General features: G+C 54.8%; 31 protein-coding genes and 1 pseudogene across 65 annotated transcripts in view; 16 read left to right on the top strand and 16 right to left on the bottom strand.

Annotated features, from left to right (window-relative positions):
* Positions 1 to 37,671: 37,671 nt before the first annotated feature.
* Positions 37,672 to 51,063, bottom strand: LOC104642590 (guanylyl cyclase-activating protein 1-like). Its single transcript, XM_075742032.1, has 5 exons — positions 50,967 to 51,063; positions 44,067 to 44,440; positions 41,342 to 41,491; positions 39,526 to 39,616; positions 37,672 to 38,501 (listed from the first exon to the last, which is right to left on the bottom strand). Exons 2-5 carry the CDS (start codon positions 44,262 to 44,264, stop codon positions 38,374 to 38,376), a joined length of 567 nt encoding a protein of 188 aa, XP_075598147.1. The 5' UTR covers positions 44,265 to 44,440; positions 50,967 to 51,063; the 3' UTR covers positions 37,672 to 38,373.
* Positions 51,060 to 107,943, top strand: GOLGB1 (golgin B1). 2 transcript variants are annotated; one of them, XM_075741837.1, is made up of 24 exons: positions 51,060 to 51,570; positions 55,469 to 55,593; positions 59,516 to 59,612; positions 60,257 to 60,409; positions 61,147 to 61,299; positions 66,066 to 66,218; positions 68,656 to 68,778; positions 69,203 to 69,316; positions 70,499 to 70,910; positions 71,584 to 71,675; positions 71,978 to 72,074; positions 79,463 to 79,536; positions 81,979 to 82,069; positions 82,816 to 82,883; positions 83,750 to 88,770; positions 89,868 to 91,818; positions 93,455 to 93,633; positions 94,614 to 94,779; positions 95,910 to 96,041; positions 101,567 to 101,725; positions 101,859 to 101,956; positions 102,625 to 102,759; positions 104,967 to 105,072; positions 106,269 to 107,943. In XM_075741837.1, the coding sequence occupies exons 3-24, from the start codon at positions 59,523 to 59,525 to the stop codon at positions 106,401 to 106,403; spliced, it is 9,702 nt and encodes a 3,233-aa protein (XP_075597952.1). In that variant the 5' UTR covers positions 51,060 to 51,570; positions 55,469 to 55,593; positions 59,516 to 59,522; the 3' UTR covers positions 106,404 to 107,943. The 2 variants fall into 2 exon arrangements, with proteins under 2 accessions (XP_075597952.1, XP_075598021.1); XM_075741906.1 differs by lacking the exon at positions 51,060 to 51,570 and having other exon boundaries at positions 55,029 to 55,593.
* A 5,234-nt stretch (positions 107,944 to 113,177) lies between these two features.
* On the top strand, positions 113,178 to 133,959 carry LOC104630702 (hematopoietic lineage cell-specific protein). 8 transcript variants are annotated; one of them, XM_075742491.1, is made up of 15 exons: positions 113,178 to 113,322; positions 115,617 to 115,700; positions 117,544 to 117,617; positions 118,632 to 118,761; positions 119,924 to 120,034; positions 120,647 to 120,701; positions 122,767 to 122,877; positions 123,377 to 123,487; positions 125,041 to 125,096; positions 128,115 to 128,184; positions 128,415 to 128,551; positions 129,337 to 129,444; positions 129,949 to 130,258; positions 130,982 to 131,053; positions 131,419 to 133,959. In XM_075742491.1, exons 2-15 carry the CDS (start codon positions 115,617 to 115,619, stop codon positions 131,553 to 131,555), a joined length of 1,566 nt encoding a protein of 521 aa, XP_075598606.1. In that variant the 5' UTR covers positions 113,178 to 113,322; the 3' UTR covers positions 131,556 to 133,959. The 8 variants fall into 8 exon arrangements, with proteins under 8 accessions (XP_075598606.1, XP_075598276.1, XP_075598360.1 ...); XM_075742161.1 differs by having other exon boundaries at positions 113,181 to 113,322; positions 128,403 to 128,551; positions 129,334 to 129,444; positions 129,952 to 130,258; XM_075742245.1 differs by having other exon boundaries at positions 113,181 to 113,322; positions 128,403 to 128,551.
* Positions 133,960 to 135,961: 2,002 nt separating this feature from the next.
* On the bottom strand, positions 135,962 to 136,956 carry LOC104630368 (olfactory receptor 5V1). The gene is given in 2 exon segments (XM_010311888.2): positions 135,962 to 136,005; positions 136,008 to 136,956. Coding segments are annotated over 2 exon segments (942 nt in total). The 5' UTR covers positions 136,909 to 136,956; the 3' UTR covers positions 135,962 to 135,964.
* A 16,001-nt stretch (positions 136,957 to 152,957) lies between these two features.
* On the bottom strand, positions 152,958 to 157,373 carry NME6 (NME/NM23 nucleoside diphosphate kinase 6). Of its 2 annotated transcripts, XM_075743688.1 has the most exons (6): positions 157,113 to 157,269; positions 156,891 to 156,993; positions 156,703 to 156,742; positions 156,079 to 156,239; positions 155,640 to 155,817; positions 152,958 to 154,096 (listed from the first exon to the last, which is right to left on the bottom strand). In XM_075743688.1, the coding sequence occupies exons 1-5, from the start codon at positions 157,200 to 157,202 to the stop codon at positions 155,651 to 155,653; spliced, it is 561 nt and encodes a 186-aa protein (XP_075599803.1). In that variant the 5' UTR covers positions 157,203 to 157,269; the 3' UTR covers positions 152,958 to 154,096; positions 155,640 to 155,650. The 2 variants fall into 2 exon arrangements, with proteins under 2 accessions (XP_075599803.1, XP_075599880.1); XM_075743765.1 differs by lacking the exon at positions 156,703 to 156,742 and having other exon boundaries at positions 157,113 to 157,373.
* Positions 157,374 to 157,376: 3 nt separating this feature from the next.
* LOC142600280 (rab-like protein 2A) lies at positions 157,377 to 187,469 on the top strand. 6 transcript variants are annotated; one of them, XM_075743209.1, is made up of 8 exons: positions 157,381 to 157,508; positions 157,613 to 157,642; positions 157,899 to 157,978; positions 164,694 to 164,773; positions 165,699 to 165,810; positions 167,635 to 167,732; positions 167,986 to 168,069; positions 187,299 to 187,469. In XM_075743209.1, the coding sequence occupies exons 1-8, from the start codon at positions 157,402 to 157,404 to the stop codon at positions 187,377 to 187,379; spliced, it is 672 nt and encodes a 223-aa protein (XP_075599324.1). In that variant the 5' UTR covers positions 157,381 to 157,401; the 3' UTR covers positions 187,380 to 187,469. The 6 variants fall into 6 exon arrangements, with proteins under 6 accessions (XP_075599577.1, XP_075599324.1, XP_075599243.1 ...); XM_075743128.1 differs by lacking the exon at positions 187,299 to 187,469 and adding an exon at positions 168,364 to 168,586; XM_075743294.1 differs by lacking the exon at positions 187,299 to 187,469 and adding an exon at positions 168,235 to 168,373.
* LOC142600345 (acrosin-like) lies at positions 169,965 to 172,353 on the bottom strand. The gene is made up of 5 exons (XM_075743886.1): positions 172,268 to 172,353; positions 171,754 to 171,954; positions 171,148 to 171,413; positions 170,719 to 170,864; positions 169,965 to 170,312 (listed from the first exon to the last, which is right to left on the bottom strand). Exons 1-5 carry the CDS (start codon positions 172,336 to 172,338, stop codon positions 169,965 to 169,967), a joined length of 1,032 nt encoding a protein of 343 aa, XP_075600001.1. The 5' UTR covers positions 172,339 to 172,353.
* On the bottom strand, positions 174,460 to 182,373 carry ARSA (arylsulfatase A). The gene is made up of 9 exons (XM_075742826.1): positions 181,887 to 182,373; positions 181,287 to 181,527; positions 180,581 to 180,799; positions 179,941 to 180,110; positions 179,340 to 179,464; positions 179,036 to 179,163; positions 178,512 to 178,614; positions 176,686 to 178,398; positions 174,460 to 175,623 (listed from the first exon to the last, which is right to left on the bottom strand). Exons 1-8 carry the CDS (start codon positions 182,114 to 182,116, stop codon positions 178,097 to 178,099), a joined length of 1,518 nt encoding a protein of 505 aa, XP_075598941.1. The 5' UTR covers positions 182,117 to 182,373; the 3' UTR covers positions 174,460 to 175,623; positions 176,686 to 178,096.
* A 201-nt stretch (positions 187,470 to 187,670) lies between the features above and the next one.
* On the bottom strand, positions 187,671 to 190,062 carry LOC142600024 (acrosin-like; annotated as a pseudogene).
* Positions 190,063 to 218,678: 28,616 nt separating this feature from the next.
* SHANK3 (SH3 and multiple ankyrin repeat domains 3) lies at positions 218,679 to 601,141 on the top strand. Of its 3 annotated transcripts, none has more exons than XM_075742888.1 (24): positions 219,616 to 219,690; positions 228,501 to 228,550; positions 243,890 to 244,210; positions 284,462 to 284,665; positions 287,787 to 287,858; positions 300,533 to 300,641; positions 314,425 to 314,576; positions 314,886 to 315,053; positions 316,173 to 316,289; positions 317,541 to 317,618; positions 342,597 to 342,663; positions 358,945 to 359,281; positions 401,801 to 401,994; positions 451,430 to 451,543; positions 475,127 to 475,202; positions 509,722 to 509,804; positions 522,423 to 522,547; positions 545,806 to 545,941; positions 548,730 to 548,810; positions 552,014 to 552,037; positions 555,674 to 555,801; positions 556,800 to 556,905; positions 567,185 to 569,510; positions 594,256 to 601,141. In XM_075742888.1, the coding sequence occupies exons 3-24, from the start codon at positions 243,953 to 243,955 to the stop codon at positions 594,797 to 594,799; spliced, it is 5,499 nt and encodes a 1,832-aa protein (XP_075599003.1). In that variant the 5' UTR covers positions 219,616 to 219,690; positions 228,501 to 228,550; positions 243,890 to 243,952; the 3' UTR covers positions 594,800 to 601,141. The 3 variants fall into 3 exon arrangements, with proteins under 3 accessions (XP_075599072.1, XP_075599003.1, XP_075599036.1); XM_075742921.1 differs by lacking the exon at positions 219,616 to 219,690 and adding an exon at positions 219,873 to 219,887; XM_075742957.1 differs by lacking the exons at positions 219,616 to 219,690; positions 552,014 to 552,037 and adding an exon at positions 218,679 to 218,723.
* Positions 601,142 to 605,184: 4,043 nt separating this feature from the next.
* MAPK8IP2 (mitogen-activated protein kinase 8 interacting protein 2) lies at positions 605,185 to 618,219 on the bottom strand. Of its 2 annotated transcripts, XM_075744479.1 has the most exons (13): positions 618,077 to 618,219; positions 612,847 to 612,952; positions 611,946 to 612,179; positions 610,138 to 610,240; positions 609,841 to 609,990; positions 607,534 to 609,714; positions 607,020 to 607,095; positions 606,723 to 606,895; positions 606,507 to 606,616; positions 606,306 to 606,425; positions 606,155 to 606,225; positions 605,803 to 605,901; positions 605,185 to 605,642 (listed from the first exon to the last, which is right to left on the bottom strand). In XM_075744479.1, exons 1-13 carry the CDS (start codon positions 618,139 to 618,141, stop codon positions 605,570 to 605,572), a joined length of 3,561 nt encoding a protein of 1,186 aa, XP_075600594.1. In that variant the 5' UTR covers positions 618,142 to 618,219; the 3' UTR covers positions 605,185 to 605,569. The 2 variants fall into 2 exon arrangements, with proteins under 2 accessions (XP_075600594.1, XP_075600505.1); XM_075744390.1 differs by having other exon boundaries at positions 607,534 to 609,990.
* A 5,285-nt stretch (positions 618,220 to 623,504) lies between these two features.
* CHKB (choline kinase beta) lies at positions 623,505 to 627,686 on the top strand. Its single transcript, XM_075744016.1, has 11 exons — positions 623,505 to 623,709; positions 624,154 to 624,262; positions 624,420 to 624,533; positions 624,707 to 624,840; positions 625,090 to 625,194; positions 625,559 to 625,617; positions 625,820 to 625,907; positions 625,984 to 626,092; positions 626,260 to 626,366; positions 626,548 to 626,629; positions 626,799 to 627,686. The coding sequence occupies exons 1-11, from the start codon at positions 623,540 to 623,542 to the stop codon at positions 626,853 to 626,855; spliced, it is 1,134 nt and encodes a 377-aa protein (XP_075600131.1). The 5' UTR covers positions 623,505 to 623,539; the 3' UTR covers positions 626,856 to 627,686.
* A 2,978-nt stretch (positions 627,687 to 630,664) lies between these two features.
* Positions 630,665 to 641,262, top strand: CPT1B (carnitine palmitoyltransferase 1B). Its single transcript, XM_075744261.1, has 19 exons — positions 630,665 to 630,743; positions 632,449 to 632,608; positions 632,690 to 632,829; positions 633,136 to 633,307; positions 633,815 to 633,916; positions 634,003 to 634,140; positions 634,265 to 634,342; positions 634,445 to 634,552; positions 634,772 to 634,856; positions 634,961 to 635,156; positions 637,117 to 637,302; positions 637,379 to 637,484; positions 637,919 to 638,035; positions 638,276 to 638,440; positions 639,028 to 639,162; positions 639,639 to 639,791; positions 640,336 to 640,449; positions 640,717 to 640,809; positions 641,059 to 641,262. Exons 2-19 carry the CDS (start codon positions 632,468 to 632,470, stop codon positions 641,146 to 641,148), a joined length of 2,319 nt encoding a protein of 772 aa, XP_075600376.1. The 5' UTR covers positions 630,665 to 630,743; positions 632,449 to 632,467; the 3' UTR covers positions 641,149 to 641,262.
* A 2,486-nt stretch (positions 641,263 to 643,748) lies between these two features.
* LOC142600025 (rheacalcin-1-like) lies at positions 643,749 to 645,350 on the top strand. Its single transcript, XM_075742829.1, has 5 exons — positions 643,749 to 643,815; positions 644,168 to 644,262; positions 644,357 to 644,503; positions 644,873 to 644,978; positions 645,249 to 645,350. The coding sequence occupies exons 1-5, from the start codon at positions 643,749 to 643,751 to the stop codon at positions 645,314 to 645,316; spliced, it is 483 nt and encodes a 160-aa protein (XP_075598944.1). The 3' UTR covers positions 645,317 to 645,350.
* Positions 645,351 to 646,320: 970 nt separating this feature from the next.
* Positions 646,321 to 653,007, bottom strand: LOC142600016 (uncharacterized). The gene is made up of 9 exons (XM_075742819.1): positions 652,835 to 653,007; positions 651,550 to 652,227; positions 650,052 to 650,359; positions 648,834 to 648,971; positions 648,406 to 648,480; positions 647,432 to 647,562; positions 647,025 to 647,162; positions 646,759 to 646,873; positions 646,321 to 646,532 (listed from the first exon to the last, which is right to left on the bottom strand). Exons 1-9 carry the CDS (start codon positions 653,005 to 653,007, stop codon positions 646,465 to 646,467), a joined length of 1,824 nt encoding a protein of 607 aa, XP_075598934.1. The 3' UTR covers positions 646,321 to 646,464.
* Positions 653,008 to 655,343: 2,336 nt separating this feature from the next.
* On the top strand, positions 655,344 to 657,094 carry LOC142600452 (struthiocalcin-2-like). Its single transcript, XM_075745061.1, has 5 exons — positions 655,344 to 655,410; positions 655,510 to 655,604; positions 656,013 to 656,177; positions 656,297 to 656,402; positions 657,027 to 657,094. Exons 1-5 carry the CDS (start codon positions 655,344 to 655,346, stop codon positions 657,092 to 657,094), a joined length of 501 nt encoding a protein of 166 aa, XP_075601176.1.
* Positions 657,095 to 658,634: 1,540 nt separating this feature from the next.
* Positions 658,635 to 660,494, top strand: CIMAP1B (ciliary microtubule associated protein 1B). 5 transcript variants are annotated; one of them, XM_075744778.1, is made up of 6 exons: positions 658,635 to 658,817; positions 658,901 to 659,104; positions 659,191 to 659,292; positions 659,906 to 660,027; positions 660,150 to 660,239; positions 660,346 to 660,494. In XM_075744778.1, exons 1-6 carry the CDS (start codon positions 658,709 to 658,711, stop codon positions 660,424 to 660,426), a joined length of 708 nt encoding a protein of 235 aa, XP_075600893.1. In that variant the 5' UTR covers positions 658,635 to 658,708; the 3' UTR covers positions 660,427 to 660,494. The 5 variants fall into 5 exon arrangements, with proteins under 5 accessions (XP_075600893.1, XP_075601054.1, XP_075600975.1 ...); XM_075744860.1 differs by having other exon boundaries at positions 658,636 to 658,817; positions 660,349 to 660,494; XM_075744600.1 differs by having other exon boundaries at positions 658,638 to 658,817; positions 660,099 to 660,239.
* A 2,198-nt stretch (positions 660,495 to 662,692) lies between these two features.
* TYMP (thymidine phosphorylase) lies at positions 662,693 to 666,545 on the top strand. Of its 2 annotated transcripts, XM_075742831.1 has the most exons (9): positions 662,693 to 662,844; positions 663,296 to 663,498; positions 663,589 to 663,687; positions 664,174 to 664,303; positions 664,405 to 664,523; positions 664,658 to 664,820; positions 665,240 to 665,470; positions 665,788 to 665,928; positions 666,318 to 666,545. In XM_075742831.1, exons 1-9 carry the CDS (start codon positions 662,718 to 662,720, stop codon positions 666,503 to 666,505), a joined length of 1,401 nt encoding a protein of 466 aa, XP_075598946.1. In that variant the 5' UTR covers positions 662,693 to 662,717; the 3' UTR covers positions 666,506 to 666,545. The 2 variants fall into 2 exon arrangements, with proteins under 2 accessions (XP_075598946.1, XP_075598945.1); XM_075742830.1 differs by having other exon boundaries at positions 663,296 to 663,687.
* Positions 666,546 to 666,827: 282 nt separating this feature from the next.
* On the top strand, positions 666,828 to 668,248 carry SCO2 (synthesis of cytochrome C oxidase 2). The gene is made up of 2 exons (XM_075745177.1): positions 666,828 to 666,907; positions 667,495 to 668,248. Exon 2 carries the CDS (start codon positions 667,502 to 667,504, stop codon positions 668,246 to 668,248), a length of 747 nt encoding a protein of 248 aa, XP_075601292.1. The 5' UTR covers positions 666,828 to 666,907; positions 667,495 to 667,501.
* A 115-nt stretch (positions 668,249 to 668,363) lies between these two features.
* NCAPH2 (non-SMC condensin II complex subunit H2) lies at positions 668,364 to 676,510 on the bottom strand. 2 transcript variants are annotated; one of them, XM_075745425.1, is made up of 20 exons: positions 676,258 to 676,510; positions 675,963 to 676,064; positions 675,452 to 675,507; positions 674,543 to 674,621; positions 674,087 to 674,158; positions 673,840 to 673,919; positions 672,573 to 672,715; positions 672,131 to 672,220; positions 671,770 to 671,879; positions 671,599 to 671,670; positions 671,313 to 671,379; positions 670,950 to 671,057; positions 670,406 to 670,456; positions 669,749 to 669,819; positions 669,505 to 669,589; positions 669,284 to 669,349; positions 669,087 to 669,139; positions 668,878 to 668,979; positions 668,650 to 668,799; positions 668,364 to 668,562 (listed from the first exon to the last, which is right to left on the bottom strand). In XM_075745425.1, exons 1-20 carry the CDS (start codon positions 676,363 to 676,365, stop codon positions 668,425 to 668,427), a joined length of 1,803 nt encoding a protein of 600 aa, XP_075601540.1. In that variant the 5' UTR covers positions 676,366 to 676,510; the 3' UTR covers positions 668,364 to 668,424. The 2 variants fall into 2 exon arrangements, with proteins under 2 accessions (XP_075601540.1, XP_075601627.1); XM_075745512.1 differs by having other exon boundaries at positions 669,505 to 669,586; positions 676,258 to 676,504.
* Positions 676,511 to 677,155: 645 nt separating this feature from the next.
* On the top strand, positions 677,156 to 686,011 carry LMF2 (lipase maturation factor 2). The gene is made up of 14 exons (XM_075745298.1): positions 677,156 to 677,316; positions 678,227 to 678,480; positions 680,128 to 680,156; positions 680,341 to 680,537; positions 680,767 to 680,945; positions 681,379 to 681,517; positions 681,911 to 682,045; positions 682,155 to 682,260; positions 682,577 to 682,673; positions 682,818 to 683,000; positions 684,056 to 684,224; positions 684,488 to 684,599; positions 684,903 to 685,011; positions 685,098 to 686,011. The coding sequence occupies exons 1-14, from the start codon at positions 677,220 to 677,222 to the stop codon at positions 685,446 to 685,448; spliced, it is 2,157 nt and encodes a 718-aa protein (XP_075601413.1). The 5' UTR covers positions 677,156 to 677,219; the 3' UTR covers positions 685,449 to 686,011.
* Positions 686,012 to 686,156: 145 nt separating this feature from the next.
* On the bottom strand, positions 686,157 to 690,109 carry MIOX (myo-inositol oxygenase). The gene is made up of 10 exons (XM_075745636.1): positions 690,019 to 690,109; positions 688,280 to 688,342; positions 687,936 to 688,016; positions 687,556 to 687,718; positions 687,406 to 687,473; positions 687,188 to 687,297; positions 686,998 to 687,065; positions 686,708 to 686,757; positions 686,515 to 686,627; positions 686,157 to 686,429 (listed from the first exon to the last, which is right to left on the bottom strand). Exons 1-10 carry the CDS (start codon positions 690,034 to 690,036, stop codon positions 686,321 to 686,323), a joined length of 843 nt encoding a protein of 280 aa, XP_075601751.1. The 5' UTR covers positions 690,037 to 690,109; the 3' UTR covers positions 686,157 to 686,320.
* Positions 690,110 to 691,228: 1,119 nt separating this feature from the next.
* Positions 691,229 to 697,199, bottom strand: ADM2 (adrenomedullin 2). The gene is made up of 3 exons (XM_075745754.1): positions 697,189 to 697,199; positions 696,918 to 697,048; positions 691,229 to 693,294 (listed from the first exon to the last, which is right to left on the bottom strand). The coding sequence occupies exons 2-3, from the start codon at positions 697,022 to 697,024 to the stop codon at positions 692,829 to 692,831; spliced, it is 573 nt and encodes a 190-aa protein (XP_075601869.1). The 5' UTR covers positions 697,025 to 697,048; positions 697,189 to 697,199; the 3' UTR covers positions 691,229 to 692,828.
* Positions 697,200 to 706,161: 8,962 nt separating this feature from the next.
* On the top strand, positions 706,162 to 788,499 carry SBF1 (SET binding factor 1). 8 transcript variants are annotated; one of them, XM_075745886.1, is made up of 43 exons: positions 706,162 to 706,343; positions 747,798 to 747,883; positions 754,351 to 754,488; positions 754,700 to 754,828; positions 757,446 to 757,556; positions 760,612 to 760,717; positions 761,241 to 761,373; positions 762,899 to 763,007; positions 763,837 to 763,950; positions 764,711 to 764,788; positions 765,346 to 765,459; positions 767,999 to 768,127; positions 768,343 to 768,441; positions 768,911 to 769,115; positions 769,392 to 769,504; positions 769,986 to 770,135; positions 770,256 to 770,324; positions 770,858 to 771,016; positions 771,198 to 771,457; positions 771,720 to 771,892; positions 772,114 to 772,187; positions 772,290 to 772,485; positions 772,943 to 773,073; positions 774,989 to 775,164; positions 775,743 to 775,820; positions 777,289 to 777,428; positions 779,090 to 779,297; positions 779,433 to 779,629; positions 779,735 to 779,872; positions 780,898 to 780,990; positions 781,291 to 781,368; positions 782,005 to 782,189; positions 782,292 to 782,471; positions 783,163 to 783,264; positions 783,347 to 783,532; positions 783,684 to 783,810; positions 783,894 to 784,024; positions 784,750 to 784,983; positions 785,183 to 785,293; positions 785,517 to 785,728; positions 785,944 to 786,031; positions 786,117 to 786,248; positions 786,419 to 788,499. In XM_075745886.1, exons 1-43 carry the CDS (start codon positions 706,289 to 706,291, stop codon positions 786,515 to 786,517), a joined length of 5,826 nt encoding a protein of 1,941 aa, XP_075602001.1. In that variant the 5' UTR covers positions 706,162 to 706,288; the 3' UTR covers positions 786,518 to 788,499. The 8 variants fall into 8 exon arrangements, with proteins under 8 accessions (XP_075602001.1, XP_075602159.1, XP_075602241.1 ...); XM_075746044.1 differs by lacking the exon at positions 781,291 to 781,368; XM_075746126.1 differs by lacking the exon at positions 780,898 to 780,990.
* Positions 788,500 to 790,799: 2,300 nt separating this feature from the next.
* Positions 790,800 to 909,275, bottom strand: PPP6R2 (protein phosphatase 6 regulatory subunit 2). 2 transcript variants are annotated; one of them, XM_075746686.1, is made up of 25 exons: positions 909,004 to 909,275; positions 879,407 to 879,539; positions 873,189 to 873,263; positions 860,128 to 860,373; positions 852,485 to 852,671; positions 851,559 to 851,696; positions 843,111 to 843,176; positions 841,651 to 841,763; positions 837,292 to 837,405; positions 836,066 to 836,192; positions 835,410 to 835,562; positions 834,486 to 834,689; positions 832,886 to 832,950; positions 829,591 to 829,706; positions 827,880 to 827,965; positions 827,461 to 827,541; positions 825,451 to 825,548; positions 822,832 to 822,889; positions 821,725 to 821,852; positions 820,613 to 820,788; positions 819,004 to 819,166; positions 818,522 to 818,610; positions 817,155 to 817,362; positions 806,720 to 806,875; positions 790,800 to 805,094 (listed from the first exon to the last, which is right to left on the bottom strand). In XM_075746686.1, the coding sequence occupies exons 4-25, from the start codon at positions 860,352 to 860,354 to the stop codon at positions 805,043 to 805,045; spliced, it is 2,805 nt and encodes a 934-aa protein (XP_075602801.1). In that variant the 5' UTR covers positions 860,355 to 860,373; positions 873,189 to 873,263; positions 879,407 to 879,539; positions 909,004 to 909,275; the 3' UTR covers positions 790,800 to 805,042. The 2 variants fall into 2 exon arrangements, with proteins under 2 accessions (XP_075602801.1, XP_075602707.1); XM_075746592.1 differs by lacking the exon at positions 873,189 to 873,263.
* A 6,647-nt stretch (positions 909,276 to 915,922) lies between these two features.
* On the top strand, positions 915,923 to 939,504 carry DENND6B (DENN domain containing 6B). 2 transcript variants are annotated; one of them, XR_012834315.1, is made up of 21 exons: positions 915,923 to 916,108; positions 922,165 to 922,203; positions 922,290 to 922,332; positions 923,655 to 923,767; positions 925,274 to 925,354; positions 927,153 to 927,258; positions 927,812 to 927,891; positions 928,137 to 928,199; positions 929,006 to 929,061; positions 929,689 to 929,811; positions 930,223 to 930,318; positions 930,419 to 930,513; positions 931,079 to 931,144; positions 931,836 to 931,900; positions 932,314 to 932,403; positions 933,302 to 933,355; positions 933,689 to 933,798; positions 936,227 to 936,329; positions 936,605 to 936,687; positions 937,187 to 937,261; positions 937,612 to 937,661. XR_012834315.1 is itself a non-coding variant. In XM_075747082.1 (20 exons), the coding sequence occupies exons 1-20, from the start codon at positions 915,971 to 915,973 to the stop codon at positions 937,732 to 937,734; spliced, it is 1,719 nt and encodes a 572-aa protein (XP_075603197.1). In that variant the 5' UTR covers positions 915,923 to 915,970; the 3' UTR covers positions 937,735 to 939,504. The 2 variants fall into 2 exon arrangements, 1 of the variants encoding a protein (XP_075603197.1); XM_075747082.1 differs by lacking the exon at positions 936,605 to 936,687 and having other exon boundaries at positions 937,612 to 939,504.
* A 4,281-nt stretch (positions 939,505 to 943,785) lies between these two features.
* Positions 943,786 to 948,099, bottom strand: LOC142600017 (uncharacterized). Its single transcript, XM_075742820.1, has 10 exons — positions 947,916 to 948,099; positions 947,160 to 947,203; positions 946,744 to 946,807; positions 946,329 to 946,469; positions 945,363 to 945,461; positions 945,096 to 945,151; positions 944,835 to 944,975; positions 944,639 to 944,681; positions 944,252 to 944,332; positions 943,786 to 944,166 (listed from the first exon to the last, which is right to left on the bottom strand). Exons 1-10 carry the CDS (start codon positions 947,958 to 947,960, stop codon positions 943,786 to 943,788), a joined length of 1,095 nt encoding a protein of 364 aa, XP_075598935.1. The 5' UTR covers positions 947,961 to 948,099.
* A 906-nt stretch (positions 948,100 to 949,005) lies between these two features.
* Positions 949,006 to 957,742, bottom strand: GCC1 (GRIP and coiled-coil domain containing 1). Of its 3 annotated transcripts, XM_075746815.1 has the most exons (4): positions 957,639 to 957,731; positions 957,053 to 957,205; positions 955,691 to 956,752; positions 949,006 to 954,422 (listed from the first exon to the last, which is right to left on the bottom strand). In XM_075746815.1, exons 3-4 carry the CDS (start codon positions 956,738 to 956,740, stop codon positions 953,118 to 953,120), a joined length of 2,355 nt encoding a protein of 784 aa, XP_075602930.1. In that variant the 5' UTR covers positions 956,741 to 956,752; positions 957,053 to 957,205; positions 957,639 to 957,731; the 3' UTR covers positions 949,006 to 953,117. The 3 variants fall into 3 exon arrangements, with proteins under 3 accessions (XP_075602930.1, XP_075603101.1, XP_075603010.1); XM_075746986.1 differs by lacking the exon at positions 957,053 to 957,205 and having other exon boundaries at positions 957,639 to 957,742; XM_075746895.1 differs by lacking the exon at positions 957,639 to 957,731 and having other exon boundaries at positions 957,053 to 957,286.
* Positions 957,743 to 958,015: 273 nt separating this feature from the next.
* Positions 958,016 to 962,122, top strand: ARF5 (ARF GTPase 5). Its single transcript, XM_075747158.1, has 6 exons — positions 958,016 to 958,165; positions 958,265 to 958,345; positions 959,746 to 959,855; positions 960,373 to 960,444; positions 961,290 to 961,415; positions 961,553 to 962,122. Exons 1-6 carry the CDS (start codon positions 958,099 to 958,101, stop codon positions 961,637 to 961,639), a joined length of 543 nt encoding a protein of 180 aa, XP_075603273.1. The 5' UTR covers positions 958,016 to 958,098; the 3' UTR covers positions 961,640 to 962,122.
* Positions 962,123 to 968,807: 6,685 nt separating this feature from the next.
* On the bottom strand, positions 968,808 to 973,455 carry PAX4 (paired box 4). The gene is made up of 9 exons (XM_075742822.1): positions 973,174 to 973,455; positions 972,885 to 973,100; positions 972,081 to 972,144; positions 971,559 to 971,690; positions 971,190 to 971,272; positions 969,981 to 970,050; positions 969,621 to 969,706; positions 969,212 to 969,365; positions 968,808 to 969,013 (listed from the first exon to the last, which is right to left on the bottom strand). Exons 1-9 carry the CDS (start codon positions 973,453 to 973,455, stop codon positions 968,808 to 968,810), a joined length of 1,293 nt encoding a protein of 430 aa, XP_075598937.1.
* A 16,073-nt stretch (positions 973,456 to 989,528) lies between these two features.
* The window catches only part of SND1 (staphylococcal nuclease and tudor domain containing 1), a 129,489-nt gene continuing 17,640 nt past the window's right edge, over positions 989,529 to 1,101,377 (top strand). Inside the window, exons 1-16 of the mRNA XM_075747331.1 lie at positions 989,529 to 989,693; positions 994,258 to 994,407; positions 995,732 to 995,852; positions 999,019 to 999,097; positions 1,001,793 to 1,001,953; positions 1,002,172 to 1,002,263; positions 1,002,927 to 1,003,085; positions 1,003,499 to 1,003,605; positions 1,003,881 to 1,003,971; positions 1,009,907 to 1,010,020; positions 1,036,843 to 1,036,932; positions 1,051,162 to 1,051,262; positions 1,062,594 to 1,062,704; positions 1,067,361 to 1,067,433; positions 1,074,241 to 1,074,382; positions 1,087,653 to 1,087,762. Of these exons, the coding sequence (XP_075603446.1) occupies positions 989,619 to 989,693; positions 994,258 to 994,407; positions 995,732 to 995,852; positions 999,019 to 999,097; positions 1,001,793 to 1,001,953; positions 1,002,172 to 1,002,263; positions 1,002,927 to 1,003,085; positions 1,003,499 to 1,003,605; positions 1,003,881 to 1,003,971; positions 1,009,907 to 1,010,020; positions 1,036,843 to 1,036,932; positions 1,051,162 to 1,051,262; positions 1,062,594 to 1,062,704; positions 1,067,361 to 1,067,433; positions 1,074,241 to 1,074,382; positions 1,087,653 to 1,087,762 (1,776 nt within the window). The 5' untranslated portion in view covers positions 989,529 to 989,618. The remainder of the gene's footprint in view (positions 989,694 to 994,257; positions 994,408 to 995,731; positions 995,853 to 999,018; positions 999,098 to 1,001,792; positions 1,001,954 to 1,002,171; positions 1,002,264 to 1,002,926; positions 1,003,086 to 1,003,498; positions 1,003,606 to 1,003,880; positions 1,003,972 to 1,009,906; positions 1,010,021 to 1,036,842; positions 1,036,933 to 1,051,161; positions 1,051,263 to 1,062,593; positions 1,062,705 to 1,067,360; positions 1,067,434 to 1,074,240; positions 1,074,383 to 1,087,652; positions 1,087,763 to 1,101,377) is intronic.
* RBM28 (RNA binding motif protein 28) overlaps positions 1,057,545 to 1,101,377 on the bottom strand; it is a 93,736-nt gene continuing 49,903 nt past the window's right edge. The window contains exon 20 of the mRNA XM_075747540.1: positions 1,057,545 to 1,057,555. The gene's annotated coding sequence lies outside the window, so the exon portion shown is untranslated. The remainder of the gene's footprint in view (positions 1,057,556 to 1,101,377) is intronic.

Genomic DNA, 1,101,377 nt, shown 5'->3' on the forward strand with positions numbered 1-1,101,377 from the left:
CTTCCCACCATCCCCTGGGAAAGGGGAGGGGCCAACCACCAGAAGGCTTAAAGAGGGCCAGAGGCAGCGTCATGGGTTTTCTGATCTGCCTCGAGTTTGTGCTGTGCAAAGTGCTGGAGAAAGCGATCCTTATTGGAAATGAGGATACCTTCTCTTTTATCCCAGCTTCATCTTTTGCATCAGCAACTGGTAGGTAATTAAACTTAATTTTTCCAGGGCATAGATAGAAAAAGATAAGCGTTGTACCAAACTATGTGGGAAAGCGGTTTGTTAAATGCAATAGCGATATTGAAAATTACACGCTTTAGTTTCCTGTAAAAAACTCACGATGCTATGGGGTTACACATCGCCTCTAGCGAGGTGATGTGTGCCGTCTAACTTCTACCGAATCTACGTTGTGGATGAGGCCGAATGACAAAGCAGAAATAAATCCCGTAAGAATCCCTTCTTAAAAATATTTCCAGTTGCAAAGTAAATTATTTACTGTAAATCATTGATGACTCGAGTAACCTCGTCGGTCTCTCCGACTGACTCCCTTAACAGAATTAGATGAGTCCCAAAAGACACCAAAAAAATCATGGAAATACAAAAAACATATCAGAAGCTCTATGAAGTGGCCTAATGAACATATAAGTAGCTAGAACTGAAATAAATTGTAAGACGCATCAAATAACGCTATGGGAGCTGCGTCGATAGAAATGGACAAAGGCTGTCGCCTTCTCTGGAAAACTCGAGGGGCAATCTGAACCAAAAATAGACTTCTTTGGGGTACCGGGAGACAAGTATAAACATACTATAAGACAGAAAACAAAAAGACTGCTCTGGAGCAAAAAGATGGCTTCAGAAAAGGTTCCGAAGGAACGAGAAGCATCGTCGCAGAGATTAGAGAGGTCCCGAAGGGGCTGGAAAGACTGAAGCAATTTTGGGGCCGTGATGAGCTCAAAAGGGAATCGAATAAAGCACAGATGCCCTCGGGGGACGGAACGGGAACGCGCGGCACGGATGAGAGAACCGGGGTAACGGGTGGGGACTCGGGAAGGGCTCTGAAGGGAAAAGTGGGGGGCAAAGCGCCCTCCCGAGCTAAAACGGGGCTCCGGGGCGTAGGGGATGTCTCGCGAGGGCTCGGCAAAGGGAGCGGAAGAGTCCCGAAGGAGCCCGAGAGATCGAAGAAGCCGCAGAGATAACGACATGGAACTCTGAAGAGGATTTCGACAAAGCGTGGATGCCATCGGGGGGCCGGGAGCCGAACAGAGTACATCCTAAACTGCAAAGAGTAACGCGGGAGCGCTCTGAAGGGCTCAAAAAACCCCCAAAAGGTGGCTCGAGGGCGCAAAAGGACGCGGGAGGGGATTTGAACAGGGTACGGATGTCACGAGGAAGACGCTGACCCGTTGGAGGCAAGAGAGATGGAGGAGAGGACAAAAAGACCGCTCTAAGGAAAAGGGATGACCCGAGGACGCATCCTGACAGACCGAGAGGGCAATGAATTACGTTCCAGATGTAAGAGCGTGCTGAGGAGACCCTCTAAAGCCTCGGGATGAATGGAGAGGGGAAAAAAACCAAAAGACACAAAGAAAACTTAAAAACCAACAGGGTACGTGACAAGGAAGAAAGTAGTAATAATAGGGGTAGACAGCTTGATAAAAGTAGATGTGGAAAGAAAATTTAAAAGGCAAAAGGGTACAAGGGAGAGGAGAAAAAGATTTAAAAATAGGGGGACAAAACTAGATAAAAGTAGGCGTGGAAAAAAAGTTGAAAAATGAAGGCATTAAAGGAGGAAAAATTAAAAAATAAGGACAAGAAGCTAAATAAATGGACACATATAAAGAAAATTGTAAAATTCAGGGAGTACCCGACAGACAAGAAAGCAATAAAAAATAGAGACAGGAACTAGCTAAAAGCAGATGTAGAAAAAAGTCTTTAAAAGCAACAAGATTAAGGAAATAAAGGAAAAGATTAAAAACCAGGAAGATGGTAAACTGGATAAAAAATAGCCAGAGAAAGAAAATTTAGAAGCGATGGGTTACAGGACAGACAGGAAACTATTAAAAAACAGGGAGAGACATATTGATAAGAGTAGACATGGAGCAAAAATTTTACAAGACGGGATGCAGGAAAGAGACTGTGAGAGCCTGTGTACCTCTGTGGGAGGGCGTGGGAGCACATCTGAACCCGTGGGAGTCTGCAGGAGTACGTGGGAGCCCTTGCGCGCTTCTAGGAACCTTGCTGCTCCCGTGGGAACTTGTGAGAGCCCGTATGCACCCTCGAGAACCCGTGGGAGGCCACGTGTATCTGCGGGAACCCGTTTAAGCCTGTGGGAGCCTGTGAAAGCCCGTATGCCCCTGTAGAGGCCCGTGGGAGCCTCTCTGCACCCTGGGGTGCCCGAGGGAGCCTGCGTGCGCCCATGGGAGCTTGCGAGAGCCCGTGGGATCACGCGTGAACCTGGGAGAGGCTGCGGTGGACTGTGAGAGCCTGTGGGAACCTGCGTAAGCCCGTGGGAGCCCACATGCCCCTGTGGAGGCCCGTGGAAGTCTCTATGCACCCTTATGTGCCTAAGGGAGCCCGTGGGATCCTCTATCCCCCCTTGGGTGCCCGAGGGAGCCCGTATTCACCTGTAGCGGTGAGAAATTCTTTTACCGAGCAACGATTAGCTTTGAATTTAAGAAGGCCTATGAGCAATTAATGTGTATGGAGAAGACATGCTAACCTTGAGAAGAGAACCATCCTGGTGGGATTGCCCAAACAGGGTCGATAAGGAAGAATGGCTTGGCCGGACGACAGAGTTAGGAAACATTCAAGGAGAAGAAATTGTCCTCGAGACTTGTGACCAGAAAAGGGAAAAAGGAGCAGGGAGCTAACCCCCCCAAACGACCACCGACGGCCACCCGAGACCACCGCGCGTGCGTAGCGTAGTTTTGCGATGCCAGTGTTGTGTAAAGGCAGTAGCTAGGTGGAGACTTCTTGGAAAATGTATGAATATTCACATCTTTAAGGTAAATAAAGGATGAACTTTTGTTTTAAGGTAGGCACGATAGGCGGAGCTATCCCCTGTGCATCCGGCACCGTAATAGAGAATGCCTGCTCTTCAATACTACGTTAGCGTTAAGGAGTTCTTTTCCGGTGTTTCGGTAACGGTTTCTGGCGACCCGGACGGGACTCTGCTTCTGAACCCGAACAGATCCGCGGGATTGTAGGACCTCCAGCCGGCACCGAGGGATTCTCAGGGAGAACCTCCAATCCCCAGACTGAAGAGCTGCAAGCAAGAGCTTTACTGGGGAAGGTAAAGGGACATTAAAGTAAGGGACGTTAAAGGTTGCCTGCCCGTAAGGCGTGGCGAAAGCCTCACAAGGTTGGCCTATAAAGATGCCTAAGGGAAGGATTCGATCGTATCGGATGAAAGTCTGAAGGACGCCCGGGTTTGGAAGAGGTGGGTTAGAGTCCCGCTGGTATGAGGGCTTCGAGTCCCCGACTTCCCGTTATTTTGTGTTAAATCATTGCTTTTGTGCTTTCATCTTGTTATTTTGTGTTAAATTATTGCTTTAGTGTTGTTGCGTTACATTTCGTACTATTTTATAACGACTAATAAACCCTTGGCGGAACGGGGGATTCTAAAAAAATCTCCTCTAGGATGTATATTGAAATATTGGAGAAAGGTGCGGAGAGATCCTCTCGCTCTGAGGCAGCCTGTGGAATATTGTAACAATTGTTGACCATTGTATGTGGGGTGGAGCAGGAATTTGAACAAATGTTGCTCAGCCTGTAGCATTGGAAAAAGGTGCTTGAAACGTGAAAGAGAGGAAGAGGATGATTTGGAGTTAATGGTTGCCCCTTGACGGATACAGGAGAGAGGAGAACCCTGTGGATGAGAAATGATGATGACAATAGCATGAGGAGGAAGAGGAAGCGGTCATAGACAGGACGGTGAGGTTAGAAGCGCAAGAGGAACGGGAGGCGGTAGTCATGAACGAGAAGGACGATTCGGTGGGGCGGAAGGGTGTAGCTCAATTGCCGGAAGAACGTGGGGGAGATGGGAAGAGACGAAGGGGGTTATTCAAGCTCCTCTCGGGCAAGGAGTCGGAAATAACGTGCCAGTAACAGTTAAAGTGCTGTTTTCAATAACAGATCTAAGATCCTGGAAAGAAATGGCAGGTGCTTACAGGGAAGACCCAGAAAGGGTGGCAAAGGTGTTTGAAAGCATGATTAGAACTCAAGACCCTGATTGGAATGACATGCAGGTTATAACGGACACATTGTTAGATGAAACTGAAAAAAAGATGGTATCAAATGCTGCCCAGAAACGGGTAGAAGGGGCATGTGCTAATGGGGATTTTCAGGGAACCGCAGATCAGAATTTTCCTACCGTAGGCCCAGGGTGGGATCCCAACCGGCCGGACCCTGGGGGCTTTTAGCAAGGTATCAGAGATGGATACTATTTGGCATAAGGCATGCTATGCTAAAGGGATCGGCTGGTCCAAATTATATGAGGTTAAGCGACAGCCGAATGAATCCCCGTCCGTCTTTGTGGAGCGGTTAAAAGTCACTGCCGGGAAATATACTAATCCGAACCCTGAAAAACCAGAAGAGGCTGTCCAACTGGCTTCTATCTTTATGGGACAATTGGCCCCAGATATAAAAAAGAAACCTCAAAAATTAGAAGGGGCAGACTCAAGGGATTTGGGAAAGATGTTAGAGGTAGCGTGGATGGTTTTTAATAATAGGGAGAAAGAAAAGGAGACACAACAGGCTCAAAGGGAAAAAAAATCTAAGAGATGGGAGATTGATTGCTGCTTTAGCAGGGGCTCCTTGAGGAGCCTATAGAGGAAGGGGAGGCACAGGAAGGGGTTTCCGAGAAATGGGAAGAGGAGTATCTGCTTGGCTGGGTCCGAATTGGCGTGCAATTTGCAGACAGGAGGGACGCTGGAAAAGAGAATGCCCCCCGAGGGAGAGGTGGAGAGTCCGGACGAAGGCCAGAACAGGCTCAAATAGCCACCAGGCTGCTTACCCTAGATGGAGATACTGAATCAATGATGGGGACCGGGGGAAGTCTCGAAAGAAGCCCCAACGGAACCCTCGGTCACGTAACGTTGGGGAATGAGGAAACAGATTTTTCTGGTAGATACTGGAGTGGCCTACTCAGTAATTAATACTTATAAAGGGAAACTAAGCCAAGAGAACGTGGTCGTTGTTGGTGCTACAGGGAAAAAAGGAAAAGAGACCATTCTTTCAACTGCTAGATTTTAATATTGGGAAACAGCGAGTAACCCATCGGTTTTTATATATGCCAGAGTGCCCTGTTCCCTTGCTGGGAAGAGACCTCCTCACCAAAGTCGGAGCGCAAATAAATTTCGAAAGAGGAAGGATCTGCGTAAAGATACCTGAATCTAAATCTGTAGATGCTCAAGTTTATATGTTACAGGATCCAGTTGAAACGGAACCGGAAATCCCGTTGGTATGGGCCAGTGGAATTCCGGGAAGGTCGCGAGCCACGGAACTGGTAAAGATTCGGTTACGGCCGGGAGCTAAACCGGTAAGGCAGAAACAATACCCTTTACGGTTAGAGACTAAAGTAGGATTACAGATGTTAATAAATAATTTTGAAACATTCGGGCTATCGGTTGAATGACCTCGTTCAAATGAGTACCGTCTGGTATGAGACCTGAGAGCTGTCAATCAAATTGTAGACGATTAAAGAAACGGACACACGGTTGACAGTTCTGGACTTAAAGGATGCTTTCTTTTGCGTACCCTTGGACAAGAGGAGTCAGGAACTGTTTGCCTTCGAATGGGAAAGCCGCACGACAGGGCAAAAAATTCAATTGACTTGGATGGTTCTTCCACGGGGGGGGGGGAAATCAATTAGCCAAAGAATTAGAAGAATGGAAGCGACGTAACGAAGACTCTACTTCACTGCAATACGTGGATGATGTGTTAATTGTAGCCGAGTCACCCGATAAGTATACGGAAATCGCTATAAGCCTTTTAAATTTCTTGGGAGGGTATCGAGCAACTAAAAAGAAGGCTCCGCTAGTAAAATGACAAGCATTATATTTAGGGTTCGCTATTTCCCAAGGATTGTGGAGCCTGGGGATGGAGAGGAAAGAAACTATACATCAAATACTGGAACCAACTTTGAAAAGGGAATTGCGGGCTCTTCTGGGAATAGCAGGGTGGTGCGGGTTACAACCTCTTTACAAGGCATTGAAAGAGACAGCTTGGTCTGGACCCTGCGGTGTTGTCGAGCCTTTGAGTCACTTGAAAGAACCTTAATGATGGTCCCAGCTCTAGGATTACCAAATCTGACTAATCCTTTTGAATTGTTCGTTCGTGAAAGGTTTCACCTGGCTCTGGGAGTCCTCACCCAACATTTGGGATCCTGGAAGAGACCGGCGGGATACTTTGCCAAACAGCTGGACGACGTGAGTAAAGGCTGGTCGTCCTGCCTCAGGGCCGTAGCGGCTAGGATATTGCCGATTCGAGAGGCCCAGAAGTTCGCTATGGGGCAACGGATGATGGCGTAGGTGCTCCGTACGGTGACGGCGGTACTGGAACAAAAAGGAAATCGCTGGTTATCGCCGAGCAGAACGATGAAATATCAGGCCGTCTTATTGGAGATGAATGATGTGAACTTAAAGGTAACATCTATGCTTAATCCTGTATTATTTCTATCCACCTCTTTGGAAGATAGCAGGGAAATAGAATGTGACTGCAAACAATCGAATGGGTCTGCTCTAGCCGAGAGGACCCGAGGGATAACGCCCTTGAATGCCCTGATTGGGAAGTATATACGGATGGAAGCAGCTCCGTGGAAAAAAGATGGTTGGCAGGTTATGCGGTGGTTTTTCAGGAGAAGGCGATTAAAGCAAAGGCTCTTCCACCTAACACCTCAGCACAGAAAGCGGAATTAGTGGCCCTTGAAAGGGCATTGACGGTCTCTCAAGGAAAGGGAGTAAGTATTTGGACAAACTCCAAGTATGCCTTCGGAGTGGTGCACGCTCATGGAGCTATTTGGAAAGAGAGGTCTACGGTCAGCTCAAGGGTCCTCTGCTAAATATGAAGAAACTAGTGTAAAGCTCTTAGAGAGCGTCCAGTTTCCGGCAGCGGTCGCGGTGACGTGCTGTAAGGCTCATCCATTCAGAAATACCAAAATCAATGTGGGAAACAGGTTGGCGGATCAGGCAGCTAAGGAAGCAGCTAAAAGGGGGGCATCTTTTTGATGGTCCCTCATAAACACATTAACCTTCCTGAGGATAGGCCGCGATATCAGGCAAAATTTTATATGGCCGCCTATGGGAGTTGTTAGAAAAGGGAATAGTCTGGGAGATCACTGGCAAATAGATTTTTTTTTTTTCTGAATTGCCCGGTCAAAATGGTTACCGATATTTATTGGTGGTAGCGGATGCCTTTTCTGGATGGCCAGAGGCTTTTCCCCATCCCACCAACAAGGCTAGAGAAGTAGTAAAGGTATTAATGAAAGAAATAATTCCCAGATTTGAAATACCAACAGGAATGTCCTCTGATAGGGATCCCCGCTTTGTGGCTGAAATCCTTCAAAATTTGGCTCATATATTGGGAAATTGGGAGAATGGGTCTATATCAAGGTCTGGAATGAGGAGCCCCTTCAGCAAAGGTGGAAAAAACCTTATCCAGTGATATTAAATACTTTTAGTGCTGTTGACATTGCAGGGAAGGAGTCCTGGATCCATTATACTCAAGTAAAGCCAGCATCAGAGCCAAAAGAACCTCAACAGAAGGTCACCTCATCAGATAAAGATCCTCTCCGAATAAAAAAAATTGAAAATTAGCTGGTAAGCTCTAAGTGTTTTGGTTGGAATAGCCACGATGTTAACTAACTGTTCAGCTAACCAGGGGGATAAATCACGACAACCTTTATGAGGAGAGGAAAATACGATTGGCTAAAGAGCTTACTGGGACAAATTGTTGGATATGCTTGCAGATAATGGTGGGAGGAATGGGGTTCCCTTTTACATATTATGAAATGGCCCAAAGTAGAATGGTGAGTCTACAAAATAGTATGGCCCTAGATTATCTGTCAGCTAGTTAAGGAGGAATTTGTGCTCTTATAGGACAAGAATGTTGTACTGAGACCCAAGAGAAGGGAATCAATTTGGGGAGGGCAGTGGAAGAGTGGGAAAAACAAAAGGAGTCTTCCCACTTGTGGTGGAATTGGTTAACCTCATGGCTACCAAACCTAACCTGGCTGCAGGAATTGTTTGTAGTAATCATAGCTATAGTTGTCGTGTGTATATTGTGTTGTATTGTGATTCAATGTTTACCCCTAATCGCACGGTGTTGCACCCAATTGTGTGTACCTGGGAGTCAAAAATGATATTATCAAAAGTATGCATCTAGGTGAAACTCCCAAAGAGATCTTACTTTGGAAGTCTCAAAGGGGGGAAATGTTGAGAAATTCTTTTACCGAGCAACGATTAGCTTTGAATTTAACACGGCTTATAAGCAATTAACGTGTACAGAGAAGATATCTTAACCTTGAGAAGAGAACCATCCTGGCAGGATTGCCCAAACGGGGTCAATAAGGAAGAACAGCTTGGCCAGACAACAGAGTTGGGAAACATCCAAGGAGAAGAAACTGTCCTTGAGACTCATGACCATAAAAGGGAAAAAGGAGTGGGGGGGCTAACTCCCCAAATGACCACCGATGACCCCTGCGCACATGTAGTGTAGTTTTGCAACACCACAATTATGTAAATGTAGTAGATAGGCGGAGACTTCTCAGAAAAAAATCTATGAATATTCATGTCTTTAAGGTATATAAAGGATGAACTTTTGGTTTAAGGTATGTGCGATAGGCAGAGCTATCCCCTGTGCATCTGGCACCGTAAGAGAGAATGCCTGCTCTTTAATACTACATTAGTGTTAAGGAGTTCTTTTCTGGTTTTTTGGTAACAATAGGACCCTGTGGGATCCAGGGACTGGGCTCTCAGGGGGTCCCTGCTTCTAGTGACCCATGGGGCAGCTGTGCCTTCACCCTTCCTTGCCCCCCCACCCTGGAGGCACTTGGGGTTCCCCCTGTTCATCCTGCCTCTCTGAGCTTGCCTAGGGGACAGGGGGAGATTTTTGGGGGGGGAATTGTGCAGGTTTGGCGACCTGGCTGTCCTGAACCACGTCACCAGCCCAAGGAAATGCTAGGGTACAGTGGAATAGAAACTGCTTATTGGTTATGTGCTGTGGAGTCATACTGGGAACGCTGGGGCCTATGCTGGGAGCACTGTGAGTGCACTGGAGCTGCACTAGCAGCATTGGGGTGTGTACTGGAAGCACTGGGCCCATATGAATATTGTACTGAGACATCTGCAGCCCAGGCTGGCAGTGTACTGGGAGCACTGGTGCTATACTGGGAGTGCTGGGGTCCATACTGGGACCTGACTCAGACAGCTGCAGCTCAGGATGATATGGTACTGGGTGCATTGGAGCCCATACTGGGATCGTGCTTGGAGAGCTGTGGCTCAGGCTGGGCATCATACTGAGAGTGCCAGGCTAGTACTGGGACAGGGGGTGGGCAGTATGGGGCTGTACTGGTGTGTTCAGGGGCTGGGGGAGGCATCCCCATCATCCCCCCTCACCAGAAGCACCAGCCCCTCTGTCAGCACCTCCAGGCACTCCAGATCTGACCCATGGCTGATGCACAAGTGCCCTCACTGCCCCATAACTGCCCCCCCAATTCCCCCCACTGACCCATTTTCCCCATTCTGCCTGGGTTTGTGCCATGTCCTTCCTGGCTTTTCCTCCAGTTTAGCTAGGGTTTTTCCCACCCCTTTTCACAGACTGTGTTTTGCCATTTTGCTTTTCTCGCCCCAAATTGTGCCTCATCTGACCCAGAATCCTCATTTTTCTCCTCCACTGCCATTTTTTTCTCTCCTTTTTTCCTCATTTTCTTCCAATTTTCCCATTTCCCCTGTTTCTGCCCACTCCCCTTTCTAACTGTTTCTGTTTTCTCCCATTTTCTCCTGTTTTCTCCCCATTTCCCCCCTGCCACAGGATACGGTTGTCAAGGGGTAGGTCCAACAGCACCAGCCACGCCCCACCAGAGCATCACCCAACCACTTCGTTTAGCTGTTGTGCCACATACATCTACTGCACGTTTCCCCTCCACAGCCACCACCAGAATGCACGACAGTGCGTGGCTAGCAACTGGTGGCGTTTCCTCCTCTGCAGTGCCGGCTGCCCGACCCTCGCCCACCCGGGAGCAGGTGGCAGGTACCTCGACGGTCCTCTCCCACCACGCTTCCCGGATGCACGGCAGCTCACACACGTGGCTGATGGAGGCACCGAACTCCTGGCGCTGTGTGCTGATGGTGGACTCTGTCAGGGAATGCTGGGAGGGATCCCTCCTTGCTGCAGGGACCAGCTGTTCCTTGTCAGAGGCAGCTGCCTGTGGCAGCCCCTTTGTTCCTCTCCTAGGCGAGCTCCCACAGCTAGGCAAGCACTGGCAAACCCCTCCCCAGCTAGAGCCCTTGGCACAGTGGGGCCAGCCCCATCCTCAGTGACTGCAGAAAGAGCTGGCCTGCCCCTTCCCTGTCTGCAGCCCTTTTTAAAACTAGGCCCAGTCCCATCTACACTGGACCCACCTGGGGTGCCCAGCACACAACTGGAGCCCATAAAGGTCCTCTCCCATGACAGCTGCACACTCAGCCCATCCAGGATCTGTGCTACCCCTCTCATCTAGCCTCCTTTTATGCTGAGCATGACAGCTTATGATATGTAATACCCCTTTGGCTAGTTTGGGTTGCCTGTCCTGGCTCTGTTCCATCCCACCTTCTGGTGAAATTTAACTCTATCCCAGCCAAAAACCAGATAGTATCCACCTTTTATTCTATACCACCTCCATCCTGCCCACTTCCAATTAATCACCACCACTTCCCCTCTCTTTTTCATATATACATGTATATAAAAATTAGACACATAGGTATCATTCCCTTAGGCTATAGGCTATCCCTTTAAAATGTCCATTTGAGTTCATTTAGTCTGTGACTTTGGGCTCCATCTGCCATAACAGTCTCTCAGGTCAGAAGCGATGCTGTTGGATTGTTGCAGCTGTTTCTGGAGCTCACGGCTGGCGTAGCTGGCACGGTCTGTGCTCATGGTCTGCGCCTTGAAGATGTTGATTTTGAGAAAGTTGCTGGGTGCCAGTTGAAGTCAGTTCTAGTTCCATCATTGCTGCACTTTGCTCAGTTTCATCAAAGTTTATCCTTCATTAATTTGGGTGATTCCTGTGGTAATACTATTGATAGAGCATATAGCAATTGTAGCAGTGATGACATACAATAGCAGAGTTATTTAGTAATTCACATCATGCAATTTAATTTATTGGCTGTTCCCACCCAAAATCAGATCCCCTTGAGGTACATGTTGGACTTCCCCATCCTCCTGCATCACCCCCCAAGTGCACCCAGGCCCCCAAGCAAAAGCAATCCCACAGCTGGGTTTGCTTTTGTCCGAGGCAGGGCTAACCCAGACTGGCTTCCCAACTGTATTCTTCATGCACACAGCGGGGACTTTGTCTCCTTCTGCAGTACATGGAAGTTTTGACTGGGCAGGGCCAGCATGATTGGCAGATCCCCTGGCATTGACTAACCAGGTGGCCTTTGCTAAAAGTGTATCCTAATGTTTGAGGGTCCCACCACCCATTGCTCTCAGAGTAGTCTTTAGCAGTCCATCATATCTTTGGCCGTTCCTGGAGGCTGGTGCATGATAAGGGATGTGACACACCTACTCAATGCCATGCTGTCATGATCATCTTGTGATCCAAAAGTGAGACCTTTGAGTTCTCTGTAACAGCAGTGGGCTGTGTGACCCAGGATCTCCCCTGAGCTGGGATTCCTCTTGAAATCTCCCCTGGGAGGTTTCAGGTCACCCTTGCCCCTCTCAAATCTTAAACTAACTCACTATTTTGGTTGTAACAAATTCCATTCAAAAGAGTAGTTAAACTAGCTGCTGATTAAGTCCTATTAATAATTATGTAAGCTAATATTGTTATCTAGCTCAAAAATATTAATAAGTCCTGCTTGCTACTAAACTAAAGCCATGTAACAAAATCTGTATTTGTGACAGCACCTTGATTTTGAGCCGGTGTGCCCCAATTTTGGGCAGTGGCACCCTGGAAAGGGCCACACAGGCACATTTCCCTACTTTGGAGGGGAAGCCAGCGGCCGTGTGGTTCTTCAGCTGCCGACTGAGGCTAAACCACAACAAGAAGTCACCGGGATGCACAGCAATAGCTGAACAAGTCCAGAGATCTCCTTTCCATTTTCAAATAGCATCTACAGTCCAACTACATGCTGCCATTAGAAGAAAAAAAAAAACCCAAACTTTAAGCCCCACACAGACAGGCCTTTGACACCTTTGAGAGTCAATCTGCTTTCACTACCCCTAGAAGACCCCCTCCCAGGCAGCTCCCATCATCTCCACAGATAGCTATGTAAATGACGCTCCAATGGTGCCGGCCGACAGCTACTCGATCTGAGGTGACTACGCAACCTTTGCCCAAGCAGTCTGGGCATATTGACATACTAACCATACACTCTTATGGCTATTCCACCTAACCCTGACTCGACACCCCCAGGCAGAGCAGCTCCACACCAAAATGCATGCAGAGATGCACACAGACCAAAACTATAAACACCACGACTCAAGGATGAGAGAAAACTCTCAGCAAGAAGGAAGACTCCCGGACCAGAGATGCTGCCGAGCAAGATGACCTAACAGGGTGCAACGCCCGGGTGAAGAAGCTCTATGGCAACCCCAGGAAAGAATGGACTGTAATGGCCCATTATAAGAAGTTACTGTCAAAACTGAGATGACAGAGGTGGCAAGAAGCCTGTCTTCTAGACCTAAGAAGGTAAGGATGCAGGGAAGAAGTCCCAGTCCATGAAAATGGATGGCTAAAGAGCCAAGCTCCTGACACAGCCTAGGATTATGCTGCAAGAAGAGGACCCACCGGAAACTTCACGATGCAAGACCAATCCACACTTTAAGCTTATTACACAAGCAGCACCCTATTGGCACTATGCCCATGAGTACAGGCATTTGAGACCCTAGGGATGGTGTCCAAGAAGCACACTGTGCGCCTTGAGTGCAAAGAGTGCATTGAGACCTAAGAAAGGGCTAAGACAAAGACAAGATACACAACACACACCACAGACACAGGATTGATCTGTCCTGCCCGACACAGTCTAGCATTGCTCTGACAAGTAACCTCCTCCCTTTGCCTGCACAGAGGCGACTGCTCCTGGGCAGCCCTTTTCCCTACACCACTAATTTTAAATGCCCTTACTCTGCGCCCCCCACCCCTCCTAATCTTGTCCCCTCTTCCCAGCCCCTCCCCAGCCCTGGGCCCTCAACTTACCTTTCAGAGGGCCAGGGATCTGAAAGCATCTGCAATAAAAAACACACACATCATGCATTGGCTAACTGGGATGGTCCTGCAGTTGCCTGGTTCCTCTTCATCAGCTATGATAAAAAAAAGACAGCAAAACAGTGCTAGCAGTCAGCATCAAACCAGTCAATGCCAACATTTCCCACAACACCCCCCTCCTCAGATGTGCCGTGGTGTTCCACTCACGTGCTTGTTCCCAAGACAGATGCTGTGGCTGTCATCGCTTGTGGCGTCTAAGACACCAAGAGACACAAAGTTAGTGTTACATTTGTGAGAAGTCACCACTCCCATGATTCCCCTTGCTATTATTCCAGCTCACCTCAAATGTGCTTCCAGTTCCAAACATGGCCACACAGTGCCTCCAAAACCAGAGGGAAACGCTTAAAGTAGTTGCCATATAGTGTTGTGCCACTGACAACCGCCTCACCTTCTCAGACTGCGCATCGGCACGTGGCTTCGCCCCTCCGAAGTGCCTGTGGCACCTGCCAAGAGAAAGCCACATACTGAGATAGTGCTCAGAACTGCTCCCTGCCTCGATTGATCCCTATCTCCTGCTCCTTTACCTCAGCTGCTTGTCCTCATCGCCTCAGCCATTTACAGGCTGCCACACTCGGGCTTCTGCCCCACCTAAAATACATCAAGAAAGAATACCTATAACCTAACCTGCAATGCAACACCTGAAAAAAGCTGCTACTTCAGCCCACTAGTTACTGCTAACCTGGCCTGAAGTCACCTCTGGTGCCAATATCCCACTTTGTTCATTGCTTTGCACCTTCAAAATACCCCCCCCCCCCCCCCCCCCCCCCCACAAATCTAACTGTAGTCATATAGCCACTGGTCACATCTTCCCTCTGATGCCACACACTGACCCATGTTCCTCAAGTTCTCTGCTCGTCTCCTCTGTTGCCCTTTGGTGCTCATCTTTCCATCAGCATCTGAAAAAAATTATTAAATCACCTGGATGCAGAGCAATAGCTGAACAATTCCAGAGGTCTCCTTTCCATTTTGGAATACCATCTACAGTCCAAATACAGACTGCCATTAGAAGAAAACACCCCAAACTTTAAGCCCTATGCATACAAGCTTTAACACCTTTGAAATTCTATCATCTGCTTCACTGCCCCTGAACAGCCCCTCCCAGGTGGCTCCCATCATGTCCATAAAACACTGTGGAAATGACTGTCCACACAGCCTGCCGATGGCTACTCAGTCTGAGGTGACTATACAACTTTTGCCTAAACAGTCTGGGCATACCAACATACTACCCATAGAGTCATATTGCTATTCCACCTACCCCTGACTCTACACCCCTGGGCAGAGCAGCTCCATGCGAAACACACACATGCACAGACCAACACTACACAGAACACTACAAACAATGCAACTCAAAGGTGAGAGAAAATTCCCACCAAGAAGAATGACTCCTGGACCAGAGACACTGTTGAGCAAGATGACCTACAGGGCCACAACCCTGTGAGGCAAGGAGGCTCTACGGCAGCCCCAGAAGAATAGTTGAATGCAATGGCCCATTATAAAAAGTTGTTTTCAAAACAGGGATGATGGATGTGCAAAAAGCCTGTCTTCAAGACCTAAGACCATAAGGATGCAGGGAAGAAGGCTCAGGCCATGAAAATGGATGGCTGGAGAACAGAGCTCCTGACGCAGCCTGGAACACCACCGCAATAGATAACTGACCAGAAACTTATGAAACCCAAGACCTACCCACCCTTTCAGCTTATTACAAAAGAAAAAAAGCCCTCAAGCGGCACTAAGCTGATGAATACAGGCATTCAAGACCCTAGGGATGGTGCCTGAGAAGCAGCGTACCATCTGTTTGAGCATGGAGAACAAGGACGTTAAGACCTGTGGAAGGTCTAAGACACAGAACACAGGCTACACAAGTAATGCAACACAGACACAGGATGGAACTGCCCTGCCCAGGACACATTAGCTTTGTGCTGAAAAGTAACCCACTCCCTTTGCCTGCCCAAAGGGGACTGCTCCTGTACAGCCCTCTCCCTTACACTCACTTTAAAACCCCATGCTGAAATTATCATTTTTGTTCCATCCTCCTAGTCAGCCCCTCCCCAGCCCAGACACTCAACTTTCAGAAGGCTGGGGGTCAGAATCCATCCTTCACAAAAGAAAAATATACATAGGCTAACTCAGATGTTCACTGGGTTCTTCCTTACCATCTGCAGTAAAAAACCAAACAGAAGACAAAACAGTGCTGGCAGTCAGCATGACACCAGCCAACACCACCTTCTTCCACAACATCCTCCTCCTCAAAACTGTGTGGTGTTCAACTCACCTGCTCGTTCCAGAGATAGACACTGCAGCAATTTTTGCTCATGGTACTTAAGACACCAAGAGACACACTGACAATTGTGCTTGTGAGAAGTCACCAGTCCCGTGATCCTCCTCACTAATACCCGAGCTCACCTCAAATGCTTGTCCATTTCCAAAGGCAGCCCACACAGCACCTGCAAAACCAAAGAAAGAGAAACACTTCACCAGATTGTCACAGGACACCTTACACTTAGACTCTGACCTGACTGAGAGCCACCTCACTTTCTTGGACTACCTGTCAGGATGCTGCTTTGCACCTCTGAGGATGCATGTGACACCTGCAAAGATCAAAGCAAATGGCACATACCAAGACACTGCCCGAAACCACAGCCTGCCTGCGCCAATCCCCATCTCTCAGTCATTTACCTTGACTGCTCAGCCACCCTGCTTCTGCTGTTTACAGGTTGCCACGTTGAAGCTTGCACACCACCTATAACACAAACAACAAGGGATGCTTATCGCTTCACCAACAACATGACACTGGAAAAATAACTGCTACTTTAGCCCACTAGTTGCTGCTCACCTTGCCCGAGTCAGCTCTAGTGCCAATATCCCGCTTGCTCACTGTTTTGCTACTTCAAAACGTAAAAAGAAAAAGACCACAAACTGTGATATAGCCATATAGCCACCAGTCACATCTTCCCTCTGATGCCATGCACTGACCCATGTTCCTCAAGTTCTCTGTTTGCCTCCTCTGTTGCTCTTTGGTGCCCATCTTGTCCCTCAGCATCTGAAAAAAGAATTAAACAAGTCACCCAGATGCAGAGCAATAGATGAACAATTCCAGAGGTCTCCTTTCCATTTCGGAAAACCATCTACCATCCAACTACACACTGCCATTAGAAGAAAAAACCCCAAACTTTATGCCCTATGCATACAAGCCTTAATACCTTTGAGATTTCATCTGCTTCACTGCCCCTGAACAGCCCCTCCCAGGTAGCTCCCATCATCTCCATAAAACACTGTGGAAATAACTGTCCACACAGCCTGCTGATGGCTACTCAATCTGAGGTCACCATGCCACCTGTACCAATAATCTGGTCAGATCAACACATTAACCATAGACTTATTACTCTATGCTTCACTCTACGCTCCCAGGCAGAGCAGCTCCATGCAAAACACACACATGCACAGACCAACACTACACAGAACACTACAAACAATGCAACTCAAAGGTGAGAGAAAACTCTTGGCAGGAGGAATGACTCCTGGACCAGAGACACTGCCGAGCAAGATGACCTACAAGGTTGTCCTGGTTTCAGCTGAGAGGATTGATTTTTCTTCATAGTAGCTAGTGTGGGGATACGTTTTGGATTTGTGCTGGAGCACCCCTCTCTCTTCCCCCAAGCTCCTTATAAACTGAGCATGACGTCATATAGTATGGAATACCCCTTTGGTCAGTTTGGGTCACCTGTCCTGTCTGTGTCTCCTCCCAACTTCTTGTCCACCCCCAGCCATCCCACTGGCAGGGCAGTGCAAGAAGCAGAAAAGGCCTTGGCCCCGTGTAAACACTGCTCAACAGTAAGTCCATAGAACAAAAACATCTCTATATTATCAATGCTGTCTCCAGCACAAATCCAAAACGTATCCCCACACTAGCTACTATGAAGAAAAATCAATCCTCTCAGCTGAAACCAGGACAAAGGTGCAACCCTGTGAGGCGAGGAGGCTCTATGGCAGCCCCAGTAAAGCATTGAACATAATAGCACATTATAAGAAGGTGCTGTCAAAACAGAGACAATGGATGTGCAAGAAGCCTGTCTTCAAGACCTAAGACCATAAGGATGCAGGGAAGAAGGCCCAGACCGTGAAAATGGATGGCCGGAGAACAGAGCTGCTGACACAGTCTGGAATGACATCACAAAAGAGGACTGACCAGAAACTTCTGAGATGCAAGATCGATCCATGCTTTAAGCTTATTACACAAGAAAAGTGCCTGACTGGCACCAAGCTGATGAATACAGGCATTTGAGAACCTAGGGATGGTGCCCAAGAAATGTGCAGTGCTCCAAGTACAGAGAGCAATGAGAACATCAAGACCTGAGGAAGATCTAAGACACAGAACACAGGCTACAGAAGAAACAAACACAGGCTGGAACTGCCATGCCTGGCACATGCTAGCATCATCCTAAAAAGTAAGCTTCTACCTTTGCCTGCCCAAAGAGGATTGCTCCTGGATGGCCCTCTCCCCTACACTAAAATTCCTCCCCTGCAATTCCCAACCTTGTCCCATCCTCCCAGTCCCTCGACTTAGCTTTCAGAAGGCTATAGGTCTGAAGCCATCCTTGACAAAAAACCAACACATTAGCTAACTGGGACATTCCTGCAGTCACCAGGTTCCTCTTCATCATCTGCCAATAGAAAAACAAAACACACCACAAACAAACACTACTGGCTATAGGCATCACATCAGCTAACACCAACCTGTTCCACAACACCCCCTTCCTCCAAACAGCTCTGGCATTCCACTCATAGAATCATAGAATGGTTTAGGTTGGAAGGGACCTTAAAGATCATCTAGTTCCAACCCCCCCTGCTGTGGGCAGGGACACCCTCCACTAGACCACGTTGCTCAAAGCCTCATCCAACCTGGCCTTAAACACTTCCAGGGATGGGGCCTCCACAACCTCTCTGGGCAACCTGTTCCAGTACCTCACCACCCTCACAGTAAAGAATTTCTTTCTAACATCTAATCTAAATCGACCCTCCTTCAGCTTGAACCCATTACCCCTTGTCCTGTCACTACAGTCCCTCATAAACAGTCCCTCACCATCTTTCCTGTAGGCTCCCTTCAGGTACTGGTAAGCCGCAATTAGATCTCCCCGGAGCCGCCTTTTCTCCAGGCTGAACAATCCCAGCTCTCTCAGCCTGTCCTCATAGGAGAGGTGCTCCATCCCTCCAATCAGCTTTGTGGCCCTCCTCTGGACTCGCTCCAACAGCTCAATGTCTCTCCTGTACTGGGGCCCCCAGAGCAGGATGCAGTACCCCAGCTGGGGTCTCGCAAGAGCTGAGTAGAGGGGCAGGATCACCTCCCTTGACCTGCTGGTCATGCCTCTTTTGATGCAGCCCAGGACACGGTTGGCTTTCTGGGCTGCAAGCGCACACTGCTGGCTCATGTTGAGCTTCTCATCAATCAATACCCCCAAGTCCTTCTCCTCGGGGCTGCTCTCAATCCATTCCTCGCCCAGCCTATAGTCGTGCTTGGGATTGCGCCGACCCACGTGCAGGACCTTGCACTTGGCCTTGTTGAACTTCATGCAGTTCGCACGGGCCCACCTCTCCAGCCTGTCAAGGTCCCTCTGGATGGCATCCCTTCCCTCCAGCGTGTCAACCACACCACACAGCTTGGTGTCGTCGGCAAACTTGCTGAGGGTGCACTCGATCCCGCTGTCCACGTCGCCAACAAAGATGTTGAACAGTGCCGGTCCCAGTACCGACCCCTGAGGAACACCACTCGTCACCGTTCTCCACTTGGACATTGAGCCGTTGACCACAACTCTCTGAGTGCGACCATCCAGCCAATTCCTTATCCACCGAGCAGTCCATCCGTCAAATCCACATGTCTCCAATTTAGAGACAAGGGTGTCGTGCGGGACAGTGTCAAATGCCTTGCACAAGTCCAGGTAGATGATGTCAGTTGCCCTTCCCTTATCCACCAACACTGTAACCCCATCATAGAAGGCCAACAAGTTTGTCAGGCACGATTTGTCCCTAGTGAAGCTGTGTTGGCTGTCACCAATCACATCCTCATTTTCCATGTGCCTGAGCATAGTCTCCAGGAGGGTCTGCTCCATAATCTTGCCAGGCATGGAGGTGAGACTGACCAGCCTGTAGTTCCCTGATCTTCCTTTTTACCCTTCCTAAAAGTGGGAGTTCTGTTCCCCCTCTTCCAGTTGGCAGGAACTTTGCCAGACTGCCAGGACTTCTCAAACATGATGGCAAGTGGCCTGGCCACTTCATCCACCAGTTCCCCTCAAGACCCACAGATGCAACTCATCAGGTACCATGGACTTGTGCACCTTCAGGTTCCTTAGATAGTCTCAAACCTGATCTTCTCCTACAGTGGGCAGTTCTGCATTCTCCCAGTCCCTGCCTTCTGTGACCTGGGCAGTGTGGCTCGAGCATTTGCCAGTGAAGACTGAGGCAAAGAAGTCGAGTACCTCAGCGTTCTCCATATCCTGGGTAACCAGGTCTCCTCTTTCATTCTGGAGGGGACCCACATTTTCCTTCATCCTCCTCTTATCATTGACATACCTATAGAAGCTTTTCTTGCTGTCCTTGACATCCCTGGCCAGACTAATTTCTGTCAGGGCTTTGGCTTTCCTAACCTGCTCCCTGGCTGCTCAGTTTCTCTGTATTCTTCCCAGGCTACCTGCCCTTGCTTCCACCCTCTGTAGGCTACCTTTTTTTGGTTTGACTTTGCCCAGGAGCTCCTTGTTCATCCACAGGGGCCTCTTGGTGTTTTTGCTCAACTTTCTCTTTGTTGGGATGCATCGCTCCTGAGCTTGGAGGAGGTGACCCTTGAATATTAACTAGCTGCCTTGGGCCCCTCTTCCTTCCAGGGTTTTGTCCCATGGTATTCTACCAAGCAGATCCCTGAATAGGCCAAAGTCTGCTCTGCTGAAGTCCAGGGTAGTGAGCTTGCTGCACACCCTCCTCACTGCCCTGAGGATCCTGAATTCCACCATTTCGTTGTCACTGCAGCCAAGGCTGCCCTTGAGCTTGATGTCCCCTACTAGGCCCTCCTTATTGGTGAGAATAAGGTCCAGCATGGCACCTCTCCTTGTGGGCTCCTCAATCACTTGGAGGAGAAAGTTGTCATTGACACATTCCAGGAACTTCCTGGATTGCTTGTGCTCAGCTGTGTTGTCCCCCCAGCAGATGTCAGGGTAGTTGAAGTCCCCCATAAGGACCAGGGCTTGTGAGCATGAGGCTGCTCCTATCTGTCTATAGAGGGCTTCATCTGCTCGGTCTCCCTGGTCAGGTGGCCTGTAGCAGACCCCTGCTATGATGGCCCCTGCCCCAGTGCTCCCTTTAATCCTGACCCATAGGCTCTCGGTGGGCTCCTCATCCATCCCCAGGTGGAGCTCCATGTACTCCAGCTGGTAATTGATGTAGAGGACAATGCCCCCTCCTCACCTGCCCTGCCTGCCCTTCCTGAAGAGCCTGTACCCTACCATCCCAACACTCCAGTCATAGGAGCTATCCCACCACATCTCTGCAATTCCAATAATGTCATAGCCATGCAGGCACACACAAGTCTCCAGCTCCTCTTGTTTGTTCCCCATGCTCTGTGCATTCGCGTAGAGGCCTGCTCATTCTGCAGATGGATGCTGCAGCCATCATTGCTTGTGGTACCTAATATACCAAGTGTGGTGGGTTGACCCTGGTTGAGGGCCAGGTGCCCACCACAGCTGCTCTATCACTCCCCTCCTTCATTAGACAGGGGACAAAAAGTACAATGAAAAAGCTTGTGGGTCAAGATAAGGACAGGGAGAGATCACTCACCAATTATCATCACAAGCAAAACAGACTGAACTGAGAGAAGAAATTAATCTGATTTATTACCAAACAAAACAGAGTAATGAGAAATAAAATCAAATCTTAAAACACCTCCCCCCCACCCCTCCCATCTTCCCAGGCTCAACTTCACTCTCAGCTTCAACCTCTGTCCCCCTCTAGCAGCACAGGGGGACAGGCAATGGGGGGTTACAGTCAGTTCATCACAAGTTGTTTCTGCTGCTTCTTCATCCTCAGGGAGAGGACTCCAGCATGGAGTCCCTCTCACAGGAGAAAGTCCTTTATGAACTCCCCCAACATGAGTCTCTTCCACAGGCTACAGCCCTTCACGAACTGCTCCAGCATAGGTCTCTCCCACAGGGTGCAGACCTTCAGCAGCAAACTGCTCCAGCATAGGGTCCCCCAGGGGGTCAAAAGTCCTGCCAGCAAACCTGCTCTGGTGTGGGCTCCTCCCAGGAGCTTGCTCCAGCTTGGGCTTCCCACAGGCCACAGCCTCCTTCAGGTGCTCCGGCATGGGGTCCTCCACGGGCTACAGGTGGAATCTCTACACCCCCTCATCTCTCCTCCATGGGCTGCAGGGGGACAGCCTGCTTCACCATGGTCTTCACCACAGGCTGCAGGGGGATCTCTGCTGCGGCGCCTGAAGCACCTCCTACCCCTCCTTCTGCATTGACCTGGGTGTCTGCAGAGTTTCTTACATCTTCTCACTCCTCTCTCTGGCTGCAAAAGCTCTAACTGTTTTTCTCTTTCTTAAATATGTTATCACAGATGCACTGATTGGCTTGGCCATGGCCAGCAGCAGGTCCATCTTGGAGCCAGCTGGCATTGGCTCTATCAGACACAGGGGAAGCTTCTAGCAGCTTCTCACAGAAGCCACCCCTGTAGCCCCCCCGCTACCAAAACCTTGCCACACAAACCCAACACACCAAGAGACAAAAAGTTACCATTACACTTGTGAGAATTCACCAGCACCATGATCCTCTTTGTTACCACCCCAGCTCACCTCAAATGTTCATCCAATTCAAAAGGCAGTCTGCACAGCACCTGCAAAACCAAACGTAAATGCCTAACCAAGTTGCCATATCATACTTTGTTATCAGACACCAACTTGGCTGATGACCATCTCACCTTCTCAGGGTATTCATCAATACACAGCTTTGCCTCTCTGAGGCTGCATGCAGCACCTGCAAAAAACAAAGCAAGAGACAAATACTGAGATACTGCCCAAAACCAGAGCCTGCCCACAGTGATTATCTCCTGCTCCTTTACCTTGACTGCTTGCTGGGCCAGCCCCCATCATTTTGGGCTGCCACCTTAAGGCTTGTGCACTGCCTATAAAACACAAACAAGAGATGTTTATCACTTAACACCTGAAAAATAACTGCTATTTCAGCCCGCTAGTCATTGCTCACCTTGCCCGAGTCACCTGCAGTGCCGATATCTTGCTTTGCGCCTTCAAAATAAAAACCCTGGAAGACCTATAAGCTAGTCATATAGCTGCCAGTCATGTCTTCCCTTGGACACCACATGCCAACCTACCTTCTTACAGTGCTCTGCTTGCCTCTCCTCCACAGATTGGTAGGGGTTGGAAGGGACTGCTGGAGATCATCTAGTCCAACACCACCCCCACACACCCCCCCCGCTAAAGCAGGATCGCCTAGTGCAGGTTGCACAGGATTGTGTCCAGGTGAGTTTTGAATATCTCCAAGGATGGAGACTCCACAACCTCTCCAGGCAGCCTGTCCCAGTGCTCAGTCACCCCCCAAAGTGAAGAAGTTTTTCCTCACATTGAGATGGAACTTCCTGTGTTCCAGGTTGTGCCTGTTGCCCCTTCTCCTGTTGCTGGGCACCACAGAGAAGAGTCTAGCCCCATCCTCTTGACATCCACCCTTTATATATTGATAAGTATTGATCAGATCCCCTCTCAATCTTCTCTTCTCCAGACTGAACAGCCCCAGCTCTCTCAGCCTTTCCTCAAAAGAGATGCTCCGTCACCCTTTGGTACACAGCTCATCCCTCTGCATCTGCAAATCCAATACCAAACAAGTCACCTAGATGCAGAGTGATAGCTGAACAATTCTAGAGGTCTTGCTTCCATTTAGGAATACCACCTAGATTCCAACAGCAATCTGCCATTAAAGAACAACATTAAGGCCTACATGCACAAGCCTTAACACCTTTGAGTTTTAATCTGTTCAACCATCACTTGAGCAGCCTCTCCCAGATAGTTCTAGCCATCCCCTCAACATCCTCACCTGCTACTGAGGTCTAGTTGCTCTGACAGCGGACTGTGCAGTCAGTAACTAAATGCTCTAGGGATAGCAACATTAACTATAGACTCTTACTGCTATTCTTCCCAACTAACATTGCCATATCCCCAGGCAGATCAGCTCCAACCCATACACATACACAAACTGACACTGCACACAAACAAGATGAATGATTTGACCCAGAGACATAAAAAGACTCTTGGCAAGAAAAATTACTTCCAGAGGGAGGACACCTTTAGGTGAGAAGACCCAGGGGGGGTCATGAGCCACAAGGAAGAATCTACAGCTGCCCCAGAAGTCAAACACCACTGCCCCTAATAAAGAGACCTGGCTGCAACTGGGACAATAGATGCACAAGAAGCCAGACTAAGGCCAAAAGGATGCATGGAAGAAGCAGTCCCAGAGAAGTGCTCTGTGAAAACAGACCGCTTGGCAACAGACATGCCAACACATCCCGGATCGCAGCTGCAAGGGCAGACGTCCATAAGTTTCCAAGACTCAAGACATGCAAGACAAATCTGTGCACTGAGCATCTAAAGAAAGGAAGCGCTCAGTTTGCGTTATGCTGATGAGTTGAGGCACATGACACCCTTGGAATGGCTACCGATGTGCCCACCTAGCACAAAACACTCAACAGGAACATTGAGACCCAAGTAAGATATGGCATTGTACACTGAAAACAAGTGACACAAACTACCTCCTTACCTACAAAGCCCCTTAGGGAATCACAGAGGTGGTCAGCCTATAGAAAAACCACAGTGATTGCCAGATGGTGACTCAAAGATCCAAAACAGATGCCTTACAACTACAGAAACTGGTGCTAAAAACATAATAGCTAACCAAGAAGAGAATATAACTGCCATGACCAATACTACAGCAAACCTCCTAGTATGCTTAAGGAGAGAGGCAAAACTGGAGTAACAGAAAAAGCTTGTGTGCCTGGGACTGCAATAAAAGAAAGACCCTGGCTGGAGATTGTTATGAGCACAAATAATACATGGCCTCTTCTTCAAAAAATGCCAGGGAACACAGCAACACAAGCCTGTGCTGGAAATTGGTATTTAGTCAATGTCTCTAGTAACAAGTGTGACATCTAGATGGATGGTGAAAGGATGGATGCAACAATTAAGTCAGGGAATGAAGAAAGTAAAAGGCACAGAGAAGCAGAGATCTCAGAGTTCAGGAGAATATATTTTAATGTACCCCTTGCTTTACAAGATGAGTCTTCTGACATTCAGCCCTGTGTATTCTGACACAGGGGCACAAATGGTTTATGCTGCATCTCTCGGGACCATCATACCTCCTGTCAGCTGCAGAGAGACTAAAACAGAACAGGCCTCATTGACACTCAAATCCAACTGCAAAGCTGACCTGAGACAGGCTGATGAACCCTCCTCCATTCCCCAATCATCCCCTGGTCCCAGAACTTTAGAAACTCCTTTTATTGTCCCAAACTCTCAGGGGAGGAACCCCACTCCTTCTGACAGCTCCTTCCTTCTATTTGCACCCCTGAATCAGCTGTTCTTCTAAGCTGTACCCTATGTTCTGCAGGCAGCTCCTATCTTCTATTTTCCTGCAAAATGCTACAGGCCCACAAAATAACTGAAGTCCTAACACTTATAACATGCAAGGGAGCTGTCACAAGCTACAAAGGTTGTAGGAACAACATGGTAGTCTGAAAGTGATTGGGAAAGGCAATGAGCTGTCCTGTATAATGGGAGATATTATGCCTTACATCCCTACTGCTTTCTTAAGAAATACTAAAGCTTCATCAACAGATGCATACAAGATACTCACCCTAACCCCTAACAGATAATCTTACCATCAGTCTTATTAAGAGAAACATCAGTAACTTACATAGCATACAGAAAAACTAGTTAAAAAAAACCAAGAGTCCATCTTTAATCAAATTAGAAATTCTAGTTAAACACAACACACCCGGAATAAAGTAAAAGACCCCACAAGTATACTATTACATCATTTTGCAAACCTCTGAATGCTCAATTTAAAATTATTGACCTAAAAAAAAAAAAAAAACCCACACACAAGCACACTTTCCACTATATATGGTGCTGAACCTTGACTTGTCCTGAAGTTCTTACCTCAGATAGATCTGCCCAAAGAATTTAGACAGCTCAAAAGCTGTAACCAACTCAAGCAAAACGCTGCAGAAGCTCATAACCAGAATAAGTTCTGATGTGAGGCCTGTGGCTCATATACTCTGGCTGCCCCACCCAGCCAGCCACCCACAATCCCCTGGGAAAGGGGAGGGGCCAACCACCAGAAGGCATAAAAAGGCATAAAGGAGGCTAGAGCAGTAGTAAGTTTTCTCGCATGTCTGAACTTTGTAGCATAAAGCACCGAGCAGAGAAAGTGATCCTGGCTTGAAACAATGATAGCTGCTCTTTTACTACAGCTATTGTATCAGCAATGTGACTAGGTAAGCAATTAAACTTTTCTATGGTATAGAAAAAGATAGATATAATACTAAGCTATGTAGGAAAGTAGTTCATTAAATGCAATAATGGCATTATTATTAGAAATTATGTGCTTTAATTTTTTTTTAAAAAAAACCCCAAATGCTATGGGGTTACATTTAATTTCTAGCAAGACTATGTATGCTACCTAACTTCTACTAGAACTATGCTCTGCATAGGACTGAATGACAGAGCAGAATTAGATCCTATAAGAATCCAGTCTCAAAAATATCTTTGGCTACAAAGTAAATTGTTTACTGTAAATTGCTGATAATTCAGAGTCACCTTGATGATCTCTCTGGCTGACTCCATCAACAGAACTAGAGTATAGATGTCCTTCAGGGACTGGGGACTGAACAGAGCTATCTGATATGGCAGAGGAGAAAGTGAGAGTGCTCTGGGGCACAATGAAAGCCTGAGGAAGAGTTTTCTCTAAATAAGAAAGATACAAAGCCTGCTGCAGAACTAAAGGATAGTAGTAGAACACAAGGATGCTCTCAGGAAACATTGTGATGGAAATAGAGGGATGCTGAGGTAGCCAGAGAGACAGAAGAAGGCTCGAGGGCACAAAAGTACTCATTGGATTTGAACAGAGTACAGACATTGTGAGGGAGATGCTGACCCATTGGAGGTAAGTGAGATGGAGGAGACTACAAAGACTGCTCTGAGGAAGAGAGATGACCTGAGGAGATGTTCTGACAGACCGAGTGGGGTATGAATTATGCTCCAGACATAACAGCATGCTGAGGAGACCCTCTAAAGCCTTAGGATGAATTGAGAGAAGAAAAAAGATGCAAAAATTTAAAAAGCAACAGGGTATGTGACAAACAAGAAAGAATTCTTTAAAAGCAAAAGGGTATAAGGCAGAGGATAAAAAAATAAAAATAGAGAAAACTAGATAAAACGACATAGAGAAAAAATTGAAAAATGAAGGCATTAAAGGAAGAAAAAATTAAAAAATAGGGTCCACAAACTAAAAAAAAGAAGACATAGAAAATTGAAAAGTTGAGAGAGTATGTAACAGACAAGAAAGAATTAAAATAGGGACAGGAACTAAATAAAAGCAGACATAGAAAAAAATTTAAAAAGTAACAATTAATGAAATAAAGGAAAAATTAAACAGGAACAGCAAGCTAAATAAAGTGACAGGGTACAGCACAGACTAGAATGAAATAAAAAATAAAAGTAGATATAGGAAAAAATTAAAAGCAATGTGACACATGACAGGAAATAATAAAATAGGGTTAGAGATCTTGGTAAAAGTAGACATAGAAAATTTTAAAAAAATGTGTTTCATGATGGGCAGGAAAGAAAAAATAGAAACAGGAATTGGGTAAATGTAGACAAAGAACATTTTAAAAATGACAGGATTAGTGAAATAAAGAAAAAAATTAATAGGAACAGCAAACCAAAGCAGAGATGTAAAGCAAATTTGCAAAACAACAGGGGACATAACAGACAAGAAAGAATTAAAAAATAGAGATGGGAGATTGATAAAAGAGACATAGAAAATTTAAAAAGTGAGGACACTGAGGAAAGACAAGAAATAATTGAAAAATAAAGGTAGTGAATGGGATAAAAGTAGAGAGAAAATTTTAAAAGTACCAGAGGTTAAGGAAATAAGGAAAAACATTAAAAATAGCTATGGCAAACTAAGACATAGAAAGACAATCTAAAAAGTGATGGCAAAGAAGCAAGAGAAGAAATTTTTAAAAATAAGACAGCAAAGGCAGAAAAGTAGGTATAGAAAAAACTTTCACAATAAAGGGGGATTAGGGAAAGAAAGGGAAAAAAATAAAAAAAATAGGGACAGTGAACTAAAATGGAGACATAGGAAGAATATGGTTTGGGTTGGAAGGGACTTCAGATATCATCTAGTTATATCTAAAAAGTGACTGCACTAAGAAAAGATGATAAGTTATTAAAAAAATAAAGAATGAAAGACAAATGTGTTAAAAGTAGAAAATTTGAGAAGGAAGTAGGATTAACAAAGAAGGACAATTAAATAATAGTGACATTGAACTAAAACAAGTAGAAAAAACAAATGTGATGGCACTAAGGAAAAACAAGAAAAAATAATTAAAAATAAAGAGAGCAAATGGGATAAAAGTAGACAATTTTAAAAGCAACAGTGATTAAGGATATAAGAAGAAAGTAAGAAATAGCAATGGCAAACTAAAATGAAGATGTAAAAGAAAATCTAAAAAGCAACAGCACTAAAAAAAAAGCAAGAAATAATTAAAACAAAGACAGCGAAGGGAAAAACATAAGCATAGAAACAACATTTTAAAAGAGGAAGAATTAGAGAAATGAAATATTAAAAAATAGGAACAGTGAACTAAAACACATGTAGAAAAAAGTTTTAAAAGCAACGGCATTAAGGAAAGACAAATAATTTAAAAATAAAGGTAAGCAAATAAAAATTGTGAATGGGATAAAAGTAGACAGAAAATGCTAAAAGCAACTGTGAATAAGGAAATAAATAATACAGACAGTGAATAGGTTAAAGTAGACAGAAAGAAAATGTAAAAAGTGATAGGGTACACAATTGCCAGGAAGGAATTAAAAATCAATGATATGCAACTTTATAAAAGTAGACATAGAAAGAAAAATTAAAAAGTGATTGGGTACAGGACAGACAGGAAAAATGTAAAAAATAAGTGAGATAGAACTGAGAAATAAAGGAAATTTAGAAGCAACAGAGCATAGGACAGAGTAAACAATTAAAAAATACAGTGAACTGGATAAAAGTAGACAGAGAAAATTTTAAAAGCAATGGGGTACACAACAGATAGGAAATACTTAAAAAGTATCAATAGGCAGCTTCATAAAAGTAGGTTTAACCCTGGCTGGCAACTAAGCACCATACAGCTGCTTGAAATGTGAGAAAGAAACTTGAGTTGATATAAAAACAGTTTACTAATTAAAAAGAAAAGGAAAAAAAGGGGAGGGGAGGAAACAACAGCAGATAGAGAGGAAAATAAAGCCCAAGGAAAACAGGCGATGCAAATGAAAACAACTGCTCACCACCAACCCACTGATGCCAAGCCAGTCCTGAGTAGCACCCCCCACCCCCCTCCCAGTTTTATTGCTGAACATAGTGTCATATGGTCTGGAATATCCTGTTGGTTAGTTGGGGTCAGCTGTCCCAGCTGTGTCCCAACTCCTTGTGCACCCCCAGCCTGCTTGCTGGCAGGGCAGAGTGAGGACCAGAACAGCCCTTGACTCTGTGCAAGCACTGCTCAGCAGTAGCGCATCCCTGTCTTATCAACGCTGTTTTCAGCACAAATCCAAAATGTAGCCCCATACCAGCTACTGTGAAGAAAACTAACTCTATCCCATCCAAAACCAGCATGCACAGAAACATTTAAAAAATTGTGGTACAAGAAAAAAATTTTAAAATGGGGACAGCAAACCAGATAAATGGATACATAGAAAAAGAATTTTAAGTGTGGGGGACAGGAAAACATAATAAATAGTGACATTGAAAGAAAATGTAATAAGCCATGGCTTTAAGAAAGATAAGAAAAAAAATTAAAATAAGGATAGGGTAGAAAATAGACATACGCATGGAAATATAATTTAAGAGGTGACAGGGTACACAACAGACAGGAATAAATTAAAAATATGGATAGGGAGCTTGATAAAAGTAGACATAGAATGAAAATGGAAAAACCAATGGGATTCAGGACAGATAGGAAAAAAAATTAAAAATAAAGGCAGTGAATTGGTTAAAGTAGACATAATAAAGAAAATCTAAAAAGCAATTGAGTGAGTGACAAACAGGAAAAAAATGTAAAAATGGGCCAGAAAACTGGATAAAAGTTATTGTAGAAAATTTAAAAAGCAAAGGCATTAAGGAAAGAAAATTTAAAAATAAGGGGAGGGGGATAGAGACATAGGAAGAAAATTATAAAAGCGGAGTTATTAAGGAAAGACAAGAGTAAGTACAAAATATGAATAGGGAGAAAAATACAGAGAGACATAGGAAGAAAATTTCAAGAGCAATGGGGTACAGGACAGATGAGAAACAAATAAGACAGTGAATTGGTTAAAGTAGACATGGAAAGAAAATTTTAAAAGCAACAAGGTACAGGATAGACAGGAAAACATGAAAAATAGGGACAGCAAAGTGGATAAACTTTGACATAGAAAATTGCTTTAAGGAAAGACAAAAATAAATTAAAAATAAGAACAGGGCAGAGACATGTAAAAGTAGATTAAAAAGCAATGGGGTACATGACACAGGAAAGAATTAAATACAGATAGGGAGCTTGATGAAAGTAGACATAGAAAGAAGATTGAAGAAGTGATAGGGTACAGGACAGACAGGAGAGAATTAGAAAATAAATACAGTGAATGGGATAAAAGCAGCCATAGAAACAAAATGTAAAATGACTAAGTAAAGGAAACTAAATAAATGGAGACATAAAAAGAAAATTTTTAAAGCAATTGGGTACAGGAAAGAAAAACACTTCCCCATCCCTGGAAGTGTTGAAGGCCAGGCTGGATGGGGCTTTGGGCAACCTGGGCTAGTGGAGGGTGTCCCTGCCCATGGCAGGGGGGTTGGTACTAGGTGATCTTTAAGGTCCCTTCCAACTCAAATGATTCTATGATTTTAAAAATAGGGACAGGGAGTCAAAGGGAAACATAGAAAGAAATTCTAAAAGTGACAGGCGACAAGAAACATGGATAAGATTGAAGAATAGGAACAGGGATGAGAATAGAAGGAAACATTGAAAGAAAATTTTGAAAGTGATGGGGTATACAGAAGAAAAGGAGGAATGAAAATTTAGGGAAAGGGAGCGGGATAAAGGGAGTGGTTGAAAGAGAAATTAAATAGCAATGGAGTGCAAGAAATAGAGAAGAATTTAAAAAATCAAAAAAGCCAGATAGAAGGAATTTTAAAAAGCAACTGAGTACAAGAAACATAGAAAAGAATTAAAACAGTGTTGTGGTTTTACCCCAGCTGGCAGCTGAGCACCACGCAGCTGCTTGTTCACTCCCCCCCCATCGGGATGGGGGAGAGAATTGGAAGAGCTAAAGCGAGAAAACTTGTGGGTTGAGATAAAGACAGTTTAATAGGTAAAGCAAAAGCCATGCGCACAAGCAAAGCAAAGCAAGGAATTCATTCACCGCTTCCCAGGCAGGCAGGTGTCTGGCCATCTCCAGGAAAGCAGGGCTCTGTCATGTGTAACGGTTACTTGGGAAGACAAATGCCATTGTTCTGAACACCCCACCCCACCCCCTTCCCCCAAGCTCCTTATAAACTGAGCATGATGTCATATAGTAGGGAATATCCCTTTGGTCAGTTTGGGTCACCTGTCCTGTCTGTGTCTCCTCCCAACTTCTTGTGCACCCCCAGCCATCCCGCTGGCAGGGCAGTGCAAGAAGCAGAAAAGGCCTTGGCCCTGTGTAAACACTGCTCAACAATAAGTCCATAGAACAAAAACATCTCTATTATCAATGCTGTCTCCAGCACAAATCCAAAACATATCCCCACACTAGCTACTATGAAGAAAATCAACCCTCTCAGCTGAAACCAGGACACATAGGAACAGGGAGATAGATAGAAGACAATGTAGAAAGAAAATTTTAAAAGTGATCATGTACAAAAAAACATAGAAATACTATAAAAACCAGATACAGATAGAAAGAACCATAATAAGAAAATTTTAAAAGCACTGGGGTAAAAGAAACAGGAAATAATTAAAAAATAGGGACAAGGCACAGAACAGAGGGAGGAATTAAAAAATAGGGAGAGGGAGCCACAGAGAGGGAAACACAGAAAAAAATTAATAGGTGAAGTGGTACAGGGCAGTGTTGGCAGAAGAGTAACAAGTTTTGGGGAGCTGGACAGGTAGGTGGGTGTTGTGGTTTAACCCCAGCCAGTAACTAAGCGCCATGGAGCTGCTAGCTCACCGTATTCCCCCCCCAAGGTGATTAGGAGAATGGGGGGGGGGGAAATCTTGTGGGTTGAGATAAAGACAGTTTAATAGGATAACAAAGGAAGATAATATATAAAACACGTGATACACAAATGTAGTTGCTCACCATGTGGAGAGGAAAAACCAAACAAAAACCAACAAAAGACCCCAGATGCCCAGTCTGTTTCGAAGCAGTGATTCTGCATCCCGGCTAGCCTCCCCAGTTATACATGGAGCATGATGTTGTATGGTAGGGAATATCCCTTTGGCCAGCCTAGGTCAGCTGTCCTGGTTATGCTCTGCTGGCTTCTTGTGCACCTGGCAGGGCATGAGAAGCTGAAGTCCTTGATTCAGTGTAAACACTCCAACTGCCTAGTAACAACTAAAAACATCTGTGTGTTACCAGCATTACTCTCATACTAAATCTAAAACACAGCACTATACCAGCTAATTAAAAGAAAATTAACTCTATCTCAACCAAAACCAGGACAACATCCACCCCTTATTCCATACCATCTACATCATGCCTGGGTCCTACACCTCCCAATACATTCCAATTAATCACCATCACTTTTCCTGTCTTTTGATATGTACACACAGATACCATTTCCTAAGTCTATGGGCCATCCCTCTAAAATGTCCATTGAATTAGTTTAGTCCATGAGTTTGGGTTCCATCCAACAGTCTCTCAGGGCAGGGGAGATTGCATGTGATGTTGGATTGTTGCATGCTGCATCCAGAGCTTGTAGATGATTTATCTGGTGCAGTCCATGCTCATGGTGTGGGGGTTGAAGATGTCAATCTTGAGGAAGTTACTGGGTTCTTCTTGCTGAAGCCAGTTCTGGTTTCATCACCTGCACCTTGCTCAGTTTCCTCAAAGTTCGTTCTTCATTAGTCTGGGTGATTCTCACTGTAATACCATTGTTATGGCATATAGGAATCACAGTAGTGATGACATGCAATATTATGTAGCAATTAACATCATACAATTTAAATCATTGGCTATTCTCACCTGAAATCAAATCCCCTTGAGGTATGCATTGGAGTGCCCCATCCTTCTGCGTTACCTACCAAATGGACCCAGGTCCTTGAGCAAAAGCAATCCGATGGATGGGTTTCCCTTTGCCTGAGGCAGGAGTAACCCAGACTGCCTTCCCTAACATATTCTTTATGGGCACTACAGGAACTTTATCTGCTTCTACAGTATGTAACAATTTTGACTGGGCAGGGCCAGCTCAATTGGTAGATCCCCCTAGGGCAGACTAACTGGGTTGCCTTTGCTAAATGTATATCCCAGTGTTTGAAGGTCCCAGCACCCATTGCTCTCAGTGTAGTCTTTAGCAGTCCGTTGTATCATTTGATTTTCCCGGAGGCTGGTGCATGGTAGGAGATGTGATACATCCAGTCAATGCCATGCTCTTTGTCCCAGGTGCCTATGAAGTTGTTTCGGAAATGAGTCCCGTTGTCTGACTCAGTTCTTTCTGGGGTGCCGTGTCACCACAGGACTTGTTTTTCAAGGCCCAGGATAGTATTCCGGGCAGCGGCATGGGATATGTTTCCAGCCACCCGGTAGTTGTTTTGACCATTGTAAGTACATAGTGCTTGCCTTGGCAGGTTTGTGGGAGTGTAATATAATCGATCTGCCAGGCCTCCACTTATTTATATTTTAGCCATTGTCCTCCATACCATAGAGGCTTTAACTGCTTGGCTTGTTTGACTGTGGTTTCATGTTCATGGATAAGCTGTGCAATAGCCCGTTAAGTCCACCCCTCGATCACGAGCGCATCCGTATGTTGCATCCCTTCCTTGATGGCCTGAGGCATCATGGGTCCAGCAAGCTATAAATCATTCACCCTTATGTTGCCAGTCTGGATCCGCCTGAGCCACTTCAGTCTTAGCAGCCTGATCCACCTGCTGGTTGTTTTGATGTTCTTCAGTGGCCCGACTCAGGTACACAAACTTCTACGTGACGTACTTTTACAATTAGGTTCTCTAGCTGGGCAGCAATGTCTTGCCACAATGGGGAAGCCCAGATGGGTTTGCTTCTGTGCTGCCAGTTGCTCTGCTTCCGTTGCTGTAACCACCTCGACAGGGCATTTGCCACCATCCATGAGTCAGGATAAAGTACTGGCCGCTTTCTCGTTCAGCCATCAACACCAACATATCTGAAGCCAGCTGGATGGCTTTCACCTCTGCAAACTGACTCGATTCACCTTGTCCTTCAGCAGCTTCCATGATTTGTCGTGTAGGACTCCATACAGCAGTCTTCCTCCTGCAATGTTTTCCCATGATATGACAAGATCGATCAGTGAATAGAGCATATTACTTCTCATTTTCTGGTAGTTTATTATACAGTGGGGCTTCTTCAGCACATGCCACCTCTTCTTCTGGTGATATTCCAAAATCTTTGGCTTCTTGGCCAGTCCATGATCGCTTCCAAGAGTCTTGGCGACTGGGGTTTCCTATTGAAGCCTGCTGTGTGATCAGTGCGACCCACTTAATTCACGTAGCATTGGTTGCATGATGTGTGACCGTGTCTTTGAACATCGAGCCCAACGCTGGCAGTTGGGGTGCCAGGAGGAGCTGTGTTTCAGCTGTATTTTGAAGTGGTTTGAACCCCTTTATATGTTGCCAGTATCTCTCAGTTGGAGTATAGTGGGCCTCGGATCTTCTGTATCCCCAACTCCAGAACCCTCAGGGTTGACCTCGAGTCTCCCCTGGTGCTTTCTGCCAGAGACTCCAAGTAGAGCCATTCTCCCTGGCTGTGGTGTAGAGCACATTTTTTACATCTTGTCCTGCCCAGACTGGCAAAGGGCTACTGCATGAACAATTTTTTGTTTAATTTTTCAAAGGCTTGTCATTGCTTGGGGCCCCATTTGAAATTGTTCTTCTTCCAGGTCACTTCATAAGGAGGGCTTATAATGAGACTGTAATTTGGAATATGCATTTGCCAAAACCCCACAATGCATAAGAAAGTTTGTGTTTCCTTTTTGCTAGTTGGTGGAGACATAACTGTTATTTAATTGATCACATCCATTGGGATCTGATGGCATCCATCTTGCCATTTTACTCTGTGACCTTTTTGTCTTACTCTTGTTGCCTGTCCTGGTTCTGGTGAGGATAGAGTTAATTTCACAAGGAGCCAGGACTGGTGAGCCAAGCTGGCCGGGGGGGGGGGCTATTCCCTACCATGTGATGTCATGCTCACCATAAAAGGGGGCTAATTGGGCAGGGGCGGGTACGGTGTGGCTCCGGGAGGCCTGTCCCATTGGTCGGTTGTTGGATCGGTAAATTGTTTTCTGTTATCACCCATTTTGAGTATCTGTTATCAGTACTGTTGTTGATTGTTTCCCTCTCCCTTGCTGTCCCAGTAAACTGCCCTTATCCCAACCCTCGAGGCTTTGCAGTTGTTTTTCCATTCTCCTCCCCATCCCGCTGGGGGAGGGGTGAGTGAGCAGTGTGTGGTGCTCAGCTGCCGGCTGGGGCTAAACCACCTCATTCCTGCAAGGAGAAAATGCTTGTGAGTAGTTTTACTCCCAGGTGGGATTGATGGGCCCTCTGGCTTAAGGACTCACCAGCTGTGTCCTGCTGTTGGGCTGCTGGGACAGCTCCTGCAAACAGCTTCCAGAGCCCCCTCTGCCTCCAGGTACATGAAGCCCTAACTCATGAAGTTCAATGATGAACCTGACCCCTAGCCCTTAACCATTCCTCAAACTTCAAATTCTAACCCTCTCTAAAACCTAATCCTAAATCTAACCCCTACATCGCCAACCCAAACCCCTTAACCCTAATCTGAACTTTACTTCCTAATCCTTAAACTACCAACGTTAACCCAAATCCCAAACCCCAGCCCAAGTCTAAACTCAAACCCCTCATTGTAACCCCAGCCTGAACCCTAAACCTTGATCCAATCCCAAATGATAACTTCAACACTTAACATCCTAACTATATTCCCTAATCCTAAACACTTAACTCCAAACCCTAACCCAGAGAAGTTGTAGAGTTCCCATCCATGGAGATACCTGAAAACCCTAATGTGCTGAACCCAAACCATAGCTCTAGATTCTATCCTACTCCTCCTAATTCTTCTATTTCTATCAAAGGAAACAGTTCCAAGATATGTTTAGTGTACTTTTTTTTTAATCTTAACTGTACAAAGAAAGTCAAGTAGGTCAGAAAACAATTATCTTCTCTTTATATGGATATCCTCTCCTCCTCCCCAGTCTGCCTTCCGATACCTTCTGACAAAGGCACATATACTTCTGGATTGGTCTCTCAAAGAATGTGCTGGCTGCAGAGCCAAAAAAACCCAGTGAAATCGTTCAGTAACAGAAGAGCAGAAACATTAAAACCTAAACATGCATCTGCAACTTAGTGTAGTGACAGCATCATGTGGGGTGGTTTTGTCTATTACAAACGTCGTAACTGCATCTTAGCTGGGAAATGTTCTGGCACCGTCAGCAATGACAGCTAAGGGAGAACCAGGTTTCTATAATGTCTTAAAAAAAAAAAAAAATTAAGTTCTGCTTACAAATATTCAGGATTATTATTGAGAATGTACTGTGTACATGCCTTTCATGTACATCACGAAGATCCTGTACAGTGTGTATAGCAGCTTGCTGCAACACTGCTGGCAGCTACAACTTCTTGGTGATTTCTTTAATACATTAGCTGTACTTACAAAAATTCTTTACTTTTCTAAGAACTAAAAGTAGGGGTTTTGTCTGTACGTCAGATGCTAATAAAAATGCAGTTGTACATGTAACTGACCTGGGAAACTGCAGGAGACTGAGGACTTGTAATAGGTACAGGACAGGTTCAACAGAATCTTGGGGGAAAAGAAAAAAAAAAAAAAAACAAAAAACCCTCTGCTGTCCTCAGTCCAAAGGGATGGCAGAGTCCAACAGCATGTGCTCATAATAATCCTCTGGAGAAATGAGCAATGTTTGCCAATACCCAGGTTGTGATTCTTCTCAGAAGCTCTAAGACTGCATATGTGTGTACGCCAGTGGGACCTGGAGTATGCGCCTGCCTGGCAAAATGTTGGTGCGTGCTCTAAACGCGATCACTCACTCTCTCAAGCTCCGGTGACGATACTGACTAAATCTCCCTTGACTTAGATGAAAGCCTAGATGCTTTGTTTAGTATGCACATGTACATCATAGAAGCTTAAATATAAGCAAGATTAAGTCCACTCTAAAGTCTTCTTGTTACAGGTCTGCAAGTTCTTCCTCCTGCACAGGAAAAACATGCCCAACCATGGCATAGGCGCTCTGCTGAACTTTTCCTGCATTCTTCTTTCTGATTCTCTCTCCAGAGTCAAAGGAGCTTCTGACTGTGACCTTACCTAACGGTAGTGATCAAGACACGGTTCTCTCAGTTTTTCTTCATGCTACATCACTGTTCCCATCATTTACGAAGACACAGAGTCATTGGTGGCAGCACTGATCTAGAGTATCAACTTCGGTATTCACATGACAGCAGAATTCACAAATCACCTTGCTGAGTTGTTTCTTTTGCTTCTTAGGCTTTCTCCCCAAGAAAAAGAAAGACAGACCAATAAAGGATGTGTGAAGCAACAGTATTAGGATCATCTTCACATACTTCATTTATTCACTTATATGAGAGGATAGTAGTAGGACGAGCGTAAAAAAGATTTGATCTCTCCGGTAATTTTTCTGCTCTGGGAAACAGAGTAGCATATTTCTCTGGTTACAGAAGCTGCTCCTAAGCTGTTGACTTGTTTGCTAAAGACTTCTTTGACCACAGAAAGCTGCAAACAGCAGCATTACTGACAGTGCAACTGGGAACAGATTTGTCTCTATCAGCCTTAAAGACTGATTTTTCTTTGAGCTCTTGAGATCTTATAAATAAAGCTACTTCTGTAGAGACTACCAAATCCAAGCGCATCTGGTACGGACAAACATGCTGGTTTTATGATCTAATACCATGACAAGAACAGTGGAAGTTACATTCTTTTGACAGTTCTCTACATTGATAACAGTTTGAAGCTCTTCTGTTGTACAAGTCAGAAATTCTCCACATTCCATCATCCAATTCTGCTAGCGCTCTTCACAAACTTAGTGTTACTTTTAGCCCATTGCAAAGTGACAATCTGGGACACAGAATAAGGAGGAAATTTGCCCTCTGAAACGTGGCCTTTATATTTTAGGAAGACAAGTCAAATACTGCCACCCAGTTCCAGTTTTTCTGAACCTGCCCTGCATGTATGTGGCTGAGCTTCAACCTTTGTACAGGAACATGCACTCAGATACACAAATATAGCAGTGTCTTTCTGTTCCTACTTCCATATACATGTTTATGGAAATTTTGTTTGTTTTTAAAAATGCTGGCTCTTCTTTCTGGTGCATGTACACCCTTCTGTCTGTTGGCATGGTGTTTTCTCCCAGCTTGATTTATACACTATGGCGACGGTTGTTGATCATGGCCACAATGTGTGACAGGTCCAAACTTTTCATCATAACCTCCATGAACTCCTCATCTCTCCTTGCTCCTTCCACAAATTCATCCAGAGAAAGTTCACCTGTGTCAGACAGACAGAAGGCATCAGAATCATGCCAATCCATGTGTGAACAGGAATAGGAGCACAGTAATCTAACTTTAGAGACCATGTACTATACGTGCGCTGTTCTAAAGCACCAAGAGGCCTCAGAGAGTCTTTTTAAGCTTGTAAGAAACTTCCCAATATCCAGGCAACTCCAGCTTTTTTTTTTTCCCCACACAAGGGAAAGGGTACATAAGAAAGAATGGAGGAAGTGCATAGCTAAGGAGTGGGATCATAGCTTCCTATAAATAAGGCTGGATTAGCCACCTCCTTTTTGGCCTAACCTGTCATAGTCCTAACCTGCCCCATACTTGCTGGTTTTCATGTTTAAAACAAGTGACAGAAGGAAGCTGTGACAGGCAGAAATAGGCTTGTCCTAGGCCAAAAAGCCCTTGTGCAAGGAAACAGCTCGGCAGAGTTCTTCTGGAATAACAAAAGAGCACATCAGAAGGTAATGAGTACCTGAAGTAGCAAAGGAGGAAATACGTCTCAGGGACATACAGCAACTACAGTGGTGTTGACCGACTTTTGACCGACTAGTCCATAGTACTTCATGTGCTTGCTGTACTGCCTGTAGCAGACACAGTGAAGAAATTCTGAAATTTAACATTAAATTCCAGTTCTTCCTTTCCCTGCTGCTGAAATATTTAGGAGCAGCTGGGACCATCTGTTAATATTTCCCACTTGTAACTCTGATGTAAGTTACACAGCAACATACAAAAAGGCAAAAAAACCCTTACTCCAAAACCTTACTACCAAACTCATGTGGACAGAACACAGCTGAGACTTAGTACAGAGAACAAATCCTGTCATACTGATTATGTGTGATGCAAGGAGAAAAATGCCTTAGCAAAATTAATGGAGAATGCATTACTGGATAAGAATTCATATAACAAGCAAATATAAAATGAAGATGCATAAAGGTCAATCAAGAAAGGAAGGCATGGATGTCTTTCTGAGGACAGAGACCATCTGAGTTGGATGATGAAGACAGGAATCTTACCATCTCCATTCACATCAATTTTGTTGAAGACTCGGTTGGTGAACTCTTCTGCACTTGTTTCATGGTCACCACCATTAATAGCTCGAATAGCCTAAAAGAAAAGAGCAAGAATAGGAAGCTGCCTAATGGCTTCCAAAATGATAGACCGATTCCGCTGCGGCCTGTCAGTGTAGATTCAGAACAGGAAAGTCATGCATGGTACCATCCCGATACAAATGAATCAGCATCATAGGAAAACAGCAGAAATCATCAGGCCTTACAGTTGGCACTGAAGGGTGCAAAGGGAGCATGCTTCTGGAGCATGGAATGAGCAGTGAAACCCAGAGGATCACCCTGAACCTGCTTAGGTAGATGTTAAGCACTGCAGAAATGGCAGAATCAGGATCCACCTAATTGATCCACTTTCTATTACCTGCTGGTTCACCAAGCCAAATAAACACTGCCAAACACCTTCTGCATTTGATGTTATGAAATTTCTTTCTTATATGCTGTGGTTATTTATTTCTATTCTTGCTTTCCCTATTTCCATTTATATACTGCTTCCTGTGTGTCCTGCTTCTCCCTAAAGCTCACTGGAAATTTTCAACTTGAGAAAGTTTAAGCATTATTCACTACTGTTTACTACAATTCCTCTTATTCATAACTATATAGTGCAGGGTTCTCTTTTTTTTTCCATAACTAATTGTTTCCTTTGTTTAAGGATGTCCATGAAATCTGTGATTCCAGAGCCTTCATATTGATTCTAAGACTATTAATTTTCTAGTTTTTACTTTCTGATATTTGGTGAGTTTCTTCATTGTTTTTAAAATTCCATTTTACTAAAACTAAGTATCACCGTATCACCTCAGCAACTTTCTAAGGCTGCCAATAAAGACATGGAACTACACCCACAAAATTCAAAGGGTAGTAAATTGGTTGTCACCAATTGTCACCCACAGGACTTGTTTCTCAAGAGCTCTATGTTAAACAATTGCTATCTGCTGCTTCACTGTTATGTCTGAGTATTTCTATTGCAAGCTATTAGTAGGAGGCTGTATATTATTACATTTACTGATTTGGTTTGGTCTCTTCAATGCCCAGCACTAAAATGCACATCCAGATGAGAATGTGGTACTAACATCTTACTAGTGGTTTTATTTGTAGAGAGCTTAGGCTTCAAATCTTTATCAAATCCATTTTCTGACCTTTCTTATTATGACGTGTAAATTATTTACAGTCATTGAATCTTTCCTGCATCTTTCTAGTTTCCCAGTCTCTACGGAATAATCTGAGCTTCCAGCATAATTCATTCTGAGATATTCTTAAGGTCATGTTTATGCCTGTAATTCCAACACCTTCCTCAATAGCTATTTGCATACAGTCTTTTCTATTGACAGTCATTCTTCTTCAAACTATTTGCTATAGAGTCAGAAGTGGTTTATTACAGTGACATTTAGGAGCTGGTTCTAAAAAGCAAACTGGGAGTAACTCTCCAATTACTATTCACATGGGGAAAGGGACATATGAAGGGACATTGCAGAAACCGCAACTGACAGTCACAGAGTCTGAAATCTTGGAAAGTGCAATTTAGGCTCTAGGCAGCTAAAACAATTTTATGGAGTTAGCTATGCTGTAACATGTGCTGTGGTGGTAAAGAAGAGTCTGTCAAGTCTGCTTACTGGACTATGAGATTGTGGGGAATTCTGCTAAAAGAAAGAATGCTGTTAAAGAAGGTCTCATCCGTGATCATCCATATGGAGAATAACGAAACTCTTACTTGTGTGGTGGAATTTGTCTTTAAGGAAAGAGGAAGGAACACAGACCCCTGGAGACTCACCTTAATGATGTTGAGCAATTCATGTCGATCAATGCAGCCGTTGCCATCTACATCATAGAGCTTGAAATACCACCGCAATTTCTGCTCCATCTTCCCACGGAGAACAAGGCTGAGGGCAGCCACATATTCCATGAAGTCAATATATCCATCCTGTGGGAAAATTAAAACCAAACTGTGACAGGAACAAACTGAGTTATGGCCCTGGAGCTGTTTTACCTTATTGCTCTTTAGATACACAGCTAAAAGAGAAAGAAAAACAAATGGCACAGAGACTTGGACTTAGGGAAAAACTTTAGCACGCACAGACGCGTGCGTTCTATTTCTCTGGGCACCTTTAAGATCTCCTAAATACCTGGATTCCTAAAGTTATGATCTATAACATGTCTAGGCTACTCTGTGCTTGCCACCCGCAGAGATGGAACCTGTCATTCCTCATGGCCAGTGTGAACGAACCCCTCTCTCTCCACCAGAGCTGACTGCTTATGGCCTGCGAGGAGGGAAAATTGATCCAGAGCCCTGGCTGCAAGAAAAGTGGAAGGTAATTCTATCTTAGGTTTCTGTACTAGTCTGCTTTGTCTTTGTGGGAAACTGCTGCTATTTCAGTATTTCTCCATTCTCTGGGGAAAAAAAAAATTATTAAATGTTTTTTAAAATACATAGAACATGATGTGACAGCTGGGAAAACTGTTCTGGTTTTAGTTTTTTAAACATTCCATTTCTTGAATCTGCAGAGAAACTCAAAAAGCTCAGTAAAGCATCATAATCCCTAGATTTAACACCACCTAAAATTTGAAGTGGTTAAAAAGAAACAACAAATAAAGTGCATATCACTGTCAAAGATTCTGAATAAGTCCTTCAACAAATTACAGGGGGAAAAAATGAAACCTTAATTTATTGAGCTATTTAAACAAAGTCTGATGTCTTTCTGGAATGGATGTAAATATATGTAAAACACAAATGGACTAGCAGAGCACTACTGTTTTACAGCAAGGATCACAACATTTTAAAATACTCATTCAGGATCATTGTAGTACTCCCCTTATGTGAGTTTTTCATAACTTCATTGAGCAAAGTCACAGAAAACAAAGATAGCCAGCTCTAAAGGTGGGAAGGAGGGCATGATTGCAATTCATAAAATAACTCTATTGAAAATGTATCCTGTTTGTCCTCAGCAGAGTTCTCAAAATCTGAAGGTCCAGAGGGCAGTTGATTCCATCCATTGTCAATGTCTGTATTACAACAGGGAGGTTCTTCCTCTAGGTGCTCTTGTTCCTTGCCCTTGGTTATAAAAGGAGCTTAGATTAAGCGGCTAACTATTTAACAGGCTAAGATTAACTGATGTAGGTCCATCTCCACTAGTTGCCACACTCTTACTTCATTCCCCTTGAGATCACTATCACTTTATTTAGAAGATAGCTTTTTATCTTTGTATGACCAAGTTTGAATTTGAGAGTCGTCTTAAAACATTGCTTACTGCCTAACATGGAGCTCACAGGAGACCTTTGGAATGCCTAACATCCTTGAACAAATTTTAAGGTCCTTAAATATCCCAAGAAATGACAGAGATAAAGGGAAAGACTTGTGCAAGAACTGTAAATATGTTGGTTTATTTTATAAAACTGCTTCTCTTCAGTATCATCATCCTGGGCACAGAGAGCGTTAGGATGAAAAAGGATATTCTTTGAGATTTGCAGTCATTTCCAGTCATTACATCCACCACAAGATCTCAGCTACGCTAATGGAGCCTGGCTGCTCCTCTCTTACCTTTAAGACTTTTGTAATATTCCTTAGCATTCCTTAACTCCTTATGCCTTCTCACATGTTGTCCAAACCAATGTTCTTTGCTCAGTCCCTAGGTTTTCCTTCTTCAAAACCGACCCTGTGATTTCCCACCTGTTTCACATATCTCTGTGACTAGTTCCTCCTTGACTCACAGACATTTACTCCAGTCATTTCAGAACCTTGGAGCAGAGAGCAAAGCTGAATTTTCCGAGGCTGCCATAAAACCAGATTTCTCTGTCATGGAGATTACAGGCCTGCAAGCATAGGCTTAAGTATATATGGATAAAAAACAGGCAAAAGTGAGGGGCATTGCATGCTTAAAGGAATTATGGGGGCTACTGTTTCTTACCTTAGAGACAGACAGTGGTCGCCTGTCACAGTGAGGAATACTGCCTCCCTCCTAGCCACTGCTATATACTATACCTCTTAGCACTGAGGAGAGCCATGTAGGTTGTCTGCCCATGAAGTACTAACTTCAGCTGCCAAATACCTGGAAATAACTTTCTCTGTGAATGTTATTATGATTTCTATTGCATTTGATTCCTGTAGTCTCTACTATGTAATACAAATATATTTTTAAATAATAAGAACATATAATAATAATAATAATGATGATGATGATGATGATGAAATCTCCTTTCATTAGTATTTTGCTAGTCAAACAGGGCCAAGTCAGTTAATACACAATAAGGAATTCTCAAAATTCAAAGATGAACTTGCACAAGGTAGTTAGATGATAAGGTGTTATTACCTATGGTTATGTTATCTGTGTCATTATCTATGCACATTAATTTGTTCCTTGCATTTAGCGACTTTACATCAGTGTCCCCCAGCAGCTTTCCACACTGATGTTTGTAAGAGAAAATGAAGGACTCTAATAGTGCAGGACTTGGTTCACTTTTAAGCAGTACAAGGCAGTTAATTTCCTTGCCGGAGAACTCACCTTGTTCATATCAAATGTGCGGAACATCTGCTCAATATATTCATTGGCCTCTGGATCCAGCCCTCGAAGCCCAAAGAACTGTTTAAATTCATGCTCCGTCAGCTGTCCAGAAGGACACTCCGTCATGAACTTTTTATACCAGTGGTGGATCTCAACAGCTTGCAGATCATCTACTGTGGAGCTGCTGTTGTTCCCCATGCATATGCGTGGTCAGAAGAATGATGCCTCTGGAACGATCCTCTTCCTCCTGTTGCTCCCAAAGCACTGCCTGTCTGCTCTGGTCCACGTTTGACATTAGTGTCAGTTAAGTGAGGGATCTAACTTTCCACAAGCCAATTATAAATGTTAATCTGCTTAGAGGCTGATTTACAAACCTGAAAGTTTCAATGATACAAACGGTCGTCTTAGAATGGAAAGGAGGTGCAAGATAATCTAGCAAATCTCCTGCTATTTCAGGAGCCAGATCAGAAAGGGTGAGAAGGTTAATCAGACACTGGCATCAGGAGCTATACTGGTTTGGTACCCTACCCTATTTTTAACCTTGATATAATTATACATGAAGATAAGAGGAAACGGCTACAATTTGTGGGATGTGAGGTGAAGTAAACATCTGCTCCTCTAACTGGATTTGAGAGTCTGTTTTCTCAAATAGAAATGTTGGATAACTTAGTGTAAAGGACCAGAAAGTGTTACAGAAGTAATAAACGTTCGGCTATGTGGGGAAAAAGCTCATCTCCACACACACAAAGGGGCACAGAGGAACAATGGCAGGTAAGGGAACCCAAATAATCCCCTGACCTGGCTAATCCCAGAACCACCACAGAAGTGCAATCAACCCATAAAAGGCTCATCTGCACCAACAGGAAGGAGCAAAGACAACCACAGGATAGGGAACCCAAGTAACCCAGTAAGAGGAATGAAGCCCCTGTCCTGGCTCCTTCTAAGGCTGTCATAGGGGAGCCATCAAACCCACGGGCCTGGAGGTGACACCCATCACAATTGGGCAATAGGAGACTGAGTGGGGTTACTGCCTAGGTGTATGAAAACATTGTGGGGTGCAGGGGAAGAACATTTGGGGATTGCACAAGGGTTATAATGGGATGTTTAGGGAAGGAACCAAAGCTGGGGAAAGGGATGGGTCTAGGTGGTTTGGGGATGAACTAGCATGGGAAAATGGAGGGAAAGGGGATACAAGGGACTGGTTGCATGTAAAATGGTTGCTGGTGAGTATGAGTGTCTAGCCATGCTCTGTGCCTGATCGGCACAGTCGTTCCTGTCTTCTACCATTTCTAACTCTTTTTCTAGCTGTGCAGCTCTGTTCTGTGTGCATGGGGATTTAAGTGCCCACAAATGGAATGGGGATCGTAGGTCACAGGGGCCTGCATGTATTTGGTGCCAGCAACTGGAATCAGTGAGGGTCTAAGTGCCAGCAACTGGTGGCAGACCATGGATCACAGGGTCCTCTGTGTCTTGGGTGCTAGCAACTGGAGTGAGTGAGGGTATGTACGTCAGTATATGATCACTAATGAATATCAAGCCAGACTAGCCAGCAAATAAGTTAAGTGGTTTGGGAACCAGGTGTGTGTATGACTCTGTTAGTGAGACAACTGGAGGAGTTGACTATCGGAAGGACCAGAGGTCCAGCCCAACTGCTGGAGAGACTGTAAGGTGTGGGGTTGAGAGACACCTGCTTGTCTGTGTGTGTTTGTGCAGGAGACAGCTGAAGAAAGCGAGAATCCTGAGAGTCTCATTACAGTTACTGGAGAGACCCACAGTGTACGTGTCTGCACATTGGTGTGTGCAAGGGTATCTGTACCAGCAACTGTAGTGGGGCTGTGGGCCTTGGGGGTCTGGCATGTCCAGGTGCCAGCAGCTGGGGAGACCGGGGATCCAGAGCCAGGTACCAGATAGATCGAGTGTCTAAGCCCAGCAACTGGAGTGATCTGCATTGTGTGTATATGTATATTTCCCACTGATGGATCTTCATCCTGATCAGCCAGAGAGGGGGACAGGATGCAGCCTTTGGTGCTGTTTGTGTGAGTGTTAGGTGCATACATATATATATATATGTGTATGTGTGTGTTGTACATATGTGTTTGTGTGTGTGCCTACTACGAATACATTCTCAGCTTTGCAACTGGTTGGACTGGGGGCATGGAGCTGTAGTAGCCTATCAGGCTACCAGATCTGGCAACTCCTAACAATAGCACAGACAAATCAGAGGCAATCACCATCTTTACATAGGAATGGTTGTCATTCCAATGTTTTATGATCAGAAACCTGTATCTGTTACAACACAGTAATAGCTTGTTTTTGTAGCATAATTTAAAAAAAAAATCCAAACCCATAAACATTTTATGATAAAACAGAAGTAATTTTAGATCCTGAAACAATGAACAGTGCTAAACAGTCCATGTATTTATCTTTTGTGGCCAGCATCATATAACAATGTAATTAGTACCACCTCAAATTCACTTTCTCAAGAGCATATTAAATCAATGCAGCAAGACTATGTATGACAAACATTTCAACTACTTATACTGAACGTGCAGGTAAACATTATTAAGACCATTAAAAAATTGTTTGTGTTACTAAAATGTAGTAAGATACTAGCATAACTGAGCCTTGAAAATGATCACCATTAATTCATTTAAGAAGGACAGTATGTAAAGGAGATGGAGGGTTTCTATCTCTGTTAGACACCATTACTAAATACTCTTAAACTAACAACTCAGTGTTAAATGCAAAATCTTGGTTTTGGACAAAGAGGAAGTATACCTTACATATAGAATCATAGACTATAGATCATAGAATGGTTTGGGTTGGAAGAGACCTTAGAGATCATCTAGTTCCACCCCCAATCCCCTGTCATGGGCAGAGACACCTCCACTAGACCAGGTTGCATCCAACCTGGCCTTGAACACTTCCAGGGATGGGCCATCTACAGCCTCTCTGGGCAGCCTGTTCCAGTGCCTCACCACCCTCAGACTGAAGAATTTCTTCCTAGTATCTAATCTAAATCTACCCTCTTTCAGTTTAAAGGCATTACTCCTCATCCTATCACTACACTCCCTTATGAAGAGTCCCTTCCCATCTTTCCTGTAGGTCTCCTTGCAGTATTGGAAGGCTGCTATAGGGTCTCCCCAGAGCCTTCTCTTCTCCAGGCTGAACAACCCCAACTCTCTCAGCCTTTCTTCATAGGAGAGGTGCTCCAGCCCTTTGATCATCTTCGTGGCCCTCCTCTGGACTCACTCCAACAGGTCCATGTGTTTCTTGTACTGGGGGCCCCAGAGCTGGACGCAGTACTCCAGGTGGGGTCTCACGAGAGCAGAGTAGAGGGGGAGAATCACCTGCTTCCACCTGCTGGCTATGCTTCTTTTGATGCAGCCCAGGATACGGTTGGCTTTCTGGGCTGTGAGCGCACATTGCTGGCCCATATTCAATTTTTCATCCACTAATATCCTCAAGTTGTTCTCTGCAGAGCTGCTCTCAATCCACTCATCGCCCAGCCTGTATCTATGTTTGGGATTGCCCCAACCCACGTGCAGGACCTCGCACTTGGCCTTGTTGAATTTCATGAGGTTCACACAGGCCCACCTGTCTAGCCTGTCAAGGCCCTCTGGATGGCATCCCTTCCCTCTAGAGTATCACAACACTACATATATATGTAAAGAATTTATTGTTAGTATTATAGAAATTTTAACAGTCTAGTTCAAGAGTCATCATTAGTCTAGATCTAATTACAGAAAAGCAAAGAAAAATAATGTAGGTCAAGTACTTACATACAGGAAAAAAGTTGCACTAGTAGCAATAATATGATTAAAATTGCAACACACACACTTAGTTTCTGTGCCTTTTCTGGTGTTACACTCACCTGACTGCTGCTCCTCTGGATATTAAGATCTGTGGTTCACTGTGATATTTGCAGTTTGAGGGGGTGTCATGGGAAGTTGTCAGCATCTTGAGTTCATCACTGGGAGGAATGTGATGTTCTTGATAATGGTTTCCTCATGCTGTCTTCTTTTTTTTCCCTTTCTTGTCTTTCCTTCTGCTTAGGCTCATGTATATATGTTTGCTAACATAAGTTTAGACCTTGGTCTTTCTTTTTATATTTACATTTGAATTTACTCTATATGGAGCTCTGTACATATCTTAGATACATTTACATTGTTGCCCCTAAAACCAGTTTTGTCCAGCTCTGGGTCTGCATTTTTTTTAACTAATCATTAGTTAGTTGTTTGTAGCTTCCAGGGATCTCCAGCACAAAGCCTGTGCCCCATCTCTTATCATCCCATGTCTATTCTCCTCTATGCCAAATCCTGCATCTCCACTTCTCAAGATCTCAGCTGTTTTACCAGGACTGTATTTCTGTACTCTACATCATTGTGTTAGAGTTGTAAATATCTCATTCTACCTAGAATAACTGCTTGTTAATGCTACCTGTGTAAAACCATGGTTGTACCATACAAGGATAAATAAGTAAAATAAATTACCCATAGACACCTGATAATTAGAGAAATTGCTCTCACAGCTAAACCAAGTGAAACAAAGCTGCAGGCAGGTCATGAAAAATTCAGAGCAGGTCTGGCAAGCCTTAGTCCTGAGACCTTGTGAACTGAGTACAGAGCCTGTGGCAATACCCTATGACAGGACTACATCATCACATCAGCGATGCATTCGCGAATGCATTCAAACATATGTGCTAATGCATGATGAAGACAGCCGGGAGGCGAGAGAGATTGCACTGCTCAGACTTCATCAAGTCTTCACGAACTTCAAAAAATCCAAGTGCAAGGCCTTATGCCTGGGTTGGTGTATTGGGTCTGGCTGAGATGGAGTTAATTCTCCCCGTAGCAGCCCTCATCGTGCTGTGCTGTGTATTGGTAGCTAGCAAGGTGTTGATAACACACCAGTGTTTTGGCCGCTCCTGAGCAGTGCCAGCACACATCAAGGGTGTCTCTCCAACATTTCTTCCCCCTTGGGAGGGGACACAGCCAGGACAGCTAGCCCAAACTGACCAAAGGGATATTCCATTCCATATGACATCTGCTCAGCAATAAGAAGCTGAGGGATAGGGGGAGGAACGGGGTAGGGTCATGCATTTTGGTTTTTTTCACAGTGTTTGTCTTTCAGAGTAACCGGTGCATGTACTGAAGCCCTGCTTCCCAGGAAGTGGCTGGACATCACCTGCTGATGGGAAGTAGAGAATAATCTTTTGCTTTTTTGCTTTGCTTCCATGTGCGGCCTTTTGCTTTTGCTACGTTATACTGCCTTTATCTTGACCCATGAGTTTGGGGTCGGTTTTCCATCTTAATTTTCTCCCCTCCCTGCCTTGCTGAGGCAGGGGGAGTGATAGAGTGGCTTGATGGACACCTGGAATCCAGCCAATGTTAAACTACCACAGTTGGGGCAATCCCTAGTATCAGTACAGACTAGGAGGTAAATGGGTTGAGAGGAGGCCTGAGAAGAACGGCTCAGGGATACCAGCCAATGAAAAATTAGGAGCTGGCAATGTGCACTTGCAGCCCAGAAAGCCCATCATATCCTGGGCTGCATCAAAAGAAGCAAGGCCAACAGGTCAAGGGAGGTGATTCTGCCCCTCTACTCCGCTCTCATGAGACCCCATCTGGAGTACTGCGCTGTCCTGGTTTCAGCTGAGAGGATTGATTTTCTTCATAGTAGCTAGTGTGGGGATATGTTTTGGATTTGTGCTGGAGACAGCATTGATAATATAGAGATGTTTTTGTTCTATGGACTTACTGTTGAGCAGTGTTTACACGGGGCCAAGGCCTTTTCTGCTTCTTGCACTGCCCTGCCAGCGGGATGGCTGGGGGTGCACAAGAAGTTGGGAGGAGACACAGACAGGACAGGTGACCCAAACTGACCAAAGGGATATTCCATACTGTATGACGTCATGCTCAGTTTATAAGGAGCTTGGGGGAAGAGAGGGGGGGCGGCAGCGTTCGGAGCGATGGCGTTTGTCTTCCCAAGTAACTGTTATGTGTGACAGAGCCCTGCTTTCCTGGAGATGGCCAGACACCTGCCTGCCCAAGGGAAGTAGTGAATGAATTCCTTGCTTTGCTTTGCTTGTGCACGTGGCTTTTGCTTTACCTATTAAACTGTCTTTATCTCAACCCACGAGTTTTCTCACTTTAACTCTTCCAATTCTCTCCCCATCCAGTTGGGGGGGGAGTGAACGAGCGGCTGCGTGGTGCTCAGCTGCCAGCTGGGGTAAAACCGCAACATGCGTCCAGCTCTGGGGCCCCCAGGACAAGAAAGACATGGACCTGTTGGAGAGAGTCCAGAGGAGGCCATGGAGGTGATCTGGGGGCTGGAGCACCTCTCCTGTGAGGATGGGCTGAGAGAGTTGGGGTTGTTCAGCCTGGAGAAGAGAATGGTCTAGGGAGACCTTACTGCAACCTTTCAATATATAAACGGGGCTTAGAAGATGGTCAAAAACTGTTTACCAAGGCCTGTAGTGATCGGACAAGGGGCAACGGTTTTAAACTGAAAGAGGTAGGTTTAGATTGGACATCTCTAGAAGCATTCAAGGCCAGATTGGATGGGGCTTTGAGCAACCTGATCTAGTGAAAGATGTCCCTGCCCATGGCAGGGGGATGGACTGGATGATCCTTAAACGTCCCTTCCCACCCAAACCGTTCTGTAATTCTGTGACTTTGCAGCACTTAAAGCACTGCCCGGCAGTGTTGCACCCCCACGCAAGCACGCGGACCAGCCACACTGTCCCAGCCACCGGCTCACCGCACCCCTAGACATGTCTCAGAAAGCCTTGGCTGATCAGTTGCTTCCCTGTTACTGGGCAGGTCCCCGAGCCCTACTCAGGATTGGTGATTTTGTGCCATGTGTCAGGATAACCATGGCGCCGGACAGCTGCCTCACCGCAATTAGCTGATGGTTACGTCTATCTTCGTCTCTCCGTAACTGATTGGCTATCCTCCTGCAGGGGGCGGGGCCGGGCTGGAAGAGGAAGCCGCCGAGGCGTGTTCCGGTGCTGAGGTGGCTGAGGGGGTAGGTCGGTTTTACGGCAGTGGAGCTCTTGCCGGGATTGGTGGGTGCAGGTCGTTGGCAGGTTAGTACCTCTCCTTTGCCTCTCGGTGTTATCCTTCCGCTGTGTGCGGTCTGCGGGGTCGGCGCTGTCGCCTGGCTCTCGGCAGTGGCCCCGAACCGGGCTTCTTCCGCCGTACAGCGCTGGACACCGCTGCCAGCTCTGCTTGGAGCGGCCCTGCCGGCCTGCAGGGCCCAAGGAACTGGGGTGGGTTCGCAGCTTCTTGAGGTCCAGGGCGGTGAGGAACAGCAGGGCGGGCTGGGCCGGTGGCAGTGATCCTGTCTCTTCCAGGCTCCGTGGTCCCGCCCGGCTGCGACCGTGCCGCCTTTCGCTGGCGGTCTGACCGCGGTGCCCAGATGTAACTGGCAGTGGGGCCTGTCCTGGGAAGGTTTCTGCCCTGTGCAGCCCGCTGGAGGCATTGCGGTCAACTTCGCTGTCGTGAACACAGTGCAGGTCTCTTGTGTTCTGCTATTAATTATGAAGATGAAAATCCGTACCAAAGTCAGTATGACCCTGGAAGACCAATAGTCTTTGAGAGCTGTGCTGTTTACTTTAAGTGAGGCAGTGGAACACAGAATAACCTCTGTCCTTTTGTGTTTGTCCACTTCTGCTTATGAGGAAATTGGCCAACATTGGATAATGCTTTCCTGCTATAAGCTCAGAAGTAAATATGAAGTGCAAGCACCAGGGTATTCCTGCCACAAGTCCTTGAGACTAATGCATAAGGCAGCTACCACCTTCTGTGTGGACTATTGGCTTTGGGGCAGTCTTTAAAGCTATGTTGTGCTTGTTTCTGGATTTATTCTCAGAGAAGGTTCAAAGACGACTGAGGCTCTTTACAGTGGTGTCCAGTGACAGGAAGAGAGACAGCAAACACAAGGGGTTCCCTCTGAACATCAGGAAACACTTTTTCACTCTGTGGGTTACTAAGCACTGGCACAGGTTGCCCAGGGAGCTTGTGGAGCCTCTGTCCTTGGAGATACTTGAAAGCTGTCTGGGCGTGGTCCTGGGCAACTGGTTCTAGGTGGCCTTGTTTGAGCAGGGAGGTTGGACCAGATGACCTCCAGAGGTTTCTTCTAACCTCATCCATTCTGTGATAAAATCCTCCCTGAGCCTTCTCTTTGTCCTTCACTGAATTTCCTCCAACAAATTCCCACCTCTCTTCTTTTGGGGAGCCCAGAACTGGACACAGTACTCCAAATACGGCCTTATCAGTGCTGAGTAGAGAGGAAGGATCACCTTCCTCCTGGCAATGCTCCTAATGCAGCCCAGGATGCTGTTGGCCTTTGCCATGAGGGTGCATTGATGACTTACGGTCACCTTGTTGTTCACCATGATCCCCAGGTCATTTTCTGCAGAGCTGCTTCCCAGCTGGTCTGCCTCCAGCATGTGCTGGTGCATGGGTTATATTTCCCCAAGTGCAGGAGTTTGCATTTCTCTTTGTTGAACTTCATGAGGTTCCTGTTGGCCCATTTCACCAGGCTGTCCAGGTCCCTTTGGATGGCAGCACGCCCGTTTGTGGGATATCAGCCATTCCTTCCAGTTTTGTGTCGCTGCAAAGTTGCTGAGGGTGCACTCTGCAGTGGTATCAGCCAGCTGTCTCTGCGCTTTTGGGTGCATCCTGTCAGGCCCCACGGACTTGTGTATGACCAGTTTGTGCTCCCTAGCCTGGTCTTCTTCAACATAAGGTAAGTTTTCTTTGTTCCAGACTTTCCATCGGGTGTCAGTAGACTGGTATTTCTGAAGCTGTGTCTTACCACTAAAAGCTGAGGAAAAGACAACAGTGAGTACTTTGCTTAGCAATAAATCAGATGAATTTCCTCTGTCAGTTCAGTCTGTTTTGCTCGTGATGATAATTAGTGAAAAATTAGCCTTTTCTGTGATCAGGGCCCCTGCCACATTTAGCAGTGGGCCCATGTTTTCTCTGGGCTTCCTTTTGCTGTTCATATAATTCTAGAATCACTTTTCCTTCCCCTTCACATCCTTTGCCATATTCAGCTCACTTGAGAATATAATCTAAAAGTGAGTTCAAAAGATGTGAATCTGTAAGACTTGAGTTCAGGTTATTAAAGTCTATGCCTGTGCAAATATGTATAGACAGGTCTCAGTTCCTCTGTGTTTTGAGGAGGCCAACTGTGAGCCAAGCCCAGCAAGGGCAATTAGCTTGAGTTCAGTATCAGGTTAATGTAGCCAGCCTGGATGAAGGCCGAGGAATCTTTTCTCAACATAGTCCGTGTACGTATGCTTGAAATTGTAATGCCTGTAGCATGTAGATATGTGCTGAGCCCCATATATATTTCTGCTTATAATGGGTGTCTGTAGATGCCTAGATTCTACTTTTGTCCATATTTCTAATACCCCTTCTAATAATTCATCTATTGGTTCTATCAGTCCTAAATCGTGTTATGTTATATTACCTCCTGTCACATCTCAACCACATATTGTGCATTTGTCACTTTAAGAAGTGTGGTGGGTTGACCCTGGCTGGGGGCCAGGTGCCCACCAGAGCCGCTCTATCACTCCCCTCGTTCACTAGACAGGGGAGAAAAAGTACAACGAAAAGCTTATGGGTCGAGATAAGGACAGGGAGAGAGCATTCACTAATTATCATCACGAGCAAAACAGACTGAACTGAGAGAGGAACTTCATCTAATTTATTACTAGGCAAAACAGTAGAGGAATGAGAAATAAAATCAAATCTTAAAATACCTCTCCCCACCCCTTCCATCTTCCCAGGATCAACTTCACTCTCGGCTTCAACCTCCACCCCCCCCAGCGGCACAGGGGGACGGGGAATGGGGGTTACGGTCAGTTCATCACACGCTGTTTCTGCTGCTTCTTCATCCTCAGGGGGAGGACTCCTCTCTTCGTTCCCCTGCTCCAGCATGGAGTCCCTCCCACGGGCTACAGTCCTTCATGAACTGCTCCGGCGTGGTCTCTTCCATGGGGTGTGGACCTTCAGGAGCAAACTGCTCCAGCGTGGGTCCCCCATGGGGTCCCAAGTCCTGCCAGCAAACCTGCTCTGGTGTGGGCTCCTCTCTCCACGGATCCACAGGTCCTGCCAGGAGCTTGCTCCAGCGTGGGCTTCCCACGGGCCACAGCCTCCTTCAGGTGCCTCCACCTGCTCCAGCGTGGGGTCCTCATGGGCTGCAGGTGGAATCTCTACACCCTCTCATCCTCCCTCCATGGGCTGCAGGGGGACAGCCTGCTTCACCACGGTCTTCACCACGGGCTGCAGGGGGATCTCTGCTCCGGCACCTGGAGCACCTCCTCCCCCTCCTTCTGCACTGACCTTGGTGTCTGCAGAGTTTCTTACATCTTCTCACTCCCCTCTCCGGCTGCAAAAGCTCTCTCTAACTGGGTTTTTTTATCCTTCTTAAATATGTTATGACAGAGGCGCTGATTGGCTTGGCCTTGGCCAGCGGCGGGTCCATCTTGGAGCTGGCTGGCATTGGCTCTATCAGACACAGGGGAGGCTTCTAGCAGCTTCTCACAGAAGCCACCCCTGTAGCCCCCCCACTACCAAAACCTTGCCACCCAAACCCAACACAAGAAGCTGTGGCCTAATGCTCAATAGGAAGATCAGATCCATCCTCTTTAAATATTGGTGACAGTCAGAAATACGCATTTTGATGACTGTTTTTTTAAATATGCTTTTACGATTGCCAAGACAGCAGGTTCTGTTCCTCGCTGGGGCTTTGTGGGGGTGGTGGTTTACAAAACTATAAATACTTTATTATTCTTATAATGAACCAGGGATTCCAGGTCTTTAAATGAGGGGGTTTTTTTATATTGCCAGCTTGGTGAACAGTTGATGTCGACAGAAGAAATTTCTCTAGTAGGAACTGTAAAACTATATTATTCTGGAATTCCATGCCTCAGTTTCGCCTGAGGCCAGCTGAGAAGTAAGCAAAGTACTAGTACTTTTTTCACTGGCTATTGTATTGATACAGAATGTGGACAGTCCTGGCTTTCTGACAGTATGCTTCTTGAGTAGTTTGATCCTCTAGAACTCTTTGCAAGAGACTGAGGCCTGGCTTCTTGCCTCATGTCTTCTTGCTTCACTAACTGCTTCTCAGGCATTTTGTTCTGTAGGCTGAAGAGACTAAGCTCATGCCATACAGCATAAGAAACCAGGGCATGTCTCTGCAAGAACAGGAGGAATCCAGTTTCCCAGACAAGGAAGACTTTTCACTTTTTATGCTTATTGCAAATGACTGACTGTAATAATCACAAAGTGTACTGTGTAGGATGAAGAAGGGGCTTATTTCTTTACTCTTGGATAAATTATTTTCCTATTTTCTTTTTTTTTGGTCTCTTTTCTCTCTCAATCAAGAGTCTTGGTCAGTACTCAAGAGATGAAAAAGAATGGCGCGAAGGACCTGTGTATGACTGCTCTGCCTTGGAAGCCTCTTTACTGCTGAATGAGCAGACCTATGAGCTACTCGGTGCATAAAAGAGGTTGGTGTTCACATGCCCTTTTCTGTTATTGATATGCTAATGTGTATTGTGACACTTTCTGTTCTGCAAAATCAGGTGGTTAGAAGGTGTGACTGCTACAGAAAATAATGCACTACTGTTCTCTCCATTGTCAATATTTCCACACTTTAATTGGCAATCTAAGAGCAAATATTTGCCTGCTAAGATAAAGGAGGTCAGGAATGAGTGGGTCATTGTAGCCAGCTGTAGAAGCCTACTTCTAGCTAAACAGAGACATCTTGTCATATTAAAAAAATCCCATTTGATGGAGATAATTATTGTAATGTAAAATTGATCTTATGGCTAGTGTGAGTTTGCCTAGTTTCACTATTGGAGCTTCTTTTACATTTGTCAAATTATTTTGCCATTTGCAGGCATGCACTTAGTTGGACAGATCTATAGCTTTTCTGTTAAGACATATGTCAGGTGTTACGTGTGACCTTTCTCAATAGAATACTAGAATGATTTAGCTCTTAATGGACCTTGGGAGTTCGTTTCGTCAAACCCTATGCTCTTAGCATGGCTAACTTCAAAGTTAGATCAGGTTGCTGTGAGCCTATTCCACTATTTTTATCATCTTCCTTGTGCATATTTTTTTTTCTCATTGAAATTTCTTATGCTGCAGCTTGTGTCCACCACCTCATGTCCATCTCCTGTGGACTTCATAAGAATTGCCTGCCTCTGTCTTTAGCTACCAAATAGGCAATTATAGGGAAGACAGCAATTATATCCCCCTCCTTACCTTCTGTTCTCAAGGCTGAACAAGTCCAGCATTCTTAGTGTCTCCATATGTCTTGTAATCCAACCCACAATCATCCTGTGGGCTTTCTGCTGTACTTGCTGTCATCTTTGTGTATCAGGGAGCTTGAAAGTGGGCACCGTACTTCAAACATAGTCTTACAAGTGCTGAATAGAAGGAAATAATTGCTTGCCTCAACCTGCTGGCTGCAGTCTTACTAATGCAACTCAGTATATAGTTGACCTTCTCTGCTGTGAGACCACGCTGCTGACTCATGTTAAGCTTATCCGCCAGCATGCCTAGGTTGTTTTCTGCAACATAGTTTTACAGCCGGTTGGCCTCTTGCCTGTATTGCTGCACATATTAGTTCCATCCCAGGTGTAGGGCTCTGTATTTGCCTTTTCTGAACGTCATGATGTTTCTACCCATCAGTTTCTCTAGCCTGTTGAGATCCCTCTGGTTGGCAGCAGCCAGGGAATATATGTCCTCTCCAGACTATTCCCCTGTGACAAGGTCCTGTCCTGTCACGTATATGACATGCAGAGGTCTCATCATCTCTGGTGTGACACACTTGCATCTACTTAGCAAATGCCAGTACTGAATTCACCATTCCCACTACTTATTAACAAAAGGTTTTTATGTATTTCCAGGCCACGTTTGGCCTGTGAAGAAGTGACTTAATTTGAGAATCACTTACTCTTGAGTAAACTGAATCATAGAATAGAAAGGTTTGGGTTGGAAGGGACCTCAAAGATTATGGGCAGGGACACCTTCCACTAGACCAGGTTGCCCAAAGCCTCATCCAGCCTGGCCTTAAACACTTTCAGGCATGTGGATCACAAACTCTCTGGGCAACCTGTGCCAGTGCCTCACCACCCTCACAGGGAAGAATTTCTTCCTAACATCTAAATCTACCCTCTTTTATTTTAAACCCATTACCCCTTTTCCTATCACTACGGTCCCTGATAAACAGTCCCTCACCATCTTTCCTGTAGGCCCCCTTTAGGTGCTGGAAGGCCGCAATTAGGTCTTCCCAGAGCCTTCTCTTCTCCAGGCTGAACAACCCCAACTCTCTCAGCCTGTCCTCATAGGAGAGGTGCTCCAGCCCTCTGATCATCTTTGTGGCCCTCCTCTGGACTCGTTCCAACAGGTCTATGTCTTTCTTGTACTGGGGCCCCCAGAGCAGGATGCAGTACCCCAGGGGGGGTCTCACGAGAGCAGAGTAGATGGGCAGAATCACCTCCCTTGACCTGCTGGTCATGCTGTTTGTTATGCAGCCCGGGATATGGTTGGCTTTCTGGGCTGCAAGCGTGCATTGCTGGCTCATGTTGAGCTTTTCATCAATCAACGCTCTCAAGTTCTTCTCCTCAGGGGTACTCTCAAACCGTTCTCCACCCAGCCTGTAGCTGTGCTTGGGATTGCCCTGACCCATGTGCAGGGCCTTGCACTTGGCCTTGAACTTCATGTGGTTTGCACGGGCCCACCTCTCCAGCCTGTCAAGGTCCCTCTGGATGGCATCCCTTCCCTCCAGCGTGTCAACCACACCACACAGTTTGGTGTCGTCGGCAAACTTGCTGAGGGTGCACTCGATCCCGCTGTCCATGTCGCTGAGAAAGATGTTCAACAGTGCCGGTCCCAATACTGACCCCTGAGGAACACCACTCGTCACCGTTCTCCACTTGGACATTGAGCCGTTGACCACAACTCTCTGAGTGCGACCATCCAGCCAATTCCTTATCCACCGAGTGGTCCATCCGTCAAATCCACGTCTCTCCAATTTGGAGACAAGGGTGTCGTGCAGGACAGTGTCAAATGCCTTGCACAAGTCCAGGTAGATGATGTCAGTTGCTCTTCCCTTATCACCGATGCTGTAACGCCATCATAGAAGGCCACCAAATTAGGCACAATTTGCCCTTAGTGAAGCCATGTTGGTTGTCACCAATCACCTCCTCATTTTCCATGTGCCTGAGCGTAGTCTCCAGGAGGGTCTGCTCCATGATCTTGCCAGGCACAGAGGTGAGACTGACTGGTCTATAGTTCCCCAGGTCTTCCTGTTTTCCCTTTTTAATAATGGCAGTTATATTTCCCCTTTTCCAGTCAGTGGCAACTTCACTGAACTGCCACGACTTCTCAATTGTGATAGTGGCTTAGCCACTTCATCTGCTGGTTCCCTCAGGACTCATGGATGCATCTCATCAGGTCCCATGGACTTGTGCACCTTCAGGGTCCTTAGATATTCCTGAACCTGATCTTCTCCTATGGTGGGCAGTTCTTCATTCTCCCAGTCCCTGCCTTTGCCTTCTGTGGCCTGGGCAGTGGGGCTAGAGCACTTGCTGGTGAAGACTGAAGCAAAAAAATTTGTTGAGTACCTCAGCCTTCTCCATATCCTGGGTAACCAGGTCTCCTCTTTCATTCTGGAGGGGGCCAGCATTTTCCCTTGTCTTCTTTTTATCACTGATGTACCTGTAGAAGCTTTTCTTGTTGTCCTTTACGTCCCTGGCCAGATTTAATTCTATCAGGACTTTTGCTTTCCTAATCTGATCCCTGGCTGCTCGGACATTTTCTCTGTATTCCTCCCAGGCTACCTGCCCTTGCTTCCAACCTCTGTAGGCTTCTTTTTTTTTATGTTTGACTTTGTCCAGGAGCTCCTTGTTCATCCATGCAGACATCTGGGTGTTTTTGCCTGACTTCCTCTTTGTTGGGATGCATTGCTCTTGAGCTTGGAGGAGATGACCCTTGAATACTATCCAGCTATCTTGGGCCCCTCTTCCCTCCAGGGGTTTGTCCCATGGTACTCTACCAAGCAGGTCCCTGGAGAGGCCAGAGATCTGAAAAGATCGTGCTTCTGTAATGTCATTGTTGAGAAATCTGGTTGAAATCTGGTATAAAAATGTATTTTTCAATCATATGTGTAGAGTAGTGAAGGTATCTTCATGTGTCTTACCAGCACATCCTCTACTTCTATGCTCAGAGAGTCTAGCTGCTTTTGTTAGCATAATTATTTCTATATTTCTTGAGGTTTTACTTTGGCTTTTCTCTCTTGGCAGAGGAGATGTATTCCCTGTAAGCCTGGTCACCTCTATTAGAGATCAGCATGAAGGGATGCTTATTCTTCCCAGCAGTTTTGACTCTGTAACTGTATTCTGACTTTTTATTTTGTTTTAGGCTGAAGATGCTGAGCCGTTTGTCAGGGTTAGCAAGTACTGTTTTACAAGAGCTGTCAGGTGATGATGGAGATGCAGTTACTGAATCCTCTATTGCTGTAAGTACAGTGTTATCTAAAGACTTGCAAATCTTACTGAGAGTTAGTTTGGGGAGTGTGAATCATTTGACTGCAGTGAGAACTGATTCCTGCTTTTTCATTGCTGAGCACTAGACTGCACTCTGTGTGCTCTATTCCACTCTGCTTCTCCTGTATTCCTGACCTCTTAAGTCAGCACTTTTGTGGGGCAGACCATAATTGCCTTAGTTTCCACATCTCACAGTCATACTAGAAAACAAACTAGAATTAGGGTGAAGAAAGACTTTTAAGAGTACTAATGATTCTGCATAAGCAGAAAGGGAAGCCCCACATGATCGGGTGACACTGGAAGGCTTGATCTCTATGTTGCCCTTTGGTACTTGAGACAGTGGATAGCGTGTGAGTGGTAGAGTCTCTCAGTGACACTCATTTCAGATTTGCTGGTGGTGTGTTCGGCAAAGGTGCTCTTTTTTGTGTATTGGTTCATGAGTATGCTGAGCTTTCCTCCTGGTTTCACCTAATTGTGTATACTTCCATAGGCTGCATGAAATGCTTGCAAAGAACAGAGTGCATCATTTAGAAGTAGAGCTGAAGATATCATTTGGATGCTATGATGCAGTCTGTTTAAACTTTTTACCTCTAGAGCACTCATTTCACTGTTTCAGGTAGAAGCTTTGCAGCCAAAAAGAGAAAGCATGGAGGAGTCACCTGAGGAGCTTTTGGAGCGCCTAGCTGAAACAGAAAAACTAGTTGTTCAGCTGAAGGATTTGATCCGAGAAAAGGATGCCCTGCTCCAGCAAAAAGAAACTGTACTCAAGGTATCACTTCTTTCACCAGGGACCTGGGAGCAAGGATAAAATGCTGCTTCAGCAAGCCAGTGTCTGGTTTCTTTTGAACATTTGAGGCACCTGCACTACTAAATGAATCAGTTCCAGAGAATTATTGGAATCCAAAGAATGGACCCTAACCCAAGAGATGTAGGATAGCCTAGGGATAATTCCTTCTAGACTAGCTAAGTTACATCCCAGTTATGTGGCATTTTGTCTCAGAGCTCCTCAAGGCCTGTGCAGATTCCTGGAGGCTCTAATAGATACTGATGTCTCTTGTGTCAGATTTTTCTTTCCCCATTTCAGAGTATTTGAGACAAAGAGCAGACTGTGCCGCAGTCACCCGGCAGTCCAGTGGTTTTATGGCATGTAACTAAAGATACATATTGCATACCCTGAGGCATGATATGAGTGAAAGTGCAGTTACCTGAGATAGTGTTGAGGGACTGCATATAGTAGAGGAAGTCAAACTGAGTTTGTACTAACTGCTAGGAGAAGTCCCTTGAGCAGAAAGTACTAGAGCAGAAGCTGACTATTTTGCTGCGTATAATGTTTCTTGGATGCTGCAAATTTGTTTCTTGGATGTGTTTTAATTAGCACTGTTACTGGGGAGGCAGGTTTGGGCAAAGAATGGTAGACTGACAAATTACACAACTCTTCCAAGCGATGCTTTCAGGGTGATGGCACTGGAATTTTAAGTGCAGTCAGTTTGTATCCTTCTTTTACAGGAAGAGCGAGAGGCTGCAGATGCTAAGCTGCTGAAGCTTAAACTTCAGGCCAAAGCCAAACTGGCCTCTCTGAACAAACGCATTGAGGAGCTGACAGAGGAAAGATCACCATTGCCTGCACACACCTTATCAGAAGAGCAAGTGTTTCCCAAGGTTGGAAGAACAGGGCTACTTAAAAACCATTAGCCTCTACTGATGATCTGGTGCCACTCTACGTCTTAGGTCCCAGTGAGCTAGCATGTCCTATCTCTCTTGTTAGCAGGACATTCATAGTTGCAACAAGGATGTCTATACTGTAGGAAGCTGGTCTGTCCAGCTTTCTTGTACTGCACATGCCCTTGGAGTGCACAACTTGATCTCCCCAAGAGTATGGGCCAGTTTCACTTTGCATATCTTCAGTTATCTGTTGTAGCCAAGATCTTTCCTGCAGAAATCATGTGTCTATCTGAACTGTAAGGTTCAAAATGTTACCTGTCACGTGAGTACAGCAAAGGAGAGGAAAGGTTGGCTGAAATACAAGAACAAGGAGGTAAAAAGGTCATTAAAATTGAAAGATAGTAACTTAAATGTAAAAAAAAAAAAAAACCCAAACCAAAACACACCAAAAAACCCAAACCAAAAAAACCCCCCACATTTTTTCCAGTGATGTAGCTTCCTGTGCCACCACAAAGTTTTATGGTTAACAAGCCATAATTTTGTAAAGCTAGGTAAAAAATGAGGGGAAAGTGTCTTATACCAAGAAATTAAAGAAGCTATTAGCTACCAGCTAGAAACTCCCATCGGAACTGGTAATTTTTGAAAACCTAACATTGTTGTTCTGACCACATAGTTTTCTTCTAAAAATTAGTAATACTAGGCAAGGGAAATGTGATAGAAGTCCAAACAGATTGCAGGACATCAGATGATGCTCATTAGAGCAGAGAAGTTAAGGGTTATTTGAAATGTTAAAAAAAAAAAAAATTAAAAGATTATAGGAAACATTAAAGGGTGAGTGTGAGAGCTGTCAGGTGAGAGGTGACTAGTAACGGAGTAAAGATTGGTTCCATGACTTCTGCTTAATATTTTTGATAGATGGCATCATAATATCATAGAAACGTGCTACTGTAATTCACTTTACAATGCAATCTTGAGACTCTTTCTCAATGCAAAGCAGCATTTGGTTTTCATACAGGAAGAATTAGATGATCTTGAGGATTGACATAATAGAAAAATAAAGCAAAATTTAACAAGTGAAAGATCAAGCATTTGTGGTATCCTACCACTGTATACTGCAAGGCCATGAAAAAAGCCCCGTGGCTGCAGAGGACAGTGAAGGCCCTGGAGGCTGTTTAGCTACGTCACTTCGTGTTGCTGTCCTGCTGCTGAGGCTTTTTTTAGCTTATTCATATGTAGCATTTGTAGACCCATGTGCTGTTACATTACTTTGTGTAGACTTGCTGTTATGGACTAATGAGTGTTCTTGCTTCAAAATACAAATTTATCAGTTGAAGGCAGCAAAATGAGAGAAAGCTTATCACTAGTTAATCAGTGTGATGTAGATTTTTAAAAAGAGGCCTACTCGTTTTTTATGTAAGGCAAACAGTTATCCTTCCAACTATTGTACTAAGAGCGGCAAGGCCTCATGTGGAGTGTTGTCAGGTTCTGTTCACTTGGAACTAGGAAAGATAAATTCTGAGAGCAGCAAAAGACTTTCCATTTTCTCATTGTGTTAGTAGCTACTTTTACTGGACACTCAAAATAGCTTGGCTATTTAGTCAACTAAAGTTGGAGAGGAAACATCATTTCTTTCTACAGTTGTATGAGGAAGGTAAGCACCAACAAAATGGGAGAACTGTTAAAGTGAAAGGACAGTGCTGACAGGTGAATGGATTAAGAGAAATGGCCTTCTAATTAGAGGAATGAGGTCTTGATACAATCTCCAGTGGAAATGGTGTGGACCAGAGCCTTACTGGTTTTGGGTTAGAGAATCATTTAAGAGAAATGATGTTAGGGCAATTACCTTCAATATTATGTATTTGACCCAGAAAGCACTTTCTAGATACTTTCTTGTAAGGTTAGATGACTGAGAAGCTACAGATTCCTTTATAATTATTTCCCCAAGTAGATGCTGTCTTGAGTAATGGTGATGTTTCCTAGACTGATACCTGTCATTTCAAGATGAAAAATTTACATTAGGGTTGCATGTTGTGCTGAGGTATTGAACATTAGTGGTTCCTTTTGGAAATCATGAGGGATAAATATAGCAAAGGGCTTCCCTCCCGCCACCCCACCCCCCCCCCCCCCCCCCCCGCCCCATGATTGGGCCTTCATGGGAAGGCTGTATTTTAAATGCCTAATTGTTACTATTACTTTCTGGGCTTTTAACATAAGAGTGCCTCATTTCCAGGAGAATCAAAACATCTTTCCATTAAGTTGTTGGAATTAGTACACAGAACAATTGAGGCTCCTCAAACTTTTAAAGTGGGTAAACACAAATTATGGTCAGATGTGAGTTTATACATTTTGGAAAAACATGATATCTGAAAGCTTGAGCTCTGGGAACTTTGTGGCTGTGCTACTGTTCTTAATGGTCCTTAGAGATCATCTAGTTTCAACGCCCCTGCCATGGACAGGGATACCCTCCGCTAGACCAGGTTGCCCAAAGTTCCATCCAGCCTGGCCTCAAACACTTCCAGGGAGGGGGCATCCATAACTTCTCTGGGCAACCTGTTCCAATGCCTCACCACCCCCACAGGGAAGAATTTCTTCCTAACATCTGATCTAAATCTCCCCTCTTTAGTTTAAACCCATTACCCCTTGTCCTGTCAGTAATTGCCCTTGTAAGAAGTCCCTATCTAGCCTTTTTGTAGGCCCCTTTAGGTACTGGAAGGCTGCTATAAATTTTTCCCGGAGCCTTCTCTTCTCCAGGCTGAACCACCCCAACTCTCTCAGCCTGTCCTCACAGGAGAGGTGCTCCAGCCCTCTGATCACCATTGTCACCCTCCTCTGGACTCTCTTTAACAGCTCCACATCTTTCTTGTACTGGGGACCCCGGAGCTGGATGCAGTACTCCAGGTGGGCTCTCACCAGAGCAGAGTAGAGAGGGAGTATCCCCTCCCTTGGTCATGCTTCTTTGGATGCAGCCCAGGATACAGTTGGCTTTCTGTGCCGCAAGTGTGTATTGCGAGCTCATGTTGAGCTTCTCATCAACCAACACTCTAAAGTCCTTCTCCTCAGGGCTGTTCTCAATCTATTCTCCACCCAGCCTGTAGTTGTGCTTGGGATTGCCCCGACCTGTATGCAGGGCCTTGCACTTCATGTGGTTCGCACAGGCCCACCCTCTGGATGGCATCCCTTCCCTCCAGCGTGCCATCGGCAAACTTGCTGAGGTTGTACACAATCTCACTGTCCATGTCGCTGAGAAATATGTTCAACAGTGCCAATCACAATACCGACCCCTGAGGAATGCCACTTGTCACTGATCTCTGCTTGGACATTGAGCTGTTGACCGCAACTCTTTGAGACCATCCAGCCAATTCTTATCCACTGAGTGGTCCATCTGCCAAATCCGTGTTTCTTGAATTTAGAGACAAGTATCTTTTGCAGGACAGTGGCAAATGCTACACACGATCCTGAGAGCTAATCCCAAGTAAGCAAACTAATCCACCCATCTTCCCCCCCCCCTAACAACTGCTTTGCCCCAGTCTTATAAAATATGTATATCCCTGGCTTCTTAAAGCTTCCTGCAGTTCTGTTGTTTTTTTTTTTTCCCCTTGTTCTACTTCTAAGCTTAAGTGCAATTAAAGCTTTCCTTGTCTGTCTATTCTACCTGCTTCCAAAGACCTTCTCTATAGGTGACACATTGTTTAAGGAACAGTAGGTTCTTAATTATTTTTATTACACTCACTTGTCCTTCTAAATGCCTTCATAAATTTTTCAGAATGGGTTTAAAGGACATAAATACTCTGTAGACTCCATATGTTCTTGGTGATCTTTGATCCACTACCTGTAACAAGAAAGAGGAAAGATATAAATTTTGTATGTATTCAGTCAAAAATCCCCAGCACTGAGTGCTTGAAGTAGTTGGGAGTGTTGAGATGATAAGAGTAGAAGGATGTTTTTCCTGCTTTTCAGTGACAGTGTTGATATGCTGGACCTAGTGTGTGACGCTGTGTTAAGTAGGTGTACAACTGTGGTTATTAGAGGATTGCCTGCCATACAGATGGTCTTTGAGAGACAAAAAGTGCAGCTGTAGTGTGCTAGTATGTCTGAGTAGACATAGCCTAAGCACGTGTTTTATGTGAAATGTTGTCTGAGTTTAAATTTCATGGTCATAAACAGAGGATTTTAGTGCCTCAGAGTGGAATAGAACTGATGAATGTTTGCATGTTCCCTTTGCTTATTTCAAACAGGTTCATTGCTATAAATCCCTTTAGTCTAAAGAGATTTCTGTGGGCATTTTCTGTAGCCTAGAATGTTTAATGTCTGCCCCTTTGTCATGTGAAGAATATTCTTCTATTGCTAAATAAAAGATGTTTCATTTCTCATATTAGCAAAATCTGTGAAATTAAAAAGGCTCACAGATTAAGGTCATCATATTGTAGATTATGTATTATATTTAATAATATGAATTACCTGAGTTTATATGGTAAGCATTTATGGATAATTAGTCATTCCAAAGTGATTTGACACTTCTCAGTTAAATACATCTTGTGCGTATCTACACAGAAATAGGGAAAATAGTTCTTAATGCAGGACAACTTAATTTAAAGAAACAAAATGTAAAGTTAAGAAATTAAGAAATGTAGTAGAAATAAGCATCTGGTTAGGAGTCAAGAGTGCAGTAGCATTCTAATTTTTTCTTTAATTGACCAGTAATACTGATCAGTTTACTTTCTTCTGTTTCTTTTCTTCCTACTTCTTTCCTCTTGCAATGTCAGAATAACCAAAATACAAGTGAAGAGCATAGAGACAAAGTCGAAGCACTAAAAGAGCAGCTCAGGGAGCAAGAGGAGACTGTTCAGGATCTGAAGGAACAGCTGGCTGTAGCCAAAGTGAATCTCAAAGATGCTGAAATCAAGTATGCAACACAGGTACAGGAAAATTTTTCTATTGATCAGTCTGTGTTTCCCACCCCACCGCTTACACTAGCGTGATAGAATAGAATAGTTCAGCTGGAAGGAACCTACAGTGATTGTCTAGTCCAACTGCCTGACCACTTCAGTGCTGACCAACAGCTAAAGCATGTTATTAAGGGCGTCATCCAAATACCTCTTAAACACTGACGGGTTTGGAGCATTGACCACCTTTCTAGGAATCCTGTTTCAGTGTGTGACCACCCTCTTGGTAAAGATATGTTTCCTAATGTCAAGTCTGAACCTCTCCTGATGCAGCTGTGAACCATTCCCATGTGTCTTGTCACTGGAGAATGTAAGAGACAGTTGTTCCTGAGGACATGCTGCTGCTAGGGTATATGGCTAAATTCTGCAGCCTGACAGAGGCAAGGTTGCCAAAGCTCCATGCTCCTCCAAGTCCAGCTAGTCGCATGGCTGAGAATGTGTTCCCAGCTGGCACACGTGTGTGACTCCTGCATACGTATACAGATGGCCAACCACATAGATAACACAGAAGCACCCAGCACTCACATGAACACAAACAGCACCAACAGCCTCACCCTGTTCCCCTCTATGGCAGCTCAGATGAGAGAATAGTAAGAATATATACAGATATACGTTGTGGATCTCACTAATAGCTATGCTTAGACATTCAGTCTGCCTGGTAACTGGCCCCTGGATCCAAGTCTCCCCAGTTGCTGGCATGTGGATATGCAAAGGCCCAGGGCCCACAGCTCCACTCCAGCTGCTGGTTTGGACCCATTGCTCACACACACACGTGCACAGAACTGACTGGTACTCCCCTGGTCCCTCCAATAGCCAACCCCCCTGCTCTGTCTTGCTTTTAGAAAAATGCACACATTGGTGCATGTGTGCACACACCCCACCACCACACCTGACCAGGGCTCCCCTGCACCCTTCGGTAGCCAACCCCCGTGGTCTTATCCTTAGAGAGACACATGCGCACCCTGACCAGGACTCTCCTGGTCCCTCTGGTAGCCAGCCTCCCTGTGGGCTCATTCTTAGAGACACACAGGCATGCACATGCATGCTGACCAGGACTCCCCTTGTCTCTCTATTAGCTAACTCCCTTAGAAATTCACAAGTGCACAAAAGCAGGTCTTGTCCTTAGAGACCCCCAAGACGTTATGGTCTCTGGCAGCTGGCCAGAACTCCTGTGGTCGGTCCGTCCAGTAGTCAAGTCTGCCTGTGGCCTCACCCTTGGACGCCATCCCCCTCTGTCCTGGCTCCCAAGCTACTTCACCTACTTGTCGGCTAGCCTGGCTTGATACTCGCTAGTGATCATACATACACTTGCACTTGTTCCATCCAGTTTCTGGCACCATGTACACACAGGCCCTCTGACCCACAGTCTGAATCCAGTTACTAGTGCTTAGACCTCCCATACACACACAAATGCACACCAAATAGAGACCCTCTCCTACAATGAAGTAGTTGGAAATGGTGTTTAGTAAGAAGACAAGACAGACTGCTGATCAGGACATGGCCAGACAAGCATATTGAGCGGCTGCTATTTAAACAACTGGCCTTTTTTAATTCCCTTACACTATTTTTTTTTGGTTTCGTTCTTCCCCAAATCACCTAAATCCATCCCTTTCCCTGCCTTTGGTTCCTTCCCTAAATGTTCTATAAGTCTTTTGCAATCCCAAAATGCTCTTTACCTGTGTCCCGTGATATATCCTATACCCCTAGACAGTAACCACCCTTGGTGCAAAAGGTGCTCCACAGTTAAGTCATCTTAAAGGGTTTCGCATTTGAACAATGGGACTGATGGCTCTCTGAGGAGTCGAGGAACAGCCCCTGGAAGGGCCTGGACAGAGTGTTCTTTCCTCTGAGTTAGAATTTGAGTTCTTTCCTGCCTGCTATTGCTGTTCTGTGATGGGCTTTGGAATAGCTGGGGCAGAGTATTCTTTCAGCTCCCAGACCTGCCATTGCCTTTCTGTGTTCTACTGTGAATGTGCAGAGGAGCTTTTTATCACGTAATGTAACAGCTGTTATGTTACATTGTCTTTATGAAAATATTTTTGTTAATACTCTGAATTGCAGGTTTAGGTTTTGATCTGTGTTGTGGGCTGCATCCTATACAAATAAAAGCCCAGAAGTTTTATGAACTTGTATAGTAATCATATCGATTATCGTTCTGCATATTTGTAGATGAAATTCAATGGGTTTTGCTTTCTGGGATCTGAAATATTATCAGTTAATATGTACGTATTAGTAGGATAAAGGTACCATTTGACCAAGGTGACGTATAGGATTATCAAGCTGAAGACCTCATCACACACATAATATGCTGGTACACGTTGGAAGGAAGTCTGCATGTCTGTCAAGCTTATAACCTTCTTGTTTGGTTGGTTGGTTGTTTATTTTTTCATTTTGTGGCTTATGTTTTCAGCTGAGCTCCCTGCAGGAGGTGATTCAGGGGAAGGAAGCTCTCCTAGAAGAGCAGGTTCACCAGCACCAAGCTGAATTGCCTCAGACAGTGGTCCAGTCAGATCTCGAAGTAGAGATGCAGCAGGTATATTTGATATAATAATCTTATTATGGGAGGAGAAAGGAAAAGAAGTTTTACTGGTCTGAAGACATCCTGAGAGAGCAGTTCTCATCAAAGTAACTCAGAAGGGGTGAGAAGAGATATGATTTGATTGTTTGGGGTTTTTTGGGATGGTAGTTTGAACTTTCAAGGTCCCAGCTTCAATCTGCTGATTTGCTATCGGTTAAATAGAAAGTCTTAAATTATTGTGCTCCAGTTCCCTATTTGTGAAACAATGGTGAAATCTTCCTATTGCACCAGAGTTCTAGAGTAAGTGTCAACAAAAATGAAGTTATTCAGGCTATTAAAGTAACTGTGTTATGAAAACTAGGTGTATTGATGAAACCAGGAAATCAAGCCGCTTTACGTTAGCTTCCCAGATACTGGTATAGCACTGTCTCTCTCACAGAACCTGCGTACACTTCATAGAAAGCTAGAGGAGCAGAACGCAGCACTGCTAGGACGAACTCAGGTGGTAGAATTGCTGCAGCAGGAATTACATACTGCTGAACAACAAAAACAGGTACCTTTTCATGCTTTGCTTATTGCCTTACTCTCACGTAGAAGTGGTGAATGGGGCCTTTGTCAGCAGCTCAGAAACTTTGTCAGCAGCCCAGAAAGCCAACCATATCCTGGACTGAACTTCTGAAAATAATTCTCCATCCCTTTAGAAGAGACTTATACTCTCTCAGTCTCATGTTAATAGGATGCACAATTTCCAGCCAATCTAGCGCTGAGCCTCGCTTTGATAACTTTTACACACTAGTGCACCACTATATTTTCTTTTCCTGTGTGTCCCAGCCAGGCACAGTGGTGGGACCTCTTACCACTACAAAGAGGTGAAGAACCTCAGTGAGCTGACTTTTACTTGCTACTGATAACATTTCTTACCAGAGTGTTTCACGAAGTGGCAGCATGGTTATCTTCATGGCATGGTTGTTGGGGTTCCCCGACTCCTTCTCTGTGTCTTTGACTCCCCTCGTGCACATTATATGGTCAGAGGGAGACCTTGGTACACTTACAAGCTTGAGGCCATGTGGCTGAAGCTTCTCTTCCTACTCATGAAGTAAAGGTTGCCCCTCATCAGCCTCCTCCTGAAACTAGCTATGCTGATCATCACAGCTCCAGGAGGAAGAAGCTTGACAAAAGGAATTCTGGCAAGCGTAGGGTCTGTTTCTGTTCCTTGGTTGTCTTAAATCTCTGGTCAGTGTCAGCCAGGTTTCTGGGATCTTTCTTGAAGCAGCGGGCACTGCGGAACACTCTGTTACCTTCTGTTTTCTATTTCAGCAGTTTCAACCCCCCTTTCACATAGGCACTTTTGTTCTTTTTTTTTTTTTTAATTGTACTCTGTAATAGTTGAGTTCCTCCTCTTTTGTTGTAGTCCTTCGTTCGCTTTTTGGGAAGCTCTCTTTCCTTTAAAAGAGGATTCATGGCCACTGTTCTATTGTTTCTTTCCTCTATATTTCCCTGCTCTTTTCTTTACCAAAATTGAGAGGTTTTGTTTCTCCCAGTATTGCTTTCTTGCAATTTGCAAATACTAGGGCAATTTTTCTAACAAATTGAGATTTCTGCCACGTTTGTTTCCTCCTTTCTGCTGCTTAGATATTTGAAAAGGATTTAATGGCAATTAAAAAATATAATTCAAGTACTTTGGCAATGTATTCAACTAGTTGAGAGTTAAATTGATTTCCATATCCTTTTACAGACACTCCTAGACCAGTGCCAGAAGATGGAAGTGGATCTAAGGTCCCTGAGGGATGTGTTAGATGCAGAGAGACGAGAGTCTCAGGATCTCAGAGAGAAGATGGAGCTGGAACTAGCTGAGAGGAAGCTGTCCTCCCATCGCTTGCAGGAGGAGGTGCATTGTCTCTCAGAACAGCTGGAAGAGGCAAGAAGAGCACAAGCTGAATTAGAGATGAAGTATAAAGACCTGGAGCAGGAACAAAGGCTGGAGGTGGAAGAGAAAAACCTGCAGATCGGTTGTCTTAAGGTGGCTGAGCAAGAGCTGAAATCTAGCCATGCTGTCCTTGTAGCTGAAAATGATCAGCTGAAACAGGATGTTGACCGGCTGTTGGTATTGTCTGCTGAAGACAGTGCTACAATACGGAAACTACAGGGTAAGCAAGCACAGCAGTTGGTGAAGCAGGTTGTCAGGAGCCTAAGGGTTATTGGGTTGCCTTCTGTTTGGCTTTGTTTTTGAAATAGCTCATAAGAAATTCTTGGTATAACAATTCCTAATTGCATAGGAACATAGGAGTGGTTGTACTGTATCAAACTAAAGGTCTCTCTGGTTCAATCCCACCTTTCTGTCTTTGGCAGTGACCAAAGCCAGTTGCAAGAGGAGGAGCATAAGAGTAGGGCAGCATATATGGTGCTTTCCCTTACTGTCCCAGCCTATAATGTTTTGAGGCTTATAGATTTCTTGAGCCAGATATATTTTTTTAGTTAATTTTAATAACTTGTTGGATTTTTTCCATCAACTTATGTAAGTTCTTTTTAGATGCACCACATTCTTCACAGTCTGAATTTCTACTGAAATTATAAGTTAAACAACCAAGGAAAGCAAACTGTACCATTTTGTCGGTAGGCTTGTATTAGAACTAACAACATTGATCCTGCCTCAAGCTATTACTTCAAATTGATTTCCTTCCAGCTTCTTTACGGCCTAAATCTGAGGCAATGACTGAGAGATAAGGGATCTCATATACTATTATGCATATGCGTAAACTGGATATATTTCAGAAAAGAAGGCAAGAACACACCTTAACTCCCTTTTTTCCCCTCCATTAGATGAACTTGTACAGAAATCTGAAGAATTTGTCAGCTGTCAGAATGAGCTAAAATCCCAGTCAGTAGTGCAGGTCTCCGAATATAAGAAACAGGTATGATCTTTTCATATGTCTCTCCTGAAATTTTCTCATATGTTGAGGAGCCGAAACTGAATGAAATATTTTTAATTCTTTTTTATGATGTATTGCTTGAGAAAGGCTGTTATGGGTTCTCTCAGCTGATGGGCAGACATGTTATGACTATGGAAGCCTGGGAAGAAATAGGAGTCAAACTGAGTAACTTAAAAGTTGCCAGTTGATTTTTTTGAAAGGTTAACTGCAAGATCAAAGACTAATGTGTATGTATAAACTCTATTGAAATTTATCTTTCTCCCCTCTGTCCTATGCTTAAACAGGATGAAACAACTTCACAGGGAAAAATTATAGACCAGGAAGATTGGAATGGGACTTCACTCCTACCCACAGAGAACTTGGAAAGACAGAAGACTGAAGGTGATGTGAGATTATCTTACCTATTTTAATATTCTTAAAATATTTAAGAATTATTCTTACCTATTTTTAGATTATAAATATGTCCATGGTTACTGGTTCATTATGCTTTCATTACCAAGATCTTAAAAAATACTATATAATTCTTTCCAGTGGTTAAAGTAGAATTTAATTCTAAAGGGAAGAGGAACTATCTGAATCTCAGACAGTGAACAGGCTGACAGAAAAAAATAAGTAAACCAACCTCAATTATTAAAAAGACTGGGCCGTGCATCATAGGCCTGCCTGCATGGTGTTGTCTAGTGATACGAAGTGATGGTTAGTGTTTTGGCCATGAGACAGAGTGGGTAGAACTTGTTACCTGTATGGTTCACATGCTTCATGTTCCTGCATGTGTCATCTACGATGATGGGTGCAAATAACATGGAGAAGATGTGAAAAAGTTAGGATGAAGGCAGGGACGGTAATATTATGTGATTGCAGACTTATCCATAAAAGGGCGCTGAGGTAAGCTTCATTGTGATAGGGCACGTTAAGTGCAATGAATAGCTTTGGTTTATTGGGTTTTGTGTTCCATTAATGTCAGTTAAGCCTAAGGATGGTAGAATAAATTTTGTATCCCAAGACACTATGTACTTGCACATTCTTAGATTGTACAAAATAAGATATAACTGAAGTAGTAGCTCCTCCCTGATATAAAATGCTGAGAATCTGCAGGTGGTGCTTCAGGAGGGAGGGTGTATATTCGATGGCTTTTGCTGAAACAGTAAAGAGCCCATACATATGCCAGATTAAAAAAAGACAGACAATTAATTTGATTTTGAGTCTCTAGGCATGTAGACTGGTAGCAGTAATATCAGCACTCTATCAGAATTACAGTATTAAAAAAATGGGTTCCCACAGTTTTTTACTTTAGGGTATGATGCGCTATGGCAATAGGCTGTCTTCATTTTTGCGGAAATAGATTCCTTTTGCTTCCTGTCATTCAGAGATACACCCTCTTCGTAAGAATCCTGGTAGGGGAGTAATCAGCAATAAACCAGATACCTGCAATCCTAGAACACCTCCCTTTCTTTTTATTCCATGAACTCAGAAATGCAGGTCTTCAATGGACTTCAAGACATCATTTAGAATCATACAATGGTTTGTCTTGGAAGGGACTTCGAAAGATCATGCAGTCCAACCCCCCTGCCCTAGGGAGAGACATCCTTCACTAGATCAGGTTGCTCAAAGACGCATCCAACCTGACCTTGGACATGTCCAATGATGGGGCAGCTGATGACAACTCTGGGCAACCCAAAGAGAAGAAACCCTCTTGAAAGGCTGCTGTAAGGCCTCCCCGGAGCCTTCTCTTCTCCAGGCTGAACCACCCCAACTCTCTCAGCCTTTCCTCACAGGAGAGGTGCTCCAGTCCTTGGTTCATCTTTGTGGCTCTCCTCTGGACTCACTCTAACAGATCCATGTCTCTCTTGTACTGGGGGACCCCAGAAATGGACGGAGTACTCCAGGTGGGGTCTCACAAGAGCGGAGTAGAGGGGGAGAATCACCTCCCTTGACTTGCTGCTCACACGTCTTTTCATGCAGCCCAGGATATGATTGGCTTTCTGGACTGCAAGTGCATGTTGCCAGCTCCTGTCTAATTTTTTGTTTACCAGTATCCCCAAGTCCTTCTCTGCAGGCCTGTTCTCAGTCCATTTACCTCCTAGTCTGCATTGATGCTGGGCATTGCCCCAACCCAGATGCAGGACCTTGCACTTGGCCTTGTTGAGCTTCATGACGTCCGCACAGGCCCACTCCTCGAGCTTGTCAGTGTCTCTCTGGATGGCATTCCATCCCTCTAACAAGTCAACTGCACTGCTTAGCTTGGTGTCATCTGCAAGCTTGCTGAGGGTGCACTCAATCCCACTGTCTACGTCATGAATGAAGATAGTAAATAGTATTGGTCCCAGTATGGACCCTTAAGGGACACCACTCATTACTGGTTTCCACTTGGACATTGAGCCATTGGCTATAACTCTTTGCACACAGCCATCCAGCCAGTTCCTTGTCCGTCTAACAGTCCATCCATCAAACCCTTATCTCTGCAATTTAGTGGCAAGAATGTTGGGGGGAACTATATCTAAGGCCTGACAGAAGTCCAGCTCTTAATCAGATGGCATGCCCTGAGTTAAGATTGAGTATATCCAAGATGTACCTGGAGTGCTTTTATCAGCTTCCTTAAAAAGCAGGTCCTTCCTCCACTGAGGAATTCCACTTGAAAAATGCAGTGACTTTTAAAGCTTCACTGTCATGCATGGTCTTTCCCAATGCATGTTTACTTTAAAACAAGATTTTTTTTGTTGTAATTTTGTCTCCAGTGGATGTGTTGAACACTTGATTACTGACATTTTTTAACATTTTAAACATTGGGAGATGTCATTTCTTAAAAAAACAAACAAAACAAAACCAAAACCAAACCCAAAACACCAAAAGATTAAATGGAAACATGTAAAAAATCATCATCTTTCAAACCTCCTCCCTCTGTAGGTTCTAAATACTTTGCTTCTCCTCTCTGTCTCCTGATGACTTTCTAATTTGTCAGTCGTCTTTGAAGTGTAACCCTAACCCTAAAACTGCCCACAGTACTCCAGTCCTAACTTGAGTAGAATGAAATAAGGATTTACCTATAGTTACCTGATATTTTGCAATTTCTGATGATTTTCAAGGGAACCTCAACAAATACTACTAAACTACTTAACTATCATTGTCTAAATTGTAAAGAATTCAAAATCTTTGTATAGTCTTTTAATTTTCATGGGCTCAGCAGTACATTATACCAGTATATCTGTTGCTCTCTTTACTAGTCATATGGATTCCATAAACTTTTCTTGAAGCAGCTCTTTGAGGGATTGAATGTCTCTCCTCATGCTACATAAGAATGTTCAGTTTACCTTTTTCTACTTTCCCTTCTACACTAAGAAAATAGACAAGAGTTAGGTTAATAGTTGACTCAATGATTTTAAGGGTCTTTTCGAACCTAAATGGTTCCATGATTCCGTCATCTTCAGGAAAAGCCTATGAAGTTCAGCCAATTTCAGGGAAAGCAAACATAGAATCATAGAATCGTTTAGGTTGGAAAAGACCTTTAAGATCATCAAGTCCAACCGCTAACCTAGCACTGCCAAGTCTACCACTAAGCCATGTCCCTAAGCACCGCATCTGTGCATCTTTTAAATACCTCTGGGGATGGCAACTCAACCACTTCCCTGGGCAGCCTGTTCCAAGGCTTGATAACCCTTTCAGTGAAGAAATTTTGCCTAATATCCAATCTAAACCTCCCCTGGCGCAACTTGAAGCCATTTCCTCTCGTCCCATCACTTGTTACTTGGGAGAAGATACCAACACCCACCTTGCTATGACCTCCTTTCAGGTCTCCCCTCAGCCTCCTTTTCTCCAGGCTAAACAACCCCAGTTTCCTCTGCCACTCCTCATCAGACTTATTCTCTAGAGCCTTCATTGGCTTCGTTGCTCTTCTTTGGCCATGCTCCAGCAACTCAATGTCTTTCTCGTAGTGAGGGGCCCAAAACCGAACACAGTACTTGAGGTGTGGCCTCACCAGTGCCAAGTACAGGGGGACGATCACTGCCCTAGTCCTGCTGGCCACAATATTTCTGATACAAGCCGGGATGCTGTTGGCTGCCTTGGCCAAAAGTCAGCCGGCTGTCGACCAATACCCCCAGGTCCTTTTCCGCTGGGCAGTTTTCCAGTCACTCTTCCCCAAGCCTGTGGCATTGCATGGGGTTGTTGTGACCCAGCACTGAGCCTTGTTGAACCTCATACAGTAGTTGGCCTCGGCCCATCGATCCAGCCTGTCCAGATCCCTCTGTAGAGCCTTCTTACCCTCAAGCAGATCAACACTCCCACCCAACTTGGTCTTGTCTGCAAACTTACTGAGGGTGGGTGCACTTGATCCCCTTGTCCAGATCATGGATAAAGATATTAAAGAGAACTGGCCCTAATACTGAGCCCTGGGGAACACCACTTGTGACCGTCCGCCAACTGGATTTAACTCCATTCCCCACAACTCTTTGGGCCCAGCCATCCAGACAGTTTTTTACCCAGTGAAGAGTATGCCCGTCCCAGCCATGAGCAGCCAGTTTCTCCAGGAGAATGCTGTGGGAAACGGTATCAAAGGCTTTACTAAAGTCCAGGTGGACAACATCCACGGCCTTTCCCTCATCCACTAAGTGGGTCACCTTGTCATAGAAGGAGATCAGGTTAGTCAAGCAGGACCTGTCTTTCATGAACCCATGCTGGCTGGGCCTGATCACCTGGTTGTCCTGTATTTGACTGTCCTTATGGCAAAAAAAGATCTTCATTACATCCAGTTGTAACCTATTTTGTTTCAGTATATGTGTGTTGTCTTTCATCCTCCTTCCTTGCACTACTGTAAAAAGCCTAGCTGTGTCTTCTCAATAATCTCTTCATAGGTGTTGGAAAGCTTCTTTTAGGTCTCCCCAAAGCCTTCTAGATTCTAGTGTAAAAAAAACCCTGGTTCTCTCAGCGTCTTCTCGCAGGGAAAGTGCTCCAGCCCTGTGACCATCTTGGTGGTCTTCTGCCAAACTTGCTTCAGTGTATCCATGTTTTTCTTATATTTGGGGTCCAAAACTGAATGCAGTTCTTGAAATGCAGTCTAATGAGTACTCAGTAGAAGAGGATAATACCTTTGATCAGTCTGCTGGCTAGACTGCTGTTCATACAGTCCAGGATGCTGTTGACCTTGCTTGCTCCCAGGCACACTTGCTGGCTGATTTGTAGCCTAATGTCTAGCAGATCCTCTTCATCCTTTCTGGCAGAGCTGGTGCGACGCCTGCATTCCCAGGGACGGGACGTTACATTTGTGCTTGTTGAATTTCATGAGGCTCCTGTTTCCCCATTCTTCTAGCCTGCCCAGGTTACTGTAAGTGGCAGCCCTGCCTGTGAGGGTATCAGCTGTTCCCCCCCCACAGTGTGTTCTGTTCTCCAGACTTGAGTGTGAACTCTGCTACCTCCAGGTCACAAAGAAGTTAAACAGGAGAGGTCACAGGTAGACCTCTGTGATGTTCCACTTGTTACTAGCCTCCAGATAGAGTATGACTTATTCACCACTATTCTCTGAGCCTGATCATCCAACCAGGTTTTTATGCATTGAGTTGCCCTTAAGTCCAGGCCATCACTTCTTATTTTCAATACAAAAATATTGTGTGAGACACTGGCAAAAGCCTTGTTAAAGTCAATGTAAATGCTATCCACTGCTCTCTCCTCATCCACAAATGCATAAAAGGCAATCAGGTAGTCCAAATGTGATTTAACCTTAAAAATCCATGCTGACTGTTTCTCAGTCACTGCCATCTCTTCCATGTGCCTGCTAATGTGCTCCAAGAGGTCTCACTTTGTGATTTCTGGAGGGACTGAAGTGAGGCGTACTGGCTTGTAGTTTACCATATTATCTTTTTGGCCTTTTTTTGAAGATGGATATGCCATTTGTCTTTCTCCAGTCATAGTGGACTTCCCTCAATTTCCATAACCTTTCAGCGATGATACTGTCCTTGCAAGGATTGCTGGCCAGCTCTCTCAGGAAGGACCCTTGAGTACAAGACAACCCATCTGTTCTCATAAATTTGTATCGTTTGATTTCTCACAAGTAGTCTCTGACTCAATCCTCAGGAGAGAGGCTTGGAAAACTTTGTTGAAGACAGAGACAAAGAAGGTACAGAGTATCTTAGCATTACCTGTGTGCACTGTCACTAAATCATAAACCTTATTCAGCAACAGTCCCACATATTCTTTGTTCAAGCAGGACCACCTAAAGCCAGTTGCCCAGGACCATGTCCAATGGCTTTTGAATGTTTCCAAGGAGGGAGACTTCACAACCTCCTTGGGCAACCTGTGCCCATGTTCCCTCACCCTTACAGTGTAAAAAGTGTTTCCTGATGTTCAGAGGGAGCTGTCACTGGGCACCACTAGAAGGAGCCTGGCTCCATCTTCTTTACACTCTTCCTTCAGTTATTTATACTCATTGATGAGATCCCTCGCCGAACCTTCTCCTCGCTAGGCTAAAGAGCTCCAGCCCTCTTAGCCCTTCCTCACAGGAGAGATGCTCGTGTCCATTCGTCATCTTTGTGGCTCTTCATTGGACTTTCTCCAGTATGTCTGTGCCTCTCCTGTACTCAGGAGCCCAGAGCTGGACACAGTACTCCAGGTGTGGCCTCACCAGTGCTGAGTAGAGGTGAAGGAATGTTTTGCGTAATGCAGCCCAAGATACCATTAGCCTTCTTTGTGGCAAGGGCACATTGCTGGCTCCCAGTCAGCTTGGTGTCAGCCAAGGCCTTTTCTGCAAAGTTGCTTTCCAGCTGGGTGGTGTCCAGCTTAAAGTGATGCTATGGGATTGTTCCTCCCCAGGTGCAGGACTTTGCGCTTCTCCTTGTTGAACTGTATGAGATTCCTGTCAGCCCGTTTCTCCAGCCTGTCCAGGTCCTTCTGCATGGCAGCACAACCCTCTGGTGTATCAGTAACTTCTCCCAGTTTTGAGTCCTCTGCGAGCTTGCTGAGGGTGCAATCTGCCCCATCATCCAGATCATTAATGAAGATGTTGAACAGGATCGGACCCAGTATTGACCTCTGGGGTACGCTGCTAAGTTACGGGCCTCCAACTAGACTTCATGCCACTGATCACCACCCTCTTGGCTGGCCCTTCAGCCAGTTTTCAATCCACCTCACTGTCTGCTCATCCAGGCCACACATCAACAGCTTCTCTATGAGGGTCTTATGGGAGATAGTGCCGAAAGCCTTACTGAAGGCCTTGATGATATCCACTGCTCTCCCCTCATCTACCAAGCCAGTCATTTCATCATATACATTGACATACCTATGATGAATGGTGTTTATGTGCCAGTTTACAGAACTGTAAGTGTAAAAATAGCCCGAGTCAAACAGCAGCTGAGTTCTTATACCAATCTTGACTTGGACCCGGGCCCTTGAGTGTTTTATTCCTCTCTAATTTTAACGATTTCTCATGTCACTTTTATCCAAATGAAATTTGAAACATTTTGCTACAACAGTTCTTTCTTTCCTCTCCTTTATAAAAATGTTTCTTAAAACTTGAAACTCTATCATCAGCTCTCCTTTAATTTTATCCTGTATAACAACAATTGTTCTTTTCCAAAAGGTGCTTCAAAGAGCATGCTGTTCTGGTCGTTTGCCTCTAAAAAAACCAAAATGCATTATCCAATGATAGTGTTATATATCTCTACTACGTAAGTGTTACTAACAGCCATGTGCTCTGTTCTCTAAAGCTCCTGGAAGAATATCTTATTACTTTCTAAATCAGAGTTTTAATTTTCACAGAAATTATCTCTGTTTGAATGTTTCAGAAATACCACACTTGCAACTTGTTCTCCAGGAGCCTCAGCAGGAAGCTGTGATGGACACAGAAAATGCGAAGCAGGTAATGATTAAGCAGCTGAAATAAGCTAAAACTAAAATAGGTCAAGGACTGGCCTTAAAACAGCTAAGCTGTTACGGCCTTTTTAAACAATCCTCTTTGGAAGGTTATTATTAACTGGATTAATGATGAAAGACAAAAATAGCTTCGAAATACTGCTTGTACTGTGTTCTTATCAGACTGTATTTCCAGCTGTGTGGAAATCTTGTTGTCCTTTATCCACTCAGTCTGCATGCATGCTATTTTCTGCCTCTTGTGAGTTAGTTCTTCAGCAAAACCATAAACTAAACTGAGGCAAGTCTCAGGAAGTACAATTCCAAAGGCTTAGCTGTCATTAGCCTGGAAGTGTTTAAGACCAGGTTGGATGAGGCTTTGGGCAATGTGGTCTAGTGGAGGGTGTCCCTGCCCACAGCAGGGGGGTTGGAACTAGATGATCTTTGAGGTCCCTTCCAACCCTAACCATTCTATGATTCTATGATTATGGAATGCCTTTCAAACTAACCCTATCCATTCCCAGTGCCCTGATGGGGATATGGCAGACTGACTGGAGGAAGCTGAGTTCTCTTTGTTAAGTGGGAGACAAGTAGACTCTATCCTTTTACTCTTCCACTGTCAACAGCTGCAGGTACAATTGCCATCAGGTGGTGAGAAGAGTGCAGGATTAGATACCTGCTGCTTTGCTTTATACTCAGTCAGTGAGGTGATGGAGATGGCTGCCTCTGAATATCTGTAAGAATTTGTCGTAGAATTGTTTGTTAACTTAGAGCAAGGTCTGGGCTTTTTCCAAACTGCTCCACTCTGTTTCAACCTGCCAGCAGCAGGAAGAAGATGCTGTGTTTTATCTAATACATTCCTCTCCAACAGAGAAAGTTTCTAGGATATATATTACTATGAAGTATTAGGGCAAAAGTTGACATTTGGGCCTCGTGTTGGAACTGGAGAAGGCATTTTGAGTCAGCTCATCCTGCTTGACTTCAGACCCTTACATTACAACTGCCTGTAGTCAGGGTGTAAGCTAGTGGATCAATGGGTACACACCCACACACACACACTGTCTTTTCAAGGGCAGACATAAGCCTTTGAGCTATTTTCTAGAGCCCCTGTATAGACAGTGGCAATAACAGGTTCTTTAGCATATGATTCACCTGGACCAAGGTGGAAAATGGGTCAATGAATCCAACCCTGGAATTGTCCATTTCAATGTCTTAATTATAAAAAGAGTCTAGCTAAATAGCTTGCATGTAAGTATTTACATTAGAACAGCTATATCCTGCCATCTGTGCATCTCACCCATGACATTATGCCAAGATATGTGTGAATCCAAACCCAGGTCAGGGGTTTGGGCCATGTGCACAAGTTCTTTAGATGGTGCCATACATTCCGTTTCAGTGCTTGGAGCTTGCAAAGGCAAAGTGCTCCAGAACTTGGGGCTGGAGATAGTTTCCTTATGATTGTGTGACCTGTTAGTGCCCTGTACTTAGATTCTAGGTAGTTGCAGCAAATGTTAATTCTGAACCCTTCATTTTGTTCTCAGTCTTTCCATTGTTGGGTTGGGGTTTTTTTACTTGCTTTTTTGGGGTGGGAGGGAGTAGCTTTTTTTAAAGACACTTGACTTAGTTCTGACTTGTAGTCTCTTTGTACTCTAGTTCAAACCTTTTGCCACAGAAGTAGTGCTAATGGTGGCAATTGTTCGTTGTGGTGAAAGACAAGGTGTGTTGGGAACTAGCCGGAAGTATTGCCATTCATTTTAGGTGCATGTTAACATATAAGCGGACTTTTCAGAATGAAGAAATTAGTAGATGAAGTCTTAGTTCTTGTATGGATGTCAAGAGCAAACTAACCAATTTCCTGGGCTTTATTCAGCATCTTTGTGTGGGCAAATAGAGTTTGTGTCTGTGAAATAGCAAAATGTCCTCTCTTTCCAGTATGTTCTGTCTTCTTCAACGGAAGAAGACTCTGTCCTGTCTGACAGAGAAATGGGAGACATATAGCAGTTAATAGATTGTTGTGGGGTGGTTTGTTTGTCTGTGGGGTGGAGCCTAATGTAACTTTCCTGGGAAGACTATAGATTCATCTGCTGGAGTAGTGAGGCATACAGCGGCAAACACATGACTTCTCACCTTCTCTGCTTGGGTAGATCAGTGAAAGGTTATGAATCTATAATTAGTCCTTTTGAAGCAGTGAAGATGGAAGAGGAATCATCTCAAGGTGGGAAGGAAGTTACTAGAATCATTGCATTCATTGATATCCTAATCTGCTGAGATATGTTGTAGTCTCTTGCTTAACATCAAAACCAATATACTTTTTATTTTAATTTTTTAATTTATTTTAAGTTGGGACTGATAGTTTTACCTAAACCTTGGCAGATCAGCAGGTAGCTAAGACAGCTGTCTTCTAATGCAAAGATGATGGCTCAAAACTAAGTATTTTTTCTTCAACCAATAGAATAAGAATGTTGGACCTGAGGTGAAATTGCAAGACTTGCAGTCTCTGGAAGCTCCAGCCTCTTATGTAGACTGCTCTTCTACTTCTACAGGTGAGGACACAGAATAAGGCATGTGACAAGAAAATTGTGGAAATTTGAGGAGTTTCAGGGACAAATCTAAAGTCATTTGGAAAGAGGAGCTTTGAGGTCAGAATCTAAAGATGTACAGGAGATGATAGAAAAGATGCACACGAGGTAGAAGAGAACATTCTAATGTGGGATGGATAGGATTTATCAGAAGAGAATAAAGAAGTGGTTCTTAAGATGAGAAAGGGAGAAGGATTTGAAGGAGAGTGTGTTTGTAGATGCAAAGGCTGATGTCTAAGACACAGAAGAGGATTAGGGTAAGATGAAGAATTGGGTTCCTCTCTGCAAGCTAGTATGTTTCTTTTTGTGTCTGAAAGTACCACCCCCACCCCCAAATTATTAAAAAAAAAACAAGAAACCAACCAACCCCGAACAAAACAAGCTGTTACCTAGTTCACTTGTTTCTTTGCCTCTTCATCTCTTCATTTTTCTGTAGAGATTAGTTATAGTATAGACTTAGGTGATGCCAGCATGCAGCAAATGCAGAAGATTTTGCATGTGCAGAATTATTGGGGATGTCTGGGTGCAATGCATAGGCTCAAACTTTTTTTTTTTTAATTTTGTTTTGGGGTTTTTTTTGTTGTTGTTTGTGTCTTTCTCACCTTGGAAACTAGAGAGAAGCTCCAGTCCCGTATATTCTCTCCACTTACCTACTGACTTTACATGCAACTCGTTATGCTTATGGTGACAAGTGTACCTTTTATCACTAGGTGTGTCAGGAGAGCTGGTGAATTCTGAAGTGCAAAAGCCTTTTGATGACACACTGGTGCTCTCTGAGGTACAAATTTAGTCTGGAACATTTTTCCTCTCAGTATTGTGTGCATCTATGGATACGAAACCTTTAATTTTGTTTAAAACCCCCAAAGAGTTGTGTTTTTAACATCCTGTAACCTAAAAAGGTTAAAAAGGTTGTTGCAACACTGCAACAGGCTTTAAGAGATAGCTCTCCCTTAATGGTTCCCTGTAAATTGTTTCTGCCCTCCAAACTGATTGACAGACAGCCTTTACAACACAAGATGTTGACTTATTGGTGGGCTGCTGTTCCATGGTTTCTGGGAAGGATTTGTGACTGCTTTTCTTTTGTGGCCTGTTTTTGGGGGGTGGGAGGAAACTTTAAGATAGTTATTTTGAAAAAGCCAAGCACTTTGGTCCCGATGCTTTGTCTTAGTGCTCTCACTTTGGAGATGGGCACAGACTGGAATATTGGCTTGTACACTGTTTCATTGCCATGTTAAATGGACAGATAGAATATGGGACAAAACCTCTTCATTCAGAGACTATGGATAGGATGCCAAGAAAATGTGGCTGGATAAGTACACTGGAGGGCTTGCGAGAATCACAGGAGAACTGAAAAGCCTCAGAATTATACGATCTTGTAATCAAGAGAGAATGGGAAATAAGGGATAGGAAGTTACATTTATGGTCTAATCCTAAAGCCAGAATCTTTCATGCTGCAACTTCAGAAACTGAAATGAACAGAAATGACCTGAGGAGTTCTCTTGATCTTAGTGAGTCTGCTATTTATTGCAATAGCCAGCTCAAGAAAGGGTATCCTTAAACTACAAAATGCAGAAAGCAGATACTTCCAAAAGTGACCCTTTCACAGGATTCAAAGGAAAATTGAAACCTATTATTTTCTTTTAGGCAAGAACCGGTGGCTTTCCCAATGGAAGCGAGCAGTTTACTGAGAAAAGTTGTCCGCCTGGAATTCTAGAATATCTTGCTGCAGAGAAGCAGAAAGAGCTGTCAGTTTTGCTCTTGGAACTGAAAGAAGCCCATGAAGAAATTACTTTTCTGAAAAGGCAGCTCAAGGGCCCAAACGGCCAAACTTCTACAGGTAACCGAACAGAAGCAGATAACCAGCTGGAAGATAATTCACAGATACAGTTTCTTGAGAGGGAAGAGCAAAAGGCTTCAGATACAGAAGATGAGTTGAGCAGTAGCTCATTACAGAGAGAAATAGAAGTGCAGCAAATTGATGTGCTTCAAAAAACCAGAATCAGTCTTCAAGAAGTACCCCAGGGTAGCACTGTCCCCTGCAGAGGGAAGATGGAGGCAATGCAAGAAGTCTCTACAGCAGATCCAGAGCTTGGCACTACTCAATCTCAAGAACTGATAAAGTTACAAAACCAAATTAGAGAACTGCAAATAATTCTGCAGAAATCAGAAGAATCCTATAAGAAAGATCTAGGAGAAAGAGGTGCAGAAATAAGTAGGCTAAACCAGCTGGCTGAGGAATACAGAAAAAAAATAGAGGATTCTGACAGTGCATTTTGTGTTTTGACTGAAGAACGAGATCAGCTCCTGTGTCAGATGAAGGAACTTTCTACCATAACAGAACTGAAAGAGCAAGTAAAGCAACTTGAGGAAAATCTAGCTCTTTCAGAAAAGCAGAGACTGTCAGACAGTCAAAGCAGTCTTCTGAGAGAACAAATCCAGAGCCTTAAAAATGAATTTAAATCCAAGGAGATAAAAATTGAAGCTTTGCAAAAAGACTTGGATGAAGCGCAGCTTCAGCTTTCTGACCAGGACATGCAACTAAAAGATCTGAGAAGCCAGATCGAAAAGAAGGAATGCGAAGTATTTGATCTCCAACAACTTTTGAGGAAGAGTACATCTGAGATAGAAGAGCTTTCCCAAAACTTAGCCTTAAAGGGATGCGAAGCAGCAAGCCTGGAACAGCTTGTTGCTGAACACACCAGGTCTATAGAGAGCCTGCAACAAACCTTGCTGGAGAAAGACCAACAGATGACAGAGATCAGTGTCAGCATGTCTGAGAAAATGGTTCTGCTGAATGAAGAGAAATTTTCCCTAGGAAATGAGCTGAAGAGTCTTAAAGAGCAAACAAGTCTATTATTAAAAGCTCAAGAAGAAAAAGACCAAAACATAGAAGCAAAAGATACATATCTGAAATGTGGGGCATCTGAGCAGCAGTATGAGACAGAGGCAGCATGTAAAGAAAGTGAGGTATTAATAAATAAACTTGAACTTCTGAAAAAAGAAAATGAGCAAGTAAAGCGGAAGCTGCAAGCAGCACTTGTAAACAGGAAGGAGCTTCTGAAGAAAGTTAGCAAATTGGAGAATGAATTAGTGCAATCGAGAAAAGAACATCAATCAGAAACCTCAGTGGCTCAAGAAGCTGAAGGGGAGAATATGACAAGTGTGACAAGCAGAGAAGTGAATCTTGAAAGCCAGCCCAGTGAGGAGTATCTAATTCAACTGCTTTCTGAAAAGGAATCTGAGTTGCAGAGCATCCGGAAGAATCTGCTAGATAAAGAAACTACTGAAGCACAATTGCAGGCAGTGATTGAGGAAATGAGGCAAAGCTTGCAAGGTAAGACAAACATTGTTTCCGTTAAAGATGAAATCATGGAGAGTCAGACAGTTGCTGACAAAGAAACTGAAACCAAGAGAAGCCCAAAAGATTGTGAAGAAAATGAAAAAAATAGTTCAGCAGCTACAAATCTTGAAGAAAACCAAAAGTCTGCTCTGAAAGAGAGGATTTCAACTCTTGAACAAGAAAAAGAACAACTTCAAAAAAAACTTCAGGAAGCCCTGGTATCTCGCAAAGACACTATAAAAAAGGCTCAAGAAAAAGACAGGCATCACAGAGAACAGCTGAAACAGCAGAAAGATGATTACAGCATCCTACAAGAACAATTTGATAAGCAAAGCAAAGAGAAGGAGAGCATCCAAGCTCAGCTCAGACAACTCCAAGAGCAGAAAGGATCAACAGAGAGTGTTCTTGGGAGTCACGGTAGGTTGGATTCTTCATGCATGGAAGCAGAAAATGCCACAAATAACAAGCTTGTACAAGTTGCAGATGTTTCTGGGGAAGAGTTTAAGAAAAAACTTGAAAAATTGCGGATGGAGAAAGAGGAATTGGAATATAATGTTGGCCATATGCAAAGTGAACTTGCTTGCAAATCAGAATTAGTCTTTCATTTGCAAGAGCACATAGCACAGTTGTTTCTGGAGATAGAAGGACTGAAGAGAACCTCTGACCAAGCTGAAGCTAAGGCAGCAGGTCTTCAGACAGAATTGGAGGAGAGTCAAGCAAAAATTTCTGGAGAGGGCAGTCTGGAAGACCTGAAAACGCTTATGCACCAAAAGGATGAAGAAATGGAATTTCTCAATTTGCAGTTAAGGGAGAAGAGTGAAGCTCTTAATAATGTGCAGGCACAGTTGTCGGAAAAAGAGGATTCAGTCAAGAGACTACGTAGTCAGTTGGAAACTCAGGCTCAGGTACATGAGGAACAAAGCAAGCGACTACAAACAGAGTTGCTTGAAATTCAGGAGAAGCAAGATGACAGTGCAGAAGCGGCTAAACAGAAGAATCAAATGCAGAGAAAGTTGCAAGCTGCACTTATCTCTAGAAAAGAGGCACTAAAGGAGAGCAAATCTCTGAAAGAGGAGCTGGCTAATGCTAAAACTACTATTGAAAATCTTAGTGTCAAGTTGACAAATATGGAGAGCCAAATATGTGGCCATGTTAAAGAAACAGATACTTTAACAGAAAAGTTAGCAGGCCTCACTGAAGAGCGAGAAAAACTTACTGCAGAAGTTGGTAAAGTACTTCAAGAAAATCAGAATCTTGATGGATGCTGCAAAAACCTGACATTTACTTTAGACAGAGTTGTTCTAGAGAAGGAGAAGCTGGAGAAGGAGGTGGAATCCTTGAAATGCTTTCATGCTGCTGAGAGTTCTGAGTGGCATGAGAAATACAGGGAGCTTCAGAAAGAATATGAAACTCTGCTGCAGTCATATGAGAATGTGAGTAATGAGGCTGAGCGGATACAGCGTGTTTTTGAAACTGTTAGGCAGGAAAAGCAGGAAATTTTCATTAAGCTGAAAAGTGTTGAAGCAAAAAAAGAGGAAACAGATAAGCAGCTACAGGAAGCTGGACAGGAAATTGATGAAATGAAGGAGAAAATGAGGAAATTTGCAAAATCAAAGCAACAAAAGATCCTCGAACTAGAGGAGGAGAATGAGAAGCTTAGAGCAGAGATGCATTTTACAAATGTAACTGGAGACGTCTTTACAAATACTAGCCTGAAAGAAGATCTGGAGAGCTCTAGGAGGGATTACCAGTCTCTTTCTACTCAGCTTGAGACAGTAATGGCTGAAAAGGAGTCTCTTAATCAAGAGATCACAGACTTAAAGTGTCACTTGCAGTTAACAGAATCTAAGCTGAAAGAAAGCAGAGAACTGGTAGACAAGTATGTTGCTCAGAAGACAACAGGGGAAGAAACAAATCAGGCAGTTGCCACACCACCACTAGTGGAGAAGACTGAAAATCAACTGAACATAAGTTTTAGACCAGAGCCTCCTACTGCAGAGCTGGAACAAAAAGCATTTGAAGGTAGTAGCCCTTGTGAAGATCTTAGTACCTACATACAGCAGATAGCTGAGCTCACAGAGCGAATCACAGAACTAGAAGATAATAGGAGGGCTTCAGAGCAGCAGCTGGGTGACATCCACATGTGTGTTGAGACTTTAGCAGGTGAGAAAAGAGCTTTAGAGGCCCAAATGGAAGAGAAAGTTCATGAATTGAATGCTCTTCAGGACACAGTAGCAAAGATGGAACAAACAGTCCAAAAAACGAAAGACGACCTCCTCAGAATGACAGAATTGAAGAACATACTAGAGACTGAGAAGGATGATTTGGAAGAAAGGCTCATGAATCAGCTGGCAGAACTTAATGGGAGTATTGGAAACTATCAGCAAGATGCAACAAACTTCCAGATCAAAAATGAGCAACTGAAACATGAGCTTCAGAGTTTACAGAGAATGATGCATGAACTGGAGGAGGAGAAATGTCAGATGGCAAAAGAGAAAAGTGAAGCAAGTTCAGAAAAGCCAAAGGAATTTGTAGAAAAGCTAAAATGCAGTTGGAGGGGAGACACCAGCACACATGTAAAGGAACTTCAGGAACTGCTGAAACAGAAACAGCAGGAGATTAAGCAGCTGCAGAAGGACTGTATTAAAACCCAGGAAAAGAACAGTAGTTTAGAAAGAACTGTTAAAGCTCTGGAATTTGTGCAGAGTGAATCTCAGAAAGAGGTAGAAGCAGCCAAAGAGACTTTAGCTAAAGCAGTTGAAGACACCAGGAAAGCCCAAGAAGAGCTTGCTCTCTGCAGAGTAGTATTGGATGACACCCAAAGTGAGGCAGCAAGGGTTCTAGCAGAGAGTGTCAAAGTGAAAGAGGAGTTGCAGGCAAACAAAGAGAACATTAAAATTCAAATGAAGAAAAAAGATGAGGACTTTGAGAGAAGACTGGAACAGGAAAAAGACAAGCACTCAAAGGAAATTAAAAACATAGAAGAAAAACTGACAACTTTGCAGAGGGAGAAAGACTATATGGAAACAACTGTTGGTGATCTTCAAGACACCCTGAAGACAAAGGATCAGGAAGCCAAGCAATTGGAAGGCAGCCTAAACAAAACACTAGCTCAGCTTGCAGCCTTCACTAGGAGCATGTCTTCCCTTCAGGATGACAGGGATAGAGTGATAGATGAATCAAAAACATGGGAGAAGAAATTCACGGAAACTATTCAAAAGAAGGAGGAAGAAATACGTTCAAAAGAGGAAACTTGTGTTGTGCTAAAAGACCAGATGAAGCAGATGACCATACATGTGGAAGAACTTCAGACTCATATATCCAGGTAAAGAAAGTGCTAATGACTCAGCTGGTACTCTTGTATTTCCTTTTGACAAGGCAGCAGCCAGAGGTGAGGTAGGATTCCCCTTTTCTTTTGCAGTATACCAGAAAGAAAGAATTTTGAGTATGAAAATATACTAAATAGGACGTGTGATTGGCAAAACTAATAAATGCCTAAGATGGAGAGCAGAATTAGTCTTCCTAATACAGCCATAAACATAAGGCTCATCTGGTTCGCTTATATTTGGATAGAAAAGAGGTTTGGAATTATGTTGTAGGGAGTTACTATATATTTGTTGTCTGCACAAGGATGTGGGGAGATTAACACTGTAAAATATTCCTTCTCCTCATCATTAGGGTACCCATGTTAAATCTATTCTTTGTGACAAGCAGTAGCCATCTGTATACTATCTAGAGTCTTTATTAATGTGAAATTTGAAATAGATTCTTTTGCATAGAGTTGTTGCATTCAGAGATTAAACTTGGCAGGTCGAGAGAGCATTGGGATACATAATTCCAGTTTAATCCCAAAATAGATTTTGAGGGAAAGATGGAGCTATAGAAATGCACCAAAATGTACATTTAGGAATTTTCAAAATTCAAAACCAAATTGTTCTTACATGAGTAAAATTGTTCTATAAAGTTTGTGATCAAAATGCTGTATCTTTGCATGCTGGAACATGAAATGAACATCAAGCATGTGAGAACAGTGATTTCATTGATTTTTTTTTTTTTTTTGTTAGCTACAATGGATGAGAGAAAAAAAGTATTTTAATGAAAAGGAGGTGATAACATTCAATGTTTAACCTCCTCCATTTTTTCAATATTGACATCAAGATTTATCTCACTGGACAACTTTTAAAAAATATTCCCCCCCACACCACCCCCCTCAGGCAGTAGTACAGTCAGAACTTTAAAACATGCCTTGAATTTTAAATTGAGGGAAAATTAATCATCTGGATATTTCCAGCTTGCTTTCTTAAAGTAAAACTAATTTTGTGGCTTTTCTAAATTAGTATAAGCAATTAAGACTATGACTGTGGTTTTGGATACTGAGATACTTCACTGATTTGTGACTGACTTTCTCTTCTCTGTTTTCAGGCTGGAACGCAACAAGAAAGACTGGGAGTCTGAATCCAGGAAGGAGATTCAGCATCATCAAAGGACATGTGAAATGTTGCAGGAGGAAAAAAAGGAGCTTTTGACTCAGCTTGAAGGATCTCAGAAACTGTACAGCAAGTCTCAGAATGAACAGCAGAAACTGGAGTCAGAAATCAGCAGCCTGAGAGACCAGCTTGCTGACTTACAGAATTCCTTCACCAAATGTGAATTGGTCAGAGAAGAGCTGGGGAGTATGGTCAAGCAACAAGAGACCAGTATCCAGAATTTTAAATTCAGCTGTGAACAGCTTGAGGCTGATCTGCAAGCTTCCAAGGACCTAACGAATAAGCTGCATGAAGAAACTAGTGCCAAGGATCAAAAGATCATTAGTTTGCTGTCTGCCAAGGAAGAAGCAGTTTTGGCTGCTCTATCTGAATTACAGCAGCAACATTCTGAAGAGATGAAAGAGTTGGAGCATAGGCTAAGTAAGGAGGAAGAAGAAAAAAAAGCCTTGGAAAATGAGAAGAACAAATTTCTTGACAAACTTGATCGTCTCACTGAAAAGATGAGGATAAGCAGAGAAGAAAGTAAGCAGCAGAAGGCACAACTGGACTCCTTCACCAAGTCCATGTCATCTTTGCAAGATGACAGAGACCGCATACTGACAGACTACAAGCAACTTGAAGAACGTCATCTTGTTATAATTTTGGAAAAAGACCAGCTAATTCAAGAGGCTGCTTCTGAAAACAATAAGCTCAAGGAAGAAATCAGAAGTTTTCATAGCCAGATGGATGACCTCAACTCTGAGAATGCCAAGCTGAATGCAGAGTTGATGCAGTATAGAGAAGACCTGAACCAGGTGATTTCAATAAAGGACTCCCAACAGAAACAACTTCTCAAAACGCAGCTTCAGCAGATCCAAACTCTGGAAAAGGAGAAGGCAATCGTAGAAACACAACTGAAAGAGTCTGAGCATACTCAGAATGATCTCAGGAAGTTCATGGAAGCCTTGAAAGAGGATAAAGTCAGTATGTCTCACGAGATTGAAACGCTTATGTCCTCTCTGTCTCGGGTGCAGAGTGAGATGACAGCATTACGTGAGGGGGGTCCTATCATAGAGTGTCAAGCACAACTGAAGGCCCGAGAGGAAGAGGCACAAGAACTGAGTCATAAGCTTTCCCTCTCACAGAAAAGGATAACAGAACTTGAGGGGGAACTAATATGTGTTCAAAGGGATGCAGCCAAGAGAGTGGGAGAGGCTGAGGACAGGCTTCGAAAGGAATTGAAGCACCTACATCATGATGCAGGGATAATGAGGAATGAAACAGAAACAGCAGAAGAGAGAGTAGCAGAGTTGGCACAGGACTTGATGGAAATGGAACAGAAATTTCTTGCAGTCACAGATGAAAACAAAGATCTCAGAGCTCAAATTCAGTCTTTTGGGAAGTCCATGAGCTCTCTTCAGGATAGCCGGGACCAGGCCAATGAAGAGCTTCACGTTTTGAAACAGAAATACTCTGCAGACTTAGAGGACCAAAAGACTCTAGTGCAGAATCTTCAGAAACAGATGCTTCAGCTACAAGAGGAGCAACATTCCACTGCCAGGGACCGAGACATAGTGAGGTCTGAGCTGACAGAACTGCAGAAAGCCACTGATGAAAGAGGTCTTTTGGCCCAGATTGAGAAACTTAATCAGAAGCTTACAGCCAAAGATGATGAGCTTCTCCATTTGTCTTCAGAACTGGAAGGCTCTTCCAACCAACTCAAATCTTTCTCCAAGGCTATGGCAAGCCTCCAGAATGAACGAGACCGTCTGCTGAATGAATTGGGCAAAACACGTAAGATTGAAGAAGTGAAGCAACAAGCAGAAGGGAGCACTTCCACCACTCCTTCAGAAGTGCAGAGTCTTAAGAAGGCACTGTCCTCCTTGCAGAATGACAGAGACAGAGTAGTAAGTCCTTGTTCTCTGTTCCTGCTCTTACTTAAAGCCCTATAGGAGATTTGGATCTTCACATCTTAAAATTCAGCACACTTAGATCTGGTATTTGCAATGTGAAACATGGATCATTGTTTTCAGAGAATCACAGAATAGTTGAGGTTGGAAGGGACTTCTGGAGATCCTCTAGTCCAACCCCACTGCTCAAACAAAGTCAGTTGGAATAGGTTGCCCAAGACAGTGTCCAGTCGGATTTTGAATAACTCCATTGGTGGATATTCCACAACTTCTCTGGGCAACCTGATTTATCATGTGTCTGGAAATGGTTTCCAGAATTAGTTGCTCCATCACCATCCCACGGATGGAGATGAGGCTGACCAGCCTACAGTTCCCCATTTCCTCCTTCCTACCCTTCTTGTAGGTAGGGATGACATTTGCTTTCTTCCAGTCTTCAGGAATCTCTCCCAGTCACCATGACCTTTCAAAGGTAATTGGGTTGCTTCTGTATGATGTTAGCACTTATGGGCACGTTCCATCAGATCTCCTGGATTTAGTATGTGCCATCTATGTTATCTTCTCTGACATACAGAAGCTGTGATACCGTTGTTAACTTTGCAGGGTGGTTTCTCTTCTTAGCTTGATTTAAATTAAGGAATCATAGAAATAAGGTACGGGTTCCCTGTTAACCTGCTTAGTCCACATCTGTGGAAGCTCATGCATTTGATTTGTCTTAGATTTTTAGAAGAGACTAGAGAAAAGACTTGGGTCTGTTTCTCCTCTTGGCAGCTGATTTTCAAGACAGGTACAAGGCATTGCAGCTTCATTTTGACATCCTTGCTTGCATACTTAATGTGTCTGTGTATAGTCTCTGGAACAATGCAGCTCAGCAAGCTTCAGAGTTATAGTTGCTGGTCAGATGACTTTTACAGTCATTTTCCACTGTCACTGAGTCTGCCTTAGTTTTCCCTTCTGCTGTTTCACAACAGACTTTGTGATACTGTCTTACACACATCCTTCTTGTCCATTTTATATCTCAGTTATTTGTAAATTTATGTCTTCTCTACTGCTGTTTTGTTGAACTTGCGTATCTGTGTAGCGCTGCTAATACTAAGATAGATCCTCAGTAGAGGGATCTCCTGACTCATTAAGTACTTCCCTGCCTCCAAAGTCAGTCATGTCTTCTTGTCTTCAAAAACTAATTGCAGTGACGGACATGTAATGACAACTTATTTCTAATTCCAGTCTGAGCAGACTGTCAAAAGGATTTTAGTGCCTCAGTTGGTATGCAGTAAATACTAACTTCAGGAGTTATTCTTATTCAGCTCTTTCTGTCTCACTTTGTCTTCCTCTGAATAAGAAAGAGAATTAATATTGTAGTCCGGGGCCTTTTTGTTAATGTATGTCAGATCTTCATGGAAGGTCTCAGAACTCACTACTGTCATTAACAGTAGAATTCTCTGAGGTTTTTTTCTGAGCAGTTTTTTAGTAGACTGCTGTAATCACCAATTCAGTTTCTAGTTTCTCTGTCATCTGAATGTGACTTTTTTTTCCTCCAGATGCCACAGGGAGAAATGCTCTTAAACACTTATAAGTCATAAACCTAGCTAGTTGCTCAGTTGTCACACACTCTGATATTTCCCTTTAATTAAAGGTAAGAGAGCTGAAGAATCTGCAGCAGCAATACATACTAGTCGGGGTAGAATCAGCTGAAAATTCTCACTTAAAAGCACAGCTGCAGGAATATCAGCAAGATGCAGATAAACAGCACCGTCTGCAAGAAGAGCTGAAGCAAGAAAGTATTTTCTATCAGCGGGAGCTCCAGCAGCTTAGGTGAGAATTGTCTGTCTTCTCACTGCCTCAGAGATGCAAATGTGTCATTTCTTTCATTCAAAGAGCAATTGTGGGCAGAAAGCAAAGAAAGCATTGAGAACCACAGCCTTACCTATGTCAGCTGTCAGTAAATCACTTTGCCCTGTTCAGGAGCGAGCACACATTTCCCTTGTTCAGCTTTAGCCTCAGATTTAGGGGGAAGGATAACAGCCAAATATACTGGAAGAAAATGCCTGTGTTAAATATATCAATGACCTTTTAATTTTTATTTCCTTCATCCAGTGGCAACCAATATCATCTGTTTCAGAGGAAACTTAGGCTGTTTCTTGTGTTGGAGCTTATGTATATAATTACAGAACTCTCCATTCCAAGCTGATGATGAACACCCTTTATTATCCCACTGATACCATTGTTTAGAAAATACTCATTTTGAATGACTGTCTAGTCCTTTGTTTCACTTGCTTTATGTCTTCTATTTTTAAAAAAGTCTGTAATTCAAGTCTAGTAAATTGTCATCTCCAACTAGAATAAAATTAATCGACAAATGTGCTGTTTTCTAAAAATGGGGAAAAAATCCTTTCAGGTACTTCAGAGATCCATCTAAGAATGACTGAACCTAGAGTGAAAGAGGTGGGGGTTGTTTTGTGGAAAGGTGGCTTATCTTTGGCATTGTCAATGACTTGCTTGACAAAACTCTCTGTACAGTAAGATCAAAACAATGCCCAGGAATACCAAAAGTGTGAGCATTGAACAATCTGCAGTGTTGAGCCAAATACAGAATACTTCCTTAAACCTGCTTTTAAGGTTCCTGTACTTAAGTGGGTTGGTGGTTTCATTTTGGTTTAGTTATAAAACTTCTTTTCTGGCATGGGGTAATGATGGGAAATAGAATCATCCTCAGCTCTTCTGAGCTGGATACCTCGATATCATAAGTGATGCTGGTAACTTTCTGGTAATTTCCTTTGTGTTGTACTGGGAAGACAAGAGAAGACTACGTGGGAGAAGCAGAACAACAGCATAAAGGAGCAGTACCTGTTGGTCATAGCAGAAAAAGACAAGCAGCTGAGCCATTTACAAAGGATCACACAAGAAATGAAACTGCCCCTCAGCAAGTCTCAAATTATAGAGGAGCAGTACCAAACGAAGGTGGGTGGAAATACACAGATTCTTTATCGCATGGAAATCTGAGGCTTGAAATTCAGCCAAAATAGCATGTGTTGCTTGTATTCAGCTCATACAGACTTGCAGTATCAGATTTTGTTTTGTGGCCTCCAAGGACTATACCAACAATACAACTTGGATCATTGAAAATCTTTAGAAGACTCTGGCTTTACCCTTATGTGCTCTTCCCTTAGTTCATGGTTCCTAATGTTTCAAGAAAGCGAGTAAAAGAGACAGGGCTGCCTAGGTACCTTAGGTCCTTCTAAGCAGTATGGAACTTCTCAGGTCTTTCTGGCTATTTTAGAATTGCCTCTTGCACTGTGTGTTTGAATCTAAGATCTGGTTTAGTTCTCCTTTTAATGCCACATTCTAATTTTTAAGTTTCCTATTGAATTTTTATTGCTGTTTTTACCATGACAGGGATCTACAATCCTGACTCAAGGCCAGAGAGGCTGAGGATTGAACATTGCACTTTCTGCCTTCTTTCCCCTGTATCACAGTCATAAAAGTAGAGTGGAATATGTTGAGTATTTTGCTTGGTCTAGGGAAGGACGCTTGCCTGCTGCACGTACAATACCATTACATTATGAGCAAGGAAAGAACTCTCCTGCCCACATCTGTAATGTTTCAGTGAGCTTTTCTGTCAGTGGAGGAGGGATGAAATCTCTCCCTATCCCTTTGACACACACATGCATATAGGTAAAGAAAAAGCTAGAAAAATGTGCATGTGATGCTTTCCAGGAGAATGCTTTCCAGGAGAATGCTGACCTTTTAGTCTGTGTTAAATGAGAGCAGTGTGGACATTGCTTTGGGTTTTTGTTTGTTTTTCTTGTTTTCATTCATACGCTTTTTTTTCCTTCCTGTATTGTAGATGGCTTTAAGACAGCTTTTGAGAAGGATGTGCAAGTTCAGTGATCCTTCCTAATAGTCTGGATTTTCAAATGGCTTTGAGGATATTTCTGTTTATTCCCCATTTGCTGTTTTGCTTGAGCAGATCAAGTTCCAGGCCTAGGAATAATGTTGGGCTTTGACCTTGGAATACTAAACAGAGGGGACTAATATGAGAGTGGGTTGTCACATGTGCAGTATATTTTTCATTGTTCTTTCCCTGGCAGATTTCTTCAGAAGTTCTGAGAGGGGACTTCTCAAACCTCGAAACAGAGACAAAACATCTCCAGGCCCAGCTAAGTGACAGCCTGAAAGAACTGCACCAAAAAGAGCTCAGAATTCAGCAGTTAAACAGCAAGGTACCGATTATATCTTATACTTGCTTGCAGAGTCTGGGATGAGGAATGTGGGAAAGAGCTTGAATACGGCTCAGGGAGCAGGAAAGATTTTTTTCTGTTCTTGTGGGCATTTGGTGAAGTAACACAAAATCTGAAATATTAGTTAGAAAAGACTTCTGGAGATGATTTAGTACATCCTTCTGCTGCTCAAAGCAGCACTGTCACTAACATTAGGTCAAGTCAGCAATGACTTTGTCTAGCTGACTTGTGAAAGAAGAGAGATTCCAGAACCTCTTTGGGCCTTTGTCCAATGCCGCTCTACACATTTAACGCAAATATTTTCCTTAATGTCTCCTCTGACTCTTCCAAGCCACAGTCTGTGGCTATGGCTTCTTGTTGCAGTTTTACCCCAGCCAGCAGCTGAGCACCATGCAGCCACTAACGAGCACTAGACTCTACTATACAGTAAGGCAAGCAAGCCCCGTGGCAAGCACAGGAGCCTGCCAATTAATAGCTAAACAGCTAATACTAAATAGCTAATAACAGCTATAAATTCAATCTAGCACATTCCAATCAAATCCGTCGTTATCTCGAACCCTTCGGGCCCCATGATGGGCACCAAAATAGACTGTTGTGGTTTTACCCCAGCCAGCAGCTGAGCACCATGCAGCCACTCACTCACTCCCCCCCCCATCAAGATGGGGGAGAGAATTGGAAAAGGTAAAGTGAGAAAACTCGTGGGTTGAGATAGAGTTTAATAGGTAAAGCAAAAGCCACGTGCACAAGCAAAGCAAAACAAGGAATTCATTCCCCATTCCCATGGGCAGGCAGGTGTTCAGCCATCTCCAGGAAAGCAGAGCTCTGTCATGCGTAATGGTTACTTGGGAAGACAAACGCCGTCACTCCCCTTTCCTCTTCCCCAAGCTCCTTATAAACTGAGCATGACATCATATGGTACGGAATACCCCTTTGGTCGGTTTGGGTCAGCTATTCTGTTTGTGTCCCCTCCCAACTTCTTGCGCACCCCCAGCCGTCCCGCTGGCAGGGCAGTGCAAGAAGTAGAAAAGGCCTTGACTCTGTGTAAGCACTGATCACCAACAACAGGTCTATATAACAAAAACATCTCTGTATTATCAACACTGTTTCCAGCACAAATCAAAACCATAGCCCCTTACTAGCTACTATGAAGAAAATTAACCCTCTCAGCTGAAACCAGAACACTCCTTATTATATTTTCTGCCACTATCAGAAAGAGTTTGGTTCTGTCTACTTTATGACTCCATTTAATTTAATTGCAAGCTGTTGTAAAATGACCCTTTAGCCTCCTCTTTCGAAGGAGCAACCTCCTCTCACAGGCATCATGTGCTCCAATCCCTCAACAACCTCAGCAGCCTTTGCCTGGACTCCTTCCGATTTCTCTATCCATTTTAGAATCATTTAGGTTGGAAAAGACCTTTAAGATCATCAAGTCCAACCGCTAACCTAGCACTGCCAAGTCTACCACTAAGCCATGTCCCTAAGCACCGCATCTGTGCATCTTTTAAATACCTCTGGGGATGGCAACTCAACCACTTCCCTGGGCAGCCTGTTCCAAGGCTTGATAACCCTTTCAGTGAAGAAATTTTGCCTAATATCCAATCTAAACCTCCCCTGGCGCAACTTGAAGCCATTTCCTCTCGTCCCATCACTTGTTACTTGGGAGAAGATACCAACACCCACCTTGCTATGACCTCCTTTCAGGTCTCCCCTCAGCCTCCTTTTCTCCAGGCTAAACAACCCCAGTTCCCTCAGCCGCTCCTCATCAGACTTAGTCTCTAGACCCTTCACCAGCTTTGTTGCCCTTCTCTGGACACGCTCCAGCACCTCAGTGTCTTTCTGGTAGTGAGGGGCCCAAAACCGAACACAGTACTTGAGGTGCGGCCTCACCAGTGCCAAGTACAGGGGGACGATCACTGCCCTAGTCCTGCTGGCCACAATATTTCTGATACAAGCCGGGATGCTGTTGGCTGCCTTGGCCAAAAGTCAGCCGGCTGTCGACCAATACCCCCAGGTCCTTTTCCGCCGGGGCAGCTTTCCAGTCACTCCTCCCCAAGCCTGTGGTGTTGCATGGGGTTGTTGTGACCCAAGTGCAGGACCCAGCACTGAGCCTTGTTGAACCTCATACAGTAGTTGGCCTCGGCCCATCGATCCAGCCTGTCCAGATCCCTCTGTAGAGCCTTCTTACCCTCAAGCAGATCAACACTCCCACCCAACTTGGTCTTGTCTGCAAACTTACTGAGGGTGGGTGCACTTGATCCCCTTGTCCAGATCATGGATAAAGATATTAAAGAGAACTGGCCCTAATACTGAGCCCTGGGGAACACCACTTGTGACCGTCCGCCAACTGGATTTAACTCCATTCCCCACAACTCTTTGGGCCCAGCCATCCAGACAGTTTTTTACCCAGTGAAGAGTATGCCCGTCCCAGCCATGAGCAGCCAGTTTCTCCAGGAGAATGCTGTGGGAAACGGTATCAAAGGCTTTACTAAAGTCCAGGTGGACAACATCCACGGCCTTTCCCTCATCCACTAAGTGGGTCACCTTGTCATAGAAGGAGATCAGGTTAGTCAAGCAGGACCTGTCTTTCATGAACCCATGCTGGCTGGGCCTGATCACCTGGTTGTCCCATAATTGCCACGTGATGGCACTCAAGATGATGTGCTCCATAACCTTCCCCAGCAGCAAGGTCAGGCTGACAGGCCTGAAGTTCCCCGATCTTCCTTCATGCCCTTCTTGTAGATGGGCATCCCATTTGCTAACCTCCAGTCAACTGGGACCTCCCCAGCTCAAAATGAGTGACATAATACCAGTCCCAGTATACCAGGTACAGTCTTATTGCTGCAAAGCAGAGCAGGTAATAACTTCCCTCAATCTGCTGGCCTTGTTTCTCCTGATGTAGACAGTTTGCCTTGTTCACATGAGGATGTACTCTTGGCTTGTATTCAGCTGGGTAACTGCTGTAACTCCCTGGTCCTTTACAGCAGAACTGTTGCCTCTGCAGTCTCTTCCCATCCTATACTGATGCATGGGGTTTGCCTCAGGTGCAGAAGTTTACACGTCTCCTTATTGAACTTGAGATTTCTGTTGGCCCAATCCTCAAGTTTCTCAAGGTCCCTCCAGATTGAAGTTTTAGTCTTAGTCATGTCAGCCACTCTCCAAAATTCAATACTGGCTGCAAATTTGCTGGTGCTATACTCGATGTCATAACTTGTATTGCTGTCAATGTTGAGCAGTATGTGCCCCAGGTAGGTCCAAGGAGTATTCTGCTCATTGGTGGCTGTCAAGCCATTGATCATTGCCTTTGTCCAGTGGTCCAATCAATTTTTGACTATGTAGCAGTTCATTTGTCTCGTTCATAGCTCCTTAGTTTCCAAACATGAATACTGCCTGTGATGATGTTATCATAGAATCATAGAATGGTTTGGGTTGGAAGGGACCTTAAAGATCATCTAGTTCCAACCTCCCTGCTGCGGGCAGGGACACCCTCCACTAGACCACGTTGCTCAAAGCCTCATCCAACCTGGCCTTAAACACTTCCAGGGATGGGGCCTCCACAACCTCTCTGGGCAACCTGTTCCAGTACCTCACCACCCTCACAGTAAAGAATTTCTTTCTAACATCTAATCTAAATCGACCCTCCTTCAGCTTGAACCCATTACCCCTTGTCCTGTCACTACAGTCCCTCATAAACAGTCCCTCACCATCTTTCCTGTAGGCTCCCTTCAGAAACTGGTAAGCCGCAATTAGATCTCCCCGGAGCCGCCTTTTCTCCAGGCTGAACAATCCCAGCTCTCTCAGCCTGTCCTCATAGGAGAGGTGCTCCATCCCTCCAATCAGCTTTGTGGCCCTCCTCTGGACTCGCTCCAACAGCTCAATGTCTCTCCTGTACTGAGACCCCCAGAGCGGGATGCAGTACCCCAGCTGGGGTCTCACAAGAGCTGAGTAGAGGGGCAGGATCACCTCCCTTGACCTGCTGGTCATGCCTCTTTTGATGCAGCCCAGGACACGGTTGGCTTTCTGGGCTGCAAGTGCACACTGCCGGCTCATGTTGAGCTTCTCATCAATCAATACCCCCAAGTCCTTCTCCTCGGGGCTGCTCTCAATCCATTCCTCGCCCAGCCTATAGTCGTGCTTGGGATTGCGCCGACCCATGTGCAGGACCTTGCACTTGGCCTTGTTGAACTTCATGCAGTTCGCACGGGCCCACCTCTCCAGCCTGTCAAGGTCCCTCTGGATGGCATCCCTTCCCTCCAGCGCGTCAACCACACCACACAGCTTGGTGTTGTCGGCAAACTTGCTGAGGGTGCACTCGATCCCGCTGTCCACGTCGCCAACAAAGATGTTGAACAGTGCCGGTCCCAGTACCGACCCCTGAGGAACACCACTCGTCACCGTTCTCCACTTGGACATTGAGCCGTTGACCACAACTCTTTGAGTGTTAAAAAGTTCTGTGTACTCGAGCTGGCTGGGATGGAGTTTCTTTACTTCATAGCAGCCCCTAGGGTGCTGTGTTACAGATTTGTGACTAAAGCAGTGTTGATAACACACAAATGTATTAGCTATTGCTGAACAGTGCTTGCACAGGATTAAGGCCTCCGTTTCTTACTTTGCTCTCCCTGCAGTGAGTAGGCTGAGGGTGAGCAAGAGTTTGGGAGAGGTCACAACTGGGACAGCTGACCTGAATGGACCAGAGGGATATTCCAGGCCATATATAGATCACATTCAGGAAGATCAGTGAGAGTAGCGTCTAAATCAGCAACTTTTCTGCCACTTAATTTTATTGCCCTTTCTGTAAAGTGACCAGAGGGAGAAGGGAAGAGGACAGGGGAAGAAAGAAAGAGAGGGGAGAAGAGGAGAGGGGAGGGAGAGGACAGATTCAGGAGGAGGGCAATTGGGGAAGGATGGAAGGGCAAAAGGGAGAATGGGGGTGAGGGAAGAGGGAGACCAGACAAAGGGACCAGAGAGCAAGATTATGTGAAGAAAGTTGTTGCCAGGTTCCATTTCTGTTGTTGGGAGTTCTTTCAAGCCTCCTGAAGGAAGTCCCTCCTTCGGAAGGCATGCTTGTGATCTTCAGTGCTGCCCGTGATCTTGAAAAAGTTCCTGTATTTCAATGCAGAATCACACGCAGTCCAGTTCCCACATTGCTAAATTCTGAGTCTTCCATTTCAGTCTTCAGAAAGAGTATTGCATTCAAGGAGACAGCAAGAATATGAAATCATAATTTATTGATAATATTTCTGAAAGGTTTAGGTCAATCTCAGCACTTTATAAATCTTGTTCTGGAAGCATGTTATTCTGTACATCATGTTAATGTTTTGGGACTTCTGTTCTGGAAACCTTAGCCACAGACTACTGTTGGAGATTATCACTGGTCTTTGGACCTTAGTAACGTGCAGCGTGGCAGTTCCCATGTTCTCAATAGAATTCTTACCCTCAGTTACACAGAGAACAATTTTACTTTCACAAAAATATGAGTTCTTTACTTAGCAGTTACGTTCTCTTCTCAGCTATCTCAGGTGTTTGAGGAGAAAAATGCCCTCTCCCTGCAGCTGCGCAGTAGCAGTCGGAACATCTGTGAGAACCATCAGCACTACAGTGAGGTTCTGAACCGTTGCTTCGTGCTTGAGAGGCAGCTCCAGGAGCTGCAGTCTGCAGACAAGGGCATGGTAAGGGTGGTCGTCTTGGTGCAAGGGAGGGAAAAGCTTATTTCAGATGGCTCCATTAACTGTGCAGCATTGTATCTACTATCTATCCTTTTCATTCAGTGCTACCTTTCAAGCTACTGATGCTTTCTTTCAGGATTTGTTTCCAACAGATGCTGCTCCAGGAGCACCCCAAGAAAAGAATGAGCCTCAGAGAGGCAGTTACACACCAGAACTGCAGGAGTTGCAACTGAGGTAAAGAAAGCCTGAGAAAACAGGGGTGGGAGTGTTAGTCCGGATGGAGGTCTTTGGGCTAGTGATGAGCCTATTCCTGTTACTCTCCGTCAGAGCGTTGGAAAAACTCAATTCCACACTAGGACTTTGTGGAAGTAGAGGAGCTGTTATATGCACCTGACAGCTGTCATTAGTTATCTTTTTGGATAGAACTTCAAAAAATGAAGAGACAACATGCAGCAGCAATTCCAGTTGACCATCACCAGCCAAAGTAGCATCTTTGATTTGATGAGGCTGAGTCCTCAGTAACTGCTTGAGTATATTAATTGTCCTGGTCTCAAGGCTGTTAGCCTGAGAGTGTCTGGAATTGAGACCTAGCACATGATTCCTTATAACTTTCTGGAACTAAGATCTAGCACATGATTCATCATACTCTTTCAAAATAATTTTCAGAAGGTGGGGCTATGGATGACAGAGCCAAGGAACTCCTTCCTGATGTGACACAGAAGCTTCAAGAGATTTATGTTCTCTCTTGCTTTCCAAATAATTTAACTATATTTTAAGATAACTAAGTCTTCTGTGTGAAGTGGAAGGGAACTGGAGTGTGTTCACATACTGCATCAGTGAATACAACAGAATAGTCAATGAATTAGCCCTTTTTTGGCATATGCTTGTTTATTTTCTGACAGGTTGTCCGAAACAGAACATTTACACAGCAGCACAAAGCAGGATCTGAGGTATTTAGAGGAGCAGCTGGAAGAAGAACGGGACCATCGTCTTGCTGTAGAGGAGGCACTCTCTGCAGCACAGGATCAGATAAGGAGGTGAGGGAGCTTGAGCAAACAGGCAGTATCACCATAAAAGTATTGTGATTCTAGCTCTGTGTTCATCTGCACTTCATTACATCCTTCTGTTGAATGTGACTGTGGGTATAGAAACAACTATACCATGTCTGTCACAGATTCTAAGAATGGTTGAGGTTGGAAGGGACCTCTGGAGGTCATCTGGTCCAATGCCCCTGCTCAAGCAGGGCTACCTAGAGCCAGTTGCCCAGGACCATGTCCAGATAGTTTTTGAATACCTCCAAGAATGAAGACTTGACAACCTCCCTGGGCAACCTGTGCCAGTGCTCAGTCATCCATACAGTAAAAAAGTGTTTCCTGATGTTCAGACTATCCTTCAATTGTAGACAAAGATAGAATGAGACAACTGGCTAGACATTAAGACAAATTCTGACTAGAAATGAGATGTCAGCTTTCTCAATGAGTTAAATTAACTACTGGAAAATATAATTTAGACACTGGGAATTGGATGAAAGCATAAGAGGAGTTTTCATACTTCCAGAGATTTGTGTCCTCAGTAAGCACTCAGTATTTGTCATGGGCAAAACAGTCTTGAAGAATGCCACTCAATTTTAATGTATTTCTAATTAACATAAACTTTTAATTAATTTGGGTATTGAGAACAATTAAACATTTAGGGAAAACACTTCCCCCTGCCTTTCCCAGACTCACCTTCAGTCTAGACACCTTTCCTCCCTGCTTCCTAGTATCCTGTCGCGTTGTTTGCACCACACATCACACTCGGTCCCTTTGGTGAAGCAAAGGCAGCATAGGAGGCTGGGGTCAGTATGCAGTGATTTCTCTCTGCTGCTCCTTGTTTCTTATTCATTTCCTCCTTTCCCTAGCAGCTACCGCTCTTTGTTAAATATGTTTGAGCAGAGGCACCATATGCTCCTCTGATTGTAGTTTTGGCACACAGTGAGGCATCATCTATTGCCGAGCCAGCTGGAACCAGCTGAGACTGGTACCGTGCACTTCATGGCCTCCTGCCACACAGCTCTCCCTTGCAATTCCCTGTTACCAAAACCTTGCCATTTATACCTAATACTGTGTATCTCAGGTTACTTGGCAGATGCCCTTATAGTCAGCAAAGGAGGCTGACCTAGACTAGATGTTAGGAGTGGGATGCAGTGAGTCACATATTAGAAATGCCTGTTTCTCCTCATTGACTATAAAAGTGGGTTTTATCACGTAACTTGATTGTAGGCACTTGTGCTGTGCATTTCCTGGTAGTTAAAATAAATTGGAGTCTTTTACATGAAAACAATGGCTTTCTTCTGACACACATGCTGATTCAACCAAAACATAATGGTCTGTATGGAAGAATTCTGGATGAAGTTCCTTGGTAATTGCTACACAACTCACGCATAGCATTTAAGTCTATGAAAGCCTCCTACAACTGATTTCACTTCACTGACTAATGTTTGCCTGAAGATTTGACAGTGGTGCTTCCGTGTTTCATCCTTTAATAGTATCTTATCAGTCTTGAATATCTGTCACTAGAAAATAGTTAGCAAGAACCAGCACTATTGGGACCAGAGCTGGCTCCCAAAATAAATTCACAGAATTTAAAATACAGTTAAATCATCTGCCCTGGCTTCTTTCAAGTCATGCTCTATGAAATTTCACTTGAAAGCGCCCATGTAGAACACAGACACCTCAGTTAAGTTTGAGTTTGAAATTCCTGAAAGACTAAAGGAAAAAACCAGCACAAAAAAAATCATGAGTTTTGAAGTGACAGGATATAAATTAGGTAAGAAAGGTCTCCACTGCCAGCAGCTGAATTGTCCTCTCTACTGAAGAGAAATGGTAATCTGCACATCATGCAGTATGGAGGTTTTACTTTTCTCTCTGACTACGGCTATGACTATGGGCACAGGAAGTGGCTGGCACTGAGCAAGTATAACTTGTAAAGAGAGCACAATATGCTTATTCTGATACTGTTTCTCCAGCCTCCTGGTGAAGGAAGCAGGACTACTGCTAGGTGGATCAGGCAGTCCTTCTGCTCAGCCTGAGCTCAGGAGGTGCTACAGTTGTACAAATGAAACCAATTCTCGTCAAGTGAGGCCATGGCTTCCTTGCAATGGTTGATTACTTTTTGAAGAAATGCTTCCTTTCCTAAGCTTGTCTACAGTGTTGGTTTAGGGCATCGTAAGAAACTGAATTTAATTTCATGTTTTTTGTGACAGGTTGCAGTCAAGTGAGCGGGTGTCCTCCTTAAGTGCTAGCATTGATATGACTCCAGGTCATGAGCATTCCTTGCTGATTGACTCCATGGACAATAATTTCAGCAAAGTAAGAATTTACATTCACAGCTGTCAATGATGTGAGCCCTGGTTGATGCAAGAAAATGTGAACTGAAAACTGTGAACCTATGGGAGCTAAATCCTTTTGTAGGCAGATTTAAATCTGGGTTTGTGTAGGTTTCTGCTTGTCTTGCTCTGTTTTCCATGCCAAAAGCCACTCTGCTACAATCTGCATAAGCAGACTTGATCTCAGAGACTAGCATTGTCTGTGCCTAAAATGTGGTCCCAGGTTCCTTGTGGAATATTCAAGGCCTCAGTGGTGAGCAAATAGGCAAAGTCTGTGCAAACAATGTGTAATCTCATGCATAAAAAGAATACATCTTACTGGCCCTAGAATCTACAGTGTCTGGAGAGCCTGCCCTTTCTTTTAGTAACCATCTCAGTTTTTCCTCACTCATCGTCTTTCAAAACTGCATCAGTCAGGCTGGGAGCTGAAGTGGAGAGCTGCTTTTTCACTGTGCTGAATGACAGCCTGACAGTCACCTGTCCTGTTTTGCTAAGGATGAAGCCCTCCTGAAGAGTTTGTCCCTTGGTCTCTTCAAGACTTAGAGGTGGTGCTCTCAAGAGCAGCATCAGCAGAATTTCAGCAAGAGCCATAACTGGATGCTACTCTGTGTTCATGCTTGGCATTTCTTACTAGAATAGACAATTTTTTTCTTTCTACTGGAACTTTGCCAGTAGATGTTACATCCTGGAAGAGCCCCAGTAGAGTAAGGTCACTCTACAGCAGCTTGTTCAACAGCTTCAGAAGTCCTTTCTGTTGCAAGGGTGAAAGAATGTAACAAATAAATAATAATTTTCTTCTTTTAGGCCAGAGAGTGAATCAGGATTCCTAGTAGCTCAAGGCTCTAGCAGTAAAGTACCATTGATCCATTTGTTTACATTTCACTCGGAAGGGCTAGAAATTCATAGAGACCAAATGTTAGAGGGGTATGTTCTGCATTCTGTTGCCATTTCTCAAGCAGAATTGGAGAGAGTTAGTTCATGAGAAACCTGCAGAGAGCAGGGGAAAGGGAATATTTCACTGAGGATTCGCTCTAGAGATCAAATTTGACAGTGGAATGACTTTGGGAAGGTTCATGCTCATTAGCTTAAACAGTCTTCATGGTCTGGAGAGCTCTGGGTGAAGGCAGCTAGGGACATACCCATTCCTGGTACTGACTGGTCTCTGTTTTACTCTTCCAGACTCGGAATATCCTTGGACTACGACGCCTGTTACGCTCTCTCTTCCGTTCCCGGACCCACTTGCCTCTGCTAGTGGCCGCGTATCTCCTTACTCTCCATGTTCTGCTCTTCCTGTGCTTTACAGGCCACCTATGAACAGGAATAACAGCCTTTTGTTGAGCCTTGTGTAATCTGTGGGCTTGCATTCCCTATCAACAGGGTAGCACTTCACCGAGCTGCCTCCTTTTTCCAAATCAGCCCTTAAGGAACAACTGCACCCAGCAATTTGTACCTAGGTTGCTTGTTGTCTAAGTGCAGCAGTCAGTGCTGATGCTTGGTACATTTTCTGAGCCAGGGTCCCCACACTACATGCTTCAAGGGCAGCATCTGTTCCTGTACCTGGAGGTATCACCATTCATTTTATATAGTATTGTGCCATGGTAGGAATAAGAAAAATATTCTTGAGTTGCTGCAGTACTTCAACACTTCTAGGAACTGTGGGATCTTCCCCCTCTAAGACTGAATCAGTGAGTTGGGTTGGGGAAACCCTGTAGCTAGATATAAGAGAGAAAAGTTTCTTCCCTTTCCTCCATCCCTTAAATCTGCTCCATGGCTCAGTGCTGTTTGAAATACATATCCTAAGGAAGTTTTGGACACTTTAAGAAACATGTATTGAATTTCAAAATCATGTTTCCTGCTCAGTTGCCTCTCCTCTTGAAGAAAGGCCAAAATTAGTATATCTGGACCTGCTGAGCATTCCATTTAAAGAGAGTAATATGTCTGCCCTGACAATCCTGTAAAATAATGTCAGTAATTTAGTTATTGAAAAGGGATAAGAAACAAGAAACGTTTTAGCTCCAAGTTAATAAACTTGATGTTTATAGCATTTGTGCACCTCTCACGAGGGAAGTTGCTTGTGTACCTCTTGAAATGAGAGCAGCTGTGCTCTTGCATTGTCATCCACTGAACCCTCGTCACAAGATTAAACCTGTACAGGTTGTGTTGAAGGGTTCCATAATGTGGTATGTGGGCCTAAATAAAAGGCAAAAGCTCCAGAAATAAACTGGTCCCCCCCCGCTAAGGAAGGGAATAGAGTTCTGAAACCTACTGGCGTATCTGCTTTAGGAAAAGCCTGTTGTAGAAAGCTAGTGCTGGTCATTGGACTTATTGAATCTAAAGCAAACTGATGCAAATGGACTTGGTCTTATAGGATATATGGAAAGCTGTGTTTATTCTAAAGAACCCTTGAATATGTCCTGGAATTGAGACTGCCCTCTTCCAAAGAGAGAATGCTGAATGCAAAGACGATAGTTCCAGTCAAGTTTCCTGTCAGAGACCAAGTGGTCATTCTGTTCAGAGTACTTGCCAGAAGGATTGTATCTGCCTCTTGGCTAGAGTATTAACAGTCACATTTTTCCTATGGGGAGGACATTGTTCTTTTGATATTGCTGGTAAGCTAAGATTCTCTAGCCAGTGAACAAAGCCCATTTGAGGCTGGATTCATGTCATCATGGTAGCTAAAATAACTGGATCTCTGGCAGGTCCAGAACATTGACACTATATATCCCTTGCATTACCCTTGATTATCCGTGTGGACTTCCTCAACTATATAAAATTCAGTGATCAAATACTTTGCCTATAGCCTCCTGGGGCATGTGCTCCTGTATATATAATAAAGATTATTTTTCAGATGGAATTTGTGTACTGTTGTCATATAAATGTCAGCAGTCTCTTGAGGGTATAGTGCTGCTGTATCATACCTTTTACAGGACCACCATGGGACTGTAGATCACTTTCGTGTACACTTCCTTGTATGTCGATTGCAGAAGCTCTGTTTCTTTGTATTATTTGAATGCCTATGGAGATGACCTTTTTCCCCATCTCACTTCTCTCTTGGCCTTTTTCAGCTTTTGCTGCAATGACAAAGGAAATAGCACTTTAATAGTGAAAGCAATTCCAATAAAACAAGATCTGCTTGAGTTTACTTTTCTTTGCATTTAGGCACATTTGACTGAACACTGCACTCTGTTGGAGTTGTGCAACCCCAGGAAAGACACAGGACTTAGCAACAGCAAGCTGGAAGCATGCTACTTAGATGGGACTAGTGAAAACATACTGTCCTCTTCCAACTTTGTGTAGCCAAAGAAAGGTACCTTTGTTCATATTAACTGCTACAATCCACCACCACCATTAGAATAAAAGCTAGTAATGGAGTGTTGTAAGATCGTGGATAATGTTTCCACTGTGTTTAATAGGAGCAAGAATTCTAAGCAGAGTATGTTTTCTTAAAGCCCATGATGCAAGTTTTCGTGAACTGAAATAAGTTTCTGCTGCTTCAGAGACATTTAAATATTTTATACCTTCAGATGGAACAGTTACTGCTTAGATTAAATATATAAATAAATAAAATCTCTGAAGGAACACCTGATCTGATAATCGTAGTCTGACCTAACAGCTTTATGATTTGACCTAATGAAAGATGTGACATTTTAGCTGATGTTTCCTGTTTCAAACATTTCAACTCTTCATTTCTTCTCTGATGGACCTTTCCTGCCTGTTTTTTTGATTTATCTCCAGTAGAGTGTGAGGAGATTGACCAATGGAGCTGTGCTCTGCCATCTCTGGTACACACAAACCAGTATGTATAGTAATGGGGTGTTGTAAGACCTTAAATGATATTTCCACTGTATTTCATAGGAGCAAGAATTATAAGCAAAGTGTGTTTTCTTAAAGCCTGTGATGCAAGTTTTCCTGAACTGAAATAAGACAAGTTTCTGCTGGTTCAGAGACATTTAAATATTTTATACCTCATGGCCACTACTGAGGCAGGTCCCCAGGATCTGTTTTTGTGCAGTGGGGAGAGACATTGGAAGAAACAGGCATGCCCAAGATGTTAATACTTGGCTCCAGGATTGGTGCCTCCAGCAGAACTTTGTTTTTATAACCATGGAAGAGTCTTTAAAACACAAGTTATGCTGGGGCATGATGGGATCCACCCGTCCCGATGGGGGAAATGTATCTTTGCTTGTAAACTGGCGGGACTCATTGAGAGGGCTTTAAACTAGAATCAATGGGGGGGACACCAACAAGATAGCTGAAGGTAAGCCAAGGATGGACATGACATCGCCTGAGAGTGCCAATGCTAATGGGATCATTTACACTGCTCCAGGGAGCACTAAGGGCTCAGGAGCACATCTGAAATGCTTGTACACCAATGCATGCAGGATGAGAAACAAACAGGATGACCTAGAAGCATTGGTCTTAGTGAGACTTGGTGGAATGAGTCCACAACTGGTATGCTGGGATGGAGGCTACAGGCTGTTCAGGAGGGTTAGGCAGGGCAGATGAGGTGGAGGAGTTGCACCATATATAAGGGAGAGGTTTGACCATACAGCCCTTACAGTTAGGGATGATACGGTTGAGCGCCTCTGGGTGAGGATAAGGGGGATGGAAAACAAAGCAGATGTCATAGTGGGTGTCTACTATTGATGGCCCATCCAGGATGATAGCACTGATGAGTTATGCCATAGACAATTAGGAGAAATTTCTGGATCGGTAGTCCTTGTCCTTATGGGAGATCTCAACTTCCCAGACATCAACTGGGAATTCCACGAGCAAGTCAGAAATTCCTGAAGTTTGTGGAAGATAACATCTTGTCACAAGTAGTGAGCCAACTAGGAAAGATGCTCTCCTAGACTTGTTGTTTGTGAATAGAGAAGGATTCATGGGAGATGTGATGGTAAGTGGTTCTCTTGGCCACAGTGATCATGAAATAACCGAGTTTAAAATTTGCGGTGTAATGAGAAAAAAGGTCAGCAGAGTTGCTACCCTGGATTTCAAGAGAGGAAAATTTAAGCTATTCAGGGAGCTACTTGTTGGTGTCACCTGGGACCTAGGAGTCAGTGAGTGCTGGTCAGTTTTTAAGAAATACCTTTTAAAAGCACAGGAGAGCAGGCAATTCCACTGTCTCAAGCAAGCAGTGCAGAAGACCAGCTTGGCTGAACAGGGAACTCCTCATGGAGCTCAAGAGGAAAAAGGAATTGTACGATCTCTGGAAATGAGGACAGGCTTCGCAGGAAGATTACAGAGCTGTGGTTTCGCATATGCAGGGAGAAGACATGAAAAGCCAAATCTCGAGAGTTTAAATTGGCCAGTGTTGTGTCAGGCAACAAGAAAGGCTTTTTTAAATAGATTAATAGCAAGAGAAGGTCTAAAGAAAACATTGGATGGTCACCTGAATAATAGGGATGAAGAAAAAGCAGAGGCACTCCATGCTTTTTTTTGCCTCTGTCTTTAATAATATTGATATACCTTGGGCTGTCTGGTCTCCTGAGTCAGAGGATCATGAGTGTGGGAAAAGTGACTTTCCATTTGTGCACACTGTAAGGGACCAGTTGAATGTTCCCAAGTCCATGGGTCCTGATGGGATTCACCCCAGAGTACTGAAGGAGCTGGCAGATGTTATGGCAGGACCCCTCTTGATCATCTGCCACAGGTCTTGGGAGTCTGGGGAGGTGCCCCCTGACTGGAAGCTAGGCAATGTTATTCCAAGGGTGTGAGGGAAGACCAAAGAAGCTACAGCCCTGTTAGTCTAACTTCAGTTCCTGGAAAAATTGTGGAGAAGATCATACTGGGTGCTATTGAAAGACATTTAAAGAACAATGCGATCATCAGGCACAGGCAACATGGGTTCACAAAGGGAAAGTCCCATTTAACTAATTTGATATCCTTCTGTGATAAGGTCACCTGTGGTGTATGATTGACTCTGTAGGGTTCAAGTACAGAATCAACTTTATTAGAGAATTTCCTGATTATATAGTATTTCTTGTTAAAAGGGGAGGCTCTTTTATTCCCCAATCATCACCCGATTCATGTTCCCCGCAAGATCTGCTATTCTGTTTTTCTCTTGCACCTAGCAGGCACCTGGCTGTCTGTTCTCCGCTCCTTATCTCCTGGATTTGGCCAGTCACATGTTATTTACGAGCTACTGAAGAATGCAAGGCTTGTTCTGTGCATATCTTTTCTTTGAACCGCTGTTTTTTGCTGCTTTAGCGCACAGGTCGAAATTGCACATTTCCCACGCCGTCTTTATTAGCTAAAGCATTGTTCTCCACAGTCACCCATCTAGTGGATTGAGAGAAGGAGGTGGATGTAGTTTTTTCTAGATTTTAGTAAGGCTTTTGATACTCTCCCTCACAGCATCCTTCTGGACAACTGTGACATGATCAGCTACACAGTGCATTGAGTGAAGAACTGGCTAAACAAGGCTGAAACACCTGGCTGGCAACCAGTCATCAGTGGTGTTCCTCGGGGCTCAATTCTAGGGACAGTGCTGTTCAATATTTTTATCAATTATCTGGATGCAGGAGTTTGCTGGTGACAATAAACTAGGAGTTGCTGTTGACTCTCTCGAGGGACAAGAGGCCTTGCAGAGGGAGCTAGATAGATTGGAGCATTGGGCAATCATCAATGGCATGAAATTTAACAAGACCAAATGCTGGATTCTGCACCTGGGATGGAGTAATGCGAGATACAAGTATAGACTGGGAGAGGAGTGGCTGGAGAGCAGCCCTGCAGAAAGGGATCTGGGGGTACTGGTCGGCAGCAGGCTCAATAGGAGCCAGCAGTGTGCCCTGGCAGCCAACAGGGCAAACCGCATCCTGGGGGGCATCAAACACAGTATCACCAACTGGTCAAGAGAGGTGATTATCCTGCTGTATGTAGCACTGGTGCAGCCTCACCTGGAGTACCGAGTGTAGTTCTGGCCCCAAACATTTAAAAATGATGCTAAGGTCCTTGAATGCGTCCAGAGGAGGGCAACAAAGCTAGTGACAGGGCTGGAAGGCATGTCCTGTGAGGCGCAAGTGAGAACTCTGGCTTGGACAGAAGGAGGTTTGGAGAGAAGGAGGCTGAGGGGTGACTCATTGCTCTCTGCACCTTCCTGAGGAGGGGACATGAGAGGGAGGTGCTGAGCTCTTCTCCCTGGCATCCACGGACAGGAGACCTGGGAATGGTTCAAAGCTGCATCAGGGGAAGTTCAGACTTGACATTAGGAAGCATTTCTTTACCGAGAGGGCGGTCAAACCCTGGAAGAGGCTTCCTGGAGAGGTGGTCGATGCCCCGAACCTGTCAGTGTTTAGGAGGCATTTGGACAATGCCCTTAACGTGCTTTAACTTTTGGTCAGCCCTGAAGTGGTCAGGCAGTTGGACTAGATGATCATTGTAGGTGCCTTCCAACTGAACTATTCCACTCTATTCTATTCTAAGCCCTGTATATCTTGCCATTGTGTCAAATAGAAATGACTGCTCTAGCAGCTTATCTTGCTTCATTTGACTCATTCAGAAAGGAAGTTATTTTGGTTTGAGATTTTTATCTAGTGTCAAACTAGTGTGATTCACGCTACTCATTCCAAAATTGTGCACTTCTCACCAATGAGCAATGTACCAAAGAGTTTGATCTGTAAGTGATTAGGATTCTTTAACTACATGCTTTCCATTTTCCTAGTTCAAGCTATTTACTTCTCTTTTTTTTTAATCCTGGAAGAGCTTTCATGTATGTATGTGTATACATATGTGTGTGTGTTTATACAGATTTTTAATTGTGCTGTAAAGTACTGAGTCAAATTTCATAAGTTCTGTAAGCAGTAGCTTGCTTGCTTTGGATCTCATTGTAATTCTCAAGCCTGGAGGCTTTAGCCTTTTAACTTTTTTGTACTTTTAGGGCAGAATTATTTTTTGGAAGAGACGAAAATGGAGATCACAATCTGGTTTTGCACACTAAGAAATATAATTGTGCCCCATCAAGAGCTACTGACAGAGTTAGCAATTTGTATCCTGGGTACATGCCTTGTCAGCATCCCACACCACAGGCAGTGTGCAAGGGAACTGCAGCGCTCTAGGGCAGGTTTTGGTACTCATGACTTGAGCAGGGTTGGGGGCTGGGACACAGGAAGTGAAAATAGCTGAAGTTAAAACAGGAACTTGGAGCACGCAGCACTTGAAAAGCTGTTGCTGGCAACAGGTGCCTGAGCAAAAAGCAGCAAGTTTGCCAGCAGGAGCTGGTGAGCCTTTTAAGGTAAGAAAGCTGAGTGGATTTTGAGAGTGGAAAGTGAAAAACAGCAACAAGAAAATGTAGGGCTTTGGTGGGCGAAGAGAACTCCTTCCTGACCCAGCATGGGAGTTGATAGTGCTCAGCATTTGTTTCTCAGTCTGTTCTTTGGTCATCATTGTTGCTTTTGTGTTTGAGGCTCTAAAGAGCCATGTTTCCAAATCAACCAGCACGACTGTTCTAAGTGTGGTAGCCCCGTATTTGTGCTGTAGTGGATGCTTTCAAGGGGAAAAATGGGACAAACTAAAGGGTTGAGATGCTACTCTGGGTGATATTCCTCATTATAGAGGGTGTCTAGAGCCTTGTGGTGTGATGGCTCCCAAGATGCATGGTGGGTGGCTTTGGAGAGTAGGTGGTCAAGAACTATTTACAGCAGGATTTTAAACCCTGAACCACCTGCATTTGAGCTAGTTGCTCAAATCAGCTACCCTGTTTACAGCCCTGTGCTAGCTGGTTATTGCTGCTGTTTTATCGTTAACAAAAATGAGCCACAAACTTTAAAAATCTTTGGAGCGAGAGATGCTAATAAATTAGGGAGGGGAAAAGGAGATGAAAGACATTGTTAGATTGTGCTGTGTTGTCCACATGAGACTTCCTGATTCTCTTGCTTCTATTTGCAATTAGCTATATTCACTTTGTCATAAGATTACTGTCAGTGCATACAAGCACAGCAGAGTATGTCACAGACCTGCTGTGTTACGGAGTATGACAACTTTTTTTTTTCTTTTGTTTTCCTGAGGCAGCCTGGGGAAGGCCTAAAGCCAGATCTTCACAGTAAATCTGCCTTGGTCCTACATCCACTTAACTATCTGGCTTTTGTTTAACAAAAGAAAGACTCATCCCTGCTGTGCTCTTTTAGTTTCTGTTGTCTTTGTTCCCTGGTCTTACAGTGCTGATTGTCTAGACGATAGGTAAGGGCAGCTTGAAACTGAACTGAACAGTGCACTGTACTGAACTGGAAGGTTATTCACTTAATTGCTTTTTGTCTTGTGCAATTATTACTTGTTCAGCATAAACATTTTGCTTGCACAGAAAGCAACTGTCCTGGGTACTTGGGGCCAATTTATAGGCTACTGTATGGTTGTGGGATTGAGGGGTTAGTGCTGTTGAGAAGCACATAATAAAAGCGTGCCGTTAAAGGAGGACGCATCACAAAGCAGTTCTCTTCCCTCCTGTTGGTTTGTTCACAGGTTTATGTGATGTTTGCAGCGATGTGAAACAGGGCTGAGCAGCCCAGTCTTTGCTGCACATTCTATTCAGTCTTTCTCTCTGCTGCAGCAAAAAAGCTACTTTGGGCGACAAAACAATTTGGGGCTCCTCCACACCACAGGCAGTAATAGGTGGTGGGACATGAGAGCTCTGCTGAGAGTGATTGCTCTGTTGTGTAGGGACAGGCAAGCCATCTTTCCTCTGTCTCTCGTTTTGTAGAAACTGTGTTACTTGGGAGGGACTTTCTCATTTTTCACTGTCACCTTGAAAACGAAATGCAGGAGGTTTAGATTTCACATTACTGTTATTTAACTTCCTCTTCCTGGGCCTATCATTTCCTCCAGGCCTCTTCGGACAGCCTGTACAAGCTTCTGCAGCTTGTATGCTACAACTTCAGCCTTTTTAGCCTTGCACACTTAATGATATTTAGCCCCACTTCCTGTTTTTTACCATATGACAGACATAAACACCCCACAGCATACTGTACCAGCACCGTCAGATCAGCATACAGTTTTTCTCTGAACCTTCTCAAGCACACTAGGCAGTGATTAAAAGGTTGGAAAACAGACATTAAACTTGAAGAGTCCAACCTCTGGTAAATAAGCATTGTACCTTGGTGGCAGAGCAAGCCATGGCCTCTGGTGATGCGCTGTGACTGTGCATAACAGAAGGGAGCTTACAGCAGGGAACAGTCTCCCACAGCCCTGAAAATCAATGGTTGTTGGAAAAGCAGAATCTGGTAGTTGGTTGCTAGCGCTAATTTACATTAAAATAAGACGTGCATTTTAACTGTGGAGTCAGTGTGCATGAAGATTGTGGTTTACACTTAAAATCCCTGTGGGTGTTGCTGAAAGAGGTGCTGGGGCTTGAGAGTAGCTATTTTGGGGTGCCCTGTGCTGTATGAGGGACAGTCATCGGCAGAGCAGATGGCCTGCAAGGGTCCCTTCCAGCCCGAGTTACGCCATGACTGCTGTGGTCTCACATGCCCATGGCTGTGAGCCAGCAGCGCCCACATGGTGGACTTCGGGTGATACTGTGTCCTCCTTGTGCAGATGTGGAAAGCAGTCGTGGGACATGACGTGTCAGTGAAGATTGAGGCTCAGGGAGATGACTGGGACACTGACCCTGATTTTGTGGTGAGTGTCTGGTGTGGTAATCCATAATATTGGTGGTGGTGTGAAGGGTTCACTGGCCCTGGGCATATGCTGGTCAACTGGGCCAGGGCACAGGGTGAGGCAAGGCTGTGCAGGATCAGCCAAGTCCCATCAACCCCTTGCAGGTACTGTCAGGTCATTTGTCTAAGCCCTTTCTGACCCATATCTATGTTTAGTCTCCAGAACGTCCTACATCAGTGTACCCTGCATCTGACAACAAGTAATATCACATAAGAAGTATAGAATATTTAGTTTCTTTTAAACCTGCTCCCTGGTAACTTCACTGAGTCCTCCCCACGACTTCTTATGTTACAAAAAATAGCGAAGACTTACATTTTTCTCTTTCCTACACTGTTTGTAATTGTACAGGATTCCAGCATTGCCCTCATTTGTCTTTTTTCCAGATGGAAGAATCCCACTCTATTTACAGTCACCTTGTGCAGATGCAGCTCCCTGCCTCTAAATAGCCTTGTTTTCTGTCCAGTCCAATTTTCTAGGTGAGATGGTGAGAGAATAGGACTCAGCCTATTTGATTCTCTATTCCTTTCCTAATAAGTTACTCATACTTCATCTTTTTGGCCAGTTCTGCATTTGCTACTCTTCTACGTAATTGCACATAATTCTGTATTTCGTACTCCTTCCTGAATGGTAAATATTTTGGAACCTTCATTGTGCAGATGCAATTAGGATTTTTTTTTTCCCGTATGCTTTACTTTTGTACTTACTAACACTAAATGTCATTTACAATTTTATCACCCATTGATTTGGCATCACAGGATTTTTCTCCACTGCTTTGTCTTCTCTATTTGGTTAACCTAAACAGTCCTTTACTATCTCAAGACGCTGACATCTCATTCTTCACACCTTTTTTCTAAACCTCTTAGGAGCACATAGCACAGCAAAAGTCCTGCTCCTCCTGGCACATAGCACAGCAAAAGTCCTGCTCCTCCTGGCACCACGGAGTGCCAGCCATACTCTACAGCCACAGGTCTGTCTGAGCTCTGCTGAGATTTTGGTTTCCTTTCCAAGATAGTTTCTTGATCAACAGTCTCTTCTGTTACACAAGTCGCATGTTTTCGAGGTTCAGTCTTGCCTAGTTATTTCCAATAAGAAATTCCAGTTTGGGACAGAAAAGCAAGTTCTCTCCCCAAAGTTCCAAATTATTAATGTTTTTAAAAAAATTCTTTGCCATCAAAATTTGGTTTTACTTTTTTTCTTCTATTTGTGAAAGCATTTAATATAAGCCTGAACAGGATAAGACTTTGTATTTTTTAAATTCTATTTTAAATATACATATTTTTAGCTTTACCTTATGTTACGAAAGACTTTATTGATGCTTCAAAGTATCAAATACATGTTCAGACCTTCCAAAAAGAAGACAAAACAAGTGCTGTCATAACAAAGCTGAGGCAGAACAGCAGACCTTGAATGAAATGTTCATTTCAGTGTTCTTCCAACATTTTCCTAAACAATTTCCACAGCATTTTTGTTTGCTAGCTCCTCCCTGAGGAAGAGGGATGGAGCTTCCCGCAGCCCTGCGTCCTGTCCCCGCGACCGACCCGGGCCGCGGACCCGCCGTCCCTGGGCTCCTGGCCCTGCAGGACGCCCGTCGCCGGCGAGGATGGGTCTCCCGGGACCCCCCGGCCGTCCCCGCTGTGCCTTGCCCGCCACCCCCTTCCCGTCCGTGCCCGGGAGTCGTCCTCGTCTCTTTGTCCGCCCCGGCACGGGTCGTCCGGGCTCGCTCGGAGGGCCGGAGGAACAGACCCCTGTTTCTCCGGGGCGGGCGGGCCCCGCCAGCGGCTGACGGCTGCGGTTCGCTCTGCAGAACGACATCTCCGAGAAGGAGCAGCGCTGGGGAGCTAAAACCATCGAAGGCTCCGGACGCGCCGAGCACATCGAGTGAGTGCGGCCAGGCGGGGCGCGGGGGGCAGCGGGCGGTCCAAGCCGCGGTGCCGGCGGGGCCCAGCCCCCGGGCGCTGCGGCTCCCACAGGCGCCTGGGAACCGGGAGCTGCGGGCGGGCCGTTACCACGGCGACGTTCCGTGAAAGGGAAGCGGCAGCGCCGGCCGAAACCAGCCAAATAAGGGCTTGCGCGCTGCGAGGCCGCGGCAGGGGCGGAACGGCCCGGGGGAGGCGTGGCCCGCCGTTTCGCGCCCGCCCGCCGGGCTGTGGGGTGCGGATGAGGCCGAGAGAGCTTTCCTGGCCGTGCGGGTTGCCTGCCGGCAGGCCTCACGCTCCTCGCTCGGGGTACACCTCCGGCCCCAGAAAGCAGCGAGGTGACGTGGGAGACCTCACCCCCGGCAAGGAGGGCCTTGGGGCTGCACTGCCCCCCCCCCCACCCCGAGGCTGCAGCCTGCCTGGGCTCTGCCGGCTCCATCCAGGCTCTTGGTTTGAGATGATGGTCTTGCACCAGAGGCAAAATTCACAGGCCACCTGAGGTGCTGCGAGGGGTTAATTTTCAAGTACCTCCAGACAGCAGTTCCCTGTGGCAAAGACTTCCTGCTCCTTCCCTGTCCAAAGCTGACCCTATCCAGCAGCTCCTTGGGAAATCCCAGTACTGCCTTGCACAGTGTCACTAGCGGAGCACACAGAAAAAGGAAGTGTGGGCGCCTGTTGAAGGCAGGGTGTAACCCTGAATGGGGGCTGCGGGGTTGCAGCTGGATGCACCCACTGAGCCTACCGCTCTGGATCCTTTCCCAGCCCCCAGGGTAGCTTCATCTGCTACCACAGTGCAGTGTCTGCACGAATGCGGCTGTCACACAGAGGGGGCCCAGTGTGAGCACACAATGGCAGCTGGCAGTGGGTTTATGTCCTGCTCTGTGCCGGCCTGTGGCTGGCACAGGGCTACTCCACCTGGCTACATGGGTCTGCACAATCCCACAGTGACTTGTCCTGACTCTGTCTTTCTCACCAGCATCCATCAGCTGAGGAACAAGGTATCAGAGGAACATGAGGTCATCAAGAAGAAGGAGCTGGAGACTGGCCCCAAGGCCTCCTATGGTTATGGGGGCAAATTTGGAACAGAGCAGGACCGAATGGATAAGGTAACAGTTGTAGAGGGCTTCCTTGGACCCCAGTGGAAAAGTCTTTTTCTCATGAAGGAAAGAGCATCCCAGTTTTCTGATCTGACCCTAAAGGGAGAGAATGGAGAGCTGGCATAGCTGTGCAGATTCAAACATGTCTAGCTAGCCCATAATCTGTCTCCAGGATCTGTTTGAACCCATTTGTATAATTTGTCTCTACAACTTCCTTCACAGAATCACAGAATGGTAGGGTTTGGAAGGGGACCTCTGGAGGTCATAGAGTCCAACCCCCCTGCTAAAGCAGGATCACCTAGAGCAGGTTGCACAGGATTGTGTCCAGGTGGGTTTTTGAATGTCTCCAGAGAAGGAGACTCCACAACCTCTCTGGGCAGCCTGTCCCAGTGCTCGGTCACCCTCACAGGAAGTTTTGCTTCTCATGTTCAAGCGGAACTTCCTGTGTTCCAGTTTGTGCCCATTGCCCCTTGTCCTGTCACTGGGCACCACTGAAAAGAGTCTGGCCTCATTCTCTTGACATCCACCCTTTAGATATTGATAAGTATTGATCAGATCCCCTCTCAATCTTCTCCAGACTAAACAGGTGCAGCTCTCAGCCTTTCCTCATGTGAGAGATGCTCCAGTTTCCTCATCATCCTTGTAGCCCTCCACTGGACCATCTCCAGTAGTACCACCTCCTGCAGGGAGCAGTGGGACCCTGGCCTGGCCTATGGTTGGCATAAAGGGTGATCCCAGCCAGGTCTGCTGACCCTCAAGCTCAGACATAGAAAACAGGGAGCAGGTGCCAGACCTGCTACCTGTAGGTTTTCAGATGTGCGTGCCTATCCGCACTTTTCTTCTCAGTTTCCCCATGTGATTATCCACCACTCCACCACTATTTGGGAACAGCAGGTATTCAGCATCCCACAGTCTGCATGATGAGCTAGCATTGGGGCCAGTTGTGTGGGATGGCTGCCCTTGAAGCTGTATCACAGGTCTCAGAGCAGAGCTGGTACTGGCAATGGCTGTGCAGAAGGCATCGCCACCACCAGCACGGTCAGTTTGGACCTGTCACCTCATGGCTGCAAGCATCTTGGCAGCAGGGCAGAGCAACTGTGTGGTGCCTATGTCTCTGTCCACCCTGCCAGTCTGACCACGGATGCTCATGTCATGCTGTCTCTCTTCTCAGTGCGCAGTGGGCCACGAGTACATTGCTGATGTTGGGAAGCACTCCTCGCAGACGGATGCCGCCCAGGGCTTTGGGGGGAAGTATGGAGTCCAACGGGACCGAGCTGACAAGGTGTGTTGGACAGGGCAGCTGAAATACATACTTGCAGTTTTCAAAGTGCTAGTGGGTGCAGGTCTAGGCATGCCATGTACCATGGTCTCCACTGCAGCACACAGCTCACCTCCTGCATGCAGGACAATGACTGATGACAATTTGCAGGGCATTTTGTGAAGATTAACTCTCTGTGTGCATTAACCTGCTTGTACTGTCCTATACAGGCAGCACTGTGTTTGTCTTGGGGGGCTGTGGTGTTTTGCATCTCCAAACCCCCAAGCTGTGCCATGCACAGTGACTGGCCATGGCAGGACGGAGACAGCAGGATGCCGTCCCTCCCATGCACATCCTGGTGTCCCTTGCCTGCTGACAGGGTGTGGAGTCAGGATTGTGGCCCACTTACCTCAAGTGCATAGGCTCCTGTGAGGGCCTGTTCCTGGGCACACTGCCACATGGACAGCAGGGTGATGTGAGAGGCTGAGAAGGTCTGTACCAACCAAGTTGTGGCCAGATACCTGCACATTGCAGCACAAAACATGGAGCAGGATCCCAGCCTGGCCTCTGGAGCAGGTTAGGTGAGACCCGGCTTGGCCCTCAGGATGACTGACATTCCTCCCCTTCTTGTTCCAGTCAGCACTGGGCTTTGAATACAAGGGTGAGGTGGAAAAACACTCGTCCCAGAAAGGCAAGTCCATGGGCACATAAGGCCCCTTGACACTTTGCCCAGCTTTTTTTCTGCTCCCAATATCCTGTGCTGTCTGCTGTGGCACATTCTCCTTTGTTATTCCCCTCCTGTCACTTGTTTCAGATTCCTGTTCCCAGTCGGTCACCCTTGTGGCTCTGTTCCCTGCTGCCCTGTCATCACCTTTCTGTTGTACATTCCACTTGTCTCTGCCTTTTGCTTTGATGGAAACCACATCATCGCTGAGCAGTGGAGACATTCCCCCCCAATGGATGGCTGATGCTCCCTTTCCTCTAAAAGTTCTTCAGAGCAACTGCCCCAGAGGGAACCCAAGCACTGTAGGATGTGAGAAATGATTTCTGAAAAAGCAGCATATAAGAAAAGGCACAACAATGAATATGGAAACAAAAGCCTATACAGCACCCAAACTTTTGCAGAATTCTGGCCATGATTCAACCAAACTTTGACATGTACAACGTTCATTAAGAACATTGCAAGAACTGAAACTAAATATATTTTAAATATTCTGCAACCAAGAGAAGATGAGAGGGCAAGGTCTGTTACTATTTCAGATAAATGTGAGGAATACTGCATTACCAAGAAGAGAAGAACTGAATCATGTTTGTTTCAGAGGAAACTCTAAAAGAAGATGTTTTGAGGCATTCTTGGTTCACGTGCAGTTGTGCTACATTAACGTATTCCTGTATTAGGGATTGTGTTCTAGATTGTAGACATAGAAGTTCATCAGGTGGTGTAAAACCAGAGAAATCACTCAGGAGAAAATGAAAATGTTAGAAATAGGTGTTTGGATTGTTTTTCATAAAGACGTGTCCATACTGGAAACTCCAGCATCAAGGTAACAGTCATAAAATCTATATTTGCTGAAAACAGCATCCTAAAAGGTCCATTTCATAATGGCCTAATGGGTAAATAATAGTTTAATCAAGATAAGTTTAAGACATTTCTAGGACTTACAGATTCATTCTTAAGTGATTGAGCTTCTATGAAACAGAGAACCATTTCTGAATACAAAATATTTTCATGTATATTTCTCTGGATCACAGTTTTCATGGATTGATAATGTTGAATTTGCTGGAGAAGCCCCAACTCATTCCTGTGAAATGCAGACCAGTAAGATATGGTCAGGGAACAAAGAGAGGTAACTGTGAGTTACTCCTTCTGAAGGGTAGGATTTGGAAACAGAGCTGGCAGACTAGGTGTCTGAAAGGAAAGTGTCTCAATGCAGCCAGCAGGTAGGACAGAGGCTGAAATTTCTTAGGACATTAGCCAATAATAATAAGGTAGTCCTGAGAGAGTAACTGAACACAGTTGAAGTAGTTGATACATTACTAGTTTAGAAGATGGAAAAAGGAGAGATGTAAGAAAGATGTGCTGTGGCTCTATCACGTAATGGTCGGGTGTGCCAGAGACAGTTGTGGGTGGGGAGGGGAAGCTAGAGCATGTCTTCAGAAATGTGGGTCTCAGCCTTTGCTGCAGCATCCAGAGTCTGGTTTCCTTGTAGAGGTTGAGATTCGATTATAGCAAATGTAAGCCATGCAACAATAGTTTGCCATTTGTTCTGTACTTTCAAGGGCTCAGTATATTTATTCACAGACCTTTTCAGAGACTGGGAGAACACAGATTGAAATCCTTGCTCTGGAGGTGTGTGAGTGGGTAGATGCCCAGGCTGTCAGTGACCAAGTCTTGCTTGTGGTGTCCTTGGGTGGCTGAGCTCCCACTGCCTCCCCAGCTGCCCTTGGCATGTCACTTTTCTTCCTTGCCCTCGGCCTGCTGTGTCTCCTGCTGCCCACAGCACTCGGGCTCTCTTGCCGCCATGACCTATGCTTGCCCTGTGCACCCATTCCCATGAGCCCTCATCCTCAATGGCCCTCATGGTGCTCCCAGCCATCCACTCTGTCCCCTCCAAGCCTCTTGCTTTTTCTAGTGTTTTCCATTGTCCCTGCTGCTCTTCCTCCTCCCTGGTGCTCCTCCCCAGGGCTGCTCCCCATCTTTACTCGCTCCCCATCCCCATATGTGGGGCAGGTTTTCACTCCATGCACCACCTCAGATTACTCCAAGGGCTTTGGTGGCCGTTACGGTGTGGAGAGGGACAAGGTGGACAAAGCAGCAGTAGGATTTGACTACAAGAGCCAAGCAGAGAAGCACGACTCCCAGAAAGGTGAGCTCGGGGAGTGCAATGCAGAAGGCACTGTCAGGACTGGTGCTTGGGACTATGCCCACTGGGACTGTGGGGCACCATGCTTGATTTTTGCAACCTGTTGCATGAATGGTGGAAAAGCTACGGGGAGCTGTTGGGTACCCGCTGCTTGCAGCAAGGGAATGGGGCAGATGATGAAAGCCATTGCATGGTATGACTGCTGGAAAAAGCTCAGGCTAAATGAAGAGGAACACAGGGATCTCTTGCGCAGTATGTCACCAAAGGAAGGGTGCAGGGGAAGTCCAGGCAGGTGCTAATAGCAGGTGACATGTCACAGGGAGGAGGGAGGGCTGTTGCTGCAGCCACCAGTGGGGAAATCTGGCCTTGTTCCATGTCTTTGAGCCCTGGGCAGGGAAAACTATTGCCCATTTGAGAACTGAGCTCACAGTGCTGCCGCTTTTTTCTTTCCCTCCCTGGTCTGTTCTCTTTCATGCCATGATCTGGATCCCTATGGCTGAAGACTATTCTGTGGGCTTTGGTGGGAAGTTCGGTGTCCAGAAGGATCGTCAGGACAAGAGTGCCCTTGGCTGGGACCATCAGGAGGAAGTGCAACCCCATGCATCCCAAACAGGTAGGGCAATGCTGCCAGAGGTAGCAGCACAATTTCCTTGGAGCGCACACAGACCTAGAGCTAGTGGTTCATACTTGACAGAAATCCAGGTGCTGAAAACTGAATGTGTACGGCCATGTTGTGGAACAGCTGGGACATTGTGAACTCCCAAAGCACAAGGGTAAACTCTGCCAGAGTAGGTGCATGCTTGGATCAGTGGGGAACATTGAATGCAAGTCCCTGAGTCAGGCTTCCCAGACTATACTGTGCTTTTTCTGTGAGGTACGTTCCTGATCATAAGCTCATTCCAAAGGTGAACACATGGGAATGAGGCAAAGCAGGTTCCAGCAGTGGCTTATCTACAGTATGTATTGAGTGCACCATCAGCAAGTTTGCCAACGACACCAGCCTGTGTGATGTGGTCAACACACTGGAGGGAAGGGATGTCATCCAGAGGAACCTTGGTAGGCTTGAGAGGTGGGCCCCATGCAAACTTCATGAAGTTCAGCAAGGCCAAGTGTAAAGTCCTGCACATGGGTCGGGGCAATCCCAAACACAACTACAGGTTGGGCGGAGAATGGATTGAAAGCAGCCCTGAGGAGAAGGACTTGAGAGTGTTGGTGGATGAAAAGCTCAACATGAGCCGGCAATGTGTGCTTGCAGCCCAGAAAGTCAACTGTGTCCTGGGCTGCATCCAAAGAAGTATGACCAGCAGGTGGAGGGAGGGGATTCTCCCCCTCTACTTCACTCTCATGAGACCCCACCTGGAGTACTGCATCCAGCTCTGGAGCCCCCAACATAAGAAGGACACAGACCTGTTGGAGTCCAGAGGACGCCACAAAGATGATCACATGGCTGGAGCACCTCTCCTATGAAGACAGGCTGAGAAAGTTGGGGTTGTTTAGTCTGGAGAAGACGAGGCTCCAGGGAAAACTTAGATCAGCCTTCCAGTACCTAAAGGGGCCTACAGGAAAGCTATAGAGGGATTCTTTATTAGGGAGTGTAGTGATAGGACAAGGGGTAATGCCTTTAAACTAAAAGAGGGTAGATTTACATTAGATGTTAAGAAAAAATTATTACTGTGAGGGTGGTGAGGCACTGGAGCATGTTGCTCAGAGAAGCTGTGGATGCCCCATCCCTGGAGGTGTTCAAGGCCAGGTTGGATGGGGCTTTGGGCAATCTGGTCTAGTGGAGGGTGTCCTTGCCCATGGCAGGGGGTTGAAACTAGATGGTCTTTAAGGTCCCTTCCAATCCATGATTCTATGATTTTATGTTTAACTTCAGTGAACAAGGCCACATTGCCCTCAAATAGCATGACTGGCTTCTCACCCCAGTGCCTTGGAAGCAGATTTGCCAGTGTACCTCACTGAACACCTGTGCACCTCGCTGAAAGGAATGAAAGATTAGTCTTAAAAGCAACTGTCCAGAGCATTTTGCATGTATTATCTCTATTTAGTTCCATTTGTGAGAAGATGCAGACAAAGGTAACTCATTTCACTGGTCACAGCATACTGAAGTCAGAGGTGCACACAGAATGTAAAATATTGTAAAATAGCCTCATTTTTTCCATACAGACTATGCCAAGGGTTTTGGAGGCCGTTACGGGATCCAGAAGGACAGAGTAGATAAGGTAAGACTGCGTGCTGCAGCCTGCAATTGCTTCCTGCTAACCACTGCTGCCAAAGAAGTGACTTCCCAGCTGGGAGATGAGGTCACACTGCTCAGTGCAGAGCTATTGCAAGGGTGAGGGAACTGGCCCAGTGTAAATACCAGAGGGTGCAGAAGAATGCAGCCTGGGGAGACCATGTCGCAAGGGAGAAAAAGTTTTTCCATTCTCAGCTGCTTTTCAATCATTCCGCTCTCAGACTGAACAGTCATACACCTGCTTTCTCTTGGGGCAGGATTTAATAGCAGAGCCAATGAAGAGCTTTCTAAGGGCATCAGGCAGTGCTCTCCTGGATATCTAGTACCATCTGAGATACTGGGAGTGTTCTGTCTGGCTGCTTGTCATCACTCCTAAAGACCCTGTGTGTACCAATACAGTCAGGATGAGCAGTGATAGCTCCTTGGAAATGAAATTTTGTGAGAGTGCAGCCTTGTGCGAAGTCTGAGAGACCACAGGCTATTGCACCGTGCAGGAACTCTCTTACACAGGACAGGTGTTGGACAGGCTGAAAGTTCATCTGGTGTCATGTCCCCAGCGCTGACTGGCAGGTGATGATCACATAAAGAGCAGTAGCATACAGCGTGGTTCTTCCCTTGGACTACCTCCAGCGAGAAGGTGGTATGACTGTGGCTGCCATTCCTCTAGCTGTTCTTACTCATGGTGTGAGTTTTGTTAGCAGCTGTCACACCCACACGTAAACAAGGCTTCCCAGAAGCTGGCTTGAATCTTTGGTCCCTCAAGTAGCCAACTTGCAGACCTCCCCGGTCTCTCCAGTATCTGACGCAGATCTGTGGCCTCCCTGGTAACTGGCTCCTTATCCTCTTATAGTACCAGCTCATGTGGCTTTGTGTATGAATAACTGTCCCCATATCACTCCCCCTTAATTACTGGTGAAATCTGACCATTCCTCATGGTGCTGTCTGTAACTCATCAGCTTCCCTGTTATTTGTTACCTTCTGCAGGTTTTTCTGTCCTGTCCAGGAGTTTCTTATGGTCTGTTCAGTTAGCTAAATCTCAGGCCAGGGCCTAGTCATCAGTCTGCAAATCTTAACGAAACCCAGCAGGGACGGGATTGGCAGGGATCAACCTTGCATGAGAAGAGGTCATCCAGTTTGATGGTTCAAGTTTTCTGTCTGGGCTGAAACCAGGCAAACGCTTATATACAGTCAAAATGCGCACTGTCTCAGGCACTTGAATTAATGTTGTGCTTTGGCAGGCTACCCTGCAAGCTTGTTAGGAAAGGGGGTCTTGCCAGTGGATGATGATCTGCATAGATGGGAATAACCTAAAAAACAAGAATCCTGGATGGTGGTGGGACTTTGGGGCATTAGGAAGAGGAAGCAAAGGTACCTTATCTGAACCATACTTTTTCTGTTGCTGGGCACAGTGCTAGTGGCGCAGTGTTTTGCCTGGTACGGTATCAACATCACCATACTCAGGAGCTGGAGGAGGCAGATGAGGACCTTTCTGCAGGGCCTTGAGCCAAGGAAGGACATACATAAACACATACCTGCAACAACCAAGCATGTTCCTTTCCATGCTGCATGTGTAGATTGGGCCAGTAGCAGAGTGGGAATGGCATCCTACCCATGGAAGAGATTAACATGGTCTATGGATTTAACAGCAGCAAATGGAGGTGCACTGTCAAAAGGCAAGGCATCATGTATGTGGCAGAAAAAAACATGCAAAATCAGATGAGCCCTTGGGCAAAAGTCACAGCTGTGGGTCATTTGAAGAGCAGGATGCAGAAAGGAGATAAGCAGTTCTTGGTCAGCTCAAAGTGGAACATGAATTTGTGCATTTTTGAGAGTACTGAAGCATAATGAAAGATGGTAAAAATAAGGATATTTGGGCAAGTACCCAAGTTCTTGATTGCCTGCTTTTCAGGCACTGGGTAGTGCTGATTTCATTGCTCCAGAGTAGAGCACCACCAGGCAATATACCACCAGGCAATCTTAACGCCCTTTTGATAAAGTTCTGAACACTAAGCGTGGGATTCAGCTCTCACACTAAGACTCATAAGCTTAAATGCTGTCATATAAGCAACATGTGTAAGTCTCTGCTGTGGTCTGTGTAGACCTGGTTCTGAGCCTGCAGTGCTGTTTGCCTGCTCAGGTGGGTTTTCTTTGAGAGCAAAGCTGCTCTCTGGGCTCCACTGACTGTAGTAGGAACTTGGCCACCCAGCCTATTAGTGACACCTGCAGGTGGAACCCTAAATGTAGCTGTATTAGTCTGAAAGCTGGATCCTACCTGCAGTTTCCTTTTTGTATGAAAGTTTTCTTATCAAAGTAGATAAAACCCCTCTATCTCACTCCTTTTTTTGCTGCAAACACCCCATCAATGCTATTACCAGTTTAGCCATCTCTTCACACCTCATAAAGCAAGTGATATCTCAGATGTTCACACATGTTTTCACTTTGATGTTTTCCAGACTACACTACTGTATACACATACTGCAGGCAATGACCTGCTGAGGGGACATGTTTTTCAGGGTTAGGCAGCTGCAGTTGTGCATCCAATAGGGAAGTGCTTCCATGCCTCATACTGCTGGGAGTGCAGAGGATGGATACATCAGGTCCTTGGACCTTAGGAAGTGGTAGACTGCCAGGCATCCACTCAGCTCTTTGCTGTGTTACTGGTGAGCGCTTCTGCCTTGAATGCCCAGCCCTGCTGTCCCATGCAACAGTCATCTTGCCGCTGTGCACCGTCTTCCACGTGGCTCCATGTAGCCTTTTCAGCCCTCAGAGCGCCGTCCTTCTAACAGGAACAGCCCTTGCCTTTGGCTGCAGGGCAGCAGGCACTCCCACAGGGCAGGGAGGCATCAGGAGAGCAGAGCTGCAGCCAGAAGCCTCCACAGTTGTACAGATGAGGATGGACACAGCTGGGAACAAAGCTTGCAGTCACCAGTAGCCAAACCCAGCAGGGGATCTCAGCACTCGCCTTACCTAACAAGCTGAACACTTCATTCACTTCCTCTTGCAGAGTGCTGCTGGCTTTAGTGAGATGGCAGCTCCCACCTCCTCATATGAGAAAACAAGACCACTGGAGGCAGGTGAGACTACTGAGTACCAGCCCTGGGCTTGATTGGAAGCTGTGGGCCTCATGGTCCCTCTGTGGCAGCACATTGGCAGACATCTGCTGTGGATTTAACCTGTGTTGAGGGGCAGGAGAAGGTGGCTGAACCACAAGTTTCTCTGGGGGAGGCAGAGGTCTGCGTTTCTCCTGGATGCTTGGGGTGGTGGAAGGGAGCTATTGAGCAGGCTTGATCAGCTGTCTTCACAGGAACTTCCAGTGGCACCAGAAGCCTGCGGTCACAATTTGAAAACATGGCTAAGTCAGCAGAGGAGGAGAGCAGAAAGCAGGCAGAGGAGGACCGGGTGAGGCGGCAGGCTCGGGAGTGCCAGGCGGCTCGGCAGAAGGTGAGCCATGACCATCTTGCCATGTTCTCCGGGGATTGAGAAGCAGACTTTTCCTCAGGGCCATGCAGCTCCACGGCCTTGTACCTAATCTCTTTACAGTAACTTCTTGCCTAAACTGCTTCCCTGCAACTTCCAGGGACTGCTATTGAACTTTGCACAGATCAGGACGTGCCTGCACCCAGCCATGACCTCCTGTGCTTTGGCCTAGGCTCCTTCTTGCCTCTAGTGCCTGGCAAACACGGTGCAGGTCACACGTCCCCAGTATCACTGGAGATTGCACTCAAACCCTCACTTTTACAAGATCTCCTTTTACATTGTGCTGTTTCTGCATTCTATGTGCAGATAAGGTTTCACCAATAAAGCACTCCCTGATACATTCCCTCCTCGAGGCTACTTTCTACAGACCCCATAGTCATTACAGGTCTGCTAGTGTCCAGTCCCTAGGGCAGGTTTATGGGAGCTAGAGCATATTTCAGCTGGAGGAAAACTGAGAGTTGCTCTGTGAGCTGGAACAGATTTCAGCTGAATGAAAATTTTCTGAGTTGCTCTGTTGGGAGTGGACATCACTCTGGACCTCATTCAAAGGGATTGAGGGGATCCCAGAGAAGTTGTGGATGCCCCATCTCTGGAAGTGTTCAAGACCAAGTTGGATGGGCCTTTGAGCAACCTAGTCTAGTGGAGGGTGTCCCTGCCCGTAGCAGGTGGTTGGAACTAGATGATCCTTAAGGTCCCTTCCAACCCAAACCATTCTGTGATTCTATGATCTGATGACTTTTCTCCAGCAGCAAATCCCACAGAGGGAGAAGGACCACACAGAGGCAGTGCCTGCCACCGTCCCAGCAAGGGTGCCTGAGAGTGCTGACCGAGCCAGGCCTGTGTCACAAGGAGAACAGGTGCCAAGGCGGGCTGGGGAGAGCCAGAAAGGGGAGCAGGCAGAGGGGATTGCACCTGAGAGGGGGCTGTGCTTTACGGGCAGCCCTGCAGGAAGAAATGGGGTGCAGCCACAGTGTGGCAGAGGCTTTGGAAGGAGTGAGGGAGGAAACATTGGGGTGGTGATGGGACATGGCTGCACAGCACCTTATAGCATGAGATGGGCTCTTGAAGTGGGTCAGTGTAGTGGCAGTACAGTGAGCTGTAACTAAATATGTGAAAGAGGTTCAAATACATGAGCCACGAGGGTCTTCACAGCAATCCCAGGTGCCAGTTCAGCACAGACCTAAAGGCTGAACTGTTTCCCCATTGTGCAGAGGGTGATGTGCCATTTGTGTCATGGTAGCACTAAAGGCACCTGCAATGGAGTGGGCTCCCTTGTGTTGGTTGCCGTGCAGTCATGGGAGAGCTGCCTGCAGTGGATGTTTTGCGGGTGATTTTCCTGTCACTTTCTCACTTCATGGCAGCAGGCAAAAAGGGAAGATGAGGAAATACCACCCACTTTGCCACCAAGGCCAGCAGATCTGGGTGAAGAGCTATGCAAGATCCACAGCCAGGATCAGCCCATCTACAGTGAAAGTTTGGATGTCTCTGGAGACTATGAGGAGCTGCCAGAGCCTTCTGACTACTGTGACAGTACCAATGGAGGTGCTGACTATGAGGAGCTGCCAGCTCCTTTGGGAAAGCTGGATGCCATCTATGACCATGGAGGAGATGGAGGTGAGGACTATGAGGAGATCCTTCCTGAGGAGCCCAACCAGAGTCAGCCCCACCTGGGTGAGTACTGATGGAAGAGCCCATGTCTCGGGGAGCTTGTATCTGTCCGCTCACCTCACTGGATGTCTGGGACAGACTCCAGAGGGAATTTGTATCCTGAAGTCTACTGTGGTCAGGGTAGCAGCCCATGATGGTGACAACTTTGGTTGTCTCGCACTCTCTTGCTGGCTCCAAGGTGTGAGATCAGCTGCATGGGATGCTGGGCCAGGCAGCAAGTATCTCTGCTGGAGCAGAGCTCAGGCAGGAGGACCAGAGGGCTGCCGTGGGCAAATGACTGCCAGTGCTGCACTGAGGCCTGAGGGTGCCTTCTTAATTCAGATTGTCGCTAAAACAGCTGGTGCCCATGAGACCTGATCTGGTAGCTTCTCCTACCAAAGAGAGGAGTGCAGGGTAGTCTTCCTCCAAGCACGTAAGCAAACTGCATGGGCTGCTGTTGATGTTTCTGTTGCAGCCTCAGTGCTACTGGACATGGTAAGTGGAGAGGCTGGAGGTATGTCCAGCCTTTTTCTTGGGAGAGGAACATGAAGCGTCAGGACCCCACCTGTCTCCTTGCAGAAGGGGAAGGAAGTCATACCTTGCTTTGAGCCATGGTACACCTTTCCCTGTTAATACAGTTTGGATGTGGTTCACCCCAAGGCTGACAGCTGGGTGGAGGGTGGCACTCACCAGATCTATATGGCTGCTTTCAGCCTCTTTCTCATCTGCCCATCCTGTCTTCTGCAGGGGAAATGGACAATGGTTATGAGGTGAAGAGCCCTGGGACGTGCGCAGTGGCTCTCTATGATTACCAAGGAGGTGGGTTTGCCATCCAGGCAGTGGGGAGAGGCACTGGGAGCTGGCTGAGGTGGTGCAACAGGGAGGTGGTGACTTACACCATCAGCAGTGGTGAAAAGATTTCGACTTTGTGGTTTATATTTCTTCCTCTTGGAAAGCAGAATGAGACCTGACTTGGGAACACAGAAGCTTCATCTTTCATCTGTGGAGTCTTGCACCATCTCTGCTTTATCTGATCTGTTTCATGGGGGTTCGATGAGATGGACTCTGAGGGTTATCAGAACGCTTGTTCTGTATTCTCCTCCTGGGGTGGGGAGGGATGTAAAACCAGCTCTTTCTGGGATTATCTTTGCATTGTGATAATCTTTTCTGAACAATTTTTGCAGATGGAGATGATGAGATTTCTTTTGATCCTGATGACACAATCACACACATTGAGATGGTAGACGAAGGCTGGTGGCGGGGGCAGTGCCGAGGCAAAGTAGGCCTCTTTCCAGCAAATTATGTGAAGCTTCTGCAGTGAAACCAGCATTGTCCAACCTGCTTCCTTCCAAACTTTTCTCTCTCTCTCTGCTTGAGCCTTTTACATGTTATTAGCTTAATTTGGCTCGGCCTGGTGGGTGTACATGCAAGAAATGCCAAGGAGCAAACTGGCATTGTCTGAGGGAATCGTTCCCTCAGTCTGAGGACTTTGGTTCCCATCCACTTCCAGATAGGATGGTTTAAGAGCATGGGGGTGCGATATAAGACATCTTTTCTACCTAGGCTGTCGCACACATCAACCACCAAGCTTGCAGGAGAAGTGTGTCCACTCCCAGAATCATAGAATCATTTAGGTTGGAAGAGACCTTTAGGATCATCAAGTCCAACCGCTAACCTAGCACTGCCAAGTCCACCACTAAACCATGTTCCTAAGCACCACATCTATGTGTCTTTTAAATACCTCCAGGAATGGTGACTCCACCACTTCTCTGGGCAGCCTGTTCCAGTGCTTGGTAATCCTTTCAGTGAATAAGTTTTTCCTAATATCCAATCTAAAGCTCCCCTGGCACTTGAGATCATTTCCTGTTGTCTTATCACTTGTTACTTGGGAGAAGACACTGACACCCCTCTCTTGCTACAACCTCCTTCCAGGTAGTTGTAGAGCAATAAGTCCTCTCCTGAGCCCCCTTTTCTCCAGGCTAAACTACCCCAGTTCCCTCAGCCACTCATAAGACTTTCTCTCTAGACCTTTCACCAAGATGGGGACAAGGCAGCTGATGTCCTGAACCAGTCACTGTCTGAAATAGAGGATGACATAGCAAGGCTCCTGGAGGTCTTTAGGTTATGGGCTTTTTGATAAAAAAACTAAAGAAAAAGGCTGTTGATGTGTCCCTGGAATTTGAGCAAGTACAAGGTTTGTTTGAGAAGAAAAATAGTATTTTTGCAGAGCACTTCACTTTTTAGATTGACATGGTCTCTTATAAAACACATCTGCACAACTGGTGTTAGGGATATGCATAATGCTCATGTGTTGTGCTGGGCAGTTCTTTTGCTTTTGAAATATCTCCATGTGACGAGAGCTGGACTGCTTGAGAAGGGCGCAGCCTTCTTCAGTGACCTTTGCCAGTACCCATGGATGGACTTTCCTTTGTTGCTCCTGTTCCCAACACAGCAATTCAAAGAAAAGAAACACCAACTCTAATCCAGTCAAGGCAGAAGGGACATGAGTTATGGGACCTTTTTAAGTAACTGTGGCCCTGGATCTCATCCTACCGAGAGGTCAAGGAAAAGAGCACTGTGAAGGCCAAACTTACCTTTGTTCCCAAGAAGAGTTTCCACTTGCAGGATGAACCATGTTTGCAGCATAGGGTAGAGAAACACGAACCTGGTCTATCTGGGCAGATTTGAGGGCTGGGGCCTTAGAACATTTAACCATCATCACAGTGAACTGATTTTCCTGCACACTGACACAAGCTTGGCTGTAGTGGGCTGTTCCATTAAACAAGAGAAGTGTGTGCTGGATCAATGAAAATGTAGGATGATCTTGCTAAGGTAGGATATTACTCACTTGGTTTTCCTCTACGTGCCAAGAATGCTGTTGGGAGATGTGTCATTTCTGGGGTAAACCTTGAAAAAGGAAGTGTAAAAATTAGATTATTTTCTGAGAAAAAGTATTCTGGAAAACCTGTCTTGGAGCAAAAGAAAAATACTAAAAGGCTTCAGTTAACAAAGAGTATGTTAAGAACTGTCTTAGTCCTCATCCAGGCAGCCCATCAGAGGAATGTTCTGCTAGGGAAGTCCTTTCAATCTAGAAAATGAATCAGAGTAAGTGCTGCTTGATACAGGCAGTACAATATTTTTGAGAGCACTCCATTTTTCCTGTTAGCTGCTCTGACAGTATAAATAAGCATACACATGCAGATGGGGTGGGAAGAACAGTCCCACAACTTGTCACTAGCCTAAGGGCTCCAGCGTGCTTTGCAGTCAGTGCTAAAGGTAGGTTCCCCCATCCAGTATTTGGCTCAGCCTGTTCTCACTGCTGTTGGGTGGTTTGAGTCTCTGTGCTGAAGTCAGGCGTCCCCAGTGTGGCAGTGAAATAGTTAACGACTCATAGGCATTTGCAGGACTCACTAGTTAAGACATATTCACAGGTAATGGTCTCACCAGTTTAATTAATAAAGATGTGATTTATTTGTTGAAGGGTGTTCTGGCTAGAATCTGAAGAATGCTATTGAAGAATGCTATATCTGAAGAATGCTATTATTATTTACAATATCCTGCTTATGTGACACAGGTGAAGAATGAGTTGCATAACCTAAAGGTATATAACCTCTATAACTGTCCCATTTGGGTAGAGTTCATATTGGCAGTGTCTGTCATTCTGCTGTGCTGTGCTCTCCCTCATAGCTGTAGTAATAAACTGTTTCTGTTCTGGCTTACTAAAATTGCATCTCAGTTATTCTGTGGCAGCACCTCCCCTGTGTCTGTGGTAGGCTTGGTTCTTTGCACAATGATAAGGGGCCTCCATTCTAGCCCTCCTTCATCACAGATGTGGGGAAAAGGCTGAGCAGCTGGGAAGCAGGACAAGAGGAAATTATTTTACTGTTTAAAGAAGTTTTCAGTAGTAATCCAATGCAAACTGAAACCCTCCCTTGAACCAGTATATTCCAGACTACATGCTCAACATGCCACTGTAGGAGTTGGTTGCTGATCCTTTGTGGTATGCAAGTACCATCACAATAGGAATAAATCGGAGACATGCTGAGTAGCACAGCATCTGAGAAGCTGCAGTAGCATAGAATCATAGAATCATTTATTTTGGAAGAGACCTTTAAGATCATCAAGTCCAACCACTAACCTAGCACTGCCAAGTCCACCACTAAACCATGTTCCTAAGCACCACATCTATGTGTCTTTTAAATACCTCCAGGAATGGTGACTCCACCACTTCCCTGGGCAGCCTGTTCCAATGCTTGATAACCCTTTCAGTGAAGAAATTTTCCCTAATATCCAATCTAAACCTCCCCTGGCACAACTTGAGGCCATTTCCTCTCGTCCCATCATTTGTTATTTGGGAGAAGAGACCAACACCCCTCCTCACTACAACCTCCTTTCAGGTACTTGTAGAGAGTGATGAGGTCTCCCCTCGACCTCCTTTTCTCCAGGCTAAACAACCCCAGTTTCCTCTGCCACTCCTCATCAGACTTATTCTCTAGAGCCTTCATTGGCTTCGTTGCTCTTCTTTGGCCATGCTCCAGCAACTCAATGTCTTTCTCGTAGTGAGGGGCCCAAAACCGAACACAGTACTTGAGGTGTGGCCTCACCAGTGCCAAGTACAGGGGGACGATCACTGCCCTAGTCCTGCTGGCCACAATATTTCTGATACAAGCCGGGATGCTGTTGGCTGCCTTGGCCAAAAGTCAGCCGGCTGTCGACCAATACCCCCAGGTCCTTTTCCGCTGGGCAGTTTTCCAGTCACTCTTCCCCAAGCCTGTGGCATTGCATGGGGTTGTTGTGACCCAGCACTGAGCCTTGTTGAACCTCATACAGTAGTTGGCCTCGGCCCATCGATCCAGCCTGTCCAGATCCCTCTGTAGAGCCTTCTTACCCTCAAGCAGATCAACACTCCCACCCAACTTGGTCTTGTCTGCAAACTTACTGAGGGTGGGTGCACTTGATCCCCTTGTCCAGATCATGGATAAAGATATTAAAGAGAAGTGGCTGAAGCTGGCTGCCCCACGCCACCTGCCAGCCCTTAGCCACTGTTTCCACAGCCACACCACTCACAACAACTGCATTTTTATATTTTTATGGCTGTAGAGCAAATCAGTAATTTCTGGTGAGGCTTTAAGCAATGCCTGCTCACAGCTCAGTGCTGATAACTTGGTGTTTGACCAAAACAGTGAGAATAACTGGTGGCCTGCTTAAACTGCTGGCTGCTGTGCTAATGTATGAAATTCTACAGAGCTTTCATGGCAGTCTGGAGAAACCCAGCAGACATCAGACTCAGTGTCAAAGCATGTGTGGAAGGAGGATGGTGTGACAGCCATGTTGCAGAGGCCAGATTTTGCAATCCAAGACACTGCCGCTTGTCCCATGTAGGGTCTGGCTCAGCACCTTGGGCAGCCCCAAGGCAGACCTTACTCAGGGCCAGCATGTGTCTGGTGCCACATAAACTTGCCATAGCTGCAACGGGCCCTGTGCTGAGCTCAGCACATGGCACTTGCAAAATAAAGCCATAATCCTGGAACTGTAGCCTTGTTCCCCACTTGATTTTGAGATTCTGCCATCAGTGATGTGCTGAGGGTCAGACAAGTGATGGCAGTGTGCCACAAGCAGCCACTGCCTGGACTGGGAGCCCTGATCCCACAGCTGCCATCAAAGATTTCCTACAGATGGATGATACTGCACCAGTGCCACACCAGCACTCTGTTGCAGCCTTGGTATTGCTCATGCATTGCTGCCTGGGGACCCTGGCATGCCCTGTCCCATACAGCCTTCCGCAGGGCCCTCAGCACCTCCTGGTTGCAGAGACTGTAGATGAGGGGGTTTAGCATGGGGGTGATGATGCAGTACAGTGCAGAGACCAGTGTGTCAGCTGCTGTGGAGTAGCCAGAGCTGGGCTGGTTGTAGTTGAGGTTGGCCATCATAAAGTACAGGGCAACCACAAGCAGATAGGCAGAGCACGTGGAGAAGGCCTTGCGCCGGCTGGTAGCCATAGGCATCCTGAATATGGTGGCCAGGATGTGGAGGTAGGAGATGACAACAAGCAGGAAGGGGCTGAGGCCTACAAAGACACTGGAAGCGTGGAGTGCCACTTGGCTGGGGCGGGTGTTGCTGCACGCAGCACTCAGCAGTGGGGGGACGTCACAGAAGATGTGCTGGAGCCGGACAGCCCCGCAGGAGAGCCTGGAGGCCAGGATAGTGTGCACAGCCGAGTTCAGCATCCCCCAGAGCCAGCAGCTGACAGCTGCCACCACACAGACACCTGGGCTCATGGCATGGGTGTAGCACAGGGGCTGGCATATGGCTGCATATCGATCATAGGCCATGACAGCCAGGAGTGCACACTCAGCCCCCGCGCACCCCATCAGGAAGAACATCTGTGCCAGGCATCCGCGGTAGGAGATGGTTGCCTGCAGGTGCAGGGCATTTGCCAGGATCTTGGGCACCGTCACTGATGAGTAGCAAATGTCCAAGCAGGACAGGTGACTGAGGAAGAAGTACATGGGGCTGTGGAGATGGGGATCCAGGGACACAAGAGTGGGTATTGCTGAGTTGCCCAGCAGCGTGGCCAGGTAAAGAGCCAGAAAAAGAACAAAGAAGAAGGGCTGGCCGTGGGAAAAGCCCAGGAGCACGAACTCTGTCATTTGAGTCTGGTTCTCACCTGCCATGGGGCCAGCTGGGTTGGTCTGTGGGCAGAAATGAGCAGCATGAGAAGGTGATGACTGTGAGCCAGGAGACTGGAGCGCAACTACCCATCACTGGCAGGATGGCTTTGGTCCTATCTCCGTAATGGTTGAGAGCTTCCCCTATTGGGATTTCACAGACACTAGGATTTTAGAGTCCAGATAGTTGCCATTCAGTGTTGGATACCTGACTGCAAGAGAATCACACAGAAGAAACCAAGAACTGTGCATCTAACCCACACTTCCTGGGTTCTCCTGCCAGTCCAACGCCCTTTCTTGATGAGTACGCCGAACACATACCTCTCTCCCTCCTGATTGCACTTATGGCGACTACAGGCTTCCCTTCCACCTGGACATGGTCACATCATTCCTTAGATTCCATAGCCACTAAGCTTGCTCTTCCCCAGCTGCTAGGTTGGGGATGTGGCATCACCCTGCACCAGTTAAAAGAATTGTTTTTTCTTTATCCTGTGTCTGGCTCTGCCATTTTTGGGGTGCTTTGCTCAGCAATAATCAGCACTTTAAAAAGCACAGGTTCCAACTGAGGGTGACTCACCACATGGTGTTGAGCCACAGGTGAATTTAAGCCATCAGACATCTCCACTAGCCTGGGCCTCCTGACCTTTCTTCCATCATCCTGTTTCAGTTTTCACCCTGACACAAGGGTTTTGCTTACTGGCATGTGAAGCTACAATAACCATGTCCACATGAGGAACAAGGCATGGGGAAGCAGTTATTGCTTAAAACTCAGCCAAGGGCTGTTGAAGGTGGTGCTTGCTGGGTGCTTGTGGCCAGGGCTGCTGTTGCCCACCATGCCAGTTCCATGAAGCCTGCAAATACAGACCAGGTGCTTTGATGCACAAATTCAGCCTGGTACAGCAACCTCTGTGAGGCTGCTGAATAAATGGGTCTGAAAGAAAGGTTAAAAACCACCTGAAATCACCTTGCCTTGGGGTGCAGATCTGTCCCAGCCAGCATTCAGCACAGGCACATACCGCACTCAGCCAGTCTGAAAACAGGAGCTACTCTCAGCTGGGTGAGGAAAAGGATCCAGAGAGGCTTGAGCTCACATATATGATGATAAGGGGGCAAACAGGGTTGGAAACCAGCAGGACTGGGGCTGCATGACAATACAGAGCATCTTTGGGTTGTGCATAATAAAATCGTGTTCTCCCTATGCAGCTTTTTCTTTGGCTCCATTTGATTGCCTCAGTAGATGTTAGCACTCTAAACAATTCCTGAATCAGAGAATAAGGTAACTGGACAGTGTAATGGCCATTGCTGAGCAAGTTTGCCAGGATCTGCAGCAGAACCACCACTGGCTTCTGGATGGGTTCTCAGTAACAGCACTGGGATATGGCTGGGGTGCGAGGGAGGATTGCACATCACTGAACTCAAGGATTTAGTTCCCTGCTATTCTGACTTGGAAATTGTACGCTTCAAAACAAAGCCTGCCTGCCTCAGTACAGGGCAGCTGTGAGCAGCTTTTCCTTATAGGTAACTCTGACAAACCTCCTGTGGTCGGGATTCAACAGTGTTCCCAGAGAAGCTATCAATTCATGTCACTCCATTTACAAAACATTGAAGATGTCACCTGAATGGCTAGGGGACTCAAAGAGATTATGACACCACCACCCACCCTCCCCCCCCCCCCCCCCCCCAAAAAAAAAAGCATTTCCTTCCCCTTTTCCTCTTTATAGATGTGTTTTTTAGCAAATGAGGTCAATTGTCATGTCTCTTCACAAAATTAAACAAGATTAAATTTTCGGGTTGGTACCCTTGCTTTACACCTAGTAATCTGTTTTTAATTTCTCTGTCCAAAGCATGTATCTATATATCGGTCATGATTTTAAAACATTGAGCAATGGAGAATTCTCTGCTTCTCTTGGGAGTTTTTTCTTATAACTACTTACTGCAATAAACTGTCAAAGCACTTAAAAACTGTGTGCTTTTTTTTCATGTTGGAATTACTCGAATGTCTCATTCATAATTTTCATGTCTTTCTCTTCCAGATTAATGACCCTCTATTCTAATAGTATTTTCTCCTCGCTTCTACTTCTGCACTGTGATCAGTATCAGTATTTGCTAAGTAGAAGAGCTAAGTTCTGATTCATTTCTCTTTCACTCTCCAGTTTTTAAACTTTTAATTTTTTTTTTTTATTTTAATATTGAGAGGAAAACTTCCAGTCAAAAGATTAATTCTTCCTTGCCTAGCATAATGACATCCAAACTTTTTATTCCATCCTGGATACGGGTGCTACAAGGCTGAGAAACCACTGCCTGGCCGAGCTCTCCAGCAGTCTCCCAGATCAACATATTCTTTAATAGGGATTTTTAATTACTAATTTTGCATACACTGGACAGGTACATAAGGACTATATCATCCAATATTCTGGAAATCTTGGACCATTACTCTTCCTCCAGCCAGCCCCTAGCCAAAGTCACGTGCATTCTGATGCAAGAACAGCCCAACTTGCTTGGGGTGCCTGAGAGGGGTGAGAGTTGGAAGACACCACAGCATTGATCCCTAGGAATCGTCCCCTGTCTCCAGCTGCCCCTGTCTGCAGAGCTGCTTAATGTGCACATTGATGTGTATAAATTCAAAATTATGTATGTGTGAACTTTCACAGCACTAAGGCAGATGGTGGTTTTTGTTAGGGCACAAATGCCTCCATGACATAGGTGTGAGAGGTGAAGGTTCTGTCCAGGACCTTTTTGGATGCTTTTACCACTGATCTGTTAGCCAGAGGTAGGAGTCTGCCAACAAGTTACCATGAAGCCAGCACCAGTGAAGGTGTGGAGGAATAGGGGACCTCAGGAACCAGAGTGGTAAAAATAAGGATAAATTTAATAGTAGGGAGTTAGGCATGTAAGGTTTAGTCACCTGTTTATGCTCTGAACTGGAGCACTGGAGTTCGACACTTGGAAATAAGAGCAGGTGAGCAAGATGTGTGTGAGCTCATCACATGCTATCAACAAGCCCTTGTTTGATGTAGGTACATAGTGATGATATGTAAGTCATTGTATTTGCAGCAGCAGCAGGGAATTGTTAGTTCCACTGCAGGAATGACAGTGAGTTCTGGAGAGCTGCACATGATGTTCTCCCCATGCTGACAAATTCAGGCTGGATTAGGTATGGAGCTACAGGGTTACACTACAGCTATAGGAGTCATGTAGAGGAATTACCTTAATTTTTCATCATGGTTTGGAGCAATGTAGCAGTCAGTGGACACAGCCACATGACAAATGCCAGCTTTAAACCCTTTGTCCTCAGACATCCTGTACACAATGGAATAGGAAGACATGGTAGGAAAATCTCCCTTTCTCCCTTGGACTGCACAGGAATAAGCCTTGAAAAAATCTCCACCTTGCCTCAGCTCCTTTTCTCTATCATCTCTCTCACTTGCACTGAAGGCGATTTCTCATGGTAACTGATGACTTACCAAGAATTTCCCAGTGCAGCTACATCTTTGCCCACCACTGACAAGTCCAGAAAGGCTGGATAGAGGTGAAGAGAGGGAGCACTGATGCCATCAGCGCTAGAGAGGCGGCTGGTTTCTGTCATTCCCCCTGGAACAAGGAAGGTACCCCTGACTAGTTCAGCTCTGGTGCAGTCCCTGAAGCAGGGTGCATTATGTCACCACTGTGCACGTCTGCATAGTTCCAGCATTTTGGGAGTCATTATGTCACCCTCCCTCCTACAGGAGGCCAGATGTGCTCCATGCCCACCCAGGGAAGCCAGCTGCTCCTGCCGGAGGATGTGGCTTTCCTCATCAAGCCACTACATCCCATTTGCACTCAGGTGAGCAGACCAGACAGTCTGGAGCATATATCCATGGGAGATAAAGGTCCTGAGCCCTGGGTACGGTCCAGTCCCAGTTAAAGGTGATGTCTGGACTGAGGGAGCTGGCAATAACACAGGATCGACTTCTGAAAAGGACCGGATTGTTTTGTTTGAGGCATCACCAGCAGCCACAGCCTGCTTGCATGCCCAGACCACCCAGGAGCCCTGGGTGCCAGAACTAGGTTTGCCCCCAAGTAGTGTGCTGATAGGGACCCCTGTGAGGGTCTCACCATGAGTGAGGCCCTGCCCCACCACAGGCAGGAGTCCTGCCCTTCCTTATCTCCATGTCCAAGAGCAAACAGTGGATGGCATCCAGTGTTTGGTAAGAGGGAAAAAATAACAGTGTCCCCAGGTGCTGTCCAGTTTGTCTTACCTGCATGAGGAAAAGTCTGTGTCCTCAAGGCTTGTGAGTGGAGGAGAGGTTTTTAACCCTGCAAGGGCCCTGGGGGAGAGGCTTTCAGAGGTAGCTCTTGCTCAGTGGCAGGAGCAAGGAGCATTCCCCCAATCAGCCTGCACAAGTGGGATCTGAGCCCACAGGACAAAGCCGTCCTGGCACAGGACCCACCCTGATCTCCTGTTCTGCTCCAGGCTATGCGAAGCGCAAACCAGCCAGAGCTCTCTAGCCCTGGACTCCTGCTCTAGACCTGTGGCAGCTCTTGAGGTGCCTGGGCTGCAGCACAACTGACCATGCCAGGCACCCTGGGTGATAGGAGGGTGCCTGGCTGGAGAGGTTGAGAGCTGCAGTCCCTGTGCCCTAAGTCCTTCTTTATGACCCCATTTTATCTGTTGCAGGGCTATGAGGTGCCTACACTGGCCAATGCCAGCAGAGAGACAGCAATTAGGAGGTCTGGCCATTGGCCACACTTGCAGCAACAAACCTGTGGGCAACACAGCCGTGATGTGACTGCATGGCATCTTCACCACATCAGTGCTCCCACCATCTATAATAACCATGCCTACCCGGCCCAGGCTGTGCAGGGCTCTCTGGAGTGGAGAGTGTGGTCCAGGGGACTAGGACAGAATATGGCCATGGTGGGACTGTGATCTGGCATCAGCTCTGATTGGACTTAGCTAAGGTACCAAGTAGAGTCCTATGAGTTCTTGAAGAGCTAGGCACAGGATTACATGGACTTACACTGGGTGAAAGCTGCCTGCTCTGAGCCTGGAACCATTCCTGATAGAAACTGCAGGTTTAGCTGGAGTTAAACACATAGTGCAATGGAAATGTAAAGTGGGAAACCCGGGAAATGTGAAGACTGCAACAGAGTGTGAATCTGGAGATCAAGACTGAGACATGATTGGTTCTGCAGCAGGAATACAGCATTGCTTTATTGCAATCTTTTTGCAACCTCTGTTTCCTGATCATAGGGCAATAGGAGTTGATCCTATAATAAGCTCTGTATCTGAAATGTCAAGAGTTGAATTGCTGAGCAGTAACATAATTTGGAAAGTAGGGAAAGCACAGGCACAGGCAGGAATACCGTGTGAGGAAATTCAGCATAGGCACTAGAGGGAGCTACTACCTCAATGAGGGGAAAATTCGTGTCAGAGAGGATGTCTGAGGTTGTAAAACATCAATAGCACTAATTTTGAGTCCTGTGTGTCTAAGAGCACGTTTTCAGGGAAGCTGACAGGGTAGAAGGACCGTGATAACAGGACTTTGTGACACAACCATTTGCTTTGATTTTTGCAAAATTACACCTTTCTTCTGTGGCAATGTGAACATTTCCTTGTTTCATACAGAAACTCGGTGGCATGGCATTCCAATATAACCTGTCTACTCTCCCAGGATTTTAGATGAAGGCACATGTTGGCAACACTCAGAGAAACCCCCTCCCACACTGATATTTGAAATGGGGCTTTGCCAAGACCATCAGCACTTGGCACAAATATTGAAATATACTGAAATCTTGCCAGATGCCAGAAACTTGGTATTCAGTTCTGGTAATCCATGTCCATTGTCTGTGGTAATGTCTTCAGAACAGTCTTTATGAGAAGATATATCAATGTTTGTATGATACTCTGGTCTGCTGAGGCATATCAAATCTAGCCTTGGGGATCCAGTGAGAAATCATATCTCCATGAATTTGCAAAGTATTAAGGAAATTGTTTTTTAAACCAAATGCCTAAATTTGGGGGTGTAACCGCAAGGATTGGGTCCAGCTCCTGTAAGTACTCAGCACTTCTGGAAATCAGACTCTTAACTGGGTGCAGGGCCCTTACCTTCTCCAAGCATAAGTGTTGCACTTTCCAAAAAACAAGTGTACTGTTGTAAAACCTGGACTTTCTCAAAGTCATATTTCCCTACTTGTTTTGAGAGATGTATTCTTCCAGCTCAAGGATTCTTTCTCAAGCAAAACCCACCATCGTTTGTATCACAGATCAGTACAGCAATACTGCCAGCTCACTGTTAATGGTCTCCACGTGTGCACAAATCCTTTCTTTGGACACGGAGACAATGAAAACAGTGCAATTCATCGTGTTCAGGGTGGCAGGAATGTGTTTGCTGGATCCACCCCAAACCCAAATTATAGCCAGCTCCATAGCCAGATAAAGCTGCCCTGGACTGTATCCAGTCAGGTCTGGAAAACCTCTAAGGCCAAAGATCCCACAGCCTCTCTGAGACCCCGCTCCACTACTTAATGATCCTCAGAGTGACTGTTCCTTACATCCACGTGGAAGGAAACCTCTTGAACATCCAACTCTAAAACCTCTGGGGATTTTGATTGATGGTAAGCTCAATGTGAGTCAACAGTGAGCAACGTGGTCTAGTTGAGGGTGTCCCTGCTCGCAGCAGGGGGGGATGGAACTAGATGATCTTTAAGGCCCCTTCCAACCCAAACCATTCTATGATTCTATGATTCTATAATGTGTCTTGGTGGCCAAAAGGGCCAATCATATCCCAGGGTGCATTACGCACAGCATAGCTAATTGGTCGAAAGAAGTGATTGTCCCACTATTCAGGCTGCAGAGGGTCCAGAGAAGGGCCATGAAGATGATCAAAGAACTGGGGAGCCTGGCATATGAGGAAAGGCTGAGAGAACTGGATTTGTTCAGCCTTGAGAAAAGAAGGCTTAGGGGAGACCTCATCACCATGTTCCAGTACTTAAATGGTGGCTACAAAGAAGATGGGAACTCCCTTTTTACAAGGAGTCACATGGAAAAGATGAGGGGTAATGGGTGCAAGTTACTCCTGAGGAGATTCCTATTGGACACAAAAGGAAAATTTTTCACAATGAGAACAATCAGCCATTGGAATAATCTCTCCAGAGAAGTGGTGGATTCCCCAACATTGGACACTTTTAAGATTCAGCTGGACAGGATGCTAGGCCATCTTGTCTAGATGGTGCTTTTGTCTAGATGGAGTTTTTGCCAAGAAAGGTTGGACCAGATGTTCCTTGAGGTTCCTTCCAACCTGGTATTCTATGATTCTATGATATACTTAACTGTACCTCAAGTACTGTGCAATTTTGGGCTTCACAATATGAGAAGGATATAGAAATATTAGAGTGTGTCCAAAGGAACGCAATAAAGCTGGTGAAAGGACTAGAGGGCGTGACTTACGTGGAGCATGTGAGGATACTAGGTTTGTTCAGCTTAGAAGAGACTTCATTGCTGTCTACAACTTCCTCATGAGGGGGAGTGGAGAGGGAGATGACTTATCTCTGGTGTACAGTAATAAAACACAAGGGAATGGCTTAAAACTGTGTCGGAGAAGTTCAGATTGGATATTAGGGAAAAGTTCTTCAGTGAGAGGGTGGTCAAGCACTTGAACAAGCTCCCCAGGGAAATGGCCATGGCTCCAAGCCTGTCAGTGTTCAAAAAGCATTTGGATAACAGAATCACACAGAATTACAGAATGGTAGAGGTTGGAAGGGACCTCTGGAGATCATCTAGTCCAACCCCCTGCTAGAGCAGGATCACCCAGAGCAGGTTGCACAGGATCACATCCAGGCAGGTTTGGAATCTCTCCAGAGAAGGAGATTCCACAACCTCTCTGGGCAGCCTGTTCCAGTGCTCAGTCACCCTCAGAGTGAAGAAGTTTTTCCTCATATTGAGATGGAACTGCCTGTGTTCCAGTTTGTGCCTGTTGCCTCTTGTCCTGCCACTGGGCACCACTGAAAAGACTCTGGACAGTGCTTATATATACAATTTAATTTTAGGTTGCCCTGTGTGGAGTCAAGAGTTTGACTCAATGATCCTTGTGGGTCCCTTCAAACTGAGATTCTATGATTCTATGAACTTGAAACCTCCTGTCTGAATTTTGCCTGCTGCCTCTCATCCTCCCTCCCTGCCCCATTGTGATGAGCCTGGCATTGGTTTCTTGATAATTTCCCCATAGGTACTGGAAGGCTGCTATTTGGTGTCCGTCCCAAGCCATTCCTTCTGCTGGCTGAACAAACCCAGCTCCCTCAGCCTCTGCTTACTGTGCAAGTGCTCCAGCCTGGACCATCTTGGTGGCTCTTTGCTGAAGTCTTCTGAGTTTGTTGGTGTATTTCTTGTTTTGGGGAACCCAGCACTGGATGCAGTACCTGAATATGATCGCAGAAGTACTGAGTAGAGGGCCATAAGCATTTCTTTCATTCTACTCTATTTGGTTCTGTTCTCACAGCTCAGGATGCTGTTGGCCTTCTTTGCTGCCGGGGCACATGGGTCAGTCATGTCTGCCTTGCTGCCCACCAAGGGTCCCTAGGGTCTTTTCTGCAGAGCTGCTGCCTGACCAGGCATCCCTAGACTGTCTTGTTGACAGGGGCTCTTCCTTCTCAGGTGCAATACTGGCATTTATCCTTGTTGAAATACATGGTGTTCCTTCTAACTCATTCTTCCAGTCTGTCCAGGTCCCTCTGGATGGCAGCCCTGCCCTTGAGCATATTGACTGGTCCCCTCAATTTGGTGTCACCTGCAAATTTGACAAGAGTGCACTCTGTTATCTCTTTCATATCACTAATGAAGTTGTGAAACAGGACAGGTCCCAGGACAGATACCTGTGGTGCTGTGCTTATCACTGGACTCCAGGTAGCCTATGACCTTTTAACCACTACTCTCTAAACCTGATGATCCAGACAGTTTTACACCACTGCTTTCACTGATGTTGCTGTTGCTTTGACATATGCAAGCCGACTGTACTTTTCATCCTGTATTTTTCTGCACACACTTCTACTAGCTGGGCAACCTCATTTGCCCTGGCTTTCTGTGGCCATATCTGGCTCAGGAGGTTAGTGATTTGTTTACAGCAATGTTTCTCCCTGCTGGCTGCAATGGGCTTGTGCTCTGTTTTTTCCCTCAGTGATTTTGACTGTCACTGATGCAGTTTTGATGGCACTTAAACTGACCTGTCCAATGCAGATGTCATCCAAACGCTAGTTCAAACAGATTTAGTACAAACTGTAGCTCGGGCTTGGGTGTTCTCTTTTTCCTCTGAACATCCCTTTTTTAAAATCTCCATGGCAATGTTCTGTATGATTTCCTTATAAGTGCCACAGCTGTAGCACTCAGACTTATATAACAGAGATTATAGTAAAACACCCTGTTTTACTATGACAGCAATACAGTCAAGTGTCCTGAGCTTCCAACTCCCTTGTACCAGCCAGACATTGCCATACTGGAGTAGGTCCTGTGGAGGTGGTTGGAGTTGGAGCACAGGACATACAAGGAAAGGCTGAAACTGCTTTGTTGAGCCTGGAAAGGAGAAAGCGAAAGGGAGATGTTACTGTGGTCTGCAACTGCCTAATGGGAGTGGGGAGAGATGACGGATGCAGACTCTTCTCACAGCTGCATGGTGATGAGAAGAGGCAACAGGCACAAGCTGTAACAGCAGACATCCTCACTGGACATCAGGGAAAAATCCTTCAGGCACTGGATTAAAGTCCAGAGGGGCCATGGACCCTCTGTCCTTGGAGATACTCAACACTCACCTGCCCATTGTCCTGAGCAACCTGTGCTAGTGGGTCCTGCTCTAAGCAGGGCTTGGACCAGGGGCTCCTTTTCATCAGCACAAGTCTGATTTATGGAATGAAATTCTCATCGGGTTTTGTAAGAACAATATTTCAGGTTTTTTTCCCATTGATTTCCTCAGGGAAAGAGTTTACTTTGGGAATTTTTTTTTTCCCCAAAGGTGCCAGAGTTGCCCATTACCTGGGCCAGGCAAGAAACAAGAATACGCAAAATTTGGAATTTCCTATTTGGCCTACCCAAGATAGGACAAAAGCCTCACACTGCATCTTGTGAGAGTAGTAGTGGATTACTGTCTGACTTTTTTTTTCCCTAACATTTGACAAGGAGATTTTTTGGCTGAAGAAAATTGCATTGTCTCAAGCTTTTATTAGTTTACATAACCACGTGTTTTCATATTTAACGAAAAAAGGCATTGAGGGTTGCACCTGTATGTTCCAACTATAAAAGTGGCAAAAGCTGACCTGATTTACTTGTGTTTGTCATGGGCTAAGAGCATGCACAAACTTAAACATCATGATCACGCAACATAAATGATTTGTTACCCTCTGGTATCATTCCTGCATTGTGGAGTTTTGGGGCAGTTCTAACACCTACACAGTTTCGGAAAATGGAAAGTGGGGTCCTAGCACCAGCCCCAGGGTCACTGTTTCTTCCTGGCCAACTTGAGCTCAGAAAGCAACAAGGAAAGGCTTTCCTGTCACCAATGAGCAGTGCCCTTGCCTGATGATTGCTACCTGGTACTTCCTGGACAACTATGGCACCTGCTGCCCCATCTCCATTCCTCCCTCTTCCTATGACCAGCTCCATCCTCCTGCTGCACAGAGCCAGCCCTCCAAGGCTTCTCACCCAGGCCTTGATCAGGCTTGGGCATCAAGTCTGCCCCAGGGGCCAATTAGTGCACTTTAAACAAGATGCTTTAAAAAGAAGGCTGAAGTTTGAGAGAGGTTTTCTTGTTTCCAGTTTGTCCCCTTGGTACCCATTTCCCACAGGCTTCCCTCCACAGAGAAAATGCCACTAGGGTTTCAGTGCCAATTACCAAAAGCCTAGAGAACTTCACTTCCTTACCTAGCATGTTTTTGTGAGATTTGTAAACAAGGCACAAAGCGGGCTATTAAAAGTTTGAGGCAGTCACTCGTGCAACAACTTTGAAGCCATTTACATCTGCTGTAATCAATTGCATCATAATGTAAAAGCAGCAGAATGAGACATAGAGAAATAATGTCTTTGTTCTATGTAGACTTCCCATCTTTGAAATGTTCACACTTTAGACAAAAAAATACACACAAAGTTGCTGAAGTAGGAGAAAAAGGTAAATAATTTAACAGTGCTTTAGCAGTTAATATCTGAATGACAGTAAACTTTAGTTATTTATTATAAAAACATAAGTTATTGCAACAGGAAATACAAAGCTGAAGTTCCATGGCCATTTGTAATACCAGTTGTGCCTTCTTGCCTAAATTCCTGCTCCACTCTGAAGCAGTATATCTACATCATATATGTATATTACAGCCATGTCAGATAGGTATGGCAGATTGTTATAGGTATGAAGGGGAGTTTCGATATCCCTAACTTTTACTGGGAACAACAGATGGTTCCTGACCCATCTGTGAGGTGAGTGCATAGGGAGATACAGGTTCATATTTAGTGCAAGACCCACTCCATGTCTGAGGTGAGCTAGATCACAGCTACATGTCTGGAGTGGGTACCACAACAGGTGCTGCAGCAAAAGCACATTGGCTCGGGCCACAGTGTCTGATCTAAGCACCTGGAAAGACATCTCACAATATGAAGCCTGGATAAAGTTTTTCATAGAAATGTATGGTTTGCAGTTTTAGATATGAACTTGATTTGCTATTGCAGGAATTCAGCAAGAGTGTTTCTGGCAACACTGGAGGGCAGGACATAGCATGCCCTGAGCAAGCAGAAGGAGCACTGCACAAGCCCTTGAGAAGGTTTTACAGGGAAAGACAGTGCTGCTGATTTGATAGCCAGAATTCAATAGACACCAGCACTGATTTCTTAACCTGTTTAGAGTAATACATAGCACAGCACAAAGATGACACAGCCTCACCAGCACTAGTCAGTCTGTGTTCTCTTTCATCCATGGAGAGTGACTGGTGGTTTGGAGGCAATTTGCTGGGACAGCTCAGGCTCATGGTCCCTTCTGGAGGGACCGCATGCCAGGCCTGAGACAATCTGAGCATCCCAGCAGTCTGCTTCCAACATCCAGCATTTTCAAGGCTATTTGGCAGGGATGCAGGTGTGCAGCACTTCTGCTGTCAAGCAGGGCAAAAGCAATCCAAGAGGTTTCTGGATATGGATAGACACTCTGCCAGACATGGTACTCAAGAAAGAACTGGTCAGGCACATAAAGGCTGAAGGTAGCCTTAGATACCTGAAGCAGTTCAGAATCCCAAGAGCAGGGAGAAAGGCAAAAAGCATGAGAGCCTGAGGGTGCTGATATGTCTAAAGGCCCCTGACCAGTCTCACATAGAACCTCCACCCACAATCTGCCCATGGTCTGAAGAGCTCCACTTCAGATCAGACCTGGACCTTAATCCATGCAATCATGGGCAAAACAAACTCAGCTTGAGGAATTTCACTTATTTTATTGCCAATTAACATAAACTTTTAATTACTGATTCACTCTGCTCTTGTGAGACACACACCACCACCCCACCCCCCCCCGCAGTACTGTGTCCAGCTCTGGAGTCCCCAGGACAAGACAGATATGGACCTGCTGGAGCAAGTCCGGAGGAGGCCACGAAGATGATCAGAGGGCTGGAGCACCTCTGCTATGGAGACAGGCTGAGAGAGTTGGGGCTGTTCAGCCTGGAGAAGAGAAGGCTCTGGGGAGACCTTAGAGCAGCCTTCAAGTACTTAAAGGGGCCTACAAGAAAGCTGGAGAGGGACTGTTTACAAGGGCAAGTAGTGACAGAACATGGGGGAATTGCCTTAAACTGAAGGATGGTAGATTTAGATTAGATAATAGGAAGAAATTCTTCACTATGAGAGTGGTGAGACACTGGAACAAGTTCCCCAGAGAAGCTGTGGATGCCCCATCCCTGGAAGTGGTTCAAGGCCAGGTTGGATGGGGCTTTGAGCAACCTGGTCTAGTGGAAGGTGTCCCTGCTCATGGCAGGGGGGTTGGAACTAGATGATCTTTAAGGTCCCTTCCAACCCAAACCATTCTATGATTCTATAAAAAAACCCAAGAAAACAAATAAACACTTAGGGAAACCCCTTTCCTCCCCTTTCCCAGGCTCAGCTTCAGACCAACACCTTTTCTCTCCCCACCCCCCATTCCTAGTCTCAGCTCCCCTTGTTGTCCCTTGTGTGAAAAAGGCCCCCAGATCCTTCTCTTTTCCATGCTCAACAACCCCAGTTCTCTGTCCCTCTCCATAGCACAGGTGCTCCAGCCCTCTGACCATTTTTGTGGCCCTCCTCTGGACTCATGCTAACAGGTCTATGTCCTTCTTGTACTGGGGACTCCAGAGCCAAACACAGTACTCGTGGTGGGGTCTCACGAGAGTGTAGAGGGGGAAAATCACCTTCCTCAACCTGCTGGCCACACTTCTTGTTACATAGCCCAAGATGAATTGGATTTCTGGGCTGCAAGTACACATTGCTGGCTCATGTCTTACTTTTCATCCAGCAATATCCCCAAGTCTTTCTACACAAGGCTGCTCTCCATCCATCCATCCTCGTCTGTAGTGATACTAGGGATTGCCCCAACCCAGATGCAGGACCTTGCATTTGGCCTTGTTGAACCTCATGAGGTTTACACAGGCCCACTTCTCACGACTGTCAAGGTTCCTCTGGATAGCATCTCTTCTCTCCATCATGGTGCAAGCTTGGCATCAAGTAGATTCAATTTGGTGTCATCATTTTTACTCTGGGTTATAAAGTTCTAATAGGGATGGACTCACTATCCCCAAAGTGAAAGCTGCCACTACAGTCATGTACCTGAGGAGTCACCCAGTTACGTACCTGGTCTGCAATGGAAGAATAACAGCAATTTATATTCCAGTGTTACTTGTGAACATATAAGCAAAAAGACTTCAGGGGCTGGAGACAACAAGGATTTCTACATCTACCATCTACCAGCTTCTCCCAACTCTCTACCATTTTCCTTACCTGGGAAGGAAAAAGGAGGCAGAGAAGTAGGGCTTGCGGAAGAACCTGAGAATGGAACCTCATGGAAGTTCAAATCACATGGTAGAAGGCAGTAACATCTTGTCTAAGTCTGAACTAAACTTGTATCATAGTAAGCTCATGTTCTTGGGAGTATAAGAACATCTGAATTAGTGCTTGAAAGCTAGAGGTGGAGTTTGACCAAAGTAAGTAAATCACAAAGGCAGTGATTATGATGAACACAGAACTGCTATTACTCAAATCAGCATCAGGCTGCCCAGAGAGGCGGTAGATGCCGCACCCCTGGAAACATTCAAGGTCAGGTTGGATGGGGGTCTGAGCAACCTGATCTAGTGGAAGATGTCCCTGCTCATCACAGGCGGGTTGGACTAGATGACCTTTAAAGGTCCCTTCCAACCCAAACTATTCTATGATTTTATGAAATCCAGCAGCACTAGGAAGAAGGGACACTCCATAGAAAATAATGGCAGATCAGATTAAGACAGACAAAAATAAGGAACTTTTTTTTTTTATGCTGCAGGCAATGGACTTTTGAAATTGGCTGCCACAGGACTTTGCAGAGGTGGACAGTACCGTAACTGAACCCTTGTACTGCATTTGCTGGTCATGCTATTTCCAGTATCAACACTGACTATGGATATATCTCCTGAAGAGAAATATGCCACTAAGCAGCTGCTAGTGCAGATTCTCCAGAATCTGCTGTTGCATCTGAGACACCTCCAGTACACAATAGCTACGTGAAGCCTGAGGTGACTGCAGCTAACTGCAGCTGCCATGCCTGCCCTTCACCTGCTATTTGCAAATGCTTCCCTCCACAAGGTGGCATAAGTTTTCTGGCAGTAAAATCCTGAGACAGATGATTGCTGAGACGTTTTTATTACCTGTGTCGTAGGACTGGCTCTAAAGCAAGTCTCTTTTGTAAGAGGTCCAATTTGCCATTAAAAGTTATATGCAGCACCATTCTCAGTAATGGAAAAAGTGCAATGCCGACACCACTATACTTCACAGTCTCTCTGTACCTGCATCGCAGTCCGTTAATATCTTGGCTTATTATGAATTGAGCCCAAAGTTTTCCATTCGCTCCAAGCATTTCAGTCCTAAAGAAACTAAACTCTGTATACACAGAACAGGAAGATGAAAGAGTAAGAGGAACAAACTGCGGAAAAACAATTATATCAGGACCGTTTTCCCCATATCACAGGAAATTAACAATTTCCCACCTTATGTCCAAGACAGGGCAAGTAGGGGCTAGATTTGAACTTGTTAATCAAACTTAATCTCAGGCTCTACAAGGTAAGAGGTACAGGCAAGAAAAAACACATGACAGACTGTACTAATGTCTACATAATGATCCACATTTGCTTCATGGTTTTGCCTGGGTCCAGAAGCAAGACAGCCACATCTACATGATACACAGTTCAAAGCCCTGGCAGATCCCAGTCAGAAACAGTTTCCATCTCTCTTCATCAGATCCTGATACCAGTTACTAACATGTTCAGGACATGAACTACCCTTGCATTCAAACATCTTTGTATTAGCCTCCCCATTGACTACCTAGTATTGTTATTACCCAGATTTCCTCTTTATTTGCTCCCTTTCCTTCCAAAATATCCCAGACAAACAAAACCTGGCTTCCATATTTTCACACAACACCTAGAGGAGAAAAAAAAAAAAAAGTAGTCAGTTATGCAAGCTGTTGTTGAAGTTGAGTACTTAAATGTAAAATGAGACTATGTTTATCTTTTCCAGAGAAAAGAAACGCTAGAGAAATTCTTCAGAAATCTGTCCCATCTCCTGAGCGCAAGGAGAGGTCTGGAAGCTAAGCAATTGGTGGGATAAATAATGTTTACAGGACTGTGGTGTTTCTGTGAAATACTGGAGCACTTCGTCTAGAAAGCAGAAACTGTGTGGTTCAGCATCCTTCAGTCTAATATTCAGGTACCATGCTTCTGTGCAAATAAACAACAGGTAGAGGGCATTTAAGCATTAGTAAAAAAGAGGACGACCACCAAAGTACAAACGTCTACTGTGCACGAGATTGTTGCAGCATCAGACATTACAAATTTAAGCTAAACCAGCATTCAGATAACTTGCCTTTATTATTTTAGAACATAATGTTTGGAGCTCAAATAAAGCAACCAAAAATCTTTATGAAAAAGAAGAAATAGCATATGCTAGGCATTACAAAGATTTCTTAAGAATGGTTTGACCCAGGTGTTAAAAAAAAAATAATCAGAGGTTTCAACTTGTTCTGTAAAGACAGATTGTGGACAGGGAGGGACAGCAAGAAGAGAAAAGTGAGAAAGGGTACAAGAAATCGGTTTAATTTAGAGCCATTGGAAGCTATAAAATCAAAGGTGATTCACCACAGAACCAAGAGGCACCAGGAGGTATGCAAAACAGACGCTAAGTGTCACTAGAGAAGTTAACATCATTTCTTGAGCATTTATAAGGAAGGGAAGAGAAAGAAAGAAAAAAAGAAAAAAAGACATTCATAAGAGTCCTCAAAACTGAGAGCATCTGCTGTCATCTCATAAATCCCAAAGGCTTCCTTTGATATTAAAAATAATTTTGACACTATCTTCTGCATCTAACAGCAAATATTTCAATACTAGATCTCCTGATAAGTTCGCAAAACAACTTTAGATTTGCAAAATAAACACTCTGTCTAGGGAAATGGGACTGCACAATTTTGACAACTTCTCCTCAGGTACAGTCTTGGTGGACCAAAGAAATGTTAATTATGTTAATGACATAACAACTGGCAGCTTTCTAAGTAATGATGATTGTGATCTGATAATTATTCTGTGAAAACACTGCACCACTAAGCCAGTGTTATTTATACTTGAAATTTTAAAAAGGTCAGTTTCCCCAAATGTAATAATTGCAAGTGACTAGAAAAAAAAATTTAAATGAGAAATGTAAGCCAGCAATTAATTTGGGATGTCAGTAAATGATAATATGCAAAAAAGAAAGCACAATATAAAGAAGAAAGGTGAAAAAACAGTAAGGGTTAATAGTTACAAGAAAACCACACATAAGAGAAACTCAGGTAATCAATAAAATATCAATTGACAGTACTATTAAGAACAGCAAGATTTCAGACCTCTGTAAATGCATAGTCAATCATGAGCAGATCCACCATTGGATACTACTGGTGAAAATAAAAGCAGCAATGCAAAAATGCAGAAATATTCCGCAGATCCTTTTGATCTGTACCTGGAACAAAACAACGATTGCATTTAGTCTCACATAATAGTAAGGAAGGAACAAAAATGTTGATGTATTTAATCAAGGAAGCTCTATGGCAGCACTTTCTACAATTAAACATTTTTCACTCAAATGCCCAATATTTCACATAGCTGTCTTTGACTACTCAAAGAGTAACTTGCCTTTTATCTGTGACACAATAATGCACAAGTAAACTTGCGACTCAATCAACAGCCCAGTCAACAGCTTTAGTGACTAGTATCGTCCACACTAGTCACACATAACTTCAGCAAAGGGAGTCAAGCCAACGAACTTCTTGTCCCAAGTACATCACAAAGGTACCTTCACCAATACAGTGCATTTAAAATTATCTGAAAGAAATTCACTCAGTACAACATGGCACCTTAATTAAAATCAGCATTGTAAGAAGCTGTTAGAGGGACAGTTTAAATGGATTAAAAACTCATACAGGAACAGATCTCAAAATGCATCAAACAGGAAAACAGAAATAAGCATGTCAGAACCTTGCATTGTACCTCAAAACCAAGTCTTTATGCATCACCATATAATACTTTTATCAATTATCTGGATAATTAAATGACTTTGTCCATATAATTTACAAAGGATATGGAACTCAGTGCTTCAATGCCCAGTAAGTCTATAGGCAATGAAGCCTTTGAGTTGCCATTAGGCATTTCGTTACAAGGCTTAATGTGAAGAGGTCCTGGCAGACATCCTATAGCCTCTGTGTGCCAGCATTCAAATTAACTTATCTGGCCTTTTTTTATGGATTCAAGAAATCCACAGCTCTAACAGTCACTATCACGTTTCATCAGAACTACTGATCTCATGCTCCATGCAATCTAAGAGCACAAAACAGATGATCTTTCACTGAACTACTCCACACCTTTCTGCAAATTCCCCTAGAACTTCTGTTGCAGGCTTGTCAGCCGAGACCAAACTGAACCAAAAGGATATGCTGCTTTCCTCCTGAGAACGGCTTCTAACTATGCCCTCCACCAGATGCTTGACACAAATCATGATACAAAACTGAAAACAACCTTGTTTCTCAGCTTGGATCCAGGAAAGCAAGGACAGGAGAGTTAATACTGCCCTACTTACCACTGCATTTTTTTCATATTCTTTCCCCCGCCCCTTTTCTCCTTAAGGGACTGTGGGAACAGAGGAAATATTAAGAATCTGAGGCCTGCTATCAGCAAAACCAATTATTTCCTAACTAGAACTAACAACACCATTTCCACAGAGCCCTTTGATGAACTCACCTGTACCACTTATATCCAAATAAACACATAAGGGACTAGTGAACTGCATGGCTAGACCTCTATATCAAGTCGGACTATTGCTAGTTTTTCCTGAAATGCCCCAGCACCTGTATGCTGTATGAATAACATAATCCCGGGTAGCACAACATAATGACCATTTGGTCTTTCCCTCCCCCGCACTCCTTAAAACATGCCATGGCTCTAGGTCTTGTTACGGGGCTGACCCAAACAATGTGCCTAGCAGCTACTTCCAGATCAGCAAACCATACCCCCGGGTAACTCAGGTCAACTCTGTTTCTTCATCCCTGAACACACAGTGAACACGCTCCTCTGCGTTGTAATACACCTGCCTACAGCGCAGATGTGGCTCTTCATGCTGGTACCAGAGCTGTTCATTGAACTCTGGGAAGAAAAAAGCAATTTCTCTGCTGGCTGATGCTGGTGAATCTGTTAGAAAACAGAGGAAAAGAAGATAAGACATACCAATCTGGCACCACAGATATGTGCTACATTCCAAAGGGAAGGGCAGAAGCCATAAAGAAAAGCGCCAGGCTCGGTCACACCAGGACAGGTGTAAGCGGAGCCTGCAGAAGTGAGTGAATCATTAATTTTGCCAGAATGGAAAGCAAGCAAAGGTAGACAAAATACCATTATGCCTCCCTGAGCTCCAGTCTTTGCGCAACACTCAGCCAAGAAGGACAGGTCTACCTGAGCCATGAGTGGTATTCCTGGTGTCAGTGAGGCCGTAAGATCCTCGGATGGAGTCCGGGACATTGTTTCGGGCTCGGAATACTTTGGTGGGTCCCATCAGGGATCTCCAGAGAGGAACAGCATTCTCATGGGCCAAGATATAAGCCCACATGGGGCCACTAGAAAAAGACCAGGTAAGAACAGAAGTAGATAAGGTTACAAAAGGGCATAGCTCCTTCATTCTTATAAATACAGCAAGTGCAAAGAAGCAAGGAAGTGTAAATGCTGTGCAGTGATTTCTGGGATGGGAAAAAGACTTGCCGTGACATTAGACACTGAGACCATGGCTCAGAAGCAAAGCATTTGCATGAATGAACTCCTAGGTGATGGTACCCACAACCTTTGGGGATGCCACCCCACCAAGTACTACTGTTGTCACAGCAGAGATGGTTCCTGACACTTCTCCACCCCTGAGCCGAGCCTTCCCCCTCGGTACACCACAAGCATCAACTCCTTAAGAGATGCATCCCACGCCGAGGTGAATCCCTCCAGATACAGAAGCACTGCTCAGGCAAGACCCACAAAGCAAAGTGAGCTTCCTCCTCACGCCTCGCACAGCCCGGCTGCGGGCACGGCAGGTACCTGGCCATGAACTCCACCAGCCGCTGGTAGAAGAACCGCCCTGCGGGAGAAAGACGGCCCGAGTCACACAGCCCAGCTCCGCCGGCACGGGCCCTGTCCGGCGGCCATGCTCGTCCCCCGCAGCGCCTGCTCGCGTGCTCCTGCTGGCAACGGCGGCCTCGTCCGCCCGGGAGCCCCGGCCCGCCTACCTGAGTGCTCCCGGTAGAAGCGGCGACTCTCCTCCCGTCCGCAGCGCAGCTTCTTGGCGCGCACGATGAGGAACCGGTTGCTGAGGATTGTTTCGTGCACGGCCTGCGGGCAGAGGAGCAGCGGTTGGGCGGGTGACGCGCACCGCCAAGACGCCCCGCGACAGACCGACAGACCAGGCCAGGCCAGGCCAGGCCAGACGGTCCGGTCCGCCCAGCCCTCACCTCTAGTACCAGTGGGTGGGCCACAGCGTCCGGCTTCAGCAGCGCCAGCGTCAGCTGCAGCGGCCGCCCTGAGCACCCCGCTGCCACCATGGCGCCCGCCTCGCCGGGAGGCGTCGCGCTGGTGACGACAAGTGGAGCGGGACGTCATGCGTGTGACGCACCAACAAGGAGGAGAAGGGCGGGGGAGAGTGCTCCATGACGCCCGAAGGGGCCGTGAGGCGTGGGTGGAGCCAGGCCGCGAGGCGGGGCTCGCCATGTCGCGTAGCAGCGACGACGCGGAGGCGGTGCCATGGCGGATGCTGCAGCGGCGGAGCAGGCCCGGGATGAAGCCGCGGCCAGCGCTGAGGAGACCGTGAAGATCATCTGCCTGGGCGACAGCGCTGTGGGCAAGTCCAAGTGCGTGGCCGCGCGGGCACGTCGCCGCCCGGCCGGTTCCCCTGGGAGAGGGGAGGGGCGGCTCGGTCCCGCGGCCTAACGGCTGTGTGGTGCTCTTTCCGCAGGCTGCTGGAGAGGTTCCTGCTCGACGGCTTGTATCCTTGTGGTGCGCCGCCCGCGCCCCCTTAGTTCCCGTCCGTATTCCCGGGCCTGCGCCCTGAGCAGCCCCGCGCCGCTGCGCAGGTGGCGGCCCGGCCCGGCGGAACGTGGCGGGAGGCGCGGCCGGGGCGAGCGGGAGGCGGGCGGCTCGGCCCGAGGAACTGCGGCGGGCCCGGCCGGGGAAGCGGGTGCCGGCCGTCGCTGCGGAGCGGGAGGAAGTGCTCCTCCGTTGGCTCCTTGACACGGGCGCAGCCGCCCTCAGCAGCTTTCCACCTTCGCCCTGACGCTCTACAAGTACCATGCTCGGGTGGACGGGCAGGCCGTCCTCGTGGGTAAGTGGGGAGTGCCCTGCTAGGTATTCACTTGGCCCTGGGGACAGGCTGATGCCGGCTATGTGCAGAGAGGGAAACAGCAACGGTGCTGTTGGCATATGAAGTGGTATATGGACCCAAAAACATGACAGGGGAGTTCATTGTGGTGGGCAAGGGGATGCCAAACAGTGGTTTGTAGGCAGGGAAATGGGGGAATGAAGGGATCACAGAATGGTTGGGATTGGAAGGGACCTCTGGAGGTGATCCTGTCCAACCTCATGTTCAAGCAGGACCACCAAAAGCCAATTGCCCAGGACCATGTCCAATGGCTTTTCAACATCTCCAAGGAGGGAGACTTCACAACCTCCCTGGGCAACCTGTGTCCATGTTCCGTCACCCTCACAGTGGAAAAAGTGTTACCTGATGTTCAGAGGGAGCCTCTGGTCCTGTCACTGGGCACCACTAGAAAGAGCGTGATCCCCCCTCTTCATTGGACTCTCTCCAGTATGTCTGTGCCTCTCCTGTACTCAGGAGCCCAGAGCTGGACACAGTACTCCAGGTGTGGCCTCACCAGTGCTGAGTAGAGGTGAAGGAATGTTTTGCGTAATGCAGCCCAAGATACCATTAGCCTTCTTTGTGGCAAGGGCACATTGCTGGCTCCCAGTCAGCTTGGTGTCAGCCAAGGCCTTTTCTGCAAAGTTGCTTTCCAGCTGGGTGGTGTCCAGCTTAAAGTGATGCTATGGGATTGTTCCTCCCCAGGTGCAGGACTTTGCGCTTCTCCTTGTTGAACTGTATGAGATTCCTGTCAGCCCGTTTCTCCAGCCTGTCCAGGTCCTTCTGCATGGCAGCACAACCCTCTGGTGTATCAGTAACTTCTCCCAGTTTTGAGTCCTCTGCGAGCTTGCTGAGGGTGCAATCTGCCCCATCATCCAGATCATTAATGAAGATGTTGAACAGGATCGGACCCAGTATTGACCTCTGGGGTACGCTGCTAAGTTACGGGCCTCCAACTAGACTTCATGCCACTGATCACCACCCTCTTGGCTGGCCCTTCAGCCAGTTTTCAATCCACCTCACTGTCTGCTCATCCAGGCCATACATCAACAGCTTCTCTATGAGGCTTTTAAGGGAGATAGTGCCGAAAGCCTTACTGAAGTCTAGGTAGACAATAGCCACTGCTCTCCCCTCATCTACCAGGCAGATCACTGTTCAGTTATTAGGTTCTTCAGCTATGCCAGTAGTCTTTTACATTTGTCTTCCAGGCAAGGGGATATCTAAGTCAACGATTATCTTCGGTTTTTTTCAAGGAATTGGATACCTGTCAAAGTAATTGCTGCAAAAATCTTGATTTAGCTTTGTTAGTCACTGTTACTGAAAGTGCTTGTTGCTCAGGATGCAGTGTCATGATGGAACTAAGCGAACGAAGATTTAAATTTTATCATGAAGCTGAAGTAGCTTCCCATGAAAGTTGCAGTCCTTTTCCCCTATGTACCACCAGCATTCACTTATAGGCCTAGCCCTGTCCATTGTTAAGCCAGTTCAGGAAGCTAACCGTGCATATTAAGCACTCGCAAAATAAGTGAATGGGTTTCCTAAAACATTTCACCATGGAGATTTATACACACTAGAACTGGTGAAAGGGGCAGGTGGGAATGCATAGGCAAAGGAAGGAAGAGTAGAGAGTGGGCTTGCTCTTTTTAGCAAGCTAGGTATTATATCAGTTTAGCTGCAATATGAACCTGTCTTCAGACTTACTCTGTCAATATAGTAAACAAGTTAGAAGAAATATGCCATATGCTAATTACATAATAGTCTACAGTGGGATTTAGCTGCCTATCAGCACCAATTCTAAAAATCCATGCTGTGGATTACTTTAGTAGACCTATTTTAGTTGCTGGTTTTAAAATATACTTTAACACAGTCTTCCTATTATTGGTCATCCTTTTATTGGTTATTTTTGATTGATTAATTACTTTGGGTGTATGTACCAATTGCTGTATTTCCAAGCTTATAGAATATTTAAATTCTTTCTCTAGATATGTCCAGCCTGTATGATCTTGGAACAAGATGATCTTTAAGGTCCCTTCCAACCCAAACCATTCTATGATTCTGTGACTCTATTTCTTCTCTCTTTTACGGTTAACAGCATCATTTTATTCTGCCTCTTATCATAGGAAATGTTTTCTAGATCTCTTGTCATTCTTTATGGTTCTTTTGAATTCAGTTGGTTCATGTTTGAAATACATTTTACAAAGATGGAGATTGTTCTTCATCAGAGTCTTATCAGTGTACATCATCACTCACCTATTTTGCTGGTTGCATTGTTCCTACCTGGTTAGTAACAATGATTTCAGTAATAAACTAATGCAGGTAAACTGGGATGGTTTATAATATGGTTCCATATAATTTTATAGGGAGAATTAGAAACCATCCTGGGAAGCAAAAAAGAACATAATGAACAGTGCTTAGCTGAATATGAGCTTCAAAAGAGGGCTGTATTCCAAACAGCTAAGGTGATCTTTAGATATAAAACCAGAATGTTAATTTCAGAGTTTTTATAGCTATCCAAAATTTGAAACATTACACTAAGACTCCTTTTTGAAACCACTACAGCAAGACTGTGTCTAATTCTTATTTCTGTGATTCAGTAAAAGCATTGAAAAATGGTAGAGGTTTGTGGTGGGTTGACCTTGGCTGACCACCAGGTGCCCACCAAGCCACTCTATCACTCCCCCTTCTCAGGACAGCGGGAGAAAGTATAATGAAAAAGCTTGTGGGTTGAGGTAGGGACAGGGAGGTTACTTACCAGTTACCATCATAGGCAAAACAGACTTGACCTGGGGAAATGAATTTAATTTATTGACAATTAATTGTGACATAGTAGGATAGTGAGAAGTAAAACAAAACTAAAACCACCTTCCCTCTGTTGTCCCTCCTTTATTCCCAGGCTCAACTTCACTCCTAAATCTTCTACCTCGTCCTCCTCCCCCCAAGCGGTGCAGGGGAATACAGAATGGGGACTGCGCTCAGTTCATAACACTTTGCCTCTGCTGCTCCTTCCTTCTCACATTATTCCCCTGCTCCAGGGTGAGGTCCCTCCCATGGGATACAGTCCTTCACAAACTTCTCCAACTTGGGTCCTTCCCATGGGCTGCAGTTCTTCAAGAACTGCTCCAGCATGGGTCCATTCCATGGGGTACAGTCTTTCAGGAATGGACTGCTCCAGCATGGCTCTCCTATGGGCCACAGGTACTGCCAGAAAACCTGCTCCTGCATGGACTACTCTCCACAGGCCACAGTTCTTGCTAGGAGCCTGCTCCAGTGTGGGCTCTCCATGGGCTGCAGCTTCCTGCAGGGCACATCCTGCTGCGGCATGGGGGCCTCCACAGGCTGCAGTGTGGATGTCTGCTCCACCATGGTTCTCCAGGTGGAGGACACTTGGACACAGGGGAACTATCTGCATCTTCCCCACAGGCTGCAGGGGAATCTCTGCTCCAGCACCTGGAACACCTCCTCTCCCTTCTTCTTCACTGACCTTGGTGTCTGCAGAGTTGTTTTTCTCACATTTTCTCACTTCCTTCTCTACAGCTGCTGTGTAGGGTTTTTACCCTTTTTTAAATATGTGTGGTGGGTTGACCCTGCCTGGGGGCCAGGTGCCCACCAGAGCCGCTCTGTCACTCCCCTCCTTCGTTAGACAAGGGAGAAAAAGTACAACGAAAAGCTTATGGGTCGAGATAAGGACAGGGAGAGAGCATTCACTAATTATCATCACGAGCAAAACAGACTGAACTGAGAGAGGAACTTCATCTAATTTATTACTAGGCAAAACAGTAGAGGAATGAGAAATAAAATCAAATCTTAAAATACCTCCCCCCCACCCCTCCCATCTTCCCGGGCTCAACTTCACTCTCGGCTTCAACCTCCACCCCCCCCAGCGGCACAGGGGGACGGGGAGTGGGGGTTACGGTCAGTTCATCACACGTTGTTTCTGCTGCTTCTTCATCCTCAGGGGAAGGACTCCTCTCATCGTTCCCCTTCTCCAGCATGGAGTCCCTCTCACAGGAGAAAGTCCTTTATGAACTTCTCCAACGTGAGTCTTCCACGGGCTACAGTCCTTCATGAACTGCTCCAGCATGGGTCTCTCCCACAGGGTGCAGACCTTCAGGAGCAAACTGCTCCAGCGTGGGTCCCCCACGGGGTCACAAGTCCTGCCAGCAAACCTGCTCTCGCGTGGACTCCTCTCTCCACAGGTCCACAGGTCCTGCCAGGAGCTTGCTCCAGCTTGGGCTTCCCACAGGCCACAGCCTCCTTCAGGTGCCTCCACCTGCTCCAGCGTGGGGTCCTCATGGGCTGCAGGTGGAATCTCTACACCCCCTCATCCTTCCATCATGGGCTGCAGGGGGATAGCCTGCTTCACCATGGTCTTCACCACAGGCTGCAGGGGGATCTCTGCTGCGGCACCTGGAGCACCTCCTGCCCCTCCTTCTGCACTGACCTTGGTGTCTGCAGAGTTTCTTACATCTTCTCACTCCAGTCTCCAGCTGCAAAAGCTCTCTCTAACTGTTTTTCTCTTTCTTACGTATGTTATCACAGAGGCGCTGATTGGCTTGGCCTTGGCCAGCGGTGGGTCCATCTTAGAGCCAGCTGGCATTGGCTCTGTCAGACACAGGGGAAGCTTCTAGCAGCTTCTCACAGAAGCCACCCCTGGAGCCCCCCCGCTACCAAAACCTTGCCACCCAAACCCAACACAGTATGTTATCACCAACATCACTGATTGGGTGTGATGTGGCCAGAGGTTGGTCTGTCTTGGAGCTGACTGAAACTGGCTCTGCCTGACATGGGGTCAGCTTCTGGTGTCGTCTCACAGAAGCCACCCCTGCAGCTCCCTGTTCCCCCACCCCACTCCCCCCTTAAAAAAACCTTGCCACTTAAACCCAATACAAGGTTTCAGAGAAGAGCCATGAGAATAACTGAATGATGGGAAAAAGGGGTCAATGATGAGAGTCTCAGTCTGGTTAGATTCTTAGGGAGAAGGTAAAATATCAGAAAACAGGACCTTGGTACAAAAGGAGGCTTCAGCATAGCAAGAAATATTTAACAGACTCTAGTTGATGTTAGGTAAACTCATAAGAGGTAAGGTAGGGGGTTTTTTTAAGCAGTAAGTGAAATTACTATTAAGGCAACTTGTGAAAATATGGATTCATATGTCAGGGACTTATTTTTAACATGTATTTAGTACTTTATTAAGTAACTCACTCTAGTTTAAGTAATTCATCTGGCCCATGTTATACAAGAGTTCACAGTGTCTTCTGTCTTCACCTTTTATGAACATAATGCTAATCATCCAGACTACCTTGCAGAGAAGACCTGTCATGAAGTGTGATTTGTAAAGGCAGGTAGTTTGATCTGAAGACTTTGAATTGTGCAGAATTACCACTTCCCTTGCTAGTTTAATTTTTACTCTACTGAACTATTCTTAGTGGCCGTGGCCAAATTCCATGTGGTAGAGTTAGGTTTGCATTAAAATGTGGTATATTTCTTTATTCTATGAACATTATTTTTCCCCAAGGATTTTAAGGTTGATAAATTCCTATGTTCTGGAGTGACATGGGATATGACAGGCAAGATCTGGAGATTTAGTAAGAAAAGCAGGAGTGTTTTTCCATAAGCGATGGCAAGTTCTGTCATGGCAACTGCCGCATTGTTCAGGAAGTTAATTTAGGGACATTCAGTAGGTCGTGGTCACTGGCACCTCTTTTTCCCTCGTAAGTGAGGATTCTGAAATGGCACATTAAAAGGATCAGGCAATTTGAGAAGCTAAGCAAAACTACCCAAAATGAATGCAAATGTAGTACGATGAGTACTTGTCTATATTTTGGGCAGTTTAAGAAATCACCATCCTGCAAGTCTGATACAGTATTCGGACAGAAACTCATTTCAATGCAAAGTAAACGTTAAGGAAAATGGCTTATTTGGCTTTAGGTGGAGTGGCATGCTTCAGTCTAGTTGACAGAAGTATAACTACATCTGATGGTTCTTAGTTAAAGCTATATAAATTTTTACAACAAATAAGACACAAATATTAGCCTATAAATCCAGTAAGAGGACGGGAGGAGATCTCTACCTGAGACACACAAACAGAAAAAGGTATTAAAATGTTCATGACTGTTCAGGTATGCTAATATACCTAATCTACAAAGTGCTTAATGAATTGGAACCCATCTGTCTCGGGCTAACTTACTTACCACTCATAATTTTAAAACAAGTTGTGCCCCTGGAAGGAGCAGAGTTATACTGTCTGTGAAAGGAGATGGAACATTTCCTATGGCAGGCTCCTGGTTATTTATCACTGTGTCAGAAATCAAGCTGTTTCAAGATGTTTAGATTTTGGTTCCTGTTGTCATCTCTAGTGACAAAGCACCATACGTTGTTATCACTCTTTGCACTTTTGACTAGCTTTGTCTTACTGTCCTTTATAAGTCATGTCTACTGATGACTTCTCTGTTGCTAATATGTTTATAGCAATGTGTAGTGTCAGCACATCTCATAGCTAAGCCTAGCTACGAAAAGCTCCTAGTTTTGCTTAATCTCTTAGCCCTGGAATGTTTCACATTAGTGAGGTGAAACCTAATTTGTGACCCAGATGGACAGGGCTTTGCACCCTGGGTTTAAGTTGTGAAGAAAACAGAACTTGGAAAGCCACATCATTCTAAGCTTGGTTTTTTGTGTCTTACAGACTTCTGGGACACAGCTGGACAGGAGAGGTTCCAGAGCATGCATGCATCCTATTACCATAAGGCTCATGCTTGTATCATGGTAAGGGTAGTGTCTCTGCTATGATCTGATGGAATTTTGACTAATAACCGTCCCAGTTGACACTTGGCCTGTGTGTTTCTTTTTATGATTATGCCATCTTATATTTTTTGTCTCTTCCAGTGGTTTAAAAACTTTCCTATATTGTTCTTTCTTCTCTCACCAGATAAAACCAGAGTAGTTGGGTATGTTTAGCTCTCTTCTGTCTTTTCTAATAGCACTCTTACTATATTCCTTGGATTTACTGTGTTCTAAATTTCCTTACTTTTGTCACTGTGTTACCAGTAAGGTGGTAAGTACCTTATATAGAAGCAGTCCTGTCAGAGGTTATGCAGGGGAGAGGGGATTCCTTTCTTGGTTTGTGATGTGACTGTTGGATTATGTAGTTCAAAACTGTTCTGATGTCTTCTGCAGGGTACTACATAAGACATTCTTCTCTGCTCTTCTGCCCTATTTTCCTATACTTTGCACTTCCCATTTATTAGCTCAAATCAGTCTTGTTTCCTGACTCCTAACCTGCTTAGGTCTCTTGGTTTGTACTGTTGTTCTAACTTTCCACTATTTCTCATCACTTGTGAGCATCAGTCAACTTCATTGATATTTTAATTGTTACAATGGAGAAGCCTCACATCTTTCCCAGTGCTTGTTCACTGTCATGGATGATAGAGTGCTTGTCATACTACAAAATAAGAATGTAAAGGAAAGTGAGGGACTGTTTCCTGCATTATGCAAAGAAACAGGCTGGCTGCATGCTTCAAGGGTTGCTGGATATTCTCCCTTTTCTCTTTCATCCTTTCTAACAAAGGCCAGCTTCCTTTGTTGATGTCCTCCTGGGAAAATTCTGGATTCTGTACTTGTGTTTGGTGCAGTGGGCTGATCATTAGCAGTCCTGCTGTTGGCCCCATGATAGCTGGTTCTTTTTCGAAAGGTGTTTGATGTGCAGCGGAAAGTCACCTACAAGAACTTAAACAGCTGGTACAAGGAGCTGAGAGAATTCCGCCCAGAAATTCCTTGCATTGTGGTGGCCAACAAAATTGATGGTGAGTATATCTTCTTCTTGCAAACTCTCAGGATTGTGATGTGATTCTCTTCTGACCTGGCTGAGAAAGAATGTCATTCATCTGTTAGGTGCAGATGAGTTCTTGAGTATTAGTCCCTCAGGGCTGTATTTTACCAAACAAATAGCTGGGTCCTCTACTGACCTTGCAGGCTGTCTTAGAGGCTCTTGTCCTTGTTATACTAGCAATTAAAAATACAAATTTGATCGATTTAAAGTTTATTCAAGTGATGTTCTTCCAATTCTGTCCTTACCATGCTGCCCATTTCATCCAGCAAGAACCCAAAAGCTGACTGGAGCAGTACCTACTCAAAAATTGCAGGATGTCTTGCTGGAAAAAGAGCATAACCTATTATGTGGCCTCCCCTTGTATGGTCGGTTGTATTGCTAATTCAGCCCCTGTGATAAAGTGTCTAAATATACCTGATGGCAAAATTGTTCACCTTCCTCTGCAGATGACTGGATAATTCCCTCCTCTTAGGAATGCCAGCTAGGCATTCATTATTGCTATAATTTGGGTTATGATCTGTCTCCTGCATCCTCTGAGAGCTCGTAACGCATCGGCTTTCTGCTTCTGAGAGCTCGTAACGCATCGACTTTCTGCTCAGCATCAATGAGAGAACACATACCCTTAGGACCACAGTCTCCTGCTATTCTCTGTCATGTACAGTGTCAGATATGGGCTTCCTTGCTAACATTCATGGTAGAAATCATCGCAGCTATGAAGAGGTGTGTCCACCTGAATGAGATGTCTGGGGTCCTGCTGTGGAGGTTCATTTGGTTCAGCGGTGTGGTTTAGGGCATGATTGATCTTACCTAATAGAAGCCTCTCCTATAGGATGTGTCAAGTCAGCCTTGAATCCACTGATTGCATGAAGTGTCCAGGAAGTCCAAGGCAAATAGGCTTGGTGTTCACAGCCATATTGTAGACAGAACCTCTGTGCAGATGAATCCTGCTCTTAGTGTTCTATGAGTGGACGCTGCTCCGAGAGAGACCTCTGCCTTGCCTTCATTTGCTATATTCCACCTGGGCTAGGAATTGATCAGTCAACAGCACATGATACAGGACTAGTGTGCAGAATAGTTGATCCAGCTTCCTGCAAAGACGTAGGGAGCTACGTCTACCTGTAGACAGGCTGTCTACCTATCAAAACTTTGAGCTGTTACTGCTGTGTCAGCACGTCCTATAAATATGCAGTAGATTTGTTCCAAAACTGAAATAAAGCCTCTGGCCTACTGAGGTTGAGGTAGCTAGACCTAACTGCCTGTTAAGTAAAAATATATAACAGTTGAGTCATTCATATACTGTGAGTGTGCCCTTGACCCACAGGAATATAGGTAACATGGCATAAAGGCACTGGGGAGTTCTGGTTAAAAAGGCCAAATTGGAGGGAGAGGCATAACTAGTACTGGCAATGGTGTCCAGGTCATGTGGACACACAGCAAAAATCGTAGGGATGTGCCTGCAAAACATTCATAGTTGCCACACAGCAAGTAAACTGATATGTTCTAAGCTGCAGAGCATTACTCATGTATAGCACATCAGAATCCATATATAATTTAGTCAACACCATGGATAAACCAACAAGAACTCTTTTTTTTTTTTTTTTTTAATGTCTGTTTGCTGATGCTGTTGCTTTTAAAACCCTATAGCTTTTGGGAGGGACTCTCCTAGCCTTATTACTACAGTGAGAAGGCCTTGACAGCTAAATTGGGCTCTGGTCTCCATCTGTTCCTCCACTCCTGTATATGTTTGCATTCTTCCTACAGTGATGTCTTGCTGACCACTTCTTTTTTTTGCCCCCAGCGGATATGAAGGTGACCCAGAAAAGCTTCAACTTTGCCCGGAAGTTCAGTTTGCCCTTTTACTTTGTGTCTGCTGCAGATGGCACCAATGTAGTGAAGGTAAAACATAGCTAGTTGGCTCAATATCCATGAGACCCCTATACAGTCCAAGGACATGGAGACTGCTGTAGGCACAGAGAGCAGAAAATGGGCTGGTACATCTGTTTGGCTGCTTGTGAAGTCCTGGTAGCTATAGGTAGTTGCCGAGGTTGGGTTTGGGTTTTTTTTTCCTTGGGGTGTGGGAACAGTTTCCATATGTTACAGAAACTCAATGCCCTTTACTTTGAGTGACAAGTATTCTCCTTCTCATCAGCTCTTCAATGATGCTATCAAACTGGCAGTTGCTTACAAACAGAATTCAGGAGATTTCATGGATGAGCTCATGCGAGAACTGGAGGTAAGAAAGGCTCTACTTACTGCACTCCTCCAAAGTGATTAGCAGCTCTGTTCTTTTTTTCCTCAGGGAAAGCAGAGCCTGTGGCAAAGGGTGAAACTTTGCAGGCATGGCAAGATTTGCCTTATGCTGGTGACATCATGGGGTTTGAGTGCTGCTCATGTTTAGGTTGGAAGGAATGAGGTTGTGACCCTCTGAAGAGCCCATGCTGCACTAGACCGAATTTGAAAGAACCACAGCAGAGTGTAGCTGTTGTTCTCACACTTCTCAGCAGTTCCTTGTCCTGCTCCTTTCCAGAGCTTTGACCTGCAGAAGACGACTGAGAATTTGTCAGATAAAGAAGAGAGCTGCCCTGAAGAGAAGCCCCCATCTGCCTAAGCTCTGGACCCTGAGTGTGTTTTTTCCTTTGCTCTAGATTTCTGGGGCTAGTTAGAGCTGGCCTTCACAGAGGAAAATGATTTTTCTCATGCTCTGAGAGCTCTGGTGATGGGCAGCTGGGCCTCTCCCCTTCTTGTGGGAGAGTGTCTGGGCATGGCCTTCCTTGACTTAGCCCTAGCCACTGCACATCACAGTCAAGGAAGGGGCAAGAGTATCCACATGGTTGCTAGTTACTGCATGCTTCTTCAAGGCAAAGCATGCCAGGAGAGTTGAGCCACTCTTGGACCTGCAGGGAAGGGTCCTGTCCAGATGCTTTAATGGTACTTACTAGAGAAAACAAACACTAAAGAATTTTTTTTTTATAAAGCTTTGAGCTTGCATTCTTCCTGCACTTTTGTTATAAGGCAGTCCAGTTACTATACAGTGTAGTCCAACTGACAGCCCTATCTTTCACAGCCTAGCCAGTGCTGCCTATCTGCCCATCCCTCTGATCTCTGATGCAGAGTTTCTTTCAGTTTCCTTCCCCATTCTCTTACGGAACAGCCCAATCCAGTAGACTTCTGAACATGGAGGATTTCTCCTTTCAGGTCCACTAGAGCTGAATCAGGTGGACTCTCACACCCAGGAGGCTTGTCCTATCCCAGCCTGATGGATGTGGCTGCTGCTGTTCCCATGTGTGTGTTCAAACAACTTACACTTCATTCCGAAGAGCCAGAGAGACAAACACACACACAGACTTACACAAATAGTGTGAACGGCAAAACAAATTGACATAGAGCAATGCCTTTAAAAGCACCCATGTATACGTAACCACCACTTATATAAACATGCATGCAGTCCTTTCAAGATGATCAGGACTGGGTGTTTTAGTGAAACGTAAACGCACCTTCACTCATTCATAAGCACAGCATGTTCATAGCTTCCTCAAATAAGAGTATGGAAGTTAAGTCCATGTAATATCTGTGACTGGATGTCAAGCTCTCTACCCAGTCATTGGTACAAACCTTGTGTCTTTCTAGATCTGTGTCTCCTGGGTCATGAGATAGTCCACTTTCACACTCACTGGTGCATTGTACACATACATGCAGGGATCCCACCAGTATGCGGCCTAAGACATTTCGTGTTTCCAACTGCTGTCCCCAAAAACTCTAGCCCCCTATGACTTGTATTCCCTTATTCCACTGCACCTTCATCCTCCTCTCTGACCAGGCACGGTTTCAGCCCTTTTGAGTGACTCTTCCCCTTTGTGCTCTACTTGACTGTGGCCGCATTTTGCAGGTGCAGGGCATGGAAGTCCTTGCCTGGCACAGGAGACTGAACTGAAGCAGGGTTAGCTGTGAAAATTGGCAACTTTATTTCAAGAACTAAGGCAACTTCAGCATTTGTGTGCACTCAGAGGGGCATGGGCAGGACAGAGCAGGCCTTTGACACTGAGGCTGCCTTTGGATCAGCAGGCATTGCCCCAGAAGGAAATGGCGTGGTACGCTGCAGCCCGCGCTGGGTCCTGTTGATCCTGCTGCTCAAGCCTTTTTCCTCCTTAGGACCTGCAGGAGCTCCTGCACCCGAGTAAAGAATGCCACCAGCTTCTGGAGTGGAAATGGGCAGGGTGGAAACCAGCCTGATTGCGTTGGTGTTGGCCTTGGCCTCTGAAAGGGGGTTGAGGTGAAGACTGGCTGTGGTGTTGGAGGAGCCGTTACTGCTGGGTGCAGTCCCATCTGTACCAGGATCCAGTCATAAAAGTGTTGAGTGGAGGTGTAGACTCTGGGCTGTTTTGCTCTCGCACAGCCTGTCCCCCAGCTGGTCACTCCAACAAGCCAGAAGTAGTCAGCATTGTCATCTTTGCACACAAGAGGCCCACTGCTGTCACCCTGCAGGGGAGGAGAGAGGATTAAGGTGGTGTTGGGTGGCCATTGTCAGCACTATGGCTGGCTCCTTCTCTCTCACAGCACCTGCCAGAGCTGTATTCACTGTGCAGAAAGGCTCGCCTCAGGTGCTGGAGCCTAAAGAACCTTGTCTGGAGGGGGTCATGGCTTGTAAGGTAGGGCTCTCCCTCATCTCTGCACAGTCATCCTGGATGTGCAGAAGATGGCCGCTGGGACAAGGGGGGCACTGGGCAAGGACCTGCAGATGGGGAAGGGGAGGCGAGCCCCAACAGCGGTGGGGACCCAGAGGTGGGAGGGTGACTTGCCAGGCAAAGCACACGCCAGGGCATGTTTGGGTGGTTGTGACAGGGCTGCCTGTGGTGCTGGAGGTTGACTTGTAGCTCACTCCTACCTGGCAGGTGTCGATGCCACCCCACGGATAGCCAGCACACAAGTTGTGGGTGTGGATGGCCCCTCTGTACCACCGGCTGCTGTTACAGAGGTGGATATCAATGAGGTGGACCTTGGCCTCCTGCAGGATATCAGTTGATACTCCAGCTGTGAGCACAGAAAGGAATTAACACCCAGCAGCTCGTTGCCGGTTCTCCTCCCCTGTCTGGGTGAATCCCTTTGCTAGGTCTTGGCTTTGCATCTTGAAGGCATTGTACCGGTGGTTCCCTTCTGTCTTGCTTTGGGTAATGGGTCAAGCCCACCTCTCTATAGGCATACATCCCCGCAGCCTGACTGCGGCGAAATTGCGCCTCTGCTGTCAGGAAGCCCAACCCACCTCCCCAGCATGCCAAGCTTGCACTCAGGATGCGAGTACTTTTGGGGAACTCACATCTTGCTTTTGTGGAGCCCCAACCACTGACGTAGCAAGTTGTCAGCTCTGACACTCTCAGCGAGGCATCAGGCACACAGGCAAGCTGTATGTAGTCACTGCACTGGATGGGCTGGTCCAATTCCAGCAACGCAATGTCGTTCCTCTGTGTGATATTACTATAGCATTCATGAACCAGTAGCCGCTTAATACCGCGCACTTGGACCTCAGGACCCAGCCGAGTCAACTGTGTGGCACCGATCACCACACGCCACATCGTGACGTACCTGGAAGGCAGATGCAGAGAGGGGTCAGAGGGAGCGGAGCCACGTGCTGCAGCAGCCCAGCAGTTCCCTGCCATCTGCTACAGAAGGGAGAGAGAAAAGCGGCACTACGGAGGGTGTGCGAGTGCCCTAGCATGCCTTAGGCACAAGGAATGTTGAGCTGGAGGCTGCTAGGAAGCCGTGGCACGAGCCCAGCCTTCTCCTGAGCAGCCTCTCAGCTGGGCTCGGGAGTGCCCAGGCACTGGGCGTACTGCAAGGAAACAGGACAGGAGTAACACATGGTGCTGCAGACAGGGCAGCTAGTAGTGTTGTGGGGCTATCCCCGTTCCCTGGTCCTCCTTACCTGGCCTCGATGAAGCAGTGGGCTGCTGTGAGGACCCACTGTGGGCTGATGAGGGACCCTCCGCATACGTGCCCTGTGCCTATTTTCCAGGGATTCTGGATGCTGACGATCCAGGGCCAGGCCCCTGGCTGGGCATCTCTGCCACCCACGACGCGTGACATGCCGTAGTAAGAAGCCACGGGCCGGAGCCCACAGGTCCCTCTGTAACCAGAAACTCATTACTGTCCTGCTCGATGGCTTGCTGCTGTTCAGGCTGAAGGTCAGCCGTCTTCCCTCCCCACGAGGCACTGTATGGACAACAGGGGCAGGGAACCCCATGGGGCACGCGTCTGTCTGCTCGTTTCTGCTTTAGCCCCGTAGATGAGTTGTGCCAGCAGCCTGGGTGCTGGCAAGGAACTGAGGCTCCCACACGGGGTTCGGGAAGGTGTGGCGTGGTCACGGGAACAAGCGGGCACCTGCCAGCGTATCCTATAAGGGTTGCCAAAGCTCCCTCCCAGAGCCTCGGGCCACTTACCCACAGTTGTCCCACATGCCGTGCGCCGGCCAGCAGGCGGCCAGCAGGACGAGGAGGGGGAGCAAAGTCATCGTTGCCAGCAGTACGTGGCAACCACAAGAACCGAGGGCTCGTCACCACCAGTGCAGTAGCTGATGTAGTGCCCACAGTGCTCACGTTGCCGCGGTGCCCTTGGCCCCGGGTCTGATGTCACAGAGCCGCTGGTTCTGGGTGCTGGGGAGGGTTCCAAGCAGGAGGGGAGGCAGAAGCTGGGATCGGACACCCCCGACAGACCCCCGCTGAATGCTCTGCTTGCGGGATGAGGGTGTGCAGGCCCCGTGGCAGGCAGCAACACCTGGGTCCGTGCACTAGCAGGAGAAAACAAAGTGTGGCATTGCAGCTTCTTTGGGAAGTTCATTGCCACCCATCCCTCTGCAGCCATTTGCCACCAGGTGCTTCCCAAAAATCCTGCACCAGAGAGCATAACTACTACAGGCAGTATGCACATGTTTGGGTGTTGTAGAGCAAATCTGGTTACAGTCACAGTTACAGGCAAGCAGTGATGTGCAAACCGAACAAGCCAAGCACATCCAAGCAGTGTCATCCTTCCTGCACAAAGCACACTGTACACAAATGCAGCACAGTCCACACTGGCTGTTTCAACCACAGCAACACCCTCTGGCAGGCTTCACGTCCTTGCTGTCTATGAGTTATATTGCTGTTCTGGGCCAATGCTGACAAGGGCAGTTGTGGCACCTGGTATGTGTGGCCACGGACATGCAATTTTAAGCTCTAGACAGAGAAGGATGCTCCTGCTCTCTGCCCCACATGTCATTTTGCACGGCTTTGGTAAATTCTGTATCAGCCTCATCTCATCAGTCTGCCTTCCACAGCTACATGCAGAAGCCTTGCTCACATGCTGGAGTGCAGGGCAGTCATGGGAGAAAAGCAGGGGTCAGCTGCACGTGTGTTGCATTTGCTGAGCAGAGCTAGGTCCCTGGAGGGTAGAGAGCAGTGGCTTGAAGAATGGCAGCCTCAAAGCTCGTGAAAGGTGCGAGAGCTTCCCGCTGCCATCCTGGCTTGTGTGGATAGATGTAAGGCATACAGCTGAGTGTGCAGCCTGGTCCCTACGATGACAGGGCAGGCTCTGTCTGAAAGTGGAATGCTGCTCTCAAGGCCCCTGAGGGGTAGCATGGCTTCACTGGGACCAAAACTGGGCCCCAAACTACACTCCAGGCTGCTTTGTTTTTTGAAAACTGACCTGAAGGCGATGCTCCATATCTACTTAGATCAGGCAAAAGGCAGCCTTGGAGAAGGCAACTTGTCTTCTGTGGACACTCTGCTATTGCAGCACCAGATTTTGCAAGTGGTCAAGGGGGAATGATGTGAGAGGTGGCCACACTTCACAGCTAATTGAAGGAAGAGTTGGGGTCATTTTGGGGAGAGGAATCTGGCATGGACAGCAGTACCCCAGAAATCACATCAGTAATGCTATGGATGTCCAAGGTGACCTAGCTAACAGCACCTGAAACACCAAATCTGTTCACAGATGTGGAAACCTGGGAGCAAGGGGGAAAAATAACTGTGGGTAAGTCCCTTGTTTGGGAGGAGACAAGGGCGGAGAAAGGATGAGGGGAGATGTGTAAGCATGGAAACCGGAGAGAAGGGGGGGGCGGTCAAAGAGCCAGTCACCCATAAGCAAACTGCTGGTTGATTTGCTTGTTTGACTGAGCCCTGCACCTAATCACCACAGTACAGCCTTCTTTCTTTTTGAGAGCGACTCCAAATCCTTTTTGTGTGGCCCCACTCTGTACCCGCTGCGGGGTGGGTCCAGAGGCCTGGCTGCTAGCGATGGCAGAAGGGAACACAGGAGACTGCGACCCAGCAGTTGGAAACGCCGAGTGTCTAGGGCCAGCTACCGGTGGGAGCGCTGTGTGCGTGTGCAATTCACTAGTGAACCTGACGCTGGACCAGCTCCCGAGCAAGAGGAGATACAGATCTGGAAAGTCCCAAGGTCTGTGCCAATTACTGGGTAAGTACCTTGACATCCATCCATGGATTTTAATTGAACTTAATTCCCCTGCTAAATATTTAAGGGATCCATGAACATGCTTGTTGCGGTTTAACCCCCACTGGTAACTAAGCACCACGCAGCCGCTTGCTCACTCCCCCGCCAGTGGGATGGTGAGGAGAATGGAAAAGAAAAAACCTTGTGGTGAGATAAAGACAGTTTAATAGCATAACAAAGGAAGAGAATAACAATAATAATAATAATTATACATATAAAACAAGTGATGCACAAATGCAATTGCTCATCACCTACGGAGGAAAAAAAAACAAAACCCAGGATGCCCAGTCTGTTTCCAAGCAGCGATCCCGCCTCCCAGCTAGCTTCCCCAGTTATATACAGAGCGTGATGTTATATGATACGGAATATCCCTTTGGCCAGTTTGGGTCAGCTGTCCTGGCTGTGTCTCCTCCCAACTTCTTGTGCACCCGCAGCCTACTCGCTGGTGGGGTGGTGTGAGAAACAGAAAAGGCCTTGACTCTGCGTAAGCCCTGCTCAACAATAACAAAAACATCTCTGTATTATCAACACTGTTTCCAGCACAAATCCAAAACATAGCCCCAGACCAGCTACTATGGAGAAAAGTAACTCTATGCCAGCCAAAGCCAGCACAATGCTGTGCTTGCAAATCTAGGGAGCGACGTTAAGCTGAAGGAGGGTAGATTTAGATTAGATATTAGGGGGGAAAAAAAAAAATCTTCCCTGTGAGGGTGGTGAGGCCCTGGCACAGGTTGCCCAGAGAAGCTGTGGCTGCCCCTGGCTCCCTGGCAGTGTTCCAGGCCAGGTTGGATGGGGCTTTGGGCAACCTGGGCTACTGGAGGGTGTCCCTGCCCATGGCAGGGGGTTGGAACTGGATGATCTCTAAGGTCCCTTCCAACCCAAACCATTCTACGGTTCTATGATTTTATGATTCCATGATGTGTGTGTATGTTTCACTACTGAACATCAGTCCTGATCAGCTGGAGAGGAAGACAAGGACTGGGTTGTGCTTTTTGTGTTAAGTAGGTGCTGGTAAAGGTGCTGCTCTGTGTTAATCTGGTTTGCCGTTCATGCCAGTGAAGTATGTGGGCATGTTCTTGAACATGACCTGGCTCTTTGAAACACAAACTAAGTCTCTTGTACCTGCACATGGGAACAGCCGTCGCATCCATTGGACTGAGATGGGAGAAACCTCCTGGGAACGAGAGTCCTCCCAATTCGGTCCCAGCTCTTCTGCAAGGAGAAATTCTCTGGGAGGAACACGGGCTGGATACACCGTGCACAGGGCGCGCGCACGCGCACGCACACACAAGGAGCACGCACAGAGTACCTGCACAAAAATGCTGTGCGTGTGCACACTGCATTCGCGCACAGGGCGCACACCCAGAGTGTGTGCACACCCGTACTCCAAAACACACGTCTTGAACTCGGAGCACAATGCGCAGTGTTCGCATACACACAGAGCGTATGCATATGCATATGCATGCCTGGCCAGCGCGTGCACACGCACACGTGCACACACAGAGCGTGCGCACACACGCAGAAAACATACACAGGCAGAGGCAGTCGTGCACACCCTACAGGATGCATGCATGCGGAATGCACCCACCTCCACACCGCGCACGCATGCACACAGTGTGCACCCACCCACCTGCCCACACGAACGCTCACAGCATAGACCCAGTTGATGCATGCACACGTAGAATGCACCTCGCACGGGTGCACATGCAAACTCACTTGTCCATGCATGCATGTCCATGCATGCATACACATATGTGGGTATACACACATGCACACACACAAAGCGTTTCACCCATACAAACATATAGCCCGTTAACACCCCACATGCTCACGAGCCGCTCACATGGACACAGCCTATCACACCCACCCCTGCCCGTTCCCAGCTGTGCCTGGCCTGCACATGTCTTTCAGCGTGTGCTCCCACACCACTGCAGCAGTCACTCGGGCCTCGCCTTCCACGCCTGGCCGTGTGGACACCGTTCATCCGCGTGCCCTACCTGCTGGCGCCTGTGTAGGTTGGGGCAGTCATGCCATGCCTCGTTCAGTTTCCTGCAGCCGAGTTACCTGCACACGGCGCACATCGTCCCACACCTCCCGCCCTGTTCCTTGTCTGGTCACTGAAACTCTGTCCCCACACCGTGGCCCCCCCCCAGAGCTCAGAGCCCCAGCTGTTGTCCTCTCAGTGTCCTGTCAGATCCCAGAGCCCTGGTTGCTGTGACCAGGCGCTGCCATGCCCTCTGAGCAAAGTGGGCTCCATGAATTATGCAGCAGTTTCGCCTCCTGCTGCAGCACCAGCCTCCTTGCTCTGCCTCTTGGCCCTGAATAATTGATGGCAGTGAGCACAGCAGCAGCAGCAGGGTCGTAAGAGTACATGCACAATAATGCTTTGTGCGCGCACACTGCATTCACGTGCAGGGCACATGTGCACACAGGGTGCATGGAGACATACATGGGGTACAAACAGAAGGTGCAACGCACACCCAGAGTGCCTGCATGCCAGTACTCCAAAACGTGTGTGTGCAATTCAGTAGTGAATTTAGAGTACGATTAGAGGACTGTAATTTAGAAGATGATTAGGATACTGGAATTTAGAAGATGATTAGGGGACTGGAGCATCTCTCGTATGAGGAAAGGCTGAGAGACCTGGGGCTACTTAGTCTGGAAAAGACTGAGAGGGGAATCTCATTAACACTTAGCAATATCTAAAGGGTGGGTGTCAAGAGGACGGGGCCAGACTCTTCTCAGTGGTGCCCAGTGACAGGACAAGGGGCAATGGGCACAAACTGGAACACAGGCAGTTCCATCTCAACATGAGGAAAAACTTATTCACTCTGAAGGTGACCGAGCACTGGGACAGGCTGCCCAGAGAGGTTGTGGAGTCTCCTTCTCTGGAGAGATTCCAAACCTGCCTGAACATGATCCTGTGCAACCTGCTCTAGGTGATCCCACTTTAGCAGGGGAAGTTGGACTAGATGATCTCCAGCAGTCCCTCCCAACCCCTACCCTTCTAAAAAAAAAAACCCAACCAACCAACAAAAAAAACCCTGAAGCTGGACTAGCTCATGAGGAAGAGAGAGACCCTTTCAGTCATGCGGATGGCATTTAGGTGCAGCCCACCTGATTGACCAGCCCCAGGATCCACAGAACTTACAAGAAGGCCAGGCCTGCCAACCACTGGCCACATCCCTACCTCCTGGAGGCATGAAGGACTTGGAGATGCTTGAGCATGCATACCCTGGGCTGCTTCCCACCTAAGCATGTCCCCTCTGCATTAGCTGCACAAGGTAGTGCCTCTGAAGCTGCCAAGACCATCCATCCCATCCTCCTCTTGCTGTGCCATTGGCCCCTGGTGAATGATGGTGCTGCAGCTCCCAGCTCTGTTCCCACCCAGGGGTGCACGGCATGCTTCCAGCTGAGTTGGGATCTCTGGACACTGGGGCATGCCCTTTGCTTCATCTTGATCGTGATTTGAAAGGAGCTGCTCTGGCTCTGGAGATAATGCTGTATCGTGGTGCCTCCTTGAGCAAGTCAGGGTTTCTGTTGAGTCCTCAACTTGAACGTCCAACACAGAGCACACGGTCCACTGATCTGCACTGTTAGTGGGGTTGGTAATCTCCCCAGCCCACAGTTTACTACCCTATCACTCCATTAGTCAGAGGTGTCACTGAGCCAAAGCTGCAGGGTAGCTCTAAGGCTGAGCTTGGCTAGTTGGGGGCAGGGGGTGGTGTCTGGTGGGTTTGGGATAGTGTGGAGCAACTGAAGGGGGGTGGAGCAGCAAAAGCCTAGGAGCAGTGGCAGCAGGAAGGCTTAGGAGTGCAGTTCGGTATGCAGCAGGGCTGCAGGGCAGGATCCCTGCCCTTCCTGATCTGGCTTTCCCCAAACTCCATGCGCTGTTCAAAAAGCACTTTCTGCAGATTGATCTCCTTCAGGACTTGCAGAACCTCTGGCCCTGTGCCGCTTTGCAGCAGATCATAGTTCTCAGCTGGGTCTGACTCCAGGTCAAAGAGCAGTGGGGGCAAGTGAGAGGTTAGTGGGGTCAGCCCATGGCAGGCCTGGTCTGGGGTCGTATCACTGTGAAAGGAACCTGCAAAAGAAAGCCCCAGGTGTAGCTCAGTGTCTTCTCTTTGAGCTTTGAACAGCAAAACCATAGTGGACTTCACAAAGCTGCCCACGCAGAAGAGAGGAGGCAGTACTAACCTTGTGTCAAGTAATGGGCCTTGTACTTCCCAAACCTGACAGCGAAGGGGCCGTGCAGTGGATCAGGGGACGGCGGGTAGAAGAACATCATCTGACGGCGACTCTGTGGGAAGCAGCAGAGCTAAGCTCACCTGTGCAGCCACGAGGCTGAAGAAGAGCCTGGACCAGGACCAGGCAGAGACTCCAGGGAGTCACACAGGAGCCCCAATACTACAGTCAGAACATGGCCAGAGAGGGGGGAGGCTGACGAGCAGCAGCATCCTGTTTGCTCCCTACTCAAAGCCACTGGGGCTCTGTCCATCCACTGCAGCCATGGGGATTTAGCTTGGCAACATGTTGCAGGTGTTAGAGCAGAGCAGCCTGGAGAAGCCCAGAAACTCCATGGCATGACCCAGGCCAGACAAAAGGCCCCCACTCATGGATCCCCCCTGACCTCCAGCTGGTTCTACTCATCAGGCACACAGCTCCAGCCCTACACCCAGCCTTCACGCACAATGCCAGCCGAACCAGCCCGCAGGACTCACCTTCCCTGACCCAAACAGCACTGGACTCAGGTCATAGCCATCCAGGGCAACTTTGGGAAGAGCTGCTCCAGCCAGGGCAGTCAGGGTTGGCAGGATGTCCAGGGTGCTTGCCAGCTCATGCGTCACTCCTGTCACCCACCACAGCAAGGCACAAGGAAAGGTTCAAGCACTTGATCCCACTCCCATCCCTGCCATCCTCACTTCTCCCCCACCCTCTGCTTGTCCTGGGGCAGCCGAGCTGCCATGACACCACTGCCTTGGTTGGCATCACCACGTCAAAGGCACAAGCAGTGCCAAGTCTCACCTGGAGTGATACGGCCTGGCCAATAAGCCACCGCTGGTTCCCGCATGCCACCTTCGTATGTTGTGCCCTTCCCACACTTCAGAAGGCCAGAGCTGCCTCCACGTGCCATACGCATGGTGGAAGGGCTGTGAGAGAGAAGAACCACCTGCCATCAGTTTCACTGGTTCACGCTACCTGATGCTGCCAATGGGGCCACGACAAGAGAGGCATGGTGCCAGCGAGTGACGCTGCCATCCTTCTCAGCCTTGTGAGGCAGAAGACATGGGGCAGGTGAAGAAGCCAAGGTGTGCAAGACACCTAAGTAGGGCACCAGAGACCAATGCCACTCACACACAAAGAGAATCAGGGTATATTCAGGCTGCACGGTCCTGGCCATGAGGAGGGGCGCAGCTCAGTCACAGGAACAAGGAGCAGATCATGCATTGGGTCCACTCCAGAGCAGCGTCTACCTCTTGCCTCACTTCAGGTCACTGGACTCTCACCTGGCAATGCCACGCCACATCCCTTTTGCCCCAGCCAACCAATGCCTCATTCCAGTTCCCCCGTATCATGGCAGCAGAATCTTATCAGTGACAAAGTGCCTCCTGTTGAGCCCACTCACCCATTGTCAGAGGTGAAAAACACCAAGGTCGTGTTTGCAAGACCATTTTCCTGCAATGCCTGCAGCAGCTGTCCCACCGAGCCATCAAACTCCAAGAGTGCATCACCAAACGGCCCACGCCGTGACTGCCCTGCATACTCCTGGCTTGCAAATTGGGGGTAGTGGGTATGCTGGAGAAAGGGCAGAGAAGACTGCTACGCAAACTCCCAGAGCCACATCTGGTTCCCAATTCACCCAGGAACAGTAAGCACCCCAACTAGGACACGGAGCTATGTGACAATACCCATGAGACGAGAGGAGGCTTGTCCCCAAGCTTCAGAAGCGTCTCTCAAAAATGGCACAAAGGAGCTGAGCCCCAGGAGAGGATGAGGAGACTCAGAGTGGGAAGTTTTCCCAGGTGGACTCCTGACCCAGAGAAGCGGGCAAAGCTCCAGAGAGAAGCAGCCCAAGAACATTATCGGAATGGTGCTACCACAAGAGCTGGGTGTGCGAACAGCAACCCCAGGTCATCTAGGAGCAGGTATTGACTGCTCAGCACAGTCCTGGGGCTGCAGGAGCTGAGATGCTTCCCTGCTGTCCCCACAGGACAAAGGCTCCCTTCCCCACCCTTGGGCCCAGAGCAGCCCTCCCTGTCTCCTACATGGGAGGCATAGTAGAGCAGGAAGGGGAGGCCTCGTCGGGCACAGTCAGCAATGAAGTCCCGGGCGAATTTGTTGTAGAGTGGCACCAGATCAGGGAAAGAGATTGGCTGCTGCACGATGCTCTGGTTCCAGAGCAGCGGTACTGGCACTAAGCCTTGGTCGCAAGTCCCAAAACACTTGATGTCGGGTGGGAAGCAGGTGAGATTCTGGCAGGGGCCCTGGAAAGAACAAATAACACTTTGTCTTTCACCCGTGTTGCAGGACAGTGAGGGGCAGGGAGCAAAGAGTCTCACAGCAGCCCACCACCACGTCCTACAGGCACCCTTTGGGCAACCACTCCCAGAAGCCCAGGGGTCTGTGCCTACCCTAGAACTGTCCAAGGACCATGCTGCCCCAGCATCGTTTTCTCCGGGCAGCAATTCAGATGTTTCTTTGTAGCCCAGAAGTTGACCCTCGCTACCTTGACAAAGGACGTATGTCCCCATACACAACTGCCACCCACATTCTGCAAAACTGCCCTATCATATGAGCACCTCAGAGATGGGCTTTCCCCACCAGCACCCATTTCCCCAGCCAGCAGACACCCATACTCATCTGCCCATGCAAGCACTAATCCGGCCTCTGTGCTCTCAAGCAAGCATCATCTTTCAGGCATTCTCCCCAGCCAGCCCCGGGGCACCCTGCAGGGCTTGACAGGCCTCTCACCTGGTCATGGGAGTAGGGCACCCCCAAGAAGTGGTCAAAGCCCTGGTGGATGGGCAGGAAGGAGCCATTAATCCCCAGGCCAAGGTGCCACTTGCCAACCATGGCTGTGGCATAGCCCTCAGCCTTCAGCACCTCTGCAATGGTGACCTCGGACAGCGGCAGGCCCCCCCGCGAGTCTGGGTTGAACACACCGGGATAAACCCCAGAGCGCATCTGGAACCGGCCGGTCAGCAGGGCTGCCCTACAGGTGAGAGTTGAAAGAGAGAGAGGAGACAAGCATCACACTGGACACAGCGCAGGTCATGGTGCTCAAACTCCGCAGACGGTGCCCCATTCCTCAGGACCTGGCAGCCTGGCTCCCCAGTCTCATGGCTGCCGCTGCCACCTCCTCTGTCTGCTGGGACACGCAATCGATCCCCTCACAGAGCAGCTGGACCTTGGCGCCTCCTGAGACATGGCAGGTTTATCAGGCACCCGTTCCTCCCAGCACTGCAGCTCTCCAGCTGGGTGCCCAAGCCCTGCCTCGACGCTTCCTCCATCCCCACCCTGGGGCCCTGCAGCAGTCGCCAGCCAGCGGAGCGGGAGCGGTGGGGAACGTACCGGGACGGGCTGCACACTGGGGAGCTGCTGTAGAAGTTGGTGAACCGCAGCCCTCTGGAAGCCATCCAGTCCAGGTTGGGCGTGGCAGAAGAAGGGTGCCCGTAGCTCCCCAGGTCCCCGAAGCCCAAGTCGTCCGCCAGCAACAGTACGAAGCTAGGGGGGGCGCCGGCCGCTCCGCGCAAGGCCAGCAGCACCAGGGCCCACGGCAGACCTCGGCCCCGCGGCCCCATAGCGCTGCCGCCCGGGGAGGCCCACGGCCCGCCGATACGCGCGCTCAGCACGGGGTACAGCGCTGCCCTCCTGCGGTGCGGTCCGGTCCGGTCCGGTCCGGTCCGGTCCGGTGCGCTCCGAGCCCGGCGCGGCGGCGGCTCCGCAGAACCCGCAGCCCCGTCACGGCACCAGCCGGGCAGGGCAGGCGACTCCCCGACCGGCGCAGCCGAACAGCGCCGCGCCCAGCCGCCGCAGGTGACCACCTGACCGGCGCGGGGAGCCACGTGACCCAGCACAGCCGCGGGGCGTGCCGGGAATTGTGGTCCGCCGCGGGACAGCACCGGACAGGGGCCGCGCCGGGTCGTACCTCGCGGCGGTGTCGGTCCCTCGCAGCCGCCTCCCGGACCGCCGTGCCCGGTGCAGGCGGCCTCCTGGGACCCGGGCCTGCCCCCGGGTGCTGCGGTCGAGGGTGGTTTATTAACAACAGGGGTTTTGCACAGAACCGCCCTCAGCGTTGCCCAGGTTTGGGGGCTGCGGACTCAGCCCGTGTGTCCACCCCTGGTCTCTGGGGCAAATGGCCTCGTGGCCACCAGCACCCCAGCCTGCGCCCGGCTGCACTGGGGCTGACGCCGGGAAACTGCGAGGCTGTCCTGGGAGGAGACGGGCACCTTGGCATGTGGCAGCGAGGGGACATACTGGGTGGCCTGGGGTGGACGTCCCCTGCTTCCCTCCTGTGGCTGGTGCCAGCCACCAGCCCGGCTGGCCCAGGCCCCTGCTCCCGACTTCGCGCCTTCTGGAAGAGCAAATGAAGCTGCTTTTCTCCGGATGCAGGCAGAGAGCGGGGCATTGTTTGCGGCAGACTGGGCCCTGTGGGAGCCTGGGCACTTTTCAAGCAAAGTATGTTTTCATACAGCAATGACAGTTTCACGTTCAGGCTCAAGGACTGCTGGTTGTGCCTGAACACAGGAGCCCATATCCTGCAGATCAATGACTTGTAATGAATGGAGGTTGCGGTGAGGTGGGTGTTGGTCTCTCCCAAGCAATAGGACAAGAGGAAACGGCCTCAAATTGCTCCAGGGGAGGTTTGGGTTGGATATTAGGAAAAAATTCTTCACTGAAAGGGCGGTCAGACATTGGAACAGGCTTCCCAGAGAGGTGGTGGAGTCACCGTCCCTGGAGGTGTTCAAAAAGCATGTAGACATGGCACTTCGGGACGTGGTCTAGTAGACGTGGTGGTGTTGGGTTGATGGTTGGACTTGATCCCGGAGGTCTTTTCCAACCTTAAAGATTAAAAAAAGAAAAAAAAAATCAAGAGTGAGGAAAGAGAGTGGAAAGAGCAACAGCAATTCTCTGGTGGAAGGGAGTGATAAGGAGAATGAGGAGGAAAAGGGGAGGCTCTGCACCCCGGGATGGCTGTACCCTACTGCCGTGTCTGCTTTTGAAAACCGGAGAAAGCTTGGAAGACAGGCACAGAAAGGAACTGAGATCTAATGTCCTGAAGACCTCCATTTGTTCACTTTATCCAAAATGAGAGTAAAGCAAGACCAGAGATGGTGTACAAGCACAGGCACAGTGGTGGTGGTCTAGGATGAACCACAGAGCAGGCAGAGGTGAGGACTTTCAGCCCAAAGACAAAGCAGGGGTAAGGCTTGCTAATGTCCTAGTCTGGATGTTCTCATGTAGATGTACCTGTGGTTTGCATCCAGCCTGTGTGATCAGTCTGATCTGGATTTTTCCTGTTATTACTAGTCAGCATTTCTTACGACCCACCCCAATTTTACAACCACTTTCTAATGTGTCAGTGAACTCTGCTCCCTGTCCTCCATAGTTCAGACTGTCCCCGTAACACCTCCTGGCCTTCCTGTGTGTCTAGTCCCGTGCTTCCTAATGCCCTGGTCCTTGGCACAAGAAGGGTACTAGGGCTGCTGCTGCTGCTGTGCTCACTGCCATCAATTATTCAGGGCCAAGAGGCAGAGCAAGGAGGCTGGTGCTGCAGCAGGAGGCGAAACTGCTGCATAATTCATGGAGCCCACTTTGCTCAGAGGGCATGGCAGCGCCTGGTCACAGCAACCAGGGCTCTGGGATCTGACAGGACACTGAGAGGACAACAGCTGGGGCTCTGAGCTCTGGGGGGGGGCCACGGTGTGGGGACAGAGTTTCAGTGACCAGACAAGGAACAGGGCGGGAGGTGTGGGACGATGTGCGCCGTGTGCAGGTAACTCGGCTGCAGGAAACTGAACGAGGCATGGCATGACTGCCCCAACCTACACAGGCGCCAGCAGGTAGGGCACGCGGATGAACGGTGTCCACACGGCCAGGCGTGGAAGGCGAGGCCCGAGTGACTGCTGCAGTGGTGTGGGAGCACACGCTGAAAGACATGTGCAGGCCAGGCACAGCTGGGAACGGGCAGGGGTGGGTGTGATAGGCTGTGTCCATGTGAGCGGCTCGTGAGCATGTGGGGTGTTAACGGGCTATATGTTTGTATGGGTGAAACGCTTTGTGTGTGTGCATGTGTGTATACCCACATATGTGTATGCATGCATGGACATGCATGCATGGACAAGTGAGTTTGCATGTGCACCCGTGCGAGGTGCATTCTACGTGTGCATGCATCAACTGGGTCTATGCTGTGAGCATTCGTGTGGGCAGGTGGGTGGGTGCACACTGTGTGCATGCGTGCGCGGTGTGGAGGTGGGTGCATTCCGCATGCATGCATCCTGTAGGGTGTGCACGACTGCCTCTGCCTGTGTATGTTTTCTGCGTGTGTGCGCACGCTCTGTGTGTGCACGTGTGTGTGTGCACGCGCTGGCCAGGCATGCATATGCATATGCATACGCTCTGTGTGTATGCGAACACTGCGCATTGTGCTCCGAGTTCAAGACGTGTGTTTTGGAGTACGGGTGTGCACACACTCTGGGTGTGCGCCCTGTGCGCGAATGCAGTGTGCACACGCACAGCATTTTTGTGCAGGTACTCTGTGCGTGCTCCTTGTGTGTGCGTGCGCGTGCGCGCGCCCTGTGCACGGTGTATCCAGCCCGTGTTCCTCCCAGAGAATTTCTCCTTGCAGAAGAGCTGGGACCGAATTGGGAGGACTCTCGTTCCCAGGAGGTTTCTCCCATCTCAGTCCAATGGATGCGACGGCTGTTCCCATGTGCAGGTACAAGAGACTTAGTTTGTGTTTCAAAGAGCCAGGTCACGTTCAAGAACATGCCCACATACTTCACTGGCATGAACGGCAAACCAGATTAACACAGAGCAGCACCTTTACCAGCACCTACTTAACACAAAAAGCACAACCCAGTCCTTGTCTTCCTCTCCAGCTGATCAGGACTGATGTTCAGTAGTGAAACATACACACACATCATGGAATCATAAAATCATAGAACCATAGAATGGTTTGGGTTGGAAGGGACCTTAGAGATAGATCATCCAGTTCCAACCCCCTGCCATGGGCAGGGACACCCTCCAGTAGCCCAGGTTGCCCAAAGCCCCATCCAACCTGGCCTGGAACACTGCCAGGGAGCCAGGGGCAGCCACAGCTTCTCTGGGCAACCTGTGCCAGGGCCTCACCACCCTCACAGGGAAGATTTTTTTTTTCCCCCCTAATATCTAATCTAAATCTACCCTCCTTCAGCTTAACATCGCTCCCTAGATTTGCAAGCACAGCATTGTGCTGGCTTTGGCTGGCATAGAGTTACTTTTCTCCATAGTAGCTGGTCTGGGGCTATGTTTTGGATTTGTGCTGGAAACAGTGTTGATAATACAGAGATGTTTTTGTTATTGTTGAGCAGGGCTTACGCAGAGTCAAGGCCTTTTCTGTTTCTCACACCACCCCACCAGCGAGTAGGCTGCGGGTGCACAAGAAGTTGGGAGGAGACACAGCCAGGACAGCTGACCCAAACTGGCCAAAGGGATATTCCGTATCATATAACATCACGCTCTGTATATAACTGGGGAAGCTAGCCGGGAGGCGGGATCGCTGCTTGGAAACAGACTGGGCATCCTGGGTTTTGTTTTTTTTTCCTCCGTAGGTGATGAGCAATTGCATTTGTGCATCACTTGTTTTATATGTATAATTATTATTATTATTGTTATTCTCTTCCTTTGTTATGCTATTAAACTGTCTTTATCTCACCACAAGGTTTTTTCTTTTCCATTCTCCTCACCATCCCACTGGCGGGGGAGTGAGCAAGCGGCTGCGTGGTGCTTAGTTACCAGTGGGGGTTAAACCGCAACAAGCATGTTCATGGATCCCTTAAATATTTAGCAGGGGAATTAAGTTCAATTAAAATCCATGGATGGATGTCAAGGTACTTACCCAGTAATTGGCACAGACCTTGGGACTTTCCAGGTCTGTATCTCGTCTTGCTCGGGAGCTGGTCCAGCGTCAGGTTCACTAGTGAATTGCACACGCACACAGCGCTCCCACCGGTAGCTGGCCCTAGACACTCGGCGTTTCCAACTGCTGGGTCGCAGTCTCCTGTGTTCCCTTCTGCCATCGCTAGCAGCCAGGCCTCTGGACCCACCCCGCAGCGGGTACAGAGTGGGGCCACACAAAAAGGATTTGGAGTCGCTCTCAAAAAGAAAGAAGGCTGTACTGTGGTGATTAGGTGCAGGGCTCAGTCAAACAAGCAAATCAACCAGCAGTTTGCTTATGGGTGACTGGCTCTTTGACCGCCCCCCCCTTCTCTCCGGTTTCCATGCTTACACATCTCCCCTCATCCTTTCTCCGCCCTTGTCTCCTCCCAAACAAGGGACTTACCCACAGTTATTTTTCCCCCTTGCTCCCAGGTTTCCACATCTGTGAACAGATTTGGTGTTTCAGGTGCTGTTAGCTAGGTCACCTTGGACATCCATAGCATTACTGATGTGATTTCTGGGGTACTGCTGTCCATGCCAGATTCCTCTCCCCAAAATGACCCCAACTCTTCCTTCAATTAGCTGTGAAGTGTGGCCACCTCTCACATCATTCCCCCTTGAGCACTTGCAAAATCTGGCTCTTCCTCATGGCACTGTGACTCCTGTGAGCTCGTCTCTCTGTTTGCTATGGTCAGCAATTGCTCTTGTCATGCTCAGGTGTTTCCCATGCTCTGCTCAGTTAGCTAAGGCTTATGCCAGGCCCTAATCATCAGCTTGTGTGCCCTAAGGCATATCCCCAAAGATGCCTGCAGGTCACCTTGCTTTTTCCTATCCTCTTTCTAGCCTCAATGCGACAGCCTTCTCCATCCCGTGGGGGCTCTGAGCAAGCTCGGCTCTGACCAGGCACGCTTTCAGCCCTTTTGAGTGACTCTTCCCCTTTGTGCTCTACTTGACTGTGGCCGCATTTTGCAGGTGCAGGGCATGGAAGTCCTTGCCTGGCACAGGAGACTGAACTGAAGCAGGGTTAGCTGTGACAGTTGGCAACTTTATTTCAAGCCCTAAGGCAACTTCAGCATTTGGGTGCACTCAGAGGGGCGTGGGCAGGACAGAGCAGGCCTTTGACACTGAGGCTGCCTCTGGCATCAGCAGGCATTGCCCCAGAAGGAAATGGCGTGGTCCACTGCAGCCCGCACTGGATCCTGCTGATCCTGCTGCTCAAGCCTTTTTTCCCCTTAGGACCTGCAGGAGCTCCTGCACCCGAGTAAAGAATTGCCACCAGCTTCTGGAGTGGAAATGGGCAGGGCGGAAACCAGCCTGATTGCGTTGGTGTTGGCCTTGGCCTCTGCAAGGGGGTTGAGGTGAAGACTGGCTGTGGTGTTGGAGGAGCCGTTACTGCTGGGTGCAGTCCCATCTGGACCAGGATCCAGTCATAAAAGTGTTGAGTGGAGGTGTAGACTCCGGGCTGTTTTGCTCTCGCACAGCCTGTCCCCCAGCTGGTCACTCCAACAAGCCAGAAGTAGTCAGCATTGTTATCTTTGCACACAAGAGGCCCACCTGCTGTCACCCTGCAGGGGAGGAGAGAGGATGAAGGTGGGGTTGGGTGGCCATTGTCAGCACTATGGCTGGCTCCTTCTCTCTCACAGCACCTGCCAGAGCTGTATTCACTGTGCAGAAAGGCTCGCCTCAGGTGCTGGAGCCTACAGAACCTTGTCTGGGAGGGGGTCATGGCTTGTAAGGTAGGGCTCTCCCTCATCTCTGCACAGTCATCCTGGATGTGCAGAAGACGGCCGCTGGGACAAGGGGGGCACTGGGCAAGGACCTGCAGATGGGGAAGGGGAGGCGAGCCCCAACAGCGGTGGGGACCCAGAGGTGGGAGGGTGACTTGCCAGGCAAAGCACACGCCAGGGCATGTTTGGGTGGTTGTGACAGGGCTGCCTGTGGTGCTGGAGGTTGACTTGTAGCTCACTCCTACCTGGCAGGTGTCGATGCCACCCCACGGATAGCCAGCACACAAGTTGTGGGTGTGGATGGCCCCTCTGTACCACCGGCTGCTGTTACAGAGGTGGATATCAATGAGGTGGACCTTGGCCTCCTGCAGGATATCAGTTGATACTCCAGCTGTGAGCACAGAAAGGAATTAACACCCAGCAGCTCGTTGCCGGTTCTCCTCCCCTGTCTGGGTGAATCCCTTTGCTAGGTCTTGGCTTTGCATCTTGAAGGCACTGTACCGGTGGTTCCCTTCTGTCTTGCTTTGGGTAATGGGTCAAGCCCACCTCTCTATAGGCATACATCCCCGCAGCCTGACTGCGGCGAAATTGCGCCTCTGCTGTCAGGAAGCCCAACCCACCTCCCCAGCATGCCAAGCTTGCACTCAGGATGCGAGTACTTTTGGGGAACTCACATCTTGCTTTTGTGGAGCCCCAACCACTGACGTAGCAAGTTGTCAGCTCTGACACTCTCAGCGAGGCATCAGGCACACAGGCAAGCTGTATGTAGTCACTGCACTGGATGGGCTGGTCCAATTCCAGCAACGCAATGTCGTTCCTCTGTGTGATATTACTATAGCATTCATGAACCAGTAGCCGCTTAATACCGCGCACTTGGACCTCAGGACCCAGCCGAGTCAACTGTGTGGCACCGATCACCACACGCCACATCGTGACGTACCTGGAAGGCAGATGCAGAGAGGGGTCAGAGGGAGCGGAGCCACGTGCTGCAGCAGCCCAGCAGTTCCCTGCCATCTGCTACAGAAGGGAGAGAGAAAAGCGGCACTACGGAGGGTGTGCGAGTGCCCTAGCATGCCTTAGGCACAAGGAATGTTGAGCTGGAGGCTGCTAGGAAGCCGTGGCACGAGCCCAGCCTTCTCCTGAGCAGCCTCTCAGCTGGGCTCGGGAGTGCCCAGGCACTGGGCGTACTGCAAGGAAACAGGACAGGAGTAACACATGGTGCTGCAGACAGGGCAGCTAGTAGTGTTGTGGGGCTATCCCCGTTCCCTGGTCCTCCTTACCTGGCCTCGATGAAGCAGTGGGCTGCTGTGAGGACCCACTGTGGGCTGATGAGGGACCCTCCGCATACGTGCCCTGTGCCTATTTTCCAGGGATTCTGGATGCTGACGATCCAGGGCCAGGCCCCTGGCTGGGTATCTCTGCCACCCACGACGCGTGACATGCCGTAGTAAGAAGCCACGGGCCGGAGCCCACAGGTCCCTCTGTAACCAGAAACTCATTACTGTCCTGCTCGATGGCTTGCTGCTGTTCAGGCTGAAGGTCAGCCGTCTTCCCTCCCCACGAGGCACTGTATGGACAACAGGGGCAGGGAACCCCATGGGGCACGCGTCTGTCTGCTCGTTTCTGCTTTAGCCCCGTAGATGAGTTGTGCCAGCAGCCTGGGTGCTGGCAAGGAACTGAGGCTCCCACACGGGGTTCGGGAAGGTGTGGCGTGGTCACGGGAACAAGCGGGCACCTGCCAGCGTATCCCATAAGGGTTGCCAAAGCTCCCTCCCAGAGCCTCGGGCCACTTACCCACAGTTGTCCCACATGCCGTGCGCCGGCCAGCAGGCGGCCAGCAGGACGAGGAGGGGGAGCAAAGTCATCGTTGCCAGCAGTACGTGGCAACCACAAGAACCGAGGGCTCGTCACCACCAGTGCAGTAGCTGATGTAGTGCCCACAGTGCTCACGTTGCCGCGGTGCCCTTGGCCCCGGGTCTGATGTCACAGAGCCGCTGGTTCTGGGTGCTGGGGAGGGTTCCAAGCAGGAGGGGAGGCAGAAGCTGTGATCGGACACCCCCGACAGACCCCCGCTGAATGCTCTGCTTGCGGGATGAGGGTGTGCAGGCCCCGTGGCAGGCAGCAACACCTGGGTCCGTGCACTAGCAGGAGAAAACAAAGTGTGGCATTGCAGCTTCTTTGGGAAGTTCATTGCCACCCATCCCTCTGCAGCCATTTGCCACCAGGTGCTTCCCAAAAATCCTGCACCAGAGAGCATAACTACTACAGGCAGTATGCACATGTTTGGGTGTTGTAGAGCAAATCTGGTTACAGTCACAGGCAAGCAGTGATGGTGGTACTAGTGGTACTAGTGCAGTACACTGTACACACTTTATGTATGCTCATGTCTGGGTGCACGCATGCTGGCATGTTGGCCTGTGCAGTGCACTCTGCATGTGCATGCACTCAGTGTCTGGATGCACTCTACATCTATGTACACACAGTGTGGATGCACACTGTACACATGCAGTGTGGTATAGGTGAGCCTGTGAGTGTGCAAACCATACTTATGCATATGGGTGGAATGTGTGCAGCGTGTGTCAACATTTTGTCTGTATGCAGGCAGGCTGTCTGTGCATGCACTTTGTGTGAACGTGTGCATATCTGTGCGTTACTTGGCGTGTTCATGTGTGGTGTGTACGTGCAAGCATGTGTTGGTATGCAGTGTTTGTGTGTAGCCTGTATGTGTGCCTGCACATGTGTTGATGTGCAGCCTGTGTATATGCGTTGGTGTGCATTCTGTGTGTGTGTGTGTTATGTACTGGTGTGCCTGTGTGCATGTGTGTCGGTGTGCGGTCTGTGTGTGGGTGCCTCCGTGTGCAGCCCTGTCCGCCCCCGCCCCTCTGTGCCGTTCCCCGCCACCGCCGCCAGGAGACGCCGCCGCCCGTCGCCGGGGGCCCGGCCTCCCGCAGGCTCGGGACCGGGCCGGGGTCTGTTCTCCCTGGAAGCCCGTGCCCCGGTGGGTCCCGTCTGGCGGGGAGGCGGCACCCGCGGCCGGGCCGGGCGGGGCGGGGTGTCTCTGGTGTGTCGAGCCGCCGGGCTGGGGCCACCCCCGGCGGTCCGGGCGTGTGGAGCTGTGCGCGGAGCCGTCCGGGCGGGGCGGGGCGGGGCGGGGAGCAGCCAAGGCGGGTGGCGATTGCTGGGCTGGCCGCGCCCCGGGGCCCCGAGAGAGGCCGCAGCACTGGCGGGAGCGACGAGGTCCGAGCGGTGGCCCCGGGCTGCCGCTTCGCCGTTTGGCCAGCACCGCGCTCCGGGCCCGCGGACCTGCCGGCAGCTTCCTCGGGCTGCGCAGGACAGGGCTGGGCTGGAGGGGCTGCGGAGGTGCAGGGCAGAGGCACGGGCTGCCTGCAGGAGCTCCCGGCTGACTCTCCCATCTCTTCAGGGCAGCGTGACCGCCGCAGGAGCTCTGGACAGCCCGGGTTCAGTCATCCTGCTTCCCAGGATTTGTGGCTGCTAAAGAGAAGGCAGAGGAGGGATGGGAGAGACCGAGGGAGCTTGCAGTGGGAGGAGGTGGTGGGGACCCTGGGGTTGATGATCTTGGGGTGAGGGTAGCACACCCATTCCATGCATGCAGATGAACAACCCTGGAGCTTGGGTTGTCCCCCGGGGAGCAGTGTTCTTGCATCTCCCTTGTCTTCCAGCCTCTGAGGCTGGGAGCCGGGCCCTGCAGCTAGAGCAGGGCTGTGCTGAGGTTGCTGCTGCTTCCCTGCAGAGCTCTTTGACCCGCTGCCTGTGCCTCCCTCTGTACAAAGCTGCCTCTGAGCCAGCTCTGTGCTGCTCCTGTAGTAGCTGGGTCTCACCCATGCTGCTGATGGCACAGGTGGCATTTCCAGGATGCCACAGAGGGGAAGGAAGCATTCCCCTGAGGCTGTCTGGTGCCAAGGGCTGAGAAGGGCTTAGACTCGGAGGGGGGGGAAGCTCACCCTGGAGTTCAAGTGCCGCAAACAAGGACAAGGGGCTGCAGGGCAGAGCTGCGGGGCACAGGGTGAGTGTGGGCATCCACAGGGTGGCTGCAGGGCAGCTGCTCCACCAAGGGCAGGTTCTGGAGCCCTCTCCACCCCAAGCAGTGGCATCTGTGTGGCACTGTTGTGAAGCTGAGTGCAGCTCCATGGAGGGACGCTTTTCTCAAGCGAGCACTACCAAATTTCTTGCATAGCAGCCTGGTCTCTGTGCTTGCAGCAGCCTGTCACTAGGGGTCTTTTGCTGGTGGGGCAGAGCAGCAAGGAGAGGATGCTGTGGGGTAGTGGATGGGATGCAGGGGTGTTTGTAGGCTGGGGTAATGTTCAAGGTGCTACAACTACCAGAGGGATCAGTGCTGTAAAATGGGGTCCCAGGGACATTGCCTAGCTCTGGGTGTTTGGAGAGCTCGTGTGTGTTGTCTTGGTGTGCTGGTTACACAGAGCACTGCAACAACCCAGTGACGGTAGGCAAGAGGTAGAAGCAAACAAAGGTCTCTGTCCCCGTGGGGCCAGGCCCTGGAGATAAGTGTGAGGCTTAGGTTGTCCCTAGGAGAGGGACCAATGTGCACATGCAGCTGTAGCCTGGCATGCAGGACCAGGGCATGTGGACAATGGCTCCTTGAGCAGCAGGGATGCAGGATTGCACCAGAGAAGAGCAGGCATGGAGGGGCTATCGGCAAGGGACGCAGAAAGGGGGATGAAGTGCAGGAGAGACTCTGTCTCCCTTCCAGGGGAAGGGTCAGAGTCACTGCTGCTTCCTGACGTGAGAAGACCTTCCCCTTCCCAGACCAAGGCCCTGCCATCCCACTCTGAGGAGATACAGCAGAGGATTGCCCCCAACAGAAGGCCTTGGTGTTCCTGGGCTGGGGGTGGTTCTGGGCAGATATGCTGCATCTTCCAGGTGGCAGATGGATCTGGGATGTCCCTCTGCAGCCCAGTACTACGCCTCACATGCCAGCTGGAGTCTCCTGACGGGCTCTCTCCGATCCTGTTCCTGACATTATTTTCCATAGGCCATGCCTGCTTCTTTCCATCTGCATGCTTAGGTTGTAGGCTGCATGCCAGGGGATGGCAGAGATGGTCTGTGTGGTGGAGGATGCTGCATGGGCGTGTGAGACACCAGGAGTCAGGGAGTGGCTGGCTGAGCTTGTGCAAGAAGGAAATGCTGGCCAAGTGTGCTGTGAGGAACTGTCACAGAATCACAAAGTGTTTGAGGTTGGAACAGACCTCTGAAGGTCATCTGGTCCAATCCCCTGCTCAAGCAGGGTCAGCTACAACAGGTTGCCCAGGACCATGACCAGTGAGATTTCGAATTATCTCCAAGGATGGAGACTCCACAGCCTCTCTGGGAAACCCATTCCAGTGCTCAGTCACCCTCACAGTATCTAAAGTGTTTTCTTGTGTTCAGGTGGCATTTCATATTTTTTAATTTGTGCCCATTGCCTCTTGTCCTGTCACTGAACAGCGCTGAGAAGAATCTGGCTCCCTCTTCATTTGCTTCTATCAGATATCAACACACATTGATGAAACCCCCCCCCGAGCCTTCTCTTCTGTAGGCTAAACAGTCCCAGCTCTCTCAGCCTTTCCTCATATGAGGGGTTGTTCCAGTCACTTAATCATCAGAATGGCCGTTTGGTGGACTCTCTCCAGTATGTCCATGTCTTCCTTGTACAGGGAAGCCTAGAACTGGACACAGCACTCCAGATGTGGTTTCACCAGTGCTGAGTAGAGAGCAAGGGTCACCTCCCTCGTGACAACACCCCTAACACAGGCCAGGATCCTGTTGGCTTGCTTTGCCACAAGGGCACATTGCTTGCATATGGTGAACTTGGTGTCAACCAGAACCCCCAGGTGTCCTTCTTGGTGGAGCTGCCTTCTGGCCAGAGAACACACAGCATATACTGGTGCTATCAGGTTACTCTTCCCCAGGTGCAGGACTTTGCATTCCCTGGGTTGAACTTCATGAGATTCCAGATTTCTCCTCTCTGTATGGCAGCACACCCATCTGGTGTATCAGCCACTCCTCCCAGTTTTAAGTCATCCACAAACTTGCTGATGATATGCTCTGCCCCATCATGCAAGTTATTAATGAAGATGTTATTAATGAAGATGTTGAACAATATGGGCCCCAGTATTGACCTCTGGGCTACTCCACTAGTGACTGGCCTCCTCCATCTGGACTTTGTACCACTAGTCACAACCCTCTGGACCTGGCCATTCAGCAAATTTTCAGTCCACCTCACTGTTTGCTTACATAATGCTTATCCTCACTTGCCTGTGAGGATGTTACAGGAGACGTTATGAAAAGCATTACTAAAGTTGAGGTAAACAACATCATAGAATCGTTTAGGTTGGAGAAGACCTTTAAGATCATCAAGTTCAACTGTTAACCGAGCACTGCCAAGTCCACTGCTAAACCATGTCCCTAAGCACCACATCTACATGTCTTTAAATACCTCCAGGGATGGTGATTCAACCACCTCCTTGGGCAGCCTGTTCCAATGCTTGACAACCTCCTTTCAGGTAGTTGTAGAGAGCGATAAGGTCTCCCCTCAGCCTCCTTTTCTCTGGGCTAAACAACCACAGTTCCCTCAGCCACTCCTCATCAGACTTAGTCTCTAGACCCTTCACCAGCTTTGTTGCCCTTCTCTGGACATGCTCCAGCACCTCAGTGTCTTTCGGGTAATGAGGGGCCCAAAACCGAACACCGTACTCGAGGTGCAGCCTCACCAGTGCTGAGTACAGGGGGATGATCACTGCCCTAGTCCTGCTAGCCACAGTATTTCTGATACAAGCCAAGATACTGTTGGCCTTCTTGGCCACCTGGGCATGCTGCTGGCTCATATTCAGCTGGCTGTCGACCAACCCCCCCCCCAAGGTCCTTTTCTGCTGGGCAGCTTTCCAGCCACTCTTCCCCAAGTCTGTAGCACTGCTTGGGGTTGTTGTGACCCAAGTGCAGGACCCAGCACTGAGCCTTGTTGAACCTCATACAGTAGTTGGCCTCGGCCCATTGATCCAGCCTGTCCAGATCCCTCTGTAGAGCCTTCTTACCCTCAAGCAGATCAACACTCCCGCCCAACTTGGTCTTGTCTGCAAACTTACTGAGGGTGGGTGCACTTGATCCCCTTGTCCAGACCATGGATAAAGATATTAAAGAGAACTGGCCCCAGTACTGAGCCCTGGGGAACACCTCTTGTGACTGGCTGCCAACTGGATTTAACTCCATTCCCCACAACTCTTTGGGCCTGGCCATCCAGACAGTTTTTTACCCAGTGAAGCATACACCCATCCAAGCCATGAGCAGCTAGCTTCTCCTAAACAGGCCAAAGTCTGCCCTCTGGAAGTCCAAGGCAGCAGTTCTGCTGCTCCCCCTCCTTACTTCTCCGAGAATAAAAAACTCTGTCATTTCATGATCGCTGTGCCCAAGATGGCCTCCACCCATCACATCACCCACAAGTCCTTCTCTGTTCACAAACAACAGGTCCACTGGGGTGCCTTCCCTAGTTGGCTCACTCACCAACTGTGTCAAGAAGTTATCATCTTCCACATGCTCCAGGAACCTCCTAGACTGTTTGCTCTTTGCTGTATTGTATTCCCAGCAGAAGTCTGGTAAGTTGAAGTCCCCCACAAGAACAAGGGCTAGCAGTGGTGAGACTTCTCCCAGATGCTTATAGAATATTTTATCTGCCTCTTCATCCTGGTTGGATGGTCTATAACAGACTCCCACCAAGATATCTACCTTGTTGGCCTTCCTCCTGATTCTTACCCATAAACACTCAGCGCTATCATCACCATCATTAAGCTCTAGACAATCAAAACACTTCCTTAACATGGCTACATCGCTGCCTCTCCTTCCTTGACTATCTGTCCGGAAGAGTTTGTAGCCATTCACTGCAGCACTCCAGTTGTGAGAGTCATCCCACCATGTTTCCATGATGGAAATTATATCATGGTTTTCTTGCTGCACAATGGCTTCCAGCTCCTCCTGTTAGTTGCCCATGCTGCATCCATTGGTGTAGATGCGCTTCAGTTGGGCTATTGATCCCGCCACCTTTTTGGGGGGAGAAGCCCTAATTCATATGTGACCATTCTCAGGCACTTTTGTGGTTTCTAACACATCAATAACCCTTGCGTCTTTGCTGCTGCATGGATCTCCAGCCCCTACCTCCACTGAGATGGCGGACTGAAGGACCTCACTAGCACAGTGTCAAACATTAGTCTGCCTCCCCCAGGCTTATCTGCTGCTCCCCAGCTTATCCACTGCTCCCCCCTCATCCTCCAAGCCAGTCATCTTATTCTACTAGGCTGTCAGGCTGGTTAAGCACAATTTCCCCTTTTTAAACCCACACTGTCTCATCCTGCCCCGCCACCTGGCACCCACCCCTGCCATCTGCACCCATTTCATGCCTGAGTTTGTGCACAAACTGTGTCAGGGGAGCCGGTGCCTGCCACAGCTGACAAGCAGGGTGCAGCTGGCTGTGGTTATCTTGGGCTGCAGAGCGATGTGGGGATGGCTATGATCGGGTGAAGGGCTCTGCTGCCATGTGTGCGTGGCCTGGTGCAGACCATGCTGTGTGGAGGCAGCCTGAGCCCTGTATGGCTGTGTAGCAGCCTGCCCAGACCCTGCTCAGACTCTGCCCAGACCCTGCTAGGCTGGGCTGTCTTCAGCACTGCTGGGTGGTGTCCAAAGGGCAAGCCTGGGCAGAGAGGAAGACCAGGGCGCTGGAACTGTGGAGGGGCCTGGGGCTGGCTGCAACATGGGAATGGGGTGATGCCTCTTGCTGCTGGAACTTGGAGAAGGATCTGGTGTCTTGCCTGCCTAGAGCCAGGGCTGTGGTGGGTGCATTTACTCCCTGCAGGGGTGGGGGTTCTTTCCTCAAAGAAAGGTTCTTTCCTCAAAGCTTTCACAGAGCACTCCTGCCCTCCTCCATAAGCACACACTGATGGATGCAGCCTTTGGTACCCCTAGTGTCTCGGTAGGTCTCCCAGGAGAAGCTGAACGCCCACTTTGCTCCACAAAACCAGTGCCTGGGTCATCATCTCACCCACACAGCAGCCTGAAAATGAAAGGTTAAAGTGAAATGAGCTTACTGTGGTTCTGTCTGAGCATGAGAGAAAGCTCCTCTCCTGGCCTGAGCCAATCCGTGTGTCTCAGCCTCAAGCTGTGTCTGGACGCTGCCCACAGAGTGTCCTGGTGCCTTGGGGTCTTGTGCCCCTGTGGCAAGCCTTCCTGTCTTACCTTCCCATGCAGAGCTGGCTAGCTGCTCCCATTTCCCCATCTTCACGCTTGCACTCACCTCCCCAGCCCAGAGAGCACGTGGACAGCATAGGGCCTCACTTTGCTGCCTCATCCCATCTCACTGCACACACTGTGCCTGTGCCGCTGCTGTAGATGAGAGAGAGCACACCGCCCGGCACTGCGGGACTGTCAGGGTGGTGCCCAGAACTAGGCATTAGGCTGTCCAGGCTTTGGGTGCAAGTTTCTCCCCGGACGTTCAGAGACTTCCTAGGTTGTGCAGATGCTGACCTACACATGCAAGTGTTTTGTGTTTGCATGGGAAGGTTTTGGTAGCAGGCCATGTAGTCTGAGGGGATGGCACAAGACAGAGCATGGCAGGGACTGGCTCACAGCAGGCCACCCAGGCTGTCACGGCTCTTGCAGCCTTGCTCAGAATTGCTTCCTCTGCTGTTCATCCAGCTGTGGGCTAAGAAGCTGAGGTGCTACCGGTCCTGTGGCACTGTGGCTGGGTCTGGCCAGATGCGGTGATGGGGAGGCTGAGGCTGGCTGCCATTGGGCTTGCTTGGCTTGCGGACCAGGGCCCCCAAGAGCCTCTTGGAGCATCTGTTCATCTGTCCTGTGCTTGGACTGTGACTTGTCACCGAGCAGGGCTGTGGCTGGCCTGCCTGCCAGCTCACAGGGAAGCAGGTGATATTTCTTCTGCCCTAGGTGCTGCAGCATCAGCCCTGCCCCACCACCCTCTGAGCTGCCTTAAGGAAGGTGACAGGCACTTGTCCCTGCATGGTCCTTGCTATCAGGGAAGTGAGTGGCAGAAGGGGCCAAGGAAGCTCAGCCATGGGCATCAGCTATACTCCTAGAGAGCTGCGCCACAGCAGAGAGCACCCAGGTGCCCTTCCCTTCCCTGGACCACAGGATAGGACAGGATTAGCTGGTCACCTTCCATAGGCACCTCCCATTCCCTGAGGCCTGCCCCCCTTTCCCCTGGAAACTCACAGCACTGAAGACACTACAATGCAATCTCAAGAGGCGCGCGCGCGCGCACACACACACACATGCCCTCCCCCCCCACTCCCAGCCTTTGTTCTGCCTACTGTCAGAGAAGATCAGGTTCAAGACCATCTAGGGAACCTGAAGGTGCACAAGTCCATGGAACCTGACAAGATGCATCCACGGGTCCTGAGGGAACTGGTGGATGAAGTTGCTAAGCCACTATCCATCATATTTGAGAAGTTGTGGCAGTCCAGTGCAGTTCCCACTGACGACATAATGCCCATTTTTAAAAAGGGAAAAAAAGGAAGACCCAGGGAACTACAGGCCGGTCAGTCTCACCTCTGTGCCCAACAAGATCATGAAGCAGATCCTCCTGGAAACTATAGTAAGGCACATGGAAAATAAGGAGGTGATTGGTAACAGCCAACATGGCTTCACTAAGCACAAACTGTGCCTGGCAAATTTTGTCGCCTTCTGTGATGGGGTTGCAGCATTGATGGTTCAGGGAAGAGCAACTGACATCATCTACCTGGACTTGTGCAAAGCATTTGACGCTGTCCCACATGCCATCCTGGTCTCTAAATTGGACAGATGTGGATTTGATGGATGGACCACTCGATGGATAAGGAATTGGTTGGATCATTCCACTCAAAGACTTGCGGTCAATGGCTCAATGTCTAAGTGGAGACCAGTCACAAGTGGCTTTCCTCAGAGGTCAATATTAGGACCAGCGCTGTTTAATATCTTTGTCAACAACATGGACAGTAAGATTGAGTGCACCCTCAGCAAGTTTGACGACACCACCAAGCTGTGTGGTGTGGTCGACATGCTGGAGGGAAGCGATGCCATCCAGAGAGACCTGGACAGAATGGAGAGGTGGGCCCATGCAAACCTCATGAAGTTCAAGAAGGCCAAATGCAAGGTCCTGCACATGGGTTGGGGCAATCCCAAGCACGACTATAGGCTGGGTGGAGAATGGATTGAGAGCAGCCCTGAGGACAAGGACTTGGGGGTTTGGTGGATGAGAAGCTTGACATGAGCTGGCAATGTGTGCTTGCAGCCCAGAAAGCCAACCATGTCCTGGGCTGCATCACCAGCACCGTGACCAGCAGGACGAGGGAGGGGATTCTGCCCATCTACTCTGCGGTCATGAGACCCCACTTGGAGTACTGCATCCAGCTCTGGGGTCCCCAGGACAAGGACGACATGGAGCTGTTGGAGTGAGTCCAGAGGACACCAAGGAGATGATCCAAGGGCTGGAGCACCTCTGCTATGGAAACAGGCTGAGAGAGTTGGAGTTGTTCAGCCTGGAGAAGAGAAGGCTGCGGGGAGACCTTAGAGCCCCTTCCAGTCCCTGCAGGGGCTACAGGAAAGCTGGAGAGGGACTGTTGACAAGGGCAGGGAGTGACAGGACAGGGGGTAATGGCCTTAAGCTGAAGGAGAGTAAATTTAGATCAGCTATTGGGAAGAAATCCTTCCCTGTGAGGGTGGTGAGGCCCTGGCACAGGTTGCCCAGAGAAGCTGTGGCTGCCCCTGGCTCCCTGGCAGTGTTCAAGGCCAGGTTGGATGGGGCTTTGGGCAACCTGGGCTAGTGGAGGGTGCTTCTGCCCATGGCAGGGGGCGTTGGAACTGGATGATCTCTAAGGTCCCTTCCAACCCAAACCATTCTATGGTTCTATGATTTTATGATTCCTACCTCCATAATTTGCATTCTTGTGCAAACTAAGCTCATCTGCTGTCCCACAATCCCTCCTTACCCTGTCCTGCTGCCCCGCCTGCACCCGTGCAGCGCTGTGCTGCCAGTTGCTCTCTGGAATAAGTGGTCCCTTTGCCAGGTGATGGGGAAGATGTGCTGCAGGCAGGCCTTTGAACACAAAGGCAGGCACGGGCTGGGACTAGGGGTCCAGCAGAAATAATTTGCGACTCGTCTTTAAATAAAGCAGATTGCATGTCATGCAGGAAGATACTTTTCCTGCAAAGCAGATTGGGAGTGCGGTTGAGTGAGTAGGAGCAGCAGGAGGAAGCAGACCACAGCATGATGCTGGCTGCTCACAGTACCAATGCTGTGCCATGGCCTGCCGGGAACAGAGCAGGATATTCTCAGTGCCAGCCAAAGTAACGTGGGAAATTGGTATTTCTCCCAAATGGGAGCCAAGTGCATCTTTGTGCTGCAGGAGGCAATTGGGGCCCTCTGGGCTGAGGGCTAAGGTTATGCCCAGTGGGTGATCCAAGCATCAAGGAGGGGAGAAAACAGACTGAGGGGAGAGGCTTGGGAAGGGTGGCAGACTGAGAATGCCTTGGAGGTAGCAGGCTGAAGGACAATGCGTCCAGGGAAAGGTGTTACAGGGGAAGAAATTGCTTCTGGGAGCCCAGCTTTTCTCCTTTGCTAACCACCCTCTCCAAAACCCAGTGACGCACCGCCATCTGAAGCCAGCTCCGGAGCTGGCCAGGCCATGCAAGGCCCTCTCCTAGCCACTCTCCAGGCTTGGTGGCAGGACTGGGGATGCTGCTTGTTGCTCTGCCTGGAGCAGGAGGGTGAAATGTGCCCCCAGACAGTGCATCGTGCAGTGGGTTTGGGGGCATACGAGGCCTCAAACAACTCCAGGGCTGCAGTCAGGGGCATTCAGAAAACCCTCTGCATTGCTCCCTGCAGCAGGCTCGTGGGGAAGAGGCTGTGGGAGCCCCTGTGTCCTTGGGGGTCAGGGCTGGGGCAGTTGATGCTTGAACCTTGGTGCTGAGACAGTGACCATGGAGTGGGGCCAGAGCTTGTATGGCTGTTGGAGTGCATTTGGGGTGCTGAGCATTGTATGGGGGGCACTGGGAGTGGGGAGGGCAGGGTGCTCATAAGGGCAGAGCAAGGTGGGATGGTGAGAGAGGAAAACTTGCAAGGTGTCCTGGAGCCCAGAAGTCCACCTGCCCTATGCCATGCTGTGCCCCCAGGACTTCCTGGGTGAAGGGGAAGGCTGTGGCCCTGCACAGCCCCACAACTGCCTTGCAGAGCTCCAGCACTGCTGCTGAGGCCACCACAGCTGGCTGCAGTGAGGCCAGCCATATGCCAGGAGATTGCTCTCTGCTTGGGGCCACCCTGTGCCAGAGCTATGCTCTTTTCTTCATCGTGCTGAGCTGCTCTTCCACACCCTGCTGTTTCCCAGAGCTTGTCTCTCCCCCACCTCTTGCAGCTGTGAGAGGCTGCTGTGAGATAACATTCAGGAGATGGAGCAGACACATCTACAGCAGAGAGACTTCAAATGGGCTGGGAAGCTTGCAGCAGCTCTGCACAAAGGAGATGGTGTGCAGTCAATCATCAGATCCCCCCACTCTGCACACTGCATATTTAATGGCTCTTTGGGTCTCAATGTTTAAATCTATCTAATGAGCATTTAACTGTTGCTCAATATTTAATGCCTCGGTGTTCAGTGTAATAATCCCATGTATCACAGTGAATGCTGGTCCATCACCCTGGGCATGGGGAGAGGCATGCTGTGGGAGAGGATTTAGCACAGGGAAAGGGAGGACAGGGAAATCTACTCCATGATGCCTTTTGCATGGATGGCAGGTTATCTCTGCACCACGAGCTCTTTCTACCTCTCTTTCATGTCTGACTCTTCTCAGTGGTACAGTACGTGCTGGAGCTTGTCTCTGCTGGCTGGGAATGAGAGCCTGGCATCCTGCTGATGGGCTTGCACTGGCAGGGTGGGGAGCTGGGAGCACACTCGCTGCACAGTGACACCCTGTCCTTGGCCCACGATGCCGTCCCACACTGAGCGTCTGCCCACAGCTGCTGAGCTGGTTTGCAACCCGCCGGTTGGCTCTCCTGACCAGGCAGCCTCACCATGGCTGTCACACCACAGTGGCTGCATCAAGACCTCTGGACACTTGGACGTGACTGTCCCTGCTGTCCCTGCTGCTGCCTCCCCAAGGGCTGCAGCCAGCACAGACTGGCACAGGAGCCAGGAGCACACCACCATGAGTTGTGTATCCCTGAGAGGGCTGGGAGATGAACTGTGGGGCGGCAGGGACAGGCCACAGGGGACTGGTGAAGACCACAGACCTAGCAAGGGCAGACAGAGCAGGACAGCTTTTGTCTGGCACCTCCTGCCCTCTCCTGCAGCCCTCTGCCCCCCTGAGCCATGTGCAGAAGAAAGGAGAGGAGAGGAGAGGAGAGGAGAGAGGAGAGGAGAGGAGAGGAGAGGAGAGGAGAGGAGAGGAGAGGAGAGGAGAGGAGAGGAGAGGAGAGGAGAGGAGAGGAGAGGAGAGGAGAGGAGAGGAGAGGAGAGGAGAGGAGAGGAGAGGAGAGGAGAGGAGAGGAGAGGAGAGGAGAGAGGAGAGGAGATTTCAGTTGGAAGAGACCTACAGCAATCATCTAGTCCAACTGCCTGACCACTTCAGGGCTGACCAAAAGTTAAAGCACGTTAAGGGCATTGTCCAAATGCCTCCTAAACACTGACAGGTTCGGGGCATCGACCACCTCTCCAGGAAGCCTCTTCCAGGGTTTGACCGCCCTCTCGGTAAAGAAATGCTTCCTAATGTCAAGTCTGAACTTCCCCTGATGCAGCTTTGAACCATTCCCAGGTCTCCTGTCCGTGGATGCCAGGGAGAAGAGCTCAGCACCTCCCTCTCATGTCCCCTCCTCAGGAAGGTGCAGAGAGCAATGAGTCACCCCTCAGCCTCCTTCTCTCCAAACCAGACAAAGCCAGAGTTCTCACTTGCGCCTCACAGGACATCCCTTCCAGCCCTGTCACTAGCTTTGTTGCCCTCCTCTGGATGCATTCAAGGACCTTAGCATCATTTTTAAATGTTTGGGGCCAGAACTACACTCGGTACTCCAGGTGAGGCTGCACCAGTGCTACATACAGCAGGATAATCACCTCTCTTGACCAGTTGGTGATACTGTGTTTGATGCCCCCCAGGATGCGGTTTGCCCTGTTGGCTGCCAGGGCACACTGCTGGCTCCTATTGAGCCTGCTGCCGACCAGTACCCCCAGATCCCTTTCTGCAGGGCTGCTCTCCAGCCATTCCTCTCTCAGGTTAGGTGCATATGTGTCCCCCTGCACTGTGTTTGTGTGTGCACATCAGTGCGTTTGCACGTACTAGCTAGTGGTGCCACAAAGGCTTTCAGTCTTCATGGGGCTTGTTCTGGTTCCTGGGGCCTCTGCCCTCTTTTGCAGAAAAGTTGAACCCGAAGGCTTTTTTGAGGGAGCAGTTTCAGTAGTTCATAGAATCATAGAATTGTTTTGGTTGGAAAAGACCTTTAAGATCATCAAGTCCAACCATTAAAAGTTCTATCCAGATGATTCTGGAGTTCTGTGTTCAGTGCTGGGCTCCCCAGTTCAAGACAGACAGGGAACTACTGGGGAGAGTCCAGCCGAGGGCTGCGAGGATGAGGAGGAGACTGGAGCATCTCTCGTATGAGGAAAGGCTGAGAGACCTGGGGCTGCTTAGTCTGGAGAAGAGAAGGCTGAGAGGGGATCTCATCAACACTTATCAATATCTAAAGGGTAGGGGTCAGCAGGATGGGGCCAGACTCTTCTCAGTGGTGCCCAGCAACAGGACAAGGGGCAACGGGCACAAACTGGAACACGGGAAGTTCCACCTCAACATGAGGAAAAACTTCTTCCCTCTGCGGGTGACCGAGCCCTGGGACAGGCTGCCCAGAGAGGTTGTGGAGTCTCCTTCTCTGGAGAGATTCCAAACCCGCCTGGACGCCATCCTGTGTGACCTGCTCTGGGTGATCCTGCTCTGGCAGGGGGTTGGACAAGATGATCTCCAGAGGTCCTTTCCAACCCCTATCCTTCTGTGATTCTGTGATTCAGTTCCTGAGAACACAGTCCCATACAAGAAGGGTCTGAGGTGTGAAAGACTCACATTCGTCATCTGCACTCTGAACTGCAATGGGAACCAGCCCCATGGATGCAAGTCTTTCCTTCTGAGGTGCAAAGTCTCTCTTCCTCCATGGGCATCTGCTGCTGCCAAGTCTTGAGATCCCCCCCTTTGCTTCCCTGTTGTTTCCCAGGCTCGCAGAAGTGACCCAGCATACTCAGTGCTGCAGTCTCAGAGCCCCTCAGTGAGAAGCAGAGGGTTGGGGATTTAATCTTGCGCAGCCATCCTGGACAGGTGAGGAATAGCTGCAAGCACAGCAGAAGTGCTGCAGCACCTCCCATGCTGAGCCATGCCAATGACAGATATTGCGAGGTGAGGGTGTGGTGGGGTGGTCTGCCTCTGTGCTGGGACTGGTGTGTGCTGTGGCATGGGGTCTGAGGGACACCAGGCTCAGCTTGTGGGTACTAGCTGCAACACAGATCAGTGGCTGTGGGGATTCCTGCATGGGCACTGGCTGCTGTCCTGTCACGTATCCCTTCACCCTGGTCAGTGTCCTGTGGAGGCAGATCTCCGCAGCCAGTGGCTGCAGCTTGATTTACCCTGTCACTCAGTGAAAGACAGGTAGCCAGAAGAAGAAAGTGCCTGTTTACATATTGTTTAGGAACAAGCAGGTAAGAAAACAGCAAGAGCAAGTGTGCAGCTGGAGTGTGCTTCAAAGCACCATCCTGTGCGAGTTGCTCCTGTGAGGCTCCCTGGGGCACAATCCATAGGGTACTCAACAGAATACTTTCCATGTTCAAGCCGCTCCCTTTGCTCAGCACTGTGCCATGCCACCCTCTGTGGTGACTGAGACCCACTGGCCAGGAGCTGGGTTGACAGGACCACTGTGTGTGGCTCATGCCCATGGGTCTGCCGTGGGGGTGGCGCTCTGTGCAGTGCAGCAGTGGGTGACTTTTCCAGGGTCCGGTTTTCTCCTTGTTTTCTTGCTCTTCTGTGGCCATTACTGCAAAAGCAGTTTATAGATGTGCTTGTGCCTGGAGCAGGCAGAGATGTAGTGTGGAGTGACCTCAGCTCCCAGAGGAGTGGGTACAACTGCCCTGGGGGAGCCTTGCCTATAAGCTTTATTGCTGAACAGATGCCCTTGGTGCCAAAGGTGAGGTGTGTTGACAAAAGTCATCACAGCCAGGGGTTTAGCCCATGTAACAGATTGTATGTGAGTCAAGGATGAGACTCTTACCAGAGTAGTTCCTGAGGAACCAGTTCATGGGGATGGGGACAAGGAAGACTGGTGTGAGCTGGCTGGGGCAGTGCATGTCTTTTGGGTCTCATAACATTGTCACTGTGTCATGATGCCACAGTTGGGCTGGTGTGAGTGCACAGTGTGCAGTTCTGGTGCCTTGGGCTCAGAGTCCTGCTCCATCTGTGAGTGCTGCGCATTAGGATTGTGCTCCCGATTGTTTCATGGATTTGTATGCTACAGCCTGTGCCCAGGACGGTCCTGTGGCACAGGATTGTGCTCACTGGCTGCTCTGCCTGGTGGTGCCATGAGTCTGCCTATGTCTTACTGGAAGCAGGTGCCATATAGAGCTTTAGTCATGGCAGAGACTGAGGGAGGCACGATTGTTGGATTAGGAAGGCAGGCAGACTTGGCAGCGTGCCCCATCTGCATCTGCTTTGCACTCAGTATTCATGTGAGCATGCCAGCATGTGCCTATCCAGAGATGGTGAGGAGAGGCATACTATGCCCAGGTGCAATGTGATGTATGTACAGGAGACTCTGGTGCGCACACAGTCCCTGGAGCTCAGTCCAAGCAGATCTTGGGCAGTTACATCATGTTCAGCAATGCTACGGCATATTGCCTCTTTTCTGTAGTCCCTGTTTCTTGGCGAAACTGAGCATCTCCCTTGCACACATTCTCTCCATGACTGTTACCCGGAGGTGGACAGCTGTGACCTTTGCCCCACAGCCCAGGAGAGCTTTAGTTCCTGGGGTACTTCATGTCCTGGGCTTATGACTGCAGCAGCTACATCCTCCCTGGACAGGCCTACAGATGTAAGCTAGTGCCTTTGCGCCAGTGGGGCCTGGGGCAACTGCTCATCTTCTGGCGTGAGCCATGTCTGCTCCCCAGCTGCCTGCCTTCTGCCCTGCTGCCCCTTTGGTAGTGCACCCCAGCAGGCAGGGTCCTCTGGCCCCCAGGGAGGGATGCCGAGGATCCTGTCTCTTGTGTCCACAGCACTGGTGTGCCCAGGTATGTCACTTCCCAGGTGCACACATGGGTGAGATGCAACACCCGCCCCGCTGCGGACAGCTGCCTCCAAGCATGTCCCAAGCACCCATGGCGTGCTCCTCCCTTGGCTGTGGGAAAACTGCTGTCTGGTGCGGTCTGCGGAGGGTCACTCTTTGCTGGCTCAGAAGGGCTCCTCCGCATCCAGGAAAGGTGCCTGCCCTGCTCTGGGAGTCCCAGAACTGCGCCTCGAACTGAGCACTAGCATGCTGAGCAAACCCTGCTGTGGTCTCATAGCAGCCTGTTGTGTTAATATTTCCCTGTGAAATCAGCCCCTGCAGCCAAACTGTGCTTGGCCTCCCCTGATTTATCTCCCTCCCTGCCCCACTCACCTGCCCTTTCCAAAATTACCATCTCTATCCCTGTTCCCAGCCCAAAACCCATTCCCAGTCCCATTGCTATCCCCATCCCAGCAACATCCCTGTCCCCATCCTGATCACTGTTCCCATCCCTGTCACCAGCACGGTCCCCACACCTATCCCCACCCCTGTCCATCTCTGTCTCCATCCCGACAGCTCCCTCCCCATCCACTGGCTACTCCTGCATATCGCTGTGACTGACTTCCAGGGTTTTTGAGGGAGAGAGATACCTGATTAATCCCAGAGTGAGCTGTAATCACATGGCAATAACCGCACGACTCGTGCTTATCTGAATGTGTAATCACAGCAATGAATAATATTCAGGACTTAGCACCTCACTAATTAGCATGCTGCCGGGAGGGGAGAGGCTGCTGTCAGCTTTATGCAGCAGGTACCATCCCTCTCTGGGCCAGGCTCTGCTGTTGGGAGGGGCAACAAGCCTTGTCCTGTCAGGACATGAGTGGAGTGACCAACTGCCCCTGCTCCAGAGGCCCTACACATGCTGCCAGACAGCATGCGTGTAGTCCCTGACCCGCCACCCCAGCGGGGACTCTTGTACCCCACAGCCCAGCTGTGGCTGGGAAATTGTCTCACATCACACAGTGACTCCTGTCCTGCTGCGAGGTCCCTGGCTGCTTGTGCTCTGGGCAGCAGCGATGGCCCGCTTGGCACTGTGTGCTCACAGAGGATGTGGTGCCAGGGCACCATTCCCTGAACTCCAGTGTCCCCCATGATGGTTGTGGGATGCTGGTGCAGTGTGGACACACCAGGCCATGTCATGCTGTGCCAACATGCAGGTGGGCACCCAAGGAAGATGCTCCTGGTCCCTTGATTGGCAAAGCTGCTGGGTCATATGCACCCCCCTTGTCTACCTGATGATCTCTTCCAGCCTGCACCAGCGAGGCAGTGCTTTAGTGCAGCACAGAGGTGACAAACCATGGTTATCCTGGCCAAAGCCAGTCCCTGCAGAAATGTCCCCTGGTACCATCGGTGCCAGGTGGCAGAGATGGTGCCTCCCCAGCCTCACCGCATTGAGTTTCATGGGCCCAAAGGGAGCAGGAGGCCCTTCTGCCATGGCCAAGTATGACAGAGCAAGGACCTGGGAGTGGAAACCTCTGCCATGATCTGTGCTTGTGCCAGCCAAAGTACTCCTTCCTGAGAGCCAAGAGGGACATGCTGAGAGCGCTGCCTGTGCAAAGCACTCGTAGGCTGCAATGAACCACCACTGCCTGCATCTGTTAACCTGCCATCAGAGGGGGCAGAGACCCCCCCACCAGCTCAGCCTGTAGACCTCAGCACTCCTCTCGTTCGTTCCCACAGAACTGCCGTAAAGTGATGGCCTAGCTGCAGCAGGTCCAAAGCTGCTGCCTCTTCTCACCACCTGCAGGCAGCCCTCACGGTATGTCATGGCATTGATCCACTCTCTGCTGGCCAGCCAGCTCTTCTCTTACCTTGCCCCAGCCACCACAGCCCTGAGGCTGATGTAACACTATACCAGAGACATCAGCCAGTCCTTGCCAAGCAGAGCAAGACTTCACATGAACCAGTGACACACATACCAGAGTGAACAGTGAAAAGACATACTGTACAAACGAGCAGTGTCCACAACTGCATGTAGCCTGTGGTGAGCACTGCCTGTGTGTGCGTATAGCTGGCCGCAAGCACCATCTGTGTGCCTGTACTGCCTGTGGTGAGCACTGCCCATGTGTGTGCATGGCCCATGGTGAATGCTGCCCACAGCGTCTGCCGCGAGCGTTGCCTGTGTGGGTGCGCAGCTCAGAGGAGCCCTCCCTGTGCCTGCACGCATGTGGCCCTACATGTCCTTGCTCTGCAGACAGTTCATCCTCCTCTCCAGCATCATGATGGCTCGGGGGGAGGGCGGTGTGTGTGTAAGTGGCTGTTTTTCACCACCCTCTGTGGCAAGAGCCTGGGGCAGTGGGGGCCTGTGGCTGTAGCAGGAGGGCAGAGGGCTGTGCCATGGCCAGGCTGGGACAGGATATCCTTGCAGGCAGGCACGAAGAGAAGCAGCCTCTGGAAATGTGCAGTGCCACCAAATTAAGGGCTTAATTAGCAGGCATGTTTCCCTTAAGGAGCTGTCGCCTCATTATCATAGAGAATGGTGATTAAGCAGCAGGAAGGGGCAGGTGCTGCCAGCAGAACCCCTGGGAGGCAGTCAGCCAGCACTCATTCCTGTCGCAGGGCAGGGACTGTGTCCAACACGTCCAGGTCTGACACTGTCCTCTGCCAGCCTCCTTGTCTCCCCACTCCATCCCAAGCCAGTCCTGCCCTGAACATCTTGCTCCACCTTGCTTAATTGTCTCCCTACAAGCTCCCCCTTCCAAGAGCAGATGGTTTCCATTTGCAAGCCTGTCCCCAGGAGGAATTGCTGGCTCAGTGATGTTGGCTGCAGGAGGCCCATGGCATGGCACCAGGGGAACAGGGTAGATCCCCACAGGAACTATGGCATGGCACGTGGAGGATGGCTCACCCAGCCTGCTGCTGGGGCTCCTCTCACAGCCAGGGAATTCATGGTACTCAAACAGGGCAAAGCATGCACAATGGCATCTCAGACAATATCCAGGACAGATGCTGGCCCCTGTGAGACTTGGTTAACTAACTGTCCAGACAGGCCTGTGCCACATGCTCCCTGCAGAAATTAATTCTCTGGGGAGGCCAGACTACTGTAGCATGTGTGGTCAGGTGCTGCGAGGCTCCCTTCCCCTTCCCTTTTCCCTCCCCTTTCCATTTCCCTTCCCCTTCCCCCTCCCCTTCCCCTATCCCTTTTCCTACCCCAAGGCTCACATAAACTCATCTGGAGATCTAGCAGGACACAGCAGCCTCCAGCCCAGAGCTGCCAGAGCCAGGACCACCACCTCCAGCAAGGCTGGAGGACCTGCCTGCAGACACAAGTGGGGATGCAATGAAATGCAGACCCCTGAGCATCACCCTTCAGCAGAGGGTGGCCTGGTCAGGTGCAGGATTGGATACCCCCCATGGGGACTGTGGCCACTCCAGCCTGTGCAGTGGGCCCTGCAAGGAGGGGATGAAGGTTAAAGTGCCTGGGCCGTGCTGGCCTGGTGCTGCTGCACCCCTCAGCAAGGGGAGAGGGCTTACAGGAAGCAGCAGACCTCCTTGGGTGACCATGACAGAGGGCAAGGCCCTGGGACAAGCCATGTAGGGGAAAAAATGGAGACCATGGAGGTGTAGAGAAACCAAGGTGCATGCTCACCAAAGCAAGATTACACTGAGCTAGCATGACACCTCTTCCTAGAGTCATGTCCAGTTTCTAGACTGAGGGGCTGCAGCATGTCTCCCATCTGGACACAGTTCCTGGGCACCTCAGGGCAGCCGGGCTGGGTGCAGAGCGTGCTGTCCTGTCTGGGGCAGGGCTGGGCTGGAGGAGGCTGGTCATAAAATCGTAGAATCATAAAATCACAGAATGGTTTGGGTTGGAAGAGACCTTTAAAGACCATCTAGTCCAACCCCCCTGCCCTAAGCAGGGACACCAGGTTGCCCAAAGCCCCATCCAACCTGGCCTGGAACACTGCCAGGGAGCCAGGGGCAGCCACAGCTTCTCTGGGCAACCTGTGCCAGGGCCTCACCACCCTCACAGGGAAGGATTTCTTCCCAATAGCTGATCTAAATTTACTCTCCTTCAGCTTAAGGCCATTACCCCCTGTCCTGTCACTCCCTGCCCTTGTCAACAGTCCCTCTCCAGCTTTCCTGTAGCCCCTGCAGGGACTGGAAGGGGCTCTAAGGTCTCCCCGCAGCCTTCTCTTCTCCAGGCTGAACAACCCCAACTCTCAGCCTGTTTCCATAGCAGAGGTGCTCCAGCCCTTGGATCATCTCCTTGGCGTCCTCTGGACTCACTCCAACAGCTCCATGTCATCCTTGTCCTGGACACAGTACTCCAGGTGAGATCTCACGAGAGCGGAGTAGAGGGGGAGAATCCCCTCCCTCAACCTGCTGGCCATTGACTGTAACTCTTTGGATGTGGCCATCCAGACAATTCCTGATCCATCTAACAGTCCATCGATCATACCCATACCTCTCCAATTTAGCAGCAAGAATGTTGTGAGGGACCATATCAAAGGTCTTACAGAAGTCTAGGTAGATTAAATCCATAGCTTATCCCTTGTCCATTGATGCAGTTACTCTATTGTAGAAGTCCACTAGATTACTCAGGCATGATTTGCCATTGGTGAACCCATGTTGGCTGTCTCTAATCACCTCCCAGTCTTCCATTTGTTTCAACGTGTCTTCCAGGAGGATCTGCTCCATGATTTTACCAGGCACAGAGGTGAGGCTGACTGATTGGTAGCTCCTAGGGTCCTCCTTTTTACCCCTTTTAAAAACAGGCACTATGTTTCCTGTTTTCCAGTCACTGAGGACTTTGCCTGACTACCATGACTTTTCGAGTATGATGCAGAATCAAGTGCAGATGGTGCTTAGGCTGGTGGTCTGGCTGCAGAAAAGCTCAGCGTGCCTTCCTGCCCATACAGAGCACAGTGGCACACCCAGCCTTGGGATCAGGAGTGACCAAGAGGGCTTGGAGCCACCTGCAGAAGGACCACAGGCAGGTACCAGGTGTCCATGCTTTGTTCAGGCTGAGCCCTGCCTCAGCCCAGCCTTGCTGGTCTGCACCAGGCAGGGTGGGTGCTGCCGTAGGGGTCCACCACCAGCTGCAGGCAGTTTGGAACCAGGGCTCAGTTTCATGTGGCTTCAGTCTGTAAGCAGAGAAGCTGGCTGGTATGATCTGGGAGACCAGCATCTGTTTTCCCAGTGGTGCTGCAAGAGTTTGGCTTGTTTGTGAATCCTGGGAGTACACAAATGGTATGCCTTGGTGCTGGTGAAGCCACCCCAGGGGAGATACAGTTGTTTCTTGGTGTAAAGCTGGTCAGGACTTGCATTTGGGGTTCTTTGCAAGCTGGTAGAGAGAATACTTTGAAAATATGTTTATATGAAAAATAGGCTCAAAAGGCTGTGCATGTAAAGGGTTGAGCTGTTCTCAGTGGGGTGGAATAAAGTCTTCTACCATATGAGGTTAAATGTACTTCATGAATCACCAGGGAAACTGAGAGGCTCCACATAGAGTCTGGGCACAAGACCGCTCTGTGTTGCCATGCTCAGGGGCCTGCAGCATTTCTGCACCCTAGGTAAGGTGGTCTGCAATTCTTGGGAGAAGCACAAAGATTGGCATTCAGAGAAAGAGTCAAAGTGTGACCATGAAAAGACACCAAGGGAGAATTCAGTATGCCAAGGTGTCTGTAGCACCAAAGCAAATTCCTCTGCAGGAAAGCAAAAGCTAGATTAGAGGCTCGGAGTAATGACCAAAGAAATAGTGTGGCCAGCAGGACTGGGGCAGTGATTGTCCCCCCGTACTCGGCACTGGTGAGGCCGCACCTTGAGTACTGTGTTCAAACTGAAGTGGGCCCCTCACTACCGGAAAGACATTGAGGTGCTGGAGTGTGTCCAAAGAAGAGCAACAAAGGGTGAAGGGTCTGGAGTGCAAGCCTGATGAGGAGCGGCTGAGGGAACTGGGGTTATTTAGCCTGGAGAAAAGGAGGCTGAGGGGAGACTCTACAACTACCTGAAAGGAGGTTGTAGCCAGGTAGGGTCAGTCTCTTCTCCCAAGTAACGAGTGATAGGACGAGAGGAAATGGCCTCAAGTTGTGCCAGGGGAGGTTTAGATTGGATATTAGGAAAAATTTCTTCATCCAAAGGGCTGTCAAGCACTGGAAGAGGCTGCCCAGGGAAGTGGTGGAGTCACCATCCCTGGATGTGTTTAAAAGACGTGTAGATGTGGCGCTTAGGGAGATGGTTTAGTGGGACGTGGCAGAGTTAGGTTAACAGTTGGACTTGATGATCTTAAAGGTCTTTTCCAACCTAAATGATTCTATGATTCTATTATTCTATGACTATGGCCAAAGATTGTATCTGCATCCTGGTGGGTGTGATCTGGTTAGAGGGAAAGGAATAACTCTGCCTCATAGCACAGGGAGCTGTAAATAAAGCTTTTTATGTCACCTCCCTGCCTGATCCTAGGCACAGCATTGTTAAAGGCTGCATCCTACTAAAAGTATTCTTAACTCTTGCAATAGCATTTGTCTTGTGTTGAAGGTTTTTTGAGGCACATGCCAAGACTTCACATTCAACAGGTGGGTGCTGAGAGCAGCCCACTGCAACCCAGTCAGGTGCCCAAGAGATGAGGTGTTTGCCATGCAGCAGGATGGGCTAGAGAAGCAGCTGGTAGCACAGGACATTGGTATAGAAGAGACATTTTCACTAACAAGTGTTAGCCAGAGACTCCTTAGCAGCAGGACTACAGGGACTGCGTCCAAACCTCAGCACAGGAGGTTTCCAGGGCAGGATATTGGTGCCAAAAGCTGTGTATAGGCTGTAGGTAGTGATATTCTGGACCTGACTCCCAGCACAACACAAGTGGCGAGGGCAGGAAATGTGGTAAGACACGAGATGCCTTATATGCAACTACAACGCAGTCGTGCTGCATGAAATAGTCTTTGAGAAAGCATGGGCTGCAGCCAGTGGCCTAGGACTGCCACCTTGCTCCTCCTCACCATATGCCTCTGCACCCAGGTAGATGACAGCCTGAAGCAGGCAGATGCACAGTGGGATACATGCACTCATCAAAGCCTCTGCTGCAGGAAGCAGAGGGCTGAGCATGGGGTGCCCTTAGCAGCATGCTCAGAGGCTGCTACTGGCAGAGCCCAAGGCTTATCTGTGTCAGCTAGGAAGATCTGACATTTCAGAGTCCCACAGCAGTTGCTTCTACACCATGAGCTCAGGAAAAAGAGACAGCTGCACCTTCTGCTGTCATCAGGAGTTGGAAAACACAAGGCCTCATCCTGCATTTTTCCACCTTTTAGACCTGTTCTTGGACCACCAGCTTTGTACCGAACATCCAGGAATGGCTGTGAAGGGGACAGCATGGGATCCATCATATGGGACATGGCACAGAGAAGGAGTCCCAGAAGATACACAGTTTATTCTATGAGCAGCCAGGTAGGACTCAGTGCAGAGGCAGAACGTAGCCCAGAGATGCTGGGTCCAAGTGGACCCCAACTGCACATGCTATTGCACATGCACCAGCAGTGTTGGTGGGCAAGTGCAGCCGCTGGGCACTTGCCTTGGGAAGGGCAATGTGGGCAATAAAGGCTGTATGCCATCTCTCAGTGTCTGGGCTGCTCTGTACCCATGATTGCAGAGGTGGCCCAGCGAGGAGTGGCGGGGCTCAGTGCAGGAGGCAGTGAAGCTAGGCGAGGGGCCTGGCAAGCTCTCAGCAATCTGTCCCTAAACTGGCATGTCTCACCCTGCCTGGGGACAGTGTTGCTGTGCCCGAGGAGCAACACGTCAGTCATGGCCTTAGCCCGCAGCTTCAGGCTCCTTGTGCTGGACGGGGCCGTGGTGCACCCTGTAGATAAGGGCCCACACCTTGAACTTGGCTCGCTAGTCTGTGGGACTTGGAGCGCAGCAGAGACCTGAGGCTTTGCTTGAGGTAGCCAGTGCTGCTGAGGAGCCACTCTGCAATGTTTTTGTATCATCACAGGTGGTGGGTGATGCATCATTTCCAGCCAGAGCTTTCAGCAATGTGACTCTAATGAAGCTCTGAGCATTGAATCACCCTCACCAAGGGCTGCAGAGAGCAGTGGTGAACCTGCAGCTGGAGTGCTGCTCAGTGCACAGGCATGTTGGCACACTACACCCAAGGCATTAGTCCTGTCCTTGCCTGTGCTCAGCTGGAGCCAATTGCTCCATCCTTGGAGCCCTAAGCACTTGGAGTGCCTTGGGAGAAGTGGTTTGGTGTCACTCTATGGTGAAAGAGGCATTTTGCTGGCACACAGCATCATAGAGTGGTTTGGGTTGGAAGGGAAATTTAAAGATCATCTACTTCCAACCCCCCTGCCATGGGCAGGGACACCCTCCACTCAGAGGCCCATACAACCTGGCATCGAACACTTTCAGGGATGGGGCATCCACAGCTCTGTTTCACTCCAACCAATACCAGAGTGAAAGCTTATGCCAGAGCGGTCCAAGAAGTTCCCTGCCCATGTCCTGGCCTTCCTGGAGACCGGGACTTGGATGGAGGCTGAAGGAGCTGCTATGGCCAGGCATAATCCACTCTGTGCTGCCAGGAGTGCTGGGCATGCTGCCGGCCCTGTGGAGACTGCCAGTCTGGCTCTGACCCCAGCTGGCACCAGCCTGGCCCCTCTGCTTTCGTGTGCAGATCTCTTTCACTGTGCAGTGCACCAGAGCATGGGAGCAGTCTCTACTGCCATGTCCTTCCCTCCAAAGAGTAGCAAGAGAGGGGGCTTCAGCCAACCTCCCACCTCCCCACCATCCCATGCTGTGCTTTGGGCCCATCAGTGATGGGAAGAGCAAGTGTGAAGTAGGGAGGCTCAAAGGAGGAGGGGGAGCTGAGCTGTGCCTCTGATGCTGAGCCCTGCTGCTCCATTACTTGCCCCTGTCGGGGGCTGCAGGATCTCAGCAAAGTGTACTTACAGAAGTCTGGATGTGGGGAAGGCAGTTCCCTGCTCCATATGCAGCACAGCTCATGCACCCAGTGTGAGATTCAGAGATACTACCTGCCTCTGCTTCCCTGCAGTGAGACTTGTACCTCGAGCATTGCATAGCATTCCCACCTGAAGTCACAGCAGCCATGTCTGCTCAATGGGTGGGCAGAAAGCTGAGCCACCTGGATCCCTGTGCAGCCCCCAAGGTCCACCTGGCTCTCTGGTCCTCTGGCCTTTTCATGGTCATAATCCGAGCTCCTTCCTCATGGGGTGTATCTCCCCACCCAGAGGATGAGTGCCTGTGGAGTCTCCTCGGCTCCTTTGCTGGACCTGGTTTCCCAGCCCTGCACTGTGGGTTGCCCTGGCATGCCTGGGAGCAAACTCTGCCAGAGCTGGGCAGCTCCGGCTGCCCTCTGCGTCTGATCCCTTCCCCTGCCTCCCTTGGGGCCCCTGTGCGGTCTCTACTATCCTCCTGGCTGCCAGACTGGAGAGACCAGATGGGCCCAGCCTCCGCCTGGCTCTACACTCCCGTCTGGGAGACACGGCTTCCTGCTGCTTCCCACTCGCCAGCATTTGCATTGCACTTGTTCTCTGACCTTTGGAGAAAGCAACGCAGGCAACGAGCTCTGTTCCGCACACCCAGGCCCCGTGCTCCAAGGCACAGCACTTGTCTGCAGTCCCTGCCCCGTGCCAGCTCCAGGTGGGGACCCCCCAGCCCTGTTGAGCCCACTGCCTGCTTCCTGGGGCTGGTGTGCCCATATCCCCTAGGAGAGTGCACCACTATCAACCTGCCCCATTGCAGACACCTCCCCCCATTTTGGGACTCCCACTTCACTGAGCCAGAGCCTGTGTGCTGGTTTAACCTCCTGGACTGCACGCTGTCAGACTGACCTGCCTTATGTTCTTGCACACGTGGTGTCATACTGATGTACCTCCTTGGAGGCTGAGGCTCAGCCAGGACTGGCATGCCCCATAGTTGTTCGAAGTAGTGTACATAAGCTTCTCATCTCTGCATGGGTACAAACATGGGTCCACTCCACAGGACTGCACTGGGACTTCCCTAAGGGCAGAAGGAGGGATGGCTTCCCATTCCTTGGGATTGCCCTGGCTTGGAGGTGCTCACCTCATTTGGCTGCACGCATGTTGTGGGTCAGTTACATGTACAGACATTGGCACAGGGTTCCTCATTGTCTGCACCACACGTGCTGACTGCTGCAGAGATCCCCTAAGCTGAGCACACTTTTGACTGTTCTCCCCTGAGCAATGCCTCTTCTCCCAGCTTGTACTGGCTCTATTTCACACTTGGTTGGTCTCAAGGGGAGCTGCCACATTCAATATGTCAGGCGCTGCTCATATTGAGCTGCCCTGTGCCTGGGCTGTGATGTGAAGGAGCTCAGGACTGGGCTGTCCCACCACAGCTCAGGGAGATCTGGGAAAGGGTCTCCCACTCTGCCCTCCCTGGGGGCTGCTGGCCAAAAGGAAGAGGTTCTGCCCCACATCACCCCACTGAGGCCCATCCCTTGGAGTTTAACTGCTCCCTCTGCCATGCAGCCAGGATCTGCTTGCTTGACCTCCACCAGGACCTCTTCATGTGTCATTTTGCCAAGAAGGGATTCTTAGGGCTGCAAGCCCAGTACCCATTCCACTGCTGTGTGTCTAGGGTCTGGTCCCATTCCTATGACCCCAGGACCTGTTTCTCTCCTGTGCAGCTGGGACTTGTTCCTAACACTGTGGGGCTGCAGAGTGTATCAATTCTGAACTGCTGGTGTGAGCACTGCAGTACTCAGAAAACACCTGGAGTCATGGGACTGGGGGAACGGTGTCAGCTTTATGGGAACAGTGCGTTCTTGGCTTTCCAGGCTCATGAAGGAAATCCAGGCAGTATGCCTCCATGAGCTACAAAATACCCAAAGAATTGCAGCTAAACAGCTCGTGATCAAAACCAGGCCAAAGGCACAGAGATAGCCTGCACGTTATTTCCGAGCCTCTGAGTTGACAACACGGACCTGGTACGTAGCAGGAAGACATCCCTTGGTGGCTGTAGCTCCCCGTTGAGGGTGGAGGAGGGATGTGTAGGAGCTATGGCCAGCATAGGTCTCAAGGGATGCTGGAAGGCTGTCCTATGGATGGGGAGAAGAGCCTCATGAGGTCCTGCAGCTAGCCGGACAGGTCTGTCTCTCTTGTGGCTTGCCTGAGCCAGGTGTGACTGCTGCAGGGTGACTCTCACTGCTCTGAGGTGGGATGATTGTCAGGCAGGGACAGAGCTACTGACTGGGACAAGGCAGCCTGTTTCTGGAGGGGGACATGGCATTCAGGAGAGCTGGCACCTGGGGCCCTGCAGCTGCTGGACGCGGGTCCCTGTGCAGCTCAGTCAGGCCATTGAGGACACGCTTGACATGCTTTCAGCTGAGCCCACTCAGACACTCGTCCCTGCGCTGCACTGCAGCTGGATGCTGCTGCTGCGCACATGGAGACCGCTGAGTGGAGCAGAGGCCAGGGGCACGCCAGGCTGGGCAGCAGGAGGGGCATAGAGGCACGCCAGGGAGGGCAGAGGGGTGGGAGAGGGTGTCACCACTGGGTGCACAGATGCAGCTGGGCAAGGTAGGGTTCCTCCTTCCCACCACAGCCGTGCCAAGAGTGCTGCTGTGGAGTAATGCACCGCTGTGCCCTGGGCCTGTGCTCACTGGCTCGGCCCTGCACCCTGCTCTGGCTGCTCTGGCCCTGCCTGAGCTCGTTCTGCCCATGCTGGGCCAGCGCAGACTGTGTGCCCCAGCAAGCACCCCAGGCCAGGGCGCCATCTGCCCGTCCATCTGTCTGTCTGTCCATCCGGCACCGCTGTGGGCAGTGCTGCCAGCGCTCTGCTCTGGGCCTTGCAGCAGGGTTTCCTCTTGGCCAGTGGTGATCCCACAGGAAGGGAGAATCTCTGCTCTGGCAAGGTGTTTCCTGGCTCCCCAGATAGGATGCGGAGGCACATCCTGACCCCCGCGGATGTGCACAGACCCTGGAGCTGTGCATGACACAGACCCCCTATGATGCACTGCACCCCACAGCACCCCAAACACATGCACATGCAGCCACGTGTATGCATGCATCACCCCACGGCCAGACCGTGAGGCAGGATGTCTGTGTGTCCTGGGCCAATGCCTCAGCCGAGCTGCAGCAGGACGTAGGGCACAGAGGGGGGCGGTAGCCTGGCGGGGGCCAGGGGTGTCCCCTTCCTGGCAGGAAAGGGGCTGAGCTGGCGGCCACGGGTTTCCTGTAGGTTCCAGCTCCGCAGGCGCCAGAGCAGGCTGTGCAGGAGGACGCAGGCCTGTGCCAGGTAACAGCACCGGGGCTGGGCTGTGTGAGCCCGGCTGCCCCCGAGCAGCATGGGGCTGGGGCTCCTCTGCTCCCTGCTGGGGCCGTGTGGCTGGGACAGCCCTGGGAAGGGCAGCCCGGTACCCCCGCGGGACCAGCAGTGCTGGGACAGTTCTCGTACCTCACCCTGGGGTCAGCAGGGTGGGCTGGTGCTTTGCTGTGGGCTCAGTGGGGCTGGACTTGGCAGCACAGGGCTGGGCCATGGGTCTTGGCTGTGGCTGTGGGACAGTTGAGGCTACGCCATGAGGCAGGTCTGTGGGGCACCGTGGGGCTGGGCCGTGGGCTGTGGCTGTGCCGGGACCTCAGCGTGAGGAGCCCTGCCCTGCTCTAGGGGCGTCCCGGCCCTGGGAGCACAGGGCTCGCCTGCGCGGCCGTGGGGTGCCCCACGCGGGGATGCGCCGGGGGGACAACACTGCCCTCTGCTCCCGCCTGCAGGCCGCCGCCCGCCGGGTCTTCCCGGGGCTGCCGCTGGCGGGGCCGCCGGCAATGGAAGGCCGAGCGCGTCGGGCGGAGGGTGCTGGAGGGCGCGGGGCGGAGCGGGGAGCGGGGGGAGACCGGGGGACCAAAGTGCCGGAGAGTCGGGGAGCAGCGGGGCGCTCAGGGGCGCCGGGCAGCGGAGAGCTCGGGGTGCCGGTGGCGGCTGCAGGCGCGGGGCGGAGACCCCCGGGGGCGGCGGCCGATGCGGGTGCCGGAGCCCGAGCAGCTGCCTCTGAAGTTTCCCTCCGCCCGCCCCTTCCCGCGCGCACCGGCTCTCCGTTGCCATGACAACTCCTTAAACTAACACCCGCCGCGCGCGCCGCTCCCCGCCCCGGCCCCGCCGCCCCCGCCCGCCGCCCCGCTCCGCGCCTCTCCCGCTGCCGGCGGCCGCCGCTGCCCCCGGCCACGCCGCGGCTATGGTGGCTCGGGCCCCGCCGCCCGCCGCCCGGCAGGTAACGAGCGGCCCCGGGGCAGGGCCGGCGCCGGGCTGTCCCGTGCGGCGGGGGCGGCGGCGGGGCCGGGCCGGGGCGGGGAGCGGAGCGGGGCGCCCCTGGCGGCGGGGTCAGCCCTGCGCGGGGGAGCGGGAGGCTGCCCCGGGGATGCGCCCCGGGCGCCGGCGGAGAGTCCAGCTTCGGGTCCGGGCGCGCAGGTGCGCGTTCAGGCGGAGGGACGGCGGCTCGCCGGGACACAGGCGGGAGGGGTCTGCCCGCCGGCGGGCTGGATCCGGAGCTACCGGGGGGCTGGTGCCACGGCGGGTGGGAGAGGCGGCTGCAGCAGCCCCGTGTGCAGGTGGAGCCGCGGCTGGGGCCGGGGGCTGCCGTGTAGGGGGTGCCCGGGTAGGCGGGGGCCATGGGGTGCGGGAGGGTAGCTGTGCTGGGCGGTGGGGGCCGTAGGGCGTGCAGGGGAGCAGGGGCCGTGGTTTGCATTGGTGTGCTACCTGGTGGGGGCTGTGGTTTGCAGTGGGGCATATGTGCTGGGTGTAGGGCTGTGGTGCGCAGGGAATTTGGGCTGTGGTTTGTGGTTGGGTGCCCATCCTGGGAGTTAAGGGCTGTGGTGAGTGGTTGAATATATGTTTTGGGGAATGGGGCTGTGGCTTGCATTGGGATGTATACGTGGGGTGGCTGTAATGTGGTTTGCAGTGGGATGTTTTGGGGGTTAGGAGCCATGACTTGCATTGGGATGTCGGCACTTCAGGACAGGAGCTGTGGTCAGAACTGAGGTGCCTGTGCTGGGGAGTAAGGACTGTGATGTGCTTTGGGGCATGTGGACTGGAGAGCGGAGGCTGTGGTTATACTGGGATTCTATTTTAGGGGATAAGGGCTGAGATTTGCAGAGAGATGAATGTGCTTAGGGATAGATGCTGTGGTTTGCGGTGGCACATACGTGCTAGGAAGTAGAGGCCGTGGTTTGTGATTAGGTGTATGTGCTGGGGAACAGGAGCCCTACTTTTTGGTAGCATGTATGCAGGCAGAGCGTGTATTAGAGGATGGGGACCATAACACCTGCGGTATGGTCCAGAAGCATTTAGACAGGCAGAGGGATTTCTGGTGAAGGCATGGCATTGCTTTTGTAGCATGTGCCATTGGTTTTGGAACTTAGTAGTTTGTGGTCCTTGTGTATCTGTGCATAATTGGGTGTATCTATTCTCAGGGCTTTGCACATACCTATGCATGATGCTCAGCACACCGTTTTTCTGTGTGCTCTGTTGTCTTTGTGTAAGCACAATTTGTGTGTAAGTCACCTCCACCCTAGGCTGTCATGGATAATGAACTGTTCTCTGGGCTTGGGGTGTGCTGGACAGCCCTGTGCATGGGATTTGTGTGGTTGTGTTCTTGTGTCTGGGCCTCTGCTTGCAATTTTGCGTATCCCTGATGTCTTAGGGAACTGCTGGAAAAGCGAGAGTCTGCTACTCTCCTACTCTTCCGAAACTGGGTCAAGGAAGCAGGAAACTCCAGAGCTGGATTTCACTGCACAGGTACTGGTACCTATGTGTGCCTGTGGATGCTTGTGTAAATCAGGATGCTAGCATGAAGAGAGCAATGGATTTAAGCGAAGAGGATTTAAACAGGAACAGTACTTGCCGTATCTCGCCTTGATGTCTATGAGCAGGGATCCTCAGAGCCTTCAGTGGTATAAGAAGGGTTACATCTGTCAGGCATCTGTGAGAAACACAGTCAAACGTGAGGCTAGCTTTGCAACTGTACCTATAGCAAGGCATGGTGGGAAAATGTCTTGCTGTGTTAGCGTACAAGGCATTCTTTTAGCTGTTGTGTGTTTGTGCCAGTGTCTTGGGTTATAAGGAGAGGAGCTGAGGACTTGGGCAGTGACCTCTGCAGGGTTCTGGTCTTCTCTTGGTCTAGGTCTCCTGGAGGGTGCCTTTGCCCAGGATGTGCAGTTGCTCTTGGTCAGTGTCTGCTGGGCTGGCCAAGTGATGCTTGCTGTGGCCCTGCAGATCTGGATGTTGCACAAGAGCCCAGGCTCTGAGAGTGTGAGTGGGAGCTGGAGACCTTGGGGCTGTGGGACTGGTGCAGTGCGTGGTGTGTGCATTGCTTGTGTGCAGGCGATGAGGCTTGGGGCTCAACTTGCCTGGGAAGAGTGTGGGGGCAGGGATGGCTCCTACCTGGGACACAGAAGGGTCTTTCTCCACCAGAACTTTATAAACTTCACTAAGAACTTTCGTTGTCATTCTGTCTCAGTAGTGACATGCAGGTAATGGAGACAACACATAATAAGATTTTTTTATACTGACACTTAAATGTATTACAAAGTGCGTTTTGCACCTGCACAGTAGCCCTCTCTGGAGATTTTGCTGGCTATGTCAAACTTGCAAAGTATGTGGCAACAGGGACTGAGGGGAAAAAAAGGGCACAAAGGAGAATATTACAAGGTCCTTTTTTTTTTTCTTTTTTTTTTTTCTGGATAATAACCTTTTTTTTTCCTGTTGTACAGCAGGTAACACCTAAATATTCATATAGCACCTAAGTATTCTTAATATTGTTAGTATTATGATATGAATAATGCATATCTGTACTGTTTGTGTTTTGTACTGCATTGTTAAACCACTTAAACCACTATTGTGTTCTGGAGATGCACACAGACAGACACACAAACAGCCTGCTACAGAATATTTTGTTAAGATTTCCACCAGCTAAAAATTCTTACTACTGCCTCCACACAGGAGTATGTAAGTGCATGTACAAATGGTGAGACATGCGTGTGCGAGCGGTGAGGAGCTGAGTATGGGGCAATGGCAAGCTGGTCCTGCTCTGGAGCACAGTACAGAGCGCGAGGCTGCAGTGGGGCTTTGCAGAGCTGGGCCAGAGTCTGGTGATGGTGTTTGGGGTAGAGCTGAGAGCTCTCCTGTGAGAGCCAGGGCAGGGGCACGCACGTGGTGGGGATGTGGGAGTGGAGCTGCTCCTGGCAGCTGCCTTCAGGACCAAAGAGTATTCCAGGGATGGGCCACCGCCAGGAGGTCGTGTCGGGAGGGCCAGCTGCCCAGCAGCGCTCCTGGCTCCTGCCCCACTCTCCCTTTGCGCAGGAGATGAGGAAGGGCTGTGAGGGGAGCCGGAACAAGCTGAGGGAGCAGAGCCATGGGGCAGGGAAAGGGTCCCCTCCCAGGCAGCAAGGGGGACCGGTTGTGCCCTGCTTCCTTCCCCAGCCTGGTGCCAACCGCTAGCCCGGGAGGTGGGATCTGGTGGTCCGGCTCTGCCCTCAGCACCAGGGACACAAGGAGCAGGATCTGCAGGGTGCATCAGGGGCTCCGCAGCCTCATAGGGCAGACAGTGCTGTGGGGCGGGAATCCCCTCTGCCATGGCAGACCTGGAGCAGGGGGAGGCCGTGCAGCTAAAACGAGTACAAAGAGTAAATTGCCATCCCACTCCTAAATGCAGCTGAGCTGCTGTAACTGTGACAACAGGCAAAAGCTCTGGTTCATGAGTGTCTTGGCTCCTGTTGGCAGCGTGGGAAGGGGAGGCAGTGCTGGCTTTGTGGAAGTCTCTCAAGGATCAGCCTAACTTTCAGGGGATGGGGTGTCTCTGCCACTACCAGCAGCCAGGCTACCCATCTCGTTATGGGGAGCAGAATGGATGGGGACTTTTGTAACCCGAGAAGCAGGTTGATCAGGAGACTCTTCCATCATTAAATATTGAAAGATCTTCTCTGGCGGCAGCACATTCTCCCCTTGCTGACAGCAGCTCTGTGAGTTTGTGATTCTGGATGTTGTATGGACTCAGCTGTGACTGCATGGGTGACTTCAGGTGGGAACGGGGCTGTGCACGGTGCAGGGGGGACCATCAGTGTCAGCTTCTTACCACAGTGAGCCCCTCCCCAAGCAGAGCTGAGCCCCCAGGACGTATGCAGGATGTGCGCCCCACAAATGACTTCCTGCAGCCTCGACTTGCCACAAGCCCTCCATTGTGGGGCTGGGCGGTTGTGGTCTGGCCCAGCCCCTGCTTTAAGGGTCTGCTTGTTTGGAAGGAGCTGGTTCTTTGGATTGCTCTTTCATGCTAAGGTGAATGACTTTGCAAGCTCCAGAACAGCAGAGAGACGTTGGTGGACAGGGGTGGGTTTGGTGATTGGGCCTTGTTTGCACCGAGAAACTCGAGGGTACAATTTGGTTCAGGGCTGCGCTTCTCCCCAGGACAGAACCAGTGGGTCCTGGGCTGTGTCCTGCCTCCCTACGGCTGCTCCCCACCTTGAACACTGCAGGGCTCCCTCCCCCAGGAGAAGCTGGCATTCCTGGCTTATTTAAGGAGTCGTTTAGACTTCCAGGTCTGGATTCTTCTGCTTTTTATAGACATCCTCAGGGGAGTTCAAAGAATGGCAGGAAACTCGGTGGCCCTGCAAGCGCTCAGCCCTGGACACTATTGTTCAGTACTGGCGGAAGCTGGCCGCAGGCAGGGCTTCCCCGGGGGACCTTCCCTTGCCCGGAGGAGGCTCAGTGGAGGCTCAGCCATGTCCTTACAGCTTGATGTAATGTTTCCTGGCCTTGGTAGAAAGGGACTACAGCTCCCAACATGCGTGGGGATACAGGACATTGCATGCTGGAGCTCGGGGACTGCAGGCTGTACCCCTTCTTCAGTGTCTCCTGTTCCTCTGCAGGGTCATAAATCCCTGGAGCTGTGACAGAAGCCTGCTGGGACATGATGGCCATACTTGAACTCACATTGACTGCTCACTTCTAGCCTGAGTCCCGCAGGCCTGCAGGAGCCACGTGGAGCAGCAGTGCCTGACCAGGCTGTGCCAGGCAGTGCTGTGCTACAGTGCCAGTTTGGCTGTGGTGTGGCCAGACCAGTGGTTGAGCTTGGTCTTGCACAGAGATGTGCAGCAGTGTCTCCCTGTGGCACCGCAGCCCTTGGCCTGGGTTTGTGGTTGCCCTATTGCCAGGGAAGGCTTTGCCTGCATTTCTTGTCTCGAGCAGCTGGAATGGATTCCTTAATGGTGCTTGTGAGAGGGGACCAAGTGGCATTGTGCCTTTGCGGAGTCAGGGCCCCGGGAGACCTCAAGAGGCAGAAATGGGCATGTCCCCTCTGTATGAACCCTGATCACAGGCATCTGTGTGTGTCCCATCTGCCAAATCATAACCCCATGCACGTGTCTCTGTGCAGAGAGGCATTCCTGCAACCCTCCCGAGATAGGAGTCTCCAGATGCTTCCCAGCTCCCAGTTCTGTCTTGGGGACAGTTTTACTTCCAATGACTTGTCTTTTCTGATCATGTCATGTTTGTTAGACTGCTGGGGACCAGCTGCTGTGGTTACTGTGAGTCTGCAGTGGTTGCCTCTTATCCCAGAAAGGGAAGAAGCTGAACGAAAAGCAGGGAATCTGGACATTTGTGATAAAAGAGTCAGACTTAGACAAACAAAAGGCAGAATTGCCATTCATGAGCAAGAGGAATAACAGCCTCCCTGGAGCTCTCCCCGCTAGTCTGAACAAGGCCCCTCTGGCTCCACAGACAGCAGGATCCTCAGGGACTGTGAGGGCTAGGATCCTGGCGGTGTGCAAGCTGCAGTCTAAATACATCGCAGATCATCTGCATAATTTATTCTTCTGTGAAGAGTTTAATTTATCAGGTCCAATAATAAACTCATAAATCTCCTTTGCCTGTTATCAGGGTTGGGAGAAGATGCTCATATTATAAGCATTTAATTTATCTCCTGAGCTGCTTCCTGTACAGATAAGTGCCTTTGGCATTACTGGATGTATATTCCCGTGGTCGACATTCCACCAGGCCCTCGTCACCTGAGGACAGAAAAGATGGTGCTCGAGAGGCCCAGCTCAGGAGGAGCCCAGGAGGTTTTCATGCTGGCCCAGATCTGCTCTGGAGGTCAGGGTGGGATGGAGACGGTGCAGATGAGAGTCAGGAGGAAGAGCCATCCTGCTGGAAATTGAGCAAGGCTGCTGCTGGTGCTGGGAGCCACTCCGCAGTTCAGAGCCACCCTTTGGGACCGTCTTGCTGCCCTGGCACGTCTCTGGCACTGCCCCGGGGAGCTGGGGACTGGCTGCCTGCACTCAGGGGTGATCCTGTTAGCAATCAGCAGGCTGCAGCAGAGTTTGCAGGAGGGGGCTGCACAGCATTGCCAGATTGCTGCTGCTGGTAACTTTAGTTGGTATCCTCACCCACAGAAACCTCTAGATCTGGCTGGGAACTTGCACCGTTCTGGGCCTCAAGGGCTTCCTGTGGCAGTGAACTACACCATCTACTTATTGGCGATGTGCAGAAGTATTTCCTTTTCTTAGTGCGAGATCCCACGACGTTTTCCGCTGCCTTCATGCTGTGAGATGAAAAGAGCAGAAGTGTTGTCTCCTTTCTGCAGACTGTTCAGGATGTTACGGCCTTTTATCTGTGTCCCTTCTTATTTGCTTCCTTCTAAGGCAGCAATCTCTGCTCTTTCCTTTCCCTTATGACAGTTTTTCTTGCCCTTTGGTTATTCTTGCCTCCTGTTTTTGAGTCCCCTTGGATTTGCATTTTCCCAGGGAGCCCTGATGCCCAGTCCTGCACCCATTAGATGCATGGGTCTGTGCCCATGGCGGCTGTGCAGGCACCTATTCCCCACATGCTCTGTTGCCCATTTAACTCCCAGTGCTGCCTGCACTGCCAGCAGTGCCTGCACCCAGCCCTCCCATACCCAGGGAGATGGTGGTAAAGTGTAGCCAGCGCTTGGCTGGGTTGGGACAAGGTGCTGTCAGGGGCTCGCAGCTTGGCTTCCCAGGGTTGTGCCGTGGCTGTGCTAGCAGCCGTCACGACCTGGGGCCTTGGTGAGTGTCTGAGGAAGGCTTCCATGCTCCACATGACTGCTGCATGTGTGTGGTTTGGTTAGCTGTCCATCTGATGCCCATGCGGAGGCCCAGAGGGTGTGGAGCCGGGCCACCAGACTTAATGGCGTGTTTTGAGTTATGTACCTTTGGTGACGTGCAGTTGTAGCCGTGCTGCTTAGCTCCAGCCCAAACCTTTCCCTGGGCTGAGGCTGCCTGGAGGTGGCCAGGTGAGCTGGGAGCATGAGCTGCTGGAGGCACCTTTGCTGGATGGGGAGTTCCTGCTCTGTGACACCACATAACCCACCCCCTCATCCAAGCCTCCTAATTGCAGCAAACAAATCTCCTAGCACTGCTGACAGTGGTGGGGTGGGAGGTCTGGGACTGATCTGTGCCCTTGCCTGGCTTTGGACCATGCTCTGTGCTGCAGCGAGGGATTTCGGATGGCATGTGCGTGGGAGAGAGGCTGTGTAGGTGTTCCAGCCTGTGCCACCCTGTTACCCCTCAGCTCTAAGCCCTGCAAAGCTGTGCTTGTCAAGGTTTGATGTCCCTGCAGGCACAGCAGTCCCCTGCTCCACCGCTTGCCCTGCTCAGTCTTGGTATTCCCAGTGCTAAGGGACAGGAGAGAGACTCAGTTCACTACAGTCACTGAATGTCCAAGCAGGACACACAGGTGCCCAGTGCTATTTTGTTTAGGTCCTACATAAACAGCTGTGCTAGGTTTCCTCTGTTTTCGTGACACAGGTGTCCTGTGAGCTTTTCTTGAGAGAGGAGTCAATGGGCCAGTGGCAGCTGTGTCCGGAGCACTGTGCTATGGCCCCACTGGGACCTCAGGAGCCCTCAGCAGCATCATTTTACAGAGAGGCACACAATAGCTGCTAAGTTTTCCAGGTGCATCGCAGTGTCTGTGATCCCTCTGCCAGTGGAGGCTGGAGTATATCTTATAAAATGTTTAAAGCCTGATGGCACCCCAGCTGCCCATGTGGCACACCACGAGCTCTCTGCAAAATGGGATCCTTGCCTCGGTCCCTTCCCCCCCGCAGCACCTTGCACTTGCTGACACCAGCTGCAGCACAACAGCCGTGCTCCAAGAAATCCCAAGTCATACATTTTTAATTTTCTACAACAGAGCAGCCATTTCAGCCACTCACCCAGAAAGGATCTTTAATGCCAAGCGAGGAGTGAGAGCATGCACATTTCCAGCACGTAAGAGAGCAGAGACATTATGGATACACTTTTCTCTTTTCCTGGCTGCCCATAGCTGTTCCTGAATTTAGCCTGGGGCACTTGCTGTGTTGTCTTCTGGAGGTGGGCTCAGCTGGGCCCTGGTTCCCTGTTGCTCATCCCGAACAAGAGAACAAGAGGGTCAACCCTGTGGAGGAACTGACCTTTTAGCATTGTTGGCATTTCAGCTTGAGCCTTCCTCTGCTCTCAGGCTGTGTTCCACCCAGGACTCTGCCTGGGAGCAGATGAGCCAGGGCAGGAGAGGTGTTTGAGGACCCCGGCCAACCCAGGACAGCTGCATCTGCCTTCCCTGGTGCTCCGGCCCGGGCTGTTCCCTTGGGAAGCTGCGTCGCTCTTGCATGTGGTCTTGCCAAGGCGTGCTGAAGGACCAGCAGAGGCAGGGGCTGCCAGTCCTCCAGCCTGCCTGGGCAAGAGCCAGAGCCTCTGTGGCTCTCCTAGGGATGTCTCCTAGGACGTGTCTGTCCACAGGGTGAGGATGGCCTCGCATGGACAGGAGAGCTCAGGGCACAGCACTTCTGCTTGTGCAGGGAGGCTGGGGATGCTCTGCTGCAGCGGGGCGGCAGGTGTTGGTGCAAGCCATAGGTGACCTTGCCTCTCTCCCTGGTGTCCTGTAGAAGGTTTGCTCTGGGGATGCTCTTGTTCCCAGCCCTGCGGGTTTCACACCTCCCTGCTGTCCTGAGGCCGTGTCTACATGTGTGCAGTGTGCCTGGGGGCCATGCATGTGGTGCGCTGAACTGATGCTGTCCTTGCTCTTTGTTGTCCACAGGTTGATGAAGAGGGAGCGCTGTGACCCCGTGCCCGTGACAGTCATTTCAGGTAAGCGCTGTTCTGTCCTTCCCTTTCTTCCTTCAGAACCCCCCCTGGGCCTCCCGACAGGAGGTGGTGAGGAGAGGGCTCAGGCTGGTGAGGGCCCTGCAGCCTTGTCCCAGGAGGGGATGGCCTGTCTGGGGCAGTGGGTTCAGGGACCCGGCTGTGATGCTCAGGGGCACCCAGGTGGAGAACTGTGGGCAGAAATGGGGCTTGTGGGGGCTGGCAAAGGATGGCAGGACTCAGGCTGGAGGGGACAGGATGTGTTCAGGCAGGCTGCAAGCGATGCAGAAGCAGTTATGAGTCAAGGGTAGGCCATTACTACATGGCGTGCTTTGAGGAGGCATCAAGAGGAAAGGTCCCCGGGAGGCTGGCTAACCAGGTATGCCTGGGGCCATCCAGCTGGGATTCAGGGTGCCTTCTCTGATGGGATACCCTCAGGCCCATCCAGCTGGGATCCAGGATCTCTCTGGGACAAGTACCACTGGTCTCAGAGGACAGGAGGGTTCCTGGACATCACACTGGTGTGGGTGCTTCTTCCAGCCCTGGCTGCATGCAATGGGGCTATTTCCCGCCCTGCCTGAGGACACTGGACCCTTTGCAAATGCTGCCCCCTGCCCCCCCCCCAGTGATCATGTCACCCCACAGCTGTGCTCCCAGACTGGGTGCTGCATGCATGCTGCTCTACAGACCAGGGCAAGGTCTTGAAGGGAGCTGGGTGCAAACGTGCAGCATGGTGTGAAAGGCATTTTCTTTGGCTACACTGAGTCATTCAGGCTTTTGGTGCTGCCTCTGTGACTGCTGTCAGGCTGGCACAAGGGGAGTTGCAGTGCCATGGTGTGAGGCCAGCCAGCTCCATTTGTGCACAGTGAACCTGCAGCACCATTGCTGGCAAGTGCCAGAGCTCATGGCCCATAAAGGGAAGAAAGCAATGGTGAGTGCCCCTACCCCAGGATACCAGGTCAAGGGCAGGGGTGGCACATGCTTCCTCCCAGGGCACCGAATGGATGCGGGCGGGGGAGGGGTGCAGCAGCTGCTTGCTGTGACTGTGGTAGGGCCAGAACCTGGCACAGAGGGAGAAAAAGGCAGCCAGAGCTACACTGGGGACAGGGAAGCATGAGGGACAACATGGGAGAGGGCAATGGGGAAGCTGCTGCTCACAGCTGGTGAAGAAGCAGCTTGAGCTGTGAGACACAGCTGGGGAAGGGTAGGGGAGAGATGTCCCGTGAGAGATGGTGAATGACAAATGTCTCCCCATGATCTGGGGCTGGTCTGTCCCCTGCCTGCCTTACGTTCTTTGCTTGGTGGTAGGCCCAGTCTCCTGCACCTAGTCGTGCACTGCCTTGGCCTCCGTGTGCTTCTCTGAAAAGCCCTCTCTCTTCCCTCTCCACAGGGGTTTCTTGGTGCCCGGCAAGGACCCCAGCCCCTACCTGGCACAATACTGGCTGGTTCCTGCCAATGGAGGGTCTGGCTGATGCTGTTCTCGCTCCAGGTGTGCACACCTGGAGCATGGCCTTGAGAGTGTGTTCCCACCTACTTCTTGCCATGCACCAGTGCAACCAGTGCTGGTGCTTGCAGGGGAGCAAGACTCCGGCTTCTGCCTCCGCCCCCAGGCTGTGAGATGCCAACCCCATTCACTGCAGACATTTGCCATGTCCCACCCCAGGGCAGGGGGTGAGCTGAGAAGTGGGGGACCCCAAGCACATGCACACCATATGGACACCTCTGTGGCGCTGGGGCTTAGAAAGTCCCAGCCTCACCCAGCCCCTTCTCCCTGTGCACTAGGCAGGCTGAGGTGTGGCGTGCAGCAAGCAGTATATGTCAAGCTTCAGGGTGAAGGCTTGGAAACCAGAGGATGAAACAAAGGAAACATAAAATGCTAATGCACAAGAATAATGGGTGCTTTTTCTGGCTTCAGCAGGCTCCTTTCAGAGCCTGCAGCTTCATTTCAGGACCCCTGAAATGTGTTGCCGCTTCACCTTGTAAATCCTCCAGATAATTCAGGCTGCCCGTGCAGGGCTGGCTGTGCTGCGTGGGCCGAGCTGCGTGGGCTGTGCTGCGTGTTTCCATGCAAGGGCGGGCTGTGCTGCGTGGGCTGCACTGCGTGGGTTGTACTGCATGTTTCCATACAGGGGAGTCGCTGTGCCGTGCCGTATCTTGCTGTGCCAGGTGGTTCAGGGCTGGGAAGCTGCTGTGCTGCAAGAGGTGCTTCCCTGCAGGGCTGTGCCAGTTGTCTAAGCACTGACTGCCCATGCAGGGCAGGTCCAGTCTTGGAATATGTGCGGTGGGGATGAATTGTGTTTGTACTGAGATGTGGGCATTTATCCAAGCTATTCTTCTACTGGCTTATGTGTTCAATGGAGTCAGTCTTGCCTGGTCCCAGAGCACATCCATAACTTGCAGGGCCCAAATCTGGTTGCTGTGGCAGCATCATTTCTGAACAGTTGCAGCAGATCACTCCACAGAAGACAGCGCTCTGACCTGGTCCTCCTCATTCTGCAAATCCCAGTGGGAGTGGGGCCCCATGGAGCTGGGCTTGGCAAAGGCAATTGCTGTTGCAGGGCTTTGTTGCTAGCCCTGAAGGAGAAGGACTATCCTTCTCTGCTACAGCAGGAGCCCAAGTCTGTGGGACTTGGGGAGGCTTCTCGGCATCTGCGGGAGGCTGTGGCTGAGTTGGGAGCCTGGCTCAGTCCTGGCCTGCTCTGTCCCCGCCATGGCTGCCGGGCTGGCTGCTGCCTGGAACCTCTGCCCTGACTCCTGCCGGTGCAGCAGCTCTGCCCTATGCTGGCCCTCTGCTGCCTCTGTGAGATCGGACAGGGCTGGAGGCAGGGCCGGGCAGGGGTGCAGGGAGGGGAGGGATGCCAGAGAGGCGATTAGTGTCTCAGTCCCAGACAAACAGATGGAGGCAGCGTTATCCTATTACCTAAGGGCTAAGCGGGAGAAGCTGAGCGCTGTGTTCAGGCTGGGCGATCAGTGGGCGCTCTGGGCTCCTGCAGTGGCAGGATGTTTTTCTGGGGTGGCAGCCACCCTGACACCAGCTCTGGATAGTGTCTGCACCCGGGCAGCACCGAGTCCCTGGGAACAGGTCAGATATACATGGGGTCCTAGACATGGGGTCCTAGACATGGGGTCAGCACTGGCAGCCCTGGACGACGCGTTCTGCTGCTGGGGCCTGGAGCTTTGGCAGGGAGGCCAGGGTGTCTGCAAGGTTGGGGTGCTGGGGTGGTGCAGGGACCATACTGGGGCAGGGCCAAGGCCATCACAGGTGAGGCTGAGCAAGGGGATGGTAATGGGACCTCACTGGTGATGATGATGAGGGCTGTCCAGGTTGCTTCATGGATTGTGTAATTCCTGGGCTTTCTTGCTTCTTGCTGTGTTGTGCTCCTAAGCTGGAGCCAGTGGAGGAACATTGCAGGATTGCAACAGGTACAGGGCAGTCCTGAAGTCTGTGCAGCCCTACATCTGTGCAGGATGGCAAGCTGGGTCAGCCTGAGCCATGGCATCGCCCACACATTGATGGGCTGATTGTTTGCCTGGCTGTGCTGCTGTGGGTCTGTACCTGCTGCCCCCTGTGCAGGGACACAGAGGTGCTTGCTGAGATGAGGGTGGGAGGTGTGGCAACCTAATGCTTGGATTTACTTGTCCTTGGGCTGTACCACCTTCCTGGGCTGTGCTTACCTGAAGTTGTGCCCAGCAGTGGTGTGGGGAGATGGAGGGAGCAGATGTGATTTCTGCCAGCCTATCCATGGTAGGGGCAGGCTCCAATGTCTTGTTCCTCCTGGCTGTGTCCTCACATGTGTCTGACCCAGGCATGTTCCTTTTCTGCATTGATGGGCTGGGAGTGTGTGTGTGGGGGGGGTCCTTATGCTCTGGCTCCACATGAGGAGCTGATGAGGGTTCAGTGACTTGTGGGATGGGAGGAGATGCCAGTCCATCCAGTGCACACCTCCAAGCAGAGGTGTCTGTGGCCAGGCTGGTCCACAGGACTCTGGATGGGTCTGACTCCCTGCTCTGGTCTTGATGGTGATTTCCAGCTGGTCTTGTGGTACTGTGGATGGTGCAGTTCTGCCAGTGAGGAGAGGTCTGTCCCTGTCCTCGCTGGTCCCGCATGGCAGTGTGACCTGCAGCCTAGGCAGGCAGCAGGCTGCAACACAGGTGCAGGATCCGGGGACCCCGACCGAGGGTGCACAGGGCCTCACAAGTGCTCTGTGAGAGCGTGTAGCTGTGGTTACCAAGGTGACTGTGTTAAGTGATGTTCCTATGGCTACGCACTGCTCGTGCTCAGAGTTACTGCAGGGGGAGCGTGCAAAGCCCCCAAGATCCTTGGTGCCTCCTGGTGAGGCTGTTCTCATTGCAGCCATCCCCTGGCTCCTGCTCTGGAGGCACCTTCCCAGGGTGGGAGAGGCTGCATGGGCAGCTCTTGGTGCTGAGCTGCCCCATGGGCTGTGGGCTCTGCTGGGCCCTGCAGACCCCAAGGGCCTGCAGCTGGACCACCGTACACTGTCCCTGCCTGGGTCTCCTTGCCTGGCAGGGAAGGACCTGCGGTTTGCAGACACCCCTGTTGGGACAGGCTTGGGACAGGCCCTGCCTGGTGATGGGGCTCTGGGGACACCCTTCCCTCTAGAGCAGCAGTCACCACATCCCTGGAGCCCTGCATTAGTGGTGCCAGCTCCTGTGAGGTGCCCTCATTGCACATGGAGCCCATGGATCCCATCTGCATCACAGGGGAGTAGGTCCTGCAAGCTTCAAAGTCTTCATCCACCTCTGCCTTTCCCCAGGCTCTGTTCTTCCCTTCAGCCAGGTGCACCCTGAGGCGGAGTCCTGTGGGGACAGACTGGGGTGCTGTGTGGCCCATGGGGCTGACTCTGAGTGCGTGCTGCACAGGGAAGGGTGAGGGCAGCCTGGGGGGAAGGACCACGGTCACTGATGCTTTGCCAGGAACTGGGACAGGTACGGGAGGGGGCCGTGGGGCAGGAAGGAACAGGAGACTTGCCCCATCTCTGATGGAGAAGAGCTTGGGGAGAGTTGAGACATGGGTTAGTCAAAGAAGGAAGGGGGATGTCTGGGAAGTGGTTCTCCACTCTGGCTTTGTACTGGAGTGAGCTGAGGCTGGGAGACCTGAGGGGCTGTCCTCATGTGGGCAGTGTCTGGTGGTGCTGACCATGGAGGGGCAGCCACTTGCTGCTGCTGTGGGAGCCTGGAGCCCTGTGCGGAGATGGATGCACAGAGTCCAAGGAATGAGGCTGGGATGCTACAAACCCAAAATTGCCTGAGAGTTAGCCTTTTCTGTCAAGACCAGGAACTGGCTGTCTCACAGGGTGGGGAAGCAGCCAGAGTACAAGCGGCAAACCCTGGGGAGGTGGGCATGTGACAGAAACCTGTATTTAAGAGGCCACATGTATGACTAGCACTGTGTATGCAGTCTGACAGGTCTGGGTTATACACTTTCCATCCCAGCCCCTCATTCCTGCTCTTGTGTCATTGTTCATTGCCACTTCTGCTTTACAGCTGGAGTTGTGAGCTGCTCCTACTAAAAGCTGTCACGACAAAATGGGCTTGGTTTTAACCTGGGCCAGCTCCCTTGGCCAGCTGGCAGCATGGGCTGCCTGTGTGTCTGCATGTCTGGCCCAGGGGTGGAAGTGAGTGGACAGAGATGGGGGCAAGGACCAAAGCACTGTCCCAACGTTGCTGCTGAAATGCCTGTGTCGTGCAGCCTCAGCATGCATGTGCTGTCCTGCCCACCAGACCACTGTCCTACCTGCCCAGCTTGTCAAGGAAGGGGGTATGTGGCCAGGCAGCAGGCAGAGCTGAGCGTGGCAGTGGCTGTGCTGCCCCAAGCCACACTCAGGGCTATGTGGCCGGTGCCTGGCACCATATAGCACTGTACCCCATGTGGGGACTGCAGGGACAGAGAGAGGATTTGCTGGCCTGTGCTCCTTCCTCCTGGCTGGGACCAGCCAGTGGGTGCTGCTCGTCTACCGTGGGGGCTGGGGGTCCTGGCTGGGGCTGTTAGCTTGTGCTCTGCCCTGTGCAGGCTGGCTGGGAGCTCTGCTGCCCATCAGGCCACCTCCGAGGGGGTCTGGCTCCTTCCACAAGGGAGGAATTCCTGTATCCCCCATGGGGTGATGGGGCAGGTGGTGTGGCCGTGTCCTGGAGCTGGGGATGCACAGCCCTGTGGGATGTGGGCAGCCAGGAGTCTGTGCAGGGCTGTGCAGGGAAGCATACATATTTTGGGCCGGGGATTACTGGCATCTGTCCTGTTGACCTGAAGAGTCAGCTCCAGCTGGGACAGTGTCAGGAGTGAGCAGAAAGCCTTTGCTTTGGCCGAGTGGGGCTGCCCTGGGGCCAGGCTGGTGGGGAATTGGCTCCTGCGGTTTTGCAGTGCTGCGCTTGCTGGTGGCCAAGCACTGGGTTCCTCTTCTGCAGTGCTGTACAGTGGACATTGGCAGGCAGTGAGGAGCTGCAGGACTGTGGAACAGCTATTAAGGACAACTCTTGGGAACCCCTGTGCCAAAGACTATTGCCCCAGAACTCTGCAGACAGGATCCCCTACAAATTGCCACCAGCCATGCACTGCAGCTGCCTCCACATGTGCTGGGGGAGTTCAGGGGTGCCCCTGCCTCTTTGCTGGGCAGAGACACAGATGAGCCCCACTGCTCCCAGGCCTGCACTGTGTGGGGCATAGGATGTTGCTCCTTATCCTGCTGCCCATCAGTGGGATCAACACTGGTTCGCTGTCACCCTAGGAAAGCCAAGTGCTGGTGCAATGGCTTTGCTTCCAAGAGGGGTGTGTTGTGGCACTTGCCCTTTAATCATCCACGCATCCCCAGTGACCCACTAACCCTGGCAAATGGGGAGAGGAAAAATCAATTGGCAGGAGAATTACCCATCAGGCGCTGTAGGACACTATGGCCACACACAGACTGATCAATGAGCATTGCTCCCTCTCCCTCTCCTCATTAGCTCTGTGCATCCTGACACTCAGTCTGGGGCCACAGTAACCACAGTCCTGTGCCTGCTCCTGCCTGTGTCTGCATGGGTCAGTTCTGGAGAACACGGGCAGTGGTGGCAAGGGACAAGGTTGGGCTGGTACAGACTGCTTTGTGCTACCTGTCACGTGGGGCTGGGACAGAGCCATGGCAAACAGCAGAGCCAACTGACCTGCTTGTGCCCAGATAAGCAATGAGTACGGCTCGGGCATTGTGGAGCCCTAGCTCTGGGCAGGGCCCTGCCTGGCAGCCCCAGGCGTGGAGCTGGCAGGATACCAACCCTGGGTTGGTGGGAAGGTGGCTCGTGGGAGCCCCGGACTCCCGACACCCCGTGCAGAGCGCTGAGCTCAGGCCCTGCGGTAGGGACAGAGCAGCACAGTCCCTCCCGCTCCCCGTCCCCCCCGCAGAGGCCACTGTGCCTTCCACAGTGCCTGCAACCATCGACCGTGCGTTCCAGCTGCAGTCGCAGCCACCCCTGGTAAATCAGTAACGTCTGGCCTGTGTGAGAGGACGACTCTGCTTGTCCCATGGGCATTGCCAGCCAAGCAAAAGCGGACGCTCCCCGATCCTTTGAGGTGAGGGCTTGACTCCCTGTAGCAGCGTGGGAGGGTTGGGGGCTGTGGGCAGTGCTGTTAAACATCACCAAGGGCTCCCTGGTCCTGGGAGGACTTGGGGGTGACAAGGAGCTTGCACAGCACCTGCACGCAGAGCTGGGGCCAGGCTTGGTGCCGTCGTAGGAGTGGAGCATGGGGTGCTGTGGGAGCCACTAGAAGAGCAGTCAGGTCTGGTCTCTGGAAGGGCAAGCAATGCCTGGGGCTCTGCGGCCAGGTCTGGCAGGGCAGGGGCATTGCTGGTGCAGGTGGGTGGGTGGATGTGCTGCCTTGTCCCTGGTGCAGCTGCCTGGTGCTGATCTGGATTAAGTCAGGTGAAGTCTGTCCTAGTCGGTCCTTTCACTAGCAGCGAGGCAGAGGCGGTATCCCGACAGCTTGTCCTGCTGCAGCCGTGACAGTCCCAGCATACGGGGCCATTCCCAGTGATCCCAGTAGTGATAGCCCCATGTGCTACTCTCCACACCCACCCTGGCAGTGACACCCCAGCAGAATGCTGGATCTCCCTTTGGCCCCCACTTGTGACGCTGCTGTATTCACCCACAACCCCTGTGCGGTGCAAGGAGCCCTGGAGCATAGGGACCTGGTGCAGCTTGTGCCCTGCCAGCGTGTGGCAATGGGGGAGAGCTGGGGTGTGTATGCTTCTCCCACATATCAGCACTACCCAAATACCTGGTCCCTGCCCAGTTGGTGCTGCACAAGCTGTTGCTCCCTGCTGTCTCTCCCAGGAAAGCAGCACTTGTGCTAGAGAGCAGCTGTCTGCAGCCTCCGGTGCCATGCCTGAAGCACCAGCCCTTGCTGTGCAGGCGCACCTGGGGATATGATGAGCCAGATGCTCCCATGCTTGCATGCCTGCGGAGACCTTGTTCCTCAAAGGGCCAGGCCTTTTGGGAGTCACAGAGTCACCGGGGCATGTGAATGGAGAGGCGAAGCCTGAGGCAGTGCACCAGTAGGGCTGTGCATGGGAAAGCAGGCGCTGGAAAGGCAAGGAAATTTAACCCTGATTCAGCCAGGGAAAACTGCCAGTCCCAGGCAGGCTGCATTGCATTGCTTGCCATAGTTGACCGGTGCTTGGAGGTTTCTGCAAGACAGCATGGCTGGGTGCAGGTTAACCCACTCAGGTGCTTGTGGCCATGATGCCTGGGTGACCAACAGCCCCTGCAGAGGAAGATGTGGAAGGTGTGCAGTTCTGCTTTGCCCCCATGCTGACACTTGCAAGATCTCCTTTGATTCTGGAAAGATTGTGGCTCTTGCTATTGAGATGTCAGCTGCTATTATCCTTGTTTCATTTCCAGTGCTTCCTAGCAGGCTGTTAGCATCCATGGGACTACTGCTGGGGCAGGAGCTGCAACGTCCCTGCGATGTGCGCTCTGGGTGGCAAGGGTTTTGAATCCTGGAAAGGCAGAAGCCATGCACAGGATTCCTTTTAAAGTGCGTTATTTTGTTTCCCTAAGTATGAATCCAATCTGCGGTTGATCCCTGTGACCCAGGCCCCTCCGGAGCCTGTCAGTCCCTCCAAGTGTGTCCCTGGGGGAAGGAATCTGCCATGTAAGAGCAGACCACCTAAGTGGCACTTGTTTAGCCTGCAAAGTGAAGTCTGAGTGTGGATCTAATTGCTGCCTGTGATATGTATATAAATACTTACATAAACAAAGGAGAGAAGAGCTGCACAGGCTAACAGACAATGCTGACGCAAGAGTAGGGTAAACTAGCCGTGAATGTGTGGGCTAGAAATTAGGCCATTTCTAACAGTCACAGCAAAGAAGGGTCTGAAGCAGCTTTCCAGGAAGAGGAGAGAGGGCAAGAGGAGACCTGGAGGAAGGAGTTTGGTAAGAAAATTTCAGATGTGGCACCTGGGGTGCCAGCAGCCCTGTCCCTGAGGGTGGAAAGAGCAACCCCACAGCCCAGTGCTGGCCAGCTCTGCCTCCACACAGCACTGGGCTCTCGTCCCAGGCTGCAGGATCCGGTGCCAATGCCGACAACAGCCGCAGGTCTTTGCAACCTGCTCTTCATCCTGCTACGAAACGGACTGGCAGCACCTTTCCTCCTCCCCTGAGAAGTGCCAGCTTCCCCTGTCTCAGCAGCAGTTCCAGCTGGCACCCCTGCTGCAGCGTGCCTTGGTTTCTTCTTCCTGCCCTTATCGTGCCCTGGGGCTGCTTGTCTTCTTCAGATCTTACCTGTTGCACCTTTCTAGGTCCCACCACTGCAGCGCTAGCACTGTGCATTTCCCAGGATCCTCCCAGCTGGATGTCTTCCCTACAGAGGAAGAGTAATTCAGTGATACACTGAGTGATGGCTGTGGTTCTGCATTAACCCGGGGGGACCTGGAGCCCTGATGGAGAACTCTGAAGATACCATAGCAGTATTCAGCAGCGTAGCGTGGGGTGATGTGGCTCAGCATTTAGTAGGCCAGTCCCACCAGGGAAGCTGAGTAGTCCTATGCCCAGCTACCTGCTTGTTGACACTGCCAGCATCCACTTGCCTGAATGCCGCAGTATGAAGTTTGGCCCAGAATTGGTGTATTCCTGGGTTTGCTGCTGACCTGAACGTGGTTCAGGGAACGTCTGGACGACGTTCTTAGTCCTATGGTTTAGTTTTAGGTAGTTCTCAGAGGAACAGGGAGTTGGACTCGATGATCCTTATGGGTCCCTTCCAACTTGAGTTATTCTATGATTCTATGATCCCCATGGCATGGCTGCCCTGGACGGAGGGAGGGTGGCTTAGACTCTGTAACACTGGGAATAGTGGAGGGGCAGGCCATCCAGGAACAGTATTCCTCACAGCGTAAGAGGTAAAGGTCGCTAGGCTTTACAACCTCTTGTGAGGGCTGTTGCAAGGAGTATTTGGAAATCCAAATAAACTGCTCTACTCTGGGTTTCCCTTATTGGTGTTCCTGGTGGCACGTGCAGGGAGCTCTGCTAGACTAGTGAGGCGTGACTTTCTTTGATGGAAGCGTTACTGATTTGCCTTGGCACTATAAAATCTTCTTGAAAGATTTTATAACTCTCTTTGATGATTCTTCATCCGTTTTTCCTGATGTTAGAATAAGACTCATTGGATTATAATTTCTAAGATACTCAACTTGTATCTTTTTTCAAGATAAGTGATTTTTTTTCCTCAGCAGAGAAGTTGATTTAATAAGAGAAAATGAATGTGAATGACTCTGCAAGTCTCTAATGGAGTTCAGGGGTGGGGGTGGCCAGTGCATTTTTCCAACCATTCACAGTTGTGTCTTAAACATTATTGGGAACTAATGAGGTACCAGAAGACTGGGGAAAAAAAGCAAGAATAATCCTGACAATTACCATCTGGAGCATTTAATTTCTCTTCCTAGTGAAATAACAAGACAGAAAAAAAAGAAAAGAAATAAAATCAATGAATGGCACTAGTCTAACAGAACCACAGGCAGTGGGCCACAGGCGCGGGCTCAGATGGGTGCCGCTGCCGGGCTGTGTGGAGGGAGATTTGCCCCTGAGAGGCCACAAGCCACCTCTGCACGCTGGGACACCCTGGTTGCAGGACTGATGTAGGGGTTAGATCCTGGCCTGCTGGGTTTGTTGCCACAGGGTGCTATCTGAGGGTAGCTGGAGCTGTGCTGGCTGAGGCAGCACGAAGGGACAGTTGTGGCATTGCTCTTGCTTAATTCCCTGTGTGGCAGTATGTCCAAGGGAGGAAGGCAGTGGGTGGGAGCCAGGCTCCTCTGCAGCAGTGCACGTTCAGGGGAAAGCTGCAGCATTTGGGGGGTCTTGTGCTGAATGGTGCCAGCTGTCAGTGAGGCGTGCCCCTGCCTGCACGGCACAGGCATGGCTCTGGAGAGGTGTGGGCAGAGCTTGGGATCCTTCCGCAATGCCCTTGAGCAGATGGGTATGCATCCAAAGTATTCCTCTGTGCTGGCTCCAGGCTTCTGCAGCTCATGGGTCCTCACCAGCTCCGTGAAGGTGCAGGTACACGTGTGTGCCCCAGCTGCAGGAGGTCTTCCTGCTTTGCTGCTTGTGAGGGTGTACAGAAGTGTGTGTTGCTGTTGTCCCATCTGTTCCAGGGTCTGCCCACCTGTGTGTGTATGCATGCCCATGGGACGCAGTCAGACCACATGTCACTTGTATTTCTGATGATTTATCTCTACTACGTGCATTTTTCCAAGCAAAACTTTGTGTTCCTCATGCTCTTGTTTCTAATCTCTTCAGGGCCTTTTCACTTGCCTCCTCCCAGTGTCACACTGCATTGCATTAAGGTGCTGTTTGATCCCTTTTTCCAAGTCACTAATAAAAATCACGCCTAGACCCAGTCCTCGCCCCTAGCCCGCAGCAGTAGCTGAACAGCAGTGGTGACAGCTCGTTTTGCGTCCAGCCTTCGGTGACTTTCAGGCCTGACCAAAAGGCAGGCAGAGCCAGTCTCCCCCACCACCATGTTTGGTGAGGCTCTGCCCATCCCATGGCAGCTGCCAGCCTCAGGGAGCAATCCCAGGCCAGGGGCTTCGACACGGACCCTTCATTGGGCCGTCTCCTGGCCTTGCTGGGCGGCTGGCACACCTGTACAGACCCAGCTTCCCTCAGCTCCACTTCTTCCACTGAGGAGGCATCAGCATCAGCTGCTGAGATTTGAGACCACACGCTCTCGGGGTCGTGCATGGGTTGCGATGGGTCCTGCCCTCAGCCCCTTGCCACTGGGCTCAGGGCCTGGCCTTATGCTGTGCCTCCTGGTCCTGCAGTGTCTCAGTGTGTGTGCGAGGACGGGCCGGCCTCCCTGAATGCTGTGCCACCCTTGCCTGCCCCCCAGGACCTCAGCATGCTGCTGGCTGCAGATTGGGAGAGGCCCCGTGGACCCACGCTCCTGTGGCTGCAGGTTTCTCCTCTCAGCCTCGAGCCGTTTGGTGTGACTCTGTCATGTGCAGGCCACAGCTGCTGGCTTCCCAGTTCAGACTTTACATGCTTCCCTCTCTGGCCCTTTGTTCGACAGATATTTTTGCTGTCTCCCTTCCTGACCACTCTTACTCCTTTGTCTTTTGTGCTGTGAGACACCTCAGCTGATGACTTCTTCTCGGCTGTTTGTGACTCACGGTCATTTCATCCACTTCTTCCCCTCACCAGCCCCACCTCATCCCTGGTGTCCCTGACTCAGCCACAGAGCCCAGCCTGTTCCCTGCAGCCCTCACTTTTGCCAGGTGGCCTTGTCTGCTCCAAAGCCTGCATCCTTTTGCCTGAGACCTGTGAGCTGTTTGGCCCCAGCGTATGCTCTGTGGAGCTGCAGTTTTGATGTGTCTCTACCTGGGGTCTGGACAGATGCAGGATGGGGTGTGCTGTGCGCTCCGTGGGGTGGAAGGCTTTCTAATGCCACCAGTCTCATCTCTCGCCCCACTGTCCTGCTAGAGGACTGTTCTCAGATCCTGGGAGAGCTGCTGCGGGACAGGAACCCTGAAAAGGCATGGTTTTGGCGTGCTTTGCTGCTGGGCAAGAATGTTTTGCCGTACCTTGAAAAAGGACTGGTTAGGGATGACTGAAAGTGTCATGGCACTGTGTCCTCCTGTCTGGGCACAAAGGCTTGACCCATGCCAGGGATGATGGGAGTCCAGGGGAAGCTGGAGACTCCCTGGTCCTTGCAACTGTAAAGCAGCAGCAGACGGACAGCAGCAGACCTGTGGCTCTCCAGCACAGGAGTGCAGGTGTGGATCGAAGGAAAGGAGGAACCCAGAGACCAGCTGGTTGCTCCTTGGTTGATCTCATTGTCATGATCAACCCATGATTTCCATTCTGGGGCTAGTGCCACGGAGTTACAGTGCTTGTGCTCCAAGACCCATGAGACTCCCCCTGTGACCCTGAACTTCCAGGTCTGTGTATGCATCCTTCCCTGCCTGTCTCTCCTGTTCTGCTGGTGCAGGGCATTTGCAGCAGATGCTGTTCCAGCTGGGAGAGTTGCTCGGGGCCAGCTGCCCTGGCAGAGTCAGGCTCTCACTGATGCCTGCCTTGTGCAGTCCCTTGGCCTCAGGGTGGGAGGGCTGAAGGAAGGTCCATTACTCATTTCCTGGACAGATCCAGGCCATACTGTAAATCTCTCCAGCTCTCAGTGGTTTGGGGGCTATTTCTGTTTGAGGATTGTCACGTAGATTAAAGCCTTGAATCCCAGCCAGTGATGGACCGGACACAGTCCCATGCACAGTCCTGCAGGGCTCAGCCCAGCATCCCATCTGCTCTTGGCAGGGCAGTCACTGGTCTGTCCCTACCTGGGAGCAAGGGCTTGACCTGCTGGGCAGGCAGGGTCCTCGTGGCTTTAATTAGCCCTGACTGGCAGGGGGACTGGCAGAAATAGCAGCCCATGGTGGGGGCTGCTTGTGTCTGTGCTCTACGCTGGAGCTAATGGTAGTTGTGCCTGCCACCACTCCAGTGTGCATGCACGTGGCTTCTCTGACTGAGACAGGTCTCTGGGGCGGAAACACAGGTCAGCTGTCCGCCCACTCCCAAAAGCTTGGCACAGGGGCACCTCTGCATCCTGTTGTCCAAGTACAAGCCAGTTCGGGAAACCCCTGGCAGACAGCCCCAGCTCCTTGCCTGACGGGCTGGTGGAGATGCTGCTGGAGCCTGCAGGCCAGAGGCCAGTCTGGCTGTTTGCGGGTGTGCACAGATATGCACTGGGTGGTGACCGCCTCTGAGCAGGCATATCGAGGACCTCACAGTGGGCAGCACTCCAGTACCTGCAGGACGCACAGTTTACAGGGCCAGAATCAAGACCTTTCCCTGTAAAACCCAGAGACAGACAGGGCGCTGAGCTCCCCTGAGTCATACCTGCTTGCCCTGCTGATGTCCAGCCTCCCTCATGAGTCCACCCTGGCAGATGGGGAGGAAGTCAGGCAGGCCCTCCAGATATGCTGGTGCAGATGTGGAGATGGAGGATCATGGGTGCAGATGGGGAACAGGGCCATTGGGATGAACTGCAGGCATTGGTGGAGGTGTGAAGACAGTTGATCGAAGGAGCAGAACAGGCCCCAGAACCTGGGACAAGCTGTCCTCTGCCCCAGAGTGCTGTGTCCAGCCCCTCTGTGCTGGTTCTGGTGCACTGCACTCTTGAGCCCTCCCTGGGGAAACAGGCTCTGGGTGTCACTGCGCCTGGGATGGGGTCAACCATGCTTTGCTGCCCCATCCCTCTGCCAGGATGAGGAAGGGTCCCCTCAGGGTGGCTGGTGGGAGTCCACTGTGGGGGCCGGGGAGGGCGTGCAGTGGCAGTTGGCCCTTGCAGGGGAGCGGCACTTGCAGGAATCCCTGCATGGTGTGGGGCTTCTTGGTGAGGTCCCTGACATGGAGATTCCCATGTAGGCTGGGAGTGGTCCTTTGCAAGGCCCTCAACACGAGGATCCCGGGGAGGGCGTGGGGGGGGGGGGGAGAGGGGAGGCTGTCCCTACAGCGTTCCTGCCATGGGGAACCCTGTGGGGGTGCCTCTGTGAGATTCCTGCATGGCCTGCATGGTTGGTTGGGGGTTCCTGGGTGAGGGACCCGAGATGGGGATCTCTGTGTGGGGCAGACAGGGGTGCTGTACGAGGTCCCTGTGGGTGGAGGCCTGGGTGGAGTGTGGGGGTCCTCCACTGGGCCCCTGCCGGGGGTCCCCCCGTGGGGTCCCTGCTGGGGTGCTCGAGTGCAGTGTGGGGGTCCTCTGCCGGGCCGCTGCCGGGGGATGGTCCCTGCCGGGGTGCCCCTGCGGGGTCCCAGCCGGGGTACCCCCGCGGGTCGCGACGGCCGCGCTCACCGCCTGTCCTCACCCCGCAGGGCCCCCGGGCGGGCTGTGAGCGCGGCCCCCGGTGCCGGCCGCCCCGCCGCGCCGCACGGAGCATGCCTCTGAGCCCCGCCGGCAGCAAACATGAGAGCCCGGAGTCGCCGCCGCCAGAGCCGCCGCCGCCGCCGGAGCGACAGCCCCGCGCCGCCGCCGCCGGGGAGCCGGGAGCCGGCCTGCGGGAGGAGACGCGGCTCGACCCGGCCCGGGGCCCCGGCGGGCCCCGCTCCCCCAAGCTGGCGGCCCCGGCGCGGATGGAGGAGCCCGCGCCCGGCGCCATCGTCGTCCGCATCGGCATCCCCGACCTCCAGCAGACGGTGAGTGCCCGCCCCGGCCCCGACACGCGCCCCGATCCGACCCCAGCCCCGCTCCGCGACAGCAGCCGCCCCGGCACCACCCGGCAAACTTCACACCGCCCGCGGGCGGTGGGCCGGCCAGCCACGGGCCCGGCAGGAGGGCTCCCCATTGCCCCGCTCCCCTTTTCCCCTCAGAGCCCGGCGGGGACGCGGGCGGAGCGGGTCGGGCAGCCCCGGCTGCAGCGCTGCTTTTCCGGGGCGCTGCGGGGCCCCCGGTGCGGCCGCAGGGAGGGGCAGCTCTCGCCGCCGGGGGCCCGCACCGGCCCGGGACCGGGCTGCGCTCCACCGCCTGCCCCGAGCGCGGGGGAGAGCGAGGCAGGGCGTGGGGAACGGGCACAGCTCAGGAGGCTCCAGCACCGGCATGGTACCGGTACCAGTACCGCTCCAGCACTGGCTCCGGCACCGCGATCGGCTCCGGCACCGGTACCGGCTGGGCCGGGCTGCGGGAGCACGGAGCCGCAGCGCAGCGCTGGGAGCTGACGGCCGCCTGCTTGCTGGCGGTGTGGGCAGGCAAGACCGGGCAGGTTGTGTGGGCAGCAGGCTGCACCGAGCAAGGTGTGGGTGTGCGTGGGCTGTGCACGGATGCCGGTGTGACCGCAGGGTGCCCAGATGACAGGCCCGGGTGCAGCACTGCAGGTTGTGGTGTGGGGTGGTTGTTACAGGCTGGGGTAGTGCTGGGGGTCACCTAGGGTGCTTGGGGGAGAATGAGTGCTTGGATACTGAGCTTAGTGCAGGGAAAAAGTTCATTGAAGGGCTGCCGTAACTGTGGCCCAAATGAAGAGTGCTCATTAGAGGTGGAGTGCTGGGAGCAGTGGTTTGCCTGGGGATGTGTGGCTTGCAAGGCACAGGGAGCATGTGCTCCAGGATGGGGTGTTGGGGGGGGTGCCCCTTGGGGATGAGGAGTGGGGAGAGATGAGGAGGCAAAGACTTGGGGCCAGCAGAGCATTGCTGGGGGTGGACTGGACTAGCCTCTCCTCTTTGGTGGGGGAAGAGTTCTTTTTTGGAGACTGGTGTGGGGGTCCTGCTCAATGATGGAGGAGTAGTGGCTGGGGCCAGAGAGCTTGCTATAGGATGGAGACCCTGAGGCTGAGGGCTGAGCGCTGGAACACTCACAGGCACGGCTCTGCAGGCTCAGCTGCCAAGTGCTGGGGAGCAGCAGAGGCAGGCGAGGCAGCGCTACCTTTGCTGTCGAAGAATCGGACAGACACTCTGCTCTAGCAAGGACTGACCTTGTGCTGCAGGAACCTGCTGGGGTTTTGAGCAAGGCTCTTGGGGACATGGTGCCTGCTCTTCCCTTTCACTGCTTTATTAGCCCCAGCACATCAGCTCCTCTGTCATCCCTGTGCACACGCATCCCTGAGTTGATGCACAGACCTGGGCCTCATTTGCTCCAGCCCTTGCCCCGGATTCCGTTGTGTGATGCAGCACGGGGCAGGGTCCAAGGACTGTCAGTGAGGGCCCTTGCTCTGCACATTGCCATGGTATCCACCTGTCTGCTTTGCTGTTCCTTGGGCACCGCTCCGCACCTCCCTTCCCTCTCTTAGTTTGTTTTGGGAGTGTGCGTGGGCACTGGAGGAAGCAGGGATGACGGAGTCAGTGTGACAGTGTGTTGTAACCCCCCACCCCCTTCCTCCTTACAAGTCCTTCAGTGCAACCAGAGGATAGTCCCAGAGTCAAGAGTGAAGCAGCTCAGCCTTGGCAGACCAAAGATCACCTGAGGTGGTGGAGGGAATGGGGCACTTCACGCAGAGCAGAGCATCTTTGCATATATAAAGTAGGAATTTCCCTCCCAGATCTCTCTTCCCCAAGGGGCAGATGCATATCAGAGAGCTGAAGAGTGGAAATGTTTCTGGTGCAACCTCCTTGGGCTGTGGGTGGGAGCCAGCAGAGTAGGAGCTGCTGGGGAGACCCGCGGGCCGCCTGGGGGCTAGTGGCGATGCTCCCCTGAAGACAGCCGAGCTACATGGGCAGGCAGCACTTCGGGTGCAGGCAGAGGTGCAGTGGGGAGCGCTGGGGACGTGGGGCAGCGCTGCCGGGTACAGAGAAGAGCACCACAGCACTCGCATCCTGGGAAGTGCAGCCTGCGCACCGCGAGCCTGGTTGATGTGCAGAGGAATTCACTGCAGTTGCAGCTCAGGGCTCTGGATTTGCAGTACGAGTAGCGGGAGCTCACAGGTTGTGCATGGTGCTCGTGGAGGTGCAGGGCTGCCTGATCACCCCTGTTCTGGCAGCCCATCCCAGGGCTGCCACTCCACAGGGCAGCATGCACTGATTTCACGGAATGCAGGTGGGAGTTGGAGGCTGTGCTGTGGCAGAGGCAGGATGAAAGGAGATTTGGGTGCAAGGCATCCTGCAGCACAGTCTGCCCTGGGAAGTTGTGGGAGGCAGGACTGTGAAGGCTGCTCTGTCAGACCCTCTGCTGCCCTGTGGGCTGGGCGATTGGAGCCAGACACATTGTGCTGCTCCCTGCACAGTACTCCTGTGCTGTCACCACCCCGCAGCCATGCTCAAGCTGGTGTCAGGGGCATCCCTTTCTTTCAGATCAAGGCAGTGCTTGCAAAGGGCTGTTGCATTTACAGCTCAGGTGGGGGCTGACTTCCCAAATAGAAACTGCCTGTTTTGCAAACTCCCCTTCTGTGCTAGCTGAGGTACCTTCACTGAAATAAAGGGAGGCAGGAAAACCCCAGCTCACTCAACAGTATGCATCCCTAAGAGCTGTATATCATCCTGTGACTGGCCCTGAACTTCCCTAGGCTCCTGTGCATCATCCCCATGCATCAGCTCTCTGATCCGGGCACTTGCCGTGCACATTCCTTGCGCCTTGAGCAGACAGGCTTGGTCCCTGTCTGCAAGGTGACATCCAAGCAGATGGTGCCCTGACCAGTGTGAAAGGGGACAAGGGGAAAATGAGCAATTGAGCCTGTCCTATCTGCCACTGCTGGGCTTGCCGCTGCACTCTTGTCTCCTTCATGAGGCGCTCTGGGATGTGTCAGAGGATGTTTGCTGTGTTTGGTAGAAGCTTACAGGACAGATGTTCTAGAGCTGTGTACGTTCCCTGTCTCCTCCTCCCCTCTTAAAGGTCATGGGGTCCTTGGTCTCACCCAGCTGGAGACCAGCGAGGATCCTAGACCCCTTTCCTGCTCTGGCTTCTGGCCCATAGAGGTCCTGCTCCTCCCTGCAGTTAGTGGACATTGTGCTGGCATCCATCCGACCAGAGCCTGGCTCTCCTTCTCAGGGCTGCTGTGGCTCAGCAGGGCTGTCAGCACACTGTCTCTTGGCCAGGTGGGGACCCCGCTCCTGGCGTGGTCTCCTGCTGCTCAGACTGTTTCCCCTGGGCTGGGATAGGTCTTTGCACTTCAGAGGAGCTGCTGTCAAGCTGTTGTTCCCCTGAGTCTGCATCAGCAGGGCAGGGAAGACCCTGAGGCACAGGCATCTTCCCAGAGGTGTCCTTCCTCTGCTTTTGCTGCTCTGCTTCTCTGGCTTTGCTGCAGCAGTGGCCCTCCCTGATGGACAGCCTGCAGGGAGGCTGACACTTTGGCCACTCTGTAGGTCTGTGTGGGGCTCTTGCTCCTGGCCAGGGTTAGTGTCTGCACCCTGGGAGGGACCTCACAGGTGCAGACTGGGAATCAGGCAGGCTGAGGAAAGGGAAGAAAGTCTTGTAGACAAGGATAAGGCACAGGACCCTGATGACACCTACAAGAGAGGCAGTCAAATGGTTGAGTTGCTCTGAGCAATGGGGCACATGCATCAGGGGTCATCCAAGAGAAAAGGCTTTCTTCCCTGCTTGTTCTATGAAAAGCACAAGCATAAGGAGCAGGGATGGGACCCCAACAGGGATTGCTGGCCTCTGTGGTGCCAACAAGGGGTTGGTTGGTGTGTTGAAGGGGTTTTGCTCATTGAACTCCAGCCCTTGCACAGTCTGAAGTGACCCTCTACCCTCCTCCCATGGGTGCTTCTGGGTCTGGCTTGGCAGCTGCAGCACATAGCTGATCTGCCATGGGCTTTGCTATAGCAGGCTTTGTTTGAAGATGGGGATTGTCTCCTTTAGGATCTTCAGACACAGAATGGATGGGTAGCTTTTCAGTAGCAAGTCAGACTCCATTAGCCGCCAGCGTTTCAGAGATCAGGACTTCAGCTGGGCAAAGTTCAGTTTATTCAAGTTCATGTCTTCTGTCAGGGTTGGAGCCTCCAGGTGAGTTTTTAGACTGAAGCAGCTGACTTTTCAAGTCGAGTTTGCCAGCTGTCTTGGAGTTGTCTCCAAACCTCTTTCAGGTTCCTTTGCAACTCTCCATCACTGTCTTTATTCAGCTGAAAGCCTTTGAGTTCGCTGTTAGTGGTTTCCATTGTTAGGAGCAAATCTCCACCCAAGGCTGTGACCTTGTCTCTGAAAAGGCAGTCTCTTCAGGCACATCACCGTTTACATCTTAATGATGAGCCAACACTTTCAGGTTAAATAGTCTGAGCAACTTGCACCAACTCTGAGCTCAGGGAAGAGAGGCTGAGCTGACCTACACCCATACAAACAGCCTGAGAAATGGAACCTGGAGTGCAGGAGAAACAGGACACATCTCCTGCTCCCCACAGACACATGAGATGGAGAGAGGCAGGTGGAGATGGGGTGAGGGATGGGCCCTTCTGCAGTGCAGAAACTGGGGAGGGGTGTGCTTGTGGGGGAGCACATGTTAATCACCAAAAGGAGACTCCTTTTCTCGCAGTGCAGAGTTAGCTGGTGGCATTCCCTGCTGTGTAGGTGAAGAGCTCTGCTGGGGACATAATCAGGCTATAAACCCCTCAGAGTACTGACCAACAGAGCTTGCAAATGGCCCTCCTTTCTGACGGGCAGAGATGCCCCAGGGAGTTGCATGGTTCCCAAAGCCTATGGGCATGGGACAGCCTTGCAGGTGATGGGGGCTGTGGACTGTCCTGGGCAGGGGCAGAGGCTGGGGCTGTGGGAGAAAAGCAGTGCTTGGCACATGCTGGCACACACTGCTCCTGTGCTGGGGAGTGCCTGGGACTGTGGTCAGGAGCTGCAGGATACCCTACAGCCTGGAGGGTCCTCTGTCCTGCACAGCCTCTGGCAGGGAACTCCACTACTTAGCTGGATGTTTTTCATGGTGCCCAAAATTTGCTGTCCCCTATTCCCCTCTGTGAGCTCTCTGTGGGGCAGCTGAGGCACTCAGGGCAAGTGTTTGGGGAAAGGAAGGTGCCACAAGATGGGTACATCTTGTTGCTCTGGTTTTGGGTCCTTGCCTCCTCCCCTCCCTTCTCACAAGCAGTTTGGACTCTAAGTAGCAGTGTCCCATGTGTTTGGGGCTGAGTACTTTGGGAGGTGCCAGGACCTGCCCAGCCTGCTGTGGGGTCCACTGTGATGGGACCCCAGCTCCTGCTTCTCCCACCTGGACTGTGGATGCTGTGCTTCTGCAAGCAGGTTTTAGGGGATGGTGGGTGCAAAGGGGGCAGCTGGTCTGCTGGGACCCCTGAGGTGGAGTGAAGTCATGACAGGTCATGGTGGTGGCCTGGCAGAATGAGGAAGGACAATTTGTACTGCAATGAAGGGGAAGAGTGATACTGAGAGCAAAGAGACCCTTTGAGTGGCAGATGCTAATTTGGGAGGAGAGACAGCAAGATGTTTGTGTTGGAGAGGCACAGAGCTGTGGACGGGTTTCTTGCGACAGTGCCATTCGGAAGCATATGGGCTGGGTCTGGGCTGTGCAGGGGAGCCAGGTGAGCGAGGATGCCGTCTGGAGGGACTGTTCGTCCATGGGAGGTGTGTGAGCATGGCTGCGTGGTGATGCCAGGAACGTGGGGCTCTACTCCTCAGCACTGGCAGAGTGGGCAGCACCGAGAGGGAGCTACTGTCTCTTGTGGCATCTGTTTGGGTGCAGCCCTGTGGTGACAGCCTTGGCGGTTTCAGGCCAGATCATTGGTTCCCAAACTGGCAGGATCACAGTCAGTAAAGTGGATTTGCAGCCCTGGGGAGAATTTGGTCTCATCTGCAAGGGGGACCATTCTGAAGCATGGCCCGTTAGATGTGCCGCAGCCATGAAAACCCGGGTGATGCTGAAGGATCCGCATCCTGTGGAAGGATATCCTGTGGTGTCCAGGCAGTGAGGCTGACATGTCTTTCCTCTGCTGGCATCTTTCTGCAGGAGGGCTCCTCCCCCACGCAGGGTTTTTTTGATGTGTCAGGGACTGGCAAGGAAATGCCCCATGACCAAGGGCCTTGGAGGCATGGGACCCCCCAGCTCCATTTGTGAGAGGCTGTTTGAGGTCTCTGCTGAGGAGAGCTCTGCCCTCATCCCACTTCTCAGTCACCTGACACTTCAGGTTAATATTCTGGCTTGTTATCTCCGTAATGCAAATGAAAGAAGAACCTGAAAACCAGTGCACAAAGCATTGATTCTTCTGTTAAGCCAAGGGAAGTGAAGAAATAAACTTTCCTATTATAAAAGAGAGATAGACAAAGTTTTCCTGAACTTCGGCTTAGCCAGGACTGACAGTGGGAAGGCAGGCTGCTAAGAGACTGTGTGGCTTGCCATTCATGTGGCATTTGGTCTGAATTCACTGTGACACAAACCCATGAGCGTGGCTGCAGTCCATCCTGCAAGCAGTACCAATGCTGTGTCTCTGCAGCCTGGTGAGGTGGGGATGTGATGGCCATGAGCCGTGGCCAAGCGAGCTGCCCACCGATGACAGAGGCACGGGGACTGCACGCACCTTCGCCTGTGGCTGGAGGAGAGGTGTGGGTGCGGTCGGTACAGGGCAGGTAGGGAGGGGGCTGCGGCACCTTTGCTGATATGGCTCTGGGTGCTGCACAGGGGCTGTGTGACAAGGGACACTGGTTCTGACCAGGCAGTTTGCATAGGAGCTACCTGCTGTGCTGTTTCCTCTTCCTAAAAGAAAAGCAGAGGCAAGACAGGGGGATGTAGGAAATGCCAGTGGGCACATCTCTTCTGAGCCAGGGAGTGCCAAAGCCTCTTGCTCCGTTGCTGTGTGCTCTGTCCCCTGATGATTGCCCATGACACAGGATGGACTTTAACTATGAACAGTATGTGAAGAGGTGCAGTTGGTTTGCCTGTGCTGGTTTGGCAGCTGCAGTCACTCAGCAGCTCCTGCGAAGCAGCTGGGAGGGCCACTGCAGCACCATGCTGGCAGGCACGGCAGCAGACCTGCCCACAGCCCGCTCTGGCTTCCTGGACGAGGTGCGGTCCCTCACACTGGCTGCTTTCCTGAAGCTACAGTGAGTTTTACTCTGCATGGCTATGCAGATGCCACATGCTAAGTAACATGGTGCTGACTGTGGACATCTCAGCAGACAGAAACGCTGAGCTCATGGAAGCAATTAATATGAAAAGGATGAATGAACTATTCTTAATGTTTGTTGTGGGTTAAAAATCCAGTAATAAAAATCGTAGTGAAAATCTGCTGGCACATATGCTTTAAATAAATTGCTGTCCCAAATCCATGTTGCTCCTGGGGTGAGTTCAGGTGTTGGCAGAATAGGAAAGGCTTTCTGGGGCTGTGGTGGCAGAGGCCTGGGGCAGCACTGTGCTCTGGGGCATGCCGGCTCCCCACAGGACCCCCTGGCAGCAGGGCTGATGTTGTTAATGTGCAGACTTTGGGTAGATCTGCCCTATATACACTGTGATATGAATCAACACAGAGGACCACTCAGTTGCATAGAATCCCTCCTCACCATCAGTTGCTGCACATAAAAATATGAGAGGCTGCTGTCATTTCAAAGGAGGAGGAAAAATTGTCTGATCAGTGGTGTAGTCTTTGAGCAGTGGCGTGTGATGGTGTAATTAAAGACTGCAAGGTGCTGAGATCACGAGGGGGCAGAGCTAGTGTGCTCTGTGTTCAGCAACTGCCTGCAGACAGCGTGGCTGGCAAGTGGCACTCTCCTCTCTGGCTCCAGGGATCCTCTCCCGCAGGATCTAACACTTGCTGGTAAACCCCAGATGCTCCTGGCTGCCCTCGTGTGTATCAGTGCACTGCAGGGCTGAATTTGGGGAGTAACCCTGCTTGATGGGCTGTGCAAAACAGAGTGGGTGGGCAGGGATGAGCAGTGTGCTGTGACCAAACAGGGCTGAGCAGACCCCTGGTGGGAGAGCGGGGCTGCAGCCCAGAGTCCGGCGTGCCGGTGGCATGGTGTGGGGAGCCCAAGCGCTTCACCGGTCCCACCTGGCCACTGTCCCGCCCCCTGCTCAGCCATGCTGGGAAAGCAGTGGCACGGTAGTTGGGCTTGTTGCTGGCGGCAGCGGTGTCTGGTGTGGATCTCCACACGCCAACTGTCAGTGCAGTGCTAACATTTCACTCCATGGACCTATTCTGTACCATGGCTGTAGGGCAGAGAATTGATTTGTTTCGGCAGCCTGGGCTCTGTAGTGACTCCCAAGATAGCAATTTATTTGCAGTTTGATAACCTGGGAGCCTCCCCTTCTCCTTCAACCCTGGTCTGCGTGAGCTGCTGGTACACACTGGTGCTGGCCCTTGCACAGGGAGGGAGTGTAAGTCAGGGCAAAGTAAAAAGGAGGCCGATGTGCAAGGTCCTGAGGATCCTTCCTAACACTGGTGGAGCTTCTCTGTCTCATCTGCCTGGTCCTGCATTCGGCCCGCGGCTGCTTATCTGCCAGGAAGAGCCATTTCAGCTCAGCTTTTGGCTGTGCATTGCTCTGTGGGAGAGGGTGGTGGAGACCCAGGATAAAATTATCCAAAACACCCACAAGATTTATGAGATTATAGTCTGTTTTTTAAGGAGACAGAAACATGCCCAAGCTAAGTTTTGTTTCTGAGAAATAGTTATGAATCGTGGGTCTGTATCATTAAAACATGTTTGAAAACTGATTCCCAAAGTCTTGCAGCAGGAGTGCTTTGGAAGTGAGTCGCAACTTTCATAGGTTTGAGGTAGGAAAAGATGGCAATACAGAAATAATCCTAGGAGAGTGCAAAAGTGTCTCCAGCAGTCATCAAAGTCCTCTCTGCAGTGTGTGCTGGTGCTAAAATCCTGCAAGGTGTCTGACCAAACCTGGGATATATCCCATGGGAAAACACTTTCTGCAGCAGCCAGTGGGCAGTACTGGCCGCTCTCCACATGGCCAGTTGCCACCATGGCTGTAATTACGGAGTGATGAGGTGCAGATTTTCTATTTACTTTTTCACTGGAAATGGGGAAAACTTGTTCCAAGGAATCATGGCTCGGCACATCGCATAAAAAATGTATATGTAGAAAGATAAGAGCCTCTTGCAGATGAGTGGTACTTAGGAAGCTGCTATCAGAGAGCTGGAGCTTATTGAAATAGCTTGGAAAGTTCCAGAGGAACGGCGGTGTACAGCTGATGAGACTTCCTCCGGAGATTTCCAAGGGCTTTTCTTCTCCATTGTGTGCTGGCAACTCTTTTCTTTTCCCTTTTAAATCATGTTAAAGCCAGACTGAGGAGCTGCTGTAGGTTAAAATGACATTTCCCCCCATTATCTTAAACCTGCAGCGGCTCCCTGTGCCAGGCCAGCATGCACCGGTGGAGCCCAGGGAGGAGATGGGCCCCCTTCGGCAGCAGCAGCAGTAGCCTGACATGTCTGTAAACCGTGTCCTTCATGGCAAATGGAGACCTTTCTCCTATTCTGCATTGCGTTCAACTGTATCTGGTGTAAAATGGCGTCGGCAGACATTGCCACTGGCAGAAACGATGACTGCCCGTCCCTGTCCTGCATGGAGCCAGTGCCGGCACTTGCCGGCAGATCCGGGGAAGCCAAGAGAGGTGGCGTCTAGCTTTATTCCAGGTGTTTACACTGACCAACACCAGGGATGTGTTGTGAGCTCCTGGCGGCACGAATGGAGCCCGCGATTTAAATATACACCCACCCACACCGCGCTCTACTTAGATCCTTATCTGCTATCACAAATCAGGAATAAAAAGCTCAAAATTGTGTTCTTGCGTTTCATCTTCTCTGAGGTAATTTTTAACTCACTTTACCACAAAGGCCTTTCCCCAAGAGCCGAGGAGGACGTGACCCTGTGTCCCGAGGCTGTGCGGGAACGCCGCTCGCTGTGGCTTCCTTCAGGAGGAAGAGGCAGGAGCCAGCCTGTGCTCCCGGCTGCTTTCTGTGCCCGGCAGAAAAGAGAGGGGCGAGGAGAGCGGGGCTTTCACCGTGCCCTGCCAGCATGGCGGCTTCCCCAGGGGCAGGAGCATGGCCGCTGGCCTACCAGGCCTCTGCTCCTGGGCATGCAGGCTCCTCTCCGCTGTCCTGGACTTCGCCTCTCAATGGTTTCCCAGTGCCACTTAGATCCTAAAATTCCTTTTTCCATGTTCTTGTTTTGTCTCAGCTATGTGAACAGTAAGAAAAAAATCAGGAGAACTTTATTGCTGCAAAGGGAAGATCTGGAGGTCAGGAATTGACCTCCGGAATGGCGTAAACCTGCACGGAAAACTTTGATCCTTGGCCAAAGCATCTGCTTTCTGCTACTGTTAAAAACCTCTAGCTGTCAATAGTTGTATTGGATTTTTCACTCCGTTTAGGGGAGAATCAAACTACTTATGCACACGCTTTGAGATGCTTTTTGATTACAAGCTGCACATTGTTTTTCCATAGGAACCCGGCCTCTTTCAGATCAGATTAATAGTGCTCAATGAATGAGGCAGCTGTTCTGCTTTTTTTTATCTTTCTTATTCACTGTGCAGCCCCATGCTTCATTACTGTATGCTGTTGAATGCGGCACCAAACATGACATATTTTAAAGTCCCTTTGTAGCTTTTTTTGTGTCTGTTTTCCCAACACAAACGTTTGAGCACTCTGTCAGCACCCAGACAGTAGGATCTATAGAAGAGTGGACCAAGAGCCTCAATATAGTACACCATTACATTTTATCCAGTGTCCCTTACACCAAGCTGAGTAGGTTGGGGTTAGCTGCAACATAGCACCCAGCCGGCACGGTGTCCAGGTGCAGAGCTGGTGCGAGCTGAGGAGCCCACTCGCTCCCTGGGGAGCGTGTCCGCAGCAGCGTGTCAGTTTGCCCCTTGCACAAAGGGAGGTGAGGAGCAGAGAGGTTTCAGCTGACGTTTGCACACCAGTCATCAATGTGGGTCACATTCCTCAGCAAAGGCGCTGCGGCTTAGGCTGCATTTTAACAGTTAATACTAAACCCATTGGCCAGGGTTGCTGGAGCTTACCCCCGAAGCCTGCATGGGGAGCAGGGCAGAGCCTGGGGCCCCACAGCCACCCCTGCTTTGCCTGAGGTATCAGAGCCCGTGGGATGCAGCGGGGTGGTCGTGCCCGGCTGTGGGAGAGCCACACAGCCTGCGCGAAGGGGACGTGGCCCGGGGTGCTCGGAGGAGCCCCAGTGAGGGCTGGGCTGATGGTGCCATGCCTGGTCGCAGGAGGCAAGGCTCTGGTCCGGTGTTCAGGCGTGTGGTGGGCCATACTGGCAGGCTCTGCAGCCCTGGGCTTTCTGCTGTCTCCGGCACTGCCTGTTGCCCACGGACCACCAAAGACTGGCACAAACTCTGGGCTGCGTGCTGAGAGCTGGTACTGGCACAGCTCACCAGGCTCACTGGGCACATGGGCACTGGGCACCACCTCCTCACTTTGAGGCTGCCAGCCCCTCACCACACCGCATCTGGGCGGCGGATCTGGGGCTGGCAGCCTCGAAGTCTGGCATGGGGACTGAAGACTGTGCTGCCGCCTCGAGGGACCACAGCAGTGAGGGACTGGGGCATTCTGCCCATCCCTGCCCTCACTCATGCAACGCTGCCGGTTCCTGCCTGCAGCACATCTGTCAGGTGCGTCGTGCACAGGCTGCATTACAAGTAATTCATGTTCCCACTGATGACTTCAGCCGGAGGGTCCTGAGAGGGCGCAGCTAGCAGGAGGGACTCATGGATCAGCCCCATGGCACCAGCTCAGGGTGCTGTGACCCACAGGGTGGTCAGTCAGGGTAAATCAAAAGAGTGATCTCAAAGAATCCCTTGGTGAAATGTGTGAAACTAATTCAGATGATAGTAACCCAACTTGTAACCATAAATCAGTGTGTTTCCATCATTTCAGCCAGTTCCGCTCTGGAAGTGAGGAGCCAGTGGAGGCTGAGAAAGCTGTGAAGAGCTTGCTTTCCTCTTCCACTCCAGCCATAAAAAGCAATTTCAAGAGTATGAGATCCACTAGCTCTAAGATCTTGGTAGCCATGAAGAAACAGTTAGTTTAACTACTGATAAAAGTCCCTTTTTATGTCTGTTGCTTCTAGGTGCAAGGGATATGTTGGTTGCTTATACATGTCCTCTGAATCCAGCACAGGTAGTTTAGTCATCCTCTATTAAGTAAGAAATATGCTACTCTTTTCTAAAATATTAGGGTAAAATTTAAAAAATGAATTTATATTTTACATTATAATTGCTTAAATAGATACATACAGTTACAGTGTAGCTACTTAGGAAAAAGCGCTTTTAGTTGTAAAGTCTATATTAGATTGCAAATTAATCTAATGTAATGGTTAAGAATTGATCCGTCTCAGCCTTTCTTTAGGAAAATAGCTAAGGACTACCAATGCAAAACAACATCAGACTCAATTATTTATATCCAGATTTTCTGCCAGCTGATTTATCATGGTTAAAATTGGTGATCACTTTGACTTAAATCAATCCACTTTGCTTTATTATGTGCGTGGAGGGAGGCTTTTGCCTGAAGCAGGAGAGCTGCGGGTCACTGCGTTGGATCTGTGGCTGTGGTTGATTATTTTGGGGACTGGAAAGTTTAGCTGCCAAGTGTTGTGCAACATCCTTTGGGACATTGTGGGTGAATTATTTAATGAGTTGTTTTGAATAAATCTGATTTATTTGCATAAAACTGTTCAAACTTTTTAAAGAAAGCCACGTAAATATGCATGTGTGGACTACCATAGCGGATTCAGCCCTCTGCTTATCAACAGGGCAAAGCAGTCGGTTCTCCCTAGGTCCTGCTCTGCGAGCACTTCATGGCCCTGATGGAGAACGGGTGGGGAAAGGGGATTCCTTCTTCAGAGCAGAGAGGGTATTTCAGGCACCGAGGCCAGTTAGTTGTGAAGCCCGGTGGCTGTGGTGCACAGGCTGGCTGCTGCAGCCAGGTCCTCTCCATGAGGAGGGCAGGAGGACCTTGCAATGTGGTGTGACACTGGGGTTTCCTGCATTTTGTCCCTGGCAGCAGGGTGGCTGTGTGGCTATTTGTGTACGGCGAGGGTTGGTGGGCATTGCAGTAGCTGGCCTAGGGTCCCTGAAGCAAGAACACCCGAGCTGGGGGCGCAGCTGCAGGTGCCCAAACCTTCCTCTGGTTTAGAGGCTGAAAAAGGACAGGCTGTCTCTGGCAGTGGGGTCCGTCTAGTCCTGGGGTAGTTGGGAGCTGAGGACTCTTCCCTGAGGCATGGGACAGCTTGGGAAGAGCCATGGGTCCTGGGGACCAGCGCAGGTGGCTCCCTGGCACCGACCCTGCCATGCAGGTGGGCACTGCTCTGAGCCCATCTTTCTCTCCAGTTGATTGCTTCCTCACAGAATTGCTCTAAGATTTGAACATGACATTGACTAATGAGGCACGTGCCTCCATCTTGGACATTTGTTCTGAGTTTGTATCCTTCCCTTCGGACTCCTACATGGGAATGGTGCCGGAAGGTCCCTAGCACTGCCATCACAAGCGCCTTGGCCTGATGCATGGGCAGTTCTGGTGCAAGGATGCGAGTGCGGCAAGGCACAGGGCTGAGGAGGAAGGGGCGAAGGTGGGTGGTTGGAGCTCTGATAGCTGCGCTGATGATCAGTGCTGAGCATTGCAGGTTGTTGTGACACCCTGTTTGTCGTGTTTTGCTGGGAGAGGGTGCGGGAGCAGGGGTGAAATGTTTTCCTGGAGCTGAGCATTCATATCTCATTTCTGTTTTCAGTGATGCTGTTCAGCCTTGCAGAGAGCTTGTCTGTAAAGTGGGTCAATAGCAGTTACCTCACCCTAACGTTTAGGATGTGCCCTTCACCGTTTAAGGGCGGGTGCCAAAAGCAGTGTTGAGCATCATCAGTGCAAGAACTGAGGCAAAGAGTCATGGTTCATCCTAGGAGGCTCAGAGACAGCGATGGTAGAGGTGTTAAGTGATGGAGAGAGAAATGAGAAGAAAGAGGTTTCACCTGTGATGACCACACATGTGAGCTAGAATTTTTCTCTCATTAACATGGGTTATGCTTTTGTTTCCCTGACTTCCAGCTGGACATGCTCATAAATGCATTTAAATAAAAATGGAACTCGCATTTCATTCTTGCCTGTCAGGTTCACTCTGGGACCTCCACCATCCTTGGATAGTTTGCTGATGCTTCTGTCCATTCCTGTCTGATGCCAGAGCCAGCTTTGTGGTAGGGCATGCTGGACACAGCCTGCGTTACAGACCTCGGGTCCCTGCAGGAGCTTCCTCCTGCGTAATTTCTGTGTCCTGTGTTCTGGAGTAATTATTCCTGTGCTTTCAGATTTGTGAGATGGGCTGTAGGACACAGGGCTGTTTCTGCGACTGCTTCTTTCCTGGCTGCCCAGTGTGTGGGCTGTGAAAACTTGCTATGCTCAAGGCTGGCTGGAGGAAGGGAAGGTACCTGCGTGGCGGTGCAAAGGGCCGGGGTGGGTGACAATGAGGGGCTCTGCCTGGGGTTGAGCTGTGCCCCGATCACAGACTGGCTGCACTGACCAAAGTGGAAATTTTCCTTGCTGTTGCTTTTTCTACTTAAAAAGAGAAAACCTCTTTTTCTGCAAAGTTGTTACTGTCAATCTGTCTGAAGGTTGCTGCTTCCTGGGTTCCCCGTCCCACGAGCCAACTTTCTGAGCTGGTGGTCAAGGCAGGAGGTGCCACCCCAGCCCCACAGAACCTGCCGGGAGGGAGGTGGTGGTGCTGCTGGTGGTGGGGTTGGGAGCCAGGAAACCGGGCAGCTCTGTGGGATGGGGGGAGTACATAACTGCTAGTGAAATGGATGGAGGAAAACTTAAGAGTAAGCAAGGCATGAAGGATATAGCGGGCACATTTTCCTCGGGCTAAATTGTCACAACAAGCGTTTCTCGTCTTTCTGAGCTCTGTCCCCTAAGCAGTTGCAGACCAGTAGTTGCCAGAGCTTTTGCAGCTCAAAGGTTCAACCGTTGATCCACTCTGGGAGCTGAAGGTTTGTTTGAGGCCAGCACGGACAGAGCAGGGTGGGTTTCGCAGATCCTCGGTGGGAAAGTGCTTGCAAAATATATTGCACCATGAGCATGAGATCCTGCTTGTGCGTGCAGTGAGGAGCTCAGGAGCAGGCACAAGCTTGTGCTATGCACTTAATTTTTTTTTGAAAGAAGACATGAGGGCAGGCCTCCCTCTCTTTCCTTGCTTGTGCTTAGAGGGCAAAGTGAACATAATTGAGCCATAATTCACAGTTACTGGAAAGAAAGCATGGGCCACAGTATGAGAAGCAGTATTGGAGCTTTATATTACAGCTATCTCCAGGGGAGATTATTTTTATTAAAATCTGTGTTGGTGGAAAATTCTGAGATTAGCTTCATTTTTAATGTATGGTTCTCTGTGGATCAGCCCAAAAAGAGGCTTCCTGCTGTCTCCAGCTGCCGGGCTGTTGGCATTCCTGTGCCCGGCAGTGCTGTGACATGACTCCCGATGTGCTGAAGATGCCCATATCAAAGTAAACGTCCAAAGTTATTTATCAGCATTTCCAAAAAAAAGGTGGATACAAAATCTTAGGTGAAAAAACTCACATAAATTATTGGAAATTTGCAGTAAAAATGAACAGTGCTGCAGACCCACTTCTTCACAAAACCTCCGCCAACTCTATTCGCATGCAAGGAAAATGCGCGATGGCCGATCTGGGAGCGCGAGCAGAGGAAGGAGCATCTCTGCCCAGTGGGATTTGTTACGACACTGTGTGGCTGGGAGAAAAACGCCCCATTGGAAGGAGCACAGGCTGTCCTTGCTGGTAGCATCCCATGTCCATGGGACGGGGCAGGTGGGCAGCCCTCTCCCCACATGTCATGCCTCCTCCTTCCCCTGGCAGCCCAGCCGGTGACCCGAGAGCTGAGCCCTCCTTGTGCCACGGAGCAGCCTGGCTGTGTCCTGCTGGCTGGTGTGGGCACACAGTGGGTGCCCAGCCGTTGCCACTGAACCAGTGCCATCATGTAGCAGGACCAACCGCTTCTCAGTGGGGTATGCTCATGCTGAAATGCGCACCCCCGTGCAGGTGTAGTAATGAAGGTGAAAGCATCCCACTTTTGCAGTTTTAGGGGCTGTGCGTGCTGTCCTGTTTGATACTTTGGTCTAAGAGGTGCTCTTCTAGTTAAATCGGTGTGAACTGATGCACAAGCAAGGGCTGACAGCAGTGAGTTTTGGAAGAGCTGGGGAGGGAGGAGGTCAGGGCTGGCTGCGCTACGTGCTGTGAGAATAACAGCTTGTGCAGATGCAGCCTTGGAGGGCCAGTACCAGTGTGCTGTAGCATGATGGATGTCTGCCCCAGGGCACCCAGGGTCCCACTGCAGGCTGCCAGCAGTGAGCTGGGCACGGTCTCCACACCTGCAAACAGGTCTCCGGCTCCGCACTGCGGGGCTGCCTGGAGGGTGCGTGCTGCTGCTGAAGTCTGCTGACTGTCCTTGCCCATGTCTGGCCAGGGTGGAGACTTGCACCCTATCAGGGTGCCAGCTCTGTCCTTGAATTCTGTGTCTTTGTGATGGCTCTCAGGAAGAACCAGCAGTTGCACCCATACCAGTGGAACCCTTTGCAGTGCAAACACCCAGCAGTGCCTGGGAACATGGTGCTCCTGGTCACACACTGGGACCGGGGCTGTGGCTCCAGTCCTGCCCCTGCCTTGCACGACTGAAGTGTGCTCCAGCATGGCCGGGGCTCCTCAGTGCCCACGTGGTGCCTGCCGGGACCTCAGGAATGTCCCTGAATTTTTAAATTACGTCTGAAAAATTTCCTGATGTGCTTTCACACTTACGGTTTTTCTTTGCTAATGGCTTGGCGGTGGCTGTTGATGACTATGGATCTGATCTGCTAATGGATTATGTCTGGAGTGATGGGGACTCTGGGGTTCGTTACTGTTGGACCAGTTCCCTGATCCCACTCATCATCTGCAAAGGCTGCGCTCGCGGGAGGGAGAGAGGGGATCACTTCTCTCGCACTGGGTTCGGCTCACCCCACAGCACAGCCTCAGCTCCCTCTGTGCTGTTCATCCCCTCCCTCAGTAAGTTAATTGAACTGTAATAATGAATTTATAAGGTAACCTTTCATAAAGTACACGCTGTTAGAGTTCTTTGTTGCCCACGTTTCGCAGAGACTCAGTGTAATACATTAGAGCGTGCTGTTCGTTTTCAGACTACAGTTTTATCAAGCATGGGTGAGGTGACTCATGATGTTTTCTTGCTTGGTTTTGGCGGAAAGCTGGGACCTGTGCATGCAGAGAGGGGCTGCCTGTGGGCTTGATCCGAATTCACTGCCCTGCTGCGCTATTCAGCATGCACCTCTGGCTTTAAATTGTTTTTTGCTGTCCCCAGCATTTCTCAGCCTGCAGTTAGAGTTTGTGAATCATATACCTTAAAAATGAGTATCTACACAAGTGCTGAAGAAACATAATTGAAATTATTTCTTTCTTAGTGTCATGCAGGGACCAAACACAGTACAAGAAGTTAACAGAAAAAGGCTTTAAGAGGGAGGAATTGGAGTGCGTGTTGTGTACAGCTCTGGAGACAAGTTCACTGCCTAACACCACTCTGACTGCCTCTAGCTGTGTCAGGAAGCTTTTTATGCATTTAGATAGTATATTTTTAAAAACTTGCAATGTTGTGCATAGATGTGTGGATGGATGGACTGCGCAAGCCAATTGTGTGAAGGTCCTTCTTGCTGTAGTGGGTGAGATTACGTCAAAGGTGAAGGTTTGGCAGTAGGTTGTAATTAATTGCAAATCTGAAGATGTTCAAACTTGGACTTGCCAAATATCCCATAGAAGCTGGTTCTGCGGTGGATTCCCTCCTTTCTTCCCATCTCTCATTATGTTGTCTCAGATACTTTTACGGCAACGTGGGCTTTTTTCTAGAACTTTGGGCCACTTTACTGTCTGCTTCTTGTCTGAGACAGGAGAGGGATGTGAAGCAGCACTATCCTTCGTTAGACTACTAATCATAGAATCATAGAATCATAGAATGGTTTGGGTTGGAAGGGACCTCAGAGATCATCTAGTTCCAACCCCCCCTGCTGTGGGCAGGGACACCCTCCCCTAGACCACGTTGCCCAAAGCCCCATCCAACCTGGTCTTAAACACTTCCAGGGATGGGGCCTCCACAACCTCTCCGGGCAACCTGTTCCAGTACCTCACCACTCTAACAGTAAAGAATTTCTTTCTAACATCTAATCTAAATCGACCCTCCTTCAGCTTGAACCCATTACCCCTTGTCCTGTCACTACAGTCCCTCATAAACAGTCCCTCACCAGCTTTCCTGTAGGCCCCTTCAGGTACTGGTAAGCCGCAATTAGATCTCCCCGGAGCCGCCTTTTCTCCAGGCTGAACAATCCCAGCTCTCTCAGCCTGTCCTCATAGGAGAGGTGCTCCATCCCTCCAATCAGCTTTGTGGCCTCCTCTGGACTCGCTCCAACAGCTCCGTGTCTCTCCTGGACTGGGGCCCCCAGAGCTGGACGCAGTACCCCAGCTGGGGTCTCACAAGAGCGGAGTAGAGGGGCAGGATCACCTCCCTCGACCTGCTGGTCACACCTCTTTTGATGCAGCCCAGGACACAGTTGGCTTTCTGGGCTGCAAGCGCACGCTGCCGGCTCATGTTGAGCTTCTTATCAATCAATACCCCCAAGTCCTTCTCCTCGGGGCTGCTCTCAATCCATTCCTCGCCCAGCCTATAGTCGTGCTTGGGATTGCGCTGACCCACGTGCAGGACCTTGCACTTGGCCTTGTTGAACTTCATGCGGTTCGCACGGGCCCACCTCTCCAGCCTGTCATGGTCCCTCTGGATGGCATCCCTTCCCTCCAGCGTGTCGACCACACCACACAGCTTGGTGTCGTCGGCAAACTTGCTGAGGGTGCACTCGATCCCGCTGTCCATGTCACTGACAAAGATGTTGAACAGTGCCGGTCCCAGTACCGACCCCTGAGGAACACCACTCGTCACCATTCTCCACTTGGACATTGAGCCGTTGACCACAACTCTCTGAGTGCGACCATCCAGCCAATTCCTTATCCACCGAGTGGTCCATCCATCGAATCCACGTCTCTCCAATTTAGAGACAAGGATGTTGTGCGGGACAGTGTCAAATGCCTTGCACAAGTCCAGGTAGATGATGTCAGTTGCCCTTCCCTTATCCACCAACACTGTAACCCCATCATAGAAGGCCAACAAGTTTGTCAGGCACGATTTGCCCCTAGTGAAGCTGTGTTGGCTGTCACCAATCACCTCCTCATTTTCCATGTGCCTGAGCATAGTCTCCAGGAGGGTCTGCTCCATAATCTTGCCAGGCATGGAGGTGAGACTGACCAGCCTGTAGTTCCCTGATCTTCCTTTTTACCCTTCCTAAAAGTGGGAGTTCTGTTCCCCCTCTTCCAGTTGGCAGGAACTTTGCCAGACTGCCAGGACTTCTCAAACATGATGGCAAGTGGCCTGGCCACTTCATCCACCAGTTCCCCTCAAGACCCACAGATGCAACTCATCAGGTCCCATGGACTTGTGCACCTTCAGGTTCCTTAGATATTCTTGAACCTGATCTTCTCCTACAGTGGGCAGTGCTGCAATCTCCCAGTCCCTACATTCTGTGACCTGGGCTAATATATCTGGAAAAAGCAGACAAAGCTCTCCCAACCTGAGGAATGAGTGATGGGCCTGAAACCCCATCTGTTTTTTTTAGCTGTATCAGATGAGTTGACAGTAGACAGTACCTCTTGCTTTATACCCAGGTGGTCATACAGCCGTAGATGGCAATGGCAGTGCTGTTGCCAGAAGAGCGTGGGGTAGCAAGCCTTTGGGGAGATGTCTTTCCTCACCTTTGCCTATGGTACCTGTCTGGGATGTGGCAAGAGCTGTGAGGATCAAGCTGTGAGTGAGTTATAAGTGTGAAAATCCATTTTTTTCATTAGTTATCGCTGTGGTGCAGCTGGGTGTCAGGATGGTGCCTGTGCGCACACCCAGGGCATGCTGGGACCGTTCCTTGGTGGTCCCAAGTCTCCCATGACGTCTTCTGTGCCCCCGAGAGTCTGGGCCAGCTCGGGTGATCTCTGTACCTTGACAGCAATCATTCCCCGATTCCTGGGCTCCTAAATTTGCAGAGGCCCCAGAGGATTTGTTCTCAACATGGTTTATGGGGCATCACCACTCATGAAAGAATAGCATGGTTCTGGTTCACCCAAATCCTCTTTACACAGTAGACAAGCTCAGAATGAAAACATGAGCTTTACGCTAGGAAAAGAAAATGTTAAATCCCAGATTACAGTCAGCAGTGCAGTTGTTACAAAAGAGGTAACAGAGCACAGTTTTAGAATATATCTTGCATTTACATTTTTTTTCTTTCAGCTACAGGAAGCTGAGTTTTCTGCCTGGCAGTATCCTGCATCCAAGTTACTCATTTGGAACACTTTCTAATGCAGAAATCTTGATCTCCAGTCTATACTTTTTATTTCCAAATTAGCTTATATATACAGAATTTGAAAGCTTGTCCTAATGCCTACCCCATTCTCTGCCAACGATGGGACCTCTTGGTATTGTGACCATGCATTTAGCTGCTTGTTTCCTTGAAGAGAAGCCCAGCAGAACATGTAAGCATGTTTGAGAAAAAGCATCTCTTTGATATGAGAGATTCTCCTGCTTCGTCTTCAGCCTGTTCATTTTTTCTTTCAAAAAGTCAATGGAATTAGATCCATAAACTTGTATTTTGTAAACTACGTAGTAAAAAGGTTTTGGCATTGTTTTCAGTTTTGCTTTCGGTTTACTAGCAGTTTATAAAGATTTGGTATTACATGATGTTAAACGCTGTTGTTCCCAGGGACAGTGCAAACCGCTGGCTTTGCCTCAGAGCAGTATTTAGCCATTCACAAATTGAAAGTTTATCTTTCATTTCACTGGGTTTGGTCAATCAATTGCTTGTAGGATGAGGAATGAGGCCCGCAGCAACCCTGTGATGGTGGCTGGAGCGGGAGGTGGGTCTGGCTGCTGGGCTGATAAAGCTTGTCCCTGGGGGAGGGAGGCAGCTCACCTGTGCCGGTCACACTGCCTGCACCCAGGCAGCGGTCAAGGGAGTGCTGTCGGGGAGGAAAACCGGATGGGTCACTGCAACCCTCGGGAACGGGCTTAAATAGAAGGATACCTGCTTTTTAGTGTCTGCTGCTGGCTCATGTTAGCATCAGTGAAGAGTCAAACAGGATTTGAGTTTTCGCATTGCTTTGGGATGGGGGCTGTGCACGTTTGGTGTAAGTGGTCTTGTCTGGACTGCTGCGGAGCCGGCTGTGATCCTGGGGGCTTCTCTGGCGGGGGGGCAGAGCTAATGGCTGCTCCAGTAGTGAATGAAATATGGGACTGAAGACTGCACGCTTGCTGTTCGTAGTTGAGTCTAAGGGACCTTACTAATGTTTCCTGTAGCTTTGCGGCAACCTTAATTGGTCGTGCTGGCTTATGGATTCATAATTGTTAGAGATACTGATACGTATTTATGGCAATATCCAGGTTCTCATTTGTGACTGCAGCGTCAGTTTGCTAGGTGTTGTATAAACACATACAAATACAAATTTTCCAACCTGCAAATGTTCTATTTCTGTTTTCCTGCTTAAAGTTATATTTCAGTATGTGCTTTTTTCCCAGTTAATATGTTGCATAAAAAAGGGTGTGGAGGAGCACTGATTTAGTTTTACTAATAACCATAAATTATTTGTCTGTCTTTGTAACTGCACAACACTGTCATGATCCATTAAAGTAATCGTTGTGTTTCAATATGTGTTTTACTAATCTTTCCTTCCATCGGTCATTTCAGATTAACTAATAAGTACGAACTGTTCTCTGAATTCCTTTCATTCTTTTTGGCACTTGTCTGATACTGAAGTGTCCTAACATAAATGCGTGATCTTAAATGCATTTACTTCAGTTGTTCTGTGGTGTAATGCCTTTGCAATGTAGCTCCACATCTAAGAACCAAAAACACTAAAAGATCCAGTAAGCCTCTTCCCACCCTAACTTGTCACCTTGCTACTTACTTTCCATCCCAAGTATCTCAAGAAAGCAGTTTATTTGCTTCTGTGGGAGATTACAGCATGGTTTACTATCCCTGGCTGTTGGGAAGCCATATTTTCTGATGCTGTCTTTTTCTCATCATTTGCTGTCTCTCTGTATGAGTTTTTAGTGCTGTGTTAGTAAGGATGTTTGTACAGTGGTGGGTACACAGCATTTCTCAGTCCAAGAAATGGCTAAGGAGCAGCTCTGGGATCTGGGCTCTCTGGTTCCAGTGCAACATGCTGCACTGAAATGAATTTCATTCACATCAGAGAGCGTTAAGCATCATGGAGCTCGGTTTGGATCCCCCTATGACTTGTGTCTTTTCCTGGGATGACCTGGAGAAGCCTGTCAGCCCCGTTGTTATGATGGCTGGGACTGTGGGTGCTGAGCTGCCTTTGCCTGTGGGTAGGATCTGCTGTCCCACTGCCCATCCTTGGTGGCTTGAGCCGCCCGTGGTGGCCCCAGTGGGCCAGAGGCTTGGGCTGCAGATGGCTGTCCTGCGGCTGCCCATGGAGAGCCGCCAAGGCCAGTGCTGCTCTCGCAACTCTCTGGAGAGGGCTCGCTGCGGTCTGCTCCTGCAGCTGCTGCTACGACCTCAGGGTTGCTGCTGCAGAAGGGAGCTGTCTTGGTCCTCCACTATTTCCTCTAGGCACTTTCAGTGTTCCTGAGGGAGAGCCGTTTCTGTACTTGTGTGTGTGAAGTAGGGATGCTGGGCTGTGCTTGTTTAGAAGAATCAACGAAGCAGAAAGAGCTGGGAAATGAGGAGCGAAAGGGTTCCGTGCTACCTTCCCACCCCTTAGACTGCCTTGGCATCCAGACCAAGGCAAGGCAAACTTGGGTAGCCATGAACATGTACCTCTTGCACAGAGCGCGATCACTGATCCCAAGCTGTAAGGGCCAGGATCCCAGTCTTGGAGCCACTTACGGTTCCTATTAGCATAATGGTGCTTCCTGACAACATTGGGCTGCGTGTTTAGAGATGTGTCTCTCTCTTCTGTGCTCCGTTTCTGAACGCCTGATGCCTCTTCAGCAGAGCAAGAGACATGCCCTGCTCCTCTGCCCTTGGACAAAAGGGGAGTGGGGCACTTGGAAATGCCCCTTCTCTGATGGTGCTGGGCAGGACATTGCAGGTTTTCTTACCTTCCTGTGGGGGGAATTTCCCTGGGGAGGCTGGCTGTCCACAGGGCAATGTAAAGCGTGATGGAGGATTGCAAAGCTGCTCCCTGTGGACCCTTTGCAGTACTGTGGTCGCAGACTGCTGGGATCCTCAAGGCAGAATCTGCGTGTTGACTTGTACCAGAAAGAAGCGTCGTGCTGGTGGAGGGGATGAAGCAGCAGTGTCCTTTCTCCCGTGGGTGTTGTCTCCCAGGGGATCATAAACCTAGAGTGGTGACAGTGCTTTATCTTCAAGCGTTTTGCCTTGGTGTTAGCCTTGCCCGGGCCTGAGCTGGCTGCTTGTGCTTGCTGGGTTTTTCTCTGAGAGCACGGTGGGTATTTACCAGCAATTAAAACTAAATGGTGTTTCTTCCCACTCCTAGTGCTTATTTATCAAGGCACAGATTAATTTAGGGACTGGTGCTCCAAATGAAGCTCAACTGGAGCTGGATGGGTGTAATTTTCTCTTCCCTTTTCTGTGATCTGATAGAGTGTATTTTTCCATATTTCTTTTTCTCTCTCCCTCCCCCCGCCCCCTTATTGCTGGCAAATACATTTCTAATTTGCTGTCTCATGTATAGGTCATTATCAGGAATTGCAACTTACATAGCTTCTCTCCTCTACTGAGTATGTGTGTGGGGGAAGTTTTACAAAACAGGATTAGTTTTTGCTGAGTCTCATCTTGTTGTCTAGAAACATGTTGCATTTTGTGGTGTAACTCATGATAGTATATACTTGATGATATAACATCCTGCTTATTTAGGATGCAAACTTTTTTAGTGTCATCTTACTTGCTTTTATTATCTTTGCTGTTTGATTGGCCCCAGATGCCATCCAACCTCATTCCTCCATTCAGGTCTTTGACATTACTTACTGTTGCTACTATATGTTTCTTCAGCCCTCAGCTGGTATGATGGTAGCATATCCATGACAATTTTTATGAATTAAGATCACGCAAACCAGATGTCATGGAGCAATATTAAACAATGCCTCTAAAACATGGCATCTAGTCCATTCCCATGGTCCAGTAATTTTACAGTTCTCAATAGAAATAAAACTTCTGTCAGTCTGTTAAAAGTCATGCTTTTCCTGCTGATGCTAGTTTTAATAAAACACTCCATAACCGCTTTGGGCTTATAGCTCAGTTTTGCTGTAGACCACTGTTTCTCTAAATGTGTCCTGACATTCACAGGTCATTGGCATCGTTAAAGGCTTGGTTGATTAATTAAACAGCCAGCTAACCTAACAAAATCCTCCTTGCTGCTTCTGATTGGCTCTTTGCTGTTACTGGTTGATCGATGGAAATACATACTTTTTTTTTTTATACCCATTGTTTTACAAAATTGACTTCTGTAACGAGCGACTAGCCGTTGGAGCAGAGGAAACTTCGAGCGGTGACTGGAGGAAGGCAGCAAGTGCCCAGAGGCATAATGTGCAGAGCAGCAGCACGGGCTTGGGATGGGCAGCAGTGCGTGCTCGGGATGGGCAGCAATGCGTGCTTGGGATGGGCAGCAATGTGCCTCGGGATGGGCAGCAATATGTGCTCAGGATGGGTAGCAATGTGTGCTTGGGATGGGCAGCAATGTGTGCTCAGGATGGGCAGTAATGTGTGCTTGGGATGGCAGCAATGTGTGCTCGGGATGGGCAGCAATGTGTGCTTGGGATGGCAGCAATGTGTGCTTGGGATGGGCAGCAGTGTGTGCTTGGGATGGGCAGCAATGTGTGCTCAGGATGGGCAGCAATGTGTGCTTGGGATGGGCAGCAATGTGCCTCGGGATGGGCAGCAATATGTGCTCAGGATGGGTAGCAATGTGTGCTTGGGATGGGCAGCAATGTGTGCTTGGGATGGGCAGTAATGTGTGCTTGGGATGGGCAGCAATGTGTGCTTGGGATGGGCAGCAATGTGTGCTCAGGATGGGCAGCAATGTGTGCTTGGGATGGGCAGCAATGTGTGCTCAGGATGGGCAGTAATGTGTGCTTGGGATGGCAGCAATGTGTGCTCGGGATGGGCAGTAATGTGTGCTTGGGATGGCAGCAATGTGTGCTCGGGATGGGCAGCAATGTGTGCTTGGGATGGCAGCAATGTGTGCTCGGGATGGGCAGCAATGTGTGCTTGGGATGGCAGCAGTGTGTGCTTGGGATGGGCAGCAATGTGGCTTGGGATGGCAGCAGTGTGTGCTTGGGATGGCCAGCAATGTGTGCTTGGGATGGCAGCAGTGTGTGCTTGGGATGGGCAGCAATGTGCCTCGGGATGGGCAGCAATGTGTGCTCGGGATGGGCAGCAATGTGTGCTTGGGATGGGCAGCAGTGTGTGCTTGGGATGGCAGCAGTGTGTGCTTGGGATGGGCAGCAATGTGTGCTCAGGATGGGCAGTAATGTGTGCTTGGGATGGCAGCAATGTGTGCTTGGGATGGCAGCAATGTGTGCTTGGGATGGCAGCAATGCGTGCTTGGGATGGGCAGCAATGTGTGCTTGGGATGGGCAGCAATGTGCCTCGGGATGGGCAGTAATGTGTGCTTGGGATGGGCAGCAATGTGTGCTTGGGATGGCAGCAATGTGTGCTCAGGATGGGCAGCAGTGTGTGCTTGGGATGGCAGCAATGCGTGCTTGGGATGGGCAGCAATGTGCCTCGGGATGGGCAGCAATGTGTGCTCAGGATGGGTAGCAATGTGTGCTTGGGATGGGCAGCAATGTGTGCTCAGGATGGGCAGTAATGTGTGCTTGGGATGGCAGCAATGTGTGCTTGGGATGGCAGCAATGTGTGCTTGGGATGGCAGCAATGTGTGCTCAGGATGGGCAGCAATGTGTGCTTGGGATGGGCAGCAATGTGTGCTCAGGATGGGCAGTAATGTGTGCTTGGGATGGCAGCAATGTGTGCTTGGGATGGCAGCAATGTGTGCTTGGGATGGGCAGCAATGTGTGCTTGGGATGGGCAGCAATGTGTGCTTGGGATGGCAGCAGTGTGTGCTTGGGATGGCAGCAATGCGTGCTTGGGATGGGCCACATGCTGTGGAGGGTGTCGAAGGGAGAGAGCTGATGCACGCTCAGAGATGGTGTGGGCAGGGAGCACTGGAGGGGAGAGGGCACAGCATCTGCTAATGGGTGGAAAGCGCTTGTAGACCAAGTGCAAAATGGGAGGTTGTTAGAGCAGCACTGCCTACTTCAGTAAAACAAAGGCATGTTCATTCTCTTCCCTTAATAGTGTCTTGGCATTCATTTTCTATGTAATGAGGTGTAGCTGCTGCAGGGAAAGCAGAGCCAAGGTTGTGCTGCAAGTTGTCCCAGGCAATGTTGAGGTGAGCACAGCGGCTCTGGACGCTGCACCGGTAGCGCTTGGTGGGTTCGCTCCAGCACGGTTGGAGACTGAGGCCTCTGGAGTGAGGCACAGATGATAAGTGTAATGGTAGCAGCTTAGATCACCTCTTTTTGGAGAGTACACGTACCTCTGCTACCTCCTAGTTCTGTAGGATTTTCACCAAATTGTTATCTTCTGGGCTAGCTCACCTGCTGGTACTGCTAAATACTAATATATAGTAGGTGGCTGGAATTAGGGCACATGCTTCAGGAGGGACTTGTCATTGTAAATTATGGATGTTTGTAGCAATGTAGAACGCTTTGTGAAATGTTTTATTTAGAATCATAGAATCACAGAATGGTTTGGGTTGGAAGGGACTTTGAAAGATCATCTAGTCCACCCCCATGCAATGAGCAGGGACATCTTTCACTAGATCAGGTTGCTCTAAGTCGTGTCCAACCTGGCCTTGAATTTGATAACAAAAAAAACTTAGAAATGAAGTAGCGCATACTTTTGATATTTTCTTTCTCTGTATTTGTTAATGTTCATACTTCTTCTGTTGAAATCTTCATTTTCCTTCTTAGTGATGTTGATAAAAGCTCTGCGTCTTCTCCTTAGAGTTTCAACAGTGTTTGTTTAATTCATATCCTTGTTTTAGTTTGGATTAGGCCAAAGTGAATGTATGGATAAGACTTTTCATGGTTAGTCACCATTTTTTTTCTTGCTGAGAAGCCTTTCTTAACACCAAGAAGTTGTAATTTTTATATGGTTGTTAGACCATTTTTAGCCCACTATGTTTCCCTAGATTCTTACTGCATGGACACGTTCAGTTGTCATCTTCTTCACTGTGTTGGTTTAGAATTTTTCCTACTTTTTGTGCCTTTGTGACCAAAGTAATTGCATCCTGCTTCAGGGTCTTTGTTTACTGTGGGAGGTGTAATATAAATTTCCATATAGACCCAAAGGAATCTGCAGTATTTAAATGCAGCAGCCTGCAAACTCTGCAGATGCTAATAGAAGAAAAATGCTAATTTTTTAAACTGGATAAAATATGGAAGTAAGGCAGTCAGTATTGGCCCTCCTAATACTATTTAACTTAATATTAACTTTAGTTTATTTGACAACTTGAAAGTCCTTTGTATGGCAGAATTTTTATTGAAAGCATAGTAATACTGTAAAATTGTCCTGTGTGAACCTGGAGGCTGTGGTTGCCTGGGAACACTCAAGCTTTCGGGTTGCTGTTGGGAGGCTGCCAAGGCTCCGCATGTTGGACAAATACTGGCTGAATTGATCATCAGAGGAGTGGTTAATAAATTTATCAACATTGTCATTTTTTTTTTTTTTAATTAAAAGCCACTGAGTAGAGGAGCGTGCCTCTTCCAGCGTCTCTTTTGGCTCGCCGGCTGGCACTGCTGCAAGCCTTGCTGCTCACCTGGCTGTTGGGGTGCTGCTTTGCGAGGGGGTGAGAAGGCAGCTGGGGGCGGCAGCCCCTTGACAGCGCAGCTCGGCCAGAAGGGTTGTGTGACAGCACCTGCAGAGTCACCGGTGCTGGGACCCCCGGCCACGACAGCCCCTCATCTGGGGCCTCAGTGATGGCGGAGAGCAGCGAGGTGTCAGCCCGAGCACCATGCACCTCAGCCCGCAGGAGTACGGTCCCTTTCAAGCATCTGGAGCTCGGGGCAGAGCCATTGAAGGAGGCAGTAAGTGAGGCGAAGAAACAAACCGAATTAACAGCATAAGGTATTGGGGAAGTTTCACAAAAGAATGGATCAGCAGGTGAGTGCTGAAGCAAGCTGATTTAAAAAAACAAAACAGTAGGTAATTACTGAAGAAATTTAAAGTATGGAGCAGATGAGTAGGTAGTAATAATGTGCATTTTCTTTTCACTCAAAACAGTTATTATATCAGGGAAAAGAGATTAGCAAGAAGGAGCTGTTGAAGCCATCTTTAGCAAAAGCCTTGGTGTCAATGTGGAGAGCTAAAGAATGATGAACTTATATGTGGTATAGTAGTTATACTGTTAGTGAAAAACGGGAAAATTTATCAGCTGGAAAATAATTTCTGATGAGATTTAACCATTGCATTTTCAGAAGACCATGTCTTCCTAGTCTATTTTAATTCTTTAATAAGAGAGAATGCATACAAGAAAGCTGCCTGATGGGATTTATCAAAACTTCCAAACAGCTTGATGGATACGCTTCTGAAAGGGCTGTAGGAGTTACATGTGGAGAGCAGAAGAGTTGCAACGCACTGAGCACCAGGCAAAGACGTCGGCATGGAAAAGCATGAACAAATGATGGATTCTTGCCTTCAGGAGAGTTTGGCAGAATGCTGAAGGGCAGGAGGGAAAACACCCACAGAGTATTAATGATTTGAAGATGAACGTAGCAAGCAGGCAGATGTGAGTGTGGTGACACCAGCTCAGACCACGAGGGTCCACCAGGGTCCTGTATGGAGCGACAGGCAGGGTAAGGACAAACCCTGGAGGGGTGAGGCAAGGGACATGCACAGAGTGACACCTCCCAGGGGTCCCTTCCAGCCGAGATCAGCAGTTGGCTTAGGGCTCCCTGGGCCAGAGGTGGGTTCTCTGATAACCCCCAACTGATGTCTTTTCCAGGAAATTGTAGTATTATGTTTTGAATGCATATAGGCTCTTAGTGCTCGCCTATCAAGGGTAGGGATAAAGGAAGCTGCAGGGAACTAGCGCAGGAAAGGTTGCCAGCCTCGATCTTGGGGAGGAGTTCAGTGTGGTCTCCTGTAGCATCCTTATTGCTAAATGGGACAGGGATGGTTTGGGCAGGTGGACAACGAGGTGGGTGGAAAGATGGCTGGACCACCAGGCTCAAGGAGTGGTGATGGGCCATACGGAGTCCAGCTGGTAGCTGGGTATGAGCCCATTCCTCAGGGACGGGCACGGGGGATGGTCCCTTTGGGTACTTTTATCCACTGCTGGACGATGGGAGGGAGATCCCTGCCACCAGCCTCAGGAGCAGCCGACAGGCGGGAGGGCAGGGCCGCTCATCGGCGGGACCTCGCCAGGCTGGAGAAACGGGCCGACGGGGACTGGCGGGGCTTGGCCGGGACCAGCGTCAGGTCCTGCCCATGGGCTGCAGCCGCCCCATGGGGCTTCCCCAAAAAGGCCTGGGGGATCCCGGGGCCCCTCAGACCCGGTGCCGGCAGCACTCTCGGGCAGTGGAGGCTGAGCACCTCCCGGGCGGTGATGGCTGAAGGCAGCCAGCGGGGTGAGGGCAGGGATTGCTGCCCTCCGCTCAGTGCTGGCAGGACCCATCAGGATACCAGGGCCAGGGTGGGCTCACCAGCGCAGGACGGACGCTGCGGTAGTGTGGCAGGTCCCGGGGGGGCCTCGGGACGGTCGGGGCTGGAGGGAGCGTCACCAGATGGAGGTCAGACACCGACAGGGGCCTTGAGAGGCCATGGGGTCTCCGTCCTTGGAGATGCTCAGCACTCCCCCGGCCACAGCCCTGAGTAGCTGCCTGCTCTGAGCCAGACCAGCTTTCTCCAGGACCATTTTTCCTGCCGTGAGCCTGTGGCTTGCTGGTCTGGAGCTCCACAGTGAACACATGCCAGTTTGTAAAGAAATACCAATTCTTTGTCCTGCTTTAGACTCTACTGGTCTCAATACCCTCCCGAGTTTTGTTTTGAAAGAGACTTTACTGCTGGTGGGTAGGAGTTAGTGTAATTTAACAGAAATGATCCAATTGTAACAAACAAGGTGTATGTGCAAAGTCTTGGAGTCTCAAAAAAGTCTCAAAAAGGATCCAGCCACAAAATTAGACTGGTTGTTGAGACCTCAAGGCAGAGGAGGTATAGGTTAATGTAAGATGGGAGAAGCTGTAGCTTTGAAAAGAGTGGTAGTAAACTCTAACCCAAGATTTATTGCTGCAATTAGAGTCAGATCTGGGTAGGGTGCTCTGACTGGCTAAGCCAAATGCCCAATGATGCACACCGTGCTGATTTGTGGTTATGACTATGCAAGTGAAGGTACCTGGGAGACCAATTTGGAGTCGATTGCCAGAGCCCAGCGGCATGCTGTTGAGCAGATCAGTGCGAGTGTGTGTAATGAAGATGTCCTATCTGTCACCTTGTCTTGCGGTGTTTGCATCAGTTCCCAGGGAGATAATACCTGTTTATCTTTTCCGTGCCACTTTTGGTTTTGTCATATTCCTTCTCAGTCTTCTCTTTCCTAGACTGAAAAGTCTTGTCTATTTAGTTGAGTCTCACACAGATGCTGCTCCAGACCACTGATCTTTTCTCCCTTGTCTGCGTCTTTACCACTTCTGGTATGGCCTTTCTGGAAGGGGAGCCGGGACTGCAGGTGACCTTGAGGACATAGGCATACCAGGGGCTCACGCAGCGACGTGGTGGCACTTTCTGTTCCTTCGGTCCCTGCTGTTCTGTCAGGCACCTGCTGAGCATTGCTGCAGTGGGGTCACAGGACTGCCGACTACAGCCAGGCAATAACCAGCTCGGGGCCTGTCATCGTTAGCATTTAACTTGCATGGGGTTGATCTGCTCTATTCCTCAGCCGTTGGCTCTGTGAGGTCCTTCTGCTGGGTTTTGCAGTTGGCTCTCAGTTTTACTATGCCTGGTACCTTAGTTGTTGGCTCACAGTTCTGCTCACCTTCCCAGGTCATCCCAGATCCATGAGTAGCACAGGCATTGGCACGAATCCTGTGGGACTCTGTAGATGATATAGTATCATAGTATCATAGTATCCTATGAATCATAGTATCCTAGAATGGTTTGGGTTGGAAGGGACCTCCCAGCCCATCCAGTGCCACCCCTGCCATGGGCAGGGACACCCTCCACTAGCCCAGGTTGCCCAAAGCCCCATCCAACCTGGCCTTGAACTCTGCCAGGGAGCCAGGGGCAGCCACAGCTTCTCTGAGCACCCTGTGCCAGGGCCTCAGCACCCTCACAGGGAAGGATTTCTGCCTCCCATCCCATCTCCATCTGCCCTCCTGCAGCTTCAGGCCATTCCCCTTGGCCTGTCACTCCCTGCCCTTGTCACCAGCCCCTCTCCAGCTTTCCTGGAGCCCCTGCAGGGACTGGAAGGGGCTCTAAGGTCTCCCCGCAGCCTTCTCTTCTCCAGGCTGAACAACCCCAACTCTCTCAGCCTGTCTCCATAGGAGAGAAGTGAAAACAACCTGGTTGTGCCTGCCTGCCCTCCACGGCACATCTCTTGCTCAGCTGTCAGTGCAGGGGAGGCCTTTCACTCTCCTCCCTGGGAAGCTGTTCAGCTGTTCAGAGATATCTGCAACAGGCCAAGCCCAGAGAGGAGGTTTGGGGGACCTGATCAGTAACACAAGCATAAAAGCCCAATGGACAAGAATCAGTGTTGACGATGCAAAAGAAGGCGCATTAAAGCGAGAAACATGAACTATAATGCCTGTGGAATAGGCTAAACTGCCTCAACGCTGGAAAGGGACTCAGGGGTTAACATAAGAAATTTAGTTCCTTTTGGATCATAAGGATCATAAAGATCCACAAGGACCTAAACATTAACCCCTGAGTTCTTACATTAACCACCTTATGAATTGATTGATAGGATCTTTATGGATCAGGTTGTTAGGCTGTATTAGAAATGCCTGGTTTGCAATATGCTAAGTATAAATATACAGAAGCAGGAGTAAATATGTTACCCCCACTGACAATTTTTTCATATAACTAAAAGCAGTAGTGGAGTTATGAATAAAGATGTGAGCATAAGTGCCATAAATAAGAGCACAGAAAAGCCCCACTGGGCCAAATCAGTGGTCTGTCTGACCCAGTATCTGTCTCTAGCAGTGGCCAAAGGACGTGCTGTTCAGGGAATGCACGAAGTCTGGCCACTTTCTGCACTCCATTCCCCCCTGCTCCTCCCGTTTCAACAACTGCTGGTTTAGGGTTGTTAGAGGCTTCATCCCCATCTTCTCTTATTTTTTCTTTTTCTTTTTTTTTTTTAATACACATGTAGAGCAAATTATACCTGGGCCCATCAAAATAAATTATCTTTTAATTAATTCATATGCAGAATATTAAGGACTAATGCCCAATATAGAAAACAAGGAGTGTATACTGGAAAGGACGTGGTGTTTGACCTTCTGAAAGGAATGGAGTGGTCAAAGTAAACTGAACCTAAACTGCCATGTGCTTTATTAGTGAAAAGCACTAATGTGATGCCTGGAGATGGAAGCAAGGGGATAGTGAGTTGAGGTGAGGACAATATGTTATAGCTGCATATGACAGCTGGGAGACAGATGCTGGAATATTGCCTCTGGCTCTGAATTCTGCACTTTAAAAAGTGTATTTAAAATTAAAGCGGGTGCTGAAAAGAGCAACAGAAATTATTTGAGATCTGGAGAAAATCCACTACCATTTATGAACATCAGCCTCTTCTGCTCACCCTTACCAAGACCAAGAGGTGACGGTGTTAAATGGGGCTGCCGATGCAGCAAGAAACTGAGTACTAAAGAGCTATTCAGTATCATGGAGAAGGATATAACAAGAAATAATGATTGTATTGGAAGTTTAAACGATGGAAATCAAATGAGAACTAAGACATACCTTTTTTCATTGAGGATGAGTATTTGCTTATTAATTTATCCAAGGAGGGAACGTGGTTTCCATTGTGATGTTTTCAGACTCAGGTTGGATGCTTTTCAGGAATCTGTTAGCCACAGTCAAGTAATTTAGTCCATTATGGGAGTTACTGGTTAAAACTTAGGGGGCAGTGATACATTGCTAAGACAAGATGATCTTACGGGCCCTCTTGACTTTGAATTTGCTGAATCAGAGGGCATGCTGAATATGTGCTACAAAGGCAACTACAGTATGGTGTTGTCACTGTTTCTTCCATTCTCTAGTCAAACTTGATTTAACTTGCTCCTTTATACTGGGAAGTTCTGTATCTCTTTTGCATGTGTTTGTTAGGACCTATCTATCTAACTAACATGTCTCAGTCTTGATGCTGGATGAACAGAAGATCTTACTCCCTCTTCTCCAGAAGCAGCTTTGCACTACGTCTTTTTTTTTTTCAGCCCTAGGTAGAGCTAAAGCTTCCCAGGTCCTCATTTTCCATGTGATCACAAGTTAGACACACGTGGAATTTTTTTGTTTGGGTTTTGTGGGGTTTTTTTTTTGGTTTTTTTTTTTGTGGTTGTGGTGTTGCAATGAGCCAAACAAGACATTCCCAGGTTACTGAAGATAACAGTCATTTCTTTAACCTGTCTTGGGCTCTTTGGTGTGATCAGCTTGATTTACAGGTCCAAGACTTTTGCATTTCCCTCTGTGCTGTCTTTTCTGTATGAGGAGTTCAGCAGTTGGATGAAACCGGCCGACGATTTTGCTCTTCAGCAGCCCTTTCCATGCAGGTGGCTAATAATAAAGCTGTGGTAGCTCTATGTAAGAGGGAGGCTTTGCCTGAACCAGTCACTTAGAGTTAATCAGGAGCTGAATCTCTTTAAACATTCATGTCAAGCTGCGTTTATATCAGAGGCAGCTGCTCCTCTGAAAGCACTGACTGGTGGGACTATAGGATGGGGCTGGTTGTCACTGTCAGTACTACTGAAGAGTTGTAATAAGGGGGCTCTTGGACTCCTGTTTTTTAAATAGAAGTAACTGGATCACTTCCTGTCTCAGGCGGTGGATTCCGGGGGATGATACAACAGTGAGCAACATCCTTCCAGACTAGCTCATAAGCAGCAATCGTTTTGCTGGAAAACCCGTAAAACCAAAATACTTTGTTATCTGCAGCACGTAACTCTGCAAGAAGGGCTCGTGCACCGGGTGCTTTCCTGCTGGGAGCTGAGAACCTCCCTCCTGCTCTTTATCTTGTTTCCTTTTGGTGGAGGCAGCCTCTCCCAGCGTGGCGTTTAGCACAGCGGATGGCAGGGCCAGAGCTTTCCTCAGGAGGTGATCTAAGCCCAGAAATTCCTGTTGTCTTGCCAGCATACACAACTTGCTCTCTATGCTGGTCTCAGTTTGCCTTTCACCAGCATCCAGCACACAGAAAGCTTGTGTTGTTTTTTCCTCTCCTCCACTAAAACACAGAGTGGTGGTTGCTCTGCCCTGGACCCTGCAGAGCCCAGCTCCTTCCCTGGACCATCGTCATGAAGGGAAACCAGCTGTAACGGTGATGTTCAAACTGTCCCACGGTCCCTGGCCTGGGGCTGTCTGCACATGGGGGCTGCTGCTCGCTGCCCAGCCCCTGCCCCGCAGGAAGGTGGTGGGTTTGAGAGGTTGTTGGTGGGAGTGCTCTGGGAGATTCCTCTGGGCTGTCTTGCGGCTCTGATCCCTTCTCCCGACGACGTGCGAGTGAGGCCAGGAGGATCCTGCAGGATTTCACATGCTGCAGTGACGTCTGCCCTGGGTCACAGGATGAGCTTGGTGCTGAAACTGCTACTTAAGGGAATAGGCTTTTAATGAGTGATTGTGAAGAAAAAAATGTGTAATTGGAGAAAAACAAACAGAACCTTTTAAGGAAAGGTGAAAAAGTTATCTGGGGTTGTTTGTTTTATACATAGAGTCTGTTCCTATAACTTTGTCCCAGTCCTGGTGTTACAAGGAGCTGCTGCTCGCTTGGTGCAAGCACCTGGCTCGGTGCTGCGGATGCTGCACGCTCCTCCAGGACGCTGTGCTCCAGCTCCGAGTTCAGATGTGGTGCGTTTGTCCTCTGCAGACCGCTCTGTGCCTTTGGTCACCTTTGTCTTCTTTACCTTTTTCCTGTTTCTGTTGTTTCCTGAAAGACAGGGCCACCAGACCTGCATGTGACATAGAAGATCTGGATGTGCTGCCAATTCATGAGTGTCATAGCAGCCCTTTCTACATCACTTCAGCCCAGATCCCAGCATGGGCCCCATGTGACTCCGCTGATGAACTCCCATGTCAGGAAACCTGCCTGGTTGACCTTTACCTTTGTTTATTAGTTTCCTTGTCGGTTAGGGATCCAGAAGAGTGCTTTCTTGTTTCTGGCACTTGAGTTTATGGCAGCAAGGGACCTTGCTGAAAACATTTTGGAAACGCACGTGTGTATTGGTAAGCAGGCCAGCCTTATTCTGGTAGGCGTGGGTTTCCTCCAGACTCTCCTCATTGGTGTGATGCATGACTCTACAGAAAATAAGCAGATTTTTCAGCAATGTGAATGTTTGTCGCAGTTCCTGCCTGTGGACAGAGGCCAGGCCTTTGGGCCCAGAGCATGGCAGAATCGCGGAGCCAATCCTGGGTATCAGTGTCTCCTGCCCATGCTGTGCTCCCACTCCTGGGAGGGCGTGCACGATGCGGTGCAGAGCACACCCAGCGCCGTGCACAGGCAATCGGTGCCACTTGCCGCTGTGCTCTCCAATCTGCCGTGCTCGTGCATCTACTGGGGAGCTTTTATTCCTTGTCTGTGAGACCCTTTGCGTTGGCATCTGTTGCAATGGCAACCGGCGAGGAGCCCGTCCTGCAGCCGGTCCTCACGGGAAGAGCTCCGGGACTCCTCCTTGGATGACTCTCATGCCTCGATTGCTTGCCAGCCTCACCCACTTTCCATCAGGCCCCTCTCTTCCTCTGTGTTCGTTAGTTTTTATGACTTCAATCCCATTGTCATTTGGCGTGTGGTGTGGCAGGATTGTGCTCTTTTTTGTTCCCATTCAGAGGCAACTCCCATTTTCTGGAGGAAATCTTCTACTTTTGATAGATTCCTCTGCTCTGTTGGTTTGGCTGCTCCATCTTTCTGTAGGGGCCTCTTAGAGGCTGTTTTTTCATTTTTGCCGTACATTTGCTCAGAGCTTCTAATGTGATATTATGAAATATACTCCCTGCTGCCTGCAAGCACATTACCTTTTCAGCTGCTTCTTTTAATTTCCTTTCAACTCTTTCTCATTTGTGTGCTCTTCGATGAAGAATTTCTGTCTTTTTTGCTCTTAAGGGGTTGTTGAATGTAAGTTCTTTATTGTCATTATTGCAGGGTGGCCCTTGAATAGATCTTGTCTGTCATCCTGTGCGTTGCTGGGGATTGAATCTGAAGCTCTGAGCTCTTTCTTCCTCCAGGAAGGAGTCATCCGTGCTGTCTAAAAGTTGAGAAGCTGTACCATTTTCTTTCAGGAGTTGTTCCTAAGGCTTTGATTGTTGTGATCAGAGCTTAGAATTGTATGGAAGAAATTATCGCTTGTAACTGCACACCAGAGTGAGCAACTTGTTCTGAAAGCTGCTCCCACCCCTGCCCTTCTCTGAGCCTGCCCGCTGGCTCGGGCGCCTGCCCTGGCTGCAAGGTTGGGCTCTGCGGGTGCTGTGCCGTGCCGGATGGCACATGGGACTGGCGCCACCGCGGTGTGCTCCCCGCGAGGTGCCTCCTTCAGCTCCCAGGGATCCATCCTGAGTCTTCCGGGGACTGAACAGTGCTGAGCCCCTGGTTTCAGGAGATCATCAAGAGGAAGGGGCAGAGACCTTTCTTTCTCCTGCAGGTTCGGGACTGTACGAGGCAATTTGGTTCCTTTTAAAATGTATGTTGACTTGCGTGTCCAGTCCCTCAGGGTTGGAAGCCGCTTGCACCCCGTGTGAGCTGCTGTGAAGTGCTGTCTCTGGGTTGGATCTCTCTGCGTGGTGGTGGCAGGTGCCCCACGCTGTCCGAGCTCAGCCCCCTCCTCCTGATGGAGATGGGATCATCACCTGGCATGGCATCTGCAGCTGGGGCAGCCAAGTCCTGCTCTGCCCAGCACCAGCCCGGTGCCGGTGTGGGAGCTGGCGAGGCTATCCCTGCCGCGCAGGAGGACGGAGGAGAGCAACATGCCCCTCCGTGAGATGGAAAGCAGAGGAACCCTTGCTGCTGTGGCTCTTGGAGCAAAGTGAGTCCGGTCCCCCCCGTGCACAGAGCAGCTTTCTTCTGCTAATCCCTGCAGGCTTCAGAGTTAAGGCTGCACAAAAATATCTCTTGCAGCCCTTTTGGCAGGAGTTTGTGGGATTAGCCTCGTGCTTTTGGATTGCTCCTGGAGTGGCTGTGCTGCATCATGGAGTGGTATAAGCAAGTTCAGTTGCAGGGTCTCTGATATGAGAAAGTCATTAATACGTGTGATGGTGCCTGGAGAAACAGAGCCATAAGAGACATTTAAGTAGCTGGATTATGCTCACAAAGGGCTGTGCAGCATTTTGACCTCACAACTGAAGTAGGCATTTTCTTCCTTCTGATTTCTGATGCAGGTTAAAGACAGAGAGAGACATACTGCGGGGTGGAAGTTGTTTTCACTCTTAAATATGAAGTGTTGATACTCTCCAGAGTATGTCTCTGCAGCATAAAGTTTGGTATAAAATTCAGTGTTTTTTATGCCAGGACCTTCCTTCAACCAGTGCTTGTGCTTGTGCACATGTGCATGCCTGGCAGTGCTTTTTTTCCATTAGCCACATATTTTAATACTGAACAGCATAATTTGACAGTGAGGAAGAGTCCTAGAGGCTGAATAAGCATGTAGGAAGGTATAGGCAACGTTTATTTTTTATTTATGGGTTCCCTGAAAGAATGATGTGTATTCTACTTCTCTTTGAGGACTGAAAGAGAGAAGAGCTGGTGTTACTCAAAGGTTTTGAACTCCTGATTTCTCACACCAGCAACCAGCCGCATCTTTCTTAGTACCTGCGGCAGGACAAGCCATAGCTGATAATCATGCTGACTCGCTAATATGGTCAGTGATGAAATAGATAGCACTGACCTCTGTTTGCAGTACAGATGCACGCTGCCAAGTGCAGGTTATCTGTGCCTGAGAAAAATGACCCATAACATCATTTTGGTGGCTTTCTGTCTCACATGGTGGCTTTTCCAGGTGGTGTTGTGCAGGTGTGTGGGCTGGCACCATGCAGGGCTCTGCCGGCTCCCACCCTGTGCCCTGGCAGGGTCCTTTGCTTCTCTCTGGGCAAAGCTGCTTAATTTTTTCAAAATAGTGCCTGTTTAATTCACAGAACCAAAACGATGCTATTAAGTAGAAGATGGACCGAAACGGGTCCTGGGGTTAAATTTTGCAGTTGGAAGTGGGGCAGAAGGGGTGAGGGAGGATGTGAAGTTACTTCTGGTGCCCGGGGTGAGTGTCCTTCTCCTGGTCTGGTGGGAATGTGGTGCGGCGGTGGCAGGAGCTGTGGCACTGCGGGTACATCGCAGCCGCTGGAAGTGCCGCTGAGCACGAGTCGATCTGACTGGAAATCCAGATAGATGTCTGTGTTCAGGCCTCAACTCTTCAACACCTTCATGGACAAATGTGCTTGTGCTGCTGTGTGGATCCGTGCTGCACCCATCCCTTGGACACAGCGTGCACCTCCAGTCTCCCATTGCAAGGATGATGATGTGGTCTAGGGGAATAACAAGAGCGGACAGAAGCGTGGAGTGCCTCCATGTGATGAGTAGAGCAGGACTCAGCCTGGGAAAGCAGCAGCTGCTGGGGGAGCGCTGAAGAGGCAGGGAGGGTGGTTGTTCACTTTGCCTTCCAGCACAAAAATCAGGAGCATTAAACGTGGCTGACAGGCTGTGGCTTTGAAATGAAATGCTGAAACAAGACTAAATGCTGTCCTCTCCTGCAGAAAGTGTGGAGGAGGAGGAGAAACAAACAAGGAGAAAAAAAAAGTGATGGGAATGAGGAAAAGTTGCGGACTAAAATGCAAACCGAGGGACCTGGGAGGGAAAACGGTGGCTGCCGACATGGCAGGCTGTTGCGAGACTGACCTCTGGTGCTGCCAGCACGGCATCCCTTTGCCTTCCTGCTCTTCACCCACAAGAGCAGATGCTGGGAAGAGCCTGCTGCCCTGCCACCATGGTGAAGGGGATGCGGTGAATGTGCTGCAGCATTTGCGCCGGGCTGTGAGGCTCGGCGGGCTCTGGCCGAGGCAGGTTCCCATGGCTGGCGTGCTCTGCCAGCACCACAGCCCCAGCCCACAGCCAGCCGGGAGTGCGGCAGCGGGGGCTGCAGCTGTAGGAGAGACAGCGTGAGGGTGATGGGCTATAAATATTTGGTGAGTTGGGTCCTGAGGAGGGAGGGAAACTGCTTACAGTATCAGGGAAACCCGCTGCAGTCACAGGGCGAGGTGGGGAAGTGATTTTCCGTGCGGGGAGGCAGTGGGCTCTTCTCCCCTCCGCCCGCTGGGGAAGACCTCGCTGGGTGCCTCTGGCCCCTGCCAGCACCCACAGTGCTGCGCCCATCCCTCCTGTGTTTGCACACCTGTGAACTCCGTGGTGGAGAAGTCAACAGACTCCTTACACCCTATTAGGGATTTTTAAGTGAAATTTTGCCATTACACAGTTACTAGGCCGTAAAATGTTCTCTGTCACTTCTCATATCTTACAGGATGTTATAACATACAGGGTTTGAGTCTGCCTTGAGCCCCACAAAATGCATTACGGCGGACCTGCTGTCTCATCCTTCTCTAACTCTTTCTTTTTTTTTTCCTTCCTTTAATCCACTGACACGGGACAGGTTGTGACTTTCCCATTTTATCCTTCTCCTTGTTCTTGCTGTGACTGTTCCTGGGTGCAGCTATGGGGTACAGGGCCTTGGTGATGCTTGACTCTAACTGCCCTCTGTGTCTCTCCACAGAAGTGTCTACGGTTGAATCCAGATGTCCCAGTGTGGGTTTCCAAGCAGCGCATCCTCTGCACTTTGAACCACAGCCTGAAGGATGTTCTGAACTACGGGCTCTTCCAGCCGGCCTTCAACGGCAGGGCTGGGAAGTTCCTGGATGAGGAGCGGCTGCTGAGGGAGTACCCCCTGAATCCAGACACTCCTGTCCCCTACTTGGAGGTAGCCAACTTCTGTGATCCCTTCCACTGTGGTGTCTGTAGGGACCACAAATATTAACGCCCCCTGTCCCCTTCCCCTTTTTTTTCCATTTCCCTTCCAGGAGTGAAAGTATAGAAATTTGAGTGGGTGTATGTTTACTCTCGGAGAATTCATTGAGAGAAAGCTGAGACAAATGCCTCTGAGTTTTAGTTGCTCGTGACTCTGTCTGCTCAAGAGCTCCATCACATCTGTCACAGCCCTGCGAAACAGCTTCCCTGTTTTCTGACCCTGTTGATCAAAATTTCTTTTTGAAAATAACTGTCAAGGGAAATTGCAGTAACAGAAGGAAAGCCAGTCTCATAGACACAGAGGGAAAATCATAGGGAGATCTTTGAATATGAGGCCGAAGGACTTGAGTTTGATATTTTATTTAATTTACAGTTACTGTAGAGACTGGAACGCAACTGTGTGCTTTAACAGTAAATGATTGTCCCTGTATGGACCTCACTTGTGTGATGAGCATGGAGGATAATTATACTATTTTCTGTTCCAGAAAATTAACTAGAGCAGATATTAACTGAATTAACTCTGTATTTACATTCATATAGGTTTTGCCTTGGGCTGGGATTCAAGTGATGGCATGTAGGTATTTATTCTAAGGTGACCTGCAGCATTTCTTGGGCTCCATTGGCTGTCACAGTGGACATCCCCACTGCCTGTAATGGGACTCTAGTTACCTGCACGTGAACTTCTAAATTTAGGGATCTTGTGCTATATTTTACCCACAAAGTCTATTTAGAAAGCATTACACGCTTAAGCTGCATGAGCTCTTATAAATGCAAGCGTGAATGCTGTTATTATAACTAATCCTGACTAATTTGGAAAGAAAGTGCAGCACAATTTCTTAGCAAACTAACATTTAATGTAGACAAAAACATTTGGAACAACATTAAGAATGCTTGCAAATAAACCTATGAGGTAGTAAATTCCTTAATGTCCCTTATACAGGCTTTAATGCTTTGTTTTTGTATAATGTAGCATAATGTCCACACTTAATATCTTAGCACACACATTTAAATGCCGACTTGACATGGGTATTTGTTGTGTGTCATTTTGATTCTTCATAACTTGACAAGAATGGCAGCTGAGCAGTGGAAAATCCTATTGGAACACCAATAGGATTTGGAAATTCTTGTGCCTGTGTGTCCTCCCTGCACATGGGTCCATGGGTGAGCTGTTGGAGCAAAACTGTTGAGTTGTGACTAGCTTAGGGTCAACTGCCCACTTCAGTTGCTTCTTCAGAAGTTTTGCTGCTCAGTTTTGAGCAGCCGATGAGTTGTACAACTTAACTCTGCTTGGATGAGGTTTTTGCCTTGCACCTGTGGCAGCGTGCATTGCTGTTGCATCAAAGCCAATGTAGCCTGGCTTCCCTGTCTCAGTCCTGCCTCGCTGATGCACTGCCCTGGCCCCTGCCTGCACAGCATGGGGCAGCAGGGAGCCCTGCAGGACCTTCCCCAAGGTTGGGCGCTGGGAGGGCAGCAGTGGGGGACTCCACCTGAGCCGGTGCGTTCGGGCAGGAAGCTGAAAGCGAGCGATCCGCAGAGCAGCGCTGCCCCAGCTCAGCCAGAGCGCTGCCCAGGGCTCGGAGGCAGAGGCTGGGAGCAGAGCTCGTTTGCAGACCCTCTAGTGTGGTGCCAGGGATGAAGAGGAGCCACTGAAGGATGCTTGCATGACTGCATAGGGAAGCACTGGGGATCCCTGACACTGGCAGTGTCTGCAGAGGACCAACATCTGTAAATCAGTGGGCAAGACAATTTTTACCTTGGAATGATTAAAAAAAAAAGTTGTGTGAGAAAACATCTGCCAAGCAGTACAAGTTTGTGATAGACTGAAAATGTGCTAATATTTTGCCAGTATTGAAAAGTAAGTGGGATGAGTTTAGTAACTGCAGTCCAAAGATAACTTGGTGTCATTTCCAGCTGAAATAATGAAATGTTGATGGAGGATTAAGTTCGTAGCAATTCAAAATCTCGGAATACAATTCATGCATTGAAAAAAGATCTAGTCAAACAAATCCAATTTCATTCTTTAAGGAAATTGTAATTCTGCTTGATAAAGATAACTATACAAAGGTAGCAGCCACTTGGGGGTACTTGATTTTGTTCTACGTGATATTCAAGTTCAGGATTAGCACTATTAAAGCATCAGTGGGACAAGTGCCACTGGCTAACTAATCTGATAAAAAGCACTGTCACTGCAATCATCACTGCACAGATGTATTTCTAGTGGAGTTTCTTAGGGACCAATGTCAAGCTTGATGTGGTTACCCCAGGGATCTGGGTGTAAATGTAAAATCACTGCTGATAAAGTCTTATTACACAAAGTATGGCAGAGAATGTAACGATGTCACCTGTGCTGTCTGGGTCATTTGCTAAGTGGGGGTCCCATCAAAGTATGCTCTAAGACAGCCAAATGACAAACATACAGGGACAAGGAGTGCTTGCAAAGGAAGGACTCTCATTGTGGGAAACAAAGTTTCTGAAGAAATTTTTTGAAACCTAACAGTAATTCCCAGTGTGATGCTGTGGCGCAACGTGATCCTGCAACCCTTCAGTGTACCCTGAGAAGTAGTGAGTCAGTTTTAGGAGTGGTTGGGGTGGAAGTGGTTGGTGGTGGAGCAATGTGTGGGCGAGAGTCAGTGTACTTGAAAGGACATTGGAAAGAGGCACGGCACAGAAAAGAGCAGCAGAAATGATCTGAGAACAGAAGATCCCTCAATGAGAGATTTTGAGCTCAGCCTGCTTACAGGGAAGCCAGCTTGAGACCACCTGTGTAAGAACTGTCCTGTCCAACTGTTCTGTTGTTAGAGAAATCCCTAATTAATTGGGAAGAAGCAGAACAAAGCCCACACTGAAAGCTGAAGCCAGACAGATTCATGTGAAAAACTGGTCAGAATTTCTTTAGTGAGGAAAGCAATTAACTGTTGTAGCAAATTATGAAGAACAGTGTATTCTGTACCTGTTGTTTTCAGATATAGGCTGAATGTCTTCATGCAATATGACATTTACTGGAGCTGCTCGAGAGCAGTTTGATGCTGAGTGGGTTTTGTTCATCTCATATCTGACATTCTTCCCTCTTGCAGTTCCGGTACAAAAGGCGTGTGTACACCCAGACTTTGCTGGATGACAAGCAGTTTGCCAAGCTCCACACAAAGGTAAGGCTGGAGTCTAGCTAGCAAGCTCAAAGCCCCGGTAGCATGTTCAGCACTGATGGTGGCCTACCACAGAGAGGATACCAGGTTTTGGGATGTTTCAGTCTTCCCTGCTTGCCAGGCTGCAAAGCATTCCTCAGGAATGGATGGTGCTTGCTGGAGCCTGGGGTGGTTTAGGTGGGGGTGCAAGCTGAAGGACCCCATCGAGCCATGGTAGAGTGCCCACGCAGGGATGGACTTGCACGGCTTACGTGTACTTGCAGGAAGGTGTGTGGTTGGACTAGGCTCTGCAGGAGAGCGTGAGGTCAGCTTTCCATGGGGTGGTGAGGCAGAGGAACACATGATGGGCTGGCTGAAGAGAAGCTTTATTCTCTGACATGGAGGAGTCACTAAATGCCTGGAAAGCACAATGGTGCACATTGAGGAGCACGCCTTCCCTTCCCCCTGCAAGAGGCCGCAGCACGCCTCCGCCTTGCACGTGGGCTCGTTGCCTTGTCTCTGGCTTTAACCCATGCATTTGGGTCAGGATTTTGCTGGTAGGATCCACATGTGAAATGGAAAGCACTCTTGGTCTACTGCAGCCCCACATGTTGTGGGCAGCGATCAAGGCATATGTCAGTATTAATGGTGCAGGCTCAGAACGGGCCATCTGGGTGTTCGGAGAACAGGGAGTGTGGCAGAAATGGTGCTTTTGCATGCATGGGTGTTTCTGGGAGGAGAGGCACCCCACCCAAACTACTGGGCTCTGCAGCCAGGGACGCCCCAGTTGGCACAGCCAGAGGGTCAGGGATGCTAATGGTGACCAGGCCTTGGGTACATGTTGGCTGGATGCCCTCTTGCATTGCTCTCCCCCCGGACAGCTGTAGCGGTGGTGGTCCCATGATGTCACTTCTTGCCTAAGAAATGAAGACCGATAATTGTGGAGAGGTCTGGGACCATCAGAAGATTTCTGCTGCCACTAATAGTTGTGCCTTGAGATGGCACGTGTCCCTGTGGGGACTTTGATGGTTCCTGGGAGGCTGGGGCCAGTGGCACGTGGGAACTGCAAGACAGGAGGAAGGAGGTGGGCTCCGGCAGTGCGGTGGCCATTGCACAGCTGGGCAGCATTTGAACTGCTGGGTGCACGAGGACATCTTCAGCCCCTATCAAACTCATTTTCTGTGAGAGTCTGTGGGGAAGGACTGGGGCAGGGACTGGTGGCGCGGAGAGGCACGTAGGGATGGCCCGTGTGTGGAGGGCACTGTGCAGAGAGGCTTTGGAGGTTCTTGTTTAGGAAGGACGTGGGACTGGTCAGGACGCCAGGGCTCCCTGCTAGCTTCCTTGTTGCTGTGTATAACAAGCTCCCTTGGAATGCCCCCCACCCCGTGCAGAGCGACTGCTTCCCGCCGAGGGCTGGGCAGCCTCTGGGCTGTTTTCCTTTTGCCCTCTGATGAGACACGTGCCGTTATCTGCCTTGACCCTTCTCGGCTGCTCAGCTGCTCTCGCCCGACAGCCAGAAGCTCTGAGACACGCACAGGACCTGCCCAGGGCCGGGTGGCTGTGGAGGCATGCTCGGGCGCCGTGCCTCCTCCTCGGCCTCCTGGCAGCCCGTGTTGCCTCTGGGCACAGGGCACCTGTGCGTGGCTCCTGTCACGGGTCTGCAGGGTGGTGCTTTGCTTCTGGTCACATCTGCTCTGCAAGAGACAGGCAGACAGGGGTTGTAAATTTTCAGTTAACAGGTACAACAGCAAGAGCTGAGCTAGGTGGAGGCACAGATGTAAAACAGAAGGGAAGAAAACCTTCTCCCAAAGGGCTTGACCTACCGCAAAGGCGAAAATCTTTTTCATGGGAAGAAGCAGGTCCTCTGTGTTTTGTTTGCAAGAAGCAGGTCCTCTGCCTTTGGTTTGCAGAGCTGCAGAAACAAGAAACGAAATGCTGTTAGGGTTCAGGTTTGACTCACGAAGATTGAAGTCACGAGGCTTCTGTCTGGTGGCATAAGAATATCCAGGCAGCAAGTCTGGAAAGCTCTCAGCATCTTCCTGGCGTCCGGAAGCGTGAATCATGGTCCTCCTGAGTCTTGCCAGTGAGAGACCGTGCCTGCTGGAGGGAGGGCTGGAGGCGTCTGCCACAGGGAGACCCGAGCAGCAGCATCTGAGGACTTCCCCTACAAGTGTGTGGTAGCTGTAAATGCACTTTATGAAATATTCACTTAATCTCCATGCTTTCATTTCTACTTAAAACCAAATTTCCTTCATGTTGTTTCTTTATTTTTAAACTACCCCTTGCCAATAAAATATGGCATCTGAGCAAGATCCTGCATCTCCTTTTGCCTCCATCAAGAGGGTGATGATGGGCGTTTCCTTTGGCTGGTGTTTTCCTAGAGCCCATGGGTACCCTGGGCCACGGTGCTTGTGGGGGTCACAAGAGGAGCCCTCGTCCTGCCCTGGGGCTGCTCCTGTGGGGGTGTGGAGTGAGGGAGGCAGCAGAGGCAGCCGCAGGGTGTAGCACCAGGAGAGGTGCAAGCAGGAGACATGCTCGTGCTGGCCACTCGTTGGAGCAATGCCGGCACTGAGGGCTCTCGGTGTGGTGGTGTGACTTACCCGCCTGGCACAGATCGATGCTGTTTTGCTGGGAGAGGGTGAGAGCAGAGCATGCGTGTGCAGCCTCCTGGCAGCTGGCTTGAGGGTGAGAGGGGGACGGAGCGCAGAGGGACATGGGCTCCGCTCTGGGACGGTGGCTGGCTGAGCAGAGAGAAAACTGGCAAGCTGCTGGGGACCGCAGACCCCGAGCAAAGAGCACGGTACTGCCTGCTTCTGCCCCGTCTGCTGTGCCACCTCCACTATGGCTGCGCCAGGCACCGCCGGGCGAGGGGATGTGGGGAACAGTCCTCCCACGGTGACACTGACCCCACAGAGGGATGCTGCAGGGGCTGGCGGCAGGGCAGGACCGGGTGGGGGGTTCATTCCCCATGTCAAATGCGCAGTGAGGAGGTGTCTCCGAGCTGACTCGGGCAACGGCTGGCTCCTCCACCCCTGCAGGCTTGTGCAGGCTTGCGCATTGGGTTGGCTGCTGCGGGGGTTTCTGCTTCTGTCTGTGCATTTAGGGGTTGGTGTTGTCTTCTGGGAAAACAGATGCATGGAGGTGATGCCTCTGCGATGTGGTGCAGACTGTACATGTTGCTTGAGGCTTGAGGCTTCTCTGTTATTTATAGTGATGCCTAATTGCTCGGGCAGTGAAATACCATTTTATTCTGAGATGTGGTAATTTAAAGGGCTGTGAAGAATTAGTTTTAGGTCTAATAGGATGGTGGGACTACTCCTGGGGCTGTAGTATGTGCAAAATCTTTAGGCTAATGGTCTCACCCCAATGAAAGCAAAGTATGAACTTGTTCAGAGTTTAGGGTTCAACTTTTCATGGCAGGATACACTGCCTGAATCTTTTAATGACCTTGAAACATGATGCTTAACTGCCATTAAAAAAGAAAAACAAAAATAAAAATAACTCCTTTTTTTGACTTATTCTAAGAAGTGGGGAAACTGATTTCTTGTATCACTAGCAATAACGAAGTGACTTGGTAGAATCAGTCAGTCAGCCTCAGTCCCTTGCACCTCTTGGGATCTGCAGGCAGTGACATTTCTTATAGATATTCTCCCCATTGAATTGCAGTAGACCATTTAGAAATGGAAGTACAAAAAAATGCGTGTTAGAAAAGGGTAATCCCATTGTGCTTATAAACAAAAATCTGTGCAGAAAAATCTTGGCATTTACCAGAATATCCACAAAGGACATTGTGCTACCAAGGGACTTGGCATATTACCACCTCGCAGGGGAAAGAAGCAACACACTTAAAACACACTTAAAGTAATTATTAGGAGCATATATGCCATTACTGTGGTAGATGACTGACATTAGGAAAGAGCCGGAAGCGCTGGCTGCAGACGGTGATCCTCTCATGCTGCAAACTGTACAGTTACAGAAGAACAGCAGCCCTGGCATGGGGCTGGGGCGGGTGCAGGCAGGGGCTGCAGGCAGACCGAGGGCGGCGAAACAATGAGAAAGCGTCGGCTTGGTGGACATCACCCACGGCAGGTCCACAGCGTGACTGTCACCACCTATCCTGTTGGGGCTAGTGCACAAGCCGGGTGGTTGTAGTGGGGAGGGGATGGTGGCACTGCTCTGCAGAGAGCGGGACGCGGGGGACGTCGTTGCCCAATGAGCACCTGGGTGAAGGGAACGACTGCCATGGCCATGGCAATGCTGGGAGGTGACAGCAGAAAGGAGCTGCTGCAGGCTCTCAGGAAGAGATCAAGGCTGGGGCAAGGATTCCAGACCTGAAGATGGTGAACAGGGTGGTATATTGCTGTTTGCTCTTTTGCACTGCCATCGGTGCCATCTGTGTCCCAGGGCCCCCCTTTACAGCAAGAAACACATCAGACTTCATCAACTGGTGTATCAAAGTTGGTGGCAAACGAGGCCCGTCCTGTCCTGCCTCTCTGCTGCAGGAGTCCTCTCGCTTGTCTTCCCGCTGACTTCTTCTCTACCCAGACAAACTAACGAACGAAGGGCAGGACAGCAGGATCTGATGGCTGAGCGTGTGTGAAGGCTGCCCTGGGTGACCGCAGCCCATCCAGCCGCCATCCTCCTCTGGTAACAGCTGACTGGCATTTCAGTGTGTCTTTGCAGGGAAACAGAAGGGCAAAAGTGAAAAAGCTGGTTGAGAAAAAGACAGTTTAACAGGTAAAGCAAAAGCTGTGCATGCAGGCACAGCAAAATCAGGAATTTATCCACTGCTTCCCATGGGCAGGCAGGTCTTCAGCCATCCCCAGGACAGCAGGGCTCCATCGCGTGTGACAGTGACTTGGGAAGACAAACGCCATCACTTGAAATGTCCCCCCTTCCTCCTCCTTCCCCAGCTTTTATTGCTGAGCACGACGTCCTGTGGTCTGGAGTATCCTTTTGGTGTGTTGGGGTCAGCTGTCCTGGCTGTGCCCCCTCCCAGCTCCTTGTGCACCCCCAGCCATCCCGCTGGCAGGGCAGGGTGAGGAGCAGAACAGCCCTTGGTGCTGTGCAAGCACTGCTCAGCGATAACTAACACATCCCTCTGTTACCAGCACTGTTTTCAGCACAAATCTAAAGCGTAGCCCCATACCAGCTCCTGTGAAGAAATGTAGCTCTCTCCCAGCCGAAGCTGGTACATCCCGGCAGCCTCCGTGCGGAGGAGGTGTCCCCGCTGGGGAGGTGCTGCGGGCAGGACGGCGGCGCTGCCCCCGCTCCTTTGCGGGGACTTGGCTGCCTCCATGCATGGGCCTCTGCAGGGCCTCAGTCCTGCTCGCGTTGGGGGTGCTCCGGGCGGGCATGGAGATGCGCTGAGCCGGCCTCCGAGGCTGCGGTTACACATTGTTGTGATGTGTCCTGAAATCGATTCTTTGACGTTTCTGTGGGAATCAGTGAGGAGTCTGTTTGCTGCTGCCTAATGGCCGGTGTGAGAGCTTGTCACACAGCCAGTGTGAGGGAGGGTGGTCTTCCTCAGGCCCTTCCAGGGCCGGTGACGCTGTGGCAGCTGCCGTGCTCTGGAAAGTGGACGGTTTGTCTTAATTCCAGCTGCTGTTTGGAGCAAACTGGACCCTGAAAAAAGATTAGTCTTTCCTCAATACTTAAATTGCTGGAAACATCAGCGTGTGCTTGACGTGAAGGGGATGTGTTGTCTTTCCGCTCCTGCAGAGCACCCGAGCCGGGTGCCTGCGGTTGGCTTCCCCCCGCACCCAGCCTGCGGTGAATAGCAAGTGACAGAATAATTTCTCTGCAAGAAGAATATCTCATTTATTTTCTTTCATTTTGATTCAAGAGAGAGAGAAGCTTGTTCCCTCGCACCAGTTTGCTCTCAATGAGCTTTTCTTTTCTGGAGGGTGTTGATTTTTCTTGCTGTTTGGTGCTAGCAGAGGATAATGGACTGCGGCACGGCGGCTGCCAGCTGGGCGGCTGGAGCTGCGCCCCGTCCCCAGGCGCTCTCCCGGCATGAACCTCCTCACTCTTGTGAACAAACAAAAGTGCCTCCAACTTGCTCAGGAGTCATCTGCCGAGGCGGGTGTAACGATACGTGAGCTGAAGCACCGGAGCCACGGTTCGGGCAGGAGCCCTGGTGGCTCCGGGCCAAAGGGTAATGGCAGACCCTGGCTTTGGTTCCTTACGGGGATCCTCCTCCTCCTCGGGGAGCAGCGCAGCCTTACCCACAAGAAAGGTGATCCCAAAGACAGGGATTGCTTCCCAAAGGGTTTCCAGGTACCAGGCGGGAGCTACGGGAGATGTGAGCCCCGCTCCATCGCAGCTCCCCTACAGACCTCGTTGGTCCCGGTGCGGGGCGAGAGGGGTCCCACCTGCCCGCAGCCCCGAGCCCCCCAGCCCTGCCTGGGCTGTGCTGCCTGCTGCTGCTTGTGAAGGCACCAGGGAAATAAGGGATTTAGAGCTCCCCTTAAAAAAGCAAGGTGGAGTCTTACTCTGAGCTTTAATTTTATTTGCATGAGGTTTTGTTGGGTCTTGGGTTTTTTTCCTCCCCAGAGAAAGCTTGCTTCGCTCTGGCTACTGTAGCCGTTCAAACATATCGATTTGCAAATCACCATAACCTTCACACTAAATATGGTGCTTTTGCTCACGGGAAGATCCGTTATGAGTGTTTGTTTAAGCAGTTAGATAGCTTTATATAAATACATTTAGGTTTTAATTTTTGCATGTAAGGAATGGGATGCCCTGCCTTTACTGGCTTCTGATTATTTTTTTATTCTTTTGATTTCTATCAAACTGCATTTGGATGAAAGCTGAAATTCAATTAAAATTAAAGCAAAATAACATTTTAAATTGTGTCCGTATCAAATAAATGTTGCTTGAATGTACTGGACACAGAAGACGAAAAGTAAATTTATCGGTACATATCTTTTGTATTTAAAGCTGACTGATCTTTTAAACAAAGGAAGATTTGGTTTGTATGAGTGGTTCTCATCACAAATTCTCAAACGTATTTAAGTGCCAGGAAATAAGCAAGTATCTAGTGAGATTTCAAAATTGCCTAAGCGGTTTAGGCATCTGCTTAGCTCCCCTTGATTTCAGTGGGAGTCTGACATTTGCTCTCTCTGTTCATGTCTAGTCACCTTAATACATTTGAAAACCTGGCCCCAAATCCCTCAAGTTCTTAGAATAATGAGATCTCATTCCTTTCCCACCAGGGTTTTATTCATAGGTTGGGGGAGGAAAACAAGCTTCCTTACTTTCTCAGTTCTCAAATCTCCTTTCAGCTTTGAGTGAATCAGTCCAAATAATAAGGAAAATATTCTGTGTTTCTAGCTAAATTGAAATGGAAAACAATCAGATAGGAAAGCTTTTCTATGCAGCGTAAGCTGAAAAAACGACACAGAAGAATGTAAATACCAGCGTTTGCTTCATTGTGAAAAGTGGATATAATGTGCCCAGCAAGGGACATGGCTGTGACATATTTGTAGTGTTTGAGTTCATTTCAAAAGCTAAGTATATTTTGCTTCTGATTCTGAATGAAAAAAGCACGTTTGAATTCATAACTATTGGCAGAAGGGCCATTTAACCAGTACATTTTTGCAAATGCTTGTAAATACAGACATCCGCATCAGCTGTCATGCTGCAAACTCAGGTTAAACAGGTGCCTTTTGAAGACGGGAGATACCTTCAGTGTACCTGAAATCTTATGCAAGTGAAAACATTAAAGCCAGGATCGAATTGTTGGCTTGGCGCCGCTCCGGGGGCTGCAGCTCCGGGGGCTGCTGTGATGACCGCGGTCGTGCCTGGGTGGGGAGCAGCTCCCTGAGAGCCCCTGCGTCCCCTCTGCGAGGAGGGGGCTGTGGGGACGGCCGTGCCGTGTGTGGGGATGGCAGCGCGGTTCTGGCTGCACTGCGCAGTGCTGGTCTGGTTTTTGGTTGAGCTCTTTGGTTGCACCTGTGCCGTGCTTCGGTGTTTGTTCAAGCGTTGGGTGCCTCGGGTCTGGCTGCACTGGCTTGCTGGGAATGGGCTGCTTTGATCAAACCAGCCGAACCGGCACCTGGGGGCTGCGGGCTGTGGAGGGGGCATCACACACACACACCCCCCCCCCATCTGCAGACACCTTGGCAGAGCTGGCATTCCTCCACAGAGGGTCCCCAGACCTGACGCAGCTTCTCTCCAGGGACCCTGACGGATGCCCGGGAGGTGCTGGGAGTGGGCAGGGAGCTCGACGGGACGTTCCAGTTCTCCAGTTATTGGGCTGCAAAGGCAGGATGTGCCTCCAACGAAGAGAGTCCCTGGATCTTGATGCAATGGTTTCAAGCATATACTGATGAGGACATCTCAATTAGCAAGTTCCTGTTCTTTTACCTAATACAATTTTGGTTATTTCTCAGATCTGGCTATTGACGTAGCCCATAGAGCTATCTGGGAAGTATCAGACTGCCTCCCCAGAATTTGTGCGTAGAAATGGTGATCTCCTTCTCTCTGTGGTCATAGAAATATTGAACTTGAGTCAAACAACGTATTTTTCTATAACTGTATTCTGGAAAACAGCTTAATTGAGCTAATTATATACTTCTCTGTTGGTAAAGAATAAGAAACCGAAAACTGTCTGACAATGAGAGGCGTTGGGCCGTTCTGCTCTCACATGCTGCTGCTCCCCGTTGCTGTGGTTGCTGCGGTTGCCACCAGGTTACCCAAACGTGCAGCTCCAAACCCGCTGTCTTTTGGCAGTGAAACATGTTTGGTGACCCCACTCCTGACTGCTCAACCACGTCTCCTGCCAGAGCTCACCGCCTCCACTGCACAAGCACAGATCCCAGTTAGGCCTGATCAGAGACACCATCTAGGTTGTGATCTTCTTTTTATTTTCCCCCTTTTTTCGTGTCTTTCCTTGTTATGCCTTAATTCAGGCTTGTTTGTAAGTGGAGCAAGGCTGTCACCTAAATCCTGGGCATGGGATTCTTGTAATGCCATTATGTTACGCCTCTGGGCAAATGGTCTTTTTCATTGTCTATATTCTCATTTTTCTTAGGCATTTTCATTGTTCCTTGAGGTCTAGGACCAAACTGGAGGAACAGAACTGGGCCAGAAATCACTGTGCTGGTGTCCTACCCTCTCCCCATAGTGTTAAGTTTGTGAATTGCAGCAACCTCTTAACATGGGCACTGAGCTGCACACCTGGAACATGCTGCAGCGCAGATAGGCAGCTACAAACTGACGGAAGGAGATTTTTTTTCTATGGAAAAATTAGTGGTTAAGTCTCTGGACTTTATAAATTATTTTTGAGGCATTACTGTGGATTTGGTCTGAGACCTTGGATAGATGAACCTTCTTTGTTCTTCATCTGGAAATTCAGAGTAGTACTTGATTTCCCCCAGAGGGAAATTCCATGTGTAGACCTGTTCATGCCTGCGTGGTGCACAGGACCATGATGACAAACAAGCATCTACAGAGGGAGAATGCAGATCCCAGAATTGAGGATGCCTTCTCTGCGTCCTCCTTTTGCTCATGCGCTCTCTTCAGTTTCCTTTCTAAATGTAAAAGGTACTATTAAAAGTTGACATATTGCATCAACTTCCTACTGTCTGAAGGTGTTTTTGATTCCTGAGCACCTAGAAAACTAGAAATATAAACAAGCACGCCGCTGGGCGTCGATGGTCTGGGTAGGATGCATTTCTGGGGTTGTAAATAAGAGTTGCTGGCAGAACCTCAGGAGCAGAACTTCAAGTTAGTGCCCGAGATGTGTCTGGAAACAGCATAAAAGTGAAACTGCCGTAAGCCGCTATCGCCTGTGCAGAGTTACGGCGTTTGCCTTTGCAGGGAGTGCACATAAGTGCCTCTGTCCCTGGAGGCCCCAGGAAGGCTGCTGGGGCAGGGCCCTGTGTGGACAGAGGCTGCCAGCTTCAAGGGGATGGGCTGCGTGGCAGAGGGTCCCTTCCCTGGCTTGTGCCTCCACGTGTCCACTGGTGTGGTTCTCGGTGGGACTGGGCAGTGCCATTCTTGGCCATGGGCTTAGTGGGACCATGCATGGAGCATCATCTGTTGGGTTGGGTTAGCATCGTCTGCTGAACGGCTGCTGGGAGGAGAAGAGGCGTATGGACGAACGGGAGTGGAAGGAACAGGGTTAAATCTGCGCAATCGGGTGATGGTTAGGAAGAGGCATTTTGGGATGGCATCCTGGAGGCGGTTGCTGGAGTTGTCAAGTCCCGTCTGTGCTATTGCTGGCAGGCAGCTGTGATTTCCTTCAGTGTTTCTGTACTTCTGCAGTAGCTGAAGGGATACTAAGCAGGAGGTGGATTTTGCTTTCAGTTACTTGCGAGGCGAGAGGGGATCTGGGGGAGAAGTAACACCGAACAGCGAGGGTCAGGGGAATGTCTTGTGTCCCGAAAAGGCAGAGCTTGTGCCCTGCTGCAGTTGATGCCAGTTGCCCTTTTGCCGCGCTGATGATAAGAGCGTTGGTGCTGTGGGAATTGCTTATACCGCGCAATAGACATTTCCAGCACCTCCCGGTGCAGGTGACCCAACTCTTACCCTCTGAGTGGTTTCTCCTTGCTTGTGCGCACTGTCCTGTGGTTGTGTTGGGTCTGTCCTGGCAGCCCTGCCTGGGCTGGTGCCGTCTTGAGGGATGCGGGGGAGCACCCGGGGATGGGCAAGATGGGTAGCGGGGCCGTGCTCTGCACCGAGGGATCTGCTGTGGCATCCGCCATCCCTGGTGAATCCCCGCCCTTCCTGGCTCTTGCCTTACTGCGTTGTTGTCCCTGGGGCACTAAGGGGAGTGAACCTTGGAACTGAATTGCGTGGTTGTGGCTTTGTGCATTATTTTGTGTGTTCCTGTGGCATTGGTATCCTGCACGTGTCTGCGTATCGCTGCAGACAGCCAGAGTGAGCAGGTCAAGTACTAGCACGGGTGCAGTAGAGCCATGTTACCAGAGGGTTTTGCCTGAGCTAATTAGCTCTGCTGAGATGGAGTAACGTTGCAGGGGGGTAGTGCACTAAAATGGCTATGTAATTTTAAATACGTGACCTGGCTTCTTTATGGCATGGTTCCATGGTGCTGATTTTAGAAAAAATGTGCTATATGTTTTAGGCTTGTTTCTGCAGACTAACCACACAGAGACTGAATTTGGTTTAAATCAGATTCACAGCCCAGCATTAATTTGTCTCATCCTTGGAAAGTTTCGTTTTGGTGTTATTTTCTGTCTGACTTCTTACAACGGTCTCCTTGGCATGTCAGAGAAATAGCAGAGATGAGCTTGTGGGTCCCAAGGTTTGGGATTTGCGGGGTCCTCTGTAGAATTAGTTCTAAAAGTATTAAGTTTTCCCCCTAGAAAATTAAATTTTGACAAAATCAAAATATTATGCAAAATAACATATGATGAAATTTTGTTTAGGAAGCCTTTAAAAAGAATTGGACATGTTTCTCCATCCTGTTTGTTATTTTCAGATTTTTTTTTTTCTGTTTTCCAACTGGAAATCTTCAAAAAGAAATTTGAAATGAAACACTTTGGAATTCATTTTGTTTCATTAAAGATATAATTTTTCTATATCAAATTAGGAGAAAATGTTGAAATTTGATTTTTTTCACTGGGTGAAAATTCTGCTTTGCTTGGATACGCTCAGCCAGCTGTGCAGTGGTTCACAGGAGCAAGAGCAGTTCTCTGACCGTTGGCTGCAGTTGGTTAGAGCTTTTCCCAAAGACTTCCCTCAGCTAATTGCACGGTATTTCTGCTGTGTCAGACACTTTCTAGAGTGCTTTTCCTAAAGCTGGCTACTGCAAGGTTTGATTAAAATAAAGTCAAAAAACCCCAGCCAACCTACACTCAAAGGTCTGAAAATCTGGACTGAAGATGTGTCTGAAATGGGTGTTTTCACACTGTAGTCTGTCCAAGCATTGCCTGCCTTGCCTGGCAGAGTTGCAATTTCTAGAGTCTAGAAATTTAATAAAATAGTGTTTTCATCGCATATAGCTATCCAAAAGAGAAAAAAGGGAAAAAACCCCAACAAACCACAAACAACCAGGCGAACTTAAAGAAGAATCTTTTGAGCACTCAGTCCCCTCAGGACAGCAATATTTAGTCTTTGGCCAAAGACAGAAAATTACACCAAGAATAAAGCACAGCTGCACAGCAGACAGCGTGGCAGCCATACAGTAATGGTCAGTGTTTGAGTAGCTTGATCTTTCCTCCAAAGTGTTTTAAGTTCAGCAGGCAGATGGGTGATAAGGCCTTAAAATGAGCTTGCGACACAACACGATGTACACGACGGTGCAGTGAGACGCGGATGAAACCCCAGCAGTACTGTTCGCTGTCGCTGGGATGCTGCTCAGCTGGCACATGTGCCTGTTGATGTGCCTGTGTCACAAGCGCGTGCAACCTGTGTGCCTGCCCTCATAGTGTGTAGGAACTGAAAGTGCTTTAGCAGGGGAATGGCGGTGGGGGCAGAGGGTGGTGGCTGGTGGCCCCTGACGGTTTCCATGGGGTGACCCAGCGATCCTGGTCTTGAGGAGAGGGACGGAAGGGCCATGTTCCATGTAGATTTGCAGCATACCCTCATGTGTTCTGGTGGGTGCTGCCCCATTATTCTTGATGGTTGCCTTGGGGCTCCTGAATGGGGATATTCCTCTGGTGGCATCTTTCTTCATATTGGGGTGTTAACACTGTGTGTTGTGTTTTCCTGGGGTGTCATGGCTGCAGGCAAATCTGAAGAAGTTCATGGAGTACGTGCAGATGCTAAATGCGGAGAAGGTCTGCAGACTGCTGGAGAAGGGACTGGACCCCAACTTTCATGATCCGGATACTGGAGGTGAGACTGGCTTCTCCAGAGAGGGGAGGATGACGGAGCAGGGTTGGGGGAGAAAGTGTCCAGCGGACACAGTGGGAATTTGGGGAGTGGTTGTTTTTGAGGGGGTGTAGCAAATGATACATTGTCTGAAACGTAAGGTTTGGAACAGGGGGACATAAATGGAATTTCTCAGTAGTATGTCTGCCTCTGACACTTGGGTCTTGGGAGCATGAAGTTTCAGAAGGCTCTTGGGAGAAGATGGTGCGTGTGTGGGAAAGATACAGGGTCTGGGAACGCAGCAGAAAATGAAAGAGCTGTGGGGCCGAGCACCTTTCTGTGGGATTCTGGGGAGGATGAGGCTGTCTCTGGGACTGGCAAGTTGGGCAAGTGCGAATTGCTGCCCGAGGATCTCTTCATGAGGCAGTCTGAAGGTTTAAGAAGTATTTTGGGTGTCAGGAAAATAAAATAGTTGCCTCTGGTTTCCTCCATTGTTTTTCTTCTTTTTTTTTCCTATCTATGGAGCAAAATTCACCCCAGAGAAGTATGGTCGCTGGAGCACTGGCTCTTGGGTTCTCTGCAGGCTCCTGGCTGCGAGAATTGAGGATCAGACTCCAGAACATTTGCCTTACTGATGGGGCAGTGAGGGAGGACCTCTCCCCATTGCGTCTGCTGTGAAGTCTCGTAGTCTTGTTCTGAGAGAGGAGTTACTGCTTTTGTTGTTCCTGTTTTAAAGTAATGCAGCTTATTAGTATTTATGATAGAGTTAGACTTCTGTGTGTGAATCATGGGCACATTTCCAACCCATGAGCGGACTCGAATCTGATGATTAATTTTCTGCATTTCTGGTTCAGTTGGATGGTTTTTCAGGTTGTTTCTGAAACACTGGGTACCTCTGTACTCAGGAATGTGTCCAGACCATTTTTCAGCACCAAGATCAGGTGGCACAGTGTGCCACTATGAACCTCTCTTACCCTCTCAGATAACGCGGCTGCATCTGGACTGCCCTTTGGGAACGGCCGCTGCCAGCTCCTGCACTGGGAAGCTGAAAGCTGGTGCAGCCAGAGTCTGGCAAGAAGCATTTGAACAGCACCCAGGAATGTTCACGCTGTTTAATTTGCTGGTGTAGCCACTCTGAACCTGCCAGAGTGTCCTGATGAACAACTGCTGATATGAAAAGTAGCTGATAGCATGCACGCGCGATCACTGTCTGCCCTGGAGCATGTCCAAACAGCTCAGCTCCATGTGGTTTTCGTTTTTGCCCAAGACTTTACAAGCATTTTGAGGGATCTTTCCTTATAAAGAAAGTCCTCCGCTCTTCTAAAGCTGATTCAGCTTTCCAGAGTACATTATATTGCAGAGTGCAGTGTGCTGCTTGAAAAGATGCTGTGAGAGTTTTGAATGTGATATGGTTTGAACACCGATGTTATTTCACAGAAGGGTAGAGGCTTACAGGAGTAGGCTCTTGAGTACTGAAAAGACTGTGTTAAATATAGAGGGTGAAGAATGAAAAACACCTGACACAAATAGTTGTTTGGATCCGGTTCAGAACCGAGGGCAAAACCAGAGTGGATGCTATGAGATGTGAAAATAGACTGTTGGAGCAGAGGGAGTCTTGGACATCTCACTTCTGAAGTCCTAATTCTTGTGCAAAAACTCTTCATTACTGCTTGCTTTACAATCTGTTTCATGAACATGAAAGAATGACATAAAACTGCTGTTCAGTATTCATGGGTTCCTGAAATTTAAGACCAGATGGAGCTATTATACCATCCGACCTGACCTCCTGCATCTCACAGGATGCTCTTCACCCTCTGTGTGTGTGTGTGTGTGTGTGTTCACTAAGGAAAGCTTAAACATGTTTTCCAGAAAGTCATCAATCTTGATTCAGGGAACAGAAGATCTGTGCCTTTCCTTCCTTATTTGGTTAATCACTTTCACTGTTTAAAATTCGTATTTCATTTAAATTTGTATGCTTCAGCTTCCAGCTGTCGTTATACTTTATCTTCTAGATTAAAGAGCACTTTAGTACCTGGTATGTCTTCACATGAAGGTATTTATACATGGTAATCAAGTCAACATTCAATCTTCCTTTCCTTAATTAGAGAGAGGCCAAACTCCTACAGTCTTTCATTTGAAGGTATTTTCTCCATTTTTTCCTGTCATTTCTGTGGCTTATATGTCACTACTCCATTTTTAAGAGGTTTTTAGGAACGCGGGTTCCAGACAGCCTGCTGCCAGCCTGTGCACCCGTCAGGGGCAGGCGCGGCTCTTCCTGCTCTCCAGCTTCCCGGGGCCGCGTTTGGGAGGGTGGGGGTGACCATGTGTCTCTGGGATGGGACCCCACGTTATGTCCTGCTAGATGGAGGGGCCAGGGGAGGGGGTTTCCCTTCCTGTTCCTCCTGCTGTGTTGGTCCTGCACCCACCTTAACCTGAGGTTACTTGGCCCATGACAACTGAACGAAGTGGAACCACTAAGCAGTTCCTTGCTTTGGAGCGTTGTTTGTTTTGAGGATGTTGTTTTCCTTCCCGTTGACTTCCCATGCAGCCCGGGCTGGATGATGGAAGAGCATGGCGGGAGCGTGCTGCTGCCCCTGGGCTGCCAACTTCAGCAACACAGCCGGGGAGGTCCGGCACGGCCCCCCAGGCTGGAGCATGTCGCAGAGCCATGACTGCAGGGTGCAGCTGCTGCTGCTGCAGCTGCCCAGGGCAGCACATCTCCTCCCCGACGTATAGCGTCTCAAATGCATCATCCTGCAGGGTTTCCATGTCTTGTTGTTCCTGGTTCTGGGATTGCCCAGCCCTGATCGCTCCTAGCGCTCCTCCAAGCCCTGTGGCATCTACAAAGCTGGTCAGAGATTTGCATTTACTTCGGGATAATTGATGAGGATCTAGAATAGAGTCAGACCGATACCCTGAAGCCTCTTCAGTGCCCACGTGGTTGGCCACATTCCCCAGTGACCGCTCTGACTGCTGCTCTTCAGCTGGATTTCTGTTCATTTGGAACATGCTTGACTGACATTTTATACCACTCATTTTTAATGTCATGTAGGACTCAGCCAAGCATGAGTCTTACATCAATACAGCTATCTGCATTATCAGACTTGTAATTTACCAAGGAAAGGAATTACGTTTGAGTAGGAAGACCTATTTACTGTAAAACTTGATTGGGCGATATTAATAACACAGGTATTATTTAATGCTGTGTCAATTAAATTCCCAGGATCAGTGTTATTTTTCTGACTTGTAGTTTCATGGATGGTTTTACTTGCCCCTTTTTGAACATTGGCCTGACACTGCTTTTCTTCTGGTCTTTTAGAATGTGCCAATATTTCAAAATGTATTAAAGTTTAACTTTTTTTGGACCAGGAATATCTTCAGGGAGAAGATAAGGAGGGTGATCTACAACATTCACTAGATGTTAAACAATTTATTCAGTCTTGGGTAGCTCATGCCAAAAATCCTTATTTGGTAATGGAAAGGCAAATAATGTATTTCCACAGCAGCAAAGTGAAAAAGAAATGATTGGTCATTTTGCTGTCTGTATTTATTAGGAATTATACGCTATCTGCCTAGGGAAACAGTATCTATAGAAAAATGATCAATTTTCTCCTTTTTAGAAAGGGAAATGATACTTTATTGCTTGTTGGATGGGACACCCAGCATTTTCCTTCAAGTTGAAGTTGCCCTAGTAGAGCAAATGTTAATTTATACAACTTGGAGGTAAACACTGAGAAGTTAATACATTTTTTTTTTTCCCAGTTAGTAGTCTGCAACAAAATCTTATGAAGGACCTTATAACTTATTACTTCAGACACTAATCCACATGCATTCAAAGTCCTGTTCTGAATAATCAGTGGCCGTATGATAGATGACGAGATTTTAATGTAAACTTTTTCTCCTTGCCCACTCAGTGCTTTCTCATTCTTGTAACAAGCAGGCATCCTTAATATTCTGAAACGATGTCATTGTCTGTAGATTTCAGTACTGACACTTATGTCACAAGTCTTATTACCCGTGAAAGCAATCCACATCCTTTTCTTGTTATCTGGCCTCCTAGCATTTCGCAATGCTCACACAGGCGGAGAAGGCACATAGCAATTCCCATCAAGGAAAAGTTCATGGAATTTATCATGGACTTCTGCTTCCAACCTGCCTCCCTTCTGTTCCTCTGCAAGAAGATAAATTAGTTATCTCAAGTACCTAATCATTCAATTAACCCAAGTTTTGGAAAAAATGTGGCTCATTTTTACTGAAAAATGTTGGGCGAGACTCCTGTGAGGAGCTGAGCTAGCGTGCTGGGATGGAGAACCTCCAAGTGTAGGGTAGTGAACAAACAGTGGAGGAAGGCTGGGGGAGGCAGCCTCTTCAACTGGCACAATTGCAGTTGGAAGAGGATGTTTTAACAAGCCTTCAGAGTGTTCCCATGTAAAATTGCACTGATTCAGTTTATGGTATGAATTTTAAAGGCTTCACAAAGCAGCAAAGACAGTTATTTTAATATGAATATCTTAAAGTTGGTTTGGAGGCTTTACAAATAGCTTTTTTATAAAAATAAGTATCTTTGGGCTATTTTTCTTTAGCATTTTTTTTCTTTTAATAAAGTAAACATCTGTACAATGGCAGCACATATGGATGGAGCCTTAGGTTAGAGCTCTGTGTGGAAGCCCATGAGGAAAAGCAAGATTAGAAAGGACACTTGCTTCTCTACCTCCTGGTAAAGCTCTTAGTATTATCAGTGATGCCTGTTTTGTAATGCTGATCGTTACAAGTCAGCAGTGGTGAAAACCCAACAGCAGTACACGGTGTACAAGTACTGCATCTTCGTGGTGTCTGACTCCTTTAACTAGAGACCTCTCCCTGCTTCCGATCACTGCTTTTTTGCTGTTGTTAAGAGCCCAGTGCATTTTTATCTAAACTTTAGGATTTGGGGCAGAGAGAAAGCAAATTACTTTTCTGAGATCATTTGTTTTCTGCAACAAGTTTTCATACTGCCCTTAATGAGAGTATGTTAAGTAGTATCATTGATGTGTGTCAGTTGTGATCCTTTTTTTTACCATCTTGTCCTGGGAGAAAATAAATATAAATGTGTGCAGGATAGCGTTTTATTTTGGTGAATGGTAAAGTAAAAATGTAATGGTTCTGTGTCCTTCCTGCTCTGTCTTTATGTTAGCTAGCCAAGGGTGATGGATGGAGTAACGTTTTGTCTTGTAGTTTTATATTCAAGGGGCTTAACCAAGTCTCAGTCTGCAACGCAGGAGGTCTGCTAAAATGAGCGTGCGCAGTCCCCGAGGTTAATCAAGGAAGGAGGCTGTTGGCTTGCCCAAGCTGGGAGGGACGCTGGGACTTGCCTGACACAGGAAATGGATGGAGTTGCTGAGGATGACGCCAGTGAAGTCTCGTTGCAGGACACCATCTCCTTGCCAGTCCCTGTGGAAGCAGAGAAAGGATGTAGAGAGAAAGGAGAACATTAATATTTAATATCCTCTTCCAGAATGGGGAAGACCGTTGGTGATTTGGACTTTGATTATGCCAAGGCTGAGCTAGTTCAAGAACTGGCTTCTATGCCTACAGTTCTGGGCAGAACCTGACTGGGTTTGTAGGGGCTGCCTTTTTCGTTATGTTTGCTCTTAGAGCTTACTTGCAGGCTGTGGGGAAGCCTTCCTGTTGAAGCACAGAAGCCTTTGATTTGGCATCCAAACCCATCTGTGAATCTACAGGTGCCTGGGAATTACCCCTGGGACCTCCAGCTGACCAGGGAGGTCTGCAGATGTGGCCAAGATGCCCACAGCAAAGCTGTATGGCATGGGGGCCAGCGGTGCTGTGACCTGTCTCCAAGACAAGGCATAACACCGTGAATGTGGTTTTTTCCTCCTCTGAGAAGCAGGGAGCTGTTGCAGACCAGGCTGCTGAGCACTGCATGCAGGGGACAGCCCTGAGAGCCAGCGAGAGGCTGGACCGGCGCCGTGCAAGGGGGATAAGAATCACTGCTTGACATCCCTGCCCCCTGGCCAGCCAGCAGTCGTGGAAACCGTCTTCTTCGCACTGAATTCAGCAACGTGAGGCCGGGAGGGCTTGGCAAAGCGCAGGGAGGCTGTTTGCCACCGAAGTCTGTGGGGCAAGGAGGTTTTCTGTCTGAATGCCAGGTCAGATGATGTTGTGGCCAATGTTAAATACTGACCTAGCAGTGCCTTTGCTCCATCCCTTCAGCCCATAGTGATATTTGAGCATAACAGCCAAAGTGGAGACAATTACCAGTAATAAGTCCTTCTCTGGTGCTCTACTTTCTGAAGACAACAATGCCACGAGCTTCCATAAATGTTCTTTATTCAGGAGCCATCCCTCATCGCACCATCTCCAGCAACCCAAAATCTTTTAGATCTACTGGTTTTGGTTTTTTGCTTTGACCTTCTTCAACTTCTCAGGGACTTCCTCATCTCAAGTCCTCCTGAAACAGTGCTCCTCTTCCTCTTTGCATGGAGATGCCCTCCTGACCTGTCAGCTGGGATTCTCAGATGTGGGAATCTGGTAAAACCTGAAAATAAAGAGGATACAAACACAGGGAGGAGACACTGTCTTTCCGAAAGGTCTTAGACTTTGTCTAAGACCGTTGTCTTGCTGACTGCTCTGTATCTCCTTTAAGGACCTGCAGGGGTGCTGTGCATGGAGAGAGAAAAGGCCACTTTGCTGCCAAGTCAAGCCTCCTCTCTCCAGATGCTTTGAAAACCTTAGTCTTTCCTTGGTTGGGAATACTTCTGTACTGAATTTTTAACCTGGGGCTTTCAGGTTTATGAGTAAATTGATGGGCCCGTGGGCAGATGTCCAACTAAGATTTCAAGAGAAGGAATAAATAAATGATGGTATTTCCAGTGCTTGGTATTTAGCAAAGATAGAAAAACTGCAGTGCCTAAGTGCTATTCTTAACTTCTCAGCCACCCTTCACAAAATCACTGTAGTAAATCTACTCTCCTTTTAGGCAGAGCAGCATTGCTGTTAGCAATGCTCTTTTATCCACTGCGTCTCTAGGGATGAGTCTATCGGGGATATTGCAAATAGGCTCTGACACCAAATGCTCCTTTCTGTGTGGCCAGGTCTTCAGCAGCTTGGATAATTACAACCACCATTTATTCTCCTTCCTTGTACAAAAGCGGAGTGGGGGAACTCAAACTGTTGAGGTTTTAGAAATTCAGGCCTTCAGCTGCTAAAGCTTTCTTCTTTAACCACTCCTGTGCAACATCCCTGTCTGAAGGCAGTTTGTAACTGCTCTGCTGATTTTTGAGGCAGCAAATGCAGTAATACTGTCTCAAAGACTTTGCAGAATAGATCCCTGATAAAAAATGATTCATCCTCTTCTCAGTTTCTATAACCTTTTCTTCTACCTCTTTTGACCTGGGGGAAAAAATATCCCTGCAGAAATTATTTGTGGGTCATTATCCACGATCCTATTCAACGCAGGGAAATTAATAGTCTTTATCTGCAGCCTGCTAAGTTTTCCAGAAAGCAGAGGTCTCCCCTTGCTCATGAACTATTTCTTTTAAAGGAGAGAACTCAGATAATCCTGCCTGAGGTTTAAATCCTAGAAGTTCAGAAGGGAATATATCTGTGTCATAGATTAGAAGGATGATGTGCATTTGCCCAGTTCATCTGGGCCACCAAAATACCTGTGCTTACTCTTGATTTCTCTTTCCAGCATGTGCTGTTCTTTCTCTTCCCGGGTCACACAGCAGCCGTGCTCTGGGACTTGTCATCCAAGTTGTCCCCATTAGAAGGGAAACGCTTCCCTTCTTCTGCCCTTCGCACAGCCTGTTTGTATTTCTAACGTCAATGCCAGGTTTGCTGGAGACACGGGGGATTTGCAGCCCGGTCACACCAGGGTCCCCTCACGCCTCATCCGTGCAGGTGTTGCATGCTTGTCCTGTGCCGAATTCTTCTGAACGGAGCGGTTCCCTTGCACGCAGGTGGTGCGTGTGGGGAGCTCCCCAAGGCAAGCTGGACTTCCCCGTTTGGAGAAATGTTCTTCTGCAGAGTTAAATCCAGTTAATGGACTTCAGATAACACTGGCTGCACCGTAAAATGTTCTGTGCTTTGTGGTGCCTTCCTCACAGCAGAGCCAACAGGAAGATACGGCAGCGGCCCGGCCTCTTCAGCGCGAAGCCTGGTGTCTTCATTTAAGCAGCTTTTGGGAGGATTTTATGGTGCACTGTAGCAGCTGAAGTGCAGCACATGTTCCCCTTCCCCTGACTCTGCTGGGCTAAGAGGGCAAAGAAGAGCCATGTCTTAAACCGTTGCAGCCCAGTTTGCCATCGTTCACATTTCAGTGCTGCAGGATTGTTCAGAAGATATTCTAGGAAAGATTAACTGTCTTTGGAAGAGATGAAAGGAAAGAAATCACAGTTGCTTCCTGTAGGTACATTTTAAGGGTGTAAAAGAACCACTTGAGAAGTTACCGTTATTCTAAAATTAGACCCAAGCCTGAGTGATAGTTTAGCATGTAGAAGAGAGAAAGGCAATCCTCGATATTTAACATAGGATGGTAACTGGGGAACAGCGGGAGAATGAGAGGAAATCATTGCATTTACAAAGAAGTATTCTTGACTGTGTGCAGCAATACAGACTGTGGCCCCAATACAATGTGAGGACAAATAGCAGCAGGAATAAGTATTTGCTTAACACTTGCTGTGCATCACAGTGCTTTCTCAACTTTCTGCTTACTGTTAGGAAAAAACCCTCTGCCCAAGGCGCGGGGAGCTTGCTCCTCTCCTGCTTTGGCTGCCCTGTATTCAGGCTGTCTGCTAGCTGTGGCATAATGCATTCAAGGTACACACGCGCAATTACTTGATTAATTACCTGAATAACGCACATTCATATTTGATATATTTTCTGTTGCTTTCAATTTTAGTAGCTGAAAGTTACGGCTGGAAGTGCTGGTTCAGCCAGCAGCTGTGGTTAGATGGGGGAAACACTGGATGAAACTCCAGTGGCTGGTTTCTCAGTTTAAAATCTGTTAATCTAGTTGCTTTAAACCTTTTTATTAAGCAAACTGGTGTCATCTCTTTGAATCAAATGTGCAACTGGAGATTAATGAAAAATGGTATGTTTGCATTCAGCTGAAATTGGAGGTGAAAGGCCATCTTGTAATGTTTTCACCTACAGCTGAAAAACACTACCACGAGGTTCTACTTACAGGTGGTATTTGTCATAGGCAGGTATTTTCTGTTACAGTATACTATAGGTCTGTACAGGAACACTATGTAGACCGTAACCCTCCTCTCCAGTAGCTTGCATGAAAACTTTCATATCGAGAGTGTTGTTATCTCAACTTGAACAGATGTCCTCCCTTTTCCTAAATGATAAATTAAGTCCTGGAGTTAACACAGATTTTTTTTTTTTTTTTAAAAGTGTTTTTTTTTTTTAAATTCCAGTATCAGAGTGGAGAGGTTGTTCCTGCTCATGTTGGAGCACTCTTTGGGGTTTCTCACCTTCCCTCGCCACATGAATTCCAGTTCTCATGACACCCCCTGAATGTGAGGAGCCTCCGCAGTGTTTCTTCTGTCAGGCTGTAGAGGATCGTCCACACCGTGTGACATGGTGGCAGTCCTCCCAAGTTGTCTCTTTGCTCCAGCTTCTGGGGGGTGTGTGGGTGACACCTGATCCAGAGCAGAGTTGGCTGCGGTTGGCAAGAACAGGATCTTGGCCCGGTTCTGGGTACGGGACCTCAGATGTTTTATTCCACAACTCAGCCTTGTTTGGATTCATTGCTTTCACAGAAGTGACCAGCCCGAGGATTGCCAGAATACCTTGTTTGCAATTAAAACATTAGTGATGCTTTTCATCCTAAGCTTCTTTTAGCAGTAAGAAGAGAAAACATATTTACAAGACAAAAACATAGAGAAAACACTCCTTTAAGTGGAGTAGAAATGGACTTCAGCGAGCTTTCCTGGAACCGTACCTGCTTCGTGCTCCAGCTGCCAGAGCCGAGTGCTCTTGGCATGGTGTCCCAGTCCTGCGCTGCTCTCGCCAGTCGGGCTGATGGGTTGCAAGGGTGCCCTTTGCACGAGGAAGTCTTCCGAGAAGCTGTTACAGTCCCCACCTCTGCTTCCCTACAACCTACTGATTAACGGAACAGTCCCACTAGCAGCTTTTTAGACCCAGTCCATCTCACCTGCTCCTTCCCCGGGCTCCTGTTCCTCTGAGCACCGGTGGTGCCCCCAAGTACAGCTCTCGTCTGCTGGCCCCGATTTGCTGTTGCAGATTTGGGCTGCAGAATTTAATCTCACCCCCGTCAGGGATCAGGTGCGCTGGAGCAGCCGCTGTGCCCAGCTGGGTGCTGGCTTTGCCAGCAAGCTCTTCCCATTAGAGCAGTTCACTGAGCGTCAGAGGGAGCTCGGGGTGTCAGACCCACGCTGTGGAGCTCGGCTGCCTGACAGCCCAAAGGCAGAGTCCAACCTGCGTCTCCTTCTCACGGCCATTTCTTAGGCTGTACAACGTGCAATGCGTTGTCTTGCTGGTTCTCGCTTGCTGCAATGGATCTCGTGCACTTATTAGTTAATTACTTTAAGCATATATTTGGATACGCACGTTTCCAAGAATTAGCGGAGTGTAATCACTAAAATCCTAGATTAGATAGTGATTAGATTAGATTTAGTGAACAAACTGCTAGCTGCAGTTCATTCAGTGCATCTTGAAATGCTCTACTTGGACCTTTCTCAGTCTTAGGGATTCAAGATAACGTGATAGATTTTTCAATTGAATTTGACATATTCATAACTGAGACTAAAGGAAGATTTGAAGCCTTGTTTTCTGTGTCTTTTGCCTCTTTGAAAAGTTTGTCTCATTTAAACTGAGATACTGAAAAAAGACTGGTGATTTAACTGCATGTGGAAATGGAAGTAGATGCCTGGAGCAGGGACTGATGAGGATACTTCAGTTCATATGCACAACCTGAAGTTTGTAGCAGTCTTATCACACCGCAAGGGCCAAATAGGTGCTCTCAAAATAAATAAAAATAACCATAAATAAGGAAGAATTTTATAGAAATTCTGGTGAAAAAGTGGTAACTGAAAGTCAGTGATAACAACAGAAATTAAAACAATAGTATTTGGCACAAAAGATAAGCGATGGGCCTTGAAAGACCATAAGTTCACTAGACTCTCCCCTCTAGCTTATCTTTGCCTTCAGCTGGAGGTGGCCGCGGCTAGAGAGCTGGGGAGCTGCACAGAGGTGGTTTTGGTGTTGGTGGGGAGGAGGAGGAAGGCTCTCCTGCCCTGGGAGCTCACCCACAGTCACCTTCTCTTCATCTCCCTTGGTGCACGGTGGGTGTGTGAGTCAGGACCTCCCATCCCCATCCTGCTTCAGTGGAAGAGCGAACTGTGCTTCCACCGCGGCCGCCCAGCTCTTCTGAGCACAGAAACCACAGCAATGTCCCTGCAGACTCCACCGAGGTCTTCCGAGAACCTCCTGCGGCACCACGTCACCAGTGCATCCATCCGTCTGATAGTCGCAACAAGTGATGGCGTTTTCCGCCGTTTCTTGGGCTACACCTGGCACTGCTCTCTTCCGGTGGCTGCACCCGGCGTGAGAAGGGTTGTAGACCGTTACCAATAGCTCTCCAACAAACCCTTATCTTCACAGCTGCTGCTGAGCTAAGAAAATATTTCCACTGCTTTTTCTCAGGTGACGGTGCTAGTTGTATGGACACCATGACCTTCCCATGTAATACCTATGTAGTTACAATGGTAATTGTGTTCATGCTGAAAATGCATCCCTTATTTTGTAGTTACAAAGCATTGCATCTGTCCTCTGCTAAAGTTTGACAGAGGGCAATGAATGCATGAAGCCATTTTATTCATTGTACCCTTGACTTTGCCATATATAACGTCGTGTGTGTGTGTGTGTGTGAAATTTCTTAGAGATTACTTCCTATTTTCTTCCCGATTGTTGTTAAAAATGATTGACAGTTTTGAGTTGAGGACAGGTCCTTAGGAGACCCAGCTGTAGCATTCTCATTCACTGATGATTCCTCTTATCGGTGAACCCATCTTTAATCCTCGTGACAACAGTCTTCAGTAATCTTCATTTTTTTATATTGGTGTCTTGTAGCACAAAACCCAGAGAGTTTTAGCAAAGCCACAGAACCTTGTCTGACCTCTACCTATCTCATTTAAAAATTTGGCTAATAGCAATGCTCTGAAATTAATAGTCGTATTTTTTTATTTGTATCTCAAACCATTTTATTATTCTCATTTAAATAGTTATTTCTACTAAATCAAGAGATTTTAATTTATGTGCAAATCAGGTACCTTTCTAAAAAATACACAAAGGTATTTCTAGCTGAGCTGATGGCATCTTATTTTAGCTAGTGTCCACGTTGCTCCATTTGTGGTATGGGGGATTCGTTTGAGGAAGAAGGCGTACTTTTTTTTTTTTGTAATATTGCACTCTGAGTCAAACAAATTTATTTAATTATAAGCAAAATGTTCAGAAAAACATTCTGTCTCTTAAGGAGACTTTACTCATTTTATGTCAAAGGACATTTTTCTTTCTTCTTTGTGCTGTCACATCAGCCCAGTGAGCACAGTCCTTTCGCAGCTCAGATCTCCCTAAGCCCATCAGGGTAGGACAGAAAGCCCCATCCTCTGTCAGCACCGTGGTCCCCGCCCAAGGAGAGGTCCTCCACGCTCGTCACAGGAGGACTGCAGTGGGGACCTGCAGGGGCAGGAAAGCTGTGCTGCTAGCTTGCAAACCTGTCAAGGTCGTGTTCGGCCGACGGCTGGGCACTGAGATCCAAGGGAGGGGTGTAGTAGCTCCCGTCGGAAGAGGCTTTGCCCGTCCAGCACAGAGGCACCTTTCTGCATTTCAGAGCTTCACGCACCAATAGAGAGCAACAGATGTGCACCAGGGCGCCTGCACCCACCCGAAAAACAGAAGCAGAAGGTGGCTGGGGGCCGGTGGGGGTGCACTTGGTGAGGGAAGACTGTTGAAGGGGATTTCTGTAGTTCTTCTGTGGCCTGCTCAAATTATATCCCTAAGTGGAGCAAGTCCTACGCGCTGGGCAGTCCTGGGAGTCGGGACTGATCCTGGTCGGAGCTGGGACTGAGCCAGCCAGTGAGTTAGTGCAGGCTCTGCTGCGCGACAAGCCGGGCTCCTCAGAGGCCGGGGGGGTGTTGCACAGATGCAGGGGTGTTCCTCCCATTTGGGGTGAGTGTTTCACCTTTGGAGCTTGCTGCTGGTGACATGAGGTGGTGAGGACTGGCTGCGGGACAGCCGTGTGCAGAGGAGCTCCACAGAGCTCTGTGGATGCTGGTAGTGGTGCTGGGGTGCGTAGCTGTGCCTCTCCCCCTGAAACAGCAGCCCCTTCTCCATGCCTTGCTGCAGGGAGAAACTGGATGAGGATACTGATTTTCACCCCCTTCCTCTCCCCTTTCTGTAAATGGTGGGTCCAGATGTGTGCTTTCCTGCAGCGTAAGAGCCAGCAATGGCATTTCTGCCATTCGTTAAACTGCCAGCGCTTTCCTCCCCGCTCTCCTCTGCAGGGCTCACATCCGCACCCAAAAGAAGCCAGCGGGCAGCCCGTGGCCCGCTCCGACCCTGCATGCACAGTGTTTGGGAAAACTGCTGGTGTCCGAGCAGGGCTGGGAGCGGGCGTGGGGTTTGGTGTGGCTCCCTCGAGGGGAGTGGGGGGCACCCTGCGCTGCTGGAGCGCAGGCAGGAGATGTGCCCAAGCCAGAGGCCAGGGGTGTCACGGTGCCCGTTGATGGGGTGAGTGCGCCCGCGGTCTCACCCATCTCTCTCTCCCGGGGCTCTGCAGAGTGTCCCCTGACCGCGGCCGCTCAGCTGGAGCTCAGCGCCGAGATGATCAAGGCACTGCGCAATGGGGGAGCGCACCTGGATTTCCGGACGCGGGAGGGAATGACAGCTCTTCACAAGGCCGTCCGGTGCCGCAACCACGCAGCACTGCTGGTGAGTTGGGGGAAACCGCCGCGGGGGCTCTCCTCCCCTCTGCCCTGCACCCCAGCGCCAGCTGCTCCTCCCGCCCCGTCCAGGCTGCTGGCAGGGTTGTGCCCTCCCTGGGCCAAAGCATCTCTTGCATTGCTGTTGGGGAGCACAGCCCATTACAAAAGCGTGGCACTGATAATGTGAGTCTTGGGGGATGTGGGGTGAGTGCTGCCTGCTGCCATGGCCAGAGCATCCCCGGACCCTCTGCGGGGCAGGTTTCCCTGCTGTGTGGCCGCCTGAAGCCGCAGAGCGAGGCGGGCGCTTCTCTTGCAGACACTGCTGGACCTGGGTGCCTCCCCGGACTACAAGGACAGCCGGGGGCTGACGCCCCTGTACCACAGTGCCATGGTGGGGGGGGATCCCTACTGCTGCGAACTCCTGCTGCACGACTACGCCCGGCTCGGCTGCGTGGATGAGAATGGCTGGCAGGAGATCCACCAGGTGGGATGGGCAGCAGGATGGGATCCGGACGGGGCGACCACTGATCTGCTGCCGATGGAGGGGCTCGTCCCATCCCCTCGGGTGCCATGGGGACGCAGTGTCCTGGTGGGTGGTGGAGGCACTGCTCGGCAAGGGTGGCCAGCACAGGGGGCCAGCCTCCTGTGTGGAGGACTTGCATGTGGTGTGCCAGCTCTGGCTCCCATCCCAGGCCAGTGCTCAGGCTCTTCTGTTCTGGCCTCAGTCAGTAGTGTCTGGGATCCTCCCCAGATTATGACTGGCTCATAGGACAGTGCTTTGGGATCTCAGTCCAATGCCTGAGGCATCTTGGTTCCAAGCCACAATGGTATCTGTCCCTGTTTTACACATTGACAAGTGGATTTGGCGTAGGAAGACATGGGCTAGGGGTTAGGGGACCTGAGCTGGCTTTGTGCTTCAAGACTGAGACCCGTGGGAGAAGGGAGGATGCGCTGGCTCTGCCTAGAGTCTTGGAGCATTGGTAGGGCAGGTTGTCTTTGGGCCTGTGGCCTCCCAAAGCACCCAGCTATCAGCCCTCTGCAAGGTGGATGAGTACTGGCACAGCTAAGGACGAATGGATGAGAATGAAAGAACAAGACGTGTGTTTGTGATCTTGATATACTGGATATGAGTGGCCTCCTTCCTGCCTCCATCCTGCCTTGCCTTGCTAGATCTTTGAGGACTGCTGGTCCCAGGATGGACCAAACGTAGAAGAAAACACCACACCAGTTAACTACAGATGTGGGGCTGTTGCCCTCCTCTTTGCCTCCTTGTGCTTCAGAGCTTCTTTTCACCGGATAATACTACTGAGATAGCAAACAGTCTGGAGGAGGCCCTGGCACCAGTACGATACTGATCCCAAATTTGCAATTGATGTAGAGGTAATTTGTCTGATAAGTATTCAGGTGTATATTGCTGTAAGGAGCAGCAGTGTGTGTGTGCATGCATGCATGTTAATGGGACTTTTCAGGCTCCAGGTCCAGCCTGATTTAGCTTTTCTAGCATAGATGAATCCAGCAGAGGATGTTATGAGATTTATCATCTTCCTGCTGGTCCTTGATTTTCTTTTTCTATCTCTTTTTTTCTGTTTTGTGTTTTGAGCAGGCATGTCGCTATGGCCATGTTCAGCACCTGGAGCATCTTCTCTTCTATGGAGCTGATATGACTGCACAGAATGCCTCAGGAAACACTGCTCTTCATATTTGTGCTCTCTATAACCAGGTAAATGTGTATGATTTTGGGCATGAGAACTAGAAAGCGTATATAGGGCAACAGCCTGCCTGAGAGGGCACAGCATTGGGCTGAGACACCTTCTCATTGCTATTACTGTTCCCAGGCCCTGAAAGGTCCTTCTGAATTGTATCCACACTCTGTCCTGGAGTGAGGCTGTCTCTGTTTGTAGCACCAGCCTGATTTTGGATTTCTTAGGAGGCTGTTGGCCAGAGAAGAGTCCATGGTTTAATCTGTTTCTATTCCCAAGATGTTTTTTCTGATTTACTGCCTGACATGGTCTGTGATTTTTCCTCTGGTTCCTACTTCACAGCAAGCCCCCTTTACTGGTTGGGAGGGACCAGTTTGCCTGCGTGGAGAGTGCTAATTTGGCCCAGGTGCTCACATTTAATTTGAGGTGGGCAGGTGGCCTAGGTAGGGCTTGTTGGGTATATCCTGTGGTTTTCACCTTTTTCTGGGGAAGGCATGTGGGCTAGGGTCCTGTCCTTCTCAGAAATGGCTGTGAAGTCTTACTACTACTCTCTGAATTTTTGAAGAAGGCTGTCCAGACAATGTAGGGCACCACTTCTGTTTTATCTTCTGTGTGGTCACTACCCTCAGTTCAGGTGAAATTGAGGGTGATAGAAGAGCCCTCTCTGATCTTGCACACCCACTGTTCTCTTTCTGAGATGTGGAGGTTGGTATCTAAGGATTTGTCCTGTAGGTTTTGTTTCTTCCTAGAGATTTTATATGTTGTATTATGTGTTCTGATTCTAAAGGGAATTTTCAGTTTCTGAGGTGTCTATGCTTTAAAAGTTGAATACTGTTATGTTTTGCAATAGACAGTGGTACAGTGAGGCTCATTCATGGCTTGTTAGGTGGTAGGTACCTTCTGCAGATCTTGTACCCTCTACTGGGCTCATAAGCATGTGGAATTAACATCATTTACAAACACAGAGTGTTCAAAACAAAAACAATGAAAGGCTTTAGGAAATAGCAATACCTGGGGATGAGTGGTGGCCACTGTGTAGCTCTTGGGCTGATGTTTGGGCATGGCCATGCTGCCAGTGCCCCAGAGCCACACGCAGGCGAGTGGACTTGGTCACTTGGGGGTGGCTGGCTCGTAGGAGTTGAGCATCCTTCCTTGCCCTTGCCAAAGGAGACTTTCCGAGCACAATGGAACCATGGGGTTTACTTCTTTGTTGTCACCAGTCTGCAGTGCTAATTGGTTTCTTCCCCTCTTCCCCTTGTTTGCTTTCACAGGAGAGCTGTGCTCGGGTTCTCCTCTTCCGTGGTGCGAGCAAAGAGATTCGCAACTACAACAGCCAAACAGCATTCCAGGTGAGGCAGCGAGCTCCGGGCTCCGTCACTCCTGCAGAGCTCCTCATGGCCCCTGACGAGGGCAGCCTCTGCAACGTGTCTTGGGCACATGTAGGGTAACTCTTACTGGAAAACAAAACCATTGATTCAGGATGTCTATTCTGACACTGGCTCAACTGCTGGAGCAGGAGGGAAGAAAGAGAATGTGTGGTACATGTGGAAAGGGCTGTGAAGGTTGTATGTATCTTGTGGTGGGAGACTGAAAGCGTGTCTGGCCACGTGTAGTGGAGGTAGAAAGGAGAAGTCATTGCTGTCTGGAGGAATGTTGCAGTAAATGTTAGAGAAGGAGCAGAATCTGTAGAAATAAAGGACAGTGTTGCCACAGAAATGAATGCACCTAAACTTGCCATTAATAAACTGCAAGTTAGAAGACCTCTAGCCACAAGAGGAGTGTAACTCTGGAATAGTTTTCTAGTAAATATGCTGGGTACCACAGGTGGAAAAAGGAAACTTGGTTGTTTTGCAGTGTGACTCCTTCCATAAGTTTGCAAATCTGGGAAGTGACTGCCTTCAGGCTGTAGTTTGTGAGGATGTCTCTTCCCGTCCAAGGTCTGCTTTGCTCTTGTTTTTTTTTTTTTTTAAAGTTTTTGAACTTGGAATAGCCATTCTGTCTGTGTTCTTACTGAAGCGCAGTCGTTTGCCTGAGGGTGTCCTGCCAAGTCCTAGTGGGCCCTAATGAGGGAAAAAACAGCGGTTGTCTTTTCCTTTTTGAAGCAGTGCGACTAATTAGAATCTTCTGTTTCGGAGAATGAAAACTGTCATTGGTAATCCAATCAGTTTGTTTATTGGCAAATCCAAACCAGAATTTGATATTAGTGTGATGTGCTCTCTTCAGTTCCCAGCTTCCAAAGAGAAACTCCGACTCCCTGCTTGGATTGCTTGCTCAAGACTTCAGCGTGTCATTAAGTCACTGTCCACTGCAAAGTCTGGCGCCTTCTCACGTATCGTCTTTGTGTGGCCGTGGTAATGGGTCCTGCCTTTCTACGATGGAGTTTCAGCACAGCAGAGGAGAGCTGAGCCTGTACGAGGGAGCGTGCGCTACCCTGGCAGTTCTGTGGCTGCTGGGAGCTCACGTAAATATCTCTGCTGCCGCATGGCTAGTTAGTCAGTTTACTGCACATACCTCCTGTTAATTTGATTGCTACTGTTAATCAGATAGCTTGGTGTCAGTGGCCTGAGATGACTCGAGATAGCAGTGAGTAATTTAGAGGGTTTAGAAGTTGTAATCTGCTTGGTTATCTTCCCTGAGGCAAATCAGCATGCTCGTTGCCTGGGGTGGCACGCCACCTTTCGCTGTGTTGAGTTTCTCCTGCCGCAGAGGGGCCTGACCCCACTTGTGGAGCACAGTGCGTAGCCAGTGTGGTGGGGCAGGAGGAGTGCCGGGAGCTGTCTGACCTCTGTGTGTGGTGGGGCAGGAGGAGTGCCGGGAGCGGTCTGACCTGTGTGTGTGGTGGGGCAGGAGTGCCGGGAGCGGTCTCACCTCTTTGTGGCTGGTAGCAGTTCAAGAGCAGCGCAGGTTTAGGCTGAGAGTTTTCCCGGAGTATCTTCCCAGCTTCTGGCAATCTGCAACTCTCTGTTTTCCTGAGCCCGATTTGTACCTACGTCTGTCTTCAATTGCTCTTAGCTGACTTTTCTTTCATAAATTGTCTAAGAGAGTCCCCTGTGCAGATGCAGTCCTTTCCAAAGCTCCCCATCCTCATCCAAATGTTCTTACCACAGAAGGATGGAGACATCATTTTTCAGGTGGATATCGCATACTCAAAATACACAGGATGAAAAGAAAGTTGGGGTTTGTTGTTTTTATTTTTTACCTTCTAGCTGCTTTAGCAGTATCAAAAACAAAGTACTGCCAAAGCATTAGTTGTCTCAAACCTCCCATGTGCCTTGAGGTGCTCACTGACTGGGGTTGGGGTGTTGGCCTCTGGAGCATGCCGTGGGTCGGGAGCCTGTGATGGGAAGGGCACAGCACTCAAGCTGCGACTGTGAAAACCGACAGTTGCTGTTGTTGATGTGGTGAACCCACCATCCTATTTAAACAACAGGAAAGGTACTCAGCGAGGACTGGAATGTGTGGACAGGCACATGGATAGGCAGTTGTGCAAACTCCATGAATGGTGGCCGAGTCAGTCAGTGGTGTCTTCCCTCCCACTGGTGATTTGTGCTGGATCCCAGGGAGCTTAATTCCAGTATTCATAAGTTTAAATTCAGGATGGCAATGTTAGGCAATGTTTTGTCTCAAAGGGTGAAGACTTGTCTCTAAGTCTTGTTCTTCAAGAGGTTCTTTTTTTATATTCTGATAAGGTTACCCACCCGCACTACTTCAATCTTTTTCTTGCATGGGACTATTGATAGCTCAAAGTCCTCCAGATCGGTGTGTCTACAGTTTCTTGTGTTTTTTATGAAAGTATTAAGTGTTAGCTGCTGTTCAACTGCAGTATTTCGGGTTTCTTCTTTCCCTTTCCTTAATGTCAGGTTGAGAGAGTGATTGCAAAGGAGAAGACCTTTCAAATTCTGTGAATGACCGTGTCTGTCTCTGAGCATGCAAATCACATGACTTGGAAATCAAATCATTTACTTTTGCAAGCTGAACTTCATCAGAATGATGGTCCACACCTGATGTTGTAGACAGGCCATGTGAAACAGCCTTCCTGTGTCACGCTGGGGTTTCACATCCAGCTGGTGAGAAATGGTTTGATTTGTTGGGGTCTTAATTAACAAGTGTGTGAGAGGGAAGGAGATACTGTCTACTCTTGCAAAAGTCACTGTCCTCATGGCTCTCATCCAGCTTGCTATCTACCAAGACCTCCAGGGCCTCTTCTGCTGAACTGCTCCCCAGTCTGTGTCATTGACAGGCTGGGAGAGTTGGGGGCCTAGAGGAAAGCTGGTGAGGGACTGTTTATCAGGGAGTGTAGTGACAGGACAAGGGGTAATGAGTTTAAGCCGAAGGAGGGTCGATTTAGATTAGATGTTAGAAAGAAATTCTTCCCTGTTAGAGTGGTGAGGCACTGGAAGAGGTTGCCCAGAGAGGTTGTGGAGGCCCCATCCCTGGAAGTGTTGAAGGCCAGGTTGGATGAGGCTTTGGGCAACCAGGTCTAGTGGAGGGTGTCCCTGCCTGTAGCAGGGGGGCTGGAACTAGGTGATCTTTGAGGTCTCTTCCAACCCAAACCATTCTATGATTGCCAAAGCTGCTGCTTTCCCAGACACAGGACTCTGCATTTGTCCTTTTTCAATTTCATGGAGGTCCTGCTGGCCTATTCCTCCAGCCTGTCCAGGTCCCTCTGGATGGCTGCCCTGCCTTTGTGGATATTGACCATTCCCCCCGGTCTGGTGTTACCTACAAATGTGATGACCTCTGTGATGCTCCACCAGTCACTGGTCATTGGGTAGGGAACAACCCATTAAAAACCACTCTCTGAGCCTAACCATCCAGCCATTTTTTCCCCATCCATACTGTAATGTCTTAATTTATATACAGATAAAGATGAGACTTGGAAGGCTCCATCTGTCTTAATTCCCTGTGTCCTCTGAGATAACTGCTGGTTCTCCTATCTCGTATCAAAGAGATTGGGCCGTCCGTTGCAGACCTGTCTCTCAGCAGTCTGCCTTGTGGTGTGGGGCTGGAGATTTGCTGCTGCCGCCACAGGAACTCTGTTCTCTACCCAGAGATTTCCCTGTGAACAGCAGGGACTGTAAACTGCTGCTGTTCAGTACCTGTACCAGTTTGTTTCTGGTGCCTGTGCATCTGTTTCCCCATCAGTCCCAGCTGCTCTGTGTGACTGGTGTGAGCTGGAGGTAGGACCCTGCCTTAGCTGGGTTCAGTCCTTTGGTTTCTTATCACCTGGCTAGTCTCTGCCAGTGCATCAGGTCTTGCTTTCCTTTTCCTCCCTGGTTTTCTCGTATCTTAAGGAGTCATTTAACTGTTTTCTTTCTCAGGAGCCCAGTACTCTGGCATTAAACCAGATGTCATATGCTGGCAGCCCTGCTCTTTGAACCTCGGTGTCATTTTTTTCACCTTTTGTTTAAAAAAAGTAGATTTTCCAGTTGCCCTTACCCCTACGTAAAAAGTAGGAAAAGTCCAGGTTCTTATGGGCTGCCTCGCACCTCATCACCTGCCTCGCACTGTATTTTTCAGTGGTCTGTCAGAGATGCAAGCGGTTTCCTTCTAAGAAGCATCCAAGTTTTATCTTGTTCACAATGCAAACTTCCCGGTTTTCTTTCCCAAACCTCACATCTCTAACATGGAGTCTGAACTTTGTGTTCTCAATGTCAAGATGGATCTTTCTTGTCTGGAAAGTTTTGGTGGTTCCTTATGCTGCCCCTGTACATTCCCAGAAGGTCTGTGGGTCAACCATGATGGCTGTATGACAGACCTTGCTGTAATTGGCTATAGTGAAGGTTCCAGCCTTAATCAGAGGAGTGCTTTCAGTGCCCAAGGGACTTCAGAGTCACTTGTTGAATATCTCCACCCTTGATATTTCTGGTGTGGACACCTGGAGCTTGGCCCCTGCCTTCCCTAGGCACTGTATACTGCAGCATCTTGGAGCTGAAGTGGTCTTGGTGGAGCAGGTTGCAGCTGGTACATGCAGGAAGGACTTCAGGACCCCTCTGCAGCCAGGGTGCTGCTTCTTCAGCATCATTCACACACACCAGTACATGCAGGCTGGTGAGAAGTTGCAGTTTCTCAAGCAGTCTCGTCCACATGCTGGCTTACTGTGCACCTGCCTTTCCCAGAGCCTGCTGCAGCACTGACTTCTTCCGCTGAAGTGGAAGGGGATCTGAAATGATGATGGGCACGCTGTACCTTTTGTCTTCAGACTTGGAAGGAGAAGGGCGATGGCAATGAACTTGACTTCTTGTGGTAGTTCAAAGGGAAACAAATGGGACATTAGGGTGTTTCTAGTTCACATCTGTGTTTATGTGGGTGTAAGTTATCTGGTAAGTGATCTTTGTTTCTGTATGTGTTCTTCCAATCTTCCTTTCCCAGCAGTGATGGAAGATACTTTACCACACCTTTGACGTGCCTTTTCTGGATGGAGGCTTCTCATCTGCATTTTCCAGAAATCACATTGCTTGGCCAAAGTCAACATTGGCTTTTCCCTTGTCTCCTCAACAATGTTTTGGATGTCCAGACTGTGGCCTTCAGCACTGATCCATCCAAGGCCCCAGTGCTGCTGGTGCCCGAGTGCTCCTTATAGTACCTACCAAAATCTTTCCATACGAGAAAGATCAACACAGCTTGGTTGTATGGTGTAACCATTTGTCTCTATTTGGTTTCCACTCTGCTTTGGACTGTTTACTTACCCAAGGTATACACTGGAAAATTATTGTAAATGTGTGAACTTGTTATAAATGTAGCTTTTACAGCTAGTAATGATGGTTATGAGGACCTATCCAAATGTGAACTTGGCATTGGAAGTTTTAATTATCAAGAGATAATAATTCAGCCTTATTTGAGAAAAACCTCATAATTTTCTTTCATATTGATCTAAAGGTTTTCTTATGTATGCAAGCAGGTGACTCTGGTATCAAGCTGAAACTAAACGTAGATCGTGACTTCTCTCCTGTTGAACTGGTATGCCAATGGAGCTATGGGATTGCTTGTGTTAGCTCATCCCAAACATGTCTAGTGTAGGTTTTAGAAGTGCAGACAAGTTTCTTAATGATCAGTAAATGTCAATTTTGTACAAATATCTTTATACTCATGGTTGAACTTTTCCATTTATACATATACAGGATTATCATATGCAGAATATAAAAACAGTATGCAAGTGGTTGCTTCAAACTTCTAATTTCACTGAAGTTTAGCAATTGGAGCTGCTGCTTTTCTGTCAAAAAGTTCTCTGACCTTTTGATTACCACATTTTGGGGATGCAAGGCAGGGGATATGCTGGCTGGCAGAGATGCCCATGGTGCCACTGGACAGTGGCACAGGGACAGGCAGCAGCAGCTCGCGTGGGGAGCCAAGGTCCCCCTCCAGGCATGGGTGCGATCCATACTTCGAACACACTGCAGAGCAGGACGCGCGTCTCAGTATTGCAGCTTGATTCCTCTCCTAGCTCGTGGGCGATAAGGTAGCTATGATCTTAATTTCACATGTAAAACTAGCATCATAAAATCCAGGATTGGAGAGGTGGGCAAGGGTCCCCGAGGTGTCCAGTGCCAGCCCTGCAGGGAGCAGTGTCTGTCAGCATGGGCTGCTCAGGGCTGTGGCCGGGCGAGTGCTGAGCATCTCCAAGGATGGAGACCCCATGGCCTCTCAAGGCCCCTGTCAGTGTCCGACCTCCCTCTGGTGACACTCCCTCCAGCCCCAACTGTCCCGAGGCCGCCCCGGGACCCGCCACACTACCGCAGCGTCCGTCCTGCGCTGGTGAGCCCAGCCTGGCCCCGGTATCCTGACGGGTCCTGCCAGCACTGAGCGGAGGGCAGCAATCCCTGACCTCACCCCACTGGCTGCCTTCAGCCATCGCCGCCTGGGAGGTGCTCAGCCTCCACTGCCCGAGGGCGCTGCCGGCACCGGGTCTGAGGGGCCCCGGGATCCCCCAGGCCTTTTTGGGGAAGCCCCATGGGGCGGCTGCAGCCCACGGGCAGGACCTGACGCTGGTCCCGGCCAAGCCCCACCAGTCCCCGTCGGCCCGTTTCTCCAGCCTGGTGAGGTCCTGCCAATGAGCGGCCCTGCTCTCCCGCCTGTCGGCTGCTCCTGAGGCTGGTGGCAGGGATCTCCCTCCCATCGTCCAGCAGTGGATAAAAGTACCCAAAGGGACCATCCCCCGTGCCCGTCCCTGAGGAATGGGCTCATACCCGGCCACCAGCTGGACTCTGTATGGCCCATCACCACGCCTTGAGCCTGGTGGTCCAGCCAGCTTTCCACCCACCTCGTTGTCCACCTGCCCAAACCATCCCTGTCCCATTTAGCAATAAGGATGCTACAGGAGACCACACTGAACTCCTCCCCAAGATCGAGGCTGGCAATCTTTCCTGTGCTCCCCTTGTTCAGAGCCAGCCACCCCCTTGGAGAAGGCAGTAAAAAGCCAGGGCTGAGGAGAAACCTGAGAGGTCATTTTTTGGGCTCTTCTCCCCACCTGTGAGGATTAGCTCTGAGAGTTGGGGTTTTTTGTTTTGTTTTGTGTTTTGACTGGTGTTTGCTAAAGCTGCTCGTGAGCCGCCCCTGTGCTGGGCACTGGCTGCAGCCTCCCGAGATGGTCTGCTCCTGCACTTAGCTGTCTGCACTCTCAGAAAGCTTTTTCTGACATCTAACCTGAACCTTTCTTATTGAATTTTAAGCCTATTACTTTTCCATGGTTATTGAGAACAGATTATTTTTGTCCTCGTTGCAGCTGCCTTCTTTCTGCTTTTACAGTCAGATCGCCCCTTCCCCACCCAATCTTCTGTTCTCTGGGCTGAATATCCCAGAGCACGCAGGCTTTCCTGCAGAGACCTTGAAAGCACAATCCGATCATTACTACTGAGTTACTCTAGATTCTCCCCATATCTTTTATTTAACTCTGTTCCTAAAAGTAGCCTTCTCCAACTGAAACCCAACCTGTTCCGCACAGAGCGGAGAGGTTACATCACACGTGTTAAGGTGAGGTTGCTAATTGTACATCCTAGTATGTTTTTCCTTTTTCTGCCACAGCGTGACTTTGTTGACTCATTTTCAGCTTGTGATCCTGCAATCCTCAGATCTTCTTCAGCAGGACTGCTGCCTGCTGTCTCCTACCCTGCGTTTGTGCCTGGAGTCGCGGACTCGCTGAGCCGTTGGGACTGGGGAGACCCGGGGATGTCTCTTCTGCAGCCCCATGGCTGCTGAGGGTGCTCAGGACCTTACCTGGCTTGGAAAGTCCCCACACCTGAAGCGCTCCCACCCTGGGGCTTGTTCCCGTACTCAGCTGTTCTCCTGGTGAAGAGCCTTTTCATTATGCCCAGACAAAATTTACCCCATTGCACCTTGTGCCCGTTGACTCTTGTTCTTTGTATGCCTCGGAGAAGGGGCTGGCTCCATCTTCTGTAATCCCTGTGCATAATAGAGACAAAAGTAATGACAGTTTGACTAAATCTTCCCCCTGCCTATTTCTTGAGTTTCCAACAATCCTTTCAATTCTAATCCTCTAATGAGTTTGCATCTCCTTCCAGCTTGGTCTCATCTAGGAATTTAATAAGCGTATTCTGCACTCCATCATCCAGGTTGCTAATGAAAAAATTGAACACTGCTGAACCCGGGGTAGGGTCCTGTGAAATCCATTTAGCGTACATTTTTAGTCTGACAGTTAGTCATGAATTAGTTTTCTGATCAGTTTTTCATCACTTGGCAGGAGTTTCAGCTAGATTTAATTTCTGTTGTTTCTGAGAATGTCACATAAGGCTGTCAAAATTCTTGCAGAAGACGGCTATATGATAGCTTCAGTTTCTTTGCTCTTCACAAAGCCTGGCCTGCTGCCCTCCTGTAGAAGGAACTTGGATCCCTTAAATTTAGTTTGCTCTTTACAAATTGCTGTTGTTGGTCATCTCAGTTTACAAACTGCTTCACCCAGTGTTTTTCTGGACAACAAAATTAAGTCACCTGGTCCATAGTGCAGTGTTCCCCTCCTTGCGCCGTGTGTTTAAGGCTAGTTGTAACTTCTCTTCTTTTCCAGGCATCTGAGAGCTGTCAGAGATGATCGGAATTCACCACTAACGCCCGAGATTGCTCCTAGCAGGTTTTTGGCGGTGTGACTCAGCTCGTGGTCTGCAACGCTCTGGCATTTGTTGAAAAGTAAAGGCGATTTATAAATTGATTGCAGAACCAGGCACAAAGGCAGATAATACCCCAAATACTGTGTGTCAGTTTTATGAGGCCCAACCAATCTGCTGATTTGGTGATATTTGCTGCATGATCGCAGCCAATTGTGGAGTAAAAAGCTGAAGCAAAAAGGCAGCAAACCCTCCGGTGTTCGAGGTACTAAAGCTTTCCTGCCCCGCTGTGCTCCATCGGCTCTTGCTGAGAGCGTGTGGTAGCATGCTCTCCTGCAGTCCCGTTCTTCTTTGCACACTTGCTTGTGGTATCCCATTTCGTACCTTGATCTTTCTCAACCTCTTTTGCATCTGTCACACATATAATTGGGCCTTACAACACTTTGAATGGTTCTTCTTAAAGATTTACACTTTTATCGCAACGTACCGTTCGTATCGGCTTTTTGGTACAATACAAAAAGGTTGTTAGATGTATTTTCTTCAAAGATTTGTATCTTGTTGCTTTAAAATAGACATCGTGGTCTGAACTCTGCAATTTGCAGTCATGTTGCCCAGGCAACAGAATATTCTCAAATGGAGTGATTTTGTTAAGAATGTCTTCAGTTTATAGATTAAAAGTGTTCAGTGTTAAGCATACTTGGAAGGAAATTATGAAGCTACTAGGTATTTTACAGTTTAGTTAGCTTAGCCATAAACTCTTGCTAGCTAGCTGCCATTGTTTCTCAACATGTGTAAAACACAGAAACAACATCTGCTGCTTAAAGACTTTTAAATACTTAATCCTAACTAATGCCAAAAATTTTAGCTGACGTGAGAATGTCTATAGCATTATTTTTATTAATAAGCTCCGTATTTTTCTTGTCATCACTACAACAGTAGCCTTGTCCTCTTCCATCTGTTCTCTCCTGTCAAACGTTTGGATAGTAGGGTTGTGGGGTTTTTTTGTGTGTGTGCAGAGCCTACCGATTTTGCTCTGTAGCTCTACTATAGTAGAAATTAAAATAATTTATGGAGGTGTGGAGTTCCTGTTTGCACTTGGAGTGGTTATTCAACCTGTTATGTATTAAAAATGCAACATGTCTTCCTCAAACTTACTGCATTTGTTATCTGAGTGGGAAAACATTTTTTGTTTTGGCATTTAAAAATGTTTGTTAACTTTTAACAGTAATTAATTAAAGTTTGGGACCTCTCAGAAGTTTATTATTGGTGCTTAGGCTCTGTTGTCCTAAATGATCAGGTAACATAGTAACCCAGCTGCTTCTAACCTTTCTTATACTTCAGATTTATTAAAAGCTTGCTCATAATCCAGATTTTAAAAGCGTAGTTTGCAATGAAAATAAGCTTCTAGTGACTGCGATACCTGTTTGCTCTTAGAGTGATGGTGATTGGCACCTCTGGGTTTGACTCTGGGACCGAGCTGGGTTCACTGCCTCTTGGGGTGCTGAGTGGCTGTCCCCACCACCTTGCCTGTGTCTCCAGATACAGAAGAGCTGTTGCCTCTGCAGTGCTCAGCTTCTCTGATGTGCCAAATATTTAACATGGGTGACTTCTCTCATTTCTTAATTGCCATGTCTCTTTAGGCCTATTGGGAATTATAGGTACAGCAACTTCTTCCTCTTCCTCCTGAAAATAAAAATTCATTAACTCTCTGCGGTGCGAACTTGGTCTTGATTTAGGGCTGGAACTCGGGGATTTGGGTCACCAATGGGGGGGTGCAGGCAAACCCGCCTCCCTGTCCCGGGGGTGTGATGCGTGGCTCCACGGGCTCAGCAGGGCTGCCACGTCTGTGCTCCTTGCACATGCACGGTGGAGTCTGCCACCTATCTTCATAAGCTGTTTAATTACCCTCGCTGCTAGAAGTCTTCTTTTACCTCTGCCTGATTTAATCATCCTGTTGTTAGCACTTTGTGTTGCAGTAATTGGAAAGCCTTGCAGATGGACTTTCTCCCCATACCTTAGCACCTGCGCACAGTGATCTCCTCATCTCTATTGAGAAGAATAATAATTTGATCTCCTTCAACATTCACATTTTAAAGGCTTTTACAGCTACTGGATTGCTTTTGTGTCCATCATGTGAATCTTCCTCTGTTCCTATGTTCATCTTGACCTTGGCTCTGGGAGCGACCTATCTTAGGCTAGGTGGTCATTGCATCAGGTTTGGACAAAGAACCTGAACAATACTGTTGAGTAATGTCCTGCTTGATGATATCTCTATGTTAACAAATACAGTTTGAGCAAGAAAAATTGTATATAACAAATTATATGTGCACGTATCTATCTACGTCTATCTCCTGGACCCAATCTAGATATACTGTCATGAAAAAGGTAAATATGTTGTATCGTACATTTCTGGGCACAAATGTCTTGAATGGAGGTCAAGATACTACTTTTTCTAGCTACTCTAAGTAGGCAATCAGCCCTAGAAACATTTGTCAAATCTGCTTCAAAACTATCAGCTAAGGAAATCCTATGTTCAGTCAAGGTAGATTTTTCTCAGTGCTTCTCTGTGCTGAGAAAACAAGAAATTTGTTCTTAGGTTTTAATAATTATTTTTTTCTTGGCAAAGTAAGCATATTTGTCCTTCCAGCAGTGGACTGGTGGGATAATTGATCACCAACATTTTTTCTAATACTCTTTTAAGATTTAAGGTGAGCAACCCCACTTCTGTCAGTCTTGATGGTTGAGATGGCCATGTGTCTTTTCCAGCTTACTGCTTTAAATTTCTCTACCTGCTTCTTAAAGACCTGTGTCCCAAAACTGGATGTATCAGTGCAGATGGGTCCTCTCCATCTTGTTAATGCCTCCTAGAATGAAATTTGTCTTTATGCAATGTCACCATTTCTTGACTTGTGTTTAGTTTGGGGTTACCACACATTTTCTACTTTACGATGCCTGGTCACTTACTCTCCACCTCATATTTATGCACTTGATTTCTCCATTCCAAGTGTAACAGTTGGTACTAGACCTTACTGGATTTCATCTTTCTGATTTCAGACATTTGTCAGCCAGACTCATAAACTTGTCAATCAAACTTTATGTATTATGGTTTTTCTTTTAACAAGATTTACTTTCCCAAAACTAGGGAAATTATCAGTAAAACAAGAATAAAATCTAATTAGAGTCTATGGTATCAAAACTGGCATAAGATATGCAGAAGATCATTCAGAAAAGCATTCTAAATGCTAAATATGTATCAGTATTCTTAATGTACCATACGTGGCCTCTGTGAAGATTTTACAAAACAAACTAGATATTGTGAGTATAGGTAATGCTGGGATTGATGCCAGGCAGCTCAGCCTGTGTTTTCTGAGGTCAATGCTTTTCATAATTTCAAATGTTTAAAAGCACTGATGGTGTTCCCTGGAATTTCTCTTAAGTTCCCAAGACAAAATATTTTAGTGGGTATGGAAATTTCCTCTACTCATTTTTTCAAGACTTTCAGTAACTTACCAGGACTTGCCTGTTTGAATATTGATTATGTTTGGCAAATGCTGTCTGCCATCTTCCTTTGTTACAGCTGGGAGACTTCGGCTCCATACGCCTGGTTGTTTGGGAAGGATGGATTCCCCTGTTCCTGCTAAGCACCTGCCTTCTTGCCTCTTCTGCGTTGCTGTCTACAGTTGTATCATCTGCGCCTGTGATGGACCAAGGACAGAGCTGTGTCTTTTCTTTGCAATAGATTTAAAACGTCTTCTCCTGGTAGATTACTGGTTTATTTAGCTTCTCTTATCAATCATGACATAGTTGAACTCTGGGCTTCCCATTGCTGGACTATATATGACTGTTGGACTTGATGATCTTGGAGGTCTTTCCTAACCTTAAAGATTCTATGATTCTATAAGATTACAGATGCTGAGAAGACACTCTAGCCATGAATGACTTTCTGTCATCATGTACCAGGCTGGAGTTGTTTTCTTTGAGAGGCCATGTGTGGGCACACTCACAGAGTGCATGAGAAGTACCCCAGCCTTGCCGCCTGTGTGGGACGCGCGTTCCCCTCTCCCATATGCCACCTCTGGGCACCTGGGGGTACGTTCCCATGTGCTGCTCCAGGCACAGGGCAATCTGGTTACCAAGGAGCAGCTTTCATTTACCTGATGAATTTTTTTTTTTTATTTACCTCCTCTCTCAAGGCTTTCTTCTTATCCTCATTTTATTTGATTTGTTTTCTCTCTCTTTTCATTTGAAGTTTGTCTTGTAAAAATTGATCAGGTTTCTGGCCTCCTGGCTCCCTCCCACTCCTCCTACAGTCTTCAGTGTTAGACTGATCTAATTCTGAGTCAGATGCCATCTCAGCTTTGATTATCCAGATGATGTTGCTGACTTGAAATCTTCCCTGACCTGCAGCAGTCGCACTCCAGTCACAGATGTTACACAAAAGTCTCTGCTTTGCACAGGAGGCCCTGCATTTCCCCATCCTTCAGGCTGAGTCTGATAGCTCTCGAAAGGTCTGTCAGACCCATCTCTAATTCTGGTGGTAAGGAACATTCTGGACACAGATCTAGACACTGTCCAGTCCCTTGAGAGCATCCTTCAGTATTGGCTGGACCAGAGACTAGACTGACCACCTCTTCCCCAAGAGGGCTGGCCTGTCCTCTCTATCCTGTTCTCCCTGGTCTAGATAGCACCATTCATCATGACTCCATCTGAACAAGGCAGCCAGGAAATATTCTCATTGATATGTCTCCTCTCTCTCCTATGTCTGAGGTAATCTCTTTCCAGGCACTGACCACCCATGGACCTTATATTTGGATCCCTGTGACAAGTAACCATGACTTGATTTTTTTTTTTTTTTTTTTTTAGAATGGTTTGGGTTGGAAAGGACCTTAAAAGATCACCTATTTCAAAACCCCCCTGTCATGGGCAGGGACACCCTCCACTAGCCCAAGTTGCTTAAAGCCCCATCCAGCCTGGCCTTGAATACTTCCAGGGAGCCAGGGGCAGCCACAGCTTCTCTGGGCAACCTGTGCCAGGGCCCCCCCACCCTCACAGGGAAGGATTTCTTCCTCAGATCTCATCTAAATCTCCCCTCCTTCAGCTTAAAGTCATTACCCCTTTTCCTATCACTAGGGGTACCCCAACTCTCTCAGCCTGTCTTCATAGGAGAGGTGCTCCAGCCCTCTATCGTCTTCATGGCCTCCTCTGGACTCCTTCCAACAGCTCCTTGTCCTGGGGACCCCTGAGCTGGACGCAGTACTCCAAGTGGGGTCTCACCAGAGCAGAGTAGATGGGCAGAATTCTCTCCCTCTGCTTGCTGGTCACGGTGCTGGTGATGCAGCCCAGGACATGGTTGGCTTTCTGGGCTGCAAGTGCACATTGCCAGCTCATGTCAAGCTTCTCACCCCCCAACACCCCCAGGTCCTTCTCCTCAGGGCTGCTCTCAATCCATTCTCCACCCAGCCTGTAGTTGTGTTTGGGATTGCCCTGACCCATGTGCAGGACCTTGCACTTGGCCTTCTTGAACTTCATGAGGTTTGCATGGGCCCACCTCTCCATTCTGTCCAGGTCTCTCTGGATGGCATCCCTTCCCTCCAGCACGTCGACCACACCACACAGCTTGGTGGTGTCGTCAAACTTGCTGAGGGTGCACTCAATCTTACTGTCCGTGTTGTTGACAAAGATATTAAACAGCGCTGGTCCTAATACTGACCCCTGAGGAAAGCCACTTGTGACTGGTCTCCACTTAGACACTGAGCCATTGATGGCAAGTCTTTGAGTGGAATGATCCAACCAATTCCTTATCCATCGAGTGGTCCATCCATCAAATCCACATCTGTCCAATTTAGAGACCAGGATGGCATGTGGGACAGCGTCAAATGCTTTGCACAAGTCCAGGTAGATGATGTCAGTTGCTCTTCCCTGAACCATCAATGCTGCAACCCCATCACAGAAGGCGACAAAATTTGCCAGGCACAGTTTGTGCTTAGTGAAGCCATGTTGGCTGTTACCAATCACCTCCTTATTTTCCATGTGCCTTACTATAGTTTCCAGGAGGATCTGCTTCATGATCTTGTTGGGCACAGAGGTGAGACTGACCGGCCTGTAGTTCCCTGGGTCTTCCTTTTTTTCCCTTTTTAAAAATGGACGTTATGTCCAGTCAGTGGGAACTGCACTGGACTGCCACAACTTCTCAAATATGATGGATAGTGGCTTAGCAACTTCATCCACCAGTTCCCTCAGGACCCGTGGATGCATCTTGTCAGGTCCCATGGACTTGTGCACCTTCAAGTTCCCTAGATGGTCTTGAACCTGATCTTCTCCAACAGTGGGCAGTTCTTCATTCTCCCAGTCCCTGCCTTTGCCTTCTGAACTTGGGTGGTGTGGCTAGAACACTTGCCAATGAAGACTGAGGCAAAGAAGTCATGGAATACTTCAGCCTTCTCTGCATTCCAGGTAACCAGGTCTCCTCTTTCATTCTGGAGGGGGCCCACATTTTCCCCTCGTCTTCCTTTTATCACTGATGTACCTGTAGAAGTTTTTCATGTTGTTCTTGACATCCCTGGCCAGATTTAATTCTATCAGGGCTTTTGCTTTCCTAACCTGATTCCCAGCTGCTCAGACAACTTCTCTGTATTCCTCCCAGGCTACCTGCCCTTGCTTCCACCCTCTGTAGGTTTCCTTTTTGTGTTTGAGTTTGTCTAGGAGCTCCTTGTTCATGCATGCAGACATCTGGGTGTTTTTGCCTGACTTCCTCTTTGTTGGGATGCATCCCTCCTGAGCTTGGAGGAGGTGAGCCTTGAATACCAACCAGCTGTCTTGGGCCCCTCTTCCCTCCAGGGCTTTGTCCCATGGTACTTTCCAAGCAGGTCCCTGAAGAGGCCAAAGCCTGCTCTGCTGAAGTCCAGGGTAGTGAGCTTGCTGTGCGCCCTCCTCGCTGCCCTGAGGATCTTGAACTCCATCATTTCATTGTCACTGCAGCCAAGGCTGCCCTTGAGCTTCACATCCCCCACCAGCCCCTCCTTGTTAGTGAGAACAAGATGCAGCGTGGTGCTTTTCTTTTTTGGCTTCTGTGTCACTTGGAGGAGGAAGTTATCATCAATACATTCCAGGAACCTCCTCGATTGCTTATGCCCTGCTCTGTTGTCCCTCCAACAGGTATCAGAAGTCCCCCATGAAGACCAGGGCTTGTGAATGTGAGGCTGCCTCTATCTGTCTATAGAGGGCCTCATCCGCTCGGCCTTCCTGATTAGGTGGCCTGTAGCAGACCTCTACTATAGTGTCCCCTGTCCCTGAGCTCCCTTTAATCCTGACCCACAAACTCTCAGTGGCTCCTCACCCATCCCCATACAGAGCTCCATGCACTCCAGCTGGTCATTGACATAGAGGGGACACCCCCTCCTTTTCTCCCCTGCCTGTCCTTCCTGAAGAGCCTGTATTCTTCCATTCCAACCGTCTAGTCATAGGAGCCATCCCACCGTGTCTCTGTGATGCCAGTGAGATCACAGCCCTGCAGGCATACGCACATCTCTAACTCCTCTTGTTTGTTCCCCATGCTACATGTGTTTGCATAGAGGCATTTCAGTTTGGGCCTCTGATGAAGCGACTGACTGGCTGGAGTGGTTTGAATTAATTCGTGCTGCACTTTAGGTGTTCTGCTGACCTGTGATCCTTCTCCAGGCTATAGAGAGGGCAACTATTGCTGGCACTGTCATCAAACAGGTAGGAATGGGATGGATTGAGGTTCCCCTCACCTGGCAGCGTTAGTTTAAAGCCCTTTTCACCAGCTCGGCAAGCCTATGACCAAAGGTGATCTTTGCCTTCTCTGACAGATGGACCCCATCAGCTCCCAGTAGACCAGGTTTCTCAAAGTGAGTCCTATGGTCTAAGTAGCTGAAGCCCTGGCTGTGGCACCAGTCCTGTAACCATTTGTGACTTGCCAGATTTGACGGGCCCTTTTGTACCCCTTCCCTTTGGCTGGGATTGATGGAACAACTGCCTGTGCTCCAGAGTCCCGCACCACTGCTCCCAGGGCTCTGTGATCCTTCTTGATGCTCCTCAGACTGCTCCTGCCTATGTCACTGGTTCCCATGTGAAAAAACAACAACAGTGGATAATAGCGAGTGGACCGTGGGAGGTTCAGTAGTCTCCCTGTGACATCCCTCATTGGAGCCTCTGGTAAGCAGCACACCTCTCCAGAGTGCATCATGTCGGCGGATGGGTGCCTCTGTGCCTCTCAGAAGACAGTCACCTACTACCGTTGTCTGTTGCCTTTTCTTCATTGCACTGGTTGTGCTTAGTTGTCCAGGGAGCAGACCAGGCTGCCGTGCACAGCTCCAGGATCTCTCTGGTGTGGTGGGTCTTTCCTCTTCCGTCTGCAGAGCGGTGAAGCGGTTCTGCAAGGGCACCTCAGGCTTTGGGGGAAATCTCTTCCTCCTGCTGGCCCTTGCCGTTGCAAGCTTCCATTCTTTTGCATTATTGGCTCCCTCCCTTCTGCATGTGCCAGTGGGGGAGTTTTTGGCTGTTTGGCCATGGCCTGGGGGTCCACAGCAGACTGTGCTTGGAACGAGCTATCTAACTCCTTCTCAGCCTCCCTGACGTTAGGCAGCCTTCTCACCACCTCCTGCGGCTCAGCCACCGCTGCAGGAGCTCCTCCACCTGGGCACACCTTCTGCAGGCAGGTCTGCCACCCATCCCTGCCCTAGGAGAAAGGGCTGGGCATGTCCTGCAGCCTGAGGTCTGCACTGCAGCCTCTTCCTCCAGCAGCTCCATCTGGGTGGAGGCATCGGCCACCGCAGGGTAGATGGTGCAGACCCCCAGCCAGAGTTGCAGCCTTTGCTCTCAAACGAGCACCCACCATTCTGCCTCAAGGGTCAGGTAGGACAGGTGCCCTTGACCTTCACAGCACGGTGCCTGGTTGCTGGGTTATGTGTACTTCAAGTCTCCCACTTGGCCAGTGGAATGTCCTTCCTCTGAAGAGGCGCCCTCCCTGCGCACCCTCCCACGCCAGCTGTCGTGCCATGCCCTGGCTGCCCGCTCTGGTCGCAGTGCTCCTGGTGGCTCACACTCCCTAGGCTTCCTTGTGTAGGTGCAGGGGTGGCCACCGTGGCTCTGGCAATGCCCAGGTCCCATCAGCATCTCCTGCCAGAGCTGCTGGCTCTCCACCGGTCTCTCTGTTCCCCAGCATTTCCCTGCCTTGGGAAACCCCCCATGTGCCAAGATCTGCCGCTGTGCTGTGGGTTGGGCCAGCTCTGGGGCAGCTCCCCTCCGCAACTGATTTGTTTAAGGCATGCTTTGTGGCACTGGGAGGTTTCTGTGCAGATGTCATCATGGCTTTGGCCAAATCTGTCATCATTCCCTTGCAGAATCTTTTTCTAAACTTCCAGGAGATGCCACCAACCCACCTTTGGTCTCTTCAGAAAGCTGTAGCTCATTTCCAGAGCCTTTCTGCAGGACAACAAATTCACGAAAATTGTGACCTCCAGGACATCCCACTTGTCAGCCTGTTTGGCTGCTCAGCACATCACTGCTGTGGCCTGCAAGTGTCACAGCAGGGTGTAGGGGAGGTGACACCCCTCTGCCAAGGCTGCAGGTGATGTTCATACCTGTACTCCTTGGATAGCACACCACTGTTCTTCTTATAGCCTGTACTGATGGTTATCAGCCCTGCTGGAATCGTCAGTCCCAGCAGAGGTGAGATTCACTCCTCAGAGTCTGGAGATCACATTTCTCCTTCTCCAGCTCAAAGGCTTCCTGACCATAATGGCTCCAAGGTGCCTTTTTAAGGTTTGTTCCTGCTTCCCAGAAACATTCACAGATCAGAACACCCTGCTCCCCTTGATGGAGGAGATCACAGCATCATCTGCATCTTTTTGGGATAGTTTTGTGATGCGTCTCATCAGGAGAATCATCTTGTTTTCCCAGAAGCTCCACATGCCTCATCTGAAAATACTGAGAAAGTTGTCTGTCTCTCTTGGCCTAGAGCTGAATGGTTGCAGCTTGGGACATTTTGTGTTTCTCACATGTTTTTCAGAAAGTTAGTCTAGCTGCCTAAGTGCATCTTCTAAATCAAGGGCTCAGTGTGCAGACCATGGGAAAAAATACTCATTTGCTGTGTAGACCATGGACTGCAAGTTGGGTGTTTCCAGGAAGTGTTGGATCTCCTGCATACACATTGCTTGGCTGGTTGCAGGCACAGAGGCCATTTCAGATGCATTTGTCCCGGATCAGCTGTGTAGCTCACGCACAGGAGGTCTGTCTGTTGCTTCCAGGAAGTGTTGGGTCTACAGCATAGTCATACGGTGACTGACCCTAGTGACACTCCCTGAAAGCATCAGACTAGCTGCATCTGTGCGATATCATGGCAGCACACATTGCTGTGAACGTATCTAGAGTTTCTGCTCGTATGGCAGCCCAGATGGAACTGCCATATGTGAGCGGTAGGACTGACCTAGTAGGATTGCCAGATTTCTGGAAATCTAGAACAAATATAGAACATGCTTGAAGTCTGCCTGGCCAAGTAAAGGTAGACAACTTTGGAAAAAGTCCAGACATACAGCAGTCCTACCTGATTAAATAGTGTGATGATTAAAAGGAATTCTGCTCTCTGTTGTCTGGGATAATGGAGAGGTAGCAACCATCAACAATGGAAAGCCTCAATAATTGGAGAAGTCTTGGGTAAAGTGATACAAAAATAGTTGACAACTGAGTCTGGCATGTTTACAGATGCTTCTCAGGGTCTGGGGAGAGCTGAGTAGCTTGAATGTGTTATGACACTAAATTGGCTGCCTGCACCCTACCTAATAAGCCCTTTTACATTCCTCTTCCACAGAAGGTCTGCTCCCTTCTTGCGTAGCAGCACTGCTGATGATTGCTTCCTCCTCGCCCCATCATCTCCTAGAGCTGCTGCTGCATCTCACCTGCCTCCCTCATGGCTCTGCTCCTGCCTTTGCACCCCGTAGCCATCACTGCTCCTTATGCCTTTTGCACATGTAGGATGATAACAGTGACGTTCTGGACTTCTCTAATTGTTGCAGTCTGCAAATGAGAAATCCCCCTGAGAGCATGGTGTGCTTTAATACGGAGCAAACAACATGGAGGTTTGTTTGATTCAGAGTCTTTCGCTTTAGAAGCTAGAGATTCCAGTGGGTGGGGGGTATGTACTTTTTCAGATACGAAAATACATGAAAATACCAGCGTTTTCAGAGCCACTCTGGCATCTACTTAGTGTTCTTCTGACCTTCATCCAGGTAACTCCCTTTTGAAGATACCATGAAAACCACAAACACCTGTCACTGAGCTTGATTTCTTTGCTACCCTCTCTTCCTTTTTCTTCCTGCTTCGTGGAGATCCATATCAGCTTTTTTGTCAACGGGATGTCTTCCCTCAACTCAGATGTATATGGCTGGGAGTCTGTGAGTCATGGCTAGTTGACATGTTTTGCTACTCTTCTGTCTCCCAACTCCCTAATCTCCTTCTCTTTGAGACCTTTGCAAGGTGGTATCTCCAGTGCTGGCAGCCTGTCTGTGAGCTTTGCATGCCATAGGACCCATCACTTCCTCATCATAGGGGAATGGTGCTTTACCATGAACGTTTTTAGGGACCAAAGATCAGACAGTGGTGGAAGTCCACCTTGGACCTAGCCGTGCCCGTACTTGTGAGCACAAGTTCAAGGTGATTCTGCCTACTGTTGTACTGTTGTTGCACCAGGAAAGTGACTCCATTTGTTTTAATCTTCAGGACAGCTATTCTTCACGTTTCCCATTACTGTGTTGCAGGTTGGCCAGGACTCTTATCTCTGGAGATACTCCTACCTGAGCCCTCCACAGGACCGCTGAGATCCTGGCCATGGCGGCAGGATCATCAAAATAGATTTTGTATCCCTTTGTGCTGAGTTCCTTCCTTCCTCAGAAAAACTGCAGGACTGGGAGCTGGAGCTCCCATCGTGTCCCATCGGACGGTCTGAGCATCCGTGCTGGGTGGGACTCGCGTGGTGCCTGTGGAGCGCAGGTGGCTGCAGGGTTTGTGGGCTTCTCACCTGGGGGCGCGTGGGAGCCGCAGTCTCTCCCGGGGATGGTTTCCCTGCCCTGGGCCTCTGTGCAGATCCACGTCTGCAGCGTGTGAAGGACACGGGCTGGCGACAGCAGGCGCAGAGGGGCCATGGGGTTTGGTCTGCAGGGCTCCTTTCCGTCTGCTGGGAGCCTGGGGGTGCTCCCTCTGCGTTCCTGCTCTCAGTGGATCAGTTCTTCATGCAACGTGAACATGTCATCTTGTCCAAGCACCCTACCCCTTTGAGATGCCTTCTGGAGCTGAAAAACACGATGTCTTCCCATAGCTCAATACATCCATCTGAGATCCATCTTTGCTCACTGTCATACATCAGAACTCGGTGAAAGGAGTTAACAGATCCTTTAATACGAGTATGCAGCAACAATTCAGAACAAGAAAAATCAAATATTTTTATAAAAGCGGCCCAGGATGAAAACCCAGTTAAGTGTTTAAAGTTGTTTAACCGGTCTCTGTGCATCTTTGATTTATATTTGGTGGCGAACAAGTGATTGCACACCTCTGAGAAACCTGTGCTAGGGAGCAGGAGGCAGCGGTCCTGGCCAGCTGTGCTGATGGCCTTGACAATGTGGAGATGAGTTGCTTTGGTTTCTATTCTGTAGGGACTGGACCCCCCATGTGGTTTGAGGGCTGGGTTAGTGGAGAGCTGACAGGATACTGCTTTTACTGACGTGATGTGCAGCAGCAGTTTGCAGATGGCCCCTCCATACTCTTGTGCTTTGGCATGGTGTTGCTGCATTCGTGGTGAATCCTCGGTGGTTGTTACCCAAGCTCTGTGCCAGCCTGTGTCCCCAGGAGGGTCGGAGGGGCTGGGGGATCTTCTCATGGTTTCATGCAGTGTAGTGGGCTGGGTTTTGGGTTTGGTTTTGGGGTTGTTTTGGGTTTTTTTTCTTAAGGGATGTTTGTACAGTACTGTTATCCACAGAACCTGGGTTACATCTCAGCGCTATGACTCTTACCAGGAACATTTAAACGATCGTTCTGTTTTCTGCTGTTAACTTTTAGGATCTTATGAGCACACTGACATTACGTGCTGCACAACCTATTCAGATGTCCCTCCTTCTTTCTTTTAGAAATTACTGAGTTTGCCTCAAAAGATAAAAATAGGCAAACAGCTGTTAGATTAAAAAGCATTGTCGCTTTGATATCATCCTATGGAACCGCTCAAGGTGTTACAGCGTTTCAGAAAATAACCCTGTGCCAGAGCCATAATATAGTTGTGTGTCTTGTCTAGCCTGAACGCGGATTTTTCATTGCTCAGTCTGTGGCGTGCGGAAGGACAGAGTCTACATTTGAATCATCAGGGCAAGACTCAATGAGAAACGCCCTTTGCCCAATGTCTGCTCTCTCCATGACATCACCACGATGAGTAGCTTGGCTGTCATGTTAAGATGGCATTCCTATGTGGGAAATCTGGTTTATTGCTTGAAATTAGATCATTTATCTTCTGTGGGGACTTCTTATAGTCACCAATTCCTCCCACTTGGGTGTAGAAGCACTAAAATTGGTAGCTGTGAAATATTTTTTAAAAATAATGTACATTTTCAAGAGTTCCTATCCTTGAGACTTCCTTTTCTAATTTACCTGTCCCCAAAAAGCTATTGCTTTTAACTTAGAGGAAGGTCACTGATAAGTCTATGGTACGGTCTCTCAAATGATGGGATTGCATGCAGAAAAGCGGCGCTGGGGCAGGAGCGAGCAGCAGGTGTGGGAACGTCGTGGTGGTTTCACAGCTGGGGAGGCCGGTGTGCCGTGGAGCACCAGCTGAGGTGACAATGCAATACATGAAACCCTTTCATCTCCTTTGCTTTTTCCAAGTTGGACTGAAAAATGTAACCAGCAGGGCTCTTCTCCTTTCCGAGGGATTTATGTGAGATTATATTCTTAACAGACTTCTTATCCAGCGTGTTTCTTCTCGCCTTTCCTGGAAGTCGTAACACTTCCAAGGCAGGGAGGGAGGGAGCTTCTGTTGCCGGCAGCGTCAGCTGTCCTGGTGCCGAGAGCTCGGCAGGGTGGTGGGCACAGCAGTGGGAGACCTCCTCCTCCTGCAGCCAGACCAGGAGGGACACCCGACGTGTGTGCAATGGCAGGAGCTGCTCCACATACATTCACCGTACGTTTTAGGAATTATTCCTGAGACGTACATCTAATGAGGCTCATAATTTGTGTGTTGAGTTTGGATTTTTCACAGAGACAGTGGACTATACCTTAATTGTTTATTTGAGGAACTTTGAAGTTCAAATGCTTTTCCTAAACTCTCCTTTCCAGTCTTTTGTCAGTTTGGTTATTTTTGCTTTCAAATTTCCTCAGATCAGGTCATTTGCCCTTCTATACAGAAGCTTTCTTCGCCTGCTCAAAGAATGCGACCTTTGGGAGAGCAGACCTTGTAAATGTGTGTGTATGTATGTATAAGGAGAGACAGCAAGATTGCAATTTGAAGCAAGCTTGGGGGAAAACAGAGATTTTTACTTGATTTTTCTCTGCTGCTGTGGCCTAATTTCCCAAATGCAGAAGGAAGGTTTCCTTTCTTCCAGCCATCACTGATTGCTTCCAGCTCTGGCTGAGGAGTAGAGCGTGAATTCTGGGCTTCAGAAAATGAGAAAAATTCACATAAACATTGTTGAGCTGAGGATAGTAAGACTATTTCTGCTGATAAAGGATCATAGTAGAGAGGTGTGCATGCTGTACTGAGTCATCAAGTTAAATATATCCCTTCGTCACAAGTTAGTGGTAAAATGCAAATGAACCTCGTATTTCTAAAAGCTGTTCTTGTAGGAGGGCAGGGAAATGTTTAACAGCTGGAGCTGCCAGTATTGCTCTTGACTTTGTCAATGTCTGGGAGGGTTTGGTTTTTGCCTGCCTGATCAAATACATTTGTCTCAAATACCAACCCTAACTTAAAAAAGAAAAAGGGGAGTGATGGTCCCAGCACGGACAGGCAGAACCAGCAGCTGTGTCAGCCTGTTCCTACACGTGTCCATGCTCTGAGCAGCAGCACTTTGTTTTCGCCCAGAATCAACTTGGTCCAGCTGCTTGTCATCCCCAAATCAGCTGTAGGTGCTGCTGAGTGAGGACACTGTCCCGAGAGGCTCACGGGGACCGGGTGTGCTGGGAGGGGTGGGAAGGGCAGAGGTGGCTGTGGTTCGTGGGGGCATCAGACTCAACCGGTTCAGTCCAGAGCAGTTCTTCCAATTTCATTTCCTGACGACAGTGATGGCTTTTGTGTACTCCTACCCGTCTCACTGTGGTTCTTTCACACATTAAAAGAATACTTTTGGACCTTGTTCTGACAATATTGGATTGTTCTGCTTTACTAGCTGTGATGCAGTGCTGTTTCTGGTTATTTTTTTTTTCCCCCAAATACGCAAGTAATCAACAAAAAGTTCATGTTGCTAGTCTACTGGTTGAAGTCTTGCTTCAGGAGAGTATTACTTCAGTCTCTCTCATCTTACTCACGCATTAACCTACCTTTGTGTAGACTGCTGCTGTTCTGCGGTTCCCCAGGATGTGAGCATCTGTAGAAGCAGTTCCTGGAGTAAGACGGACCAGTTGTGTCTGTGTTTTTTGCTGGCAAAACCCACATTAGTTTCCCCTTTTCCCTTGTTCCTTTGAGTTCTCTACGATTTTTCCTGTGGAGAGAAACCATGGGATGGGTGGTGGGCAAAGCAATATTTAATGTTGGTCTAAAATGCCCTGGCTGTACTGGGGCAAGCTGCTGCTGCAGCTTTCTGAGTGGAAGCGGTTCCTTGGCCAGTGCAGCCTGGAGCAAGCATGAGTTAGTCCTGTGGACCGCTCAGGTGAGATGTGCAGGGAGCTCGGCTGCTGGTAAGTCGCCTTTTGTCAGCTAACTAGAATTCACTGAAAAGCTTCAGGCTGGAGAACATCTTGTCAGTACCTGCAGGACCTAAGATTAATTCCTAGCTGGTGTTAGGCATATCACCACCAGAATGAGGAGAGGGGAACGGTTATCTCTGAGCTATTCGCCACCCTCTCGTTGCACAAGCCATCGACATACGCTCTCCCTGCAGTGCCGAGAGCGTATTTTCACCTTGGGGTTACTGACTGGGTGAGCTGAGGCAGAACAATTGTTGGCTCTGCATCCCCCACGGAAAGCAGCTGTTGCTAGTCCATATGGCGTAATCCGTGCAAGCGAGCGCAGGATCGGTGCATTCAGAGCCGCTCAACTGTCTTCCCTCCCTCTCTTTTCAGGTGGCCATCATTGCAGGAAATTTTGAGTTGGCTGAAATCATCAAAACCCACAAAGAGTCCGATGTTGGTGAGTTTGATCTTTCTTCTTCCCACTTTTCTTCCTTTTTAATCTTGCTGTAGAGTCCAGGGCTATCTCGGTGTGGGTCTGTTAACTGGTGGTTTCCTGGTGCTGCCTGCAGTGGTCAGTGGAAGCTGCAGCTTGCAGCTCATTTTGGGTCTCGGGAGAGGCAGGACAGATCCGCTTTCCTCCTGGGGCCATCAGTATCCGGTCTGTTTATTCAGTCCAGTGTTTGCTTATGACTGCTGAGATTGCCAAGCTAAAGAATTAGCCAAACCATTAGTCTGGAGCAGCTCTGAAAAGCTCTTCTGTAAAATCCCTTATCTTTTTCTCCCTCTCTTTGCATCCTTGAGGCCATTTCGTACTAGAGATCTTCTGCTAAGGCTATGAGCTGGGCTTGGCAAAGGAGAAGATATCCTCTGTCGTAGCAGTGGTAATGGTTATGGGGCTGCCCCACGCTGAAGCTCCTATAAGTTAAAGAAGCAAAGCAGCAGCCATTCTGGTTGTACTTGCTTCTTTATGGAAGAATATTTTTGGATTTTCTGCTCAGCTTTTTTCCTTGTGGCATTTCTTCTTTCTGTGGTGTAGAGATTATCATGCGATATATTATTATATGCTATGCAAAACTGAGTTTTAGGTCAGATATAAAATCAACGCTTACTGAGTTTTCTTGAATTATTCTGAGACGTGTATTGGTCCAGAGCTCTCTAGAGCAATGGAGGAACCAGTGCGACGAGTTAATTCTCAGCGTGCGTGCCTCCACAGAAGGTGCAGAGTCATCAGATCAGCAGCTGAAAAAAGACTTGTGGAGTTTGAAACAGCCAGCAAGTACTGCGCTTGGTTCTTGGAAGTGACTGTGAATCTAGAAACCTGGGCCCCAAGACATCCTTTGTCCATTCTTTTCTCAGCTGGCTATTGCTGATAGTTACAAACAGTTGCTGAGAATTTGTAGGAAGATGTAAGGGTCAGAAAGGACATGAGGAAAGTCTGAAAATTCCTGAGTTTGTTGGTGAACGGTGCTCACAAGAAAGCCACCGTATTAATTCAAGAGGAAAGTGACTGTCTGTGCTGTGAGAGGGGTTTTGGACTAGACGACCTCCAAAGGTCCCTTCCAGCCTAAATTCTTCCATGATTGAATCTTAATCTGTGATTGACTGGCTCAATTACTTTTATGGAAAAAGTGTAAGGAAAAAGGGCATGAAAACATGTCAGGTAGAATGAATTGTTCATGTTGTAGATATGGCTGTTTATATAAAATAGGTCAGGTAACAGTTGCAAACTAATCACACGCAAACCAGCAGGTCCAGATGGTATCCACCTGGGGTCAAGGGAACTGGCAGTGAACTTCCCAAGCAAGGAGAAATTGATTTTTGAAGTTCATTAAGAACTGAGAAGTGCAAGTGTCTGACCGGAGGAGAGCAGACTGGCTTTGCTGGGATGAGGAAGGGGCAGGGCTTGGTCTGATAGTTCTCTGATAGCTCTGTAAGAACAACTGAAGCAATACTGAATCCGAGAATCTGGTGGGAAAGGGCAGCATGGGGCAGCATTGTAAGCAATAGCCCTTGGAGCAATCTTCTCGAGTTCCCAATGTTAGGCTGCACTTGTTGGGCTGTGAGACAGGAATTGGTGGCCCCCACCATCAGAAATATTCAGAGAGGATCTGCTGTGTTAAGGCTGGGGAAGGAAGAACGGTTAGCAGTAGCTTTTGCTCCGTTCTGCAGGACAGCCCTTGGCACGTAGCTGTACTTCCAGGCTCTTAGAGCTTTCGCCAGTGTTTCTGTCTGGATCCGGTGCGCTCCTCTGAGGTGGAGCTGGCTGTCCCCACTGGCTGTGCTTTGTCTTACAGCGTAGAGGAAGCCCGGAGGGTGCGAACTGAGTTTCTTTCAGGTGAAAACAACCCAGAAACTGTGTTCCAGAAAGCATCTGATGTGCTCCATCTGCTGAGAGGCATTCAGCCCGTGGCTCTAACCAGGGTCAGCACAGTTGGAAGTTGTATGCTCGGTGTGGATGCTGGGTGGTCAGTGACAGCTGTGTACAGCCCATAGGCTGCAGGACTTCTCGTGCAGGCTTTACCATGGTTCCCTGTGCACAGGTCTCCGTCCCTTCGGTCGGTTCAGAGACCGAGAGCTGCTTATTTCATCACAGCCACCAGCACTGGGGTCAAAGATGGTCAGAGTGGAAGGCTGCAAACCTGGGGAGGGAGAACATGTTCCTACAAGTACAAAATGTTTGTGGAAACTGTGGAATTGGGCTGCTCCATCATTTCCGGCTTTTTCCTTGTTCTCATGCTTTAAGGATCTGCAGACAGAGAATGCCATCTGCTGTGCTTTATTTTCTTGGTTCGACCTGGGAGGTTGGATCATGAGGATTTGTCAATGCCACCATAGACCCTCCATGGCATATCCCAGTGCTGCTTGGCCAGTGCGGCCTCTGGTGTTGCCCACGTGGGAATGGTTTCTATGGAGCGGCAAGGGCAGCCCTAATCCCCTTCCGAAGTGGCAGGAGGATCTCCTAGGGTACGGCTGCAGAGCCTTGTTTCCGACTGCTCCAGGCCGATTTAGAGACGTTTACTGCTAATGCCTTGGGGAAATACCTAGGCCACCTACTCTAGCAGATTTGGGTTGGTTTGCAGGGGCTACAATGGGAGAGCTCACTCCGAGGCAATCCTGAGCTGTGTGTCTCGTTCCCAGCACAGTCCCTGGAGATGGCAGTGGAAAAAGGCTGCGTGTTGAGTAGGAGCACCAGGAGCTGGTCAGTGGGAAACACTGCAAACAGGATGGTGTCTGAAGCTCGAGGCCTCTCTGGAGTGCCACTGTCAGCCTCCTGGCATGTCCATTTGCTTGTTCCATTGGTGTTCAAGTCTTAAATCTGCATCAACATTTATCAGTCGAATGCGTAATTCCACTCAAGAAAATCAGATGTGCATGACATTACCTGTTTTTCATTAGAACATTTGCAGTGGTGTTAATTGCATATTGGTTTTTTCATCAGTTTGATCCCGTGCCAGCTGCTCAATAATTTTCATGATCCATCTTTTTAGTAAGTTTTCTTAGCCTGTGAGTTTTAAAGTACTTGTTTCAGCTAATTAGTAGCTTTGTCATCGTGATGACACAAATGCCTCTTCCTGCTTCTTTTAGAATATACTTCTGCATCTACAAAACAACAACCCAAAAGCTTTTTTGAAGTTTCCTCCATTCTACAAACCGCTTGTTTTTCTTTAATGTTTTTGGCTCCCCTTACCGATTTTGAGTGTATTGTAGCTTCATATTGATTTCAATTATTTTCCATAATTACAGAATAAATATATTCTGCGGTACCAGTTGTCATCTTCATTTTGCCACTCTTATCCAAATAGACATTTAACCATAGTTGCTTTATTTCAGAATTGTGATTTTATAACTTTTCTTTGCTAATTTTTTAAAAAACTCCTGATTTTCATTCATGTTTTCTCTCTCTGCATGAAAGTAGATCTGGAGGAATAATATAACATTAGTTCGATACTGAGAATTTACCCTTAAGCGTTACATGTGCATAAGACTGGTTGGGACTGTCTTCCCTTTTCTTACGCTGAATATAATCAGGTCATGATTCATGGTCACTAGGCAACCACCAACTTCAAGTGAAAGGAATTAATTAATTATCAGTCATAACAAGGCCCAAAACAGTTACCCCATATTACGTGGAATACCTCTTTGTTGGAGAGTGATGATCTGCAGCTCTGTATGAGATCACCAGCATTTGTTTGTCAAACTGAAGCGCACCGTAACACTGCTTGTTTTCCTTACGTGTACAGGCAGGGCTGGGGGTAAGTCATCCCTCAGTGACCTTGTCATGGTCCCTGCTTTTGGAACATGTTTGTCTCTTGGCCCACGTCTGCGCGGGTTACTACGGCCCTGGCATACCCATATACTGCCCATAGCTCTGTATGGGCAGTGTTGCACCACAACCTTCCTCTCTCCTGCTACTTCGAGATGGATTTTTTTCAAGGTATTTAGGCATATGAAGACACAGACTGGACATAGCAAAGGTCAGAAAATGACGTGGTCACCTAACTCCTCATGAGGTGTCCCTCCCAGGTGGAAAGATAATACGCAGTGCATATCCAGATTCACATGGCCCCGTTCCCTAGTCCCTTCTCTGTGTGAGCTGACACCAGGGTATTAATTTAGAGCACGACATGTTAGGAAGATTATGTGAGACTTTGGGCGTTGAATTGTCAGTTGTTGCTGAGAAATCTCAGCTTTATGATGTTTTATAGCTCAAACCAAAAAATAAGTTATTTCTCATTAATGAGGGTGTCCTGGAGCCAACCCAAGATCAGTGTCTCCTTGTCCTTCAGGTGCCCTCATTATCTGAGGCCTGTCCCAGGTATGTCCATGTGCCCCAAAGCTATCTGTCAGAAACTGTGGGAGTTCAGTCTGGGATTACCCAGTGTATTAAAAATCTAACATCTTCTGGTGCTACTGTTTCTTCAAGTTCTCCCCTGTGAAGAGGAGAAATCCATCCCAAAGGATTTAAAAGACAGCATTTTGCTTCCTTAGGACACTATGACTTCATATCACTTGTTGCTAAGATCCAATAACTTGTTCATAATATTCACCGTTGGTGAAACATTTTTCCTTGTATGAGAGAAATGTGATGTCATTTCTGATCTTTGTCCATCCATGTTGCACTGGTTTGAACCTCTTCTGGCTCTACTATGTCTTTTTACAGATGGGGGATTTCTGCAGTGGCACAAGGAAGTCTGCTTTGCTTTCTGTATTTTTCTAGCAGTATCCCGTGTTTGAGTAGTGTTTCTGACCACTACCAAGCTCAGAGAGAACTTTTTCTTGGAGCTACACTGTAGAATGGCATAGAGCATCTCAAACAGATGTGTATGACAAGCAGAAGTAGAGGTTATAACATTTCTTCTTCCTTTCTAACCTTTCCCCTTGATCTCTTCTCAGAGTAATTTTTGGAAAGTGCTAATTGAGGTAGGTGTTAAAAAACTTTGTATGGAAGCCATAAATGAGTTCTTGATGATGGAAAGCTTTATTTCTTTTTCTCTATTTGTGACCCATTTCCTGGAATGTGTAACAGGTATGGATGTTTTTGTTGAACTTGCTCTATTTGTAAGGATAGTTGGAAAACTGTAAGCTGTCAGTGGCAAAGAGATAAGACCAATAACGATAGCTTTCTATGTGCCCTTCTTCCTTGTGTGCCTTCTACAAAGACTTTTTTTTGCTCACAATTGTCAGACAGAATATTAACCTATGTGAGGCCTTGGTCTGACCAGTCCAGCAGTTTTTAAGAAAGGGTATGGTTCTCTGAAAAAAATGCAGTGAAATATGGTGGGACAACTGGAACAGCTCTGGGTCCTGCCAGAAGCTGCTCTTCAGTTACAGCAGGGTAGAGGTAGGTTTCATACTCTTCTTGGCACAGCAAATTCAGTGGTCCAGACTAGGGATGTTCCACGGCAGAAGTCACAGGATGGTCATAGAACATAGATATTCTGCAGAAAATCACTCCTGGCTGGGAAGGCTGAGCTGTGTTTGGTGGCAGTACCTGTTTGGAAACAAGTCCAGGCTGGGTAAACTCGAACCTTAGAGTTTATTTGTATATTGGGCATGAGCACAGCAGCTTGTCACACTGTGGTTTCCCCTCTCTGAAGAGGAGGGATGCCTGTGCCTCGTGGTGATGCTCAGACATCTGCACCTCACTGGGAGATTTTTTTTCTCCATGGTGAAATGCTGGCAGTTGTTGACCCTTCATTTTCACCTCAGGCTGGCTAGGGGACCCGTGCGGGATGCTGTGAGCCTGCACCCAGAATACTCCTCCTCTCCTCATCTCTCTGAAAGCTCTTTGCCACGCCTTCTGCAGGGAATATGGTCTATCCACCAGTGACCCCAGGCCTGCTCAAGGACAGGAGAAATTTTCTCACAGGAGAAATTTATTTTTTTTCTTTGTGGGTTTGAAAAATTCCTCAAAAAGCTACTGATGGAACAGTAGCTTTTTTAGGACCAGAGTGACCCATATTGTGATCTTCTGATGGAAACAGTAATGCTTGCACAAGTCCATGCACACTTTTGCATAAGAACTCTTTCCCTGTATACAAATATGACTGTGACTCTAACTGTCACCTTGGCAAACCATGAATAGCTTCTGTTTCATTATTTTCTTAATATAGATCAGGTTGACCAGCTTCTGAACTATTGCATGGCTTTATTTTGAACACTTTCTGGGTTTTAGCATTATTTTTAGAAATGTGGACTGAATTTAGATGCATTTTTCCATAGTAACCTTATGGATGAACAGACAATGCTACCCTTTTCGGGGGTGATATATCTGCTGGTTATGTTAGCTCTTCTGCTTGCTGCATGGGTCTTGGAGCCAGTCCTCAGGTGGTTTGTGTCAGGACTCACGGGCTTGTTTCAATCTTGCTGCTTTTGAAGGAACAGTCCTATATTGTACAACCTTCATTCATGTTTCCCAGATTCTTCATCTTGCATCAAGCTGTGATGAAGCATGTCTTAACAAATGCCCGAGACTTCTCTATATTGATACCCTTTCTTGTATGTCATAGAATCCCAGACTGGTTTGGGTGGGCAGGGACCTCCCAGCCCATCCAGTGCCACCCCTGCCATGGGCAGGGACAACCTCCACTAGCCCAGGTTGCCCAAAGCCCCATCCAGCCTGGCCTTGAACACTGCCAGGGAGCCAGGGGCAGCCACAGCTTCTCTGGGCACCCTGTGCCAGGCCCTCACCACCTTCATAGTAAAAATTTCTTACTTATGTCCAATCTAAATCTACTCACTTTGGCCAATGACATTTCACCAATGTCATTGCATCACCTGTACTTTTATTGCAAATGATCTGTATTTTTTCTAAGTCATTATAATGAGAAAAATATAAATACAACTGTACCAAGAACTGACTTACTGGATAGTATTGGAAATATTCCCAACTGTGGTTCTCCATTAACAATTCATTATTGTGTCTGTTAAAATGTGCTCTGGTAACTTGTCCAGCAGTAGCATGTAATCAGAATAACATAGGATCAACACTTTCACCCAAGCTTATGATGTCAGCAGTTATTTTTGTCAGCGAGATTTGAGGTCTTAAAGCCATCCTGGCTGATACAAATTAAACTCTCATTCCTTTTTCTTAATTGATAAGTGTCCTGTTTCAGTTTTTCCAGACCTTTCCTAGAAACGATATGAAGCCAAGCTCTGTATGGTTATCAGAATCATCCCGTTGACCCTTTCAAAGCTGCCTCCCCACCTCTGGAGCTTTTGAAGGAGTATTATAAATATAGGCCAGCGACTCAGTGAGCTGTATTGCAAATTCTTTTGAACTTTGCTGCAGAAGCTTTTGACCTGCTAATTTGAACGTACATAACTGAGCAAGCATCAGTTACTGCTATCCTTGGAATTGGGGAAGTTTAAAATGCTCCATTTTGGTCTTGGGTGCATTTTTTTTCCAGTACAGAGGTATGCATGGGAATTATTTTCAAGGACAAATCAGAAATACTGGTTAGATTTTTCTAATTTTCTCTCATCATTATTGTTAATTTGATTGTGTGCCGCCTGTAACAGGTCTGAGCAGTTGTTAGGATTTCCTCGGGGGGGGGGGGGGGGGGGGGGTTAGCAATGGTCTGATAGTCCAAGCAGGACCCTCAATGTGCTGAATGTAACAAGGTGAAACAGAGGAGTGAAAAATGCACCAAACTCTTGCAAGGAAAAATTTCCAGTGTTGAAATGCATCAGGCTGATGGATTTTATCTGAAGAGAAAGGCCGAAAATCTCATATCAGAGTACCACTCACAGGTGAATTGCCAGCACATTTGAGAATTGCTTGTAGGGGAAAACTAGCAAGGTTAATTAAGATGTATTTTTAGCAGTTTCAGTTTGAGTTTTACAAATGCAGAGTAAAATCTGTTCCCAGCTGTGAAGGGCTGGCACTGAGCAGGACCAGGCGAGAGACCTACGTTCAGGTGCAGGACTGCGGGGGGGCTCTGAGGGATGTTGTCCAGGGGTGCAGCCTCAGGTGTGAAGGTCGGTAACTGAGAGGCAAATGAAGATGGCTGGAGAAATGGTTGGAGGATGACCTTTTTTCTTTTTTTTTTGTAATTAAAAAAATACAATGCGACTATAATTCATTTCAGTGGACTACTTCTCAGTACCAAGGTAAATTTCCATCTCCCTCTTTGGAGCCAAGAGGTTCTGGTCTGCCTCATCATCTTGTCCTTTTCCTTCAGTTTTCATTCCTAGAAAAAGAATACCTGGAAGGTCTCCTGGAGTAGCCTCTCTCTCCTGCATGGGAGGAAGCCTGGGCATAATCTGCTGCGTGCCACGTGAGGGGAGATGCTGTGCGCCGTCTCCAGTTTGCTTTGTAACTTTCCATGATTGAAATGTAAATGTGGCCTCTCAGCTTGGAACTGTGGAGACATTTGCACTCTGTGTGCTTTTGCTCTTTTGCATGAATATTTAACATTGAGCCAGCAAATCTAAATAACCTCCGAGTGTTGATTACACTTTGGTTCATTAGGCTGCAGCTCAGGGTTCTTTGGAGCGTGGTCCAGGTGCTGCCCAGGTGCCCATGCAGCGTCTTGGGGCAGGAACTCCTCGGGGAGTCCTGGCTGTGTCCTCCCACCACACCTGAGCGGTGAGAGGCGTTTTTGAGTCGAGAGCCGTGCATTTCCCCTTCTGGAGGGCAGAAAGCAAACGCGGTAGCATCAGATGAACCAGGCTGGCTGGGGCACGGTTGTGCTGCTTCGAGCAGCGCTGTCATGGTAACTGGTGATTCATTTTGCTGCGAGAAATCCAGTAAACATACTTTGATTAAACTCTTGAGAAGGTATAGAAAAGAATCTTCAAAGCTGATTGTATGAACTGCACAAAGTTTTTTTCTTTATTGCTCTCACTTCCACTGGGGACGGTGGATTTGGGGGATGGGGAGAGGGAACTTCTGTCAGAATCGACTATTTGGCAGCATCCTGAAACCGTCCTGTTTCTGGCACCTGGTGGCTGGAGTTCAGGCTCAGCAGTTTGTTTTTGTTGTTATTTCTAGCGTCGGGCAGGTTGAGGAGCAGGGAGAGGCCGGCCGTGCAGCCCGCAGGGCTGGCCGAAGCATGCCTCAGGCACCCTGGGACGTACGGTTTGGGGCATGACGGCACGCCAGAGCACTTCTGAGCCTCCTGGCGAGGATTTCACCTGCCAAACCAAGGCAAATCAGCCCTTCCTGTTATAAATTGGTGTTATGAGTAAACTACCTGTACGAAACCTGAGTCTCCACCCTGAGGTTTGGCACATCAGACCCTGGCTGGGGAGCAGCTCCTTGGGTTTCATGTCTGGTCCAAGGTCTCTTTCTGCTACCCTGTCCCTGCTCAGAGTTTGGGGGATTGTCGTGGTTTTACCCCAGCTGGCAGCTGAGCACCACGCAGCCGCTCGTTCACTCCCTCCCCATCGGGATGGGGAGAGAATTGGAAGAGTTAAAGTGAGAAAACTCGTGGGTTGAGATAAAGACAGTTTAATAGGTAAAGCAAAAGCCGCGCGCACAAGCAAAGCAAAGCAAGGAATTCATTCACCGCTTCCCATGGGCAGGCAGGTGTTCAGCCATCTCCAGGAAAGCAGAGCTCCGTCATGCGTAATGGTTACATGGAAGAGAAACGCCATCGCTCCGAACGCCGCCGCCCCCCCCCCCTCTTCCTCCAAGCTCCTTATAAACTGAGCATGACGTCATACAGTATGGAATATCCCTTTGGTCAGTTTGGGTCACCTGTCCTGTCTGTGTTTCCTCCCAACTTCTTGTGCACCCCCAGCCATCCCGCTGGCAGGGCAGTGCAAGAAGCAGAAAAGGCCTTGGCCCCGTGTAAACACTGCTCAACAATAAGTCCATAGAACAAAAACATCTCTATATTATCAATGCTGTCTCCAGCACAAATCCAAAACATATCCCCACACTAGCTACTATGAAGAAAAATCAATCCTCTCAGCTGAAACCAGGACAGGGATGAGGAGCAGTGTCCCGGCTGGGCACTCTGCTCCCCCAGCCTGCGGGGCACGGTGGCCGTGTCCCCCTGCCCACGCTGGGCTGGCTGCTCTGGCTGGGGACTGCACTGCCTGCGGGTGGGGGAAACCCCCGCCCTCTCTGAGCCTGGTTCCCAAACATCCCGACTGCCTTTGCTGGGGGCCTGAGGACACAGGCAGCCAGACCAGGCTGCTTCCCTGCCTGCTGTTAGCTTGTGGGGGGCTTCCTTGAATGCCCCGCTGTGCACACCCCTTCTCGCGCTTTCCTTGCTGGCTCCTGCCCTGGTGGTCCCCATGCCATCCCCAGCCCTGCGAGGATGGTGTAATGAAGCCACTTCCCAGCCACTGCCATAGCGGTGGTTCCTCCCATGGTTCCCTGGCACTAGGACAGGGCTCTGCTGGTCTCAGCTCCTGGCCCAAGGCAAGGTCTTGTCCACCAGTCCACCTTGCTCCTGCATGTTTTCCTGCCCCTTACTTTTGCATGGTTCTGGTATTCTCTGACCCAGAAGAAAACTGCTCTCACGTGGTTATTCATTGGTTTCATTTTGCTGCGTGTGCTTTCCGGGAGGCTGATGAGTGGAGCTGGAGGACTGGTCTGATGCCTGGGGGCTGGCACCCAGCACAGGCGGGAGCAGACGAGGGGATGGAGGGGGTGCCTCTGCCTTCTGGCTTTGGGAAGCTGTTGGATGAGACACATCTCATGTCCTGCAACAGATCCCCAGCTTGCCAGGAGCCCTCTGTGGCCCTCCCTTTCAGCTACCTGCTTTCTGGTGAGGAGTGTGATTTCAGCCCTTCGTACTGCTGTGACAGTGGTGGCAGGAGATGGAGCAGGGTCCCATCTCAGTGATAAGCTGGGGCTCGTGCAGAGGATGCAATGGGGAGAGCGGCATGAAGGAAGCCTTTCTGAATGTCCTTCTGAACAGAAGAGGACTAAGCTCTCTGCAAAGCTGGGGGTCACCTAACTTCTGGCTGAATGAAGCCACTCTGCTGCGCTGGAGGGGCTTGGCTCCATAGTTAGAGCCAGCAGAGCAGGTGGGGCCCCAGCATCCTCACTGACACGGTGCAGGAGCCGAGCACCAGCTGTCATGCAGGACAGCACAGGCAGAGGGGGGGGCTCCTCCTGCGTTTTTAAGACATTATGTGGGCCTGGGATTCTTGCATATTCTGGAGTCCTGGGTGTAGCTACACGAGTATAATTCGGCTGTTGGGAGCACATGGCTGGCCTGTGCATTGTTCTCTGTAAGGGAGCCAGGGCCTCTGAAGCATGCTGCTCAAAACAGAGAGTTATGGTTAACTCAGCACTTCCAGCCCTAGCGGGAAGTTCTTGTCTTTCACACTCATCTCCCTCAGAACAGCAGAGAGTTTCCCCAAGACTTTTGCTTTTGAACACACGGTGCTCTCCCAGGAAGAGGAGTAAACAGCTAATCACACGTTAGGGTTGTTGGTCCCTTGCCTACCTCTCCTAGGAAAGGCCAATTTAAAACCAGCAGTAAGAGGATGCCCGGAGGGCTCCAGCACTGAGCCAGGCTCTGCTGCCAGTGCAGACTGCGGTTGTCCTTTGCCAGCGTCCCTGCCCTATGTATGTGGTAGCCTCGATTTTCTGTCTGCTGCAGCCCCTGGACGTGTTCCTGGTGCCTTTGCTGTCCTTGTGACTGTGCCAAATGCTGACCTCCTGCTGGACTTTCTGGTGTAAAAAAGTGCACCCATAGCACCTTTCAACAGCACACTGCCTCCACCAGTTCCTCTTTTGCTTCAGGTTCTGTTTTACAGATTTGCCCCAGCCCCCATCCCGGGCAATGTGGCCATCTCTCCTGTCCTTTTTGCCACCTGGCTGCAGCACAATCTTCTCTTCCACGTTTCTGCCACATGCAACGGATTTTGTCCCCCTTGCTGTCTCCGTCTTGTTGCGTATCACGGCTGAGAACACAGTTGCAGCTCTCTGAATATATCTAATCTCTGTCCAGAAAGACTCAGGCTTGCACTGAATCTGCATGGCAGAGCTTCCAGACTGGTTGTAAGTCCACTCTTAGATAAGGACTTTGGAGAAGCTCTGGAGCATCTGGAGAGAGAAATCCTGTATTGCTCACATGAGCGGTAGCTGTGCTGCTCTGATTTCCCTCCTCTGAAGCTGCCTGGATGTCTGCTCATCGGGGTCCTCAGTGAAAACCAGGCTTTCCCCGGCACATACTGTCATTTCTAGATCTCTAACCTCTGTGTGGAAACATCTGATCTTGGTCCAGTTGCCTTCCTGGCTGCACAGTGCCCTGAAATGGGCCCCAAGGCAGTCCAGGCGCCAGAAGCTAACCACTGAAATTGGGGCAGATGAGGTTTCCATCATCTGTACCTCTGCTCTGAGGCTCCTGAGGGCTTTGCTGAGTGAGTCCCCTCCCCTCCTCCTCTACCTGCTAGGGTAGACACCCTGGGTTCTTGGCTGCAGCTGCTTGGGTCAGGAGACATCAGAGCATGTTTGGACACTTGACAGCCTGTGGAACTTTGCAATCTAAGTGTATATCAGCTGAAAGTCTAAGCTCTTGTCATAGTGCTGGAAAGCAGGTTTTTTCACTCATTTCTGGGACTCGTGTGACTCCCTTGCCCCTAAATCCCACATTAACAAATGAAATAAGCTGTCTGAATCCCACCTCACGTGTGGTTTCTGTGCACTGGGGGGCCAATTTAGAATTACACCATGCATGTATGTCCTGTCTTTCAAGAGGCTGCCTTTGCAGTTATAATACCATCCTCTTAATAGGCTTCTGGAATGAAATACTTGGGAAACTTTGACTTTACAACTTGTTTTGTGTCCTGGATACTCCTCTCTGATGTGAATCTGAGACAGAGGTTGTGGTTTTCCTTGTTCTTAAGGTGGATGCTGTAATTTTGGTGTTGGGAAGGAGCACTTTGAATACATACGGTGACAACTGATCTTGCATAGAGTGTGGAAGTGGGTGACCAGGTGATTTATTTGACAGGCTAAATTAAAGCACTTGCCCTGACCTGTGTCAAGAATTATAAAGTACCTTCCCTTTTACCAGCAAGTCCTTGAGCAACCTGTTTGTGTATCATTGCCTGATAATTGGTGCTTGCTGTGAGTGTCTCGCCACGAACCGGGCTGATCTTCCGCCCTCCGAACCTGACCCTGACCCATTCGACATCTCCCCGGTGCGAAGTCTGCGCTAGTCACAGTGGGGAGAGCAGGGGCTGGGACAGGCTTATTGCTTTTCAGTTAAGCTAAGACAACCCAGGAGCAGAGGAGATCTAACACACGCCAAAAGAATCTCCTGCCTGGTGTGCTGCTTTCTTCCCTTGCAAGATGAATCTCTGTATGTTTTTTTCTTTCTTTTTTCCTTTTTTTTTTTTTTTGTCGACTTGGTAAAAGGAGCTCGCCAATAAGGTTGTTTTACAGTAAGCATGCATATGATCAGTTCAACATACAGTTGTGATCTTTTTTTTTCTAAGCAATTAATATCAAGAAACTAATAATTAATTTATAAAACACTAAAGCAAGCCCAGGCCAACTCCTGCTGTCTGAAGTTTTCATTGTCGCACTCTTGTTCTTCTATTGCTTTCTTTCTTGGTTTGGTGCTAAGACCAATGATGCTGAGCTCAGTCACACACAGAAGAGTGGTGAACCAGACCAGTACCTTGACATGGGTCTGCTGTAGTTCTGGTGCTTTGAGTGGCCCTTTTTGCCTCCTCATAGTAACGAGTGTGCATGGAGGGAGCGCAGCGTGGACTCTGCCTGAGCAGCTGGTGCGAGCACGGGTGGCACCGGTCATCTGCAAAGAGCTTACTGCTGCTCCTGGCTTCTCCCAGGATGGGGGAAGAATGGTCCAGGCAGATTTTTCTAGATCTTGAATTTTTTCTGGCTGAGTATTTCCTGTTTACCAAAATTCTCATACAGTGCAGATCCAAACCTGGCATTTCTCCAGCTGTGACATTGCCTACTGATGGAGCACCACCGAGACCACCTCTCTGGGGCATTGCTGTTCCCCAGCTTTGACGTAACAGACTCGGATTGACTCTCTTCTGGCAGAATGGCGCTAAGCCCATGTTTGGTTGACTGACGCTACGAGCTCACAGCCTTCCTGAGGTTACAATCCCATGATCGCTTGGTTTCACCTATGGCATCAGTCCCTGGAAGCACGCCATTGGTGTACTCACTTGGCCAGTATATGTCTTGGCCTTCGGTTTGGAGAGGTATTCAGGCACTGACTGATGTACTTTCGTCACTAGGCACTGGTCAACACTTTCACTAAAAGTAATTCTGTTTTTTTTTCCAAGAACCATGCTTAAAGTTACTGACTTGGCTTGATTTGGAAACAGCTCTTTGAGATTAGCAAGAAACTTCCTTGTGCTTCCAGTGAATATTTCCAGTTTCTAATAATTTTTAGATCTGCCAGTTAGCATGACATGCATCCATTTAATATTTGTTTCTCTGATTTTTTTTTAAAGTGGTTTTCTATGAGAAGTGATGTAGTACAAAATGAAATGTCTCCTGGAGATCTATCATGTGTCTGGATGACACAGGCACTTGGGTCGGCAGTCCTCGTCAACCAAACCTGTTCAGCACTGCCTGTGAAACGGTCGTAGTTAGCCCTGACTGTGGCTTCCTCTCCAGTGTGTTGCATTGGTGGGACGCTGTACATCAGCACCCTGTGCTGTCCTGCAAACTCCCGGACGTTGAATCCACAGCACATTTTACCCCAGGGACTGCATCACATCCATGGCCCAGGCTTTGCTGCTTCCCGTTCTACATCTCTCCGTGCCTGTGGCCTCTGGGTGACCGTTTTGACCCGTTTCTCCTGTCAGGGGGGCCTGGACGTGGGGCGCTGGCAGCGCCAAGGCTGCGGGCAGGCAGCGGGAGGCTGGGGAGCCAGGCTGAGCCGCCACGGGGAGCGCGGACGCTGCCGGCAGAAATTCCCCCACCACGTGGTTGAAACTCATCAGAGAACAAATGCATCATGTTGCTATGACAACAGGAAGATTTACAGGAGCCTGAAATTCTTGTACTTTGAACCTAAAATGTTTCTCAGAAAATATTCCGAGTGCAGCTTCCCAGCACAGCTGGGAAGTGCCTTCAGGGTGTTCGGTCACGGATGACAGAGGTCTGAGCCATCCTCAATGTCGGGCAGCATCCTGCCCAGACCCCTGGCTGCTCCCATCCTCCCAGCCCCTTGGTGGCCATTGGAGCATGTTCAGGGCTCACGTGCCTTTGTGCAAGTTGTTGTGGGAAGGGTGGCCTTGAAAGGGTGCAGCCAGGGGGATCTCGAATGCAGACGGGGCCAGAGGTCCCCTGTTAGCAGGATCACACCACTTCTGAGTGTGCCTTTGAGCAGGAGCGCAGGAGACCTCTGCCTGCTTTATGTGTCCCCTTGCTTTTGCCACTACATTTGCAGCAGTAATGGACTGGATATTGTCGACTCTGGGTTCACCGGTGGATGTTGCCACACGTCAGACAAACTTTAAGCATGTTAAGCTTCAGGATGGAAATGGATTCATTAAACAAAACGTATGTCTTTCCTGACCTGAGGTCTGCAGTGCTGCGGCTCTGCAGCAGAGCCCTTTGCTGCTGCAACCCCATCAGGTTCCCTGTTTCTGCTCTTTCTCCCTCTGCACAGCTGCAGGCAGAGGCAGGAGTTTGCATCTTCAGGTGGCTTCATGAGGTCTGTTTGTTCTGCACGCTCCTGAGGGTTAGGTAGACGGTCAAGTAGGGCAGGGAGCAGCTGGTATTTTATCCTGTGCGTTGCATTTTCTAGGCTTGCACTTGGCACGTGCCTGAAGCTATAGATTTAGGCCTTCTGTGCCTCCAAAACAAGAGTAAGCAGTGGCTGAGGTTACTGCTGGTGTCAACGTCCAGCACATGTGTGACCGCCTCCGAACTGGGGTGGCAGCTGGAGATGGGCTGGCGGGGGTCCCGCTGGTGGCCCCGCACACTCTTTCTGTGTGTCCTTGCTGGCACTGCCTCTCCCCTCCGGCAGCACTCCTTGGTGCTTCCCAAGATGCCACCTCCAAATCCTCCCCACGCTGGTGCGCTGCGGTCGGGCTCACCTGCCCCACGTGCTCCTGGGGTGGTTTCCCCCAGGGTGGTGCAGGGAGAGAAGCTGGGAGCAGACGGAGCTGTGTCCCCCTCTGCCTTGGCCGTTCCCGCCCTCCTGGCCCAGTTCCACGCGCTTTCTCAGCCCTCCAGCTCTGCTGCCATCTTCCAGCTTGACCGTGGCTGGCCGACGCCGACTTTATGCTGTGCACCCGGTAGCTAACGCCACTTTCCCCGGCTCTTTTGCAGTGCCTTTCAGAGAAACTCCCAGCTACACGAAGCGGAGACGGATTCTCGGTGCCGGCGGCCTCGCCTCCCCGCGCATGCTGCAGCGCTCGGCCAGCGACAACAACCTGAAGGTGGAGAGCCGAGCATCCTACTCGCCGGTGCCCTCGCTCCGCAGCCTGCCCCCACAGCTGCTGGCACAGATGCAGGAGGCGGTGGGGGCCGGGGCGGGGGACGGCAGCCTGGCGAGCTCCAGCAGCGCCCGCAGCGCCCACAGTCGCTCCCCGTCCCTGCAGCGGGTGCAGGAGGAGAAGGAGGCTGACCTGCCCACGCTCCGGAGGAGCAGCCGCGGCAAGGCCAGGTGAGGGGCCGGGGGGAGGCGGAGTGAGGCTGCCCTGCGCCACGGCCGGTGCCTGCCTCGGCACCCACAAGAGCCCCTTGCGCCTGCATGGTGCCGGGCACCCGCGGGACCCTGGGCAGAGGGTGGGCAGCAGAAAGGCCGGTGGAGCCCGATGCAGCCCTGCGTCTCCCTGTCCATGTGCCGTGCGGGGCTGGCTGGGGCCCAGAGAAAGTGCTGAGGGGTTTTTTTCCTCCATCTTCTCCCCAGCCCTCGGTCTAATCTTGCGTCTCAGAAATATGGTAAGTGCATCAATGCCGCGTTGCACTCGTTGTTGCTATGACAATGAATGCATCTTGAAAACTAATACTTCGAGGTTGCACATTGCAGATAAGCCAACACCTAATGCGTCCCAACCGACCAGTGGTTATTGCGGTTATCGGCGTTCTGTCTATGGGCACGGGTGGTGGCGTTCCTCTGCTGAACCTACCGGGCCCCGGGAGCGGCTGATGGACACCCTCGCCCGACCCACTGGCAACATGGGGAGGCCTTCCTTGTGTTTTGCGTGGTTTCCATGGCCTGTAGGCATGGGAGCAACTTGGACCTCATGTTCTCCCACTGCTCCCCGTCACTCACTGGCCACGTGCAATGTGAACGTCGGCTCTGACACTGCTCTCCACTGCCAGCTCTTGCCTTCGGCTGGAAGCCAGGTACGGGCACCCGTTCTGATCAGGAGGATGGCTGCTGCTTCCCTCAGACATGGGATGCATGTCACGCTAACTTCCCTCAGACGTGCAGCTTCCCTCAGACAGCAGGGGAGCTGTGGGAGCCTTCGTGGCTGAGGGTCCCTTTGGTGACGCCTGGGGCCAGGCTGTGCTTCAGAAGTCCTCTGGTGGTAGAGACGAGAGCGACCCTGGCTGATGTAAAGCGGCCTCCACTCAGAAAGGGCCAACAGGAAACTCTGGTACTGTGAGGCCAGAGCAGGACTTTAAAGAGTGGGTATGGGGTCTGGGTTACAGCTGCGTTCACTAATGACCAGGAAATGGATTTGAGTGTTGAAGGACCGGTCTGCAGATGGCAGCTATTCACATTAACTCCAGCGCAGAAACAGCTCTGAGGCCCTTTGAGGCCATCTAAGGAATTTGGGGAAAAAGAAACATGTCAGTGAATAAAAAATAATGAAAATAAATGTAAAATTGCTACCAATGGGGAAAAAATTGAACTACTCAAGTACCTGCAAGGATTCTTAACTCAAGAAAAGTTGCAGGATGTTTTCTGAACAGCCCAATGGAGGCCTCTGCTCTGTGTGCAACTCCAGTACGAAATGCAGTGATATTAGATGACCTAACAGCGTGGTGGATGATAATATGGAAAACAGTCTAATGCCTTGGTCAGAATCAATGATGGCACCTCTGAGTGCTGCATACCTGGCTGGGCTCTACCAGTCAGCAAGAACAGTGTGAGTTAAAGGGTTTGGGAGATGCAGTGAAAATGATTGGGAATGAGAAAAAAAAAATCTCGGCTTTGAAGAGAGATTTAGAAGAGCAGGATTGTTACCTTAGAAACGAGATGAATAGGAGGAAATATGTTAAAAATATTGAAAATACTGAGTGGCTTATCAGAGGGATATAGGAAACCTCTGCCTGTTTCACAGCACAAGGAGAAAGGAGCGTGCAATGAAATTAATGGCAAGCACACTCAAAACCAGTACGAAACAGTGGTTTTTCTCCACCCTGCAGTTAGCTCAGGAATTCACTGCCTCGGGATCTTGCTGGAGCCAGAAGCACAGAATGATTATAAAGGCATTAGGAGGTTGGTGTGGGTAAAAAAAAAAAAACGTGGGCTTTTATAACTAGTAAGATTTTGGAAGTGTTCTCAAAATTACCTGGAGCACCTGATGGCAACGCAGGAGGAGGGCAGCTGGGGAGGTCGAGCCTTACCCAGCCAGGCAGTTCCTGGCGAGGGGAGGGCGGGAGCACAGCTGGGCACGGAGGTGCTGCGGGGTCTGGGGTCTGCTGTGGGCAGCGGAGCGAGGAGCGCTTGCAAAAGTGGATATCTAGTGCCGCTGCAAGAGCCGGGCGTCAGCAGCTGGTGTGCTGTGCCACTGGCTCCGTCCCAGGTAGCTGCCACCTCGTCTGCTGGCCCGTTAGCTCCCTGCCGAGTGCAGGAGGGTGGGATGCTGCTGCAGGCTTGGGCTGTTCTCTGACTGGGTGCACAGACCTCCAAAATACCTGTTAAGCCTTTGCGCCTGGGTTGACCGGCTCTGTGCTGAAGCCAGTGGGAAGGCTGCTCGCCGTGCCCTCCATTGCAGCTCAGCGAGTACCCAGAAAGGGCAGAGGAAGGCAGCTGCCTCTTCATCCTACAGCTAAGCACTGGTAGAGTGAGTGTCTGCCCCATTTTCTTCTGTCTCCTGCTTGTGCAAACTTTTAAAGGATTGCTGGAGGTGGCTTAATTATTCCTAGTCATATGCATTTTATAAAGTAGATATAAAAGTGCATTTTACTGCGTTATTTTCAAGTACTTGTATATTTTTGCAGGGATAGGAGGATTATGAAATTAATTACACTGAGTTTGGGGCAAGTGACAGTCACATGCATGCAGCCTACGTGTTCAGTGGCTGGTACATGCTGGCAAGTTCAGAGCTGTCAGGATTGTCCAGAGGTGGTCTTAGTGACGTGAGACAAACAGAGGCGGTAAGTCAGAGGGGAGGAAAAGCAAAGGCTGTTGCTCAGGCAGCAGGGTTTGAGCTGGGAGCCGCTCTCCCATGTCCCCTCACATCACGGGGGGTCGGCAGCCCCGGGCTGTGAGCAGGGCAGCAAAAGGGACGTTCCTGTGTAGGGCTGGCCATCCCCACGCATTGCCCCTTGGAGAGCAGCACTGCGTAGGGCCACAAAGCCCCGGAGGAGCCCTCGTGTGAGGGTTGAGCAGAGAGGAGCCAGGGGGTCTCCTGCCTGTCCCCCCGGCCGCAGGAGCTGCCGGTGATGCTGGGGAGGCTGTCAGCACTGCCGGCCCTTCCCGCAGCTGCCCCACGTCACCGCCACCCCATGATGGCCGGGGGTGCTGGGTGGGTGCTGCTCGCCAAGTCGCACAGGCTGATATTCTTTTAAATTATACAGATGTATGCACGCACCATTGAGGTTCAGCATGAAGCTGTGTGCTAACAGGTGCTTAGAGCAGCTAATTAATAGTGGTATTTTCTTTGACCCAGTATTTCTTCCACTTGTTGTTTGGCCTTATCACTCTCCAGTCGGTTCCCAGCGTGTCTGCGTTGGTTTGACAGAGCTTTTATTTACTCCGGGGATGGGGAAGAGCAGTGCAGTGATCCCTATCTCATCTGAGTACTCAGTTCCCAGGGATGTTTTATTTTTACACAAGAAAGCCTTTGCTTTGTAGTAAGTGACAAGGCATCCATAAACACATGGAGTCCTCTCACATCTTCCTTGAAAAGTCTTGCAGAAAAATTGATTCTGGGTCAGATTTTTATTAGAGTAAATATCAAGAAAATTTAGTGTCTGCAATGTTGCCCCAAAATTTTTTATTTTGAAGGCGAAAACTCCCAGCAAAATTCAGGTTGTTTTGCAAATATATTCAGGATGGCAAAGAGAATTTAAATGAAAACTAGCTTAGTGTTAGCGTTTCCTTTTATCCAGAAATGATGCACAAAAGCCCCTCACGCGCCTGTGAGCTGCCCGGCAGTAGCCTTGGTGCTGGTGTTCAGTCATGCTAACAGCAGCAGCAGTTATTTGTCCACGTTGCTCTCACGACTTCAGCCGTGGCAGTGGTTCTGGTGGCTGAGTCCTCCCGTGGACTGCGGCTCTCTGACCTCCACGGAGGCTGAGCAGAGGTCCCGGCCGGGGATGCTGAGCATGGCAGCCCAGCTGTGACCTTGGAGCAGGGGTGGTGGGTGCGAGCCCGGGGTGGACCATCCCTGCAGCAAGGGATGGACAGTGGCCAGGAGCCTCTCCCAAGTGGGACGGGCAGGGCTGCAAGGAGCCTGGAGCAAAGGACCCAGGTGGTGCCAGAGGTTAATCCACCCCAGCAAGGCTTGGGTGAGCCCCACGTGGCATGTCCGCAAATGCCTTTTGGTGGTCGGCTGCCTTTGTGCTAATAGCCCGCTCCCAGGAGCAAGCCCTGGGGGAGGCTGTTGCTGATGCAGTTGGCTCCAAACCCCCCAGTCATGTTGTGGATCATCAGGCACCCAGGGAGGACCAGTGGGAAGGGTCTAATCCACAGAACACCGACTGTGCTCATCCTGCTGTTCTTGGGAAACCCCGGTGACAGGCGTGCCCTGGTGTTCTCCTCGCTCCTGCCTCCCTCTGTCCTCACCACTAGGAAGTTTTCTAGTGTCTGATCTGAATATTTCTTCCTCTAGTTTTCTTATGCCATGTTTACTCTGCATAGGTACGGTGAGGAGCTTGCTCACTTCCCCCTCGCAGCAGTCTTGTGCACGCTGAAGACTGCTTGCTATGTTTTCCTCCTTGTTGTCTCTTGTGTTGGCTGTTAGCCCCCGCTGCCTTGCCCTTCCCAAAGGTCTGTTTTCTCTGAGCTCCTGCCGTGGTTCCTGTCCAGGCTCCCACTGTCCCACTCCCTCCCGGCAGTGCGGTGCCTGGAGCAGGCACACAGCAGCAGAGGAGAGCGGCAGCAGAATTGTGTTGCATGTTTTTCAGGCTGTAGTTTTGATAGCTCATCATATTGCGTTTTATGAAATGGTGTGATGTGTGACTCACACTCAGCGTGTGATAGCTTCCACGTTTTTCCCCCCCCTCAAAACCCACTACATAACCAGTGTTTCCCTATCTGAATCCTTGTGTGTAGATTTAGTGCCTTCAGTTTATCAGGATCCATCTAAACCCTAATCCAGTTCTTTGGAGTATTTTGCAGCCCCTTTGTGCTGCCTGTAGATTTGGCAAGGATCTTCTCCAGTCCATCGTTCATTTTGCTAAAGGAGGCACTGACCAGGTCAGCCCCGGGGTACCTCCACCCTTGGACGGGGAGTCATCGGAGGGTCCTCCCACCCTGCGGTCGGTTGGTCTCAGGGCAGCTGCGGGGCTGGGAGGAGCCCACCGAAGGCCGAGGTGCGCGATGGCTGCTCGGCAGCCAGCTCCTCTCGCCATCTGTCCTTGACAAATCCCTTCTGACTGTTACTGCATTGCTTCCTTCTAGGCATTTGTTCCGATGTTGTTTTCCAAGATGTGAAGTGACGGTATTTCTTTAGCTTTTCTTTTTCCACCTTTTTGGGCATTTGCCATTTTCCACTCTTTTGGACATACCCTATATAACATGAGCCTTCAAAGATGACCTTAGGTGTTCTTAGATTGCTTCAATCTGTTCTTAAACTTCCTCCCAGATGTGTAGTCAGGCAAATCAAAATATTCTTAATTAATTCCTGCTTCTGGTTTCCAGGTAGGATTTTAACTCTCTTCCTCTGAAGTCTCACAGTTGATCTCTGATTTAAAGACAAACAAGTATTAAGCACATTGGTCATCTTGGTTTCATCCATCGAAAGCTTTCCCTCTCTGCAGTTAGCCAAAAGAGCACCATGATTCCCAGCAGTTCCTGGGATCTTCTTCTTGCTGTCAGTGTATTTACAGAATGAAAACCTGCTTCTCTCCATGGTGGCATTTCTCTCATGCTTGTGCTGTCCGGATGTTTGCTTCTCTTAGCTTGTGTTTTTCCTTTACATCTGTCCATAGGAATCGCTCCTGTTTTCTAGTTCATGTAGTGTGAAGTCAATGATTGTCTTACGATTTACCTGGTTTCTTACTTCACTGCTTATGCGTCCTCTGTGTTGGGGTAGGTCTGAAGTCTGTTTTCCTTTGCCTTCCCCATCATGGGATCATGTAATTGTTTGGGTTAAAAGGGACCTTTGGAGGACATCTGTCCCACCCTGGGCTGTCCTTTCATGAAACCTTGCCTCCTGTGTTCAGGAACGTATGGAGGGTGGCCTCAAAATGCATCGCTCATATTTTGCTGGTCTTTTTTGCTTTCTTCCTAAGAAGTGCCGAACACTTACAATTTCATGATCAGTCCTGCCAGCATTACCTCTGCCTTCGCATTTTCAGCCACTTGGAATCAAAGTGCTAAAAGAGCTTCTAAGGCTGTTTTCTGCACATTCTCTATAAAAATAAATTGTCATGAATATAGTCCAAGAGCTTGCTGGACAGTGTCCTGATCCTTCCCCAGTAGATCGCTGGATAAATGCAATCTCTTATTATCCCTAAGTCCCATAATCTAGCATCGGAGGGGCATAGCATAAGACACTGCGCTGGATCAGAATGGATGTCTGCCAAGCCCGGTATCTTGTCTGATGCCTGCCCCCGGCATGTGCCTAAAGAGCAGGACACGTGCCGAGGAGACCAGGGATTATCCCCCCACTCCCTGAAATACCTTCTCCTTTGGTCCTGTCCCTGAGCAGCTCCGCAAGAGGCAACGATGTGAGTTGCTGGTGCGTGGCTGGCTGGTGGAGTCCTGTTCAGACAGATACTCTCCATAAAAACTGCACTGAGCTCAGTGCTCTTCAGCGGCAAGTAAATACAGACAGCATCCTTCTCTGGCACCTCCCCTGAAGATTCTTGGCACTTTGCCACATTGAACAAACATCCTTCTTCTGAAATTGCTAAAACTGCAGTTATTGCATCAGCTGGAACCTGGGGACTCTATTTCTAATATTCTTGACCTCTCCTTGGGGGGTTTAATAAAATAAATGCCTTGTCCCAATCTCTTTTTTCATATTATTACTTTTAACAATATGAACTGATTCACTGTTCCCAGGCCCTTTTATTCCTCAGTAATGTGAATGAGATCTTTGCCCTAAGTACTAAGTCAGTGGATTATTTATTTATTTATTAAAAGCCTTAGACAATTTGTTTTCCCTTCCTGGCTTTCGAAGGGGTTAGATCCATTTGATTTGTTCTACCTGCATCAGGGATTTGAGAAGAAATTACCACAATTTGTTTCATTCTCTCCTTCGTGCCTCGGTTTTCAGCTTGGCACCCGCTGTTGATTTGAGTCCCCTCTGCATCTCAGCTGTAACCTCGGTCTCCCTACAGCAGCTTCTTAAAAATAAATCCCTGGGGTGGTGGGGGGGAACCTGAAGGTGGGTGGTGCACAGGCCACCCACCTCTCCGGATGCGCCTGGGGTCTCCAGGCTGCTTACGGTCCTTCCGCGCTGTTTGCAGCGCAGCTGATAGCGCTGAGCAGCGCAGCAACGCCAGCGCCGTGCCCGGCGCTTCGGGTATGAGGTGTTATTTTAGGGGATAGTGGAGAGCATGGGTAGGGGATCTCTTGCTGCTAGTGTGACACCATGGTCCAAGATAAATCCACCAGTAAGCAATTAGATGGACGGTGCTTTGTGGAGAAACGTGTGGTGAGGAGACCGAGCCCTCAGTCATCAGACTGGAGACCTTGTGCAAGAAATCCGAGGTGTTTGCAGAGGAGTTACAGACTTGCGGAGCAATTTAAGTTGGAAGGGACATCTGGAGGTCATCTGGTCCAGCCCTCCCGTCTAAAGGAGAAAAGCTGGCTCCAAAAACTTATTGGTAGAAGGGCCTTGTCGGCCCCTCACCAAGGGCTCCAGCTGCCGCAGCCACAGCCGGGGTCGGGCTCAGGGATGGGGCTGAGTCAAGAGGGTGCAGGAAGCCTCGTCGGGGACAGCCCCTTGGCCAGGGAGCTGCCTCTGAGCTCAGGGCCTCGTCGCTGGTCCTGAGCTATGCCGTGGGGTGCCGGTGCCTGGAGGGCGCTGGGACCCACCTCGTGCCCAGGGCTTGCCTGGCAGTCCCGGGGTCACTGTCCTGCCCGTCCGTCATCTTTGTCCCCCGGGACTGTGCCCCCGTCCCTGGGGCTGGTGCCCTGCCCTCGCCTCGGGCTCCCGGCTCACCGGCCCTTGCAGGGCGGCCGCTATGACTGCTCCCAGCAGGACCGCGCTGCAGACCCCTTATGCACCCTGGAGCCGGCTCCCCTCCACCGTCCGTCTGCTGCAGGAGAAGGGCCGCCGGTGAGAGAAACCTGCTGTGGCAGAATGCCTTCTCAGGACAGTTTCACCTTAAACGCGCAGGTGACCACCCACGCCACAAAATGTCTCTGAGACGTGCTGCTCCCCTCCATGCACGCCAAAACTCGCCTGAAGTAACTAGGACAAATGCTTTTTAAGTTTTGATAAACCAAAAGGGAATCTCAGCAATATTCAAGTGAGATTACTTCCCTGCCAGGAGTGTTTGTCTCTGTAATAGCTTTTTCTGTTTGCCTCAAAGTTCCCTTAAGAATATATGCTGTCAATCTGGGATACCAGCAAAGCTTCAGGAGTATTTATTTTAGTTGCGCAAAATTAAAATGGGACTCGATCAGATGAGCGGAGATGCCCAGCAGAGCACTCTTCTCTTCTGGGGTGCAGATCCCTGCCCTGCCCAGGACCAAAGGCCACCCCTCATGACAATAGTCCCAGCTTTTGGCCAGGGCGTTCTTACCAAATACAGACAAAAATCTGCAGCAGTTCAGAGAGTGCGCGATGCACACAGCTCTTACAATAAATATAACTCACCACCCGAATAAATAGCAGAGCATTTTGACAGGCTTTCACGTATTCTGTTGGTTAAAACATTGAATTTTGTGTCTGAGAACTATACTGCAGGATTTCTGAAGTGCAACAGAGTTTGCAGGACCCTCCTGGAGAGCTGTTTTGTTCCAAGAGAACCGGAGTGCCCAGCAGTGGAGGAAGGTCTTGGCATGATGGTAGAGAGAGGAGACACGATGGGCTAGCATTAAATCTGATCTGACATGTGGAAGAGGAGGTTAGGTCTGGGATGGCTGGAGCAGTATTTGGGAAGGTTTGGCAGAGTCTGAGGAGCTGAAGTTTGAATGTGCGACATGATCCGAGCCGCTGTGGAGACAAACCCCAAAGCCTGGTGATGCTGGGAGGGCTGCCAGAGCCCGACGGTGGGGCGGCTCGTTGGTGGCAAAGGGCTTAACGGCAAGAGCCCTGTGGTCGCGTGTCCCACGCCAGGAGGTCCGTTGGCAATCCCCCTGGGAACCGCTGCCTCCGGAGAGCATCGGAGGAGAGGCTGCGCTGCCTATGCACGGCTTTGCAGAAATAGCCGCCTTTCAGAAAACATGGAGTATTGAATGACAACAGTTTTACTGGGCTCAGGATCTTGAGGAAGGAGAGACACTGAAAACACTTACCTTGCCGACTTCAGAAACATAACAGAAATTCATCAGAAAGGCCTGAAAAATCAAAAGCAGTAACAACATCTGTAAGAGTGATATGGGAAGGGCTGGATGATCCAGGCAGAGCTACACAAAGCAGGCCCTTTGGAAGAGGAGATCATCAATGAGGTGACGGAGCGGGTCTAGGAGAGTATCTGAGAGTAAAGGGAGTCTGGGTTTGGGGAAGGCAGCATGAGCAGCCAAGAGCAAGGTGAAGCTGTCTTCCAAAGGAGGAGTTTCTGTGATGCCGGTGGGATTGGACATCTTCGGCCAAGGTGAGGTCCCAGAGCAACTGGCAGGATGGAGTGTCCCAAAGGAGAATTCCTTTACTGCCCTCTTCCCCCCGCCGAGCTGGCAGGGCAAATTGAGGTTTGGGAAGAGCAAACGTGTCCCCCTGAGCAGAGTACTGTGGGCAAGCGTCAGCAGGATTGCACAACGTGTTTGTGTTTAGCAGGTGGTGGCTACATGAGGGGAGAAGGGCTTAAACTGTAATGGGATTTTGTTAGCAGAGGATTTCAGTTTCACCAGTCCAAAACATTAAAACTTTACATTAGAAATGCTACAGTGATGTACAAATAACACATTAGAGTGGGGTTTTCCCCCGTCCCGTACAGCGGTTTGATCTTTTTGATAGCACAGGGCTGGGAGCAGCAGGATGAATGATGGAGATGAAGAGCAAAGGCCAAACAGGAGACAGGAGTGGGGAAACAGAGGGTAAAGCAGGCCGCTGACTGGAGCTAACGCTCGAGTGTTTTGAGAGCTTTCATTAGGTTTCCCCTCGCGTGAGGTTAATATGGAAACTAGGCACTTAGGAGTATGATGCAGAGCAATGCCGTGAACTTTATCTAAGAGAAAGGAAATTATCCACATTAAAAATGAGTGCTGCAATGACAACAACATAGTGAAAACTCACGCTGTTGTTTAAGTCAGGCTGACAGCCTTTCAGAGCGAGTGCCAGTCCCTAGTTTTACCCAAGCTGGAGGCGTTGGCTCCTGACTCCTGCCCCACAACGGGCTCGGTGGGAGGCAGAGCTGCTGCCCCTGGGGCTGGCAGGCAGCAGGCAGCCTGCGACCAGGCAGCAGCTCTCTGTGTCCTCCAGAATCCTAATTCAGGACAGCCTGGAGCCATGGGGCCCCTGCAAACCCTCCAGAGCTGGTCTTCGTGCCTCCCTCGCTCCACATCTCCGCATTGCTGGTCCCTGGCTTAGTGGATTTTGTACTAGAGGAAACTGTGAGACTTCAAAGGCCGATGGAGTTTGTTTATAAATACAGGCGATGCATACTGCAAGGAGGAAATTCAGACAGCTTCTACATTTTGCTGGATTTTAAATTACTGCAGTCCCACAGGCTTCCTTGTCAGTGTCGCCATGAAAAAGCTCTGCTTTTTTGTGAGGACTCATTCATTAAAATACAGAACAAAACGTCGAATGTATAAAATGAGATGGAAATTAATGTCAATAATATGACGATGCTATTCTGTCACTCGGTGGGACACTGGTACCTGGCTGGAGTGCAGCCCCAGTCACCCCAGCTGAGCAGAGGACACGAGCCGTGCCTCGAGGCGGGCTGCGAGGAGGGGTCTGCCAGCGGAGCAGCAACGGGTTTGTCCGGAGGAGGGGAATCATCAGTGAAATTGAGGCGACATTGAAAGCTACCAGAAGGAAAGCGTTTTCCTTCACACCCAGCTGCGCCATGCAACTCCCGTGGCTTCATTTCTCACAATTGTACTTCATTGCGATCTGCGCTTGCTGAGATTTACTGCTTGTGATTTACACTTGACGTGTGAGTGTCAGCTTGCTGGTGAGGAGGATGTTTTCCAAGGACCAGCTTACCCCCACAGGCCTCCCCGGGGTGTCCAGTACCCCCCTCGGCAGGGGTACTCGGCAGGGTCTGAGCCGAGGTGGCCGTGCGTTGCCGGTGCCAGCCCATGGGCAGGTCAGTCCTGCGGATGTCCTGGCTGTGCAGGAGGACCACCAGCATCTTTCCCAGTCCAGCACTGTGATGTTGCTCTCCCAGACGAGCTTTTCAAACCACAGAATATTTCTGCTCGGGGCTCTTCTTTTCCTCTTTTAATTTTTTAACCTTTTTTTTTCTTTTTTAAGGGGTGTCTGCCTTCAGCTGCAGGGTCTCAGTGTGAGTTTCTTATCCCTCACTTGCCATTTGCGTGCCCTGTTAGCAGAACGGCACCTGCTCTTCTCCCCATGCCTATGGGGTGCACTTAGGCATTCCTCTGTCCCCATGCAGGTTCAGGGAGGGAATGTCCTCAAAAGACCCAGGGTGAGTTTTGGCGTCGATGTGCGTTCCTGGCAGGATGCGAGCAGCCGCATGGCTCAGAGCAGCGGGCTGGGAGCAAAGGCAATGCCCGGCATGCGAATGAGCAATGAGAGGCTCTGCAGGCACGAGCAGCCCACACCTCCTCACCAGGGACCTGGACAGCAGACAGCAACACGAAGCAGTTTGAGCAGGTGGGCGATGCTGTCCTGAGGGAAGGTTTGCCAGGAAGGAAACTGCGTTGCAGTAGACAGTCATGGTTGTCTTCTCTGATGTGGTGCCCCAGTGCGTGCTGGGCTGGTTCCAGCGATATATTTTCTGGATAATGATGTGTCACGACTCTCAATTTGTGCCTATCTACATGTTCCCTGTGCATCCAGCTGCTTTTCCCAAATATGTTAGTAAAACAATTTTTTCTGCTCTCCAGCATCATCCAGCTGTGATCTCTGAGGGCTTCACATTGGGGAGTCAGCTAATCCTCTTGACTTCAGTCTTTGAATTATAGGAGATGGCAGACTCGCTGTGCTTTGCCCCTGTCCCTGAGGAGCTGTAGGTGGTGTCCCTCGGCCCTTCTTCATCTTCAGCCTCCTGCTGTCTGTATTTACCTGCTGTGTTGCCCACCACCCTTCGCACCATCACTGTGCCATTTCAGCACTGTTTCTCAGTGCTCCACCTGTAACCAGTGCCTGACGTGCCATGTGAGTGCCGGGCAGGAGCCGAGATGTCATTGCGGCCACATCGGGGGAGGCTTTGCCTGCTGTGCAGGTACTGCCAGAAATTAAACAGGCAGTTTGGCAACGTAAGAGACAGCATAGTGAGTAGCAGCGAAGATATCCTGGTGCCTTTGTATCCATCAGTGGCACAATCTAGTCTGAATAATGCGAGCGTTGAACAGAGCTGTGCGGGGTGAAGGCAGAGACAAATGCTGTGAATTAGTGGGTGCCTGGAGATGCTGCTTCTATGCAGACAGGTTGGAAAGAATGGGATCAAACAAGGAGGATGTGATTTAATGTAACGGTTGGTTTGGAGGAGCCATAAAACTGGTGGTCTGTTCTGAGCAGGGTGGAGGCACCTGTTCGTAATGACGCCCTCCCTGTAGTGATTCGCTCGCATTTCTCACAGCATTGCTGTTTCTGTAAATGTGAGCAGGTACACATTTATTTATAGATGATAGATGAGCAGGCAGGCAGAGTGGCGGCTGGTCAATACTGACTGCACTCCTCAGCGGGGAGCATGCTCTGCTCCGGAGATGCTGCAGAGCTGGGTGCCCTGGCAAGGCACAAGGATGCTGTAGTGTGGGGAATCGGTAGATGATTTCAGTTTTGCCTGTACAGACTCTTTAAAACTGGCATTGGCTGACTCACGGCAAAAAGAATGAGCAATGGAATGCTGAACTGTAAAGGAAGTCATTGCTGCCTATCAAGCAACAAACCTGGGGAACTCCCTGTGCAGGGACCGGGGGAGATGCAGAGTGATGCTTCTGGCCAAGGCATGAGGCTGCTGCTCACAGGAGGAGTATTACAGCTCCTGTCAGGTGGTGTGGGAATAGAAAACTGCCTGTGTGGGGGCAGGTTATTCCTGGCTTGCTATGGGTTTTTATACCTCCTGCCTTCTGAATTAACCCTGCCTCCCACTGGTGATTGTGCAGGCTGGACTTTATTTGCCATTTCTAGGGTTATACTTTTGTTTCGCCATGAACTAGCTCAGTTGTATAGCACGGTGCATGGCAGGGGTTGTTGTTCCTTGCTCTGTGGCTGTGCCAGCAGCGGGGCTGGGCTGGCAGTGCTGCCCCGCAGTCCCGAGGCACTGGTTCTTTTCTGGGAAAGCACCCGTCCCCTCAGAGCTTTTCAGCAGGTTCAGCGCGGAGTCCTAGAGCTCAGTGTGGCAGTGTGAGCCGTCCAGCCCTGGTGTCTGCCACCAAACGCTGCTCTGGTCCAGTAAGAGCGTGGCCAGCTGTGGGAGAGGTGACTTACACTCCAGCAGGCAAAGAAGGGTCCAGCGTGCTTAAACTCGGCTAAGCTGCGCCTACCAAAGTTCATAAAGTGTCTGCATGCTTGCCAGCATGCCATTGGTGCTTTGCTTCATCTGATGTTGCAGGAGTGGTGCTCACCTTGAGCACAACTGTCTGCATCACCAAAGTCTCGGAGCAGGAAGCAGACGCCGGTGCGAGGGGTTTTCCTGAGCATGGGAGGGACTGCGATAACCCCGACACCGCATGCCCCGGTGCGAGCAGCCTGCACCCTGCACACTGTGCAGGTGGGCACGAGGCCAGAAGGAGAGGAGGGAGCAGTGCTCATGGCACCCTATTCAGTGGGAGTTTGGGCTCCAGCACAGCTTTTAATTTTATCTAAAGATGGCCAACTTTGAAATACACATTAAATCTGGAAGGCCGGTCCATAATCCCGTTTTTTGCCTGCTTCTCCCAAACAAGTGCCCTAGTGCAAGGCTAGAATGATTAAGCACCTCATCCTTTGTAGTCTCATTTTGGCATTACAATTCTTGTCTGCCTGCCCAGAGAGAGGCTCTGGTTTGGCAGGAGTTTGGCCTTGGTTTGGACAGCGCTATCACTTGGATGACATGCTATTCACAGATTCACAGATTGGTCAGGGTTGGCAGGGACCCCTGGAGATCATCTCATCCAACCCCCTGCCAGAGCAGGATCACCCAGAGCAGGTCACACAGGATGGCGTCCAGGCGGGATTGGAATCTCTCCAGAGAAGGAGACTCCACAACCTCTCTGGGCAGCCTGTCCCAGGGCTCGGTCACCCGCAGAGGGAAGAAGTTTTTCCTCATGTTGAGGTGGAACTTCCCGTGTTCCAGTTTGTGCCCGTTGCCCCTTGTCCTGTCGCTGGGCACCACTGAGAAGAGTCTGGCCCCATCCTGCTGACCCCCACCCTTTAGATATTGATAAGTGTTGATGAGATCCCCTCTCAGCCTTCTCTTCTCCAGACTAAGCAGCCCCAGGTCTCTCAGCCTTTCCTCATACGAGAGATGCTCCAGTCCCCTCCTCATCCTCGCAGCCCTCGGCTGGACTCTCCCCAGTAGTTCCCTGTCTTTCTTTTTTTGGGAGGGTCACTAGGCTACACCTCCAGGACATAAGGCTGCAGCTTCCCCAGAGTGCCTGCCACTCCAGGGCAGGTGCAGCCACCTGCTTTCCATCCCAACAAGGGCTGGGCACGAGCGCTGGAGTTGTGCAGCAATACACCTCTGGGGCATCGCTGCTGCCTCCATGGGAAATTCAGCCAGGTGGGCTCACGGGAGGGACAGGGCACCCAAGGATCATGAAGAGGTGCCCTGGTTATGAGGCTGGGCTTCAGCCCAAAATATCTGATATTTTAAGAATATTATGTCTTGGTTTAATGTTTATGTGGTGCATAACCAGCGTGCAGAAGTCTCCCTGTAAGACCGCCAAAGGCACTCAGGACCCCCGGAGCTTTCTGGTGTGAGCCATGTGGAGTGACCCTCTGCTGAAGCAATGAACGTATCATCATTGCCATTTCAATGATGCAGTATTTATTACACATTTTTATAAGACTCCCTAGCTATGGTATCTGCACCCCAAATAAGACCATGCTTTATGACTTGGCATGAAATTGCTAATATTGCCTGGAATTCAGCATTGCTGACACTGGGTAGCAATATCTCAGCTGTTGTAAAGTGGTGGTGTTTCCCATTTATGGAGCTATTACTTTACGGTGGGTAGAAGTCTTGCCAGTGGCATTTACTGAGCTAGACTGCTTGTAGTGAAGATTTTTTTTAGCTGGTTTTAATCTTTCTGTTCAAATATCTTCCAATCTGAAATTTCCCAGGTTTTTCATTGCTTCTGGCTCAGTTTCATTTAAAATGGACCAGAATTTTTCAAATGAGGCAAGGTGAAGGAAAAATGGTTGCAATATATTCTTTGAGTAGACATGATGCTTTAAAAAAAACCCCTGCATGACAGAAAGCTAGTATTTCACATGGGTGTTAGCAGTGAAGCAAATAGGTGACAGTGCTTCAGAGGAAATGAATTCCAATTTTGCATAGTAGTAGGGATTAGAAAAATCAGGTTTTGTAGTTATATATTTATTTATAAATGGCAGTCCACTAAATCAGGTTCCCATAAATGCTGTTGTGGTCGAGGTCATATCTCTACAGAGAGATTTACCTTGGCTTCACTCCCCTCTCCTGCAGTCACTTACTGATCCTTGCCCCAACAAAACTACACGGACGCCTAATAGAGCTTGCAGTTAGAAAGCTGAGCACAGGTCCTTGTCTCCCGGGTGTGCCATGAGATGATGATGTACACTCATGCCTTTGACCGCACTAAGCACTTGAGCTGGCGGTGACACTTCTTGCTCAGGAGTCTGAAATAGACCCTAAAATTCACAGCCCATATAAATATCTGCCTTAGAGCAGGGTGGGGAGCCCTTTCCTGCAGCACTTCGCTCACATTTCTCATAGCACAGCTGTCCGTGTCGATGTGAGGAGGATGCCAGATGAGCAGCTGGGCAGAGATGGTTTGATGAGCACCGGAGAGGCCACCTCGGGAGCTTGGGTGCCCCTCGGTCAAGGTGCACGCTGCTTTTCCTAGGGCACACCATGGAGCCAGCCCTGGCAAGGCACCGGCGCAGTTGTGACGCAGGCGATCGGCGGATGCGTGCGGTTCGGCACATTTTTCCCTCCATGATGGAGCTCACCTTGAGATCCCCAGTGCTGGACTGGGAGAGATGGCTGCGGGGCGTGTGGCCCAAGGTGCGGACATGCTGCCTCATCTTCCGCTGCCTTTACAGGTGCCAGGACAGGTTTTGTAAAAGCTGTCACCTTTAACTTGCGTTCTCCTTTGAGGAGTGCCCATTTAGGACCCGCTGTTGTTTGTACGCGAGTGCTCTGCACGATGGTGAGAGCGAGCGCTGTGCACAAACCCAGTGTGGAGCTGAGTGTTTGGCTTGCAAGTGGTAGCAGAAACCTGAGGTCATGATGGTGAGGAGCGCTTTGGCTGTTCCCTGCCCCAGCCGATGAGCAGTGAGTTCAGGTGGCGTGGACAACGTTGCCTTTTGAGCTGAGGTTTACCCAGAAGTCTGATCAGACATTTTTGCCTAATGTGTGACTCTTCTGTCCTCCTCCATGCCTTCTTCTGCATGGTCTTTCAAACCTCCTTTAATTCCAGGGTCACTGGAGCAAAAGGGCTTGTCTTCAGTCTGGAATCCCCAGGACCGTGCCAGTTTTCTGTGCAAAGTCTTTCCTAACAACCAGCAGATGCAGTGGTGTCTGCCCTCCTTATCACAAGCCATCACTTTCTCAGACTCTGTTTGAGGTTCCCATAATTGTAACAGTGCCCCTTGTACCTGTTGCGAAAATGGTTTTTGTGTCGTTTGTGCCTGTGAACATTTTTGGGTCCCACTCTGGCTGCTGTAGTGCTGCGGGGGTTATTGAAATAGGTTGTTGCCCATATCAGTTTTCCTCTCCCTAGAATACACACAGTTGTACTTACCACTCTCTAAGCAATATAGTATCCTTCCCTGACTTGATAACTTCATTAAAATCCATGCTACTGGTCCACTGCTGTCATGTGCTAGCTCCTTTAGAAATCTGAGGTGACGATCATCCAGGGTCCTCGCTGAACACAACAAACTCTGGGGCTTGCCTGTTCTTCCTATGTGTTGATTTCCATAGTCTCATCTCCTTTAGCCAGTCAACTTTTGCATTGCATTCATATCAAAAACAAGGGCAAAGCATTAATCTAATTTTTAGACGATCTTTATACCACTCTCACCACATAGCACCTCACTTCTTTTGTCTGTGTTCTTTTTTTTCTGAGTGTCAGAAGAGCTTTTCCCCATTTGCTTTAATTTCCTTTGCAAGGTTTTCCAACTGCTGCAGTTTCACAATCCTTGCCTTTTCACTGCCTTCTCACACAGGAGTCTTCCCAGGATTTTAGTGTCTTATTTCTGAACCCACCCGCTCCCAACTTGTTGCCTCTATTGAGAGAAAGAGACCTAAACTCCCCTCCCAGCAGAGAATTATGCACGTGGATGCACTAAGTCACTCAGGGTCTCAGACTGGAGTCATCAAGAAGGAAGAAGGAAGCTGCAGGTGAGTATATCCATTGATTTAGGAAAGGATTTAAAATGCCCTCTTTAGGCACAGACCAACTTCTGTCTACGTGAAGTTAGATGAAACTTCCCTCGTGGACAATCCACCTGATGTTTTTCCTGGAAGAAGCTGATACTGGTCACTACCAGGATTTGAAGGACTGGAAAGCTGGTGGGCACTGGGAGCCTGTGCTTCTGTCTTTGAACAACTGAGTGAGCTGTGAAATGGTTTTATTTACAGAAGGATCACCTGAGTCTTGTGCTGAGAATGAAGATGGCTCTGAACTCCTTAACGAGAAAGAAAGCTGTAGGTTAAACTGATGGCACATCAGACTTGATGCCTGGCTCACCATAAGATCCTCTGAGCTCTGCAAGCTCAGGACTGGGGAAAAGATTCCTCTGGCTGCACAGTTCAGAAAAAGGATCCGTCATTATTCACAGCATTCATAGCAAAACCTTCCTGAATATGATCCAGGCAAAAGCCCGGCATTGCTTTGCTGTTCCCTTACAAGGCATGCTTCTAGGGAAGAGCCACCTGAACATGCTGCGTGATGCTGAACATGAACCTGGTGGGTACAGCTCCAGAAGAGTCTTGCTGATACAGACAGCTCTCAAAATCATGGGCTCTGTGCACAACAGCAGCCAAAAAAGCCAACAAAACATATCAGGGAGGAGGTGGAAAGTGAGGTGGGCAATGACATCTGGGGTTTTGCTGCTCCTGCACGTGCACGCATTCAGTGCTGTGTGCAGGTCTGATTCGGCATCTCAAGGAGGAAGCGGTGGAACTAGAGTAGGGCCAGAGCAACTGCCCTATGAAGGCAGGGACTGCCCTGAGAAGGCTGGGACTATCAAGCACTGGAACAGGCTGCCCAGGGAAGTGGTTGAGTCACCATCCCTGGAGGTATTTAAAAGACATGTAGATGTAGTGCTTAGGGACATGGTTTAGTGATGGGCTTGGCAGTGCTACGTTAATGGTTGGACTCAATCTTAAAGGTCTTTTCCAACCTAAATGATTCTATGATTCTGTGACTCTCTAGTTTGGAGAAGAGAAGGCTCCAGAAGACACATGGCCAAGGCTTACAGAACTCCCCGTGGCAGTGGATACAGTGCAGACAAAGCTGCTGTTCACCAAATCCTGCAGCATTAGAAGGAGAGGACTCTCAATGAGACTAGTGGCAGATCAGGTAAAACCAGACAAAACCAGGACTTCTTTATGCAGCAGGCAGTGGTCGTCTGGAGCTTGCTGCCGTGGGAGGCCATGGAGGTGGACAGTAGTGGCAGGTTCAGAAAGAGATTAGATGAATTCCTGAAGAGCAGGTCTTTGCACAGATTGTAACGGGACTGGGAAGGGTCATTCCTGCTAATGTCCCCAGTGTGATGACACTGGATGCTGGAAGGGACAAGGGGAATGGACTACCCAAAATGGCCAGGCACGTGTCATTTCCTTGACAGGATCTTGTAATGCTAATGGACCATCAACTTGGTCCTGTGGAGTATGTTTTATTGGTTAATTAGCTTAGAGTGAGACTGTTACTGTTGTTGTGTTGTATTTCATTGACCTCAAGTTTGTAGAGCGTGTTTCAGTTCCCACCCTAGATGTTGAAACTGTCGGTGAAAGCTTTTGGCTTTCAGCATCTGCCAGAAGTTGCAAGCAGCATGCATGTCTGATTGCATTAGATGTGTCATTGGTAAGATCTGTTTCGGTTAGGTATGATTTCCAACCTCAGGCCTTATCTCCCTTGGTATTAGAGCTGACACAGCTTCGCTCCAGTGTTGCTGTAGAGTTTCTGCGTGTGGGAACCCTGCCTGGGGCAATGCGCCCATCAATACTTTGGATGTGCTGGCAGAGCTGCTGCTTGCTTCGTTGGGGCTATGTCTGCGACTTCGGTTGAGTGGAACTTCTCAAACCACATCCCTGAAGTTTTCTCTCTCTTCTCTCAGTTGTGTCAGTTTGAGGATGCCTCAAAGAGGAAGGATAACTCTGAAGAGGCTGTCCAGGCTCGTTCCTGGGGCACTCAGCCACTTCTGTCACGCTGGCTTTGACCGACATGTCTCAGTGGGAATGAATCACCTGAGGCTGGCTGAGATCCGGCCCCTGAGACTGCCAGTCTCAGGGGTCTTTGGGCGAGTGGAAATGGAAGGTGGCCTTGGTGAGTGTCAGTACGGTGCTGTGCCACCCAGCCTGCCCGTTCTGGCTCCCACCAGGTCGTTTCTCCAGCAGCTGATGCCTGCCAGGGGCAGAGGTTGGATCAGTGTTGGACAGCCCTTTCCTAACCCACTTCTAACAGGCTGCAGGTGTCCTGAAGCAGAAGAGCTCTGAGGGCACATCCCTCCATGCAAGCTTGGAGACTCACAGAGAGGGGCAGTTACCTTTGCTGGTCAGGTCCTGCATGCCTCATAGCTTGCAGCCTGTGGTCATAGTGGCAATTGAGAAGTTAGTTTGTCCTGCAGAGTTCTTGCACAAAGTTGCTCAGATTGTATCGAGGGCCTGAGAATTGCACGTTCAATGACTGAGCAGAAGACCGTCTCTATAAACGCTGCTGTGGCCTTGCCCTCAGCCGCTGCACCGGCGTTGCCTCCAAACTGCCTCCAGCTCGGTGAGGGGACTGCTGGAGCTCTGTGGAAACAGCTCCTTGTGTCCTCTGGATGCCGTGGATTCTTCCATCCCTGTGGCCTGAGTCTGCTCTTGTGCTGCTCCAGTATTTCCCCAGCCATGGCTCAGCTCAGTCCCTCTTCTAGGTGAAACATCCCTTCAGCAGCTTATGGTCATCTGCGGGTTGTTTTGGACTACTTCACAAGGAGGAAAATGAAATGGAAACTCCACAAGTCCTCTTTGTCTCTCCTAGAGTTTCATTTAAGGTATTTACATGCTCTAGAGATCCTCTTGCACGCTGACTACCAGGCACATCCCACTCTTTCCATCAGCTCTTCCTCCTAATCAGATTCACATATTCAAGAACCAGTTCTAAAATTCAATCGGATCTCCCTTCCAGTTGGCTAATGTACTCCAGCAGATTTTTTATTATTGGAATATATTAAATTGTGTTGTTTCTTTCACATTTCTTAAGGGTGCAGTTCTAGTTTCCCTTTTTTTCCCTGAAATGAATAACCTTACATCCTGCAAAACCACATACACGGGACTGCAGCAAACGGAGCTCAGTATGTTTGTTCATTCACCGTCCCCACAGAGAGTAAGGTCTGACATGCTTTTCGGCTAAGGCAGTTCAGCGAAGTAATGTTTTGTGACATCCTTAAATCCAGTTATTTTGCTGCTGGCTAATTTGTCTGCTAGGGTGCAGGCAGAATTCAGATGATATCAGTTGCGCTGGCAGATAACTTGCTGGTACCTGTGGCAATTCCAGCTTTGCCATTTAGGTGCCGGCCCGGTCTATACGCCAGCTTCCCCAGTTTTGTGTGGGGATCTTGTGGAGGGGAAAGGCCAGAAGGATGGCTGGGGCTGAAGTCATTTGTATAGTTGTAGTCCATGGTGTTTGGGTGAGGAAACAGCATTGGCAGTCACTGCTGCAGGAGGGTTTTATCAGCGAGAAAATCTGAAGGCTTAGTCAAAGACAAAGAGTAGATACTATGGTGACAATCTATGTGAAGAATTGCCGCTACTGATAAGCGATGTCTTCCCCTCAGTTAAATTCCAGTTTGTATATTTATAATCTGCTTATCTAAATTTCCTATGTACTTTCAATTGAATATGGCATTCTGCTTCACTTCCTATGTCAAACTGATGTGTAGCACTGCTGTGCACAGCAACCCAGCTCTCGTAGTTCACCCCAGACATGGTGAAATTTTCTTGATTGGTGAAGCTATTGTCCCTCAGCCTTTACGCGAGAGGGAACGTGAGCTCTGATTACTGTTGCAGAGGACCTGAAAGCTCTGCCTAAGGAGTGGGTGCAAGTGCAGGTTACTGTTGGGTGCTGGTCCACAGCGATTGATGGCCCAGGAGGGCTCACGTGGTAGCATGGGCTGGCCGCAAGCGATGTGTGGGCTCCCAAAATCATGATGGTAACATCAGGGCGGGGACTACTGTGTTGCATCAGGGTACCGATAAGGACTGCTTTGCTCTAGGAGCTGTGGCTTCCCGTCCCTTGACTGATGTGCTCGAGGTCTTCTGGGGTGACACGGCTACCTTACTGCAGCAGAGAGCTTTGCCATGGCTGGGGGTGCTGGCAGCTGGACAGGGTGCAGGCAGTGGGGCCGCGTTGTTGAGCACCGGAGTTGGGCCAGACCGGCCCATGGCACCGTCCCAAAAGCCTTGGTTAGCCAGGCAGGAGGCGGGCAGCTGGGAGGGGGTCCCAGGTGCCTTCTGCTACCCGGGGATGGCAAGCGTGGTGAGCCGGCTGGAGTCTTCCATGTTGCCTTTTGTCTCTTTGCAATTTGCAGTTGGTGGCAGAGACTGGCTGGAATGGAGCCTTGGCAGAGACCCGGAGTAGAGGAGGTGCATGTTGGGTGGTGGTAGAGATCACCCTTCCACGGGAGCTGCTGCACATACGATATCGTGCAACCTCATTTTGTATGGAAATTAGCATACCCTGCCTCTGCCTTGAGTGTGTTGCAGAGCCTGTTGCTGTGGCCGATGCAGGAGACAGCGACTAGCAATGTTTGTGTTTTAGAGGGCAATGGCGACACGTATGAAAGAAAGGCAGCGGCAAGATGATGGTTTGAGAGAAGGTGTGAAAGCAGGTGAGGAGCACCCAAGGTGTGAAGGCACCTGGAGGGTGCTGGGAGCAGCAGGAGATGGGGGAGGAGGCTCTTCCCGTGAGATGGCCCGTTGCGTGCGGAGACAGAGCGGGGCTACAGACACCTGTTGGGGGTCCATCTCCTGCAGCTCACTGAGGGCTGGGGTACTGGGGGGTACCAGATGTGTGTTTCTCTTTGGAGAAAGGAAGGTAATGAAACCCATCCTGTCCACACAGGCTCCAAGAGTGGGGCCTGCTGGTGGGTTTGTGGTAGCATGGGATGCATGGATGGAAAAATTTCCAATCTGGAAAGAGTGCTGTAGGGAAAGCCAGGGCAGTGACGTGCAGGTGTTGGAAGAGGGAGGTGGGGGGGACAAGGCAGCGAGATGGGGAGGGGATGATGCTCTGCCCCACAGCAGGAGAAAACTACGGGACAGCTGGACATTTGGGAAGTGGCTCCACAAAGCTCAAGGCAACGAGGGGAATTGCTGCACCCCATGGCAAAGCGTTTCTGGGACACGTGCCCATGGGGATGGTGCTAATCTGGGGAGCCTCAGGGTTGCAGCAGCCTCCCCTGGGCTGCATCACCAGCCCACTGACAACAGCCCTGACCCGCAGGGTCTGGACTGGGCAGGATGGGGTCCTCTTCCCAGAGCATTGCTGTTTCCATCACTGGTGGTCCTCTGCAGCTGAGCCTCGGCGTGGTGCAGGCAGGCTTCACAGTCGTGCAAAACACAGGCAGGAATTGGCCCATGGTCACACAGGGGTAGAGGACAGACGGAGTCTCCTCCTGCCTGGCCACAGTATGTGGAAGCTGAATTCATGTTTTACAGTGCTGTGAAGATGCACACATGCATATATAATATATACATAAATAATTTATTGTGGCTTGCCCTTTATAATCCATGATTTAGGTTTTAGGGAGCATGTGCATCTTTTTTTATTATCACAAAATTGAGTCCTCTTAGATTTATACTTGCTACATGTGCAGTTCCCCAGCAAAGGTGAACACAATAGATCTAATCTGTCTGGGTGACAGTGGACATTTGATATAATGCCCTGTGTTAAATGGTTTGTTCTCATGGAGAACATGGCATAGTGCAGAGGTGTAATGTAAATAAGCAGTGATCTCAATATGCAAGAGCAGTGGGTTGCTGAAAGGGGAAGTGCTGGGGTGGAAGGAGATTAGGAGGAAAAAATCAAGTGTCAGTCTTGTGAATGGTCTTTAGTGTTTTCTCTAGTGTCCTTGACAGAAGGAGCACACTCTTGAACTTCACTGATGATATAAAGTCAGTGCTTAGGAGGACTGGAATATTAGGAAGAATTTGAAGGATGAGAAAACTAGAAATAAGATAAAACAGTAAGCAAGCTGTATTTAAAAGATAACAACAAAAATTTCTACTGTGAGTTCATAGTTGCCTTATCTGTTAGAAACAATAGAGGAAAATGTTTGGGGATATTAATCAGAAGATGACGGCCAGTGTCTGTTGTGACGTGAAGGCCAGTGCTACCATAGATGTACAACATCCCCTAAGACCTTATTTTAAGTACTTTGCACCGTTCATCATTACAAATGCTCAGAAAAAGACGAAGAGAAGCTAGAGCAGAAGAGGGCTGTCGGTAGGGCCACGAGACATGGGGGTGACCATCATGGGACCAGGCCTCCTTGCGCCCTGGACCCTGTCCCCAGTGACAACCAGTAGTGCCTAAGCATGGAAAAGTCGCAAAACAGAGGAAATGCCCAGGAGCAACTCCCACGACGTGTTTGCCCGTAACTGGTGAGCAGTGGTCATTAGGCTCCCTGAGAGAGAGGCTGCCTATGGGTTATCATCATCATTAACCAGCGGTGGATCGTCCTTCATGAACTTGTCTAATCCCTTTTTGAAGTCGTCTGTGCTATTGACATTCATAACGTCCTGCGACACTTAGTCCCTTAGCTGAGTGAAACTGCGTTTCCTTCTTGTGTTAAACTCCATGTCCCTGCCACAAGGTTAACTAATATAAAAGCACTGGAAAATGGGCTTGTTGATCCTAAAGAATTGGAGACAGAGATGGGATTAAGCATCAAGAAAAGCCAAAATTAACAGCAGTGAGAGACAATGTTGGTACAGGTACAAGTTGGTATAATTTTTCCATACATCAGTGTGGATCTGGAAGATAAAAAGTGACCCTTGGAGCTGCAAGGGGAGTTCTTCCCGTAGCAGCACCTTGAATCAGATGTTATCTTTTGAGTCCTCTTTGAGTCAGACTTGGTATCTTTTGTACTTAATGGCTCTCAGTGCAGAGGTTTCTGCCTCAAGTTTGTTCTGTGGGTTTTCAAGCCCATGTAAACTTTCCTTTCCACAACAGCAGCTAGGGAGAATTTTGCAGCTTCCTTACCTGTACGTAAGTACCTCCTTTTCTCCGTTGTGGACCGACCCTCGCCCTGCTTTGTTTTACACTGCCCAGGTCCCACAGTGGCAGAGCCTGTGAACAGCAGATCCCTATTATCTTCTCAGTCCCACCCTTGGTTTCACAGATCTCTGCTGTGTCCCCCCGGTGTTCTCCTCCCAGGCTGGGGATGCTTTGGTTATGAATCATAGAATCACAGAGTAGTTTGGGTTGGAAGGGACCTTTAAAGGTCATCTAGCCCAACCCCCCTGCAATGAGCAGGGACATCTTCAACTAGATCTGGTCACTCCTTGTGCAGAAGCCATCGTAGAACTCTGCTGATGCCCGTGACAGTTCCTTGGCCTCTCCCAGATCTGCAACAGCCTTTTGGAGGCAAGAGACCAGAACTGCACAGAGATTCATGAAGACGGGTTGACTCTTCCCAGAAATTCCTGTTTGTCCATCCGTACGGTAGTCTTCATCTTCAGATAGCCTCTCAATTTGGCCGGCAGAGATAGCAGGTTTAATGCTGTGCTATTTCTCCCCCAGAAACTTTTTTAAAAATTGCTGGCCCATTTACCATGTTCTAGTGCTGAAAGCAGATCTAGGAAAAGGTTACACAGCACACTCACTGGTCCAGCTGTTTCCAACTCGAGTTCCTGGTGAGTTCTTGCTGCCCCTCTGCTGATCTGCTTCTCTGTTGAGTCCCGTCAGGGCTGAGGCAACCCCTGATACGCCGTCAGTCGGGAAGAGATCGCAACCCCTGATACGCCGTCAGTCGGGAAGAGATCCAGTGTGGGGCTGTCACAGCCTCTGTCCAACCTCCTGAAAACACAGATGGCAATTTTCATTTTGTTTTTCTACTGTGGCTTTATTCTCTCCGAGCACTTCTTTTATACTTTGGTTATCTATTGGTCTTTTAAGTCCCTGGCAGATTTTCTATTCTTGATGTTTCTGAAAAATGACTTAGTAGTTTTTAGGCTTTCTGCATGTTATTCTCCCAACTCCATGTTTGCTCTCCCCGCTCTCCTGCCCCCCCCCCCCCCCCCCCCTTTAACAAAATAATACACGATCCGTCCTGTTTTTTCCTATTGAAATACAGCTTTGTCTTTTTGACTGGCATTCCTTTCTGCTTATAACCTTAAGAACCCTACTATTCTTTAGGTCTAAGTCCTTCTTGATGGGTAATATGTGTCTGAGCATCCATAATGTGTCTTGAAATAGTCTCCAGGACACCAGCAAAGGCTTTACTTTTAGTTTCTTAATATCAAATTTAATTTCTATGAATTTTGAAGTCTCTGTGTTTTAAACTGAACACAATGGTAGTTGATTTATCAGCTTCCATTGCTTCAGCAAGATTATGAACCTAGCAATATTGGGGTCACTGTTAAATAATGACTATTAATTAGTAAGATTATGAGCTGCAGGATGCTCACTGGTCAGTGTGAGGTCAGGAATGCATTTTCCTGCTGTCGATTCCCTGCCTGGCTGCTCCACTGGCCATGCCTAAAAATTTAATCTTGCCATGGTGCTCCGACATGGTGTTTGCTCAGTTTGTGCAGAATTAACCGGCGTATCTCGTTCTCCCGGTTCACTGACCTCTCTGGTCTCCGGCAGATTACACTCAGCATCCCTGGGTGGCCGGGAGTGTAGCCGTAACCACGTACGTCTCCTGCTGGAGCATCAACCCCTGGCAAATCTGTGTTCCTCATTGGCACACTTAACTTGTTAATCTGATTTAGCTCTAAGCCGTCTTCGCAGTGCTGCACCTCCTCCCCTGCCAGTGCTCGCTCTGCCTTCCTCGAACGCTCTGTTACGCTTTCCTACTGCATCCTCCTTCCACTCAGTTTCCAGCACTTCTATTGTATCAGTACTTTTATTAAAACTAGGCATTCTGGTTCTCCTGTCGTGTTGGACTTCCAGCTCCTGTACAGAGGAACATATGCACTAGTCTAGGGTTTCTATTTTTTCATTCTGTTTGTGCAACTGCTCTCCGTGTTTTATAGCTGACTTTTGCCGGCTTCTGTCCTATCTCTCTATGGCTTCACCCCTACAGCATGAGTCATCCCAAAGCAGGTGCTTTTCTGCATATGCTGGCTTTCCTATCCCTTTAGCTAAAAGCTCTCCTATAACCTTGTTAATGTTAAATCCTGGCAGCTTGCTTCCACCGTGGTTTAGAAGTAGTAAGCCTCTCCTGCATGGGTATCCTATTTTCAGAGTTTTCCCTAGTTTCTAATCACTACACATCCTTCATTTTTACACCATTTTCTCAGTCACGCAGTGGGATTTTACCTCCCTGCTCCTCTTTCTGGCTTCTGCATGGCACTGAGGGTATTTCAGAAGACGTTAACATGCAGGTCTTGATCGTCAGCTCCCTAAAAGTTGCCTCCAGTTGTCTCCCACCCTCCTCATTTCACAGACCCACGGACCTCAAACATGTGATCCTCCCCAGTGTGTCCAGACATCCCATGAGGTCTGCGGCACTACCAGGTGGGACGTTAGTCACCGTGAAGTCTGCTCGTGTTTCACAACCTTGGTCATTTCTGTGCTTGGTAACCACATTGACTGCTCTGTAATTTGCCTTGCTGGGCAGCATTTCCCCCTTCTCGAGCTTTATTCTTTTCCAGCATGAGACTTGACCCCTCTTCAGTAGCACCGGGACTGGAGTTGGAAGGGAGATGGCTCCGCGCAGTGGGACTTCAGCTCTTCTCTCCTAACTCTGCAGCCATGGCTGGGCCTCCACCTTAGCCAGATCTGCTTACTGCTTCAGTGGTTGGCCGTAACTGCTTACTCAGCATCTTAGGTCTCTGCAGGGGTTCACTTTTTTCAGCTGTCACATTGTCTTTGCTTTTGCAAACTTGCATGCTCATATCCTGTGCCTTTCAAACCTCCATGCAAAGCTACAAATCACGTGCACAGCTTGTCGTCAGTCATCCTTATGGCATAAGTTTTAGGGTTAGACTTTCCAGACTCGGAGATATTAAGAGCAGTCGTACAGTGCTCCATAATAAACTCACCCTGTGTGACTTCAACAGCTCTAATCAAGCAGCTCGTCTGCAAGACGAAGTTAGTGCTAAACAAGCTGAGGAGTGACTTTGCAGCACAGAAGCCAGTTTGTAGCACCCAGTGCGGATGCTTTTCCTTGGGAGCCGTGTAAGGCTCCTGACACCCCATCTGCGTGGGGAGCGAGTGCTCATGGCCCTGTGCACCGCCGTTCATATTTGCACTTACTGTCATTCTACGCAGATAAAGCCCTTGGAGTGTTCTTTGGCTGTTTCTGAGTTGGAAACAGCTACAATTATTGTAGTAAATAGCGCAGGGTCGGAGCACAGTCTGACTGGTGTGGCTGTGGCCGTGGTCCCAGGCAGGGCCAGCGTCGTGTGGGGCGGTGGGGCCAGGGACCGGCTGCTCGCAGTCGCTCTGCGGTGAGGGGAGACATGTGGATGTGAGCCAGCGACTGCTGCTTGGCTTCAGGGCCAGGGAACAGCTCCTGCCTGTTTTATTGGTACCGTGGGTCCAGCTCGTGGTGGTGGTGGTCGTGGAGTTGTTCTGCACCGTCATGTCTCCTCCCTCGAATGTGAAACCTCAAGGTGCAATCATTTTTATGTTGAAAAGGCGGTCTCTCCATCTGAAGCTACAGATGCCGTAAGATCCACCTGGCTGTGGGAATCGTTGTCCTTGGTGTGCTTTACCTGCTTTGGCGATGTTTGCCATCGCTGCTTATGGGGTGACACCTGAGGGTGAGGCAGTGTGAGGACTCTGTGTAAGAGACACGGTATGAGAATTACTTGCTCTGTTGTTCACGTATAACATTTTCCATAGTCACTTTCAGAGACATAATTGTCTCCAATTTGTGCACAGTACCCAACTCCTAACGATCCCAACCCCTGACCGGGCAGCTGACATGGAAACGAGCTAGAGAGTGACTCGGGAGACCGCAGGCAGCGGGTGCCTGGGAGCCCCACGCGTCCCTCGCAGGAGCCACACAGCCGTCGGCATGTCCGTCCGCGTGGCTGGAGGCCCTGAGTGCCGGGGCAGTGGACAGAGTCTGTGGCACCCTCTGCGATCTCGCCAGGACCTCCCTGGCTGTCCGGGCACAGGAGGTCAGGGTACGCCCTCAGAGAGCACCTCCTCTCGCTGCTCCGATAGCAGAGGAAAACAGCGCGGGGCGTTCACAGAAACCGTGTATGTGTCTGGGAGGTGGATTCAGACATTAGCCCAAACATGCTGAGAGTGGTGAGTCTAACCTCTGTCCGGAGCAACGTGCCTCGCTGTAGGTACGGCACTGCTCAAGCAGAGCTGTAGCAACAGCCCGGCTCCTCTTTGGCTGCCTCCATCTCCGTGGGCACCAGCTAAGCACCTGGCACATCTCCTGGGCCAAGAGGGGACACGTACCTGGGACGAGGCGCTCTCAGTTACAGATGCAGCCGTGCAGGAGAAGGTCACAGAGGTGAGGGAAAGGAAAGGATCATACACCCACCAAGGGCTGTCAGCTTTCTGAAGTGTATTACCAGTTTCCTGAATCGTCACGTGCTGAAGTGGTGGCTGCTAAACCTTTTGATACCTTCTGGCAAGCAAACCCACTCTGAATTCAGTTTTGGTCTTCCCTGAATATATTCTTTCATCTTCTCTTAGTTTGTGCCCCTGAGATGTCCTCTAAAACTGACCTGAGCATGTCTGGTCCACGACATCTGCCCCGTAGGAAAGAACTTCATCTCCCACATTGGTGCTGTGTGCCGTTTCTCAAGCGGCAGGCCCAGAGTCCTCCAAGGGGACAAATGCGTGAGATGGTCTTTATTCTGCCATTTAACTCTCGGCCTGTCTCACGCTCCAGCACCTTCTCCAAGCAGGACCTTGTACCTTGGCTTCTCAAAACATCCCGTCCTCTCCTGAGCTCACTCGTCAATTGTCTCACATGTGCTACAGCTGTCTCATGGAGCTTCGGGCCATTGACAAAATGTAGTAACTGCAGTGCCGAAGGCTTCATTTTAGCTTGCTGGAACTATTTTTGCTGGTATTTTAATGACCATATAATTTATAAGTAATATGTTTCCCAGACACTGTCAGTGGGCTCTGCCAGAAGGACTGCGAGATGCAATCTCAGCCTCGCGGCACTCAGCCGGTCTGGGGGTCCCAAATGGTCCCGCTGGTGCCGGTACTGCCCGGCACAGCCCCGAGCAGCGTGGTAGGGCTGGCGGTGGTGGCTCCTGCCGCCCTACCCCGTCCTCGGCATTACACTGCATGGACGTGGCTCAGCATCCCCCTACCACTGTTGGGGGATACCTGGCTTAGTTCATCTTCCAGCCTTTAGTAAAATATTCTAAAGTTATGGGACAAACCTGCCAGTCTGCTTAAAGAGTAGTTTCTATTCAAAGGATCAGCCCCTGTTAGGATGGTGAAATTGCTTTGATGAGTGAGTGCGGTAGAGTCAGGCTCAAGTAAGTGTTTTGACTGTGCCATACCTGCTCTTTGCTGTGCCAGAGATAGTCATGTGCACTGCATGCTTTATGCAAAGTTGGTCTAACTTTGAGTAGAATTAAAGCATTGATAACATAAAATAAAGCAGATCTGGCTTTATTATTCCCCTAGACTGATGTATAGAGAGATTAAATATCAAGGAAAAAGATTTTCTGCAGGTATGAGAAGTTATTAGCAACAGGATCACAATCCCTTGTAGACAGAGGGACCATTGCAGAGTGAAAGAGTTACCCTTTGGGGACTTTACCATACAGTTTATCCTGCAGGTTTGTTGTCCTAGATCCAAGCTGCATCACTTTAAACAAAAGGGGTCATTGCTGTGTTTGCTACATATTCCCAAGCAGTCATTCCCTTCTTTTTTCTGGGATGACACTTGCAAACTTGCAGTCCAGTCCCAGGTTGTGATGCTGCACCATTCTGGGGGTGAAATGTGTTGTACAGTCTGTGTTGACACCCCGAGTACTTCTGCTCCTCAGTCCTGTGTTTGCTGAGCAGGGGCAGTAAGAGATAGCCACACCACCCCCTGTCCTACAAGCACGTGGGTCAGGGGCCTGTTCACAGTGATCCCTCTTGGATGCCTCTGGTAGATCTCAGCGGGTCAGGGTTAGTGGTGGAAACCTCAGTGGTGGTGGTTTCTACACAGCCACTGCTGCTCTGAGCACTGAGATGAGGGACAACCCAGTGGGTCCATTTCCAGTGCCATTGGGTCCCGTTTCCGCCTGCTGCAGCCGTCTTTGTTGGCAAGCCCTGTCTTTACATCATTTTGCCAGAAGCTGGGGGGACAGCTCCTGATCCTGAAAACGTTTCGAGCACGGGGCAAACGCCATGGCTGGGGCTGAAGTCAGGTCCCGTGTGAAGGTCACCCCGCTGCTGCGGTGAGCTCTGGATGCCTGCTGCCACCACATCTGCAAGAACTGTGTCACCGCTTGGATCCTGAATCAGACTTGGTGGTGGCAAAACATTTCTGGCAGCGGGGTAGACAATATGCCCCTTCCCAGGTGTCTGTCTGCTACAGGCGTCACAACAAGCCGCTCTGCCCAGGCGTATGACTCACGCATGCTCTCTTTTTTAAGAAATACAGATGCGGAGTAAATGGGAATCAATTACACTTCCTACACAAAGAATCCCCTTGATTTGGCATCTGACATAGACACATCCTTCCTTCCAAGGGAACAACATTGAAAATTAATTTGAGTTGTAGGGAAATTTCAGTTATGAATGCTCTTCCTCAGCAGTGACTCTCTTCAGCCACGTCACACACGTGAGGGTTCCCGCAGCACCGGTGACCGAACATCTGCTGGTGACAGAGGGCCCCTTCCCGAGTGGACCCTCCTGTGGCAGCGCCGAGGGGCTGGGCTGTGCTCGGGGACGGAATTGCTGCTGCCACTTCCCCTTTCCACTGCGGGGAAGGACCCGCTTTGCCCCGGCACCCTGCAGCCACTGCGATGAAATAAGCCTCTGACCTGAGCAGCAGCCCTGAGAAAGCCCAGTGAGGCTTTCCTTCACTAGTGCTTGGACACAGAATCACACAGAACCCTGAGTGGTGGGGGTGGGCAGGGACCCCTGGAGGTCATCTCGTCCAACCCCCTGCCAAAGCAGGATCACCCAGAGCAGGTCGCACAGGATGGCGTCCAGGCGGGTTTGGAATCTCTCCAGAGAAGGAGACTCCACAACCTCTCTGGGCAGCCTGTCCCAGGGCTCGGTCACCCGCAGAGGGAAGAAGTTTTTCCTCATGTTGAGGTGGAACTTCCCGTGTTCCAGTTTGTGCCCGTTGCCCCTTGTCCTGTCGCTGGGCACCACTGAGAAGAGTCTGGCCCCATCCTGCTGACCCCCACCCTTTAGATATTGATAAGTGTTGATGAGATCCCCTCTCAGCCTTCTCTTCTCCAGGCTAAGCAGCCCCAGGTCTCTCAGCCTTTCCTCATACGAGAGATGAACACGCCAGTCCCAAACATTATTTACAAGAAAATATCTGTGTTTGCATGTCCAGGAATGGAGAAGAAGGGCTGATTTAACTGCCAAGTAACAAGGACCGGTGGCTCGAGGGGCTGGGATGTTCCTCACAAGCTTCACCCTGTTGCTCTGTCTCTCGGGCAGAGCCAGTGTCCGGGGACGGGTCGAGGGGCACGGGTGGTCTCTGGGACGTCAGTGACAGCCTGGCTCCCTGCGGTCTGGGGCTGTCTGAAGACAGGTCTGTTTGCAACACGGCGTAGGGCAGAATGCCTGAATGCCTGCTTTGGGGCTCAAACAGCACGTTGTGTTCGTATCCAGCTGAGGAGCGCGTCTCCTCTATGTTTTTCCTTATTTTGCTTTATCTAAGCAATAATATGGAAAATAAAACAAGAAAAAGGACAAAAAATTTGGTTTCCGTATATCAAGCGGGGCCACAGTTGTTTCCAGTTTTCTCTCGTCTTTCTGGAGACGCATGCTGTCAGCTCCCAGCAGCCGCAGACATGGTCTCAGTGGGCCTGGCATGCTCATGGTGCCTCCTCATCACCTCTGCTGGCTTGGGCTGCATCTCCCGCAGATCCAGCCCCCCTCGCTGGAGGTGCAGCATGTCGTGGAGAAACATCCATGGCACCATAGATTCAGGTAAAAAAATTCTTCGGGACTGAGTGTCTTACAATGTTATGGAAGAGAAAACTAATACTCCCAAACTGCCAGTCCTTTGAGAAGAAATCTCTTCCTTTGTGCCATGCAGGTCAGCAGTTGTCTTTGATCAGTCTTTGGGCAATGACAGTTTCAGTGAAAGAGCAATTGCCAGCAGAATATCTGGATCAGAAGATCACGGAGTGACATGCAAACCACAGGAGATGGCTGCAGCCGCCCTAGAGGTCCTCTGGAGTCCATGTCCCAGGCTGGAGGTGGTTTTCATGGCTCAAAACCAGGACAGTTTGGCCCCAGCATTCTTGGTAAAGTGCTTTACAATGCCAAGTTTCAAAGCCACTTTTTTCTAAACAGAGCCAGTGCCTGAGCGGGGACTTTGCTGTCAGGGGCTGTGACGTTTCTGGGACGCACCCAGCCGGGCACTGCTCGGCTTGGTACCTCTGCTCTCGCCTCTGGTGCCGCAGCCCTGCTCGCTGCCACAGATGCTCCCTCCAGCACCTCCCGCTCTCCCGGTGTCGCAGTAATGGCAGTGGCTCCTCTCTTTGCTGTACAAGGAGAGGAAAACGAGTGCTACGGACCAGCCAAGAGACAATACTCTGCACGCTCTGACAATGCAGTGGGAATTTCATGCAAAGTTGTTGTCTTCTCTGGATCTGAGGTGTGTCCTGTGTCATCTCACACCAAAGGCTTCTTCTGAAGTTTGGGTCGGGAGACGGTGCAGTTGCTGTGTGCCTGACCTTGCACGCTGCACCGAGTGACAGCTGCCTTGCCTCCCTCCAGGATATTCTGAACAGCGTCTTGGCAGCGTGGGATATGCTTCTGTGCAAGTTCCCGTTCTTTGGCCTTATTTTAATCCTTTAACATTTCCAAGCAGTTCCAGTAACTTCTGGACTCGACCATGGCTGTCTCCCAGCCACCGTTCCTGTGATTAAGGAACTGTGTGAGCAGAATGAGTGAATATCGTTTGGTCAAATTATTTAAATGCACCATTGAGAGGGAGTTGGAAAGTAGCTGACAGCTACCGTCGCAAAGACAGAAAATGACTGCTGGAGTCCATGGGACCCGTGAGAGTGGGATCCATTTGGAAGCTCTGGATTTCCAACAGCAAGGACAAAAGAGGGTAATAATCGACGGGCATTAGTCCAGGCAAGCCATGGCATCAGCCTAACGGAGCTCAGAGTAACGATGGTTGTGATTGGAATAGAAATACTGGTATCTTTGTGCTGGCTCCTGAAACAAACTGACCAGAGTTGGGATATTTAGCTTGACAAAGGCAGTTTCAGGATCATCTTTCCTGGTTTCTCAGAGGTGTAGTGAGCTATGCGTCTCTGGCTGAAGGGTGTGCAAGAAGGGTGCCTCAGGTTGAGGAATAATTTTGAGGATCAACATTTTGGGCTGCAGCGTCAAAGTCTCAACTCATTCTCCTCATGGTTCTTGCTCCAGATGCCTGTACCACCTAAACAGTTTTCCCAAGGTAATTTTAGTGAAGGCAGAAGGTGTCAAGCTGTGGGTTGCAGAGTCAGATGTTGTTTACCAGTTGCACTGGAGTAACCAGATCTATGTCAGTCTTTGTCATAGTCCTCTGTGGAGCTGCCTGGGCACCCGGGGAGGACCTTCTAGAAGAGGTCCTTGTAGACCTTTGAGTGGTCTGCTCAGTGTCTGGCCACGCACAGGGAGGTGGTGATGCAAACATTTGTTTATGAGGACTGGAATGTGTGCCCCGAAACCAGTTGCATGCAGCAGATGCTGAATGCCATGTGTAGGGCACTGGGTTTTGAGACACACATAAAGACTTAGCAATCAAAATATTAAAGATTTCATAGTCACAGACTTTGCAAATTATTTCCTTCTTTACAAAGTAGCTCCTGCCTTCTGCATGGCATGGGTTCCTCCAGCTCTAGGAGCCGCAAAGCCACAGACCTTCTGGGATTGGAAGGTTCATGGTGCCTGAAGTAGGGAGGGACTGATCAATCATCTCCTGTCACTCCCGAGTAACACTGACCAGGAGATACTGCTGAAATTATTCTTCTTTTTCTTTTCCTTTTTTTTTTTTTTTCCCCTAGAGCAAACTTTTTGAAATAGCTTGTCTTGATCAGCAGCAGCTTGTGAGGATCCACCTGGACCTTTGCCTTCATCTGCCAGTGAGGTGTGGGGTTTGGTAATCCTCTTGCAGCCCCTTTCAGTTAGTATCTAAACTTGTCATGTGCCTTTAGCAGAACTGGGCTTTCTCTCACCTTTGCAAGGAGCATCTGCCAGAGTGAGGTGCATGTTAATTCACGGTAGATGCCTGTTCCTGCATCTGCTAGGCTTATCAGACAGGTTGTCCAAATTCCTAAGGACTGTGATCTTGCAGGATAGGCAGGATTAGAGGCATAATTTTGAGAAATCCCGTTATCCTCTTTGTCAACTGATAAAACCATATTTTGTCTTTTCAGTAGGACTCTTTAAGATCTGATGGAGCTGCCCAGTGATATAAAACACTTTCAGCTGTCAGGGTGGAGAGGCACAAATCCAGCTACCACTGGGGGTGTTTCACTGGCTGGGATTCACACAGAGTGCTTTAAAGAGTGAATCGATATCTGTGATTATATAAAGGGAGACAAAACCTTTTAATTAATTGTCTCTCTCGGGTTTCCAGTTCCGCTCCATCTTCTCCAGACGCATTTGTAAGGCTGTAGCCACAGCCAGGTGGAGGTGTTTATACTTCAGGGGAGGTAGTTCAACATCCAGACTAATCATTGCAGTAAAGTGTAGGTCACTGCCCGGAGAGGAGGTGGCTGCAGGACCTCTCCCAGCTGCCGCTTTGGCCAGCTCTCGCAGCCATTATCAGTGTGTCCTTGGCAGCAGACTCTCATTCCAGGTTTCCGAAGCGTCTTGTAGGTCACGAGTGCCAGCGCTGCTCAGCCGAATGCGCCTCTTCTGAGGATTTTCACGTTTGGTCGTTGGCCGACGTTGTCCCACACTGCGTTTCCCTCGCGCGGTGCAGCGCTGCGCTCCGTCCTCACCCCGCTGCGGCGGGAGGAGCAGCCCCGCCGAGCTCCCGCTGCTCCTGGCGGATGCTGTGAGCTGACCGAGGGCTCCGTGGCTCCGGCTTTACATCCTTGCTCAGGCCCCCGTGCTAATTAGCTGGGGCGCTGGTCTGAGGGAGGAGCAGGGAAGGCGAGTGACTCCCGTTGTCCCGTTGCCTCCCCTTTCCTGAACAGTGTGAATCTACCACTAATTGGCTCTCATTAGCAGGTGATGGTGCTATTCTCATTTAGCTGTGCAGAGATGATCTGAGACCAGAAGTTTCTCAGCAGACTGAACAGCAAGCTAAATGAGTTGTGCTCTAGGAACTGGAAGGAATAAAATCATTTCGTGCAAGAGCACTAGCAGTTGGCCCCAGAATACCAGCCCGGGTCTGCCTTGTTACCCAGCTCGGGGGGCACGTGGGGGAGAAGGTGGGGGTCCTGCTCTGCTTTTGTGGCTGGAGAGAGCCCTAGCGGTGAGGCATAAAGCTCTCAATGTCAGAAACTGCCTCCTGAATTTTGGACAGAACCTGTGTCTTTTGGTCATGATACCAGGTCTGACCCAGGTGATACCCTAGCCAGAGTGTCTCTGAAGATTCCTCCCATTTCTGAATTCAAGATCGCTCCAAAAATTGACAGCCAAAGGAAATTCCCATTGACCCCAAATATATGCTGGGGGACATCCCACTGGAAAACAGCTTTCCAGAGAAAAACACCAAGTTGAACATGGGCCAGCAAAGTGCCCTTGCCACAAAGATGGTGAAGGATATCATGGGCTGCATTAGGAAAAGCATGTCCAGCAGGTTGAGGGGGGGTGATCTTTCTCTTCTGCTCAGCACTGGTGAGGCCACCCCTGGCATGCAGGGTCCAGTGCTGGGCTCCCCAGGACGAGAGAGATGGACATACTGGAGAGAGTCCAGGGAAGGGCCACGAAGATGATGAGGGGACTGAGCATCTCTCCTGTGAGGAAAGGCTGAGAGGGCTGGGACTGTTCAGCCTGGTGAGGAGAAGACTCAGGGGATCTCATCGAAGTGTATAAATACCTGCAGGGAGGATGCCGAGAGAGGAGGGAACCAGGCTCTTTCCAGTGGTGCCCAGTGACATGACCAGAGGCAACGGGCACAAACTGAAACGCGGGAGATTCCCCCTGAGCACCAGGAAACACTTTTTCACTGTGAGATTGACTGAGCACTGGGACAGGCTGCCCAGAGACGTTGTGGAGTCTCCATCCTTGGAGATGTTCAAAAGTCATCTGGACGTGGTCCTAGGCAACTGGCCGTAGGTGTCCCAGCTTGAGCAGGGAATTGGATGGGATGACCTCCAGAAGTCCCTGCCAGCCTCAACCAGTCTGTTTGATTCTGTGAATCTGGGAAAGTTAGAAGCGACAAAGCTGCTATTTTCTTGCTGGAGCTGAAATAGTTTTGATCAAACCCAGTCTATTTCTGTATCTGTCAGCCACGCTTGTAGTAACAATTTGAAGCTCCAGAACAGCAGAAGCATTTCTTCCAAAGGACACGTAGTAAGTGCCATGACTGAGAAGCAGTGTTTGGTTGTCAGTCAAATTCTGACTAACAGTACCGGGTTATAAGGACCTGGTGGACTTTATAATACTGCTTGTGCGATGGCAAAATCTCTCTTACCTAAGTACTGAAAAGTGCAGCTCACAAAGGAGGCCACTACAGCTCTCACTCCTGGACAAAGCTGAAAGACCCGTGGCAGGGCATGCGTTGTGTGCTTCTTCCCACCAAGCTTTGGGTACAGGTGTCTCCAGAAAGATTCCTACAGAGGAATCGTCTCCAGGTACTCCATGGGTGCAGAGCTGTGTGTGTGAGAGCACATAAATGTTCTCAGAGCAAGAGGAGTAGTTTACAAATCCCTCCTTCCGTGGCTGAAGTGAAAGGCAACTCCAGCACCAGAGATGACTCATTTTAAAAAAAAAAAAAAAGAAAAACAGAAGAAAAAGCATGCTTTTGGGATTGGTGCCTTGTGGACAAGAACAATTTAATAGTCATACAGTTACTAGGAAAGGTTAACAGGTTAACTGCAAAGCTGCCAAATACATTTCATTCCTGAAGGGTTCAGTTTATAACACATTTTGAAACCATAGGAAGTTTCCCCATGCAAAAACCTTTCTGTATCCTAAAGCAACAAAAAATCTGATATTCAGCTCTCAAGGGGAAAAAAATCAGGGTCCATAATAGATACTTTCATGATAATGTGCAAGATGCCTTAGTATGTTCACTGCCTCCCGGAGATATGCAGAAATGTTGCAAGACAAAGCCTGAGTTATTCCCACAGCTCCGGCACAGCCTCGTTGGCTCGGATCTGCCACATTCCCTGGTCCTACCTTCACGGCCCGTGCTGTGGCACAAACGCTGCATCGGCTGCGCGCTCTGAAAACCAGCGTGCCTTCGCCTCGCACCGCAGGTGCTCCGCCGGGACGGTGGTGGGCAGGAATTCCCCAAAGAAGGGAGGAGGAGGAGGAAGAGGAGGGTGGTTTAAACCTAAACGGAGATTCCTTCAGGCAGAACTCACCTGACAAAAAAGTGATTCTCTTCTGATCAGCCCCTTGAGAGCACCTAAAAATTAAAGCAGCCGTCCTGGGTATTTGGGACTGCTTGATGTGTTTGAAGTAATTGTGAGGACTATTATGGGCTGTTAATTCACTTGTGGTGATTTGAACCTACCACCAACCTGCGGAAAGGAAATCTGTCTTCCCTCAGAAATGACTGTGGCTTCTTGAGGGGATTATCGTACGTGTCTGCTCTCGTGAGGAAGCTCTCCTGTACCGGGACCCAACACTGTTTCTGATGGAGGCACCCTGTCAGATGGTCAGGTCTCCATCACCGTCTCCAGGCACTATGGACTCTGGATGCTTCCAGGGGCTAAAATATCTGTAAGAAGCGTAGGACATGGAGTCACGCATCAAATCCATCTCAAACAGTTCTTTTCAACAGGCAGAGCAAACGTGAGATCTCAGAAATTTTATACAAAGGTGTGCCATCAGGTTTTGCATACTGATGTGTAGGCTTACAACAGTGTTTCTTGGGTGCTCGTTTATCTGCAGGAGAACCAAACCCGAGCACCTGGACTGCGAGCAGCCGCTCTCAGGACCTGACCAGGAGGAACACCGTATGCAGGTTGCTTGGGCTCCTCCTGGCTCTGGCGAAGCGTCCAGAGAAATTTCAGCTCACCGGCTTCCAGAGCAGGTTGCCGGTTGCAGAGGCAGCAGGTGACGTTAGGAGGATGAGTCCTCCATCTGCTATTGAGGCTCATTCAAACCGGACGTGTCCCTCTTGCCGCGTGCTTTAGTGGAACGATACCTACTGCTGGGCTGATTTACCCAACGTCGCTCTCCGGTCGCTGCGGTGAAATCTGATGTGCAGTTCGGACAGACAAGTTCCAGATAAACGGCCGCCGTGAAGAGGAAAGCCCTGTGATCCCCAAGGACAGGATCTCTGTGCAGAAAAAGAAAGGGCTGCGGCTCTTTTGCAGTGACTATGTTTATTTGAGCTGCCCCCACTCTGCACCCCTGTGGGGAACAGCCTCCTCTGGCGCCCAGGCATCTCAGTCACGGCGTCTGTCCTGTGTGACTCGGAGAGGAGGAGGAGGAGGATGTGGGCATCGCGCGCGGCAAAATCACGATTACACACTGGGGACGTTAAGAAGCTCCTTAGCTGCTTAATAAATGCTGCCGTGGTAGTGTTTGTTTTATTCATAATATACAAGGCGTCCTGGCTGCTGTTCAGAAATAAGTTATGGATCCAGCAGCGATTAGCTACAGCTTAACTAGGCGATACAAAGGATGAAACGCGCTCCTCCAGGCCTCAAGGTGCCTTATGGCACAGGGTGATAAAGTAGGTGAAGAAACACATTGTCAGTTCGCGTGGAAACATGCCAAGAGATGCTCTGCTCTTGACTGATAGAAAACCTAAAACCCATTCCAGGCAGTTTTTCTCACATTTTCCAGTTGGGAATATAGGTAGAAATGTTCCTGGAGTAGAGCCTGAACCTGGAGCAGCTGCACGACAGGTCTCTATCAAGCGGGCATTAACACGAAGTATGATTAAACTGATTAACAGCCTTTAATTGAAATTGAGCCTGCCAAAAGCGCGCAAACAAAAATGGTGGTATTCTGTGAAGTTATTACAAAACTTGTTATAAATGTACATCTGATATAATAGATGTAGGCTTCTGAGACATTTTGACTTAATAACTCCTTAACAATTAAAAAAATGAGCGTGCTACAAAATCAATATGGCAGATACGAACTGGATTGCAAGCCACATAATTAATGCTTCCCTAGTGCAGCTGCTAAAGAGGAGCCACGGAGACTTTGGGCTGTCGTTTTGATCTGCGTGTCACTTGTGCAAGGACCGGCTCTTGGTCCAGCAGCAGTATTTTCAAAAATCACGTGAAAGACGATGCAAGGTTGTTGCTGAGAAAACGCGCAGGCAACGGTGCATAAAACTGCCGCAATCCTACTGGAGGGTGCCAAGGTGCAGGATCAGCGGTGGAGCTGTGGGGTCCTCGGTGGCTGCGCGTCGGCAGCGCGGTTGTTTGAGAGCAGCGTCGGCGGCACAGCGAGGGGAGGGTAGGCTCGTAGTCGGTAGCCCGAAGAAGCGCAATGGCGGGAGCGGGTCCTGCTTGCTGACGGGTGTGTGTGGGCACCCATTGCAGTCCACGGAGCTGGAGGGGGTGTGCGGCCCCAGTGCTGCACGATCCCACCGTGCGCCGGCAGCCTGGCCGCCCCGCTTGCGTACCACACCCCCGTGCAAAGCCTGAAGCGCGAGTGCCCGGTCCTGGGGGCCGAGCGTCCCCAGGCCAGTGTGAGCACGCAGCAGCGTGCGGAGCTGCAGTGTTGGCGAGGCACGCTGCACTGAGCAGATATTTCTGTGAGCTGTCTGCAATACCTACCTTTTCTGCATGCTTCTCGTGACTGTTTCTAAAAACATAAAGGGCCCTTTTAGAGATCTGAGCTGGTCTTTAATATCTCTGCATTGACTAAAAATGATACTGGAGTGACATTTAGAAGTATTATAAGGAAAGGGTAACTATTTATTTCTTATTAAGTGTTTTTTCCCTTGAGGGACTATAACTTAGCGCAGTACTGAAGCAGCAGGCTTCTGGGCTGAGGCTGGCAGGTTACCCAGCGCACGTCCCCGGCGTGACAGTGCCTTCTACTGAAGCTTCGTGCCTGCGGATGGAAGTTTGACGGGAGGGTTTGGGCAGCCCGCTGATGCCAAGACGGGAAGCCGTGCCTCTTGTGCCGGCCCGTTTGTTTCTGCGTTGGGTCGCCATTCCTGGCTCTCTGCTGGTTTCTGTGCGGCGGGCGTCTGCCGGCAGAACTGCTCCGTGACGGCGGCAGAGCTCCTGGGGGGAGCTCAGAGCGTCCCAGGCCGAGGGACGCCGTCCTCTCTCCTGGCTGCACCCTGCTCTCCAAGGAGCGGCGTACCCCTTTGGGTTACGGCCATTTCGGGGGGGGGGCGTGTGAGTGACAGCTTTTCCTGCCGCAGCGGCTGTTCCCCTCTACCTGCACCATCACCGGGCAGCGCCTCCGGCAGCAGGAGGGTCTGCGGGAGGAGAGCCCCTGCACCGCCGTGCCCCTGCGCCTCCCGAGGGCCCGGGGGGGCGGCGGGTGGGTGGTTGGGGGCAGCCCCATAGGGGCTGTGGATGCACGGCCCCACGGGCTGCGGGGTGAGGATGTACCCACCCAAGAGGGGCTGAGAGTGCAGATCAGGGGGGCTGCGACTGCGGGGCGTGGGGGCTGGGAGCTGGGGGGCTGCGAACAGGGCGCTGCAGGAGCAGCAGGGGGGAGCAGCCCGCTGGAGCGGCGGGAGCCGGGGCGCTGCCAGCGAGGCTGCGGCCAGTCCCGAGCTCCCCCCCCGCCGTGTGCGGGGGGCTGCGAGCGGCGGGACTGCGGTGCGTGGCGCTGGCAGCGAGGGGGCAGAGGGGACCCCCCGCCCCCGGCACTGCCCCCCGCAGAGGGCACTGCTGTCACCCCCCCGGGGCACTGCTCCCCGCGCCGGGAGCGGGAGCCGGGCACCCCCGCACATCCCCCCCACCTCGGCATTGCTCCCCCCAAACTGCCCCCTCCACTGCCTCGCCGGGCATCGCCCCCCGCAAACTGCCCCCCCCCCCCGCACACGCCTCGTCGGGCATCGCCCCCCAAAACTGTCCCGCCCCCTCCAATGCCTCGCCGGGCATTACGCCCCGCAAACTGTGCGTCCGTGCCCCCCCGCCTCACCGGGCATTGGCCCTCCAAACTCCCCCGCCCCGTACGCTGCTCCCCGGGAACTCCCTCCCTCCCTCCCTCCCCACTCCCCCCCCCCAAGCTGCCCGCCCCCCGGCCCTGCCCCTCCAACTGCCCCGGCACTGCCCCCCCCCCCGCCCCGCTCCCCGGCCCGGGGCAGCGGCGGCCGCCAGGGGGCGTCTCGGAGCGCGGCCCCGGCCCCGCGGCGGCGGCGGCGGCGGCGGCGGGTCGGGGCGGCGGCGGCGCGGCGGGGGCGGCGGCCGGGGGCGGGAGGCGGCTGGGCCGGCGCCGTCCCCGCCCGCAGGGGGAGGAGCCGCCGGCGGCGGCACCTGCCCCGGGCCATGGTGCGCGCGGCGGCGGCGCGGCGCCGGAGGGAGCGGAGCGCCGCGCGGGGCGGGCGGCGCCGCGCCATGGAGCCGGCGGCGGGCGGCGGCCCCCCAGCCGCAGCCGGTGCCCGCGCCCGGGCGGCGCCGCGGCTGCCGGGGCTGCGCTGAGCCCCGCCGGCCCCGCCATGGCGCAGCCCGCGGGCCGCGGCGGGCCGAGCCGCGAGCTGCCGGGCATCAGCACCGTAACCTACGTCTTCGTTTACAGCCCCGGCGGCCCGGCGGGGCCCCCCGGGCCCGGCCCCGGCCCCGAGCCCGCGCCGCACGCCGCGCCCGCCCCGCTGCGCGGGCCCAAGCGGAAGCTGTACAGCGCCGTGCCCGGCCGCAAGTTCATCGTGGTGAAGAGCTACGCGCCGCAGGGCGAGGGCGAGATCCAGCTCAACCGGGGCGAAGCCGTCAAGGGTGAGTGCGGGCAGGCGGCGGGCGGGCAGGCGGGTGGGTGAGTGGGGGGCCCGGGGATGGCACCCACCAGACGCGGGCTGCTGCCCGGGGGTCCTGCTCCAGCCACGGGCTGGGGGCCAGCAGCATTGGTTGCCCTGTCTGTGGCCACGGGGTCCCGGGTCAGGCTGTGGGGTGCCAGGGCCATAGCCAGCCGAGGGGTGGCAGAGCTGTGGGGTCTCCAGTCAGCTCCAGCCAAGGGTCCCTCGGTCAAGCCATTGGGGTGCAGGGCTGTGGGGTGCTGGTCAGGCCCTGGGGCTGCCCAGTCGGGCCCCAGATGTGGGGTCATGGCTCCTCAGTGCGGCCCTGCAGCTCTGGTCCTGCAGTCAGGCCCTGGGTCATCGGTCCCGCCCTGTGACACAGGGCCATGGGTGCCGTGCTTTGCTGGGACCCCCAGGAGAAGCGGGCACCTCTCTGAGCCCTCTCCTCCCCAGCCCGGGGCTGACTGTGTGCCCTGAGAGCTGCTCCTTCCCGTGCCATGGGCCATCCGCAAGGCTCCCGGTTGCCAGCCCACCTCTTGCTGGGCGCCGGTGGGGCGGGCTGAGAGCGGCGAGGGGGAGGCGAGCAAGGAAGCGCCTTGTTGTTCCTAAACAAACTCTCCACCACAGCGACGCAGAGCTCATGGGGAGATGAGAGGCTTAGAGGGATAATGGCATTGTCCATTATGTTGGGCAGGCTTCCTGAAAGACATGTAAACCCTGCGGTAGGTCGTAAGTCAGTTTCCAGCAGACAGGGATAAGAAAAGCCTTCCTCTGCAAGCGGGCTAATTCCATAGTTTTTCACAGAAAGTTTAAGTATCTTCTTTTCATCTTCCTGCCTCCACTTTTTTTTGCTGATGCCTCTTGTTAATCTGACTAGTTGCATTAGCTGTAACCTGGATCCCAGCTTTGGAGTGGGAGTCAGGGCTTGCTGTTCATGCTCTGAACTGCTGCCTCAAAAACCCATGAGACCGCCAGGTCCTGTGCTGTGGATGCCAAAACCCTCCCCTCGGAGCTAGCAGTCCAAGCAGACTTGCTGTTGCCCCCACTGATGTGTTTTTGTCCCCTGAGTGGAGGAGGAGATAGACGCAAAGTGCCTGCGACTCGGCTGATGTGCCAGTTGGTGAGGCTTTCTGCAGCGGGGTAGCTGGAGTTTACGGACGTTAGATGTGTGGAGCTACACGATGTGTGGTTGTGGTGTTTGTTTCCAGGAGGCTGGAAGTAATCAACAGATGGACAGGGCTTTTGGGTCAGAAGTGCTGTTCCCCTCCCTTGTCTTCACCTGCTTACCCATGTTTTCTATCACACCCTTCTGTGTCTCCTCGCGTTTGCATTGAGTAGGTGGTCCTGATGCCATTCCTCAGTAATTGCAACAGAATCCTTAACTCGTGTATTCACCTGTAACTGTTTGCATATCATCTTCGTGTGATCTCCAGAGAGAACGCAAGTTGTGGAAAGTACCGTGGGGGTAGTGCGGACTATGACAGCAATGGCTCCCCAGAGCTGGCAGCACTCTCAGCTGACTTTCTTAATGTGTGACTGAGAAGGCTTAATAAGAGTTAAAAGAGAGTCACTTCAGTGACTGACTCGCTTCTGAGAGATCCCCAGGCAATGTGGATGGGCAGCGCTCAGTTATTTATTGCTTTTGAGATGCTGATTAATTTTTGTGAGCATAGGAATATTGACAGGTACTGGATAGGGTGCCCCGGCGTTGCAGACAGGTAGAGTGATGGGGATAAATGGAACCAGCGGTCTGAGCAGAACTGCTACGGCTGGTGCTTTGTCATGTTTGGTGGGCTCGGGACTCCTTTGGAAACGGGTGATCTGCAGTTGGTGGGAAGAACTCTCTCACACCCGGCTTGTGGGAAATAGAAGTTGGACTAAGTGAAGGTCTCTGAGGTGGTGCCAGACTTCTGCTTTGAGCTTACGGGGGTGCCAGGGTGTCCACAACCGGGCAGCAGTGGTGAGAGGTGCTGGAAGATGTGGTTTGACAGGATGCCTTGCCATGGGCAGCTGGGGTTACTTTGGACCAGGGTCCTGAAAAGGACATACCAGCTGGGTGAGGACTAACTGGGCTGCTCAGGAATCAAAGTGTTGGGGGTGGAGGGTCCTGGAGGGAGAAGGTGGCAGTCGGAGGAAGTGTTGAAGTGTGGCGGGTATGAGCAGAAGAGCCATTTGGGGATGGGTGGGAGCAGATTTGGGGAGTGTTGTCAAAGAATTGCTGGAGGCAGTTGCCTAACGAGATGAGCTGCGTTTGGGGAGATGTACAAGGGTGAGAGCCCTGCATGGACAGAGCTCTGAGTGTGATGCTGAGGGAGAAACCTGTCCGAAGATCGAAGTCTGAGTGAAGAGCTGTTTACAGGCACGAGTGTGCTGTGGGAAGGGACCTCCATGGGGAGGGCAGCGTTGAGCAGGCAGAGGCTGGGGACAGGAGATCGCTGGTGTGGAAGCTGTGGTAGGGCCAGTGTCTCATCTTGAGATGTGTTAGTGAGGGGATTTGGCAGCCATCCCTTCAATGCAACAAGACGCAGTGATTTCAGATGGCTGGGGCTGCAAGCAGTTACTGTTGGAGAGGAGAATGGAAAAGCGTGCAAAGGTTTGTGTATGGCCTTGTTTGAAGCATGACTGCGTTATAAAGCAAGTGCTGCTTGTCGGTGTGCTGTCTTGAGAGAACATTGAGGATCCATGAACATTCACCCAGGGTGAAATTCGGAGTTTGTGTTCCTTGCTGAAAGCAAATGGACTGCCGTGAAGGTTCTGCCAAACGCTGATGTTAAGCGGGGGTCTTGTGTACTGGATTTGGTGGAGCGAGAGCAGCACTGAACCTTGCGTTGTGTGAGGATTTCCTTGGGCCTTTTCAGTAGGAGTTGGTTTGGTTTCAAGAGCATGGTGAAAGTTAGGGTGTCTATCTTGACTGTATACTGTAACTGTCCTGGTAGCTGTTGATGACAAAAGGCAATAATCAATACAGTTATTTCGTTTGTAAGATAGCTGAAGAATTCAAGCAGAGGAGAGTCTGTCCTTGATCTGCTTGTTACTGATAATGAGAAATGAAATGAGATGTGAGCGCCCCAAGCAAAGGGAGAACCAGTAGTCACCAGCACTGAAATCACAAGGTCACAGGGAGAAATGGTTCAGAGACAAGGCACAACGAGGATCGAATCTCCGGCCTGGAAACTAGGGAGAAATTAGGAACACTGTGAACGTGCTGCTTTTGGAGTCTCATTTCTTTGCACTTTGTGATTAGGAGGAGTTATTCTCAAGCAACTGTTACCATGTGCATCCAACAGTAGGTTTTCCTCTCTAGTGTGGTTCCTTATTGACATTCCCTACTGCAGTATCTAAGCTAACCCTCTGTGAAATAAATGGCAAACTGAGTTTCTGTTGGCTATGTTTATGGTTTTGTTGAATTATTATTGTAGCAGTTCTCAGTTGTGCTGGAGGTTGTTTAGATAGAGGGGATTATTTTACTTGTGAATAAAGTTGTTATTGCACAGTGAATATAGGTTTTGTTAGAGGAAGGTTTTGTGGTTTTCTTTTTGATGCTCTGCCAGCTAGTTTCCTCTGGACTTTCTTTATCCATCCAGAAACATTTAGGAGAGGCTGCTCACACGCAGTTTTCTCTGGGCTGTAGGATCCCCGGTACCCCAGGAAGGCAGCTATTCTGGCAGTTCATGCAGCTGGTTAGAGGCGGAGCCATTAATAATTGAAGGTTATGCCAGAGCTTTAAACTTCCCCCTCAAACTGTCTTTGCCTGTGGTGATCTAGAGCAAAGGGGTGACAAACAGCTGCCGCCTCCTTGCCAGACTGCTGCTCCTCTGTTATTACCTGTGTTGGAAGAACAGAGATGGAGGAGTCTCGTGGTCCATGAGTCGACACCTTGGCCCTGCACGGCTTTATGTTCACCTGTAAACTGAACGTAAACGTTCACCTGTAAATGTTCACTCCGCCTTTAAAACCACGGACGCTTTCCTCCTCCTGCTCTGGTGGGGAGGCGGCTCTAGAACTTTCCAGACTTCAGGCTTCATCTCTTCTATCTTCTGGAATAGGTGTTCATGGCTGGCTTAATCATTTTTTAGTGTGCCTTTAGACACAACTGACTGCTGTGATCTGGCTGTGCGACATCAAAGGCACTGTGACCAGGTCCTCATTTGGAGAAAGGGACTGATTTTTTCCTTTCCTAACAAGTGATAGGACTTGGACATGAGTACTACCTGCTAGCCTTATCCTAGTGATCCACCAAGCAGGGTGGATCTGAGGAGGGCTCTGTGTGTGAGAGCAGTTTCCCACCTGATGCTGCAGAGCATCTCCTGGTGCTCGTTGTCTCTGCGGTCTCTTCAGCTCAATCCACCCTGTCCTGTGGCTCTGGCTCCAGAGCGTTCTCTGCAGCACCAGACAAAGCTGGAGGTCATCGAGAGCCTGTTGCCTTCTGAGCTCATGGTGTTTCACTCTCTCAGTTCTCTCGCAGTCCTTGGATATCAACCATTCTTGCTTTCTCTTTGAAGAACTCTTTAACTCTCCTGAGGACTGAAATGCGTTAAAAAACTGTCTTTGCCCCACCATTGTGACTTTGCTGAGAACGGGACTGTGAGAGTGGATGAATGCTGTCCCAGATCTCTGCAGCCCACAGTTCCTCAGAGGTAATTAGTCATGAGTGCGGATCCTACCAGGCCGTCAGAGAACAGGAGTCGTTATCTCTCATCATGTGCTGGAGGGGAGCGATGGCAGACAGTGCAGAGCTGTCCCCATCCGCTGTTGTACGTTCCTGTGCATCTCCCGTGCCGTGGCTTTACCAAAGGTGCTCTGCCGTGAGCAGGGCAGTCTTGGACACAGCCCTGGAGTGACTTGAACGATACCTTCTTTGGGAACCAAGTACAAAGCACCCTGCCTGGGTGGCTGAGGTTGTTGGATGCTGTGGGAGCCTGGGAGCAATGCTTCTCTGCTGTTTGTCTAGCGGTCAGTGTTTGGAAGTTAAAAGATTTTTCAGGAATAATGAGAGCTTCTTGAGACATGGATAAATTATTTCCTCTTGTTGTTGGAAACTTTGAAAAATGAGTCATGGAAGAGGAAGAACAACTGTTCATTTTGTCCTTCGTGAGCGAAATAAAACTAAAATATCTCAGGGATGTGAAAAAATTTGTTTGGAAGAAGTGGTTTTGTTGGTTATGATATGTGCAGCTGCATGGCCAAGCCTGTGGTGACGAGGTGACAGGGTACAATCCTGCTCCCTTTCAGGTCAGCGGGACACACAAACAATGCTTTTCCACCATAGGCTTGTGTAATTTGTCTCCTAGATCTAAGCAGTGTCCTGTCCCTGCATGGTAATTAGTCGGTGATTAATGCCGGGGGCTCCTGGAAAGGGCGCAGCAGTGCACTGACCTGCAGAAGAACTGGCCCTTGAGAGAGCCCCATGGTCCTTGTCTGGCTCCTGCCCCACGCAGGAAGATCTGTGGTCCCTACTTTTAGACCATTCCCCTGAGGCAGCTGGACATAAGCAACTGTTGTTTCTCTTCTGATAGTTTCATACTCACTTTCAAGCCACTTAAACATTTTCAACCAAATTTGTCCCACGTGTGGAGGTTTCAAGGTCAAGTTGCTCGAGACACGGCAGCCGAGGGTGGGGAAAGCAGCTGGTTGATGGCTCATTGAGCCCGGTGGTCCTGGCCGCCGAGCCCACGCAAGCTGCCCAACAGCCATGGCGTGGTCTGCCCCGTTCCGGCCAAAGAGCAGTGAGGGGGTGGCTGGGAACATCACGGTGGGAGGAGGAGCTGGGCTGCGTGGGGAGCAGGTAGCGTGGGAGGGAGAGGGTGCGCGGGGAGCCGTGGGGGACGCAGCCCTGTGGCTCGGCGGTGGGCTGCAGAGGCGGTGGGCTTCCTTGTGTCCTGCCTCGGACATCTCTGGCTGCTGTTGTGTTCTGTGTAAATACCTGATCTCTTTCTGATCCCTGCTGTGCTCTGTGTCACAAGCCAGCTAATTATGCCTGATGTAGAAAAGTATTTAATGGTACTGGTTTATAACTATGTTACTCTTCAGTTTGAGTAGTGTTCTCTTGTTCAGATGCTCCATGGAAGTTTTGGTTTTTTGAAATCCCACTCACCATTTTATATGCCTTTTTTTGTATCTGCTTGCACGCACTGCTTTGCCATTAATATGCCACATTCTATAAATCTTTTCCTGCCGTTAATTTTCTTTACACCTCTGATCAACCCTTCCGCTCCTCTCTAACCCAGTTTGGTTCCTATTACAAATAAATAGGTCTTTGTGATTGCAGTCTTGGGTGGTGTCCAGGTGGATCTTGCATCGCTTTGAATAAGTGATTTAAGATAAAGAGGACATAGAATTTATATACCTTGTTTTACTTTTTAAAAGCAAATAAACTTTACAAAGTTTAGGAATATTAAATGCATACTTAGCTTAAGCTGTGACCCATATCTCCCTTTCCTCTTGCATGTTTATTCACATGCTAAAAGTTGGTAACAGCCTACATTAGTCACAAATAAAGGTGACTGTACTTCATTTCGTGTTTCTTCAGGGGTGTCACAGCTCGGATTGCAGTGCATACAGTTGTTCCAAGACTATCCTATAAGTGTACCCTTCCATTTACTGAGGAGGGGGCTGATGAGCTGGGTTACGTTGGGAAGTCACGGCATCGCCCTCCCCAGTGCTTGCTGTCACGCAGCCGTGCAGCACCAGCAGCTCCAGGGACCACGTTGGGTTTCTCCGGGGTTGCGCAGGCGGCCAGCTCTTGGTAGCCAGCATTGAGCTGGGCCTGACACCTGAAACATCATTTGGTGGTTGGAACAGACCAGGACCAGAGGGAGGAATGTGCTTTTTGGAGGGAAGTGCTGTTTAGTAGGCAGTGTCTTCCATTCAGACCTGGCTGCAGGTTTGTGGTGATTTTGAATTATACCCACTGCAGCAGCACAGCTAGAAAGAAAGGAGGAGACCAAAAGCCTGAGCAGGAGGCTCAGTAGGGGTTTCAGCTCAAAGAACCCTGCCTTCCTAGTGAGTGCAGGTGATCAGAAGTCTGCTAGATATGTGCATCTGCCTGGACAGCCCCTAGCACAGGCGTGTCCAGAGTCTGGGGCTCTGAGCGTTTGCAAGAGATGGCCATCAGATCCCATGAGTCCATGACGTATGTTAGGACACTGGGGAGGACAGGAAAGTAGCTTGTTAGAGTCTTACAAGCTTTCTGGGATGCTGTTTATGGTCTAATACCAATCAAGGATTAAGAAAAAGGTCAGGTGGGATCTGATGAGGACAGTGCAATGGGAAGAAGTGTCAAAATCTACTTCAGTGCGAAGAAGAGATGGAGATTCCCTGAGGACGCATGGAACAAGTAATCCCTCTATGATTATTAAAGCTGCCACCAGTTGACATCACAAACTCTATTTTTAGTAATCCTAAACTATAGCTAGAAAAATCGGTCTGGCCTAAAATTTTCTCACTCTGTTTAAAGTTTAATTTTTGCCACATATCAGGCTGTGCACGTTCAAGCTTTTTCAGTGTCATCTGAAGGGATAAGCATGCTTGCTTGCTGAAGGGAGCGCTTCTGTGCCTGGTGCTCATGCCTTGGGGCTCGGGCCACTAACTGACCTTGGACAGGACGGGCAATCCCAGCTCCGTCCCTGAACAAAGCAGGTGATGTCCACACACGACTATAGACAAGGTGCATCCTGGCATCAGGGGTTGATCTCCAGAGTTGTTGTATTTGAAGACAGGGTCGGCCACCAGCACTCGTGTCGCAGCTGAGGGCTCTTCGGGTGGTTGGTTGGGTCAGGCTCCACTGGCCGTGTGTTGCCTGTAGAAGACATCTCTTGGCATGTGCTTAAGCTGAGTGGGTTTTATGATCACTAGCAATAAAAGTTAACAAACCCCCCCCCCTTGGTCCTGTGTTTTCCTTTCTAGCTTTATTTCCATGAATGAGTTCATTACAGAGTGTCTCTGTCACTGCTTCACGACTGGGAGAGACTCAGTTACTGCTGAAGCTTTTCCTTCATACTGGGGTCAGGAATTTCTCCTGTTCCTTCTTGTTTTGTCTACTGGGAAGGTCATTTTGAAAGAGATGGGAAGAAGCCAAGATGCGGCTGGTTGCTGTAGCCTGGTATGAGAATTATACAACCTCTTGGGACTGCTGTCTGTCATAAGTCCTGCTTTCTGCTGTGCTAAATTTCTTTGCTTGAGGTTAGGACAGGATTTTTCCACTGAGCTCTTACGTCTTGTAGGTCAACAGCATGGTTTCTGGATTGTTGGAGCTCCTAAACTGAAAATGTCCTGCTAAGGCCAAATAACCCTTCTGCAAGTCAAGGTGTCATTGACAAGGAAGTCTCTGCTTAAAGAATTTGGGGGGGAAAAAAATCACAAAATGAAGGGAGGATTTAGAGACGATGTCAGGCAGAACAGGATCAGGATCTTGGTTTCTCTGCCACACGTAGAAAGGACACAACTGGCCTGAACTGTTGTAGTCCGCTTGCCTCCGACTTTGCTTTCCATTCAGGTACGCTGGTGGAGAGATTTTGCTTGCTTACGAGAAAACAAATCTCTGAAACTTTTTTGTACTTTCTTTATTCTTCATCATAAATTCCTCTGCCAGGGCATATTAGTCTTCAAAACTTATGGGAACTTTCTTCAGATGTCAGCTTGTTTCGGTACCAGCTTTCTACAAAGACACTCATTATATGTGTAACACCATACCGGTGAGATAATTAGATGCTGGAAGAACAACCATGTAAGATACAGAGTTTGTATTACTGGGTATCGCGCTGGTGTGCCGTCTGTCCTGTTGTGCCTGTTTCCCACGCAGGACTCGGCTCTGCTGCCTCTGAGTATTCGCGCTGAAGCTTTAAAATGTTTGAGCGCCTTTAGGTCAAGACAACTATTTTCTGTGATGTTTGGGATTTTTCATTCTTTCTTCACATGCATGTTTTTAATGGAATTTCTTCTCTCCTTTTTTTAAGAGAAGGGTAATGAGCGTTTCCTATGTCAACAGCTTTGTGTTTGCATATTCAGCAATGGGTAACGTTGCCCAGTATCTCTCTGAAATACACCAAAATGTGTGTGGATCAAATACCATTTGAAAGTCATATAGGTACCCAGTGTGAGGTTGGATTATTGCATATTGCCATAAAAATGATAGCATTTGAACTTGGCACCTGCAATACAATGATACATTGAGAATTCTTATCAGCTTGTCACTGTAGGAGACGAAACCTTGTTGACAAGTCAAAAGAACAAGATACCATCAAAACTCTTACTTCTGTAGCAGAAATCCTCAGTCTCCTGCTTTCTCTTCGTCAGGTACCCAGTATCTACGGCCGCATCCTGAGCCCAGTGCACAGCAGGAAAATAGAAGGTTCCCAGCAGACTTTATTGAGGTGGTTGTACTTGGCTTGTGTGCATCAGTTCAGGAGCTGGACCCAAGTACAGGGAAAACGTACGTGCTTGAGATTGACTAGCACAGAAATTGTCCTTTATTTTTAGCCATATTTCCAACAGGTTGTTCAGAATGCCTCTGTCTCTTTCTTGCATCTTGCTTTTGGATGGACTTTTTCCTTTGAGGAATTTTGGTTTTTCTCCTGAAGATACCCCCCTTTTTATTTCATTTTTCAACCAAACCTGTGATCCAGTTTGTTCTTCATCCTCTGGATGCTCTTCTAGCACTGCAGTACTTACAGATGCAGGTTCTTGGGGAAAAATGTAAAATCAATCATCTTAATTTAACATTGAGAGTGTATTTCAGAAGGTGCATTTGGGGGTGGGGTGTGGATTTATTCTCCTGAACTCTTTCTGAAGGTCTTTCTCCATTTCCTATGCTTTGCCTACACCTGAATTCTACAGCAGAGATAAATTTGTCTCTAAATTGTGCACTGCTAAATGGTATGTTTGAAAGCATAAAGAATTTAAAAAGCATCCTGATGAGCGGCTGCTGAACCAAGTACTTGCCAAAATAATAGCCAAGGTTATTCCCTCCTCTGGTTTCTTCTAGCAAGGTAGAGTTCTCCTTAACGCGGTGACATTTTCTGCTTGTTGACACAGGAAGAGCAGGACAAATACAAATGTCTCATCTCATCTACCACATGCTCCTCTACTTCCCACATCTGTCAGATGCGCTTTCAGGACAATCGGGTACTGACAGCTAGCATTGCCTCTCTGTCTTAAATCAAATTACAGCGAGGTTTGCTTTAGCTGCCGAATGTCTTCAGTCAAATTCCTGGCAGATGCTGTTTGGTGCTACCGAGCCATCTTCTTGTGAGCACAACCCATCCCATTCCTGCACCATGGCTGATCAATTAAACAGTTCTTCCCTTTAGTTCAGTCCTGTCTTTGGCCCGTAGCAGTTCTGAACCTGACGCTGGCTCCAGCTGCACTAACCAAGCTGCGCAGCCCTGGTAATCCATGACCTGCTGTCACTCCATAGCTGAACGGGCCTGCTCTTTCTGCTGTAACTTGCTTGTGGCTTTGTTGTTTGGGTTTGGGTTTTTTGTTGGTTTTTTTTTTTTAAACCATGAAATAGTTTGAAATTTGTGTTAGGCTATGAAGGAAAATTTATCAGAGAATCCCAGACTGGTTTGGGTAGGAAGGGACCCCACAGCCCATCCAGTGTCACCCCTGCCATGGGCAGGGACACTCTCCACTAGCCCAGGTTGCCCGAAGCCCCATCCAACCTGGCCTTGAACACTGCCAGGGAGCCAGGGGCAGCCACAGCTTCTCTGGGCAACCTCTGCCAGGGCCTCAGCACCCTCACAGGGAAGGATTTCTGCCTCAGATCCCATCTCCATCTCCCCTCCTGCAGCTTCAGGCCATTCCCCTTGGCCTGTCACCAGCTTTCACCTGTTCATAGTCTCAGAATTTTATCTTTTATATATATGTGTCTGTGTCTCTCTGCAATTTTACATAATCCCACAGCTCCTTTCCGACATCACATAATATATTTTGCATGGTCCCACCAGACCCCCACATACCGCCAGACGTTCCTGCTTGTCACGTTTCCCCGCTCCTGTTGGTGACGAGGTCGGGTGGCCCCCTCCAGCACGGTGCCTGCCCGGTTCCCTCGCTGCCCTCAGCGCAGACCCACAGCGTTTTGGCCTTCACTCTTGCCTCCGGTACAACCTGCTGCGAATGCTTGCGTGCCTGCATTTAATGTATGGCTTCCTCTGGTATTTGGGATTTCTGTTACACTTGAGCAGCTCTAACCAGATACCGTACCAAACCAGGCGCTCTCCCTTTCCACATCCCCTCGCAGCAAAAGCTGGCTGTCCTGGGTGGATGGCTAGGCTCCAGGATCTCTCTTTGCACAGCAGCTTTCCACCACAAAGTGAGTATTTTTTTTCCTCCCCAAGGTGTTTTTCCAGCTCTGGAAGTTTTTCTTCTGAAGTTTCTTATCCGTTGCACTTGAGTTGTTTCTGTATAGCGCAGAAAGTCTGGTATTTTTTTGCCCCTCCTCAGCTTTCTGTCAGGTTTCTCTGGCTGATCTGTCAGCCGTAGAAAGGAGAGGCTTAGGCGGAAGATGCATTCTCCCAAAGTCTGGGGTCTTTAAAAGCTCCTCCTAGGCGGTCGTGGCTCCCTCGGGCAAAGGCACCTCTGAGGAGCTCATCCTCGGGGGCAGGAGCCAGCGAGCACGAACCAGCGGCAGTCGGTGGCTGTTGCTGCAGAGCCTCTGCTGAGGTCCTTGGCTGCAGCGGCCCTGGCGCAGACTAACCGAGGGGTTCGCTCACCCCGCCACTGGCAGAGCTGCCATCGTGTTCGAAGCATCGGTGTGAGTCTTCTCTCCGGGCCGGAGGGAAGTTTAAAGGCTGTCGGAGGGGAGAGGGGGTGATTCATCTGTCTGCGTGTGGCTGGCTGATGTACACAGCTACACCTCAGGTAGTTGTCTAGACTCCCTCTAGTCAGTGGCAAGAAATAGCTCTTCCAAAGTGCAATTTATCTCATCCCAAGTTAGACATTTAAAATAAGTCTGATGAATCACGCTCTGAAATAGCCTATTTCTCTGTTGACTAGCTCAGATATAGATAGCCTTTTAGCTGTGTCTTTCATCTGTCTTGGCCATTAGCAGTGGCTCTTGCAAACCATAGCAAGGGTTGGTTTGACTTGAGCATCTACTTTCTGTCCAGAAAGTGTGCTCTGCTGTCATCTTCAGCATCCTGCTGTGGAAGTTAATGAAAAGGGCAGTCATCAATCTGACACTCCCCACCTGTCCCAAGGGGGTATTAACGAAAGTTGTGGGTCTTCTCTTGGAACCAGCAAAGCGTTCCCTAATGAACCACTACGCTTTCCCAGCGTAAAGGCGGCTTTCCGTGTGGCCGAAGCATCGCTTTGCAAAGGGAACGAGAGACAGATGTTCATGACTGCTTCAGCGTACGCTGCTTGATTTAAATAGCGAATTCATATCTTTAATCTTTAAAGGGTGAAGTTAATTAACGACTGAACAAACCTACCGGTGGGTGTCTTTTGCATAAAGATCAGATGTGTTTCTATTCAGGGCTTTCCAGCTCAGGAGAGGTGAGACTGGCACTTTAGCAGTTTGCTCCCAAGGTGGAGCTCTGTTGTTTGACTGTCTGGGACTCTGCTGGCACACAGGCTTGCTAGATAATCTGAATCTTCAGCTTTGGGAAGGAGCGTGCCAGCAGAAATCTCTGTGCCTGACAGTAACAGCTTGCTTCAAATCCAGCCACATGTTTGTGGATTAAATATGGACCTTGGGTCTAACACCTGTAAGACGCACCGGAGCTGCTGCTCTTGGGGTCTCCAAACGGTGCGTCACGGTCTCTTAAAACTAGAGGCATAGCTATCACGACAGCTGGGAAAAGCTGGTGGGTATGAGGGGTCATCCTTGGTGGGTTTGTTTCTTGTCTTGATTAGAATTAGTAATGATCCACATACTCTGCTCCTCATTTAAAGCTCGCTGTCGAATCATTGCCATTTTCCTTTGATCCCCTGCTGCCTGTCAGAAGCAGCATTTCCTTCTCAGTGGGCTCATGATTGATATAGTTGAGTAAAATGTTGGGACAGTTGTTAATATAGTCTGCCTACAGACTGGGCAAGAGATGCTGCTGTCTCCGTGTGCCTGAGCGCCAGGACATCGGTTGCTAACTCATAAGGAGCCTTCGGGAAGGAAGACTTGAGTCTGAACTGAGTCTTGGGAAGAGCTCAGCTCTGATGCAACGTAAAAGCTAAAGCCAGGATGCAGATCAAGATCCCATCCATGGGAGGCACGGAGGGGTGTCCCAGCAGATTTTTAGGAGGTTGACAAGGAGAAGCTACATTATCCATTTCTAAAATACAAGTAAGGATAAGAATGATTTTCTATAATTTCTGTATGTTACCTCTGAATACTGGTTGGTTAATTTTTAATTGTAAGAATAATTGCAGTTTCTTAGGAGCACAAGTGTTACAGTTCAAGGTGGTTGCTTTAGGCTGCTGTAGCTCAAAAGATGCTCGGTGCTCTGTACGAGTTCATATGCCTGCAGGACCCGGGGGACCTCCTCCGCTGAACTGCGGGGGTCTCGGGGACCGAGTGTGGGCCGGGAAGAGGTGCCTTCGGAGCAGCTTTTGCCAGCCTACCGTGGGTCTGTGGGAGAGGCTTTAGCTTGGCGTGGATCCCTGAGGTGTGCACCTAGTCATGGCTCGTGGTTGTCAGCCCGTTGTCCAGCCCTGTTCTGATCTGCCCGGGGTTCCTTCTCGGTGCAGAAGCTGCTGGGTGAGGCTGCGTGCTGGCAGAAATTGGACCAGCTGTAATTTGCCTTCTGGCCTTTAACTTGACAAGAGTTTTCTCTGCACTTCTGCTTGGCTCTGTTCTGTGGCCCTGACACCTAGATCTGCTGCTGGGAGCTTGGTGACTTGTTTAGCTAAAACTTTTGATCATCATCATTTCTGAACCCAGGGATTTCTTGTTAATTGGCTGTCTATAGTGAGCATCAGCACAGGCAGCACTGAGTGTTGAATGTCTGCTTATCAACAGCATGGTCCTTTGATCCTTCTATCTCTTAATCCCACAATTCATTTTTTTCCTTTATGGCTTGGCTAGATAGGGTAACCAAAAGAGTTGATCCATGCTGCCCTTTGTAATAGACCAGTTTACCCACTTACAGCTGTTGTGGCCTCTGACTTGGAACTAAAATAGTTCATTTGGTTTAGTTCGGTTCACTCCCAAAGCTATAATTATGGTAAAAGAAATTATATTCACTTTAATTCTGCATAAGAGCATCCACTTATAAATATGATTTGCTGTGACTAATACATTTCAGTTCAGATCACTGATATAAATTAACTAATCTTTTTGCACATCAGAGCCTTGACATGGTAATAGATTCTTTAACAGTGACAGATAAAGGGGATGCGCCTGGTGGTGTAACCTTGCTGATCTGTACAGAGTGGTCAGGATGCACACACATCTTTCACCAAAGTTGCCATTCACAAACTTTTGGACATACAAATAGTAAACATAGTAGCAAACTTGCTGTAGTTTTAAAAAATAAACAAACCTCACCCTCTTTCTTTTAAGGTTTAGTTAGGATATTTGTACATTTCCTGGCGCTTACTTCTTACTGCGTGTATAATCCCATGGTTTGGAGCATTGCTTTTCTCTGTCCTCTGGGAAAAAGTTTCCTTGTACTCCCCGTTCCTCACAGAGATGTCTGGGGCTATAAATCAGTTATTGGAGTTATGGGGCATTCCTACAAACACATGTAAACAAGATAGTACCTGTGTTCTCGGTGATGGAACGCTCTCTGCGGTTTGGGGGTGGTTTTGGTAACTGTTGGCTAGATCACCAGCAAGTACAAGATAGGCTTGCCTCTTGCCTCGGCTGCAGACAAACCTGGTAATGTGGCAGGGATGTGTCTTCTTGCCAGACATACCGGCAAACAAATCTGGGGCTAAAATGTGTTCTGCAGATGACCTCTAAACATGACCTGTTGTAATTTGGGAATGCCATTTTAGCAATATATAGTCTGTCTTTCCTTGGGAACTACTGAAATTAGTAAGACTCAAGTCAAATGCATTTAGGTGTGCACTGAGCTGGCAGCTGTCCCTATTTACCTTCCAGAATTAGAAAACGCTTCATTAATTCAAGTCAAATCTTCTGTATGCCTCAGCTTGACCTCAGTAGTGTCCCAGTTTTCGACTATGGGGGCACACATACCTATTATTAGAGGGAAGACTCAGGTGTGAGCTTACCAGGCTTTACTTGCCGTAGGATTGACGTGCACGAGGACAGCTTAGCTTTCTGCTCGCTGTAAGAGTGCATGCGCTGTGTTCACAGCAAGGTGAATTGTGCATGTGGACAAGTGCAGAGCAGCAGAAGCACTGACCGTATGTTTGCATGCTTTTGTGTTCTTCAAGAGCCTGCTTATGTAGTCAAGTTCTTAGACATCCAGTCAACTGCCTCATGAAGCCCTGGCTTCTCTCTTTACAGGTAGATATTCTTTGTACCTGTCAATTTAATGGTAGCAACAGGTTTGAGAGGGCTGTGTAACAGTCTGACTTGGGTATTCAGCTTGATCTGGGGATCTGCATTGAGGATGCTGACATCCCGTGCAGCACGGTGTTTATTTGAGCAGGGTTCACCGTCCTTCACTCAGCTGGGTCTGGGAGCTGAACCTGGGAGTGAGCAGGCCTGAAGCACCTTGAGGGCAGGGGCTGCTGGGACAGTCTGGTGTGCGCAGTCTTGGTGGACTTTGGTCCAAATCCATGCTCGAGATGAATGCATGTTTAGTATCCTCACAGTTTACACAAGCATGGTCCTGAGGATCACATCAGTTGAATGTATAGGAATGTATGTTTACATCTCCTCTGCAGAGCACCAAGAAGTAGCAAGGCATGGAAGGTGATGTTTTCTTTAGGCCCTTTGGTTCAAGAAGCTGCTAGGAGACAGACCAACTCCTTTCTCTTGCTTGCTTCTGTGCTTCTAGAGTAACACTCTGATTGTTTTTTGCAGCATTACAGCAGCATAGAATCCTAGAGTGGTTTGGGTAGGAAGGGACCTCCCAGCCCATCCAGTGCCACCCCTGCCATGGGCAGGGACACCCTCCACTAGCCCAGGTTGCCCAAAGCCCCATCCAACCTGGCCTTGAACACTGCCAGGGAGCCAGGGGCAGCCACAGCTTCTCTGGGCAACCTCTGCCAGGGCCTCAGCACCCTCACAGGGAAGGATTTCTGCCTCCCATCCCATCTCCATCTCCCCTCCTGCAGCTTCAGGCCATTCCCCTTGGCCTGTCCCTCCCTGCCCTTGGCACCAGCCCCTCTCCAGCTTTCCTGGAGCCCCTTCAGGGACTGGAAGGGGCTCTAAGGTCTCCCTGGAGCCTTCTCTTCTCCAGGCTGAACAACCCCAACTCTCTCAGCCTGTCTCCATAGCAGAGGTGCTCCAGTTCTCAGGTGATCTTTGTGGCTTGCCTGGTGGGCAGGCAATCTAGAGGAGGAATGTAGTGGCCTGTCCAGATCTGAGCAGGAGGTGGTGCAGGGAGGAAAAAAAATGCTTTGTTTCCCTCCTGGGCAGGAGGGAGAGAGGAGACTTTTTTATTTTTTGTCTTTAGTATATGGACTATCTTATAAATTGAATTTCCTTTTCTGTTTTAGACTGACAGGGCCCTGCAGAATGGGTTTGTGTCTTGGGTGTGAGGCCATGAGGTAGAAGAGTCAAGAAGCATTGTTCTCTAAAGGCTGCATGGTTAGAAAGCATGTGGACCTCTGCGTTTTGGTAAATCAGATGCTGTGGGCCAACATCTGTGGGCTGTAGGATGCCAGGCTGTCAGTGCCCTGTTGCTGCCCACGGCCCAGACATGTCCTGGTGACTGAGCTGGAGTCAACTCTAGTGCTTCATTTCTGTGTGTTTCTGCTTTGCTCTCAGCTAGTGCATGTGTCCCATGTTTTTTCTCTTTCATTTTCATTCATGCTTCACAGCAGACGAGCAGCTTCGTGAACTAGGTAACTATGAATTTTTTTCTTTTTTTTTTTTTCCTTCCTTTCCGCTGCATCCTTTTCCACTTTTCTCCTTGCTGTCTCCTCTGTGTGTGGGAGTTTACAAGGGCTTTTGGACACCAGTCTTTCCTCACCTTTCCTTGATTCCTCTGTCTAGCCTGGATGGGGTTGGGGGGCAGAGTCCAAGAAGAAACCTTCCTTTCCCATCCTGCTGGTTTCCCCACAGTCCCTGAAGTTTCTCTGTTCTTGAGTGTCTCCTGTGACGTACACAGGAAGACCAACTGAGGAGATGCACATGCCTCCTAAGAAGAAACTCCTGTGCTGTCTGGCGAGAGCTGTGGAAAGGACTGAGCTCGTCCCAGGAGAGTCTCTGCAGAAGTGCTAGCTGTCTGCCTGCTGCTTGCCGCCGAGGTGGTGCAGGACAGCAGGGAAGAGGCAGCACCAGACCCTGCTGCTTCCCCTGTTCCTTACTGCCTGGTTCAACCCCCGCCCACAGCTGATCCCCACGCAGCCGCACGCTCAGTCCCCCGAGTGGGATGGGGGAGAGAATTTGAAGGGTAAAAGTGAGAAAACTGGTGGGCTGAGATAAAGGCAGCTTAATAGGTAAAGCAAGAGCCGTGCGCACAAGCAAAACAAACCAAGGAATTCATTCACCACTTCCCATCATGGGCAGGTGTTCAGCCATCTCCAGGAGAGCAGGGCTTCATCATGTGTAACGGTGACTTGGGAAGGCAAACACCATCACTCTGAATGTCCCCCCTCTTCCTCCTCCTTCCCCAGTTATATACAGAGCGTGATGTTATATGATACGGAATATCCCTTTGGCCAGTTTGGGTCAGCTGTCCTGGCTGTGTCTCCTCCCAACTTCTTGTGCACCCGCAGCCTACTCGCTGGTGGGGTGGTATGAGAAACAGAAAAGGCCTTGACTCTGCGTAAGCCCTGCTCAACAATAACAAAAACATCTCTGTATTATCAACACTGTTTCCAGCACAAATCCAAAACGTAGCCCCAGACCAGCTACTATGGAGAAAAGTAACTCTATCCCAGCCAAAGCCAGCACAATTATGAGTGAGGTGTCTGAAGTTCACACCCAGGTCGTGTGGTCTTGGTGTAGGTGGTTTGGGTTTTTCCATGCCAGGATAGGAGTATTTGAGCTTGGTCAGGAGGGACAGATACCATACTCTCCTTTGTGATACCAGTCCCCCAGGCTGGAGATCCAGTCCCTTGATCTGTGAGGGTGTGACTGGGGAGCAATGGGGAAGGAGAACTGACCCCAGCAAGTGCAGTGCACCACCAAGGTCCCATCTGCTCCCATCGCCCTCTTCATGGGGAGCGGGGGGGAGCCTTGAGCTGAGTCCCACAAAAGCACCATCTCTTTGCTGTATCTGCAGAGGAAGCCCCGCTCACTCCAGGTAGATGCCCACTCACTGCCAAACAGGTCTTGCCCCTTGTTCCAGCACGGGGGGGGGGCAGGGGGCAGGTAGCTCTAAACCTGGGGTCTGTCTCCTCCAGGCTCAAGCTAGCTGCTAGTTGATGCAGGAAAGGTAGAGCAAACTCCGCATGAAAACAGAATTGTCTTCCTAATTCACATTGAATAGTAGTTGCCTTCTGCCCGTGGACATTGTTGTAGTTTACGAGCGCAGGCAGTTGGGATTGCCACGCACCTTCTGGGCTTTCCCAGGCTTGCTTCTCCCACCCCTGGTATCCGTTGTGGCCTCGGCGTGGGAGGGCAGCTGTCCTGCTGGGAAGTGGGAGGAGGCGGCACAGCATCGCGGGAATGCTGTGGGCAGCTGGGGAGGATGCAGCAGAAGCGGCACAGAAGAGGAGGGAGGCAGGGGACCAGAACAGGTTTGGAGGCATTCTTCCTCACTCGGGTGAAATGGGACCTCTTAGCCTGTCGGAGAAAGGGGCTCTACGTGCTCTCACTGTGAATAGGCTCCAGAAATTTACCTGCAGCCATGGAAAAGTGACAGCAAGCATGTGTTCAGTGGTGATTTGATTTTTTTTTTATTTTTTTTAAGCTGAAACTGTTCCCAGGTGGGGTTGGTTTCCTGCATCAGTGGCAGTAAGCGCCTTGCAGAGACCTTTTCTGCCAAATTTAAGTCTGTCATCTGGAGTGTCCAAGTGTCATGACTTCCTGTTCAGAATATTTGTAAGAGCTTTGTGTTTGTTTTAGACACTATGCAAATGTTTTCTTTCAGCTGTAGTTCTGAACCACAGCTGGGCTCCAGTTCAGTTCCAGGCCTGGCTGGAACTTGTTACTTAAAAGATCATTGAGGCAAATACTCGCTATAGGAAAAGTCATACTAAACAGTTAACTTAAGACACACTAAAGGTTGCTTCAAACAGAATGTTTTAGTGAAAAAATGTGAGACATCATAACGCACTGGCAGCTCCACCATGATGATTTATCCTGTTGTAAAGTGTTGCCAGTGTTTCCCTGAAATGCTATTAGAGTTGCAAATGCTGATGCTGCTCGGGAGCGTTTCCTGGGGCTCTGCTGACTCACGAGACCCGATCTGTGCAACAGCGTTGTCAGCTTGGCTGGCATGGCCCCGACGGGAGGAGGAACCCCGCTCCCCCGTGGGTACCAGCCCGTGCTGGGTAGCTGCGGACGTGGGATGGGAGGAAGCCGCTCTCGTCAGCCCGCGGTTGGGTTCTGGCAGGCTGCTCAGCGAGGCGCATCCCTGCTCTTCAGTCCCCCAGCCCTTGTCTTGCATGTGGAGTGCAATCGTGAATTTGAGCGTTGCTGTAACGGGATTCACTGTTCTTTGAGGACCAGCAACGCTGCCAGCTCACCATGAAGTGCTCTCGGTGCCGAGCACAGTGAAGTGCAGAACGAGGTGCTCTGGCAGAGTGGAAGCGCGGCTTCAAAAAGGGGGGGGGGGGGGAAGGTGTTATCAATAATCTGCTTCAAATGTAGCAGTATTTCTGCTGTTGCCGGGGCGCCTCTCCTGCCGTTTCACAGGGAACTTCCCAGCAATGCTCCATGCTGCCAGTATTAATTTTTGGACCCAGCACCTTTCAGTAGCCTTTGTCTCTTAATTAAGAAATGGAATGTCTCCCCTACCAATATACTGGCTACTTGGTCTTCATCCTTGGCTTCCTTGGGCTACTTCAGAACCATTCCTTTAAGAACTTTCATAAAAATTGAGTATTTTTTTTCCTCCCTTGTAATTTTCTTTGACTTTTTTCTTCCTTCCTTGTTGTTTTGTGTCAGGGGTGCTGCTCCAAGACTTGCGTGAAGCACAACTGCGAAGGACCCGTAACTCCTTCTTATCTCGTCTTTCTAGACAGGAAATTCTCTCGCTTTCTTAGGCAGCTTCATTAATTAGCACATTTCTTTCCCCCTGAAAGGTTTTCCTTCACTTTGCAACACTTGCAACATGGATAGCATATGTTGCCAGCCATACGCCATACGAAGTGTTTACTGCGCATACGTCTTAGTGGGTCGCTAACTTGTAGTCTCTGCTGAGAACCCGCGTGACATCACGATCGCTGATGAGTCTTTATGCTAAATGTCTCGTTCTTAATACCAAAACTGATGAGCGCGTGCAGGACAGCACCTAGGTTTCATTATTATAGTTCTTCATCATTCCACCCTTATTTTCTCTTCTTTAAAAGTTCCCAGGGTTTTCAGTCTTTCACCATAAAAAGCTCTTTCATGGCTCAGATCATGTCACTTGGTCTCTACTTGTCTGTAGCTGTGAAGTACTCTTGAAATGAAGTGCCAGTGTTGCACTTGATGCACAGATGAGGTGGCCCATTTGTTGTGTCATGTGTATTGTTCCCCTGACTTTTTTAGAAATTTTTTTTTTTGTAGTTATGACAGCTATCCAGAAGTCTCAGTACCCGCTTGTCACACTTCTGGGGCCTCCTTGCTCTGGGGAAATATTTAGTTTGAATGCAATGAAGTGTGAGCTTCTCGGATTGTTTTTAACATTCATTGCAAGGTGCACATCGTACAAACTGCTGTCCGTGATCGTATGACAGAATCACCCTCTGAGGCTATGATTTTTCATGTTCTTTGCGTAATCACCTTGTTCCAGTTAGCAACTGGAGTTGTGTGCGGTGTCAGCTCAGTGCAAGGATGTCTTCTCTCCTCTGCGTTCTTGTCCTTTCATATACGAATGTAAAAACAGTCATGTTTGATCAGGACAAAGGACCAGCCAGTTCCACTTCTTGTTGGTGAGATTGGCCCAAAGCAGCGGTTTGCAGAAGACTGTGAAGGGAGGAAGGTGCTTAGTGGTGCTTGGCTGGCAGCTGGGAGGTTATACCTGTAATGACTCAAGGCTTAATTTATAGCTCTTGGTGACCTTTTTTTTTCCTTCACTAATTTCTCCAGTGGCATATTGAACCCCTGATAATTTCTACTGTCAGTAATGTCCTGTGGCAAAGTGTCCCTCAGCTTAGTAAGTACTGTAGGAAGAGTTGCCTCCCTGGTCTTGTTTCAGACCTGCTGCCTGGCATTTTGGTTGAACGCCCCAACTCTTGTGTTAGGAGAAGCAGTGAACGGCTGATGCGTGTCAGTCCTTTCCTGGCCATGTGCAATTCCACTGGTCTCTTACAAGCTGAAGGGTCCCGGTTTGGGTATTATTTTGTGTGCAGATGCTATTCCAGACCTTTGTTCTTGTTGCCCTCCTCTGGACCTTCTCCCAGTTCTCTTTGTCGCTTTTGAAATGGGGAGACTGGAGCTGTGCGTGCTCTTAAATAGGTGGGCACGCTCGGGATTATGCAGTGGCTCAGTGACAGCTTTGCTCATGCTTGATCTTACTGAACCTGCAGCAGCAAGAGACCAAAATGTTTAGGTGCCCTCCTAACCTGAAGAGTGGTGCTGGGGAATGCTCGGGCCCAGCAAGAAGGAAGATACTGATGAAGCTGGTTGTCATCAGAGAGGGCATCCCCAACTCACCCAGAGAAGCTGTGGCTGCCCCTGGTTCCCTGGCAGTGTTCAAGGCCAGGTTGGATGGGGCTTCGGGCAACCTGGGCTAGTGGAGGGTGTCCCTGCCCATGGCAGGGGTGGGACTGGATGGGCTGGGAGGTCCCTTCCCACCCAACCCAGTCTGGGATTCTGTGATTCATCATATAATAGTGTGCTAAAGGATGACTTTTACCAACGTATTCTTTTTATAGAAACTAGCTTTAAAAGCACTTTTAACCTTGCATTAACTGTGGAAATTAAAGAAAAAGTAACTTTAAAAATACAAAGCAGTTAATAAAACTTTCAATTTAACATTTCCTCTCTGTGTCCCGGGAGGGAGCAGTATTTGAAACTCCCATGCTCGATCCTTTTTTTTTGTTGGTATGTGCCATTTTGGGGAGGCAAAGTGAAAGGTAGAGGTGATGATCTAGAGCAGTGGGGTGGAATCCAGTCCTTTTAAGACAGGATAAAATAAACAGTTTCTGCTCCTGATGTGGCTTTGGGCATCTGTGCACTGAACTACCTTGTGCAGCATAAACACATCTTTATTTTCAGACCTGCTGCTTGGAAGGCATGGCAGGAGTGCAAAATATGGTCGGCCCTTCCAAGACCTGATAAACTCATCTCACCTCGAAGCTCTACAAGGCTCTGTTGCTTTCAGCTGCTCTTGGTCAGATGTTCAAAGGGGCGTTATGTTCCTCATAAGGTCACCCAGGCATTTCACAAAAACAAAAAGGGTAAGAAATAAAGTAGTATTAGAGGGATGAAGTGGAAATGCACAGAGGAGAAGGCAGGGAAGGAAGGGTGTGGGGATAAGCAGAACAACGCCTGTGGCTCAGTCCAGATGGAAGAGGTGGGAAGCTGCCAATGTCTGGCAGCTGAGAGCTGCGGGCAAGCCCTTGGCATTGCGGAGCCGGTTGGAAATGCCGGCACACCGAGGTGAGTCATAAGCTGCTTTCACTGTGCTGTCCGCAGGAGCAGCTAACGCCGTGCCTGGCTTCGCTCGGTGGTGCCGGTCAGGAGCGATGGCTGCTGCACACAAGTGCCTTTCTCCCTGCCCGGGCTGGGGTCTGCTCATCCCTCTGGCCTCCACAGGAATGGGCTGTGGGGGCAGCTGCTAATCAGAAATGAATCTTCCCTTTCATCCGCTCCCTTCCCTCATTCACGTCTGCGTGGGTGTTTCTGTCTCAAGCAAATTGGATTGCGGGTTGATGGAGCACCTCCTCTGGGAAAAGCGGCCAGCGTAGCTCCAGCGCTCAGGCTGGCAGCTAGAGGCAGCGGCCGCGCTCAGCACGGAGCGCTGGCTCCCGGCGCGGGCAGCAGAGCGGCTGTGTGCCTGGTGACCTGCAGGGAGGCCGGTGCCAGCCCCGGTGGCCCCTGAGCCAGCGAGCCGGAGGCAGCGCGGCGTGAGGACCAGCACCGCAGCCGTGTCTCGTGGGTGGTCAATGACCTCGGGGCATCTGCCAGCATCTGGTGCCCTGCCACTTGATCAAATCTAGCCCCTGGAGCAGCCCTGGCAAAGTCGTTCACTTGCCTGTCCATAATGGACTTTGGAAGAGAAAATGAAATACAGTATTAATGAATTTGGGAGTTTCCACGAGGACAGAGCAGTTTTTTAGCGTCTGCTGTTTATTTCACAAGCCATTTCAATGCTGACTGTGTAACTGCTCTGGTGTCCACCGTGATTTGGACCTCAGCCCATGAGCACGTGGTCCCTTCCCTTCCCTTCCCTCCCTTGCTGGTTCCAAGCAGAGAACTCCCCAGCTTCTCTTCTGCCCCAGCTGTACTAATTTCCTACGTGGCCTTAAAGTTTTCAGGTCAACTTTGTCCTTCCATGGGTGATTCCTCTGGTTGGACTGTAGAAACAGAGGGGTGCAAGGCGTGAAGCTGAGAGCGCAGCAGCTCTCCCTGGCTGGTGGGGGGCTCTGCGGGGCCGTGCCGCACCACGTCCTGGTGACATGCCAGGGTACATTGCCCTCTTGGTCTCTTTGTACTCTGCCGTCGTGGGAGACAGAAGCCAGGGCTGTATCCTTCTGGAAGCTGAAGCAATGAGCTGAGTGACCCTAACAGTGCTCTAGTTCTGTGCTTTGTACGCTTGTGTCAAATGCAGTGTATTTAATATCACAGGAGATGTTTAATTTTCAAAGTGCTTCACTTCTGTTTTGCAGAAGTGCAGTGTCATGCTGCAAAGTGCCTTGGACAGGAGGAGAGGTCTGTGCTGCTAATTACAGAGCAGCGAGCTCTTGGCATTTGAAATTGCAAAGGTGTCAGTGGGCTGCTCAGAAGTATATGATCTGGTAATTTTTGTTTTAAAAAAAAAAAGCAGTAGTGAAATGGCTACGAGTTAAAGGAAAAGGTTACATGCTACTACTCGCAGTGCTGCGAGCTGTCTGCGGAGTCGGGCAGAGAACAGCCTGCCTCGTTGTCTCTGTGAGCAGCCTGCAGACAACACAGCATCCGTGTGTACCCGGGCCAGATAGCTCGAAAGCTGACTACGGAGAGCTGTGGAGGGATGACATGATGCAGAGTGAGGGAGGAGTAAAATGTCTGTTGAAGTTCGAGCTAATAAATGCAAATTATGCATATAGTGAAGAATAGCCCAATGGTACATAAACAGCAATGGGAGTCAATTAGCTATTGGCATTCAGATACCAGATCTTGGAGTAGCAGTTTCTCTGTAGCATTGTCAGTAATAATTATAAATAAAGAGATAACCAGCAATAATCTCTGTAGAATCAGTGCAGTGCTCCAGAACTGGTCAGCCCCAGCCCAGCTGATGGAAAGTTAGGAATTCTTAGGAAAGCTCTTAAGACCACAATAAAACTCATCAATGTGCATGGTGTAAATCCATGATATGCCTCATCTGACAGCTTAACCCCCGCCCCCCCCCCCCGGCATGCAGCTGTGGGAGGGTGACGAGGGTGATCCGCAGCCTTCAGTGGCATCTGCACAAGGAGATACCCTTGTGTAGTTTAAGACTTCTCCATTTGGGAAATAAATGGTGTGACCGCAGTCAGTAGTTTCATGAATAGTCTGGAGAAAGGCTGCTTACTAATCCTCTAATACAGGAACCTGGAGATGCTCAAAGAAATATTGGCTCCAGCCTTAAGAGAGAGGAGAGCACTTTTTTGTGCAGTGTGCTGTTAAACTGCAGAATTTATTGCTGCAGGACACTGTGGAGGCCAAGAATGTGAACGGATTTTTAAAAAGGAGTAAGTTCATTTATGGAAGACAGGTTTGGTTTGTCAGTGCCTGTTAGGCAGTACGGCTGCTGCGCTCTCTGGCTCCAGAAAACCCCCTGGACCATCAGCGTTGGGAAGCAGAGCGTGCTGTTCCTCACAGCCCTTCTCAGGCAGCTGCCATAGCACGTGGGTGCTGGGCACGGGGTGCTGGGTGCCTAAGCCTGTGGCTGGGCTCACGAGGGCTAAGCTGGCATTGCCCACGGCTCCTCCGTTGGATGTGAGACCGGGTTCTGATTCTTTTGGGGGCTTGCTGGCTGCATGAATTTGCCTGATTTCTATGGCTGGTTGTTCCAGTCCAAGAGGGGAATATGAGAAGGGAGAATGATTTTGTGCTTTGTGCTGCCCTCGACGTGCAAAGGGAGGAGGGAGAACGCGGGCATTGCGCAGGGCTAGGTGAGGCAGCGCGTGCTGAGCCCACTTTGGGTACCTGGGCTCTAACTGCTGAGTTTGGCTTAGCTCTGGTCTCGCAGAGACCATTTGGGAGAGCAGCCTTCGTCCCGAGCTCTCGGAGCTGATGGATGGCTGTGGACACCTCCGCAGCGAGCCTGTACTAGTCACTCTGCTATCCTGCCTGCTTCCCGAGAGCAATGTGTCAGGGTAGGGATTCCTTCCCAAGAGGCCGCCAAGTGCTTTGCAGTTCAGGATTTCCTCTCTGCATGGCTCTTGAGTGGATCTGGGCATTCCTAACCCTTCTGTCTTTAAGGACAAGCTTTCTCAGCTGCAGCAGTAAATTAGAATTGCAATTGCCAGTCCCTGCATAAGTGTCTGATCCCAATATGTTCCTCAGAATGGGGCTCATTCAGCAAGGGTTTAGAAAAATCACATCAGCCTGTAATAACCTGCAAGACGCTTTCTTGCCTTTCTTTGACAAGGCATTTTAGCTGCTTGAGTGGTGTTAATACGGCAAAGCACGTCACAGCACTTCAATGTAAAGAGGATTCAGGCAGCAGACAAAGGGATTTCCTGAACTCCGGGACTCTGATGGGGCTCCTCCTCCAGAAAAACAGCTTGTCGGCGAGGAGCTGGGGGGAGACGAGCAAGCAGCGTGATGCAGCTTGGCAAGGTGGTTGCATTTCTCCTGGATCTCTCTTCTTCCTGGCAACCCGGCGCTAGTGCGTGGCTGGGAGTTTGTTCTGTGGGCAGCACGCTGAGCTTGGGGTGCGAGCCGGCTGAGAGAGCTCTCTGGCTGCTCTTCCGTGTTCAGGAGCTAGGGAAGCATGTGCTGCTGCTTCCTTCACACCAGCAATGCCACTGAGAGCCTGTGACCCTGCAAACCAACGGCACGCATCCTGCTCTGCAGTGCTAATGAACGTGCCCAGCGTGGGAAGGCATTGGTATGCGCAGCAGGACAGTGGCAGTGCTGGGCTCTGCGGTGAAGTGCTCTAACGGCCCCGCTCTCCTCTGGTTGCCCGCCAGTGGGTTGGAAATGAGATGGGCAAGGGCAGGTAAAATGATAATGAGGCAAAAGAAGCAAAATGTCTTGTGTTGAAGAGAAAACCGAGTCAGATGACAGCAGGCGTGTGGAGGGATGCTGTGTCTGTGTCACCCCCTTGTGCAGAAGACAGGGCTGATGTCAAGGCCCCCCCCCCCGAGGACTGCTGAGCTGTGAGCTCTGAATCCAGAAAGTCCTCCCGTAGTGGAGCTGCCACGGCTGATCCTGCCAGCATGGGGCTGGGGGCGGTGCAGAGTACCCTCCCTGGGGGTGTGCTCTGGTCCTAGGGCAGGCATGTGTTAATTGGTGTAACCTGCCCGGGAAAGCAGTAAATGGACAACTGAGTGCTCAGTGCTGGGCAGCTGCTGCTTTTCCCTCTGCTGTCCTGGAGGAGGCTGGGTGATGTTCTGCCTTGCTCTTCAGACCATTGTCACCAGCGTGTCCGCACACCTTGTGAGTACTGCTTCCTTCCCTGTGCTGGGAAATCAAGCAGGCATTATATATCATTTTTAATGAATATATTACACTTGTTCTGAGCTCTGTATATTAGCAATAGAAAAAAAACCCACAACCCCAACAACAAAAACACCAGCACCCTAGGAGAGAGAGGGGAAAAAATAAAAGGCTTCAGCGTTGCCTCTCTCACAGCAAGAAATGCCCTGATGTCTAAGGAGCAGTCAACGCCTTCTCTTGGGGTCTTCCTTCCAGGCCTTTTGGTCCTTTCAGGTGCTCCATGAGAAAGCGATGCAGCAGTCGGCGTGCAGGAGCCTGGCTGGAGATGCACGTGTGCTCTGGGTGACTGGAGTCCCTGGGGTTTGGGGGTTTGTTGTTTCTTGTATCCACTAGTACAGTGCGTGTGAAAACAAGACCAGGATGTTGACCCTCAGGATGATGCTGAGCCTGCAGGTTACTAGACATCACGCAGATGTTTTTGGTACATACTGCTCTGCAGTGATCAAGATTGTGAGGAATCTAGGACTCTCCTAAATTTTATCTGTGTAATTATATATTAGAAAAAACCCACAACACCACAGCTGCAAAGTCATGTCTTTCTCATAGTTAACTTCTAGCTGCTCTCTGTGTTTTACCAAATAGTGGGTCCTCTTGCTGCTGGTTGTGTGGATCAACACGGTGGAAGGTGGATAGAGATGTGTTAGGTGCTCGTAGTTCTTACTTCCATTTCTGTCACCCAGCCATTTCATCTCCTGGTTGCCTGCAGGTGTCAATTGTACTAGAGATGTGATCCTTCCAAAATCTTGACACGTGAGGGATCCAGCAGCAGGAATACAATTGCCTGCAGCTCTTTTTGGGTACGCCTTCTGAAGAGTTTCCCATGTTTGTGTCCTCCTTTCTACTCCAGGCAATGCAGGAGTGTTTCATGAGCACTGCCTCTGCACAGATGGAGTTCAGGTCCTTCCCAAACTCTGTGCCCTCTGCGTGCCCTTCCCGTGGCAGGAGATGTCAGAGGACCAGGAGATCTGCAGGTGCAGTTGAACTAGAATTACATGGTCATCCAGAGATGACTCTGGTGGCTGTTAAAACTTTTATGTGCTAACAAGATATTTCAGTGACCTTTAGTCCTTCTCATCTGGGCAACCCCTTTGTAATGCTGTGTCTGCCCATTGTGCATCCATTGCTGTCTCCTGAGTCTATCTCATGTCTGTACTTTGGGGGAAGATGTTAGCAAATTAGAAGTGTAGAGGAGATCTTGGGAAAGAGACCTGACTCTGGAAAGCTTACACAACAGCTTTATGGAGGGAGGCAGCTTACAGAAGGGACTCTGATATAGCGCAGGAGGAAACAGGATGGTAGAAGCTGAAATGAAAACTTCAGACTGCAAGAGCTGAGTGTTGTGTTGTGGTTTGGGTTTTGGTTTGGGGGTTTTTTGTTTTTTGTTTTTTAATCTTAGTAAAATTTAATCTAGTTAAAACTTAGTAAGAGCTGAAGTGGCTTCCCTGCCTTAGGCATCTGCTCTGGCCCTAGAGTCAGTGAATTGTTGGGACACTGAAGATGGGATGTGATGGATTTACCATCCCCTGCAGTTAAAGAAAGATTTAGTGTTTCTTTCTAAAACACTTGTTCTAATACAGACAGAGCAATGAGCAGGATGCGGAGATTCTGTAACTGGCGAAGCAAGATTAATACAGCAGTTTCCTCCATCCTCAGAAGACACAAACTCAAAGCCCTGTGTCCTTGAGCATGTTGGATTTGGCTTGCTACATGACCTGCCTGAGCAGAGTGTCCTAAGTTGGAAGGGACCCATAAGGATCATCGAGTCAACTCCTGGCTCCACACAGGACCAGCCGAATCAGAGCATATGACTGAGAGCATTGTCCAGACCCTTCTTGAACTCAGTCAAGCTCGGTGCTATGACCACTTCCCTGGAGAGCTTGTTCCAGTGCCTGACCACCCTCTTAGTGAAGAACCTTTTCCTGATATCCAACCTAAACCTCCCCTGTCGCAGCCTCGTGCCGTTCCCTCGGGTTCTGTCACTGGTCACCAGAGGGAGGAGATCAGCGCCTGCCCCTTCGCTCCCCTTTGTGAGGAAGCTGTAGGCTGTGATGAGGTCTCCTCTCAGTCTTCTCTTCTCTAGGCTGAACAATCCAAGGAACTTCAGCCTCTCCTCATGCATCCTCCCCTCTAGACCCTTCACCATCTTTGTTGCCCTCTTTTGGACACTCTCCAATAGTTTTATGTCCTTTTTGTACTGTGGCGCCCAAAACTGCACGCAGTACTCGAGGTGAGGCCGCACCAGCGCAGAGTGGGACAATCCCTTCCCTAGACCGGCTAGCAACGCCGTGCTTGATGCACCCCAGGATACGGTTGGCCTTCCTGGCAGCCTGGGCACACTGTTGACTCATGTTCAACTCGCTGTCGACCAAGACCCCCAAGTCTCTTTCAGCATGGCTGGTCTCCAGCGTCTCATCGCCCAGTCTGTATGTATAGCCAGGGTTGCCCCTTCCTAGGAACTGACTGGATGAAACGCAGGACTCTTCCAGGCAGTAGCTGTTTGTAAAGTCCCTACTGGGACCTGCAGCCTGAAGACCCCTGAAACCATCAGTGGGCACTGGAGGGAGACAGAGGAAGAGACAAGCGTTTGGATTTTGCAGCTGAAACGTTTAGGACCCCAGTGGTGAAGTTGAGGACAGTGACCCTGGTGTGTCCCAGCAGCTGGGAGCTGTCACTGGGAGCTTCTCCAACCCTCTCTGGGCGGTGGAAGCTGTGGTCAGCACAAAATCCTGTCCAGCCTGGGTTCTGATTTCCTGCTGACGGGCACTTAATTTCCAGTGGCTGCTCATCTTACTTGGATTGAGCTTGGTGTAGGTGTTGAAATCCTTTACTTGTTTCTGCCTCACTTACAGGTCAGTGAGAGGTTGTGTAGCAGGGAGAGCAAAGGCGACCAGGATGGGATCGTTGGAGTTGTGGTGCTGCTCAGAAGCTGTCAGAAACTTTGTGTTTAGTGAAGCCCACGGACTCAGCGTTGTTTGTCATCTGTTCATCACACAGTGAACAGCATCGGCTGTTGAGGCTTGGTTTCTGGTTTGTGCAGGCAGGATGGTTTCAAAACAGGCTCCTGCAGCCGTTGATGTTCCACCTTTTCTGGCCTTGGTTCTCTCTGAACGAGCAGCAGTGGGTACATGCCTGCCCTTCTGGAGCCTGAGTGTCCCCGTTACCAAATGCCATGGATGGGGCACCTGCCTGGCCCTTGGCAGAGCTGGCACACGTGCTGCCCTGAGACCTGGAGCCAGCTCCTGGGCACGCGTGTCAGTGAGGGTGTTCCTGCAGCTGTCTGCGTGGGACAGAAGTCACGAGCGTACAAAACCTTCTGCTTCCGGTACAAACCAGCTCTTGTGACAGATTTGGGAAGGCATGTCCCCCCGATGCATCCCCAAGGCAAGTGATTCTGTTCTGGTCTGTTAGAAAGAACCTTGCTCCTTCCCCCAAACATCTGCCTCTTTCTCCGTTCACAGACCGGTGAGGAGGTTAGATGAAGTCCTGCTCAGGCAGCTGCATGACTCCTGTGTTCCCCCTTGCTCGCAGCATCCTGCGCAGCGTGTTGTGGTGCTTTCATCTGCGAGCAGTGATCGCTGCTGCCCGTGGCCCTGCCTCTGCAGAGAGGTTTAGCCTGTGGAAGCTCTGGCTCGTGCCTGGGATGCTTCACCTGCTCCTCCCACCTGTTCCCAGCTGGCCAGCACCGCTCCCCTTGCTGCCTGTGGTTGCACAACAGGCAGTCGGGGTGTGCACAGGCACTGTGCAGACTGTCCGTAGATGTGGTTGGGGCCCAGCTGCGCGTCCTGTTATTCAGGCACCAAGCTGAATCGCCTGGCTCTGACTGGTTCTGCCAAGGTGGGGGGAGAGGGGGAGTGCTGGAGCATATGGTCGTGTGCGGACTCGGCCGCCCTTTGTCTCTCCCCATGCACTGCACTGGCACTGCAGCTCCCGGCTGAGGCTCATCACCTGACGCTTGCTCCATGGGTGCTTCGGTTAGGTAACCAGGATGGCTGGGACAAAGGTGGGCTTCAGGGGGGCTGAGCTGGCCTTCTGGTGACTGGTGGACAAGTGAGACTTCGGACCAGTGTCAGTCGGAGTGTACAGCGTAGGGTTGAGCCTGCTCCGTGGTCCACACGGGGTGTGTCCACAGCAGCAGGAATTTCTGAGATTTAGGAATTGCAGATCACCATATTGGTACCTAATCACTAGCAGAGGTGGAAATGGGCGATTTTCTGATTTTCTGTTTGCTGCTTTTAGTACTGTTTCTGAACAGGGATTATTGACTAGATTCCACTTTATCCTTCTGAGGCAGACACTTCTGTAGCCTTCAGCTCATCCTCAGACATCATCTTTTTGATCGGTCTGTCCAGATCCAAAGACTGTCAGATACGGCTGCTGTTGCATTATCATCTGTTGCTGGCAGACTGGGGGAAGAGGGAATGAGGGAGGGGTGGTGTGCGTGTGTATTGCATATCACGCAAGATGCACAGCACTTCACCCTCTCTTTCTCTCCTTTTTATTTACCTGGAATGCCTCCATAGTCATTCCTCTGTAACAGAAAGAAAGAAGCAGCAAGGAGGGGAACATTGCAAACGGCTGTCTCTGCACTGCTGCGTCATTCCCGGTGTTGTTCTCACTGTGCCTCTGAGACGCGGGCAATCCCCAGATGCTGCTTTTTATGGTGGGTGATCTCTGAGCCTACCTGCTCACAGGTACCAGCGTACCTCACCTTCTGTCCAGCACATCAATAGCTAGTTATTACACGAGGGGATCTATCGCTATCTAATTACCAACTTTGTGTTCTAATCAGGGCTCCTTAAAATCAACCTATTTTGTGCTTTGCACATCTGTCGGCATCTTGGGTACAGAAAGTGCTAGATATGCCTGCTGTCTATACCTTTGTTTGCACATGTGTGGGTCCTCCACCCACGCTGCTCTTTGCACGTGTTGAACAACTGCGCTGTGCCCGAGCTGCCCTGGTGTGCTTGCTGCTCGCGTCGCTGCTTGCTGGCACAGGAGAGCCCAGCCGTGCCTGTAGCCCGCAGCTGGGTTAGGTGTGTCTGAGGTGCCCACCCGTGCTTTCCCAGAACTCTTTCCATGTTGTGAGGCAGATGCTGATGAGCACAGGGAGGAAGAGACGGAGTGGAAGCGTTGCTTGCTTTGGCTGAACTGAGCATATTTCTGGTAAGTGCCCATGTTTCTTTGGGGCACTTTCAGAATGCCAGCGGGAGTGGAGTGCAGGCTTCTCCCTCCCTTTCTCTGTCTCAATGCAATCAGCCGTGCAGGGAACAGACGAGGAGCTGTGATGAATCCAACTGAAGTATGCAGCACCAGGAGAACTCCCAAAGGGTTTCCCATCAGGTCTGTTATGCCACCTTGAAATGAAGGGGGACTGAACACATACAAACAAGAAGCTTTAGAGCCAAGACATGACACCAGGCTCGTGGTAAGGTGCCAGTTGCACCCAGTAACTGGGAGAAGCGTCTCTGTAGGAGTCTTGGGTCAGTCCTGGTGGCATCTCTTCGGGGGGTGGAGGAGTTTCTCTGGAGACCTAGGAGATGGATGGATGGATGGATGGATGGATGGATGGATGGATGGATGGATGGTGAGCAAGCTGGAAAGGCTGTGTCGGTGCTCTGTGGAGGCAGGGTAGGAGTGAGTTGGCACTAGCTGGAGGGGAGATTGCAGTGAGAGTGGTTGTTACTGGTAGCGCTTCCTTGGACCGGTTCTCTCCAACCTGCTTTTATCCAAAGTTTACCCTTTTGGCTGGAGGCTTCGCCCTCCTGTGAGGGTGCGTATCGGGGAGCCTTGGGGGAATGCGTGTTGCCTGCCTGTGCCTGCAGGCCCCACATGCCCGGGGTTCTTACAGTTCCTCTTGGGCAAGCGGGGAGAAGGGCCACATCATGAGCAGACTCCTCCGTCAGTGCTGTGTTCCCCTCCTTTGCTGGAAACTTGGAATACTTCCTAAAAAGTCTCCTCCGGTGAGTGGCTGTTTGTGGCTTTTGGAGAGACAGCCAGCCAACGGTTGGTTTGGCCCATGCAGGGGTCCAGCAGCAGGAAAGCAGCTGCCTGCAGTTCTCCTTCCGTTCACCGGCACTCCCGGGCAGTGCCTCCGGCACCGGGCAGCGCCTGCTGAACTCGTGTGACGTGCTGCAGCTACCAGCCGTGCGGTCGTGAGATCCATGCTTCACAAGGGACCAGAAGCTGCAGAACATCTTCAGGAGAATCGTGTTAGTCCTTGGTGTGATCCTGCCTGCTGGGAAGGGGAATAGGAGCGGCCCCATCAGCCTGTCCTCAGCAGTGGCCAGCACCAGCTGCCTGGGGAAAAGGATGAGGTTGGGAAGCGTATGAGGCTCAGAGCTCTTCATCTGCGCTCGTAGTCCCTAACAGGACTGGGGTTTTTGTAGGGACCTTGTCTCTTTGCTCTTTTAGCCCATACAAATTCTTAGCTGTGCATTGTGTGAAAAGCCATTTCTTTTGAGGCTTTTTTGGCCTGCTGTCTGCTGGTTTTGCTTGATGACCCCTAAATTTCTGGTGAAAGAAGCAGCAGGCAGGGGATCCCTGTTCGTGCAGTGCTGCTCTCGACTTTGTACACTTCTTTCTCAGCCCTTACTTCTGCTCCAGGCTAGAGGCTTTGCCGTTCCTTGTCCAGAGCCATCCCTTTCACTGTCCTTGTCACCCTTTTCTGTATCTTTCCCAGTTGTGCCGTGACCTCTCTGAGCTGAGGGAGCTGAACTGCACATGTATTTAAGGTACTCTCCCTTTCCTGATCATCCCTAGCACTTAGTTAGGTTTTGTTGCCCTGAGGGGCAACAGGTCAGAGCGCGGCATCGTACACGCAGTTACTTCTGCTCGTACACAGCCAGGGCACGCCTGCCTGGATTCAATTTCTCACCCCGTTGCTGGGGGTCACACACGGTAAACGTTAGGGGCGATGTTCGTGGTCTGGCTCCTCTCCCCTGGAGCGCTTCCAGCCGGTGAGCGCAGGCGCCTTCACACCTTCCCGCACGGCTCAGCCCCGGCCTGTCCCGCGGCAGGAGCGGACGGGATGCTCCCCGTGTTCCCGGCCGTTGGCAGCAGCCAGCATCCTGGAAGTGGCCACCTGTGTCGTGGAGGGGTCAGGGGCCTGGCTGGGTCTTTGTGACAGATTTTGTGAGAGCTCTTGCTTTTCCCCAGCAGCACGGAGCGTTACCACGCAGCACTAGACTCCCACAGGGAAGCTCTGAGTCCGAGGGGGATCTCGAGGGTGCGAGGGGCTCTGCTGCACGCCTCCGAGTGCCAGCCTGCAGTGGTGGTACCCCTGACCGGCTGCAGGACTGCGTGTTCATTCACGGCGTGAGCATGTGTGTGGAAGGGATGTCTTGGAGAACGCCTGCTACGGCTCCTGTCATCGCTGAAGACTGGATGTACTCTGTCTTTGTACTGCTCTGTTGTTTTCGTGCTTTGGCACGACCTGAGGAGGAGCGGCATGGTCACACACGTTTCCTCAGGTTTCCCTGCACTGTGGCTGTAGCAGGAGCTGGATTTGGGGGAACCTCCCCTTTATCCTGGTGAGAGTGAACGGCAGGTTTTGACAGAGCGCCGTGCCGGCTCGCGTGGCGCAGCAGAGCAGCCTGAGCCCCTCAGGCAGGGCCAGAGCCGTGCTGCCGGGCAGGAAGGTGCCCTCGGGACAGGTCTCTGGCTGCCAGTCCCACGGCCCCGGCCCTGCTGGGGCTGCCCCCGGGAAGTTGGGGTACCCTGGGGGTGTCAGCCCCCTGAGACAGAGGAAACTGTTGTAGGAGAAGTTGCTGGTGGTGCATGCGCTGCGGTGCCGGGCACAGTAACTTGTGCCATGATACACCTGAGTTTTCCAGGGCAGACTTGGCTTTAGGGAAGGTTTGACAGGCCCAGCGTCCTGAGACGTCTCCCTGAAGACCGCTTGTCAGGCCGGCTGCTTGTGCCGGGGAAGCTGCAGGGGCTGGGGCTGACTGAAATCCAGAGTGCTGGACACGTGCTCCGGTGGGTCTGCGGCGGCCAGGGAAGGGCCACGGGGCCCTGCAGAGTCCACTCGCGGTGTGGAAATACTGCTGCTGTGAGCAGCCCAGGTGGGGTTAATGTCCCCAGGAGGTAGGAAGGGAAAGGGGAAAAGATCATCCGGTGCTGGGAGAGGAGAGGGGTGAGCATGGACGGAACTGCAGCCGCTGCCTTTCAGCTCTGGCCATCTGGGTCAGGGCCACCCTGTTCAAGCTTTGCATATCACATTTTGAATCTGCTTTCTGGGTACCAGATCCTGAAGCTCTTCTTAGGCTGAAAAGTCCTCATTAACATTTTGGGAATACGTTAATTCCCTTCCTTTCCTATTCCAACCTGCTGACTTTGATTGGCACTATTTTTTACAATAAATGCTTAATTAAAGGCATAATGACTGTATAATGATTGTATTAAAAGCAAGATGATTATAAAAATCAGCTTAGCAGCTGGAGGCTGCAGGGCTGGAATAGCTCAGAGCAGAAATCAGTGCGGCGGTGCTGTGGAGGCTGTGCTCACAAGTTGATTATACGCAGCATCTCTGTTGCCGTTGCACTCGCGGACCCCCAGCCCCCTCGTTCTGAGCACTGTGCAGAGCCTGACTGCAGAAATACCTTCTGCCTTAAGGAATTTCAGCCTAAACCAGCAGTAAGCGGGGGAGAGGCAGATGTGCCGTTGCTGCCTGCTACCGGGATTACTGCAGATGAGTAGCAGAGCCGTGGCATGAAGGAAGCTACAAAACGTAATGCACTTCTGCATCAGCCGTAGTCTCAGGTCTCTGCTGCGCTCCAAGTCCCACAGACTAGCGAGCCAAGTTCAAGGTGTGGGCCCTTATCTACAGGGTGCACCACGGCCCCGTCCAGCACAAGGAGCCTGAAGCTGCGGGCTAAGGCCATGACTGACGTGTTGCTCCTCGGGCACAGCAACACTGTCCCCAGGCAGGGTGAGACATGCCAATTTAGGGACAGATTGCTGACAGCTCCTCTCCCAGCCTCGTTGCCTCCTGCCCTGAGCTCCACCTCACCTTGCTGGGCCACCTCTGCGGTCGGTGTACAACCAAACCAGGTCCTTCTCTGCCCAGTCCCTCCCTGCTCATCCCTGAGGAGTGGTGGGCATGAAACGTGACAGTTGGGTGCGCTGGCCAGCCTTTGGTGTGTCCTTAAAGCACTGGTGAGCATGACATGAAACTTGGGTAGAGCAGAAATGACCCAGGAGAGGGAGCGTGATGGTCCCCTGCAGAGCCTGTGGCTTGTCTTCTGTTGGACCATGTGCTGTGCTGTGCTGCAGGGCCAAGGGCGGTGTGTTCTGGTCTTACCGCTGCTGTGCGGGCTCCTGCCCTTCCCTTCTAATGGCACTCAGGTGGATCCCATCTGCTCCTGGAGACTTTTCAGGTCCCCAGGCCTTGAGCTTAATTGCTTTTACCTGCCTGCATCTGAAGGTGCCAGGAAAGTTGCAATGTAGTTGGTGACAGATGGTGCGGGCAAGGGTGGTCTGAGCTTTCTCTGCCATGCCAGTTTCCTCTTTGTGCCTGCTCTTCAGGTCGTGTCCCCGTTCATCCATAATGATCTCATTTCCTCCACTGCTGTATTTGAGCTCTGTGCCATCTCAGATCTCACTTGGACCCAGCTGTGCCTCTGTTCCTCTGCGGTAGCTGGAGCCCCAAACTTCACAAGATATGGAACAGGCAATTTAGAAAGTGCCCCTCACCCCAGACTGTTAATTGTGCCGTGCCTGGGTTGGGGTAGTCTGTGTGAAAAGCTGAAGGTTGAAAGTTTAATAAAGCATAAACACTTAATATGATGTTCAAGGGCAGTTTAAAAAAAGTCGCAAGCTATTTAAGTGTGCACTGATGAAGCAATGGTAGGTAACAGATGTTGAGAGAAGTCCTTTTTGTTTCTTTTTGTCTAGAGCTGTGTGCCTCTAAAATAGGTTACGTCCATCAAAATGCAGGTTATGTGTTTGTAGCAAATGTTCTAGTGGTCCTAGGGGGGAAGCACCATGTCTCTGCCTGGGAGCCTTCAAGCACGGCGGGGGGGGAGGGTGCCTGTGGGCAGGAGCTGCAAGGAGGGACTGGACACTGTCGCTCAGCCGTTACCAGCACTGCCGTGCTTCGCCGCCGCACAGGGCTGCCTGCAAGTCTGCAGAGCAGCTCTGCTTGGAGGGGATCCCTGTCATGGCCCCCTGGACACTGGGGGTGCAGAGCTGCCAACACAAACCTGAGCCTGGACTGTCCGATGTGAAAGGCTGTGAGGAACCAGTATGTGCAAACCTCTGCCAGATCCATTGAGGCTTGTTGGCTTGTGTTCTTTGGAACTGGGCTTGACAGCATGCTGGTCCCTTGCCCTAGCTCCTGGGACAGGATGAGTGGTGATTTCTGCTCCTTAAGCACACAGCATAGTCCCCAGCAAAGGCACCACTTCTCTTTTTACAGACACAGCTGGTCCAAGCTTGTGGAAGAAACTCTTGGGGCAAGAACCCTGCACAACCTTACTGTCCTCAGCTTCCAGCCCACCTGCATGTACCACCAGGGCAGGTGGCTGCAGCAGCATTACCCCACTGATTCTTTGAACCACTGTAAAATTGAATTCTCCCCAGGATTTCTTCAACAATGAGGAAACGCACCTCACCCCTCTTCTTTAATTTCTCACACAGCAATGAAGATTTTCCTTCCTTTTCATCCTTTTATGTTTTAAAAATTGTTTAGATGTAAAGTACCATGAGTGCAAAATAGTAGGATACCAAAACAGTCACGTCCATCATCTTGGCCTCTTCCTGTATAGGAAGCAGATCAAAGTGCCCTGTCTTCAGAGTTCACTTTAGTTTTGGGGTCTTTTTTGTCCCTCCCTCTTGAGATGATTTGCATTTTCTGCTTGACTTGGAAGTCCATGATCTGGCATGCTGAATTGCTGACAAAGTTGCTTGGCTTTAACACCAGTTCTGCTGGCTTGGCTGTTCTGAAGATGCTTCAAGAGCATCCTTTCCTCAGGAGCCCCGCACTTGACCAGGTAGGTAGCTGTCTTTGCTTGTTCAGCTCAGCGTGGCAGGCTGCAGCCAGGACTCAGGCCAGCACATGCAGCTGCAGTATTCACTTTTTTCATCCACTGATAACTCTAAATCATGCCAATGGTTTCATGGGGTCACTGGTGGCTGCAGTTTGAGCAAGCCAAGGCAAGGGCTCTAAGTTGTTGGGCATTTGATACGTCACACTGAGACTTTGTGTGCCCAGGACTAAAAGCATCTTAAAACCTGCTCTGGTGCGATGGTAGTTTTTAACTCTTAAAATTCTTAGTGAGACAATTCAAAAGGGGATTTTAGGTCTCTTCTGTATGGTCTGAATATTTGTACTCTTACTTGCTATCCTAGCCCCTACTGTGAATCAAGGAAAATGAAGAATTCCTGTCTCTTCAAACTTCTGTCTTTATTAATTTGTCATCTTTATTTGAGGGTGAAACATTATTCCACTGCAAGAGTAAACTTGCATAGTAGATTCTGAAGCTCTCCTTTACATCTGATCATTTTCACTGGTGGGCTTTAGTCAAGATCTCCACTAGCCACCAAGATTAATCTGCCTCTGGTCGTAGAGAGCACCTGCAGACTCCACAGAGGTGGATAAGTAACTGGAGAGCCCACCGACTTTCTACCTACGTGGAGAGCTGACATTTTCATGGCAGGATGTCTGAAGACTCTTCCCTTCTCAGCTGACACTTTCTGTGTTGTATTGCTTTCTGGAGTAATTCGTTTTAACATTATCAAGAAAACATGTAACCATTGAGTGAGAGAAATCCACTCAATTTGCTTTGAGACTATTTTTTATTATCATTAAATAAGATAAGTAGGAGATAGCTGTGGTTGAAGGGTGCCAAATGGCCCTCATGGAGGAGCAGTCACATGAAGCCTGTTTGGATGGGAATGACTGGAGGCTGTCATAGGGATCTTCATGTGCACTTACATCCTGGTGTAACCTGGCAGTGGCACAGCTAACCAGGTGCAGCTGCTCCTGCCTTTGAGCTGCTGAATTGTTGGTGTGGTAAACTGCTCTGAACACCAAGGACTCCCTGAGGGGAGGTGCTGAGGAAGAGGCTGGCTGTGGAAAGCGGGTTAGGACAAGGCAAGACCTGGGTAGAAGTTCTCGTCCCGGTGGTGTACAACCTCAAAGGCAGGTACCACTTCTGCAGCAGGCTTGCTAGCGTCTACAGCAGGAGGAAGAGTGGAGTGCCTTTGTTAGGGAGAGTTAGGCACATACAAAGGGCTGGGAGAGGGTCCAGCCTCAGGATATATGTAGGACTTCCCATTGGGGAGCAAAATGCTTTCCGTCACGAACAAAAAGTGCATTGGGGTGTGCTTCTGTTCATGAGCAATGTGGGAATGACTCATTGTCCATACGTAGTTCTGTAGTGTGTTTTGAGGTCTGTGTCAATGCAGGTGTATTCAGTGGGATGGTGGATGTGCCTTTGGAGTGGAAGATGTCTATATCCATGCCTGACTGAGAGGAGGACTCAGTTTCCGTGTTGCATGCAGACTCTGGCTTCTCATCTGTTGGCAATAAAGGAGCAAGTGGTGTCTAATGAAGGCTTCTTCAAGTGTAACCAGGATCAAAAGCCTCCCCAGGGCATTTCAGTGGAAGGTTATGAGACTGGTGGACGAACCGGGTTTTTTTTCTGTAGAATTCTATGACTCTGTTGACCTGGGGGCCCCATATGAATCTTTCCTATTGTCCCTAATTTCTTTAACTGCCAACTTGTCTCTTCCTTGTTTTTTTATTAATACACCCAAGTGAAATCTGTTGTTGTGATGAAAGGACCCTTCAACATCTGCCAGATGGATTGTACGCAGTCAGTTTATGAATTTGATGGGGCATTTAAAATCAGCTTTTATAATTGCATTTTAGTTTCATAACAAAGCAGCTGTGCAGAGTTAAAAGTTGGGCTATTGGGACATATACTGGGGGCTCGCTGACTTTAGAAATGCCTTGGGTTTTACAGCTTAACCCACCAGGGATCTGTGAACTCCATCAGATAACGGGGTTGGAGAGTGCCCCTGTCCTGGGAGTTAGGAAGACTGTAGCCTCATTGTGCTGCTACTAGAGACTGAACCTTCCCAGGTCTAACGTTCCTGAGATCTGCATGGCACAGTTGGTGGGCTTTCTCTGGAAAGAGGATACGGCCAACGTTGGTTCACAAATGCTCCTGGGATTTGAGTATCAAGAATGTGAGTAACTGTGTATTTGCAAATATGTAGCCTGTGCATGTGGTGTGTGCTCAGGCTTACTAGACTGTGCATACCCTTGGGCAACATGGTCGGGTGTTGAAGTTCAGCTGGGAGTTCACAGGGCTCAGAGCAAAGGATTTAAAGCCACGTGAAACTTTACATTGCTTGGCTTACTTCCAGTTTTGACTAAGTCTCACTATAGACACAGGCAAATTAAATGGAAAAGAGAAACCTTTCCTAGCGTGGGAAAACAATCGTAGGAAGAAACTCGGAGTCTGATAAGCACTGGAACAAAGTGAAGGTCACAGCACAATACTGCTGCTCAGATGAGGGACTTGACCAAAAAATGGGTCAGTTGCTGATGATTTTTCAGAGCTCAGCAACAGTAATTTACAGCTGATATTGAGCAAAGCTGTGCTGTCAGCATGGTTCTGGCAGCTTCCCTTTTTCTGGGTCCTTCGTACGGCAGTGGCTCAGAAGTGAAAAACGTGAAGGTGAAGAGTGTGGTTGAGAGGCCATGACATGTCCATGTTAGCCTCCCAAATAGATTTGGGTGCTTTGTATAATGCCCAGGTTACGAGAGATTGTATGGGACATGGAGTTGTTGCGCAAGTCGAGGCAATGTTTGCTTGTGCTGGGAAATTCTTATAGAATAAAACTGCCTAGAGCCTTGTGTATGACAGAAGCACCCATTTCCTCTTGACTTGGATTACAAGTATGTAGTGATGGTGTTTCCATGATGCGATGTGCATCTAGTCTTGGAGTGAGGTCAGGGTACCTGGTGCACTCTTACTCATTTTGTAGCCACCTAGAGTTTGGCTTTGCGTGTAACACATCTTCCAGGGACCAACTCTACTGGGGTAGGGTTGGATTAGATTGGAACAAGATCTTAGCAATGCAGTCAAGTTTACAGCTTCAGCCACGCTTGGCAGCTGCGTCTTGTAGCTAAAGAAGTATGTTGTAGCATGCAAAAAGTGAAGCTGGTGAAGGGTCTGGAGCACAAGTCTGATGAGGAGCGGCTGAGAGAACTGGGGGTGTTTAGCCTGGAGAAGAGGAGGCTGAGGGGAGACTTGATCGCTCTCTACAACTCCCTGAAAGGAGGGTGTAGCCAGGTGGGGTCGGTCTCTTCTTCCAAATAACAAGCGATAGGACAAGAGCAAATGGCCTCAAGTTGTGCCAGGGGAGGTTTAGATTGGATATTAGGAAAAAATTTCTTCACTGAAAGTGTTGTCAAGCACTGGGACAGGCTGCCCAGGGAAGTGGAGGAGTCACCATCCCTGGAGGTATTTAAAAGACATGTAGATGTGGTGCCTGGGGACATGGGTTAGTGATGGGATTGGCAGTGCTGGGTTAACAGTTGGACTTGATGATCTTAAGGGTCTTTTCCAACCTAAATGATTCTATGATAATCTGGGACTGCAAATAATCCTGCCTGCCCAGGGATTTAGGAAGCCCTGTGGCATATGGACAGCAACAGTGCTATTAGCAGGAGGGTCCCAGATGATCATCCTCATGGATTACCGAGCACTGCAGATATGCCCCTCGCAGTCCCGTATCAGGTTTGAGAGAAGGACGAACAATGCCTCAGCCTTTCTGCCTCACCCTTGAGGGCATCTTACATGGTCAGGGTGGCTTCAGGATGTCCTTTCCATCAGAGTGGTCAGGGGAGGTCTCTGAAACCCAGGTCAGATACCTCTCTCTGGGCATCAGTGCACATCTTTGTGCTGCCTGTCACAAAGGTGCAGTACAATGCCTCTGGGTTTCTGAGGCGTGCCTTATTGCGAGATTTGAAAGTCTCTGGATTCAGATTCTACATCTGTCCCCGAAATGCTTCCTGATGGTCATTTAATAGATAAAAAAAGCAGAATGGCTTTGTCCATTGTGTGTAGCTGAAGACACAGGATGCAAATTCTGATGGTTTTCTGCCCCTCAGGGGGCTGAAACTAAATTAACTTGTTATCTAGGAATTTGGCCGTGACAGCTCCCAAGGACACAGAAAACCCACAAACACGGCGGTGGGTGAGATCCAGGTGCAGCGTCTGAGCGAGGCTGACCAGGAGCTGCAGGGGGTTGGAACAGAGGTAATAATTTGATGGGTGTGTTGGAGAAAACTACTGTGGCACTCCTCTTGTAAGTGCAGAGAGGCCCCCAGGATGGGCTCAGGTCTCCAACAGCTGCCACTCTACATGCCTGCCAGGAGGAGACCTTCACATATGGCTTATGGGTGACCTACAGGTGGCCCTTGGGAGAAACCTTTCCAGGGCATGTTCCCTGCAGCATGGGTGGATCCTAGTATTCCAGCTGTCATCTCTCCTTGTAGTAATGGCTTTAGACAGGACTAACCACCAAAGCATTTCTTAAAAGATACATTGACTGCAAAGGCCAAAGGGTCTGTAGGCAGCCTGGCTTCAAGCAGAGTCCGTGCAGATGCAGGTGGCTGGGTCGGGCAGCTTTTAAAGCAAGACTTGGAGTGCTCTGCGGGCCGTGCTGCACTCCAGGCACAGTGCCATCCTTGGGACTCACCATGGAGAAGCTAGGAGGAGGAATATGGCGGCGCATTCCTCTTATGGGAAAACCCCTGATGCTGAAAAGAGATCCTGTGTTCCTCAGAGCAAGATGGGGACCATTCCTCATCACTGGGAACTGAGCCAGCAGCTGCTGCGTCCTCAGCACGCGCCAGAGGGATGGAGCAGGAGAGGGAAATTGTCTTGTGAGACCGAACGGAGGAGGAAGATTCTGCTTGAGCAGTGAATGAGACAAGGGTTGGCCTGAGCCCAGCCTCGTGAATAAATGAGCAGCTTGGCTGCTAAGAGTGACATTTCTAATAGGGAGGAAACAATAACAAATCAAAGTGGGGCAGATCTGTATCTGAGAGACTGTAAGAAGGCAACTTCTGGGATTACCCTGGAAAGGTGTGTAGGGGACTCAAGAAAGGGAAAACCCATGGCCGCTATGGGTTGGGGTTTGGTTTTCTTGTTTTCATTTCTTTTGTTCTTGGAACCAGTGAAGCAAGGGAAAACGAGAGCTTCAAGACAAACAGAGGTGGTAGGAACAAAGTGAAGAGTTTTGCAGTCCCAACCACCTGTGATGTTGCCAGCCCACGTGAGAGGCATATCTAGGTGGCATCTAGAGTCCTGTCAGGTTGGAGACCTGCTTTGTGCTGTGCGACAGAAGAGGCAGGACAAGATCCTGGAATTGCAGGTTGTGAAGTCAACGGTAAACAGCTGGCAGTGCAAAGATGGGGTGCAAAGAGGTAGTCTTAAAGAGCCGATGCTGCTGAGCTTGTTCTATATGTAGGCTTTAAGAGTTAAATGAGATTGAAATGAGTGGAAGGAACACAAGGGAAAGAACATAGTCTTTGGTCAGGACAACTGCCTTGTCATTTGCAGCTGGCTGGGGTCCATAAGCATCATTTCAGCAGGGAATTTTCCACAAGACCTGAAGGATGCTACAGTGGATTCTCTAAGGGAGAAGTTTGCAGGTACAGTGGAGTGTGTAGGAGGCAGCACAAAATGGTCTGGAAGGCACGTTTGGAGATGAGATGGGGCTGCAAATGGGATGGGGGAAAGTAGGGTCAGGTCCATGGTAGAGCAGTGATGGAAGGTGGATTTGTGCCTCAAAGGTGAAGGTAGAAATGTCTGCATTTGGTATGAGAGTGGAGAGGGAGCCAGCGAGAGAACTCTCAGGAGTGGTTGAGAGAAAGCCAAGATGACTTCAGAGCTGCTGTGGGCTTTTCCTCCAGGTTCCTGCAGCAGCAGGTTCTAGGATCCTTGCAGGCAAACCCAACTTGAGAATGTGACGGTCACTTGGGCTTCTTTGTTCAGCAGTATAGCACAACACCAGGGAAGGCAGTGGGACTTGACTGGCCCGGGGTCTGGGATCGAGAGTTGATTAGCTATGACTTCCTTTGTTAAGTCTTTTCCCAGTATGTCTTGTTTGTTAATTTCTTGAAAGCATATTTAAGCATTTCATGTGCGCATCCCAGCATGACTTGGTATATGCCTCATTACCATGTTTAGAGCTATTCAAATTACCAGTGACCTTCAGAGCTGATGGCTGTGTGTCTGAGTCGCCCAGCTTGCATCCATGATTTGCAGGCCTCAGTAGGCCATTTATTTCTCTCCTCCTGTCAGCACCATCCTGTTCTTGACCGCTGTGGTGTTGCCCACAGGGTCCAGGGTGCTGAGGGAGCGGAGGGCTGTCGCAGGTGAGCGGGGCTCAGAGGGGGTTCCGAGCCTGGCACCAACAGAGAAGGGATGACTTTGCAGTAGAAAATGAAACGGGCTTTTAGAGTGACCTGACAGGAGAGGTTGCTGAGAGACAGCATTTGTGGTCAAGTCAGGCCCTGCTGAAGCCCAGCTGAATCCGGGCTGCTGCTTTGAGTGCTGTCCTTTTGGTGTGAGGCATGAATTGCTGTAGCTTCAGAGCTCCTTGGCACCCATCTGCTCCCCTCCCTGCCAGCCCAAAGCTCATCCTCTCTGTACCTCATTTCTGAAGATGTTGCATGTTTATACAGCAAGAAAAGTTTGAATGAGCTGGCTGAGGTGGAGGTACCTACCTTCTTCACCTCAGCCTTCACTAGTAAGACCAGGCTTCAGTGATCCTAGGTCCCTGAGACCAGAGGGACAGTCCTTGGCAAGGTGGGCAGTGGAGGAGGATCAGGTTAGGGAACATCCAAACGAACAGGACATACACAAGTCCATGGGCCTGATGAGATGCACCGGTGAGTGCTGAGGGAGCTGGCTGGTGGCTTTGTCAGGCCACTCTCCATCATCTTTGAAAGGTCATAGTGGTCAGGAAAATTTTCTGATGACTGGAAGAAAGCAAATGCCACTGTCTTCAAGAAGGGCAAGGCAGAGGGTGTGGGACCTCCGGGCTGGTCAGTCTCACCTTGATCCCTGGGAAGGTGATGGAGCAACTAACCCTGGAAACCATTTCCAAACACATGAAGGGCAAAATGGTGATTGGGAGTAGCCAGCCTAGATTTGTGAGGGGGAAATCCTGCTTAAGGATTTCTGATCACCTTCTGCGATGAGGTGGCAGCTTGTGGATGAGGGGAGAGCAGTGCATGTTGTTTATCTTGACTTGAGCAAGGTTTTTATGTTGTCTCATGTAACATCCTCAGAAACAAACTGGTGAAATATGGACAACTCTAAATTTTTCATTTCATTAGAATAGATTCAATTTGCTGTTACCTTAAAATCAGTGTGCAGCTTGATGCCAGACAGACTGAAACTTCAGTCCTTCCAGTCCTCAAGAGGTAGCAAATCTTAAAAAGGAGTACAATGTGATTGAAGAGCCAAGCATTCAATGCAAGAACAGAAGGCTCTGGATGAGCTCTCTTCCACAAAGGGCTGGTTTGGAAGCTGGAATTACAAAGTAATAGAAAAGGGAAATTTTCCATTGGCAAGTGTTAGCAGAGCTTCTAAAGCATGGACGAGAGCAGTGGGAAATAAGGTACAGGATTTGGGCCTATTCCAAATGGTGACAACATCATAACCTTTGGAGAGCTGGAGTGTTTGCATCTCAAGAAAAGATCTAGAGAAGAGACTGAAATGAGTCTCCTGTCTGCCTTGTAAATCAGGCTTGCTTGTTTGTTTTTTCCCTTGCTTCCGATCAGACTAATGCCTAGATACAGACAATCGTGAAGTTCCTCTTCTTTGGGGAATTTGCTTTGACTGGCATGGAGCAGTGCTTAATTTATTAATAACTGTGGTGTTTGGATTTAGCTATGAATGACACGAGGGCACTGTGGTGGTGGGTGCAGGGGTAAATCCCACGGTGCTGTCTGCGAGGCGTGAGCAGGGAGCCGAGTTGGAAAGGTACCAGCACCTGGCAGAGTGTGGATGTGCCTGTGCCTTCGGCCAGTCGGGATATCAGATACGATAGTAATTCAGGTGTTTGTTTGTTAACTGATTAAAAAAACCCCAAACAAACAAAACCCAAACAAAACTGCTCAGTTACCAGCAACAGAAATTCCAGCCTGGCAGTAGGACCGTGGTCCATGTCGGGGTCAGGGGTGCTGCCTTCTGCATAATCACACGCTTTTTCCCTGAGCGGAAAGTCCCGTACATCTGCCAGCCGGGAGGTGAGCCTGATGTTGTACTCCCACCACCGGCACTTGTGTGCCTGGCCGGGGAAGGACGGCTTTCCCTTGCAGCCCTGCGCATCGCCCAGGGCGGATGGCAGATGCCCAGGAGCAGCGGGAGCGAGTCCCAGAGGTGTTGGCCTCGGTGGACATAGCAAGAGGTATCCTGCTGATACTTTGCATCAAGACAGGAAAAGAGAAACTGTTTTCCTCAAAGGTCTTTGACTTGGAAGGCACCGCTGCACTAATGAAGAGAGCTAATTACACAGTGATTTGTGTAGAGATTTCTAGCTGGGGCAGAAAGCGATGAAGCTAGACCCCGTGAAGCCTGAATGCTGAGGGAGGTGCAGAGGGGCCCCGGGGGCAGTGGAGGACGTGGGATGGCTCAGAGGGGACAGGCAGCAGCGTGGTCGTTTGAGCGCACTGCTCCGGCCTCCCCCCGTGCCGCCGTGAAGCAGAGACATCCAGGAGAGAGGAGTTGAGCGCGCTAGCCTCCACGGCCCTCTGCAGCCTTCAGGACAGATGTCTTGCCGTGTTTCAGCTGTGGGTGGAAGTGTCTCCATGGGGAGGTAATCTGAGAGGACGGATTTTTGGGGTGGGTGGGGGCTCACCCTTTCAAACTGGGCGTTATTGTGCATCCTGCGGAGCACCCAGCCCATTCTGAGGCAATAGGTAAAAATGTGTGGAGCAGTGGGATACGGGGAATTGTGCAGAATCCTTGTGCTGCGGAGAAGCCGAGCAGTAACTGTGTTGGTGTGGCTCTGACACAAGGATACTTGCATAGCCTCATGGTACAAACGTCATTATTATCAAATGTCTGGAGAGCTGTTCCTACTGAGGATCGAAGGACCAGTGGTCTCATTTGTGTGGTGGTTTCTTGCACCTGGAGCTAACTGCTGATCAGCTCTGTTCCTTCTGCCCGGCTGCAGTGCAGCCTTAGGAGAACGAGCACTAAGGTTTCCCCGTGGTTGCTGGTCATCGCTGTCATCCCGTTGCCAAAGGGCCTTTTCGGTAATCAGGCTCGGGAGGCTCCTCATCTTTTATGGGGGCCTGCCTGATGGTCAGAGGGAGCTTCCAGCAGCCCCCAAGGTCAGTGCCCCTGTGCTGGGTCAGCTCCTGAGGCCTGTCTGCAAACCTGCGGTCTCTGCCTCTGGCAGAACCAGCTCTCTCTGTCAAATTCACTTGAGTACGTTTCAGATTGTAGGCAAGCTCAAAATGAGGTTTCTGCTATCAAAGCTGCAAGGTTGTTACGATTACGAAGTTGGAGAAACAGCCATAGGAAAAAAGCATAAGCTAAGAAAATGCAAGTTTAAAATAGACCCGACGTCAGCCTTTTCCTTCACCTGTTGTCCGGAGATTTGTTGAGGAGTTCGAGTCCAGTTTAGTGTCCCCTCTCTGTACTGCAGGGTTTTACAACGGCTCCTGGGGTTTCAAAGCAAGTCACAAGAAGGCCCACGTCTGTGTGCTAACCAAGGGGATCTCTTGATGTGGTGGGCTTCGTTTTAAGAACTTGCCATCCGGATGATGTTGAGGGGATACCTTTTGGATCGTTGACAGCAGGGACCCCAGGACACAGACTCTTCTGTTTATTTTCTGTCTGGATGTCAAGTGAATCACTATTACAAATGCTACACCAAAATGTTTTCCAAAGGATGTATCAAAAGCTTATCACCTTCAGGTGATGTGGAGCAGTTTCTCTTGATCTATAGCATTTTATAGACTACATCTAACACATTAATTCACAATCTGTTCCGGAGACCACTGTGTTACAAAGAGTTGGGAAAGCGTTGTGAGCCACAGTAACCTGCAAACACATGGAACTGCTCTTCTCCGCTTTCTTGGATCAGGATGGTACAATTAATTGGCCTTGTAAGTGCTTGAATTCAAGGGAGAGATGCGCATCAGCCATTTTCTGGATAAAATAGGGATAATATCTGGGCACTCTGGATATCATATATACATGGGGAACATCCAGAAAGATTGGTAACGATTCTCATCCCCCTTTTATCTCTCTTGCATTGTGCTTGTTTCTTCTCTTGGGTACTCTGGGAATGACAGTCATTTTCTCTGTGGCCATAGGAAATGTAACGGTTACATCTGATGCATTTTCAAATGTCCCAAACAATCTAGATCTTCCTTGCAGAGCCTGCTAGTATGACGTGTGGGGGATCCAGTTGCAGGGAGCTAGGAGACATCAAACAGACATTTGCTGGCAATGGTTTTCATAGCAGAAACCTCAAACTGTTTTGTAGCCTTGAGCTGTGCTGGCTAGCCTGCTTTGGACCCCATTTCATTCTTCAGAAGTAATAAGAAGCACCAGTTTTGTCTGTGGCTCTTCAGTAGTTTGTGTCCTGGCTGCCTGAAAGCCATCCTTTTCAGCCGATAGTTGGTGCGGGGTTCAAGCTGATAGTTCCCTGGTTTAATGAGGATGGTCCTGATGTGATTCTCTGTTAAAATCTCCTTGACTCTGAATTCATTTAATCTTCAAAGCCCATTTCAAGACTTCCCTTCTGTTTCCTCTAAGCTTTGAGCAAGTAAAAACAAGGCTTAATGGGCTGGGAGAATTTTGCTGTGACAATGACGTGCCTTCCTGTTTGCTGTGTCATTTAGAGTGAAATAGCTCTTGGTTTTTGAGCATGGGCCAGTCGGGACACCCCAGTTCTCGGAGTGACTTGTGTTGGTCTCCATGGCCAATTTCTTTCCCTCTCTGCATCTCATTTTCCTGATGGGTCTGTGATTTCTCTGTTGCTCTGAGGATGTCAGAAGTTACAGTAGGTAGCATCTTTCCAGGAAACGGTTCTACCAGAGCCCATGTTATGTCTGGGTCCCCCATTAACAATCCTTTTTACAGAGATGGATGCTACCGATTTGCTGTTCTGTTTTTGCAGCACGTGGCTGCATGAAGGACACTGTCTCTCTTCTGGACATGCGTGAAAGAAGCTTTGAAGGCTTCTTGAGGTGCTTTCTTCCTCCAGACCTCTCCTGACCCCAGACAAATTTTCTGTGCTCTGCGCTTTCATGTCTCTGCTGCGTTAACACTACACGATGGTCATTCTGGCCTTCCCTTTTTCTGGGAGCACTGCTGATTCTCATGTACCTGTTTGTTTCTTCCCACAGTGCTGAGTATTGGCGAAGGTGGCTTTTGGGAAGGAACCGTGAAAGGAAGGACTGGCTGGTTCCCGGCAGAATGTGTTGAGGAGGTGCAGATGCGACAGTATGATCCACGGCAAGGTAAGCTATTTTCTTAGAGCTGAGTGTCTCTCAGCAGACACACTGAACAGCCCCAGAAATTCAAAAGCATTCATTTTAAATTTCTAGCACTCTCTGAGTTTGCCCATTCTTTGCGATGGGTGATGGATGCATCTGAAGAATTGTATTGCTCAAAGTCTATGTTACTGAGGGCATTAGCATCCAGTAGTAGACACGCTGACCCATGGTAAGTGTGTGGAACTGTCATGCGGAGAGCAATCATCGGTCCCTTTTGCAGAGATCACTGCAGGAGTAGGGTCTTCTGCAGGCGACAGCGAGTGATGGAGCAAGAGAACCGTGACTGTTGATCTGAACCTCCAACCTTGCGTTACATTGTAGGAGACTTCAAAAGAAAGCAGTAGATGGGTCCTGAGTTTCACTGAATTCTAGAATGGTTTGAATTGGAAGGGACCTCCCAGCCCATCCAGTGCCACCCCCTGCCATGGGCAGGGACACCCTCCACTAGCCCAGGTTGCCCAAAGCCCCATCCAACCTGGCCTTGAACACTGCCAGGGAGCCGGGGGCAGCCACAGCTTCTCTGGGCACCCTGTGCCAGGGCCTCCCCACCCTCACAGGGAAGGATTTCTGCCTCACATCCCATCTCCATCTCCCCTCCGGCAGCTTCAGGCCATTCCCCTTGGCCTGTCACTCTCTGCCCTTGTCACCAGTCCCTGTGTTTTCACGTGTCCCTCTGTAATCTACATGTGTTTGTTCTAGTCAGACAGAAAATACTAAAACCAGCTGTGACTCAGCCCTGGCACTCCTGGCTCTCCGTCTCCAGCCACCACCAGCCACCACCTAACAGGAATTTGCTGTTCCTGGAGGACAGCGGTGTCAGGAGGAGCTGTGGATTGCATGTGCCAAACAGTACAGTGTTCTTGGAGGTCACCATGACTCAATGGTTTTCCCACTGTTGTGAGGTGTATCACCACAGCTTACCCCTTGTCACCGAGAGCTGCCTGGGAAGCGTTCTGCTCCCAGCCTGAGGACTGGGTGGGAAGTGCTTCTGGCAAGCCTGAACTTGTCCCGGTGTAAAGCAACTGAAGAGAACATCTGGATTTTATTTTTCTTCCAATGTATTACTTAGGAGAGGGCAGAAGTGGTCCTGATTTGACAGATTCAGTGAAAAGTTCACTTTGCATATTAAAGGAGCTTTAAAATTCACACAGCTGGATTCTGGTCAGAGTTAAACTTTGATTGCAAAGTTAGAAACAAAGTTGTAGAAGAGAAAAGAAAATCAATAAAATACAGTTCTCTGTTTTGCACAACAAGTACTTTTAATTAGTTTCTGGAAGCCTGAACCCACTTATAAAGTCTTTTCTTTGCTCTAATCCCAGTCCTTCCTGAGCGTTTTAAACGCCTGTGTTTGCACCCTCAGGCTTACCAGGATGCTTGGATTCCATAAGTGAGCCACGAACTCTGTGCGTGCTGTGACAAATATGTGGCAGGTCGCGTGCCCTCTGGGACACCTGCACGCTGGTCCCTGTAGAGAAAGTATTTGGTGCCTTTGGGACCTGGTCTCGTGGCCGTGGAGGATGTAGCAGGAGTGGAACTCCACCAGTAGCACTTCGCACCCGCGTACTGCAGGGTCTCATCAGCAAAGCTTTTCTCCCCCTGCCTCTGAACTGGTCCAGCTGTTAGCTCTCTAGTTTGCAGTTCCCACTCGTGTTCCCAGTGCTCATTTGTATTCTTCCTTCAAATTATCTTTGTATGTGCTTCATCTTGCTGCGCTGGTCACCTCTGCCTTTGCACACTCCTGCTGCGCGTGGGTTGTGAACTCGGCTGTACCCTGGGCCCACTGGAAGTGAAGCAAATGTGTTCCTGTTGTGTTGATGGGAAAAGCTTGATGACAGTAGACTTGAATGGGATATTCCTCCTTTTTCAGGGGTGATTAGGGCTGATGAGTTGGGACTTCCCCTGAGGAGGTCCCACCTTCCTTCCTCTTGCGCTGCTTTGGAGCTCTGCTCTGGAGCCATCTCAGTGTGCAGGGGCTGTTTCCCTGTCCTCTGTGATGCTACATAAAAAAAGAGAATAGACTTATCAATGTGGTTTATAAGCCCTTCCTGTATCTAGGAGTTCACATTTGCTGGGTGCTTTCATGGAGAATGTTACGTGTTTGGGTTGAATTGAAGTTGTGTAGTGAAATGTGAAGAACAGATGGTTCTTAGACACTAAAGCTGGAGCGGAGGTATGAGCATTTTCCTCTGGTTGTGTGTACTGTTTAGTTGTTGGCATGTTCCCCGGCATGGTTTTGGCTTTTGCCAACTTACTTTTCCAGACAAAGGTCGGGCACAGTTTTTCAGGTACAGAGTGTTTGGATAAGGCCATGATGTTTGTGCACAGAAGAAGTTTATCTGTATGGACATGACGTTGCTCTGCCACTTCTCATCAAGATCAAAGAAAGGGAAGTGTCTGTCTCCTGAGTTTAAGTATAGCCTAACAGCTGACTAGGCTGTGCTCTGGTGGAAGGGTTTTTGCCTGACTATACTTTGCTGGGGAACAAAGCCACATCAGACTTGCGGACATCTCCAACTGTGTTTATTGATTGAGGAAAGAAGCAGCAGATACCTGACTAGACTCTTGTTGGAACAGATTGAAGATGACTGTGACAAGGATGAGAGCAGCTCAGGAAATTCATTGTGATCTTCATTGAAATTCAGACAGAGCAACTTTCAGGGTTGACATTTTGGAGGTGGTATTAGGATGTTCCTTTAACCTGCATACAGTTTCATGCTTTGAGGGAAAAGGCCGTGAGGTGCATATTGATCTACCTAAATGAGCCAGGTTCTTCTCTATGGGTGCCTCTGGGTCAGCACTTCCCTCTCAGGTCCCACCTCATAGGCGCTGCAGTGCTTGCTGGCTCTAAAGGAAGATGTCCTGTTGTCCATCTCTGTTACAGGCCCCAAGGCAGAAACTCAAGTTTCTGACTTCCGAGTGAGGGTCTCCTTAGATATCTCCTGTCTGTGGAACTGAAATCCTTTGGGGCCTAAACAGCGTTTCTTTGGTAAATAACTCAAACTTTCTGTATGCTCTAAATTTAGTTCTCACCCTACTGAGTTGGAGATCTCTGCTTTTGCCCGTTTTCCCATAGAGATGATCCTTCTTGTATCATCCTGACATCCCAAGAGGAGATCCAAGTTCTAGTTATCAATGTCATCACTTCATTGCACACTTTTATTCCTGTCTGCACCTCCTCTAACACCATACCCCACATTCTACTTAAAGTGGTGCGACATTTCTGTTGGATTCAGGGAATTAATCTTTTTGTGCCTTCCATGTGGTTGAAACAGGCCTTGACTTTCTGCCCATATAGGATCAAGCTCATCGGGTTGTCCCCCCAGCTGTTGGTGGTCTGGGATCTGTGGATGTCAGAACCTGCATGCAAACACCAACTGGTCAAATCTGCCTGTCTCTGGGTCCGTTATGAGATTACGGTGTGCAGAGCTGCCGCAGGGCGGTGGGAGTGCCCTCCTCGATCTCAGCTGCAGCTGTGGTTCTGCACCAGAATGTCTTTGTCTCCCCGAGCAGAGGCACTGGTGGAGCTTCAGACCAGAGGGACTGCGCTCCTACTTGTCGAGCAGCCATTTGGAGTTTCGTTCATGCTTGCAGAGGTGCTGTGGAGTGTCACCAGGGAATGTGACAGGTACCATGGGCGGGCAGCACTTGTACCTGAGAGACTGCAGATCTGTCTCCAAGTGATGTAGGAAGATAGTCTTTCACAGTGTGAATGCATGTAGGGCTCTGACTAAAATGAAACAGAAAAAGAGGTTGTTTGTCAGTGACTGTTTTTCAGCCCATATGTATGTCTACTTCTCATTCTCCTTCCTCTCCTCCTCAGCATGTCCCCAAGGACCATGTAGTTCAGGGTTTAGAGAGCACCAGGTCACTGAGCATGAGCTGCCTAATGTGCATCATCATCAAGGGAAGGAGACGTGCCCGTGTCGCCTGTGCTAGAGCTAAAGCCCTTTGCCTGAGGTGGTGGTGGCCCAGGCACAGGCGAGTGGTGGTTCCCGCGCTGGTAAGTCACGTGCTATTCAGTTACTGAAAGCATTCCGAGAAGGGGCACTCGGTGAAGGGACTCTACCCAAGCGTCTGGTCCCTCAGAAATCAAAGTGGCTTTAAACCAAGAATTGAGGGGGTTGGTTTTGATAGGCTGCTTTCTGCATTGCTAGTTTGAGTATAAGAGGAGGAAAATCAGATGGACATTGACGTATCTTTGCCTGAAGGAACACAAGAGAGGAGGCAAGTGGACAGGTGAAAGCAGCAGCAAAGCCGGCAGGCTGCTCTGAGAAGAGGCTGTCTTCTCTGCCGATGGAATGATGGTGGCCTGTAAGGCTGAGGTATTTGGAATGGAAACACCAGCTTATGAGTGCAGAGGGGAAGAAGCTGAGCCAAGTGATTTGGTCAGTCCAACAGCTGTCATGGGTGAGAACAGGCCAGAGCAGTGTGTCTGTGCTTTAAGGAAAGGCAGAGGTAAGAGGAAAGCTGAGGGTAGGAAGTGTATGTGATGCGTGGGCTATGCAGGAACAGAGATAGGACAAAAACATATACCTTACATTGCTTTGGAAAATGATGGTGTAAGATATCCTGGTAATAAGGCTAGAGTCTAAATTTTTATATTTGATAAAGAAGAAAAATATAGTGAAGTAAATGGAATTGACTGTCTTCAGTGAGTTAAAATACAGTGAATTTTGAGTGGATATTTTAAGTCAAAGCTACAAAAACCTGCCCTGATGTATTCCTGGCAAAAGAGAAATCTTGCAGGTAGGGAATCCAAACGCAATTGTCCCTGGGCCTCTAGGAATAAGCAAAGCTGTCAAAGAACAAGGTCTAGGATTCATCTGCAAAAAAAAAATCTGTATCAGGGGGATCTGAAATCATACACGTAAGATGCAACTTGCCAAAAACTGGGCTAAGCCTTGAGAATGTTAAGAGGAGTAATAATAGATTCTTCAGCTGTACAAATAAGAGTAAGGAAAGAGGGTGTAGAGCTCTTAAGCAATGAGAATGAGATAAGATCAAAGCTAATTAGATAAAGGTCCAAATCTACCAGAACAGTTCTCTGTTAAAATGGGCATGAGGCTGGATGGATAGGCTATGGTGGGACCGACACTGCCAGCTAGGGAGAATTGGCCTCCGGTTGTGCCAGGGGAGGTTTAGATCGGATATTAGGAAAGATTTCTTCACCCAAGGGGTTGTCAAGCACCGGAACAGGCTGCCCAAGGGGCTGAGTCACCATCCCTGGAGGTATTCAGATGTGTAGATGTGGTGCTTGGGGACATGGTTTAGTGGTGCGCTTGGCAGTGCAGGGTTAACAGTTGGACTTGATGATCTTAAGGGTCTTTTCCAACCTAAACGATTCTGTGATTCTATGACTATCAGGGCTCTGAGGGCACTAATGTGTCTTAATGTCCCTGACCAACTTCACCTGGGGTCTCCTCCCCACCACTCGTCCCAGAAGCTCTGTTTAAGGCTGCAGCTTTCAGTCCCTGCCTGAACTATGTTGGAGAAGTCCTGGTCTCCAGTCATAGTCATGCCTATGGCTGATCATGGACCCTCTTGGTCCAGACCTTGACCCAGCTTGACCTCAGACCTGCCTCATGACTGTGGACCTGCCCAGTGATCGTTAGACCTGACCTTAACCTCAGCCTGCACATTGGCTTGTCTTGAGACCTGCCCCATCGTTGTGCTACGGCCTTGTGAGCTGGACTCCTGGTTGGACCTGGCCACCATCTCTGGGTCAGTCCTACTTACCTTGCTTGAGTCGTGGTCAGCGAGGCCACTGCCCTGCCGGCTGTGGGGTCTCCTGGCTTCCTGGCCCACCTCCCTTTTGGGGGCAGCCCTGCCCTTGCACCTCCCAACCAACAAAGGACACCAGCATTCTGAAAAAATAATGGGGAAAACTAGTGGCATGTTAGTGAAGATTTCAATGAGGTAACAGTGACCCTTGTGTGTGGGAGCGCTGGGGCGGCCCCAGTTATGATGCTCTGAATTCACTGGCACAGAAGTGTTCACAACAGATGATTTTGAAGGCAGAAAGAGATGGGGGAAGATGGGAAAAGGGGTAGAACAGAACGGTGTTTATCCAGGAACATTTTTGTGCTAAAGGAAATTGACTGTGTTGGCTAAGGAAATGCCGTTGTTCCAGCTTGCTCGGATTTCAGGACAGTGTTACGTGGGAAATTATTAGCAAAGTTGGAGGAAATGTGGGGGAGCACTGGAAATCTGTCATCTGTCACTAGCTGATTAATGATTTCACCTACTAAATGCTTGTACTAACAGCTGTGGCCAAAAGAAAACTGAAATGCACTGCTAATGTTTCCTTGTGACGTCTTAAGAGGTGAGAACGCTTTACGTTCAGAGCTGGATGAGTTCGCGTAACAGAAGTGGGATGAAATTCAGTAGGATAAAATGCAGGATCTTGCACTTAACAGAAAATCTTCTCCGTAGTTACACGCTAACATTTTACTTCTTGAAACAACTAGAGGAGGCATGTTAGTGGCTCAGGAGATGACTATAGCATCATGTGTTGCCAAGAGTCAGACATGAGCCTGGGGTGTCTCGTACAAGGCGTTTCCAGTATGTGGAGGCATTAGTGCTACGGCACGAGGAGCTGTTAACATCAGATCAGGAATTTATTGTCATTCTGATCACTGTCCGCAGGAATCTGGATTAACATCGGTCTTGGTCTTGTTCTCCTCGTCTGCCCGTGCTTGCTGTTGGGAGCTGTGCAGCTCTAATAAGAGAAATTCAAAATGCAGGCAGCCTTCGTGTGCTCGGTGAGGAACCAAAGCCTCGATGGTGGGATCCCTTCTTGGATGGGAATTGAGTAACGACTCATAGGGCTGGGACTACACACGTGCTAAGCTTGCACACACAAATCTCAGTAATATCATTAGGAAGTATTTGCAATATATGGCATTAAATATGACTTAATTTTTCAGGACCTAGTTTGTCAGTTGCTGGACAACTTTCTGCTGAAGTTGGCACTGGAATGGCTGCGCCTCCACTTTGAACACAACTCATTCTTGCTTTGAGTTAATTACAGAGTAGTGCTGAGTCTGTGGTCCAGGGACATGTTGGGAGAAGGACCTGCAGCTTTGGTTAAAATTGCAGAGGAACATTTGGTAACTGTAGTTAAGACAAAATAAGCTGTTTGGGGTAGGTTGCAGGCACTGTAAAATTGCATTTACTTATTGTACCTTGAACTGTGGTGGTCCCGTGGTGGTGTCAGCGTCCAGTTTGGGCTCACTTCACCCCAAGCTATGGTCTCTCTCTCCCCTGACCCTCGCTCCCATGCGTTTTTCAAAATCATCTTTTGCGGCAGCTCCTGGCCGTGTCTCCCACCTGATTTCGGTGGCGGAACAGACCTCACCTGCCGTACAGAGCTCACTGATCTCTCGGGAAGCGACACCCAGAAATTAAAGGGCAAGTTTGGGGGTGTGAAGCGGAATGTGCCAAATGCTTCGATGCGTATGTGTGAGCAGCCTGTTGTCACAGTAACTCGTCTGTGGACTGAGAGAAGGTGTGAGAACGGAGCATAAGCTCCTCCATGCACTGCAAGCCTGGAACCTGGCCTTGGTAGAAATCCAAGACTGTTGGGTATCACCTTGCTACTATTTGCCTCTCTCAAGTTGTGTTTGTTGGGAGAGATGCTGTGCCGTCTCCTCTAGCAAACATTCTGTGCTGTTTATCTGCTTCCACGCACAGATCCATCTTTGTGGAGAGATGTAGGAAAGCTCTTTGCAAACTTAATTAGGCTGCATCTGAACCGGTGGGCTGACGAGCACTTCCAGACGCACGGGGTCTGGGTTTTCCTGCGGCCGCTTCCCCACCCCTCAGGGACGTGCCGCTGTCTCCTGCCTCTGAAGCAGCTGAGACACGGGGTGCTCTGGCAGTGTCCCGGTTCAGATCGTGCGCCGCAGATACGCCTGCTCCCGGGGTAGGGGTTCTCGATGGGTGGGCAGACCCTCGGCGCTGGGAGACGCAGGGCCGCGGCCAAGCAGACCGGGAAGGTGCCAACACCAGCTGCGGTCGGGGCTGTGGAGAGCGTGTTGTGGGAGGCTGGGACCAAGAGCTATGGCTGATCCTGGGTGTGCAATAACCGTGGCACGAGTATCTTCTTTATTGGATCTCTTTTATCTTGCTTTGATACCTGTGGAAGGATGTGGGAGTCAGTGGTGTCCAGCCAACTGTCTGTTTTGTGCGGCAGAGACCTCTCCTTACTGCTCCTTGTCTGCCCACTTATTTGTGGCAAGATTTCCAGTTGTTTTCCATCATCATAGGGTCTAAATTACTAATACATGAAACCATGTTAACTGAGTTCCTAGTGGACTCTGCAACCTACTAAGTGGACTTAGTCTTTGACATTTCTTCTTTTTCTGAGAAAATAAAAGTAATTTTAGGGGTGGAATGCACCCCTCTCATATGACGGGGGTATATTTAGTTACTTCCTTAGTATCTGCGGGTAGGAGCGGAGGTGGTGGAAGGCCGTTGTGGAAAGGCTTTCTGAAGAAAGAATTAGGAACTCGAATCAACTTTTGATCAAGAAATGAGCTTCTTGTGTAAGAAATGTTTTGAAATTGGAATAACAGTTGTTGGATACTTCAAATTATTTAGAAGTCTAACAGCGAGAGCATCTTGCTGGCTGGGCCTGTCCCCTCACCGTCTCTCCCAGTGGCCAGTGTAGATGTTGGAAGAGCGGATGGTATAACAACGGGATTTAAAAAAAAATGACCGGCACCGCTGTTTCTGAATCATCCATTCCTGCATTGTGTAAGAGTCAGAAGTATTTTCCAGCCCGGTACATCAGAGGCAGCAGAGCACATCACCACTGAGGCGGATGAAGTGTTGGTGTGTGTGCTTGGCCCCAGTGGTCTGAACCCGGACCATGTTGTCCAGAGCCCAGCCCGAGCTGCCTTCCGTTGGAGAGCAGGGCTGTTTGTCCCGGCCGCTTGGCTCAGGACAGGAGGTTGCAGAAGTCATTGGCTGTTTCTTTTGGTAGAGGGCACTGTTGTTCTTCGCTCATCTCTGATGCCAACCTCAGGTGATGCAGATGCGTAGGTTGCAGAGGAGGAGGAGGATTGTGGAGGATTTTGGTACCTTAATGAAATACAGCTCTCTAATTTCCTGCAGTGAATCAATCGTCTCCCTCCTGGAGGTCTGCACCAGCCTTTGGGGAGGTCAGCTTGTCTTGTTATGGTACCCATCTCATAACTATCTCTGTGTGTCCTGCATGTGAAGGGATGAGCTATCTATTCCACCTTCTCTTTTGTTTTCTTGGTATGCTACAGAGTCTGCCTCGACTGATGATGATCCTCCTCTGGAGAACTCTATCCTAAAGCGAGACTGGGGTGGTGTTGAGCTAACAGGGGCCATAGCCTCATCCACAGGGAGACGGATGGCGTGTAGAATGATGGCATGGAGTTGCAGTCCTGTGGCCGAGATGCTGTTGGTGTCCCCCGTGGCTGTTTGTATTAGTCGGGTCTCGTTGGTTGTAGGGGTTCACTTGTAGCACCCACGTACCTTGTAACTTCGCAATCATTGCTTTTGACAAATACCTTGGGTTTTGACGAAAGACTACGCTAGGAGAGGAGTACAGACAGCAGGAAATGAAAAAATTCAGTCAGCTAAACTTCCCAGATGGAAAGGAGAAGCCCTGGCTGAGCAGCGAGCACAGAGCCCCAACACTACGGTTTTTCTGAGCGGGTTTTTTGAGAGTCCCTGCGTGGGGGGAGGGAGCTCCTAAGGAGGCATCTGCCTCAGAGCCCCAGGTTGGGAGTCAAAGTGGCACAAGCCCTGCCTCAGGAGCTGGAGCACCATCCCGAGAGTCCCTGCGGGAAGGAAGGTCCCTCTTTTACTTTTCCAGCCCTTCGAAATGGCATTGCAGAACGATCAGCGAGAAGATGGACATGCAAACGCTCCACTGTAGCTGTGCTGGGGAGCGGATCTGCACCTCAGCTCTGTGTGACGAGCTCCTGCGCTTGGTGACAAGCTTGGAGGTGGCTTTCTCGGAGGATACCAAGTGACAGCTCGCACAAAGGGCGCAGCCAGGGAGCAACACAAGTGCTGCAGATTGCCCTGCCCCGACTCTGTGTTTCACCTTCTGATGTTGCGTTCAGTCCCCTCTTTAGTCTGTACACTTAATGGTCCTGGGGAAAGACTTCAGCATGAGCTGAGCTGGAACCCTTCTTGGCCTACTGGCCACCAAGTCATCCTGCGTGACCAGCCAGCACGCACTTGGTGCTCAGCCGTCGCCCAGGCAGACAGGCAAGCTGATGAAAGCTCTGAGCTTGGGACAGGAAGAGTGAGGGAAGCGGGGCAGCAAAAGAATGGAATGACCAGCGTGGATTCGCCACGGACAAGTCATGCCTGGCATGCCTGATGGCCTCCTGCATTGGGAGGGCTGGCTCTGGTGGCTGTTGTACAAAGCCTTTGATACAATCTCCTGTACTGTCCTTATAGCCGTGTACTTCCACATGAAGAGTGGTGGTAGGAGATCTGCAGCCTAAAATAGCTTCCTCGTTAGCAAAGAAACGTGTCTGCTTTTACCACAGCTGGAGAGAGGTGACTCTTCCCATTTGGCCACTCATAAGGTGACAGTTCCCTGACAGAATCAGAATTTCCTCATCTGCAGACAGAACGTGCACGCTGAGCTTTCCGCAGCTGACTGCTGTCCTGGCTGGAGTTCTGCATGCAGCAGAGCAGCACATGGGAGCATGTGCAGAAGCGGCTGAAGACCTGATAACAATAGAGCTGTAGATTATGGAGCATTGATTGACACAGCCAGCCAGCTGCCTCTGGAAAAGCATGCAAATTAAATCCATCTTCCAAGAGCTCAGATAACCTCTCATCTCCCCCGGGCCTGGTGCACCGTCCAGCCTTCCAAGCAGAGCTGCTTTTCCCTCCAACGTGCATCACTTGTCATGCACGAGGTGGGAACGAGTCCTCTAGCTAATTCTATACTGGCATTTTAAAAATCCTCTTGATTTCTCTTTCACTTTTCTAACTTCCTTCCAAGCCTGATCTTGTCTCCATTACATTGCTGCTCAAGTTTTAGGCTTCCTCTCTGGCTGTGCTGCCTTTAACCTTGATCCCCTTCGTTTCTCTGAACTTTGCTCCTGTCTTAATTAATCTGCTGCTCTGCCAGCAGCTTCCTCTTGCGGTCAAGAATCAAGGTCAATGTTATGAATATCCCAAGGTGCTGCTTAGCTTTTAAAACTAGTATCTATTAGATTTGCTGGTATTTTTTTTTTCCCCCTTCCCAAAGTGGGAACTTAAAAGTTTTTGACAGTAGATTCTTTCCAGATTCCCTTTTCCTTAACATTTCCGGTAACAGAACACTTCATGCTGTCTTGACCACGTAGCAACAAAACCTTACAGTATCACAAGTAGTTCAGTGGTCAGGCTGAGGTACTACAGATGTTCTGGGCATGAACTGAACATCCCTGTTCCTTAGTGTAAGAGTACTGAGCTCAAGCAGGTGTATCAAGGAACAGTACAAAGTACCCAGATTTCCCATGCCAGTTCCTGTGTGAACCTCTTAGCCCGTTTATCTCACTTGCACTATGTCTCCAAGGAGCAGGGATCTGGTTGTCTTAAAGCACTCTTAGGCTGACATTTGAACTGTTCAGAATGCAAGGGAATTTGAAATACAAAAAAAAGCAGTTGCTTAAAGTGGTTTCTTCTGGGCTGATTTGTTGAGGCCTGTAAAATTAAAAAAAAAAAAAAAAAAGTCTGTAGCATTACTTAGTTTTAAAAAAAAACCCAGGTCATGGCTATTTGGCCTCCCTGCAGAAAGAATTTGAACTCAGCAAATAGTTTTATTGACATTACAGAGCATAAAGAACAAGAGGCTCCCTGGACCAAAGACTTGCACTGCTGCTTCTGGTAGCCTGGGAGGAGAGGAGTAATTCTGAATTCTGCATCTCTCTTGTTTCAGCAAAGCACTAGTCTGCATGTGGTGGACTCAGGCTTATCTGTACCTTATTCCAGAGCTCTTGACAGCAGTCGGTCCTTTTTGTTGCCATCCAAATGCCTGACCACAGGCTGGTTGTTTCCAGCTCTGTAAATTTTCTGGTCTGTTGATGCTGTAAGTTGTCATCATTAGTGTCTTCTGATCATTTTTGTTTCAGGCTGATTTATGTTTTACTCATTTCTGGCACTGTGTTTGATATTAGCTCAGACAGTGAGTTAGAATTTCTGTCGATTTTTTAAGCAACTGTATCATTATTAGTTGCTAATATCTTCTGATGCTCTTTTGTACTATGCACTTCCCATTGTTTCAGTAGCTCAACGGTCTTAAAAGAAATGGATACAAATCCTTTCTATATCGAATTCCCTGCTTTTCTTGGTTAACTTCTTCATTTCTTATTTTCTGGAGCTTGCAACAAGTATTTGCCCAGCTTCAGGCTGCTGGGCGGCAGGTGAAAGGTAGGGGCCTTGCTCTTAATTAGGTGCCCATCCTCAGGGCTGGCTGCACAGTCAGAATCCCAACGTGTGTGTGTGTGTGGAGTCTGGAGGGCTTCATCTGGTGCTGGGCATCTCATCACAGAGCCAGGAGCGTTAGTTAAGGTTAGGTTCCCTTGGGCAACCTGGATCTGCTCTGTAAGCCTGTAATTGGTTTGTGATACGTCCTCCGAAGGCAAAACGTGATACAGCGTTGCTGTTAAGTTCCAGGTGACCCATTTGAGTAATAGCAAAATTAGCAACCAAATCAAATCCTTAAATAATCAAGTTCTTACTGGGTTTAACATCTATCTCAAGATCGATGTCAGTCTTGCACGCTGTAACTGCAGGAGTTGTCCCCGCTCCCCTTGGAACGCTTGCCACTGACTCGGCTTTCTTCTGCTCCTCAGTTACTTGCTCTGTGCTCCAGGGCTTACTGAAAACATTGTTCCAGAGAGATCATCGGTGAGATCCTTAAAAGTGAGATCCTAGCTAAGAACTCCTACCTAGAAATGCTAATTTTAAGGTACTCACCTCTCATAGTTGTTGTTCAGCATCTCTGTAGCTACCACTAGAATAAAAACTACATAGTCACTGTGCATCATCTTTTTTCCCCCTCATACATAGAAAAGAAGTCTTGCTTAAGGCTAAACTCTTTAACTGCATTATTTTCATTATTGTAATAGGCTAGCACCCCTGCCATGATATAAAGACCAGTAAGTCTGATTTTTTTTTAATTTTTTTTGCATCTTGCAAATTAGTGAAAACTAGAATAAAGTAATATTTTATTGACTCTTCCTCATTTTAAAACCTTTTTAGGAGGAAGTCCACTAGATGTCCTACAAGTCTTTGAAGTAGTCAACAAGCACTGGTGTGAGGATTGACACAGTGTACCAGGGCTTCCCAAAAGCTGTCAAGTAGGCTTTCTCAAAGTTTGCTTAAAAAAAAAAAAAAGGTGGTTGAAAGCTAAACAGCAAAGGATAGACATAAGCAGGCAAGTCCTGCAGCAGATGGAGGTTGCCAGTGGTGGGTCACAAGACTTTGCAGATGAAGAGAGGCTGAATTTAAAAAAGAGGCAAATGTGGAGAGATTGTCAGGAGAATACAACGGGGTCTGAGAAAAAATGGAGAAGTTGAGTGATTTATTGGTTGCCTAAATGTGAGAATTGAGGACAGTCAGTGAAATTAGGCAGCAAGTTAAGGCCACAAAATGAACTATTTCCACGCAGCACGCGGTTGTGGATCTCATTGCCACAGTTGGTGCGGATTCAAGGCTCCAGAAGGAGGTTAGGCAAGTCCATGGCGGTTGCATCCCTTAGGTTTAGTAGAGCAATGATTCTGATATTCCCGCTGCTGAGGGGCAAAAATGAAGCCTTTTCTAGCACATTCTTTGTTCAGAGCATCTGCACTGACCACTGCTGTTTGCCAGCACGCAAAGCCTCCCCGAAAGCATCCTCCTGAAAGGTCTTCTCCAGAGCCTCCCCATCCAGGAAATCTTTTATGTCGCTGTGGAGATGAGAGCACCTGAATCTTTGGTGCTAATCCCAGTTGTTCTGCAGCAGGAGTGTCGTGTTTGAGAATCAGCAGACAGAAACACAAACGATCGTGCCCAGACTTGCTGTGGTTGTAATTCCTGCGCTCCTTGCAGTGTCACCGTCCTCGGTGGCCCTGTGGGTGCCTGTATCTCCAGAATCTCCATTCTCTGTAGCTGGCACCAAGTTCCAGGTCAGTTGTGCTGTCAGTGGGTTTCCTAGCTTGGCAACGAGCTTCTGCAGGGGGACAAATCTCACTTGCCAGCTTCCCCTCTTTACTCTTCGTGGTCCCCTCTCTCGGCTGGGTTTGGGACAGCACTCTGCCACGAGCAGCTCGTGATTCCCACAGGGGAGGGCTGCTCTCCGCTCTCGGCGGGATCAACTGAATCGAGGCCTCTTCAGCAGGATGTCAGATTGGTTGCATCTTTGCGCACTCTGAGCAATGTGAACATATGTGCTCTTGGATGTCTGTCACCACAGAGCTTCTGTTAAGGTGACCCTGTCCATCAGTGAGGTCATAACAGACACTGCTACGGCCATCTGGCACTTCCCTACCCCTGCTAAAGCCTGCACCTCTAAAAATAGACCTAGTACCAGCATCCAGGAAAGAACATGAATTCCCATTATGTACCCTACTTTGATGGTCCTGACTACTATGCGAAGGTCAGTTAAGCTAAATCTTTAGATCAGGACTCAAGAAAATTAGATGCTGTGGGCAAAAGAGCATACTCCAGAGGCATTCCTGTTTTTCCGTTCTGCCAGATGGCCAGACACACTTTATTTATAAGGTATGCCACACTCAGATAGCTTTAGCTGTGTCTGCATCCACGTACTCCAGAAAGGACGTTACAGGCTTTGGTTAAGATCCAGCTCAGAGCCAGAACTTGAGTGCAGGCTGCCCTGAGGGTTGTGGGCACTAAAATGTCCACAGGCCTGGCCACGGTCGTGTCTTCAGTGTGATCCTTTTGACTCTGGGGCCCTAACTCTACTAGAAACACCCAGTTTTGGTGTGACTGTTCCTCTCTGTGGTATCATCTTCATGTTGAGCACAGACGCAATGCTATGTTCATAGATGCAATGCTATGTTCCTAGGAGGGTTGCAATTCTCTCCGTGTGCATGGGGACAAGGGATTCAGCGTTTTGGTGAGAGTCAGCTCTGGGCGTGCTTCAGTGAGCTGGATCATCTGCGTGGAAGGTTTCTGCAGGCATCTTGCCTTGGAAGAGATGAGGACAGTGGCTCTGACTGCAGAGGACAAGGATGAGAAGTGTAAATATGACTGAAGTGCTGTTGTCCCATAAGAGCGATGCAGTTGGCAGCTGTGCAGATGGTTGTGCATTTGGCATCACGTGTTTTGGTGTAGATTCAGTGGTGTAAAAGGGAGATGTTGCATCCTCAGCAGGATCGCTCCTACCATACACCTCAGTGAAGAGCTTTGCTCTGTCTTCTCAATAACCTCCTCGTGTGTCTGGGCTGTTACGTCCTCCTGAAGCTGTCGTCTCCTGGGCACTAGGCAAAGCCCAATGGCCAGCAGGGCTATCATGGATGAACACCTCCGTCTTCTGCTTCTCCCGGTGCAGGGTTCACTGGTCTCGGTGAGGATGCTTTTGTTCTAGCTGCTTGTTCAGCCACAGGAGGAGGAAGCCCCTCTCTGTCGCAGTGCTGTCACACGTAGAACTTCGGGGCTTGTGCGACGCTTGGGCCGTGCCACCCTGTTGTGCAGAGCGTTGAAGGCTGAGATGGTAAAAGGGTGAAGCAGTGTCAGGTACTGCCATGCTGTTTGCTGAACCCTAGAGATCTGGGAAGGTGGGAAAAGCACGTGAATGAGTAAACAAAATGCTGCTCGGTGGCACCTCTGCATAGACCCGTGGAGACGCTGCAGCTGTATTCCTGGTCTAGTTGCCCTGGTTTGACTGCGTCAGCGGGCGAGTAGCCCTCAATGGGAAGCTTTCCACTGAAAACTGGTTCATATTTCACCTGCATTGTCCTCTGTGGAGAAGGAGCATACCGAGTGCGTGCCGTGCCACCCGCTGCTGCCTCTGAGCAGCTTTGCCCAGTTTCCGTTGCTCACAACAGCATAGTCCCTGTAATGGTGGGACAGTAACCTGTGCAAGTGTTCAGAGTGAAAGCGCCTGTCCCAGGCTGTGCTGAGGAATTGGGTCCTCTCTGGCATCAACAGAGCCGTGGTCCCCGTAACGAGGAGGTGGCTCCCAGGGCTTCGTGTGCCATGGGTGCCTTCTGTCCCTGGAGGGCAGAGCGGTCTGGAGGGAGGTGGCATGTGCCCCACAGCGGTTGGAGACATGGCAAAGGAATCCAGGCTGTCAGTACCGAAGGCATTGGTGTGGATCTTCACACTCGTATAGGGTCCTGGCACTTCCCAGTGCTCCGCTTGCTGCGTGTGGTCCAGGCTCAGGAACCCAAACCACCCCAGTGGGTCACGGCTCTGAGGCCGCTGGAGATGGCATTGGTGCAGGACCGGCTGTCCTAGCACGGAGGCGCCGGTGTGGGACCGGCAGGCTTTACCCTAGGATGTGGCTGTGGAAGCCATTGGCACAAGTGATCTTCCCTGGAGGTAACGCAGCTTGGGGAGTTCCTGATCCTCACAGACTTGTTTTATATCTATTTAAAAAAAAAAAAAAAAAAAGCAAAACCCAAACAAAACAACAAAGCAGAAGAAAAACATCTGTACTGGGATTGTGTTGTTGTCCCCTCCCCTGGTGCTGTCGAGTTGTGGGCATGTCCCAAGGGCCGCATCCTGCTGCTGAGTTCATGGTGGCAACGTCTCCAGCGCGAGCAGTTTGTGTGGGGAGCTGCCACTGCCGCTTCCCCTGACGCGTGTGGCCTCTGCGGGGGCTGCGGACCAGGACAGCCTGCCCCGAGCACCTCGGCCCCGCGCTGCAGGGAGGCGAGGTCGGACAAAGACCCCCCCGAGGGCTTCGGGCTCAGTCAGAAACGGCTACAACTGCCTGGATGGCACTGCGGGAGGTACCGTTGTGGCAGAAATGTGGATAAATCCACATGGAATAGCTGTGGAGACCTTCCGCTGAACTGAACCTCCTCGGGCCCTGCTGTGCTGGTTTGCTGGTTCAGCATTGTGGCTTTACCTGATCTCCCCACTCCCCTCAGGCTGACAGCCCAGCCCGTGGGTCCCCGGGAGAGGTAAGGCACAGATGCTGCTCTCTGACTCAGAGTTATCTGGGAGTATACTTTCATTTTATTTGCACTTTTTTCAGTTACAGATAAGCTAAAAATGCTAACAAGCATAACTGTATTGCAAGTATAACTCATAAATTAAGGGCAAGAGGGACTAATACAATGATCTCCTCTGTGCATTCGTGAAACGCAGGCCAAAATTTCATCAAATGTATCACATTTTGTATGCGAATTTGTTGTATGAAACTAAGAATTGATACAGCAAGGCTTCTAAAAGTATTCGCTCTCAGAGAAAAGTTGTATTTGAACTTCATAGGATAAAGATCAGTCATGGTGAAAGCATAAATTAGTTAACCATTCTGCATAAAATGCAGTAATACCACAAATCACTACACAAATACATCCTGGGGCTTTTCTCTGTTTCCAGTCAGCAGATCCCGGTGCCGCAGGGACATGAGTTAGTTCATTCTCCTGGCAGCCCTGGGAGGAGGAGAAGCGTCATACTTCAAGGGTTTCTGTGCTTTCTTGCACTTGAAATAAGGCTCCTGGCTGCGGCAGGCAGAGCCCCGGCCTGAACGGGACCCACTGCTGCCCCGGCCAGCGATCACTGCTGCTGGCGATAGAGGTGATGTGCTCCAGCCCCTGTCCTGCTCTGGCTCCTTCCCTGTGTGGAGGAGCATCAGGCTCCTCTCTGAGTGTCCTTCCTCCCCCTCAGCGTAATTCAGCATTTCTTCTTCTGAAATAATTCCCTTTCTCTTCATCACCGGCGCACTGAGGCCGCCCCAGCCAGATTGGCTGCCTGGCAGAGAGCCTGGAAGAGGCTTTAATTGTGGTGGCATCTGCTCATCAGCCTACTCCGAGTCAGGTGCTCGGGAGCATGGTTTGGGACGCGTGGGTGAAATCCACAATGGGCAGCAGCGCTCCGTCTGCCCGCACCAGGGCTGGGGGGGGGCAGCAGGGGAGGGGGGGTGCCACAGCACCTTGCTTGCTCCAGGGCTGAGACGCTGCTTCTCGGATGTGCTGTGGCAGCACGGCTGTCCCACCGAACCCCTTCCCAGCTTTGGAGGGTTCTGCCTGCGGTCCTGGTGCTGGCTGTACCCGCGGAGCAGCGCAGCTCTCCCTTGGCACTGAGAACAGCATCAGCCAGGCTCGTGGTCCAGCCGCTGCAGAGGACAAGACCACCCACCACTTGTCTTCACTGAGAGCATCAGCTGAATACGGTGTCTGGTCCAGGGTGATGAGACAGTTCAAAAAGCAATGAATCAGTGCTCCCGTACGGGATCGCTGAAACCGAGACAGGGTGTCTGCGAGCCTCCCGCGTGGGTGTGTTGGCACAAGAAGTGTCCATGTGCTCGAGAAGGCACAAACACGGACCCCAGCCTTCTCCATTCCTGAGACCACATCTCCTCTGACTTGCATGTTACTGCTTTTAGTTGGCATTTCAACTTAGAAGATAGAATCTATTTTAAACCCTCTTTCTTGACTAGCATAGAGTCTAACTGGTATTTCTCTCCCTCAATTCCTTATCTGCCTGATGGCTCTGTGGTTTGCTGTGATGTTGACCTCTCAGGTGGTTTGAAGTAGCTCTTGGGTGATACCCATAATGTCCCTGCTGCTGCATCAAATGATTAAAGAGATCAGTTTCCAAAAAATCACTTGTCGTTCTTCACCCAGTGCCGCGGTGCAGGCGTTGCGCCGGCCCGAAGGGCATGCAGCAGGAAAGGCGCGTGTTGGCTGCGGGGTCCAGCCCTGGGTTTGCTGGCGTGGGCTACTTGTGCCTGCTCACCTGTGGGAATGCCTGCCGTTCAGGTGCTCGTGGTGATGCAGCATGCAGTTGGTCAAAAATAGATGATGAAAGAGAAATTGCTGCCAATAATTAGAGGTGCATAAATCTTGCATTTAATAAGATTAAACTGAATTAAATTAAATTCTAAATAGTATTTAGAAATATAATTCCAATGTTCTGGAGAAACAAAAATGTTTATTTTCACATTCCAAAAGAGTTATTTTTTCTATTTGCAACCTAGCGTTGGTGCCGGAGAGGAGAGGAGAGGATGGGGATGTTCCAGGCACTGGAGGATGCATGGGCATGGCACCCAAGCATCTCGTCAGTCTGCCCTGGCCCAGCAGGTCTCTCTGTCCGGTCAGTTTGCATGAGAGCTGCTTCTCTCCCAGAACCTTTTCTCTGGCACGTCCGGACTGCTTTTGGCCAGCCACGGGATGTTAATATCCCTGTATTTTTATCTAATGTGTTAGGCAGACTTACCTGGGAAGAATTGCGTTTTAAAAAACTTTACAGAAGTGCTTTACAGGCAGTGTGTAGAGCAGCTTTAGTACAGCCTGCACCCGTCCACACGCTCCTCCTGGTTTCCTCCAGCGTTCTGCATTCCCTGTTTCCCTGCTCAGCCTGTCCTTTTGGGCTGCCTGTGCTGCTGCATGCGCCTGGATGAGCCCCTGCCACCCCCAGCACAGCCTGTCCCTCCGGGCTGCCCTGGTGTCCTCTTGCTCCCTCTTCTCTAAATATAGAGCCTCCCTCTCCACACCTATCTCCAAGTGATTCGCTCCTCTCCATCCATCAGCCTCAGTCCCCGGTGCCTCCGTGACGGTTCCATTAAACACACGCTCGGCAGCAGCTATATTTAGGATCAGGAAGAGAACGAGCCTTTGGGCTGCGGACAGCCCATAAATCCAGCTCCCGTCATCAAATCACCGTCCTTTTATCGGGAAGGAGATCAATAGAGGTGTTTGCAGATGAGGTACATGTGTCCGTGCATGCGTGGAGGGAGGCAGGGGATGAAGAGGAGGAGGCAGAGTAGGATGGAGAAGAGGGAGGAGAAGGGACTGAAGCACAGACGCGTGGGGCCGGGGGGACCGGACATCCTGAAGGCAGGAGCGATGGGAGGGGGTGTCTGTCTGAATGGGGTGTGCTGTGCCGCAGCAGCAGCGCGCTCCCTCCCTCGCAGGGGCCCAAGGGGACTGCGGATGTCCCTCACCGAAGTCTCTTTGCGTGCCATGAGGCGAACATGGTGGACGTGCTCACCGTCACTGTTGTGACCTGCTTGGGTCTGTGCCACGCCAGCGCCTCCACGGGAGCCCTCCTTCCTTCCCTCTCCCACCTCCTCCTCCCGTTTTTCGTACATCCACGTCAAGTTGTAAAGAGTTGTGGGTGCCAGCTTGTTCACAGGCACAGCAAACAAGACTTGTCCTGATGTTTCAGGTATTTCTTAGGCCTCTGCTGTCTTGCCTTATTCCCCGTCAGGAAGCATTGCGGGATCCCAGACGTGTGCGTGGCGTGCAGGCAGAACTGGAGCAGGAGGTTGCTCCCTGCTGCCGCTGTCTGGGTGCTGCCACAGCAGCGGGGAAGGAGCCGGTGTGCGGTGCGGGTGCTTCCCCGACAGCACATCAGTCCCCTTGAGAACGCGTGGTGCCTCCTTTTCTTCATGGCCGCAGCGTGCTGTGCTTGTGCTGCCAGGGGCAGAGTCCGGTGTTCCCCCGACTCGGAGCAGAGAACCCTGTGCCTCCACGGAGGACGGTGAGGAAGGTGAGAAGCTGCCTCAGATGGTCCAGGCGAAAGGGTTACCTCCTTTAACTCTTTGTGGCGTGTTGCTGTGCTGATCAGTCCTTAACATCTCTGTTTCTTGGCATAGCGTGTCTTTTTCCCAGTAAGATTAATTCCTTGGTTCTTTGAGACAGTTTTTCCCAGGACTGCAGGGATGGGGCTCGGTGGACGACTGCCTAATCGGAAGATTCACGGGGAGCCATCAGCCCCCCTTGTTGTATCATCAGGCTCCAAGAAACCTCCCTCCGGATTAGGTAAACACCCCAGGCAATGCACAGCGGCAAGGCTGGAATGGGACGTCGGATCACCAGGGGCTGCTCCCTGCACCGTGACGTCCCCAAGCGCTCCTGAGCCACGGCACGGGCCGGGCTGCACCTCGCCTCGTCCTCGCTGTCTGCCTGGGCTTGCTGGGGGGTTGCTGTGCACTCGCTTCTTTTGGGGGGATTGCCAGAGCACCCACCTTGATCTCTGGGATGCTGCATGTCCAGTGCCTTGGGGTCTCACCGTTTTGATCACGTGCCCCTCAGTAAAAAACAATTTTTGAGCACGCGTGCCCTGTACACGTATATTTACTTAAGAGTTATGCACCTGTACTACTCTGCTAATATACTACGTGCACTGTAAAGCGCATGCAAAAATAGAAACTGAAAATAGTGAGATGAAGATAGAACAAACAACATTTTAAATCTGTTTTAAAATAATTGTTTTAATGGTACAAAAAAATGTTTTCTTCCCATGCCCCAGTGATTGTCTTGCACACCCACTTTGGAGACCGCTGCCGTACGGAGCCGTCTGACGAGGCAGGAAGGAGAGCCGTGACAACGTGGTGTGGGGCATTTTTCTGGGGGGACGAAGCGCTGGGATGCTAGGGCTGTTCTTCAGCTCTTCTGAGAAAAAAAAGAAAAAAGCTAGAAAAAAAAACCCAAAACAAACATGCAAGAGGAGCAGAAAAACAAGAATTAGAGGTGAAAAAAAAGTAAAGCTGTGTTTTCAGTAGTATGAACAAGTAGTGTCTTTGGTGATTTTATTTCTAAACTTTGATGAAGTCATTTGTTCTTTCAGCCGTGCCGATAGTCAGCATTGCTTTGCGTGTGAAATGGAGGTGCGTGCTGAGGGTGAGGTTCCCCGAGAGCAGGACGTCTGTGCCGCTGCGGGTACCTTGGACCCCATCAGAGGCCCCTGTGGGATGCAGAGGCTGCAGCCAAGTCTCTGGGAATGGAGGGCAGCCGGTGCCTGTGAGGGAACCCGAGCGGCAGGACAGCGTGTCGGTGGGGTGGCAGGGCTGCTGCTGCCACCTCGAGGGCTGTCCTCTGTCCCCAGGGTGGGACAGTGGCGTTGTGGCTGCTGAGGCAGCATTCCCCTCTGCCAGCAGCGATGGTTTCATGTGATGGTGACACCGGGATGAAAGGATCCAAAGTGCATCCTGTCCTCGGCTTAAAACAAAGTTTGTTGAATCGACAGCACTGTAATAACAGTAAAAACTGCCCCTCTGCTTTTGCAGCCCCTTCCCATGGGCTGTTGCCATTCTGAATTCCAACACAGGTAAAACCAAATGTTTATTTTGTGTTGTTACTGCTTTGGGTGCAAACAGTTCATGTCCCTACTGAGGAAAAAGGTCAGTCTCTTCTATACTTTACTCTTCATTTCCTCTCTTATTCATCCCCTTTATTCACTCCCGCTGACTGCCCTAGTTAGTGTGCTTAAAGACCTGCTGAATTAAATCAGACCAACAGCCTACCTGGTGGTGTAGCCAGTAGTGCAGGGAGCAGCACCAAGGGCTTCACAAGAAAGTGGTGGCACCATAGAGGAGTGGAGTTACCTGATGTTTGGAGTCCCGTCACCCTGCTGTGGCCATGGATGGGTTGGTTCGATGTGGTGTACTCAGTCGGGTTAGTGCGAGGACCCAGTTGCTTTCTGCAGGGTGAGTCTTACATACTGGTCCCGGGTCGTGCAATAAATTCGTCTTTGGTAGTGTGATGCAAATTCCTTCTGTGTTAGGAGAATGGTAGCTCAGATTCTTTTCCATGTCCCTGTCATGTCTTCTCTTAAGCCGTTAGCTGCAGACCGTATTTTTGGGTGTCTGCAGTAGCATCTCTGTCCACTTCGCCATGAGTCAGGCTGCCTTCCTTCAGCATCCAGCAACCTGGAGGCCCTGGCGTCTCTCTTGTTGTCGGCTTCACAGATCAGGCTGGCAGGTTCTCTGCCTCTTTCACACTTCTGAGACTGGCAAGTAGACTCCTGAGCTGTTACACCCTGAAGGGGAGACTTGGTCCAACAAGTATGGCCTGAAAAGCCTGCTGCCCCGGCTTTGGCCAGAGCGCTCTTGGGGATGGTGCCAGGGTTAATAGACGGGTGGTAACAGAAGTCTCTCTGGGATCCCACCTTTCCTTCATCATAACTTGTGTGCACCTGGCGAGCTGGGTGACCACCAGGTGAGAAGGAAGGCTAGCCAGGACTGTCAGCATGTCCTCTGCGGGAACTGCATCCCTCTGCGCTGAGGCGTGCAAGAGTGGTGTGGCCAAACACAGCAAGGGAAGGAATCTGGCCGCTGCCGTGGGACATGGAGCGTGCGTTTGCCTTGCCAGCACTGATTCTCCTCTTCGGCACTACTTTGGAGTCTTGGTGAAATTGAGCCACATCTTGATGGGATTTGGAAGTTTTGGTGAAGAGGTCTTACGTTCACAGAGCCGTTTGTGTGCATACGGGACTGTACACAAGCACACATGGGGCTGATCACACTGACACTTGTCTGCACACAGATTATTGGTAAATGCATGCATGAACGCGGGGTTCACTCTATACATGTAGGGGAAGCAGGCACAAGGGAGAAGGGTTCTTTAACTCTCAGCTTTGTGATGTGTCTTTTTTTTCTTGTAGAAACCAGAGAAGACAGAACAAAGCGCCTCTTCCGACATTATACTGTGGGCTCTTACGACAACTTTACCTCTCACAGGTAAGCATCAGTGTCTTTGCTTTGGGATTCCATGGAAAAGCATCTCCTTTTCCTGACATATATGTTGTTTTAATTATTTATTTTTTTAATTTCATGGCAAGAAAACTTTTATGGTTGTTTTGGTCTGTCCAGTTATAGTCTAAACAGTAAGTCCTAGATAAGGCTTAGGTGAATAAAACGTTGAAGCTGCAGAGCAGTCTGGCTCATGTCTCAGTTGAGGAACAAACATTCTGGAGAATTTTTGGTGTGGTCCAGGAAGTGAAGAACATACATTGGATGCAGATGCAGCGTTACAGCTTTACTCTGCAGGGAAAAAGAGGATGCTGTTGTGCAGGGGCTGGCCTGAAGGCAGCTGCCACTCCAGCCTGTCGGCAGTACTGGAAGTGCTGCCTGATACAGGGGTGTTCACCAGCGCTGTTCTGGTTCATGGCGATTGAGCGTACTCGCCTCGGCATGGAGCCTGGCCCTTGGGAGGATGGTCAAACTCTACAGGGAACTAGTCGTGAAAGCAGGGGTGACGTTGCTGGTTTGTGCTTGGTATGACCATGTGTGGCTGGTGGATATGTCCGTAGGAGGCTGGCCTGTAGGAATGGGTCTGCTGGTTGGGTTTGGGAATACGCTTGGGCACTGGGTTTCTGGGTTTGAGGGATAAAGGTAGGGTTACTCCATGGAATATGATCTTTGCTTGTGGTCAAGCTTTAGTGCTCTTAAAAACTATAGGTCATTAAAGTAATTGGATGGGCGTTACTGCTTATGACTTGACAGGAGCAAATTGTGAGAATTCATTATGCAAAAACCAAGTTAACCTGAAATCTTGGAGCTTACCAGAAAAGCAGTGAATGTGTTCTGGTTTACCGAGCTTCTTATCCCAAGTCTGACTCCATGGGTCTGAGGACTTTTTACTCAAAGAAGTAATGTGTGTAACTTGTTTTGATTTTCAAAAATCCTGTGACATACTTCTTCAGAGCTGTTTATTTTCTTAACTGATCATGAGGCAAAAGAGAAAACACTGCTATGACTCAGAAAACAGTAAAGAAGAAAAACAAATGGGAGAAACGATCCATTTCCACCATGGCCAAATGCTACAGGGAACCCCTAGAAGGTCTCTGCTGGGGTCACTGGTTGTTCTTGGTCTTAAAGGGCAGGAAATATGTCAAAATTTGCAGATGAGTCAAAATTACATTCCTTAAGCAAAAGAAGAGTAGGTGGATGGGATTGCATCAAGCCAAGTTGATAAACAGTGTGATAGTAGAATAAACTTATTTTGGCACATGCAAGGTAGCACACACCAGAAGAAACATTGAGGTACTCTTGCCCATTAAAGATCTTTCAGCTCTTCATAATTGTTTAGGAATAAAGATCTGATATCACTGTGGAATCGTAGTGAAAACATCATCTTTAGCACTGAGGCATTAAAAAAAAAACAGATGAAAGAGTAGGTCAGAAAATAGAAGTAAAGCAGTCGTCAAGGAGGGTCACTGGTGACACTGGGTACTGGATGATGAAACAACAGCTGAACATCAACACAGAAGAACAAAAAGTAATGAATGTGGGAAAAAAACAGTAGTAGTATTTCATATTCAGTGAAGGTGTTGGATTGACTTTGGCTCAGGAACAGGATTGGGGGCTTGCTTTGATTCCAGTCCAAACCTGCAAAAGCAAATTGAATTGTTGGAATTGTTAGGAAAGGACAAAAGAATAAAATGGAAAATGTAATTATGAATATCTTTGTATAAATCTGTGATATACCCACATCTTGAAACCTACATGCAGTTTTGGTCTTTCAGACCACAGTCATACTTGAAAAGTTGGCAGGGAAAACTAACAGGTGCTCAAAACTGTGAAACATCTTCCATAAGAGGTGAGACTGAATAGTCTGGAAAATGCTTTTCAAGCAATAATGCTGAAGGAGAAGGGGGTTGGTAGAAGTCCCTAAATGAGTGACACGGGAAAAGTGAACCAGAGGTAGTTATAGAATCCCCAACTGGGTTGGGTTGGGTTGGAAGGGACCTCCCAGCCCATCCAGTCCCACCCCTGCCATGGACAGGGACACCCTCCACTAGCCCAGGTTGCCCAAAGCCCCATCCAACCTGGCCTTGAACACTGCCAGGGAGCCAGGGGCAGCCACAGCTTCTCTGGGCACCCTGTGCCAGGGCCTCAGCACCCTCACAGGGAAGGATTTCTGCCTCACATCTCATCTCCATCTGCCCTCCTGCAGCTTCAGGCCATTCCCCTTGGCCTGTCACTCCCTGCCCTTGTCACCAGCCCCTCTCCAGCTTTCCTGGAGCCCCTGCAGGGACTGGAAGGGGCTCTAAGGTCTCCCTGGAACCTTCTCTTCTCCAGGCTGAACCAGCCCAACTCTCTCAGCCTGTCTCCACAGCAGAGGTGCTCCAGCCCTCGCAGCATCTCCGTGGCCTCCTCTGGACTCTCTCCAACAGCTCCATGTCCTTCATGTGCTGGGGACCCCTGAGCTGGACGCAGTACTGCAGGGGAGTCTCAGCGGAGTAGTGGGGAAGAATCACCTCTGCCTTCTTTGCGTCAGTCTTTACTGGTAAGACCCGGCCCAGAGGGTTGTGGTCAGTGGCACAAAGTCTAGTTGGAGGCGAGTCATTAGTGCAGTACCCCGGGGTCAATACTGGGTCCAGTACTGTTGAACATCTTCATTAATGGCCTGGGGCAGAGCACACCCTCAGCAAGTTTGCAGCCCGTACAATATTGGGAGGAATGGCTGATACACCAACTGGGTGTGCTGCCATCCAGAGGGTCCTGGGCAGGCTGGAGAAATGGGTGGAGAAGGAACCTCATGAAGTTCAACCAAGGGAAATGTAAAGTCCAGAATCTGGGGAGCTTCCAGCTGTGGAGATATCCAAAACCTGACTGGCCATGGTCCTGGGCAGGCTGCTTGAGTGGGGAGGTTGGACTAGATGATCAGAGGAGTCCTCTTCCAAGCTCACCAGTGCTGTTGAGTTTCCCGACTGGCAAATGTAGACTGATGCAACTTTTAAGTCTTCTTGTTGAGCTACACCTCCACAGGAATAAACCTGCAGTTTGGACAGTTATTTCCAGAATTGCACATGATGTGATGCATGCTCCCAGAATCCCTTGCCAACTCAGGCCCCTTGTTCAGACCCTTTCCTTCAGGCCAGTTTATTTTCCATGTAAGGCAAAAGAAAAACTGTACTTAGAAAAAGGTGCTCGCCCTTTGATCTGTGGGCCCTGTGTTGCTGCAGAGGAGCCCATCTTGGCTCTGACTTGTTCCTGTTTTCCCTCTAATCCAGGGGAAATCCCTTCCACTGCCATATGTGTATTTGCCACAGGTATTTGTCTGCATGAAGAGTCTGTGTTGAGGAGGAGGGTGCTGGGAGGGATGGCAGACAGGAGTCATCTCCCACAGGTAAACAAGCAGCCGTCCCATCTGTCTTATAACTCGGTCTCCAGGGACCCTCATGACAGGGCAGCTGGGAGCAGAGTTGTTCTGCTGGAGGCAGTTTTGCTCATAGTGGCCCCGCTTCCCCAGAATCGACCGGCAGAAGAGGAGGAGGAGGTCATGTGCGTTTAGCCAAGAGGAAGCCCACATCTTTCACCCTGAAGTCCCCCAGGGCTGTGTGTCAGGAGGATGTAAGCCTCCTCTGGACCCGATCATATCTGGCTTCTTGCAGATCATAGTCCAGTTGGTCTTGGCATTCCCGGGTAGTTGGTGCATGCAAATTACTGCTAAACTGGACTGCTCTGCTGAAGCATGCCTGGGATCAGGAGCGATGCTGACACCGGCGGCGAGCACTGGGTGTTTTGACACATTTTGATGGGTTGAATTGCAAAAGGTTGGAGGATTTTAGCTGCATTGCCATAGTATGGTGTGCAGTCATGCATCACAAAAACATGAGGACGGCCACTCTGGCGCATGCTACGGGTCCTCCGGGCCAGTATCCTGCGTTGCACAGTAGTCAATGGCAAGTGCTTCGTGCAGTTAGGAGAACAGAATAAGCAACCCAAAATATTAGTCCTGCCTGCAGCAATTTTCTGTTCAGAGTCTTTCTGAGCCAGAGGCAATGTCTTTGTATTTAATCTCCTTTAATGGGTTGTTATTCTGTTAATTTGCCCGATGACATGCAGCTCGCGTGCTTTCACTCCTGAGATGGAGAAGGAGCTTGGGTTGGCTTTGGTGGAGGCGGTGAGACAGTGGTGGCGCTGACCAGTGGGGACCTGTGTCTTCTGCTCCTGCTGTGTCAAAGTGCTTATAGTGTGGAGACAGGGAAAGAGGAAGAAGTTTCCTAAAGCGTATATATATGCTGTCACTCACTTGTAGGTTGCTCTGAGCACAAAAGTGAAACATAGCCGCACCGTTTGGTTAGGGAAAACCGGTGCGAGGTAAAACTAGTGGCTGCCGTTGTTACCTTCCTTGAGACCAGGCGCTGGCCTTTCCGCAGCCTGTGCAGCACCCACCGCCCTGTCTGCAGGGGTGGGAGGTGTGAGCAGCGCTGCTGGAGCCATCAGCCATCCCACCAGCAAAAGGCATCCCGCGACAGAGGCACCAGGCAGTTGCAGAAGCACCATTTCAGTGGAAGCTTCTCTGCTCTGTTTGCTGGGCTCAGAATGTGGCTGTTGCCACAGCACGGAGATGGCGTCGGTGGCTTGCAGCATGGGGCTGAGCACGGGGGAGCGGAGCCGTGCCATCAGGGGTGTGAGGGTGCATTTTGTCTGCGTTACGGGGTGGGAGTGGTTTGGACTCGATAGTGGGCAGGTTGTGGACGTGGGGTGGTGGTCAGGAGTGTGGTGTGAGGATTCACACGGTGGGTTTAGGACCACCTTAATAAATAGGATAAACAAAATGCATTTTTCCCCATTTTTTAAAATATTAAACATTTGGGTCAATAGATTGCTTGAAAGCAGAAATTAAGAACTAACTAAGGTGTTGTAAGATCACTGCAGCAGATCGATTAACATGATTTGCAGGAGAGTGCGTGTTCCATCATCCCTGACTTCACTGGAGGTCTCAAACGTGGGAGAAGATTAACATAATGACAGTGTTTGAGGAACAACTTAAAAGTACTTGAGAAAATTACACACGAGTGACTTCAGAGTTCAGGAAAAGCCTTTGAAGTAGTTGCAGGTTTGAATGGATGCCCTGTGCAGCAGAGCAGGGAACAGCATTCACACGGCTGAATTGCAGATTTGGGCAGGGTATGTAATTTCCTCTTTTTTGGCTTAATAAGGTGAAAAGAAAACTACGCCTATATGGAGAGGTATACATGAGAACATGAGAAGATACTGGGCTGTATACTGAATAAAAATACTTTCTTTTGTGGAGTCAGCCTCCGGGGAAGCAATGTTTCCAAGCCGTACCTTCACAAGCACGTTGCCAGCAGCGGTGGGTAGGGATGAGGGCGGCAGCGGCAGAGGAGAGACTGTTCTGGGCAGGGTCCCCACCTCTCTGTTGCAGCACGCTGAAGCATAACCATAGTGTGAGGGAAGGGAGCAGGAGGCTGCTCCGGAGTCGAGGTGTGCTGGGGTGCACCCAGGGTCACCAGAGGCAATGAGAGCCTTCCCCAGACCTCCGAGGACGAGGAGCACGGGACAGGGCTCAGCAAACCTAATCTGGTCTGAAATAGGAATAAGGCAAACAGGAAGAGAAGTCTGAGCTTGTTCGTATCAGAAAGAGGCAATCACAAGGGGAATTGACTTCTCTGATGAACTATGTTAAGGGAAGAGATTAAAGTGATTGGAAATTAACTCTATAAAATTAAGAGTCCACATTCTACAGGGCACAGCTGGGAAGGAAAAGAATTGGGAGCAATAGACAATTTAGGATTTATTTTTTTATATTAATCAATCACGGGGATTAGTTGACCAGGGAGAGAGATTACAACTGCGAGTATTCACAAGCCATCTGGATGGGCCTCCCCTTAGAAGAGGGGAAACGGGAAGAAGTCTCTAAGCAGGGATTTCTGTGCCCTTAGACGCTGTGACTGGCCAAATATGTCAACATACAGAGAATTACAGACTAGTTTAGGTTGGAAGGGATGTCCGGAGGTTTCTAGCACAACCGGTTGCTCAGAGCAGGGCCAACTAGATGAGGTTGCTTTGCATGTGTCCAAGGTTGGAGGTCCCATGGCACCCTTGGGCCCATGTCCTAGTCTGCATTTCTGTGAAATACATCTCATTGTAATTTCTTGTGCTTCAGTTTGTGTCCATGGCCTCTTGTCCCATCCCTGCGTGCCTCCAGGAGTCTCTCTCTTCTGTACAGCCTCCCATGAGGTAGCTGCAGTGGCAGGGAGGTGTCCACGATCTCTCCTCCAGGCTGCGAAAGCCCGGTGCCCTCAGCCTCTCCTTGTACCCCCTAGCCCCCATCTACTCAGGCAGAATGAATCGGTAATATAAGTGACTGGTAAAATCACCTAGAAATCCTTGGGGCTGCACCAATAACTTGCTATTTCTCCTTTGCCCCCACATGCAGGAGCGCGGCACCCGTGTTTGCCCCGCACGGATGTGGCTCCATGGCTGCCATTTCCTTCTGGTGCTGTTCAGGGGTCATCCCTCTTGGCAGTGTGGTTGTGGCTCGTACTCCCCCCTCGATTCTGGCATCTTTGCCCACGTTGGGCAGTGGGTTCCCCATCTCCTGAGCACCTCCTCTGCACACCGGTGTCCGAAGGCCGTATGTGCCTCGGGGGGCCGGGGCCTTGCAGGTGGTGGGGACATGCAAGCAAAGAGCTGGTTCCTGTTCTTCCAGACAGGACCAAGTTAAAGGAGTCGCCCTGGATTTCCTTGAGCTGTTTCATGGCGGTGCGTGCTCCGAGACAGCTGCCTTGAGTCCTTTCCACTCTAGAGCTTATTTATTGGCTGTTCTCGCCTCGTCAGTCCCCAGCGCGCTGTTAGTTTAGGATTGGTATTAAAGTGTGCTGAGCGGGTGGAACCCTCCCCAACTTCTGCTCCCGTGAATTACATCTAAGAGGCAAGCAGCAGGCAGGGAGTTGGAAATTGCATTGGCTTTTTCTGTCGTTCTGTCTAGTTGTGACTAATTAGCAAGCCCAGAGAGAAGCCGTGTTACAGGCAGGGCTCAGCGAGGAGTGTGGAAGAGGCCAAGGTAATGGCCTTGCGGGGCAGGGCATCGAAAATACCCCTGCAAAAGGCATTTCATGCTTAGAAACAGGGAGTGGGGATGAATCTTTGACAAATGTATTTGTTGTGCAACTTGAGCTGCTGGTCAGACGGCGGCAGCCGATCCAGAGAGGTGCCTGCTCGTGCTGTGTTACAGGCAAGGGGTTTTACAGCGGCAAGCCCGTCTAGCTGGAAACAGGTAATTTGCACTGGGCTGGTGCAACCTGCATTTCTATAGCAACAAAAGCGTAGAGGGAGAAAACTAAATCTCGTCTTGAAAAGGCTTCTGTATAATCCCACTTGTCAAATCAACGTGCCTTCAAAAGAGTCTTTTAAGATCTTTTGGTGAACAGTATCTTTTGGGACCACTTCCCTCTTGCACAGAGTTTCAGGAACGTGCATGGTAACTGCTGAGCTCCCCCCAGCCGGCGCTCTCCCTCAGCAGCTCTTGTGCTGGCTCCTGTGCCAGACTGCTCAGCTCTTCCTGAAATTTAGGATTTCAGAACTGGTGGGTAATGCGAGCCTTTGGGGCCTGTTTTATACAAGAAATAGGACCGGGGAATGATAACGACAAACTGATGGCAGCGGTGTGCGGCCAGCCAGCATGAGCTGTTTGAGAGGTGCAGAGCCAAACGGCTCCAGCCTTCAGAGCTGCTTGTTCATGATGAAAGGAGCATTGGAAAGGGGAACTATTTACTAACCCCCCTTCATTCTGTTAAAAAACTATTCAGGACCACTGGCTAGCAGATCGGAAAGCAGGTCCTGGGGAACTGTACGGACAACCTGTCCAGAAATTATTTGCCAGGTGCAGAAAAGTTGGTGGGGTTTCCCTTTAGTTTTTCCTGTCTTTTTGCAGGCAAGCAAAGGATGCCGTGCCCAACATCACTGCCACGAATGTCGCTGTAGATGAAATGCTGGAGCAAAGGGTTTATGGTGGGTGGTGGGAGGGATGGTGCACGCTGCCCGCGGTATTTGTCAAGAGACTGTTTTCTGCAGTGCGTTTGCAGTAAGTTTTGGTCAGGTATTAGACGGAATACAGCCAGGTCTTGGTGAAGAGGTGACAACTGGTAGAGCTGTTGGTCACTGAAGAGCTCGTCTGAGACTGAAGTCTTTCTGGCTCCTGCTGTCTTTCAGGTTGAAAGTCTTGGAAGCACACACCTGCTTAGCGATGGATTCCTGTAAGGCATTTTGTTCCCGACAGCTTTTGGAGTCATGTGGGTAGTTCTCGGCAAGCATCAGCTGGGCAGCAGCTGATGACACATATAGGATGTTAGGAGAGAAATAGAAAGTCTACTAAAAATAGTGTTGTACTTCTATGTAAATCCACGGTATGACGGTCTCTTACTTGCAGTTGTAGTTTAACCATCTGAATAAGAAGAATTAGAAAAGGTTCAGAGGCAAGCAACAAGGGTGACCCGAGGCACGGACCACTTTTCACTTGGGGGAAGGTTAACTAGACTGGAACTCTTTAGCTTGGGGAAGAGGTGCCTGAGGAAGAATTGACAGAGTTTTATGAAATCATGAGTAGGCAAGGAGAAGGTGAATATGGAACAATAGTGATTTCTCAGTACAAAGGAATGAGGTGGCACTCTGTGGAATTAGCAAGCAGCAAGATTAAAATAAAACAAAAAGTACTTTGTCACATTGCAGGTGATTAAATTGGAGAATTTATTCCTACTGCATGTTGTGGAGGCCAAAAATATAAATGGATTCAAAACGAGAGTACAAAATTACTAAAGAGTAAATTTGTGACTGAGAAACACTGTGACCTGTTCAGGGGCCTGACGTGAGGAATGTGGTGACTGGCTGTCGGAAGCGGGGAAGGTACCACATGGTGGATCACCGACCTTTAATTCTGTTTCTTAGACTCTTCCCTTTGCTGTTTGTTACTGACCGCTACTCACGAAAGGATGCTGGTGTCTCCGAACCCCCAGTCTTCTGCTGTGCCCCTGTCCTTGTGTGCTGGTTTACAAAAGGACGTCAGGTGGAAGGAATCGCCCCCCCTCTGTACTTTATCACTGAGTGCAATTGAACACTCGAGATTAACTTTAAAAAAAACCAACAAACCACCGACCACAAGAAGTCACAAATTCCAGAGAGGGCATTTTCCTGTTCCTTCAGGCTAGGTGGAGGAATAAAACAAGTTAGACCATGTTGAAGCCTTTTCATTTCTTCTCAGGCACCTTTAGAGATGAACGACTGACTGAGTTCTTGAACATTTTACAGCCATTGAAATTAGGTGGTTTTCTTCCATGGTGCAGTTCTTTGGTTGGTCTTTGAAAACTTTATTTTCCTACCAACCATTTTCTGTCTTTGAGCAAGGCATAGATGTTTTCTCTGATGCTGCACTTTGTGTAATGGTTTTCTCCCATCTTTGAATGGGGGAGAGGAGCAGCTTTTGTCATCTGTTGTTAGTGGAGAAATTCATCTTGTGTAACTTCAGACACTTCAGTACCTGGCTACCTGACCATATCATCAAGGTCCTCTTTATAGTATGCAGTAGCAAAATGAGACTTGCAGGGTGCAAGTAATTTCCACCTAAAACAATCATTTAAGTCGGATGAATCGTGACCTCGTTGTGCATCTTTCGCTCCATAGGTTATGAGGGAACCACAGAAGTACTAGCGCACATGGAGGCATGTTCGCCATCACTGTCAAAGCTTAGGCAAGGTGCATCCTACTCTAGGTGTTGGCAACAAAAGGTCTTCATTTAACTACCCAGTTAAACCCAGTGGCTTGATGCAGAAAAATAGGGTCTTCCACAGCAAAATTTATCTGACTTGAGACACATTCCCTAACACGCCATGACCCATCCCCTGCAATCCGTACCTTTCCCCCCGCTGCACCAAGACTTTCTTCTGCTGTGGTCTTTCCCCTGTGTTTGCCCCAGCACTGAGAATGTCTCAGCAGCATTATTGTTGTTTATTGACTTGGAGACCTGAAGGAGCAGAAGAGAAATGCTCAACACCTAACTTCAGCTCCCCAAAGTGTTAAAGCATCGGGGCAGGCATCATCCTCCCCTCTTCTGGACAAGAATACTTGCTTGATGAGGGACAGAAGACTGCAAATGCCCTCAGTGAGTCACTTCAAATTTGTAGGCAGGATGAGAATTCAGAATCATCTTGACGAATAGAAACTATGGTTTGAAAACGTTTAGATGCAATTCAGTAAGGAGAAATACAGATTACCACAGTTGCAGAAAAGTACTCAGCTGCGCAAAGTCAGGAAAGAGAAGAATGGAGAAAAGGTTCAGAAGTTACAGTGAATCCTCAGCTGAACATCAATTAGCAATATCAAGATGTTGCAAAAAACAAAGATAATGGGGTATTCAAACAGAAGTCCAGCAAACACTCTCCTTAGCTTAGCACGGGTACAGTATAAATTGAGGTGCTGTGCTGGGTGAGTGCATGGTAGCAGTCTTCGGATGCATAATTTATACTGCAGAGGTGGGAATAAGCTCTGCATCGTGCCTTTTTGAATAGGATAAGAGGTAATCAGCAACAATCACAGCAAACAACATTTTAGCCTGGCAGTCGGAGAAAATTTCTAATTATAAGGGTAGCATAGCATTAGAAAAAATTGTCTAGGTAGTTATTTAAAGGTCTGTCGTTGGAAAATAACATTTTAGACAAACATCTGTTAGGAATGTTTTGGTATAATTGATTTCTGCACTGGGGCAAGCCGCCTTAAAATCACTTGCAGGGAGGGGGAGGTCTGTGATATTTATTATTCCTGTGCTAAATGTCGACAGTCCTTCATCCAGCGTTCCACTCCTGATGGATGGGGCTTCAGGCTGCATGTGTCGCTGCAAGCCTTGGTAGCTGTTCTTTGAGTGTCACGAGGAAAGGGAAACAAAAGTATTTCTTCAACGTGACCAACTGTAAGTTATTTGTACTGATTTCCAGAAAGCAATTAAAAGCAGGTATAACAGGAGATTGTCATATTTTTCTGAGCTATATCATTATCTGCAGAAACTAGAATTACGAAAACTACAGCAGATTCTTACAATATCGCCTTAGTGAATTTTGGTGGCTTTTTTTGATTAGAGTCTGCTGGCTCTTGTTCTTCCAGGCAGAAGATAATCAGATCGTTATAAACAAATGAAATAAAAAAAAAAATGGTGTCAAATGTTCTTTCCTCCACCACTTCTTCAACTCACAGTAGTTCAATTAAATAGGTAAAAATTACCTATTATTAAAAATTACCAAAAATGTTTTCTGTTTTGATAAAATATGAGTGAGAAGGGACAATTACATTTAATTTGACTTCCTGTGTATAACAGCCCATTAAATTTTATCTAGGTATTGTATTTGATTACAAAAAGACTTTTGGTAGACTAAAACATTAGTATATTCACAAGGCTGAACTGTTCTTTGCCTCGAAAGCCCTTCCACAGTTACGGGATTTAGCAGATGGTTTTCCAGCAGAGGACTGGCATCATGGGATGCAAAGGAAGTGAAAACTCCTGGATTTTTTACCAGTCTAATTTGGGAGATTGTTTGTTCCCCTCTTCAAGTCCGGTAATTGGTTGACTCAGAGCGTGCAGGCATCCTTGCACGACCTCAGAGACCTGGCTCGCCCTGTCCGTTGCCGTTCACCCTGTTCTGGCCAGTTTTGAGTTTCACCTTTTCCTGAAACAGCATCCGCAAAGGGAGGGAGCGGAAAGGAGAAGGTGGGGGGATGAGCAGTACAGAGGTCAAAACCAGAAGCAGTCACACCTTCCGAACAGCCGAGTCCTCCCCCATATGTAGTTTGGAGAAGCAAGAGCCCACCGCTTTCTTCACGCGGCGTTCAATGTTTAGTTGCCCTCCCTAGTGGGAATTCTGCCTTATTCCAAGGCTCTTGAGTCACATCTTGAAATCTGATCTTTTTTCTCAGCATCGTTTGAAAATTCTAAAATAGTGAAAGTATTTTTCTTTCAGAATGTACCTGTGTATAGTGATCTAGATGTCTCCTGACCTTCTCTTTGATAGGAATAAATCGAGATGAATTTCACATTGTAAGACTTCCTTTCCTACTCCTGGGATTCTTTTTTCATTGCCTTCTGGTCTCAAATGTTTTCACGTCATTCTTGAAGACACCAGCTGGACTATTCTGGAAATAGTGTGTACAGAGGGAAGAGCATTTTGTTTCCACTGTACCATTTTTGTAAGTCCAGAGATTTCCTTTCTTCACTGGACTGCAGTGAGAGCTGGTGTTGCAGCAGTATATCCTTTTTGAATTGTCGCTTTCTGGGAACGTCTCTTATCTTGAAAAATGAGCCTGTATTTTTGACACTTTGCATTTACCTGTATTAAAAAAAATTTTGTCCTAAGTATTAAGTGACGCGGTCCAGATTGCTGTAACAATCACTTCTCTGCTATGGCAGTGTTCCTTGTATCCCCTTCAAACACAAAGATCTTGAGTTTCTGAATCATGAGTTTACATTATTATTCACAAACTGGACGTAGCTTATTCAAAGAGCCTGTCCAATCCCTACGATTATTTGGGGTGTTTCCTGGTACCGGTGTGGTCAGCCCTGGGCCTGTGGCCACACTCCGGTGACCGCAGTGAAGTGGGACACGACTCTGAGGGTGCAGAGGTTGGACAGCTCTGGTACAGACCATCGATTGCAACACTAATTAGCACTGGTCGTTATGGGGCTAACTGGAGACAGCTGCCCACATGTCTGCATGCTTTTGAGTACAATTTTTGGCATTTTGGTGAGTGTCCTTTCAGTATACTAATATGTCACAGATTCACAGATTGGTCAGGGTTGGCAGGGCCCTCTGGAGATCATCTCGTCCAGCCCCCTGCCAGAGCAGGATCACCCAGAGCAGGTCACACAGGATGGCGTCCAGGCGGGTTTGGAATCTCTCCAGAGAAGGAGACTCCACAACCTCTCTGGGCAGCCTGTCCCAGGGCTCGGTCACCCGCAGAGGGAAGAAGTTTTTCCTCATGTTGAGGTGGAACTTCCCCTGTTCCAGTTTGTGCCCGTTGCCCCTTGTCCTGTCGCTGGGCACCACTGAGAAGAGTCTGGCCCCATCCTGCTGACCCCCACCCTTTAGATATTGATAAGCGTTGATGAGATCCCCTCTCAGCCTTCTCTTCTCCAGGCTAACCAGCCCCAGGTCTCTCAGCCTTTCCTCATACGAGAGATGCTCCAGTCCCCTCCTCATCCTCGCAGCCCTCGGCTGGACTCTCCCCAGTAGTTCCCTGTCTGTCTGGAACTGGGGAGCCCAGCACTGGACACAGAACTCCAGGTGTGGCCTCAGCAGGGCAGGGCAGAGGGGGAGGAGAACGTCCCTCGACCTGCTGGCCACGCTGCTCTTAATGCACCCCAGGACACCGTTGGCCTTCTTGGCCACGAGGGCACGCTGCTGGTCATGGAGAGCTTGTTGTCCACCAGGACTCCCAGGTCCTTCTCCGCAGTGCTGCTTCCCAGCAGGTCAACCCCCAACCTGTCCTGGTGCTGGGGTTATTCCCTCCCAGGTGCAGGACCCTACACTTGCCTTTATTGAATTTCATTTGGTTCCTCTTTGCCCAGTTCTCTAGTCTGTCCAGATCTGGCTGAATGGCAGCGCAGCCTTCTGCTGTGTCGGCCACTCCTCCCAGCTTAGTATCATCAGTGAATTTGTATCATCAGCGAATGTCCTGTGAGAAGGTTGCAGTGTATGGAGTTAACGTGTGCAGTGGTGCCAAACCCTTAAGTCACAGTACATGGTCTCCTGTGATTGCTATCATCAATTATATTGGGATCTTGACAAGATGCTTGACAGGATCGACCTCACGTTAACCACACCGATGAGATTTCCTATTCGATCTTCTAAATAAAGCATTCTGTTAATTTACTTAGGATTGGAGTCAGGCTGATAGTTTATACTTCTCGTGTCGTGCCTGGCAGTCCTTCCAGGGCTGGAATTTCCCAAGTTTCCAGAACTTCTTAACTGCTGACATTTGTTACTGAGATAGTGCCTTAGCTGATTTCTCTAAAGCTCTTCAACATTCTGGCTTCTGGATTTGAAAATGCTTTATTTTAACAGATGCTGCCTCATGCTCTCTGTAGAGGTGACAAGTTCTCTGCTCCACCCACATTGTTCTAGTAGATGATGGCAGTGCCCTTCTCTGGTCCAAATTCAACACCAGAGTATCTACTGGGCATTTCTGCCTTTCCTACATTACAGTTCACGTTGCCTCACCCACCCCAATGATGGTCTTGTACTTGAGCCATGCCTAACTTGTAGGCAACCTCTTCTTGCAATGGCGATGCTGTAGGAGCTATGAATAATATATGTTGAAACAGTAGTTGGTGTATACTACAAGTGCTCTTGAAGGAAGAAGATGCTTCAAGAGAAATCATGAGTCTTGACACTCAGCAAGTGAACAAAAGGTGTTTTGCCCCATGTAATCTGTGCAGACTCACCTCACTAGAGAGCTTTGTGAGACCAGATTATTTCAACAGGACTCATTTAGCTCCTCAGCCAAAGCAGGATCTGCACCATCTCTTGTACTCAGTTAAGATAAGAGAGGTTTCTACTACAGGTTTGTTGTCTCATTTGTTTTCAACTGTCCTTGGGCAAATGTTTGCCAAGATCTTCTTTATGCTGGCGGGGTCCTGAAGATCACATGCGGCACGTGCTCTTGGTTTGTGGTGGCATTTTCTCTTGGATTGTGTGCCTGGAGTTCAGCTGCCTGTAACTCTTCCAGCAAAGTAACTCGTGACTTGCACTAAGATTACAGAGAAGGGTAATTCAGACCCTTGTGATACATCTGCTAGAAACACGCTTTGTAAGAACACGGACTAAAAATGTGATGCAAATCATCTAGTCAGAACAGAAATGCTGTGATGGCTGGTTTACTGCTCGCTTACCCATGCGAGCTTGATCTGATTACGACGGGGGGGCTGTGTGGGGCCCGGGAGATGCCCCTCACGCCGTGGGTCACGACAGGGTGCTGCTGCAGCCAGCAGACACAGGCTGGGGGCCGAATACCATCTCTTTGGCAATAACGCCAAAGCTTTTAACAACGAGGGTAATTTATTGTTAAATAGCTGAAGAATACAGTGGACCCCCCTCTGTGGGATAACCCACAGCGCCGGGCAGACGTGCACCTGAGCGGGACTGACACGGCAAAGAGCTGCAGCCTGTTCTTTACGGGAAGCTGTCCTCAGTGAAGAAAAGCCACCTTCCTCAAGGCAGGGGGTTAGGACAACTTGTGAACGGGACTGTGCCCGATGCCAGTCTCTAGACCCTGTGCCACCCTTGGCCGTGGGTGCTGGAGGCCGTTGTGCCCCACTGGAGAGCGCGGGGCGAGCGCAAGCAGTGCCAGGACACGTCGGGGCAGAGGTCTGCAGCCACATGGCCGGGAGCAGACCACCTCAGTGCTGAGTCCTCTCGTGCCATGGGTGGTTGTTTCAGTGTAAGCCGGCGGGGCTGGGGGTGTCTGCGGTTGTGCAGCGCCGGCTACACCGGCTGCACCCTCAGGGCAGGGCAGACCTGAAACGGGGTGGTGGGTGCAGCCAGGTGGGGCTGGAGGAGCTGTGCTCTGCAGGAGGCTGCTGTGGCGGGGTGTGCTGAGCAGACCTGGTTCCTGCCCCAGTGCCCGAGCTCCACCATCGCCTCCCGAGTGTGAGAGGTGCCGGGAGCAGAGCAGGTCCCTGGTCCCCACCTGCCTGCAGGCAGCCCCCCACTACGCCCTCGCTGCCGCATCCATCCCTCCCTGCAGAGCCCACTGGTGAGGTCCGGGTGAGACAGGACCGAGCCGGGGGTGCTTGGGCTTGGGGCCTGGCTGGTGGGGCTGCCCATGGCCACTGCCTGTGGCAGCTGCCGGCAGGGCTGAGGCTGGGCACTGCCGTGTCCCTGGCTCCCAGGTATGCCCCAGCCCCGTTGCTTCTGGACCACCCCACCAGTCCTGGGCACCCTGGCTGGGGGGGGGGGGGGGGGGGGGGGGGGCTCCTGCCAAAGGCCATGGCTCGCTTGGGGTGTAGGTACCCCCAGAGTTCAAACAACAGTAATAATGGGTCTTTGTTTTGTGATTTGAATTTAATCCAGTTGGTACAATATGTAATATGCTGACATCAGTTATGGGGATTTGAAAGTAGCTTCTTGGCCCATCTTCTGTAGGAGATGCTGAGGAAGAGAAGATTGATTCCAGAGGAATGATTATAGCTGGTTCTGGCACTTCACATAAAGGCCAAGCAGGACTTCGGTAGGGTGAGGGAAAATTCAATCACCAAATGGGAAACTGGATGTTTCAGTCAGAGATGTCATTTAATAATGGGTCCCGCTGGTATTCCGGGAGAGCTGTTTTCATCCTCGTGAAATTAAATATCTTGCTTTCTCCAGTGGCTTTCATAGATCTTGTGGCAAGAGAAGGTTGAACTTCAGACCTTGGACGCAGCTGACTTGGGGAATCATAAAATCACAGAATCATTTAGGTTGGAAAAGGTCCTTAATATCATCCAGTCCAGCTGTTAACCCAGCACTGCCAAGTCCACCATGAAATCACGTCCCCAGGCACCACATCTACATGTCTCATAAATACCCCCAGGGATGGTGACTCCACCACTTCCCTGGGCAGCCTGTCCCAGCGATGGACAGTCCCAGCCTTCTCAGCAGACAAGGAGTGCTCGCGTCAGCCCCGAGAAGTGTGTAGAGCTACCCATATGTTAGCTGCATATATTTGCATGTATGAATGCTAACAGGCATGTGCACAGCAGGAATCACATACTAACAAATCACAATAGGTTTTTATAATTATTTTGCGTGGGTGTAAGTTACTACTCGAGCTGCAGGGCAGAAGAGAATCAAACCATAATTCTGTCCCCCTTCCTCCATACATGGACTGCGGCGCTGGCTTCAAAGCAGTCCAGGGTGCCGGTACGCTGCTGCTGCTCGTGAATGCTTCGTGAGGGTGATTTTCTTGTAATGTTTGTTTTTGTTAGGAATGCTAACTAACTTTCAGGCTGGTGATTACCTGGATCACTTTTTAGAAAAAATAGTATTCTGTTTGCTTTCCTTAAGTTTCTGCTACTTTTATGTTCTTTTCTGTCTTTTCAGGAATACTTGTCAGGGTTGCTACACGTGTTCCATGGTGCAAGCATTAATTATCAAAGTATTTCCATTCCTATTACTGTCTTGGAGTTTTTCATGGTGTGGTCTTCATATACAAATACTTTTTCATTTCCTTGTTGTTTAAACTGAAGTGGACTAATAAATACATATTATAAGAAGTCAAGAAGTCAGAAGCATTACATTGCTAATAAAGTGATCTTTTTTTCTGCTTCACCGTCCCCGGGCATTAAGAGAAGCCTCTGGCGTACTACTGCTCTGCTGGGAGTTTGGACTGTTGAGAGTTTGAACGAGAGTAAGGTGAAACCTGGAGTCGCCACGGCCGAGGGGCCGGTTGGTGCCCGCGGAGCTGCTGGTGCAGTCTGCGTCGTGGCGTCTGCTGCCTCGCTTGGTGATCTGATCGGCTTTCCTTTTTTTTTTTTCAGACAGCCACAGAAACGCAAAGTTTTGGATCCGTATGTTCTTCTGCTTCCTTGAGTAGCAACCGTGCCGGAAATCTCTTTGCCACGTTTGGCTTTTCAGCGGATCGTTCCTTTCTCCCACGCAACCCTTACCACAACATGACATGACATGCCTGCGTCATGGTCATATTGGCCTTTTCATTTTTTGAAGACTGCTTGTAAGCGTAATGCTGTGACAAGCAGCTTGCTTAGAGCACCCAGCGCTGGGCTAGGCACATTGTGCACGCGCTGCATTGATTTCCAATTCAGACCATCCGTGGTGAACAAGGCTCTAAAAAATTAGCGTGAGCTCTTCCGTAGTCAAACTCCGCTGAGGGTTTTGGCTGGCAGGCCCGGGGACGTGCGGGTGCAGCCAGGGCCGCAGGAGCGAGCCCTTGGCTGGGGAAATGACCCCACCGGCCCTTCAGGACAGCTGTGTTCTGCCATGGCCGCGTTCTGTTCACAGACGGGTGTAGGATGGTCTTTCACAGCAGTTTGTGTCGTTTCTAGGTGCTTTTTTATGGGTGGGAGAACACTCGGGGCTCCGGACAACCAGCATGCATCATTATCAGTAGAAAAGTAAAAGGAATAAATACGTTTCTGGAACAGGTTCCTGAAAGAGAGATTTGGGGTTTGTCTGCAGTCTGTTTTATGTGTGTGTGACAGGAAGCACAGGAGGACGGGGAAGAAAGGGGAAGTGATTGCTTTATTAACTCAAATTCAGTAACGTTCGGAAAAGTGGCTCGTGCAGACGGTGACAGTCGCATCCGCATCGCTCTGTCAGGTTGAGAGGTTCTCCGCATCGAGCTGGACCTGGAGCAAAGGAGCGCCCGTGTTGAATGTTAGCAGCATTGGGGTTGTGCAAACAGAGTTTCGCTAACACCCTTCTAGCTGTGTCAGTGGAATAGGTGTCTTTGCCACTAATGGCAGCAGAAGTAGCTGATAAACACGGGAGGCGGCTTAAGGAATTAATTGTTTTTCACACGATGTCTTTGCTGGTTGGAAACCCACTATAAGCACTGAATGTTAAATTACTAGCATAGAAGATATAAAAAAGAGGTTTTGTTTCTGAGTGTTCATGTTCCAAACAGAGATGACAAAATATATTGTGAGACCCAGAGTGCGTTAACTTAAAGTTATTCTTAATTACAGTAAAAAGTTAATGATAATTATTACAGAGGAAATGTGTCAGACCCAAGGGAAACAGCCGTTGTATTAGAATGAGAATTGTGCAAATTATCGGATATCGTGAGTATGACAAGGAAACGTGAGTCCAGGGAGAAGATACAGTGATGGAGGCTGCTGTGTGGGGATGGCCCAGAGGATGTTCCGCCTGGCCTCTGCCTGTCCCAGGCCACTGCACAGAGGGGTTTTGCGAAGTGGACCCATCCCGCATTGTGAGATGAGTCATTTTCATCCCAGGAGTACATTTGTGAAATTGTCTTTGCACGATGCTGCCCCTCAGAATGAGCCAGGAAGCCGAGCCAGGTCTGCGCGAGCTGTCAGCGGTCTCTCAGCCAAGCCGGCGTGAGAGGTGAAGATGTAATCCAGAGCGATGCACAGTCGTGCTGCTCCTTGTAGAGGGACCATCACGGGTCAGAGGCGTTGCGGCTCCCAACTGGTTTGATTCATGAGAAAGCGGTTCAGCTAGACAACTGAAGGCATAAAACCAAAAAAGCATCATTCGTTTTTTTCTCATTCTGAAGGTGCTAAGTCATTTATTACAAAGACAGGAGCTGTCGATTAAGACCATGAAGGATGTGTCGATCAATAGTGACTACACTGCCTGTGCTGAGTCTGGAGCAGCTGCAGTCGCAGTCACTCCTGATCTGGACATGCCTACATGCCACGGGTATTTCTTGCTGCAGACGTCGTGGAGAAGATCAGTGTGTGCCTGCGTGCACTCAGGGACAAAGCCTCACCCCAGAGCTAGCCCCTGATGGCGGTGGTGGTGGGAGTGCTCTCCAGGGACACACTCTGATGATCGGCGCTCAGACACGGGCATTTGATACTCTGACACATACAAAGCTGCCCCAGGGTGGGCACAGCCATTCATGGCATCACCAAGAAATTGCAAAGGTCCCCTCTGACTCATCTCATGAACCAGCTGATGCCAGGAGTCTGCTGGCACTTCAAGTCATCCCTGCGGATTGCCAGAACAGCAAGGGAGCAGCTGCAGCATAAGATCCTGCATACATGACATCTGTACTCTTGGAGAAATTAAATAATTGCTATTGAGCTCTTAGAGAATTAGGGCTAAATTGGTCAAATCTTGAGCTGCAGCAGTACACCTGGTAAAATAAAACGATTTGTAAAACAGCAAGGATAAAGTGATGCCTCCGCTGATGAAGGCTGTTGAAAATCAGTTCCGACATGCGACCCTCAAGCAAGTTACAGCATCGGTCAGTGAGGTTTGGGTGTGCACTCATGGTCCTCAGAACAAGGCCCTCTGAGATCATGTGCTTTTGCACCGGTATTTCAGCAAGAGTGGGAAACCCGAATACCCAGCAGCTGTGTGAAACCCAGGCGCTCCTTCCGCAGGCTGCGAGGTTCGAACTGCCCAGCAAATTGGACGATAGTGCACAGCCTCAGCAAAAATATTTTCTCATGGCATTCACTGTTCTACTTAGGGGACACGAGTTTCTTTTCTTACTGTTTTGAATATGCTGTGAATCTGAGATCTTATAAAGACAGTAAGACAGTTGCTCTCAGTGATTTTGGGACCTACCTTTGAGCTTCATGAGGATGATGTCAGAAAGTGTTGCAGCTGTCACAAGGAGCTGGATTTACCTTTAATGCAAAGTGGTGTGCCTTGAAGAAACAGTGCCATATCTTGGGCCACATAGCCATCAGTACCGTTAGATAACTCCAAGACCAGAGGCTATCTGCAGAGTGCAGCAGCTTCCAGCGCTAGAGGACCAAAGTGCTGCCTGAGGATGGTCGGCTCGTTAGACAAGTGTGTGTCAAGAAAACCTGACACGTGGTGACTGTGGATAAGTTGCTGCCCTCCAGCACGGAGTGTTTCATCAAAGCAAGCGTGACCAACGCCGCAGATGGGGCTGGCCAGCAGAACCAATGCCATGACTGGTGTCACGGAACGGGACCCCCAGACAACGAGTGAGTCCTGGGGTGGAGATTTTGTAAGAGAAATACAGAGGGTGGTTATGATCAAAATATCAATGGAGATGTCTGCATGAGAAAGCACCAAGAGACAGTGGGTCAGGGATCAAAGGCACATCCTGCGCAGGTAACCCCGCACTGGGGGCTGGGTTGCTGCCCTGGGCTGCGCACCATGCAGATGCTGCGTTAGGCAGGAGTCCTGTGTGCTGGCAATGCCACCGCACAGGCGGCTCATTGGCAGACCTCCTGCCCTCTGAGAATGGGAGAATGGCGAGGAGGTCACCGCACGCTGCGTGCGCCATTCCTCATCCTTTCAATCTGCAGGAAGACAGACTGCAGCCACTGCCTGCCCCAAATGAGGAAAGAAAAGGGAGTTGTCAGCAGCCTTGCAAGGATTGAAGAGGATGAAGCAAGAAGGATACAGGACGGGGATCATGTCGTAACAACTGTTGACTCTTACAGGGTCTAAAAGATCTGTCCATGGTGTAGTTTGGTTTTGCCAAACGAGGAAACTAGGAGGCACGGTGAGAACTTAACAGCCACGGTCCCTTGTAGTGTCACACAAGTGACTTCCATCAGAGCATTTGGTAGCTCACACTTTGGCAGTTCTGAGAACATGGTTATGGGGATGTGAGTGGACAGAGTCAGCTTAATAGGAGAAGTTAAATACAGTCCAGATCACCTTCTTCAGGGAGGTCTTGCGCTGAGTCTCCTTGATTTAATTCTTACAATGACGATGCAGCAGTGACCAAGATGGACAAAAGCCAGTGGCTGGGGACGAGCTGTCAGTGAAGGACCGTGCTCTAACTGTTCTCCAGCTACTGAGGCTCAGGCCTCCTGTCAGATATGATTTGATGCTTGGCTCTTTTTGAGCCTTAATCTTTTGCTCTATGGGTGAAGTTTTTCCCGGTGTTGCCGGTTAGGGTCTGAACAGAGCTATCACCGCGAATCACCTCAAACGCACGGGGCACGCAGCGTGGCCGGGCCAGTCGCTGGTGGTCCTGACAGGCCGAGGACAGCCAGCCTCTGATGCTGTCTGTGGGGTGATTCAGGAACCGCACACTCCTGCAGTCACTGTCGAAGCAACCAGAGAGTTCGGCGAGTGACTCCGGCTGTGCGAGGAGGTCAGATGTGTCTGCCGTGCGGCCGCCTGCTCCTGCGGTTTCTACCAGCAAGCTTTCAGAAGTGATTTAGGTCTGATGGGTTTGAGTCCTTAGAGCCACGTTTCTTTTCAAACACTTAAGTGGGTTTTCGAGAAGAAAAGACTTTGAGCAGCGTGATGTGCACATACTGCAGATGCGTCTTTTTTTAGCAGAGGTTTGTGAGCTGAGAAGGGCTTTTTTTTGCTGCGCTTCGAAAGAGCGGTCATACTGGCTCAGGCAAGAAGTCTGCCTCTCCTTTCTCTGAGACCAGTCCAGGGTGACCAGGGAAGGGTATGGGAACAGGGCATATGCACAGTGATGCTTCCCCCACATGCTCTGTCCGTGTCCAACAGCTTGTGGGTCGGAGATTCTCCATCCAAAGTGTGTCCTGTATGCAGTAGTACTTCAGGGATTGCTCTTCCAGGAGTTTGTCCAGTCGCTCCTTGATTCCATGTAAATTTTTAGCACAATATCCTGTGACAAGAAGAAACTTTATCCCATGTCATGTGAAAAATGCAGTTTGTTTTGAAACTTACCCTGGGTTCATTCAGGGTGGCCTAGTCCTTGTGCTGGAGGAGGCAGTGGGCAGGCCACCACTCTTGGCCCTGCCGTAGCACTCGGGATTTGGTAGAACCATTTCCCCGGCTGTGTTTCTTCCAGGTTAAGTGGTACTAAGCATCACCTTTCCTTGTACAGAAAATCTTCCCATACTTTGGATAGTCCATGTCACCTTTATTTTTTTCCAGTTTTGTTGTATTCTTTTCCAAAATGGGAGGATCAGAGTTACCGCCAGTATTTAAGATGTGGGGACACTTTGGCTGTGCCAGTGGTATGACGTTCCTCTGTCCAACTCACTTGTCGTTGCTCATTGTTCCTGGCTGTTGTAGGACATCAGGCTGACACTACCGTATCCCCAAGTTCTTAATCCTGGTTGTAATGGTCAACTCAGAGCCTGTGTTTTTATGTATGAGGAGAGAATTATTTTTTCCCGTGTGCATCAGTTTTTCTCCACCTTACAGTTCATCTTACATTTTAAGGTCTTTCTACAGTTCCTCACAGTTTTCCCTGTCTTTATTATCCTGAATAATTCAGCATTATCAACAAACCTCTTTTTCATTCCTCTCTCATAAGTGATCTCGGGCTATGTTGAGCAGCGTAAGTCCTGGCACCGATCCCCATGAGACTGCTGCTGACCTTTCCTCTGATGTGAAATCCAATCATTTACTTTTATTTTAAACCTTTTAGCAAATTTAACATGTAATAACCTTCCTTTTTATCCCATGGCTTCTTAGCTTCCTCAAGAGACTTTAATGAGAGACCTTGTCAAATGCTTTTGGAAATCTAAGTAGACTTTAGTTAAGTTTTACGTTGTCAAATAATTTGGATCTCTGCTTTTCTCCCCATTGGTCATTCCCTCTGGCTGTACGGCAGTTCACCCCTTGCTCCGTGCCAGTGTTGGCCCGCTGCATCTCTGGAACAAAACCTGCTTGTGGTTCTGGGAATGTGTAATTTAGCAAGCACTTGCTAAAGGTGCTACCGAGGAGACTGTTGAGTTCGGCATGATCCTCCAGAGTCATCTCAGCAGGTCCTGTACCCTCAGGCACCATTGCCTGTCCCTGTGCCGTGCTCGCCCTTAGCACCTTGTCGTGAAACACTGATTCATCACCTGCTGCACAGTCCTCGGGTTATTTGAGCATTTTGAACCAAAACCACTTTAAAACAAAAGGTGGTATGTTCGTTCCCAGGGACCCCCGGGGCAGCGAGGGCGCAGGCAGGGGCTCTGAGGGAAGTTGCCGGAGCGGTGTCGACACGAGCCCTTCTGCACTGGTTGGTTTTGGGGACCAAGGGTACTTCCTGACGTGGCTGAGAGTAGCGTTGTGGGTTGGGTTTTCCCCACTATCTACAGAATCCCAGAATTGCTGGAGGTGGGGAGGGACCTCCCGTACCTGCATCCATATGTGCTTTATCACAGAATCACAGAATGGTTTGGGTTGCAGGGACCTTTAAAGATCTTCTAGTCCAATCCCCCTGCCATGGGCAGGGACACCCTCCACTAGCCCAGGTTGCCCAAAGCCCCATCCAACCTGGCCTTGAACACTGCCAGGGAGCCAGGGGCAGCCACAGCTTCTCTGGGCACCCTGTGCCAGGGCCTCAGCACCCTCAGCGTAAAACATTTCTTCTGTATGTCCAATCTAAACTCTTTCAGTTTAAGGCCATTGCCCCTTGTCCTGTCACTATAGGCCTTGGTTAAAAGTCTTTCTCCATATTTCTTATAAACCTCCTTTTAAGTATTGCAGGGCCACAATAAGGTCTCCCCACAGCCTTCTCTTCTCCAGGCTGAACAACCCCAACTCTCTCAGCCTGTTTCCATAGCAGAGGTGCTCCAGCCCTGGGATCATCTCCGTGGCCTCCTCTGGACTCTCTCCAACAGCTCCATGTCCTTCTTGTCCTGGGGACCCCAGAGCTGGACGCAGCACTGCAGGGGGGTCTCACCAGAGCAGAGCAGAGGGGCAGAATCCCCTCCCTCGACCTGCTGCTCACGCTGCTGGACACACAGCCCAGGACACGGTTGGCTTTCTGGGCTGCAAGTGCACATTACTGGCTTATGTCCAATTTTTCATCCACAAGTACCCCCGAGTCCTTCTCCTCAGGGCTGCTCCCCATCCATTCTCCGCTCAGTCTGTACTGACACTGGGGATTGCCCCGACCCACGTGCAGGACCTTGCCCTTGGCCTTGTTGAACTCCATGCAGTTCTCACAGTCCCACCTCTCCAGCCTGTCCAGGTCCCTCTGGATGGCATCCCTTCCCTCCAGCGTGTTGACCCACCACACAGCTCGGTGTCGTCAGCAACTTGCTGAGGGTGCACTCGATCCCACTATGTTGTTAATGAAGATATTAAATAGTATTGGTCCCAGTATGGACCCTTGAGGGACACCACTCGTTACTGGAGTTTATGAGGCAAGGCATTCGCTTAAAATGCGACGTTAGCTTTCCCAATTGTAATATTTATCCGTGTGTTGGTGGGCTCTCTGCTTGCTCTCAGAGCCTTGCCCAGGGAGGCGTCAGGAAGAGGGACCTGCAGCACCTTCCTTCTCTCCCGGTGTCCCTATAAAAACAGGTGCCATGTGCGCAGCCCCAGATGTCACATTGCTGCTCACCACAGCCTACGCATCGTGAGCGGCACGGCTCTGTCGCCCACAAGGTACTCCAGACACTTGTCTGCTGTCTGGTCCTGGTGGCTTGTGCCTCTCCTTGTGCCAGAACCTCGTGTAGAGACGTTCAGTTTTGGATCTGTCTGCCCACAAGTGTCTGCACGTCTGAAGGGGAAACCTCCCCGCAACATGGAAACAGAAACTGCGTGTAGTTTCTGTTATGGCCTAACCTCTCCAGGTGCTGCTTTGACACCATGACGAGCTGACCCTGAAGATGCTCCGGGAGGCTTCCCGCTCCATAAGCACTTGAAAACCGATTTCGTGTGGTTTTGACGTCTTTTGCACATTGGCCCACAGATGCATATTTCGCCTGTCATACTGTGATTTTACGTTTAACCTGCAAGAGCTCACAATCCTTTCCTTTTTCCTCATTCGGATATGGCTTCAGCTTTATGAAGGATAATTTCTTGATTTTAATAACCTCCATTTCCCTGCTGTTTAGCCATGCCAGCTTCTTTCTGTTTTTTCTCAATCTGTGGCATGTATTTGTACTGTGTCTGCAGCACAGTGCCCTTAAACAGTCTCCATCTGTCTCCTTTGCCGAGGATGGAATAAATCCACATTGTAGAGTTTGGATTTTTTAGGACTCGTTTTTATTATTTATAGAAATATGCTTTGTTCTTTCCTGAATGTCTTTTGGGCAAGAGGCAGACATAATATTTTTTAATCTCCTTTTGTTCAAGCAAAGGGAGATTTTGGGTGTCACCTGTCCTTTCCCAGTACATGTGACAACTGAAGGCAGCAGTGGGACTAACTCCCATAACATCCCTCTGTTCGTGGCCATTTTCCCCTTTAAATATATGCAGCATGAATTTCGTGAGCTAGTGAGACATCCTAAGATTTGAGATGCTGTTGCATGTTACCTTATCCGTCTCTGTGCATCTGCGCAGCCAAATGGCTCCGACGTCAGCTTTGAACAATGCTGTTTCTGTGGAGCAGAATTCCCACCGGTGACATCCGTAATTTGGCAGCGCTAAGCGTGGATCAGAGGCTGTTTTTGCCTCCTTTTTTAGTAGACCCCATTTAGCACCGTTTGCTGAAGAAGTGGTAACGGGAGGCTGTGAATGACGGACCTGACCTCCTCTCCCTGCAGACGGAGCCACGTTTGCTCATCTGCGGTCCGTCCCCACTGTGGGTGCCAGGTTTGGCCGGTCTGGTGGAGAGCATACCCGGGGAGAAGGAGCTGGATAGCGTCGCCTCTTCAGCTGCAATGCCTCTTCTGGCAAGTGAGGATAAAAATCCAGGACAAAGAGTTTACTTCTGCCAGTGTAAATATAAGCCTGATTACTCCAAGGGCTTACCTTTTGTGCATCTCCGTGATGGCACCTTGTCCTCGGCTGCTTTTCGGCGTTCCCAACGAGGTCTTAACAGCTTTCTCAGTATCACTGCTAGTTTGGAGTCCAGGCAAAGCGTGTCTTGGACTTCCTTAGACTTCTTGTTCGCTTAATGAGCTGCCGTATTTTAATGTTTTGTTTAATGCCCTAGAAGTTACTAGCTTGCTGTGTTTAAATGAAATGAATCCAGTGCTGAAAGTTTCTGTGAAAACCGTCCGCGTTTGAAGGGGGAAGATGCTGCTTTTTGGTGCCTTTCACTAACGGTCTTCCTCACTTTCTGAAGTACCTGATTTTCAGAATTTCTCTGGTACTCGCAGCCCACATTTCATCTGGGACGGGGCAGTGCTGGCTTTGGGTTTGTAACTGGTGTCTGACTGGGTTTGACCCGTGCTGGAGGGAATGTGATCTCAGACAACGCGTCCTCCCAGGGGCTTGCTGCACTTTCAGATGGGGGGTGTGCGTGGCTGGAAGATGGTTTCTTCTGGAGTCAGAGTTGCTTTTCATCTGTCAGTTTGCTTTTGATGTAGCTCATAATCAGTGCCTTGATGAACTGCCTCCTGACTAAATTAAAGAGAAAATCTTACTGATGGTAATCAGTGCTTCAGGATCAGTTAGGAGCATAAATAGGCTCCTTTCTAGCCCCCTCGCCGTTTCCTGCTGTCCTTTGCTTTCCATACAGAGGCACCACTGTCGCCTGGGTTCCCAGGGATTTCCTGATCTACAGAGGAGATGTAACAGTTCATTTTTCCATTCAGGATAGGGCTTTTCCCAGTTTCACTTCTGGTGTTGTTGCTGGGGACCCTGGCTGCCAGGCTCTGGGCTGGGAGCTCTCCTGGGACAGCAGCAGTCACCCCAGAGCTGCTCCTTCCCTCTCTCCAGGCTGCTGCTGTCCATAAATGTTGGAGACACCAGATCTGACCCGCTGTGGTCACTCTTCTTCTCTCGTATCCAAGTAGAGCCAAGAAATACAGCTGTGTTGTGCTTTGGCTAGTGTCCACGCTGCAGAAGAGCAGGACTGTGTGACAGCAGCCTCTGAGCCTGCTCGGGTCGGGTAGGTCTCTCCAGGCTCCATCACTGCGAGGGACGCTGTGCCCAGCAACCCGTTCAATAGCCATGTGCCCAGCTGATCCCAAACCTCGGGGACATGCCTCTTCACTGTCGATTTCTGCTAGAAGCTTAACTGTTTGGTATATAAATCCAAGGGTGACCTGTGATCTCTCTCCCTAAAGCTTCATCTGCTCTGTGCCGTGAGATAGGGGCAGGAAGGAGGCATGCGTGCCATATCATCATCGGCCGTGCTGTTTCATTGCTAGCTTGCTCCATGGGATAGATTTGATCTGGGCCAACTTGCAGTCTCCTGGACAAGCCCAGGCATAGCGCAAGGCCAGCCCTATCCAGACGCAGTCTCTAGGTTGGAAAGAGCTACCCTGAGTTATGGCTTTGATTTTTGACATGGAGAGAAGGAAGTTTGTCCATAAAGACTCAGGCTGTACCACATGCTTTTGGGGCCAGAGCATGGTCTGTGCCCCACTTGTTTACTGTTACTGAAAATCATCCTTCTGTTGTGCGAGATGGCTTCTGCACGAGGTAGCTGAGCAGAATTAAACTCCTCGCACTGCCTGGCCGTGACTGTGGAACACCACAGTATGATTGAGGTTTCTACTGGGAGAGGCCTGAAATGGTCCATCCCTCCACCAACACCAGCTTCAGCTGAACTTAAATTTTTCTAGTGAGAGTTTTATCTGAAAGTTCCCAGTGAGTGGCCTTCCATCATCACACCCCCCCCCCCCCGCCCGTTCCTGTGCTTCAGCAATATCACTACTGAGAAGTTGTGCAATACCTTTTAAGCATTTTCTCATAGGAACAACCAAACCAATCACAGAATCACAGACTGGTGGGAGTTGCAAAGGACCTCTGGAGATCATCTCGTTCAACCCCCTGCCAAAGCAGGATCACCCAGAGCAGGTCGCACAGGATGGCGTCCAGGCGGGTTTGGAATCTCTCCAGAGAAGGAGACTCCACAACCTCTCTGGGCAGCCTGTCCCAGGGCTCGGTCACCCGCAGAGGGAAGAAGTTTTTCCTCATGTTGAGGTGGAACTTCCCGTGTTCCAGTTTGTGCCCGTTGCCCCTCGTCCTGTCGCTGGGCACCACTGAGAAGAGTCTGGCCCCATCCTGCTGACCCCCACCCTTTAGATATTGATAAGCGTTGATGAGATCCCCTCTCAGCCTTCTCTTCTCCAGACTAAGCAGCCCCAGGTCTCTCAGCCTTTCCTCATAGGAGAGATGCTCCAGTCTCCTCCTCATCCTCGCAGCCCTCGGCTGGACTCTCCCCAGTAGTTCCCAGTCTGTCTGGAACTGGGGAGCCCAGCCCTGGACACAGAACTCCAGGTGTGGCCTCAGCAGGGCAGGGCAGAGGGGGAGGAGAACGTCCCTCGACCTGCTGGCCACGCTGCTCTTAATGCACCCCAGGACACCGTTGGCCTTCTTGGCCACGCGGGCACGCTGCTGGTCATGGAGAGCTTGTTGTCCACCAGGACTCCCAGGTCCTTCTCCGCAGTGCTGCTTCCCAGCAGGTCAACCCCCAACCTGTCCTGGTGCTGGGGTTATTCCCTCCCAGGTGCAGGACTCTACACAAACAAACCAGGTCTTTCCTCCTGGGCCTCTTATCTGCCAGGTGTCCTCCTTGGGACTCTCCTCTTGACCCACATCCTTCTGGAAGTGTGGTGCTAAGACCTGGGCAACTGGAGTGTTATCTAACTTTAGTAATGTGATTCACGTCACTTCGTTGTAGGTGTCTGCCATGTAGGTGTCTGAGCTCTTCGCCCTGGCTCACCCTGGGAGTCGATACAGATGTGTGCAGTCAGTGGAGCCAGGGGTGCCATTCATTTGACAAATGTAGGCGGCCATTTCAGCATGGGATGAATCACAGCTCCATTGACTTCGCTGAATAGCTCTCCATTGAGTCTAAAAGGAGCCCAGAGCGACTTGCTCGCTGTAGGTGCTTGTTTTATATATGCCCACGTTTAACTAGATGACTCCCAAGGCTACTGCAGCACGGGCTAGGACAGAAAGATTATTTCAGGTCTCAGACAGCACTCCTGTTCATGTATCTCCAGTCAGTCCGTCATCCTTTTTTCACCGAAGTGTGACAATGCTGCTGGCGCGTATGAGTCCAGGACGGTGTTCGTGGCCTCTCCTGCCAGCCGGCTGCCCAGCCGGGCCTCCTCCATCTTCTGTTTCTCTTGTCATAGCTCTGACTGTAGTCCCTCGCACTCTTCCTTTTTCCTCTGGTCTTTTTCAGACCATTTCTCCAGTGATAGCAGCACGTGAACCCAAGTCTGCTCTTCCAGCGTGCTGCTGCCCTCTTAGATGGGATCTTCTGCAAGTTTATTGAGTTTACTCTCTGTTACATCCTAGTCATTGGTGCAAACATCGAGCTTGTCCCAAGACAGAGCCCTGTGAAATCCCACTTGATACATCCTTCCATTCAACAGTGACAAATGTGTCCAACCAGCAGTTTACTCACCTTGCAGTAGTTTATGTTCCCCTTGGTTTTTTTATGAGAATGCCTTGTGAGAGCATTCAGAATGCTTAACTGACATCAAGATACATTTCACAGAACTGCCTTCCCCATGTTCATGAGACCTATTATGTTCAAACAGAAATTAGGTTCATTTAGCACAATCAGTTCTTTCAAATCCATGCCACCTGGTACTCATCACCTTCTTTTCTTCTAGATGTTTTATTAAACTGTTGTGTTGTTTGTTAGAGGATTTCCCTGGGAATTAAAGATGAGTTGCTTCATTTTATACTGCCTTTGATCTTTCTACTGCCTGTTTTTAAAGATGAGCATCGTCCCTTTTTCAGATCTTCTGGAGTGTCGTGCATCCCATGCAAACTCTCAAAGACAACCCACCGCAGATGCCAGCTACATTCCACTGGCTGCCTGGGCACCTTCAGTGAATTTCACCAGGCCCAGACAATTGAAGAAATCTCTAATTCTTCTAACCGCTGGGTTTTCACTTCAGGGTCAGAGCTAGTCCTTGCTGTTATGGTATTTAGTACAGCTAAAATAGTATTTGTTATGGTATTTAGTACAGCTCAGCTGTAGCTATTTAGTACAGCCATAGCCGTGCCATTTTTTTAATTGTTCATTTGACAGATCTATTAGGTTTGTCCCTCTAAAGAGTCCCAAAGTTAGTAAAATTTTGCCTTAGTTGAGAGTCGTGTGCGTTAACTGTCTTTAATTAGGTTTCCACAAAAGACAAACCAGCAGAAGGTCTGACACTCAACCCTGCAGAAACGAGATGCTCTGAGAGACCTTGTGTCATCTTGAGGAGCCGTGCTCTGACGCCTCTGTATCGTTACTTTAGCTCGTCTGTTTATTCATTTACCAGTTATATGTAGGGCACGGTAATCTGGCAGTGAACTTGAGGTGCTGTTTTCCATTGGGTATCATAAATTTATTTAAACATTTATGTCATGAGAGTATTAAATCATTATTTTGCTTAATCTTTCTCTTATACCTTAAAATAACTCCCTACTACATCTTATTTTTTGAAAGTTCCTATTTTTATTTAGACAAAAATAAAAAAAAATGAGTAATTCAGGTTATTTTTTCGGTATGACACTATCACAAGTCTTTGATTACACTGCTTCATCTCTTTCCCCAGGCTGTTTTTTATTGCATTTTCCAGCCCTCGGAGCTCCAGCAGTGCCCATCAGTGGCACCTCGGGTGTCTCTCTACTCCCCCACAACTCTAGTTCACAAAAATGTAGGGACTTTTTATTTCACTTTTCACATACATCTATCTATAGAACCAAATGGTGTGGTTGTATCCAAACGTGAAGGTGTCCAATGGATCTCGCTGTACTCAGTTACGAAGCTGAGGATTTTTAGGTGCCTGCAGAGCCAGATGGCAACAGGCAGAGTGTTTGCAGGTTCTGGAGGGACTTAAACTTGCAAGGGTAACTCCATAAATCCCTCTGTGGACGGCACAATGGAAGAGAATGAGCTAAAAAAAATAAATGTCCAGCGTTCCTAAAAATCCCACAGGTATCTCTACATTCGTATTTTTGGAGTGTTCAGGGACAGAAAGTGTGTTGGGAAGTTTTCCTGTTGTTTCTGACAAGTTTAGGTTTTTGATTTAAGGTGGTACTTGCCAGTTTACTTGTAGGAGGAGGAATAATTCAGAGGTGGCGGAAAGAATCAAATATTCTTTGTAGAGAATAACTTTGGGTAAGAGCAGCAGCAGGCTGAACTTATTTAAAGGCTTACATTATTGCAGGAAATCTTGGCAGATGAGGATTGGTGGGGGAGGCTGGGTGAAATTGTACTTATACAGAGTACAAGCAGTTTTGTCAAGAGTTTCTTCAGTTTATCATGTGGATGAAACAACCACAGAGGTCCTATGGGAAGAACCAGCGGTCCAGAATTTTCTTTCGTCATGGATTCCTCACTTTCTCACTAACAAAGCAATCACAGCAGGACTAATTGGGCACTTCAGCCCACCCCAGGTAAACAGAAATCATGGTTTTCTACGTAAACCTTTGTTTCCCTTCTCTCTCTCTTGCATGTACACACGCACAAACACGTTCTTGTAGAGGTGGCAGAATTTGCTCTTGGTATGGGAGTAAGATCTGGCACAGGTCATCTACAAGGGATTGACAAGTCATGTGGGGGGATATTCCTGTGGCTGGAAATGTGGTAGGTCTAGCTTTCCTCCTAAATGGTAAGTCATAGCGCAAAAAAAGGCTTATCGCAGAATTCCAGAAGGGTTTGGGTGGGAAAGGACCTCAAAGTCCATCCAGTCCCACCCCCTGCCTGCTAGTGGCACCCTCCACTAGCCCAGGTTGCCCAAAGCCCCATCCAACCTGGCCTTGAACACTGCCAGGGAGCCAGGGGCACCCACAGCTACTTTGATACAGGAATCACGGTTTGAGGTTGTCTGGCTCTTGTGACATGGACTGGAGGATTATGTTCCTGTAATGACCTCTTCTGGGCATGGTAGTTATGAATCTGTTTCCAGTAGGACGCTCTACACTTGGAAGAGAGGATTTCGTTGTAGAGGGGAGAGTTTCACGCATATTGAGGAACATATGCATAACCAGCTCTGCTTTTCAAAGACAGGCAATGTGTTGAAAATGTGACATAAAGGGATGACTGTATGACAGCAGCCGCCTCCTTTAAAGCGGTTCGGATAGTTTTGTTGAAGTTTATCCACGTCTAGGTACTTTGTGGCATGAAGTCACTGGTTTCAAAGATACCCTATTTTTTCGTGGATAACACCTAAGCATGTCCAAAATTATGGTGCAAAGTGAACTGCCAGGGAAGTCCAAGGAATTCAGGCTTGTATCTTGCGTTAGTTTGCGTGGATGATGTCTGTTGTATGTCTTTTGGTACCTGCAGCCGTTGCATGTATTGACTTTTGTGATTCCTTCCCTTGGTCTGGAAAACAAAGGAGTGTTTCTATCCGTCTTGCCAGGAACTCGGTACTGTTGTGGTAATGGCAGAATCACAGAACTACCTACCCAGAAAAGGGTTGTGATGCCTGTAAATGCAGCCCTGGCAGATGAGGCTACAGACGGATAGGGTGCAGAGAGGTGTGTCCTGTCCCGGGGCTTGTCGGTCATTCCGTGGCTGCTAGGAACTACACACAAAATCGTGGGTAGTCCACGCAGCAGCGCTGTGAGCCCATCGCCTCCCATCCAGAAACACCCGCCCCCTCCCCAGTCCTGCTGCGTTCGGCAGGGTCCCGACGGGGGGGACACGGGCGCAGCCTGAGCCACCCCTTCCCTGCAGCGAGGGGCCGGAGGCGGCAGGCTCGGCGTGGTGCGGCGTGGGACGCGTGTGCCAGTGGGGCGTGTGCCTGCCTGCAGCGGCCGTACCGCGCATGTTGGGGCACCTCATACCGCAGTGTGCGAACCCAGCCTGCTCTGTGCCAGCGCCTGTCTACAGCCGTCTCCTCCCTCCTGCCTGCGCGCCTGCCTGCGCGCCTGCCTGCGCGCCTGCCTGCGCGCCCGCCGCTCCACCTGCTCCTTGGCCGCGTGTCCTGTGCAGTGCGGTGCTGCGCGGGGCTTTGTTCCCGCTGCCGCGCGCTGGGCAGACCCCGCCGCTGGCTGCACGTGCCCGGGTCTGGCAACAGGCCCGCGCCATCGCTCCCTCTGCCTCCCTCGGTTTTGGCTGGGTGGGCAAGGCTCCTTCCCCGCGCTGCCGAGAGGGACCGAGGTCCCTGATTAATTCCACTCTGATGTCAGACATGCGGCTCTGCTGGGAGGGATTTGCAGGGCTGCATTTAAGCTCCCGTTTGCTGAGAGAATCCCTCTCCCGTCTCCCCTCCCCGCGCGCCCCCCGCCCCTCCCGGCACGCATAGAGGTGCTGTGTTGGAAGGGTCGCCGGCGGCCGGGGTCCGCGCGGAGCTGCGCGTCCGTTCATCTCTCTCCACCGCTGGATTTTCCCCGTTCTTCTCGTCTGGCCGCCGCGGAGGGCAGGGAGAGCAGCTTTGTTAAACTAGGACAATGCAATGCATCCCCCCTCTGCTAATGACAGACCGTTACTTAGCAACGCGGAGGGGGGATTTTAAGAGAAGATCAGAGCGCCGGGATGAGGATATAAACTCTGCTGTTCTCCCTCCTGGGGAACTTACCAAAGAGGCACCTCTCCTTTTGACAAGCGTCTAATTTTTTCATACGAGAGGCAAGCGGAAAGTCTGAGAGAGCTGCTTCCCTGATGGCTGGCTGGCTGCCTCCCCCCGCACCTCCTCTGCTCAGGCGCTCCGCTCGTCAGTTATATGCTAAGGGCATCATCTAAAGGGAAGCCCAAAGTGGGATCAGTAAGCTCCCTGCATGCGTATGCAGGTGACTGAGAAGGGGACCGGTGGGCAGAAGGGTGATCCAGGCAGCCGGGGCTCTCCTCCACCTACACGTTGAGGGAAAGTAGCTTTCGTCTTTTTGTTCTGACTTTGGGCAAGGGAGGGAGGGAAGCAGATTGTGCCCAACTCCTTGCTGAGATGAAACGGTCGATGAGAAGAGGTCTCCTTGTCACAGGCACAAAGGCCACCTCCGCCTGGCAGCATGGTGCTGAAATCTAACCCTAGCATCATTCTCTTGTGCTCTTTCCTGCCCAGTGACTACATCATTGAGGAGAAGACGGCCGTGCTGCAGAAGAGGGAGCATGAGGGATTCGGGTTTGTGTTGCGAGGGGCCAAAGGTAAGGGCTGCTTCTTTCGCTCGGTGCTGGGGCTGGGAGGGAAAGCTCCTTCTCCTCACTTTGGCTGGTGCTCAGGACCCCGTCTCCCTGGCTGCCCCGAGCAGTCCGCCAGCCCCTGCACATCGGGGTCTCTTGGGGGACTCTTCTCCGATGGCTAGGCAGCGTGAGCGCAGCTTCTCTCTGGTTATGTGCATTGTACAGAAAATGCCATTCGTGGCAAATGTGCATCTCTTCCACGTTCTGGGGTGTTTCTCCGGTACAGATGCTGGTATTTGTAGCTTTGCATTTGTAGGAGTTTTCGCTTCTGCCTATTTAGCAGGCGTGTAAAGTGCATGTGCTCTGTTTCAGGTGCAGGTGTAAGCCCTGTGAGGCAGGGCCTGTGTCCTCTGTGGCTTTTTTTTTTTTTTTTTTTTTTTTTAAATACTTGAGTATTTCACTATACTTTGACTGTAGAGTTGGAGGTGCTTCTCCCAGGAGCCCTGGTTGTGCTGGGGTTCAGCCCCAGCATGAGGACAAACTGGTAGACGTCTGTCCTGCAGCTGCCACCATACCTTCAACCCTGCGCTGCCAGGCAGCCTCTGCTCGTGCCTGGGGCTCGTGTCCCCTGCGCAGCGCTGGAGCACCCGCACTCGTGCAGCCGGTACCTTGGACCGGGTTGTTACTGTGGCTCCTCTTGCCACAAACTGATCTTTTTGCTACAAAAAAAGGGAGTCCCTTGGGGACTGGTAGCAAAGGTGCTCATATTCACATAGGAAACAGGCTTCAGCCCCGTGCTCAGGAGGCAGGTCCACCTCCGGCTGGAGGGTCCTCTCTCCAGCAGTTCCAGACTGCAGGCTGGGGAGAGGCGAAGGGGTCTCGGCAATGCAGCTGCTGAAAGCAGAGGCACAGCAGTGCATGCTTCCACCGCTTCCTTGCATGTAGGGTGCAGGATGCACGAGGGAAAGCTTAAACCAGGGGCTGCCAGCTTGCTTGGTAGTGCTGCTCCTTTCCTGGACCTCGGTGTGCCTGAAGATCGTTGTGATTTGGGCTTTAATCTTGGGTGTGATTTTCTGTGGGGATTCCTGAATTGTCTTTGTTCTGTCCGTATGGCGAAAGGGCTCTGTGTGCTGGTGGGTGTGTTTGCGTTCCTGTCGGAATATGGTTGCTGTCTCTTCCCTCTCTCTCCCCTTCCCTATATATGTGACATACATGTCTGTCTGTGTGCTGCTCACATCAGTCTGTGTAACGTGAAGTGAAACTTCAGGGCTCAAAATGGCATCCATTTTTTGCAGGATCAGACTTGCAGCTATTGTGTTAGGAAAAATGGGATAAATTTTGTCCTGTTTCCTTTTTTCTTTCTTTTTTCTTATTTGCCCTCCTAACATTTGTAGGCTCTATATTTTCCTTTGTCTGCTGGGGCTGAAAGGAGAGGACTTGGAGCGGATTAAACAGTGGGTGTGAGGCTGTGTGGGACTTGGGTCCGGCTTACAGATTCGCAGCCCGGTGTTGCTGCAGGGGGCACTGAGCAACGCGTGGCTGCAGAGGGTCGGGGCTCGGAAGCCCCCGCAGGGCGGCATGGTCTGTCGTGCTGCCATCTGGGACAGGGGTGCTGGGGAGTCTGCTGAAGCCCCTTGGGGAGCAGCATCCTCTTGACAGAGAGGTGGCTGTGGTGGTTCTGAGTCACCCCCGTATTTCCCAGCCACTCAGCCTGGTGCTTCGTGCTGCTTTGTGGGGTTTAAGCTGGAAAGAACGCTGGGACTCTCTGTCTTGGCCCTGTTGGTGTCACCACCACTCACGCTTCATTTAGATACTCTGTGCAAAGCGCTTCAGGCCTCGTGGGGTGAACCAGGGAAGGGGTCTGAAAACAGGAGGAACCAGAGCATCAGCAAAGTCCCTGCAGAGGGAGGGAGCTGGTTATTAAGTGAGACTCAGCTGGATGATCCTCAAAGGAAACTGCACTTTGTGCTGCAGAGGATGGCGAGAATCTTGCATGGCTTCTACCAGTCTTGCTGAGGGCTGATTCCTTCCCAAGCCCAAATTTGCCCGTCCGTGTGAGCTCCCCCATCGGCTGCACCCCCAGCAGAGCACGCTCTGCACCACGCTGGGGAGCCAGTCCTTCCCAGCACGTCCCATCTCCACCTCTGCCCAGTACTGGGAGGAGGTGATGTCCCAGTCACACCCACTGAGCGTTTGGGCAAAGATTATTTTATCCCGGTCCCCACAGGAGACAAGCTGCAGCTTTCAGACCTGGGACTTGCCTGCAGCCATTGCCTTGGAGAATCCTTTGGAGCGGATTGGGGGGCGGGGGGTAGCAGCCCCTTCACTCAGTGCTGTGACGGAAGGTGGTGAGCAGGTGCATTCACTTAATTTCTTGGCCCAGAGGGACCACCCCTGCCTTTCACACACACAAATGATAGACCTGTGCTCAAATGCTGAAAAATGGTATTTCTTGGCTTGTAATATCTGGAACTCAACCAGTCTTCTGTGCCTGGAGTGGATCAGCCTCCCTCTTCCTGGCTAACCTGACCACAGACCAGGCACTATCTATTTAGTAATATGATTCATAAAATATTCATACATACTTCCCTGGGGCCATCCCTGTAAATAGTGGTTGTTAGAGCTGATACAGTGACTGCACCTCACATGGTCTCAGCAAATCCCAAGTTTCCTGGGCAGAGGAATATTGTTCCTGGGCCAGTTAACGCTCATTGGCATCTGGTTATGGTGGGTTCTGTGGAAGCGGTAGAGGGACACGCAGTCCCTGACTGGGAGTTTACTCTCTAAGAAAGGAGTAGATAATATGAATGGCAAGGATATTGCTGATAATACAAATGATGTGTGGAAAAAGAAAAGGAAATGGCTCTACGTCCTCACTTCAGGGTGCGACCTTTCTTTTGTCTACTTAGTTTGGGGAGAAGCCACCAGCAGGGCAGGTTATTCATGAAGTTACCCGAGATGATTTGATTGCTTCCTATGAGTTGTGTATCTCCCGAAGGAGCTGATCCCGTAGACTTTTGGGGGGACGATGCTGTGCTGATCCACTGTGGGACTTGGTTTGCTCCTGCTTCTTTCCAAATCGTTGTCAATTTTTTATTCCCCTCACCCAATCCCTGTTCTCCAGCCAAGCAAGCACTTCACCTGCTTTTCCAGGCACACCTGCCTTGATGCAGAATGCAGACCTGCTTTCCAGGTTTCTGCCCAGCTCCTCACACCTCCCAATTCTCGCTGCTCCCTGGAGCAAGTGCCCTTGTCACTCTGCCTGCCCTGGCACCGTGGCCTCCCCCAGCCCCAGGCCCTCCCGGTGTTCATCTGCCCGCCATGGCCTCCCCAGGCTCTCATGGTGTTTATCTGCCTGCCATGGCCTCCCTGCCCCTCAGTGCCCCTCCTGTGTCCGATGTCGGTCCTTGCATTGGAGCCAGACCCTTGAGGAACACTTGTAAAACCAGGAGATCACAGCTCATGACCAAAGTGCCAACCCATGGGACTCGCTGATGGGGATGGTCGGTCTGTACCCCAGCCCCGTCCCTCCGGGCTGGGCTGCAGCAGGGCCCCAGGGGAGCCAGTGCTGTCCCCAGCCCCATGGTCGCTCTGGAGCACTCCCTGGAGCATTCTTGTTATCTTCAGCATCATGGGAAAACTGGTCACTGTGATTACGCAGCTTCCAGTCCTGCATCTGAACACCCATGCCACCATCACCACCACCCTTTGCCTGCGTCTGGCCATGGTGAGCTCGGCATGGCAGGCCCAGTTCTCCTCCAGCGGCACATTGGTGCCCTTGGCCAGTGACTCGGTCCCACGGCCAAGAGCGACTTCTGGCTGCGCGGGCTCTGCAGGGGAAAGCGCAGAGAGCTCAGGGCTCAGGCCAGGGAGGATCTCTGCATGGACGTCGTCTGCTCACTTCACAAACTCCCACTTGGTTTTTGCAGCATTTTCCATGCAGGAAGGTTAAAGTTTGATGTTCAGCATCAGATGTTTGCATTTGCATCTCTGTGTAAAGACCAGCCAGAGCAACTGGTATTGCGGTCACTGAGACAAATCGCCTTTGGTGAATTCAGTGATCCAAGTGCAGAGCATGCCTGGAGCAGTAGCAATCAGTGGATCATTTGAGGGAGCTGTAGTTTTGTTTCCTGTCTAGCACATGGGGTGAAGACCTCCGGCTCAGAAGCCTGTGCCAGCTGCGTTCTGGTGCTGTGAAGTGCCTGGTGCTGGGTCTCCTTGACCTGACAGGGGTCTGAGAGCCGCAGCTCCTGCCCTGCACAGTCCTGCGGACATGAGGAGGGCTACGGTGAGGGAAGCACGGTCCGAGCTTGAGGACCTTGCTGTTGGTCTGGGGCAGAGGGGAGGTTGTCCTAAAGCCCCGCAGCAAGTTTTGGGATGCAATCATAATGTCTCGTGGAAATGGAAGAGCTCACTGGTGGTTTTCAGAACTTGTGCAGAGGAGTGCTGTGACACTTTGTGACCCTCAGGATGGACAGAAATTGGGGCTGGAGATGTTCAGACAGAGCATGTCAAACACAAGTCTGTCATCTGTGTTGTTACAGGTGGTGTCTTCATTGTGGAGACCTAATGGAAAAGTAGAAACAAGGCCCAGTAGAGTCTACGTATGGCAAATGCCACTTACGACACACCTTTTATAGTAGCCTTAGAAATTTAAAAACTCTGGAGCTGATTTGAAATAACTGCTGTACACCCCTTTTCTCCCTGCCCCCAGGTACACATACTCCATTAGTACCTGTTCTCTGTTGACCACCCAGCCGCAGGCAGGTTCCTGCTGCTCCCGTCCCGGAATCCCAGGGAGAAGAGCTCAGCACCTGCCTCTCATGTCCCCTCCTCAGGAAGCTGCAGAGAGCAGTGAGTCACCTCTCAGCCTCCTTCTCTCCAAACCAGACAAACCCAGAGTTCTCACTCACGCCTCACAGGACATGCCCTCCAGCCCTGTCACCAACTGTTGCCCTCCTCTGGATGCATTTGAAGACCTTAGCATCCTTCTTAAATGGTGGGGCCCAGCACTGAACACAGTATTCGAGGTGAGACCTCACCAGCACTAGATACAGCAGGATAATCTCCTCCCTGGACCAGCTGGGTTTGCTGTGTTTGATGCCCCCAAGGTGCAGTTTGCCTCTGGGCTGCTGGGGGTCCCCGGAAGCCTGCTTCTTGAAGTGCGATCAACTGTGATGCTGCAACAGTCAAAATCGGGGCTGGGGTTTACTGTATCAGGTCCTGAGGAGCAATTCCTTGTGGAGATCATAGAATCCCAGATTGGTTTGGGTGGGCAGGGACCTCCCAGCCCATCCAGTCCCACCCCTGCCATGGGCAGGGACACCCTCCACTAGCCCAGGTTGCCCAAAGCCCCATCCAACCTGGCCTTGGACACTGCCAGGGAGCCAGGGGCAGCCACAGCTTCTCTGGGCAGCCCAGGGAAGAGACAAGAGCTCTCAGGTCTGGGCACGCTTCTGGCCATGGAAGGTGCCACTGAACCAGCTTTGTGCCATGGGTGTCCCTTCAGGATGCTGCTGTGTGCCAGCACTGGTGCCATCTTGCCAGCGACATGGTGGAGGCAGAGTGATCCCTCTCAGGGACCTTTCCCTTGGCATCTGGGGGCTCAGTGCCCTGTGCCAAAGGGCAGGATTGGGGTGCTGCAGGGCCTCTGCCCTCAGACCTCTGGTGCTGAGGGGCTTTTCAAAGCCACCCCGGGGCTCCCTGGTCACCTGTGTCCTGCAGGGCGCAGCTGGCATCCCTGGTGTGAGACAGCCCGGACTGAGCGTTTCTAAGATCAGGAAATGGCCGCCGTGATTGAATTGCACAACCAAAGCTGCAGTGTTAACGTGATAGTTCCTTGAGAGGTACGAATTATACCTCCCAAGATTTAAAGTCATGAGCTTTTGCAATGAACAGTAGACCTCTTTGTTAGGAAATTTTACCTCATTACCAGCGAGAATTTCTGTAATTTAATTCCAAACCTTTTGAATTAGTTTTGCCCTTGCCAGTTGGATAAGAGAGCATCCTTCGATTTTATTTCCTTCCTGGGTAGGCACTTGCAGATGAATTGTCACTGAATTACATACTTCTGTCCTAAAGCTTTCCCGCGGGCTCTGATCTGGAAACGGTGTTTTGGAGGGTCTGGTCCCAAGCTGGCTTTTGTGGTGGCTGATGTGCTGCGCTCAGCCGTCGTTGGGCCTCCGTGAGAGACAGGTCAGGATTCCAGGGCTGTGTAAGGAGCATGGGTGTCCTCCTCCTCCGTCACCAGGGCTACAACCGGCTCTGAACGCTGAGGGTTGTTCTGGTTAATATTTCTTGTTTTGTTGGTGTTGGGGCTGTAGGCGAATGGCTGGGCTGCTGGCGAGGCCGGGGTTACGCTGACTGAACAGGGAGCAGAGAGCAACTGGACGTGACAGGAGGGGTTGGATGTGACCGCACTGAGGGAGCTGGCAAAGTCATGGGCAGCGCTTTGGAGGAATGGCTGGACTTTGTCCGTGTGTGAGAGGGAACAGTGCTAGAAGGGGCCAAGCTTCACAGATAACTGAGAGGGAATACGGGAGACCTTCGGGGGTGACCTCTCAGTGATGGCGGGTGAGGCCAGCATTACCTAGGTCATGGTATTGAAATACCAGATTGAGTGCAGATGTAGCAGAATTGGGGTGAGTGGTGTAAAAGTAGCTAGAGGCAGATTGTTCATTTGGGGGGGAAACTGGGGCAGCAAAAAGGAGTGTCAGGAACCGGGAAAAAGCTTGCTAAGGTACCTGAATGACATGACGGGCTGTTTGGCAGGGGATTCCACTGCGCAGCTCTGATCACCACAGCCCAGGTCAGGGCAATAAACCAAATCTGTCCTTCTGGCCATCTCTGTGTGTCCAACCTGCTCCTTGGTCCCGGCTGTCAACAGAACAGCCCAACAGACGGATCGAGCGTCTTGGGGCCGGGTTGGTGCCTGCTCCAGGGCCGTCGGCGTTGGCATCTGTCCACCACCACTGAACGGCCGGCTTTCGGGGAAGAGCGGGCAGGGAGTGCTCCCGAGGTTTGCTCTTAGCCACCACTTCCCGTGGCCAGTACTGACTCCAGGGTGTTGTAAAGGGCGTGCTGTCTGCAGGCAGCGCGCAGGTGTCCATACGGCCACGCTCAGGCACTGTGTGCAGCACCATGTCCCATGCAGGGCTCCATCACCCGTGACCCAGAGGAGCACGGCTTTCCCGCGTCAGGCGTGTGGGCTGGACAGACTGCCATGGGGACAGGGGGGTGGCAGTCGTGGTTCTCCCACAGCAGTGGGGTTTCTGTTCATCCCTTGCCGTTGCCAGAGCAGTGTTCTGCCTCTGCCCCTTTCCACAGAGTCTGGCGGTTCAGAAGGAGACATCGCCACCACCGAGGCCTCCTGCACGTGGCTGCTCCATAGGGCTGCTGTCAACACGCGTTTCATTTAGTTCTGCTCTATTCTGAGAAAACAATGTGCCCAGTACCCATCAGCTTAACGTGCGAGGCAGGGTTGGGCTTTCAGGTGGTGTGCTGGTTTTACAACTTTTGTGGCACTTACCCAGGAAGTTTTAATTGCTCTATACTGCAGAATATTCTCCCTTTGCAGATCCTTTGCCAGAAAGTACAGAGCAGTCTCAGTACTGACCAGGTATGAGCACAGCACTGTTAATTTGCCTGAATAATAACTAAAAGCAGCTGTAAGGGAAAGGTCTGAAACAAGGAAGCGCAGCTGTGGACTCCAGTAAACAGTGGGTTTCCCCTGAATTGCTGAGCCTCCAAGTTCATTGAGGCACATGGGCAATCATAGAATCACCACAGAATCCCAGAACAGTTTGGGTTGGAAGGGACCTCCCAGCCCATCCAGTGCCACCCCTGCCATGGGCAGGGACACCCTCCACTAGCCCAGGTTGCCCAAAGCCCCATCCAACCTGGCCTTGATCACTTCCAGGGAGCCAGGGGCAGCCACAGCTTCTCTGGGCACCCTGTGCCAGGGCCTCCCCACCCTCACAGGGAAGGATTTCTGCCTCCCATCCCATCTCCATCTCCCCTCCTGCAGCTTCAGGCCATTCCCCTTGTCCTGTCCCTCCCTGCCCTTGTCACCAGCCCCTCTCCAGCTTTCCTGGAGCCCCTGCAGGGACTGGAAGGGGCTCTAAGGTCTCCCCACAGCCTTCCAGTGCTGGATGGCACCTGCACCTGGAGATCTCAGCTCCTCATCCGCTGCCTGATGTGGCCCTAGGAGACAGCTGGAGCAGTTGGCCCTGCAGACCTGTTCTCTGCAAGGAAGTTTATGTTCACTTGTCCATTGCTAGAACTTCTTTCTGTGACCAAGTGCTGGGCTTCAGGCAGTAGCAGGGGAGAGCTGGCTGCTTCCTCTGTCTACATTTTTCCCCCTCCTGCATTAAATTACGTTTCTAGTATTTGTTTCATAAGGATACAGTTCTGACTTCAAAATGCATTTTCTTGTTTACTGAATCGTGTATCACGGCTGCAGTTACTGTAGATATATGGCTTCCAGCCCACGGAAAATGGTGTGCCTGGAGTCCTCGTGTAACACATCAATAACGCAGGGGACAAAATTGGCTATAAAGCTGGGTTTCCTAAGTTAATTTTATCTGTATTCCCTATGAGTTTATATCTTTGATTACCAATAAGAAAAATGCATCTTCTAACTATCCCTCAGACGACTCTTCTCTGAGCTATGATTAGGGATTTCCCCGCCGTCCGCAGGCTGTCGTCAGCCCTGTGGTGGGGAAACGCAGGGCAGCGCTTCTGACTTGTGCAGCCATGGGATCGCAGCAGGGATAAGCCTGATGGGGGTATCTGGAGCCGCTGTGGTAACGTGGTTTGCTCACGTCAGGCTCCTTCTCCTGGCTAGGAAGCCAATTGTCATCCATCCAACTCTGTCCTCCCCAGGGATCAGGACTTCTGCTTAGCCTTTTCATGACTTGATCATGATGCAGGTATGATGAAAGGGCAGTACTGGTATGTTTTGTGAAGTGCAGTGCTGATCTTCTTCAGAGACCGCATGTCTCGTTATCACTGTGTAAATAATTTACCTGACATTCGGAGAGCCTCAGTCTCCCCTTTTCTCATTTTCAGAGGTTCAGGCAATACACAAGCTCCTTCTCACCGTACACCTGATATCCTTCTGGGCCTGCACCTAGCCTGAGTTAATGGGCGCCTAGTTTTGCCGCTACAGTCTGCAGCAAGGTCATGTTTGTGGTTCCTTGAATTTCAGACCGTTGAAAGAACTTACGTGTCAACATTGATCCAAAGAGTTGAATTTAACACTGGGGAAGTCATGAAGGATTTGGAGAAATCAAATGTCCCATTGGCATTTCTGAAAATAGGTTGGGTGACTTGTCAACTGTTTGCCACTTAAGCTAGCTTCTGTCAAAGGAAGAAGTCATGGAAAGCTGTTGATAACAAACATCTAAGCATTCAACTTATTAACATCTTGTCGGGCAAACTTTGTCTTGGTCTGGTGCTAGGTGATGGTTGAGTTAGCAGAAAAAATCTTGCATAAAAATTGCAAATAAAATAATAAAGAAGTAGTATGATAAATGATGGAAATACTTTTATCTGTATAAAATTAGTGTCAATGCATTTTACACAAATGAAAGAGAATGTAAGTCTCGTTTACTGGAGTGACCTGACATCAAAGGAGATGTATGCACAAGATCATCCACTGACTGTTATTAAATCTACTGCTTCATTAGAGTTTTCACACAGCTCTTTAAAAATATGTTGTTTTGATAATAGACCTAGAGTGATGGCTAAATTATCTAGGCTTGTTGATACAATACATCTTTATCTATATTGCTAACAAAAATAAACCACACTTTCTGCATACATCAGCCGAGGTGAGAGGTGGACCTACAGGGACCTTTGCTGAAGGCTGTGGCCCTTGTCAGGCATGATATCAGATGAGATAATTGTGGGGTTTTCTGACTTGCTTGTTACATGTCTCCAAGGCAAATGGTTTGTTCAAGCATCATTGGCCACTGAAGAAGACATTTGGTGTTGGATTTCTTAGAAAGTTAGCCTGGATCCTTCAGTGCCTCCTGCTCCCTACACTAGCAAAGAGTGTCCTTTTAGCACTGGCTCTTCTGAATGAAGATGAGACAGTGAATCCTGCACGGACTAAAGATTTCATGTGAGAAAGACACCTCCATCAGTCCACTGAAGAGCGAGAGCTTTCAGTTCACCTGGCCCCAGAATTGCCCGCCTGGCCTGGGTTTGGGGAGCATGTCTCTGTTCTGAATTCCGGCTCTGCATATGTTGGAGCCAGCTGCTTCACACAACTGGGGCCTCGCTGTTGCGTTTCTTACCAACCAGCTTCAGCTTCTCTCCTGCCCACGTGAGAATTACTCTACTCGAGGGGAGGGCAGTACGAGCCATCGCAGCCAAGCTCTGAGGGTCTCTTGTGCTGGTCTTGGTGCTGGTTTGCAAGCCCTTCTCCACGTGCCTGTATTAATTACCCTTCAGAGAAAGTAATGCAAAGCAATTCATTGCAAGATCAAATACGCCATCTGCCAGGAGTCTCTACACACCCAGTCAAGACCGCTAGACCTAAACTTACTGCTTCTATAGAGCAGTGGACTGAGATAATCAGCATCACCACCATCGGTGCCAGAAGCTGTGCATCATGCTTTTCAGCTGACCCTGTGCCATGCTGTTGGCGAGCCACTGGTCAGCAGCCAAAAGGTAGATGTTTCAGGCACTAGTGTCTTTTGGTGCATGGCACACGCTGCATCATTAGACGAAACAATGGCTCATTAGCCTCTCTCCTCCCGCTGATTTAACTGCGTTCAAGAGCGACTCAGCAGAATGACTGCTGTAGTGCTGTTGCAGGACTTGTGCCGTACAGCTGCGATCTGTTGTTTGACAGCTAGCCTTGAGCAAAGTGGCTGTCCCAGGTAGAGGAAGAGTAAAACCCACTCGCTGACCCTCCAGTGTCACGCTTTCAGGAGAGCGCAGATCTGTCAGAGCACGTCTGGAGCCTTCAGCCGCTTATTCCTAATGTGGCAATACTTCTCTCTGTCGGTGACAGTCAGGTGATGTGACTGTCTCCTGTTCCTGCAGGCAGGGAAAACAGCTTAGCTGGCACAGGTAGCTTCAGGACTGCACTGTCACCCCTCACTCACTGAGTACTCATGTATCTGGTCGCTCATCTTCGGCCTTTGAGGCTGCTACCAAATGAGGACAGCTCCAAAACCAGTGTAGATCACCAGAGGTGGCACAATCCCCTCTCTAGTCCTGGGACTACCACTAAGTGGGGGTGGGCTGGAATGACCTGCAGATAGTGCTCCCTGGAAGGCTGCGCAAACAAGTGGCCAGGTGTCGGAGTGCCGAGAAGCAGCACTTTTCTTGGAACTTTCCTCATCTGGAAATGGCATGGGCTATTAGGAACGGCCATCTGTCTGGTAACGCGTGAAAGCCATTGATGAGATTGCATGCCATCAGAAAAGGGATGTCTCGAGCTTCTGGATCTGCTTCAGGTGTTCCCAGTCACATAAGGCCCAGTGAAGAAGTCCTCCCTGATCCAATGCTGTGGTCTCGTGCAGCAACACACGAATCCCCTCTGCACGAAAGCAGGTATTCTGGCAGCAGGTCTGTTCCCAGTACATGAAGGAGAAAAGAAAAACCTTCTCAGAGAATCATGACCAGCCCCTGAAACAGCCACAGTTGATACACTGTGCTGGGCCAGCAACCCGCCTGGGTACCACTCATGGTTTCAGGTGACCAGAGTCTGGCCAGATGCGTAGAGTAGCTGTGGCCTTTCTGCTTCATTTCTTTAGTGGAGCTGATGTTTCTAAACATCTGCCACAGTGTCCTCTTGATAAACAGACAAAGGAAGCTTCTTCCTTCATGACATCACACATGGTAGCACACATCACACAAGCTCCTCTCTGCTGTAAGTTGAGCATCCCCTGTGCAAAATTCCTTCATCCTGGATGGGCAGTGAAGCAAGGTGGGCTGGAGCTGGATAATATAAGTGTGCAGCCTGGGTCCATCCTAGAAAGTCCCTTCCCTGGTGTTCTTTTGCAGACAGGAGCAGGTTTTCCAACCAGGAATGCAGTTAAAACCTCAGTGATGAAGAATGGGATTGACTAATGTAATGTCCATCAACAAGTGGCCCTCTGCTCCTGAGGTGATGGTTTCCTGTAGGACCAGTCTGAGAGAGGCAGCACTCTGGAGCTCCGAAAGCAGCTCTCATGGCTGCAGTAGCACAGGCAGACGGGGCACGTGGTTTGTTTTTTTTCCTCTGCTGACTGTGGAAGAGGCCTGGAGCCGGTAACTCTGACATAGACATAGGAGGAGTGAGTTCCACCCCTCCTGGCATCGTTCACAGATGTTGTTCTTGGTTCATCTGTGGTACTGGTAGATGGATGAGGCTTTAGGGACCTTGTGGGAACATAACGTGACTCTGGGAGTCACACCTGTCCAGGAGGCCCTGGGGCTATCTCAGGGTCTAAGCCGATGGACACTGTAGACATGTAGCATCAGCTCTGGTTCCTGCGTTGAAGGCAAGCTGAGCCTTGCATGCATGTTCTTTCTGAACCAATATACAGAGATTTTCCCAGGCTCCTGGACATTCTTGTCCAGCTACTGCTTGCTTTTAGCCACGCTGTCTCAATCTCTCTCTCTCTCTCTCTTTGTGTTTTGTAGCTGAAACCCCGATTGAGGAGTTCACCCCAACCCCAGCCTTCCCAGCGCTCCAGTACCTGGAATCAGTGGATGTGGAAGGTGTCGCTTGGAGAGCAGGGCTTCGCACAGGAGACTTTCTGATTGAGGTGAGCCCAGGCGCGGCAAGCAGTGACCGATGGCTGCCAGCAGCGTCCTCCTCTGCAGGACAAGGGCCTGCGTCTTGCATAAAATTATTTTCCTTTATAAGGGGTTTTGAGAGCTGTGTAATAATTGTTACTGAAATGCCTGCTGCCTGGATGGCTTGATGAAAAAATGTTCTTCAGGTACAATAATTCAAGCAGATACGTGCTCTCTGTGCTAGAAGATGAGCTGACAGGTTCCCTTCTGCTAATTGAAATTACGGGGAAAATGGAGGCTGGAGAAAAGACTCATTAGATGAGATGCCCTCTCTGGAGGCCCATCAGGATTGTTTTGTACTGATATTTATTACAGCTTTGCCCAGTGTGGTACAAGTCTTGAGGTCTGTCAAGAAGAATTAGATTGACCAGGTACATAGGGCTCTGGTCCTGTATCTCCCCCTTGGCCTTTCCCTTTCTCGAGAAGGCGATGTTGGAGGCTGCGTGCTGCCTTCGCTCTGCTCCGAGGCCACAGCCGACCGGATTTCCCTGATTACGTTTAAAACAAAGAAAGCAAGGACTAGAGTCACCAGCAATTCACATTAAACACATGGCTCGAGGGCTCAGCAGCAACACACCGCGAGGTGAAATAGAGGTGCAGCCTCCCCGGGGTGCAGGCGGGAGACTTGGGAGAAAGCCGGGGCATGGCTCTGACACCAGCTGGCAGGTCTGCAGCAGCGGCAGCGCTTCCTTGTCCGGCGTCGTTATTATTTTGTTACTGTTTGTATTAGTGTCTGCCCAGAACCTCAGCGACAGGTCAGGAACGCGTTGCGGTCGGTGCCGTATGGTGCGCGGCAGTACGGGCGGTGACGCCGTGTCCCAGCACACCGACGGCAGGGTTGCTCCCGCGCTGGTGTCGCTGTCTCTGGACAGCGCGATGACACTGCAAGGAGCAGTCTTGGCCTATCGGCGCTTCATCTTGTAGTGAACATAGCAGAGGATAGTTTTAAGGAATGATTTAAAAGAGAGTGATAGCATTAATTTGTTAATGTTTATAGGGAGTCTCCTCGCTATAGGAGGAAAGTGTAGGAGACATTACTGTGGTACTTGCAAGTGAAAATTATGCTCAGAATCTGTGCCAACTGGGTATGGTATGAATAGGCCAAGTCTGCATTTCTTAAAGCCAGAGAAAAGGCTGTTACAATAATGCAGCTGAGAAATGATTAAAGTGTTTGTGAATCATCGGTCAAGATGCCCGTTTCTGTGCCTTAATTGTAAAGGGATCCCAGAGAGTTTGTTTCAAACGGAGAGGTCTGCACAGTCAGTGCAGGACGGGATGTGAGATGAATCCTGCCCCTTCCAAGGGAGCCACGGTGGCAGAAGAGGTGGCGTGAGGCCAAATTGACACCGAGTCTGTGAAGCGACCGATGGGATAGCAGGGGAACGTTGTGTAAGGTTTGAGGTGGGTGGCATGGTGGGACTTCGCTGCGAGTTTCTCCAGGGCAGGCAGTCCGTACGGTCAGAGGCAGGGCTCACATCCCATGGGATTTTGCTTTCTTGCATCTTCCCATGCAAAAACCACAAGGCTTTAAGCCCAGTAATGCAGGATATGAAACCTGCGCTGGTCCAACGTGGTGATGGTGGTATGCTGTAGGTTGTGTGCGGCGTAAGGCAAGCAGAGCTGCACGCTTCTGGCAGGTAGACATGTGAAGTTGTACTGGTTGTGGAAGTGCTCCTGGGACTTGGGAGGCGGGTGCTGAGGCTTTGCTCAGCTCAGCTGCTGCGATTCGCTCTGCGGTCTGGAGCTTACGCTGACAAATGCTCTTTTCCAGGGGTGGTCATCACCTCTGTCCCGGGCAGTCGGTCGATGCACCCTGCAGCTCCTATCAGTGCTCTGTGGGATCTTTCTAGCAATACTTTTTCTGGAGCAAGTACCACAGACACAGCGACGGACTTGACATTGAATATGTAGTTGATGGAAGGCCTGCGCCCAAAGCAGGGACCGGCCGTGATGTGTCCGTGCCAGGGTGCTGCATGTGCTGTGCCCTTCATCCACAACCACCCACGCGTGGTGCCGTGCCCACGCTGCTGCCAGGCAGGCAGGAGGACCGGCAGCCAACGTGCGGGAGCCACGTGCTGCCCCGGGCACAGGGAATGCCACAGCTGTTGGAGCACAGGGGAAGGGGAGACCAGAGCCGGGCTTGGGGGTCTCTCAGCAGAGGTGCAGGTCGGCGTTTGGCCTTAATTCAGTGGGGAGAGCACGCCTCTCCTCTGCTCCCCTGTCCGCTCTTAGTGGGGCTCAGATTTGCCCTCGTGCTCGCACCAAACCTTCTGGGGAGCAGCTCCCAGTGGGGCCGTTGGCTCTGTCCGCCCTGCGCGTGGGCACGGTTCTTGCAGCCGGAAAGTCCCCCGAGAGCTGCAAGCAGGAGGGTCCTGGCAAAGGCTGCGCAACCCCAGCAGCCTGCTGCCGGCAACGTCATCTGCGTGGTTGGTGTGTCTCCTGCAGCCTCTAAGGAACGCCAGGGAAGTACCCATTGTCATAAACCTGACAAAATCGTTAGAGAGCTGATACTTTTTCTGATACGTAGTATTAGAAATGTTACAAAGCAAGGAAGAGTTGGAAATGCGTACAAAGGCACATGGGGTGCAAGGATGAGGTTAGTGCTGCAGTAGAGCATCCTCGTCCCAGCTGAGACTCACAGTCCCTCTCCCCTCCCTCCCAGTTTGGATATTCAGCTGCAGAATAAATGTATTTAGCTGATAACCTGCCCTCAGCGGGTTACCATTGCCTTTGGATCAGCTAGCTGAGCTGACTTCCCCCATGGCTGCGTGATCATTAAATCTATGGCAAGTGGAGCAATAGGCATGTGTGCTTTCCCTGGGAAGGGAAGCTGGAGGTGGGTTTAGAATGAGCACAGCAGCTTTGCCGCAATGTAAAGCCACATCCCAAGGGCAATATTCAGGAGGGGAGATGTTGTGATACAGCTTGAAGCCTTGTACAGCTCCCTGGGACCATCTTCATCAGCCTGTCCAAGTGTATGGATTAGAGATGTGTTAAATTTAGATGGAAGGTGCATGGGCATTTTAAGTGTGAAACCTCATTTCTAGCCTTGTAACTTGTAGCCTGAGACCATCTCTTGCTGAAATTAATCGTAAGTCTTTCAGCTTTAAAGCTTTCTTGCTATTGGAGATCAGTGCTAGACAGCCAGATACACACAAGATGCTTTCACACAGGAGTTAGCACATTCAAACAAATGGTCCTGAGAGGTGTTTGCAGGCGGAGAAGTGTTTGGTGACAGTGACAGTCTCCACATGAGAGCTGACCTTGCCCAGTGGTGGGGAACAGCTTCTCCGGTACCACAAAATGGCTCTTTCGCGCCAGGACCGGGTGGCAGGGACACTGCTTACAGCTCCCAGCCCTGACCTGCCCTGGTCTTCCTCACGCTAAATCAGCAGTGAGATCAGCCTCTGAAGCTGGGAGAGGGGTGGCTGGCAGGGGTGGTCTCGTGGCTGCTCCAGCAGATCCCGTTCCTCTTTGTGGAGGTGGGCAGAGGGGAATCTGCCCCTGAAGTGGGAGCAGAGCTTCGGGGAAATTCTACGTTTAGCACTGAGGCTTTTTGATTCAATGATACCAACCTACAGCAGCTGTAGTACAGGACCTGACCAACTTGTACCGTGTTTAAACTGCAATGTCCCAGCCCTCTGGTCTGTGCCACACTGCTTCCCCAGCCTTTTTACCCTCCATTTCTCACCAGCACCTTCCATGCAAGGGAGAGCCATGACCGACCTGGACCAACGTGGCAGGCTGAAGCCTGCTTGGTTGACAAGTTGGGGTGGCTTTGTCAGTGAGGTCCATGGGATGGCTGGATGGGTTCTGGATGCTCATTTGGTGGGTGCTGGTGTCCTCACCTGATACTTTCTTCAGCAAGACTGGTCTCTGTTCACGTTTAACTAGGAAACCTCTGCTTAATATTATAAAGGTGGAAAATTTCACCAGAACCTTCCAGGAGGAGGAGACAATCTTGAAGAAGGAAAGTGAGAGCTCCCCGGTAGCTGTCGGGAGCTTTACATCCAGTCACCCAATAGATGCTAGGCTGCTGCAGCTCCGTGTTCCCCGGTCTAGTCAGTACCCAGGCTGAGCACGCGTTCCCCATGGGGACACACGCACACATATGGACAGCACACACATAGGCACACAGCCTGCCACACGGATCAGAAAACAGACAGCATCGTGCAAACACACACAGCACAAATGGCCTCACCCTCTTCCTCCCCAGCTGATCAGAATGAAAGCCTGTCAGAAGAGAATATATACATATATGTGTGTGTATATACAATATGGATCCCTCTAGTAGCTGGCCTTGGACCTCCAGTCTGCCCAATAGCTGGCCCCTAGCTCCCCCAGCATCCCCAGTTGCTGGCACCTGAGCATGTGAACCCCTGAAACCCCCTTGCCAGCACTCGGATCTCTTGACACACATGTGCACACACGTGCACACACGCGTGCACTGGATTCCCCAGACCTTACACACTGGGTCCCCCCAGGAGCTGGTCTCCAGTTCCCTGGTCTCCCCGGCTGCCTAACGCACAGGCACGCACAAACACAGACCATCTCCCTGGCAGCTGCTCCAGACGCAGGGTCTTACCAGTAGCTGACTCTCAAACCCACTGGTCAATCTGGTCCTCCAGCAGCAAATTCCCAGACCCCCAGTCTCTCCAGTATCTGCCCCAGGTCTAGGGGCTCTCTGATCCCTGGCTCCAAGCCTCTTACCCTACTCATGGGCCAGTCCGGCTTGACAATTCCTAGCGAATTAAATGCACCTACACGTGCATCAACATACAATATGCATGCAGTCTGGTCTCTGGAGTTGCTGGCACCCCGGCACCTCTGGGCCCTACCACCCACGGCCCCTTCCCCAGTTGCTGCCAGTTATATCTTCATGCGCACACCCTCGCCCAGAAGTCGGTTAGCAGTAGTGCAGTGACAAACCGCAGCAGACTGCGGTGCCCAGGCACAGGATATGGCAACAAGCGTACTGACCAGCAACCTGACACTCAGCTGGCCTCTTCCACACCCTTCTCCCGCTCTTCTCCCGTGCTTGTTCTTGCCTGATCCACCATCTTCCCTCCCTTCTCCTGCCTTTGGTCCTTTCGCTGAGCAGCTCAGTAGGTCTGGCACAACCCCAGAACGCTCCTCCTGGCATCCCATAATGAGTCCCTGTGGCAGGGGACTCATCATCCCGTAATGCCGCACAGGTAGCAGCTCCCCTCGGTCTAGGGTGACCCAGAGAGAGGTCCCACTGCCTCATCCCATGGGGCTCGAGCGCAGACCAGGGGCCGAGCCTGGGGGTAGCAGAGCCAGGGTGCTCCACCGACACCCCTGCTCCGTTATGACTGTGGTGATTAGCCTTTGATCACATAATCCCCCATGAACAACCCGTCGTCCTGTCTGCAGCCTGTATGTAGTCATGTGCACCACCTGCTCACTCCTCTCCGGTGGAATTTCTCTCCTGCTGATCCTAGAAGCATCTGCTGTGAGGCCGCCCAGCTCCCTCACGCTTCTCCACCTCGGATTTTCTTCTGGCTCTGAGCTGTGGCAGAGGGAGCCTGGAGCTGTGGAGAGACGTAACCTCAATCCTGCAATGCCACCTATCAACAGAAATGCAAGCATCAGAAGAAGCGTGTTTAAAGTTTTGCCCTCACAGCTTATGCTGAAGCCCTTAGACCAGCCAAGTCCCCAGTCTTGCAAGTATTTGCAGCTCTAAAGTACCATAATAGACTGGAATATCTGGCCCTTGCTCTCCCTGCAGAGAGATACTGTCTCTTTTTTCTTTACCTTCTGGGCTTGTTGCTTGTTCTGCTCTCCTTCAAAGCCGCTTTCTCAGGACGTCCAGACGCTTAAGCCGTCTCTTCGTATTGGAGTGCACAGGTTCATTTTTTTAATCCCAGCAAAACATGTTTATGGTTGGACTCAGTGATCTTAAAGATCTTTTCCAACCTAAAGGATTCTGTGATTCTGTGTGGAGTGGTCACTAGTCATAAATCTCCTGCTTTTTGTGTTGAGTCAGCCCCTGCTTCCAGCAGTGTATTTTGGGTTGGAATCTGATCCTAATTTTATTACTACTTAATCAAGATAGTGGGTAAAATCTTGTAAGCTTGTGCCTGGACCTGATTGTCCTGACCCGTTTATGCCATGCTCATAGGGAGGAAATTCTGCCTTGAGGAGAACAAAGCCTGCGAGACGGGGAGATGCATAGAGCATTCTGTGCGTCGCACAAGCGGGGCAGAGCAATGCATCATGCGCTGCCTTCCTCTGCGTGCCTGTCTCCATGAGGAGCCCGGACAGGGCTTCCTGCCTCACTGCTGTGCCCCAGGCTGGGTGAAGGCAGAAATTGGGCAGAACATTGGCAGCCCCTCCAGTCTGCCAGGGGATCCAGCCAAGTCGCTTGCATTTGTCTTGCAATCCTTCAGCATTTTCCCATGAGCTGCTGCTCACTCTTGGTCTTAGTTTTTCATTTACTTCATAACCCCTTTGTTTGCTTCATGAGCCCTGTCCCTCCATCTCCTTTCCTTGACCCCTCCATGGCTACTCTGTCAGGCTCAGGCTGCACATCTGGTTGGGCTTTCAGACGGGCATGCTCACCACTTCATTCATTTGCCTGCCAAAATCCCAGAGACCTCCAAAATGTGCAGCTGCCCAGGTTTCAAGAAAAGCGGTCCAGGTGAAACTCCAGCAGTATTGCTCAGCATCTTTGTTGTCTGCTGATCCAGCAACCAAAGGATCCTATTTTGCAGATTCTTATGCAAAAACAAATGCATGAACCAAGCTATTTTGTACCATCTTCTAAAGAAAGACTGTCAGTTCATCGCCAATGAGCAGGCCGCCCTTTCTTCCTAGTGACTAACCTTCACCGTCTGCGAGGAGTGTGATTCAGACCAGCCACGGGCAGAGCAGCCTGTTGTGCTGGTTGACACGGGCTGCGCCAGGAACGAGAAGGGACAGAAAATTCCCAGGGCTTCTGCTAGCTTAGGGCAGACCCATCAGAGGCATCAAGCTCTGCCCTTGATCTTCCAGCGCTGAGATCACCACCCCTCACCCTCTCTCCCACAGTATTTCTATGTATAGAAATAGCTAGATAAGTAATCTCAGTGTTTACTCAGCATCTCTCTTAGCTGTACTTCCATCGTATGCACTCCAAGTAGAGGGACTGGAGGACAGCTCGTAACATGAAGCCAAGTGGCTGCTTTTCTCTGGTTCGTTTGGCCAACACCGGCTTGTCACTGTTCTTGTTCGCATGTCAGTGTCCAGGTGCCAGCTATCCATGGGCACTCTAATTTCCTAAGTACCGCTGTGGTCCTACAACCCACAGGGCTGCTGCAACAACACAGACAGATGATCTTGGTACATGGTAGAGATCGATGGTGGGATTCATCTCACCTCACTTCAGGCTTCAGTTACCTGGGTGCCTGCATCTGCCTGCCTTGTTTGCCAGTTCTGCCTGTGGAGACCAAATAAATGTGGGGATGGAATTCAGGGAGTAATAAATTCACAGAACCCTGAGTGGTGGGGGTTGGCAGGGCCCTCTGGAGATCATCTCGTCCAACCCCCTGCCAAAGCAGGATCACCCAGAGCAGGTCGCACAGGATGGCGTCCAGGCGGGTTTGGAATCTCTCCAGAGAAGGAGACTCCACAACCTCTCTGGGCAGCCTGTCCCAGGGCTCGGTCACCCGCAGAGGGAAGAAGTTTTTCCTCATGTTGAGGTGGAACTTCCCGTGTTCCAGTTTGTGCCCGTTGCCCCTTGTCCTGTCGCTGGGCACCACTGAGAAGAGTCTGGCCCCATCCTGCTGACCCCCACCCTTTAGATATTGAGAAGTGTTGATGAGATCCCCTCTCAGCCTTCTCTTCTCCAGACTAAGCAGCCCCAGGTCTCTCAGCCTTTCCTCATACGAGAGATGCTCCAGTCCCCTCCTCATCCTCACAGCCCTCGGCTGGACTCTCCCCAGTAGTTCCCAGTCTGTCTGGAACTGGGGAGCCCAGCCCTGGACACAGAACTCCAGATGTGGCCTCAGCAGGGCAGGGCAGAGGGGGAGGAGAACCTCTGACCCAGCCTGGAGTCTGCCTTAGGATGTGACAAATTGCACTCAGGATCTGGTGGATCCACTGACCAGCTCTCCCCTGACCAGACAGGGATCACAGGGTAACTTTTTCCAGCGTAGGTGCCCATTTTGTGCACAAAACGCTCTGTCGGGGGAATCCAGCACTGTGGTCTCTTGGCAAAAACCACATTATTCTGTAGCACCATGGGTGAGAAATACCAGACATGGAGCAGCTCCCTGGAGCATTTGGGTTTTGCTCTCTGTGCTGTCGGGGGTTTCTCTCCGAGGAACTGCTAGAGCTTGAGTGCTGTCAACACGATGGGTATAGCTGGATGTGCAATTGCCACTGGTACTCCTCCGGTCTAGGGGTGGCAAAGCCTTGGCAAGAAACCAGTGATGCCTCTCCAACGTGAAGTCAGAGAATTTTGTGATGTCTGTATGCTCTGAGGTGCTGACCTCCTGGACACTCAGAAGTAACATGGAGATTGCTGTGAGTTTGTCCTGTCCTCCTGCAGCAGGCGTAGGAGGAGGAAACCCTTCCTGGACACAGTGCTTTCATTTGGAGATTCGATCTTTGAACATGATTCTGAGCATGATATTTTCACTCAGTGGCCTGGACATCAGATGGCTCTGAAGACTGTTCCTTTCCTGTGAGAAATACTCCTTTTAATAACAGACAGATTATTTTAATAATTAGCAGATGCCTTTTTGTGTCTTGGTGGACCATATTTTCAGCCTGGGATATGGTCGAATCCTTATCCATTGTAGAAACTTGTGTCCCAGTTACACGAGTCTTTTTTACATCCTAAAATGGAGGGATTTTCTCTTAGTTCCCTGAGCATGTGTCTCAGTACAGTTTCCAAATATCTTTCAATGGGAAAGTGGAGAGAGTATTGTCCCATTGCTCCTTGTCAGGGCTCTCTGGGGATCTTTGAGGGTTTTTCCATCAATTACTTACTGTGTTTTACAGTGAAACCATATCTTTGGGCTGATCTTCCTCCTGAGCCAGCTTTTGAGCCCACAGCTGCATGTTTGCTGCTCTGCAGAGTCATGGAAGTGCTGGTTGGAAGAGTTCTCTGAGATCCTGCTCCGAAAAGGACTACATTAGGTCAGCTCTGGCTCTGTCCAGCAAGCCTTGGAAACCTTCTGCAGGATGGTGGTGCTCCAGTCTTTCTGTTGGCCTGTTCTGGGCTCTACTGCCCTCCTGGGAAATTGATTTTTTTTCTAAAATCTGAGTCCAACCTGACCCTCCCAAAGCACAATTTGTGGCTGTTGGCCATGTTCATTACATCATCTGCTATTTCCAGGAAGAGTTTGGCTCAGTCATCTTTGTAAGTGCCCTGCAAGCAGTTGTAGGCTGCTTGGGGGTTTTGTCATACCATCTGGGCCTGGACCCTCTTCAGTTTTTCCCTGTCTCTCTTGAACTCAATGGCCAAAAACTGAACACAATATTCCAGGTGCAGCCTCACCGGCGCTGAGTGAAAATCATAGAATCATAGAATGTTTGGGGTTGGAAGGGACCTCAAAGATCATCTAGTTCCAACCCCCCTGCTGTGGGCAGGGACACCCTCCACTAGACCACATTACCCAAAGCCTCATCCAGCCTGGCCTTAAACATTTCCATGGATGGGGCCTCCACAACCTCTCTGGGCAACCTGTCCCAGTACCTCACCACTCTCACAGTAAAGAATTTCTTTCTAACATCTAATCTAAATCGACCCTCCTTCAGCTTGAACCCATTCCCCCTTGTCCTGTCACTACACTCCCTGATAAACAGCCCCTCACCATCTTTCCTGTAGGCCCCTTCAGGTACTGGTAAGCCGCAAAAGAAGCCTTGCTGGAGTCGTGCTATGGCACGTCCAGCACTCCCCCCTCGCCCACGGAAAACAGTCACATTATATTGGTTAAGCACAGTTGGCTTGTTGGGAAATCCATATTGACTGCTCCTATTTGCTGCCTTGTCCTTCAAATGTTTGTGCATGAAGAGGCCATGCTCCATGGCCTTAACAAGGCTGAGAAAGGGCTGACTCTGCTGCCCTTCTCAGAGGTGACTGTCACATTTGGGACCAGTTGGCAGGGACTTTCCAAATCACTGTGATTCCTCCTAGGAAAAGGATCGCTTCAGCAGCTCCCTCAGCCCCCTCTGCTGAATCTCACCGGGCCTGTGGACCCAGATGCAGCAGCTCTTCTAAGAAGTCCCTAACCTGCTGCTTCCCCACGACTGGCTGCCTGTCTTACATTGTCCGCTACACCCCAAGGTCTGGGAGCACACTTTGTCCATGAGCACTGAGATATAAAACCAAGTCAAGCACTTTGGTCATGTCTGTACTGTCCATGGCTGATTTTTCATCAGCAGACTCGGATTTTCCCTGAACTTCCTTTTGGTGCCAGTGTACCACTACAAGATGTCCTTGTTCTACTTAATGTCTTTTGGTAGTCTTTGCTCCAGCTGGGCTTTGGCTTCCCTGATATTGTCCCTAGTGCTTGAGCAATGTTTTTATTCTTTTGGTGCCCGTTGGTCACTGTTTCTCCTTCTTGCGAATGCTCCTTGCATTTTAGTTCATTAAGAAACTTGCTACCTTATCAAGCAAGCCTTCTGCAAAAATATTCAGTCTTCCTAAATGACAGGGTTGGTGGGTTGTTCCTGAGATCTCAAGAAATTTTTCTTTGAATACCAGCACCCCCTTCCCTTTCAGTTGCTTCCTGGAAGCTGAAGTCTGTCCTGAACCTCCGGATCCTAGCTCTGCTCCTCACCTTTCAAGCCTTCCTCCAGATGCTCCACGCAGCCATCTTGCGGTTGCTGCAGCCCGAGCTACCCAGTGACCACATTCACCACCAGTTTTTCCCTGTTGGTGAGCAGCAAGTCAAGCAGCAGGTCATCTCTAGCAGCCCTCTCCAATGTTTGTTAGGAAATTATCACCAGCGATCTGGGAGCCTCTTGGGTTCCCTGGCCGGTGATCCATTGCCTTCCCACCAGATGTCTGGACACTGGAAATCCCAGACTTGCAAGGCTTCCGCTAGTTTTTTATGGACAGCCTCACCCACCACCTCCTCTTGGGCAGTGGTAACAGACCCAGCGTCCCTCCTGCTCCTAACCTAGATGCAGAGACTTACAGAAGGCATGTCTGGTTCCACACTGCAGCTCTGCACAGTCGGGAGCTCCATCACGTGGGGACAACTCCTTTCCCCGCCTGTCCTTCCTGAACAGCCTGTGGGCAACTCTGGCCACATCCCGGTCAACACATGCTGTCCCAGGTGTGACCACATCATAGCCCTATGACCACAGCACGATGTGCGGTTTGCTGTCCACACTCTGGGAACCTGAGGAAAGCCTCTGAATGCCCAGTCCTCTGGACAAGAAAATGAATGTCCCCTGTGCACCTTTACTGGCATAACTCCTCCATGCCTTCCTCTCTTATCTCTGGGCTTAGGTGCCCATTCTCTGATGACCCTAGTGTAAAACCCTTCTCTCCACAGGAGCAAACATGGTCACAAAGGTTTCTTTTGTCTTGTAGTTGCACAGGGTCTTTCTCTTCCTGGTAGTCTTCCATCATCTTCCAGTTAGACACCAGGATCAAGGAAGCTGAATCGTAGCTGGCAGCATCAGCTGCACAGCCAGACATTGGTCTGGCAGATGTGTACACTCCATAGTGGGTCTTTTCTTCAGCCAGAAGAGTTTTGGGGGACAGACTGTTGAGAACATAGCTGGAACAGACTCTTGTTGTGTCTCCATCACCCTTAACCTCAAAGCCCTGCAGTCGCCCTTGAGTTGCTCAAGGCTTTTCCTGGATGTATCACTTACCCACCTGGATGAGCACCAGCAGGTAGTAATCAGAAGGGCAGAGGAGTCCCAAAAGCTTTCCACAGCACCGCCAATCCAGGCCCCAGGGCAGGCAGCAAACCTTCCAGGACAGTAGTGGTCTGGTGGCAGCCTTCCCCGTGACGATAACATGGCTAGGGTAGAGACCAAAAGCCCTAATACGTTTCCTTACTTCCTTACTTACTTCAGCACAAAGTCACCTGACAGAACCACTGAAGGTTTTTGGCCAAGGTGGCCTCTGAATTGTATCTGTTTTCTTTCCTGAGTTTTGTTCTTCCCAGGCAGAGCTCTCTCTCCATTTTAAATGCATTTTGTTCTTTATCCACTTGACAAAATCTGTTCAGAAGACCCCTGCGTCTCTTGCGTTCTGCAGCAGAGGTGTCTGAGAAGGTCAATCCGAGTGCAGAGACTGTCTTACTGGAGAGCAGCACAGGGCAGGACTTTGGTGGCTGAGCTGGAGCTGCCAGCAGCTCTCCAGGCATATTTCAGCAGGGCTCAGGTGTCCTCCAGGTTGCCTTTGGGAGGCGTCTCCGCTCCGGAGTTCAGTGCATACCGCACCTAAGGTCACTGCCAGCGCTACAGCCTGCAGGCGAGACACAGGGCTGGGGAGAGCCGTGCCGTCACTCCCCGGATGGGAACTCGGTCTGCCATGGGAACTCGGTCTGCCATTGTCACCTCTAAACTTCGGCGTTGCTGCCTGGTGTGAACCGTTGAGTGAGGATGCACGTGGGTAAGGGAATTGAAGGAGGAAAGGAGGTAACTAACTGCTCACACGTTCCTAGGAATTCAGTGTCCAGGGCAGAGTCACAACGCGTCCTGGGCTCTTTCGCTCAGAACTGAAAGGTTTGGCAGAATGATAGGAGTAGGTGGGCTTTACCCTTTCGTTCCACAGTCAGACAGCCTGGGTCAGCAAATCCTACAGACTAAGGCAAAGAGGGTCTGTGCTTGACTCCTGGGGTGGATGCCCAGCCAGAGTGCGACAGCGCTGGTGGGCAGCGCGTCGTGAGGATGCTGCACTTACCAGTAGGTCATCTTGAGAAGGCGGGGAAGTGGATGTGGCTGTTACAATGTCACGTAGCTGGATGAAATGCAGTAGCACAAAGATGTGGTTTATCTTGAGGGAAAGTTTCAAACTGCAAAGATTTAGGCAGTCGCGCAGAGTTCAGCCACGGGCTTTATCGAGATACCTCTGAGCAAAGTGGGATTTGCGTCAAGTAGCTGCTGCAGAGGGATCCGGGTGGCTGCCTCGCCGTGCCGGGCGCAGAAGGAAATATGTGCAGGCGATTGCACTGTTGAGCGCTTAGCGCTCAGCTGGAGTCAGTGGGACAGCGTCCGACTGACAGTGCCACCGGTCAGGACTCGATGAGACCTATCGGGGCGTGCGACTTTGAAACCCCTGCTTTGACTGACGAGGATTCACGAGCAGGGTCTGTAGTGTCTGCCCTCATATCTCCCTCTGAGCCTGGCAGGTTTTAGATCCTTGATTTCTTTCCCTGAGGAACCTGTAACTAGTGATGTGGCGAGAGCCTTTGTACATACGCTTCCTTTTTATACATACATTGCACATGTGCTTGTGCACGCACAGGACTTACGGACAGTAAATACAAATACTGATATAAGGCTGTGGATATTTTCATTACTTAGGTCTGTATGATCTAGTCGTAGAAAAGCATTGTTAGAAGACAAGAAAATTGCGATAAACAATCGGCCTGGGATCGCGCTGCCAGAGCGTTGGGGTGTGTCGGGCAGGGAGGAGGCTTCTGGGCGTGGGTGCTGAGGAGACCCCGCCAGTCGCCTTCCCTTCTGGAGAGGAGAAAACCTGCTAGGGCAGAAGTGCGTTCCACCGGGGAACGCGTCTTGAACGTCTCTTCTGCCTGTAGAGAAGTGTTGGCGCCGCGAGGTAATGTGATCTAGTATTAATTTCATTTGACAGATTTAAAAAAAAAAGAACTGATGGCTCCAACACAAATGTGCAGGTGCAGCAGCAGATCCGGTGGTCGGCTCTGGCCGTGCTTGTCACGTGCAGAGCACGTCCGCAACCTGTGGGTCCTGGGGAGGAGAGGGTGCCAGTTTTCTGAACCTCAGAGGTTTTGATATATGGGACCATAAATTTTACATAATTAACAAAATCTAAGGGTTATTTGAGGACGCGCTGCTAAATGCAGTCCAAAAATCAGGGGGGAAAAATCTGCTGGGCAAGACATCACCCACTTCAGTGAGATAATGAGGGAGCAGTTAAATATTACTTGCACACACATGTATCCCCTTCTTACTGGAAAGGTTAGCAAGTAAAGGAGAAGGAAATGCAGTTAATTTGAGCTAAAGTGTGTAGGAGGTTGATAAGGGGAGCCAAAGGAAATATCAAAGGCCAATATGTAAAGATAATAAGAAATTTTAGAGCATTAGAAGAAAAAAAAAGAGTCTGGTAGAGATCCGTTTCTATATGTAAATGATAAAATTGTATATTCTGGTGCAAAAAAAAAAAAAGCAGAAATGTTCTGTTCTGAGTTTGGAACAAATCAGGAGGATGTATCTATCCATATGATGTGCTTGGAACAGAAAGTTTCCCAGCTGTAACCAAGGAGAAAGTGAGATAGTATTTGCTAAAAATAAGCATACTCAAATTAACAGGCTTGAATAACATATCCCCAAGTGTCTAAAAGAGCCGAGCTGGGGAGTTGTCTGAACCACTGATGTTAATACCTCAAAATCTTGCTAATCTATGAAATTCCAAAGAGTTGATAGAGGGCTGTTGCTATTCTAATATTCTGAGGGTACGAAGTAGGTGATTCAGGAAACTATAGCTTGTTTAGCTCAGCATCAATCCTGGGTAAAATAACGAAGCAATTAATTTGGAGCACAATCAACAAAGAATTAGAGAGTGAAAGTACAGTTAATACCATACAGTGTGGTTCCATAGAAGGTGGAAACAAACCTGCCGTCTTTTCTCGACAGCATTGCAGGACTGGTTAAAGTGAGGACTGTGTTTCATAGTATGTTTTGACTCCTTTAATAACTGTGTGACTTGTGTATAAACAACTTTGCAATAAATGGAATTAATGGAACGAACGTGGCTTAGAAACATTGCAAAGTCAGGCAGGGCACGTTTCGGAAAGCAGCAACTAAGGAAAAATGTGGGGGCCATCACCAGCAAGGTTTCTTTACAACTTTTGATCCCCGCAGCTCAACACTTCTATCAGTGTTTCAAAATAGTGACCAACCCCCATGTTTGTATGGATTGCAGGTATCACAAACAGTGGGAGAATTGCTAAGAGTTAAGTAACTGCTGCGGAACGATCTGGCTTTCCTGCTGAAGCAGCCATCTTCCAGCAGACCGTGCAAGGTGGCATGTCTGCAAGCAAAGAATGTAGGTTACAGGATATGAAATTACCCTGGAAAAATGTAATTCAGCAAAGGACATGGGTTTCTCCAAGATAATTGTGTTAATGTTAGTTGATTGCGTAGGATGTGGCAGAGAGATTTTGTATACGGAAAGGACAAACTTCCAGAGTTATGTGAACTTGCATATTCTGGTTGCAGCTTTGGAAGATCATGAAAACATCACTTTGTGCAAGTCAGACATTCACACCGCGGGATGAATCTGGCGTTACCGAGTGGAATTCTAAAAGGGCCTCAGAATGATTCACAAGCTGAAAAAAGGTTTGAGGCTTAAGGAGCCCATCTTGCTCAGCGTACTGAAGCAGGGCCGATGAGGGCAATAGCTCCGGTGTGGGGGTATTTAATTCCATCGCCCCGCTTGGAGGGAGACGGCTCATGGCAGATCTCAGTGCCTGTGCAGAAGATTCCCTGGATAACCACAGTCATGGATTTTTAGTGAAACCACATTTCAAACATTTCTGCACCAGTACGTCCTGTGCCCAGAGAATGAGATGATTGAGAGTTCAAGTTCTCGGAAGGAGCATCTTAGGACCTGGGTAATCTTGTGGCCTTTCTCCAGTTGGAGTGCTTAGAGATGCTGAAAGGGTGAAGTTGGCAATCAGAAATCCATAGGGTGGAGCTCTGGAGTGAAGTACGGGTTGGTTCCTTTGGTGAAGATTTACCCCTCATTGATGGGCCCATTTTTATCATAGGACTATAGAATGGTTTGGGTTGGAAGGGACCTCAAAGATCATCTAGTTCCGACCCCCTGCCATGGGCAGGGACACCCTCCACTAGACCAGCTTGCCCAAAGCCCCATCTTCTCCTGCTAGATATCCATAACAAAGCTCTGGAGCAGAACAAACTTATTTCAGGCTTCAGAGTTTACATTCCTCTAAGTAACTTCTTATTCCTGGAACACATGTGGTTCAGGTGATTCATTGTCAGGTCAGGCTTCTTATGTACAGACAGATACCGCTAATGAAGGTACGGACAGATACCCCGTAGTGCGTAGTTCTTTCAGTCTTTCCTCAGAACTCAGCCCTTGTAATTTTCTGATAATACTGTGCATTTCTAAAGCTGCTTCTCACTGGTGAACATCATTTGGGTAATGAAGTCTCCCAAATGGACCACAGCATGTTGCTGAAGCTGCAGGGATAGTACCTTTATCCTCCTTCAACAGTCTAACGCTGCATTGTCATAGCTTTGGGCACCGGTCGCCATTAAAGGATTCCTTCCTTGCACGGGGACAGTTTTCTGTTCTCTTTTTCCCACAGCCTGACTTTAGCTGGGAACATTTTGTTTGTCCCAGTGCTGCTGGCACCATGCTAGGGACTGCATGGATGTACCACTGATCTCCATGTAGGTGGCATCTCCTTGAGGAGGAAGTTTTCTCATGCTTTAGGACAGCCAGATGTGCTGATCTGAGGTCACAGCCCGGTTCTCTGACCAGCTGCTTTTAGATATTCCACATGTGGCGGGTTCAGTGTTTCATACCAGATTCACTTATTTGAAGTTATTTGACATTACACGGGGTTTTGATTTAGCAGAGTGGTACAGCAAGGTATGTAAATGCAAATATAATGTATGTAAATGCAAATAAAGCAGGATATAGCAGGTGCAATATAGAGCTGAATGGCCATACAGATGTGATTCTTTTACCAGTCTCTGTAACCTGCTCACCATCACGGCACCGGCTGTCCCCAGTCACCTCAGAGGCATAACTGGCTCAAGCCCGCTGCTGACTTTGAGGTCTTTCTGTTTGTTCAGTTTTTATATTCTCTGTCAGTCAGTCACAAGGTGGGAAGTATTAGTGCTGTTACTCAGGTCTCGTAAGAGGTCATCTGGAATAATAACCACCACTGTAGAAATCCGTGTTCAGGAAAGATGAATTCAGGCTGAAACAGGAGCATAGAAAAGCTACTGAAATGATCAGGAGAATGGGGACATCATCTCCTGTGACAGACTGCTAAAGCTTCGTATCCTTATCAACTTGCTGGGAGGGACCAGACTGGATGTATGATGTGTCCCACTGGGCCAGGCTGGTCATTAGCCCAGTTCCATGTCCTTGACACTGGCATTACCAGATACTGTTAATTAAGGAGATGACACGTGCCTGGCCATTTTGGGTAGTCCATTCCCCTTGTCCCTTCCAGCATCCAGTGTCATCACACTGGGGACATTAGCAGGAATGACCCTTCCCAGTCCCGTTGCAAAGACCTGCTCTTCAGGAATTCATCTAATCTCTCTCTGAACCTGCCACTACTGTCCACCTCCATGGCCTCCCACGGCAGCAAGCTCCAGACGACCACTGCCTGCTGCATAAAGAAGTCCTGGTTTTGTCTGGTTTTACCTGATCTGCCACTAGTCTCATTGAGAGTCCTCTCCTTCTAATGCTGCAGGATTTGGTGAACACCAGCTTTGTCTGCACTGTATCCACTGCCACGGGGAGTTCTGTAAGCCTTGGCCATGTGTCTTCTGGAGCCTTCTCTTCTCCAAACTAGAGAGTCCCAGCCTTCTCACTCTGTCTTCATAGGGCAGTTGCTCCATCCCCTTGACCATTTTAGTTGCCTTTCTCTGGACCTTCTGTAGTTCTGCCACTTCCTCCTTGAAATGCTGACCAGATGAGCACACAGCACTGAATGTGTGCACGTGCAGGAGCAGCAAAACCCCAGATATCATTGCCCACTTCACTTTCCACCTCTTCCCTGATATGTTTTCTTGGCTTTTTTGGCTGCTGATGTGCACAGAGCCCATGATTTTGAGAGCTGTCAGTATCAGCAAGACTCTTCTGGGGCTGTACCCACCAGGTCCATGTTCAGCATCATGTAGCATCTTCAGATGGCTCTTCCTTAGAAGTGTTGCTTTTCACGTATCTACCTGGTGACCCATCTGCCACCTTTTGCCCTCAGATTGGGACTTCTGGAGCTCATCAGCATTGATGCATCATGTGGCTACTCAGAAGATAGTTGCAGCAGTTTATAATGCCCAGATTTGACATAGTGTCTTCACATTTCTATGTATGTTCTTTTATGTTTTGTAGACACTTTCTGCATGGTTTGACTTTTGATCTGTTGCCTTCTTCCAGGCCAGAAACACAGCTCCAAGAGCAGGGCATCCTCATCAGGCAGTAGTGTCCAAGAAACTGGAAGTTTTTCTTTATTGGTGGATCAAAACCAGTCACATTTCCACCACTGCCTGTCTGATCTTTCTCATTCCAACACCTCCTCATTTGAGGGCCGGCAATTCTTTGGAGTGTTTAGTTCAATGGGCAGGACTCCCAGCTGCCGGTCTTCAAGATTCATCTCTGCACTTCACAGACTGCAACCAAAACCTGATTTCTGTGCGTGTGTGTCACGCAGTTCCCCTGTGTCGCTCTAACGTCGTCAGACAACCCCAGGCTGTCTGCGTGACAGGGATCCTCCGTGCATGGGTCTGCTCAGAGAGATGAAACAGTTTGCTTTGTTCATTTTGCTGCCTCCTCTTTTTATGTCTAAGCGCTTTTCTTCCTCCTGTGGGAGATGGCATTGTGCTCCTGGGAGCGCAGTCCTGACGCTTCGTTGCTGCTGAAGGTGGAGGTTGCCCAGCTGAGATCCTCTCCCAGTTCGGTGCAGCAGCATCAACCCGTTCCCTCTCAGGCGCCTGACACCGGGGTCTCTGGCTGTTGTGGCTTCACCGGGCAGCCTGCCGGCGGGCTGCCAGTGCTGCTGCCGGGTCTCCCGTCCCACTGTGGAGCCACGTCTTGAACCACTGGTTTGCTCACTGTGGATGAGAGCTCACCTGCCCGTCGGTTACAAACCCAGCCTGGGTACCAGGCTCTGCCATCTCAGTACACGCGGGTTTTCATGCCGTATTGAGTCAGCCCGGTTTGGAAGCTGACAAAGAGCTGAAAGTCTTCACACCGTCTTCTTGGTGAGCTAACCCCCTTCAGCAGATGAGTTGTTCTCTTTGTATTTTGAATTTTTCAAGGGCAACTGTTAGAGAAACTTTGCTCGGATGAGTGTTTAGCCAAAATTGTTTGCAGTTGCAGAGTTCTGTAGTTCATCTTCTTGGGTATCACCAGGAACCGGAGGTGAATCAGGATTTTGTATTTTTCAGAAATTGTTTTTTTTCCCCAGACATTCTTGCACAGTACAAGCAACTGTCTGACCAGTCTCCCCAGTGGTCAGCTTCACTGTACAATGTTCATTCTTGACCTCCTGTGTTATTTCAGCCTCTCGGCTGCTTTTCTTACCTGCTTTCTGCAGGACGTCATTCCTGCTGGTCAGGTTGAGCTGCAGTTTCCTGGGGTTTGAGCACCCACTTGGTTTTACTCCATCTTTCACAGAAAAGGCCTGGCAACGTGGGACTGACGCTTTGAGGTTGTCACTGGAAGACCTTTAATGGGCTGTTCCCTCTGTTTTAAACAACAGCAGAGATGATGTTTTTTCCCATAGGCCAAATCATCCACATCCACACCGCAGTGACGAGCTTTCCTTTGCAGACTCTGTAACCTAACCCAGCTCTGGCACGTTTCTGGTTTGGTGGTGGCTTTGGGGTGATGTCCTTCTGGCCAAGGGTGTTTCAGGGTCACAGAGTCAAGTCAATGTTCCCAGCCAAGTGTGGCACTGAGACTCTCCTTACTTACTGGCCGGCGTCATGTTCTTCTTGTTTTTCGTGACTTGCCCTTAGTGTGCTTTGTAAAGCCGGTGTTGCTGTCACTGCAGCTGCTTTTTCATGGTCCAGATGGTCAAGGAGTGCTCAGCAGTGGATGAAGTTACACAGTAGGGAAGTGGTGGAGTCACCATCCCTGGAGGTGTTTAAAAGATGTGTAGATGTGGTGCTTGGGGACATGGGTTAGTGGTGGGATTGGCAGTGCTGGGTTAATGGTTGGACTGTGCCATCTTAAAGGTCTTTTCCAACCTAAACGATTCTGTGATTCTAATACCGGGTAAGTTGGTGTCTTATGGCTTTTGTAGTTGTCCATCTATGGTCACATTTGAAATACATTGGGCAAAAAGCTGTCTGACCACGTTGGTACCTTTTCCTCATCCCTGATCTCACCAAGTTATAAACAATCGAAAATCAACATTTTCCATCTGTCACTTGACTGTCAGCAGAACACCGACGGTCTGCCAGAACACCAACAGATACGGTGCTCCGATCCTGCTTCTGCCAGGCAGTGCCGCAGCAGCCTGATGCTCTCTGGAGACCATGTGCCCTGGCTTTTGCCACCAGTGCTGCAGCAGGATGGAGCAGAGGGAGAAGGTCTCACCTTTCCAGCCCGCAGGGTGAAAACCTCCCACTCCTGCTTCTCTGCATTCGAGTAACCTGAAAAATCTGAACTGCCGCCCATTTGGGTGGACAAGTGCGGATGATTAAAAATGAAACAGAAAGCTCAGGCATGTTCTGTCAGTGTTTCTGGTCTTTGTTTGGGAGGGACCAGGGTGATGTGCACGTATCACACGCAGGTGATCAAACGAAGCTGCAGGCATCTCCCGGGCGGTCTGGTCGTGTCTCCGTGCGTTCGGCAGTGCCCGGAGACTGGCAGAGCGCTTGGAAGGGGCGAAGGGTGGTCCAGTTAGTGACAAACCGGGGAGTCTGGTGTCAGCTGCTGGTGAAAAACCATCAGAGGCTGTAGGCAGTTGGTAGAGAGTTAATGTCGAGAATGTAACTGCCAGCAGAAAACCTCATCAAACAAATTTCATTTCATTCTTTGAGGTGTCACATTTGTTTGATAAAGCTAACTGGTTCGATGTAATAGGTTTTGTTTACATCTGTGTAACATCCCCATTACAAAACCTGCGGTGTACAAAACCGGCCGGGGAAGCGGTTCACCGGTTTGCCAGATGACGGGTCTCAGTAAGGACCTGTCGGCAAGGAACCATCGCGGGCCAGGTGCTCCGGCGGGTCTCCCCAGGAGAGACCTGATGCTCCCCATCGGCTCAAGACCTGATGCTGCTCGGTGATTTCATACGCGTTCTGGAAATGACCGGCTAATACGTAATAGATGTGTAGGACCCGCAGGCTGCGGTGCTGGGGGTACACCGGGCAGCCCTGGCCTCCGCTCTGCGGCCGTGCTTTGGAACACTAAAGGGCTTGCAAGGAAAAACTGCTGAGGTGGTTTAGCATCAGGAGATACAGGATAACTGGGCTCCAGAGTTAATCCATTCCATCCAGTTCATACAAAAAAAAAAAAGATTAAGAGGTCCTTTAACTAGAGTAGAGTGGTAATTTCATGAAAACCAAATTTCCTGAGGAAAATGTGTGTTTTCATGCAAATTGAATAATTATTGAGTCGATTATAATCAAAATTGAATCAATTGAATAATTGAATATTTGAAATAAAATTATTATTTCAAAAGCTTTGCATCTCAGAGAACGTTGATGTTCCATTTCAGAATTTAGCTCAACCCCATTTTCTATTATTATATTTTTTACAGTTTTTCATAGAAAACAGCACTACGGCTCATGTATTGCAAATGTTATAACCTACATAAGTTTAATTATTTAAACAACAGTTCAGTCTAAGGATGAAACATCTCCAGCTGGAGTTGAAACGCATAAAACCCAAACATTCCCGCAGTGCCGAAGTTTCCAGCATCCGGCGCAGTCCTGCATTTCGGTCTGTTGTTCTTGCGAGGCCAGGCACCGTGGCGCAGGGACGATGCCGGCGGTGCGGGAGGTGGGACTGCGCGTCGGGGAGGGCAGCACAAGAGCCTCTGACTGAAACCGATTTCCTGACAGCGATACAGGAACGGGTTGGGGGTTTTAAGCGCTGGGAATTACTGAACGTTTGGAGCAAACCTGCGGAGGAGAGGCTGAACTCTCCGTCTCCGGTGTCTTTGAGACCTGAAGCCGGTGGCGTACGGCAGCTTGGCTGTAATGTATCTGGCCTTGAACTTAGGGTGACGAAAGCAATGTTGCCTGGACAACCTAAATCCTGTCCTTGCCTGTCTTTTGAGTGCTCCTCTTCTGGAAACATAAACATTAATGTAAATATTAAAATAAGTGCTTCTATATTTATTGCCCACAGATAATCACTTGTCTGTTATTTGCGGTCAGTTGTTATCTCCCGCCCAGGGTAGCAGCAGCCCTGGAGTACACAGCACGTTTCCAAAGCGAACACCAAAGTGTGCTAACACCTCTGGTTCTTTTACAAAGTGGGTAACTAAGCTGCAAAAGTTGAAACCCATTTTTCCAGCAATGAAGCGTCTGAACATCTGTGGCATCCTCATCCGCACTACACCTAAACCTCAGTTACCCAAAGCGAGAGTCCATCTGTCAGTGCCCCAGGAGAACCTTGTGTTCATTGCTGCTTGGTAGATACCCAAGTACTGAGGTTGCATTTTCCAGTTTATTTCTTGGGTTTGTGTCTTAGAGATTGCCTAGCCTGCCATCACAGCCCAGCGCTCGCTGTCCGGGAAACTGATAGGTTGTGCTAGCGCTAAAAACAGCGGCAGGAGTGAGCTTCAGTGTGTGTCCTCCCTGGCAGGAGTCGATCGATCGGCACATCGATAGCTAGGGGGACAAAGTGTCTCCGTCTGTACAACACGGGCTGCTGCTGCTGGGGCGATCCCTCTGTGCGGGTGCCTGTGCTCTTCCAGCACCCCTTGCAGACCTGCGGCACAGCTCCAGACTTGCAGCTCCAGGCACCTCCCCTGTGGCTGCCGAATACCCCGGGCAGAACCAGGAAATGCCCCATTTTTGGTCATCTGCCCTGACGGCCCCGGAGGAAGGGGAGGGGGTCCAGCTCTTGCCAGGCTGCAGCCCTGGTGTGCGCTGGTGTGCGCTGGCCTGCTGCAGGTTCCTCAGCTTCTCCAGAAGGTTGTGGTCACAGGTGGGTGACATCCCACAGGGACAGCCTCAATCCAGAAATGTGCTTGGCTGCACAGCAGATGCAGAGATGCGAAATCATCTGGTTTTGTGGCCTGAAGTCCATCGGTCTTGCCCTCTGCCCGCTCTCTTTGTGACAGCCAGCCTTTACGCTGCTCTCTTTCTGTTTGTGTCCTAGGTGAATGGTGTCAACGTGGTGAAAGTGGGGCACAAGCAGGTGGTCTCCTTGATCCGACAAGGGGGGAACCACCTGGTGATGAAAGTTGTTTCCGTCAGCCGCAAGCCAGAATCAGAAGAAGTTGTTCGGAAGAAGGGTAGGTGTGGTGTCTCGCGGTTCTCTAAGGGGGACGTTGCGTGGTCTAAATGTGAGCAGGCGTGCAGAAGCCCATGGGTCTGCGGGGAGCGGCCAGCAGCATGGACCTGCTGCACAGGCGGATGGCCGTGAGGCTGCCAAGCTGCGGCTGGTGAGGAAGGAGGGCACCGCGAGGGGAAGACCTGCCCATCCCAGGCACAGAAACCTCCGCACACGCAGCGCTGCCACACGGGACGCGCCGGCAGATGGTGGCTGGGGCTGGGAGCGGCGTGAGGGGGACGGGGACGGTGGTCGGGCAGAGGGGCTGCGTCAGAGCACTGCTGCTGACACTGGGGAAGCCCGGCACAGCCGGCAGCTGCCGACCAGGCCTTGTGCAGGTCCCGTCTGTGGCCAGGCTGCGGGACACCAGCAGCTCCGTTCTCACACCGCAGCTGCATGTGCTCAGCGAAGGTTGGAGCTGGCTCCTCGAGAACAGAGCTGCTTCTGGCGCCTGCGGCCCGTGGTGCCAGCGGCAGGCTGAGCTGGTGAGCAGACACTGCCCCTGCCCTGAGGGGTGCCGTGGTGGGGAACCGCCCCTGCTTCGGCATGCAGGGGGGGTCATGGTAGAGATCTGGCCCCGCTGTGTGAGTGGGGGTGTGATGGAGAGCTGCCCCCGCTAAGCGTGGGGCTGTCAGGGTGGAGAACTGTCCCTGCAGGGGTGCCGGGGGTGTCGGGCTGGAGGACAGTGCCCACAGGGGTGCAGGGGGTGTCGGGGTGGAGGACAGCCCCCATGGTGGAGGGGGTGCCAGGGTGGAGCCTGTCCTCTCAGGGAGGTGCTGGGTTTGGAGCGGCCCCCTGGGCTGGGAGCTCCTGGGGCACGGCCAGTCCTGGGGCTGCTGGCCACGCGTGGGACTTGCCCTCACGCAGGGGAGCACAGGCGGCCATGGGGGCACCAGAAGGATCTGGGCCTTCGCCCCATCATTCCCGAGCCCTGAGGGCAGAGCCGAGACCGTCGGCCAGACACGGGGCCCAAAGGGGAACTTGGCGGTGGGCTGATGTGCTCATGGCCAGCGGGGCAGGGCAGCTCTCAGGGTGGGGGGCATCCAGCTGAGGAGGACAGGGGCACATCTGGAGGGCAGCTGGCTGAGAGGCAGACAGCTGTATACAGGGCGGACACATCGTGGCATACAGCTGTGGAGGGTGGGGGCACATCTGGGAGCAGCCAGCAGTGGAGGGCAGGGGCACATCTGGCAGCAGCTGTCTGTGGAGGATAGGGCCTCATCCAGGGGCAGCCAGAGGTGGAGGCTGGAGGCACATCTGGCAGCAGAGGGCAGGGGCACACGTGGGAGCAGCCTGCAGCACGGGGCAGACTGTCCCTGTCAGCCCCCACTCTGGGCAGGCTGTGGGGCAGGCTGTGGGGCAGGAGTGTTTTCTGGGGGAGCGCAGCTCAGAGCCCGGCGCAGGGGGACGGGAGCGGGGCGTGGGGGAGGGAGGCAGCTCTGCGCGCTGACACGAAGAGCTGCAATTATATTGTCACGGCACAAAAGCACGAATTGTGGGAAAGGCTGAGGCTCGGGAACCAGTGCTGGGACCAGCGCCGGTGCCGCTCGCCGCTTCTCCTAGTGCTTCCAGCCCTGCAGCCGGTGAGCAGCTGCCCGTCGCTGCCCATCGCTGCCCGTCACTGCCTGCTGCCCATGCCCTGAGCCCACGGAGCTGGACGGCCGCTCTTCCAGCACGAGGTGCGGGGACCAGAGCCGAGTCGCCCCTGCAGGACCCCGGCTGTAGCGTGGTGGGAGGGGGCCGGACCCCATCCCCCCGGCCGGGGCTCGCCTCTCCCTGGGGGTGAAGGAGGCCCGTGTGGGACTGGCGTTTTCTGGCTGAATCCGCCCCTGTCGGGGTCTCTGATGCAGGCAGCGCCAGCAAAGCCTGAAGCTCCGGTTGCCATGGCAATGCCTGAGCGTTGAATCCAGCATTGTCAGCGAGCGAACGCGAGGAGGAGGAGGCACCCCAAGTGAAGAGGAAGAGCCTTCAACTCATCCCTGCTTCGGTGGGCTCATGGCATGCAGTGCCTCCGGGGCAGCCCCGCGGGCCGGCCTGGCTAGCCAGCCCCTCGGGGCAGCCCCGCGCCCCCGCACAGCACCGCGCCGCCCCGTGCCGGCCATGTGCCTCCGCTGCCCGGCGTGGAGCCGGCCGCCTCCAGCGCTTCACTAGGGCCGCGGGAGCCTCGCCCCGTCCTGGATACGGCCGAGCCGGCAGAGGAGGGTGGGTGGGCTGTGTTTCGCTGGGGGATGCGCCGCGCCGAGGCGGGAATGAGAGACTGAGATCAGGCCTGCTGGACTTGTTTCTCCCTCCTACCCTCCACCCATGGCGTGTGCGGAGGGGAAGCAGCCATCAAAGCTGTTTGCTGAGTCCCACAGGCAGGCAGCCAGCTGCCTGAGACAGATTTAATTCGCGAGAGGCTTTCATAGCCATAGCATCTCCGGTAGCTGCAGGGGGGCAGGCGCAGCCCGGGGACATGACTTGGACTCTCCTCTGCTGAGGGCTGTGGGAGCCTGGGCAGCGTGCACGTGCCTGCGGGAGCCACCGGCCCCTCCGCGCCGGGGCCTGCCCCGTGCCCCGGGACTGTGCTACCGAGACCATGAAGAAGTTTGCTTCCACGCGCAGCCTCAATAAGATCCTGCAGCAGTGCGACTCCTCATCCCGCGAGTACGAGGAGATCCAGGCTGTGGAGAAGAAGTGGCATCTGCATCTGGCCACTCCTCGTAAGTTCCTGGACAAGAAATGCAAAATGCCGTCTCTCTTCCTTTCAGCTCCACCACCTCCCAAGAGAGCGCCCAGCACCACCCTGACGCTGCGTTCCAAGTCCATGACGGCCGAGCTGGAAGAGCTGGGTAAGCAGCAGCAGGGGCTCGCGCGTGCATGCAGGGGTGCATGAGGAGCATGCGGGGCCGGGCTGGAGCAGGCAGCACACTCGCCCAACGTCTGTTTTCCATAGGGGTGCATGAGCTCGAGCGCGAGGCGATGCGTGCGCCTCCTGCGCCAAAGTTTCCGTCGTGCTTAGTGGTGTGTGGGGCACGGGGGGCTGAGAGCCCGCGGGAGACCCCCATAGAGTCGATCCACCCCTTCAGTGCCGCCTCCCTGGAGAGGCGGCCTGGGGGAAGGATGCTGGCTGCCTCCGCGTGCTTGCAGAGAGGCTCACCGCCCCCGTGCCCCGTCGTCAGGCACCCTGCTCCTCCCGCACTCTAAACAGCCCCTTGTTTTTATTTTCCTCTACCTCCAGGCAGATACCACATGCTGCCAGATTAGCTGGCATCCCCATGGGCTGCCCTCCCCCCTTACACACACACATGCATATGCACACATGCTCACACGTTCTGCTGTCACTACAGAGCCTACCCACGTTTCCAGATGCTTTGGTATCCCAGCTTGCATCTACATGTTCCTGTATTCTCCTAAAGCCTCTCCACCACCTCCCCCTGCACTGCAGCCCCTCAGCCTTCCCATCTCCTCTGGCGGCCTCGTGGAGCCCACACCTTCCCAGTGCGCTGGGCTCCCCCCAGGAGCGTCCACCCAGCTGAGGCTGGAGGGGTGCCGGTGTTCCGAACGGCGGTCCCTTCCCGCTGCACGGAGCGATTTGCCCGTTTTGCTGCGCGTTGTCCCCAGTGCGCTGCAGAGGCCGTAGGGCAGCTGAGCAGGGTGCCCCGCTGGTGGTGGCAGTGCCGGGGAGGCTGGCTAGCAGAACGGCGGCCGTGCGGCCCTCGTGGCCTGCCAGGCACAGGAGGTGCGGAGGGACCCCCCTTCTGGGGGAGCCTTCGGGGCAGCCACGCGGCTCCGGTGCAGAGGAGATTGGCTTTGCCGAGACGGGCTGTTCAGGGCTGACACAGGGCGGAAGTCAGATGCGCTGCAAGCCCCCACCGAAAGCATCGGCAGAGCGAGACGGAGCCACTCTCGGCACTGCCTACTGCCCTGGCTCGCGCTTCTGCTGGTTTTTTATTGTACATATATTTTTTTGCTGTGCAGAAGTATGGTGATGTGTATGGATGTGCTTGCTGGCCATGGCGCAGAGGCTGCACACAGCAGAGCCCTGTCCTGCCTGGGAGGAGACCCACCTGAGAGGCAGAAACCCAGGCAGAGACCCCCCCCACTCCCTCTCTTTTTCAGGGCGTTGAAGAAGGTCCATGACCTTTCTCACTCTGCTCTCCTCCCTGTCCCACATGCCGTCCAGACTTTACAACCCTGCGGGGTTCTCCTGGAAGAAATAGACCTGGAGGGTTCAGGCTCACACTCAAATGTGGGTTTGAAGGGACAAATCTCAGCATTTAAGAGCTTGCATCAACTGGTTGATGGCCACTGTGATTTCTTTTATGCTGAGCCCGTTGCCTTGATTTTCACCCTAGCCTGTTCCCCGCTTCTCCAGACCCGTATTACTAAACCTGAAGGCGCTGTGTTTGCTGGTAGCCGTGAGCAGAGGATTCAGAATAGCCCATTTCTTCCACTTTTTGCTCTTCCCTTTGCACCGGTACTACACAGACCCCAGGGTTCATATTTTTCCTCTTAATTGCTGGTCCTGAAAGCAGTTCCTAGCCGGTGTGATGGGTGCCTGCTTGCACGCGCAGGCAGCATGTTGCCTCTGTGAGAACACGTTCCCCAGCTGCATGTGCCCGTCTTGGCGAACATCACGCGCGAGCCGAAGCCTGGCACGCGCCGTGCAGGCGCCTTTGCAGAGGGACGGGCACACCAGCCACGGCTTTTGGCCTTGCGAGCGCCAGGCGGGGTGTGGGACAGCACCGTGGCACCACGGCACGTGGAAGCCCGCAGCGGTGTGAGGGAAGGGGGCCCCGTTTGCATGTGTGTCGGCAAGCAGAGCTGCTGGGCTCGAGGGGGAGGGGAGCGAGTTCATGGAAAGGGAAGTCACGAAGAGCAAAGAAATAGCTCTGCCAGAGAATATATTAAAGATGAGTCCTCTGGGTCTCCCTGAGGATTTTGCATCTCGATTCTGCCTCTCTCCTGCCTGGAGAGGGACTAGGAGCAGCAGCTGCCCATGGCTTCCGAGAGAGGGATTTGTCGCCAGTGATTGGCCTTAGTGCACATGTTTTCCAGGAAATTGAGGTGGTTAGTCCCTACTTCATGTCCTGTGGATCAGGGAGAATGCTGTCGCCAGCCCCACCATGCACGCCCAGGGAGCACAGGGAAAATGGGGGATCGCTCCTCCTCCTGCACTTTGTCTTCTGGTGGTTGATCCTCCAGCTTTTACTGCGAAGGGGGAGTTTTTGTGCAGGTCAGCAGCCCCACGCCTCAACGGTGTGTAAGTTTAGAGCCCAGTCTCCTTTTCTGAGGGGACAGTGGTGTTAGTGAAAGGGACATTTCTACCTGCAGCTTCATAAGGGGAGCTTTGTCAGATGGTCCCTGCCCCTTTTTCCTTGAAGCCTGTCCCTGTCCTGCAGCTTGCAGGACATCCCAGGTGCCCATAGCCATACCTTAATGTTTTCTTCCTGCATGTTGTGCCAGTCCCCTTGGAAAAGCAGATTCCCAGCAAGCTGCTAACAAAGCACTCCTGTCCTGCAGTCCTGACATTTGCTGGAAGCAGAGGGAGCTGGCTTTGGGAGACGGGCAGACTGCTGTGTCTCCTCGGTGAGCAGGAAGGGATTAAAAGCTTTTTTAAAAGAGTTTCTCCATGGCTCGGGCATTAAATGCCATCCAGACTTCCTCCTGGTCTTACTTCTTCTGACATTGCACCATCCCTCTGCTTTCTGGGTCTGAGTGAAGAGGGGGAGGGCTGGTCCCAGCCGTGGGGCTGGCAGACAGCCCGGCCTGTCTCGGGGCCAGGACAGGCACCCGCCTTCCCACAGAGGGGCAACGGCACCCAGGGGGATGCACAAGGTGCTGCACCCTCTACCCCACCTGAGCCTTCGTCCCGAGAGCCCCCAGCGAGGCAGGTACGCGCTCGGCTGTCAGGGCTGATCCTGCCCGCATGCTGGGAGGCAGGAGACCGTGCGGGGAAGAGGCAGAGCAGGCAGGCAGCGAGGCTGGAGCTGGGAATGAAAGCAGGAACTGTGCATGCCATTCATGTTGTCTTTTGTTTCTTGATTCCAAGCCTCCATGCGGAGAAGAAAAGGGGGTGAGTGAAACCACAAATCCTGGGGCTCCTCCCTTCCCCGTCAGCCACCCAGCCAGCACCCGGTCCGCCCCGCGCAGGCATGCACGGTGCACCCCAAGGGACTGGCCCGGGTCACCGTCCCCTAGCTGTTGTGGGAAGGTCAGCCCATGAATCTCTGGGGCTGGCTTCCCCAGGTGTTGTGCTTGCTTCGTTTGCTCCAGGGTGAAAATGCCCTGCACAGAAATGTGGGGTCCTAAGCACAGCCCCCCTCTGCCCCGGGTGAGGCCTCTGGAGCTCAGTCAGATGAAATGGCAGCCACGCTCTTTGCCATGTCCAGCAATGCAGATGCTGCCTCTGCTTCTGCCTCCGCGTGGGCTGCCCCGCTGCTCCCGGCGGTCCCGCGCCGAGGAAGGCCCTGAGCACGTACCTGCACTGCAGACAGGGTTTGGTGGCAGCTCCAAGGGCACACCCCAGTTAGCTGGGGGAGAGCCAGTTTGGCTGCTCAGGGTGGAGGGGGCCACCCACCGTGAAGGCCACGTTACCGGTGCCCAAGCTGGCCAGGGTAAAGCTGGTTGCAGCAGGACTCTACGTACATGGCAGTTTCACTGCGCAGTGTCCCTGTGGACGTTGCATGAGGGACGCTACAAAACCAGGAGGTTCTTGCCAGGGCTGAGAGCCAGTGATGGACAATCCTGAATGGACGGGAAGGCTCATCCTGTGCCAGCACACAGTTCTGCATTTCTCCAGCACAGGGTAGAGGGCAGGGAGCCTGCAGACCTGACCCCGGTTCTTAGCCTTTCAGAAGCAAAACTCTCTGTCCAGGTAATGTGAAGCTGGAGAACTGTTTCCCAAGGAACAGGAAATTTGAGGGACCAACTCTTCCACCATGACAGTGATAGCATAGGGAACGTGAGCAGGGCTTGCGAGTGGGAGGTCTCTCAGGGACGTCCCCAGACCTCCTCTATGCCGAGCAGATCTGTCAGACCCTGAGGCGGAGGCAATGCAGAGGTCCCATGGACCAGAATGATCAGCTGGAGGTCACCAGGGATGTCCTGACATGGAAGATGGCCATTTCCAAGTGCATGGTGGAGAGCTCTTGCCCCTTTGGACAGCCAGAGCTATCGGGGTGCACGCATTCCTGGGGGGTCCCCTCTTTCCAGGGAAGCCCCAGCACTGCCTCATCTCCCGCCCCAGCAGCCCAGGCAGGATCCACTCCAGGACGGCAGATACAAAGTGCAGTTAGTGGTGATTTATCTCCCTGCACTCTAATGGCATTAAGGGACAGAAAGTAGGATAAAGCTGGAACCAGAGGCAGGTGGAGAGGGCTGAGCATCGCTGTTACTCCTCTCGCAGCACTAACTAACTAACTGCATCACTACAGGGCTGCCCAGAGCAGCTTCCAGAGACACCGATGAGATGGCCTTCTAGCACATGGTCTTTAGAATCAGCCCATGGCCTGGCCCCCCCGAGGCTTGGCTGTTAGAGGTCCGTGCAGTTGCTCAGCAGCGTTTGGCCGTAAGGGATGAGCCAGCTCCCCGCCGAGCAGGGTGAACAGCCCCATGCATCTTGGGGTGAGCACAGCGTGAGCGTCGTGTGGCAGCAAGGAAGAGGAACCACGAAAGCCTCCAGAGACAAGGATGGTTGGCTACTGGAGGTCTTGTGCCAAGGAAGTTCAGGAGCTGTTTCCATGAGGCAGGTGCAGGTCCTTAGTTCCGGGGCCTTGGTGGATACCTGCCACCAAGGCTGCTGGCCTCAGAGGGCACCTAGGTCCCATTGGCAAAGACCGCTTGGCATCAGTGTTTGCGTAGGGCTTGCTCCTCCACAGACCGGGCTTCTGAAATGTCTGGGACTCATTTTTAGCTTCCGTAACTCAGGAGTGCTGGCTTGCAAACTGTCCTGCAGACACCTGCCGTGGCCGCAGTGTGCACGGTTCTGAAGCCATCCCGTGAGTCCCGTCAGCCCCTGGCAGGGTTCTGCTGGAATACAGGCCTGATGGTCAGAGCTCTCCAGGCCACTCGGGTCACAGGGATCAGCAGCTCCCACCCCACAGCCATGATGTTTCACAGTGCCAAGTCCAATGACCAGGCTGGAAGGAGCCCAGAAGTTTACAAGCCTCAGCTGGAGGCAGGCAGAGCTTGTCAGCCTTACGGGGCGAACGCGGCACGTGTTCTCCCCTCTCTCTGGGCAGCCTGCAGGGACAGCGCACTGGGTGTGCCATGGACGTAGAGGCGTCCCCTCTTGATGAATGCCAAGGCAGAGCCATCAGCCCCAGCACAGCAACACGCCAGCGTGACGGCCGCGCTGCAGGGCCAGCTGGCACCATTTATGACATGACATGCAGCCGAGAGACTCAACCCTGCCCGGCCCAAGGAGCTGTAGGAGCAGGGAGCAGCCACACGTGAATGGACCTGGTGTGGGCTAAGCACCAGCCCCTCAGCCTTTGTTAGCTCGGCTGTGCTGGACCCTGTCCGGCTCCACGCGGAGGGAGCTCAGGAGGGGTCAGTGGTGACGGTGGCCAGCGTCTGCCTGCTGCCCCTTCCGATGTCCTGAGTTTCAGGATGCTCCACAGCCCTGGACAGAAAACCCCTGCGGCAGCCGGGGCAGCTCTGCAGGCTGTGGGAGCAGCAAGGGCTCCCCAGAGGACAGGCATGGTCGCATGGCTGACAGGCCGGGGGCCTGGCCGGCCCCACCACCCTGAGCACCTCAGGCAGGGCAGGCCAAGGTCTGTCGCCTTCACCCACGAGTCCAGCGCGTCAGGCAGGTCTGTAGCGATGAGGCAGGGCCGAGGTCAGGCCTGGGAGTCGGTGTGTGGGTCAGGCCTGTGGCAGCACAGACCCGGCCGTGACGGCTCTGCAGAGGCTGCTGCTTGCACCACTGATGCCCCCAGCCTGCGCCCACCCAGAGCTCCCAGGCCCACCGACACGGGGTGCGTGGGGGGCAGGTTACCCCTTTCAGAGCCATTCGGGCACGAGTCCACTCAGGGAAGAAATGTCCCAGTTTGTCCCAGACACTGGAGTGACACTGGTTGTGCTGGAGCCGGACTGAGTCCTGTGGAGTCCCGTGGACTTCTGCATCGCTTGTGGTCCCTACGGCACCTGGGTTCCCTTACCTGCCGTATCGCAGCTGCTGCCCACACCCCCTTCAGTGGGGGGCTCGGTCTCACTCTGAATATCAAAAATATTATCTGGGCAAAAATTTGCTCTTTTAACGTAAGGATCGAGGCTTCCTCAAAGCGTGGCACAGTGGGAGTGGCCCCACCTTGGGCGCTGGCAGGTCAGACCCCGGAGGTCAGGCAGGCCAGTCAGGGGTGCCCGGGCGGTGCAGATGCGCCAGGTGCAGCTGGGGTGGGAGAGCGGCATGGCACGGTACCGCCGCGCCGGGCTGTCGGCTGCGGGTCCCCCAGCTGAGCCAGGGTTGTGCATCGTGGCGGGTGGGTGGCTCCACAAACACCTCAAATCTTCGTTACCCGCTGGCTGGGGAGGAGACGACTGAGCAGCCGCTTCCTCAACTCTGTGCTCAACAGGCCTATGAACCGCTCTCCCTATGGGGACATTCGCTCCCTGCCGAGCCGCACTGCAGGGGATGGGCCCGTCTTGGGGAGCTGCCTCGGCACGGTGGCCCTTGCTAATCCGTTTGCTTTTATGTTTGGATTTTCAGAGAAACTGGATGAGATTTTGGCAGCAGCCGAGCCCGCGCTGAGAGCAGACATTGTCGAAGCAGATTCTAGGGCAGCCACTGTGAAGCAGCGACCAACAAGCCGGCGCATCACGCCAGCAGAAATCAGTGTGAGAGAGGAGGGCTCGCGGTGGGAGAGGGAAGGGCACGTCGTGCTGTGACAGATGCTGACTGCCAGCCCTGAGACTCACGCTGGGGAGAGGGTTTCCCCAGGGAGCAGAAGGAGAGAGGCTGGGGGGAGATGGAGACACAGAGCAGGAGTCCAGGCAGGTGGTGGAGGAGCTGACCCGGGCTGTTGGCTTGGCACTTGCTCGCTGGCACGGCATTGCCACGGGGAGGACGTAAGAGCAGATCTGAAGGAGTGTGGAAAGCTGAGCCGGAGAGCTTAGTCTGGGTGCAATTTTCTGGATGTGAAGCTGGAAATTAGGAGGAATCGAAGAGAAAAATGCCGTCTCTGAGGGGAAGCATGGATGGAGTAGGAGTGGGGCTGCCAGCTCCAGGCTGTCTGGATTGTGAAAGTGCTGCAGGCGGTGGGAGGCAGCTTCTGGAGCAGGAGGTAAAATGGGACAGGCGGCTTCTGAGCAGAGACTGGCCTGAGCGAAGCCTTCCCACGGGAGGAAGGCTGCTGCTGGAGTCAGCATCACTGTGCCACCCCACCCTGGGCACAAAGTGCCTGAGAGCAGGCAGGGGGGAGCAGCCAGGTAGTGGGGAGCTGGCAGGCGGTGGGGAGCAGGCAGGCATGGGGAGCAGGCAGGGGAGACAGGGCAGGCAGGGGGGAGCAGGCAAGGGATATGGAGGGAGGGTTAACCCTTCAAAGGGCAATAGCTTAGGGTTTGGAGGGCGCTGGATGGTGCACACAGAGGATGGAGTGTCGAGGTAGAGGTGAGGAAGGGTCCGTCCTGGTCCCCAGGGAAGCCATCCCTCCCCGGGCAGTGGCAGCCCCAGCTGCAGGCGTGGCAGGGACAGGCTCTGGGTGCAGACTGACGCGGGGTAGAGCCCCAGCGTCGCCCACAGTTGGAAGGATCTGGCAGACTGAGAGGAAGTGTTGTGTCCTTCCAGCTGAGTCTTGCTGATGTCCAGAATGGAAATTTCTTTTTGTCTCTTCCAGTCACTCTTTGAACGCCAGGGTATGGCAGCACACTCGGGGGTCCTTGCGGGAGCTGAGAAGCCCCATGTTTCACTGCGCAAAGGAATTCCACGGACAAAATCTGTAGGTAAGGCAAGCTGGGGGGAAATCCCTTCCTAAAGAGGAAAGACTGTCCCCGTGGAGTGTTCGTGCCTGCACAGGAATCAGCAGGAAAGACTTGACCCTCTCAATGGGCTTGTAGCTAAAGATCTTTGGAGAGGGGATGGAAGGCTGCCTGTGTCCTGAGCAGCCTGTTCTAATGCTGACACTGGTCCTGCTCTGAGCAGAAGGTTGGACCGGAGACCTCCAGAGGTGCCTGGCTCTCTCAGGTTCCGTATGGCACTGCCAGGGACGGGAGTTTCTCCCACCCTCCATGCTGGCAAATGAGGGTCGGTGGCTGATTTTCTGTCTGCCCATGGGGCGGCTGGGCTGGGCATGCAGTGTGCTGAACACACGGGTGCTTGAGCGTAGGACCATGACCGTTCACAGACTGAGACGATGGAGCAAGTAACCTCTGAATTTTTTCTAAGGAAAATCAGGACAGGGTCTTGTCTATGGGCTATGTTGGGATCTTTTCACCCTGTCCCAAAAGTGCAACTAAAACCAAAAATATGCTGGAGGAGGGAGATGGGAGGACAGAGCAGAGTGAACAAGGGCTGGTGGCACAATGACAGTGTGGGGTCTCATTTTCTTCTCTTGCTTTTGTGTGTCAGTGGGTTTTTGACACCATCTCTCATAACGTCCTCATAGGCAAGCTTTGGCAGCGTGGGTTGGATGAGTGGACAGTGAGTTGGGTTGAGAGCTGGCTGAATGGCAGAGCCCAGAGGGTTGTGATCAGCGGCGCAGAGTATAGTTGGAGGCCTGTAGCTAGTGGTGTGCCCCAAGGGTCAGTGCTTGATCTGGTCTTATTCAACGTATTCATCAATGACCTGGGCAAGGGGACAGAGCGTGCCCTCAACAAATTCACTGATGATACTAAGCTGGGAGGAGTGGCTGACACAGCAGAAGGCTGCGCTGCCATTCAGCCAGATCTGGACAGACTAGAGAACTGGGCAAAGAGGAACCAAATGAAATTCAATAAAGGCAAGTGCAGGGTCCTGCACCTGGGAAGGAATAACCCCAGCACCAGGACAGGTTGGGGGTTGACCTGCTGGGAAGCAGCACAGCGGAGAAGGACCTGGGAGTCCTGGTGGACAACAAGCTCTCCATGACCAGCAGCGTGCCCTCGTGGCCAAGAAGGCCAACGGTGTCCTGGGGTGCGTTAAGAGCAGCGTGGCCAGCAGGTCGAGGGACGTTCTCCTCCCCCTCTGCCCTGCCCTGCTGAGGCCACACCTGGAGTTCTGTGTCCAGTGCTGGGCTCCCCAGTTCCAGACAGACAGGGAACTACTGGGGAGAGTCCAGCCGAGGGCTGCGAGGATGAGGAGGGGACTGGAGCATCTCTCGTATGAGGAAAGGCTGAGAGACCTGGGGCTGGTTAGCCTGGAGAAGAGAAGGCTGAGAGGGGATCTCATGAACGCTTATCAATATCTAAAGGGTGGGGGTCAGCAGGATGGGGCCAGACTCTTCTCAGTGGTGCCCAGCGACAGGACAAGGGGCAACGGGCACAAACTGGAACACGGGAAGTTCCACCTCAACATGAGGAAAAACTTCTTCCCTCTGCGGGTGACCGAGCCCTGGGACAGGCTGCCCAGAGAGGTTGTGGAGTCTCCTTCTCTGGAGAGATTCCAAACCCGCCTGGACGCCATCCTGTGCGACCTGCTCTGGGTGATCCTGCTCTGGCAGGGGGTTGGACGAGATGATCTCCAGGGGTCCTTTCAAACTCCCACCAGACTGGGGTTCTGTGTTTTCATCCGGGTGGTAACACCAAGCCGTGGTGTTAGCGAGGGCTGAGGGCTGTGCAGGTCAGAGCTGGGGACAGTGTGTTGGCACTTAGGTAGAGAAGCTGAGGGGCAGGAGGAAAGGGGCAGTGAGAAAGACGGTGTGCTCTGTGGTGAGTGCTGGTTTTAGGTAACCCCAAGGCATGATTTGATAGTGATGGTGACGCCAGAACAGATTGTGTGTTTAACACACAAAATAAGTGAATAGGAAGTAAATTCTGCTTTGAACTACAGCTGAGAGCAGCACAATCCCAGGAGGAATGTAAAAAATACTCAAAAAATGCAAGGATTAGTATTCAAAATGCACTTTTTAATGTACAGAGCCATGGAATTGCTGTGCATACGTGCCTCACATTCATGTTTGTGTGAGAGCAGCTGGTACCTGTAGTCCCGCATGAAATTGGTCTGAGAGTAGTAGAGGGGTAGAGATAATCAAATGTGTGCATGATTAATCTGAAAAACAAACTAGGAGAGATAATCTTTAAAAAAAAATAAAGAGCGGGTGTTTAAGGGACTGCCCTGGTGTGTACCTACACACCGTGTTGGTAATGCTTCTGTCCTGCCGTGAAATCTACGGGCTGCAAGCTCCCGTAGCTGAAGGGCTGAACTAGAACCTGGGCCAAGCAGACAATGAGATGCAGAGTTGGAAGCCAATGTAGGCATTAATTAATTGCTCGTACGTTGCAATACTGTTAATGTACATGGTAGACAGAGAGCAGAGCTGGCTGCCTCGGTGCCAGGGATCACCACAGCACTGACCCACGGGCTTGCTGGAGTAGAAGGAACCAGTTAATTTTCTCACAAAGGTGAAAACGATCAGTGGCACCTGCGGGATGGGATTCATCTCATCCAGCCATACACGTTAACAGAAATCTCCATCCAAGTAAGGTGCCCAGGAACCCTCTATAGAGGGAATAGGCACTTTTAACGTGATTTATCTGATGTCTTGATCTTAGAGGTGAATCCTGCACAGGACTGCAGGGGCATGTAGGGACTGCTGGGGTGTACGGCTACCCGGCAGACAAGCACGCAGTCGCCAGCGGTGTCTCAAGTGCATCCTTCTTTTGCAAACTATACCCTAGGTGTTTGGTTTATGCGTGAGAATGTTTGTGACAATGCTTCTAAACAGAAGTTGTTCAAGGTTCAATCAAGCCACAAACAGCTGGAAATCATATTAAAGGCGATCTGTTGTGTAAAATAGCATCTTAACCCAGTAGTAGATCATAAACTGGAAAAGCATTCGTTAAATACAAAACACTTGCAAAAGCAGACTTAATGACTGAGGAAGTCCCCTAAAGCTACACCTTGTCGTGTGATGCTTGTCGTGCAGGTCTGCTGCCAAGGATCTCTGTATGGGAAGAGAGATTCAAAGTTTGTAGGGTCTGTAGGGCTGTACGGTTTGTTGAGTTGTGTGTAGGGTTTATATGCTCATGAGCTTAGAGGTTAATGCCCCATGTACATCCTTTCTGTTCAGCACCTAGAGCATTGAGACCTGGATCCTTGCACAGGATTCCCAACCATTGCAGCTACACACGCTGTGCACCAAGGGGATTAGAAACACTAGATTTAATTGCATCAGGGAAGATTAAAAGCACACCTGGAGATGCCCTGTTCTGAGCAGGAACAGCTGCAGCTGCCACGAGTACAGCATCCAAGCAGAACCCAACAACAAATACAGAAAAAAAAATCACACGTAGCTCTTAATTCTAGGCTCCATCCAAGAGTGACATATGTCTGTCTGCACCGAAAGGGAACAATTCCTGTTGAGCAGGGGACAGCAACTTCTTGTTTCCAGTTTGCCTGCCACAATAGACACCAAACGCAATGCCTCTTAGAAGCTGGCTAATTTTTGTGGAATTCCAGATAAGCTAAAATAGAAAACAGCCAAACAGCAGAAATTGGGTTGCAATTGGCTTGGTTTAGAAGTCCTTCTTGAGCTGTCATTTCACACCCACAACGACAGGCTCACACGCTGTACAGTCAGTTGACTTCATGATAAAAATCACTACTAAAAGCAAGGAATGAGATGAAAAATAAGCAGAGGTTGGTTGCTTGGTTTGTTTTTTTGGTGAAGAAACGCTCTCAATTATTTGCATATTGCACAGCTGGTTTAGATTCCCAGGGACTTGTGACAAAAGATCAAAGCATTTCATGTTTGCATCTAAAAATTTCTTGAGACACAGGTAGTTAACCCTCGACTGGCTACAAAGAAAGCAGAGGGGAAGAAATATTTCAACAAAAATCTGAAGAAATGCATTGCAGTGGGGAGGCTGACAGAAAAGAAAAATCTCTGTCAGACTTCCAAGATAGCTACCACGCCATCTGCTCCAGCATCAGAAGTTAAAAACACTTGAAAGTCTGCAGAACCGTCACGGTACCCACTAAGTCTCTCCCCTGAGCAAATTCAAGATGATGTAGATGGAGGTTTTGCACGGAGAGAAGTAGCATGTTCCCCCGTGTCAGGTAGAAGCCCGATGGGCTGCGGGCGCTGGCTGTAGGTGGCAGATGCTCCGTACTGACTAAGCATCGTCACTGCTGAGGAAATAAGGGGTGACTTGGTGTTCAAAGAGACGCTGAGGATGTCGGGCTGCTCCTGCTCTGCCAGCTCGGGGTGAGTGTGCATCCTTCCTTGGCCGAGGAAGGGCTGGCAGGGTGGGGGCAGCCCTCCCCGATCCCCTTCCAGGACCGTCCTTCCCTCATCCAGGGGAACTCCCAGTGCTTTCCCCTCTTCTAAACAGGTTCTCAGGTTCACCCTGGCTGGGATGTAAGCTTCGTGCCATAGCAGCCAGCACAGTACTGTTATTTCCCTGCTCTCTGAAGGACAGTGGGCTTTCCTCCTCCTCCAGTCAGTTTGGTTGTTGCCTGTGGCTGATGTCAGCCCCACACACCCGAGGATGGCGACACTCGCCCGCTTTCCGCTTCTGGATGTGAGCGAAGCTGCGGCACGGGGCACCGTTTGGCTGCGGCTCAGGGGTGGCTTTGGGAGCTGCTCTGCCATCCCTGCATGGGGAAAGCAAGGCTGGGAACGGTGGGGTGTGCTCTGGAGACAGCCACCTCATTAGCTAGCCCAAATTAATGCACAGAGTTAGATTCTCACAGGGATTTAGGGTGTTATGGCAACGGGCCCAAAAGCATTACGGAGGGTTTTTGTGTTTTCCCTGGGGATTAATAATGCATTGAGCATGCTGTGAATTGCAGAAGGGGTTGCCATGAGGCTTGTGGCACTGCCAGGCGGCGCTTCGGGCGTGTGCCCGGAGCGTGATTCTCATTGCAGACAGGTCACTCCGAGTGCTCGGAGACGGGGATCTTCGCTGGTCCTTGCTGGTCGCTGGAGGCTCCATTTTGACTCGGGCTCTTTATTCCTGCATGCACCGACCTCCATAGTTCGATCCCGGTGATGCCTTATTGCTCTTTGTAGGAAGCATATATGCCCCCCTACGATGAAGATGCAGTACATGCTGTTTGAAGAGAGCTGAGACACAAAGTCTCAATGGCAGTTAGCAAAGGGACAGGTTTGTTTATTTGTCATTGGAAGTTTAATCTTCCAGTTCTGCATATGGAAGACTGATCAGGCGCAGAGGGAGGTCCCGGGCAGACACAGGGTTGTGCCGTTTGTGACAGACAAACGCTCCCTCTTCTCGGAGGTCAGCCCCACCGCCGCCATCCCTCCAGAGAACCTGGAGCAGCTCGCAAGGTTTCACATTCATCTGGCAGCCCTTCGGTGGGTGGTGGAGGGGGTCTGGAGGAGGCGGGAGCGCTCGGTCGCTGGCAGCCAAGCGTGCCAGGAAACAGAGCGCAGACGCCGTGCGTGATCCTGCGACATGGGGGAACAGCAAGCAGCAAGTCGGTAATTGCTAGGTTGAGATCCACAGAACGAAAGGACAGTCTAGTTCAGGTGCTCCAAATTTAAAGGAACTGCCTTCCCCCCGTGTCGTGCTGCGTGTTAGAGTCTGGCTGAGGCTTCTCACCCAAGAGTTCTAGTGTGGGGTGATGGTCTGCTGTGTGGGTGCACACGTTGGTGGCTCTGCAGTCTCTTGGGTGCCTCTGGGTCATGTAGAAGGGCTCCACGGGCTGCAGGAGGTGGTTGGGCTCCTCCTCCTGCAGACTGCCCGTCCCCTGGGCCGAGGTCTGCCCATTGCCCGACGCAGCACTCGCCAGCAGGCAAGTGTTGAGGTAAAAGTGAAAACCCGACATATTTACGACAAGTGATTAACTGTTAACATTTCAGTCAGTAGGAGTGAAGCTGGATGAAAGAGCCATGCTTTTGGCTGCCAGCATTTTAGATAAGTAGAATGTCTCCGTTTCAAGTTAAAACCTGCCAGGATGATTCCACTGGTCTTGTAGCTGGTCCCTCACTTTGTAGGACCCTTGTCCTCGGCACTGCTTTCACCGGGGGGGGTTTCTCTGTGGCTGGGTGCTCGTTACCTCTGCAGGGCTCTGTGCAGAGTCCAGCCTGCTCTGCAAGGATCGAACGCAATTCATAAATCCAGTGCTTAATCAAGACATCAGTTTTCAAGCCTGCTCCCAAGGGATTACTGGTTGTCTTTGTTCAACTTCGGAGACTCCCTGAGCAGAACTATATCCTGCGTAGACAGTAAATAAAACTCAGCAATGATTAGTCTCATGCTTAGTTATAAACAGATGCTTCTCCGTGTTAAGGGAGAGGTTTCATTTTGCCCATGTGATCACATTTAAACATCAGTGAGGAGTTTTTTCCTATCGTGAAGACTGTATTTTACAAAATTCGCTATCACAGTAGGAATGGGTAGTGAAAGATTCGAATAAGAGAACATAATAACACAGCAACACAATTCAAAGAAAGCCTTGTAAAAGGTCTTTACAGACCAGATGGGCACCAAATTAAACTGCAATGGAATTTCAAAAGCAAGAAAGGGAGGTAATTCTGCACAGGGTGCTGGCGAGCCACAGAGCTCATTGCTGCAGGATATGGGGAGCGCGAGAAATTTGCATCAGTTCAAAGAGCACTGCCAAGCAGCTGGAAGAAGAAAGTCCTACAAGGGTTAAACACAAATCAGTCTGACTCAGCCAGCTCTTGATCAGCAAATTGCTGGAAGCTGACAGAGTGTTTGGGAGGAGCGAAGCAGCGCTGCGTGCTCGCTGTGTTCCTACATGCTTCCTCAGGCAAGTAGTATTGGCTGCTGCCAGGCAGCACGCTGGGCGAGATGTGCCTTTGATCTGCAAGACTGGAGAAGTGGGGATCGAGGCAGCGTCGTCAACAGAATATAGGGAGTGAGCAAGCTGCACGGAGAGGAGGAGAGGCAGATGAGTAAATGGCTGTAGTTGTTTATGCAGGACTCGGATGGCAAACACGCCGGTACAGTGAGCAGAGCAGCTGTGTCAGAATGGTGAGTTGCAGGTAGTGAAGAAAGAGCGTGCCAAGGACTTGCTTTCCTCCCACCTCTCCCATCAGTGATCTCTCCTGAGTGCTGATTTTCTTGCTGAGGAGCAATAGGAAATGTTCAGTTTCACAGGGAACAGACATTATTCCCACTATACCAAGGAACGGGGTTGTAGAGATGGTCAGCTTGGGGAACCAGAACTGGAAGGAAGCCACTCTTCTTCTCCTGTAGGATCAAAGGATAATTCAGGTTGGATGGAGAAGGCGTCTAGTCCAACCGTCAGCTCAAAGCAGGGTCAGCTGTGACATCAGATCATGTTGCTCAGCGTTTTATCCAGTCTGGTCTTGAAAACCTCCAAGGATGGAGACTGCACACCCTTTCTGGGCAGCCTCATCATAAAATGTCCTCATCATAAAATTTCTCCTTTTGTTCAGTCAGAACCTCTCATACCAGTTTTGCCCATTGCCTCTTGTCCCCCCACCATGTACCACTGTGAAAAGCCTGGCTTTATCTTCTTGGTAACCTCGCCGCAGGTACCGGAAGGCTGCTGTTAGGTCCCCCCAAAGCCATTCCTCCTTCAAGCTGAACAAGCCCAGCTCCCTCAGCCTCTCCAGACAGAGCAAGACCTCCAGCCCCGACTGTCTGGGCGGCTCTCCGCTGAGCTCCCTTCAGTTTTTGTGGGGGTATCTCTTGTATTGGGGGCCCCAAAACTGGTGCGGTATTGCCGGTGTGGTCTGATGAGTGAGAGGGAGAGGGATAACGGCTTTGCTCTGCCTGTTGCCTCTGCTCCTGTTCCCGCAGCCCAGGACGCTGCTGGCCTTTGCTGCCCAGGCCCAGCGCCAGCCCACGTTCACCTCGCTGCATACCAAGCCCCCCAAGTTCTTCCTTCCCAGGCAGCCAGTCCGCAGCCCGTCCAGTTCCAAGGGGTTCTTCCCCCTCAGGTGTGGGACTTGGCATCTGTCCTCCTTGAAATTCATGGAGTTTCTGCTGGCCCGTTCCTCTGGTCTGTCTCAGTGCTTTTGAGATGAACTTGGTAGTGCTTCGGATATCATTTTCCAAAGTGGTCCCCTCATTTAAGGAAAAAATGGAGGCAGAAAAAAATAACAGGTGGGGAACAGAAAGAACAAAATGAATAATTGTAGAGGCAGCTGTGTAAAATAAAACAAAAACTAATGCCCACACCTTGAATATGTTTAGATTATCTAACTGTCCCCTTCACCCTTCCTTCACTTGAAATACTTTGCTATTAGCACTTTAAAAGAACTTCACAGCAGGAACGATGAGCTACTGGGGCTTGTGGAAGCCCCAGAGGTAGAACAGGGGTTGCCACACCTACAGCTGTTCACGGTTGACCACTGAGAATTTGCAGCAGCCAGTGACTGTTGGTAGCCAGTGTCTCCGCTGGCCTGGCAGCCGCTTGGCAGGCTGCTCTTTGCAGGTCAGGGAATTTGAGAAAGGTGAACCACCTTTCCAGTTTTGCTTCCTGAAGTAGCTCTGTACTCGACACAGTCGTACCTCTCTGCAGGGTGGTCAGCGCATCCCTAAGACAAGCTCTGATGGCACTAGACCATGTTCTGTAACAGTCTGGGCATGGTAACAGCTCAGCGCTGCATAAATTTCCTTGTTTTAACTCTCGGCCATTCCCAGGTGAGAAGTAGAAAGAAGCATAAAGGCACAACTGGGGTTTTTTGGATCTTCATGCTGTTAAGAACATGACAATGTCTATACTGAATCAAACCATGGCTCCATCTAGTGCAGGATCCTGTCTTAAGCAGATGCCCAGGGAACAGTGAAAACAGGGCAAGGATATATTTCTGCTGAATACTCACCCAGGCAGCTACGGAGGTTTCTGTGCACATAATAACCCACAAAAAGTGCATCCTCCACGGCTTTGTCCAGTCCCTCTTTGAACTTGTTTCGTGCTTCCAGTTCATTAAGCTACTTTGGTATTAAAAATCCCCAAACTGTGCTCAGCAAAAATAGCATGGCTTTGAACACAGTGATAGTCGGAACAATGCGATGAGATGTAAAGTTCAATGCTCACTGGCCAAAATATTCCCCTTTTCCCCAGCGGACTCTGCATCTGCAGGCATTTGGTGAAATCAGTAACGTAATGCAAGCGCAGTTGCCGAAGCACTTTGAATGCTGGTGGACATCACAGAAAAAGCATTAGAGCCAAAAAAGCCAGTGGTCACCGTGCCGCTGTGCCAAGACGTGGCTTTCTGCCGGTTTGAGCATTCTCTCACGAGCAATGTGAAACCTTGAAAACAGCTGAACTGTGGCTGAGGCAGGTACGGCAAGTGAGAGGTGAGCGCAGCAAAGCAGGACTTGGTGAAGAGGGGCAGGCCGATGCTGAAAGCTGGAGCAAGCTGGGCTGGTTAACTTGCGTCCGTGCAAGTGCTTGCACCATACTTGCTACGTTAATGGATTTTTCCTCCTATTACTTTACTTAGCAGGATTCTCATACTCTTTCACTGAGTATTACGAGTACCTGAAAAAGCTCCCGCTGTGCACCCAGGTAGTAAGTTAGTAGTAAGAATGGCAGAATCTGGCTTCCTTGGGTATTTCCAATTCTTGAAATACATAGCAAGTTTCTGCTAGACCCTGCTTCTGAATTCAGTCTGGCACATTGAAGCATATGTAACCCCTCAGGGGAAAGGGGGGGAGTGTGACACGCGAAGAGCGAGCGGGAGAGTGCGAGAACCCGCACATGGGAGATGGCACCGTTTGCTGTGAGTTGCACAACCTGGTCGCACTCAGCTGTCTCACATGTTGGCAGTTGGGTGTCGAGAGGTTTGATGGAGCAAGTGTTCAGTTCTGTCACCGTTGCCTTGGTCTGGAAGTGTTCAGCCTGGTTGGAAAGTGTTGAGCACAACTGTCTGATGGATTTAAGAGAACGTAAGACACTGTGAAAGTCTGCGGCCACCCTTCTGTGCCAAGTGAACGTGAGCAAAGGGCCAAACTGCAAATGCTTGCACCAAGCAAACAAAAGATGAAGTGGAAAGTCACCTCAGAAAGAAAGTGTGGTGGGGGAAGGAAAGGATGTCATATATCTGATTTGCGGCAAGCATTGCGCTCTGTATTCTCTAGAGACATCCTCTCTGACTTCGCTGTTCTTCTTGTTTTCCAGGCGAAGATGAGAAACTTGCTGCTTCTTTGCTAGATGGGAAGTTTCCCCGGAGCACATCGATGCAAGACACTGTTAGGGAAGGACACGGGATTCCACCACCACCTCAGACAGCCCCACCTCCACCTCCTTCTCCGTATTACTTTGACACAGGCCCCCCTCCATCCTTCTCGCCACCTCCACCCCCAGGAAGAGCTTACGATACCATAAGATCAAGCTTTAAGCCAAGCCTGGAGGCTAAACTCCATGGACTCCCGCAGGTCATTAGCGCAGCTGAGATGTATGATCAGGCGAGGACTTCCATTCCTTACCCTGAAAGGCAGAAGAGGGCCCGATCCATGATAATCCTACAGGATTCCTCTCATCTTCCCGTGGAGCCAACAGAGATCCCCCGGCCTGGCCCATCTGCAACTCCTCCAGAGAAGCTGAAGAGGAAGGGGAGAGTGATTGACAACCCTTATGCCAACATGGGTCAGTTCAACGTCAGCCTGTTTGCTCCCACCAAGCCACAGAGGAAGAAGAGTCCTCTTGTTAAGCAGTTGCAAGTGGAGGATGCACAGGAGAGAGCAGCACTGTCCATCACCGGAGGCTTTACACGGGAGCCCTCTCCCACCCGCAGGAGCCATCGCCTGAGTGGAGTGGAATATCAGCACCACACCGGCATTGCTCAGGTTGAAACCACAAGCATCCCCTTCGCCACTGCCATCGCTGGAGTCATGAAGGACAGAGACCGTCGTCTGGATGAGAGGCGGAAATCCACTGTCTTCCTCTCGGTTGGGGCCATTGAAGGAAGCCCCCCCAGCAGCGACATGCCATCCTTGCAGCAGTCCCGGTCTATTGATGAGCGGTTGTTAGGAAGCCGAGATGTACTACTGCCTTCCCCTGTCTCAGCTTTAAAGCCATTAATTAGCAGCTCATCCTCAACGTTCATCCACCCCCTAACAGGAAAGCCCTTGGATCCGAACTCGCCACTGGCGCTTGCGCTGGCCGCAAGGGAACGGGCCCTCTCAACTCAAGTCCCATCCCGGTCGCCCACCCCGATCCACAGCCCAGACTCAGACAGAGCAGCACCCCTGTTTGTGGACATCCAAACCAAAGAACCAGAGAGGGGGGAGTTGGAGAGCTTAGTGTCCCCTGCATACTCACCTGGAGGCAAAGGGGCAATCGGAACAGACTCTGGGACTTTGGCCCCCACTAAGAGCCAGTGGGGGACTCCGTCCACGCTGAGAAAAGAAACTGAGGCAAGAGCAGAAACACCTGGGAAGGAGGAGAAGAAACAAGAAGACAAGAAGTCCATGATTATTAGCATAGTGGATACATCACAGCAGAAGACCGCTGGCCTCATCATGGTTCATGCCACAAGTAATGGCCAAGACGAGATAGGACTTGAGGTAAAAGAGGAGAAACCAGCTGTCCCTGAAGCATGCACAGAGCCAGCAGAGTCCCCCAAAGCAGAGACCCAGCCCAGTCCCGTGGGAAAGCCTCCAGTCAGTCCAGCCTCTGACAAGACGTTGGGACAAGGGAGTTCGGAGGAAGAGGTGGAGCCCTACACGGTTACCCTCCCACCAGCTCAGTTGTCTTCAAGTGACGAAGAGACCCGGGAGGAGCTGGCCAAGATAGGGCTGGTCCCTCCACCAGATGAGTTTGCAAACGGGGTACTGGTCACCACCCCTGGCACACCAGTCAGCCACCTGGCTACGCCTAGCACGCCATCCATACCAGCGGCAGCAGTAGCACCTTCTACCACTGGCGGAACACCCTCAGGGAAGCCCTCTGATGCCCCCATAGCCCCAGAGTCTGCTGCAGACTCGGGAGTGGAAGAGGTGGACACCAGAAGTTCAAGTGACCATCACCTGGAGACCACAAGCACCATCTCTACGGTCTCCAGCATGTCTACGTTGTCCTCAGAAAGCGGGGAGCCTACTGACACATACACTTCCTTTGCGGATGGACAAACTTTTATACTCGAGAAGCCACCAGTGCCTCCAAAGCCAAAACTCAAGTCCCAGCTCAGCAAGGGGCCAGTTACTTTCAGGGACCCACTTTTGAAGCAGTCTTCGGACAGCGAGCTCATCTCCCAGCAACATGCGGCCACTCTGGCGTCAGCCAGCATTGGCCGGCCACGCTACCTCTTTCAGAGAAGGTCCAAGCTATGGGGGGACCCCATGGAGAGCAGGCCGATCCATGGGGCTGATGATGACAAGCCAACTGTGATCAGTGAGCTAAGTTCCCGGTTACAGCAACTGAATAAGGATACACGATCACTGGGGGAGGAACCGGCCGGGTCCACGTTAGATCCCGGGAAGAAGTCGCCTGTGGTCGCGGCACGGTAAGGTGCTGGTCGCTGGCGGGGGGGGGATGGGTGCAGGGCTCAGGCACCCGGGGGGACAGGGAGGTGCATAAGCAGAGTGTAAGTGTGCCGAGAGATCCAGGGTGTGTTTTGAGGGGCATTTCAGAGATGTCAGGACTTCTCAGCTGCACGGGGAGAGACAATGCTGAGACATGCTTTCCAGAAGTTGGTGTGATTTGTTCATGGCTCCTCTCTACGCACCGCACACGTAGCGAGCTCGCACTGTTGCTTTTTCCTGCTTTTTCCTTTTAAATTGCCTTCCTGTTGTTTCATGTTCCTCCTCTGTCTCGATGCTATTGTTAAGCTGCTGTATTTAGTCGTGGGTTTCACTTCTAAATGTTTGCTCCTGAACAATTAATAACAATGTGTGTTTCTCTAGTGCTTTTCATTTCAAAGGATCTCCAAATGTTGTCACACTACGTATTAGAGCTCTGGTCAGTCACTGCTGCGCAGGAGCCGTCACGAGGTGTCGTGACAGCCCTAGAAAGGACACAGCAGCACCGCCCCGACCGTGGTTCGCTGAGGCAGAGCTCGGTGCCGTTTCTGGAACGAGCCGGCCCTGGTGACCCGCAGGGAGGAGTTTTGGCAGGGCACAGCTGGGGGTGTAACGCGTGGCTCCAGGCAGGGGGGTGCAGCCGGGCATCGCTCCCATGGGCGCTCGCAGCGCCGGTCACACACGTCTCCGTGCCAGCGGGCTGGCGGGTTGGCTGCTGGCTCAGAGGTACCTATGCAGCGCCTAAGCGTGGTAGATCCTCTCAGCCCTTGTTCTCCCCCTCCACACACAGACCTGCGCAGAGCCCAGTCCGCCCAGGGGACCCGAAAGGTCACAGCAGAGGGACCCCAGGCCACGCAGGAGCCTCTTTCTCTTAGAAAGCCATATTGGGGTTCCCTCGTCCCTCACGCGCTCAGGAGACACCGGTTCTCTCCCCCACGCTGGAGCTGTGACCGTCACGCTCCCCAAGCAGCATGGACCTCTCTGCGTCCCTCGCGCTGCCCTGCGCTGCTCTCCTGCCTGCCGTGTCCTCAGTGCCCGGTGCCCACCAACCTCCCGGCACCCGGCATCTGTTCTGACCTGCTGCCCCCACAGCAGCAGCGGCCCCTCTGCCCCAACATCCCCACCTAACTGTAGTATTAAACTAAACCAAAAGCTCTAAATTAGAGCCTGAGATTTGAGAGCGAACCCTACAAGGCTTTGATATCTTAAGTTATAGCAGGAAGTGACCCAAAATCTGCGATCTCGATTTACCCTTTTAGGATGCCGCCACACCACAGCTCCCGCAGCAGCAAAGCCACAGCGAGCAGGTCGCACCGGCATCACCCATGGGTGGTTGCTGGGGTCAGCAAGGTGCCAGTTCGGCAGGGAGCTCTGAGCTAAGGGGAGCCCTTCTTTTGGAAAGGTTTTTCTAACCAAGTCATGACAGTGAAGGGTGACACGTCCACGTGGTGCTAGCACAGCTGGTGACGTTTCAGGCTGTAGCACGGGGGACAAAGTGTCCCGTCCTGACATACCCCGAGGGAGTGGTTGTGTAGCTCCATCCTTCGGCCGGCTCCCGGCTCCCTGCGGTGCCTGTGCTGGCAGTGCCAGCCTGGCTGCACTGCTGACCCACCTCTCAGTAGGTGCCAAACTTGTAGTTACCGCCACAGCGTGGAATAAAATCTGTGGATCTTGCCCTGCTACACTGTTCTGTCTCTCAGGACTGAGCCCCAGGTGCCGATTGTGGCCGTTCCCTGGAGACCAGCATCTCCCACGGGGTCCCTTCCCCCTGCACTGCTCAGTCGGGAACCACGGGGTCCTGTGCTGAATGCAGTTCAGTTGCGTTTGGGGACCCTTCTGAAATCAGGCACACCACGCCCCCGTTCCTAAAAAGTGCTGACTGTGCATATCTTCAGTGACACTAGAGAACTTGGACGTTGCCAGCTCTGAACGGCAGCCGTGGCACCTCAAGCAGCTTGCCCGTGCCGGGCATTGGCCCTTCGCTGAGATCTGCTCTGGGGCCCAGCTGACCCCCCCCATGCAGGGCTGGTGGGAGGGCCGCTGGGTCGTCCGCCCTCAGCCCCCTTTGCCTCCCAGCGCCCACAGCCAAAAGCAGCTGTGACTCCAGGTGGTGTCAGAACGCCGCCCCCCCGCTGCCCATCCTTCCTTCCTTCCCTGTCCTCCCGCGTCCGTCCAGGTCACGCGTGCAGCTGATCTGCTGTTCCTCGTGCAGCCTCCCAGCAGCGACGTGCACGTACCCCCCATTTCTAGGGGATACCCCTCGTCCATCCTCTGCCTCTCTTCAACTCTTCCTGTCCTTCACGCCTCCAGGACCACCACTGCTTCCCCTTGATCCCCTCGTGCTTCCCCGTCTCTCCCGGGAGCAGCAGACCCTGCCCAAACTCCCACCCTGTGACGTGTTCCTGCCGCATGTCACCTTCCGTAGAGACCCCGTCCTCCTCCTCTCCTTCCCGCCCTGCCACTGAGTGTTTGGCACTTCAGCTGTCCTGCAGAGTTAAACGTTCTCATTCCTTTTTCTGAAAGCCATGGCCTTTCATCTCTGAAATTTTTATGCTCCCGGTCGATGTCAAAGATTTGAAATATTTCCCAGGAAGTCAGCTGTAAATAGAATATTTAATGATGTCAGCCACTCTCCTCCATTGTGAAAATTCCTCTCTTTTATGAAATTGCTGTAAATTCAGAAAATAATGTAACGAGCAGTTAGATAAGATTAGACAACCCATTTCAGGACACATTTTCCAGTCCCTGAGCCTGTCCTGAGAACGACACTATTACCAAAACCTCCCACAACAGCCACTCCTAAACACAGCAGTGCTGCTGAGGAGTGCGGTGGTACCGACGGCCGCTGCCAGCCCTTGAGCATTGCCTCAGGGGCTGAAGGGTGCTGCACCCCTTCGGACAGGCTTCCTGAAAGCCCAGGGATGCTCCATGGGGCATGTGGAGGACTAGAGGGCTGTGGACTGACTTGTGCTGCAGCTTCTTCTGTCATTCCTACATGTAGCTCTGCTCCAGAGAGGGTCGTGAGCCAAACTACAGCTCTGACCTAGAGCCAGAGGTGTCCTGGAGCTCCGCAGGACTCGGGGGGACGAGGTGCCCTTGCAGGAGCCGTCCTCGTGCTGCCCATGCCCCTCCAGGACTGCTGAAGCAGGCGGGGCAGCTTGCTGGTGTTCTCTAAGCACATTAAATTCTGAATTTACAGTAGTTCCATCTAAGAGCAGGTGACTTCTCTTTGCACGTGGCGGCCGTAGTGCAGGCCCTGGTGCGTTTCTCTTGCAGAGGTCTATGAGGGTCCTGCCTGGGACCCCAGGAACAGAAGACACAAACCACTTTCTCCATAACTCTAACTCTGGCTGTGTCTCCTTCCAAGACGGTCTTCCACAGGAGGACGTTTGACAAGAGGGACTGAGAAAGAGGCCAAGAAATACTGAGCATGAGAACATAAGGTCAGAGTTAAGGCAATCGATAAAGATGCTGTATATTCCATCCTCCCTGCTCCTCGGGCCCTGTGCGCTCGGCCGGGGCTGAGCGTGGCGAGGGAAGCTCTGCTGTGCCGGGCACCGCGTGCTGTCAGAGGAAGGTTCCGCTCCCGAAGCAGTAGCGTGCCCGCTTGCTGAGATGCAGCCTTCTGCGCAGTCCTCACCGAGACGCCGTAGCTCGGCGGTGACAGTGACAGCAGAGCAGAGTGACAACTTCATTCGTGCTGCCCCATGGGAATAAGCCATGACCCTTGAGGTGGGGACACAGGAACTTTGCTCCGCCGGGAGCTGCCCTGACGTTACGTTGGCACGGCATGTCTCTGACGGCTGACCTGAGGCCAGCAGCAGCTAGCTTCGTGTCTAACATGAGCGGGATCCTTGAAGATCCAGCGTCCCAACATGCAGTAGCCTTTGCTGAGCTGAGCTGCAGGAGAGCAACCAGGCGCCTTGGCGTCTCTCTGACCTGAACTTCCCAGCCAGCCCCGGACAGAGCTCACGCAGCAGCAGATGCCGAGCAGTCGTTCCGCTGCGCAGGAGCAGTGCGAGGACCCCGCAGCTCAGAGCTGCTGCTGAACGCTGAGATGGATTCATTGTGTGACATCCATTACCACAATAAAGCTGACGCTAACTAATGAGAGGTGTACGTTTCTGATTAGTTATCCAGTGAGTCACAGCTAGCGATGCAAATGCCAGCCGAAGAACCGCATTAGTAGCGAGACTGAACTCACGCGCTTCAGGGTGACTCACGCGTTAAATGTGCAATGTTCAACCCTGTGTTGAGATGGCATTCTTGTTCAGTGTCCCCTTGTCCTGTGACTGGCCGTGGCCATCCAGCCTCATCAGGCTTGTGTCATTCCTCATTGCACATAGTCACACTCAGATCTCAACCTCCCACCTCTGCTGCCAGTGTCGGCGCGATGCTGATCGGCCAGCCCTTCGAGCCAGAGGGAGCTCGTGCTGACGCAGGCCAGAAGCGTCCAAAGTCCCAACACAGGTCCGGCTTGGGGCTCCAGCTAATGCAGCCAAGAACCTGGGTTAGAGGGTGCTTTGCAAAGGGGTTTGTTTGTTTGTTTGTTTGCTTGCTTGCCTGTTTATCTTTAAGCAACAGCCGAACATGCCAAACGTATCATGTAAAGCAGAATTTTAGATGCAAAACTGAGTTTTTCAGGTGCTGTTCTGGAAACCCACAACTGCTTTGTATTTCTACAGATCTGAAAGAGAGAGAGAAGAAAAATAAGCCCTTTAGGCATTTAGCTCCTAGGGTAAAGCTACCTCTTTCTATATAAACTCATCAATTAATTCTGTTTCAGTTAAATGGTGTAACATTTCTGGTGCAAGCTTTCAGCCGCTGCAGATACAACCCCCTGTTTCCTTGTAGGCTTTTTGTCTCTTCATGGTGTCTAAACTCACGCACAAAGCAGAGCTGAGCTTTCTTTCCACGGTCAAGGGAATTGTCCGTGGAGAGCTGATGAAAAGCTGGAGATTGGCATTGATGAGGCCAGCTGAGATCCACACTGCTCAGCACCTTCCCTAGAGGGAGTTTGGGGCAAACGGGAATTATTTGTTCTGCATTGAGGTTGGCAGAGGAGGTGGTCTTCCAGCTGAGCAGCAGAGTCTCGGGCAGGGTGCCGGCAGCAGCCCCGGCCCCCGTGTGCCGGGACGCTGAAGCCCCTCGGCAGGTGACGGCAGCATCCTTCGGCGATGTCAGGCACGGCGTCCCCACAGCCCTGCCTGGAACAGCCGGGCTGCTAACGGCCACGAAGCCTGCGGCTTCTGGAGACGCGAGACCCAGCTGGTGCTCGCAGCAGCACGCTGTCCTGTGAGCCCCCAAGCTCCCCCGAGCACCCTGCCTTTCCTCACGTGTCGGCTGCAGCCGCCGAAGGGGAAGGCAAACCTGCAGTCCCGTGACGGAGGCTTGGCAGGTCTCCATCTGCTTTCCTGCGGCAGCTGGACTTAAAGATGCTTAATGCATCTCTGTAGGTAACTAAAAATGCATCCTTCGCTCCATGGGCTCCCCTTCCCGTGGGAGGAGGCTTCTGCTCATGGAGGCGTACTGCAGCGGGGCCACCGGCACTGCGGCGGGGGCTCCCGGGCAGCGGGGGAGCTCGTCATGCCAGCGTTCTGCCGGCAGCTCAGAGCGGCGTGCCTGAGGATGCTCTTCCCTCCTGGTTGCCATGGCATTTTCCCAGCGTTCACCGCAGGATGTCAGGCTGGGGATGGGGCCCTCCTGAGCCCGGTCCACCTCTGCGACTTTTCCACGTAGACGTGGCTCTGCAGCCAGCAAGGGAGCGGGAAAGCACAGGCTGTTTAGAGATAAGCGGATGGAGGTTGGGTGTTTGGAAAAGCAGGAGTTTCTAGAGGGTGCTGTGAAAATGTCGTAATTGAGAGAGCACCTACCACAGGGAAACGCTCCCCTCGATATGAGGTGACGCACCGATCTGACACCAGCTCAATGCTTCCTGCCAGTGGTGGCCGGGGGGTCTGTTTTTGACGTTGACATGCATTGCCTACAAGGAGACAGGGGCATTGTGGGTAGCAAGTCTCAGCATGTGTCCATGTCACAGCAAGCACAGCTGGCTTCACCTCATCTGGTCACTAACATCTACTAATCACAGCTCATCCACTCATCCCTCCGAGTGAGTAGAAGAGCAAACTGTGACTCTGCCTCATGCTTGTCCAGAGCGAGACTTGGGAAGAGCAGTGAGGGGTTGTCTAGACCTCGGCAAGAAGACCTCTGGGTCCCACCAAGACGGTGTCAGTGCCAAAGCGGCCCAAAAGAGGGAAGAGTTAAAGCCTGAAGGGTTTACTCGTTGCTGAGTTGAGCTCCAGGAAGGTCTCACCATGCAGTGGCTTTATCACCCATTGCAGGAGAAGAGCCGTAAGGGCTCTTCCTTTCAGAGCTTTAGCAGTCTAGAAGTGGAAGTCACAGAGAAAGGGCTTTTCCTCTTGTATGGAGAAATACAAAGGGACCCAAATTCCAGCTCTTTTGTCAGCAACCAGGAGGCAAAGCAACCACATGGGAAGAGGTTACCCGCTCCCTTGGAGCAGTTCTGCAGGCAGTCTGCCACAGTGAGAGCTGGCTTGGAGAGCCCCAGGGGCAGCACACGAGGAGACCGGAAGTCTCCTATGGATAGTAGCCCTAAATTTCCTTTTCCTACAAAGACGAAATCAGAGGACAAAACAGGGTTGCTGCAATGAGAGATGTAACGTTGAGTTAAGGTGTAAGCAGCTCTTAGATCCGTAATGCTCTGAGTCTGCCAGAGCCCCACTGTTGTAAACATTTAGTGACACTAGCTTTGCTCCCGATTGTCCCTGTTCCACGACAGAGCACAGGCAGGCGAGAGCTCATGGCTGGAAGACTTGTGGTCCAGTCACAGCTCCATCTGCAAAACTGCCCAAGAAAAACCATAGCTGGAGGCTGAGACCCTCTTGTATGGAGAAGCATGAGAGGGAGAGCATTGAAAATGCGTTTAGAAGTCCTCTTGCTCTTCTACATCACTCCTCGAGTGTAGCGGGTTGGTCACCGTGACACAGCCGGGATGCCATCCTGGAGGTGCCTGCGTTCCCCAGGGGATAACCACGCGTCCCTGGGGCTGCCCAAATGCCTCCGCTGCGAGCTGCGCAGCACCAGGCTGGATCCTCTAGCTGAAACAGCGCAGTCTTCGCTTGACCCTGCCGTCAGAGACCTGCAGCAGCTGCCTGACAGCACTTTCCCCTGCAGTGCCCTGTTCAGCCAAGCAAACCCGCCGGGAGCAGCACAGCTCCCGACCCAGGCGGCCGTGCTTCCTGCACAGCTCCTGGCCATTTCTTCCCATTCTGTGTGCAGCCACTCCACCTGCAGAAAAGAGATAAAAGTCTGAAAGACAGCAGCGATCATTTGATGTTCGTAGCCTCCGTGCCAAACCGAATCATTGGTGGAAGCCCCTGATACAGCAGCGCAGACTGGGGAGACGAGGCGTCTCTGCTTGGAGGAGGGGGGCCATGTCATCTAGGTGGGGCGAGGCCTCTTGCTCCCTCCCCATAGCCACAGTTGAGAGATTTTGCGATGCACAAGAAGGTTTGGAAAGCCCAGTAGAGCAGCCCAGCACCCAGGCAGCGGGTGCAAGGTCTCTCTTGCCCCTGCGAGGAGCTGCAACACGTCCCTCCTGCCCGCTGGAGAGCAGATGTTGAATTTTCCCCTGCCAGCCCAGGGAAGGTCCTTGGGCACAGCACAGACCTCAGCAAGGGATTGAAGCAAACGCCCGTACCAGAGGAACTGTGATTATCCCCTCTGGGAACCCTAACTCACTTGCAAGGCCCTAATAATATTCCATTGACCTTTAGCTGTAGCTGTTATTCTCACAACCATGAAAGCAAAACACTTACAGCTGTTGGGTAAAGTCAGAAAAGATGTTGAACTGTATTTGCCGCTCTTTCTTGTTCTTGCTGTGGGGCATTTTTTCTCATGCATATGTTGTTTCCTTCCCCTCCCTCTTCTGCCTTCCCCAATCTCTGTCCTGTCCCTTCCCCGTCTCTTCCCCTCCTCCTCCCTCTCCTCCAGCTGTTACAAATAGCTCTGTCGAATCCTTCAGGCTTTGGCTGTTGAACTCATGCAATTATGAATGTCCCATTTCCTGTAGTAAACACACGAACGGAACCTCAGCCGCTGTGGAACGTCCCGACCTTCACTGGCCCAAAAGCCCCGTGTCGGCCATTTCCTGGCTCCCCTCGCTGCCCCTGGGATCGGCCCTTTCCCAGAGCTGCCCGGGGCTCAGCCACGCTCCCCAGATGGCGAAGCCTTTCTGCCCGGCGCTGCAGGGCCTGCCCCATCCCCAGTGCGGGGCATCGCCGTGCCGTGCACGACGCCACCGGAGCCCCCAGGCCCGCTCAGCGTGGGAGGTGCCCGGGCCTCACGGCATGGCCGGGCTCCTGCGGTGCCGCTCGGCCTTGGCCTCGGGCCGTGTGATGAAGTCCGTTCGCTCTTCTCCGTCTTGTTGCTGCCCTGGACCGGAGCTAACATTCTCTCTCATTGCCTCTCTTCCTGCTCTCCATCTGCATGTCCGCGCTGCTCTGTCTAGAACCGCCTCTGGCCTCCGGAGGGTGGGCGAGTTGTGTAAGTGAGCATGTTCTCATCCCATAGCAAACTCACCTCGTCTCCCCGCGCCTGTGCCGGTCCCGCTCCCCGCTCTCCCGCCGCCCCGGCTGGCTGAGAGCAGGCAGCGGCGCTTGCTCTGGCATGTGAGTGTCCCCCGCCCGCCCTGGTGTGCCCCGGTAGCATGTCCGTGTCCCTGTGCTGTGATGTCCTGTGCTGTTGCTCGTAGGTGACGACTGAGGAAATTCCCTCGGGTTTCCATGGGATTCCTACCGTAGCCCGGACCAGACCGTGTGTCCCCGTCGCGGCTGCCCAGGGGATATCCAGCAAGGGCTGCGCAGGGGCAGGGCCCCCTTGGCGCAACTCAGGCCCCTGGGGAGGGACCCCAGCAAGGGAGGGGAGGGACCCCAGCGAGCGTGGGGCTGAGCCGGCTGCCACCCCAGGAGGCAATATCCCCTTTCTGAGCCCCAGCAGCTCCCGCCGTGCAGTTGGTGCACAAGGCTCCCCCTTCCCGCAGGCTCCTGACTTCCCACTCATGGGTGTCCTGGGTCATCTGGAGCAGAAGCCCCATGAGGCAGAGGCAGCAGCTCTTGCTGCCCGAGATGGCAGAGCTGTCCCAGGCCGGGGCTCGGCTGGCCGGCGGGGAAGAGGCCCGCGGGCAGTGCTGCCCTCCGGCAGGCACCCCAGCACCACAGGAGGTCCAGCCCCATGACCCACAGTGGGTGACTCACGGTGTCCCCAGGGAAGTCACTGTGGCACAAACTTAAACCATGGATAAGTGTTTACCTGAGAGCACTGTCGGGAAATCAGGGTACAGGAAAATTCCCCCCCCCCCCAGCTCCCAAACTAGTTAATGACTGCCGATGGAGGGGTCCTCGATGGCAGAGCTCCATGGTCCACGTCCCCAGCATGTCTGAGTTGCCACCAGAGCTGCTGGAATCCCGTCGCCAGCCCGTGGCGGATGAGCTGTGTGCATTCCCCAGGCAGTGAGACCTGGGAGAGGCCACCCCTGTCCGCACGAGCTCCCCGGGCTGGATCTCTCTCTGGCCGCAGCAGGTCGCCTGCAGCCTGGGCGGGATCTGGAGGGTTTTTGCTGTGGCACGTGCCCCTGATCTGGGGGCCCACCAGGCGAATTTCCCCAGTGTGCATGGCCAGCTGTGTGGTCTTGGTTGTGCTGCTTCCATGTTTGTCTGTCCTGTTTTTTTTACCCGTAGCGTGTATGAAACTAGCTACCTACATCTGTGTCGCTTCCACGTGTGAACGCAACCCCAGAGCCCACGCAGAGCGCTGGGCAGTCTCATGTTTGATTTTACTTGTCATTTTCTGCCAAGTGCCAAATTTCCAAGTCTGCATCCCTTTCCCGGTGCCCAGCTGGACAGGGCCAGTCCCAGGAGAGCAGAACGGCAGCGCTAGGAAACTCCTCTTGCCAGAAGCCCTGCACCACCACTGGGCTGGCAGTTACTGCCGTACCGCTTTCCAGACAGCCACCCGGATGCCTGCCGCAGGGATCGGCTCTGCTCCAGTCCCGGGCTGTAACACGGCTGGTTTAAGCAGAGGTGTGGGAGACTCAGAAGCCATCTGCCCCACTTCGATCCTTCTGGTGGAGCAAAAGGTTGTAGAGCCCCATGGTCTGGCCGGAGACGGAGCACTGCTCTGGCTAGAGCTGGGTGGAGAGATTCATGCCTCAGGTTCTGCACAGTAAATCTTGCTTCGTTTGCGTGTGGTCAGCGGTGGGAGGGTGCTCATGTCATTGCATACACCCATGTCTCCATGCATTCAGTCCTGTTGCTGGTGTCGCAGAGCGTCTGAGTGTTCGGGGCTGCACCCAAGGGAGATCTGCTGCCCGTGTTAGCACTGCGGGTGCTTGGGTCATCCCTCAGCTTTGTGGCGCAGGACAGAGCGAATTTGGTCTGCTCAGTCTGTCTTCTGCCCCCGCGTCGTTAGGATGCTGCCCAGCAGCCCCAGTGGCAGCACCAGCTGGTCAGAAAGCGTTCAGGGATGATAGCTGGCTGCGCTGAATGGGAGCCGGCTTGTCCCCGTTCCGCTGAGCCGGCATTTCAGACAATAGCAGTGCCTGCTCCGGTCCAGCACCATCTGACCGATTGTGATCATCAGCTGATGTTTCCTCTCTTGCACAGCCCTGTTTGTGTGAAAGCTTTGGACATTGTTTCGCCCGCGCCCAGCATCTCTACCCGACTGAGAGCGTGAGCTGCAGTCACCCTGTCCGGCCCCGCGAGCCCTGAGCACAGCCCTGACCAGGGGCCCGACGCTGCGGGAGGCTCTGGCTCAGCTCAGCAAGCGTGAGCCTTGGCTGCTGCTTTCCTGCGGGCTGCAGCCCTGTGCCCGAGCTCGGGGTGCTGCAGTGGGCTGCTTGGCCCCCACGCTCCCCGCACCCGCCTGCACTGCCCTGCGGCGGAGGGAGCCCTTGCCAGGAGCTGTGCTCAGCGTGTAAACACGAGCAGGAGAGGGGAACAGCAGACTCTGCCTCTGCCCAGCGCCCAGTGCGAGTGGCATCATTCCCTTCTGCTGCCTGAAGAGGGTAGGGGTAGGGGTAGGGGTAGGGGTAGGGGTAGGGGTAGGGGTAGCTGCTGTCTTGGTCCAGGAAGATCAGTGTTGAACCTGGATATGCAATCCGTGCTGGGTTTCACAGGGGTCTGAGCACCTTTAGTGTTTTCTTAGCCCAGTTTTTTGCATTTAATTCCCTGGAAAGGAGGGGTGCTGTAAGCCCAGAGTATTTTTAGGGTGCACAAGTGAGGAGACTCAATTCCACAACAGATCTAAGGCACCATCAGTTCAGATGCATGAGTGCTTGCTGCTGGCTGGAGGCACGGGGTTAGCTCTGTGTACACAATTATCTGTCTTCTGACCCTGTAGATTAACCTCCTGTGTCATCACAGTCAGACAGTGACGGGCCACCGTCCCCTCTCAGTAGCTGCACAAAGGGTCGGGCATTCGCTGCAGACTCTGGTCATTTTTCCCTGCAACAAAACCTGTCACCTAAAATGTAAACCTTGGACCTGCCTTCCTCCGCACGTGGCAGAGCTCAGGCTGCGGGACTCGGGCAGCGCTGCCCTGCACGAGCAACGGCCGGAGGGCTCAGCCCCACACCCAGCCCAGAGGAAAGCCCAGCTCCCAGAACGCACAGCCTGTGACCCAGGCGCAGGTTTTAGCTGTCGGTGAGATTCACAAGGCGAGTTGGGTCTGAGGGAAAGCAATGAAACGGCTCGACTGAACCCTCCGTGTCCAGCCCGTGCCCTGCCTGAGGCCAGGGGACCGTCCCGGGGCTCCAGCGCAGCAAGAGGCAAGGCCGGGGTTTCTCGAGCAACACCCGCTGCTCTCTTCCTGCCTGTAGCACTCGCAGTAAGCACCGCGCCGGCCGTGTGAAGCCGTGTCTCCCCTCTCTCCCCTGCACGCCCCAGCGCAGGGCACGCAGCAGCGTCCCCAGGGCTTCACATGGCCTGCGCGGTGCCACCGTGGGGGACGACGGGAGAAGGGATGCTCTGTGTTGGCTCTCAGAGCTCAGCACTAGGAATCAGGAACTGAAGAACAAACCCAAACGTACCCTCCCCCAGCTCATCTGAGACCAGCAAGGAACAATAAATAGGAAGAGTCCCGAGTTCTTCTTTTTCTGGGCACTTTTTGGACTAGAACCGCACTTCAGAGCGGTTGGGTGCTTCCAGGGGCCCGTCAAATGACAGCTCTGCGTCAAATGCTCTGCCTGCAGCTCTCACCTTCCCGTGATCTGTGCAGAGGCTGCTGAGCCCAGAGGCGTTCTGCTCCAGGTCAGCCGCCCGTGACTGTGAGCCAGGAGCTCAGGAGACAGGGCAGGCTGTTCTGACCCCGCAGACAGGTCCTGCCGAAGTTCGTGGGATGGTGCGGCAAGCTGGGAAGGTCAGGTAGTCTTTGGAGGTCAGGGGAAAATGCTCTAGCAGTGAACAGCAAGAATGACTCCTGTTCCGGCTGCACAAGTGTGATCAGAGAGAAGGGGGAAATTATGGAGAGAGAGAGGGAAAAAAAGGTGGTTTTGAAACAGGAAGGAGACTTTACATTGAGAAACCACAAAAGGGAACATACCTCCAGGGCTTTCATGGCTGGCTGGCTTTTTCCCAAATCCAGCCTCTGTACTATACTGGGATAATGTCTTATATGCAGTTTGGGAGAGCAAAAAAGTAAATAAACCTAGCAAAAGTGCAATTTGCTCTCATCTGACCGTGTCAGGCTGGTACGGGAACTCCATAAGAACGGCAGTGCATCCATAGGAGACAGGGACTGTGGGCAGTTCCTAGGTGAATATCATCCTTTGGGCATCGCGCCAGTTCAGGGCTTGGTCTTCAGGTGCACCTCACACTGCAAGGAAACCCGAAGCCTTAGAGCAGCAGCTTCATCCTTCTGCTCTCCAGGCACCAACCGGGGTTCCCCATCTTGTCGTGTCCCCACACACACGGTTTCATCAGGGATACCGTCCCATTGCGTAGATCTTCAGCTTTGTCCTCCCATAATGAGTAAAACAGTGGCAATTGCCACGGCTTTCTGGAGTGGATTTTCTTACTCTGCTTGAAGTGATTAGACAAGAATCGTTAAACCTAGCACAGCATCCTCCAGGTCACTCTGAGGTGCTCCTCAGGTGAGAAGAGCTTCAGGCCCGCTGTTTCCGTTTGCCTGTTGGGGCATTTGCCGGACATGCCCCCAGAGCTGAGTGCCGTGCTTTGAGGGCACCCAGAGCTGGAACAAACTTCAGTTGGGTCCACACCATCTTCCAGCCCGACACACGGGCCTTATTTTCCATTCATGTCTGCTTGCCTTTGCCTTCCACGGATTTGTCCGTTCTCCTGTCCCCGCTAGACTGCACAGAGTGTTTCATAGTTGGTGTTTTCTGTGCGTGATGGTGTTACCTGACCACGGGCAAGTCCCTCCTTAATCGTCCTCTGCGATGCACCAGGCCAGCTGAGCCGGCTGTGCAGGTCAGACCAGGGTTCGACCTGCGCTGCCGGGATCTGCTGTGGTGGGTCATGGCTCTCCCGACGGCAGCACACTCAAGCTGCTTCCAGCGCTCACCCCAGCCGCAGAGCCTGCCTGGTGCTGCGTAGGCAGCGTGGCTGTAGCAGCTCAGCCCAGCAGCAGCTTTGGAGTTACCGCCCCGTGCCATGGCCTGCAGGAAGTCATGGCTTAAAAGAATTTCTATCTTACTCCAGTTTTTAAATTAATTGTCTCCAGCTGTACTGTAAAGCATTCTCCCACTTAGAGCTCCTGTGCTCACGGAGCTTCTGGCCACATCACTGCACTCATGTCCTGCAGTCCTAAGTGTGATCCGCAAACTTGGCTGGTCCCACATCACCTGGGGTTTATTAAAAGCTTGCACTGTGAAATGAGGGTCTCTTGCTGAACACCCGAATAGCAGCACAGAGCTGCCCTGATTCAGACTGTTGGTTGCTACGTGTTCACTTTCTGCTTAAGCAGTAGGAATCAGCTTTCCCACCTCTTTGTCATCCCCAGAGTTCAAGGAAGATGCTGAATCTGTGCTAGTTCTAGGACTTCTTCCCTTGTCTGCTCTTGCAGTAAGCAGAAGGAAGTCAGATCCCAAGCAGACTGAGGCAATCTAGAAGAACTTCACTTCTTAGATGTAGGAACTCAAACTTTTTCTGCATGGTACCATGGTGTGACACGGACGCAGGAGACACTGGCTCTAGCTGGTCCCCAGTGCAGAGGCGCGTCAGCAGCACACGTGCCTTCAGGGAGGGAGGTTTGTCCTCTGTAGACTGTTTCATTGCCCTGAGCATCCTCTGCTTCCTCACTGTTGGCAGGTGTGCACTCGTCTGGGGACGGAGGTCTTGGTGTGCTGCCCGCACGGTGGCTGAGCACGCCAGCAGTGCGGGAGGGATGCTTTGGGCTCCTTTGCGTTCCCCTCTCCAGACAGAAAATTACAAGTGGATTGTTTGTGGGTTTGTCATCTTATCAGTGGTTAGACACCGCGATGAGACTTATGCTGAATGCAGTCCTCTGACAGTGAGGACACTTGGCTGGAGGGAGCTGTGCTTGTTCCTCGCTCGACGCTCCTCACTCAGGCGGCTCTTGGGCAGGCAAGCTTGTGCTCTCCTGCCAGCTGCCCCTGTCCCGGGAGCAAAGGCGGCAATCCTTGTCCCAGGCTGCGGTTCAGGAGCCGGGCGTCGGAGGCATAGGAGCAGGATTCAGTCTGGACGTGTTTTACAGAGAAAAAATACCAGAAATGAAGAATAGAAGTAGCTTGTCAGTGTTTGCTGTGGAAAAAGGTTAATAGCAGGCAGTCAGGTATTTTGTAGTAGGGTCCTATTTCATTTAATAGATTTATTAATTGAATGAAAACCATCATGATTAATGAGAGTTCATGATTTGCAGAAAACATGAAGTTTTGGGGGACATTGAACTTAGAGAAGACAGAGAAGAACTAGAGGGAAACTAGCCAAGCCAAATGAGTGACCTGCGTGAGAGCAGAGGAAGTTCAGTGTTAATAAATGTAAAGGGATGGGCAGCTGAGGGCAAAAGCTAAATTCTGCAGGCTGACCAGCACAGTCCCCATGAGTTGTGGCTGTCGATGCTGGCAGTGGTGCTGATGCCTCCAGCGTCCTCTGCACCGTACGGTGTGAGGAGTGAGAGCCGATACTGAAATGGTGGGGGCTGGCAGGGAAGGTCGGGCATGGATGGTGCTGCAGGATTATGTTGCTGTTTTCTTGCTGCATGTGCACCAGAGAAGGTTGAGGACGCTGGCTGAAAGGTCCGGAGGAAGGTCCTTGGGAAGGTCTATCAGCTCAAGCACTCTCTGCATAAAGCCTCGCAGAAGGCTCTGCCACTGGGCAGCTTCAGCAAAAAGGAACGGCCCATCATAATAGGCTTACACAAATCCGTGCTTTCTCATCGGGGCGTTTGCTGTTGGCTGATGGCAGATCTGCACTGGTGCCCCACAGTCTGATTTCACAGGCTCACGGAATGGCTGAGGTTGGAAGGGACCTCTGAAGATCATCTGGTCCTGCCCCCTACTCAGCAGGGCCACCTAGAGCAGCGTGCCCAGGACATTGGTCGCCTCCAAGGACAGGGACCCACTGCCTCTCTGGGCCTATGCCTGTGCTCGGTCACCCTCGTCGTGAACAAGGGATTTTGTATGTTCAGATGGAATTTCCTGTATTTTGGTTGTGCCCATTGCCTCTTGTCCTCTCATGGGCACCAAAGAGTCTGGCTCCATCTCCTTTACTCCCCCATCAGGTATTTATATGAGCTGATGAGGTCCCCTTGAACTGTCTTCTCCAGGCTGAGCAGTCCCAGCCCTCTCAGTTTCTGCTCCTGTGTCAGATGCTCCAATACCTTAATCATCCTAGTGACCCTTCAATGGGCTCTATCCAGTATGTCCCTGTCTCTCTTGTACTGGGGACCCCAGTACTGGACATAGTGCTCCAGGTGTGCTCCATCGGCGCTGGGCAGAGAGGAGAGATCGCCTTGACCTGCTGACAATGCTGTCCCTAATGCAGCCCAGAGCACCGACAGCGTTTTTACTGCCGGGACACATTGCTGCCTCCTGTTCAACTTGGTGTCTATCAGTCAGCACCTCCCAGTCCTTCTCTGCAGAGCTGCTTTCCAGCTGGTCAGCCCCCAGCGTATCCTGGTGGGTGGGCTTCTTCCACCTTCTCAGGTGCAGGACTTTGCGTTTCCCTTTGTTGAACTTCATGAATTGCTTTTGGCCCATTCCTCCAGCCAGTCGGGGACGCCCTGAGGGGCAGCCCACCCGTTTGGAGTATCAGCCACTCCTCCATTTTGTGTCATCTGCTCACTTGCTGAGGATACCCTCTCATCCAGGTAGTTAATGAAGACATTATTAAGAGGTATTGGCGCCAATACCAACTGGGGGGGTTGTATACACCGCAAGTCCAGCCTCCAGCTGGACTGGGGATGCTGAGCTTCCTCCTCGCTGATGGCCAAGGGAGCTGAGCCCCAGCACAGCGAGGTGCAGCTGCTTTGCTGGAGAACCAGTGCGAGGTGACGCTCCTGCAGAGCCCCCTCAGCCTCCTCCTGCCCTGGTGCTGCGTGGCTCGCCTTCCCACCGCACCGCAAGTCCAGCCTCCAGCTGGACTTCACGCTGCTGACCACAGCCTGTAGAGCCTGGCAGCTCAACCCATTCCCAATCTACCTCACCTTCCACTTGTGCATACTTCACCAGTTTGTCAGTGAGGATGTTACGGGAGATGCTTTCTAAAGCCTTGCTGAAGTCAAGATCCATGGCTCGTCCCTCAGCCACCAACCTGGTCATTTGGTCTTAGAAGGCTGCCAGGTTGGTCACGTGTGATTTCCCCTTTGTAAAGCTGTGCTGTCTACTCCAAATTGCTTTTTTGTCCTCCCTATATTTGGAAATGGTTTCCAAACCGTTGCTCCATCATCTTCCCAGGGATTGATGTGAGGCTGGCTGGCCTGTTGTTCCCCAGATCCTCCTCCCTGAGGAGTTCCTGTGGTGTTACAGCGACTGCTTTGCTGAGCACCCGGACAGTGGCTGCAAGCCAAGACAGGCATCAAGAGTGGGCTGCCACTTGCCAAATATTAGGCTTAGATGAAGCATGTTGGTTGCCATAACAACTCGATAGAAGGAAAAAAAATGGATTGCCTTCTGGATGCTGAGCTTCCTCCTCGCTGATGGCCAAGGTAGCTGAGCCCCAGCACAGCGAGGTGCAGTTGCTTTGCTGGAGAGCCAGTGCGAGGTGACGCTCCTGCAGAGCCCCCTCAGCCTCCTCCTGCCCTGGTGCTGCATGGCTCGCCTTCCCACCGCACCGCAGCCTGTCTGAAACACGTTCCTGCCTGGTTTCCCAGGGGCCAAGTTAACAGGTTATCCACCTGATCTCTTTCGGTATTCTTACTGGCCACCTTCCCGAAAGGACCAGACCTGCCAAAGGAGCCGTCCTTCTCAGAAAAGGGGCATAGAGGTGCCCAGCTTGTGAGTTCTCCCCAAAATGCCTGCCTTTCCACTTGAAATGTCATCTGGGCAGAACCTGAAGATTTGGGAAGTTTATCTGGGATTCCTAGGCAGGTGGCATGCTAATCTGAACTGCTGCACCCTGCTGCCGCGGAGCTGTTTCATGCGTGGGGGTACAGGTTGATTGTACTGTGCTCGTGCAGTACATTGGCTGCTTTCGGAAAGCATCAGCTTTACTGCTCTTGCACAATGCAGTTGCTGGGCCCCTTCATAAAGTCTCTGACCCCTGTGAAAGCTCTTTCAGGAAACATTAGACCAGTTGCGTGTGTTCAGCTGTCTGTGCATTGTAAGTCGACTGTGTGCCAAGAATACAAGAGCAGTGCCAAGGTAGCTGCTCTTTGCAGGCCATGATCCATAGGACCAAGCTTCCTGATTTGTAGGACTTCATGCTTAGGTTCATAGAATCACAGGATGGTTTGGGCTGAAGGGACCTTTCAAGGCCATCTCATCCAACCCCTTGCCAAGGGCAGAGACATCTTCAACCAGACCAGGTTGACCAGACCCCCATCCAACCTGGCCTTGAATGTTTCCAAGAGTGGGGAATCTACCACCTCTCTGGACAACCTGTGCCAGTGCCTCACCACTCTCAGCATAGAAAATTTCTTCCTTTTATCTAGTCTGAACCTACCCCATAAGCACTGCCCATAGGATCTGCATTTATTTCTACTCAGGAGACTCCACACAGAATGTAGTGGCCCTTAGAGTTACAAAATTTAACAGTTCTCTTCTGGTTTGCTCATTCTTGTATTCATCTGAAGAGAAACTCTTCCAGTACTTGAGCATCATCAGCCCTCCAGATGCTGGTGGAGTTACTGTGCTGCCTTCGGGAGGGCCAGCACGTTGGGTACAGATAACCCCACTGGTTTGCATCAGTTTCGCAGGTGTTCTCTCTTGGCATTCCTTGGGTTTTCTGCTGTGAGAGAAGAACTTGGAAGTGCCGCATTTATCTTCCCTAATGAAAGTGCTGGCTGCACTAGGAGAGTCCTAAGAAAGCAGGAAATTAGATCGCCTTCAGTAAAAAAAACCTTGTTCTCAGTAATTCTTCAGAGAAGCCTCACACGCTGCCGGGCACCCTTTGCCCCGTGGGCTTTCTTTATGGGGACAAGCTTATCCTCTCTTCGGATTCTTTTGCTGAGAGCCAGGAACAAATGTCTTGCCAAAATTCCATAGTTAAGGAAGAGCAGTGGGTTGGCAGACGATCCCTGAGAGCAGCTCATCAATCTCCCAGCGCGGCAGCTCTGCCTGCCGCCGGTGCCGTGCACGCCGCGGAGCAGGGTGACTGCGGTGCTGCCCCTCGTCCTGGGGCTGGGAGGGCTCTGGGGAGGGAAGGGCTTTCCTGGCGCCTTCGTGGCGAGGCTCTGCTTGGCTCTCTGCTCAGTGGGGCTTCCCCAGCCTTCTGTGGAGAAGCGTATTTCCTTCGAGGTTTTGAAACAGGCCAGCACCCCTTCACCAGCCGTCCACCAAAAGAGAACTCCTCTGAGCGGAGTCTGTGGGCCACCAGCAACCCCCCTTCTGGCAGGGCCGGGAAGTGCCGCTCCCCCTGCACACCGTTCTCACGTACAGAGTGGCGTGTGAGACCGTCCGGCTCGTGCCAGTCAGTCTGTGTCCTCTTTGGCGGTTGTGTTACTTCCATGGCGACATGCAGCACAAACGCTTCTGATTTTTGGTTTGGGGGCCATCCAGACTTTCTTTCCTTTCTGTACTCCTCCCCTTTGCCCTCCCTTTTCAGGGACAGTTCTCATGAGACAGTTCTAGAAGACAAAATCCTTTTGAAATGGGAACTGTAGAGGTGTCGCGTCATCTGTGCATCACCGTTCTAGGCAGGAAGCCTCAAAGTGCCCGTCTGCATTTCACACAAAGAGGGAGAGGATGAGTCTCCAACCCTGGCCCTAAAGCGCAGCCTGGCCGTGGTCACAGCGTCGAGCTCTGCGTCGGAGCCTTCAGGCACACCAAGCACCGATGGAGCATCACAAGAGCAGTCTCGTGCCCCACTCATCAGTTAGCGGAGGTTGTTCATCACGGGAGGCGAGTCCTTCGTGCGGTTCTAATGAAAAGCAATGGAGATGCTTTTGAAGGCCGGTGTGGAAACACCTGGAACGCGAGCAGCAACACGAAGGACTTGCTGAGCAAAAGCGAAGTATCTCTCTTTGGAGTGGTTAGAACTGTGCTCCCTCTGTTGCTGAAGTCTGTCCTCGTCTTTGTTACTCTTGAAGAAATTTGGGCTGAGATGCAGAGTTCAAAGGAGGAATCCTCATCCATTAGTGACTCATTCAAGAAGTCTGCTTTTTAATACCTTCAGTAAAAGTATTCCCAGAAGGCTTAATTAGCTGTCCTGCAAATGCATAATCCCTCTTTCTTTGGTTAGAACTTTCCTTTTCATCAAGCTGGTGTTTCTTTGCTGGCGAGGCCACTTCCCGTGAGACCTGTTCTCCCTCGTTGCTGATTCCAGGCAGTTCCACGCATGTGCTGTGGTGCACGGATCAGGCCTTGGCTTCTCCATCTCAACAGCCTGGTTTTTCTGGCTGCAGTGAGGAAGCGATCCAGGGAACCGATCTATTGGTGCCGCTGGTGCTGACAAACTGCCACCACTGAGCTCTGCGGGACAGGCTGGGAGCTGCCAGAACCCAGGTTTCACGTGTTCAGCAGGTGGAGGGAGCCCCACAATGGGGATCAGAGCTGCCACGTCCCAACTCACCAAGAAACCTGTGGCCACCAGCAACCCCACCATCTCTGGGCTGCTGGTCTTCCAGCACCCAGCTGGAGCACCACAGAAATGGAAAGTGAAGCATTTCATTTTTCTTGTTAAGCTCCTCAGTTACCTTGACTTGGTGTTGCCTCAAGGAGAAGTGGACAATGCCGTAGAGCACATGAAACCTGACAAAGCCAAAGTCCTCGATAGCAGCATCCTAAAACTAGCAGCAGTTGGCCTCAGCCTGGCTGCAGCTGGCCGGTACACATCTCTGTCAGCGTGCGTTCCTCTGGCAAAATGCGTGATACGCCAACACGAACCTGCGATGAAGAAGAGCAGCGATGCAGGAAAAAACTTCCTAAAAAAAACCTCCCTAAGCAGCTGTCGTCACTGCGCAGGACGTACAAGTCCTTGGGAGGGATACTGTGCTGCGGTGCCACTCGTGAACGGTCCCATCCAGAAGAACTTCCCTGTTCGGAGCAGAGTGAAGTGCCCGCGACCAAGTAGTTGGACTGATGGCCCATAGTGAAGTCAGCTTCCAGAGCTGGGTAGGACATCGGAGACTGGTGGGCTGTCTGCAGCGCGGCGCGAGGTTGGCAGAGCAGAGCAGAGCAGCGCTGCTCAAGATATTGAGGGCCAGCAGCGTATCGCCAACAGTGCGCTGCACTGACCCAGACGGTGCTCTGCAGAGAACAGACCTACAGATTACATCTGCTGAGCACCCTGCCCAGAAAGGTCTGCCGTGGCACCGCTGTCTCCTCACTGCAGGGACCTGCCAGCCGTGGAACCTTCATCACGCAGCTGATTTCTCACGTGTGGCTCCAGCATCCCCGCTCCCCGAGAGCAGGAGCAGCCAACTTCCCAGGCCCTGTCCAACAGCCACCCAGCAAAAAAGCAACTGCTGAGAGCCAGGGAGGCCTTGCAGCACAGCCGCCACGTGATGCGGCTCTCTGGGACCTGCGTCTCCACCGCTGGCAAGGCCTGCGCTGCCGGACGGCCATCGTGTGCCGTCGCTTCGGTGAGGCGCGCGCCTGCCCAAGGCTGCCACAGGTCTGGCCCTGCTGCCTCCGCGTCTCCCGGGCACTGCCTGGGGGGCGGGCTGCCCGCAACACCTCTCCACGCCCCCGGCGTCCCAGCACCTTAGCAGTTAGTTGTTAATCCCTTGTCAACAGGCAGGTGGGAACTAACCTACGTGTTGCGACAGCAGCGCTGAGGTTGGTGTTGTCTGGGCTATACCTGCACGCCAGTCTTACCCCGTCTCCTGGCAGAGGGGCCGCAGGAATACCGGGACACACCTGGACTGTAAGGGCTTGATTTACCCATCTGTGGAGCTTTCCAAATCCTCTGGAGCAATGCCCCATGTTCACAAACCCTTTTTATTTGCAGCCTAAACTCAAAAATGGTCAGGACAAATGAGAAGAAAAGAAAAGAAAAAAGAAAAAAGGAAAAAAGAAAAGAAGAGAAAAGAAATATTGTGGCACTTGTGGGGCAAGTCTCTGCTGTCTGAGCTCACATAGGAAATGCCTCCGTGGCCCAGGAGTTCTCCCTCCCAGCAGACCACAGCAGAGGAAGCCCTCAGCACCCCTTGCACCCCAGAAACCGAAGGACTGCCCAGCATGAAGCAGTGCAGAAGATGTCTGGGGTCGTGAGCACCTAGCACATCGCTGCCCTCTGAAATCCTCGGTGCAGCAGCCGTCATTCATCCTGTAGCAAGATTCATTCACGTTTGGGCAGCAATTTTGATTTGTTTTCCCAACCATAGGGAAGAGGAATCTTCAAACAATAACTGTACGGCTGATCGCATGCCTTGAAGGTGGGGCCACGGCTTCGCCCCCATGCGTTGCTCACGCTGTGCCTGAAGCACGTCCTCGTTCAGCAGTACCACCCAAAACACCTGGTGGGCTCCCAGGCTCCTCTGAACAGAGCTATTGGTTTGAGAACCAGGCGTCCTCTTTTACTTTCCAGCGAGCATGTGTTGGTGGCCTGGAGTCCTCAGTACCCTCTGAAGTCTCTCTCCTCCTTTCACAGACACTGACAGCAATTGCCACCTCTGTCCCACCTTGGGCAGGTTAAACCAGCCTTTGGCACACCAGCTGCGGTGTCTGCAGCCGTTCTTCTTCACATTCATCTTTCCTGAACACGAGTGACCAGGACTCTGCTCAGAATTTCAAATGAGAGCGTAGCGGTGACCTATGGCGACACAAATGCATCCTTATGTCTGAGAAATACGCACCTTAGATCTTGCAGGGTTTCTTCTCCTCTTCATGGCCGCACTACATCAGTGCCTCCCGGTCACCCCCCCGGGGTCTGTCAGAAGACCCAGAACTTTCTCTCCATCACTCCTGCTCGAGAGCAGAGATCCCTTGCCTGCCCTCTGAGCAGGACGCCGTGTCTTGGACTGTCACTTTTCGTTCTGTTTCTTGTACCGCAGCTCTCAAGGTCATTCAGCTCTTCCTCTTCTGTACTGACGGAGCTTCCCAAATGTGATTCACCGTCATGCTGCTTGATAGCCCGCTTGCCTTCCGTGCCAAGGCGGCAGGAAAATAAAAATAAGAGGAAATGTGCCTAAGCCCACGGACTCTGAGCAGGCCTTCACATTCGTGTTAAGCTAATCTTCTCGGAGCCATCTCTCTAAGAAATCGTTAGTGCTTATTAACCTCCCCGAAGTGTGCGTCTGCGTGGAGTGCGTGTGAGTGGCAGCGGGTGTGTGCCAGTAGCTGTAGCCCTTGGACTCCTTTTGCCAGCAACCGCTTTGCAGAGTGTCCGTCGGCTGCCGGAGGGACCCGAGATGGGAGGGCAGGGCTTGGCGGGGCCAAGAAGCAGAGGCAATGGGCTGCGCCGGGCTGCACGCGGGGCACCGTGCAGCACCAGGACTGCTGCTTTGTTAACGGACCTCACATCCGGGGCAGGGAGCCGCAGGTCTGTTGCATTTCATCGGTTAGTTTGGAGGACAAGCAAGCCACGTTGCTGACCCAAGTGAGTGGTCAGGGACTATTTAGCAAAGCAATAACCCACCAGGCCCCGGCAATGCCGTGCCTCCTGGCCCAGGGCTGCGCAGCCCTGCAGCCGTAGGCCCCTCCTCCCTTCCCTCCCCACTCCCGTCGGGCAGGGCTGCAGCACTTGTGCTGCTGGAGCATCCAGGCCCCGAGCTGCCGCGGGACGTGGGCCCCTGTTGAGAATCATCCTCGGAGCTGGGACACCGCCAGCCTCAACCGGAGGCTACCACGGAGCAGCAGCCAGAGCCCCGGGGCGGGCTCAGCATGCCACGTTCGCTTTCGCCGCCAGGACGGAGAGCCTGCATGGGAGCCCCGGGTCCCTCCTGGTCGGAGCTCCCTGCAGTCAGCAGCAGGTGCTTATGGCTGGAGAACCCAAAGCAGGGCACGAACAGAGCCGGGCCCAGCAGCGTGCCTTCCCAAGGCCGCCTGGGCTGAGGCACTCACTCATTGTGCTCGAAGGACTCATCCTCCATGATCTTGCCCCGCCAGGTTTTGGATCCATTTCTTTTCAGACACCCAGAGCCCTTGTTTATGGAGGGGAGACAATAAGGCAAGGGGCGATGGCAGAAGGAAGGCACGCTTGCAGCATGGTTTGTCCCCCGTCAGAGGCTCTCGCGGGCGAGCAGGCACAGGCGTGGCACCGAGCACAGGGTAGGGCCGAGTGCTGCAGGAGGGGCTGCCCCCTGCCCAGCTCCATGGCCTGTGCCCACCACGGCACAGGGTGCAGGCCCGGGAGGTAGACGTGGCATAGTGCAAGGGGAAGAGCAGACCAGACCCCTCTGGGCTGCCTCAGCCCACACAAGCGAGCTGCCCGCCGCTGGGTGACGAGCAGACCCTGCTGCCTCCATGCTTGGGGTCCTTGGGGTGGTGTGACGGTCCTGCCGTCCCCACACCGCTCTCTGGGGAGATGCTGGGAGGTTCCCTCTTGTCCCGGGAAGGGGCTCTGTCCCAACTGGCCGATGTGCTTGGGAGCACTGGTTCGCTCCGGGTCCGTGGTGGGACCCGAGAGCATGCCGGTGGTAGTGAGATGGGGGTCCCCGGTGGGAGGTGGGGCCGGTGGGCTTCGGTGCAGCTCTGCCGCAGCTTCTTGCTGACCAGCCGAGGCAGGGGTCCTCGCTGATCAGGACGAGGTGCAGGGTCTTCAGCTGCACCAAGTCTTTGCACACCCAGCGAGCTGCAGGACTACGTTCCTCCCTGGTCGATCTCGGTGGGCTTCAGAGCCGTGGTAGGGCAGGTCTGGCCAGGAACCGGAGCTACTGGAGATACTTGCTCGAACCTCTTCCACCTCCTCTGGAACAGTCCTGGCAGGGCTTGCAAGAAAGTCTTGGCTGAAGTGCTCCGAGCCGTGTCCCCCGAGCGCTGCAGAGTCCCCCCTGTCTCAGGCTGGCCCAGCCCTCCAGCGGCCCCCCCCCGTGTATATTGTGTGTGTGCTCCTGTGTCTGGGGACCTCCGCCTCACCCCTGCCCTCTGCTCTCTCTCCTCTCTCTCTCGCTGTACCGTTCTTTCTGCAGACTTTTCAGTAGTTTAGGAGAACTCAGCACCATTTCCCAGCGGAGCTCCGGGACCACCTACACAGTCCGACCTGGCAGTCGCTACCCTGTAACCCGACGTACCCCCAGCCCCGTGAAGCCGGCTCTGGATCGGACAGAGCCCCTCAGCACCGTCCGGCCCTACGGTCTGACCCCTCCCACCATCCTCAAATCTTCCAGCCTCTCCATCCCACACGAGCCCAAGGAGGTGCGCTTTGTGGTGAGGAGCGTGAGCGCCCGGAGCCGCTCCCCGTCCCCGTCCCCCTCTCCAGGGCCGCCCCTGCACACCCTCCACCCGCCTCGGCCCTTCATGCAGAAACCCCTCCACCTGTGGAACAAGTATGACGTCGGGGACTGGCTGGAAAGCATCAATTTGGTGGAGCACCGAGACAAGTTTGAGGACCATGAAATAGAGGGCACGCACCTGCCCGCCCTCACCAAGGAGGACTTTGTGGAGTTGGGGGTGACCCGTGTCGGGCACCGGATGAACATTGAGCGGGCACTCAAGCAGCTGGTAGACAGCTGACCGTCCCAGGCAGCGCTGGCCTCTTCCAGAGCCACCACGGGGGGGGGGGGTGGGGGGTGTTTCTACTAGACTAATAAAACCCACTTTGATTCTCTTTCTATTCTGAGCACTGCACTGAAGGGCGCGGAGCCAAGGGGCTCCCGCCCGCTCCCACATCGCCCCGGCGTGCCACGCACATGCAGACCCCCGCTCGGCCCCGCCAGCCCCGCGACGCCTTCGGGACAAGGAATGTTGCATGAAATACATCCTCGTTTCTGTTCCTCCCAGAGAGTCTGGCCTGTATATCGCTTGATGTGCTCTTCCCCAGGGGCGTCGCTGGTGGCCGGAGGGGCCGAGGTGCCACGTGCTGCCGAGCCCGGGCTCCCCGTGGGCGAAGGGCAACACCTGGCCGGGGCGGGGAGCAGGGCAGGGCCAGGGGTGCAGGGAGGAGCCCAGCCCTGGCTAGGGAGAGGGCTTCCGCTGTAGGCTCAGGTCTGGCAGTCAGGGAGACGCCGGTTAGAGCACGGCAGGGAGGTGAGTGGGCCGGGCGCGTGCCGCCAGGCCGTGTCTTGGGCAGGTCAGGGCAGCCCGCGGCATGGAGACCCCGAGCTGCTCCAAGCCGGCAGGCGTGGTGGGAGCACGGCAGGGCAGGGGCAGCTGCAGGAGGCAGGCAGGGCCAGCACTGGTGCCGGCACTCGGCCCACGTTGGGAAGAGCAGGCAGGAGGCACCTCGGCCACGGCGGTGGCCCCGGCCCCGTGCAGGCTGTCCCTGCCGGGGTCAGAGGCGGCCGGCCGAGCCAGGTCGTCCCACCGGTGCTTGAAAGGGAAGGGCTCCAGCGCACAGAGGTCTCCGTGGAAGGGCAGTCCCAGCACGGTGGCCGGGTGGACGCCTGCGGTGATGCCCAGACCTGCTCCCTCCCACGCAGAGCCGCCCCGGGGAGCAGCCAGCCTTGCCGTGCAAGCCAGAAGAGCGATTCCCGTGTGAGAGACTAGCCCTGGACTCTGTGCTGCTGCTCTGCCTGTCGCCCTCGGGTGCCCTGGTGAGAGAGGGACTGAAACCGCATGGATAGAAGCATGTTTGGGGATGTCGGAGGGAGGCTGGTGGGGAATCCAGCAGAAAACGCTTTGCCAACGTTCAATGAGGGGGAGGGAGGGGGGAGGGAGATGTTTTATTTCCTCTTGGTTTGGGGTCTTGTTTCCAAGGGGGACACGTTGATGGATAATATATAATCTCCGTGCATTTATATAGAGAGCAGCTGATGATCTACAAGAGATGATATTGAACTACAGGATTCCCACTCCGTCCTAGTCATCCTTATTTTGCATCTTTTTAATCAGCTATATATTTGAAAAGAGAGAACAAATATCTATATATCTATATCTATAGCTATAGCCACCTGATTTTGTTATAATTTTACTAAATCTATATATCTCTAGACTTGTTGAGATGCTGACGAGGCGGTGCCTGCACCCCTCCCCTGGGATGCCCATGGCTCATGGGAGTTTTTAGCGACTGACTGAATGAATGTTAAAGTCTTTTTAAAAAAAAAAAACAAAAAAAAATCCCAACAGCTCCTTTCAGACACTCTGGATTTTAAAGATTTAGAAACACAAAACAAAAAACTTGGTTTTTGGGACACACCGAGTCTTCCACCCCACCAGGCAGAGACACACGGAGCTGGCGCTTCCACCTCCCCACAGAACCCGGCGCCTCTGGCAGGCACGGGCCCCGCGCCACCAGGTCCCTCTCCCGCCTCCGCTCCTGGGGAGCAATCACCACCATCGCACCCAGAGCTCACACCGCGCCGCCGCTGGCACGGCCCCGCGCAGGTACTGCCGGCCCGGCTGCGAGGGTCCCCATGGGGCTGCTCCTCCGGAGCGGTCGTCGGGAGCGGGAAGAGGCCGGCGTGTGGGTCCGGCGGCCGGGCTGGCTCCCGCCGCACCGCTGGAGAGCCGGGGGCTGGTGGTGCCTGCTCGGGGGTGGCCAGGGCTCGGCCGCCAGCTCGGGAGGGGATGGCTTGGTGACCGGTGTTCCCAAAAAGCTGAGTCCCCCACGAAGGCATTAACTTTTCTGGTGCTAGAGGGAAGGACAAGGAGGTTCCTTCTGACCCTCACACATCTCCGAACCTTTACAACCTTCAGCCAGGGAAAAGGCCGGGGCAGGGGCGGCAGCCCCTCCTGCGCACCAGGCGCTTCTGGGAGGGTCTGGACCTGTGCCGGCACACCAGGCCCTCCTGGGACAGATCCTGACCTGTGCTGGCACACCAGGCCCTCCCGAGATGGATCCTGACCTGTGCCGGCACACCAGGCCCTCCCGGGATGGATCCTGACCTGTGCCGGCACACCAGGCCCTCCCAGGATGGATCCTGACCTGTGCCGGCACACCAGGCCCTCCCAGGATGGATCCTGACCTGTGCTGGCACACCAGGTCCTCCCGGGATGGATCCTGACCTGTGCTGGCACACCAGGCTCTCCCGGGATGGATCCTAATGCACTGTGGTGCCATCTCCTTTTCCCTGAGCTCTTGCTGGGCGCCTGCCCAAGCGGCTCCATCCAGAGCTCTCCAGAGCCACTGGGCCCTGGGGGGCCATGGCCTCTCCCCCTCCCCAGGCGCCATCCCACTGCTCCCTGCTGGGGCAGGCACCCGGGGACGGCGAGAGGGGCTTCGAGCCGGACTGGCGAGCAAACAGCCTGTGGTCCGCGCCCCAGGGTACCCCAGGCCTCCTGCCCCATGACCTGGTGAGCCAAGAGGCATCCAAATCGCGATAGCAGCCATTGCGTCTGCCTGAACCCACCACCTGCTTTACCAGGTGTGCCATCGCACCCCATGGCCCCCCGGCCCCGTCCGTGCCAACGCCACCGTTGTCCTGCGTGACCTGGAGCGGGACGCCGCAGACCAGGTCCTGCCCCTTCCACTTCCCTGCCCCGCAGTCGCAGCCAGCCCATTGGCCCTCCGCCGCCATGCACCCACCCCTCCGTTCACCCCGCTGGCCCCCCCACGTGCCCTCCCGCCTACCTGGCACCCTCACCCTTGAATTTCCCCCACCGGCCCCTGCACACCTCGCCTGTGGCCAGCAGCATGCGCAGATGCACGTGCCCACTGATCGCCCCGCACCCGGCTCCCCTCACCCTCCATTGCCCGGTCTTCAGCTCCTTCGCCCGTGCTGGCATTGCCTGGCACCCTTCGGTCGCAAGGGCTCGCTGGCATCGTCCTGCATGGGTGGGGACGGTCCCGCTCCAGAGACGTCCTGTGACACCAGCGCGGTTGCACTGCACCTGCCAGCATGGCCGCTGCTGCTCTTGCGTCCCCTGGCCCCGCGCTCGCTCCCTCCAGAGCTCCCCCAGCTCTGGCCGTCCCCTCACCTGGCCCCTCCGTCACCTCCTGCACTCTTTGCAGTGCCCGCACCCCCGGCACTGTTCATAGACACCTGCCCATGAACCGGACTCGCTGCTTCTCTCCCATGGCCAGAGCTGTTCTCACCCCTGCAACTGGAGCTCGTCTCTCTGGGCTGATGCTGCTTCTCCAGCTCCATGCCTGGAGAAGCAGCACCAGCACATCCTGGGATGCAGATGAGCACCCAGCTCCTCTGCATCCCTGCAGGAATGCCGCATGCGGGGTCTGCCACAGCACAGCCCCCCGAGGAGGCTCCGCTGTACGCACGGGCCTGGACACGTCCCCAGGTCGGTGTCACGCAGCCTTTCCCAAGCTGCGGAGCATCAGGATTTCCTAGGAACTCGCTTGGCTGTCTGTTCCTCGTGCTGCTTTTACGAGGCCGCTCTGGAGCCTCCCGCTGATGTGGAAACGCTCATGTGCAGCCACGGCGTGCCACGGGGGACTTGTGCCTGCTGGCTGGCTTTGGCCCCTGCCGCTGCCTGCTTGCAGAGCCCCCGGCCATCCCCACTCAGCTCCATCCCCTGGGGATGGGTCCTGCTGCGGGGCCACAGTGGGCACGGGTGACCCCGCAGAGCAGCATCCACCAGAGCATGCTGGGGGTCCGCACACTGCAGCTTGGCCAAGCCTCTGCACCGCTGATGGCTCGTCCCTGGCTGCACAGCCCCCCGCCCCTCTTGGTGCTGCCAGCGCCCCGCAGCCCCTCCGCACGCCCCAGCCCTGCCCGCTCTTGCCCACCCCTGCCTGCCAGCCCTGCCTGCCCGGCCAGCTTGTCCCGCTGCCACCCGTCACTTCTTCCCCTGCTGTGCTTCATTCCCATGGCGCCGCTGGCTCCTTCCCCGCTTTGCCCGCAGGTAACGCAGACCCCGGCAGCCCTCAGAGACGCCGGCGGTACTCGGAGACCCCGGGGGTCCTCATGCCCCAGCGCAGCCCTGTAGCCCGTGGCCGGCAGAGCTGCCCCGGCGGGCGCTGCTGGTGTGACAATGTGTTCGCCTGAGTGCAGGCTGCTCGGCGGGTTCACGCCGGGCAAACCCGGGGTCTCTGCCCCTTCTGCAGCTGTTTCTGGGGCGACCAAGAGAGACCCGCCTGCACCCGCCTCTTGCCGCAAGAGGCCAGAAGTCTGCAGAGCGCAACTTTTCTGCAGAAAGTTCGGTCTGGGACCAGGAAAGCTGAACGCCTTCTTGCCATTTCTGAGGAGCCCTCCTTCTCCCCACCCCGATTCCCCCCCACTGCCCTGATCCTCTTGGGAGGGCTGGAAATGGTGGATGCACCGCTCTGCCCTGGCGGAGCCGGCGGCAGTGCCGCCCTGCTGTGCATCCCAGCTTCCGCCACGAAGCAGCTGCAGCCGTACCTGTGTTGGCAAACACTGCGTGATCCCTGCTGCGGGATGGCGGCCACGGCCGCCGCTCCCAGGGACACCACGGCTCGTCCCAGTCAGGCGTAACACAAAAGAAGGCGACTTCCAACCACACTGCCGCGCCATTGCCCCCGTGCCAGGGGCTGCCCGGGTCTGCCGCAAACCTGCTCCCCCAGCAGCGACACCTCCATCCTCCTCATCGCCCTCCCACCCTGCGCTGTGCCCTCCCTGTCCCCCCACACCCGCCACGGACGCATGCACGTGGCAGAGCCAGACGAGCGTGGGCTCGGGGCTTTGCAGACAGCATTGTCCCTGGGCAGCACCAGGGTCACCGGTGAACGTGCTTCGCTTCGGGATGGCACCTGGGGCAGCGCGGGTCGTTTCGTGCGGGGTGCCGAGGCCCCTTCACCTGCCCTGCGTGTTCCTCCCCAGCCGCAGACAGCCCGCTCCCACCCTCTGCACAGCCTGCGCTTCGCGGTACCACCGGCTCCCGGGGCAGCCACGTCCCGCACGGCCCCGGTGCCCGCAGCGCCTAGCCAGGGTCAGGGCGCTCGCCCCAGCGGCACGGTGCCCGGTGGTGCCCTCGCCGGGGATGCCGGGTTGCCCGACGGCCGAGGGCCGAGGTCTTGTCCCGTGGCCATTCCCACCCTCCCGGCAGAACCAAACCCCCCCGCTAACGCAGCTGCTGCTACTTTACATTTATTTTCCCAGCTGAAGCAAAGAGGATTTTCCCCCGGTGTAGATAGCGCTTTCCTGACTCTGTATCTATTCTGGCTGCATTGGCACCTCCACTCCAAACATCTCCAGACCCAGTGAGACATTTCATTTTGAAAAGCCATCCAGGAGAAGGCAGAGCGGTAGCGGGCGAGGAACTGACCCCACGAGCCTGTGGCGCGGCCGGCAGCGAGCGCCGCACCCCTCGGCCGCGCCGTCCCGGCAGCACCGGGACTGGCCGCGCGCGGCGGTTACTGTGATTCTCATGGCTTCTCAATGACTTGGGTTATCTTCTGTAAAAAGGGATACACTTTTTTTTTGCTTTGAAGGGGTTTTTTTTTTAAAAGTTGTTGGTATTTTTCCTTTGTCCAGACTAACGTCATCAGTCCCTGTTCTCCATCAGCTCCTGTCTGTAATTCTGACTGTAAAAGAAGAGAAAACAAAACCCAAAGCACTTTGTTCTGGTGGTGAAGAGCTTCCCCAGCCAAAACCATTTCCAAACAGCGACAAAGTGCGGCGTGGTTTTCTTTCTGTCCGCCCGTGGGCAGCCCTCACTGCCGCATGCATGTGTCACCCGCCGAGACACCCCCGCACGCCCCCGGGCGCGCGCTCACACCCACTGCATGTGCATATACCGGCTCCCGCCCTCGTACGCACGCGTGCGACCACACGCGCACGCGCGCGGCTCCAACATCCACACTCTTGTTTCTTACCCAGACGGACTCACCTGTGGGTTTTTGTTCTGTTTTTAATTTTACAGGGTCAGTTTGACTTCACCCTTATTTTGTATGGATTTTCGGAGGAGATTTCTCCTTCTCCAGAGTCATGGAGGTGTGGCCATTCGCCTCCCGCCCTTGACGTTGTGATACACATACCCCACAGAGATCTATGTTTCTTATATTATATTATTATTATTATTAATTATTATTATTATTATGTAATAAATTTATAAGAAAGCTCTGCTTTGTTCTGTGGTGTCTCTCAGCTCCAGCAGCCCCAGACTGGGGCAGCCCTCCGGGGTCCCTCCGCCCCTTCCATGGGGGATGCACTGGCACCCCCGGCCGTGGGCAGGCATGGGCAGGTGTGGGCAGCCTGCCTTCCTGCCCGCTGGGGCTCCTGCGCTGCCCCAGGCCTGAGCCGGCAGCAGGGACGGGGACGGGGGGAGTGGGGCTGGGCAGGGGCGACGTCCCGCTGCACGCGGGGTGGGGCGGGGGGATGCCAGGGCCGCTTGCTGCTCCCCAGGGCTGCTGGTCTGTGCAGGGTGGTGCGGGACGGACCTGCACCGTCACCCCGTGCCCCAGAGCTCCCTGGCTGGCGGGGGGCAGCTGCCTGGGGCTGGTGCCCCGCTGCAGGGAGCCGGGCTCTCCCGGAGCTGCCGTGCCCGGCTTGGCTTTGCCCTGGAGCTACCACAGCACTGCGGGCACCCTCCTGCTCCCAGTCCTGCGGTGACCTGCGCAACCAACATCCCCCCACTCCCCGTGCTGGCCTGTCCCTTGCGCTGCCCCAGCCCTGACGCCTGGGGCTCACCCCGCGGGACCGGGTGCGAGCGGGAGCCCCGGAGGGACGGACGTGCTCAGGGCAGGGGCTGGCCGCAGTGCACGGAGCCCACGGCCGCAGGGCTGGCAAGCGGCCCTGTGAAGCCAGCCATGGTGGTCTGTGGGGGAGTGTGCCAGCAGCCACAGCCCCGCAGGCTCCTGCCCGTCCCACCCCACTCGTGGGGCCCCACCACTCCTGGGGACTGTGGCCACCCCACCCCGACGCCTCTGCCCGGGTCTCTCCCCAGCACCAAGCCCTCCGCCGTGCCCAGCCCCAGGGCGTCCGGCTGAGCTGTGTCTAGACCCCCCCCCCGTTCCTGGGACAGGTGGGCTGCGGAGGGGCTGGGAGCACTCCCCGTCCCTGAGGCTCATGCGGGACTTACCCAGGCAAAAGGGTCACCCCGAGCTGTGCTGCTGCAGGGCTGGGGCCGTGCCAGCTCTCAGGAGCGGTGATGCCGGTGCAGGCCCCGTGGCACCTCGTGCTGAGCGCTGGGTGTCCTTGGGGACACTCGTTCCCACCTCCTCCGCGGCACTGTCTCTTGCAGCTGCTCCTGCAGCAGCACCGGAGCCGCGGGCGGGATGAGCCAGGACCCCGCAGAGCTGCCCGTCGGTGCCCATCTCTGCCCACGCTGCCCTGTGTCTGGCTGCCTGCCCCGCGGGCAGCGGCTCTGTGTGGGGACGGCCCTGGCTCCCGCCAGCCTCTGAGCAGGGTGCCAGGGACTGCACCAGGGCCGCCCGCGCCAGACAGACCCAGCCGCCCGGCCGCAGTCCCACCGGGGCCCTGCGAGAGCCACCAGCACCAAGTGCTGCTTCTCCCCAGCCCGGGGCACGGTGCCACCGTCCCCAGCAGGAGCGGGGCCCGGCAGGGTGGGCAGCCCGGTGGTGGGGGCAGAGGCACGGGGCAGTTCCAGCAGCTCCCGGGTCCCGGCCAGGAGGTAATGGGGGTCCTGGGTGCTGGGTGCCAAGAGTTGAGGGGGGCGGACACACACGAGGTGTCTGCAGCTGCCGGCAAACCTGGACATGGCGGTTGCCTTGGGTGAAAACCAGCAGCTGAGGGAGAAAGAGCGGAGGGGAAGAGGGCAGGAGAGGCGTGCGGGGTCCTGGGGTCCCCCCAGCTGAGCACCCCTGCCCTGGGCAGCCTCTCCAGCACACGGGGAATCACAGTCACCCCGGTTCTCCCCAGAACCGTCACTCCTCCACTGGCACATGCTCGAGCTGCTCAGCAGTGGTCTGGGTTTGGTCGCGTTATTGGCACTGATTGGAATATGCTTAATTAGATGCAAATGTTGCATAACGATTGGCTGCCACGCCTGGCACACGTCTGTTACCTGGCGAGATTCACGGGCGATGAAGTGACGTTTGTTCACCCGGGGACCCGCTGGCGGCAACAGCCGAGGGGCTGTGGGACGGGGGCTGCGGGCGGGGGGCGGAGGAGAAGGGGCCGATCCCGGCGCGGGGGGCTGCGCCGCGAGGGCGAGAGCCCAGCCAAGACGCTGCCGCAGCAGCCTCCGGGGATGTGCCAGGCCTGGGCCAACGGCACGGGCCCAGCGGTAGTGCCAGGAGGGGGCATGGCACCGCTCAGCCCCAGGGCCGCGGCACAGCCCAGGCTGGGGTCGCACCCCCCCGCGAGAGAGCGCTCCAGGCACGCAGCCCGTGGAGCCGGGCACCGAGGACGGGGCTCTGGGGCCGGGGGGGGTCAGGGCTTCACAGCAGCCGTCACGGTCACCTCTGCAGCCAACACGGGGGGGGTGGCGGGGCTGCCACCATGTCCTACCCCCCCCCCACTGGCCCTACATCCCCCATGGCCACGCTGCCGACCAGCCCCACCGTGCCCGCACCCCGAGGCCGCGGCACCCGGGCGTCCCCACAGCCATCCCTGCTGAGCGTGGTGGCCCCCGTGCCGCTCCGTCCCCGAGCCCAGCTGTCCCCATGCCTGATGCTCCTGTGCCAGGCCAGCACCGCCCGTTTTGGTGACACTGAGGCCTTCTCCCCTCGTAGCCACGGGCTGGGACCCAGCGCGTGTCCCTGGGGCTTCTCTGCCACAGGCTGCCGCACACGGGCTGGGTCCTCCTGCTCTGGGGTAACAGCTCGCTGCCCCCCCGACTGCTGCGCCCCCCCCCAAGCTGGGAAGCCACACCACAGACCTCGGGGCACTGCAGCGTGGCAGCGACGCTCACGCAGAAACAAGCTGCAAGAGGTGACGGGGCAGCGGGAGGAGCCGTGCCACATCGGCTGTGCACCCCGCAGCACCCCGACACCCAGCTGAGCACCCCACACACCCTGCACCCCCTGCACACACACCCCCCATGCCCCTCACATGCTCTGCTCCTCCTGCACACACACCCGCCCTCCCCACGCATCGCCCCCCGCCCCGTGCACGCTGCACACCCGGCCGTGCCCCAGATCCCCCCTGCTCCTCCTGCACACGCACCCCCACCTCCCCTGCTCGCGTACACCGCTACTGACCACAACCTGCCTTCCCTGCACGCACCACCCCGCTCTCCAGGGTGCGGTGCCCCCACCCCACACCCACACAGACCCCCCGCAGCACCCACAGAGCGGCCCCGGCCTCGCGGTCACACCAAGCATATATTTTATTGAAAGACCAAGTGGATGACAAGGCAGTGAGGGGAGAACCTTTAACCAGGGTTTGTACAAGTGTCAGTTGTCCTCTTGTTGTTCGAGTTACAAGATAAATATTGGTACATAGAGCGGAGTGGAGTTATAGTCACTAAACTAGCACTGGTCGGATATACGGGGCCGGCAAGCAAAATAAATCACCAGGCACAGCAGTGAGGAGCGGGGGCGGCCGCCTGCCCGGTGCCACGCTCGGGCCGGACCCCAGCAGCCGCCCCGGCCGCGGGTTTTCCTCTCGCAGGGCAAATACATTCAGGCCGGGGGGGCTCTCGCAGGGCCGGCAGCGTCGCCCCCTGCCCCGTGGGGAGCTCCCCGGCCCGACTGCCGGTCCTGCGCCCCAAGGCTGGCACGGTCCCCCGGGGAAGGAGGGGATGGCAGAGCAGCGGCGGGGCGGGAGCCAGGGACACCGATGGAGGTGAGGGGGCCGGGGGCAGGAGGGGCCGTGCCGTGCTCCCCGGGGGGGCTGCAGCGCTGGGGCCGTGGAGGGGCCGGGGTCAAGGCGGCTGCACCAGGGCACAGGGCCGTTCTGGGGGGTCTGCAGCTGTGGGGGGAGCCCCCCCAAGGGGGCTGGGAGGGTGGTGCTGCCACTGCGCACGGGGACAGCATGGACTGGGGGGCTTCATGGCTGGAGATGCTCACCCCAGCACCCCCACCTCCCCATGCCCCCATCAGCCCCCCACAACCTCCCCCCCAGCCCCATTCACCCCCCTGAGCTCCCCCCGCTGCCCCCGCAAGCAGTTGCCCCCCCCCACACCCCTGACCCCATTCACCCCCAGCATCCCCATCCCCTGTGGCAGCGGCCAGCGGGGGCACGGCTGGTCCCCGCTCCTGTGGCCCCTGGGCCGGCCTTGCTCATGCAGGGGGGCAGCTTCTCCCCCAGCCTCGAGGCTCGGCTGCGTCACCCCCCTGGCCAGGGTCCCCAGGACTCGGGGCCGGGGCGGTGCTGGGTGCACCCCAGATACCCACCCGTGGTCCGCAGCTGCAGCCTGGCCCCTGGCCCCCCAAGAAGCGGTGAGGATGTGCAGGGAGTCCGTGGGGTGGGGGCTGGAGCATGTGCAGGGGGGGCCAAGCCGGCTGGTTGTGGGGTCAGACAGAGTCTCTGGCCGTCTGTGGGGCTGGAGGGGGGTGCGGAAGCAGGAGACACAGCGCCTGCCCCCTTACTCCAGGTAAATGTCCTCTGTGGGGCAGGCGTACTCCAGGTGCTCCTGGTAATATTCCTGAAACGCTCGGCTGCAAGGAAGGGCACAACGGGCAGCTCAGGGCTGGGCTGGGGCAGCCCCCCTGCACCCCCAGCCCCCCTGCACCCCCAGTGCCGGCACAGCCAGCCCCCCTGCCCCCTGCAGCCCCAGCCCCACCATGCCCCACACGGCCACCCCCATCCCCATCTTACCCGACGCACTCGGCGACGTGCCGCATGGATTCCTGGGAAACAAAGACGTGGCAGGCGAAGCGGCTCAGCACCGGGTGCTTGGTGATGAACCCGAAGTAGCTGCAGGGGGAGGGCAGGGTGAGGGGGGGGGACACCCCACTCCTGCCCCATGGGGTGGCCCAGTGGCCGCGGGGGGGCTCTGCAGAGGGGACACCCACCGGGGCCCTGGGGCTGGGGCGGCCACGCTGGGACAGGGATCAAGCAGGGGGACCTGGCGTGACACCGCAGGAGCGCGGGTGCCCCCGGGCAGGGGATAGACAGGGGTCCCTTGGGGCTGGGAGTGCCCGGGGGCCGTGGGAGGAGGGGGTCTCACCAGCTGTTCCGGGGGTGGCACCCGCAGAAGGAGATGTTCTTCATCTGGAAGAAGTGGCTGCAGCGCTCAAACTGGAAGAGAAAAGCCGGCCGAGGTGTGGGTGCCCGGCTCGCGTAAAGGCAGGCGCCGGACCCCCGCCCGCGCCCCTCACCTCCTCATCCTGGCTGTACTCGGTGACGGTCAGGATGAGCTTGATGCCCTGCAGCGTGATCTCCAGGTCGCAGCTGGCCGGCGGGCGCAGGTGCACCGTCAGCTTCCTGGTGGTGGCAATCTGGGGGCACGGGGAGGGGAGCGTGAGGGTGCTGGCGTGGGGAGGAGGGGGCCACGCCGCCGCCCCCTCCCTCAGGCTCACCTTCTGCATGGCGGCACAGAGGATGCCGTTGCCCTGGTGGTACGGCACCTCCACCGAGCCCAGGAACTGCACGTTGAACCGCTCCACCCAGCACGGGTTCCTCTTCAGGCCTGCGGGGAGAGGGAAGGAGGGGACGGCGCCCTGAGCCCCCCAAGTCCCCCTGCACCCCACAGCTCCCACCACCCCTACGGCCCCGGGGACCCCACAGGCTCCTACCGATGGTGTCCCTGGCTTGGCCGACGACCTCGTGGGCGTAGAAGGCGGGGAAGATGCCCCTCTCCCCCGTCCGCATGTTGTAGCCCCGGTACCAGTAGTCATCCTCCTCCAGCTCCACCAGGATGGGGTCGTCCACGTCCAGCTCCAGCTCGTCCTCGTGGCGGGGGATGAACCTGGGGGGGTACAGACGGAAGGAGGATGTGGGCAGGGAGGGGCAGAGCCACAGGAGAGGGGGTGCTGCGAGACCCCCCCAAGGTGCCAGTGGCCGTGGCCGGCACGGCCGGGCTCGCTGCTCACCTGAAGACGGCCCGGTGGGTTTGCTCCCGCTCCTCGCCATTCACCATGCAGGAGAACAGCCCGAAGGACTCTGTGCCTGCAGAGGAGGCGGCTGCTGTGGGGCCGAGGAGCAGCTCCCACCCCACCGCCTCTGCCCACCCCAGGGGCCGCGGGACCCCCAGGCCGAGGGGAGCAGATGGCCATCACCCATGGCCTCCAGCCCCCTCCACAGGGGCTCCCACCTGAGCCCCTCGCCCTGCACCCCTCACCCAGCAGCCCGGGGCCCAGGACCCCACGGGGCGCCAGTGCGGAGCCGTGTTGGGGACCCCGTGAAGCCTCATGGCCCCGCGGGGGAGAGCCCACGGCCTTTGGGTCCGGCGCCACGGCCCCTGCAGCCACCCTGCCCCTGCCCCACCTCCCGTGCCGTGCTGCGCCGTGCCGTGCCACACAACGATGATGCTGCGGCCAGGATGGCAGAGCACACGGAGCAGCGCGGGACGGCATGGCAGGGCCTGGCCCGGCACGGGTCACTTACTGGAGGAGCGTGAGGTGCTGTTGACGAAAACGTTGAGGAACTTCTTCGAGAACTGCAGGTCGGCCTCGGGGGACGAGTCCTCGGAGGAGCTGTGGGCGTCGGGGGCCACCAGCCCGTCCCCAAAGGCCGCCTCGTCATCCAGGTCGCAGCGGTCACAGGTGCGGAGCAGGTCGCTGTCGTCGCTCAGCACCGAGGTGCAGCGCCGCAGGCTCACGAGCTCCAGCTGCGTGTGCTCGTCCACCACCAGCGTGTACTTCACCGAGTCATAGGCCAGGGACTCATCCAGTGCCCGCGGCTCCAGCGCCCCGGGGGCGGGTGGCAGCTCCCCCCCGAAGCTTCCCCGCAGCGAGTCCTCGGCGAAGGGGGAGCCCTTCAGGTAGGGCGTCTCGTCCTCGTCTGTGGAGTAGGCCATGGTGAAGCCACGGTTGGTCTTGGCGGTGGAGATGTCCAGGGCAGGCGGGCCAGCGTTGGGGCCCTGCCCCTGGGGCGCTAACCGGACATCATCGATCATGTCGTCGGCCTCCAGGACACCTGAGTCCAGGTCCCTGTCGACAGCCCAGTCCTCCGGGCCGGTGGCCGGTGGCACCGCAGTGGCACAGTGCTCCCCGCCGGCGGCCTCGTTCCCGGGGGAGGCGCGCAGGGGGCTGTGGGGAGGCCCCGGGCGGCAGCCGAAGGTGGCCAGGACCTCGGAGGCACCCAGCCTGTCGAGGGTGACAGGGCGGCCCGGGAAGACGGGCGCAATGGTGTCGTTCGTGGGGTTGCTCAGGAAGAGGAAGGGACCCGGCTCATCAGCAGGCAGCTCCGGCACCGGCTCCGTCCCAGCACCCAGGGCCTGCTCGTCCTCGGCTCGCTGGAGGGAGCTGCGCAGCGTCTCCATGTCCACCAGCTCGATGGTGCGCTGGCAGCGGGGCAGGGCAGCTGGCTCCCCTGTGCCCACCGGGGAGTCCCGTGAGCCGGGGTCCCCGTCCAGCGCCTCGCTCAGGATCTCGGGCTCCAGGTCGGAGGCCGGGGAGATGGTGTCACAGAGCGAGTGGGTCTGCTGGAAGCACTCGTCCGGGCACTTGATGGGGTAGGAGCCCTCTGAGATCATCTTGTTGACGAGGTTGCTGAGCAGCCAGGGCGAGTCCGAGTCCTCGCTCAGGTCAGGCTCTGACTCTGAGTCGGAGTCATACTCGCTGTTGTCCTCCTCGTCCGCCTCGGGCATCAGCTTGGGCCCCACGGGCAGGTAGAAGGAGCGCCGGATGCTCTCCAGGCTGTGGTCCGGGTCGATCTTCAGGTCCAGGGGGCTGGAGGCAGAGACGTCCGTCTGGCCTGTGGGCGCGGAGGAGTCCGCCGGGTTCAGGCTGTCATAGTAGCCCTCCATCTTCAGCTCCGCCAGGCTCTCCCGCCTCACCATGCCGTGCTCTGGGAGCTCCCTCTCCAGGGTCTCCTCCTCCTCCTCCTTGCCCTTGTCCAGCAGCAGGGAGTCCTTGATGCCCATCAGGCCGGGGGCCTCCAGCTCCGTCTCCAGCTCAGCCTCGGAGGTGGGCGAGCTGGCCTCCTCGATGGAGTTGGTGAGGTGGGAGGACCTGCCGCTGCTGCTGTCGCTGCTCAGGTCCAGCTCCGTCTCCGAGATGGAGGAGATCATGTTGCTGACCAGGCGCCCGCCGGCGAAAGCCGCCTCGATCTCCCCCTCCACATCTGAGTCGGAGCCGGGCGAGCTGAGGTCTTCGCTGTGCCGGCCGCCGGGCAGGAAGGGCTTGGTGGTCCTGCTGGTGAGGTCGGCCTCGATGCCAGGGTCCGAGGAGGGCGAGGTGGTCTCCGAGGAGCCCGAGGGGTGCCCGCGCACACTGGCCGCCCGGCCGGGCTGGGTGCCCTCCCCGTCGGAGCTGAGCGGCTCTGCCAGCCCCGCGGGGCACACGTAGGCACCCGTCAGCCGGGCACCCTGCCCGTTGTGCCGCTCGGCGACCGCCACGGCCGCCGGCTCCTCCTGAGGCTGTGGGGAGCTGGGCTGCTCGCGGGGGGCCGCAGGGGACCCCGGGCTCCCGGCCCCCAGGCTGCCCCCTTCGCTGGGCGCCAGCCTCTCCCGCCCGCCGGCCGTGTCGTGCTTTGGCTTGGTGTGACGGCCGTCGGCGGCCGCGGGGGCCTGGGGCGGCGAAGCCGCGTCGGGGCCGGCGGGGCGGCCAGGAGGAGCCGCAGGCCCTGTTGGAGAGAGAGACGGTTTAGGGGGCGGCTGGCGGAGGCGCGACGGGGAGTGCGGTGCTCGGAGCGCAGAGGAGATGATATTCATGTTATAATCTTCCCCGGCTCTCGGGGGCGATGGGTTACCATGTGCCAGGGACTCGTGGCTGTTGCCTTGCGAGTCAAAGGGGGAGGGCTGCAGCGAGGCGGGGGCCTGCCCGGCCTGGCCGGGGCTCGGCCCCTTCGGGCTCTCCAGGCAGGGTCCGTCTTGGATGCAGGCGTGGGGAGACGAGTGTCCTGCGAGGGAAGGCAGAGCCCCGCGTCAGCCCCCCGCCCCGGGGCCAAAACCCCGACAGGCTTTCACCAAAGGGGCCGGCTGCAGGACCCCCGGGTGCAGCCCACCCCAGCGCCAGCCCCACGGCCCCATCCCCATCCCCTGCTCACCAGTGTGTGAGGAAGAGGAGGAGGAGGAGGAGTGGAGAAGGGCGTCCTGCCAGGTGGTGCGGTGAGCGGGCGGTGGGAAGCTGCCGTTGTTGTTCAGGGAGTCCTGGGGGAAGAGCAGAGGCAGGGTGGGAGGGTGGGTGTGTGGACCAGCCTGGGGAGGGGACCTGGAGCCCAGGGAGGGGGCCCAGGCGCATTTGGGGATCCGGCGAGAGGGGTGCCGGGTGCCCGGTGGGGGCTGCAAGGGGGCACCAAATGCGGCGGGGCTGGCCCAGGGACGCCCCTCGGCATGGTTCGGTGCTCCCCACCGGCTTGGCAGTGCCCGGGCCACGTGCCCGGGGGCTTATCTGGATTAGGGCCACGATGTCCCCAGCTCCCCTGCCCAGCCAGACGCACGCCCGGCATCGTCTGCCGCAGCGCGGGACTGAGGGACGGCACGCTGCCCATCCCGCACGGCCCTGGGGACAGCACCCCGCAGGGGACATGCCAGCACCGGTGCTGACCCCATGGGACACCCGGCGTGAGGCCCTGCTGTGCCCTGTCCCTCCGCGAACAGAGCCCGACCCCAGGGAGCGGGACCCCGCTGCCTCCCCCAAAGAGCCACTGGCCCCACGGCACGGGCAGGAGCCGGCAGGGCCGTGGCTGCCTTGTCCGGTGCGACGGCAGCTGCGGATTAGTCCCGTCGGGAAGCGCAGGCAGCGATAATCCTGCCGAGCGGGAGATTAGCGAGCGGGGCCGGCGCCACGTGCTGCAGGGCACGCACGAGCGCGGCGTTGGGGAAGGCGGGGGGGGGGGGCGGCCCGGCACGGTGGGGCAGGGACGGTTGGGCGTCACACAGGCTGTGCCGCAGCCCCCGGATGGGTGCTGGGGCGGGGGGCAGTGTCCCAGGACCAGGGTGTCACCTCCTCCCAGGGCCGGTGCAAATGGGCCGGAGCAGGAATTACCAGGATTTGCACCCTGGACACACCGATGGGGCCAGATCCGGCCACCGCCGGGGGCTCCGCTCACGTCCGGAGGACAATGGACCAGGGTGGCCAGCGTGATCCGGCATTGACGGTGCGTCACGCCGGGGTGCAGCGGGTCGGGGCTGGCTGGCTCTGGGGGACAGCCCTGGGGCTTTGCCGCACTCCTGCACCAGCCCAGCCAAGACCCCCAGCCCCCCGACAGCCCCCCCAGCCCCCACCGTCTGCGGTTCCCTCCCGGGAGGGGGGCCAAGAATCCCAAAAGCCCCCCGGCACCATGGCAACACAGCCGGATGCAGGCGGCACCGCACACGGCTTCCCACACACTGCGGCGGCGCAGCAGCTCAGCGCCAGCACCGTACACGCGTACACACAGGGACCCCTCCACCCCATCCGCCCTGGGGGAGCCCCTCACTCAGCCCAGCTCCGGGGATGGAAAAGGAGGGACGTGGCGCGCACGAGCGCCCGTGCACACGCAGCCGCACACACGCACGTGCAACGCCCGGGGCCAGCATGTGACACCTGCTGTGCCCGCAGCCAGCAACCGCCCGCAGCACCTCGCAGCCCTCTGCCACACGGAGACACCCTGGACCCCCCCGCTCACCCCAGCACCCTGCACACGGGGATGGGGCCCGCTGGACCCCCCGACCCCCGGGCAGGGAGCATGCAGGGGCCCCGCCGCGGAGCTGGAGCCGGAGCTGGCTTTGCCCCGGTGCTGCTGGTGCTCCCGGTGCCCATCACCCGCCTGTGCGGGGCCCCTTCCCACGCCGCGCCCCACAGGGCCCCCGCTCCTCCCGCTCCACTGGCCCTGGGGGGGCAGAGACCCCTCCTGGCCGCCCCCACCCTCACCTGGGTGCCTGGGGCTGTCAGGTTGAGGGTGGTGGGCCGGTGCTTCTGCGTCTCCTCCAGAGCGGGCGAGGGGATGGGTGAGGGCGAAGGGGACGGTGGAGCTTCCAGCTCGTTGCCCTCCTCCTCCTCTTCCTCCTCCTCCTCGTTGTCGTCGATCATCTCGAACTCCTGGAAGTCGTCCTGGAAGGTGCAGACGGGGTGCGGCTGCTCGCCGCGCTCCAGCACCAGGCAGTCCTGGGGATGCGGCACCGGGTTAGTGGCCACGGCCCTGCTCCCCAGGATGGCACGGCCGCCGCGGCACAACCCTCCCCAGCGGCTCTGCCGGCACCGGGCTGGCAGCACCTCCACTCCCTTCTGCTCGTGCCCCAACAGGATGGGGGTCTCCAAGAGGAAGGTGCCCTGTGCTGGGACCAGGGACCCCCCTGGCTCTGCCAGCACCCTGCCCGTCCCTCCCTGCCCATCCCGGCCCCAGCACCCAGTGCCTCATCCCACCCATACGCCTGCCTGGCCCCTGCCTGTTTCCCCAGCACCGTCCCCCCTATGCCGGGCAGAGCGGGGCAAGAGCTGAGTAAGCGGGAGCCACCGGAGCCAGGGGAGCGCAGCGGCAGGTGGGTGCCTGGCTGGTGGGACTGGTGCTGAGCCACCCGTGTTCCCCACGGCCACCCCACGGGGCTCAGCCAGAGGAGGTGGGAGGCCCCAGGGTGCCTGGTCCCGCCGGGGGTCCCTGGGCTCAGAACCCTGCCTGCGCCCTGCGGTGCATCCCCTCGGTGCCCTGGCACAGGGGCCCCCGCACCCTCCGCTCCAGGAGGGGCTTTGTCGGGCCAATGCCCCCGCCCGGTCCCCACCAAAGCTCTGCGCAGCCATCGTGTCCCGGGGGGCTCGGCATGCTCAGCTCCTGCACCTTCTCATAGTGGTCCGAGTCGTAGTTCAGCCCGATGCCGCAGTCGTCCGTGATCTCCGACAGGTCCTCGTCGTCAAACTCCTCCAGGCTGATGTCCTGGGGGGGCCTGGGGAGAGGGGCCGGGGACGTCAGGCTGGGGACGACATGCTGACAAGCCTCAGGGAAACGCCTCCCGCCCTCCCCACGGCACCACGAGGGCCTGGAGAGCCGAGCGGCACCGCAGGGACGTGCTGGCATTGTAACACCGTCACCCCAGCGCGCCGGCAGAGGAGCACCGGCCAAGCCGACACGGCACACTCTGGCCAGGCAGTGCAGCACCCAGGACCCCGAGCCACAGTCCGGGGCTTGGCCCCGTGCCGGGAGCCAGGCGAGGCCAGAGGTGATGGGGAGGGCGATGGCCGCAGCGGTGCACAGGGCAGCTGCTCCCTCTCGCCCAGCTCACCACAAACCACCCAGATTCACCGCCAGCCTCGTGCCGGGGCGGCGAGAGCCCAAGCGGGAGCCCAGCACGGCTCAGGGTCACCCCCGGCCGGGCAGAGGTGCCGAGGCCACCACGTCTCCCCAATTCCCAGCCCAGCAAAATCCCTTGAGCCAAACCCAAGGCACGTGCTGGAGCCGAGGCGGGGACGGCCGCTGCCGCCACCGGCTTCGGGGTGACCAGCACCCCAGGGCTGCCTCGGGCCTGGGCAGTTTGCTGTAGGCGTCACCTGGAGCAGAGCCGTGCAGCGTCCCGCAGCGCTGCGGGGCACAGGCAGGGACGGGGGCGGTGAGGGAGGATCGACACCCTGACACCCCGGCCTTGCCCGCGCTGCCTCCCTGCCTGCCCCCAGGTAAGGGCAGTCACAGAAACCGAGCCGATGCGTTCCCGTCAGGAACGGGGGTGTCATGGAAACCAGCGGTTTCTGCAGGGAAAGGGGAAAAAAAAATAAAAAGATGACAACTCTTGGCAGGGTTTGGTGTCGGAAAGCGGAAATGAAACGTTTCTGGCAGCTCTGTAAGGTGGGAGGCGCGGCAGCGCCTGGGTGCCGGCAGGGACCCTCTGCCCACCCCTGCCCCGCCGGGGTCTGGGGGCACCCAGAGCCCCCCACAGCCTGGCTCCAAGGGAGCGTGGCAGCACCCGGGCAGGGGCCAGGGCACGTGGGGCTCCTCCGGCAGGGACAGGTCTGGGGCCTCGCTGGGACCTCGGCCCCGGAACGGCTGGCAGCAGGAGCAGACCCCCACACAGTGGGGGGTCCCAGCCCCCACAGGCATGGCTGCCTCCTGAGCCGCCTCCCCCGCTTTTGCCCCAAACTCCCTTTTTCCAGCGCCTCACCCCAGCACGGAGGCCAGGCACTTACTCCCATTTCACAGGGAGAAAGATTTCCCCAAATCACATAATTCCCAGAAGTAGGCCATTGAGACAGCATCCGCAGATTTGTGGCGAAAGCATCAGAGCCGGCGGCAGGACCACAGCCGGGCATGGGGCTGGGCTGGACCCTGGACCCCGGCCAGGGGAGGGGGGGCCCCGGGGGCAGCGGGGAGCAGAGCGCTGAGGACGTGGGGAGCAGAACCCTCGGGGCAGCAGGGACCAGAGCCCGGCTCCCCGGCTCCAGGGGACATCGGTGGCTGCAGGGTGGGGGGCAGAACCCTCCTGCTGCCAGACCAGCTGCTTGGACCCGCTGTGCTCCCGGGGGCCTCAGGAGCCCTTTGGCACCCGGGGGGAGGCAGGTGGGAGGGCAGGGACAGCACGGCCGTGAGTCCTCCTGGAACAGAGACCTGCCGGCATCCTGCAAATCCCCGGCCGGGCTCCGCTCTGCACCCCTGGACCCTCCTCACACGGGGACCAACTCCTCCACCAGCCCTCGTCCTGGCTGAGGGGACACACGCATCGGGTCAGCACGGCATGGGTGCCCTGCATGAGCAGGGCTGGGGCTCCTGCCCACCCACGGCGGCCATCCCCCTGCAGCGGGGAGCAACCGCCGCGACAAACCACAGCTGAAATTTCTAGGTCACCGAGCTCCTGAGCTGGGGCAGGCACGGCGGGATGGAGCTGCCATGGCAGGATGGGGCCACCAGCGAGAGCCGGCCCGGCCCCACAGCCTCGCCGGGGGGAACTTGGGGGCCTTGGCCATGGCCCCGCTGCAGCCAGAGAAGAGGCAGCACCATCGCTCTGGGTGCAGGGATACAGCAATGGGCGCCTCACCACACCGGTGACAAGCAGCAGGCGGGAAGGACGGCGTCCGTCCCTGCAATGGCTGCCCCGGGCACCGCAGCTGGCCAGGGAGCACCCAAGTGAGGGTCCGGAGCTGACGTGGAGCCGAGGCAGCGGTTTGAGGAGGGGGGAGCTCGCCCCAGCCCCACACATGCAGAGGAGGTCAGGAAGGGCAGGAGGCAGCAGGATGTCCCACCACGGGTTGTGTAGGGACCCGGCACCCTGCTGCGTGCCCCGAGCCGGCCTCGCCGCCTCCGCTTTGGCATGTCCTGAGCCAGGGGAGGGAAGCGGGGGGCTGGGGCAGCACTGGGGCCCAACATCACCCATGCCTGGGGCGCAGGAAGTGGGGCTGCCCAGGGACAGGGAGCGGGGCACACACCGGGGCGCACACAGGCACGCACACCGGTGTTTGCACGGGAGCTGCCGGAGGCCGGGCTTCCCGAGGAGGGAGTGACGACCGAGCAGGCCACGGGAAGATTGAATTTCCTCATTATTTTCAGACCAGCTCCCTGGACAGTTTGCCCTGGCAGTGGTTCTCCTGCAATGGCTTCTCCCACAGGGATGGGACAGGGATAGGACAGCAGATTTGCTCCCACCCCCCTCTGCACCCACGGTCCCCAGCATCTCCGTGGCCACAGGGAGGTCAGTGCTGACCCTTGGGGGCTGGCCCCGGCCAGTGTCCCTCACCCCAAACCTGTGACTGGCACCCGAGGCTCCCTGGCCTGACCCATGACTGGCCCCACTGGGGCTCGTACCCTGGACTGGGAGGCAAGAGCCGTCCCGCTGGAGCCCTGTCAAGGCCCCGCCATGGGTGCACCACGGCCTTTCCGCACCGATCCCTCCCCGTCATGTCGCCTTTACCGGCTGCTCCTTGCCCTCCGGTGAGGGGATCCCACCCCACCAGCCCCACCAAGCCCCAGGCTGGGTGCAGCCTCCCCAGGGGCACAACGTGGACCTGGCACAGCCCGAACCCGGCGCTGCCGAGCCAGGGCAGGCTGGGGCTACACCTCTGGTGCCAGCGATAGCCAGGGCCTCACCCTCCCTCGCCAGGCCCTGCCCTCGCGGGTGCTCAGCGAGACCTGGGTGCGCTCGCTGCCACGGTGTCCCCGGGGATTTGAGCCAGTTCTCTGGGCTGGTGCAGGGGTGCAGCACCCGCTCCCCAGGCTGCCTCCTCCTCCTCCTCCCAGCAGGGAGTGGTACGGGCTGGGGGTCACAGTCATGGCTCCAGCCCTTTGGCACCCACAAAGGAGCTTTGTGCTGCTCACGGTGCTGCCCAGGGCTCGGGGCCACTGTTGGGGACCTCGGTGACCGAGCGCTCCCATGGGAGCCAAGGGGCGATGGACGCGGCAGGAGGAGAGCGGACATGGCCGGTGCAGGGGCCAGGCGGCTGCTGCCGTCCCTCCCTCGTGGAGCACAAGGGCAGGGGGAGGCGTGGAGGACCAGCAAGTTCAGTCCTGGGGGACCGAACTCCCTGGGGGGAGAGAGGCAGGTCTGGGTTGGGCTGGGGGGGTCTCGGGGGGCTCCGGCCTTGCCTGCCCCTCACTGGGACACGTCCCTGGCCCAGGCCTCAGCTGCAGCGAAGGGGCAGGACCTGCCCGTGCCAGCTCTGATCCTGCACGGCAAAGTGCGGGCAGGGCGCGGGGGCTGAACGGGGAGCACTGCGAGGAGGACACAGCCAAGCCCCGAGAGAACTGTCCGGGCAAGAGGCAGGAAGGAGCCGAGCAGCCTCGGCAGAGGCCATGTCCCGTCCTCCCTGCACTGCCACAAGCGGGGACGCCCGGGGTCCCACTGTGCAGCGTGGCGGGGGCAGCCCGGGAAGGGGACAGCCGTGAGTCCTGCCCAGCGCAGGCCAGAACCAACTGGGGGCACGTCCCACGTCCCCCCTAGACCCCAGCTCCCTCGGCCCGCAGCCTCGTGCCCCCAGGGCCCCCCCGATGACCCCACCACCGTCTCCCACCCTTCCCACCGCACTGCCGGGGCCCCAGAGCCCCGCACCCCGCTCCCACCCGGCCCCGCACCCCACCGCTCGCCCAGGGACCCCCACCAGGACCCCAACCCGCTGAGGCTCCTGCCAAGGTCGTGCGGGAAGGGGATGAGGGCCCAGCCGCGTCCCCCTCCCCGCTGCGCCAGGGACCCGTCGGCGGGGCCAGGCCGGTGCCCGGGCCCCACGCACCACGGCCCTGCGTGTCCGTCCCGCGGGACCTGCGGTAAGGTGACCCGCACGGCACGGCCGGGCCCTGGCGCTGCTCCCGGGGGCGGGGGGGGCACCCGCCGGCCTTGGGCACCCGCGCTTCACCTGGGGACGGCCGAGCCTCGGCGGGGCAGCCCGGCAGGAGCCGGGGCGGCTGCCGAGCCCCCGACCCACCAGCCGGGGGGTTTGTCGCCCCGGGCCCCCTCCCGCGGCCGCCGGACCCCGGGGGGCTCGGAAGGGCCCGTTCCCGGCGCCGGCCCCGACCGCCCCCGGCCGCGTCCGGGGCCGCTGCAGCGCGGCGGGAGAGACAAAGAGGCGGCGGCGGCGGCTCCCCCCGCAGCGGCGGGATGCGGCGGCACCGGGCAGAGCCGAGCCGGGGGAGGGCCCTGAGCCCGGGGGGGGGGGCGGCTCTGTCCGTCCGCGACCGGCGCTTCGAGGGGTGGAGGGGGCAGAGGGACCCCCCGAGCCCCAGCACCCCCCGCCCGGGAGGGAGCGGCTGGGGCAGCTCCGGGAGTGGGGGGAGGCGGGATGCGGCCGGCGGCTGCTGCGCTGTTAATCCCCGGGACGGGGCCGCACCGGGAAGCGATGCCCGGGGCGGGGAGGGGGGGGGGCGGCCTGCGCGGCCCCGAGCGGCGGCGGCCCCGGCATCCCAAGGTGAACGGGCGGGGGAGCGGGCGGGAGGCGGCCCGCACCCGCCGTGCCGCCGCCGCCTCCCCCGCCGGGCCCCCGGCCCCTGGGCACCGCCAAGGGCGGCGCGCCGGGAAGGGCAGCCCCCGCCCCGCCGCAGTGCCCCGGCCCCCGCCGGGCCGCCCCGCATCGCCCCCCGCCGCGCCCCGGGCCGGGCTCACCTGCAGCCGGGCGGGGAGAGCGAGTGGAAGGTGGAGAGCGAGAACATCTCGGCGCGATCCGCCATCTTCTCCCGGCCGGGGCTGCGCCGGACTGCGGAGCTGCGCGGGGAGCGCGGCCGGGCGGGGCGCGGGGGCGGGGAGCCGCGCTATGGCGGGGGGGGGGGGCGGCGGGGGACGGGGCCCAGGGCCGCCCGGGGGGGGCTTGTAGCGAGGGAGGAGCCGGGAGGGGCGGGGGCTGCGGGGGGGGGGGTATGGGAGAGATGGGGGGGGGTATAGGAGAGGGGAGGGGGGTGGAATAGGAGAGGAGGGGGGTGGTATAGGGAGGAGAGCGGGGAGGGGTGGGGGGTGGTTATAGGGAGGAGAGCGGGGGGGTATGGGAGAGATGGGGGTGGTATAGGGAGGGGCGGGGGGTGGTATAGGAGAGGAGGGTGGAATAGGGAGGAGAGCGGGGAGGGGCGGGGGGTGGTATAGGGAGGGGAGCGGGCCGTGGTATAGGGAGGGGATCGGGGGGGTGGTATAGCCGGGGGGGGCCGTCTAGAGGGGAGCGGGGAGGAGCTGGGGGCTCTCTAGGGAGGGGAGGGGGGCTGTATACGGAGGGGGCCTAGGGGAGGCTGTATAGAAGGGGAGCAGGCTGGCGGTTCCTATGGAGGGGAGCAGGGGCTGTATAGGGGGGAGCGGGGGGCTCTATAAGGGGGGACAGGCACCGGGCAGGGTGGCACATGGGGGTGCTGCGCGGGGGTGGGGGGCTCTGGGGGCTGGGGGGGGGTGCAGGAGAGGGGCAGCGCTGCACAGGGGGGTCTCCTATAGGGAGATGTGGGGAGATGTATAGGAGAGCTTCGGGGGGCTGTAAAGGGACGGGCAGGGAGCTGTATGTGGGGGCAGGGGGCACAGGGGCTATAGGGGAGGGGCAGGGGGCCTATAGGGAGCCGTATGGGGGGGCAGGGAGCCTATAGGGAGCTGTATGTGGGGGCAGGGGGCACAGGGGCTATAGGGGAGGGGCAGGGGGCCTATAGGGAGCCGTATGGGGAGGCGGGGGGCCTATAGGGAGCCGTATGGGGGGGCAGGGGGCCTATAGGGAGCCGTATGGGGGGGGCGGGGGGCCTATAGGGAGCTGTATGGGGGGGGGCGGGGGGCCTATAGGCCGGTGGAGGCGGAGCGGGCCCGGCCGGGGCGGGCAGACACGGCCCCGCGGCCGCGTGGCGGGAGCTGTCCGGTGCTGACGGGCCGGGGCTGTCCGGTGCCCGGTGCTGACGGGCCGGGCTGTTCCCCCCCCCCGGTACTCACGGGCCGGGGCTGTCCCCCCCCCCGGTACTCACGGGCCGGGCTGTCCGGTGCCCGGTACTCACGGGCCGGGGCTGTCCCCCCCCCCGGTACTCACGGGCAGGGCTGTCCGGTGCCCGGTGCTGAAGGCACGGGGGGGTGCAGGGGCGGTGGGGGGCCCAGGAGGTTCCTGCTTTGGGGGCAGAGAGCAATGGGGGGGTACGTGCACTGGGACGAGATGCAGTGGGTGCTCAGGAGGCCTTGGGGGGGCTGTGCATTGAGGGGACAGGGTGGAAGGGGGGACCGAGAGGGAGTGAGGGGGGTCTAGAAGCTGCAAGGGGCCCTGCAGGACTTGGGGGGGGGTCGTTGCATTGGGGAGCAGGAGGACACAGTGAGGGGGTGAGGGGGCAGCGAGGAGCATCTGCAGGGGGGGAGGGGCTGGAGAGTGGGGGGGGCACAGAGCGAGGGGGACAGGGAGGTGGCAGGGCATGGGAGGCTGTAGGGTCCCACGGGTCAGCGTGTTTGGGGGCCATGCACTGGGCAACAGGATGGGGGGGCAGGAGCTGCTGGGGGTCAGAGGCAGGAAGGGGCCATGTCCCCGGGGGCAGGGGGGGGGTCCAAAGGCAGTGGGAATGGGGGGCTGGTGCCCCAGCCCCTCTCCGTGGCTCCTCGGCCTGTGCTTGGGACTGGCTCATGGCCGGGCCCCCCCCGTCATGGCCCTGTGCCGGGCCCCAGGGACCCATCGCATGGTTCCCCTTCTCCGACTGCTCCCCGCAGCCCCAGGGCACTGGGCTGGGACCAGCATGGCTGCCCTGCACCCACCCCCGCACTGCCCCGGGGGCCCCCCCACACCCCATCCCCTGCAGACCCGGTGAGGTGCTGAGCCCAGGGGGTCCTGCAGCTGCTCCCGGCCCCCTCTGCTCCGTCACCTCCCAGCCACCCGCCCCCCCACCGACGGAGGAGCCCCGGTGAGAGCAAGGCCAGCGCTGTGCCAGCGCAGAGCACGCAGGGGCACAACAGCCACCCGGTGACACCCCGAGACCCCGGCCCTTGGAGGGGTGCTGCCCTGCCTCCCCACCCGCTCGGCCCACCCCAAGGACGCTTTGGGGCGCAGGGGAGCAGCTCTCCCCCCAGGCACCGTGCGGACGGAGCCTCCCCAGCTCGCAGGCAGACAGACCCGCTCGGGAACGGCTCCCGTGAGGGCAGCTGCCTCGGCCGAGGGGGTTTGACCCGGACGCAGGCAGCAGCTGCCTGAAGGGCACTGCCCGTCCTGTGGGACAACACCGGGGCGGCAGCGGGACACCGAGCAGCCATCACCTCTCCTTCTGCCACCAGCGGGCAATGCCTGCACCGACTCCAGTCCCACCCGCCTCCACGGTGCAGGCAGACGCTCGTGGTCCACGCTGGGTCCCTGGTCAGGGGTGGGTGCCCCTTCCCAGGGGTTGGTGTCCCTTCCCAGCTCCACGGGGCTCAGGGGGCACAAGGCAGCGCTGACAGGGCTGCACCCCGAGAGCAGCTGCAGTGAGACACAGCAACCCCACTCCTCGCCTGTGGCTTCCCTGGAGGAGTTCTGTGTCCAGGGCTGGGCTCCCCAGTTCCAGACAGACAGGGAACTACTGGGGAGAGTCCAGCCGAGGGCTGCGAGGATGAGGAGGGGACTGGAGCATCTCTCGTATGAGGAAAGGCTGAGAGACCTGGGGCTGGTTAGCCTGGAGAAGAGAAGGCTGAGAGGGGATCTCATCAACACTTCTCAATATCTAAAGGGTGGGGGTCAGCAGGATGGGGCCAGACTCTTCTCAGTGGTGCCCAGCGACAGGACAAGGGGCAACGGGCACAAACTGGAACACGGGAAGTTCCACCTGACCATGAGGAAAAACTTCTTCCCTCTGCGGGTGACCGAGCCCTGGGACAGGCTGCCCAGAGAGGTTGTGGAGTCTCCTTCTCTGGAGAGATTCCAAACCCGCCTGGACGCCATCCTGTGCGACCTGCTCTGGGTGATCCTGCTCTGGCAGGGGGTTGGACGAGATGATCTCCAGGGGTCCCTGCCCACCCCCACCAGACGGGTTCTGGGGGAGAGGCTTCCCCAGGACAGGGCCGCTGTGTCCCAGCATGGTCTGTGGCTGGGGAGGGCAAGCAGGGGCTGCAAAGGGCCCTGGGCGCAGCAGCCAGGGAAGGGCTGACCCCAGCATGGCCCGGCCCTGCCAGCACCCCGAGATGTGGCTCCTGGGGAGGAGCTGTCAGAGGGGACGCCCTCCCCCATGAAGCTCTCTCGATTCCCTGGGCAGCGCAGTCGGCAGATGAGGGGCTTAGCAGCACCCCGTCAGTGGGTGGGGGGACAGGGGCACAGACACTCCTGGGCAGAGCAGGGCCACAGCCGTTCCCTTCTCACCAGTCACTCCCACCGCCCCCGGCTCCACACGGGCCTTTTCTCTCTGGCATCCCTTAGCGTGGGGCTGCGGCACATGCCGATGGACTCGGTAGGAGCAGCGGCTGCTGGGTGCGCAGGGCCGGGCAGGGTCCCCAGCCCCATCTCTGCCCGACTCCTGGCCCCTGACCTTGGTGCAGCACAGGCAGCACCCCCCGCCCAGCACCCCCCACCCGGCAGCCCCTGCCCAGCCCTGCAGCACCCAGACCCTCTAGCACCCGCCCGGCCCCCAAGCCCAGCCCCCCCCCGGGCAGGATCAGGCAGCCACAGCAGTGGCCATGGGGACCTGCACGCCAGGTGGCAGGCAGCAGCAGACAGCACAGCAGCGCAGAGGCCTCCAGCCCCCCCACTGACCCATCTGCTGCCGCAGCAGCGGCCCAGAGCCCCCCTCTGCCCCTGGCACCGCCGTGCTCCGCTCCCTGCACAGCCCATGGCACCAGCTGGTGCCGAGCATGGAGGATGTAATCCTGGCTCAGTGCTGAGCACAGGGGGGTGGCAAGGGGCAACTGTGGGTGCCCCGACCCCGGCGCCGAGGCCTCGGCACCCAGCAGAGCAGCCAGTCCCAGGCACAGACACCTTCCGTCCCCAGCCTTTATTGTGCAGCAGAGGGTGGGGGGCCGTGGGGTGGGCTGGCCCTGTCCCTGCCACTTGCGGGTGCACTGGCACAGCCTGGGACGGGGGCGGCAGTGGGGGCTCTGCCCCTGAGCCCTCACGAGCCCGACTCCCCCTTGGCCAGAAGGAGGTCCAGGTAGGCCCCGGAGATCAGGTCCTCCTCCTCGATGCCCAGCTCCTTCATCAGCTGGCGGGCCACGCGCTCGCCGTCCTCCACGCTCTGCTCCTCGCTCAGCACCACCTGCGGGCACGGGGAAGGCGAGTCCTGGGGCGCCCCGGAGCCGGCACACGCGCCCCGGCCGTGCCCCGCTCACCTCCAGCTCCAGGAAGTCCCCCAGCCCCTCCACGCTGTCCAGGTGCACCCGGGTCTGTCCCACGAGGTAGAGGAGTCGCTCCTTCCTCAGCACGCCCAGCACGCCCAGCGCCTGCGCCAGCACCGCCTGCGCACCGGGAGAGGAGCCGCCCGCGGCTGGCAGACACCCCGGGAAGGGGCAGCCGCAGCGCCGGGCGGCAAAGCCAAGGCCCCGAGCCCCCAGCGAGGCCCCGGCCGGGCCGCGGCCGCTCACGCAGCCCCGCGGGGGGAGCGGCCAGCACCCCCGGGTGCGTTGTCCGGGGGAGCCCTCCCAGCGCTCACCTCCAGGCCGTCGGGGTCGTCCGTGGGGGTGACGCTGAAGCAGGAGAGCTTGGGGCCGGCGGCATCGGGGCGCTCGTAGAAGATCAGCTCCCCTCGGCCGCCCTGGGGCTGGGGCAGGGGCAGGGTCCGTGCCGGGCCCACAGGCCCCCCCTCCCCAAGGCCCAAGCACCCCCAGCAGCTGCCCGGGCCCCCTCCCCCGGGTGCCTGACCCTCCCCATCCCCTGCCCCGCACTAACCGGCGAGCGGCGCAGCTTGAGGCGGCCCCGCGGGACGCGAAAGAAGGTATCGGCCTGCACCAGGACTGGGGCCCGGGCCGGCCCTCCGAGCCTCTCGGCCGCGCCCCGCACCGCCGCCAGCGCCCGCAGCCGCGCCTTCACCTCCACGTTCCGCTGCATCCCCGCGGCTCAAGCCTATTGGTCCTGCTTCGTGACGTCATCTCCCGGCGCGCTTTCCTATTGGACAGCAAGCGCCCCGTCCCGCCCGGCTGGGATGCGACGGGAGGCTGCGCCCAGCCGGGCGGAACGGGGCGGCCATGGCGGCGGCGGCGGCGGGACGGGGCAGCGGGACCGGGACCGGGACCGGGGCCGTGCCCGGGGCCGTGCCCGCCGCCACCCGCCTGCAGGCCTATGCCTGGTGCCGGGAGTTCCTCGCCGGGTCTTGGAAGCTCATCGGGCCCGAAGAGTTCGGTATCGAGCCTGTCAGGTACGAACTGGAACCGGGGGCCGTAACCGGGCCCCCCACTCCCCGCCCCGGGACCCCTGTGCCACCCCGGTGTCTCTGTCCTACCCGCTCCCGGTGCCCCAGTGTTCCCCCGGCCGTGTCCCCCCCACCCAGTGCCCCAGTCCCCCTTCGACCGGTGGCCCTGCCGTCGTGTCCCCCCGCCCGGTGCCCCAGTGCTCCCCCGGCCGTGTCCCCCCCGGTGCCCCTGTTGCCCCCCCCCCCGACCGGTGGCCCAGGACCCCCCTGTTGCCCCCCCAGCTGGTGGCCCTGTCCCCTGCCAGGTGCTCCAGGCCCCCTCCCCAGTCCTACCCCTGGTTCCCCCCAGCCGCTCCTGCCCCCCGCCCCCCCAGTCGTGTCCCCACCCCGGTTGTCCCCCCCACCATACCCCACACCCGGTGGCAGCCCCTGACCCGGCTGTGCCCGCAGCGGGGGGCTCAGCAACCTGCTGTTCAAGTGCGCGCTGCCGGAGCACATCCTGAGCGTGGGGGACGAGCCCCGGCAGGTGCTGCTGCGCGTCTACGGGGCCATCCTGCAGGTAAGCGTGGGGCCGTGCACCCCCCGCCCGGCACCTGCACGGCTCGGAGCTCGGCCGGCATCTTCCTGCCGGCCTGGGCCTGGCAGCTGCCCCGCGTCTCCTGTGGGGCTGTGGGAGCGGGGGCTGCCGGCGCGGGGGCTCACTGCTGTGTCCGCAGGGCGTGGACTCGCTGGTGCTGGAGAGCGTGATGTTCGCCATCCTGGCCGAGCGGGCGCTGGGGCCACGGCTCTACGGGGTCTTCCCCCAGGGGAGACTGGAGCAGTACATTCCGGTACGGGACAGGCTTCCCCCCTACCCTGTCCTGCCTGGGGGGGCTCCTCGCCCCAGCTCCGGCCAGCCACCGGAGGAAGGGATGCCCCACGCAGCGGGTCCTCCTGCCGCTGAGGGCAGAGCCGGCTCCCCTGGGGCGGGCAGGCCGCTCACGTTACTGCTGTGTCCCCCCAGAGCCGGCGCCTGCGGACCGAGGACCTGCGGGACCCTGACATCTCTAAGGAGATCGCGGTGAAGATGTCCCGGTTCCATGGCATGGTGATGCCCTTCAACAAGGAGCCCAAGTGGCTGTTTGGGACCATGGAGTGGTGAGAGCAGCCGCCATCCTGCGTGGGCTCCTGGGTCGCCTCAGCTCCTGAAATCCCATGGGGTCTGGAGCACGGGGAGGTTCCCTGGCCAGCTGCTGGCAGGGCCTGCAGGAACAGGGCGCAGAGCAGCTCCGCGGCAGCTCCTCGGTGGCCCCGGCTCTGCGCTGGGCTGGGGAGGGAGGTAGTGTGGTGGGGTGGTGGTGCCCAGGGGCATCTGTCCCACTGCAGCGCTGTCTCCTGTGCTCCCAGGTACCTGAAGCAGATTTCGGAGCTCACCTTCCCCGAGGAAGGGCAGCTGAAGAAGTTCAACCACCTCAAGACTTATAACCTGGGGGAGGAGATGAAGAGCCTCAGGTGAACCCGAGCTGCCCACTGGCACGGTGCAGGCGGGGACGGACCCTGTTCCATCGCCAGCCCCCTCACGGGGAGCCGGGGGGGGGACTCGACTTCCCCGGAAACTGGTCTCTTCTGTCCCCTGTCCTCGGAGCGTGCCTTTCACCCAAGGGCCCCATGCAGGCCCCCAGGGGTGGCCCTTGGAGGGGTCCCTGCGTCCCTGGGGCAGGGTTCCCACCAGGTTCCTCACGTTCCTGGTCCCAGCTGTGTCTGTAGCTCTCTCCACCCACACGTGGTGGCAGCAGTGGCCCTCACGTCCCTGCGGCTGGGGGGCAAGGGCCAGCAGGTCCTGCCCCTGCTGAGGCATCTCTCCCCTGAACTGCAGGGAGCTGCTGGAGTCCACCCCCTCGCCGGTGGTCTTCTGCCACAACGATGTCCAGGAGGGTGAGTGCAGCAGGCGGGCAGCTGCGTCCCCTCGCGGAGGCCTGGTCCTGCAGCCGGTCTCTCCCCCGGCCTGCCCAGCCGGACCCTGCTGGCCCTGGGCACAGGCTGATGCCCCTGGCCCCCCCGGGCTGCCTCCAGCCCTGGGAGAGCTGGTGGTACCCCCGGCCCCCCTGAGCCGGCTCCATCCCTGTTCCCTGCGCAGGGAACATCCTGCTGCTGGCTGGGCATGAGGCTTCCTCCTCCGACAAGCTCATGCTCATCGACTTTGAGTACAGCAGCTACAACTACCGGTGGGTCTGAGGGGGCCGCGGTCCCATCTCCTGCTGGCGAGAGGCCGGGGCTTTGCTCACCCTCCCCTTTCCCCAGGGGCTTCGACATCGGCAACCACTTCTGCGAGTGGGTTTACAACTACACCCACGACTCCTGGCCCTTCTTCAAGGCTTCCCCAGAACACTACCCCAGCCGGCAGCAGCAGGTAGAGCTGCCCTGTCCACCGGCAGCGGGCAGGGGGTGCTCCCAGCGAGGGGGGTGAGGCAGGGGGACCTTGCGGAGGTTGGTGGGGCTGTGTCAGACGTCGGTGCAGGCAGTCCAGCCCCCTGCCTGCATTCAGCAGCATCCCTGCCTGCTCTGTCCCTCTTCCAGCTGCATTTCGTTCGGCACTACCTCTGGGAGGACTCGGGGCGACGTGGGGACACCACACACGAGGAGCAAGCCCGCATCGAGGAGGAGATGCTCACAGAGATCAACCGGTCAGGGGCACGCCGGGGTGCAGGGGGGGTCCCCGGGGGCCATCCTGAGGGCACATCACCTGGTCCCTGCTGCAGAGAGCGCAGCATCCCCAAAACCTTCCTCATCCCGCTCCCTCCTGCGTGCCGGTGGGGTGGGGTGGGGACGGGGGTCCCGGTGGGGCTGACGGCTGCTCTCCATCAGGTTCGCTCTGGCCTCCCACTTCTTCTGGGGCCTGTGGTCCATTCTGCAGGCAAAGATCTCCACCATCGAGTTCGGGTACCTGGTGAGTGCTGTCTGTGGGTGCTGGCAGTGGATTGGGCCCTGCCTCATGCAGGGCTGCCCTGGGGATCCCCTGCCTGTCACCCCTCCTCTGACACAGGGTGTCGGGGCGGGGGGCTGGCTGGGGGGTGTCAGGGGCACAGGCGGTTCCTGACGCCCCTTTCCCGTCGCAGGACTATGCACAGAGCCGCTTCGAGGCCTACTTCCAGCACAAGGCGCAGTGCTCCTGAGCGGCCGCCCAGCCCTGCCTGCGCCCACCTGCGCTCCGCAGCCCCCCGCCCCCCCAGCAGTGTCCATGCCGTGGGGCAGCCCAGGGGCACGGTGTCCCCCCCCGGGTGGGCTGCCCCCCGTGCTACGAGGGGTGTGCTGCCCGGGCGGGGGCTGTAACGGTTCAGGTGCTCCCCAGGGCTGCACAGCGATGCAGGGAGAGAGGTGGGTCTGCCCCGGCGCGTGCCCCCTGGACGAGGGGACGTCCTGTCCCGCAGAGGCGGCACGTCGGCCATGTCTTTGCTGCAGCTCCTGCAGACACGGCCGCAAGCAGAGCAGGGAGGCTGCTGGTCCCTGTGGTGCTGCCTGCGGCACATCCCCCCGTGGCAGCGTGTCCCTCACCTCTGCGCTGTTGGCACTGAGCGGGGCTTGAGCTGCGGGTCCTGGCTGGTGGGAGCCCCCGGCCCTGGCCAGCAGCAGGGAGCTGGTGCAGCCTGGAGCCGGGTGGGGTGGGTGGCTGGCCTGTCCTGCCTGTCCCCTGCACCCTCCTGCCTGCAGCTGGGGCCCTTCCTGCAGCTGGGGTGCTGCCTGCAGCGGGGTCTAGGCAGAGCTGCCGAGGTCCAAGGGCTGTGCTGGGGGCAGAGGGGTGTGGGGGCCCTACTCCTGCATTTCATTCCCCCCCACGCCCCTCCCCGGGCGCCTGGGGCCAGGCCCCGTGCGGGGCTGCCTTCCCTGCGGCTCTCAGCTGCGCTGCGTCCCTGCTTGGCTGGGCCAGGGGCCACTCCTCCCCTCCCCTCCCGACAGCAGAATGTAAACCGTCCCCAGACCAATAAACGCTGCGGTGGTGCACGGCTCCTGCTTGCTGTCCGTGTCCCCGTGGCCACCTCCTCCTCCATGCTGGCCCGCGGCCCCAGCCGGGCCATCGTCGCGGGTGGGGGGCTGCCCCACAGCAGCATGTGCCAGCCCTTCCCCAGAGCCAGCAGCCAGTGCTGGGGGGTCAGTGGGGGCCGTGGTTTGGGACGCACAGCGGGTGCCACAGCTTACGTCTGCCCAGAGCTGGGCTGGAGGGGACGGCGGGGACACGGGAGCCCCAGGCCCTGCCGCCCTCCTGGCCCCGGAGGTACGTCCCAGCACCCACCCTGTGCCCTGGGGCGGGTGCTGCACCCACCCTGCCCCTGCGGATGGCGAGGAGGGTCTCGCCCGTCGCGGCAGCTCCGGTTTGTGCTGTGGCAGAGGTGCTGCCCGGCCTCTCGCCACCTGCGCTGCTCCAGGGCTGTCGCCTGTTCGAGATGTATCTCTGGGTGATTTTGGGGTGCTGTCCTGCCCCCCCCGCAGTCCCCCCAGAGGGGCAATGGTCTGCGGGTGCTCTGGGGGGAACAGGCGAGCGTGGATTTGCTGCCTGCTCCCATGGCTCGTGTCCACCCCTGCTCCAGGTCACCCTGGCCCCCCCGGGACCTTCCCTGGCCTGTGGTGCAGTCAGCAGAGCCTGGGGGCTGCGAGTGGCCGGGGCCCGGCCCTGTGTGCCCATCCCTGTTCTCGGGGGCTGGGGGGAGCCCGTCCCTGTGTGCCTGTCCCTGTTCTTGGGGGCCAGGGGGGCCTGGCCCTGTGTGCCTGTCCCTGTTTTTGGGGGCCAGGGGGGCCCGGCCCTGTGTGCCTGTCCCTGTTCTCGGGGGCCAGGGGGGGCCTGGCCCTGTGTGCCTGTCCCTGTTCTCGGGGGCCGGGGGGGGCCCAGCTCTGTGTGCCTGTCCCTGCTCTCAGGTGCCCAGGGGGGCCTGGCCCTGTGGGGGCTCACAGGCACCATGGGAGCAGGGGGGAACCGGGCTCACCCCAGACCTCCGCCCCCCAGCCCGGTGCAGCCCTGACCCCTCACCAGCCCCTGGGCTTCATATCCTGGTCCTGACCCAGCCCACGGGTGTGGGTGCTGGTGGGGGGGGGCTCTGGGGTGCTGGGCTCTGCCTGCTACCACCTGGGCCTGGCAGCGGGTCACAGCTCTGCCCATCCACGCCAATGAGCGGAGCTTCGGCATGGTGCAGCTCCTCAGCGACATCTTCTCCATCGGCAGCTCCCGGGGGCGGTGGGGGCTCGTGGCTTCACCTTCCCCATGGCCGCCTGCCGCCCTCGCCGGGCTGCGCTGCCTGCTGCCTGTCCCTGGCTGCCCTGGCAGGAGCTGCCCACTGGCACCGTGGGGCCGAGCACGGGGTGGCGTGGGGGGCCAGGGCCCGGTGCTCCCCCTCGCCGCTCGCCCAGCTCCTCTTTCACCCACATACCGGCTATTTATAGCCCCGCGGCCAGCGGGCAGCTCTGCAGGGCGGGGGGCTCCTTCCCCGTGTGCTGCCCGGCCCAGGGCCCTCTCCAGGAGCAGAGAGGGGGGCAGAGCCCCGGGGGTCTCACCCCGGGCTGTGCAGGGGATGAGCCTGGGCCGTGGTGAGCACCTGGCGCACACCTGAGCATGTGTGCAGCCTGCGCACACACACGTGTGCCCCACCTGCACCCCCACCATCGCTGGGGAGGCAGCCCTTGCCCTGGGCCGTGGCCGGGGGGCCGTGCTGCTGCTGTGCTGCAGCCTCCTCCAGACGCCCTTCCCTGCGGGCAGGCAGCGCAGGCAGTGCAGGCAGCTGCCTCTGGTCCGCTCCAGAGCGAGCAGGGAGGGGACGGCCGAGCCTTCCGGGCACGCAGGCAGCGGCCTCTCCTCCACCTGCCCTTGCCCGGCTCTGCCCTGCTCCGCTGCCGTGGCATGGCAGGATCCGGCCCTGCGGCCCCGCACGGCCCCGGGGAGCGGGACAGGCCCGGGACAGGCCCAGCACAGCCCTGCCCGTGCACGGACCCCCGGGACAGCCCCACGGCCACGCTGCCCACAGCTGAGCCGGGATGGGGGACTGGCTTGTAGCCGTGCAGGGACCTGCCCGGGGTGCCGGGACCTGCCCGGGGTGCCAGTCCCTGCCCAGGGACGCACAAGGCCAAGGGCAAGGTCCTGCACGTGGGTCGGGGCCATCCCAAGCACAGCTCCAGGCTGGGCAGAGAATGGATGGGGAGCAGCCCTGTGGAGAAGGACTTGGGGGTACTGGTGGATGAAAAATTAGACATAAACTGGCAATGTGCACTCGCAGCCCAGAAAGCCACCCGTGTCCTGGGCTGTGTGTCCAGCAGCGTGAGCAGCAGGTCGAGGGAGGGGATTCTGCCCCTCTGCTCTGCTCTGGTGAGACCCCCCTGCAGTGCTGCATCCAGCTCTGGGGTCCCCAGGACAAGAAGGACATGGAGCTGTTGGAGCGAGTCCAGAGGAGGCCACGGAGATGATCCAAGGGCTGGAGCACCTCTGCTATGGAGACAGGCTGAGAGAGTTGGGGTTGTTCAGCCTGGAGAAGAGAAGGCTGCGGGGAGACCTTAGAGCCCCTTCCAGTCCCTGCAGGGGCTCCAGGAAAGCTGGAGAGGGACTGGTGACAAGGGCAGGGAGGGACAGGCCAAGGGGAATGGCCTGAAGCTGCAGGAGGGCAGATGGAGATGGGATGGGAGGCAGAAATCCTTCCCTGTGAGGGTGCTGAGGCCCTGGCACAGGGTGCCCAGAGAAGCTGTGGCTGCCCCTGGCTCCCTGGCAGTGTTCAAGGCCAGGCTGGATGGGGCTTTGGGCAACCTGGGCTAGTGGGGGGTGTCCCTGCCCATGGCAGGGGTGGCACTGGGTGGGCTGTGGGGTCCCTGCCCTCCCAAACCGGTCCGTGTTTCCGTGGTTCTGTGAAGCGGGTCCCTGCCCGGGGGAGGAGCGGGGCGGCGGGCGGGGCGGGGGGGGAGCGGTGCCGCCGCTGCCATTTCGGGCCATGGAGCGGGTCCCGCCCGCCGCCGGTGTCCGGTTACCCGCTCCGGGCCGCAGGGACCCGCCGTTCCCGGGGCTGCCGCCCGCTGTCCGCGCCCCCGAGAAGGTACCGGGCACCCGGGCGGGCGGGGGAACCCACGCGTGGGGGAGCACCGCGGGGGCGGGAGCCGCACGGGACGGGCCCCCCCCCACCCCCGGCGCCGGGGGACCCCACGGCCCCGCACCCGCCCGGCGCCGGGTCCCACCCGTGTCCGTGGGCAGCGCCCTCCAGACCCCCCCACTGGCCCACTGCCCCACGGCTCCCCGCACCGCCGTGGGTCCCGCCTGTGCTGCCCCCGGCCCGCACCCCCCGGCCCGCACCCCCCGGCCCTTAGCGCAGCCCCGGCAGCGGGGCCCGAGGCCGCGGGGAGGGCTCCGTGGGTCGGCGGCGGTGTCTGGCGGGGCCGCCCCCCGGGGGCTCCGGGGGCTCCGTGGGCTCCGTGTCCCGGCGGGCCCGGCCCGGTCCCGGTGACCTTGCGGCGCTCGCTGCGGGGGGGGACGGGACGGTGGCCCCACGCGGTCTCATCCCACCCGCGGCCGTGGGCCCTGCGGGGTCCCCGGGAGCCTGCGGTGACACTGCCGTGCCGTGCCGTGCCGTGCCGTGCCGGGTGATTGTGTGCAGTGGGGTGCGGTGCAGCCTGCAGCCGGGCAGTGCCACGCACTGCGGGGCGCTTTGCTGCGGGGTGATGCGGTGTAATGCTGTGCCGCGCAGGGCGGTGCTGTGCCGCGCAGGGCGGTGCAGTGGGTTGCAGCGTGGTGCAGCACAGCGCGGAGCAAGGCAGTGCAATGCACACCAGCGCAGTGCGGTGCAGCCACGCAGTGTGGTGCGGTGCGGTGCAGTGCGGTGTAGCCATGCAGTGTGGTGCAGCGTGGTGCAGTGCGGTGTAGCCGTGCAGTGCAGCGCAGTGTGGTGCAGTATGGTGCAGTGCAGTGCAGTGTGGTGCAGCGCGGTGCAGTGCGGCATAGCCATGCGGTGCAGTGCAGTGTGGTGCAGTGCAGTGCGGTGCCGCGGTAGCGGTGTATCTTGGCTCTTGCGGAGCTGTTGCTGTTTGCCTCCAGCCCAGGGACGCCCTTGTGAAAGGGCACCCTTAGCACACCCGCCCTGGGGGCACCTCTGGGGGCTCCCCCCGCCCCGAGGCCTGGGCTCCAGCAGCACCCCGGGCTGGCACCGGCCGTGCTGACACCAGAGGGTCCCCGGGGACCCCCTGGGAGCCCGGCTGTGCCTGCAGAGGGGTCCCTCCTCGCCCCACGGCTCCTGCTGCTGCCTCGGCCAGCGGCGTTCCCGGCGCGGCCGCGGCTGCCTGCGTGGGGACAGCGTGTGCCGTGTGCCGGCACAGGGGCAGGTGCCGCCTTGTCCTCCGAGTGTTTTGCCACGGGCAGGGCCCAGGCAGCTGCCCGTGAGCGGGGGTGTGTCTGCACCACCGTGCCCTCTCCGCGAGCGCCGGGGACGCTGCCGGGGCCGGAGGCGGCACTGACCCTTCCCTCAGTGGGCGCCCGGCCAGCACCGCGTGACTGGGCCGCGGCACGCGCACTGGGCTGGCAGGCCCCCCCGGGACGTGGCTGTCCTCACACCGCCGCCGGCACGCGCTTCCGAGGCCCTCCGGTGCCCGTGCACCGTGCGGCAGTGCCCCCCCACCCCTCGGGCAAGGGCACCCGCCATCCCCCCCCCCCCGCCGTGGCGTTTGGGCCGAGCAGGGTTCCCCCCTCCATCCCAGGCAGCGTGTCCCGGCAGTGGCCGTCCCCGCACTCAGCACCCCCGTGTACCCCCGCAGGAGCCGGCAGACCCCCAGGATGGCTGAGGCTCACCAGGCCGTGGCCTTCCAGTTCACTGTCACCCCCGAGGGCTTGGACTTCCACCTCAGCCGCGAGGCCGTCAAGCAGCTCTACCTCGCCGGCATTTCCTCCTGGAAGAAGCGTCTGGTCCGCGCCAAGGTGGGCCCGGCCAGGGGCAGCCGGAGGGTCGGACCCCCTGTCCCCGCCGCCCCCGCCGCCCTGACCCCCCTGTGCCCACAGAACAGCTTCCTGACCGGCGTCTACCCCGCCTCCCCCTCCAGCTGGATGGTGGTCGTGATGGCCACCGCCGGCTCCTTCTACTGCCAGGTGGACCCCTCCCTGGGGATGATCGCCCGCATCCGCCACTGCCTGCCCGAGAGGTGAGCATGGGTGGCTCGGCCGGGGGGGCCACCGCCCCCAGCCCGTGGGCACGGGCCCACCCGCCCCGTCTCCCGGGGCACCCGTCCGCACGTCCCCCAACCCCCAGCATGGCCACGGGGGCCGACAGCACCCCCCGGGGGGTCCCACCCCACACACCCCCACCCCATGGGCACAGCCCCACTGGGAGACCTCCCGGGGGGGGGGGGCACTTCATGTCCCCCAACACCACGGACATCCCCGAGGGGGTCCCACCATTCATGTCCCCCAGCCCGTCACGTCCCCCCTCCCCCCGTCTGCCCCCACAGCCGCCTCCTGAGCTACGAGAGCCGGACGATGTTGAGCGCCGCGCTCTTCTCCACCGGCGTCTGGCTCTCTGCCGTCGTGCTGTTCCGGCAGGCGCTGAAGCTGCTCCTCTCCTACCATGGCTGGATGTTTGAGCCCCACGGCAAGATGAGCCGCAGCACCAGGATCTGGGTGGTGAGCGGCACCTGCAGCCGGCACTGGGCAAGTGGTGCCGAGCAGGGTGCTGCCGGCGTGGGTGCCGGCATGGGTGCAGGAGGATGCCGCGGCATGGGGTGCTGTGTCTGCATGCACGTGTGTGTGTGTGTGCGCACGTGCAGACGGTGGGTGCCAGGGTGCTGGTGGGGGTTGGTGACGGTGGGGATGGCCTGAGCCCGCTCCGTGGTGGGTGCCAGGGGCCCAGGGGAGCCGCAGGAACCGTGCAGCAAAGCCGGGAGCCGCTCCGAGCTGCTCTGCCCGGGGTGGGCACGAGCAGGAGCAGCTGCCCAGGCCAGGCTGGGACGGGGACAGCGTGCGGTGATGGGCCGGGGACACCGCGCAGGGCTGGCACCCGGCTGTGGCGCAGCAGGCGCGTGCAGGACTCGCGGCGCCGGCAGCAGGAACTGATGCGCGGGTGATGCACGGCCACGCCGCGGTCCTGCCGGCTCTGCCCCGTCCCCTCCATCCTCTCCGCGTGCCCGGCAGGCGCTGATGAAGGTGCTGTCTGTCCGCAAGCCCCTGCTCTACAGCTTCCAGACCTCTCTCCCCAAGCTGCCTGTGCCCTCCGTGGAGGCCACCGTCACCCGGGTAAGGGGCTGGGATGGGACCGGGGAGCGGGGGGGGGGGGGGGTGTCCGTCCACGGTGGGACAGGGATGAGACCCCCTCCCCACAGTACCTGGAGTCGGTGCGCCCGCTCATGGATGATGATAAGTACAGTAAGATGGAGGCTCTGGCCAAGGAGTTCAAGGAGAAGACGGCTCCGCGGCTGCAGAAGTACCTGATCCTCAAGTCTTGGTGGACAACTAATTATGTGAGTACCCTGGGGCTTCTCCAGTGCTGGAAAGGGGGGGAGCACCCACAGCACCCACAGCACCCCCCCCAACCCAAGCCCATCGTCCTGCACCCCATCCTTGTCCCCATCCCTGTCCCTGTAGGTGAGCGACTGGTGGGAGCAGTACATCTACCTGCGCGGCCGCAGCCCGCTCATGGTCAACAGCAACTACTACGCCATGGTAAGGGGGAGGGGGGGGGGAACACTGCCGGCATGACCGAAACCCCCACTGGGGGTGTCCCCCCCCCCGACATCCTCCCTGAGCCCCGTCCCTTGTCCCCAGGATTTTCTCTACGTGACCCCCAGCCACATCCAGGCTGCCCGGGCGGGCAACGTGGTGCACGCCATCCTGCTGTACCGCCGCAAGCTGGACCGCGGGGAGATCCCCCCCGTGAGCACCCGAGGGGCTGGGGGGTGGGGGGGCACCGCTGGGGCTGGGGGTCTTGGGGAGAGCAGGGGGGCAGGGGTAGGGCCAGCGGGGAGTTGCCGTGGGGCTGGCATGGGGTCCCAGGGCTGCTGGGGGGCTCGGGGGGGCCGGGGTTGGGGGGTGCAGGGGCTGGAGGTGGGGACGTAGGTGCCCCGGCCCCCCCCTCACCGCGACCCCGCACAGATGATGGCGCTGGGCATCGTGCCCATGTGCTCCTACCAGTCGGAACGGATGTTCAACACCACCCGCATCCCCGGCAAGGAGACGGGTACGGGGGGCCGGAGGGGGGGCACCCCATCCCCCGCACAGGGTCTGTCCCGGGTGGGGTCCCGGGGCCGCGGGGTGGCCGTGACACCGGTGGTCCCCCCCCAGACACGCTGCTGCACCTGGTGGACAGCAAGCACCTGGCCGTCTACCACAAGGGCCGCTTCTACAAGGTCTGGCTCTACTACGGGGGGCAGCTGCTGCGGCCCCGCGACCTGGAGCTGCAGTTCCAGCGCATCCTGGACGACCCCTCGCCCCCCCAGCCTGGCGAGGAGCGGCTGGCGGCACTCACCGCCGGAGAGAGGTGCCAGCGTCCCGGCCGGTCCCCGTGCTCCGAGCACGCTCTGCCTGCTGTGGGTGCTGTGAGTGCTGTGGGTGCTGTGAGTGCTGTGGGTGCTGTGAGTGCTGTGGGTGCTGTGGGTGCTGTGGGGGCTGTGAGTGCTGTGGGTGCTGTGGGTGCTGTGGGTGCTGTGAGTGCTGTGGGTGCTGTGGGTGCTGTGAGTGCTGTGGGTGCTGTGAGTGCTGTGAGTGCTGTGGGTGCTGTGGGTGCTGTGGGGTGCTGTGAGTGCTGTGAGTGCTGTGAGTGCTGTGGGTGCTGTGGGTGCTGTGAGTGCTGTGGGTGCTGTGGGTGCTGTGGGTGCTGTGAGTGCTGTGGGTGCTGTGGGTGCTGTGAGTGCTGTGAGTGCTGTGGGTGCTGTGGGTGCTGTGAGTGCTGTGGGTGCTGTGGGTGCTGTGGGGGCTGTGAGTGCTGTGGGTGCTGTGGGTGCTGTGGGTGCTGTGAGTGCTGTGGGTGCTGTGGGTGCTGTGAGTGCTGTGGGTGCTGTGAGTGCTGTGAGTGCTGTGGGTGCTGTGGGTGCTGTGGGTGCTGTGAGTGCTGTGAGTGCTGTGAGTGCTGTGGGTGCTGTGGGTGCTGTGAGTGCTGTGGGTGCTGTGGGTGCTGTGGGTGCTGTGAGTGCTGTGGGTGCTGTGGGTGCTGTGAGTGCTGTGAGTGCTGTGGGTGCTGTGGGTGCTGTGAGTGCTGTGGGTGCTGTGAGTGCTGTGGGTGCTGTGGGTGCTGTGGGTGCTGTGGGTGCTGTGAGTGCTGTGGGTGGGTGCTGTGAGTGCTGTGGGTGCTGTGGGTGCTGTGAGTGCTGTGGGTGCTGTGGGTGCTGTGGGTGCTGTGAGTGCTGTGGGTGCTGTGGGTGCTGTGAGTGCTGTGGGTGCTGTGGGTGCTGTGGGTGCTGTGAGTGCTGTGGGTGCTGTGGGTGCTGTGAGTGCTGTGGGTGCTGTGGGTGCTGTGGGTGCTGTGGGTGCTGTGAGTGCTGTGGGTGCTGTGAGTGCTGTGGGTGCTGTGGGTGCTGTGAGTGCTGTGGGTGCTGTGGGTGCTGTGGGTGCTGTGAGTGCTGTGGGTGCTGTGGGTGCTGTGGGTGCTGTGAGTGCTGTGGGTGCTATGGATGCTGTGGGTGCTGTGAGTGCTGTGAGTGCTGTGGGTGCTGTGGGTGCTGTGGGTGCTGTGAGTGCTGTGGGTGCTGTGGGTGCTGTGAGTGCTGTGGGTGCTGTGGGTGCTGTGGGTGCTGTGGGTGCTGTGAGTGCTGTGAGTGCTGTGGGTGCTGTGAGTGCTGTGGGTGCTGTGGGTGCTGTGAGTGCTGTGAGTGCTGTGGGTGCTGTGGGTGTTATGGATGCTGTGGGTGCTGTGAGTGCTGTGGGTGCTGTGGGTGCTGTGAGTGCTGTGGGTGCTGTGGGTGCTATGGATGCTGTGGGTGCTGTGAGTGCTGTGGGTGCTGTGGGTGCTGTGAGTGCTGTGAGTGCTGTGGGTGAGTGCTGTGGGTGCTGTGGGTGCTATGGATGCTGTGGGTGCTGTGAGTGCTGTGGGTGCTATGGATGCTGTGGGTGCTGTGAGTGCTGTGGGTGCTGTGAGTGCTATGGATGCTGTGAGTGCTGTGGGTGCTGTGGGTGCTGTGGGTGCTGTACACGCTGCGCACACTTGCCCGGAGCAGCAGGAGCAGGCACAGGGGGATGGAGGAGATGCTCTGAGATGGGGACCTTGGGGCCACCCATGGGTGGGGGCTGCAGTGTGGGTCGGGGCACGGGGGCGGTGGGCTCAGGGCCTCAGCGGGACAGTGGGCATCACCAGCCCCACGCCCTCACGGTCCCCGTGCCAGAGCCCAGGGCCACCCACGGGTGGGGGCTGCGGTGCGGATTGGGGCGGGGGGCTCGGGGAGTTGGCGCAGGGTGGTGGGTCTGGGCATGGCCAGCCCCCGCCCTCACGCTGGCGGTGCCGTCAGGGTGCCCTGGGCCGAGGCTCGAGCCCGGTTCTTCAGCCACGGGAAGAACAAGACGTCGCTGGACGCCATCGAGCGGGCAGCCTTCTTCCTGACGCTGGACGAGGAGGAGCACGGCTACCGCCCGGGCCGCGAGGGCTGCATGGACGCCTACGCCAAGTCCCTGCTGCACGGCCAGTGCTACGACCGGTGGGCACCCCCCCAGCCCCGCCCCAGGCTCCCCCGCCCCGCGGCCCCCACCCAGCCCTCACCCCCCTCCCCGCAGCTGGTTCGACAAGTCCTTCACCCTGGTGGTCTACAAGAACGGGAAGCTGGGGGCCAACGCCGAGCACTCCTGGGCCGACGCGCCCATCATCGGGCACCTCTGGGAGGTAATGGGGGGGGGGCACCCCCGGGCTGAGCACCCCTATGGGGCACCCCCACCTGGACACCGCCAGTGGGCACCCCTGTTGGGACCCCCGGGTTGGGGACCCCCGTTTAGGGACCCCCCCAGAGGTGGGCACCCTCAGGGCTGGGCACTCCTGTTGGGCGTCCCCAGGCTGAGCACCCCCATGGGGCACCCCCAGTTGGGCACCCCAGGGCAGAAGACCCCCCAGCTGGGCACCCCCAGAGATGGGCACTCCCCTCCTGGGGGCAGCGGGGTCCCAGGGGGATGCTCTGGGGGGAGCCCTGGGACAAGCTGGGATGAGGGGGGCTGCGGTGGGGGGACACGGGGCCGCCCTGGGGTGAGTGGGGCAGCCAGGGGGGGAATGGGGGGACTTGGGGGGCCGTGGGCCCCACGCTCAGGGGCACCTCTCCCCCCCAGTTCATGCTGGCGACAGACAAATTCCAGCTGGGCTACACGGAGGGGGGGCACTGCCTGGGCGAGCCCGACACCCTGCTCGCCCCCCCGCAGCGCCTCCAGTGGGACATCCCCCAGGAGGTGGGTCTGACCCCCAAGTGCGCCCGCTCCGGTCCCGCAGGCAGGATCTCGGGGTCCCCCTGCACCGCGTGACAGCAGGGTGGGCTCTGCACCCCGCAGCATCGGCACACCGGGGTCCCGTTGGCCCCCCCCAGCGCCCCTGCCTGCACCCCGGGCAGTGTCTCCCTGCTCCGGGCGATGGGGGGGGGGCGGGGGGCCGGTGCCGTGCGCCCCGTCTGCCATAGGCACAACTCTCCGCAGTGCCGTGCCGCCATCGAGGGCTCGTACCGCCTGGCCAAGGCGCTGGCCGACGACGTGGACTTCTGCTGCTTCCAGTTCTCCGACTTCGGGAAGGGGCTGATCAAGAAGTGCCGGACCAGCCCCGACGCCTTCATCCAGATCTCCCTGCAGCTCGCCCACTTCCGCGTGAGCTGCTCCGACGGGATGGGGACGGGACGGGACAGGACGGGACGGGATGGGATGGGATGGGGATGGGATGGGATGGGATGGGATGGGAATGGGATGGGAATGGGATGGGATGGGATGGGGATGGGATGGGGATGGGGATGGGATGGGGATGGGGATGGGATGGGATGGGAATGGGATGGGATGGGGATGGGGATGGGGATGGGGATGGGATGGGGATGGGGATGGGGATGGGATGGGATGGGATTGGGATGGGGATGGGACTGGGATTGGGATGGGGATGGGATGGGGATGGGAATGGGGATGGGATGGGGATGGGATGGGGATGGGGATGGGATGGGGATGGGACTGGGATTGGGATGGGGATGGGATGGGGATGGGGATGGGGAGTGGGATGGGATGGGATGGGGATGGGATGGGATGGGATGGGGATGGGATGGGGATGGGGATGGGGATGGGGTGGGGATGGGATGGGATGGGATGGGATGGGGATGGGGATGGGGATGGGATGGGATGGGATGGGATGGGGACAGGGACGGGCACAGCATCTCCCGGACATGCCCTGGTCTCACCTGGCCTCTCTGCAGGACAAGGGCTGCTTCTGCCTCACCTACGAGGCCTCCATGACACGGCTGTTCCGTGAGGGCCGGACGGAGACAGTGAGGTCCTGCACCGCCGAGTCCACCGCCTTCGTGCGCAGCATGGGGGACCCCAGGCAGACCGTGAGCAATGCGCCGGGGTCCGGGTCTACGACCCCCCAACCCCTCCTCCCCGGACCTCCCCTCCAAGCCCTCAGCCCCGTCCTGCCGGGTCAGGACAGTCCCTGCACGGCCGGCTCAGCCAGCACCTCCCCTCCCTCTGGTGGTCCCATCCCCTGGGGAGGTCCCTGTCCCTCGGGGAGGTCCCCATCTCTGGCAGAAGTCCCTATTCCTTGGGAATGTCCCTGACTCTGGAGAAAGTGCCCATCTCTGGAGGTCCTCACCCCTCGAGGAAGTCCCCATCCCTCGGGGTGGTCCTCATCCCCTGGGGAGGTCCCTTTCCCTGGGAGAGGTGCCCATCCCTTGGGACTGTCTCCCCAGAGCTGCGCAGCCGTTGCCTCCCCCGGGCAGGACCAGGGAGCGCTCGCCCCACGCAGAGCACCCAGGGTGGCCAGGCCGGGGGTGACGGGACCCCGGCCCTGAGCCGGTTCTCCCCACAGCGAGCCGAGCGCCAGCGGCTCTTCAAGCTGGCGGCCGACAAGCACCAGCACATGTACCGCATGGCCATGACCGGGGCCGGCATCGACCGGCACCTCTTCTGCCTCTACGTGGTGTCCCGCTACCTGGGGGTGCAGTCCCCCTTCCTGGCCCAGGTGAGCCCAGGCGGGCGTGGGGGCACGCAGCACCACACAGCACCGCGCAGCACCGCGACGGCGATGTGCACGGCACGCAGGACACTGCATGGGCGCGTGGGGCGGGGGCTGGGCTGGAGGCTGTGCCCGTGGGCAGCGGGGTGCAGTGGGGTGCAGTGGGGTGCAGCGGGGCACAGTGGGGTGCAGCGGGGTGCAGTGGGGTGCAGCGGGGCACAGTGGGGTGCAATGGGGTGCAGCAGGGCACGGTGGGGTGCAGCAGGGCACAGTGGGGTGCAGTGGGGTGCAGCGGGGCACAGTGCGGTGCAGCTTGGTGCAGTGGGGTGCAGTGGGGCACAGTGGGGTGCAGCGGGGCACAGTGGGGTGCAGTGGGGTGCAGCAGGGCACAGTGGGGTGCAGCTTGGTGCAGTGGGGTGCAGTGGGGCACAGTGGGGTGCAGTGGGGTGCAGCGGGGCACAGTGGGGTGCAGCGGGGCACAGTGGGGTGCAGCTTGGCGCAGTGGAGTGCTCAGCCGGCAGCACTGACACCCGGTCGGGGGTCGGGGCAGGTGCTGTCGGAGCCCTGGCGCCTCTCCACCAGCCAGACACCGCAGCAGCAGCTGAAGATGTTCGACCTGAACAAGTACCCCGACCACGTCTCCACCGGCGGCGGCTTCGGCCCCGTGAGCATCCCCGGGGCTGGGGGGGAGCAGAGAGGGTGGGGGTGTGCACAGGGTGGGGGCAGCAGGTGGCTGTGCAAAGGGGCGGGGGGGTGGGTGTGCAAAGGGGCAGGTGTATGAATGTGCAAAGGGGCGGGGGGGTGGGTGTGCAAAGGGGCAGACAGGTGGTCCGTACCCCCCCCATGGCCCAGGCGGGTGACCCCGGCGGGTGCCCCCAGTGGTGCCCAGTGCCCCCGGGGTGCCGTGGCCCCGCTCATCACCCCCCCGCAGGTGGCAGACGACGGCTATGGCGTCTCCTACATCATCGCTGGCGAGAACCTCATCACCTTCCACGTCTCCAGCAAGTTCTCCAGCTCCGAGACGGTGAGAGCCCCAGGGCAGGGGGCACCCCCCAAGTGGGGGGCTGGGGGCTCCTCGGGCAGGACAGGGTCCCCATGGGCCTGGGGCAGCCCCCCAACCCACCGCATCCCAGCCCCTCTCCTGTGGGACCCCCCACCCCACTCAAGGCCTCTGGTGCTGCCGGTGCAGGACCTGCCGGGGGTCCCAGGGGCAGGGGGGGGCCGGTTCCCGCTCTCGGGGGGGGCCGCGGGGCTCATGGGTGCTGCCCCGCAGGACTCCAAGCGCTTTGGGAGGAACATCCGCCAGGCCATGCTGGACATCGCCGAGCTCTTCGACAAGCCGGCCGAGAAGGGGGGGAAGTGAGGGGGGAGCGGTCCCAGCCCCCCGCGTGGGGGGCCACGGAGCTGGGCGAGGGGTGGGGGGGCAGCAGGGGTGTCGCTGCTTTGTACATGTTTCCAATAAAGGCTGTTGGTGTGAGCCCCTCCCCGCTCCGCGCCCACCGTCGGGCTGGGGTCCCCCACACTGGGCAGGTGCACCCCGGGCTGGGGCTCCCCACACCCACTGCACCCCCACGGGGTCCTGGGACCCCCCAGGCAGCCGATGGGCACCGGCCAGCGGGCACTGGCCAGGGTGTCAGCAGCTCCTTGGGCACCGGATGAAAGGCGCCGGTGACCGGTGAGCCGTGCCTGCGGTGAGCCGTGCCCGTGGTGAGCTGGTGACCGGTGAGCTGTGCCCGCCGGTGAGCCGTGCCCGCGGTGAGCTGGTGACCGGTGAGCCGTGCCTGCAGTGAGCTGTGCCTGCCGGCTGCCTGCGTAGCGGTGACGGGGAGTGTGCAGCAGGGCACGGCGGCAGGGACGGTTGCTGCGCAGAGCCCCTCGGCCGTGTCCGGCACGGCGGGACGCCTCGCCCCATGCAGCACCCGATGGTTGGAGGCAGCCAGCACCCTCCTCCCACCGGCTGCCTGCACCCATGGAGCAGGACACAGGGCTGGGAGCCCCCCCCCCCCATCCTGGGATGCTCCAGCTCCAGGATGCAGGCTGAGAGCCCACCCAGCACCCACACCCTGCCTGCACACCCTGCCTGCACACCCTGCCTTACCCTCCTTTCTGCGCCCCTGCCTGCTTCCCCTCCTGCGCTGCCAGAGCTGCCCGATGTCCCTGCGCAGAAGGACACAGCGAGGTGATGGGGAGGTGGCACTGCGGTGACATCCCTAGAGCCGGCACAGATGCTGCGCCCACCGCGGGCTGCCGAGCCGGGGTCCCTCCTGCAGCCAGGCGCAGGGGCCACTGTCACCCTCACCCCAAGGAGGGGGGTGTGACCCCCCCCGGCCATACACCCCAACTCAGCCGAGGGGGGCTGGAGCATCAACGGGATGTGGGGACACCGAGCGGGAGCCGCCGTCTGCCCACGCCGGTGCCAGTCCCCTTGTGTGGGCATCTGCCAGCCCCTGCCCTGGGCCCGGTGCTGGGCCACATCCTGCACCCCGACCCTGTGCTGTGGCCGTGTCCTGCACCCAAATCCTGCACTGGGGCCTCATCCTGCACCTCGCCCCCACGGCCCAGCACAGACACGTGGCCGGGGGGCTCAAAGTCGGGACCTGGAGCCCCCTGAGCGCGGTGGGGACCCCGGCAGCCACAGTCGGGTGCCTCTGCCAGGCGGCCGCGCCGGGTCCCTTGAGGGGGGGAGCAGGAGCTGCCGGTGCGTGTCTGGAGCCAGGACGAGCGTCTGGAGCCGCGCCGGGAGCCGCTGGTCTCTGCTCCCTTATCTGATGCGCAGCCACGGGCAGCAAGCCCAGCCCCGGCCCCGGCCCCGGCCCTCTCCCCAGCGCTGCAGCACCTTGACCCCCCACCCCAGCCCGGCCCTGCTCGGGGGGCTGCGTGCCCAGGGGTCCCCCTGTGGCAGGGTGCTCCCTCCCGGCACCCCGCTCCCCCCACGGGTCCGTGCCCATCACCTGGGCATCGCTCGGCCCACGTGTTATGTCGTGCTCAGGTGCGGCGCTGCCCGGGGGTCCCGGCTGCTGCCACCCCCACCCGTGGGGCACCGGTGCGGTGGGTGCTCACTGCGGAGCTGCGTGTGCTCGCGCCAGAGTGGTGTGTGCTCACACCAGTGCGGTGGGTGCTCACACCAGTGCGGTGGGTGCTCACCCTGGCGCGGTGGGTGCCGCAGGCGGCTGCAGCCGGGGCTGGGTGCTGCCTGGTGCAGAGCACACAGCGCGGCGAGGCGCAGCCCAGGGCCGGGCCCCACGGCTGGGGTGAACACCAGAAGCTGCCCGAGACGCACCGACACGGCAGGGCTCTGCCGGGACAGTCCCCGTGACACCCAGGGACCATCATGAGTGGGGCCGGTGCAGGTCGTGCTGCGGGACTGACGCTGCACCCCAGCACAGCCCAGCTCCCCCACGCCGGGTTGGTCGGCATTGCCGTCCCGCGGGGTGCTCTGCCCCGACACCCAGGGTGCAGGCAGGGAGGGCAGCACCCCGGGGTGCCCGGGGGCTCGGGGTGGTGGGGCTGGCACCATGGGCCCTGCCTGGGCACGGGGGCTCAGGGCTCCCGGCGTGGTTGGGAGCATCGCCCATGGCTGGTGCCCCCCCCGCCCCCAGCACATGAGGAGCCGCCAGCGGGGCCAGACCATGGGGTGGCCGCATCTCCCCTTTGATCTGGCTGCCAGCGGGGCCGGGCAGCTCCCCGGAGCCGGTGCCACCCACCCCATCTCCCACGCTGCCCGACGCCCTGCACCCCGGCCGCAGCGCCTATAAAGGCATCGGGGCGGCCGCGTCCTGCTCCAGCCAGGCTCATCTCCACGTCGCTCCCGCAGGTGCTGGGGTGGGCACCGGGTGGTGGGTGCTGGGGCAGGCAGTGGGGTGGTGGGTGCTGGGGCGGTGGGTGCCGGGGCAGGCAGCGGGTGCCTGGGCCAGCCCCACGACGCTCAGTCCAGCCACCCGTCTGTGGCAGGGAAGGGAGAGGATGGGACCAGCCGCTTTCCTGGGGCTCTGCCTGCTCGTCTGCCTGGCCCTGCACCCCTCGCTGCAAGGTGAGCCCCCGCCTGCACCCTGCCCTCCCCCCGTCCCTGCCCTGGCCCCTCGCCCCCTTACCCACCCCCAGGCACCCCCCTGCCCTGCCCGCCCTGCCCGCCCTGCCCTCTGCAGCTGCCTGCACGGCCCGGGGACGGGCAGTGCTCCCCCCGCCCCGTGCAGTGACGGGCACCGGGGGCTCCCCAAAACGCGGGGGCTCCGCAGCAGCCCCCCTAGACGGAGGCCGGGGGTGCCCCGAGCCCCCCCAGGGGCTGCTGCCCGCCGGGTCCTGGCTGCGGCCGGGCGCTGCTGGGGGGGGGGGGGGTGTCACGGTGAAGCCCCTCACCCCGCGGCCCCTGGGCCCCCCCGCAGCGGTGCAGGCGAACAAGTGCCCCCGGGGCTGGCTGGACTTCAGGGGACACTGCTACGGGTTCTTCGGGCAGGAGCTCAGCTGGAGGAAGGCAGAGGTAGGTGCTGGGGGGTGGGGGGGGGGCCCGGGCCCCCCCCCCCTGCGCGGGCAGCGCTGCCAGCCCCCCCCCCCGACCTGCCTGTCCCTGCCAGGCCTGGTGCAGGGCCACCCGCGGGGGGTGCCACCTGGCCTCGCTGCACACCCCCGAGGAGCACCGCGCCCTCGCAGCCTTCATCGCCCAGCGCCAGCGCCGGGGGGAGGACGAGGAGGAGAACGTCTGGATCGGCCTCTACCACCGGGTGAGTGCCCCGGGCCCGCGGTGCTGCCCGCGGTGCTGCCCGTGATGCTGCCCGTGATGCTGCCCGTGATGCTGCCCGTGATGCTGCCCGCCGTGCTGCCCGCGGTGCTGCCCGTGATGCTGCCCGCGATGCTGCCTGCAGCCGCCCCCCGCGCCCCCGGGGGACACACACACCCCCCGCCCCCCGTGCTCTGCCCCGCACCCTTCCCACGCGTGCCTGGGCCCGTCCCGAAGAGGTGCCCGCGCCCCTGCCCGCACCCACGCGTGTTCCCGCACTGCCTGTGTCCGTCTGTCCGTCCTCTCCCCGTCTGCACCCCCCCCGGTCGCTGCCTAACGCCTGCCTTGCCTCCTGCCCGTCCCGGGGCGGCAGAGCCAGGCCTGGATGTGGGTGGACGGGTCCAAGAAGCGCTACTCGGCCTGGGAGGGGGACGACTCCCCCCGGGGCAAACGCTGCGCCGCGCTGGAGGACTCCTCGGGTGAGGGGGGGGCCGCGCAGGGGGGGGGACGGGGAGGGGAGGGGAGGGCGGGGGGGAGGGGGGAGAGGGGAGGGGGGGAGAGGGGAGGGGAGGGCGGGGGGGAGGGGGGAGAGGGGAGGGGGGAGAGGGGGGGGAGGGAGGGGAGGGGAGGGCGGGGGAGGGGCAGGGTCGGGGGGGAGAGGGGAGGGGGGGAAGAGAGACGAGGGGCGGGCAGGGCCGGGGGGGTCGGGTCGGGTCGCCCCCCCAGCGCTCGCTCCTCTCCTCCTGCAGGTTTCCTCTCCTGGGAGGACGATTCCTGCAGCGAGAGGAAACCCTTCATCTGCAAATACGCTGCCTAGGGGGGCCCAGCGAGGCAGCCGCCCCCCCCTCCCCGGACCGCACCCTGCACCCCACCCCCCGCGTCCGCTTGTGGCACCCCCCAGCCCCGCACCCCCCTGCCCCGTGGCACCGCGTGTCACAGCCCGGACCCCCAAACCCGCACCCCATCGCCCCCAGACCCCAGCAGCTCCCGCACCGCCCCCCCTCCCCGACCACGGCAATAAAGCCCCCCCACAGCACCCGGGGGTCCCCGCGTCTTCCTCCGCCGCGTCCGTGGCCCCGGTGCCGCCCACCCTGCCCGGGCACGACCGGCCCCCACGGGGGACGGGGACCCGGCAGCACCGTGTGTCCCCCGAGCTCCCCACGGGCCTGGCCGGGTGAACGGGGCAAGGCTGGGGGGGGGGGCACAGCCGAGCGCAGGGACCCCCCCCCGTCCCTTCGCCCCCCGCAGCCCCGGGACCCGCTGCCATCCCGGGGCCCCCTGCCCCCCGCTCTGGGGCTGCCCCGGGGGGGGGTCAGCGGCGTGGGCAGCGGGGGGGCACCACGGGGTGTCCAAGGGGGCGGTCCCGTGGGTGTCTTCCCGGGGGTGTGTGCCCGGGGGTCCACGCAAACCCCACGGCTCGGCCCCCGCTGCTGCAGGGCAGGGGGTGTCCCCCAGGACAGGAGGTGTCCCCAGGGCAGGGGGTGTCCCAGGGCAGGGGGTGTCCCCAGGGCAGGGGGTGTCCCAGGACAGGAGGTGTCCCCAGGGCAGGGGGTGTCCCCAGGGCAGGGGGTGTCCCAGGACATGGGGTGTCCCCAGGACAGGAGGTGTCCCCAGGACAGGACGTGTCCCAGGACAGGAGGTGTCCCCAGGGCAGGGGGTGTCCCCAGGACAGGGGGTGTCCCCAGGGCAGGGGGTGTCCCCAGCTGTGGGGCTGGGCAGCAGCCACGCAGGGCACGAGTGGTTGCGGTGTGGCGCTGCCCGTGCCCACGCGTGCCGGGGAAGGAGGACAGGCACAGGTGGGTGCTGGGTGCTCAAGCCGTGGTTTATTGCCCGCCGGGTGTGCGGGGGAGCCGGCGGGGCCGGGGGGGCCCCAGCGAGGCGGCGGGCAGGGAGGGGCACGGGGGGCAGCAGGGAGGGGGTGCAGGGGCACCCTGAGACCCCAGAGCCGGGGGGTCCAGACACCCCTCAGAGCTGGTGCTGGCACAGGAAGGGGAACTTGTTGTCACAGGGGTAGTCGTGCCAGAACTCGAAACCTAGGCGGGGGGGGGGGGGCCGTGAGTCACCCCGAGCCCTGTCACCCCCCCCAGCACACCCCTTTTACCTCCATCACCTCCCCATCACCCCCACCTCCATCACCCCCTTTTACCTCCACCCCCCCCTTCTATCACCCCCTTTACCACCAGACACCCCAACTCTCCGGCAGCAGCCGGGGGTCCCAGCCACGCCGGGGCCCCCCCGCGCCCCCGGGACCTGGCTCACCCGAGAACCTGTCCAGCACCACGCAGTCCTCCTTGTCCCACAGGTTGTTGGGCTGCCCCGGGGCCCAGAGCTTGTAGTCGAAGACGGAGTTATCCGACCACTTCCACTGCCGGCTCTGTGGGGTGGGGGACAGTGGGTGCCTGGGGTGGGGGTCAGTGGGTGCCCAGAGTGGGGGGGCAGTGGGTGCCCAGAGTGGGGGGTCAGTGTGTGCCGGGGCAGGGGGCCGGGGCACCCCCCGGGCAGAGGCGCAGCCCCCCGACACTCACGTGCTCCTCGTCCCGCAGCCCGATCCAGGTGTTGGTCCCGTCCCTCTGGCTGGAGATGTAGCTGGCGAGGACCCTGCTGGCCCCCCGGCTGTGGATGGAGGCCAGCCGCCCCCGGGGGCCGTACCGCGTGCACTCGGCCTGGGGGGCACGGGCGGGCTCAGCACCCAGCGCCTGCAGCCACCCGGCACTGGGTGCTGGGCACCCCCCACAGAAAGCCCAGGGGCAGGGGGGGGGTGCAGCAGGGCCCCCCCCCCAGCCATGTCTGGGGTGCGCAGAGCAGAATCCTGCCCGGGCTGCAGCACCCCCGGCGCTGGGGTCCCGCTCCTGCCCGGGGCCATGGCCCCCCCCCCCAACCCGCTGTCCCTCCCCGGGGACCCCCCAGCGTGCCCGGCGGTGCCAGCACCCACCTCGGCCTCGGCCCAGGTCCTCCTCTCGATGAAGTACCCGTAGCAGTACCCCCGGTAGTAGAGCCATCTCTGGGGGCAGCTCACTGCCCGCGGCCTCCACCGCGCGGGGTCGGCGGTGCTGGCGGTGGCACCTTCCAAACACACGGGCAGAGCCGCCGCTGTCCCACGGGAGGGGGGCACCCACCACGACCCCACGCCGCGGCCGGGAGGGAGCCAGGCTGCCTGCTGCAGGTGGGCTGCGACATCCCCCCCCCCCCAGACCCTGCCTGGCAGCACCCCCACCCAGGGGCACCCCCACCCAGGGGCACCCCCACCCGGCAACACCCCCACTCAGGGGCACCCCCACCCAGCAGCACCCCCACCCGGCAACACCCCCACCCAGCAGCACCCCCACCCAGGGGCACCCCCACCCAGCAGCACCCCCACCCGGCAACACCCCCAGGCTCTGCCCTGCACCCAGCACTTGGGGTGCCCGGGGCAGGGTGCAGGGAGGGGTCCCACAGACAAGGCTGGGCATGGGGGGGCTGCCACAGGATGGGGAGCGGGGAGCAGGGATGAGGGATCAGGGATTGGGGATCAGGGACTGGGAATCGGGGACTGGGGATTGGGGATCAGGGATTGGGGATGAGGGGAATTGGGGATGAGGGATTGGGGACTGGGAATCAGGAATGAGGGATTAGGGATGAGGGATGAGGGATTGGGGATGAGGGGAATTGGGGATTGGGGATCAGGGATCAGGAATGAGGGACTGGGGATCAGGAATCACAGATCAGGGATTGGGGATGAGGCATCGGGGAGCAGGGATTGGGGAGCAGGGATCTGGGATCCAGGATCAGGGATTGGGGAGCAGGGAGCAGGAACTGGGGACAGGGATGGGGGATCAGGGATTGGGGTGTGCTGGACCGGGCGCTGCTGCCTTGGAGGGGGACTGGCGCCCGCTGCCATGAGTGCCCAAGCCCCGGGCAGGGAATCACCTCCCAGGACGGCCAGGAGGAGCAGGACGCCGAGCAGGCACGGGGGGAGCTGGGGCCCTGCACTCATCTCTTCTGCTGCGGAGAGAGCGGGGAAGGGCCGTGATGGGGGTGGGGGGGGCAGCACAGGGAGAAGCACCCGGAGCTGGGGGTGCCGGGGCTGCTCGAGGGGGGGCCCTGCCCGGCTCCATGGCACCGTGCACCCCCTGGGATGGAGGGCGGGGGATGTCCAGCTCCATCCAGGACAGGGGGCAGGGGATGCTCAGCTCCATCCAGGATGGGGGCAAGAGGTGTCCAGCTCCATCCCATCACAGGACGGGGGGCAGGGGATGCCCAGCTCCATCCCATCCCAGGATGGGGGGCAGGGGATGCCCAGCTCAGCTCAGCACCCCGAGGAGCAGAGCCAGGGTGCAGCAGGACCCAGCACCTACCAGGGTGAAGGAGATGCAGGCAGGGGAAGGGACTCACCAAGGCGGCACGGGGCAGGCAGGCGGGAAGGTGGGGACGGCCTTTGGGGACCAGGCGGCGGTGGCTGCCCTGGGGACAGGTCACAGGCAGGTTACGGGTCCCTGCGAGGGGACTGATGGTCACGCAGGAGCCCAGAGGGCAAATGTCACTCCTGGGCTTTACAGCCACCAGCCGGGCGGCAGCAGCGGCCCTGGGAGGAAGCGAGGACGTGGCCAGGGGATGCGCTGGAGGTGACGCTGCCGCCTGCACCCGAAGGACGTAGGGACAGAAGGTTTTACGCTGAGGGTGCTGAGGCCCTGGCAGAGGGTGCCCAGAGAAGCTGTGGCTGCCCCTGGCTCCCTGGCAGTGTTTAAGGCCAGGTTGGATGGGGCTTTGGGCAACCTGGGCTAGTGGAGGGTGTCCCTGCCCATGGCAGGGGTGGCACTGGGTGGGCTGTGGGGTCCCTGCCCACCCAAACCACTCTGGGTCTGTGGTGCAGGGGACCAGGACGGGGACCGAGCGGGTGTGATGTGACCATGGCAGCCCTGTGGTCCCGGGCTTGCAGGGGCAGGGGTGCGGGGGGGGGGGGGGTGCAGGTGTCCCCATCCCATGTCAAGGGCTCTGCAGGGACGGGGGGCTTGGGGCACGGGGGCTGGGGTGCCGAGGGCGGCCGTGCTGCCTTCGTCCTGCTGCCCTTGCTGCCTCCTGGGTCTCCGCCACCCCGTGAGGGTGGTTCATCCTGGCTTGCCCTCACTGGAAAATGGGGAGCGATGGAGCCCTGCCCACCCCCACCCAGCCCCTCCTGCAACCAGACCCCCAGATGGGCGCTGGACCCCACAGCTGGCTGCTGGATGGGTGCTGGACCCCCCCCCCAGCTGGCTGCTGGACCACCTGGATGGGCGCTGGACCCCCTGACTGGGTGCTGGAGCCCCGGCTGGGCAATAGGACCCCCTGGCCAGGCACTGTGGCTGGGTGCCGGCATCCCTCGTTGGGTGCTGGGCCCCCCCAGCCAGGTGCCTGCAATGGGTGCAGACGCCCTGCGTGGGCGACGTGAGGATGGCGGGTGCGGGGGAGCCCATGGCGCAGGCCAGGCTGCTGGTCCCCACCTTTCCCTGTCGCGAGGCGCTTCCACGGGGTGCCGACCGTTGTTTGCCGACAGCGCCCAGGAACGCGCCGTGGGGTGCTGGCCGTAAGAGACTCACCGGACGGCTCCCGGCAGTGGGACTGGCCGGTGGGCGACACGTCTCCAGGCGGCCCGGTTCCCCCCAGGGTCCGTCCGTCTGCCGGGGCGAGGGCTGTGCCGGCAGGAGCTCCCCGGGCCGGACACACGCGGCTTTTATGGCTGCGGCGCGGGGAGGGTGCGGGGCAGGACAGCCTTCCTGGAAGAGCCGGGCCACTTCTGCTTTCCTGGAAGGTGGGCTCGCTATCGCACCTTCTCCGCTCTGCCCTGAACCGGGGGTCCCGCGCTCCCGCTGAGACCAGCTCGGCTTCCCGGCTGCTCCCACTCGGCCTACGGACACCCCTGGGGCACCAGCGTCCCTCCAGCAGTGACACCCCAGCACCCTGGGGTCTCCAGTGGTGACCCCACAGCACCCTGGGGTGTCCCGTGACCCCACAGCACCCTGGGGTCTCCAGCAGTGACCCCACGGCACCCAGGGGAGAGCGGTACCCACGCCAAGCCCAGGGCCGCTGTGGCCCCGCGCGGTCCCACCAGTGAACCCACAGAAGCGCTTGCAGGCGACGATCCCAGACGAGCTGTGACACCGCGAAGCACCACCCGACAGCTCCAACCGGAGCTCGCCCCACCGAACCGCGCCGCGCTGGGGGGCAGACACCCCGCGCTCAGCACGCGCAGGGTGACGGTCGCGTAGGACATTAAACCTCCAATTTCGGGATTGAAACGCGGAGGGAGCAAGACGTGCCAGGGTCCAGGCAGCTGCCCGGCGCCGCGTGGCTCTCGCAGGCGCCGTGCTCCACGCGGCATCGCTGGGGGCTTGGCCGAGAGAGCGCCACGGCTTGGCAGACCCCCCCGAACGTCACCGGGCGCCGTGGGACCGAGCAGGAGGGGCTGGGACCCGCACAGCCGGGCACCTCGCTGCGCCGGTCCCGGTTATCGTTAGCGCTCGGCCAACCCTTAGGCTGTAAGCGTGCGGTTTGGGCCGGTGAAATGACGGTAACTTTGATGATTCGTGTTACGTATTTCCCCGTGCCGGAGCTCCAGACTGTCAAATCTATCAGCGCTTTTAATTGGGGATTCGTTACCAGGGGCCAGCGAGGTGCCCGCGTCGGCGTCGGTGTGGGGTGCTGCTCGGGGCTCACGGGTGAGCTGGGAGCGTGACGGCAGCGGGGAGCGAGCGTCGCTGCGCTCATCACCCAGCCGTCAGATCGACAGGAAATAACAATTATGGGAGGGAAGGGCAATCAGAGGAGTTGTCCCCCAAAAGCCCTTCCCCGCTCCGGTGCTCCCGGCTGCCCATGACTTTGTCCAGCCGATGTGCCGGACACGCGGCCGGGACGGGCAAGGTGGGAGCGAGGAGCCGGGGGAGCCCCTGGGCTGCGGCTGCTGCTGGGGGAGGAGCCGGGAGGAGAGCACCCCGAGACCCGCCGGAGAATCCCCCCGGATGCGGGATACTGGGGGTGGGCGCTGCTGGGAGACGAGGGGGGCTGAGCACCCCCTTGGCCAGGCCACCCTTCCAGCACCGAGCCACGGGGCAGCCCCAGCCCCCACCACGTCGGAGCCTGGGCGTGATGTGCAGGAGCACACGGATCGTCTGTAGGAGCACACGTATGTTCTGTAGGAGCACACGGATGTTCTGTAGGAGCACACGGATGTTCTGTAGGACCACACGTATGTTGTGCAGGAGCACACATATGTTATGTAGGAACACACGGATGCTGTGCAGGAGCACACGGATGTTCTGTAGGAGCACACGGATGCTGTGCAGGAGCACATGTATGTTCTGTAGGGGCACACGGATGCTGTGCAGGAGCACACGGATGCTCTGTAGGAGGACACGGATGTTGTGCAGGAGCACACGGATGCTGTGCAGGAGCACACGGATGTTCTGTAGGAGCACACGGATGCTGTGCAGGAGCACATGTATGTTCTGTAGGGGCACACGGATGCTGTGCAGGAGCACACGGATGCTCTGTAGGAGGACACGGATGTTGTGCAGGAGCACACGGATGCTGTGCAGGAGCACACGGATGCTCTGTAGGAGGACACGGATGTTGTGCAGGAGCACACGGATGCTGTGCAGGAGCACACGGATGCTCTGTAGGAGGACACGGATGTTGTGCAGGAGCACACGGATGTTCTGTAGGAGCACACGGATGCTGTGCAGGAGCACACGGATGTTCTGTAGGAGCACACGGATGCTGTGCAGGACCCCACGTGTGTTGTGGAGGGGCCCGTCTGACATGCAGCACACCTGCCCGTGCCTTGGCCGGCTGCACCCTGTGCCCGTCGTGTTCCGGGTGCCGGGGGGGGCACTCTGTGGTTCTGACACCCCCTTTGCCATCACGGACATCTTGTCCCGTGTCCAGCGCCCTGCCCACCCAGGTACAGGCAGCAGCATGGCCGGGGGGGGGGGCAAGGCCCGTCACCAGACCGAAATCAGGCTCGTCCCCCCGCCCCAGCTCCCGGCGTGTTTATCGCTTCCATCATCTCCCCTTGCGACCGGCCGCGCTCGCCCTGCTCCCGCTTTCGCAAGGCCGGGGCTCAGGCCGGTTTCTGGCCGTTGGCGGCTCTTGACACAACCGAGACCCAAAGGCGGCTGCTGTCCCCCCCCGCATCCTCCTCTGCCCTCCTCACCCCTGCCTCTCCCCCATCGCCGCTGTGGGTGACCCCGTTCCCACCCGCCCGTCCCCCGCCACCTCCGCGTCCCCCCGCCTCTCCGGCGCGTCCCCGTGCGCGCGGTCACAGCCTCCCCGCCGGCTGACGCGGTGCCCGGGAAGGGTCACCGGCTGCTGGCACGGCCGTTACCGACTTCTGCTTTCCTGGAAGGGCCGTTCGTTATCGCTGGTTCTGCCGCCCTTATCAAGGATGCCGCAGGCTCCCAGATAAACGGAGATCCTGCCCTGACAGTATGTTTCCATGACGGCTGCGTCGGCCTCGTGCCGCTCCAGCAGTGCCAAAAGCTGGGTGCTGAGCCCCATGGCTGGGTGCTGAGCCTCATGGCTGGGTGCTGAGCCCTACACCTGGGTGCTGAGCTCCATGGTTGGGTGCTGAGCCCTGCACCTGGGTGCTGAGCCTCATGGCTGGGTGCTGAGCCCCGCAGCCGGGTGCTGAGCCCCGCAGCCAGGTGCTGAGTCCTGCAGCTGGGTGCCAAACCCCACGGCTGAGTGATGAACACCGTAGCTGGGTGCTGAGCCCCATAGCTGGGTGCCAAGCCCCACAGCCGGATGCGACCCCCCGCCCCGACTGGCTGCTGACCCCCACGGGCAGGCGCTGGACCCCCCCAGCCCGGCTGTGCCGGCGCTTTCCCTGCCATGCCCGCCGGCTTGGCGCGGCACCCGCGGCCGGTTTGGTGCCAGGCGGAGGCGTTTGATCGGCGGGCGAGAACGGCTGCGGGGCCCTTGGCACCGGCCGGCGCTTCGGGGGAGCCGGGGGAGCCCCCAGCACCATCGCCGGGGCGAGGGGCCGGGGCTGCAGCTGGGCCGAGGGGGACCCCCCGTCACTGCCCCTCCATTGCGGGGTGACCCCCGCCCTCCGTCCCGGGGGGCGCACGGTGCCATGGAGCCCACCGAGCCCTGCTCCCAGCCGGGCAGGGCCCCCGCCCCGAGCAGCCCCGGCACCCCCAGCTCCGGGTGCTTCTCCCTGTGCCTCCCTCCCGCACCGGGGATCGGCACCGTGCCGGCACCCTTCCTTGGGCGCGCTGGAGGCCGGGGTGCTGCCGCCGGCGGCGGGTGCCAGCGCGGGGCGAGGGGGACACGTGGCAGCGGGTCCGCGTGGCGTCAGGGCCGCGTGAGCGGGCGCTGGGGGACACGCTGCTCCTGCCGCTCGCGAGCGAAAGCGGGACGCGGGGCCGGGGAAGCTCTTTTCATCTCGGCCGGACCCCCCCCCGGCTCTGGGCACGGTTACCCCTTTGCGGGGCGAGGACGAAAGCAAATCGGGGCCTCCCCGCCACGGCCGCCCCATCAAAGGGAGCAGCGGGGGCCACGCGCCGCTGAGCCGCCCACGTGCGTCGATGGGGCCCGGCTGTTTGCTTTGGGCAGGGACGACATTTCGGGTGGCTCCTGGCGCGCCTCGCCACCCACCCCTCCCCTCCTGCCCGGGGATAAAACCCCCCGGGGCTGCGCCCAGCTCCCCGCGGGGACCCGGCCAGCGCCCGCTGCCGTGCCGAGCTCCCGAGGGGACGCAGGTGAGTCCCTGCAGCCGCACCACGGGCAGGGGGGGCTGCGCTCCCCCGTTGGGGTGCCCTGGCCGTGGGGCGTCCCCTGCCCCAGCTACAGCCCCAGCAGCTCAGGAGCCCCTGCACCCTGCACCCCTGCACCCTGCACCCTGCACCCCTGAACCTCTGCACCCTGCACCCCTGCACCCCTGCACCCTGCACCCCTGCACCCCTGTATCCTGCACCCTGTATCCTGCACCCCTGCACCCTGCACCCCTGCACCTCTGCACCCCTGCACCCCTGTATCCTGCACCCCTGTATCCAGCACCCTGCACCCCTGCCCACTGCATCCCTGCACCCTGCACCCCACACCTCTACACCCTGCACCCCTGTATCCTGCACCCCTGCACACTGCACCCCTGCACCCCTGTACCCTGCACCTCACATCCTGCACCCCTGCACCTAACACTCTGCATACTGCACCCCTGCATCCCCACAAGCCTGCATCCTGCACCCCACACCTCTGCACCCACACACCCTGCGCCCCAACATCCCTGCACCCCAGCATCCCGCACCCAGCATCTCTGCACCCTGCACCCCACAACCCTCCACTCCTGCATCGCTGCACCCCACACCTTGCACCCCTCATCACTGCACCCCTCATCACTGCACCCCGCATCCTTGCAACCCAAGTCCCCGATCCCTCACACCCTGCACCCCGAATCCATTCACCCTGCACCCTTGCACCCCCTGAACCCCCACACACCCTGCACCCCAAATCCATGCACCCTGCACCCCCCTCCCCTCCCTCCTGATCCCATCTCACTGCTGCTCCCCCACACACTGCTGGAGCACCCTGACCACCCCCCCCCCCAGCTGCACCCTATGGACTCCCCTGCACCCAGTGCTGCAACCACACCACCACCAGTTTGGGGGGGTCCCCATGCACCCCTGTTGAGCACCCCCTGCCCGGCCATCCTGCTGCCGGGCTGAGCCGGGCGCTGCGCCAGGGGCATAGCCCCCGGCGCAGCGCCCGGCTCAGCCCGGCAGCAGGACGGCCGGACTTGGGCACCCATAGGTGGGGGGGGGGACAGGACACGACTCAGCAGGGTGCTGAGCACCCCCCCATCCTGCCGCCATCCCTCCCCAGGGAAGGGACAGATGGGACCGACAAGGACGCTGAGGCTCGGGCTGCTGGGCTGCCTGCTGCTCGTGCCCTGCCTGCACGGTGAGTGCCGGGATGTGTGTGTGGGGGTGCCCCCCGCCCGTGTCCCCCCCCCCCATCATCCCCCCCATCCCGCTGCCTGACCCCCTGCCTTCCCCGCAGGGCAGGAGCCGGCTGCCTGCGCCTGGGGCTGGGTGCCCTTCGAGGAAGGGTGCTACGGCTTCTTCCCCCGGGAGCTGAGCTGGAGAAGGGCGGAGGTGAGGGGATGATCAGGGGGCTGGGGGAGGACGTGGGTTTGGGGGTGACCCCCACCACGGGGCACCGCATCCACCGCCGGTGCCCCACGGTGCTCGGCAAGGAGCTGGGCTCTGCCGGTCCCCGACGGGACCCAGCATCGGGGTGCTGGTGGCACCTGGGATGGGGCGCTCCTCTCCGAGGAGGTCCTGGCCCCGTGCGCGACCGGCGGCCGCCGCGGTGGCACCACGGCCGCCCTGTGCCGAGGGAGCATCCGGCTGTGCCGGGCACCGCGTGTGCCCACAGCACCGGTCCCGCCATCCTCGTCCTGGGGCCTGGGACCAGGGGATTGGGGACTGGGGCCAGGAACTGGGGTCGAGGACCAGGGGTTGGGGTCGGGGTCCGGTGTCACCCTGCCGTCCCCACCGCAGGCCTTTTGCCAGCGCTTCGGCGCGGGCACCCACCTGGCCTCGGTGCACAGCGTGGAGGAGCACCGGGCCATCGCCATGCTGCTCTCCTCCTCCCGCTCCGGCGAGGACAGCGAGGAGGAGGACGCGGATGACGGCATCTGGATCGGCCTCCACCGTCCCCTGGGGGTGAGCGCGGTGCCGGGGTGGAGCCGGGACCCTCCCAGGACCCCCCAATCTGCTCCCGGCAGCCCCGAGCGGGGCCGGGGGGCACCAGATGGGGCTCACGGGGTCTCTCCCCCCTTTAGAGCCGCCGCTGGCAGTGGTCGGACAGCTCGGAGGTGGACTACGGCTCCTGGCACCGGCAGCCCAGCTCCAGGAGGAGAGCCTGCGCCGCGCTGCAGGACGCTGCCGGTGAGCACGGCCTCGCCACTGGCACTGGGGACCCGTCCATCGGGTGTCCCCGGCCACCGGCACCCCCGGCCACCGGCACCCCTCACCACCAGCACCCCTCACCACCAGCACCCCTCACCACCGGCACCACTCACCACCAGCACCCCCAGGCACCGGCACCCTCGGGCACCGGCACCCCTCACCACCAGCACCCCCGGCCACCAGCACCCCTTACCACCGGCACCCCCGGGCACCGGCACCCTCGGGCACCCGCGGCACGGGCTGAGCCCCCTCAGCTCCTGCCAGCTCGCGGCTGGGGCAGCCCTGGGTGGTGGGCGGCACCTGGGTGTGCACGCACACACGGACATGGACACGCACGCGTACACACGTGCAGGCACAGACGCATGCACCCCACGCACACGTATGGACACACGCTGTGCACACATGTACACACACCTGCACCATGCGCACACACACGCACACGTACACACCATGTGCACACACAGACATCCCTTGCACACACTCTGCGCGTGCACGCACCCCCTCCCGTGCAGCGTGCGCGCCCCAAGCTGCGCTGCTGGCCGCAGGGGGGCTGTGCCGGGGGGCGGGGGGTCCCGGGGGGCTGACGGCCTCTTTCCTTCCCAGATTTCATGACGTGGTTCAGCGACGCCTGCGCCGACAGAAAACCCTTCGTCTGCAAGTCCAGCGCCTAGAGCCACGGGCAGCCCCCCGGCGCCTGCCCCCTGCCCCTGCCTGCATCCCCTGCCTGCATCCCTGCCTGCATCCCTGCCTGCATCCCCTGCCTGCATCCCTGCCTGCATCCCTGCCTGCCATGGTGCAGCACAGCCACCAGCCCAAATAAAGGTCCCTGAGCCCAGCCTGGTCTGCGCATCCTTCATCCCACACCTCGCTGCCCCCGTCGGGATCCCACGCTGCCCCGCAGCGCCGTGGGGCTGGGGAGAGTGGGACTCGGGGTGCTGGGGTCACCCGGCCACCAGAGCCACCACGGGGTGCGGGAACAGGGACAGGGACCGGGATGGGGAACGGCACGGGGACGGTCTGGGCAGCCCAGGATGGGGAAAGCTTCTGCCGGAGGAACAGCCGGGGCTGGTGGAGCGAGTCCTGCAGCACACCCCACGGGACCCCCATAGCCCCACGGGACCCCCATAGCCCCCACGGGACCCCCACAGCCCCCATGGGACCCCCACAGGGCCCCCACGGCCCCTGGGAGACCCCCATCACCCCAGTGGGGCTCTTGCAGTCCCAGAGGGACCCCACGGCCCATGTGGGACCCCTGTGATCCCCAAGGGTCCCCCACGGCCTTGGGACGGCCTGTGACCCATGTGGGACCCCCAGAGACGCAAGAGGATCCCCACGGTCCCAGTGGGAACCCATGTGGGATCCCCTCAGCTCTTGTGGACCTCCCAGGGTCCCCTATGGCCCCCCAGGACCCCCCAGGACCCCTATGGCCCCAGGTGGGACCCCCATTGCCCCCAGCAAACCCCTCCAACCCCGCAGACGCCCTATGGCCCCGTGGGACCCCCGTGTCCTGGACCAGTCTCTCCTAGAGATGGCTCCTGCAGTGGGGCAGCCCCCCACCCACGGCTGCCCGCGTCCCCCCTGTGTCCTGCCTGTGCTGTCCCCAGCCCCGTCCCCCCGTCCCCCCATCCCCATCCCCCCGTCCCCCCGCCCCCCCAGGCTGCCCAGCGCCGTTTGTTGTGCAGGTGCCATAGTAACTGGGGCAGGGAGAGCCCGGCCGGAGCTCAGCACCGCTCGGGGTGAGGGGCCACAGCCCCCCGGGACCCCCAACCTGGGGGCTGCATCCCTGGGGGGCTGGGGGGGTAGTCATGGGGGGCTGGGGGTGCATCCATGGGGGGCTGTGGCTGTATCTATGGGGGGCTGGGGGCTGTATCTATGGGGTGCTGGGGGCTGTATCTATGGGGGGCTGGGGGCTGTATCTATGGGGGGCTGGGGCTGTATCTATGGGGTGTTGGGGCTGTATCTATGGGGGGCTGGGGGCTGTATCTATGGGGTGTTGGGGCTGTATCTATGGGGGGCTGGGGCTGCACCCCAGGGCGGCGGGGGTTTCTTCCCTGGGGCTGTCAGGGCTGTTGTGCCCCAGGGTGCTGAGCAGGGGGTGCTGGGGTGTGGGGGAGTGCGGAGCTCCAGAGCCCCCCGGCCATCACACCGGTTCCGCCAGCTGCTCCCCCACGGTCGGCCGCCGCGCCCAGGCTGCGGACCCCCATCTCCCTCCGACGGGCCAGGGCTGGCACCGGGGCAGGGGGGTCGGTGCTGAGGGGCCGCACTCGCTGCCGGCAGAGCCCGCCATGTCGGCCGACGCCTGGGTGGGCAGCTGGAGGCCCCACCGCCCGCGGGGCCCCATCGCGGCTCTCTACAGCAGCCCCGGGCCCAAGTACGGGCTCCCCACCAACGTCGGTGAGTTGGGGCTGGGGGGCTGGGGGGGTTCTTGGGCCGGGGGGCCAGGGGTCCCACAGCCCACCGAGCCCCCTGCCCGGCAGGCTACCGTCTGCACGACCCCTCCCGCGGCCGCGCCCCTGCCTACAGCTTTGGGGTGCGCACGGGGGGGCGGCAGGACGAGCGCTCCCCGGGGCCGGCGTACCTGCTGCCCCCTGGGACCACCGCTAAGGGCCAGGACGGGACCCCCGCTTTCTCCATCTACGGCCGCCCCCGCGACCTGCCGCCCATCCACACTCCTGGGCCAGGTGAGGGGGGGCCGGGGGGGCCGGGGGGGGTAGCAGGGCCGGGGACCCCCAGCCGTGCCCATGGCCCCGTCCCCCGCTCCCCCCAGGCTGCTACTCCCCGGAGCGGGCCGGCAGGTTGGCCTTCCCCTCCACACCCGCCTGCTCCCTCCGCTCCCGCACCCGGCAGGGCACCAGCCACCAGACACCAGGTAGGGCGGATGGGGGGGCTGGGCCACATCGTCCCTGGGCTGGGACCCCCCATCATCCCCGGGCTGAGCCCCCCCATCATCCCTGGGTGGGACCCCCCATCATCCCTGGGCTGAGCCCCCCATTATCCCTGGGTGGGACCCCCCATCATCCCCGGGCTGAGCCCCCCCATCATCCCTGGGTGGGACCCCCCATTATCCCTGGGCTGAGCCCCCCATCATCCCTGGGCTGGGACCCCCATCATCCCTGGGCTGAGCCCCCCATTATCCCCGGGCTGGGATCCCCCATTATCCCTGGGCTGAGCCCCCCCATCATCCCTGGGCTGGGACCCCCCCTCATCCTTGGGCTGAGCCCCCCATTATCCCTGGGCTGAACCCCCCCATCATCCCTGGGCTGAGCCCCCCCATTATCCCTGGGCTGAACCCCCCCATCATCCCCGGGCTGAGCCCCCCCATCCTCCCTGGGCTGAACCCCCCCATCATCCCCGGGCTGGGACCCCCCATTATCCCTGGGCTGGACCCTCCCTCCCCACCTCCCCAAGAGGAACAACCCCCCCAGCCCCCCCCTCGCCCCAGGCCCCCCCCCGTCAGGCCCCCGCTGCGCCCCACTCCCCAGGCCCCGCTGCCTACCAGCTGCCCCCCATGCTGGGGCCGCGCGTGGTGAGCAAGAGCTCGGCCCCCAACTACTCCATACCGGGACGCAGCCACGTCGGCGCCTTCTACGAGGACCTGTGCAAGGTGGGGGGTCGGGGGGCCGGGGGCTGGGGTGGGGGTGCTGGGGGGCCGGTCACCGTAACCTCTGCCCGCAGACGCCGGGGCCCTGCAGCTACCGCGTGGTGAACACCGATGTCTACAAGCAGCGGGCGCCGCAGTACAGCATGCTGGCGCGTAACACCCTCCCCGGGGACACCACCACCAAGCCCGGACCTGGCGCCTACAGCCCCGAGCAGGTGAGGGGGCACCGGGGGTCCCGCTGGCGCGGGCAGGGCAGGGAGGGGATGGCGGCAGCGGGGCCCAGGACCCCCGGCCCTCACCGCCGCCGTCTCTCCCACCCAGCAGGGCCGGCAGCGGGGGCTGACGTTCGGCATCCGGCACTCGGACTACCTGGCTCCCCTCATCGTGGACGTGCCCGAGTAGGGGGGTGCGGGGCTGCCGCGGGGCCGCGGGCGATGGACAGAACTGATATGAAAAGATTGATGCCTTCAGCCAGAGTCGCCCTCCTTGTGTCCCACCGCGTCCCATCCCGCTCCGCCCTGGGCCGGTCAGCACCACGCAGGGAACCGCGGCCATGCTGGGGGGGGTCGGGGAGCACCGGCCTCCCGGGAGCTGCCCTTGCCCCAGCCCGTGCCCTCCTCTCCTGGAGGAGAGCCCAGCGAGGCCGTGGCTGGGGAAGCAGGGCTGAGCTCTGGCCCCACGGCCCCACAGCCCCACGGCCCCAGTTGTGCACGCTGGGGATGGAGGATGTGCTGCCCACATGGGTACCGGCCCTCTGCCTGCCCCAGCCCCAGCCCCACCGCCTGCCCAGTGCATCAGCTGACACCTTCTGGCTGGGGACACTATCCTGTCCCATCCCATCCCATCCCATCCCATCCCATCCCATCCCCATCCCCATCCCATCCCCATCCCCATCCCCATCCCATCCCATCCCCATCCCATCCCCATCCCATCCCATCCCATCCCATCCCCATCCCATCCCCATCCCATCCCCATCCCCATCCCATCCCCATCCCACCCCCATCCCCATCCCCATCCCCATCCCATCCCATCCCCATCCCATCCCCATCCCCATCCCCATCCCATCCCATCCCCATCCCATCCCCATCCCATCCCCATCCCATCCCATCCCCATCCCCATCCCCATCCCATCCCACCCCCATCCCCATCCCATCCCATCCCCATCCCATCCCCATCCCCATCCCCATCCCCATCCCATCTCCATCCCATCCCATCCCCATCCCATCCCACAGCCGGGGTTGCCACAGCCCCATCCCACGGAGCCACCCATCCCGCTGGCCGAGGGGCTCCCGCCCGGCCCTGCTCTGGGAGCAGCCGTGGGGGGTCCCTCGCACGGAGCCCAGGGGCAGGGCTGGGGCAAAAGGGGCACAGGGGACCCGCAGCCTTCTCTGCCCTCGGGGCCACCAAGTCCCCTGAGCCCCCCCAGCTCAGGACCCCTCCTCCCTCATCCCTCCTTTTGCTGCTGCTGTCCTCACAAAACCCCATCCCGTCCCTGTCCCGTCCCTGTCCTGTCCCTATCCCACCCTCATCCCATCCCTGTCCCACCCCTGTCCCACCCTCATCCCACCCTCATCCCATCCCTGTCCCACCCCTGTCCTGTCTCTGTCCTGTCCCTATCCCACCCTCATCCCATCCCTGTCCCACCCCTGTCCCACCCCTGTCCCACCCTCATCCCATCCCTGTCCCACCCCTGTCCCACCCCCTCCCACCCTCATCCCACCCCTGTCCCACCCTCATCCCATCCCTGTCCCACCCCTGTCCCACCCCCTCCCACCCTTATCCCACCCCGTCCCACCCTCATCCCATCCCCGCCTGCCCAGTTGTGACCCCTGAACAGCGGGGGGTCTGCCATGGGTGCTCCCCGTCCCGCTTCCCGTCCCGCTCCCCACCCCGGTCCCGGTCGCAGCCGGGCAAAGGGCAGAGGACGGCAGCGAGTCTCGGCCGGGGCAGGGCTGGTGCCACGGGCTCCCCGTGCTGCGGGGTGCTGGCGCTCTGCCCGCCGTGCCACAGCCCCACGGCGGTGCCAGGACTGCCACTCGTGTCTCCTGTGGTGCCCCCCCCCGCCGCTGTGCCCGTCCCGTTGCCGCCCGGGCCTGGCTCTGGCCACGGGTCCCCACGCCGGGCATGCCCACGGCACCCTCGTGGCACCAGATCCCTCGGCAGGTGCCCACCCCGGCCCCCCGTCCTGTCCCCACCCCGGGGCCGTGTCAGCCCGGGGGGGGAGGGGGGCACACGAGGTCACCCGGACCCCACGCGGGACCTCGGGGCGTGGGGCGGCGCTGGGGGCACCGGCCAGGAAGGGGACACGTCAGCAAAGTGTCGTGGGACGCGCCCCATGCTGAGGGTGCCGTGTGTGCCATGGGTGCCGTGGGTGCCATGGGTGCCATGGGTGCCGTGGGCGCTGCGGGTGGGGATGCTGAGAGCTGTGCAGGTCGGAGCAGGGGTGGCCGTGCAGAGCCCTCGGGGCTGTCCCGGGGTGACCGGGGGTGCCAGGGACACCCAGCCCTGCCACCCACCCGCTCCGGCCTCTCCGTACCCGGCCTGACCCTCGCTCGCTGCCCCGGGGACAGAGTCCAGCGCCGGAGACGCCGCCTCGCCGCGGGCACGGGGCCAGGCTGGGCAGGAGGGGTGCCGGCTCTGCGGGACCGGGGTGCAGCCGCGGGGGCTCGGGGTGCAGCTGCGGGGGCTCGGGGATGGCCGCCCAGGCCTCCCTCCCGGCTCTCATCCGCAAGAAGCGGGATGGCGAGCGGCTGGAGGAGGAGGAGATCCGGAGCTTCGTGCGCGGCGTGACGGAGGGCACCGCGCAGCAGGGACAGATCGGTGGGCGCACGGAGCGGCGGGGGAGCGAGCCCAGGGACGCACCGAGGGGACAGGGATGGGGACACGGGGGGGGCAGGAGGGGGCTTGCGGCAGCGGGATGGGGGGGACGCGGCCAGGGGCACGGCGGGGTCGTGGCACGGGGACGCGGGGGGCACACGGCGGGGCACGGCCAGGCCCGGGGGGACATCGCCGGGGACCCGGCACGGGGACAGGGCAAAGGCCGGCGTGGCGGGACGCACCGGGGGACGTGGCCGGGGCAGGGCGGGGGTGGGACGGCAAGGCTGCGGTGGGGGGTCACGGCCGGGGGATGCAGCTGGGGACCGACCGGGGGGACGAGAGAGGGACCCTCGGGCGGGACGGGGACGGCAGAGCCGGAGGCTGCCTGGCGCTGGGGCGGGGGTCCCCGGGCGGGGAGAGGGGGATCGCCCCCGCCCACCCCGCGCCCCCCCAGGCGCCATGCTGATGGCCATCCGGCTGCGGGGCATGGACGCGGCCGAGACGCTGGCGCTGACGCGGGCCATGGCGGCCTCGGGGCGGGCGCTGGCCTGGCCCCCCGCCTGGCGGGGGCTGCTGGTGGACAAGCACTCCACGGGCGGCGTGGGCGACAAGGTCAGCCTGGCCCTGGCCCCCGCCCTGGCCGCCTGCGGCTGCAAGGTGAGCGGGGCAGGGGGGATCGGGCAGGGCCGGCGGGCCTGGGCGGGGGTCCCCACGGCCCCCCCGCACCCACCCGCCCCGTGCCCGCAGGTGCCCATGATCAGCGGCCGGGGCCTGGCCCACACCGGGGGCACGCTGGACAAGCTGGAGGCCATCCCCGGCTTCCGCGTCACCCAGAGCCCCGAGCAGGTGAGGGACGGGGACGGGGCCCCCCCACAGCGTCACCGGGAGGCTGGGGGGCCGGGGGCTCCGATGGGACACGGGACGTGGGTGGGATGTGGGAGGCGGATGGGATACGGATGGGATATGGGAGGGATACAGATGGGATACAGGATGCGGGTGGGACACGGGATGGGGGTGGGATATGGGATGCGGGTGGGATACGGGATGCGGGTGGGACACAGGATGCGGGTGGGATATGGGATGCGGGTGGGATACGGGATGCGGGTGGGATACGGGACGCAGGTGGAATACGGGATGCGGGTGGGATACGGGATGCGGGTGGGACACAGGATGCGGGTGGGATACTGGACGGGGGTGGGATACGGGATGCGGGTGGGATACGGGATGCGGGTGGGATATGGGATGCAGGTGGGATATGGGATGCGGGTGGGATATGGGATGCGGGTGGGATATGGGATGCGGGTGGGAGGCAGCGCACCGGTGGCCCCGCAGATGCAGAGCATCCTGGAGCGGGTGGGCTGCTGCATCGTGGGGCAGAGCGAGGAGCTGGCGCCGGCTGACCGGGTGCTGTACGGCCTGCGGGACGTCACCGCCACCGTCGACAGCCTGCCCCTCATCACAGGTAGAGGGGCGGGGGGGGGCACCCCAGCTCGGCGCACGGCCGGGGAGGGGGCCGCGGGGAGGGCGAGGGCGGCGGCCCCAGCGAGGTTCCCCCGGCCGCAGCCTCCATCCTGAGCAAGAAGGCGGCGGAGCAGCTCTGGGCGCTGGTGCTGGACGTCAAGTTCGGGAGCGCGGCCCTGTACCCCACGCAGGAGAGCGCGCGGGAGCTGGCCCAGAGCCTGGTGAGCCCCCGGCCCCCGCCACCCCCTCTGCCCCGGGACAGCGGGGCTGGGGCCGCCTCCCGCCCTGCCTGCCCTGCCCTGCCTGCCCTGCCTGCCCTGCCTGCCCTGCCCGCGCTGCCCGTGTCCCCGCACAGGTGGCCGTGGGCGAGCGGCTGGGCATCCGCACGGCGGCCGTGCTGAGCCGCATGGACGAGCCGCTGGGCCGCTGCGTGGGCAACTCGCTGGAGGTGCTGGAGGCCCTGGAGTGCCTGGGGGGGGGCGGCCCCCCCGACCTGCGGGAGCTGGTCACCACCCTGGGTCAGCCACGGGCTCGGGGACGGGGGGGGGGCACGGCCCGGGGTCCACGCACACGCGTGCACACACGCACACGCGTACACACACGAGTCCCTTGCCCAGCCCTGCACCCCTCCCCAGCCCTGGGGTCCCCCTTGCCCCCGGCCCTGCACCCCTCCATGGGCTCAGGATCTGTCCCTGTCCCCCCCCACCCTGTCCCTGTGCCCCTGCCCCGTGTCCCCCCCGCACTGGGGGTCCTGTCCTGCCCCCCCATCCCTTCCCCCACCCGGCACTCCCTGCCCTTGTCCCGTCCCCCCCCGACCCCCCAGCCCCCCACCCACCCCACGGGCCGTTCCCCAGAGCCGGTGCTTCACCCCCCCCCCCCGCGTCGGCCCGGGCAGGGGTGGGGGTCCCACCCGTGGGTGCCGGCCCGTGTCCCGCAGGCGGGGTGCTGCTGTGGCAGTGCAGCCTGGCCGGGGCGGCCGAGCAGGGCCGGGAGAGGCTGGGGCGGGCGCTGGACGACGGCTCGGCCCTGCGCACCTTCGAGGCCATGCTGGGGGCGCAGGGGGTGCCCCCCGACACCGCCCACCGTCTCTGCGCCGGGACCCCCGCCCAGCGCCGCCAGGTCCTGGGGCAGGCGAGGGTCTGTGAGGAGCTGCCCGCGCCGAGCGGAGGTGAGCGGGACGGGGCAGCCCTGCCCTCCCCACCCCCCCGCCCCGTACCCCCGGGACACCGAGGGTCCCCCCGAGCCCCGGGGTCCCTGCGCCCTCGTCCCGTGCCCCCTGCCCTTCCCCGGGGCTGCCCTGGCCCCCCCCGGCCCCATCGCCCTCCGGGATGCTCAGGGCTCCCCTGGCTCATTCCCCCACCCGGGGTCCCTGCCTGCACCCCCTGCCTGCACCCCCTGCTTGCGCCCCCCACCTCCCCCTGCCCCGCTCGCACTCCCTGGCGCCAACCCCCGGGGTCCCTGCCCGTGCCCCCCGTGCCCCCCCAGGCTGGGTGCAGCAGGTGGAGGCGCTGCCGCTGGCCCGCGTCCTGCACGAGCTGGGGGCCGGCCGGGCGCGGGCCGGGGACCCCGTGAACCCCCGCGTGGGCGCCGAGCTGCTGGTGGCCGCGGGGCAGCACCTGCGGGAAGGTGACGGGTGGGGGGTGACGGGGGGGGTGGCAGGGCCCCTGGGGGGGGGTGACCGGAGGGGGGCAGATAGCGGGGGCCTGTGGGGGGTGACCAGGGCTGGGGGGGGCTGGCGGGGGCCCAGGGTGCCCTGGGGGGTGGGGACTGACCGGGGGGGGGGCTGGCAGAGCCTACGGGGGGTGACCAGGGCTGGGGGGGGCTGGTGGGGCCCCTGGGGGGGCTGACCGGGGGGCATGTGACGGGGGGGGCAGGTGGCGGGGGCTGACCGGGGCAGGGGGGGCTGGCGAGACCCTTGGGGGGGGGGAAGGGGGGGGTCCCCGGGGGGCTGACGGGGGGGGCTGTGTACTGGCGGGCTCCCCGCGATCCCCTGCCCACGGCCGCCCTGCCCGCAGGCGATCCCTGGCTGCGGGTGCACCACGACGGGGGCCTGGGGGCGGGGGGGCGCCGGGCCCTGCAGACCGCCCTGCGCCTGGCCACCGGCCCCCCCCGCGCCCCCCCGCCCCGCCTGGCCGAGGCCATCCTGCCCCCCGGGGCCGCCGCACCGGCGGGCTTCACCCCCGGCCGCGGGGACGGGCAGTAAAGCTGCAGCCTGCCCGTTCCTGCCCGCTCCTGCCCGTCCCTGCCCGTTCCCGTTCCATCCCTGCCCATCCCTGCCCATCCCTGCCCGTCCCTGCCCGTCCCTGCCCGTCCCTGCCCGTCCCTGCCCGTCCCTGCCCATTCCCGTTCCGTCCCTGCCCGTCCCTGCCCGTCCCTGCCCGCTCCTGCCCGGGGTCACGGCCGGGTCAGGGTCCTGCCGGGCACGGCGGCGCCCCCTGGCGGAGGCACACGGGAACGCGCAGGCGCAAAGCCGTCCCCGCCGGGGAGCGCTGGGTGCGCATGCGCCCTCCCCGTCCCGCCCCCCGGCACTTCCGCTTCCGGGTGTACCGGCGCGGCGCGCATCGGGCGGCGCGGGCGGAACGGGGCTCGGGGTCAGAGGGCAAAGGTCAGCGCGGGGCAGAGGGCACCGGCGGGGCTTGCGCGTGGGGGGGGGCGGGGGTCAAAGGGCAGGGGGCGGGGCTGGGGTCAGCAGGAGGGGTGAAAGGGCACTGGGTGGGGCAGGGCTGGGGTCACATTGGGGTCAAAGGGCAGCAGGACAGACATGGGGAGGGGTCAAAGGGCGTGTGGGGGCCAAAGGGCACGTGTGGGGCGTGGCTGGGGGGGTCAGAGGGCACCGGGGGCTGAGGTGAGGAGTCGGGGGGTCAGAGAGTGTGGGGGGGTCAGAGGGCGTCAGGGGGTCAGAGGGCGTCGGGGGGTCAGAGGGCGTCAGGGGGTCACAGGGCGTCGGGGGGTCAGAGGGCATCGGGGGTCAGAGGGCGTCGGGGGGTCAGAGGGCGTGGGGGGGGTCAGAGGGTGTGGGGGGGGTCAGAGGGCATCAGGGAGGGTCAGAGACTGTTGGGGGGGTCAGAGGGCGTTGGGGGGTCAGAGGGTGTGGGGGGGTCAGAGGGCATTCGGGGTCAGAGGGCATTCGGGGGGTCAGAGGGCGTCGGGGGGGTCAGCGCCGCCCCGCCCCCAGCAGCCCCCTCCCCACAGCCCCGCCATGTTCCGGGCGCTGCTGCCCGCCCTCCGCCTGCTGTCCCCCCGCCGCCCGCCCGCCGCCCCCCCGCGCCGAGGCCTGCGGGGCCGGGACCCCTCGAGGGACGGGGGGCTGCCGCTGGGCCGGCGCCTGGCGGCGGTGGCGGCGGCGGGCGCGGCGGCGGGGGCGGGCTGGCTGTACCTGCGGCAGGAGAAGGAGCGTCGGCGTCGGGCGCGTCGGCGGGAGGAGCTGCGGGCGCTGGCGCTGGGCCGGGGCGACTTCGCGCTGCTGGACCAGGAGGGGCGGCCGCGGCGCAAGGCCGATTTCCTGGGGCGGTGGGTGCTGCTCTACTTCGGCTTCACCCACTGCCCCGACGTCTGCCCCGAGGAGCTGGAGAAGCTGTGCCGGGCCGTGGCGCTGCTGGAGCGGGAGCCGGGCCTGCCGCCCGTCCAGCCCCTCTTCATCACCGTCGACCCCGAGCGCGACGACGTGGCGGCCGTGGGGCGCTACGTCCGCGACTTCCACCCCCGGCTGCTGGGGCTGACCGGCAGCCCCGAGGAGGTGCGGGCGGCCGGCAGGGCCTACCGCGTCTACGCCAGCGCCGGCCCCAAGGACGAGGACGGCGACTACGTGGTGGATCACACCGTCCTCATCTACCTGCTGGGCCCCGACGGGCTCTTCCTCGACTACTACGGGCGCAGCAAGACGGACGCCCAGATCGCCCAGAGCGTCCGCCGGCACATGGAGACCTACGAGCCCGTGCTCGACTGAGGGCAATAAACACGCCTGCGCCCCCCCCCCCAACGCCTCCCGCTGCTCCGGGGAGGGGGACCCCCGCCAGCCCCCCCTCCCCCCTTTCCCTGCCCGCCCCCCACCAGCAGCGCCGTTCCCGGAGCGGGGTTGTTTATTGCCGGGGGGGGGTACAGAGGGGGTACGGGGGGTGCTGGTCAGGGGCAGGCGGAGGGGGGCTGGAGGGCGTGGAAGCGGTCGTGCGGGCGCTGGCGGGTGAGGAGCCGCAGCCGCACGGTGTCCAGCGCCTGCTCCAGCCCGGGGTCCTGCGCCAGCTCCACCACGTAGTCGTTGGCCTGGGGAGAGGGACGGGGGGGAGGGTTGGGGGGGGTCCTGGCAGAGCCCAGGGTGGGTGGGTGGGTGTCTCCCCCCCCTGCACTTACCAGCTGGAGCGAGGCCAGCATGTATCGGCACACCTCGAAGGGGGGCTGCCCCGCCACCAGGCTGGCGAAGGAGCGCCACTGCCCCAGCGCCCCGCACCTGCCCGCCACCGCGTCCCCGTAGCTGTGGATGTCGAAGGCGGCTCGTTCCTCCTGCGGACAGAGCGAGTTCAGAGGCGGGGAGGGGGCTGACGGCCCCCCTGCCCGCCCCCTGCCCACGCGGGTCCCTGCCTGTTCCTGCAGCAGCGGCCCCATCCTCTCCTCCCAGCGGCGGATGTGCTGGGACAGCTCCGTCTCCTGCGCGTACTTCTGGGAGTTGGCGATGAACAGCTCCTGCGGGGAGAGGGGAGTGGGGGCACCCGCACCCCCTGCCACCCCCCCCACGGATCCCACGCCGCCCCCCACGCCGGAGCCCCCCGCCCCCCGCCGCGGGCCCCTACCACGTTCCTGCGCACCAGCTCCTCGTAGCCCAGCGCACCCAGGTCGGGGGGTTCTGGGGGGGGGGGCAGAGTGTCACCAGCAGCGTCGTCGCGCAGCCGCCCCCTCCCACCAACGGGGGACGCGCCCGCAGATGGACGGGGTGCGGCGGCCGTGGCACCCAGGGGAAGGCGCCCACCCGCCCCCCACCAGCGCTCACCCAGGGCTCCTTCCCCCAGCTCCTCCAGGCCCTCGGGCTGCACGTCCTCGTGCTCCGCAAAGTCGTCTGCCAGGAGGGGACCCCCGCTCAGTGCCCCCCCAGGCACCACCAGCCCCCCCAGGCCCGGCCCCGTCTCGAGGGCTGCCCGTCACCCCCACCACCGCAGGGGACGGGACGGGACCCCCGGCTGGGGTGGGGGAGGCGTGGGGGTGCAGCAGTACCCGCTCCTTCGTCGCGGTCGTCCCCGCGTTCCTCCTCCGGCACATCCAGCTCCTCCTCACGCGGTGGCGACCACAGCGGCCCCTGCTAGAGAGCAGCCCTGAGCCCCCGCAGCCCACCGGCACCCGCGCAGGGCCCGCAGGAGGGGTGCGGCGCCAGGTCGGGACCCCCCGCCCCCAGGGTGCCAGGACCCCCACACCCCAGGGGGTCCCGGTGAGCCGGCTCCCCTGTGCCGTGCCCGCTCACCACCCGACACTGCAGCTTCCTCTGCGCCGCCATCCGCTCCTTCAGCTGCCTCCAGTAGAGCACCTCCAGATCTGCAGAGAGGGGGCGCGCGGGCCTGGGGAGCGCTCCTCCGCACCCCGCAGAGGGGGCACGCGGCCCCTCCGGCCCCCCGCCCCGGCACACCGAGGCTGCGGGGGTGCCTTCCCACGCCCCCCTCGCGGGGCTCTGGGGCTACGGGCCCTCGTCCCCCCCCCAGCACAGGAGGGGCTCTGCAGCCAGCGAGGTTTAGCCCAGCCAGGGTCTGGGTCTGCTCGGGAAAGAGGAACAGCCCCAAGGCCTCGACAGCTCCTGCGATTCCTAAACTACCGTCCTCCTCCGGCCCCGACAGCGGGGCCCTGGCTCTGCCGGGAGCTGCCCCGGCACGGCCCTGCCGCAGCGGCTCTGCCTGCGCTCCCTCCTGCGTATTTGCCTTGGTCTCGGCTCCCCGGCGAGACGCCCTGCTGCTTTCCAGCCCAAAGCCCACCCGGGGGGGCCGTACGGCACGGGGCACAGCACCACCACGGGGCACGGCACCAGCACCGTCCCCAGCGCTCGGGCGGCTCCTGCCAGCCCCAGCCGGGAGCCGCGGGCTGGGAGCGCAACGCCCACTCTCCGGCCGGCCCGCCGCGTCCCGCTCACCTGCGAAGGTCGGCCCTTTCTTGGTTTTCCTGCCGTCGGCGACGCCATCGTCTGGGGAACCAGAGAGGATCGAGGTTACAAACCGCCAGAGCGGCCAGTCCCAGAACGCTCCCGGGGAAGCCGGCAGGGAGAAGCGGCGTGCGAGGGCCGGCAGCGGCTGGCAGCCCTCTGGTGACAGCACCACCGACCGCTGTGCCGAGATGGAGCTCTGGCTGGTTTGTTCCCTCTGGGGGAATTTGTGCCTTTGTCCTCGGAGCCGTGGCTAAGGCTGAGGGACAAGCCGGGCGAGGAGGTCCCGGGCCAACAAAGGTGCTTCGCGTCCCGCTCGGTCAATGGGATGGAGTTGCCTGGGCAGCTCCGGCAAGACCAAGACGAGAGCAGAGACGCCAGCCGCGACGGGACCGAAGCCGCTGCCGAACGGGGCCGGCCAGGACCGGAGCGCCCAGAGCAGAAGGGTTTGGGCAAGGCGCTTCCTGGCGGAGAGGGACCCTGCTGCCGGAGGAGGGCAGGATCCCACAGGAAGCACCGCGGCCGCGATACTCACAGGCTGCAGAGAACCATTTCATGAAGTCCTGGAGCTTCCTCGGTCCCTTCCTCTTCCGCTTCCCCCCGACCACGTCGTCCAGGCCGTGCGGCACCAGGAAGGGCCTCCCTGGAGGCAGGCAGAGATCAGCAGCCCTGCCAGGCGCTGGGTGCCGTGGGGACGGTCCCACGGTGCTGCCCGAGGAACAGCCCGGCCACCCCCAGGGCCCGGCATTCGGCTGGGAGAGCCCCGCCGTGGCTCTGGGGACGCTGGAGGACGCGTGGCCGGGAAACCGAGCCTTGCTGCCCCTGCGCAGCTGGGCCCCAGCCCGGGCAAACCGAGAGCCAGGGAGCAGCCCCTCTTCCCCAGCTCCACCTCACAGACCTTTCTTGAACGGCTTCTCCTCAGAGTCACTGAAGGGGTCGAGGCTTTGCCACGGATCCAGCATCTCCTAGTGGAGGAGCGAGCAGAGGTGAAACCGGCAAAGCTCTGGGCCGCTCTGCTCCCGGCCGAGGTCCCTGCGGCACCCCGGGGTGGGTGCAGGCTGGCTCGGCGGGTCACACCACCACCCGCACCGGTGTGCGGCGGGGGGGAGGGCAGGGACGTCCCAGGGCTCCCCGCAGTGTCCCACACCGGCCCGGAGAGGCTCCCCAGCTCTGGGCCCCCCTACCTTGATGTGGGCTTTGGGGTCCTCGGCAGGGGCTCTCTCCCGCCGCGCGTACCCCTTGGCCCGCGGCGTGCTCTGGCAGACGCAGGACCACCAGTGAGTTTCCTGCAGCGGCGGGCTCCGGGGCAGGAGCCAGCAGTGGCACTGCCCCCATGAGCCCCCGCCCCAGCCTACCCTCTGTGCCTCGACGCGTTCGTTAGCGGCCGGAGTCGTTTCCACGTTGTCCTCCGGGGCCCAGGGCACGTCATCCCCGCTGCCGTCGTCATCGCGTGGTCCTGCGGCACCTGGCGGGGGAACTAAATGGTCAAACACCATCAAAGCCCCTGGGGTCCCCCGTTTCCGCCGCGGAGCTCCCCCGAGGAGGTTCCCTGGGCCAGCCACGGGCCCAGCCAAAGCTGCCGAGGGCCAGGCTGCCTGGACGTGAGAGGGCAGGAGCATCCCGTACAGCCACGGCTGCCTGAACGCACGCAGCCGGCCCGGCCCGTGGGCAGGAAAGACAGAGGGCCAGACCCCCCCCCCTCCACGCACGTCTCACCTCCGTCTTCAGAGAAGCTCAGTGCCTGGATGGGAGCCCCGCCGGTGCTCCCGTGCTCCCTCCCGCTGCCGAGGACGCAGGACTGCGCTCCTGCCGAGGTGACAGAGGCGAGAGGTCACCGGCCGCCCTGGCAGGCAGCCCCACGCCACCCCTGCCCACAGGACCCCCAGCCGCCGGCGCTGAGCGGCCTCCCCACGGCCAGGGAGCGGGCGGGGGCAGCTGCCGGCATCAGCACCCCACCCTTGCCCAGCACCCGATCATCTCCAGCAAGGAGGGGCCCGGCTGTCCTGGCAGGCAGCACAGTTCTGCCGATGGCAGGCAGCAGAGGAACGCCGTGGGCGCATCCCCCCCACCCCAGGGAGCTGGGTGCTCTGGGGGCAAGTGGCCAGCAAAGCACCCCAGGGTGCTCCCCCCAGCTCCGCGGCACCCCGTACCCCCGTACCTGTGGCTCTGCCGGGGCCCCCTTCGCACTGCAGGCAGGTTGGGGAGAGGCCCGCCAGCTCCAGCAGGAAGGCTCCGCTGGCGTGAGGGGTGCACGTGTTCATCCGGAAATCCTTCCGGCTGGCGAGGAGCTCCCCTTTCCGGCTGGGGGTGAAAACCTGTCAGGGGACCCCCTGAGATCTGCCCTGACCCCCTGGGAGCCCTGGGAGGGGGGGCACTGGCCTGCCTCAAGGGGGGGGGCCCTGCCGGGGTGTCCCCAAAGCCAAAAGCCCCCCCACAGAGAAGGACCTGGGAGTCCTGGTGGACAACAAGCTCTCCATGACCAGCAGCGTGCCCTCGTGGCCAAGAAGGCCAATGGTGTCCTGGGGTGCATTAAGAGCAGCGTGGCCAGCAGGTCGAGGGAGGTTCTCCTCCCCCTCTGCCCTGCCCTGCTGAGGCCACGTCTGGAGTTCTGTGTCCAGTGCTGGGCTCCCCAGTTCCAGACAGACAGGGAACTACTGGGGAGAGTCCAGCCGAGGGCTGCGAGGATGAGGAGGGGACTGGAGCATCTCTCGTATGAGGAAAGGCTGAGAGACCTGGGGCTGCTTAGTCTGGAGAAGAGAAGGCTGAGAGGGGATGTCATCAACACTTATCAATATCTAAAGGGTGGGGGTCAGCAGGATGGGGCCAGACTCTTCTCAGTGGTGCCCAGCGACAGGACAAGGGGCAACGGGCACAAACTGGAACACGGGAAGTTCCACCTCAACATGAGGAAAAACTTCCCTCTGCGGGTGACCGAGCCCTGGGACAGGCTGCCCAGAGAGGTTGTGGAGTCTCCTTCTCTGCAGAGATTCCAAACCCGCCTGGACGCCATCCTGTGCGACCTGCTCTGGGTGATCCTGCTTTGGCAGGGGGTTGGACGAGATGATCTCCAGGGGTCCCTGCCCACCCCCACCAGACTGGGGTTCTGGGGTTCTGCCCCAGGAGATCAGCCCCAGCCCTACCACCGGCTCTTCTCAGCTTCTCTGGCCCGGCAAAGCCCTGCCTGGATTTCCCAGCAGAGCCTCGGCTCGTCCCTCCCCAGGGACCCCCCACCCTGCCTTCACCAGAGCACTTGACATCCCCCAGCTCTCCGGGGCCTGTGGGATTACTCTTCCTTTCCAGTTTTAACTGGGAAGGTGCTCCTTCCTCGGCTGAGGCACGGGGAACACCCGACCCTACTGCAGCAATGCGGGGGGGGCAACAAAACCCACAGGGGCGGCCGAGGGGCGCAGTGAGGGGGCTTTCACCTGAGCAGAGGGTTGTCTCTCTTCTCAGCCTCTTCTGGGGGCACCAAAGACATCGGAGTCAGGGGAACAATGTTCACAGCCTGCAAAGCAAGGTGTAGGGAGGGTGGGAGGGACCCCAGGGAAGGCACCCGGCACAGCGCGGCGCTGCCCAGGTGCCACCATCCCTGCAGAGCCGGGACGGGACGGCAGCTCAGCTTTGGGATTCACCCGGGGAGGGATGGAAAAGGACGAGAACAGCTTCTCTTACGTTGGGCTGATGGTCCTTCTTCATGTCCACGGTCACCGGGCTGGCGTCCCTGATGTCATCCAGGGAGAGGAACTGCCAAGAGAGCCCCCCGCCAGCGGTCACCCTGGCTCAGCCTGCCGGACCATGCCGCCCCCGAGACACCCTCACTGGAGCAGGGGGGCAGACACAGGGCGCTCCCGCGGCTGCACCGCCAGGCGGGACAGACCTGGCGGCAGAAACGGCAGAGCTGCGGCTTTGAGCCGCTGGAGCGGGACAGGAGCGGGGCTGGGTGGGCGGCACTGCGAGGGCAGCGCCCAATGGGCAGGAGGAAGGCGAGGGAGGGACGAAGGTGCCTGTTCCCGCGGGAAGGATCCGGCCCTGACGGCTGCAGGATCCGGCAGCCGGCTCTGCCCGTGCTCACAAGCCGCCGAGCGCTCCGCTCCCCACACCGCGACGGGGCGCAGACGCCGCTCTCACCTCTTCCTCCTCCTCAGCCCCGAAGCTCGCGTCGGCGTCTTTGCCGTCCTGCCCCACGGAGCTGGGCTGTTTCTCCCGCCTGAGTCAGGGAACAGAGCACGCAGTCGGGATCCGCCCGGGGCGGCAGCGAAGGGCTCGACTGCCCGACTACTGCCGGTATTTCCCACGAGCTGGGCAAAGCAGGGGCAGGACGGTTCCCTTGGAAAGCTCGTTTGTGTGGTGGAGCCAAGCACATCACAAAAACCTCCTCTATCCCCAAATCCCCAGTCTGAGCGCAGATGGGAGGGTGCTGAGCCAACCTCACCTTAGCAGCGTTCAGAGCTGGCGCCAGGCTGGCAATAGGCAAGTTACGCAAGGCAGCCTGAGAGCCCCGCTTTCAGCAAGAAGGGGGAAAAATAAATCACAATAAGAGGGAAAATAAATCACAAGCTGCTTTGCCGTACGGGACAGTATCTTGTCCGCCAAGATTTACTCTGCGGGACGCTAGACGTCCTTACGCAACGGCACAGAAAACCACAGGATGACGCCACTGGAAGGGGCGTGGGGATGAGCCCAGCCCCGCCAGGGGCCTTTCCTGCAGCCACAAAAATCCTTATGCTTCAAAGAGCTTTTTACGGCGCTGGACACTGACGCCGCAAGAGGTTTGCTCCAGCTCAGACTTCCAGCGGGAGCATGGACCTTCCCACAGGCTCCCGCTGCGGGCGAGGAAGGTCCCAGCCTCCTCCCCAAAAGCAGGGGGTGCCAGGAGGTACCGAACCTTGGCAGGAAAGAGAGCGGGGAAGGACGCAGACCCTACTGCAACGCAGAGGGCGAGAGCAGCGAGGCGGGAGCACGCGGCAGCCCCGGAAGGCAGCAGCCCCGACCTGAGCCCCGGCAAAGCCACCTCCCCAGCGCGGGGGCTCTGCTTACTTTTTATCAGAGATGAAGTCAAGCGTCTGGTAGACCAGCGAGTAGAGATACTCCACCTGCAAGACAGGGGCCAGACTCTTGGAGAAGGAGAAAGCAGCTCCCAGAAAAGCTATTCCGGCTGATGCCGGGGTGAACCGCCACCCTCTTCTTATCCCCAGGCAGCTGGAGCTCAGTGCCTTCACAATCCCGTCGTTCTTTTCACCGTTTAAGCTGTTCTGAGGCCAGATTTGAGGAAGCAGGGTTTTTATGTTCCACCCTCTAAAGAACAAAGCTCTGAACAGCGAAATTCTTGCTCTTTTCCAGGCTGCCAACCGCAAGTATAAAGGGGTTGAACTTAGGAATTATAAATCTATATCCTTTCATTTCCATTAGCGATCGTTACGTTCAAGTCTTCCAAAATCTCAGCGCAGCCCCCCTCGAGCTTGGCCTCGGGACCCGGCAGAAGGATCACGAAATGGGCAGGGTGATGGGATGGGGGCCCCGATGTGGCAGTTGCCGCCGGCTTCCTCACCTTCCTGCTGTAGATGCAGGCGGAGCCCTGGATCAGCAGGGCCGCTTCGATGAAGTTCATGGTGGTTTTGCCATTGTCAAAGGAAATGCAGATTTGATCGAGCTGCGAAACACGCAAAAGAAGGAAAGCAAAAGGCTGATGAGCAGGCTGCATTCAAGGGTAGCATAGAGAGAGGGAAGAGTCGAGAGTGCCGGCAGCGTGCTAGGGGGCTGCAGGGGCGCGGATGGAAAGCACCCTTGTGCGGGGGACGCAAATGGAAAGCCCCCCCCCCCATGCAGACCCAGGCCCCCCTCACCTCCTCCAGGTACTCCCCGAGCTGGGCAGCCACGTCCACCTCCCAGTTCTTGGTGAGGTCGCGGATGGGCTGCAGGAGGTGCAGGAAGCGCGACTCCACCTCCTCCATGGCCGCAGCCCCGGGGCTGGAGGGGGTTTACACCACCCGCTTCCCGGCAGACGATCCCGCAGGCGACATCTGAGGGCGGCAGGTCACTCGAGCTCGCACAGCTGGTGTCCTGGGGTCAGCGGCTAGCGTAGAAACCTGAAGTCAACTGGATTTCAACAGGAACACAAATTTTCAGTAAACAGGGAATCGTAGAATCATTTCAGTTGGAAAAGACCCTTGGGATCACGGAGTCCAGCCGTTACCCCAGCCCTGCCCAGCCCGCCACTAACCCGTGTCCCCGGGCACCACGTCCACACGGCTTTTAAGGGATGGTGACTCCACCACTGCCCCGGGCAGCCTGTCCCAGTGCCTGACAACCCTTTGGGTGAAGGAATTTCCCCTGATCTCCAACCTAAACCTCCCCCGGCACAACTTGAGGCCGTTTCCTCTCGTTACCGGGGAGAAGAGACCGACCCCACCCGGCTACAGCCGACCAGGCCTCCCCTCGGCCTCACAGAGGGGGCCAAGACCAACCAGACAGGCACCTAAGGACCCAGAACCAGAAACCTAACGTCATCCTTCACCTCACCAGCCAGCCTCCGCAAACCGCACCTAACACCGGCCGGGCACCCGCCCCGCTCCCAGACAAACACCGGCGGCAGACCCGCCCGCCCCTCCCCGCAGGCCCCGATCGCGACCCCCGGCCCCGCCGCCCGCCCGCTCTCACCCCCCCCCCCCCCGCCCCTCACTCTCCGGCCGCCGCCGCCATTTCGTGCTTCCCGCCCGACGTGACGCGCGGGGCGGTGCGTGCTGACGCAGCGTGCGTGCTGACGTCGCGCGCGGGGCCGTACGGTGCCGCCGCCGCCGCCGCCGCCATGGGGGACCCGCCGCAGCGGCCGCGGTCGCTGTTCCTGGCCGGGCTGGCCGCCGCGTACCTCGCCGCCTTCGCCTCGCTCTACGTCCAGATCCCCGGTACGGCGGGGGGGGGGGGGGGTGCCGGGGTCCGCCCGGGCCCGTTCCCGGGCTGGGGAGGGGCTGTGGGGGTCGGGGAGGCCTCACCGGGACGGGACGGGGGAGGCCTCGCCGGTGGCAGCGGGGGGGGGGGACGTGGGGAGAGCTGGGCTGGGGCCGTTCCCCCCGCTCCGGAGCCGCGGGCCCTCTCGCTGGGTGCCCGGGCATCCCCCCTCTGCGTGCGGGGTAGGAGGATGCGGAACCCCCGGGGCTGATCCTACCAGCCGTCCCTACGGCTGCCCCGCTGTCCCTCGGTACCGGTTCTCCCTCTACCCGCGGCCTCCAGCGTCCCGTTTTCCTGCCCCGGGGGAGCCAGCGAGGAGCCCTGCCTTGAGCACCGGGGAGAGCAGGAGCTACCGAGGCCGGTACTCCTCTGTTGGGAGAGGGTCTGCTCCCTTCTTCCCCACCACCCTGGGGGGTCTGGGGGCTGCCCCGGTCCCTCACACACCCACCTGAGCGGCACAGGTTTCCCCTGCCTGCACAGGTTTCCCCTGCCTGCACAGGTTTCCCCTGCCTGCACAAATTTCCCCTGCCTGCACAAATTTCCCCTGCCTGCAGCACTCAGGGCATTCGTTTCCTTTCCACGTGGCCAGGCTGGGTCTGGCAGTTGCTACGCTCCACGTGGGCTCTTCCCACTGCTGCGCCGTTTCCCGGTTTCACGAGGAAACTGGGAAAACAGCATGTGGGGAGAACTAACTGGAGCCCACCCTCTGGTCAGCGTCTCGACGAGCGGGGGGCTGCCGCAGAGACTTCGTCTCTGCGGCAGCCCCCCGCTCGTCGAGACGCTGACCAGAGGGGGCTCCCAGTTCTGCTGCCTCGGTCGTATGGAGCCAAGGAGGCTTTGTCCCTACTGTCATCATTCCTTTTCCAGGGCTATACGGGAGAGATGGCATCCTACCGGCCCGCAGAGTGCTGCGCCTCAGTGGGAAGGGGCTATGGGAGCAACTCCGAGATTTTCCCACCCTTTTGTGGCTCAGTCCCCGCCTGGGTTTGGATACGGAGCTGGGGATGGAACTGCTCTGCCTCCTCGGCGTGCTCGCCTCCTTCGGCGCCTTGCTGTTCGAGTCGCTGCGGGACAGCCTGCTCTTCGCCCTGCTCAGGGTGCTTTATCTCTCGCTCTACCAGGTACGAGATTGGGTCGGGGGGAATCTCACAGTGACTTGGAGGGGTCAGAGCTGGGACCTAGGAGGGAGGCGGGGGTGACGTTCTTGCGTTAGCATCATCCTACGAGCTCCTGACGTGCTCAGCTCCCTTCCTTGTGGAGCAGGGGAAGGTGCTGGCGTGCTCCCTGGGTCATGCAGGGACATCCTTCCCTATCCCCGCTCTGGTTCTCGGTGCCTTCTCTGGGATTAACCCCCCCCAAGACTTGCCTACGAAGCCAGTTCCTGCACCGCTGTGGGGGTAGCTCCATCCCCTGCCTGCCCACAGCCTCGCTGAACCCTCCCGGGACCCTTGTCCCAAGCGCCAGGCCCTTTCCCTGCATCCCACGAGAGCTCTGTGCGCCCCGGCCACGATTCCACCCTCCTGAGCCGCTTGTGCTCGCTGCCGGGGCTGGTGTCTTCGTGCTGGGGTGAGTCAGAGTCTGCTAGCACAGGCGGCGGGGGGAGGAGGGTTTCTCTTCCCTCTGAAACCAGGGGTGTTAGAGGGAAAAACTGCCTGTGTGTTTGGAAATCCCTCCCAACTGGGCAGCTGTTACCCCAGGGAGGAGCTCTCCTGCCTTGCTGGCAGGCCGTCCGGGTGGCTGGCGACGCCGGCAGCCCTTGCCAGTCCCTCCTGCCAGGGCTCGGCCGTGCCCAGCACCGGCAGCCGCAGGGAGCGGTGTTGGGAGGCCGGGGAAGCGAGGTGCCAGCCGTGGGAGCGGGGTTTCTCCCTCGCAGGGGGCTGCCCCACGGTGCGGTTACTCCTCTGAACTGCTCGCGGCCCTCCCGGCACGTGGCCGTGCCCCGCGGGGAGCCATTGCGAGCAGCCCTGCCGAGCTGCGTGGCCCCTGTTTCGGGGCCGAGGAGAGGCAGGGTGGGAGCCGGGGCTCCAGCGTGACTCACTGCCTTGGCGGGGAGAGGAAGCGGCACCCGGGAAGCCCTGGCTGACTCCCGCCCGCAGGGACTCTGTCTCCTGGCGTGACTGCGAGGGTGCCGTGCCGCTCGGGGAGCGTGGCGCGCGCGGCTCCCGTCTGCCAGCCGGGCCTTCCTCTCCTCGCTCCCTTTTAAGGTGATGCTGGAGAGAAAGTCCCTGCTCCTCCCCTGCAGCCCTCTGCCCCGCCGCCAGCCAGGCCTGCAGCCCGCTCTGCTGCCGAGCGCTGCTCTGGGCCCGGCTGTGGGCAGGAGGGGAGCGCCCGGGGCTGGGAGCACCCAGGCAGCGGAGCAGGGCCCCCCCAGGCCCCCCAGCCTGCTGCCCTCCTCCCCCTTGTGAGTCCCTGGGGTGTCGCCCTGGGCGCTGGAGCTGGGTGGTCCGGGGCTGCGGTTCCCAGCACGGTCGCCTCCCGGCGCATCCCACCGGGGAGCATCCTCTTCCTTCCCTGCCCCGGTACTGTCTCCGTGGTGTCCCGGCACTGCCAGTCTTGGCGGTGAGCCGAAGCCGCCGCTCCGCTCCGCTCCTTGGGTTTGGCCTGTAGCCCGGTTGTGGGAGAGGAGCTGCCGGCAGCACCGGGGGGAACCGGGAGGGATCTGTGGCCACCCTTCGACCCTTCTGCCCCCTCCCCGCAGGGCAGGCCTGGGGAAGGGGCTGTGGGCCAAACCCGCGCCCTGCTCACCGCTCTGCTCCCTCTCCCCGCAGGTGGGGCAGGTCTTCCTCTACTTCCAGTGGTAAGTCGGCGTCACGTCGGTCCATGGGGCTGAGCAAGGGGGGGGCTGCTGGGGGGGCTCTGGGCTTTGGGAAGTGACGGCAGGCTGGTCGGCCCCTCGGTGCTGGCACGGCGAGGTGGGAGCTGGGTGCCCCAAGGGGTCTGCAGCCCTGAGGTGGCAGTGAGGGACAGCGGTGTCCCTGCAGGGACAGCTTGCTGCTGGAAGCGGGATTCCTGGCAGTGCTGGTGGCCCCCCTGCGCCTCCTGAAGTGGCGGTCCACAGCCTGGCGCCCCCACGACGGCATCACCTTCTGGCTGGTGCGCTGGCTCCTCTTCCGGCTGATGTTCGCCTCCGGCGTGGTGAAGCTGACCAGCCGTTGCCCCACCTGGTGGGGGCTCACAGGTGAGGGGTGTCATGGGTTTTGGGGTGTTACGGGCTTTGGGGGACCCAGCTAGGCAGGGGGGAGCAGGAGCATTGCCCCGAGCCTCAGGCTGTATCCCCCCCCCCGCCCCGAAGGCAGCTGCTGTCAGCACCTCTCCCGTGTTCTGCGCCACTCTGTGCCAGCTCTGCCTGCTCCGAGCCGTGTCCCTGTGTCCCCTCTGCACCCCTGACCCCTCCTGTCCCCCCCCAGCTCTCACCTACCACTACGAGACCCAGTGCATCCCCACGCCGGGCGCCTGGTTCGCCCACCAGCTACCCGTCTGGTTCCAGAAGTTCAGCGTGGTGGCCACCTACATCATCGAGATCGCTGTCCCGCTCCTCTTCTTCGCGCCCATCCGCCGCCTCCGGCTCTTTGCCTTCTACAGCCAGGTGGGTGGGCAGAGCCAGGCCCCCCGTTCCTGCCCCTGCTGCTGCCGGGTGCCCTGGGGCCCCCCCAGGGGCGGGGGTCCCTGCTCAGTCCGTGGGCAGGACGGGCTCCTCGCTCTGCGGGCCCTTGCACTTAACTTGCGGATTGTCTATTTTGTTTGAAAAGAGATTCTGATAAAAGTGAAAGTCCCCCTTAGGTTTCTAGGATGACTTTGTGGTTAATCTTGAGGATTTTTTTGGTAACCTGAAGTAGAATTACATCAGGTCTTACTAGGAAGGAATAATTTTGGCTTGTGAATTCCTGTCTTCTGGGGCCCCCCCAGGCGCGCTGAGTGCTGTGTGCTGGGCTGGTCACGCTGCTGGGGGTGCTGGGGTGCCCCCCAGAACAGTCAGCTCAGCGCTGTGACACCCCAGCCCTGCCTTTGCTCCTCTCCAGGTCCTGCTGCAGGTCCTCATCATCCTCACGGGTAACTACAACTTCTTCAACATGCTCACCATCGTCCTGGCCTTCTCCCTGCTGGACGAGGAGCACGTGGGGCGCTGGCTGGGGCGCAGCAAGAGGAGGCACGGCAGCAGTGAGTCCCCGGGTGCCTTGTTTGGGGGGGCGGGGTCCCCTCTCTGCCATGCCCGGGGTGGGGAGGGGACGGGCCACCGTCACTGACCACCCCTGTCTGGGTCCGACAGCGAGCGGCGGCGTTGTGGCTGCCCGCAGCTGCCCTCTGCCTCGGTGCTGTGAGAGCCGCTGCAGGTGCGGCCGCCTCGCCCCCTCCTGGGGTCTGTGCCCGTGGGGGGCTCGAGCCGGGACCCTCGTGAAGCAGCGCGTTGGCTCCTGCTGCGGGGATCCGCTCCGAGCGCTGCCCCCTTGCCCGGGCTCTCGGGGTGCGGTTTGCCCCCCTCCGTGCAGCCGTGGGTCGGGCTCACCCAGCCCCCGGCGGCCCCCAGCGTTCAGCTGCCCCGCTGTGCTGCAGCCTGGCCCCCCGGCCTGCGGTCCGTCCTCTCCACCCTGATGGAGCTGAGCACCTACGGCTTCCTGCTCTACTGGAGCGTCCAGTTCTTCGGCCTGGAGATCAACTGGGAAAAGAGGCTGCTGGACTCCAAAGTGGGTACGTCACGGCCGTGCCTGCCCTTGTCCCCACGGCAGTGCCTGGGCCCCCGCACCCCCCGGGGCAGGAGGGGCTCCTCTCCAGCCCCACGGGTTTTCCTTTGCTCCAGCCTTCACCTACCATGAGTTCACGACGTGGCTGCGGGCTGTGACCCTGCCGCTGGTGGGGCTGGGCTTCCTCTCGCTCTCCTGGGAGATCCTCTCTGCCATGTACAGGTGGGTGGTGCTGGGGTCCCCCCGGAGAGCGGGGCGGGAGCGGGGTGGCCAGTGTGGGTGGCCTGGTGCCACCCTGAGGGCGCGATTCGTGCGCAGAGGGACCCTTGGATCTCGTGGGTGCTTGGAGCCTGGGGCTGCGTGGGGTGGGGACCCGGCTCGGGGGTGCTGGGGGAGCCGGGAGGGATTTTCCTCGCAGCATTGGAGGTGGCTGAGCCCTCCGCTGCTCTGGGCACAGCCCGGGCAGCTCTGAACCCCGCGGCCGGAGCTCCAGACTGCGGGGCCGCGCCGCTCTGACCCGTCTCCTTCCCCCTCACAGGTGTGCCTGCGTCCGCGGCTGCTTCTGGAAGCTGTGGGCCGCGCTGCAGTGGGCCGTCTTCACCACAGCAACCGTGGGGGTGTTCGCCGTCAGCTTGGTGAGCGGGCGGGAAGCGCCCGGGGAGGGCAGGGGGCAGCGGGGCAGGCGCGTGTCTTGGGGTACGGGGAATTGGGAGGTTCTGCCTGGGCCCCCCAGGCCGCTCCTGGCTGCAGTGACAGAGCCGCTCTCTGCCGCTCCCCAGGTGCCCTTCACCTACATCGACTACGAGTCCAACGGCAAGCTGTGGCCCGGCATCCACCAGATGTTCAACGCGGTCGAGCGCTTCCAGGTGGTGAACTCCTACGGGCTCTTCCGCAGGATGACGGGCGTCGGGGGGCGGCCCGAGGTGGTGCTGGAGGGCAGCTACGACAAGCAGACCTGGACGGTGAGCTGCTGTCAAACACATCACAGAATTGTTTCAGTTGGAAAAGACCCTTAAGATCATCCAGTCCAACCGCTATCCCAGCACCACCAATCCCACCAGTAACCCATGTCCCCAGGCACCACATCCAGATGGCTTTTAAATCCCTCCAGGGATGGTGACTCCACCACTGCCCTGGGCAGCCTCTTCCAGTGCTTGACAATCCTTTGGGGGAAGAAATTTTCCCTGATACCCAATCTAAACCTCCCCTGGCACAACTTGAGGCCATTTCCTCATGTCCTATCACTTGTTCCTTGGGAGAAGAGACCGACCCCACCTGGCTACACCCTCCTTCCAGGGAGTTGTAGAGAGCAAGAAGGTCTCCCCTCAGCCTCCTCTCCTCCAGGCTAAACACCCCCAGTTCCCTCAGCCGCTCCTCATCACACTTGTGCTCCAGAGCCTTCGTTGCCCGTCCCTGGACACGCTCCAGCACCTCAATGTCCTTCTTGGAGTGGGGGGCCCACAACTGCACCCAGCACTCGAGGTGCGGCCTCACCAGAGCCCAGCACAGGGGAACAGTCGCTGCCCTGGTCCTGCTGGCCACACTGTTGCTGGTACAAGCCAGGATGCTGTTGGCCTTCTTGGCCACCTGGGCACACCGCTGGCTCACATTCAGCCGTTGTCGACCAGCACCCCCAGGTCCTTTTCCGCCGGGCAGTTTCCAGCCACTCTGCCCCCAGCCTGGAGCGCTGCCAGGGCTTGGTGTGACCCAAGGGCAGGACCCGGCACGGAGCAGGGTCAAGTTCAACAGTCACGGTGGGGATCAAAAGGGCTGAACTGCAGCCGGTTGGGTGGGCTGGCCGGGGGCAGAGCCACGCGTCCCTGTCCTGCTGGCGTGGTCCCTTTGGGGCACCCGGCCGTCCCCGTGGGCTTTGTCCTTCTGGAAGGAGCTGGTGAGCCCAGGGGCTGAGGGGGGCGAGACGGGGGGAGCCCTGCCCCGGGACAGCGGAGCTAGGGGAGGTCCGGGCCCAGTGCCCGCTGCTGGAGGCCCCCCAGCCCACTGTGCGCCCTGCCCGCAGGAGATTGAGTTCATGTACAAGCCCGGGAACGTCAGCACGGCCCCCCCCATCATCGTCCCGCACCAGCCCCGCCTCGACTGGCAGATGTGGTTCGCAGCCCTGGCCCACCACAGCAGCAGCCCCTGGTTCACCAGCTTCGTCTACCGCCTGCTGCAGGGCAAGAAGGACGGTGAGCGGGGCCGGGGGGCTCACTGGGGCTGGGGGGGGGCTCAGCAGGGCTCAGAGCCGTGGGACAGGCGACGGCAGAGCTGGTCCGAGGCCCCCCACCCAGCAGTTGTGTGTCTGCCCTGGCTGGGGGCTGTCGCTGCCTCCCCCTGCCGCAGCGGGTCTGCGCTCCAGGCCCTTCCCTGGGGCTTCGTGGCGGCCGGGCCCCAGCGCGCGCGGTTGGGGGTGTCCCGGCTCCGGGGGGGGCTGATGCTGTGTCTCCGGCAGTGATCCGCCTGGTGCAGGTGGACGAGTCCCGGTACCCCTTCAGCGCCCAGCCCCCCGTCTACATCCGCGCCCAGCTCTACAAGTACTGGTTCACCGGCAGCGCCGAGGGCAGGTGAGCGGGGCCGGGAGGGCAGCGCCAGCGCCAGCACCCCCTCTGCGGCCGTGCTCTGCTCCCCAAAGCCGGTGTGAGGCCGCGTCAAGGCACGGACGGCGCGGGCGCTCGGCTGCTCAGGCGGCTGGGGCTGGGGAGGGGGGAGCCCTGAGTGTGGGAGCTGCCTCTCTCCTGGCTAATTGGCTCATTAACTCCGCACGCGCCCGCAGCAGCTCGTCAGTGCGCCGAGCTCCGCTTGGCAAGGCTGGGTCGGTACGGGGGAGGCGGGGGCGAGGGCTGGGCGCTGAGCTCTCCGTCCCGCAGCGAGGGCCCTGCGCCGTGGTGGCGGCGGCAGCACGTGCAGGAGTTCTTCCCCACCGTCTCCCTGGGTGACCCCACGCTGGAGAGCCTGCTCAACCAGCACGGGCTGAAGGTAGGACCTCGCGCCGCGGCCGGGCCGCGCTCCCAGCCCCCGGCAGCACCGAGGAGTGGCCCTGACCCCCCTCCCTCACCCCCCAGGACAAGACGCCGCTGAAGCGCTCGGCGGACGCGTTCCTGCCCTGGCTGCTGCAGTCCGTGCGCCAGCTCAGCCGCCCCTTCTCCGGCCCCGCCATCCTTTGGTCCCTGTACCTGGTGGCGGCCACCGTCTGCCTCCTGCGAGCCCTGGGCCGCCGGCCCCGGGGGGGCGTGCCCCCCGCCCGCCACAAAGGGCCCAGGAGAGGGGACCCCGCGGACCGAGGGGGCGGCGAGAAGAACGGGCAGGTGCGGCGGAAGGAGGCCAGAGAGGCGGAGGAGAAAGGCGAGGGCCGGGCCCGGGGGGTGGCCGACAGCCACGGTGACGGCCTCCGCAGCACCAAGAAGAAGAAGTAACGCCTGGAGCCGCCGGCCCAGGTCCCGTCTTCCACCTACGGACTGATGGCGCTGCCCGCGCGCCCCGCTGCCGCCCTTCCTCCCGGCCCTGCCTGCCCCCCTCTGCCTCCCTGGGGCGGGGGTCCCTGGCTGGGGCGCGGGCAGGCCCCCACCCCTGCCCTCACGCTGCCTGCCCGGGGTGAGCTCGCTGCTCTTCTGCCGCTGCCTTCACCCACAGCGCGGTCGTGCCTCCGAGGGGGCAGCGGGGGGCAGCTCCCTCACCTCTGCCCGGCTCCCCGGGGGCTGCGGCTGCCCCTCTGGCCCGCGGTGGGGTCGTGCCGGGCTGCGGTGGGGTGCTCTGCGCTGGCGGGGTGCAGCAAGCTGGTGCCAGCCCTCGTGGCTATCCGGCCTGGCCCCCTTGGCTGCCCCTGGACCAGTGCTCGGGGCAGTTTGGGGTGCTGTCCCCACCCCCCGGAGCCCCCTGCCTGGCGGGGGGGGGCTTTGGCTGTAACGTGCTTCCCCTCGGCTCCGCGGCGAGCACAGAGGTTTCCTATAATTTTCTAAATAAAGCCTTTGACATTCCAGCCCCGCGGCTCTCCCTGGTGCTGGCCCGGCCCTTGGCCCTGTCCCCCTGGGCAGTGGGGACGGTGCTGCTGCCCCCCCCGGGGCGGTGGTCCCTGCCCCCGTGGGGCTGGGGGCTGCCCGGGGAGCGACTGGCACCGGGGCTGTGTGAGGAGCAGGTTTATTAGATAGTCCTGGTGCCCCCCCAGCGCCAGGCGGCTGCTCTGGCAGGGGCTGTGCCGTGGGGCTGGGGTGGAGCGGGGGGTGCTGGGTGCTGTGCGGGGGGGCGGTGGGGCGGGCAGGGGTCTCAGTGGGGCGGGCAGGGGTCCCGCTCACCAGCAGAGCTGCCCGGGGCAGTACTTGTCGATCAGGGACTGGTAGTAGCCCCGGAGCTGCTGCACGTCGGGCAGTTCCTCCTGCTTGGTGTAGAGGTCGAACTTGCTGCGGGAGCGAGGGTGGGTCAGTGCGGGGGCTGCTCCCCCCCCCCCGGGCCCCCCCGGGCCCCCCCAGCCCCCCCAGCACGCACTTGAGCTCCCTGACCCAGGGCAGCATGCGGAGGTCCTCCTCGGTGCAGAGGTGCAGGTACTCCCCGTGCGTGTGCCAGGGGTAGAAGGAGTGGAAGCGGACCATGTAGAACGCCTGGGGGGGGACGGGGACGTGCCAGCCTGGGGTGCCCCCCCACCCCACGGGGCCGGCCCCACGCGCCCCCCAGCCCTTACCTCCTTGGGCAGGGCGAAGTTGTTGAACTTCATGACTCTGTACATGTACTCTGGGGAGAGAGGGGGGCGTGCGGCGATGGGACCGAGCCGCTGGGCTGGACCCCTGTGCAGGACGGGCCCCCCCCGAGAGCCGCTGCCCCCCCGTGCCAAGGGCTCCAGCCCCGAATCCCCCAGAAAAGGGGCCTGGGGGGGGGGGGGGTCGGGCACAGCCACCCCAGGGCATCGGTGTCCTGTTTGGGGGTGAGGGGCCCTGCCCCGAGGAGGAACCCCCCCAGCCCCCCGGCCCTTACCGTCGTGTCCCCAGGACATGAGGACGTTCTCCAGGCCGCAGCGGGGCTGGTACATCCCGTACTCCGTGCTGGGGGTGGGGTGGGGGCTCAGGGCTGGGCCCCTGCCCGCACCCCCGGCACCCCCAGCCCCTTCCCCGGCTGCGACGTGGGCTGTGGCCCCCCACAGCGCCCCACCGGGGTCCGGCCTCACCTGTACAGGGGGTCTCTGGCGTCAGGGTTGTCGTGGAAGGTGGAGTCCCTGAAGACCACCGACTTCTGCACCTTGCAGCCCACGGGGAAGGTGTCCCCCACCACGGCCCACTGCGGAGGGGTGCGACAGGCGTCCGGCCGGGGGGGTCCCCAAGGAGGGGCCCCTGGCCGGTGGGATCCCCCGTGCCCCGGCCGCCCCCTCCCCGCCGTCCCGCTCACCTGGGGCTCCCCGAAGAGCGCCAGGACCTTCCCCAGGTCGTGCAGCAGCCCCACGAGGTGGAACCAGTCTGGGGGCGAGCGGGGCCGTCACCCCCCATGGGACGCGGCCCCACGTGGGCTCCGTGTCGGGGTGGGGGGCACCGGCCCTACCTTTGTCGGGGTGGGCGCGGCGGATGCCCTCGGCGGTTTGGTAGGCGTGGTAGGAGTTGGGGAAGTCCACGTCCGGGTCCGACTCATCCACCAGCTGGTCCAGCAGCTCCAGCGCCTCCATGGCACTCATCCTGCGCAGGGCGCACGTCCCGTACTCGGCGCTCTGGGGACACGGCGGGGGCTGGCGACCGTGACCCCCCCCTCCCGCCCGCGCTGCTGCCCCGAACCCCCCCGGGACCCTCCGCAGAGCCGCGTGGGGAGCGGGGCACAGCACGTGCCCCCCGAGCAGGCCGGGATGGGGCGCTGGGGTGGGGGGGCCGTGGCATCCCCCTGTGGCGGGTGGGCTCGGGGGGGGCCAGGGCAACCTGGGGGGCTCGCACCTTCTTCCGGACGAAGTCAACGGTCTGGTGGGTGTGCATCAGCAGGTAGGTGGTGTAGACGCGGTCCAGCAGCTTCCCCTCCTGCAGCGCAGCGTGGGGCTCAGGGGGGCTCTGGGGCTGGGGGAGCCCCCCCACAGCATCCCCCCAGCCGGGGGCAGCTGAGCTCCCGCCGGGCTCCTCCGGCCTCTCCAGCAGCAGGATGAGCCCCCCGAGCACGGCTGGACCCCTGGCGTGGCCTCGTACCGCGGGGCCCCCCCAAGGCCCTGCCTGGAGCGGGGGGGTCCTCACCGCCTCGGGGTCACCGCCCGTCCCAGCGGCAGCACGACCGGCCCCGCCGGGCTCACCGTGTAGTTCCGGTACTCGGACTTGGCGCTGCCGGACTCGGGCTCCTCGGAGGGGTCAGCGTCCTGGGCGAGAAGGGCCGGGCCCGGTCAGCGGGGACAGATCCTGCCCCCGGCCCTGCAGCCGTGCGCAGAGAGCGAGAACACCCCGGGCAGCGTGTTCGGGAGGCTAAGGAGACCGCGGCATCTCCGAAGGAAAGCCCTGAGCGCACGGCGTCGCACGGTGCTGCGCTGTATTGCATGGCACCGCACAGCGTTGCACGGTGTTGCACACCCCAGCATCATACAGCGCTGCATGGCATTGCACGGTGCTGTACAGCGTCGCACAGCGTTGCACACCATTGTACAGCATCATACAGCACTGCACAGCACTGCACAGCACTGCACAGCCTTGCACAGCATCACACAGCCTTGCACAGTGCTGCACACCACTGTACAGCATCACACAGTGCTGCACAGCCTTGCACAGTGTTGCACAGCGCTGCACAGCATCACACAGTGTTGGGCACCACTGTACAGCATCACACAGCACTGCACAGCCTTGCACAGCACTGCACACCACTGCGCAGCGTCACACAGTGCTGCACAGCATGGCACAGCGTTGCACACCACTGTACAGCATCACACAGCATGGCACAGCATGGCACAGCATGGCACAGCGCTGCACACCACTGTACAGCATGGCACAGCATCGCACAGCATGGCACAGCGTTGCACACCACTGTACAGCATCGCACAGCATGGCACAGCGCTGCACACCACTGCGCAGCGTCACACAGCGCAGCCCCGCTGCCCCATTCCCGGTGCGGAGCGAGGGCCGCCCCGTTGGGGTGCTGAGCGGGGGGTGCTGGTTTGGGTCCCAGGAGTCGCTGCCTCGGCCCCCTGCAGCCCCCGGAGCGAGGCCTGTGGGTGCTGCACGACACCCCGCAGCCCCTCGGGGGTGGGCAGCCCCCCGTGACACGTCACCTGCCGAGGGACGAGTGTTGCCGTGGGGCCGGGACATGGGGCAGGGACAGCGAGCGGGCTGGGACCCACGTGGGGTGGTGTCCCCGTGGGACTGGCACCCCCACCGCAGGGAGGGCCCCGGGGGATCTCCTCCACCCCCCGAAAGGCCACAGCCCCGGTGCTGAGCTGTGCGGGCCCCCCCCTCTGCACAGAGCTGGGGCAGGGGGTCCCCGAGGGCTTCTGCCTGCCGGCACAGACCCCACGGGGGGCAATTCTGGGGGGGGGCTGTGCCCCATGGCCCCAGGGCCTGCACGTGCCGCTGTGTGCGCCTGGGAGGGCCTGCACCCCCCCGCGTGGGGGGGGTGACCCCGAGGTGTGGGGCGGTGTGTGGGGGCTGCCCCCGAGGGGTATGGGGTGCTGTGTGGGGGGGCTGCCCCCATGGGGTGCGGGGTGGGGTGCAGGGGGCTGCCCCCGAGGGGTGTGGGGTGGGGTGCGGGGGGCAGCCCCCGAGGGGTGCGGGGTGTCATGTGGGGGGGGGCTGCCCCTGAGGGGTGTGGGGTGTCATGTGGGGGGGGCTGCCCCCATGGGTGCGGGGTGGGGTGCGGGGGGCTGCCCCCATGGGTGCGGGGTGCCGGGGGGGTGGCTGCCCCCATGGGTGCGGGGCAGTGTGGGGGGGGCTGCCTCCAGGGGGTGCGGGGTGTCGTGGGGGGGGGCTGCCCCTGAGGGGTGCGGGGTGGGGTGCGGGGGGGCTCCCCCCATGGGGTGCGGGGCCCCGGGTCCCACCGGCCCGTACTCACCGCCCGGAGGCTCCTCATGGCGGCCGTGGCGCGGGGCGGGGGGCTGTGGGGCGGCCGTGGGACCCCCCGGCTTTATCCCCGCGGGGGGCGGCGCGGGCAGCGTGGGGGCAATCGGTCACCAGTTAAACCGGCCCCGGTTAATGTTTGAGCCCGCGGCACCGGGGGTGCTGCTCCAGGGGCTGGGGGGAGCCCGGCCGGGGCGCCCCACGCTGCAGCCCCCCCCCACACCCCCCCCCGTCGGGACAGAGGGAGCGGGGCCGGACCTGGCCCCCCACGGCACGGCGAGGGGCTGCGGGCGGCAGCGGGGGGGCGACCGAAGGGGCGGCGGGGCGGGGGGAGCAGCTGGGGGGGGGGGGGACACACCGGGAGCCCCGGGCCCAGCAGCGCTCCCGCGGGACGCGGGTCCGGGTGGGGCGGGCACCGGCTGCTGGGGGGCGGGGGGCGGTGCAGGCCCGTGGGCAGGGTCGTGCTGTGCCGTGGTCACTCGTGGGTCCCTGCGCGCCGGGGCAGAGGCAGGAGCGGGCAGCGGTGGGCAGAGTGTCCGTGGGCAGGGGCCCAGCAGCTGCTGGTACTGGGGGTGCACACCCCCCCCACCCCCCCCGCACCCTCCCACGTCTCCCCTTTGGCTTCCTCCTCCTCACCCTCCTCCTCCTGCCCAGACCCACGGCCCCACGCGGCTGCGGGTGCTGGCTGGGTGCTGCGCTGCGGGCCCCGCTGCGCGGCGAGAAGCAGCCGGTGCCAGTCACCTTCCGTCACCGGTGGCCGTGGGACCCGGGGGCCCCGGCCCTGCGCCCCCCCCGCCCCACTCCGTGCCCCAGTCCCACGGGAACGCCGCCGATCCCGGCACCAGACGTGACCCCTCCTCACACACTTTATTCCGCACAAAATCAGATTGCCGCTTGAAAAAAGAAGGGGAGTCCTCCGCGGTGCGATGCCCCCCCAGCCCAGCTCCAGTGCTGCCGCAGGGCAGGATCCGGCCCAGGCACCCGTGGGGCTCAGCGCGGCCCCTCTGAGCCTGGGGGCACCCAAAGGATGGGGGGGGGTGGGGGGGGTGGGGTGTGTGTGTGTGAAGGCCTTGGCCAGGCGAGGGGCCCGTGTGCCACGGCGCTGGGTCCCTCGCCCCTTTGTCGAACGGGCAGCACTGGGCACGGGGGGCTGCCCCACGGTGCTGGGTCCCTCACCCCTTTGTCGAACGGGCAGCGGTGGGCACAGGGGGCTGCGGGCAGAGCTGCCTGCAGCCGGGGCTGCCCAGAGACGCAGCTCTGCAGGCTCAGGGCGATGCCGGGGTCGGCCCCTGCCCGCACCAGGGAAAGGAGCCCAGGAACCTCCCGTGACAGCCATGGACACCCCGTCCAGGCCTGGCCCCATCCTGCCCCCGTCAGCCGACTCGAGCAAGTGCCAGGACCAGCGCCCCTGGGTGCTCCCCCCCACCCTGACCCAGTGCTGCTGCAGTCTGGGTGCTCCTGGGGCTGGGGGCGTTCTGGGGTGCTCCTGGGAGGACGGGGTGCTCCTGGCAGGAGGGGACAAGGGTGCTGGCAGGAAGGATCAAGCCCCCGGCAGGCTGGGCTCCCTGCCCTCCTCATGGGCGGCTGGATCTGTGTCATCACCCCCCCCAGCTGCCCGTCCCTGCGCCAGGGCTGGGGGGCAGCCCAGGATGGGGGGGGGCCAGGCCAGTGACTGGGGCCACACGTCCCCATCCCACCAGGCCACGGGGGTGGCAGCTCCATCGGGGTGACACCGGCACTCCTGGGGTATCACGGCATGGGGTGACAGGGATAGGTGGGGTCCCCTCATGTCTGCAGGCCACCCCCCAGTCCCAGCCCCACTGAGGCCGTGGGGGCACAACTTGTCACCGGTGGGGCCAGGGGCCAGCCCCAGCCCACCCAGGTCATGCCCGAGGCCGCACCAGGGGACAGGAGGGGACAGAGGCAGGGACAGGAATGGGAGGGGATGGGGCAGGATTGGGGTGCGGGACCCTGGCCTTTCCTCTGCCCCCCGTGCTCGGGGACGGCTCACCACCCCCCAGCACCCGCTCCCCGTCTCACCGCAGGGCTGCGGGCCGTACGGGGAGGAGGCAGGGCAAGGGGACAGCATCCTCTCCGGGGAGAACAGGACCCCCCAGGCACCCCGGCCTCTGACCTGGGAAGGGACCCCCCGAGGTGCCGAGCCTGACCTGGGACCCCTGAGCGGGGAAGGTGGGGGGGATGCCCCATGCCCCCACCCTGCCTGGGGGAGCTGGGCTGGAGCGGGGTCCTCGCACCCTGCGGGACCCCCACACACGTAGCTGTGCCACCCCGGATGGGCGCAGGAGGGGTCTGTGGTGGGGCGAGGGGGTGCAGTGGGGTGCTATGGGGGTGCTGCAGCGAGGCTCACCCCACCCATGGCCGTGCGTGCCGTGGCAGGGTGCTGAGCTGCTGAGTCAGGCGGGAGCGCGGCCAGGGGCTCGGCCCCACGCTCTTGCACAAGGTGCCGGCGCTGCTGCGGTCAGCACGATCCCCCGCCGCCCCTTGGACCCGCCATCAACAGCCCGGGCCGGGCGGGCCACCGCGGGCCACCAGCTCCCCCGCCGGTGGTCCTCTCTGCTCCACGGGGCGCTGGCTGGCGACAGCGTGGGGTGCTCCCGCGGGCCCCGCGTCCCTGGTGGGGCCGTGGCCGGAGCCGGGCTCTGCCCCGGGGGGGGGGCACTGGGCACCCCCAGAAAGGTGCAGAGGGAGCCCAGCCACGTCTGACTCTGGAAGCGCTTTAGTGGGGGGTCCCGCGGGGCAGGGCGGGGGACGCGGGGCCAGGCGGTCCGGCGTGGCGCCCCCCCCTCACCCGTAGCTGTGGGGGCTGTTGGGGTTCATGGGGGACGAGTCCTGGCGGCCCGACTGGCCCATGAGCTGCCAGAGGCGGTGGCTCAGGTTCTGCACCTGGCAGGTGCCCAGCACGCAGCCCACCCGCAGCAGCTGCGCGTGCTGCAGCCGCCCCGACGCGTGCCGGCGGCCCCGTGCGTGCCGGGGGCCGTGCCGCAGCACGAGGCGGCGGCTGTGCCGGGGGGCCAGGCGGGCACCGTGCCGGGGTCCGTGCCGGGGGACGAACTTCGGGTGGTGCCGCGGGATGAGCAGTCTGTGCCGGGGGGCCAGGCGGGGGCCGTGGCGCGGGACGAGCTTCGGGCCGTGGCGCGGGATGAGCGGCCTGTGCCGGGAGCCGCCGGCGGGCTGCAGCAGGGCGGGTTGCTGCGGTGCCGGGTGGTTCCCAAGGAGCGAGGCCGGGAAGGGTCTCCGGTCCGGGGGGTCCCTGCAAGAGAGCGGCAGCGGGGTCAGCGGGAGGAGACAACGCTCAGCAGGCAGCGGCGGGCAGAGCCGCGGCGCCCCGGGCAGGGGGTCTGCTTGGCAGGGGGTCTGCGCGGCACCGTGACAGCAGGGGTACCGGGGGGCTGGCCGTGCCGGGGGCACCTCACCCGCCCCCACCCCGGTCCCTCTGCCCAGCTCTGCCCAGGACGAGGCGGTGGCGGCAGCAGCCAGGGAAAGGGAGCTGCTACCTGCAGCCGCACACGTCCTCCACGCTCCAGCGTCGCGGCGGCAGGAGCTGCCTCCCACAGCCAGGGCTGCAGCCCCGGACCAGCCCCTTCCCACCCCAAACCAGGGGGGCTGGGACACCCCCGTCCCCCCGGGCAGAGAGGACCCCACGACACCCCACGGCACCGTGTGACCGCTGCCAGCAGCCCCACCACGCGCCCCGCACCCCTGCCAGCCCCACGCCGAGCCCACTGCCGACCCACAAGTGCAGGCAGCACCGGGGCCAGGTGGGTCCCTGGGGTCCCCGAGCTCCAGGGGGTGCTGACCCTGCCACCCCCCCCACCCAAGGATGCCCCTGGGGTGCACACACGGGCCCCCCCCGGCGCTGCCAGCTCCAGCACAGCCCGGGTCAGCCTCCCCCTGCGGAGGAGCCGGTGACCCCACACCTGCAGGGGGGCACCCGCCGCAGTGGCCGTAGGGCTCTGCCGCCCGCAGCCGCCCCGGGTCGCTGCCCAGGAGGAATCCGCAGTGCCGGGGCGGCTGGGGGGTGGCACGTGCCTGCGGGGGTGGCACGTGGCGGCGCTGGCGGGACCCCCCTCTGCTGCCCGCACCGGCCCTGCCTGCGCACGGGCACGCGTGGTGGCACCCCGCACCAGCACCCGCCACCGCACCCCCAGCCAGAGCCCCCGCAGCCCCCTGCACACGCGTGTCCCTGCATGCACACCTCCTTTGCTACCCGTGAACACACACACGTCCCAGCATGCACACACGCATGCACACTCACTCCCTCTGTAACCCATGTACACAGATGGTCCACCCACAGCCCGGTGTGCGTGCAGACACACACGCATGCGGTGACCCCTGTACACACACAGGCACACACATGTCCCAGCACGCACACACTCTGTAACCCCTGCACACACACACAGGCACACGTGTGTCCCAGCACACACACACTCTGTAACCCCTGCACACACACAGGCACATGCGTGTCCCAGGACACACACATGCTCTATAGCCCCTGCACACACAGAGGCACATGCGTGTCCCAGGACACACACACGCTCTATAGCCCCTGCACACACACAGGCACATGCGTGTCCCAGGACACACACACGCTCTATAGCCCCTGCACACACACAAGCACACGTGTGTCCCAGCACACACACCCTCTATAGCCCCTGCACACACGCAGGTACGCCCACAGCCCAGTGCACACACACATGCTCACACCACACTCCCCCAGCCCAGCACGCGTGCACACCCACAGTGACCCCGGGCAGCGCGGGTGTGCGGGTGTGCACACGCAGCCCTGGACACACACCTCACCGCCCCCCCGTGCGCCCTGTCCCCCCACCCGGGGCCGTGGGGAAGGCGGTGCCCGAGGGCTCATCCCGGCACGGCACAGCCAGGTCGAGGCCGGACGCCGCTTGGCCACGAGCCGCGGGAACGGGGACAGAGGCCAAATTCCTCCGGCTCTGCAGAGACGGGAAGCGCCGGGGGGGCTGGGGGGGCTGGCGAGCACCCACTGCCCCTTCCTGGCCCGGGACGTGTTTACAGGAGGCGGCCGGTGCCCGGAAACACCGGTGGCCTCGGCCTTCCCGTCCCGGGCCGCCTGGGCCGTGGCACGTGGGACTTTCCCGGCCGGCTCTCTTCCAGGCAGCTCCGGCACCGCCAGCCCCCCAGCCAAGAAGCCCCCCGTGCCGGTGTCCAGCGGGATGGCTGCGGAGTTCCCCTCCTGCCCCACGTTTGGCTTCTGCCCCGGCTTCGCCCCAGCTGGCCCCGGCACGGCGCAGCGCCCGCCTCGGCCGAGCTCCCAGCGCATCCGGCTGCGCGTGGGATCCCGGGGGATCACCGCCGATCTGCCTTCCGTGCCGGGGCCTGGGGCTTTGCGAGCCTCGCCGGACACGCTGCGGGATGCGCGCCGACCCCGGGGCTGCCGCTGGCTGCTCCAGCGCCGGCACCCCCCGCGCCCCCCAGCTCCCGCAGGTGGTTCCCACACAGCTCCCAGCCCCCTCCAGCTTCCCCCGCCGCTGCCCACCCGTTCCCACCGGCGCAGAGCTGGCACCCACGCTCCCGGCTGCGGGCACCGACACCCGGACCCCGGGCACCTGTGTGGCGGGGTCTGGGGGTCTGAGGACACCCCCACAGCGGCACAGAGCCCTTCCGCCCCCACCCCCCCGGGACCCCCTCGCCTCCGGCCCCCCGTCCCGGGGACCCCCACTCCACGACCCACGGCAGAGCGAGCTGCGGCCGCGCCATCGGCTGCCCAGCCTGCGCCCGGGGTCGGGGTGCCCCGGCCCCCCCATCCATCCCCGCAGCGGGACGTGGCCCCGCGCACGGCCCAGGCAGGGCCCCCCCTCCCACGCCCCGGGAGCTGCGCTGACGGCTGCCAGGAGCCACTCGCAGATCCCTCCGGAGCCAGGCGCAGGCTTCCCACGGCGCCGGGCACGGCCCAAACCCGCTCCTCAAGCGCCAACACGCACACCCGCGGAGCCTGTGCACGCACACACGCACACCCGCAGAGCCTGTGCACGCACACCCGCACACGCAGGAGGTTCAGTCCCGACCCGGGGGACCCCCTCAGCAGGGGGTCCGGGCAGGAGATCCCGGCACCCCGCAGCCCCCAGCTGCCCCTCACCTTGCACACGCATGCAATCACGCGCACCTTGGCACACGCACACCAGGAGTTCTCGCACACGCACACCCTCCATCACGGCGTGAACGGAAACCTCGTCCAACCCTCGCACACCCGCGCAGTTTCCACTCCGGCCCGTGCCCTCCCGAGCCCGCAGACCAGTCTCGCCGTCCCGGGCACGCCGCATCCTGCCCCCCCCGCACCGCCCCCCCATCCCCACCCGGGACCCCTCACCCCGCTCCCACCACCCCCCCGGACCCAGGGGACAGACACGGGACACGCAGCGAAGACAGGGCTGGGGTCCGTGTGCGAGATGGAGCCCAGGGGACCCCAGCGCACCCCACCACGCAGCACCCGTCTGCCCCCGCTCTCCGGGGTGCCGCGTACCCCCCCAACCTGCCGCCAGCACACGGGGCCGCGGTGCGGGGCAGCGTGCCCCCTCCACGGGGACAGCCGGACACACGGACACGCTGCCGGGCCGGGCCCACGGGAGAGCGGCCGGCGGGACGGACGGACACGGGCTGCTCGGGCAGGGCCGGGCGGTGGGCACGGAGCCCCCCACGCAGGGCAGGGCTGTGGGGCTGGGCCCGCGGGGGCTTGGGGCGGCCGAGCCCCCTCGGAGGGTGCGGGGCTGGGTGCGGGGCCGTGTCCCGGGCAGGGGGGCACAGAGCTGCCCCTCATCGGGGGGTGGGCGGGGGGGCCCGAGCCGCCCCCGCAGAGGGGTGCGGGGTCCCGGGGGGGGGGGGGGCAGGGTGCGGGCTCACCTGCGCTTGGGCGAGCGGCCGTCGGGCAGGGGCAGGCAGGCGGGCAGCTCCAGCAGACACAGCACCAAGCTGATGCAACCCAGCGCAACCGGCGCCGGGGCTCTCATGGCGGGGCCGGCCCGGGGCAGCGGCTGCGGGGAGAACAGAAGGGCTCGGGGCTGGGCTCCGGTGCCGCCCGGTCCCTCCCTGCCCCGGCCCGGCCCGGCCCACAGCCCGGGGGGGGGGGGGCGGTGCGGGGTCCCCAGGGGGTCCCCAGGGGTCTCGGCCGTACCTGGGCGGGGGCCGGGGCTCGGGGCCGGGGCTCGGGTCGGGTCCGTGCCTCGCTCGGCGCTGCCGCTCCCCGGCCCGGCCCAGGTTAAATATCGCCGGGCCCGGCGCGGCGGGCGAGGAGGAGCCGCCGAGCGGCCGCGGGAGGAGCCACGGGCGGGGGCAGCCCTTCACCGGCCCCGCACCGCCCCCCCCGCCCCGCTGCTCCCCCAGCGCCGCCCCCGGAGCCCTCCCGGAGCGGGGCCGGGCTGGGGGAACGGGCCGGGGGAGCTGTGCTGGGGGGCACTGGGATGGGATGGGGGGGCTGTCCTGGGGGGCTGGGGCGGGGGGGGCTGGCATAGGACTGGAGGACCCATCCGGGCAATATGGGATGGAGCCGGGTGTGGGGGCCCAGCCAGGGAATCTGGGCTGGGGCTGATGTGGGGGGTCGGGGTACCCCCCAGCCCCCTCCCCAGCACGTCTGCCCCGGTGCCCAGACCCGGCCGTGGGCCAGGCCAGGCGGAGCCGGCGTTGGCCCTGCCAGGCCCCGGGAGCCACGCTGCGCCACGTCGCGCCCGCTCAGCCCTGCCAAGCCCCACGGCGTGCCTCCTGCCTGGCACCCCGGGGAGCGGGGCCCGGCCCCAGGGGCACCCCGACACCCCCGTCCTGCGGCCCTGCTCGGGGGGGGGGGTGGGGCAGAGCCCCCCAGCTCCGCTCGCTGCTCCCCACACTCGGGGGGCAAACCTGGGCAGGAGGGGCAAGGCTGCACCCTGCCTCCCTTCGCCGGGCTGCGCGGGGAAGCCCATTGCATCCCAGTGCATCCCAGTGCAGCCCAGTGCATCCCAGTGCATCCCAGTGCAGCCCAGTGCAGCCCAGCGCAGCCCACTGCATCCCAGTGCATCCCAGTGCCCCCGGTGCCGGCCCCTCCTGCCCCACGCTGCCCGGGAGCCCTGTGCCCTGGGGGGCAGCACCCCGGCACCCCCCTGCTCCCCCCCCCCCGTGCTGCAGCCGGGCCGTGAGCGGGGCCGGAGCCGCTCTCCGGGGACGTGCGGCTGGACGCACCTTCTCCCGGGGCTAATTTAGGTTCGTGTTGTTAAACATCACATGGGCCCTTCTAAAACAATTAAGGAATGTAATCCGCGGAGGTCAGACCAGCCCCGGCGTTCCCCCGCGGGGGAAGCAGCTCGCCGGACCGGGGGAGCCGCTGCCGGCGGTGCCGGGGGGCACGGGGGGGGGGGGGGGGCAGGCGGTGGGGGTCGGGGTGCCCCGGGGGTGCCGCTCCTGGAGCCAGAGCTCAGCAGGGGAGGGGGCCGTGCTGCCGGGGCGAGGACACCCCCGAATCCCCGGGGTGCCCGAGCCGGGGTCCGGACCCCAGGGCGGGGGTACCCGCGCCCCCTCCCCTGCCCGCTCCCGCCGCCTCCCCAGGCCGAGGGGCCGGGGGCCTCCGCGTGCTCCAAATCGCTGGGATTCTTCTGCATTATCAGGACACAAAGGCTTCAAACAGCCGGTCCCCGTGCGGGGGGATTTGCGGCAGCACCTGATCGGGGGGCCGGGGGGGCGGCGGGCACAGCCCCCCCCGAGCGGGGTGCGGGTCCAGCCCCGGCCCAGGCGGCTCAGCCTCCCCGGGGGGGGGGGGGTTCTGCCGGACCCCCCCGGACGGGTGATCCCCGGGCCCCCGGCACGGAACCAGCGGCAGAGCTGCGGGCGGGGGGGCACCGGGCACTGCGCCCCCCGCCCCCCCTCACCGCCGCTGCCCCGGGGGGATTCACCGGCGCTGGGAGCTGCCCGGCGCGGCTCCGGCACCCCAAGGCACACCCGGGCAGTGCCGGGGGTCCCGGCCGGGGGTCGCCCCCAGACCAGGTCCCCATGCGGGGCAGCGCCGGCCGCTGCCGCCCCGGGGACAAACCCGCATCCCCGGGCGGGAGGAGGGAGCGCCGGCTCATGAGCGTTCGCTCGATGCAGGTTACGGGGGGGGGGAGCAGCCCTCGCCGGCCGGTCGCCCCTTCCCACGCGGGGGTGAGCGGGAGGCCGGGGCGCGGTGGGACCCCCGGTACGCCTCGGCTCTGCAGCTCGGGGCGCCGCACGGAGCAGAGGAGCAGGAGCAGGAGCAGGTCTCTCCACCGGTCCCTGCTCCCGGTGGGGTGCTGCCCTGCGGACACGGCTGAGCCCCCGGGCTCCCGCGGCAAGGGCAGACCCCGGCCCCCTCGGGGATCACCGCCCCGGCGGCGCTGGGAGGGACCCCGGGTCCTGCTTCACCGCCCAGCTGCGCCGGATCCGGCCATCCCGGCAGAGCTCACGGCTCACCCCGCACCCAGCGCTGTGCCTCGGCCCGACCCGCCCCGGGACCCACACCGGGACCCACACGGGGACCCGCCCCGGGACCCACACCGGGACCCACACGGGGACCCGCCCCGGGACCCGCCCCGGCCCTCCGCTGGGGACCGGCCGCGCTCCCCCTCTCCTCCGAGGCAGCCTGGCTCCCAGCCGTGGGAATCAATCGCGAAGTTTCAATTAGCTTAATTACCTCCCGGCTGAGGCCCCGGGGGAGGGCGGGGGCTGAGGACCGCGCCTGCAGCCCCGCTCCGCTCTCCCGCCCGCCGAAAAGCGCTTTGGGGGGCGGGTGCGTGGAAAAGGAGCGGGGTGCGCTGCACCCCCCGCACGGCCCCCGCTGCGTCCCGGAGGGATGGGGGGAGGCAGCGCCGGGTCCCAGCGGTCCCCAGGCAGCGGCTGCGTGCCGGGGGGGCCGGTACCCCATCCCCGAGCCCCGCTGGGACCCCGGCCGGCCCCGGTGCTCCCTCCGGCCGGCGGCATCGCCCGGAGAGTGGCGGAGCGTGGGGTGACGGGGGCTGCCCGGGCCGGGGGGCCGGAGCCGCAGAGCCCCTGCCCGGGCCGGCAGCTCCACGGCCACGCGTGATGCAGGTGATCGGGAAGGTAAACGTGCCTTTACTGCGGGCGCTGGGCCCGGAGCCATGGGTGCGGGAACGGGCGGCACCCTGCCCCGGCCGTGCTGAATCACCCGCGCTCGCGCCAGGGCACCCAGGCCTTCTCCTGGCCCTTGCCTGGGCACCGCGCTTCGCCCCGTGTCGTGGCTTCACCCCTCGTCATGACAGAACCCTGTTATCGTGCCTGAGCCCCTCATCACGGCGGAGCCCCCCGCACGGTGGCTGACCCCACGCGTGGAGCAACGCAGCGGAGCCATGCGGGCACGGGGGGGGGGGGGTGCTGGGGAGGCCTCGCTGGGGAATTCCCTGCGAGGTGGGAATGTGGGGAGTTCTCCCCAGGGGCCACGTGGAAACCTGCCAGCGGCCTCCACCAGCGAGGGAACCGACGGCAAACACCCCGCTGAAACCCGGCCGCTCGCAGCACGATGCCCGGCTCGGACAGAGGTGCCCCGGGGTGAGGGCTCTGCCCACCCCCAGGCACCCCGAGTGCCCGCATCCCTGCTCCATCTGGGGCGAAGCAGCGGTGGGGCAGAGCCTGCCAGCGGTGTGCGGGTGGCCAGGACCCCCGGCCCCATCAGTGCCCCCAGCAGGGCTGGGGGAGGTGCTGAGCCCCCCCGAGGACGTGGGAGGATGCTCCCCCCGACGTGCCCGGTTGCTGCGTCCCCGCAGCATTTCCAGCGCTCTCCCTGGCCGGGCATGGCACGGGACACGGACATGGGCGCACCAGGCTCCTCTGCCCATGGCCCCCGCTGCTGGGGCGCACAGTGGGTGCCCCATTGCCGCCACCCCTCCCCCGGCAGCGGCCCCGGCTCCCTCGGCCGCTCAGGGCTGGGAACGGCAGAGCCGGGGCACGGGGACATCCAAACCCGCCATCGCCCGGCTCTTCCAAGGGGTTTTAAACCCAAACGAAGGTTTTGGGTGCTGGGGGCTGACAAGGGGGTGCAGGGCAGGGCCCCCTCGCTCGTCCCAGGGGAGCACGGTCGGCCCAGGCCGTGCCGCAGCATCCCTGCCCCGCTGCTTGCGGGGGGCAGAAAGGGACATGAGGGGGTGACGGGGACGGGAGAGCGGCAGGAGGAGCTTGGGGTGCTGGGGGCCAGCATTACCCTCAGGCTGAGTCAGCCCCCCAGTAAGTGCCGAGGGGCCGGGGGTCACCGCTCGCACACAGCCACGGGCTCCGGGTCCACTCTGCAGCCAGGAAAAGTGGTGGTGCAGCCAACGGGAAGCAGCCAGAAATCGCAGGAGAGGGGAGAAATGTGTCCTCCGGCCCCGCAAACGTGGGGAGTGTCCTCAGCGTCCCCAGGGTCCCCAGCATCCCCAGTGTGCCCAGCATCCCCAGGGTCCCCAGCATCCCCAACGTCCCCAGGGTCCCCAGCATCCCTAGCATCTCCAGCGTCCCCAGGGTCCCCAGCATCCCCAGGGTCCCTAGCATCCCCAATGTCCCCAGCATCCCCAACATCTCCAGCATCCCCAGGGTCCCCAACATCCCCAGGGTCCCCAACGTCCCCAGGGTCCCCAGCATCTCCACAGAAGGGACCAGCCCTGGGGAAAGCAGGGAGAGGGGCACAAAGCACCATTGGTGAGACGGGAGCCGGCCGAGGGGTGTGGGGCAGGGGGTGGTGGGGTGTCGCTGCCTGTGGGCTCGGGGACGTGGGCGCAGCCTCCAGCCGAGGCTGCCCTGAGCGGCAGCTTGCTGGGGACGGGGGCTGTGGCCAGGATCCGTCCCTCCCCCAGCACCTGCTCCTGGCTTTGCCGTTCGCCGTGGGGGAGCAGTGGGGGGCAGCTCTGGGACCCAGACCCCCGGGTGGGGTGCAGCCTGGGGACACCCTGCCCTCTGCCACAGGGATGGGGACCCCAGCACAGCCCCCGGCCTCCTGTCACCCGCTCTGGGCAGGGCTGCGCCTCCCTCCAGCAGCAGTGGCCGTGGGGCCACGGGGAGCCCGTGGGTGCAGCGGGGCTGGGGACCCACAGCAAGGCAGGGAGGCCACGGGCCTGGCGTCACCCACAGCATGGTGGTCCCGCAGTGAGAGCCCAGTCGGGGGTGCCCCACCACAGGATCCAGCCCACGGCGGTGACTCGGGGCATCGGGGGGTCGGAGCAGGTTGGCTGCAGGGCTGCTCCTGCCCTGGGGAGTTGGGCCACAGCTGTCCCTGGGGGGCACCGCGGGCAGGGAGACGGGGTTATGGCTGTCCCCGGGGGGCTCCGCGGGCAGGGAGACGGGGTTATGGGTGTCCCCGGGGGGCTCCGCGGGCAGGGAGACGGGGTTATGGCCGTCCCTGGGGGGCTCCGCGGGCAGGGGGCCAGGGTTATGGCTGTCCCCGGGGCGCACTGCGGGCAGGGAGATGGGGTTATGGCCGTCCCCGGGGCGCACTGCGGGCAGGGAGATGGGGTTATGGCCGTCCCTGGGGGGCACCGCGGGCAGGGGGCCGGGGTTATGGCCGTCCCCGGGGGGCACCGCGGGCAGGGGGCTGGGGTTATGGCTGTCCCCAGGGGGCACCATGGGCAGGGAGACGGGGTTGTGGCCATCCCCGGGGGGGCACCGCAGGCAGGGGGCCGGGGTTATGGCCGTCCCCGGGGCGCACCGCGGGCAGGGAGACGGGGTTATGGCCGTCCCCGGGGTGCACCGCGGGCAGGCAGCCAAGGCTGCACACACAGCCCCGGCGCACCCAGGAGTTACAGCCGTGCTGGAAGTGGCTCACGGCCCGACCCTGGGAGGGTCCCGGGCACGCGGCTGCAGCTGGGATCTGTGTGTGCCATGGACCCACGGGCACATACCCCTGTGCCCGCCCCGCACCCAGGCCCCACGCCACAGGGCGCCCTGCACCCGTCACTGCCGCCGCAGGTCCTGCGCACCCCCTGCTCCCCCACCGCCCGCTCTGCTGGCACCAGTCCCTGCCGGTGCCGATCCCAGCCCCGCGCCCCTTCCACCCCGCGCCAGGCGAGACACGTCCCACCCCGGGCACATTTCGCCTCGGGTGCTCCCAGGGCAGCTCAGCCCCATTTCCCGTCCCCGCTCTCCGGCACCGCTCTGGTCCCCCGTCCCCGGGGCTGTCCCCGGGCTGCCTCGGCGCATCCCCCGGCCCTGCGCTGCCGTCCCGTCCCACGGGATCATGCCCGGAGCCTCGTCCCTACTGGGTCTCGCCTGCCCGTGTCCCCTCCCGGGCTGCCGGCTGCCGCAGGGGTGACCTCGCTGCCTCCGAGCTGGGCCCCGGCAGGGCTGGCACCGCCGTTGGAGCTGGAGGGTTTGCCCGCAGCAGCACCGGGCCCTGTGCGTGGGGATGCAGGGATGTAGGGACGTGGGGACGGCCACCCCGGTGCCAGACCCCCGCCCGGCCGTGGGTCGGGAGGCAGCCCTGGGCGCAGCGGTGGCGGAGCGCCGGGGTGGGAGAGTCGCGGCGGAGCCAGCACAAGGCCCCGGGAAGAGGCCGAGGGCTGAGCGGCGCTGGCGCAGGTGCGTGGCGTGGGTGGGCTGAGCTGGGCGGCACAGGGACGCCGACGGCTCAGTGCCACCGGGCACCCCCTGCTCCAGCACCGTGGCACCCAGGAACGCCCCCGTGGCCCTGTGCCGTGGGACGGGCACTGGCCCGGCGTGGGGAAGCCGTTCCTGGGGGCTGGTCCTGGCATTGCGCGGCTCGGGGCGCACAGCACCTCCCGCGGGCTGGCACCCGGGGGTCCCCCAGCCGCCCCAGCACCCGGGGTGGGGGCTCACAGAGCTGGGCCAGGACCGGGGTGCCCGGCCGCCTCTGCCAGCAGCTGGCACGGTGCCTGTCCTGGCAGCGGGGTGCTGCTGGGACCCCACTGCAGTGCCCAGGGCGGGGAGGTGGGTGCCGGGACGGTGCCCACGGTGTGGAGCTGCACGTGCCCCGGCCCACGGCAGCCGGTGACGCCGGGGCGGCAGGAGGTGCAAGGGCCGTGCAGGATTGTATCGTGCCCGGGAGTGGGGGTGCAGAGGGACTCTGGGGCTGGCCGTGCCCTGCACCCCAGGCACCCCTCCCAGCCCGGGGGGACCCCAGGAAGGGGGAGAGGCTGTCTGCCAAAGTCTGCCCAGCCCACCCAGCCCCTGCACCCCCCTGCCCGTGGGGTCCCGTGGGACCCCGTCCCTGCGCCCCCCCGCCCGTGGGGACCTGCAGGACATTCATTCTGCGCCCCATCGTTCCACGTCCCCGCGTCCCCCGTGCCTTTTCCGTGTCCCCTCTGCCCTCGGATAATCCCTGTACCCCGCTGCTGCTGGGACGCGCGGGTCCGGCCGAGGGGCGGGGGGAGCCCCGGGGGTCCAGGGGGGCTGGGGAGCTCCCGGGGCCGCTGCTGCCTGTGGGACTCTGCGGGGCTGGCAGCTGCCTGCAGGCAGGGCTGACGCGCTCCTGCCTTCCCTCCGCTGGTGCCCACGGGCCGGAGGGGCCGAGGCCGGGCGGTGCCGAGCTGCCCCCCCCATCCCGCACGCACCCCACGTCCCGCTCCCGCGTGGGAGTGGGAACGGGGATTTTCCCCGATGAATCACACCCTGCTCTGGCAGCGGCCGTGCCGTCGGGGTCGTGGGCAGCCGTGGGCAGCCGTGCGGTGGGGTCCTGCCCCCGCACCCCCGGCCGTGCGCCCCGGCCCTGTCCCCGCGGCTGGGCTTGTGTCGGGGACGTGGGGCCCGGTGCCGGCGGCAGTTGCCGGGGGACCAGGGACGGCCCGGACGGACTCAGCACCCCGGGAGGGACCGGCACCGGCACCGCGGCCCTGCTGCCGGACACACGCTGCCCGCACGGCTGCCGGACTGCTCCCCGGCCCTCCGCAGGCCCGATCCTGGCTCCGGCTGGACACGAGTGGACCCGGCGCTGCATCCTGTCGGCACCGAACACCGCGACGTCCCCCGCCTCCGCGCAGCCTGCCCCACGCGTGTCCCGGCACCCCCCGGGCGGCAGTGAGGGCCGGGGTCACCGCGCCCCGGGATGCCGTCCCTGCGGGGCCACGGGGGATCCCAGCCCTCGGGGGGGCTGTGCGTAATGGGGGGGCGCACGCGGTGGGGGGATGCACACCCTGGGCAGCCGGGCACACCCAGTGGGCTCTGCACACTCAGGGGTGACCGTGCACGGGGGGGCTGGGCACGCTCAGGGGCCGTGCACACCCAGGGACCCCGGGGCGGGGGGGTGTCCCTGGGGGCTCTGCACAGCAGAGGGGGCTGTGCAAAATGGGGGGTGCGTGCACACTGCGGGGGGCTTGCACACCAGAGGGCCGTGTGTATATATGGGGGCTGTGCGCACCGGGGGAGGGCACGCGCCCCCGAGGAGGGGTGTGCACACCAGCAGGCTGTGCGCCCTGGGGGGGCCGTGAACGCCCTGGGGGGGCTGAGCACGCTGGAGGGGCACACGCACTGGAGGGGCGTCTGTGCACACTGGGGGTCGGTGCACACGGGTGGGTGGCTGTGCACACCGGGGGGGGCCATGCACGCTCCAGAGGGGCGTGCACACTGGGGGAGGCCTTGCACACTGGGGAGGGATCTGTGCGTGGAACGGACGGGCGGTGCACACCACAGGGCCGTGCACATTGCGGGGGTGGGCCGTGCACCATGCATGCACACCGGGGGCCGTGCACACCCGGGCAGCCCCTGCACGCGCCTGTCAGTGCACACCAGAACACCCTGCACGCGCGTGTCAGTGCACACGGGGGGGGTCTCAGCACAGGTGTGTCAGTGCACAGGGGGGTCCCCGCACGCGCGTGTCAGTGCACACCGGTGTTCTCAGCACACGTGTGTCAGTGCACACGGGGGGTCCCAGCACACGCGTGTGTCAGTGAACACGGGGGTCCCCGCACACGTGTGTCAGTGCACACCAGAACACCCCGCACGCGCGTGTCAGTGCACACGGGGGGTCCCCGCACGCGCGTGTCAGTGCACACGGGGGTCCCAGCACGCGCGTGTCAGTGCACACCCGGGACCACCGCCCCCCCCGCTGCTCGTGCCGCAGCCCCGCCCCCTCCAGGCCCCGCCCCCTCCAGGCCCCGCCCCGCCCCCGCCCGGCGCGCCCAATGGGGTGCGGCGTCCCGCCCCTCGCGGCGGCGGCGGCGCAGGCGCAGTGGGGGCGGGCCGGGCCGGCCGCGCGAAGGGCCAAGATGGCGGCGGTCGGCGGGACGCGCGGGTGGGCGGGGAGCGCGGCGGCGGCGGCGGGGGGGCTGTGAGCGCGGCGCAGCGGCCGCCGCCCCGCCATGGCCCGCCTGGCCGACTACTTCGTCCTCGTGGGCTACGACCCCGGCAAGCGCGGTGAGCGGCGGCGCGGGGCCGGCGGGGGCGCGACCGCTGTCACTTGCCGCGGGGGAGGGGCGCGGGCGGCGCCGCGCGTGGGGCCGCGGGGGAGGCGGAGGGGGGGTGGGGGACACGGGACGGGCCCACGCGACGGGCCCACGCGGGGCAGCGCCGGCCGTGGGGGCGGGTTCGGGTCCGGGCCCCGGGCCGCGCCCGCGCGACGTGGCGGGCGCCCGGCTGGTTCCACGGGCGGGACCGCGGCCGGTACCGGGGGTGGCGGGAGGGGCCCGGCCGGGGCAGCGGGGCGGGGGCGGCCGCCGGCGTCCTTCAACCGGCCGGGACCGCGGCAGCCCCGGACCACGCCGGCGGGGCCGGGTGGGCGCAGGCCCCTCCCCGGGGCCGGGGGTGTCCGTGTCCGTGTCCGTCTCTCTGCCCCCGTGGAGCCCCTCACGGCCAGGCCGGCGGCCGGGGGAGAAGCCCCGGCGGTGGGTGTCGCAGCTCCGGCTGCCCCGTCCCCGGGGGTACGTGCCTTTGCCCGTTCCCGGGCAGCCCGAAGCGTCGGTGCGCGGTTCTGCCGGATTACCGCCCGGTAACGTTGGGGGCTGCCCCCCCCCCCCCCCCCCCCCATCGCTCCGGAAGCGGCGGCCGGTTTGGGGCGGGGGGTTCCCGCCCGGCTGCCCCCGGAGCGGGGCGTGGGGCCGGGCCCGGCTCCGTCTGAGCCCGCGGCCTCGCAGGGCCCGGCCCGGGGCTGCGGGGGGCCCTCGGCCGTTCGTGGCGGCGGGCGCTGGGCTGGTTGTCCCGGGCCCGGGGTTTCACCAGTCCGGGGCTCTCTGCGTGGCATTCTGCGCTCCGCCGGCTGTGGCAGAAACGGGCTTTGTCGGTGTTATAAACTTGGTGAAATTTACCTAAAATCAGGGCTTTCTTGCAGAACGCACCCCGAGAGCGTCTGTTCCCCAAACTGCCTGCTCGCAGAAGAAGAGGCTGGAATTGTTTTAAGCGCGCGCTCAGAGCTGAGGAGAGGGAATCCTTTTCCACGCAGCGCCTGCCAAACCGTGGGTTTGGTTACTACGGGAAGCTGCTGAGGCCGAGGGCTTAGTTAACGTTTGGAGCGGCTGCAGGGCCGTACGGGTACGCGCGTTGGCAATGCTCAGTGCGGATCCCGACGCCTGTCGCTGATCCTCCGTGTCCCCGGTTCCGGAGCAGGCCGGGGCTCCCCTGCGGAAGGCAGGCGCTCTGGGCAGCGCAGCCCCACTACGCGTTTGGTTTTGGGAAGGCGTTTGGGCCGGAGAGCACCAGATCAGAGTTGTGGTGTTTTCTGAGTAGTGTCTGATCACGTGGCGGGGTGTTTCATTATCATCATCGTTGCAGGCGTCTTCCCCCAGCATCCTGTAGCATCATCCTGTAGCATCAGTGTGGGAAGGAGTTGCTCTGTCCCCCCTGCGCCCTCGGGTCGGACCCTGCCTGGCAGAGCTGCCGGAGGTGGGTGCCCGCGGCTGCACCGGCTGCGAGCAGATGCAGCGGCCTGTCCGGGACCGAATGGTTTGCAGCTGTGCCATCTTCGCCTCACTTCTGAGCGCTGTCTCTGGGCCTTCTGAGCGTTTCCCTCTGCCCCCTCTTGCTCATCCCGGCCTCCCTCGTGGAGGTGCGGCTGACGTGCAGCGTAAAGCTGGTGGTGGTTCGGAGCGCTCGGTGACGGACGGGGCACAGCGGGGCTTATGGTGCGGGTGAGCGCTTTAACCCTGCGTCCTTGTCTGGAGACTCAAACCCAACTTTCGGGAGGGAGCAGTGCAGGGCTTGCATCTCCCACTGTTATTCGAGACTCGTTCGGGGAAGACGGACAGTGCTCCGAGGTGAAGTGGTTAATTGCCGTGAGCCATTAGAAAGGAAGGAGCTCACAATTAATGAACTGAGTTCCTCTTAATTGTTCGCTTTCTTTATTTTAAATCTCACCTGCAGCATGCAGGCTGGAGAACTGAGCGGAACACGCTTGTGTTTGGGCTAGTACAGACCTCGGCAAAACATCCAGCTTTGCCTTGAAAGCCATTAGCAGGTTTTGGTAGCGTGAAGAGCCGCCACCAGCTGCGGCACTTGTCCGGGTCCCAGTGAAAGTGTGTCTGTGTCTAGCCTGAACCTCCCTGACCTCTGCCGCTGGGCTCGGGTTTGGGAGGCACTCGAACCGGCAGGCGTAGGTACGGTGTTATTAGGTCTGCTCCCAGCAAAGCGCTTTTAGACTATCATCCCGGTTTAATTGGCGAGGCAGTTGGAAGTCGCGGGACTTCCCTAGGTTGTGTTTTGGCTGAGCAGAGCTGCTGCTGAAGGGAGGCCTGAGGTCTGCGGGGCCGCCACTTCCCCGTGACTGTGGATGGAGACCTCGACACGGCCTTGGGGCCCGCGGGGGACGCTCCGCAGCCCAGAGTGTTTGTGCGTGGTAGGAGCTGGCTGCGGGCTACTCTGCTTTGTACAACTCGGGTGGGCTTTTTGCCCCTGGCTGCTGGCTCAGCGGAGAATTCGGCACCTCTGTCAGGGCCGGTCGACAGAAGACGTGCAACTGTCTCCTTTGAGTGTGGCAAAGCTGTGAGGTCGGAAGACGTGCCCGGGACCCCTGGGGAACTCGCTGCAGAGCCCGAGCTTCCTCGCTGCTGGCGGACGTGGAGGCGGCGTCGCCGGGGTGAGGAGGTACCCAGGAGCAGGGGCATCCTCTGCCAGAGAACGATGCTGCCCAGCACCCTGTAAATGTCTGTTCTGGCCAGTGACAGCCGAAGCAAAGCCCTTCCCATCCCAGTACCCGAGCTGCATGACGGGCGGTTTGAAGCAAGACGTGTGTCCAAGTGATGTGCCAAGCCCTCGTGAGCACCCCTGAGGATTCATCCGCTAAGGATGTGAAGATTGACTGATACCAGTTATTTGATTTTTGGGATCAATATGACAACACTTACTCCCCGCTGTCCTGTTTTCCCATTCCCCCTCCCTACGGGTGGCACAGATAATGTTTGGAGGAAGGGCACGCCGCTCGCATCTGCGAGTGACTAATTGCTTTACAGGTTGGGTTAGTCGCTGTGGCCTGGGCGGCAGGCTGCTGCCGTGGCCGTGCCGTGCCGGCACCTCCCTGCCAGCTCTAAACACAGCGGGGGGGAACCCGCTCGGCAGCTGGGGGGGGGCTCGGCAGGATGGGACCCTTTGTGCGGGCAGGGAGGGAGCTCTGCTCTGTCTGCGTGCAGCTGAGACGTGTTTGCGTGCGGCGAGGGGCTGTGGCTGCTGAGATCGTGTGCCGGTGGGATTACTGGGCGGGGGTGGGTTTGCGGTTGGGGATGGTGAAAGGGGAAGGTCTGCTGGGACCTGAGGTAGCTCTGCATCGTCTCCAGAGGTAGAGTCACAGAGTGGTTTGGGCTGCAGGGACCTTTCAAGGCCATCTCGTCCAACCCCCTGCCATGGGCAGGGACATTTCCAACTACATCAGTTGCTCAAAGCCCCGTCCAGCCCGACCCTGAATGTTTCCAGGGAGGGGGCGTCCACCACCTCTCTGAGCAACCTGTGCCAGTGCCTCACTGCCCTCGGCGTAAAACAAGTTCTTCCTTACATCTAGTCTGAATCCACCCTCTTTTAGTTTAAAACCATGACCCCTTGTCCCATTGCTGTAGGCCCTATTAAAATATCTGACCCCATCCTTCTCATCGGCCGCAGTAAGGTCTCCCCGGACGGAGCCTTCTCCTCGCCGGGCTGCACCACCCCCGCTCCCTCGGCCTGTCCCCGTACGGTGTTAACGTAGCTCAGCGCGTTTTGTGGGAACGAAACCGAAAGCAAGAGAGATGGGCTCGAGGGCAGCAAGCGGGGTGTGCCGGAGCCAGCGTGGGGCTCGCTGCAGGTGCTGGCTGCTGCCATGGTGGAGCCCGGCGTGCCCGCAGCGCTTGCTGGGGTTTGCAGCCGGCATCCGGTCCTGGTGCAGCGTTATCTTCCTGAGGGGTCCCGATGCTCCCCGGCACACGCAGGCTTGCGGTGCAGTCGTGGTGATGCTGGAAGCAGCGTCTCTGCTGGTGTTCTGCTCATCTGAAAGGATGAGAGAAAAGACTGTTAACTCTTTCAGTAAACATGTTGTCTGCTGTGAAACCGGTGTGAGATCCTCCAGCTGGACGGCGTGACCGTGAGCTGGGCCGGCGCGTGGGTGTCCGGCTGCTTTCCCCCCAGTTTCGGAGCCCCGCTGTGGCGTGCAGAGCTGTGGGGTGGCAGGGCTTGTGTCCAGGGCAGCAGAGCACCGACGCACTACAGTGAGAAGCAGCTGCCTGACGCTGATACCGTGTGTCCCGGTCGGTTATGGTTGCAGGCCACGGCTGCCCGGTGGCCAGCGTCCGGGCGGTTGTGTCGGGAGCGGGGCTGCACGCCTCCGGGGCTCTGGGTCAATGTCTGGAGCTCAGTGTGCCCCGGCAGCGGGAATTGGCTCTTTTCACATGTGAGTGTTCGTCATATTGTGTCATGATTGCTCATGTTATTCTCTTCAAATGGATGTTGTTAAATCTCTTGGCTCTTGTCGTTGATGCAGACAAATGACTGCTTTGCGGAGCCAGGACTTCTGGCTGCTTTTTGCCTCGGGATCCGAGAGGTTTTTCTCTCTGTGTCCGAAGAGTCCAGCTCAATTTCAAAACGTGTTTAGCATGGATGAAGAGCTTATCTTAGAGTTTTCTATACGGAGCACTGAGGGAGGCATGGCCTCTTCCCTGCGGGGAATTAGAAAACAAACAAACAAACAGAAATAGGGGGATTTAGAGCACATGCGTTTCTGAATAGGCCATTGACGATCTGCGGCTGTTTCTGTCTGTGTCCGAGGTCGCAGCTGTCCGGCCCGCCCCAACCCTGGCGTTGCTGGGGGCTGCAGGCTCGGGCCAAACTGCCGAGGATCCCCCCAGGTCAAGTGCAGCGGGAGGAGGGAAAGGCGGGAGCCCCCCAGCTCCGTGGGATCTCCCCGGTGGATTGTCACGCCTGCTCAAACCTCGGGTGCGCTGTTGGAGGCCTGGGGCGACGGCAAGGCCACGCGGCATCGCTCCCCAACGAGACGGCAGCCCTGTGTGTCCCCGGTGATGTGCCACAGTTCTTGCCGTGCCGTCGCCTGACCCCAGGCTCGCTTCCGTGGGGGCACGGGCTGAGCAGTGTCGTGGGCTCCGGTAGGCGCAGACCTGCTGATGTCTGATCCAAAATTGCAGTTCCTGCTGCCTCCCGAGGCCCGGACAGCCTGGGAGGGTGCTGGTTTTCTGCGAGGGGGTGGCATGGAGGCTGGCGAGGCGGCTCGGAGGCCTCCACTGAGCTGGGGAGGCTGCAGCATTTTCCGTGTTTCTTTGCAGTTGTGCGGACTGCGGTGTCGTGCTACGCTGAGCGCACTCTTGCTGTACTGAAAGGTAGCTCCTTCAGAATGCCTTGCCGCTCCCGCGGTTGGGGCTGGGGTTTGCGCACGTGAATTCTAGTTTTGAGCTTCTGTGGAAGGTAAAGGTGGATGTTGAGAGGAAACTGCCTCCGTGCTTGGTGCTGTCTCTTTCCGTGAGGTCTCTGACGCAGCTTCTGGTGGCGCAGGCTCCGTGCAGGCGATCGGAGGAACGTGGACGCAGGCGTTGACGGGTCCTGCGCTCCTCCGAGCTGCTCACGGCTCCTCTGCCTCTCAGGCTTCTGCTGCGCAGCTGGAGCCGATGCCTGGAGCGAGGAGCTAATGCTGAAGTAAATCTGCTGGGCAGAGGAAAGTTCTCACGGCTTGTCCTGCTACTGTCCCACCTGTGTTTTGAGTGGGTTTTCAGCCCGAGAGTGCCAGGCGCTCTGCTGCTGCAAGATGTCCATGCAGCTCTCGCTGGTGGGAGGCATTTCTAACTGGCAGTAAAAATACATTTTGCTCTGTCGTGCATGGACCTGGCCAAGTGACTCATCAGTTTGACTCAGACTGGGTTCTTGTAATGCGCACATCTAGCAAAAAAAACCCCATACGTTGAAATGCCTCCAGTGGTTGCTAACAGCGGGCTCTGTTTGCTGTATAAATATTTGCAGAGGGGACCTCAGGAAGAGAGGATATAACCCCTGTCCACGCCACGTGCAGGGCTGCCTGTCTTCTGTCCGGTTACCTGGCCGCTCGAAATGAGAGAACGCTGCAGCCTTCGGTGTGGATGCTGGCGAAGGGGGTCACCTTACCCCGGCAGCCGCCAGCCCCCACGCCGCAGCATCCCAGCCGCACTGGTCGGGCTCGGAACTGCAGCTCCTCTGATCCCAGATGCTCTATTAATATTTGTCTCATTCTCTTTGAACTTTTGCCCAGGCAGAGAAGCTCTGTGTGCTGTGGATCAAAACCCAGGGAGTCGGATGCCTGACAGTGACACGGGATTAGATCTTCCTTCGGGCAGCGCCAGGCCCGATGCGCAGGGTGGGGGTTTAGTGCAGCAGTGCCCTGGCTTCGATCGGTCTCGGCACTTCCAGTTCCTTTGAGGCACTTTTGTAGATCGGAAGAGATTGATCCCGTGGTTGCTGTAAGATTTGTGAGACAGCGGGCCCTGAAAGCCATCGTTTGGGCCGTGTGGACTGCACTGCCGTTTCCTCACGGCCGTGTAAGACCATCCCGCTTGCCAGGCCGGCAGCGTGGTGCTGGTCGTGCCTAGGTGTGAACACTCCAGCCGTCCCGGCAGCAGAACCATAGCCATCTTCTGCTGCCATCACAGGCAGGCCAGTGCCTGCGTGGGCGCTGCCAGGCGATCCTCTTGTGGCTTCTGAAACCCGCTTGAGCTTGCAGGGTCCGGTGAGCGCGGCACCAGCCGGCGTGTGAGCTGCAGCTGCACTCATGGCGTGCTGGCTGCGCCGGGCCTTGCCCGGGTGCCTGTTCCCCGCCGGGCCCCGGTCTGCGCAGGAACGGTGAGGTCTCTCTCTCTTCTCTCCCCGCCACCACTTCTCCCTACGCTGTACCTCTTTCCTGTCACTGCCGGAGCTTGGTTTGGTCGACGCGCGCCGGCAGCCTCTCCCGGAGGTGCCGGGGCAGCCGAGCCCCCGCGGCTGTCTCATGCAGTCGGCGGCTCCGTTTCCCAAAGGTCACTGAGTGGGACGATGCTTTGAAACGGTCTAAATACGGCACAAGAAGCACCTCAGTGTAAAGCTTTCTATGGGCTCACCTCTGCGGGTTGTAAACCCGTGATGTTGCTTAAGACGAGACAGAAAATTCTCTCTACCCCATCGTGGGTGATCCTTCCTTTTTGTGGGGGAATAAACGTATTTGATATGGGTGTGGGATCAGTCCTTTTGCTGTAATGCTCTGGTCGCCTCTCGTCCTCCGTGAGGGCTGTCCCGGGGCTGTGTTGCCGAGAGGGCAGCTGGTGTTCGCATGGCTGCGTAGCACCTGTGTCACGGTTTTGGGAAGGTGGGTGAACGTGAGGAGGAAGCATCAGTCTAAAACATATGTTGTAACCAGATTCTTTAACTGTTACTAATATTTTGTTCGCTGTCAGTGAGAATTTTGAAAATTTTGTTTTCATTTATCTCACTTGAGCTTGTGTTTATCTCAACTGAGCAGGAATCTGAAGACTTTGTTTGCAGCAAGTTTCATTTTCCCATTTCTTGTGCTGGGATGCTAGGCTTGGAAAGCAGCTGCGGTCTTACAGATGCTAAAAACACACACACACACACACACAACAAAAAAGGCTTGGCCCGAATGAGAAGCGTGCCCTGGAGTTCCCCAGGCTGCCCAGCTGTGCTCCCCCGGGACCTCCTGGGGCAGGAGGGGGAGTTTGCCCCAAACCCCCCTTCGGTTCGGTTCCCCCGCGACCCCCAGGGGGTTGGAGGAGCGAGGGGCCATACTGCCGAGCCGGGGGAGCTTTTTCCCCACCTCTCTCGCCACGATGGTGGCACAAAGCCTTCCAGGGCTGGGCTGCTTGTCTTTTCCTCTCTGTGGCTGCAGAGCTTTTGCCCACTAAATACTCTTGTTATTAAACCAGGCATTGAGAGCCTGCGAGTGCCCCGGGGCAGGGATCGTCCTGCTTCTAGGGATGCATCTTTCCGGTATCCCAAGTGTGTTCATCCCTTCCAGTTTTCCAACCGGAAAAAAATGCGGCAGGGAGGGTTTGGTGAAGGTGGTGGCAGTTGCAGGTGAGAAGGGGCAGGCGTGAGGAGGAGCAGCGAGCGAGGGCCCTTCGTGTCCCAGGACCAAAGGCTTTTCTCTTGCACCGATTCAAATTGGTTTTTGTTTATGGTGTGGCTCAAAAGTGCCACGTGTCGGTTTGCAGGGAACAGCCTGCGTATTTGGCAGCTGCTGCCGCCTCGTAGCTGAGATTTGGATAGTCTTGCACGTTATTTTTATGTTTCTGAATGCTTTTTGATCAAGACGATGCAGCAGGAAGTTTTTTTGGGAGGAAAACCCGAGTCTCTCTGTCTCTATTCGTTGGACGTATTTTTGTGTTGTGGTAGCTGTAGGAAGTAGAGCAGAAAGCTGCTCAGGCTGCTTTCCTCTCCTCTGTATGGCATCTTCTTCCTCAAAGCAGAGGTCTCCAAAAGGTGCTGATTGCCCAGATAACTGCTTTTCAGTCCAGCGGAGCTGCACCCTTGCCAAAGATGAGCGGCTCTGGCACCGAAGCCACGCGAGGAGCAGCAGTGCCCTTCCGGAGGGGCCGTTCGCCCTGCCCCGGCCAGCGTCTGATCGGGGCGGGGGGATCACGGCCGTGGTGCACCCCGGGGCTTGGCGCTGCGGCCGGAGCGGAGCAGCTCCTGCAGAGCCTGGGTCACTCTGCCTGCACACCGGTGCTCTGGGCAGCGTCCACGTCACCTCCGCTCCAAAACTGCGGTAACGTACCAGAAATGGTGCGTTCAGCAGGACCAGGCCAGTGACCGTCCCCCTGTGCTTGGCGCTGGTGAGGCCGCGCCACCCTCAGCGAAGAATTTCTTCCTTATATCTAATGTAAACCTGCCCTCCTCTAGCTTCGGGCCATCACCCCTTGTGCAGGGGTGGTTGAGGTTTAGTGGCCGGGCTTGGCAGTGCTGGGTTAACGGTTGGACTGGATGGTCTTGAAGGGCATTTCCAACTTGAACGATTCTGTGAACGTTGCTCTTTTGGAGTGGAAAAAGACTTCTGCCTTTTTTTGGGGGGGAATGGGACAGGGACACACCTTACCCTAACATGTCTTGTTTTGGTTTTGTTTTAGATACGTGCAGTCATGCATCTAATGTTTTGAGAACAGAGATGTGTGTCTGTTAATTGAGCCCTGGGAAAGCCCGTGGTACGTCTCCTGGCAGACTGCCCGCTCGGGCCGCGGGGAGCGCAGGGTCCGTGGATAACCGGCAGGCGTTCATGCCGGGACCAGATACCCACTTTGGCTGTAACACCCCCGCAGTCATTGCAGCACGAACACGCTCGTGTCAACACCCCCGACAACGCCGTGTGTCCCAGCGCAGTGCACGAGCGCGGCTGCGGCAATCGGTGCTGGTTATCTCCATCTTCGCCTGTCAGGTTTGCAGCTGGATCCTTCTGACAGTGCGCTGGGAAGCTTGAACCCCGGGCAGATAACGAAGTGCGTGCATCTCCTGTCCTCCTCCTGCCCGTGCCTCTGCCTGTCCCTGCTGCCTCCGTCGTGCTGGCTGCACCGCGCCGGCTGCCCCTCCGTCGTGGCTGGGGGTTGGCCCCAGGGGTGGTGGGAGCACAGGGGTGGCAGAGTTGGTCAGCACAGCTGCTGCCTCGTCCGCCGCGAGCGGAGAGCGGGGATACTGTCCCGCGCTCGCCTTCGAACACAGCATCTCTGTTCAGCGCTGACCGGGGTGAAGCCGGGGGACAATCGTTTGCTTCAGCTGCTTCTGGGGGAGCGGCTGCGGTGGCAGCGGGGGTACCAGCGAGGGGATGCGTCATGAGTTGTATTTAGAAATGAGTGAAATCGCGGTTCTGGTGGATTTGCACATCGTCTGAGAGGCGCGGGATGAATGTTGTGGTGAGGAAGCAGTGCTTTGCATGGCGCTTTGGACTCGGTCAGCAGCTGGACGGGTATGGCAGGGCTTCCTTTGGAAAGGCAGGTGGTTAGAAAGGAGGAGAGATAAGCTCCTGGAGGAGATAAATGTGAACTGAGCAGACCTAGTTAGGAAGGAGGTCAGACAATATGCGTGGTGAAGTGTGGTGTACCAAAGATAGACTGCTCCAATTTGCCTTCCTAACGAGGAGAATGAGACCCGTACTGATTTATGCAGTAATTATGTGCAGGAGTGACTCCTCTGGGTTATCAACAAGGCAAGGAGCTTAAACGCTACGTCTAGTGATGTGTTAGATATTTATGTGGATGAGAATACCTGTGGTGATGTTGGGAAAGAAGGTGCTGCCTCGTCGGCAGACACATCGGAGGAAGCCCCTGCGCAGGCTGCGGCAGGGAGATCCGTGCTCCGTCTGCGCTGCTTGGCCACGGTGGAGGTTAAACTTGGCCCCTAGTCTTAGTGTGATGGTTCCTGTTCGTTCAGTCTGTTAGAGATGTTAAAGTGGATAAGGAAAACACAGCCTTGTTCCTTGGGACGTCTGCAGCGCAGCTGACCATGTGGCTAAAACCAAGATTAGCGAGCTGCACGGGCTGTGCCGACGGGCAGTCCGCGGAGTCTGCTGCTGGCTGTGGGCGCAGGCAGCGCTTTTTCCCCCGAAAAAATGAGGAGCGACGTCGTCCTTCTCTGCGGGAGGGGTACTTGAGTGCTGCAGGGAAGCCATAGACATCACGCTGGCAGAGAGGTCTGAGCACAGATCGAGCGGTGGGCACTCGCAGGGCGAGGAGGGGCTGAGGACCGCCTGTCCCCGAGCGCACGGTGGCTTCACCCAGGGACGCTGCTGTGGCCGCGCAGGAGAAGGCGGCAGTGGGAACACGGGTGCTTTTGTGAGCTGGAAGTTGAAGGGTGTAAACACGCAGTTATGCAAAACTGCGCAGGGAGAGGTGGGTAGTACGGCACCGCTGTAGCAGGTTTTGGAATAGCTGTTAATTATAGCCTCCCTTAATGAGCCGGGAGAGAACCATATGTTGTTAACATTTGTGGCCAATAGGAAGTTGAGGGGAGGGAGTTGCCAGTATCTTAAAGCACAAAAATAATTTGGAGAGCTGCTGAGCTCTTGCTGTGATTCGCTCCAGAATGAAATTACATTTTCTGTAATAACAATCAGAGACTTTTCAGGGGGAGCAGGGCAGAGCCCTGCTCTCGGTGGGTGAGAGCAGCCTGGGGTGCCTGTGTTTGGAGAGGGGGAACAGGCGCAGCGCATGGCTGAGGTTCGGGCTCCCTGAATCCCCAGAGCCAGCGCTGCCGCACTGCCTGTGCCGGGACTGTGCCTCCGCCATCGTGCTCTGCTCGGGGCCCTCGCTGCTGGAAGGGTGCTCGGTTCAGGCGGGCTTGTACGCCCAGTGTGACAAGGAGATTAAAATATATTTAAGCTGGCTAAGCAGTAACTAAGACGACATACACCGGCAGGTATCGGCGTGGTGTAAATGCCATTCGGTCTGATGCAGCCCAGTGTGTTTAGCAAGGCGTGGGACTGAGATTCAGAGCTCTGCGTCAGGCTGGAGCAAGATCTCTGACCCGCTGCCTGCTCACGGAGCTGCCCCTTCGCCCGGGGGAGCTTGGCTGGAGGAGGACTGCTTCAGCAGGCTTCTCCCGTCTCCAGCGCCTGGAATATTGTTACAGCAACTTTGCATTTGTTTTATTACTGGGAAAACCTCAGCGTATTTGGAGCTGTCAGCCTGGAGGCGAAGGGGGAATGCTGAGCACGGCCGCAGAGCTGTGCAGCTTGCGCCTGGACGTCAGGGGTGTTGAGGGGACTTGGCCTTTGCCTTCTGGGGCTGTAGCAGCCCAACTCCCGTGCCAAGCCCTTAGCGTTGCGTCTGCTGGGCCCATTTCTGCTCAGGGTCAGCAGACACCGAGTGACGGTACCGTCTTAGCCCAGAGCGTGCGCTGCTCCTGGCACCCGGGGAGAGCTGCCAGGCTGGCTGCTTTACCCATGGCCCCTCTCCCCGGCCGCATCCTCCTCCGGGGATCTATCTGTGCCGTTCCTGCCCCTGCGTGGTCTGGGGGTCTGCGTGCTTTTGGGGCAGGGGATCGATTCAGAGCGACCTTCCCGAAAGGCTGAGTTGGGGTGGGCCAGGCGATGCTGTTCCGGCTGCGGCAGCTCTGAGTCGCTGCTGGTCCCGTGGGCGCAGAGCTGGCGGCAGAGGGGTTCAGCGATGGGGGACTGGCTGGACCCCAAGGTTAAGGCAGCCGGGTGTCTTGGCTGGGCTGCAAGCCCTCGGGCACCGCGGGCATCTTACGGTTGACCTGAGTACAGGCAAGCGAAGGAAGATTTCTTTTCTTGAAGTTTCTTGGGAGCGTATCAGAGAATTGACCTGCGTGTTTTGGAGGCAGCGCTTCTCTGTCAGTGTCTTCTGGTGATTGTCCTGTGGTTTTGAGTCAGAGGAACACCTTTCTTTGTAATTTTATTTATTTAAAAATTAGCTGGGGGCAAAAAGCTATTCTGAGGCATCGGGGAGATCTTTCGTGTTTTTATTCCTTCAGTTCTAGGATAAACCCTGGCTGGCTTTGGTCACTGCCTGCATTTTTGATTTTCCAGTCTGTTCCTCGAAAATGTTCCGTAAAGCAGAGGCTGTGCTGGACTGGCCTGTGTGTCTGCAGACAGAAGCGCTGCCCGGGTGTCCTGCCCCGGCGGAGGTGCCGTGCCGGCGGAGGAGAGGGGGACAGGGACACTGCAAACAAACCTTGCGTGTCCCAAAGCCGTGTCCTGTCTCTCCTAACCCACCCCCAATCTTTCTGTCGGCCCAGCAGCCTGTGACTCTTTGGGGGGATTTCTGCTGCTGGTTCAGTCAATTAAACTTCTTGTTCTTCTGCCTTTGGCTTCAGGCTCTCCAAGTTTCTCTCAGCTGTCTTGACTCTGGTCCATGTTTTCACTTAACTTTTTATTTTCCTCTTCATTTGGGCTGGTTTTTGGCTGTGTTTGAAGGCTGCTTTGTTCCTTTCACATAATGATCTGCATCCTTACTGTTTTAACCTTACCATCTTTCTTTTGCGTCCCTGTTTTGTTGTTTCCTCTCTCAGTCCTGGCAACGGAGGTCACTTTAACGTCGTATTCATGTAGAGGATGGGAATGTTGATTCTCTTCTGACCTTCAGTTTTCTTGACAACTCTCGTTTTATAGAAGTACCTTTTAAAAATGTTGCATCTCTTGGCAATTCCTCCCCATTGAGGATGTCAGGATTTTGTACGCTTTTGAAATGCTGATGCACGAACTCGAGGTTTGCCATATGGTCTGGGCTTGTCTCGTCAGAACGGACTGTTCAAGGAGCAGCTCCAACTGCTGCTTGAGCTGCTTGGTTTGGAGGACTTCACCCGGGACCGAGCGACGCTGCGCTGTTCAAACATGCAGGAGCTTCGCTTCTACCTGCAGTGTCCCAGCTTGAGGTGACATTTGAGGGATAGCAGAGAGCACGAGGAGAGTAGGTATTTAGAAATGAGTGAAAATGAGTAGGTAGGGGAGACGTGGGCTTGGAGAGCCCCTCAGTTCAGGAGTGTGGCCGTGGGGGTTTATTGCAGTGCTCTCGCCGGGGGCAGCTTGGGGGTGGTTGGTGCTTCCGAGGCACCGCGGGTCAAGCCGGTGTGATCCTTCAGTTCGCAGTGGTGGGACCGCCTGCGGTCTGCAGGCAGGGAACCCTTGCTAGCGAAGGAACCGCCTGCCTTCGGTCGCGCGGGGCACGGCAGCGGCCACCTCTGGCCTCTGCCACGCCGGGTCCCTGCTCCGACGTGGTGGTCGGCACTTCTGGGGGCAGGGAAGCGTAGCTCCAAGCCTGCAGGGAAAATTCCTGCTGCTTCCTCTGGCCAGCTGTCCTTGCGTCAGGGCTTTATTTATGGGACTTTCTCAACTCATACCGCTGAGAGAGAAACATGAGGTCAGAATTGAAGACCATGGAGCAACTAGGCGTTTGAAATAGCAATCTTCTGAAGCAGGATTATGGAGACCGATGGTCAAGAGGGCATTTAATATCATGCTTATTAACGACATGAATGCTGCTTTCTCCCGTTCTTGGCAGAGTAGGGAATGGCACTGCTGGGTTCTGGGCTTCTCGACTCGTCTGTTCGGAGCGTGGCCCCAGAGGTGGGTGCAGAAGAGGGCTGGCTGGCACTGGCTCCTCCAGGACAGGACGCAGAGGAAGGCTGCACCAGACCTGTCGGAGAACAAATAGAAATAAACCCTAGAGAACTGAGTTTTTTGGCAAGAATGGACTGAGTGTTGTAAAACACCACTTCAGAGGCCAGCAGCTATCCTCCGACTTGCTCAGGGGTGCACTGAAGGGTCTAGTAGTGAGGTTATCCAGATCATACATAATCCACGCAGAAGTCGAGATAAGTGTCATGACCTGTACTTCAGCATGGTCTTGCCCTTTGAAGAGAAGGTTTTGCCTGCGAAAAAGTACCTACTTTCTCATAAAGGCCCTTCATAAGCATCCATGTGTCTGTGGGCACATCTTGGCCCTTTCTTCTGGATATGAAAAACCCCATGTGGCATCGGGCCAAGGAGAATAAATATGATCTGTCACGGGACACAGTAGGATGAATAGGCGGCATTGCAAGTGCTGTTTCTCTAGAAATTCAGCTGCTGCAGGCTTGTTGTTGGGTAAAGTCATGAGGCGAGTGTTAAATGGAAGGCCAGGGGCTTTGGTCCTCGGAATCATTTGCTTAGAGAGATCTGTTCCCAGCGAAGGGTGCTGTCGGGAGCGCCGTGGAGAGCTGGAGGTTCAGCCATCGAGGAGCTGGGAGCGGTGAAGTCCTGCCCAGCAGCGAGAGGGGGATGATGGTGTGTTGGGCTGCAGCGGGTGAGGAGTGGGGGCAGCGGTGCCTGTGCTGCTCCAACCAGGGTTTTGGGGCTCTCACCACCATAAAAGGTGACGATTTCTTTCATAGCTCACGGGTATAGAAAGTGTTTGTGAGTCCACATAAAGCAGAAGGTGAGAAGTGAACATCTTAGGAATCGAGGTCTTGACAGCGCGTGTGACTAGAAGTAATGCGTTGTAGTTCTCATCTGGTAGGGCGATGGTGTGACTGCTCGAGGTGCTGGGCGTTTTGATGGAGGAGGTGCTTTCCGTTTGGAGATGAAGGGCTCTCTGTAGCCACCATCCAGTGAGAGCACTGGGTGTAGCTCAAGGAGGATAGATACCCTCCTGGAGGTATTAAAACAAACAAAAAAACCCCCCCAAACACCCAAAACAACCCCCCAGGCAACCGCACCTCCTCTGAAAGCGGTCACAGCTTTTCTCCTGGTCACAGCTTTCCTCCCGGTCACAGGTCACAGCTTTCCTCCCGTTTGCCAGCCCAGCCGGTGGAGAGCAGGCACATCCTTGGCCTTAAAGGGAAATTACAGCTTTTAATACCATCTGCCTTCCAGTTTCAGAGCGGGAGTGCTGCGGCCCTGGAGCACTCCCAGTTCAAACGGAGGATTTTCCTAAAAGCGTTTCCACTGTTCTCCACCTGGGACAACTTGTACGGTTCGGAGGTGGCTAACAGTATTCTCAGTATTATCTCCGCTCGGGGTCCCGCTCGGTGTTTTGTCGATCCCTGTATCCTGCTCCCCTTTCCCAGGCTCTTCGGGTGTCCCTGCAGCGCTGAGGCAGCGGCTAGGACCCATTTGGGGTTTAGGAGACGCACTCGGACCAGGAAAACGAGCTGTCGTCTGAGGCCAGCGCTGCCTGTTCAGAACTTCATTGCAGAAGAGGAGGATGGTTATAATGAGAAAATGAGTAATGCTGTGGAAATGCGTGTCGTGCCTGGGGAACAGAGCCGCCCCGCCGGTGTGAGCAGCGAGCTGCCGTGTCTGTGCAGCGTGCGTGAATTCATCTTGGGTGTTTTGTCTGCAGCATTGTGCTCGGCTGTTGGCCCCGGACCTTTATATATTTCTACTTGTACACATGGAGAAGGTGGAGATAATCCAACTCCTCCGAGGAAGTAGCCCTGATAGTTTAGGGGCTCTGTGCTAGAGGGAGGGTGGCATCTGCCAAGTGCTCGCCTTGGTCAGCGTGAAGCCCGGTGCGCAGCTGTTTCTGTGGGTGCTGGGTTCGTTCTGGTGATGTTCTGCAGGCTAGATCATCTGCGCGTGGGCACAGCAGAGCGCTGCCCACCATGACACATAGATGACACGTAAAATTAAGACTTACTCCTAGTATCTCGTCAGCATTCCTCTTCAGCCAGGACTACGGCTGTCACCTTCGGCTTGTGAAGGGCACCGGTGTCCCTGTCCCTCCTCTCTGTTCCCCATAACAGTACACAAGATGAAAGCATCGTGGAGGTTCTCAAGCAGCTCTTTGCCCATCAGGAGCACACGCGCGACAATTACCACCGTATTTGTTCTTCAGTCTGTTTTCTCCTGGGCATCTCTCTGTGTGCGACACCAGCTTTCCATCTGAAACCAAATCCCCAGCTTTCCGTCTGGAACCAAACGTGTGGACAAATGCTGATTCTTGCACAGACCCTGGAATGTTCTCAAGAGATGACAGGTCCATAGTCATCTCAAAGTTAGTGAAACCTGTCCTGCAGGGCTTGAGGAGGGCTTTGCTTACGTATCTGCGTAGGTAGTGATTGAATACCACTGTTCATAGGGAGCTGGGCAGAAATCCTGAGGAAAACCGCCTTTGATTATATGTTAGAAAATGGGAAATGGCACATCCAGCGTTTTGTTATATGTGATAAGCTCCAGAATTGCTTTAGTACGTATAGGTGTGAGTTATGACCCCGGACAGGGGACTTGGCTGCCGGGGCAGCTCGCCCACGGTGCAGAGAGCACCGCGCTCAGCACAGCCTTTTCCCTGTGGGGAGGTAACAAGGGACAAACGTAGAGAAACTTAACACTGCTAATCTTCTTTACAGATTGAATTTGATATTAAAATAGAATATTTAAATTGCTTTCCTTTAATTCAGTCTCTCCTAGTGCAGCAGCTCTGCAGACCCCCGTGGCACTGCCACCCACCTTGCCAGCTTGCAGGGGGGCAAGGAGCCGGCTGCGGAGCCTGGGCGAGCGAAAGCTGGTGGGTGAGGGCGGTGCCCAAGGCTGAGGGTAGGAAAAGCTCCGGGTCTCCTCTCAGAAAGTGCTTCTCACTGCCGTTTCCCACAGCGCAGGGGGGAGCCCAGGGCCGTAGCTGCAGGGAATTCTCTGCCGCAGTCAGATTTCCAAGTCCCGGGATACTCCCAAGAGCGAGCGGTTCCCCCTCCTCTTCCCAGAGCTCAGCTGCGCTGGGCTTTCGCTTTGGGTGGATGTTGACCATTGCACTTCCTTTATCATCGCCCGTGAAGTTTGACCTGAGGGACGCGGGCACCGCTGCTGATGACCTCAGGCACCAGGATGCAGGCTGGGGAGTGTGGGCAGCCGGTACCGGCAGGACGGGCAGTGCCTTGGCGTGCGGCTGCCAGCGTTGCCCTGCCTTCTCCGCAGCAGGCTTGCAGGAGCGAGCAGCGTGCCCGCTCGGCTTACGTGCCGCAGCTGGGTGGATGAGTTGCATGAGAAGTGCAGTACCGTGGTGAGAACGAGGACAGGGAACCCAGAAACAGTGGGGAAGGATGGATGGAGAGAAAAGAGTAAAGCTCATGGGGTGGGAAGGGAAGAAAGCGTGTCCTGCCCCACGGGACAGCACAGAGCCCAAGAGGTGGAGGAGGAACGTGCGGCTCCTCCAAGGCAGCAGCATCGGGTGACCTTGCTGATGTGTCCCCGGTGCAGTGATGGGCCAGGGGACCTGTCCCGTGTGGCCCCACCAGCAGCGCAGCACATGCTCCTAGGCTTAGGTGGGGAGGGCAAGGCTGCTGTGGGGTTTGCAAACCTTCTGCCAGAGAGAGAGGTGACCAGGAGTTAAAGAAAATCTCGGGATTTACCAGTGTTTTCCAGCAGTGGAGCGTGGTGTGGCGCTCGGCCCTTCCACCGATGGAGATAAATGTGCTGCGTGACCGTGGAGGACGCGTGGGAGGGAGCGTTAGTGTTGGCGTGCTCACTGCCGCAGCCGCCGTGCTGGACGTGGCCATCCCAGCAGCATCCCTGGCCAGGAACATGACCCCTGCAGAGGGGGAGCGGGGCTCTGGTTAGCCCCCGCCGCGGTCACAGCCCCCTTCAGCCCCAGCAGAACGACGCTGTTGAGAACCTCAGAAACGGGTCCTTCACAAACCCGGCTCCTGCTGTGGAGCAGCCCGGAGCTGGCAGAGCCCGTTTCAGGGCTGGGGAGTTATCAGCGTGAGTGCCTGCCTGCCAGCACGGGTTGGCGTGAAAGGAGGGGATAAGTGGGCAGAAACTGGATGTCCTGGCTCATGGGGTTCCCCATCTGGGAATGGCCTAACCAGGTCAAGAGGGTTTTTAAGGAGAACAGACTCCAAATCTTCCCCTAATCCCCAAAGGGCTTTTGAATTGGTGCTGTGGAAATAACGGCACAGGCAAATCGGTAGCAGAAAAGGGTGTTAGTGCCCGTGTGAGCAGGGCTCGGAGCCCAGCAGGAGCAGATCACAGCTGAACTCGCTGGCGCTGAGGATCCCCTTCCACACCACGCCAGCCCTGGCCATGGACCCTTTGGCTGAGCACCACGTAACGGCCGGGCTGTGTTTCCAGGTTGGGTGGGTGCGAGCGGCTGCAGGTTGTGCTCTGCGGCATGACCTGGCGTGAGCAGCGGTGACAGGAGCTTGTCCATGGGCGTCTCTCCTGGTCCAGGCCAGCAGAGACCTTCCCAGGACGGGTGATTGCACCGGGTGGGAGATCGCTGGTCTTCACGGAGGGCCCTTTCTGAAGGCAGCGTGTTCTCCCTAGCGCTGCCAGGGACCCTGCCGTGAATTATTTACCGATGATGACAACAGGTTGTCTCTGAAGCACGGTGGCTTTCAAATTTCCAGAAGGGTTCTGTGATGAACCTGTTGTGAGTTTGGTTGCTCTTTGCTTCTGGGGGTGGAAAGCAGTAGGGACCTCTCATTCCTGGAGCTCCCTCCATCCACAGCCTCTCCCTTTCCTCAGGATCCAGGCAGGTTTCGGTCTCGTCTCTGGGGTTTCAAACCACTGTGGCTTCCTCTTGGTTGTGCCGATACGTCCTGCAGCAGCTTCTCCTGCTCCAGGGTGGAGCTTTCCTGAGGAAAAAAGATACTTTCCAACCCAGGTAATGTTAGCACCTCTCCTGAGAAGGGGCAATCAGTGAGCTGCATTGTTGCACTTGAAAAATAAAAATAAAGCAGGGTGACTAGACTTTATTCCTCCTTTATTTCCCGCTTTACAGGATGATGAACATTCACCATAGCAGCCCGTTTCCTCGTGCTAACGCGCGACAGCTTTTGAGCAGCAATGCCACCTTGCCGTGGTAGCTCCTTCCCTGCAGCTCAGCTGCCAGCCCTTTTGGGTTAGGGGTTTACGGACCTCACCTATCCCGAGACTCGTGACGAAGCGTCAGGGAGCGGGGAAGTATCTGGGGAGACTGCAGGAACGTGTTCCCTGCACGCCGGCCTCGGGCCGCTCGCGGGGGGAGCCTGTGCCCTCCTGCCGCGTGTGCCACCCGGGGCTCGCACGCTGCTCCTGCCTTGCCCTCCTCTGTCTCCTTGCTGACTGAAGCCGCGTTCCTGGTATTTTTTGCTGTTGTCGGTCTGAAACAAAGCAAAACAAAAAAAGCTGTGGTGGGTTGAAGGGGACTGAACGGGAAGCTGGGGTTTTCTGAGCAGCGTGTAGCCCTTCAGCTGTCTTCCCTTATATAGACACAGCCTCTGCGCTCACCTGATCGGCGTGGAGATTGCCGCGCCTGGGGCGAGAAGGGGATGCGAAAGAGCGGTGCCAGGGCTGGAGGCAGCAAGAGGAACTGCCCTGCCTGCTCGCTCTGGGTACCCCACCCCGAGCATCCCTCCAGGAGCCTCACAGACACGCAGTCCATCCAGCACTGGGTCCTGGCTCTCCCCAGCTGCCTCCCACACGCGGACACACATGCGTGCAAATGGGTCTCACGCGATCTCACGCGACCCCACGCCTTACGGTCTCAGCAGTTGGCCTGGACCCTGGTTGTCTCGCTCTGGAGCACACACGTACCTGCCTGCCCAGCCGGGGACCTGCTCACCGCCTGCTCTGGCTTCATCTTTGCTGCTGACCGCACCGATGTGCGAGCTGTCCCTCGCGGCCGAGGCTGGGCTGTCACCCGTCCTGACTCGAGCAGCTGGCACCCGAACCCCTGTGTGCTCACGGCAGAGCCCACTGCCCGGGAAGGGGGCAGAAGTTGGGTGCAGTGAGGGCAGAAGGACTGTGGTGGTCGGACATGGGGTGTCTGGTACCCGCTCACCACCAGCCAACCCCCTTCGTCTCCTCGTCCCCATTTCCCCGTGCTCCCTCCTCCCCAAACCTCCTGGCCGCCCCCTTTTCCCTCCGTTGGTCCCTCCTCAAGCCCCCCATGGTCCGTCTTGTGCAGCCCCCAAATGTGTGTCCCACAGCCCTGCGCCGGGCTCCCTGTCTCTGGCCGGGTTACGGGGGTCCCGCCTGCTGTCCCAGCCCCGTGCCGGTGAGCTCCTGCGCCAGCCCTGGAGCAGCTGGTCCCTGCCACGGAGAGCTGTTTGAATCCATGTTTGAGACATGATTTGGGGATTTAGTCTGTTGTGTTTCTCCAGACTTTATTCACGGATCTCAAAACATCCTATCAAGTGCCAAGTCCCCCCAGCAGCATCCCGGGAGATCTGCCGCCTCTTCTGTGTTGGTTCAGGAAGGGGCCAGGGCCTTGAAGGTGCCGAAGGCGATGTAGGGAAGAGTTCCCGCAGAGCCGAGCGTGGAGGCTGGGAGCAGGGCATTGCCCTGGTAACCTGAAGTAAGTTCTCTTGGACTGTTTAAAGCTTGGCTGGAAAATGGCTGCGGTAAAGGGTGTCTGTGTCACCTCTGTCTCAAGCCGCAGGAGAACACAGCAGTCTCATTCCTCTGTTTCTCCCGTCACTTGTGCTGGGGAGGGGGCCGCGCTGTGGTTTCCTTCACTGGAAGCAGCGGAGGATCCCAGCATCCCTGCGCACGAGCCTCCCATCTGCTGGCTTCCGTCCGCATCGCGAAACGAGGGTTCAGCTGTGTGGGAGTCGGTGCTGCTTCTGAAGCATCGGCCAGCGAGGGCTTTGCCTGCGTGGCTGTGGGTGACCCCAAATCCTCCCTCGGAGCGGTGCAGGGGGATGGGCAGGTCCCCTCCGCTGTGTGCGGGGCCGGGGGACCTGCAGGTCCCCGCTGTGCGAAACTGTCCTGTTGCGTGGTGGGATGGACGGGCCGAGCACAAAGCACCCGGAGAGGCTGGATGGAAAGCTGGTGCGCTTGAGTGGGTGTATTGTGGAGAAGGGGCTCCAGCCGAACGCCGGCCATGCCGTGCCCCGGCGGGGCTGCTCCTCGCTCTGGCAGGCGGCTGCTTCCTTTTCTTTCCAGAGGAGAGCCGTCTCTGGGGTGGCTTCATGCGGCAGGGTTTTTATTTCACTTGCCAGCATGGACGCGTGCGTGTGATGCTGCTCGCTCTTAACGCGTTGCTTTTAGCCTGCTTCCCTCTTGGGTTGTGGGCGCTGCCCCGGCAGTGCTGGGACTGCCTGGCTGGAGCACTGGCAGCCCGGCCGACATCGGCCTTCCGCGGCAGAGGGGCGGCCTGTGCCTCCCCAGGAACCACGGCAAGGTCCCCTGGCTGCTGCCCCCTCCTCGTCTTCAGCCCCTCCCTGCCGCGGTTTGCACAGATTCACAGAATCCCAGGATGGTCGAGGTTGGCAGGAACCTCTGGAGATCATCTCGTCCAACCCCCTGCCAAAGCAGGATCACCCAGAGCAGGTCGCACAGGATGGCGTCCAGGCGGGTTTGGAATCTCTCCAGAGAAGGAGACTCCACAACCTCTCTGGGCAGCCTGTCCCAGGGCTCGGTCACCCGCAGAGGGAAGAAGTTTTTCCTCATGTTGAGGTGGAACTTCCCGTGTTCCAGTTTGTGCCCGTTGCCCCTTGTCCTGTCGCTGGGCACCACTGAGAAGAGTCTGGCCCCATCCTGCTGACCCCCACCCTTTAGATATTGATAAGTGTTGATGAGATCCCCTCTCAGCCTTCTCTTCTCCAGACTAAGCAGCCCCAGGTCTCTCAGCCTTTCCTCATAGCAGAGATGCTCCAGTCCCCTCCTCATCCTCGCAGCCCTCGGCTGGACTCTCCCCAGTAGTTCCCTGTCTGTCTGGAACTGGGGAGCCCAGCCCTGGACACAGAACTCCAGATGTGGCCTCACCACATCAGGGCAAAGCAGTCCAACCCCTACATCTACCTAAAATCAGTTCCTTCAGTTGGAGAGACTGGGGAATGTTCATTTTTTTAGCATCCTGCAGGTTTTGAAGGGTGCTGTGACTCGAGCTCTGCGTCCCCGGCTCTGGGAGAAGCATCCTGCGCGGGAGGTGCTGATGCTGTGGGCAGGAGCTGGGTGCGGGAGGCAGGAGGGCAGCGGGGCCGGGGCTGGGCTCCACTGCAGCAGCCGCTGCCTCGGGCTCCAGCCTCCAGCTCCGTCCTCGGGCCGGTTCCCACCCAAGAGAAGTGGGGGAGCAGTCGGCGCCCGGCGCAGTCGAAGGTGGTTTTCACAGCCTCTCAAATCTGCTCTTTTCTTCTGACACTTGGGCTGTGTGGTGTGCATCCGTGTCTGTGGCTGCGTGCGCAGCGCTTGCACCGGTTCAGCGGTGCTGTCTTGGTGGAGGGTTAAGGTGGGACCACAGGGTGTTGCTTTGTTGGTTTATTTTCTGCGTTGTTTTGTGTGTGTTTGTTTTGTTTTCTCGCAGCATGAATATTTCGCTCCTGTTTTCTTTTCCCCTTGTTGTGTTAAGGACAGAAGTTACTTTTCCACTCGCTGTTCTTTTTGCTTAGTCCCCTGGAGTCAGTGTAGCTGTGTTCGCCGCAGTTTCCTCTGCACGCCCATGCGTGCTGCTGACGGGGAGATGCTCCGGGCTGTGACAGCTCGGCCGCAGCCGAAGTGGTGCGGCAGGCCGGCTGCTCTGGGCCGGTGCCCGGTGGGGCCTGTGCCGTGCACGCCGTCTTCATTTTCTGTGCAGCCTTGAGGAAGGCGTGTCGTGCAGCCGTCCAGCTCAGCACGAGCTCATGGCTGCTAGCTGAGGGTGAGAGAGGTCCAAAATGTGTGTGGGTGCCCGTAGGCAGCCCTTCCTCCAGGACGGGACTGCTCCGGGCTGGTCAGAGCTGCTCGGTCCAACCTAAAACCGCGACGGAGCAATTCAGATGCCGAAAAGGGAGTTCCTGGGGTCCGGGACCGTTCTGGGGGTGATTGCACGCTGCTGCGTCTTGCTTTGCTGTGCAAACTCGGATGCAATCGCGATATAATACCTCGTCTGGCATTAGGTTTGAGAAGCGGCGGGAGCCGTGCCGGCACACCAACACCGATGTGGCTGCTGGTGGCCTCGTCTCCGGGGAGCACGCTGTCCTTCCCGTTGGCGGGCCTGAGAGCGTTTCCCATTGCAGCCCTCCCTCTCTCTTTCACTGAAATCATTTGCAACGTGATTATTTTGCTTGGCTCCGCTGCTTTGTCCCAGCCCATGAGGGCTTTGGGGTTCATGGAATTTTCCAGGCACTGGGGGGGCTGGAAGGGAGCTCCCGACCCCGTGGCATCTGCATATCTCACGTTGAGGGTGTTGTCATCGCACACCACCCCAAAAGCAAAAGCTGTCTCCTCACCCTGGCATCGAGCCTGGCCTCGGGCAAAAGGAGGATGAGGAGGGGGCTGTGGAGGAGGGGGAGGGCAGGAAGATTGCTGCTCCCTGGGCTTGGATCGCTTCCCAGAAGCGCTTGCTGGAAAGCGCAGACTCCCCTCCCTGGGTCCGGAGGGAGGGACGGGGAGCTGGTGGAGCTGGTGGGCTCGTCCCAGCTCCTGCCTCAGCCAGGGCTGACCGGTGCTGGGGTGCGGTGGGCCGCGCACGGGGTGCGGTAACCGCAGCGTGCAGGCAGTGAGCTCTCGAGGCTCTTGGGTGGAAATGTGTGTGGCCTCCAGCCCGAGGTGCTTGCTTTACTGATGGCACTAAAAGCAATCGATGGGTTAAAGCAGGGTCCCCGACTGGCCAAGCTTTTCTCTTAAATCTTCCATCTCCTTATCGAGCCTGTGCTGTTTCTCAGGGCTGGGCGCTGGGGAGGAGATGTGGAGAGCATCCTCCCCACAGACCCGGGGCGAGCAGGGAGCTGGGACGGCCCTGGCACCCTGGCAGGGTGCTCTGAGCAGCGGGGAGCCCCGGGCACAGCGCCGGGGGGACGGTGCTGATGGAGCTCAGGCCAGGACCGCTCTCGGGAGGAGGAGGCTCGGCGTGGTCCTCCCACATAACCTGCAGTCAGACATGGAGCTCTCCACCTTGCAGAGGTGGTTTCCCTGCAGCACGGCTCCGGCTGTGGCCACTGCTTGTAAACCCGGCTGTATGGAAATTCCCGTGTGCACAGAAACCTTCAGATGTGTCGGAGGAAAAGGCTGAAACCCGCCCACAAACTCGGTCTATTCCTATGCGATGGGAGGTTTGTGTCGAAATAAAGCCCGAAGCCCAGCTGGGTGCAGGGAACGAGGCGCTGATGGCGCAGGGGATCTGTTTCAAGGAGTTGCTGGAGGAGGTTTTCCTCCCCATGAAGTTTCTCTACTTCATTTCTTCTTTTAGACAGGTTTGGTTTGATGTGGGTCCCATTTTCTCTTTCCTCACCGGTGACTTTCCAGTTGATAAAATATTCTCTGTGATGGGACTCTGGGCCCCTCCGGGGTGGGAGTCCCTCCATGAACAACCTGCAGCGCTGCCTGCCTCTGTGCCTGGGGGCTCTGCTGCGGTCCGGGCAGGCTGGCCGCTCTGCAGGCAGGCTGCCTGCGGGATTTGTCTCCCAGCCAGCCCCGTGTGCCCACGCATGTCTCGGTTATATGGGTCAGATTAAACCAAGCTCCTGTCTGTCACCGTAAGCTTACCTTGTTGCTGGAAAGTTTGTTTTCTGCGCTGTGATAAAGCTTAGGAAAGCGTTTGAAGGGTTTTCTCCCTTTCTGGGAGATAAGGGGCTCGACAGCCCCTCTCTGCAGTTAAAGCACAAGCTGTTTGGAGGGCAGATGTGCAACCATGACTTAGGATGGCACCGTGCGCCGATGGCTTTCCCCGTGCATGGCCTCTCGCAGCAGGGAGCTGGAACAGCCCTGCGCTGAGCGGGGTTCACGGCTCTGCCTTGGGCCCGGAGCCAGGGGGTGGTGTGGGCTGCAGGCAACGCGTCCTGCGCACCAGGGTACGCCCTGCAGATACAGCAACGGTGGGGGCTTGGGCATCCAGCTGCCAACGGGCCCTCGGCTCAGCCCCCGGGGAGCTGGGTCAGCGTGGATGTGTGGTGTTGGTGTTTGTAGGCTGCAGGAGAGGCAGCGCTGTGAGAGTTTCTACCAGTGACCTAAAGCCACCGATGGCTCAGATAATTGGCATTATAGTACGGGTAGGAGCGGCGCTGCCAAGTAGTTCAGGCTTGCGTATAAATTAGTGGCAAAACTGCCGTAACGTTACAATTTGAGATTAACTGTTTCCGTGAATTCAGGCATTGCATTGTGAAGAGGCTGTGATCACTTTCCTTTTTAAAATAATTTCAATTTGGATAGCTTAGAACCTAGGTAGTATTTCACAAACAGGACAAAAAGTCCTCAATGAACAGCTGATAATGTGCCGGCTGCTACTGCAGACAGGACAGTAACTCCGTGTTTTATAACGCTTTGTAAAGCTTGGGTGAACGGGGAGTTCGGAAGATCTCGCTTACTTGGTTTTGCATTTAGTTACCCTCACGGAAATCTTCATCTGGAGGGGTGGAAGGGGCGTAGAGAAGAGAAAGGGATGGAAGGCTTGAAAGCCCAGAGGGGTGCGTGGGAGCAGGGCGACAGAGCTGGCGGGTGCTGGAGCCGCAGGGGGGGCGGTGGCCTCGACGTGGGGTGGGAGATGTGCAAGCAGGGACCGAGGTCTCGCCTGGCCTGCGTGGTCACACGTCCTCCGAGAGTCATCTGGACCTCTCAGTGCTGCCATTAGCCAGACTTTTATTTGCCGTTGGAAACGGGTTGCCAGACAGGCTGTGGCGTAGGCTCAGCTATAGGACCGAACAGAACTGGGTTTGGTCCGGGTGAAGTAGGCTGCCGACTTCCACCCGTCGCAGCACACGCGTGCACCATCTGGTGAGCAGCCCCTGCTCACCGCAGGCGTGGCGGTGCACGGAAGGATGCTGTGGGAAAGGGGACCGAGCCAGTGGTGAGCTGGGGCTTGGAGATCTTCAGTCTCCTGTCCATATAACAATGTCTCAATTTTTCTGGCAAAACAGCAGCAGAGATGAACGATTGCGGTTCCAAGCCTGAGCAGTTGTCGCGAGGCTGGAAACGTCCCCTTTGTGGGGCAGGCTGTGGGGCAGGCGTCTCGGTGAGGTGCACTTCTGCTTCGGCCCAATTTCTCCTCTGTCTTTGCAGGATGGGGAGTCCCTCTCTGCCGGAACCGTCACCCGTCGGAGCGGTGCTTTGTTTCCCTCGTCCTAGGGGTTAAGCTCTGTCATCGGTAGAAAATGCAGCTCTTGGCTTGGAGTTGGGGGTTCGTGCCCATCCTTACGCACTGTGCTGAGGCTGGGCCAGGTCTGCCTGCCTTAGGAAATGAAAAAGGGACGTTACTGCTGTTCCCTGGGCTTCTGGATGCGTGTCTGGCAGAGCGGCGTGCCCCGTCAGACACGAGCCCTGCCAGCCATCGTGCATGGGCGCGGAGCTGGGTGGCTGGAGCTCTTTGTGCTGAGGTGGCTGCGGGGGTTTCCAGCTTTCCTCCTGGCTCGGCACTGCGGTTGAGTGAAAGACCCCGGCGATGCCCCTGCCCCGAGGGCAGCTGGGACCCGCTGTAATGCACGGCGGTGTCTGAGCATCCGCTCAACCCGTGTTCAGGCTGAGCCGCATTGCTGCCCCCTCTCTTGACCATGTGTTGGCGTTGAGGTCGCTCCTCCAAACGCCCCGTCGTGATTTCATCCGCTCAGCAGGCAGGTCTCAATCTGTTAAGACCTTTCTTACTCCTCTTGGGCTTTCCTGTCTTCCCTTGCCCTCAAAAGCAATTCTGAACTCTCTTATGATTTCATTTGCATTCTTTCAGGAGATGGGGAATTTTAGGCTTGTGGAGATGGGGGAGCTCCTCAAGCCCCATGGAAACTCTTCTGGCTTTGTCCTCTGGTCTTCAGGATCTGCTTTTAGGGAGGGACCCGGTTTTGCAGGTATGGGCAGAGACGGGCAGCCAGGCCAGGAATGAATGACATGTCCTGCTGCCTGCCCTGTGCCTCAGGCCTGTTGATTTTGGGTGGAGGAAGAGAATTTTCTTTCATGCTCATAAGAATTAGATTGAACGGTGTTTCCTTGCCTTGCCCATCAAACAGTGCATCTCCCAGGCTATCGGAGGTGACAGATGTGCTTCGCATTGCCTAGAAGCTTCTCCCTCGGGGCTGAAATCAGGCATTCTGCTAGTCTGGAGTCTGCGAAGGCCGTTCCTGCGGGGGTTACTGGGATCCAGCGTGAGCACGGGGCATGCCTTTTGATTTCCCCAAGCAGGGAGCAGTCACCACCTACGGGGTTGCCGGCCTGTGCCTGGGCTAGAGCAGAGAAGAGCTGCATGCCCTGCTGATCTCGAGGAGCTGGCCCAGAAATGCTGGTCCCTGCGCCTGGCGCAGCCGCAGCCGAGTGCCGGCGGCGGCAAGGACCCGGCGCTGGGATGGGGCTGGGAGCAGCTCTGGGGTTGGTCGGTGCGGTGCCGCCGTCCTTCCTGCTCGGCTCTGGTGGCCTCAGGAGGCACCCCTGCCTCTTAAGGCTTTTGAGATAATCCCTGTGTGCGGAGGATGGGGTGGTTTACCTAACACGGGGCGGGCTTGGGAGGCCCAGGGTGAGCCCCACCTGGGTGTTGGTGGTGCCGTAGGTAGCCGGTAGCAGAAGCTGCTGGAGACACGTTAATCCCGATAATCTCCCTGGCAGGGCTCAGTGCCGGCTGGCACACCGTGGTGCTTGGATTCGCCCGCTGCAGTGGCTGTCTCCCTGCTTGTCTGATAATTACAAAGGGATTAAAGGTGATGAGCTGCCTGCTGCCCCCGAGCTGTAAGGGGCAGAGACCCGAGACCACCGATCAGGGTGCGCGCCTCCCGCTGCTGCGTCCCATCCTTGCGTGGAAGGGAGCGGCGGTCCTGACCCTGGTGAGAGCAGGGTTCCTCTGCGGAGAGGCACTGTGCCCAAAACCAGCCCTGGGGACAGGGGCTGCCCGTCGCTCTGTGGGACAGGCTCTGCCCGCTCCAGAAAGCGTGCCGGGTTCGCTGCGGAACTGTCGATGAGGAAGCTGAAGGCTCAAGGGGGAGCGTTAGTTCTCCATCCTAAAGCAGTCTGTAATTGATGGTGTTCTCAGTTCCCGTTAGCATCAGCCCCTTCCTCCTCCGGGCTGGGCTGCCTGGCTCAAACCGAGAGGTTCCTGCAGGAACTGCGCTGCTTCACTTCTCCTTTACGCTCCGCTCTGCCCTGGCTCCCTCCTTCCCGCTGCCCAGCCGGCTCTGGGTGGGAGTTACAGAACCCCAGTCTGGTGGGGGTGGGCAGGGACCCCTGGAGATCATCTCGTCCAACCCCCTGCCAGAGCAGGATCACCCAGAGCAGGTCGCACAGGATGGCGTCCAGGCGGGTTTGGAATCTCTCCAGAGAAGGAGACTCCACAACCTCTCTGGGCAGCCTGTCCCAGGGCTCGGTCACCCGCAGAGGGAAGAAGTTTTTCCTCATGTTGAGGTGGAACTTCCCGTGTTCCAGTTTGTGCCCGTTGCCCCTTGTCCTGTCGCTGGGCACCACTGAGAAGAGTCTGGCCCCATCCTGCTGACCCCCACCCTTTAGATATTGATAAGCGTTGATGAGATCCCCTCTCAGCCTTCTCTTCTCCAGACTAAGCAGCCCCAGGTCTCTCAGCCTTTCCTCACACCAGAGATGCTCCAGTCCCCTCCTCATCCTCGCAGCCCTCAGCTGGACTCTCCCCAGTAGTTCCCTGTCTGTCTGGAACTGGGGAGCCCAGCCCTGGACACAGAACTCCAGCTGTGGCCTCAGCAGGGCAGGGCAGAGGGGGAGGAGAACCTCCCTCGACCTGCTGGCCACGCTGCTCTTAATGCACCCCAGGACACTAATTAACCCCACCGAGGCAGGTCCTCCTTCACGGAGCTGCTCCTGCTGCCTGCACACTGAGCTGGAATCCCAAGAGAAGGCTGAGGAGAAGGCCGAGTGCCCGGGCGAGCTGCTGAGCCGCTGCCCGGTCGCCTGCGGGTGAGCTGCTGTTCTGCTCCGTGCACCCTGCCCCAGCAAGAGGCCTCTCGGGGAGGGCTTGCGTTGCACGTAGAGTCTGGTTTGGAGCTTGGGAAGAGGAGCCGTGAAGCAGATGGCTGTGTTGCTTGTGGGTCTGCGCTGAAGCAGCAGAGCTGAGTGATTCCTTAGCTTTCCACCCCCACGGGACGGTGAGAGTCCTGTGCTCTTTCTTTGTGGCACTCTGGCGATGGCCAGTCTGCAGAGCATCCTGGCGTCTCCCAGCTAGTGCGGTTGTCTGGGTGGGAAGAGGAGGAGGAAGGGATGGGGAGGAATGGGGCGTGATTGATATTACCAGGCTGGGGGGACAGGGGAAGAACTACATCAATCTGAAGTAAATCCAGTTTAGGGAAGCGTGCAGTCCTTGGTTGCTCTCCTCTGGGCGGGCAGGTGAGTTCCTTCCTGCATCCCCGGCAGCAGATGCTGTGGGATGGCATTTCCCCTCCCTCTTCAGCCAGGCAGGCGGATGTCGATCGCATCCCAGTCTCCCGTTAGCAATGAGCCTCAGCACCGACTTTGCAGAGTTCCTGGCCTTTGCTGCTTGTAACTTGAAGCACCAGTCCTGCAAGCAATCTCAACTCATCCCTCGGCCCGCTGGTGTTGCAGCCGGAGGCCGTGCTGGCCAACGCCGGGATGGTTCTGCCCCGCTGCCGCCTGCTTTCCCACCTGCAGCCGCCTCGGCCAGCGCAGCCCTGTGCAGCCCACCAGCACCCGCTGCCTTGACCGTGCACCAGACCTGGCCCCAAAATAAGGTGCCGCTCCCCACCAGGCACGCGCGGAGGAGGTGGGAGGCTGTGTCCGACCTGTGTGGATTATGGCTGCTTGAGGGTCCATCTTGCACCTCCTGGCTGAGTTATTTTCTGCCTTGGGTCCTTCTGGCTGGAGTTGGAGAGGCGATGGAGTGATCTCTGCGAGGCGATGGAGTGATCTCTGCGAGGCGATGGAGTGATCTCTGCGAGGCGATGGAGTGATCTCTGCGAGGCGATGGAGTGATGTCTGTGAGGCCACCTCGCACGATGGCTCCTGGGCGGCCGAGTTGCCGCTGGTTGGACTGAGCACAGGGGTCCCTGGAAGAGCCTTTCCGACGGCCCCGTGGAGCTCTGGCTTTCCGATGGCAATTCGCGCTGCGGCCGGTGGCCGTTCAGTACGGCTGATGCACTCGTCTGTGCGTTGTGCCAGGAGAGCGGGTGCGCTAACGGCAGTGCTCTCTAGCAGGGTTAGTATCGCATTTGTAAGAACGTTTCTCCCGTTTAACACCTAATGCAAGTCTTCTCGTAGTACCAGCACAGCCGAGGCTGAGGCGCCTGTGGAAGCTGACCTTGGTTCTAGTTTCTGTATTTCGTATCCCCGCAGCTCTCGGTAGCGTCACGGCACGTTTTTCCCTCTGGAGGTGCCGCGCTCCTGGCTCCGACCCCGTTGTTCCTCCCTGCCGCCGCCTCCTGCGCGGGGCACCGGGAACAAAAGCTCCTTCTGCAGTTGTGGGAGATGTTGATCCTGGCAAACTCCGTGATGTAAATGATCTCTGCAGGGTCGGGACAAGCTGAGCTAGCGCTCAGATCGTGCCTCTCTCTTTCCTGGCCTGCTTGAAAAGGGGAGCACTTGCGCGTGAGCCAGAGAAGAAGTCCAGTATGGGTTTTGGTTCTTTCCCCTCTGCCCTTGTCGGCTGCCCAGGGTGCTGCCCGGCGGGATGGACAGCGTGCCCTCGAGACGGAGAGGTGCCGGAATTTAGTTGTTTTGTCTTGAATCTTGGAGCCAGTTTCATTCTCTGCCACTCACCTGTGGCTGTATCTTGCTCCTGCTATCCCTTTGCATCCCTTTGCCGGTTGGGATGTCCACGTATTTGCCGCCACAGTTTCCCAACAAAGTGGCTGTCGGGAGCAGGGAACGCGGCTTTCCAACGCCGTGCTCGCTCCCAGCTTGGTCGGGCTTTCTCTCGGCCTTCGGCGTCCCTTTTCACTCTGCTCTGCTCTTCTGCTCTGGGAAACATGTTGGAAATGAGAGTAAAAGGAGCTTACACCTAACGAATAATGCTCGGAACTGATTAGAGAAGGGACTGAAATGCGCTGGTTGAAGAAGAGGCAGTAATTAATGAGCAGCTCTGGGGGCCTGGCTGGCCGGGGCAGAGGCGGTGCTGGAGCTGTGCTCGCTCCCGCTGCCGAGGGCACGGCCGGGGAATGCAGCCCTGCGTGGGGGACCTCGGCAGCTGCGTGTCGGGACATGCACGGCTCCCGTGCGGTTTTTGAGGCGAATACACCATTTTCTGTGCTCCTTCCCAAGGCCTCTATGCACGGTGGGCTGGAGCGCTGGAAATCCCGCGCTGCCCGTGGGGCTGCAAGGTCCCGAAGCTGAAGACTGAAAATAACGGTGGGTCGCAGAGGTGCCTCGTATCCCCGCAGCTGCCCCGAGAGCTGGGACGTGCCCAGCCGCTGTGTCCCGTCTGCACGGCCAGAGCTGGTTTCTGGCGGGACTGGTGGGTCCCCGCTGGTGCTGCCGGGCTGTTGCGGGGCAGGAGGAGCCGTCGGCTCAGCACGTGCTGTTTTTAGGCCTTGGGTAAATGTTGGTGGCGTGGCCCTCTAATTATTGGGACAGGGTGCCAGTGGAGCTGGCTAATAGCTCCCCTGGGAAGTAACTGGAATTTGGCATCAGGTAAAAATAGAACCGGTTCCTCCCCAAAACGCTTTTAGCAGCTCTCCCCACGCCCCGCCGTGCACCCGCGGAGCCGTGCGTGGGCCGCGCTGTTTGCTCCGCGCCCGCGTGTGATGGCCGGGGATTACCACGGTGCTGCTCGGCAGGACGGCTCTGCTGGCTGCGGTCGGGAGCTCTGTCCCTGCCGCAGCGGCAGAGAGGAAGGGATGCTAAAATTGGGGCAGGGAAGACCAGCTCTGTCCCGCATCCAGACACGGTCGCTTTCCCGTGCAGAGCTCCCGACGGGCGCGGGGTCCCCGTCTCCCGGGAGGGCTTGAGCAGCAGCATCCGCCCTGGGTGCCGCGCCAGCCGCAGCTCTGTGCCGTCCCACCTAGCTCAGCAAGGCGTTATTTTTGGTGCAGGAAGTCTGGGCTGTGGGGCTGATGAGGGCACGTCCCGTGCCGTGAGCCCGCTCTCTGGCTGAGCCGGGGACGTGGCCGCAGCCGGGGGTGCCTGGCTCCCAGCAGCCGTGCCTTGCTCTCCTCTCCACACTGCGCCAACACCTTTCTCCACCTTTATTGCCCTCGAGGCAGTGCTGGGGGACACCCAAAGCAGGGAGGCTCACCCCGCGCAAGGGATTTGTTGGAGGCCGCGAACGTGCTCATTGCCAAGGAAACGGTGCTCTCCGAAACCATCCCCGCTGTCCTGTCGTCCCTCCGGCTGCTCAGCAGTGCCCGGCATCTCACAGCCCCGAGGCTGGAGGAGCCCTGGCGTGCTCAGCGCTCGATCTCTGTGCGGCATTACCAAGGCCCTCGCCAAACGGCGCGAGCCTGTTCTGTCTAGATCAGGCAGGGCTGCTTCCCGCAACGCCAGACGGTTGGGCCGTGCTCGAGCCGGCACCGCACGCATTCAGCCCAGCCGTGCGAGTGTCACCGGTGGGGTGTCACCGGCCCTTTTCAGCTTGGAGGAGGTGAAAATCTTCCTGGTGTGTCTCGGTCCGGTGAGCGTGTCACCGCGAGGGCTGCCTGCTGCGTCCCTGCCTGTGCTTGCTGCCCAGGCGTGCTGCTGTGCCGTGCCACCGCACGAAGCTGTCCCCTGCCCCGACGATGCTCCATTGAGGCAGCAGTACTTGAGACGATCTTCAAATGCCCAGTGACAGCTGCGGGACATTGAGAACCATGATTTTTTTTTTAATTTTTTTTGGAGGAGTGAACCTGAATTGGTCAGATGCCCTACATCGGGTGGTCTCATCCTTTGGGGTGCCTTGCTTGCACTAGGGACCCCTATTTCCACCCCAGTACGACCCTGGTGAATGGAGAGAGCTGGAGCGGGGCAGTCACGGTCAGGAAGCGTTTCCCCTGGTTGAGGACTGTGAGTCCTCTGCAGCCTTGGCCCCTCGGTGAGGTCTGAGGCTTTGCTGCTGCTCTCGGCCCTTCCAGAGGGGCGTTTGCAGCCGCTCGGGGTGGGGGATTCCCTCTGCAGCACAGGCGCAGGGCTGGGGTACAACTTTGTCTCGCTTTTTGGCAAACTGGGTTCTCCAGAAACTCTTCCTAAAACGGTGCCTTTCCAGTTGTGGTTTGTAGAGATTTGGGAGCTCGGTTGCAAATCTAACCAGCCTGCGCAGCGTGAGCCGGGCAGAGCTGTGGTCAGTGGGGTTAGGCGGGGGGAGAGCCCGCCGCGTTTCCAGGAGCGGGATGGGGAACCGGTGTCTGGTCGCCCCAGGCCTCCCGTGCCCCAGGGTGTGAGGCCATCACCTCCGCGCTTCAGGTGCAGCTCGAACAGCGAGGGCCGGCTGTTTGGAGCCAGTTCCTCCCTAGAGAGAGCATAAAAACCAAAGTTCACGCGAGCGTTTTCAGTCGGTGGCGCTGGGTGGAGGATGCTGCTCCCAGCAGCTTCCATAGCTCCGCATCGCCCCTGGTCCCTCCGGGCTTGGATGAACCCCCCGACACCCATCTCGCTTTCTCCATCCCAGCGCCTGGCCCTGTCACGTTGCCGCTCTTGGCTTTGCGGCGCCTTAAGGCAGTTCCTGGGCCGTGGTGGCCTGGGAGCGTTTTCATGGAGGGCTCCTCCGAAGGGTCCGGGCGCGGGCTGGGAGGAGCGGGTGGTCTCTGCAGCAGCCGACGGCGGCCGAGGCACGGTGGCCGTGGTGGGTAGGGTGGGCTGGGGGCCCTGCGCTGGCCGGGAGGCTCCGCTGGCACGTCAGCCCCGAGGTATTTACCAAGGGCTTCCTGTTACGCGCTGGCAGGAGCGGTTCCAGCAATGGCCGTGGGTGAACAAGTGGTAGGCAGCTGTAAAACGCTTATCTCTGTCTCCCTGCCAGTAACCCTCCGGGCCCCGAGCAGCACTTTCCTGGGACGAGCTCTCGGAAACAGGCAGATTTTTTTTTTTTTAATTACTTCCTCTTATGCCTTAATGTTTCTAAAGATAAATACAGCTCTCCTCTTGGCATCTGCTCAAGGAACAGTAAAGCTTTACAGAGGAGCCACGCTCCATATCAGCATGTACCGTGCCTAGTCTCCAAATCTGCGGTTTGTTTTGTAGACAGTAGTAAATCTTTTTCTCCAGCTCCCTGCCCAGGATGATTTATTTCACGGGGGACGAGAGGTCCAGCCAAGCTGATCCATCCTTCAGCCGACCGGTCCCGCGCCCGGTGTCTTTCCTGCCCGGTTCCGTCGTTTGCTCTGGGGCGTCTGTCGGGGCAGCCGAGTGCCACCCTGGCAGCATCGTGCTCGGGCAGGAGCGGCGGGGTCTTTCCGCAGGGAGCGAGGTGGTGGGAGAGCGACCGGCCCCACGTCCCCGTGGTCCTGCGTGGCTCTCCGGGGTTTTCCAGCCGTGACTCCTTGCCCCACAGGAGTTTGCCAGCAAATTCACACCTCGCAGGTCCTGCAGCACCGTGCTGCCCTGGGAGGGGTCCGGGCCCCAACTGACCCCGCTCTGCCTGCCCGCCGGCTCTGCCTGCCCGCTCTGCCCGCCCGCTCTGCCTGTCCGCTCTGCCTGCCTGCCTACTCTGCCCGCCTGCTTTGCCTGCCCGCCTGCTCTGCTTCCCCACTCTGCCTGCCCGCTCTGCCTGCCCACTCTGCCCGCTCTGTCTGCCTGCTCTACCTGCCCGCTCTGCCTGCTTGCTGGGCTGCCCCCTCTGCCTGCCTGCTCTGCCTGCCTGCTCTGCCTGCTCACTGGGCCGGTGCCGTGCACCCGCCGGCCGGGGGGAGCTGGGGTGTCTCGCTGACACTTTTCAGCCTTAATTTGCGAGCGAGTAAGAATGGGTTTGAGGAAGGTAATGACAGCTCGGGGACGGGAGCAGGGGCCCGGGGAAGGAATGGTGTGAAAATAGAATGGCGAAGAGCTCTATGAGGGAGAACAATGCTGTCCGGTTCTTCAGAGGCTTTAATTTTAGCTCTTCTATAAACATCTCGTTACGAAGCAGCTCGTGCAGAAGAACCTCCGAGAGTCGTGACTTTCAGTGGAAGGGCTGTGCTGGGAAAACACGAGCGGGTCCTCGCTCCCCCAGTGACGTCCCACCCAGTGACGTCCCACCGACTCTTCTTGGGGATGTTTTGTCTGGGAGCGAGGACCCAGGAACACAGTATTTTGCCTGGCTTTGGGGGCTGTTCCGCCATCGTAAGGAACTTTCCCATCGAGGAGTCAGTCGTGTTTTGGTCAGAGTTGCATGTAGACAGTTTGCTTTCCACCCAGTTCTGCATTCGGTCTCATCCCAAACTGTTTGTCCTTCTGATCGTTATCATCTTGTGTTTACAGAGAGTCAAACGTGTCCCCAAACATCACCAAGGCGATTGTTAAACACAGAATGAGTTCATTTTTCCCCTAAGTTTTTTTTTTTTTTTTTTTTTTTAAATGTACCCAGGACAGGAATTGGTGTTCTGGGTACGACTTTGTCTCTTTGTAGAGACTTTTACCTTAAATACCGTCAAAAGGACTTTTGTAAGAGCTGAAAGTCTCTGTGTCATCCCCTCCTGCAGACTTGCCGCCGGGTGCACATCCTGTACCTGGCTCCAACCCGCGGCGGGGACTCCAGTGGGTGGCACGCCACGGTGCTGCTGGCCACGGTCTGCACTGCCGGGGCGGCACGGCGTGGTGGGGACGGGCATCTCCTCCCGCACCGGTGGGACGTTGCTGGTGGCCGGGATGCGGGGACGAGGGCAGCCTGCTCGGTCGGTTTGGGGCGGGTGGGCTTTCCCCAGGGGAGGGCTCGGGGCGCCCGGGACGGTGGCAGACGCGGGGCTGCCGTGGTGGCCGGGAGGAGTGGGCCGGCCCCGGCCCCGCACACAGCCCTTTTGTTTTCCTCCATAGAAAAGCCATTCTTCGTGCTCCTTTCATAAATATGTAACGAGGGAACAGGGCAGTCATTGTCCTGCGAGCAGACACTTGTCGTGTTGTTCTGGGGCTGCTGTGCCCGCCGGTGCGGTGGGTTTGGTGGGACAGGGGGAGGACCTCGGTCTCTAGGATGGGCATGGCTGGCTGGGCTGAGTTCTGCCTCCCTATTTCTGCTTCATTCTCCCTCTCTTTGTGTCATTTCATAAGCCCCCCCAAGCCTCTCCCTGCTCTCCAGGAAGGAGGAGCTGATGTCCACGCGCTAGAACGTCCCAGCTTCTCCAGTCTGCAGGCGTTGACTCCCAGTTACCGGCAGTGCTGAGTGGTGGTCCTGCCTTTCTCATCGGGTCAGCACGATAAGTCTTCTCGTAGGAGGCCAGCGGGATGAACATGGAAGCCTGGGTGTGAAAGTCTTACAACTAGGGGAGATCTCAAAGGTGCTTCTCATACTGAGAATGGGAGAAATGAGAAGGACGAGGGGTTTTTCCTGGACCTGCTCTGCTGGGGTGAGGTGTGACGGGCAGAGCAGGGGAAATAAGAGCCAGCGATGACTTGGCCTGTAATGGTTATATCTGAAAGCGAAACAGCAGGTGTGGATGTTAAAGTGAAAAATAAAATTGTATTTCCTGGTTGGCATGCTTGAGAGGAGAACCGTGCGGCTCTGCGAGCTCGGTGGGAGCTGTGGGGCCGTAGGCAGGCATCCGTCCCTGTGAGGCTGGGTCTCCTCCGGCCAGGGCAGCATCCTGTCGCGGTGGCCTCCAGCAGCCGTCACGGCTGCAGCTCGTCTCCTGCGCGTCTCCACTTGGGAGAGCTGCAAGTTATTGTCTGAAATTGTGCGGGCTCTTTCCCCTTTTCTTTTTAAGCTGTTGAATTTTTAACCTAAAAATTGAATTCCCTCAGACAGGGGAAGAGAGGTGGAGGACTGGGGAAGGGGCATGTAGCTCTTTGCGATGCCTGCAGCAGCTTGTCACCCACGGTTTGATAGTTTTGTGGGTTGGGGTGTGGGATCCGAGGGCTGCCTGCAGAGCAGCCTGCAGCTCCCCTGCGAGCAGCGCGTGCTGCTCTGCATGTGCAGGTCAGACCGCAGCGTTTGCAGCTCCCTGTCCCACAACGAGCTGACTGCCTGCCAGCCTGCGGCTGAGCGGCCGGGCATGTCCCGGGCAGCCGTCGATGCCTGTCAGAGCTTTGCAGCCTTGGACTGCTCGCTCTCTTGCTCCTGGCAGACCTTCCTGTTTGCTGGGCAGGCGTGGACCGGGGGAGCTTCCTGCCTTTGGTTTCTTGTCACAGGCGTCACGCAGCCAGGTGCTGAAGCATGATCTGGCTTGGATTCAGCTTTGATGGACTGCAGCGAGGATGTGCTGCTCCCCGTCACCCTGGAAAGCTGCAGAGGGGGAGCGAGGAGCCTGCCAGAGCCTCCCGGACCTCGCTCTGCACATCGCTTTGTTCCCGACACGATCTCGTCGGTTTGTCACAGCAGCTGAACGTAGTGGGTTTGGTTTTTACTTCCAGCCATCCTGGGTAGTCAGGTGCTGCTTTGTATTAACTGCAGCCTGCACGTTTTGCATGAGAATCTCTCGCACGGGGCTTCCCTAGAGAGAGCTCTTGTTTTCTTCCCGACACCGTGCGATGCCCGTTCCTCGCTGGCCAGCACTGGGCACCCCCCTGCCCGCAGCCACCGCCTCGCTTTGCAGGTGGAGCGGAGCGTTGCCGAGGGATGTGCTGGCAGGTTAGTCAGGCCGTAACGTCGGTTGATGCAATAGCTCCTACTTCTTGCGGGGTAATTGCCCAACTGCTGTTTGATACCGCTCGCAGCCCTGCGAGGGTTACGTGGCTCGTTGCTCGTTCCAAGAGCACCATTAACGACCTGCTCCGCAGTCCAGGGCTGGCGCCCGATGTGCATCTGATGGAGCAGGCTGGCAGGCGTGGTTTGGGTACGTTGCACCGCTACCGCGGATCCTAGCAGTAAGCACTCTTGGCAGAAGCCTCAGGTCCCCTTGCAGGTTGAGTTTCATGGCCTTGTGGGTTAATGCGGGTTTGCAGGAGGCCACCTCAGTGACTATGGTCAGTGCTTTGTAGCATAAAGTATTTTATGACGCTTCAAAACAGCTAAACTTTTAAAATCATTTCTGCTTTGAGGTACCGAGCAGCTCTTGGTGGCCTCTGCTAACGACACTTGAGAACAACGCTGGAGTTGAGGTCCGCCTCCCTCCACCTGGGATGAGCTGCCAGAACGTTTCCGTGTTTGAACCGTTCTCCCAGTAGAGCCCCCCCAGCCCCCGTGCCGGCAGCCAGGGCTGAAGGAAGGCTGACGCACCTCTTGCTCATCTGTTGAGGACTTGTGAGCTTCGCGTTCCCCTGTGTTGTGTCACACCAAATTTTTGAGGTGCAGGTGTGGGAGTCGTGTCTGAGCCTGCAGCTGGGCTGATTTCTTGAGCCTGACCGTTCAGGCGGTACCGTGTCGCTCGGTGAAACACCCTCCCGTGCGTTCAGGAACCTTCACTGCTGAGAGCAGAGGGCTTCAAGTGTGAGTGCTGGAAAAGGACGTGTTCCAAACGAGATCCTTTGCCTAAAGAACGTGAAAATTCACTTGTCCTGTGACTCTCTGCACTCTGTCATTGTGGCAGGCTCACAGAGAAGGTCCAGCTCCCGCAGCGGCTGGAGAAGCTGCCGCACGGTTGGGTTCCTCGCTGCCCAGACCCTGCGGCTTCCCCGGAGCAGCAGCCCGGTCGCTGGGGCACAGACCGGCTTCGCCTGCGCCAGGCGGCCGGGGCTGCGAGGCCTTTGCGTTGGCTGCTGTGGGGTTCTGCACATCAACACAGCTCTGTAGCCGTGTTCCCGCCAGCCGCAGGCGGTTGCCGTGAGAGTTTGCCGGGGCAGGCGGACACCTCTCTGCCAAGACTGGAAACGCTTTGGAAATGCAGCCGCGGGACCCAGGAGACGGAGTCCTGGCTTGGTCTTTCCGCACGGTGTTGAGGCCGAGCTCCTCTTGGCATGTCATATAAGAGACACCGGGAGTCAGGGAAGCGATGGGGAGTCTCGCGCTTGGCCGTGACCCCGCCGGACTGAGAACCGGCCGTTCCCGGAGAGCGTCCCCGGCGTGCCAGCGCTCACCGCCGCTTGCCCGCCCGAGAGTTAAGGTCATCTGGTTGTGTTGTGTCAGCTGAGTGTTTAACTTTTTGCTTATTTAGAATTTCCTGTATTACGATAACATCTCATAAACTTCCAAATACAGCTTAACGCTAATTTAGGCCATGACAGGCTGCCCCAGGAACGGTGACCAGGTGTCACCTTAAGTCGTGCCGGCCTTTCCGCAGCGCGGCGGCAGGAGGGGGCAGGAAGGAAGACGCGAAGCGAAGCAGCTGCGTGAATCGCGGGCACACGTGCTTTCCCAGGCATCTCGGCTGGGGACCGCAGAAGAATCGACGGGGCTGGTCCGGCTCCCCTCCGCAGGAAGGGACGCGCTGATCGGACAGCCCGATACGGCCATCGAGCGGCTCGAACGCTGCTGCGTCTGGTGAATGGTGGGAAGTAGGATGGCAGGGATCAGGCCGCCTGAGGAGTGGCTGAGGAAAGCGCTGGGTGGCTTGGCTGGCCAGAATTTGTAAGTCGGGCTGCGTGTTGATACCGGTCGCTAAAATCAGGTTGTATGTAGCCCAGAGATCGCTAAATAACGTGGCAGCACTGAGAAAACCCAGGGGGTCGAGTTTCCCGTTGCTCTAAACAACTCCTGGAGCGATTTTTACGTTCGTGTTGAGGATGATCCCATGTCTGTTTCCCTTGTGACCAAGAGTGCGAGTGAAGACGCGTGCGGTCGCGGCGAGGCTGCTGGAGCAAGCCGTGGTGGAGGGCACGGGTCCGAGAGAGCTCGCCGAGGGCAGGCCGCCGCAGAGCTGTAATTCTGGCCCTTGTGTCTAAAAGGGATTTTCCTGTCTATGAAGTTTGAGTCGGGCCGTTTGTGCTCGCAGAAGGCAGGTCTTACTCAACGTGTTTGGCCGTGAGCACCTCGCAGCGCTGGGTGCCGTCAGCAGCGCCGTGGACCCGGACAGGGGGGCGGAAAGCGGTGTCTGAGCACGGGGGGGTGGATTTAGTCAACCTGACGCTCGACGCTATTTTCTTCACAGCTTGGCACTGACCTTTCCATTTTGGTCCTCAGACTATATGTGGCATTTTTTCTGATGCCTTGTTCTGCTAAATTCAGCTGTGGCTGGCTGGTGGGAGGTGGAGCGGTGGAAACAGGTCTAGGTGCCGAAAATAGCCCTTCGGTGGTGCACGCCTCCTGCTACCTGGCCCTGTCAGCAGTCCCGGGGCCAAAATCCGGCTGTGCCGGAGGGAGGCCGGAGGGCTTGTGCTGCCAACGGCAGCAGGCGTTCCTGTAAGGGACGAGAGGGGCGGCCGTCCCCCAGAACGATGCAGTGGATGCGGTAATCCCTCGGCAGCTCTGCAAGCAAAACCCTTCTCAGGATTTCCCATCCCAGGCTCCAGCGTGATCACTGGAGCAGGGTTTTACCCTGAGCAGCTTCGTCGCCGCGAGGACGTGGCCAGAGGCGCTTCCCCGGCCTCGCCGCTCTGTGAACGAAGCAGCAGCCACCTGAGGTCCCACGGCGGTTTAGCTGTTGCTCCAGGCTGTCCCAAGAGCCGGCTGCCGCCAGGAGAGCCGTCCCGCTCCCTGGTGTGCCGGTTTCCGCGCTTGCGTGGCCAGCTTAGACCAGGGCACGATCTGGGTGAAGAGCGGGTGTTTTCCTCTGGGCTGGCGTGGGGGGGAGCGCTCCCCCCGACAGCGCTGCAGGCCCCGGGTGCCATAAAGCCACGGGGAAACGGCAGCTCCGGGGGAACCTGAAAGTAAAACTGAGCAGGATGATGCCATGGTTTGGGGAAAATGTCAAGTGCCAGGTTGTAGATAATGAGCAGTGAAATACAGCTCAAAATCTGTGTGCATGATCTTGTGTAAGTGACATAAGGAAGGAAACTTTAACTTAAACTGGACCAGAGATCTGCCGCAGTTCTGCTTTGCCTGTCACGCACCTTCAGATAAGGAGTTTGTGAGCTGTTTGCTCAACGGCCCAATAAAAATCCCCACTTCTCCCTGCGGCGGGGGCGGCGCTGGAAGGGGCCGGGGTCTCCTCCGTGCTGCCCGTGTCCATGGAGGGCTGACGCAGTGCCGGAGCCTCCCGGTGTTGCCTCCAGTTACTGGAGGCTGAAATGCCGGCTGGGTGCCTGCAGCCTGCCCTCTAATCCCCCTCTTGTCTCTGCAGGGAGTGGGGATGGACAGGGACAGATACTCCAGCGTTTCCCGGAGAAGGACTGGGAGGACAACCCCTTTCCCCAAGGCATTGAGCTGGTGAGTGTGCTGTCCCTCGGGACCGGGACCCCAGGAAGCGTGACGGGCGTGCGGGGCAGGCGACACCGCGGCACTGCTTGCACGCATCGCGCTGGGCGCTGCGGGGTCTGACCTGGGGAGCCCCCGAGAGAGGGGTTCCCACCTGCCCCCCGACGCGGCTCCAGCTGCAGACAACCGCGGGCTCTGGTGTGCTGGCTCCCGGCCGGGCCGCGGCAGAGCTGTTGAGGGGCGGTCGCTGCTGCGTGCCCTGCCTGCGGCTGGCTCCGTGCTCCCCCTCCGGGGCCTGCTGCTGGGGATGCTGGAACGCTTCCGGGAGGAGCTGCACGGATGCAGCGGTGGTATAAATGGCCCCGTCACAAACTGCTCCCCTGCTCGGGCCGGCGGTATCGGCAGCAGCTCGCCCTCCGGCAGGCCTGGGTGTGCTCTGTTCTCATCCGTGGCGAGGAGGGTTGCGGAGCCCTGGATCCTTTCCCCAGCCTCCGGACACATTCGCCTGCTGCTGTGAGCGCTTTGAGGTTGTGAGCATTGCTGGGTCGTACCCAGGAAGTGACACACCCGCTCTAATTTGGCACTGCCTGGGTTCTTCAGAAACCGGCTTTTAACTAATCAAGGATAATAGTTTGTTCTCCTCAGCTAGAACAATAGATTCTCCTTGGTGGCTAAATTTGAGAAGTTCTCCTCAAACCCTGCCCTGCTGCACTGGTGCTGAGCTGAGGAGCTCTGAAGGAGAGGAGCTGGTGCTCCGCTGCCAGCGAAAGCCACTGGGTTGGGCCGCCGGCTGTCCAGACCCCTCTGAGCCCCTGCGCTGAGCCCCCTGTTCACCCCTACGCCGAGCCCCCTCTTCGCCCCCTTCTCGGCTGCTCTCCCCCTTCCCTGCAGTTCTTCCCTTTCCCAGCTGAAGTACGGCGGAGCACAGAACGCGGGGACAGAGGAGGCTTCAGAGGTTCTTTCCGCACCTCGCAGCGTCCTGGCGCTGGGACTATCCGGACCCCGCTCCTCGGGGGCTCGCGAGCCCCTTTGCCGTGCTGGGAGGTGTCGGCGCCTGCGAGGCCGGTGCGTGATGGTCGGTGCGGGGACGGCGGCCAGCCGAGAGCCCCCGTCCTCTCCTGAGCAGAGCAGCCGGCAGCGCCCAGCCCTTTCTGCCTCCGTCGGTGCGCACAGAGGGTTTGCACCTCCCTGTTCGGACGAGCCCGGCCCGAGTGTCCTGCCGGCAGGACTGGCCGAAGGGTGTTCGTGTGTCTCTGACGAGGGGGCTTGTTTTGGTCGGGGGAGTCCCGGGTAAGTCCTGGCTGAGTTCCCTGCTCTATTTAACGCTCGTTTTCTGAGCGGTGGATCTGTGACCACCCCTGCTCGCCTGCCCGGACTCAGTTGTGCTCTTGGCTGCCCTCCCACGTTTCGTGGCCTCGTCCAGAGCCGGTGGCCATCTCCCTCTTCGTGTGTGCTGGTGCCGGAGAAATTCCACGTGAGCTGTGGCTGTTGGAGGCCAACCAGGACACCCCGTGTTGTGTGCTCTCCAAAACTCTCGTATCACGCTTCACCAAAAACCATGGTCTCTGCTGGCACTTGCAAAGGAGAGCTGCCGGCGTGCTCCCCGTACCCGGCCGGGAGCAACCAGCTTGTGGAGCGGAGGGCGTCAGAGCTGGACACGTCTCTGGTCCCTGTCCTCGTCCCTCTGCCCTGTTCCGGGCACTTGGCTTCGGCAGTCACCGGTGCAGCCGTCGAGTCGTGCCGTGTGCCTGCTGGCAAGCGTGGCCAGTCACCGGGATCAGCGGCGGTGGCCGGCTCGTCTTCTATCGCCTGCTGGCTGTAACTCCAGTGCCATTTTGGACTTTTATGTGCTATTTTGTCTGAGGCAAGAGTATATATTAATTTTCTGGTTAGTGTTTCCTGGTTGTCTGTAGGGGACTTGGGAACTGTCCCAAGAAAGAGGAAAGCTGCTTTTTTTCCCCCAAGGGTCAAACTGTCCGGCCAAAAAATCCCTGGAATTCAAACAATTGGAGCCCCGTCCCGTTGAGCCGGGGGTGGCTCTGAGGCTTCCCACAAGCTGTCAGGAGGCGTCCTGGGTGAACAGCACGGGGGCTGAAACTAGGGCAGCTTCCGAAAATCAGATGGAGCCCACCCGGGGGGTTGGGCTGTACGTTACATTGCAGTCACCGCTGTGTTCCTTTTTAGCAGCTTTTTGGGGGAGAAGGTTTCCTGGTGTGTACAGGGAGCAGGGATTTGTAGCTTCTGCCCTTGTATGCTGTCTGACAGCGTTTCCAGAGAAAAATAATCTCTGAATGGATGGAAGTTCCTCTGGAGAGAGACACAGGATGTGAACATGTCTCCTCTGCGGCAGCATCCTCCCCTCCCAGGCCAGAGCCGGCCCCGCTGGCAGCGCTCGGTGGGTTGCGCTGGCTGTGCCCGGTGCAGACCGGGGCGCAGGATCCCCGGGCCCTGGGGACAACCGGGGCTTTACCGCAGGTGAGACCACGCAGGGACCCCCGCTTCGGGCTGCGACTAACAGCTCCTGCTGCCGGGGTTACTGGTTGCAGTGCCGGCAGTGGTACCGAGCGAGGTGGGCGTTACAGGAGCGGAGATTCCCGTGGCTGTGCGTGCTGTGGTGTGCTACGCCCGCTGTTAATTCTGCTCCGGCGAGGCTCAGTGCGGTTCCTCCTCTCCCTTTCCGATGCCGCCCGCAGCGCCGGTCCTCACGTCCCGCTGTAGCACAGTCCCACAGGGCTGCTTAACGCAGCGTGGCGCTTCCCGTGTCTTAAGGCCGCTTGTGGATGGCTGTTCCATGTCGTAGACGTGTCGTCGTGCCTACCGGGCATGTCCAAGCCTCCAGACGTGTTTCACCTCTGCCGGCACATGCCGGGACCCAAGCCAGCATATGCCAGCGTTCCCTCCTGGCACTGGAGAGCGTTAGGGTTTCTGCTGCTCTGAGAGAAAACAGTGGAATCCTTTTGTTTTCCAACCAGCAGGTCATTGCCCGCTGCGTGTTTGCAGCTTCAGTCTCCGTGTCCGGTGGGGGTGGGCACAGGTCTGTACGAGGTTTGTTCCCGCTGCCGGGAGCGCCTGGGCAGAGGCGTCTGTCGGAGAACGCTGCGTCCTGGCGCTGGCCGGGGCATTTGGCGGGGCAGGGTCCGCGGGCCTGGGGCAGGGGTCTCCACTTCCAGGGGACGGCACGGCGCTCTGCTGCTCGCAGCAAAGCTTCCTCTGTTGCTTTGTGTTCGTAGGGTGACGGTAGCCGAGCGGAGCCTCCTCCTCTGCTCCCATCCTGACCCGAGGTTGGCAGCCGACAGCCAAGCCCGCGCAGCCAGCGGCTGTTCCAGCAACGCTGGGAGAGGGGAGAGCTGCCGCCACGCTTGGCCGTGGGTTTGGTCAGGAGAGGAGCGGGCAGCTCCTTACCCAGTGGGACGCTGGTGAGCGGGGCAGCTCCTTACCCAGTGGGACGCTGGTGAGCGGTGGCTCCACGCGTGGTCCCTCCTGCCTGGCAGCCGGCTCTGCTGTGGGGTTGCCTTGCTCTCCCTCAAGCTTTCCGGGGTGGAAATAAATGATGAGGAAGATGCCTTGGGACATCGTAGGCTAGATCCTTGCAAAATCGATCCTTGCGAACTTGGGAAAGGCCTGTGATGTAACCGGTGGAAGAAGAAGAGGTGGTCAAGCAGCGCTGAGCCGTGCAATGCAGTGGAGAGCGAGGCTTGCCAGGCAGACACACACGCACCACGTTGTCATGGAGGTTGGCTTTGCTGGTAAAACTGCTCTGGGCAGCGTCTGCAGAGCCCGGCACGCAGCTCTGCCTGCCTGCGGGATCTTTCTCACTAATGGAAGGGCTTCGGAGAGGCTCAGGTGCAGCCCGGCCGGGGCATTCACCAGCGCTGGTCTGTAGGGGGGCTGCAGTACCTCCTCCAGGCCCGTTGCTTCCATCAGTGCCCCCTCACGTAAGATTTGAGACTTTCCTCTCTTCTGGCTGGCTGCAGCTTGCTCCTGTTCTCCGTGGGCTCCCAGCAGGTCCCGCGCGGGGGGGACCCCTGCCCTGCACGTGGGGGTTGTTCCGCACCCGAGGACAGAGCACCGGGAGCGCTGGTTCTGCCCGAGCGGTGGGTGAGCATCTTCCCAACGCGGATCCGAGTTCGGGCAAGGTATGGGTGAAGAGCTCACCTCTTGCAGACACAGATCCACGGGGACCTTAGTTCTGGTGAGGGGCCGTAGTTTTGTCTGTCTTTGCCTGTGGCACCTTCCGTGCTGCAGGGAGCCACGGTACCGCCACTGGTCACGGTCGGCCTGCTTCTGGAGGACACTTGTAATCCCCAGCCAACCTACGCCCTCTTTGATGGAGGATGAGTGTAGAGGATCTGGCTTGAAATGAGGCGTGAAATGGTTGTGGAGGTCGGACGTCCGTGTGCCTGGTGCTTTACGAACGCGTGGCTGCTTCATGTTGGTTTTTGCAGGATAAATTGGCTGAGGAGCATTGAGTGTGATCAAACCGGGCCGTGAGCGACCCCAGGGCATAGCCGGGGTGTATCTGCGTACCCCAGCGGCATGCCCCGACCCAGGGTGTCACCTGCTGTGGTTTGACGTGACCCGTGCTCTCAGCAGGTGCTTTTTTTAAGAAGTTGACATCTTATCCCGCGGCTTGGGAAGAGTCGCAGAGCGGCTTGGTGCCTGGGGCCCAGGTGGGTGTCAGGAGCCTCCCGCACCTCCCGCGGTGGGACCGAGGGCTCCGGCAGCCTGCGCTGAGCTCGCGCGTCGGGGCAGAAGGTGTCGGAGCCTGCTCGGTGTGGTGATGTCGATGTCCTCCTGGGGTTCCCTGCTGAAGGAGCGGTCCAGGGGGTCTGGACTTCTATTTCTCAGGCCTCTGGATGAGCACGCTTGACCCCCGACATCCGTCTTGTACGTACCTGTCTCCGCGGGGACAGTTTGGTGCTGCGGGCGTGGGGTGCATCCCTTTGCACGGGGATGCGGCAGTTGGGAAGTGCTGGGTGGGACCCAGCAGCAAACTGCGGGAGGGTAGCGGCTTCGTGTGCTTTGGTCTCGTCATCTCTGCAGTGTTTGCACAGAGCGGTGAGCTACGGGTTTGTCGTGGAGCCCAGCGAGGAGAGGAAATCTCTTGTTGGGATAGTGACGCTGTGTACTTACCCTGATAGCAGCTGAGCCATTCCTTCCTCCCGCGCGCTGATAGGGGAGCCGGGCAGGAGGCAGCCCGGTTTGGAAACGGCCCCAGGAGGGAGAGGCCCTGGGACGCAGGTGTGCAGGGACGGACGTGGCAGGGCCTGGGAAGCAGCTGCGCCAGTGCTTTCGCCTCGTCTCCTTCCCGCTGCCGTACCTGGGCAGCTGAAAAAGGCCGAGCGCTTGTACTGCAGCTGCTGCCCAGGTTGAAAACAGCTTCAGTTCGCAAGGGTTTGGGCAGGAGCAGCGATTTCTGCAGCTTGCAGCGCGTCAGTCCTTCCTGCCAGTCTGGCCTCGTTGCCGCCTTATTCTCATCCTCGGTTTTGCTCAAGTCGCCTTGTCCTCAGAGCGCGTCAGGCTGCGGCCCCAGGAGGAGCCGAGCTGTCCCGCTGTCAGTGAAGTCCCAAAAGTGCCCGGAATTTTCCACAGCTCCAAATGCAGAAGCTGAGGAAATAAAGAAAAATCCCTTGAGACTTCAAAACCCAGGGGAAATTCTGGGGCCACTGGCTGGAATTACCCACCGGCCCGGGGAGGGTGTTTGGAAAGTCCCCAGAAACCAGTAAAACTGTTTGAGCTGCCTGAAGCGCGGCGTTGGTGCAGCCTGGGCCGGGTGTTTCCCAGCTTTCCCAGCTGCCCCCCCAGGGAGGGAGGAGTGCCACCTCCCCGGACAGACCCCGTGCCCCGAGCCAGCCCGGCCCTGCGGGGAGCTCGCCCGGCCCCGGCAGCGTGCAGCTCGCCTTTCCTTCCCGGAGCCGGTGCGGTGCCCACGTGCAGCCGCCCCGCACCTTGGGGGGGCTGCAGGGACCTGGCAGGGCCGGGCAACGCTGGCGGGCTCGGTGCCGGCTGCCGGCAGCCCCTGTGCCGGGGAGTGCCTGCGGCTCAAGGCGGGTGTAGGGTGTGGGGTGGCGGAGGGTGCCCGGCTCGGCCAGGACATCCCGTCGCCCTTCCTCCCAGCTTGGGTTTCCCCGAGCGGCTCCTGCTGTCCCTGCGGGGAGGAGGGGAAGGCGCCTGCCCAGGTCTCCCCCTGCAGAGGGGACGGGAGGCTCTGGCCCCTGCTCCCCCCTCCCCGGAGTGTGGCGGCTGCAGCCTGTGCCCGGGCGGGCGGCACAGCCGTGTTTCCTGGTGTTCTCCCTAAGTGCCACGCTGCCACACCAAGCTCCCTGCTCCCGGCGGTGTCGGTACCTGGTGGTTTGCTTTCGCATCGTCCAGCCCACCGCAGCTCCAGGCTCCTGCCGCCGAAGTGATGCAGGGGAGCGAGGGGCAGCAGCGCGGGCAGGCCAGCCCCCCTGACCGCTGTCCCCTGCCATCGCTTGCAGTTCTGCCAGCCCAGCGGCTGGCAGCTCTTCACGGAGAGGAACCCCCCCACCTTCTTCGTGGCTGTGCTGACCGACATCAACTCGGAGCGGCATTACTGCGCCTGCTTCACCTTCTGGGAGGCTGTCGAGAGCGCACAGGTACTGCGGGCTGCCAGCAGCGTGTCTGCGGAGGCAGGTTGGGAAGGGTGGTCGGCAGCGCTGGTGGGGAAGCATCTGGCTGCCTTCGGCTTTGGCCAGTGGTTCCTGCTTTCCTCTTGTCGGAGGAATCCAGGTCCTGGTGTCAGAGGCCAGGGAGAGGGAAGAGCACCCTTTTTCTGACCCTGGGGCTTGGCGGTGTGTGTCTCCGTAGCCTCAGAGCCACTCCAGGAATGGCGAGGAGGAGGAAGAGGAGCCATCATCTCCCGTTCAACCTGCGCAGCTCTTTGCTCCCAAAAGCTTGGTGCTGGTGTCGCGGCTGGACCACGCGGAGGTGTTCAGGGTAAGTCTGAAATGCCCCATGCCTGGGCTGGGGGAGCAGGGCCCCTGCTCGGGGGGGAGGGGGGAGCAACATCAGTACAGACTTTCTGGCTCTGGGAGCAACCAGGAGCCACGCAGGCACTGCCAGGAACGGGAGCTGTAGGAGCACCCTGGCACAGCACCCCGTGGGACCCTCCTCACATCCCGCTCCAGCTCCGCGGGCTGGGTCAGCGGCTGCACGCTGAACCCGAACGGCTGGCTGCAGAACGGCAAACCAAGGACTCGGCTGCACCGGGCAGCTGGTGGCCTTGACCCACTTTTGTTAATAGAAAAACCGTGAAGAACAGCCTGTTCCTGTGGGAGCATTTATCTTTGCCATCTTTATTTTTTTAAAATGTGCTGCATTATGTGGCTGTAGAAGGTTTGGGAGGGCACGGGCTGCAAGTTGGCGTGTTTGCAAACTGCCTCCGTGTGTATTGTGCCCGCAGGTCTGCGGCTGCGGCCGGTGGGGTGTGGGCAGCCTCCTCCGGATGGAGCAGGCTGGCTGCCTGGCTGCTCCCCTGCTCCGAAGGAGGAATCCACCCGGCATTCAGGGTGGGCTCTTGGCTAGCTCGCCCAGGTGCTGGGCTTGGAGGAGGGCAGTGTTCTTCATCGGGCCAGGCTGCGTCCTTCCTTCTCCCCCTCCCACTGCTGGGTGGTGCCCTGTTCTCAAACCTCTTGTTCACAGCCCTCTCTGAATGGGAGCACATGGTGTTCCCTCGGGGCGTTCAGCCACAGCGTGCTCAAGGCATTAATAACTGATGGTGGGGGAATAAAATCACTCTGTTCTTTGGGCTGGAGCTGCTTCAAACAGCAGAAACTTTGGGCGTCATGGACTCCCAGCCCCAAACCAGGGAACTGAAGTTCTGGTGGTCTCTGGTCGAGCCCCTGCTCGAGCAGTGTCAGCTGGAGCAGGTTCTCCAGGATATCGTCCAGTTGGGTTTTGAATTATCTCCAAGGATGGAGACTGTACAACTTCTCTGGGAAACCTGTGCCAGTGTTCAGGCACCCTCACAGTAAAAAAGTCCGTATTCTTGGGTATTTTGTTGGGAAAGTTGTCTGACCTGAGGTCAAGCCTGTCTTGGCTATAGGTGGTGGTAAAACAGCAGCTCCTTTCCAGCGAGCGGGAGCAGCGAGACCGAGATGGAAGGGAGCGTAGGAACAGCAGTGAGCCCGCATCATCCCTCCGTTTCCCTTGTCGCAAGCAGTTGCATCGTATGGCCATCCTCACATCTGGGATGGGGCTCGCCACGCCTGGCCTCCCGTGGAGCTGGAATTCTCTAAAACGCAGGAGCTGTTCCTTTTCTCAGGCCTGGGAGAGCAGAGCGGGCTCAGCAGGGCTGCAGTGGCTGCTGCTCTCCGGCCGGGCAAAAGCCGGTCATGCTTGGGGATGACTCTGGGGGAAAGTGGGTCAGCTAACTGGTTCCAGGAGACCGGCGTTTCCTGCCCTGGGGACCGCGCTGACATGGCGTGTTTGCCCGTTGAGCCGTGTTTGCCTCTCCTGACGCTGCTCCCCGGCCCTGCCAGGAGAAGGGCGATGGGTGGAAACTCTGCCCTTCTCATCTCCGTGCAGCCCAAGACCTGGACCTCTCGGTCGGCGTGATGCTGGTCCGAGGGTCTGCCTCTGCTCAGGGTGAGGTCAGGCCATACACGCGTTATGCCGGGAGCCGCCACCACCGTAGCTGCCGTGCCCCCTGAAGCCGGGCCGGTGTCCAGCCTTCGGGAAGAGGGACAGGTTGCCCTGGATCTCCCTTCCGGCACCCGGCGAGGCTGTGCCTTCTCGCAGATCTCCTCCTGCTTCCTCCATGGAGCGTCCAGCAGAGCAGTGCGTGTTCAGGGACGTGCAGGAGCGTGAGCCTGCTTTTCACTCAGTTATTCCCATGGGCAGCAGCCTGCCTGGCTGGTTCTCTCCAGAGCTCCAATATTTGTGTTCTCTCTTTTCCTCACTGCCATGGGGAGATGGTTTGAGTAAAAAAAATCCACCGAGAGCATGCCTTGAAGACAAATTCCTCAGATTCCTTATTCATCTGTGTATTGCAGCTTGTGTTGAACGCTGCCCCGTGCTTGTGCCCCCTGACTCCGTCTGTGCGGAGCTGGTGTCGCTTCCCAAACGCGCCCAGCGAGCACACGTCAGGGAGAGCGGGTCTCGGGCAGCCCTCGGTGGGGAAGGGGGTCTCCTTCCCATCCCTCGCTTGGGGTTTTTGCGAGACTTGATGCAAAGCTGCAGGGACTGGGAGTGCTTAGGGGGGGCTGGAGAAGTCCAGCTGTTTTCAGTCACCTCTGCCCGCAGAGCTTTGGAACCCCTGGTGCTGCTCCCGCTGGGCTCCAGCCCGGGGGACGCCTCTGGGGCAGCTTGGTGCTGGGGTGAGCAAAACCGAGCGCACACTAAACATCGGGTCCCTGCTGATGAGGACTCGCTGTGAGAGGTCTGAGGGGGAAGACCTCGAGCACTGCACCCACAAGGTGACTGTCATGAGGTCTGTCTGTCTGATGACAAGCACCGGGAGCCCCTCTGTGCGATGGCGCTCCGAACCGGAGCTGCACCTGTACGCGTCCGCTTCCCACCCTGGTGCTCAGCTGTGCTGTGCTTTCCTCTCCAGAACAGCCTGGGGTTGATCTATACCATCTACGTGGACGGACTGAGTGTGTCCCTGGAGAACGTCATTGGGAACCTCCTGACGTGTACCATCCCCATCACCGGGGGAGCTCAGGTGGGTAACCTGCCCCTTCCCCCTCTTCCCCCTCCGTGCTTCTGCCTCCTCAGCAGCTCTGACAGCAGCAGGGACGTTTCGCTCAGCTGTCTCAGGTTTTGCTGGCTGGGTGAGCCGAGCAAGGCTGATGTGACTCGTGGGCAGAGTCTGGCTCACTGCGCTGGCAACCGAGGAGCTGCTGCGGTGCGCTGCTACTGGCACGTGCTCAGCTAGTGTGGGCAGCGCCTCCCCAAGCGCTTGAGAGTAGAAACAACAAACCTCGTGATTTGGAGCCGCTCAGCTCCTCAATCAGCTGAGAAGATCTTGCTGCTTTGCTTAGCTACAGCTTGCCATGACTAGGCGGCTCGGTCTGGCTCCTTGCTCCCTCCAGGAGGGAGTACTGGGTGGCTCGACCACCCGCTGGCTTACGTAGTCCCCGATGGATCTGTGCAAACAATTGCCATGGTCTCTGGTCATTCCTGCATCAGGGAGGTCTTGCTCCTCCGCTCAGGCCTGTCTGATTGCCTGGAGAGCTGCTCCAGAGCCAAGCGGTCACGGGCCATCTGTGAGAGCGGGCACGAGTCAGCTCTAGGGAGACGGGCCAAGCACGGCTAATGTTTGCCAGCTTGGAGCTCTCCTCAAACCGCTGGCGTGTGCCTGTGCGTGGCCAGCATCTCTGATGGGCTTGAGGAGCAGCAGCCTCGCTTGTGCCCAGAACCGAGGCCATCGGAGATAACCCTCCTGTTTTTCCCTCTGAGCCATGTGTTCCTCCTGCACTCCTCCTCCTGCTCGAGGAGGGCCAGCTGGGCTCAGTCTTGCTCTTGTGAGCAGCAGATGGGTAAGGAAGGGCTAATTGAAGCTGACTTGGAGATGGCAGAAGTGGAGGGAGCCCAGCTGGACCCTCTGGCAGGAGGCGTTTGGAGACAGCAGCGTAACGCCCTGGAGCTCTTCTGCCATGCTGACGCCGGGAACGTGACCATGGACGTGCACTCGTCTCTTGCACTGGCTTCGCTTTCAGCTGAGCTCCGCTTCCCCCAGCAAAAGATGCCACCTGATTCTCTCGCACCCCGGCCGCACCCAAGCAGAGGAGCCTTTGCAGGGCTGGGGCAGCGCGGCAGGTCCCTGGTGCCTAGAGACAGGGGTTTCTTCCACTGCTGTGGCCCGTGACCCCGAGGGGAGGCTGCTGTCTTGAACCGGGGTGTCTGTGCAGGCTTCTTGGGCGGGTGCTTTGTGCTGGGCAGGAGCGGTGCCCCTTGGGCTGCCGGCATGGCCCACCGTAGCTTTGGTGCTTCCTCTAATCATCCAGAGCCGCGCGGGTCCTGGGAGGGCTCAGCAGCGGTGCTGGTGCTGCGGGAGAGGGGGGGATGCCAGTCGTACCCGAGCCCTGCAGGGACACGGGCAGGGTGCTGCCGGCACCCGCGGCTCTGCCTCTGCCAGGCGTCCCGGGCTCGCTCTGGCTGGAGGCGAGAGCAGTAGCATTCCTGCGGGATCTGCCCGGATCTGTCCGACTCCATCTGGTTCCTCCCCGGTGGGACGTGTAAGCGGCACTACGGGAGAGCAGAGGCTGTTGGGACCAGGGCGGCTCCTCGAGGCGCTGTGGCTCGCTGAACAGCGCTTTTTGGCACAGTTACTTGTCACCTCCCAGTTCTTGCAGGATCGCTCTGTGCTGTGGGAACAAGCAGTGTGCTCCAGGGAGGACAGTCTGTTGGTGGCACTTCCCTTCCTGTGCTTTACCTGTTCTCCCGCTGAGTCCGAACGCTCTTTTCCAGTGTAGTAGCTATTGCTTTTGCTTTGTGTGTGTGTGTGTGCATCTCCTCTCCAAAGTGTTGGTCCCTGCTTGTTGTTGGCCTCTGCCTGCATTTGTCTTCCCCGTAGCCTTGCTGTCTGTGTGTGTTTCTAACTGACTGTGCTATCTCTGTCTGTCTCTATCTCAGCTTGACGCGGACGACGAAGCAGCGGTACGCACACCTTTTCTTTCATTGGGTCTGTCTCCTTGTTAGCAACCTTCTCCCTTACTGTTTTTGAGGGCAGCAGACGCTGCAGGTGGTGCAGCGGTGGAGGCCCAGGCACCATTCGTCTCGGTCCGAGCACCCTCGGGTGCGCGCCTGTCTGCGTGTGTTGCACTGATGGGCAGCGGGGAACGCGCGCGGGCTCTGGGGAAGGGGGTTGCATTCCTGCACCGCGGCAGATTGGCTGTGCACCGTTTGCCTCTCCGTGAGCGTGCTCTCCTGGGGGTTGTGAAAACGTGGTGGCCTGGTCTCCAAGACCAGGTCAGGGGTGTTTGTTCTGCTCTGCCAGAACAGAAACAGATTTCTGGGCTGTTGCGGTGGCGTGAGCTCTTGCGGCTGCAGGGGTGAGGAGGTGGGTTGCATGGCGAAACCTGCTATTGCAGAGGAGCGTTTTCCCTAGAGAGGTGTAGAAAGAGGAGAAGAGGGCCAGTGATCTGGTGCTGCCCCAGCCCCCGCAGTCTGGAGAGGGTGAGGACGCGGAGGCTTCCCTGTGCCGCTGGGAATGAGCAGTGTCTGTCCCCAGCCCTGACACCAGGAGCCATCGGGGCCCGCTCACCCTGTCTGACGGGGGAGGCTGCGGAGCTGGTGCTGCTCCTTCTCCTGGCAGTGCTGGCTGGGCACGGCACAGCCGAGCTGCTCCCCTCTGGTTGTGAGGTCCTGGAGAGCCCCCGTGTCGCAGTGCGGGTCTCGGGGCTTGCTGCTGCCTTCTGCCCGCCATCGAGGGGTTGCTCGTGCTGGCTGGGACTGCCGGCCGTTTCTGCAGATCTCGTTCCTCCCCTTAGCCCGTGGCCCCAGTCAAGCACGCGACGTGTGTTGTTGCAGGGTGCTCATCCCTCTTCCCGCAGCAGCCGTGCCCCAGCCGTGCGGTGCTGTGCCGTGGCAGGACACGCCGCCCCGTTGGGTACGAGGGTTGTGCGGAGGGCGCAGTCACCCCGGCCCTGTGCATCGGGGGGATTCGGGCTGCCCCCGGTTTGGCTGCCCTGTCGCCTCGCCGGCTCGCCCTCAACGCTTGTGCTCACCCCTTGCTTGGGTGGATGCCCGGTGACCGGGTCTGTTTTCTCTTGCAGAGGACGATCTCTCTGGGAGCAGGGGACAGGCAGGTGATCCAGACACCCATCAATGACTCGCTTCCCGTCAGCAGCTGCAGCGTGGCCCTGCTCTTCCGCCAGCTTGGTGAGACTTCTCCCCACGCCTCCTTCTCATCGGGTCCGGTGCCAAAGCCAGCTGGCCGAGTCCTGGGCTGGAGTTCCCTGCACGTCGCTTCCCACACGCTCCTGAGCCTGGCTTGTCGGTTCAGGGCTCCTTTCCGGCTGCAGCCACCTCGGCGCGAGCCCTCCCTGGCCCCGCTTTGCCTCCTGCTCCCAGGAGGGCAGGAGACTGGCAGCTCTCCCCGGCTCAGGCGCAGATGTGCGGCCAGCCCTCATGAGAAACAGCCGGGGTGGCAGGAAGGCGAGCCCGGAGGTGCGCTGCGTTAGCCTCGCGCCTCTGATCAAAGGAAGTTGGCAGCTCCACAGAGCTGCTGAGTGTCCCTCGGAAGGGTGACCCAGAACCGGCTCTTTGGGAGGATGTTGAACTCCTCCGTTGTGCAGAATGTGGGGATGGGGAGTGGGATCCAGCTCGGGTGGGGGTTAGCGGTCTCTGGTGGGGTGTGAGAGGGGACCCCTGTTTCTGAGCACTCTTCTCCTTTTCTCCCCAGGCATCACCAACGTGCTGTATCTCTTCTGCGCAGCGCTCACTGAACACAAGATCCTGTTTCTCTCCAGCAGTTACCAGAGGCTGACTGACGCCTGCCGGGCTCTCCTCGCGCTTATGTTCCCCCTCAAGTACAGGTGAGGGAGTGCCCCTGCTTCTCGAGCCCCTCAGCCCTCCCGCAGCGACCGAGAGCCCGGGGGCACAGCCGCCTGCTGAGCCTGTACCGGCTGTCCTGCCTCCCCCTGCTTCACGCCCTCGCTGCCTCCTAGTTTCATGGAATCCTCCTAGAATCACAGAATCGATGTGGTTGGAAAAGACCCTTAAGATCATCCAGTCCAGCCGTTACCCCAGCACCGCCAATCCCACCACTAACCCATGTCCCCAGGCACCACATCCACACGGCTTTTAAATCCCTCCAGGGATGGTGACTCCACCACTGCCCTGGGCAGCCTCTTCCAGTGCTTGACAACCCTTTGGGGGAAGAAAGGTTTCCTGATACGCAGTCCAAACCTGCCCTAGTCCTAGCTGGCGCGGCCGTGTTTGGCACTGCTGGCGAAGGGGCAGGCAGGTGAACGCCCACAGCCCTTGGCTGTGCTGAACACCCCTTTCCCGAAGTGTGCGCAGCAGTGTAATTCCGGAGTGTGTCCACAGCGAAGGGGTGTGACCGTTCCACCCCTGCCTCCCTCCTCCCTAGGGCAAAGCCAGGCCTCTGGCACTGGAAGCAGGGAGCGAGGCGTTGCCAGCAGTGTCTGTAGCTCCAGGAGCTGCTGGCCTGCGTTATTCCTAGCCGTGGCGACCCTTGACAGAGGGAAACAAGCCCGTCAGGCCATGGGACGTGGTCTGGCAGTGCCCGTCGTGCGCGTGGGAGAGGCCGGAGGTGCTTATCTCTCCTGAATCCGTCCCTGTTCCCTCCTCTCAGCCGTGTTGCAGCCTGTGCAGAGCACAGAGCCCCGGTGTACCGCTTCCGCTGGCAGCCCTCCGTCCCAGCCCCGGGCACCAAGCCTCTCTGGACGGGGAGGCTGGGCGCTGGGAGGCTTCCAGAGAGCCGCGGTGCAAATTCTGCCCTCCCTGGAAAGGGGCACGCGCATACAGGGCTTTTGTTAAGGGGCCGGTGGTGGTGGCCAGGCCGCCGCGGTGACTCCTGCGGACGGCTGGCACCCCACTCGCCCCAGCCCGGGAGCCGTGGGTGCTGTTGACCCACGGGGCCCGGCCAGGGAGGGGGATGCCGGCTCGTGGACCGGCCGCCACCGGGGCTGTTTGCACATCTCCCAAGTAGGACAGCTGAGATAGACAGGCTATTGTTGCTGCCCGCTCCTGTCGCACTGTTTCCACGCTGGCCTGCCATACCCCCGGGCTGCAGAAAGGCTATTTGTATTCCAAAGAAAGCTTTCTTTTGGAGTTAAATTGCTCTGCTGGAAACCTTTCCCTCGGTCAGACTTAGATTATAACTTCAGCGCCAGAGAACGATGATGGTCAGCGTCCACTTGGAAATGTTGTGCAGCTGTAGGGCACGTACTGATAATGCCAGGAGAAAGCCTGCCTCCCTGGGGACGCAGTCACCCCCAGAACCTCTGGAGGGGGACCACCAGCTGGTGTCGAGGATGGTGCTTGGGTAGAGAGCAGGACTCGACCGGCTGCAGTGATGCTCTTTTTCGGTTGCAGTTTCACGTACGTGCCCATCTTGCCTGCACAGCTCCTTGAGGTACTGAGCACACCCACACCCTTCATAATCGGAGTCCACTCCATCTTCCAGTCGGAGACACAGGAGCTGGTGAGACGCTGTGTACCCCGGCCCTTGTGCGGGAGCAGGGGCGGTCCAAGGAAGAAGCAAGGGTCGTGCCAACAGGCTCAGATAGCAGCAAACGTCGTCCTGCGAGTGCCCGGGGCAGCAGGCTGAGCGTGCTGGCTCGCACAGGCTCTGCTTGTTCAGGCCGGCCAGCCCGGGCCGCAATCCAGACGTGCCGCACAAGCCAAGCAGGGCTGGCCGGGCCGCGCGTCGTCGGGGCTTAGGGCTGCGGAGCCGGTGCAGGAACAGCTGGGGTTAACCGAGGATTTGATTTTGAAACTCGGCTGGCGGCGTTGGTCCAAGAGGCTGTGTTGGCACTTCAGACTTCAGATCAGAAACTGAATTAAATCAAAGCATAATGAGTCTGATCTAAACCAAAACAAGCTTTTGTGCAGCCGTCTGAACAAACTGCAGCATGCCGCTTTGGTTAAGCAGAATGGCCTCTGTGTGGGGCCAGGGTCAGCGTTTGTGCTCGCCCAGGCTGATGAGGTGCCCAGGGGTCGGATGCCACAGAGTCCCATCGGGTCCCTGCTGAGCAGAGCCGTGTCCCTCTCCTGCCAGGTTCTCCTTGCCCTCCTGTCTTCTTGCAGGAGTTTTGGGATCCCTCTATAGCTTGGGTTTGGTGAGAGTGGATAAGAGAAAGTAACTACTGAGGGCTAGAGTGCTCGCAGATGATGGAGAGGAGACAGACAGGGTTCCCAAGCCCTCCTCCCCTGAGTTGGGCTTACCCCCTCGCTAGTCCCCGTCACCCAGCGGGAGGTGGTGGGGTGGGTCAGAGCCTGGCCTCGTCTCATGCCTGTCCTGCCGCTTCCAGCTGGACGTTGTTATCGCAGACCTGGACGGCGGGACGGTGAATGTCCCTGAGTGTGTACATATCTCCCTGCTCCCCGAACCGCTGCTCCAGCAGACCCGGGAAGCCCTCTCCATGGTAAGTGCCGCAGCCTTTTCCCTGTCTGCGGGGTGCGAGCGCCTCGGGAACGGCACGCATTTCCAAGGGCAGCTGGGAACGGAGCGGCGGGGGCTCCTCTGAGAGCAGAGGTCCCTGTCTTGGGGTCCTGCTGACCATGTCACGAGAGCAGAGGTCCGCATCTCGAGGTCCTGCTGACCATGGCACAGGAGATCTTTCCTGATCCTGATGGCCTCTGGTGCGTGGCAGTGCCAGAGGGGGATTCTTCTGCCAAAGGTTTCTGGGAATCGTGCGGCTGGCTCCCAGCCTGTGGGCAGGAAGCAGCTGTGGCCCTGAAGCTTTTCTGGCTGCTCGCGTGTTCCCAGAGACGGCTGGCCGTGCGAGAGTGTGCCTAGGACAGCCGCGCCAAATGAATGCTGCAGCCTCAGCTTCTGCTCCTCGACTGCGGCTGGGGGGCTGGTTCTGTCGCAGCCCCGCCGTGCTGAGCCCCCAGCGCAGAGCTGGAGCTCCCCCTTCCCCACTGCCCTCAGCCCACCAAGCTGCCCCTGGGGTCTGGGCAGCGGGGCTTCACGAGGAAGGGTCAGGGCTTGAGAATTCCCTTGCATGGCAGAGTATTTTCTGATACCTGCTGGTTCCAGCCCTGTAGGTTTCCTTCCAAGCCCCTCAGACCTTTTCTGTGGGTGCTGTGGGGTCTCTGGGGAATGCTTGGCTTTTTCTGGCCGTGACGGTAGGGACGCCCCTGGGCCAGGGCCTGAGCGTGCTTTGTGCCTTGTCTGTGCAGGTCTTGGACCCAGAGCTGGAGGTGGCAGATCTCGCATTCCCCCCTTCAACGATTTCTGCCTCTTCTCTCAAAATGCAGGTGAGTGGAGCGGGGAGGAAGGGGGACCCCGGCAGTGAGGCTGCCATCCCTGCTGGACACCCCGTTTCTTGGCGTAGACAGCACGATTTCAGGCCTCTCTCTGTCTCGGTGTTGCTGAGGTTAAGGGACACAGCACAGTAGTGCCGGGACACCGAGGCCGCAGGTCCAAGCCACGGCCTGGAAGCCAGCAACACCGTTTCGGTAGCTGGCCCCTGGACAGGGGCTGCTGGGTTTACTGCCGTGCTGGAGCAGGGGCTGGAGGCAGACACCGAACGTTTGGGCGCTTCAGCAAACCCCGGGGCTGTGGGAGCTCCCTTTTCCTCCACGTGCAGCGTTGGGGATGCTGTGAGGGGAGACAGAACAGTGAATCCAGCCTGCCGCGTCCCTTTTCCCTGGAATCTCTGCTGGGATTCCCACCCTGCTCAGCTGATGCTGACCCTGACACGTGGTTTGCTCCCCTCGCCTCTGCGCTGGGTGTAAACTCCTGCCCCCGCGAGCTGGCTCGCCTGCACCGTGCCTGACCACGCCGTGACCACGCTGTCCTCCCCTCTTTGCAGGATAAGGAGATCCGGGCCGTCTTCCTCCGCTTGTTTGCACAGCTGCTTCAGGGCTATCGCTGGTGTCTGCACATCATCCGCATCCATCCCGAGCCGGTCATCCGATTCCATAAGGTGAGGACCCGGCATGGGCACATGCGTGCAGGGGCTGGCAGGCACCTCTGGCATGCTGGGTCTGCCAGCCTGGCTCTGGTCTGAGCAGCGGAGGCAGCTCCTGGCGGGGAACACAGAGTGTTGGGAAGGGAGGAGGCTCCCTCCGGGGCCCGGCCGGTGAGGGAGGGCAGGGAACGGTCCTGCAGTGACCCTGCTCCCTCAGCTCTACGGTCCCCTGTCTGCATGGCAGGATTATTTTTTCAAACCGTCCTGTGGAATAACTCTTCCCCAGGTGGGCTGGGCAGAGGTTGGGGTGAGTTCATCTGTGAAGAGGTTTGCATAAATACAGCTGCTTCTAGAAGGCGGGTCTGTGTTTCCAGCAAGTGACCTCCCCTACATCACCCACCTGCGTCCCTTGTTTGTCCTTCACCGTCCGAGGTCTCGCGGGTCAGGCAGCGCTCCCCTGGTTTTGCCCATGCGCGGTCAGACGCCCTGCAGCTGGGGTCCCGCGTGCCTGGTGCGGAGCAGCCGTTGAGGCTCACAGAGAGTGTCCCTCACGTCCTGGCTGGGAGCTGGGGATTTTCATAGAATCATAGAATGGTTTGGGTTGGAAGGGACCTCAAAGATCATCTAGTTCCATCCCCCTGCCATGGGCAGGGACACCCTCCACTAGACCACATTGCCCAAAGCCTCATCCAACCTGGCCTTAAACACTTCCAGGGATGGGGCCTCCACAACTCCCTCTCTGGGCAACCTGTTCCAGTGCCTCACCACTCTAACAGTAAAGAATTTCTTTCTAACATCTAATCTAAATCGACCCTCCTTCAGCTTGAACCCATTCCCCCTTGTCCTGTCACTACACTCCCTGATAAACAGCCCCTCACCATCTTTCCTGTAGGCCCCTTCAGGTACTGGTAGGCCGCAATTAGATCTCCCTGGAGCCGCCTTTTCTCCAGGCTGAACAACCCCAACTCTCTCAGCCTGTCCTCATAGCAGAGGTGCTCCAGCCCTTCGATCAGCTTCGTGGCCTCCTCTGGACTTGCTCCAACAGCTCAATTTTCTTACGATCTGGGAGAGGAACCGGGCAGGGCCTGCCTTTCCCAGCACTGCTGGGGCGTTTCCGGGGCGTTAGCTGTACCAGAAGGGCTGGCAGGGCAGGGAAAAGCTTGAAGTGTTTGTGCATCCGTGGAGGAGACCTAACGCGGGAGAAGGCAGCAGATGGGGAGCGAGAGCAGAGGGACTCGAGCGTTGCAGCTTGGCGTGGCCGCGTCACACGGCCTGCAGCCCTCCCCACTGCAGGCTTGAGGCTGCCAAGGACAGGCAGGCAGGAGCCTTACTGCTGCCTGCACCTGCTGCCTGCACCTGCCTGCTCTGCCCAGTCTGCTCTGAGGTCAAGGGGCAACACCTTGTACCTGTAGAAGCGTGAGCACGCACGTGCCGGGCATGTCCTGGGCTCGTGCGTCACCAGTGCTGCTCTGCGCTGTAAAACGTGCTCTGGTCCCTGACATTTAAAGTAGGCAGCACGTTCGTAAGGGTTTTGAACTAGTTTTTTTTATGGTCAATAAAAGGTTATTCCCAACAAAGATGCAGTAGTTCCATAAAATCATAAACACACACAAAAATGTAAGAAAACGCCCTTTCATAAACCTGCTATAAAATGAATGAAGCATAATGAACTTCCATTTCATAAAACCATCGCACACAGTAACCATACGCAGTCCAAAATAGCCTGAATTTCACTCACTCGGCTGCTGTGGTCACAGCAACATCCGTGCCTCTCGCACAGGGGGTTTAGGCCCACGGGCCGCGCTGGTGCACGTTCTGGTGCAGTGCCCGTGGCCCCAGCACCAAGCCCTGCACCAGGAAAGGGGCCGGTCCAGCTCCTCCGCAGAGCGGCGAGGGGAGCGAGTGTAGGTGGCGTTGCTGGGGCTGTGGGCGAGGGTCCGTGCCGTGGCACCCTTGTCCCGTCCCACTCAGTGAGTCAGCGTGCAGCGAGCGGGCGAGGGTGTTTGGAGCAGCAAAAGCTGTTCCCCGCCGGCTGCTCCTGAAGGGACGTGGTGGGCTGCAGCCGGCGGTTCTCGGGTGGGACGAGATCCCACGCTCATCTGCCGAGGGGAGAGTCCTAAGGGCCTTCTGCAGGCAGGGGAAACCTGGTGCTTCGGGCTCGCTTTGCGGCGCCGGCAAGAGGCTCCTTCAGAGCCACGTTTGGGGAGGAGGTGGGGGGCACAGGCTCCTCCTCATAGCTGCCAGAAGGAGCCTGCGGCCACTGTGCCCCCCCGTCCGCTTCCCCGGGGTGCACGCCGGGGCCGATGCTGCTGCTCTTCACTTGCCGCTGAGTGTGTCCTGCTGCAGACGTGTCTGCCGCAGGCCAGAGACGCAGGTTTCTCTGCAAACCCAGTCCCTGTGCCCGCGTGGGGCGGGGAAGGAGATGGCGTGGTCCCGCTGCCGCACAGGAGCCTGTCCTTCGCTGTGGTGACGGTGTCACCTGCGCTGCCGCGTCAGCCCGAGTGACTGGTGCCCGGACAGCGCTGCTGACGGTGCGCGCTCCCCCCTCTTCCAGGCAGCCTTCCTTGGGCAGAGGGGGCTGACGGAGGACGACTTCCTCACCAAGGTGCTGGAGGGCATGGCCTTCGCTGGCTTCGTGACCGAGCGGGGAGCCCCGTACCGCTCGATCGACCTGTTTGACGAGGTAGGTGGCAGTTTGGGAGCAGCACCCCCCTGCCTGGCAGTCCCGTGTGTCCTTGCTCCGCTCAGCTCTCCCTTCCCCTTGAGGGACTGAGCTGGGGATCTGCCGTGACACTGCGGCTGCGGTGTTGCACCCGGGGACAGGGATGGGGTATGGGGAGGGTGGCTGGCTCATGCCCAGCACACAGCCGCTCCGCTCACCCGTTTTTCTTCTCCCAGCTTGTGGCGTATGAAGTGAAGCGGATGCGCGCAGAAGAGGGGAACAAGCAGAAAATACTGCGGCACATCAAGGAGCTGGCGGAGAAACTTTACAAAAATGTGAGTCCCAGAGGCCCAAGCGCAGGAGGGGGAACCTGGTCGGAGTAGGGACGGGGCAGGGAGAGCCTGGGTCGGACCCCGGCCGGTCTGTCCTCCCTCCCTCTGTAAGGTCCTGCTGGAACTGGTGCTTGTGGGGTGTGATCCTGAACGGTGCTGTACTCACTGCTGCGCTCAGGGCCAAAGCGAGCTGTCCTCGTGGCCCCTGGGAGCAGAGCACACCAGCGTGGCTGCCCAGACGGCCTGCCCTTGGGGCTGCGGGGTTCTGGGGGTGGAGATACCAGCTGGGAGAGCGTTTGGCCTCAGAGCAGTAGAGGTTATAGAATCAGGGAACGCTTTGGGTTGGAAGGGACCGTAGAGATCATCTAGTTGCAGCCCCAGGTTGCAGAAGGATGCCTCGCAGCGGCTCCTGCCCTGGGAGAGGACCCGTGATGTCCGCATGCCTGAAAAGAAACTGTCTTTGCTGTGCCAGGAGAACCCGTACCCCGCGGTGACCATGCACAAGGTGCAGAAGCCCACGGAAGGCTGTCACCTGCGCCTCCACCAGAAGCCTTTTCCCCGTCTGGATGAGGGGACAGTGCAGTGGATCATCGACCAGGCCACGGCCAAGCTGCAGACGGCTCCTCCTGCTGTGAAGGCAGAGAAGAAATGCATGGTGCCATCGGGACCCCCCATTGGTACGTGTGCACCGAGGGCCTTTCCCCGCGGTCAGAAACCCTGCTCGGGAGCAGCTTTACCGTGGTGTTCCCGGCTCCTTTTCACACTACGGCGTGTCTGAGGGTCCTGCGTGAGCAAAACGTGCCTTGGAGAAGCAGCAGCACTGTCCCCGTAGAGCTGCTGCTTAGAGCTCCCTGGGGTCTGTCAGCCACGCGGAGCAGGGCAGGGGGCACCCGTCTCTCCCCACGCAGGGGGAAAGTCCTGCCCCGATGGAACTAAGGCGATTCTCTCCCCAGCTGCCATCATGGAGCGCAACGGCAATGCCCTGGCCAACAGCGCCCGTCGCCTGGAGGTGGTCCGGAACTGCATCTCCTACGTCTTTGAGAACAAGATGTTAGAAGCCAAAAAGGTGAGGGGGGCTCCTGAGGAGCTGGTGGTTGAGGGGAGGAGGGGGGGTGCTCACCTCTCCTCTGCGGCGGGCCGGAGGGGACATTCCCTGCCCGTGTCCAGATCTCTGCTGACCAGCGCCGTTCCCGAATGTTGCCGTGTTCCCCCCTCAGCGCTGTCCCTCCTGGTTGTGCCCCTGGCCACACCAGCTGAGCACTACTTCTGCATCTCCCGGTGCCCCTCGGGCTCTGTCCCGTGGAGCTGACCGGGCTGGGACCTGCCGGGCCGTGCTCCGGCTGGCCAGACGTGGGGTTTTGCTCTGGTTTGCCTCCACGTCTGAGTGCGGACGAGCTGTCTGGAAACACCCTGGGGTCAGTCGGCACAGCCAGAATGCGAAGCCCCTCCTGCACCTCCTCGTCGTGGGCTGCCCTTGCGCTCAGTGTCTGACCGGAGCTCCCCTGGGCCCCGTCTTCCTACTCCATGACTTCTTCTTCCCTCTGCAGTTATTCCCTGCTGTGCTGCGTGCCATGAAGGGCCGAGCTGCCAGGCACTGCCTGACCCAGGAGCTGAACCTGCACGTGCAGCAGAACCGGGCAGTGCTGGATCACCAGCAGTTTGATTTTGTAATCCGCATGATGAACTGCTGTTTGCAGGTAGGGGAGGGCTGGGGAGAGCCTGTCTGTTAGGAAGGGGTTTGTCTCCCCTTGCGAGAGACAGCGTGGGTCTGGGGGTCTTGCAGCGAATCCTCTTGTGACCTCCGCTCCCTTCCCCAGGACTGCACTGCCATGGACGAGCACGGGATCGCAGCCGCTCTCCTACCGCTGGTCACCGCTTTCTGCCGAGTGAGTCTCTGCAGGGTCCTGCCCCCCTGTATGGCCCTCGCCGACTCGGAACTCCTTGGAGGCTGCAGAGGCTGCGGGACCGAGAGCCAGGCCGAGGGCACGTTGTCCCCTCGGTGCTTCTCAGAGTAGAGGGTCCTGCCCAGCAGCTTCCAGCCGCTCGCAGGCTTGGCCAGGCTGGCTGCACCAGTCCATGGGCCCAAGGCTCCCAAGACAGCTGGAGCACCCGCCGGAAGGGTGCTCAGAAATGGGGCTGCTCTGAAGTGCCAGCTTGATCTATTGGTCGAGCTGGGCTGAGAGGAGATTCTGCCTCCCAGAGCGCATCTGTAGCGCGAGGCCCCGCGGGGCTCTGGGTGGGTGCTGGGCAACTCTGAGTGTGCAGGGAATGCGTGGAGGAGCAAGTGTCCCTCCTGCCTGCCCAAGGGTGGTACGCTGCCTTTCCCAGCAACAGGCGAGAGCAAGGATTACCGGGAGAGGAGAGCTTGGCACAAAGGCAGTGTTTGTACAAAACTCTCTTCCACCTTCTGCTTCCCCAGAAACTGAGCCCGGGCATCACACAGTTCGCCTACAGCTGCGTGCAGGAGCATGTGGTGTGGACCAACATCCAGTTCTGGGAGGCCATGTTCTACTGCGATGTGCAGAACCACATCCGAGCCTTGTACCTGGACAACAACGAGGAGAACCACACGGATGAGGTGAGGTGGTGCCAGCGGTGCCGGCGTCCCTGGAAAGCAGCTGCACAGGAGCAGCTCTCCCCAAAGGTCCAGGGGCCGATGAAGTTGCTGAGCCAGCCTGGTTCTGGGAGATTCCTGCGGGTGAAGGCTGGCAGGTCTCCTGTCCGTGTGGACGACTGACATCTCCTTCCAACTCCTTCAGGAGAGCACGGAGGGGCCACAGGAAGCCAAGTCTGCCCTGGAGATAGCATCGGAGCAGCTGAGGCTCTGGCCCACCATGAGCCGGGAGAAACAGCAGGAGCTGATCCAGAAGGAGGAGAGCACTGTTTTCAGCCAGGCCATCCACTACGCCAACCGCATGAGCTACCTGCTGCTGCCTCTCGACACCAGCAAGAACCGCCTGCTCCGCAGCTCTGGGCTGGGGGACGTGGAGAGCGTCAGCAACAGCTTTGTCACCAACAGGTAAGCAGGGCCGGAAAGCTTGGCAGGGCCGTGCTGCAGGGACACCGAGCAGCCCGAACCGGGGACGGGAGCTCCTCGGTGCACTGCCTGGGGTATCTGGGCTGTTCGGCTGCTGTCAGGATTATTGGGTGTTTCCTATCAAGAGTGGAAGCTCTCCTGGGTTCATATCAAGAGTGGACACTCCCTTGGGCTCTGCCTGGCACGGGTTACAGCAGAGGACAGGGATGTTCGGGGTTAACTCTTCCCTACTCCTGCATGGCAGCATCGCTGGCAGCGTGGCTGAGAGCTATGACACAGAAAGTGGATTTGAGGATGCTGAGAGCTCAGATGTGGCCAACTACGTGGTGCGATTCATCAACCGCTTCGTGGACAAAGTCTGCACGGAGAGCGGAGTCACCAACGAGCACCTCAAGGGGCTGCACGTCATGATCCCTGGTAACGCGCGTCGCAGCAGTGCTGGGGAACAGGCGGCTGTGTGATCTCACTGGGGATCCTTCCAGATGAACTTGGGGGTCTGCTCAAGAGGAGGGTCTGAAAGAAGCAGTGGGAAGGCCAAGAGAAGGGGCCCACAGCGCGACGGGGCGGGTTGGCAGCCCGTAGGGTGGCATGTAGGACAGGGCTTTGCTCGTGGTCTCTAACTTCACGTCCGTCCACAGATATTGTGCAGATGCACATAGAGACACTGGACGCCGTGCACAGGGAGAGCAGGAGGCTTCCTCCCATCCAGAAGGTATGGGCCTCGTCCACTGCACAGGAGGAAGGTTCCCGTGCTGCACGGGGGTCCCCTTCCACGGTCTGCGTGGGTCTGAACTTGTGTTGTACGTCCCCATAGCCAAAGCTGCTGCGCCCCAACCTGTTGGTGGGTGAGGAGTGTGTGATGGAGGGGCTTCGCGTGTACCTCATGCCTGACGGACGGGAAGAAGCTGCTGGAGGGTATATTGGTGGTCCACCTCTCCTCCCCGCAGAAGGAGCCATCTTCCTTACCACTTACCGCATCATCTTCAAAGGCACTCCCACGGACCCTCTGGGTAAGGGGCCTGCGTGCACCGCGTCCCCTGTCTTCTGGGGTCGGTAGTGCCTGGGGAGGAGCTGGTAGCTCTCCGGGAGCCGTGGCTGCAGCTCACCTTGCCGCAGGAGCGGGTGGTGAGGGTCTCGAGCGGCTGCCTGAGGCGAGTGACCAGCCAGCACCGGGCCTTGCTGGGGGCTGCTGCAACCACCACAAGCTTGATGGTTGCTCCCAGTACTGTGGAGGAGGTGGTTGCTCTTGCTGTCCACCTTTGGTAGATGATAAATTACTCATGCCCATCGTAGGCGTCATCTCCAAGTCGCCACAGGCTGGCCGTTGTATGTCTAGCCTGTTTCTGGCCGCTTTGTCCTATGGGGCTCTCTGCAGTGATGGCCACCGAGGGTGGTCCAGAGTGGCCCGGCCGTGTGCTGGGCTGAGGCGGTGGGCTGCGGCTAACCTGTTGTCTTGCTTGTGCCCAGTGGGGGAGCAGGTGGTGATCCGATCCTTCCCCATCGCCTCGCTGACCAAAGAGAAGAAGCTAGCCAATGTCCAGGGCCAGGCGGAGCATTTGATCCAGGAGTGCTGGCAGCTGCGCTCGTGCACATTCCAGGTGAGACCTCCCGGGGCTGTGGGCTGCTCCTCTGCTTTGCGCTGTCTCAGCTGAGGAGCACATGGCTGGTGGGACCCAGTGGGTACGTGGCTATGGCTGGCACCATCCCATGGAAGGAGGCACTTAGTGCCTGGGCTGACGTGGTTTGGGGCAGTTTTCCTGAGGGGACCAAAGGCAACCTCTGTAGTGCTTGAGGGGATGGATGGAGCCAGAGACCCCTTGCAGAGGAAGGAGTAGACTGTGGTCCATAGAACCCCAGTCTGGTGGGGGTGGGCAGGGACCCCTGGAGATCATCTCATCCAACCCCCTGCCAGAGCAGGATCACCCAGAGCAGGTCGCACAGGATGGCGTCCAGGCGGGTTTGGAATCTCTCCAGAGAAGGAGACTCCACAACCTCTCTGGGCAGCCTGTCCCAGGGCTCGGTCACCCGCAGAGGGAAGAAGTTTTTCCTCATGTTGAGGTGGAACTTCCCGTGTTCCAGTTTGTGCCCGTTGCCCCTTGTCCTGTTGCTGGGCACCACTGAGAAGAGTCTGGCCCCATCCTGCTGACCCCCACCCTTTAGATATTGATAAGCGTTGATGAGATCCCCTCTCAGCCTTCTCTTCTCCAGACTAAGCAGCCCCAGGTCTCTCAGCCTTTCCTCATAGCAGAGATGCTCCAGTCCCCTCCTCATCCTCGCAGCCCTCGGCTGGACTCTCCCCAGTAGTTCCCTGTCTGTCTGGAACTGGGGAGCCCAGCCCTGGACACAGAACTCCAGATGTGGCCTCAGCAGGGCAGGGCAGAGGGGGAGGAGAACGTCCCTCGACCTGCTGGCCACGCTGCTCTTAATGCACCCCAGGACACCATTGGCCTTCTCGGCCACGAGGGCACGCTGCTGGTCATGGAGAGCTTGTTGTCTTTAGTTTGTTCATAAACTGCTTCGAAAAATGAAAAATGTTACTTTTTAAATTAGAATCACACAATCCCAGAGTGGTTTGGGTGGGCAGGGACCTCCCAGCCCACCCAGTGCCACCCCTGCCATGGGCAGGGACACCCTCCACTAGCCCAGGTTGCCCAAAGCCCCATCCAACCTGGCCTTGAACACTGCCAGGGAGCCAGGGGCAGCCAGAGCTTCTCTGGGCACCCGCTGCCAGGGCCTCAGCACCCTCACAGGGAAGGATTTCTGCCTCCCATCCCATCTCCATCTGCCCTCCTGCAGCTTCAGGCCATTCCCCTTGGCCCGTCACTCCCTGCCCTTGTCACCAGCCCCTCTCCAGCTTTCCTGGAGCCCCTGCAGGGACTGGAAGGGGCTCTAAGGTCTCCCTGGAGCCTTCTCTTCTCCAGGCTGAACCAGCCCAACTCTCTCAGCCTGTCTCCAGAGCAGAGGTGCTGCAGTCGTGTCCTGTTGTAGGCAGGAACAAGTTCTTGCTCGGGGCTCCTTTCCAGCCACTCCAGTGGCTGCTGGAGCCCTGGGAAGGTATGAGACGTCCCCGCAGCACCCTGGGAAGGGGTTCTGCAAAACCTCGTAGCAGGTCTTAGGAAGAGAAATACAACGGGGAGAGATGTCACAATGCGAGTAGTTTATAAGCATTTTACGTCTTTTAGAGACTTGTGGAGGTTGAGCAATGCTGGGAGGAGAGCACCTACAACGTGCTGTCTCCTCCTTCCTGCCCGTCTTGCGTGCTGAGAGCCGCAGTGACTGGGCACTGGGAACGTCACAGGGGCAGCAGTGCCGGGTACTGACCAGTCTCCAGGAGGAAGGGGCAGGGGACAGAGTAACTGGCACGGAGGGACGGACAGGGCAGCCGGCATGGCCTGTGCCTGTTGCGGTCCCTGCTCCCGGCCGGGGTCTGAGCTCTGCCCCGTGCTGTGGGAAGAGCCCGTCCCTGGCCCTGCTGTGCTGAGCACGCCGTGACCGACCCCGCTGTTCCTGCAGTTGCTGAGGATTGCCTTCGACGAGGAAGTGGCTTCGGACAGCGCGGAGATCTTCAGGAAGCACCTGCACAAGCTGCGCTACCCCCAGCACGTGCGTGGCACCTTCGCCTTCACCGTGGGCCAGTCCCCCAAGCAAGCCATGCAGCCCAAGGCCAAGGAGAAGAACCCCTCGCTCAGGTACCCGTGCCGTGGAGAACAGCACGTGGGATGCGCTTGACCCTTTCAGGCGCTGCAGGGCTGCTCCTCTCCCTCCTCCGGCCCACCCAGCAGAGAGCCGCTGAGCAGAGCCACTCGAGAAAAGCCGGGGCACGGGCTCCAGAGCTGGAGGTCAGGGTCCTGAGCCGCCCTCGCCCAGACCTCTCCGTGCACGGGATCTCCACTGGTCTTTGGGGGGACACGTGCCACACAGCCGGCAGTGGTCTCCCAGCCCCGCGCAGAGGACCGGTGGGACTCGGGGAAGCGGGGCGTTTGCTGCGGCGGCATCCCCCGCCCCGTCACCCAGGCCAAAACAGCGCGAGCCCCGAGGAGGCTTGTTCCAGCGGGCAGGAGAGAGCAGTCTCTGCCGTGCCGGAGGACGGGGAGCGCTGCGGGGCAGCGGCAAAGCTCTGTGCGTGGTGCTGACCTGCGGCCAGACCCTGCTCCTGCGCTCGGTGGCTAGGTCAAGCGATGCTGTAGCGCTGGGGTCTGGTTGCTGCTGTGTTTGTGCTTGGTGTGCCCTGGAGTCTAAGCGTCTCTCCCGTGTGTTTGTGACTCAGCTCCCAGCAGGTGACCGATATGTTCCAGGGCCTGACAGTGGGGGTCATGTCCCTTGGGCACCTTGGCCATTCAACCACGTAAGATGCCTTCACTCTGGGCGGGAGCTTGCGAGGTGGCATTGGCTCAGGCTGCAGCCTTCACTGCTCCCAGGGTTCCTTCTCACCTGCTCTGCATGCGACCTGGGCTGTGGGCTTGTCACTTGGGGAATGCCCTTTTCCAGGCTGCCGGTCTGACGTTCAGGTTTGGGGTGTGCGCTCTCGCCGTCCCAGCACCGCGGCCCCTGGAGGCGGTCGGTCGGTCGGTCCGTCGGTCGTCCTGCTGCTCCACGGCACTCTGGTGGATCCCCCCTGCTGAGGGGGCTGTGCGTGTACCACTAACCTCCAGAGACCTCCTGGGTCCAGCTCCGGGCCTGGGCACAGTCTCAGAACTCTGTCTGACCTGGCGAGACGTGCTTTGTCACCCCCCTCCACGTCTGTTTCCAGTGCCCCACACCATCTCCAAATCTTGTTCCTCTGGTGAGAAAGCCCTCCCGTTCCTGGCCTCCGTACCCGAACGTTTGTTCTCAGGACAGCGTTCTTCCTCGCTCCCAAGGCTTTCCCTCCCTTGGTGAATGTAGGCAGCCATTGGATTCCCTCACTGCTTTGCAAAGCAAAACAAGGCACCTCCTAGTGTCACTTTGGCCCCCGCCACGAGAAGGTGAATTCCTAGAAATCTGTGCACCAGCGTAGCTGTTATCCTGGGTTGGACGTGGCCCCTTCCCTGGCTGATGTGTATCCCACAGCTTTATTTGCTCCCCTTTGAGCCCAGAGGCTCGCAGATGGTGATGAGCGTGAGGTCCTGCGTGTGGGCAGGCCGTTCCTGCCTTCAGGAATTCCTGCCTCCTGGAGCTCTGTTGTGCGGAGCCTGGTCTGACCGTGCAGCCTCATCACCCGCGCGTTTTGGAAGGTCTCCCTTCCCTGCCTTCCCCTCGGGAGTGGCCGAGCCCAGCTGCTCTGTCCCTGTCCCTGTCCCTTACGTGGCATCGGGCAGGTCACCGTCTGCAAGCTGCCTCCCGTCTGCCCCGGGCTGGCAGCGTCCCTGCCCTGCCTGCAGCGGATCCTCTGGCCCCTGCCATGAGCTGGAGCCACCTCCAGGGACGAGCCAGATCGCTGCCCGTGGAGCTCCCGTGCGGAGGTGATGGCATTAGGGCCTGGAACAAGGCTGGCGTCCCCTCGGGTCGGGAGGCTGGGGGTCCTGGCCAGCTTCCCCGGGCACCCTCGGGGGAAGGCAGCCCTGTGGGTTCTGCCTCTGGCTCGGTGCCCTCCGACAGCCAAGGACCCAGCTCCTCTCTGCTGGGGAGCTGGCAGGTGACATCTCCCCTCCTGTGGTGACAGCGACTTTGACCCCGCGCCTGTAGCCGGTGGTGAGGGATGCTCCTGTCTCTGCTTTGCTCTCGGTGTGACTGAGCGTTGGTGTCTCTAACCCTTCAGGGGCTGCTCTTCGGCCGCGCTGGGCTGTGGTCACGCACGTGGTGTCTGCTGGCCTCAACCTCTTCTCTGGTTCCAGGACGCTCTCCAAAAACCTGGTGAAAAATGCCAAGAAAACAATCGGCCGCCAGTACGTGACACGAAAGAAATACATGCCGCCCATGTGGGAGCAGCGGAGCAGCCAGCACTTCCCAGAGGACAACGAGGACGAGATCTCAGGTCGGGAGCACCCCGAGCAGGGGAGGGGAGGCTGTGGGGAGCGGGGCCTTTGCTGGAGCAGGAGCGTCTTCCAGCTGGGAGAGGTCACTCTGCAGCGGAGCAGGCGTGGGAGCGTCCCTGGCGCGGAGCGGTGCCACCACGGTCGCCTCTCCCGGTCGCTCTCGTCTGCTGGCGGTGGCCAGTCAGCAGCTCAACGTGCTGCCGATACCGAGCGAGCCCTGCAGAGAGGAGGGACTTCTGTGCTCTGTGGCCTCAGCTCCTCGGTTTAAGCTGCAGCAAGTCAGGTTAGGTTAGACGGGAGAAGAGCTTGACTGGCTTGAGAGTAACAAAGGACTGGAAGGGACAGGAGTCCTCCGTGTTGGAGATTACAACCTTCCCAGGTGGGAAGGCCTTTCAGAGAAGACGTGGATGGGATTTGGGGGTTCGGGAGGGAGCGGGCTCTGCGGGGACCAGTCCCTCCTGCCACACGTGGGGCTGGTCCGTCAGACTGGATGTGGCTGATTTTTGGATCTTTCCTTCTGGTCACCGAGATACTTTGGATTCTGCTCGTTTTGTTTGCTCCCCAGTTTGTTTGCAGCACTTTTCAGCTCGAGGTCTGCCACAAACGTTAAAAGCCTCCACTGTGTCCATCATTTAAGTTATTAGCAAAAGCACCAGCTGCATTCAGGCCCAGAAGAGATGCCCCTGAGATCTGTTGTCCTCCAGTTCTGGCATTGGGAAATGCATTGGGAGCATTAGGAGAGCTGCCTGCAGAGAGCAGCCACCGAGGGTGGCAATTTTGCCTGGATGGAAGTTGATCTGAGGGCTGGAGCACCTCTGCTATGGAGACAGGCTGAGAGAGTTGGGCTGGTTCAGCCTGGAGAAGAGAAGGCTCCAGGGAGACCTTAGAGCCCCTTCCAGTCCCTGCAGGGGCTCCAGGAAAGCTGGAGAGGGGCTGGTGCCAAGGGCAGGGAGTGACAGGCCAAGGGGAATGGCCTGAAGCTGCAGGAGGGGAGATGGAGATGGGATGGGAGGCAGAAATCCTTCCCTGTGAGGGTGCTGAGGCCCTGGCACAGGGTGCCCAGAGAAGCTGTGGCTGCCCCTGGCTCCCTGGCAGTGTTCAAGGCCAGGTTGGATGGGGCTTTGGGCAACCTGGGCTAGTGGAGGGTGTCCCTGCCCATGGCAGGGGTGGCACTGGATGGGCTGGGAGGTCCCTTCCAACCCAAACCAGTCTGGGATTCTATGAAGTGTCCCGGGCTGAAAGCCTTGCTGGAGCCGAGGGCTTGCCCGTGCTACCCCCATCTCCCAGGAGGTTGCCCTTTTCTGAGGGAAGAGACACCAGTGCGATGGAGCAGCTCTGGACAGATCTGTCTTGGGCTGTTCCTCAGCTCTGCGGTATCAAGCGATGTGAAAGCTCCAAAGAAATCTGCTCTGATGTCAGTACCCAGGCAGCTGACTTTTCTGGGTGCTTTTAACCCCACAAGTAAAGGCTCTCGCCCCCAAGCCGGTGCCCAGCCCTTTGGTCGGGGCAGCTGAGCTCTGCCATTTCGGGGGAGGGCAGAGGGAGGGAGACCCTGCCCTGTGCTGTCTCTGCGCCTCCTGCCCAGCCGTCTCCTCCAGCTGCGCGTGGGACGCCGTGTCCGTCCCAAGGGCGGACCCGCATCTCCCCTTCGTCTCCGCAGTGTCCGAAGAGATGGACAGAAGCACTTTGACCCCCACCACCACCATCAAACCTTCGGACAAGATGACCATCAACCACTTGGTGGAGCGAGCCTGCTGCCGTGACTACCAGCGGATGGGGCTGGGCACTCTCAGCAGCAGCCTCACCCGCTCCAAGAACGAGCCCTTCCGCATCTCCACCGTGAACCGCATGTACGCCATTTGCCGGAGGTGAGCCTCAGCGGGGCCGCGGCTCGCGAGAGGGGTCTGCGGGGGGTAGGAGAGGACAGCGGGGGTCTTTCCTGGTTTATGGGGGCTCGTGCTGCGCCCCGCTGGGCTCTGCAGACCCTCCGCTCTCTCCTGCAGCTACCCCGGGCTGCTCATCGTGCCGCAGAGCATCCAGGACAACACGATCCAGCGGATCTCCCGCTGCTACCGCCAGAACCGCTTCCCCGTGGTGTGCTGGCGAAACTCCCGCACCAAGGCCGTGCTGCTGCGCTCGGGGGGGCTGCACGGCAAGGGCGTCGTGGGCCTCTTCAAGTCCCAGAACGCCCCCACCGCAGGTGCCCGTCCCCTCTGCCCCTGGGCAGCGCCCGTGCTGGGACTGGGGTGCAGACCCCTCCCCGGGTCTCGTGGCGGAGCAGTGATGCTCGTGGCTCTCCTCCTAGGCCCCTCGCAGACGGACTCCACCAGTTTGGAGCAGGAGAAGTACCTGCAGGCCGTGATCAACTCCATGCCGCACTACGCCGACGCCAGCGGGCGCAACACGCTCAGCGGCTTCACCTCCGCGCACATGAGCAGCTCAGGTGAGGAGCTCGGTCACAGCGCAGCGGGGAGCAGGAGGGCTCACACTTGTGTGTGGGGCCCTGGCCGTGGGTCGTGCTGTCCATCCCAGAGCCTGGGCAGCCAGGTGAGCTGCTGTGCCACATCAGAGGAGGCAGCAGAGCCTTCCCAGCACGCTCGCCAGAGCTCCCAGCTCCGGCTGGGCCTCTGTGGCTGGTGGTGGGGACAGATTTTGGGAAACCCGGCGGCCCTGGACCCGTGAGCACTGGGAGCCCCAGACCGTGCGCGGATCCAGGTGCTCACTGAGGACCGGGTGGGGACAGACCCCGCTCACCGAGATCTCGGCACCGGCTGCGCCCCAGCGCACGGCTGCGGTGCTCGGGGGCTGTCGCGGGAAGCCTCGGTAAGTCTCTGCCTCCCTTGCTCTCCGAGCAGCCCGCCCTGTCCTGCTGGGGCAGAGCTGCCCACCGCTGCCCCGCCACGCTCCGCTGTCGTTCATCCTCTGTCCCAGCCATTCCAGCCCACCATTGCTGCAGAGGGGGGCCAGAGGGACCGTGGGGGAATCCAGCCAGGGGCTCCCTGCAGCGCAGCCTGGGGAGGAGAGGACCTGCCGAAAGCCTCCCCCCTGGCGTGGGGGGACGTGCCCGGAGCTGTGGCTGAAGGAGGGAGGGTCGGGGGTGGCAGAGAAGCGACCCGGCATGGCGGCGAGGGAGCTGCAGAGCAGGGGGCTGCCGCAGAGCAGGGGGCTGCCGTGCTGTGGCAGTGCCTGGGTGACCCCCCCACGGTGCGAAGCGCCTGGGGCAGGGCCGGGGCAGAGCTGCGGGAGGGTCGAGCCCCCGATGACGCTGCTGCCCCCGGTGCCTTTCCTGCTGGAAAGGCGTTTCCCGCATGCTGGCCTCCCGGCCCCGGGCGCTGCTGCTTGCTGCCGCTTTCTCTCTCCGGCCCCTTCCCCTCCCTCCCGCCCCAGCAGTTGTGGGTAGGCAGGGCGGGAGGGCTCCTCTGGAGCAGCACAGCAAGGCCAAGAGCTGACGTTCTGTTGGTGCTACAGATTTCTCCGACAAGAGGCAGCCTAAGCTGGGATCCCTCATGAAGCAGGTGATGGGAGGGAAGGACGATGGGCCCGGTACTATTAGCCACGGAGGTGAGGACCTGCGAGTGAACGCTGCCTCGTGGGGGCCTCGCAAAGGCCCCCGGCTCGGGGCAGCTGCCGTAGAGTAGACGCTTCCCCTTTGCTCCCCCCGAGCTCTCTGCCGTGGGGCAGCTGCGGGCAGGGGGGGAGGGACCTGCTGCAGCACCCCGGAGCCAGCTCGTTCATCCCGCTCGTCGCTCCATCCCGGGCCCCGGGTGCCAATTCCCGCCCGGCCGGCGTCCGCCCAGCGAGAGCGTGGGTCCGCCTCGCCCCGGTGCCCTCGCTGAGGTTGCTTTCGTCCTGTGCTCTCAGGGCTCGGTCACAGAGCTAGGGTCATCACTCTCTCCACCCCCAAGTGCGTGTCGGCGAAGGGCCGCGAGACGCCCCGAGGTACGGTACCGCCGGCCGCCTAACCGCCACCCGGGTGCTAACCTGACCACTGACCCCCCCCACACGCACACTCCCCCCCCCCGTCACACGACTAATGCCCCAGTAACACCCCACCTCGGCCCGCTAACGCCTCCACCGAGCATGTCGCTGGCTGGGTCCAGCTCGCGGCGCCAGCGGTAAGTACCGGGCCTGTCCCCAGCTGGTCCCGCAGCACCTCTCAGGTTTGCTTTAGGCTCCTTGCGCATCTGCGGGTGCTTGGGTGGTGGTGGCCAGGGCCAGGGGCTGGCTGGCAGGGAGGGCACGGGGCCTGGCAGCGTGGGCGCAGGCCTGGGGCGGGAGCGCGGTGCGGCTGCGCAGGTGATGGGACACGGAGCCGCCGGGGTCGGTCTCCGGAGCCGCCGGGCAGGAAATCCTACAGCACCCAGCAAGGAGGAGGAGCAAAAGCAAACCTGGTTCCCAGCACCTTCCCGGCATGTGCTCCCAGGGCGCTGGGCTGCGGGGTGACAGCCGCTCGGCCGCCGCTTTCGTGGCGAGCTGCTCGCCCCCCCCCGCGCCCGCCCGGCTGGGGGGACGCAGGTGCCGGCGCAGCCCACCGGCCGGCCAAGACCCCCAGCCTGACGGCCCGCCATCTTCCAGGGAAGTGGGGCAGCATCCGAGCCAGCGGGCGCATGAGCAGCTACGCCCTGAACGTGGAGATTGGGTCGCGCCTGGCTGGGAAAGACCTGCTGGGCGCCCAGCACAACGGCACCCCGTCGGAGGCCAGCTTCCTGCGCCAGCACCGGGCCTCGCTCTACATCATCGGGGACAAGTCACAGCTGAAGGTAACTCCAGCGTCTGGCAGCAGCCTCCTGGGGGGGCGAGGGGGGGACACGGTGGGTCCGCTCGGGGCCTTCCTTGGGACAGCGCTGATTCTCCTTCCTCAGGGGGTGAAACCGGACCCGCTGCAGCACTGGGAGGTGGTTCCCATCGAGGTGTTCGACGTGCGGCAGGTGAAGGCCAGCTTCAAGAAGCTGATGAAGGCCTGCGTGCCTGGCTGCCTCTCCACTGGCGACACCAGCGTCACCTACTTGCGGTCCCTGGAGGAGTCGGAGTGGCTGTCCCAGGTCAGCTGTCACCCAAAGCCTGGAGGGGCCCTGGTCCGTCCCCATGGCAGGAGTCTTTGCTGTGGCGGTCGCTCGAGGGCATGCGCTCTTACCTCCTGGCAAGGCGAGGGCCGGGGTCTGGGCGCCCTCTCCAGAGCATCGCTCTGGCACGGAGCGGGGGCCGCTAAAGGAGCAAGCTTGGCGTGAGAGGAACAAGGATAAAAGAGCCCGGAGTAGTGCCTGGTGGCTCTGGACGGGAGAGCTGCGAGTGCCCGGGCAGGACGTGCAGGACGGCAGAGCGCTGTAAGGGGTTGGTACGGGGCAGCGCACGAGGGTGACCCGGTGCCTGCTGCTCCGTACGACTGGTCCCACCGTGGAGCTGCTGGGGGACTGGATCCTCTGGCTGCTGGGGGGACGGAGGGACCGTGGCTCTGCTCGAGACGCCCCGGCTCAGCTCGGGACCCCACAGCTCTGCTCAGGACCCCATGGCTCTGCTTGTGGTGTGGCCATTCTGCCCCACTGGCTTTGCTGTTGCAGACGACGGGTGCAGCAGAGATGTCGGAACACGGGAGTTGTGATCGTGGCCCTGCATAACCGCCGTGCTCTGCTTCGTTCGGCTCGCCCGCTTCCAGGGGATGGGGTCGCTTTGCACAATGATGTCCAGCAAATGAGTTTCCTGCACCCTGGTAACTCTCGGCCCTTACGTTGGCAGATCCATAAGATCCTGCAGATTTCGGTGTTGGTGGTGGAGCTCCTGGACACGGGCTCCTCTGTGCTGGTCAGCCTGGAAGACGGCTGGGACATCACCACGCAGGTAGGAGCCCTACAGCTGCCGAACGCGACGGCTGCCTGTGGCCGTCTCCCCACGAGCATCTCGAGCCCCCCTGTCCCCGCAGGTGGTCTCCTTGGTGCAGCTGCTGTCGGACCCCTACTACCGGACACTGGAGGGCTTCCGCCTGCTCGTGGAGAAGGAGTGGCTGTCCTTCGGGCACCGCTTCAGCCACCGCGGGGCCCAGACCCTGGCCGGCCAGAGCAGCGGTTTTGCCCCCATTTTCCTGCAGTTCCTGGACTGTGTCCATCAGGTGAGCTCCGAGCGTGTCGGCTGCCGGCTCTGTGCCAGCCGGGTCTCCCCGAGCGCCGGGGCTGGCTGGCTCATGCGCAGCAGAGAGTGAGTCCAGGACCAGCCGGCAGTTTGTGGGTCCCGGGAGGTCTCACCCGTGCTCTTCCTTGCAGATCCACCTGCAGTTCCCCATGGAGTTCGAGTTCAGCCAGTACTACCTGAAGTTCCTCAGCTACCACTACATTTCCAACCGTTTCCGGACGTTCCTGCTGGACTCCGACTACGAGCGCATCGAGCTGGGTGAGGGCAGCGTGCGGGACCCACAGTGCATGGCAGCCCAGTGCCCTGCCCCAAATAACGCCCCTTCCCCCTGCTCTCTGCAGGCCTCCTGTACGAGGAGAAGGGTGAGCGGAAGAGCCAGCAGGTCTACAAATCCATCTGGGATTACATCGACCGGCTGAACAAGAAAGCCCCCATCTTCTTCAACTACATGTATGCCCCTGAGGATGGGGAGGTGAGAGCTCCGCTCCTGCCCTGGGTCAGCCCAGCCCCCGCGCGTCGCACAGGGCTCGGACGGGGCTTTCTGGGGCACCCCGGGGTCTCCTCGCCTGCGTGGAGCCGAGCGAGCGGTCCCTTGTCGGCTGGACCACTGCGTTTGCCCACCTGAGTGGTCTCGCCCGGCTGCTGCCCCGGGGCCCTGAGGAGGGCGGCTGCCACCCCGGGGGGCACGGGCAGAGCCAGGCCCGCGAGAGCCGTGTCCCTGCAGAGGAGTCGGGGGGATGGGGGTGAGGTTGCAGAGGGCTGGGGCAGCGGGGGGGTCCTGAGCTGGAGCTGTCAGGGTCTTGTTCTGGGCTCTGCACTGCCACGAGCTGGAAATGTCCTTCCTCAGGGAGAGGAAGCGGCAGCTTCTGGCCCGTGGCCTCAGCAGGTGGGCGGCGCGGGGGGCTGTGCTCTGCTGATGCGGCCAGGTTGCAGCCGAGCTGCCCGGAGCTCTGGCTCGGTCTGGGCTCCATCTTGGCCAAAGCTGGGAGCAGCTCTGCCTGTCTCCAGCCCAGTGTTGCCTTTTCCTGAGCAGCTTCAGCTGCCTCTTGTTACCGCTCAGAAAGCATCGCCCCTGGAGAAAGCTCGTTGCAAAGGGGCTCGTTTCCCATCTGCACAGATGTCCCTGCGGCAGAGCCAGGGATGTGTCCTGCCCGGACGCTGCTGCCCTTCCTGACCGTAACCCTGCCGCTTCCGCAGGTGCTGAGGCCGTACAGCAACATTTCCAACCTGAAGGTGTGGGACTACTATACGGAGGAGACGCTTTCTGAGGGCCCCTCCTACGATTGGGAGCTGGCGCAGGGGCAGCCGGAGCACGTGGAGGAGGCGGATCGGCAGGACACCAGCGCTCCCCAGACGAAGCGCAAGATCATCTGGCCGTGCTACGACAACCGCAGCCGCGTGGAGCCCGACGCCATCTCCAAGCTGCTGGAGGTGAGTGCTGCTGGCGGCAGCGTCGTCTGGGTTTGGCGCTGGGCTGGGGTCCCCGCAGTGTCCCCGGGGGTGGGACGCTGTCCTGTGCACACAGCGGGACAGGGTTGTGGCCGGGGTGGAGTCACTTGAGCCCCTGGACAGGGACAGCGGTCCCAGGGGTCTTGCCCCCTCCTGGGCTGATGCCTGAATCCCCGCGCAGGAGCTGCACAACCTGGAGATGGAGCTGGGGCAGGTCCCAGAGCGCTGGAAGGACACGTGGGACAAGGTCAAAGCTTCCCAGCGCACCGAGGCGCGGCCGGAGGGCAGCCGGGTAGGCTGGGGGCTGTGTGGCGGGTGCCGGCGTCGGGAGGGGCTGGAGGGGGGGTCAGCTCTGCCAAGGGTCCCCCAAGTGAAGGTGGGTGTTTGCCCCTGGGGCCGAGGAGGGGGGCTGGTGCTCTGCCCCCAGGCTGGCTTGTGCCCGAGGGGCGCGGGGCCATCCTCCCCCTCGTGCTGTGCCATCCTCCTCCTCACGCTGTGCCCTCTGCTCTCCACAGACCCCCAGCTCCCTGCTGATGTCCTCCAGCCTCTCCCACCACCGGCGCTCGCTGGGCGTGTACCTGCAGGAGAGCGGCGTGGGCTCTACCCTCAACCTCAGCCTGGACAGCGACACCAGCAGCACCTCCACCCCCTCCAGCGGGAAGCAGGGCGGCCGCAAGAGCACCAGCACGCTCTACAGCCAGTTCCAGATGTCGGAGAGCGAGAACAGGCAGGCGGGGGGCTCGGGGCGCCGGGGGCTGCCGGTGGCGCTGGGAGAGGGGGATCCCTCCCTGGGGAGGGGTGAGGACGTGTGGGTTCTGCAGAGGTTCTGCAGAGCGTGGACCCTGATGGCTTCTCGTCCCTGCTGACGCTGGGGTGCCGCAGGCTGAGCCGCCCTTCAGCCCCTCTCTGCTTTCCACCCTAACGCGCTGCCTGGCCCTGCAGGTCCTACGAGGGATCGCTGTACAAGAAAGGAGCCTTCATGAAACCGTGGAAGCCTCGCTGGTTCGTGCTGGATAAAACCAAACATCAGGTACTTGAGGGGTGGGTGAGCCCCGGGGTCTGCCCCTCCCTCCCTCCCTCCCGTGAGCCCTGACCGAGCGGGACTCTCCCTGCAGCTGCGGTACTACGACAGCCGGATGGACACGGAGTGCAAAGGGGTCATTGACCTGGCCGAGGTGGAGTCCATCACCCCAGGAGCCCCCACCATAGGGGCCCCCAAGACGGTGGACGAGAAAGCCTTCTTCGATGTGAGTGTGGCACCGAGCAACGCCTTAGGGAAAGGGGCTCGGTGACTCGTGGCCCTGCCGCGGAGCCCAGCCGTTCGCTCCGGCAGTGCCAGGCTCCAGGGGCTGCGGTGCTGCTGGCTCACCGCGTGCAGCCACCCGGCCCCGCTCACCTCCTCTCTCCTCCCCTGCAGCTGAAGACGACGAAACGAGTTTACAATTTCTGCGCCCAGGATGTGCAGCTAGCCCAGCAGTGGATCGACCGCATCCAGAGCTGCTTGTCGGACGCGTGAGCCTGGCTCCGAGGAGCCTCTATTCCAGGCACAGAGTCTTCCGGGCCCCGGCCCGTGGAGCAGAGGCAGTGCCCAGGCTCGGATCTGAGCCGGGGCTGTGACGGACTGGAGCGGAGGAGATGGCCTTCCTTCCCATCTGCCGGGGGGTGCGGAGCTGGGGAGCCCGCGGCCACCCCCCCGGGCGGCAGTGGGGGCAGGATCAGCATGTTACACTATGGTAGGACTGTAGTGGAGGAATTCTTCGCATTGAAGCAGGCTGGGGGTGCGGGCGGGAGCCTGTCCTGCTCTGTCCTCCCGGGCCTGTCTGAGCCCTGTAATTACTGTGTGTCCTCTGTGCACTTCCCGCGCCGGGCCGCCCCGCTCCAGCTCTCTGCGGCAGCAGGGGGGTCGTCAGCCGGCTGGAGAGGGTGCACCCCGCCTCCCCCACCCTGCACTGCTGGAGAAAGCCCTGTCCTCCCTGCGGCTTGCATGTCTGCCGGAGCATCCACGGGGAGAACCTGCCCTGCTCCCTGCTGCCCTGCTGCTGCTGCCCCGCAGCGCGGTAGCTGACCTACGCGTGCCCTGGGCTTCGCTCGCGTCTCGCTGGATCCGGGGATCTGCAGCTGAGGGTGCCGGTGTTCACGGAGGCGACTCTCCTGAGCACGGGGACCATCCCGCCCGGCTGGCGTCCCCCTGGCAGCAGTGGGGAGAGTGTCCCAGCCTTCAGCCTCGGCTGTGCCAGTCTGGCACAAGAACAAGTGAGCATGGCTGCTGTCTGCCCGGGGACGGTGGCAGCTGTAGCTGCAGGCGCTGGGCTCCGTGTCGCGGGAGGGGACGTGGATGTGGCCGCTCTGCTCCCAGCAGGCAGCTGCCTGCTCAGGCCGTGAGAAGGGCTCCCTGTCCTGCCTGGGGCACAGTCTCTACCTCCACGCTCAGGCTTGCTGTCACGGGGGGCGGGGGGGGGGGGGGGGGGGCACGTTCCCCATGGGGGGTGCCAAATGCCACAGCCTCCTTGGTGCCCTGGGGTGGTCCCCTCTGTCCCCTTGCATGGCAGGAGGACCAGCCCAGCCCCTGGGATTGGGGGTCCTGCTCGGCTGCAGTTGGGGTCCCCGCTGGCAGTGACGCCAGGGCCGGGACATGCTGGGACGCGTCTCTTTGCACAGGTCACCCCCCTGCCCCCCCCACCTGAGCCCTCATGCGGGAAGAAGGGGGCAGCACCTCGAGGGCACCGCACAGCGCTGCCGCCTTCTCCCCACCACCTCGGGGCTCTTCCCCTCCCCGAGCCCCCCCAGTCCCCCTGTGCTTGTGCTCTGCCCGCGCTGCCAGGCCGAGCCGGTGCCCAAGGGGCCGCGGCAGGAGAGGCAGGTTTGTCCCGCGGCAGAGCAGCGCTGCTGGGGGCTGCGCGTCCCACCGCCCGCTGTCACCTCCCTGCTTGTTGCTGTCACAGTGTGAGTGCGAAAGGGGAATCGGTACAGAAACGGATCCTGCAGCACCTCATCCATCCCCTGCACTGGTGTGAACGTGGCGGGGGGGTTGGCCCTTCTCCACCCGAGGGTCACTGGCCGGGAGCGCCGAAGAGGCGACGCGAGGTCGCTCAGGACCTGCTGCCGTCCGGCTGTTGGACAGGAACCGGCCTGCGCAGCCCTCCCTGCCCGGCAGAGCCACCGTGCCGGCTGGGCCCCGACCCTCCCGCCTCCCTGCAAGCTCGGCCAGCTCTTCTACCTGTCTTGTTTTTAAAGGAGTACAATGTTTTATTTCAGTGCAGAGACCTTTGTACAGTCTTAACCCCCAGGTTCCCCTCTTTGTTTCATTGTACAATAATGGCTGTGGCAGGTAGCTGGTGTAACATGGAGGTTTTTTTGTAACTTACCTGAGCAGTTGTAGATTATTGAAGTTTCTGTACATTGTGTCAAACATACAGAGTCCTTGTATTGTATTGTGCCTAGAGGAAAGTTATTATATAAAGAGAAAACTAACTGAATTTAATAAAAAAATTAATATGACACATGCCCTTTTGCCTCACTGCCACCCATGCCAGCGCTGCGGGAACCACAGGATGGGGGCTCAGTGCCTGTCCCAAGGGGCCGGGGCTGTCCCCTTCTTCCACGGGAGATGCCGGCACCGCCCCGGGGACACAGAGGCTGCCCTGGGCCCTGCATTCCCCACGGCAGCCAAGGACCTTCGTCCTGTGCTGAGGCTACGCTGTCCTACCTGCTCCTGCTTGCTGTCCAGTTTTACTCTTCCCCCCAAGGGCCCGGGGTGTGTGTGTGGTGTCTGTGTCTGTGTCTGTCTGTGTCTCTGTGTGTGTCTGTGTCTGTCTGTATGTGTGAAGGTTTACCTGGGGGTGTTAGCCCCCCACCGTGCCTGTCCCTGCTGAGCACACAGCTCTCCCCAGCACACCGTGCCATGGGGACGGGATGTGCAGGGCAGCTGATGCACACTGAAAACTGCAGCAGGAACTGGGCAACAGCGGTCGAGGAAAGCTGGAAGGACACCCAAACCCAAGGGTGCTGGTTTGCAATGCCCCCCCCCCCCCCCCCCGCCCCCGCTTCCATGGCGCACAGAAGGCTCCAGGCATCTGACGTGCCAAGTCCTGACACGGTCAACATGGCCCAAGCCGAGCAGATGCCAACGGGGTGGTGCCGCCAGGCCTGCCCACAGCTGGAGGCACAGGATGCCAACCCTGCTCCACCTTAGTGCTGGCGTGGCCTTTAGCTGCACCACCAGCTGCTTGCTTTGGGGTGAAGAGCCTGTTGGCACAAGAAGCCATGGGATTGAGATTTTCTTCCACTGCAGCTAACACAACTCCACAACGGGCCCAGCCATGTGCGGAGCCAAACGTCAGGCACGGCTGCTAATGGCCAAGGCCCCCCGGGCCCTGCCTGCGGTTTGCAGGCTCGCATGCCAGGCCTCGGCAAAGACCGACCCAAGGTACGTGACAGCACCATCCGGGGGGGGGGGCTGGGAGAACCCCCTCGTCACTTTGGCACCTCTCCCATTAGCCAGGTGGCTCTTACAGCCGGGCGTTCATCTGGACTCAGCAACCCTGGCACATGGTGGCTGAGCGCTGCATTCCTGAGAGTGAAGCTGCGCTCGCCCCCCCACAGCAGCCTCGCCCCAAAAGCCGCTCTGCCCTCCTTGGCCCTCGGACAGCAAGAGACGACATGAAAAGCTGCTACCAGGGGTTGCAGGGACCCACCCCTGCTCCTCCTCCACCCTCCAGCCTGCAGGTGTGGGCAGAAGAAACTGCTGCCTGCGCTCAGCCCCTGCCTGTCCTGAGCCCCTGCCTGCGCTCAGCCCCTGCCTGCGCTCAGCCCTGCCTGCACAGGGTGGCGGGGCTGAACCCGGAGAGCGCAGCTGTCCCGCTCAGGCGAGCGGAGGGTGGGATGTGGCATGGCGAGGGCTCAGTATGTCCTGCAGGATGGAGGAATCCACCACTGGCACGTGAATTTTCAGCTTTTATTGATAGTTGGAATTTACAGCCTAAAACTGACAACATAGAGAGATGCAGACTTTTTTTTTTCTTTTTCTTTTTTCTTTTTTTCTTTTTTTTTCTTTTTTACAAAAACAAAAACCAAAATAACCAAAAGCCACCAGCATCAGATTTACAATATAAAAGTTTTGACAGTAGAGAGACTAAAGTACATCTGGAATTACTCAGAAAAATAAACAGGGAAAAAAGGCAGTAATTTAAAATTTGTCCCTCATATATACACATAGATACACAGACATTGCTTACAAAGACCCGGTTTCAACATTTAAGGGCAGTAGGCATCATGAGAAAAAAAAGGCTCCCCTATGTCATTGCACTAAATTAACTACCCCCCGGTGGGCACCCCCCCTTTGCCACTCCTTCCCGGTGTAGAGGAAAGGCCACGTGAAGCTGGAATGGGATTTCTGCGTCTCCCAGCATGGAGCCCCGGCCATCCCGGGCTCCCGAGGACCCTCCTGCACCAGCCCCCCTCTCATCCCTCAGCCGTGACCGGTACGGCCGCTGCCACAGCCCCAGGACCCCGTCTATGCAGGCAAGAATTTCTTATTGCTATACAGAGTGCGTCTTACCAATCAGCCGCTGCTTCATGGCGTGTGGGGGTTCCAAGGCAGCGATGCAGCCCCTAGCGCTCGCTTGTCCGGCCAGGCCCCCCCAGGCACCTGCACATGAAGCCTGTCCCCGAGCCGCTCCTGGGGGAAGCACGGCAGCTGGGCTTCCCCGCAGCACCCAACGGCTCAGCGGCAGATTTTCAGGGCAACTCGGCTCTCGGGACACAGAAACAAAAATGACTGGATTTTTTTTTTTCAGACGAGCAAAGCAGGTGCAGAGCTGCGCTGAAAATCTGGGCTCACGGTTGGGCACGGAGCACTGCAGCCCCGGCTCTCACACCCGTCGGTGCCCACGGCTGCGGTGCCTTCCCCAGCGTGGAGCGGTGGATTTGACGGCTCCCCTGTCCTCAGGCACCCAGGAAGGTTTCCCCTCCCATCCCGCACACCCCGGACTTCAGCTCTACCCCAGTTGGGACACAGGGACTGCAGCGTGGCCGTCACCACCGTCTTCTCCTGAAACGAGCGGCTGCAGCAAAGAGCAAACGCCAGGGGCAGGGATGGTCCCGCACCCTCCCCAGCCGGAGCTCTGCTCCCTCCAGAGATGCCTGGATGGAGCCGGCAGCTCCAAGCAGCATCGCTGCACTCACCGCAGCCTCCCAAGTCTCCTAGAGGGAAGTAATTCTTTAAAAAAAAAATAAAAAAATTTTGGTTTATTTTTAGTTTAAACAAGCCTTTTGGATCCTTCAGCTGAAGATGGGGACTAGTGGATTTTTCTGGGGTGGACAGGCCTTAAATAAGTGTTTGTGCTAACAGTCAAAGCGCCAAACGTTGTCAATCGCCTCAAGTCTAACTGCAGCCTAATGCCAAACAGAAAAGAACCTGACGGAGGTTACGGAAAAGCCCCCGAGAAGCAGCTCCAGAAGCTCCAATTCACCAGACCGTGGACCAAGATAAGGTGGCAAAGAATATTTAATATTCTGATTGCTTTAAATATGCTAAGTGCAAATTAACTGGTTAAACGATGGTGTCCTGTCGAGTTAGGAAAATCAGAGCCTACAAAGGAAGTTTCTGTTTGAGCAGATACAGCCCGTAGTAAAAAATATCATTAGATCTGCGGATATTTTAATGTGCAATAATACATATCACCCGCTCCATGTACGCACATACATGTACGCACGTATACGTGTCCACGCGCACACGCCTGAGCCGACTGCCTTAAGCACTGCCAAACCCATCTCGTGCCAGTACTTGGGTTGTGGTAAAGAAAAGGTTTACAAAACATTAGATCAAGAAAAAGGTTTCTATAAAACTTTACATTTCAACTGAAGCTGCTCATCTAAATTTTAAACGCTGTCAAAACCCGGTTTGGATACAAAAGGCGAAGACAGAATCAGACAAGGAACAGAAGTTAAAAATCAATGACCTCCTTTTCCATGAGCCTCACTGAGAAAAACGCCAAAATGGAGACCACCCTCGAGGGCTTTTTTTTTTTTTTTTTTCTTTTTTTCCTCTTTTCAGGCTGAAAGCAGCTTTACCTACCTAGAGAATATGGCAACAAGTATAAAACTGTATTTTGTCTTGAACTGAAAAAGCCAAGTGGTTTCGTTCTCGCCCCTCGGGCCGGGGGAGGCGCGTGCCCAGCGAACCTGCCCTTCCCGCGCCGCCCGCCTGCGCCCAGTACCTTTGACTTTTTTATTTGTACCAATGATTAAGCCACGTTAGAAGGTGCATGTTTGCTAATCAAGAAGTCATATGCAAACCCAAAAGCTCTGAGAAAAATAGGTTTAATGTGAATTTAGAAATATATATATATATGTCTATATATATATATATAAATAGTCCCTATATACATCAAGTGAAGCTGAGGAGCGGAGGAAGGGACGGAGGAGCCCAGGACACGCAGAGCCGGGTTCCCCGGCCGGCAGCTCCTTCCTCCAAAGCCTCCCGAGCGGCTCCTGCCCGTCCCGCCGCTGCCCGCGCAGCCCTCAGCCCCGCAGCTCCCACCTTGCCGGCGCAGCGGCCTCTCCTTGTGCTGGGCACGGCCTTCTGCAAGCAGGGAATGATGCTTCCAGGAGAATTTACAAAAATAGATGAAAAATATTTCAGGTACAGCAAGTGGAAGTGTATTTCTCACTTCTAAATCTGCTCTTTAAGTTACCAACAAGGCTGGTGGAAGAACTAATTATCTTCTTTGACATCCCGGTAATACTTTTAATCCCAAGGTCTCTTCTGTCCCACGGTCCAACCCAGGAGCCCTGGGTCGCTTACGCCCTCAGCCAAGGCAGAGGCCAGGAGGGAGAAGTCGCCGCTCCCAGGGATGCTGCAAAAATACCTGCACGGGGGGAGGGCTGAGGTTGTGCAAGTGCTAATTACAAACCGGGTCCCCAGGCTGCTCCGCCATCCCTGCACCGCCTGCCCCGACACAACATCGTGCCGCTTTCCTCGGGCGAGCTCAGCCCAGCTCAGCGCAAGCCTAACTCCGGCCACTGCCTTTGTTTTGAGGTCCGGTTTTAAGGATGGCATCCAGGCCCACCGCAGGCCCCGGAGCCTCTGCGAGGGAACCCTCGGGAGGGACGGACGCTCCTGTGCCCGGCAGCGGAGAGCAGACACAGTGCCGGGGCCCCTCACCTGCTCCGGCTCCGCCAACGCTCGGCTGGCTCCGGGGAGCCCCAGCCCGGCGCGAGTTGTTCCCGAGCCGGGGAGCCCCCGGCACACGCGCGTGCGCCTCCTCCGCTGCCGAGGGCCGCGCTGGGAGCCCGCGGAATGAGACAGCCGGCTTCCGCTGCTCGGTGGCTCCTGGCCCAAGCTGTGCACCGACTACCCGGGAATCACCGAATTACAGGCCGGCCACTCTACCGGGCCGCTCGCCGGGCGGGCGGGCCAACTGACACCTCAGGACGAGCCGTGTCCCCCCGGTGCCACCAGCAACGGCACGGCCCCCGCCAGCGCCGCCCGCGAACAGCCTGAGCAAGCTTAGGGACAGAGCTGCTGCTCCCTGCCCTCGCGCAGCCCCTCTCAGCGTGGTAGCGCGCCTTGCGCCATTCGCAGCCACGGTGAAGCCAGCTCAGGGCCCGGCCCGCGTCTCCTCTCGGGAGCACCGGGGGTTTGCGGGATCCCGCCCAAGGGCGACGACCCCCGAACCGCGCGACGGGCTCTGCGGTGACTTCGGCGGCCACAGCAAGGTCGGAGTTCGGCGCGCATCCAATTTAATGCAGAATGTTTTAATGTTTCCGTGATTTTCAGTTACACGGATCCCGTGCTGCTATTAAAGGTATGAGTAACGGTGGAAGGGAAAAGCTCGTCGGCAGCTTTTCAAGTATTTCTCAGTGACTGTTTGACAGAAAAATTGCTTTTCATTTAAAAAACAAAATTCAGATGAGGAATATTTATATTTCATAAGGGGAAAATATTTACATGCCCATATTGACAAATGAGGTTTTAATTTAAATTACACATTAAATAATAAAATATTTAATATTAAATATTATATTTAAACACAAAATTATGTATAATCAATTTCTTAGGTGCTTTTAAGCGTAGTTTCCCTAACACTTGGAGGACAAATTCAAAGTACATTTTTTAGTTGGATATCAATAAAACATTCTGAATAGACAGCAGGACGTACATCAAATTCACCGTGACTACTGCACGTTAAACGCTCTGCTGCACCGCCCTCCGCTGCGGAATCTCTATTCCCCTTAGCAGCAGGAGCCCCTTCTCCTCGCACAGCCCCGTCCTTCAAGGCAACCCACGGCTCGCAGCGCGGAGACGACGACTCCCAAACGACATTTTTCCTTCCCTTTTGTGAAATACCGACGCGCGAGCTGGCGAGGGGGCACAGCGACGCCGACAAGGCCGAGCGTCCCCCGTCCCTACCAGTGGGCACGCTCTGCCGTAAGGGTCCACGGCTCCTCTTCACAGCCCGACTCCAGGGAAGAGCCCAGGGAAGGGCTCCTCCTTCCAGCCCCGGCGGGACGACCTGCTGGGCTCCCCGCGCAGGAACGGCCGCAGCGGGATGCTCAGCGATGCGCACAGGGATGCGCTGAGTGGCGTAAGCAGCTACGAGGTGAGGGGAGGTGCAAGAGGAGGAAGAGCACAAGGAACAGAAATACCTTTTGTTGGGCTCGGGATGGACATAAGGCACTCGGAACGACGACGGGGTATTTGAAAATTATTACTGTTAGAGCGTGGGATCCTTCTGCGCATCACGTTCTCTTTCCCTGTTTCCTGGCTATCTGGAGATGAAACATGACTTAGTTCCAAAGCTGGAATGAGAAGAAGTTACTCCTTCCAAACTAAAACAAAGGCACTGGTGTTTTTATATCCGGAACTTTTATTGCTGATCATTGCTTTGCCCTAGAGACAGTTCGCTCCTCCAAGGGCACTCGGTCATCAGCTGGAACGCAAACAGGGCAGCTCTCCGCGAGGACAGGGTCCGGGGAGGAACGGGACAGTGCTGCGAACGGGGGAGCAAACCCGAGCCAGGGCGGAGCGGGCGATCCCGACCCCCAGCCCCACGGGGCTTCGGTCAGAGCAGCGACTGCGGATGCTGCGGACGCATCTCGGCGCAAGAAAGACGACGCGCATACGCGCAAGATGATGCGGTTCTGCCCCGATCCCCGTGACAGAGAGTTTCAGGGGAAGGCGGGCAGGGAAGGATGGCCCAGTGGATTTGTACCATAAAAGGTAAAGTATGAAAGTGTGAGAAATGAGACAAACTGAAGTTACAAAAAAAAGGAAAGCTCTATCCCAGCGAGGAGCCGCTCCGTGTCTCAGTGAGCACAAATGCCTTTTCTGGGTAAAGCTTCAGCAGAGACGCTGGCAGAGGGACAGGAGTCCTCAGAGGTTTACAAAGGAAAGAGCAGAAACGGATGGGCGAATAAATGGAGATTAATTACAAATTAATAGGATACATGCCATGTGAAGAGAAGTTTCCGAAAGGAAACAAAGGAGTCCCCAGTACTTTGAACTCTCCACCCCGTGCTTTGGCCTGTTTATTTTAAGAAAGAAAGAAAGAAAATTCTGTTCAGAGTCTCAGGCAGAAAGAAAACGCTGCTTTGAAAACGACTGCAAAGATATTCTTTGTGAAGATGACGTTTCTATTTCAAACCATGTATAGGAACTGAACACTGAATTAACTATTACAATTTACTGTGTTCTTTACTAAACACTCTACTTCCTTTTTTTTTTTTAGACTTCTAATGTTTTCACGTAACACGCGTATTTTCATGTGGTCCATATGTTACAGTCAAACTTTACATGAGTTTATAGCATGAGGTAATTAATGGTTTCATGTCGTTTGATTCCGAAAGAGTAAGAATGCCGACCTTTAAATTACAGGTGTGACCAACGCACTTTAAGGCAAGGTTAGTGCCCTGTCTTACCCTAACCGATACCGGCGTGTTTCAGGTGAGCGACAAAGCCCCTAAAAGGGGTCGGTCCCTGCTCACCAGGCGCCAGGGAGGACAAGAGCCGTTCTGCCTGCTCGCCTCAAACGCTTTGAGCGGACACGGCCGGGCGGTGGGGATGCGCAGAGAACGCACCGCCGTGTGAGACACGGATGCTGCCTGACCTCGGGGGAGAAGAGACGAGGTGATTTTCTGCATAAAGCCATTTTTCCAGATTGTCCGGGCAAGTCAGTCACGGTTTGGTGTTTAAGCCTTAGTCTGAAGATGAGATGAGCAGGAAAAGAGTTAAAGTTTCAGTGCTAAGCCCCTGCCACGCAGTGAGGACCACAACCCTCCTCTCCCACGGCCGCCAGCGCAAGCAAGTACCGCAGGTGACTCTCCAATTCCTATTTCGCAGATCAAAGCCCAGACGGCTGCGGCACCAAGCGACCCGGCGGCACGCGCGCCGGCACGCGCTGTAACCGAGGCCAGAGCGACAGCAGGACCTCGCTGCCGGCGACTCGGCTCTGCCTGGCTCGGACGCCACCTTCAGCATTTTGGCAAAGGATTTCCGTGGGCTTGCCAACGAGAGGGAAATAGTTCTGAGCTGTACACAACGAGAAGTTTTCAACTAACATTTGCTGTGCCTCTAGTTAATTAGGTTTCAAGTTTAGTTCCATTAAGGATCTAGGCTAGGAGATGCTTCTGCAGCGGCCGGCAATGGCTCGCTTTGCTGCAGGAGACAAAATCCACCAGCAGTGGGAGATTCTCTACAGCATTTCTAGAATTCCTAGGCAGTTCTGAAAAACTAGCTACGAGCATCAAAATTACATGATAAAAGATTTTTAATAGTTTACATCTGTCCAAACAATTTGAAGAAATAAAAAATAGATGGGGAAGGATCTGTCCTTTATAAAAACCCCCCGGGTTCAGGGAGAGAAAAAGGATTCTTCTCTCCTGATCAGCATCAAATATAAAAATACATTTTACATATAGGCATATTTCACTGACATTTTTATCCTTACATTGTGGAAGGTGACCTAACAGTCACTAGGAAATACAGTTAGTTTTCGTACAAAAATGAATAGGGAGGTCGGCCTGGTCACCACAATGCCCTTCGAGTAATGAGGTAAGTGAGTTCTAGATGAGATGAGCTAACATAGAGGAGCCAAACTGATTATTGTCCGCATTCAAATCTGTCAGAAAGTTTGTACGTAAATGTACACGGAAAATGCCTGCTTAGGTTTCCTAGAAACTTCCTATCAGCTGGCATTTCGGCAGCAGCTCCCACAGAGGGAAACCATTATCAAACCCCACTTTCTCACCCCAAACAAACAGCATTCCCCAGGAAGCTGGAAACTTTAGCCAGTAGGAAATCAACAGGAATTGTACCAAATCCATTTTCCAAAGAATCTTAAACTTTCATTGACCTGAATTTTAAAAACGGTCTAACACGTTAAGTACCTCTAAGGTGCCCGTTTCTGCTGCCCAGGACCTATGAAAATAATTAATGAAGCGTAATTCTGGAAACAAGCTAAGGCACTGTCCGTAACGAAACGAAAACCACGCGGTTCCCCTGACCAGAAGGATTCCTTTTTTGCAAGTTGTCAAGCAAAGGTAAAATTAGTACTTCAAACTTTATCCCAAGTTATTTTAAAATTTCGGCATAATGGAAAGCGTGTGCTTATAAGCGTACAGCGCCCACGTCAGATACGGCACTCTGCCTCTGAACACACCGGTGCAACCTCACCAAGAAATGATACTTAATACTGAAAGTCTCTGTCTAAGATTCAATGAGCTACACATGGGTTTGGGTTGTTCTCAGATTTGGGACTCAAAAAAAGGTTCCTTGCTTCGATGGAGAAACTACCAACGTGGGGATGATCCATCCACAAAACAGCACCTGTCAAGATGACACGTTTATCAGCAAAAGGGGAAAATCTTGCATGAAGTCGGTCTTAGCCCACCTTACAAAGGCGATACCCCCCACTTCCGAACCACAGAGCTCTCCCCGTTCGTACCTACCGCAATTGCAAAGTGCCACAAACTCAAATTTAATCTCTGCAAAGGACAAAATCCTGTTGCAACGTGATTAGTGAGCTATTGAATCAGAGAACAGATGAACACCCAAGCCCCAGATTCTTTACAGACACTCAGTGTCAATACACTCGATAGCCTCCAAGGGCAAGGTCTGAGTTTAATCGGGTGTCGGAGAGCCTCCGGCTCTTCCCTGCCCACGCTGCTCTTGGAAATAAAACGAAATCCTTCCAAGCCTAGCGTTAGCCGTATTACAGCCAGCCATACCCTGCATCACCTGGCGGTTTGAGTAACAGGGCTTAAAGAAATCCTTCCACACCCCAACCAGGGAAACCACGCGAGTTAGGACAAGACCAGAAAAGAAAGCAGCAGCGGCACAACACGCGTCGAGGAGCCGAAGCTGACAGGAATGTGAACGGTACTCTGCAATCAAAGCGACAGCTCTTCTACAACCGCTCCAAGTGTGCAGCGGCATCGGTTCAGCGGTGAGGCTGCTGTGCCTCTCCTGCGTACAGCACTGAATGCAACCTGTCCTGGTTTAAACAATTAATAATAAGCCCCCGAACAATGCCATGCTGTGAAGATGGGTACACCTGAGTACAGCTCGTTCTTCCTTCAGCTTTCCTATGCATCAACCTTTTTTTTTTTTTTTTTAAAGCCCCCGTCCCACGCAATCGGAACAGAAAGCTGCAAGATCTTCTCAGAACAAGGGAGCAGCTTTTCCTTCAGGGCGAGCACCTAAAAAGGTTTTCTTTTAAAGCTGGTGCTGGCCAAAGAGCACGGCAGTGTGTTACGCTGGTCTCTGAGAGCTGGCAACCGGAGGTACAGATGCTTTCAGAACAAGAGTACGTGGCCGAAGAGGATTTCGGAGAGAAGTGATGCCAGGTAAAAAACCACCACCACCACAACAAAGAGAATGAGCATACCATCGTAAACAGCAGGTTTCGTTTTGTCTCTTTTTCTAATGCCAGCAAAACCTCTGGTAACTACAAAATCAATTGTTTATAATTTCTGAACGTGATTCAGGGTGAGATCACTGCTTTGGGAAGAGCAAGAGGAGAAGAAAACCTACTACTTCAATGACTGGAAACTGCGGGATGAGCGGCTGTATGGCATCAAAAAAGTCAAGCATTACATTGCAAAAATATCGAATGATTTTATTTATCGAGCGTAATTACTCTGGCAGCCAGGATGCAGGACTCTCCTCTCTCACAAAGTCCCAGGGGACATCAGATTGCACGGTCAGTACCGGAGGACTTCCAAGACTTTGTTGCACTTCTTCCACCACGACCGGCAAACCCCTTTGGTCTTTAAGGTTTGCAGAGATTAGGGGACTCCGCCATACAGCAGCTGTTCCCCCCACTAGCTAAACCGAACGAGGGAAGAAAACAGGGCTGTTCCAGCTTCACGGGGATTACCACTGCAGGAAGACGGTGCTTCGCACAACCGAAGGGGAAGTCGGAAAAAAGCTTACTAGTAAACACTGACACAAACGCTAGCGAAGGCAGCGAAGGCAGCGAAGTGCCAGCGAAGTGCCAGCGAAGCGCACAGAGCGAGGTGTAACCCGCACCTGGAGCCCCAGGCTGCATCATCCTCAGGCACGGCTCTAACCGGGCAGGAGGGAAGTCACGGCGCTCCGCGGCTGGAAGGATTAAGCTGAGACTGAAACACCAAGGAGCATACACCGTGGTGTAAACCCTTAGTGCCTCGCACTAAGATCTGCTCTGAGTTATGCCACTGATCAGTAAGGATTTCAATTACACTGACTGGCTAGTTCTTGGAAAAATGATTTTGGGAAGCCAGTAGGAAACGATAAAGCCATTTTAACTTTTTTCCTTTAGATATGTTCTTGAGGAACGTCCCTTAACTATCAGCCACCTTGCATACCGCACCATACCCAAACCTTCCCACTGGCAGGGATGCCTGAGCCTTTGCAAAGAGATGCTGAGGGGAACACTGTGGGGTTTCATCATTGGTTTTGGGGTGGTTTTGGTTTTTTTTAAATTTGTGCACCCACTGGTTTTCCATTCTGCTTGCCAACTGCTGTGCTCTAAAAAGCAGTAACGGCAGCAAAGCCTTGGGACACTCACGAAATTTCTATCAGGCTTTGCTGAGAACGTATTATCCAGATGAATAACCGGGATTTTGCCTGCCATAACTGTTATGGCTGAAGAGAAGCAGCAATAAATTATATTTGTGCATGGGAAAATTTTGTTAGAAGACTGGTGAAACTGTTGAACAAACTACAATCATGTTCCTTGATTGCTTTCCTTCAAAGGACTATCGCACCTAAATTTGAAGCTGGTGGATACCATTTCAGAGAGGACCCCACCTCATTGGGACGGCACCAGGGACTTCAGACCCAGGGACCCACCTCCAGATCTCCCCCGGTTTGAAGAGGATTCGTAACCGCCCTGCTCACCGTGCTGTCATCCCCACACCAGCATTAAAAGCCTGTAGCGAGCAACAGAAATAATTAACCCAAATCACGTTTTTATCTGCTATCAGATCACCTCTCTGTGGCTCCAAACGATCTCTCTGCAGCACAGGGTTTTCTGATGGCAAGCCCTACAGCTCTGCTCCCCCCGCAGCTTAACACCCAGGTACCGAGCACAGGAGTTCGGACGCCTGGAAACAGTCATCTGATGTGATGATGGCAGGATGCCCGAACAGCCGGATCATCCAAAGCAGCGTGTTTTCCCACAGCCCAACCAGCCAGAGACAAATGTGCTACGATTCCAGAATTATTTAGTGTCGGCTGATCACTTTTTAATTGCTAATTGTGCAGAAAAGGCCCCCTCCTCTCCCAGTGTGAAAGCACGTGGGCACGGCTCTGCAGCAGCAGGGACACCAGGACCACCACCGGGATCCCGGGAACACCACCGGGATCACCGCACAAGCCACCGCTCTCCTATAATCCCCCACACCAGTGCCCAGCTGGGTAGAAGGGTTGAACTAGAATGTTCCAGCAGAACCATCCCCGCAGTAAGGTACGCCTTGCTGGTTTTGGTCTTGTACAACGAATGTTTGTCGATGAGGTGCATTGATCACGGGAGCTGTACGCAGATATAAAAGTCAGGCTCATTGTGCTCCGAGGGTCTGCTTCACCAGGTTCCTCACAATATCCCAACTGTGTGTGTATAAATATACATGGAATAATACATATTGCAAATATATATCTATATACACACTCATCAGTATACATATTCAGACCTAAAATTATATATACCCTAACGATATGGACAGATTCCAAATACTGCACATAAATGAGAAAGGACAGTGCTGAATATAACTTCTGTTTAGTCTTCGCTGCTCTCTGACCAGGTATCGAAGCAAGCCGAGGGGTTTTTAAGGGCTACGGTTGGGTGAAGTAAATGCATTTTGAGTCGACAACACGTCCTGCCCCACGCTGGGGTAACAGTCCCTCCCTAGAGCACACGGCTACCGGGGGAGAAGGTAAGAGCCCCCAGATGCCTCCGTGAACAACGGCCGCGGGGACAGCGTGGCACGGGGCACAGGCAGGGGCACAGCCTGACCTGCGGAAGGGGCTCGGCCGAGTCCCCGCACGCTGTGTCCTACAGCCACCCAAAACCAGTCGCAGAGCCTTGGGACGGCGAGGAGACAGCTGAGACAGCGACGGGGACCAACTCTGCACATCCGCTGTGACTCCAGGGGGATGGGAAGCTCAACCTCACAACGGGAAAGAAATTTATGCACGGTTTACCTATACCGTTATTTGAGCCAGGCAAGGAAACCACCACCTGACTCCGGATCTGTTCTGATCTGCAAACTCCAACGTACAAGGATGAGGAATGATGAGGTATAATTCGGAGCTTAAAACCCAAACGTGGAGGAATCATTCACTGTCACAAAAGCGAGAGAGCTTGTGCATTTCTACAAATCCAACTACTGGTAAAACATCTTATCACAAAAGTAGCTGGACACAAGTAATCAAATTAATACACTTAGATAACAAGCCCCTCAGTAGCTAAACTGTGTTTTTAAATCTGCTTACTGGATATGTTTAAATAGATTATTAAAGCTTTCATTTAAATTTATAGACTCAAAGCCAAAAGCTAATGAATGACAAGTTCAGAACCTGCAACGAAAGGCACAAGCGTGGCCTCGCGTGTAGCTCTGAAACGTTTTAGGATGCAATTGCTGCCGGCTGTTCCGTACCGCTGTCCAGGCGGAGGTTACTGCTCCCCAAACCAAGGCGTCACAAACAGATCAGGCGGGTACAGCTAATCGGTATTCTTGCAACATTGGCCAGCACGGCTCGAGGTGATGTAAGGTGAGCCCTGTCTATGACGTAACCTAACGCAAAGATCATTTATCTGTTTAAAGGGTGGCTGAAAACGTATCAAGCCAGAAGGATGATCAAATCCTGCCTGCTATGGACATCTCCCCTTCATCTCTTGATCCTGAATGGACTTGGTCATAATCGTAGCATGATGGAACCCGCAAGCACCACAGCCAAGAACCGTGAATGTGAACGGACTGGAAGAGAACTATTGCCATCGCCTGGTATTTAATGGGACTGAAGCCCAATCATGGTCTTCAACCAGCTGCTGGACTAAGCTGTGCTGATGTTGTATTAATGATTTTTTGGCCTTCATAGTATCGTTCTTGGGTGTTTAAAGAATGCCCGAAGAGAACCTGATTTTCAGAAAAACTCTAGCACCAATCCTCTGAAAGTTAAGACTTTAATGTGCTTCCAATTAGCAACTCAAACCCACTAATTGTTTCTGATAATCCTGGCTAAGAGGGGGATTGATCTCCAAACAGCAAGCAGGGTAACCAAAGCAGAGACTTTTCTTCCCAGCGCAATGTAACCTTAAATTACTGATGTTAAATTACAAGGAGCAAGTGAGAAGACTTCCAGAGCAACAGTACTGTGCCACGAAAGCACCTGCTTACCGAGTAACTGCAGCTGAGAGAACCCACAGCTATGTCAGCAGCATACAAGCGGCCCACAACCCTAGCACACAACTTCCAAGATGCACACAGAAATCTCATCCCGCTTTCTGCACTGCGAGCTCCCTAGCTGGTATTCCAGCAAAGCAAATCCTCAGTTTTCCCTAAGAGCAAAAATGAAAATGTGTTTTATCTTTGGGCACACGAGGATAACCCCGTGCTGCGGGTACGTCACCGTCGGATACTGATCCAGCAGAACAGACTGACTCGAACAGTGAAAACATTTTTTCATCTCATCCCCCCCCCACACACCACCTCTCAATACAGTTAAGAAAATTTCATATGCACTACATACATATCACAGTTAAAAATAAAGGATTTTTTAAAAGACTGAAGTCTGGCTAGGATGCCTTTGCTCATAACAACAGATCTGGGTGAGGTACTTTTTCATACTCACAGGGTAAAGTCCCTCATTACGCACAAGTGAGAATATATCTGAAAATAAGCTATTTGGCTACCTATGTGTCAAGCTTCATGCTTTTATTCCAAAGTGAATGATTTTCCAGCTTAGGTCTCGGACTAATAAAAGAAGCGGCGTGTAACATTTGACAGGTGGATTTCGGCATACGGCTTACACACAAAAGCAGGCCCAGCTCTGCATCTACACTACAGGGGTAGAGAACAAGCACTGGAGCACCGGCCGTGGCGACCTGCTGTTACCAGCCCGAGCCTGCTTCTGCAAGTGGCCCAACACCTACACCCGTATGATCTATGCGCACAAGTCCGGTCTGGGAACAAGCTCAAAGCAGAGGCCAGCACCGCTGAGTGCAGACCAGTGTCTGAAACTGGGACGGTCCTTACAGGAGGAGGTCCTTCAGCCTAGGCAGAAGATCCTGTGTTCCAGAGTCAAGCACACACCTTCAACTGACCTTGCTCCCAGGCAGTCTGAAGCGCAGTCCATTTCTCCATACTGTTTTACTCTCTATCCCAAGGCAGTGGGTACCTGTGTCCCCCCCATCCCCGTCCCCATCCCCCCAAAACTTCTCCGTGACCGACTACCCGGGGAGTAACAGGAGGAGTCCTGTGCTGGGGCCGTTTCACTCTCCAATGTTGTCACTAGGTACAAAGTGCAAAAGTGTTGCTGTTCCTGCATCCATTAAAAACTTTAAAAACAGAACAAAACAAACAGAAAAGGATTTCCATAATAATTTGAAAATACATTAGTCTCCAAAAAGCCAGCAAACACCTGATAACCTGTTTGTGCCATATCTGCTCTCGCTCCTGCACGGCAGCAGTCCAGTGGATCATTATCCTCTTAGCTGGCAAACAACACGCTACCTTCTTTGCATACTCTCCAGCCAACGGAGGACGACATCCGGGAAGTTGAGTTTTGATGGCTCGGACAGAAGAGACCAATTGCTAACCGACCCGAGATCCCGCAGCAAACTGTCACATCTCCAGAGGAGAGAGCACTGAGCAATCACTGGAATGCAGAGACTTCCCATTTCTCAAGACAGTTCAGCATTACAGCAAGTTAGCCGCTTGGCCTCTGGCTTGGGACAACGTCAATGACTTCCCTCCCACCCCACAAAAATGTAAAATAAAATCCCTCCCTGCTTCATCCCATTTAAAGTGTTTGCATCTTTTCCTCCTATGAAATGTTTCTGATAAGGCTTTATTGCTATACAAAAGCGGTGCAAATGCTGCCCAAAGACAGCTCCATCAGGAACTTTGGTCACACGACTGCGGGACTTTTGTGCACTGTCCAAGTCCCAGCGTTAGACCTGCTACCTTTCTGAAGAGAAGCTGAATACTGTGTGCAATAACACTAAGAAAATAGGACTGAACCCCAAATACAAAACAAAAACAAGGGAGAGAGGGAAGGGGACAAGGAACTAAAATTAGGCAGAAGGCTTGCTTGGGAAGAACCCCATCATTCCTGTGATGACTAACTGATCAATGCTACATTTAGACAATGCAAGTGTCTTTCAGAACAGATTGTTGGTGTTGAAACTGCGTGTCTGGTCCTGAATGCCAGCTCTCTCATCAATGCAGCATTTATTAAAAAATAAAATTAAAATGAAAAAAAAAAAAATAATTGACAAATTGCATCACCAGGTAGCAGCCTGGCCTGGATCACACACGTCCCATTGCATCTGTTTCATCAAGCAGGGCCATTTAATGTGGCTTCAGCACAGGGCAAGGCTTCTTCTTTCCTAAAGAGAAACCCAAAGAGTAATATTACAGAAACAGAACTACTGGAACATGCTCGCTCCTAAAGCTTTCATCCTGGTTGGAAACTTTCCTCTTTGGTAATATCTGAGCCAACCCTCCTCTGCTTTTGTTTGTTCTGCCTGCTAAAACATTATAAACATATAAACCCTGTCCCTGCCCATGGCAGGGGGGTGGGAACTCGATGATCTTTGAGGTCTCTTCCCACCCAAACCAGTCTGGGATTCTGGGATTATTAGCTTCCTAGTGAGAACGTCCTCCAATTCCTTTACAAAATACTACATTTAGAAATCCAAATAGAAACTGAGAAGCCAGCTTTGACCATCGATTACACAACATTAATGAATGCGTTGAACCAGAAGTTTGGAACATGACTGTCAGGGTCCCGAGTCCACCAGAAGGCTTCGACCTGAACGGCCTCATCTGGGGCCTACCCCCCAGCACCCCCCATCAGCCCGGGAGCTGGATTTAGGGCTTTGCCGGAGCTGTGCCGTACGCACGCCGTGACCAGCCTCATGCCTTCCCGACGCAGACCTGCCGACTTGGCTCCACGGCTCGTCCCGGGACCCGCCTTGTCCCAGGACGATGGCTGGATGGGGTCGGGTGGGACTGGGCACCTTGTTGGCAGGGGTTTTGTCCCCTGCCTTGCTGGCACCCTCAGCATCCCCTGCCGCTGGTGCGCAGGGCGCTGGCAGCACCGGTGGTGCGATGGAGAGAACAGCGACCCGGTGGGGTACTCAGCTTCCTCCCAAACATGAGTTACACAGCAATAGAATTTGTGAGAGACTGGTGGTAAATCGTGGGCTCAAACGCTTGGCAGCGGCCGTACAGGGGAGAGAGGAGCAGCAATAGTGCCCATGCCAGGACAGGTTTTAACGGAGTGGAGCGAATCGGTTGCAAGAAGCTCAAAGTGCTGATGAGAACAGTTCCTCTCACCAAAAGTATGTAACAGAAGAAATTTCCGTAGGGCGGCCCGGTGCCTGGTTTCAGCTAAGCCCCACTGTCTGAGATTCAATCTAACCACCAGCTTGCTCCAGGAGGATTGAGACACCCGGGGGAGGCTGTCTTAGCTCCAGAAGAGCAGAAGCACCTCGTACTGATACACATCTCCGGCCAAAACCAGGAGCCAGAGCAAAGCTGGGGAACTGGGGATAGCACTGGATACGTGGAAGGATTGGTTTCCGTATTTAAAAAGAACCACATTCACAAAAAATTATTAATATAATTTCTCATTGAGATTATTTCCAGTTTCAGTTATCAAAACACATTCCCCCATTTCCTCATAATATTTTAGTAGTAAATGTCCGTATGTTCACCTGAACATACAAACTCATGCTGAGTACTTGTTATGCACAAGTAAGAAACGAGAAGTCCGTTATTTTAATAAAACAGATTATTTGACAGCACTTCTGGGAAACTGGAAGATACGTGCAATGTATTGCAGGCATAGTTCTACGCTAACCCGCAGTATAATGCTCTCCAAGACACGGCAGATGTACTACTCTTGTAGCTCTGACCATACACTAATGGTAGAATAACCGCATTCAGTGACACAGTAAAAACTGATTCTCTGTTGCAGGCTGGTGAAGGAGAGTTTTGACCATCTCACCTGTCTTTTGTGGCCGTTTCCGTGACTGCTGTGACAACCGCGGCGGTGTTCTGGTGCTCCTCTGCGTGCTGGGCCACGTTGTTCAGGGGTTTGGATGGTTTTGTCGTTCCGATGTCAGTGATGGCCAGCTTATCAATAACCATGCAGTCTGCATCGCTGTGTGGGGAGAATTCAAGTTCACATTAAAATGCCAATTAACGGAGATTAAATTCCAACAGAGGAAAAAATATTCCTCCTGCTCCTAGCACAGGCCACAGAAATCCCCATAAAGAAATAAGAACTGAAAATAAACTGGAATTAAAAAGCAGTGTATGTGTCCTGGAGGCTATGTTTCCTAAAAATCAACAAGACACCAAACAGGCACAAGAACGATAGCTCCTCAAGAAAGGAATTCCCGTTTCCTGCAGCAAAATCCGACCTAAGAGCTCCCCAGGTATCCTCACTGCCTGCAAACGAGACGCGTTACCACCCTCTGCGACCACCTCTGCTGGTGGGCGCTCCCACAGACAAGCACAGGAAACAAACAGTAGGAGGATGCAAGCGTGACGTGCGTTCGGCCAAGACTTTGCAAGTTTAGAGGGTCCAGAAAGTCAAGTCTGGTGGTGGGGGGAGACCACAGAACGGCCTCAGAAGATCCTCTGGTCCAGCCTTTCCTGGGAAAGGTGACCTGGATGAGCTCACCTCTCCTGGAATTGCCCTCCGTCACCCAACACCGCCCAGCAGATTTCCAGGCTCCTTAAACTGCTGGTGTTGGCAAAGCACAATTCTGATCTCACCCAGGCACCTACGCTGCTCTACTCTACAGATCTTTCCTGCGTGGCACCTGATACTTCTGTGTGCACCTAGAAAAGACTTAAACTGAAGTACAGAACCTAAAATCCTAAGGAGGAAAAAAAAGTTGACAGGATGTTCATGAGTGGCATCTTCAGAAGCCAAATGCAGTTAAATTAACTTGCTTTCAGGAACACATCAGATGACAGATTCCCACGCCCGAGGGGTAACACTTCCAATGACAAACAAAACAGAAGCTCAAATCCTGAAAAAGGAAAACCCTGCTAGCACGAAACCTCCAAATTGTCTACATTTGTATTAAAAAGAGCCATACTTCTAACCAGAGAAGTGATTTCTGTGAACATCTTTATTTTTTGCCTTCTAAGGCAGAGGAGAAGCTTGCATGTGAATGATATTCCTCTGAATTTTAACCCAGTCCCAGTTTCAAGAATGATTTCTTCTTCTTCTTCTTTCAGAGAGCACGGCTACAAAAATGGAAGGAAAGCTCAGCAGATGACTGAGCTGGAATCCTGTCAGCAGCTGCCGAGGGAGTTTATAATGCATTTGTATAATCACAGTCTGGTAATTAAGACATGTGACAGAGATTTTCAGATCAAGGTTCTATTTCTGTAGCTACTTTTCTGTGTGCTCTTGAAAAAAATCACATAAAAAATGAGGAATAATGAGATCAAAACATTTATCTTCCTAAAGGACTAACATGCTCTTAAAAAGAAAAGCCGCAAGTACAAAAATATACTTTAGAGAAACTGCAGGGGATGGATGAGACAGCAGACAAGTGAACAGAGTTGCCAGAAATGTCATTAGAAAATGACTTCCCACACAAGAAACTGGAGCTCATGAGATTTAAATCGCCCAAAGATAAACTTCTTAAATTCAATCACTAAAATTTCCGTGACACAAGGATTCCGATGTTATGAAGTCCTGAGGTTACCTGACTGCTGAGGGGGCATGGAAATTTATCTCTCTTCAAGAGGCTCACGGAAAACCAAAGCCGGACACGCGAACCTCTGCAGAAGGACACTCACAGGCCAAACCGACGGGGTCAACCAGAACAAGGAGCCTGTGTGGAACAGAGAATGCTCTGACCCAGGCGGGAGGGTCAATAACAGTATCTTATGCCAGCCTAGAATAAACTCCAGCACCAGTCAATATTTTGCACCGGCATTCCTCTGGCTTTAGCAGCAAGGTGTGTCCCTGAAATGCCAGGCTGGCCCAGTCCTGCTGCCAGCCAGTGCCATGGATCGAATGGTCCCCACCAGCCCGGGTCCGTGCTCCGCACCTGACCAGGCTGCGGGCAGGGACAGACAGCACGTTACCTCCAAAGAACATAACCCTTCTCTCACGAGGCTGGTCACGGCAGGCTAAGGAAGAAGTGTTAGCAGCAACAACGTCTGTATCTACTCTAGACTCTAGACCTTTCTTAGCTAAGGTCTGCAAACAGATCTCTCATACTTCCCACTCCAGAAAGAATTAGGAGTTTTTAAGCTCTAATTCAAAGCCACTCGTATAAATTTTCCAGTCTGTCCAGAACAGTGTCTTTGTTCACAGTGGACAAGCACTCAGCACAACTTGTGAATGCCACCTACAGCCATGCCCACTGCGCCTTCCAACACGACAGTCAGGACAATTTTCCTTTATGTTCACCAAGTTCAACATCGTAGCCAAATTCTGCAACTCAACCATCAAGTTTGTAAATATTACTCTGGAGGTCACTTGTAACAGAGACTCCTCTCTTTCTCCAAGCACTGCGATGCTTTCTGAGAGACCTAACCGCCCCAGTGCACAAGCTGAATGTCCAAACTCTTCAGGCTCATCAGAAAATAAGTCTAGAAGATATGACCTGTGTTATTAGGCCCTCTAGGAGGTCAGAACAGAGTTTGCATAACATAAGTTGGAGACGTCTCCTCCTAACCACTGCTTTGGGACAGTCCGGTCATCACCTGGATGCCTGGTGAATACTGGGCTTAGCAGAGCCGATCCGGTTTGCTTCACGGTAGGTGGACACAGCTGAGCTCAAAGCATCCTCAACAGGACAGTCTCTACTTGACCTTTATCCAACAGGGCTTCTGCAGGAGAACTTTAAGATCATCTTGGGGTCTAGAGACAGAAGAACCGCTGTGGCAGCAATGGACTATTACTGCCTGGTATCTAGCCTGGTGAAGAAAGCAGGCAATTATCAGCTGGGAATCTCCAGGAGGGGAAGATACCAGTGTGCTACTACAGACACCGGCAAGGAACACCTCCCGCCGGAGCACGTGGAAGTTGGTGAGCGTTGGCCGTTGCTGCTTGAGTGTGGCGAGGTGAGGAATACCCTCCCTGGACACGTTTCACAGACTGCTTTGAGGCACGGCAGGGGACTGTAAAGAGAGTGAACCGCAAACAAGTCCTTCTCATTTACTCTTCCTGATGTATTTCATATCTTAAACATCATCTACGGTTTGTCTTTTAAGGCAGCAAGTTCCTTGAGGCAGGTACCATCACATCTCCTCTGGGTGACGCATACTGCCAAGCACTCCGATTTCACTTAGAATAATTATGTGATAAATTACAACAATAATTTTAAGCTAAAAAGTATTCAAAATACTACTTCTTCAGAAGCTGTGATTTTATGTTAACTGATGTGTACATGTATTGCCCAGGGAAGGCTACCAAAACACTTCTGGAGTCAAAGTCGCTAGTGTCTGTGCAAAATACACACACACACATGTACACACATATTGCCTCGCCACTGGGAGACAGGACCAGGCTTTCTGTTTACACCAACGATCGGAAGAGCAGGCAGGCACGGAAAGCCGTGACAGTCGGACATCTGGTTTCAAGGCGGCGCCCAGTGACCTCTCCCAATGCACACACATCGCTTCGGGCGAGGGACTTGAGAAAGTGAACGTGGGCTTCCAGCTGCCTCTGGGGAAGGGTTCACCTTCTGCGAAGCCCGAGAGGGACGAGCCGTGCGGGGAACGGGAGCTGCTCACCCTGCCCTCCCGTGACTGCTCTGCGGAGATGTGCTTTTCACATGCTGCTGAGAACTTGCAGCCCTCTCAACTAACGAGTTTCAACTACGGCAACTTCTTAGAAAAATCTGCCATAAAGACAGCGTGACGTTCTCAGCTTCTACTACATGTAATAAATAGATGCAAATGAGAAATACTGTATATCCTCATCCCAGACCTTGGGTGCTACAGAACGGTTGTTCAACACAAAGCTTCCCCAAGCTAACAATACAACTGTTTTCCTCGAAGTGCAATTTCTTCTCAGAAAAACAGGATTCAACAAAGTTCACACTTCATAATTACTGAAATTGTCATAATTCCATATCAAAACTGATACCCTGTTAAAATAGTTACATGCTGTTTTATTTATAGAGAAGATGATGTGAGGAGTTCACTTCACTTTTGATAAGAATTCAGTTCTTCCTGTAGATTTCCACCAGCTTCACAGAGAAAATACTTCAGCATCATGATTTTTTGGAACGCTCTCTTGCCCAGTTTCATTATGCAAATTTCTTTATAACGCCCGTTTTGACACTACTACTGCAAAATACATCATGCTCCCTCCCTGACTTTCCACCAGTCTGTTTATTGAGAGCCTCTCGGACCTAGCAAGACAAATTAAGCTACAACAGCGTTGCTGGTGGATCAAATAAGCCAAGCTGACCCTAACTGTAGTGCCACATGGAAATCCACGTGTTACAACACCTAACGCAGCTCTTCGCAACACTACGTGCAATACTGAGCTACATCTCACTGCCAAAGGGTCTGTAAAGAGTTCAGGTGGTCCAAGAGCTTTATGTATTTCAGGAAAGAAGGATCTGATACTGAATGAAACAGCCTTAGAGTTCAATTCTACCCACCTCTGAAGCTCACTACTGTGGCTCCTGGGATACACTTTAGATATCCTCTAGTCTCTTTGGTAAACAATTAGTATCATAGACAACAAAAAACGTGAAGACACACTAGGAAAAACAGTGGTACAATAAACAGAGAAACAAGACGCGTATAAAAAGCGTACCTAAATACAAGTCTCATGCTGAGCTCACAAGCAAGTCCTTAAAAACCAGGCTCTGCAACAACCAAGCACAAGACGGGAAGTAAGAGATGCAAGGGCAGCCATGCTACGCTCACGCTTCTCAAAACACTGCAGAATTGTTTGTAGGCTGTTAATTAGACAAAGTCACACAACATGGGAGGTCTGGCTTCCAAATTCACATGCAATCTTCCATTAAAAGGCCAACACTTCGGTCAGCTTAGACAATCCCATCTATGCCAATTATTGCGCTAAGTGTTCACCTTCAACTGGAAAAGTTTTCTGGTGAAATGGGACCTCAGATTAGTCACTTTATGTTTCTTTCTGCATACATGTACACCGATACGCAGCCAAATTTTACAAAACTGGTGGCGTCATGCTCCATGTCCCAATTCCCACAGCACGCTCGTTTCCCCTAATCATCTGGTCAAAGCATTCCAGCGACTCTTCGCAGTTAGGCAGCAAAAGGAGATCCAAGCAAGACAACCACGTCTCGTGCTGATGTTTCATGCTCGTCACGTGCAACAGCGAATCCGAACGTCATGCAGGATGAGCAGTCGGCAGGCACAGAAAAGAAAAACGTATCCCAAAACGGGAGAGCTCAAAACATCCACTGTGACAACGTCACTCCACTCAGCTTGGGAAACTGGAGGATTATTTTCTCTACTGCGTGTAAGCAGGGGCTGCACCGAAGCTGCTTGCTCAGTAACAGCCAGTGCCTGGACCCCCGCACAGGGAGGAGACTTTTACAGTGATGTTATAGAAACTGTACGGCAGAAATTGCAGAAATTTCTGCAAAATGCAGAAATTGTTGTCTCATTTTCACCTCAGTTCTAAGGGAACTGCTGCTGCAGCGCCTACAGCGTCTGCCTCCAAAGCTGAAGAAAGTCCCAAATGCGAGTTGGCATCATACAGACCCAGAAGAACTGTATTTGTTTTTAACAGGCAGCAAACGCTATTTTCAGGTGGATTCCAGCCTCCCCTCTAACCTTTCTTTTTCAGCTGCTTATCCAAGCTAGTCGGGTGAGGAGGCACCAGGGAGAAGGGGACAGTAAACGTATTCAACCATTCAAAAAAAAAGAAAAAAAAAAAGAAAAGAAAAGAAAGGAAAAGAAAAGATTAAAGGGGAAAAAAGCATTTCAGGTAAAGTTAATAAACTGAAAGAGAAATGAAAAGTTACAAATATCCCAAGCCCACTCTCACCACACAGAGCAAAAGCTGGATTTTTTAATTATTATTTTTAAGTGGAGCTCATCTTTTAAGAAGCTGCTTAGAAACCCTGTTTGAACAGTTCAGCAGCGAAATACTTCAGCTAGCTTTTGAAATCATAAAGAAGAAATGCAAAAGCTCGGGTTAATAGCATACAATTAAAAATTAAGCACACAGACACGGAAATGCGAGCCATTTCCCACAAAAAGTACTGCTTCCATTGCATACACTTTTGCATCCATTATTCTGCTTTCCCCATTAAACGCAAGTCTCATGACTGTTTGTTGTGCTACGCACAGATCGAGAAACGCAAGCAGCGCGGAGCTGCCTGGGCTAACGCCGCTGCAGAGCCCTCACATCTCATCTGCCGACTTAACCGATCGCTTCTCCAGCTTCGGCAAAGCCTTGCAGAGATCTCCGAGGCCTCCACAGCTTGCGCTTGCTCTGAACAGCTTCCAGAACGCTCGACCGGTCAAACACTGGCACGGGCCGTGCCTCACCGACCACTCATTAACAGCTTGACTATTATGACATTTTTCTGGCAAAAAGTACAGCCTGATAGCACGTACTGCGAGATAAATGCAATACGTACTCGCCCACTTATGAAAGAGGCAGAAAACTTTCAAAAGTTTGTTAAAATGGCATTGTTAATTATTAAAATGGTAAGTTGAGCAAGCGCGTGTTGTAATTACAGCTACAGCTTACAATTCCGAAAGCCTTTAGTCTCTGGAGACTGCAGGTTCACGCTGAGCTACATCCCCTGAACCTCCTGCTCGGGAAGTCAGGACGGGTTGCTGTTCATCGGGTAACTCTCTGTTCTAGATATGAAAGTCTCCACGTTCGCTGTACCATACTCCTCTTCCAATGAAACAGTTATGAGACGTGCTTATTTCTCTTTTTGTCACTGATCTCATCCAGAAATTACAGCAAAGCCTTGTTAGCTTGCACAGCAACTGGGAAAATTCATTTAAATGGATGAATTCTAGAAAATAATTAGTAAAAACTCACAATTTAAAACAGAAAGAAAACATTGGGGGAAAAAAAAAAGTATTTAGTAAGAAAAAAATAGCCTTTGGAAAGCACAGCAACCATTATTTGATGGCGTATTACAGCATACAGTAAGCTATTTGTTAGCGCTGCTGCAAGAAAGGCTCCAGAGACTTGACCACCACCCCACCTGCGCGGGCAGCAGCCCCAGGAGCGTGTGCGCTAGCAAACGCAGCCAGCGAGGCTTTCCTACAGTCGTCTTGACCAGAGCACGGACTTTCCTTTCGAAATAATAATTAAAAAAATCCTATTTGCAGAAACAGCTCACAAACAGGTGGGATGGCAGAAGCTCAAGGACAGGATGCATGAAACACCTAAACACTGTATTTGCTTTTTAATGGTTCGCCAATGGCTATGCTGACTGTGCGCATACTTTCACAGAGGACTATACACAACCTCAAATTCAGGTTTTTGAAATATAATGTCTAGGATTTGTTTTAACTGATAGTGAAAAGATGAGCTTTCCCAGTCCAACGGTCCAACAACTCTTTTTCCAGCCCAGTGTGAAGTAACTAAAGGGAGAAACTACTTGTCAGGTGGATGTTTGGAACCCTGAGAAGGTCACGGTCATACATACCCTCTGACTGCAGGTCTAAATACTCTGAGCAATACCCACAGCAAGAGAGAAAGGCAGCAAGAGGCAGAAATAGAAAGAAAGCAAAGAAAGGAAGAAAAAGAAAACAGTAAAGTTTGCTGAAAAAAAAGACAAGTCATTAACTTTGCAACCATATCCTCAAGCAGTGTTCCTGCCAGGAGGACATGCAGGAACATTTTAAAAGCTACTTCAGAGAACAGTCACCGAACAGTCACGGCATTTTCCACATAAAATTCAGATCAATATACAAAAAAGCAGAAGATTCAATACACCGCAAAAAGCATCCTTCTCAAGCCTAACACGCATATTCTGAAGTTACCAAAGAGCAAGATTTGGCAATACTGGAAGCTCTTTAGTCAGAGAACTTCTGCATTCCTACTTATTTTTTTCCCAAGAAACTACCATATAGAATTAGATATGGGGAAGACGTTAGCTAAACACATTTAAAGTAGAGGAGTTAGCTAAATACATCTGAAACACCTTCTTTTGTATGATGTTTAAGGTGGCCAATATTCTTAGGTGCGGTTTAAGCAGAGCTGCCATGAGGGACATTCTACTAAGCCATGCAAGGACAAACCGTTGACTTTCCAGGGTTTACATTTTGGGCAGCATGGGCAGGCAGAGAAGCACCAGCAGTTGGGAAGATGATCACAGAGGGTATTAGAGGCAAGCACTGTAACTTCTGGAGCTTTCACGGCCCTAGCAACAGTAGGATCTACAGAGTCCTCGTGTAGCTCCAAGGAGCATTAGCCATCTCCCAGGATCGCAGGGAGAGGGAAAAAGGAGAGGGGAGACCTGTTCCTACAGAAACAGGAATGTGGCTTGGTGAAAGCTTAGCACTTCTCAGAAGTGCTTGGAGAAAGTCATCAAGAACCCCATATTCCATCTAAAAAACTCTTAAACTTTTAGTACAGTTCGTTTCCTTGGAATCACTAAGGGGACATAGTAAGAAATGGCCGTTTGAGTTTAACTGCGTCTCTTCCAACAGAAGGTTTGAGAGTTGAGGATACCAGGAGGTTTCCATTATCATCACTGGTCAATACAGCGATTCATACACTGGGAGAAACCTGGAGACTAAACAGATCTGGAGCAGCTGCCATCACCATCTATGTAACAGGCTTCTGTCTTCCCACAGCTTCTATTTTGATTTTTTGGCTACAGTTATAGTTGTGTAAAGCTACAAACACCTTTAAAGTGGAGACTGTGGTTATTCAAGTATTTACTTTCTGTACCAAAATGGAATTAGTTTTGTAGAACTGCAGTCAAGCAAAACCAAGCAGGTTCTGGAAGCCTCGTCCCTAAGTGCTTGAGATATACACACTTATTTAGAGGGAAAAACACATTCGAAATTACACCGCCTGAAACAGCAGCATAGCCCACATCATTTAACCAGCCAAATCAGAAAAAACCTTCCCCCACCTGCTAGGAAAGAAGTGGAAGACATAAGAACATGCCAAACACGATTCACACTGCTACTGTGAATCCAGGCAGTCACATGCATCCTGCTACTCTACTCACAAACACCATGCATTCCAAGAGGAAAAACATCTGGAGCACAGTTTGGTTTAGATACACATGCCAATGGATTTAATTAGCTGTAATTCAAGTCCTCTGAAGACCGGAACAGGAGATGCTGCTTTCAGCATGGCAGGCAGCGTTCTTTCATTCTAGCAGTCCTCGTGAAGCCAGCCTGCTTGGCCATGCCATCCCTACACGCACAAACTAACTCTAGGTAGCAGAACAGCTCTTCAGATGCACGCACTGCAAGCAATCTCAGGCATCTCACTCATTTCAAGTATGAAGAGTAAAGGCCATTTGAGGTGGACATCAAAAATAAAAACCAGTCACGTTATTAAAACCTCAATTCAGAGTTGCCTGACCAAACGTCCTGGAATTTTACCTAGTTCTATAATCCCACTTGTTTTCTGAGGCACTGCTTTTTAACTCCTAGTAGCTATTTGCTGGCATGTGTACACATGCCAAGCAGCTCACGTGGACTACCCAGAAAAGTCACATCACCACAACATTATAAAAAGTAAACACCTGTTCCCGAGTCAGATGCATAAAATACAGTGACTCTGATTAGGTAAATCATACCCTACATACTTGTAAGGAACATGAGGGAAGAAACCCAAATATCTTAAATTGGGTAATATTTCTGGATGCACCAAAGTGAACTAGATGCTTACTGTTTTGAAAAGCAAGTTTCCCTCTCAAATGATAAGAGCAGACCAGATTCAAGCACATGCAATTCCAACCAAACTGCTGCCCCAAGAGCTAACAAATCTTGGGATCTGCCGTATCTTCTTCTGGCATTTTGCGGTTTTTTAACCATTTATTGTCTATAATGTACTGCTTTGACAATGAGGGGGAAATGATAGCTTGAGACATTTAAATCTTCCCCCTGTGAGGCTGTACGCTGATTCCATGTCAGACCTTGCACTTGCCATCGTGTGAGGTTTTGCACAACTCTTCTGTGCGATCTGCCCTGACATCTCTGCCCTGAGCCTGGCCCTGGATCTCTTGTGCAGCCAGCCAGCCAGCCAGGCGATGCTTCCGTGACATGGCTCAGAGGCTAAAATGAGCCACAAACGACTCTTAAAATAAACCCATTATAAATATTTTCTTAAAACAAACCCCTGTGACAAGAAAGCTGTAAGACATCCTCCCACCGAACGTTTGGAAGGGGAAGTAACACCTTAAACCCATCCACACACAGATTAAACCCCGGGCAAAGCAGGACCCCAGCCCAGGAGATTCCTTTCGCACCTGGTGAAAACAGCCTTCTCGTTTTTAGCATCCATGGTCAGCTTGATGGTTTCCTGGCCCGAGCCTGTGCTGATGGTTTCTGTGACGATATCAGCTTTGTCCTCCTCCTCATCGCTGTCGGAGCCTCCAGAGGAGCTGCTGTCTGAGGCCACCAGTGGCGCTTTCCTCGTGACACAGACGTTCCAAACACAGGGAGAGGCAGCGCTGACTAAGAAAAGTAAGTAATTCACATCACAAAATGAACAAAACCATAGGAGTAACTCTCCAGATATGACCCTGAGTAAGCAGGATGGTGTGAAATGGAGTGATTACAACTATTGCGAATTTTGAGATGATATTCTGTGCAGATCATATAGTGTGCAATATTATTTTTGCAAGTAAGGAAAAAAAAATAACCTCACAAACCATTGCTCTCCACCTGCCACCTCACGCCTGTGTTTAATACAAAGAGCAGAGGAGACTATTGTCTTCACCTGTTGAAGGGTGGTAACTGAACGGAGGATTACGGCAGCCCCTGGGGTCGCTGCTGACTGTGACCTAGCTCTGGGAACTGGCTGTGGCATAATTTAGGCAGCTATACTTTCTGAAGTGTTCACTGGTTTCCATTCCACAGGCAAGGAAAATCTCTCTCGAAAGTGGCAAAGCAGCACTGCAGTCTCAGCAAGTGTTCTTCTTCCCAAAGCTGGTACCTGCTCACACAACTCGATGTAACGCACCGTGCCTGCCTGAAGATCACTACCTGGGCAGATTTAACCAACGTGCATGCGTAAAGCGGCCACCTCGGCTGCCCTGAGCTCGACTGAACTGAGGCTCCAAATCCACTGGGAGAGTGTATGAGAAAACACATGTGGCAGAGAAAGGTACCGTGCTACCCCTTCCAGTATTATCCACCGTTCAATGGTTACTACAGACAAAAGTTTAATTTAGTTCCATAAAAGCCCTTTGTTAAATGTTATTTTTCCTTGTTCAGAAAGGAGGAGGGAAAGAAATCAGCCTGAAGCTAACCAACTGGCTCGGCACAAGTACCACCAATATAGCTTACCTGATCTTTTTAATTTTGGGCAAGTAATTTTATAATCAAGCATTCAGTTAGAACAGGAATTTTGAACAGTTTATAAATGAAATGTCCCTGCGACATCAACTCTTAGTAACTTAAACTCCGTCCTTTTCTCACTGAATAGTATTATCCCAACAAGCACTCAGGATTTCTGAGTTACTATTTTAATAGGTTGATCTCTGTACGAAAGAGAGCCTTCAGGTAGGTAAGGTAGATGACACTGGAGGGAAGTTCTCCCTAGTAGACACTCCGCAGAATTTCAAACAGCTTAAATAATACATCGGTTTTGTCTTATAACAGTCTCACTTACAGTTCTTGTCTTGACTCTGCTTCAGGTTTCCATCTGAATCGTTGCTCTCGGTGTCGACGGGAGAACTGCACCGTGGACCTGACTCTGAGCTAAAGTAGAGGGGGAAAGTCTTGAGAATGAAGTACAGATATCTTGGTTGTGCTTCCAAATATCCCCGAGAGAAGAAATCATTAGGGCCTGTAACTTCTAAAAAACTTACTCATTTACTTATTTTATACTCCTAATGTAGCAGCAGTGATGCTATGTAAAGTATATTCCTGTATCAGAAGACACGAGTGCTACCACCAGTTAGAAGCACTGGAAGGCAGAGGGAAGTAGGAAGCCCTGATCCAGAATACTCAGACGTTATTAAAAACTAAAAGGGGTGGCAAGGGGAAGGGAGGAAGAAAAGGTTACAGTCAATGTCTTTCTTCAAACCGTACTTCAGATACTGTTTCATTGTAAAGTTATGATGAAACGGAAAGAACGTGTGCCCCTCTTACCAACAGAATGGTTGGAAGTCTGTAAACTTTGCCCATCCTTTCTCCTCTGGCGTGGTGTTCTCGGGGGCTGCCGAATCCCACACGCTCGAGCCAACGTCCATGGCAACGCAGGGTGCGGGGGGCTTCGCGTTCACAGGCTCGAACACGGCTGTCCATCCCGACCCTGGAGACACCGAACAACGGACTGGAATTCCTATGAGTTTTCACCATCCCAGAAATGTTCAAAGCGATCCCAGAGACCAAAACCAGACAGACCACCCGATGGCACTCCTTTGACACCTGCAGGAAGCTGCCTGTCTCGCAGGTTATAGACAACCGGCTTGAAAATCCCTCTTCGATAAATACTAGTGTTATCCACAAGAGAGAAGCATCAGTCAAGAAAAGTGACATTACAAATGTCTTCATTCTTTGGGCCAGTGAGTTTCAGCTGAGCGCCAAGTACCTCAGTCTCCTGCCAAAGGCTAAGTGGCACGGCTTGCAACCATTTCAATCACAAACTGTTCAGTTTTGGCAATCACAGGTAAGGAACTGACGTACGGATTCAAACGTTTAAGATCACAGAAGTGATCTTGAGCAAAACTAAGATAATTTGTTTTTTACAGTCCCAGCCTACTCCTTTTCATTAGAACACACTTCTATTCCTATAAATTACAAATTTTTAAAAAGCATTTTCGTTACCTTCTCTCAAGAGAGAGAAAGGATTGCAGAGGTCTGTTGTGCAAACTGATCTGCATGCAACGAAACAAAGAGTAGGAGAGATCCACCAAGGCTATGCTCACGCAAAAATTGAATCAAAATTTGAACTAAAGTCTCTAGAAGGGAACTAAACTGATGTACACTACCCCCAGGGTGCCGTTCGTGTTGTTTATACTGGCTCTTCCTAATAAGAATTGAAAATACCTGACAGTACCAAACGAGTGCAGAGAGCTGGTTACTAGAATAAATCCGCATTATGCTCATGGTTACAATACAAAGACATCACCTAGAAAAAGTAACATTTTACAACTGAAAATGTGCGCACCAAACAAGAAATGAATGTTTGGGAAAACACTTCTGTTCCTTTGTTTCAGCTGACTGAATTTGTTCTGCTGACCACCCTGCGTGTCTCATGAACTTACACAGCACTATTTGCACCGTGGTCTGGGAAAACCGTGCCCTGCTGCAGTCCTCCTCCAGGCACTGGAAGAACGGGTTTACCTCATGCTAACTAAATCTAGAAAGGCACTGAGGGGGAAAAGGCAGAGACATGGAGTGTGGAGATACTTGGCAAGGGTCTGAATAAAACTCTTATCATATAAGGAGTTAATGTCATAATTGTCCACTAATATTTCGTTCTTTAGTATTTGCCCTGAAAGAGCTAGTAGAGTTACTGTACTTGTACCTGTGGCTTAGCATAACTGAAGCACCACACTGCTATTCTGAAGAAGCTGGGCAGGGCTCAATCTCGCTAATATCTCAGAGGCAAAGCATGACGACTGAAACGCACGCTTCTCGTCCGCACAGGTGGATTACAGAATAGCCGCAGAAACCTGGCAATGTGCAAACCGCTATTCTGCAGGGACGTTACGGATCGCGTTTCAAATGGATGGTGCTGTTTTAAACTCTTTACCTTCAGAGGAGTCAGAGTCTTTCTGCTCAGAAATATTATTCTTGTTGTTGTTTGCTGAGGAAGGAGGTGGCTGCTGTTCTGTTTCCTCCTCTTCTTCGGAGTCCACACTACCATCATGATCTCCATTCTCAAGATCGCTTTTTGATGAACTCTCTGAGGTCTGAGATGCTCCAAATCTAAATTGCAGAACTCAGAATTAGAAAAGCTCTCACAGTGGCCAGTTCATTCCTCTCCTGCTTCCTCCCTGCCCCAGGGAGAACACACAAACTGGGAATTGGGAATGCCTTTTACAGGGCTTATTTCCCCCAAAGATACGAAGCGCAGGCAGGCGATGGCAGGCGCGGCTCTAGATACCTCCACTGACGTCCCCAAGTGCCGTACTTGCCAAAACGCATCTGCAGAGTTGTCATGGGAAATACGCTGCAGTGACATATTCAGGGCTGGAGCTGGACATGAGCAGACAGACCAGCGGCCAACGAGGGGAACACCAGTGTGGTATCAATTCCGTGCAGGAACAAGGCCATCAGTTTGTCGATGCTAGGTAGATAAACACAAAGGTCTTGGCCGTTTTTCCTGTCTCATTTGATCATGTTTTCAGACTTTGAATTAGAGGAGTAACTTTATTGAAAGGGATGACAAACTGTAAGTGATTTGCAGTGCCACAGATGCACCACGGGAGGTCACTCCTTCTCAGGCAAAACAGAACTTTTCTTCTCTTGACATTCTGGAAAAGAATATTCTGTCCACTATGCTCAGTCTTACAATTCTTTCAACCTCCTCCTCTCCAAATATGAGGAAAGGACTAAGTTCTAAGTATTTCAAACTGAGTGGGGTTTTTTTTTTTAGTATCTTTGATAACAGACTCAGTAGTTGGGTGTTTCCATCATTACTGCATTCCCTCAAATAGGATCTTTGTCTCACATTCAAGACAAACCACCATCTATCTTTGCAGAAGTGTGACATGGAAAGCACCCTTGTTTATGTCAGAAAAAGGCCTCACAGCACATAAATAATAAAAATTAAGCATGTACTTAACTGAAACGTACAGTTTCATAGCATTTAGGGGGAAAAAATATTTTTTTAAAAAAACTGATCTTTTGTTTTCACCTTACCGTGTTCTTGATTTAACTTGGGTTGCATAGGTTATCTCCTTCTCTTCCCAGATATCTTCTTCCTCCTCATTATCATCAAATTGTTGGATCCGCTCATTGCAGCAGGCTTCAAAGAGGGAAGCATTGGGCTAAAACAGTATTACAAAGAAATCAAGTTCAATTTCTTCTTTGGAGACAGAAACAAGAAGTTCAGTGATGAAGAAGTTGACAGAACAGCATTTGTACACAACCAATACCATGAAGGTGTTTGCATTTATTTCATTTTACATCCCAAGCTGCACAACAAGCAACGTTCTGGCAGTGGTAAAATGAGGTAGCTGTAAATACACAACCGATCTGCCCACTGAGCGTTCTGGGATCTCTCGAGTAAGACTAAGTGGTGACTTCCAGTTGGTGCACAGTCCAACAGCTGCATTAGGACAAAAACTGTCTACTTGGGAAAAGAAGTTCAGATAAGCACATAAACAGCTCTTGGTGGCTGCAGACTGAGCTGGCAGATTCCAAAGGAAATTTTCTGTATCTATAGAGCACTGTCTAGAGCAGCCAGAAGAAAGAGAAAAAATAAAATACTCTTCATAGTACTACTGAAGTGAAAAAGAAAGTATTTTAAGACTAAGGGACCTAAGACTTAGTATTGACTAAAAGGCCAGAGATGAGCTTGCAATCACCTCTGAGCCACTGTCCAGCTTCCTCAATGAGAACCGATTTAGGTCAATCACATGGAAAAGGCAAGACACAGCATGGCAATATTCAGACCCACAGAAACCCAATCCTCTCTGTTCGCATTCTTTCCCTTGACCGTGTATGGAAAGATTATCAAAGCGAAAATAAGGACAATAGATTCCCACTGCAGAGAGAAAGATTCCTCCGATGTACAGAGTGCTACTTCTGAAGACTCTCAACAGCACAGTAAAATGTAGGGAGGTTCTCCGAAGGTCCACATAATGCCCCGAGTTCCTTAACTGGATTTAGCTACAATACGGTTTTTCATTTACCAAAATAACAGATCAAACCTTTTTTCTTCCAAAATGACAACAGCTAATTCAAGCACAAACTAACTTGCCAGAATCTGTCCTGTTAAAGAAATATCCCCAAATACCCACTTACACTGTCATCATCAGCATCGATATTGAAGTTGATCTCTGCGATCCTGTCAAAGGGAGCACTGCGAAAGAAGGGAAAGAAACTTCAGTGATGGCATGGAGTAACAGAGCGCTCTCACAGCCCCAGCCCAGAGGACAATTAACCACATATGACCGCTCAATGCCTCCTGCGTTTGTTCCCTGAATATTCTCTTCCGTACACAATGGCTTCGTCCCTTGAAGATTATTTAGCATTTTTGAATTTTTTTTAAAAAATATGTAGGATTTTCATTCTTAGGTCTGATTCAATACCTGAGTGAACAACTCTTATCATTATCTTGTTGATATGGTATTTTGAAGCTTCACGGCAACCACAGCCATGTCTGGCTGTTATTTTGCAACTCTCATGGTACCTACAGAGCATCAAGGCTATCTCAATTTTTTTCGCCAGCTCTCTCCAGCTGAGTCAAATCTTACAGAAAAAATCCAAACTCCTAAGTAATTCTAAAGAGGAGCTCTGGGATTCCAGTCCTACATCCACCCAAGAATTCCACTGGGTTCCCCAGCATGGGACGAGACACAGAGAGGGAACTGAATCCCACAGGGTGGGTGTACATCCGAAACATCCCGATGGGACTGCACCTGCCTGGTTTAACGGAATTACGGCAGCTTCAGGGAAGCTTAGTGCACGAGTGGCTCAACAACCCCGATGCATTCCTAAGACACGTTTGCGGCAAAAAATCATTAAATAACCTCATTTCTGATTTAGACCTGAGTGTCTACTGTAAGAACAGCAGAGGGTGCTACAGGCCAGAAAACTCCACACAGCTGGGGCCAGGCACCATTTTTTCACCCTATCTGTGTTTCTCTGAGTTTCAACAGTCTTAGTTTCTTTTAAAGACAATTTCGCTCAGTAAAAAATGCTGTCACGCAAATCACCAGGACACTGAAACGTGATTAATACTTCTGAAAATATTCAAATTCGTATCTGCGACACTTCTCAACCGCTGGAAAACAGATGACAGGGAGCAGCGTTCTCAGAATATTCAAGACCAGAACAGGTTTATAGTATATTCTTCTTTTCTAACAACAGAGAAGGCCAGCACATCTCAGTTACAGATTTTGTTTGGTTTCATGTTCATTTTCAAAACGGACGTTAGTACCTTCAGCAGCTCCACATATCAATTACCTCTTCCCCTCCACCTACACACTCAGAAGTTCACTACTTGCTGCTATCTGATAAGAAGTTAAAAGTGTACTTTATTTTTAAAAAAAGTGTAGAACTAAGTAATCCATGTTCACTTAAATTTTCCTTCTAGTCTGGAACTTTTTGACCTTTAATATTAAAGATCTGGACATCTACAATGCTCAGGAAAAAAAAGATGGGAAAGTTGAACTTCAAAAATCTTTCTCCACGTCGGAATACAGCTCCCAACTATCTGGCAAACACCTTCATGGAGTTCCCACGACCCCAAGGATCTTGTGACTCTCTACTTTGATTCATGCTTGAAAGCAACTCTGAAGCAGCCAAACTATTTTCACGTCGTCATTTCAGTTAAGGAATTTCATGGAGCCCAGCAGTTGCTAAAAATATGGTGTGAGCAGAACCAGCAAAAGAATCCTCAATAAATCAGATGTGGGGCAGCCAAAGAGCCGGAGCGATGTGGCATGCCCCGAGCTTTCCGGGCTGAAAGCTCCCCGTTTCTGTCGGGATTCCAGGACGCCAGGATCCTGCAGCTCTCTGCCGAGCAGACCCAACGTTCGCTGGCTGATGAGCATCAGCCCCAGGACAGCACGCACCGCTGGTACGGCCACGTTCTCTCCCTGTCACCCTGTGTGACAGACCATTTCTTTGATTGAGATGAGTGTTGCCACAAGATGAAAGTGAACAGGCAACATCAACGAGCAGGAAACACACTGGTATCCTCCTGGATAACAGCCTCTGTCAATAAATGTATACTAAACGGTTACAATTTCTGAACTATTATGGATAAGAGGGATAATTACAGTCCCAGTCATTTCCTTAGCTACAATTTTTAAGGTGAGAAGATGAGCTGCAGTTTTAATTAATTACAGTAGTTCTTCTATAAAAACGGCACAAATTCCAAACACTGAATTCAGCAAGTCACGTAACATTAAATCCACCTGTATCTGCTGCCTTTGAACTGTTATTTGCTCCTGCCTTATCCATGTTTCCTTTTTCGTAAGAGAGAAAATGGCTCAATTTTTCCATGGACTTCATCAGAACACTGTTCTTTCTACTCCGAATTTCAATAAGGACTTAATGCCACTGGAGAATAGCTGTATAATTGCCTAGAGTTAGCTCTAATGCTTTGCTTTCTGTGCAATTAAATTAATTCTAGAATATGGCTGGATAATAATTGTGTGCTTTATTAAAAACGTTTCTCTTCAAAATGAAGAAGCACTTTTCCTTGGTTCTACAACTGTCTTTGGAGCTGAGGGGTGGACTCCTATGAAAAGAAAAAAGGTCAGCTGTTTTCCCAGCCACTAATCGGTCTATTTGTATCAAACCAAAGGGGGTACACAGCGCGGTTCCTCTTAAAACCTGAACCAGAAGAAGAAAGATTAGATGCAGAGAGGCTTAAATGCTACATATAAGCCTCTCAAAGTTTTATAAACTTACTTGATATTATCATCCTGGTCTGCAAACTCCTCATCATTAAAGCCAAACTGATCCACAAAGTTAGCTGTCATCTGCTGGATCTGGTACTCGGAGAAGGCCTGAGCAATGGAACCCCAAAAGAGCCATCGTTAAGGTGACAAAGATATTCAGTTAAGCTGGCTGAAAACACACATTCTAAAAAGCATTACAATCATAGAAAACTGATGCACTTTGAGAAATCACCTACTCCAACCCCCTTTCTCAAAGCAGGATCCAACAGTCTTCTGCAAACCCTGGACAGATGCTTCTGTGATCTGCTCGTAACTTCTCCCAAAGAGAGTTATGGAATTTTCCCTAGGAAACCATGTGTGCCTTCATCATTCCATCAGAACGTTGTATTGGGTTGTTTCCATTTGGTTGATTTCCCCTAGCGCAGCATGAAGTTTACCTTGCTGCAATTTAAACCCAGCACGGACATCACGAAGGTACTTTTCAGTTCCTCTGAGTCCCTCTCCCTCATCCTGAGTAGGATGAGGCATATGTCTCCACATAATATTGTCTTCTCTTGACCAAACGGACCAAGTTCTTTCAGCTTTTCGTCCCATGTCAGGTCCCGCACCTCTGATCATTCCCATTACTACCCTCCACCTTACCTTTTGCCAACACATATCACTCTTGAAGCTCACTGCCTCCAGCTGGACACGGACCGAGGAGAATGTGAGAATCATTCCACATGTCCTGGAGACAACACTCTCACCTATCACCTTTGGTTTCCCACAGCAGTTTGGGTCTTCCAGTTTTCAGCTTGCATCTTGGGGTAATGGCCCAGATATGCTCTTGGTCACATTCCTGCCTACTCACTCGTGCCCTATTCTCTATTCATGAAAAGGACTGCTTCTGCCTCCAAATAGATCTCACGCTTGCTCTTATGCATTGCATTTGGGTTTTTTTTTTTCAGATTATTTGGAGGATAATTCTGAATACTGGTATGCAGCCCACTCCAGCTACAGCATCTCTGCAGCTGCACTTTGGCGTCACTCCACTGCAGGTGCCAGGAAGTTCCTGTCCAAGGAGTTCTGCAGGCTCCTATCAATATTTCTACTGATACTTGTCACAATAGAAGACAAAACTATTTATTTATTTTTACAAAGGCAATACATTTTCTCTTTTTTGATGCGCTAAGTATCAGCTGAAGAAAAGAAAGCTATTTGTAATGTCAGAGCGGCCAGTTAAGAGTATTTGGACAAACTATAAACTATTTTCAGCTAAGTTTTACCCTTAACTGGATTTGAGACTGAGATTGTCTTTTCACTCCCCATAGGTAGCTTCCTACTGAACAGGTTGAAACTTGTATGCTCTGTTAATGTTCTTTATGCTCTTGGCATCAAAAAAGGTTGGAAAGACTTGTCTAAGTATTTCATCCTGAAAAGCAGCTTCCACATACTTGATGGACCTTTAGCAGGGTACCTCACACCTCACATTTTGAGGATCCTGAGATCTTTGCTAAATTCAAGTGAGCCTTTAATTACATCCATTCCTTCCTAAGTCAAGGGTTTTTACTGCTCTTACTGCTACTGTTTACTGCTCTTTACTGCTAACATTTTAGTATGGCACTCTCAGTTTTTAGTAGAAGTCTGCACAGCCCAAGAGGAAGCAGGACGCCTCTATCAGCTCCAGTTCTGCAGCAGGTAGGCGATACACACTACCTGCTCAGCTGGGAAATACAGCAACTCACTGCAGCTGGTCTGCAAGATCTGAACCAGCCAACCATCCCAGTGTGGAGAGAGAAAGAAACACATGGTGTCTCACAGGAACATCAGACACATCATGTATCTGGGACTTGCACGCAGTCCGAGCCAAATTTATTCCAAACCAGAGTCTAGACCACATAAGTAACTATAGTGGGAAAACACAAAAGAGCTGAACACACTAAGAGAAAAATTTAGGAAGCTGCTCTATACTAGAATGGATTAAGGGTGAATCGGAGAAGGAGGCTTCCCAGGAACAGCAAAGAGCATGTTGTCAACTCACCTGCTGGAGAGAAAGTTCATTGGGAAAAGCACTCTCAATGTCTTCATCCTCACTAGAAGAGTGCAGATGGTGAGTGCTCACCTGAAAAAAGCACAAAAAAATAAGCACAAGTGAAATCTAAGAAAGCTCAAATACTTCCATTCCACACATACAACTGAAGGCCAAACTCCCCAGAAGGCAGAAACTGTCCCAGTGAATAACACAGAACTGTGGACTGGAGTTGACCAACATGTATCAGAGCTGCTGCTGCTTGAAGAACTATCCTGGAATATGTTTTCTGCAAACACCCTGCCCCGTAAGCCTATGTCATATAAACAAGCAAAAGAAGAAAAAAATCTAGCAGTATCTCTTTTTCTTAGTTAAAGCACTCCAGAAGATAGCAGGCCTATCCAAAATCGGCACAATATCGCTGTTCTCACCAAATCCACTGTATTCCTCCTGTTCGTTTCCGTCAGCGTCTCTTCTACAAAACTCTCCCATCTCCCTCTGCAATCTTCAGGTAGCTCTGGAACAAAACCGGCACCATAAAGATTACCACAACTTGGGAGAAGGATCAAAGCCAGTCACTTAGTCTCACTGGTTACCCAGATGTTTTTGAACAGACACATATACCTGTGTACATGAGCAACGTAATGCTTGCATTATGGAAGTGCTCTGCAGAGTGAATTACATTTTACTCGTGATTTTCTAAAAAAGGTAAGTTGGCAAGATCTGCAGAGAAAGGAACATCTTTCATTAGGCCAACCAGTAAGGTATTACTGGTCTTACCATCCTCACCTGGCTCGTGGAATTACAGTGGGCTAAAGACACAGAATTTCTACAACTTTCTGAAACCCAGCACACATGTGACTTAAGTCCTGCTTTTTTCGTCCTTTTCTTTCATGGCGACTGTGGTGGGTTGACCCCAGCCAGCACCCAGCCAGCAGCTCACTCACTCCACCCCACAGCAGGATGGGGAGAGAACTGGAAGGCCAAAAGTGAGAAAAACTCATGGTTTGAGATGAAGAACGTTTAGTAAGTGGAGCAAAGAGGAAAACACCCCAAATGAAGGGATGCGAAGGCACTCGCTCAGCACTGCCCACCCGCAGACGGCTGCTCAGCCAGCCTCCGAGCAGGAGCTACCCTGGAAGGACCATGCCCCCACTCCTACTGCTGGGCACGTGGCATGGAACAGCCCTTCCGCCAGCGCAGGACAGCTGTCTGGCTGTGACCTCCCGGCTTCATGTCTGTCTGTCCCCGGGGGGACACACGGAGTGGGTAAAAGAGAAAGCCTTGGCGCCGTGCATGCACTGCTCAGCCAGAGCCACCAGAGTCGTGTGTTACCAACATCATCTAGTCACAAATCCGAAACACAGCACTGCACGGCTGCTCTCAATGAAGTTATCCTCATCCCAGCTGCATCCCGTACCATGAAACAATGGGGAGAAATAACCATGACTTGTGAAACTTTCAGTCTTTACTAAAACGTTTCTGACTTCTCAATTTCCACGTAGATGTGACAACACACCAAGTTACTATATTACCATTTGGGCATGTTCGCTAGATGCCAAAAATGGAAACTCAAGTCACATTTGTGCTCACTGTTTCTCTTAATAAATGCAGGTGAATCTTACTTCCTCTCACACAAAGATGTCAGACAGAACTAGTTCTCCAAATAAAGTCCGATGAAGACCTGATGGACACAGCCTGGCGATGTGAATGTCCCCGACAAAGCAGAGACGTAGGGTCTCTGGGATCGTTTACTCTGGGGTATCCCGTCCGCTCAGACAGGTACCAGAATAAGGACATGCAGAAACACCACCCTGGAGGGCTGTAAATAAGCACTACAAACATACACACAAAGCCGGATGAAAAGAAGCATTCTTTAGCACAAAAAGGATACCTTCAGCCTCCAGCTCTAAAAACGAAGTTCCAGATATTTCAATGTAATTGTATGAAAACAAAGAGCAACCAAATTTGGTCTAGACCTTTTTTTTAACTTATGGGAAACTGTGATATTTATCTGGAAATTCTTTTCATTATAAAAGGGACCCTCACGAAATACGTGCAATAGAAGTTTTTCCAAGAGGCCTGCAAGGGTTATTTAACCAAGGAGTAAAAAAAAAAAGGAATGTAAGAAAGAGCACGTACCTTTAATGAACTCACTAATTTGAGTCTGCATGGGGCCCTTCTCCATATTCTGCACGACAGCATTGGCTATCCGCGTGAGGTGGCCCATATTGCCTCGCCTCATTCCACCTTCTGCCCTGAAAAGAGAAACCAGCCAGTAGCAACAGAACCAGGCACCACGAATCATCGGTCGCAGCCATAACCCAGACACGCTGAGAGTTCCCCACTGCCGTGACAGTCAGACGTACGTACGCCTGCCTCCAAGCAGCATTAGGATAGATGATGCAGCAGAGAATCGGCAGGAACGCGCTCTGCTCATGCAGGCAGGGCACAGGATGAGTTCACCCAGAACAAACGATCCTTTCTGCATTTTTCTCACATATTGAGAGAGAAGCAATCACTCGTCCAGTATGAATGGACTAGGTAAAATTTAAGCCAGTTACAAAGAGTAAGCTAATCGGGGACATTGAAAGACCAGTGCAGAAATAAATAATCTGGTTATAATTTCCACTAAAGAAAACTCTTAGCAGTAAGAATTTACATCATTACTGCTGAAAAAGCTGTGGAGTTTTACTTGCAATGGAAGTATTTAGCAGATGAATTCAAGAGAACACAAGACACTAATCTACAAGCATTAGATTTCCCCCTCACAAAAAATCTAAGCGGCCAACACTAAGTCCAAGCACTCTCTAAGTCACTTTTCTCTGAACCTTCACTGGCTCTCCTTCAGTGGATGGCAAAGCAGCAATCTAAAAATCAGGGGATGAAGAGCCTGAAATAATTCTGCTTTCCACAGTATCGAAGGACTGATGAGATTTGGGAAGAAAAATGTAAATCCTAGTGGCAGATTCCTGGAATAAATTTGCTGTATCACAAAAGCATTTCTGCCTTGAAACTGGCAGATGCTGAAGGGAAGTCCGGACAAAGCTCTTACATACAATGCTATTATTCATTGTGACATTATGCACATTAAAGTATCCCAAATCCCGAAGTCAAATTCAGAAATTATTCTTGCTTGCTGTAGCAGAAGGAGCATGCAAGGTTGACTCAAGCCACCACAAATAAAATTGGTGGGTCAGAATCAAACTGAACCCCCTTACAAAGAGGATGACGAGAAGTTTCCACCTCATGTTACTGAGTCTGAGCTGTAAAACAAAGCTTTCTTCCCGCAATGCTAACAGAGCCAATGCATAGTAAAGACTTTCACTTTCCCCTGGGAGAGAGGAAGACACTAAATGCATCAGAGTTAGTTTTGAGCTGCTATGCAGTGCTCCTGGAAATTCTTCTCTACCCTTGCTTGGGGGACGTGGTGTAGCAGCCTAGGCTGAGAGCCATCAGGCACAATCAGCTCTCCTAATCACATGGGGTTACAGCTACATTTTTAAGTTGGGTTTTTTTTACGACCCTCACACCCCTTGACAAGTGTACTCATCACCTCCTGAGTCTCTAAGAAGGATAAGTTTATACTGAAACTATCTCGGGCTTTCCCTGAACGCTGGAGCTGAACAGAGGCACATGAGGAGACTAGACGCTTTGGGAAAAACCTGCCTTACCCCTCCACGTATTCCTACACCAAAACCCAGAATACAAACCCTGTATCTGTAGTATGTCCCCACGGCCGCGGGAACCCCACAACAGGTTACAGCAGCGCTTTATCAGGGCCCCATGCCAGCGCTCCGGAGGATGAAACCTCTGGGTAGATGGGGTGAAGGGACCCAGCACTCTCCCACTACTCTCTAGGAAAATGTATGTTTTCTAGCAAACTCGCAAAGCTCCGCTTTCCCAAAAATTTAAACTGTATGGGGATAAAGCAGCGTACGGCAATGTTGTGTCTGTCGTCTTCGGTTGTATACTCTGGGAGGACCAAGACAACATTTTTCCTGAGTTGAGCGGTCCTTAACACACTGCTGGAATGCAGCCAGCAAACACACAAAATTAACTTTTATTTCAACACTTCTGAATATTTTTATCAGCCACAAGTGGTGGTCACTATATTTACATGGCTAGGAAGGCAAAGACAGATGTGCTACAGTAAACTGCTCTTTCCTATAAACTCACGTTGATGACCAAACTCACTTTATTTTAAATTCTAATTACCTGGGCAGATCAAATGGACTGCAGTACCAGAACTACATGGATTAACTGGAAGTTCTAGTAGTTATAAAGTTCTTTATCAAGAACATATGAAATAACTAAAACTAAGAGAACCTAAGGAGAAATCCCATGTCCCAACAGGAAAACATATTACCACCATTCTTGCTGACAATTTTTAAGAAATAATCCCCAAACTCTCAACCTGGCACCTCTGACGCTGGAGTCCCACTGCTCGCCACCATCTCCTCACGGAGTGCATACCATAACCTTCATAGGAACTCAAACTTCCTAAAGCACACCATCTGAGATTCCTCTCTGTTAACTCACTATTGTTTTCTTGCCATTAAAATTCTTTCCAATGTGGTGACTGGAACTGTTTGGCATGAAATATGTATGAGCTCTAGTTCCTATCTAATTTAATTAGGAAAACTCTTGAGCAGCAACCACGGATATTTGTTACCTACAAAACTGTGCGCAATGATAGTTGTGCAATAAAACTATCAGCAAAGTTTGTTATCAACAGCCCAAGGGGTTACAAGAGAAAAAAAACACAAAACCCAACAAAACCCAACCAAACCAAAAAATCAACCCAAACCCCAACCCACCAATTACGGCCTGCAGCAAGCCTAAAGTAATTACAGTGAGACTACAAAGCGCTTTGAAGCCATGAAGAGCTCAAAATAGTGAGGGATGGATGTTTAGATGGACAAAGAAACAGAAGCCTAGACAATATTTTCACTTTAATATGTTTTAGGGGTTTTTTAATTATTTAGTTCTTATTGCCATCAGCATGAAATCCAAATACTTTATGAAGTTAGAATATTAAATGTGGGGCAAATCTGGGGCAAAAATGCTTGCCCACCTCAGTTTCCATAGCTGCTCACTCTAGGGAGAATATAATTATGCATTTAAAAAAAAGAAAAAAGTTAATATTCTATGTAATTAATATGCTACGGAATTTCCTGAGAAAGCAAGAAAGAACCATATTGTGTATTTGGATTGAGATATTATAAGCATTTTTTTAAAAAGTCATGCTTTCAAATTATATGTCTATTTGGTAAATTTGCTTTTTAACATGCAAATAATCTTCATTCCAAATCACAATCGAAATCCAAATAATTTTAGACACCACTAAATTGTAAATGATCCAAAGACTGTTTCCAGGGGATATTCTCCATCTGCAGCCCTAGAACAAGGGCCTTCTGAACCCCAAACCCCTTACTGTATTTTGTCATTGGCCTCCCAGGCATCCAGTATCCTTTGCACCAGGCAGCACTTCTGGAACAGCTAGAGGGAAAAAAAGAGACGAGAAGAACACGTCAACACTGCCAAGGTAAGACTCAAGCCTGAGGAAGTCTGTACTGAACTGTTCTGACTTTTGTTCATTCCTTCACTCCTACTGAACAGTAAGTGCAGCACTTGTCTTTCCAAGAGCTCGAGTTTCTTCTTTCTCAATTTTTTTCTCAGCAGACCCAGGGAACAGCACTACCTGCAAACATCTGCAGCCTGCTGTGAGCAGCAATGGAGAACACTGCTGTCATTTTACAAACACAATGCAAAATTTTCATCACTAGGGCCACAATGCAGAAACTAAAATGTAGTTAGCTAGTTGTAGTTACTAAAATTTTTTTGTTCAAAGTTTATATGCACCTTTACTAAAAAAAAATAAATAAAAATGGATTCACAAGCCTATTAAATGCGGTGGGTGATGTGTTTATTTTGCAATTGGATGTTAAAACCAAACACACAAAAGCAAATACACTTCCACCGGAACTGAGAGAACCAAGTTCAGGGGATGGAGTGCCTCCTCAGTAAGTTCACAGATGACACCAAGTTGGGTGGGAGTGCTGATCTGCTGGAGGGCAGGCAGGCTCTGCAGAGGAACATGGACAGGGATCGACGGCTCGAGGCAACCGTGTGAGGTTGAACAAGGCTCAGTGCCGGGTCCTGCCCTTGGGTCACACCAAGCCCTGGCAGCGCTCCAGGCTGGGGGCAGAGTGGCTGGAAACTGCCCGGCGGAAAAGGACCTGGGGGTGCTGGTCGACAACGGCTGAATGTGAGCCAGCGGTGTGCCCAGGTGGCCAAGAAGGCCAACAGCATCCTGGCTTGTACCAGCAACAGTGTGGCCAGCAGGACCAGGGCAGCGACTGTTCCCCTGTGCTGGGCTCTGGTGAGGCCGCACCTCGAGTGCTGGGTGCAGTTGTGGGCCCCCCACTCCAAGAAGGACATTGAGGTGCTGGAGCGTGTCCAGGGACGGGCAACGAAGGCTCTGGAGCACAAGTGTGATGAGGAGCGGCTGAGGGAACTGGGGGTGTTTAGCCTGGAGGAGAGGAGGCTGAGGGGAGACCTGATCGCTCTCTACAACTCCCTGGAAGGAGGGTGTAGCCAGGTGGGGTCGGTCTCTTCTCCCAAGGAACAAGCGATAGAACATGAGGAAATGGCCTCAAGTTGTGCCAGGGGAGGTTTAGATTGGGTATCAGGGAAAATTTCTTCCCCCAAAGGATTGTCAAGCACTGGAAGAGGCTGCCCAGGGCAGTGGTGGAGTCACCATCCCTGGAGGGATTTAAAAGCCATCTGGATGTGGTGCCTGGGGACATGGGTTAGTGGTGGGATTGGTGGTGCTGGGATAGCGGTTGGACTGGATGATCTTAAGGGTCTTTTCCAACTGAAACAATTCTGTGATTCTAGGATTCTAAGTTGTATCTAGATACTTTTAAATAAACTCCACACTCTTGAACAGTTTGTCATACCATTTTCTTGTTAATGCATATTCAGGCTGAATCAATCAGTCTAAAATTCTCAGGTGACACAACCAGACTTACATGAGTAACCATGATATTCTCGGTATCGTTTCCCGGAGTCTCTGAGTTCTCTGTGGCCACATTTCCATTCAGCACCTCTTCTTTGCTTTCTAGGTCATTAGTAGTAGTTTTTCCCTCTTGCACAGAGTGTGAGAGAATAGCTGCTATGGACAATTCCACTTGGAAATGCAAAAAGTTATTCCATGTGTATTTAAAAAATAAGTCCTGGAACAAAATGAGAAACAAAAAAAATTCACTCTAGATACATCGTTCCATTCTTAACTATTGAATAATATTAAAACAGTGCCCAACTAGTTGTTTCATCAGCAATTCCACTAAAACAAACTCACTTATATGCCACAGTATCCACTTATAGCTGAATGTGCTCTGTTTGCTCTCTGTGATGTATACTTTCCTATAAACTGAGCACATTGGAAATACTCTCATACGCAGCTGGGGCTCACAGCACAGACATACTAAAAAAATGTTATCTATTCTGTGGGTGAATTAATCTTAAGAAAAACATTAACTAAATAATTTCTAAGTAGAAAAATAATTTTCTGAAAGACTGTCCTGGTTATATTGGCCATTTTGAGAACACGTCCCTGTCCACAGCTAGACAAAAAGATCAGCTCTCAGATGTATGAGAGCTGATAGGTACACAACATACCCAAGCTTTCTCAAGAAACAGACTGTTTTGCATACACACTATCAAACTACTGTAAAACAATAAATTTCATGCATGAGGTTCAGCTGAAAATACTAAGCAACTGTACTTGTATTACACGAGCTATTCTGAGGATGGATGTTCCTATTTTCAGCAGATTGAAAAATAATTAGACCCTGGCACACATGAAACAAACCACCTTGCACTGAACAAAAAAAAAGGAAAGCAGAAAGGTTCCCAGTTTAGTTACTCCCCCTCTCCCCACTCATATTACTCACAAGTAATAAATTCATGGTACTGAGTCTGCATAGTTCCTGATTAATACTGGGAGTGTTTGTGTGAAGCAGAGCAGCTATTAGACGAGATCCATGAAGACGAGCATTCCCCAGTGGCTCCTCCAAGACACCAATTGTAGTTAGGATTGCTGTTTTCTATCAAAGAAGGAGAGAGTGAGCATCTCAACGAAGACCAGCATTGCCTTGGGTGTACACGCGCCATGATTTGACTACACATAACTAGTTCACTTCATAATATTCTCTGCAGGTAAACCTAAACCATCTGCCCATGCAGAGGTCAGTGTTGTGTGGCCACTGTGAGACTTGTACTTCCAAACCTGAAGATTAAACTCAAAATATCCACTAACTACAAGTTCCTTTCTCTTCACCCCTCACCATCTCTCCACAAGCCACGGTCCCAACGTATCCCTACCTCTTGGTTTTACTCAGATACAATGGCTTTCAAAATTGCCAGTGCCTAGTCCCTCAGCACCTGAATTATAAGCTCTAAGCATGAATTTTTCTTCCAAAGACGTTTGCCTGTTCCTGCATACGGCACTTTCAGAAAATACCCAGGAAGCCTGTGTAAGGAAAGGGAAACCCTGAAACGCGGGTCAGGAGCGCTTTGGTTGCTTCTGAGGAAGGCTGCGATGCTCTACCTTGGGAGGGCTGAGCAGCAGCTGGTGGAAGTCCTTTAGCCTCGGTTCAATGCCATGCAAGATGCTGCTATTGACAGTGTAAGACCTTTCAAATCCCTGAGTGTATGAGTCCATCAGTCCTTCCACTCTGTAAAGAAGAAAAAAACAACAGTTAAGATTTAACAAAACCTTAAAATGGTCTCCAGTCACGCTGTCCATGTTGGTCATTTTCTCTTGAAAAATAACTATAAATATGAAAAACAACCATTTCCAGCTACTGACTGTATTTACATAACTACACTACATTAATACGTCATTTACAAGATGATAGTCACATAACCAAAACTGGGAATGAGAAGAGCGGGAAGACAGAGAACAAGCTGTCTGTGGAGCTGACAAATTACTGAAGTGCTTCCTGGTTTTTAGAACTTCCCAAACATTGGAAAAGTAAATTAGAACTATAAACATTTGTTAAAACTGTACACCTTCCCCAAGTGTTCAAAAGATGCACAGAAGTACACCAACTGATGAAAGCCTTGAGCAGACTCAGAATCGCACCTCTGTCCGGGTAAGCAGTAAATCACAACTATGACTAGCCCCTTCCAACAGCAGAGTCTCGCACTGCAATAAAATAAACGCTTTCATGTCAGTAATGAAACGTTAACTCTGGCCAGGTGGGAAGGGGCTGGGGAGGAACCCCTACACCTCCAACTCAGAACTCGTCAGAGATCCTGGGCACTCTGCTCTCCTCTCCAGTACCTCTTCCTAACCTTCTATTATCTCCCTCACTCTTCCTTATTTTCTCCTCTTTTAGATTTTCAGTGTCTCCTTCCCTCCCCAGAACTCTCTTTCGCCTTTTCTCCCCTCTATCTCCACAAAAAGAAATAAAAGGCAGACATAAGTTAAAAAACCAAAATGAAAACTATATAGCCATCATCACACAGATTACGCACGATGCCCCGTTTCCTCCCCCCCGCACACATTCTGCTGTACGATCTCTGATACCCCCGACAAGCCTTTGCTAGACGTGTGCAAGAGAACTAGAGGAGCCCACAGCAGGGCCCCGATGCCAACTGGTACCCCTGCCGTGAGGTGCAGCGACTGCATCAAACCAACCAGACAGCTTTTCTTGTGCTCCGTTCTAGGCAGCACTTCACACTCGGCCAAAAAATTGCCTTTTTTGCCCAAGTAAAACTAGATGGGAGTTCCTAAAATTGTTCTTGCTAGGGAAGCAAGTGCTAACTTACCCAGAGCGTCTTGTTTCCAGCAACGTTAGAAGAACTTGTGTTCCATTCACTATGCAATTTTCAGTCTGCTCTCCGTCAAACATATTCTTCAGGAGCTGCTCCACACATTCCTGCCTGTTGATCAACACACACAGAGTAGCGGTATAAGAACTAGAAGTATCGGCAGTTGCTTTAATCGCAAAATATCTACTTCTGGGTTTTCTGGGGAAAAAAAAAGACTGCTTTTTTTCTTTTTTTTTTTTCTTTTTTTGAGAAAGAATAAAGACATTCCTCTCTAAAGTCTCATACAACAAGAACGGTTCTACACCAGGTTTCTGAACTAAGGCAAGACTTGCTTATAAACACCCAGACTCCAACCCAAAATCCCGTTCTCCTTTATCAACAGCATATACCTCTTATAAACTGGAAGACAACCCAACTGTTAACTCAATTTAATTTATTAAAAACAATATGAAGCTATTAGCTCATATAAAATTATCTGCCAGAATCACAGAAGACAGACAACAAACAGTGGAAGTTGACCCTTCTTATTTGCTGCTAGCATGGCAAGATCCTGGAAAGAGAGGCCAACAAATGCAAACTGTAAATAATATGCACATTTTTAGGAGTCTTAGCTATTAGCCTCTTGAAATATTTTGATCAAATCACCATCTCTTTGAGCCCTTAAAGCAAGGTAAGATGCCTCCCGATTACTGACAGATTTGGGGCCAGGTGGAGGGACCACCGAGTGCTGAAGACTGCTGGAGTCTGAACAAATGACGACATCGGTCCTTTCTGCCACTAAAAATTATTTGGACACTCAAACATGACCTTAGAACTGAAGAATAATTAGCACAAAGGTAACAGCCCACACGCTAAATGAGTAACAGATAAGAGGAATCCAAGGTTCAGGCTGGCACCGTCACTCATCTGCAGTTACCTGACTGCAGCATCTGTGCTCAGATGCTTTCCCAGGCTGATTCTGTGGATGTTGATGACAGTTCTCCAAAATCCAGCACTCAGCAAGTGCCTTTCTCGACTTGCTAAGTCACGTGTCCAGCTAAAAACAGTATTACTCAAGTTCACAGTCTCATTTTTACTATTTTCTAACATTTGAAAAAATCTCATTTACATCTGTATAAATAAAATATGAGATAAAAATGTAAAAATACATGAATAATGCATGAGAGACAATTATTTTAATAAGTAGCCTCTAAATACACTCCATCAGCACAAGCACAAGAGGCAGTCAGGAAAAAGAAGTAACAGTTTACCATGATTAACTGAATTCACTTCTATTGCATACAGCCACATTTGTATTTTTCTATGTCTAGAAAAATCTAGATTTGGTATTTATTCCATAACCCTGAGCAGGGCTCCTTCTTGCTGCACTAGCTAATCATTAATTCATCATTCATAGATGAAAAAAAAGTTATCCAAAGCTCAAAAAAGGTTACCAGGAATGCCTGGAAAAACTGACCAAGAAAAGAAATGAGATGTGACCTTTGGCAGAAAGGTAAGTCGTGCAAAAAAATCACTTTTGTTCAAAATATTTTTTCTTCTGAATAGTGAAGTGGTATAATGACTTTTAGAAATGCTTTTTGAAAGTGCAACCCCATTTTTATTTATCTCACGGAAGTTACAGGGAGTACCTGAACACGAGCAAAGCTCATCGGCAGAGAACACCAGGGAGGTGAGGGAGAGCGAAGGGAGAGGGGGAAGAAGCCAACGACCGTCGGAGCACAGTCCAAGCCAAACTTCAAACCACAGCCTTGTACAACTCCTTGTGTAATCAAGGAAACTCGCTTAAATTATACCACTGGTGTCCCTGAGGCTCTCACGAAAGACCACGGGCAGCAATCTTTTGCCCCACACACAGCAGGATTCCACATCCCACTCCAAAACTACCAAGAAAGTCTAAAATTAACCCAAAAGCCTGAAAGTACCGCATGGCCCATGGCCCACCACACTTCCCACCATGGTGGACCACAACCCTGGTTAAAGCTCCTAAGCTTTCCACGTGAAACGACCAAGCTGGAGGGTCATCTCCAAACTTTCTAAGGTTCAAAACCAAGACAGATTTGGCGAGATGCCGAAGGCTCCATAACTAGGGGTGCAATCTGCTCTGAAAATCCAACATCATGCTTGTCGGTAAGAAAATAAGCTCACAATCAGGAGAAAATAACAGCAACATCACAGAAACTAAGAAAGCTCTGGGTTGGCAAAACCATGCAAAAGAGGAATTTTAAGCCCTAGTTACAGACGCTATATTCCTTTGTCTGTCAAAATGGCTCCTTCAGGCCTAAACCTAACCTTTTTTGGTTTTAATCTCATGTTGAATCTTCAGTAAATGTTTTTAGATTTGAAGCAAAAGTAGGAAGTGGTAAACATGCTAACATGAGTAATTTAAAACTACATTATAACGAGCAAAGAAACAAAGCCAAGGGAACCTGAAAAATCAACATTTTCTGGTACACAACTCATACTTAACATTATTTGGGAAATAACTCCTGATAAAAATACTCTTTGAATGTGCAAGTTTCTCATCAATTTGTTCCCTCAGTAACATTAGAGAAATTAGCTCTGGATTTTAAAAAAACAAAACAACTTCAAATTAAAAAAAATTCTTCCAATTTTCACTCAAGTTGTCCGGACATACAATCGCAGGTTCTGAAGAGAAGTGCTGAGCACCGCTAGCGGGACCACAGCGTCCTTCGTCCTTATTTCAAGAGAACACTTTCTGTCCAATGTAACTTAAAAGCCCTGAAAGACTACAACAGCTTCTTTTGCCGACTGCACACTAGTATCATTTTATTACTCGATTACACCTTTAGGACAACCCAACACACTCCAACAGTTTCCAAATTCACTAGATTCCGCTCCCCACAATTACGTCAGTGGCAGACCACCTTCCCATAAGTTATACAAGATCATGTGCAAACACGAACCAAAACAGCTTCTCTACTTTTTCCAGCCAAGCTACCAGGCCTAACAAAAGACTATAATACCTCTATTTACAAATCTTCTCTGCAAAGTTTATCAATCGGAAGGTAGAAAATGATTAAAGCAATTCTGTATCTGCGCTGTGACATGTCATCTCTAATTAAAGCACTGGACGATGTTTCTGAGGCATGAAGAGAGCTCATGGTGGTCGCAGGTGACAGGGCTTTGAGGAAGAAGTGGCTGACACTACCTCTAGTGTAGTAAGGGATCCGTGGGGATGGTGTACAGACGGAGGAGACCTGAATTCTCAGCACCGAGCCACAGATCCACTGAATACCTTTCTGAATGATGAGGGAGGGCTAGGGAGGCATTTAAAGCATGCAGGCTTACTTCTTCAGGTTCAACCACACGTGGAGAATAAAACCAGGGGGAGTAATGATTCAGTCAAAGTAAGAGGCAGGCAGAGACTCCTTGGTGAGATGTATCGGGCCGTATCCCTGCACCACCTTGTCTCTAAGTGCACACAACCCAAGGTTCACTCAAGTCTTCGACTGGTATTTGACTCAGGAGCCAAGAAAGCTGGAGAGAGGCTGGTGACAAGGGCAGGGAGTGACAGGCCAAGGGGAATGGCCTGAAGCTGAAGGAGGGGAGATGGAGATGGGATGGGAGGCAGAAATCCTTCCCTGTGAGGGTGCTGAGGCCCTGGCACAGGGTGCCCAGAGAAGCTGTGGCTGCCCCTGGCTCCCTGGCAGTGTTCAAGGCCAGGTTGGATGGGGCTTTGGGCAACCTGGGCTAGTGGAGGGTGTCCCTGCCCATGGCAGGGGTGGCACTGGATGGGCTGTGGGGTCCCTGCCCACCCAAACCACTCTGGGATTCTATGGTGAGAAACTCCTTCTGTTCTCACAGCATTTTCTTCCCCGTTTTGATGAAGAGCAATTTGATGACCTGAAATCCATCTATATGGTACAACATGTTTACCATCGGGGAATAACAGCCACTGTTTGGCCAAGTATGAGTGATGTCTTGCACCTGAAGTCACACTTGGCATCACGGAACACTGTTAATATAGGAATTTTAAGATTTGTCTTTACGGCATTTCCCTCAACTCTTGCCATTGCAGTTCACCTTCCTCCAAACTCACTATGAGCATGTTAACACACAACTAGTATTGCCTTGTCTTGAATACAGTTGTGAGCTTTGGGGATCACTAACCCCGATCTCCTGCCTTCAGACAGAGCGACAAAACCCAGAAATCTCAACAGAGGCAGAGAAGTGATGCTACAATTTAAAAGCAGTATTAAATGGTCAGCACAAATGCCAAGAGTTAAGTAAAGGCTTCAGACTACTTACTGCATTGTTTGTGTCTCTGGAGAGCTCTCAGTAAGTGACAGTATTAGTAGCAATTAGTTTAGCAACGGTCCTCTGACAAGTACTTACGATTCCAGTGCTGTGAGAAGTGGATCAGGCTCAGGTATATCCTGGAGTTGATTGCTCTGGTCTCTGCTCAATCTTATGATATCACACAGGGTCTGGGAAGCATTTGATTGCCTCTGTGAACAACGACATAGAGCACAGTTCAGTGCTAGCGTCTCAACTTGGCTCATTCTGGCTGCCACAGAGAAAACTTAATACAGCTGGGGATGCAAGGAACTGAATAAATCAGAATTTTTCAGAACACGTGCTACCAGGCTCTAGAGTATTCATCTGTTAAATATAACACTGATGTGAATTAGTCAAAGCATTAACAGATTTTAAAATCAAAGAGGAGGGCTTCCTGAACTTAACAATTAAAAGCAGTTAAAGATTTCAGAAAGCGAGGATTCTTTCTTTATCTTCCTGACCAAGTGCGTTAATTTGCAAATTTCAAATACAAGTATTTCATTCTTAGTTCTCACTACTCGGGAGGTTTCCCGCATGAAGGAAAATAAATGGCTTGATAAAACCTTTACAATTTAATTAGTATGTTCTAAAAGGCTTTAAAGTAGTATTTTGATAAATTAATCATCTCATTCTGGCTATCAATCAAAGAGGCTCTGTAGCTACTGTATGTATGAGATCTTGGGCTGTCATTGAGCATTCAGGCATAAGACAGCACTGCTGAGGGCACATGAATCAGCACATAACTTCCCATTTTTTCTCTCAGAAGGGGCAATTTTTGCTGCGCTGAGATGAGGGAACCATATCGTCGGCATTAACACTACACCCAGAGAATCCTGTGCCATCCCGCTCACTTTGCTGCTGGCACTCACAGGAACCTGTGCCCCCAGCCCCACCTAAGTCAGAGCTAGAGATCAACGCGCTTCCTTCTCTTTTTCCTGCTTGACACCAGGGATGGCAGTCAACGCCCAAACGTGAAATAACAGTGTAGGAAACTGAAATCCAGACCTAGAGCTCCTGGCTCAGATGCTTTGTAAAAATTATTGAAAGGAAAAAAAGGGGGGAAAAAAAAAAGAGCACTCGTATGATTTAATACTCAGCACGTCTTTCTCATGGGCTCACAGAACTGCATCTTGTAGATGTTCTAAGAGAATACCTACTTACTTATGGCCTAAAAAGAATTGAAAGTTATCACAAACTGTTTAATTTTAAAAGTGTTTCAACAGCCTGTTTCAAATAGCAGGTTCCTACTTAAACCAAGTAAGTTACCGCTGACTGTAGCTACTGAGGTGAACTGATGCAGCAGCAGAATGAACTAAGAAACTGGCAGCAAATTGGTAGATTAAAAATATAAGAAAATGTTTTGGTATTGAGCTTGGCAACCAGCGGAGAGGATATCCATCCATGCAGCTCATCTCCTTCCATAAATCACCTGGGCATTACCAAAGAGACAGAGAGATTCTTCTGGACCTACAGGACCCGCTACCCACAAAGACGAAAGTTAGTCTTGTCATACTCACGTCCTCATCCTGGCTTGAATGGATCAGTTCCACAAGTCTCTGAATAATCTTTGCTTCATTAAGCCACTGGAGGGAAAGGAAGGGGAAAAGAAAATCCTTGTTTGATGTCACAGAATTCAAAACAAGAGGATCTACAAGAAGCTTTGCGTAACACAGGCCCTTCAGGAAGGGAAAGCCCTTTCCCTCTATTTTAAAATCAAAGCCACGGGCCATACACAAACTCCCCTAGGCAGAGAGAGAGATATATTTTCATTTGCATCAGCAGGTACACCCTGCCCAGGGAACTACAAACCTAAATACCTCTGGAAAACAGATCTCATCTGAAGCAGCACTAGCATAATCATCAACACGTTGTTCTCCTACCATTTCATATTCTTACTGACTTAACTACTGTTTACACGAAATAATTTCTCAGACTTCGAGATGACGTAACAATGCTGTTATTGCACCTCATCTCCTTGCTCTACACCAACTTCAGACCACTTCCTTTTCTCAGAGAAGCTATCACCTTACCTCCCTTTCCTGACCTCATGCAAACCAAGTACGTCATCTGCAAATGATACCTTCCAGTTTCTTCCTTCCCAGCTTCATCTGCAAGCTCAACGTCTCATCTCCACCCAACCGTTTTCACTCACATTTCTACAGCCTTCGTTCCAGGCAAACTGCTGGATGTCCAACATCAACCAAACTATTCCGTCAAATCAGTCAAACTAATGCATTCTCAGTGGCTTTTGAAATGACCGACCAAACATTAATTAAAAGGAAAAAGACTCTGGAGGTTTCTGCAATGATCTAATCTTCCATCACTCTTCGGATGAGTCATGGAGAAAATGAACAGCCTCCTGCCTTCCACTTCTTTGTAAGAAGGCTCTATGCACATCTCCTCCGCTTGAACGCTCATTTTTATGTTATCTGTTCACATGACTTCAGCTATAATCCTCACGTTGACTCTTTCCCAGCTTTGCTCTACTAACCGTCCTACAGCTCTCATCCTGCCCTCTCCAATGCCATGCTGAGTATGATGTACATCTGACTTAAAACAAAAATTCCAGATCACCATTTTTAGTGACTTTTCCCATGAATAATACCGCTATTTTCTTACTAAGTCTGAAACTTCTGACTTTGTCTCCTTTCTGGTGTCCCTTATTATTGCAAAAATACTAATGGTGTCCAAAAGTCTACCCAGCATACAGCTGCAAAACCAAGTGTTTCATTCAAGACCATATTTTCAGCTCTGGTTTCTGTAATTTCTTCTTCCCAAGATCCAGTTTACCCAAAAAGTCAAAAACCTGGGATCCTAAGGCATTTTTCCTCACCAGTCTCTCTACCAACCTATCTCTCCAGATTCTTCTACTGGTTTCTAGTTTTCCAGCATCTAAATTAAACTCCTGAACCTTCTTCTCAAGACAACACAGTAGAGTTGATCCCTCCTGTGTCTTAATACGTCAGTCTGGCCCCCTCCAGTCCATTAACAAAGCAACTGTCCATTCCCTCTTGGCTCGTTTAGTCTACAAGCATCTTTTCCCATCTCCCTGTGCTTGGATCACTACTGGAACCCTTCTTCCAAATCCCAAGACTCGGTCTTCTGATGACAGCTCAGGCAGCTGTCAATTGGCAATTTACCAAAATGGCTTCACCAAAATTGATGAAATTCTCCTCATTAATATCTTCTAAGAAACAGCTGCTCAGATCTATCCGTTATGCCTACTGGCAGTGTCTGTAACAATAAATTCACCCACCTCTCCTCTGTTACATTGGCACGTTTCACTTTTCATCATCAGTTCCACTCCCCGTGCTTGCACAGCTCCGTGACTACGAGCCCAGATTTTGACTGCCATCTCCGGGTATTCCCACCGCATTAACACATTGCACAATGTCAATACAAAACCCCCAAATATTTCTATCCACTTTTATCTGCAAGTTTCCATTCTTCAAATACTAAGCTCCATCGATATGGTACAGAGGGTGTTTCAGCCTGTTTGTGCTTCGTGCAGAACCCACCTGCCAATCCGTGTCAGCAGAGGAATTTACCTGTCGAAGTTCCACCTACCCTGATGACTTCCACAGCCCAGAAGAAACCCCTTACTAATGCTCCTGCATTACATCTATTTCCTTTCCCTTGCAGAGCACAGCAAGTTAAATCCCAGCCCTCCCCTGCAGTTTCAACGTCATTCAGTGTCCACATCCTCCCCCAGGTCCCACAGCGGTTGAGCCTATGGGCCTCATTAATTAAAATGGGGAGTTACACCGTAAGCGAGGATAAGGTTTGCTCTTTTTGCCTGGACTGCCCTAACTGCGGGCTCTGGGGGGAGTTGGATGGCCAGAGAGAGGTACTGAAGAGAGGAAAGCACAAGCTTCATCTGAACAAAGGAATTACTGTTCCTGGGAACAGAGGGACACAGAAAATGAAATTCAAAAGCAAAATAACCCAACTGAAAGAATCTGTTAAGATTAGAAGAGCAATACCAACACTTGGTGCATTAAGAAGCACCTAGTAAACCTGGAAGAGGTCAATTCATCTGCCTCGAGGCTGTTGTCGAAGAGATGGATTTTGACACTCACAAGACAAGGAATACTCGGCAACTGGCTCCTCGAACGACAGCTGTGACACCTGCAGGACTGAGGTACAGTAGCGTTACCCTCAGCATCTCCCTTGAAAGGGTCACACCTGGAACGCAAACTCTCCTGACCACACGCAACGCAGCAGCGTGTTTACTCTCATTGAGGAATGACACACTTATAAGGAATTCACAGACAGAAAACTCACACATATGTGCGACTTGAATTATTCCACAGGAAAAGGAAGACAGCAAGACGCAGGGCCAGCAAGCAGGAGGTGGTTGACGTAGCAGCTGTTTGTTGTCCGCAAACAAACCAGGCTCCTGTTTGCTGCCTCCCGATGAGGGAGCGCTGGGCTGCTGGGGAGCACCCGGATCACGTATGCTCAGGCACCACAGAACAAGTGGGACACGGCAAACTGGTCCGGGCAAACTGGGACGTGGCAGGTAATGAGGCAGCGGGCATGGAAGGGGGTGTGGAGGTGCTGCTCGAGGCTGCATGGGTCTGCAAGATCGGTGCAATCACGGCGGTGACATGCAAGAGGGCATGGTCCCCACCACCAGCTGGGACAACTAGATCTGGCACATGGGAGGCCTCGACCCACGTGGAGCTCCTGGGAGAGGGCACGGTCAGCCAGGGCCCCAGCTGCACGACTGCCTGGTGCTTCTCCTCGGAGGACAAAATGGTCCTCACCCACTGCAGGTGCACTCACATCAAGGCACTGAGCTGCCAGGCGATGGGAGTTATGGGCAGAGGTGACAAGACAATGTAATGTTATATTCCGGATGAACAGAATTTCAACAGGTTTTGTTTTTTGCAGGAACCATGGAAACAGTCAGGGTTTCCTGGACTCTGATTTTGCATGGAAGAAGGGATAGCCAGAGACTGCACAGGAATTAGAGGATGGAGACTCTTGAGGGGGGAGCAGCTGGAAGTTGCAACATGAGAAAAGCTCTTTCACCACCAGGAGATGTGCACTTACAGAACGGGCGTAATGGCTTGGCAGTAACAGGCCAGGAGGAACAGGTTTCCTCAAGGGAGGCGTCGGAGCCTGAAACTTGCCCCAACGAAAGAGGCGGCAGCAGATGAGCATGGCTGGAGACTCCCTTCTGCAGGGAATGACGAACCCACTCACCGGACAGATTTGCTGTTTCGACAAGCACGCTGCTTGCCAGCAGCCCAGCCTCCCCAGCACGTGGGGAGACTGCCAAGGCTCGGCCAGCCCCTGGCTGACCACCTCTTTCTCCCGATGCCGTGTGTGCACCGGTACCACTGCCAAGGGACATCGCAGACGTGTCAGGAGGAACTACAGGGCCCTGCTAGGGCGAAGCCCTGGGTCAGTCCCTGTGCTGCCTGGTTCAACTGACTCAAAAGCTGAGCTTTGGCTTTCCTACCACATCCCTGCCTGCTCAGGCAGCCTCTCACTGCTGCTCCTGGGTGCTCCGTCCCTGCTCCACCATCTTGGCGCTGTCTGCGCACGCGTGAGCTCAGGCAGGAGTGTCCTGCTCACCCACGCAGGAGGAACCTAGACACGCTGGAGAAATGACCTCAGAGGAACCTCAGAAGATCAAGAAAAGGCTGAGAGGGCCCTTAGTGGACCTCTTACACCTGGAGTGAGCATTGTGCCCCTGAGGGCAGCCAGCAGCATGACAGCAGGGATTGCTCCCTTCCATTCTGCACCAGTGAGAGCCATCAAGATACCAGGTCAGGCTGGGGCTCACCAGCACAGGACAGGCATTGCAATAGTGCAGCAGGTCCCGTGGAGGCCCCTGCGATGGTCGGGGCTGGGGCACATGAGGTCAGAGGAGAGGGTGAGCGTAGGGTTTGCGCAGCCCAGAGAGGAGAAGGCGATGGGGAGACCCTACTGTGGCCTGCGGCTGCTTAGCAGGGAAGGGAGAGAGGATGGAGCCAGGCTGCTCTTGGAGGTGCTGGGACAAGAGGCACAAGATGCAACATGGGAGATTCCAACCGGGTATTAGGGAAAAAAAATAAATCTCCACTTGATGGTGATCAAACACTGGAAGAGGGCTCAGGCAGGTCTCCAATTCTGGAGATATTGAAAACCCTGGATAAGGCCTCGAGCAATCTATTTAATGGGACCTGCTCTGCAGAGGCAACTGGACCTTCCCGGGGGCCTTCCAACTTGCATTGTCCGATGAACAAATCTTTGAGGTCTTGCAGAGTCAATGCTCTAAGAAAGTCTGTTATATTAGGACTTCAACAAAACTTAGTTTTCTAAAACCTGCTGAAAATATACCTAATAACAGTGTGACTTTGGCTTGGATATTCCTCATCAGCCACAGTAAAAGAAAGATCGTGATTTATTACTTAAGATGGTAATTAAACAAGGGGCTCTGCAGCCATCAACAGACCAAGTTCTCTACTCTCTCAAGGATCACAACACCAACAGTCACCTCACCAAAGTGCTGACATTAAACATCCCTGAGGACTGATCGTGCTGCAGGACAATTTTTCTACAAAAGAAAGATATCTGTGTAGTCTAATCAAGCCCTGGGAGCCACCATTTCTTTAGGGTAAATACAGCACGAAGAACACACTCTGTTTATTCCTGTAGTTTAACTGTGAAAGCAACAGAAAAAAGCAGGACAACAGGTAGTAGGGTTTTTTTCCTGTGTTATGACCACTATCCATGTTAGACTGACAAAAAGGGTACATGAACATGCAGACCAAGGAAAGGCTTCTTTGATGCCACTTATCTGTCCTGGTATTAAAAATGCTTCAAGAAGCAACCCGTATCTGAGCTTTCTTGCTGCATGAGAAGTAAATTATTTAAAGTCAATACTATTTCTTTCACAAATCCACAGAGACATTTCAGGACCAAATGACACCGATCAAAGTGAATATGCTGTCATCCATCTGCACGATGTCAGAGTTGTCCTAAGATATCAAAACGTGGGTGCCTGAAAGACAAGCCTGCTGGAACGACCTCCTTAGAGGACCCTGACGAAGACTCCTCTAGTAGTTTCAATTGTGAGAGTCCTGAAACAGGGGGCAGACAGGGCTGTAAAGATGCAACGCAGACAACAGATTATGTCACTTACATTGCACCTACCCACGGGCTGCTGAATCTGGAGGCTTCCTTGTACAGTGGTGCTCCTGTCCAGCTCAGGACAGAAGTATGGAGGAAAAGCATGTGCTAACAAGGTTTCTTCCTGACAGCACAGCTCTCCAAACCAACAAATCCAAGCTACACAAACAAAGACTTTGTCTGTCATGCATGGACAGAAGGAAATGGATAAAGAATTGTCATATTTTCATGTTAACTGTATGCCCCCAAGGCATATCAAGGAAGAGAAAGGGGAAAACCACCGCAAACTGTAGTTCTGCAAACAGTTCAAAAGAGCCACGAAGCTGATCCGAGGGCTGGAGCACCTCTGCTATGGAGACAGGCTGAGACAGTAGGGCTGGTTCAGCCTGGAGAAGAGAAGGCTGCGGGGAGACCTTAGAGCCCCTTCCAGTCCCTGCAGGGGCTCCAGGAAAGCTGGAGAGGGGCTGGTGACAAGGGCAGGGAGGGACAGGCCAAGGGGAATGGCCTGAAGCTGAAGGAGGGCAGATGGAGATGGGATGTGAGGCAGAAATCCTTCCCTGTGAGGGTGCTGAGGCCCTGGCACAGGGTGCCCAGAGAAGCTGTGGCTGCCCCTGGCTCCCTGGCAGTGTTCAAGGCCAGGTTGGATGGGGCTTTGGGCAACCTGGGCTAGTGGAGGGTGTCCCTGCCCATGGCAGGGGTGGCACTGGATGGGCTGGGAGGTCCCTGCCCACCCAAACCACTCTGGGATTCTATATGGATAGATGAATCAATCAACCAGAAGCCGTTAAACACAAGATGACAATACACAGGACAAGAAGAAGTTAATTAAGTGCACACAAACAAACAAGTGCAGCTCAGAAGCTTATCACAGGATAGATCAACTGCTGTTTGATAATGGGTGCACAGCCTTATGATTACCATCCGATACACTGCTCAACGGACCACGTTCTCCACAGTTAGGAGTGGGAGAAGAGTGGCTAAGCAGGAGTGAGAACCTGGGAAGATCAGCCAACTGCAGCTGCATTAGTTCCTGAAAAATTAATAATACTACTTTTCCTCTTGCTGAAACTCCAAAGAGCCTGATACCTCTCTGAGTTGCCCAGCAGCCCAAAGAAACATGAAGACTGCTTCAAGACAGAGAACCATTCACATTCATTCGAGCTACAAACAAACAGTATTTTTTTCCTGATGTGATGAAAAGTTAAAGCAGTCCATAAAGTATAAGTTTTATTTCTAACACCTACCAAAAATCAAGATTGCAATTTAACTTTTCTAGAGACTTATGTTTCTGAATATATTGCCAAAATTGCTGGTAAGTGGCTTCTCTAAGCATTTAATCCCAAATTTCAATATCGCTACTACTTTCTGGTTTTCTGACATGTCCTTAAGCCATCAAATTTTTAAATGCTTCGGGATAATACTTATAGTAAGACTTGTTTTGGAAAAAAAACCACAACCCTTCAGGAGCACCTCCAGTGCCAGCTGGTATCTTCAACTTCATTTTTCTGACTGTGTGAAAACAGGTGGAATTAACCGAATAGGATGGGTTAAATATACCCCATCCAGAACTGCCTGTTTGTGTGTGGTTAATATTTGGAGGTTTCCTGGACGGAAGCCATGCTTCCAAGAAAAACGCTACTCAGTTAAAATGCCATTTTAACATCACAAGAAAAAATAATTGCATTTATCTTCGCAATGATATTATGCTGCACTACTGTGATGTCTGCCCTGCACTGGTGAGCCCCAGCCCGGCCCCAGTATCCTGACGGATGTGACCGGAGCTGAGCAGAGGGAAGCAATCCCTGCCCTCGCCCCTGAGGCCATCATGGCCTGGGGTGCAGTTGGACCTTTTCTGCAAAGCTGCTTTCTCTTCCATAGAATCCTCCATTATTATCCTCCGTCAGTCCACCTCTTGAAGGCTTTTTCCTCCCATCTCCTTTCTTCGTATTACTATTTGATGTCAAAAAATGAAGACCTCCTTTCATGGGTGAATGCCCATCCGAGTCCATAAGGAACACTTTGTGCCTGTCGTTTTTGCTTGTGTTCTGCACTACGCACGGGAAGGTTGAGAGGAGGAATCAAGCGATGGGAATCGTCTCTCCCAAGCCTCTGCAATGAACATTTACTGCTCAGCTACCGCATGGTCAATGCTCCGGACACACAAGACTTAGGCAGCAAAGCTTGCCAAACTTAGAAATCCCGGTGTGGGCTTCAATGACTTGAGTTCTGTTTTCCATACGGCACACTGCTCTCCTGCTTTACTGAGAGAGCTAAAGTAGGTTTTTCCCTCCAATCCTGCACATCTGCCCATAAAGGGGTGCTGATGCAGCCTCACCCAGACTGGGCCATGAAGGGAGAAAAACTCGTCCTACCTGTAGAGCAAAGTAAGCGGCTCAATGAGATATTTTATAAGGCTGCCTATTAAAGAGGAAGGGGAAGGAGGAGGCACGAGATAACATCTCCAAAAATCACATACGCTGAGAGGAATTAAACAAATTACTGTCCCAAATGATCAGTCTGAAATTCCAAACACCAGGAAAGATTACAAATTTCCTTTGTCATAGCTCTACAGCAAAACCAGCTAGAGTAAATAGTGGTTGCTATATGGAAAAACAAGTTGAAAATCATTCAGCACCAGTGACTGAACCAGGCTTGCTCTGCCGTGCAAGCCACAAACAGGCTGAAGCACCCAAAGTAACCAATGTGAAAGAAAAGCAGTTTTCAGAAGAGTGGATCTGCTCTCATAATAAATGACAAAAAGAATTCTATCTCTTTAAGACACAAACAAACCAACCCCCTTGTTCCCAATCCCGTAAAGAAAAGAAGTAGTCAATTCTCACATTCAGTACTTCCTGCCGTAGAGTCGCGGGCTCCACACAGCTGATTAGACGAAGCAGGAGGTCCATCATTGCTGATGTATCTATATGCTTTAGCACCAGGCTAATAAATTTGTCTTTTTTCCTTAAAAATGCAATCACCTAAAAATAAAAGCGTCATCGTCAGTTGCTAGTACAACATGCAGACATGGCACACAACTTCCTAGACTTTACTTTCTTGTCTCAACCAACCAACCTTGATGCAAAACAGTGACTGGGTTGAGAAATTCTCCAGAGAATGAGAGAAGAGAATAACATTCTCATTTCAAGGCGATACTCAATCAAAGCTCCTTAGCTATCTTTTCTTTCCTCTATGCCACAGAAGCCCAAGCCCGCAGAAATAAGAGCGCCAAGAAGCTGGGGAAGCTGGAGAATTTTCCATTCCACTAAGGCGCTCTGACAGCCTTCATTTCAAAAATCAATTTTGAATTGGAACGCGTATACTCCTAAAACACTGCTCAGCTCATGTTTCCAGCACCCCTTTTATAGGCATGAGGCTGAGGCACTGTTTATATAACGAGATGATTCTGGGCAATGATCAAAGGATGCATCAATATGCCTTTATACAAAAGGATGCATCAATATGCATCAATATGCCTTTATACAAAAAATAGAGCTCTAGCTGTGGCACAGGAATATCCCAGCCACTGCAGATTCGAAACCAGAACTATGCAGAAATGTCTACATGAGCCAGCAGCTCCCTCAGCCGAGGAAGCCTGAAGCCCTTTGCAAAGCCTACGTTTCAGCTCCAACCCTAAAGAGTACAGCGAGCTATCTTTCAACTCTAAGAACACAACAAGCTCACGAGGGTAGCAATGCTACCGACATGCAACACAACCAACATATCTGAATTCATTTGTCTTACGTATCAGGACAAATCTAATCACTACCTGTTCCGTTTTTCTTGCAATGAGATTCCCAATAGTCTTACTGAAGAAACTGGCAAGCAAAGGGTTCAAAGGAGGCTCGTGATCCAAGAAGTCATAGAGGATGTTCAGCAGAGTTTCATCCCCTCCCAGCTTGTCGTTGATCTGTGGCACATCCGAGGTCAGCAGTTCGCAGGCTGTGTTTGGATACCTGGAAGGACAGAACCACAGCAACTAAAGGTGAAATGAAAACTCTCAAGGAAATTTTCTCTTATTAAAGTTATAAAGGAAGGAGTAGGAGGATTGCCCTTCCTGGAGACAGGGAAAAAGCCCACATGAGAAACAAAGGTCATCGACATTAATGGCACATTTTGAGGGAACACCATTTCCTGTGGCACACCGTGTGGGTTTTTAACCAGTAAATTATGCCTCTCGGCTGCCTTCAAGCTGCCGCTAGTTCTGATTTTGAAAAGCGATGCTTAATCACTTTCAATACACTTACAATCTCTTAAAATCTTTTAATGTACATCTATTTGCACAAGCAAAATTAACCCCAAAATTGAAGGTTGATCTGGAGAATGCGTATTTTAGCAGGTTTCTGGAACGTTTCTGAACAATTATTCTTTCTGCTACTGGAGCTGAATTAAAAATGGGCATCACTTTTTTTTTTTTTTTTAAAAATCAAAAGGACTAGAATTTAGGGACAGACCATTAGATCTAATGCAAAACTCCTAACAAATGAGCATGCACTCTGTATAAGAGCAAGCCATTCACAGCCAAATGAGTTTCAATTTTTCAGTAATATCTACAAACTTCTGTAAAATTAACTTGTTTTTCAGAAAATATTACTGTGCCTGGTTAAGATAATTTTGCTCACTTAAATCAGAATATGAAATTCTATTTGACAGCTAATGAAATTCTTTTTTTTTCCCAGACCTTGTTTCTTCCTCTTCCAGGTGGGGCTTTTAGAAATAGGCTGCATTTATGATCAGAATGGGCAATAACGTGTTTATAATTAATATTATGTTTACCATTGGGCAAAGTCTCAAATATCAGAGTGTTATACAGTTAGTTTTGCTAAAAGACTAAGGTTCCTCCGGTTGAACCTCCCCGTGAAAAGGCAGCTGCCCGCAGGGACACCCACCCAGCCTCTCGCTCCTCACGCGATGAAAGGGTTAAGCTGGGGTTAAGTCGGCGACCTGAGCCTGTCCTGCACGCATGCTAGGACGCTGAAATTCGTCTGGCTCTTTTTTCAATAGAGCCTTTCGTTGTTAGGTTAGTGCCTCAATGCCGTGTTCTAGCTACTATAGGAAAGGCTTACGGGAGCTCCTCAGAAAAAGACCTTCCCCCCCACCCCGGAGGTTTCCGCAGTCAGAAACAGCAGCTCAGTCGCGCTGTGAAATTCAACCCAGCACTGAACTTCAACGCTATTTCCACAGTTTCAATGATACATATGATCCCAGAGTCAGAAGGCAGCTGGACTTTATTTTTAAACCATGATTTACTTTTACCCCACTCATTGTTTAAGGACTCTGTCAGGGTGTGCTCGGGTGGTTCAGCGGTTCTGAGCACCAAACCTCCCGCTGCGCGCCCGTGCTTACTCGTGCTTCCTCAAGGAGTTTTCATTTGTTACCAACTGATACAGATTAAAAATAAACCCGGTCCTTTACAGTTTGAGTATTTTCTCTCTGTAAGCAGAGCTGGTTATCTTTCCCCTGCCCCCCCAAAGCAAAAAGAAAATTTACGATGTATTTTAATAACGATCAACTAAATGAATAACAACATTAAAAAACCTACAGAACAGTCTTGCTGCAAATGCATGTTCATTTTTTAAGTGGTACATTCACCTTCCAAATAAAAATCATGCCATTCCGTAAGACACAAACCCAAGAGATTTCCCACTTTCAGTACTTACCCAAGGTTTACCACTTTTTGTAACTTTAGACACAAGCCAACTCCAAGATCGATACAGAACACTCCTGCAATAATATGACTGTTTCTACAACGCAAAGGGGATACCTTCACTTTCGTAGAACAGTGATGCTGAAACAATTTTTGCCTCAATGGCAAAGGAAGAAACCTTGCAGAAAAGAGCTGTGGAAACCGTTAGTAACTCCCACAGCTCTACCACCTTTGCGGTGAGACCTGTGAGCATGTAACAGGATCTGGGCTGCAGCATTTATCTGCTGTGCTGTCCTCTTGTAATTGAAATCAGTTAGACTTCTGCTCTAAACCTCATTAACAGAAAATCAAGAAGAAATCTTAACACAACTCCCGAACTTGAAATGGGACCCTCTGCTCAGAGCTTCGGTCTCCCCCCCACCCAGACCCAGCACATCTCACACATCGGGCAATGTTTCCTCAGCTAATGCCCACCTATCACCAGGGAAGGAACAGCGGAACGTCGGTGGGGCTCTGGAAATTTCACCTCAGTTTGTGGAGCGACAAGAGGGACACACAGATGGCTGGAAATCACACAAAAGGAAGAGAGAGGAAAAAGATGGTGTCGTTTTGTGAATTCCCAGTGTGCCCATCTCTCCAGTGCAGCATGTCTGAGCACACCACGGGCTAAAGACGCTGCTAGGACCACTGTCACGGACCAGACCCCAGGAAAGGAAGGTCTCATCTGATCCCACGTGTGTTCTTGGCATTTGCACCTCTTCTGTGCAGAGACCTGCAGCTCTCCCTTCAGCTGCCTGTCCGTCCTGCGGGCTTGCCCTAGCCGTACCCAGGAGTTACGTACGGGTGGCTCTCATCCCAGCGGGACACCTGCCCTCGCTGGCAGGATGCTCTTCTGGCCTTTGGCTCAAGCTGGAGCTTCCTTTCCGTTGTTGTGCTTCCCAGTGCATCGCTGTGCCCACCTTTACCCTTAGTAACTGTTACTGGTTTGGTTCTCTTACACTTGCTGAACAGAATTTTTATTTTGGAAGAAATTCCATGCTTCAATCTTCTCAATTTAAGCCTTACTTTACTCATCACAGTTCCTTTGGTTCTTAACAAGGGAAATACTTCTTGCCCTGGCAGTATATAAAGGGTGAAGACAAGATTTACAGGACCACAAGAACTTTTCCGTACATACGCTGAATTGCTTCGTGTAGAGCCTTGTGCTTTCGATCACAAACACACACTTGCCTTCTCTACTGAGCATTCCCAGCACACTGCCCACAAGGACGCCAAAGCCTTCCCCAAGACTAGTAAAAGCTCATTTGAAGCCCATCAATGTGCACATGTAACTTGGGCCATCAGTCGTTAAACAATCAGCACTGACTGTATTTGCTTTATTACTCCCTGGCCATAGAACATTAAATCCCTCTACCTTTTAACTAACCTAGGTAATTTTGCATTACCAACTTTCTACCTTTATAATAATTTATTCCCCCTCTTATTTCATGTGTGAATACACCAAACAGCACAGGACTCAGCAGCGCAAAACCAGAAAGCTGGAACTGGCCATTTTCCCCTCATCTGTATTTATTTTCTTTAAACAGTTATTAACTGGTGACAGAACCCTTCTCTACTATCCCAACAGCTTGATGTCAACAGTCTTTGCTTTGATAAGGGACCTTATCTTTTCAGGACACATTCGGGACATCACCACAATCCACGTGTTTCAGTGACTCCATCGAACTCGGCTCCTGAACAGAAGCCCAACGTCCCTCTACAACAGCAGTACGGTCTGCATCCAGAGAGGTGTCTGTGGACACTAATGCTACACCATCCATTTTTCAACATGCACAATGCAGAAGCCAGATTCACTGGCTCACAGACCCTTCTTAAGAACTGGCGTGCCCTGTTTGCCACTTCCATTCCACTGGTTTTAAGGCTGACCGGGTAAGCAATTTCATATTTGAGTTCCTTTAAATCACTGGGGCGAACACCAGCCAGTCCTAGCAATTATTCTACTGATTTTGTTCCACAGGTGCTCCAGTTTGGGACAGTTCTCAGACTACTCCCCCGTAAAGACAGGCACCATGTGGGAATCTCCCGAAAAGTCTCTGAAGTGAGCACCAACACAGCCAGTTTAATAGATTTTCTGCTATGGCCCTACCTTCCTTTACACTGGGATCACCTATCCACCCTATGCGTTCTCGGAGAGGCATCCTTATTTCGATGGGTTCAGAGTATTAGTGGTTTTGCTGTTAGAAACTGCTTCTCAAAATCCCATTGCTTATTCTCACAGATGAACTAGCCACAATATCCTTTTTCTGTATCTGGACACAACCTCCCTTTTGTGAGGATGTAATTATACCTGTAATGGATTATTTCTTTTGAACCAAGACCATTTTCTACATTAGGATTTTTTTAAAATCTTTGTATCTGCATTTACCATGAGCCACTAAAATGTTTCCCGGCCAGCTGTGAGCTTTTTACCCTTTCACAGCACCATTTACTTCCTAACCAGCCTCCTCTGATTTATGTAGTTCCATTCCTGAAAGTTAGAAAAACAAACCCCAAGCCCTTGATAATGGTGTTTATGTCATATTTGCTCCTACGAGGATGTTAAATCTGAGTACATTATAGTTGCTATTACAAGTGATTTTACAACAGTTACATTTCTTAGAGCCCCCAAGGGTATACGAGACTTATTTCTCCTTTTCTTGCTCACTGCTCCATGCAAAAGGCATTCATGATCCCTAGAAATTCATGCACCATGCCTCCCCGTAATATATATCCTGTCGACAGGGGGATAAATGAAACCTCTCATTGTTATAGCATGCTCTGCTCTTGCAGCCTTTACAGTCTCCCACACAGTCAGATCTAATACTTCACCCGTTCGGTTCAGGCACGGCACCCAACCCATACACTCTCCACGCTGCAGCCAACTTCTCCCCCTCAACACCCTGTCCCCTACAGCCCCCTCTTCGCCAGCAGAGTCCTCGCTGCCTTTCCTGGAGGCTGTACTCTCACCGCTGCATGGTCTCAACAGGTCTATGTCAACAAGTTCATTATAAATAGCCATTAGTACAAAGGGTTTACGCACTTTTGATTGCTGTAGGACTTCATGTGGTTGCTTAGTTCTGCGTGCTATGCTTAGGTGGGGATTTACTGTTGAGTTTTCCTCTCTGCAGTTTCCCTTCTGAACTTCATGAACTTCCATTCTACTGAGGTTTTGAGAATAAAGCGTTTTGATGATTCCATTGCCACAGCATGCATCATTCTGAGCTGCACATCCTTCCAAACTTATCAAGATTCTCCTGCGTTCCAGTTTAAAAACTTTCATAACCTTTTCTTAAAAGCCCAAAATTGGATTCCATTTGGATTTAGTCGAGAGTCCATTCCTCCTGCTTAGCTTCTATGTATTCCAAAAGCTTCCCCAGTTTCTAATAAGCTTAAACCCTCCTTCCCCTCTCCAGTGCCTCACCATGCTTTGAAAATGTTTCTCTGCCTGGTCGACCTATGGTACTGGAAGCATTTCCCAAAAAATGCTTCATAAAGATCAGCTGCTTGTCCTGACATCGTTGCCATCAAAGAATCACTTATCGCTACGGTGTATAACCACACTTCACCACCGCTACACCTGCTTTCGAGCGGACACCTTACAGACCACTCTCAAAAGAGGAAGAGGCTATAATGCCATCATCTGATGAAGAGGGCAGTGAATGAGACTGCTAACTTAAGGCCTTCCCAAGGCCAGACTTCCTTCTATGGTGCCAGCACAGGGGACCTCTCCCCACCAGGGTCCACCTTTGTCTGGGCCTCCTCATCAGCCAGCCTGGCCTCCAGCCGCCTAAACCACACGCTGCCCTCAAAAGCTCATGAAAAGGCACATAATCCTGCACGGGAAATTCAAGGACACGTGGAATAAACGCTGTCATACTGAGCTTCCCTTTTCATTTTGGTTTGCATTAAGGATTTTATAAGGAAGGCTCCTTAGAGCCCCTTCCAGTCCCTGCAGGGGCTCCAGGAAAGCTGGAGAGGGGCTGGTGACAAGGGCAGGGAGTGACAGGCCAAGGGGAATGGCCTGAAGCTGCAGGAGGGGAGATGGAGATGAGATGGGAGGCAGAAATCCTTCCCTGTGAGGGTGCTGAGGCCCTGGCACAGGGTGCCCAGAGAAGCTGTGGCTGCCCCTGGCTCCCTGGCAGTGTTCAAGGCCAGGTTGGATGGGGCTTTGGGCAACCTGGGCTAGTGGAGGGTGTCCCTGCCCATGGCAGGGGTGGCACTGGGTGGGCTGGGAGGTCCCTGCCCACCCAAACCACTCTGGGATTGTGTGATTTTGCTTCTTGAGAATTTTTTGTTTGTCCCCACCTTTCCTCCTTCTTAATCTGTTTGGTTACACTAGGAAAGGTTTCCCTTCCACCCTGTAGCACACAGGATCAGACAGATAAACTGTTTTCCAACAGCAGCCCCAAAAATCTCCAAAAGAACAGGACTTAAAAATATGGCCTGGTTAACTGAAGCGGTATTCTGCAGTGATACGGACACTGTATGATTTGGTACTGGAATCCCCCATTCCCTCCTCCGGTAAAGGACCGCAAGCCTTGCATTGATCAGCACTTCCTCTGCTCAGGGAAGCGTTGCCCGTCTCTTCAGTCAGACATTTGGGGTTTGAGTTTGTCTCAGGTTCGCTGTGCAAACAATACGGCTAAAGAGCTGCAGTAACACGGAGCCGCTCACCCACTGAAAAGCCAGTTATTCTGACAGGATACAGGAAGCGCCAAAAGTCAGAAGACTGCTGTGTGCCACGGCCCTGGTTTAGACCTGTACAGAATTTGCCTTTGTAGGACAAGAGCACAAAACAAATACTCCTGGGTCCTTCTGGTAATTCACCTTCTATAGCAGAGGCCTTGCAACAGCAGCCATATAAAACTCCAAGTCACTACATAATGTATTTCCCGGCATTCGCTTACCTGGAAATAGTTGCCTAAATCTAGTTGATCAACTACCTCAGCTAACAATAACTCTGAACAATACTATCGTTTCTTCTGTGGATTTCAAGCAACAGCAGCAATAACCAACGCTGATCCATTCCCACAGGGACCGACTCCCCCATTTTTATTTATTTATTTATACACAGAGCAGTCTTTTATTTTTACATAAACTTAACAAATAAAAACAAACTTCCCAAATCCAAAATGTAAATATTTTCAAGTATACATTCAGTTAAAAACGTAGAAACACAACTTGCTATGAGAACCAAACACATCTAAAGAGTTCACGACCATAGGAAAGAGGCCCTCTACAGAGTAAGGCCATCTCCTTAACTATATCATCACTGAAATCAGCAGGTTTTGCATATGCAGCACACTGAAAATATTACATCTTTTATTCACTGTACAGTTCTCCTCCCTCTGTGGGCTTGAGTACTGAAAACCAATCAAGTTCAGAAATTTGTAACTCAGAGCAGAATGCTCTGTGCTTGCAATTTTGATAAAAACGTACTAAAGGTACTTTTGAGACACTGATTGCTTTGCTTGCAAAGTTTTGAACAAACAGCAAGAGATTTTTACTTTTTTTTTTTAGACAAATTCAATGTTAAGCCATTAAAAATAAAGAAACAAGCTTCTGAAAATTCACTACAAATGACAAAAGGCTGTGAAACATCTCACAGTCCTCGAACGCCTTTCCCCCAAGACCAAAAAGGTTCCGTCCATCTCGCACCAGAGCATTTCCAACCTCAAAATCTCACATTCGCTTTTCTCCATATAGGACAGAAAACAAATACCTACTTGAAGCGGACTTTCTCATCCATATCCACAGGGGGCTCATGTGTGATGAGGTTGACCAGCTCCTCCATGCAGTGCTGCTGGCAAAGGAAGTCCAGCAGCTTGCGGTTCTGAGCCTTGCACTCCTGTAAGATGTCATCTTCATCCATCAGCTCGTGAAGTGTCACATCTTCTTTATCCAGCAGCTTGTCCACATGCGATGTTGTGTTCAAATCAAACTTCCAGAACATGTTGATGGGACACAACTAGCTGTAACACATAAGAATATGAGTGAATATTCCATCTTTGCTACTTATTCCTCCTCTGTATATTCTGAGCAGCACGCCTTAATGTAACTGCCAGAGAGCTTGGAAAAATCAGTTAAACTCCATAAACAAATTTAACAACCTTTACCACCAGCAAACTAACACGACTTAGATTATATAATTGTATAATATCAACAATGGACACAATATATGCATGAACTAACTGTAACTGCAAGTACCTTGAATAAAAAAATCAAAGAGTATGTTCATGCACAGAAATGTTGGATTAGAGTCAAGGCTGTTCAGACAGGGAAACCACGCTACTGCACTACAAACAGTTTGCATTAAAGGGTTTGGGGGGGGATTGGTGTTATTTGTATCGCAGAATCGTGCTCATCAGCTAAAACTGCAACAATCAATGACTTACCTGAGTGGAAGACAGACCTCCAATGTACACATAACAGCAAGAGATAAAGAGAGATAGGCCATAATTGGAAAGTATTAAAAAAACCACTGGACACTGTGAGCGATAACATCAGCAGATCCAGAGCTGAACTGCTAGTAAATATAAACCTTACAGAATGCTGGAATATGCTCTTAATCGCACAGACAGCACAGAAGTGTGTAAGTAATAGTGAGTGGTTTTTGTGGGGCAGAAGTGTGTATTCTGCTGTTCCAGAGCCAGGAGTGGTGTGCAACCTGCGCTGCTAGGTCTGCAGCTCCGGGACCATCAACCTCCCCGAGATGCTGAGCGGGGACGAACACAGCAGGTCGCTGGGCTGCACCGTTAGTAGAAAGTTCCAAAATTCTGAACTCTAACCTCACTGGGGGAAAAAGTACGGCTTAGAGAATGGTGATTTATATTACCTAGAGGGCATACGGCTGGGCAGCTAACGTTTCGTCTGTAAAATAACGCCCAAAGTCTATTCTCAACCACCTCAAAACAGACAATATGGAATCTCCACGCGCCCACCTCTCAACCAGAGTGGATTCACACATTTTACTACATCCTGGGATTGGGATTTACAGATGTTTACTAATACCAGAAATGCCAAAAGGATGCTATAAATCAAAGCTAGAAGCAGAAACCAAAGGAATGGCCTCCTTTCCCTGCATGTTCTGGACCTCATGCGCTCGTAAATACTTGCTGAAGGGAAATCCTCCTCACCATCACCTTCCCTCCCACAAGTTTCACATGGACATTTTACATCCTCCCAACTAACTACAAAAGATTTTCATACAGTTCTTTGCAAAAGTGCTAAAAGCGAGATGTGGCATGTAACAAAAAAAGGCTATCTCTTAAGGCCTGACTTGGGCTGGCCTAGTCCTGCAGAACCACAGCAAGTCACCTTTCAGCAGCAGCGATCGCACCCCGCCAGCTGCGTTCTTTGTCCCCAGGCAGCGCGTGGGGACCCCCTCCACCCCGCTCCAACGGCTCAGACCGTCCCCCCCGACGTCCCCTCTGCATCTGCTGCACTTCGCAGGAGGCTTCAGTGTCCGACCGGAACCATGTGCTGTATCTCACATGGGGTTTCACTCTGCCATGGACAGCAGTGAGAATATTCCCCTCCAAATCATTTTTGCTAAGTATACAACATCGCACTTTGTATTCCTCATTTACATCCCACTCCTAACGCTTTCTTTCCTTTGTTTTCCTGACTTTTCTCCATGTGAGCTCTATGAATTACGTTTTTCCAGTTAGCTTCCCCAATGCACCGCAACTTTTAGAACAGTCATTAACGATATCAAAACCAGACAGTGTTCAGACTGATCCCTAAGAAACTCTCCCAGTGGTCTTCCTCCCGCTTAATATTCTTCTCTTAGCATTCTGCCCTTTACCAGCTCGCCTCAGGACCTGGCTAGTTCACCTCAATTCCTCAATGAGCTGTAACCTTCACAATCCTGCTCTGGCTGTCACACCGCATATCTTAATGATCTCCAGAAAGAAACAAGATTTACTGAATTTCTTTTATTTGCAGTATCAGCTGCCAAAGAAAGAGCCCAGATTAGTCTGGCACAATTTAAATTACTGATTTTAATTTCTTTTTTTTTTATTATCATGTCTTTTTCTGTTCCCTACAGGGAGGAAACGAGGAGCAATCTTCACTCTTCCCCAGTAACGCTTTCGGTATCTTCAGAGAGTACAAGATAACTCCAATTCCTCAGCAGCAGACGTTTGTACTTCAAAAAGCAGCCAAGTCATTTAACTATCTGAGAATCTGAGTACAGCCTTTCATCGCTGGCTTCCGTTTAGCGTTTCAGACTAAATTCCTCCCCAGACACCGTCTCATCCTCGCTCAAAGCCCGTGGCTCCACTACGCGTACAGAAGCCTGACGAAAGGGAGGATGAGCTTCTGAAGGCAGGAGCCTGTGCAGGCAGAGCCGGTGCGCTCCAGGGTCAGTATGTCAGAGACCACGAGGAGATGGCATCGGAGATCAGAGATGGTTTCAAGAAATAAACGATCATTCACGTTAAAGAAAGCAAGAGAATAACTGTTATTCCCCACTGGCAAAGGTGAGAGGCATAGCTCAAACAAGAGAAACATTCTGTGTAATAATATCATTAAGCTAAAACACGTTTTATAAAATGAAGTAAATTGGATGAGATGCCAGTGTGCTGCTTTCCCAGATTATTTCTATACAAGCATGTGATTTTATACAGCGGGATCACAATGCTTTTTTTAACCTAACCCACATTACTATTTCCGCAGCAGCAGGAACACTTGCTCCAACCATTCATTTCGCTTTCTCCAGCATCCAAAAATGTCACCACACCAGTCCCACCGCTTGCGTAACTACATCCAAGGCAGAATTCTGAAATTATCCTTTTTAAAAACCAAACAGAAACCACCACTTTTTTCCTCCAGGAAGGTTTGCTGCAGAAGGGGGGCACTGCTTTCCAGTCACCGCAGCCAGGCGATTTAAAAGGCTATCTGAAGACCTAGATTTTTTAATTACGTGTTTAAATATCTGGGGCCCTCACAGTGTAACTTTCACACCGAACCTCCAACTGAAGGGTTTACAGGAAATACTAAATGAAACACAAATTTTACAACAGTCTTTCTTTTCATATTTTTACCAATTATCTTATTGAGATGCATTTTCTGCCATACCTTAGTTCAAAGATTCTTCATGTGTGCATGTGAAGGATCTAAGGATCTCTAAAAGGAGGATGACCTGGTGAAATTAAGGCTGTTTCTTTCTTGGACTAGCTCCGTTACCCAGATATTCAATAACAAACTCCATGGAGCTCCACTCAATGCTTCAAAATTTGTCACAGATAACTTTTCTATTTCAGAGAGCTTTTTTCCATGTCAATGTAATTCTTTTCATGTCTTTATCTCAAATATTTAGAAGAAATCAAGAAAATCTTTGCAAGTTTCTCTTTTGTGACACAACATTGCTGATACGATAAAGCCCTACTTGTTGCAAGACAGGATTATAAAGGGGACATTTAAGCTAGGAAGGATCAGGCCACCCAGAGTACTGCCTCATCTTCCCGCAGTCCTCCTCTACACCACGTTTACTTGCTGGCTTTGGACTTCCAGCATTCTGAGGCAGAGCTCACATACACGTTGCGGGGAAGTACATGGCCTGGAGCCCAGCAGGAACAGAACCGAGACCCTGGTCAAGCAGCACGCCTAGAACACCACTTAATACTTAACAAAGTTCCTCTGAAAAATCAGGAGTCAACTACTTCCAGTCAAACCTACAGCATCGTGTTTCTTGTAAAGCTCCCCACGAGTATCCCAAGGCTACAGGCTTTATTCACGGTGGGCCCAAGCTCAGAGTTACGGGGAGGGAAGTGGGGAGGTGCTATCCAAACCAAAGGCTTACCCAGACCTCCCCCATCGCCCATCCATGTGTTTCCTAACACTCTTCCAAACTGCCAGATTGGTTAGCTTAGGTCGAGCCTAGTCTTTTGGGAACCAGTCCTCCCAAAAACCAGCACAATACATGGCAGAGAGAGAAGCAGTTTCTAATTTGAGTGGTTTAAATCAACAGTATATTGAATTAAATAAAAAAAAGAAGTTAAGTTTTAGTATTACAGCATCAAGCAAGATCATCTGCATCCATCCGTCAGCCACTGAAAATGCACTCAAGTAACTGAATTTCTGAGTTGGGAAGAGACATCTGAATTTTCAACCTACGTGACATTTCTGTGACAGTAGCGCTGTTTGGCTGTATAGCGTGTTCGTTACACACTGTTCTTCAGATATTTTTAACTAACTATGCTTAGTTATAAATTCACCAAGTGAAAAGCTGGCATAAAAGGCCTTAAAAATTAAGAATGTTTGGGTGCACAGTTAACCCAAATACATATATATTCCATATATATGTATGTAGAATACACACGTAAATCTCACTTTTCAAATTTAAACTCATTATAAACCTGTCAATTCTACAGTTTTTTAAAACTTTTTATACCTCTATAGGCAAAGCTGTCTATAATCTATAGAAGACACTCTGATAAGCTGTCCTTAGGAAAGGCAGACAGCTCTTCTCTCAACACAGAGCAGGCAGATCCCCTTCCCAACCTCCTCCTCAAAGCAAAGGCTGAGGAGAGTTTCTGGACAAGCTGGAGAGTTGGGCAAAGAGGAACCAAGTGAAATTCAACAAGGGCAAGTGCAAGGTCCTGCACCTGGGAGGGAATAACCCCAGCACCAGGACAGGTTGGGGGTTGACCTGCTGGGAAGCAGCACTGCGGAGAAGGACCTGGGAGTCCTGGTGGACAACAAGTTCTCCATGACCAGCAGCGTGCCCTCGTGGCCAAGAAGGCCAATGGTGTCCTGGGGTGCATTAAGAGCAGCGTGGCCAGCAGGTCGAGGGACGTTCTCCTCCCCCTCTGCCCTGCCCTGCTGAGGCCACAGCTGGAGTTCTGTGTCCAGGGCTGGGCTCCCCAGTTCCAGACAGACAGGGAACTACTGGGGAGAGTCCAGCCGAGGGCTGCGAGGATGAGGAGGGGACTGGAGCATCTCTCGTATGAGGAAAGGCTGAGAGACCTGGGGCTGGTTAGCCTGGAGAAGAGAAGGCTGAGAGGGGATCTCATCAACACTTATCAATATCTAAAGGGTGGGGGTCAGCAGGATGGGGCCAGACTCTTCTCAGTGGTGCCCAGCGACAGGACAAGGGGCAACGGGCACAAACTGGAACACGGGAAGTTCCACCTCAACATGAGGAAAAACTTCTTCCCTCTGCAGGTGACCGAGCCCTGGGACAGGCTGCCCAGAGAGGTTGTGGAGTCTCCTTCTCTGGAGAGATTCCAAACCCGCCTGGACGCCATCCTGTGCGACCTGCTCTGGGTGATCCTGCTTTGGCAGGGGGTTGGACGAGATGATCTCCAGAGGTTCCTGCCAACCTTGACCATCCTGGGATTCTGCGAGAATTGCCAAGGAGTTTGGATGCTCCCGGTCCTCACTGGCAGAGCCTCTGGAAGGCACGGATGCAATTCCCAGCTTCTTGGGACTGGGTGCAGCTGCAGCCAAGTGGGAACGGAGGCTGCCCTGCAGCAGTTACTCTCCCACCACACTGGCCAAAGCACAGGCAACAACATGAGACTCTTCCTCCTTGCCATCACTCCAGCCAAAGAAAGCTCTTTTAGCTACAGTGATCTTACAAGCTACTCAATAAAATGCAGGAAGTGAGATCGGGAAATGATGGTTTATGGCACAGTGAAACCCACAGACAGTTAGGCCAATGCAGGTGTCCAGGCAACAAAGTGAGGTTTTGTAATCCACGTAATATCTCTGCAAGCTTGAAAGTGGAATGGTACCACATACAAAAAACCCCAAAGAGACATACACACCTCTTCAGGACCAGCAGAATGAGTCACAACCCACAGGAACCAGATGAACTGTCCTGGAAGGCCACAAGCCATGCACAGAGACAGTACGCTGCCATAACATTGTCCATAGGGTCTGAACTACAGTGCCTCTGGAAGCAGAGTACAGCAAAGGCTGAACAAGCAGCTCTGATCGCTACAGAATTCAGTCACAGACTAGTTTGGGTGGGAAGGGACCTCCCAGCCCATCCAGCCCCACCCCTGCCATGGGCAGGGACACCCTCCACTAGCCCAGGTTGCCCAAAGCCCCATCCAACCTGGCCTTGAACACTGCCAGGGAGCCAGGGGCAGCCACAGCTTCTCTGGGCACCCTGTGCCAGGGCCTCAGCACCCTCACAGGGAAGGATTGCTGCCTCACATCTCATCTCAATCTACCTTCTTTTAGTTTAAAACCATTTCCCCTTGTCCTGTCCCTACAGGTCTTGGTGAAAAGTGTGTCTCGGTCTTTCTTTTCAGCCCCCTTTATATATTGCAAGGACACAGTAAGGTGTCCCCGGAGCCTTCTCTTCTCCAGGCTGAACCAGCCCAACTCTCTCAGCCTGTCTCCATAGCAGAGGTGCTCCAGCCCTCGCAGCATCTCTGCATCCTCCTCTGGACTCGCTCCAACAGCTCCATGTCCTTCTTGTCCTGCGGACTCCCGAGCTGGACGCAGTACTGCAGGGGGGTCTCACCAGAGCAGAGGGGCAGAATCCCCTCCCTCGACCTGCTGGTCATGCCGCTGGGGATGCAGCCCAGGACACGGCTGGCCTTCTGGGCTTCAAGCACACATTGCTGTCTTATGTCCAATTTTTGATCCATCAGTATCCTTAAGTCCTTCTCTGCAGGACTGCTCTCAATCCATTCACCCCCTCAGTCTGTACTGACACTGGGGATTGCTCTGACCCATGTGCAGGACCTTGCACTGGCTTTGTTGAACTCCATGAGCTTTGCACGGGTCTGCTCCTCAGGCCTGTGAAGGTCCCTCTCAATGACACCCCTTCCCTTTAGCGAATCAACTGCATCTCTCAGGTTGGTATCATCTGCAAATGTGGTGAGGCCACACTCAATCCCACTGTCATTGATGAAGACATTAAATAGAAGTGGTCCCAGTATGGACCCTTGAGGGACACCACTTGTTACAGGTTTCCACTTGGACACTGACACACCGACTGTAACTCTTTGGACACAACCATCCAGCCAATTTCTTACTCATCTAATGGTCCATCCATCAGATCCATATCTCTCCAATTTTGTGGCCAGAATCTTGTGTGGGACCATATCAAAGGCTTTACAGAAGTCCAGGTAGATGACATTTGTAGCTCTTCCCTTGTCCACTGACATAGTCACTCCATTGTAGTGGGCCACTAGATTAGTCAGGCACAATTTGCCATTGGTGAAGCCATGTTGGCTGTCTCTAATCACCTCCTGTCTTCCATATGTTTCTATGTCTTCCAGGAGGATCTGCCCCATGATCTTACCAGGCACGGAGGCAAGGCTGACTGCTCAGTAGTTCCCAGCATCCTCCTTTTCACCCTTTTTTAAAATGGGCATGATGTTTCCCTTTTTCCAGTCACTGGGGACTTCACCTGACTGCCACAACTTTTCAAATATGATGGAGAATAGCTTGGTAACTATATCAGCCACTTCCCTCAGGATCCCGGGATGGAGCTTGTCAGGTCCTATGGACCTATGTATGTTTCTCAGGTGGTCTCAAACCTGATCTTCCCTTACGGTGGGAGAGACTGCCTTGAAGTTCAGGGGCTTGAGAGAAGTGGGAAGAGTAATTACCATTAAAAACTGAGGCAGAAGAATTGTTGAGTACCCCAGCCTTCTCCATGTCAGTTGTCACCAGTTCTCCTGCCTTACGTATTGGGGGAGGGGAGCTGTGGATTTTCTTTAATCTTCCTTTTCTGGCCAATGTACCCGTAGAATGCCTTTATTGTTATTTCTCACATCCCTTGCCAGTTCATTGAGACTTTGCAGACCTGGATGGTCCAGAACCTTCCACCCAAACATCAACATACACAACAGCAGGAGGCTTGCAGCCAACAGGGCGGCAATGGCACCCCATTCCCAGGCAGCAGCAACAAGACAGAAGAGGTAAGCTCTTCCTGAAACCCAGCTATCCCTTCTGTGGAAACACCAGGACACATGCACATACATACAGCATGCACACAACACACATGCTGATTTCAGTATGTGTATTTTTGCATGAAGCACAGAGTCTTCTAAAATATACAACATTGCTGAAGCACATGAAAATATATTGAAAAAACACAGGACAGAGGCCAGAAAAAAGTTCTACGTGATGAAAGTTATACCTCTATGAATGCTCCATTTTGAGTTGTATCACAAAACAAACTAGTATGTCTAAACATAATAAAAAATGTTCACGATTACTTAAAAAACCCCCTGATAATCTAGAAAAGTTACTGCCCCATTCTGCAATGATTAGCTAATTAATTTTTCTTTAATCTGCCTCACCATAGATAAGCCATCCTAACAAAGCACTTGTTCTCTACAAGCTATGGAGAGCTTGAAGAGAAGCACTCATAGGAAATGGGATCTCCCCATGAAGAACTATGGCTACTCTGAAAGAACTTCAGCAGTATTCATCGAGCTGCAGGATATAAACCCACCTTCCCTCTGTAACTCAAAAAGTGCCCTTCATCATCTCCTTCCAAAATGCTGGTAAGAAAAAACACCTCCTGCATAACAGGAAATGGGCTAAGAGAAACTGAAAACAGCTAGAGTTGCTGAGTTGTTATTATGAGCCCAAAAATTGGTAAATAGAATTTCTTCTTGTGATAAATGACTTGCAAAGATTCAACACCGTTTCCTGTTTATGCTGTCTTTAAGACACCTACTTAAATTGAGGAACTTCTAAATACTAAAATATTAAACACTAGAAATCACTAATAAAGTTAAGGAATACAAGGTAACTGCACAGCAGAAGAGGCAGGTAGATGAAAAAACAGGAATGTGAAAGAATATCCTACTTTCTCTAACAATTTGTGTTAGAGCCCAATAAAGAAAAAACCCAGGAAATTAAATCAAATCAGGGGCATCTTAGGCAGCTGACAGCAAAAAATAAAGCATAAAAAAATTTGCAGATTTCCAGGACAAAAGACCACAAAGGAGTGGATGCTCACTGCCAACTTTAAACGTTTCCAATTATTAAGCATCAAACAGAGTTCTGTTCTCCAGTTTTGGGCTCTGGTGGGGTGGTTAATGCAATTTTGGAACAAGCTAACGAAAGCAGGGCTCTCTTGGGCCTTTCCACCCAGCACGGACAGGAGGGCGCTCTGAAGCTGAACACCACATTTACTCCCTACTGCAAAAGCTGGGTTTGGAAAAGGTAGCACTGAACAGACCCGTGTAGGGAAGTCCATAAGAAAAGGTTAGGAAGTGAAGTATATACTCTCTTCACCACAAACAACTCGGTCACTAGCAAAGCTGATGGTGCGCAGCTGTAACTGAAGGAGGACAAAAGCAGAAGGGGCCCTCTCCAGAGCCGGTGCCTCTTCCAACGGCTGCGGCACTACTTGCTGACCAGAGCAGGAGAAGAACATCCTATCTATGCTGAATAATTTTGTGGTCTGCGCTATTTCCTCTTGCAGAATTGCCGAATCTTCTTACAGAGCTCAGCTTGGTCTTTATACCCTTTAAGTGTGAACTGCTTTCTGCATTTGTCTCTTCGTTCTTGTTGGAGAGGTTCCAGTCCTCAGAAAAGTAGGGCCTCAATGGCCCTACTATTTTGGTATCCCCAAAAACCTACCAACAAGAAGAATATCAGCACCATGTTCAACATCCAACAAGCTACCACATCCAAGCCACCTGTATCTGTCCGGTAGCAAAGAGGAGGGAACAACTAGCCTTCTCTCCACCAGCAGGAATTTGAGCTTTTTTCCCAAGTCTCTGCAGTACCTTTTAGTGCATTATGGTGCTCAAAGAACTGAAAGGCCAATTTAGCTGGGTGCTAAATATGCACATCTGTAGAAAGGCTGATGAATGTCTCTCTGCTCCAAAGAAAACACACTTTTGCCACAACTTTGACTCTTGGCCTTTTGCCTTACTGATGCGGTATCATCTCATGGCCAGTTTCAGTTATCCAGACACAGAACAACTAAGAAACATTAAAAGCCCGCTAAGAGGACTCAAAATGTACTCACCTTTGATTAGGCCCCACTCAAGAGAAGGCCAGCGGTACAGCTCTACCAGATTCTAACAAGATCTGTTATTGACATTTCTGATCAGAAAAGCAATACAGCGTATCCATACGGTTGCATGATTTCTCCTGCCTTCTCTCCCTGATAACCACTAACCTCCCATACCCCTTCCCGGCACAACGAAAAGTTCAGACAGGAACAGAGTAACTCTTTCATCGTCAACAGAACTGAACCTCTGCCACCATCAGGAGATACAGACTGAACACTAAAGACACATCAGAAAGCACCATGGAGAAACATTTCTCGAAGGTTTATAAAAGTCTGCTATATAAACATATACCAACTCATTTATGGTCACTACAGGTACTACCACCCTTCCCTAAGCCTTCTCAGTATTTGCAATTATTTATTCTATGTCCAGAAAAGCATCAGAGTACAGTAAAATGAGACTCCAACGTGCTGGGAGTTTCAGGGCTATAACAACAAGTAACGTCCAAACGCAGGAGTGTCAGAAGCAGCAGCCTAACCCAGAGTGCTAAAGGGATGAGGACATACTCAGGAATTGGGGTTTGTAAGTCTCTTTAATTGGAACAAAATCCTTCAAATTGCTACATTTCAACAAACTGCATTTCCTTAGGTCTAATGCTGAAATAGCCTATTCTGACTCTAATAGCAGTACAGCAGTTTTCATTTTGAAAGAGCTTTCTATTCTGAAGCTAAGCAAGAGGGAGTAGTTTGTCAAATGAAGAACACCCATTCCTCACCCCAGGTTGTCACTGTATAAAAGTCTGAGGTGGACTTTTGATTTGACCTTTGATACTGCTTCAAGAATGCATCTCCGGTGCTGGAAGCACCTTCGAGTACTGTCAGAGTTGCCCAACTATCCTTCTGCAAAGTGTCTGCTTACTCTACTTTCAAGCTATCACTACTTTGCACCAACTCACTCCAGAAATGGAGGCTTAGGTTGCCAGGCACACTGGATGTGTTTCTGTTTTCCTACCCTCAACATAGGGCTGAGAAGGAAAGGGAAGCATTTATTAACTCAGCAGGCAAGATGCCAAACAGAGCCCAAGGCTCAGCTTCCAACATCAGCTCCTGGCTGATGCCAATCTCCCCTTCTGTAAATGAAGAGGCTTTTGTGATTTTCTTGAAATACAGTAACTTCTTTGGTCAGGACTCCTTAATTTCTTGGATCTCCTCAGAAAAAGCAAAGCAGTGCCTCAAAGAAGGCCTGAAACAGCACTGAGACGCCCCATCGCCACAGGAAGCAATATGCTGCGTCAGCCTTCAACGAGAGCAGCCCCCCTGAAGTACAGGACCTGGACGCTGGAAAACATGCCCAGAGTGATCCTTTGCTGCCAAACCCCCTCAACCTTCTCTCATCGTTTCAGAGAATCTTAAGTCACACTTGAAATCCCACATTTGATAACTATCAGTGAATACATCCTCCAAACACACATAATCTTTTCAAACCCATTTGGGCTTGCATCCAAGAGCACTCTGTGACCTTAAACCATACCAAAGTTTCAAATTCTTTGGAAAAGTACTTTTTAAACCTGCCGTTTTGAATTCACCGGCTATCACTCCTCCTTCCATCCGTGTGGAGTTATAAACCACAGCTGCCTCACACTTTCTCCTTACCATCTCTCTCAGACGCAGAATTGGAATACAAACTGTTCAAGCAACACCAGTCAACTCGGAAAAACTGCTCCTCTATTAAAAGCAGAAGGAGGAGCAAAGCTGAAGTATAAAGACAACACTGATCACAAGGCCAGAGTGCAGTACACACACAATTTTGTCTGTCTACAGCCATGACACTGCGTACACAAAAATCATTGCTTTAAGTCACAATTGTTTAAGAAGTACATGAGGATGGTACAAGTTAAGGAGGAGGAGAAGTTGAAAACTTGAAGCTGTGTACAGCAGATAAATTAAAAGGAAGCTGCTCTGTAAGGTGATTTTTAGGAAATATGAAATTGGAAAGCTGTAATGTAGTTTTTTCTATACATAAGATGCTGGAGTTAAGTCTCAGTCTTTGTTTTAATCTGATCTCTACACTGAAATACTCAGTATCTTTATAAAACTTAAAAACCAAGGGTTCAACCAAAAAGGAGCATTTGATAAAAGTGGTACCTTTTTCTTAAAGATGATGGGTAAGTTCCTTGGATAAACTCAAGGAAGTAAAGAGAGACATAAGTGCTTTTCGGACCATGTCATTTTCTGATTTTACTAACCATACTGAACGAGGTAGTTGTCATTCTTTCACCTAACCTCACACCACACAAAGCTCATTCCTGCCACCTACCATGGTTCACTGGTTCTCCCCAAACTTGAGTTTCCAGTTTTGTAAAGCTGGGGAAGTCCTGAGCTGCACAAGGACGTTACAGAGATTAACAGCTGTGGACACTTAAAATAGGCTTTCCATAACTGGGTCTTTCTTCACCAAGCTGTTATCCCCCACCACTGGCCTGGCTTTATTTGCAGCAGAGGCAGAGCTCATTTGAGAGACCACCAGGCTGCTTACAGCCCTGTACAGATTCAAAACAATCCCTTTACACTGCTTCTCAAGTTCCACTCTCCTCCCTTAAACAACAAGTAAAAAAGAGCTAAATCAGAATACGAGAACATGAGGATAAACATGTTAGCGTCAAGGGTCACATTCCTGCTGCTCAAGATAACTCCTCCTGTTTTTCTTTTAAAGCTGTTTCTAGCTCTTATACTTGGGTGGTGGTGGGGAAGTTAAACGTACTCATTACAACTGCTGTAATGACCCGAGGCCTTAATTTCCCAAGCGCCTTAATCAGCTGTGCAGCAATTACTGGTACTGACCTTTACCACTTCCAATTGTCTCCAAATGACACCAAGGAATCCTGTTGTTCACGCTTAGCTTTTGATTCAGGTTTTCTAGATGTAAAATAAAAGATTCCAGTTGCTTATTCTCAAGGAGTTAATTCAACCACAGCGGCACAGTTGATACACGGGTGCAGGTAATTTTATCTGGGCAACAAGTTTACTGAACAGCTTCCTTAAGAGCCTATTCTGATTTACACTCAAAATAATCTAGAAATATGCTCAATCTTTATGCACAAACAACATTTTCCCTGTCCTCTGCATCTTTACTACTGTAACACCACAGAGTGCTAGAAAACTCTCGAAAGACAGCTCTGGTGCAAGAGAGGAGGGTCCAGCAACCTGGTCTGGGCAGGAGCAAACTACAGACCGTAAAATTCATAGTAGGGAGAAAGTCTTACAATTTATGTGCTCTGCTGTCCCAGGACAGTCATCTTTGGTGTCAAAACAGAATAAATTCACAATTTAGTCCCCTGGTTTGTCAGCTTTCTTCTGTTCTTGCTTGGAGTTGCAAAAATGAGACTTGATGAAAGCTAGGTGTGCTCGATGGCATCTATGACCAAGCCATTTCACTGAAGAGTGCCGCCAACAGGAAGCTCTGACAAATCATAGAATTTAAAAAAAAAAAGTACAAATTTTGTATTACAATTCACAGCAAGAAACATGTCAGGTTCAGAACATCCTGTGCAGAAGACTGATTTGATTCCTTCATGATAATGAGCAGCTTTTAAGGCAGGCAGGTGCTTTCCAGGCACGCAGGAAGGACCATCCTTGCTCTAGGTAGTACAGAGGAAAAAAAAAAAAAACCCGTAAAAAAAAAAAATAGGCTACTAATCAGATGGAGAACAAGAGAAAAAACTGAACAGAGGTGGCAAAAGGTGTTCCTTGGTTTTTATTTTTAAATTTACTGGGTTAATTGTTGTGACTTTTTGTAAACTCATCTCTAAACCTAGTGCATAAGAGTGATCCCTGGTGTGAACCAGGGAAGGGCAGTTTTGTCACCGCAGTGTTTGCTCTCTTCCTGGTCAGCAACATGTCCCTTAGTCATCCTCCTCTTTTGTGGGCAAGAAATAACACACACCCCACTCTGAGGAGGCAGGGTTTGTCAGTCCGGTGATTCAGTACAGGAACAGGGAGATGAAATATTTCCAACATTTTTCTAAACAAGTTAAATATCACCACCTTTCCCTTTTATTATTAAAATTAATTAACTGTATGTATTCTAAACATGTATCATGCACTAAAGCACGGCTACATTCAGATTTTAATCCAGATGGGGGCCACACACATTTCTACAAAAAGTTTATTTCCCCTGGTGTCTGCCCCATCTCAGCACTTCAGTCTCGGTCAACTGCACCACCAGCAAACTAGAAATACCTTTTGCTTTTTCAGGCAGAGATCTCAAAGCCCTTCAAGGTTGCCCACATTATTTCTGAACTAGAGTATCCAACGAAAGGAAAAACCATAATGATTTAAGGAAACAAGTTTTCCATAACTATATGCTACCATTTTTGAAGATTAACTGCTTTATGGAGAACATTTCTAAACGTGATACGTGTAGAATTAAACTGTCATTCAAACACCTGCTATTTGCCAACACCACACTGCAGGAGTGTTTTAATATTGAGAAGGTATGCAGAGGCTTCAATCAAGAATCCCTGGCTGCACAAAGATTCTGGGGTAGAGGTTTAAAAAGAGAAATTTAAAAAAAAATACAAATATTTCCTCTTACTATGCACGTTTCAAAGCAATCCCTACTTTTTGTCTTACTCCTCACACAAGTGGAATGCCCAAAGTCTCCCTTCTCCTCTGTGAGGCCAGTAATGCCCGTTTCACCTCTCTCGTCTCACCTCCTCTCATCCCTCTGCTCATCAGTGATTCCCACTTGTGCCCTGGGGTTTATTTTAGTTAACGACTGGGGAGCGGCAGGGATCTTTTAGAGCCTTCACCCAAGTTCCATTAAGTTTGGTACACAGGCCTCTACCTTTGCTAGAAAACATCAGGAGGAGTCTGCAAAAATAATGGGTGATTAAAAATGCACTGACTGAAAGACTAGTACTTCTACATACTGCAACACTTACGGTGCCTTGCAATGTTTCTTTGGCTGCCATAAAAAGAAAAATACACACTGCATCTCCTGCTTCCCCTAAAACTTTGAGTGAATTTTTGTCTTATTCTATTACCTGAATTCTGTATTTGCGTAATTTTGCCCAGGATTATTACTGTAGGAAGTTCCATGGATCCCATAGGCTACCCCAAGCCTTACTGAATACAGGCATATGCACAAAACCCCACGACATTTCCCAGCCTTTTAGAATGCTCTCAATACTGCGAGACCAGTAAAACTGAAGACAGAGGGCCAGCAATCACCATGGGCCACTCCTCTGGAAACTGGGAGGAAATTTCCAAGAGTTACTGATTTTTTTCTTTAAGCCCATTTAAGCTCATTCCTGATAAAATAAAACATTTAACATTTTCCACTTAGTTACTAAGTGGAAACGCATGGAAATGCTGAGAGAAGTACATTACCCAACTTGTTTCCAAACAAAAAGTATTTTTGAATACTTCTGATGTTCCCGTAACATCCTTTCTGTTACAAAACACAAAGGACAAACCTAACTTCAGTAGCTATGTCCCAGCTCATGGAGTCTTCCTAGGTGCCATTTAATCGAGTCTGTCTTGTTAGTCTTGACAGGTATGGATTCCTGATACAGATTTTGAGGTTATTTCATGATTAACGGTTTTGCTAAGTTTTAATACAAATTTTCTTTTATTTCTTCTATAAACATAAATACTTTTAAGCTTTACTACACAGAGCAAAAGAAAAGAAAATCAGGTCACAGATCACCAGGACTAGATGGCATTCACCCAAGAGTTCTATGCCTTTAAACCGCAGCTACCAAACAACTAATTGCAGGGAATAAAGTATCACTTTATTTAACCCGGTGAACTTGAAGCCTAAACCTAGCTTTTTACGCAAGCAGTTACACAATTTAAAAACCCCACAACGAAAACATACAGATGGACAAGGACAGTATGATCGATTGATCGATAGTTCATCTGAATCCCACAGAAGTATTTTGCACAGGCTTCTCCAAACAGCTTGAAAGAAAAGCTCACCTTCCTTTGTGAGTCAGCAGCTGAGTAAAACATAAGAAAGAAATCAAAAGCAAAGGAAAAAAACTAGAAAAATGCAGCAAGTAGGATCCCAAAAGAAACAGTGTTGCTCAATGCATTTGTAAGTGATCTCAGAAGAAAGATGAATAGCAAGGTAGTAACGTTTACTAGCGACAGAAAAATTACTTAGCTTAAACCTACCAAAGCTGTCAGAAACCGCTGCGGAATGATTTCATGCAAAGCAGCAGCCAGACAATGAAATGGCAGATTTAACTCAGTGCTGACAAAAGCAAAGTCCTAATCACAGGAGAAAACCCATGCCGAACCACGACTGCCACGCTAGCTAACGTTACTCTGAGCAGGGGCCTGCGGCCATCCCGTACTTTCCAACGGAAGCACCCAAATCTTTATTGCGGGCACACTACGAAAATAAATACTTGCAGGTTTCTAAACATCACCAACAGGGATTTGAGCAGCCACTGCGTCACTTCAGGTGAGTCTGTCTTTTTGACAAGAGGACGAGCAGGGGATAAGCAACTTGTCCCTGTCAGTTGTGTCCTGACTGGCAAATCCCTTCCTCTGGGCTTGGGTCCGTCTAACCCAGGAGCTTTCTGGGACCAGTCAAGGTCTGCAGTGTTCACTGGATCCTAAGGAAGTCTGTCATTCTCCACCAGTTCTGCAGCCAGGCTGTCCATCTGCCCCTCGCTCATCCAAGATGTATCCCACGTTCTCCTGGGCCGCAAGATTCTTTCCTGCCGAACTTTCGCACACTTACATTCTTCTGCCTCCCTATCCCGCAGTCTGGGCACCCCTTCCCCCAACTATGCGCAGATGGTCCCAGGAAGGAGCCACCTCCTCTCCTTCCGGAGGGCTTCGCCTGACCCTAGTGCCACAGTCAGGACAACGCAAACAAGCAGCCCTCCTCTGCGATGCATGGCAATCCTTTTGAAGAAACGTGACATTTTAACATACAAATAGAACAGATCCTGTTTGTTGCAGCCATTTGGAAATGATGTTGGAGCCACTGTTCACGGAGCTCAATATAGAGCAGAAGCCAAAGAGGTAAAAGGAATGTCAGAAGTTATTACAAGAAAGAATAAGCAAGTAAACAGAAGGCATGACATCATCTGACTATCGTGTGTTTGCATCTTGAGTGCTGGTCTGGTTAGCTTCCCTCAGAAGAGACAGCAGAGTTGGAACTAGTACAGCTGGTCTGATCAGCTTCTCTTAAAAGAGACTGAGCAGAACGAGACGCAGCACAGCTCCTAATGGAAGACGCATTAAACTTGACTTGATACATGACCATGGCTCAGGAAAACAACAGATACAGAGAAAGGCATGAATGGTATTAAGCAGGTGAATAAACAGTTACTTAGAGCTTCCTATACACCCAACAACAGGGACACCTCACAAAGTTATCAAGCAGCCAACTCAAAACCAGGCAGAAAGAAACACTAACTGTGCTCTGCATGGGAAGAAGAAACCCTGTGGAACTTACTGCCATGGATGGTTATGGAGTCCAGAAGCTTGACTGAGCTCAAAAACTCACCTGGTTACAGTAGTTCATAAAGACCAGGTTTCTAAAGGACCCTCAACTGTTCCACAGACACTGCTGTGTCAGAAAAATCACTGACCTGGGTGACTGTCAGACAGCGGGGGTGCCTGCCCTCCGTTTGTACCATTCCAAACTTTATCCAGGTACATCGTTAGCAGGAGCAGGTATCAGAGGGTCCTGAGCTAGTGGACCTCAAGGGCGACTGTCATTTCCCAGGCTGGGCTACACTGTTACTCTTGCCTACTATTTTTTATTTCTGTATCTCTCTCACTGGCAGAGATGACTATGAATGCCTGGGTACCACCTACACGCTCCAGTTCCTAGATGCCTTCCAGAATAATTCTCACAGAGTCACAGAGTGGTTTGGGCTGCAGGGACCTTTCAAGGCCATCTCGTCCAACCCCCTGCCATGGGCAGGGACCTTTCAAAGCCATCTCGTCCAACCCCCTGCCATGGGCAGGGACATTTCCAACTACATCAGTTGCTCAAAGCCCCGTCCAGCCCGACCCTGAATGTTTCCAGGGAGGGGGCGTCCACCACCTCTCTGAGCAACCTGTGCCAGTGCCTCACTGCCCTCGGCGTAAAAAAAGTTCTTCCTTACATCTAGTCTGAATCCACCCTCAATTTTCACCACTTTCAAGCCATCAGGTCTGACATGCTACATAAACATAACCAGCTCCATCAGCAGTAGCTCACCTAAAACCTGCACTTTTCTGCAACAAAACTCAGGATTTTCAAGAATGCCTTTAATTCATAACCTATTTCCCCTGGAAAACTTTGCTTTATGTAAAATCTCTTCCTTTTGTAGCATTAAGAAAGCTTTTCCTAACTGAACTGCCGATAGGAAAATGACCAAGTCAGCCAGCTCCACTGTCAGACCGGGAAGGATTGCGGTGCTCCCACAGGCAGCAGGTCCATCCCCAAATAATCCTGCGGCAGTGGATCCCCAATGTAATTATGTGCTGCATGAAAGGGCAGTTCCTCTTGTTTGCTTAAAACTGCCTGCTTGAGAACTTTATTGGATGCTTCCAGTTTCTCACCTTATGAAAACCTGTGAGTAATCATGGCCTATTCACTTTCACTACCCCAATGAGAAAACACACTGTGTCATTTCCATATTGCTACTTCTTGGAACAGCCACAAGCAGTTCCCAGAAGCACAGCCAGCCACCAGAAAGCAAAAAGAAGTTCCATCTTCTTCCCAACAATTATGTACATTAAATTAGAGCTCACATTTTGAGAAGCACTTACCAGTTAAACCCGGTTTTAGGGAGCAACCTGAACAACATACCATGACTGGACTGCAGACTCAACAACGGCAGAACTGAGCTTCTCGGCTGTAGGTAACCAGCTCTGAATCTCACCGGCAGGACCACCCCAGTGACACTACAGCTCCCTCTCAAATGACTCCAGGTATTAAATACCAAGAACAATCTCACTAGCAACCACCAGAACACATAATATAGCATGATAAAGCACATTGTCGTGACTGAGCTTAAAAAGGAAAAGTAGATAGATGTGCATACCTTCAGTAGAGGTTATTTCAAATGTGAAATCTTCTCCGCGGACAGAGAAACATTTGGGTTACAGTTCCTGGAATATACCCAGCTTCAGAAAATTATTTTCATCCAGTGTGAAATCTCTCTCAAGCTTCCTATCCTGGAAAATATTTTAGAAAGTTATTATTAACCAAAGGTAATTGAGGGCCAAAGATTGATTGTTTTTTTGCCCTCCTAAACAAACTTCCACGCAACCTTTCAGCCCAAAGAATAATTTGAGCAAGACCGTAGGCGACTAACACGCTTTGTGAAGCCATGTTGGACGTACTCCTGTCAGTGACCCCCCTCTGTAGCAGGGGGCAAACAGGTGCCTTCACGCCAAGCTGTGAGTAGGCAGGGGTTAACAGCCCCTTCCCCACCTTGGCCCTGGGCTCAGCTGCGAGCCTTGTACCTCATTCAAGAACACGTTTGTTTTCTTGACATCACTTCAAAAGAAAGTTATAGGTTGTCAAGGAAACCGAACGGTCATTTTCACTTGTTCCAAGAATAACGGCAGCAACAATACACATATTTCACATTCGGTCTGGGGCCCCCATCACCTTCAGGAGGCAGTGAGGGACTCGTGCCCAGAACACAGTTCTCCGTGCTGTCCGAAGGTGATTCACAGATGGGAAGCAGGCAAGAGAATAAAGCTTGGCTTAGGCTGCTGAGCTCCCCCCACAACTGACAGAGCTGGAGTGTAAGCAAACCTCTCTGAATCCAGGTATTCCTTTTGTATTGTGGGGTTACAACCAAACAGAAAATAACAGCAATCAGCCCCCCCCGCAGTACTGCGTCCAGCTCTGGGGTCCCCAGGACAAGAAGGACATGGAGCTGTTGGAGAGAGTCCAGAGGAGGCCACAAAGATGATCCAAGGGCTGGAGCACCTCTGCTGTGGAGACAGGCTGAGAGAGTTGGGCTGGTTCAGCCTGGAGAAGAGAAGGCTCCAGGGAGACCTTAGAGCCCCTTCCAGTCCCTGCAGGGGCTCCAGGAAAGCTGGAGAGGGGCTGGTGACAAGGGCAGGGAGGGACAGGCCAAGGGGAATGGCCTGAAGCTGCAGGAGGGCAGATGGAGATGGGATGGGAGGCAGAAATCCTTCCCTGTGAGGGTGCTGAGGCCCTGGCACAGGGTGCCCAGAGAAGCTGTGGCTGCCCCTGGCTCCCTGGCAGTGTTCAAGGCCAGGCTGGATGGGGCTTTGGGCAACCTGGGCTAGTGGAGGGTGTCCCTGCCCATGGCAGGGGTGGCACTGGATGGGCTGGGAGGTCCCTTCCAACCCAGGCTATTATCATTCACAGAATCCTAGAATGTTCCCACACTATCCCGATAAAAAGAGCACACTCACAGTATAAAGGCAAATACTCTGCATATCTAAGATGGCCTTGCAAACCTCAATGTTAGAATCCAGAGAAGGCATGACAGTGTAACAGAGAGCACCAGCAGAAAGAATAATATATTTTCTCATCTTTTTATCAGTAATTATTTAATTGGAGGTATTCACCCAAACCTGAAGTGATCAATTTGAGTGGAGAGTGTTCATGATTTTACTGTGCGTATTTAAGGTCTGTAAATTTGATGTCTTCCTTTCTCTCAGCATTTGTCATACAAAGTCTTTTAAACATTATAAATGATCAATTGAACATAAAACAGTGCAGCATAGATTTAAAATCATAACCTGAGGCCCAACAATTAAAGTGCTGCTGTGAAAACAGATTGAATTGTTTTCCAGAGAAATCGCCATTCACCTCGGATGTAGTCAGAGTACAGGAAGAATACTCTGACAGAGCTTCAGAAAAAGCTGCGCTTTTTGATTCTACATCTCCCCTTAAAGAGTCAAACTATGTTTTGGAAATTAATTTGTAGTTGTGGATATATTTGCTGTATTTCTACTTAAAAGCAAAGGGTGAGAAGAGCAGCTCTTAATAATGACTAAGTTTGGCAGAGTGTAATTTTTACTTAGAAGCCACTTTATTGTGGAAATTCAAAACATCTGCGCTATTCTCACACTTGTTTGTTGTTCTTGTGGTCAAGATAACCATGCTTCATTCCGCGGCTCCACAAGACACGTAATATTACTTCAGTTTGGTTCTGTTAGGCTTGTGCCTAAGTGCAGCACATGAGCAGTCCTGTCAGGCCAGCTGAGCCCAAGATCCAGGCTCAAGTTTACGTCACCCACGTGAAGGCGGTCGGCAGAAGAGCTAAGAGTGACTCCACGTGCAGAGCCCCGCGCTCCCTCAGCCACTAACGCCGAGTCCGTACAGTGAGACCCGTGGCAAACAGGAACGAGCGCCCACCTGGTTCCTAGTGACAGTGCGTTCACAGTGGTGCATCTTAAGGATGGGACCAGGTCACGCCTTGCTTAACGCCCTTCCCGCACTACAAACGATGGGAACAAGCCTACGGGACACTGTCTTCCTAACTTGAAAAAGAGTAAGAATTTAATCTGTAACATTTCCAGTGACTGACATCAGCCTCAGTTAGAAATGTCATCGTTAGTCTTCATGCCATATTCATCTCAATTTTTCTTCAGTATCTTCAATTATTTTTTTAAGTGAAATAGTTACTGAATGAATTTCCCGATGAGAGTGGTAGGACAACTGGATCTGCTGATTTCAGCACAGTTGAAACACAGACTTGGATGTTGTGGTTAAGTACTTTCCCCCATTCTGAACACATACTGCTGAGATTTCAGCCTTACTCTCTTCTGAGACATGTACCTTATTTTATCTGACAACCGTTTTGAAACAACACGCAATGAAGTAGTTAAAGTAAATAAGAGTTTATATTTTCTACCTTCCCTCCTAGTGATTTTAAATCTTTCGCTAAACGCACCGCATGTTAACCAGCGACATACAGACACGTTCAAAAATTCTGCATAGTATACTCATATAGAAGTTCAGTTTTGAAGTCGAACTACACACAGGTTTCTATGTCATCAAAACCAAAGCATCTCATTTCTAACAGGAGAAATCATTCACCTCAAAATAACGACTAGTATCTGCAGTGATTTCCTGAAACAGGGAAGAGAGAATAAACCCAGTAGATCAAACACACTATCCGTACTCACAGACTTTGGAGGAAATGTAACTTAACTCAGGCTAGGAATTTTAAAATATACTCCAAACAGAGTATGCTGTGGTTCCCTACAGCGCAGACACAGTATAACAAGGTGAATGGACAGCTATCAGCAAATTCTTTTTAAAAGCATCTGTATGGAGAGAGAAGCATCTCCAGGTTCCACAATGAAATAGTTAAGCACGAGGCTTCAGAAAAGCAGAACCACCCTGAGGCTTACTGGTGTCACAGGAGCTCTCGTGTCTTTGGGAAAGCCACCTCACTTCCCAGAAACACCAGAACTCGCCTTAGTGCCACTGGAATCCAACACCACAATACAGCTTTTCAACTGGGGGAGATACAGCCTTGAATGCAGTTAAATTCAAGCTGCCTACCTTCCTTATTCCAACAGCACACTTCTGATGCTTTGGAAATCTAACGCTTGTAGATGCTGCTGTGCTAGACTTGTCCCTGTTCTTCAGGCCTCCAGCATACACATCCCAGGTAAGTTCACTGTACTTACTCTAAGGCAACACGCCTGAAAACAATCGATAGGAAACCGATTATTTTGAATGACAATCAACAGAATTCACTGCCATGCCAAAAAATTCGACAGATCTCTGGGTTAAATGATAACAAAGCTTTGGAAGGCTCAAAAACACAGATGGAAACGCTCTGACAGAATAAACATAAACACGATGTAGAGCACAAGCGGCTGTCATTAAGTACCTGATTAGGGAGAGGGGTTCATGGTGGGATTTGGGGTGTCATTACTCTGTCATCATTACCCGTCTTGTAATCATGTATCCCTGGAAAAATGGAATGCTCTTAGTTACGCAAGCAACTGGTGAAACTATTACATAGAGAACAAGAGGCTGATAAATCTACTGTTCAGCATTACTTAATGATTTCCAGCTTCAAAGTAGCCACCCACCAGCCAAACCTTTCAAACAGTCATTAGAACCAACAAGGCAGAAAAAAATTGAACCACTTTCACTTTATGAAAGAACGTTGGCAAAATGCCTGAGTAACTTGCCCAAAGTTTAGTGTGAGCAAAATCTAAAGGAATTCAAGAGAGTGCTGATTTACAGCCCCTTTCATTAGGCAGCACTTGTTTCCAAATATCCAAAATAACTAAAAATAGCTATGCGTCTTTCATATAGCAAGACATGCTTCCAAACAGATTAACTCAAAGATGTAAATTAAAACATCAATCAAGAGTGAAAGTCCAGTTTGTATATAGTTTAGTTCCAAGTCACTATGAAAGTGAAGTGTGCTGCAGCTTTTCCGGACATTTCTCTTCAAACAGGCTGCAAGCAGAGTCTGACCTCCCTACCACTGCTTCTTGCAGTCCTTCCGACAGCAGGGTTTGGAGAGATATTCCACAGTCTTTTTATCGAATCCACTCAGAAAACTAAGAAAAGCTTGGTAACAACAGTCTAAAATCCACTATATAAACCTCTACAATGCCTCTGAAAGAGCATTTATCCTTTAGCAAGTCAAGAAAAAAATATTAAAAATATCCCAGTTTCTCAACAATCTCCTGAGCCCTCTTCAGGAAAATTCCACCTAAAAAAAGACTTGCTGAAGGATTTGCACAACCTATCGCATGTACCCTTCTATTACTTTGGGTAGCTGGTGTCAAGGTAACGTATACAATACTGGAAACCCTGAGACAGCACGGGCACCATACCACAAGGATGGGCATTGCACCCCTGCAGCTCAGCCCCTCTGCTAGGGGCGCACCCCCAGCTGTGCCCGTCTCCCCGGGCTCCCGAGGGCCCCACCGAAATCGCTCGGCCCCGGGGCAGCAGCCTCCCCACCATCTCTGCTGGAGAAGTGTGACTCGGACCCAACCCCGTGAGCCTGCACAAGTCAGCCTTGACCCAACCGAGAGAGCAGTGTGCCCGCAGCGTGGGCACCAGGAGAGCTTGGGTGCTCCTTGCAGTGCTCCTCTGCTTAAAAAAAGCAAGACACTGGAAACCGAGCATGTGTAAGGAAGTCGTCGGTGAGCAGAGAACTCTCCATGGGCTCCTCTTGCTTTGGTACCGGCTGCTCTAGGGGAGGAGGGAGAAGCGATCGAACTGCACCAAGGTACTGGGAGGCTGGAACGCTGCTTCCCTGCAGTGAATCTATACACAGTTTCTACAAACTACTAGTACAGGACGATTATTTACCTGGAAAAGGCATTTGAAGAGGAAAATACTGAGGAGAATGAGAATTCCTAGATAAAATATATCTTTTGATTATTTTAACTCTTAAAAAAGAGCATCTCTGGCTGGCTATTCTAACAGCTTGGGCACAGCAAGAGGGAAACGAGACTCTTGCCTTCCCGTACGTACAGGTGGCACCTAGCCGTAGTCAGCAGCAGGATGTAAGCCTCTGAAAAAAGGACATGCATCTTTTGATAATACTATACAAAAAGCTGCTATTTTTAAAGAAATTTAAAGTCTTCCCACTGCCCGAGCTACTTTCATACACTTGATCAGAAACATCAAGCAAGATTAACTAAATTCAACCTTTTTTAAGCTATAACGTCCCTCAAGACTTTACTAATAAAGTTAGAATTTTAGTTTCCCAAACTAAGAAAAAAGTTCTACAGGGTAGCTCCACTGCCATTAAAGAGCTAAAGGAAGGAATAGGTAGTTTACGTAAAAGCAAAAACACAAACAATTCTCTAGTCAATTCTATCTCCACTTGCATATATTGTAGAATTCATTCAGCCACTTCCCACCTACTTTAAGAGCAGTCACACAAAAATGATCATAATCCAAAGGAAAAAAAAGCCGGCATAAAGCAGTCATCCTTTCCTCCTTTTCCTCTCCAGTGCAACAAGTGAGAAGTACAAGCACTACTGACAGAGCCTTGCCCATTCATGGGATTTTATACTTTCAATACTTATACATAGAATCATAGAATGGTTTGGGTTGGAAGGGACCTTAAAGACCATCTAGTTCCAGCTCCCCTGCTGCGGGCAGGGACACCCTCCACTAGACCACATTGCCTAAAGCCTCATCCAACCTGGCCTTGAACATTTCCAGGGATGGGGCATCCACAACCTCTCTGGGCAACCTGTTCCAGTGCCTCACCACTCTCACAGTAAAGAATTTCTTTCTAACATCTAATCTAAATCGACCCTCCTTCAGCTTGAACCCATTCCCCCTTGTCCTGTAAACACTCCCTGACAAACAGTCCCTCCCCATCTTTCCTGTAGGCCCCTTCAGGGACTGGAAGGCCGCAATTAGATCTCCCCGGAGCCGCCTTTTCTCCAGGCTGAACAACCCCAACTCTCTCAGCCTGTCCTCATAGCAGAGGTGCTCCAGCCCTCTGATCAGCTTCGTGGCCTCCTCTGGACTCGCTCCAACAGCTCCATGTCTCTCCTGTACTGAGGCCCCCAGAGCTGGATGCAGTACTCCAGGTGGGGTCTCAGGAGAGTGGAGTAGAAGGGCAGGATCACCTCCCTCGACCTGCTGGTCACACCTCTTTTGATGCAGCCCAGGACACAGCTGGCATCAAGTTTCTGAGGTTGGGCTTTTCGGAGATCATCAACTCCTTCCTAACCTTACTTCTGTCAAGATAATGCCACCAGCAATTCAGGGATAAAATGGTGTAACAGCTGTAAAACTGTCAAGGAGAAGAACAAAACAACTTATTTACTGTTTCTGAAAGATAGGTGAAAAAATCAGGATACTTTTTCTGGCTTCTTGAAAGCTGTCAAGAGTTCACCTCCCACAAGAGACAATGATCTGTCAGCTCCAACATCTGCACTGCCCACAGCCATGCAGGCATCAAGGCAGTTTGCCAAAGCTGTGGCCCCGTACTTAGCACCGCTCTCTTATTTGGAAATTAATCCATAGGTGCCAAGGAAAAGACTCCCTGGCAGCATTCTGCCAAGCACAGGTACCACATGAATCCTCAGCTAGGGCTGCAAAGTTAAGACAAACACCAAGTGACCGATATTATTACTCCAGATATTCCAGACTAATTTTAGTCCACAAAATCCTGCATCCTGCTACTAACCCACACGCAGCCCCGAGCTCACTTAGACGATGTTTGGTCTTCTCCACTTCCTCATTCCCCAACCAAAAAAATAAATAAAAAATAAAAATAAATCAGCCATCCAACTTCTGAGCCTCAACCATAATATGGGAAGTTAAATATTCCCATAGTCACTAGTTACAGCAGTAAATAAACACAACAGCTTACACAAATGAATCACTGTACAGTTAAGGGCTACTTGGGGCATTTATTAGTATACATTGAACACGGTGCTATTTCTTCAGAAGCTATGCTGCAACCAAAGCTATAGGGAATCCTCCTCCAGCTTCCACTGCCGTTTTGTGTCATTTGCAGAAGAGATCTGGCTCCCTGCATGTTTTCAGAGCACTTGAAATTTTATAGAAATTGCTCACTTTTTTAAAAAGCCAACACCCAAGAAGCAAAACGTTATCTGCGGACAAAATCAAACTGATCTACCATCCTTTTTAAATGATGTTCTGAAACAAAGGTTCATATCTCCCTGAAGACTAAATGCTGTCCTTGCTGAATTTGAGGTAATCAGTGGCAGTTTTGGAACGAGATGAAACAAGGCCGGTTGCATCTTCCTGCATTTGCACAAGCTGCAGACTCAGAGCGCGAGATCTGAGGGGCCTGTATCTCCTCATTGCTCTCAAACAATAATGAATACTACCTGGTGTCTCATGCAAAGATCTGGTTTGATTTTAATACTTCCCACAGAGAGCACAGTAGTACTCTTAGTTTTTATCAACCCCTTAGGATAATTTTCGGTATGGACAGTATTTCTGCAGCAACAGTACTGTCCAGAGCCCAACTTCGGCTATTTTACTGCAGTCCTTCAGTCACACAAAGGGTATGAATGCATTTAAAGAGTCAGCAACTAGTTTAATTTTAAGGTTTTAATATTATTGTACTTTTCTGATAACAACAGAAGAATTCCTTTAAATCATTAGTCTGGGTATATGCCCTCTCATCTCAAGAGACTATAAAATATTTGCCTTTTTCCACTCCCCCTGGAATTCATTTTCTCCCTAACTGGAAGAGCAGACAGCCTGCTCCTCCCTACCCGAATGCTGATGTCTGTTCCCAGCCTCTGCAATTCATTTCTCAAACTTCACACGCACGCTCTTGACAGCAAATACCAGTTTAAAAGACATCCTTTACAAACTCAGGTTCAGAGCAACTGAAAATTTATTTTCCTCTCCATCTGGACATTTGCAAAATGATATGCAAATCATGAGATACATGAAATGATACTGGTAATTATAGAAGTAACCGAGACCAGTTACTATTTTAAACTTTTGGCCAAGCACTGTGCATGTCTTTCACAGAAGCTGACCCATCCACAAAAACAGCATGTTATGATGACAGAGCTCGCACGGAATCTTTTCAAAACTGCGAAGTACACACAGGATGAATGTGAAGCCATCACGGGTTTGGGGTCAGACAATGAAGTCCACAGAAGGCCCCATCCACAAGGTCAGGCATAACCAGATAACAAAAAGGAAGCTGAAGATGATCCAGTGCAGTTTTTTACGCAACAAACTGCCAAATAGCACCAGAGCCGCAGCAGAGAAGGAAAACAAGAACAGCATTTTACTGTCAAATGTGCTGGCTGAAAGGAAGCCGGAGCCTACAAGAAATCACTTGCAGAAGCATGGAAGGCCCAAGCACCCTCCTGCTATTTCTTACCTTGCATTAATAACTACAGAAACGCCACACTGAAGGCCGGTGATTCACAAGGTAGGGGACAGTGTCACCTCAACCCATTTTTCTTCTCTTGCCCATGTAGCATACTGCTCTCTCACACTCCCAAGCTGATACTTTAAGTCAGCTATAATCCATTTTAAGAATGTGTCAAGCCACTCAGTAACTAAACAAGCTGAGGAAAGTTGCCAGTTTAATACATAACACCACGCTGTTACCTCAGAGGAATTTACATTTTCAGTATTTTTATCACCAAGATCTTCCCAAGAAATTTGATAAATTGCCTTATCAAGATTTTTTGGCTGCACAACTTAAGTTGCCCAAAAAGGGTCCAACTTTCCAGAAGAGTTAAGTAAACACCCTCCAAAATTCAGAGCACGCACTAATGTCCCAAGTCATCCACGACAAAGTCTGCAGACACATCTGGAAGTCCTCCTCCTGTGACTACTGGACAGAAAGCCATCGTGCGGGACTCAGCTTGTATCAAAAAAGGCACACAACTCTTGAGAATCCAAAGTCTCTCTACTGTTCTATTCAGAACAGAACTTGATTTAATCTCAACCAAGCAGCCATGGAGCTGCAATTGCTCTTCAGTAAGGGTTGTTCCACTCATGCAGGGCTCCACGAGAGGAACCTGGTCACTAAGCACTGCTCCAGCTCTGCACACCACATTGGGGCTGGTAAGGACAAGCAAGCAGATTAAACTCGTTCTACTCAGAATTTCAATTTTTAAGTTTTAACATACAAAACTCACAGTGAACAAAAAGCTAATATTTGCTCAAATTCTGCAATGGAAAACCCAAGCTGCTAAGCTTTTCAGGTACGCTGTGGCACACACACCTCTGCGCAGGCCATGCGGAGGGGATGTGGGGGCAGAACGACAACTGTCAGCACAGCAACTACAGAGTTCCTGCCAGAAAAATAAAAATCACATGGAGCCCAAGGCATCTATTTCTAGAAGACACATAAATGTATAAAAATACTACCTAAAACTTATCATGCTTCTGACTCAAGGCACAAAAAGAATGGATTTCAATGAAAACATACAGTTATAAGAAAACACGGCACACCGGACAGTCTAGAAACCTGGAAGCATTGAAGCTTCTCTACATTTCACCATTTTCTTTTCACCATAATCTCTCCTGCTTCTCCCACACCTGAGGCCTTGCTGCCAGGAGAGGTGAGGGTCTCTTATTTTCACCTTTACCATCACTGGCAAAGAAACCAGGGCTGTCAGCGGTTTCCACCTCTTTGTTCAACAGCACATTTGTCAGAGCGAGAGGAAAAAGGCTATGTGAGAAATAATTTAATCCTGTATCGGTGATCTTCCCCGACTAAAACGAGTGCTTTTGAAGTGCAGCTCTACAACAGCTCGAGCCAATCTCCAAATTCCCACTGCCACAGCTCTTCCCCTGGACGAGCACCACTGCTCGCCCCGGCCCTCGGCGTGCCAGCCGCGGGTGCCAAGCGGGCAGGGAAACCCAGCGAGGCAGGCAGTGGCACTGGGGCTGCTTTGACCCATTTAGCGCCCAGGGCCTCACAAAAAAAAACAACCAACTGTGCCAGAAAGGCGCAAACAGCTATGGAACGACTCCGAGTCTAATCAAAGGCATGGACACCAAGCCATAGTCACACAAATTTTCTATGCTCACCCACAGACAACGCGCTCTACACACTGTAACTCAGCATTAAATGCAGCAACCAAACAACAATGAAGACTGCTCAACTTAACTCCTGGCCTCTGCCTCCTTAACCAGATCTCACATCAGCTCCGTGCGCTTGGGAACTCAAAACATACTGTCAGTTTTCAAGGTTCTTCACTCTTCCCCAGAAGTGCATTTACAGGGTACAGCACATACAAATTTAGGGATCAGATCTGCAACTGGAAGGAAATCAGTCTCACCGGACACACTACAAACTGAGGAGCACTGCCTGGAAAGGTGCTTCAAGTTATTATTACTGTAATGAACCGTTATGAATGGTATTCCTTCGAAAGAAAGACAAAAACCTCTCAGAGTAAAAAAAAAAAAAAGTCATGCTGTTTATCACCCCTGTTCTTGCTTGGGTTTATTTCTAAGAATTGAACAGAAAGATGCAAGAATATCTTATTTCTCCGTAAGTATTTAGGATGCCATCTGAACTGATGATCCCGTGTAAGACATACATAATACCGAAATTACAAAAATCCCACCCAGAATCCACCCAGAAATGTTGCAAACAGGAAGGGAAAACAAAGTCAGCTGTGCATGTGGCATGAGCAATGCTTGTTCTGAAATGAAACTGCAAGCAAGGCTCCTCATGTGCACTACCACTTCACATCAACTTCATGATCATTTTTTAAAAGGAGCTTCCCAATCACACTTACGACTATTTGTGTGCCATTTTCTCTGAAATTCAACTTGCATAACAAGAGCTCCGAGAACATTGCCTTTTGTACTATGAGAGAAACAACTCTGTAGAATAAATGGAAAAAGCGTCTGGTTCCAAATCCGCCAAGGCAGCTTTGGCAGCCCGCTGCTGACAAGTAGCACACTCCTAGGCCTCGGGTCCATGGGAAGCCGGGAAGAAGAAGGAAGAAAAACACACCAAAACAAAAAAAGGAGCACTAAGCTGTTTGGTACCTATTAAGAGAGTTACTGGCTAACCAGCCAGAAGAAATGTGTCTGGCGAGCTCCGACAGTAACATGTTCTGCACCAACAAAAAGGCTACAGATCTCCTGGGCAGTCTTCCACATGAGCCTAACTTGCCAGAAGGAATCAGCAGTAAGTAAATTTACCAACTAAAAAGACACTTGGTCTCATTTTTGCTTCATCCCATTCTTTTATTACCATTTATTTTTAAAAGCCTTTCCCAATTTAACAAGACCACCGCATAAACATCACCCACACACCAGGTAACAGCTCCAAAGAAGAAAAATCGCCCAGTGACCAGAAGGTCCCCTTCCTGAAGAAAGTCTTCATGTCACCCAAATGGGTATTTCAGGTTCAGGGGGAGAGGATGGGGGGGACAGGGGTAGCGGGGGAGTTTCCAGTCTGTTTGCAACTGAAATAGCACCAGTGCCACGGCTGGCGAGTGGAAGGTGCAGTGGTGTTGTGCTCCCCGGGGTCTCCTGAACACACGGAGCTTGTACAAAAATTGGACAGTTTTCCTTGAGCATTCACAGCCTTCTTTAAGGCTCTTTTCCGCTTGCTCCCAGCAGTAATGCAAACCACGTTCTCCTGCTGGAAGCAAGTTCTATTTAGGGTTTTTGTAACATCTTGGAGAATAGTTTCAAAGCCCCTACGGCAGCCCACAGCAGCCCTGGAGAGGCGGAGCGGTCCCACCACTATGCTGTGCAGAACCTTAGGAAGGCTGAGAAAGGTGCCTGGCCCAGACCTTGCCCCACACCACCAACACCCTGCACCCCAGGGTTGACAGAGGCCACCACCACCACCATCTGTAGACGCAAACGTGTCCGCCACCAACCAGACAAATGGAAGATGCTTCTGGGAGAAGGGTCCATCCTGCTTATTCCCCTTTCCAACATTCTCATTCTCTTCACTTTCCCTCTGACAGTCAGGTCAGAGCACATTCAGATAGAAAACTCAATTCCTCCTCTTCTGGGAAGAGTATTTCCCACCTGAGGTAGCTTAAAAGAAAATCAGCAAGCATGTGGGCTAACACAGAACCAGTCCATTAAATGTCATCCAAAGCTGACACCAATACAAAGTTAATTAGCCAACGACAGTAGAGCTGAAGCTAACTCCACAAAAGCCAGGAAACAGAAAGCAAAAATACCATCAACCACACTCTGTCGTACTGACTGTGATCTCCAAACTGGCATGTACCCACCAGAGATGCACCACAAGAATGACTCAGACTGTTTTGAGCAAGCAGATGTAAGTAAAGAGCAACCGCGTTGTTTTACAGGCTGTGCTGCGTCCCACAGAACTGGATGCTTTCACCCTGACGCACGTGCAACCCTGGGCTCCGACAGCCGCACTGACCAGCTCACAGACCATCCTCAGCGGGTGCCAGGGCTCGCACTGCCACAGGAGACACAACGCACGTGCGTCCAGAAGCATTGTGGACTCCTATGCCAAAACATAACGATGCAAATAAGGCCAACAGCTTGTCCCTGCTGAGGACTACAGCCCGACAACAGTCTCGGGGCACACAACCAACCTCAAGTGCTGGCTGCCCTGTACAGTAGTTTGAGAGACTCCTGAAGACAAAGTAAAGACATAGCAGCTTCATGCAAATTTAGGGCAGTTGTGCAGAGCACTGTTTACAGTTGAGCAGCTTTTACCTTAACGAGGGTATCAGCCAGCAGTTTCCGGTAACAGCCACCGAGACAGAAGGGTAGCTCTGGAGATCATCCAGTCCAACCCGCTGCTTTTCAAAGCGGGGTCAGCTGGAGCTGGCTGCCCAGGACCGTGTCCAGGCAGGTTTTGAACATCTCCAAGGATGGAGACTCCACCACCTCTTTGGCAGCCTCTGCCTGTGCAAACACTCTCACAGTAACGCTGCGTTTTCTTTCATTCAGCTCACCGTATTTCAGTTTGTGCCCCCTGCCTCTTGCCCTGTCACTGGGGACAACTGAGGAGAACCTGGCTCCATCTTCTTTATTGCCCATGAGGGATTTATACGCACCGATAAGATCCCCCTCAAGTCATCTCTTCTCCAGGATGAACAGCCCCAGCTCTCCTCACGTGGCGAATGCTCCAATTACCTAACCAACTTTGTGGCTCCGGCAGGCTCTCTCCACTACATCCACATCTCTCATCCTGCAGAGCCCAGCACTGGGCCCAGCACTCCAGACGTGACCCCACCGGTGCTGGGCAGAGGGGAGGGATCACCTCCCTTGGCCTGCTGGCAACACTCCGCACGCTGCAGCCCAGAAGGCTGCTAGTCGCTTTTGCAGCAGGGGAACATTGCTGGCCCCTGGCCGGGCTTGCATCCACCAAGACCTCAAGGTCATTCACTGCAGAGCTGCGTTCCAGCTGCTCAGCCCCAGCCTGGACCGGTGCTTGGGGTTATCACTCCCCAGGGGCAGGGCTTGCCATTGCCCTTGGCTGAACTTCTCAATTCTGCTACTGCCCAATGTCTCCAGTCTGTGGAAGTCCCTCTGTATGGCAGCACAGGTCTGTTAAGCACTCCTCCCAGTTTTGTGTCATACAGTGCAGCCCAGATGTGCTTCATTCCATCCGTTCAGAAGATATGCTGTTATTTGTCAAGGGACAGGGAAGCACATATTGTTCAAAAAGGGAGGAATCAGGCTTTTGAAGATGCAAGTACTTCACAACTGTAGTTCTGCATTGGAGGTGACCAGAACAGTATTATGTGTTTAAGAGCAGAAACAAGGAAAGAGCTGTTAGCGGATCTGTTCAAAAAAACTGAAAAATATACTTTGGGCACACTAACAATCTCTTTGAAATAATTCTTTCTCCAGCTCCTACCAACCACCAGCTGTTGTGTTTGAAGGGATTTCAGCCTGGTCAGACTGATGGACATCTTGGTGATGTTTTAACCTACACTGCATACAGCACGAATTAGATGTTAGCATCTTCTGAATGTATTTTAATGCCTCAAGTGCTCTCCTGCTGCTGAGGCCCTGCACACCAACAGCACTCAACTATGTCTTGTCTTCTGCTGTTGCACACACCGCTTTGGTTTCTCAAGGATTTAACTGCTGAGACCTGTCAAAAGACAACTGCTTGCAGTACATGGATGACCTGCATTAGAGTACTCTGTATGACAGTGCCTCCAACCTTTTGGGACTGAAGCATCTACACTGTGCTGCTGCTTTGCATGTCCACACCCCAGGCTGCCACCCCTTCAAACCCCATGGCAGTCGCCTGTCCCCAGTACAAGGTTACTGGCTGTTACTCGTTGCCTCTAACTGCCTCTGCAGTTCACCATGACCAATACCTCCAGTGCCGTCACCATCATCTTCCAGCTCCAAGAGCCCATCACTGTCCTTCGACCTTCTCCCTCCACTTAGCACAGCCAGAAGCCCACTAGAGGGGGATGGCACAGCACGGTACCAGCCCCGTGCTGGCAGAGCTGGGATGTGGCATCATGCCTTGCTGTTGAAGTACACCCACAACACAGGTAACAGATGACTTAGAGCAGTCTACTCTTCTTTGGGTTCAAAATGCTCAGAATCCACACTTCAGTCTGTCAGGGAAACAGAATCACGAGCTACCCCATTATTTGTAGAGCTCACTCTCAAGCTCTTTAGGGTCCTACTTCAGACTGTTTAGGAATGCACTTGCAGTGCTTGCTTCCAAGCCGAAGCAACACTGATAAAAGATTTCCTCATTCATCTTACAGCATAGCCAAGATTAAATCAAAGATCTGTATTGATTCCTCTTACATTCACACAAGGCATGAAGAACAGTGAAAAACCCCAATGGAGAAAAGGCAAAGCTTGCTCCATAAATAAATACTATAGCTCAAGAAGAGAGATTTTTTTCAGATTATTATGAAGTTGCACCTGAGAAGACTGTGGTTCTCCAGACAAACTAAAGCAGTACTGGGGATTTCCTGTCGTATCTAATAAGCATTAGAGCTGTGGAAGCCCACCACTACAAGGAGAACAAATAAATCCCTTTCAGGCAGTCAGCTATCTACTTCCTACCAGCGATACTTCTTCTGGGAAGTAGCTGTCCACGGAGCCACAAGACGACAAAATAAAAGCTAGAAAGTTAAAGGCAGGAAATACAGAACGCCTCTTCACCAACATTCTTCTTTCTAGCCCACCTACTCTGTAATTTGGAAGGACTTAGGCTTCATTAATACACACTACACCAAATTCAAATTGGTGTCGTGTCCACCCTTGGTAGTCATGCTATCTTTGATGGTAATAGAAAATTCAAGCTTACTAGAGAGGAACCTCTCTCACCTGCAAGAATGTTTTTCTCTTTAGAAACCTACTTGCAGACACCCTTTGAAAGCCAAGTCTTGACAAGCTCTACGTCAGTCCCTCCCCAAGCATTAAAGTGTCACATCAACCCAGCAACCACAAAAATAGATGTTATGGAGAGTTATCTGACGTGCTCCACATGCTTTCACAAGCAATGCTAACATGGGTAGGCATTATTTTAAGTACGGTCTGTTGCAAGCAATAATGCCCAAAGCATAAGAGTAAAATAATAAGATACAAATCTGTCTTCTACAGTACACAGAGCCTTAATGTCCCAAGATCAAACACTTAGGCAAATCTGTTCCAACCTTAGTGCCACGTTGAAACTGTAGCTTAATACTACAATGAAAGACTAAGCACAACGCTATGAGAAAAACAGAAATCAAGGTTTTGATTATAGCCTGTGAAATAAGTAACAATTCACATAGCAAACCAAAGTAGGCCTTAGGTATAAGAACACAATTTTACAAGCAATAGCTGCAGTAAGTTAAAGAATTACGATGAAATGAGGCTGCTGTATTAAGGACAGCTGCTGAGCCCAAACCAGCCTTCCCTGTTCCCAACATCAGCTCATACAACAAGCCCTTCCTCGCTCAAACCAGCCAGCTATAGGTTTAGCTAAAATAAAGCCACAGGACATTACCCACGAAGGGTTCTCTACAAAACTCTGCAAGAGGCATCACTGCAGTTTCAGGAGACCTTTAGAAGTTGCAGGACACGAAAAAAACAACTATTTTAACATCAGAATTTCACATAAATATATTCTCATTCATCACTATTCTCTTTGTTCCCATCCCTCATTCATTCACCCAATTCTTTTTTATAAACTCTGGACAAAAGGCAAAGCAGGATAGAGTCGAGTCTGCAGAGGCAGTGATGGTTCCAGCACTCCCCAGTTAGCAGGTCTGTCCCACTGGACATCTAACTCTTATGATCTCAGCAATTTCTGCCAAGCTCTGACCGCACATGTACACATCAAAGTTGCAAGAGCATAAAACACAGAAAGGAATTACAGTCTTTATTCCCTCCTACAACTGAGCACACAAAATTACACATTGTCTCTATTGTACCCAGCTAGCTTTGTAGTTAGCTACTATCATAGTACTGGGATAACTTAAATACTTAAAACCTGTGAAAACTATTATCTTATACCATGTTTTAGTCTCAGGAAAAAAAAAAAAAAAAAGACTTAGTTTATCATAATTTTATTACTTCATCTTCCATCCACCCCCTCAGTGTCTCAACCTTCAGAGGTGAACAGTCAGTCAGAAGCTTCTGGTTTGTACAGGTGAAGGACGCATCTCAAAAATAAAATTAAAAAAAAAATTTAAAAAAGGAATATTTTGCCTGTAGGCCACTTTCAGAGCAGAAGGCCAGCACAGCTTTGTCTGAACAGCAGAGCGGCTTGCCAGGGTCTGCTGGAGAGGAAAGAGCTTCCTCTAGTGCATGCACCCCTGAACTCCAGCGCAGGCACCTGCTTCTGCCTTCCAAGCAGCAGCTGCTTCAAAAGGAAAGGACAGGTTGTCATCCGGCCAGACACAGGCAGACACCTCCAGAACAACAAGAACAGTCAAATCTCCCCACCGAAATTTTTCACCCCTCATCACCCTGTATCCAGCCCCACGGTACCAATTAAGCAGCGGTCACAATACACTTTATCAATGGCATTTTCAGGAAAGATTCAGTAGCTGAAGCGTAATGTTTCAGAACTACTGAATCCCGCGCTGTATACTCAGCCTCAGTTCACCTCCCGAGGCTTAGGCAGCAGCGCTGAAACCCACCCTGCAGCCCCACAGCCCAGTCGGCTCTTAAGTCGGGCTCCTGCTTTTGCCGTGGTACCAGCTCCGCAGGTCCTTTTCCAATAACCTTTTCTTTGCAGCGTTCTGGCACAGCACTCTCCTGCCACATCGTTCAGGGTTTGCCTCGTCGCTGGCTCCCTCCCAGCAAGGGAAAAGCCACCCTTCAGAAAGGGGGTGCAATCTCTGAGGGCATCTGGGCTACGAGGGCACTCGTGTCGCTCCGGGGCTGCAGCGAACACGTGGGGAGGAAGATGGAAACGCTCAGCAGGGGGTTCTGTACATCTTCAGGTGTTACCATATAACTGAAGTTGTGTTCCAGCTCCCCGAGAGATTGCTTAGCCCGTGCTGTTGACTGAAAACACTTAGATGCACTTGTAATTCTCAGATATAATTTACTCTTAATCAAAATAGTATTTCACCAGTTAGCCAGGAGACTATTTTTGTTTTCCTCTTCTGAGCCAGCATTCTGAATTTCTTCATTTTTTCTTACCATCTAACTGACAAACAAAAGAGACATCCAGGTTTACACTCCTTGGGCACAAACAGTAAATCACAAGTGCTGCAGGAGTCTGCTATACCAGCACAGTAAGGGGTTGGAGTTTTTTTCTTTTAATAAAAAACTGCTGCAGGCAAAAAATGATGAAGGCCTGTCTGTTGTACAAATACGCACACAAAATTAAGAGCTACTTCTAATTATTCCATGCTTCTGAAGTTCCCTAATAAAGAGATGATATCAAGAAGTACTTTGTTTTGACGATCAACTCTATCCTCATCTAGTTCAACAGCCTTCTAATTGATGCCCTACCCCATGCTAAGGACAAAATTTGCACAGCTTCTTTATTTAAATGTTACATTTTTAATTAAATTCAACACACCCAGACACTGAAGAAACTGCAGTGCTTCAAAAAAATGCAGGGAAAAGTCAGTCTTAAAAATATACCAAACTCACTGTGAACATAATTGCACAAAAAAGGTCTTTTTTTCTAGGTCAGTCAAAAGCATATGGAGCTAAATACACAGCAAGGAATTAAACTCCGCAGCCTACCAGCTTCAAATTATCTATAAGGGCATAGTCATCTCAACATTTTTAATCTGTATTTCACTCAATCACTGATAATTTAAGCAGATGAATAGTCAAACATTTTCGGTCACTGCTCTGCTTACGCAGCTCGAGAGCCTGTCTCCCCCACGGAAGCAGGCAGCAGCAGCATCTGCGAAGAACCTCGGGGGGTTCTGTGCTTCACTTCAAAGATTAAGGTTAATATGCAGATCGAGTTGCACATCTTAAAAAGCTAGCACACAATCACTGTTAAACAAGCAAAACAAAGTCACGGGGGTTTTTAAGTGTCGGTGTACAGAGCTCTCTTGCAGGACTCCTCAGACACTCCACGCACTCTGCTTACATTAGTAAAGAGACTTTGGTGCCACTTAGACTGTTTACTACACATTGTTTAAGCAACAAATTAATTTTTTTCCTGGATCACCACAGTTAAACTCTTCAGAAATAATTACTATTAATTAGACCATTATCTCAAAAGTGAGATGCTGGTATTTACTGGGGCACACAAACTGTTTTTCAGAAAGCCTTTTGTCAAAGCCGTTTACCACATCGATCTACGGACCCCGGTTATTTCATTTTTTGCTGCACATGCAGAATAAGGCACTATTACAAACGTGGCCTCACACGGCTCAGACTGTTAGACAGCAAGGCAGCAGCATTTGCAAACTAAGATTTCCTGTTGTGCTTTACAAGAAGACGGAGAGCTGTGTGTTTCAGATACACCTGTAGTATCAGTACCATGATGTCCTCAACTGAGCAAGAAAAACAACTGCTTGTGCTCCTTTAATGGTCCTTTCTACAAGTTCAAAGCTTCCAAAGTGCAGTTTTGCCTCTACCTACGTTAAAACAGTTCAGCCTTCTGCATGCTGCAGTTTTTACCAGAATATTCTGACACTGCGCTGTTGTACCAACCAAATGACATGCAAACGAGGCACAACAGTGCTTTGCCAAACCCGTAACAAACATTAAAACAGGATATTAAACACCATGCGTTTTAATTTCCTTAATCTTTCAGGACATCATACAGACACAGTCCACACAAATTTTAAGTAGTTCTACAGTTAAAATAAATATTAAGACAGTCAGAAGGAAAAAAAAAATCTTATATATGACACTGGACCACCAGCCTGTTTTCCCTGCATGGCACCACCTAAACAGTATTTATGGGCTAAGCTTCATTTGTCATAAAACATCTTGGGAGGAAAACAAACATTTGGAAATCTCAGACCCACCCTTAGGAGTTCAATGGGCTTTACCCGGACAAACAAACATTAACGCTCAGGTTGCTCGTGAAATCACAAACCAGAATTACACACTCGCGATTTTAGGCCACAGGTTGCCATGTATTTAAACTGGCACCGCTGGAAAAAAATTGCTCTCCTTTTCCATGCCGTATTAGCAGAAAAAACCAAACCCTTCAGCTGTATCACTCCCCCAGACTGGTTCACAACACGGCTGCGCAAACACCGGTGCCAGCAAGGAGGGGTGACAGAAGTGACAAGGAATGGGTACGAGCAGCAAGAAGGGGACGGCTTTTCGGCAGCAACGCCAGCTTAAATGCACGTCAAACTATAGATTTAAGCACAAATTTGAAGAAGTCATTCACACTGTAACTAAATGGCCTTAATCATAACCAAAAACACTAATAAAAAGCACAAAGTCTGGAACAGAAAAGGTGAAGATTTCAAATGACTGAAAAGGATGACATTTATTTTTCCAAGTTTAATAAAGAATTCTAGGGATTGCATAAACTTTGGGAAAATAACATCAACCTCGCACAAAAGATCATCAGTAAATAGTCTTGATCTCTATAAATACCTCAGAGAATGCAAATTACGATAGCTACAGGAATACAGTATCACCATCTCTGACTATCATAAAGCTTTGTAATCAAGCTTGCTTGGTGTTGCAACTAAATACTCAGTTACAAGGAGTCATCGCCAGGTATTAATTCACATATAACACTCAAAGTCTATTTGAATAACAATTCCCAAGTCAGAAATTCAGGTTCAAGCAAGGCACACCATACACAACAGAAACGTTCGCCCCACTGGTGCAAGGCCAAGTGTTCTCCCCAGCACCGAGCACCCCCCACCGTAACTCTCCTAAGAGCCCCCAGCACCTGATGGGCCTCACAGCAGCTCAGCTCCATGAAACGTCTTCCAGTTAATTTAAAATCTGACTTCAACTATGAAGAATACAGAAGACTGTTGATACTTTCTAAGGATAAGAGTTCCTTTTGCTTTCTACAAATTCTGGAGGTAAGGCGTGGTTTTTTTTCTCAGCTGGAAAATGCCATAGTGACATTTTAAATAACGTTCTTGTTGCTTCTGCATCCGAATAGCACAACAAAGCACCGTATTACAAGATGTCCTTCCCCATTTAGCAAGCTGGGGCATTTACATGTACAGCATACGCTGTACAGAGACACCAGCTCAGGTTTCGAAAGGAGAGAAGCACATCAGCCCCGCACTGAGCTGGAGGTGACACAGCAGGACTCCTTCCAGCTCTGCACCTCGTCCCCACATCTCCCGGCATCGAATTCAGACATAACCTCACGGTACAGGCGTAACCTCAGGAGCCAACGCTAAATTTCCCTCTGCTGCTGCGTGTGACAGCCCAAGTAAGAACAAAGAAGTGGTAAGGGAAAGGGAAGCATCCTAGGTTTCAAGTAAGAAATACCATTATAGAGAAAAAGCTTGTGGCATTCCATCCCTGAAAGCACCCGCTGCCTCAGGACGAGAACAGGAACACCCGTACGGGACCACAGGAGCATAACGTGCTCCGGAGTCAGAGCAAAAGCAGGAGGAGGGACTCGCCACTCCACCGGCGTACTTCCCAGCGCACGAAGGCATTACGCATAGACAAATGTTTTCTCCTCTCATTTAGACAGGTAAAACACCCACACAAACTCTTGGCCTAATCGATACCCCTGACATCAAGCTTGGCAAGTTATACACACACCAAAAACTGTGAAAAAGAAATATATTTAGAATTCCATGCGTACCATCAGACTTGCCCTTGCTTTTTTTAAATATAGCAGATTACCCAGCATGGTTTTTATCTTTTCTGCCCTACTATTTTCTTTAAGCACGTACCTCAAAATTGTCTCTAAAACGCATAATATTTTGCCATTTTCAGGCATAGCAGCCATTCCAATAATTATACTTTCCATGTTATTCTGGCTTATTACTTCACACACAGAGATGAAATTTCACAGACCTTCCACCAACACTTCCTGGTCTTCCCCCAGCTCCTCCCCATCAGGCAGCGGAGTTTAAACTGGCCAATGTACACAAACCGTAGTGATTTCCTTCCAGCAAGAATTGCCTTTCATGTACCAAAACTTAAGTATGTAGGTCAACGGCAGACTGTTTCTTTTTATCAAGGGCCTTTGAGATCCTCCTGTTTCTCCAAACACTAGGTCTGCTGTTTGACTGTTAGTGATTTGGTAAAGTTTCTGCTTTTCCCAAAATAATATATCCATGACAGGGCACAGTCCACCGGCTCTAAGAACAAACCCCGATTACACAACAGTATTTCTCTCACATGGCAAATATCTACCCTGACTACCAGGTGATTCAGTTTCACTTCACGGTTCCTTGTAAAAACTCAAGCCTATACCCAAATGCCAAGTATACACTCAGTATTTTTACTTACTGTTCTCATCTAAAACTAAAAATGATTAAATAGTTTTGTTCTTGGGAACTGCACCACTTCATTCCAACATTTTCTTGTGGATATTTTAAAAACCAGCACTTACAAGCCCACTTCAATTGAGTAAAAAATTTCACTCATGAAAAACAAAGTCGAAGGAGCGAGGTCTCTCTCCGCAAGACACGACGTTCTTCACCAGCACTGCTACTTGAAATGGAGGGGAAAACCCGTGCCAGGGAGGCCACGGACACACGGGATGAAAGCTGCCACACTGAAAGCACTGCAGAGACTAACACTAATCACTTGTAACAGTTATTTTCTAAGGACTATAGCTAGCTAAGAACAAGGAGGACAGAAGTAACAGGAAAAACAGAAGTAATGAAATTAGCTGCCTATTTTGTAAGAGGAAACAGTGGGTACAGTGTAACATCAATGAAATCGAATATGCATTTATTCCTGGCACTGCATCCCTAAAACATTACGTGCTTTTCTGCAAAATTTGGCATCCTCAAGCCCCTTCGTATTTTTGTAAACTAATGCGCTACTTCATTCTTGAGTCTTCACAAAACCCAGCCACACGTAGCAGTCTCTGGGACTGGTCATAATTAAATGGTCTTTAGAGAAAGTACAAGGAAAAAACTCATATTTACTAGAAGAGTGATAAAGTTCTTTTCAGTCTGGGTCCTTCTTCATGCTAAGCACTGAAGAAACATGGAGAAATCCTGTCTCCTGCAGCACGGAGCTTGTTGCCTATTTATGACCCTAACTAGGCAGACAACCGCAACGGTATAGCATCCGTATGTCTCAAACAGAATCTGAAAAACCAACCATGCTCATCATGTATATGACAAAAACTTACATTTGTTTTATTGTATTGGCCTTAAATAGATAGCTATATGATTCTGAGTCATCTATAGACAAGGCTTTCAACCTCAAACTTATCAGTCAGCTCTGAAAGAGGAAGAAGATTCATCAAACAGAGCGAAGGGCAACGCACGTTGCAAAACACATCCAGTGTCTCATTCACCTTAGAGTCCCTCAAGGGCGAGAAGGCAACTGCACCACACTGAGGAGGTCCTGGTCAGAATCTCCACCTAGCAAGTTGGGTCTTCTGCAATGGGATCTGTCTCACCTAACGTGTAGATATTTATACTATGGATGACTAATCTGAATTAGTCACCAGACTCCCTTTACAGGAGGAGAGAAATGAGCACTTCTACAGCAAAACTCAGCTCTATTTTAGACTTCTGCATCAAAAGAAAATAAGCATCTGTTTCTCTCCACTGACTAAAAAAAGGAATCCTAAATGGTTACCTCAGAAGCAGGCATTTACATCATAGATGTGTGAACTTCGGTGAGAGGCCTCCAGCCCCTTGAAAGTGAGGGCAAAGTCTGAAACACAATGTTAGGGGGAAAAACAAAAAACAAAACAAGGCTTAGAAAGTCATAAAAGAAAATAAAAAAGATAAAAGAAAATTTAGAATATACGATGGACAATGTAATGTTAAAAAGTAGTAAGGACCGGGAGAATGAAGTAGTAAAAACCAACTGAGCACAAAGAAAAATAATCTTCCATATTAAAAAAACAAAAAAGGATAACATGTAATAGAACTAAGTGGAAATCCATTACTTAGTATTTTCTAATTTGTTAAATGGAGTGCTAATTGAACATCTGTTGACCATTAATCGGGTACTCTGGCTCAGGAACTGAGGTCCTGGGACTCTGAGGACGCCCTGGTTACTTTATTCCCTAGGCTTGGTTTGATTTGATCTAACACAGAATCATGGCTTTCGTTAACACCGCTGCAGCCCCACCGTTCCCAACCCCTTCACATTTAAATCGTCCAGCAAACGTTCCTGCAGCAGTGCTCCTCTGTTCCTACCACGCCTGCTAAGTAAAATAAACCAGTGGGCAGCAAGCAGGGGAAGGGGGGTAGTTTTCTGCCAGACTGGCTGCCTGTAAGCGTGGGACCAGCACTAACGCAGAGGGACACACCAGGAACATGTTGAATCCCAAACGTAGGTGAGTTAAACTGAACCACACCCGACTTAAACCCAGACGGTGAGAGACCTGCTCTTTTCACTCCTCTCCTTCCTGGGTCACACGTCCCTGCATCCTCCCTTGTGTCAGCGCTGTTTGTGCAACTACACACCGAGCTGGTCGAGGGAGCCGATCCAGCTGAGAACTACTCCCTCTGAGCAGGGCTAGTGTTCAGCCTGCTCAGCTCTCCGCGGTGGCATACCATGCAAACGTCAATGCCAACACACAGCAACCCGGGCTCGGGCCCGTGGATGTCGCTGTGGAACTGCGCCCTTAGTCCTCCGGCTCGGGGAGACGGGACACAGCTTTCAACCTGTTAGTTTATAGTCTCAATTATCCTTCTAAAACAAAAAGAAATCGGTCTTAACATAAAAGGATTATGTTAAATGGCATACCAGAGGATCTTCTGAAGGAAGAAAATGAAAAGTAAACAGCTAAAGAAACACAACCTTTCTCACCCCACCCTGCTGCACATGAAAGCAAGAAGCTGAAACAATCCGTAGGTTTTGCAAGACTATGCGGAATGAAAAGAAAGGACGAAATCACTACGCAGAAGAGAACCTAAGTCACTTATCACAAAATGTCAAGGCATACCCATCATGCATTTTCTCAGCTAACATAATTAAGTCTACCATAGAAAAATCAAAGACAAAACTGAAACTGAAATATCTTGTGTTCTATTTCCTTCTTCCTTCCTGCAGGTTGCAGCAAAACAGACCATCTCCACTACTGGAGTCTTCGCATTTTTTTGTCTTTCTCCCGGCAAGCAGCGCCAGTCTCTACTTTGCTGCTATTGCTCCTAATTCTGCCAAACGAAATCAGAATCAAAGTGACTTAATAGTTATCAGTGTCACTGCAGGCCACAATGCTCTGAATAGCAGCAAACTGCAGAACTGAAATAAAATTAAAAAGACGACAACTAACATAGGCATACTGGGGAGAGCAGCAGAGACATTTGCCAACTGAACACAAACCTTGAATTCAAGTAATCAATATGTCTGGAAAGTTTTACCTCGTTGTACCTCAGGTAGCTTGCCTGCTATCCCGCCTACCAAAACAAAAGCGCTGGTGCAAGTTTCTTGCTTTGCCTCAGTAAGGAAATAGTTCCAGGCTCTGCCTGTTTGCCCCAAATAACTCCTTGAACTTTGCCATTTAACCATAACGTTATTTTCTCATGCTTTCCGGTTTCCCCTGCTGTATAGATAAGATTGTGTCCTTAAGCACCCAGCGGTATGAAATTGGGTATTTGCAATACAGTGACACCCAGAGGCACCACTGGAGGGACAGGCGGCCCCCCATCCCAGGCACTGCACCGCCTCTGCCCTGGAGAGCTTACAATCCATGCAGGGGACGAGAAAACAGACACAGAGAAAGAGAAATGGAGAGGGAAGATCAGTAGCAGTCACAGCTCAACAGCTGCAGAGCTTCCATGCTCGGCCTGATGATTTTAACTTCCTCCTTTTGACATCACGTCCTCCTAAGCTAGCTCATCCCAATTTTGCTGACTACCCCCTTTCCAAAGCTCAGTGCCACACGGTGTTTCATTTGAAGCGACCCCTGTCAAAGATGACAATTTTAATCACAACCCCTGTCAAAGATGACAATTTTAATCAAGCTTTGGGCATTGCTACGTAGCCGGTTATTATTTTAACTACTTGCACTGTCTCGGCTTTATCCAGGACTAAACGGCATTAATAAGCAACAAGAGAGAACATTACTGTTAATTCAGCCAGTGATGTCAAACTTCCCATTTGCAGACCCGATCCGAACACTGTGCATGCGATGTGTCTGGCATTTGAATGCCACAAAAATCCAAGCTTTTTTAGTCTCGAGATTTTTAACCTTGGTTAGGAAAGCTTCATTTCCCAAGATAACCATTATTTATTTGCCCGAGTTTCCCCCCATACCAGAGTTAACAGGCAGGTAAAAATAGCCAAGGCATGCAAAAATAATAATGTCAATATTGGTTATTGCACTGCTGACTGCTTTAGCAGACCAAAACAAGGAGCAGAGAGGTCCATTAGAGGGGGAGGGGAGGGTGGTGGGAGGAATATAGAGGAGAGGGAAAGAAAAGCGCAATTAAAGAAACAAGTGCTCTAGAAACATAGCAGTGGACAGAAAAAGACAACATACTTCTGCTTCTAATAATACTGAATCAAAGAAGACACTTCAGTTCCTTTGTTGCTACTATTGGTCACACAGAGGCCACATTCTTTCCCCGATCCTTACATAAACCCACCGACATCTGTAGATTTTCCGTGAAAAGGAGGCACCAGTCAAGCTGATTCCCCAGCCCATAAAACATAATTCAGAACAGAACTGTGTTACCCTATAAATAGGGCTAAGAGTAAAGACTGCTGCTCTGAACTGTGGCTCCGTATCTGACTGCTCAGATGGAGAGCTGACATCCATCAGTAATACAGTCTATTAGCTCTGCTCTCCTCCACGAGTTGTTCAATAATTTTACATCTAGCAAACCAACCAGACCTCCCACAAATATTCCTCCCCATGAAGTTCTCAGAAGTTCTGTCAACCACTCAGCTCCTGCTTTGCTCCCAACTCACAGACTTCGTCCATTTTTCCTGGGTCATTTACACCCAAGTTTCCCAGTTATTCTTGTCATTCTACTGGTGTTTCAGAAACATTTACTATAACAAGATACTCTTCTATTTCTTGGCGTTCCAGTTCGTCCATTTTTATGGCTGGGCTTATTACAGTGTTCTAGCTATTGCCCTTCAGGCACTAACACTTCAGGCTCCAAACCACTGTGTTAGGAAAACATACTACTTGATTATGTATGTGAAGTCATTTTCCCTAACATATAATCTACAGCTTTTACACTTATGCTTCTACACACTTTATTATCAGAAACACAGAGTAAGAAAGCTCATCCTGTTCCCCCCCACCCCGCCCTGAGGTCTCCTCAAACATATCACCTTTCTTTGCTGAAATTCTTCCGTACCGCTGCACCGCAGGGGAGAAAACAGTTTTGGTTTCTCTTTGACACCTTAGCTGATAGCCAATAAATCTCAGGGGAGAACAGGAATGAAGTGTTCCCTCCATGGAGCACGAAAAAACACCATCAGCTACGCCTGGGACATCTCCCTACCAAAGGGGAGCGGAAACGTAACCAAATGATTCCTCCTCCTAGCTCAGGACTGCACTATCTGTGGACAGCAAGAATTTAATTCGCTCCAGCTGACTCCCAGTCCAAGCAGCAAACAGTGTGTCGGGGGGAAGCCCCCTCGGAAGCACTGCCGCTCTGGCACCCCCCGCAGAAGGGGGGCTGCAAGGGCTTAGCCTGCCCCCCAGGGAAGCACCGCGAAAACAGGCTGTGCCGCTCCTCGCAGTGGCCTGGAGTTTGCTAAAAATAATGTAAGCCCACAGACTGAGGACGCTTGCTTACTAAGAAAAAAACAAACCACAACAACATAAGCTCTTAAAGATAGTTTTCTCTACCTTATTCACTTTTGACAGTGTCTCCAATTTCTGAACTATGAACTTAGAAATTCAACCTGTCCCTCCCACGATACAACCAAGACTTCATCGGATACCAGGTTCAGGAAGAGGATGCTTCAATGCTCCCTGCCATCCCCAGAACAAACACTTGCCATCAGTCGCTCTCTGGCATCTGAGGTCTCCAGGACTCTCCCCAAACCTTGCCACTGGTTTCTGCGCCACCTGCCTGATACCATCCTGCTACAGACTGAGCTCCTCCCAGAAAGCTGCTGCTGCGGTACCACAAGTTTTCCACCATTTCTAGACAGGACGTTGGCCTAGGTGTCTGAATTTGCAACACAATACAAAGTACGTACGAAAGTCACCAGAAATGTCAGCATATTGAATACACGAAAAACAAAGCAAGCCTTCAATTTCAAACCGTTTTGTTCTTCTGCAATCCTCAGTAATCTCCTCCTGAGCAAATATTTATTGGTACCACTGAAACCAGCACAGATCATTATGTGTTCCTATTGCACGTTCCAAAATTTAACTTTGCTTACCATGATATCACCGTTGGTTGCTATGGAAATTGCTATATTACCATCTACCAGATTTTTTTTTACCACCAAAGTATCTTGGCAGAATGTTTGCTTTTAAGTGTCACAGTAATAAGAGAAATCATAAATGTTTATTCTCCCATCATTCTTAAAACAGTGCTTTCTAACAAGAATCTGCTAGTAAGTGATTACATGCTTGGCTGCAAACATGTGTAGCTCTGGACAGGACTGGAATCACGACTTTCTCCTTTGTTTTTTGAGGGAGAAAATAAAGTACAGTATGAAAACAAGCTTCACTTTTTAAAATATTAATTTTGAAGTGGGAGATCAAAACATGAAAAATACCTTAGGTCCCTCTGAGTTCTCTCAGTTTCTCTTTTTCACTTCCTAGTTTTTGGTTGTTGTTGGGTTTTGGGTTTTTTTGTTGTGTTGTTGGTTTTTTTTTTTAACTAGTGCAAAACAAGGCCTTCAAATTAGGAAAGGAGCCCTCGTTAGACCTGTTAAGAAGTCGTCTTTCTGTAAGATTACGTGTTGTAGTGATTCCAACTGCAGCTATGACTCCCACCCCGGTTGCTGTACGTTATTGATGCCGGCACAGTGACATTTATTTTCACACACTGCACAGGCGAGGCCGGGGGGTCCCCGGGAGGCTGATCCCCCCCTCACCCCACGGCTTCACCCATCAACCTCCGCCTGGGCATGAGTCACGGAAACGGGATCCCCGCCTTCCCACGGCCCAGCCCCGCCAGGTCGGACCCCCCCCCCCCCAAAAAAAAAAAAACCCACGAAAAAAGGCAAAGCGATCTCTCTCCCAGGCGCAGTAAGTGCATTTCACCCAGATATCGCCTGAAACGACCCGGTGGGAGGCCGGCACGGCCGAGAGCAAGGACTCAACACCGGGGCTCTGCCATCAGAGCTGCCAGAGGGGCGGCGCGGCCAGCGGGGCCACCGGCTGCTTCAGCGGCCGAAATCCAGCCAAAAACAAAGCAGGGGCAGCGGGACGTGGCCCCGCAGCCCGGGCAGCGCTACGGCCCGGGGACCAGTTCCTCCCGCCGGCCTGGGGCGGGGGTGTCGCTGCCGCCGGGGAGGCCGAAGCGGAGGCGGCGGCGGGGGCAGGAGGCGGCGGGCTGGCGGGGCGGCAGGCCGCGCACCGCCTCCGCGGCCCGCCGGGCCCAGCGCCCCGGCCCCGGCGCAGAAAGGCGGAAGCGGCCCGCGGCGGGGCGCAGCCCTCGGCCCGGCGGGCCCCGGGTCCCGGCCCCGGCGCGGCGGCAGGTGGCGGCGGGAGGGCGGGCGGCGGTGACAGTTCGGCGACGCGGGGCGGCGGCGGGCCCGGCCCGCGGGTCTCACCTGCTGGGGGTCCGGGCCTGCCCTCCGCCCCACGGCGAGGCCGCTGGCGCGCTGCCTGGCTGCGAGGGCCGGCGGCCCGGCGGGCATGGGCCGCGTCCGAGGCGGAGCGCCGCGGCCGGGGCTGCGCTGACAGCGGGCGGCGAGGCGGCGAGCTGCGGACACTCCGGCTGCCTCCAAAATGGCGGCGGCCCCGCTGCTGCCCAGCGCCGCGCGGGGGAGGGGCGGGAGGGCGGGGCGGAGAGGGGGCGTGGCGAGGCGGGGGCGTGGCGGGGTCTGGTGGGCGGGGGCGGAGCCGGGGCGGGGGCGGAGCCGGGGCGGGGGCGGAGCCAGGGCGGGGGCGGAGCCTGGGGGGGACCGGGCCCAGCCCCAGCCCCAGCCCCGGGGGGCGAACTGCGGCCCCGGGGGGGCTCCCAGCGATGGGCGGGCAGGCCCGCGGGCGGTGGCTCCCGGCCTCGGGGGACACGGGCCCAGGCCCGGAGGAGGGCAGGACCCCGGGGCGGTTGGGGACAGCGGAAGCCTTTCTGCGGCCCCTGCCCTCGAGTAACGGGGGGGGGGGGGCAGAAACGGCGGGAGGGGCACGGGCCCCTGCTCCGCACCCAGCACGGGGGAGGGGGGGGCGGCCCTGGGGGCACTGGGAATAAAGGCAGGGGGAGAGGCCGGAGAGGGGCACTGTGGTGGGGCTGGGGGCCCACACGGCAATCCCCGTGCGGGGGGGGGCTGATGGCAGAAGGGGGAGAAGGAGCAAACAGGGACGACGCGAAGGGCAGGAGAAAACGGGACTGGGGAGAGCGAGCTCTTAGTCACGCCTGCCTGCTGCGCTAGGTACGTTCCCGCGTTGCCTTGCCCAGATTTGTCCTGTACGGGAATCGACCGCTTTTAAGTGCCAGCATCTCGCAGGAACCCAACCGGAACCGATCCCGTCCTTCCCTTAATTCCAGGGGGAGTTCCCGCCACTACGTTTACTGCAACGTCTTGTCGTCTTCGCTGGTCTTACTTAGGCCTTGACCCTGCAAGTATTAATACGCGTGGTTAAAATTTAACGCATAACGTGCCTGCTTCGGAGCCTGCGGACGGATCTGCCGTGGAAGCGCCTGCTGGAGCAGCCGTGGTGGCAAACGTGCCCAGTGGATGGGGATGATGACAGGGGAAATGTGGGGTTTGCCAGCAAGGCATGTGAAAAAAATAATGTTTTATACTGCTCTGTTTACGCTTTAGGGTTTGGGGGGGGTTTGCCACAGAAATACCACCAAAACCTTCACCCATGACTAAACGGGCAAAATTTCTGGTTTATGCTTGGCTCTAAACCATAAGGGCTTGAAGGCAAGGGCTCCACGAGTTTATAGGGTACCAGTATGGTAATTAACACTTCGTTGGCCATTAATCAGGAAAAGAAACCAGTACAATCTCAGAAGTTTCATTTCTCTATTTTGTCTCTTGGAGGATAATGAGGTTATAAAGCATTTTTTGCGGCTTATTGTGGCTTCCGGGGACGCGGCGACGGCTATCCAAGCAAATTCCCAAGTCTTCCAGCCATCCCCAGAGCGTATTCCCGAGGGCTGGGGCCGCAGACCCTGCCTTCTCCAGCTGATCTCTGGAGAACCACTCTTGGAACAGCTCCCCTCTTTTCCCCTCCACTGAAATACAGCTCAACTCGCTGGGCTTGGCAGCCAGCACGGGCTCGGGCTGCCAGCTCACCTCTCCCCGGCCGGGACACAGGCAGGTGCAGGGACAGGTAGGGACAATAACCCGCGGGTTTGGGACCCTGGTCGTTTCACGAGGGCAGCTATATTCCACTGCGAACGCGCCGTCGCTCTCCTCTGTGGCTACTCGTGCTGACATGCAGACGCCGAATACGGGTAGGACCTCTTGCCTGTTCAAACAGATACAAACATCAGTGTTTGCCTGCTTGTGCACAGGTGAAAATTCAGTAATTTTAGGTTTCACATCCTTTGCTGTTGTTAAAATCCACAGCGGGATGTCAGCAATGAAAAAGATTATCGCGGTGTTGTCCTCTCACCAATGTTTCAGCTTTCCTGAACAGGGAGAAGCTGAGCGTTTAGCGTCCTTCCCCAGACTGCTTTAGCATTTCCAGGGCAATTACTGAAATTCAGTCCAATGTGTAGTTAAAACCATGCATCTTGGACAGTTCTATGAGTATTTAGTTTCTGACACAGTGAAAATATATACAGAAAAGGATTGCCTCTCTCACAGTTTGACAGTAAAATGCCTAAGGATTTTTACCATTTTGTACTAAACTAGCATGGGGATCTCACCAGGTTACAAAAACGTGAATTTACTTTTAAACCCTAACGCTTGTGAATAAGAAAAAGAAACGGCTTTGCTGTTTGCGTGGTGTTTTCTACCAGCCTGGTTTCCGCGCCGATCGTTTCAGAAGTCGCACAGAATGAGCAGAAGGAGCAAGGTACAACGGTGCCAGCTCCGCTTAAATTAACAGTAACTCAAGCGCCGGGACGGAGCCGCTATTCTGGCCGGTGACCTCAGTTCTCCCTGTCTTGGAGAGAGATTAAGCAGCTCAGCCTCTGCCATTGTGCTGTGTCAAAAAGCCTCGTGGAACAGCAGCTCAGCCGCAAGCTCTCCGAGATAGCAAAGTTGTCATCGTGCCAATTTGTGTGTCATTTAGCATATCATTGATGCTAACAATAATGGATACGGACAATTTAGAAACAATCCCAATTGTGTAAGCACGCAACGTCTAAAACTCGTTCTCGCAGGTGGCCAAACAGGCACTGGAAGGGCACGGTACGAATTCGCCCCGCTGTGCTGGACGAGGACAGCCTGTCCCTGCGATTTCCTTACCTGCGCGGCTGCAGCACCGTACGTAGGGCCCCGGCTCCAGACCGACACCAGTCCGGGGTGCTTAGCCCCGATTTCCTCGGGATTACACCCCGGTATTCCTGTGTGCAATGACATCCTCAGCCTTTGGACTACAAGGCTGGTGAACACGGTCTCACTTTTTACCTTAGCATTGCGCATAGATTTCCCAGTGGTACAAAATCCACCAGAACGATGTCGTTAACATACAGCTCTGAACTTGAAAAGCTGCCACTCTTTAGCGCAAATAACCGATTTACACATCAAGCAGTCAGGACACATTAAATCGTGTTTTGTTGTGTGACTTGCTGGATGACAAGCTAGCGAGGGTTTGTTGGTTTCTTTGAAGCATTGAACCCTGTTCTAAGGAAGTTCTAAGGATTCTGAGTTTGAAGATCAGTGAAAAAAGCATAAAACCCAGAATTTTGGTCAGAGATCACTGCAGCAAAGACGTGGGCAGAGCGCGGATACTTGTGTCTTCAGACCCTCAGCGCAAGGAGCATTTCTAGTTTCAGATCCTGAGCGCAGCTCGCCTGTTCTGGGCGCGGGGGAATGAGCCTGAGCCTTCCTAAGATTCACACCTAGAGCGGGATCAGGCACACAGTTTGCTAGGAGGCTGCCCAACCAGAAATAGGCTGTCGATGATCAAGAATGCTGGGCTCTATTCTTGGCTTGGAAATGAAGCGTGATCTAGTGCCTAGAACAGATATTGTATCAGGATCGCCAAGCTTCAGTTTGGACATTAATTCTGAGAAACGCTGAAGGGAGGAGGGGAAGAGACTTAGTTTGTTCTACTGGAGTCGTAGGCTCTTTTCCTAAATATAATTTGTGCATTGGGCTTTCCAAAGACCGAGAATTATATTTGGCTGCCTTTTGGGGCAAGTTACAAGGCCTTGTTCAAACAACAAAGCTCTGAAGTGCACAGAATATAAACAGCAATCAGAAGTGAGGCTGGTGAGCTAACATCGCTTGGCTTGCAGCGTATTGCACGTTCCTCTAGTCTGCAGGGTATTTATGTTTCTTCTCTCGTCTGGGGAATATTATCCTGACTGGCAATGCAAGAGAAAGGGCAGGGAAACTGAAGCTGAATGCAAAATATCCTGCAAAATCTGGTAGGCCGGTTGCTCTTGAGAGCTCTGATGCAAAGGATAATTATAGATGAAAGTGTAGCAACCGCTGTGGTTAAGGTTGCGAAATGTTCTGTTTACTCAGGTTGCTTAGGAGCCGTGCAAAAACGACACGCTGGCCCTGTGCAGCGCAGTATCTCCGGCCTCTCGGAGCTTTGGAGAGGATCAGATCTGCAGCGTTCTCGAGTTCTGCAGAACCTTTACTGCCCAAATATGGTCCAGGAGCATAAAGGCGCTTAAAAGGCTAGAAATTGTGGGCCTGCGATCAGCCCTTTCGTAGAGACCGAAAGCTCAGGCGGCCCAGCCCTCCACGCCGAGCAGATTAAATTCTTCTCTTGGAGAAAACAGCACTTTGCAGCTTTCTCTGCAGAAGCCCGGAGGAGCACAGGACCAGCACCCTCCTCGGCCCCCACGAAAAGGCTGCAGAGCCAGGCACCCACCAGGGCTTAAAGCCTCCCCTGGTTTTGTTTCCAGAGAAGCTGAGGAAATTCATTACAAAGGCTCTTGTGTTTAGACAACATTAAACCAAAAATACTCTGGGGCATGTCCTCAGCTTGTGTAAATTGTCAGGAGATATCAAAGTAAAGATCAAATGCCAGGCCTTCCCTCAGATATCCTGTGCGCGTTATGACCCAGCAGGTCAGAAGTTGTTTTCCAAACGGCACAGTGCACTAATACCATCGTTAGGCTAATGATGCGGCAGGCCCAACACATATTGCGCTAACCAGCATCATCCCCTCGGCTCTTTTTTTTTTTTTTCCCCGCACTTTGATTCCCCTGACCTGCTGTTTCTTCATGCTCAAGCCACATAATCTCCTTGCCTGGATCGCACTGTGCCTTGCCAAAGGTAGCTGTGGCCCATTACTAGGGTGCAGAGGTGCTACACTACGCAAATATTGAATGGTAATATTGATTATTATTTATTATAGGCTCTCAGCATACTGTATTTGAATAATTTTTGTTACAATATGCTACATTATTTGTCTGATATTTGTGTTATGTCCAGTCACATAGCTGTCACAATACATACACACAAGCAGAACAAGCTCTTTAGTCGTCCTATTGTTGAGGACTTTGTGCATCAGCCAGTTTCGCCACCACGATTGTATGAAATGCTGGTGAGGTCTCTACAGAAGTCCAGCACGAGAGACACATCTACTTTGGTCCTAACTACCACCTCAGAAAATCCTAATACATTTTTCTTTATTACTAAATGCGTAGGACAAGTTATCAGAGAAAACAAGTGGAAAAACCCCAAGCTTACAGCTGATTCTTGACAGAAAAGGGGCATGATGAAAATCTAAGTAAAAGAACCTGCATAAAAACTACTTGACATTTTTTGCCTGACATCCTTTGTCCCATAATAAAAGTCACCTTTAGTCTTATTGCCAAGGGGTCTCTATGGCTGATTTTACTGCAGCCACAAGTACGTTACTGGCTGGCCAAGCAGAAGACAATTTACTGTGACTAAAATCAGTACTGAAAGTACTTATAACATCTGAGAAGTATCAAAACAATAGCTGAAAGATTTGACTTAATATTGAAACACACCCCTTTACTCTGAACAGGAATCTATCATAGGCACAAAGGCAGCACAAATCCAGTCTCCATTTCTCTCTTCTCAGAGGCAATTCCCAGGAGTCACACTGCAGGACAGGTGAGTATTGGAATCCTAAAATGAGTTTTAAACTTCATAGAATCATAGAACAATTTGGGTTGGAAGGGACCTCAAAGATCATTTACCCATATATTAGACATATAGCCAAAGGAAAGGCCACCAGAAAAGGATCTAATAGTTAAAGCTAATAAAGCAGATCCTCCTCTAAAATCATGTAAATCCAAAACAATTCTATTGGTTTTCACAGAATTACCCCCAATTTGTACCTTTGGGCCACAATGCAGTTTCTCAAGGAAGCACACAGAAACACGCGCACCTTTCCCATAAAATTAGACAACAAAACTTTGGTTTAGCCCAATGAAGAGGCTTTATGGCCAAGCTTACGTGGCTAATGTTAGGACTGAGGTTACTGCTCGCCTGAGTGAAAACTAGCTTCTCCATCACATAACTCGGCAGACAAACCTCTCCGGGAGGCACGGGACGCAGGCGGGACGCTCACAGTCAGTGCGAGCCCAGGGCGGAGCTGCTGCAGACGCTTTCTCCTTCTCACGCTTTCTCTTTACAGCGGTCCTGGCCTTATCTGCTCCATGACTAAAACTGGCTGAACAGCAGCCTAGCGATTAGTAAGCAAAAAAAGAAAAGAAAGTGAAGGAGTTCTAGCCAGCACGTCAGGAAATCTGCCACGATGCTGTTACTTATCACCAATAAATATCACCTAGATGTCAGTGTCCTCCCACCCTGAGCACTGAGTCAACATGAGAAGGAAGCAGCTCATGTCACAGAGTTCGCATGCCTTAAATCTAACAAAAGCAAGCACGCTAAGGTCCCAGTTGACCCTTTGCCGTTTACTTGGGATAACGTCTCACCCCTCCGGCCCCTTGGCTGCGGGGCCCGGCATGCCCAGGCCGCCCTCCCTGCCACCGGCACCGTTCCCGGCCCGCATGAGGGCAGAGGCCGGGCCTGGCCGCGGGCAGGGGGCCTGGGCGGCTGCCCCGGTGGTGCGGGCTGGGGAGGCCCAGGCTGGGGAGGCCCGGTCAGGACCCGGGGCTGCAGCTGCGGCCCATGGCGGGCTGGGGGCGGAGGGGTGAAGCTCTGGGGAGCGGCAGCAGCCCCCGGCGGGGCGCAGGAGCGGGGCTCAGCGGCGGCCAAGTCCCCCCGTGTTTCGGCCGCCGCCGGGCCCTGCGGTCCGCGGGACACAGGCCACCGACCCGGCCCCCCCCCCGGCAGCGCCTGCCGTGACACCCGGCCCCGGGCCGCTCTGCGCGGCCGGAACCGTCTCGATGGTGGGGGCGGCGGGCGCGGGACCTCCGGTCCGCCGGGGGGCGCGGCGCGGCGGGGCGGGGCCGGGGGGCGGCGGGGCCGGGCCGGGCCGGGCGGAGCGGGCGCTGCCATGGACGCGCTGTGCCGGGCCGAGCCCCGGCCCCGCCGGCCCGTCGCCGCCTCCCCGCTGCCCTGGGCCCGCTTCTCCGCCTGGCTCGACTGTGTCTGCGTGGTCACCTTCGACCTGGAGCTGGGCCAGGCTATGGAGGTGCGGGCAGGGCCGGGGGCTGCAGGGGGGTCTGGGCCCGGGCAGGGCCGGGGGCTGTGGAGAAGGGGGGACAGGCAGGGTGTGGGGGACGAGGGGCGCTGTGTGTGGCGGCGAGCAGGCAGGGGAGGGTGGGGGCAGAGCAAAGATGGAGGCTGAGGGGTGACGGGGGCCGGGCAGGGCGGGATGGCGAGGTGGGGTGAGAGCAGGCAGAGGGGTGGTGGGGAGCGGAGAAGGGCCCTGTGCGGGGGGCAGAGAGGGCAGAACTACTGCCGGGGGCGGGGGGCAGCTGGGCTGTCTCCTGGGTCAGGCAGCGGTGGGTGTGCAGGCAGGAGCGGGCAGGGAGGCTCGGGGGCCCCGGGCAGGGCAGGACAGGGCCTGGGGGCGCAGGGCCGAGAGGAGCAGGGCACCGCGGTGCCTGAGGTGGGCGGTGGGCTGCAGCGCTGCCGAGGAGGGGGAGCGGGCTGTGCAGGGAGGAGGGCGGCGGGGAGAAGGCTGCGGAGGAAGGGATGTGGAGACAGGAGGCAGGAAGGCCGGGGGTGGGGAGCGGGGGTAGGGGGGATCCTGCTCGGAAATACGGATCTGATGCGTGGGGCAGCAGGCACTGAGGAGGGCCCGAGGTGGATGTCGCGATAGGGAAGGAGTCGGGAGCTGGGTGGGAGTGGGGGAGCGATGGGGGGATAATGGGGCGCGGTGGGGCGGGGGCTGAGGCGGCTCTGTCGGCCTCTGTGGCGGAGGCTTCACAGGAGGTCTGATGTGCCGGGGGGGCAGAGAGGACGAACTGGGAGCGAAAGGACTCGAACGGTTTTTCCCTATTTCCTGGAATCTGAACGAGGATTTGGCGGGAGTGAGGTACCTAAGGCTTATAACGTGACTGAAGGCGAGAGCTGGCTGTTCAGGCAACAAAATGCAGCATCAGGGGACCAGGTATCTCTGGGCTGCGCTGAACCTAGGGCATTATCTCAAATTCATTGATATTTGTTGTGTAATTGTGAGAAGTACTCCTCACTTTGCCTTTGTGTAAGGAGGTTAACGCTGTTTTTTAGAGAATGGAGAGTTCCCATTTTTAAAGTCATGCTGAAGCTTCTGAAGAGAATGGAAAGCAGTGGAGATTAAGTTAGCCTATTGCTGCTCTGTTTTCTTAAATACTTGACTATGTTTCTTTTCATGAAGCCTGGAAATAAATTTTAAAAATCTACTGTAGACCAAAGTTTCACATGCTGTATACTCTTTCCTGCAAAACCAGACCTGATATACCCTGGAAAGGATATGAATACTGGGATAATAATTAGCATTTACAACTTAATGCTTCATAGGTGTGTCTTAATATGTAGCTACAAAGGTACTTTCTTGCCCGTCGTATTACCTGTCTAGCATTATAAGGAGGGGACTCTGATCGGGGTATGCAGTAGTATGGTTTCTTAATCCCTGGAAGGGTATTTTTATTATTTTTCTTCCTTTCGTCCCTTTTCCTCCTTTGCCTACATAAGTATTGATGGGAAAAATATTTCTCATGTGGCATAAATTACAGAAGACTGGGAACATCTCAGCATCTGGATGGAGTGGTGACACAGCCCCACTGTCGCTTTTCCTTTCGTTCATCCATTGTGGATTTCTGTCTCTGAGCGAAGGGTTTGGGCAAGGAACAGGGTCTGTGTCAGCTAAGACGCCCAGGAAGGACAGCAGGCAGAGGAGAAGCTGTGTGATAAAGATCCCATGTTCCATTCTTGATGGGGTTGGGAAAGTAAAAAAGCTCAAGCTGTTACTGTCTTACAGGGGAATTCCAAGTAAAATGATTTCAAAATTTTGAAAAAGTGTAATTGTCACTATTGCCAGTAGTCAAATGGTGTCATTACCTTCCTGCTTATTCCCTGTTTCCATCTGTGGCCTTGATTGGTTTAGATTGGGTCCAGATCCCGTGGCTTGTCTCCAAGTGGGCTGATTTCTGCAGCCAAGAAGAGGGAGTTGTATGGGTTGGGCTCTCAATTGCAAGTTTCTGGGTTAAAAAAAATGCATCTGTGGCACCCAGCCCTGTGGGACTTCAGTCCTGGCTGAGTTTGCACGGGAAGTTTGCCATAGACATTACCAGATCAGCATAGCTGACTGAGATTAGATCTTGACAGAGCTCTCTGTGGTTTTGTAGATGTGGGTATATCCCCTTAAAGAGTGCTTGATGTTGTTCACACGCCCAAGGATTACACACGGTGACAGGATACAAATGCTTGGAGTAACTTGCACTACCTCACGTGCTCGCAGCAAAGCGAGTCAGAAGGAAGGGAAACCTCCCATTCTGGAGACTGCACTGTACTTTTGCATCATCTCTGTAAATCAGTGCGTGAAGATTCAGACATCCCAAGTGTACATCCAACCTTAGGATGTCCCCTGCAATTCTGCTTTAGGTCTGTCTCAGTCAGGCTTTCTGCGCTGAGACTTCGTCATCCTTTCCTGAAGATTCCCTTTTCCCAAGTATAGGATTCTTCATGTCTTTTCTTCCCTTGCTGCCCAAATCTACGCAGAAGCCACGTTGTTGAAGCCTGCCTAGTGTGTGTTGTCTGTCCTTTGATGACAGCGAGTAGAAAGGCAAAGTTACCCCTGGAATGGGGTAGGCTCTGTGGATTCAACTTGGCAGCCAAGAGCTTGTTCAGGCTCTGCTCAGGTTTCTGAATATCGCCTGACTTGTATCAGTCAACTCACAGTGCAGATACACCATCGTCCTGAAATTCCATGAGTCCCACTCTGCTGTTCTTTAAATATACAGTAGAAAAGATGTTTCAAAGGAAAACATAGGTTAATGCAGCAATTGGGTATAATTGCTTCAAATACTCAGTTACAGATGGCAAAAATACCAGGGAGCGAAAGACGCGTTTCTCAGATGCTCCTCTCTCCGGCTAGCGGTCCGTGTCCTCCAGCCGCAGCCCTCCCCACCAGCCGTTTCCATCCGACTCCCAAGGGCTCCGACTTCTCTGGTGCCGCTGTCATAGAAACGCTGAAAATCCATCCTGCTGGCTCTGAAATATCCCTTTTCAGCGCGGCACTGGCTCCTCCCTCCCCGAGCTGTTCCAAACACAGGCACTTTGTGAAGCTGGGTTACTTCAGAGTCACCAGAAGTCATTTTCTGGGGTGTTCTCCATGTTGCTATGACAGCCGCAGAGTCCTTGGCACCGTACCGATATCAACAGCAAAGCTTTACTGCAAGGATCTGTTTTCAACAACATGTGTCACCTCCACGCTTGTTAAGTCGGTATTGATGGGGGAGAGTGCTACATCGCAAGTTATGACATAATTTAAGCCCTTTTGGGCTACTTCTGAGGTATCTAGGGACTTTTACAAATGAAAAGTTCCTTTTTGTTTACTGTCTTTTTGCTTTTGAAAAGTTCTAGTGACTAGGGTTCTTACTATTTTAGATTGGGGTTTTAATCTTGTAAATATTTAGCGATCCTCCCAAACACGGAAGTGTATGTCACTGTTAAACTGGAGGGGAAGCAAGGATGTGGAAGATAAGGCCTGTTTTTTAAAAACATGATATCTGAATTTTTGGGTCTGTCAGCATTTCTATGCTCAGACAGAAGCATTTGGGCCTGAGGTTTTTTTTTCCCCCCTTCTTTTTTCTCCCAAAACACTGAGTGCACATCCCCATGTGAAACATACGCTTAGCATAACTTAAACTTGGGCCCAAAGAGCAGCTAGGAGCCGTCAGTGTCCGCTCCTGGCAGAAAGACACCCCCCCCCCCGAAAAGGCAGCAGGAGAATGAGAAGTCCGTCTTGACCTGAACTTAACGTTTAGGCCATCAGCAAGCGCTGCAGAAAGCACGATGCTGTGAGATTCCTGAGCTTCTCGATGAATCCGCATCAGATGTCCAGGTCTCTGTTCCTGCTCTAGCCATTATTACACGGGAATTAACCAAATATGTGTTTGTATGATCATTAAATTAGTCACAACCACAAGAATTGATTCAGTCCCCTAATGCAAAAACGCAGCAAGCAGAGAAGCGTGCCTTCTCCCGTGGCGTAGCGTAACGCGTCCCTTCATGCTTCGGCATTCTCTAGTGTGCCTTAATGTGCAGCCTCATCCCCGTAGCTCGTACGTGATAATTTTGCTCCTGTACTTTTGTAGCTTTCGTCTTTCAGAGAAGCTTTAACCGAAGGCTAATCAGCGTAATTTTTAATTGTTAATTTGGCTCACTCTCTGAAGCTGATGAGATGACCTTGCCAAGGAATCAGCGGGGAATTGTTAGAGCGCAGCGAGCTTGCTCGGTGAACTTCCAGCACTCTGGCGTGGTGCCACCCTTGCTATTTATAGACTTGTAAGAAGAGTCAAGCGCTGAAGAGAGCTCCTGATTTGAGGACCAGATGACTCGACGCTGACCTGAAGCAGAGTTACAGAAGGCTGATGGGCAGATCTCCATTTTTCAAGTCATTCAGTGCTAGTTTCTTTCTCATCCGCTTATTTAAAGCCACCTGCGATTTCTGCGTTTCCAGTCAGTGCTATAAAGGCTGTGTGCTCACACAGATTTGTAAGGACTTCAGTTTCTAGCCTCTGCCAGGTGACATGGGAAACTCGTTATTGCTGTAGCTGTGTCATTTCTCTCTTCTTCGTGGGATTGTTTCTGCCGTGGATCTTGCTCATGGTTCTGCCCTCAGCCCTGACCCGAGAAGTCCTGCCTTGAGTTCTCTTTGGGTTACAGTAAATGCAGAAAGAGTGTGATCACCATTCACAGAGTTCAGCTGCAATGCTAGAGTCTTTAACTAGATGCTTTAAAATTCTTGACGACCTCTCTTGTCTGAAATGCTGGATGATAAATTGGGTGTGACACAATTCAGCTGTCAGTGGTATGCTGACAAAGCATGAATCCTCAAGCCTGTGCCAGACCCGCCTCTTTCTGCACAAAATAAACCTTGGCTTGTCTTTCTGCCAACAGATCTCAAATCGAGGAGGCTGAAACACCGATCTGAATCCCCTCAGACTTCTGCTGCTGCCCATTTTCTGCTTGTCGGTTGCTGTGAACAGCATCTCTCGCTGACCAGTTGCTCAGGACTGTTAAATAAACGTTTCCACCCTGGAGGCTAGGCTATGTATCCAAGTCTGTGTCTGCCACCAGACTTTGTATCGTTTAACGTACATGGGATATGTTGGTTGTTAGTCTCTTCGTACAGCTAGAACCTTTGTCCAGGCTATCATTGTCTCACTCTTGATTATTGCCACATCCTTTCCTCCGCCCTTGAGGACAGTCATCTTGCCCTGCCTGTATCTTTGCAGAATGCTGCTGCAAAGGTTGTTTCCCCAGCCACGACTGTTAATGCTCTCTGTGCCATCCCCTTTCCGTACCTCTTTGCGTGTATGCATAGCTTCGTTTTTAAAGCCGCTCGTAGTCTGTCTGCTCACTTCATTGCTGTGAAATCTGCTTTTACCTCTCAGCAGCTCGTGATGCCAGCCTTCCCCAGTCCTTCAGAGTATTTGGTGGGTTTAGTGAATTGTTAGTGACTTTTTAGCTAGATATAAAAAATCAAAATAAAGAGTGACTCTCCTCCAAACAACAATTAGAAATACACAAAGTCCAAAACTTTCTACATAGGACGTTATTTTGGGCAGTTTGTAAACTTGTATTTAGCTGCAGAATTGAACATTAATGCTTTCCAGGCTTGGAGCTTGGAGAGTAAGCCAATGTTAACATAATTTCAAGCAGTGTTGGAATAAGTCCTCTCCTGCCTGCTTTAGAGAAAACAGACATTTGCACATCAGTGGTTGGTACAGAGAAGTTACCAATGGGCTCGTGGGGCTGTTTGTTCACTCTCAAGTGAACAAACTCAACTCTCGAGTTAAAATCTAAGTAAAATATTAGCTAATTGGTCTGTCTCCAAATCTAGAATAAACACAGATTCTGCGGCAGGTTCCATGCAGTGGGCTATTGACTGTCAGATTTTAAATGGGTAGATGCACCTCCCTGTAGGATATGTTACTTTGGGAAAAATAAGGCACTTATTGTATGGAAGCAACGTTTATAGATGTCTGTACCAGTCATGGGAACAGACTGACTTACTGGCTCTTGTCTCTTTTGCAGTTGGTGTATCCTTATGACTTTAGGCTAACAGAGAAAGAGGTAACAAGTTTTTTTTTTTTCTGGTTTTAAAGATACTGGGCAGCAGCAATGGAGGTTTTCTTACTGTATGTTTTTGTTTGTTGCAGAAAACTAGTATCTGCTACTTGTCCTTCCCAGACTCCTACTCAGGTAGGTGGCATCTGTTGGCCTCGCCTGCAGCCTGCGGGATGGTTCATTGCCGTTATGAAAGAAACGGGTTCATGACGGAAAGAGTGAGTCATCGCCTCTAATGCAGCAGAGACTGATGGGCTGTATCTTCTAGAAGTGTGGCATCAAGGAGCACCCAGCCCTTCGGTCTGAACGAAGAGGTTTCTTGTGATTTTGATTGCTCTCTGGATATCGGATCTGTGGTATAGGAGGTGACAGGACAATTTCTTGATAAGCTTGCACACTCATGCTTCGCCTGTGCCAGTAAAATAAAACAAATAGCCAGGAAGGGTAGGTTCCCTGAGGTTTGCAGCTGTCGGCTGTCAGCATTTCTGTGTCTGTGAGTGAAGTGCTCAGGGAAGAGGAATGATGGGGAGAGGATGCTTTCACAGCAGAAATATTCCCAAAGCTTGTATTTCTAAATCAGAAAGGTGGCAATAAGAAATCAGTACATTAATTCATCTCAGTACCTGTTTCTTTAAGACTGGTTCCTGACTGTTAGTTTTCTACAGCTTTGCCCAGTTTAGTTTTAAAGGTTTTTAAGAATGCACTTTCACTAGTTTCTCAGAGAACACTCAGGCTAAATGTCCCTTTTGTTAAAGTAAATTATTTACTAATAGTAATATCTTCGTAACACACACAACAGTCTCTGCTCTTCTTTGGAGCGTAGCATCTGCAAACAGTGGGACGGGAGTACGTCCTCTCACCCTTGGAGCACCTTAAGACTGTTTACCAGTGAGCTTAGCGTGTTTAACTCTTTCCTCATAACTGACCTCTTTGTACGTACTCGGCCCTACTCCTGCCCATCCTGTCCAGCTGATGAAAACTCCTGAGGACTTCATGCTGCTTGTTTTTCTGCTGTACAAAGTGTTGTTGGTGAGGGGTGACCTGGGAGCTGCCTGGCTCTGGTGCTTGTGCTAAAACTATTGTACAGGGGACTGTCATTAAAATTGGTGTTTGTGTGGTCTTGGATTAAGGCTGTTTGTAGGTTTTGCAGTATGGTGGATAAGAAGCGGTGGCTGCAGCTACTCAGGATAGACGGTACCGGACAATGTCTCTTAAGGTTCCCAGCAATGGCCTGGCAAGGTTTAGTTCGATGATACCAGCTCTTGTGTTGAGCTATGGGTTCTTCCTGCCTTGCATTGGGTTTGGGGGGTTTCTTTGTGCTGTTCCTCTCCATTTTCAGGTTTGGAGTTTCGTGTAAATCAGCATCCCTGGTTTGTCGGCGTTTCTCTTTTAAGCAATTTCCAGCTTTCTCTTTACTGAAACCTCTTCCTAAGCGTTTGTGATCTTCTCTGTCTCAGGTGGCCTGGGTGATACTCAATTTAGCTTCCGCCTTCGTCAGTCTGGGGGACAGAGAACCACTCATTATGAGGACGATGGCGAGTACAATAGAGAAGCACCCCTAACGCTGCAGGTCAGTTCCATTTCCATGCACTACTCTACTTGCTAAGCAAACAGTAGTGTTAGTGGGTTAAAAACGAAATATACTTTTTTTTTTTTTCCCCCTATGCATCAAATACATTTTCTCTGGCCTGGGAATAGTCAGAAATGGAGAAAGCTTTCAGCACGGGGACTTACTTCCACGTTAATACTCATAGAGGGCTGTGTTGAGAATCTCAGCTACTCTGAGAGATGGAACTGAATCAGGGGACCCCAGATTGGAGCAGTGGCCATGTCTAGCTACAGCGAAACGGTAAATGGTGGCACACATCCAACAGAGTGCAGGGCTACCTGCGTGCATTTCCCTGAGGCAAGACAAGAATATCCTTGTCTGCAGTGACTAGATGTTTACTTCTTTTGTTGAGGGATGACAGTTCTGTTCATTTGTTGCAGGATCTATGTATATAAAACCAGCCGGAATAATTGATGTGCCACAGATCCACACTTGGGCTGGTTTAACCATACCCAGCGCTGATACCAGGAGTGTCCGTTAGTTGTGGGGTTTCCATCAGTGAACTGTGCGCTTCATGCAGAGAAGGGATGTGCCAAACGCTGTTGCTTCTTTTAATTGAGCAGATGGCCATCAGATCGACTTGTCCTCTTCTGCTTTCTCCTTTGAGATGCTGCTTCCTGTGCATGTGCCTTTTTAACACTTCTGCAATCTCTTTGTGATATGCAATCCAGAAATGGATTGCTGGTCTGAGAGGGAGTAGGAGGATCGCTTTTCCAAAATGCTGGTCTAGAGATTTTTCAGCTTGCATACATCTTTACTGCTTTGTAGCAATCGGCCACTGCCTCACAGGTTCACTGCCAAAGTACTGGATTCTGTTGTGGAAAACTAGTATTTGGGAAGAGAAAGGTGCCTTAAACCATGGGGCCTGTGGGGCTTCGAAAAATGATTTTAAGGATGGTCATTGTGTTCAGCAAAGTTCAGTTCCTTGATGTCTGTGGGAACTGTTTGAAATGATTGCTGGGGATTTGTATTAAATCTGCTAGTTTTCATGGATGCTGTGAAGGAAGCGTCATTCAGCTTTGTGCTTCGTTCTGAGCAAAGCTTGACTGGCACTGCCTTAAATGCCTGACTAAAGAGGAATGCAACGGGTAGGGTAGGGGACATTTCCTCCTCTCGGAACATGATGTATTCCTTCCTCAACAATACATAATCCTCTTGCTGGCAAAGAAAACTGACAGTCAGAGAACATCAGTGGCAGCACAGGGTGCCAGGGTGAGCTCACGGGGTTGGCTCAGCTGGTTGTTTTAGTGGAAACCTCAATTAACCTTTTAGGTGCTGCAGATAGGGGCTAGCAAAAGGTGCTACCTTTCATTTTTTGTGACTTTAGCTGCTCGTATCTCCTCTCTATCTTCCCGTTTGGTAAACTCACCCAGATAGCTGAGTGTGGGTAACGTCGGTAGATCCAAGGGAGTTTGTCGATAGCGGTCATCGGTTTCTCAGTAACAGCACTGTGGGTCTCTCTTGCAGCGGGAGTCGGCTCATTACTTTGGTTATGTATACTTCAGGCAAGTCAAGGACAGCTCAATGAAGAGGGGTTATTTTCAGAAGGTGAGTACTGAAACCAGATAGCTTGCTACTCTCAACTGGTACGTAGCTGTAAAAAGGCTCCTACCCATAGCTGTAAAACAGCACCGCTTCCTACGTGACACCCACAGTGTTTCTGCAGGAAACAGCAAAGGTCACAGAGAACAGGAATATGTGGAAAGTGTAATTCCAAACAAACCTGGATGTGGTTGCCATGGTGCGTTAATCACATGAGCAGTGACCTGCTGTCTGAATCATGAGATCCTGAAGTACTCGAGCATTTGCTTCAGAATGTACGCTGGTGTCACCGACAGGGAGAGGATATACTTCGTTACTGCAGCCTGCGCTAGTTATACCTTAACCCCACTCTTATTATTGTGTTAATCTTTCTTCTTCCTAGTAGCCATCTGGGAATGGATTTCCTGCTGGGCTGGTTGTTTCTAACTCGCAGCAATGATGCTGCTGGTACCTCACCAGCCTTGTCTCTTAGCATAAACTCCTTTGACACAGGCGGTGGAAAAAAGAATATGAACTGCATCTTTATTTCAGTATGAATACACAAAGTGCTTTGTGTTATTCAGACAGATAGGTACGGTCGCTGCCTGATACAGAGTGGAATTTCAGACTTCTTCTGGAGAAGAAAAATATTTTACTTTGACCCTGTTTTTCTCCATGGAACCATGGAATTACTCTTGCAGTAGTGTTTTTTCACATCAAAAGGTAAAATGCCATCCTCTCAAACAAATGAACTTTGCACACCTGCTCTTCAAAGAGCAATGCTTCATGGTAGATGGGTCAGGTAACCCCTTGGAAACTGGGGACACCCTTCCGTCCCAGCGCGTACTTGCCCTGCTGTGCTTTCTCTTCATCTCGAGGCAGTGACGTGGAGTTCCCTTCAAAGAGAAATGCTAATACAGCAATGAGTTTCTTCATCTCCACTAAAGCAGTGGATTGATCACTCGGTTGGGGGATTAGAGAAACTGGACAACATGGGGACCTGCTGAACAGGTGCTTGCTCTTTGGTAGACTTACAAAAGTAGTGGGCACGTGGAATTCCTCAGTGAAGTATATTGTCATGCTTGGATGGCTTTTTTATTTCAAATGGAAAAATCTGGGGTTGGAAAGGAGGTGTTTAAATGACTGTGGTGGAAATTTTCACTGGATCCTAATTAATGTATTCATTAATGATTAGAGGAAGGGAATAATCAGCACAGTAATGAAAACGCCCAGTGGGACTGAGTTGGAAAAGTTGTAAAAAATAGTGATACATTTCATAAGGATGCATTAGAAAGAAGCTAAAACAACAACAAAAAAAGCATTGCTATAAACAAATCAGCATTATTTCAAGTTACTTTGTTTCTTCTTCCCCAGAATTCCTTTATTTTATTTATCTATCTAATTTCAGTTTCAACGGTCTGCTCCTTTGCACTTCTTCATCTAAAATGGTTGTTTTGGTAGCTTTGAACCTATCAGCAATTTATTTTTATTTTTCCTCCAGTTGATCTTTTCCTAGGTCACAAACTAGGAAAACTAGCCACCTCATAGTTGCGGTGGCTCCCCAGTAGAAGCCACCAGCTGTGCTTATTCATGAAACAAAAACCTCCTTGTCTGCATGGACACCCAGGGTCTCCCAAAGCCTGAAGGCTCATGACTAGGTAGCTAGCAAGAATTCCGCCAGTAAAAGTGCTGCTTTTGAGCTCTTTCATGTTCTTGATTTTTGTTTTTTCTAAGTGTAACCCTCTAGTAAGCAGTGTAAATACAAGCAATGCTAGAAATGATCGTGTCAGGGGGTCTCTGACTCCTAAATGTACCTTTTTTTCAGTCTTTGGTGCTAGTGTCACGCCTTCCATATGTGAACTTGTTCCAGTCATTGCTGCAGCTGATTGCTCCAGAATATTTTGACAAGCTGGAGCCGTGCCTGGAGGCAGGTGAGCAGTCAGATCTAGGAGGGAGGGCTTGCATGCTGAAATCTTTCAGAAGTTTTATCAGGAGTCTCCTGAAAGACAGTTGAAAAGTTCCAAATTAGTTCATTCTGGAACAAATTCCAACAGGGAAACACTTTCATCCAAGTGGTTGGCTTGTCAAAATTATAAACAGCTGTAGAGGATGCATTAATGGGAAATGTCTGACAACCTTAATAGATGATGCTGTCAGTTTTGCATACAATGTATTCCCAGAGAGAGGAAAAAAAACCGCTAATGCTACATCTCTGTCTAGCTCTTTATTGCACTGTTCAACTTAATCATGATTTATCAACTGAATAGTGCTGCTGGGCCTGCACTGGAAATGGTGGTGCGGACGTGAGTCTGGTGTCTGACCTAAACTTGCACAATCATTTGATATTGTGTTTGTCTGTAACTAGCCAGGGGGGCAGGTGAACTAGGAATGAGCAATAATTAAATTGGTAGAACTCGTAGGACCAGCTGAATTAGCCGTATTAACCTTCAGATTAAACTTTTTTCTTTACCTGTGTCCCTGCAGTGTGCAATGAGATTGATCAGTGGCCACCTCCTGTGCCAGGACAGACTCTGAACCTTCCAGTGATGGGAGTTGTCATCCAGGTACTTGTTGCTGATGATCAGCAGACAGACAAACTGGGAAGTGGGACATGTATTCCCTTTCCTTCTGGATGTTAAAATTGTTCTTTATTCTAGATTCTTCCCTTTTATTCCTAACCTCTGTACAATTAGAACTGATAATTGAGGAAGCTTTCTCATGTGGAGGGTTGTTAGGGAAGAAAGCAAAGTATGTGTGCATGCTGACTCCATCTCCCTGGGTAAGCTGTCTGTTCTTATTTGTAATCTAGGTGAGAATCCCATCAAGGGTGGACAAGCCAGGATCAAGCCCAGTGAAGCAGTTCAATCAAGAGGTGAGATGAAGTGTGGCATGACACACGTCAGTGATGAGCAGAATCTAGTCTAGTGAGGAAGGAGGGTGGAGAAGAACTGGAACTCCTTCAGCCTTAACCTATTTGAAACCACTTGGGCTTGGGATTAATGTGGTTTTGGCTACCCATCTGGTTCAAACTGCACGCTCTCATGCCTGCGCCTTTCAAAACAGGATTCTGTCCACAGAATTTGTGTGTTTCAGGTTATGTATGTGCATAGTTCTCACAGTTTTTGTTCACCTTGCCTTTCCTGGGAGTTCAGGCATGGGTAGGTCTCCATGAGACCCTGCCTTAGTCTTCTGTGTTGTTTTGCAGCATTTGCTGTCTGAGCTTCTTTACTGCTTTAATTCAGCTTTGATTTTGATTCTTGTTTGTTTGATCTTTTCCCTTTTTCTCTCCTTTGAGTAATGTTGTCATATTTCACAACTTTTGGTTACCCATATTACCAACCCTTATTGTCTCTAGCTGTATCTTAAGCTCTGCCTTGCACCAGAGAAAACTCTAGAAAATAAAGGAGCAGACACAGGAAGCCTTTCACATCTTGAAAAGAAGGGATTCTTGGCTATCTTTTGCCAAAGGAAATTCATTTGGACTGTGAATGCTCAATTCAGATCTGTTCCTGCCTCGTACCTCCAAGCATTAGCCTTGTTCTCTTCTTTTTTTGCTTATTGTAGAGGGAGCTACTTTGTGATTGATGTGGTCAGTTTAGATGGCATTTCAGTCAGGATGCTTCCATTTACTAACAGTTTGGGGTTTGTTTGGTGTTTTTTTTTTCCTTCCTCATTCAGAATCTGTTACCAGCCCCACTGGTTCTCCCCAGTATTCATGAACTGGATCTTTTCAGGTGAGAGCCACCATCCCTATAACCCTCTCCTCTCCATCCTCTTTCTCCTCTCCCTGCTCAGAGTATCCTCTAAATCATAGGTAGAGTGAAAATGTCAAATGAGGAATCAAAAATGACTGCTTTGCAGAGTGTTGTTTAGAATACTGGGCTTGCAGAGCCCGTGCAGTGCTTAAACCGGTGTGCGCTGCCCTTAACACCCGCCATGTCCTGGTTAGAGGACGGTTTCTTTTCTTGACCTCAGCTGGTGATCAGCTTACGCTCTAAAGCGTACACATTGTCTGTCTGAACCAAACTTCACAGCGTTGGAGGTGCTACTGTAATAGATGTACATCTGCTGGAACGCACGTGCGTTTTACTTTGCTTAGATGAAAAGGCATACTGAGAGCAGTATGATCAGCAGGTTGCTTTACATCACTTAACGCATTTCCTTCAAACATGTATAGAATGGTTCAGCAACAGCATGTATAAAGACACGTGGTGTTCTGTTGTGGGATCCTTAAAATCAATCCGAGGTTTCACGCTCCCAGATAGAAGCCCATCTGGATGGGCTTACATGGCATAACTGTGTCTGATCTTTTCTGAGCTGCATGTCTAACCTCAGCTTGTCATTCTTCCTTTTGCTGTCAGGTGTTTCCAGCCAGTGCTAATTCACATCCAGATGTTGTGGGAGCTGATGTTGCTAGGAGAGCCAATTGTTGTTATGGCACCATCCCCTACGGTTTCTTCAGAAATGGTTCTGGCTCTTACCAGGTAATGCCTTCAGATCCTGAGATACAGGTAACTAATAATAAATTGCGACAGTTTTTCAGATCCACTCTTCTACTGAATCAGTTGTGTTAGATTTAGTTTGCTTATGAAAGCATGTAAGACAAATAGCATAGCAAGAGAGTCTTGCTCATATTCCACCAATGGTAGAGAAGAGTAAAAGTGAATCTCCCGTGTTGGGAGATCTGATGGTTCATAGCCCTGAGGAACTTTGTCTCCCCAGCTTTGAACTCTGCTTTAGCAAAAAAAAAAAAACAAAAAACAAAAAAAACCTGGAACTCCTCCAAAGTGTCACCTCTGACAGGACAAAACACTGCTCTAGGGCATAAACCTGATGTAAACACACATTCCTCCTCTGTGAAGTTTATATGGCAACTACTGCGTCTATTGTTACAGCTGCCTTGCTCCCCTGAGGTACTGTTGTGACTACCGCCCCTATTTTACTATCCACGACAGTGAATTTAAAGAGTATACCACCAGGACACAAGCTCCGTAAGTAGCCAATAGACCCTTGCTACCCACTTGCCACTGTCTGGGTGAAGGAAGCCCTGAGGTTAGCATTTTTCTGCCTTTTTTCCCCCCCTCTTTCCAGGCCAAACATCGTTGTGGGAGTCACAAACCCTTTCTTCATCAAAACTCTCCAGCACTGGCCACACATTCTTCGGGTTGGGGAGCTCAGAATGTCGGGTAAGGGTGGAACCAAAGTCCTGTTGGGCTGGGAGACCTTGTTGGAGGCTAGTAGGGAGCTGACAGTTGGGTGCTAGCCATCGTTTTACACATCTTCATTCCTGTGAGAGCTGAGAAACCAAAGGGAAGTCTAGACTCTGACTCAGTTGATGTGCAGGATGAGCGCAAACAATGGTGAAGATGAATCGTTGAGAGGATAACTTGCTGTGTTTTTTTCTCAAGCATTAAGAAAAGGAGAGTCCATCCTAGGCAGGAAAGAGGAAATTGCACAGAGAAGACAAGAGAGGTGGAGAGAGAGACCGATTATTATCTACGAAGCCAAGAAAACCTCTGGATTGAGGAGTTGGGTTTTTTCAGTGCCTCCTTAACGTGTTCCTGTTCCAAAATTCTAGCAGGGAAATTAGCAGACAAGAAGGCTTATGTGAGGGTGGAATTAAGGGAGGATATGATTTAAGATGTACGAGCGTAGGGCTGGATGTTCTCGAGTGCAAAGCCTCTTGTGTGTGTGCTGTGGCTGTGAGGGGAGATTTGGAGCCTGAACTGGTCATTTGATGTTTTTCCACAGGAGACCTGCCCAAGCAAGTTAAGGTGAAGAAGCTAGCTAAACTAAAAACCCTAGACACAAAACCAGGTAAGTCCCTTTGTGGGACATCATTTAATTTTGTTTACCCTTCCACATGGGGGATTTTGCAGGCTTTGCAGGCATGTGGACATTGCATACGGTATTCTTTGCGTCTCAACAAATGGCCGTTTTGGCATTACCATCTTCTCAGACTTGATCTGCTACACAGTGGTGGCATCCCTGTCTAAAACAGAAAAATTGTACATCTTTGTTCTCAGATTGAAAAAGCCAATATAAATTAATTGAACAAATTATTTAGTGTTGGGAGAACAGCTTCTAATTTTCTTGGGTTTATTTTACGTATCATACCTGCTTTTTAGATGCAATGGAAGTCAAAAGAACTTGCTTACCTAGATCAGCTGTCTGTCACCCAACTAACGGTTCATCTCAGGCCTAGCCATAGGCTGACTCCGGTGAGTTATCTCACTATAAGCTTAGCATAAGAAGGTCCTTGAGATAGTTCAGTGTCCTTTAATCCTGCTGTGAGTACTGGCTGCATTAGCTATTTCATCATTTTTGTAATTATTTTTTAATAATTTTTGTAATTAACCCCACACACACAGCTGCCAGGGTTTGTGCTAGGAATTTCAGTTCTGCTATCCCTGCGCTATATAATGGTGCCTCCTCTAGATCCATGGGCAAGGATTTGTTTCTAACTTCTGCGGGGTTTTTTTCTGGTTTTGGTTTTTTTTCTGTCTAGGAATCTATACTTCTTATAAAACATTTCTTCACAAAGACAAAACCCTGATAAAAAGATTACTAAAGGTAAGCACTTCCCATTATCCTATGTCCTGTATGTCATTATGGGAAAACTGTGCTAACAGCTTGGTTTAAACAGACAAAACTCTCCAAAAGGAACAGACTCTTTACAGTGCGTAGTGATTATGTTTATCATGCCAGTTTTAAAATTTTTCACTTGATATTATGGATTAAATGCTGGCACTAATGATAATCTAATTGAGAACAACCCTTATCAAAAAAAAGAGTCTGAGAAAATAGATTCTACGCAGTGAAATGTGAGTGATATGTTGAACTAGAGAGGGCAATATGTATTTTGGATGGTACAGTTTTCCAGACTACTCTGGCCTGGTTGCTTATAGCTGCAGTGTTTGCAAATTCTGCATCTACCTGCGTAACAGAGAATAGCACCTCTGTGACCACGCTGCTTGTGCTTGCAGGGGATTCAGCGGAAACGCCCATCTGAAGTCCAAAGTGCCCTTCTGAGGCGGCACCTCCTGGAGCTCACCCAGAGTTTCATTATTCCCCTGGTGAGTTGGGCAGAGACTTGTCAGGGTGGTGTAAAGGTGAGGGGAGGTGAACAGGAGATGCTTGAGTGACAAGTTTGCACTTGCTCTTTTTTATTCACCCGTGGCTGAATAAAACAGATTCAGGATGTGGCTCTCTGTAGAGATGTTTTACTGAATGTCTCTTAAATGCAAATTTCAGTAATTAGCATAAAAGTCTGCAGGTTGGATATTCAGCACACTGTGTGTGGAGACAGAACATTGTCTCCTGCAATAGGTGTTACGTGTTACTGGATTCCTCTTTTCAGCAGGCAGTCAAAGCAGATATCTAGCAAAGGGACGGGAGCCCAAAACATTCCTTTTCCCCTCTAACGCTGCAATCAAACCCACTGCCAGTGTGAAAGCCTCCCTTCTAGCTTTGGGAAGCTTTGCTGTAGAGCTTGAGGCCTGTCCACATGGTCCTGTCCACCCTAAGGCAGCTTTTAGCCAATGCTTGCTTTCAAGGCCTTCTCCGTCTAGTCGAAGGCCACTGGGGCTTTTTTGGTGACCGTCCAGCCGGCCAAGTTTGGGTCCTCTTTCTTTTCTACATCATCTCAGGAGGTAGTACATGGGAGGACAGTGCGTCTTCTCAGATTCTGGTCCCTCCTGCCAACTTCTTCCCACCTGACCTCTTTTCACCTGGTGTGCTTAGGATTCTTGCAGCATCGTTTTGTGACCTAGCCCCGGGTGGGAAACCAGCTGGAACACTCAAGCTCGTGTAAAATGCAACTATGAAGAAAAAAACAGAGAGTAGGAGACTGTTGATTGTGCCTGTGATGCATTGGAGAGGACCATCACACTCAGTGACTGTGCAAGGGGTTCCTCGATTGTTCTAACTTTTTTTAATAATTCTTGTTTTGTTTTTTTTTTAATTTCTTATTAGGAGCACTATATTGCAAGTCTGATGCCTCTGCAGAGGGCCATTACTCCATGGAAGGTATGTTCAATTTTCTGCGGGGATTTGGAATAGTTATGCCATATGCTGATCACATACTCTGATATTCTGTGTGCACTTCCCTCGTTGGAGGAAGAAGGTTATTACTCCATTATAAAAAAAAAAAAAAAAAGCTGAAACAAACATTGAGACAGATGCTTCCTGTTTTGCAGTAAGCTCACCTATTGTGAAGCTAATTTGAATTTTACTAGCAAGGCTGGTTAAGATGTTCATGCATTTTTTGTTCTCGTAGTTACTGAGTCTGCCTTGTGCAGCCTCTTCCATTTCCCCCCGTTTCTTTTGGGAGCCGTGTAATACAGTCTTTCTGTTGTGCAGAATCCTCCACAGATTCGTCCTTTCCGACAGGAAGATTTCATGAAGACCCTGGAGCATGCTGGTCCCCAACTTACCTGTGTGCTTAAGGGTGACTGGTTGGGCCTCTACAGGTAAGAGCTTGCTCATGACTTGCCTCATCCCCTTGGCAGCTGGGGCAGGTTATAACGACCATCAAATCCTGGTAGGATTGGGTGCAAAAAGGGAGTTTCAGGACAGAGACTGCTCACCTGAAAAACTCATGCCTATGAGGAGCTGATCGATAATGGTCAGGGAAAGCAAATGCAGGGCAGAATCAATCCTATGTTTTACATAATCTCTTAAATGCGTAGACAGTTGGGTTTGGAAGCTGTCAACTCTCCACCTTCAGGAAATTAAACTAAGTCCTCACTGCTGGAGAAGAAGGGGACTCATCTCTGACATCAGCTATGTCATTTACTGTCCTCCAGGGAGTCTTTCTGTTTGAAGTTATAATTGGGATGGAGAAGACACTTACCACAATATGAGTAGGAAAAATCCAGAAATCAGATACCCAGTGGGAAGGAAAATGGGAGATGTACGGTTATGGAGAAGGGAAAAATTTCCAGAAAGTAAGCAGAGACAATAATCATGGATGAGTATGTTTTGTTGCTGTGATAAAGTTTGTACCGTTTTTTGCTTTAATGTATCTAGCAGAAAGCAAGTAGTTCCACTCCTTATGGTGTGGGTGTGGTAGACAGATTTAATTTTGATTATCTAACATTTTGAAAAATAGTAACAAACAACAAGTTGTTTCAGGAAATGGTTGAGGTTTGCAGGCAACTGATGTACATGCAGAAGCTTGCACATTCTGGGGTTCTTAACTGTGTGAGATTTTGCATATCTATTATTTCTTGTGTTCCTAAGTCAAACTTTTAATTAAAAAATAAGTCTGTCTGTATCGCAGTGGCGTCTTGAGATCTTGGCTGGGTTTTAGGACTCCACTGTGCTGGGGAGAGCGTGCGAGAGCAAGACTCCTTGAAGTTGCAAAAAGAAACTGTACAAACATCAGCTGAGCTCTGCTGGTGAAGTGCTCTCTGCAGGTAGCTGGAGGAAGTAGCTTGAAGAGATACTAAGTGGGCCACTCTTAATAGAGAGGAAAATGCTGAAATACAGCATCTGAGAGATCCCCGCTGTTGATCAAAGAGTTGCAAAGAATGCGCTGCTGAAGTGGCTGCATCTCAGCCCTGTACGGCATCTTAAACTTTCTCATCTTGTCTTTCTGCGCGGCCACAAGCCTTCTCTTTCAGTCAGTGGCTTTTCAATCCCATTTTGAATTTGATCTAAAACTCTGTAGCACCGTGAGATAAAAACAGGTGTGGTGCTGCCCCCTGTTCATTTTCCTGCGTAGCTCAGTAAAAACCGAGACTTACTACTGTACTGCACGGGGGAGCTGTAAATCGCAGGGCCTTTAACATAGTCTAGGTGATACCTTGTTTGTGCAGGAGACATGTACGTTACCAGTTATAGGGGACTTGGCTCTGTGCTAGCAAATGGTTGAAAGCTCTAAGGAAAGGAGAGGAATTAAACAAGATACTGCAGAGGAGTGTACATTTCTTCCCATGCTGAACCATCCCAACTACCCTAACTCCAAAGGAAAAGCGGGCCAAAATAAAGCTACCGAAGGGCAAAGCACTGCTTCTTGCCTTGGCAGAGGTGCAAGTCTGGCAGGTGTTAAAGAAAATCTACCTGATGTGAGTTACCCTAGGTTTGCTTTATTGTAACGCTGGATGCACGGGGGAAACAGCTCCACCAAACGTGCATGCCAGGTGATCACCAACATACAGGTTCTATAGAATCAAAATATACATAGTCGTTATTTTTCCGAGAAAAGGCAGTCCTATGATAATCATTTCTTGGAATCCATTTCCATATTCTCCTCCCCATCACGCATGCTCAGTGATTTGAGTTGGTGGTCCTCAGGGGTCTCTGGTGGTCGTCAGTGGTCTCGCACCCGTGTTCGCTGGATGACCCTCTTCTTGCAGGCATGCACAGTATCCTCGCTGTGGATACGCTTGTCCGTTACAACTTACTTCATAAGATTAATATTCCCGGGCCTATTGTCCGGTTGGGTAGGGACTGTACAAGGAACGTAGCAGCATTGTACATTGCCATGGTCAGTTAGCTCCATTACCTATTACCTTGATTAGAAACCCCTTTCCCACAATTACAGGCTTTAAAACAGTTCTAGGCCTTAAGCAGCTTTCTAGTTAATGTCAGTTTTCTTATAGCTAAGCTTCTATGTTTTTTACAGCAGGATTGCCCCTCTCGTCAGTGACAATCTGCTGAAGCTGCTCAGCTGTATCCTGTTGGTTAGAGAAGCCCCTGGAGTAGACAAAATACGAAAAGCGTGTTTTAGCTCTTAATCAGTTACCATCCCTAATGCCACTGTGAATCAGAATGTCTTTTTCGTCTCACATCTGTGTCTGCTGCAGTGGGATGGGGAATCTGCGTGGAACAGAGCCAGCGTGCTGCTCTGGATCCCCCTCTGTCCCCTTCTCAATGGCACCTCACTTTCTGCAGGCGTTTCTTCAAGTCCCCCAACTTTGATGGCTGGTACCGTCAGAGGCACAAGGAAATGACCCAGAAGCTGGAGGCCCTTCATTTGGAGGCAATCTGTGAAGCGGTATGTTCCAGCTCCAGGTATTAAAACCAACACCTGAAACCTGGGAGATGAGGGCACTGCTACCTTGGACGCTTGTTGACACATCTCGATGCGGCTCTGATGGATAGGGGACGGTGCTCTGTGCCCTTGGGAATAACAGCTCTGCCTCCCATCTGCCAGGTGCAGGAATAGCAGCACATGTCGGGGACAGGAACACGAGCAGCTCAGCTCCCCACTTTGTCAGCCAGTGCAGGTCCTGCTCTGGCTACTTCTGTCAACTATTTCTTATTCATCAGGTCCTTCCCAAGCCAACAGTGTGCCAGTCTGGAAGCGTCACCTGTTGCTGGCTTTCTTAACGCCTAACAAAAAATGAAAATAGGTAGGATTTCTAGTAGTGGCTGCTGGTGCAGTCTCTTAAACTGAGCAGCGGCTGGGGTAGTCCCAGGAGCCCTGGTGCATCTTCAGCTGCGGCACTTGCTTCACTGTTCAGCAGTGCAGGTCCTCGAGCACGGTGTGGGGAATGCCAAAGCTGTCTCCTTTTGTAATAGGCCTGACTCTGGCAAGTAGATGTAAATTCTGAGCACGGCACAAGGTTCCCGGTGCTGACTGGAGGAGGGGAACCCTGCTTTGTCTGTGCATTACTGCATCTTTCCTTGACTACTCTTGCAGGCAAGAGCTTGCTGCTGCCATGGGCAGAAAAGAGTGGAGAGCACTCTGTCTTCTTGCTCATTTAGGCTTAAGTGCTGTGAGCAGAATTATGAAAGAGGATGAGAAACCTCCTCCTCACTTTTATTTCAGGCTTTGCTTAGGGGTATCTCTTTGAGAAAAGCTTCTGTAAAGAAGAAATGTCTCTGAAGAAAGCTGTTCTCTCTCTTTAGAACATTGTGGCCTGGATGAAGGACAAGTCTGAGGTGGAGATTGTAGACCTGGTGCTAAAACTTCGTGAGAAGCTGGTAAGTTTTCCTCCCTTCTTCCTGCACTCATTCCTTTCTGCCTGTATCTCTGCGGCAGGGAGAGACCAGGGACATGGATCACACTTGTTGCTTAGAAAACTTTGCTCTTTCTCCCTGATCTGTAGACTGGCAAATGGAACAGTCATGAAACTTTAGTGTTTGTGTAGAAAAGGATTCAAAGTTCTGACTCTTTTCATCTCCCTGAGGCTCAGGTGACAGTTTCCTGTCTGTTGTCTCATACCCTGAACTAAAGAGACAACGTGAAGTTTGCTCAGTCAGTGGCAAAGCGGAAGGAGGAACTTTGAAGCCATTAGAAATTTCCTCCGTTTCCCTCCTCTCTCTCCCTGTAGGTAAGAGCCAGGTGCCAGCACCTCCCTGTGAAGGAGGAAACTCTGCAGCGGGTGGGCCTGTACATCGAGACCATCATCGGCTCCTTGCCAGAGGACCTCCAGACTGTGCTGCACCACCACTGAGCACAGTGAAGGGACTCTCTTGGAGAAGGACGGGTGCTCCCACCCTGCTCCGAGCTGTGGGCAGCTGCAGTTGCGTTCGGAAAGGAAAGTTCTTCCCTGATCCAGCCAACGGGACCTGATCTGGACCTGACTCACAACTGTGCAGGATTTTGAGCACGTGAGCGTGTGGGTCAGAACTGCAGCAGAGATGGGGAACTGTGTGCGCTATCCTCTGCCTAGTCCTGCTTTGAGGAGCCAGGTCAGGGGACTGTACACCAGAAACTGTTCCCTGTCTGGCTGTTAGTAGGTCAGAAAGTGACAGCCAGGCTTCCAGCAGCATGTGACAGGCTGTGCAAAACCCCTCTTGCCCGTATATACACATCCATCTTTGTCTAGTGCTTGGGCTCTCCAAATTTCAATGCCATCATCCTGCCTGGAAGAAGCAGGACCAGCCCTGTAGGGGGGAGTTCTTTCAAGAATAGCTCCTGATGATAAGGAGAGGGATGCTAGTCCTCTACACACAAATGATGTGAAAAAATTGTCACTGCCCGTTCCGCAGCCTAACTCATGCCAGCAAGAGCTTCAGCCATGATGGGAGTGGGAGGATGAATTGCTGGATGTGGAATGCTGTTCTTTTCTCTCCAAGGCAGAGACAGAGAAAAAGGAAGGGGCTGGTGCATCTGCAAGAACAGAACTCTCCAGCGATCACGGCGGGGTGCTGTGTGAGTGGCAATAGGTGCTGGAGCTCCACAGAGAGGAGCTGGCCTCCAAATGTAATTTATTCTGCTTGAAAAATCAAGTTTGTGTGCTCTAATAACGTACAAGAGAGCCGGAGCTCTGCCTGAGGCAATGAGATGGCTAATGTGGTCAGCTCACTTGCTGATGAGATGTGTTGGAGAATCTGGTTTTTACGCCTGTGTCAGCCTTGCCAAGGGGGGACTCAGAGTGGCCGTCGGGTGGCTGTGCGGGCCCCGGTGTGGAGGTGTGTGCTCACCCTGTGCTGAGGTCTGAGGGGAGCAGCCTCTCCAGCTCTCACCACAACTTTTCTTACCGCAACCCGGCTTCCAGCTCAGTCATTCTGCTCCTCTCCACCTGGGAAAGAGAGACACGTGTGTCCTGGGCTGAAGGCAGAAAGACTTGAAGCTCTGCTGCCGGCTTTGGAGGCAGCTGCCCTCTGCCTGAGCGAGCAGTCTTTCTGCCAGCTGCCTTGGAGGTGGATTTACTGTAACCCCAGGGATGATCGCTGCGCCTGTAACTGCATTTCACCATCTGCCAGCCTGGCCAGGGCCTGAATGTTTGCCTAAAGAACGGGTTTTTGGGATGGGCCTGGCAGCCTGATGCGCTCTCATTCCCTAAGAAGCACCGGAGCGTACCTCTGCACATGGCAGGAGAGGACAGCGTTGCCCGAGACCTGCACAAAGCTGGTGGCAGTGCCCAGAGCCCGTGGGGTGGAAGCCGTGCTGTTTCGCTGCCTGTCCCTGCCTGTTGCTGCTCTGCCTCGGGGCTGGGGAGATGGTGGTGAGTCTCGGACAGTGCAGGAACGGTGGGAGGCTGCTCTGTGTCCCACCGCCTCCAGCCTGGAAGCGGCCAAGCGAGGAGACACAGCCGTACCCCCCTGCAGTACCAAATTCTGTACAATACTCCTTAGTGGCCTCCCTGCCTGTACAGTGTATATTCTGTATATAGAGAATATCCTGTGTGCGTCCGTGCAATAGCTCTGCAGTGACTGTGGTGGACCGAAGCACTAATGTATAGTAGAAAATACTAGTTTAAAAAAAAAAAATTAAGCCTGTGTCCTGTTTTGGGGTCTTGGTAGATTTATTTGGTTAGGGATGGGGTTTCTCTGCAGAGGTGCTGCAGAGCTTGGTCGCTCGTGGCCCTCAGCATGGTGTTTTCTGTCTCTGTTACACATCTGTCCGGGGCTCTCGGTCAGCACGGAGACTGCTGTCCCCGTTAGGAGACTTTGCCGTAGGGTTTGCAAAGCCCAGCCCTGCAAAGGGCGACTCGCAGCCTCCTGCTGCTCTGCATCCCTCTGCCCTGCCCGCGGCACCTGCAGAGCAGACGCTGCGTGGGGTGGAGGGCCCTCGGTCAGAAGCCTTGGGACCCACTGCTTGGGCAGAGCATCCCCTGGCCAGGCATCTTGGCGTTCAGGTTCCCCCTCTTCGGACCCAGCTGGGCTCCTGTGCCGGTTGCGCTGCTGTGTGTGCTGTTTTCTCTGCCCCCCCAGCTCTGTTGCCGCTCCTCCAAGGATGGTTTTGTCCTCAGCTGGTTTTGGCACTCCAGAGATCCCACATCCAGCTCTTCACCTCTCTCTGCCTGGTCATTGATTTTTGGCTTTTTGTCACCCGGGCCAGCTGTGGTTCCTGTTACACGCTCCATAGGTGCGGGCTTGTCCCCCTCCCTTGCGCTGGGTTGGAATCACGGCCCTGCTGCTGCGTGCCCTGATGGTGCCCAACCTGCAGCGCTGGCCGTGGGCCTGCCCCTCACTTGTCCAGCAGTATTTTCACTGGTGCTACTGAAGGGATGGGGACGGTCCCCCTCGTTTTCACATAGTGGTTTGTCTCTGCTTACTCTCTTCCAGCCCTTCCTTTCCTCTGGGAATCTGCTGGAGTGGGAGCCAAGATCAACCCGACTTGTCCTCCCCGTCGCTGTCCCCATCCACCTCTCTGCTCCCCGACCCGTTTGCTCCCATTTCTGCTCACGGAGCCTTTCCGCCCCTGTAGCCCTAGCAGTGGCTTTGTTCCCATTTCTCCTAGCATGTCTCAGCCTAATGATTTTCTCTCCCAACCCCACGTGGGCGAGGATGACACCACAAACACTTCTGACGCTCCCCTGGTACCCACAGAAGAAGCCCTGAGTGCTCGCAGCCCCACGGCCTTCGGACTTGTGTAACATCAAAGCAAACACGAGTCATGCTGCCCGGCGGTGACTCAGCCCTCATCCTCCTCGGGTGCTGTCCTGCCCGACACCAAGCGAGTCCTTTGTCTTCCTTCCGCGTCCGCACCAAGATGGTTGTACGGCCCCGGGGGCAGAGGCTGTGCCCAGAGCCGGGTCGGTGCATCACGCGCCCTTACCTTGTGCCACTGGCTCATCTCCCACTCATCTTGTAGCTGTTCCTCAAGAGCCCAAACATCCTCCTTTGGGTATTACTCCTCTTGACCATGTATTTTTAGCTTTGCATTCCTCCCGAGGAGATCAGATCCTATTTCCTGCAAATCACACCCATTGTTATCCTTTTCACTTTCTGACGTAGGCGTCCACACCGCTTTTTCTCCACCCTCCTCATTTTCTAACAGGCTTTTCTGCTCTGCCCTATTCCTACGTCCTGCTTCCCATGCCTGTAGTAAGAGCCTGGGACCTTGTCCCTGTCCTCCCCCAGAAATATCTGCATCGTGCTGCTGGTAGTAATCAACTTTTAAATGACTCTGAGTCCTCACCTCTATTTCTGGTGGCACAGGGGTCTCAGCGGTCACCAAAGAAGGGCACACTGCTGCCTGGCAGAGGGGACACTGCCAGTAGATGCACTGGAAGGAGTCACTGCTAAGTCAGTGCCCAGTCAGTCCGTGCTCCCACTTCATACCATAGCATTGCAGAATCCCAGACTGGTTTGGGTGGGCAGGGACCCCACAGCCCATCCAGTGCCACCCCTGCCATGGGCAGGGACACCCTCCACTAGCCCAGGTTGCCCAAAGCCCCATCCAGCCTGGCCTTGAACACTGCCAGGGAGCCAGGGGCAGCCACAGCTTCTCTGGGCACCCTGTGCCAGGGCCTCAGCACCCTCACAGGGAAGGATTTCTGCCTCCCATCCCATCTCCATCTCCCCTCCGGCAGCTTCAGGCCATTCCCCTTGGCCTGTCACTCCCTCCCTTGTCACCAGCCCCTCTCCAGCTTTCCTGGAGCCCCTGCAGGGACTGGAAGGGGCTCTAAGGTCTCCCCGCAGCCTTCTCTTCTCCAGGCTGAACCAGCCCAACTCTCTCAGCCTGTCTCCATAGCAGAGGTGCTCCAGCCCTCGGATCATCTTTGTGGCCTCCTCTGGACTCACTCCAACAGCTCCATGTCCTTCTTGTGCTGGGGGCCCCCCAAGCTGGACACAGAATCCCCTCCCTCGACCTGCTGCTCACGTTGCTGGACACGCAGCCCAGGACACGGGTGGCTTTCTGGGCTGCCAGCGCACGTTGCCGGCTCATGTTGAGCTTCTCATCCCCCAACACCCCCAAGTCCTTCTCCTCAGGGCTGCTCTCCATCCATTCCCCCCACCCCCCCCCCCCGCCCCGACCCAGCCTGGAGTTGTGCTTGGGATTAACTCTGTCCCTGCCGAAACCAGGACAGGGCAGAATCAGCTCCAGCCATGGCTCCTCCGTCTCTGCTAGCATGGCCTTGGCCAGGAGCCTCCCCCCGAGGCAGAAGGAGCCATGAGCTGCCTGTCTCGTTACTTATCTGACAGCAGCAACCTCAACCGTAACACCTTTATTTGTAAGCACCTTCTCCCAAGCCCTGCAGAGGCGTGCGGATTGCTCTCTGGCAGAAAGCGTAACACAAGATCAGACAAAATAGAAAGAACCGCCACCGTCCCTGGGATAGCCGGAGTTGATGTTCGGTTGCCGGAAGGTCTGGGAATTGCCAAACTGTCTGCGTGGCACCAGCCTCCTCGCACAGGAGCCTGCAGAGCCCCACTGCTGCCAACAGCCGGGTCGTTCGTGGTGCAGAACGGGGGCACCATTCCTCTGGAGAGCTCTTGTCCCACCTCCCGTGGCCCAGCTCCCATGCAGCCACTGCTGATGGTTTTCCTGTCCGCATGGGGCAGGCGGCGGGAAGTCAGGCTGCCTCCAGCAGCGAGGGGCTACGGATGGGCTTCCCAGCGGGGCAGAGCCGCTGTAGCCCCACCACTGCTGTCGGAAACCTGCCTGGTGCTGCCTGCGCCTTGCTTGAACCTTTCCAGGCACCAAAGGCCAAGTCCAGAGAGATCCTGCCCAGCTACGGCCGGACCGTGGGGGAACTGCCGGGGACGTGCAAATCCTGCCGAGGCTTTGGGTGGCCCGGGGGCACTGGGCTGAGGTGGCAGCCTAGGGAACAGCCCCCAGGGACTCGTCGTAGAAAGCCTGGAGAGACGGTCTCTTGCCCACTGCCTCCTGACGGAAGTTTTGCCTCAGCCAGCCGTAGACCAAGCTGTGCAGGAAGCCCTGGAGGGAGACGGTCAGGGCCTGCAAGACAGAAGGCAGCAGCGCTGCAAACCCCGTCGCCCTCTCCACGGGGGAGAGGAGCCGTGTGGGATCAGCCCATGTGAGGACACAGGCAGGGTGACACAGGGACACAGGAGGTGGCTTTCTTCTCAGTGCAGTCAACTAAACCAAGGCAAACATCTGGGAAGGGCTGAGGAGCAAAACATCAAGCACCAAACCAGGGGGAAGAGCCCTGGCAGAGCTGGGCTGGGACCAGGGCTGCCACCGGCCACCCAGGGCCTTTGTCCTGCGTCTGTCCCAGGTGGCACCTGGTCGGGTGGTCAGTGTGCTCCCGCTCCCCTCGCCCGGCTCCCGCAGCCCTGCCGCTGCGGCACAGGGACAGTGCAGCTCTGACAGCCCCCCCCGTCCCATCACCACTCACACCTCTGATGGGGACAAACGTCCCAGCTCTGGAGCCCAGGAAACGGGTTTTTACTTACTGTAGCAACGTAGAGGACAAAGACCGAGGAAGGCTTGATGCTGGTGAAGGAGAGGAGGGTGAGGAGGAAGGCTGCGGATGGAAGACAAAAATAAGACACTCTTTGATCTCCTTCTCTCTGATAATGTTTCATCGAGAGCTTCCCTGGCCAAGTGGCAGATGCCCGTCCCCTGTCACAGCCCATCTCCCACGGCGGGGCAGGCACGTACGTGTACAACAGGGAACCTCCCCGCACGCTGCCCAGGGACCTCAGGGACGCTGCCACAGGTTTCTGTAGGGCTGACAGCAGAACTGGGCCCCCAAAGCGATGAGATACTGATTAAAAGCAGGTCCATCCAACACGACCCACTCTCCAGCTCAGGAAACGCTGCTGAAAAGCCTGTCAGTGTGGGCTGAACCAGCCGCTGGTCGGACTCAACGGCAGTGGTCGGGGCCGTCCGTCCTCTCGTCCTGGCTCTGCCCAGCCACCCAGGGGCTTACCAGCCGCCTCGAGGCTTTGCAGTTATTCAGTCTCAGCCTCTTCTCTTGGGCCTGGGTGCTGCTGCCGCCCAGGAATAAAGGGGCTGGAGCAGGAGCTGCAGTGGCTCTTGCCTGCCAGGGCTGTGGGGCATCACACACACCCCCCACACCCCACAACTTGCCTGGCGCCCAGCAGAGCAGGAAAACCAGCTGGAAGTAGTGAGAGACTCTGCTGACGCTGCGGATGCTCCTGCCGGCAAAGCCGTCCTTCTCCAGGGTCAGCAAGGGTGCCGCGGTGTTCCTCCGGCACCGGAGCTTCACCCTGCGGTACAGGAGCTGGGCGGCGGGGAGCGGCATCAGCCGGGGTGTGCTGGCTGCTGCGGCCAGACCCTGCGCTCGCCCCGCTGTGCCGCTGCCTTACCGTGCAGCAGCTGAGCACCAGCAGCAGGTACAAGAAGAAGATGATTTTCCCCTCCAGGCCCACCTCCTTCCTACCTACGTACTGAGAGGCAACAGGAAATCAGCGGGGCCACGGGCCAGCCCTGCCCCGAGCGGCTCCTTCCACAGGGTCAGGGCTGAGCCGTGCCACAAGCCCCACGGCGTGGGAGCAGCCAGCACCAGGGTGCTGCCGGAGCTGGGAGCTGCCCCTCTGCCTCCGCTTGAGCACGGACACCCCCACCCCGTCCCTCCGGCAGCACCTGCCCCCGCACCGCAGACCTGCTGCCTTCCCAGGGGCTTTCTGAGCCGCCCTTGGCAGCGTTGGGCAGCAGCGTCTGCTGGACGGGGACGGGCAGCCGGCAGCGCTCACCTCGTAGCAGATATCCTGGGCGCGGTGGATGAGGAGCAGGCAGCTGAAAGGACAGAGGGTGCTGGTGGTGGTCCCCTAATCCCCCGCCCCAAAGCCTTCACCGCCCAGAGGTGTCCCTCCCGGCCTTGCGGGGGCTGAGAGCGGTGCCCAGCGCCGGCTGCCCGCTCGGGGTGGGGGCGGCAGGATGGCCGTGTACCTGGAGCAGTAAAGGCTGTAGGTCTCGTGGGAGCGGTTGCCTTTCCACGGCACGATGGGCTCGATGGATTTTGGCGCGATGTCGGTGAGGGATGTGCCGTGGGCGATCAGCTGTCCCAGGAGCGTGAGTGCTGGCACCAGCCTTGCGGGACAGGCGGAGGTGAGCCCGTCCGTCCTGCCCTGGGCAGAGCCGGGAGGGCAGGCGTTGTGCCGCAGCACTGCCCGGCGTGGAGAGGGGCCAGGGCCGGTGGCTGGCACCTACCAGGCCAGGATGTAAGGCAGTCCCTGCCACGCGCTCTCCAGGCAGCCGCTCCTCTCCTGCACGGAGGAAATGCCGGTGACCCAGGGCTGCAGGTCACCAGCTCCAGCCCTGCTCCGCGGGGACGCAGGGTGCAGGGGAAGTCACTAACACTCCAGGGAAAGGGGCTGCCCTCGGATCCCCCCGCTGCTCCCCAGGTCCTCACGGGGCCGGAGCAGCTCTGTGCAGGAAGGGCAATGCCCAGCTGCACCATGGCTGGGGGCGACCGACCTGCAGAGCTGCCACGTGCCAGGCTCTCCAGCCGTGGATGGTGCGGTAGGCTTCGTACGCGTAGACAACCACCATCAGAAATGAGACTGCGTAGAAGGTCTGGGGGAGGAGAGGGAGAGTGGTCTCCTGCTGTGCACAGCGCCCGAAGGCACCTTCCCCTTCGTTCCTCGTGCTCTGCACCCTGATGTCCCCTGTCCCCGCAGAAGAGCCGTGCCAGGAGCAGCAGCGCAACAAGGGAGCAGCTCTCTGAGACGTGCGGCAAACGGCCTGGTGCTGCGCCCACCCCGGGGAGGGGGACCGAGCGGCCACTCTGCGGCAGCGGGGCAGGCAGCTGCAGGCAGCACTGACCACCCGGGTCTGTCTGTCCGTGCTGGGCTCTAGGTGGCACAAACAGAGCTCTGCCCTCATGGCTTGCCAGCAGGCCTGCAACCACGGTGATGGGCGCCCTGTGCACTACACAGCCTTCCCACCTGGCAGAGCCCCTCCTGGTCCCTGTCCCCATGTGTGGCTGAGGCAAAGGCCCCGTTGCCATCGGGATGACCGGGGTCAGAAGTGGCACTGCCCGCTGCGGGGTCTGCGTGCAGGCAGGGCGGAGAGGGGCCGGTGGAGCCGCAGGAAGGGGAGAGCACGTCTGCACCAGGGAGAGCCACGCTCTGCTTTGCTCTGGCGCATGCCAGCGGGTTTGCCATCCCAGAGCTGGCATGGCAGGACAAGGAGGATGCTGCAAGGGGGGGCACGGCGCTCGCCTCATCAGGGCTGGGGAGAAACGCTGGGCACGTTTCCCCAGGGAACTAACTACTCCTGGCTCAGGACAGTGACAGGGGAACAGGAGCCATTTCTCGGTAAGAGAACTAGTTCCCCACCCGAGGGGACGCTCCAGCCCGCAGAGTGGTCTCAGCTGTTCCCAGCAGTATAGGAGAGGTGCCCTGCTCCCGGTGCCACGCCGTGGTGCGAGCTGACCCTTACCGTGGCCAGCATCAGTCCGTAGGGGCAGGCAGCATACGCTGGGACGAAGAGCGGGGCTGGCAGCAGCTGGATGACGGCCATGCTCAGCAGCACGGCGGCGGCCAGGAAATCTGCCAGGGCGAGGAGGAAAAGGGGGCGAAGCTGGGGGAACGGGACACAGCATTAGCTCTGGCTGGCAGCAGCACCCCAGGAGCGGCAGCCTCTCCCCAGCTCTGCAGAGCTGCCACAGGCCGGCCGGGAGCGGAGCTGGGACCGGCTGCTCTCAGGGGAGGCTGGTGTGAGCGTCCTGCATCCCCTACCCCCCTCCAGCCTCAGGGCGCTTTAAGCCCAGCAGCAGCGATGCCAGCCCAGCTCTGCCTTGGGCTTAGCTGGGGCCAAAACCTGTCCCTGTGCCCCGGGAGCCAGTGGCACTCACCTGGATGTGGCAGCATCTCCTCTGCCGGGAGGTGACAGCGAGGACCGACCCGCTGCCCAGGAGGCTGGAAGAGACGGGGCTGGCGGTTCATGTCCTGGCAGAGCGGAGCTGACGGTGCCCCAGCACGGTGGTTCCCGGTGAGCCCCTCCCGGTAGGGACCCTGCGCGCAGCCTCCCACGGAATGGGCAGGGGCCGGCATGGGCGATGGGGGGGTGGGGGGACCCTCCCTGCAAGGGCAGCAGGACAGGGCAGAGACCCGGGTCGGTGCGAGGCCAGATCCCCCTGCCCCAGGTCCAGGGGCCGAGCGGGCTGTGGGTAAGACAAGAGTCCCCGTGCAGGCAGGACTACGGCTGCTGCCTCCCCCCCAGCGCCGCTGGGCCCAGCTGTGGCCGAAGGGCCAGGGGGGCAGAACCCACCTCAGCACTGAGGCCGACAGGTAGATGCACGTCAGCACGAAGACCTGAAGGGAAGAGACCGAGAGGAGTCCTGCAGCAGGGCCACCACGGGACCCTCGCTGCCCCACGGCGTGGGAGGACGTGGAGCCACAGGCACGGCCACACTCACTCCCTCGGGCAGCGGTGGGTGGCCAGTGTCCCCGTGTCGCTGCAGAGCGGGCAGAGCCAAGGCAAAAAAGGGATCTTCCCCAAGAGGCCGGAGCCCTTCCCCAGGGGTGGGAAAAGCGGAGGGGCCAGCGGCCGGTGCCCCACCAGCCCTGTGGGACGGACCCCCTCGGCACCCTCCCGAGCTCGCTGCAGCGCCTGGGTATCCCTCGCCCGGGGGTTGGGGAGCACCAAGAAGCTGCATCCCACTCTGGGCCGCACTGCCAACAGCCGCTCCCAGACAGCGCGGCGTGCGGCTGCCATGGAGGAACCGGTGAGACCGCTGGAGCCGGACGACTCCCAGGGCCCGGTGAGTCACTCAGACACAGCGGGGCCGGAGCAGCCGCCCTGGAAAGCGCCGCTCGGGCTCCAGCGAGCACAAGCCTGTGAAGCCCTGGGCCGGGCAGGCTGGCACCCCTTTGCTGGCAGCTGTGGCCGCCTTCTGCGGCACCCCGACGGCTGAGGCAGCCCCCTCGGCCAGGGCCTGCCGTCGAGGCCTGAGCAGGGTCTGCAGCGCTTGGCAGCAGCTTTCCAGGTCTCTGCAGAGGGTTTCCCGCACACACACGCCTTTACCTCGTTATCCGAGAGAGCCGACGGCTGTTCCTCTTCATTCGCCATGGCCGGGCAGCTGGGAGCCAGGAGCCTTCCCGGCTCCTCTCTGCTACCAGGCAGAGCCTGGGGACGGGCTGGCAGCGCTGGAGAGGCCAGAACCGGAGCAGCTCCCGCAGCCGCTGCTGGCTGGGCTCGCTCCACACCCCGTCTGCGGGGACTCGGGCGCAGCTCTGCCTGCGCAGCGCAGCCGGAGGAACCTGCCCGGCCAGGGCGGCAGGAGCTTCCCTGCAGACACAGAGCTGCAACGTGCCAGCCCTGCGAGCAGGGAGGGGATCAGCCCCTCGTGCTCACGGAGCCCAGGCGAACTCGCAGCCGCCTCCTTTGTGCTTCCCTCTTGCACACCGGGCAGCGAGAATGCAGCAAGAGACGCAGCTCCCCACGGGTGCTGGGGGTGCAGACACGAGCACGGCCCTTCTCCATCCCCCGCGCCTCCCCACTGCTTGGCTGCCCGCTGCAAACCAGCACAGGCATCCCCACATCCGCCACTACAGGCACAGACTTCTCGCTCAAAGGGGAAACTGAGGCATGGGAAAATGGTCAGCGGGGCAGAGGAAGCCTGTGCAAGGCAAGCCCCAGAGCCCAGCATGCCAGCCGGCGCTGAAATGGCAAACGTGCCCTGGGAGGGCTGCTCTGCCCACACCTGGAGGCTGGGCATGAGCCGGACGGGGCAAGAGGAGGGCTCGGTGCAGCTGCCTTTGCAGGATGCGGCCACAACGCGGCCCCGCTGGTTGGTTGCAGCAGGAAGCTCTGGGAGGAAAAGCCCACGCACGTACGACAGACGCTGTCAAGAGCGGCAGAAAAAGCTGCTGGAGGGGAAACAGCCACCCCGCCACCATGTCAGGGAGGGCAACCGCAGCCCCCAACAACACGGGGGGTTCAGCCACAGCTGCAAAGGAACACGCTGCACCTTTATCGAGAGGACCGCATTTAGCAGGAGTTGGCACGCGACTGCGTCAACATGCATGAAACACCGGTGGAAACGTAGCCAGCATGGGGAAAGGGTGCACAGCTCACCCCTTAAACCCCAGGTCACCAAACAGCAGGGTCATGCTTCAAACAGGGTAGTTTTAGTTTTATTTTGGAGGGTATTGGCTGAATGAAGAGAGGGAGGAATGTGGGGGAAGGTCTGAGGGAAGGAGGGATAGGGGCTGCAGGACAACAGAGAAAGGAACTGCACGGGGAGAGCTGCACCAGGTTGACAGCAAGGAGAGGGCCTTTGGCAGCTCCTGGAGATGTTCCCCTGTGGGTCCCAGCTGCCTCTGTTGTAGCTGCTCCCTCCTTCCTCCATCAGGCAAGGAAACGCTCCTTAAGCCCTGCTGGCCCCCGAGCAGCGGCTCCGCGTGGTCCCGCTCTGTTCCCTCACACCATCACCACCGCTGCTGCCGCCTCCCCGCCGGCCACCCACTCTCCAGCTTGGCCAGCAACTTTTCCTGCCCAGGACCAGAGGAGGAACCAGACACCTCCCAGCGCTCCTGGGACAGCAGGGTCGGTCCTGCTGCATCTGACAACCATCACAAAACCCACCACCACTCGGGATCTCTGCTGGGTCACTCCATTCTCCGGGCAGAGGCTCCTCCAGAAGAGCACGAGGCAAAGAGAGAACAGGGATCCACACTCAGCCTGTGCAGTGAGGCCGAAGCAGGAAGAAGCATCACCACCCTCAGCCGCTGCAGGAATGGTTCCTGCTGCTGCAGGGCAAGATTTGGAGCAATCCCTGTGGTTTCAAAGGCACCACTTGATTCAAGCTTTCCAAACAGGGACTCTGGACCGGGCTCTTCTCAGCAGATCCCTGGGCTGAGCCAACACTCGTAGCATTGAGAAGCGTTTCAACGCAGAGGAGCCCAAGACCAAACGCTCCCTGGAACAAACTCCAACGTCTGTCCAGTTGCCTCCATCAGAGCAGCACGTGGATCCTGCATGGGACCAACCGGCTGACGTCCCCTCCACCGACGCTCTCAGCCTGGCCTCTGCACAGAGGCAACATCCATGTCAGCACGAGGAACTGTTGACTGCTTGGCTTTGTCACCCCTCCCAAGGCCTCCGGCAGGCACAGATTCCACAGGTTCTGCCTGGGGCATGGTTTCCCTGAGGATTTTTTGAGGAGAAATTGGCACCAAGGGTTGCATTAGCTGGAGCACCGCCCTTGCCTTCAGCAAGGCAGGATTTGTGGAGCAGACTCCAGGGAACTCGGCCACTGACAGGACAAGGAGCGCTGGCACAGCACCGAGAGGGGAAAGGACCCTGAGTTGCTCGGCTGCTGAAGCTCTCCGCACATCCCAGGCTCTTGGATCGCAGAGGCACTCGCAGCCTCTGGCTCCCCGTGCCGAGACGCAGAGAGGCGGGGAAGGCTGCAGCGGCTGGGGAGCCCCGCTCGGCTCCTGCAGCCCCTCAGAGCCCACTTCCTCTGCCAGAAAAACAGTGCACGCCATGCTGGCCCCATCACGTGTCCTGGGCATGCTCTGGTAAAACAGCAGCAGCAGCTGCAAAGCTGCAGCCGTGCAAGGCCGCACACTCACGAGCGAGCAGCACCGACCCTGCGCTGAGCAGTGGGGCTTGTCTGGCTGGAGCAGCAACGGCTCATCAACCCGGCTGAGCCAGCACAAGCTGCCAAGGCACCGGTGCTGCCCGGAGGCACAGCAGCTCCCTCCCGAAGAGCTGCCCAGGCTGGGCAGTGCACTAAGGCCTGGGGATTGTTAAAACGAGACTTAATGCCGGTGTTTACAAACACTTTCCTTGTACTCTGGGACTGGGAAGTTGTGCTGTAGTAGCCAAGCTCTAATTAAAAACAAAGCAGGTGCACGAAAACAAAACTCAAGTGAGATTTTGCCTACGCAGCTGAGAAAGCTCTAGAAGCTTCAGTAAAAGCACAGCTGGGAGTAGCCAGTTCCCAGGGCTGCAGGCAACCACCCAACATCTCTGGAAGCAAAACATCCCTCCCTGCTTTAAGAGAGCAAGGACCATTTAAATATCGGCACAAACACTTCCTGATGGATGCTTTTCCAGGAGATCCAGCCAGCGCAGTTCTGCCGGCCTTGCAGAGATGCTCTTTCCCATTTGGGGTAACTTAATGCCAACAGGCAGCACCGGACACACAATAAGCATGCTTTTTTCTCTCCTAACTTTGCATACCCTTCGTTACAGAAAGTGCCGTCACCCTGCCCCAGGCCTCAGGAGCAGTTCGGCGCAGCAGACCACGTTTTGGACAGAGAAACCCGCCCTGCCAACCCCACAGAACCCCTGCAGAGCCCGAAGCCCCCGCACGAGCTGCCCCGAGACGCAGCATTGCCAAGCCCAGCCCTCTCGTGCCACCTTGCTGCTTTCCTTCCCTGTTGCTTTCCAGAGCCAGGTCCCGTCCTGGGGGAGCAGGCCCTGGCAGTGCTGCAGCACCCTAGGGTCCCCGTCCCCAAGGACTGGGCAACTGGTGGGTGCCCTCTAGTGCCCCCAGCACCCAGGGGCTCAGGAGGGGGGCGGTGGGGGGACATCCCCAGGGACACAGCGTGTCCCTCTAGACAGGCAGCTGCTTCTCTGGTCTCAACCATCAGCCTGGCAGCGGGGAGACGGAAGGCGAAGGGAAGGCAACAGGGTAAGGCCAGCCGCCACCCCAGCCCTTCCACCGGCGCAAACACGGGCTTTGAGGGTGAAATGGCGCGGTCCCCTTCTCCAGCCGGTCGGCTCTCAAGGCACCCGAGCGCAGAGCTCACACAACACAAGGAAAGTCAGGTTCTCACCGCAGCAGAGGAGCTCGCTCGTGCCAGTGCTGGCCTCGCGCCGAGCCTGCCAGCTGCCCCTCGCCACTAACGTCCAAAACACGGGCTCTGGTTTTAGTCTCGCAACCATTCATGAAACGCACGCTACAGCCATCTCCTCACCCAGCCAGGGCTTTCAGCTCAGTCGTTCCGGGTTAAAGCGGCCAGGAGCTGGCAGATCCGGAACACAACTGCAGAACGCAGGAATGCCAGCAGGGAGCTTACAGCCGTCCACCAAAGCCAGAGGTGTTTCAAAATGGTTTGGCTTCCTTCTTGCCACGTTCACCAATTTGCAAGGAAGTTGCCCAAGAACTTCAAGGTCTATGCAGCGACCATCAGGCCTTCGTCCTCAGTGTTTGCTGCAAACCCAGGGCACACATCGCCACCAGAGCTGGTATCTTCTCTCGCAGCTGCTTGCTGCTTCTATCCCAGCAGGAGCAAGGCCCTGTTTCTAAAACCAACATTGCGGAACATCCAAAACTTCACCAAACCTCCCAAATGCTCAGAAAATGACTGGTGAAGGGTCAAAGTGCCTACTCCAGCCTCTCCTCAGTTTGCTTTCTGCAACGCCCTGGTTCCCACCTCAAAGAGGGTCAGAAAACTCAGGTACCTGCTCTAAAAGAACAGGGACAAAGTACCTGCCGGTTTGACACTGGTGGGGAATCGCTGCCTGCACCACTGCAGGTACAGGGGCTCAGGATGTCCAAGGCTCAGGATAGCTTTCCTCCTTCCTGGGAAACACGGACGGCTGCAGAGAGACTCCCCAGTCAGTAACCAGAGCACACGGTAACACACTGTGCCATCGGATGGTCCCAGTGCTGCGAGGAGCTGCTGGATCCACTGCTGTCAATTTGGCTCTAGGTAACAAAAAATACCCACCCCAAAACCAACCCATACTTTTGAGAAATTCCTCAAGATTTTCTGCATTTGGATGATGCTGGTAGTTAAGACTCACCCTTGCAGACTTTCAGCTCTTTGTCTTATGTTATTTTAGCACCGTGTTAAGTGCTCCCCCCCGCCTTTAAATCTTCTGAGTCACAAGCTGTCTGGTGTTTGAAGATACAAGCAAGTTCCACTCTAATAGAGCTCCTCACCCCACGCCTGACAGGTAGGGGTTTTTTAAATGGTGTTTAAAAAAGCATCAGTATCTTCAATTTATTTTTTTTTTAAATCAAGTTCCAACTCAGAGCAAATTCTCACACCACAGAGCAAGGGAGCACTGTGATTCCACTGGAACAGTTGGCACAATTCTACTCGAAATTAGTGCTAAGAGCACTAGTTTAAGTCCAATTCTTTACTGAAAGCTCCCTGCTGCATCGCATGGTTGGAAAGAGGTTACACCACAAGTGAAGTGGTCTTCGTTAATAATCAGAAACGTGTCACTGTGCAAAAGCAGTTAGGAATAGAAGCTACCATCTCATCTCTTCCCAGAAAGCCACCAGCTGCTGTATGCTGACTGTTTTGTAATAGCTTGCTTTTCTTCTGGGCTGAAATGCAGAATAGTCAATATGGCAGTTAGAGTCTGCTGGCGACCGAGAGAATCCTGCAGCGTCAAAAATCTATAGACAATATTCTTAAGGTATTCCAGGTTGGCTCCCTCTCTGCTCTTATCTCGGAAGTTCTTCTCGATTTCGCTTTGAAGTGCGGATACCTCTTCGTGGTGCTTCTCCTCCTCAACCAAGATTTTCTCCTGGAGCTGGTGAAGTTGCATTTCCAGCTTGTGCTTCTGCTTCCTCAGCGCTACAATTTCCACTTCTTTGCGAGCCAGCTGCTCTGCATACAAGAAGAAGGTGGGCTCACTGGCGGCGGAGAGATGAAGGGCCTGGGGGAGAATGTCTGAGGACTCGTTACCTGGTGAGTCATTGCCAGTAAGGTCAGTCCCTGGCGCCAGGTAGTTTTTGGATCCCTGAAGCCCGTAAGGCAGCGTGACAGATCTCAGCTGCTCCAGCTCTTGGTCCTTTTCTGCCAGCACTGCCAGTGCTCGGTCCCGCTGCTTGTGCATCTCCTCCTCCAGCTTCAGCGCCCGTTCCCTGTAGTCCAGCTGGCATCGCTCTAGTTCCTGCCTATGAATTTGCTGCAGCTGGAACAGCTCTTGCTTCTTGGCTTCCATGTCTTGCTGGTGCTGCTTCTCCATTTCATCGGAGGAGAGCTGAAGCACAACATATTTCTCTTTCAGGTCAGCCAGCTGCTCTTGAGCTTCCTCCAGTTCTTTAGCGAGATTGCCGTCTTTGGCTGACTTGTTCTTGAGAACCACTTGTGCCCTCATCTTGTACCTCTCAAACTCTTCCTTCAGCTGCTTCAGCTCCTGCTGGTAGTACAGAGCTGTGGCCTTCTCACCATCCCCAGCCTCAGTGCCCTTCGGCAGCTCCAGCTCACACAGCTTCTCGACGTCCAGAGCGGGTTGACTCTTCTTAGCTGCTGCCTGCAAGAGCTTCTTCAGCTTCTCCATTTTATCCTTCAGAACATTAACATCAAGATTGGCTTCTTCTACGTGAATATCAAGAGGGGATCGGCTGGAGGCAGCAATGGCCAGGGTTTTGTTCTCCAGGTCCAACTGTACGATGCGGTCCTTTAGTTTCTGAATGACCACTTGGTCTTTCTGCTTGGCTTTTTCGTACGTGCCAAGTAGTTCTGACACTTCGGAGACTTGGCCCTCCAAGTCGGCCACTCGCCGCTCCTCCATCTGGGCGTGCTGGCGGAGCTGCTCCTCTGCCTGTGCAGTCTGCGAGCAGAGAGACACGGCAGGGTTAGATACACTGGGCAGGAGGTTTACACGGGGGCTTAATTCTGCTCTGCTGAACTCCACAGAAGTGCGGAGCCATCCTTTCCCCTAGAATCCTATACAAGCCACCACACGGACGTGCCTTTTTGTTTATTTGGGGATAAAACAAACTAAAAGCATTTTTGCTTTTGTTCCCTGCTCTGCAGAGTTCCCGTTACCGGCATTATCTGTGCTGCTGTAGGCGTGCAAGGGGGTGGGAAGCAGCAAACTCACGTCACAATCTGCTACAGGACTTTTTTAAAACGTGTGCTCTAAAGCCTCCATACACCTAACTGCAATTTTCTTAAATGCTATGCTTTGTTGCACTGATATTCCTATAATTGAGTGGTTTCTGAGTAGCTACAGCAAACTCCTGGTGTTCACAGCTTTTACAGCCGTTGAGATCTGACTGACTAATAAGTCTTGTGGATAATGGCAGCACTTGACAACCGCCACTGTGAACCTCCACCCCTGTCAGAGAGAAGCTGTTAGAGACCACTTCCAAAAAGGGGCAAATGACATTACATCAGCCCGATGATACAGATTAGCAACAAGAAAACTTGTTCCAGACTGCAAGGAAACGAGGAAGATCTATTCCAAAGTGTTTCCAGACACAAATTCGGTTACCCCGATGCCAACCCCGGAGCACACTGCCCAACAACCCGCAGTTACACAGGTTCCTCCTTTCCACCACATCCCCCTTTCTGGCTCTTTGCTCTCCCCCTGCATGCACACAGCCTTTCTCCTGTATTTACCTTTCTGCCTTCCCTAGAGCACTCCACTGAAGAAGGTCAGTGAGAAGGTATTTCCTTTTTACGAGCTCCTGGAATTGTACGTTGCATTGCACACGCAGACTTTATGAGACCAGACCACACTCGTTGCCAGAGTGGGTCAGGGGAAAGGTCTCTCCTCCCAAGCCCAGCCACTCTCACACCAGACGGTAACGTGAACTAAGTGACCCTGTGGAGGACAGTCACCACGTAATCACCTCCGAGGTCCTCCCAAATCCAATGGTCACCACCACCTGACAAATGACTTATATGCTGTATCACAAACAGCTTTTATTTCCCTAGGGACTATCGTCCCATCAAAGCCATGGTGCTCTCATTCATTTCAAACCTCTGCAGGACTGGGAAGGGGAATTTGTGCTCCTGCCGCCTCCCACCCTGCCCCAATCCCTGCTGATATATCCCAGAGCGAGCCGCTCCAGGGCCCAGACAGGGAATTACCTTCCTCATCTCTTGCAGCAGCTGCACCTGGAAGTGGTTCTTAACGCTGGCCATCTCCTCCTGCAGATCCTGTATCCGGGGGTCTGGCTTGTTGTTCTCCTCCTGGACAGCTTGCAGCTCTCTCTTCAGGTTTTCCACCTCCTGGCTCAGCTGCTTGATCTGCAGCTCGTACCCCTCGGCACGGTCAGCCATGCATGCCCTCCCGGCCAACACCTCCCTGGTCTCCTCCAGCTTCAGCTCCGCATCCTGGCGCAAAGTCCTCTCGCTCTGCAGCAGCTTCTGTAGCTCTCGCAGCATAACAGCGTGGTCACTCTGTTCTTGGGCTCGGTCGTGCTGCTGCGTGATCAGACGGGCTTTGGTCTCGGCTAGCTGTTCCTGGACAGACTTCAGCTCTGTCTCCAACTTCTCGGTCTCGTCCTCTGCTTTCTTAACGGCATCATCCAGGTCCTGCTTCATCTTCTTCTTGTCTGCTTGGTACGAGGCTTCCATGCGGGACTTCTCTTGCGTGACTGTCGACAGAGCACTGGTCAAGGTGGCCAACTGGGTCTTCAGCTGGAGCACTCTTTTATCAGCCTCACTACCAGCAGAGCACACATCTCCGCTGCTTGTGCTGATGCCGCTCTCTGAACTGCTCGTCTCTTCTGATTTAAGAGAGGAAGCGGTGGCCGCAGGCTTATCGTCCTCAGGCCCTGGTTCACCCTTGGTGCTGGCCAGACTGGCAGCAGTGTCTGCACTGGTAGCAGTCCCCACACTATCTTCACTGTGAACCGAGCTCCTGTCATCAGCAGAATCGGCAAAGGAAGAGCCGGAGCTAGCCACAGACGCAGGCTGAGCGCTGCTCAAGTCAATATCTGCCTCATGAGACACGGACAATACTTTCAAGCTGGCTTCCAAGGCTTCCTTCTCTTTGAGCAGGCTCTTGTAGGCTCTGACAACATCCTTCAGCCGAACCTGGTACCGAAGAAGCTGCTGCTTCTGCGATTCAATAGTCTCTAGAAGATCTTTTTTACTTGGGCCAAGTACTCCAAAGTTCATGCCAAACTTCTCCATGATTGATGCAATCTGAAAGGAGAAAAACAGCACAAAGACTAAATGAGCATCAAAGACACGTTTGTGATGGGCAGGAGCACACAGCTGAGCAGGACCAGCACCCCGACCCCCCCAGCACACACACGGCTAACGACTCTGCAGTGCCTCTGCCACCACGCACCGAATCCTGCAGAGTGCCCGCACGCCTGGGGGCTGCAGGGCTCAGCGCACAGGTCACGCTCCGAGGGGAAACGCGCTCGAGCTACAACTCGGGTGCCTCGAGCTCCTCAGCCAAGGGCAGAGAAAACGCTTTAACACCTCGTGCAGCGATACCTGCCACTGCAGCCGCTCCCGCTCGGGTCAGTCTGGGGGTTCACATCGATGAACGGCTCGATTTTTGCTTTTCAAGAGAAACAGCCCCTTGGCAGCACAGCGAGGGTAAGCCAACCGCGCCAGCTCTGCGGGGGGGTGCTCACTGCAAAGGACCTGCCACGGAGGGGTGGAGTGTCAGCACCCGGGGCCGGGGAAATCGCAGGAGGGGAGTACGACAGGGTGGGACAGGGATACGGTGGGGTTCGGGGTTCGGGGGGGGGGGGCTGCTGCGGGGCAGTGGCAGAGGGGCCGTGGAGAGCAGGAGAGACTGTGGGGCCGTGGCAGAGGGGCCCGGGGAGCAGGCGGGGCTGACGGGCCGCGGGAGGCGGGGGGGGGGCCCGTGGGGCAGGGGGAGGCCCGTGGGGCGGGGACAGAGGAGGCTTTGGGGCAGCGGCGGAGAGGCCGGTGGGGCAGAGGAGGTCGCGGGGCCGTGGCGGAGGAGCTGGGCGCAGCGGCCCCCGCGGTGTGTGACGGGTGTCCCGGGTGTCCGTGGAGCACCGGGTGTCCGTGGAGCACCGGGTCCCCCCCCCGCCGCCTCGGGCCTTACCTCCGGGCCGGTGCCCACCGCGCATGCGCAGAGCGCCACGCGCCACTTCCGCCGGACGCCTCCTGTCGCCGCCGACGCGCACTGCGCATGCGCCTCCGCGGGGCACGGGCAGGGCCGCGGGCCCGCCGGTAGGGGTGTGGCCGGGGGGCGGGGCTATAAGCGACGGGGCGGGGCAGACACCCGAGGGTGTTGCCGCAGGGGGCGGGGCTCTCCAGAGGGGCGGGGCGATGCGGGAGGGGTGTGTCCTCGCGAGGTGCAGCCCCCTCGGGGAGGGGGCGGTACCAAGCGGTGTGGGCGGGGCTTACCCGTGAGGGGCGTGGCCTGGCAGCGCGGGCGGCAGCCGCGGGGGCGGGGCTCGGTGCGCGGGGGCGGGGCCTGCGGCGGAGCGCGGAGGCAGCGGGGTGGCAGCGCGGCCGTCCCGTCCCGTCCCGTCCCGTCCCGTCCCGTCCCTCCCGCCGCCATGGGCCTCACGGTCTCCGCCATCTTCTCCCGCATCTTCGGCAAGAAGCAGATGCGGATCCTGATGGGTGAGCGCGGGGGCGGCGGAGCAGGGATGGGCGGGGGATGGGGATGGGGCCGGGGCACGTACCGGTACCGGCGTCGGTGACGCCACCTCTTCGTTGCAGTGGGGCTGGACGCCGCCGGTAAGACCACCATCCTCTACAAGCTGAAGCTGGGTGAGATCGTCACCACCATCCCCACCATCGGTGAGTGCCCCGGCACCGGGCAGGGCCCCCATCGAGCCCCGGGTACCGGGCAGGGCCCCCCCCGCCTCTGACGGCCGATACCGGGCAGGGCCCCCCCGCCCCCCCCGCCACATCCTGCAGGCCGTGCCACCCACCCGGGTACCCCTGCGCACTGGTGACCCCGCTCAGCTGGGGGCCGTGTGGGGTGAGACGTGCCGCGTGACAGCCCGGTGCCCCGTCGCCCAGCCGTTACCCTCCCGTTATCCCCTGCCTGTCACGGTGCTGGGGCACGGCTGTGGGTGCTGCCCGGTGGGGAGCCTGCCTCGCACCCCAAAATGCCCGTTGCGGTCCCCGGCACGGGTGTCGGCGCAGACCAGCCGCCCCGACCTGCGCAGCGCGGCGGGCGCAACCCAAATTTGCCGCCCTGGTTTGCTGCCTTCCGCCTGCCCCGCAGTGACGAACACGGCGCCGTTAGGCCGGTGTGCTCTGGCTCCGGTCTGGGGGGCACAAAGGCACCTTCACGGGCAGGAGGTTGCTCGGACCACACGGGTCCGGTCTGCCCACACCAGGCAGGCTGCTATCCTGCCAGATCCTGGGTGCGAAGCCTTCAGCGGGGTGCTCAGCACCATCTCCCGTAGCATCTCCCAGAAGTGGATGGAGGTGGATGGGAGCGGGCTGAGCCGCCGGGTGAGGGAGGCTGGTCCCCTGTGGTGTACCGCGCTGGCCGGTGCCGCCGAACAGCTTCATTAGTGACCCGGGTGATGGGGAGAGAGCACCCTCGGCAAGCTGGCGGATGGTCCTGAGCTAGGAGGAGCGGTTATACCCCCGAGGGTCGTGCTGCCGTCCGGGAGGGCCTGGGCAGGCTGGAGAAATGGGCAGAGGAACCTCAGGGAGTTCAACCAGGGGAATGCCAAGTCCTGCCCGTGGAGAGGAACGGCCCCAGGCCCCGGTGCCTGCCGGAGAGCAGCTCTGCGGAGAAGGTCCTGGCGGTCCTGGTGGGAAGGAACCTGAGCAAGCGCCGGGCACGTGCCCTCGTGGCTTGGGGCCGCCAGACCCTGGGCTGCGCTGGGCAGAGCGCTGAGAGTGGGTCGGGAGAAGAGCTCCTGCCCCTCTGCTCAGCTTTGCTGAGACACCTCGGGGTGCTGGGCCTGGTGCTGGGCTCCCCGGTGCAGGGAGATGGGGATATGCTGGAGCGAGCCCAGTGCCGGGCCACGGCCGTGGTGAAAGGTCTGGAGCATCTCTCGTACGAGGACGGGCTGGGAGAGCCGGGGCTGCTCAGCCTGGAGAGGGGGTGGCTCAGGGGGGTCTCGGCCGTGCGTGTAAACCCCTCGTGGGGAGCAAAGGAAGTGGAGCCAGGTTCTCCTCAGCTGTCCCCAGAGGCAGCGGGCAGCCTCTCCCCATGCCCCTCCTGCTCCCCCCAGGGTTCAACGTGGAGACGGTGGAGTACAAGAACATTTGCTTCACTGTCTGGGACGTGGGCGGCCAGGACAAAATCCGACCCCTCTGGAGGCACTACTTCCAAAACACGCAGGTACGCAGAGTCAGGGATAAACTTCATCCACTGCGGCGGGGCTGGCCCGGGGTTCCCCGGGGCTTGGGGCCTGATCCTGCCTGAACTGGGTGTGTGGGTGGCGGCAGGGAATGCGTCCTGGTCCCCGGTGTGGTGACCCCGCCGGGAGCGCTGGGACCTCGCATGGGTGTTTGCTCTGGCTCTGCGGGGGGTGCACGGGGATGCTCGGGTGGGCAGTGGGGCCGCTCTCCCCCTTGGGCCGGGGGTGCCTGCAGCCCACCTGGGATGTCCCCCCCTTCTCCGTGCAAGCTGCTGGCTCCAGCCTGAGGGTGCTGAGGCCCTGGCACAGGGTGCCCAGAGAAGCTGTGGCTGCCCCTGGCTCCCTGGCAGTGTTCAAGGCCAGGTTGGATGGGGCTTTGGGCAACCTGGGCTAGTGGAGGGTGTCCCTGCCCATGGCAGGGGTGGGGCTGGATGGGCTGGGAGGTCCCTGCCCACCCAAACCGGGCTGTGATTCTGGGATTCTCTGATTCTCCCACAGGGTCTCATCTTCGTGGTGGACAGCAATGACCGAGAGCGAGTGCAGGAGTCTGCTGACGAGCTGCAGAAAATGGTGAGTGATGGAGGGAGGGAATTCGGTCTGGCAGAGAGGTGGGTGTCCCCCAGCCTTCCTCCCGCTCACCTGGCTCTGCGGTAACGCCTGGGTGGGTGCGAGATGAGACCCAGCTCTGCTCTGCCTGCGACACGGTGCCAGGGGCGTCTGTCCAGAGATGGGCTTGGGGTCCTGACAGCGACTCCTGTGCCAGGCAGAGGCTGGACCTGCAGGGATCAGGAGCAAGTGCAAGGGGGGGGAATGGCCAAGAAAACGCAGTTCTAGGTTTTACTTAGTCAGGGCTTTGCTAGCCGAGCGGCCAGGGCACATGGGGAGGGGAGGCAGCATCCAGAAATGACGTCTGAAAGCCAACCTGCGAGGCGGGGGTCGCTTACTCCTCGGTGCAGCTGCCTGGGGGAGGCAGAGCATCCTTGGGCAGGGAAGCTGGCACAGAGCGGAGCGTGTCGCAGCCAGACAGCGGGGAGAAGGGACGGGCAGATGCCCGCTGCCTGCTTGTCGTTGTTTGGAGAGCGTCGTGCCCGCTGTCTTGCGCTGCCCCCACGGCGGTCGCTGTGCCCCCCATGCCCTGCAGCCCCACGCTCCAACGTGGGCATCCCCTCTGTGAAGGGCACGGGTGCTCCTGGAAGAGCATCCTGGTGCCACCGAGACCTCGGAGCAGTGCTGGGGGCAGGAGGGCAGCCGAGATGCTGGAAGCGAGCAGAAGGGCTGGAGAGGTCTGTCCAAGCCGGGTGTCGCCGTGCCAGGACACTGGGGCTGGGGTGCCGGCGCTGCGGAGGCTCACCGAGGGCTCACCAAGAGCCGCCCTCCGGCAGCGCCCGGCTCAGCCATCCCCACTCTCTCTGCAGCTGCAGGAGGACGAGCTGCGGGACGCCGTCTTGCTGGTGTTCGCCAACAAGCAGGACATGCCCAACGCCATGGCGGTGAGCGAGCTGACCGACAAGCTGGGGCTGCAGACGTTGCGCAGCAGGACCGTGAGTGGCCGGGGTGCCGTCCGTGTCCCTGTCCCTGCGGGAGGGACCCGTGGGGCCGCGGGGCTGCTCCTGGGGAGCGCCGGGCTGGCGATCTGCAGAGCCCGAAGCCCTTTTCTCCATCTCCCTCTGTTTTGCAGTGGTACGTGCAGGCAACGTGCGCGACCCAGGGCACGGGGCTCTACGACGGGCTGGACTGGCTGTCGCACGAGCTCTCCAAGCGCTAGCTGGGCTGGCGGCACAGGGACCGGATGAGCCGGAGACGTCTCTTCCAACTGCTGTTTTGTTTGGTTTTCTTTGTTTTATTTGGGGGGGGGAGTGTTTTTCTTTTCTCCCCAGAGTGGCCTCGTCTCTGTGTGTTTATCTGGTAGGACTTGAACCTCAAGGACTCTTCGGGCAGCTCCACTTTGCGGTGTCCTGCCTTCGCCCCGGCAGTGCTGCGTGCTGGCCGCCCTCCCCACCTGCATGTGCCGTCTGCGAGAGCTTGCCCGGACCTGCTGGGGTGGCATGTCCCCACGCGTCCCCGCTCCTCGCCCGGAGCCGGGGGCTGAGCGGGGCTGGGAGGCAGCCCTGCCGCTGCAGGACAAGAAGGATCCTCCTTTTTATCCTTCGATAAACTTTATAGTTCTCTTTCTCTCGGGGAGGGGGCGTATGGCTGCGTAACGTGCTGTTGTATATTGAGTAATTAAACACCACCACTTTGTACCCTGTGCCCGGCACGGTTCTGGCTGACTGCGGGTGTCACCTTAGAGCCCTGCGCCCCGACGTGCATCTTCCACAAGCATCTCGGGGCACGGGGATTTGGGTCTTAATAAAACCCTGCGTGCGCTATGCTGGGACGCGTGGAGGCGGGCATAGGCTTCGAGAAGCGTTTGCAAGCTCGTTTCCTCGTGCCCTGGTGCCAGGAGCGGGTCTGACCTGGTTTATAGCTGCCCCAGGTGCTGTCGGGGTTGGTGCTGCCTCTGATGGCGCTGGCTGCTGGCCCCGGGGGCTGGGGCCATGCGGGGGGGAAGCCCCGCGGGGTCAGCTCGGGCTGCGTGCTGCAGCACTGCTAATTGGGTTGTAATTAGTGGGACCGGGCAAAGCAAAATTTTTGGCAGCCCGATGGCGGCCGTGCTCTGGCAGCGAAGGGCAGAGCTGCGAGCACCAGGAGAAGGGGGAGCAGACGGGTCCTGGGCGCTGCCTCCGAAGAGCCCAAGGCTGGCTGGTGGAGGGCGACGGGCATGGCGCATCCCCTGGCCACGCGTGGCTGGGGCAGGGGGTCTACCAGCAAGGTGCCCTGCGAAACCACGGTCCCTGCACTGAGCTGAGCCCTGTGCTGGCTGTGCCCCCCAGGCTGTCCCCCTGGGGATGCCCTGGCTGTGCCCCTGGGGATGCCCTGGCTGTGCCCCCCCAGGGATGTGCTGGCTGTCCCCCCCCCAGGCTGTCCCCCCCAGGGATGCCCTGGCTGTGCCCCGCAGGCTGTCCCCTCCAGGGATGTGCTGGCTGTGCCCCCCCAGAGATGTGCTGGCTGTGCCCCCCAGGCTGTCCCCCTGGGGATGCCCTGGCTGTGCCCCTGGGGATGCCCTGGCTGTGCCCCCTCAGGGATGTGCTGGCTGTCCCCCCCCGCCGGCTGTCCCCTCCAGGGATGTGCTGGCTGTGCCCCCCCAGGGATGTGCTGGCTGTGCCCCCCCCAGGCTGTCCCCCCAGGGATGTGCTGGCTGTCCCCCCCCCAGGCTGTCCCCCCAGGGATGTGCTGGCTGTCCCCCCCCCCCAGGCTGTCCCCTCCAGGGATGTGCTGGCTGTGCCCCCCCAGGGATGTGCTGGCTGTCCCTCCCCCAGGCTGTCCCCCCCAGGAATGTGCTGGCTGTGCCCCCCAGGCTGTCCCCCCAGGGATGTGCTGGCTGTGCCCCCCAGGCTGTCCCCTCCAGGGATGTGCTGGCTGTGCCCCCCAGGCTGTCCCCTCCAGGGACGTGCTGGCTGTGCCCCCCCAGGGATGTGCTGGCTGTCCCTCCCCCAGGCTGTCCCCCCCAGGAATGTGCTGGCTGTGCCCCCCCAGGGATGTGCTGGCTGTCCCCCCCCCAGGCTGTCCCCTCCAGGGATGCCCTGGCTGTGCCCCCCCAGGGATGTGCTGGCTGTCCCCCCCCCAGGCTGTCCCCCCCAGGGATGTGCTGGCTGTCCCCCCCCCAGGCTGTCCCCTCCAGGGACATGCTGGCTGTGCCCCCTCAGGGATGTGCTGGCTGTCCCCCCCCCCAGGCTGTCCCTCTGGGGATGCCCTGGCTGTGCCCCTGTAATGGCTCAGGTGGGTGCTCAGTGCACCAGCACCCATCCTGCTGGGGGGCTTCCACCTAGCCCAGGGGTGCCTGGCCAGGGAGCGAGGGGGCACCGGAGGCCAGGGCAGGGAGACGGGAGCTGGGTCCTTTCGCAGCCCGGGCAGCGAGGGGAGGGGGGACCCAGACCCACCCCGCTTTAGTGGCAGACTTGGGGCTGGCCCTCTGCGTGCCCCGTCCCTCGGGCAGCGGGGGGGGCAGCTGGGGGGCAGCTGGGGGGCAGCTGGAGCCCGAGAGCAGAACTCGCATGTTCCCAGGGCTCAGCACTGCTGCCCCAGAGCCCCGACTCTGCCACCGGAGCTGATGCAGGTTGTTGCCTTTGGTGGAGAAAAGTGGGGGGAACAGGATGGGACGGGGGGTTCCCCGGTTCTTTGGTACAAGATTTCCCCAGAGCACTTGGCTCTGGGGCACAGCACCGCGGTCTGGATTGGTGCTGGCTTGGAGCCGGGATTGCTCATGGTGCAGAGGCGTGAGAGCAGGGCCACGGGCAGAGCACGGGCAGCCCAGGCTGGGCAGGAGGCCGATGCACCCGGGGTGGCCCCGGGACGGAAGGTGGGGGTTACGCCATGGCCTTTGAGGCACACATCCATCCCACCCGATGCGGGGCACCAGGCTTGATTTACAGCGGGGCTGGAGAACCCTTGGGGACTGAGAACGGACCGGGAGGAGCCTCATCCCGGCTGGTGGTGCATCAGCCTCCCCACGAGATCGATCGCGGCAGCCTCGAGCCTCAAAGGCCGCTTTGCAGCACAGGACAAGGCGATGCCGGTGCCTTCGCTCGCTGCCACGAGCCCTGGGGCACGATTAATCCCTGCAAGGTCGTGAGGTTTCACGGTGGCGTGGGATCACCCATGCCCACCACCTCCCGGTGCCGGGCTCCCTCCCCTGGGTCTTGGACCATCCTGCTGACACGGGGGACAGCTGTGCCCCCCCATGTCCCTGGGGACAGCCTGGGGGGGATGGCGACTCAGCACTACGTCCGACATGTGCACCCCCCCTGTGCCCGGCGGGGCTGGAGCCCTGCTCGCCCCGCTCTCAGAGAGCCGGGGAACAAAAGGACAGCCACTCACTGCAAATAATTTAATGCCCCATTTAGCACCAGTTCCTCCAGCCTGGCCTGGACATCACCCTCAGGCTGAGGTGAAGTGCCCCAAAAATGCCGGCTGTAAGGCCGTGGGGACGTCCCTGTGGCACCGACCACTGCCGCCTCCGAGCCATCAGCCCAGGAGCACACGTGCCGTTATGCCCTTTGCAGCCCTGCCTGTTTGCTGCCCGCTCCAGCCCTGCCGCTTCCCCGCGGCCCCGGCTGCGGGCAGGTGCCCGGCTGTGCCGGAGTCCCGTCTCCTCCAGCGGTGCGGCCAGGACACGTCCCCTTGGCCACGCTGAGGTCCCCGGTTCGCTCAGCGCCGTTGGTGCCGCAGGAGCCCGGAGGCAGGAGAGCAGGCAGGGAGAGCTTGCTGCCCGCTTGCTTCTCCAGGAGGGGGTTACAAAACTCGCCGGTGCCCCAGGCGTTGCACAGTCACAGCCGAGGGGGGGAGCGAACGCCCTGGCTGCACCCCGAGCCAGGGAAGGAGCCCCCCATCACGCCGCAGCTGCCGGCGAGGGCTCCCGGTGGGATGGCGTCTTTGTATGAGCTGGGGGGGTCCTGCCCTGCGCTCCCTCCCCGCAGCCGGGCACCCCCAGGGCTCCCAGCACCCCGCAGCATTTCGGGTGCCCCAGCAGGGCACCTGCAGACCCTCCTGCCTGGCCGGCCCCCGCAAGCAAGGTCCTACAGCGTGTGAACGGGCACAGCCGTGGCAGCATCCCGCGCCGGGGGCCAGCCCCTGCTGAGGTCTCTTCTAGGGGGTCCGGCAATCTCAGGTCTAAACGTTTTTGAAGGGCTGGGTGTGCGATCGCGGCTGCTCTGCCGAGCGGTGCTGCAGCGCCTGGGTGCCGGCGACCACAGCAGCCCCTGAAAGATACACCCACGTGTGGCCGAGTCGCTCCAGGTTTCTGGCAGGAAAAGGCTCCTTCAGAGCTGACGTGGGGCGTTTGGAGGTCCTGGACTTGAGCAGGCGTTTTGCAGCCTCACAGCACCCAGCCGCCGCAGGGAGCGGCTGCAGGTTCGGGCATTGCCGGGGCATGGTCCTGCTCTGCCGCCGTCGCGGCAGTGCCACCCGTCCCGTCCCCATCCCCGTCCCTGGGGCTGAACGTGGTTGAAATCCCAGTGCCGTGGGCTCCATGCGTGCTGTGGAGCTGCCTGGGGCCGTGCCGGCTGTTTGCAGCCCCGGCGGCGCTGGGTGCTCGGCAGCCCGCACCATCGCGCAGCCTGCGGCACAGGGCGCAGGGAGATGCTCGGCGGAGCTGCAGCCCGAGGGTGCTGGGGGCTTGGGGCGGCCCAGGGCTTCATTGCTCTCCTCCGTCTTATGAGTCTGCTCGGACATCGGTGATGTCCCTATTCCCATATGGCTTTCCCCATCAGCTGCTCAGCAGTACATGCCACGAGTTTGGGAGGTCTCAGCCCACCTCTCCGCAGGCAGCAGCGTGCTGACCCGGTCCCAAGATGCTGCCGCAGCTCAGACAGGCGGCCGGGACAGCCAGCCAGCCAAGACAGGGTGCAGGAGAGTCCTGCGTCCTGGGGGCAGAGGGTAAAAGCCTTCGGTGGCGTGCTCAGGCCTGAGACTTTCGCAAGACCGATTGAGCGGGGTAACGCGGCTGCGTACTCCTGGGGTGGCTTTTCGCTTCGAGGAGTCCTTAGAAAATTTTTCCCTTGTAGAAATTATTTTTTCTTCCTTAAAAAGACACAAACTATGCTGAAACCCAAAGTTGTCGTGGGGGAGAGAGGAGCCCCCCAGGGCTGCCCAGCCCGTGCTCTGCAGTCCAGAGCGGTCTGCCGAGGCTGGGGGTGGGGGTCCGCCGAGGCTGGGGGTCTGCCGAGGCTGGGGGTGGGGGTCTGCCGAGGCTGGGGGTGGGGGTCCGCCGAGGCTGGGGGTGGGGGTCTGCCGAGGCTGGGGGTCTGCCGAGGCTGGGGGTGGGGGTCTGCCGAGGCTGGGGTCCCGGCCAGGGGCCGTGGGCACGTGGGGATGGTGGCCACCGGGCAGTGTTCCTGCGGGGCTGCAAAGAGGGAAGCCCCCGCCTCAGGCGAAGCCCCCTTCAGCTGGTTTCCTTTGGCTGAAGGGAACAGCCATTATCCTTCAAATAAAACCATTCCTTCAGCCTGCAGCGATGCTCCACGCCAGCGATGGGTGCCTTTACCCTGGCTCCGCCGTTAAATTCACCTTCTAAACAGACAGAAACCCAACACTCTTTATTTAGAGCAAGGATGTGCCATGCAGCCGGGGCCCGTCGGCTCTGCGAGGTCACGGTGGAGGGACCAGAGTGGGATCCGGGACGGCCGGAGCTGGTCCTGGCCGTGCCGCACGCTCCTGTCTCTGTACTGGGGTGTGCTGAAGCGATACCGCAGCTCGGGAGCTGGCCAGCAGGTACGGGCCATCACCGGGGGGGCACAACAGCCACTGCGAGATTTCTTCCTGCTTGCCCGTCCTGCACAGCCCCTGTTCCCCGGCTCCGGAGACTCCCCGGCTTTCCAGCCAGGAGAGCTCCCTTCGGGATAGAGGTTTCTCCGGAGGTGCCAGGCAAAGCCCCATTTAACAGCGGGGTGTCCCCTGTTTCCAACAGCCCCTGACGGGAGCCGGTGCTTCATGGCGCTGCGGCAGGCAGGAGAAGGGGTCCCTGGGTGGGCTCCCACGCTGCCACCCCCGCTCCTCCGCACCCTCCTGCCGAGCAGCACCCCGGCACCCGGAGCAGAGGTGTCAAACCGGGGGGTCTGCGGGGAAGAGGGACTCGGGGGGCCGCTCCGGCCGGCTGCCGTGGGGAGGGAGGCTCGGGGGGGCCAGGCAGCGTCTGCTCGGGGCCGAGCCCCCGCTGTCTCACAGCACTGCCCCGACGTCTGGGCAGAGACGGGCAGAAGCGCCCAGCCACCGGTGCCTGCTGCCGCGGTGTCGTGCATCGGCGCTCGCGGCAGGGTGGATGGGAGAGTGGGCATTGAATATCCCTCCCCACGTGCCCTTAATTAATGTACCCCAGGGTAATTTAATGGTATTACAAATAGAAGTGGGGGGGGAAGCTTGAACGGGAGGAAGGGATGCTAACTGGAGGATGCAGCAGCGAAGCGGGACAGTGACACTGCCCACCCTTCTGCAGCGTCCCAGGGGATGGGGCAGCGACACGGCACTGCGGAAGATGACAAATGCTCCAGCGTGAGGGGAGGGTTCCCCGGTGCTTGGGCCCCGCTGCCTGACCCCGACCACAGCCCCAGCTCCATGGTTGTGGTCCTGGTCCCCACAAGCCACCTGAGGCCATTGAGGAAGAGGCCGGTGGCCGGGCAAAGCCCGACATGAAGCTTTCCTGCCTTGGGGGTGGCAAACTGCCCCTGGGACGGAGGCAGGGGGCACCACCCCACTGCGGGGGGACATGGTTTGGGGGCTGCCGGGGACTGTCCCGGCCATGCTGTGCTAGGCTGAAAACACCGGCTGGGATCAGGGGGTGTCTGGGGCGGAGGGGGGCTGCAGGGGCTGCGGGGTGGCGTGGGGGGTGTCACGAGAGATGGGGCTGGCCCAGGGGAAGCAGCGGGCTGGACGACGGGCGCATGGGGCGGCTGTGGGGACCCTGCAGTGCCGGCAGCAGGACGCTGGCTGTCCGGCAGCTCCCGGGTGAGCTGCAAGGCACGGTCCCACGCAGAGCCTTGCAGGACGAGCTACGGCTCTGCAGGCTGGCAGGGCTGTGCCGCAGCCGGTAGCGCTGGGATAAACCCCTCCCGCAGCTGGGAAGGGGCACACTCATCCCCCACGTGCCCGCAAGGCTTTGAGCCCCGATAACCCAAACCGGGGGGGCACAGCGGGGTGCTTTCCCCTGAGCACGCACCCCCTCTGCCCCACCGGACCCCACGGGGCTGAGCTCCCAGGATGGAGACGGGGAGTTCTGGTTTGGAGGGGGCAGGCTGCGAGCTGACGGTGGCCCGGCTGTCACCGATGTGCACCCGTGCACGGGCATCCTTGACTCGTGGCGCCAGAGGGTGTCTCGGAGCCCCCCGCCTTGCCAGGGACCCTCAGAGCCAGGGGCACCCCAGTGCGTGGAGGCGAGCGAGGGGCTCTGGTGAGCTGGTGTGGAGCGGCGGTGCCGGGGGGCTCAGCGGGGGTCCGGGCAGCAGGCTGGCAGCGGGGTGCAGGTGAGCCTGGGGGGGCAGCAGGGCAAAGGGGGGGCTCTCCAGAGGTTGCCAGGGAGCCCGAGGGGGGCTGCTGCCAGGGGCCAGGCCTGCGGGATGGAAACGGGGCTCAGGCAGCGCATGGAGCATCGCCCTCGCCCCCAGCCCCGCTCTGCTGTGGGGCAGGAGACACCCACCCCACAGCCCGGCTTCCCTCACCCTCCAGCATCCCATGGGGTCCCCCCTCTACTGCCGGCTCCCACCCTGGCTGTGCCCGGGGGTCCCAGCCCCCCTCCCGGCCGTTTTACCGCAGCAAGCGTCGTCCCAGGCACAGGGACCAGAGGTGCAGAGGTGCAGCGGGGCCGGGGTGCCAGGATAGGCGGTGAGGCCGTGGCCGTGGCCGTGGCCGTGGCCGTGGCCGTGGAGGGGCTGTGGCGAGGCGGCAGGGGTGGCTGGGGGATGCTGCGCGGGGAGCAGAGAGCAGGATGTCACGGGGCATCCGTGGGGATGCTTTTGGGAGCAGGCCACCCCAGAGGGGACCTGCAAAGTGTCACCCTCCGGGGTGGCTCTGGAAACGGCTGCTGGAGAGACCGGAGCAGCCGGGCAACGGGAGCGCGGGCTCCAGAGGGTGTCTGGAGCCTGTTGGGGTGCCGGCGAGGGCTCCCCATCACCCCGGCTGGAGGCTGCGGTGCGGGAAGGGACCCCTGGCCACCCTACCTGTGCGGAGCCGATGGCTGTCGCGGAGCAGGGGTGGAAAGCAGCCACGGCCGCCCCGTGGGGCAGCATCCAGTTGCACCAGGAGCCTGTGTGGGGAGAGGCGGGGAGGGCAGCGTGCTGGCTCAGGGACCACGTGGCCACCGGCTCTGATTTTGGGGTGGGGAGGGCTGCCTTCTACCCAAGCCGGGGGGAGCACAGAGCAGCCGCGTCCTCTCCCCAGCTCCCAGAAGGGCTCTGGAGCTGGGAGGCAAATCCCTGCATCCTGGTGCTCAGCACCCCTCCCAGGGTGGCCCCTGGACCCCAGCCCTCTCCTTGGGCATCAGGTGCCACGTCCCGTCCCCTCCACCCCTGGGCTGTCACCTGCACCGCCAGCCTCCAGCTTCTGCTTGGCCTCGCGTCTCCATTTCGCCCGTCGGTTTGAGAACCAGACCTGGGGAGGAAGGAAGGGGCTGAGCCTGCTGGCCCTCACCCTGCGGCACCCGCGCCCTGGGCAGCGCTCCGGCTCCTCGGCACCGCTCCTCCCGCTGGGACACATGGGTGTGGGCACGGGAAAGGGGGTCGATCCTGCACCTTCTCCACCTTGTTGGGCTGCAGGCACATGCCAGGCTCCGGGGTGCTTTCTCCAGCACAGGGCATGGGAGGCACGCGTGTGCGTGTGTGTGCACTGCCACGGCGTGGGGTGACGGCGTGCACGGGCAGCCCTGCCCCAGCAGAGTGGGGACTCGCTGCCGTCGCTGCCTGGGGCTCCGAGATGGCCGGCGATGGTCTGGGGCTGGGAGGGGACGGGGCTGCCGCAAACCTGCGAAGGTTTGCCAGCGGCATGGGGATGTCTGCCTGGAGCTACCGAGTGTGCCCTGGGTGCGTGTTTGAGGGGTGCGTGCCGTGGAGCGTGCTGTGGTGCATGCCACGGAGCGTGCCATGGTGCGTGCCATGGAGCGCGGGGTGAAGCGTGCCACGCAACGTGCCCTGGAGCATGCCGTGGCTCTGCGGCGCTGTGCCGTCCTCCCCTGCACCCCCCATGCCGGGGTCCAGCAGCGTCCTCCCACCCTCCGGGCCCCGCGCTGGCCCCGCAGCGGGGCAGAGCCTGGGGAGGGGGGCTGGAGCGGTGGCTGCAGTGGGACGGGGTGCGCGGGCGCTCGTGGCTGTGCAGCGCAGGCGTGTGGCCCTGGCACGGGGGGGCTGCTGCCAGGAGCAGCCTGAGGGTCCCGCTCCCCCGGCCCCGGCCTTGCCCCGGCAACCAGGAGGGAGCACGAGAGCCCGGCACGTCCCGACGGAGCCAGCCCTGCCCCGCTCCTGCCCGTGCCCAGCCATCAGGGGGTAGAGACCCCCGAGCTGGGGACAAAACCTGCTCTCGGGGGACACTCCCACACCGTCTGCCCCACGCACACTGCCCGTTCCCACCACTGCCACCACCAGCACCAGTGACACGGTTGGTTTGGAGGTGTCCCCGCGTGCCCGGAGGGACCCTTGTTCCCCACCGTGCTGGCAGGCTGGGCAGCCCCGAGCCCAGCACCCGGCAGGGATGCTTTGGTCAGCAGGATCAGGCCGGCGCGGCAGGTCTCCTCTTACCCTGATGGTTGTGTCAGGGAGCTGGGTGGCTGCGGCCAGTCTCTCCCGGGTGACGGTGTCCGGGTACTGTCCCCTCTGAAACTCTGCAAGAGGCGTTGGGGTGAGATCAGCCTGTCCGGTGCAGCCCCCCTTGCCCCCGGCGCCTTGGCGGGCGATGCTGCGGTGTGCTGCTGCAGCCGGTCCATCACCGGAGCCCGGTGCCCACAACTCGGAGCGGTTCGGGGCACCGCAGCGATGGCCGTGCCATTCAAAGGGGCGGGAGCCCATCCAGAAAGCGGCAATGCCCTTCGCTGGGAACGGCCCCGCTCCCTCCCGGCACCCTGCGGCAGCTCAGGGTGGGCACGCCGAGCACCCCGGTGAGAGCCGCACCTTTCTCCAGGGCCTCCGACTGCTTGCTGGAGAAGATTGTCCTGTTCCTGTGCTGGGTGCTCAGCGGGAGTCCTCGGTCGGATGCGGAGCTCTGTGGAGGGTGCTGGGTCCCCGGGGAGACAGCGGCACCAGCTTCGGCGGGCGAGCGGCAGCCGGGGGGATGCGGGGCGGAGGGGGTGGCGGGAGGGGAAACTGCGGGGACAGAAAGGCGGAAGGTGGGGGGGATCCGGCCCTGGGGGCTCCCCGGGGGGGGCTGGGAAGCGTCAGGGAGGGTCGACAAGCCCCTTTGCTTTGGGGCACCGGGTCGGCGCAGGAGCGTGCGGAGGAGCCGTGTGCGCGCACACGCACGTGTGTCCATACGTGCGTGTGCGCGTGCACCCATGGACGCGTGTGTAGCCGGAAGGCCAGTGGCGGCAGGAGCTCTCTGCCTGCTCGGAGCCGGCGTGTCCCTCGGGGTGCACCCACCCACAGCCCCCGCTCCCCAGCGAGGCTCACCCTGTGGCAGCGGGTCCCTCGCAAAACCCCGCTCAGCCGCCAGCCGCAGGTCGCTGGGCAGGTTCCTCAGCACCCGGTTGATGGAGGAGACCTGGGCGGGGAGAGACGGGGCTGCGCCACGGGCAGGGGGTGCAGGGCCCTGCAAGGGTGGGAGCGGGGCGGCTGGGCAAAGCCCCCGCCTGCGTTGGGCATCCCTCCGCTCGCTGCAGGAGCCGGAGACGCGCTCAGGGAGCGCCGCGGCGGGCAGCGGTCGAGGCCGGTGCCCCAAAGCCCGTCTCCGAGGTGCCCTCCTGCAGCGGCGCCTGAGCACGTGCCAGGGATTCTCCGTGCCGGGGCCGTGCCCATCTGCTCCGCTCTTTGTTGATACAGGCAACCCTTGAATTTCGGTGGACCGACAATATTTGATGGGACGCAATCTGCACCTCGGGGCTGGAGACCGTGAGATTTATAGGGGTGGGTCCGTCATTAGGAAGTGCGGCTCTCCGCGCTGACGCTGCAGATTGCATTTTATTGTCTCTGCCGACCGGCAGCACTTGTAACAGACGCATCACGGCGTCCCCACGCCCGAGGCGACGGCCAGGCTTGCTGCGGCCGGCCGGCGGGGCTCTGCTTTAGCTGGGAGGGAGCAACTTGCCTTCCCCTCCCCGCCTGCTGCTCCCTCCGCCGTCTCACCCAGCACCCAGTCCTTCCCAGCGCATCCCTCCCATTGCCCCCTCCCACCCCAGCGAGGGACCCCAGCCCGCAGCACCCAGCCGTGGGGTTGGGTCCCCGCGCAGAGCCCGGCCCCGGTGTCCCCGCAGCCCCCCGCGGCTCCCCCCGGCAGGGACTCACGCTGGGGGTCCTGTTGCTGGCGCAGACGCCCTCGGCGTGCAGCTGCCGGCGGATCTCCCAGGCGAAGAGGGACGGCTGCTCCAGCTTCAGCTGCGCGATCCGGGCCACCACCTCAGGGGTGGCCATGCGGGGCTTGCTGCCCCCGATGGCCTTGGGCTCCACGGCCCCCGTCCGGTAGTAGCGGCCCAGGATCTTGCTGACGCAGCCGTTGGACACCTGCGGACGGGGCGGCTGGGGCAGAGGCTCAGCGGGAAAAGGATTTGGAGGGGGATCCCCGACCCAGGCGCACCTTGAGGCTGCGGGAGATGTCCGAGGTCCGGACGCCGCATGCCGCCAGCTCGATGATCCTCTTCCTCTTGCAGGCGGGGAGGGGGCAGCCGTTCACGAAGAGACCCCCCAGCTGGTTCACGCTGCTGGGTGCTGGGGAGAGGCCGAGCAGCCGGTGACGGCGGACAGGGCTTGCTGCGAGGGGGGACGCTGCCTGCCCGTCCGTCCCCGGCTCCCCGGGAGAGCTCCAGGTCCTGAGGCTTTGCAGGGTGCGGGACCGGTGGTGCTGAGGACCCCTCTGCATTGAGTGGGGGTTTGGAGGGGGCCGGGCGGGGGGGCTTGGAGCCTCTTGGTTGCCTTGGACCAACGCGGCACTCGTTTGCTGGGGTGTGGGTGCAGGCAGCATGCGGCAGGACCAGGCAGGGAACGGGGGGGGGGGGGGGCAGCCCAGGCGATGCCAGCAGAAAAAATACCCCATGGAGGAGGACGGGGAGAAGGAGGGGAAGGCAGCTGCAGAGGGGGGTGACAGGCTGGGGTGGGCAGGGAAGCACTGGAAGCGTCATCGGGGGGCTCTGCAGGGCCACAGGTCTATCAGCTACCAGCACCCAATGCAGGCTTTGGGTGGGGAGAGCAGCCTCATCTGTGAGGGAGCGGGGGCCGACGCGGCACGTCCCCGATTCCCCCAGGACCACGGACGCGAGGAGCACGGTCCCTGAGCCGCCCGGGCGCAGCAGCATCGCTCACCTCGGTGTTGCATGGTGAGGCTTCTCGGGGCTTTCAGTGCCTGGGAATTGCCAAGAGGAGACAGCCAGCCGCTGTCGTGAGGCCGGATAAATCAGTGCGGGTGTCCAGGGCTCAGCCACGTCCTCTGCCCACCCTCCTGCAGGGGAGCAAGGGCAGAAATACCGGAGCGGAGGGTGGAAACGCTCGAGGGTATCCGAGTGCTTGGGAAATCATTGCACTCCAGGCATAGCGGATCAAAGGGAGCCGGGCTTTAAAGTGCTTCCACGGCTGCAAGAGGCACTCGGGCTCTGAAGTGGCTGCGGAGACACCAGGAATGCTGCCTGCGCTGCCTGTACCCAGCAGCCACCGGCATGCAACGGAGCTGGCTTGGCTGAGCCGTGTCCCAGCGCCGGCACGCACTCCCTCGGATGAGCCACAACACGGAGGGTCTCCCCACGCCCACCCCGCCGCAGCTGAGCACCAGGGTCCTGCAGGGTGTCGACGGGACGGGGGGCAGGAGGCGGCAGGAGCAGAGGAGGCGACAGGATCAGGAGCTCTGGGTTTGCGTGCAACAGCTTCGGTGCTGCTTCATGGGCCGTTTATCACCCCCGTGAATCCTTCCCACGCGCCCGTGCATGGGATCACCGCTTCCCCCTCATGTCCTCACCGGCAGCATCGCTGTCTCTCGGCGGTTTTATTTATCTCAGAGGGAGGGTCTGGCCCCGCGCTCCCATTGCCCCCCTGTAAATCCAAAGCGGCTCAGCCGCGGCCGATGGCATGGGCGGGGGGAGTGGGGGGTGCAGCCCTGCGAGCCTAACCCAGCCAAGGAGAGCCTGGCAAGCGATGACCAGGTTACAAGGAGCCCCCCCTCCTTCGGCTGGAGACGCTCTGCCACCTCCTCTGCCAGCTCCGGAGATCAAGGCTGGGTGTCCCCACATGGATGCGCACAGAGCTCCTGCGCTACTCCCCATCCCCAGCACTTCGTCTGCCCCCCACGCACCTTCCCTCGCTCCAGATCCCGACCTAAGGCGGCCCCACGGATTCAAACACCGATGCCCCGGCTGCGGGACACCGCCACCGCACCCAGCACCCCTGGAGCAAGTGCTGCCCCACATTCCTGCTGCCCTGCCCATCCTGCCCGTCCTGCCCTCTCCTGCTGCTCCCCCGGGTCGGTGAGTGCCACCCTGGGGATTTACCGGCGGCCGGGAATGCAACGCCAGCGGGTCCTGCAGGACGCCTGCAGAGAGACGCTTTGCCAAGCCCCGGCGGTCTCAGACCACCCGGGACCACGACGGGCTGAGAGCAGCCGTTCCTCCTGGAGGAGACGGCCCCGGTGGGAGCCAGGGCAGGAGGGGCCCCTCACCACCGGCTCACCCCCGCGGGAGGTTTCAGCCTCGTGGAAGCGGTGAAAGGCAGCGCAGCTCCGAGCGCCAGGCATCGGGCAAGGGGCGCTGAGGGGTCCGGGGCAGCACCCTGCCCCTTGAAACGGGGGAGAGGGGACATTTCCACGGGGACGCCGGTGCCAGCCCTTCTCCCGAGGAAAACCCCGCTCCCCTTGCTGCCTGCTCAGGCAGGAACACTCGTGGTAATTCAGGAGCAGCGCGCTCAGCCGCGCAGTTGCCACAAAACCTGACTGCTGCTGCTGCCGCCGCTGCCTTGCCAAAGCCCGGGCAGCTGGCCGGCACCCCTGGTTAGCCCGGGATCTCACCTGAGACACCCTGAAAACTCCGGGACACCCCCAGCTTGGGGCTTTCCCTACTGCAGTCCCCAAATCCCGCTGCAGCCCTGGCAGTGCTTCCCTGCGCGGCTTGGGAACGCTGTTTGGAGACACTGACCCTCATTATGAAATTCAAGAAAAGCAAAATAAATCCAACAATGGGACGATTCGGCAGATTTCCCACGGGCGAAAAGCGAGTGTGCGGTGCACCCGGTCTCCCTCTCGTTTGGAAAGGGACGGATCGCCCCGGAGCAAAGCGCAGGGGGGCTGCTCCGGGAAGGAGGGAACACGCGGTACCGGCGGGATGCGTGGCCCCTCAGGCGTTCCCTGGCTTTGCCCCAGCCAAGGGCTTGGCCCGTGGGAGGTGGCACGGGGATTTCTTTCCCCACGGAGAAATGGGTGCTCCGGGAAAGCCGAGTCGCGAGCCCACGGTCCCTCTGGGGGTCCCGTTGGGGGATCTCAGCTGGTAACCGGAGGGGTGGTGAGCTTGGTCTTTGTGCGGCACGCAGGGGCGAGGAGAGGAGTAAATGAGACGGGACTCGACTAGGCTGGAGCAGAGCCGCTCGTCCCTGGAGGAAGCCCCAAACCTTCCCAGCGTTAAGGCACCTTCACCACCCAGTTGCCACCGGGAATTGCTTCCCGCGGCTCCACAGGACCAGAAGCCACAACCCCCCGTGCCCCAGAGCAGCCTTCCCGTGCCCGAGCTTGCCCCGTGCTACACCCCACGCGCGTGCAAGCGTGCGCGGATGTCCGTGCACACGTCTATGCGTACGGATGTGCACGCGCGTGCCCCTTTCCCCGCGTGCCTACCTGCACACACGCCTGCGTACGCGTGCACCCACGCTGCCGCGTGCGCATATACGCACATGCGTTTTGTACGGAGAGCAAGGGATGCCCGGAGGGATGCAAGGGGGTACCTGTGGAGCCACGAAGGACCAGAACCGGATCGTCCTCGGAGCCAACCGGGTGCTGCCGTGCCGGTGTCGTGCGGGACGGCTGATGAGGTAGCGGGGCCGTGATGTCACGGGGCAGGAGGAAGAGGAGGATGGGGAGGAAGGGGCGGCCCGATGGAGAACGAGCGGCCGCGCCCAGCACACGCCCGGCCCGGGGGGCTCCGTCGGGGCTCGGGGTCGCCTCGGGGCCACCGGCCCCGAGGCGACCCCGAGCCCCGACGGAGCCCCCCGGGCCGGGCAATGCGTCGTTGCCGGTGTTACCGCCGGTATTTCAGCACTAGCGCCCGGTGGACAGCACACGCCCCGCCGCATCCCGCCGCCCCGAGCATCCCCGGTAACCCCCCGGGGGGCTGCGCTCCCGTGTCTCCCGCAAAACAAACAGGGACAGACAGAGCTGCCAGATGGTAAAGCGCTTGGGATTCAATCATAAATCCAGATTCGGTTTTATTACATTTATTTAATTTTTTTTATTTATTTATTTTTTATATTTTTTTCTCCCCCCCCCCTTGGCGTTGAACAAATAGAAAGCGGCCCAGGGGCGGATGGGCACTGCGGGGACTGCCCCGGTGTGCAACCCGAGGGCTCGGCACAGATGGGCCCCCCCCTCTTCGGAGATAAAAAAAAAAACACGTTGTAAACCTTTCAAGTAAAATATTTGAAGAGCAAATATTAGCCAGCGAGGAGCCCTGCACCGCGGCCCTCCGCGCCCGGCCCCGCGAGTAATTGAGCGTTATTAGCACCCCGCTCCCGGCCCCCGCGCTCCGCGCACAACTGCCCGCCTTTGGAAAATACCATATGCTCCGAATTACACATTAACCACGGCCCCGCGGGGCCCGGGCCGGGCCCCGGCCCCCGGCGAACCGCCCCGCCGCCCCCCCGCCCCCTCCCCGGGGCGCCCCGGCCGTGCCCCCCTCCGTGCCCACCCGGGGGAGCCGGGACCGGGCTCCGGGCGGCGCGGGGAGCGCCGGCAGCCGGGGCCGGGCCCCCCCCCCCCCCCGTCTCGCTCCGTCCCGACGGCCGGGGAGCTCCGACGGGGCCACCCGGGCCGGGCGAGCCCCGTGCGTAACGCGGCGCCGGGGAGCGGGGCTCGGCCCCGGGGCGGCGGCGGCGGAGGGGGGGGACCCGGCGGCAGCGGGCCCGGGCCCGCCGCTTTCCCCCCCGCCCGGGCCGGGCCGAGCCGAGCCGGGCAGCGGGCGGTGCTGGCGGCGGGGCGGGCCCGGGAGCGCTCAGCGGGGCCCCCCGGGGCTGTGCGCACCGGGGCCGGGCGCGCCGGCGGCGGGTGGGGAGCGGCGGGGAGCGCGGAGCGGGGCAGAGCGGTGCCCGCCGCTGCCCCGCAGGCGGGACGAGGCCCGCGGAGCCGCCCGGAGCCCGGCGTGGCCGGCGGAGCGCTGAGGGCCCGGGGAAGGCGGGAGCGGGGCGGCACCGGGCGGTGCGTCCTCGGCGCGGCTCGGGCACGGCGGCCGGAGCGTCACCGGGCAGCGGGGAACGGCCAGGGCGGGCACGGGGGGGGCGGGGAGGCGAGGGGCGTGAGGGGGGTCCGGGAGGTGGGGAGGTGGGGAGAGATGGAGGGAGATGGAGGGAGATGGAGAGGTGGAGAGATGGAGAGATGGAGAGATGGAGAGATGGAGAGACGGAGAGATGGAGAGATGGAGAGGTGGAGACATGGAGAGGTGGAGAGATGGAGAGATGGAGAGATGGAGAGGTGGAGATGTGGAGATGTGGAGATGTGGAGAGACGGGGGGGTGGAAAGACAAAGAGATGGAGAGACAAGAGATGGAGAGACAAGAGATGGAGAGACAAGAGATGGAGACGTGGAGACGTGGAGACGTGGAGACGTGGAGACGTGGAGACAGAGATGTGGAGAGATGGAGAGGGAGACATGGACAGATAGAGAGGTGGAGACATGGGGACATGGAGACATGCTCCGGGTCCCACCGTGCCATCTGTATTTCATACTTTCTTCCATGTCTTCTGCTGTCAACCTTCCTCCACACCTCAGGGAAGAGTTTTTGGTAATCATTTCTTTTGTGATGGGAAGTGCAGCCAGTACTGGTGTGTGTAGCACAACAGAGCGGTCTGGGGACAGGGACGGGACGTGGCAGGATGGGGTCAGGCAGGAGCTGGGGGTGGGGGCGGTGCCAGTCCCTCCTCTCCTGCCCTTTCCCCGGGCCTGGGCAGGCACCTCCCGTGCCGGGACCTGACGGTGCGCAGGGACCCTGGGTCAGGCTCTCCATGTCCCCTGCTCCAGGACCCCACGAGCCTCCCCACGCTGCGACCAGAGCTCAGCGCCACACCAACACTCAACGCTGCCCCATGCCCCAAGGACCCACTCCAGAAAGCCAGGGATGGCTTTGGCATCTTCATGCCTCTGGGTTAGCCGTGGGTGGTGGGATAAAGGGCTGTTGTTCCTGGTGAGTTTGGCTGTGCCATGGACTCCGCTGTTCATCGTCACGGTGTAATTACTGTTTCTCCAAGCCAGCGCTTCATTTCAAAGCAGAACACCGCTCACTTCAGCCTGGCCCCCGACGCTGATCCCAGGACCTCGGCTTTGTTTTGGATCCAACTTCATGAATTTGCCCCTACGTGGTGGGCAGGGAGCACCCAGGGAGGGTTTGACGGTGCTGCCTGTGGGTGCTCGGCGGACGCATGTCTGCCGCCACGGGCGAGGAAGGTATGGCAGCACAGAGGGCAGCTCCCTCGCTGCCTGCCCTCGCCTGCCTGAAGGACCGGGCAGTGCCTCCCTGGTGAGGAGCAAGCGGAAGGTGTCCTGGTAGCCCCTCCGGCAGGTGCCGTGAGCCGCCGAGCCGGGCTGCCGCTCGCCCAGATGTGCGCTGCCATGACCGTGTCTGCAGCTGGGACTCTGCTGCCGGCAGCCGGGACTCGGGCTGTGCCCTCGCTGCAGCCAGCGCCGGCAGCCTTCGGGCAGCACCTTCAACCGCCGGGAGCGTAAAGGCGAGTGCCTGGCGAGGGGCTGGAGGAGGGAGTGCTGCCTGGGGAAAGGGAGGGTGCTGGGGTGTCCTGGGGAAGGTGGGGGCTGCTCTGCTGCTCTCGAGCAGGAGAGGGATCGAGTGCTGTTCGGGAACAGGACAAGGATGCTGAGCATCCCGGGGCAGGATGGGGGTGCTGTGCTTCCCAAGGGAAGGACGAGGATGCTGAGCATCCCGGGGCAGGATGGGGGTGCTGTGCTTCCCAAGGGAAGGACGAGGATGCTGAGCATCCCGGGGCAGGATGGGGGTGCTGTGCTTCCCAAGGGAAGGACGAGGATGCTGAGCATCCCGGGGCAGGATGGGGGTGCTGTGCTTCCCAAGGGAAGGACGAGGATGCTGAGCATCCCGGGGCAGGATGGGGGTGCTGTGCTTCCCAAAGGAAGGATGAGGATGCTGAGCATCCCGGGGCAGGATGGGGATGCTGTGCTTCCCAAGGGAAGGACGAGGATGCTGAGCATCCCGGGGCAGGATGGGGGTGCTGTGCTTCCCAAGGGAAGGACGAGGATGCTGAGCATCCCGGGGCAGGATGGGGGTGCTGTGCTTCCCAAGGGAAGGACGAGGATGCTGAGCATCCCGGGGCAGGATGGGGGTGCTGTGCTTCCCAAGGGAAGGACGAGGATGCTGAGCATCCCGGGGCAGGATGGGGGTGCTGTGCTTCCCAAGGGAAGGATGAGGATGCTGAGCATCCCGGGGCAGGATGGGGATGCTGTGCTTCCCAAGGGAAGGACGAGGATGCTGAGCATCCCGGGGCAGGATGGGGGTGCTGTGCTTCCCAAGGGAAGGATGAAGATGCTGAGCATCCCGGGGCAGGATGGGGATGCTGTGCTTCCCAGGGGAAGGATGAAGATGCTGAGCATCCCGGGGCAGGATGGGGATGTTGTGTTCACTGGGGACAGGACGAAGATGCTGGGCTGCCTGGATTTTCAGCAGCTGGCACGTGGTGGTACTGGCCCAGTGGCCTGGGGACCTTGCTGGCTGATCACCTCCTGACTCCATGTGCCATCATATACCGTGGTGGCTGGTGGGCACCCACGTGTCCCCTGTCCCCAGCTCCTCATCGCCCCAGCTGCCAGCAGAGCTCTCTCCCTGGCACCCAGGAGTCCCAGGGCAGAGCTGCAGCAGCCAGGCCAGCCCCGACCGGGAGCATGGCACCCCCTTCCCCCACTTCGCTTTGGGCTCCGCTGCGGGGAGGAGGGACGTGGGGCGGGTGCAGGATGGGACCGGGCACAGCGGCGAGTGTGCAGGGGCTGGCCGGGGCGTGGGTGGGGAGAGAGGGGGAACGGGAGGGATTCGCTGTTGCTTCTCCCCATGTGTGAGCTTGGCACGAGCTTGGCACGAGTGTGGCACGAGTGTGGCATGAGCGTGGCATGAGCATGGCATGAGCGTGGCGAGGCTCCCCTGGTGCCCAGGAACACCCTGTGCCTTGCAGGCAAACACTGCAGGTATTGTGGGTGAGCTGTGCCCAGGGTGCAGAGGGAGAGGGAGAGGGAGAGGGAGAGGAGAGGGAAGGGAAGGGAAGGGAAGGGAAGGGAAGGGAAGGGAAGGGAAGGGAAGGCAGAAGGTGAGAAGGCAGGAAGGTGGGCAGGTGGGCAGGCAGAGGAAGGAAGGAAGGAAGGAAGGAAGAAGGAAGGAAGGAAGGAAGGAAGGAAGGAATTCAGATGTAGGAAACCCAGGAGAGCAGATATCGTTGGGTATTTTCACACCAGGTAAGCAGTGACACAGTATTTCCTCTGCTGCAGGCTCGGTCCCAGCCTGCGCTCAGACCCATGGGCAAGGGCATGTGGAAGAGCAGCAGCCACTCAGGCCTCCAAAATCCCCCGTGGAGCCCCTGGAGCCTCGGTCCGTCCCTGCGGCCGGACCTGGGTCGCCCTCCCCAGCCTCCATCCGTGCGGCTGAGCGGGCACAGGGCGCTGAGGATGGTCCCCGCTGTCGGGTGGAGGAATAGATCCAAACACATGAAAACTCAGAAAATTAAGTACCTGGCCCCAGGGAAAGCATTCCTTTGCCAGGGATATAGACTTTTTCCCCACGTCCCTGATAAGAGGCAATTTTCTGCCTGGAGCGTTTGCCCGGAGCAGTGTTCGGCGCGGGAGGCTCCTGGTGCGGTTTCTGCAGATGCCCGGATGCGATGGCTGCAGGGTGCAGCTGGCACCCAGCCCTCCTGGGTGGCAGCCGGTGGGAGAGCGCGGCTGGAGCCGGAGCAGCGTCCGTCCCTCTGGGCTGGGGTGTGGGAAGGGGGGTGGGGGCTGTGCTGGGGGTGCAGCCGGGTGCCCCACGGCATCACCCCCCCGCCACGGGGCTCTCCAGAAGTTGCCTCCTTTCTCCCACATCCCAGCGCCTTGCAGGGACCAGGAGCCCTCCCTGTGCCCCGGGCTTGTCCCGGCTTCCCCAGCTCTGGCGTTATCCGAGGCGGGTCCATCCCCCCTAGTCTGGCGCAGAGGAGGGGGCTGCTGTGTCCCGGGGGATCCCCTCTCTGGAGGCGGCACCGGGCAGAGGCTGGGTGACCAGCACGCAGGATGACTCTGCTGCCTGCAGCGAGCCGGGGTCTGGCTCTCCTGCCCCAGGGGGGCACCCACCGGCACCCAGGTCCCTGCTGCCACCCCGGCATGCCGGGGGCACGGGAGGCTGCAGAGCTCAGCGTTAATACTTTGGGTGTCCCAAAGGGAGGGCAGTGAGGTGGGGTCTGCCATGGGTGCTGGTGTGTCCGGGGGTTTGCACAGGACGGGGATCCGGCCAAGGGGATCTCTTTTCTCCATCTCATCTCCATCTCCATCTCCATCTCCATCTCATCTCCATCCCATCTCCATCTCATTTCCATCTCCATCTCATCTCCATCTCCATCTCATCTCATCTCCATCTCATCTCCATGTCATCTCGATCTCCATCTCCATCTCCATCTCATCTCCATCTCATTTCCATCTCACCTCCATCTCCATCTCCATCTCCATCTCATCTCCATCTCCATCTCCATCTCCATCTCATCTCCATCTCATTTCCATCTCACCTCCATCTCCATCTCCGTCTCCATCTCATCTCCATCTCCATCTCATTTCCATCTCCATCTCCATCTCATTTCCATCTCACCTCCATCTCCATCTCCGTCTCCATCTCATCTCCATCTCCATCTCATCTCCATGTCATCTCGATCTCCATCTCCATCATCTCCATCTCCATCTCCATCTCATCTTCATCTCCATCTCATCTCCATCTCCATCTCATCTCCATGTCATCTCGATCTCCATCTCCATCATCTCCATCTCCATCTCCATCTCATCTCCATCTCCATCTCATCTCCATGTCATCTCGATCTCCATCTCCATCATCTCCATCTCCATCTCCATCTCATCTTCATCTCCATCTCATCTCCATCTCCTTTTTGGAGTAGATTTCAGGTCTGGCTGATGACGACACCCGTGTTGATAGAGGGTAATTGGATTACTGCAACATTTGACTTAGCGGGGCGGTTTGATTAAAACCCTCTCGTGATGTGAAATTAGGTGAGCGCACGTTAGGCAGATGAGATGCTCTTTGTGGGGAGCCAGCCCGCAGCGGAACGGTGCAGCGGGATCCACGGGACCGGCCGCAGCCACCAGCATCGTGTTTTCTGAGCAGAGACGTTTCCCGGTGACGCCAGTCCCGGGTGGCAAAGGGAGAGGAGGATCGGTGGGTGCACCTGGGACCGGGGCTGCTGGTGACCACCATGGGCCGGGGGGAAGCAGAGCCCCGAGGGTCACCCCAAAGCTCCCCAGGCAGACGGGAGCTCTGACGAGCCTTCATCAACCCGTAATTGCAATCAAACATAATTGCAGGCGGTTGGGTGTTGCTGAGCTCTCCCTACCCGGGAAGGCGATTCCTCCGCACCCCCACCAGCCGGATTCGGGGAGTTTAACCGGAGGAGGCACCGGCACTGGAGCCAGGGTGCTGCCTCGGCCTGGGACCTGCCTGGGGCCTGGGGAGCTGCCCGGGGAGGTGCAGCCCCAGAGCGGAGTGGGTGGCAGCGGGGCCTTGAGGACGTGCTCTCGGCGCTCCTGTGCTGCGCCCGCGATGGGGCAGACGCCCTGCGCAGCACGCGGCCGAGCCCGGCGGGGCCAGGCGCTGCCAGTGTGCCGGGCAGTGCCGTGTCCTGCCGGCGGGTCTGTGTCGGCTCTGCCTGCGACGGGGGTAATTGTCCCACAGCAGCCCCAGTGCCGTCTGCCGGTAGCCAGCAAGGTGCTGGTAACACCGCCGTGGTTTGGCTACCCCCGAGCGCTGCCGGCACGCGCCCAGGCTGTCTCGCCGACGTTTCCCCCCCAGCAGCGGCAGGCAGGGGCTGGGCAAGGTCTTGGGAGGGGACACGGCCGGGAGAGCTGACCCACACCGACCCAAGGGATATTCCGTACCACACGGCCTCTGCTCAGCAGTAAGAAGCCGAGCGATAGGGGGAGGAACGGGGGGGCGTTTGGGTTTACGTTTGTTATCCGGAGCAACCGCTACGCGTACCGAAGCCCTGCTTCCCGGGAAGCGGCCGGGCATCGCCTGCTGATGGGAAGTAGAGAACAATCTTTTGCTTTTGCTGTGTTAAACTGCCTTTATCTTGACCCACGAGTTTGGCGTTGGTTTTTTCCATCTTATTTTTCTGCCCTCCCTGCCCTGCTGAGGACAGAGCGGCTTGGTGCACACCGGGTGTCCGGCCAAGGTTAAACCCCCCCAGGGTCCGGGGCCGACCAGAGGCTTAGGGACCAGTTCCCCTCCCAAAGTGCCACCCCTGATTCCACCGGAGATCTCCGGGAGGTTTTTCCTCCTTTGGGAGCCAGCAGCAGGCTGGAGACAACCTCGGTGCGGGGAGGGGGGTGACGAGCAGCTTCCCCGCCTGGGATCACGGCTGTCAGGAACGCGGGCTTGCAGCGAGGAAACGGAAACGTGCCGGGGTTTTGGGGTCTCAGAGCCTGCGGCTGGAAGGGACACGGGAGGTAAACGGGACCCCCGGGGGGGGGACAAGGGACAAGGAGCTGGGGGGATGGAGGGGACCGGCTCTCTGCCGGCACAGCTCGCAGCCACCGATAGTGCCGTCGGCACTGCACGGGGCGCCGAGGGGGCGGAACGGGGAATGCGATTGTTACAGGAGATTCCCAGCAGCGAGGTGTTCACTCCCTACCGCGCGGCCATGGTTCGTGCCCGGGATTTGCCCGGCATTCGGTCCCTGGGTGCCACTGGGGGAGAGGGAGCGGGGGGGCAGAGCCCCCCGTCCCGCGCAGACCTTCTGCCGCCCCTTCGAACGAGCGAAGCGCCAGGAGGTCGTTAGCGGTGTCGCGAGGCTGCGCACGGGGTATTGACGCTCGAGATAACAGGCTGCGGAGCGCGCTTGAGAATTACTTACCACCCCCGCCAAGAGGAGCCCAGGACGTTACGGCGCTCCGACACCCGGGTCCTGGTTTTCCCCCTCCTCACCCCCTCTGAGAGCCACCTCTGCGCTGGTCCCAGGGGACCCAGCGTCGCCCACCACGGTGGGTGCTCTCCAGCCAACGAGGGCGGTGGCACCAGCGGGGTCCCGGGCAAAGCACGGGGATGGGGTGGGGGCAGAGGGGCAGGAGGGGGACGGCAGCTCCCCTGGGACGGCTGGGCTGTGGGGGGGCTTTGCAGGGGTCGGCAGGGCCGTGGGGGGCCCCGAGCCACCGGGCATTTCCAGGGGGAGACGAGGGTGGACTGGAAAACTCTAACGGGAGCAGCGGCCCTGGGAGAGGAGGGAGGAGAGGACGAGGCTCGCGTCCAGCCCTGCCGCTGGCTGGCTGCATCGTTGGGTTGTCGCGGGGGTCAGCGCAGGGCCCCTGGCACTGCTGCGGGGGGGAGACCCCACTGAACCGGCAGCAGAGCAGCCTTTGCCCGCACGGTTCCCACCAGACGTGCCCGCAAGGCTCACGGGGATGCGTGCCAGCCCACCACACATGCCAGCCCACCACACATGCCAGCCCACCACACATGCCAGCCCACCACACGTGCTTGCCCAGGAGGCTGGAAAGCCCTGGGGCTCCTCGGGGAGCTCGTGTCTCATGCCCACCCCTGCGCGGCCGCACGGTCCCCAGCCAGGTCCCTTCTGGCACCCGGTGTCGCAGCGCTGCGCCCAGCCCGTGCGCTGCTGGGGCTCCCCGGGGGGCTCAGCCAGGATTTGCACCCAGGAGCCCGAAGGCAGCGACCGACCCCTTCCCGCAGCCACGTGCCCTGGCACAGCGGCCGGTCCCGCTCCGGCACCCGCGGTGCAGAGCTGCTCTGCTGGCACCGCCGCCCTGGGGCTGGGACCCCTCTCAGCCGCGCTGCCTCCACCCCGATTACTTGCAAAATGCATCACTCCAGGTTGTATTAAAACGTCAGCGCTCGACGCGAAATATTTACGGGCTCTGCATTGAAATACAGCCACGGCGTGCAAAGGACGTGGTGACGGCACGGAGCAGGGCCGGGGCATCGGTGCGGAGCTGCAGCAGCGCTGGGATGGCCGGGCAGGATGAGGAGGGCAGGAACCCCCCTGGGGACCCGAACTCGCCCCCGGCTGAGTGCTGGTGAGCGCGGGGCTCACCCGGCCGTGGTGGCACGCAGCGAGGTGGGACAGAGACCCCGCAGCGACGGACGGCACCTCAAATCCCACCTCGGTGCCAAAGCCGGGCGCCGCGGCAGGTCGGGGTCGGTTCGGTTACCCCAGAGCGATCCCCCCGGAGCTTTCCCCTCCTCCCCACAGCTCCTTTCCACGTGTCTGAGCCTGGCTGGCATTTCTCCGGGCTTCCTCTCTGGGGCAGGTGACCTTGTTCCTCACCGAGCACCGGGGATGGCTGGAAAAAAAAATAATAAATCCTTTCTTTTCTCCTCCAGAAAGCACACATGAAAGTTAAAAGCCCAGATGAGTCAGCCAACCAAGAAAACCTACTTTATCTAAGCTTTTCCACCTACATTTTAACTTTCTTTTCGATCAAAAAGATGATTATTAAAATATTCTGGCTAAAAGAGGCAATCTCGGGGCTTGAAGACGCCTTCACCGGAGCCGGTGCTGGAGCACACGCCGTGCCCCTTCGCCTCTGCAGACGCAGCCAGTGGGACGCAGCTGCGAGCCGGGCAGCGGCACGGCGAGGAGCGGGACCAGAAATGCCCTAAATCAGGTGAACGGAGCAGCTCTGCCAGGGCTTTGGGCAGAGGAAATGATTTCCCGCCCTTCGCGCACGAGCTCTCGCCCCAGCGCTCATGAATCATGAATTGAAAAGGGAAAGGGGGAGAAAACAAAGAAATAAATGAATTTTCATAAAACGAGCTGGAGCAAGAAAATTAAAAGCGGGGGAGGGCTGCGGCAGGCGGGGAGCGAGCCGGGGGGGAGGTTCCCTCCAGCCCGACCCGGGGTGGGAGACCTCGTAAGGGCAGCGCGGCGTCGGGGCGAAACCCTGGGAGCGGGACCCCCGGGGATGCCGCGGCGGAGGGGCCGAAGGCTGCGCCACCTCCAGGCTCCGCGTGTAGGAAACGAACCCTGTGTTAAAGGAACGTCGTGAACGTGAGGGTTGCACAACGCGCCCGGAACAGGCAGAAGATGCCAGCAGGGCGGCACAGCCCTGGGCCCCGGCCGGCCGGCCCCGACACGCAGGCAGGAGCCAGCCTCCCCCGCAGAGCCCCGACGCATTCAGTGCACCCTGGGGTGGGGGTCGGGCTGCGAGGGGCGACGCTGGGGCAGCGGCAGCCGTGCCCAGACAGGGCACCCGGGCAGCGGTGTCCTGCATCCGCCCGGCATCGCCTGCCCGGCACGTCCCTGCTGCCAAGGCAGGAGCGCCAGCGTGCCGCAGCGCTGCCGAAGCCGGGAACCCGCCGAGCCTGGATGGAGGGATGGGCTCACACCTCCGCGGGGGGCTCCCCCGCAGCACCCACCTGGTGCCCTGGGGCTGGCAGGAGACGCTCCCAAAGAGCAGCTGGGACATCCCGGCCAGGCAGCGCGGGTGGGCTCCCTCCCACACTCGGGGGGCTTCGGCACCCACTACAAGGGGGTCTGGCTGCCCAGTGGGACGTGGGACCACCCTGACAGCAGCAGCAACGGCTGCAGCCGCAACCGCTCCCGCCAGCCCGACGAGGGGAGCCAGTGCCGCTCCGTTCCCGTTCCCCGGAGCGGGGAATGCGGGGAGACGTAATTGCCTGGATTCCCTACGTGACCACTCCAAAAGAGGATAATCGTTTTCTGCCACCCACAAATGACACGACTCAGCGCCGGGCTGGCAGTTTCTGAGCCGGCAGAGGCGAGCGCCGAGCTGAGCGGTGGCGGCGGCAGGGTGCGAGGAGCCGGCCCGGCCCTGCACCGGGCCCTGGCACCGCGGTGAGGGGCACGGCTGCCACTGAATGCTGCAACGGGCGCGCTGGGGGCAGAGCCGCCGCTGGGGAACGGCACGGCCACGGACGGCATCTCTGGCCAGGTAAGCACCGGGGCATCTCCGAATTGCCTCCCAAGCCGGGCAGAGCGCTTGTCCACGCGTGAAGCACCAGCCGGACGGTCGCTTGCCAGAGCCACCGGCCTGGGTGCCGTGCCCGCAGCAACGTGGCATGCCGGGGCAGAGCAGGTCCCAGCCCCGCGCTCGCTCCCCTGGTCCCTCTGCTCCGGACGGGGGGTTTTGGGGTCACCCAAAGACGCGAGGTCTGTCCCCACGGCCCCGACCGCGAGAAGCGCGGCCGCACGGCGACAGCATCCCCGGCGGGACGACGTCCCCGAGCGCAGCCAGACTGCAGGTCCCCGCTGCCAGGACACGATGACGGTGGGTGACCTCGGGTGGTCGAGGCCACGGGGGGGGGGGACACACCTCCCCTCGCAGTGCGGGTGCCCCCGGTCACCTCAGACGACACGGACGGCGCCGGCCGCAGGCGCCGCAGCCTCCTGGTAGGGTGCGGGTGTCCGAGGGGTGGAGGGGGTGCGGGAGGGCGGCCGTGCTCACAGCTGACCCACGGGGCCGCAGGGACCCGCCGTGCCGCTGCCCACCCCGAAACCGGCCGAAAGCCCCCCCGCAGCAGCGGCTGAGCAGGGTGCGGGTGGGGTGCTGCGCTCTCCTCCCCTTTCCCCCCACACCGCTGCTCAGGGGCCGGCAGGAGCTGCTGGGCCCGGGCCGTGCGCCGTGTCGGGAACCCCTTGGCACCGGGAGGGAGGCACCGGGGGGGCCCTGAGACCCTGCAGCCCCCCGAGTGTGGGGGGGGGGGGGCTGGGGGAGCAGAGCCGGGGGGGGGGCAGCACGGTGAGGGGGGAGCCGGCACAGGGAGCCCCCTTCCCCCAAACCTCCCTGGGGCCACGCCGGGGGACCCCCCTTCCTCCGGACCCCCGCGGGGCTGTGCTGGGGTGTGGGGCCATGCCCGGGGACCCCCCCCTTCCCCCGCGGGGCTGTGCTGGGGGGACCCCCGCTCCTTCTGTGGGTCCATGGCGGGGGACCCCCCCCTCCCTCCGGACCCCCGTGGGGCTGTCTGAGGGACCCCCGTCCCTGCGGGGCCGTGCTGGGGGGATCCCCCTTCCCCCGTTCTCCCCGCGGGGCCGTGCTGGGGGGACCCCCCTTCCTCCGGACCCCCGTGCTGAGGCCCCCCCCGTTCCCGCGCGGGGCTGCCCCGGGAGCCCCCTCCCGCCCCGGAGCCCCCTCTCCCCCCCCCCCCGCCCGGTGCTCGGCGCTGCACCACCGCGGGGCGGGCGGTGACGCAAGGGGGCGTGTCCCGGCCCGGCCCCGCCCCCGGCGCGGCGGGAGGCCACGTGGGAACCCGGGCGGCCCTTTGCCGACGTGTCCCTGGCGCCGCGTGCCCCGGAAGTCCCGCCCCCCTCCGCGAGGCGGGGCCGCGCGTGACGTCACCCCCCGACGGCGGCCTCTCGGGCCGGAGCTGCGGCGCCGCGCGTCTCCATTGGTCGAGGCGCGGCGGGGCGGGACGGAGCGCGCGGCGGGACCGGCCTCCCGTTGGCCGTTAGCCGGGCGGCGGGGCGGGGCGGCGGGGAGGCCCCGCCTCCCTTCCCCCCTCCTCGGCCTGGCCCCGCCCCCCCCGCCGCCCCGCCCCGCGGCTCCCTTCCGCGCTCGCGCCGGGCCCCGTCCGCTCGTTCCGCGCTCGCCCCGTCCGCCGCCCCCGCCCCGCCATGGCCTCCGCGGCCTCCCCCGGGCAGGGCGGCTCCGCGCCGCCCCTCACCGTCCAGCGCGGCATCGTCAAGATGGTAAGGGCTCTGCCCGCCCGCCGCGACCGCCGCTCCCCGCGGGCCTCCCCGCTCTCCGCTTCGCCCGCCGCCTCGTGCGCCCGCCGGCCCGGCCCCGGGCCTCGGCCCCCGCCGGTGCACTGCCCTCCCCCGGGCACCTCCCGCAGCCCCCGCCGGTACCCGGGCCCTGCCTCCCGTCCCGGTAACCGGCCCCCCGGGCCCCACGCAGCCCCCTCCGGGGCCCGGGACCCCCCCCCCCCCCCGCCGCCCCCTCTCCACTCGCCGCCTGCCCTCCCGGAGCCTCGCGCCCTGCTCCCGGGCCCCCGCACGCCTTCCGGTACAGCCGGGCCCTTTCCCCGGGCACGGGGGGGCTCCCGGCGCTGCCCGCGGCTTCCAGCCGGCCGCCGGTGCTGCTGTCCCCGCCCCGCCGGCCCGGGCACCCCTCGCTGCACCCCGGGGATCCCACCGCCCGGCGGGGGGTGCTGGCGGGGGCTCCCCACCCCGCCCCGGGGGCTGTGCGGGCCGGGCCGGGGGGGCCGGGTCCCCCCCAACGTGTACCGGGGCTGGCCCGTGGCCCCCGCTCGGCCCCGCAGCCCACGGGGAGCTCGGGATTCCTCGGCACCGTGAGCAGGGACGCGGGTCCCACGGGCACGCTGCGGGCTGGGGCGTCCCTCGGGGTCCCCCACCTGCTCCTCTCCCCGTGCCGGCCGTAGCCCCACGGAAGGAGCAGCGGGACGGGGTCCCCAGCCCGTCCACGTTGGGTCCCCACGTGTGGCGGCACCGCGGACCCGGAGGGCAAAGGTCTGGCAGGTGCCGCAGGATCGGACCCTGGCACCGCGTCCGGCTCCCCGCGTTCCCCCCCCGCCCCGGTGCCTTCTCTGCCCCAGCGCGGTACCTGCCGTGGCCCCCCCCGCCCCGGTGAGGATTTGGCCGTAGGGTGCTCTCGCCGCCCGTGCCGCTGCCGGGAGAGGGTGGGTTGGTGGGATCTGACCTCGCTCTCCACGGGTCTGCATCGAGTCGGGCTCGCGTGCTGGCACGGCCGCAGCTCCCGTCGTCAAGGCCGTCGGCCGCTAAAGGCGCCTTGTCGTCCCGTTGCCCAAACACGGGGGTTTTGTGCTCAAATACAGTTTTTTCTCGAGGTTCCAGGTGACGCCCCCAGGTAGGTGTCAGCGCTGGCTGCAAATCCCCCCCGCTGCCGTCAGAAGGAGACCTTCGCTCGGGGCGTCCCTTCGCCACGCAGCTTGCTGTGGCGGCGGGGACAGGGCTGCTGGAGGTTTGGGGACGCTGCCGTCCCCGTGCTTTAGCTCACCGGTGGCGTGGGGAACCGTTCCCGCCGCCCCACGCTGTCTCGTGCCCAGCGAGCAGATTTTTGGGACGCTCGGGAAAAACCTCGCTTGGCCGCTCATCCCAGCCTGGCTCCATCCGAGGGGATGCGGCTCCGTAGGGTGATTTTGGGCAGGACGGTCGGTGTCTGCTGGCTGAGAGGCAGCTGTGCACGGCGGGCACCGGCTCCTGGGGGCCACACGCTGCCCCGGTGCCCTGTGCCTGACGGGGGGTGCTGCCCGGGGTGTCCCCCCCCACCGGGGTGTGCCCCATGGTCCCCCGTCCCTTTCCAGGGCAGCCAGCCCCAAGCCCCTGCCCAGGGGGCACCCCGGAGGGATGGGGGTCCCTGGCTCTCCACAGCCGCTGCTCGGCTTTGCGGTGGTGCCGCGGGGCCAGGAGCTGCCAGGGCTGCCCAGAGTGGTGCTGGCCGTGTGCTCCACGGCGATTCCCATCACGGCTTCTTGAACTTGGAGGTTTTGGGGTTTTTTCCACCTTCCTGATGCAGGTTTCTCCTGAAATCGCAGCAGGTGGGCAGCGGGACCGCAGAGTTTGGGAGTGGGGAGGGGGTTTGTCCTGGCGCAGCGGAGCAGGATGGGGGGCGGGAGCGGGGAGGCGATGGGGGTCTGAGCCCTGCAGCCACCGGGAGCCGGGCTGGGGCTCTGCCCTGTGGGGTGGGATGGGGCAGGAGCAGGCTCCTTCCTTTTGGGGGGCTGGGGGAGCACGCGGAGTCCCGGGGTGGGTATGGCTGGACTCGCGGCAGCCAGGCGTGTTGGGGTCCGGCTCTGCCTGGGGTGTCGGTGGCCGGGCCGGACAGAGCGCGGTGCAGCGTGGCACAGCCCTGGCTGGCGGCACGGGGGCCCCCGGCTTGGAGCCGAGCTGGGGCCCCGCGTTGGCGAGTCTCCAGGTAAACAGGGAGAGCCGGGTGAGTGGCTGCCCGTCTCTTTGCCACTCGGTTGGGATCCTGCCTTCACTTCTTGTTACCTTCCTTCCCGTTCCTGCGACGGCCGTTAACTCTTGTGCCCCGCAGTTGCAGCTCTGGACGCGATGGTCTGGCCGACGGCCGTGCCAGCAGGACCCCGGTGCCGTCCCCTCCCGTGCTCGGGGGTCCCCTCTGCCGCAGGAGCCGGGTCCGTGCAACCCGCGTGTCCGTCCCGTGCCCTCGCCTCGGTTCTCGCCTCTGAACCTGCGCTACTTGTGTTGGCAGTACAGGTTTAAGCCTGATTTAAGCCCAGCTTCCTCTGTCCGGAGCACGAGGCAGGGCTGATGAGGTGCCCAGGCTGACTTTTGCCGAGCACGGCTTGGGCTGGCAGGCGGGTGAACCCCAGGAGCTGGGACCACCTCCCGTCCCATCGCTGCCCGAGCCTGGCCAGGAGCTGCTGACCGTGAAGGCGCGTGCGGTTCCCCATCCCGGGAGCGGTGGGCAGGCGGCGTGGCTGCTCCGCAGGCGGGGACGCGGGCACGGGGGGATGATGGTGTGCCCACCCCAAAGCACTGCACGCACCTGCAGAGCAGCTTCGCTAACGAACCCGTCCCCTTCCCGGGATCCAGGGTTTGTGTTGGTGATTGGGTAAAACAGTTACAGCATCTGACTTGTTTCCCCATGCCCTATAAATTAAAGATTAAGGTTAATTACAGCGATGAAACCTCTAAGTCCTTAAGTATCGAGCACTGAGCCTTTGCCGGGGGATCGCTCTGTGTGCGGCTCAGGCTTAATTTGAAGCTCGATTCCCAGCAGCTCGCGCAGCGTGTCTGTCTCTGCCGTGGGACCGGTGCACGAGAGGCGGCGTGAGGCAGCAAGCACCGTGCTGCGGTACAACCGGACCCTTGGGGTCGGCACTGCGGGCCGTGTTTCGGTGCGAGCTGGTGTCCCTGGCGCTGGGCCGGGCTGGCTTTCGTTACAGGGTACGAGTCCTCTGGCTTTGGGATGCATCCGCGGGGATTTCGAGTGGGCAGCAAGCCAGGGCACGTGCTGAAATCCAACCCGGAGGTTTTCTGCGAGTGCTTCAGCAGCATCAACCCCGCGTGCAGGGAGCCAGCGCCGATTAAAACGGGAACAGGGTGATCCCCGGCACGCTCGCTCTGCCTGGCTGGGAGCCCGGCTTGGCGCTGGAGCTGGCTCTGCCGATGCCCTGGGTGGCTGGGGGTCTTGTACGGGGACAGAGCTGTGGAGAAACCCCGGGGGTTTTGCAAGGTGGGGTGATGCCGGTTCCTGTAATTGAGTTGGGTGCGAGGAGGAGAGGTCCAGCTTGGGTTTCTGTCATTTTGGGGGATTCTCCCAGCAGTTTTTTTCCATACGGGTTTGTTGTTCTGACCTCAACGCAGTCACGTGGCTGAGGTTACTGGCCGTGGGCGCAGGGTGAGGACAGCCCGTTGCCTGCAGCCCCTTCGCTCCCGGGGGCTCAGATCCCCTGGTAAAGTTCTTAGCATCGTGGTAGGTAAAAGCATCCTCTCTGAGCGTGCTCCTCGCTCAACACTCTCGTAAGCCTCTCCGCGGCTGTGCTGGGCAGCCCGGGCGGTTAAAGCCCTCGTGCTGAGAGCAGTGTCCCGCCAGCCGCAGGCACGTTCCCGTTCTGCGTGCCCTGTCCCGTGAGGCTTCCCCGGGGCAGCGCCGGTGCCGGCTTTTCCCTGCCCGTATCCTGTGCTGGCAGCCCCACGGAGACCCTCGGGGTGCTGCGGGTGTGATGCCCTCCCGAACACGGGGGTCCCCCTGCGGCACTGGGGAGTGATGGGGCTGCCGGAGCCCTGGGACTTGGGTGGGACGGGATGGGGCTGCGCAGCGTAGCCGTGCTCCTGGCTCGGAGTGCTCGGCAGCCGAAGCAGCGGGGGAAGGTGGCCTGGCTGGGCTCATCTGATGGGTCAGCACCGGGAGTAAAATCCCGATCTGCCAAGTCCTCTGTGTTATCCGTCACCCTGGGATCCGCTGTGTGCGCTGCAGGAGGGGATGGGATGTTTGACAGGTACCGCTGTGAAGGTGCGGGGTGCGGAGCTTGGCTCCATCCTGCATCTCCGAGCAGGAAACCTGGGGCAAGTCCTGGCTCTGCCAGACCCGTGAGAAGTTGTACCCCATGGTGCCAGGTTTCCCGTGCCCTGCCTGGGGCAGCATCCGTCCCTGGAAGTCTGTCTGTCTGCTCAGCATCACCTGCCTGCGTGCTCAGCTCCATCACCTCTTGCCTCCCCAGTCTCCTTTGCCGCCTGCTACCGAGCAGCTGCTGCTGCTGCGGGACCCTCTGTAGCCCCCCGTAACCCCGCTGTCTCCCCGCAGGTGCTGTCGGGCTGCGCCATCATCGTCCGTGGGCAGCCCCGAGGCGGGCCGCCCCCCGAGCGCCAGATCAACCTCAGCAACATCCGTGCCGGGAACCTCGCCCGCCGTGCTGCCGCAGGCCAGCCGGATGCCAAGGACACCCCGGACGAGGTGGGTGCCTCCCACGAGCGGTGCCACGTGGTCCCCCTGCCCTGGGGATTGTGGGCTGAGCTGGACGGCGTGTCCCGATGCTGCTGGTCCAGCCCCGTGGACCACAGCGCCCTTGGCTCAGCCGTTGCAAGAGGCATCATCCATTCCCCTGCCTGACCCACTGCTGGGGTACAGGCTGCTCCTTCCACGCCAGTTCTGCCCCCCTGCCCAGCTCGGGGCCATGCGGGGTGCTGCAGATGGAGGATGAAACGGTCCCTTCAATCATCCTTTAAGAGATCCTTTCCTTGCTCTGGCCCCCTAGTGTTGATTTTGGGGTGGACTTCTCCTTCTTCACCCCACTGTGGTCGCACACGTGGCCAGGATGGGGCCGGCATCACCTGCCAGCGAGGAGCAGGCATGGCTGGGCAGGCTCTGCAGCACCGGGGCAAGCCGGTGGTGCCTCCACGCTCCCTCTCCGGGGCCGTACCTGCTCCGGGGCCGTACCTGCTCTGGGGCTGGGGGCACAGGAGGCAGCAGGGGTGTTGCTTTGGCAGATTGGGTGCAGGCAGGGCTGCCTGTACCGGCAGCGGGGCGCGGTGAGCGGCGGGTTTGTGTCGGAGGGAGCCCAGTCCCGGCCACCCATCCTCCCAGCCCCGGGGGTGGTGCAGAGCGCTGGCAGCTAATTGCTCTCCCTGGGGAGTTTGTCTTCTAAACACTGCTTCAGTCTTTAAATGTCACTCTTTTAAAAAATTATGCCTGTCAGGTTTGCTAATTGTTTATGAGCACGTCATGTTCTCTCCTCCGGACCGTGTTCCCACCCACCCACTGCGGTGGAGTGGGGCTGAGCTCGCCGGGGCTCCGGTGCGTTCGTGCCGCGGTGCGGGGAGGTGCTGGGGGGACGCGAGAGCCGGCTTCTCCTGGCCAGGCACAGCTGCTGCGCTGGTCCTGCTCTGCTCCTTCGCCATGGATGCCCGCACAGCCTTGGGCAGGAGCTGGGGAACCCCCCGCCGCATCCCTGGGACCTGGGGCTGCTCCAGCCCCCCGTTTCGGCACAGCTCCAGCCCTGCTCACTCTGCCCCAGGACCCCCGGCTGGGTCTGGGTGTGCTTGGGCAGCACGAGGCCGGCTGGAAAAACCAACCATGACCACTTTTGGGGGAGAGAGGGGGTGTTCCTCCTGCAGAGTAACAGGGTCGGTTCCTCTGTGAGCTCGTGGGCTGAAAACAGCCTCCAGCGTGGTCCCGGGCTAATGCAGCGCACGTGGAGGAGAGCGTGAGTCCCCCGGGATGGGGAGGCTTCCCCGGCTGCGTTCGACCCATCGGCTCACGTCGACTTCTTTCCCTCCAGCCCTGGGGATTCCCGGCACGTGAGTTTCTGCGGAAGAAGCTGATCGGGAAGGAGGTCTGCTTTACCGTGGAGTACAAGACCCCGCAAGGCCGGGAGTACGGGATGGTGTACTTGGGGAAAGGTGAGCGCAAAGGGGTCCGCCAGGCACCTGAAGGGTGCTCTTAGCCGGAGCTACTGTCCGAGAGGGTGGGTTGGGATGCGGTGTCGGCAGCAGAAGGACGCATGGCAGCTTTTTGGTGGAGCACCGGCTTTTGGAGGGGAGCGATGCTCGACGACGGTCCCAGCTGACGGCAGGGCTGCGCTCTCCGGAGCTGCAGCCGCTGGTTGATGTACCGCAGCACACGGATGCAGGCAGCACCTTAGGTGAATTCCCACGGGTTTCCCCTTGCCATCCTTTTTGTCGTTATAAATCTCTTGCTCGTCTCCGGCTGATCGAAATCTCCCAAAAGGAGCCAGCTTACCTGCGGTCCCTGAGGATGCGGCGGAGTGCCGGGAGCGAAGCCGCTCAGCCCAAATGCCGCGCGATGCCTGCAGGCAGCGCTGTCCCTGGCTCGGAGCAGCTTTTTGGTGCTGGCGCGGGTGGGCTTTGGCTCCAGTCAGGTCCTCTCTCATGGTGAGCACGACACCGGACCGCGCTCTGCTGGGTGCTGCGTCCCCTCTGCCAGCGGCTCTGGCCAATTTTGGTTCCAGCTGTGCTGGTGGGTGAGCTCTTGGGCTCTCGGTCCCCATGGTTAGCCCTTGGCCATTGCCCGGTCTGGTCAGAGTAACGGTGAGAGGAAGCGGCTCAGAGGTGACCGCATCCTGCTGCTGGGTTCTGGGCTGCACTGCACTGCTCTGCTGGGCTTAGCTCCTGGATAAACTGCCCGTGGGTTTCAAGAAGGGGGACGAGACCCACTCAAGGCGAGTGGGCTCTTGGGACGTGGGTGCTCACCAGGACCCAGCTTGTCCTCCGGTGCCGCCCAGCTCGGGGTTACCGGGGCAGCCGGATGCACCGGTTCGGCACAGGGCAGGAGATGCGCTGAGCCAACAGCACACTTCTGTGCTCACCGGAGAGTCGGTGTGGAGCTGGGACGGCCCCACGCCTGGGATATTTGGGACACGACCAGGGCGTAGGTCGGGCTCAGCCAGGGCTCCCTGGCAGCCTCCTCTGCCGTGGGAAGCTCAGCGGTAACTGAGCAGTAAAGGAGGGAAGGGCCAGGCGTGTGCAAGGGGCTGTAAAGGGGCTCAGGGGCTGCGGCGTTTTGGGTGTGTGTGTCCTGGGGTAGCTCTGGTACGGACTGGGGGGGTCGGGTGCTCTCTGCCCCGTGTCCCTGCAGACCCTGCTGCTCGCAGCTCGGCTGTGTGGGGCCAGACCAGAGAGGGTGAGGAGGTGCCGTGAGGCAGTCCTCGTCTCCAAACGTGCTCGCTGGCATCGCCGCGGTGCTCGGAGCCTTTCCTGCCGTGGAAGCGGGAGGTTGGCTCAGGCAGCGAATGGCCGGGACTTGCTCACCGCTGCAGACGGGGTTTGTCCTGGGGCAGTGCGGCACAAACGGGTTTGCACAGAGGTCCGGGGAGAGAGGAGGTGGCCCACGGTGCTGGGGAGAGGCTCCCGCTGGCTCTGCGGCGTGAGCTGCCGGTGTCTCTGGCTGGGCAGGACGAGCGCTGCCGGCCACCAGCTCCGCTGCATGGCCAGAAATCCCAGCGTCGCTGCTGGCCTCGGTGCCCTGCTGCAGGGGATCGCCAGGGGCGTTTGCAGCCGCGCAGCTCCCCGGGGAGCCTGGAGCTCTCTCCTCAGAGGTTTTCAGGCTCTGCTGGATGTGGCCAGGGCCAGCGTGGCCCGGGGTGGGCTATAACCCTGCCGAGAGCCCCTCTCCACCACCAGCACCTCGTCAGTGTTGCGAGGGTGACCCAGGGCTGGCTTCCCATCGCAGCTGCATCCCAGCGCGCTCCGGCCAGCATCTCCCGTGTCCCCACGGGGGTCCTCCTCCGGTATGGGAATGCGAGACCCCCCCCACAGTCCCCAGGCTGCGAGAAAGGGGAGCAGGGCTCTACGCGCTGCCATGATGAGCCTGTCCCCTGAGACACGAAGAACTGGGTTACCTCCAGGCTCGTTCCTGAGTTCTCAGTTTGCTCGTGGGCTGGGGGACTGGGAAGCCCTTTGGGCTGGGGATCCCCTCCTGCAGAGTGAGGGATCACGGTTTTGGAGAGCTGCTGCTCTCCGCTTTCCCACCCCTTCAGCGGGAAGCCTGGCAGGTTCTGACGGCACAGTCTGCAACAAATAAACCTTGAAAGCGGTTTTGTTGTTTGGTGCCACCGCGATAAGTGAAGTGCTGCCTCTCAGTCATCTGCAGCCTTGTTGTCTGCCACGTTAAGGACTTTTATCCCGTGCCTCCCGCGTAGGTGTCGTCCTTATTGTTAAATCCCAGCCTGTCACACCGCGGAGGTGAGAAATGAAGCATAAAATGTTTCCTGATGAAGTTTGTCAAGGTTTAAATACTATTAATATGGAAACGCTGCGACAGCTTCCCTGGCAGTGATGCAGCAGCTGTCTGCGGCACCAGGCTTTGGAGGGGTGGGGGCTTGCCATCGCTCGCCGGTGGTGGCTGAGCCGGAGCGGAGGTGCTGGGGAAGGGTGGGGGTCTGGGCAGTGCCCTGCGCCCCCTCCCTGGCCACCCTCCGCTGCTGCTCGGGGCCGTGCAGCCCTGTGCCCTCCCTTCTGCGTGGGCAGCTGGGGGCTTCTCCTGGGGGATTCTGCCTGAATTCTCCTGCTCTCCCTGGCCTGGGGTCCCTCCCTGGACCGTGGTGTTTGTCCCCCCGCCTCCCCGGGGGGCTCTGCCGTGAACCCCGCCATGTTTCCGCAGAGGAAGGATGCCCTGTGCAGAGGTGGCCGTTGCAGGTTGTGCTGGTACTGCGGCCTTTGTTGGCAATCCAGAGAGCCCCTTTGGTGATGGTGGGCATCGCCGGCCTGCCCCGGGGTGCTGAGGGCGTCCCCTTCCCCGGAGATGGTCCTGGGTGACAGCATGCCTTGCAGCCGGGCAGTACAGCGGAGCAACGAGCCACCTTCCCACTTGCTTAGCCCTGGTCTGGGGGGAACGCTGCCCTGGGAGAGCCCTGGGCTACTCCGCTCGATGCGTCGTGAAGACCGTGTGCTGCTGGGACAGCGGGCTGGTGACGGGAGCCCCCTGCTCCGGGCTTGCTCTGGCACTGGTTAGCTAGGAGAACTTTCCAGGACTGAGGTCTGCATGCCTCCGGAGCCACCAGCGCGCGGGGTGGCCGTCTCACTGACTCCTCTCCTCCTCTCTCCGCAGACACGAGCGGCGAGAACATTGCAGAGTCCCTCGTGGCCGAAGGGCTGGCCTCCCGTCGGGAAGGGATCCGAGCCAACAAGTACGTATCCGGTTCCTACGCTGCCCTGGTGAGCCTGTGCTGGGCGGCTGCGCCGATCCTTTGCAGTTATTTACCCGGGCGTGGAGCCGTTGGGTTCCCCGGCTTTGGCTGGGCTCTCTGCGGTGCCTGGGTTTCAGAGGCGTTGGTATCCCGGCACGGTGAGCCCTTGTCTTTAGGGTTGCGGTAGTGAGGGGTTGTGGAGCGGGAGCCGGGTGTCTCCTTGCCCTGGACACTGAAGCACCAGCGCTGCAGCCCTGGGCCGCAGAGCAGAAAATTTTCTGAAGCTCTCAGTCGCTGGAAGATAACGCCTGGTGTGGAGTCAAGGTGCTTTAACTCGTGCTAGAGAGGTGATGTGATGCTCCTGCCCCTCGTCCTACACCTGGACGGTGTGATGCCGCTGCCAATGCCATTGGAGCCGATGCCGATGCTTCGCCCTGGCCCCGTTGCGTCCCGGAGCAAGGGAGAAGCCTGGCCTCGGCTGCAGTGTGCCGGCATCCCCCTGTATAGCCCCGGGCGCCAGCTATCCTGTTCCAGGGGTGCGAGTTGTTTCTGTGGCGCTGCTATAAATACCGGTCGGACGCTATTTCCATCCCCGCGCCTGCTGGGCTGGAAGCTTGCCCGTGTCGCTTCCTAAAACTGTTCCTGGCACACTTGGATGCTTTCCACCCAGTGTTTTCGGTAGTGCAGCCTGTAAACAGGTACGGTGAGTAAACAGAGCGTGCGTTGCCAAGGGTGCGGATGGGTTATTTTATGCCCGGGCTTGCCAGTGCTGCAGCCTCCAGTGCCATCGGGTGCTGCCTGCCCGGGGTCGCATTCCCGGTCGTGAGCCCTTGGGGAACGTGCTCCCTGCCTGGTGCTGGTGGGCTCTGGGTGCCCTCGGCAGAGTTCAGTGGCTTCGCTTATGGCGCGGTCGGGGACCGTCGCAGGGCAGGAAAGCCTGGGAGAGGTGCGAAAGCCGCTGTGCCTGCGCTGGAGGGGTGCAGAAGCTGCCATCCTGGGGTGCTGCTGGGGCCGGGGGCAAGGAGCTGCCGGGGGAGTGGGCGCAGCACCGGCGGTGGAGCCTGGCGAGGACCTGCGTCGTTCGGAGGATGGATGGGGTTCAGCCGGAGTCAGCTCTCGTCGCCCTGTCTTGGTCCCGCACCTCCTGCGTTGAGGTGGAGTGAAGGAGGAAAGCCTCCGCCTGCCCGCTGGGGTTTTTACGCTGGCTTTCTCCTGCTTCCCGCTGGAAACGTCCCCTGGGACCCTGCTGGGGCTTGTGCTGGAGGGGGACCGCCAGCCCACGCAGGGCTGGTCCGAGCAGCCGGGCCACGTGGCTGCCACCGCCCGTGGCCATGCAGCTGGGACGCCCAGAGGAAGCTGTGCTTGCACGGTGTACGCACCACGGCTGGTGCCCCCCCAGGCGCCTGGAAACCAGGGTGATGGGCCAGGCAGGACCTTGGGTCTGGCTCGGTTCCTCTCCGCTCGTCCCTGCTCCCCAGCCAGCCTTCCCAGCCAAAGCCCCCTCCCTTGGCCGGGTAGCCCCCTCCCCTGGCTCTAGGCAGGAGCATGGTGGAGCCCCTCGCTCCGGCCGGGGAGGTGACCGCAGCCCCCGTGCGTTTGCCGCCCGGCACTTTTCAGGCACTTCTGGACTTGCCTGTTGTGCCGGAGGGAAGGAAACGGGGGTGCAGGTTGGGTGCTGTTGTCCTCTGCTTGTGCTGGGGGGACCCGGGCGACCCCGCAGGGACCTTCTGGTGGCTTCAGGCGTGCGGGGGTCTGCTGCTCCGTTCCTTCAACCTCCTCCCGCCAGTGCACCCAGCGTGCCTGGTGAAGCCGGTCGCCCTGACCCCCGTGATGACGGTGCAGGACGTGCAGCAACCCCGGCTGGGGGATGCTGCTGCCGCCAGCTCCGCTGCCGCCGTGATGGGGCTGGTGCAGCGCAGTGAGCGCAGGACTGAGCTTCCCACAATTAAATATCGCCTGGAGCGCGTCGCTGCTCCGCGTTTGCTCTCCTAATTCAAAGGGTGTGTTAATGGGTGCGTGAGGTGACGCTCAGCCACTCGCTCAGCAGCTGCTTGAGTCGGGTGCTTCCGCAGTGAATTTGGGATTCACCAGGTTGCAGCTTTGCCCTGAATAATACTAAAACACAAATATCACCGAATTTGTTCAATGAGTTATGACCGCACGTGGCAGGGCTGGCCATCAGCGCCGGGACGGGGCTGCTGCCGCTCTCCACCTTCGGTGGCTGCCTGCATGGGCAGGACCGGGACCTTCTGTGGCTTGGTGTGGCACGTGAGCCGCCTACCTGGGTTTGCCGTCCCTGCTCCGCCACGCCGGGGTTTGGGGCTGTCGTGTCTCTCCGGGGCTGCCTTTCCACCGCGGCGCACACAAAAACAGCTTCTGAAAGGGTTGCGGGGGCTAAACCTCCCCAGTCCACTGGAGATGGTGCTTCCAGCGGTGGGTATTCGGACATTGATGGTGCAGCCGCGGTACTGGAGAAACTTAGTTTGGTTTACCGTGCGTGTTGCTGTCAGCAGCGCGAAGCATTGCCCACTGGCTCACCCAGGCGGTGCCTCTTCTAGATGTGGGTGGTCAAATCACTAAAGCATCCAGAAAAGTGCCTGGAAGGTGGATGTTCCCGGTGATAAAACACGCGGGAACCGGCAGCGTCCTGCCTGCCCGTGGCCTGGCCTCACCCCGTCTCGTCCTGTCCTTGCAGCCCCGAGCAGAGCCGGCTGGCAGAGCTGGAGGAGCAGGCCAAGAGCGCCAAGAAGGGGATGTGGAGCGAGGGGACGGGCTCCCACACCATCCGGGATCTCAAGTACACGATCGAAAACCCCCGGCACTTCGTGGACTCCATGCACCAGAAGCCAGTCAACGGTAAGCTGGCACCAGCTCTGGCCCTCGTTGCTGGGCGCTGGAGTCGCCCTGCCCTCCATCCTCCGCTGCCTGCCCGTGGCCTCGGGGGCCGGCTGCCTGCACCGCGCTGCCTGGGTACCATCCTTGGCATCCGCTCGCCGCAGAGAGTCGGCTCCGGCTTTGCGGGTGCTGCCGGGCCCCTCTGCAGCAGGACCAACCTCTCTGCTTTTGCTCCGCAGCCATCATAGAGCACGTCCGGGATGGCAGCGTGGTGAGGGCCCTTCTCCTCCCCGATTACTACCTGGTCACCGTCATGCTCTCGGGGATCAAGGTGAGGCTGGGCCGCTGGCCCCGACCCCGGCAGACATGCTCAGCAGTCCTCTCTGCAGCGAGTTCCCTCTGGAATTTGCACCATCATTTGTTGTGCATCCTCCTCGGCGCCTTTCAGCACTGGTGCAAGCGTGCAAGGGCTCACACCCGTACCTGCCTGCTGCCCCGGCTGCCAGGACCAGGGCAGGGAGGGATGGAGGCGGGGGTGCGGCGGCCTTGTTGCCCGCTGTGTTGTCCTGCGTGCCCCCTCCAGTAACGGGCTGCTTGCAGCCTGTGGTTGTGCGCGTGCTGGTGCGGGATGTCACTGCGGGGATGGGCACAGGTTTGGGGTAGGTGGGTACCAGCTCCGCGCTGAGCACCGGAGCCTTTTTTCCTTATCCATCTGACCCAGGCTGCACGCAGCAGGGTTATGCTGAGCTGGTCTCCATATCCACCTTGGTCCCGGCAGTGTTTGCTGGGGCAGGTAGAGGGCTGTGTCGGTGCCAAATGGCACGGGAGCGTTGGTACGCGTGGCCCCCAGTGCGCAGCCCCCCAGCCCGTCTCCCAGAAGCCACAGCCGGGGCACGGGGGCTACATGCAGCCTTCCTCCCCATGGAGGTTTCCCACCCCTTGCCAAGGCTTTAGGGGGTCAGCCCCTGCCCTGACCATCCCCCCTCTGCCGCAGTGCCCCACGTTCAAGCGGGAGGCGGATGCCCCCGAAGTCCCCGAGCCGTTTGCAGCTGAAGCCAAATTCTTCACGGAGTCACGGCTGCTGCAGAGGGATGTGCAGATCGTCCTGGAGAGCTGCCACAACCAGAACATCCTGGGCACCATCCTGCACCCGGCAAGTGGGGCTTGGGTGGGAGAGGGTCCCGGCGGGCTGTTGGTCTTCGCTCGCTGGAGGTGCTAAAGGCGGTTGCAAGGTCCAGGAGCCTTGGGTGGGGGCTCCGAGCAGCCTGGGAGTCGTAGGCTCTTTACCGGTGGATGCGGGAGACCGTGGTCCGTCTGAGCAGCCCACGAGGAGAGCAGAGCCCTGTGGGCATGGCTGGGGTGGCCTCTGACAGCCCCGGGGGTGCCGGGCGCTGCGGCCGGGCCATGCAGGGCTGTTTGGGGACCTCTGGCACTAAGGGGCTGAGCGGGGCGGGCGAGGTGCCCCCTCGCAGCAGAGCAGGACCGGGAAGGCGAGCTCTCCTTGGGGTAGATCCCGATGCCGCGTCCCCCGGCGGCTGAGCGCGTGCCTCCTCCCCTTCTCCGCAGAACGGGAACATCACCGAGCTCTTGCTGAAGGAGGGCTTTGCCCGCTGCGTGGACTGGTCCATCGCCGTCTACACCCGCGGCGCTGACAAGCTGCGCGCGGCCGAAAGGTGAGGCTGGCGCCTGGAGTCCCAGAGCTGGGTGCTGGGGTGGGCGTGCTCCGAGCTGCACCCACAGGGTGTCCGGCGTGACTCCAGCCCCCTTTCCCCATCCATGGGGGGTCCCCCCGGTGCTCCCCCAGATGGGAGGTAGATGCCATCTCTCCTTGCAAGTCTGCACCAGCCCCGCTGCCTCTGCCGGAGCTTTGCCGGTCGGTTTAACGTACGGCAGGTCCGTCCCTGCTGGGGACGCCTGCCCGGGCATCACGCCTGTCCCCCACTGCCAGGTTCGCCAAGGAGCGCAAGCTGAGGATCTGGAGGGACTATGTGGCCCCCACGGCAAACCTGGATCAGAAGGACAAGCAGTTCGTAGCCAAGGTGAGTGGCTGGCAGAGCGAAGGAGGGGACAGGCAGGTCTGCCTGCGCGAGGGCAGGGTGCCCACCTGCCCTCGCCAGACTCAACGTGTGCTCGGACAAAGCCCGCAGGGTTTTGCGTCGGCTCGGTCCCCACCATGGACCGTGGTGCACGATGGCCTGGGCACACACTGGGATCTCAGGCAGACCTGGGGGGGGAAGAGGTGAAACCGAGGGGAGGGGAAGGGCCCACGGTGAATGGGGACGGGCTGGTGGGTGCTCCGGGGCCTCGCTCCAGCTGCCGGCTGCTGCAGAGATGCTCGTGCCCTGCCTGCCGCTCCCCTGCCTGCGGGGAGGGCTCTTGGGGCTTGGCAGAGCTTTCCTCCCCTTTCCTGCCTGCGGTGTCAGGCACAGCCCCTGCCCCGACCCTGGGGGCTGCTGGTGTGGAGCCGTGGGGCAGGACCCAGCTCCGGAGGCCTCGCTCGCCCCACGCGTAACGAGGGCAGCTCCAGGCGGGCCCCTCCGCAGCGATGCCCGTGTTCCTGCCGCATGGAAACCATGCCTACCCCTGCCCTGGCGCGGTTCGGAGCGCGGAGCCGATGCAGAAGGGAGGACGCGAGGGAAGGGAAGCGGGGCTGGCCTGGCGCTGCCCCTGCCCGGGCTGGTGCACGTCCCCGCGGAGGAGCATCTCCCCTGGGCAGGGCTTGCTGGCAGCGTGGGGTGGGCTGCGGCAGGGCACGGGGGTCCAGGCAGCGCTCGGGGTTGGGGGGGGGAAGCAGCCCGCTAGATGGTGCTGCCGGCTCGCCTGGCACGGCGGCGGGGGGCTTCGGTCCTGCTGGAAACGGAGAAACGTGCAGCAGCTGGGCTTCTTGGAAAGTCAGCTTAACCCCTGCGCTCCCCCCGCACCCTGGAGCATCCTTCCAGCTGCTCCGTCCCTGCCACGGAGGAAGCCGGGGTTGTGCCCGGGCACCCTGCCTGCAGGCGTGGGAGCCAGCCTGGCTGCTCCTGGGGGCTGCCCCTTCCCTGCCTGCCTGCCATGGGGGCTGCCGCCTGCGACGGAGACTGGGGCGGCAGGGCTTGGGGCAGAGCACGCCTGGCCGGGCGCTGGCTCGGGGAGCTCTGGAGCTGCCAGGCAGGGTAAAGCCGGGAGCTTTTGCGGCTGCTCCAGTTTCAGCCGCGTGGTGCAACCAGTTTAATTAGCTCATCCGCACGGTGCCGTCACTGGGATCTGCGCGGCAGCTCCTGTCCTGGGGGATGAGGCTGGGGAGGTGCTGGCTCAAGCTTTAACTCTGAGCTTACCTGCCTGCCCTTCTCTGCAACCGGCCGTTTGTCAGCTCCGATTTGGCTGATAGTAGCGGGGGTCCCCAAAAAACATCCCGCCAGTTCCCCAGGCGGTGAAGGGTTTGCTGGGCTTTTCCTCTCCCGGTGGCCTGAACAAACTCGGAGGGTCGCCGAGGCGGCCAGAGGTGGGAGCCCATCCCTGGGGAGCAGGACCGCGGTTGGTGCCTGCCCACGGTGCCGCTGTCGCAGGCAGAAATACCCCCCGGGCCAATGCCCCTGCGGGCACGGGGCTCGCCGTGCCAAGGCGCTGGTGCGGTCGGAAGTGCCATCCTGCTGCTGGCAGAAGCTGCCACCGGAGCCCGTGCCAGGAGCCGGCACGGGGGCTGTTAGTCATGCTTTGCTCAGCAGCTTGCAGAGGGCTGGTGGAGGGGGTGGGTGGACGCTCCTGGCATTTCGAAGGCGCCCGTCATTTTGTTGAATGGCTCGTGCGCGGGCTGGGACGCTGGCGGAGAGCTGCGGCAGGCAGGTCTCTCGTCCTGAGCACCCCGGCAAGAAAGCAGAGGGGTCTGCGGTGGGTTTGGGGCTCAGCGCCATCCCCAGCCCTGGTGCCGGGTGTTGCCGTGGGGCGGCAGCCATCCCTCCGGGAGGGGTGGGAATCCACCCCCGGTGCCGTGGAGGGGACACCGTGCGTAGGCTGCATCGTGCTTAGGGCCCCGGGGCCGAGTGTGCGGGGTGGCCCCCGGTTCTGGGCACAGCCCCTTGCTCTGCCGTGGTCCCCCCCAGTCTGGGAGTGCTCCCCCCCCGCCCTGGCTCACTGCAGCCTGGGGTTCGCTCGGGCACGGTTTGGCTGCCCTGGCTCTGCAGCGAGAGCCCCCAAACGCGGCGAGCACCACGGTGCCGTCCTGCTTCCTGGGGAGGAGACGCAGAATTTCTCTGCCTTTGGTTAAAACCTGCTCCTTGGGCAGACCCCTGCAAACCCACGTTTAGGGAGCCGTCAGCCAAAGCCCCCCCCCGGGCGCTGCCGGTTTTGCAGTGTCAATTTTGGGTCTTTTTTCCCTTCCCAGGAATTGCAAGTGACAGGGAAAACCAGGACAAATGCCTGCACACCTCGGAGTGCTGGAGCTGAACCCAGAGCTGGGCACGTGCCCGGCGTCCCCGAGGGGCCGCGTGAGCCCCGTCCCCTCCTCCCTGTGCCCTGCAGAGGGGTCCGGGTACCCACGGGCAGGCAGGCAGCGGGCAGGCAGGCAGCGATTGCTCCAGCGCTGAAGCCGCCTCCGTGCTCGGCAAAATGCCGAGGCGCTCGTTTGCGGCGGCAGAGCTGCCGTAGGAGCTGCTGTGGGGCAGCGGGGCGGGGGGAGGAGGAGGAAGATCCCAACCTGTCTTTGCACCGTTGAGCAACCGCGGCAAATCGGCTCCGGCTAATTTTGGATGCCGTCGCGGTTAGCTGCCGATGCAAAGGCAGAAGCCGGTGCTTTGAGCGGGGGGGTTGGTTTGGGGAGAAATTAAGGCTTGGCCTCGATTGTGGATTTGATGCCTGTGAGTGGCAAGAAGAAAAGCGGCGGAATAAAAATGTGGAGAGGCTGGAGGCTTTCTCCTGAATTCCCTACGTCAGCTTGTCTTAGAGCACCCAGGAATTTGGGACAGCGCTGCTTAGAGCTGAATACTTTATGCTGGGAGCTATCCCCTGCCAAAAGCTGTTTGTGATGCAGCCTTGTACCAGGGCTGGGAAGGCTGCGCGAGGTTGTGTCCTCCCGTCTCCCTGCTGCGGGGCAGGATCAGCCCCCTCGGGGTCAGGGGGGGACGGCTGAGAGCAGCAGCTCTCCCTGGGGGGGGTGCTGGGCTCCCTGGGCGGCCCCTCGGCCGCATCCGGGCTCGCTGGCCAGGCTGTGCACCGCCTCCTCCGTGCACGGATCCAGCGCTTTGCAGGCTGGAGGAGGCGGTTGTGCACGAGCTGTGCCTGTGCCTTCCCCCCCCGCCGCTTTGCAAAACCCTCGGAGCTTTTTCGTGGCCAAATCGTCTCAGATCTCAGCGGGATCTGCCGGAGCCAGCCCGGGAGCCCCTGTCCTGCCAAGCTGAGCACCAGACCCTGCCAAAACCCCCCCAAAAGCAGTTTACTGGTTGGGGGGCAGCACCGGCCCCTCTCTCGGTGCTGGGTACTGAAGTGCCGCTGTCCCCGTGGCGCGAGGACAGGGTGCGGGAGGATGCTCCCTGGGCCGCAGCCTGGCCCCAAGGCCTCTCCCAGGAGTGCTAACGAGCTGCCCTCGTTACGGCAGGGAGGGAGCGTGGCGGTAGCAGGCTGCGTTGGGGGGGCTGCAGGGGGCACGGTGGCAGCAGGGGGGGGGAATGGCCCTGGGCATGAGGGTCCTCAGCCCCCTGAGCACCCAGGGGAGCTGCTGGGGTGAAGCCGGTGGCGGGGGCCGGCAAAACCCTGGGGTGGAAAACAGGAAACCTCGTTGGGATCAGCGCTTGCAGCGAGAGAAACGTTGTACGTGGAAAATATCGACAAGGCAGCGCTCTGTCCTCCTTGCCCTGGGGGATCGGCGAGGGCGGCGAGCCTGGCTGGGGCTCGGCCGTGGGTTGCTGGAGGAGCTGGGCGTGGGGTGAAGGCTGTGTCCGGGGGGTTCGGCGAAGTGGTGCCGGAGCGTGCAGGCTTTGCAAGAAGCAGCTGCAGAGGTTTTAGAGAAGAAAAAAAAAAAAATCCTTTCAATCCGTTTATCAAAATGCCTTTCTGAGACAGGTGAAGCCACGATACATCTTAGATAAAGGAAGCTGGCTGCAGCAAGCTGAGAAACTGTTAGCAGGAAAAATGGCACGGCCTCTGAGGCTGTGCTGAGTCTCCGGTTTTGCTGCCGCTCTCACCCCTGTGACCCCCTCCTGCCCGCAGGGTCCCTGGGGGGTGCAGAGCGCCTGCGGCCGCCTCCGTGCACGGGGCGATGCTGCCGAGCTGGGGCTGCGGCTCCTGCCTGGAGCGGGGACCAGTGCCCGGGGGGTGGTGTGGGGGGCAGCTTCCCCAAAGAGCTGGGGGCGGAGAGGGGGGCTGGGCACCCCGGGATGGTCCTGTCCCGCCTGGGCCTTGCAGCTGCGGGGTCCCCGTGTCCCGCAGCATCCCCTGCCCCTGCAGAGAGCCGTCGCGGCCGGCTCAGCCTGGCAAAGGGCCCTGCAAGTTAATTCCTGCCAGGAAGGGGGGTGGTCGGGGCCGGAGGGGCTTGGCGAGTCCCCGGTGCCAGTCGTTGGCTCCTGCACGTAACTGGGGCCGTGCCAGAGGCCGGGGTGCCGGGAGCTGGCGGCTCTGCCCTGCTGCCGCCTCCTCCCAGAGAGCAAATGAGATCTGACCGCCGCTCCCACAGCTCTGGCATGGAAGCGCGGAGCGTGTGCGATGGATGCGTAATGTAGCGCGGGATTTGCCCCCGGATCTGACCTGCAGCTCCCCTGGCTGCGGTATCTTATCTTCACATCTAGCTTTTTCTAAGCCTTCTTTGAGAGGGAAGGGATGGATGCCCAGCGTGTGCTGGGGGCCCGTCCTGACCCCTCCAGCGGTGGGGATGCCCTGAAGCATGAGATTTGATTACTCCGTTTCACATGCAAACTGCTCTGGGCTCGGTTCTGCTATGAAAAACGGAGGATCTGGGGCCCGGGAGAGGCCGAGTCCCCGGGTAGGGACGTCCCCTGGGGGGGTTTGCTGTGCCGAGAGAAGCCCTGGCAATCCTCGGTGTCTGCTTTAATTTTAATTCCTCTAATCCTGTTATCCCTTTGGCTAAGCACGTTTCGAGGGACTGATGTGCTCGCTGGGGTAAGAAGTGCTGCAAGTGGAGCAAGTCTGTGCCCTCCTCCCTCCGCTTGCCCCCGAGCTCTGGGGGCTGTGTGGGGCTGTGCTCCCAGGGCTCGTCGTGGATGAGCCACAATGGGAACCTTCTGCCCCGGTGTGACTGGGGGAACTGGGTTTGTGCTGGGAGCAGGCGGGGAAAGGTCGGTGCCGTGCCAGCGAGAATACCCGGGTGCCTTGTCCTGCTCTGCCTGCTGCCGCTTGGTCTGGGCTGGAGAGCAGCATTTAATGAAAATGGAGAAGATTAAAACAGTGTGCCCTGAGCCCTGCTGTCCTCCACCTGCCTGCGCAGCCCTGCCTGCCTTTGCCACCAGTTTTTCTAATTAATTTGCTCCCCGGGTGCGTGGAGAACCACCAACCAGGACGTGCTGTTGCACAATCGCAGGGTGGAATAGTCTCTGCTGCGGGCTGTGCTTGCTCACTCCCTCCTCTCTGTTCGCTCGTCCATCGTCCAGTATCGATGCCTGTGGTCCAGTCCCTACCCAGTTTTGTTTCTGGAGTGAAACCCTGGGGGGCTGAGCCCTGGTGCAGGACGGTGGGCGGCTGGCGATGTGCTGGTGTGCCGCGGTATCGCCGGATGGGGACCTTGCAGGGCTCTGACCAGCGCTGAGCTCCTTGGGCTCGGAGAGCAGGATCCCGGATGCGCTGGCAAGCCGCGTTTGCTGCAGTGACCCACCGGGCACCTTCACGGGCTTGGAGCCCTCGCTCTGTGCCGGGGGCGGGAGCCGGGGTGGGTCAGGGAGGGTGCCAGAGCCTGGGTAGCATCGTGGCGGTGCCCGGCTCCAGGGCTGGTGCTGCCCCGGGTGCTGGCTGCCTGCGGGCGCGGTGTTCACCTCGGCCTCTCTTCCTCCCCAGGTGATGCAGGTGCTGAACGCGGATGCCATCGTGGTGAAGCTGAACTCTGGGGACCACAAAACCATTCACCTGTCCAGCATCCGACCCCCCCGGCTGGAGGGGGACAGCACGCAGGTGACCGTGGGGACGTGTGGTGGGGAGGTGACCGCGGGGCGAGGTGGGGAGGGTGCTCTGCTCCACTCCCCAGCGGTGCAGCAATCGCCGGCGTCCGTCACTGTCCCTGGATGGAGTCCCCTCCCAGGGAGGCTCCTCTTCAATCTGGTCTGACTCCCCCTGCTCATTCCCTTTTTCTTCTTGGGGCACCCCCATGTCACGGGATGCAGGAGGTCTGGGGGAGGGTTTGAGCATGCCCTCTGATGGCTGCGGGGAGACTGACGCTTCCCTCGTCCCCTGCCTCAGTTTCCCCCTCTGTATTGCGCGCGCCATTGCGGCTCTCTGCTCTGGGGCGGTGGGAGAGCCCCGTTTCCAGGGCACGGGGCCGTGGGGGCCGTGCGGTGGGATGCTGCTCAGGGACGTGCTGGCAGATGGGTGACCCGTCCCCGTGGACTTGTGCCCCTGGGTGGGTCGGCACATGGGCAGCGGGGTCTGGCTGCTCGGCATCCTCGGGTCCTTTGCTGGCGTGGTGCAGCAGCAGCAGCTCTGCCCTCCCCTTCCCCTGCGGCCCGATGTTTGCCCATCGCTGCGGGGGGGAAGCAGGAGGCTGTAGGGCTGCTGGAGGTGATGCAAAGTGGGTGAAATCCTTCGGTTTTCCTTTTCCTCCCCGCTGTGCCGTTCCGTGAAGTGCTTGGCCGTGTTGCCCTGAGCATCTCTCCCCTCCGCCGTGGGGCTGGCTGGGGTCAGGGAGCGCTTCCCTCCTTCCTCCCCACCCCCGGGAGGAGCGGGCTCCTCTGTCCCCAAGAGACGCTCGGGTCTGACTCAGAGACCTGCAGCGTCAGGATCTGGCGGAGAAATCCCGGAGACAAGCCTTTGGAAAACGCCGCATTGTTCGCGCACACTTTGGTCTCCGCTGTGCGTGGTTTGAGCATCTTGCAAGCCGGTGTGCACTGGACCTCGAGCCCTGTGCTTGGCGGCGACACGAAAACACCCAAAACAAGCTCTGCCACGTGGCTGCAGGTCGCACGCCGAGTCCCCTTCACCTCCCCTCAAAGCGCCTCTGCCGTGCCGGGAGCCGGGACGCCGGTTTGATCCCCATGCCCCTCTCTCGGCACGGCGCTGGTGGCGGTGGGGGCAGCCGGTACCTGCTGGCAGGGCCGCGACCTGCAGCATGGGCGTAGGAGTCAGCCCTGCCCGGCTTCACCTGATGGCAGCCGATCTAAAACCATCCAAAATTTCCTCGGGGCAGGGCTTTATCTGCTCGCTGCTTTATTTCTGTCCCCCGCCAATGGTTGATGTACTCGAGAGCTGCCGAGACGCCCGCCGAGCACCCGCGTTGTTCCTGGCAGAAGCCTCCTCCTCCTCCAGCATCTCTCGAGATGGCGAGGAGGGCTTTCCAGCCAGGAGCAGAAAGCCAGCCTTCACCCGGGATTACACAAAAACTGCCTTTTCTAGGGCTGGTTTTTTCACCCAAACGGCGCTGACGCGCAGAGCGCTGGCTTGGGCTGGCCTCACCGCGCTGGCAGGCAATGGCACCGCGTGCCGCGGCTCCTCGAGCTGTTGGTGTGTGCAGGGGCAGAGCCCGGGTTGCTGTGGGAACGGTGATTTGGAAATTCCTCCCTCCTCGGATGCCGCCTTGTTTTGTACACACTGAATTATGAATAACTTCCCAGATTAGCCTCTTCCTCCCGCTGTTTCTCTGGCGTCAGCGCCGGGTGGATGGGAGCCGCCGCGAGCCGAGCGGCATGCTTGCACGGCGGGGAGGGCGTGAGGCGGCTGCAAAGCGGCCACCGGTGCCGGCGGGGGGGACCTGCTCCCTCGTGCCCCACCGGCACCGTGCAGTGCTGCCGGGAGGAGTGCGGTTTCTTTGCGGAGCGGTCGCGGTCTCCAAGGAGATTGCAGAAAGGCAGCTGCCCCCCCGCCATGCCGCCGGCTCCCCTGGCAAAATCCTTCGCTTGCTTCGGCGCTGCGGCCCCGGCATGCGGGCGGTTGCCTTCTCGCTGCCTGCTGGGAGCTGCCAGGCTCGCTGCCAGCCCTGCCGCCACGCACGGTGCTGCCCGGGGGATGCTCTTCCCCCCGCTGAGTCTCTCTGCAGATGCCCCGGCACCCCCAAGTCACCGGATCGCGGCCAAAAGTCGCTGGTCTGCATCTGGGTTCTCGTTTGGGGAGCACGTAATTGCATCCAGGGTGTGCAGGTGCCGGGTCCCGCTGCCAGACCCTGGAGCGGTGTGAAATGATCCGTCCTCAGGAGCGTGCGACCCCAGGTCACGCAGCACCGCTGCGGAGCAGGAGCTGCCTCCGTCTTCCTCCTCTCCTTCCTTCTCCTACAAGAGCCCATCCTGCCCCGGTCTCGGGGGGAGCCTGGGCGGCCGTGACGGCTGTAGTGGTGAGATTCAGAAAACGCGCCTTTGGGTGCTTGCCTCGCGCTGCCGCGCCAGCCTCTTGCTTGGGCATCCCCGAACCAGGAGGGTTTCGAGCCCCGGTGCGGTGCGAGCTCTTGTGCCCTTCGTGGTCTCCCCAGCGCTGGCTGTGGGTGCCCTTGCACCCTGCAGGAGCGAGTCGGGCCACCCTGGCTTCTGGGTGCCCCAGTTAAACCTCATTTATTCCTTCCTTGGTTTTATTCTTCTTTAGGCCCTTCTGCATTTTCATCTCCGGCTTTGCTTATGCAGTTGCTTAATTATCTGTGAATGCAATTAATGAAATGTTTACCCCCTGCCCCCTTCCAGATCATTACTTTAAAAAACAGAAAAACCATCAAAAACCCCCAAAGACCCACCAGAAAGGGCCCGTCCTTCCTCTCCCATCCCTGACTCGGTGCTTCGCTGCCTGCGGGGGGGATGCTGCTCCCCTTTAATCCCTGCTCTGTCCCGCTCTGCGCCGGGGTCGTAGTCTGGGAGAGCCTCATCCTAGCAAAGGATGAGCTTGAGGTGCACACATGCATATATATATTTTGGGTTGATTTGGGGCTGTTCTGGAAGGTTTTACCCCTGAGGTGGTGTGGGGGGGTCTGGCAGCTCCGTAGCGGAGCGCTGGGGCTCGGTAGCGTTGGCTGCGAGCAGCTCTGCCTGCGGTGGGGGCTGGACGCGGACCCACCATAGTAGGTAGCACGTAGTTAGCGCGGCTTTGCCGGGGAGATCCATTTCCATCCCGCCGAGCACAAATTGGTCCCAAGGCACCTGATGGAATAGATGGGAAATGACAAACTGAAAATTCAGCGTAATAAAATCCTACAGCCTTTCATCTCCCGCCTTCATCACCCAGCGCGAAATGAATCCTGAGAGCAGGAGCTGATAGCATTTAATATCTCTATCGCTTGTCTCTGTCGAGGAACGTAATGTATTCAGATGAAGATGCATCTCCCGCCGCTGCCCAGGTGCTGGGTCTGCAGGTGCGGCGCTGGTGCCGGCTGGAAACCCCCACCAGGACGGCCGGAGCCCCTCGCCGGGACAGTCCCCTTGGTTTGGGGCAGCATCTCCGGAGCAGGATGCGGCGCGGCTCCTTCCCACTGCGCGGTGCCAAAAGCCGAGTGTTCCTGGCAGTCCATCCCCAGGCCACATCCTGCCATCACCGTGGGCTTAGCGGCTCGCCGGGCTGGAGGCTGAGCCGTGCCGCCGCGCTCACCACGGCCGATGCTGCGCTCGCCTCCGGAGAAACTGCCTGATCCTTGTCTGGCCGGGCTGAAGCCAGGGCCGGTTCTGCCACGTTTAAGCTCGCAGCCTTGAAGCACGAGCTTGTTTCGCGACAGGACCTCATTTCACAACTGTGGTCCATATCTGGGGTTCGAAATGTGGGGTGCCCCGACCTTTGGGGTGACCGAGGCATCTCCGGGCGCGGGGAAGCCCTTCTCCGTCCCTGCAGCTGATGCCCGTCACTCCGGCATCCCGCACCGCTCAGCCCTCGTAGCCCGTGGTGGGGTTTGTGGTCCGCCCGTCTGTCTCGGTGGTGGGTCTGGCTCTGCTGACGCAGGGTGCCGGTGCGTCGGATCGGACCGAAGGCAGAGCAGCCCGTGTACCAGCGCACGGGCTGAGGGTGGGCGCAGAGGAAGGAAGACGGGAGGAAGAGCAAACCCCCGCGGAGCAGCGCTGGCTGCCGGGGGCTCCGACCCGCCGGATCCGCAGGCGCTGCCTGCAGCGGGCAGCGAGCCGCGTTTCTGGCTTCGGGACCGGGACCTTCCCGGGTCTTGGTGTCACCACCCTTCCCGGCGTTCGGAGTTTTAATCAGGAGTTCGCTCCCTCAGACAGCTAAATTACAGAATCTCGTTAGCAGCTTTGTGCTTGAGCAAGCCGTATTTGCCCAATTGATGCAAAAGCAATGCAAATCTGCTTCAATCCCCCAATTTATCTAAATTGATATCTTAATTGGTAATACTCTTGGTGTGGGGGAGTCAAACACATGGACAATGATTCAAAGAGAAAAAAACGGGGAAAAAACGGTCCTGCTGGCGGTGGGTTGGGATTTTTTGAAGTCTGGAAGTGGGGCAGTGTCCCCTGGCTGGAGCGGGGCTGTGGGAAGCGATGCGATTGCTGCTGGGGGCTCGGGGTTTTGGCAGCGCCGGGGCCCCTCCACGGCCCCAGGAGCCAGAGGGAGGAGGTGGAAGGGACAGCGGGAGCGGAGATGTCCTGGCTCCTTTCCTGGCCGTGCCGCTGCTCCGGGACTCAAAGGTCCCCGCTCCTGCCTGCGCGGCGGAGATAAGGTCGACGTTGCGGTTGGGGATTTCTTCAAGGATTGTCGGGCAGCCCTGGGGCACCTTCCAGCCGTGTTTTCTGAGGACACAAAACCAAGGCTGTCTGGTTTTTCTTGTTTATCCTGGACGCTGGCTCATGCCCTGTACCAACGCTGGTGGTGGGGTGCTGGGGAGGGCTCCTGGGCACCTTTGGGTGCCTCCAGCTCCCTCCGGCCGGGTGGGGGGGTCTCCGGAGGAGCAGGACCCCGGTGCTGCACCTGCTCCGGCTGTGGGGGCTCGCCGGCTGGCAGCGTGCTGCCAGAGGGACAGCAAGCCTCGTGCGTGCCGGGAGCGCGTTTGTCACGGCGGCAGCTAATTGCAAAGCTGACACGAGCGTCAGGGCTGTCACCGCACCGGGCAAAGTTAGAGGAGTCGGCGCTGCCGCAAACAGAAAGCGGTGAAAAGCTGGAAACGCGGGGAAGCTGGAAATGACTTCAGAAAAAGGACAAACAGATGGATTCGGGCTTGGGTGGGTTTTTCCCCATCTCAGATGGGCTTGTGCGCGGGTTCCTTGGCTCTCTGATACGTTTCCAAAGGCGGGGAACTGCTGGCTTGCGTTGGGCTGCGAGCGGGTGAGGGATTAGCCGGCCCCCGCGCCTGCCAGCCTCGGGAGAGCGGGAGCCGTCACGTCACCCGTTGGGGGTCCTTCTTCCCGACCGCGGGGACCCTCGCAGCCGGGGATCAGCCCTGCGCCGGGGCCGGTGGGGAGGGCGATCCCGCAGCCGTCAGGCTCGACCCGCCGGGTGGTCTCAGCATCTCTGCTCGGCCGGGGTGCGGGGCCCCTCGGTGCTCGCGATACGGCTTCCCCTCGGCACAGGGCGGTGATGCTGGGTGGTGCGCGTGGCCCCGTCCGTCTGTCCGCCCAGCCGGGTACATCTTGTCCTGCCGCAGAGACCAAGGACGCCGCAAGGTTGGTGCTCCTCACGTGGTGTTGGACTGCAAACCGCCGGCTCCCAGGGGTGCCGGTAGTTGAGTCCCGACAAGGATTTTTCCCCGCCTTGAATCTCGTGTCCCATCTGCCTTCCGGCAGCGCAGCCCGGTGACCTTCGTCACCCCCCCACCGCCAGGCAACGCTGAGCGATGCCCGGATGAAGGCAGAGCGTCGGCCATGCGGCGCGAGGGCGGGTGACGGACGGCGGCCCCCGGCAGCACCGCTGCTCCCGCTCCTCATCCTTCTGCCCGCCGGCTCTCCGCCACGCTCCAGCAGATTTTAGAAAGAGCCATATTTTACCCAAAGCCCATCAAACGGCGGTGCTTTCTCTCTGCTCCCTTCGCTGACGCTTGCTGATTGCCAGGATATTTATGTGGCATGGGAAGCCCTCTGGAAAAACGACCTGCCCGGCTTACGGCTGGCGCCGGCAGGCGCTGCTGGGCGCTGTGCAGCCGAGGAAGGGCAGGGGATGGACCTCAGGGTCAAGGGCAGCCCGGCCCCCACGAGCTGCTGGTTTTGACGCTGTTTGCGAGGGATTTATAACCCTGTTTGAGATGTGGGAAACGAGCTGTTCAGGAAGGATCAGCTGTTCAGCAATCGCAGCTGGTTTTTTTCCCTGGAAAAGAGCTTTTTCTTCCAGCGCTGAGACGCTTCGGGGTCCCTGATGGTGCGCGGGTCTTGCTGGCAGAGCCTCGGGAACCCGTGGGTGCCTCGTCCCGCTCGGCCCCTCGCGGTGGGAGCCGCCGGCGGTCGGTGCCGCGCTCGGCGAGGCGAGGGCTGCTCGACAGATGGTTTGCAGGTGTCTGCCTGGTGCTTTGCTGCAGCAAGCCGGATTTTGGAGAGAGGGTGGCTCTGCTCGGCTTGGCAGAAGTTTGAACGTTAGCTGTGAACGCGGATCAGTTCCTCCTGTCCCTGCAGAAGCTCTTCTGGCATCCTCGGCTCGGCAGGTGCTGGGGAGCGCGGGCGACACCGCGGCCGCTGCCAGGAGAGGCGGCGTTGCGGCACAGCACGGCTGGCTGCTTCCTCGCCGCGCTGCCGGGCCGGTTGGGAGTTTGGCGGAGGCTGCTTGGAGGTGACGCGTTGGCCGGCAAGCGAAGTGCTCGGTTCGCTTTGCAGAGCCCCCCCGGCGCTGTTTGGGTGACGGCACGTATAACGGCGGTTATGATGCCGATGGCGCGGCAGCCCAGGCTTGTTCAGTGCCAAAACCGGGGGAATCGCTCGCTCCCCCGCCTTGTTCCCTCTGGTCCCTTCCCGGTTCAGTAGCGGCAGCAGCTCTGCCGCCAAGCTCTGGTTTTCCCGGGGTGGCACCGGAGCCGGGGTGCAGGGGTAGTTTTCCTCCAGCTCCCACCGTGCCTGCCCGGCAGGCAGCTCCCGGGAGCCGGGCTGGCTCCGTCTGCTCCTGCCTGCCCTGCCTGCACATCCTCTGCCACGGGCAGCACCGAGCCGGCGGTGCGGAGGACTCTGCCCGCTCGGGAGCTCCCCATCGCTACCAAAACCCTTGGGCACGACTTGGGGTCCCCCCAGGCTTCTCCAGTCCCTTTCCCGCAGGGTTCTTTCCTGCCTCCCTCCTTCCCTCCCCTGCCTGCGAGCCCCTCGGCGCGGTGGCGGCGGCCCTCGCCGGTGTCTCCGGTGCAGCGGTTCCTTCGTTGCAGCCTGCTCAGGCCGTCAGCACGGTCCTTGCAGCCGCGTTCGTGGCTGGGAAGGAAGGAAGGAAGGAAGGAGGGAGGGAGGAGCGCCTGGATCTGCCGGCCTGGCGAGGGGCTCGCTGGGAGGCTCCCTGGAAATCCCCCCCAGGAGCCGAGGGCCGAAACAGGGGACGCGGGGCAGGGAACCCACACTGGGACTCCCCAGGGACGCTGGTGACACAGGGTGTGCACCCATGGCTTTCCACTCTGGACAATTTTAGGGCGTCAGCAGCAACGTGTCCAGGCTGATGCTATCAGACGTCCCTTCCCTGCGCGGCACGGTGCCCTTAGAGTCTCTAGTCCCAAACTCGTCTCCTGTTTTCCATCCCGGGGAGCCGTCCAGGCCACCCCTGAACTTGGCAGGGGTTTCCATCCCTTCCCAAGGAGGATCCCTCATTTCCTTGGCTTAATGCCCATCTCCTGGCTTTTCCCATCGCTTTGGGCTCTTCTTGGTGCCTTCATCCTTCTAGTAATGGGTTGTCCAAGTCAACCAGCCTTGGGGGGGTCCCCTTGCTCAGCCGGGCTCTCCCGGGACATCCAGCTTGTCACCAGCGTCCCCCGTTGGCACAAGGAGGATGTGCCCTGGCTGCAGCAGCTCAAAGCCTGCGGGTCATGCCCGGCTGGCCGGGATCTCTGTGCCGGAGCTGGATTCAAGGCTACCCCAGCCGAGACGAGCCCCGCCTGGTGAGGGATGCCGTACGGCTCCGCGGCGGCAGACAGATCGCCTGCGAGGGCGACGGGGTCTGCGCGGAGAGAGGATCTTGTTTCCCTATTTGTCGAGTAGGGTTTGTACTACAAAAAGTGCGCCGCACTCAACGAGCATAAAAGATTAATGAGAAACAAACCCATGAACTCATCAGTGTCTCATCTCCGCTAAATTACAGTTACAAGGATCATCGTAGCTCATCCATGTATTGTGTAACAGAACTGATTGCCGGCGTGGATGGGGTGTGCGGTGAGCCCTGCCGCGCCGGCGGAGCAGCGCGGCGTAAAATGCTAAGTGCTCGGGCATATGGCCTTAATGTATTCTAAATATTGGCAGAGGAGAGGTGCATCTGAGGAGAGACGGGAGCGGGAGGTGGGGGCACCGGAGTTCCCTGATCAATATTTAATAGGGGCTGCAATAGCTTCCAGGGAGAAGACATATGAAGTCAGCATGTTCTTGCAACCTGTTTTCTGCCCTCTGGGTAGCGTGCTTTTTCTAGTGTAAAAATGATTAGCTTGCACATCTCTCTCCCTTCCCCCTAAGTCTTTCCGCGGTGGGAGGGCAATTGTTTGGCATTCGATCCGGGACTCCGGGTTGCCGAGATGCAGCTCCCGGCAGCGCAGGGTGCTAAATCCTGGGGTGGGGGCTTTTGGGGGCCTCTGGGCTGATCCAGCCCCCCGGTAAAGTATCGCAGGAGGGTTTTCCTTCCCCCCGTGCAAACCCGCGATGGCGCAGCCGGAGCCTGGCTCCCGGGGGATCTGTCGGGGCCGGGTACGAGGCCTGATCCAGGCTGGATTAATTTGTGAGCTGGCACAGCTGGGTTCCTGTGTGGATTACAGCCTCTGGCATCCCGGGAAATTGCTCATGGCTTAGAGAGCAAAAGCTTAGCAGCAAAAAAAGAAAAGAAAAAGCCCCGAAGCAGTAAAGTGGCGGCGGCAGCACAGAGGAGCCGGGCTGGTGATGGGCTGCGGGCAGCCGGCCAGCCCTGGAGCCGCGGCTGATGCCGGTTTGGAGAAATGGGCAGGAGCTTGCGGGCAATTACGGAGCGGTTTCTCTACGAGGCAGCGGCTCCGTGACCGCAGGCAATAGCTAACTCGCACCGCGCAGCTCCGGGGCCTGTGTCGCCGGGAGGAAGGTGCAGCCGGGAGGAAGAGGCAGCTCCAGACCATATGCTCTGCGAATAGCAGCGACGCTTAAGTGCTTGGTCTTATTGATGCCTTGTAAGTAATAAGCCCGGAAGATTGGGCTGTGCTAAAATACTTCCCAAACAACTTCCATTTAAGTGTTGTAATTCTTCTGACCCAGCAGAAGTGCCTGGTGTTTGACACTGATGCTTGGAGGAGGATCGAGGCACCTGCCAGCTCGCATTTAGGAGGATGACACTCCAGCCGGGCTTTGCATCGTGCTCTCTGGGAGCTGCTCTGCTCGGAGAGGCTTAATCATCTCCAGCGCCTGCGGTTCCACAAGCGTTAAAGCAGAAACGGGCAGACCTGGTGTCCCCTGCGCGCGGCCGCCCGGCTCCTCGGGGCGGCGGGGTCTGCCGCCGTGCTAAGGCTATGGCAAATGTTTCTCGGTCTGCTGGGTGAGCATGAAAACGCTGATGGGAGAACGAAGCTTTGACCTTTTGATCTCATCAGGAAGCTACTGTGAATCCTCTATTGATGGTTAAATTGCACGAAATTAGAGAGGAGCTGTGCAATTCTGCCACATTGCTGAACTGTGCAATTAACGTCCTGCCTAGCAACAGCACCCCTGTGCCTCGGGAAACTTAAGCCCATGATTTTAGGGATGTGATGAACCTGCCTCTGCGAAGGCTCAGGGTTTTTTTTGGGAACCTCTCTGCTCCATCTGGGAGGCAGCCAGAGCCGTCCCCACCGGCAGCGTTCTGCTGCAAGGAGGCTGAGCTCGGTGTCCGGTGCGGCCGCAGCGGGACTCTGCCTCCTCCGCACCCAGCATCGCCCCAGGGTCGCCCCGGTTCCTGCCCGGTGACCGGTGGGATCGCCTCTCGGTGCCTCGGGGTGACGATGCGGGAGGGGACGGCTGGGGCACACGCGGGCTCAAGGGTGCTGCCACGGAGCTGGCATCACCTTTGCTGGCTTGCTCCGGCCGGCTGATGGGGCACCCCGCAGCTCCCTGGGGTGGTAAGGGGACCCCAGTGCCATCACCCGCTGCGGCGTGGGGAAGGCAGGAGGGGGAATCTCGCGTGCCGACCCAGGCTGGCATCCTCCCTCCTCCTCCCGCGCTTGGCTTGGTTCAGAGCCAGTGACAGCGAAGCGCGCTGCTGCCTGCTTTCTGCCTGCGGGTCAGGGCTCGGCTTTTATCCCTCCGGCCGGGAGCATGACAAAGGCATCCCTCTCCGCAGAGGGGGAGGATTGCCGGAGCGGAGAGCTGGGTGCCTCCCCCAGCCCCCCCTGCATCCCTCGGGCATTTCGGCTGTGCTAACACCTCCCTCCGCACACCTCTCCCCGCGCCGTGCGACGCTCTCCCGGCTCGCGGTAGTCATGAATATCCCCCCCCGCCATCAGCACCGGCTGCCGGAGATCTCGAGTGAGTCGCCAGACGTTGGAAGATGTGCCGCAAGGGATGGTGCGCGTCCCTCGCCGGCACCCACAGCCCACCCAGCTCCTTCGCCCACGGGTGGGCTCCAGGGAAGGGACGCTCCAGCACGTGTTCGTGGACCTTTGCTGGCACCGCTCGTCCGTGGGGACGGAGGGGGACGCTGCACGCCCGTTCCCACCCCCCCCAGATTGGAGGCGACAAAGTTTCGCCCCTGCACCCAACTCCTTTCGGTGCAGCCCCAAGCCCGCTCTCCCCTCTGGGCACTGGTGTGCCAGCGGGCTCTGCCGGTGCCCGGCCGTGGCAGGAGCGCCGGCGTGGTTGTCGCCTTGTGTGAGAACAGCTCCTGCCTCGGCATCTCCTGACAACCCTGGTCCAAGGGGCAAAGCCGTAGGGCCCCGTGGAAACAAGCTTCCCTGGCTCTGCAGGGATCGGGGAAGCGCCTGTCCCGTCCCGGTGCAGGGCTGCCTTGGCACGGCGTAGCCCCGGCGTCACCCGTGGGCGCGCTGGCAGTGACACGGGACGTGGACCGCTCGCGGTTTGCACGCTGCTGCGTGCCCCTGCTTTGCTGCAAACAGTCGCCTCTCGGGGACTGCGGCAGGAGGAACTGGCTAAATTTTATGGAGGCTCCAGCTGCCGGGCCAAGGGCTGCCAGGTTGCGTTTGGTGTGCCGGGTGAAGGGCAGCGACGAGGCTGGAAGGACGTCTCTGCCAGCACCAGCCCCGGCACATCGGCTCCGCAGCCTCCCTCTCTGCTGCGGGTGCTGGGCAAGGGACAGAGAGGACGAGGGACGGTGCCGGACAACCCCCCTCCACCGTGTCCTACCCTGACCCTCTGCTGCAGGGTCTGAGGAGGGACCTGCCTGCACCACGCGCCCTGCCTGCGCCACACTCCCTGCCTGCGCCACGCACCCTGCCTGCACCACGCACCCTGCCTGCCTGCACTGCTGCCAGCTTTACAGCAGCTCCTGGTGCAAAGTGGCTTCCCCGGGGCTGGCGAGGGGGCTGCAAGGACGGGGTGGTGGCGGTGATGGGGACAGTGGTGGCTCCAGATGTGCCCTCTCCTGGGCCCTGCAGAGGGGACAGCAGCTCCATCCTTAAAAGCTTTTTGCCTCCTGCCCGGCCGCTGCTGCCCTAGTTTTCGCTGGCTGCTATTCTTCCCGTCCGTCACGCGCGGGTTCGGCACGGTGTGCTGGAATACAGCTTCATCTCCTGCGGGCGGCTCCGAGCTGCTCCCACGACTCAAAACCTCCGCCGGGGACCGCGGGGCTGCGCTTTGTGGGCTGGAGGATTAGCAGAAATTAAATCCCCCAGGAGCAGGGATGCAGTCAAACGGGGATGCATGCGTGTCCCCTCCCATGCTCCGAAAGGGCTGTGTCCCCTTCGCCAGGGCAGTGAGGTCCGTGGGGTGACAGCCCCGTTACACATCCCTCGGGGTTTGCAGTTATCCTCTGAAATTTTGGCTAGCGGTGTTGCAAGGGTGGAGGTTTGTCCTGAAGCCCTGAAATGGCTGCCACCGCCCGAGACGGGGAGCCTGCACAGCGGCTGCTGGCTCTCGCCCTGAGCCGAGCCCGTCCCTGTCCCCTCGGGGATGGTTTTAGGGCTGGTGTGAAGCGAGGCAGAAGCACGTCCCGGCTTTGCAAGAGTCCCGCAGCCGGGCTTTGCGTCCGAACTGGCCCCGTTCTGAGACTGGTGACCCCATTTTCACAGTCCTTGTGGGCGGAACAGCCAAAATGCTGCTCGAGACCTAAAACTGGTGCGACCCCTTGCTCGAAGCCCCACGGTGTCGGTGTGCAATGAGCGTGCAGCTGGATTTCAAGCCGCTGAGCCTCCCGTACCCGCTGCCGGCTGTTCTGTCCCCGGCTGCCGGCGCAGCATCACACCCACTGCACCCAAAATGCCGGGGAAGGTGTGAAACGCCAGCGCCAAGACTTGGGGAGCTGCCACGACAGCGGAGCTGGAGGTGAGGCAGGTCTGGCTGGGAGCACCGGGGAGCTCGGGGGCACGTGGGCAGCGCAGGGAACCCCGGGTGCCCCGTGGGGCTGCCCCGCTTCGGTCGGGGGTAGCCCAAACCCACCATCTCTTACCCCCTGGGGGCTGCGGGGCAGAAGCCCTCCTCCGGCAGAGCCAGCCGTGCCGGCTGCCGGCACTGGTGCCAGCTGGGACAATTAGCATATTGAATCACTTTCCTGTGAGATTTTGGACAACAAATTAGTTTTCGGTCAAAAATAATGTAAAAGCTCCATTACGCGGGGATGGAGGCGTTTGGGGAGCCAGGCTGCGGCTCCTCCGGGGTTCTGGGCTTGTTAATGAGTTGATGGGCGCTGGGGCTCTGTGCCCGTGCCAACCACCTCGCTCGAGTGCTTTGGGGACAGAGGGGTGGCGGAAGGGACCCCCGGGGTCCCCCACGGCAGGGACGGCTGGCGCAGCGAGGAGGCAGCCGGGTTGTTCCCGCAGAGCCCACCGGTGTGGGGCGACTTTGCAAGCGGCTGCTCCGGGCTCCGGTGCCCGGCGTGGTGTGAGGGTGCTGGGTAAGTGGGGTGCTCTGCGGTGTGCCGAGACACGGGTCCCTTTCCACGAAAGCGCCATGTTTGGGGGATTTTTGCAGCCACTGTTCTCTTGTGCTCCATCCCTGCAGAGGGGACCCTGCTCAGACCCCCGCTGCCGGGGCCAGCAATGGGGCGCAGGGTGCCGCTGCCGTCATCCTCCCCTGCGAATCCCCGGGGACTGCTGGTGAGAGTCCTCCTCCCGCACCGCAGGCTCCCTTCCTCCGTTTCCCTCTGCCTTGGAGAGCAACGTGGGAAGGAGCAGAGTCGGCGTGGTCTGGCAGGGCACTCTGTCCCAGAGATCTCCTCCTGCAGGCAGCGGGAACAGGGACGTTGGGGACAGGGACGTTGGGGACGGGGACGTTGGGGACACGGACATCGCCTCGTCTGCCCTGCCCGAGCCTTGCTGCCCGTTTGTGGGCAGGCAGGGGCAGGGCTGGTCCCCTTTGCCGGGGCAGGAGCCGTGCCGTGCCGTGCACTGTGCCTGCAGCGTCTCCTCCCGTGCCAGCTCCCTCCCGCAGCCCCGTGCTCTGAGGGCCGCACTCTGCTCGGGGCTGGGTCGTGGCAGGACTTGACATTGGCATTGCTGAAAGTGGGAGGCCCCCGGGGTCAGTCCCTGGGGTTTTGTCTCCTGGGGGCTCCCGAATGGGGGGAGCAGCTCTGATGGCCCCCGGGATGGTGCCGGCACGTGCCGGGCAGGGGACCGGTCCTCGGCTGGCGCAGCAGAGCCCCCGGGGACGCGGGGTGATGCTCGCACCCTGCTGCGATCCTGCCCGGGGCGGGCTGGCATCTGCGCCACCGCGTCCCGCCGCGGGAGCTGAGCAGGGCAGGGACCCGGGGACGCATCAGCCCCCCCTCCCCGTGCCGCAGAGGGGATGACTCGGGGGGCGCGTGGGATCTTCCCGCCTCGGATGTGGCGCGCGGTCCCTGCGGAGGCGGCTCGGCAGAGACGGATTCGGTCCCCTCCGGCGGTGGCTGCAGCGTGCTGGAGACATGAGCGTGGGTGGGCAGAGGAAACCCCCCCGGGGCCGCGCGTCCTCTCTGCCTGTTCGTGGGGCTGCTGAGGTGTAGGGCAAGGATGAGAGGTTGAAACCATGGGGGAAAATATTTTTTAAAATGTTCCGTAAGCCCTACGAGGGTCTGTGTTACAGGAAGCAGGTGGGTATTCAGCATAAACCCAAATTAAATAGCTTGATTTCTCCAATTTTTTTGGACCTGGGGAAGACACGCGAGCTGTGGGTGAACTAAATCTGGTGCTGGGAGGAAGAACTCTGCGAAAGCAAACGCTTTGTCTCCCCTTTAACCGTCCCTTTCGGCTGGCCCGGGGGGATGCTCCTGGGTGCCCTCGCCTGCGCTGGGGGCTGTCGGCTCCCTGTGGGTCACTGATGCCGCCGGCGCATCTCCAGCACGCGGCGGTGCAACCCGGTAACGCGCTAGGTCAGCTTTGCCAGGGACCTCGGCTGTGAGACGTGCAGAGCATCTCGCGTTGGGCTGCTTTTCTGGGGCTCCCTTGGCTCCGGGAGGGTGTCGGGGGAAGTCAGGTTCATTTAAAATAGAATTCAAACATTGCGGTTTTGTAAAATTAACAAAAAAAACCCACCCCAAAACCCTGCTGAAATTACCGAGTATTTTTATACATCTCAATTTCCTCATTAGCGGAGACATTATCTCCTCGTCCGTGGAGAGGCAGCTCTTTGTGCGCGTTGCCAAAGCGCCGCCGGTTAATGAATTCCCGGTGGACAGGTAACATCGTGCTCGGGTGATTTCCCCGATTAGTTCCTAGGAAAGGGCACTGCCTTCCCTGCCGCTACCTAAAGATGCCCGTAGCTGGGCAGGGGTTACAGCGGAGCCGTGAAATGCTCCCATGCCAAAGCCTGAATTAAAGAGTTATTCCCCAAATATTCCTCAGCCAGAAATATTCTCCTCTATTACCAGCGAAACAAAAAATTCAGTTCCTCAGGAATTACTTTTTTTGCAAGAATCTCGATGGGTTTAAGCAGAGTTTTTCCTTGCAAAGAGTAATCCCGTTTTTAACGAGGTAATTTAGAGTTGCTGATTCCGGCCCCGACCGGTCCTGTGCGAGCGAACGCGCCGGAGCGATGAACGCGCTATCTGCTGGTGACAGGCTCCCGCGGGTCGAGACTTGAGAGCGAGATATCCAAAGGATGCCTGTAATTAGCCCGAGCGTTTAATTTAATAAAACAAGTGACTAAAAACATAAGCGTGCCGTATTCTAAAAGTGTTGCACGTAATTACAAATTATCTTAATTCGGCTCCTGCACAGCCAACGTGGTAATCGCCTCATAAATAACTTTCATTAGCTGATTTCAGCAGCCGCGCTCAGCGCTGCCTCCAAGGGTACTGGCGATCGGGGGGGGTCGGGGAAGGAGGGGGCTCTGGGGGGCTCCTGGTCTGGTGGCGGAGCCGCGGGGCCGGCACTGCCGCGCGTCGGCCGTGGCACGCGCTGGCGATGCCGCTCCGGGCTCAGGTTTGGGGGGTCGCCAGGGGACGCTGCCCCGGGGCATCGCTGGGCACGTAACCCCGATCCGCGGGGCAGCGCCGCTACCAGCGCCCTGCCCAAAATCGCCCCTTTCGCCCCTGTGCCCTGCGAGCCGGTGCTCATCCGCCGACGGTTTGTGCCAAAACGGCGTCTGCAGCTTCGCCTTTTATTTTTGTGCCGGGAGAGACATGACGACGGTATCGATCGCACGGTTTCCGTTTCTCCTGTGGCTTTTCTGCCGGGGCCGGTTTGCTTCCCTGCGGACGGGAGCAGCCGAGGCTTCGCCATGGCCGCGTGCCGCAAGTTTTCTGCTGCCCGGCCCTCCTCCACCGGCCACGCTGACGGCTGCGTGAAAGCTGTCGGGGAGCGAGCGCCCACCACGAGAGCACCAGCCCCTCCGCGAACCGAGGGCGAGCCGCTCTGGGGTGCCCCGGGGGAGCGTCCCCCCACGTTGGGGTCTCCCAGCTGGAGGCTGCGGGTGCGTGATGCTGAAGACGTGGAGCTCCCTTCCCCGGGGATGAGCAGGGTCGTCGGGAGGCAGGAGACCGGGGCCGCTTACGGCAGCGGGGATGCTGGGATGGGGCAGCTCCAGCGGCAGAGCCGGCTCATCCTGGGCAGGATCCGGCTCGTCCCTGCGCCGCAGGAGCGTGGCTCCCGAGAGGCTGCTTGTTCAACGTGTAATGCACGCTGACAAGACAAACATCTTTATTAATTTAAGCCCGCTGCTAAGGCGATTGCAAGCAGCCACGCGAAGGAAGGTTGCAGGGGGACGGAGCATCCTCTGCCCGGAGCGGCTGCGGCCGGCGTGGCCGCCCTGGCAGGGGAGCCGGTGAGCACGGCGGGTTTTGTTCCTCTTCGTAAAACCCTGTTCTTGTGGGTGAGGAGCCGTCAGAGAATTATGGGCTGCAAACAAAATGTGCTTTTGTACCCGCTTTCGAGGAGTTAGAGGTGCTGAACGCAGCGGCAACCGCAGGCAGGGGCTCTGCTCTCGCATCGCAATGAGAAGTACGGCAGATTTGGTCTTGGTTGTGCCCGGGCTTGGTTTTGAGCCCAAAGAGGGAGCGGGGATGGTTTCCCGGTGCAGGCAGGAGCCGCCGGCGTCGCACATGCCGTTTGCCCCGGGGATGCTGCAGCGCTGGCTGCCGGAGCACGCGGCGGGATGTGCGCTTCTCGTGTCGGCGTGCAACCCGGCTCCATCCCACTGCGGTGCAGAAGGACGGAGGAATGAGGCTGGGCACCGCCGGGGACCCACTACAGGTCTGGAGCAGCACGTGCCGGGTGGAAGGCGCTAACTGCAGTGATGGAAATTCCTGCGGAAAATGCTGTGTCCTGCTTCGTCTCCTGCTCCTTCAGGCGAGAGGAGTCCCAAGGTGACCGGTTACGGCACCCGGCTTGTCCTGTGCGCACCTGGGACGGGCTGTGCCGCTCTGCAGAGCATCTCTGCTGCCGAAAGCCACCGCGCGGTGCTGCCCGCATCCCGAGAGGCACCGGTGTCCTGCGGCCCCGTAAGCCCCGCTCCATTCTCCCGCCGGCATCTCCCCCGTGGCAGCCCCGGGTGCTTCTGGGCGCAGCAGGCGGCGGGTTCCTGGAGGGAGACCTGGAGGGTTTCGGGTGGGATCCAGCCTGCTGCCGGCTTCTGCTCCGTGCGAGGGGCTCCCGGCTCAAACAGCTGCTGGTGCATCCGGAGAGGAGGAAAACCTTTCCTGTCCTCCTTTGGGATCCCGTTCACCTGTGGGGTGAGGGTCCCTCCGGGGATGCCCGTGGCTCGGCGGGACCCTGCTTTGGGGGACACCTCTTCTCGCCACCACCTTCCTGGTGCTGCCGCTCCTCCGTGCCGTTCCTCACCGCCGCGTCCCCGGGAGCGGCACGAACGCCCCCGGCCCGTTGCAGGATGCTCCCCGTCACCGCAGGCTGCGGGTCCTCCCGCTCTTCACCGTTGAAACGGGCTGGCAGGAGGAGACGAGCAGGCAGCGTGTGGCAGCAGGCAGAAGGTTTAAATTAGGGCCTCTCTAACGTGATTAATAGGTGCCTTCAGGCTTGATGGAGATTGATAGTTGCTGGCGAGGCTGCAGGAGGGAGCCCAGGCGTGCGGTGAGCGCAGCCCCGATGCCCTGGGGAGGAGACCGGAGCGGCGTGTGCCAGCAGCACCATCAATACCGGGGCTGGGCTCTGCCGGGTTTTATGGGGGAGGCGGAGGAAAAGGCAGGGAAAAGACAGCGGCTGGGCTGGAGCAGCCTGTCCCCTCCCGGAGCCCTCTCTGCAGGCTGGGCTCCTCTCCTGCCCTGGGCTGCTTTCGGAGGAGGTGGAAAACTTGCTCCGTGCTGTACGTGGTTCAGCCTGGCCCCGCGTCCGGCCGCAGACCCAGCTCCGTGTTGAGGATGATGATGGAGAAAAGCTGTCGGTGCCCCCGCGCGGTGTGCCGGCGAGGGGGCTGGGCTGGTTGTGCTTGGGGCCACCGAAAACCTGGCTGTCCCCTGCGTTCCCGAGCTGGCTTCGGGTGTGCTGAGCCCCTCGGCTGCCGGGAAGCTGCTGCAGAGGCAGAAGAGCTTTTGCACAGCGGGAAGGACTCGGAGCGGCCGCCGCGGCAAGCTGTGTTTGGAAGCGGGGAAGGTCGGCACCGAGCTCAGCCCATCTGCGCGCACCGCGGCGGGCAACTGTCGGCAAGCTCAGCCTGGCCGGCACCGCCGCAGCACTGAGATGCCGTGGCCGCAGTCGCCACGCTCCCCGCTCCGAGGGGATGGCATCGTGCCCCGTAGCGCCGAGCCCGTGCTGGGGTGCGGGGGCACCTTTGGCTCCCCGCTCCCCGGGTCGCGGTGCCGGTGCGGTGCAGGGCCGAGGGGTGAGCGGTCCTGTGAGCCCCACCAATACGCTTTGATAAAATGCAAATTGCCTTAAAATGATCGACTTCCGATTACAAGGCTGCAGCGGGGAGCCGGTTTTGATAATGAAAGCGATTAAAATGGGGACGTCTCTTTGTTGTTTGGGTATGGATGCTCAGCTCAGGCGAAGTTTGTTTTTCTCTTTAATTGGACTCTGCTAACGATGTTTGAGTAATTCCTGGGCCTGAGATGGTCTGATACTCGCCCAAGGGCTGACCAGGGGGCTGGGGACAACCCTCTACCCTTGGGGTGCCAGCCTGGGGGGCATTCAGCCGCGGTGCTCGCTCCCCGGTGCAGCTTCCCCCAGCTGCGGCATGGTTGGTGCCAGGAGCACCGTGCCGGCGCTGCCGCCCTCCTGCCTCACCGTGTTCTCTGCCGGCGGCACGCACGAACATCCCCGTGGGTGCTCGTCGCGGGAGAGAAGAGCGGCTGGGGATGCTGCACCGTCCCGGCAGGGCTCTGTGCCGCGGTGCCACCCCACTGCCGGCAACTCCCCCGCCGCCCTGCCTGTCCCTGTGCCGTGACACCCGCGGGCAGCGCTGGCCCAAAAGGACGGCTCGGATGGGTGCGAGGTGACGTTGGGCTGCCACGGAGTGAGCACCCGGCGCTGCTGGCTGCAGCACCCATATGGCTGAGCTCGCGTGACGGCGGCGACCAGCCGGGGCGTTCGGAGCTGCCTGTTCTCCCACCGCAGGGATGCTGCAGCCATGGGATAACGGGCTCCAGGGGAACCTTCCTCCTGAGCCCCAGGAGTTTAGAGGGGTCCCTTTGCGTGAGTATCAGAGAGCCCCCGGAGTGGCCGCTGGCGCTGACCCTCTTAGGGCTGTAACGCTGGCCGGTCTCGTGAGCTGAAGCAGTGAGAGGCTGCCGAGATGCTCTGATCTTCCCTCTGCCCCCTCAGGCAGCAGCTGGAGAGGAGCTGCCCTCCCAGCCGGGCGGGGGGCTGCCTGCCGGGGGGCTGCCGGACCCACCCGCGCCCCTCAAACTCGTCAGTCCTTGGCCACCACTGCCACAGTCGACTCTGCTCCTGCGCGGCCCCCGCCTGAGACTTGGCTGTGGCCAGGCTGCGACCGATCCCTGCGCCGATCCTGTCCGCCCCACCGAGCGCGGCCGTGGTGGCGTCACCGCGGTCATCGCTGCAGCTGAGGATGCAACCAGGTGGTGCTGGCGACCCACGCAACCCCTGGGGCTGAGCGTGGGCAGCAGGGCAGGGCTGGGCAGGGCTGCCTGCAGCGCTGCCCTTCTCTCGGCCAGCCCTCGGTCACTCCGGCCGAGTCTCTGGGTGTGCGCTCTCTCCCTTATTGCCGTTTTAAAACCCTCTCCAGCTCTGCCGTGGCCACCCGGCATTTATCGCTCAAGTGGCTCAGGGGCGCGTGGTGCCTTGGAATCGAGCGCCCGCTGCCAGGGAGGTGCTCTGCAGGCAATTAGAGAGCTGAGAACGCTTCTGCAGGCGAGCAGGCAGGCGGCAGAGCAGGCAGAGCGGCTGCAGAAGCTGAATACAGCGCTTCACGCTCTGCATCCAGGATCTGGCACCTGCTTGTGCGAGCTGGGGCTGCCCGAGCAGAGATGCTGCTTGTTTCCCTGGTGCGGCGGGAGCCCTTCGTCCTTCTTTCCTCGCCGCAGCACGTGCCGTTGCTTTCCTGAAGCCGTTTCTGCTCCCGGTGTCACCCCCTTCCTTGCAGAAGCGCTGCTCGGCTCGAGGGACGGACCCGTGAACGAGCTGCTGCCGTTCGTAAGAGCGTCGCCCACGTGTGTGCCGTTAGACCAGACGCGTGCCTTGCCGGCTTTGCAGAGCAGAGCTTCAACGCGCTCCGGAGGCTTTGAGACGGAAAAGCCTGTCCCCAAACGCTCGGCAGCGGCACGCTCCTGCTCGCCAGCTGCAGGCTCCCCTTGGAGCCCCGCGCCGGGTGTGCTCGTTACACCAACACGGAGCATGCCGCCGTGTTTGCTGTCACCGCCTCGCCGGCCGCTGTGATGGATTTCCCGCTCAGCACATCCCCTGGCGAGCCAAGCGCGCCGGGTTCAACCGAGGATGCGCCGGGGCGGGAGGGCTGGGAACTGCAGGCGTGACACCGCTAACGAACCGTCTCCCCATCCCTCCGTCGCCTCCGCGCTCCCCGTGCCGGGGGGGGGGAGCGGGACCCGACTCCAGGCGTTTGCCACGCGGCACAGGTCCCCCCCGCTGCCGCCCCGAGGATTCCTCTGCCTGCGGGGGGGAGCCCCGCGTGCTCCGGGTCTGCCCCGGCACAAGGTGGGCAGCGTCTGGAGGGGCAGGTTTCCCCCACCCTGGGGTCTGCCGTGTCCCCGAGCAGCCCCGCAGCCGGCAGACCCCGGGGATGCCGGGCACGCTGCCGGCGCCGCTCCCAGCCGCTTTCGGTGGCAGCTGGTAATCTCCACCTCGCCGTTTTGAACGGCTTATTCTCGCTTGTTGCTTGGAGTTGATTTGCTATGCTAATTGCTTTACAAATAATAAGCTTCCCTAATTGCACTGGCGGGGAAGGGCGGGGGCTCTCCCCACCTGCGGTCCCCTGGTGCTGCCAGGCTGAGGGTCCCAGCCCCTCGGCTCTTCTGGGGCCACCCACAGCATCCCGCACTGGGATTCTTGAAAGAAACCCCAAAATCTTGCGCGCAAGGAGCCAGGACCCCCGGCTCATCCCAGGGGGGTCGAGCTGTCCTCCCCCTGCTCTGCGAGCCAGCCAGCGCCCTGGGACCGGTGGGGGGTCGGGAGGTGCCGCCAGCACGCCGGGCTGCGCTTCGCCGGCCGGGGTCTCAGACCGTTTCCAGCTGCTCCGAACGCACCCGCATCCATCGTCGTCCCCATCCTCTGTCCTTGGGACGGGGGCCAGGGGCTGGGAGCGGGACCCCCCCGGCAGCGGGGAGCCGAGGGCACTCGGTGGTTAAGCCCCCCCATGGCAGGGTGCAATCCTTGGCGGCAGATACGGGCTGCTGCTTTCCTGAAAATAGACTTTAATTGACTACTGTACAGCGTAATGATGTTAATTTGACAGGAGAGGCGTAATTCACTCGCCCTGTTAGGTAGTGAAACCCAGACGAGGGTTATTTAAGCAGGAGGGAGGTTATGGGGGCTGCCGGCTCCCGGCACCCACCGCCCATCGCCGGGGAGCACAGCCAGCGCCGGCCCCAGGGACAGCACCTGCTTCCAAGATGCTCCGTCTTTCGTTTGAAACAAAACCCCGGCTCCTTTCCCCGGGCTCCCCGGCACGTATCTGCAGGCAGCTCGCGAGGAAGCAGCACGTCCCCATCGATTTCTGGGCTGAAATCCCTATTTCCGCGTCCTGGGAGGGAGGGTGAGCGGCTTACCCCTCCCCTCCTCCAGCAACTCGCCCAAGATGAAGCTCCAGGCGTTGACTTTCTGCTAATAAAACGACTTCCTTGCCGCACACCTTTAATTGAATGAGGCTGATATGCTGCTTTTTTTTTTTTTTTTTAATTATTTTTTGAATGGCTGATGATTCTCCCCAGCAGCCGGAGAATGCCGGGGCCGGCGTTTCGGCATCCACAGCTCCCCGCGGAGCCGTGCCATCCCTCTCGCCCATCCTGTTCCTGCGGCAGGATGCGACCGAGGACGTTGCTTCCCCGTGCACCGTGAAACCCTGCGTCCGGGAGGACGACGGGGAAGGTGGCTTGCGAGGATGCTGCTGTGGTTCAAGCTCTTGGCTTGAAAAACAGTTTAAAAGAAGCAGTATCTTTCTATGCGTCTATAATTGCTGGATGTTTGATGGTCGTAGAATTTAGTTAACATCCTTGCTGTTATATCGATTTTTAATGTTTATTTGCAAAACCTCAAACGTGCGTCCAAGTTCTTGAACGGCTTCCCAGAACGATCCGCTGGGCCGCTTCCCCTCCGATATGAAATATCATTTTTACAGGCCAGCAGAACGGTGTTTAATGGTGGCTGACAGGGCAGCGGTTAAGGGCGATATGTATTGGACGCTTAAACGTTTCTATTATGCGCCTCCTGGCACAGCCCATTGCGTTTTACTTGTGCTGGGAATTGCAGGAGGTTTGCATTTTTCATCAGCGTCACGACGACGCAGCCTCCGTGAGGACTCAGCCTCTCCGGGCCCAGCGCGGTGCGGCCGTGGGTCCCGGCGCGGCGAGGGCGGCGGGGACAGTGCCGTCGCTGGGGTGCCTGTGCCGGCCGTCCCCTTTTTGGGGTGGCCTCGGGTGGCTGCAGACCCGTGAGATGCTCTGAGGTTGCTGTTCGGTGGAGCGTTTTAAGGCAAACATTTGCTTTTGTGCGACGCCGGGGAGAGCTGCCGCCACCGCCGCTGCCGCGCTCGCAGAAGAGGCTTTTAAGCACTCGAGTGCTGCTTCCAGGGCAGGCATTTCCCCTCTTCTCATGAATGCGGCTGCAGGGTTTTACATGAGCCGGGTAAATCCCTGGCTAAGTGGCGGCAGAGCCAATCCAGATCACCAGCACCGTGCCGGGACCCGCGGCTGTACCGTGCCAGTGCCGCGCCGGGTGGGACGGAGGGCGCATCCCAGCCCGTGGGAGCTTTGACAGCAAAGCTGGGGCATTTTTGCGAAGCAGCTCCCGTCCCCTCCTCGTGCAAAGGCTGCCGAGCCGCTCTCCGGTCGCTTCTCCGCTGATCCGATCGCCGCCGGTGCCCGAGCCCCCGGCACCGCACCGTGGGCCGAGTGACGCCGGGGCCGCCCGGGGCATTGCCCCTTGCTCCCGCCATCCCCCCTCCTGTGCTCCAGCGCTGCGCGGGACGGGATTAGGGACTTAACAGCCTGTGCCAGATAGACACTTAAATAAGCAATAAATTTGGAGTTCATTAGTGAGGATTAATTAGTGTTTGCACAGGGCTTTGCCTGTACAAAGCAGCAGACGGGAGCCCGGGCAGCGTTATTTATCTTGACGCTTCGCCGTGACCTTGTCGAGGTTGGAGAGGCTTGTCACCCGCGTCCCACCGGGTCCCGCCGTGGCTGCGCTTCGCAGGCGAGCGGAGCAAAACCTGCGCGTCCCCGGGGGGGGTGGGAGCCGCCCCGAGGACACGGGGATGGGGGACGCTGCAGGAGCCTGGCAGGCAGAGCAGGCAGAGCAGGCAGAGCAGGCAGCAGCCTGCTGTGTGCCCCCGAAGCGGGCGTCCTTGTGTTGCAGAGCTGCTCGGACGGGGTCGGGGAACGGCAATCGCAGGTTTGGCCGCGGGAAAAGGCAGCGTTTGAGCGCAAGCGTTTCTTTCGGTGGCTGCTTCAGTGTTCGCGCCGCTGTTGTTGCGGACACGGGGAGGGCACGCTGCCCCGTGCCGCTGCCGGGCCGGCCGAGCCCCTGCCTGCCCCGGGGACTGGAGCGGAGCCTGGTCTCCTCTTCGGGGCGCGGGCAGCGGGACGGGAGACGGCGAGGCAGGGAGTAGCTGCACGCACGGCATCGGAGGGCTGAGCCCGCCCCGCGCCTCAGCCCCTTGGCTTAATTCTCCATCTCCGCGCGGTGATTTTTCAGCGAAGCGACGGCCGTGGCTGCATGGCACCGCTTTGCGGCACTGGACTGTGAAATGAGGAGTTAGTCATCCCTGCTCCTCCGGCTCCGCACGGCCGGGGCCCTGCCGCAAGGGGACGGGGACGGGTTCGTGCGTGCTGCCGCGGGGCCCCGGGGGGACGCCCCATGGGACAGTGCCCCCGGTCCGCGGGGGGCGATGCCGCGGGGGGGATGCCCCGGGAGGAGCAGGCGGCTCTCCCGCAGCCCCGCTCAGACCCTGCTCGCGGCACCGCAGGATTTATCACGCGGCTCGACTCCAGCTCTGGCACGGGGCCGGGAATTTTTCTGGCGCCAGCTATATAACGGAGACACCCCCGTCCCCACGCGCCTCCCGGGGAGGGGAGCGGTGCGAACGACCGTCCTGCGCCGAGGCCGAACGCAGGGCTGAGATGGGGCCTTTCCTGTGGGAGCGGCGTCCTCCCGAGCCGGGGCTTCCCTCTGGCCGCCCGCCTGCCGCGCCGTCCCCACGTGCTCAGCCGGGGCTTTGTTTGATACCGGGCGAAGAGAAACTCCCTCCCTGCCGGAAAACCGGCTTCATGGCCGGCTAGCTGGCACCGCGTCCTGTGCTCCCCGCCAGCCTCGTCAAGTCCCTCTCGTTAGGGACCAGGAAGCTTTTCTGTGCCACGAGCGATACCGGGCTTATCCCTGGTGAGCGTAAAGGCTCCTTTACAGAAAAAATCCCGTCTCTGCTGATCCCGCACACTGCCAGGCTCGGGGCCTGCTCTCGCTCTGCCTCCAGAGGGGTTTTCAGCCATTGCACGGAGCCGGAGCCTCCGCCGGGGACGGGTTTGGCGCTGGCTGCAGCGCCGGCTCGCTGCTGCGGGTGGGCACGCTGTCCCAGGATCCGGCCCGTTGCCATCGCCGGTGCCGGCAGGGGCTGCGGCGTTGGGCGAGTGGCACTGCGGGTGGAGGAGGGACCGGCTCCAAGGAGCAGCCTGGGAACGGCGTCGAGGACATAATAAACTCTCTCAAAGCCTCATTCATTACGGAAGAACGCGGAGCCCGAGTGCTGGCGTGCCTTTGTCCGCTCGCTCCCTCTCCCATCTGATTCCTCTCCTTCATTTCCTGCTGCTTTCGCCTTATCTCCCTCTGGATTCCTCCCCAGCTCGGCGGGGCGTGCCGAGGGCCGTTCCCCACGGCACCGCGTCGGTGAGCGGACCTGCGTGCCAAGGGCCGCGCTCCATCGGCGTGGGCTGGGGAGCTCCCGGGGTCGGGTTGGGTGGGCTTCGCCTCCCTCCTTCCTCCCCTCGCATGCTGGCAGGGCCCAGATGTGCCGTAACCGTAACGGTGCCAGTGCGGCCAACCACAAAGCGCGTCCAAAGTCCAGCACCAGCGGGATGGAGCAGGATCTGCCGGGGAAAGCTGCGTCGCTCCATCTGGGAATGATGCCGGGCAGCGGCAGCGCCTCGGCACCGCTGTCGAAGCCAGGTCCCTCGTGCCGTCACGCCGCGTGCTGTGTCCGGGGGTGGTTGTGGAGGACGAGCCCCTCGGGGCGGTGGCTCCGCAGACACGGTCTCTGGCCCGGGAATGGCTCAGTCCCCAAAGTCTCGTCCCGGGGAAGGTGCCCAGGGCTGCTGCTGCGCGCCTGCCCCGGGCACTGGCAAGGCACCTGCTTTGGCCGTGCCAGGGGACAGTGACCGGGCAGGAGGGACCCCTGCCTGGAGCCCCCGGCAAAGCCAGGGGCTGGGGGTGCCGGTCCTGCCACTCGGGGGGGATTGCCGGCCTCGGTGGCAGCTCGGTTTCTTTTCTGGCTGGGATGTGAGCCCGTGGCATCAGGCGATGCAGTGCCGTGCCACGGAACCCGTCGGGATGCTGCGGGGCGCTGGGGGCTCCCAGGGGCGGAGGGTGGTCCGGGGAGGGTGAGCAGCACCCTGTGCCCTGTATGGTTTATCTTGTGTGGCTTATACGTTACCGTACACAGCTCACCGGGCTCACTGCTGCTGATCCTGCTCCACGAGACCTGCCACAAGGCTCGTGTGGGTGCAGCCGTGCTGTGCCGTGCCGTGCCGTGCCATGCCGTGCCGTGCCATGCCGTGCCATGCCGCTCGAACCCTTCCCGGCCCCGTGTCATTCCCACATCCCTGCTGCCATTTCCACTGGAAAACTCCCCTTTTTGCGCAGCGTTTGAAGGGATTTTATCACCACGAGAGGCCCCCAACAGCTGGCGGGGGCTGATGCCCTCTGATTCCTGGGCATCTCATCCCGCAAGTGCCGTTAATCACTGCCTGATAACGAGCTTGTCTAACGAGCAACTTTTGTGCAGGGGCCTGTGTGAGCAGAGGCCGCGTACCCGCCTTGCACAGCTCTCTCCGTTACGGAGCTCTCCGAGCTTTGTTTTCCCCTCCCGTGGGCAGGGCAGGCGGCGGGCGCAGGGAGGGGGTGCTGTGCGCAGGGAGGGGGTGCTGTGCGCAGGGAGGGGGTGCTGTGCATGGCATTTTGGGGAGGTGAGACCTCTTGGTGCTTCCCTCTGCGAGCGGAGATCCCCGGCAGCGCTGAGCTCCCTGGCGTGGGGTGAGCGGGGCCGGGGGGCTGGTGAGAGGGCACGGGGTGCTCAGTGGGGGGGGGTCACATCTCCCCTCACCCCAAATTCAGCCAGGGGTTCCCTTCGGGGTTTTGGCAGACCCGGCGATGCTCAGGAAGCCCACCCTGGGGTGCAGGAGCGGGAGGGCACCCATGGGAGCGGGCGGGGGGTGCTGGGTGCACCCATCTTCGGGGTGCCTGCCCCAGAGCGGGGAGCGGGCTGCCTCCCCGTGGGGATGCTCGGTGGTTTCGGGGGGCTGCCCTGACCCGTGCCCCCTCTCTGCCCCTGCTGCAGGACAAGAACAGGAAGCTGAGGCCCCTCTACGACATTCCCTACATGTTCGAGGCCCGGGAGTTCCTGCGCAAGAAGCTCATCGGGAAGAAGGTACGGAGGGGACGGGGAGGGTGGCGAGGTCCTCGCTCGTCCCCGGCGCGGGTGGCTGCCAACGAGGGGCCGGGAGCTGACGCTGCCCGTGCCGGTGGTGCCGCAGGAGTCTTTATGGGTGACCGGGGGCTCTCTGCGGGGAGTTGTGGGGTGCACCCAAAGCTGGAGCACCCAAAGCTGGAGCACCCTTCGAGCTGGGCCCCCCGAGTTGTGTGGTCTCGCTTTCGGCTGCACCCGTTTCCCAGGAATGCCGAGTACCTGCCTCCCTTTCTATTGCCCTTTGTTTCCCCGGCGTATTTTTCTAGGCCGGTTTAGAGCAATTCAGGGGAATGAAGAATATAATGTGCACTTAACTACCGAAGCACATGCTCAGGATGCAATTTTCAAACACTCATAAAATGGTCAAATAAAATCAATTTCCTTCATAGCGAGGCTGCTCGCTGCTGCTCATTGAGGACTATTTCCATGCCTAATTGCATCTTTCCATTTCAGAGCCCTGTTTATATATTTTAAAAAAAAAAAAAAAAAAGGAAAAAAATAGCAGCTTGCAAGAGTTTTCTAATGGGAAGTCTGTCACTTGTCGTAGTCAGAAGTGGGTGTGAGGATGTTGCTGGGAGAGCTCGGCGCTCTGGAACGGAGACCCAGTCGTTTCTGGGAGGGTCCTGGCCGCGTGCCGGGCTGCACCTCGGCAGGGTCCCGGTCTGAGCGCTGCTGGTCACCCCAGGGCGTACCGGTTTTCCTCCAGCCGCTGGCTGCGGTGCGGTGGAGCGGGGTTTGCCGTCTCCCACCCTGCCATGCTCAGCTGTTGCTGGAAACCACCCTTTTTCCCCCAAAACCTGTTTGCGTTCACCCTCGCACGCTCGCAGGCGGGAGCCGAGGGCACGCCTGGCTGAAGCCCCCGGCTCCGGTCCCCGGGTCCCCATGGCGGCTGGGGACGGGGCCAGCCCTGCCAGGGCCCGGGGGCTCGTGGTGCTGCCAGCGCCGGCCCCACGTCCCCCGCGCCCAGCCCCCAGGTGCCGGGGGGACCATCCCCATGTGGGGTACCCCCGTCCCCGGGGCCGGTGGCTGCTCTCTGTGTCCCCCGTGTCCCCACGACCACATCCGGGCGGTGCGGGCTGCCGTGCTGGGGAGGAGGATGAGGGTCCTGCCTTCCTCCCAGGCCCCCCGGCGTGGTGCTGCAGCACGGGGCAGCGCGCTTCCCCTGCCCGCGCAGGGACAGGCAGGAGCAGGCAGCGGCACCCTCGCTGCCCTGCTGCCACCGGATGGCTGTCGGCAGCAGGAGGAGGGACGCGCGATGGCAGCCAGCTGCCGCCGTCCCCGTGCCCGAAGTGGCTGCTCGGGAGCCAGTGACCCCCAGAAACAGAAGCAAAAAGCCGTTCGGCTGCGAGCGCCGCCAGCCTCCGCGTTTAACGCTCCCCATAACCTTGCGGCGCGCTGCTGGGGCTGCGCGACGCGCGCCGGGCTCCTGCCTTCGCCGTTTCGGTAGCCTTGGGAGCCGGGCGCCCGCTTGCCTTTGATGTTGCCTCGTTTGCTTTATAAATATTTCCTTTGTCAGCTCCACGTTTTTCACTTCAGATTAATTTGATTGAGGAAAGCGATGAAAAAATCCTTTCCGTTAATGATCAAAACAGTCCCTCGAGGTTGGCGGCGCGTTCTGATTTGAAATGACAGCCTTGCACGGGGTGGCTCGCCCTTGCCTTCTCGCGGCTTGCTGTCAGCATCAATCTTTGCGGCAAAATCCCTCTTTTCCCGTCCCCTTTTTCAATGTACTTTTAAAGCCCACCCCGGCAGGGAGCTGGCGACTTCTGAGAGCTGTCTGCTTGCGGGGAGATCAAACGGGGTGGGCTGGCACCGATGCACGGTGCTGCCCGCGGCGTCGGCGCGGCTCCAGCTCCGTGCACGTTTGCAGGGGTGCCCCGGGGAGCCCTGCCTGTTCTGGGGAGCCCTGCCTGCCCTGCCCGCGCCCTGCCTGCCCCCGGGAGCCCTCCCACGCTCCGGAGGGTGTCCCTTCCCGCAGAGCCCCAGAGTCGACTCATCTCCTGGATCCTCCGGAGATCTGGATCTCCGGGATCCTCGGGGAGGGGACCCGAGGTTTGGGGTCTGCCCTGCGCGCCCCCAGCGCCCGCCCCAGCCTGTCCCCCGGGACTGGGGCTCCCCTGCCCGGCTCGGAGCCGCCTCCTGCCTCCCCGCTGCCTTTTGTTTGCTCGGGAAGAGCTGGCACGGCGCGACAAGCCCCGGGAGGGATCGCCGCTGGCAGCCGCTCCGGCAGAGCGCGATCATCCCCTTGAAGATTGATGAATTGAATATTAAGAATAATTAGGCCAGGATGAGTTTTTGGCCTCGCTGCCAGCGCTTCATCGGCCGCCTCCTCGGCCGCGAGCGCCGCGTGTCTGTGGGTTTGGCCGTGCCGCGCCGCCTGCCGGGAAGCGGCTTAGGGCTTGTCTCATGGGTGCCGTCCCCGCACCCTGGGGACCCTCCTGGCGGGTGCCGTCCTTGCGCAGCGGTGACCTTGCCTGGTGGGTGCACGGTGGCAGCTCCGGAGGGCTGGTGTGACACTAGAGGGAGCTGCACTTTCGGAACTGTGGAGCCGGATGGACCCCCCCACCCCACCCCAAGGCAAGTGGCACCCACTCCAGGGAGCGGGACCTGCCCCCAGCAGCCCGGCCACCCCCCGCCAAGGTGACCGCTCACACCCCCGTAGCCGTCCCCTGCCCTCCGCCGGCAGCGCGGTCCCTTTGCCATCCCGGAGCAGGTTTGGACGCGGAGCGGGCTCAGAACAAGCCGTCCCTCGCCCCTGGGCTGTGTGCGCTCGGGAAGGGACCCGCCGGGCTTTGCACGCGTGTGTGCAAGAGGCTAAGTGTGAGCTGGGAGGTGCTGGTGCACGGGCTCCTGAGGTATCGGCAACCCCGACTGCCCTGGGACGAGTGGCCGGGGCTCTCCTGGGTGGCCGGTGCCACAGGAGGACAGCCCCTGCCCGGCCCCGGTTCTGGCACGGTTCCGGCACGGGGCGGGGAGGGGACATGTTTCACCGGCAAGGACAAAAGTCCTCTGGCTGCAGCGAGCCGTCTGTCCTCAGCTGCCCTCCTGTCCTCGTCCTGACGCCTCCCGGTGCGCGTGCTCTGGCTGTGCCGCAGGTGGCGTGCCGGCCGGTGTGGGCGGCATGCCATCCGGCGCAGGCAGGAGCGCTGTGAAGGCAGCAGGGGCCGAGTTTGGGGTTGGACGCCTCAAAAGCGCCATCTCGGCACGATGGGATCCCACGAGACCCCGTGATCCCTCTCCCCTCCGGTTTGGGGCTCTTCGCCCCCCCCGGCTCCCGGCAGATGCAAATAATTGGAAAGGAATGAATCTTGCCGCCGTGTATTGCTCTCCCAGTACATCGTGCTCCTGGCTGCACGGCAGCTCCCGTGGGCCGTCCCGCTCGTGCCAGGGAAGCCGTCACCGCTGTGCGGTACGCGCCCGGCCCCGGCTCTGGTTGGCACGGCCGCTCGGGGAGCAGCGGCACCGGCATTGCCGCGGCTGCTTCTGTGGGTGCCTGCGGGCATCTGAGGGGAGCAGCGGCTCGGGGATGCGGCGGCGGTGGCGGCTGCGGTGCCGGACGGTGAGCGCGGCTGTGGCCGAGGAAGGGCTGCAGGGGCAGGGGCGGCTGTGTTCCCATGGCTGCCTGCACCGGGGTGCCGGGCGCTGCCAGCCCGGCGCAGCGGGCAGAGGCCTTTGCTCTCGCCGCCCGTTTTCCAGCGCCTTTTCTGCCTCCTTCCCCGGCCGCTCGCCCCCGCTCCCTGCCCTCCCGCCCTGCGGCAGCAACGCCGTGTCCCCCCCGATGCGCCGCCTCCCCCGTGCCGCGGCACAGCCTGCCCGCCGGCTGCCTGTCCTGCCGAAACGCAGGGGCAACGCGATAGCTTTCCCCGGGCCCCCGTGGTAAAAATAAACCATTGCTTCCAGAAATAATTCCCTCTGGAGAAAGCACGGAGGGGAGAAGAGGGAGAAACGTCCCCGTGGCCGCGGCGGCCCCTTCGCTGGTGGTTATGGCGTTGGGCGAGGAGCCAGGCTGCGGGGAACCCCAGCTGAATTCCCAGAGCCCCGGAGATTGATGGAGAATAATATATTTTCATCAAAGCAGCGTGAAGTTTCTAAAGCTGGGGTTTTTACAGCGCGTTGCTTCTCCCTTTAACAGACCTGATTTGTTTTTCTGGACTCTTCTGCTGGCGTTTGCCATGCCGGTGCCGGCTCCCTGCGCCGCTGCGGCACGCGCCCGGCGTTGCAAGAGCCGCCGCGGCTTCTGCGAGGGAGCTGTGCCCTCCCGGCAGCCGTGGGAGTGACCCGGCGCGGTGGAATTTGCCCGGTGGTGTGGGACGAACCGGTTGCCCCGGCCCCCGCCGCAGCGCCCGCCGGCATTCGGCTGCCGTGCCCCGGTATGGATTTGTCTCCCGCGGTGGAATAAATCTCTGGTGCTCGTCGGGGCGGGGACGGCTCCCTCCGCACAGACGCTGCCCATCGATTTCAGCGCTGGGCATGCACCGCCGTTAAGCAGCTTTTTTTAATTATGCCATCGTGCAAGCAATTGAATCGAGTCTAAATGGGTGCTCTTGGCCCTTTCCTCTAATTAGCTGGGAGGGATTAATCATTCGGATGGAGGGAGACGGCACGAGATAACTCAGGGAAAAATATCCCCTGTGCGCGGAAGCGATTCGGTCCCTGGCGTAAAGGCGGCTCTGCAGCCGGCGGGGGGGCGGCGGGTGGAGGGGCGGCTCTCCCCGGGGTGCCCGAGCACCCAGGGGTGCCCGACGGGCTGCCGCCATACGGATGCGGGGTTCTGCGGTGCACCCGTCCCCTCCGCAGGGTGCCGGTGTTTGGTGCCTCCAGCCTCGGTGCCGGGGCGCTGCGAGTTTGGTGGGGACCCGGGAAGGTCCCGAGTGGGGACGCCGAGAGGTGACACTGGGGTGAACCCCGTTACCTGCCCGGCAGCGGGAGGGCAGCTTCGGCGGGCAGAGGCCGGCAGCAGCCCCCCCGCCATGGGGCTGGAGGTGGGGGTACCCGTTTCTCCCCCCCTGCGCCCCATCGAGCGTGTCACTGCAAGCGGAGGCTCGTGCGGGGCCAGGGGGAACCCCCAAAGCCGCGACGTGCCCCGATACGTTATTTAATGCCTCTGGCCCGTTCAGCCAGCCCCGGTGAGACCTGCGCACCCGGCAGCGCTGCCCCAGCCCCCCGCCCCAGAGCCCGCACCGCGGGGCCGAGCATCCTGCTGCCGCCGCGGCAAAGGGGCTCTCGGGTCCAGGCTGGCGCTGAGGGACCTGGTGCTCCCACGGCACGAGGACTGGCGGTGCGCAGCTTCGCCGGTGCGTGCCGTAGCCAGTCCCCGGGTTGGCGGGGGGCGCGGTCGCACCGTGCACGGTCGTCCCTGGATCGATGGGGAGGTCGATAATGGGAGACTGGCGGGCTGCGTGTGGCTGATGCCGAGGGACGGGAGCGTGTCTGACCCGTGGCCGTCCTCATCTTCCCCGCTCCCGGGCAGAGGGCGTGCGGGTGGCCTGCCCTCGCCCTCCATCCCAGAGCCTGCGCCGATTTATCTGCAAAGCTTCGGCTTATTTTTAATGCCCGGGGATTTGTTAGCGATGCAGCTCAGGGACGGAGGCTCATCAAAGGGAAGGCTGACAGTGAACTGATAAAACCTCTCCTCCGGAGAGCCTGCGAGCCCGAACCTGAGCCCCCGGCATACCTGAGGCTTTCCCGGCAGTTTTCCGGGACATCCACCTGGATCTGGTCAGGCAGCGCAGCTCGGAGGCGCTGGGCTGCTTCCCAGGCTGCTCCGTTTGGGTTACCCAAAGCGGCATTCCCGGTCCCAGCACCGCCGGAGATCAGACCCGGGCAAAACAGGGCACGGGGTTTGCCTGGGGAAAACATTTTCCCCTGGAGCATCGTCCCTCTCCCCAGAGGAGACGAGACTTTTGCAGAGTTTTGCACTGATGGACAATTTTCACTGCGTGTTACTGGCAGCCTGCAAACTCATGCAGAGCTGGCGGCACGGCGTGGCACGGCACGGCACGGCCGTGGCCGCTTGCCTAACGCGGCGATGGTTGGGGCGCAGCCGGGGGTTTTTTGGAAGGTCCCGCTTTCTGCAGAGCAGCGTGGCCGGGAGGGATGGGGACAGCGTGCGGCGTGGGACGGCCGCTGCTCCCCGGCCGCTGCCAGCGCCGGCGGGGGGATGCAGGCACCACCACCCGCGCCGCCAACAACCGCACCCAGCCCCCGGGAAGCTGCGGCCGTGTGCACCCGGGCTTGCCGGCCCTGTGCCGGAGCCAGGATCCTGTGCCGAGGAGCGTGCCGGTGCCGGCGAGGCTTTGCATGGCGCCGGCTCCCAAGTTCTGCGGGAACAGGCTGCGTCATCGCCGCTGCGTGCCGGCGTGTGAAGTTGGGGAGGATTTTGCTGTTCAAAGCCTTCTGGAGAGCTGGCGGCTCCCCAGTGCCGAACTTGGGAGGGATCTTCTGCCGACTGCGTTCCGCTTGGAATAAACAGCGTGTGCAGATGCAAACGAGCCGGAGGGGAGCAGTCTGCCGGCGCGCTCAGCTCCAGGCGCTGCAGCGGCCTGAAATGGCTCCCTGGTAGCAGGGGAGGGTGAGGAGAGCAAATGTGATTGTTCCTGGCGTGATGACCAGAAATTTGGGGCCGTTTCCTCTCCCTGCCTCTATTTTCCTCCTTCCGACACTTCCTCACATGGCTCTGCCGGGCACTTCCATGGCCAGGCTGCAGCCCTGAGTTTTTCGCAGCTCCGGCAGAGCCTTCCCCAGCAAGGTCAGTCCTGCCCCGGGGCTGCTGGGCTCGGCTCAGTTAGGCTCGGCTCGGCTAGGCTCGGCTCAGCAGGGCTCGGCTCGGCCGCTCAAGGCTGCGACCCGGGGGGGCTCGGTACCCCCGCTGCCGCCGGAGCTGGCAGAGAAGAGGGAGCACAGAGCCCCGGGGCTGCAACAGGCTCCGCTTTCGGCAACGGTTGGGCTCCGCGGGGCGCTTGGAGCATCCCTTTAGTGTCCTGCCGAGTCTCGGAGGAAGCGTTGGGCTCTGTTAGGGATGGGGCAAGCCTTGGGCCAGCCGGCTGCCCCCGCCGGCTCCGGTATCCTTCAGGACTCACCGAGCGGTGTCGGCATGGAAGGGCTTGGGCTCGAGCGAGCGATCGGCCGCGGCTCCTGCCTGGCAGGGTGGAAGAGCTGGAGGAGGGCTGCAGAGCGGCCAGGGATGTGGGACCTGCTGTCCAGCCCCGTCGTGTGTCCCCCCCCCATCTCTTGCGTCAGCTGATGCCATCGCCGCTGTGCTCGGGGACGCCACGTGCCGGAGCATGGCGCGTGTAGAGTCCGCCGGTGCCGGCCCTGGGCTTTCCGAGGTGGAAATGGGGTACGTGGCGTTAGTTTGTGGGTGGCATCCGCCACATCCCCGCTGCCCCCGCTCTTGTCCCCGGGGAGGGGAGAAATAAAATAGCCAAAACGGGGGGCCGTGGGGCTGCCCCAGCTCCCTCAAACAGCCCTTGCTGGTGCTGGGAGCGGCAGCGTGTTACGGTGCGATGGCACCGACCACGGCGGAGCATCCTCCAGTGGGGTGTCTGCCTGCACCCATGGGTGCCCTCCCCAGGCTGGAGCTGCAGCAGGGGTGTGTGCCCCCCACCCGGGGTCCGCAGGGCCCCTCCTGCCTGGAGCTGCTCTCTGGCCCTGCAGGGGCGGGGGGCTCATCCTGCCGGGGAGGGACGGGCAGAGGTGGGGGGCTGCCTGGGCAGCACCCACGTTTTGGTGCCCGCAGCTTGGAGAGGGCAGGGGTGGGCTCCGTGCCGGTGACGTCCCTCCCTACCCCCCTCGCTCCAGCCTGGCCCGGGGGGCTCGGAGGGGACCGTCCCTGCCGTGGGGACACGGGGCGCAGCAGGGAGGAGGGGGCCAGGCTGCGCCGGGTGGGCGCAGAGTGGGTGCATATGGCAGGGGTGGGTGGCAGACCAGACTTGCTCTGCTATAATTACTGTCTGAAACGCCTGCGGATCTCCCAGCTCTTCTTCGTCACAAACTCGCAGGGACTATTTTTACCTCCCCTGCGAGCTCGTGCCGCGTGTCGGGGCTGTGGAGGGGAGCCGGCTGCCCCCCTCCTACCCCTGAGGCTGGGGGGCTGCTCCCCAAGACCTGCCCGCGACTGCCAGCCTGGCCAGCGAGCTGGGGACCATGTGCTGGGGACCACATCCTCGGGACTGTGATGCTGGGGACCACATGCTGGGGACCGTGTGCTGGGGACCGTGATGCTGAGGACCATGTGCTGGGGACCACATCCTTGGGACTGTGATGCTGGGGACCACGTGCTGGGGACCACATCGTTGGGACCACGATGCTGGGGACAGCGTGCCAGTGACCATGTGCTGGGGACTGCGTACCACGGGGGATGCGCTGCTTGGCGCCTCGGGCACTGTTCCTCCTCCTCCTCCTCCTCCTCCTCCTCCTGCTGCTGCCATGGGTGTGGGCGCAGGTTTTTGGCAGCGATGGCCGCGCGTTTCCCAGGGGCCGTGTCCTCCCTGCACACCTTCGCGCGAGAGCCGGTGGTGGGGCGTGCACCACGTGGGGACAGGGGACGGGGACGTGGCTCGCCAGCCCTGGCTCCGCCATCCTTTGCCCTCACCCCGCGCCGGGGCGCCGGGCACCTCGGTGATGGGCGAGCACGGGCAGGGGCTGGCAGGTCCGGCGCAGTGCCGGCTGGCGGCGGGGGAGCCGGGGCGGGTGACATTGAACGCGTTGGCTGCACAAAGGCATGTGAATCTCTGTAGTGCCATTCTTCTCCGGGCTGGATCTCCTCCAGGGAGGAGAGCTGGCAGAGTGATTTAATTCACACTGACTGCAGCTGACCTTGGAAACCCGCCGATAGACGGCCGCCATCGATGCTGGCTGGCTTTGGGAGGGAGCGAGAGCCCGCTGCGGGTCCCATGGGTGCAGGAGGGATGGGGGCACCCAGGCAGGGATCCTGCACGATCGGCCGGGCACCCTGCATCCCACCGCGGTGCCGGCCACCCCCTGCCCTCCCGGCCCTTCGGCAGTGCTGGCAGCCGCGGGGAGCTCGGCACGTCGTGCTCTGCGCCCGGGAAGCGCTTTGCTTCTTAGACCCCCGTGAAACGCTGACCGAGCTGCGGGTCTGCGGGGTGGCACTGACGGGTGCTTACGTGGGTGCTCGGTGTCGGACGAGCCCGGCTCTGCGGTGGGGCACCCCAGGGCCCTTTCCCTCCAGCTTCGGGTGGCGGATGGGTGAAGCTGGGCGCAGCACGGCTCTGTGGGGTGGCTGCAGGAGCCCGGAGCGCAGCCCCAGAGCTGGGGGGTGCTGCTGCTCGCAGTGTCCCCTGGCTCGTCTGGGCCGGTGGTCGGGGTCTGCCACGGCCAAAAGCGACCAGGTGGGGCTGGGCTGGGACGAGCAGCTCCCCGAGCTTGGGTGTACGGCTGCAGGGGGTGCCTGAGCCGGGGCTGGGGGTGCAGGGGGTGCCTGAGCCGGGGCTGGGGGTGCAGGGGGTGCCAGGGCTGGGGGTGCAGGGGGTGCCAGGGCTGGGGGTGCAGGAGGTGCCAGGGTTAGGGGTGCAGGAGGTACTGAGCCGGGGCTGGGGGTGCAGGGGGTGCCAGGGCTGGGGGTGCAGGAGGTGCCTGGGCTGGGGGTGCAGGGGGGTGCCTGAGCCGGGGCCGGGGGTGCAGGGGGTGCCAGGGCTGGGGGTGCAGGGGGTGCCTGAGCCAGGGCTGGGGGTGCAGGGGGTGCCAGGGCTGGGGGTGCAGGGGGTGCAGGAGGTGCCCAAGCCGGGGGTGCAGAGGTTTCAGGAGTTGCTTTCCACTGGTGAAAACAACATGCTCGAGGTGAGCGTTAACCCTGCGAGTGCAAGCACGGGATTACGGGCGCACCTCTGCGTGCACCAAGCCGCCTTCCCAGGTCAGCGGTGCCGTTAGCTCCATCAACGTGCTGCAAAATACAGCGGGGAGCTGAGCTGGGGGCAGAAACCTGCCTGCGGGATCCCGCCGTGCTCCTTGCACGTCTCTGCCCAGGGCCAGCGCAGGAAGCTGCTGCCAGCGGGCGCTGGGCACGGTACAGAGGTTGGTGCGGCAGAATGGCCCTTTTCCTGCTGGGACACGAGGAGCTGGGAATCAGGAAGCAAAACGCGTGCTCCGGGTGTGCTTTCCTGCCTGTTTGCTGCCTCTAGCTGCTCTGAGCTGGCCGTGGAGGGGACATTTGGGGGGCAGCTCAGCCCAGGGGCTGCGGGGGCAGGAGCGGGACCGAGGTGCTAACGGCGGGAGGGTTCAGTCCCCGGGTTGCAGCTGGCTCTTGCTGCTGTCGCGCTGCTGCTGGAGCCCCGTTTGGGTCCTTTGATACCGTACCGGCGTCCCCGTGCCCAGGAGTTCGGTCACAGTGCCACGGGTGCTTTCACGGCACCTTTCATCTTGGGAACACCCTGGGAGGTGGGTAGATACAGTGGCCGGAGCTCAGCAGGAGACACCCTGCGGAGACAGGAGTGTCGGAAGCTGAGCCCGTCTCGGCATGACCGGGCGCTGGCGTCTCCGCTGGCGGGTCCTCGGCGGTGCCAAGAACGAGGTGCCAGCTCTGCAAGAGCCGCTCTGCCCTGCAGCCCCTGGGTACCAGGGCACGTGGCTGGCACCGCGCCGCGCCATGCCGTGCTGCGCCGTGCCGTACCGTGCCATACCGTGCCACGCCGTGGGTCTCGCTGGGTGGATCCGTGGGGCCGGCTCCTGCACCAGCCCCGAGGGGGACGTCGCGTTTGCTGTCACTGCTGGGGCTGAGCTGCTGGGGAGGGGGGCAGGGGGCTGTCACAGCCCGGCCCCCCGCGGTCCTGCTCGGCCCCGAGGTGGTGGCGGCGGGGACACGGCAGTTTTGAGCCCTTTCGTGCTGAATCCACAGGGTGCTCCGAGGCTGCTTGTGCCCGCCCTGGAGGAGGGAGTTTTGCTTTAGCGACTTGTCAGATGCAGCAGCGCTGGCATCACGTAGCGGGGGACATGCCAGCTCTGTCGCTGCAATGAGCCTCGCCTGCATCTGTCCAGGGGATGCAGCACTTTGCAACGCAACACACCGCAACGCAACACACCGCAACGCAACACACCGCAACGCAACACACCGCAACGCAATGCAACGCAACGCAACGCAATGCACTGCTTCGCAACGCAATGCAACGCAACGCAATGCACTGCTTCGCAACGCAACGCAACACACCGCAATGCAATGCACTGCTTCGCAACGCAACGCAACACACCGCAACGCAATGCAACGCAACGCAACACACCGCAACGCAATGCAACGCAACGCAACGCAATGCACTGCTTCGCAACGCAACGCAACACACCGCAATGCAATGCACCACTTCGCAACGCAACGCAATGCACCGCTTCACAACGCAACACAACACAATGCAATGCAACACAATGCAATGCAACACAATGCACCACTTCACAACGCAACACAACACAACGCACCGCAACGCAATGCAATCCACTGCTTCACAACACAACCCAACGCAACGCACTGCTTCACAACACAACACAATGCGCTGCAACGCAATGCACCGCTTCGCAACGCAACGCGATGCAGCGCAGCGCCTTGCTTTGCAACACGATGCAACACGGCGCATCGCTTCCCTGCTGCAGGCTGAGGTGTGACACCCAGCCCGACCCCTCGCTCCTCCCCAGCCCGTGACAGTGCAGGATCCCAGCCCGAGCTGGGGGGTCACGCGTGCCCCGTGCCCCCCCCCCCGGTGCAGGTGACCTCCCCAGCCGACACCGGCGTCCGCCGGCCTCGTGCCAGACCCTCTGCCTAATCCGGGGCGAGGTGTTTCCCAAGCGAGCCGTGCCTCGCTGCTGAGCCAGATGACATTTAAAAAGCCCTGTAGTAGCTTGAATTTCCTAACCTGCCTCTCGGAGTAATCGCTGTCTTTTTTTCCCCTACAGTTGTTATGACAATAGTTTGGCTGGGAGGAATTGCTGTAACCGCTCCCCCTAATTGGCTCTTTCCTGCCAGAGCCCCCTCTTTGGCTGCTGCAAACCTTGATTAGCTCGGCTGTACGAGGCAGCGAGCTGACGGCGGGGGTTTGTCAGGCAATCCTACCTTTTTTGCATTTTTTATCCTCATTTAGAAAGCGAGGCTCGGGAAGAGTCGACAGTTTGAAGGGTTCGCGGCTGCTGCCTCGCACGGCCGAGCTGGACGCCTGTCTGTCTCCCTTCGGCTCAAGCTGCCGGCGCTGAGAGCCAGCGGCGTGGGGCGGGCACGGTGCCCTGCGGCGGCACACGCGGAAAAAGTCCGTAGTGCCTAAATACAGCCCCACGGCTGGGCCGGGGTGGCGGGAGGCAGCACCAGGACTTCCCCGTGTCCCCCCGTGTCCCCCCGTGTCCCCCCATGTACCCCAGCCCAGGGCAGCCTCAGCCTCCTCTGGCCAAAGCGCTGGTGAAGCGGAGAGGAGGGTGTTTTTCTGGGGAAACCGGGCGCTGGGATTGGGTTGGATTTGCGCAGAAATGGCACGTACAGATGTGGGATCGCGTTGAGCGTTCAAGCTCTCGGGCTTTAACTCTGGTTTCTTTTTCCCTGCTCTTGATTGCATGGCCGGGGCCGGGAGTTGCAGCTCCGTGTTGCTGTGCAGGCGAGTGCCGGTGCTGCCGGTGCTTCCGATGCTTCCAGCCCCGGTGCTCCCTGCGCCGCAGCCGCACGTATCCCGACCTGGGGGCGAAGCTGCGAGAGGGGCCGGTGCTTCGGGTGGCGTTGCAGGACGTGCACCGACGCCGGGGTGCCCGAATCCCGGGAGCAGGGAGGAGGGTGGACAGTGCGGCCGGGAAGGGAGCGATGCCGAGGACCCGGCGCTGCCTTTCCAACCCCGCCGGGATCTGCCGCTCTCCGGCGGGGACCCCGCCGGCTCTTCCAGCCTGCTGGGACAAAGCCCTTGGTGCTGCACTGGCTTGGCACCCGCCTCCCGTGACCATCGTTGGTCTGGTCACCGAGTCCTGCTCGTGGGGACGGGAGAGCTGGGGATGGGGGGCGGGTACGGCAGTGCGGCTCCCTGCTCCCGCCCGGGGGTGCAGCTGGACCGCGAAGGCCTGGTGCAGGGTGGAAACGCTGATTGTGATGGCCAGGGGCTGCTGGGGGGGGATGGCCAGGGGCTGCTGGGGGGGGATGGCCAGGGACTGCTGGGGGGGGATGGCCAGGGGCTGCTGGGGGGGGATGGCCAGGGACTGCTGGGGGGGGGATGGCTGGGAGCTGCTGGGGGGGGGATGGCCAGGGACTGCTGGGGGGGGATGGCCAGGGACTGCTGGGGGGGGGGATGGCCAGGGACTGCTGGGGGGGGATGGCCAGGGACTGCTGGGGGGGGATGGCCAGGGGCTGCTGGGGGGGGATGGCCAGGGACTGCAGTACCAGGGACCTGAGCCAGGTGCATCTCTGCACCCTCCGGGCTTGTCTCGAGCCCTGGTGCAGTGGGAGATGCAGTTTTCCCGCAGAAGCTGCCCCCCACAAGGTCGACCCCCCATAGCTGATGTGCCGGGTTGCCACGGCTGCCGCTGTCTGCGGGGGGACCGGAGCGATGGCGGTGCCTGTCCCCGGCACGGCCAGGGCAGGCGGGTGGCAGGAGCTTGGGGACAGCAGCACACACGGGGACGGCGCGGCTCCGCGCTGGGTGCACGGCCGGGTTCCTGGGGCGCCCGGGGCTGCTCCCTGCCTCGTCAAAGCGTTTTGCAAACCGGCCTCCGTGTCCCGTGCGGCGTGGTGCCGGCGACGCTGATGCCAGCTGACAGCTACGGCGTAGCAGGGAGCTGTGCTTTCAGCTACCTGCAGGTACAGGGGAGCTCTCCTACCGGAGGCCAAAATGCGATTACCCGTAAACCAGGAGGCATCGGGGCTGGCCGCACGCTCGGGATCCCTGCCGCGGCTCTCCGGCACGCAGGGAGCTCGCAACCGTGCCTGGCAGGAGCCGGGGTACCCCCGGCAGCGCGAGTGCCCGTGCCAGGAGCCCGGGGCAGCAGCTTTTCCTCCCTGGGAGGCTCCTGGTTGAACCTGCCCAGCCCTGGCTCACAGGCCAGCGTTTCAGATGTTGCTTCGCTGGCAGCACCGTCGGTGCCAGCAGCCGGCTGGCAGAACGCTCCTTCACCTGGGCTCGGGGCGGCCGGCCGACGGTGGGGTTTTTGGGCAGAGGGGAGGATGGGATGTGCGGGGACCCCCTGGCTGGACGCTCTGACCCCGTGCCCATCTGTTGTTCCCAGGTGAACGTGACGGTGGACTACATCCGACCGGCCAGCAGTGCCACCGAGACCGTGCCCGCCTTCTCCGAGCGCACGTGTGCCACCGTCTCCATCGGAGGAATGTAAGTGTGGCCCTGGGGAACCAGCACCGCGCTCCGTGGGGACACTGGGGACGGAGGGTGGCTCATCCTCACCGTGGGGCTGCGCGGTGCCGGCAGCCGGACAGCGGGAACGTGCTGTCCCGCTCTGCCCGGAGCCCTGCAGACCTGCACCCCCTGCCATTGCTGCCCCTGACCCTGGCAGTTTGGAGGTGCCGGGCTGGAGGACCCCCCAGCGTGGCCAGTGGTTTGCTTTGGAGGAACCGTCTCTCTCCGCCCATATGTCCCCGGGATGTCTGTCCTTTCCCAAGGGACATCGTCTCCCCGGTGTGGGCTCTGCCAGAGCAGCTCCCCCCCTCCAGCCTTTTCCGTGGTTTCTGTGCCTGGGGCAGGTTGGGTGGCTTTCCGCCCGCAGGACACGGGGGTGCCGGGCTCCTCCATGGCCCTACGGAGAGGTTGTGCCGACGAGGCGTGCGTCAGGATGGCAGCGGCTCTGGGAGCTGCGCAGGGATGATTTGTCATAGGCCGTTTGCTCGCTTTTTTTTTTTTTTTTTTTTTCCCCTGTAGCAGCTATTTTGGAAAGCAACCAAAGTGCTGCAGCGCTGCGCTTTTCTCCCCCTTAACCCAAGGTCTGGGAAAGCTGCGAGCGTCGCGCTGCACGGGGAACGCAGCTCCGTGCCACTTGGGAAGCCGGAAAGCTCCCTGTCACCCCGCTCCGGTCTAATTAAGGCACTCGTGGAGCGACCTTCGGTGATGCTTGTGGGTTTAATTTCCCAAGGGAGATCCAGCCCTGCCCATGCCGGGGCTGGGGCTGCTCCGCGCTCGCTGCCGGGCTGCGCTGGGATGCTGCTCCCGGGATGAAACCGCAGCGGCAGGAGCGTAAAGGGCTTTTCCGGATGGAGATGCCCGGTGCAGAAGAGCCCAGCGGAGCAGCCCTGTGCTCCCACGCTGCCTGCACCGGCTTTAAATCTACCCAGTTTATTCCGTGGTGCTTTAACCATGTCCCTGGGGAGCTAATTCTCCCGCTGAGGGGGTCTTGGCAAGTTTTTGGGGAGGACAGCCCGGCTGTTGTGGTTTTGGGGCAGTTTGCAGGAAGATGAGGTCTTGGCTCATTGGCGATGCACAAGGAGGGGAACGTGCGGTGCAAAACCCACCGGCCTCTCCCCATGCCCGGCGGCTGTGGCGCTGCCAGCCCCGGGAGGCTCCCGGCAGCACTCGTGCCGCGGTGGAGAGGCAGAATTTCCCATCTCAGGAGCATTTCGCCGAGCGCTGCCGCCTGCTCTTAGTGTCTCCGGCTGCAAATTGCTTTCAAATAGCTCCCGAGTCGCATCCCTGTTTCGGGAGGAAACCTGATGTGAATTTGCAGGGCCACTGCTCGCGTTGACTTCATTGCCGTAATCAGGCGTCAGCGGAGCGAGCCGAGCGAGCGCCGGGAGCGAGCGCCGGAGCATCTCTGCAGCGTGCAACGGCGTGGGGCAGCCCCCTTGCTCCCGGCTGCCCGCGGCCCCGGCGAAGGTGTGGCCATAACAGAGCAGGGTCTGTGCCGTCTGGCCCGTGCCGCACCGGGGACGGAGCGGGGAAGAAAGCCCGGCTTGTCCGCCTGGCATCTGGGCTGGGCTGAGCCTGCTTGGCAGGCTGAGCACGCCGGCAGCTCGCTGGGACGGGCAGCCCGGGCAGGGGGCTCACCCAACCCCCCGCCGGGCTTCTGGAGCCTTCAGGTCCCTGGTTCCCGCCTGGATGCTGTGGCTCTTGGCGCAGGCAGCCGGCGGTCCGGCAGCCCCCTGCTTGCGCTGGCAGGGGGGGAGCCAGGCCAGCCCTCAGCTGCAGCCCTGGGGTGGCACCTCTCCCTCCCCAGGCACGGCAGGAGGATAACGTCCCCGCTCGGCAGCGGGCAGAGGAGGACGTTACCCACCCCCAGCATCCGCTGTCCTCGGGGCGCCGGGGGGGGCTTGTGGGGGGCAGCAGAGTGATGCTGCTCTGGGCCCCTGCCTCCCCTGCCCGCAGGCAGGCAGCCCCCGCTTCCAGCTCAAAGCACCATGAACTTGAGGGGCTGGAGCGCAAACCCAGCGTCTCCTGCCCGTATCCCTGCCCGTATCGCTGCCCGTATCCCTGCCCGACCCCTGGCTGCGGTGCCTGACTCGGTGTGTCCCGCAGACGGGCTCCGAGCTGGCTGCCCTCACTGGGTCCATCGCGCTTCCCCCTTCCAGCCCCCCGATGTTTTCAGCTTGATCCCTGGCTGGGCAATGCCGGTGCCGCTGCTCTGCCCAGCGCCCGCGTGCCGCAGCCCTCCCGGTCCCGCTCTGCCGGCGCCTGGTGTGCCGTGTGCCGTGTCAGCGCTCACCGGCGCTGCCGCTCCCGGCTCGTGTTTTCCTGCTGGGCACAGGTAAGGTCAGAGGTTTGTGCTCGGCTGTCACAACAAAGCCGTGCCGACACGGAAAACAGGGAGAAGGGGCTGCGGCTGGCGGAGAGGCACCTCCCGGGACTTTGGGAGCCCCGTGGGCAACTCCTGGGCCAGTCTGGGCTCACTGGGACGGCTCACCCCACCACAGGTGCCGTTGGGAGGGTGCCCATGCACCCCGGGCACCATTAATGGGGAGGCACCTGCAGAGCGGTGACAGAGGGACCTGGGGACGATGGGGCAGGTCTGCTGCGACCAGAGGGAGTGGCCGCACGTGGGGACTCTGGGTTCACACCAGCCTTTGGTCTTTGGGAAGCCTGTGGCATGCCCCAGCATCCCCCAGCATCCCCCAGCACCCCCCAGCATCCCCCAGCATCCCCCAGCACCCCCCAGCATCTCACAGCATCCCCCAGCATCCTCCAGCATCCCCCAGCATCCCCCAGCATCCCCCAGCATCCTCCAGCATCCTCCAGCATCCCCCAGCATCCCCCAGCATCCCCCAGCATCCTCCAGCATCCCCCAGCATCCCCCAGCATCCTCCAGCATTCCACAGCATCCCCCAGCATCCTCCAGCATCCCCCAGCATCCCACAGCATCCCACAGCACCCCCCAGCATCCCCCAGCATCCTCCAGCATCCTGCAGCCTCCCATGACATCCCCCAGCATCCCGCAATGCCGCACGGCATCCAGCAGCATCAAACAGCATCCCACAGCATCCCATGGCATCCAGCAGCATCCCTCAGTATCCTGCGGCATCCCATAACATCCCACAGCATCCCATGGCATCCAGCAGCATCCCACGGCATCCCAGGGCACCCGGCAGCATCCGGCAGCTCGTGGGCAGCAGGCACGGCGGGTGCCGGCTGTGGGGTGGGGTGGGAGCCCCGGGGTGCCCGGCTGTGGGGCTCGGTGCTCCCCAGGATTCTGCCGAGAGCCCGGCTCCCTCCCGGGGAACGCGTTGGGGTGCAGGAAGGGGACGCTGTCCCCAGCCTGCCAGCGAGGCTGTAACTGGGGAGCAGGGGCTGCCGCCATGCGGGCACCCCCTAATCAGCCTCCCGTCACCGGCCCCGGCTTGGGGACCGGCACAGCCGCCGGTGCAGAGCCGGTGGCTCCTGGCAGCCCTGGGGCGTGCTGCCGTGCTGGCGTGTCCTGCTCCCTCCTGTCCCCTCGCGTGACGGGCAGCTGCTAAATCAGATCAGCGGGAAGCGCTGGCTCTCGGGCCTGGCAGGAGCCGGCCGCTGCTGCGGGGGTGGCCCCTGGGGTGGCCCCGGCCCCCCTTTGCCGGGATCTCCAGCTGGTTTGCAGGCAGAGCCGGCTGTCGCCGCGCCACGAGCCGTCCCTTACCAACAGCCCTCCACTCTGGGGGTTCCGGGGGGCTGGATCCATCCGTGCCCTGCCTGGGTCTTGAGCCGGGGGTCCCGTCCCCGCAGCCCTTCCCCGGGGGGACTCAGAGGCTGCTGTGATGCAAACACGCAATTGCTCAAGTTTTTGGAAGAAAAGGCTATTAAAAATCATTAAAACCAAATTTGAGGAGGGCCCTGAGCTATAAATCCGTGCCGGGGGGGTGTGGTACTCTCCGTGTGCAGGCGGCAGGGCTGGGATGCTGCGTTTTGGGGCCAATTGGCACAAATGGCGAGTTTTGGTGATGCCACCTCTGGGCACGGCGTGGGGGGGGGCTTGTGTGGGGCCGGTTTTGGCAGCGCCCATCTGTGCCAGGCAGCGAGAGCTGGAGAGGTTTTGGTGGGTGAAACCGCAGCTGAAAAACTTCCTTTGGGGATTTTCGGGGCGGGGGCAGAAACTGTGAAATTAGTTTTGGGGGGGGGGGGGCAGTTTGCAAACAGCCATTTTTCACTCTGCCGTTCTTTCAGTAGCAAGAACTGTATTTCACGGGCTAATAAGATTTTTTTCCACAGCAAAGAGCTTTTCATCTGCGTTTTCATATTCCCATTCTTTAATCTGGGCTTAACTGGGGGGGGGGGGATGGGATGCATCTTCCCTCTGTGCCGCAGCTCCAGCTCCTCTCCCCGGATGCTTTTATTTGAAGCGGGAAAAGCAGGGGGGGGGGGTGTGCTGCGGTTGCTCCCCTCCTTTTCCCCGTGCAGGGGGTGTGGGGAGAGGAGCAAGGAGCAGGGTTTGCAGCGTGATATTTAATTTGCGGTCAGGAATTTTTTTCTTTTAAGCTGTTATCCCTGCTCCCTTCTTCCTTGTCCTCTTTCTAGCAGCGGGAAAGGGGGGGGAGTCATCGAGGGTGCACTGCAACGGATGCTTTGCAGCCGAAAACGCTCACCTGGGAATTTGCAACCCTTGGTGCGAGGGGCGGTTTGCAGGATTTCGTGGCTGGGGTTGTTGGTGATGCTTGGGATGCGGGCACGGCTCTGGATTTTGGGTTTGGTGATGCTGGGATGGCTCTGCAAACTCCAGCAGCTGCTCTCAGAGCATCCAACCTCTCCAGTGGCCCAGGCAGGGTGACAAGGGGACACTTTTTCCCTCCCATTTCCAGGAATGAAGTAGGAGCATCCGAGGAAGGTGCTGAGCGTTGGGACGGAAGCAGAGGAGGGTGGGTTTGGGGTTTTTTTCAACGCAATCTGTGGCACTGCTTCCCCTGGCTGAGCGTTGGGCTTCAAGGGGGCTGGAGGCTCACCAAGGTGGTGAGCGATGTGGACTCATCCTGCTCTGTGCCACCGCTGGGAACGGGGTCCTGGCACTCGGAGGCTTTGCTGCGTCGTGGTCACGCAGGTCCCCGGCCGTGGGTGGGAGGTCTCGGTGCTGGCAGGAGCAGGCAGGGAGCTGCTCACGCGAGGCTGCCCAGGGACAGGCTCCCGCTGCAGGGTGCAGGACGGACACCCACTGCGGAACAGGCTCCTGTTTCAGGGTGCAGGACAGGTTCCCGCTGCAGCCGCACGAGGAGCGTGACCCGAGCCCCCGGGAGCGTTTTGTGCAGGAGCTGCACAGGGAGGCGATGCTCCGAGCCCGGCACCGGGGGCTGTAGATGTTTCCCTGCGTGGTGCAATCCCAGGGCTTTTTGCAGTGCAGTGGATGGTGCTCAGCTCGCCGAAGCCCGGTTTGGGTGTCCAAACATGTCAGAGGTGCATTTCCATACACGCACTCCCGTCTCTCCGAGCCCCGTAACAGCCCTCGGACGCATCTCTGCGGGGCCGGGCTCTGCCCTTCGGTGGGCACGGGGCTGCTGTTCCTCCCCGCATCTCTGTCCCGGCCCAAAAAGCCGGGCGGTGGTCCTGACCCGCTGCAGAGCGCTCCCGTGCACGGGTGCAGCGCGCAGGAAAGGACCCGGCGAGCGATGGGGAGAGGACCCGGCCGGGGGCTGTTGTGCGGGCGGCGGGGAGGTAAATGCCCCTTTGCAAAGCAGAGGGGGGCAGCGGCAGGAGGCCAGGGACCGCTGGTGCCGGGCGATGCTGGTGGCCACGCCGCCAGGTCCCCGCTGTCCCCGGGGGTGCGGGCCGGCAGCCAAAACCCGTGGGATGCACGCTTTCCCCTCCGCGAGGACACCCAGCCCGGCTTTCCGGGGTGAGGGGCGGCTTCGTCGCCGGACGTGCCGGGAGAACCGGCGGCACCGCGCAGGGTCTTTGCCCCCTACCCGGGGTCCCATAGGTTCGGAGCGGGGACCGGCTGCCAGCGCTGTTCGCAGCGGAGCCACGTGCGCGGCGAGCTACCTGCGTGGGCTGCGGTGCCAGGGTAAAGCTGGGCTCGCGCCCAGGAGCTGGGGTGGGTTTTGCAGCCCCAGCCCCTGGAGAGGGACCAGATTTCGCTGCTGCTTTGCAAGCTGCTCCCTCCTACGGGGAGGAGGTGTCTGCCGCCAGCCTGGCTGGGAGGATGAGCTCTGCCAGGCTGCCGGGCGCTGGCTGAGGGCTGGCAGAGCTCGGCGCCCGCCCTGGCGCTGGCAGGGTGCTGGCAGGGTGCTGGCAGGGACCCGGCTGGGTGGGGAGCGGGGCGGCTGCGAGCTCGGGGACTTGGAGTTGAGCCACTCGCACCCTTAAACGGTGCAACCGCGTGCTGCCGGCGCCGAGTCCCCCGGCTTCGGTGCAATACAGTCAGTCCTGGGGAGGAGATGTCTCCCCGGTTGCACCACGGGGTTGAAGGATGTTGTGCTCGGCGCCGGCAAAGCGCCGTGCCGGGGTGCTGTTGCTGCCGGAGCTGCTGAGGGCGGCGCGGCCGGGGTGGCTGGGGCTGAGGCTCCCCGTCCTCCTCGGGGCTCTCCCCTCTCCCCAGAGCACCGGTGGCTGTTGCGGGCTGCAGCCGGGGCCAGGCTGAGCCGTTCCCCTCTTCTGAGACCGACCCTTTCCCCCGGCCCGCAGCGGCCGAGCAGACCGAGCGCCTTTCCAGCCTCGGCCGCATCCAGCCCGGTTGTTGCACGTTTGCCCGGGGCGAGCTCCTCGGCCGGATAAGAGCAAGCCGCCGCGCCGTTTCGCTGCCACTGGGTGCAGACCGGGGCGGTGGGAAGATCGCCTCGCTGATGCTGCACGGCTGCCAGGGAACTGCAGGCAGCAGGCACCGATTGCGTGTCAAAGCCGGGAGAGGAGGAGAAGCTCCCTCTGTTATCTCGCTGGAGCCGAGCTGCTCGTGCATTCACCGAGAAGGAGCTGGCATCCTTCGGGGAGCGGGGCTCGGCGTGTCGGGGGGACACCGGTGCCGTGCCAGCCGGCTCCCGTGCCGGGAGAGGCTCGTTGAGCACCCCGCGAGGGTTCGGAGAGATGCGGGGCCACCGGTTCAACCCACCTCCGGTCCCCTGCGACGGCCGGCCCGTGCTGGGGAGCAGGCGCAGTGGATGCGGGAGACGAGCCCCGGGGTGGCAGTGGGCATCGGTGCCTGGCGCAGCCCGGCTGTCCCAGCCCGTTTGTTTCAGGGCGGTGGGTTTGATTAGAAATTGCACAGGTTTACATAATGCCGCTTAAAAACCTCATCTTTGTGTAATTTAGCCAAACTTCCCAAATAAAGCTCCATCGGCATCACCCCGATACCTCCCAGCCGCCCCCCCATGGTGTGCGCAGCTCTCCCCGTTCGCAGGCTCAGCTGACCCGCTCCGAAACTGGGATTTGTTTCCCTCTAATCAGGCTGTGATATACGGCAGGCTCACCCCGCGCTCTGGGTGCAGAGGTGGTTTAACATTAGATTTTTAATGATCCATCCATTAATCCCGGTATTCTGGGATTTAATGCTCGCTGCCCTTTGACCGGTAGAAATGATGGAAACTTTGATTTCGTGCATATTGGATACTTCGGGAGTCCAGTGCCAGGAATAGCTGCTTATCCGCTCGGAGCGGAGGGGATTAAAGCGCTGGGGGAGAGGGCAGGGGTGGGCATGGATGGCTGGGATGGGGATGGGATGGGGATGGGATGGGGATGGGATGGGGAGGGGGATGCAGCTGGGATGGGGATGGGGATGGGATGGGATGGGGATGGGGATGGGATGGGGATGGGATGGGGATGGGATGGGATGGGATGGGGATAGGGATGGGACGGGGAGGGGGATGGGATGGGATGGGATGGGGATGGGGATGGGATGCGGCTGGGATGGGATGGGATGGGATGGGGATGGGGATGGGATGTGACTGGGATGGGGATGGGATGGGATGTGACTGGGATGGGGATGGGATGGGATGGGGATGGGATGGGGAGGGGGATGCAGGGCTCCAGGCTGGGTGGGTGCGTTGGGAGGGGGCTGGTGGCCCTTGGGGGACAGGTGCCATGGGGTCTGTCCCCCCTCGTCCTCCCCCCTAGCAGGTGAACGTGAGAGCCTGACTTACGCTGCACAGGGGGGCAGGGTGCAGGGAGGGTGCCCTCGCCCCTCGGGTGGGGTGCAGGCGGCCTCCCTCCTCCCCAGCACCCCACGAGGCAGAGCTCCCGGGTGCCTCCGAGCCTGCCAGACCCATCTGGGGTCTCGGGTTAATGAGGGTGGAGGCAGATCCTGGGGGTCTCCCTGGCCTCCCCCACACCCTGACGGGGTTCCAGCCTGGGCACCCAGCGTGGGCAGCGCCAGGGCAGGCGGGGGGGGCCGGGGGGGGTGTTGGATAACCCCTCGTTAGGCTAATTCTGCTCCGCGGATGGCACAGGGAACGGCTGGTGCCTGGCGCTGGAGCCGGGCAGGGTCCCAGCACAGCCCGAGAGGCTGCTCGGGGTGGGGAAACTGAGGCAGCCGGGCACTGCGGCATCCCTGCAAGCCCCGTGGCCGCCCAGCACCTCCTGTTTGCTCCCAGTCCCCCCCAGCCACGGGAACATCGTCTCCAAAACCATTAATTGGAGCCGGGCCGTGGCAGAGCCGGAGGGGGGGCTCGGTGGCCCCACGCTGGGAGGGCAGCGCCGGGGGAGGCGATGCTGGCACCGAGGAGGGGTGTCCCCCCCCCCGACCGGGCACCTCCTGCACCGCGGCGGGGGCTCGGGGGTGGCTGCAGCCGGGACCGGCACCTTTTGGGGGTGACGGCGGGTGTCCGAATCGGTGTTTGTGCCAGATGCCTCCGTCCCCTCTCGCAGAGCCCCTTGGGGACCGAGAAGCCGGGGGGACGCGGCCGCTCTCCCCGTGCGCAGCCCCCTGCCCGTCCCGGCTCCTTTAAGACCCGGCAGCGCGGTGGGAGCAAACGCTGGCAATTTTGCTTGTCTTATAAAAAGCCATAACCATGATATTGCTGAATAAATGAAGCCATCAAACAGAGGTGGCAACAAGATTACAACCCTTCACGAGTGCTGGGGGCAGAATAAAATTGTCCGTTTAGCGAGCAGATGAAACGCCTGCTAGCACAGTTGTTTCCTCGTGCTTTCCACGTCGGGTTTTAATCTCCTTCGCTCTGCCCGAATCCTGCCGCCCCCGCTTCCTCTCCTCCCCAAAATTTGGGCTGGGGCGATGGGTAGGGATGGAGCCGCTCGGCCGGAGCAGGGTGCAGGGCAGGTGGGGGTGGGTGCCTCTTCCTCTGGAGGCTGCAAACTGGGGGGGGGGGGCTGATGGGACCCCCAGCCCGGATCCAGCCGCGCGTTGCATCAGCGTGGAAACCCCATCAGGGCTGCAGAGCCACCGCTGTTCCCGAGCCCTGGGGCGGGGACACGGGACACGCAGGGGTGCCCCAGGCTCTCTGCCCGTGCTCGGGTGGGTCGTCCTGCCCGGGGCTGGTGGCGATTGCCCTCAGGGGCTCGTCCCCGCCGTGGGTCGGCTTGGGGACGTGCTGTGGGGGTGCTGCTCTGGGGGTGCAGCAGCAGCAGCTCCCCGGCATGGGGGGCGGGATGGAGGTGGCGTTTCTGGGTGCAGCACTGCGGCAGCGGTCGGGTGGGCTCCTCTCCCCTCTATGCCCATCACCGGGGACTCTGGCCTCGGGTTCGCTCCGGCATCTCCTGGGGCAGAAGTCTCCCGGTGACGCGTGTCCCCGCTCGCGCACCGAGTGATGCTCGGGACCGTGGGACGGCGCAGAGGCAGAGCGGGAAGCACGGTGGCACGGAGCCGCGGGCAGCTGGGACCCCCCCATCCCTCACCGGCAAGGACGTGTGCGTGGTGGCAGCGTCCGTCTGGGAGCACGTCCGGCTCCCGTCGGGGGCAGCCGCCGCCGGCTCGTCCCTCGTGTGGTGCCGCTGGCAGCCCGGGCGGTTTGGTGTCGAGCCGGGCTGCGGCTGCCCCCCACGTCCTGCAGCTCCTCGCTGTTTCGGCTTGGCTGCAAACGGCTGGGGGGGCTGCAAACCCCAGCACCGACCAAAGCTCGCCCGGCACCGACCTCGGCAGCTCATACCGGCACGGGGGAGCAGGGACACGTTGTCCTCACCAGCAGAGCTGCTGGGGGGGGGTCCTGGACCTGCCGACGCCCTTTGGCGGGCAGGGGCCCCCCCGGGGCACGTCTTACAGATGTGTGTGTCCTTGGGGTGCTGCCGCCTCTCGCCTCCGAGTCACCCCACGAGGGGCTCTCGTCCCTCGCGGGGTCACCGCTCGCCCCTTGCCGTTTTGCTCCCTGGGACCGGAGCCTCGCGCCCAGCCCCGTGCCGTGACACCCCCGGCGGGTCAAACCGCGGTGTCGGGGACGGGGGGGGGGGCCGTCGGGTCACCGCGGGTGCCACCAGCCCTGCGCTCGCCTCCCCCCGGCACAGCCTCCTGTTCGTGCCCGAAATAGCTGTAGGTGCTTATTCCTGGTTGCTTGGCATTTCGAGCGCTACCTCTGCAGCTGCCTCCTGCTGCAGCTTATTTCCTCGTTTACCAATCCTTCTGGTTTTTTCTCCCCTGCTCCGAGGCGAGACCTATTTTCAGCTCCCCGTGATGGCTCTGCCCTTCCCCCTCTCCAGAGCGGGGGGTGCTCCCGCGGTTTGCGTAGGGATCGGGCCCCCCCCCCGTACGTATCGATAGATAGATGCGCTTTTTTTATTATTTTTTTTAAAGTAGCAAATTAGCGGGCCATGCCCTGCGTGTGTAATTGGAGGGGAATTACAGATGCGCTCAGCAAAGCCGAATTTATGAATTTGTTTAAAGCGGCGGAGTGTAATGGCAGCTGATCTACCACGCCGCCTCGGCACGCGGCGCCCATTGGTAGCCGGCCCCCGAGCCCGGCCGGCGCCGACCTCCCTTCTCCGATGAGGGGATGGCGGGGGTAAAAAATAGGGAGGTGAAATCAAGGAGGGGGCTCCCACGGCGCGGGGATGCTGATCCATCTGGTTTTGGGGGTGACGTGGGGGTTTTGGGGTGCTGCCGCGAGATCGCCCACCGTGGCGGCCCGGCCCCTGCACGCTCAGGCGGGGACCCCCCGGCCGTGCTCCGAAGTCCCCGTGAATTGCGAGCGGTTGCTCCAAGCACCTTCCCTTGGCCATCGGTGTGAAACAGGGTGGGGGTCTCCCCTCCCCTGCCCCGGCGGGTTTGACCCCCTCCGGCGTCAGGGCGCAGCGTGACACTTGGGGTCCGGCAGTGGTGGGTGCTGGGGGAGACGGGTCCCTTCACACCCCCACTGGTGCTGAGCCCCCCCCCGCTGTTCTCTCTTGCAGCAACATCGCCGAAGCGCTGGTGAGCAAGGGCCTGGCCACCGTCATCCGCTACCGGCAAGACGACGACCAAAGATCCTCGCACTACGACGAGCTCTTGGCAGCAGAGGCCCGGTGAGTGCCGTGCCGGGCTGGCGGCGCTCCCCCAGCCACGGAGCGCCCGGGGTGTCTCGCAGGGAGGTGCAGAGCCGCGCCGCATCCCCCCCGGTCCCATCCCTGTGGTGTCCCCGTCCGTCTGTCCCCGCTGCTCGGGGTGCCTCCCTGCCCCGCATCCCTCCTGCCCGGGGCGAGCATCCCTTCCCCTCCGCAGGCTCTGCAAGGTCCCCGCTCGCCTTGTCTCCAGCCGACCCCCCCCTCCCCGAGCAAGTCCCGACTGCGCGTGCTCCCCCCCGCTGCCGGCGCGGTGCTGGTGCCGCAGACGGGCTCAGCATCGGTGCTGGCGGAGGGCCAGGCGCGCGGTGAGTCAGTGGGAAACGTCGCGCTGCGTGGCGGGTTCTCCGCGTTAATGCCGGAGCTGCCGGTGGGCAGCCGAAGGCGGATAACATTTGCAAAACGCCTGGGAGGTTGTTTGGAGTCTCACGGCCCATTGCGCGCATCACGCCGGGGTTCAAAGGGCCCTGCTCCGCTCCTCGGGGCACTGAGCCCGGCAGAGCGCTGCCGCAGCCTTCCTGCCCCGGCCTGTCTGCCGGAGAAGTAATTGCGTTTCAACCCTGTGACGTCCGAGCCGATCCGAAGGACTTGCGACACATTCTGGCCTCCCGTAATTAGGTTGAGGTTATCGTGGTGAGAAAAATGCGTGTGGATGCTTCCCCGCGCCGCGTCCTCGGCGGAGGCGGCAGAAACGCTGATGCAGGCAGGGGCGCGCTGCCTGCCTTCTCCTCTGCCAGCTGGGAGCAGCGCAAAGGGCTGTGTTTGCCGCCTGAGCGGGCAGCCCTGCCGGCTCTGCTGCCTGCCCGCGCCTCACGTGCAGGCAGGGATGCACCGGGCAGGTTGGGTCGGTGCCCCGCAGCCGGACGGTGCTTCTGCGTCACTGGGGTGGGAGGGGAGCGCAAAGCGCTGCCTTCCTCGGGCAGCACCCCCCTTCCCGAGTCGCTGTCCTGGGGTGCGCGCTCCAGGTGTGCGCGCTCCAGATGTGCACGCTCCAGATGTGTATAGTTGAGGTTGCACAGTCCAGGCGTGCACGATCCAGCCGTTCATGGTCCAGGTGCACATGATCCAGCTGTGCCCGGTCCAGCTGTGCCCGGTCCAGCTGTACATGGTCGAGGTTGCATGGTCCAGGTGTGCACAATCCAGGCGTGCACGGTCCAAGTGCACTTGGTGCAGGTGTGTGCCATCCAGCTTTGCACGATCCAGGTGTGCATGACCCAGGCACATGTGATCCAGGCGTGCACGGTCCAGCTGTGCACGGCCCAGACATGCACGGTCCAGCTGTGCACGGCCCAGACATGCACGGTCCAGCTGTGCACGGCCCAGCTCCCTCTACGAAGTGACCACGTTGTTCAACCCCCCCTTGCAGCCCAGTGCCCCCTGCACCGGGGCCGGCTCCTCGCCCCCCGTCTCTGCGCGGAGAGCTCTGCCCCAGCCTTGCTGCTCCGCCGGGAGAAGCCCGGAGCGTGCCGCACCCCATCCATCCTCCCGCATCCCGTCCTACCCGTGGGGATGAGCAACGGGCACCTTTTCCTCTGCCGCCTCAGTTCCCCTCCGGCTGAGCCGTCACCCACCCTGCGGTTCCCCCCCACCGCCGCTCCCGTGCCCCCCACGGGTGCTGGCCCGGTTCCGGCAGCACCGGAGGCGGCGGCACGGCCGGGCCCAGCGGGGCGGTGGGATTTCAGCTCCTCCTCGGCAGTAACTTTGGCAGCAGCTGACGGGCGCTGTGCCGACAGCAGGGGAGAGCAGCTTTGAGGGGGTTGCGGCGTGGTTTCTGCCAGCTCGCTGTGCAAGACTGTGCTCAGTTTTACTGCAAACCTCTCGCTTTTGAGGGGGAAGGTTGATAAATGGGCTCTCGCGCTCCCTTCCCCCCCCCCCCCCAACGCCCCCCCGCACGGCGTGGGATCTGCGGCCGGCAGATTGCTTGGGGCCTCGCTGCTGAGCGACGGGGATGTGCCTTTTAGAAAGCGGATGTGCCTGGCATTAAATCAGCAGCTCCGAGTGCTCCAGCGTGGGCGATGCTCCAGCCGGGCACCGGGATACCCGGGCTGGGATGCGGCGGATGGAGCCTGCACCCGCGCTCCGGGGAGGGGGGTGTCCAGATCGGATATCGGGATGTTCGGATGTCCCGAATATCAGGATGCTCGGCTGTCCCTGCTCGCTCCCAGGCGCTGCCGCCCTCCCCTGCGGTGGAGGGGATCGTGCCGTCAGCCATGGCACACCCCGGTCCGGTGGCTGCGCCGGCGCGGGGCTGGCTGCCTCCCACCGGGCGGAGGAGCCGGGGCGATGCCGGGGGTGGGAAGAGGCTCCCAAGGGGAATGGGAGGTTTGGGGCGAGATTGGGGTGCAGGGCCCGGAGCTCCCTGTGGTGGGGGCTTGGGGCACTTTGGGCGATCGCTGCTCGGGGTTTGCAAAATCCCTCTTTAGCGAAGATCCGGAGTCGGGTCTGCTCGGACTGAGCTGCCGGTACCTGCTCAGCCCTTCCCGGGGTACTTAGAAAGAAGGTGATTAGTTTTCCCGTCCCACCGATGCCGTGCCGCGCTGGGAGCCCGCTGCGGGCAGGGCTGCCTGCTTCGATCCTGGGCTGCGCCTGCACCCCTGCCTGCCCCGGCCTTGCAGGGCAAGGTGCCTTCTCCTCCTCCCCCCACCGTGGCCAAGCCTGCGGCGAGGAGGGGAAGGAAGCTCTGGAGCTGGCGGTGCTGACTGCGGGGACACGGAGCTCGTGCGTGGGGTGGCCTCGTCCCGGGGTGGGGGAACCATCAGGCAGCCCTGCCCCACGCATCCCTGGCTGCCCGTGCTCCGGCTTCCAGCCTGCCGGGCGTCACGGCGCTTGTTTAACTTTGTCTTTTTAATTAACCGGGGGAAAGAGCTGTTTTCCTGAAAAAAAAAAACCAAAACCAACCCAAACCCCAACCTATTTCTGGCCAAGCCACTTATCCCTGGGTGCAGCGCTGAGCGGGTGGGGGTGTCTCAAAGGCGGGCGAGGGAGAAAGAAGAAATCCTTTTGCTGATTTAACAGGTTGGCTTCTTCCAGACAGCTCCTCGAATGATCCAGCTCAGCAAATTGATTGCTGTACAAAGCCTCGGTGGGGGCTTTGAATTTTTCCCCTTGTATTTTTATTATCATCACGGTCCACTCTGGACAAATTCGTGCCTCTTGCCTGGGAGAAGCTATTAGGTAGGCTTGAAAAATGAGGAGCTTTCATTTCCAGCCTGCCGCCGGAGCCCGAGGACCCGCACTCGCGGGGAAGGAGTGGATTTGGGGGGATTGTGGGGCGCAGCAGCTTGTCGCTTGAATTACAGGAGCATCTCGTAGCGTGGGGATGAAACGTGGTGAGAGGAGGTTGAGCTCCTGCTGGTTCCCCCCTCCCCGGCGCAGGGGGACGTCCTGCGGTGCTTGGGGCCGGGGGACCAGCGCCGACGAAGCAGAACTGGCTTTGCTGGGGAAGCCCCCGGCTCCGAGCATCCTTTGGGATGAGCCGAGGTCTCCGCCCGGCCCGGCCACGGGTGCTGGCAGGCCAGACCGTGGGCGCAGCATCCTCCGGGAGATGCGGGACGGGGTCCTGGTTTCCAGCCCCGCTTTGGCTGCGGGATTCTCCCGCCCGGCGCGGTGCAGGCAGGACGGCAGCGGGCAGCAGCTCCCCGCTCGCTTCTGCTCTGCGCCGGCAGCACCTGGAAAATAAGCTTGGTCTTTGGAAGGTGGAAAAGGACAAACCTGTCAGGGGAAGGAGCTCTAATGAATGTGCGCTGCCCTTTCGCCCGCCGCTGCCGGCCCTGCCCGTGCAGGCAGCTCAGCCGAGGGCAGCGCCGCCTCCGCTCCCTCCCGCGCCCGGCAATAAGTCAGCCCGGCCGTGAACTGCATGAAAACCAAATAAATCTGCTGCCAGGTCACCGGTGCGGCTGCCCTCCGAGGCGACGAGCCTGATGCCGGGGCAGCATCCCGATTCTCCCGGTGCCGCTTGGCTCTGGGTGCACCCCGGGTGCCGGGGCGGTGAGGGCCGGCAGCGCCGCGGTCCCGGGGCTGTGCCGGAGAGCGGTATCACTAATCCCCTCCGCAGCCAGGTCCAGAGGTTGCTCCTGTCCCGGTGCAGCACCCTCCTCCCCAGGCACAGCACCCGGCATCCGAGCTGGCTGGGCACCATGCCGCAGAACCGGGTCCAGCACCAGGTCCGGGGCACCCGCTCGTTTTTCAGCCCCGAATTGCCTTCCCTGTGTGCTATCGCTTCAGTCAGGCTCCTTATCGTCTCTGTATTATTTTAACCTGGAAGGAACTTATTTCCATTAGAATTGGAGCGTTCGCCACGTATTTTGCATTTAAAATGCTTCATGTGATTAAGCGCTGGAAGAAACAGGTATTAATTTTGCGCCTTGCCGGGGCACTCGCCTTCCTGTTGATCCCTCCCTTTGTGCGGGGAACAAAGCGATTTAATTTGGTAACGGGGACGAGTGGTCCCTCTGATCAGGTATGTGCTGAGCTCAGGTGAGCCGCCCAAGGCCGGTAATTGGGATTAGCAGGCTAACGAGCCGGCCGCTCTCTCCGCGGGTGGGCACTGGGGACAACGCCGACCGACCCCTCCAGCCGCCGCGGCAGGCGCTGACGGCTCGTGCCACCTCTCTTTTGCAGGGCTATCAAGAACGGCAAAGGGCTGCACAGCAAGAAGGAGGTGCCGATTCACCGGGTGGCCGACATCTCCGGGGTAAGAACCTTCCGGCGCGCGGTGTGGGGAGCGGCTGCGCCGGCTGTGCCACGTGCGAGGTTGTTTGCCGGGATGGGGCGCGTGGAGCAGAGCAGGAGAGGTGCCGGTGGCGGGTGCCGGTGCTCCTGCACAGCCCGTGATCCCGCTCGGTGCACGCGGGACGTGTGGGAATCCTGCGGGCACGGCCCCTGCCTGCCGGCTCTGCCGGGGTCTGCCGGAGGAGCCGGGACAGCCGGCTGGCTGCAGGGTAGCCTGTCCTCCTCCACTGGGGCTGGTGGCCCCCCAAGTGCCACTGCAGAAGCTGTTCGTCACCGAAAGGGTGAAACGAGGTTTCTCCTGGGGGGTTCTCTTCTCCGGGGGGGCAGCGGGGAGGTCTCACCGCGTGTCTCGTGCCGGCGTCACCCCGAGCATCGGCGACAAAGGGGACCCCGCGGTGCCGCAGGTGTTTTGCCACGCAGGGCTCCCGCGACGGTGCCGGATACATTCATAAACCAGCAGACAGGGGCTGCGTCCGTGCCCCCGTCCTGGGCTCGATGCCCCCGCTCGCAAGAAGGTCCTTTGTGTCCCCGCGGGGACGGAGCTCTGTCCTGGGCACCCCAGTTCCTGCCCGCAGAAGCCTCCTGCCCCGCTTGTAATTGCTGGGCTCTGCAGCGGCGTGCGCTGCTCGTACGAGATGGCGATTTCTCGTCCTCGCGGGGTCTGCACCGGACGGGGCACGGGGAAGGGTGCTGCCCGCGCCGGCAACCCGCTCCTGGGGAAACCCTCGCGGCAGAGCTGCCGGCTCACCGGGGCTCGGCTGCCTTTTAGGCTTCTACAAAACACGTGCTGGTGCAATTGCCTGCAAAGAGTGAGACCCACCAGGGATGTCCCTGCTCCGAGCCCCCCAGCCCCGCTCCCGGCAGGGTCCCTGCGCCGGGGCCGTGCTGCCGCCGGGATCGTTAGGAGCCCCCGTAACTCAATCAGGGCAGCGAGCAAATGGGTTGGAGCCGGATGGGAGAGGGAGGGCCCCCGCAAACCAAATTAGGCTAATACATCACGGCTTTTATGAAGATTTGTTAATCTTTTTTAATCTTTAATAGTTTTCTGTAAATTGATCCCGGCCTTAGTTAGCCGCGTGTCAGCAGTTGTGCGGCGTGATGAATGCGGGCGCGCGCCGAAGTGACAGCGGTTGCTTTACCACTGCCAAAATAATTCAATGTGAATTAGCGTCGGTGTGCTCCTCCCGCTGCACGGGCACGCGCCGGGATCGGCGAGCACCCCTGTGTCGGGTCCCGCGGGGTTCGGGGCGGTGGGAGGGCGTGCATCGCCGTGCCCCGGGCTCTGCTGTCCCTCCCGGCTCCCCGGCACCAAGCTGGAGCCTCTCCGGTGCCGTGCCACGATGGGAGGCAGGACCGGCGCTGCACCGTTCCGGCTAGGGCCGGACACGAGGAACGGCAGGAGGAGGAACGGCAGCTCTCCCGCTCCGCACCAGGCAGCACCCGCGGCAGAGGGCTCGGTCCCCCTGCACGCTCCCAGCCGCGGCGCCGGTTTCCCGGCAGAGAGCAGGCGGCATCGCTGCTGAGCTGTGGCAAAGAGCGCCGGCGCTGGCACGACGGAGTGGCTGCACAGCGTCGCTCTGGGCCCCTCGGCCGCTGGACACGTCCCTGCCCCTGGGCTCTTTCACACCCGCGGCTCCTGCGGTTCGGGCCGGCGGCATCTCCCCTTGCCGCGGCGCTCCGTGGGGAAAACACGGGCTTTTGGGCTGTTTCGCCTTTCAGGTCGCGGTGACGGTTGGGCACAGGACCCTCGGTGCCAGCCATGCCTCAGTCCCCGACCCGTGCCAGTGCATCCCATGGGGTGGCTTCGGCACATCCCTCGCCCACGGATGTCAGCCCGTGCTGTCCGCCACTGTCGCACCATCGCTGTGTCCTTGTCCCTTGTCCCCATCCGGTCCAGCTGCTGGTCCCCAGCTGTGCCGTACCCAGCCTTCCCATTCCTGAGCATCCCGCCTGGCTCGGCAACCGGGATGCAGAAGTCAGGGAATTGGCTCAAACGCAGGATTCAGCCCGGTTTTCCCGGCTCCGGCGCAGCCTGCTGTCCTCCCGCCCCGGCTCGTGCTGGGAAACGTCCCTTCCCTGCGGTCTGAGCCATCCGGCGGTGGCTGCCCTGGCGTCCCCCGGCCCGGCGCTCCGGAGGAGGGGAGGGCTGGGGGGCTGCGTGCGCTGGGCTGGGGGGTGCCAGGGCGTCCCGGGAGCATCCTGCTCCTCTCCGCCAGCCCAAGTCCTCCCCGGTCCCATCCCCGCTCTGCCCGCAGGCGGCCATTCCCTGCCTGCCGGGAGCTGCAAAGAGAAGCAGCATCCCTCCTCGTGGACCCGCGATGCTGCAGGCAAGACAAATCCCCCCCAAAAGATAGAGAAAAAGCAAAGAGGAAAGCGCAGCAGCGAGACAAATCCACGCTAGCTGGCTTCTCCCATTAGCGTACGCTCCGGCACGGGAGCACAGGCAAGCGCACGGCAGCCCAGCCGCCGGAAAGCCTCCTGTCCTTGTGAAAAGTCCTTGAATAATTTTGCATAATTGGCAGAGCTTCACATAAAAGTGGAGTTAGGATGATTTTTTTTTTTTCCTCGCTGTATTTATGCGTAATTTTTTGTTCAATTCCCAGCTAATTAAATGCTCGAAGTGTTAAAATAATAGTAACGGGTGATACCACCTGAGCGGGAGGTACAGGCAAGGAGCGGGGCCGGGCAGAGCCGGCAGCACCGCGGTGGGATGCCCCGGTCAGTCGTGAACTGGGGAACCCCAAGAAGGGGCAGGAGGGGGGTGCCGGGGGGGGGTTGCACCCCCCCAAAGTGGATGCATGAAGTAGGGTGGGGGGGTCCGTGCGCTGGACGTGCCTCTTTCTCCCCAGGGACGGTGGAAGGAGCCTGAGCTGCCAGCTCGGTGGCAGGGGACGGATCCTGCCGGCACTGGAAGTGGGAGCCGAGGCTCGGCACGGCCGGGATGGGGAGGGGGAGACGCCGGCACAGCGGAGATCCCCCGCTTCTCTTCCCCATCTGAATCTATCCGGTGATGCCTCCCAGCCGCCGGCGCTCCCGAGAGCGTGTCACCGTGTCCCTGTGCAGGCACGTCCGATGACGTCCCCCCCACGGGATAACGCCGGGTGTGCTGGGAGCACCCCGACCCAAGGACCCGCTCCTGCACGGCCCCACCGCAGCACCCATGTCCGGCTGTCCCCGAGGCACCCGCTGGGTCCCTGCCGGAGCTGGGCACGGTGGCACGGGATGCTCGGCTCGTTCCTCCCACCACCGAGCCCTGGAGCGGGCGCTGGCCCCGGCAGTGAAGGACGTCCGCGCGTGTCCTTCAGCACAAAGCCAAAGGCTGGACGTGGTGGCAGCGCCGGCTTCTCTGGGCGGCCGCGAGCTCTCCGCACCAGCTGCCACCCGTCCCTAAGGCCGCCCACGTAGTCACGCACCCGCGTGCCGGGCTGGCACGGCAGCTCAGACCTGTGCCGGGTACCAGCACTGCCCCGAGCGCTCCCAAAATTCACTCCCAGAAATCGCTCCCGGCTCCGGCACAGCCTTCCCCTCCACTGGCATCTGCTCCCCCTGCTCCTTCCCCGTCCCGCCGGCTCAGCACCGCAGCCCCCAGCCCCTCGGCACGTGGCATGCCGGGGGAGCCCAACCGCCTGGGCTCAGGATGGGGCTGCAGCGCGGCGCTCGCCGCCGCCGGGAAGAGATGCAGGAGTTTCCGTGAGGTCTGCGAGGGGATGGGGACAGGGACACGGACAGGGACAGAACCAGCTCCACGGTGGCAGGCGTGGGATGCACGTGGCGAGCACCGGTGCCGCCGCTCATCCCTCTGTCCCGGTCAGAGGGGAAACACCTGGGTAGGGATGAAGGATGCACTTGGGGATCCCGTGTGCCCAGCGTGAAACGCTGCAGACCAGTGTCTGAGCCCGCCCTCCCCCTGCTCCCGCAGTCTCTGTTTCGGCAGGCACCGTCCCCTTGCCGTGCACCGCGGGGCGGCCACCAAACACCCCCGGTGGGGTCTGGGTCACCCCGGTGGTGGCTGCGAGGCCGTGTCGGGCAGAGGCCAGTGTGGTGCCATTTTCGGGAGGGTCCAAGGGGACCGTGTGCGCTGGGTCAAACCCCCGGCCCCTGCATCGCGTCCAGCTTTTCCCGGCGCCCGCGGTGAGCGAGAGACCCGTGCGCCCGGTGCGTGGCAGAGGCGGCATCACCCACAGCCGGGAGCCCGGGTGCTTTGGCAGGCAAGGCAGCAGCGTCCTCCCGGCAGCGCGGCTCCCCTCTGCCCTGACGCCCAAAGCTCCAGGTAAACCTGCCCGAACGGGGACCGAGCGGAAATCCGTCCCTCCCGTGCCGGGCTGCCGCTGCGCCTCGCCGTGCAGGAATCGCCGCTCCCCGCTGATTATTCCACGGTACCGACGGGCGCCGGCACGTCTCTGCGCCTGCTGCGGAAGAGCTGCGTGGTGTCGTGCAAATCCCGGTGGATTTTTAAGGTCATTCTCCAGCACGTTCCAACGCTGCCGTCGCCTCCTTGCGATGCTGACGGCGGCCAGCTCGCAGGGCCGGTCTTCAGCGCCGAGCTCTTCCTCGGTGCCTCCACCCCCTGCTCGGGGCAGCGGGGAGTTGGGGGGTTCCCCCATCACCCGCTTTTGCCCCGTGCAGGGAAGCCCACCCCACGGTGGGCTCCTTCTTGCAGCTTTGCTTTTTTTCCTTAAGCTAATCAAATCGTGTATAGTGATTACCGCTAATTAGTAGCCTTCATTAGCGGCTCCCATTTTAGATTTGCATATGTTAGACCTAAGTGGTTAACGTCGGGTAATGTGGTTTTTCTTTGCGTGCAGATTGCACTTACATGTGTTGTATTAACTTCTTGACTGCACATCTGCTAAAAAAACCTCCCCGGGCGCGTTTTGTGCACAGCGCGCACGTGGCGGCGAGCGATCCGGCACCGGGGAGAGATGCAGCGAGATTTCGGGGGGTCTTTGTCTGCCAGCCCTGCCCCGGCCGGGGTGCTGGGTGGGGTCGGGTTTGCCCGGGACCCCCGCGTGGCTGGACGGGGTGGGTGCCTGCGGCAAAGGGAGCCGGGACGTCGGCACGAAGGTGCTGCCCAAGCGTCGGCACGCGGCCGGGGAGCTGCTGGGACCGTGCCGCCGAGCGGGCACGCCGCCACCCCGAGCCGTTTGGCACCCCCCAGGCCGTGGGAGAAAGACGCTGAAACGCCGGCGTGGCAGGTGACGGTGTCGTTCCCCGTGCCGGAGCTGGAGGATGGCAGCTCTGGCACTTGGGGACTGCTGAGATCCGCACCCCGCTCCGTGCCTGGAGCGGCTCCAGGTTGCAGACCGGCAGCACCCGGGGCCGCCGCCGCAGCACGGGCCGGTTCCACGCAGCCGATGGCTTCGGGTCGGTCGTGCGAGCAAGCGAACAACCGCCCGCCGCACCGAAGCGGATCAAAACGGGGATGCGCGCAAACACCGGCCCCCTCGCTCTTGCCGTTCGGCGAGCTGCTTGCCCTGCCGGCGCCGATACCTGCCGGAGCCACAGGCAGAGCCGCAGGCAGAGCTGCAGGCAGAGCCGCGTGGCTCCCGGTGCTCGTGCCGCGGGTCCCCCATCCCCGGAGGGGCGCGGCGGTTCGCCTCGTTCGCCGCTGCCATCTTACAGCCTGCTCTGGAAGCGGCTCCGTCTCCTCTGCCAGCAGATGCCAGCGCCTCCCCCCCCGCCCTGGCTCCCAGCCTCTGCTCCAGAGATTTACAGCCGCCTCCGCTCGCCGCCTTCCCCGGCCGAGCCCCTTCCCTCCCCACGCCGCTGCCTTTCCGACGCCGGCGGTTTGCGTTTAGCTTAATAAAAGTTGTTAAGCCCCGATCCGGCCCCGCGGCTCCGGCCGTGGACCAGTTCCCCCCTCCATCCCTGCGGGCAGAGCCGGCTCCAGGTGCCGTGGCACGCTCCCTTCCCTCCCCTGCACCTCCTTGGTCTCAAGGAAGGCCGGAGCAGGATGAAAAGCCCCCTGGCTGCCTTTTCCTTTGGGACCTGCTGCTTTTCTTTTGTTCCTTTCTTCCCTGGGTGAATAAATTGGGAGATTACAACAAGGAGCTTCTTGCCCCGCCCCGGGCCCGGCGGCACGCAGAGGTGCCGGTCAACGTCGACGGGCTGAGACGGCCGCTGGGCGCTGCGGTGCCGCGGCTGCACGGTGCGGAGGGGTCTCATCCAGGCACCGGGCCGGTGCTCAGCGTCGGCTCTGCAAGTGAATTGGTGCCGCACCGGCCCCTCGCAGAGACGGCGATGCTCGCGGGGGTGCCGCTGGCCGGGTACCCGGGGATGCACGCACCGCTCTGTGCCGGGGCACCCCGACACCCCCCCCCGGCCTCCTGAGCTACTTGGCAGCTCGTTAAGTTTTTATTAATGAAGGTGCGGAGTTTATCCCCAGAGGCTGGCTGCTGGGAAGGGAGCAGGTGGCCAGCGGAAAGAGGGTTTCCCAGGCCTGCTCCTGCCTGCTCCTGCCTGCTCCTGCCTGCTCCTGCCTGCGCCCAGGCAGCTGTCCCCATGCTGGAGCAGTCGGAGCCCGCGCCCCGGGGCCGGGGGTGCAGGAGTGGGGTGCAGGATCCATCCCAAGCTGGGAGAAGTCGGATCCCTGCCCGCATCCTGCACGGGGCAGGCGAGGCCGATCCGGGCACCGAGCCCGCGGCAAGGAGCGGCCGCTGTCCCCACGGCGAGGGACGCCGGGGTGCCGGCAGGCGCGTCGAGGGGGGGCGGTCGGTGCCCGCGACATGCCGTGTTCCCCCGCCCTGACCCCCCCGTTTTCTCCCCCCAGGACACCCAGAAGGCGAAGCAGTTCCTGCCCTTCCTGCAGCGCGCCGGCCGCTCCGAGGCCGTGGTGGAGTACGTCTTCAGCGGCTCCCGGCTGAAGCTCTTCATGCCAAAGGAAACCTGCCTCATCACCTTCCTGCTCGCAGGTGAGCCCCCACCGACCCCGGCCCGGTGCAGGATCCGGCCCCCGCCGGTGCCTGGCCTGACCGCAGGGGGGTCCTGCCTCACCCCGTGGGGCTGCGGGTGAAGTTAATGCCGGTGCTGCCAACCGGTCGACCTGGGGGGGGTTAATTGAGCCGGGGAGCACTAATTGGAGATGAGCAGAGGGTTCGGGGCACCGGTGCTGCCGGGGGGCTGTTCGTGCTGCTCCTGCCCACAGCCCAGCGGTGTCCGTGCCTGCCGCCCCCCCGCCCCGGGCAGGGTTCGCTCTGTGGGGTACCCGAGCGCTGCCCCCCCGCTGTGCCCCTGCGGCGTGGGGTTGGGGTGTCTCCTGCGCGGTTTGATGCCCCGTGCCGTGGCTGCTCGCCCCCTCTTCCCTCCTCGCCCTCGTACCTGCGGGCAGGGTGGGCAGGGCGCTTGCCCGCAGCGTGGGGCGGGGGGCTGCTCCGAGGTGCGGGATGGGGGGCGCGGGAAGGATGCTCTCCTCCACCAAACCCGGGGAGTCCGCGGCGAAGCCCAGGAGCGTCGCACGGTCAGGGGAGGCGGCGGCGGGGCGGTGGGACCCCCCGGGGACACGTGGGGACGGGGGCGAGCCTGAGCGGCTCTTGTACCCGGCACCCGGCCCGCTGACGGAGGTGCCCGCGGATGCTCCGGGTGCATCACACCAGGGGCTTGCCCATGCACCGGGATGAGGGTGTGCGTGGCGGTTGTTTTGGTAGGTCCTGCAACAACTGAAGAATTCCCCCGCTAGAGCAGTCCCGCTTGCGGTGCGCATTTCAGGCAGAGCGCGGCAGGAGCGTCCTGAGCCCCGGGCGGTCGAAGGTGCCACCTTCCAGGCTGGCGGCGGGAAGGGCAGGCAGTGGCCTGTGCCGGGGGGTTCCCCGGCAGCGCGGCGGCACAGGGAAGCCTGTCGCCGGTGAGAGCGTTGGCTCACAGAGCCTCCGCGGGCGCTGCCGGATCCCTCGATGGGAGAGGATGTGGGGCGGTTCATCTCTGGCTCCCGTTTCTATGGCAATAACCGTGTATAAAGGATGACCCTGAACGCCGATCGTTCACAACTCGGTTATGAAAAATTCAATAAGCATATAAATAGATCTTATATGGGAATAAAACCACTGAGGTTTCCGTAAGCAACAGCTCTCGCTTCTCCCACCGAAGGAATATTTATCCTGGGGGGAGCATGGGGGCCGGGATGGAGTTGGGAAGTCTTTGTCTGCCCCTTTGTTCCCGGAGCCAGGGAACGGTGCGTGCACCGGCAAAGCCAGCGTGCGGCACGGGAGCGGGTACCTGCCCGCGTTGCCTGCACCCACTCGCCATCCCCCGAGGCTTTTGCGGCCACCAGCACCCAAACTGGGGAGCGCCGAGGGCTTTGGGGGGCCAGAAGGACCGCACCTGGTCCCGGCGATGCTCCCGGAGCGCGGCTCAAACCGCTGACCCAGGGTGACCAGGAATGATGCCGCGGTCCCCTCCTCGTCACCCGCTCGCTCTGGCGAGCAAACCCCCTCCCCTCGCACCCCAGAGCCCGTTCCCGTAGCACCCAAAGGTGCAGGTCCCTGCCTGTCCCCCCTCTGCCTGAGCTCCGGGTGCCGGCAGACCCCTCACTCCTCGTGCTCTGTAGGACAGAGCCAGGGACCCCCGGTCCCACCAGTGACCCCCCCCCATCACCCTGGAGGGACCCAACCTCCCCGGAGCGATGCTCTCGCCTGGGGACGGCCCGTCCCCGTGCCCGGCCGGAGCACGAGCATCCCCAGCCCCGCTCCAGGCCGGCTCTCGCCGTGTGGGAAGCGTGTCCTAAACCTGTCCTTCTCCGCGTGCTTGGGCGTATAAATAGTCACAGAGTCTTATTTATAATTAACCATTCTTAAAGTCAGCTGCAAAAGACGGGGAAATGAGACTCCCCCTTGCCTGCGACTGAGACATTAAAATTTTAAGAAGCGATAAAACTCCCACGTGCTCGGGAGGAGGAATTTAGATATATTTAAATATTTCTGGTTTAAAAGCCTGCCGCTGGATTCGGCCGTGTTTCATAGGCGAGAATCCTGCCGGCTCCTCCGAGCGCTCCCTGCGAGAGGAGCTGGAGGAAGAGCACCGTCCCGGCGGATCCGGCATCATCCCCGGGTCCCGCTGCCGCGCTCCGAGACGCTTCCCCCCCCCGCTCCCCGGTTTCGGGTGGGTTTTGCTTTGCTCCCGGTGGTCGAGTGGCCGCTTCGTGGGAGCGGCGAAGGAGCAGTTGTGGTTCCCGCCGGCGGCGGCCCGGCGTACCCCATCCTCTTCCTCGCCGGCGGGATGCCCGCGGCCGATGCTCAGGCTGGGGGTGTCGCACCCCCGGGTCCCCCGGGACCTCCACGGGGTGGGCAGCGATTAACCCCCCCCTCCCGTGGCGGGATGGACGGGCTCCCGCCGGTGCTGGCACTTCCCGGCTGCTCCCGGCGAGTCGGGGAAGCTCCGGCTCGGCCTTTCCACGCAGTCGGGTAATTTTTAAATTAAAGGGGAGGGGGCGGGGAGGGGGCCGGGGCGGCCGGGAGATGGATGGCTCCGGGGGGAGCGCGCTCGCTGCGAGTTATATTTAATCCCCGTTGCTGTGGAGACCGACTGGCTGTCGCCCGCTCCCAGGGGCTGATTTTGCTCCAAAAAAGTTCCCGAAGTGGTAAATAACCCCCCGGCCCCCCGTTGCCTCGGGTGGCCCCGGGGTCCCCGGAGCCATTGGGGGTCTCTGGAGCGACTGGGGCCCCACTGCGGCCGGGGTACCCGTGGGGGGCACCGACGGTCTGAGTCACCCCGGCCACCTCCTTCGCCACCTCCGCGCTGCCCTTCGCCAGACGGCTCAATTAGAGGGTTGGCAATAACGAGTGGGCGGCTTAGCGCCTAGCGCAAAGCTTGGGCCCTGCTCTGGAGCAAAGATTTTGGGGTGTCTGGTGCCACAGGACCCGTGTGCCCACGGCTAGCCGCAGCCCTCCGGGAAATGCTGCTGCACCCCTTCGCAGCGGCCTCTGCATCTCCTGGGGGGTCCTGTGTCGCACGGCAGCATCCTTGTGTCGCACAGCAGCATCCTTGTGTTGCACAGGAGCATCCTTGTGTCGCACAGCAGCATCCTTGCGTCATACAGCAGCATCCTGCATCGCACAGCAGCATCCTTGTGTCACACAGCAGCATCCTTGTGTTGCACAGGAGCATCCTTGTGTTGCACAGCAGCATCCTTGTGTCACACAGCAGCATCCTTGTGTCGCACAGGAGCATCCTGCGTCGCACAGCAGCACCCTGCATTGCACAAGACTGTATCATGTTGCACAGGTTCATCCTGCATTATGCAGGATCGTTCTACATTGCACAGGATCATCCCGTGCCGCACAGGACCATCCTGCATTGCACGGGATCATCCTGCATTGCACGGGATCATCCTGCATTGCACGGGATCGTCCTGTGCTGCATGTCCCAGCGCCGTGGCGTGCTGAGCAGGGCTAGCAGCGCTGCTGGAGATGCCTCTCGGGTACTGGGAAAACCGTCCCGCTCCCTTCCCGGTCCCCGTAGCGCCGTACGCAGCTCCGGCTCTTCTCCGGGGAGACCTTCCCCAGCTGAGGCTCTCTAATCAAGCTGCATACATTAATTACCGGCTAAAAAGGCAGGTAACGTGCCAATTAGCGTGGAAGATGACGCGCCCTTCCGTGTCCCCCCGCTGCAGACCCCACACGTCTGCCGGGGTGGGAGTTCCTGGCCTTTGGCCGGATTCCTCCCCGGTCCTGACGGCAGTGCCGGCAGCCGCTGCGGTCGATGCCAGCGAGCTCGGCGCATCAGCCCCGTCCCCTCCTCGTCCTGGCACCTCGATTCGCCCCCCCGTCGCTCCGGCCGGTGGCAAACCCTGAAGCAAGACCCCGGTGTCCCACGGGCGCAGCACCAGAGGGGTCAGGGTGGCCCCTTCCCCCGGGGCGTGTGGTCAGCAGGCTGGAGGTTCAGGGGCTCCTGGAGGGCTGGGCAGGCAGGGCAGGCAGGGCAGGCAGGGCAGGCAGGGCAGGGCTGGCATCGCCTGCCCGCAGCTGCTCCGGGGGCGAGCGGAGACGTGGGGCAGGAATGGCGCTGAATTCCCCGGCACTCCTCGCTGGGAGCCAGCACCGGATGCTGTCGCCCTGCCTGCTGCGATTTCCCTTTCCCTCCCAGCTATTAATTACAGCGTTGATCATACAGGTAATTTAAATAACTTCCCGGCCTCCCGGCCCCTGCTGTCACCGTTCCCGGCTGCCCCGGCACACCGTGCCCACCGCTGCAGGGACGGCGGGTTCCCAGCTGGGCGAAACCCTTTGGCGGCAGAGCCGGCACACCGCACACGGCCGCGGCACGCCAGCCCGGCGGACGGCACAGCCGGGCGGTTTTGGGATCCCACCCGCATCCCTGGCCGCTCCCGCGGCTCTCCAGCGAGCTGCGGGGGAGCTGCCGGCACGCACCGGCGTGCCGTGCCCATCACCGTGCCCGCGGGAGCCGTCGGCGAGCGGAGCGGAGGCGGGGGGGGGCTGGCACCTCTCCCAGCTCGCGGCGCTGGAAAATTAAACTTTTACCCTGAGTAAGGCAAACGTGGTTATTGGAGCAGCTCTGCCTCTAATGAGCCCGGGCAGCCCTGATCAATTATTCAGTGGAACAGCTAATGAACGGTCCGGTGGCTGGGGGGGGGCTCCGGGGCTCCCCAGACCTCGGGTTTTTGGGGAAGGGGGGGGGTCGCTGCGGTGAGCTGCTGGCTGCGCCGGGAGGGTGAAACGTGGGGGAGAGGAGGGGGGAGGAGTGGGGGGTCCTGCTGGGGGGACCCTGCCCAGACCCAGCTGAGCTTACGGGCAGAGCGGCCAGGTTGTCCCCCCACCCCTGAGTATCGGCACCCCGGGGGGGTCCCCAGCCCCACGACGGCAGAGCCTGTGTCTGAGCCCTGCTCCGTGGGTCCCTGCTCCGTGGGGTCCCTGCTCTGTGGGGTCCCTGTTCTGTGGGGCCCCTGTTCTGGGGGGGTCCCTTCTCCGTGGGGTCCCTGCTCTGTGGTCCTGCTCTCCGTGGGGGTCCCTGCTCTGTGGGGTCCTGCTGTCCGTGGGGTCCCTGCTCCATGGGGTCCCTGTTCTGGGGGGGTCCCTTCTCCGTGGGGTCCCTGCTCTGTGGTCCTGCTCTCCGTGGGGGTCTCTGCTCCGTGGGGGTCTCTGCTCCGTGGGGTCCCTGGTCTGTGGCAGCCCAGGGCCATCACCCCCCCAGGGTGTCCGGAGCATCCCCAAGCCTCCAGGTCTCCTCTCGGCCTCTGCTCGCTCCAGCAGCTGGATTTTGGGGCGGCCTCTTGGCTCCCCCCTCCTCCCCATCCACCATTAGCTCCGATGCATCGTCCCACCCCGGGGCACCCACTGCCAGCGCTGGTGCAGGCCCCCGACGGAGCAGGGGGTCCTGGGGTGGGGGGGGCCCCAGTGTCGGGAGGGGGTCTCGGGGTGGGGGAAGCCCTTGTTGGGGGGGTGAGGCGCCTTCCTCCCCCCACGGCAGCTCGTGTCAACCCCCCCCCCCGATGCTTCATCCTCCCGCGTGCGTCCTCCCACGCTCCCTCGGCTCGCTTGGTTTTGTGGGGCGGACGGGGACCTGCCAGGGGGGCTCCTGCGCTGCGCCCCGCGGGGAGGTTGCTCCTCAGCTAATTGATTAATTGCCGAAGTAATTGCATCACATCAAATAATGCGGGCGGATGCTGGGAGGCAGCGGTGGGGCCGCGGCACGGCACGGCGGTGGTGGCTGGCGGCAGCGAGCCCGGCGTGGGCTTCAGGGCTGGGAGAGGTTTTACCCTCTGTACTCACACACGCTTTTTTTTTTGTTTGTTTTTTTTCCTAATTTTTGGGGGGTTTCCAGCCGGTGCCGTTCCCGGGAGCCGCTCTCGGTGCTCCCGAGCGGAGCAGCACCGCGGCAGCCGGCACGGTGCTCGCCCAGTGCTCCCAACCCCTCCTCTCCCCGCTCCGTGCGGTGCCATCACCCATCACTTAGAGCCAAAAATATGATAAATATCTGCATTTTATCAATGCCTTCATTTTTTTTTATGTATATCAAATGCAAATGAGCATCATAAAGAGAAGACAGGTCCCTTGTAAATGTGACTTCAGGGATGCTCTCAAGGGAGCCTCATCCTGTCTTTCCAGCTAAAATATATACATTTGAGTGCTATAAATATGTGCAAATAGAGGAGCGCTAATTTAATCCCGGGTTCCACTTTCCCGTCGAGACTCTGCAGCCCGACGCCTTCTCGGTGCGGGGGCCGGCAGCAGCGTTAGCAGGATCCGGCCCTGGGGGGAGAGCGCGCCCCGAGGGGCGAGGGGAACCGAGGGGGTGCGGGTGCTGCGTGGCCCCAGGGGCCGGGTACCCCTAAATCTGGCAGAGGAGGCAGCGGAGCTGCGTATTTATGAGGCGGGGCTGGAGATCCGGCGTTTGTCTGCGTGCGGCTGCGAGGGCGCTGACGTGTATCGGCGTGCGCAGGCCACGAGTGTCTCCCCGGGGAGCAACCGTAACTCACCGCCGCCCCGGCAGCCGGGGGTGAGGAGGCGACACCGGGCGCTGCCGCGGGACGGGGCTGCTCGTGGCCGGCAGCACGCGGGCAGGGGACGTCACGAGGAGCCGTGCAGCCCCAGGGTGGCAGGTCTCGGGGCACGTATCTGCTTTTGGGGGAAAAAGAGGTGAAAATGAGGTTTCTGCCCGAGTGGCAGGGCAGCGCTGCAGCCCCCCCGAGGCTGTGCCCGCTCCAGTCCGTGCCCCCACCCCAAAGCCCTTTCCAGCCCGAGTTACCCTGCGGTGCCTCGGCTTTGGGGCACGGATGTATTTGTGAGGTTTTACGGTTTGCCTCCGGTTTTCACCCCGGCTGCTCGCGGCGGGTTGCGGCCTCCCCCGTGGGAGCAGCCGGGGGTGCCGGGGGGGTGCTGCTCCCTGCCGTGGGCGTGCAACGTTGGGACGCGGTGACCCCAAAGGCTGCGGATGCGCGGCGTTGGGATGCGGTAAGCCCAGATGTTGCAGATGTGCGGCGTTGGGACGTGGTAAGCCCAGATGTTGCAGATGTGCAGTGTTGGGACGCGGTGACCCCAGAGGCTGCGGATGTGCGGTGTTGGGGTGCGGTGTCCCCAAACAATGCCGATGCAGTGTCGGGACGCGGTGTCCCTAAATACTGCAGATACGCTGTCAGGATGCGGTGACCTCAAACGCTGAGGTGTGGTGACACCAGACGCCGCAGACGCGCGGTGTGAGGACACGGTGACCCCAAAAGCTGCAGCCCTGCGGTGTCGGGGTGCAGCGGGGCAGCAGCCTCCCCGGGCTGTCCCTAAGTCCCTCCGTCCCCTGGGCGCAGGGGGCCGCGATCAGCTGAGCATCACCGCCGGCTGCTGCAGCCCTCCGCCGGGGTCCCGGGCAGGGGGTCCCCGGGCAGCCCCCCCACTCCAGGCTGCGTTAGGAGCCGGCACGGTTCGGCAGCGCCCGGCCGCCTCCCCGCTGCCGTCTGTTTCCCTGTTCCCGACAGCCTCTATTTTGGTAGGGACTAGCGTTAAAAATACGCCGCGCTCCCACACGGGCTCTGCGGCAGCAGCCAAGTTGCCATCACGACTCGGAGGCCGGCCACACGCCTGCCGGCGCCGGGGAAGCTGCCTGCACGAAGAGGCAGCGGCAACCTGCCGGCAGCCGGGGAAGGAGGGGACGGCAGCCCCCCGGCATCACCGCCAGCCCCGGCTCGGCCCCCCTGGGGACCGGCAGCATCCTCCTGCCCGGCGCTGCCGGTCGCAATGGCAGGATCCGGCCCGAAGCGTTTGGGCCGCCTGCCCGGGGTCCGGTGCCGCGGCAGCGACTCGCATCCTGCCGGCCACGGCGCAGCTGCCGGGATCTGCCGTGGGTCCTCAGCATTCAGGTCTCGCTCCCGCGTGCTGCCCGCCGTTATCGGGTGGCTTCATCCCGGTGACTGATGCTCCCGCGTGGCTCCTCTCCTTCCTTCTGCTCGCCTCCTCTATTTCTCCCAAAGTCCATAAATCCTCCCGGAGATCAATCTCCGGCGCTCAGCACCGGCACAAGCGCTCCCGGGCCAGCGAAACTCGTGCTGTGCCATCCCCGCTCCCCCTCTCACCGTGCCGGTTGCGGTTGTGGCACAACGAGGAAGGAAAAAAAAAAAACCTGGTTAGTGCCCAGAAATCGGGGCTGGGAAAACCCCGCTCCAGTGGTGGTGGGACTCCAATGGTGCATCCGGGAATTTGCCCTGGAGAAATTCGAGAGAGTTTTTTTATGAGGAAGGGGAGAGGTGGCGATGCCGGCGCTGGGTACCCGGCGTGGCCGTGAAGCCGGTGAGATCAGAGGTTCATTAGCGCCGGCCTCCCTGGCCCTTCCCCGGCGGTTTATCCATGGACAATCGGTGCTCTCCTCTCTGTCTGCATATATACATAGGTATATATCTATATATCTCTGGAGATGGTGCTGAGCTGGGCAGGATCTGGCCTGTGCGCAGCCGTCCCCAGGGCCCCTTCCCAGCTCCCAGTGAGGGAGCTCCCAGTGCAGGATCAGCCCCTCCGCCGAGCCCGGCGAGGCGTGGGAACACCAAACGCCCTGTATTACCGGTTATAAAATCCTGGGCGCGGTTCCCCGGTGCCCCCGCGGTGCCAGAGCCCCAGAAGTACAGCCCCTAAACAGAAAGGGGTCGGCGCAGCTTGGGCCGGCGCGAGGTTGGACCGAATCCCGGGCTGCCGGCGACCTGCCTTGGGGGGGGGTCCCCGGCTGGGGGATTCCCAGGGGTGCTGTGGGGTACCCCAGGGATGCTGTGGGGTACCCCAGCATGCTGCGGGATTCCCAGGGATGCTGTGGGGTGCCCCCAGGATGCTGCGGGATTCCCAGGGATGCTGTGGGCTACCCCAGGGGTGCTGTGGGGTACCCCAGGATGCTGCGGGATGCCCAGGGATGCTGCGGGATGCCATGGGGTGCTCTGGGGTACCCCAGGATGCTGCAGGATGCCATGGGGTGCTGCGGGATGCCCAGGGATGGTGTGGGGTACCCCAGGGGTGCTGCAGGATGCCATGGGGTGCTGCGGGATGCCCAGGGATGCTGTGGGGTACCCCAGGGGTGCTGCAGGATGCCATGGGGTGCTGTGGGCTACCCCAGGGGTACCCCAGGATGCTATGGGATGCCCCGGGATGCTGCGGGGTGCTTGCCCCCAGCCCTCGCCCTCCATCCATCCCCACGTGCTGGAGCAGGGCCGGGCTCGGAGCATCCTCTGCAGCCCCGGCAGCCGCCTGCTCCATCCCTGCCACGCCGCCGGCGCCGGGGCTCGCTGCCCGGCAAAAGCGTTTAGCAAAAGTGATTTGTGGCGGAGTTCTTCTGAGACCCCGGGGGAGAGCGGTGGCAGCCGCACGCTGCAGCATTTTAAACCGCATCCCTCATCCGCGCAGATTAATACATTACGGCTTCCCGGGAAGAGCAGCAGAGCCGCGGCTTTGGGTTCAGTTATTTATTTTTAAAGTGCTGGGTAACTTCGCTGGGCTTGCTTAGCTCCCGGTGAGCGCCGAGCGGCCCCGTCCCCTCGCCGTACGGCAGCTGGCGCGTTTCTGGGGCTGGGCGTGCTCGGCCCATCCTTTTTTTTTAGGTTTTCCTTTTCCAAAACCAGGCTTCGCTCGTGTGGGTTTAGGAGGCGGCAGAGGCAGAGAGAGGATCCGAGGCGGCATCCCGAGCTGGTGCGCAGTCTGTCCGGGGTCGGAGTGTTTGCGTGCCGGGATCCCCCGGCGCCGCGGGGCTGGCAGCCCTTTGCCACGCTCTAAAAACGCTGCGCTTAGCTTTTTTATTTTATTTAAGGACTCAGACACTTCCTCAGCTATTTCTTCAAATTATTTTCTTTAGAAAAAATTGCCGTCGTGGTGCATAAACCCTCGCCGCCACGGCTCCCTTCCCCCAGCCCCTGCTCCCTCCGCGGGCGAGGAGGAGGAGGAGGAGGAGGAGGAGGAGGAAGGGAAGACACGCTCTTGGCAGCTCTGGCTCCTCGTTTCCCCCTCCCGGCGCGGTGCTGGAGGATGCTCCTCGCTGGAGACGCTGGCAGCGTGTTTGCACGGGATCCGTGCCGTGGCCGGGATGCGTGCCACGGCCTCGCCGCAGCGCTGGCGGTGCTGTGCCGGAGCCATGCCCGCCTGCTGCTGCCTGGTGCCAGCGTGCCGGGAGGAGGAGGAGGAGGAGATGCGTCTCTGCTCCTTCCTCCCGCTCACGACCGAGGTCCGTCTGTCAGCTCTGGGCACGGCGCAGCCGATGCCGGGTGGCTTTGGGGGCCTCCGCGGTGGGGGTCCGGGGACGGGGGGCTGCCGTTAGAAGCTCGTCCCCCCTCCCCTGCCTGCAGCCCCCGGCCTGGAGGGGTGTCTCCTCTCCCCAGGGACCTGCCCGGGGTCCCCCCAGCTGCGCCGTCGGAGGGTCTGGGTGCTCCTGGGGTGGTCCCGGGTGGGGGGAGCCCCCCAGTCTCCAGCTGCCGGCGCGGTTCATTACCAGGCTGCCGGTTTCCAGCTTGTTAACGAAGATCACAGGGTCGCCCGCTCTCCCCGCCCCACATTTTGCCGTGTTTCCAGAAATCTTCCTTTCTTAGCCCGGTTTTTGGGGGCAGGGGATGTCAACGCCGCTGGGCAGAGGGAGGGTGCGGGCAGGGACAGGGGGTCCCCGGCCGGGTGGGACGCAGGCAGGGCTGGGGGCTGGCAGCAGAACTCCTGCCGGATCCCCTGGCCGTGCTTTGCTTCCCTCGGAGACAGCGGGGGGGAGGAGGAAAGGGGGGGTTCGCCTGACACCGGCACCAGGCTCTGATGTCACGGTGATGGCGAGGGCAGGAGACGGCTCCGTGGGGGTACCCCCCCGCACCGCTGCAGGCCCGGGACCCTGCAGGGACCCTGGGGACCCCGGGGACCCCATCATTCCCCCTGGGGTGGCCGTGCCTCTCCCGGGAGCGGTGCGGTGGGGAGATCCTTGGGGGGAGCCGGGGGTCCCGCAGCTCCCTCCGCTGTCGCCCCCCCCGCCATTGCCCCCGCGCAGGGGTTTCATTTCGAGTGACGCCAATCCCCCGGTTTAATGGTGAGCCGCATCGGGGAGCAGCGAGCCTTGATTTCACCGGGTGCTCCTCGCCTCCGCGCCTGCGCCGTGCGGTGAGCCTGCCCCGATTCCCCGTCCCGGGGGGCTTGGGGGGTGCGGGGTTCCTCCGCCTGCGTCGGGCGCTGCTGGAGGACGACTCAGCAGTTTGGAACGTGCAAAACCAGCACTTTGGAAATTAGTGTTTAATTGCTTAGAGAGCCCGTCTCCCTTCCCGGGTTTGGTGCTGCGGCACCATGCCGTGCCGGCGGTGCTGTGCCGGCGGTGCAGGGCTGGTGGTACGGTGCCAGCGGTGCGGACATCACCACGAGCTTACCCGGAGTGACCCAGGGTGTTCCCGGCCGGAGCGGGGCAGCATTTTAACCCTGCCACTGTTCTGGCAATCCGGTGAGTGCCAGCGCTCCAGCCACGCTGGTGCCCGAAGTGGCCGCCCAGCCCCTGGCGCAGCCGGGGGTCCGCATGCTGCCGGACGTCGGACACCCCTCAGCCGGCGGTGGCAGGTACGCTGGAGTCACCCCCAAAGTGCTCGGCAGCCCCCGGCTCCCTGGCCTCGCCGGTGAGGTCAGGGCTGCCGTCACCGATGACGCGGGGACCCGGTGACACGGGGACTTTGCAGGGTGGGCTCCCGGCGCTCACCGGCTGCTCCCGGCGCGGGGGGGCATGTCCCCTGTGCCCCCCCGGGTGACAGCGGCATCGCTCACCGGTGCTCACGGCAGACCCTGGGGACTCAGCACCTTGTCACCGCCGGGCCGGCGCGGTTTGCTGCGGTGCTCTGGGGATGTGACGAGCGAGGGGGGGACATCGCTAATCGCTTGCCCCCCTTTCCTCATCCTCGTCAGCACGCGGCCGGCGGGGAGCAGGGCCGCGGTGTCCGCGGTCGATGGCAGGGGCGGCGCGGTCCCCGGTCCCCTTTGCCGTCAGCTGTGCCGCGAGCGCCAGGCTGAGCGTCCCGGTGCGTTTTCCCTCCTGCCTCCCTCGCCGGGACGTGAGCGCTGCTGCTCTGTCGCAGACGGAGCGCTCGGGCAGCCGCTAACTGTAATTCCCGGCACTTCGTTAATAACAAATTATGTAAAATAAAATTAATAATGCACAACTTCCCAGTTTAATAATCCGTGCCGCACCGCCGGCGCTGGCAGCGCTTTGCCAGAGGAGAACCCCGGGGTGGTTACCCCGGTTTGCAGGTGGGGAAACTGAGTCAGGGAGAGAGGGAAGGGGGGTCCAGATGTGGTTCGGTGCGACCGCTGCGGCGCTCGACCTCCTTCCCCCCTGGTTTTTAACGATTTTAATCTTTAGTGATGGTTTGCGGGGCTGGGCGGAGGGCTGGGGCCGTAGCGATACGGCAGAATTAATACCGGCTTATCAGGGGCTCGCCGCCGAGTCGTCGGCGCGGCCGGTGCGACGGTTAATGGGAGCAGCCCAGAGCCGCGCACGCCTCCTAAGGCAGCTCGGGGTCCCGCCGGCTCCCCCACGGGGCGGTGGGGTGCTGCTCCGCCGGGGACCTTGCACGGGACCTCGCACCGGGACACCGCGCACAGGACCTTGCACGGGACCTTGCACGGGGGACCTTGCACGGGGAACCTTGCACGGGACCTTGCACAGGACCTTGCACGGGGACACCTTGCCCAGCTGGTGCTGCCGGTGCCGCGGGCTCTGTGCCGCGGGGAGGGGGTTGACGGTCTCTGCGTGGTCGGGGGGACCCGGGGAGTGGCGTGGGGGGGGTGTCGCACCCCAGCTGCACGCTGGGGTCCCCAAAACCCCCTGGTGAGGCGGCTCCTCTGGCAGGGTGGGTGGTTTGGGGACGGGGACAGGAACAGGGGCTCCTCCCCGCCCCCAGCCTGGGCCAGAGCAGGGAGCCGTCCCCAGGGCGCTCGTCCCCGTGTCCCATCCTGCTGGCTCCTCCCCTGCTCGTCCCCTTGTCCCCATCCCTTTCGTCTCGTCCCCGTGTCCCCTTTCGGCTGGTCCCCCGCCCCGTCCCCGCTGCCCCACGCCGTCCCGGGCTCTCCCCACCCTGGTGCCGGGGAGGTGCCGGCGCAGGGACCCTCCTGCGTCCCAGGGGCTGGTCACGTCCCCCGTGGGCTCCGGCGGCCCCTTTCCTCCCCAAAATATTTCTTTCAGGTGACGTCCCCGGCAACCGTGCCTGGGTGACCGCCGGCCTCCTCCCAGCACCTCACTCTCCTCTTCCTCCTCTTCCTCCCGCAGGCATCGAGTGTCCGCGGGGAGCCCGGAACCTGCCCGGGCTGGTGCAGGAGGGTGAACCCTTCAGCGAGGAGGCCACGCACTTCACCAAGGAGCTGGTGCTGCAGCGAGAGGTAGGGAACGCTCGGCGACGCTGGGGGGGCTGCGGCACGCCAGCGCGGTGCCAGCGGATCTCGCTGAAGGGCTGCGAGCAAAGGCAAGGGGCGGGGGGAGCTTCCCTCGGCGCTGGACACCGTGCACCGGCTGCGCCACGCCGCTGAGCCGCAGCCGCCTCGTCCACCTCCTCCGCGAGTGGTTCGGTGCTGCGGGAAAAGCCGCGCGGAGCCGGCTCGCGGCGACGGCAAAGCCTCCCGCGGTGCTGGGGCCGGATTTGGCCACGCTCTCCTCTCCTGGGTTCTCGTGTTGGTGCGTCGTGGTTGAGCCGCCGTGCCGGAGCCGGACCCTGGCAGCGTGGGGCTGGGGCTGCGGTTGGCGCACTGGCTCTGCCCGGGGGCTGCCACGGCGGAGCGGTGCCCGTGGGACCCCGGCACTGCTCGGTGACCGCGCCGTTCCCGCAGCGGGTGGGAGCCGTGTGCCGCCGGCTGTTACGTGCCGGGTGATGCCAAGGGTCCCCGGGCGTTTGCCGTCGGTCCGTAACTCCCCGAGGCGTTGTGTTTGCTCTGCCCCGAAATCCCTCGCTGAAGGCAGCGACGGCAACGGTGATCGGTGGCTTTTCCCTGCGGTGGTGCCGGGCAGGGGACAGGTGGAGACAGCTCTCCCCTTCTATTTTTCTCTTTTCTTTTCTTTTCTTTTCTTTTCTTTTCTTTTCTTTTCTTTTCTTTTCTTTTCTTTTCTTTTCTTTTCTTTTCTTTTCTTTTCTTTTCTTTTCTTTTCTTTTCTTTTCTTTTCTTTTCTTTTCTTTTCTTTTTTCTATTTTATTTTTTTATTTTGTTTTATTTTTTTATTTTATTTTATTTTATTTTATTTTATTTTATTTTATTTTATTTTATTTTATTTTCTTCTATTCTATTTTATTCTATTTTATTGGTTTTGCTGGAAATCAATATTGAATCACGGTCTGTGCTCTGAACATGATGGTGGCTGTGGCTCTGGTGCGCTGCATTTGGCCACCGTGGTCCTGCCTTCGTGCTCCGCCACGCTGCTGGTGCCGCACTGGGGAGGACTGGGGAGGACTGGGGAGGACTGGGGAGCCAGGCCGGGCTGCGCTGCCCGGGCTGGACGTCTCCCGCTCTCCCGGCTCCCGTGGCCACATCCGCCCGGAACGGTCCTGCTGGCTCGGGGACGGAGCGGCACGGCGGCGGGGGGGATGACGAGGGACTCGCCCGCCGGTGCGGCCCCGCGCTGGGCAAGAGTTCGGCCCCGGCACCCGCCAGCGGAGCAGCAGGGTGCCGGGAACGGGCTGTGGGTTCTGCCGGAGCATCGCCTCCTGGGTGCCGTGCTGTCGTCCCCCCACGCTGCCTCTCTGCTTCGGGGCGCCTTTCCCCGTACGCCCGTGTGAAGGGGGTGCGCCGGCGTGGTGCCGCGTCGGGACCCTCTGAGCAGCTGGGGTGCCCGTGCCCAGGGGACGTGAGAGCCGGTCCGAGGCCGCTGCGGAGCTGCGACGGGTGCGCGGCGGGTGCGGGACGCGTGGGCGGCAGATGTCTGGTGGGTGCAGGGTGGGTGCACAGAGGATGCAGGATGGGTGCACAGTGGGTGCAGGGTGGGTGCACGGAGGATGCAGGATGGGTGCACAGCAGGTGCAGGGTGGGTGCACAGCGGGTGCAGGGTGGGTGCACGGAGGATGCAGGGTGGGTGCACAGAGGATGCAGGATGGGTGCACAGCGGGTGCAGGGTGGGTGCACGGAGGATGCAGGGTGGGTGCACAGTGGGTGCAGGATGGGTGCACGGAGGATGCAGGGTGGGTGCACAGCGGGTGCAGAGCAGCAGCGCAGCAGATGAGCGGTAGATGTGCGGTGGATGCACAGCAGCTGCCCGGCAGATGCCCGGTGGACGTGGCAGATGCAGAGGGGATGCGCGGCGGGTGCGCGGTGGATGCGTGACGGGGGCGCAGTGGACGCACGGCGGACGCGTTGCAAATGCCGGCGCTGCCGTGGGCGGCAGGGCCCGGGCGGCACCTTCACGGCACCGGCGCGAGGCCCGTCCGCAGGCGGGCTCCTGGCAGCGCCGGCAGGACCCTGCTCGGAGGGAGCGGTGGGCGACCTTGCGTGGCCCGAGCTAATACTAATTACAGAAATTGCCCTGCAGGGGAGCAGCTTTATCTTCGCAGCTGAAAAACTGTAAATTACTTTCTTTTGATCTTCTGAAGGAGAAAGTGTGCCGGGCACCCCCAGCCGGCATTCCCGGCAGGAGGGACGGGCAGGTCCCGGCTGCTCTCGAGGGCGGCAGGTTTGGGTGCTTTTGGGTAGGTTTGCGGCAGGTTTGGGTGCTGCTTTCTGCTTTTCCTGCCAGCTCTCCCGGGGGAATGCAAGTGCCGGGGCCGCATCCTGCGGGCGAGGCCGGATCCAGGGGGCCGATGCCGGATCCAGGGGGCCGATGCCGGATCCAGGCTGCCGAGCAGCGCAGGGATTCGCCGCGAACCTGCCTCCTGTCCCTGCCTCCCCCTGGTTTTAATGTGCTCTCATTAAGGTCTCTTGATATTAAAATTCCCTAACTCACGCAACTCCTCTGATTGAAACTTCTGTGTCACCGGAGCGCGAGATCCATTTTGTGTAATTACACCGTGATTCATAATTTCAATATAGGATAAAAAATGCCCTCCGCAGCCTTTAGCCATCTCCCCGAGTGACTGTCAAGATAAAACTCTGCAATTTATGCACACATGACTTTGCTCTTCCCCGCTCTCGCCCCTTCCCTTCGCCGGCTGGATTTACACCGCGCATCGGTGCTGTCGGTAATTCCTCGGTCCGTTTAAATTAGCCGTCGTTACCAGGCGCAGCTTCGCCTCCTGCCCGCCGTGGCCGGGGGGGGGGTGGGATGCGGGAGCTCGGCCCCCCTCGACCGCACAGACCTTTGCCCGGTGGAGGCACAGCCGTTCGCGGCGGCGGCTGGCAGGATCCGGCGCGGCGCTGGCTGCCGGCACGGTGCAGTGATGCTGCTGCTCCGGCACCCGCAGCTGCTCGGCACGGGGGTTCCTCCACCGGCTCCTGTGGAAACGCAGCTGCCGCTCGGGCGTGAGGGGTGCCCTTCGCTTTTGGGGGGTCTAAGTGCTGCCGCTTATATCCCGGGGGGGTCCTGGCACGGGGTACGGACCCGCTGCGGTGCCAGTGCAGGGTTGTGCGTGGAGAGGCAGCGCCGTCCTCTTGCCCCGTCTTGGGGGGCTGGGGCAGGATTGGGGGGGGCTGGGGCAGGACTGGGGGGGCTGGGGCAGGATTGGGGGGGGCTGGGACAGGATTGGGGGGGCTGGGGCAGGATTGGGGGGGGCTGGGGCAGGACTGGGGGGGCTGGGGCAGAGGAGCTGCCATCTCCCTGGCAGAGCGTGGGTGACGGCGATGCAGCGAGGGGTTTCTGCACTTGTGCACGTTCAGCCTCTGCGCCGTGGCCTGGTTTCCCCCGACCTCCTCCTCCTCCTCGTGCCGCGCATCGCCCTGCCTCTCCTCCGCTTGCCGAGCCCACCAGCGTGAGGACACGGGGCTGGCCGGGCCCCGCCGCTCTGCCCGCGCTGCACCTCCCCGCTCACCCCTCTCCGCTGCAGCCAGCGGGTGCAGGATCGTACCCGGCCCCCGGAGCGTGCGGCTGCATCCCGGCACCGCGCAGGGCACCGGGCAGGGGACGGGACGGGGACCAGGGCCAGCCCGGCGGGGACCTGGCTGCGGATGCAGATGTGGGCACGGATGCAGATGTGGGTGTGGATGCAGACACGGTTGTGGATGCAGATGTGGGCACCGATGCAGATGTGGGCACCGATACAGATGTGAGCACCGATACAGATGTGGATGTGGCCGCAGGTGCGGGCACAGGGCAATGCAGCCGCCCGTGGGGGGTCGGGAGCGGCGAGAGCCTGCGCCCACCTGAAACGCCGCGGGTCGGTGGGCGCGGGGACGCGGGGACACGAGGACACGGCAGGCGTCTCCACCCCTCCTCGGCGTCTTTGCGGCGTGCGGTCGGCTGCTGTAAACTGCTGACCCGCGTCCCAGGGGCATCGCGCCGCTTCCTTAGCACGTCCTGGAGGCTGCGGCTCAGCCGGCGCTCACCGCCCCGCACCAGCCAGGGCCTGTCACATCCCATTACACTTGCTCGCCCGCCTGCCCGCCTCCTGCCTGCTCTCGGGGGGTCCTGCCCACCTCTGCCCGTCGGCGGGGGGAAACTGCCGCCGCGGCTTTCGCAGACCCCCCGGGACTTCTCAGCCCCGCGGGGACGGCGGCTGCCCTGGGGTCCTGAGCCCCTCGGTGCCGGCACGCCAGCCGTGGGGGGGGCACGATGGGTGCCGCGGGCAGCCAGGACGGCACAGCTCGGGCGCCTGCCCCCCGCCCTCGGCTTCCCTGCCTCCCCGGCTGCGTTTCTCCTTCCTGCGTCGACCCCTTCAGTGTTTCGCCCCATCTGGCCTCGACGCACGTAGAATTTCGATCGGGCCTCTAACAAAGCTGCAGCTGCTGGCTCGCCGCTGCCCGGGCTGAGCCGAGCGGGGTCTCGGCGCTGGCAGACACCGGCGGAGCTGGGGGGGACCGTGCTCCGGCCGGCCCCTGTGTCCCCCCAGGCGGGCAGCCCCCAGCCCCGGGGTGTGGGGGACGGTGAGAAGGGTCCCGGCTTTGACCCCCAGCCTGTGACGGCCGTGGCACATCGCGGTGGCTGCTGCGGGCGTCACCAGCCCGGGAGGAGCACCGGTAGCACCGGGGCGGTTGAGTCCGGCCGGTGCGGTGGGCACGGCTGCGGGTCGCCCGCTGCTGCCGCTGCTGCTTTTCCTCTGGGCTGGGCAGGCGCTGCGGGGGTCCCGGGGGACGACGCGCTCTGGTTTGGCTCACGCCTTAATCGGCGCCGTGCAAAGCCGGTGCGGCACGGCCGAGAGGCATCGGGCACCGGCGCTGCCCACCCGCAGCGGGGGCAAGAGCAGGATGAGCCCCATGCTGCCGGCTCCGTGTTTCAGGGTGCAGGCGGGTGGCCCCCGGGGCGTTTTGGGGGAGCCTCTGCAGGGGGTTGGGACCCAAACGGCCGTCGGGGACATTCCCCGGACCCTTCTCGCTGAGCCACGGCGAGGTTCGCAGGGTGCCCAGCCAGCGGCAGGGCAGGGGTCTGCCTGTACCCCTCTGCCGTGGGGCCGTTGGCCGGAGGAACCCCCAAATTCCACGATCCCCGCAGGGCGCAGCAGCCAAGCGCCCCGAGATTGCGGCAGCGTAGTCCCTGCACTGAGGAGGCTGAACAGGGTGGGTGCAATAAACACAGAATCCCCCGAGGAGGACTGAGGTGCTGCGATCCCGGGGAGCTGCTGGGGAGGGGACAGGGTGACGGGCACCTTCCGTTCGGATTCGCTCTGGGTGGCTCCTGCCACGGTGTCCCCTCGGCTTTGGGGGTGCCCACCCAGCGCCCCGTTGTCCCCAGGCCCCGTGGGGCTCTGGAACCATGGCGGGTCCCTCCTGGGGGGCAGGGGGGTGGCAGCCCCCTCCCGGGGCGCAGGGGTGGGTCCCCTCCTGGTCTGCATCCCTGCTGCTTTCCTGGAGCGTGGGGGGGGGGTCCCGGGGTTTTGCGCGGAAGCTCTCCGGAGGGTGAGTCCCTTCGGTTTCCACGGCAACCGGATGATGGGGACATCCCCCCTCGTCCCTCTGTCCGTCCATCGCTGGCCGAGTCACCACCATGGGGCTGAACAGCGTGGCCAGCGGACGGGGCTGCCCTGGGGGGAGCTGGGGGGGGGGGTCACAGCTCCAACCCCCCCCATCACCCTCCCTGAACCCCCCCAGTGCCGTAATTGTGGGAAATTGGCCCAAAACGTCCCCTGTCCCCCAGGACACGGGGTGCGTGGCGCTGTCTGAAGCCCCCCCAGCCCCCGGCTCCTGTGCAGTGCAGCAATTTCCAGCCGGGAAGTGCCGCGGGAGCCGTTCCCGCTGCCGGATCCGCAGCTCGGGGCCGATCTCCCTGCCAGCGGCGGGTGCCGAGCGGTAATTTTAGAACGGGGTCAGGCCTATATTTTTAGAGCGGGGCTGGCGTTTGGCTCGCCCTCCCCGGGCACAGCGTGGCGCGGGCAGTGCCGGCAGCGTGGGCAGCGCCTGGCCGGGGCGGCAGGACCTCATCTTCCTCCTCCCCTGCCCACGGCCCCCCGGCCCCGTGGGCCCTTTGAAGGTTTTCTCTCCATAATCCCGGCTGCCGGCGCGTGTCGGGTCAGCGGGCTTTTAAACTGCTCGGCTAAATGCTCGAGTCCTCCAGGAACTGAGCGGAAAAAGAGCCTTTTATTTTTTATTCCCCATTTTTTTCCTCACCTCTTTCACTCCCGCACTTCAAACCCCGGGGTTGCAATGCAAGAAGCAGGGGACGGGGACAGGAGGTGACGAGCCCCAAACATGTGGTGGGTGTGCAGGCGATGTGTCACCCCCCCCCCGGTGCCGGCACGGTGCTCGGTCACCGCTGGCACGTTTCCGTGGACTCCCCAAGCCGGGACGGCGTGATGGCGCGGTAACAGCCACCCCCATCCCCGCTCACCCCAGCAGAGCAGCGGGAGCGAGCTGGAAAGCCGTGCCGGCACAGAGCCGTGCCGTGCCGGCACAGAACCGCGCCGTGCCGTGCCATCTGAAGTGCCGGTGCTTTGCAGGCACGCGGGGGATACCCCAAGCACCGACGCCGATGAACATCCTGGGGTGCAAAGCTGGGCTCTGCCAGCAAAGCAGCTGGGACGGTGCTGCCGGATGCGCCGGCACTGCTCCGGCACGGCGTGCGGCTCAGCCAAGACCTCCCAGGGCCGGCTCGGGGATCTGGCTGAGGAGGGGAATTATTCCGTGCTGTTAACGGTACTGCTCCCTTCGGTGACCTCGCCAAGTCATTACAGACAATCCATTACGTGGAATAGCGGATTTATTCCTTTATGGCACCCGGGGGCGTGTTGGGCGCGCAGCCGCCAGCACCCGCAGGCAGCCCGCGTCGTTATTAGCAGGCGGCGATGGGGCTTAACGACTGCTGGTGGCGTGGGGTGGGCGGCCGCACGCCGGGGCTGCGGGGGTCCCTCCCCATCACCGGTACCCGGCACCCCCCGGGGCAGGACACCCATCCCGCAGGGACGCAGTAACCGCCCCAACATCCCGGGATGGGGGGGGGGTCCCTTCCTGCGGGCACCTCGGCCCCCCCCACCCATGGGTGCTGGCACCCAGCAGCCTGCCCCCTCCCCCCCCAGCCCTTCTCCTCCGCATCCCTGCCCGGGGCGAGGGGTCCCCATTTTCCCCCAGATTACGGGGCTCCAGCAGGAGGGGGGGGGTCACGGGTAGCACTTCGCCCCCCCCCTCGCTGATGGAGAGAGAAGCGACGGGCAGCGCCTGGGCATCTATCACGAAATCCTCGCTCTGACGCTTGCTGTGCCCTCCCTGTCGTCCCCGCCCCACATGTGTGGGGCTGGACCCGGCTTCGCCCCACGGGGAATTGCTAATCCCGCTGTCAGCATCTCGATACCGGCTTTGTAAATCCCCCCTGGAGCAGGGGTCCGCGCAGCCCAGCCCCTGCGGGAGGGGGGTTTATTCCCTCACTGATCGCCTCGTAGCCCACATTTTTCCTTGATCATTATAGTTTTAATTAGAGGTTCCAGCTGCCGCGTCAGCAGTTTGCGGGAGCCCTGGAGGCCGCGGCTCTGCGCCGAGCTGGGAAGGGGCAGGCGCTGCTCTGCGGAGCGGGCAGAGAGCATCCCTGCCTGCTTCCCTGCCTGCCCGCCCGCCCCTCGGTGCTGCCTGCTGCGTGCCACCGGGCCAGTGATGGTCCCTGCCCTCCGTGGGCGCTGCCAGGCCCCCCCCAGGGATGCAGGGAGCCGGAGTCCTCCGGGAGAAGCAGCTCTGACCCAGGCGCTGGCAGGGCTCGTCAAAAATTAAACGAGCGCTTGCCAGCGGGTCTCAGCCCTCACTCCTTTCTCTCCTCTGAGAGAAAACGGGGCTGGAGACCATGGGCCAAAGAGCAGAAGAGCATCCCTGGGAGCATCCCCCCGAGCATCCCCCCGAGCATCCCTGGGAGCATCCCTGGGAGCATCCCTGGGAGCATCCCCCCGAGCATTCCCCTGAGCATCCCCCCGAGCATCCCCCGCCTGCTGCCGCGCTCACCGGGGTCAGCATCCCACGAACGGGACCAGTTATCGAACCGTGGGCAAAACCCGCCTCTCGCCAAGGCGCACTGGTCCCCCCGCGCCGGCCTCTCTCCTGCCGGCACAGGAAGGAGTTGTTCTGCGCGGTTAAAAAAACGCCTTGGTGGTGCCGGAGCTGCTGTGACGGCTCTTGCCTTTGAATGCCACAGCCCGGCACGGCCCGGCCAAGCGCCGGTGGGTTGCCGTGGCCCAAGGGGTGGCTGTCACCTCCTGGGGACGGGGCCAGAGGGTGCCCGGAGCGCGGCATGGGACAGGACCAGGATGCTCCGGGGTGCCGGGTGTTGGACAGGAGAGCTCAGCGGCTGCCGTCGCCTGCACCAAGGCGGCACCGGGAAGGTTGCCGGATCCTCGTCCCGCTCCTTCCCCCCTCGTGCTCATGTTGTGCAAATGAGCAGCCCTATTTTGACAAGGTGCCTGATTTAATTACGTCGGCCGGGCTGCCAGCTTTCCCCAAGGTGCAGACTATTTTGCGTCTATACGGCGCCAGCCATCCGCGGTGACCCGCCGGGCTTTACCAGCGCGACGTGGGGGCCGCTCGCCCGGCACTGATGCGCTCCACCTCCGGGAGCCGGGCCGCGGCAGCCGGCACGTGGCTGCGGCGAGGAGGCCACGCGGAAGCCGGGATGCTGCCCGGGGACGTCGCGGCGGAGCTTCGGAGAGCCGCGGTCGCACCGCGCCGGCACCCCAAACCCCGCCGGCCGCCCCCACCCTCCGTCCCAGAGCCGGTGGGTTTTCCCAGCCCTGGGGGACCCCGCGTGGGACCCGGTGGGTCCCACCGCCGCCGCCAGCGGCACCGTGCCGTCCTCCTGGCCCGGCATTAACCCAATTTAGGAGGTTCCAAGCCGTAAGGCAAATTCGGCGGGGACGGGGTGCGGCACAGCGGCGCGTTATGCAAAGCAGCCCCGGCAGTCGCTAAACTGTTTATGCAAATAGGCCCGGCAGCCGCCCGTGCTGCAATCCTAATTACTTGGGAGGGGGAACGGCAAATAAAATCCTCTCCCCCTTAGAAAACGCGCTTGCCGCAGTCTGCAGTTCAGGCTTGGGGGAAAAAAAATTAAAAAAAGCAACCGGGAAAGCGGCCTGGCACGCGTCAGCATCTCGGCCGGTGCTGGGGAGGAGAGGGGAGAGGCAGGATGGTGCTCAGCCACCCCTTGCCACCGGTGCTGCTGCTGCGGGAGCTGGGGTACAGCACGGTGGGTGCAGCGGGGCTCGCCGTGCCTCAGTTTCCCCGCCAGCCCTGGTGGAGCCCGGAGCGGGGACGGTGCCGTGCCTGCCCGGCGCGCGGCGTGCAGCCGGGGGGGAGCGGTGCTGTGTCGCAGGGCTGATGGCTGCCGCTCGGACGTCGCTCAGCTTCTTGCTTCTGGGTATTTTTAATCTTGACAAGGACGTCCGTCCGTCCGTCCATCCATCCGTCTGCCCGGAGTTGCCGCGCTGCCGGCGCAGCCCTTGGCCAACTCACCCGCCCGCTTTCCTCCGCTGCTGCGGTTCCTCCTCCTCTTCCTCCCAGCCGAGCTCCCTGTGCCGTGCACGGGGGGTCTCCGTATCGGCAGTGGGAGCCTGTGCCGGGGCACCGGGTCCCCATCACCCCCCGGGGCCGGGATTTTGCGGGGGGCTTTACCGTGCAGGGAGCTGCGCAGCGATGTCCCCGGGGTCACCCGGGGCGAGGACGGCGACGGCGATGGGGACGAGCTGCCGGGCACCGCCGTACCTCGGCGAATTCGGCTTCCCAGTGCAGGGGATGGAGCAGGGAGGAGCACGGAGGTCCCCTGGGAGCCACCACCCCGTGGGGAGGGTGGGTGTCCCGGGGGGCTGCTGGGGGGCGCAGGGCTGATGCCACGTGCAGGCAGGACCCCTCGTGCCGAGCCCCGCTCGGGGAAGGCAGCGCGGGCAGGGCAGGGGGTCCCGAGCCCCGCTCTGGGGAGGGGGGGGACCCTCTCCCTGCCGCGTCCCTGGGGACTCGAGTGGCACGCCGCGAGCGCCGGGACCCCCAGCGCCGAGCTTGGCAAAGCCCAACACGGCAAAAGGCAGCCGGGTGCCGGGGGGGTGCCACGGAGGTGGCCGGTGCTTGGGGTCCCGGCAGCGGTCCCCGAGGCCCCCGCGGTGGCCCAGGGACACGTGTGCTGCCCGGCGGGAGGGGAGCCCCGTGCCGGGGGTGGGAGCAGCCGAATTCCTCGCGGTGCCCTTGCCTGCCGGCGGGCTGCGGGGATATTTTTAACCCGGCGGCTCCGTCTGCTGCTGACTCACTGGCCAGGTGAAGCCGGCGGCCCGGTGACTAACGCGCCCCGGTTCGTTCCGGGCAAGAGGAGGTTGGGGCTGGCAGCGGCCGCGGTGCTGCCGGCGGTGCTCGGGGAGGACCGATGGCTCACGGTCCTGCGCTCGGCTAATCTGGGGGTGTGCGGGCAGCGTGCCGGCACCGGTAGCCACACGTGTTGCAGCCGCCCGCACCGGCGCGATCGCGGTGCTGGGTTAACCCCCCCCCAGCTCAGGCGGGCGATGCGGGGGTGATCACCCCCCCCGGCGGTGCCTCTCGGCACCCTGGTGACGCTCTGCCGCGGTGGGCACTGCACCGATCCCGGCAGGAGCTGCCCGGTCCTCTGGGACTACCGGAAAATTGCCCCGTCTGCAGAATTTCTCGGGCCCAAAATCCAACGTGCTTTTTGTCGCGCTCTGATGAACCGAGCCTTAAATTACCGGTCGTTAAATCTCCTGTGCGCCAGCGTATCGCCCCGCTCCCACCTCCCTCCTCTGAGAGCATCCGAACCCCGCCGGGCCCAACCGGCAGCGCCGGTCCCAGGGCGCGTTACGGCACGCTGCCGCCGCAAACCCGCCGAGCTGCAAAAAAAAAAAAAAAAAAAAAACCCAACAAAAAAACCAACCCATCTGCAGCACCGGAGCCAAAAATATCCGCAGCAATAAGAATAATTAACGGGAGCCCCATGTCGGGTTGTGTGCCGAGCGGCTGGGAGCCCACGCCGCCGTAACGGCTGCCTGCCGTGGCGGGGCACGGCCCCGGGACGGCCGCCCGGTGTCACCGGGGCAAGGGGACCCGCGGGGGTGCCACCACGGAGCCCCGAGCGCTGGCAAGGGGCCGGGTGCCCCACTCGCAGTGTTGGTGGGAGCCCCCGCCGACCCTCCCGCCACCCCCCCCAGCTACGGCCGCCAGGGCGGGCACGGGGAGCGTCCCCCCCCCCAGGTCCCACCGCCGCGGGGCTTTCTGTGACATTTGCTTTTTCCTGAAACTGCATATTCTTATTTAGTAAATATTTGCCTTTTCCCAAGCACGGCGGCTAATTACCGAGCTGCTCTTGCCGAAACCAGCCATCGCCGTGTGCCGGTGGGGAAAGAAAAGACCCCGGCACCGGGCCACCGTCCCCCGCCACCGGCCGAGCACCCCGTTGCTGCGCCCACCCCGGCCAGGGGAGCCGGGGGCCGACAGGGACCCCCGGCCGCAGCGGTGCCAGGAATGCGCCGTAGGGTGCCCCGTCCATCTCTCGGGGTGCCGGCAGAGCCACCGGCGCCCACCGGCACGTGCCGGCGTAGAGGCCGGTCCCCACCGGGGAGGTTGCCATAGAAATTATCCTTAACGAGCCTATAGGTTTTAATCACGGGATGCTGCAGCTGCCGCTCGGCCCCCGCTCCCCTCTGGGGTGTTTTCCTCATTAAACCCGCCGGGATGGAGACCCCGCCGTGGGGCGGCCGTGGGGCGGCCGTGGGGCAGTTTGCAGGGGTGCACCGGCGGGGTTCAGCGTGGGGCACCCCCAGCCCTGCCCAAACCGGGGGCCGGCGTGCCCTTGCCGGCCGGGCTGGCTGTCGGCAGCGAGCGGCAAAGTGTCTCTGGCAGCTGAAATCTCCCGTCCGTGTCCCCCCCCCCCAAAAAAAAAGCGCGGGGGGTGGGCGGGGGGCGGATGGCGTGTGTGCGAAGGGGGGGCCCGCGCCTGGCATCGCCGCCGGAGCCGCCAATGAAAGGCTTTTATATTCCTGGCGCTCCGGTTTTTGCATGGCTCTGCGAAGCCGGTGACGAAGGCGATGGCACGGGGCTGCCCGCGGATGCCCACCCGCCCTCGTCCGTACGGCTGGACGTCCGTCCGTCTGTCCCTCGCCCGGCAGCGCCAGCTCTCCTCCCGTGCCACTCCGTCCCTGCAGCCCCGGCCCCCTGCCTGCGCTGCCAGCCCCCCTGCCCGCAGGTACGGCGGGGGGGACTCGGGCAGGAAAGTTTCCCAGCCCTGGGAGCGGGGACCGGCCGGCTCCGGTGCTCTGGCACTTCCAGCCTTGCACCGGCTCCCCCCCCAGCACGCCGCAGCCCCCCAGCACGCTGCAGCCCCCCAGCACGTCGCAGCCCCCCAAACATGCAGCAGCCCCCCAACACGCCGCAGCCCCCCAGCACATTGCAGCCCCCCGAACACACAGCAGCCCCCCAGCACGCTGCAGCCCCCCAGCACGCCGCAGCCCCCCCAGCACACCGCAGCCCCCCACCACACTGCAGCCCCCTGAATACGCCGCAGCCCCCCAAACATGCAGCAGCCCCCCAACACGCCGCAGCCCCCCCAGCATACCACAGCCCCCCGAACATGCAGCAGCCCCTCAGCACACCACAGCCCCCCAGCATGCCACAGCCCCCCAGCACACTGTGGCCCCCCAGCACGCTGCAGCCCCCCAGCACGCTGCAGCCCCCCAAACACACAGCAGCCCCCCAGCACACAGCAGCCCCCCAGCACATTGCAGCCCCCCAGCATGCCACAGCCCCCCAGCACACTGTGGCCCCCCCAGCACGCTGCAGCCCCTTGATAAGCCCGCAGCCCCCTGGTTGCAGCCCCTCCCGCTGATCACATCGCAACCCCTCTGCTCACGCTGCAGCCCCTGATCACACTGCAATCACTGCAGCCCCCCGAGCACACTGCAGCCCCCCCGAACGCGCTGCATCACATCGCAACCTCTTGCACGGATCACGCTGCAGCCCCCCCCGATCGCGCTGCAGCCCCCTTACGCTGATGCCACTGCAACCCCTCCACCCCATCGCGCTGCACCCCCCGATCGCGCTGCACCCCCCGATCGCGCTGCAGCCCCTCTGCTCGCGCTGCAGCCCCTCTGTCGCACCACGCCGCAGCCCCTTGCACTGATCCCGCCGCAACCTCTCTGATCCCGCTGCAGCCCCCCCCCCCCGCCCCGAGTGCACCGCAGCCCCCGGCACACCGCAGCCCCCCGGCACACTGCAGCCCCCCCGGCACACCGCAGCCCCCGGCACACCGCAGCCCCCCGGCACACCGCAGCCCCTTGCCCCGATGGCACCGCGTGCCCTGGCCGCCCGCAGCCCCCCCGTGCCCGCCGCAGAGTCCCCCCACATCCCCCCCCCCGGTCCCCTCCAGCCCTTTTCTATAGCGGCGGGGAGATGATTTACTCGGGTGCTCTAATTTAAGGCTAAAATTAAAGCTAAAAGTGCTTAAATAAAATCAATATGTCACTTCAACCCATCC

Source organism: Balearica regulorum, chromosome 1 (assembly GCF_011004875.1).
Source record: "Balearica regulorum gibbericeps isolate bBalReg1 chromosome 1, bBalReg1.pri, whole genome shotgun sequence".
Taxonomy (NCBI): Eukaryota; Metazoa; Chordata; class Aves; order Gruiformes; family Gruidae; genus Balearica; species Balearica regulorum.

What these genes read in the sequence shown, in the direction of transcription:
- LOC104642590 (XM_075742032.1), bottom strand. Translation starts at nt 44,264, where the DNA reads ATGGGGAACAACAGCAGCTCCACAGTAGATGATCTGCAAGCTGTTGAG. An exon ending in GCACATTTGATATGAACAAG is followed by an intron (nt 41,492 to 44,066) that starts GTGAGTTCTCCG and finishes ATTTTCCCACAG; the next exon opens with GATGGATATATTGACTTCAT. An exon ending in AATTGATGTGAATGGAGATG is followed by an intron (nt 38,502 to 39,525) that starts GTAAGATTCCTG and finishes TGTCTGACACAG; the next exon opens with GTGAACTTTCTCTGGATGAA.
- GOLGB1 (XM_075741837.1), top strand. Translation starts at nt 59,523, where the DNA reads ATGCTGAGCCGTTTGTCAGGGTTAGCAAGTACTGTTTTACAAGAGCTG. An exon ending in TTACTGAATCCTCTATTGCT is followed by an intron (nt 59,613 to 60,256) that starts GTAAGTACAGTG and finishes TCACTGTTTCAG; the next exon opens with GTAGAAGCTTTGCAGCCAAA. An exon ending in CTTCAGACTCATATATCCAG is followed by an intron (nt 88,771 to 89,867) that starts GTAAAGAAAGTG and finishes CTCTGTTTTCAG; the next exon opens with GCTGGAACGCAACAAGAAAG.
- LOC104630702 (XM_075742738.1), top strand. Translation starts at nt 115,617, where the DNA reads ATGTGGAAAGCAGTCGTGGGACATGACGTGTCAGTGAAGATTGAGGCT. An exon ending in AGAAGGACAGAGTAGATAAG is followed by an intron (nt 125,097 to 128,114) that starts GTAAGACTGCGT and finishes TTCCTCTTGCAG; the next exon opens with AGTGCTGCTGGCTTTAGTGA. An exon ending in TCTCTATGATTACCAAGGAG is followed by an intron (nt 131,054 to 131,418) that starts GTGGGTTTGCCA and finishes CAATTTTTGCAG; the next exon opens with ATGGAGATGATGAGATTTCT.
- NME6 (XM_075743765.1), bottom strand. Translation starts at nt 157,368, where the DNA reads ATGGCGAGCCCCGCCTCGCGGCCTGGCTCCACCCACGCCTCACGGCCC. An exon ending in CTTCTACCGGGAGCACTCAG is followed by an intron (nt 156,240 to 156,890) that starts GTAGGCGGGCCG and finishes GTCTTTTTCTAG; the next exon opens with TGGCCCCATGTGGGCTTATA. An exon ending in GAATACCACTCATGGCTCAG is followed by an intron (nt 155,818 to 156,078) that starts GTAGACCTGTCC and finishes GTTTTCTAACAG; the next exon opens with ATTCACCAGCATCAGCCAGC.
- LOC142600280 (XM_075743209.1), top strand. Translation starts at nt 157,402, where the DNA reads ATGGCGGATGCTGCAGCGGCGGAGCAGGCCCGGGATGAAGCCGCGGCC. An exon ending in CGGGCAGGCCGTCCTCGTGG is followed by an intron (nt 157,979 to 164,693) that starts GTAAGTGGGGAG and finishes TGTGTCTTACAG; the next exon opens with ACTTCTGGGACACAGCTGGA. An exon ending in AGGCTCATGCTTGTATCATG is followed by an intron (nt 164,774 to 165,698) that starts GTAAGGGTAGTG and finishes CTTTTTCGAAAG; the next exon opens with GTGTTTGATGTGCAGCGGAA.
- LOC142600345 (XM_075743886.1), bottom strand. Translation starts at nt 172,338, where the DNA reads ATGACTTTGCTCCCCCTCCTCGTCCTGCTGGCCGCCTGCTGGCCGGCG. An exon ending in GGCATGTGGGACAACTGTGG is followed by an intron (nt 171,955 to 172,267) that starts GTAAGTGGCCCG and finishes TTCTGGTTACAG; the next exon opens with AGGGACCTGTGGGCTCCGGC. An exon ending in CACTGCTTCATCGAGGCCAG is followed by an intron (nt 171,414 to 171,753) that starts GTAAGGAGGACC and finishes TCTGCCTTCCAG; the next exon opens with GTACGTCACGATGTGGCGTG.
- ARSA (XM_075742826.1), bottom strand. Translation starts at nt 182,116, where the DNA reads ATGGGGCCGCGGGGCCGAGGTCTGCCGTGGGCCCTGGTGCTGCTGGCC. An exon ending in TTTTTCACCTCTGACAATGG is followed by an intron (nt 179,465 to 179,940) that starts GTGAGTGGGCTC and finishes TCTCTCTCACAG; the next exon opens with CCCTTCCACCATGCGTATGG. An exon ending in TGCTGTTTGGGTCAGGGAAG is followed by an intron (nt 178,615 to 179,035) that starts GTGAGTCCTGCG and finishes TGCTTCCCACAG; the next exon opens with AGTCGCCGTCAGATGATGTT.
- SHANK3 (XM_075742888.1), top strand. Translation starts at nt 243,953, where the DNA reads ATGCCTCTGAGCCCCGCCGGCAGCAAACATGAGAGCCCGGAGTCGCCG. An exon ending in GCTGGCAGGAGATCCACCAG is followed by an intron (nt 315,054 to 316,172) that starts GTGGGATGGGCA and finishes TGTTTTGAGCAG; the next exon opens with GCATGTCGCTATGGCCATGT. An exon ending in TCACGCCAGCAGAAATCAGT is followed by an intron (nt 555,802 to 556,799) that starts GTGAGAGAGGAG and finishes TGTCTCTTCCAG; the next exon opens with TCACTCTTTGAACGCCAGGG.
- MAPK8IP2 (XM_075744390.1), bottom strand. Translation starts at nt 618,141, where the DNA reads ATGGCGGATCGCGCCGAGATGTTCTCGCTCTCCACCTTCCACTCGCTC. An exon ending in CCAAGCCAGGGACACCATCG is followed by an intron (nt 606,617 to 606,722) that starts GTAGGAGCCTGT and finishes CTCTCCCCGCAG; the next exon opens with GCCTGAAGAGGAACCCGTGC. An exon ending in AGTACAGCCAGGATGAGGAG is followed by an intron (nt 606,226 to 606,305) that starts GTGAGGGGCGCG and finishes TTTCTCTTCCAG; the next exon opens with TTTGAGCGCTGCAGCCACTT.
- CHKB (XM_075744016.1), top strand. Translation starts at nt 623,540, where the DNA reads ATGGCGGCGGCGGCGGCGGGACGGGGCAGCGGGACCGGGACCGGGACC. An exon ending in TCTACGGGGCCATCCTGCAG is followed by an intron (nt 624,263 to 624,419) that starts GTAAGCGTGGGG and finishes CTGTGTCCGCAG; the next exon opens with GGCGTGGACTCGCTGGTGCT. An exon ending in CTGTTTGGGACCATGGAGTG is followed by an intron (nt 624,841 to 625,089) that starts GTGAGAGCAGCC and finishes CTGTGCTCCCAG; the next exon opens with GTACCTGAAGCAGATTTCGG.
- CPT1B (XM_075744261.1), top strand. Translation starts at nt 632,468, where the DNA reads ATGGCTGAGGCTCACCAGGCCGTGGCCTTCCAGTTCACTGTCACCCCC. An exon ending in CATCCCCGGCAAGGAGACGG is followed by an intron (nt 634,857 to 634,960) that starts GTACGGGGGGCC and finishes GTCCCCCCCCAG; the next exon opens with ACACGCTGCTGCACCTGGTG. An exon ending in GCACTCACCGCCGGAGAGAG is followed by an intron (nt 635,157 to 637,116) that starts GTGCCAGCGTCC and finishes CGGTGCCGTCAG; the next exon opens with GGTGCCCTGGGCCGAGGCTC.
- LOC142600025 (XM_075742829.1), top strand. Translation starts at nt 643,749, where the DNA reads ATGGGACCAGCCGCTTTCCTGGGGCTCTGCCTGCTCGTCTGCCTGGCC. An exon ending in CCTGCACCCCTCGCTGCAAG is followed by an intron (nt 643,816 to 644,167) that starts GTGAGCCCCCGC and finishes GCCCCCCCGCAG; the next exon opens with CGGTGCAGGCGAACAAGTGC. An exon ending in TCAGCTGGAGGAAGGCAGAG is followed by an intron (nt 644,263 to 644,356) that starts GTAGGTGCTGGG and finishes TGTCCCTGCCAG; the next exon opens with GCCTGGTGCAGGGCCACCCG.
- LOC142600016 (XM_075742819.1), bottom strand. Translation starts at nt 653,007, where the DNA reads ATGGGGCTCAGCACCCAGCTTTTGGCACTGCTGGAGCGGCACGAGGCC. An exon ending in TGGGGCTGCCCCGTGGCTCG is followed by an intron (nt 650,360 to 651,549) that starts GTGCTGGAAGGG and finishes GGGTGTCCGTAG; the next exon opens with GCCGAGTGGGAGCAGCCGGG. An exon ending in CCTGCATCTCCTTCACCCTG is followed by an intron (nt 648,481 to 648,833) that starts GTAGGTGCTGGG and finishes CTCTCTCCGCAG; the next exon opens with CAGAAGAGATGAGTGCAGGG.
- LOC142600452 (XM_075745061.1), top strand. Translation starts at nt 655,344, where the DNA reads ATGGGACCGACAAGGACGCTGAGGCTCGGGCTGCTGGGCTGCCTGCTG. An exon ending in TGAGCTGGAGAAGGGCGGAG is followed by an intron (nt 655,605 to 656,012) that starts GTGAGGGGATGA and finishes TCCCCACCGCAG; the next exon opens with GCCTTTTGCCAGCGCTTCGG. An exon ending in GCCTCCACCGTCCCCTGGGG is followed by an intron (nt 656,178 to 656,296) that starts GTGAGCGCGGTG and finishes TCCCCCCTTTAG; the next exon opens with AGCCGCCGCTGGCAGTGGTC.
- CIMAP1B (XM_075744600.1), top strand. Translation starts at nt 658,709, where the DNA reads ATGTCGGCCGACGCCTGGGTGGGCAGCTGGAGGCCCCACCGCCCGCGG. An exon ending in TCTACGAGGACCTGTGCAAG is followed by an intron (nt 660,028 to 660,098) that starts GTGGGGGGTCGG and finishes CTCTGCCCGCAG; the next exon opens with ACGCCGGGGCCCTGCAGCTA. An exon ending in GCGCCTACAGCCCCGAGCAG is followed by an intron (nt 660,240 to 660,345) that starts GTGAGGGGGCAC and finishes TCTCCCACCCAG; the next exon opens with CAGGGCCGGCAGCGGGGGCT.
- TYMP (XM_075742830.1), top strand. Translation starts at nt 662,718, where the DNA reads ATGGCCGCCCAGGCCTCCCTCCCGGCTCTCATCCGCAAGAAGCGGGAT. An exon ending in GCTGCCCGCGCCGAGCGGAG is followed by an intron (nt 665,471 to 665,787) that starts GTGAGCGGGACG and finishes GTGCCCCCCCAG; the next exon opens with GCTGGGTGCAGCAGGTGGAG. An exon ending in GGGGCAGCACCTGCGGGAAG is followed by an intron (nt 665,929 to 666,317) that starts GTGACGGGTGGG and finishes CCCTGCCCGCAG; the next exon opens with GCGATCCCTGGCTGCGGGTG.
- SCO2 (XM_075745177.1), top strand. Translation starts at nt 667,502, where the DNA reads ATGTTCCGGGCGCTGCTGCCCGCCCTCCGCCTGCTGTCCCCCCGCCGC.
- NCAPH2 (XM_075745425.1), bottom strand. Translation starts at nt 676,365, where the DNA reads ATGGAGGAGGTGGAGTCGCGCTTCCTGCACCTCCTGCAGCCCATCCGC. An exon ending in GGGCTGAGGAGGAGGAAGAG is followed by an intron (nt 674,159 to 674,542) that starts GTGAGAGCGGCG and finishes CTCTCTTGGCAG; the next exon opens with TTCCTCTCCCTGGATGACAT. An exon ending in GCTGGGGGAAGGAGCCCTGG is followed by an intron (nt 669,140 to 669,283) that starts GTGAGCGCTGGT and finishes CCCCCCCCCCAG; the next exon opens with AACCCCCCGACCTGGGTGCG.
- LMF2 (XM_075745298.1), top strand. Translation starts at nt 677,220, where the DNA reads ATGGGGGACCCGCCGCAGCGGCCGCGGTCGCTGTTCCTGGCCGGGCTG. An exon ending in GTCTTCCTCTACTTCCAGTG is followed by an intron (nt 680,157 to 680,340) that starts GTAAGTCGGCGT and finishes GTGTCCCTGCAG; the next exon opens with GGACAGCTTGCTGCTGGAAG. An exon ending in CAAGAGGAGGCACGGCAGCA is followed by an intron (nt 681,518 to 681,910) that starts GTGAGTCCCCGG and finishes GCTGTGCTGCAG; the next exon opens with CCTGGCCCCCCGGCCTGCGG.
- MIOX (XM_075745636.1), bottom strand. An exon ending in TTGACTTCGTCCGGAAGAAG is followed by an intron (nt 687,719 to 687,935) that starts GTGCGAGCCCCC and finishes CCGTGTCCCCAG; the next exon opens with AGCGCCGAGTACGGGACGTG. An exon ending in GCCAGAGACCCCCTGTACAG is followed by an intron (nt 687,066 to 687,187) that starts GTGAGGCCGGAC and finishes CCCCACCCCCAG; the next exon opens with CACGGAGTACGGGATGTACC.
- ADM2 (XM_075745754.1), bottom strand. Translation starts at nt 697,024, where the DNA reads ATGAGAGCCCCGGCGCCGGTTGCGCTGGGTTGCATCAGCTTGGTGCTG. An exon ending in GGCCGCTCGCCCAAGCGCAG is followed by an intron (nt 693,295 to 696,917) that starts GTGAGCCCGCAC and finishes GCTCTCTTGCAG; the next exon opens with GGACCCCCCGGACCGGAGAC.
- SBF1 (XM_075745886.1), top strand. Translation starts at nt 706,289, where the DNA reads ATGGCCCGCCTGGCCGACTACTTCGTCCTCGTGGGCTACGACCCCGGC. An exon ending in ACCACGCGGAGGTGTTCAGG is followed by an intron (nt 754,829 to 757,445) that starts GTAAGTCTGAAA and finishes TTTCCTCTCCAG; the next exon opens with AACAGCCTGGGGTTGATCTA. An exon ending in ATGTTCCCCCTCAAGTACAG is followed by an intron (nt 761,374 to 762,898) that starts GTGAGGGAGTGC and finishes TTTCGGTTGCAG; the next exon opens with TTTCACGTACGTGCCCATCT.
- PPP6R2 (XM_075746592.1), bottom strand. Translation starts at nt 860,354, where the DNA reads ATGTTCTGGAAGTTTGATTTGAACACAACATCGCATGTGGACAAGCTG. An exon ending in GAGGCCAATGACAAAATACA is followed by an intron (nt 829,707 to 832,885) that starts GTAAGGGGTTTG and finishes TTCTCTTTTCAG; the next exon opens with GGCAGAAGGTGGAATGAGGC. An exon ending in CAAGTTAAATCAAGAACACG is followed by an intron (nt 820,789 to 821,724) that starts GTAAGGTGAAAA and finishes TCTGCAATTTAG; the next exon opens with ATTTGGAGCATCTCAGACCT.
- DENND6B (XM_075747082.1), top strand. Translation starts at nt 915,971, where the DNA reads ATGGACGCGCTGTGCCGGGCCGAGCCCCGGCCCCGCCGGCCCGTCGCC. An exon ending in CTTCCCAGACTCCTACTCAG is followed by an intron (nt 922,333 to 923,654) that starts GTAGGTGGCATC and finishes TCTCTGTCTCAG; the next exon opens with GTGGCCTGGGTGATACTCAA. An exon ending in AACCCTAGACACAAAACCAG is followed by an intron (nt 931,145 to 931,835) that starts GTAAGTCCCTTT and finishes TTTTCTGTCTAG; the next exon opens with GAATCTATACTTCTTATAAA.
- LOC142600017 (XM_075742820.1), bottom strand. Translation starts at nt 947,960, where the DNA reads ATGGCGAATGAAGAGGAACAGCCGTCGGCTCTCTCGGATAACGAG. An exon ending in CGGCTCTCTCGGATAACGAG is followed by an intron (nt 947,204 to 947,915) that starts GTAAAGGCGTGT and finishes TCTTCCCTTCAG; the next exon opens with GTCTTCGTGCTGACGTGCAT. An exon ending in CTGCCTTACATCCTGGCCTG is followed by an intron (nt 944,976 to 945,095) that starts GTAGGTGCCAGC and finishes CTGTCCCGCAAG; the next exon opens with GCTGGTGCCAGCACTCACGC.
- GCC1 (XM_075746986.1), bottom strand. Translation starts at nt 956,740, where the DNA reads ATGGAGAAGTTTGGCATGAACTTTGGAGTACTTGGCCCAAGTAAAAAA. An exon ending in TGCTGCAAGAGATGAGGAAG is followed by an intron (nt 954,423 to 955,690) that starts GTAATTCCCTGT and finishes CTCTGCTCGCAG; the next exon opens with ACTGCACAGGCAGAGGAGCA.
- ARF5 (XM_075747158.1), top strand. Translation starts at nt 958,099, where the DNA reads ATGGGCCTCACGGTCTCCGCCATCTTCTCCCGCATCTTCGGCAAGAAG. An exon ending in GCAGATGCGGATCCTGATGG is followed by an intron (nt 958,166 to 958,264) that starts GTGAGCGCGGGG and finishes TCTTCGTTGCAG; the next exon opens with TGGGGCTGGACGCCGCCGGT. An exon ending in AGACGTTGCGCAGCAGGACC is followed by an intron (nt 961,416 to 961,552) that starts GTGAGTGGCCGG and finishes TCTGTTTTGCAG; the next exon opens with TGGTACGTGCAGGCAACGTG.
- PAX4 (XM_075742822.1), bottom strand. Translation starts at nt 973,455, where the DNA reads ATGCAGAGGGGTCCTCAGCACCACCGGTCCCGCACCCTGCAAAGCCTC. An exon ending in ACATCTCCCGCAGCCTCAAG is followed by an intron (nt 973,101 to 973,173) that starts GTGCGCCTGGGT and finishes CCCCGTCCGCAG; the next exon opens with GTGTCCAACGGCTGCGTCAG. An exon ending in CTGGGACGACGCTTGCTGCG is followed by an intron (nt 969,014 to 969,211) that starts GTAAAACGGCCG and finishes TCCATCCCGCAG; the next exon opens with GCCTGGCCCCTGGCAGCAGC.